Source organism: Ambystoma mexicanum, chromosome 2p (assembly GCF_040938575.1).
Source record: "Ambystoma mexicanum isolate Mex_15411 chromosome 2p, UKY_AmexF1_1, whole genome shotgun sequence".
Lineage (NCBI taxonomy): Eukaryota > Metazoa > Chordata > Amphibia > Caudata > Ambystomatidae > Ambystoma > Ambystoma mexicanum.
In genome coordinates this window covers 913939770-915018414 of record NC_090923.1, presented here as the reverse complement: position 1 = coordinate 915018414, position 1078645 = coordinate 913939770, and the positions used below count along the sequence as shown (strand labels likewise).

Here is a 1078645-nt window from a genome sequence, read left to right as displayed (position 1 = left end):
AATTTGCATTGTTTCCGTTGTTTGATTTCTTCCTCGTAACTTATGAGATTTTTCTCCATATTGATCTTCAATTTCTTTCCCTTCTCGCTCTCAGGCGTCTCCCCTGGTCTCTTCTCCACCTCCCTTATCCTCTCCAATGCTTTCTTTCTGTCGGCTCCCGCATATTTCACAAGGAACTGCAAAAATGTATTAGAGCAGGTGTTAGTAGCTTCGCTCCATTCTTTGAGCATTTCGGGATCTTGTTCCTCAAATGATGGGATAGTCAGTATTCTGAGACCTCGTGGGATTCTTCCTACTTCCATTTAGTTTTTTAAGGAATGCTCCTCCCACCATTTGCTGACTTCTTTTTTCTGAAGTTTTTCCAGCTCTTTTAGGAGTCCAATTTCGCTATTGCTCTCTATTGTTTTCCCGGGCTTTGGGGCTGCTTTGCTCTGTTTGAGCGTTTCATTCAAGAGAGAAGCAGCCTGTGCGATTCTCATTGCTTCTTTATTGGCCTGGGAGCTTGCCATGGTCAAGCAGAGTAGACGGTTGCTGGTTCTTGGTTTTGCCACACCGTATCAGTGTGTCTGTTCTCTGAATATATATTAGTGTTTAGATTAGTTAATATGCGCAGGGATGTTTCAGCGCATTCAATAATGCATTCTGCACGTCGTGGGTGACATAGGATTGCAAGCTTTGTTATTCAAGCAATAATTAGGCGCTGATAGTTAAAAAAATGGGCGGCCGACACACTCACCAGGCTTCGTTTCGTCAGCTGTTGGCACCAGCTGTCTCCCCTTGGCGGTGCCGCGTGTCGCCGCGGCTCCACCTTCTGTTGACCCAGCACCAATTTGCAAAATGTTCATAGCAATCCGAGCTGCTATATATATGTATTTGCAGAGGGAGAAAAAGATTCCATTCCTCCCACGGGGGATAGCACTCACAGCAGTGCAGAGAACGCCAGTATGGAACACTTCCTTAAAAAAAAAAACAAGTTTGATGCAGCATAATGTCCGTTCAATTTCCAGTTTTATTAGGCATCAGCCGAAGATTAAAGGAACACGGTACAACGTGTTTCGCTTCTCACACACAGCTTGTTCACGTACAAATGAGAACAAAAAACATCTGTGCATATATGCAAACATTTGGCTAGTCTCTATGGTCCATTATGTTAATTGTCCTTTTTCGCTCTCTAGTATTTTCCATGTTAGTTGCTTAGGTAGACATTGACATTTGTAAATGGCATAGGTTCACTTATTACAGTATTAATAATAGCCAATAACACTGCAAAGTTCATGCCAACCTACATTAAAAAACAAGCGGTTTGGCAAATAATTTGAATGCTTAAATTGCAACTAATTTCTAGATATATAATGCATATATTCGAGTACATACTGGTATGTATTTGGTAAACCGCCGAATGTATTGAAAATAGGGATGGCACACTCTGCTCGGCTACAGATACATATTGTAGAAATATATCTAAGGTGGCAAATACAAACCCTGAGTCAATCCAACTAAGGAGTACTATTAGATAAATTGTACCAGTTACGTAGAAGGCAGACCTTAGTTACAGACTGCTTGTTACTGCGAATTTGGCGAATAAGCCATATTCCAAAATGCATGTTGATAGCTGGCAGAGTATAAGAAGGGTAATAAAGTGCATAGTGCTCTAAGGTGCTTAATGCTAAAGTGCATCTATAGCTATATGTAGCAATGAGATTAAAGTGCATAGTGCTTTAAAGTGCATGGTTATATTTAAAAACCATCTTCTACTATCAAATCTGCAATTTCACAAAATTCTAAAATATACTTCTTAGTTTAAAAGCAACGTTATGTGTGCACATCCTTATTCTAAAATGGGGCATAATTGGCTAACAATATTTCTCTAAAGAAGAAACAAAGAAAAGCAAAGAAAGGGAAGTAATGGACGACCATAGATCTGTGACTGGCCAATGAGACTCACCCTAGTGAATTAAAATATGACAGATATATAAACAATAACAATTTTAAATTTAAAATTTGGCAACAAGACTTCAAGTGGAAACATTGCATATAGCATTGTACAAAGTATGTGACCGTTCAGCTGACTATATAAGGCCTTACTTAAGTAAGCATTTAGACAAAAGAACTTCTACGAATTGATGAAATTCTATAAAAGGCAATATTCAAAATAGCAGCTGACTAGAGACCACAGGAGAACAATATGTAATCATTTGTCCATAGCTTAAGTTCCTAGATATGTATATAACTCCTGGTCGAGATTATGTCCTTTACGCTTTTTTGATTCAAAATCCAGAATGTATTTGGTCTCTTTTTGGCGCAGATCAAGTTCTCTATTCCCCCCTCCTCCCCCCCACCCCCGTGGGTTGGCTCTAATATGATGTAAGCCTAAAAATCTCAGACAATCCAGTTTGCCCTGATGAACATCCTTAAAGTGAACAGCCATTGGATAGGAAGGGTCAGAGTTTTTTATGGCTCGCATATGTTGTAAAATTCTCAATTTAAGTTTGCCAATGGTACTCCCAGTGTGCCAAAGATTGCAAGAGCATAGGAGTCCATAGACCACGAATTCTGTGTTTCATGTAATATGACTCTGCAATTCAATCAATTGTCCTGTAACTGGATGTGTGTAGTTAGTCCTGTTCAGGGCAAACTTACAAGCTTTGCATTTAGTGCATTTGTAAAAGCGATTTGGGTTAGTGTTAAGCCAAGAACTGTTCGAGATTTTGCACAGGGGGGACAATCCAACTGGGGATTTAAATAAGAGGCAATTGAGGTGAATGGAGGGCACACAATAGAAGGACTTGAACCTACAACTTAACTTCGTATTGAATGGCAGCAGTGCATGTTTTAGACCCATGCAACTCTGCAAATAGTGCTAGACGCTTGGATTATTACAAAAACACATTTTTCAACAGCTCATGGCAGACAAAATGTATTAGAAACGGTGTAGCAAATGTACTGCATGCACACAGCATCTTCTCGTACCTTCTGGGCGAAGAAAGGACTTCTACTCCCTTACTTTCAGATGTGCATGTATGGTTTTCAGTGGCTGCTTGCTGCCAGGCACTCGGGCTCCGTGCATGCAACAGGCACTCTGCTTACAGGTGATTGTGTCTCTCCTTATTTCCCTAGTGGGTCGCGTGTCAGGTCCGTGCAGGTCTTCTCCACTTCCTCTAGTTTCTCCAAGGGAATTGGCCTCCATCTGGAATTGTGAGCTAAAGTATAATAGACATGAATGATAACCACAGTCTTATTTGTAAAGTCCCATTTGATTCTGGAACATTCCACCTGTCAGAAGCCGGATGGATGACTCTAGGCTTTGTTGGCACAGGCTTCTGTGCACCGACAATGATAGTGTCATTGATCTGTAGCCAATTGGAAACAGCTCCTGTCCTGTTCCCTTAGGTTTTATTATTTTGCTGTATGTTTTCCCACTTACACTTCCTGTCAAAGGTCTCGTAAACAATCTACCTCTATTAGCACTCAAGCTGACCTCTACGTTCAGATGCTCCAAATCAGCAAGGCAATTATTGATAATAACGTAAGTGGCAATAAAGAGATATATGTCACATTAGCACTATGTTGGGAATAAAATAAACATCTATAACAGCATGGGCTGTCAGCTTCAAGCACACATGACATGAAAACACCTTTTATTGTGCAGGTGAAATATGCATTTTACAGTAAAGCTACTCACCACTGGCTTGAAAGAGCGCTAGCTACATTAGCTGTCTCCCTACTGTAACTCTTCCAGAAGACAAGGTTTTCCCATGAGGACGACAAAGATGCGGAGAAGGGTGGTTATGTTATGTTACTAGAATTTCTTAAGCGCACAGCCACCCAGAGGTATCTTGGCACTAGAGAGTCGGGCAAAAATCCACAACAGTGAGCCAATGGAAAAGGAACAGAGCTTTCTAGAAGAGAAGTGTCTTAATTGCATTCCTAAAAGCCAAATTACTGGAAAATGTCTTTATCAGAGGAGGTAGCTCGTTCCATAGTCTGGCAGCAGCTATAGAGAAAGCCCTACTTCCAATCCTCGTGCGATTATAAAAAGGCACAGTAAGCAGATCAGCAGAAGCTGAGCGCAATTGGCGATTAGGGCAGTAGCGTGTAAATTTGGCTTGCAGGACCTCCCTGATCATGTATAGCATGATGGACTTCTTCTGAGGAGACTGACCGGCACAAAGTGTCTGTGTTTTCTTTGCACTCCTAATTACACGGGCCACTTCACAGAGACGGCATATGTTTGATGGAGTGATCCACAGACGAGAATGGCATTTCGGGCTAAGCTGTGCTGCTTACCCACTTTCCTACACATGCAGCCCTGGCTTTCCCTAATTCCATTGGGTGCCTTTTAGGTTAGGTCTTGGCCTTGGCTTCTCCTCGCGTGACTGGTCGCTCTACTCTGTCACAGCCACTACAGCAATCTGGCATTCACCAGAATGGTAACATCTACCTCCTGAGGAAGACGTTGTGTATCCTACCACTAAACGTCGAAACCGGTCGAGAGATAAACCCTACAGGGATGTAATCTTTTGCACTTTTCCTTCCGATTCACCCTGTCAATAGATCATATGTTAATTAATTCTATTGATTGTGAACATAAAAATTATGTCTGATTTATGGGGATTAGACATGTATTCCTCATTCCCATAGGTTTTTAACATGATTCCTTTGTTTTTTTTAGCTTTTGGATGTATGTCACAGTATGATGAGTTGGGTTTGAATGAGCGCACTATGAATGGCAAGTATGTGTGATAATGTTTTAGCCAATTTTAAGCATATGGTTGCTGCTGTTGTGTTGTATTAAAATGACTAGGGTTTAATTATTAGTGATTGACTCACCATTCTTTAAATTGTTGGTATCACTTTCAATACATTTTGATAAACTTTTTTTCAAATATATTTTGCTCTGGACAATCTTTTTCCGGTTTTCTATGTAATTATAATACTCTGGTCCCGAGGCTAGAGTTATCCTGCCCTTTTCAGTTTTCTCGTAGCATGATGGACTATGCATAGAGCCTTGAATCTAATGCGCTGGTTAACAGGTAGCCAGTGCAAAAGATCATAAAACCGGGGATATATGGGCTCCGTAAGGGGTGCCAGTTGCCACCCGAGCCGCCAAGTTCTGTAGGTGTTGTAATCACTGAATGAGACCCTTCGGCTGGGCAAGATACAGCGAGTTCCAATAGTCCAACCGAGATAGTATCAAATCTGCTACCACTGGTGGACGAAGGGGAGCTGGCATCAAAAGGAGTACCTTCTTCAAAACTCTCAACTGAAAGTGTATCGCTTGACAGACGGCGGCAACTTGGTTGGCCATAGACAAAGAAGCCGAAAGAATGATACACACATTTTTCACCTTACCCACCGGGGAGAGAAGGACACCAAGGGAAGTAGGCCAAAAGGAAGAAGCCCAGACTGAAGGATCAGGGGGGCGCCCCACCACCAAAACCTCTGTCTTGTGTCTGTTCAATTTGAGCCAATTGAAGTTCATCCATTCCCACACGGCAGCCAGGCATCCTCGCAGGCATGATGACATCTCAGCCTGATCAAGATCTAAACGGATCAGCAGCTGAGTGTCGTCGGCATAAGAGTAACACCTGACACAGTAGGAGCGGATGAGACACACAAGTGCCCAAATGTAGATGTTAAATAGAATCGGAGACAGAGACGAACCCTGCGGAACTCCACAGCTAAAATGGCAGGGAGCAGATAGAAAAGGTGGCAGGGAGAGCGCCTGGTTACAATCCGCCAGGAACGAGGTGAACCAGCCTAGTACCTGGCCACATATACCCATCTGGGCCAGCCGGGACAACAGGATGGGGTGGTCGACTGTGTCGAATGCTGCTGACAGATATAACAGAATCAGAGCACCAACCACACCTGAGTCCACCAGCCTGGCCATATTATCCTGGACAGAGACCAGTACACTCTATGTGCCTCTGCCAGGCCTAAAGCCGGACTGTGCAGGGTCAAGGAGGCGAGAGGATTCAGTAAATGACGAAAGAAGGGGTGATACCAAAGTTTCAAGTAGTTTAGTAAGTAAGGGGAGAAAAGAGATGGGACAAAAGCCAAGACAGTAGGGTCAAGTGATGGCTTCTTTAGAAGGGGGACAACACTTGCAGCTTTTAGTTCAGGTGGGACTAGCCCGGACTGACATGAGTTGTTCACTGCTGCTGTAAGTATCGTCAAAAGATCTGGAGCAATCCTTTTCATGATACCCACCGGAATAGCATCCGATGGGGAGCATGATTTGATCTTTTGAATCGCTGTTAAGACTGTTTTCTCCGAGAACATGGGGAAGGAAGACCACTCTCTAGGACCAACCATAGATCTAGGATGGGAGGGACAGTCTATATTACTCGGGGAGGTGGCCGCAGCATTCGCAATATCTCGATGAATGTCTCCAATTTTAGTTATAAAAAATTGCGACAGAAAACAGGTTTAGGCTGACATAGAGCAGCTTCGATTTTCTGAGAAAGATACAATATTCTTGCTGCTTTAATATCTGCATTATAGTTAGCGAGACTTGCCTTGTATGATTCTCTAAGGGAGGGATCATCGAGTTTTCACCACTTACGTTCAGCCTATCTTACTTTCAGTCTGGCTGCTTTAAGTTGGTCAGAAAACCAAGGTTCTGAGGGCAATCTGCATGGTTGTACAAATCTCAGTGGAGCTATCTTATCAGCACTCTAAAATAATGCATGAGATAGTAATGAGAGAGAGGTAAGTGGGGCAGCGCATTTAGCAGTTACTAACGAAACTAGGCCTTGAACAACTGCATAACGCCAACAGCGGAGCCAGACCTTAGATGCCAAGGTCATAGGAGAAGGTCCTTTATCCTTAAACAGGCAGGTGATTAGAAAATGGTCTGACCATAATACTAGTTCTATTGAACTAGTTCTATTGAACTAGGCTTCTACAACCTACTTCTTCACCTATCCAATGCCGGGAGGCGCAAGCCGGCCTTTTCTGTTAAGGACCTGAGGGCAAGGCCAGTAACTGTCCAGAGACTGTCCCGAGCTGACCAGAGCCCAGGGCCATACTCCCTGTTCATGCTCCTGTGACTTTGAGCTACCTATGATTGACTAAATTCCCTGCCTCTGCACTCTCAACATAACTAGCCACCTGGAACTTACTCTCCCATTCAACACTCAACCTGCACTCCCTTGCCGGCCCACTTACTGCGACAACACTAGCTTCAAAAACCTGCGCTCACTTAGACTCTAAATGCTTATTTGCTGACTATGCACAATATGCCCACTTATTTATCACTCTAAGCCTACATTGTAGAAACTGGACTTAGGTGTTCCATTACTATACGGCTAATACTTTAATACTTCTGAGTGTTATTCGGTGACAGCCCCCACTACATAACCGGAATCCAGATGCACATCCGACTGCGCACTCTGCCTTTTGCTGTACACTTACACCTTGCCTTTCCACATTGCAAATATGAATCAAGGTGATCCATTGACCTGCTGCCTTTCTGGCTCCCATTGCTAAAATTGAATCTAGGTGATCCATTGTTTGTGCTTATTGAACTGCTGCCTTTCTGGCTCTCATTGCTAAAATTGAATATAGGTGATCCATTGTTTGTGCTTACTCAACTGTTGCCTTCTGGCTCTCATTGCTAAAATTGAATCTAGGTGATCCATTGTTTGTGCCTACTGAACTGCTGCCTTTCTGGCTCCTATTGCTAAAATGTAATCTAGGTGATCCATTGTTTGTGCTTACTGAACCGCTGCCTTTCTGGCTCCCATTGCTAAAATTGAATCTAGGTGATCCATTGTTTGTGCTTACTGAACTGCTGCCTTTCTGGTTCCTATTGCTAAAATTTAATCTAGGTGATCCATTGTTTGTGCTTACTGAACTGCTGCCTTTCTGGCTCCCATTGCTAAAATTGAATCTAGGTGATCCATTGTTTGTGCTTATTGAACTGCTGCCCTTCTGGCTCTCATTGCAAACGTATACCTATCATGTGCAGTACTTGCTTAGCCCCCATTGTATTACACGAGGTTTCCATGCATCTTACTGTGTCAGAGCTGCTAGCTCTAAGCTGCTACATATGCTAACTGCCAGCAGTCCCACTGCATAACTCCTAATTAGCTCCACGTACATAATGTATCTCCCACTGCTTTACACTGTTCTACTAAGATCCCTTTTATATATTATCAGATTACAGCATCCCAATATCACACTCAACTTACTTCCACTAGTGCCAGCGCACAACTTCCTTAAACAGATCAACATGATCACTATACCTTGTACTGTACTACAGAGGAACCTCAAACTATGCGGTAGACTCCCAAGGCTCTATGACCCTTTAACCAAATCAGCGCAAAGCAATGCCACTATTAGTCCTCGTAACGCTAGCCATTCCCAGCACCCCCTCCAACTTAACAGTAGACTTTTCCGAGAGCCAATCATCGCCCGAAAGGTATTCATAAAATTCAGCCATCCCTTTTGAAACCAGTACAGCCTGAGACAAAGGGCGCACTTATAAATGCCCGATCTATTTTAGCCCACGCAACAGATATCGCCGACCTACTACACAATGAAGATTTAGACTTCCTAGCTGTGACCGAATCTTGGCTCCACCAAGCAGCTGGTCCAGCAATTATGCTAGCCTTACCAGACGATTATACCTTACTAAGACTTGATCGTACCACCTCTCGAGGCGGAGGTCTTGCCATAATAGCTAAAACTAAACTAACATTGAAAATCTCTCCTCCCCACAACACAGGTTCATGTGAATCCCTGACTGCTAAGTTAACCTTAACTAATACGCAGTCTGTATCTATTCACCTTATATACCGACCTCCCATCCCTTTAGGATCTTTTGAAGAGGACCTTACAAATATCCTATCAAACAATCTCAAGAACTCCTCCCAGAGCATCCTACTGGGAGGCTTTAACCTTGGTTTCAGCGACCCCGCAGATGCTAATGCCACTCTAATTAACAACACCTTAGAGGAATTAGGCTTTATCCAGAAGATCACAGCTCCTACCTACATCAAAGGCAGAACTCTTGATTGGTTAGCTGTGCAAAATTGCGCAATTTTGGTCTCATCTATAATACCACAGCCCTAGTCTGACCATTACTTGATCACATTCTCCCTAGAAGCTATACCATCGCAATCTGACATTATAGCTCCAGCTGTCCCGACCAGAAACAAAAGAAACATTACTCCTGAAAACCTTATCCCCTTGATCCTACCTACTCTCAATGCCATTCCAGACCACACAGATACCTCCATTAAGGTAGACCAGTATAATAAAGTAATGCTATCTTCCCTTGATAACATAGCACCTATGAAGATGAGAAAGAGTAAACCTTGCAAACATATGAATACCTGGTTCTCTCCCCATCTTAAGGCTATCAAACAGGAGAAACAACGCTGCGAAAAAATCTGGAGGTCAGATCCTACAGAAAACAATAAGAAAAACCTGTGCAAACTAGCCTCCCAGTACAAAAAAGAAATGATCTTGGCTAAACAAACTTCCTATAACCTTCAAATTTCTCAAGCCAAATCTAACACTAAAGAGCTTTTTGTAATTCTGAAAGAGGTAGAATCCCCTGTACAGACGCCTGACTTTTGCATTAAGGATAAAAACTGGTGCACAGGTATACAAAATGCTCTAGCTAATAAAATCACCACCTTGCAAACTAAGATTAGTCTAAAAAAAGACTCCCTTCTCTCCACCTCCAAACCTAGCATCACTAGCTCCTCATTGTCACAGTTCAACTTGATGCCTCCTCCTGTGCTGACTCCCCACTTCAACTTCCGTAAAGTATCCACCAAAGAGGTTGCAAATGTTATTCTCACTCTCAAACCTTCGAATTGCCATGGAGACCTATTTCCTGCACAATTGATAAAAGATGCAGCTCGTGAACTTGCACCATTTATCACCAAACTAATAAATGCATCCTTCACATACCTAATAATCTGAAACAATCTTGGGTCCTCCCACTCCTTAAAAAACCTAATCTAGATCCTTCCACCCCCACAAATTACCGTCCCATCATCACAGTGCCGTTCCTACTCGAAATCCTTGATAAAATAGCATACAAACAAATCCAACACTACCTTGAACCCTACCACCTTCTAGAAGTCCAACAGTCAGGCTTCAGACCCCAGCACGGAACTGAGACTCCACTCATAGATCTTAAGGCACAGATAGATGAGCTGAGAGACGAGGGTAAGACAGCATTACTGTTGCTTCTTGATCTTTCAGCTGCATTCGATCTGGTCGACCATGAGATCCTTTGCAATCACTTACAATCGGCAGCCCACTTTTCCCAAGAGGCAACCGACTGGATCCAATCCTTTCTTAACAACCGCAATATGCAAGTCTTTTCCCCACTAGCAGCTGCTGACTCAACGCCTATCACCTGCAGTGTGCCTCAGGGATCTTGTGTCTGCCCCACCCTGTACAACATTTTTACGAAGCCCCTTTTCGATGATCTAGATGGCCTGGGTCTCACCTACACTAATTATGCTGATGATACCCAGATCCTCATCCCGCTGACGGGGGATTATGACAAGGATTTGGCCTTTGTAAATAGAGTGTACCTCATCATCCAGGCATGGATGGCCTCACACGGGCTATGCCTGAATGATGACAACACAGAACTCCTCATCTTAGGCACTACATCCAACCTTAATAAACTAGGCCAAAATTACTCTTCCTTTGTAATTGACAACAACAACATCACTGCAGCCAAGGAGGTCAAAACCATCGGCTTCTATTTAGACTCCACACTTACCTTCAAAAAACAAGTTAATGCTATGGCATCCGCCACATCTTATACATGCAAACTTATTAGAGCAGCCAAACCATTCCTCTCGCCCACTAACTGCATCACCCTAGCCAGAGCTTTGATCCTGTCCAAGCTGGATCATTGTAATGCTCTATATGTAGGCTGCAACAAATACATCACAAACAAAATCCAAATTTTACAAAATAATGCTTTAAGAGCTGCACTAAGCCTCTCGAAGAAGCCCACATCTCAGAGACTAGAAGATCTGTCAACTGGCTCTCAACAAAAGACAAAATATTCCTTAAATCTGTCTCTCTGACTCACAAATGCCTCTACCAAGCTGCCCTCAATACTTGATCATGAGATTCACTAGACCAGCATCCTGCCGCCCTTCTGAAAAGGTCAACTCTAACCTCCTTCTGGTGCCAAGATTCAAACGCACTATGTTGGGAGGGAATAGCTTTCCTGTCAAAGCAGCACAATTCTGGAACTCCCTACCACCATCCATCAGGGAAGACCTTCCCTACCCTCAATTCAGATCTAATACCATCCTCTGGCTCAAGGAACATGACACCTAACGCTCTTCCTTGCCGCGCTATACTTAATTACTGTAAATTGTGTTTAACTATGTACATCTACTGATCCTCTATGTTTAGACATATCATATAGCCTGTAAATATTGTATATTTCCTGTAATTATAATTTGAGGTATCGGCTTGCATTGTTCTTGATGTTTTCCAGCAATGTAACCTCAGTTGGACTCCATCTATTGTGCTCCCTGTAACCTAAGCTTTACAATCCTCTTGTTGCTTTTGCGCCTTGCTACCCTTGGGTTAGGTGTGCACTACAAATAATAAACAAACAAACAAACATTGATTGGAGAGTTAGCAAGGATTCACTGGCAAAAATCAAATCCAGTGTATTACACAATTTATGCAGGGAGCCCTATACCAATTGGTGTAATTCGAGATCCAGTAGACGATCAAAAAAGGAATTTAGGACTGGCGGCCTAGGAGAATAAAATTTTAAATGGAGGTTCCCTAATACCACCAGATGAGTATGGCGCATTTGCAATTCTGCTAGGAAATCTAATAGGAGTTCCCCAAAATTCTCAAGGGGATCAGGAGAGCGGTGTATGAGGAGAAAATGACACAGGCAGACAGAGGACATAGTGCATTTAAAAAGAAGCACTTCCATATTCAGACCATGCGGGCAGCTTAGCTGAGTGGCATTAAGTTCTGGTTGATAAATAACCGCAATACCACCCCCATGCTGGGGGGGGCTGTCTACATGGATGAGACGGTAGTTGGGCGGGATGGCCCGAACAAGGGCGGGAGCCGAGCTGGGCAAAAGCCAGGTTTCAGTCAGGCATAACAGCGCCGGACACCGATCAGTTAAAAGATGATGTATTTCATCTGTGTGCATATTCAGTAAGAGCATGGAGAGAGGAGAGGGAGTAACTTCCTCCAACAACTTTTTTTCAGATACAGCAATTTTAATGTTTGGGAGGATGTAGTTCCATCTGTGCGGAAGTATAGTACACATAGGGGCGAGTGACACCAGCTGTAGTGCTGACGCCCTGCCAACCCGTCCTCAGCACGGACGGGCACAGATGTGCTTGCCTTAAGCGTGCCTTTGGCGCGCTCACAGCTTCCCAGCTGCGCCTCTCCGCTGCACGGGCGTTCAACACGTCACATTAATGCCAGTGATGGAATGAGAAGGAGGCAAAGGACCGCCTTCACTAAAACAAGAAAGAGGAATAAACCTCCGACCTGATCTAATGGTCTAAGTGCCTGAAATGATCACATACACATTACAATTAGCCGCGTTGCAGCATATAAAATACACAAATGAAATTAATAGCAAGTTTCAAAGCAACATGCACATAAAATAATAGTTGGCTGCTGAGTGGCTTTAAAATGGCTATCCACGTATAGAGCAGCCTCACCGGTGGTGAGTAGAAAGCGGACCAGTCTTGAGGAGGCTTGGTCTGCTTTCTCCTAGGTCTGTGTGAGCCTGGTAGGTGGGTGGGGTATCTTATCTACCTCTCTTGGACACTATACACCACTGCACTGGTCCTAGCTCTAGGCACTGCAAGCCAGAAATATGGATGGATGGGACTGCTGGGCTTCACCATGGTGAAAAAGCCAGATAAAAAACTGTAGTTTGTCTGAATCCAGTTGCTTCCATATGAGGTTTTGAACAATACAGTTTAGCTATGGATCATTTCAGTGAAAGCTAGGGGAGGGACTGGCGAGATGACCCACTCCCCCATGGGCCTTTCCTATCACGATGCGCCCCATCTGCCATCTAGTAGTGAAATATTATTTGCACCCGGGAAAGGCAGACCAATCACAATCTGCCTTTCTTGTGCGCAATTGTGCATACACATAGAAAAGGGACTAGGTCCCTTTCCAGTTGACGGGGGCCATTTTGGAACCTGTTTTCCATGGCTGCGGTCATCCAAGAAAGGGACCCTGTCCCTTTTCTATTTTACTGGCGTCGGCCATTTTTTTCTCCGTCGAGAGATGTGCTCGCGCAAGCTCATTTCCTGCCTGAAGAAAATAGAAAATGAAAACTCTACGCACTGCGGGAAATCCTGTGGTGTGAATAGCTTTCACGCCCCAGCCTGTGGGGCAGACATGGTGTTTAACGGCCCACAACCAAAGCTCGGGCTGGCAGGCCGTTAAATGCCATGTCCGTCCCCCAGCCGGAGCGTTACAACATTTTATGGCTAACCTGGCTAAAATATTTCCCAACTAAATCAAATTGGGCCATAAAGGTGGCCACTCTACATTTCTTTCAGGCCCACTAGCCATGGCCTTCGGCCGTGCCAACTGTATTTTTTTAAACACTACCTTTCTTTCCCGGTCAATAGACATGGACTTTTCCTATGACTATTGGCCCCAACCTCCGGCCGTGGCACCTTTACATGTTGCCCAAATAGCTTTCTTCCAGGCCCACTAGCCGTGGCCACTCTACATATTGCTCCAATAGGTTTCCTAAATGGGCCCACTAGCTATGGCCGTAGCTATGGCCGTCGGTTGTCAGCGGCGGCCACACCAGTAGGTTTCATTTGGGTACACCGGCCATGGCCTTCAGTCCCTTGACATGTTGCCCCAATAGGTTATGTTGGGGCGTACTAGCCATGGCCGGTGTACCACGGCCTTTGGACATGTTCACTTTCCATATTTCACCATTTGATCCCTTAAAGTAACCCAGTAGCAATAGCCTTCGGCCACACCCATTACCCCCACCTCACTGCAGCTGTAACAATCCACTTTTTTTTATTAATCTAATTCGATTAACTCTCTCTCTCTTTTAAAAACATTTTCCCATAACCGCAGTTAGTATAACACTGATAATAGTAATGTACCACATATAACAGTTAATTGGAAAATACCCTGGTTATTCGTATGTCGCACTTTCATTCCCAATCCTGTTTCCTAATATAACCCTGGTTATTCCTGCTATAACCCCAGTTATGCGAAAACGTTCAAGCTCTGAACTTGGCCCCAGCCCCCCAGTTCCCAAATCCCCAATTTCACATGGTGTCCTCTTTCACCCTCCCCACCACTGGCTGATACCATTTCATCCTTTATCCTCATCCAAATGGCATTGTTTCGACGATTTATGCCCATGTTGTTTCGTACCTGGTCCAATTCCGTCCAGGGGTTTTTGCTGTGCGCTGCGCAGAATTTTTGACTGTTTCTCTATGAGGAAATGAATGGGAGTAGGTCGAAAACAGTGTTTGTTTGCTTAACTAATAACTTTTTAATTTGTTAACAAACCTTTCCAGAAATTTCCATGCGGGAGTGGGCGGGCGTGACAAACCTTTGTTTGCAAAATATCAGACAAATTCATCATGCAAGTCAAAAGTTGTTAGCAATTCAATTTTCAGGTTTCCTATCGAACTTGATGCTCAACTTAACTACAGTGTGCTGCAATTCAGATGCATAGTATTGGAAATTCTGCATCCACTACCAAGAGACAGAGATTAGCCTAAAAAAAGTAGCACAATGAAAATTATACTGCATTGAAAAGCTCGATTTATCCCTTTGCTATGAAGGAAGAACTTAAGTCACGTACGTAATGACGTTATTCATAAATAATGGCCATTTTGAGCCCATTATCTACTTAGCGTCTTGCAAAAACTTGAACAGATAGCGTGAGCATCCTTTGGATTTACCTTCCATCCATTTTTCGTCTAGGTGAGATAACCAAGGATCTTGGACCTCTGATTTTGTATTCTATTTCCAATGACTTCCTTTACATTCTCCACAACTAAAATGGTTTATTTCCGAGATACCAGCATTGGCATACATGAGTTAACATGAGCGTGTCCACTTTAGGACTATTTGCTACGCTTTCAGGTAATACATTTTCTAAACCATTTTCCATAGTTACCCAGCTAATAAATGGGATTACAATTTAATACAATTCAAGCATTTCTCCCATTTGTTCACAGGCATTTGAATTTAGACTATGATACTATAATATCTCATGCAAAGTGTATCCTTGTAAATATAATTAGATATGTGATGTTACCTTTCTACATATATTATAACATTAGTATTTTTGTATTAACTTTATTATAGTTAAAAGATCATTCCAATCTATGCTCCTGATAAAGGGATTTTGCCCCAAAATGCATTGAGCTAATCCTGGACTTTTTATTTTTTTTTTAAATAAAACTGTCTCACAAAATATTATATTGATATATATATATATGTTTATATATATATACACATGTATATATTCACTGAAAGAACCTTAGTTAAGTTGCATAGGTTTAACGCAACAAAACCCTTTAAATTCAGCGGATGTGGGAAGTCATGACCAGCTTAGCTCAGAGCGTTCAGCCGTTCAAGCTCTGCCCTTGGTCCCCAGCCCCCCCACCCCAACGCTTCAATTTCACAGTGTCCTCCTTACCCCTCCCTATCTCAAGTCTGATGCTATTTCCTTCTTTTCCCTCCTCTTTGTAACAAACTTTTTGATGGCAACATTTCTGCCAAATCCGTCATGCAAGCTAAAGGTTATTAGCAATTCATTTTTCAAGTTGCCTGTGTATCTCGATACTTGCTCAACCTATAGAAAGAGCACTTTTTGGGCTGCTTAAAACTTTGCCTCTCCTGGACAAATCCTCACCAAACTCTGCCAAAAAAGGTATATGGTACCCCTCAGAATGATTTTCCAAAGTTGGGTGCGGTGTCGTGTAGGGAGGGCAAAGGTATAGGGGGTCCCAAAATGTGTGGAAATCCTGATAAACACAATGGAAACAATATTTTGCTCGCGCCTACAGCCCAAACCAATGGACAGATTTTCACAAAGATTGCACCAGGAACGGCAGCTTAGTACCAAAAGCAAGCTTTTGTAAATTTGGTGTAAATCCGTCCAGTAGTTTTTTTTTATCAAATGGCCAAAAAGTAGGTAAAATAAAAGTAGCGATATATGGATCCGGTCCACAGACTCACTTCCCGATTCGGGGTCCGCGGACAACTCTGGACCAATCTGTGTCCGACGTGGTGTCTGCGCCGGCTGATTGGATGGTGAAAAATGTGAGCTGCGTCATATAATTTGAAACGGTCACCTTGTTGGATCCGCAGACATCACACATTTGGGGTTATTTGGTGACTGTAAAGGGTGGGGGAGTGCAATAAAGTTGACATGGAGCTGTTTTCATAGGGGGAAAAAAGGCATGCAGGTGCTGCCGAGTCCGAAGGCATCGCCGCTGACTGCACAACGTTGTGAATAAACAGTTTGGAAAACACATTTGGGGTTATTTGGTGGCTGAAAGAGGGCGTGGAAAGGGTGCAGGAGTGCAATAAAGTTGACATGGAGCTGTTTTTAGGAGGGGCATGCAGGTGCCGCCAAGTCCGCAGATATCGCCGCTGACTGTGGACAATGTTGTGAATAAACAGTTTGGAAAACACATTTGGGGTTATTTGGTGGCTGAAAGACGGTGTGGAAAGGGTGGGGGAGTGGAATAAAGTTGATATGGAGCTATTGTTATAGGTGAAAAAAGGGTTTGACGGTGCCGCTGAGTCCGCGGTCATCATTTGGATGGCAGGGGGTTCTGGGTGAGTCTTGTTATTTGAAGGTGTACTGTACATAATTGTTATATGGTTTAATTATATTATGCTGGTTATGGCCAAATTCTTAAGGCCATGCCCCCAAGGATCTAGCCACTGCCAACACACACTATAGTAATATGTGTATAGTAATTATAGGTACTGTAGGGGGAGTATACCATATTTGTAATATGGTGGAATTATATAATTGAAGTATATGTGGTACAATTGAGGATAGTGCTCCTCCATTTTTGCTTCACCTTTGACACGATCAACCATTCTGTCCTCATTAAACTGCTATGCGATACCTTCAGCATCACGAACGGGCCCTGTACTGGCTGACTTGTTTTCCTCACTAACCGCCCTTCCCATCTGCAACTTGGCTGTTTCTCCACCACCTCCTCACTCGCTTACCTGCAGCGTTCTCCAGGGTTGTATCGTATCACTGTGGCTCTTGAATATGTACCTCGTCACTCTGGCTCACCTGATCTCCTTCTTCTCTCCTCATTTCCAGTGTTATGCTGATGACATGTAGCTTCCCTTGAAACTTCTCTCTACTACTTTCTCCTTTCCATCTTTCATCCTCGACTGTCTAACCACCATCCAGGGATTCTGTGCGGCTAACAATCTCTGTCTCAAAGACAGTCAAATGAAGATCCTTCTTATTGGGGAACATGTGCCCTATTTCCCTCCTACCCTCTACCCGCCCTCCTCTACCGTCATCATCCTCTGATGCCCAAAAACTTGGGGTCATCTTTGACTCTTCTCTATCCTTCACTCCTTAAATTTTAGACCTGATCAAGAAGGCCCATTTTCATCTTCACCTCCTTACATGCATTCTACCTTTCCTCACCATCCCCCAGAAACTCAACATCTCTAGAGCCATGGTCCTGTCTAGGCTGGACTACTGAAACAGTCTTTTTTATCAACCTCTCCCTTTGTTCTCTATGCACCATTCAGCTAATGCAGAATAGGGCTGGAAGACATATCCTTAGCCTCAAGCCCGAGCATCGTATCTCTGCACCCCTAAAATGTCTACATTGGTTCCTGCTGCCTGCAAGGATGAAAAATCAAGATCCTCTGCATCGTCAACAGTGCTTTCTGGGGCCTGGGAACACACTATCTCCAACTTTCACTCCCTAAATACTTCTGATCCTGTAACTGCAATTCTCTGCTTGTCAAACGCTTCTCCAAACAGAGAGCAGGAGGCAGAGGTCTCTATTCGGCTGGTGTCTCTCTTTGGAAAAGCTTCCCTTCCCCTCAAGAGTTGAACTGGAATTCCTTACGTTTTGGAAACTTCTAAAAACTCTATTTTTCTCTTACTCTTTCCCTATATCCCTTCCCTTCTAACTCATAACACTGCCACTGAAACTGATGGCCTGGTCCCTCATAAACCTCACAGGTTCCAGGCACTATATGTAGTCGATTCCAGTACCTCCCCCTTCAGCACTGCCCTTGTGGGTCTATTGTTTGGCGGCTGTGCACTCCACCCTTGGGACTCCTCCGCCCCAGCAGACAGCCAGTGGCCTTCCACCTTGGCATCCCTTGGCATTTCCATCCTGGGCTCCCATCAGCACTTGCCCAGCCTTACTCCCCCTTTCATTCATGAACTTCTGTTACTGCAGAATGCATATGTGCATTTATAGCAGCAATGTGTACAATTTCTTTGTATAAGTAAGGGAAATGCAGATGGAAAAGATTTGTAGAGCATAGTGAAGTGGCAATTGGTGTGTGGAAAATTAATATGTTGATAGGGTTACATGTAGAGTTTTTGGGCGTGATTGGTGGATGGATGTGTGACTGTTCGAAAGCAGGCAAGGAGGGAATATTACAAACATAAAAGTAAACAGAAGGGCTGTACTCTGCGATGGTGTGCCTGTGCCATCCGGGTCTTTTAATGATGCATGTCCTGGAAAGGGTACTGCAGAGACCGCGGATAGTCATGAAGATCCATGGATTATGGACCTTATTGTATGCTAGAGAATAGAATTTGGGGCAAAGAAATGTCTGTCCTTTTATTTATTTGTCTAGTATACAATTGTCCATTATTCCCATTAGCATAGTACAAAATGCTAATAGAAATGTTGGAGAATCTTACTGAGTCCAACTACTTTACTAAAAAATGTAGAGTAGATGGAGTCTATAAGATTATTTTTTTAACTGTGAAAGGTGGTTCCTCAAGGAACATTTTCTTTTGGTGTTTTTTGATTTAGTATTTTTTTCTTCTTTTTTGCAAGAGAGATGGGGGTGGGAAATGAGGGAAGCGCCACCGACCAGAGATATGGAGGGGCGGGTAGATAGGGGAAGATGTTGGGTGTGTGTTAAATCTAAGTTAGTGGGCAGTGTTTCTCGTGCTTCTTGATCACAGCCTCAAAAGCACTTTGAAACTGTTCCCCCCCTTTACAGTGGTGTGTTGCAGTATATACAGAGTATTGATTTGGATCAATAGCCTCTTTTATGGCTTGCAAGGTAGCTGGTGGGATCTTGTGCCCCAGAGTTGTATCCTGCGCGGTGGCAGTATTGGTTGAGGAAGATGAGATTGAGGAAGACAGCCTACTACTTCTTGAGAAAGGAACAGCCTTTCTCAGAGAATCCCAGTGATTGGATTTGGTGTGGCAGCGCATGGAGGTGGTCCCGTAGGAGTACTGTCCAAGTGGTCCGCGACTGAACTCAGTGATTTTACCTTGGTAGCCACAGCCTTCAGTACACCCCCAACGGTGGTAAAGAACTGCCAAACCCATGATTCTTTCTGGGTTCTGGAGGTAGGCATTTCTACTATCTCATCTTTCTGGCCCTTTTGATTGTTTTCTGCATGATTGTGCTTTTTCCGTTGTCCAGGACCTACATCTAGAGGTGGTGGTGTTGGTGGCTTCTGGGGAGATGGGATTGCTATGGCTGATGCAATTTTTGAAGTTAACCAGCAGTTGTGCTAATATTCTTACAGCACGTGTTATATCCTGGATTATAGATGGAAAACCAGTAAGAATAGATCTATGAGATGTGCAAGGGTAGATTTTCTACTTAAAACGTTCTAGTTTGGCTGAAAATGCAGTTTTGAACTGTTCACGAAGCAGGGACCCATTCACCAACACGTCATCATGCCGCGCGCGTGCAGTCATGTGATGCTGTTTCGGGAATTCTGTATTGACGTCAGACGTTCGTAAACATTGGTGAACAAAAATGGTGTAGAAAGCTGCTAGAATTGTTTAGAATGTTACTAGGAGGTGGGGAATGGTACAGTTTTTGCTTGCAACTTTCTAGATTGGATGAAAATGCTGATATATTTGGGGTGAGTATGATATTAGAAAGTTGTAGCAAATTAGGGTGAACTGGTAAAAACAAATGAAATTCAGTGAAAAAACATTGTTAAAGCGACGTTATGGTTACAACTAAAACCAAAAACCCCCAGAAATGTGCCAGTTATGGTAAGCTAAGCAACCATAACTCGCACCATCACTTTGCACCGCTAAGACTAACAACCAGGACAGTTTTGCCAACTTCTGTCACCACTCCTTTGCCACCGGCTCTTTACCTCCATCCCTCGAGCACTCCGTCATGCACCCTCGCCTATAAAAGCTGTCTGCTGGCCCCTCTTGTCCAGCTAACTATTACTGTATCTCCACCACCCTCTTCCTGGGTAAACTCTTGAAGAAATTGGTCCTCCCCCAATTGATCCTTCATACCGAATTTGTTGGTTGCTGCCATGACCATCAATCTGGATTCCGGGCATCCAGAGGCACAGAAGCTGCTCTCCTGAACACGCGTGAAGACATGCTCGCAAATCTCATTTCCAACTCTCCTGCTGTTCTCATTCTCCTCGACCTTTCCTCTGCCTTTGACACAGTTAACCATTCTATCCTCATACAAGGGCTATATGATACCTTCAGCATCACAGAGCAGACACTGGATTGGCTGACCTCTTTTCCCTCTAACTGCCCATCCCAGCTGCAACTGGGCCTTCTATCCTCCCCACCACCTCAATCGCTACTTGCGGCATCTCCTAAGGATCTATCCTCCTGCAATGGCTTCTCAATATCTATCTCGCCCCTCTTGCTCACCTGATCTCCTCCTTCTCTCCTCATTTCCAGTGTTATGCTGATGACACACAGCACCTAACAAATGCTCAATAATTACATATCAATGAAAATGGCCTGCACCTGAAGCCAATAGGGCGGTATAAATGGCCCGCTCAGGTGAAGCTAAAGCGAGAGAGTGAGAGTCGAAGTGGACGTGGGAGTTCGAGATTGGCATGAATGAGGAGATCTGGATCGCCTGTCGAGTGCTTGCAGATGGGAAAGCCGGAGGTGAAGGCATAGAGACGCGTGTCTGAAGCGCCGAGGTGCTGCAGAGTCATTGCAGCATAAGAGGATTGCGGCTGGCGTTGTCGGAAGGTCCCCGGCGGCAGGGTCAGGCTGCCTGGAGTCAAGAGGACTCCCTCTCCGGTAGCCCTAGGTGTTGGAGACCCAGGAAGAGGGGCTTGCTGAGCCTGAAACAGCAGCAGCCATGAAGAACCGAGTGACACAGCGAAGGGCACACGAAGACAACATACCCGGTGAGTCACGTGAGGCTGAATGACTCTAAAGCGCTGTGGTGCGAGCTGCGTGGTGAAGGAAGTTCGGACCACTCGCTTGTGACAGTGGAGACAATGTGATTGCCGGTCCAGAAATGTAAAACACAGATAATTGATGCCTATTAAATGTGAAGGTTAATGAACGGAGCGGTTTGAGAATACTGAATTGTAGTGCAATTGGAAAGGCCACGGAAGGAAAAGAAAAAGCAGTACATTTGAAAGTGTTGAATTTGAAATTAAGTTGTTTTGGATATGAATGAACTGCAATTTTGAATACCAAATCAAAGGAAAGTAATAATGAGTGAATGCCACATGCGTGGAGAGCAGAGAAAAAGTTCCCTAATACAAAGAAACTGTGAATCATGTAAACTAAAGAAAGTAAGCATTGGTACAAAATGAGAAAAAGCAAGTATTGGCAAGAGCCATAAGGAAAAGAGGAACTGTGCAAGTTGAAAGTTGATACTCTGGCAACATAAGAAAGTCTGTTAATTCAACAAATGAATGGTGGGAAAGCAAGCATTGAAAAGAACTGCAAGAATACCATTTTTGGCCTGAAGCAGTGGTGATGTGACTGTGGAAAAGAAGCCAATCAGGTGCGTCGGTTGCATGACCCGTGATGGGTGGACAGTGTGGTCTGACAACTGCGCCTAGACCAAATACACTTCACTAAAGAGAAGCCACCTGTCTCATCTATAAGTTTATGGTTGAATAAAAAGAGAAGCTTGTACATTGTGAATTTAAAGAGTTGCACTTTATATTGATGAAAGAGTCAAAATGTCTGAAAGCTGGGAAGAATCCCAAGGAATTGTGTTGTTGTGAAAACAGTGAGAGCCTTGAAGGCTTGGGAAAGGGAACCCCTTGTGATTAAAAGTGAACTATTTGGAATCCTGTAGATGGGAGAACCCCTTTCTGACCTACAGCTGGAAGAAGCTCTGAACATTTGTTTGAACACTTTTTCAGTTAATGCTGACATCTTTACACAGTTTGAACAAATAGATGTGAGGGCAACTATGGGTTTTGGACACAGACAGACATTTACTTTGGACTTCGAGACATAGACAATCATTAGCTTTAGTTAGGGAAATCCCACCTTAGCATAGGGCAAGATAGGCCATAACCCATCCTATTTGCGATTTAAATAAATGTTTGTAGCCCAAACATTCCCCAGTTGTCTGTGTCTACTTCCTGATGTCTTCACAATGGATGGAAATCATAGCATAGACATAGGTCTTAATTATGTTGAAAAGATGAACCAGGGGCCATCACAATTGGATCTGGTCTTCAAGTGAGGAAAGAGACAGACATCAACCCAGAAAGACTACAGTTGTTGCAAGAGAAGAAGAAAAAACATTCTATGGCATTCGCAAATGGTCAAGTCCATCCAATGATGGTAGTACCAGTGCACCACTATGTTGTTCCCCACCAGGAACTCTGCATGTACCTTTATGCAGGATAGAAGACAAAAATGACAAACCTCTAGTCCAACTGATATTTGCACCTGCCCCCCCAAACTCCCACATCAATACATTTTTTTATGCAACAACTGTATTGGAAGAATGGCAAGGCACTGGGTCCAGGTTTGATACCAGTCAATATTTTTAAAGAAGGACCAAATATTTGGGTTGTTTTTTAACAACTTTTAATAATGAGGTAATACAGAGTAATCACATTCCATGAAGCTGGCAAGGAGCAATACTTGCCCCAATTTACAAAAAGGGGGACTGCAACTTGACACAAAATTACCGACCAATCTTGCTAATTGTTGCAGACAAGGCTGGAAAGCGGGTGCAATGAGCATCAGACACCAGCTCACCTCCAAGCAGGGTTCAGCAAAGGAGCTTCTACAATTGACCAGGTGTTCACACGTCTACTGGTTATGCATAAGTTTGTTCGCCTTAAAAAGCAGCCAATTTAATTCTTTGTAGATCTAGAAGCAGCCTTCAACAGAGTATCTTGGTCTAAACTATGGAGTTTTCTAGCTATTCCTCCCGGCACCTTTAAAAACACCTTTAAAAACATCTTTTCGGTTATTATACTCCGATAACCTTGCGAGTGTACAAAGAAATACAAACCAGGAACGTAGCTCCACATTTAACATTTAAATCAGGGTACACCATGGATGTGTGTTGGCACCCTTGCTATTCCCATTATTTATAAACGATATGGTAGCTGAAACAGTAGAACTGGATGCAGATGCCCCATGATTGGGAGACCAGAAAGTTGCTACGCTCTTTCATGAGAATGACACAATACTTCTATCAAAAACGCCAATGGGCATTCATCACCAATTGACATATTGTAAAATAATGAATGAAATTCAAATCCCTCTGTATCATCCACAAGGCAGTCTGGGGCCAGGGACCACATTATCTGCAACTCTCTCTTACTAAAGATTCCCTCTCTGGACCTCTGCGCTCCTCTGGCACCAACTCTTTGTGTGTAAAGCATTTTGATAAACAGAGGGCAGGAAGTCGATCACTTTCCTCAGCTGGCTCCCTTCTTTGGAACAGCCTCTCCCTCCTTCTTGGTCTTGAGCAGGACTTTTTAAAATTCCGGAAGCTCCTCAAGACTTTCCTCTTTACCGCCTCCTTTCACCCTTCTCTCCTCTGCTAATCTCACAGTTGCTTGATTGGTGTCCAGGGCCCTTATGCATCCTCAGGGCCCTGACCTCCCACACTGAATCACCTCCCAGTTTCTGTCTATCCTCAGCACTTGCTTGGGCACACCCTCCATTCTGGAGGATCGCACTTGCCATACATTGCACTTGATCTGTTGCTCATCCACGAGCACCTGCCCCTATTCCCCCTCCCTCTGCACTTGCACGTTCTGAACACTCACAAGGCATAGTAGGTTTGTCTCTCCCGCCCCACCGTATTTAATATGCTTTATGTATTTTAATGTTTCTCATCCCCATGTCCCCTCCCTGTTGGCCTGTGGGCACTTCGAAACATAATTTACTTGCGATATATGCGTCTAACAAGCAAACAATAAATAAATAAAATGCTGGTAAAGAAAAAGGGTTTCAAATTAAGCCTCTCTAAGACAAAGATACTTCTATGCCAGAGTTGTCCAACTCCAGGCCTCAAGGGGTGGAAACACATCAGATTTTCAGGCTACCCCTCAACAATATTCATGAGATGAATTTGTATACACTGATTCTAAATGTATGCACATTTTATCTCATTAATATTAATGAGGGATATCCTGAAAACCCGTCAGGTTTGCAGCCCTCAAGGCTTGGAGTTGCACACCCCAGTTCTATGCCATCCCTGAAGCTGTAGAAAACAATCTAGGAAACAAAAATGTACAATTGAGGACACCATGTTTAGATATTGTTGAAACATTTGATTATCTTGGAATTCGATTGACTCCTCAATTAACTGAAACCACAGATCGAGAAAGGTAATAATACCCAGAGCCATAAGGGGGAAGCAATGTTCAAGTTCTCAAGGTGTTTTGAGGACCGAGTGATATAGAGTGCCTTCGAGGTTTACAATTCTCAAGCTGGAGCAGCAGCTATTTATGGCTCAGAATTGTGGGATCATAGAGAGGCCACAACAATGCAAACTAGGAAAATAGGATTCTAAAAAAAGCTTCCTGACCTACCACATAGTGTGTCATCATTCCCAACAAAAGATGCAGCTAGGCTTAACGGGTGATCATCATCATCCATTAGTGATCTCAAACCTCTTATTTATTGGCACAAAATCAGAAATTGTGAGTGCCTTAAAGGATATTCGGAGGACGAAAATATTTTTGGGAGTCACCTGGGGTAGGTGATTTACTGTTTAAATATATTAAAACTACACTGCCTCTTCTACATCCCCCTGAATTGTTGACCAATCCCTGCCACTTGGCACTAGACCCTAAACCGCTGTTGGAAGAGGCTTATGCTAACTAGGCCCATAATGAATTATGTCGTATTACTATGGAAGGCAGAATTATTATTGATATCACCATCAAATGTTTTACAGGATTTAAACTACCTTGACAGATGGGAACGTACCCTTTTGTTAACATTTCGCTTGGGAATCCTACCGGCTAGGGCATTCACTTTGAAGTGGGGTGGAAACTGCTCCACAAAATGCATGTATTGTAAAACCTCTGATGAATCAATAATTAATTTGTTTCTACTTTCCCCCATATAACGACCCATGAAGTGTTGCTGGCTAAAACTTCTGCTATTAACAAAGGGTATTAGAAATGTGAGAACGGCACTTCATTTTTGCAAAATGTGCAATGATCTGAATAATGAGAATGCCTCAGTTGCATTTTTCAGACCAGCTTGGCGGAAGAGACTTAATTTTCTATCTGTAAATAAGTAATGTAGAATCTACATGTTATTTTAACTTAGTTCTTGAATTAAATCAAACACACAAAGAATTTAAAAATGTATTAGTACATTTAAACTCACGGCATACAGCACTTAATCAGTTGGCATCATTGCATTATAAGATTCAATATAATCCCTCTTGCAGATAGCACTTTATTTCTAACTATTGAATATTGTTATTTGCACATTTGCCATTTTCACAAATTTGGTATTTATTGCTTTTGTGGGACAACTCCCAGCAATCAGAACAAGAAAATACTACCCACTAGGGAAAAAGGCTAGGTGCGCTCTGTTTTGAGAAAGACAAGTGCTTTATTTTGTATACAAAAGAATAAGGCGACAGGGTAATTACAAATCCACTGTCAAAGTGCTCTCTGGCATCTTCTGTACAAGGTTCATGTTATAAACACACATCTTCACTTCTCACGCACTGGATATACAGTGTTTACCCCCCGCCCTCATTGGCTACCGCCTATATACATGTTATTGATAGCCTATACTCCAATTGGTTCTGCTGTCTTCTCGCTCATCTTCACAACACGTGAGTAACAGCCTCGTCCATCATGGAATGCTACAAAGCAATTGGTTAACATCAAATGCCACCACCCTCTCTTTGGTCCGGAACGTGTGACATGCACCTGGTTATCAATGTGAACTCAGTGGACAACTTCGAGGTCAGCCTGGTCCTGGCGAACAAAGCAGCCTTTTTCTCAACCCAGCCATTTTGGCACCCCCATTATGCCCCCCTCACTCTATGGGCATCATTATTGGCTCTCCTTAGCACTAAACATAGATCATATTCTTCTCTGTTTTCCTCTTTATCATTTCCCCTCTACAAGAGTGAGCCTAGCGTTCCACTAATCAATCCAGTTCACAAAGGATTTAGAGCCCATTTCCCTGCACATCTGGTAGTTCAAATAGAGTGACTGACTGTCATTCTGGGGGGAGCTAGTGTCCTAAATCTTGGTTCATGTTTTGGCATCGCAAGACCTCTGCCTTCATTCTCAGGAGTACAACCTTGCTACTAGGCCGCAGCCCTTCACTTCTTAGGCTGCACACATTCCTACCTAATTTGTTCAAAGGCCTAACTGATGTGGGGGGCATAAATGTGTTCTTTGCTGCGCCTGGGAATCGGAATGCAATGGTGAGACGAGGGATAAGGCCTTGTTGTTCTGTGTTTCTGTGAAATCAAGGCCTGCGAGGATTCAGGCCTACTCATAGATGCAGTGTTAGTTCGTAGTATGACTGTTGTGTATATATGCATACTATATCCTACATAATTCAATTGCAACACTACTTATTAACTTCCCCTTTACGATTTCCAACTCCCGCCAATTATCCCCACCCCTAATACACCCCTACACCGTCCTGTACTCATTTCCATAGTTTAATATATTTTTCGCAATTTAAATCATCTAGGAGGGGCTGTGGTCTGAACATGCATCCCAACATTGCCCCCTTTAGTTAATCCTACATTAACTAACTTATCTCTTTCTCTTTGTTGATCTGCTTCATCTTTAGGAACCCATGCCCTACACACGTGACTCAGACTACCTCCCGTCTTGCGCATAATTTTCCGGGGTACATGTAAGATATATGCAATCCCCATCCCCTGCTAAATCTACCCAGTGTGATGTTAGTGTCCCTGGGTGGGTGAATGGTTTTTTCAATTCTGACCATACATGGCTTATTCAGATCCTCAGTTTGAGCCTGCCCCTCTTTTGTGCCCGGGAGAGCTATCCTTGCCCCAATAGTAGTAAACATAGTGTTTGCACTGCTCTGGATAATCTTTACACAGCATCGGAGCATCATCTGCCATGTGTATACCACCACCAACAGGTACACCACAATCGCAACTGCTCTGGGTAATCTTTACACAGCATCGGAGCATCATCTGCCATGTGTATAACACCACCAACAGGTACACCACAATCGCATCCAGTATCTTCACCAGTGCCCCAAGCCAGGACGGCACCCATGAGAACAACATGTCAAACAAATCTTCAGGTTGCACACCTGCTTCATTTTCGATTGCGGTCTTCAACTTATGCAAGGCCCCTATGATATGCACCAGGGACCCATTCTCCATGTCATTTGGGGGCATGCACATGCAATATGACAACCCGATCTTCTTGCACACGCCCCCTTACATTGCTGTTAGGAGGTCCAAAACATATTGGTTTTGCAGTGTCATCAAACAATCACTCCCAGTTCACTTTTGATTGCATTGAGACCTTGTTCAATTTCATTCGCCAACTGGATGACCTCCCAACAAACAATCTGTAACCACTTGTCATTCGTGGCAGACCAAATTCCTGGAGTCATAAGGGACGCGAAGAATATTTCTGTTTTAGTATAGAATCGATATTTATCTTGGATTGCAACGACTACATGTTCTTCACTGGGAGGGAGTGGGGGGTTGGATGGATGGTGAAACAGATTGCAACACCTCACGTTCGGATGCTATTGCCAAGTGTACATCTGGCATCACCAGGATAGCCGAGTGCCGGGTTGTCAATGCACAAGAGCCTCGCAAAAATGGTGGAAGGTGGAGGCATGGTTGTTGACCGCATACCCAGTACATGCCCATCAATGCAGATGTTCCTTTTGCAAGGCCTGGAATGAACAATGTCTTCCTGCACTTAGTGTTAGTGCCTACTGGAACAGTTCCATGCCCTCAAAACCAAAATTGGCATTCATCCCCTGATTGCCCTTTTACCAGTGTTTCATGTACTTCAATCCATGGTAGTTTAGATGTGTGCAGGCCATATACCAAAACAGTTTATTGATATTCCATATGACTTCTTCTCTGAACCCTGCCAACCTCCCTGCTGCACAGTTCATCACTGCCTTCTCCAATCTGTTTGATAAACAATACTCAACCCAATTTCAAAATATACCGGGGCTTGCATTGAGGGGCACTGTTGTCCTTTGTACACTTCTCTTCATCTTTGTTCATTAGTACAATGTGTACTTTGGGCCCCTAAAATAGACTTTGAACCCACCACAGTGCCGAGTACACCAGACACTTGGCCACCAAGGGTGATATCTCTTAAGGTACTAACATTTTGGATGCTCCCTACGGGTTGGGGAAGAGAGGGCAGACATAACTCCTGTTGTACCAATTTCCCCACTGAGTTCCTATAACTGTACTACATATTGTTAAGCTCTGGGTGGTGCACATTAGACATTGTATCAAACACTACTCCTTTGTACTGGTCATACTCCTTTTCCTCCTCCAAACCCCTTTTCACTCGTATTTGTACATCCCATAATAGAGTATCCTGCATTTTCCTTCACTTAAAAATAATCACTGTGGTTAAATATTCATCGTTTTGTGGTGTAGCTTCACAACAATTGTCAAAAAAATCAAACATGTTGACATTCCTGAGGTACTACTACTACTACTACTACTACATTGGCCCCACCACTTTATATGGTCTACCCATATAACAGCCCTAAATATATATATATATATGAACAACCGAAAGGCAGACTCACACAAGTGGATACAGCATGGCACTACAAGTACACCTAATATACACATTTTTAATGTTGTTCCATAATCTAGTCATTTGAATACACATGGTCAGAAAAAACTCAAATATTTTAAACAAAACCATAAAATTTGAAAGTTGAAAGAAAAACAAAGAATACAATTGACACTGCTATCAAACAGTGACAGTGATTCAGAAACATTCTGTCAAAATGTTTGCAAGTGTGGGCACGGTTTGTGCTGCTTTTCGAACATCAGACAAATGTACCCAATAACGCAGTTCCTTTGATTTAAAAGCAAGGGGAGTAGCGTATACTACAGTGTAAGGATCATTTTAACTAGTTTCACTACACCTGCACACAAAATGTTTTATATACATTTTATCATAAGGAAACAATTACAATGGTAGTGAATTTGCAGATTCCAGTGCCACGCTGTTGTCGATGTCTTCCGATCACCGTGGAGCAATCTGTTGAGAACGGTATTTAATACACTTTGTTAACCATGTTAAGTACCAATTGAACTAATTCCTCGACACTGCCCTCTGAGCATATGAAGCACTCTGCAGAGGAGTTAGTGGCGTGTTCATACGTCTCCCTATCACAATCTCATGAGAGGAGAGGTTATGGTCCTTACAGTGCTGGGTCTTTAAATTGAACAAGGCCAAGGGGAGACAATGCACCCAGTTCCTTCTCCGTGTTGCACATAACTTGGACAGTTTTGATTTGAGCAGACCATTCATCCTTTCTACAACCCCGTTGGCCTTATGTTGATAAATGGAACACAGTTTGAGCTTTATTCCTAAAAGAGCTGCAAGTTCTTAAACAACTCACTTAATAAGTGGGTGCCATTGTCATGCCTAAAGGTATCGCACACTCCCTAGTGGGGAAACGCTTCTCGCACTAAAACCCTGACAGCTGATTTGGCATCAGGATGTGCACACGGACAAAACTCAATTGAATTGGAAAAAGGATGAACAATCAGTATTAAGTAACAAAAGAGTTACACCTCCCTCCCATGTCAGCAAAATCTATGTGTGAGTCACAAAATGGCCCAATAGGGTGTGGAAAAGTGCCTTTTAATCTCTTCAAAGTTTGTCCTCTGCTATAGTTCTGGCACACTACACAGTTGGACATAAACAAGGATATAAATTCCTGAATATTGGACACATACTACTTCCTGGATATCTGCTGCAATATTTTGTTTAGCTATGTGGGCGGGGTAGTGGGGCTGGTTGAACGCCACCAGAGTCAATGCTTGAGGCATCCAGACATTCCCTGTACTCCCCGGTCTCCACACCAAGTCAGTTGGGGATTGTGCACACCCTCTCTTTTGCCACACTAACTTTACACCCTGTGGGGCCTGGCCTTGTATCTCAATTTATGTAACAGGGAGGGCTGTGTAATGCACCAGCAACTGTAGCTGCATGTACACAAACCCTGGATGCTCTGTATGTCTTGTACTGGCAAATAAGCGGCCTGCTTTGCCGCGGTGGCTGCCGCTTCATTCCTGAGGGAGACGAAGTCCACGCCATTTGTGTGGGTGAGCACTTTACAATTGTGGCAAGCGTAGGTTGTGCAAATGAAACAATGAGTCTGTCTAACAAAGCTGCATGCTGTACGGGGATCCATCTGTTCTACGAAACCCTCTCCTCATCAATCTCGACAGTCATCAATGAACAGTTGTCATGACGTATGCTGAGTCTGAATATATTATTACTTGGCACCCGTGTGCTGCCTCAAGTGCTTCAATGAGGGTGATCAGTTCTGCTGCTTGTGCTGAATAATGTCCTGGCAGCCTCCACCGCAAAACAACCTAATATTTTACATCAACCAGACACAACACTGCTGCCCCAGTATGTATCTGACCTGTCCATGGTCAATAGTTGAAGACCCATCAACAAAATATACTTCTTCCTCAAGAGCATAGTCATGTGCCTTAGGAATATCATCCTCTGGACCTTCATATGAAACACAGTCATGCACCTCATCATCGTCAATAATAGGTTCAGTCAAGCAGGTAGCTGTGTTCACTGTCTTACAATGAACAATGTGAATAAATGGGCTTAACAATATTACTTCATATGCAGAAGCCCTTTGTGTGGTGAGGGTGGATTTGGATCTCTCTAGTATGGCAAAAAAAGCATGCTCCATGTACAATGTTAATGAACATCCCATGACAATAGTCGCAGACTTCTCAATAGCGAAGGCAGCAGCAGTCAATGCTTTTTCGCACGGAAACTGGTCTTGCATGACATAATTTAACCTGTCACTGTAATAAGCCAAAGGTTTATGCCCCATTGTGCTATGCTGTGTCAGTACGGCAGTCACCATCTAACCATCAGAATGTGAAAAGAGATCAAATTCTTGCGTATACTCAGTAGGGGCCAATACTGGGGTGGTAGGAATAACGTCTTTATGCTCCTGGAACTTAGTGATCATTTCATCAGTCCAAATAATAGTATTTTTGTTCGCTGAGCTTCTTTGAGGGCCTGGAGCAATGGTTTGGTGTATGATGTGTAATCACAAATCCATGCTCTACAGTAATTACATAATCCAAGAAATATCTGCATATCCATGATTGTCAATGGCTGGGGTGTGGAACGCACTGCTGCCGCTCGTTCTGTAGTTACCCTTTTGCCATTCACTGTAATCAACTGTTCCAAATACAACACCTTGGTTGACAATATTGTAATTTATTTTGGTCAACCTTGTACCCTTTGTCAGCCAACAATTGTAACAAAGCTATAGATTATTCCCTGCATTGATGTTCCATAATGCTACATACCAACAAATAATCCACATATTGAATTATGGTAATGGGGACAGAGATGTTACCCAAATTTTCAGGTAGCACCCTATTAAAAATATTCGGGGACTCACAATACCGTTGAGGAAGCCTAGTATGTTGGAATTATCTCCCGGCAAACGTAAACACAGTGAGATACTGCAAGTCAGGATGCAAGGGTACTGAGAAAAAAAAACATTTTTCAAACTCACTACAGTAAAATGGGTGGCCTCAACAGGTATATTGCACAATATTGTAGCGGGGTTCGGAACCAGTGGGAACTCTGCCTGTACAATGTCATTAAGAGGTTCTAGATCTTATCCTCCAACTAGCACCTTTCGATTTCTTCACCAGATAAATAGCTATGTTACAGGGCGAGTTTGAGGGTATTATGATGTCCTGATGTAGAAGGACCGTATAGTGTTGTAAATCCCCTCCTCTGATGCCTTTGATAAAGGATACGGTTTTACTCACAGCAACACAGAGCCAGGTTTCAGAGTAATGCGTATCAGCGTGACACTTTAAAAGTCCCATGTCATGTGTATTATTCGTCAACAACTTGTCAGGAGCTTGAGCCAAATCTGCAGAGGTAAATGAAGGAGCAGTCCCTACTAGCAGCATGGGACAAACTAAATGCCTGTACTGTATCATTATTTCACAAGGGACACACACTTCTAATATTATTTCTCGCTCATTTTCTCGGTTCGCAAACTCCTCCTCCTCGTTTGAGACATTTTTCATTGGTATCGTGGGGTCAATGTACAGAACCAACCATGCAGCACTTGCATTTGTTAGAATCAGCTGCTATCAAAACAATAATTTCTTCTGCCACTAGAACTCCTATATCCATTTCAATGATAGTACCTGCCACTACCTCTGGATGCTGGGGGGGCCTGAACAGAATCTCAGAGGGTACTCGACAATACTAGTTTGTCACTTGTGGCACTGCACAGACTAATATGATGATGCCATATAAAAACAAATCAGGGGCCACCGGTATTGCTCTTGCCACAACAATGCCTAATGCATGCAAGGCTAACATTACCCTCATGGCACACATACCAGGCGTGAAACACACTACACCTCTTTCAGTGAACGAGATGGTCGTGTTTAGCTTACTCAAAATATCCCCTCCCAACATATTGATTGGAGTTGGGATTGATTGGAGTCATAATGGAATAAAACAAGGGGGCCCACACCTCTCTGGCCCCTATTTTAAGGGATCATTTCTTTGTGACTGGAACTGATTGAACTGCCCCAGAGAAGCCCTGTGTTTCTATAACCTCACCTAATAAAGAGAATCCTCCCTCACTAATACATGATTTAGTCGCACCTGCCTACCATAAAAATGTATGGTTTGTTTGCTATCTCCACACCTACCAAGGGTTCCTCTTCAGGGTTGGCAGTGACCAATAGAACTGGACACACCAAGGCTCTCTGTGGGCTGTCCTAATCCGGGTACATGTTCGTCCCTGGAAAAACAAATGGGTTTCCTCCGACCAGAGTGGCTCCCTGATATTCAGTTACCGTACCATTAGGAACAGTGTTATTGCTCGGGATGTGGGGGTCCTGTTGCTGCCCTTGATATACAGTGTATGTCCGCACATTTCTAGATCGCAGAGAGGGTAACTGCAGAAAAGTTGGTGGGGGAGCAGGCGTGGGCATTGGTATACCATAAGGGGCTGCAGGGGGCATCTGGCCGTATGACTGAGGGTATACAACTGGACCTCCCTGATAATAAGAGTATATCTGTTGTTGGGGATATGTCCATCTACTCCTAAATTTTCTTGAAAAATGACCCATGCGTCCACACGTCCAGCACTGACCTGCTCCTCCTCCTCACAGTCATTCCTCTGAAACCCCCTTGCCATCCATAGGTACCCAGAAATACCTCTATTGAAACAACCCCGGAGACCCTCCTTGATACTGGGGTTGGTACCCACCTATCCCAACAGTTTTATCCTCCCCACCCGGTTGCTGCGTGTTCATCTGCCTGAATCGCCCTAAGGCCTGCCAACCCTTCCGTCTTCACTGCTGCCACAGCCCCCTCCAGTGTAACCTTTGATAACTTCTTCTGAAGCAGTTTTGCTTCCTCTGCTTGCGCTCGCTGTGCCGTCTCCTTCTCCTTTTCTTTCACCCATGCACAGTGATTAATAATAGACTGAATTTCCACCAAACCTTTTCCCTCGATGCCCACTATCTTGTCCAGTGCCTTCTGCACCTCTTTCGGGAGACCTCTTAACCACAAAATAGAAAAATGGAATCGCTCAATCTCATGAATCCCCCATTTCTGCCCGCCACATCTCCTGTATGTGTAATATGTATTGGGCAGGATCCTCATCATCACACATGGTTTGTTGCATAATCAACTGAGGATCGGGTGTGTATGGGTACGCACGCCATTTTTGCCACCCATACTAGGGGCCTAGTGTTAAAATGCGCTCTGTCATGGCTATTATCACCCAATTTCACACCCGGATACCCTGCTTTAATCTATGTCATCGACCGGATCCCCCAGTATCGACACAAACAAATCCCCTACAGCCAAAGTAGTCACGCTGTGTGCTTTTCAAAAGCATATATCCACTTGCTCACCACAGCTATGAGGTACAAGAGTGCTTTATGAGGTCATTTGTGTTCATGTGTGCCCAATGGATATACTGTGCTCTTCCCGTGCCCTTGTGCAATAACAGATACTGTGCCCCTATTGTCTTCTCAACTTTTTTTTCTCCAACACTGATCTCTTCGCTACTGCCATTCTTCCAAACCTGTTCTGTAACCTACGTTCCCACAAATGTCCTACTTGTGGCGATATTACAGGTGGCTGCTCTGCCCCAATTTGTCTACCATATCCCACTCCTCTTCTCCTTTGTGTGTATTATCATATTCCTCCTCTGACCTTGCCATCTATGAGGAACTGGAAACGGTCCACTCGGGTGAAGTAACCGGGTCGCCCAGAGGCAAAAAACAGTGAGTTGTTGGCACATGTTGAGGGTCCTCAGTTATGAATTTGGCCACACAACAGATCTGCTGTTATACAGCAGGCAGGGGAAAGCCAAAGTAAGAAGACCATAAACAGACTCAGGCGGCCATCCGAGACCAAAAGGGGGAGACGGAGTGAGAGAGTGAGCTGGCCTAACCCAGTGGCGACATCGGTCCTGGAGAAGAGATGGACTGGACCCACCCCATGTACCTACACTGTCAGGGGTTGTGAAGCGAACGCCCCAGCCCGTAGAGACAACCTGTGACCATATATCCTGTCAAGGGTCGGGAAGCAAACGTCCCGGCCCACAGAGGAAGCTGAGGGGAGTGTAAATAAAGTTAGTGAATTTACAACCAAGGTACTTGGTTTGTCCTTATTCCCATACCACAACGTGACGTGTCAAGCGGTGGGATAAGGAAGCAGAACACCATGGCAGCCTTACTGAACTCATTGAGTGAAGGACCGTACCAACTACACCAGGCGTTACAGTTACAAAGTTAACAGGCCCACGCAGATAGGCAAACCTTCCAACAAGCGATCCAACTACAACAAGCCCAAATGGTGTAAGCAGCGAAAACTTGAGAAGACACACACAGAGGTGCCAGCCACGGTCTTACAACAGTATATGCCTCGAGAGGACACAGCACATTTTTATTTTTATTTTTAAAGGGTGGCACGCAATGTACCGGACAGATGGGGCCACTTCATTGCCCCATTAATGACGGGGGAAATGCAAAGCGCATACCAGGCGATAAACCCGACGGGGGACACGCACTACGTGGATGTGAAGAGGGTGGTCCTAGAGAGGTTGGGACATGATGCGGAAGCTTATAGGGTGAAATTTCAAAAAAACAGATTGATACCAGATGAAATACCCAGGCAGTTCTATCGTGTAAAGGAACTACCCGATAAATGGCTCCAAACGGCCACTAGTACTACCAGGAAGATGGCTGAGAGGATCGTATTAGAGCAGCTTGTGGAAGCACTACCACTACCAATACAGCGCTGGGTGCGACAACACCACAGACCCAGTCTGATGGAGGCTGTCAATATAGCCTCAGCCTACCAAAAGGCTGGGCAGGGGAGTTTGTTCTTATTCCCATCCTGCAACGTGACACCATCGCATAATCCACACCCCCCTCTCGCCTCCTCCTATCTTCACGCTGCGTTTCTATATGCACATCTTTGATAGCTGTACTATCTATGCGATACAAAATGTCCCCTGCCCTCCATTCATCCACCCCTATAGATGTCCGCTGTCCATCTCGTTCTAATTTTAGTCGTACCAACTCATTCACCTTCCTTAGTGCATCCGCCAGCTCTTTTTGTGGTTTTGCATCATCTCCCTCCGGCCCTTTACCCCTCCCAGCCGCTGACGCTGTGGGGTTGGGAACATTCTGATAGTGTGCCGACGTGGATGGCAGGGGTGTCGTAGTAGGCAATGGGGAATACAAGGGATTTGTGTATCCTGACACAGCCCGTGCAGGGGAGCATCCTAACAGAGGACACCTGTATTTCCATGGGGGCTGCTTAGGATGGTAACCGGTGTAGTTAAAGTACTACACGTGGTGGTCACCTCACATACTGCCTTGGAAGAATCGGTGGAGCGATCATCCAAATCTTCCACTATTTTTCACAATACTTCCTTTCTGTTTTTTAAATTTCCTTCCCTTATATTTAGCTGTTAAAAACCTATACATGTTATTTAGTCTCTCTCTATTTGTGCCCTGGTCCGGCCATGGCTTAAACATCCCTCCTTCTGTTTCTGCACATCATTCCCTATGAGATTTAAGAATCTTATCTCAATAGAACGGAAGGGCTTTGCACATGTAATCCAACAGGGTTGTTGGCTCCATGATAGCTACCCTTTCCCGTCAATAGCTTTACATTATTACCAATACCCTTGTCCTACCCCAACAACCCGTATCCCTGCCCCATAACCCCCTCCTTTTACCCCACACTCACCCCTCTTCGCCACATACACACAAATACCCACACGTCTTTCACCCTTCCTACGTCACACCTCAATCAGCCCTGCTTCGGGCACTACTAACCACACCACAAAAAGCTCACCAACAATAAAATCACACTAAGGGCCTCTACCACAACCACTTCTTTGCTCTCACCCCCTTCTCCCCCCTCTGTATACTGGACAGAGGGATCCCAGACTCACTGAACATACAAAGCCTCTATCCATATCCTCTTTTATTCCATTACACAGCGTTGTCTTCTCACCTATTACCGAAGGAAAGGACCCCGTTACTCCACACTACATCATTCCAAAGTCTCCTCGACACACATATATACCCACTCTCCTTTACACTTCCCAACACTCATACACTCTCCTCATATCCCACTTATTTTTTACCAAAAGGGGGTGCATTATGTATGCGTTTACACCCGAAGTCCTCCGTCACGCGGTCCCGTCAATGGCCTGCACAGCGCCCTACGCCTACGAACAGACAGGAATTCTGATAACACGGTTCCTGTAAGCCTCTCAAAGGTTGTGCACAAGGGGAACAGGTCATTGCAGGTGGGCACGGCCCCTCCAGATGTGCAGCCAGGAATCCTCTATCTTAGCAGGGGTCACTGGGATCACGTCAGGGTCACCAACCAAAAATGAGGGGCATGTCCCAGGAATTAGACCAAGAAAATACAACCTGCTCGAGAAAGACAAGAGCTTTATTTTGTATATTGTTATTTTGAATTACAAATCCCCTGCCAAAGAGCTATCAGACATCTTCTGTACAAGATTTAGGTTATAAACAAACAAATCATCACCCTTGACGCGCTCGATATATGATGTTATCCGCCCACCGTCATGGACTACCGCCTTTATAAATGCTAATGATTACATATAGCCCCATCCTCCACTTGGTTCAGCTTTCTTCTCGGTCATCTTGACCACACGTGAGTAACGTCCTCGTCCACCATGGAAAGCTGCAAAGCAATTGGTTAACATCAACTGGCACTGCCCTACCTTCAATCCCAATCACGTGACATGCACCTGGTTATCAATGTGAACTCAGTGGGCAACTTCAAGCTCAACCTGGTCCTTGCGAACTGAGCAGCCCTTTAGATCATGTATTTTCTGCTTTATCAGTTCCCCTCACCAAGAGTGAGCCTAGCACCCCACTAATCAATGAAATTCACCAAGGATTGAGAGCCCATTTCCCTGCACATATGGTAGTTCATACAGAGTAACCGTCATTTGGGGGGCGCTAGTGTCTTAAATCTTGGTTCATGTTTTGCCACTCCAAGACCTCTGCCTTTGCACTCAAGAATACGACCTTGGTACTAGGGCGCAGCCCTTCATTTCTTTGGCTGCACACATTGCTACCCAATTAGTTCAAAGACCTAACTGATGTGGGGGCATATGTGTGTTCTTTACCACCATGGGAATCGGGATGCAATGGTGAGACAAGGGATAAGGCCTTGTTCTGTGTTTCTGTTAAAACATGGTCTGCGATGATTCAGGTCTACTCGTAGATGCAGTGTTATGACTGTTGTGTATATATGCATACTATAGCCTTCATAATTCAATTGCAACACCACTGATTAACATCCCCCTTTATGATTTCCTACTCCCACCAATTAGCCCACCCATAACACACACCACTACCCCTTACACCATCCCATACTCATTTCCATGGTTTAATATATTTTTTGCAATCTAAATCATCTAGGAGGAGCGGTCGTCGGGACGTGCATCCTAACAGTTGTATGCTATTTTTTATTGGCTATGTACTGTGTCTGTCAGTTTTATGGCTATGCCAAAATAAACAATGAATGATGGTAGCAAATGGCCGATATGTTGTCCATATGCAATTAGGTCACACTGTGTGTGTGTGTGGTGTTTGGTGAAATTGCTAACCTTAAAGGAGATGTCAAGAATCTCTAAATTAATAATATGCCTTAGACAGTTCTCAGGAGATCATAGCCCTACAGTTGAGAGCTGCCTCAACCTAATAAATAGGCTTATGTGTGAGTCTAATAGAAGACGGGGAGAAAAAATGCTTCTGCTGCTCCAGAACTTCATAGGGTGCATTCACCAAACTAAATCTACTGCAGTTTTTATGCTAACAGGCAAAAATAAGAGGCTCAAAAGAGAGGACGCAAAAGACTATCAGACCGTGACAGTGACACGTGCAATCAAAGATGGCGTGCTGATAAATTGGGAGAGTGGAGGAATGGGGTAATAGTGCGGTAGGCAGAGGGTTTGCTGCAGCCACAGGGGCTTTGGAGAAGGACCCCCCCCCCCGAAAATAGCAAGGGGGGCAAGGAGGGAAGGTCAAGGGCAGCTTTTAAAACTGGCAACTCTCTGCAATCTCACTCTTATGCGAGTGACTTTCGGACCTAGATCCAAATCTTCTTGCCTTTTCATAAAGCAGAAGCCGATTGGCATAATATAGTCCTTTGTGAAGAGTGCCAATTTTTTGATGCTACCAGGAAGAGGTACTGGGAAGATGACAGGATAGCGATGATCCTTGACAAACTCCACAGGGAAATTAAGGGAAGAGTCTGTTTCACCTTTTTCATGATTTACTCAACCAATCAGGCAGGTTGAAGAGAAGCTTCTCTGCAGACAACACAAACTGAATTATTTATGCATTCATTTGTGCAGGTTGGAGGTCTGAGTTTTTTTTTTAGAAGATTGATGGCTAAATTGAAGTGTTGGTAGGTATGCCTCTGACACAGATTGGGCTAGGATTTGAATTTCATCTAAATTAATCAGAAGCTATACCCAACTTGCCTTCAGGAAAGCAATTACTGACCAAAGAAGCTTCATAAGCACCAATTAGCAGAGGACAGATAAGAAGGTAGAGAAGCAAACAGATACATTATATTGTCCCAACAAAATTGCAGAAAATTTCTCTGATGTGAAAACTGCCACAGTAACCTAAGCATCTTTGAAAGCAGTCTTACCAGCCAGTCTCTTGGCCTCATCACATCTCTCAGCAATTTAACATCTCCATCTTGAAATGATGATACAGAATAAAACAGTTAAACATGTGAGAAGGATTACCGTGCTTTCCACATCTAAAATTATGCCAATGAGAAATCATTGAGGGTGAAGGGAAGTCTGTTCTCTGGCCTTTTTGAATATAAATTCCGGACCTCTTGGTCTCATCAATCTCTGATTTTTATATTATGTTAATTGTTATGGTAACTGCACATTTATAGTGCTAATGGACCATAGGCATTAAAGCGCTTAAAGGATGAGCTCAAATGAGAGAGAGATTTATGTGAACAGACTGCAACTAGTAACTAGTTAGGTGTAAAGGAAGCTTACAAAAAGAGGAGTTTTTACATGTTTTCTAAACACAGTTAAAACCTCTCAAGTTTAACAGAAGAACATTCCAGTGGCATGCATTTTGGGCTGCCAACGTTCTGCCTCTAGCATAGATCAGACTGAACCCTATTGCTGTTAAGAGAGAAGATCGCAGGTGGTGGTTAGGATAGTAAGAAACCACAAGAGAACTTAAATAATGTGGGACAGAAATGGACAAACATTTGTGGTTCAGAACCACAATTTAATACCGAATTCAACCATGCACCAGTAGCCAATGGAAATCACTTAAGAGGTATAGAATGGGCAAAAGGCGGAGCGATGATTACAGTTCAGCTTTTTGGCTTAGTAATGTCTGGAGGAGATAACAAATCTTTTGAGCTCCAGACAAGGAGGGTGCTGCAGTAGTGAGGGTTGCCCCTATAATAGCTCAAGCAATACAGCGAACATGAACTTCAGAAACAAAGGCGTTAATTTTCCTAAATAAATGAAGATAATAGGTAGAACAGCTAACTAGTGTGCTGACCTGAGCAGGAATGTCTATTGGAGGATCCAAAGTACGTTGGAACAGGGTTGAGGGAAGTCTATGACAAATACATGTACTGCCTGTAAAAACCCATGGATCTTGAGATTTTAAATACCAATTTCATGAAAATTACAACTCCTTCCTCTCCAAGGAAGATCCATTATCCCTGGGGAATGTGTCCTTGCCATAAGAGATTTCAGCTGTGTCTCCAGCAGCACTATGAAGAAGAAAGGTCTGGATCTCTGAGGTGAGGTTGTAAATAGTGTGATCCGAAGTAGCCTGAATTGCCATTGGAATGGGGTTGCTGGTCAGCAAAACAGCCCTTACTAAGGGCAGCCCTGTGGAAAACCAGAGAGGAAAATATTTTGTGCAGAGATGCTTGCACTTTGTCTAAGGAAGTAAATGCATTAATGTGATTTCCTGAATCTTTGTTAGTCATCTACACAAAGGTTGCCTCAGGGCTCAATGGCCCATTAGTGTCTTTTCAGCTTACCTGGTGCTGATCCTTAGAAGAATCCCTTTCCTTTGTTGGTGGGATATATAGGCATTACAACCTCCTAAATAGGCAGGCTTTCCTCCCTTTGAGCACAAACCCTGTCTTCTTTTGGGTCTCATTAAGGAGTTTCACAGGGTTGTTGCCTCCTCTGCTAAGTCTTTGATCAAAAGGGCCAGATATGTTTAGCACTGTCCGACATGTGAACAAGGCTTCATCAATTCCTTTGGTTAGGTACTTTTCATATCTGGAGAGGAAAACTACAATTTTGGATTCTATGGTTGGGATAGCCACACCTCTAATGTGAAGGGAAGATCAAAGGTTCTCTGCCTGCATTTTACTCCTGGCAGAGCCATCCAATGTATTTATAAGATAGTAAAAAAGATGACCTGCAAATCGCGCTATCTCCTGAAACTAGTTATTTATATTCAATAATCTATAAGTCTTAATGATCAATTCTTGAATCTAAATATAGGTAAAGTTTATTGGCACTCTTGATCAGCCCAAGGCTGATAAGATTAACAACATTAACCAAATGAGATTGTGGTTTACACATCATTATTTTGAGTAATAGTGTTACAATTTGTCCAAATTTTTTTTTTTTTTTTTATATATCACAGAACATTTAACAGTGTTAATGTAGGTATGATACAGAAAAAAATGTGGAGTTAACATACCAAATTCGAAGACATCCATGTGATGTATTGCAGGCAAATAGCAAGAGGGAACACAAGGACAGTACATTAATATGGCTAATCATGAATAGTATCGTACAATTTAACAGAACTCCTATGTGGACAGCACCTCAAAGTGACCTAGTGCCAATCACCCTAAAGTGGGATGCAAATATGGTATTTGTGTTTCCAATTAGCAATTGTAGTTAGACCAATACTAGATTGTGATTGTAGTAACTAATAATATTCTATCTCAGTTCATTCTATATTTATATTAATAGCACCCAGTCATGTTAGGTCTGTAGTGAATCATCCATAGTGTATTCTTGTCCATTGTATAAATTATGGTGAATAGAATTCCTTGTGAACAGTATTGCAAATTGTGTGTTACCTTCTTTGTTATTCTAATCCTTAAAATTCTAGAACAAAGAGGTTCACCCATTGGTAGGAAAGCTTGATCTTGGCGTTATGAATAACGAAATGGACAAAGTCCATAGAGTGAATAGTGCTGTTGTTGAAGTACGCGTAGTTCCTATCGTATAAGTTAAAAAGGCTCGATTTAAAGGCAAGCGATTTCTCATTTGGTCTTGTAAATTAAATTTGTTAACTTTAAAAAGACACATACCTCGTCTTGGGGTAAATCCCTGGTCTGTAATTTATACGGACATCAAAGACTGTACCTTATTTCGGCGCGTTCTTATATATCGTTCTTTTCTTAAAATGAGCGGCGCGCGCATATGTATATCGCGCATGCGCATGGGTGAGACGCTACTCTTCTGCGCACTCCCCAATTGGATCCAATAGCGTTATGCCTATGCACATGCACTCGGAGTGTATGTACTACTGTCTAGTGCTGGGCTCATGCGCAGTGCCTCTTTGTTCGTGTGGACTAGAATAAATCGAATTGTTAATATTGATGTGTTTGTTATTTGGATCTCGACAGTATAATTAAAGTATTGATTATGTTGTTGTACACATCAGTTGTCACTTATCTATATATAAATAAAAATGTATAAGACTGGTTCACATCATGTGCTATATAATGTGATGAGAGCCAGTTCTTAACCTTTGTCTGATGTCACTGAGTCTGCTGCCCACAGTAGAGTGGTGCATACTGCATTAACTGCTGTTGAACGGTTAAAATCCTTCCTGTTTGCATATTAACATAACTCCATATTGAGTAAAACCATCGATCATCAACCTACCGAAAATATAAGTCACAATCTCAACTTCCATAAATGTGTTACTGTATATATTGTTGAATATATCCATAAAATTATACCCAGAAGAATTCTGACATAATAAATGTAATTGTTCCACGTTTACCTGTTGAGCATGAGGATAATAAAATTTCACATTCATCTTTAATCTTGTAAATTGTAAATTATCTTCATGATTGCATGATACACATTCAAGGATTGCTCGAAAAATTATATTTATAAAAGGCAATAATATTCACAAAAAGACATGCATTTCATGGTCAGTGTTAAGCCCTATATGTATGCAGCGATAAAGACATATACATTTAGCCTCCATTTGTCTGAATCTAAGAGAGATGTTTCCCCCTCTATTGCCCGGCTTAACTTTCTTAAATCCAATGAAACAAATGTCATCCTTGTTCGCTGTTTGATGTTCAGTCTGCCAATGAATGGCTAAAGGCAGTCTCGGATCCTGACTGGATAAACTGGCCAAATGTTCACGTATTCTGAAATGTAGCTGCCTAATGGTGGATCCTATATAGATCTTGTCACACACACATTTCAATACATTAACAACATGAGTACTCCTACAATTAATGAAATCCTTGATCTGTATGTTATTACCGTTGGTAACTATGTATTGTACGGCACTTCTGTCTGCATATTTACACATAGAACAGGTTCCACATTTATGGAAACCCGTTGGAGATGGAAGCCAAGTCATACTTGGTTTGTTTTTCTGAATCTGCGGAAATGATGGACAAAGTTTGTCCCGAATGGTCGCTGATTTGGTAATGTCTTTGTCTAACAATAATACATTCCAATGTCTGTGAAGTAGCTTATACATGAACTTGGAATCTCTCGAGTATTGGGTGATAACATCCACTGATCTTTGATTTGTAACTACATGTTTGTCAGTCTGAAGTGTGGTAGTTCTAGCCAATGTGCGATATTTATTAAGACTTTTCTTAATATTTTCCTGAGAATAACCTCTTTGTTGGAACCGGTTTGATAGGAGCTCACATTCTCTTTTGAAATCATCATCTCTGTTACAGTTCCTACGAGCCCTGTAGAATTCCCCGTTTGGAATATTATGGATGGTGGTTGAGCGATGGCAACTCAGAGTGAAGAGTGGAATTGGCCTCAGATGGTTTGCGGAAAGTTCTGGTATTGATAATCCCATCCTCTATGAAAATCATAGACCACACTCCACAATTTCACACAGACGTGCAAAGCGCATAGATTGGGCTCTTGCCTACTAATATACTGTATTGGTATTTATAAGATATATCTCTGAATAAAGACCTAATGGAGGTAAAAGGCCCCATTCATTATAGTTAGGATGGGGGACAGTGAAAAGGTCAAACATTGACATCCCAGAAGTATCCTTAACACTATGCGCTTGGGGTCAGTTAGCAGGTCCTAGTGTGAATGAAAATAATTGACTCCACCCACTCTCAAGTCCTCCCTAGGGAATACAATGGAGAACACAATCCAGGCGTCCCAGGGCAAAGGGAACAGAGTCACCTTGGCCAGCCTCTGTCTCTCCTCAGAGTCTGAGGAATTTGTTAGTGGCTGAAGAACATTAGCCAAAAGCAGCCCAAATCCATCTGTTCCCTGGGGTGGCCAGCCTGATCAGGAAAACCATCATACCGTGGTGTGTATGTGGGTGTGTATGTATGTGTGTGTGCATGAGTATGCATGTGCTGTAACTGGTGATTTTGCTGTGAGTGGATGGTACCCTTGCGGTCCATGTAAGTCCCCTAGATCTTGTGATTCATATGTCTTTGGGGAGAAGAGGTTTATTCTACAGCCAATTGAATGGGTAATGCTAGTAGGAACAATGGGAATAAACAAACAGAACCAGACTATTTGACAATGTTGAGGCATCTGCATCAAAGACATTCCATTTGAACCACAGGTGTGTCAGCCTAGTGGAACCCTGTGTCTACGACCGTGGACTAAAACTGTGGCCCTCATGGCACCCAAAGAATGTCCACGAGAGAAGGGCAGGGCAATGTTCTTTCAAAAATAGTTATAGCTTGTCGGGGGTCACGGGATTGGTCAGAAATCATATTTTTACTCAAGGGGAGGTCTCAGAATAAAAATGTTTGAATACCATTCACGTATAGGTATATGGACATAATGCCAGTTTCTGTAGAGAATGACTCCCCTCTGTAACCAATAACACTTATATCAAATCTGTCTTGGACTAGTCTGGTTTCCCTTAGTTTAGGTTTCCCCTGACCTTGTGTTCACAAGTCCAAGGAATAAGGTGGGGTGAGATAAACTCCTGTTTCGCACCCAGGAATGTTTCTCACCCAGGAAAGTAGCTTTCAGATCACTCACAGTCTCAAGGTAGTTTTAAGTGCTCCAGTAGAATTCATTGTCTTTCAGTAAATCCTTATGTAGTCTAGTCGCCTGGGATACTGCAGCCTTGAAACCATTACTGGGTGAGAAGAAGTCCACTGACTGACTTTGGGGTGAATGGTGAAGCAGCCATGGAGGCCAGGTGCTGCTGACCTGCTGGCTCACACCTCCTTATCCCACCTTATCGCACTCATGTGGCAGGGCTTTGCCACATGGAGCTTACTTGTGGTACTTTCCCATTATGGGATCTTGGTGCAGTAGAATCACCCATGTTCAATGCCACCCTCAGGCATGTTTCTAACATTACACATTCCCATAGGCTCCTGTAAGACTAGGGAGCAGCCCTAGAATACAGGAAAACACTGCACAAGCTTCTAAAGTGTTCCACCACTTATCAGCTGGCTTGGCAAGACCAGTTCTGTCTCCTAATAAATACAGGTTTTTCTTCCCAACAGACCTAGTGACATCCTCCACAATACTAGGGCCCTCTTGGGCAATCACAAGTGATATGATATGCTATGATAGTTTATTTATATAGCGCCTATACACAATGTGTTTGAAAGCCCTTCAAGGCAAGGGAGGGAACAAGGGAAAATACAATGACATTCTTACAGGCCATGAACAGTAAGGATGTGAAATTAACTATCGTACTCGGCCTGGGAGAGGGGTGCAGAAAGTGAGGGGAGGAACAAAACAAGCGACTATCGTAATAGGCCTGATAACGTTTCAGATAGTGCTGGAGGGGGTGGGGGGACAGTAAGGAGAAGGGGGAGCGACAGACAAGGTTGCTATCATACTAGGTCCAGGGACAATTCTGATAGAGTAAGTGCGCAGGAGAAAGTAAGGGTAGGAGGGGAGGAGATAGGAAAAGGGAGAGGGGAGGAGAGAACAGAGTGTAAGCAGTCAAAAAGAGTGGAGAAGCAAGAGGGGAGAGCGAATACAACTGCAGAAGTCAGTAGTCACACATAATGTTGCACCAGGATACAAGATGAAGATGGGAACAGCATGATTCAGGGTCACCATGAGTACAAGATGCAAAGGAAGTGCAGCATGAGAGTTGAGAAAGGGTAACGCACCGTGAATCAATGAATTCCATAAAAGTAAAATCCAGCATTGGCCACAAGACGGTGATGGTGAAACCAGAATGTATGAGGACAGACTCCTGTGTGCGGGAAGGTGGGGGCACAAGGGAACAAGGCAGGGAGACCTGAAAGGGTGGGGATGGCCTGTGGGGACAGAGGGTGTAAACAAATGTTAGTGTATGCTTACCTGCTGTTTTAGCGGGGGTTCGGGTCCTGGATCCTCCTGGTCCAAACAGGAATTGCCCTCTTCTTTGACTGCCCTTCGATTCGGACGCCCGGGCGAGAGATGCCCTTGATCTAAGAGTTAAGAGCAGGAAGGAAGAGGCAGGGCTAAGAAAGTGGGTGGTGCTTAGGCCAGGTGACCTAGATCCACTTACACCTACTCCCCAGCTGCAAAGGAAAAGAGGAAAAGAGGCTGGAGGGATCCTTAAGTAGGGAAAAGAGCGGCAACCAGGAAGGCACCAGGTGGGCGGTGCTTAGGCATGTGACCTAGATCCACTTACACCTGCTCCCCAGCTGCAAAGGAAGAGAGGATGGAGGGCTCCTTAAGTAGGGAAAAGAGCGGCAAGCAGGAAGGCACCAGGTGGGCGGGGCTTGCTAAGTGGTGAAAAAGAGCGGCAACCAGGAAGGCACGAGGTGGGCGGGGCTTAGGTCAGGTGACCTAGATCCACTTACACCTGCTCCCCAGCTGCAAAGGAAAAGAGGCTGGAGGGCTCCTTAAGTAGGGAAAAGAGCGGCAAGCGGGAAGGCACCAGGTGGGCGGAGCTTGCTAAGTGGTGAAAAAGAGCAGCAACTATGAAGGCACCAGGTGGGCGGGCCTTAGGCCGGGTGACCTAAATCCACTTCCACCTGCTCCCCAGCTGCCTGCAACCAATCCACAACATCACTTAGTACTTTGCATTGTCTTGTCTAGATTTTGCTATCACAATAAAACTGAGAGCCACATAGTTGACTCCTCTTCTAATTAACTATTATCAGTGATCCCCATTGTCTCTGACCTCATAATTTCTTCATTTTACTGTAGTACCCCCTCTTCACCATCACGTCTCACCCTTTCCTTTCACCACCCCTCCCAACCTTTCCATCCCTTATTTCATCTTATCTGACCCTTATCCACAGACCAAGGTCTGGAAAAACTCTTGCAGGGTCACAATACACTAAATAATTGGATATGGCTAGGTGCCGTAAGACCACTACGCTGGTGACTGGCGTGGTACAACTACTTCATAACATAACACAGCCAGTCACACTCGTAGAAACATACATGCATGGACTGAGAAACCAGAAGGTGTCTCACCCACTAGTTCCCAGGGATCTGTCATCCAGGTGGCACTGACACGGCCATCGCTTTTGGATCCAGTTCCTGGGGGTGGACCAGTGCGGAAGGATCCCTTTCACTGTAACACCTTTAGGATATTTAGGAGTTCTATTCCCCATCTCCTTTACAACACAAACACTTTCACATGGACAGACCGTTATGAGGGAAAACAGACTTACACCCGAGCTGTACACCTGACGTATCCCAATACAATGGTCAGGCGAGGCTAGGCAATTACTGATCATCTCACACACACCTGACTTCCATTAAGCTTCCCCACACGGATAAAAGGTGGAGCACGAGCGCACACTGTGAGCGAGGCAAGGCCCACAAGGAAATAGCAGTTCCGAGATGGTAGTTTAATGCGAGAATAAAGATGGAAAAACAGAAGGAGATTGCAAGGAGGGGAGTTCCCTTGACCTTTTCGACAAGGAACCATTACTTTCCTGAATCCTCGAGAATATAAAGCGTAAGACCAGGATACCAGAATGAAGAATCCTGCATTGTGTGTCGGAGGTACCCTGGGCCCTCCCGCGTCAATAATCAAGGTGGGGAAAAGCGCCAGACACTGTGGTACTGTCCTTGGCTCTAAGAACAAAACAGCGTCAGTGAAATCAACACAGACAGTGATTTGGGGAGAGCGATACAAGACCGTTCTGTATTGAAGCCAAGGTTGCATGCAGCAATATTGTATGACGAGCACTGGAACGGACATTGTTAAAACGCGTGTGAGAAAGGACACACGTAACGTTCAACTGCTGATGAGTAATTGAACTTTTAAAGCAAGATATAATACCCTTGACAGAGTGGTCCGGCACTGCATGGGTGCTCAGTTGAAAGTCTATGAAATATATCCAGCTGAGAATGGACAAAGTGAAAGATCATATCAAGACGAGGGCGAGTAATTGTGAATCGAAGTAGTCCTGCAACGGGTAGAGCAAAAGCCTGTGCACAATCAAAAGTATTCGATCTTTGAAGTAAAGAAAGCTTGGAACAGTAGATAAAGTTGGTCCAAGCCCGGCGGAGGGAGATCATTTGAAAGCATTGTGTTAAAGTGGGTCGGAACCTGGCAGAGGGGAACCCAGGGCGAATCGAAAAATGTATTTATTTATTCTTCACTTGTTAGGTGCTTATACAGGAAGCAAATACTGTTTCAAAGCACCGACGGGGCAACAGGGAGGGGACAGGGGTTGATAGACAATAAAAATGGCAATACAAAAAAATATAAGAAGAGACAAACAATGGGGAGGGGAAGATGAACCTAATATGCCTTTTCAGTGTTCAGAACGTGCAAATGCAGAAGGGAGAAGGTATGGGGTAGGTGCTGTGGAGCGCGTGGGAGAGCAGCAGGTGAAGTGCTATGAAAAGGTAAGTGCAAGCCTCCAAGGGTGGAGGGTGGGTCGAGGCAAGTGCGAAGGATAGACAGCAGCTGGAGTGATACGATGTGGGAGGTCAGGGCCCGAGGATGCATAAGGGCCCTGCACACCAATCAAGCTACTATGCTATTAGCATGGGAGGGAGGGAAGGAGGAGGTAAAGAGGAAGGTCTTGAGGCTCTTCCGGAAATTAAGAAGGTCCTGCTCAAGACGAAGAGGGAGGCTGTTCCAAAGAAGGGAGCCAGCTAAGGAAAGCGATCAACCACCTACCCTCTAAAACCACCTAAAAGGGCCTATGCTAATAAACCTATTGCCAATCCTTCTAAATACAAATAGTGTGGGAAACAATGTTTTGCAAACCGCTTTACACACAATGAATTTGTGCCAGAGGAGCGCAGAGGTCTGCAGGGGGAATATTTAGTCAGAAAGAGTTGCAGAGAATGTGGTCCCCAGCCCCAGCCAGCATTGTGGATGATACAAAGGGATTTTAATTTAATCTGTGCTGCGACCGAGAGCCAGTGAAGTTGTACATGTGAAATCCTACGAAGAAAGAAACTTTGATGGTTGGCATGTTGCATCAGGCCCTCTGAAATAAGAGACTTTGAATGGCAAAGAGACTTTGGCACAGAAGGCCCTGATGTTGAGGCTTCGAACTGCATCCTCGTGCTCGAAAAGCCAAAGAGTGTGCTAAACTAGAGTGTGCCGCTTTGTCCCGTGTTGAAAACGTGGGGAAGGGAAGCCAACGGCTTGAATATCCTGACATATCACTTCTTGAACACTTTTCTTTTGCATAACATTGTTTCCCACACTATTTGTATTTAGAAGGATTGGCAATAGGTTTATTAGCATAGGCCCTTTTATTTTGACAGACACGACTAGGACTGCATTATTATTTGATGGTCATAGCTTGCTCCCATCTTTAGATTTAGGATTAGATAGGCGTTTTTCAAACCCAATTGAAGTTCAATAAACACCCTTGTAATGTGATCTTGCGTCTGTCTTACTGTTTAATTCCATGCCTCCCTTACAGTGCGCGTATGCGCGCGCGCGCACACACACACACACACACTTTTTCAACACCTTAACACGCAGGTGATTACCTGGTTGGGCCGCAACATGGATTCACTGTCAGTGCAGGCCCTGGTGGGAAAAAAACATTTAGGTGGCAGCAAGCAGTGCCGGTGCCACTCGGTCCCTCCAACATGCATTTTTTGTGGAATTGTATTTAAAAATAAATTCTTAATGGAGTCCAAATAGTGGTACAGTGAATTGAAGATGGGCACACCAGAGACACACAAGGGTGTGGTTACTCCCATGCCCTCTGCAACTCTGCCACAAGGAGGTGGGGAGCAGAGATGGGCCCCTGTTCAGGGAAAAGACCATGGCAAATGGAAGGACTTCTGGTGGAAACCTTTGGGCTTAACCAGTGCCTCCCAGCCTTCCTCCTTTTGATGGAGAGGCCCAGCATGCAAGCACAATCCGGTATGGAGAATCAAGCGGAAGGGTCTCCACAGGACCACATAACCAGGATGCGATGAATCTGACAGCAACCAAGAAGACCAAGAAAGAAGTGCAGGGCCACTTAAACCCATAGATTGTGGGTGACTAAAATATCTCTGGGACAGGACCCAGTGTGAAAGACTTTGTTTCATCCAAAAAGTGATTGCATATAGAGACTTTCAACATAGTTGAAACTCTGGAGTATCCATCCGGTATTTTATTGTCCTTGTCTTTCTTTTGGCAACACTTGTATCTAAAATAAATCCATCCGGTTATCCCAGAACCTTCTGTGTATGTCACTCATTGGTTATGATCCGATTCAAGGGCAAGGTACATCTAGTTGGACTATGAATCTGCCAAATTGCTTGCTTATGTGATCTGGTTTTCACAACTTTCCTAGGGTGGGGAAGGGGGACTGGAGAAACTCTGGGGGGTCCACAATTTACCACCTCCAGAGGTCACACCACTTAGCTGGTGGATGCCCTTACCCCAAGGTTCCCCAGTACCTTTCAGGCAGAAGTGCACGTGATTTTGTCACAGACTTTCCAATCTTTATAGATAGTAGTTCAATTGATGTTAACAAAGCCCTACCAGTTCTGGGGCCTGGCGGGCCTCAGCCAGAGTCGGGATCACCCGACATGCGTTACCAGGGCTGCAGTCATGCAGCAACAAAGGAGCGGGGGGCACCCCGCTTGCCCCGGATCAACGGAGCAGGCCACGTGGCTGGGGGTTCCCAGCTCACTGCAGCCCCGGCTCTGGGGGCACCCAGGCCAGGGTTGTACCCTCAGCCATGATCACATGGCTATACCCTTGCAGTAGGCTGGCGTTGCCCAGCAGGGGCACCGACCTCGTGCAGGGCCCCGTCCCTGGGCCTACAGCAGGGTGCACCAAAGAACGGCACCGGAGTCTGGTGGCGATCGACTGACTAGCTGGAAGCGGCTCGTTCTTTTTATTAACTTTGTCACATGGTTCCCCCATGTGACCAGGACAACAACACTGGGAGATACCATGTCTCCCAACAGGGGTGACATGCAACACTACCCACTACCTCCGCTACATAAGTGTCCAAACATCTGTGCCACGTTTCCCCTTCCACATTGCCATAAGCATCCTGGGAGTGGTTCTTGAAGGGGTTGCCCTAAGTGAGCTGAGTTTCCCATATTTCCTTTATCTTAAATCAATATATATTTATTAATATGGCCATATAGCCCAGAAAAGGCTACATCCATAATTTCCTGCAGTGACACAGCCTTGTGTTCTTATTGGTAATCTGAAGTATTGCAATATTTCATGTGTTCATGTACAGAAATATTTTTTGAATCCAATGTCTTTTCATCCAATTTCTTCTGAAATGTGTGATGTAAAATGCACCATTTCGAGCTGTTTACATTTCTCAGAAGGAAAATCCACTGAACCTTCACATCATGCTTATATTTTCATAGGTCCAAAGTCCATCGCAGGAGAGGTGCTATTGAATCCAAAACAGCCTCCTGTCTGATTGGCTTTGAAACACCTGTTCTAATCATTGCCGGCTTGGCAGCCACATTGAGCAAGTAAACACGGCCATTAAAGACGCTTAAGGAACTTTCCTATGATACATTCTCATGACCTTGGGCAGGGTTTAGGGGGCTGAGGTACAGCTGCAGATTGTGCAAGTACATTGACAGCTGTCCAAGCCAGTGCCCATCCAAACCGGGTGGACCTTTTTTATTGCGTTATTCCCCACCAATACATAAGTAAGAAAGCATTCTAAAAACAAAACAGTTGCTGGATAGTTTACAGACACATAACAGTGGGCTTCATTCCGAGTTTGGTGGTCATTCGGCAGTAAATCTGCCAAATTAGTGCCAACTTCGATTAGCGTTACCGCCACATGGTCGCATGGAACTACAAACCGCAGAGGATTTTGGGTGGATTTACCGGTGAGGGCATTGCCACGCAGTAAATATGTCGATTTTGGGAGGTAAAGTGGCGAAGTTCGTGAGCAAACTTCAGTCTGCTGCAGAAGGCGGTGAAGTGAGGAGCTGCAGCAACTGTTTGGTGTTTTTCCTTCTTGGATTGTGAGCACGGACTATTGCTTTAACTCTGCAAGCTCCACCTCGTCAAAAACTCCAGGCACGCACGGAGCGCGCGCAGAGTTCGTGAGCAGAGTTCAGTCTGCTGCAGTCCGCAGCAGTAAGCAGGTAAGCGGCAATGGGCGAAGCTGGGCCGTTAACACGACTAAAGTCAAAACAATGCCGGGTTAGACCCCGAAATCAAACAGTACGACTATACAAGTCATGCAAAGTGAGGAAGGCGAGGACAATGTTTCATGTGATTTAGCGGGGCCCGACTGGACCAGACATCACCGCCAGGAAACGTTGTGTTTAGACTCAGAAACAGCTGAAATAGCGACAATACCTCGCCTAGCGGGGCTGGCAACGAGACGATTGCCTGTCGCAAATCAGAGCACTACAAACTACTTACACAAGGAACCGGTTGCACTCGTGGTAACCACCATGAATGGCGGCCTGTGGGCAGTGGCGGGGTCGCTGAACATGAGGGGGGGCCAACGCGAGGGAGATCACTGCGCAACCTAAACATATGGACACAAACCTCGGCGATCAGGCAGAAATGCATAAGCGTGGACGCAAACATGTTTAAATTTATTTTCCCAGAAGAGGTGAGACGACAAAAGGAATTATCCCAAGTAACTTACTTGGTAGACAATGTGCCTGTAAACACCAGTGAGAGCAACATCAGGGCGACAACCCATGCCTGTGACCTGGAAATGTCACCGATAAAGAGCCCTCAAGCAGACCAGCTAGTCCACACTGTGAGCCATGGTGCTCAAAGACGAGAAAAACGATTGGTGGGACTAAAAGAATCCCACAGACATACAACAAACAAATCAAGAGCAACTTCAAAAATAAACCTGACAATGACAAAGGATTGGAAAATTATTGATGTATCAGGAAATGAAGCAACTACCATGCAAAAAGGACCTGGAGACTCCAACTTTAGACCATTTCGATGGAAGCTCAGAGGAACACAGGAACACGACACCATTATTGACGCAGGATGATAACTTACCCGCACAAGGTCCCTTGCACGTGGATTCGACGCAAAATACCAAAGACAAGGGTCCAATGGTGGGCAATGTAACACCGAGTGAGAAAGTAAACTCAATCACAGCAGACGGCGAAACTGACAAAACAAAAACAGTGATTATAACGGACGACACAACTCGAAGCCTAAACGAAAATAATCCCTGCCCTCCCTCAAAGATGACTTTTGGGATATTTAGCAGAGCAGCTAAAACTTTGCCCAAAACGACGAACACTATACCAAAGCAAAAAGAAAAAAGTACCTCAAACAACAAGGCTGGTAAAAAAACAATGGACCTCAAAAAACAGACAAACAGGTCAAGAAAATGTATAAGGAACTTAACTACGCCAACTAAACCAGGCCTATTCAGTCGTGAGTCATCAGAATTACCCCAAAAATCTGTACAATTGCCAGCTGTAACGACAATAGCTGAAGTACATATAGAGCCTAATGCGAAAAACCCCCAAAAAACGCATGAGACGAGAAACCAATGACATATCGACTGCGGAAACAGCATCGTCGGTGGACTTATGCAATCTATCAACCTATTCCGTCGACTCAGATGAAAGTAACAACTGGGACTGCCCTGAGGAGCTGAATGAATCTCAAGCATGCACAAAGGTGCAGACATCAACAAAAGTCACACGCCAAGCGAGTCCAAAAGTAACCAAGAGTCAAAGGTGGCTAAAAAAGTAAAAACTGTTGATAAGGTAATTACCAACACGACAGTAAGTTCGAAAGGTACAACTAACAAACTGCAAGGAAACTTTAACCCAAGACAAACCACATTGCAGAGACAGAATAATGTTCAACAAGAAGCGCAACAAAATCTGGCCGAGTCAAAGGCTGCATCTGGGAAACTTCAATTAGAAAATGTTTTTGAAGAGAACAACAAAGTCAACCTAAATCGAAGAAAAGTAATGCGTTTATTGCACACGGTGCCAGTCTTGTGGACCGTGACCACGCATGATATACGTATTGAGGAATACGGAACGGAAGAATGATTTGACAGAGTGCTCTTACACATAAATTCTCAGGCAGTCCAAAAAACTCTAATGGCAGCAAAAAAGGAACTGCTTTTTCTGGGCTTTGAAATCTCAGAAGAGATGTACAAAGAAAACGAAAATCAAAACAGTAAAAAGGTTATTTACTCTCCAGCGTTAACAAACGAACAGCAAAGAGACGAGCTAAGGAATACCTTTAAGAGCATGTCAACGGCTCTACCGTACAAACAAGATGGAGTTGACAAAACCAAAACTAACTCACATAATTCAGAAGTCCGGAAACATTAGCTAGAACTTAACGGAAGAGAAGCCCTATCTACCCTGATATCGTGGAACACGAGAGGCTTCCAACATTTATTTAATGAATTCCCAGTAGACTTGCATGACAATTTCGCCATCTGCATACAAGAGACGTGGCTGCGTTCTCCACCAGTGAAAGACGGCTACTTAACACTTTTAAATCCAGCCCAGAAAAACTCACAAGGACGCCCATTCTCGGGCTTATTAACTCTCCTAAAAAATGGAACAAGCTGGGAAGTCCTCAAAATCGAGAATCCAAACAGCTTTGTACAAAGCACTATGAAACAACACTCTATAGGGGAAACGCAGAGATCCAATAACTGTTACTGATCAAGGTCTACTTGAATCCAGTCAAAATTTCAGCAGAAAGATATATAACTTCAGTAATGTCCCAAATTGATAACTGTCAAAAAAGATTTTTTGATTCATCAATCATCATCTGTGGAGACATGAACCTAGCATGGTTCAATGTAAAGAATGAAGACAAACTGGTTAAATATCAACAAAAGCAGAAAATAAATCGAGAAGAACAAGATGGGATACTGAAATTGAAGCCCGAGATTGTGTGATGGTAAACGGGAAGGTAAAAGGTGACATGCCGCCAAAACCGACTTGGCACAACTTGGCACTCAGGAAGACCTTAGATTATATCTGGACTACGAGCAATCTATGGCAAAGAATTGATAAACTGACGATAATTCCGACTGCAAATAGTGATCATGATCCCTTAGTAATGCTCTGGCAGGTCGATTGGAGAATGGAGCTACACTACTCAGGCCAAGATATGGAGACAAATTGTGCAAGGAACAGACTCAGGATATCTGCCAAACAGATTAACAATTTATCTGCAACCTTCCAATTAGTGAAAAGACCACCTGCGGAATCAATAAATTATGTACTACTTCTACTCTATCAAAAAATGGGACTATCAGTGATGAAAAATGTCACACACATACACAACCACAAATGGAGCATGAAGGTCAACAAAGAAAGAAAACAACTCCATGAAGACATCCAGGATTTAAAAAATAAATTGGGAGAATTAGCCTTGTGTGCTATTAAAAAACGGAAACAAAAATATCGGAACTGGCTAAAAAAATATGCATACCTGCGTGAGCAAGAACGTGGGGAGCTGATCCTGTCTTTAATACGAACACATAACTCAAGAGACATCTGGCAAATTTGAAACAAAGGGTATGGAAACCAAAACGAAATAATGGCCAATGGTGTCCCAGAGGGCGCTTGGATCAAACATTGCATAGAGGTATTCTTTGCAACACCCTAGATAATTGCACTCTCAACTTGGGATGACGCAAAGTCATGGGACACACGAGTCAGTGTTGAAGATATAATCATTGCCATATCTAAGCTAAAAAATGTGCGCACTGCCAGCCCGGACGGCATCTCGAATGTGATGCTGAAAGCAAACAAACAGGAATGGGCAAAATTTATAATAATACCCTTCTCAAGAATTGCGGACCTAAAATGTATTCCATCGTCTTGGGTGTCAGCGATAATTGTGCCCATTTTTAAGAAGGGCAACTGGGACGATCCATCCAATTACCGCCCGATTGCCCTTCTAGATACCATTGGTAAAATATTAACATCCTTCTTTAAAAAAAACTAACATGCTGGGCAACAATAGAACCAGAGTAACCGACTGCCGTCAAACAGGTTTCACCAAGGGAGTGGGAACAGAGAACAACTTAATCTTAAATCTGTTAAAACTTGAGGCGATGAAAAAAAGGTCAAATCTCTTTATGGCATTTGTAGATATGCAACAGGCATTCAACACAATAAATAGCGGAATGGTATGGCAGAAACTACAAAAATGGTGCTGTCCTGACAATATATTACATCCGATAATAGCGCTACACCAAAATACTTCGATCAGAGTCCGGATAAATGCAAAATGGGAACTATCTGAGGCTATTGCCACCAACAAAGGAGTAAAACGGGGATGTCCGCTCGCCGCACAGTTGTTTAAACTGTTTATTGCCGACATCTCAAATGCCTTATTAAATGCGACCTGTTTTTCACCCAAAGCAAATGGACACCACATACGTTATGCAATATACGCAGATGATATAGTTCTATTTGACTCCACCCAAATAGGCCTCGAAAGGCTCCTGACAAAACTTCAATGCTATATGCAAGAAAACGATCCAAGAATAAACATCAAAAAAACTAAAATTATGAGGATTAGTGCCTTAAAGGCACCGAAAAATAAGAAGTTCAAGTGGCATATTGCAAACTAACAAATTGAGGTAAAAGGAAGAAATTCGATACCTTGGAGTGATGATTAACACGTCAATACGAGAATGGAGTTGGGTCCAAGATCTAATACAGAGAATGAGAACATTTGCATTACAAGGTGCAAGAATTTATTACCAATATGGCAAACTCACCTTAAAGCCGGCCCTCCAGAGGTCACACCACTTAGCTGGTGGATGCCCTTACCCCAAGGTTCCCCAGTACCTTTCAGGCAGAAGTGCACGTGATTTTGTCACAGACTTTCCAATCTTTATAGATAGTAGTTCAATTGATGTTAACAAAGCCCTACCAGTTCTGGGGCCTGGCGGGCCTCAGCCAGAGTCGGGATCACCCGACATGCGTTACCAGGGCTGCAGTCATGCAGCAACAAAGGAGCGGGGGGCACCCCGCTTGCCCCGGATCAACGGAGCAGGCCACGTGGCTGGGGGTTCCCAGCTCACTGCAGCCCCGGCTCTGGGGGCACCCAGGCCAGGGTTGTACCCTCAGCCATGATCACATGGCTATACCCTTGCAGTAGGCTGGCGTTGCCCAGCAGGGGCACCGACCTCGTGCAGGGCCCCGTCCCTGGGCCTACAGCAGGGTGCACCAAAGAACGGCACCGGAGTCTGGTGGCGATCGACTGACTAGCTGGAAGCGGCTCGTTCTTTTTATTAACTTTGTCACATGGTTCCCCCATGTGACCAGGACAACAACACTGGGAGATACCATGTCTCCCAACAGGGGTGACATGCAACACTACCCACTACCTCCGCTACATAAGTGTCCAAACATCTGTGCCACGTTTCCCCTTCCACATTGCCATAAGCATCCTGGGAGTGGTTCTTGAAGGGGTTGCCCTAAGTGAGCTGAGTTTCCCATATTTCCTTTATCTTAAATCAATATATATTTATTAATATGGCCATATAGCCCAGAAAAGGCTACATCCATAATTTCCTGCAGTGACACAGCCTTGTGTTCTTATTGGTAATCTGAAGTATTGCAATATTTCATGTGTTCATGTACAGAAATATTTTTTGAATCCAATGTCTTTTCATCCAATTTCTTCTGAAATGTGTGATGTAAAATGCACCATTTCGAGCTGTTTACATTTCTCAGAAGGAAAATCCACTGAACCTTCACATCATGCTTATATTTTCATAGGTCCAAAGTCCATCGCAGGAGAGGTGCTATTGAATCCAAAACAGCCTCCTGTCTGATTGGCTTTGAAACACCTGTTCTAATCATTGCCGGCTTGGCAGCCACATTGAGCAAGTAAACACGGCCATTAAAGACGCTTAAGGAACTTTCCTATGATACATTCTCATGACCTTGGGCAGGGTTTAGGGGGCTGAGGTACAGCTGCAGATTGTGCAAGTACATTGACAGCTGTCCAAGCCAGTGCCCATCCAAACCGGGTGGACCTTTTTTATTGCGTTATTCCCCACCAATACATAAGTAAGAAAGCATTCTAAAAACAAAACAGTTGCTGGATAGTTTACAGACACATAACAGTGGGCTTCATTCCGAGTTTGGTGGTCAATCGGCAGTAAATCTGCCAAATTAGTGCCAACTTCGATTAGCGTTACCGCCACATGGTCGCATGGAACTACAAACCGCAGAGGATTTTGGGTGGATTTACCGGTGAGGGCATTGCCACGCAGTAAATATGTCGATTTTGGGAGGTAAAGTGGCGAAGTTCGTGAGCAAACTTCAGTCTGCTGCAGAAGGCGGTGAAGTGAGGAGCTGCAGCAACTGTTTGGTGTTTTTCCTTCTTGGATTGTGAGCACGGACTATTGCTTTAACTCTGCAAGCTCCACCTCGTCAAAAACTCCAGGCACGCACGGAGCGCGCGCAGAGTTCGTGAGCAGAGTTCAGTCTGCTGCAGTCCGCAGCAGTAAGCAGGTAAGCGGCAATGGGCGAAGCTGGGCCGTTAACACGACTAAAGTCAAAACAATGCCGGGTTAGACCCCGAAATCAAACAGTACGACTATACAAGTCATGCAAAGTGAGGAAGGCGAGGACAATGTTTCATGTGATTTAGCGGGGCCCGACTGGACCAGACATCACCGCCAGGAAACGTTGTGTTTAGACTCAGAAACAGCTGAAATAGCGACAATACCTCGCCTAGCGGGGCTGGCAACGAGACGATTGCCTGTCGCAAATCAGAGCACTACAAACTACTTACACAAGGAACCGGTTGCACTCGTGGTAACCACCATGAATGGCGGCCTGTGGGCAGTGGCGGGGTCGCTGAACATGGGGGGGGGGGCCAACGCGAGGGAGATCACTGCGCAACCTAAACATATGGACACAAACCTCGGCGATCAGGCAGAAATGCATAAGCGTGGACGCAAACATGTTTAAATTTATTTTCCCAGAAGAGGTGAGACGACAAAAGGAATTATCCCAAGTAACTTACTTGGTAGACAATGTGCCTGTAAACACCAGTGAGAGCAACATCAGGGCGACAACCCATGCCTGTGACCTGGAAATGTCACCGATAAAGAGCCCTCAAGCAGACCAGCTAGTCCACACTGTGAGCCATGGTGCTCAAAGACGAGAAAAACGATTGGTGGGACTAAAAGAATCCCACAGACATACAACAAACAAATCAAGAGCAACTTCAAAAATAAACCTGACAATGACAAAGGATTGGAAAATTATTGATGTATCAGGAAATGAAGCAACTACCATGCAAAAAGGACCTGGAGACTCCAACTTTAGACCATTTCGATGGAAGCTCAGAGGAACACAGGAACACGACACCATTATTGACGCAGGATGATAACTTACCCGCACAAGGTCCCTTGCACGTGGATTCGACGCAAAATACCAAAGACAAGGGTCCAATGGTGGGCAATGTAACACCGAGTGAGAAAGTAAACTCAATCACAGCAGACGGCGAAACTGACAAAACAAAAACAGTGATTATAACGGACGACACAACTCGAAGCCTAAACGAAAATAATCCCTGCCCTCCCTCAAAGATGACTTTTGGGATATTTAGCAGAGCAGCTAAAACTTTGCCCAAAACGACGAACACTATACCAAAGCAAAAAGAAAAAAGTACCTCAAACAACAAGGCTGGTAAAAAAACAATGGACCTCAAAAAACAGACAAACAGGTCAAGAAAATGTATAAGGAACTTAACTACGCCAACTAAACCAGGCCTATTCAGTCGTGAGTCATCAGAATTACCCCAAAAATCTGTACAATTGCCAGCTGTAACGACAATAGCTGAAGTACATATAGAGCCTAATGCGAAAAACCCCCAAAAAACGCATGAGACGAGAAACCAATGACATATCGACTGCGGAAACAGCATCGTCGGTGGACTTATGCAATCTATCAACCTATTCCGTCGACTCAGATGAAAGTAACAACTGGGACTGCCCTGAGGAGCTGAATGAATCTCAAGCATGCACAAAGGTGCAGACATCAACAAAAGTCACACGCCAAGCGAGTCCAAAAGTAACCAAGAGTCAAAGGTGGCTAAAAAAGTAAAAACTGTTGATAAGGTAATTACCAACACGACAGTAAGTTCGAAAGGTACAACTAACAAACTGCAAGGAAACTTTAACCCAAGACAAACCACATTGCAGAGACAGAATAATGTTCAACAAGTAGCGCAACAAAATCTGGCCGAGTCAAAGGCTGCATCTGGGAAACTTCAATTAGAAAATGTTTTTGAAGAGAACAACAAAGTCAACCTAAATCGAAGAAAAGTAATGCGTTTATTGCACACGGTGCCAGTCTTGTGGACCGTGACCACGCATGATATACGTATTGAGGAATACGGAACGGAAGAATGATTTGACAGAGTGCTCTTACACATAAATTCTCAGGCAGTCCAAAAAACTCTAATGGCAGCAAAAAAGGAACTGCTTTTTCTGGGCTTTGAAATCTCAGAAGAGATGTACAAAGAAAACGAAAATCAAAACAGTAAAAAGGTTATTTACTCTCCAGCGTTAACAAACGAACAGCAAAGAGACGAGCTAAGGAATACCTTTAAGAGCATGTCAACGGCTCTACCGTACAAACAAGATGGAGTTGACAAAACCAAAACTAACTCACATAATTCAGAAGTCCGGAAACATTAGCTAGAACTTAACGGAAGAGAAGCCCTATCTACCCTGATATCGTGGAACACGAGAGGCTTCCAACATTTATTTAATGAATTCCCAGTAGACTTGCATGACAATTTCGCCATCTGCATACAAGAGACGTGGCTGCGTTCTCCACCAGTGAAAGACGGCTACTTAACACTTTTAAATCCAGCCCAGAAAAACTCACAAGGACGCCCATTCTCGGGCTTATTAACTCTCCTAAAAAATGGAACAAGCTGGGAAGTCCTCAAAATCGAGAATCCAAACAGCTTTGTACAAAGCACTATGAAACAACACTCTATAGGGGAAACGCAGAGATCCAATAACTGTTACTGATCAAGGTCTACTTGAATCCAGTCAAAATTTCAGCAGAAAGATATATAACTTCAGTAGTGTCCCAAATTGATAACTGTCAAAAAAGATTTTTTGATTCATCAATCATCATCTGTGGAGACATGAACCTAGCATGGTTCAATGTAAAGAATGAAGACAAACTGGTTAAATATCAACAAAAGCAGAAAATAAATCGAGAAGAACAAGATGGGATACTGAAATTGAAGCCCGAGATTGTGTGATGGTAAACGGGAAGGTAAAAGGTGACATGCCGCCAAAACCGACTTGGCACAACTTGGCACTCAGGAAGACCTTAGATTATATCTGGACTACGAGCAATCTATGGCAAAGAATTGATAAACTGACGATAATTCCGACTGCAAATAGTGATCATGATCCCTTAGTAATGCTCTGGCAGGTCGATTGGAGAATGGAGCTACACTACTCAGGCCAAGATATGGAGACAAATTGTGCAAGGAACAGACTCAGGATATCTGCCAAACAGATTAACAATTTATCTGCAACCTTCCAATTAGTGAAAAGACCACCTGCGGAATCAATAAATTATGTACTACTTCTACTCTATCAAAAAATGGGACTATCAGTGATGAAAAATGTCACACACATACACAACCACAAATGGAGCATGAAGGTCAACAAAGAAAGAAAACAACTCCATGAAGACATCCAGGATTTAAAAAATAAATTGGGAGAATTAGCCTTGTGTGCTATTAAAAAACGGAAACAAAAATATCGGAACTGGCTAAAAAAATATGCATACCTGCGTGAGCAAGAACGTGGGGAGCTGATCCTGTCTTTAATACGAACACATAACTCAAGAGACATCTGGCAAATTTGAAACAAAGGGTATGGAAACCAAAACGAAATAATGGCCAATGGTGTCCCAGAGGGCGCTTGGATCAAACATTGCATAGAGGTATTCTTTGCAACACCCTAGATAATTGCACTCTCAACTTGGGATGACGCAAAGTCATGGGACACACGAGTCAGTGTTGAAGATATAATCATTGCCATATCTAAGCTAAAAAATGTGCGCACTGCCAGCCCGGACGGCATCTCGAATGTGATGCTGAAAGCAAACAAACAGGAATGGGCAAAATTTATAATAATACCCTTCTCAAGAATTGCGGACCTAAAATGTATTCCATCGTCTTGGGTGTCAGCGATAATTGTGCCCATTTTTAAGAAGGGCAACTGGGACGATCCATCCAATTACCGCCCGATTGCCCTTCTAGATACCATTGGTAAAATATTAACATCCTTCTTTAAAAAAAACTAACATGCTGGGCAACAATAGAACCAGAGTAACCGACTGCCGTCAAACAGGTTTCACCAAGGGAGTGGGAACAGAGAACAACTTAATCTTAAATCTGTTAAAACTTGAGGCGATGAAAAAAAGGTCAAATCTCTTTATGGCATTTGTAGATATGCAACAGGCATTCAACACAATAAATAGCGGAATGGTATGGCAGAAACTACAAAAATGGTGCTGTCCTGACAATATATTACATCCGATAATAGCGCTACACCAAAATACTTCGATCAGAGTCCGGATAAATGCAAAATGGGAACTATCTGAGGCTATTGCCACCAACAAAGGAGTAAAACGGGGATGTCCGCTCGCCGCACAGTTGTTTAAACTGTTTATTGCCGACATCTCAAATGCCTTATTAAATGCGACCTGTTTTTCACCCAAAGCAAATGGACACCACATACGTTATGCAATATACGCAGATGATATAGTTCTATTTGACTCCACCCAAATAGGCCTCGAAAGGCTCCTGACAAAACTTCAATGCTATATGCAGGAAAACGATCCAAGAATAAACATCAAAAAAACTAAAATTATGAGGATTAGTGCCTTAAAGGCACCGAAAAATAAGAAGTTCAAGTGGCATATTGCAAACTAACAAATTGAGGTAAAAGGAAGAAATTCGATACCTTGGAGTGATGATTAACACGTCAATACGAGAATGGAGTTGGGTCCAAGATCTAATACAGAGAATGAGAACATTTGCATTACAAGGTGCAAGAATTTATTACCAATATGGCAAACTCACCTTAAAGCCGGCCCTCCAGAGGTCACACCACTTAGCTGGTGGATGCCCTTACCCCAAGGTTCCCCAGTACCTTTCAGGCAGAAGTGCACGTGATTTTGTCACAGACTTTCCAATCTTTATAGATAGTAGTTCAATTGATGTTAACAAAGCCCTACCAGTTCTGGGGCCTGGCGGGCCTCAGCCAGAGTCGGGATCACCCGACATGCGTTACCAGGGCTGCAGTCATGCAGCAACAAAGGAGCGGGGGGCACCCCGCTTGCCCCGGATCAACGGAGCAGGCCACGTGGCTGGGGGTTCCCAGCTCACTGCAGCCCCGGCTCTGGGGGCACCCAGGCCAGGGTTGTACCCTCAGCCATGATCACATGGCTATACCCTTGCAGTAGGCTGGCGTTGCCCAGCAGGGGCACCGACCTCGTGCAGGGCCCCGTCCCTGGGCCTACAGCAGGGTGCACCAAAGAACGGCACCGGAGTCTGGTGGCGATCGACTGACTAGCTGGAAGCGGCTCGTTCTTTTTATTAACTTTGTCACATGGTTCCCCCATGTGACCAGGACAACAACACTGGGAGATACCATGTCTCCCAACAGGGGTGACATGCAACACTACCCACTACCTCCGCTACATAAGTGTCCAAACATCTGTGCCACGTTTCCCCTTCCACATTGCCATAAGCATCCTGGGAGTGGTTCTTGAAGGGGTTGCCCTAAGTGAGCTGAGTTTCCCATATTTCCTTTATCTTAAATCAATATATATTTATTAATATGGCCATATAGCCCAGAAAAGGCTACATCCATAATTTCCTGCAGTGACACAGCCTTGTGTTCTTATTGGTAATCTGAAGTATTGCAATATTTCATGTGTTCATGTACAGAAATATTTTTTGAATCCAATGTCTTTTCATCCAATTTCTTCTGAAATGTGTGATGTAAAATGCACCATTTCGAGCTGTTTACATTTCTCAGAAGGAAAATCCACTGAACCTTCACATCATGCTTATATTTTCATAGGTCCAAAGTCCATCGCAGGAGAGGTGCTATTGAATCCAAAACAGCCTCCTGTCTGATTGGCTTTGAAACACCTGTTCTAATCATTGCCGGCTTGGCAGCCACATTGAGCAAGTAAACACGGCCATTAAAGACGCTTAAGGAACTTTCCTATGATACATTCTCATGACCTTGGGCAGGGTTTAGGGGGCTGAGGTACAGCTGCAGATTGTGCAAGTACATTGACAGCTGTCCAAGCCAGTGCCCATCCAAACCGGGTGGACCTTTTTTATTGCGTTATTCCCCACCAATACATAAGTAAGAAAGCATTCTAAAAACAAAACAGTTGCTGGATAGTTTACAGACACATAACAGTGGGCTTCATTCCGAGTTTGGTGGTCATTCGGCAGTAAATCTGCCAAATTAGTGCCAACTTCGATTAGCGTTACCGCCACATGGTCGCATGGAACTACAAACCGCAGAGGATTTTGGGTGGATTTACCGGTGAGGGCATTGCCACGCAGTAAATATGTCGATTTTGGGAGGTAAAGTGGCGAAGTTCGTGAGCAAACTTCAGTCTGCTGCAGAAGGCGGTGAAGTGAGGAGCTGCAGCAACTGTTTGGTGTTTTTCCTTCTTGGATTGTGAGCACGGACTATTGCTTTAACTCTGCAAGCTCCACCTCGTCAAAAACTCCAGGCACGCACGGAGCGCGCGCAGAGTTCGTGAGCAGAGTTCAGTCTGCTGCAGTCCGCAGCAGTAAGCAGGTAAGCGGCAATGGGCGAAGCTGGGCCGTTAACACGACTAAAGTCAAAACAATGCCGGGTTAGACCCCGAAATCAAACAGTACGACTATACAAGTCATGCAAAGTGAGGAAGGCGAGGACAATGTTTCATGTGATTTAGCGGGGCCCGACTGGACCAGACATCACCGCCAGGAAACGTTGTGTTTAGACTCAGAAACAGCTGAAATAGCGACAATACCTCGCCTAGCGGGGCTGGCAACGAGACGATTGCCTGTCGCAAATCAGAGCACTACAAACTACTTACACAAGGAACCGGTTGCACTCGTGGTAACCACCATGAATGGCGGCCTGTGGGCAGTGGCGGGGTCGCTGAACATGGGGGGGGGCCAACGCGAGGGAGATCACTGCGCAACCTAAACATATGGACACAAACCTCGGCGATCAGGCAGAAATGCATAAGCGTGGACGCAAACATGTTTAAATTTATTTTCCCAGAAGAGGTGAGACGACAAAAGGAATTATCCCAAGTAACTTACTTGGTAGACAATGTGCCTGTAAACACCAGTGAGAGCAACATCAGGGCGACAACCCATGCCTGTGACCTGGAAATGTCACCGATAAAGAGCCCTCAAGCAGACCAGCTAGTCCACACTGTGAGCCATGGTGCTCAAAGACGAGAAAAACGATTGGTGGGACTAAAAGAATCCCACAGACATACAACAAACAAATCAAGAGCAACTTCAAAAATAAACCTGACAATGACAAAGGATTGGAAAATTATTGATGTATCAGGAAATGAAGCAACTACCATGCAAAAAGGACCTGGAGACTCCAACTTTAGACCATTTCGATGGAAGCTCAGAGGAACACAGGAACACGACACCATTATTGACGCAGGATGATAACTTACCCGCACAAGGTCCCTTGCACGTGGATTCGACGCAAAATACCAAAGACAAGGGTCCAATGGTGGGCAATGTAACACCGAGTGAGAAAGTAAACTCAATCACAGCAGACGGCGAAACTGACAAAACAAAAACAGTGATTATAACGGACGACACAACTCGAAGCCTAAACGAAAATAATCCCTGCCCTCCCTCAAAGATGACTTTTGGGATATTTAGCAGAGCAGCTAAAACTTTGCCCAAAACGACGAACACTATACCAAAGCAAAAAGAAAAAAGTACCTCAAACAACAAGGCTGGTAAAAAAACAATGGACCTCAAAAAACAGACAAACAGGTCAAGAAAATGTATAAGGAACTTAACTACGCCAACTAAACCAGGCCTATTCAGTCGTGAGTCATCAGAATTACCCCAAAAATCTGTACAATTGCCAGCTGTAACGACAATAGCTGAAGTACATATAGAGCCTAATGCGAAAAACCCCCAAAAAACGCATGAGACGAGAAACCAATGACATATCGACTGCGGAAACAGCATCGTCGGTGGACTTATGCAATCTATCAACCTATTCCGTCGACTCAGATGAAAGTAACAACTGGGACTGCCCTGAGGAGCTGAATGAATCTCAAGCATGCACAAAGGTGCAGACATCAACAAAAGTCACACGCCAAGCGAGTCCAAAAGTAACCAAGAGTCAAAGGTGGCTAAAAAAGTAAAAACTGTTGATAAGGTAATTACCAACACGACAGTAAGTTCGAAAGGTACAACTAACAAACTGCAAGGAAACTTTAACCCAAGACAAACCACATTGCAGAGACAGAATAATGTTCAACAAGTAGCGCAACAAAATCTGGCCGAGTCAAAGGCTGCATCTGGGAAACTTCAATTAGAAAATGTTTTTGAAGAGAACAACAAAGTCAACCTAAATCGAAGAAAAGTAATGCGTTTATTGCACACGGTGCCAGTCTTGTGGACCGTGACCACGCATGATATACGTATTGAGGAATACGGAACGGAAGAATGATTTGACAGAGTGCTCTTACACATAAATTCTCAGGCAGTCCAAAAAACTCTAATGGCAGCAAAAAAGGAACTGCTTTTTCTGGGCTTTGAAATCTCAGAAGAGATGTACAAAGAAAACGAAAATCAAAACAGTAAAAAGGTTATTTACTCTCCAGCGTTAACAAACGAACAGCAAAGAGACGAGCTAAGGAATACCTTTAAGAGCATGTCAACGGCTCTACCGTACAAACAAGATGGAGTTGACAAAACCAAAACTAACTCACATAATTCAGAAGTCCGGAAACATTAGCTAGAACTTAACGGAAGAGAAGCCCTATCTACCCTGATATCGTGGAACACGAGAGGCTTCCAACATTTATTTAATGAATTCCCAGTAGACTTGCATGACAATTTCGCCATCTGCATACAAGAGACGTGGCTGCGTTCTCCACCAGTGAAAGACGGCTACTTAACACTTTTAAATCCAGCCCAGAAAAACTCACAAGGACGCCCATTCTCGGGCTTATTAACTCTCCTAAAAAATGGAACAAGCTGGGAAGTCCTCAAAATCGAGAATCCAAACAGCTTTGTACAAAGCACTATGAAACAACACTCTATAGGGGAAACGCAGAGATCCAATAACTGTTACTGATCAAGGTCTACTTGAATCCAGTCAAAATTTCAGCAGAAAGATATATAACTTCAGTAATGTCCCAAATTGATAACTGTCAAAAAAGATTTTTTGATTCATCAATCATCATCTGTGGAGACATGAACCTAGCATGGTTCAATGTAAAGAATGAAGACAAACTGGTTAAATATCAACAAAAGCAGAAAATAAATCGAGAAGAACAAGATGGGATACTGAAATTGAAGCCCGAGATTGTGTGATGGTAAACGGGAAGGTAAAAGGTGACATGCCGCCAAAACCGACTTGGCACAACTTGGCACTCAGGAAGACCTTAGATTATATCTGGACTACGAGCAATCTATGGCAAAGAATTGATAAACTGACGATAATTCCGACTGCAAATAGTGATCATGATCCCTTAGTAATGCTCTGGCAGGTCGATTGGAGAATGGAGCTACACTACTCAGGCCAAGATATGGAGACAAATTGTGCAAGGAACAGACTCAGGATATCTGCCAAACAGATTAACAATTTATCTGCAACCTTCCAATTAGTGAAAAGACCACCTGCGGAATCAATAAATTATGTACTACTTCTACTCTATCAAAAAATGGGACTATCAGTGATGAAAAATGTCACACACATACACAACCACAAATGGAGCATGAAGGTCAACAAAGAAAGAAAACAACTCCATGAAGACATCCAGGATTTAAAAAATAAATTGGGAGAATTAGCCTTGTGTGCTATTAAAAAACGGAAACAAAAATATCGGAACTGGCTAAAAAAATATGCATACCTGCGTGAGCAAGAACGTGGGGAGCTGATCCTGTCTTTAATACGAACACATAACTCAAGAGACATCTGGCAAATTTGAAACAAAGGGTATGGAAACCAAAACGAAATAATGGCCAATGGTGTCCCAGAGGGCGCTTGGATCAAACATTGCATAGAGGTATTCTTTGCAACACCCTAGATAATTGCACTCTCAACTTGGGATGACGCAAAGTCATGGGACACACGAGTCAGTGTTGAAGATATAATCATTGCCATATCTAAGCTAAAAAATGTGCGCACTGCCAGCCCGGACGGCATCTCGAATGTGATGCTGAAAGCAAACAAACAGGAATGGGCAACATTTATAATAATACCCTTCTCAAGAATTGCGGACCTAAAATGTATTCCATCGTCTTGGGTGTCAGCGATAATTGTGCCCATTTTTAAGAAGGGCAACTGGGACGATCCATCCAATTACCGCCCGATTGCCCTTCTAGATACCATTGGTAAAATATTAACATCCTTCTTTAAAAAAAACTAACATGCTGGGCAACAATAGAACCAGAGTAACCGACTGCCGTCAAACAGGTTTCACCAAGGGAGTGGGAACAGAGAACAACTTAATCTTAAATCTGTTAAAACTTGAGGCGATGAAAAAAAGGTCAAATCTCTTTATGGCATTTGTAGATATGCAACAGGCATTCAACACAATAAATAGCGGAATGGTATGGCAGAAACTACAAAAATGGTGCTGTCCTGACAATATATTACATCCGATAATAGCGCTACACCAAAATACTTCGATCAGAGTCCGGATAAATGCAAAATGGGAACTATCTGAGGCTATTGCCACCAACAAAGGAGTAAAACGGGGATGTCCGCTCGCCGCACAGTTGTTTAAACTGTTTATTGCCGACATCTCAAATGCCTTATTAAATGCGACCTGTTTTTCACCCAAAGCAAATGGACACCACATACGTTATGCAATATACGCAGATGATATTGTTCTATTTGACTCCACCCAAATAGGCCTCGAAAGGCTCCTGACAAAACTTCAATGCTATATGCAAGAAAACGATCCAAGAATAAACATCAAAAAAACTAAAATTATGAGGATTAGTGCCTTAAAGGCACCGAAAAATAAGAAGTTCAAGTGGCATATTGCAAACTAACAAATTGAGGTAAAAGGAAGAAATTCGATACCTTGGAGTGATGATTAACACGTCAATACGAGAATGGAGTTGGGTCCAAGATCTAATACAGAGAATGAGAACATTTGCATTACAAGGTGCAAGAATTTATTACCAATATGGCAAACTCACCTTAAAGCCGGCCCGAATTTTCTATCTACAAAAAGCAACTCCTGCGATTACATTTGGTGCAGAAGCCGGTTGGAATATAGACCATAAAATATGGTCCTACCTAGAAGGGATGTATTGGAAAAGAGTTCTGAAGCTACCAACAAACATGTCCATGACAATCATTTGCCATGAACTAGCTGTAGATGCTCTATATGGAACGGTGCAGTGGAAATCAGCTGCACGATTAAGGAATATGACCACAATAAAGCCGGAACCGGCCTATGAAATACTAGCATCATCAAAATTCCACGCACATGAAAGAATGATAACACTCTGTACAGAGAAGATTAACGACCTCCTTCGAGCGGCTGACATAAACATGGACACACTTTTGGCCAGCCACAAATTGCCAAAAAGAAACTGAAACAATGGTCCTGGATCCAAAATGTGCAGTATAACACCTTAACAACAGCACTTGATCTAGGACCAACCGTGAATGCACTGGATAAAATGCCAAGATACTTACAACAATTTCCATCGAGACACCATTGCGATGGGTTTCTGCGATTGCGGCTACATGTGTACAATACAATAGAAATCCTGTTCATGAAACAAGATCGCAACACTAAAGACAATAAATGCAGATACTGCCTTGTAAATATAGAATCAACAAAACATCTGGTAAAGGACTGCCCATAATTAAAAGATCAAAGGACATTATACCTTGGGAAATTTGCACCAGCCAATGACAACAGACAATTGGTGGTTTTGAATCTTAAGTGGCACGTCGGTGCAACTCACATGTGCAGTCATAAACTACCTTGACAAAATAATGGGCTGATCCGAAAGATTCTGGTGGCGACACAATGATGAATTGTAGTAGGAAAAGAGACAACTGGCTGTAAAATCCAGACAGGAATGACAGCTTTAATGGAACCAAAGAAACTGAAAGACTGTTAGGACAAGAAGAAAGAAAGTTCTTCTTTTGTTAGACTATTGAGCATAAGTCGTGCAAATAATTGGCGAAGAAATCATAATAAAAGTTTGTAATAAACTAAATGTTACAATAAAATAAAAAAGTAAAAAGTGGAGGATTTACCTTCAGCAACAAGCTGGAGGAGAGTGAATCCCATACTTTCCCTCCAAAAACTGGATGATATATCACACAGTAATTCCGCTTGCAGTAATCTGTCAAAAATAATTTGGGAGGCCACCAGGGTGCACAGGCAACATGGCTGCCTAGGCGTAGAGCTGCGTCCCCTGCCTTGGCGCCTTGCGGAATTAATGTAGAGGAAGAGCACCCAAATCCCTTGAAAGGAGGGTCCCAGAGTGCCAGAGCTGGTGGGGCACCGGTGATCCCGAGGTGGAGTGACAAGATCCCTGTGAACTGGGGTGGTGAGCAGCCCACGACTGAGACCAGCAATGCGGCAGCTGGGCAGGAAAAGGAGCCCAGCCGTTGGCGGTGGCTGCTGGTTACTGGGGACTGGAGTGGTCCGACGTCTGCAGGCGGCCACAGAGCCTCCCGCCCCAGCTGGAGGAGCTGGAGGAGCAACCCAGTCCGGAAGAGCGTGTCGGTTGGAGCACTGCCCGGGCCATCGCTTCCAACTGAAAAGGCACAGCTGCAGTGGAGATACCGTGGCAGGGCTGCCAGCAGGGCTTAGAGAGGCTGTGCCAGGAGGAGCAGCAGCAAGAGTAGCCAGCACCCCGGGAGCTAAGTGCAGGGTGGAGCCTGCCCTATGACAAGGGTCAGAGGCGAGATGCCAAAGAGCCTAAAAAGCTGCACAGCCAGAGCTGGGGGTACGCACTCCTGGCGCGGACAAAAGAGGTGCCTGAGACACCGCCATAGTGGCACTGCACGTGAAGGAGCTGCAGGACCTAGGTGGAGGCGGTACGAGGCGAGGAGTGCAGCAATTCATGCCACGAACAGGACTGCCTGAGAGGTCGTGCGGGTTGCTGCTGGAAGGCAAGCAGCAGGAAGGATAGCGTTCTAATGGTTGGCAGGCCCTGATGCAGTGAGACATTGTGGACTATCTGGATCCTGCAGTGGTGGTTGCCCCCAATGGGCTGAGAGTCGGTGGGTGTAGGCCCATAGGTAGAAGGACAGCACAGCAGACACCAGAGTGACTACAACCGCCCAGTGAGCAACCCTCTGCCCGACCCCCCCATCTAGGGCTGTCGGTCACCATTGTGCACACTGGGTGGTCTTGTCCACGTGCTATAGGCAACAGGGAGGATCGTGTGAGGCCTGCTTGGGGGACAGCCCCGGGCGCCTGTCAGTGGGGAAGAGACCCCCTCTTATGCGGATCGCGGAGGCAGCTCAGTGGTCCATGAAAAGAACCCCCTGGAGAGGAAATAAGGTGGCAGTGGCCAGCAGGGGAGGTTTGACGGTTGGAAAGCAGAGGGTAAAGCCTGGACCAGAGGTGCAGCAGAGCATTCCTGTGCTGGTGGGCAGCAGGGAGCAAGATTGGAAAAGGAGTGTGGGGAGAAAGACAGGTTTTGAAAACCCCCGCGAAGGGGCTGCCTCAATAAAGCAGAGTCAGAGCAGAGGAGAATCTAGTGGCCTGGTGCGCTTCTTGACAGTCTGGAGACATTGAGGGTTGAAGAAGGAAAAGAGGGGGAGCACCAGGGCCCGAGTGAGGCTTGGGGCCTGGAAAGGACTGGGGTGAGCACAACTGGATGAGCTGGGGAGGTGCCCTAAAACACTATTGCTATCAGGATGGTGAAGAGCTGCCGAGGGTGAGGGCGATCTCACTCCTGCTCAGCAGAGATTGGCACAATGACAAGTGATATCCAAGCCATCCTGGAAGAGATGACAGAAATGGGGACGGACACAGCAGGGGTGGAGGCCAACCAAGCATTGAGAGGGATCCTGGCAGTGCAGACATATGCCCGTTTTTTGGAGGTGGAAAGAAGGGAAGAGGAACTGTGTCTAAAGTTGGACGATATTGAGAACCGGGAGAGGAGGAACAATCTCTGGTTCTTCGGGGTGCGAGAGGCAGAAGAGGAATCTCCCCCCGCCCCTGGGGCCTGGAGCAGAAGGTCAAAGAATTGGAATGGTCCTGGGCTCCAAAGAGGGCGAGTGGGTAACCCTGAACAGAGTGCACCGAGCCAAGGGAGGGAGTAGGGGGCCACACTCTGTCCTGGCGTGGCTGCACTATTACAATGACACCGTGATAATCCTCGAGGGGGCATGGCGTCTGGGCGACATTAGAGTACGGAGACTCCAAGGTGGCCATCTTTCAGGACTTGTCAGCTCACTTGTTATTGAGATGCAAGAAGTGCGGGCCCCTAACCAGGTGGCTCCAGGAAAAGGGGGCGAAGTATATATGGGGTTACCTGTTCGCATTGGTGTATGAATGGGAGGGGGAGAGATAACCCCTAGTCACGGGGGAAGAGATCAAGTGTGCCATGGAGGACCTGATTGGGGGTTTTGCAGAGGTGCCCTTCAAGAAGAGGGTGGCAGCAGTGGACCTAGGACTGCTTTGGGAAGGCGCAGAGTACAGGGGGCTCTGAAATACCAGAAACTTAACACCCCGTCACCCCGAGGCGTTGACACGTGAAAGGGGGTGCAGAGGGCTAAGTAGATTCGTAGGGTTTTTTCTGATGGGCTCCGACCTCGCCCTTGGTGTCCTTTCCCTCTATGGTTGAAGGGGAAGGGAGGAGTGTTCGTTTACTGGGAGTTCGCTCTCTGGTGTGAGTGTCTGGGGTGTTGAAGGGGGGGTGTGAAGAGGCCCGAACCGGGGGTTTGAGGTGTTAGTTCTGTTCGGATCTTGCTCAGGGAGAAACAAGGATCGCCCTGTGAGAGTTGGGGTGGGGTAGGTGTCGACTGCGGGGTGGTAGTGGGGCCATGGAGGGGGACGTATCCCTTGTGGTTTGGCAGGTGTGGGGCGGGATGTTCAGGACACACGGTCAAACACCTCAGTTAGGGGGAGAGGGCTGCGAGACGAGGGGGGAAGGGACTTCTTGCAGTGGTTAAGTCAGAAGGGGTGGGGGGTTATCCAGGGGAGAACCAGAAGGGTACTCGGCAAAAAACAAAGGCGGCTATGGCTGAGATGAGGGTGGCCACATTAAATGTAAAGGGGCTGAGCTCCCCAAAGAAGAGATTGCAAACTAGTAGCATGTTCCACAAGCAGCACTTGGCGATCCTCTTTCTCCAGGAAACCCACTATAGACAGGGGGCGGAATCCACAATAAAAGGAAAGGACACAGGTAAGGCATATTGGGCCTCGCACAGGGACCGCAAGAAGGAGGGGGTAGGTATTTTGATAGGGAAGGCCTTTAAAATGACAGAGATTCAGATCAAGAGGGGGTTTGGGGCCGATTCATGGGGATAAAGGGCCTCTTCGAGGGGGTGGGAGTCACACTGGCCATGCTGTACGCACCCAATGTAGGGCAGGTGGGCTTTATGCACTAGATATTTAAGATGATGGCAGGATGGGCAGAGGGGGCCAAGATCCTAGGGGGCGACTTTAACCTATTAGCTGATACAGTACTGGATTGGTGGTCTGCAAAGGTGGGCAGACCGAAGGCAGCGGGTAAGGAAAATGTAGACCTTCAGAAACTCATGCAAGACTATTACTGGGCGGACATATGGCGGGCTCACTTCCCAGTGCCGGGGGCTATACATTCATCGCTCCCCCGCAACAAACGAATACGAGGATAGACCTTCTGACTGGGTGGCATGAGGGGATATAAAGTTGAGGTAATAACGATCTGACCATTAGCTGGTGGTGGTAGAGTGGAGTCTGGTGAAGTTGCCTCGGCAGCAACCGTGCTGGAAGTGCAATGAAATGCTGGTGAGGGACTGAAAATGGGAAGGTGGCCACAGTATGGGAGGCTGATAAGGCCACATTCAGAGGACTACTCATTGCTGATGGGGCACAGAAGATAAGGGAGAGGGGCCGATTGAGGCTAGACTCCAGAAAGAGCTGAAAGCTTTGACAGCTCAGCTGGTTCAAGCGGACAGGGAGAGACTCTTGGGCGAGATGAGGGACAAGAGGCAGGAGCTCCACTTGGTGGTAAAGAGGATGAGGTATGCACAGCAAAGATGTTACGAGAGGGGTGATGCGGTTGGCACGCTCTTGGCGAATAGGGTGAGGGGATGCAGGGTGGGGAGGGGAGAAGACAGGGTACGTGGGCCGATGGTACCACGGTGGAGAAAGGGTAATATATTCCAGCTCGGTTCACTGCATATTATCGGGATCACTAGGCCAGACCGGTCGAGGCTTCGGGAGAGGAAATGTGTCACTATCTTGAAAGAGTGCAGCTCCCCAGACTCTCAGTCGAGTAAAGTGAGGTGCTTGAATGTGAGAAGGCGGGAAGAAGTGGTGAGGGTGATACAAAAGCGAACGGTGGGCAAAGCCCCTGTGGAGGACGGGTTCACCATAGATTTCTACAAACAGTACCAGTCCCTCCTGGCAGCACACCTGGCCAAGTTAAAATCTATTGTTGGGGAGGGCACCATCCCTCAGACATTCCTCCAGGCCTTAATAGCGGCAAACCTAAAGCCGGGGAAGGACCTTACCAACTGCGCCTTGTACAGGCCCATCTCCTTGATAAATGTGGACAACAAGATCTTCACCAGAGTGCTGCCCTCGTGCCTGGAGTCCTACCTCCCTCGGCTGCTACATGCGGACCAGACAGGCTTCATCATGCGCAGGCAAGGTGCTGACAACTTGCAGAAGACGCTTCATAATCTCAACAAACCGGTGGTGGCGAGCAAGGGGGCCTTGCTCCTGGCCTTAGTTTGCGAGAAGGCTTTCTATCGGGTTAGTTGGGCCTTCATGGGGGAGGTCCTCTCAGCCATAGGGATGGGCTCACGATGGAGGGGTGGATTGCGGCTTTATACTCCGAGCCGACAGCAAGGGTGGGGGTGAATGGAGGCAGGTCGCAGGCCTTCCCATTGCAGCGGGGCATGAGGCAGGGGTGTCTGCTCTCCATGTTGTTTTATATGCTGGTTATGGAGCTATGGGCCATGGTGGTGCAGAGGGAATAAAGGAAGGGAGGGTCCCAATAGGGGAGTCAGCATGCAAAGCCAGCCTCTTTGCGTATGCCGCCCTGCTCCACATCACTAAGTTGGTGGAATGGTTACTGGAAAGCATAGAGAGATATGGGGAAGTATCTGGCTTTAACCTGGAAAAGTCAGTGGCCTGTGGGGCTTGTCAGGGGCAGAGAGGGAATACATTAACGGACTGCCATTCCAGGTGCAAGAGGAATCTTTTCGGTACTTGGGAATACAGGTGACGCGTCAGTACAGGGATCTCTTTCCTAAGAAAGACTTACCATTATGGTCTCCGGTGCAGAAAGACATGGATAGGCGGGTGAGGCTGAAGCTTTCAAGGATGGCACACCTAAACCATATTAAAATGGTGGTGTTGCCTAAGTTTTTATTCCTGTTCCAAATGCTCCCGGTGGTGGTCCCACATCCCCTTTTTGATGATGTTAAGGCAGCCTTATAGAATCGCCTACAGGACATTGACTCTACTGAAGGAGGGGGGGGTGGGGTTCCCCGATCTCTTAACCTACTACAGGGCGGCTCAGCTGCGCAAATTGGTGGACCATCTGGACCTGCTCACGGACAAGCAATGGGTGTCGATGGACAAAGCAGTCCTGGCCCTCGTCTCCCTGGGGGAATGGTTGTGGGTGCCTAGGTCTCACATCCCAAGGAGGGTGTTGCACCACCCAGTACTGGAAGTCCTATGGTCTCTTTGGAAGGAGAAGGGGGGGGAATAGGTGGCTGTCTACATGGCCGTCACTCCCGAGTTGAATCTGGGCTCTGCCGTTGCGGGACGGGGTTGTGGAGCCGCTGGCTTTCCAGCTTTGGTATGAAGCAGGGTTGAGCAGCGCTGGTCAACTGTGGGAAGGGGGGCCTTTTATCTCTGAAGGCCGGTTGGAGGTGTTGCCTGCGGTCAGAAAGCGGTATTCCGCTACTTGCAGTTGAAGGGAGTGTTGACGGACGGGCGGTGGGGTGAGAAATCGCAGAGGGGATTGATGTACTTTGAGCCGTTCCTACTCCTGAAGACAGGCTTGAGGGGGAGTTAGATGTTTTGGGACACCGGGGAAGCAGAGCTTGGCTCAAGAGGGAGATAGATGCTCTGAGATACCAGGGAACAGGAGCTTGGCCGTTTACAGTACAGGGATGCATGATATACTCAGCAACACACATGTGCATCTATTGATTAAAGTGCACATTTTCATACCACATCGCTTTCTTGCAGTATTTCATGTTGCCTTTATCTACCGCCTGTAAGTGCCCCTTCACACATCGAGAACCCCTCAGAAAGCATGCGTTTCACACCTTCCACTGACCAGTGTCTCCTCACTTGCAGTTTCTGCCACTTTCCACACTCACACTTTCTGTCTACTCTCCCTGCCATACAAGTGCCCATTCTATTCCATTCCCCTGCCAGATCCGCTCTTCTCATGCCCCCTTGCACATGTGATTTTCTTCTGCCCTTGCATCTCTGGCATTCCCCCTTGTACAGCCAATATGTCCCTGATTGCACAACCAATCCCTTTCAGTGAGCCGTTCCATGTCTCCATATATCACCTACCAGTTTGATTTAAGTCCTCATCTTGCCTCTCATATTCTTGCCCTTACTGTAACTTCTCTCCATGTATACATGGACATTCTGAATATTATTGTCCGGTATCACCCCACATTCAAGGCGGCGGTATCCAGTATGTCTGCTTCCTCTGGGATTCTTCTCCTGATTGTTCTTTGTCAGCTCTCTTTTTTACACCCGAGTCTCGGGAGAGCTTTCTAAGATTCCCCCCAATAGGTTATTCCCCATGTTTATTTGAACTCTCTTTCTTGCTTGGTCTGGTATTGGCCAATTACCCGAGGGTCCTTAGAACAGTCAATGGGGGCCACAAGGTTTGAAAGGTGTCCACAGCATACAACACCAACTTGGATTCACTTCCACTCAAACTGTGTTTTGTGGTTCATTAATCTATCCTTGACACTAGTTGTTTGGATTGTTTAGCTACATTAAGGATATAGGCAAGCCATAGTTTAGCCTTTCCTTTCCCTGGAGGATTGATCAGAGATTCCTTGTAATCTTATGTAGGACCTCCGGCTAGACGTAGTTGATGACAACCTGGGGAGTGAAATCATTGCCCACTTTTTGGTTTGTATTCCAGAGGGATTCTGGGTTTTCTAGTGGCTCTATGGATCGGTTCATCCACAAATCGTTGACTGTAGTTACAAACTAAGAACTTCCTCCTGAAACAGATCATCTGTTGGGCCAGATCTCCTATCTCAGGTCATAACCAGCTATTTCATATACACCAGTTTCAATCCCTGGGATTTCAGATTGATGCGCTTCCTTTATGCTGATGGTGTTTTAGTGTTAGGTTGATTGATTGTTTGAATTAATTAAAGTCCAGAAACTATAATATCTCCCTTCTTAAAGAGCTGTAAAATTGAAATCTGATGCGCCAGGTCTCAACATTGTGGATTTCTAGTGTTCACGTAGATAGGCTGCAGTATCATAGGGTTGTTTATGTGGTTTTATATCGTTTTGCCAAAGTAAAATACTTTGCGTGACTTTACTTCAAGAACACGATTTCATTATTTTTCATTTGTCCTTTTGTGTGTTAAATGAGGGTCTGCCCATGCCTTCCTAACCCCTCCAAACCGGCCACCCATACTACATATCCCCCGACCCGATAATTTATATATGAGAAACAATATTTACCAGTAATCGTTTTTCTGTGGTTTGTATCTGCTCAGATTTCACATGTTTCCAGGTTGAAAATGTCGTCAACAGAGGCTTTCTTGTAATACTATCCTTACTGTTACATGTACAGTACGCAGGCTCATTCACGTGTCAATGTCCTCAGATTGTTATTTTTAAGACCTGCGGTTATGAAGTAGCATGTAGTAAACTGTATGAGCTGTAATGTGCATTTGTATTAAATGTAAAAAAGAGAGAAATGGTTTGTGGAAGTAGCGACCTTTCTTCCTTGAGCATAACTGTTTTTACTTTCTTTGTCTGGTGTAAACTCTGTAGATGCTAAAGGTGTCCCCACATGCTTTCAAGTGGTTACTACAACTAGACAGTATGGTGTAAGGTGACTCCTTATATATAATGGATCCCTTGGTGCCGGCTTAAATCTTTTTTCAGCACAAGGGCTGACTGGTTTAGTAAGAGATGAGCTGGCAAGGGATGCCGTGACCTTTCCTTTAATTGACTTTAATAGAGGAATATATTTACCCATCTGTTTTTTTCCTTTTAAGGATATCTTCTATGAAGTCTGTATGCTCTTCAGGCGGAATCTCAATCGTAGACATGTCTGCTGCCTCTTTAAAAGATCATTGTATAATCTTATGGGTATGATGCAATAGGAGGATCAATGTCACTGGATAGTCCTCTGGCTCTATTTACTGATCTTCTTAAAGGGTGGCTTCTTCTGAGTAGTCATCGACCTCAATAAGTTCCTTTTCTACAGGTATGATGCAGGGCTTGGTCTTTTTTTTTAAACTTCTTTTTATTCAGTTTACAACATGTAAAACATTTCCCCCAGCCACCCACCTTCCTCCCTCCTCTGTGCCCACTGGGGCGTTCCTTCCTTTTTCCTTGTGCCCATTCGGCTTGTGTTGACTTGCGTGTTCATTGTAAGTCTAGGAGTTTGAGGCGTTGGGGGCACCAAACCGCCCTGTAGTCATCTTTAAGGAAGGCCAGAGTTTCTCCCCAGTCCCTTGCAAACTAATGTACATTCACGTTCGTTCATGGCATACGTGGCCCATTCCAAGGCTAATATTTCCCAGACTTTGCGAAACCAGTCCTGGATACTCAGTATATTTGTTCTTTTCCATCTCTGTGCGATTATAACCATTGTTGCCAGCATTAGTACCACTCTTGCCTTTTCCCCGTTGCTGGGTTCCCCTGCCACCTCCCTTCCCTTCAGGCCCAATACGATCTGTTCCGGGGGTCTGCTTCCTCCCTTCCCATATGCTTGTTCTTGTGCTTGGTGTACTTCAGTCCAGAAGGGGATGATTTTCGGGCACCTCCACCATATATGCTCCGCTGTGCCCTCTCTCCCGCACCCTCTCCAGCATTCCCCTGATGCCCCTGGATATATTCTGTGGAGATGGGCTGGTGTATAATGCCACCGAAGAGAATTTTGTACCAGGCGTCTTGCAACTGGTAGGCCTTGGCTAGCCTAGGAATCTTTCTCCATAATCGCTCCCACTCCTCCTTTTCTATATCCCTCCCTAGTATCTGCTCCCATCTTTGCATGTACAACCATTGCTGTCTAGGGGACGCGTCGTCTAATATCCTATATAAGTTGCAGATAAGCCCCATGGACCCATCGCTTCTTAATAGGAACTTCTCGAATGGAGTTATTTCTCTGTTTGTTGCCTCCTTGTTTTCCGGTTGTAACAGCCAATGTTGTAGTTGGAGCATATTGCAGCCTTTCCCCTTCTCCAATTGCAAATTCCCTTTTACAGTCAATGAAGGATACATGAAACATGTCCCGCAATCTCTTGCAGCCTCCCTCCTGCCATTTCCTAAATGCTCCCTTTTCCATTCCGGGAGTGAAGTCCATGTTGTCAAACATGGGAGTAAAGGGGGAGGGGAAGGTTGTGATACCCCTTGTTTTTGCTAATCTATCCCAGATGTCCGCCATCAAGCCCGTTATGGTGCTCTCGTACATGTGTTTTGGCCTATGTTGCTTCCGTAGCCAGAGTACCTCCTCCAGGTTATGCTTAGTGACTGCTCTATTCATTCCGACCCACTGCTTCCCCTCGCCTTCGTGCAGCCATTCCCTGATTATCCTAAGCTGGGTTGCTTCGTAGTACTGCCTGAAGTTGGGGAGGGACAGTCCTCCGCCCTTCTTGGGGGCCGCTAGTTGGCGCTTGCTGATCCTTGCCCTCTTTCCTTCCCATTTGAACTCCTTCGTTAGGGAATCTACTTCCCTGAAGAATCTCATCGGCACCGCCTGTGGGATTGCCTGGAATAGGTATAGTATATGTGACCATCTTAACCGCGGCTAGTCGTCCCAGCCATGAGATCCGTAGGGCCCGCCACTTCCGGAAATCCTTCTCAATTCCCTTGAGCATGGGAAGATAGTTGGCTGCATACTACCTTTTGATACTCAGAGTTATCTGCACCCCCAATTATCTGATTCCCCCGGCCTCCATACAAAGTGGTCCCTATTTGTAATCTATTGCTGTCTTCCTTCCCTAGGGTTATGTTCATTAAGTCAGACTTACTAGAATTTATACGGAGGCCTGATGCCTCTCCAAATGCTTCCAATATGTCCCTGGTTGACTCTAGGGGGTTGGGTAAGGTGAGCAGCATATCATCAGCGAATGCAGCGACTTTATGCTGTTTTCCCCCAAAGGGGATGCCGTCTACCACCCGTATTGCCTGCGCAGTTCCAAGTATATTGCACAGAGCAGCAGAGAGAGGGCAGCCCTGCTTTGTTCCCCTGCCCAGTTTAAATGGGCGTGACATGATCCCGTTCACTGCCACCCGTGTCGTTGGTCCCTGGTAAATGGCTTGCACCATTTTGAACAGGAAGGACTAACTCCAGCGGTCAAACGCTTTTTTGGTGTCTAGTGTGAGTCGAACCGCAGGAATGTTAGTTTTCTGTGCCTTTTCCAGCAGGTGGGCGATTAGGAAAGAACATAAAAACTAGACTGCTGCTCCGAGTGTCGTGCTGGAACAATCTAATGGCTTCTCCAACGGGACCAAACCTTCCATTCCATTCTCCTCATGACAGTATGCCTCCTTCTTGGGGTACCGACCCCGGATTTACCCGGATGCCGGACATGGAACTGTCGTACGCATCTGGGGGCCGTGATGTTGGTAACAGGTTCACAAGAATCCTCTGCCTGAGAGTAACCTTTCCATCGGACCAGGTATTGAAGTCTGTCTCTGTGATAGCGGGAATCCAAGATCCTCTCCACTTCATAGACATCCAAACTTGGATCCTTGCCTCTCATCTTGAAGGTAATCTTCGGATGATGTGGGTCGGGAATATAGGACTTCAATAAGGAGGAATGGAAACCTGGATAAACCTGGTGAAGTTGTGGAGGCAATTTCAACCAAAAACCACAGGATTAATGCGGGCAAGAATGGTAAACTGACCTATATATTTGGGTGCCGGCTTAGAGGGTTGAGTCCATCGAGGCAGGTACTTGGTGGAGAGTCAGACCTTATCCCCCACCTTCCAATCTGGAACCAGACTACGATGTGAGTCTGCCTGGTTTTTATAACGACCACGGCTCTCCTGTAGGTTGGTGAGCGATGTCCTTTGTACTCTGGTGATGTCTTCCAAGGGTGAGTTCACTGTGGGTAGAACAGAACTGGGAAAGTCATTCAAGGCAAATGCACGAGGATGGTGACCATAGACACAGAAGAAGGGTGACATTTTGATAGCAGTGTGTGTGGTATTGTTATAAGAAAACTCAGCCATCGATAGAAGAGAAACCCAATTGTCCTTTTTATTGACATAACAACGCAAATACTGTTTCAGCGTTGCGTTGAGATGCTCAGTTTGTCCATTAGACTGGGGATGGTAACCCTGAAGTGAGAGCTATTTCAATACCTAAGGCTCCACATAAAGTCTTCCAGAATACAGACGTAAACTGGGAACCTCTCTCAGAAAGAATGGTTTCTGGTATGCCATGGAGACGAATAACGTCTCTTAGAAACACCTGCGCAGTTTCAGGAGCCAAAGGCACCCCCTTCAAAGGTGTAAAATGTGCCATCTTGCTAAAACTGTCTATGGTGATCATGATGGCAGTACACCCTTTCGACAAGGGGAGTTCTACCACAAAGTCAGTGGAGACGTGGGACCAGGGTGTTGTAGGTAATCTTGGTTGATGTAACAACAACGCTGGTGTGGAAGTGAGACCCTTGTTCCTTGCACAAACAGGGCAGGATAAGACATACTGCTTGATGTCAGAAAGAACTGTGGGCCACCAGAAAAAACGATTGAGGAAGTTCGTGGTAGCAGTGACCCCCTTGTGCCCAACAATCCGTGTACTCATGTCCCCAGTGAAGAACCAGCGACTGTAGCTTGGTGTCTCGAATGAACAGTTTACCTTGATGAAACCACAGTCCTTCCTTAGAGAACAGGCTGTCTTGGGTAGGAAGTGGTTTCAGAGTGTTGGGAGTGGCCGCTTTAGCATCCTGGAGGAATTTCGAGACCATGTGAACAAACCGTACTTCAGGAAACAGACATTCCCCTGTTAACGGTGGGTTGGTAAACATTAATGGATGTCAGGATAAGCTATCGGCCAAGATGTACTTGCTACCAGGGAGGTATGTTATGAAACAGTCATATTGTGCAAAGAAATAGGCCCTTCAGGCTTGGCAGGTGTTTCTGCACTCCATTTGCTGCAGAACCTTCAGATTACTGTGATCGGGGCGTATTTCAAAAGGATGCATAGACCCTTGGAGAAGAGGTCTCCACTCAGAACACGCTTGCTTAATGGCCAGTAGCTCTTTCTCGATTACCGAGTAGTTGTTTTCACTCGGTGTTATGGTACGAGACAGGTAGGCAATCGGGCAATCGGGCGTTCCAAATAGTTGCCTTTGTTTCAGTACTGCCCCCAACACTCCTGCAGATGCATCAGTTTCCATTCCTTGGTCTGGTTGTTTGAGGATGGGAGCAAAACAGAAGGCCTTTTAAGACCCTGAAAAGTTTGCTCTGCCTTGGAGTCCCAGACAAAGGGTACGTCCTTTAGCAGAGCAGCGATGGGAAGGACTTGTTGGGAGAAGTTTTCTATGAATTTTCTATAGAAATTAGATAGAGCCAGAAAGGCTTGTACCTCTTTGACAGTTGAAGGAGTGGGCCAAGCAATAATTGCTGAGACCTTCTTAGGGTCCATTTCCCCCCATGTGCTGAGAGGATGAAGCCCAGATACAGGACTGAGGGAACCACAATGAGACACTTCTCCGGTTTGGCGAAGAGTTGATGGCATCTCAAGAGTTCCATGACTTCTGGGAGAAGGGCTTGGTGTTGATAGTCATGACAGGAAAAGACCAGAATGTCATCCAAATACACGATGACTGAAACAAATAGAAGATCTGCAAATAAATGGTCCATAAACCTCTGAAAGACTGTGGGGGCGTTCCCCAGGCCAAACGGCATCACCCTGTATTCAAACAGCCCAAAGGGTATGCAGAATGCCGTCTTCCACTCGTCTCCTCATTTGACCCTTAGGAGGTGATATGCACCCCTAAGGTCAAGTTTGCTGAATACCTGTGCTCCCTCTACTGCCTCTAGAATGTCCTTTATCAAAGGCATTGGGTAACAGTCTTGCACTGTAACTTTATTCAGGCCACGGTAGTCTATACAGGGACGCAACTCACTGGAATCCTTCTTGGCAATGAAGAATAAGGATGCTACGGGTGGTGACTTGGAGGGCCTTATCAGCCCGTTTTGCAGGTTTTGATCTAGGTAAGCCCTTAAAGATTGTTTCTCCAGAATCGTGAGGGAAACATGCGCCCAAAGGGAACAGAAGCACCTGGAATGAGATCAATTACACAGTCTTCTGGTCTATGTGGGGGTAAGTCTTTGGGTACCCTATTTTCAAAGACATCAGCAAAGTCTTGAAAGATGGAATGAACATTGTGGATTTTGAGAGAGGCTGAGGAAGAAGAACAGGCTACTGTAGGCACTCAGCTTTTTCAGAGAATAAACACTGTTGTAGACAATACTCAGTCGAATTTCAAGGTGTTGAGGGACCAGTCGATAACCGGATTATGCCGGCGGATCCATGGAGTGCCTAGTATCACCGGAAAGTGTGCTGTTCTTATAACATCAAAGGTAAGAGATTCCAGGTGATGGGAAATGCAGACCTCTACATTGACAGCAGATTGAACAATTGGTCCGGAACTTAAGGGTCGGCCGTCCACCCCTTCCACCTTCTGCTCGTCGACCTTATCAACTAGATGGATACCTTCCTTCTTCGCCCAGTTACCATCAAGGAAGATGCCGGCCGCGCCGCTGTCAATTAGGGCTAAAACATTCTTTCTGGAGCGGCCTTTCCTTTGTAGAGTGACCTGTAGAACCATGAGAAGAGAGTCCTCCCCTGACATCTGAGCACAGGTAGAGGCTTCAACTGAACCCCAGTTAACGGCTCCTTTTAAGACCAGGGTTCATCATTTCCCCGACGCCGTGAGGTAACCTCAGGGCAATCCCTCAACAGGTGTGTACGAGATGCACAGTACATACATAAACTTCTTTCTCAGCGTCGGTTTTCCAAGGAGGTGAGAGGACCTCCGGTAGTTCCTATTTGCATAGGTTCTTCTCCAGATCGGTTCTGAGACTGTACAGGAAGAAAAGTAGATCCTGGTGTGAGCGATGTCGGAATTCAAACCTTCTTTCTCTCGGACCGGCGCCCCATTATTTGATCGTGTATCTGGAGAGCCAGTGAAAAAAGGTCTGCCAGTGTGGAAGGCCGAGGAATGTGTGCCAGCTCATCTTTTAGGTCTTCATGTAGACCTCTTATAAAGGCTGTGAACTGCACAGATTCAGGCCACCCAACTTCTGCAGCCAAGCGTTTGAAGGCCCAAATATGTGACAAAAGATTCATGGAACCTTGCTTAATATCCAACAAAGCTTCTCCGGCGGAAAGCCCTATCTCCTGTCTTTCGAAGGTTTGACATAGCAGTGTGATGAATGCATTGAAATCCTGTAAGACTGGATTGTTGGAAGTGACCAGTGGGGTGGCCCAAGCAAGAGCATTGCCTATCATGTTCGAGATAAGGAAGCCCACTCTGGTGCGGTCTGAAGCGTATGTAGCTGGTCTGAAGGTGAAGTACACCGTGCATGCGTCCAGGAACTCCTTGACTTGTTTTGGTGCTGCTTCAAACTTTCCAACAGCTAAGGATAACGGAGGTAGGTCAGCCTGGTGAGCGTCTCTGGCAGCTGCCATTTGGTGAAGGACAGCGTTTTCTGCCTTCACTCCCTGTAATTCCAGGGAAGGGTTTTGGACTGCATCCAACAACTCCTGGACCGGTTCAGCAGTAGCCATCTTGTGGCGTTGAAATCTGTCATCCAAAGGGGGGGGGGCTCACCTGTGTTTCAGTGTCAGTGTCGCTGGAAGACAAGTCCGATCTGGAATATTCAGCTGTGTATTTGTCAGGAACTTCTTTTTTGGTAGGGTCTGTTCCGGGAACCCACCACTGTTGTTGCGCAGAGAAACAGTATGCAACAAAAATGACAAACCCCCTGCGCAGCCAGAGAGGGGAAAAAGCCGGTGGCATAAAAAAACCTGGTTTGCCCTTTTCAGGAATATGTCCCAAGAAGTAGAAAAGTTATTTTATCCTTTCCGTCACATGAGTTTGAGTTCACACAAGAATCGAAAAGGGGGGCTGGCAGATAATGGCCTCAATGAATTTGTAAGTATTGATAGAGGCAAAGGTGGAATGGAATAGGAGTAGAGAGGACAGTGCTGGTCAATAAGCCAGTAGGTATGTAGTGAATAGCAGAATAGGAGTAGGAGAGCATCAGCCAGTAGAGAATGCTCCCAAGAGAATCGGCACACCTAAAGTAAACAATAAGAAAAACCGGAGCCTTCTGATGGCAGGTGTGCCGGCAGAGAACAATACTGAAATGGATGAAATAGGAAGGAGTCCTTAACGAACTGGTGACTGAACAGAGCGGAAATCCAGTGCAAGAAAAGCTGATGAACGTAAGAGCAAGGAGTACTGGGAGAGAGAGAGAGCGAAAGATAATATAACCACAAGGAGGGCAGGTAAGCAAACAAGAAAGGAAAACAAAAAATGCCGAGGGTGGCAAGAAAAGAGCAGAAACGGAGAGGATATGCCGCAAGGGAAACGAAGGAAAGTTACAAAGCGGAGTGAGCACGGAAGATGTGCACAGAGGCGGCCAAGAGGAATCGGGAAAAACTCGACAGGGGCAAGCGAGAGAGTAACGCTAGAATGCAAGCAAACTAATGCAGCGAAGAAACGGGAACAGTTGCAAGGCACCGGGGGCGCGTTGCTTCCCAGAGTAAAAAGAGGATGGAACGTAACAACTAGAGTCTGCGCTCCGAGTGTCATGATGGAATACTCTAATGGCTTCTCCAACGGGACCAAACCTTCCATTCACCTCTCCTCATGACACGTGGGTCAGGTGTGGTATTAGGAACGATGCAAAGGTTTTGAAAAATTCTATGGTGTAGCCATCCGGCCCCAGAGCCTTGCCAGTAGGTAGGTCCGCTAGGACCCTTCTTACCTCATCCTCCGTGATCTCTTGTACTATGGTCTCCTGGGATACCCTGCTAATTTTGTGTACGTTGACTCTCTCCAAGAATTCCTCCTGCAGGTGGGGCTGTGGGTTCTGTGATGTATACAATTTCTCATAGAATTCTGCTAAATTCTCTTGCCATAGCAGTGGAAAGTGCTCAAAGCATATGAAACAACGCAAATGGTGACACCCATATGCCTTCAACATCTGCTGATCTTAGAGGCCGCACCATAGATCTTGTCAGCCCCGTGCTGCCCCCTCCCACAGACACAAACATTGAAGATGTGTTTTCCATCTTTAAAGCCCCGCAAAAAGAAGTTACCAAAGCTGTACAACCAAAATCACTGCCAAGTAAAAAAACTAAAAATCAAAAAGGGAACTGAGCTCGGATAAGTAACAACTCGAGAAAATTCCTTAGAAATATAAAAGCTGTAAGCTTTACCATCAATTCAAATGCTGTGTGCACACAGGCAACTCCTATAGCTCCTCAAAATGCAAAGCTAAGTCAAGTTGTTCAAGAGGTCACAAAAAATAACGAGGCAGACAACGGTAACATTCCAGCTGACCACCTGAAATAATCCGTCTATGAGGATGTTGATCTGGATCATGTCGAACAAATTCAAGAGTCCAAAGAGGTTGAGGGAGTCGTGTGTGAACTAAGCGAACCTGCCATGATGTCGCATCCCATAAAGGATAAACCGGCTAGAGTTTGCACAATAGTGCCACCCATCTGCATGGATCCGATAACATTGACAGAGCCTATAATACCACAGACCCCGCCTTTTGTGACGCTCTTCCAAAAATGGGACAAACTCACCGTCCCGCAACGTATTATGTCTCAAGAGACTATACAAATAAATACAAATCCCAAAATTGGCACTGAGGAGGAAAAAGGGCGTATTATGAAAAGAACTGTTGAGGAAAGTGAGAAATCCTAATCAGAAAGTCAACTCACAGGCGAAAGGACCTAATATGAGTGAAGGCCCCTATGGCCATAAGACAACAGCTATGAAAAGAAATCATGAGAGGCAAATCGCCAAGAACCATTTAAGTGCGAAGTACTGCCTGTGCCTGGAACGCATAGAGGACATTGATGATGACCTGTCCCTGAACCGGAACAATGTCTTACAATTGTTGCACTATGTACCGAGCCTGCGTATGATTAACTCAAACGACATAAAAATAGTCGAATTTTTTAAAGAAAATCAAAACGATGCAGTAAAACTTCACATTGATTTCCGCATAATTTGTAATATCATATTGGAGGCTGCGCCCATTTTAATATCAATGGGCTTTGATATTACAGAATCGCAAGTAAAGTTCAACCTGGAAGATAAACAATTTACATCTGATGTTGACCCTAAAAGAGGCAGATCGGAAAATCAGGGTCTCAAACAGATTGATATACGACAGAAAGAGTCTGGAATCAACTTACAAAATTATCAAATACCTTCTGTTAAGAATACGTTACAGCGTCAAGAAGTAGTCTTGCTGCGCTTCTCGGGTCCCTTCGTGGGGATACCTACCGCCTTGCGGTTCCCTCTCCCTCCGGTGGCGTTTTCTGTCTTGGACGGTGTCCCGGGGGGATGTGGGGGAGGTTCTAACCTGTGGTGCTCTGGTGCTCCCCTCTTGCTGTAATCGCGTCTCCTTTGGTGGTCTGGCTCCTCTGCTGATCCAATTCTCATATGGCCCGTCCGGAGCCGTTCTTCTCATCGGGCGGGCCCTCCCCTCTCGTCCGTGCTGGTCCCAGTCAGGCCTCTGCTATTTCCCTCTCTGGTCGGGCCTCGGTGCTTCTTTCCTTCTTACCACCTGCTGCGCAGTTCCGTACCGGTCTGCTCGGCACCTTCTGCGCACCCGTGTCTCTTGTTGTCCGGTGTGCTCTTCAAGGCTCCAGACCGCCTTTTGTGCCTGTGTAATGCCCAGTGCAGCTTTCTCCGGCATTCCCTTGTTGGGGGCCACCAGTCCTCCCTCGAGGCCGCCCCTCACCCCCACACAGCTTCAGGGGGGGTTTCTGGCTTCTCTCCTGCTGGCTTGTGCTTGTCAGGGCCGTCGGCTTCCCCTTCAGGTCGTGCCTCTCCCCTTGCCTGCTGCCCAGGGTGGTGTTCTTCTCCACGGATCTTTCTCCCTCGGCTGTGGCTTTTCCCGGCCCTGTGGTGGCGTCGGGAGGCAGATGCCTCTTCCCCTGCTCGGTCACTCCCTTTCTCTCGTTGCCTTCGGCTCCTGGGGTCTCCTTGGCTGGGCCTGCGGTGTGCGTTCCTGCCCCCTGCCGTCCCGTTACTCCCATCACTTTCACCTTTTTTCCCAATGCCTCGTCAGAGCCTTTCCTTTTTGTTTTTCCTTTATTTTGCTGTGTCAGTGGACTAATCAGGGTAGTGGATCCGATTTAACCCGCTGCAGGGCTACGGAGCACCGTCGACACGTCTATCTTGTGTCGGCAGCCATCTTGAAGTACCTTGGTCTTTTTAATGTGGATGCAATCCTCATTTGGAGTATGTTTTAAAGTTAATGTTTTTTGAAAAAATTCCATGAATGAGGACATTTTTTCCATAGTGTTTTGGAACCTTTTCTTGGTCCATATATTAGAGGTGGAGCCAAATCGAACAGTAAGCTCCTCTTCATCTGAATGTTGAGCCATTCCTTTCCTTTTTATAGTGTCTGATAGGGATCCCTCACCTTCAGTTAACCTTAGTCTTTGTGTATTCTTTTGGAATCACTTTTCTGCATTGAAGAGGTACATTTTGAGTGCCATCAAACGTTTTGGAATGCGAGACGAGTGGTCACCACTCCAGGCTGGGTATTCTTGTACAGATTTAGAGGCCCGATGTGGTCTTACATATTTTCTCTTTTTTTGATTTAGCCGACATCGAAAAGTCAACTGTCAACTTTGCACGGCCCACATGTGAACAGTGTTTTCGTTTTATGTGTGCAGCCTTATTCTCGCTATGGGATGTCTCCACAGCTAAGCCAACGCCTACCCTGTGGAGCTGGGGACATGCCGATGGGAACTGGAAGCTTCCCCATCAGCGTGCTTCTCTTTTTCGCTTTCAAAACAGACGCTATCCTTGTTTGCCTCATGATTTCCCGCTGCGGCGGAAGACTTAATGAATGCCATCAGCCTGCATCACATAGGCCGCCCAACGTTTTGTACAGCATTAAGTATCTTAGTTTTAAAGAGCTTACAAGCTTAACACTTCTCTTGATGATCCCACAGAAGACCATTGCATGCCCGGTACTTGTCCTTCTAGGGAAAATTACTACAAGAGGGGCAACATTTTAATGGTGTATTTTCCATCGCCGATGTTGAAGGACAGGGAGCCAGTTTTAAGGGAGAAGAATGTATAAGAAGGCATTCTACAATGGCCTGAAATGTATACATGTTTTCCCTCAGTCTCCCTACTGTTCGCCTTTCGGCCTGCAGATGACGTTTTCTGTCAGTGATCCGCATTTGCCACACTGACCATTGAGATGGTTCTTCCAGATGTGAAGTTTTCTGTGTTAACAGCTCAATTCGGTGTTGAGGCAATCAACAAATTCAATTCAGCGTACATTTTTATAAATATTTGACAAACTCTGGGTATAGCAGCCAACCTGATGCCAGAAAAAAAAACAATCTGAGGACTTCGACACATGAAGGAGCATGGATACTGTACACGTAACAGCAAGGATTGTATTACAGGACCGCTCCATTCAATGCCCTTTTTGACTTTGTAACAAGAGATAATGCAATACTCCACACCAAACACTAGATGTAGGCTTATACAAAGAATGTGATTCTAAGCAGATCCACAATCCTCAGATCTATTTACTTCCCCACAAAGTAGTTTTGTCGAAGTGTAGCACAAAGTCTTTTACTTTGGCACACCATGTATGAACATTGAATGGAACAGAAACATCTCACAGAACTTCTAAAAGTGGATATGAGAGGTTTTGAACTAAATTGTCATTGGAAGCATATCCAATAGAGAGGAACTTTCCATTGAGAAAGCCACCCCACCATTCGTGAGGCCAGACTAAGATAGTATATAATGTATTTGGTTCCACAGAGAGGGGGGGATAAATTTGCCCTCTGGAGTAGTAGGAGTAATTCTTTTATATTTTTTTTAATTTTATTTTATATTTGATTTAATTGTATTACAATTTTTACAAAATGATCCATGTCCCATGGATCATTGCTAACATTTCCACATGTCTCCATTTGACTTTAGCAGAAGGAAGAAGAGAAAAGAGGGAGAAAGAAAAAGAAAATCACAGTGAGAGAGGGTCCAGAGGAAAAACGGAGGAGAGTATGAAGAGGAGTAGTGAGGAAGTTTATTTCCATTACTGTCAGGGTCTAAATTTCCTTATGACCAGTTTCATGCTATTTTGTGTCTGTGTCTCTCTGTTCCCAACCAATATTTTCCATGAATAGGGCCACAGCAATTGTCCAATTAGTTTTTTCGCCGGTCATTAGGAGTGTCCACCATGCTTCCTCATCATTTGTTGTTGACGATTTCAGAATTTTACCCAGGTAGATGGCTCTTGCTGCCTGCGTGCCTCTGCATGTCAAAAGTAGGTGACAAAGTGGCTCCACCTGCTCCTTTGTGCTACAGAATCTGCAATCGCTGGTAGCAGATTCTCCTTTTATCGCCCTTATCTCGTTTGTTCTCATGAGGTTTAGGCAAATTCTCAGGAAGGTGCGTCCAAGGTTTTTGTTTGGAAATGTACTCAGGTAACCTCTTAAGTCATTGACTTTCATTGGATGGGTTGGGAAGTTTTTTGTTAATTTATAGTTTCCCGCTGCTTCCAAGGTTCTGATCCAATCCATTTCGATCAGTTTCCTTGCCACTTTTTCTGGGTTAGTTCGGAAGGTTGCTTCAGTAGAAGCTAATTCTTCTAGAAGGTTGGTGTTGTCCGAGACCCATGCTGTCAACATTTTATTCTTCCCACTGTCGATTTCCTTTTTTATGATTTCGAAGATTCTTGTTCTTGGATGATTTTCCTGTATAGCATCATCGTGTTTCTAGAATCTTTCCCCTAAAGATGAGAAACAAAGTTCACCCCTAATGAGGGGTATCAGGGTTGTATGCGGAAGGCCGAGGACCTGCCACCAAAAGGATCCCTCAAGTTTGTCCCAGATGTGTTTTGGGATTTGGGGCATTGCTTCTTTGCCGTAAGTTAGACTCGGCACCACTTTTGCCTTGAAAAAAGTCATTAATGGAATGAGTGAAAATCACCCATTCTTTCTATCGACTGCCTTTGCTTGGATTGTCAGTGTTTTCATTTTTTCTATCAAGGTTTCCTACATAGGGACCTCTGAGGGATTGCTGCTCAAGATGACCCCTAGGTACTTAAAGCTATTTACTTTTTCCAGCTTCTCCTCTGCTACATACTATTTTCCCCTTTCCACCTTCCTTGACGATTTTTCAAACAACATGATCTTGGTTTTTGCTTTATTCAATTCCAAGTTGTTTGCCTTCAAGTATTCCAATAGGTTGTTCAATGTAATTTCTTATATTGGCAAAATTACACAAGAAATCATACATTCCCTGTAATTATATAAGCACCACCCAGTATCAAGCCATCTATTAAGGGCTGGCATGGTTAGAAAGTAAAGGTAATACAATATTACAACTAAATGACTGCTTTTTAGAACTAAAATGGAACTGTGTTTTTGGAGCAATGCATTGTTTATGCTAGTGCTCAGACATATCTCTAAGGCTTCTTTTGAGAGCTTGAAGCAAATTAAAATTGAACTTTGGATAGAAAGCCAAGATCTGACTGGAAAGCATTACAGCATAAGTGTGTTCTTAACAATCTCATGATGTGTAGCCCACTCAAGGAATAGAAAACTGCCTTTTATAAACCCGCTGCTAAAAGCGTTAATATTGGGATTGATCTTGTTTTTTGGGATGTCAGCTTTGGTATACGTTTCTTAAGCAAAGCCCTTCCTAAGGCACCAGGTGACGCAAACTGTAGAACTACAGAGCATAACCAGAGTTGGAAGTATTAACAGTGAATCTGGTGGTGTCCTGCATACATTCGGGCAATGCAACCACCTTGCAAGATTTACTGATTGTGACAGCGTAACAGGACCACCTCAAACTAGCCTTTACAAGGCATATTGTTGAGGTTGGTATTGGTGTGTGGGCGAAGTCCACAGCTAAGCATCAAGGTTAACAGAGTATATTTAGGTATTTTGTTTTTCCAGATAAAGGCTGCACATTTGTAGTGAGATTCAATGGAGCCATTCCTGCAGTAGCAATGGCGCTGAAAGGCAGGTTAGAGGGTTTATCAAAATAGACATGAGCTATAGCGATGGTCTCCGACATGAAATATAAATGTAATATGCTGTTTTTGTTTTTTCAGATATTGAGAAAGGTGCCTTCAACTCAAGAATCGGAACTGAAGAAATTGTGACAGGCTCCCAAGGCTGCATAACATATCAGTCTATCCAAAAGGCAGTGAAGTGCATGTTCTGTCCCTCCCTGGTACTCATCAACAGTCTACTATACCACTTTATGGATCATGAGTGCCTGCATGAAAGGACATGTCCTCTGTTCTTTTATCTGGATCCTCTCTTTTGCTTGGTAGCTGTCATTTTCCTTCTGGCAGGTGCTTTCCCAAAGGTGAAGCATGCAGGGTTTCTGCTGCTCCAGGGTGTGCCACGTTATGTCAGCCTCCAAAGGTTAGACACAGCCTTGAAAAGTTTACCTGGGGTAGTGGACACCCATGAACTGCATGTATGGCACTTAAGCAGAAGGCACATAGTGGCCTCAGTTCATTTGAAGTGTGCCAACCTTTGCACTTACCTGGACCTGATGTGCCAGATGCAGGCAGTCTTCCAGCACCAGGGCATCCACTCTTTTACAGTCCAGCCTGAGTTTACCCCAGTTTCCAAGATGTTCTGCAGTCTGGTGTGTGGAAGTGCATGTTCTAAGCATATGTGCTGTTCTTCAGGAGAGACTACACTCCCAGTGGAAAGCTGCTCAGCAGAGGAAGCAGTGCAAGAGCTGGTGATTGCCAATGCTTACATTTAAGAGTAGGTGCCATGGTGCTGTTCACAGATGTCTTATTAACCGGAATATACTGTTGGAGGTCATTGGCTGTCCCCATACCTCCTTTGAAAGGGCACTGTCTTAGTAATTAATGATATGGAGGTGTGGGGGTTATGTTGCTGCAACAGTCACCAAATACACTATTCTCTACCAAACAATTCATAAACCAGATTATTTGGGGAAAGATGGAGTCTTAAGTTCTCGCTCTACTAATTACTTCATGTGACTACCCAGGTTAGTTAGTGCTTTGACACTATTAGCTGACAACTGCAACTACATTGAGAGTTCCAGGTAATGCATTGGGCTGTTGTCCTGGAAACGTTAAACATTGCAGGCCTCAGTAGTTAATTATTCTGCTGGTTCACCTCGTACCTTCCAAACTCCTCACCCACCCCCTACTTCTACAGAAGGACCATCTTTGGGGACAGTTTATCCTTGCTCAAATTCAACTACTACCTATTTGCAGACGTCAACAAAATATTTATTTCTTCCATGGTCATTACTAATCCACAGATTCAAGCCAAAGCAAGTGATTGTGGCATTTGCCACTGGACAGATTTTGCTAAGGATTCTGCTTGTCTCATCCAAAACTGGGATCATGCTGACCACCATCCACTGCTCACATCATTACTTCCGGGACACCTATCCTTCCACCATCTTGGTTCGATTCAAAACCCACACGTGCACCTTTCCATCTTCACTTCTTCCATTTACACCTCTGCCTACTGCCACTTCATCATCTGAAAAGCTCCATCTCCACCTCTCAATCAGGACATGATCAGTGCTCTTGTCTTCAGTAAGCCATGCAAATATTATTACAATATGTTAAACAGAAGGGTACCATGTCCCCATTCCTTCTCTGTTTTTTGGTGTTGCTGGTAAAAGTCAGCGGCAGTTTTATCATGGAGTGCGTCGCCTGTGGGTGCATGGCTTCCATGTGTTAAAATGGCATTGACCTCAAACCTTTGGCAAGGATTACATTGATGCCTGCCAGCAGGTATCCAAATATCGAACTTAAATTCTTGATGTGTAGTTGGGGAATGGCGTTTGGTATGCAGCTCCCAGGGTCTGACACCTTCGGATGTAATGACTGCGATCATGACCCTAGTTTCCATTCATGCAGAGTGGCTAAGGGTGAGCAGTTCCTCCTGTTTCAGAAGGGAAGTGTGAGGGGGTCGAGTGCATGAAGTTCTGCCCACCGAGGGACAAGACTCCCAGGTCGGCTGTACTATGAATGGAGGGGCCTTACCACATTGCAGCAGCCAGTCAAGAGGTCACAGTGTAAGGAGTTTGTGGCCAAAGCATTGGGGAAGACTCAGGTCTGTAGGTGTGCAGGTTTTTAAGCACAAATTTAGACCAGGCCTAGTTTTTAAAGTCTGTTTTTTTCTTAACTCACGGTCTCAGTTACCTTTTATACTCCGACTAAGGAACACATAATACTTGACTGACAGTTGTAGTCCAGAGCTTTAATGAGAAATTGAGATGGGTGGCAGGGAGTTGGTTGAGAGAAGGGTTTTTGGGATGCCTCCTTCAGAAAGGATGAACTGTGTGTGTATATACAGTTGCTTGTTGAAGTGCCCAACCCAACCACCACGTCATATAAAGACAAGATTTATAAACAGCCCTACTGTTTCATGGATGTGTGTTTCAGCTATTATGTTTATCCCTGCTTTGGGGGTTTCCTGTGGTTGCTGCTTAGCACCCAGCAGGTGGAGGCATGTCATGGTTAGCAAACAGTTACATATTTTAGAGTCACTGGTGGTATATACCTTTGGATGGTGTGCCCCCACTCTTGTTCCTTACAGGTGCTGAACCCGTATAATGTTCATAGCTACAGACAAGGTACAAAATGGTGCTCCATATCCTATTAGGGATACCAGACACACAAAAAGATGTCTTCCAGAAGCACACAGCTCGCTTTCCATTTCCCCATTGATAATACCGTTTTCAAATTGACCTAGTTCAAATCATTTTCTAAAGCAGGAAAGGAAGCATCTAGAAAAAATTTGAAGTGGTGCTGATGGATTTGAATACATGAATGGATTACCAGGGTAAAACGGTTTTACAATCACTATGCATTCTTCTTGATCAGGAATATGCTTCACAAAACGAGTTCTTTAAGGGGCACATCACTTACGCAGTGAGTGAAAAACCTTTTTCTGTGGGGAAAAACTTTGCATCAAAAGAAAAACCTGGCTAGTTTCTGACATAACATTTCTGGGACTCTGAACAGAGGCAAGGGGGCAAAAGTGGCTCCATATTAATATTTGGGACATTAATTCTGGTACCAATGTCACTGAGTGAGCCAGAGTGGAGTTGCTATGATATTTCAGATGTCTATTTTACAGTTTCCGGACCTTGGCTACCTTTGGAGAGATGTCAAAAGGAGAGCGATCTTTGGCAGGACTGCATCCATTAGAATGCAGATGATCATCCAACTCTGTGTATTTTTTCATGCGATTGCTCACTTTTCAGAGATCTTGGGAGCGTCTCTATTATTGGATAGTAATTTCCCCATAAGCCTTACCTTAGACTCCAATGGTCACCCATATGCCCGATTACGCAAAACAACATTAAGGCTATTGAAACGCAAATTCAGCTGACATCTTTTGCCTTGTGTGTCAGAAGTTCTAGTGTGGCCCATATCTAGGACTTGTTGCCTTCATCTCGGCCTTAGTTATAAGGAATGAAGTTCTAAAGTTCCTTGAGATCTCGCTATTCTAGCTTCCTAGTAGGCCTCTTCATATGAATTTCCGCAATAAGGCAGCATCAGCAGGAAGCAAATATTATTAACCTGGTTAATTAGAAACTCTCTTTGCGAGGCAAAGCCTCTGGGATCATGAATACACAAGAAATAGTCCTGCAATTTCTCACTTTCAAGGAAACACACTCCTCTCCATACTACAGGGGGCACAAGTGTCAGTAGCAGTCTCTATTTTAGAAATCCCAATGTTGGCAGCTTCTTTGGACTAAAAGTACTGTAGTTATTACAATTATCCCATTTTCCTATCAGGACTGCAGGAGGCCAAGCACTGTACCAATTTCCATGCAAGGTAAAATGCTAGAGGTGTACAAATTCATCATGTGTATAATACAATATATAAGCAATCTTCAGCGACCTTTGATGTGTAGAAATGAGAGGACCTATTGAGGCAAATGCTGTATTAGTAGCCTGCCTTTACCAGGCTCTGAAATAGCGTTCATGTAGATTCATCCAGGTATGCCTCTCGTGTTTTCTTTATCAACCACATATTTTAAACATTATTGTAGAGTGTTATTCTACATCAAGCAGTCACAGGTGGAAAGACAGATAGGTTCCCATTGCTCCTATAGTCAGTGGTTTAAGACTGACTCACCAGCTCATAAGTAAAACAAATGACCTGAATACTGAAAGAGTAGACAGGAGGTTTTTAGACGCCAAAGACCACCTCCAAACTAAGGAGTCCACGTTCAGCAAGAGAGCACAAACATTGAGCACACGGAGCTAGGGAGGCATTATGTAGGCCTCCTAAACTATACCCTTGTGAATTACTAGCCCTAGGTTGCGCTGGTTGCTCGGCTTATCTAGGGTTAGGGATAGTCCAGAAGGAAACTTCCCCTATTGCTAACCTTCCAACACACTCGGCAAAAAGGAACAATCTACTTGTTCAAAAATAAATGGTTAATAGGCGCTTGCCAAAACCTCCTGTGCATGCGTCATCTGCCTTTCAAATGAGAAAGTTTCTATGTTTTATTGGTTATCTTTGTTTGGTAGATATATTAAAAAGTTTGACCGATTGATTTGCAAGAAGGTGTCTTTTTTATAAAACGCAGGGTATTATTTCCCTTGGTTTTTAAAATGAAACTGCTCAGTTCGAGCCCTTATTCGTAATGAGGGACATGCGACTGAGCTGGTCCCCTGTCGGGTAATTACTGACAGGATTGTAATTTTTCAATATTAGTACAACCCCATGAGGTCCATAGTCGGTTTGTACTTTCTTGTGGTCAGACTATGGTATAATCTGATGATTTCCTTTGTTTGGTGCAAGCATCTACGTATGTTTTTTTTCCTCAAATCATTGGTACGCTTTTGAAATAGACCGGACAGAGCCTACCGGTTTCAGTGGACTGAGATCATTACACCACTTTCTTCAGGGCTATTGTGCAGCACTGGTTCTTGTTGCTGCTTGTATTCTTTTTAGCTGTGAATATCTGCTGTATTACAGGTACCCCACCTGTGATGGAGAGATAAGAGGGGTATGGGGGCTGGGGGAGATGATAATCGATATATGTCTAAATTAGATCTCTATATATCACTAGGGTGGCCACACAACTCTGGCACATGCAACATGAGAGAAAACATGGGTTAGAGCTGCTTACCCTGCTCTTTTCATGAGATTCTTCCAAGGCACAAGGCGTCCTTGTGACAGGTGTGTTGTGTTTCGTGATATTTCTTCTTGAAGGATGCCCAAGTTAGTGGCATGCCATAGTACCTAGAACTATTATTAATTTGTTACTAAGGTATCATGGGCGTCTGCTTAAATTCTTTTGCATCATTTTTCCAGTGTCAAAAATTTAAAAATAGAGTGCCACGTGTAACGTGGTTCTCTTTACTCAAATAACATATATCTCAAGGGTCGGTGACGTCTGATTTACTGTATATGCTCACACTGTGCTGGAGCACTGTTCATGTGGTACAGTCTGCTGGGACCTGCAGGCTAGATTTGGGGTTTTAAAGTCCTAGATCTATGTGATAAGAGTCATAGTACAGCTGGCAGGTAGCTCACCGTCGTATCAGCCGGCGCCTGTTCTCCTCCGAGGGTGTTGCTGGAAGTCGGAGCATACTGCGAGCGAGTTATCGCCATGACTCCAATTCACTTACTATTTCCTGCATGTGTGCATGCTCAGTGTCGGGTCACTCGCGTTCAGTGCGCATGCGCGGCAGCATTGCACTATCGAGCGCCGCCGGCGCATGCGCCTGCATGGATGTCCTCTGTTGTCATGACAGACAACCCCCTGTGTGGTTTTGTACCTGTTGCTCCTGTTTGTTCGCTGAACTTGGACAATGTTTGGGATTGCGCAATCTATCTGTACCTATCTAGCATATATGGTGAAAAGTGCGTACTTAAAGAGAGCTCCGGGATGTAGACACTCTAAATGTGTTGTTGTGCTATGGAAGAATCATTCACGCGTTCCTGAGTACATTAGCACATCACAGAGCAGAAGGGTGTAAGAGCAATGATTCCTAAGGTATAGGGTCTTGGCTTCTGAGGTTGTTTTGGGGTGAGCGATCCCACTGTTCGCAGGGTTTGACATGTGGTCAATCCGGAAAGCCATGTAGTGTGTGGACCTGGACATAAAAGGCGGGACGAAACAAAATACTAGTCCCAGAACTTTTAGAGAAGGTGTATGATGTATATAAGTCTGAGGTTAGTGAATTTCATTATCATCACAGATACCACCATACGTCCCGGTATGTCTAGAGATTATGCAGATGGTTGAGTTAACGGGAATTCTCACAAGGTGGCCAGAGTCTGCCAGCTGGTTGGTTCATTTAGTCCGATAGTGTCTGTTTTGAGTCTAAAGATCCAGAGTTGTTCTCTTCTGTACAGGAGATTGTGCAGGGTGCCACCTCTTGTTAGTACCGGCACTTTCTCAATGATTGTCCATGTTGTGTTGTCGGGTCCATGGCCCTTTTCTATGTAGTGTTCTACCATTGGGGCGGTTAGTTTCTTAGTTCGTATACAGGACCTGTGTTCTGCCATTCTGGTTCTAATGGGGCGTGTGGTCATACCCACATACCATTTTTGGCAAGAACACGTGATCAAATAGATCACGTTATTGCTGTTACAGTTGGTCAGAGTTCTTTGGTTCCACGGATAATGACATCCAATGTCGATGGTTAATGATCTTTTGGTGGTGCTGCACACTCGGCAGCTCCCACTTGGTGTGTGGCCAGTTGGTGATGTCTGGTTCCAGAGAATATTCAGTCTTTGTACTGGATCTTTGTATGTCTGTATCAGGGAGTCACAGAGGTAGCATCTTCTTTTCATGGCAAACCTGGGTGTCTCCAAGGTCGTGTCCCCCCACGTTCAGCATGGGCCACAGTTTCAAAATTTCCTTTTTGATTTGGTTTGTTAGTGGTGAAAAACTCAGAACTGCTGTTATTTGGCCATCTTGGTTATCGCGCTTGGCGTGGTTCTCTAGGGTGGTATCCCTCGGGATATTCCTTGCTCTCTTCCGTGACCGCTTGATGAGATTTTTCGGGTACCCACGGGTTTGTAGTTTGTCTACTAGTAGTTTCGATTGGTGTTCAAAGTCCGCCACATTGGAGCAGTTTCTTCTGTAACTGAGAAATTGTCTGAACGGTAGGTTGTTTCGCAGGCTTGCTGGATGGTAACTGTCAAAGGTTAAAAGCAAGTTCCTATGCGTGGGTTTACTAAATACTGTTGTTGTAATGGATTCATTCTTTATTTCGAGGTTGAGATCCAAGAAATGGATAGATCCCCAGCTCTGTGTCTCTGTGAACTTGAGGTAGATGTTTCTTTTGTTTAGCCATACCATGAAAGTGATCAGTTCTTCTTCATTCCCCTTGAATATCATTAATATATCATCTATATATGTAGACCATAGTTCGATCTTCTCGCTCCAAAGGTTGTTCTCACAGTAGATTTTTTGTTTTTCAAAGTCAGAGACATATAGATTTGCCAGACTGGGCACGAAGGTGACCACATGTCAAACCCTGCGAACAGTGGGATCTCACACCCCAAAACAACCTCAGAAGCAAAAACCCCTATACCTTAGGAATCATTGCTCTTACACCCTTCTGCTCTGTGATGTGCTAATGTTCTCAGGAACGCGTGCATTTTTCTTCCATAGCCCAACCACACATTTAGAGTGTCTACATTCCGGAGCTCTCTTTAAGTACAACCTATCCGCCATAAATGTTGGATAGGTACAGATAGATTGTGCAATCCCAAACATTGCGCACTGAATGAGAATGACACGACACTGAGCATGCGCGCATGCAGGAAATAGTAAGTGAATTGGAGACGCAGCGATAACTCTCTTGCAGTACACTCTGACTTCCAGCAACACCCGCAGAGGAGCACGGACGCTGGCTGATACGAAGGTGAGCTACCTCCCAGCTGAACAATGACACTCACATAGATTTAGGACTTTAAAACCCCAAATCTAGCCTGCAAGTCCCAGCAGACGGTACCACACGAACAGTGCTGCAGCACAGTTTGAGCATATACAGTAGATCAGTAGATCTGATGTCACCAACCCTTGAGATGTATGTTATTTGAGTAAAGAGAAACACGTTACACATGGCACTCTATTTTTAAATTATTGACACTGGAAAAATGAGGCGAAAGAATTTAAGCGGACGCCCATTATACCTTATCAAACAAATAAAAAATCGTTCTAGGTACTATGGCTTGCCACTAACTGGGGAATCCTTCAAGGAGAATTGTCACGAAACACAACACACCCGTCACAAGGACGCCTTGGGAGAATCGCATGCAAAGAGAAGGGTAAGCAACTCTAACCCATATTTTCTCTCATGTTACATGTGCCAGAGTTGTGTGGCCACCCTAGTGATATATAGAGATCTAATTTAGACATGTATCTATTATCACCACCCCGTACACCTTATCTCTCCATCACAGGTGGGCTACCTTCAATACAGCAGATATTCACAGCTGAAAAGAATATAAGCAGCAACAAAAACCAGTTCTGCATAATAGCCCTGAAGAAAGTGGTGCAATTATCTCAATCCACTGAAACCGGTAGGCTCTGTCCGGTCTATTTCAAAAACGTACCAATGATTTGGGAGAAAAAAAACATACATAGATGTTTCCACCAAACAAAGCAAAGCATCAGATTATACCATAGTCTGACCACAAGAAAGTACAAACAGACTATGGACCTCATGGGGTTGTACTAATATTGAAAAATTACAATCCTGTCAGTAATTACCTGACAGGGGACCAGCTCAGTCGCATATCCCTCATTACGAATAGGGACTCGAACTGAGCAGTTTCATTTTGAAAACCAAGGGAAATAATACCCTGTGTTTTATAAAAAAAAGAACGCTTCTTGCAAATAAATCGGTCCAACTTTTTAATATATCTGCCAAACAAAGATAACCAATAAAACAGAAACTTTCTCATTTAAAAGGCAGATGACGCATGCACAGAACGTTTTGGCATGTGCCTATTAACCATTTATTTTTGAACAAGTACATTGTTCCTTTTTGCTGAGTGTGTTGGAAGGTTAGCAATAGGGAAAGTTTCCTTCTTGACTATCCCTAACCCTAGATAAACGCAGCAACCAGCGCAACCTAGGGCTAGTAATTCAAAAGGGTATAGTTTAGCATGGTTGAAGGGCAAGTTAGATTCGGGACACATTTTGTGCCAACAGAAATCATTAAAAATAATAAAGACTAAAGATCCACATGTGCTACAATATTGTCTAGGGAAGTCTTCAGACCGATACCCCGAACAGTCCTATACGTGTATTTTTGGCCTCCTAAGCTAACCAGATTTACATCCTACGTGAGAAGCAGTAGAAACTCCAATGTACAGAAGGTACCTTGTTCCACCTTTTAGACAATCTGGGAGCTTACCAAGGTCACTTCCAGATTCATAGTTGACATAACGCTTCACTGGGATTGTTATGGTTCTGTCCCAATGGAGGAGTAGTGATCTGCAGTAGGTCAAGTGGGAACATGTTCATGGATGGTGCCGAGTCTTAGCAAGCTAAGGCTGGTGTTTTGGAATTCACATTATCTCTATGGAAATAGCAAAGAAGCGGATCAAATACTCCAAGCACAAGTTTCATGAGATTGCCAGGGATTTGATTATTTATTTAGTTCATTTGTAACTCGCGCACAAACCCTGAGGCATCAGGTCGCTGAGAAACCAGTTATAAAGGATCCGAAGGCAAGGCAGACAACATTCAAGAAGTATCAAACAGGTTACAGTGTGGTTTACATAGGCAGATTAGTTGAACAACCAGGTTTTAAGGGCTTTGCGGAAGGCCCAGAAGGAGCCTTCTGCTCTAAGAGCAGGTAGGAGGTAGTCCCACTGCTTAGCTGCATTGACAGAGAAGCTTGTGCATCCTGCTTTTGCATGTTTGAATTTTGGTTGCACAAGCCTGTGAGTAGGGGATTCGAGTGGGCCTAGAAGGTTGGGACATAGTGACTGTTTGCGCTAAGTATGGTGGGACTGACTTGGAGATGCATTTATGGGTGATAGCGAGTCTCTTAAAGGAGATTCTTTCTCTAATGGGGAGCCAATGGACCGCTCTACAGGCAATTGAGATGTGCTCTGAGTGGGGAATGTTAAGCGCCGAGCGAAGGGCATTATTTTGGATAGTCTGGAGTTTCTTTAGATTGCAAGATGAGGTACCGGTGAAAAGGACATTGCAGTAGTCTAGCCTGGCTCCCACCACTGAGCGGGCGATGGTTAGACCGTTGTCGTTGGTGAGGATGGGTCTGGCAGCATTAACGAGTTTAATGGAGTAGGCTGCCGCTGAAGAGATGCTGTTGACTAGGCGGGAGAGGGTAGAGTCAAAGTAAACTAGAGTTTTCACAGATGAAGAGACTGGCATCACCGATCCGTCAATGCTGACGGCTGAGTACAGAGGGTTCACAGTTTCTTTAGAGCCGAGGTGGAGCCAATGATGAGAAGTTCTGTTATCTTATCATTGAGGCAGAGTCCATGGGTGGCCCATCCAGGCTTGGCTGGTGGCATAGGTGGAACTTAATGTTACAGAATCAGCATGGTAGGATCATGAAAGGGGAAGGAGGATTTGCGTGTCGTCTGCATAGTTTGTGTAGGTGATACTGAGGGAGTCTAGGTGATCGAAGAGGGGCTTTGTGAAAATGTTGTAGAGCGTAGGGGACACGCAGGACCCTTGTGGCACCCCGCAGTTGATAGGGCAGGGTCCTGCACAGGCATTCTCCATGAAGACTTTCATAACTCTGCTTTCAAGGGTGGAGGCAATCCAGAAGGAGGCTGAAGATGTCAGATGTTGGCATAGTATGTTATGATCAACCAAGTCGAAGGCAGCGGACAGATCTAGGAGGAGAAGAACAAGTTACTCCCTTACCTTGTAAAGTTCTTTCGATGGGATGGTCCGACGACGTATTCCATATCAATGACAGGTAATGTCCACAGCTGTGCTGCTTCGGAAAATTTTCGGCGTCTGCGTCCTGCGCCGAGGACGTCGATGCGCCGTCCTCGAGGACCTCCTCCGACGGCCGACGTCACCCGATGTGATAAGTAGGACGCACGACGCCCGTAGCCTCAGTTGTAGTTTTTTCCCAAGAACGTGTGACAACAGTCTTTAGCCAGTCAGACACACAAGGCCTTGTGGTAACGTAAGCTGCAATCGCATAAGAAATTCTGCAGCGGGGAAGGTCGGGAGGGAGCGATATGGAATACGTTATCGGACCATCCCATCGAAAGAACGTTACAAGGTAAGAGAGTAACTTGTTCTTCGAGGGGATTGGGTCCTCCGACGTATTCCATATCAATGACAGACTCCCACAGCAGTACCAAAGCAAGGAGGTGGGAAAGGAATTTAGAAAACCAATTTAGCATGCCCAATTAAATTGCGGAATAAAGGACTGCCTTGCCAAAGGCCAGATCCTGCCCTCTGATGGAATCGAGGGAGTAGTGACGTACAAAAGTATGTACCGAAGCCCAGGTGGCGGCATCACAGATGTTGCGAATAGGAACACCCCTCTGTAGGGCAGTAGATGCAGCCATACCCCTGCTAGAATGGGCTCGCAAGCCAGCCGGAGGGTCCTTACCCGCCAAGCGGTAACACTCGGAGATAGCTAAAATAATCCAACGAGACAAAGTCTGTTTCGTCACAGCTTGTCCCAAACGCTTTCCAGCGTAACCAATGAAAAGTTGATCGTCCACTCTGACCCGGGACATGCGGGAAACATAAAAGCTTAACGCTCTCCTAGGATCAAGCCTATGGAGCCTCTCCTCTTCCTTACCAGGATGCGGAGGAGGATAGAACGCCGGAAGAACAACCTTCTGGCCCAAATGAAATTCCGAAACCACCATCGGAAGAAAGGAAGGACGAACTCTAAGGACAACCCTGTCCTTATGAAATACAGTGAAGGGTGGCTTAACAGAAAGTGCCTGTAACTCACTCACTCTGCGAGCGGAAGTAACCGCAACCAAAAACACAGTTTTCAGAGTTAACTCAAAGGGCAAGAGTGCAACGGCTCAAACGGAGCACCCATCAGGAACTTGAGAACAAGGTTCAAATCCCACCCGGGCACCAGGAAAGGTGACGGAGGGAACACATTAGTGAGCCCTTTGAGGAACTGAGAAATTAAAGGGATTTTAAAGTAAGAACACTCCTCAGACGAGCGCTTAAAGACGGACAGCGCCGCCAGGTAACCTTTAACGGTACCCACTTGCAGGCCCCTGTGGGCCAGAGAAAGCAAAAAAGACAGAACCATGGGAATGCCACATGCAAAAGGATCCACATTCTGAACCCTGCACCAGTCTCAGAACTTACGCCAACGGCAACGGTTACAGGGACTTAGTTGCCGGCCGTCGGGCCGAGAGCAACACCTCCATCACGTCTTCAGGGAGGTCCCAATCCCTATACCTTAACCATTCAGAAGCCAAGCGTGAAGGTTGAGGGATCTGACCTCTGGATGGAGAACCTGACCCCCCCCACCCCGTAAGAGCAGATCGTCTCGGTAGGGAAGACGACGTGGAGGGAAGATGGACAAGTCTAGAAGGTCCGGGTACCACGTCCTCCGGGCCCACGCCAGAGCAATGAGGATCATCCGGGAACCAAACCTCCGTTGCCTCCGCAGCACTTGTGGGATGACGGGGACTGGAGGAAACGCGTACAGCAGTGGGAATGACCACTCCACCACAAACGCGTCTCCTAAGGCTACTTTTGGAGGAAATTCCCACGAGCAGAACCACTCGCACTTCCGGTTGACACTGGAGGCGAAGAGATCCACTTGAGGGGTCTCCCAAAGGGCGAAGATCTCCAGGAGAATCTCCTGAGCCAACTCAACACTCGTGAGAGATCGTGCTCTGCCTGCTCAGAGCGTCCACCGTCACGTTTTCGTCTCCAGCCAGATGAACTACCGAGATCGAAACTTCCTGCTGGATTGCCCAGAACTCGAGCTGCATCGCCTCCCTGCACAGAGGAAGCGACCCTGCCCCCCCCCTTTTTGTTGAGGTAGTGCATGGCCACTGTGTTGTCAGTCAGTATCAGGACATTCTTTCCTTGCACAGTCGGCAGAAAAGCTTTCAGGGCGAACCTGACGGCCCTCAGCTCCAACAGATTGATATGGAGTCTGGACTCCGACGGAGACCAACGACCGCTGACTGTCAGCTCGTTGGCATGAGCTCCCCATCCCGTGAGGGATGCATCCATCACGATCGTCACCTCCGGCCAGGGAAGCCAAAACAGAGCCCCCTTAATCAAGTTGCCTTCGACGGCCCACCACAGAAGGTCCCGGGCGACCGAGGGAGGCACCTGAACCGGGTCTGACATCCTGCCGGAGGACTGCGACCATTGCATCTTGAGTGCCCACTGCAAAGATCTCATCCGCAGGCGAGCCTCTGGCACCTGAAGAATGCAGGATGCCATGAGGCCGAGCAACCTCAAGAACTCGAACGCTGGGAGAGTCTGGGCAATTTGAAACTTGTGCACCATCTGCTGAATGTGAAGAGCGCTCACCTGGGGAGGAAAACACTGCCCCAGGGATGTGTCGAGCACTGCTCCGATGTACTGGAGCCGCTGTGTTGCCGTCAAATGAGACTTCTTTAAATTGAGTGAGAAGCCCAGCCCATTGAGGGAGTGGCAGGTGACTGACAGGTGATCCAGAGCTTGCTCGGGAGAGCGCACCCTGATCAGCCAATCTTCCAGGTAGGGGTAGACGTGAATCCCCCCCTTCCCTGAGATACGCTGCCACCACCACCATGAGCTTGGTGAAAACCCTCGGGCGGAGGTCAATCCGAACGGCAGGACCCGAAACTGAAAGTGCGAGTCGCCAACCGCGAACCTCAGGTACTTCTTGTGCTTGGGATGGATCGGCACATGGAAGTAAGCATCCTTGAGGTCGAGAGACACCAACCAGTCCTGGAGTTGAAGGGCCTGGAGGACTTGAGAGAGAGTTACCATCTTGAACTTGTCCTTCCTGAGGAGTTTGTTCAAACCGCGCAAGTCCATGATGGGTCTCAATCCCCCGTCTTTCTTTGAAATCAAAAAATAAGGGGAGTACCATCCCTTGTTCCTCTCCGCTACAGGCACCAGTTCTATGGCGCCTTTCTCCAGCAGGGATTGAATTTCCTGCGCAAGGAGCGGATCTGGACTCTTCAAAGAGAGGCTTCCTGGTGGATTGTCGTGAGGCCTCTGCCGAAAGGGAAGACAGTAGCCGTGGGTTGTGATCTCCAGAACCCACACATCTGAAGTAATGGTGCGCCACTCTACAAGATGCTGCGCCAGCCTTCCCCCAACCGGCGAACCATGGGACATGGCCTCATGACTGAGTGGTAGCGGCTGCAGCGTTGCCTGAGGGTAAAGAGGCAAATGCCCGAGCGGCCTTGGCACCTCGAGTGCTTTGCTTTCCACCTCTGGCACTCCTACGGTTGCCCCTTTGACTGCTAGCTCCTCTCGTTCTACTGAAGGACGAGTAATAACGAAAGGAACCACCCCTCCAATGCTGTCCCCTAGGACGAAAAGGCGGAGGTTGCCTAACTGCCGCGCCCAACGATTTCGCAGCAGCCTTTTAGGTCTGCAACCTCTCAAGACTCTTGTCAGCCTTGCTGCCAAAAAGGTGTTCTCCGTCAAAGGGCATGTTGAGGAGCCGGGACTGCACATCAGGAGCAAATCCCTACTTCCGCAACCACGCAAACCTGCGTATTACGGTGCTCGCCGCCATGGACCGGCTGATGCAATCTGCCATGTCCAGACCCGACTGAACGGACTCACACATGGCGTCCTTGCCATCCTGGACCATAGCAAGGAAACCATCCCGTTCTTCCCCTTCGGGAATATGTTCAGCCGCTAATGCAACACAGTTCCACAGAGTGTGTGTGAAACGAGACAAGGCACAAACGGAGTTGGCCGCCTGAAGCGCCATACTCCCTGCCGAAAACACTTTCTTTGCCCAGCCATCGAAACGTTTGTCGTCCCTATCCAGAGGGATGGTAGGATACGACGCCTGTTTTGTCGGGGCCGTAGCCGCCTGCACCACCAAACTTTCCGGAGTGGGGTGCCTGGACACGTAGCCAGGGTTGCTACTGGCTGGACGGTATTTCCGCGACACAGACTTGCCCACAGCCGGAAGACTCTCCGGGGCAGTCCAAGTAGCCGCCACCCTTCTCTGTAGGGCCATGTGAAATGGCAGTACCGGGTCAGTGGGAGGACCGATATCCAGGATGTCAGTCATATCATCCTGCACAAATTCCCCTGGGGGAGCAGACCAGCCCATGTACTCGGTGACACGAGACATAAGGCGCCGATATGAAGAGTTAGCATGTGTGCCAGGCTCAGGCCTACAAAACTCCACCTCCGGAGAGGTGTCCAGTCCACTGGCATCATGCAGTGACTGCCTTAAGTCATCAAATTGGCTATGGCCCGAGAGGAGCTCATCCGGCACCGAAATCGGCACCATGGCCACATCCGAACCCTCCTCCACCTCTGAAATATATTCCAGGCGATGAGAGGCAGGAATCCGCGGGACCAAGCCATGCCTGACCTTGGCCAGAGCCTTCCGAGGGACATCCCCCATACCACGGGGTCCCTCCGACGCCACCGCCTCGAAAGGCATCGAGGGCGCCGAACAAGTCGGCGTCGACAAAAATGGCGTCGACGTCGAGCGAATCGGCGTCGACGAACCAAGTGGCGTCGATGAAAGCTGCAGCGCCGACAGTATCGGCGGCGTCGACAGTCCTCGACGCCGGAGCGCCGAGCGTGTCTCTCGATGACCTAGGTGCCGACAGCGTCGACGGCCCCCTCGAAGCCGGAGCCTCGAGAGAGGTCGTCGACCTCGGCGCCATAGGCATCGACGTCTTCCTCGAAGACGGCACAGGATCACGCGGTCTCCAGCGCGTCGAGGACCGGGACCTGGCATGGGCATGGCGAGAACGGCTACCCTTGTCCGAGCGGGACCTTTCCCACGAGCCGTGCCGACCACTCGAGCCCGAGGGCGAGCGAGTGGTGTCTCTCGACCGGTGCCGACCGACCCCACTTAGAGGCGCGGACGGACCGGTGCCCTGCGATTCTAAGATCGCCAGCATTTTCTTCCTGAAGGAAGCCCATTCCTCTGGTGTCGCTTGGAGGGAGGGGTAAGCTACCCGCCGACGGGCGGAGTCCTCGGAAGAGAACGGGGAAGGCGACGGAAGCCGACGCTTCCGGGAATGCCTCGAAGAGGCAGAGGAGTGGCGAGACCGACTCCTGGAAGGAGACCCACGCGACTCCCGACGACGCGGAGAGTCACCTCTCGAGTCACCTCTCGAGTCGTCCATAGAAAGCCCCGCAGACCTCGACTTCCAGGGCTTGGACACCCTACCTACCGACAGCTTCTTCTTGCGTTCCCGCAAGGCCTTGGCCGTGAGCGACTGACAGTCGACACAGTCGTCCGTGTCGTGGGCCTCCCCGAGGCACCAGAGGCAGGCGTCGTGCGAATCGGTGACCGACATCTTTGAACCACAGTCACCGCACTTCTTAAAGCCCGGACGTAGGGTGGAAGACGAGGTAGACATCGTATTCAGAAAGAAACCAATAACAAACAGAACTCCAAAGAGTCGAGGCGTACCGAGATTCATGAAGCGAACACGTTCGCGGAAAAAACGGAACTGAGGCTACGGGCGTCGTGCGTCCTACTTATCACATCGGGTGACGTCGCCCATCGGAAGAGGTCCTCGAGGACGGCGCATCGACGTCATCGGCGCAGGACGCAGACGCCGAAAATTTTCCGAAGCAGCACAGCTGTGGACATTACCTGTCATTGATATGGAATACGTCGGAGGACCCAATCCCCTCGAAGCAGGGTTAGCTTTTCCCTGGTCTCCAATATCATTCATCTGATTGTTCAGGTCTAAGTGCCGATTCCATGCTGTGTCCTGGACGGAAGCAAGATTGTTGCATACCAAGGATTTGGTTAGACTCAAGATGATGTTGAATTTGAAAATAGGCCGGCCTTTAGAGAATTTGGAGGAGGAAAGGAACCGTGGTGATGGGCCGGTAGTTGTTGCGCAAGGTCGGATCGAGGGTGGGGATTTCTTTTAGAACCGGGAGGACCCAGGCTTTCTTTAGGCAGGTTGGAACTAACCCAAAGTTGAATGAGGCGGTAATGAAAGCCGTGATGAACGGTGCTAATGTTTCAGCACAGTCTTTGACCAGAGCGGCTGGGGCGACATCACCTTTACAACGTTGTATTGTTTGGACAGGTTTCTGAATTGGAGTTTGGTGGCTTCCGGAGGGTTGATATTCCAGCAAGTTTCGGCAAGTCTTTTTCCGGTTCTGAGGGTGGCTAAATCGGGGGTATACCAGGAATTAGAGCAGATTATGGGTTTAGCTTTTTTTAGTACCATCGAGCGATGGAATCAATAGCATTGGTCAGAGTTTTGGAGTAAAAGTCTGCTTAAGTATGTGGGGTCGGTAGTATCAAGGATGTCAGGATTTAGGGCGCTGAGTCACGGGTGCGGGGGGCAGAGGCATTCTTCGATGAATTATTTTGAGCAGCGGGCCATGGTGGGTGGGAGAGACATGGTGGAAGGTTAGGCGTGTGGACCAGAGGGGAGCATGAAGGCGATGACATGATAGGCCGACCAAGGACAGGGCGAGTTGGCTTTAATGGATATGTGGCAGTTGTTGTCGGCTATCCAGTCAAGTGAGCGCCCCTTTTATGTGTTTAGGGTTGTGAATATGTAAAATGGAGGGAGGTGAGGGCATTTGCTAAGGAGCTAGCTGGCAGGTCAGATGGGTCGTTGAGGCCAAGGTTAAGATTGCCCAATATGATCACTTGTGAGGAGAGTTTAACGTTGTCACCTAAGATAAGGAGTAAGTCCTCCTCAAATGAGAGGACAGGACCCGGAGGGCGGTAGATGTGTACAAGGATGGTGTTCGTAGGGGATGTGGAGAGATTGATGGAGAGGATGTCGCAATTGTTGTTGAGTAGATTTGTCTGACGATCAGGTGGTCCTTGGCAATGAGCACAACGCCACTCCCTCTGGCATTAGATACATCGCTCCTGAGGATAGTGTAGACTGTGGGGATGGCAAGGGAGAGGGTCGGTCCAGAGGCCGTGTGGAGCCAGGTTTCTGTGTCTGCTAGTTTTTTTTAAAATATATATTTTTTTATTTATGGTTGTCAAAACCTTTGGTTATGTTGTACGACGTGACAAAATTTGTAATCGACTTAAAGAAAAAAAAATAGAAAAACCTTGCGTTCCATTGAAAAACTTCCTACAAGGGGATCTCAGTATTTTCCCACTCTATAAAAACCCATGTCCATTTCATCTGTTAACCACCCCCTATCTTCTTTTTTCCCACTTAACTACTTTGGGGCTTGTACTGTGGTGCATTTGTCATTCATTTCATACTTCCTTTCTGACAAAACCCTCCCTCTCTGACCCTCTAACCGGTTTAGGTTAAGGAATTTCAGGGCCTTCAATATTTCAAAACTTAGACAGCCTTGAAGCCCATGTTCCTTTGCATTCCATTAGCAGGAGATAAAGTGACTGGTTTGAAGGCGTAGCGCAGATGTTACACAGCTTGCTCGCTTGATCCACTTGTTTGCGTATGCTCAGTACCTCCCCAGTGGGGACAAGATTCAATCTTACCCTTAAAAAATTACTCCTGATCCTTTGATCTGGGTATTTTACCAAATACCGAGGCAAATCAACTTGCTTTTTTTCTGCTGCCAAAAATGCGTTTGGTGGAATTGAGCTTGGTACCTTGGCTATTGTCTCTATCCAATACAAGCATTCAAGATCACGCTTTACCCTCAGAGGATTGGTTATCAGGAATTCTATATTTAGAACTGTCTTTGCTAGAATAGATTTTACCTTTTCTTCGCGTGCATCAAGGTTATTTGCCGCCAAGTGATCATGGATGTCCAGGGCATGCGCGGGCAGAGAGCATACATTGATCAGGGCTAGGTTGAGGTACGGGGTGGTAGAGGTAGCTGCAGTGCAAGGCATATTATTACATTTCCTTAATACTTTGGAGGCAAAGGGTTGGGCGTGAGGAGGCAGCACACATGCAGTATTTAAAACATTACATTTCTGATTGGCATTGGTGGAGGTGGGCTGGGCATGAGGAGGGCAACACACATGCATCGTTTGAGTCAGTGGCAGTGGAGGACAGGTAAGTGGAGGACATTTCAGTAAGATATTGGGCGGGGCACAGAGAAAGGTAGTGTCACTGGATGTAGAAGAGTTGGGAGAAGTCTGAGCAAGAAGGCAAGCTTTGCTAAGTTTGCGTCGGCGTGTATTGCTGAGAAGCGTAGCATCGGTCCCACTAGGCAAGTGGGGCATCCTGAAGACGGGGGTAGAGCACTCATGAGACTTATTAGTGTAGATGGGTATTGGAATCACTTTGGACACTTGGTGTAGGGCACGACTTGACAGGCTAGAAGACGTAGTCATGTCAGCTGTGGGGGTGACCGGGCAAAAGCCCAGGGGCGCAATAGCAGGGGCAGGTGCATTGAGCGCGGGCCTGGGTGGTGCTGGACGGCGTCTTCTGAGGAGGCATTGGAAACGCACGGTGGATGAGCACGGTCAAGGACTCAGGGAGAGATGGTGCACCGATCTATACCTTAAGCGTTTGTTGCGACAAGAGGTGGTCATTGGTTTTGCCGCGCGGTGCGTGTAGGATACCGTATGGGCGGATAGGCGTGAGTTTCAGAGAAGGGGGGACAGCATGGAAACGGTGTTGTTAGGCTTGTGGAACCAGAGATGGTGGGTGGAGAAGTAGAGATAAGGCCCATGGAAACGGTACTCGAGGCCGCCGGCAAAAAAAAAGGCTAGGCAAGTTTTCATGGTATGCTGGAAAACTAGAAGACATCACTATGTTACGGCACAGAACTGGAAGTGCATGTACATACCTTGAGAATTATGGAAGCCGCCAAAGGCATCCAGGTCCCGGACAGGGCCAGAAAGGGATGGTCGATGGCCTTATGTGTGGGCCTTCATTAGGTCCGGCGAAGTCTGCCAGCTTAGAGGAAGTTCAGGCAGAAAAGGACCCGCTGACCAGTCAAAGCGCAGTGGAGGCAGGCATCTCAATGGGCCTACAGCTCCAGCAAAGAGGCTGGGGTGTTGGCCAAAGCCAAACACATACAACCTGAATCCTTCTGGGTAATGCAGCCTATGCGGTATGCAATCTAGACATCAAATCCTCTCCAGTCTCTCAAATAACTCCAACCAAAAGGTAGGGCAAGGTTGATTTTGATAACTAGAAGGTGATTGTACTTGGAAATACATTGTAGATGACAAGATAATTTGGCTAGCCAAGTGAACTTGAGGTCCTTCATTAATATGGCAGGCAAACTATACTTGTTAACCCAATACAAAAAAGTTTTAAATTTAAGAGATAACCCTGAAAAAGTTCATTGATCACAAAAGAAGGAAGCAAGAATTCCTACATGGGAAGGTAGGAAGAATATCACAAAAGTTAACAGAATCTGATAAGCCAACAGAAAGAGCCATTCTATTGAGTGCAGACATCAATAAGCAGACATTTTAGCCTAAACAATTAAGGACCATGCCCTAATCTGCATTAAAACCTAATGAGATGTATTTGAGGTTGGTGAAGGACAGGAACCCACTCACTTAAAACCACATATCTTGAACTCAATAATGGATTTGGACGCCATTAAGAAAGTAGCATGGAGTGACAGCTGATATTTGCAGCTGTGACAATAATTGAATAAAAACACCAAAAAATAAAAAGCCCAAATGACGAGTTAGGTCAATCCAAATTCCAAATCTTCTGAAGTATTTTGATTTATGACAAAATGAGTCTGCTTCATTAGAATGGCTGTTATGCACCATATGGTCTTCTGACTCTTAAATGGAAGGCTTTGCTCACAACACAAAATAAATTAACTAGAATAGGGTGTTCAGAGAAGAGGTTTGAAGATGTAGACTTGCAGGTGCACAGGGCAGGGCAAAAATCCCCCCAAAACACAAAAATGGGCGTGATTGTCAGCTGTTTTGTGCAGCATGTCCCTTCTGTCCTCCAGTGGATTGGTGTTCCTTCTTCAATTCCTTTGGTTAGATGAAGTTGTTTTTTTAAGAACTTTGTAGCGTTTTCTTGGGTCAAGCCAAGAATGTATGGCATACAGTCAAATAGTCAACATGGTATGTGGCATGTGAGCAAGGTGGAGAAGTGGCAGCTTGGTAAAATACTTAGGGGCGATGTGTTGTTCTGTGGTTTACAGCACCTAGTTACATACAGTCTGCCTGGATAGAGGGAATGCAGACCGTAGCTGGGACGCAAAAAATCATGACACCTCGTTAAAAAGCAAGTGCAATCAAACGTAAAAATGGGAAAAGACAACACTTTAAAACAGTCAGAAGCTCGACATATACACTTTTCTGGAGACAGACACGTTATCCTTATTTATATATATGTTGAACAATAAGTATTATGTATTACGTTAAAAAAGAACGTGCTACTACAAGTCTACTTTATAAAAACAAGAATAACATGTTTTTGCAAGTCTTCACCTTTTCTATACAAAGGGAAAAAACGTCACAAAGCTACATATATTAAATCAGGACTGTGTGCTAGGAAGCAATATTTTTTCGAAATCAAGCGGCTGAAGGCACACTTGGGTAAGCAGGTTTTTATTAAACCAGGAGCTGCTGATAGTTCGAATTAATTCATTACCTTTCAGTCAGATGTTTTAATAGGTAGAAATGGTTGTTTTAAATCACCTTGATGTGACAATTTAGCTAGCTATGTGCAACTGGCCATAGGTACTCGCCACAAATGCAAAGAAAAAAGCCCAAGCGCTCATATACTTTCTAGACCAATCTTTTCATATAGGGGACGACTGCCACCTATATAACCAAACACTCAAATCTGAAGAAATTAATCTCTGAAAAGAAAAGAATGAATAATTATCCACAAGATAAACCCACATCTTCCCAATACTAGAGAAGTGTGTACACATTAACACTTCACAGATGTAATCCTCATCGTAAAAGAAAAAGGCAACCCGTCCCAACTAACTACACTAAACTTGCAAAGCCTTAAAGGATAGCTCCCAACTTTCTAAGAGCAGACCCGAGGATCGAACCTGTGTTGCTCCGCATCATCTTGTTTCACAAGGCGAGCGCAATAGCCCCTGAGCTATCCTCCCGAGACATTGGAATTAAGTTTTCCTTGGGCCTCTCCTAAATCACGAAAGCTTCTACACCTTAGAACCTACTATGTGTCAAACTATGTAATGCAGAACTCTCTAGCTGTCCCATATGCATCCTCCTAACCTAGGCACACGCTCTTTGGTTGCACAGGGAACCCTACAGAACACAGAGTCAATAATAGGACACACTTCAGAAGCAAAACGCGTCATACAGCCATGCCGAGCCACACAAGAGCTCAGCACTGAGGGACGCAAGAGCATGGAGAAGTGCCAGAGGCTTTACTTTGTATGGCAGCGAAAGGTAGTGGAGCTGGTGAAAAGCAAATTCCCTGTGCACTATGGACGGCACACTGCTAAGAGCAATTTTGCTGTATACGCAGGATTAAATAGCATGCAAGCTGTTTTGTATTGTGTTTACTGCCAGTCTTGTAGTTACACGGTGTGTAAACAGCTTTTTATATAAATGAAACAAACGTCACTCATGAAGAACGAAAGGCACAGAGGATTTTTCTAGGATTCAACTTGCAAATCTACAATTTCACACGGATTGTTATATGCATAGCAACCCACAATAACTGTACTTGTGCTTTTCATGCTATGATTGTACAATTAACACTTCTTTGCCTTCTTTGTTTTTTTAATCAGGGAGAGGCAAACAGGCAGGTCAGTGATCTAATGTTACGTTATCTTATGTAGCGTAAAGTCTGTGCTATTGGAGCCATGGCACCCAACGATGCCTTCTATGCTACTTAACTGATATCTGGAATGTGTCATCCCAGTCCAATGTTAAATACCATACCCAAAGTTGAACTATCACCCCCAATGGGAATTGGCATGGCCACCGTTTTGTGAAATTTGGTAGCCTACTAGTAGATGTGCGTTTCGGGCCTGATGCAAAATGCCTTGACATTAGACAGAGGCATACATGATCTATAGCCTGAAATAAAGGTCAACATATAAAAGGATTTGATATGGCTTAGGCGTTTGCGCTATACAGAAATTTATTTGAGCGGTGTTCTCAACTCACTTTATTCAATGGAATGAGGATGGACAAGAGAATTGAGATGAAAAGATACTGTGGACACATCCAAACAGAAGCTACCAAAAGACATATGGAAAGCCATCACACTGTATCCCTCCTCACCAATTAACCAAGCCCAAATAAGTTAAGCTATATAGGCACATTTCAGCCTGCTTGTTATCTGGAAAGCCTAGTTTACCCACTGATTTATGAAATGATTTGCTGTAAGTCTACAAAAACAAGTCACTTTTTAAACATATAGTGTATGCATTTCTAAGTCCTTATGAAAGTTAACTGCATAGGTGCACGGTCCCATCAGTCACAGAGCACTCCCTGCACTCAATCACAGCTTGTTCATTGTTCTTCGATGTGATCCTCCTTACTGGAGAGCAGTGCGCCTCTGAATGAGTGACCTCAATGGGTTTACTCTTTATGCTCAAACAATCTTAGTCCTTTCTCTAGAATGATGTATCAAAAGGGGTCAAGGAATATTTGATCTCAAGATGCATTCGATTTCAGCACTTTCTCTGGAGAGGATCACTTAAAGGAAGAGCTATGGTAGCTGCCCCTGCCACTATGCTCATTCAGGTATTTTTACAATGAGTTCTAGATATGAAAGTGCTATGCAGTTACTCAAATCTTGAGGACTATGAACCAGGGTAGGAGTAGATTAGTTTAATCCCCATATCATCTTAAAGTGTACACCTCAATGCAAGTCCATGCTTGCTCACTTCTTGATCTAGTTATACCAAATGTAAGAACATTCTTTGTGGGGAGAAAAATGCTAAGTCCCCTCCCACTGAATTAAGTACACTTTACCATAAACAGCTATGACACACATTGAAAAAAGATAAAGGATCACCACTGTTAAATAGCCTGGTCGCTCACATGGGGCTTCAATACAGTTTTCAAGAGCAGACTTAGAATTATGATCTTTACAATTCAATGTCCTTTCTAAGTCCTTTAGTGGCCGACAAAGTGAAAGTCCCTGCCAGACTGCACAAAAGGGCTGTTTCCAAGTTCTTCTGCACTCTAAGGAAGTGTACAGTCTCAGATTAGCGTTTTGGTTGTAGTTACAGTGCAACTAGTTCCGTGATGAGCTGTTCCGTGATGAGCTATCTTGGACCTCACATCACCAGGATACTGGGCTTTGCTACGTTGGCTCTTTCATATCTTGGAGCTCTGGGCATGGTAGAACCTCAAAATCCTCCATCTTGTACTGGTTCGGAAACATGCTGTTTGCAATGAGGCTGCCAGTGCTAGGCTGAATAGCGTCAATGTTCATGGGAACATTCAGCGCTGGGAATTCACCAAAATGTAAAAGTTGCTGGGGCTGTACACAGTCTGTAAAGTAGTTTTCAAAGGATTCTGGTAAATCCACTGTTGAAAGAGTATGATCAGAACTTGTCCAGTCTGGAAAATAGACGCCGCTTCGATCAGAGAAATCGGAGATATCTCCCAAAATACATTCTGAAAGGTCTTGGTTCATATTGCTTTGAGGAAAGTCCGAGTCAACCGCAAGTACACATGAATGCAAAGGCACTGTAAACAAGGAAATAAAATGTAATTAAGTCAGGGACAATAATCCATATAATATTAAAGAAAGGTAGCCATGCATTTACACCTTAAGTCCAGAGAACATAAAACAATGCATGAAGATGAAATAAATGTAACAACCACTGGGATGACAATGGATGCTTCGTTCACAGGAAGTTTCAAATTATTCGAGATTCCCCAAGCTAGGTCAGCAGATCAAGCTTAGATAAAAAAAAGGTTTGACCTATTTCAAACTCAATTAAGTGGAGAAGCAGATAGCTGGAGGAGATACAGTCCAGACAACAGGAGAGTTGGAGGTGAAACCAGCAGACAGGCGGATAATAACCCAAGAGAAAGAAGTGTAACATCAAAGTAGAAGTCAGAACAGGAAGGTTGCAGTGGCACAGACCATTGGAGGAGGCCGAGAGACACTGTTAGGCAGAATTCTCATTTATGTGCTAATTTCCTTCAACCCTAAGAGACCCCCAGCTCTTTTGTTGGACTTTAGTACTTTTTAATCCTGGAGTCGGTGAGTGCTTTTTCTCACTCATGTGTTTTGATCTGATTTGGATTAACGGTTTCCTTTGTTTTTGGAGTTTGACAAACTCCACAGTCATCTACTTTTTGTACTGTGACACAGCACCCTCAGTGCCACAGAGAAATCCTTTAGACTTCATAAGGTTTAAATACCTTTTCTTGGGTGAACTACAGTTCCCAAGAATAGTAAAGTGAAATTGACTTTACTTACCCTTTTTCTTTGTAGGTCCAGCACACCCCATCTTATGTGGAGTGCTGGGGGGTTACTTAGTATCCCCTTTTCCTACCTACTCATGTTACATTTTTAATGTTACCCTCACTACTTTAAATGTCTGGTGGTAGTGGTTTGATGTTCTCACCATTGTGCTTTTCTACGACAGGCTGAATCCTCAGCTGCAGTATAGCACCCATGGGTGACCATTTTGTCAAAATGGCCCTGGTCGTATTTTTTCGCCATTTTCGGTTTGTGAGGACTTTCTTGGGTTTTACTCTGCACGCCAAACCAGGTTTGAGCCCTTTGTTTTTTTGCCTTTGGTGGGCTTCAGTACTGAATCCCGCCTCTGGCTCCATTGTGTCTGGAAGAGCAGGAAGTGAGGGAGGTGGCCGAAACTGCCCTGTCCTTCGTCTCTAGGGAAACCGAATGCACTCAGTCCTGATTGGCTGGCTGGCTGTCCTTGCAGGATAGCCACCCTGCTGTTTGAGTGACAGCTAAGCTGTGTATGAATGGGAGCAACATGCTTAAAAGGCGAGGGTTTTGGGACTAGAGGCAGAGTCGACCACTGGGAAGAACAACCCGACTAAGACACTGTGAACGAAGCTTGCTGCATCCTCCTGAACCGTTGAACTGCCCAGTGAAGCCCTGCTGCTGTGCTGAAACTCCTTTTTCTGATCAACATGAGAAGCTCCGTAAGGGACGACTTTTTCCGTTGGGTTAGGTGGACCAACTAACCCCCAGACGAACTCTGTTGGAAGACCTTCCCTGACTGGCTGTACTTCTTTGCTGCTGCAGGAACCGAGCGCCAGGGGTCAAGACATCCAAAGTCGAGTGCAACGTCTGTAAGCTGGCCAAAAGCTCCAGAAGCTCCTCAGGACCCTCCAGAAGCAGAACGACCAGAGGTCGCGTCACTTCACCAGAGTGTAGGACTCAAGGAGTGAAGGAAGCCCAACCGGTGTCCAAGATCCACGGTGGTGCTGTTTACCGAGCGCTGAAATCGTGAAGTGCTGCTGAACCGAAAAGAGCCTTTAGCTGCTGCCAATAATTGAATTGCTGCCGCAGGAGTCCCCAGACGTCCTCCCTCTTGTCCCCATGACTGAGGCCCAGGAACACAGGATCTGCATCGCTGCAACCAGACAGGAGCCAGCTGGACCCTCTTATAACCAATGGTATTGTTCTGACTTGGGGTACGTACCTCAGTGTCTGTAGCTTGCTCTTCTCAGTTGAGACTTGCAGTTGCTGCTTTTCTAGAGTTGATTTCAGTTCTAACTTTCACAAGTGTAACAGCTTGTTACCCTAAAGTGATTTTTCTTCAACACACTCTCTAACTTTGTCCAAGACTTTTACTATCGTAGAAGTGCCTCAGCTCCATAGACTTTGCTCCAATTGACTTTGGCTGTCCTGTCTCCCTGGAGACTATTCTATTCCATTTCACTTTGATTCCTGCTGTCCCTCATAGGTGATGCATTGGTTTTAAACTTGCTGGGAAAGGTTTTTTTATCTAGACTTCATTGGAAGATTTAAAGTACTCACATGCTCTGGGAACCTATTTAACCTTTTTCCTTTCTCTAACATTTAACCTTTTTCCTTTCTCTAACCTTTCCTTTTTGCAAACCTCAGAATTTGCAAAGCGTACTAGTGATATATAAATGCAATTACTGTCCTAGTTAGTGAAGTCACCTCAGGGTGTAGGAAGTGTGTATGAAACATCTCTATAGAGTATCTATTAGCTTTGTGTTGTTTCTGAACATGTATTTTGAAATGCATTTGATTGCTGCATATATTGCCCCTTTTCAAAGAATGCTTAATTAAAAACTATTGTTAAATAAATAATTATTTTAACTACAAACCTTGAGTGTAAGTGTTACTTGGATATTTGTATTGTTGGATTTCATTGCTACAGCTCTAATTTACCCCTCTTGAGATAAGCCTGGCTGCTCAGTCACACTACCAACTTGTGTAGTACAGACCTATACCAATAGGCGGGTTACCTAATCCCAAGAGGACATGGGTTGTGTAGTCTCCCACAGGGTTACTACATCAATTCTTGCCCAACAGACACACAGGGATAGTACTGCAGGGGTAGAGAGGATGAAGGGCCAGATACAAAGTTACTCATCCAGCATCAGAAAACTAGGGACCCATCTTTTATGGCGTCTCTCCCCGACATGTTGCCATACCCCATCAACTTGAAGGACTATTGAGCTGGGTTAGTCATTGCGGTTCGGGACACCGGAAGTCCACAACAAATAGAAATGCCAAAAAGGGGTTGGAATCCCTTAGACCAGTAATCGCTGAAGATCCATCAGGATGAAGGAGATCCTCTGAACCTTTAAAGTCCTGCAACATCTTGAAGAACTCTGGTAACTGAAAGGCTAGGGAGGCCCAAACAAGATGGACAATTTAGGACTGTTCTCCCTCCTCGTTTGAAAACAGTTTATGTTAAGATTGTTAGATTTAATTTAGTTATGCTTACACATTACATTTTGGTAAAAATGTAAGTTCTACTGTGGTAAGATGAATTGTGCACTTTAGGGTGATTAAACTCTAGTTTTGTCATGCCATATTTTTTGGTCCCATTCACGGTTTTTGACAAGTCACAGAACAATAATGTACTTTGAGGTGTCCTGGTACGGTCCACGCCTGTTGCCCAAGTTAATTATGCTAAAGTAAAGTCAGGAGCTGTTGGCAAAGTAGAAAGTAGTAAGTAGTATGATGCAGCAGTGCCAAAGTCTGTTCGGCCTTTCAGTTACCAGAGTTTGACACAGGAAGAGAGGAACCTTTCCTGCCTTAAGTAAACATTTTAAAGCAGACTCTAGTGATTCCACTTCGTTTGTAAGTCATGTTTATTCCCTTCTTTTTAGTGACCTTTAGATTTGTATTTCCATTGGGAAAGCCTGAACCTCAAGAACGGAAAGAATCCAACAGGGCTGAATTAGCCACTCGCAAATAACAAAGGACAAACGGAGAGCTTGGAGTATCCTGAGCAACTTTATTATGAATAAACAATACAGGGGTAACCCAAGAGCAAAAGCAGGGCTGGAGACTAAGTAGTGGAGAAGGTATTGTAGCACGCACAGGGTGGTCTAGGCAGAGTAGCAGAGAAACAATACTTGTGCGTTTTCCACTGATTTGGGTAGATGGTTTACAGCAGCAAGGGAGAAGGATGCAAGTGTGTCAGGAATGTCACATCACTTAATGGGTTGAACAGAAGTGGACATCTATATGTAACCTACATGGTAGTAAATTAGCTTCCACAGTAAATATTTATTGCAAAATTGATGTAAACGGCAAGACACCGAATCAAAGATCAGTAAGACAGACAGGTCTGTTTTTTATAGTGTGAAATGGGCTGAAAATTACCTGGGGCACTTCTGAAAGTTAGTGGCTGTCCAATTAACTTCGCTTTCCCCAAGCCTTAAGAATAGCACACATGGTGAGAATTGGGGGAAACTAACATGCTTTGGCCACGGAAACATATCGATTCATGCAAAACAATGTTCTTGTTTTCAGACTATGGTAGTGCGTGTGTTTTTTTCCACCGTAGAATTCCTCAACTGCTCTATACCTACAAATATCATTGCACACGGATCAGGCTTAAAGATACTGCAATGAAAAAAAACAGTACTTCAGTTTTATTTTCTTTATTTTGTTGGATATATTGAAATTCCCTTTTCAAAAAAACAAATGTTAGCAGCAGGCGTGAGTGCACCACGCTGCACCAGACCCCTCTCAACTAGCTGGGACTTAAGGAAGGGTTCAAGGAGAGTGACGCCTAAATGGAGAAGGCAATAAGAGCTGTAGAAGTGACAGCTTGACTAGCAACCAGTGCTGAAGAAGTGTAAAAAAAATCAGCAAACCTGTGATACTGCAGAGAACATTTTGATGTAGTATTGCTTAAGGTATGCCTGGACTTGTTGACCAAATCATTTCTAACTGCTCAACATAGGGACTACTGTAATCCTAGACCACAGTCCCCCTTTCCCCCATAATAGGTGATATACAACTGTTTCTTCCCAGAGGAGCCGAATTGGTTAGCGTGCATGTCGAGCACACCAAGCTACGACTAATCATCTGGCTCCCCTTTTCAGTCATGTATAAACTGGGACATGGTGGTACTGCAGCCATATTTATATTGTTGCGGGGATGAGGATATGGTCGCATGTAAAAAAGGGACTATGAACTAGGAGTAAAGTAGTCAAAACCTTGAGCAAAATGTTGTTACCTACCTGTAAATTTACTTCTACAGCACTATCACAGATCCACATGCTTGTTTAAAATCGTCCTCAAAGTCAAAATGGGAACACTGCTCCCCCCGCAATTTTTCCAATACGTTCTCTGCATAGTAACCTTGACATCAAAAGTCTTCCGTTTAACCTCCTAACTGCAGAGGATCAGATATCTCATCCTCCGCGCTCAGTTCCCAGCGCAGAGGACGAGATCTCATCCTCCGCACTGTTTACCTTTGGAGGGGAGTGGGGGGATCGCTGCCCCTGTTGCAATGGCGATCCTCCCGACCCCCAGGCAATGAAGGGGAGGACTTCCCCCTTCCGTGCCTGGGGGACAGCCTTTATGACGTTGGTGCACGCTACGTGCGCCGACGTCACCAGGAAGTGAAATTGGCATGCTGAAGCCTTTTGGGCATTTTTCACCCGATTTTCTTGTGGGAGGGCACGTTGGTAAAGGGGAGACCCACAAGCAATCCTCGACCAGCAATCGCCACCCTTGAGAAGCAGAAGGGAGCACTAGGTCACCAGGGAAAGGATTTTGGGGGTGGCCACCGGGCCAAACCACCCCCACCCCTGAAAATTGCCAAGTTGTTTTGCCTTCTTTGGGGGAAAAGTGGTGTTTTGCACCGATTTGCCCCCAAGGAAGGCAAAACATTCCACTACATTGTTAGTGGCTAATCTGGGGGCATCAGGGGGCTGGCCCAGTGCCTGGTGGCCAGCCCTCTCAGGAATCCCCCACAGAGGGGCAGATCCTTTCCGCTTCCCTAGTGGGGCAGAATTGAGTGTGTGGCCCCATTTTGAAACCTCTGGGAAGCAGAAAGGATCATTTGGCAACCAGGGAAAGGATTTTGGGGTTGGAGGCTGTTTGACCAGTTGTCTATCGTAGCACCCCGGCCATCCTGGATCTCTGGTCAGGCCATGTTAGAGCTTTTCCCTCTGGGGACGGATGGAGACCCTGCCGCGGCTCCCTGGGACCACCTCTGGGTATGGTCGACCAAAATGGGAGACAGGCAGCCAAGGCCGGGGACATCACCCCCGACCCAGAGGATCTCTGACCAGGCCGTATTACAGCTTTGCAGCGAGGCAGACGACTAAAGCCGAGAGCAGCGCACACAGCCGTCCTAGAGCTCTGGCTGGGCTGCGTTACAGCCTGTCCCTCCGGGGAGGGGTGAGGACCCAGTCGGGGCACCCTGGGACCACCACTAAGCTGGCGGACCGTCGACCCACGTGCAAGGCAGACACCCAAGGCCAGGGCTAGCACCCCTGACCGTCCTGAAGCTCTAGGTGCGATGCGTTACAGTTTTCCCTCTGTGGAGGTATGGGTACCCTGACAGGGCTCCCCGGGACCACCGCCGAGCTTGGGGACAGTCGACCCAAATGGGAGACAGGCACCCAAGGCTGGGAACTTCAATCCTGACTGTCCTGGAGCTCTGGCCAGGCCGTGTTACAGCTCTGCCCTCTGGGCTGGGACTGGAACCCTGCCGGCCATCCCCGGAATCACTGCTGAGCTGGAGGACCATCGACCCACGTGCAAGACAGACGCCCAAGGCCAGTGGCAGCACCCCAGCTGTCCTAGTGCTAGAGCTTTTCCCCCAGGGGAGGGATGGGGACCCTTCCGGGGCTCCCTCGGACCGCTGCTGGGCTTGGGGATGGTCGACTCACATGGGAGACAGGTGCCCATGGCTGGGGACATCGCCCCGACCGCCTTGGAGAACTGGGCGAGCCGTTTTACAGTTTTTCCCTCAGTGCTGGGACAGGGACCCCAGCAGGCCTCCCCATGACCGCCGCTGGGCTCGGGCCTGGTCAACCCTTTTCTTTTCTGCCCAGGTAAGCGCACCTAGACACGTGGAGTCTGCTTTTTGTCTGGACATGTGTGTGAACATGGGACAGCAGGGACATGTGGTGTTTTGCAATCATTTCAGTCATTTCCCAGTGGGAAATGTGGGAAAATTGTCTGTTTTGTCACATTTCCAACTTTGCAGTGCATTCTGGGCACGTAATTCTAGCGCGATTCACACAAGTGATGCTTCTTTGGATTCACACAGGTGTCTTCTTTTCAGAAATACATGGGGTTCCCCGTTTTCCTTGGTTGCTGCGACACCGCAGGCCCAAATCTGTGGGTTGTACAGAAGGCAAAAAACACTATAAATTTCGTCTTCCCAGGGCTTTTGGTGTACCAGTGGTTTAGCCTTTTCCCTTTGTGACCAGGTCAGTGCACCCAACCGCGAGGTACTATTTTCATCAGGACACCTGTGGGAATGTGGGAAGGCATGTGTTGTTGCCTCTTTTTTTCCAGTGGTTTCCTGGTTGCAAATGTCTCAAAATTGTGTTTTTCCCTACATTTTTAACTTTGCTGGGCATTCTGGGTAATAAATTGTAGTGCAACACATGCAAGTGAGACCTCTGGATTCCCACGGGCGTCTTCAGAAATGCATGGGGTTCCCAGTTTTCCTTGGTGGCTGCGACATCCTAGACCCAAATGTGTGGGGTTTCCACAAGGCCAAATTCAGTCTTCCCCAGGGCGATTGGTGTACCAGTGGTTTAGCCTTTTCCCTTTGTGTCAAGGTTAGGGCACCCACACATCTGAGATACCATTTCTATCGGGACACCTGTGGGAATGTGGGAAGGTAGGACATGTGTTTTCTCTTCGTTGTGATAATTTTTACATACATTTCCTACACAACCCTTTAATTTCCCAAATATAACTTACATTTAGTCGCTGCTTTAGGCACTGTATGCTTTTGTGACCTGCGCAAATTACGTACCCTTCAAAAAGATCAGCCTGGGCTCTTTCAAAAAAAGGTATGCTTGGCATTCTACACCACATTGGTTTTTGTTATTTTCAAATGCCAAGTACGTCAGTTTAGGCCATCAGCATAAAAATAAACTGTGTACCATGGCTCGGTTTTTGGCTCGTAGTGTTGCTTGTTTTGTGAAACATTAAGAAAAATGTGCGATTTCCTAATTAGAAGAGTCCGAGGAATGTGGTGGTGCATTACTAAATATTCATGGAAGCCATTACCTTACAAGTGCAAATATGTCCAGAACATACTTTTTATTCTGTAACTTTTCAATTTTTTGCCAAACTATTGGAATTATGGGTACATAGTTGCTGCCTCACCTGCGCAAATGACCCCTTGCTGAACTTGGAATTTGATCTACATTTCAGAAATGTATGCTTTTCTGTGCTCCCGTTCTACATTTCAGAAATGTATGCTTTTCTGTGCTCCCGTTGAGCTTCCCTACTCTCCTCTGCCATTCCGTGGAAGCATGTCCTACTTAAAAAAAAAAATTAAATGAAAAGAAACGGGAAAAATCGCCCGCCTACCACAAAACTGAAGGTACACTTACAAGAGATTTTTTTTTTCTTTCCACTCATCCAGTTCTTGAAAGCTTGAACAATACCAAATTCCCAACTGCAAACCTTTTGTTCCTAGCTCTTACAAGACAAAAACCACAGGCTTCTTTGTACATCATTTTGTTGGCATTTTCTGAAAAAAACACATTTGGTCACTCCCCTACAGCAAAACACGAATCCTTGGTGGCGTTATGACTGCCTACATGTGGGAAGAAAAGGGTGCTTATTTGGCCAGGATATCACTTGTAACAAAAAAAGTTACAAGTGATTGAATGCCGACATACCAAAAAATCCAAAAAAGGGCTCAGCACTGGGAGGGAAAACCCTCAGCAGTTATGGGGTTACAATGATAATGAGTTGTTTAATATATATAGCGCCTTAATCCAAAGCGCTTTACAGAGCACATAGTCGCATACAATATCACCCAACCGAAATTGGTACTCATTTATCGACCTCGGAAGGATGAAAGGCTGATTTGGCCTTGCGAGGATTCAAACCTGCGACCTGCAGATCACGCTCAGAACGCAGCAGCGAGCGCTTACCCTTACCGGCATGCCATTATCTTACAAGCCTGTTTCTTTCTACAACCATTAGGGCGTGTACCCTCTGCAATCACCTTGCACAGCCACAGCCCTGAAAGGATAACGTCTCACACCTAAGATTTGAACTGCACATCGTTTGTAATGTATTCTCAAGTGGAGCTTAGCTCTGTGATCATTTGGTCAAGATGAATAGAGAGAAAGGAACAAGTTACTTACCTGTAACTATTGTTCTCCAGCATGAGTCTGGCATGGATTCACATGCTCATGAATATTCCCTGTCGTCCGGCTGGGAATCCTCAGAAAAAGAAAAACAGTTTCACTTTCACCTACAAACTGTATTTCTCTTTTAAACCAACCACTGTCATCTGGGTCATACTGCCCCCATCCAATGACAGCCCTCTCCCTAAAGTGGCAGTATGACCAAGAAGAGACGCAGAGGGGTTGGAGGGAGGGTACGCTTGTGACTCCATGCCAGACCCATGCTGGAGAACAATAGTTACTGGTAAGTAACTTGTGCCTTCTCCAGCATGGGGTCTGCCATGGATTCACATGCTCATGAATAGCGACTACATAGCAGTACAACATTACACAACCACAGGAGGTGGCAGGGCTCAACAGAAGCAATTAACTCTTACCTCTGGAACAGACTCACCTCAAGTGAACAGGTTGCGTAGCACTGCTTGGCCGACTCTTGACTCCTCCCTGGAATCCCTGTTGACACAGTAGAACTTCATGAAGGTGTGCGTGGACCTCCACATAGCAGCCATGCAGATGTCCAGCAGGGGCATACCAAACAGGAACGCCGTAGTCGCAGCGATCGCGCTCGTGGAGTGGGCCCTCGGACGGCCGGGCAACTGTCGGTTCGCAACCGATCACAGTGCATGATGCAGCTGGAGAGCCACCTTTAAATGGAAGCATTGGACAAGGCCTTCCCATGGTTCAGAGGACCAAAGTTCACAAACAGGTCTTCCCGAAAACACTTTGTGCGCGTCAAGTACAATTTCAAAGAGCAAGAATGTCCAGCAAGTGCAAGGGCCTTTCAGCCAGTGACGAAGGCTTCAGGAAAAAAACAGGCAACACCAAAGGCTCGTTGAGGTGGAATTCCGATGGAACTTTCGACATGAAACAGGGGTGCATTCGCAGAACCACCCTCGATTCGTGGAAAGTCAGGTATGGTTGCTTACAGGATAAGGCCTGGATCTCACCCGCCCTCCTATCAGAGGTGATGGCCACAAGGAAAGTCGTTTTCCATGAGTGGAACTTGAGAGGGGCCTGATGCATAGGCTCGAAGCGGGCACCGATGAGCCTTGTTAGAACAACGTTCAGTTCCCACTCCAGGGCAGGAGCCTTCACCAGCAGGAAAGATCGAAGGAGTCCTTTGAGGAACTCCTTGACTAATCCATCAGACCAAAGTGAAGTCATTCCTGGAGACCTGGTGTAGCGGGAGATAGCCACCAGATGTACCTTGATAGAGGTGTGCACCAGTCCTGCCTTGGCCAAGGATAGCAAGTATGGAAGAATCTGTGGGACTGTCACCCTCAGAGGGGTAATCTTCTGAGCATGGTACCACATAGCGAAATGCTTCCACTTGTGACCATAGCACTTCAAAGTCGACGATGCCCTGGCCTTGGCGAGGACCTCTCTTCAGTCAGCAGGCAACTCATATCCTCCAAACTCTAGGGCTGCAGGAGTCAATCCCTCAGGTTCAGCGATCATGGGTTGTGATGAAGGATTGCGCCTCCTTCTCTGGTGAGAAGATCCAAAACTAATGGCAGCTTGAACGGAGGCGACGCTGACAGGCTGAGAAGGTTCGGATACCAAATCTGCCTCGGCCACACCGGGGCGATGAGTATCATCCTGCATTGGCGCTGTATGTTGATGACTCATAGCAGGATAGGCAACGGAGGAAGCGCGTACAGAAACGTCCCTTCCCACAGGAAGGAGAACGTGTCCCCCAGGCTCCTCGGTTGGTGGAATCTGCCAGAGTTCGCCTCTGTCGCAAACATATCGATCTGGGGCTTGCCCCACTTGGTGAAGATGCAGTCCACCTGGTCCTGCCGAAGTTCTCACTCGTGGCAAGAGCGCAATTCCCTGCTGAGGGAGTCTGCAATGGTGTTCTTGACTCCCACTAGGTGAAGAGGGAGAAGGAACATCTCTTGTCCGACGGCCCAGCGCCACAAGTCCTGCACTTCCTTGAAGAGCGCTGGGGATCGAGTGCCCGCCGGTTTCCTGATGTAGAACATGGTGGTGGTGTTGTCCGTGAAGATCCTCACCACCTTGCCCTTCAGAGACGGAAAGAACGATTTGAGGGCCCAGAACACTGGCAGCAGTTCCAGGATGCTGATATGGAGATCCTTCTCCTTTGGCAGCCACATGTGCAGACGTCCGGTGTGGGCTCCGAAGTCTTCCAGGGAAGCATCCGTGCTGACCATCTCCTGGTATGGAGGGTTTTGAAACCCTGTGCGATGTTGGAGCAGACCACTATCACCCAACGGAACTCCTCGTCAAGTGGGATCTTGTCCGCGAAGCTTCCGGACACCAGGAACTTCTAAAAAGGTCACATCTGCAACATGCAGAGCCGGATTAGATAGATGCAGGATGACATCATGCCAAGAAAACGACTTAATGGTCCGCAGCGTGGCTGTCTTCAATGACAACAACCGATGCACCTTCCCTTGAATGGCCGCTACCTTTCCTCCGAGGGTGACGCCAGGCAGGACAAGTTATTCAGTCTGTCTCCTAGGAACAGCGCATTCTGCGATGGTGTTGAGCAGACTTTGGATAGTTGATGGAGAATCCCAGATCATTCAGTAGCTAGACGGTCAGCTCCATGTAACCAACGGCCAACTCCCGCGAGGGGGCTCGGATGAGTCAGTCGTCGAGGTACGGGTAAGCGTGTATGCTCCGTAGACAGATGGGCCATCACCGGTGCCAGGCATTCTGTGAACACTCTGGGGCCGACTTCAATACGAAAGGCAGAGCCTTGAACTAGTAGTGCTGACCTTGCACTACGAAACGCAGAAACTTCCGATGTTTCTTGTGAATGGTTATGTGGAAATAGGCGTCCTCCAGGTCCAGCAACGTCAATAAGTCTTCCTCCAGTTGGCCGGGCGCGTGCTGCAACATGACCATCCTGAACTTTTGGGACTTAAAGTATTTTTTGAGACATTGCAGGTCTAGGATGGGCCTCCAGCACCCCCTGTCTTCTTTCTGACCAGAAAGTATCTGGAATAGACTCCGGAGCCGTTGGGGAACTAGCTCTATCGCCCCTTTTTGCAGCATGGCCCTTACCTCTTCCAGGAGCTGAGGGATGTGCTGTTCCTGACGGGTAATAGGAGGGATCCACGGACACCTGCGTTGGAACTCCAGGGTGTGTCCCTGGGCGAGAGTGTTCAGCACCCATTCGTCAGTGGTGATCTTCCACTTGTTGACCAACTTTGTCAGCCGGCTGCCCACCCGGGTGCACTTGTGGGGGCTCAACGTCCCGCCATTTGAGGCCTGTTTCGGAGCCGGCGTCCTGTCCTGCGGGCGATGGCGATGCTGTCCTCCGCTACCGTAGGCCTGGGAACAGCCTCTATAACTTCCTGAGCTGTGGATCTGAGGGCTGACGGTATCAAGAGGAAAAACCTACGGAAGACCTGCCCCATTTTCCCCTGGAGGAGCAAAAAGAAGAGCGCTGCTGCTGGAGAGTGCCCAGGGAACGGGCCGTCTCTGTATCTGCCTTGATAGCCTGTAGAGACTTGACGACCTTCCCAAACAAGTTCTCTCAGCCAAAGGGCATGTCCAACACCTTTGCCTGGACCTCCTGCTGGAAATTCGTGGCCTTCATCCAGCCTTGTTGACGAAAGCAGGCACCGTTCCCCATCTGCCGGAACCCTGTGTCGGCGACGTCCAACACCACTGTAATGGCGTGGTCAGACACGACTTTGCCCTCCTGGAAAAGAGCGATTGCCTCCATCCTCTTATCACCAGGAGGAACTCCAGAATAGGCTCCAGCTTGTACCACAACTCCCTATCGTACCTGGATAGGATCACCAGTGCGTTAGCTGCCTTGATAGTGAATGCCACAGTGTAAATCACCTTCCTTCCCATGGCGTCTATCTTCTTTCCCTCGCTGTCCATAAGGACTGAAGATTACCAAGACGGGTTAGCCGACAGTTTCCTTGCGGCCGTCGATACCACCAAATCCAGCGATGGTTGGGACCTCAGGCACTTGGGTGCGGCATCCAGCACACAATAGTTCTTCTCTAGCCTATGCCATTTGGCTAAAATGTGCAAGAGTTCTTAATGAGGGCTAGGCCATCTTCCCACACGTCGTCTAGAAGGGGCATCACCATGATTGTCTTCCTCTTGGTCTCGAAACTCCTGTACAAGAAACCCTCCTTTCCTGGTTTCTTCGGGCACAAGCTGGAATAGCTCGGAAGCTCTGGGATGGAGTGGAACGACCCCACCTCGCCTGGCGGTGATGCACTAGGTGGCGAATCCAAATGCAGAGACATGCTGTCCGCTGCAACGCTATCCTCGTCGTCCTCTGTAGTTGTGGCTGTATCTGTCCCCGTATCTGCTGGGGGAAAAGTGGCCCGATGCGGATGCGGAGGCTGAAATGGGGGCATCGGATGACGCTTCCTCTTCTTTGTTGGTGGCTGAACGGGGGAATGGGGGACCACCGGAACTGGGCCTGATGGCATTCTCTTCTGGATGTCCAACACCAAGGTGTGAAAGGCTAACAGAATATACAGAGACAAATTCCTCAGCTGAGCTGGCGGGATCAGAAAACTAGGTCCGCGCCGTTGTCGCGTCATCGTCCACCTCTTCCACGTCCTTGTGGACTGTGTGGAAGGACTCCTGGTCCTCGTTTTCCATGGACGAGACCTCGATGGCTTGGGCCACGGTCAGAGAGGGCTGTTTTGGGGCTTCCTCGCCCCCCCCCCCCCGATGTGTTTGAACCGGGGCCTGAGCCGGTTTACTCCCTTCTGACGTGCCAGCAGACTTTGCCAAAGTCACTGCGGCGGTGGCGCACCTTGGGGGCAGGGATACCTTCTGGGCTGCGGGGGCTACCTTCACTGGGCAGCTCCCTTAGCTGTTGTGATAGCAGCCACCACAAACTCCATCATCGACAAAGTCTTATCCTGTGCCGATTGGGCATGTTTGTGCTGTTCAGCCTTCTTCTCCTTCAGCGGCTTCTCTGATTTCTCACGCCGGGGTAGATTTTCTTTTTCGAGCAGGAGCTTGATTGCCGGCTGGCAATGGAGGCAGAGGGTGATGTCGATCGCGACCTATCCACCTTGGGTCCCGCTTCCGCTGCGAACCCGGTGGACTCGGACTTGCGGTTCTTGGCCTTGTCTTGGGCTCCCACGGATGAGGCGCCCTCAAAGGACTTAGAAGACCGCTTCTTGGAACGGCCGGTCCTGGGTGAGGCATGACCCTGCTTGGAGCACGGGTCAGAGGCCTTGGCATTAAGCCACGCCGCCAGTCTACTGTGACTGTCCCTTGTCTTCTTGGAGAACCTGAGGCATATCTCGCACTCAACCTCCTTGTGGTCTGGATGCAGGCAGTAGAGGCACTGCAGGTGCTTGTCTTCTACAAACACATTTCGTAGCCTGCATTTGGTGCAGGGCTTGAAGAGGGACCTTCCCTCCTTCTCCTCCTCTGTCATGGTCGGAGGGCGCGAAGTAGGCACGATGGCCATCTGGAATCTTTGACGATCTTCGCCCTTGAGGGGCGCTGAAATTCACAGACAATGGAACTCTGCTGTCGGCAGATGGAGAAGAGAGCGGACTGGCTGTTTCGGAACAAAAATAGAACCTTTTTACATCAAAAACACAAGAAAATGTAGAAGTAAATGGCAGAGCAAACTCGAGGACTCCTAACACTGAAGTATGCTGTAAAAATCTGAAAATGGCTGCCAGAGGAGGGGCTGAGGGAGAGAGCTGTAATTGGGTGGTGGCAGTATGACCCAGGGGACAGTGATTGGTTTGAAGGAGGAATCCAGTTAGTGAAAGTGAAACTGTTTTTCTTCTACCAAAGATTCCCAGCCTGACGACGGGGAATATTCATGAGCATGTGAATCCATGCCAGACCCCATGCTGGAGAAGACAGAGTAATAGCAAGGCAATTTGGATATACTACTCACTATAATACTCACAGAAAGAGATGTCCAGAGGGAGAAAGTTGTAAACCACTTTGCCAGCAGCCAAAAGATTGCACAGGTAGAAATCAAGGACCGCAGGAGCAAAGTAAAAGGGATCAAGGTGGAGAGAAATGTAACCTGCACTGCATAAGGCAAAGAGACCAACAAGAGAATCATTATCCCTTTGTGAAATATTGCCTTGGAAGAAGATGTAAGCCAATTTTGTTAGAATTCAAAAGACTGACCAGAGAAGCATTTGTTGATTAAAATCTCCCTACAGACGATTCTAGTGTGCAGAGTTTTGAACAAGCCTTACCACAGAGTACAAATTGTAGTAGTAGGAGTTTTAACCTAGCAGGCGAATGTACCAGGAAGAAGATGATTTAAAGTACTGTGGTTGTGGTAAAAGGTTCTGGTGGGAAAGAATTGTCAATCCATCTTTTTTTGATGAACTGTTGCATAACGGAAAGTGATTGTTGAACCATCCTTTTCAGTTAGCCATCCTGACTAAAGTATTACTTCTAAAGAAGTTTGAGGCGTTAACCAGTGATTGGCCTTTGTAGAAAAGAACACTTGCCTTTGATTTCAGAATTTATGTTTGAAGAAAGAGACGTTTGGTTTACCAAACAGGAGGTTGTGGAAACAAACAATTGTTTTGAAGTGTGAGCAAACATTTGGAAGCGAGATAGTGACTTTGCCAAGGGAAAGGATGTACTGAATGGAAAAAAATGATGTCCTACATTGAGTGGAACCTTTGTTATTGAGCAGAACTTTCTTGAAACTGAACTTAGTTCCAGATAATCCTGAATTAATCCAGGGGAAGGATTAATGTTTGTAACTTTTGAGATTGAATTAATATGTTATTCTGTGGAGTTTAAAATAGCCAAACAATAATTTTGTTGCGTATATTAGTGTGAGGGTCAGATACATATTGGAAATTAAGTCATTTTTCTTTAGCCTTAGTTTTTTAGGCAGGGATCTCCTTGTTAGGCTAGGCAGAGATAGGTGTTTGTCTCACCCCTTTTTATTTAATAAAATGGTAACTTGTGAGAAAACTATACCCATTTGTCCAACTCACATTTCTGACCCTCACATTTACCTGGCAAAGGCAGTTTAGGTATGCGCCAGGATCGGGGGCTGGGACTGTGTGGTCCCAGTCCACATCTATTTGCTTGAATGTCTATTGCTGGGCAGATGTTATGGCGGCCAGTGGCTGTTGTGAGAAACCCAAAGGTATTCTCACTCCTACTCCCCTTGTATCCTCTGTGCAGGTGGCCAGGGAAAGACCATCCCTCTTCGATCCTGACCCTAGGGGTGGAGAATCAAGCTAGGATCACCTGGATGGAGGGTCCTTGAGCATTGGAAGTGGGGTGCCCTCTGGCAAGACATGGTATCCCCCTTTCCCTATTAACAACCAACCTAACACTTCCCAGACCTTCATAAGCTGTTATAAGCTAGGTCCTCTCATTGTGACACTTGACAGTACTGGGACAAAGAAAAGGCAACTAAGAGTAATAAAGACTACACTCTTTCACCACTTTAGTACTGTGACGAGGAAGATGCCTACAAAGAGCTGTGATGGTCGGGCATTTCCCTTTAATCATGGTCAGGCAGAGTTAATCAAGCATCCACACCTGCAGCCTGCCAAGGGGCTGAAGGTGTATAAAGGGAGACTAGCCAGCAGAGGAGGAGGCAACAGAGAGACCCTTGTGAGGAGGCCGCCGTGGTGGGACTGGAGAAAGAACCAGGACGCCAGCAATTATCCCAGAAGACTTGTGGGACCCGATACGAGTGGCCTGTGCATTTCCCACGGGTATGGGAGCCTCCATAAACCAGAGCGAGCAGCAGGAGCTGCTGAGGATCCCAGAGCAGAGAGGACGCTGCCAGCATCCAGGGAGAAGTCTTGAAGCTGCCGTGGAAGTTAACACACGGCAGACTAGCAGAGCTTGCGCTGGTGGATTTCCTGGCTTCGGAAGCCGAGATGAAGTCGCAGGAACCACAAGAGACACAAAAAAACCAGAGTGTCAGGGCGGCGCTCAAGCACCGGGGCACTCCTAAAGGACTGCAGATGAACAACGGTAAGCAAATAAGTAAGCAAATAAATGCATATTGAATACCGAACTAAGTGGAAACTTAACATTGAAGCAAATAAGTACATATTCAATACCGAACTGAATGAAAATTTTAAATTAACCAACATAAATGCATCTTGAACACTGAACTGAAAATAAACAATAGTGAATGCATGTTGCACAACAATTTAACTTAAATTTTGAAGTCAAGTACATTAAACGCTGAAGGGAGCCAAACAGTGAACTTTTAAGACTGAATGCAGTGCAACAACGCCACAGATTGGCAAAAGGTGTGTAACACATGGTGGCAGAGCCAAAAGTCTAGCAAGTAGAAGCCATAAGATGCAAGACTACACCTAAAGCCAAGAGGCAAATAAAAGGAACTAAGTGAAGGTGACTCGGTGTACAGGAGCAAGTGCCAAGGAACCTGTGTGGGCTGAGCAGCTCAGGGATCCTGGTTGTGCGACCTGTGATGAGTGGACCGTGCGGTCTAACAACTGCGCCTAGACCAGAAAACCCTGAATGATGAAAGATAAGGACACTGAAATAGCCCAATGAAAACACTGCACATGAACGGGCGAGGAGAGACTTTTTTTGAAAAGACTGAAGCAAGTGTAAGTGGCGAAGTAGAAGTTTTGGGGAAGGGAACCCTGAGACTTAAGGGACCACACTTGTTGTCTTGAGAACGGAATCTCAAGGCCCTTTCAGTTTTGGATTGTTACTTGGAACTTGGGGAAGGGAACCCCAAGGATAGGTTATGGAACTGTATCACCTTGAACTGGAGAAAGGTAATTTTAAGACTTTTTCATGTAACTTTCTTATGCTTTGGAAAGGGGAGCTTAGAGAAAGCTGCGAGCTGGAAGAAGCTCAGAACGAGTTGAACACCATTTCTTTTAACTTTGACATCCCGACACATTGGCTAGCTTTAGTTGTGAGGGCAAGGATAGGTTTTGGAAGTGCCCCTGGACCAAACTGTGGGCTGATCAGCTCTCTCCTGGACTACCTTGCTGCAGCCATCGTCGTTCTGAGTGCATCCTTGGAATTTAGGAGATCTCCAGCTTGTACTACAAGACGTTTGCTCCAGCATTTTCAGCCTTCTTGGTTCAACAGAAACTGTGCTGGGCCTGCCTCTTTGTCCATCCTTTGAAGATCACCTGTCGCCACCGGACCATGGTGACTACCGTCTTCTTTGTTCCCTGAAGGTTTCCGGAGACCGACTGCTCCGCAGAAATCCTCTTCCTTTGTCCACAAGGCTGTTCAGTTGGCAGGTGCCTGGAATTGAGATTCAAATACTGCGACTCACCGACACAAAATTCCACGTCCGAAATGGACCTCTGCAACCGCGACCACTAAGCAGCCTTCGACTAGACGAAGCACAGAAGAACGTGCCCCCAAAGGATTCCGTAACCTTAGCAGTGGGAGTCAGTGAGGTAAATTAGCATACCTGATTCTTTTCCCTGATGTCGTCCATAAGGTTACATGGGTGTAAAGTCTTATATGGGTGTAAAGTCCTGTCCCGATCTCTCTCTTGACTCATATTAATGGTGACCTATTCCATCCCCATGGATGATTTTGGAAATCCATCTTAACATAGGGATTAATTGGGAAACAAGTTATGCTTCAGAATTCCTTGATAGTACTTTTCTATTAGTCAAGTCTTATTGTGTTTCTTGTGCATTTTCTTGAGCTAATTCTTTAGTGTTAAATCATCAAACATCAAAATGCTCAAACAAAGCGGTCAAATAATGAATTACAACTCACTCACTTTGTTCCCTGTGTGTTCAGTAGCAAGTGGTAGTGGGAAACATGTCTGAGGGTCAATAGTCAATAGGGCAGTGGGTCAGCTTATCTCTTGCAAGAAACAAGCCTTCCACTTGGACCTCTGTACAATGTAGACCAGCATTAAGCTGCCTGCACACATTTACCACCTGGCAATCAGTTTATAAATGCCTGAATGGTCTCACCCCTTTCCATCTTGCCTTTCTCATTTCCTTTCATACCCTCATATTCCCAGCGCTCCCACCATCTCCATATTCTGGCCACCCCCCTTGTTCCTTTTCATTATTTGCTCCCAAGTTCAGGAATTCACTTCCTATCCCGTTTTACTCCTTCCTTTTAAATATTTTGTACTGCCTTGAAAACCCATTTACTTACGTTATTATAATGCACTTTGCCACCTTTCAATAACATATGTAAACTATGCACTGTGAGAATTACATGCAGGCTTAATGCATTATATAATAATGTGCTTGTGTGAAGGACTGGGGCTCATTTGACGCCACTCTCTCTTCTTCTCACATATTGGACATCTCCAAAAAGTCCCACTACCAGCTGCACCTCCTCACAGGTATTCTACCTTTTCTCACCTTCCCCCAAAGGATCACCGTCTCCAGAGCCCTGGTTCTCTATAGGCTGGACTATTGCAACCGCCTCTTTCTCAATTTTCCTACTTCTACTCTTTGTCCGCCTACAACTCACCCAGAACAGAACCGCAAGACTTAACCTTGGCCTCAAGCACAGGGACTGCATCTCTCAGGCACTGAAATCCCTCCACTGGCTCCCCGTGGCTTTTAGTATCAAGTTCAAGACCATCTGGATAGTCCACAAGGCTTTCTGGGGCTGGGACACACACTATCTACAACGCTCTCTTCCTAAATACTCTCTCCTTCTAGAGCCTCCGCTCGTCCTCCTCCAACTCTTTGTGGGTGAGCCATTTCACCAAGCAGAGATTTGGAGGTAGCTCTTTACCTCTGCAGGTGCCTCCCTCTGCAACAGCCTCCCTGCCGGAGCTCCTTGAGTTCCGAAAACTCCTCAAGACCTTCCTCTTCTCTTCCTCTTTCTCTCTCCCTGTCCCTGCTAACCTCCTCTCTGCCTCACTCCTCCATCTCTCCCCTTACTCTGTTCAGCTTTTGCTGACTGGTCGCCTGGCTCACCTCCAGAGCCTCCCAGGTACCTGGCTCCCCGCCAGTCTTTGCACTTGTCTCCAGGCCTCCACATTATGCTCAGCACTACTGCGATTTCAGCATACATTCCATGAGAGGGGAACCTCTCTGCACTTAAACCAGGGCCCTGCTGGACTGGGCGCACTTGTTCCCCCTCACCCCTCCCTTGCACTTCCGCCTGTACACTTGCATGACCTGAATTTACCAGGCCTAGTAAATTCTGTCTTGTCTCATTTTTGTCTCCACTCCCTAATCTGGTTGCGCCTGAAACATTTAATGCACTTGGAGAAATAGTATGCTAGTTACTTTTCTGTTAGATCATTCGGAAACCTTAAGGCCTAAGAATGACTACTTTATTCCCTTGCTCCCGTCCCGCCTTGAAGTGCTTTAAAGCACTTCACTTGTGTATAAGCGCTGTACAAATAAACAATTACAATTGCTATTTATAAATTGTTCACTATTGTTGTTGAGCATAACACTCCAGTCACATAAATACTGCTTTCAACGCAGCTCACAGGTACAACAGTATTTGTCTGTTGTTGCTCAGTGATAGCGCCAAATTATTTTGCACTGTAATGCACTATAGAGACATCTATTCAAATGGTCCATCCTGGTAGAGAGATGATTTGGACGGATATAACTTCCAGTTTGAAGCACCTAAAATATTTGTATGACCACTAGATGCTATATAATTGCCACAGGAACTATAGGTTTTCAGGAGCTGTACAAAAATCTCACTTTAAGTGTACTATTGCTCAGAGTTTGAACAGGATAGGCTGATGTCGCCTGATGAAGACGTATATACAACCCAGCACATAGGGAGAAAATACAGTTGGAGTTATAAGTTTAATGGCAGTTCTAGGCTATTCTAATCAAAGTTAAACTATTCTATTAATATGACTAAATCCCATCATTTACTAAGCAAAAAATAGATGGACATTGGTGCATTATACAATCAACACTATCTATTCAGCTTCAGGAGTACTTTTGGAGGTAAGGCTGCCGTGAACGCAAAACAATGGAAACGTCACAGAGACGAACAAGTTACTTTCTTACCTGGTAACGTTCTTTCGATGGGATGGTCCGACGACGTATTCCATATCTATGACAGGTAATGTCCACAGCTGTGCTGGTTCGGAAAATCTTCGGCGTCTGCGTCCTGGCTCGTTGACGTCGATGCGCCGTCCCAGAGGACCTCCTCCGACGGCCGACGTCACCAGATGTGATAAGTAGGACGCACGACGCCCGTAGCCTCAGTTGTAGTTTTTTCCCCCAGAACGTGTGACACCAGTTTTCTGCCAGTCAGACACACAAGGCCTTGCGGAACGTAAGCTGCAAATCGCAAAAGAAATTGTGCAGCGGGGAAGGTAGGGAGGGAGCGATATGGAATACGTCGTCGGACAATCCCATCGAAAGTACGTTACCAGGTAAGAAAGTAACTTGTTCTTCGAGGGGATTGGGTCCTCCGACGTATTCCATATCTATGACAGACTCCCAAAGCAGTACCAAGCAAGGAGGTGGGAAAAGAATTTAGAACACAAATTTAGCATGCCCAATCAAATTGTGGAATAAAGGACTGCCTTGCCAAAGGCCAGATCCTGCCCTCTGATGGAATCGAGGGAGTAGTGACGTACAAAAGTATGTACTGAAGCCCAGGTGGCTGCATCACAAATGTGCCAAATAGGAACACCCCTCTGCAGGGCAGTAGACGCAGCCACTCCCCTGGTAGAATGGGCCCGCAAGCCAGCTGGAGGGTCCTTACCCGCCAAGCGGTAGCATTCGGAGATAGCTATAATAATCCAACGGGATAGACTGTTTCGTCACAGCTTGTCCCAAACGCTTTCCAGCGTAACCAATGAAAAGTTGATCGTCCACTCTGACCCGGGACATATAAAAGCTCAAAACTCTCCTAGGATCAAGCCTATGGAGCCTCTGCTCTTCCTTACCAGGATGTGGAGGAGGATAGAACGCCGGAAGAACAACCTTCTGGCTCAAATGAAATTCCGAAACCACCTTCGGAAGAAAGGAAGGACAAACTCTAAGGACAACCCTGTCCTTATGAAACACAGTGAAGGGTGTCTTAACTGAAAGTGCCTGTAACTCACTCACTCAGCGAGCGGAAGTAACCGCAACCAAAAACACAGTTTTCAGAGTTAACAGTCTCAAAGGGCAAGAATGCAAAGGCTCAAAAGGAGCACCCATAAGAAACTTAAGAACAAGGTTCAAATCCCAACCGGGCACCAGGAAAGGTGACGGAGGGAACACATTAGTGAGCCCTTTCAAAAACTGAGAAATTAAAGGAATCTTAAAATAGGAACATTCTTCAGACGAGCGCTTAAATATGGACAGCGCCGCCAGGTAACCTTTAAAGGTCCCCACTTGCAAGCCCCTGTGGGCCAAGGAAAGCAAAAAAGACAGAACCATGGGAATGTCAAACTCAAAAGGATCCACATTCTTAACTCTGCACCAGTCGCAGAACTTTCTCCAACGGCAACGGTACAGAGACTTTGTTGCCGGCCGCCTGGCCGAGAGCAACACCTCCATCACGTCTTCAGGGAGGTCCCAATCCTTATACCTCAACCTTTCAGAAGCCAAGCATGAAGGTTGAGGGATCTGACCTCTGGATGGAGAACCTGACCCCCCTCCCGTGAGAGCAGATCGTCTTGGTAGGGAAGACGACGTGGAGGGCAGATGGACAAGTCGAGAAGGTCTGGGTACCACGTGCTCTGGGCCCACGCCGGGGCAATGAGGATCATCCGGAACCGAACCTCCATAACCTCCGCAGTACTTGCGGGATGACAGGGACTGGAGGAAACGCGTACAGCAGTGGGAATGACCACTCCACCACGAACACGTCTCATAAGGCTCCTTTTGGAGGAAATTCCCACGAGCAGAACCTTTCACACTTCCTGTTGACACTGGAGACGAAGAGATCCACTTGAGGGGTCCCCCAAAGGGCGAAGATCTCCAGGAGAATCTCCTGAGCCAGCTCCCACTCGTGAGAAATCGTGCTCTGCCTGCTCAGAGCGTCCGCCGTCTTGTTGTCGTCTCCGGCCAGATGAACAGCCGAGATCGAAACCTCCTGCTGGATGGCCCAGAACTCAAGCTGCATCGCCTCCCTGCACAGAGGAAGTGACCCTGCCCCCCCTTTTTGTTGAGGTAGTGCATGGCCACCGTGTTGTCAGTTAGAATCAGGACACTCTTTCCTCGCACAGTCGGCAGAAAAGCCTTCAGGGCTAGCCTGACGGCCCTCAGCTCCAACAGATTGATATGGACTCTGGACTCCGATGGAGACCAACGACCGCTGACTGTTAACTCGTTGGCATGAGCTCCCCTTCCCGTGAGGGATGCGTCCGTCACGATCGTCACCTCTGGCCAGGGCAGCCAAAATGGGGCCCCCTTCATCAGATTGCCATCAACGGCCCACCACAGAAGGTCCTGGGCGACCGAGGGCGGCACCTGAACAGGGTCCGACATCCTGCCGGAGGACTGAGACCACTGGAGCTTGAGTGCCCATTGCAAAGATCTCATCCGTAACCTGGCCTCTGGCACCAGAAGAATGCAGGATGCCATGAGGCCGAGCAGTCTCAAGAACACGGACGCTGGGAGAGTCTGGGCAAGCTGAAACTTGTGCACCATCTGCTGAATGTGAAGAGCCCTCACCTGGGGAGGGAAACACAGCCCCAGGGATGTGTCGAGCACTGCTCCGATGTACTGGAGCCGCTGTGTTGGCGTCAAATGGGACTTCTTTAAATTGAGGGAGAAGCCCAGCTTGTGAAGGGAGTAGCAGGTGACGGACAGATGATCCAGGACTTGCTCGGGAGAGCTCCCCCTGATCAACCAATCGTCCAGGTAGGGGTAGACGTGAATCCCCCTTTCCTGAGATGCGCTGACACCACCACCATGAGCTTGGTGAAAGCCCTTGGGGCAGAGGTCAATCCGAACAGCAGGACCCGAAACTGAAAGTGCGAGTCGCCAACTGAGAACCTCAGGTACTTCTTGTGCTTGGGATGGATCGGCACATGGAAGTAGGCGTCCATGTGGTAGAGAGACACCAACCAATCCTGAAGTTGAAGGGCCTGGAGGACTTGAGAGAGAGTGACCATCTTGAACTTGTCCTTCCTGATGAGTTTGTTCAAACTGCGCAAGTCCATGATGGGTCTCAATCCCCAGTCTTTCTTCGAAATCAAAAAATAAGGGGAATACCATCCCTTGTTCCTCTCCGCTACAGGCACCAGTTCTATGGCACCTTTCTCCAGCAGGGCTTGAATTTCCTGCGCAAGGAGCGGATCCGGACTCTTCAAAAAGAGGTTCCCAGGTGGATTGTCGTGAGGCCTCTGCCGAAAAGGAAGACAGTAGCCGTGGGTTATGATCTCCAGAACCCACACATCTGAAGTAATGGCACGCCACTCTACAAGATGCTGCACCAGCCTTCCCCCAACCGGCAAACCATGGGACATGGCCTCATGACTGAGCTGAAGCGGCTGCGACAGTGCCTGAGGGCAAGGAGGCAACTGCCCGAGCGGCCTTGGCACCTCGAGTACCTTGTTTTCCACCTCTGGTACTCCTAGGTTGGCCCCTTTGACTGACAGCTACTCTCGATCTACCAAAGGACGTGTAGTATCGAAAGAAACCTCCCTTCCATTGCTGTCCCCTAGGACGAAAAGGCGGAGGTTGTCGAACTGCAGCGCCCAACGACTTTGCTGCAGCTTTGGAGGTCTGCAACCTCTCAAGGCTCTCGTCAGCCTTGCTGCCAAAAAGATGTTCACCGTCAAAGGGCATGTTGAGGAGCCGGAACTGCACATCAGGAGCGAACCCAGAATTCCGCAATCACGCACACCTGCGTATTACGGTGCTCGCCGCCATGGACCGGCTGACACAATCTGCCATGTCCAAACCCGACTGAACGGCCTCACACATGGCACCCTTGCCATCCTGAACCATAGCAAGGAAACCATCCCATTCGTCCCCTTCGGGAATATGTTCAGCCGCTAATGCAACACAGTTCCACAGAGTGTGTGTGAAACGAGACAAGGCGCCTATGGAGTTGGCCGCCTGAAGCGCCATACCCCCTGAAGAAAACACTTTCTTCGCCCAACCGTCAAAACGTTTGTCTTCCCTATCCAGAGGGATGGTAGGATACAACACCTGCTTTGCCGGGCCGTAGCCGCCTGCACCACCAAACTCTCCGGAGTGGGGTGCCTGGACAAGTAGCAGGGGTCGCTACTGGCTGGACGGTATTTTCGTGACAAAGACTTGCCCACTGCCGGGAGACTCTCCGGAGCAGTCCAAGCAGCCGCCACCCTTCTCTGCAGAGCCATATGAAACGGCAGTACCGGGTCAGTTGGGGGACCAAGATCAAGGATGTCCTTGAGATCATCCTGAACGAACACCCCTGGGGAGCCGACCATCCCAAGTACTCGGTGACCCGAGACATAAGGCGCCGGTACGAAGAATCGGCATGAGTGCCAGGCTACGGCCTACAAAATTCCACCTCCGGAGAGGTGTCCAGTTCACTAGCATGCAGTGACTGCCTCAGGTCATCAAACTGGCTATGGCCCGAGAGAAGCTCATCTGGTACCGTAACCGGAACCAAGCCTTCATCAGAGCCTTCATCACCCTCTGAAAGGCCAGAGCCTTTCTAGGGGCTAACCCCGTGCCACAGGGCACCTCCGACACCACCGCCTCGAAAGGCGTCGAGGGCGGCGAACAAGTCGTCGCCGGCGTCGAGAGAATCGGCATCGACGTCGAGCGAATCGGCGTCGACGTCTGCTGCAGCGCCACCAGCATCGACGGCGTCGACACAGGCCTCGAAGCCGGAGTTCCGAGCATGTCTCTCGACGACCTAGACGCCGACAGCATCGACGACCCCCTCGGAGGCGGAGCCTCGAGAGAAATCATCGACGACCTCTGCGCCACAGGCGTCGACGTCTTCCTCGAAGACGGCACAGGATCACGCGGTCTCGAGCGCGTCGAGGACCGGGACTTGGAACGGGCATGGCGAGAATGGCTACCCTTGTTCGAGCGGGACCTTTCCCGCGAGCCGTGCCGACCACCCGAGCCCGAAGGCATACGAGCAGTGTCTCTCGACTGGTGCCGACCGACCCCACTCGGAGGCGCGGACGGACCGGTGCCCTGCGATTCAAGAATCGCTAACATCTGCTTCCCGAAGGAAGCCCATTCCTCCGGTGTCGCTTGCATGGTGGGATAAGCGACCCGCCGATGGGCGGAGCCCTCCGACGGGGAAGGCGGCCCATGCCGGCGCTTCCAGGAATGCCTCGAAGAGGATGAGGAGTGGCGAGACCGACTCCTGGAAGGAGACCCACTGGACGGCGGAGTCTCGCCTCTCGAGTCATCTGTCGAAAGTCCCGTAGACCTCGACTTCCGGGGCTTAGAAACCCAACCTACCGACAACTTCTTCTTGCGCTTCCGCAAGGCCTTGGCCGTGAGCGACTGGCAGTCGACACAGTCGTCCGTATCGTGGGCCTCCCCGAGGCACCAGAGACAGGCGTCGTGCGAGTCCGTGACCGACATCTTGGACCCACAGTCCCCGCATTTCTTGAAGCCCGGACGCGGGGTTGAAGACGAAGTAGACCGTCACGAACAGGTTTTCAAAAAAACCGAACAGGTTCAACGAACCGAGAAGAATACAGCAAACTCCAAAGAGTTGAGACGTACCGAGATTCACGAAGCGAACACGTTCGCGGAAAAAACGGAACTGAGGCTACGGGCATCGTGCGTCCTACTTATCACATCGGGTGACGTCGGCCGTCGGAGGAGGTCCTCGGGGATGGCGCATCGACATCATTGACGCAGGACGCAGACGCCGAAGATTTTCCAAAGCAGCACAGCTGTGGACATTACCGGTCATAGATATGGAATACGTCGGAGGACCCAATCCCCTCAAATTGTTCCTACGAACAGAAAGCAATTGATTTAAAAAAGCACAAGTGATAAAAATCACAGAGAAAACAAAGCAATAATAAAAAGTATAAATATACCCTACAATATATGAAAAATATACCCTACAATATGTACAGGTAATGTGAGACTGGATTATAATATTTCTTCACAAAAGTATGGATGCAAACCTTTTTCTCTTTACAAACTGTGCAAGATCTTGCATTAATAAGTAGACAAGGATGTTGCAATATGCTTATAGTGCAGGAAAGGTCAACGTGAACGCCATACAGACTGTGCATCAGAAGCAAATATGTGAAGGGTAGAGTCATTATCAGTGGTACAAGGAACAAGTTACTTACCTGTAACTGTTGTTCTCCAGCATGGGTCTGGCATGGATTCACATGCTCATGAATATTCCCCGTCGTCAGGCTGGGAATCCTCGGTAAAGAAAAAATAGGTATCAGTTTCGTTTCTGATCTGTCTTTCGTAGTAGTAACCAATCACTGATCTCTGCGTCATACTGACCACAGCCAATGACTGCCCTCTACTTAAGCCCCGCTTCTGGCAGCCATCTTCAGATTTGGTAGCACGTGAAGAGGCAGTATGACCAATTGAAGAGCCGCAGAGGGGTAGGCGGGAGGGTTCGCATGTGAATCCATGCCAGACCCATGCTGGAGAACAACATTTACAGGTAAGTAACTTGTTCCTTCTCCAGCATGGGGTCTGGCATGGATGCACATGCTCATGAATATAAGAATAAATAGCAGTACACACATGCACAACCACGGGAGGTGGCAAAAGGCTCAACATTAAGCATCTCTTACCTCCTCACCAGGCTCACCTTAGGCGAACAGGTTGCGCAGCACTGCTTGGCCGACCCTGGACTCCTCCCTGGAATCCCGATCGACACAGTAGAATCTCGTGAAGGTGTGCGTCGACCTCCACGTAGCAGCCCTGCAGATGTCCAGCAGGGGCACACCAGATAAGAACGCCGTAGTAGCAGCAATCGCTCTGGTCGAATGGGCTCTCGGACGGCCTGGCAGCGGTCGGTTAGCCAACCGGTGGCAGTGCATGATGCAGCCGGAGAGCCATCTGGAAATAGAAGACTTCGAGAGAGCCTTCCCTTGATTCACAGGTCCAAAGTTCACGAACAGCTGTGATGTCCTCCGGAAACTCTTTGTGCGGTCCACGTGGAACTTCAGCGCTCTAGCCACATCCAGCGAGTGCAAAGTCCTCTCGGCCGGAGACGAAGGAGACGGGAAGAAAACAGGTAACACCAAGGGCTCGTTAAGATGGAAGTCCGACGGCACCTTGGGCATAAAGGAGGGGTGCGTCCTAAGCACCACCTTCGAGGCATGGAAAGTCAAGTACGGTGCTTTGCAGGATAGGTCATGGATCTCTCCCACTCGTCGTGCGGAGGTAATGGCCACCAGGAATGCAGTCTTCCACAACACAAACTTCATCGGTGCGGAGTGCATCGGCTCGAATGGGGGCCCCATGAGCCTGGTCAGCACCACGTTAAGTTCCCACGCCGGGGCCTTCACCGGCGGGAACGACCGGAACAGTCCTTTCATAAACTCTTTTACCAGTCGATGGGACCACAGGGACGTCCGTCCTGTGGTTCTGGTATATCTGGAGATCGCCGCCAGATGAATCTTAATGGAGGCATGGGCTAGCCCAGCCTTTGCCAGCGATAGCAGGTACGGCAGCACTTGAGGGGCCGTAATACATAGGGGGTTGATCTTCTGTGCTCGGCACCAGATAGAGAACCTCTTCCACTTATGACCGTAGCATTTGAGAGTCAAGGACGCCCTGGCCTTTGCAAGAACCTCTCTGCAATCGGCCGGTATATCGTAGCCTCCAAACTCTAGCGCTGCAGGAGCCAAGCCTGCAGGTTCAGCGACGCCGGGTCGTGGTGGAAGATGGCGCCTCCTTCTCTGGAGAGAAGGTCCGCGTCCGCCGACAGCTTGATGGGAGGGGACGTTGACAAGTCCAGAAGGTCCGGGAACCAGATCTGCCTCGGCCACGCCGGTGCAACGAGGATAATCCTGCACTGGGACCTCTTGAGCTGGCTGATGAGTCGAAGCAGCAACGGCAACGGAGGGAACGCATACAGGTATAGGCCGTCCCAGGGGAACGAGAACGCATCGCCCATGCTTCTCGGCTGGGGAAACCTGCTGGCGAACCTCTTGCACTTCGAGTTCGTCGCTGTTGCGAACAGGTCGATTTGGGGTTTGCCCCATCGTCGGAAGAGTTGATCCACCTGATCCTGGCGCAGTTCCCACTCGTGACACGCGCGCAGCTCCCTGCTGAGCGAGTCGGCGATGGTGTTGCTTTCTCCTGCCAGGTGGAAGGGAACCAGGAAAATTCCCTGGGCTACCGCCCAGTGCCACAGATCCTGTGCCTCCTTAGATAGGACTGGGGATCTGGTGCCTCCCTGCTTCCGTATGTAAAACATTGTCGTGGTGTTGTCCATGAAGATCTGCACCACCTTGCCCTTGAGCGACGGGAGAAACGATTTGAGAGCCCGGAACACGGCTCGGAGTTCCAGGACGTTGATGTGCAGGAGCCTCTCCTCCGGGAGCCAGAGGCCTCTTGCGTGGAGATCTCCGGTGTGGGCGCCCCAACCTTCCAGGGAGGCGTCCGACGTCACCGTCTCCTGGTACGCCGGCGTCTGAAAGTCCTTGCCCGCCGTGAGGTGCGCTCGAACGCCCCACCACTGAATCGCCCGCCGGAACACCTCGTTGAGGGGGACCCTGTCTTCGAAGGTGCCCGTCGCCTGCATCCAACGGGCGTCGAGACATTCTTGAAGGGGGCGCATCCGTAGTCTGCAGAGGCGCACCAGGTAGATGCAGGAGGCCATCATCCCCAGGAGGGACTTGATGGACTTCACCCTGGTCACGTCCGTGTCTAGCAGGCGCTGCACTTTGCCTAGAATGGTCTTCGTCCGTTCTTCCGACGGGGCCGCCAGGCGCCTCACTGTATCGAGCTTTGCTCCCAGAAACAGGGCCACCTGCGACGGCACCAGGTGGGACTTTGGGTAGTTTATGGCGAATCCCAGGTCTGTGAGTAGCTGGACGGTCCTCGCAGTGTTCGACAGCGAGTTCCCTCGTCCTTGAGCGGATGAGCCAGTCGTCCAGGTAGGGGTAGACGTGAATCCCCTGCCGGCGCAGCCGCGCCGCCACTGGTGCTAGGCACTCGGTAAAGACCCTGGGGGCCGACTTCAATCCGAACGGCAGTGCTCTGAATTGGTAGTGGCGTCCCTGGACGACGAACCTGAGGAACTTTCGGTGACTTTTGAGGATGGGAACGTGGAAGTATGCATCCTCCAGATCCAACGACGATAGAAAGTCGCCTTCCTCCAGCTGTCCCAGTCCGTGCTGGAGGGTGACCATCCAGAACTTTTGTGATCTGATGTATTTGTTCAAACGACGAAGGTCCAGGATGGGGCGCCAGCCGCCCGTCTTCTTCCTGACGAGGAAGTACCTTGAGTACACCCCGGAGCCTCTTCGGGACAAGCTCGATGGCGCCTTTCCTGAGCATCGCCCGTTCTTCCAACAGCAGTTGCGGGACGTGATTTTCCTTCCTGGCCACAGGTGGAACATGAGGGCACTTCTTCAGGAATTCGATCGAGTGTCCTCGTGCCAGGGTATCCAGCACCCAACGGTCGGTGGAGATGGACTTCCACACGCCGACGAAATTCGTCAGCCGGCCTCCCACCGGGGTGCTTCGGTGGGGGCCCGAGACCACGGCCGGTTCAGTCCTGCTTGGAGGTGGTGGCCTTGCCGCCCTGGCCACCTTGCCGACGGCGGCGAGGCGCTCCCTGCTTGCCGCGACCCCTGTAGGCCTCCTGAGACGAGGAGCGTGCCGCCTGGCGGTAGGACGACGAGCCACCGCTGGATCCCTTGGAGGCACCCTGTCTGCCTCCGGATCTCCGAAAGGGCCGTCATTGCTGAAGGGCTCCTAGGGCGCGGGCCATCTCCGTGTCCGTTTTTATGGCTTGGAGGGATTCGTCCACCGCCTTCCCGAACAAGTCGCTGCCGTCGAACGGCATGTCCAACACCCTGGTCTGGACGTCCTGACGGAAGTCGGTCGCCCGGAGCCAACCCCGCCGTCGTAGGCAAACACCGTTGCCCAGCTGGCAGAACCCGGTATCGGCAATATCGGTTGCCACCGTTATGGCGTGGTCCGACGCCACCTTGCCCTCTTGCAGTATTTCCAGGGCCTCGGACCTCTTGTCGTCCGGCAGGAAGTCCAATATGGGGGACAGCTTAAACCAGAGCTCCCAGTCGTAACGGGCCACGATCGCCAGGGCGTTGGACGCTTTGATCGTCGTCGCCGCCGACGAAATGACCCGCCGCCCCATGGCGTCCAACTTCTTTCCCTCGCTGTTTGGCGGGGAATTCGACATCGAAGCTCCTGACCCCGCCGCTTTCTTCTTCGCCGCCGCCGAGGCGACCGAGTCTGGCGTTGGCTGGGCCCTGAGGCACAGGGGAGCGGTTTCGGGGACCCGGTACTTCTTCTCGTACCGGTCCTGTTTGGCTGGTGCCGTGGAGGGGTTTTTGAGAACCAACAGGCCCTCCTCCCAGATGTCATCGATTAGAGGCACCGCGATGACAGTCTTCCTCTTGGCCTCCCGGCGCTGATAGAGGAAACCTTCCTTTTTCTGCTCCTCCGGGCAGTGCTGTAAGTATTCGGACGCCCTGGCGATTATGGCGTGGAACGAGCCAATCTCGTCGGGCGGCGAGGCCCGTGCTACGGGAGACCCGTTCCGTCGTCGTCGCCCTCAGAACCCGTCATCGAGCCCAACGCACCGTCATCTCCCGACTCGTGGGAGGATGAGGAGGGAACTGTAGGCCTTACGGGGGCGAGCGGAGGAGAGGGTTGGGTCCTCCGTCGTTTGTTCTGAGGACTTCCTGACGGGCCAGGCTGCGGGTCCTCCGGCCTGGGCCGTGGGAACCTCGTCCTCATCTCAGAGCATAAGGACTGGATCGCAGACAAAATGGCCACCGAGCCATCCTGAGGCCTAGGTTCCGGCCGCGCCGGAAGGGAAGGCTGCTCTTCCTCGCCATCGTCGTCTTCCTCGGTTATCTCCCGAGGATCTTCCTTACGGGATCGAACCTTCTCGAATTGGACTTTGAGGTTCCTCACGGCCTCGGTCAGTTCCTCCTCCGTGGCTGACTCCGAGCTCGAGGAGGCTACCGTGCCCCCCCTCGCTTCTTCCATCATGGTGGCCACGACGATGGGCTGAAAAGAGGATGCCCTCCTTGGTGGCAGGGAAACTCTAGTCCCGGAGGCAGTCTCCGCTGGCGGGGTCTCTGCCGGCTTGGCCAGAGTCGCCGCGATCGCCTCGATAGAGGCCTTTGCCTGCTGGGTAGGGGCCTTCATCACCTTAGGTGCGTCCCGGGCCTTCTCCTTCGGGGGAGGGGGCGACGCCTCGCTCCCCCTCTTCCGAGATCGGACGGGGCTTCTCCCGAAGCTTACCTGGGGTCTCGGACTTCCTCTTCCCCGAACCGGAGCGCTGGCTCGTGGTTGACGGTGCCGGGGAAGGTGCGCCCTGCCTGGCGACCGAAGAGCCCGACCTTTCGGCGCTCCCGGAGCCAGCGGACTCGCGGCGCTTGGCCTGGTGTTGGGCCCCCGTCGCCGGGGCGCCCGCACAGGACTTAGAAGCCCGCTCGGACCCTTTCTTCTTCTCACCCGTTGAGCCCTTCTCCAACCAGCTGGTGAGACGGGATCGACGGTCCCTCATGCTCCGCTCCGACAAGTTCTTGCAGAACTGGCAGTCCTTCTCTACATGAGTCTTGTCCCCATGAAGACAGTAGAGGCATCGCGAATGTTCGTCTTCCTTAAACACATTCTGCAGCCCGCATCCAGGGCAGCTGCGAAACAGCTTGGGTCCAGGCGACGAACTCGCATCCTGGGCCATCTCGAAGTAGGCCGCGAATCTTCTGGAATCCTCCAAGAAGTTGATTCGACGAAATCTTCACCCTTGAGGGGCGTAGGAAAATCCCGCAACGGGTAGCCGTTAACGGGAGTAGAAACGGTGGAGCTTGAGGCTCGATTAATTTTAAAAAAATTTAAATTCACCTGAAAAAGCGCAAAACACTCAGTAAAAGCTCGAGAGCTAAGCACGAGGACTCCCAACACTTGAACGTGCGGTAAAAATCTGAAGATGGCTGCCAGAGGCGGGGCTTAGGTAGAGGGCAGTCATTGGCTGTGGTCAGTATGACGCAGAGATCAGTGATTGGTTACTACTACGAAAGACAGATCAGAAACGAAACTGATACTGATTTTTTCTTTACAGAGGATTCCCAGCCTGACGACGGGGAATATTCATGAGCATGTGAATTCATGCCAGACCCCATGCTGGAGAAGTGCACCTTTGATCCCATAGCCAAAGAACCATTTACTAGCTGTACAGCAACTGCACATCTAGTGTTTGCTGTAGTAAAGTGGTAGTGGCACACTGGAAACTAAGAAAGGGCATGCCAACATTGAATCCTAAAGTCAAAGCCTTGAAAAAGGAAGGTCTCGAGAATAGGACAGATTTTGAAGCAGACGCTGAACAGGTAAAAGAGTGCTGCTGGTCCAGAAAGAAGAGCAGTGTAATGTATGGACTCATGTGCAGAATGTTCAGTAAGGTGAAATGCCAATCAACCAACAGGTGCTTCAGTGAGGGCAAAGCTTATCTTGAGTGTGGACTTATCATGCTGTTTGTGAGGAAGCCAAACTGCACCTGCAGCACATCAAACCAATGATCTTCCTCTCGCTGAACGCCAATGATACCCGCCATATGTAGATACTGAGTCTGTGCCACTTGTTATGGGGAAACTAGGTTTCCCTTTTTGTCTTTTACTTTTTGGAACTTTTTTACTTTGCACACAGCATCTTACAATAGTGCAATGGGGATACTATTATATCACCCTAGCCTTTTACATTAGGGATTTGTGGTTATTTTTTTGCATGTATCTAAAGACAAGCAGCAATTATATTTTTACAATTTTTGTTTACTTATGGCTACTAAACATGGCTTGTGCCCTAAAATGAGTGAAAACTGACAGCAATCTCAAGAAAATGGGAAGGACGTTGCAATGTGCTTAATGGCAACATTTCTTGTAATCATCAAACTGCAAGTTTGAACAGGTTCATAAAGAGTAGTTGTGACATATGTGACAATCTGTCAAATAGTGTCATTTCTGCCCAGGTGGTGCCCCTTTCCATGAAGCTAGGGAAGTGAGCCCACTAACCAGTAGTACCCCTCGGGGTAGTAAGATGCAGGAGGATCTCATGGGGCGGGATTCCTCCCTTGGGGATGAAGGTATGATTGGAAGACAGCTCCTTTAAACCCCAAACCTGCAGGCTGATGTTAATGCCCGAACCTTTGACATAGAAGCTCGCTTCCAAAATGATGTGTTATTGTAAAATAGCAAACCACCTTGATGTCATAGGCACAGGGACGAAGAAGAGATTTAGAAAGCTACAATCGAGCAGGACTAATGCTCGATCAGCTGCTGTCAATTGGACTGACATTACGCTGGGGCCATCGCTGCTATTTAAACTGAAAAGCAAGGAAGGACAGAGCCCGATATCCGGAGAAGGGGAAAAAGATCTCGATATCTTAAGACCGAGGAAGGTGTGGTGAAGACAACTGTAGTAGAAAGTCTTGTCGGCTGATAGAAAGGCAGCTCAGAGTTGGATAAGTAGCATACTGGAGAAGAGAACCGACCAGTTGCAGAAGACGAAACGGTAAAGCAGAGGTCATGGACCAATTGAGAGAAGAAAAAATCTATCAAATGGCAGTCCTGTCTGGGAATCTGAAACCAAACAGTGTGAGGCCATAAGGAAGCAGTTGGAGAAAAGGAGGAAGAGAAACCGAGAAGTGTGAGGAAAGCGTCTCACATATCGACCGAAGGCCAACGCAGAGAAAGAATGGAAACTGTGTGGTGGTTGCGTGACCTGTAATGAGTGGACCATGCAGTCTGACAACTATGCAGTGACCGCCAATCTGAGGCTGCCGTGGAGACTCGTAGGTAAATGAGCAGAAGATGAATTAGACAGTGGCGTGACCTGTGGCAGGTGGATCGTGAGGTCCGAAGCTTGCGTCCTAACCGCCAGCAACAAGTGGCCACAAGAGCAAGCTGGTCTAAATCGAGAACGACATTGGAGTCGATAAAGAAGTGAACCCATGGCCCTGAAAGGAACAAAGATACAATTTCAGAACCCGGGTAACCCGCTCTGTGTCAAACCTGAGATGTGCCGGGAAGCTTCAAAAGACATTTAAAAAGTAAAGGACTTACCTTCACAGAAGTGCTCAACCGAAAGTGTGAATCGAAGCGATGTAGGCAAGTTGTTCCTCGAGGGACATTTCAGCCCACACCAATAAAGCGGGATACCATTGGTGGGCTTGGACTTGCTTCCAGGCTGGATTTTGGATGAGACGACGACTCCTGAAGCCATTTCTTCAGAACAGCATAGGAGCTAAGAATTCCTAGTAGAAGAACAGTTGACTAAATGTCCGAAGGCAACCCCTGAAAGAACCCGGCCTACCTTCTTGCGTCCTGTTGGACTAACAGATCTGCAAAGGCCCTGTACTGTGCTTAAACTGCTGGACTAGTGGGACCAACCAGTCTACACATTCTCAGAGATCCGGCCATCCTGAGCCTTCGGAAGTGGCCCTAGACCAACCAGTCGACTGTACAGCTCTCCAGCGGGCTAGCTCACTCGCTAGAACCGTTGCATTTCTGCATTTGCAGCCGGAACCTTGGTGGTCACCAGCTTGTGGCCTAAGTTGCCTTCCTGTCAAATTCCAGCCTCAAGGGATCCTGTTCTGGAAGGACTTCTAAAACCGTGATTAGAAGGACGGCTGCCGTTGCCTGTGTGTCGTGACCGTCCTGTGAAGTGTCTTGAAGAGGGCTGCATCAGTGATACTTGGATTTCTCCATACCCATTGGTTGCACTCTGCTCCTGGACCAGACTGGAAGTATCCTTGCCCCCGCAGCTCTGGCACCTCTCATCGGAACCAATGCAGGACATCCAACCTCCAGTGACCGCCAGTTGACCCGCCAAGTCATCTGGAAAAATTGGAGCCAGGGAGATAAGTAAACACAAAGCATTCGCCTCCCCCTGTCCTCCACCGGATAACATGAAGAACAAGTCTCTTTGTGTCCTTCCATTCCCTCTTTTTGTTGGCGGAACCAGAGTAGTACATTCTGAAAGCTAAGAGCACAATTTACATACCTAGTAACTTTGTTGCATCTCTTCTTTTGAACAATCACCAACACAAGTAACTTATCTGCTACAGATACATTCTGGGGAGAAGCATTGTGGCTCCTGTAACTTTTGGGCACAAGACCACATACTACTTAGTGATTGCACTGCTGAAGTAAAGAAATATAACTTGTGATTTGGTTCCATCTTTACTGTTTCACTTTAGTTACCTCCTTTGTTGAATGATTTAAGTCATTAAATGCATTTTAAACACCTATATTGACTGTGTATATGTTTATTATTGAGTGTTGTGAGATTTCATCAGTTTGTTTCATTTTTTTTGTGTGTTAAGGCCTAGTTTAAGTAACTATTTTATACATTCCTGTCTAAACTGAATTGTGTGCTTTAATGTGTGGACTCATTGTGGACCACTGACCCCACTCACACTCTCCCGAGAACAGCCTTGACTGCAGAGTTCCCCTGTTCACTATAACTAGGGTGGGCTCCTAAAATACGTCCACCAGGTCAGTTTCTAGAAATCCAGCTTCAACCAGACAGGCTGCTACAACCTGGATAACAGCCTGGGGGCACACCGTTGTGGCTGAGGTATTCCCTCCCACATACGTCACAATATTTTGTTGAGCATTACTTACCCAGCGATTATCTTTCTGTGGCTTTTATCAGCTTAGAATCAATGCTTCGAATAGGCCCCATCTAGTGGTTGGGCCAGAGTATTAAACATGTTTATCATAATCAAAAAAGGGTGTGGAGAGGAGCGATGATTCTGTCACACTAGCCCTACTCTACGTGCAGCGGTTAACACCCTATAGTTAAGGTGAAACCTTTGAACCATTGACTGATGCGAACATTCCATTGCTAATAACCTTTGACTTGCTGAATGGACCTGGCTGACTTTTATTTTTTAAACTATTGACCTGCAAGGATACCCACCAACTGAAAAATGTAGGCCAAATTTGTCAAACAGTTTCAAAGTTATTAAGTGGAGAAAAAAGTGCATAGAAATCCAAAAAGTGTTTTTTGGACCGAGCCCATTCATTTTCCTAATCAAGAAAAAGGGTCATCCTACAGACCCGTGCAGAGTGAAAAATCACTGTTTGGATTTGCACCACACAAGAAATAAACTAGTCACAAAGCAGTAGGTTTGGTGGTTTGATGTAAATATGTAAATACGTCCAGTATTTCAAAAGAGAAAATCTGAGAGAAGCGAGTGCCCACGGTCCCACCAAACTTCTCTCAGTGCAATGCTTGAAACCAAAACAGCAAAATTCCAGTGCCATCTTTGTGAAAATCTTCTTTTGAAAAGGATGAAGAATTAAAAGTGGTGGGTTGAAGGATAAGTGACAGGCAGCTATGTATGTCACTAAAACTGCAGTCGTAATAATGTATTCTGAAGTGTTCAGTGCTCGTGAGGCCGAGTCGCAATAAACAGGCCCTTTCACACGAAAAGGCAACACAATCGGCAAGTTTCATGTGAACTAGTCAAGCATCGAATTTGAAGTAGAGATTATGCTGCCATTTAAAATCCTGCTCTGGAGGGGCGTGGCCGGGAGCCGACTGTGTGGCATGGCTCCTTAGGTGCTCCTGGACAGCCCTGTCGTCGGAGTAAATTCCCCGCGGTCTGGGGCTCCCACCGAGCCGATCTTAGAATCTACAGCATTATGAAGTCCTGCTGCATCGATCGTGTGGGGTTGGCAGCGATTGTATGCCATCTGAAAGCCTGGTGAGCCGTGTTCGCTCCCGTCGGACATGCGTTGGAAAATCTAAAATGGCGACCGGGCGCCCGTAGCACTTGAGGCCTCAGTGGGGGAGGGGCACCCCTCTGCTTCATCTTCTGCACCCCTGGGGGCCCTGGACCTGGGGGAATCCCCGCTCTCAACCCCCACCAGGCAACACCGACACCCGCTCTTCCGGCGAGGCACCGGGAGAAGTCCCATCGGACAGAGCCTCCTCTCCAACCCAGACACATCATCGTCCCGCGGAGGGCTACGGCGACTGCCAGCGGGACCCGAAGTATAGCTGAACGGCGGGACACAGCCCGCGGCCCCAAGCTCACCGAGGGCACCCCGCCCCCCAGCCACGAGGCAATCCAGCGGACCACAAAGCGGGGACCCCCTCGTAAACTTTTTCTCTGGGTAAGAGCACCTTCCACCTCGGCCGGGTCTGGTTGGAGAACATCTGCTTCAAGTCAGTGACGCCTGGGATTCAGGAGCTCGGATCGGCACCGGTGAAAGCTCTTCCCGATGCTCGAGGTGGCCTCGGCACTCCTCCCTCCCATCCGGACCCCAGCGCACCCGCCTAGAGCCCTCTGCACGTCGCCCGAGTGGACCCTGCATACACCGCTGGAGCCGGGACCCGCATGGAGAGCCTCCGAAAATCTAGATCTACGTCGGGGGGCATTCCTTCATCTAAAGCAGCACCCTCGCCTATAAACTCATAGCCCAACAACAGCAGCCCTCTTCAGGCTATCTTTGCCTCCGCTCCTCTCAAGCCTCCAACATGGCTCTGGGGGGTCTCGGCCCCATTTAATCCGCCCAACGCTTCTCTACCCTGCCTGCAGAGTCTAGCCCACCGGTCCCGCAAAGAACAAATCGCCGGGCAGCTCACAAAATCACTCTCTGCTCATCCCTATCACCTGTGCTGGTCTGAACTGACCATCAGCGGAGGGTGGCTCGCCACTCTCCCCCCCCCGATACTGGACCTGTCTGGCAGGGCTGGACCCGGGACCTATGAGCGGATTCGGCAGTTCTGCAGCAGCTGCTCCTCCCCTACTCCCACCACTCGGCAGGACCGCACCAAAGAGTGGTAAATCAGTGAAACAAGCATACATTGCAGCAATGATGTCCAACTCTGGCCAGAACAAGGCAGGCAAAACCGACCACACCACTACCGCGATACTCTGCGCTCTTCCTTCACCGGAGCAACCGTCGGCCAAGCATTTTGTCACCAAAACAGACTTAAAAGACCTTCTAGCAGCCCTTACCAAGGAGATCCATAAGGGCACGGAGGAAATCCCCAAGAAGATTGCATCTCTTGACAGAAGGGTGGAGGAAGTGGAAAAGCGCACAGAGGAGGTGGAGAATGGCCTTTGTGACAACGCTTTCGAACTAGAGTGTGGCTTAAACAGAATTGCAACCCTGGAAGCCAGATGCGACGCACTCTAACTCAAACAGAACGACAGCGAGAACCGCACCCGGCGCAACAACATCCGCGGAATCCCCACCTCAATCACTAATGCAGATCTTGAGAGCTTCGTTAAAGACCTACTCAGGTTCATTATAACCCTCCCTGACAGTGCCCCGCTAGAGATCGACAGAGTCCATCGTACGGCACCTAGGCAAGCTTCATCCTCCCCTCCTGATGTTCTCGCCCCGGATCCACTTTTTCAGGGTTAAAGAGGAAATAATGAGAGGCGTCAGATCATCAAAACAAATCACTTTTAGAGGAGCAAACATCGCATTATTCCAAGACCTGGCAAGCATAACCCTTCAAAAAAGGAGAGCCCTTTGTAACCTTACTGAATGGCTTCAGGAAAAGAAAATTCAATATCGATGGGGCCACCCCACATCTCTGTGCTTCGAATGGGAGGGTGTGCGCAGGCAAATCTGGAACCTCATGAAAGCAAGCCAACTCCTCGGAACAAAACCCGCAGATGAGGACTCTGATCATGCCACCTGCTCTCAATCCCAGCCCGGCTCGCCTATATCCAACCGCTGGTCCCGTGCTGGTGGGCGGCGTGGTCCCCGGGGCCCCCAGAAGCAGCATAACCCGGACTGACTGGAGGTCTCCGCTCGTCGTTCGGTTGCCGACTCTCCAGACTAAGGCCTTTCTTCTCTTGGTGATCCTTGCGACTTCTGATTTTCATCAGCTATCCAGCCTACCCACATCTTACACAGGAGATACTGTGATAACACCCAATACCCAGGGGGTCAGCAATAGGCACGCATTCTAGCACACAGCCCCAGGCCCATATGCTCTACACAGCCCCTGGATCCGTTATTCCACGACCCAGGTGGCTTCTCTGTTCATTTAGTGGGATGCAACTCCCGACGGCGGGGTCCGCCAGTAACCCCACGAATGAGTTTTATGGTCTCATTCCCACAGTTTTGGGGAGGAGGCAGTTTTGGGTTTAAGGAACTGTTCAAATCCCCGAAAACCCCAGTTAACGGTTATAGTTTTATTAGTAGACATCAGTAATTGCAGCACAATACCACGCTCACTCATGAAGGTTCCACAGCCCTGCAGCCCCTACATAGCTTGCCTGCACAATTCATGCTATGCACCCAGAAGTAATAGACCCAAATAACGCTAGGGAGGTCCGCATCCTGACTTGGAATGTCCAAGGTCTTAATTCCCCCAGGAAGCGCAAAATCGGTGGAGCACAGGCTAGCAGCTCTAAACGGAGATATAGTAATTCTCCAGGAGACTCATCTCCTGCCAGCTGACGAATTAAATACAAGCGCTTCAAACAGGGCTTTTTCGCCTCTGGTGGGGAGAAAAAGCGAGGGGTGGCGGTTCTTTTAAGTGACAAATTCCCTTTATCCAACCCCACGGTTAAAAAAGACCCATCGGGCAGATACCTTCTCATCCGAGGTCATATTGCGGACCAACCAATCACAATCGCTGGGATCTATGCCCCGAATGCAAATCAGGACAAATTCATAGCCGAGCTACTTCCCCGCTCCTAACTCTTAGCTCAGGACATCGCCTAGTCGGAGGGGACTTTAACTTAGTTCCTGACCCCATAAAGGACAAGTCCCTACCCCCATCCAACCCTGACTTCTCCCGAGCCCTTGCATTTGCTAGATTTCTTAGGGAATCGGGCACGGTCGACTTATGGAGGGTAGCCAATCCCGACACCCATGATTACACATTCTTTTCAAACGCACACGGAGGTCATTCTCGAATCGATGTGTTACTGGCCGCCAGTACCTTATTCCCTTGCTTTAGCAACATCGAAATCCATACAAGGACGTGTCTGACCATGCACCAGTCTCGGCAGACCTCTCTATCTCGGGAGGCCCAGACCCCCCCCCCCCCTCCTAGATTCTGGAAACTCAACGATTTCTTGTTGTTGGACCAGGCGATCAGGGGCGAGGCAGAAGACTCATTGGTCAACTACTTTAAAGAAAACCAGAACCCTGAAACCCCAATTGGGCTGTTATGGGAGACCATGAAACCGGTTATAAGAGGGGTATTTATTAGTGCTGCCTCCGAACAATTTCAAGTCTCCAAACTCCTCGCACAATCTCTAGAGTCCAAACTTTCCTCCATAGAAAAAGACCTAAAAACCCAATATTCTAGAAAGGCGGACAGGTAACTAAAAAAGGCGAGAAGGGCTCTGGAGATGCACGGGGCCGACCGCACTTCAAAGGCGCTGGCATACACGAAACAATTTTATTATCACAAAAGCAATAAGGCGAACCGGCTGTTAGCGTACAAATTACGAAAAACTCACACTAGAAACAACATTACAAGCCTTAAGGGGTCTGATGGGATAAGTAAATTTGCCACCTCAGACATAATTGAAATCCTGTTGGACCACCAAAAAGCGAGATTAGAGTCCAACAACAGCGTTATTTGGAATCTTTTCCCACCTCCACTGTCTCTTCCCCCCTAAACTCCCTGGAAAACCCATTCTCCACTGAGGAAATTCTAGATGCCATTAAATCTCTTAAGAACACTGCCCCAGGCCCTGATGGGCTAACGCCCAAGGTTTATAAATCATTCGCTCAAATTCTGACCCCACAACTAGCATTGCTATTCAATTCATTTCTTTCTACTAAAAAGGTAACACATACTATGGCCGAATCAACTACCATCTTACTGCAGAAGCCGGGAAAGGACCCTGAGCAAGCGGCCTCTTACATGCCAATTGCCCTAATGAATACTGACGGTAAAATCTACTCAAAGGTTCTAGCGACCAGACTAGCTAGGATTCTTCCCAAGCTAATTCACAAAGACCAGACGGGCTTTATCCCGGGCAGAGGGACACACGATAATGTCAGGCGTACACTCAATATCATCGAGTCCACGAACAGGATGAAGATTCCGCTCCTGGTAATCTCTCTCGACGCACATAAGGCGTTTGATCTAGTGAACTGGGACTTCATCTGGTACACCCTCTCCCATATGGGCCTAGGTCACAACTTTATAACCTGGTTAATGGCATGTTATGTACACCCATCAACGCAACTCCGAGTCAATGGGAGGAAATCGACGAGCATCCCTATGTCCAGGGGGACTCGCCAGGGGTGCTCACTATCTCCCTTGGTGTTCGCCCTCTCGATGGAGCCATTCGCAGCAACAATCCGCCTCAATCCTAACATCAAGGGGATTATGGTGGGCGGGACTGAACACAAGGTAGCGCTCTACGCCGATGATGTACTTTTCACCATCACTGACCCAGCCAGCTCGCTGCACCCCCTACTGGATGAATTAGAAGCATTTGGAGAATGTTCTGGGTTCAGGGTGAACTATGACAAGTCCTCCGATCAACCGCCCGAGGCGCCAGGAAAACACCCTATGTCCTGAGTTTCCAATCCCATGGGCTAACACCTCGCTGGAATACCTGGGCGTCCAGATCCCCAAATCTAGCCTACTTATCTACAGGGCTGGACTGGGAACAAAAAGAGGCCCAGGAAATGTTTTTCAAAGTGGCCCATTCTACACCATATGACCAAGCCCAACCCCTCTACAGAGGTTTTGGGTGTTTCTCCCATACGAATACATTGAATAAATGAGTCCAAATCGGGAATTTGGTTGCGTATGTTTTACTATATTGGGATTAAAAGTAGTTCAACACAAAAAAGGGATGTGGAGGATGAGGAACGGTGGAAGAAATGGGTTAGGGTGCATGGAAGAGTGAGGGTAAGAGGACCTGAAAACGAAGTTAACCACACAAGAGGTCCATGGTGCAGAGGCCCACGAAGGAATATCCATAGTTCCTTGTAGGACAGTCCACCACTGCACCCATCTCTACTTTCCTGGAGGAAAGTGAGATATACCAGGGAAATGCAAACAAGGGCAATGGTTGTTCATAGAACAAAGGAAGGGGTAAGGCCTTTGGGAGCAAAGGCAGCTTACAGAGAGAGAATTTTGAGTTTTAAATTGAAAAGGCTCTGCCTCCATAAGGACACACTCTTGTTCATGGCAGCAGCACCCACCCACAACAGGACAAACTCATTTAGCATCAAGAAAGAAGAAAAGTGGCTGAATTGGTTTAATGGCAAATCTGTTGTGACATAGCATGCATCTGTCAAAGCAGAGTTAAGGGTGATCCTAGTTGAGGAGGAAAGAATACACGACTGAAGGCAGCCCCAATGCTTACCTTTTGTCCACTAAGGCTGGGAGAGGTACAGCGAGTGCTTGTACCAACAAGGATAGTCAGACACCTCAACAACTGCAGTATTGGGCTACGCTCAGTTCAGGGTAATGAGGGGATTAGGGTAGGCGGCTTGTTTGTACTCCATGCATGTCTAGTTTGAATTATTTGAAATGCATGGCTTCACAAAGTAGCTCAGGTGACGGCTAGTGCTGCTAAATATGATAGGTTGCCTGTCGAAGAAGGTGGGCCTCCTGTATATAAGTGAGGACTTAAACAAGGCACTGTATGAGTTGGAATATAACACAACTGAAAAGTTACCAGGCTATTTATATTCCACCCTCTTCGACTGGCACTGATGCATTGGCAAAAGTGGGATTCAGGTAGCGGGCATTGGGGAGAAACCGGCAACATCAGCAAGAAGGGAACTCACATTTGTATTTAATAGCGCGTATGCATGATGTGGAGTAAATTCACATTTGTCGCTTCATTGTGGGCGCCTATCAGGCTCTGCTCTTACAAGGTGGATGGGGGACCCATAGGGTACGGGGGACAAGTTTCCCCCAGGGACGGTTCGGACACGGAAAGCGGTCAGCAAACTGCTGCTTGGGGCCATCAGAATGCCCCCTGGATCATTTAAAGGTGGATAACACTTCTGTATAGGGAAAACGCAGATTGTTATGCGAGCGGTGCAAAGTGCACATTTTAAGCCCCAGAACAAAAATATGGAAATTAATATGTTGCTGTGTTACAAGATTGCTGACTGGCTACATGGGGGCAGTTTCAAGTGAAAGGGGCTCAACGCCCCTTTCATTTGAAAAAGCTGAAAGGCCCTAATGACGTCCCTGACAGCCACTGCCCGCCCCTCAGGTGAGCTGTGACGTCGACCCACTCGAAAAATTGTCTAAAAAAAACACACATGCCCTGCTTGCAATAGAAGGGTTTATATCTCCTTTCTCAAGGACAGGCCATGGTAGACACTTGAGGGTTGCTTATTCTTGCTGATATAGCGGCTTTGAAAGCTCTCCTTTTAAAAACGGGGGAAGCAAAACTGAGCCGAAACAAATGCTTGGAATTGCAAAGCGAATGAATTACACAGAAAAGAAGAAGGGCCCACAAACTATGTGGGCATTTAGTGGTATTCCAGTGCACTATTTCACGTCATTATTTTGTTTTAATCTGCCCTTGTTTTACTTGTTGCGCACGTTTGCGTACAACCCGCTAATAAACACGAGTTGGCAGGTAAGCGCTGTGCGTGGAATATTTAGTAAGGCAAGGACTCCCAGAGCGGCATTAGAAAACTGCTATTACAGCCAGGGAAAAAGCCACGAATAAACATTGCGAGAAAATAATGCAAAGGATCCCTTTCATCTGTTCATTATTACAGCCATGGCTTGAGCTAGCAACGTGTTTTTGGTAACAGCTCAGTGTGAGGCTACCCAGAATATTCACTTCACTGAGTAATACTCCATCCCCTTCCTCCCAAAAAAGAACAAGGCGCGTGTAACACAATAACTCTGTGCACCCCAGAAAAGGTTACAGTGCAGTACAGTAGATTATTAAAATGACAAAAATTACTGACGAGGTCGCGGGCGGCCCATGGCGACGGTAGTGTTGCTTCCCACGGCGACTGGCGAGAGAATGTGTACATGTGCACAGTGGCACTGGTGGTGGCAGCAGTGAGCTGAAAGCAGGCCCGGAGCGGTGAGGGAGGCACTATAGCGAGCTGCAGGGGACTGTCGGTGGCAGTGGCAGAATCCCGCCACTGCCAGATGTCTTCTTACTTCATCTTCTTGGCTAAGCAAGCGGGGTGTTCAGCTGAGCCTCTGGCCTCAGCCCCAAGACCAGCCACAGTAACCCTCGCAGCGCAGGTCACAGCTCGCCGCCGGAACACAGAGCAAGGGCAGCATTTTTCCTACGATCACCTCCACAATGCGCAGGAGCGAGCCGCCAAATCAATGGGCAGATTGCAATGTGAACTAAACCCACCCAGGGTGGATCTGGGTGTCAGACTAATGAATGTTCCCCATCCCCAGTCAGTGCACCAGGCAATCATAAATATAATGAAACATTATGCAAACATGGCTTGATATTGAAAGAGCAGCTGCTGTGGTCCATACATCTTGTGTATCCTTCCCCCAGGAAAAGAGGCCCTATGTGCCGGAGGCCTAGTGGGGAAACTCCCGGTGTCCCGGTGGGCCAGTCCAGGCCTGCTTATCTACAAATACAGCTTCCTCAGCTATTTAAATCACTACGCGCAGACCAGAAACGGTGGGACAAACAAGAGATCTCATGGCTGGGCCGGGCCGCCGCGGTAAAAATGAACTTACTCCCCAGAGTGCTTTACCATTGCCATGCGCTCCCAACTCACATTCCAGAAGCGGATCTTGCCTGTCTACAACGGGATATCATGAAATTTATCTGGGGGGGGGGGGGGGGGGGGGGGGGGAGACCCCGCATTGCCAGGAAAATCATGATCCGCAGCCGACAACTTGGTGGTCTGGGGGTCCCTGACATCTCTAGATATCGGCGCGCAGCACAACTCGCGCACGCCTACACTTGGACCCGCTCAGTAGATGGCCCAGCCTGGCTGCAATTGGAGGAAGCATGGTGTAAATCCCCCCTTTCTGACTTGCCTCACATCCAATCTCAGAAAACCCCATCCGCAATGTCTCCGCTTCCAGCAACTTGTAACACACTGGACAGTTGGAAAGCTGCAAACAGAAAGTGGGGAATCAAAACCTCACTGGGCCCACTGACCCCTATCTGGAGTAACCCGGGCTTCTCCCCTGGCCTTTGCATCCGTAGCTTTGCCAAGTGGCCGGAGGGCGGCCTCCACAAAATCTCAGACTTTCTAAAGGAAGGCCAGCCGCTTACCTTTGAGGGCTGCAAAGCGAAGTTCAATATCACTGAGGAGGAACGATTCCGGTATACTCAGATCCCGCACTGGATCTCACAACGCTCCGTCAGAGAACGTGGCTCCAGGGACCAAACTCCCCTCGAACTATCACTGACAGCATCCCCTCCAAGAGGTAAGATCTCCACCCTCTACAAACACCTAGAAAAAGCTAACCCTGAAGCGAAGGAAAGGTACATGCTGAACTGGGAGAGGGACTTGGGTCGCTCAATGGAGCCTGATGCTTGGGACAAAATTTGGTCAAGACTCCACAAGAGTACCCAATGTGTTACCAATAGGGAAGGGGGATATAAAGTATGCTTCAGGTACTGTATTACACCAACCCAACTGCATAAAGCGGGCACGAGGCCCTCACCAAACTGTTGGAGGGGGTGCACACAAGAGGGCTCGCTTTTCCACCTCCTATGCGACTGCCCTAAGGCGGCGCACTATTGGAAGGGGGTTCTGACGCATGTCCGAGCAATAACAGGCCTGAACATCCCGTGGGACCCTGGAATAATTTTGCTATGTGACCCGGGGGAGGCGGATGTGCCGATGTCGGGAAACGCTGCTCGCCTTTGCACTCATCTATTATTGGCGGCCAAAATAGCCCTCGCACGTCTCTGGAAGCACCACGAGGGCCCCTCTATTCCGCTATGGTGGGCCAAGTGTTGGGACATTGTTACTGCGGAAAAAATCACTGCAATTCGCCTGGGCAACCTCAATCCCTTCCAAAACACTTGGGCCCCATTCATGGACTACGCAGACCGTTACCCAGCCCCCACACTAAAGCCGCCTAGTGTCCGCTGGCTGAACTGAACTTCGCATGGACGCGGATTGGTCCAGTATAGAGATATCCCCCCTCTCGCCATTTTCCTGCCCAAACATTGCTATGAATGAGTTGCACACTAAATTCCCTCTCCTATTATCTATTCCTTCCACTGTAATGAACTATTCCACCACAATCATGCGCTAACTCCGATGTCTACTGTTTAATTTGTTTCTTTCTTGTTGTTACTGATTAATACCTGAATAAAATGTTTATTTTGAAAAAAAAAATCCTGCTCTGGAAATCCTTTTAGAACATTGTATCTACTTACAAGAGCATTTTTAGATCTACAATGTGGCTCTGCCTTAGAACGCAATCAGTGATGTGTGTTCCACAGGAAGTGTCTTGGGCAGGTCCCTCATTACAATAACCTCTTTCCTCTTCCATTTCCTCGTCCTTTACTTCATCAGGTGGCAAATCGGAGACCTGGGCATGGTCAAAGGTCACTACAAGGAGCATTCCTTGGCCCACGGACCACAAATGGTGGAACCTCATGATGTGTAGTTTAAAGCACACTGATAATTTTGCATACAACATCAATTATGTCAATTATGTATGTACAGCTGGTGGTGTGCAGTACAGCATAACAAAAGCCTTGAAATTCAGTTAAAAAGGTTTTATTGAAGTGACGCTAAGTTGCCAGTTTAACGCAACAAAACTCTTGAAATTCAGTGGGTGTTGAAATCTATGCCACCTTAACTCTGAGCCACCCCACTGCACAGCTCGTGAACACACTGATGGCATCACTTATGACATCAACCCAGCAAGTGGAGAGGATTGATAGTGTTTTGAGCCTTTCGGTTACAATGCTGTGCTCTCCCGTTATGAACCAATCGTCTAGGGAGGGGTACACCAGGATATTGTGTCCGCCCAGACGCACTATCACCAAAACCCTTGTGAACACAAGGTTCAGATTCAATCCCAAAAGAAAGCACCTTGAATTGAAAATGGTGTGTGTCCACTTTGAATCATAAGTACTTGTGGTGACCTGGGAACATTGAAATATTAAAGTATGCATCTTTCATGTCCAGTGTTGCCATGCTTTTTAAGAGGACAATTGCCTCTTGTAATAAGGGAATTCTGAGCGTTTGTGGTTTAACAATCTTATTCGTATGGAGAATATCTAGTACCAGTCTCTTGGATTTTCTTTTGTTACAAGGAAATAGTGAGAATAAATACGTGCATCTTTTGGGAGCCTACCTATTGCTCCCTTTTCTAGAAGTGTTTGAACTTTTCTTTATAGCAGAAGGATCTGTTCTCTTGGCATTTTTCTGTTGCTTGGTTAAATGTTGTGTGATTTTCTTACCTGCTGAATGCAGTATCCCTCTTTATTGTACTTATCAGCCACTTGTCTGTGGCAATTACCTCCCATGCGTGGGAGTCTTCCGCCTACTGGAGTAGCATGGGAGGAGACATGCACCAGGAAGTCACTGATTGGAGCAGGACAGGCTTCTTTTTTGTCCACTCCGCTACTAACATTGCATTATGGAGTACAAGAATGAGTGGCATACAGAGCCTGTATATCAGCCACTGTGTGAAGGTTGCATGTGCCAGGAGGATGATTGCACATAGGAGTGGCAATGAAAAGTGTGTTTTGCTAGTGGATGCATTTCTGTGCTCTACTAGTGTGCTATGTCCCACCATCAGAAGAGCGCCATGCCTGTTTCTTGCCTTTTCAGTGCTTCATCCATAGCCTTACAAAGAGCAAGCATTCTCTGAGGCGCTTATCGCGTGGGTATGCCTGCCTCTCTAGCTTGAAACCTGTGCCACACAGCCAAGTGTGGCACTTGACAACAGTGGCTCCAGTAACCCAGCCTGTCTGCTCCTCTGTACCTCAAGTATTTTTTAAAGTGAATTCGCAGTTTGTTTTCATTCTTTCAGAAAAGCCGTTTGCATGTTGTCAGGAACCTCCTTGATGGTTTGTCCCATTGTGCACTGGTTATTGCGCCATCAGTGCCCTTGTGTTCGAAAAACGAACACTAAGCCACAGAAGTAGCCATCTTCGATCCAAAACAGTACATCTTTACTCTCTCTCTCTCTCTCTCTCTCTCTCTATGGTGGATGTTCTGAGGTCGAGCAAGGTGTGTTACTCCCTTTCCTGCCTGTTGTAACAACTCGAGTGTATGCTCCCAGGTGACCCTCCCTGTAGAGCAGGTGTTAGGGTGATGGCTTGTACTACTTCTCAATGCAGGGAATAACTGCTTTGGAAACTGCTGGTCTTGGCAAAGAAGGTGCCATTAACTTTTTCACAGATTGCATCAGGGAGATGCAATAGTAGGGACACAGGTTCTAACACTACAAGGACACCCTTTAGGAACTTATTTGATACTTGCACATGAATAACAAAGCTAGCCACAGCCAATCTTAGTGGTGCCGTATATTCAAAACTATTCTCTCTAGGGATGGTGGTAATTGGAGGGTCTGTGTAGGGCACGAGGGGTATTCCTCTGGATTCCCAATGCCCACCTCACCCAGTGGGATCTCAGCCTCCTGATCCTTTTAGTCATCACCAATCCTCTTCTTCCTCATCCGGGGACTTTGAAGGGGCTCTACATTTAGCCTTTGCTACTTGTGTGGGACAGACTCCACAATGGTTGTGTCTTGGTTGAGTTTATGTAGCCTGCACCCCCCGTCTTCGAGGAACATTGCAATTTTTGACAGGGCATTAAAGAATCCTCAGCATCTCACACGTTTAGGTTGACGTCTAGAGGGTGTTAACTTGAATATGGGGACACTAGCTGGTTTCTCCCCCTGTAGCCTCGCTTCTCCCAGTTCCTCTTCTGAAGATGAGAATTCCAGTACCTTTCCTATTCTGTAATGTAGATTTTAGGGTTCTAAATATGCGCTTTGAGGAGATAGTTGTGTTTTGGTAAAGGCCTTGGCCTAGGAAGTCTCTTTGTTGTGTAGTGGGTTTACCCCTTTCTGGGTCTGCATGCATGGCGATCCATTTCATTTTTTGTGAAGGTTTGTCAGTGCCGACTAACTCGTCTCCATTGCTTTCAGATTCAATCCAGATTTCTCTGCACTACCACCAGAGTGGGTGCTTTCAGGCCTCGTCTTTTGTTTCACCTCATGAATTTTATCGGTCTTGTGGTCGCCAACTGCTTTCGCCAGACTAGCTCAACGTGGGTTATTTGAAGCAGAGAGTGGACTGTGAGGTTCTACCTTTTGGCACCTCTTAATGGCTGTACGAGTTCAGTGTCTACCTCTGCCCTTGATTCCTTGACCTTCGTAACCTCACATGAGTTGGAGGCCCCACTCTGATCGCGTAGGCCGCCCATCACTGGACTTGACTATATGATCTTTAAGGGTCTTTGACTTAAGGTGTTTACACACTGAGCACTTGGCTTTGGCATGGTATATAAATTTAAATATTGCAGGGTATATGTGTCCCTCCAAGGGAACTCAGTATTGCACTCTGGGCAGAACTTAAATGGAGACTTCTCCATAAGTGGGCTGTAAATCGAGGACGGCCTAAAATATGAATGTTTAGGGAATAAGATCAGATACCCCTGCCCACTCACCCTACTTTATGCCTCTTGTCGGTTGTCTCAGTCGAGTGGCGTATGTGTGGCAATATGGCAATTTGCCGTCCACATATTCGAGGTAGATTGCTAGAGCAAATGCAGGTGTCGGAGAAGCAGTCAGATGGTGTCTAATTGCAAAGTGTTGTCACCGCCGCTCAAATGCGACCAACCGATGACAAAGAAATCGGAGACATCAACATGGGCTTATGGGTGTCTTTAAACATAGTATAGGATGGCGTGTCAAGAATGCCCACATCAATACCTTTTTTACTTTGAAGTAAACAACTTGTAATACTCTGGACCAACCAGGTGGTCTATATGAAGCATTGAATCTAGACAGATTCTCAAGCCTCAGAGGTATATAGATTTCGGACCCTAGGAAGGGCGCTGAGCCAATGAAGTGGCTGGAACAGCAGGCAAGAATACACATTCTCTGCACGCTGTTCCAGCCATCTGGGGGCCTTGCCCTGGTGGAACCATCTTTTATTTCATTTTTTAATGTGGGAAGGCAACAGGGACAGTCTCCCTGTTGCCCCCCCCCCTACTCCCTCAAAATCAACCAAACCCCTTCCTGACCTCCTTACCCGATGGCCAAAGAAATAGACCTGGTCCCTTTTCCTTATGACGGTGGCCATCTTGTTTCCCCCCCCCTCCTCAGGAGATTAAATCCCAGGGTGCAAATCACTTCCACCCCCGCTATGGGGGATGGACATGGCCTTTAACGGCCCCAGCACTCGCTTCGGTCAGGCCTACCTTGGCTCAGGCTGATGGCCCGTTAAAGGCCATGTACGCCCACTACAGTGGGGGGGGTGAAAGCCATAATTTATATGACAAACATAACCATCCGGTAATCAACGTTCTGTTGCTTGTATCTGCTGAAGAGTCACACGCTTTGCATTGGCCTTCATCTAGTGGTTGGTGCAGAGTATTACATTTTTGGTTTTTTGAAGTCAAAAAGAGTGCGTCGACAGGGCTTTCCTGTAATACTCTCCCTACTGTTACATGTACAGTACCCATGAGCCTTCATGTTTTGGCTTCCTAAGATTATTTTTCTGACTTGAGGTTGCATGAAGTGTATAATGGAACTGTCTATATGCTGAAAGTTTAATAAGAATAAGGAGAAAAAATATATCCCTTATATGATATTGGGATTACTCAAAAGAAAAGTACCAAATATCGTTATATAGAGTGAAATAATTACTATGATTGTACATGTTTGTTGTCTTTTCAGTTCCCATAGAAGTGAGGATGGGTGGGTGCAAGTGAAGCAAAGCAGACATGCAACAGAAAGACAATTACTGGAAGGTAATGTTGGTCTTCTGAAGTTTGTGGATCTGCTTTGAATCATATGCATTGCATAGACTAGCAAGCAGGCCTGGACTGGCCCACCGGGAGTTTCTCCGCTAGGCCTCCGGCACATAGGGCCTCTTTTCTTGGGGGAAGGATACACAAGATGTATGGACCACAGCAGCTGCCCTTTCAATATCAAGCCATGTTTGCATAATGCTTCATTATATTTATGATTGCCTGGTGCACTGACTGGGGATGGGGAACATTCATTAGTCTGACACCCAGATCCATCCTAGGTGGTTTTAGTTCACATTGCAATCTGCCCATTGATTTGGTGGCTCGCGCCTGCGCATTGTGGAGGGGATCGAAGGAAAAATGCGGCCCTTGCTCTGTGTTCCGGCGGCGAGCTGTGACCTGCGCTGTGAGGGTTACTGTGGCTGGTCTTGGGGCTGAAGCCAGAGGCTCAGCTGAACACCCCGCTTGCTTAGCCAAGATGAAGTAAGAAGACATCTGGCAGTGGCGGGCTTCTGCCACTGCCACCGACAGTCCCCTGCAGCTCGCTATAGTGCCTCCCTCACCGCTCCGGCCTGCTTTCAGCTGACTGCTGCCACCACCAGTGCCACTGTGCACATGTACACATTCTCTCGCCAGTCGCCGTGGGAAGCAACACTACTGTCGCCATGGGCCGCCCGCGACCTCGTCAGTAATTTTTGTTTGTCATTTTAATAATCTACTGTGCTGCACTGTAACCTTTTCTGGGGTGCACAGAGTTATTGTATTACACGCGCCTTGTACTTTTTTGGGAGGAAGGGGATGGAGTATTACTCAGTGAAGTGAATATTCTGGGTAGCCTCACACTGAGCTGTTACCAAAAACACGTTGCTAGCTCAAGCCATGGCTGTAATAATGAACAGATGAAAGGGATCCTTTGTATTATTGTCTCGCAGTGTTTATTCGTGGCTTTTTCCCTGGCTGTAATAGCAGTTTTCTAATGCCGCTCTGGGAGTCCTCATTGCCTTGCTAAATATTCCGCGCACAGCGCTTACCTGCCAACTCGTGTTTATTAGCGGGTTGTACGCAAACGTGCGCAAAAAGAAAAACAAGGGCAGATTAAAACAAAATAATGACGTGAAATAGTGCACTGGAATACCACTAAATGCCCACATAGTTCGTGGGCCCCACTTCTTTTCTGTGTAATTCATTCGCTTTTCAATTCCAAGCATTTGTTTCCGCTCAGTTTTGCTTCCCCCCCGTTTTCAAAAGGAGAGCTTTCAAGGCCGCTATATCAGCAAGAATAAGCAACCCGCAAGTGTCTACCATGGCCTGACCTTGAGAAAAGAGATATAAACCCTTCTATTGCAAGCAGGGCATGTGTCTTTTTTTAGACAATTTTTCGAGTGGGTCGAGGTCACAGCTCACCTGAGGGGCGGGCAGTGGCTGTCAGGGACGTCATTAGGGCCTTTCAGCTTTTTCAAATGAAAGGGGCGTTGAGCCAGTCAGCAATCTTGTAACACGGCAACATATTAATTTCCATATTTTTGTTCTGGGGCTTAAAATGTGCACTTTGCACCGCTCGCAACAATCTGCGTTTTCTCTATACAGAAGTGTTATCCACCTTTAAATTATCCAGGGGGCATTTTGATGGCCCCAAGCAGCAGTTTGCTGACCGCTTTCCGTGTCAGAACCGTCCCTGGGGGAAACTTGTCCCTCGTACCCTGTGCGTCCCCCATCCACCTTGTGAGAGCCGAGCCTGATAGGCGCCCACAATGAAGCGACAAATGTGAATTTACTCCACATCGTGCATACACGCTATTAAATACAAATGTGAGTTCCCTTCTTGCTGATGTTGCCCGTTTCTCCCCAATGCCCGCTACCTGAATCCCACTTTTGCCAATGCATCAGTGCTAGTCGAAGAGGGTGGAACATAAATAGCCTGGTAACTTTTCAGTTATGTGTTATATTCCAACTCATACAGTGCCTTGTTTAAGTCCTCACTTATATACAGGAGGCCCACCTTCTTCGACAGGCAACCTATCATATTTAGCAGCACTAGCCGTCACCTGAGCTACCTTGTGAAGCCATGCATTTCAAATAATTCAAACTAGACACGCATGGAGTACAAACAAGCCGCATGCCTAATTCCCTCATTTCCCTGAACTGAGCGTAGCCCAACACTGCAGTTGTTGAGGAGTCTGACTATCCTTATTGGTACAAGCACTCGCTGTACCTCCCCCAGCCTTAGTGGACAAAAGGTAAGCATTGGGGCTGCCATCAGACGTGTATTCTTTCCTCCTCAACTAGGATCACCCTTAACTCTGCTTTGACAGATGCATGCTATGTCACAACAGATTTGCCATTAAACCAATTCAGCCACTTTTCTTCTTTCTTGATGCTAAATGAGTTTGTCCTGTTGTGGGTGGGTGCTGCTGCCATGAACAAGAGTGGGTCCTTATGGAGGCAGAGCCTTTTCAATTTAAAACTCAAAATTCTCTCTCTGTATGCTGCCTTTGCTCCCCAAAGGCCTTACCCCTTCCTTTGTTCTATGAACAACCATTGCCCTTGTTTGCATTTCCCTGATATATCTCACTTTCCTCCAGGAAAGTAGAGATGGGTGCAGTGGTGGACTGGCCTACAAGGAACTATGGATATTTCTTAGTGGGCCTCTTTTGTGGGTCTACCTTCGTTTTCAGGTCCTCTTACCCTCACTCTTCCATGCACCCTAACCCATTTCTTCCACCTCTCCTCATCCTCCACATCCTTTTTTTGTGTTGAACTACTTTTAATCCCAATATAGCAACACATACGCAACCGAATTCCTGATTTGGACTTATTTATTCAATGTATTCTTATGGGAGAAACACCCAAAACCTCTGTAGAGGGGTTGGGCTTGGTCATATGGTGTAGAATGGGCCACTTTGAAAAACATTTCCTGGGCCTCTTTTTGTTCCCAGTCCAGCCCTGCTAGCAAGCAGTACCTGATGAAGTTGGTGAGTGAATTGAAGGAACAGTAACAAACATATATTTGCCTGAGTGTCAACAAAATAGCTCCATGTTGCAGTTTTACAAATTGGTTCAAGTGGCACATTAGCAATGAAAGCCAGCATAGCTCCTGCACTACGTGTCGAATGTACTCTCGAAGTAAAAGGTAGTGCTTTGCTGGAGAGGCTAGAACACTGTTGAAGTGCTAAATTGAATTGACCAAATTCTATGACCTCAGGAGCCCAGCTGCTAAATTGGTTGTTTCTGGGTGTGGATCTAGGATATGCCCAAACACTGTGACAACGGGTACCTGGTGGGTGTCAATATTACCAGTGGATACACAGTCATCCTGAGAAGATGGGAGTACCATGGTTGACATGCCCACATTGGTGCAAAGAGTATTTGTGTTAAATGTTACCGGGGCATTTTGTGGACTACTCTGCGTAAGGCGGGCTTCAGGGGCAGGGAAGCATAACAAATATCTTTTACCAATGAATCGAATCCATAGTGCGAAAAGTTCCATTGCTGATTGACACCATTGAGAACAAATGTGTTTTGGTTTGTGTTAAACTCCCACTCATGCTCCAGTGATAGTTTTCGGAGTAAGCTGTCTTCCAGACAGTTGTGTTCCCCTGGAACATGTTGAACTTGTAGCTGTGTTGACCTTTATCTCCAGATTTTTTGTGCAAGTTTAGACAATGATAGGGAGTGTATTTCCCCTTGTTTGTTGATGTAAATCATTGCTATTGTACTGTGTTGAGATTATAACTTTTTCCCCCTTTAGATACATCTTGAATGAGTGCAGAGCCCTGTGCACTTCTAGAAGCTCCAATACGTTTATGTGCTGGTTCTTTGGACTCTTGGATTTGTATCAAGTACCCCCAGGCCTGCCAGTAAAAGAAAGCAGGAGCAGACTAGATTGGCCAGAGAAGCAACTTTAGGTGACTCTAAAGAGGAAGTTACAGAAGAACCTATAACTTCCAGTCCACAGGAAGGACACCCTTCACCTTCTAGGACAAAGAAGGAGATAACGGGGAAACCCAAGGTCTCAGGAAAAAAGAAAGGTGTCCCACATGTCCAAAGGACAAGAACATCCCAGAGATGACAGTCAAAGGTCACACCTGTGACCCCTCCACCAGGTGAGGCTGAGTGTGAGGAACAACCAGAGAATGGTGATACAGCAACTGGTGAAACAGAGCTGGAAGAAGCCCTTCCCTGTGTTGGAGATCTGGATCCTAAAGACCACCCTGAGCTGCAGACTTTACTTGCAGAAGGTGGCCCCTGTAGGGCAGACTTCAGCAGAGGTCAAAGAGTGTCCTACTCTTGAAGGACTTCGCTAACAGGCAGTTTCCCAGCTAGAAGGGCAAGAGCCAGGGAAGCACAGGCTGGACTGGGAGGAGTCTACCCCAGAGGACTACAGAAGACTTGTAGTGCCTCAGGAGGTGAGAGCCCAGTTTGTGCCATTCACCCATGAGATTCCTTTAGCTGGTCACTTAAGTTTTAAGAAGACCAAGGAAAGGATTTCTCTATATCTCTACTGGCCCAACATGGGGTCTAATGCAGATACATTCTGTAGAAGCTGTCACACTTGTGAGATTTCTGGCAAGAGTGAAGCCAAGAATGTGGCACCCATGGTGCCCCTCCCAGTGGTAGGTATTCATTTTGTGAGGGTAGGGATTGACATTGTAGGTCCGCCAGAACCTCCCACATCTTCAGGCAACCAATTTATATTGGTTGCCGTAGACCATGCTACCTGGTAGCCTGAAGCCATACCTATGAGGACTGTTACTGCTCAGGCAGTGGCTAAGGACCTCAGTGGTATTTTTAAGGAGGTTATCTCAGACAGGGGGACCAATTTTATGTCCCACTAGATGCAAGCCATGTGGAAAAACTGTGGAGTAACCTACAAGTTCTCAACAGCCTTCCATCTCCGAACCAATGGGTTGATGGAGAGATTTAATAGAACTATGAAGAGCATGATAGGTGCTTTAGAAGAACCCCTTCGAAGAAAGTGGGACCATCTATTGCCATGCCTTCTCTTTGGTTATAGGGAAGTGCCTCAGGAAGGGGTTGGTTTCAGCCCCTTTGAGGTCTTCTATGGTCATCTGGTTAGAGGTCCATTGGCCCTAATCAAGGAAGGGTTGGAGAGTGCTCCTTCCCTCAAGCCGGTGAGAGTCACTCACTATGTGTTAGGTCTCCAAAGGAGGAGGACACAAATAATGACAGAAGCTTCTGATAACTTGAACGAGAAGCTTCTGATAACTTGAACGCAGGTCAGGCTCTGGTTAAACATTAGCATGACCAGAAGGGAAAAAATGGTTGAGTTTACTCAAGACCAGTTAGGTCTAGTTATGGTACCTACAAGGCAGAGGGCCTTACAGGACAAATGGATTGGACCCTTCAAGGTTGTGGGAAAACTTGGAGAGGTCAATTACTTAGTGGACTTGGGCAACCCCAAGCAGGCCACTAGGGTCTTTCACACTAACCGCCTAAAGACATATGTATCCAGACCAGAACTGGGAGCTTTGATCTTAGCATCTGATCCAGAGGAGGAGGAGGAGAGTGAACCTCTACCTGACCTTCTCAGGGGACAGCCTTTAGATGGAAAAATAGAAGGCGGTAATCTCTCTTCTGATCTGGCTCTGAAACAGCAGAAGGAGTGCAGAGTTCTGTTAAATCAGTTTGCCTCCCCGTTTTCAATAACACCAGGCTTGACCCCTTGGGGCCAGCATGATATTCTCACTGGTGACTGTGTCCCTGTCAAAAGCAGGTGTTACAGGATGTCAGACCATGTAAGAACCCACATAAAGGAAGAGGTCAAGAAGATGCTTGATCTCGGGGTAATAGAGCCATCTACAAGTCCACGAGTTAGTCCAGTTGTGCTAATGCCAAAGGCAGGATCCAAGGAGTTGAGATTCTGTGTGGACTATAGAGCTCTTAATGCAGTCACCACGACTGATGCCCATCCTTTACCTAGGAAAGATGAACTGGTGGCTATACTTGGTTTAGTCAAGTACCTCAGTACACTTGACCTAACATCAGGCTATTGGCAAATAGCTCTGACAGACGATTCCTAGGAGAAAACTGCATTTTCCACCCCATGAGGCGTCTACCAGTTTAAGGTTATGCCTTTTGGACTAAAAATGCACCTGCTACATTCCAAAGGATAGTAAATCATGTTCTGAATGGGCTGGAGGACTTTTGCATGGCATACTTGGATGACACTGCAGTGTTCAGCCCCACTTGGGAAGAGCATATTGAGCTCCTATGATATGTACTGTAGGCTCTTGAGCAGGCCCAACTTTCCATAAAGGAAAGCAAATGTCAAATTGGTCAGAGTAAAGTGGTCTAGCTTGGACATAAGGTAGGAGGAGGTGGAATAAGGCCATTGCCTAGCAAAGTACAAGCTATATAAGACTGGGCCACCTCTACTACTCAAACCCAAGTGAGAGCCTGTTTAGGTCTCACACGGTAATATAGGAACTTCATTGAGAACTATGGGACCATAGCCTCTCCCTTAAATGTGATCTCCTCACCCAAATTCCCCAAGAAGATCAGGTGGAATGATGAGTGCACTAAGGCATTTGAAGGACTTAAGAAAGCCCTTTGTCAAGCTCCAGTCTTGAGAGCTCCTGACTAAAACCAATGCTTTATTGCACAAACGGATGCTTCCAATACAGGAATAGGTGCAGTTCTGAGTCATGAGAAAGGCAGGGAACATCCATCTGCTTCATCAGTAGGATACTGAAGGACCATGAGACAAGGTGGGCAGCCATAGAACGTAAATGTTTTGCTATTGTGTGGTCTTTGAAGAAGTTTAGACTACTTTTATGGATCTACTTTTGTAGTTCAAACAGACCACCAGGCCTTGAAATGGTTAATGCAGATGAAGGGGGAGAATCCTAAATTGATATGATGGTCAATCAGCCTTTAGGGGTTTGATTTTACCATAGAACATAGAAGGTCCTTCTTGAGCTTTACTCTGCATGCCAAACCAGGTTTGGTCCCTTTGTTCGTTTTGTCTTTGGCGGGATTCACTGGTGAAGCCTGCCTCTGGCTCCAGCATGTCTGGCAGGCACAGGAAGTGAGGGAGGTGTCCAAAACTCCCTGAGCCTAATCCCCTTGGTTACAGGAATCCACCCAAGGGCGATTGGCCTTGGAGGACAGCCACCCTGCTGTGTGATTGACAGCTAGGCTGCGAATAAATGGGAGAAACCTGGTTTGGCGCACAGAGTCAATCTCAAGAAGGACCTTTCCAACAAGAAATGGTGAAAAAGAAGACCAGGGCAATTTTGACAAAATGGGCACCCATGGGTGCCTTACTGCAGCTGCGATAGCTGCCCGCGGTAAAAACACACAATGGTAGGAAAAAGTAAACCACTGCCACCAGCCATTAATTGTAGAAAGAGGAACATAAAAATGTTACATGAGAAACTAGACAAAGGGGCTACTAAGTAACCCCCCCGGCACCCCATTGTAAGATGGTGTGTGCTGGGTCTAGAAAGTCACAAACATGTAAGTAAAGTCAATTTCACTTCACTGCTCTTGGAAACAGTAGCTTTACTAAGAGAAAGTATTTAAACCTTTGGGAAATCTAAGAGACTTCCCTGTGCCACTGCACTGAAAGTGCTGTGTGTCACAATGTAAAAAGATGATGCCTATGGAGTTTGTCAGACTCCAAATTCACAAGAACCACAGAGTCAAAATCACAGAAAAATACATGAGAGAGTGGGAAAAAGATCACACTCTCTCCAGGTTAGAAATTAAAAGTCCTAAGGTCCAGCAAAAAGAGCTGGGGGTCTCTAAGGTAGAAGGGAATTAGCACATTTCTGAGGATTCTCTCCAAAACCTGGATGGAGAATGGCAGAATCATGAGTCAAAGAAGTAACCACTTTGTCCTAATACGAGTCTCCTGCCACATGATCCTCCCTCATAATACCCTCTCCAGGATCAGATAGCGGCTGCCTTCCCCCCTCTGGTCACTTGAGAGGAGGCCCATACTGAGGTTTTTAGTGATTTCACTGGATTCATTTCACTTGGTAAACATCCAAAGTGCTGAGGAAATGACTCCAAAAGGGGGTACCTTGAATTGGTAGTGAATCTGACCCAGTCCGTTTTCGATGACCTGGAACATTGTGATATGAAAGTATACATCTTTCATAGCAAGAGTTGCCAGATACTCTCCCTCCTTTAGTAGGGGAATGAAATCCAGCAAGTCATTCTGAAAGTTTGTGTTTTTACATATTAGTTTGCTGTTCTCAGATTCCACACCAGTCTTTTTGTTTTGTCTTTTTTTGGAACAAGGAAGTACAGAGAATAAATGCCCCCATTTTACCTGCGATTGCGAGACTTGGTCTATTGCTCCTTTTTCGAGCAATGCCTGAATCTCTGCTTATAGAAGCTTTTGGTGTTCTGGCGGCATTAGTGTGTTTCTTGGGGGTAGATTGGGTGCTTTTTGATGAATTCAACACAAATCCCCTGTGCTACAGAAGGCAAGACCCACCTGTCGGACGACATCTCCTCCCATGCATGGGTGTATGATGTTATTCGACTTACTACCGGGGTAACCTGGGAGGGAACGTGAACCAGGGCATCATTGCTTTGCGGTAGAGGCCACCTCTCTACGAGTTTGACCTCTTCCATGGCTTTTTATTTGGCTAAACGGTCTCTGAAATCCTCATCTGTTGGCTTCTGCTGGCTTTGTTTTCAAACCCAATTGCCTGAGTATGATGCATAGGTGGACTGAGATGCTGCTTTGTGGAAACCTTAAGTGTGAAAACTGCGTCGAGTGGCAGGAAACCCCCTTTGTTGATTGGGTTTACCTACGATCTGGCCCAGCGGTTTCATCATTGTGCCCTTTTCCAAAGGCTCATAAACAGCGTTCATGAAGAGAACATTTTCCTCCACCTACATGTCTAGGAGAGTAGCCTGTGTGTCAGGTCTGTACAATGACTGTCGCAACCAAGCATGTCTTTCAATGATGGTCCCTTGTGCAATCTATCTGCCCGCAGTCTCAGCTAAATAAGGGCATTTTTATGACCGCATTAGTCGAATGTTTGCCTTCCTGCAGAACCTTTAATGTTTGTTTTCTTAAGGGATATTGGACTTCTTTAACTATCTCCTCTATATGGTCCCACTGAACTCTGTTAGCGAACACATTAGCATTGTGTGTCTCGTATGTGGGGGAGAGAGCCACCTTTTCCCCAGAGCATAGATCTTTTTGCTGTCTATATCTGTCATGGCCACAGGCCCCAGAACACAAAAACCCCACCATCTAGTGATGGGGGAAATGCGTCACTTGACTCAAATGTACACTCCTCCTCATCAGAGTAATCCTCATCTACTAATAACTTGGGCTGTTTAGCTTTTTTGGATAGAACAGGGTCTTCAGAAATAACGAGTTTCCTTTTTATGCAGTGTTTATCTAGAAACTCCATAAAGGAGGAGATCTTGTCCATTGTTTTTTTAACCTTTCCTTAGTCCATGTTGTTGTTGGGGATTGAATTGGAAAAATAATGTCCTCATCTTCAGAGGGGTACTTTTCTTCCTTAGGGCATCTGCCAAGGGACATTCCCCCTCAGAAAGACTAAATTGTTGTGATTTTTCTATTGGTGTTGTAATTGGTGGTGAAGTAGCTTGTTTAGGGGGCCTGGGGTGGTTTCGGAATGTAGGACAAGTGAGAATCACTTAAGGCTGAGCGCTTATGTTCAGATTTTTGTTCCAGCACAGATGCCAGAACATGTGTGTTGCTGTGTTTCAACCTGCTTGTAGACACCTCAACCGCCGCTTCTGTATGGCCTTCTTGTGAGCATCATGTGTGTAGCCTTATTGTTGCCAGTAGCAGTCTCCACAGCTAGACCGGACACCTGCCTACTGAAGCTGGGGACGGGCTTATGGGAATCCCGAGGTTCGCCAAAATCGTCTCCTCTATTTCACTTTCAAAACCAAGGCTATCTTGATCAGCTTCAATGCTTTCCGCGGCTGCAAAAGGTTTTATGGATGCCACAGCCTGCCTACTTCCGATAGGCCACTGTGAAGGCATCATGAAGCAGACAGACAACAGAAATTAAGTTTTTTATACAAACTTTTATAGAACGTAAAAAAGGGTTGAGAACGGTCCATCTTGCCCTATGCTAAGGTGGCATTTGCATACCTAAAGGAAATTAAGGACAGTCTGCGTCAGTAAGTCCAAAGAAAACAACCGTCTGCTGTGTCGAAATCCTATGCTTGCCATCACCTCTTTTTGTATACACTGTGTGGGATTCTCAACATCAAAAGAATAAGTGTTTCAAGTAAACGTTCTGAACATCTTCCAGCTCCAAAGTAAAGTTCTGAGTTTCTGACAGCTCCTAGCTTGCCAAGGGGTTCCCTTCCCCAAGTCTCAAGACCGTTCGCAGTAGCAGGGGATCCCTTCCCTGAGCTTTCTGGTGGTTCTTCACAACATTATTTCCAGGGACACTTCCCAGCTCCTATGGTTTGGTTATTCTTCACAAATTTCACAACTACAGTTCATCAATGCTTCCTTTATGTTCAATCACTGGTTTCTCTGCAAGTATTTTATATGATTTTTCAAAAGGTGGGTGTCCTCTGTCTAGGGCACAGTTGTCGGACCACACGGCCCACACATTACAGGTCACACAACCGATATACCTTAATTGTTTCATATTTACCTATGCTTGCTTGGCCACTTTTCATTTATAGCAACTTCATACACTTGCCAATCTTTGGTTTCTCAAAGCACACAGTCTCAAATAGCTCTTGCCAATACTTGTTTCCTTAAATCACACAGTTCCTTCATAACATTATTTTCAGCTAAACTTCTTTTTCATATTGGTATTCAAAAGTACTTGTTTTCACTCTCAATGCAGATTAACTTTATCATCTTCTTAGCTTTCAATAACACTTTTGTAGTGTAAGCAACATCAGTTAAATAACCATCACTCTTAAAGCATTGGCAATGTCGGTTCATTTCTTCCACGTTTGTAACTTGCACATTACACTCTCCCAACCTCTCCTTATACAACACAAAGTTCTCTTGACTTTTATGGAATAAGCGTACCACTCTTTCCTTCCCAACAATGCCGGTATCAAAGATAGCCTTATTGTAAAGGAAAGGTTCACTCGTAAGCTATCTTTCTACAGCCAAACCATTTAACAATGTTGCTGTTCGCGTGAGAGTTCTTTTTCTCTTGCAAACGTTTTCAACAATTTTTCATTTACTCGCATTTGCGTGCAAAACCACTTTGTGTTTATGACAGTGAAACCCACAGGTGCTAGCGTTTGCCTTTCAGATCTACGCAAACCTTCCTGCACTCTTCTTCTGCCTTTGGGCACCTTCAGACTGCCCCGTGGACACTCTGGCGTTCCTGCAACACCCGGAGGTAACAAGCACTCTTCATGTTGATCAATGGGATGGCTCCCTTTAGCCCTGCTTCCCGCTGCACTTACTCGGCATAACGGAGGTCCCGCTCCAGCGCCAAACACGGGATCCAACCCAACCAGCACAGGGGTCAGCGTCCTGGATTGCCTTTCATCGTAGAACGGTTTCTCACAGCTCCCTCCTCGCCAGCCGCTTACTTGCAAGCTCCTTCCTTCTCTGCTGTAGGTGGCAAAGCCTTTTAGATCTGTTAGGAGTGTTAAGTGAACTCAGGTGTGGGTTATTAATTCCAACTGTCTGACTCCAGCCAAAGCTATTAGGTTCACTTGCCTGGTTGTTCCACCTGCATACCTCTTTGGTCCTCTTCTTTGTCTCAGTACCACAGTGGTAGGTGTATGTATGAATGTCTACAGGAAAATAGGGGTCTGACCTACAATATCCTGAAAAGGTCTGGGGGATTGATGGAACATCTTGAAAGGGAAATGGGAGATACTGCGACACACCCAAGGGTGCCTTATCCCCACATCTCCTCTACCAAGGTGAACCTCCCTCGCCTATCCACCCCCAGGATCAGGATCCAGAATCGATGGCCTTTTCCTGGCCCACTTGGAGGAGGATATATGGGGAAAAGAGGTGAGGATGCCCTCAGATTCCTCACACCGCCCAACGCTTCGATTGACTATCTTGAAGTGTCTGTCTTAAAGAGCTTACACTCTTGATACCTCTCCTCCTGATAATCCTGTGGAAGGCAGTAATTCCACACGCCGTCATTCAAGGGAAATGTCTTATTACAGGAGGGGCAAACAATTATTTGTTTATTTTCACATTTATAGCAGTGCACAAAATCCTGAGGCATGTAGGCACCAGTTACAATACAAGTGCAGTAGTACAGTCCACAGTGTGTAAGACCGACCATGAGGGTTACAACATGAGGGTAGCTCAAGAATGCACAATCTGGCAAAGATTCACCTCATGGTGCGAGGGGCTACATCAGGTGTGCAAGTACAGGTAGGTAAAATGCGACATTGGTATGGGTGCAAAGTCTTGCTAAGTATCTCCTCATGGTGTGTGGGAGGGAGGGGGTGAGAAACCAAAGGGTGTCTCACTTACTAGTCCCCGGGGATGGATCTCTCAGGTGGACAGGGCACGCCATCGCCTTTGGACCCAGATCCTGGGGGTATACCAGTGCGGGAGGATCACCTGGGTGAGGGGTCTTTGGGGAGTGGGGTGAGACAACCGATGGTGAGACGCTGTATTCCCCCTTTCCTGTGCCCATATCCCATCCTATCCTATTTTTTAGGATTCTCCAACGTCCCAAACACCCCCCTCCTTTCCTACACAAAAACTGGGCCGAGGAAGAGGACGACAGAGTAAAGAGGCTAACACTTACATATCTCATTGGACATGTCCCGGTAATAAGGTCAGGCAAAGTCAGGCACTTGACCGTAATCACATACATCCGATACCCATTAGCTCCCCTTACACGAATAAAAGGCGGAACATAGAGACACTCTGAGCAAGGTGAGACATGAGAAGGATTCAACTTCCGGGGCAAAGCTGAACCCAATGGAGCAGGACGACCGATTGAGTGACTAGAGCGAGGGATAATGAGACCCTGAAGATCCCTGCAGGAGGTTGTTGCCTCCAGTAAACCATGAAGGATAAGCAGAGAAAGACAAATCCCAGACGAGAAGAATCCTGTGTTGTCTTTCAGGGACGCCAGGGAACCTCTCGGGTGAATGGAAGAGTTGCCGAAGCGAGGCCAAGCCTGTGGTATCAACCTTGATTTGTGAATCAAAGCCGCAGAGATAAGAAAGAAATGCACACAACCAGTGAGTTGGTGAAACACATGAATGGCCGGTTTGTGTCAAGGAAAGATTGAAGCCGCAACAGTGTATCTTATAATTGAAGGTTGCACACATGCTGATGAGACGCAAAAGAAAGCAGATCAGTAACAAACTTTAAAAAATTGCGAGAACTGTGAAGCCAGTGATACAGAGTATTGGAGTGGTCCGGCAAAAGGACGTAGCCCACTCGCAAGTCTCCGCAAAATGTTTTGATGTCTTGTTAAAAACCAACAAAGTAAACAAACTCTCAAATGCGCAATGGTCAAGATTAACCCTGTTGAGAGGAGAAATTAAAAGGTGAATACTTTGAGAGAAAGATTTCTTTGAACTTTTCTGATTCTGTTATGGCACTACCGAGACAAGGAAACATTGGGGCAAATACCATAAGGGAGAGATGAAGTGAAAGTCGAAGTGGCCCTGCAGAGGTCTATGGAAAAAGCCTTGCGCATTGGAAAGTCCGAACCCGACTGAGGGAGACCTGGAATATGAAATAAGTTAGGGGAAGGGAACCCCTAACGAATGTGAATAAAGCTTGGGGAAGGGAACCCCTACAAGTGCTGTGAATGAGAGCCAAGCCCGACCGAGGGGGACCTATGTGAGCTTGGTTGAATTGTGAAAGAACCTTTGGAAAACTGGAATAAGTGACTTTAACGTGGCAGGCCAAGCAGGCCTCAACCCATGTTTTGAACAGCCTTTTTTTGATAAGCTGAGCCAGAGTTTGTCATCCTGTCTACAGGGCTGCCTTACTCCGTGCTGTCCAAAGTGGGAGGAGAGCTGACACAGCCATCTTGATTTTTTATGTTATAACAGTGACTTTCCATTGCATACGCATTCCCCATTACACACTTTATGTATAAGAGATAGCGCAGGCTTTAGATTTTGTTATTAGAAGCCATTTGACATAGACTGACTAGGACAGTGTTTTCTTTATTATTTGATGGTAGGGACTACTCCCATCGTAGCTATAAGACAAAGTAGGAGCTTTTCCAAACCCTGAGAATTGAACAACGGTTTTGAAACTTGTAACTCTAGTGTCAAGTGTCATACTTGTGATACATTGCCTCCCTTACAGGGGGCTACATAAGGTGTGCAAGTACGGGTAGGTAAAATGCGACATTGGTATGGGTGCACAGTCTGGCTAAGCCTCAACTCATGGTGCAGGGGGCTAAATCAGGTGTGCAAGTACAGGTAGGTAAAATGTGATATTTTATGGATGCACAGTCTAATAGAGCTTCACCTCCTGGATGTGGGACTGCGTTGGCAATGCAGAACTTGTATGCAAAAAAGTTAGTTAGATATTCTCAGGTGTAAAAGGTACTGATAAGGAGTATGCGAATGGAGCCATCAGCCAGATCGACTATACGTAAGCAAGATAGAACAAGAAGTGGTTGGTGTGCAGGTTTGTGTGCCATGTAAGCAGACGCTTGGGAGTACGATGGCCAGTGAAAAAGTTAAAACAGCATCCGCCACAGGCATGCATGGACAGACTTAGGCCTTTAGAGGGGGCCTCATCGAAGCGCCGGTCGAAAGAACTTCTAATAGGACAGAGATTAGGCAAAATGCAGGGTGAGCTGACCGAACGCAATTGCAGACCAGTGCTACCTGTTATGCTCTTTCCGGTAAATGCAAGGATCATCAGCTGGAGACATGGCTCGCTATTGCGGCAGTGGTGATCAGAGATCCGAATAAGTGAAGGGGTCAGATCGAGGACAGGGGGGTGGCTGGCACTCCGGCCACGGCCAGACAGGACAGACAGGAAACTAAAGCTTTGAGTGTGGGCGTTTAGAGGGAGCCAGCTTTACCTGCCGGCTCCCCTGGATTGGGTAATTTCTTCCAACTTCCAGCCAATCCACAAGTGGGGCTGGCCCGGAGAGTGAGCATCTTCAATGCTGCTAGAAGGTATATATGGCAACAGCCATTTTTAAAAGGTTGAAATACTTGGGTTCGGCAAATGTAGCACAGAAGGGCGTACCTCCCGGGCAGCAGTTGATATCATGGGGGTGTAGGCAAACCACAGCAAATATAGTGAGAAAGATGGGGTGCCACAGGATCCTGCGGCATGCGGCTATCCTAGAACTTGTACAGGCCAGACAAGGCCTTCAAATTAGTATTTTCCATCATTCAAGTTCGAAGACAGTAGACTGGTACAATTAAAAGGAAAATAAAGATTATTCTCTAATAGTGTTGAATAATATGCAATGTCTTTCCCCTGCTCTCCCTACTGTAATCCTTTAAGGCCTGGAGTAGTTGTTGACTGTAGATTCTCTTCATGTGGTATGGCAGTCATAAGAGATACTTTGCCGGGCGTGGAGTCTTCATCGAACGGCAATCAGTCAAGGTTAAGTAGTAATAATATTGCTCGATCTCAAGCGCCAACTTTACCAGAACTTTATCAAAGCAGAAAAAGACAATCATACGATGCTGATGCTTAAAAGAGCCCGAGTACTGTACATGTAACAGTAGAGATAGTATTACAGGAACACCCTGTCGACAGCCTCTTTTTGACTTTGAGCAAACAAAGGATGTACTATTCTGCACTGTCCAGTAGTTTTTAAAATAATTGGGCAGAGAGTTGGTTGGTCCAGTACACAGAAATGTAGCCATATCTCCTATGATGCATTGCATGTCCCAAGGCTTTTCATTTCTGATAATTCGCTATTTTGAGAATAGAGATTTGAATATAGATTTATTTTTCTAAACGGACCTAAAAATTATATGAGGGGCGTGATTAAAAATAAAATAGTTCTGAGGCTGGGAAGCACAAGGGCAGGTTAAAAGAAGATTATCTGTGAATGTTCGGGCCTGATGCTAGTATCGATTTAATTTCCTAACGTTTCCCTCAGATCTAGATCTCAGATTTTTTGAGTATCAAAATAAAGAGTACATACTTCACAAATGGAGTATAAGGAGATGTGGAAAGCACAGTAAATGCTATTAGGGGGAAGATAAGTATGTAAAGTGAATTTAACCAGCAATCTTTTTTTATTACAAAAAAGAAATCCAGTGATTGCTTCCTAAATTAACCAAAAATGTATGGGAGGGTGGTATTATGGGGGTAATATTGTTTAAGGATGTTGGATAAGCTTTAATTGGTTTCTTGATATTGAAAAGAATGTGCACAACAGACGTTCAATGGCGCCAATGTAGGTTTTCAATACACTTTGTTTTCATTGGACAAGCAATTCACATGCTTTTAACAGTAAAGATCTCTACCCAACTTCATTGCTCCTTGTCCCAGCACCCTATTAGCCCAGCATCACTCTTCCTCGTTCCAGTACCCAAATAGTAATGATGAAGTACGCAAATAGTAATTTATGTGTTACCCCCACCTCCCTAATCCCAGTCATCCATTAGCAATCCATTACATTATTGTCGACGCCCTCTTCTCATCCCATTACACCAATAGTAATCTGTTGCATTACCCTGCCTTACTATTCCTCGTCCCCATTAGAAATCCATTAGATTACCCCCACCAACACCATCCCAAGTAACTTAAAAGAGTCCTGGGTCCTACCCCTACTCCAGAAGCAAACGCTAGACCCCGCTATTCCCACCAACTACAGGCCAATGACCACGGTACCATTCCTTCTCAAGATAATAGAGTAGCATACAAATCCAGCACTATCTTGAAACCAACCAACTCCTAGGTACCCGACAATCAGGCTTCAAACCACCGCACGGCACAGAGTCAGCCTTAATTGATCTTAAAGCACAAATTGATGAACTCAATGACAAGGGAAACACTGCCATGCTACTCTTCCTTGATTTGTCGGCAGCTTTTGATCTGGTGGATCACAGTCCTGTGCGAACACCTGGCATCGCCTGTCCACTTTTCAAATGAGGCCATAGCCTGGATCCAATAATTCTTGGACAACCGTACAATGAGAGTCTTCTCCACACTGGCATCAGCTGACCCCATCAAAATAGCTTGCGGTGTACCCCAAGGTTCTTGCGCCTCGCCAACTTTGTACAACATCTTTACCAAGCCCCTATTTGACAAATTGGATAGACTGGGTGTCACCTACACAAAGCAGATGACACCCAGATCCTCATTCCCCTTTTGGGCAATTTCGACTCTGATACGGCCTTGGTAAACAAAATATATCTCATCATTCAGGCATGGATGGCCACGCATGGCCTATGCCTGAATGATGATAAAACTGAAATCTTGCTCCTCGGATCCGCTGCCAACCTAAAAAAACTCGGACCCAACTACTCGCCATTTAATATTGACGGAAATATTATCACAGTTGCCAAAGCAGTGAAGACACTAGGCTTTCACCTTGACTCGGCCCTAACACTAAAGAAAAAAGTTAACTCCTTAGCTTCCTCTACAGGCTCATCAGGGCAAGCAGAGCTTTTCTCTCCCAAGCCAGCTGCATCATCATTGCCAAGGCTTTAATACTCTCCAAACTTGACTATTGCAATGCTTTGTATTTGGGAGCCAACAAATATATTATTGACAAGATTCAAACATTGCAACCAATGCCCTTAGAACTGCCCCCAACTTGCCTTCTAAAGACCATATCTCTAACAAAAGAAGAGAACACAAATGGCTCAGAATCTCACTAAAGACAGCCTCACTTACCTTCAAATGTCTTAACAACGCTGCCCTCCCACCTAGTAGCAAGAATAGTGAGAAAAACATTGACCCGCCCCACCAGAACTGCCAACTCCTACAGGTACCTAAATTTAGACTGAAAAACAAAACAGGCAGCAGTAGCTTCCAGTTAAGGCAGCCCAATATTGGAATGCTCTCCCACTTGACATCAGAACGGACCAATCCTACTACAGTTTCAGACAGAATATTCTCACATGGCTACATTCGAATGACCACCAAGATTAACCTCTGGATCAATCAACACCCATTAATCTGATTGTACATATGTATATTCCTTAACTGATTCATTGCTGTATATATATATATTCTTTAACTAATCTATCTTAATGTAATGTAGCTCATGTACAGTATACCTTGTAACTACGTTTTTAAGCAATCATGTTTTCCTGCTCTCTGTAGCGCACAGTTACCTTTGGGTTCGGCGTGCCATACAAATCAATAAACCTCCCTCCTTAACATTATTTCAACTGACTTTTTTTCACTGAATTTCAAGGGTTTGGTTTCACTGAAGATAGTCACAGTTACTGGCCCTTAAACTTCTGTATACACAAATATATATATGGCACTTGTCATCTTGAAGTTATGGACCAGACACCTTTAACCATTATTAGTGGGGTGCACCAGCAGACCATCAGTTGAACGCTCAGACCACACTATGAATTGGAGCTTTTTAAATCAATGCACTAGACACTTGACCATTTAAAGCTTAAACTGTATTCCTCTAGGATGTTGGGCATTCATAGGTACATTTTAGACATGGGAATCAGACTGATTGCTCACCCGCATCATTGTGCAGTCTAATTGGCTGAAGCACTGGGTACTTTAATAATCAAGCAACATACATCTGTGTTAGGTTATCTTAAGGTCAGATCCCAATTACGAAAGGGATGACTGAATGCCTGCAGCAATGTTAAAACAGGCCTCAAACCTTTTTTTATTTAAATTTGTTTTATTAAGTTTTACAAAAGAGTATAAGAGCATTACACATCATATATAATCATTTTTCTTGTATAGGATCAGTCCGTCTTCAGTTCCCTTCCCCCCACCCTCAAACTGTGTCACAAGATTAAAGTTTTTCTTCTTGTAGGTGCAGATTCTCCAATTCAAAATGACGTTACAGGTGATCTTGGGTTTCACTGGACATTATACTTTTTAGGCTTCTCATGATCTGTGTCTTTGTTCGACGGATTGGTTCAGGCGGATTTGTCATCTGGTGACGAGAATAGTCCTTGCACTAGTGCCTTTCATACTGATGTATGTGGAGCTTTCATTTCCGCTTCTTCCTAATGCAACATACAATGTGGCGGTTTCAGCTGTGGGCCATCTTTTTAGATCCCTCCACCACACTTCTACTTTTGGTCCATCTTTGGCTTTCTACTTCATTGCTATCCGTTGCTTTGCCAGTGTCCACGCGAGGTCTATCAACTTCTTAATTGCCCTGTTTTTGTTCGTATATTTATATAAGCTGAGAAGGCTAGCTTCGATCGTCCAAGCCTGGCTTATTATCCCATTTGTTTGCAGTCGCCGTTCTATTTCTTGCCAGAAGGTTTGGATCTGTCGGCAGGACCAGAACATGTGACTCATGCCTGTGTTCTCTTCGCTACATTTTGGGCATTTCTGTAAACCTGCTCCTGGGAAGTGTGATATCCTTTTTGGAGTTAGGTAGGCTTTATGAAGCACATCAAATTGTAATTGTTTCAGCCTGGAATTCCTGGATACTTTCTTGGGGTATAGCTTCACTTTGGGCCATTCTTTATCCGTTATTTCTCTGCCTAGTTCTGCTTCCCATGCCTGTTTCTCCTTGGACGAATCTTTGGGGGCTTCCTCAAGGAGAGATTGGTGAAGCCTGGCTACCATGTGTCCGCCTTCTGTTACATCAAATAGCACTCATAGCAACGGCTTCTCGGTTTGTAATCCCGTTGGGCTGATCTGCAATTGCTTGACAATTCTTGCATAGGTTATGAATGGGCCACGGTGTATTTCATGGGAGTCAGGTCTTGGAACTCTAGTATGGTTCCTGCTGAGGCTAGATCCCCTGTCGTTATGAGTCCTTTGCTCTCCCAGCTGGTTCTGCTTTGTTGAAACTGCTCTCTATTGGTTACATTAATGACGGTAGGGGTATCTGGGGGGAGTAGGGATCTTTCACCCTCAGCATTCTCTTTGTCCTGTTCCAGATCTGTCTTCCAAGCTGCAGGAGCATCGGGGGTTGTGGTATTTCATGTTTCCCCAGCCCCAATACCTCTTTGAGGAGGCAGGGGGATACTGTGGTGCTCAGCAGGGTGTGCTCCACTGTTTCTGTGTCGGCTAGCCAGCCCGCCACATGTTGCAGTATTCCTGCCAAGTGTGGGAGGCGTACCCCTCCTTCGGAATAGTCTCTACACAGTACCTCCATGGCTACCCTCTTCCAGCCTCTACCCCATATAAAGCTGCTCATCAATGAGTTTAGATGTTTGAAGAATGTCTTTGGTATATAATATGGTATGTTTATGAAATGGTAGAGTAGTCTGGGGAGGGCAATCATTTTTACTAACAATATTCTTCCCATCACAGACAAGGGGAGTTTTTTTTCAGAATTTCATGGATGTTTCCAGGTCTTTTTTTGCCGCAGTGTGTTGGCATTGTGGGTGTCCTCCATATTGTGGCATATATTTATGCCAAGGTAGCGGAACGTGTGTGGTTTCCACTGGAGTCCCAAACGAGGGAGCTGTTCTTCCGGTGTGCCTACCCATCCTGCCAGGGGGAATATGCAGGATTTGCTCTTGCTTATGGAGATTCCTGATAGTTTTGCAAAGTTGTCTAGTACTTCCAGGTATGTTTCCAAATTGTCCTCCGGGCTCTTCATATATAACAGAATATCTGCGTAGAGGGATATAACGTGGGTGATCTCATCAATTTGTAGGCCTGAATCCATGAATGATTGTCTCATATGGATGCCAGGGGCTCAATTGCTAAGATGTATAGTAGGGGGGTTGAGGGCATCCCTGTTTGGTGCCCCTGCGGATCGGGAACGGATCTGATATGTGCTTCCCTGTACAGACTCTTGCAGACAGGCTGGTGTAGAGCATGCGTATCCATCTCATGAAACCTTGTCCTATCCCATAGTGTTCCAGGGTGGCGAACAACCATTCCCACCAAACTGAGTTAAATGCCGTCATGGCGTCTAGAGCTGCTACTGCGCAGCATTCTGGTATTGTTCTTGCTCCGTCTATTACTGCTTGAAGTCGCCTCAGGTTTACTGTCGTGGCCCTGCCTGGGACGTATCCAGTTTGATCCGGGTGAACCACAGTAGTCATCACTTTTTTAGCCGTTCAGCTAGTATCGCCGTAAGGATCTTGGTGTCTTGGTTTATCGGTGCGATCGGACGGTAGGATTCACAGTCTCCTGTCTTCGCCTGGTTCCAGAAGGGGTAATATCAGGGCTTGCTCCATTGTGCCCGGGAGGGTTCCTGTTTCGTACGCCTCTTGTAGAACCTGTAGCAATTGCGGGGCCAGTAAGTCTGTATTCTTTATAGAATTCCGACTGAAGTCCATCATTGCCCGGCGTCCTCCCAGTAGGCAGCAAAGTGATAACTCCCTGGATTTCGTCTAAAGTAAGGGTGCTGTCAAGCATTTCTTGCTGCTCCTCTGTTAGCGTGGGCAGCCCTATGTCTTCTAGGGTTTCCGTTATTTCTGTGATCATGGAGTGCTCGTCTACTGTGTAGTCTAGTGAAGGAGTCCATGAAGGCCTGATTGATTTCTGTTTGCGACCTCCATATGTGCCTCAACTCATCTGATATTTCTACTGCTTCTTCTCTGGCGTCTAGGCCCCGAACCAGACAGGCTAGGAGTCTGCTCGGATTATCACCTTGACTGTGGATTCTTTCTGTGGATTTTACGAAGCTGAGGTTGCCCAGTTACTCCCATTGTTGTATACATGTATTTCTTAGTGCTACCAGGGTGTTTTCAGTGCGGTCTCCTAGGGAGTTTGTTTTCTCTAGTCTTTTGATCTCTGCTTCAACTGCGGCCATTTGGTTTTCTAGGTCTTTCTGGACACCTCCGGCAGTGGCAATCGCTGTCCCTCGTATCACCACTTTGTATGTCTCCCAGACTGTTCATGTGCTTTCAACACTCCCCACGTTGTGCTAAAAAAAACAGTTCCGTTTGGAGTCTCAATTCCTCTTTGAAGCTGCTATCTCTTAATGTCTCCGCTCGCAGTTTCCATGTGGGGATAGGTGCCGGGCTGTCCGTTAGGATCTACCGCGCTATCATGGGTGAGTGGTCTGACCGGGTTCTCCCCTCATATGTAGCTTCTATTACATTTCCCAGCTGCTCTTTCCCTGTGAAAATATAATACATTTTCGTGTATATTTTGTGTAGGCTTGAATAATACGAGTATTCTTGGATGCTTGGATGTATCCATTGCCATACTTCTTGAAGGTCTAGGTCTTTTGTTAACGTTTTCAGCACTTTGGACGAGGGAGGGAGAGATCTCTGTAAATATGTCGATCTGTACAGTGCTGGGTCCAGAACACAGTTGAAGTCTCCTCCCCAGACCCAGTGAGCACCTCTGTATGGGGACAGGACAGCGTACAAGGAGCGGTAGAACGTTGCTGCATTTTGGTTGGGTGCATATGTGTTGACTATACAGAACTCTTTTCCGTCTATGTACCCCAGCAATAGTATAATCCTTCCTTCTGTGTCTGAGTAGGTGTGTAGTATTCGATGCGGAACGCCAGGAGATATCCACACCAGTACTCCTCTTGCATAGTTAGAGTAGGCCGAGCCATACCCTTTGCCTCTCCATTTGCCAAATATGTGTGATTGCTTATCGGGTGTTAGATGGGTTTCTTGCAGCAGTGCAATCTGGATAGCTTTCCTGCATAGGTAGGACATCACTCTCATCCTCTTGACGTAACTATGTAGGCCACGCACATTCCACGTGACAATCTTCATTGTGTCCGCTATCTGGAGTGTGTTTCCTCCCCCTTTAGATCATTGTCTTTCATTATTGCGTCTTTTGTATGATTCCTGTTTACGTTAGGGTACGTTCTCATGTTTGCGTTTTTAAGTGTCTTTTGCATCTGCAATCTATGGATTCTTTGTAATACGCCCTTGTTTTGGCCACCGCTTCTGCGGATCAACATTGTCTGGGACTTTAACGGGTAAACCATAACATAACTCTGAACTGGGTGCCCACCGGCGTAGTTCCGAAGAGGGGTCTTCACCATCTTCCTGTTGGAACTCAGGGATCGGTGATTGAGTACTCAGGGTACTCTTTAGTCTATTTGGGTAGGGGTACAATACCCAGGTGGGGTCATGGGGTATTTGGAATAGTAGAGGAGTGGAGGTTTTAGGTTCTGTGTTCGCTAAGCGGAGCGGTTTCTCTCGTCAGGTGTGGTTGTTCGGAGTTGTTGAGTTCCTCCATACTCTTTCTCTTCTTCATCGTGCTTGCAGCCTCTGGGGTTTGAGTGCCTACGCTGGCTGCTTCAATTGTTGCAGCGGTCTTTGTCTGTTAATTCTTCTGAGGTCTCTCCTAGGTGTTGTTCATCCATCGAGTCATTTATTGCTTCCGGGGTCTCGAAGAACAATGATTTTCATTTATATATAATTTTCCGTTTTTCCGGGTAGAGAAGCATATACTTTATCCCTGGACGGTGAAGTCTCTCTTTAGTGGGTCTGAATTGCGCCCGCCTTCTTTGGACTTGTGTTGTGTAGTCTGGATATATTGCCAGAGTTGCCGAGCCTCGTTGAATTGTTCCACCTTGTCTGGAGAAGGCTAACATTTTTTCTTTATCTCGATAGTTCAGGATTTTTCACAATGATTGGCCTTGGGGGAGTAGCCAGAGGGGTCTTTCTCGTGAGGGCTCGGTGGGCTCTCTCAACTGTAAATCCTTGTGACAGGGCTCCTGGTCCTATTTCGTGAATGAGTACGTTTTTGATGTACTCTAAAGGGTCTCTCCCTTCTGCACCTTCTGATAGCCTTATAATTATAATGTTGCTTCTACATGCCCTTCCTTCTGCTTCCTCTGCCATTTCTTGCAACAGTGTCAGTTTGGTTGTCAGTTTTTGGATTGTCTTTTTAAGTTCTGTGGCAGTGCACGATGTTTCTTCCAATGTTTTTTCTGTTTCCCCTACTCTGCCGGCGAGATTGCATACATCCTGGCGTAAGAGGCTCACGTCACTTTTTATTTCTCCAATATGAGTTTCCATGGAAGTGCACATGGCTGTTATTGCTTCCAGTATCTTGCTATCATCCGCGCCGCATCGGGATTCTTTGGCCGTGCCTTCTTGTTGTTCTTGAGAGTGCGTAGGATCTGTCTTGGGAGCACCTTTCTTCATGTAGGTGTCAATTGTCGCTTGTTTGGGTAGTGTCAATGCCCTCCTCCTTCCTCCTGGCATTTGGAATATGTCTGCTCTTTTTTGCTTCAGGGGTTGTCGCGGATTATTGCTGTTGAAGGTCCGTCTCTGATATGGAACGTAGGAGCCAAATTTGCTGCTGTGCTCGACCACCCTTCTAGCTGCAGTGTTTCTAGGTCTGCGTTATTGGCAGTTGCGTTTAATACAGGGACTCGTCCACAATGGTCTAATTTGTCATCACTATATTTGCACACTTTTTCTATATGGGGTCTGGCGTTCTGGTTAGCCAGTGTTGGCCCTTCTTCGTTAACTCTTTCAGGTTACTTTCCGGCTCCTCTGAATATCTACAGCTTCCAAGACCACTGCTACATGGTGTCTTGGTAGGCGGCTGGTGTGCCACCTGATATGATCGCCATTGGGTGCTGTGCTGTGTCTTGGGGCCCTGGCCCCCCTTCCCTTTGTCAGCTGCATCTCCCAGGCTCCTTTCTTTCCGGGGACATTTGTTGTACTGGTATGGTCCACCACTGTGCAATTGCCTTTTGTTTAAGTTGGAAGTATGTATGTGCACTTACTGATTGCTTCTCATGTGGTCTGAGCGCTCAGTGGTGTTTGTGCAGTAGAGACTTAGGGGAGCTATTTGCAGTCCTGCTTCCTTTTGGGATATCTTCCTCTGTGTGTTTGTCTGGGGCCGTGGAGCTCCGCTAGGGGTGTCAATCTGGTGTGGTCTGTGAGCGCAGGGCCTCTCAGGCTCCTTGCATTGTTAGTATTATGTATCCCAGTGTCACATGGGAGTTCTGGGTCTAGTTTAATGATGCCGGCCCCTCTGGTGCTTTCCTGCCATTCGGTTTGTCCCTCTGTAGTACGGTCATTATGGTGCCATGTCACGCGGGAGAGCTGGGGTCGCTTCGGCGATGTCGGCTCCACCGGCGCTTATCTGCCGCGTAGTGTGCCAGCTTATCTGCTGCGTAGCGTGCCAGCGCGTTCTACGCGGCATCAGTTCTTAGTTTATTATTTTGTTTTGTCACGCGGAAGAGCTTGGGGTTGCCGCAATGATGCTGGCTCCTCCTATACCCTGCAGTGGCTCGGTGCGGCACAATGCACCTCGTTATAGTGGTCCGGTGTTTGTTCCCGATGTATGTCGCGCATGAGAGCCGGGGCAGCCGCATAGTTCGGCACAGTGTATTACACAGCTTTAGTGTTCGCTGCAGCGGACACTGTTTAGTCCTTACCGCACTTGTTGGATGGCATCGCTTTGCAGGCTCTCCCTCGGGGTAGCTGTGTTCTGCTTCAATTGTCTGCCTGGGTCTCCGCTGCCAGTCGAGGCCCTCCCGTCCAGCCAATCAGGCGACCAGCGCCATCTTGGCACCTTCATCTTGCGTCTGCACTGAACGTTCCTGCAGGGGTTTCCAGTCGCTTTCTGTGCTTAGATCCGCTGTGCGTGATCTTTATAGTCAGCTGGGTACTTAGGAGTCGATTTTTCTGAGGTTTGAGGTAGTTTGCTTCGCACAGGATCGCATTTGTACTAATCTCGCAGGAAAACTCACAGACTGCACGTCTGCTCTACATGCTGTCACGCCACGCCACCTCCAGGCCTGATACCTAAGTAAGTACTATGTCCTTGCAAACATATGTGACTACACTAGCATGGACATATAGATCACCAAGATTGCAGAAATGCATAGATCATGAAAGGCATATGGTGTTGCAATTAGGTGTGTGAATGCACTATGCACTTAAAACAAGTCTGATGTCCATAAGTACATATAACTTGATTAATATGGATGTGTACGAACTATTAACATCGCAGAAATGTGGAAATTCACAAATGCATATGGGGTCGGAAATCCCCATTTTAAAAGCACTGTGCACTTTAAACAAATGCGATGTTAGGGCATTTAATATCTAAACACTATGTGAACAGGCATTACAATGTGTCCAAAGATATGCCATTTTTACAGCAATATCAGATACTCTAATGACTATGAAATTAAAAAGCCACAGGCGCAGTTGAAAAACACACCGGCTAATTGACATGAAAGTGTGGCAATAAGTGCTTTATACGGCGCATGTAATAATTAGCTGCATTTTGTCAAATGGTTTTATACGATCTTAAAGGTTACGTTTCTGTGTTTTTCACTACGTAACACTATACATTTGTTTACCCTATGTAACATGGCCGAAATGCTTTGGCAGGGTGCACATTCCCTTTTCAATTATTTACTTTCTTAAGGGTGTAGTGCACACAGGAGAAACATTGTGATCAAGCCACGGGTTAGTGGCGAAACGTGTCAATTGCCTTATTTCTGGTAGCATATAACTCAGTGGGATGATTATTTTTTAAATGAAATTAGCATTTTCTCAATAAATTTCAATCTAATTTTTAAACTTGCAGACTTCTGGTGTTAATTTCAAGGATCCGTCACGCGAGTGCTGCTCAAACGGTGTGTTTGCATCGACCGACAAACACACACCCCTCCCCAACCCAGTGATGGTTTTTCTGTGGCTTGTATCTGCTTATAATCAGATCATTTTTCTACATGTGCCACCAGACATGCACTACATGAGTGGAGCTGTATTTTGTACTGAGCCTTAGTTCCTGTGTGGGAAGGTTGGGCAGGGATGTGTGATTCTAAACAGCTGAAAGCCACAAAAAGAATTCTGATCTTCAGAGGCATCTGAATCCTTGTCGATTCACATGTTTTGCACAGATTCCAAAGCAGTAATCGATGAGAGTGAGTTGAAGAAAAGATGAAAACAAATGCTTTGAAACTGCTTGTCCCACTGGAGAATATGCTCTTGCCTGTGTCTCTGCACAATTTTGAGTAAACATATGTACAGTGCTCCATCTTGCTGCCATACAAATTGCATCAGATGGTACATTTGCAATGAAGGGCAGTGTTGCCCGAGTGCTGCATGTAGAATATGCTTTAGGGGTGAAGGGGAGGTTTTTTTTTGTTGCAAAGGCATAGCTGAGCTGCCTACGCTTACCAAGCCATCTTGGGATGGCGGCTTTAGTTACCGGAACCCTTTATCTTCCTTTTGACATTGAAACAAAAGATTGCTCTATTTATATAGCTGTTTTGTTCTGCTAAGGTAGACATTTACTGCCCTCAAAACATCAAATGTGTGGAAAGACTGTCCTCCCCAAAGTTGTGGATTGGTGAAGAAAGCTGCCAGCTCAATTGATTGGTCTATGTGGAATTGGACATGTACTTGGTTGAAAAACATGGGTGTGTTCTTAAAACCACTTTATTTATATATGTTGATAAAGGGCTCAGACCTTGATAAAGCCTGCAGTTCAATTACCCTACTGATCGAGGTGAATGCAAGGAGGAAAGCAACTTTGTAGGTTTGTTCTGTTAAAGGGGCTTTATGCACTGGATCAAGTGGAGGTCCCATTAATTTTTGAAGAACAGGGTTTAGGTCCCAAGTAGGCAGGGGTGCATAACTGGTGGATAAATTAGTTTTACGCCTTCCAGGAATGCCTGGACTACAGGTACTCTCCACCAAGAAACCTTGTGCTGGGAGGTAGCATATGTTGCCACTGCTGCCAAATCCACATCAAATGAATTTTAAAGTAAACTTGAGTTGAGTAAATAAAGTAGGTAACATCTGCCAGTGAACAATTAATGCGACTGATGTGCTTTCTTTGCACACCAAATGACAAATCGCTTCCAGTAGCAGTTCCTAGTGTTGGGTGTTCTTGCCTTCGGCAAGTTGTCCATGCATCACGGGGCAATTGTAAATGACTGAACACTGACTTCAGAAGCCAGGCTGCCAAGGCGGTTGTCTGCAGGTTAGGGTACATTATATATCGCCATTGCCGAGTGAGCAGGTTGCAGACTGGGCAAAGTTTGATTGGTGGATATAGCGTCATGCTCAGGAGGTGGTGTGCCAGGGCTGCCTAACCCACATTGGTGCAATTAGAATCATGGGTATGTGTTCCTGAAGTAGTTTGTGCACTACTTTGCAAAGTAATGGAGTCGTTGGAGGGGGAAGAGGGACAAATGAATATATCCTGGACCAATTCATCCCCTATGCGCTGCTTAGCAATCCTGTTGTGGGTACCTGGATGTGAAGCTTAGGAATTTGGCGTTCTCTACTGTTGCAATGAGATCTTCTGTAGGCTGACGCCATACATCAAAATCTGTTTGAGTGTGTTTGTGCCAAGTTACCATTCGTGATCTTGCACAAGTACTCAGTTTAGATTATCTGTGAGACAGTTGTGTTCACGGGCACATGTTGTGCCTGGAATAATACGTTTGTTTTGAAGCACCGGAGCCATATGTTCTGCACAAGAAAAACAGTGCCTTTCAATGTGTGCCACCTTATTTGTTGATGTAAATTATAGGTGTGGTAGTATCAGTGTTGATGATCATCTTTCTTTTTTAAAGAAATGCTCAAAAAGAGCACAGTATTTTGACTACCAGGAACTATAGCACATTTTGTGTTAAGTGGTCTGTTGCTTCCCCCATTTGCCCAGTGCGGGGAGATAGTCAGTGTGCTTCCCAACAGGTCAGTGAGGCAACTGTTGAAATGATTACCTGCACTGGCAGATTGCTGAAAGGTCTACCCCTTAGCATATCTGTATTTGTCCAACATTGAATACCAACTGTTGCCACCCCACCACTAGATTGTCCCATTCACCTGACCCTTGTAACCATTGTGCACGAGGGATGATGAACATGCAGGAAACCATTCTTCCCGGCAACTTCATAACAGCTTTATAGCAAGGAAGCTGGGCTAGCAATACGTTAACCATTTCTGTAGAGGTGCATGCCATTGCAATGTGGGTATTTAATAGGTCCAATACTGGCCTTTTTGGCAAAAATAGAGTGATTAAATACCTGCGATTACTTGGATCTGGCTCAATTGCTTCTTTAAGTTTAAGAAAAGATGTTCACGTGGAGGTGAGTTGTAAGGTTTGGTGGGTAGTTCCACACAGTAGCCTTTCTTGACAGTACTTAAAAACCACTTGACAGAAGCAATCCGCTCCCATACATGGGTAAAAGATGTTAATTATCCTCCTACTGGAGAACCATGGGAGGGAGTCTGAATCTTGCAGTCACTGTTTTGCAGCAGAGGCTGCCTCTTTTAGGGTTCAACCTCTTCAGTGTGCCTGTTCATGTTGTTTATGCTGCAATGCAGTGCAGCCGAATAGTTGGGCTCCTTTGTTTGTGAGCCATCCGCCTCCTCTTGTATGGCTATCCTATACAGCCTAGAGTCTTCAACTCATCATGCTTTCTTGGCTCTTTCGCGTGACTCTCCAGCTTTCTGAAGCCAAACCGACTCCAATTGGTTTCTCTAAAAGGTTAACTTACACCTCAGGAACAGGGCTGGACTGGGAACAAAAAGAGGCCTAGGAAATGTTTTTCAAAGTGGCCCATTCTACACCATATGACCAAGCCCAACCCCTCTACAGAGGTTTTGGGTGTTTCTCCCATAAGAATACATTGAATAAATGAGTCCAAATCGGGAATTTGGTTGCATATGTTTTACTATATTGGGATTAAAAGTAGTTCAACACAAAAAAGGGATGTGGAGGATGAGGAGCGGTGGAAGAAATGGGTTAAGGTGCATGGAAGAGTGAGGGTAAGAGGGCCTGAAAACGAAGGTAACCACACAAGAGGTCCATGGTGCAGAGGCCCACTAAGAAATATCCATAGTTCCTTGTAGGCCAGTCCACCACTGCACCCATCTCTGCTTTCCTGGAGGAAAGTGAGATATATCAGGGAATGGCAAACAAGGGCAATAGTTGTTCATAGAACAAAGGAAGGGGTAAGGCCTTTGGGGAGCAAAGGCCGCGTAAAGACAGAGAATTTTGAGTTTTAAATTGAAAAGGCTCTGCCTCTATAAGGACCCACTCTTGTTCATGGCAGCAGCACCCACCCACAACAGGACAAACTCATTTAGCATCAAGAAAGAAGAAAAGTGGCTGAATTGGTTTAATGGCAAATCTGTTGTGACATAGCATGCATCTGTCAAAGAAGAGTTAAAGGGTGATCCTAGTTGAGGAGGAAAGAATACACGACTGAAGGTAGCCCCAATGCTTACCTTTTGTCCACTAAGGCTGGGAGAGGTACAACGAGTGCTTGTACCAATAAGGATAGTCAGATACCTCAACAACTGCAGTGTTGGGCTACGCTCAGTTCAGGGTAATGAGGGAATTAGGCAGGTGGCTTGTTTGTACTCCAGGCATGTCTAGTTTGAATTATTTGAAATGCATGGCTTCGCAAGGTAGCTCAGGTGACGGCTAGTGCTGCTAAATATGATAGGTTGCCTGTCGAAGAAGGTGGGCCTCCTGTATATAAGTGAGGACTTAAACAAGGCACTGTATGAGTTGGAATATCACAGATAACTGAAAAGTTACCAGGCTATTTATATTCCACCCTCTTCGACTGGCACTGATGCATTGGCAAAAGTGGGATTCGGGTAGCGGGCATTGGGGAGAAACCGGCAACATCAGCAAGAAGGGAACTCACATTTGTATTTAATAGCGTGTATGCACGATGTGCAGTAAATTCACATTTGTTGCTTCATTGTGGGCGCCTATCAGGCTCGGCTCTCACAAGGTGGATGGGGGACGCATAGGGTACGAGGGACAAGTTTCCCCCAGGGACAGTTCGGACACGGAAAGCGGTCAGCAAACTGCTGCTTGGGGCCATCAAAATGCCCCCTGGATCATTTAAAGGTGGATAACACTTCTGTATAGAGAAAACGCAGATTGTTATGCGAGCGGTGCAAAGTGCACATTTTAAGCCCCAGAACAAAAATATGGAAATTAATATGTTGCCGTGTTACAAGATTGCTGACTGGCTACATGGGGGCAGTTTCAAGTGAAAGGGGCTCAACGCCCCTTTCATTTGAAAAAGCTGAAAGGCCGTAATGACGTCCCTGACAGCCACTGCCCGCCCCTCAGGTGAGCTGTGACATCAACCCACTCGAAAAATTGTCTAAAAAAACACACATGCCCTGCTTGCAATAGAAGGGTTTATATCTCCTTTCTCAAGGTCAGGCCATGGTAGACACTTGAGGGTTCCCTATTCTTGCTGATATAGCGGCTTTGAAAGCTCTCCTTTTGAAAACAGGGGAAGCAAAACTGAGCGGAAACAAATGCTTGGAATTGCAAAGGGAATGAATTACACAGAAAAGAAAAAGGGCCCACAAACTATGTGGTCGTTTAGTGATATTCCAGTGCACTATTTCACGTCATTATTTTGTTTTAATCTGCCCTTTTACTTGTTGCGCACGTTTGCGTACAACCCGCTAATAAACACGAGTTGGCAGGTAAGCGCTGTGCGTGGAATATTTAGCAAGGCAATGAGGACTCCCAGAGCGGCATTAGAAAACTGCTATTACAGCCAGGGAAAAAGCCACGAATAAACACTGCAAGAAAATAATACAAAGGATCCCTTTCATCTGTTCATTATTACAGCCATGGCTTGAGCTAGCAACGTGTTTTTGTTAACAGCTCAGTGTGAGGCTACCCAGAATATTCACTTCACTGAGTAATACTCCATCCCCTTCCTCCCAAAAAAGAACAAGGCGCGTGTAATACAATAACTCTGTGCACCCCAGAAAAGGTTACAGTGCAGTACAGTAGATTATTAAAATGACAAACAAAAATTACTGACGAGGTCGCGGGCGGCCCATGGCGACGATAGTGTTGCTTCCCACGGCGACTGGCGAGAGAATGTGTACATGTGCACAGTGGCACTGGTGGTGGCAGCAGTCAGCTGAAAGCAGGCCTGGAGTAGTGAGGGAGGCACTATAGCGAGCTGCAGGGGACCGTCGGTGGCAGTGGCAGAATCCCGCCACTGCCAGATGTCTTCTTACTTTATCTTCTTGGCTAAGCAAGCGGGGTGTTCAGCTGAGCCTCTGGCCTCAGCCCCAAGACCAGCCACAGTAACCCTCGCAGCGCAGGTCACAGCTCGCCGCCGGAACACAGAGCAAGGGCCGCATTTTTCCTATGATCACCTCCACAATGCGCAGGTGCGAGCCGCCAAATCAATGGGCAGATTGCAATGTGAACTAAACCCACCCAGGGTGGATCTGGGTGTCAGACTAATGAATGTTCCCCATCCCCAGTCAGTGCACCAGGCAATCATAAATATAATGAAACATTATGCAAACATGGCTTGATATTGAAAGGGCAGCTGCTGTGGTCCATACATCTTGTGTATCCTTCCCCCAAGGAAAGAGGCCCTATGTGCCAGAGGCCTAGCGGGGAAACTCCCGGTGAGCCAGTCCAGGCCTGCTCAGGAATAAAGCCTGTACTGTGAAGCCAGGTCTAGATGTCGTCTCCACTGCATCAAGAGTGTTTTTAATAGCAACATACGCTGATTGCTGTTCTTCATGCAGAACCTTGTAGAAAGCTGGCTGTACGGCTTGCCATAGCTTCTAGACCATGTCCTCTAGCTCGTCCCATTATGTGCAACTGTATCGTGCCATTAACACTGTGGCTTTGGCAATACACACTCCATAGACAGCTAAGGTGGCAATTTTCTCCCAAACTAGTGTGTATATATTTTTTTATTAAGTGCTTTTTGGCTTTATAACAAAAGCCTTCAGCAATATGAACAAAAAAATAAATACACACAAAAATGCAAATATACATCTGGCATAAAAAAAAAGAAAAAATATCAACAGCAGTATTCTTCCATTATACATTTAAAAATATGTGTTCAACTATTATTAAATTAAACATAATATTTCTCCTCAAACTTCACTAAATAGAGAAAGAGCTTCCATCCAGATGTAAAAGCAGCTGCATTGATGAGATTCAGCCGAATAAAAAGTGTTCCATAATTGATCTGACTCCAGACTAGTAAAGTGGCCAATGAAATTGCCATAACACTCATCATATTTCTCTTGTAAAACAGGACAAGCAGTGAGGATGTGGTAACACAAACAACAACGCTTTTCTCATGGCAAATACCTCGCCAGGCTCTGATGTACTCAAATGTGGGCAAAATATTAAAATGTAGGTAAGATATAAAAGGGCAAGCTTTTAACAAATAGTGTGAGGACCCTGAGGGCATCTCCCATCTACTCCCCTTGGATCTTCCTCTCAGGTGGCCAGGGAAAGGCCATCACTCTTGTATCGTGACCTCGGAGGTGGATATGCGAGGGAGGATCACCTGGGTGGGTGACCTTAGGGAGTGGGGAGAGGATGTCTTCAGGTGAGACATGGTATCCCCTTTGCATTTTGAGAATGAGTCCTACCGCCCCCTACCTTCATAGGGTATTGTCAGTCTTTAATCCTTCCATACGCACCAACTGTACCACAATCATATGCCTTTAAAACTGGGACGAGGAAGAATCAACTAGGAGTGATGCACACTTCTAGTCAGTTTCACCACTTTGGTACTGAGACGAGGAAGAGGACTAAGGAGGAAAACCATTGCAAAGATCAGGCATGTCCCATTAATAGGTGCAACTGTGGTCAGGCAAAGAACCTGCAACCAATTGGTCGGCCACAGTGCATAAATTGAGACCATCAGAATCCATAACCTGAAGGGCCAGGAGATGGACAGAGCCCCTGCAGTCCCCTGTGCCGCGTGTTCCCAGCTGGAGCTGGTGCACACAGAAGAGACTGTATTGCTGTGGGCAGCTGCAGCGAGGTTCAAAGGTGCCGAACGCTGCTCGCTGGAGCTCCCGACGTATACCCGGGAAACAAGTGTAAACTGGAGAAAACTGCAGACACCCCCCCGGAAGAACAGCCGAGCACCAGTGAGTGTGAGAGCGGGAACACACAAACCGGGGCACTCTATGGGCAGGAAATGGGCATTTGCAGTTACTGATCTAACTGAAACTCCTAAGAATGGGGTTTGGAAACTGAATGGAAGATTATCGAATAGCGAACAAAATGCAAAGTACTTTTTGAAATGCAACAAGATTGATTGAATACTGAACTAAAGAGAAGATATGGAAATAATGTGAAAACACAGCACGAGTGCAAGGCGAATGATATGCAGCTGTAAAACCGTTAAGAAGCCTTTTTTAACAAAGTGAAAACTTGTAATGGGCACTTATGAATTAAGTGGAAAGCAAGTGTGAAAAGCAAGTTGATGAACATTAATAGGCAATGTGAGAGCAAGGTGGTGGAAAAGGATGAGCACCACAGAATAAATTAAATACTGGCTGTGGCAAAGACAAACGACTGCCAAGGAGAAAACTCCAGTGAATGCTGGTTACTGACACAACTTGGGGGAGATAACCTGTGTTGGTCAAGGAAAGCCAAGGGCACCACAAAGTGCCAAGGGTTACTTGTTGCATGACCTGTAATGGGTGGATCGTGTGGTCTGACAACTGCGCCTTGACAGAGTATCCCCTACATGGGAAAAGAACCAGGAAAAGCCAAGATATGAAGGCTGTGTTGTATACTAAGTCCTGAAGTGAAAGAAATCATTTGTTTGAACTATTTAGTGAAAGTCAAGAGACTTGAACTGGTTGCAGTTCTGTTGAAGGAGCTGCCCTCTTGGGGAAAGGAAAGACAAGACTTTGTGGAGTGTGTTGAACTTGGGGAAGGGAACCACAAGACCTTTTGTAACTATTTTGAACTTGGGAAATGTGAAGCTGAAAATAAGCTAGAGCTAGAAGAGGCTCTGAACATTATTTTGAACAATTGTTTATTGTGTTGACATCCCTACACATTGTATGTCTTTATTTGTGAGGGCAAGTATAGGTTTTGGACACAGACAGACTTGAGTTGAACTTCATGACACAGACTGTCCTTAGTTTCTTTAGGTAGGGTGATCCCACTTAGCTTAGGGCAAGTTGGGCCTTACTTCATCCCAACAATCAAGATAAAGTCATTTGTTAAGAAAAGTGAATCTGTTGCCTGGTTCTTGCTTCACGATACCTTCACAATAGGAACAAGAGGCACTAGGGCGACACCACAGGGTAGAATACTCAACCTATCTTCCTCTAAGACTTAGCTTGGCTGTGTTTTGGGATCCAGCCCAGTTCAAGGTTTTGATTTTCAGCGCATTGAACAAAGATTGAGAATACTCATCGCCAGGAAATGTTGGCCAAAAGCTTTAAGCAGAGTAATAACGGATAGCTTTAAATAACAATAAAGCTGACAAGTTATTGTAATTGTTTTTAGCAATAAGGCTGAGTAGCGAGTTATCATTCCTTATGTGCCCCAAACAGTTTAACAAGGAACTTAGTATGTTGGATCAACCAAAGGGCAGAAAGGGATGTCAGGCCAAGTTCACACCTCAGGGCCTCCACAGGTACAGCACAAGGCACGCCCAACAGCGAGCGAAGGAGTTTTCCCTCAAGTAGATCGAACCAAGAAACCAGGCGTGAAGGTAAAGACGCAAGATGATATAGAATGCTAGGAATTATGCTAGCCTTATACATTTCCAAAAAGCCTTCCATATTATAACCCAATAAATCTTCTAATGGCCATCCATTTCCTAATCACCTTCAGAGCGATGTATTTGCCAAGAAATAGGAGTAGGACAAGGTTTGATAGGCATGCCTAAATAAATGTGTGTGTTTACCACCTCCAATGCAGTAACCTCCAACTTCCAGCAGTGGCCCTTATTGCTGTGAGACTGCTTGCCAATGATCATAACTTTTGTCTTTGCAATGCTAATTTCATATTGTTCTGAGAAGCAAAGGAGGGTAAAGCCTCAATAGAACGCTGCAAGCCGATGGGAATAAGATCTAATAACACTGTCATGGGTGTACCCCATCAATGGTACAGTTACTTCACCCATGCAAGGGGGCGGGGGGGTGTTACGGCAAGATCTGAATGCAGCTTCTATGTCTGCCATAAAGGTTGAATAGCAGGGCTGCCAGAATGCACCCCAGCTTCAAACCTTAGTTAGTGGCGATGGATCTTGTTAAATGTCCACTTGAATCAATTCAAATAGCTACAGAGGTGTCCGCATACAGCAATTTAATGAGATAAAGCAAGTTAGGATCAATACCCCAGCGCACAAACTTCCATCACAGAATAGGGTGAGGCACACTATCAAATGCGCTGGAGTAGTCCATGTAGCAGAGATAAAGTCTCCTGCTGGGATGCCAAAAGACATCAGCCATGTTGTTTGATGCTATGCCCACTTCTGAAGCCTGTTTGGAACTTCTTTAAAAGGCCATTTGCTCCACCCACCTACTTAACTTTTGCAGCTCGAGTCCATCATGGCAAGGAGTCTGTATTTTGAGGGATCCGTTCTGTTCCCCTTTTTGAACACGGGGATCAGAATAGATTCCTGCCAACTAGCTGGTATAATTCCTGTACTGAGTATTCTGAAAAAGACTAATGCGAGCAGATGGGCCGAATAGCTAGCGTTGCTCTTGTTGTTCGCAAGGCTATCAGCCCTTAATTTTGCTGATCACTGACAAAACATCTTCTCAAAGCCATCAACACTGGCCAGGAAATAACTGAAGTCTGAACCCGCTTTATTAAAAGTAACGCTATCAAAGTAAAGGTTGAAGATGTACGAAACCCAATTTTCATCAGACATGGGATTGAGTTCTTTAGGGGAATTATTAACCATACATGTCCAATATTGACACACAAATGTTCTGCTATCATGGGTTTTTGTCCTAACAAAATGAAATCTCCAGTTAGCGTTGTTCAGACTGTGTTTATAGTTACTGAACCAATTTTCATACTGTGTACGGAGGGTCTTTATGGATCTAATTTTAGCATCCCTTGTTTGTAAATGGGATCTATGAATTAAGCACATTCCTTTCTGAAGAGATTACTTTTTGTTTGCAATGTTAACGTCAAAGACCTAACAGGCTTTCTGGCATGGCACAACCCAACCAGAGTATATTGAGTACATAGTACTATCAACCATAGATTGAACATCCCAACTATAATGTTGTAATAAAAGTACAGTAGGACGGCTATCTTGGGAAAGAATGGAGTTAAACTTTTCAACATTGCAGGCAGTACATACCAACCTATTGCACTGCAGATTGACAGAAACATTCAAGTGGATTTTATGAGATTTATTCTCACAAACATAGTGAATTGACCCATGAGAGCATAGCATGATCGTTAAGCTCATTAAAGTCAGTGATGAGGGCACTGGACATGTTCTAAATCGATGGACTAACAGAGACATCATCCAATCGTGAGTAAGCCTTTCCATTAGACCTAGTGTAAACTTCTCCCTTGTTTTTGCCATCCCCCATATCTAAAATTCTCAAATCATAACCAGTCAAGAATGCAGCCCAATTACAACAAGGAGGGACATATTTCCCCGACCAAGGTACTAATAAGAGGACATCGTCAAGAGCTTGAGTAGTGTTTTCTACTTCAAAGGGACAGCCAGCTTGGGTGGAAAGACTACGATCATTTAAGTCACCAATTGCGATTATGTTTGAGAAAGGGTGTTCAGCAACCCACTCAGAAATAAGACCCTTGACCTGCACTTGGATAGAGTGAGTTTGATACCCCTCCCGGGGAGTCAACGATTAATGATTAAAAATCTGTTTAATGGGGTGGGGGGGCAAACCTTCCAATACAAGGCCCACTACCTAAGGAGAGGGTCTTTCATAAGAGAATTTACTACACTACACAAAGACCGCCCACAGGCCTTCTCCTCGCCCGAGCCACTGCCGGCTGGTGGAGGATGTTAAAACCATCCATCATGAAACCAGGTCTCCTGTAAGGCAAAAATGTCATTGGTGGGGAGAATGTTCATTTCTGTGTCATTTCCCTTTAACCTTAGAGACCCTCAGCTCTTTTGCTGGACTCAGGGCTTTTTAATTTTAAATGTGGACTCCTGAGTGGGGCCTTTTTCTCACTCATGTGTTTTCATGACTATGATTTCTATGTTCCTTACTGTTTTATTGAGTCTGGTAAACTCCATAGGCATCTGCCTTTGCATTGTGATGCACAGCACTTTTTGTGCAGTGCCACTGAAAAGTCCCTTGGACTTATCTTAATGTTTAACTACATTTTCTTGGGTGAACTACTGTTCCCAAGAATAGTAAGATGACCCCTGTCTTAACTAACTTTACTTCATGGGTTAAGCACACACCAGCCTATGTGGAGTGCTGGGGGTTACATATTAACTTCTTTAACCCATTCCTCATGTAACATTTTGTTACACTAACTCACTTGAATGGCTGGTGGCAGTGGTTTCTTTTTTTACTACCTAGTGACATGTATCTGCAGGCTGCAGCTACAGTGCTGCACACCTAAGATTGACAATTTTCTCAAAATGGCCCCAGTCATATATTTTTTTGCCTTTTCTTGTTTGTTAGTTTCTTCTGGGCTCTGCTGTTTGCATCAGGTTTGAGTCCTTTGTGTTTTTTTTGCCTTTGGCAGGCTTCAGCCCGGATGCCCGCCCAGGCTCCACTGTGTCTGGTAAGGTAGGAAGTGAGGGAGGCTCACAGAATTTCCCTGTACTTTGTCTCTAGGTGTGCCTGAGTGAAACCAGTTCCAATTGGCCAGCTGCCTGTCCTGGAAGACAGCCACCCTGCTGTGTGATTGACAGCCTATGGCTGTGAATGAATGGGAACTTGCATAAAAAATGAGGTTTTTGGGACTAAGAGCAGAGTCGACCACTGAAGGACAGCATCCGAAGCAGAAGACGAGAGAAGAAGCCAGCAGCACCCTCCTAGACCAAGAAATGCCCGGTGAAGCCCTGCTGCTGTGCTGTGCTGACCCAGTTTTCGAATCGACAGGGAAGATCCGTAAAGGACAACTTTCTCCCTTAGGCGGGTGGAACTAACTAGCCTTGAGACCAACTCTATTTTGGCGCAACCCCCGAGTTGCTACAACTTTCCAAGGCTGCAGAATCCCAATGCCTGGGGTACCCCGACCGCCTGTGAGTGCATTGTCTTCCGAAGTGTGAATCCGGCCAAATCTGCGTGGGCATCCAGAGGACCCTACAGAATCAAGAAATCTGCATCCAGAGTCCCCTCGCCAGAGTACAGGACCGAGGGATCAAGGAACTTCTAACCAGATCTTTTCGCTCTTCTTTGGTGCTGAGAAAAAGGTGCCAAAAATCACAAAAAGCCTTTGAATCGACGAAAATCCATTGCTACAGAGTCGCTCTCTCGAGTGCAGACACAGGAGCCTGACAGACATCCTCCCTTTCGTCACCAAGGATCATGAACAATGGTCTGATGTATTGCATCCAGTTGGAACAACTTCATTTCAAATGTACTATGGGACTTGGGGTACATTATCCTTTTACCATTTGGGGCGTTTCCCATCTTTGGGAGTGTGATTTAACCCTACACTAAGTTGATCTCAACTTACCTGCACTGGCCTTACAGCTTGTGCTTCCTAAAGATGACTCCTCTTGAGTTGCTGTGATTTCTCTTTTGAACATTGACTATTTAAGAAAATATTTCTAAGAAGAAGCTCATCAGAACTTTGACTGTGCCCATTGACTTTAGCTGTCCTGGCTACCTAAAGGCCTCTTTCTGAACCTATTGGCTTTGGCAGTGCTTGTTCCCTTAGAGGTTTTAAATGTTGAACACTAATGCTGGGATAATAGGAGAATCTAACTGTTCTCATAACCTATTAGTCAGTTCTGATCTAATCCTAATGTTTCCTTCCTCAAATAACTCAATACTGCAAAGGTGATACAAATATAAATGTTATACTGACCTCAAATGACGTCACCTCAGGGTGCTGGAATATGTGTAACATATGAATGAATTACTCACCTGTTTTATTGTTCACTTTTTGATATGAATCCCAACTTGGGATTCATTTTACAACTAATTGCTGCTTTTAAAAGAATGCGTTAAATAACCTTGTGTATAAATTATGTATTATATAACTAAGTGTGTAAGTGTTTTCTTATATACATGTATTTACTGATTTCATTGTACAGCTATACAGCTCACATGACCCCTCTTATATTTAGCCTGGCTGCTTAGTCACACTACCAACTGTGTAGTACAGGCCTATATTAAAAGGTGTGTTACCTAATACCAAGAGAAGTCTTGTGTAGTCCCCACACCAGCTGGATTTCATTCATTCTTACCTAACAGTTGTTAGCAGACATTGCACTTAAACCAGATGGATTGCACAAAAAGGGGCAGAACCCACAAGAATTCTATGATAGGAGATTGCATGACCACAAAGATACTTCCATCTCTGGAAGGTACTTTGTTGTTGAGAGGGGTGCATTAGTCCTGTTGGGTCCTGCAGTAACCGCTAGAGAATCTGGGGCTAGTTTTCCTCCTATGGAAGCCAAACCTGTCAGATAGGGTTTTTATTTCTTTTCTTTCCAAGGCATGATGGCCTTTGTAATCAAGGGATTGATCGACAAAAGAGCAATGTTCTTCTTGACTGATTTTCACAAAGGGATACATTGAGAAAGTCCCAGATTAAATCAATTTCCTTATCTCAATCTCTTGAGATGATCTTGCACCGCCCTGCTACTCTCTTTAGTAGAGCAGTATATTGGAATTGGCCTCCACTTGGTGAAGGTGTTACAGGGGGTTCGCCCTCATCGGGTGAGGACATAGGGTATATTCCTCTGCGTCACCCTTCATTTGGAGGAATTTCTCCCTTGTTATATTCGCCATCCCCCTGCTTAAGTAGTTCACCACCCTGCATGTCAGACAGCATGTCTGGTGTGGGCTGCAGCTTTCTTTGGCTGATTAACAACAATAGGATGTTGTCTTGTATGCTTTATATCCAGTATCTTGTATCAAAAACACAATTTTGGCCAAAGTGGCACTTAAGTCACACAAAGACTAACCTGGTTTGTGCGACTTCATTCTGTGAGTGGAATGGGAGTGGTGTTTATGTTTTCTCACATTGACGCCTGATGTCCTATATGCCTTGGACCATTCGCAGTCCAATTACTTTTGAGCAGACCTCCAACATACAGCTTTGAGCAGGTCTCATCTCGCTTCAGTTTATGTTTGGATTTAAGAGAAGCAGTCTTGTGGACACCAGGGGTTTTCTTCAACAGGAACAGGGGGCATCAACCAAGGATTTGCTTTCCGACGACTATTTTTGGCTCTTCAAGATCAATTTCAATCCATTTGCTTTGGGTCTCAACTTTGTGGTCCCTGGCGGAAAAGTTGGCATTGGCCAGCATTTTTTCCAGCCTGCATAGAGTATGCAGCTAAGTGCTTTGTTTTTGGGTTAATTGGCTGTACACCAGACAATGATCAGCGTGGTCCCATTGTCTTCAAAAGGTACGACCTTCAAATAATAATAACTCAGTCCTAGTGGTGTCTTGTCAAAAGGAAAGGGCCTATACTAATAAACATATTGGCAATCCTTACTTCTAAATAAAAATAGTGTGGGAAACAATGTTATGCAAAAGAAAGAAGTGTTCACAAAATGATATGTCAGGATGTTCATGCCTTTGGCCTATCTTCCCCATGTTTTCAGCACGGGACAAGGTGGTTCACTCAAGCGTAGAACAGTCGCTGGCTTCTTTAGCACAAGGATACAGTTAAATCATTAGCATCAGGGCCTTATGGGCTCAAGTCTCTTGCCCATCAAAGTCTCTTCATTCAGAGGGCCTGATGCGACAAAATACACTATACAATATTTTCCCGTTTCAGATTTTCACAAGTACTCAAATTAGGTGATTCACTATTCACCACGGATCCCCCTCAGCCGGACTCAGATCCTCTTTCGGAATGTTCGTAGGATATTCTTTCTCGGGTGACTTATGGTTCAAACCCAATCCCCTCAACTGGGCTAATATCCCTTTTAACACAATTAGTCTACCTCAGCCGGGCTCGGACCAATTTAATTTAGCATCAACTATCGAAGACTTTCCAATGTGCACAGGGTTTGACTTGACCCGTTGCAGGACCACTTCGATTTCCTAATTCCTTTCCTTTTTACATTTACCACCTTTCAGTTGGATACCCAAGAGAGACTTTTGAATGAGCACCCATGTTGTGCCGGACCACTCCGTCTACGGTATTGCATCTTGGCTTCAAAGTTCAGTCACTCATCTGCTGTTTAATTATATTCATGTTGCTTGCCACATACGCTTCATACACTGTTCTCTTCAGTTTTCTCTATACAATGTTGCTGCTTGCAACCTTGGCTTCAACACAGACCGGTCTGGTATCAGTCTTCCCAACTCACCGGCTGTGCTGAATTCACTGGCGCCGCTTTGTGGTAGAAGCCAAGGACAGTACCACGGTGGCACACGATTCTCCTCGAATTGACTATCAAGGCGAGAGAGCCCCGGGTACCTCCGACACACAATGCAGGGTTCTTTAGCTTTAATTCCTGGTCTTATGTTTCTTATTCTTGAAGGTTCACAAAAGGAACGGTCTTGCGCTGAAAAGGTCTAGGACACCTCCCTCCTTGCAATCCTCTCCGGTCTTGCTGTCTTTTGCCTTATATTAAACTACCATCTTGGAACTGCTGCTTCCTCGTGTACTTTTGTGCTCCGCCTTTTATCCGTGTGGGGAAGTGTGATGAAGTCAGGTGATTGTAATGATTAGTAATTGCCTGATCCTGCCTTAACCATTGTATTGGGACATGTCAGGTATACAGCTCGGGTGTTAGTCCATTGACAAAGTGTTTGTGTTGGAAAAGGGGGTGGGGGAGTGTTCAGTTACGAAGTATCCTACCTGGTAGGATGGGGCTAAAGGTGTTACAAGGAAGGGGATACCGCTTCTCTAAGTCCTGTGTCCCACTTCCACTCCCCAAACACCCCTCACCCAAGTGATCCTCCCACACTGGTCTACCCCCAGGAACTGGATCCAAAAGCGATGGCTGTGTCCTGGCCACCTGGATGACAAATCTCTGGGGACTAGTGTGTGAGACACCTTCAGGTTTCTTACACCATGTAGGGAGTAGTTGCCGCTACTGTAAGTACTTCCAAGGGAGCTTGGAGTTACACCGGGGGCAACATTTAAATGGGGTGCTCTCCATACGTATAGAGAAAGCCAAGCAAGCCTGTGGGGAAAATGCGAGGGGGAATTAGAGGCAGTCTAGAATTCCAGTGCAAATGGTCAACTCTCCACCTCTCCCTGCTGTATGCTTTTTTGGCGAGAATTCGAGTGAGGTCTTCAATCTTCTTCCATCTCGCCCCTTCATCGATGTCGAATGATAGCGTTTTCGTCGGCAAACATGCAGTGACATCGTCGATAAGTGCTCAATTATTGCTCATTCTGTACTTGCGACAAAATTATGGTGGGGGAAAAAAATGCAATCAGGGGACGTCGATGTTTGAAGGATCATGGGTTCATGTACACTTTAAGTAGGTATACACACACTTCTGAATTATATGTATTCTCCTGGTAAAAGCAATGGTGTTGCCTCCTAATCAGATTTATGATCATCAACATGAATTCAAAAACCTTCAAGAATCCATTACTGGGCAAGTGAATTATGTGAAAGACAATTTTACCCACACCTAGTGTTTATATGAGTAATACAATTACAAATCTACCTGCCACATTTTACTCCTATGTTTACTCTAAAATCAATTTATTTGCCATATTAAGACCAGGCTTTTGTATACAAAAACTATGGCAAATACCTGAATAATGGGGACATAACATATCCACTTTCATCGCTACCACATAGATGTAACCGTTTTGATTTGTCTGTCAGCTAAGCACTGAGCCGTGTAAATACATTGAAAATTAAGAATTTTGTTTCTGCAGTGCAAATGCATTAACTAGAGTACACATACCAGTGTTTCTGTGGTTCAATTACAGTCTAACATGAGTAAGTAATCAACAACAGATACACAATCATATGAACTGGGTAACTTACGTAATTAGACATGAAATGTATGTCATATGGCGTTCTACAACAGTTTAACACTTCCTGACGTAAATGTTCGCCCCTCAGTTGTATTCAGCCAGTGTGGTTTAGAATTGGCAAGGTATCTGTAGTCAAAAACAGTTTAGTGGCTATTGGGCACCATCACCCCAGACCCGAGGTCACCTACACTCGGGGGTCCTCGGACGCTGCCCTCCACGTCTCCCGGGGCAAGCTGGGCCCCCACAGTCTGTACCGGCAACCGCAAAATCATATACACGGATCCATAGCCACTGGTCCCCCTGTACGACTGCCTGCTTCACACCATAACTCGCATATTGTCTTACGGGGTGCATGGTCCGAACTCTCCCCACCTCTCTTCTGGGACTGCTGGAATCCCCCTCACTCCACTCGATCTCCAACATCGTCAAGATGACTAAGTGGGGCACGAAGAAACAGAGCTCCATCAACATGTTTGCGAAGACACCAGTTAGATCGCCTGAGGAGACCACAGAGCAGACCCCTGCCGCATCCTCATCTGTCGCAGCCCCGGAATCCCAAAATATGATGGACTTTATCCGCGAGGGCTTCACCGCACTTCACTCAAAATTAGATGACATGAACGGCACCATATCCTCTATTAAGGCCCATATTGAGAGGACGGATAGCCGAGTGTCGGAGGTCGAGACACGGGTGGGCTCCGCAGAGGATGCACTGGGTGCCTTGCGTACTGAGGTCGTTGCCCTCTCCAACCGAGTCCTCGATGAGGAAAAGAAGAACGAGGACTTGGAATCCCAATCAAGGCGTAACAACCTCCGCATTATCGGTGTTCCTGAGAACGAGGTTCATGAACCAATGGAGGATTTTGTTGAGCATACATTAATGTCGATCCTCGATTCACCAAAGCTTTCCCCGCACTTCGCTATAGAGCGGGCACACCGAGCCTTGACGGCTAAACCCAAGCCTGGTGCTCCACCCCAGCCCATCATAGCCCGTGTGCTGAACTTCCGTGATCGTGATGCCCTCCTTAGGGACGCGAGACTCAAGGGTGAGCTACTACTGGGCGGCGCAAGGATTCATCTTTACCCAGACTTTTCAATGGCCGTCCAACGTGAACGCAAGAATTTCCAAGCGGTGAAGCGCAGGTTGCGAGACCATTCAATCAAATACGCCATTCTCTATGCGAAGTTTGGCGGGATAAAACACGCCAACCAGGTGGTGTTCTTCACGATTCCGGAGGAGGCCTCAAGTTTATGGACGAACATTTCCCAGGCTGATCCCCCTCCTGTGATCACGGTTCTACAGTAATCCTTCTATCCCGTTGGGGAGGGGCCAGGCCAGGCCGCCCTCCTGCATTGGGGCCACACTGACCCTTTATTTTGTAATCTGCTTGATTTGTCTTATTCTACAAATATGTGCCACATCAACATGTGCAAAAACTCCGTCCAAGTTACATGCAAAATTCCTACTGTGGGCACCTTTTGTCTTACTCGGATCTGCCGCGGCCCGGTGTGACGCGGCCAGTCCGGCCTACAGGCCCCCAGACGTTGATGCCGCTGGTTTGGTTATGGTTGAGGGGTTTTGGGATTGTCATCCCTCTGTTTGGGGGGGGGGGGATGTGGCTAGGGGTAGGTCATGTTTGGGGTTATGCTACAAAAAACCTGGCGTTGGCAGCGAAGGCGGATCGCGTGGCAATACTCATGAACTGGTACCGCAGGGCTGCTAAACTAGCCCGTTGGCTATTGACATTTTTCCCTGATACAAACGCCACTGCATCTGTGATCGAGAGTGACCTGACCTTCATGAGCTGGAATGTACGGGGGTTGGGCAATTATAAAAAGATGAGGCAGCTCCAGTTGCAGGCCGAACGTCATGGGTCCAAGATTCTCTTTTTACAAGAGACACATGCCCGCACGGAACAGTGTATGCGGTTTGCCAAAACTTAGGGTCCCCATAGATTTTTCACTGATTTCTCTACCCAAAGCCGCGGGGTCATGACCCTCATCCATAAGAGTCTCAAGTTCACTCTTATTTCTTCACAAATAGACCCTCAAGGCAGATATGTACTGCACCATGCCACGCTTCAAAACAAGGAAGTAGTTGTGCTGAACATTTATGGCCCTAATATGTACGACCGGATTTCTATGTACAGGTCACGTCCCTCCTCGATGGCGTCCCCCTCCTCTGGGGGGGTGACTTCAACACAATTTTTCGATGTAGCTCTCGATAGATCTGGGTCCAGGCCCGTCAACTTTCCAGGGCAGCCTATGCCGCAATATCATCTCTACCGCGTCTCGCCATGGTTGATGCATGGAGGTTCTTCTACCCGGATTCTCGTGTTTACTCTTTCTACTCCTCAGTCCACGATTCCTATTCCCGTATTGATAGATGGGTGATCTCCAACGAATTGGTTAAGAATGTCATACAGCTAACGATCCTTCCCAGAACCCTGTCTGACCACTCTCCTGTAACTGTCACCATAGGTTGGGGCCCGGATCCCGGCCGTACTCGATGTTGGAGGTTGAAACCCCTCTCCCTTCTAGACCCAGAGTTTGGCTCCGAGCTCGAGTTGTCTATTGAGGAGTTCTTCGAGACGAACACGGGCTCGGTAACATCACAGGCCACTCTATGGGAGTCATTTAAGGCTTATATCAGAGGGATAGCGCTGTCAAAGGAGAATGGTGTCCTTAAGTCGATCCGGGGAGATCTCGCCGTGAGTGAATCTAAATTATCGATCCTGGAGGCTAAATGCTCACTTCACTCCACCCCCGGCACCCTGGCTGATATCGGGGTGGAGCTGGATACGTTCTGATCCCTTGCGGAACGCGAACAAAAAGTTTTAAATAACCCTGGCATGGCGAGGAGCTACGGCGAGGGTGAGCGCCCTGGCCGATTCCTGGCGAGATTGATCCGTCACGAGATGGGATCCCGGCATATACTTGGGATTGAAAGACCCGACGGCTCCATGGCTGTCACCTCACAGGACATCAATACGGAATTTTTCACATTTTGTGAAGCCCTATATTCCAACTCAGATGAGGTGTCAGTGGAGGAGATAGATTCCTTTCTTGATACCCTTCCGTTGTCGACTCTTTCCCCAGAGACCGCGGGTTCCCTTGACTCCCCGCTTACGCTCGAGGAGCTCTATGATGCGATAGACTCCTTATCCTCGGGGAGAGCCCCTGGCTCGGATGGTATCCCAGTCGAATTTTATAAGCGTTATAAATCATTATTACTTCCTCATCTGTTGACCCTCTGGGAGGAATCGGTGGAGGCCGGTGTGTTTCCCCCTTCACTCCGCGAGGCCACAATTACAGTATTACTTAAATCTGGCAAATCCCCCTCGCAATGCGGTTCATACCGCCCGCTCTCACTTATAAATTGCGATGTCAAAATATATGCCAAGGCACTGGCGCTGTTGGCTTCCTTTTTACCGTCTATCATCCACCCAGATCAGGCGGGCTTCATCCCAGGTCGCTCTACCTCCCTGAACCTTAGGCGTCTCTTTAACATAATTAATAGAATAAACCCTGAGACACAAGCGGTGGCTGCCACGCTTGACATGCAAAAAGCGTTCGTTTCGGTTTCATGGAGGTATTTGTGGCGGGTCCTCAAGAGCTGTAAATTTGGTCCCTCCTTTCTCTCCTGGGTCAGATTGCTTTACTCTGATCCTGTGGCTAGGGTCCGCACCGGCGACCGTTGCTCCCCTCTCTTTGATATCGCCAGGGGGACAAGACAGGGATGCCCCTTCTCTCCTCTGATCTTTGCTATAGCAATAGAGCCTTTCGCCGGTATGCTCCGCCAATTCCATGCACATAGAGGTCTCCGCACTGCGGGACAGGCGGACATAGTGTCCCTATATCCTGATGACGCACTGTTGTTTATACGCTCTCCCTCCATCAACTTATCCCCAATACTGGAGGACGTTATCTATTTTGGACGAATCTCGGGCCTCAAGGTGAATTGCTCGAAATCCACACTCTTCCCACTTACGGAGTGCACTCTCCCCCCTCCTGACTTCCAGGGGTTCACATGGGCTCAGTCTACGATTACCTACCTAGGGATAGAGGTGACGCGCCATCAAGCGCTGACTTGCAAGGAGAACTACCAGAAGTATCTTACACACCTGTCGTCTAAAGTTCTAGTCTGGGATAAACTCCCGATATCCCTCGCAGGTAGAATAGCTCTACTGAAAATGGTGGTGTTACCCCAGCTACTTTACAGGTTCACCAATATTCCCTTGTGGCCCGGGGGGGGGCTTCTTCCGTGAACTGACCCGCACAGTCAATTCCTTTCTTTGGCACTCGGGGGCGGTCCGCCTTAAACTGGATACCCTGTCTACCGCTATGACTTACGGGGTCTTCGGCGCCCCTGATTTCCTCGAATACTGGATGGTATCCCAAATCTAATACACATCCTACTGGTTTAACACAACGGACCCCCCGCCCCCATGTCAGACTCGAGAAACTTGCGGTCTGTGACCGAGACATTCGCTCCCTGGTGATAGAACCCATCCCCCTAACGCTGGACTCACAGTGCCCGGTCGCCTGCACATTCCTGGCATTGGCGAAAACATGGAGGCTGACCGGCACTGCTTACGCTTTCCACGGCAATCATCCTCTCTGGAACTTTCTTCCGGGGGTCCCACGGGTGCCACCAACCATGGTTCGACGCTGGGCTGAAGCGGGATATGAGTTGCTATGTGATGTGTTTGATCAGGGTATATTTGTTGAGTGGCCTGACCTCCCGTTGTCCTTAAGGAGTGGCCAGTGTGCTTGGCTCCAATATGCATCTCTTCGCAGGACCCTTAAACGTAATTACCAGATGTTCCCAGCATTACCACCGGACGACCCTGCCATCGAGGAACTCGCCTCCCCCTCACCCACTAGAGGTAAAATATCCAGGCTATACACTATGCTGCAGTCCAGATCTATTCCAGAATTTACTAAACTGAAGCGTACGTGGGAGGTGGACCTTTGGGTCGAAATGTCGGATGAGCGATGGGCACACTTGTGTGAACGCATACACCGGGTGTCTCAACTCCCGCTTCAAACTGATTCAGTTTAAAGTACTACATAGGTTCCACTACACCCCAATCAGATTGCACCGCATGTCCAGCGACCACCCCTCTAGCTGCCCTAGATGTGGCCAGGATGCTGCCGATTACATTCACATGATTTGGTCCTGTCCCCGCCTCTCACAGTTCTGGGTGGCAGTCAGCTCGACGGTGTCTGCCATGCTCGACCACCCCATCAGTCCCTCCCCGGTGGTATGCCTCTTCCACGACCTCCAAGGCCTTTCCCGGAATTCCAAAAAACTAGCTGGCCTCTGCATGCTTCTCGCGGTACGTTCCATCCTACTTTGCTGGCTTCGCCCCTCACCTCCCACACATGCCCAATGGCTAAGAGCAGTTAAGTGGGCCTCGGACTCTGAGGAAGCATGGTCTCACCTACAGCCCACCCACTCCAGGCCTAGGAATATCTGGCTCAGATTCCGATCTTATATGATCGACCTGAATACGACACCGGATACATCTACCCCCAGCTGCCTCGCCCCACCAGCTCGGGTCCTCACCCCTATCATAGTTCCCTGACATCCCGTCCATGTTATAAAAATGTCTAATTGGTTATGTTCATATGTGAAGCAACCTCTGTATGCCTATATTGTGTACATTTGTATTCGTACTGTATTTGCCTGGCGCTGTTCGCCTGTGTTTTGCTGCCACGCTAAATGAATAAAAAACAGCTTAAAAAAAAAAAAACAGTTTAGTGTGCTGCAAGTTCAGCACAACTCATCTGATAAATGGACACCATGAATAGGAGGTAGTGAACAGAAAGTAGAGCAGGGAGTGCATACATTGAAAAACATATGAGTAGTTCATGAACAGAGCATGTAACTAGCTGTGCCCCCTACCTGCATCCAGGGCAGAATTGCAGTGGTCTTTATAATTAGCTTTCTTCTTTCTCCTCTTTGCTTCAATTCCATGAGGGTCTGCAGAGGAAGAGAACAAAGTAAGAATTACTATACATGTGCTGGGTAGCTCCACTGGCTGAAGTAGAGCAAGGTAAGGTGTCCACACTATAAAGAATAGTATTCAGTTTCAAAACAGCAGACACAAACATATGTTGAAACGACAAATCAAACACTCATAGAAATACGATTGGATACATTTATGGGAAATTATCCTGGCTATTGGACAGGTCTAGAACTTACAATCAAAAGTTATAAATACCAATCGGGAGACCCTAAAAGTAGCGGGTAACTTAATAACATGTAAAACAAACGAATTGAAAACAGCTGGTTCATTTTATGCACAAACTGGTAATCCATTGAGATTTGGTGAGCCAATGTGTAGCCACATTAGGTCTTTGATTTTGAAGGCCATCCGTTTCAGGTGCTTGGAAAGTACAATACTAATTCACTTTGTGTTTGACAGGCGTGAGTGCCTTTTATGTTACTTTTGCCAAGAAGTAATCCATTATTGTGATTTTTCATAGGATGCCAGTTGCCTCTTGGTCCCTTATTGTCCCTGGATGACCGATAACCTCATCCCTATTGTTCAGTATGTATGTATCTAGGGATGCTACTGGAGCCACGACCAATAAGCAAGAGCCACGATCAATAAGCAAAAAACACTCAAAACGTATCCTCCTTTGTCATTACAAAGCCATCATGACAATATTTTATAGAAATAGAGATGAACTGAGAAGCCCAAGCCAGATAATTGTGACAAGTTGCATTTTGTTCCCACATTAGTGACAGATCATGGCAGGTCCCAAGAGCCCAATTTATTGGAAGTGCACAACTTCTATGCCATGTACAAAAATAGTCTGTGCAACACAGAGTCAGACTAGATTTAGTGTTTAATTCCGGTTAGGGCTGGGCGATATGGATCAAACGCCACATTTCAATATTTTTGGGCTGTTTGCTTATATATGATATATATATTGATATGGTTTATGATATGATGATATGATAGGTTATTTATAACATGCTTAATACCCATAGGTTTCTAAGCGCGGACCCGGGGATCAAACCTGTGCTGCTCCGTGTGGTCTTGCTTCCAAGGCGCGCATGTTGCCCTTGAGTTATGCTCAGTTGTAAGCCACCAACTGCATGTGAGATGTCACAAACAACTATGTTTATAAGACATTGATCAAAATGAAATGCAAATACAGGGTTACTCTTCCTGAATATACACAGCTGTGTAAATATGAAAACGCAAATCCAAAATGTTAGTATATGTAATAATGTATATATGGGATACGTTACTCACCGTAATCGTATTTCTGATGCTTGTATCTGCTTAGGTTCACATGCTATGCATAGGCCGATATCTAGTGGTAGCTGCAGAGTATTACAGTGTTTGTTTTCGAAACTTGAAAAAGGGACGTCGATAGGGCGTGCCAGCAAAACTATCCCTAGTGTGACGTCTACTGTATCCTTGGTCCTTCACACGTCGAGGTCCCTCAGATTGTTTTGTTTCTGACATGAGGTAGCATGAAGTGTAGCGTGAGTACAAGTGCAATAAAGCAGAATTCAGATCAAGCCAGAGAAACATCTATACACCTTCTACTCCACATGGCAGGAAGGGTGGGCGCATGTGAATCTAAGCAGATACAAGCATCAGAAATCCGATTACCGTAAGTAATGTATCCCTTTTGAGGCTTGTGAAATCTGCTTAGATCAGATGCTATGCATAGATTAGCGAACAGTGTCTGGAGAAGATGGTGGTATGTGAGAAGGTACAGCGGCAAATAGATGTTTTAGCACTGATTGTCCCATTTGTGAATCTGCTTTAGAATGTGCGTCAATGCAGTAGTGCCGAGTAAAGGCAGGAATAGAGCTCCATGTAGCAAATGGAGTCTAGAGGGATGTTTGCAATAAAGGCCAACATAGCTCCTGTACCCCTGGTAGAGTAAGCACTTTGTGTGAAAGGCAGAGTTTTATGTGATAGACAGTAACAGCGCTGTATGCATTTCACTATCCATTTGGAGATCTAGTGTAATGTAAGTGCATAGTGTTGCAAACAGTACAATCGTTATCCGTGTACACTATTATTGGTTTGTGATCTGGTTAATAGAAATTATCCCAAACTACAAGATAAGGTAGAAACTAAATGCACTAGTGTATATACAAAGTAGCCACACCTATAAGATTATGGTGAATAGAAACTAAGGGAAGTACTGTAAATAAATAATAGCCATGTCTATACGATGAGTATAAACCATGTGTGGCACAGACAAACAGGGAGCATCAGTATCTATAGGATGATGGGTAGGACGACTACAGGTAGTACTATAGTTCACCATTAAATGTATTATGAAGTGCAATACTAGTTTAAAGTGTTGAAAGCAACTAACCAGTTTGATAGGCAACACGCTGTGTATGTCTCATTTGTAAGAGAACTTCTCTCAATTAATGATTAGATTATAAAAGAGGCCACATTTTTTGCGGTTGTGCCATGAAGATTGCGGTTTAATTACTTGATCAGCAATATTTTGAGAAGGGTGATACACCAAGCTATTGGGTTCACAACCGCAGAGTTCAATTAAATAAGTAGTCACATGTTTGTAGTTTAGGGTTTCTAACTGCCACCATCATTGGCTGAGATGGTGGCAAGAAGAAAACCACCAACTAGGTACTGGGACAATTCATGAGGCCACGTCACTTCTCTCCAGGGGGGAGCCCTTCCCAGTAAGACTAGGGAAGTGAGCCCGCTACACAACGTTCCCTCTAGGAGTGGCAGAAAGTGGGACCTCACAGGAAGAGACTCCCTGCAGGGGGATAAAGACTCCCAATCCGTGACGTAACTCCCTAACCCTCTTGCCCTTGAGACCATAAAACCCATAATGTTTGCTGAGAAACAATCTGAAAGCACTACTGTAGGTTATTGTAATACCCTTCCTTTCTTCCTGTAAGAATTGATACCACCAAGACAGAGAAGTCTAAAATAAACATACAGTCTGATCTCAAGTCATCTTCAAGGAATACTGTGAAGAAGATTGGTGGAGTTATACAAACGACTCCTTTTCCAAGTACAGAAGGTACTGGGAAGAGGGGAAGGGGTGGCCTGAGGAGGCGTGAAGAATATGGCACTCTGCTGAGGAGGACCCAGCTGTCCAACATAAAAATGGAGAAAGGACTCCATGAGAGGCGAAGCAGTTGTGAAGCCTAGCATACCCGGGATGTTCGAACCTGGAACCAAGAAGCTACGTCGGCGAAGAAAACCTTCAGTCAGGAGGACACCAAAAGCAGGTTCCAGAAGTCGTTTGTAGGCTGATGCAGAGCAGGCCTGATTGGAAGCTGGGTACCGACAGACTGTGGCACGACCTTAAGGAAGTGGACGAAGCGGTCCATTAACTGCTAACTGCACAAACACTGCCTGGCCGGAGATCCCGCAAAGCCAAAGCAAGGCATCAGGGAGAGAAACAACAAGCAAGAAGAGCATTCAGCGCAAACACAATGACCCAACACCCCAGGAAGAACCAGTGACATGTCCCCACCAGAGAAGAGGTAACTGGAGTCATGGGAGACACGATAGGGGTTTGGGGAAGGGTGCCGAATGTAATGAAGGCATCAGGAGTAATCTCCCTCGTCTCAGTCTTTGTGCGAGAAGTACTGACCATAAAGAAGGCATTGTGTGTAATCTCCCTCATCTCAGTAGCGGGTCAAGAATTTTGAATGGAAAGACTCGGGAATAATCTCTCTCATCTCCAGAGTTTTGATAGAAGTACCAAGTGAGAAGATTACATTACAAGTGATCTCCCTCGTCCCAGTTGTGTTAAAGAGACTAAAAGAAAAGAGCGTATTGGTTTTCCCCAACAATCTAGCCTGAAGAGGCACACTAAGGCCAGAGAGTACCAAGACAAATGCCTCCTTTGTCATAGTGTTAGAAGGCACCAAGGACACTATGGGAACAGTTCTCTTTGTTCTTACAAACAGGAAGAAGGTAAAGAAAAGCAAGGAATAACTGTATATTAGAAACCAAAGGAGTATATGACCTTTAAGCAAGCCATAAGCATGAGAAGAATTGCAAAGGTTGATAAAAACTGCTGCAGGAAGTTTTCCAAAGATAGCCAGTGGCTGAACCAATTGAAGCAGGAGAAGGGAGTCAATCTCCTGGTTTTCCATATAATTGTTGAATCAGTAACTAAGGCAAAAGATTATCAAACAGCAGCCAATAAACTGACCAAGTTAACCAGAAGGTGGTTGCAGTTACTGAACTGTTGAATCAGGAGAAGGGAGCCAATCTCTTGGTATTCTCTACAAGTACAGAAACTGAGCTGTTACCAAAGACTAACAGAAATACGCCCATATGGCTGATCCCACTCACCCAGGAGAAGGGAGTAATTCTCCTGGAACTCTCTATGTTAATGTCTTATGTTAGTGGCAGGGCTAGGGTAGGTTAGTTTGGACAGAAGATGGGCATTTTGAGTTTGACAACCACTCTGACAACGAGCACCCAAGTTATTCTTTATTGGGGTAGGGAAAACCCTTTAGGGAAAAGGAAAAATAGGCCTTTTTCAATATTCTCACTCCTTGTCCGACTCCTTAGTCCAGCACGCAATAGTACCCAAAATATGCCCCAATCAGGAAACTAAGTTTATGGAAAATGTCAAACATTATCAAATATATTTCAAGATTGTCAACCTTGGATTACAGGGATCAAAATGCAGACAGGCCCTGCACAAGCAAAACCATACATGACATACTAGCATCCATTTCAAAGACAGGGCTGACATTGGGCAGGGACAGGTATAAAAGGGTAATATCTACCCAACACCTTTAATACACAGAGAGGGTGCAATTGCTAATTAACGTGCACCAATGTCAGGATCTGTGTTGGTGGATGCTGATCCCCACAGACCTCTCAGAAGCCTCAAAGTCAGGTCCAGGAAAGCATGCTGACCTTTAAAGGCAGCAGAAAGTTAGGCATAGTAACAGTACTCCATACCATCCACAGAGGGCAAATGGCAATGTGGAAATATGTATGTACACACCAGAAGCCGAAGGAGAGTAGAAAGCATGTCCAGATCGAATTGGAAGCAAGAGAGAACACACCAAATTAAAGGACAACAGAGCAGAAGACACACATTAGGAAGGCACACTTTGAACTGAAGACAACAGTTGTCAGCAGCTAGCAGGAGTCGTAGCACACAAGTTGAGGAGCGCAAGCCTACTTCTGGGTTCTACAATTACGGGACAAGATCGCTACCCTAACACCTCGCAAGGGAGTAGTAGTTATTTCTCCAATTGGAGTGAGAACCTTCTACCACCATTTGGGGTAAGGGCTACAATGGTCCTCATCAGACAGAGGTTTTTTTTCTTCATGGGACAAAGAAAAGATTAGGAGACTGAAGTATAGGGAGATGGTTATTTGCACAATAGGAAAACTAAGATTAGAGTCTGGATATTCTGGTTTCGAAGTCACTCATTTGGCATTTTACCAATCAGCCCCTTTTCCTCTGTGGGCACATTTTTCCATTTCATCAAGCACCTCAGACTGGTTTTCATTGGGATTTTGGATTTGACATTGCACACCCTGGATCCCTAAAAGGAATAGACATTAAATGAACTGCAACACCAATAATGGAATGGTGTATGTGTTTTAACAATATTTATTTGAAAATGTAAAACGGAAACATGTTAATAAACATGAATTGATAACCTGTATAAACACTCTTACCAAAATGACCAAAGATAAAAGCATGCCGACTGATCCGATAAGATCAAACACATGGTTTGCAAAGAAATCTATGGAACAAGTTACTTACCTGTAACTACTGTTCGCCAGCATGGGTCTGACATGGATTCACATACTCATGAATATCCCCCATCGTCAGGCTGGGAATCCTCAGTAACAAAGAAAAGCAGTTTCGCTCTAGCCTGAAAACTGCTGGTCTCCTCTATAACCAATCACTGTCCTTTGGGTCAGACCGCCCCCATTCAATGACAGTCATCTCCCTAAACTCCACCCCTGGTGGCCATCTTCAGATTCGGTAGAGCACTAAAGTGGCAGTATGAACCAAGGAGAGCCACAGAGGGGACAGAGGGAGGGTTCGCATGGGAATCCAGCCCAGAACCATGCAGGAGAACAGGAGTTACAAGTAAGTAACTTGTTCCTTCTCCAGCATGGGGTCGGCATGGATTCACATGCTCATGAATAGGATTACACAGCAGTATATATACACAACCATGGGAGGTAGCAAGGCTCAACAGTAGCAATACACTCACCCCTGGAACAGACTCACCTCAAGTAAACAGGTTGCGCAGCACCACTTGGCCGACCCAGAACTCCTCCCAGGACTCCCTGTTATTGCATTAGAATCTCGTGAAGGTGTGGGTGTAGCTCGATGTCGCCGCCCTGCAGATGTCGAGTAGGGTCACACTTGAGAGAAATGCCATTTTTGCCACAATGGTGGAATGGACTCTCGGCCAGCCTGGCAGCAGTCTGTTGGCCAGACATTGGCGGTTCATGGTACAGCCAGAGAGCCACCTGGATATGGAAGCCTTAGACAGGGCCTTCCCGTGACTCACCAGAGCAAAATTCACAAACATTTGAGAGGTCTTCTAAAAATTCTTTGTGCGTGCCACATAAAACTTCAAGGCATGAGCAACGTCCAGCGAATGCAATGCCCTTTCAGCAGGCTTTGGGATGAAGACTGGCAGAACCAAAGGCTCGTTCAAATGGAATTCTGAAGGAACCTTCGGCATAAAGGTAGGGTGGGTCTGCGGCACCAACCTCGTACTGTGCAAGTACAAGTAAGGTTTCTTGCAAGAGAGGGCCTGGAACTCCCCGACCTGCCTGGCCGAGATGATGGCCACTAGGAAAGCAGTCTTCCACAAGAGAAACATCAGAGAAGCCTGATGCATTGGTTCAAATAGGGCTGCCATGAGCTTAGTCAAAACGACGTTGAGCTCCAAAGCTGGATCAGGAGCTTTCACTGGTGGAAAAGTCCTGAGGAGGCCTTTGGGGACCTCCTTGACGAGCCTGTGCGACCACAGGGGAGCCTACCATGCGCCCTGGTGTACCAGGAAATGGCCGCTAGATGCACCTTGATGGAGGTGTGTGCCAGGTCAGCCTTGGCCAGCTAAAGTAGGTACGGAAGGAGCTGTGGAGTGGAGATTTGCAGCAGCATAATTATCTGAGTCCTGCACCACACTGTAAAGCGTTTCCATTTGGGGCTGTAGCACGACAGCATAAAGGAAGGCCTGGCCTTGGCCAGGACCTTCTTGCAATCCAGCTGCAGGGAATAATGCCCAAACTCTAGGGCTGCAGGAGCCAGGCTGAAAGGCTCAGTGACGCTGGGCCGTGGTGCAGTATTGTTCCGTTTTCTCTGGAGAGAAGATCAGGAAGTGGAGGCAGCCGGATGGACGGAGCCACTGACAGACGAGCAGGTCTAGGTACCAGATCTGCCGTGGCCACGTCGGAGTGTGCTGATCACACGTAGCAGGAGTGGATTTGAAGGAAAGGCGTACAGGGAGAGCCTGTCCCACGGGAACGAACAGGCATCCCCCAGGATCCTTGGCTAAGAAAACCAGCTGGTGAACCTCTGGCCCTCGGAGTTGGCCGTTGTCGCGAAGTGATTGATCTGGGGATGACCTCACTTGCGGAAATGAAGGGATACTATAGCCTGATAAAGTTCCCACTCGTGGCTGGACCGCAGCTCCCTGCTGATTGAGTCCACAATGGTGTTCATTGTGACCGCCAGGTGAAAGAGGACAAGGAACATGTCCTGAAGAATGCCACAGGGCCTGGGCTTCCAGGGAGAGCATGGCGGACCACGTCCCGCCTTGCTTCCGGATATGGAACATGGTGGTGGTGTTGTCGGTGAAGATCCACATTACCTTATTTATTTTAGACAGGGCCTTCCTGCGATTCACCGGACCAAAATTCACAAAGAGTGGAGATGTCTTCTGAAAATCCTTCCTTGTGAGGTTGGAACGATTTGAGAGCCCTGAAGAGTGTGTGGAGCTCTTTTTCATCTTGGAGCGAGAGGCCTCTGGCGTGACTGTCCGGTGTGGGCCATCCACCCCTCCAGGAAGGCATTTGCGGTGACCATAGCCTGGTATAGTGGGGTCTGAGAGGGAGCTGTGGGCGTACTCCCCACCATCGCAGAGCTTGTCGGAACTCTTTGGTGAGGGGGTTCTTGTCCGTCCAAGTGCCCATGACCTGCAGCCACAGTGGGTCTAGAAACTCTTGAAGAGACCTCATCTGGAGCCTGCAAAAGGGAATGAAGTGGATGCAGAAGGACATCATGCCCGAAAACGACTTGATGGTTCACACTGTTGCGGCTTGCGCCGACGATAGGCACTGCATCTTCGCCAGGATGGCCTTCACCCTCTCCTCCGAGGGGGTAGACAGGCATGTGACTGTTTTGAGACAGGAGACCAGAAGAACAAGTTACTTTCTTACCTGGTAACGTTCTTTCGAGGGGATGGTCCGACAACGTATTCCATATCTATGACAGGTAATGTCCACAGCTGTGCTGCTTCGGAAAATCTTTGGCGTCTGCGTCCTACATCGATGACGTTGATGCGCCGTCCCCGAGGACCTCCTCCGACGCCGACGTCACCCGATGTGATAAGTAGGACGCACAACGCCCACAGCCTCAGTTATAGTTTTTTCCCCAGAACGTGTGCCACCACCAATTTTCTGCCAGTCAGACACACAAGGCCTTGCGGAACGCAAGCTGCAATCGCAAAAGAAATTCTGCAGCGGGGAAGGCAGGGAGGGAGCGATATGGAATACGTCGTCGGACCATCCCATCGAAAGAACGTTACCAGGTAAGAAAGTAACTTGTTCTTCGAGGGGATTGGGTCCTCCGACGTATTCCATATCTATGACAGACTCCCAAAGCAGTGCCAAGCAAGGAGGTGGGAAAGAATTTAGAATACAAATTTAGCATGCCCAATCAAATTGCGGAATAGAGAACTGCCTTCCCAAAGGCCAGATCTTGCACTCTGATGGAATCGAGGGAATAGTGACGTACAAAAGTATGTACTGAAGCCCAGGTGGCTGCATCACAGATGTGACGAATAGGAACTCCCCTCTGCAGAGCAGTAGACGCAGCCACTCCTCTAGTAGAATGGGCCCGCAAGCCAGCCGGAGGGTCCTTACCCGCCAAGCGGTAACACTCGGAGATAGCTAAAATAATCCAACCAGACAAAGTCTGTTTCGTCACAGCTTGTCCCAAACGCTTTCCAGCGTAACCAATGAAAAGTTGATCGTCCACTCTGACCCGGGACATACGCAAAATATATAAGCTCAACGATCTCTGAGGATCAAGCCTATGGAGACTCTCCTCTTCCTTACCAGGATGTGGAGGAGGATAGAAAGCCGGAAGAACAACCTTCTGGCTCAAATGAAATTCTGAAACTACCTTCGAAAGAAAAGAAGGAAGAACTCTAAGGACAACCCTGTCCTTATGAAACACAGTGAAGGGTGGCTTAACTGAAAGTGCCTGTAACTCACTCACTCTGCGAGCGGAAGTAACCGCAACCAAAAACACAGTTTTCAGAGTCAACAGCCTCAAAGGGCAAGAATATAAAGGCTCAACGGAGCACCCATAAGAAACTTAAGAACAAGGTTCAAATCCCAACCTTGCACCAAAAAAGGTGACGGAGAGAACACATTAGTGAGCCCTTTCAAAAACTGTGAAATTAAAGGATTCTTAAAATAGGAACACTCTTCAGACGAGCGCTTAAATATGGACAGCGCCGCCAGGTAACCTTTAATGGTCCCCACTTGCAAGCCCCTGTGGGCCAAAGAAAGCAAAAAAGACAAAACCATGGGAATGTCACATTCAAAAGGACCCACATTCTGAACTCTGCACCAGTCGCAGAACTTTCTCCAACGGTACAAAGACTTTGTTGCTGGCCGCCTGGCCGAGAGCAACACCTCCATCACGTCTTCAGGGAGGTCCCAATCCTTACACCTCAACCTTTCAGAAGCCAAGCGTGAAGATTGCGGGATCTGACCTCTGGATGGAGAACCTCACCCCTCCCCCCCCCTCCCGTGAGAGCAGATCGTCTCGGCAGGGAAGACGACGTGGAGGGCAGATGGACAAGTCTAGAAGGTCCGGGTACCACGTCCTCCGGGCCCACGCCGGAGCAATGAGGATCATCCGGGAACCGAACCTCCATAACCTCCGCAGCACTTGCGGGATGACGGGGACTGGAGGAAACACGTGCAGCAGTGGGAACGACCACTCCACCACGAACGCGTCTCCTACGGCTCCTTTTGGAGGAAATTCCCGCAAGCAAAACCTTTCGCACTTCCGGTTGACACTGGAGGCGAAGAGATCCACTTGAGAGGTCCCCCAAAGGGCGAAGATCTCCAGGAGACTCTCCTGAGCCAGCTCCCACTCGTGAGAGATCACGCTCTGCCTGCTCAGAGCGTCCGCCGTCTCGTTGTCGTCTCCGGCCAGATGAACCGCCGAGATCGAAACTTCCTGCTGGATGGCCCAGAACTCGACCTGCATCGCCTCCCTGCACAGCGGAAGTGACCCTGCCCCCCCCTTTTTGTTGAGGTAGTGCATGGCCACCGTGTTGTCCGTTAGAATCAGGACACTCTTTCCGCGCACAGTTGGCAGAAAAGCCTTCAGGGCTAGCCTGACGGCCCTCAGCTCCAACAGATTGATATGGAGTCTGGACTCCGACGGAGACCAACGACCGCTGACTGTCAACTCTTGGGCATGAGCTCCCCATCCCGTGAGGGATGCGTCCGTCACGATCGTCACCTCCGGCCAGGGCAGCCAAAATGGGGCACCCTTCATCAGATTGCCCTCGACGGCCCACCACAGAAGGTCCCGGGCTACCGAGGACGGCACCTGAACAGGATCCGACAGCCTGCCGGAGGACTGAGACCACTGGAGCTTGAGTGCCCACTGCAAAGATCTTATCCGCAGACGAGTCTCTGGCACCAGAAGAATGCAGGATGCCATGAGGCCGAGCAGTCTCAAGAACTCGGATGCTGGGAGATTCTGGGCAAACTGAAACTTGTGCACCATCTGCTGAATGTGAAGAGCCCTCACCTGAGGAGGAAAACACTGCCCCAGGCACGTGTCGAGCACTGATCCGATGTACTGGAGCCGCTGCGTTGGTGTCAAATGGGACTTCTTTAAATTGAGGGAGAAGCCCAGCCTGTGAAGGGAGTGGCAGGTGACGGACAGATGATCCAGGACTTGCTCGGGAGAGCTCCCCCTGATCAACCAATCGTCCAGGTAGGGGTAGACGTGAATCCCCCTCTTTCCTGAGATGCGCTGCCACCACCACCACCACCAATATGAGCTTGGTGAAAACCCTCGGGGCGGAGGTCAATCCGAACGGCAGACCCGAAACTGAAAGTGCGAGTCGCCAACCGCGAACCTCAGGTACTTCTTGTGCTTGGGATGGATCGGCACATGGAAGTAAGCATCCTTGAGGTCGAGAGACACCAACCAGTCCTGAAGTTGAAGGGCCTGGAGGACTTTAGAAAGAGTCACCATCTTGAACTTGTCCTTCCTGAGGAGTTTGTTCAAACCGCGCAAGTCCATGATGGGTCTCAATCCCCCGTCTTTCTTCGATATCAAAAAATAAGGGGAATACCATCCCTTGTTCCTCTCCGCTACAGGCACCAGTTCTATGGCGCCTTTCTCCAGCAGGGCTTGAATTTCCTGCGCAAGGAGCGGATCCGGACTCTTCAAAGAGAGGCTCCCTGGTGGATTGTCGTGAGGCCTCTGCCGAAAAGGAAGACAGTAGCCGTGGGTTATGATCTCCAGAACCCACACATCCGAAGTAATGGCTTGCCACTCTACAAAATGCTGCGCCAGCCTTCCCCCAACCGGCGAACCATGGGACCTGGCCTCATGACTGAGTGGTAGCGGCTGCGAAGTTGCCCGAGGGCAAAGAGGCAACTGCCCGAGCGGCCTTGGCACCTCGAGTACCTTTATTTCCACCTCTGGCACTCTTACAATGGCATCCAACTGCTAGCTCCCCTCGCTTTACTGAAGGACGAGTAATAGCGAAAGGAACCTCCCCTCCATTGCTGTCCTCTAGGACAAAAAAGGCAGAGGTTGGCGAACTGCAGTGCCCAACTTCTTCGCTGCAGCTTTTGAGGACTGCAACCTCTCAAGGCTCTCGTCAGCCTTGCTGCCAAAAAGGTGTTCACCGTCAAACGGCATGTTGAGGAGCCGGGACTGCACATCAGGAGCGAACCCAGACTTCCGCAACCACGCAAACCTGCGCATTATGGTGCTCGCCGCCATGGACCGGCTGACACAATCCGCCAAGTCCAAACCCGACTGAACGGCCTCACACATGGCATCCTTGCCATCCTGAACCATAGCAAGGAAATCATCCCGTTCGTCCCCTTCGGGAATATGTTCAGCCGCTAATGCAACACAGTTCCACAGAGTGTCTGAGAAACGAGACAAGGCACATATGGAGTTGTCTGCCTGAAGCGCCATAACCCCAGAAGAAAACACTTTTTCCTCGCCCAGCCATCAAAACGTTTGTCGTCCCTATCCGGAGGGATGGTAGGATACGACGCCTGTTTTGCAGGGGCCGTAGCCGCCTGCACCACCAAACTCTCCGGAGTGGGGTGCCTAGACAAGTAGCAGGGGTCGCTACTGGCTGGACGGTATTTTCGCGACAAAGACTTGCCCACTACCGGGAGACTCTCTGGAACAGTCCAAGCCGCCGCCACCCTTCTCTGCAGAGCCATATGAAAAGGCAAAACCGGGTCGGTGGGTGGACCGAGATCAATGATGTCCGTGAGATCATCCTGAACGAACTCCCCTGGGGGAGCTGACCAACCCAAGTACTCGGTAACCCGAGACATAAGACGCTGATATGAAGAATCGGCATGAGTGCCAGGCTCCGGCCTACAAGTGTCCAGTCCACTGGCATCATGCAGCGACTGCCGCAGATCACCAAACTGGCTATGGCCCGAGATAAGGTCATCTGGAACCGTAACCGGAACCAAGCCCCCATCAGAGCCTTCATCACCCTCTGAAATGTACTCCAGGCAGGGAGAGGAAGACCTCTGTGGACCAAAGCAGTGCCTGACCTTAGCCATAGCCTTTCTAGGGGCAAACCCCGTGCCACGGGGCCCCTCCGACACCACTGCCTCGAAAGGCGCCGAAGGAGTTGGCGCCGGCGTCGACAGAAAAGACGTCGAGCAAATCGGTGTCGACGTCAGCTGCAGCGCCGCCAGCATCGGCACATCGACACAGGCCTCGAAGCCGGAGCTCCGAGCGTGTCTCTCGACGACCTAGGCGCCGACGGCGTCGACGACCCCCTCGGAGGCGGAGCCTCGAGAGAAATCGTCGACGACCTCAGCGCCACAGGCGTCAACGTCTTCTTTGAAGACGGCACAGGATCACGCGGTCTCGAGCGCGTCGAGAACCAGGACCTGGAATGGGCATGGCGAGAACGGCTACCCTTGTCTGAGCAGGACCTCTCCCGCGAGCCGTGCTGACCACCTGAGCCCGAAGGCGTACGGGCGGTGTCTCTCGACCGGTGCCGACCGACCCCACTCGGAGGCGCAGACGGACCGGTGCTCTGCGATTCAAGAATCGCTAGCATCTGCTTCCCAAAGGAAGCCCATTCCTCCGTTGTTGCTTGCATCGAGGGATAAGCGACCTGCCGACGGGCAGAGTCCTCGGAAGAGGACGGGGAAGGCGACCTATGCCGGCGCTTCCGGGAATGCTTCGAAGAGGCGGAGGATTGGCGAGACCGACTCCTGGAAGGAGACCCACTGGACTTCCGACGATGACACAGAGTCGCCCCTCGAGTCATCCGTCGAAAGCCCTGCAGACCTCGACTTCCGGGGCTTAGACACCCGGCCTACCGACAGCTTCTTCTTGCGTTCCCGCAAGGCCTTTGCTGTGAGCGACTGGCAGTCGACACAGTCGTCCGTATCGTGGGTCTCCCCGAGGCACCAGAGGGAGGCGTCGTGCGAGTCCGTGACCGACATCATGGACCCACAGTCCCCACATTTCTTGAAGCCCGGACGCGGGGTTGAAGACGAAGAAGACATCGCCACAAACAGGTCTTCACAACAAACTGAACACGTGCAACGAACCGAGAATTGAAAACAGCAAACTCCAACGAGTCGAGGCGTACCGAGATTCACGAAGCGAACACGTTCGCGGAAAAAACGGAACTGAGGCTGTGGGCGTCGTGCGTCCTACTTATCACATCAGGTGACGTCGGCCATCGGAGGAGGTCCTCGGGGACGGCGCATCAACGTCATCAACGCAGGACGCAGACGCCAAAGATTTTCCGAAGCAGCAGAGCTGTGGACATTACCCGTCATAGATATGGAATACGTCGGAGGACCCAATCCCCTCGAAACAGAGCGTTCTGCATAGCTCCACGCAGGACTTCAGATATTCCGAGCTCCATCAGAAGACGTATGGCCTCCTCTGTGCGCTGGTTCACCAGTATGTGAGAGCGGAAGCGGATGAGTCAGTCGTCCATACAAGGGTAGACATGGATGCCCTGAAGGTGTAGATGTGCTGCCACCGGTGCTAAGCACTTTGTGAATACCCTCAGTGCCGATTTCAGGCGGAAGGACAGGGACTTGCACTGATCGGGCCATCCGTGGACCACAAACCGCAGTGCATGTGTGCCCCCCCATGAGTGTCTGTGTGCCCCCGTCCACCCCATACCCCCTGTGAGTGCCTTTTTGCTCCTTTCCTACTTTTCTCCCCCCCCCAAAAAAAATCAACCAACCCACGACTTTCGCTGATCCTGTAAATCTCCGGCACTACCGCAATTGCCGTCAGGCATAGTAATTGTAGACGCATGTCTTTTGCAGCCACCTGCCCTAACCTCCTACCCCCCCTTTCTTTTCTTGCATAAGTCTATTAAAACTTACTCTGATCATTTATCCCTTGACCTTTGATAGCAGCTTGTCCGTCCCCCCTTTTCCCTCCTTGCTTCTCCTCCCTCGCCCCCGCACTATTCTTATAATTGTCATTCTGACTTTATAGGATAGTCGCTTGTTTTGTTCCTCTCATTCGCCCTCACTCCACACCCCCCTCCTCCACCTCCCCCACCTCTTGTACACTCATGCACTACATCAATTGTCGTCAGGCATAGAAATGTTACTGCTGGTTTTGTCCCTTTCCCTTCCCATCCTCTCCTTAATTGTTCCTTGCACTATCTGAAATGTCGCCAGGCTGATTATGATAGTTATTTTTCACATTCTGAATTGTTTCAAGGACTTGCAAGAATGTAACTATTCTCCCATGTTCCCTCCCTCCTTGAAGCGCTTTGAAACACATTGTGTATAAGCGCTATACAAATAAACAATCAATTCAATTCACCTCGTATAAAGACCACCTGGACCTGTATCCACCTTCAAAGAAGACATTACTCTTCTCCTGTCAAACAATACCAAACCTGGCTCACAAATAATCCTACTTGGGGACCTCAATCTTGGGTTCCAAGATGCAAAGGACACTAAGGCTTAATCCCTCGCCAGCTCCATCTCAGAACTTGGATTCACACACCGCATTTCAGAACCTACTCACAAAAAAAGGTGGGACCCTAGACTGGCAGCTGACCTCAATTGTAATATTAATATCCTCGCCAACACACCTTGTGCCTGGATTGACTATCACCTAATATCATTCACGATAAAGGACGAATGCAATCAGAACAGTCTCCACAATCTCGCCCCTCCTACTCAAAACTAGGGACACTTGCGACATAACAGTGGAAAACTGCTTCCACTTCTACAACCAATCATCAATGCCAGTAATACTATTCATTGAGACCCCACGGTCCTAGTGGACTTCTTCAACCATATTGTACTCAAGGCCATAAATACAATCGCCCTCCTCAAACTGCGCAAAGCCAAACCCCTTGCGCATCTCAACTCATGGTTCACACCACACCTCAGATCATTGCGCAAATCTAAAAGAAATACAGAAGCACTTTGGAAGAGCCATCCAACTGCCTCTAATAAAGACAACTTTCTAATAGCCTCCATTAATTACAAAGAGGCAATCTTACAAACCAAAAAAGATACCTATAATACCTGTATCATCCAAGCTAAATCTAACAAATCCCCGACACAAACGCCAATCACCTGCATTTAAGATACCACATGGTGCGCCAACATTCAGGCGGCACTATTAAACAATTTAACAATCAAATCTAAAAAACTCATGATCTCGATTCTAAACCTTTAATCTCCTCTCCCCCTTTACACACCCAGAAACTATTCAACTTCTCTCCTCTCACTACCAAGGAGGTAGAGGACATTATTACCAAACTAAAACCATCAAGATGCCGGGGGGACATTTGCCCTGCGCCCATCCTTAAAGAGGGAGCCGAGGAACTGGCTCCCTTTATTACCTCTAATCAATACCTCATTTGAAACAGGCATAGTGCCCAATAACCTTAAAGATGCCTGGGTTCTCCCGTTACTTAAGAAGCCGACACTAGACCCTAATATCCCTTCGAACTATAGACCTATCACTACAGTCCCATTTCTGCTGTAAATTATTGATAGAGCAGTTTATCTGCAAATTCAAGAACATCTGGAAACTAACAACCTCCTTGACCTCTGGCAATCGGGCTTTAGGCCAAGGCACAATACAGAAACTGCCTTAATTGATCTAAAAACTCAAATTGAGGAGTTAAAAGACAAAGGCAAACTGGCCCTCCTCCTACTATTAGATCGGTCGGCTGCATTTGACCTAGTAATCCACAAAGTCCTCTGCACGCATCTCACCTCAGCAGCACTCTTCTCTGACAAAGCCACTACTCTGATCCAGTCCTTCCTCGACAATAGATCAATGAGAGTTTTCTCCCCATCAGCATCCGCCGAACCTGCACCAGTTACCTGCAGTGTCTCCCACGGTTCCTGCGTGTCTCCTACCCTATACAATGTATTTACAAAGCCCTTATTCGACGATGTAGACTATCTGGGTGTCACATACACTAATTATGCTGACGACACCCAGATACTCATACGCGTCACCGGAGACTATGACACAGACGCCAAAGTACTTAATGACACCTACAGCATCATTCAGGTTTGGATGGCTAAACATGGTCTCTGCTTTAACAATTTAACGATGAGAAGACTGAGCTTCTCCTATTAGGCTCTAAGCTTAAACCTAACAGACTAGACAAACAATTCAACTCCTTTAATATTGACGGTAACTCCATCAAAGTCTCCAAGGACGTGAAAACGCTTGGCATTTACATCGACTCATCTCTAAACCTATCAAGACAGGTTAATGCATCAGCCTCCTCTACAGCATACACCTGAAAGTTAATTACGGCATGTAGACCGTTCCTCTCCCCACCTAACTGCACCTCTATAGCGAAAACGTTAGTACTCACCAAGCTCGACTACTGTAACGCACTCTGCCTTGGAACTAGTCAACAGAACTTAAAAAAGATGAAGTTCTGCAAAATAATGCTATTAGGGCAGCTTTGAACATCCCCAAATCACAACATATATCCGAGGTAAGACGCAAACTGAATCGGTCAAGCAAAGGATTGCCTACAAAACCATGTCACTTACCCACAAATGTCTCGCTAATCGAGCTCCAAGATACTTGACTAAGAATTTCACCCGCCAGACCTCAGTCCGCCCGACCAGATTTCCGCAGACTCACTGCCTCAAAATCCCGAGCTTCAAACAACAAAAAGGCAGGAGGAACGCTGGAAAGCCTGGCTCCTCGCTCAAGAGCCTTAGACAACCCTAGACATCCGTAGACATCCTCTGCTGCACAATGTACGACTTGCAAGATATGTAACTAGAAATCCAAGTCTGCAAACCCTGTAAATTATGTCTCAGACAAATGTATAGTTTTGAAAATTAGATGCTAGACAAATGTATATTTTATTAACTGTAAATTGTATTCCTGTTCACTGTATCCTTCTAACTTTGATCCCGGTACAAACCTGGTCATTGTACCCGTGTAACCTTTCTATGTAAGAATTGCGCCCAGATGCTCCCGGGCTTGGAGCGCCCTGCAAATAAACCAATACAAATTAGGCCTACACAAGGCATCCAGTAGAATACATCTCAGATGATAAACTTAATATATGTACACTCTAATATAAGTATTCCATTAATTAATCACAGTTCAAATAAGTATTGAAGGTAAGTTAGAAAACCATAAAAAAGTAAAGGGTCTAATCAAGACCCAGCTAACTTCTATAACCAGTGAAAATACAGTTACAAACATGTACAATACTACACATATTGAAAGGTTCACTAAGAGGGATTAGTAGTGATATTACACTCAAGAAGAACAAAATAAATCACAACAAATATTTAAAATATAGTAAATGCATTACTAGGTCTAGAAAAGTCTTAGTTACTTAGCTGTAACTGTTTTTCTCCAGCACTGGTATCAGTAGAATCTGGTGAATGTGTGCACCGATCTCCAGATGGCTGCGCGGGAGATGTCTGGCAGTAGGATCCGGAGAGAAAGGCAGTGGTCACGGCCACTGCTCTAGTGGAATGAGCCCAGGGTCTGCCCGCCTGCTGGTGGCAGAGTGAGATGCAGGCCACAATCCACCTAGCAATCGAAGATTTGGAGACATCCTTGCCGGGCCCCGTAGGTCCAAATGTGACAAACAGTTGATCCGTTAAAAGGAACGACTTTGTGAGGGCCACACAGTACTTCAGGGAACGCAAAGGGGACAGCTCCCATTGCCACACAGCTGACGCGTGCAGGAGGGCACATCCGCAACAAGGACAGCAACTTATGGCTCACAACAGCTCCAGTCAGATGCCAACAGCACCAGCAGCAAATGGCGGCAACACCAGAGGAAGGAACCCTCCTGCAGACTCGTCAGTACATCAAGCCGCACCAGTCTCCCGACCGCTTCAGACGTACAAGTTGGAATCTGAGGCACCCCGCCAGAGAAACTCTTAACCTGGAGGAGGATCAAGCTTACAGATGTAATATGGTCACAATCAGGGGCTCAGAAAACAATGAACCCCATATCAAGATTTCCATCATGTCCCACTTGCCAGAGCCTAACCTCCACCCCATAGTTGTTGAAAATGCCCAGCTGGGGCTATGGCAGGTTTTGCGAAAGGTAACAGTACTACACCTGATGTAAAGCTCCAGGGAGTTGGAGCTCTGTGCTTACCTCAAGAGGAACCTCTACCCCAGAGCACCCAACAAGTTTACTATTAGACTGCAAATTTGTCTAGGAACAATTAGAATTGCGTACATGATAAACATTGAATATCATCAATAACTTTACTTCGAAGTTTTTTACACTTGCAATATAGTGCCTCTTTATACTAAAATATAAACACAAAAATGCTCTCACTTATTTTGCATGTGTAGATTTATTCTCTTGTAGAGATACTATATGAGTTTCAAAAATAGTACTCAAACTACCACCAATATTAGCAATGATGCACCTCAATACTGTCCAAGCATCCTAAGCATCTCCTCTTCACTTCCACAAATCTAAAAACTACAGCCGCCATCATAAGGGTATACTCATATTAGTGCAGTAAGGATTGGAAATTCGTTAGTAAAACCTCTTTAAATGGGTGAATAACTATTATAGCTCCTAAGGGAAATGACCAAACACAATCTAAAGCCATGGAGAGGAAAAAAAAGAAACAATCACAAGCAAACGAAGAGCATTTTCCTAGTTGGATTTCTCCTGTCCATCCACCAATGCAAGAATAGGCCCATGTGTCCTGGCCTAGCTTTAATTAGGGTTAACATCTTTAAGTCACCTTAGAATGCGTATGCTTGCTAGCTCAGTGGCCCTATGCTTTGCCTAAAAGTATGAAACAATACATAATGCATGGCTAGCAGGATTGTTTTGTTTGGCAGACGCTTTAGCAGCATACGTGTGGCTACTTATTTCCTATCATTGCTTTGTAGATCTGGGCACAGCAGAGGTACCAGGCAAATACATGAGCATATATCCGGATCCTTTGACAAACCAGTGAAAATGAACAGAAAATTACAAAAATAATGTACTGTAAGCCACCGCCTATTTTGCCTCGTTCATATTTTGCCTAGTTAGTGGCCACAGTGAACTATACTATGGTGCAGACAGATTTGAGATTTACGTAAATAAGATATAGCAAAAAACGATGTTCGGTGAGTTTGTGAATGGCAAGTGTACCATGTGTGTGTTATTAAGTAATGATATGTTCAGTATTGTAACCATGTAGAGGGCACAAAAGAATGGTGGCATGTCCGTTAGTTCCTCACACCTCTGGAAAACAAACTTGTTTTGAAGTGTTAAAGAGGACTGGGTGAAGGTCTTCGAAAATTACTCTGCTACTTTGGACTGGTTTCTGGCCCAGTCGCCTGTCTAGGACTGCCCACCATGGATTATATGCTTTCATTTTTTTATTTTTTATTGGAGGAAAGAGGGGTTGGGGAACGGTAATAAAAAGCCTTGCTGTCAGATTTTTGTTAGTTTACATATTTTATTTAAGACATATGCCACAAAATATACTCTACAAGCTTGAATGTAACAGAGGAGATGTTCCAGAATATCAAGTATCTAAATGGGCTTAAATATATATAATAGTCATGTGTAAATTAGAGCAGTTTCAAAGCAACTGACTGGAACAACTTCTGAACATTGAACTATCCTTTACTAAAAGGGGAAGCAAGCGACAGGCATAGTATGGAAAAAGAAGGCATGAAAGAAGAAAGTGTGAGAGTAAGAAACATAGTACAGTAGGAGAGAAGACACAGACTGTGCTAACAATGTTTGTGAAACACCTTTGCATCACATTTTAAATTATACCTTGAATTGTACCTTAGTGCCTTTGATACACCTGTATTTACTGTATATTCCTATTATTTTAATATTGTATAAAGGAACACAATATTTTTGTTATGTTGTCGGCACCAAGTATGGAGGGAACACCGCACACTGGCTTCATAAGAGGGATTCCATTCCTAGGGCAACAGATTCACAATAGGCATCTCAAAAGAGTAAAGTGACCTGTTTACCAGTAGACAACCAGAGCAGTCAGCGTGAGCTACATAAAGTCTTCTAACAGGTACCAGTGATTGGGCCTTGACGACATATAAGGCACCTTCTCATGTATTTAAGATTCCATTCGATGCACATAGGCCACCTTGTTCCAGAATTCTACAGCAGACAGCTAGGAGATTTGTATACAATTTAATGTGGGAATGCCTCTGTAAAGCTACAGGAGAACAACATAGGTTTAAGTGTGTTCTCCTCCAGCCTAAATGACCAGCAGAGGGAGCGGGGTGCGGACCTTACGGGCTGTGTTAAGTTGAGACGGCATAAAGAAGGCTCTGTTACACAGCATATATAAAGTCTGAGTAGTTGAGGCGCCCATCGGCATACACAAGATTTCTTTTGCCATAGAGCAGGCACTAGGAGATCCAAGATAGCAATTTTGCAGTCACCGCTCCACACTAGTTCAATCTTCCTGTTCGGATTTATCTTGCTGGACGTGTATAGGGATCTGTAACTGACAGATGATGACGAGGGGAGCTTTTCGGAGTACCATTGTTGTTGGGCCATCATCCATTAAGATTGCTTTTGCTCCAAGACCGATGCAGATGCCTCAAAAGTTCACCCACTGGTAGGTCATCTTTTGCCTGCAATATGGTAAGACAGCATACTCGAGGCAGACCACACTTGGCTTGTATATAAAATATCATGCTCCCTCAAAATGGGCCAATGTATGCATTTCCCGGCTATGAATGGAGGATAGCACAGGAGCTACACGCTGGTCTTGGAAGCAAGACCACTCTGAGAAACAGAGGTTCGAATCCCGGATCCGCGCTTAGAAACCGAACTTTGGTATGGTATTAGGCGCATTATAAAAAAAATAATGAAATAAATATTCTCACATGGGTATTAAACCAGGAGGGGCAACGAGCAAGCTGTCTTGAATTTGTAACCTTCGCCAATTTCCCAGCTTCATAGGACTTTACATGTAAATGAAATCTGACCTAAACCCTGAAGGATTGGTTAGGCCATCAGATATGGGATGAACCCTGTTCTAAATGGGGAAGCTAAACGCTCTTCCATATCATACTATACTGGAAGCAAGAAGGGTCTGCCCCAGAAAACCACCCCATACCTTGGTTAAACCCAAGTGCATTTAAAATGTGTAAATTCCATACCTCCTTATGATGAATACAATTGTAATAGATTTAAAGAAATTATAGGTTGCTTTGCTTTCATAGAAAAGTGATTAACATGTTATTGATTGCTTCTATAAAGAATGGTTGCCACTTTAGGGGCAAGATTGCAAAGCCACATAATATAACTGGGGAGATGCACATTTTTACTGTCTCTAGTCGACCCCACCAGGAGAGAAGTAGCAGGGCACACTTATGTTGGGAAGGAACCAGGGTCCTCCCGATCCCCCAAGCACTTTGGAGTTAGGCGAGACATCTTCAAGACATAACAGACTAGGGGGGAGGAGGGGCACTAAGAGGGCTCTCTTATGCAAGCATAACCGCATACACATAGGCGAGGACTGAAGAAGTTAGTTATGTCTACAGTAGGATATATAGGCCCAATTAACTATTAGTTGGATAGATTTGTAATGTCAGATATAGATGGGACAAGAGAGGCACAGCGGTAGTGGTAGTTGAGGTAATAGGCTGCAGCTGCTGAGTATGCAGAAAGAATGGACTTGCTCAAAGTCACAGGAGAATGGTGCCCAGGCCTTGCAAAAGGCTTAGTTAGTGAGGATCCAAACTCCCCAGAAGGAATGCGACCAGTGGGATCAAAAATAGACAACAGGCACTTAGCGTGCAGTTTTTCTCACTATGGCTGAAGCACGAACTGACTCACCATGTGTCCACTGTCTGTCAAGTGTCCATGGGGTTAATCACAGGGCAATGGGGAGTGGGTAAAACACATATCTAAATAGGGCTTGCCTGTGTTGCATGGCAAAGTGCAGAATGGGACAATTTATAATCTAAATTGGGGAGGAAACCGCAGCCCAGATAACATGAGCAGGACGAATGGAATGTGGATAGAATGGATGATATATGTTTGTACATGGATAAAGTTTTAGGAGTTTTCCTTGGGCTAGGCCTCAAGGTTGGTAAAAGTCTGTACAGCTGCAATCTGTTTTTGCATAGTTAGCAAAATGAAGAATAGCACGAGCAGCAATGTGTTTTTGCATAGCTAGCAAAAAGTAGAACAGCATGCCCTGACAAAACCGGTGACAACGGAGACAGAAGGCCTTGAAGTATCCCTATTGTGGACGGACGGAATCAGTCGTTCGGGAGTATGTTGTAAAAGTGATATCACTATGACAAGCTGGACCAATTCCTGCTTGAAATAACTTTGGAGGAAGAAACGGGAAAATGGACAGGAGAAGAACGTTCAGGCAGCAGAGGCCTCTGCTACCATCCTCATTTGTAAGATTAAACTTGTTTTGCTTAGAAGATCGCCCTTGCCTTATTTCCACAGCGGAGTATATTTATTCTGGTTGAGCGTTTTTAGGGACACCCTTGCACTTATCCAACAAGGGCTCCATTTTAGTTCTAATCATCTTGGTATTGAGTTTATTGTTTCACTTATTTGGTTAGCAAAATTATTTCCCAGATATTTAATATTTAATGCTCTCCGGTTGCCATACACCGTATTTGTCAATGAGTTATTAAAAACAGTGGATGTTCAAAGGCATATCTTCCATTTTATCTATATTGTGATTGTATCCTGTTATTTTTGGATAGTGTGTGATTTCTTCTAGGAAGCTCTGAAGTGAGGTATCCAAGTGCCCTAGATAAACTAATCTATCATCAGCGTGAGCAAAGGTTTTGGCACAAAGTCTTGGTACCCACCCCTTTAATCGAGTCATTGTTATAAAGGTGTTGTAATAAATGGCTCTAAGGATTGCAGGAACAGGAAAGGGGACAGCCTTCAGTTGTTCCCCTGAACATGGTGAAGGAGTGGAAAACACAGCATTCACGGTAGCTTTTGGGGGCAGATAAAGTGTCAATCAGGAGGACTGAAATGGTGCCACTGCAACACCTCCAGTAAGAAAGGCAAGCTCACCCTGTCAAAGGCCTTTCCTGCGTTGAGAGTAGGGTTTATCTGTTAATTTGCCCAACTCGAGTACATCACAAAAAAAGCAGGTCTTAGTGGTGGACAGTTTGCCTTTGATACACCCAGTGTATTAGTTTGGGTAACCGAGGCTCAATTCTTAAGACCAGCATTTAAGCGTATTTTTTTGCATAAGCGTTTATCAAAGAGATGGGTATGTAATTATCCACTGCCAAGAGACCGTTTCTAGGTTTGGGTATTACATGAATCATGGCTTTTGAGAAAGTTCCATTAGGAGCAGTATCAGAGCTGTAGCTTACACACAGTGCCTGCAGTTTCTGAGCCAATACATTAATTTGGGTATGATAGCAATCAGAGGGAATCCCATCAAGGCCCGGAGGCTTCCACCTTCTTTTAGCTTGTTAATGGCCAGTTTGATTTCATGTAGCAAGACTTCCCATTCAAGAGCGGCAAAAAATTCTTGTGGGATGGAGGTGTTCTACAAGTATTTGTTAATCATACTAGTGAGAGGAATTAAAAAGGCTCTGAATTTCACAAATTCCATTGCAATATCCTCCTATTTGAGTAATTCATTATCCTCCACTTTCAAAGCCGCAATATTGTTACTCTGGTTCCTGGGTTTTAGATAGGATGCCAGCAGGGATCCAGCTTCGTTATCACACCCAAAAAATTTGGAGTGAGTGATATTTCAATAGAACTCTGGATGCTTTGTCCATACTTAGTTTAATATACTAAAATTTAACATTAATAAGATCTCAATCTCTGCTTTGAGGGTGAAGACCAGTATTCCATTTACAGAACTTTAATGGATTTTAGAGTTTTGAGCATGTTCTGTCTCACGATTTTATTCTTCCCAGTTGCACAGCTGATAATATACTCCCTGAGGATAGCATTATAGGCATCCAATACGGCTGTAACTGGTCTATCGCCCCCTTCATACAATAGGAAGAATTCCTGTGTGAATTGATCGAATCTCTAAATTCCTGTGCACACAAAATATCAGTATTGAGCCAAAATGGAACACTCCTGGTAGGTTTACTTCCCTATTCTAAAGATATGAGCACTGGGCATGGTCATAGATCACGAGTGGTGATATTTACATCCTGTATACAAACTTAATCAATGCCTTGCTTATGAACCTATCATCTATTCTAGAAAATGTTAAGTGCACTGGGGATTAATAAAATGTGTATTCAAGATATGTGGGTTAACACAATCTTCATGCATCTACTAAATTATTACCTTGGACAACTGCTCAAATGCTATTTTGTGCATTTTTGATGGAATGAACATGCACTGGTATTTCTGAAGGAGTATGGGATCTATAGGGAAGTCCCAGTCCCCTACCAATTTCTATGGAAAAGTAGTTGGTCCACTGGACTACCCCGACGTAGGTTGCACCAGAATTTGGGGCCTGCTCAATTAGAACAGTAAATATTAAAGATTTGTAATCAGGAGGTTATTTATTTTGCACTCTACCGAGACCCATCTGTCTTCATCATCTGTTTTAAAGCTGACAATGTGCTTATCAAGCTTCTTATGGAAGAGTATAACCACCCCTCCCTTGCTCCCCTTTTCTTCAGAGTAGCACATCTGTCCTACCCATTGCCCCTTAAACCCAGCAGACTATTTTCCTGGGACATGGGTTTCTTTTATAAGGGATATGTTATGAACTGTTGAGGAGAAGGAGAATGGCCGCACTGACTTCTCCATTTTGAACTTTACTCTGCTACTTTGACCTGGTTTTCAATCGAGCTGGTTTACTAGGACTGTCCATGATCGATTTTTATTTCCATCTAGTTTTCGTCTGCTTTTATTCTGCTTGCAGTCTTCTAATCATCAAAATCCTCCCAATGCATTAGGCAAAAATTGCACTTTCTAAAATAAAATAAATACATGCCAAAAACAAATATGCCAGGTTAGATGGAGAGAACTTGCTGTGTAAGCTGTAGTGAGAAAAAGACATGGAAACAGGCATAGGAGGCTAAATTGAGAAACTGTCAATACTGCAAAGTCAAAATTGGGGTCTAAAGTAATTTTTTCTTTTTAAAGGGCCCTGGTCATTACAAGAGGAAGTCTAAATCTTGGGTAAACAAACTTGCTTCTGTGTCTGTTAGGTGTAATTCTGACAACCTCAACTTTTTATAAAGTAAAGGCATGTCACAATTGCATGAACATTTCAAAGGCATATTGAGATTACTGAAAACAGACCCTAGACCAACCACACTCCAGTCAGTTTAAAATCCCTCCCAATTGTCCCTCCTGATAAATCAGAGGTAGTGTCGCTACACATCTTCCTTCTATTTATGTGCAAGCCATATCATGTAAAGTATACATGTACATATTCCACTCAGAAAAATATATAGCACACTGTTATTTGTTTGTAACGTTTTTCCTAGGTAGTTATTTTCAAAGTTTCTTTCTAATCCATTATGTATTGTGGTGGATTGCGAAAACACACTGTAGAACCTAAAGTTAACTATTTAACACCTATTTTTTTATGTGTATCATGAAATCCATTTTAAGTGATGTTGCACACCAGCATTGGAATTTATTAAATCCATGTGGCATATGATTACTAAGCATACATGATTACTAAGTATGATTACATACCTGCTGCCTGCTCCGAAGGCAATACAGTCTCTCCATCCGTGCCCAGAAAAAGGGCCCACATCCAGGCACAGTTATCGGGTGCTTCCAACAAAATGGCTGAACTCTAAAATTTACAGGGAACTAGCCAACGCTTGCACAGTTTCCTCCTCCCCTCTTCCGTCCCAGGCCCTCTGCAATGCACTGGCCACACACTTCACCACTAAAACTCTGAGCATCCTTTCTACCCTCCCGCTAACCGCCACTCCCTCACTCACTTGCCTCCTACGACTTCTCACCTTCCTCTCTCTCCTCCTTCTCCCATCACACCTGAAGAAGTGACCAGAGTCTGCTCTACAAAAGGTCTCTTCCAAACAGGATTTCCCTTCCTTCTCCAGAACCATCAAGGACAACATTGGCTCTCTTGCCCCTGTACTCGCTAATGTCTGCAACCACTCTTGACACTGGATCTTTCCTATCCTCCCTCAAGCACTCCCATGAGCGCCCCCCTCCTGAAAACCCTACAGCAGACCCTTCCTCTACAGCCAACAACTGCCCTATTTCTATCACCCCTTGCTAGGGAAACTGCTGGAGAAGCAGGACTTTCCACAACTTACCTCACACACTGAACTTGTTGGTGGTCTCCACAACCATCAATCGGGATTCCGAGCATCCAGAGGCAGGGAAACTGCTCTTCTGAACACCCATGAAGAACTGCTTGCATCTCTGGACTCTACTCTCCAGCTGACCTCATCCTACTCAAACTCTCCTCTGTGTTCGATACAGTTAACCATTCTTTCCTCATAAAACTGCTCCACGATACCCTTGGCATCTCTGAGCGGGCACTAGACTGGCTAACCTCCTTCCTAACCGAACGTTCGTCCCAAGTCATTTTAGGCACCTTCTCCTCACCTACTTCCTTCTCCACCTGTGGTGAAGACTTAGCTTGCTCAGCTAGCACTTATCATTTCTTCCTTCTCCTCAAACTTCCAGTGCTACGCAGAAGAGACACTCTTTTTCAAACTTCCGACTGACCCTCTTGCATCTTCCATCATCCCCATCTGCCTATCTGCCATCCAGTCCTGGTATAGGTCCAACAATCTCTGCCTCAATGCCAGCAAGATCATTCCCATTGGGACCCCTGCTCCCCCCCCCCTCACTCTGGCCAGAAACTTTGGACTCCTCTCTCTCATTTCTCCCTCACACTCAGGACATTGACAAGAAGTCCCAATTTCAAGTCTTCCTTCTCAAAGGAATTCTCCCTTTTCTCACTTTCCACAAGAAGCTCAATGTTATACGAGCCATGGTTCTCTCTAGGCTTGACTACTGCATCAGCCTTCTCTTGAATCTACCTTCTTTCACTTTACAACCCCTCCAGCTAATCCAGAATAGGGCAGCAAGACGTATCCTTTGCCTTAAGCCCAGGGACTGCATCTCTCCTGCCCTAAAAACTCATCACTGGCTCACGGCTGCGGCACAGATTAAATTCAAATCCCTCTGCATCATCCACAAGGCTGTCAGGGGCCTGGTGCCACGCTATCTTCAACTTTCTCTTACTAGATACTCTCCCTCATGACCTCTGCGGTCCTCTGGCACCAACTTTGTGTGTAAAGCGTTTCGCTAAACAGAAGGCCGTAGGCCGATCACTTTCTTCAGATGGCTCCCTCTTATGGAATAGCATCTCCCGTCCTCTTTGTTTTGAGCAGGACTTCCTCAAATTCCAGAGGTTCCTCAAGACTTTCCTCTTCACCTCCTCCTTCCCTTCTTCCCTCTTCTGCCAATCTCACAGTCGCAGGTATTGGTGGCCAGGGCCCTTTTGTATCCCTCAGGGACCTGGCCTCCAATACCCAATCACCCCAGCCTCTGCCTACCTCGCAGCACTTGCCTCGGCACCCACCAGCCTCAATCCTGTAGGCTTGCACTTTCTACCCAATGGGGCTCCAGGCCGCATAGCACTTACCATACTATGCACTTCATCTGCTGCTCACCCACGAGCAAGGACATTCCAGCACTTACCCTCATCCCCACTTCCCCTCTTCTGGCTGCACTTGCACGCTCTGAATACTCACAAGGCATAGTAAGTTTGTCTTCATCTTCCACTGTATTCACTGTTTTCAATCCCATGTTTCCTCCATGTTGTCCTATGGGTGCTTTGAAACCGTATTGACTTACTGTAAAAGCGCCTAACAAATGCCCAATAAATAATTGCATGAGTGGACCACCGTGCTGCGATATAGTGTGGAGTCAGTTTCCCACCATTATAGTTGAAATTTTTGGACTCTTTTGCAGGCAGAACTATGCCAAATAGTTTTGTGCTGACGATGTGTTAAATTGTCTTTTTAACAATACTAGGAGAGTTGTATTGTGAATGCTACCCATTTGGAATGTAATTGCTCTATAAGAGACAGAAATAGTCTAAAAATGCAATAAAAAGTCTGATAAATACTCTAAAAAGGAGAATACATGTGGGCGAGTTTACTTTAAAATGGAACAGCCTCTTTGTGTGCGATGCTCTTACATGTGTGCTCTATTAACTACAGTGTCTACATTTTTAACCTTGTTGGAACTCTCCACCCATGAGTACCTTTGAAGATGGTAATCCTACAATACAAGTGTCTCTGGCTTAAAATCTGCAGTAATTATTTTCAACTTTTAAAAGATAGCTGTAACCTTTGATATATTGTTCTGACCCTGAAGATGTCTCAGCCTGCTAGGATCTTGTCCGTATGGGTTTCTCTGGTACCTGTATTGAAAGTGACAGTATAAAAATAGGTTGCCCCAGTTTGTACCGTAATGAATGTATGTCACCCACCGGTTAAAGAAAACTTGCAAGCAACTCCTGGCTGCATGTACACGATTCTGTGTAAGGTGCTTGTATTTCCACATACAATATGTTGCATGCATTGTGTTGACAACTAAAGTGTGTGTGATTCTGCCAGTCCACTAATTATGCAGTGACCCGGGTCTTTGGAGAGGGCATGCTTTTTCCACACTGCAGTTGTTTTAGCAATATATTACAGTGACTTTGTACATGTGTGACATTTACATGTTTACATTACACTTATGACTGGCATTTCCATACTTTTGTGTGACATTTTGAGTGACGCTTAAAGAGGCTTGAGCAGAAGCCCCCTGATGCCTACAGCCGAACAGAATGTGTCAGAGAGTAGTTGGTTTGTTGGGTTTACGGCAGCAGATGCAAGTAGGATGATCCCACGTTGCAGAAAAGGAAGTATGAACGTTTACACGTGTGGGGGAGCGCTTCTACTGAAAATTAACATTGTTCAAATAATCTGTTGCACAGAATGTATTCCACTCAGGATGGTCTACAGCCATGTTTTAGTTCACTGCATCTTTCGCAGAGGAGAAATATCTATTTGCATATCAACCTAATTACACTCACAAGGGTAGCGCCAAAATGCTAGGCAATCCTCCTCTGAACAAGCAACCATAAGCAACACCAGACACGTGTTTATGCCTTGTTGGGCCTCATCAGTGTGGTGAAGCTGTTCCTCTCTAAGCACAGCAAGTCAACATCTGGATAACCTTAGCGACTTAGGGTGAAACCAAAAGGTTTACAAAAATGTACGCCAGTATAGGAGCCCCTCTACTGAGAACCAACATGGTTCAAATAACCTATTGTATGGAACGTATGCCACTCAAAAGGGTCTACAACCATGGATTATGAAAGGAGATCTTGGAAAAGTAAAGGTCACTGGTGAATAGCAGATATCTTGTGCAGGAGCATTACATAAGGCATTCTTGTACCCCTCCTCTGGCACATCCCCTATATGCGGAATTTTCCTTGCTTTACTGGAGTGTAGAAGAGTGCACTAAAATACGAGTGTGTCACATACTAGATATCGGGCAACGGTTCTGCATCGTCATCAGTCTCAAGGCACGCAGCTCGACCTTTGTGACATTGAGCCCATGCCCTGTGTCATTTGCCAACTGGACCACTTCCCAGTGTACGATTCACAGCCATTTCGCATTGGCTGCTGCCTGCACGCTGGGTAGCAAAAGCAAGGCGATGAAATTCTCTGCCGAACTTAACAGTCTATATTTGGCATGAATTTCCGCGAGTAGCACTGCTGAGTCTCTGGAGAGATAGTTTGATATTTTCTTCCTCCGCAACCTTTCATATTGACCTCTTCCGGGTAGAATGTGAAATTCTGGCAGAGGTAACGGATTCTGTTCTTCAAACACGGGCGAAACGGTTGGGGCTGTGTCAGGTATTGGCCCCCCATTGCAAGTGTTCTACCGGGATTAATAATAGGGCTGAGTGCAGCGTTGCCAGCGAACAGTAGCCCCTCTATGATGGCGGGAGGTGTAAGTATGCTTGTTGGCCGCAGACCTAATAGTAATCCATCACTGCCCGCGTACCCCTCTTCAGGTCTGGAATCAGGAGGGTCCTGTTGCATCGTCATTAGAGCCGATAAAAATATGTGCAAGCAAAGTTCATATGTTTCTTCTCGGTGCACATTCACTGGCTTTCTATCGCTGCAATCCATGTCAACTTTGTGATGTGCTCTGTACAGATTTGTGCGCAGGTTGCTTCCACCCGAGCCAGGAGTTCCTCTTCATACCCCAGGAGGCCCTCTGCCAAACAGCCGAGTGTGGTCTTTTGCCATCTATTGTTTATATATTTAAGTCCAAGGACCACCAAATATGGTTGCTGCAGGCATTTAATGTCTCACGGATTATCATTACATTGCTGGGGATCTAGATTGATTAGCTCTAGTCGCATTCTGTGTGCCTGGAAGGTACCTTTAACCCTATATAGTGCAAGATGAACGAACCAGGCACTGTGCCTCTATAATTGGTACTTCCTGGGGTACGAATACCTTGGGATGTCCCGGACACGTGCAGGATCAGTAAACACACATAGAAGCTGCCGTTTGTCTCCCTATCACACTCATATCTGTGTACCAAATGTTGGTCACCTCAGGGTGCCTTACATCCTCAATAGCATCAAGGCCAAGTCCATGATGGGAGTCATATTTTGCCCTTTGTGCTTGGCGTTTCATTCTTTTATGCAGCCCAGTGGGCTTGCTCACCACAATCCTATTGCTAATCATAAATGGTTTTGTAACAATATGTTTTTAAACAAATGGAAAAAAGTGTTCTAATATTGTGCTCACAGCCATATTCATACGTACAGTGGTGCTTGTTGATTTGTTATTATTACACTCATTGTTATTGTACATATTTACAGTAATGTTGGTTATGTCTGTGACTGCACACCCCCTCTTTTCTATGAGCTCCCTGTATGAATGAAGCTCCCCAATAAATTCCTAAAATAACGATTAAAATGGTAAATAATCCTGCACTAATATGCATACCACACATATATGAATATGAACATCTAGGAATAATCTCATAAGTAGTAAGACTTCTAACAGACTGAAGTATCTGGTTCCATTCTCTATATCAATTACTAATGTTGAGGTGTATCAACAATATACAGTGCTGTTTAGGGCAATTGTCTAGTGTTTGGGGGCGCCCGGCGAACATCAGAAAGGTGTATACAACAACCAAGCCCTTTCACTTGTACTGCGAAGGGCTTGGAAAACACCACTTCGTAGGGACCATGAAATGTGGGGTTACTCCATTTCCTGACAAAACTCGTAAATGAGGTCTCCAGGCAGCAGCGTTTGGGCCGGTGGGGAACCTGTCCCAGTTGTGTTCGTAGTGTCCGATGTGTCCTCTGGTCGGGGCGATCTGTCGGGAGATGCATTCAATGGCACGTGTTGGGGTTGTCAAATATTCTTTAAACTCTTCACCTAAATCGCTGCTGCCCTATGGGCATCTGATGCCCTCCTGGAAGGGGGTATGGGTGTACTTATGCAACGACCAGTTACCTCCTCAAGGGGGTGATAAATGGTGGTTCTTGCTGGGCTGGGTGCGTAAACTGAAGAGGGCCAGGGCAAGCAATGTACCCAGTTCTTTTTCAATGTGGTGCAAAGCTTAGATAGTTTGCTCTCCACAATGCCGATGGCCTGGGGGTGATAAATTGAACACATCCGATGCTTATACCAAGTAGTGCTGTGATCTCTTTGAAGAGCTCATTGAAGAAATGTGTGCAGTTGTCGGGCCTCTCAACACATCGTATACACCAGATGGGGGAAAAATCTTCCATACCAAGAATGTGGCCGCACACTTGGCATACGGGTATGCACAAGGTCTTGCTTCAACTCACCGTGAAAAAGGGCAAACCACGACAATCAAATAACGGGACCCATTGCATCTTTCTCCCATGTACGCGTAATCTATGTGCAGGTTGGGGAGCTCCTGAAGATTGGGTGTAAACCAATCCTCCTGTATGTCTGCTGCAATGTGTTGCTTTGAACTGTGGGAGGGATGGTGGAGTTGGTCAAAAGCTATCGTCAACAGTTCATATGGTATTACTGCTTTGCCAGTGCACTCTTGTTGCAAAAACAAATCGGTCGGGGATTCCTTGCATCCTCCCCTCATTAATAGTTCCTTTTTCTCACTTTGCATGCTTCCCTGCAGTTCAATGAGCTGCGCAATAGGCATGGCTGTATACAGGGTATTTTGCTGATTATTTGGGGGTGTGGTTACAACGTACCCAGCAAGTGTTGGTACCGGAACATAGGCTGCAATTTTGGCCACCGCATTAGCGGTAGCGTTTCCCAGTGAGATTTCGTCTGTGTTACTGGTTTGGGCGTCGCACGACCGCCACAATAGAGGGTTGGGACAACACGGAAATTATTATGTCTAGCAATGCAGCATTTTGAACTAGGGAACCGTCTGCTCTTCCGAAATCCCTCCTTTTCCACAGTGACAGACCGGCATGCACTGTTGTAGTGATGTATGCTGAGTCAGAATAGATGGTCACGTGCCACCCCTGTGACGCCTGCATCGCTTCAATGAGCGTTGTGAGCTCTGCTGCTTAGGCCGAGTAATGCATTGGCAATCTTTTCATGATCAGCATCTCATATTCACCTGTAACGCTCACCTGATTCCCGTAGAGGCGCCGGTCTTGACTGGGCGTATACCGTATCTGCAAAGGTGATGTGTAACACACGGCTGGCTCTTTGGGCTGGACCTCTGTGCACTGTATGGCTGACTTGAAGGGTAAGATGTCTGCAGATAGAAAATATGGGATTAAGGAACTGGGTTATTGAATGTCTCTCTCTTCTTCCCTTTCTCTTCTCCTGTAGAACCCCAAAGGTTAACGCTCTCACCTTAGGTAAGTGAACGCCGTGCTCTCCATCTGCCTCGGGGCAGGGTGCTGTAACCAGTTTCTTCACTGGATAAGGGGAACAGGCCTCTTGACTTCAGAGGACTGCTGTCCGTCGTTTACTGCACGAACGGTAAGTTTCGAGTAATTCTAATGTCTTTAAAGTCTTTAGTAATGATGTTTCTTGTTTTGCAGGGTTCCGGCGATGGCGGATGACGGGCTGAAGTGAGTTGAAGATGGAGCCCGTGTGATGAATAGAAGCGCCTGGAAGCACGTAAGTAAGCGCTTGTTGCCTGCTTCACGATGCGCTCTAACTGTCTTTTTATTTTGCAGGTACAAGTTCGGAGCGGCTGCAGGGTGCCGGAATACCCACTGGATTAGATGTGGAAAGGAGTAATGGCACGTGAGTATTAACGTTCCCCAATGTCTTTAAACGCACCTTGTTTTGTCTTTCAGATGCGGGATGCAGCGCCGAAGGCCTCCGGAGCGTGCGAAGAGTTGGTAAGCTTTTATCTTTCAGATGCCGGAATGCAGTGTGAAGACCTCCGGAGCGCACGAAGAGTAGGTAAGCCTTTGTCTTTCAGATGCCGGAATGCAGCGCGAGGCGTTGGTGACAGCCGATGGACCAGGTAAGTGAAGAGCTGTCACTGAAGACCGTAATGCTAACCTGTTCTTTCTTGTCTTTATAGGTGTTGCTGAAGACTGGATTCAGGATGGTAAGCCTTTTTCCTTAGGCCCAGGATCAGATGCAGAAGACACGATGAACGTTCTGCTGCAGAGGATGCAGAATAACGCAAAGCAAGATTCATCCATCGGGTGTGGTTTAAATAGCCTCCTGTAGTGCTTAGGTGTCTCCTTCCACAGCCACGCCTAGGTAAGAAAAGAGTTCCTGCTTTCCAGAAGAGTTCCAGTGTTCTGAATCTAGGGAGTGGCTCCTGCCCCACCCAACAGGAAAAGTAGTTCCAAACAGAAGAGGATCAGAGGCTCAACTGGCAGGCAAGTAAGCAGCATGGTCTGCTGCAGGTAAGTCCACCCAAGCATTATGAGCACGGCGCTTCCAGCGCTGGGACTGGGCATATTTATGAGCCTGGTGCCACTGGCGCCAGGACTGGGTCCAAAAGGTCCCAATTGGGACTGGTTGGCACTCGGAACCTGTGTTATGGATCTGCTTCCAAGGGACTTGGGAAAACCCTGACCTTTTGGAAGCAGAGATCATGACAGTACCCCCCCTCAAGGCCCCTCCCAAACCGGGCTTCTCCGGGGGTTTTGGCTTGTCAGGAAATGTTCGGTGAAATCTTTTGATTAGGCGAGGAGCGTGGACATATTAAGCAGGTTCCCAGGATCTCTCTTGGGGGCCGTAGCCCTTCCAGTCAATTAGGTAAAATAGTTTTACAAAGGTAGCGGGCCCCCCTCTCTCGCAAGAACAGACATGATAACCTGTTCAGTGGTTATTAACCACTTGAGAGTTCGCAGCCACTGCTTTTACTCACTGTGCCTTTCACAGATGGGAAATATCCATTTGCATATCAGTCTTTGTCCTGCCCAGGGGCAGTCCAGCACCGAAATACAATGGCAATTCCAATCTGAACGAGAGTACCACCAGCAACCCCATACACGTGTTTCACCCTTGTTGGGGATCATCAGTGAGGTGAAGCTGATGCCTCTCTAAGCACAGTGAGAGGGAGACCACGTGGGGGCAACCAGACGTGGACTCCCTGCTCACTGTGCTTAGAGAGGCTCAGCTTCACCTCACTGATGATGCCCAACAAGGCTGAAACACGTGTATGGGGTTGCTGATGGTACTCTTGTTCAGAGAGGAATTGCCATAGCATTTCGGTGCTGGACTGTCCTTGTGGGCGGGACAAAGACTGATATGCAAATGGATATTTCCCATCTGAGAAGGTACGGTGAGCAAAAAGCAATGGCTGCGAACTCTCAATGTGGTTAATGACCACTGAACAGGTTATCATGCCTTGTTCTTTCGAGAGAGGGGCGCCTGCTACCTTTTTTGTAATTAGGTAAAATAGTTTAGATTTGGAGATCTTGGAGTCCAGAATGCTTTTGACTTCAAACTCGAGTTCTCCATCAACTAGGATAGGTTTTGGAGATTTAGTTAGTCGGGTTTGAGGTTGCACGGGTTTTAATAGAGAGACGTGGAAGACCGGATGTATCTTCATGTGCGGGGGCAAGTCCAACTTGACCGCTACTGGGTTTACTATGGTAGTGATGGAATAGGGACCAAGGTATCTTGGGTTGAATGTGCGTGGCCCTTTTAGAGGTAGATATTTGGTGGATAACCAGACTTGATCCCCTACTTGATATTGAGGGGCTTCCTTCCGATGTTGATCTGCTCCTTTCTTGTATTGTTCTTTAGCCCTTTGAAGGTGAGAAACAGCTTCCTTAAAGGCTTGGGTGATTGTAGAATGCAGGTAGTCTACTGCTGGTGTTTCAAGATCTTGGAGGGGATCCAACTCCGAGGTTCGAGGGTGACTGCCGTACAAAAGAAAGAACAGGGTTTTCCCAGTTCCCGAATGGACAGAGTTATTGTAGGCATATTCGGCTATCCAAAGGATGTCTTTCCAAGTTTTTTCAGTTTGTTGCAGCATGCAGCGTAAATACTGTTCCAGAGTTTGATTGGTCCTCTCGGTTTGTCCGTCGGTCTGAGGGTGGTGACTGGTCGATAGTCTCACATCAATTTGAGCCGACCGACAGCAACTTCGCCAAAAATGAGAAATAAATTGACTACCTCGATCCGAAATTAGAACCGAAGGAAAACCGTGCAGTCGGACGATGTTTTCGAGAAATTCTCGGGCCAGAGTTGCTGCTGTTGGCAAGCCTTTGAGCGGAATGAAATGCGCCATCTTGGAGAATAAGTCCACGATTACTAGAATCGTAGTGTATCCGGAGCATGGAGGTAGATCGGTGATGAAGTCCATAGAAAGCGTATGCCAAGGGCGAGGTGGGATGTCAATAGGGCGTAAGAGGCCTGCTGGTCTTTCCTTTTGACTCTTGTTTTGGGCGCATACTCCACAGGACATTATAAAGTCTCTGATATCTTTTTTCCAAGACGGCCACCAGAAGTAGCGCTTGATCTTTTCTGAGGTCTTGGCCATACCGGGATGTCCTTCCATTAAAGAATCGTGATAACAAGAGATTACTTTTTTCTGTAAATCTGTGCTGGGTAGGTATAATCGTTCTTGGAAATAAAATAAGTTGTCCTTTACTGCAAAGTCCTTTCCCTGCAGATGCCAATTCTGTATGTCTGCTGGAGTTACAAGTTGCCTCGCCTTATCCTTAACTTCCTCTATGGATTCTGTGGCGATTACACCCAGAATTCTTTGTTCGGGAATGATTGGTACAGGTTTAGGGTTGATCAAGTGTTCTTCCACTCCCATCCGAGAAAGGGCATCAGCTTTACCGTTCTTTGTACCAGGTCGATAGGTAATTATGAAGTCAAACTCGGCAAAGAATAATGCCCAACGGAGTTGTCTAGAGGATTGGGCTTTTGCGGTTTTCAAATATTGCAGGTTTCGGTGATCCGTAATCACAGTAACGGTGTGTCGGGCCCCCAGTAGATAATGCCGCCAAGCCTTAAAGGCAGACTTGATAGCCAGAAGTTCCTTGTCAGCAATCGTGTAATTGATTTCAGGAGGCGAGAATTTGCGGGACCAAAATGCCACGGGATGCAACTGATTGGTTACAGGGTCCTTTTGTGATAGAACTGCCCCCATGGCAAGGCTTGAAGCATCAGTTTCCACGATGTAGGGGAGTTCGGGGCGAGGGTGTTTTAAGATTGGTGCAGAGATAAATTTAGTCTTCAAATCCTGGAAAGCTTGTTCCGCCTCGGTAGACCATTCAAAACGTTTGTTTTTCTTTAACAAGGCAGTGATGGGCTGGACTATTCGAGAGAATTCGGGGATAAACCTGCGGTAAAAGTTAGCTAAGCCTAACATGCTTTGCACACCTTTTACGGAGGATGGTGATGGCGATTTGAGAACTGCATCGACCTTCTTTGAATCCATACGCACTCCGCCAGGTGATAAAATGAATCCCAAGAATTCAACTTCAGTCACGTTGAAAACACATTTTTCCAACTTAGCGAAAAGTTTGTGTTGACGCAATCTTTCGAGGACCATTTTCACGTGTTTCCGATGTTCAGATTTCGATGAAGAATAAACGAGGATGTCGTCAATGTAAACAACAACACACACATCTATGAGCTCTCTGAGGACATCGTTCATAAAATATTGAAAGGCAGCCGGGGCATTGCAAAGTCCGAAGGGCATGACCTGATATTCAAATAGTCCATACTTGGTGCGGAAGGCCGTCTTTCATTCATCGCCCTCTTTTACTCGTACCAAGTGGTAAGCTCCTCTAAGATCCAGCTTTGTATATATGCATGCTTTTCTGACTTGGTCCAGGAGTTCAGGGATCAAAGGTAACGGATATCTATTCTTAACGGTGATCTGGTTCAGGGAGCGATAATCTATACAAGTTCTAAGGTCTCCTTCCTTTTTTGGAACGAAGAACAAAGTTGAAGAAGCAGGGGACTTGGAAGGACGAATAAACCCATTTGCCAGGTATTGATCCAGGTATTGTCGAAGGTGAAGGTTCTCAGGCTCGGTGAGGGCATAAATTCTACTACAAGGAGGAGTAGATCCAGGTATCAGGTCTATCTGGCAGTCATAAGACCTATGAGGAGGTAGAGAGTTAGCCTGATCCTTCCGGAAAACATCTTGGTATTCTAGGTATTCGGGAGGTAACTGGGGAGTCTCTGAAGAAATTGCTGCCAGTGCAACACCAGGTGGAGGGTGACAAGTAGAGACACATTCTGGAAACTGGACCGTTCTTGCTCACCAATCGATCAGAGGATTGTGTTTCTCTAACCAAGGTATTCCTAGAATAATCTGAAACTGAGGGGCCTTGATCACATCGAACACGATCTTCTCATGGTGTCCATCTTGACTTACTAGCGTCACCTCTTGAGTGGTATGCGTTACTGGCCCGGAGGCTATCTCCGTACCATCCACCGTAGTAATGACGTCCTTTACAGCCTTGGGACAAAGAGTTAGATTCATCCTCAAAACCATTTCATGATCCACATAATTGCCGATGGCACCGCTGTCGACGTAAGCTTCAATTGCATGTAATCGATCCGGATTATCAGGGCTAATGAGGACCATAGGTATCACGAAATGCGAGGTCACGGAACTGGTTTTCACGCTCGGCAAGAGGACCTCTATTCTTGTCGGGCGAGGTCGTTTCCCTGCTCAGAGTTTGTAACTTTGGTAACTGCAGCTCCTACTGCCTTCTTGGCAGGTTTCACCGGACAGTCTCGAAGAAAGTGCCCTGAGTTTCCGCAATAGAGGCATAATTGCAACTGTTTTCTCCTTTCCCGCTCCTTTTGTGTTAGAGGACCTTTCAGACCCCCTATTTGCATGGGTTCCCCGGGGTCTACTCCTTTGGAAGGAGTTGGCGGTTTGGAAAATACTCGAGCATCAAACTTGGAACGATCGGCCTTCCTGTTCTGCAGTCTGTGATCTATTTGAACGACTAAGTCTATATAGTCCGAACAATCTTGTGGGGGATTCACTACTTGGGCTAACACATCTTTGAGCTCTCCACGTAGACCTCTATAAAACAGCGTAATCCTTTTGTCCTCAGGCCATTGAGCTTCCACTATCAGTCTGTTGAAAGACGCAATATAAGCCAAAAGGTCTTGATTACCTTGTCGCAACGAAAGAAGCTCATTGTCCAAGGCCTGCCCCTGTGAATGTCTTGCGAACAGTTTTTCCATACTGAGCTGAAAAGCTTGAAAATCATGGAGGACCGGATCATCTTGATTTACTAGAGGGATCGACCAGTCTGCCGCATTGCCACTAAGGTACGAGAGCACGAAAGCTACTTTAGCTTGATCAGTTGGAAAGGCTGCTGGCCGGCATAAGAAATGCAACCGGCACTGATTGATAAATACTGCAAACCTCCTTGGGTCACCAGAAAATCGTTCGGGCGGAGCCAGAGGTACATTCCCAGGTAGGTTGATCTGCACTGGATTCATAGAGGATGTAGAAGGAAGATTTCCCCCAGATGCGGGTAACGGGGTCTGTCCGGCTTGTGACTGTAGCAATTGTCTAGCGAGATCATCTGTTCGCTCCTTGGAAATAATCAGTTCCCTTCTTAGAGCGTTCGTTTCCTGACGGGCTGCATGCACTTCTGCCCTTAGTTCCCCAAGTAACTGGGCTAGCTGGTCGGTATCCGAGGTTTCCATAGCGCCTGGACGGGAGTTTTGTGGTAGGCTTTGCGTTCTGTAACGCTCACCTGATTCCCGTAGAGGCGCCTGTCTTGACTGGGCGTATACCGTATCTGCAAAGGTGATGTGTAACACACGGCTGGCTCTTTGGGCTGGACCTCTGTGCACTGTATGGCTGACTTGAAGGGTAAGATGTCTGCAGATAGAAAATATGGGATTAAGGAACTGGGTTATTGAATGTCTCTCTCTTCTTCCCTTTCTCTTCTCCTGTAGAACCCCAAAGGTTAACGCTCTCACCTTAGGTAAGTGAACGCCGTGCTCTCCATCTGCCTCGGGGCAGGGTGCTGTAACCAGTTTCTTCACTGGATAAGGGGAGCAGGCCTCTTGACTTCAGAGGACTGCTGTCCGTCGTTTACTGCACGAACGGTAAGTTTCGAGTAATTCTAATGTCTTTAAAGTCTTTAGTAATGATGTTTCTTGTTTTGCAGGGTTCCGGCGATGGCGGATGACGGGCTGAAGTGAGTTGAAGATGGAGCCCGTGTGATGAATAGAAGCGCCTGGAAGCACGTAAGTAAGCGCTTGTTGCCTGCTTCACGATGCGCTCTAACTGTCTTTTTATTTTGCAGGTACAAGTTCGGAGCGGCTGCAGGGTGCCGGAATACCCACTGGATTAGATGTGGAAAGGAGTAATGGCACGTGAGTATTAACGTTCCCCAATGTCTTTAAACGCACCTTGTTTTGTCTTTCAGATGCGGGATGCAGCGCCGAAGGCCTCCGGAGCGTGCGAAGAGTTGGTAAGCTTTTATCTTTCAGATGCCGGAATGCAGTGTGAAGACCTCCGGAGCGCACGAAGAGTAGGTAAGCCTTTGTCTTTCAGATGCCGGAATGCAGCGCGAGGCGTTGGTGACAGCCGATGGACCAGGTAAGTGAAGAGCTGTCACTGAAGACCGTAATGCTAACCTGTTCTTTCTTGTCTTTATAGGTGTTGCTGAAGACTGGATTCAGGATGGTAAGCCTTTTTCCTTAGGCCCAGGATCAGATGCAGAAGACACGATGAACGTTCTGCTGCAGAGGATGCAGGATAACGCAAAGCAAGATTCATCCATCGGGTGTGGTTTAAATAGCCTCCTGTAGTGCTTAGGTGTCTCCTTCCACAGCCACGCCTAGGTAAGAAAAGAGTTCCTGCTTTCCAGAAGAGTTCCAGTGTTCTGAATCTAGGGAGTGGCTCCTGCCCCACCCAACAGGAAAAGTAGTTCCAAACAGAAGAGGATCAGAGGCTCAACTGGCAGGCAAGTAAGCAGCATGGTCTGCTGCAGGTAAGTCCACCCAAGCATTATGAGCACGGCGCTTCCAGCGCTGGGACTGGGCATATTTATGAGCCTGGTGCCACTGGCGCCAGGACTGGGTCCAAAAGGTCCCAATTGGGACTGGTTGGCACTCGGAACCTGGGTTATGGATCTGCTTCCAAGGGAGTTGGGAAAACCCTGACCTTTTGGAAGCAGAGATCATGACATCACCTGCCCAAAGGTGCACTACAGTGGCACCTGAGTGTTTTTTGCCAGTTTCCTGGTCAATCGTTGCTGACACGCCAGTGGGCTGTCTCTTGCTTTGGGAATTTCATCTTCCTCCCCTTCATACGCGACACAGTCATGCATTGCAAAGTCCTCTTCTGTACACACTTCTGTTAAAAAGGTGGCAGGGTTCACTGTTTTGCATCTCACACTATGGATGTTAGGACTTGAGAGGATAATCTCATATGCTGAAGCTCTGTGTGTGGTCAAGGTAGATTTCGATCTTTCCAGAACACTGAAGGCTCCACCTACAAAGTAACAGAACACCCCATTATGATTGTGGAATTTTTCTCAAATCGCAAAAGCAGCTGTAGCAAGTGCTTGAACGCACACAAACTGTCCTTTAATCACCGAGTCTAGCGTGCCACTGTAACAAGCCAATGGCTTGTGGCCCATTGTACTCTTCTGGGTCAGTACTGCAGTCAAAAGTTGAGCGTTGGAATGTACAAATATATAGAACACTTGTGTATAGTCTGGGGTGGCGAGCAATAGGGCTGTGGATATGACCTGTTTTAAATCATTAAAATGCTCAATCATCTCTACTGTCCATTATAGATTGTGATTGTCTTTTTGTGCTTCCATGAGGGACTGTTAGAGTGGCCTGGTATATGCTGCATAGTCTAAAATCCATGTTCTGCAGTAGTTGCATAGCCCTAGGAATGTTTGCATGCCTTTCACGGGTCGGGGGCTTGAGGGAAGAAAAATAATAAAAATCGCACAGACGCTGCTCTGTCTGGTATTATTCTTTTGCCATTTGCCGATATTACCTGACCTAGATGTAGCACTTCCTGTTGGCAGTACTGTAGTTTGGCTGTGTCAACTTGTACCCCTTCCGGGCTAGGAGTTGTAGGAGTGTTATTGAGTCCCTCAGGTAGTGCTGCTCACAGTCACTACATACAAGTAAATCGTCCACATACTGGATGATTGCGTTGGATACGTGAATGTTTCCTAAGTCAGCATGCAATATCCTGTCAAAAATGCTTGGGCTCTCGCAGTACCCCCCGAGGCAAACCCATGTGTTCATAGCGCTCTGCCATGGGTAAATGTAGTAAGTAAGATACTTTGACCTAGGGTGCAAAGGTAATGAGAAGGTAGCGTTTTTCAGATCCACCACTGTAAAGTGGGTCGCCTCCTTGGGGATACTGCATAGATTGGTGGCAGGGTTAGGAACCACAACAAACTCTTTCTGTACCACATCATTTAGGGGGCGTAAGTCGTGGATCATTCTCCAACTGCCCCCTGTTGCCTTTTTCACAGGGTAGATCGCTGTTACATGGTGATGTGGATGGCATCATTATGCCTTGATTGAGAAGGGCCTGTATTGTGTCACTTATTCACTCATCTGCTTCCCTTGATGGTGGCCACTGCTTCACCCAGGGTAGCACTGCCCCTGCATTTAGTGTTATGTGTACTGGGGTTACCTCCTTTAGAAGGCCAACATCATGTGGGTTGGTGGGCCACAACTGGTTGGGTACATATTCTAAATCTGCTTTAATGAATGGGTACAGGGCCACAAAGGCCATCATGGGGCACTGCACTCTTAGATAATGCACCATGATCTTGCAGGGTATACACATCTCTAGAATGATTTCTCTGTCACCGTCATTATTCTCAAAGAGTTCTGTATCCGTCACTTCCTTAAGAGGTTAACGCAAAGCACTGTACGCCACTCGCATCTGTGCCCGTCTGTCCCTAATATAACCACTCTACGCTGATACCAACATCCCTTGCAGGTCTAGCGACAGGATTGTGCCCACCACCAATTCCAGAGACATCAGAGGGCGAAAGATAAAATCTGTTGGTACTCTCCAACAGACCATGGAAATCTTTGGCACCGCCCCCACAAGCACTGTTATCCATAGATGAACATGTCTGGGTCTATGGGTATTCCCCAGACCACTACCTCCCCTGCCGTTGCATGTATTAGCACTGTTGCTCTTATTACACACATTCCTGGCGTGGCACAAACAATGCCGTGTTCTGTGAACAAAATCGTCATATTCAATTTTCTGAGCAAATCCCTGCCCAGAGAACTTTCAGAATACAGCAAGGGAGCACGCACCACTCCCCCACCCACCTTCACATCCATATCTTATCAAGAGTTTAGCCCGATAATGTAAATTCCCCCTCACAAATGCATGATTTGGCAGCGCCCGAATCAACCATAAAAATGAATTGTTTCCTATCTCTGCCCCCAACAAGGGTTCCTCGTCAGGGTTGAGGGTCGACAGGACCGGACATGCAAGAGCTCTCTGTGGGCCTTCATCCTCTCCCTCCTGACAAAACACCAAAATACCTTTCCTCCACCCCCACTCACACACTCAAAACACACTACTAATTACCCAACACCCCTCCTCGGGCCTCCACCCTACACAATAAAAACATGACCACAATTACAGTAATTAACAGGACATGCCTGACCTTCCATAGTTCTTTTCCTCATCTCAGTACCATAGTGGTGAAACTGATTAGAAGTGTGTATCACTCCTAGGTGCTTCTTCCTCATCCCAGTTGTAAAGGTGTGGGAAAGTGGGTGTGTAGGGAAGGGAAAAAGACTAAATGACAGGTGGTATTACTCCTAGTTGTTTCATCCCTGGTTTGGCATAGGTTTGAGGTCTCTTGGAGTCAACATAAGGGTTTTGAGGTGTGTTTACCGTGTCCATATAGAGAGAGGTCTTTCGCAGTGTTCTCGTTCTAGACCTTTTATAATAAGGGTGCTTCCAAGGGTCATCCTGAAAGGAAGACAAGTGGGTCGGTTGACAATACCCTATAAAAGCTTCTGAAACTGAGGGTTAATCATGAAAAGGGAATGGGGAATACTGTGTCACACCCAAGGACACCCTCCAATGGCAGTGATATAGAGATTTAGTTGCTGGCCTTCTGGTCGAAACCAACACCTCCATGACGTCTTCCGGAAGGTCCCAAACTGTATACCTAGGGTTTTCTGTTTTAGGTGTTTGTTCATTTTTACTTCCGGGGGTGTTTTTTCAGTGTTTTCAAAAAGTTTCAGGATCTGTGTTTCTCAGTGTTATCCCGTTTGCCCACTTCGAAAAATCATGGATAAGTTTTTTCCAGTGTAAACACAAATACATTTGTATTGTTTAATTGTGTGCGTAAGTAGGATAATGTCTCTTAGAGCAAGATATTATGAACACTTTTCGGATAATAAAGATGAATGGTCAAAATTATTGTAGTAAATTATGTAATACTTTTTCAGGGCCTCTTTGCCAATCCTTGCCCTTTCATTTCTTCCCATGAAGACTGATTTGTGAAAACGACCTTTCCACATTGTACAAACTTCTAATTTTAGCAGATTTGAATTTTGAATTATTTATATAGTGCACAAATGAAACTTAAGCGAATCCTGGCGCAGATGGTACCGTAGGCTGAGAAAAACAAAATCATCCTATTACGTGGATTAATGCCACTGAAATTTACCAGGGGAGCATAAAAAGAACCACATCTATTTGAACAGGTAGGTCTTTAGGCCCACTTTGAACATCGTTAGAGAATTTTCCCTTCTTTGATTCAATGGAAGACTATTCCATAGTGTTGGTCACACAGCTGAGAAGCTGCGATCTTCTTTTGAGACACAATTGGTCCTGGGACTGGTGAGTAAACAATGATCTTACGATCTGATCTAAGATCTTGGGTAGGCTGAAAGCGCTTCTATTTATTTATTAAATAGGTTGGTGCCAGCCCGTGCTTCATTTGTACACCAAATACCCTATTTTGAATTTTCTATGTCTTCCACCGCTAACCCACCGCTAACTAAAGCAGCGACCGACGGAGACCAGATATAGGGGTGTTTTTAGCTACACCGAAACAGAGCCTTACCCCTGCATTTTGGCCTTTTTGTAAACAGTGAATCTGTTTGGCCAGAGCTCTAACCAAGAGTCAATTGCAGTAATCTAACTTAGAATTAACTAGAGCTCCCACAACCACAACACGATCGGTATCAGGAACATAGGGCAATTTTAAGACCCTCTCCAGCCACCCCTTCAAATCCAAACTTGATCCCATCCCTGCCCATACTAAGGCACCACTGGGAAAGGGGGAAACAATGTTTTTTCAGTTTAAACCTAGGAGACACTTTGTCTTCCGTGGATGTTTTTTCAGTGTTTATCGGATTTCATGAAACAGAAGCCTATTTATATCTCAACATCTCAAAGACCATGCCTGGAGGTTGAGGGTCCTGATCTCTGGATGAAGAATGTGATCTCCCTCTTGCGAGCGGAGATCCTCCCTTTGTGGAAGAGTAATTGGAGGGCAGATGGACATTTCCAGAAGTTCCAGGTACCATGTCCTCCTGGCCCAATCCGGGGCAATTAGAATCATGGATTTCTGAAACTTCCTCGGCCTCCTTAGAACATGAGGAATGACTGGGAATGGCAGAAATTCAAACGGAAGCGGGAACTCCCAATCCACTACGAACGCGTCCCCTAGAGCTCTTCTCTTGAGGAAACTCCCTTGAGCAGGACCAATCACACTTCCTGTTGACACTGGACACAAACAGATCCACTTGGGGGGTTCCACAAAGGGCAAAGATCTCTTGAAGGACTTGTTGAGCCAACTCCCAACCGTGGGAGACTGTGCTCTGCCTCCTCAGAGCGCCCGTTGCTGTGTTTTCCTCTCCGGCCAGATGAATTTCTGATAGAGAGATTCCTTCTTGCAGTGTCCAAAACCAAAGCTGCATTGCCTCTCTGCACAGCGGCAGCGACCCTACACTACCTCTCTTGTTGAGGTTATGCATGGCCACTGTGTTGTCCATTATCAGGACATTTTGTCCCTGTGCCGAGGGCAGAAATGCCCTCAGCTCCAAAAGGTTTATATGCATTTTTGACTCAGAGACCAGCGTCCGCTGATCGTCAATCCGTTTGTGTGACCTCCCCATCCTGTGAGCGAGGCGTCTGTAACCACTGTAATCTCTGGCCATGGTTGCCAAAAGGGTTCCCCCTTCAAAACATTCTCCTTGACGGCCCACCACAGGCGATCCTGCGTGACCCTGTTTGGGATCTGAACCAGATCTGTCATGCTGTCGGAGAACTGAGACCACTGAGTCCTGAGAGCCCACTGAAGAGACCTCATTATCAGGCGAGCCTCTGGAACCAGAAAAATGCACAATGCCATGAGGCCAAGCAACCTCAGAAAACCGAAGGCCGGAAGACTTGGGGCACTTTGAAATTTGCTTACCATCTGCAAAATGTGAATAGCCCTTGCATTGATTGGGTGGCAAAGCTTTCCCCAAAGAAAAGTTCAGGACTGCTCCAATTAATTGCAGCTTTTGGGAAGGTGTCGTGTGGGACTTCTTGAAGTTGAGGGAAAAGCCCAGTTTGTGGAGAATGATGGGTGCTGTCCAGATGTTCCAGTAAGTGAATTGGCACATGAAAATAAGCATCCTGAAGATCCAATGACCCCATCCAATCCTGGAGCTGAAGGGCCTGGAGGATGTGAGAAAGAGTGACCATCTTGAACTTGTCCTTCCGGAGTAACTTGTTCAAGCATCTCAAGTCCAAGATGGGTCGCACCCCTCCGTCCTTCTTTGGGATCAGAAAATAAGGGGAGTATCAGCCCTGGTTCTTTTCCGCTAAGGGTACTTGTTCGATTGCACCTTTCTCCAACAGTGTGTGAACTTCGTGTAGGAGGAGCGGATCTGATACTTTCAAGGACTGGACTTGCGGGACAGTTTGAAGGATTCTTTAAAAAAGAAAGGCAGTAATCAAAGGCAATAGTTTGGAGAGCCCAAGCATCTGTCATAATACTTTGCCACTCCTTCAGATGCTGGGTTAATCTTCCTCCTACTGTAGTCAAATGCTTTAAGTCTTTAAAGCGGTTTTGGGGTAACTGTTGGAGAGGAAGGCAAGGAAGCAGCATCTGTGGTAGCACCTCTTCGGCCACGTCCTCGACCGCCCCGTGGTTATCGTCACTGTCCCTGCTGTGAAAACTGTCCTCTTGTTCTTCCCACAGTGGAATAGTAGCGAAAAGAACGGTTTTTCCATCCTTGGTTGGAAAACAAAGCTGTCCGACCTTGCTGATGCGGTCAAATGGCTAGACTTCGATTTCGCTGCAGCCTTAGATGTTTGCAACTTCTCAAGGCTTTCATTTGCCTTAGATCCAAACAAATATGATCCTACAAAAGGGATATCTAACAGCCTGGCTTGTACATTCTGAATTCTGCAGCCAACCGAATCTCCGGAGTACAATTCCTGCAGCCATTAATGGGATAATGCAGTCTGTGGCGTCTAAACTTGACTGCAAACTGTCCTGAACTAGTCTCATAAAACCATCCCTTTCCTCACCTTCTGGGATGGGTTCAGATGCCATAGCAATTACCTCCCGTAGCGTGTAAGTAAACTTTGCCAATGCACAGATTGGATTGGCTGCCTTCAGTCCCATACTTCCTGCAGAGAAGTCTTCCTTTCCAATAGCATCTAGCCTTTTGTCTTCATATCAAAAGGAACCGTGGGATAGGCTGCTCCTTTAGAGGCAGCTGTAGCTACTTGTACAACAAGGCTCTGTGGACTCGGACGTTGTGAAAGAAATACAGGGTTCGTTGAAGGTGGTCTATATTTATTAGACACATTCTTGTCGACTGCAGGAGTGCCGTCTGGTTTTACGCAGTTTTCCAAGACTTTCTTCCTGACAGCAGTATGAAAAGGGAGGATTGGGTGCTTAGGTGGACCCTTATCCAAAATATCTGTAAGATCATCCTTTTCATACTCCACAGTCGAAGTACCCCAGCCCAGATAATCTATCAACTTGCCATTACTGATCTATATGAAGACTCGGCATGCCCCGAGCTGTCTGGGGTACCAAATTCAACTTTTTTAGAAGTATCCAAACCACTGGCATCCTTTAAGGGATCCACCAGATATCTCATTCTGGATTCTTGGGAAATCAATTCCTCTGGAACACCAGGCGTACCATACTGCAGTCCAAACCCTTAACTTCAATTTTCCTCCTCAACATCCTCCACATCTCCCTCATAAATAGAGGTCATGGATTTTAAAAAGTCTCTTCTTTCCAGAAGCTTGTAAATCTTCAGCTTTTTCCAAAAGGATATCGATGGTTTCAACTCTGTCGATTTCGGCGTCAAAGAACTCTACTTCGATTCTCTCGACAAAGTCGATTGGATTGGAGGACACGGTTCCCATCAAAGCATCGAGATCATGAGAGGCGCACAATGTGCCTTTGAGGTTTCGGAATCCTTCAAATCGCTCGAAGCTCTCGAGTCTTTCGAGGCCTTCGATGACCTGCTGTTTGGGCTCTTGGGTGTGGTCAACGGTCTTCCTTGACTCCTTGTCTTCCGATACTACAATGGGGTCGCGAGTATTTCGATTTGTTTATTTGTAGAGCGCACCGAGCCCTGAGGAATCTGGGCGCTTAGCTTGCAGAGTAGGAAAGTGTTTCAACGTCATAAAAGCGGCTGATAGCGCTGCCTTCTCAAAGATTTTTAACATTTGCAGATGCAATTTCCTATTGGACGAGAATCCGGCGAGCACGAACCAGAGCAATGGCTTAGTATTTTATATTTGTATTTTATTGTGTTTTATATAGTGCTTTAACCTAAAGCGCTGTACAGTTAAAAACAGAGACCGGTACAACAATAATGGTAAATAGACATCAGAGCATCATTACTGGTAGCAGACAATCAAGGTCTATGTAGTAGATGAGATTTCAACAGAAAGTGGAATAAACAGTGATATAGCGAATAGTCACTGGCAGGGCGTTCCAATGTAGTGGAGCGAGAAGCTGGAAAGACCGGAAGCGGGACTGGGCCCATGGAACATTCAATCTGAAGAGACAGGCAGTACGTAGAGGACGAGATGGACTGCAGAACAATATAAGTGAAGCAAGATAGTCAGGTGCAAGCTGGTAAAGTGATTTGAAAACTAAGCAGAGGGATTCCAAGATGGCCGCCGGGATGAAGAGACGCGAGTGAACGCGCTCTTCGCCCGGGCCGCCAAAATAAAGCACAACATATAAGGAATCTCATGCGGAGGGGAGCGGATACACCCCCCCCCGGTGTGCGAGCCCCCGGCGTGTGCAGCGGTGAGCGGACCTGTGCGCGGAAGTACGGGAGGAAGGCAGCAGACGGAGGAGGGGAGACCACCCATCCCCCATCGCGGCACATACCGGCTTTTTGCCGACCGGCACCTCGGGGAGGGAGAGTGGAGCTCTCGCCCGGGCGCTGCGCGACGGGAGAGGCAGGCACATGGGACCCCTAGGGAAAGACGACATCGGGGCCATCTGTGCGGCGTGGCCCAGTGACAGGTCCTGACGGAGCAGCCCACCTTGGGGAGCGCGGAGTGGAGAGGGGAGTGTGGGGCCTGGAGTGTTGAGCGGAAGGCAACCGAGGTGAGCTCCCGTAGCACTGGAAACAAGATCGGAGCGGCCAGATACGGCGAGGAAAGTGGAGAAAGGGGGGTGAGGCCTCTTCCCCCACCGCCCTCCCTCCCAGCAGGGTGGGGGATGACAACGGGACTCGGTGGGGGAGTGGTGGAGCTGAAGCATGGACAGGAGGGACCCCAGCCCCTCCCTGCATGAATAGAAGAAGGAACTACACACGGCAAGGGAACCCAGCGACCGTAACCCAAGGCAACTAAAACAGAAAGTGGCACTTCCCCGGGGCCCCGCTCCTCCTGCCCCCGTCGAACTCAGGAGGCGGCCAAGGCCAGGCGGATAGAGTCAGAGATAGAGGGGAGCATCAAAGGAAGAGAGCAAGATGGCCCCCCCCCTCCACATTGGTGCAATCAGCTGTGTTCCCGGGGGCACCGGCCTCGTGACACCTCAACAACCAACCCCTCACAACGCACGGCGCGGACCAAGGCTGGGGTGGAGGCCCCCCGGGACGAACCGAGCGAGGGGTCAGTCATTTTAAGCAGAAGCCATCCCTGCTCCCTCCCCGGAGGCATGTCCAAGGCAAAGGGGAAAGTGAGCTCTGCGCTGCAGGCCTCACAGAATCCGAAACAGGATGTGAACATTCTCCAGATGTGGTCTACGGACTCTCCATTGCCAACCAGAGGAAAGGGTCAAGAGGATCCTCCCCATGGCGAAAACAAGACGCAAGGGCCACATGGCCAGATGCCGTTGAGAGAAGATATGCAGAGGTGGTTTGTCGAACTACAGGAGAAATTCCTGTCTACAGTGCAGGAAAAATTCGCAACTATGAAAGATGATTTGAAACAGGTGGTGCAGGAATTGAAGCGGGGTATGGCCAATCTGGAGGAGAGAACGGACTCCCTAGAACAGGCGGTCCAAGGGATGGAGGAGGAAACCCAAAAAGTCAGCGAAACGCAGGAACAGCTGTTGAGGGTTACCCATAATCTGGAGATACAATGCAAAGACCTCGAGAACCGCTCGCGGGGATCCAACGTTCGCATTAAGAATATGGCAGAGTCAGTCCAAGACAAGGATCTTAAGAAGGCGGTAAAAGAGGTCTTCAGGGACATCCTGGAAGCACAAGACGCGGAAGAGATGGGGATTGACAGAGTTCATAGGGTGGGCCCGAAAAGATCTGGAGCGCTGGGGGAGAGACCAAGGGATGTGCTGGTGGCCCTATCGTCCTACCCACAGAAGGAGCACATTTTGAGAAGAGCAAGGGAGATGAATCACATTCATATGAATGGGGAGGACATCCAATTATATCAGTACCTGCACTTGTGACGCTGCAAAAGAGAAGAGCGATGGCCCCTTTGGTTAAGGCCCTGCTGGAGAGACAAATACGATATAAGTGGACTTTCCCTTTTGGATTGCTGTTCACATGGGAGGAGGGACTTAGCATGATGGGGCTTCGGCCTGAAGAGGAGCAAGGTGGAGGCCCTAGTACGAGGAGAGACCCGCAAAGAAGACCAAGAGGATGGGAAACTGTCAGACAAAGTAAAAGAAACGGAGGGAAGGACTGCCGCTAGAAGGCACAGCTGATGAACCGAAGGGGAAGCATATTAAGGTAATGCCTAAAGAGCTTCTGCCCGGGCAGGGCGAGCCCCCACGGGGCCCACACGGTGGGGACTTGGACGATACGAGAACAGTTTGCAGAGGCGGCCCGGGGCGAGATGAGGGCCACGGAATCCGGTAAGGACACGTGAAATGCGAGGTCTAGGATCCCCGCGATGGTTCTCCCGAGTTCATGGAGGGCAGGGGGCGAGGGGCGCAACGACCAAGCATCCATAGGAGCCCTATCTGGTTTACAAGTTTTCGTTGGGGATGGGGAGTTTGAGGGAGGGGAGGGGGGTCAAGTAAAGGGACAGGCATGGAAAGTAGGTGGACTATGGAACAATGGTCATGAACGGGGCCAAATGAGGAAAATCAGGATCCTAACATATAACATCAGGGGCATCAACCACCCGGTGAAAAGGAAGAAATTGGAGCACTTGCTTAAGAGGGAGAAAGCCGAGATTCTCCTGCTCCAAGAAACACATATCAGAACCAGAGATAAGCAGAAAGCACGCATAAGGGGGGTATAGAATTTGGACGCAGGCAAATGCTCCAGAAAGAAAGGCAGGTGTGCTAATAGCGACTAAAAAGGGGTGGAATGCTAATATAGTAGACACGCTTACGGATAAGGAAGGGAGGTACGCCTTTGCCAATGTGATACTGGAGGGCTTTCACTTTACCTTGGCCTCCATCTACGCCCCTAATGTGGGCCAGGACGGCTTTCTAAGGGAATCTCTACGGAAGCTGGAAGCCTACGCAAAGGGAGAGGTCATTTTGGGGGGAGACCTCAATTTGGCATGGCATCCTCAGACGTATAGAAGTTCAGGGGGTTCCCAAGGGATAAGGGCACCTTCGAAAGGTCTTAAGCAGCAGATGGGAGAATTTGGCCCTTTGTGATGTGTGGAAGGAACTCAGGGGGGGATCAGCGGGGGTACACGTATTACTCCCATGTCCACAACTCCATGTCAAGAATAGATTACATTTGGGTCGCAGTGGGCATACTGGGTAGGATTGTGGGGATTGAAAAAGGGACAATATCATTTTCGGATCATGCCCCACTATGGTTGGAAATAGATCTCCCGGGGGGGAAAAATGGGTTGTGGAAATGGACTGCCCCATGACCTGCTGATGGACCCCGTGATGGGTGAGACTGTGAAACAGATGGTGGAGGAATATTTCGAGCAAAACGACACAGGGGAGGTCTCCCTGGGAACGGTGTGGGAGGCTTTTAAATCAGTGATCCGTGGGAAGCTCATAGCCCTGAAGGTATCAAAAGACAAACAGAGGTATGGATGGGAAAGACAGCTGGAAGCTGTTGTGGAGGAAATATAGGGAAAATGTGTGAGCCAACCCACACGTTCAATGCAAAAATCCCTTCAACACGCACAGGGGCAGTTGGACATGCTTCGCACCAAGGGGGCGGAGAGATCTCTATTGTACCTGAAGCAGAGGCTCTATATTAAGGCCAACAAGGCGGATAAGCTCTTAGCTAGGCAACTCCGGGCAAAGCAAAAGGATAGTATGATCAAATGTATCAGGAACGAGAAGGGGGGAGCCTATGAGGGGCACTCAAGACATGGGAGAGGAGTTTAGGAGGTTCTATCAGGAGCTCTACTCTTTGAGTGCCCCGGATGGGAATGCTCAGGACACCTACTTGCAGGCCCTCCAGTTCCCCCAAATCTTGGATGACGAAAAGTTGGCACTCGAGAGCCCGATTAGGGAAGAGGAGGTGAAAAAGGCAATTGCAAATCTCCCGTTAAATAAGGCAACCGGCCCGGATGGGTTCACGGCTCATTTCTATAAAAAAATATGCAGACGCATTAGCCCCCTTTCTTGCAAAGCTCATGAACTCCTTTAAGGAGCTTGGGAACCTTACACCAACAATGAATGAAGCCAAGATGCTTGTTTTCCACAAGGCAGGCAAGGATCCGACATATCCGGCGTCGTATAGGCCTATATCCCTGATAAATTTAGACGCTAAAATATACACCAAAATATTAGCAGCCAGACTGTCTCCACTCCTCCCAAATCTGATACACCTAGACCAATCAGGCTTTATACCAGGAAGACAAACGCATGACAATTTTAGGCGGATTTCCCATTTAGTAGAAAAAATTGGCATTACTAACACACCTGCAGTACTATTAGCGATTGATGCTGAAAAAGCATTTGACCGGGTGGAATGGTCACTACTATTTAAGATTCTAAAATGCATGGGGTTTGGAGAACACTTCATTGCTATGATCAAGGCTAACTACAACTCCCCGTCCTGCAGGATAGTGTTTAATGGGGAGCTCACGGACAGGGTAAAGATTTCAAGGGGAACCAAACAGGGCTGCCCATTGTCACCACTCTTATATGCCATCTTCCTGGAACCCCTCTTAATAAGAATAAGGGAGTCCCAGCAGATAAAGGGGATAGACATGGCAGGACTGCAACAAAAAGTGGTTGCGTACGCGGACGATATGTTATTGGCTCTGTAGGACCCGGGGAGGTCGCTAGTGGCAATTATGGGGGAACTGGAAAGCTACGGGGACATTTCAGGACTCAAAGTGGACAGGGGGAAGTCGGTATAAAGTGATATTGGCAGGAGATGGGAGAGTTGCCACGGAGATGGGCCTTAAAGTAGCAGAGGAAGGGATAAAATATTTGGGAATCACGCTGACACATAGGGTGGGACTGCTGTATGACAGGAATTTCCCCCAGCTCATGACTAAGATAAGGAGGGACCTAGAGAGATGGAGCCCATTATGGATCTCATGGTGGGGTAGAATTCAATCAATCAAGATGACCATTCTACCGAGGATCTTTTACTATTTTCAAGCACTCCCTATTAGGGTACCACGTTCCTTTTTTAAAACACTCAACAAGGCCGTTACATCTAATATATGGAGAGGGAAACCCTCGAGAATAGCAAGAGGTACCATGACAGCTTTGTACCGGGAAGGCGGGATAGCATGGCCACATTTCCAGAAATATTATCAGGCGGCGCAGCTTAGGGTGCTACGGGAGTGGATGGGGGAAGATCCAGCTACTATATGGGCTAAGCAAGACAGAGTGGTTGCTAGAACCCCACTTTTGGAACTCCTATGGAAAGTGAAACAGCATAGACACCCCAATCTCCGCATAAGCGAAATAATGCGGGCCACCCTGGAGGCTTGGAATACACAGACCCAGAAAGGCACTATGTCCTCGGTAGAGGGCTCCTTTACACCAATTTGTCGAAACCCGCAGTTCCCCCAGGGATGGAACGAGGGGCGTTTGAGAAATGGGAAGTGGCGGGCTACATGAAAATAGGGGAGATGTTTGTGAACAAAAAAATGTGATCGTTTGCGGAGTGTACTTCATTGCTGCGACTCACAGTGGGTGACAAACTGAAATATGATCAACTTAAACACTGGCTTAAGACGCCAGAGATCACTAAAGCAGCAACCAGGGATCTCACTCCATTTGAATCGTATGTCACAAATAACACAGGGGCGAAGAAATGGGTATCAATATTGTATTCGTTTATAAACTTCCAAGCTGAAGATATAAAATGGACTTATATGATAAGGTGGGGAAATACCCTGGGGGTGGCCCCAGCGAAACAGCAATGGGTTTAGCTATGGACACAAATTCCCAAACTAACTCGCTCGGCACAATCAAGAGAAATGTGGGTTAAAATTGTTTCCCAATGGGACTTCACCCCTGACAGACTACATAAAATGTTCCCACAGAAGTCATAAGTGCTGGAGAGGGTGCACGGAGGTGGGAACGTGGAGGCACAGCTGGTGGGAGTGCAAGGGGATTAAGGCCTTTTGGGATGAAGTTTAAGTGGAGGTGGGGAAAATATTCCTGGGGGCGTGCCAATGGGGCGAGAGGGTATGGCTTTTGGGAATGAAAGATGGTATAGTCAGGAAGTTTACAAAGCCACAATGGAGAAGCATAGTGGGGATGATCATTGCGGCATGTACCACAATCGCCCAATGCTGGAAAAAGAAAGAGTCCCCTTTGATGTTTACATGGCTCCAGAAGATGTGGGCCCAAATGGCAATGGAAAAGGTGACTCACACAATCCAAGGCACGGGAGACTCATTCGCGAAGGAGTGGGGATTAGTACAGGACTACCTTCAGTCGGACTACATGGAACAGTGGTGTCCACATAATATTAAAGTTACGGACATATTTCGAGGATGAGCGGTTCACCTACAACAGGAAGCTAACGCCCCGGGGGAAGGGGGGATGGCGATAGGGGGGGGGGGATTGGAAGAGTTTGTTTCCTGTATTATGTTTGAATAAAATAAATACATTTAAAAAAAGTGCCCCCTCCACGGCTGCTGGCTCGAAGGGACATGAGCAAAGGAAGATAGAGGAAGTGAGAGAGGCGGCAACAGTTGTATTATTGGGTTGAATCCAGGTTTCAGTAATAAATAGGAAGTGAAAACGTAGTCTTAAAAAGAAATCCAGTACTGCAGATGTTTTATTACAAAGAGACCTGGCGTTCCAGAGGCCCAGGTCTATGGCAGCAGATGTATTGGTAGTTGGTGGATAGATGAGGTTGGGATACTGGCAAGAGTAGGTGAACTTGGTGTCAGATTGAAGGCTATCAGGTAACAGGAAATTAGGTATTGCAATAGTCATGAAGATATGAACCAGTACCTTGATGGAAATCCTTGCGCTGGGTGATGATTTGCCCGGGGGCACTGGGGAAGAGGAAGGGCTTTAGGGCAGCATGGCTACAGGGCCATGGGCAAGTCCCCCGCCACTGACAGCCGCCAACAGCAATACCCTACTTTACCCGACTTTGCTGCGGCTGCGCCAGAAGGCAGGACATTAAGGCAGCGGCAAGCAGATTTAAAGTGAAGCAGGGGGGGTGTGGCCTCTCAATTTGCTGGCAGTTGCCAGGCAACAGCAGCAATGCTATGCAGTAAAACCATTCAACGGAGGCAGGACAAGACTCCATGTTAGGGAGAATTCTCTATTAAGGCTGAATTTCCTAACCTAGTGAGTCCCCCAGCAGCTTTGCTGGATTTCTGGAGTTTGTTTTTTTCCTCCTGCCAAGAGTGAGACTCTTTCTCCCACCCTTGGACATGATTTATGGTATTCCTTTGAATAGTAATGTGTTTTATGGGCTATGGGGTCCTTTACTCCATAGGGTCTCATGTGTTTTTCCTATGTGTGTTACACAGCACCCTCCGTACAGTAACACAGGGGTGTCATAGTGACACCCCACCATAGACTCCATACCCTGGGACTGACTACTGTCTCCCAGGGCATGTAAAGTCACCATTGCTTTACTAGTCCCAAATTATTAACAGAAACCAGTACAAACCATCATATTGTGGACGTACTGGCCGGGGCAATTCGATTGCCCCGGGGTCTGTTAGTCGAGGGGGCACGTCTCCGTCCCCCCTGATCGAGTTTTGGCTGGTGGCAGTGGAAACTACTTTTTATATTCGACCGCGAATATTTTCCTATGGGATTTTACCATTGTTCGAGGCTACCAACTTTAATTATTTAATTCTCATAGCCTCGAACATACCGCCGGTTTATTTAATTAAAATTAATTCTCCGGTTGGTATTTTTTTGCCAAGACTCGATTCTAAAATGGCGTTTGTGTTCTCTTCTGTGACTCCAACCCAAGTCGAGCCCTTTGTTCCACTTTTTGGCGGGCTTCTCCACAGAAGCCTCCAAAAGTGGTGCCACTCTGTCTGGGTACCACAGGGGGTGCGGGAGGGGGTTTAGGCACCCTGGGCCGAGTTACCTTGGTAACTCAGGTCGCACTCTTGTGTGATTGGCCCAAGTGGTGAGCCGGCCGGCTCACCACTTTGCATGTTTGAGTGACAGCTAGGCTGATTGAATGGGGGTTTTCTGCATAAAAGCAGGGCTTTGGGGACTGGAACTTCAAAGGTCGCCACAGGACCTGAGAATCCGACGAGGGAGAAGCTGAGCCGACCTATCACGACGACACCAACGGTGGAGCCCTGCAGAACCGACTCACCACTTCCCGACGACAGAGAAGATCTCCCAGCTGGAGAGGCTTCTTCCCCTGACTGGTGGGCACAACCAGTTTACCTTTCTTTCTTCGCACCCCAGCCCGGTTTGTGGTCGAACTGCCCGTGCTAAGCACCCCGGCAGCCGGATAGCCACTCACCACTGAACCGCGAATCACCGGACCGCTCCTTGTACCTGAGAAACTCTGCGGCTGGTTTCTTCCCTGGCAGTGCAACAGACTCCTGTCTTCCTCCACGACGAGATCCTCTCTTCCCCCGGACGAAGCATTGACTTGCACCCGCTGCCAGGAACAACTGCCCCCGCTGGAGCGTTCTCACCACTTTAAGGTACCGTGTCCGCCAGGCCTCCCTTTCTAAAAATTGCTACAAGATAATAACCCCTTAACCTTCTGGACTGGGCTGGCCGCCTTGACCCTCTAACTGGTCCCTTTCTTTGGTCCAACTCCTTTTTGAACCTTTACAAGACTTTTGTGCACTGCAACCGTGTGACCCTGGAAACATTTCGTTTGGATCCTCTGAAGTGGATCCGGCCTCTTGAACTCTAACTTCACGGTTTTCCTTTGCCTTCCTCTCTGGTTATGTTCTGATAAAAGTGTTGGGATCTGTTTCAATTTGTTCTCTGCTCTTCTCTCCCTTTTTAAAACGAACTATTAGAGTGCCATCTACGTTAAGCGCTCACTGCTGTCTGAAAATAAGTGGGGCTTTACTTAAGACTTGTCTAATTATTCTTTTAAGGGATTGTATATTTTTTAGTGACCGTGTTTTTGAATTGCTTACTATTCGTGCCGGTGTGTTTTTCTAGATGTGGTTTTAAAATAAATAATTATATCTCTTTTACACCAAGCCCTGGTCAGTGTTTACTCGTTCTACTGTGTTCTCTTGACCTATTGTGAATACTCTGTATACTGCCTAACTCTTCTTGAGGGAAGTCTGACTGCTCAGCCACAGCTACCAAGTGAATCAGTGTGGTACAGACTGCTACCAAGTGGGTTTACTGCCAAACACCTGTAGTCCTAAATCTTTTGCAGTGGTCCCAGAGGGAACTGCACAGGTTTCTGCCTAACACTCCACTCTTAGTATAAGGCTGTACCACCAGAGTTCATGGTAGCGTAGACAGAGCAGCCAGGCTCATTTTAGGAGTGAGAGAGGGCTGTAGAATCAGTACAAATGAAATTGTAATACAAATGGTCCAAAGAAACCCTATGTATTGTAAAAGATGAATGGTTTATTTAAATACAAGTTGGCCCAGATACATTTTGGGGGAAATTAGTACTATCACATTATATATAACCACAATTATAAAAACACAACACTATGCTTTAACGTTCACAGACCAAAGCATAGACCTTATTTAGAGAACTAACAGTAGTCTATATAAGTCAAATCTTTTCATGCACATTCAGCATAGGTGACACCTATTCTTGGGGAGTAAAAACCAATGATTACTTTTGGATTACCTTCAGTAATACAAGGGTAGTAGACCCGAACAGTTGTACTGTGACGTTCAGCAAGAAGTCACTTAGTAATATCAACAGGACAATATACTTTTCTGTTCTAGTGAAACACAAGTTCTAGGAACAGTATAAACCTATACGTCTGATTCAGGGTAACACAGTTATTCTAGGGGAGTTGGACCTTGGGTGTAATATTAAATTACTGTTGCTTTTCAGTTGACAGACTGAGGGAAGCAATAACTCAATTTACGATAACACAGTTATACTGAAGGTAAGTAAAACCTATATACTTTTGTAAGGAGCTATCAGCAACCAAAAAGGTAAGTAAGACCTAGGCAGACTTATTCTGGATAGGCTAACAGCAAATCCGAGGAAGCAAGACCCAATTGGGGACACACAATTATCCAAACAGGAATAATAAAGTGAAACCAACAGCATTACTTTGGTGGAAGAGGCACAACCAATTCACGTGTGAGTAACTTAACCTTATATATACTTTTGAGAATAGTGCAACACACATTCAAGGTAAGTAAGAACTTTTGTAACTGTGCACTCTCAGGGTTACAGTTATCAACCAGCTTCTTTCGCAAGTAAGTAACTTTTAAACACGCATTCTCTTTTCTAGGCAAAAGGCCCAATCCTTAGAAGTCTTTCCCTTATTCTTGGTGCATGAGTGTTCTCAGTGGCAGAAGGGGAGAATGGGGGGGTCACTAGGGTCTAGTGTCCAACAGGCAGGTCAGGATAGGTTCTTAAGTAGCAAAAGTCAGAGTTCCTAAGAAAGACTGTTAGAAGAAGTAAGTATTTCACTTTAAAGTTAGTTGAGGATCCAGGGACTTCACAAAAGACACCCTAGGAGGATTCTAGCATGGGCCTGGGTGCACTGGACAAGAGGACTCCCAATCAGAGAAAACACCCTAAAGCTATACCGTCTTGTGATCCCAGGGTATTGGGGTATTGCAGCCACGCAAGGTCGCAGCACAACGTGGCATGGCTCAAAATGCAGGTCTTCTTGAGTCTAGTGGGTCTCACCAGGCTCTGGGTCGGGGTTGTCATTCTCGGAGTCCCCAGGTCAATTGGAAGTAAGGTCAACAGCAGGCTCCGGTTACACAACAGGCTCTCCAGTCGCTGGAAATCGCTTCAGACGCACATTCTTCATCTTCCTCTTCGGTTTTGGTTCCAGTGGTCGACTACCTCATCAGCTTCCAGGTTCAGACTTTTATGCAGGAATCCAGCCAATCAAACAGCCTTGCAACATTCAAACTTGTGGGGTTGGCAATCCTTCCAGGACAGCCAGCCTTCCAGTTTGAACAGTAATCTCGCACTCAGGCTGGAAGACAAAGTTCTGCAGAGTTTTGGACTCCTCCCTTGCGTCCTGCCTTCAGACACTCAGGAGCCTGGGCGGGGAGTCGACAGGACTCCAGCGAAGATAAACATCACACAGAGGAATTGTCCAGCCCTGGATGTCAGGGGAAGGAACAAAGAGGACAAGGGACACTAAAATGGCAAAAAAACAAGACACGGGACATTTTGGTAAAATGAGCACCCATGGGTGCCTTTACCGGGGCTGTGCAAACAGCCAGCGGTAAACGTGCACCAAATTAATGAAAGGTATCACTGCCACCAGCCATTGAAGGTACGTTTGTCCCTGTAACATAATTGTTAAAGTGTTAGTGTGAAAGGGGATACATTCCATCTCCCCAGCACTCCACATAAGGTGGGGTGTGCTGGTTTCATCAAATAAAATGTAAAAGGGATACAAAGATCCTTTCTACCCTTGGGAACTGTAGTTCTCACAAGGAGAGCCAGAGAAAGTTAAAATGAGAGCCCCTAAGGCAACCCAACAACAATAGGCACTTATTGCCAAAAAGTTGTCAAAGAGGATACATTTTAAAAGACACTATGGAGAGTCTTTAAAATGACACCCATAAAAAGAGTAAAAGACTCCCGAGTGTGGATATGGAAAAATAATCTACCGGTCCAGCAAATAGTTTTGGGGTTGACACAGGTCAGAAAGATGCCTCATTGATATGAAAATCTTACCTAACAAGTGCGTTTACCATGCTTCTTGCCCCGGTGCGGAGACCGCTGCCTCAAACTTTTATCTTCGACTGATCTTTTTGTGGGGGTCACCAAAGATAATTTCGTGGAGGGTGTGCCCAAAGCAGGTTTTCCTTTCCTCTCCTTTATCGCTTTTCCAGTCATAGACTTCGACGATGTGGCCCGCCCCCAGGCACCAGACATACCCAATGCGGATTGGTTATCGACATTTTCGCCAAACACTGGGTACATCTCTTGAAGCCCGTTTTCGGGGTATGAGTCAACATTTCAAACTACGCAGTTTCTTTGAACACACCGAGGCGAAGAACCGCTTCGGGATGTGCGTGGAAAAACGGAACCGAGTGCATGCCTTTTATACCAGCGTACAATATCACATTCGAGGGGGACGGATGCCCTCGAAGGTCGATGACTCACAGAGCCCTCTGCTGGGAAAAAAAGTCTCTGAGCTGCAAGCAGGATATTGAAGTATATAAAAGATGAGAGATACGTAGGAGGACACAATCTATTCAGGGTAAGGCCTTCACACTAAGGAGGGGTATAAAAAGGTATAGATCACTCACAAGGGGGACCAAGTAAAAGACTGTGCACACAAGATAGGGAAAATATATAAATATTTAACATATAGGCTATGCCATAAACAGAGGTCAACTAGAAAGTAGAGTACCCCCACACACATACAAACATCATTAGGTATTTGGAATGGGTACCACCAACACTTTATATATCAAACAGCAGATGCACTCTTACAATTGGCAAGTGAGGAGGAAAGGATTTAGCAATATTATTACACGTTTTAGCTGGCCCAAGAAAAAACAATACAAGATCAACAAATTCCTTCAGAAGCACAACCCTACCTCCTCAGCAGGAGTCCAATCAATGTCACAGGTAAGTAGCAAAGATCACTTAGTTATACAATTACTTTAATTGAACAAATAATATCCCACAAGCCATAATGGGTAAAGTCAATAAGCAAGCCTGGTTATAGTGCCTTAAGTTTCTACTTAAGAGTACTTAAGAGACATTACCATACCGAGGTTCCCACCACCAATGGTAGGGGAACAGGGGCTGCTAGAATGTTTTTTATTTTTTTTAATAACAGATTAGTTTCACAAGGGGCAATCAGACAGGTATTCAGTCCTGAAGGACAACGATTCCAGGTAAACCGATGGCTATCATGGAGGACTGTAATCACCAATGGGGGTTGTGGTACAGAGGTAGCTTTGGTTGACAGCTGAGTACGGCAAATCAGCATTCCAATCTCCTTTTGAAACTTTGCATTTCTGGATACCACCAGGAGCTGGACTTCAAGCTTTCCACTGATAAAGATTCCTTCAACATCCACAATGAAGAAGGACCACAACAATTCAGCAGATGGAAGCAAAGTAGGGTCTGCAGGCAACAATGAAAGAGGGAAAAGGGATTTTTTTTTTTTTTTACAGCAAGGCCCCTGTTCCAGGTGGCGAGCAGCAGCCAAGCCACAAAGTTGCCATCTCTCGACAAAGTCACAAATCAACTTGCAAGGAAGGCTGCATGTCTAGGGCACGGAGGAGTCCCTGGCTCTGGAAGATGCAGAGCAGCTAAGGCTAATGGCTTCAACAAGCTTCCTGGAGATGTACAACAAGGTTCAGGTCAGTTGTACCTACTAGTACAAGCGAGGCAGACACCATTAAAGGCTTTCCCAGGTCAAAAGCAGACTGAGCTAACTTTGCAGTACTAGTTACGGCAGCTTCCAGCGTGCCTACTGTGGCCTTTCATGCATTAGACTCCAGGTTTCACTAGATGATTGAAGAAAGGCTCAAAACACCCCCAGATATACTACAATGTTTGGTATGGGGTGACCGAAGCCCATCTAACAAGTGCACCATTCAAACTAAGAGGTTATCCAATGCTGAATAACACCTCAGGGACACTCATGTCAGTCATGGTGTGGATTAGAGTGTACTCTAAACCTATCTACGCCCGTTCTAAGCACACAGCTGCCTTTCCCAGATTCTGGACAGAGCCTCCAAAGAGGCGTGACTATATATGGCAATTTCCTACCCTTAAAGGGGTGGGAAAGTACCAAAACAAAACCAGTGGGTCGCAGGGACAGAGCTTAAACTGCGAGGACATTATTCCAGCCATGCAGAATGGCTTAAGGGCAACCTTGCTGAAGAAATGACTTGAAACTTATCAAAATCAGGTTGTGCTGCCACCAGTATTGTGCCCCTAAGCAGGCTGGTGACAGTGCAACCTGATTTTGATAAATTTCACTGTACATGTATGGAAAGGTTGCCATTTGCCCATTTTGCATGGCTGAAATAACTTCCTCATAGTTTAAGCCCCATCACTGCAAATCACTGGGTTTCTAGTCAAAGAAAATACATGGGGAACCAGGTTCCCTGCACTAACTACCATGCTTAAGGAGGGTAGTGGGCTATAAAGAAAAAGGAAAAATGGAGGATACCAGGACTACAGATAAGATGCATACCAGACCTTTCTACGCATGAAAATCTTGTAAATACGACAGCTTTATTATTTACCGGTGTACATTTACACACACTTTTAGAGCAGAGAGCAGTGCAAAGGTCAAGTTACTTGACAGAAACCAGAACACTTTCTTTGATTTTTATCTACATGGATACAATTGCAAGCCATGGAGAAAAGCCTCTGAAACAGAATGTATTTCTCTGAAGCCTTTCAAAAAACAAAACTAATAAAAGGACTGGTTTCATTCCATTCAGCTTCTGCTGTGTTGATGCGCATGTGCATATTTATTTTTCTAGCATTTTAGGATTGTATAATTAATAAGATGGAAAACTGGTTGCAATTAAGAATTCATCTTTTTGAACAAATTATGCTTTTCTTCAGTGAAAGCAAACCAGTATAGCACAATCATATTTTTCACAGTTTCTGTGCTGTGTGCATAATCATAATCATGCAGAGGCAGATCATTTTTAAACTTATAACTATAAAAATAGTGTTTAAAACGACGAGTAGGCACTGTCTAGTTTACATCCATCAACTTTGCAGTCAATGGGGTACATTACTATAAATGGTCAGTGGAAGCAGTCTCTTAGCTCAAGGGTGAGTGATTATAGCATCTCAAATCTTTAAGACTCCAATTAAAACATCCAATTAAAACATCCAAAACCTGACTCTCCAGGAAGTGCAAGCGCTGTTCAAAAACAAACAAATAAAAGTTACATTTATAATTGAAATAGAAACTCAGCAAAACCTGACCCTGTGATAATCCAGATAGGTATTTAACTTTATGTAGTGCTTCATACATGGTTTGTCCAACATCTAGGCACTGTGATAATTATACCTTAGTGGATACTCAGTTTACTGACCTCTGAAGGATGTTAGCCAATAAGATAGCTCAGCTGGTTGAGCACTTGTTGCTGCGATCTGTGCGTGATCTGTAGGTTGCGGGTTCGAATCCCAGCATGGACAACTCATCCTTTCCAGGTCGATAAAGGAGTACCGACTTGGGTTTGGTGATGATTTGATAAATATGTTCTATGTACAACGCTTTGCCAAAAGCACTAAGTAACCATTTGACCATGAGATTAGATATAGAATTTAGCATGGTGTCCTTGCCTCTTTGCACTGTTGAATCAAACATCAAAAAAGACAATTCTGCTATCGAACCTCAAAACACACAATACTCGCACAATACTGTGTAATCGGCTAGGATGTTGTGTTTTCAACATGTAAATACATACAGGAGAGACCAAATGGCCAGACCTTGGATAAATAGTGAAAGGTGTATTCTGTCACAATGCAGAAAGCTGCCGCATAGTAATGATTTCCATATCGTTTTTGCACATGTCGGCTGGATGTCACATACATTTTACTCTCTTGCCAAGGAGAAAAGTAATTTTTACTCTTGAAATCACATTTACTCTTGAAGTTTCAAAATAGGGAGTAAAATACTCCTACCTCAAAATCCTATCTGGAGCACTGGAGGATCCGATCCCTCCCTCCCCCCCGATGGCAGCCTTAGGGGCTGACCAGTAAAGTCCCAAGAATCTGCGTCGTAAAAGGAAAAAGGGGCAAGTAGGATATTGTAAGGAGTCAAGAGTAAGATTGACACAATGGCATGTTTGATGGTTGCTATAGACTTATTTCCAGAAAATAATACGACGGGTTGAGAAAATCCTAGCCATCTCTAAATCTAAGCGGGGCTTCCCTGCCTCAACAAAACTAAGAACCGTCTGTCAGAATGTTTAAACAAAATATCGTCCTTTGTCCGAAAATCCTAATCTGATCTTTACACTCTAAACGCAATATGTGCATCTAGATACTCTGGTATGCTATGTACTTGTAGTTTGTTTAAAAGTTCTCAACATAAGGGTTTAAGGTGCATAAGAATAAAAAAGTGTCTCAACAGGAAAGTCGTCTCCCTTCTCCTAGAGTCCTTCTGGCAGTTCAAAGTGTCTCTTTATAAAGTTTTAATAGTATCTCACAAGGGCATGAACCTTCCTTTGAGTTTCCTTGAAATGTGCTGTTTCTTTACACTACTCCAGCTGATTCTCTTTCCACCCCTGATGTACTGTCCTGCCAGAATATTTATGGCTCTTCAATCAATCCTTACAAGGGTTATACGTTTTCCCTTTTATTTCCACAACTTCCAATTTTACTTTGCTTTCGCACTCCTGGGTTACTCCCTAGCCAGAATGTCATTTTACTTCTCTTCTCACTCCGGGGTTGTTCCCTTTCCAGAATATTGTTTCCCTCCACACTCCTGGTTTACTCTCCTGCCAGGATATGGTGTCACTTCTTATTCCTGGTATACTCTTCCTGCCAGGGCACTGCTTCACTTCCCACTCCTAGTATACTCTCCTGCCAGGGCACTGCTTCACGTCCTACTCCTGGTATACTCTCCTGCCAGGTATCACTTTGCTTCTTGTCTCCCCCTCCTAGGTATGAGTCCCACATCTTTGTCTACCTGGAGCACTATCCTGCCAGGGCTATCTCTTTCTTGAATTACTCTTTCTTTCAGTCACTTCACAACAGCTTTCCACAGTTGGGTCACTAACACCTTTTCAACATAATTTGTATTTACTTTATCTCCCCTTTCTAAAGGTAGGATCTCTGACCCCTTTTCCACTCTAAGTATCACATTTTATCTTGTATAGTTTTGGGTTTCCATTTCACAATGTTCATATACACATCACTCCCTCCTTTGGAATATTGGGTCTCTGACCCGTTTTCCACAATGTTCTCATTTATGTCAGTTCTGTTGTTGCTTTCAGCGGCATTCTCTCGCCTTCTCTGTGTGACGCGACATCAGCAGTTGGGCACCCCGGTAACCCATGCCGTCTACCTGGGCTTACCGTGCATCTCTGGTGGTCCTCGCGTCTCCTCATGGGCTTCTCGTTCGGTTTGCTGACTAGGCATCTGTCCTGTCAGCCAGTCCGTCTTCGCTCTGCTTTCTCTCGCTCCGGATGGCTCCTCCTGCTCTCAGGCACCAGGCTGCTTTCGGTTTGGTTCTTCCCCTCACCGTCCATTTCAGCTGCAATTCACAATCTTCGGACGTCCTTGTCAGCATTCGCATACGCTGCCGACAACCTTGGGCTCTGCCACACTCTCTCCATTGCTATCACCTGTGGCTGCTGCAAACTTCCCGGCATTAGTTAAAAGCTTCCACAGACTACAATGCAGCGTTGGCTCACCGCTTCTAGGCATCTTCATTGCTCTCTTCCTAGTCTCAGTACTTACATGGGAAAGTGGGGTGGAGACAAACCAGGCATTTGGCTGGAAAAGACTGGCGTTTCTTCCTCTACAGTCTGTAGTTTCCCTGTTGCAGTTAGTAATCCATAGGCATCCTTTACAACAAGCACCTGGTAAGATGTTTCCATCCTGTTTGGGGTCTTTGGGGGAAGTTTTATGTGTGTTTTAAGTGGAAATTACAAATAGTTTTTTCTGTTGGTGTGCCTGTCTGTTGTGAGTGGCTTCCCTGGCTTGCAGCAATCCATAAAAAACCTGCAAATCGTTTTTCTTCTGCTAGTTCAACTTCTAGAGAGATCTGACCTGGGGGGTGGGGAGTTTAGTCCATTGTTTGTTTCTGTTCCCTTTTCCTCTCCCCACTCATGTTGAGAGGAGCAGCTCCAGTACGCGTTTGCCTGTGTTCACCTGGGACGCCTGACGCAGACAACCTACAGCGACGGGTAAGGTAAGTGAGTGTGATGTGGGTGAGGAGTACAGCCATTACTCTACTGCAGAAAACAACACTACTCTTATTAACTTTTATCAAGCCTAATTATGTAAGCTAGCCATTTTGGCACTCACTCTAAGTGTGTAAAATAACTATACTTTAGATGGAGCCTATTACGTAGGTTAGCCATACTTCACACCCAAAATGTTGGTATAGCTTTGTTATATGCCCCTGCTGCGCTCCGAGATATAACTGCGCTGCGCCCCATGGTTAGTCATTATGTTCGGCACCATACCCAATTTGTGTTGTACGTTGCCACGCCCTGTAACTAGCCATCGTAAGGCGATACGTGCAGGAAGCACAGCCATTACTGTGCTCCAGAAACCCAGCCACTATTACTACTCTGTAAACGGTGCTGACATAGTTGGCCTCTGAGTTGAATTGTGCTAGCCTCCATAGTCAGCCATTGTGATACACCTCATTGTTGGCCATTGTACTGAATTGTGGAAGGAAATGTGTTGCACCTACATGTATACTGAGGTGCAGACGTCATGCAGGATTTAGATGCATTTTGCGGGAAATTAAATTTGTTGCGCCCAATTTTTTTGGGCGTCAAGAAATTTGTTACAACAGACATTGAGAATAGCAATGCGTTTCATTTGGATAGCTCTGTGAAGAATAGCCATGCGTCACAACTAGATAGAATTGTGAAGATTAGTCATGCGTCACATTTAGGTCGAATTGTGAAGATTGGCCATCAGTCACGTCTAGATAGAATTGTGAAGATTAGCTATGTGTCACATTTAGGTAGAATTGTGAAGATTAGCGATATGTCACATTTAGGTAGAATTGTGAAGATTAGCCATACGTTACATTTAGGTAGAATTGTGGGGATTAACCATGTGTCACATTTCGGTAGAATTGTGAGCATTAGCTATGCGTCACATCTAGATAGAATTGTGAAGATTAGCCTAGGTGGTCTCTGATCAAGGCATGCTACCCTGGGAATTGATGCCATGAATTTCTTCACCTGGGGTGCAGTATCAAATATGCTTGGGTTGGACTCGCTCTTTTTGCTCTCGCAGATATGCACTATGCTCTCCAATCAGATGAGCTCCCTAGCACTCGGAAGGGACAATGATACAATATAATTCAGCCATTCAAACCATAAACTACAACAGGAATAACCTTTCACCCGCTATAAACAATTACCCGGTACCCGGAAAATGGGCCCACTGGCACTTAGAATCGAGCTTCAGCAATGGACTGACTGTTCCATCTCAAGGGACTACGCTCTGAATCAGACGAGGAATCTGGCAAGGCAAGCTCCTGCAAGTGACATTGAGGTGCTGCTGCTTGCCATCAATACTCTCAATGCACAGCAGATCAGGAACTTACCCCTGCTGCATATAACGCTGCCAGTTCAACCACACCACTTACATCACAGCATGATTTGTTGCTTGACCCTCGGGCACACTGAGTACCGTTCTTCATACCTAGGATGTACTCGTATGTCCAATAGAACAGAACTGAAGTGAAGTAAATGCACACTGAGAAGGTGTCATCCTATAAGAAATCTACATACCCAACAAGACACAGGGATGACCATAGTGGCTATTGCTGGTCCCTGGGTCCACTGAACACCAGTCATCGAATTTAGCTAGGACTCGTAAGTCTAACAGAACAGAACTGGATGTAACTGTACAATGAGAAGGTATCTTCCTAATAAACAATAGCAGACTCAACGAGACAAAGGGACGACCATAGACCTGCAATTCGCTTAACCCAATAAAGATTAGGAATAGGGCCACTTAACACTGATAACACTGCCAAGCAGGGAAAGACAAACTCAAGGCTGGTAATCGGAACAAACTCTGCGCTAGACTGAGAATCTCTCCCGGGTAACCAGTGCCCCAAACCTCTGGAATAGATATGGTCAGCTCATTGGGCACTCGAAGATAATCTGAAATGGGGTTCTCCCACCATTCCGCACAGACCGATATGCTCAATCTCTCCTTTACATCAACAAGCAATAGAATGCAGCTATTCCCCTCAATCAATAATGGCCTACCTGCACACATCTACACACCTTCATGAACACCAGCTTTAACCCACAGAAAGAAAATTGGCCTAGCTGCAAACAATCTCGTACACAAGTTCCACCATGGCCAGAAAGCAAACTTTGAAGTCAACAGCCTTGCTGCACACATTCTACTGACCGCACACAACCACTGCACCATACCTAGCATTAGAATGCAGCTACACACCACGTAAAACACACTGGCTGCACATATACTGAGTGCACACAAGCACTATTTACTACCCTACTCTCTCCACTGACCTGGTCCCTGAGGGCGTTCAACGCACAGCGCTTTGAGATCATACCAATGGTATATAAGGCGCTATACAAATGCACAATAACATAACACAACATACATTATAATAGGCCATGCAAGTGGATTGTAAAGGTGTATGTGATCATGGGGATTTATGATTGCCAGATTATGTTGATCTATGATGTTCCTACCTCTCTGGAGTTTGGCTTCCCCCATGTGATCCTCCAGCAGGCAACCACCACAGGTGTTGGTGTCAGGTAGCTTTTGCCGTTCCCTGGCCACATAAGAGAAACTTCCCTCGAGAGAGTCAGTGGCGACATCGCTAGATTCATCACAATATGGAATACATTACTTACCTGTAACTCCTGTTCTCCAACATTGGTATCTTTCATATATGTGCATGCTTTTGAATATTCCCCGTCAGGCAGTGAATCCTGAGTAACATTAAAGCAGTTTGCCTTTAAATTTCTAAACTGCTTTTCACTTCAGTGCACCATTAGTCATTTTGGGCCATACTGCCCACAGCCAATTAGACGGGTCCCCTTAGCTCCACCCCTGGTGGCCATCTTCAGATTTGTCAGCACACGTAATGTGGCAGTAAGAACCAAGAGGAGTCAGAGTGGTAGGAGGGAGGGTTGCATGCAAATCCATGAAAGATACGAATGATGAAGAACAGGAGTTGCAGGTAAGTAACTTATTCCTTCTCCAGCATTGGATCTTTCATCGATTCACATGCTTTTGAATATGATTATACAGCAGCTCCTATACACAACCAAAACTGATGGAGGCACTGCTCAACAAAAGTAACCAACTGTCCTCCGGAACACTCACCTCACGTGAACAGGGAGCAAAGCACTGCCTTACCGACTCGGGACTACTCCCTGCAATCCCTATCTATGCAGCAGAACCTTGTGAAGCTATGAACAGAAAATTGCATCTAGTGTGTGTCCTGCTCTGTGAGTGGGTCCATTCACTATTTTTTTGAGATGAAGAGTTTCCAGTAGCGCGCCGTGTGAGTTTGCTGTGGTTTAATTTTCTCCTTCGAACCAGATAGTGATGTCTCCCAGGACAATTAGGTTATTGTGATTTGTGGAAAGGTTAGCTATTGCCATCAGTGAGTTTTGCAGCAAAGTTAGGGTTATAGGTGGATGGTCTGCAAAACAGAATTAAGAGGACGCTGAATTGGTCATTGTGCTTGAGGTCGGTTAGGAGTGATTTGCATTCTTCTTGGTCTGTTGAGGGTAGTGCGATGAGGAGCTGATGTGATTTTAGTGCATTCGAGCGATTCCCTCCTCCTCTTCCGGTTTCTCTGTTCGCTTGCCATAGTTTGTAGTTGTCCAGTATGGCTTCATGAGCGATTATTTTTTATTTTTCCGAGAGTCTTGTTTCTATGAAGAATAGAGCATCCGTGCCGGCTTTGCTTAGGAGGTTATTTTCAGTTTGGTGCTTTGACAGAGATTGTATGTTGAGTAGACTGCAGTGTACAATTTGGCTCATGACTTGTTAGATGTTATTTCTGGTGTATTGGTGGGGGCGATGTTCGTCAGTCCTTTGACTCTCTGTTGGGATAGTCTGTTTATTGCATTGTGCAGTTGGGTCATCTGTCATTGATGAGGAGTTCCAATAGGTTGCACAATGGGTTTCTCTGTTCCGGGGTCTTTGTAGTTAGTGGATTGGCTATTTTTCAATTCTCTGGTTATGTACGTAGTGTAGGTGGCGAGGGGCTGCAGTCTAGCTCTGGTTCTTATAGGTGTCTTTCCAAAGTTGTCTTCTCCATTGTCGGGTTGAGTGTTGGGGTTGGTGGTTTGGTAGTATAGTGGGGGGCTCCTCTAGTATTACCTGGTCCCTTTGTTGTGGGTTGTTTGCCTTCTCGTTTGGCTGGTTTGTAGGTGGAGATGTAGCAGGAGATGTATGATGTTGTTCAGATCTTTAGTTCATTTAGAGGGAGCTGGAGGTGATTAGAGGGGTTGTGAATTTTGGTAGGTAGTTCTTGTTCGGTGGAGGTGTGGTTTCTTTTTTCTTGCTTGTTCTCCTTTCCTTCCTTGTTAGTTTGCCCTTCTTGAATCGGGGCATATTTGTAGTTGTGGATGTTTAATGGTTATTGTGGGTAGGTGGTCTGTTGATGTTGTGGCTGTGCGTCAAGCTATTCCGGCGGTTGGGTCCCTTGGTTAGGGGTTCACGGATGTTGATCCCTTGGTTAGGGGTTCTAATCACGCCAGTTATGCTCGGGTGTTGGGCTAATACAAAACCGTGTCAACCGTTTTTGTTGGGTGGACACAGTGGCAAATGCCTCACTGTGGTCATAGAGTTATGGTGGGGGGAGGCACGGATTTGTCTGGTCCTCCAATGCTCTTAGGTTGTTCTTTGGTTATAGGGGTGAAAGTCGTCCTGTGGTGAAATAGTTTTTTGGTCTCAGGAGTTTCCTGAGGTTCGTCTTGGTATGCTCCGGAACAATTAGGCGTTCTAGCCAGTGAGGTTTGGTTAGGGGTGTAAGTCTCCAAGCTTCATGGTAATGAAGTTCAAAAGTGGCTGAAATGTTATGTTGCCGAGTGATAGAGGAAGAGAGCTCCCAAGTGTGGAAGCCTACCTGTGGTGGTTGTCTCGTGGTTGAACACCTTCGTGCTTTGAGTTCAGTTATTGGAAATGTTTGGGATGGCCGAGTTTGAGACAGTGGAAAAGTACAGTGGATTGAGCCGTGGGGCATCACAATTCAATGTGGCTAAGTTTAGGGTTGCTAAATTCTGGGGTGAAAAAAACACAGTCTTGACAGGATACAAGGTGCCCATACTTAAATATCTCACCTTCTAAGGATGCACTTGGAACAGGGACGGCTACAGTGAAAGAGACCAGGAGAGAGCTGGTCAGTCCACCAGTTGGTCCAAGGTCATTTCCGCAGGCTCAGCAGGAATGGCTCCTCAAGCAGCGGTCGAGTCTGGTGGTTCCCAATGGTCCAGGGCAAGAAGCACAGCACTTGAAATCGGGACAGAGAAGCAAGGCTTCAACAGGACTTGGCTGAAGGCAATGCTGGTCAGCTGCAATGGTTGTCATTGGGTCGTCAGCGTGCAGCTCTTCTTCGTAGGGGTTATGACTTCAACTATGATCTGTCAAATGGTTGCAGAAGGAGTCCTTTTATCCAAGATTTGAACTGGAAGCCCACCCAAGTCCACTAATTGTAAGGATCTGCACCACTCAAACTGGCAGTGGCAATCCAATCATGGATATTTACTGGTCCCAGCCCCCATATCTGCGCTTGGACACAGACTGCCACTACGCCCAGGAAAGCTTAAATTCTCCCCGGGAAATGGCTGCCCCGATCCGCTGTGTGGAGTTTTGCCTGGAGGTGAATGTAGTTGTGACTGGGAGCTGGGTTCAGACAGTGAAACTTTGGGACCCAAGAACTCCCTGCTCTGACGGTACCTTCTTGCAGCACGATAAGGTTTGTCAAGCTGTTGGTGCTCACCTTTTTATTATTGTCTGTAGGTGTGTATTCAGTGGGGGAGATTTCGACAACCGAACTCAACATTTATCAGCGAGCTAAGTGGCTCAAGATAACGGATGCCTCTAGTGAATTCCAGCCATTCATGTACAGGTTGAACACCAATGGTGTGACTTGGTAAGATGTTCTGTTAAGGTAGTTTTGGGGTTTACGATTCAAACAAGTTGGAGATTGTCCATACAGAAAGAATCGAACCACACTGTTGCAAACCCCTATCCTATTTCATCAGTAAGGAACAAGTTACTTACCTGTAACTGTTGTTCTCCAGCATGGGTCTGGCATGGATTCACATGCTCATGAATATTCCCCGTCATCAGGCCGGGAATCCTCGGTAAAGAAAAAATCAGTATCAGTTTTGTTTCTGATCTATCTTTCTTAGTAGTAACCAATCACTGATCTCTGGGTCATACTGCCCCCAGCCAATGACTGCCCTCTACCTAAGCCCCTCCCCTGGCAGCCATCCTCAGATTTGGTAGCACGTAAAGTGGCAGTATGACCAAGTGAAGAGCCGCAGAGGGGAAGGAGGGAGGGTTCGCATGTGAATCCATGCCAGACCCATGCTGGAGAACAAGTTACAGGTAAGTAACTTGTTCCTTCTCCAGCATGGGGTCTGGCATGGATTCACATGCTCATGAATATAAGAATACATAGCAGTATACACATGCACAACCACGGGAGGTGGCAACAGGCTCAACATTAAGCAATACAACAACTCAACATTAAGCATCTCTTACCTCCTCACCAGGCTCACCTTAAGCGAACAGGTTGCGCAGCACTGCTTGGCCGACCCTGGACTCCTCCCTGGAGTCCCGATCGACGCAGTAGAATCTCATGAAGGTGTGCATCGACCTCCACGTAGCAGCCCTGCAGATGTCCAGCAGGGGCACACCAGACAGGAACGCCGTGGTAGCAGCGATCGCTCTGGTCGAATGGGCTCTCGGACGGCCGGGCAGCGGTCGGTTTGCGAACCAGTGACAGTGCATGATGCAGCCGGAGAGCCATCTGGAAATGGAAGCCTTCGAGAGAGCCTTCCCTTGATTCACAGGTCCAAAGTTCACAAACAGCTGTGATGTCTTCCGAAAACTCTTTGTGCGGTCCACGTAGAACTTCAGTGCTCTAGCCACATCCAGCGAGTGCAAAGTCCTCTCGGCCGGAGACGAAGGCGACTGGAAGAAAAGTGGCAACACCAAGGGCTCGTTGAGGTGGAAGTCTGACGGCACCTTGGGCATGAAGGAGGGGTGCATCCTCAGCACCACCCTCGTGTTGTGAAAAGTCAAGTATGGAGGCTTGCAAGATAGGGCCTGGATCTCTCCCACTCGTCGTGCGGAGGTGATGGCCACAAGAAATGCTGTCTTCCACGACAGGAACTTCAACGGCGCTGAGTGCATAGGCTCGAATGGGGCCCCCCATGAGCCTGGTCAGCACCACGTTGAGTTCCCACGCCGGGGCAGGGGCATTCACAGGCGGGAACAATCAGAATAGTCCCTTTATAAATTCCTTCACCAGGCGATGATACCATAAGGACGCCCGTCCTGTAGTTGTACGGTAATACTTGAGGGGCCGTAATCCGCAGAGGGTTAATCTTCTGTGCTCGGCACCAGACAGAGAACCTCTTCCATTTGTGTCCGTAGCACATGAGAGTTGAGGATGCCCTGGCCTTTGCAAGAACCTCTCTGCAGTCGGCCGGGATGTCGTATCCTCCAAACTCTAGTGCTGCAGGAGTCAGGCCTGCAAGTTCAGGGACTTTGGTCCGTGATGAAGAATGGCGCCTCCTTCTCTGGAGAGAAGATCCACGTCTGTCGGTAGCTTGACTGGTGTGGACGCTGACAAGTCCAGAAGGTCCGGGAACCAGATCTGCCTCGGCCACGCCGGTGCGACGAGGATCATCCTGCACCGGGACCTCTTGAGCTGGTTGACGAGCCGGAGTAGCAACGGCAACGGCGGGAATGCATAAAGGAACAGGCCGTCCCAGGGGAACGAGAAAGCATCGCCCATGCTCCTCGGTTGGGGAAACCTGCTGGCGAACCTCCGGCACTTGGAGTTCGCCGCCGTCGCGAAGAAATCGATCTGGGGTTCGCCCCATCGTCGGAAGAGTCGGTCTACTTGATCCTGGCGCAGTTCCCACTCGTGGCACGAGCGCAGCTCCCTGCTGAGTGAGTCGGCGATGGTGTTTTTTATCCCTGCCAGATGAACGGGTACCAGAAACATCCCTTGTGCGATGGCCCAATGCCACAGATCCTGGGCTTCCTTGGACAGGGCAGGGGATCTGGTTCCGCCCTGCTTCCGAATGTAAAACATCGTGGTGGTGTTGTCGGTGAAGATCCTCACCACCTTGCCCTTGAGGGACGGAAGGAAGGACCTGAGGGCCCAGAACACTGCGCGGAGCTCCAAGATGTTGATGTGGAGAGTCTTCTCCTCCGAGCCCCCTGGTGTGCGCTCCCCAACCTTCCAGGGAGGCATCCATCGTCACCGTCACCTGGTGGGCCGGGGCTAGGAAGCCTGTTCCCGCTGTCAGATGAGCGTGGACACCCCACCATCGAATGGCCTGACGGAACGTTTCGTCGAGCGAGATCCTGTCCTCGAAGCTGCCCGTCGTCTGGATCCAGTGGGCGTCGAGGAATTCTTGCAAGGGCCGCATCCGAAGTCTGCAATGGGGCACCAGATAAATGCAGGAGGACATCATTCCAAGGAGGGACTTGATAGACCTCACTCTGGCCCCGTCCGTGGCCAGTAGACGTTGCACCTTTCCTAGGATGGTCCTTATCCTTTCCTCCGACGGTGAGGCCCGCTGCGCCACTGTGTCGAGCTGTGTTCCCAGAAACAGGGCAACTTGCGATGGGACCAGGTGGGATTTTGGAAAGTTGGAGAACCCCAGGTCCGTGAGCAGCTGGACAGACTTCGCAGTGTGTTCCACGGCGAGCTCCCTTGTCCTTGCCCGTATGAGCCAGTCGTCCAGGTTTGGGTAGTCGTGGATCCCCTGCAGGCGCAGCCGTGCCGCCACCGGTGGTAGGCACTTGGTGAACACCCTGGGCGCGATTTTAATCCGAACGGGAGGGCCTTGAACTGGTAGTGCCGCCCTTTGACCACAAACCTGAGGAACTTTCGGTGCCTCTTTAGATTAGGGATGTGGAAGTAAGCATCCTCCAAGTCCAACGACGACAGGAAATCGCCCTCCTCCAGCTGTCCCAGCACGTGCTGGAGGGTGACCATCCGGAACTTCTGTGCCTTGATGTATTTGTTTAGTCGTCGCAGGTCCAGGATGGGACGCCATCCTCCTGTCTTCTTCCTCACAAGGAAGTATCTTGAGTAAACTCCAGAGCCCCGAAGCCTCTTCGGGCCGAGCTCGATGGCACCTTTCCTGAGCATCGCCCGTACTTCCAACAGCAGTTGAGGGACGTGATTTTCCTTCCTGGCCACGGGAGGAATGCGGGGGCACCTCTTCTGGAACTCGAGGGCGTGCCCCAGGGCCAGGGCGTCCAGCACCCAATGGTCGGTGGAGATGGACTTCCACACGCCGACGAACTTCGTCAGCCGGCCTCCCACCGGGGTGCTTCGGCGGGGGCCCGACCCGACGGACGGTTCAATCCTGCTTGGAGGCCGCTTTGCCTCCTTGACCACCTTGGCGACGACGGCGGGAGCCACCTGACTTGCCGCGTCCCCTGTAGGCCTCCTGCGACGAAGACCTTGCCGCTTGACGGTAAGTAGAGGAGCTGCTGCCGGCTCCCTTGGAGGCACCCTGTCTGACTCCGGAGCTCCGAAAGGACGGCCGTCGCTGTTGGAGCACCCCCAGTGGACGGGCCGTCTCCGTGTCCGTCTTGATCGCCTGAAGAGATTCATCAACCGCCTTGCCAAAAAGGTTGTTCCCATCGAAGGGCATGTCCAAAACCTTGGTCTGAACGTCCTGGTGGAAATCCGTCGCCCTGAGCCATCCTCGTCATCTCAGGCAAACGCTGTTGCCCAACTGACGGAAACCGGTGTCGGCGATCCAATCTCGTCGGGTGGGGACGACCGGGCAGGGGGCAACGGGGGACACGTCCCGTCGTCGCCTCCGTCGTCAACCGTACCCGTCGTAGTCGTGTCCATGCCTGTATCATCCCCGTGGGTAGTGGACCGTGGGGAAAGGCAGAGAAGGCCGCAGAGGCGGGAGAGGAGGCCTAGGATGCGTCGTCCTCCTCTTAGGTGGTGGGCTCCCCGAAGGTCCTGGCTCCGGATCCTCTGTCGGGTCTGGCTCCGGCTCCTCCGTCGGGGGAAGGGGCAACCTAGTCCTTATCTCCGAGCATAAGGACTGGATGGCTGACAAAATGGCCGCCCAGGTGTCCTGCAGCGCCGGAAACGACGGGCGCCTCTTCTGCGTCACCGTCGCCCTCGTCGGGATCCCTCCCGATGGGCTGTGTCTCCTCCACGACTTGGATGAGCTCCTCTTCAGAGGTCGTGTCTGTATCCACGACGGCCACCTCTCCCCCCCTTTTTCCAACGAGGACTTCGTGGGGGTCTTCTCGATGGGCCTGAAAGACGACTCCCTCCGCGGTGGCAGGGAGACTCTGGTACCTGAGGGCGCCTCCACTGGTGTAGCCTCCACAGGCTGAGCCAGGGCCGCGGCGACATCCTCAATCGAGGTCCTAGCAGGGTGAATCACGGCCAATGTCACCTTCTGTACGCCTGGGGCCTTCACCTTCGGGGGAGAGTCCGAGCCTCGCTCCCCCTCTGCCGGAGTCTTCGAGATCAACCGGGGCCTCTTCAGAAGTTTCGCCGGGTTCTCGGACTTCCTCTTACCCGAGCCAGAGCGTTGGCTCGTGGTCGATGGCCCCGGGGAGGGTGCGCCCTGCCTGGCAGCCAAGGAGCCCGACCGTTCGGCGCTCCCGGTGCCAGCGGACTCGCGGTGCTTAGCCTTTTGTTGGGCACCCGTCGCCAGAGCACCCTCACAGGACATAGAAGACCGCTCGGACTTCTTCTCGCCTGGCGGGCTCTTACCTTCCAGCCAGTTGGCGAGACAGAGGTGGCGATCCTTCATGGTCCGCTCCGACATGTTTCCACAAAACGCACAGTCCTTTTCTTTGTGCGTCTTGTCCTCATGGAGACAGTAGAGCCATAACGAATGCTCGTCCTCCTTGAAAACGTTCTGAAGCTGGCATCCAGGGCAGGTCCTGAATAGCTTCCCGGCCGTCGAGCTCCCTTTCTCCTGGGCCATGTCCGGGGTAGGCCTCGGAACTTCTGGAATCCTCCAAAAGCGTAACTCGACGAAATCTTCACCCTTGAGGGGCGTAGAAAACTCCGAAACGGATCCCCGTTGATCGGAAGTAGAAACAGTGGTTCTTGAGGCTCGATTAACCGAAAAAAAGAGAAAAATCTCCTGAAAAAGCACGAAAATGCAGTAAAAGCTCGAGAGCTAAACACGAGGACTCCCAACACTTGAACATGCAGTAAAAATCTGAGGATGGCTGTCAGGGGAGGGGCTCAGGTAGAGGGCAGTCATTGGCTGGGGGCAGTATGACCCAGAGATCAGTGATTGGTTACTACTAAGAAAGACAGATCAGAAACAAAACTGATACTGATTTTTTCTTTACCGAGGATTCTCGGCCTGACGACGGGGAATATTCATGAGCATGTGAATCCATGCCAGACCCCATGCTGGAGAAGCCTTTAGTCCCTTCATGTAATAGATCCAAATACAATATATTTTAGCTCTGCAATTTGGCTGGTTTCTTACCCCTATTTAGCGTTCCAGACCCTCAGACACAATATTGCAATGGCAGCACTTCTGTAAGTTTGGTCCGTACAGAGGTTTTTAGGATAGTTGTGGAAACCTCTTCTGCTTAGTCGTCATTCTTCGGCGATACCCCCCCTAGAGGCTTACTAATTACCATATTGTGACAGTTGGTTACAAAGCTTCTCTTGGCTACATACTGCCAAAGGAATCCAATTCAAGGCTGTATGCATTCTACATAAAGCAAGTCTGCACTTGGCCCAGACTTCCCTACTTCAAAATTAATTCCCCACATTCCTTGAACTCTTTTCTGCACTGATGCTCCACATCGGGCAATCATGACGATGACCAGGGGAGGAAGAGCCTCCTCCAATCCCAGTGCCAAATTGTGGAACTCCAGTCAATTCATTCTGCCTTGAACCCATTGCCTCCTGTTCAGAAAAAATTTAAAAACCTTTTGTTTTCGGGGTTCAACTTTCTCCATATTCTGCAAATTTTGCACTCATGCTTTGAAGTTTGTGACGGAATGGAAAATGAACCGGTAAAGGGAGGTGTGTTTCCCCCGTAAAATGGATTCCCCTGTGTGGTTTTCTTTAGATCACTATGCAGCGCTACCATTCTACCCTGTCATGCTCTGCTCAGACCTGCTTCTGTCTGGGTTTGGACTGGGGACTTCATGGAAGAGGGGTATAATTCTCCAAAAATCACAGGTAAAATAAAGCAAAGCAAATTGGAACATGCTATCACTAACCGTTTGAAGAGTGCTCTGGAAATTGGAACCAGCAATCAAGAGAGATGGCACACAGTGGTGAGCAGTGCAGTCATCTGTGGCGTCTCTTTGTAAGTTCAAGACCCCACCCATGACTTAGTGTTTTGGGGTTGTTTAGCTTGTTTAGTCTTCTCATCCAAGACAGCCAATGGGTGAATGGCTGCATTTTTATTTGTACAGATCATGATTCTACATTTTTTTTTTTTTAATCAAAAATGTGATTTGATTTTCAAACATGAATAAACATTACAAATAACTTTGCATTGCAGGGAGAGGGAGAAAGCAAAGGGGATAAAAACATCAAAGGAGAAAGAAAGGGGACTGTCAAGCCTTTGGCGAGGGATCTTGTATATCAGTTTGTTCGTGTCGGGCCCACTTGCGTGGCATTGCTCAGTCCACCTGGTGCATATTGCTTGTGCCGCCCCGCCGGGTGCCTAGCTGGCATCCTCCCATCTTTGCCATATTTTGCATGCTTTTTGCGGGCATCCCCTAGCCGCGTACACTCTGCGTTCCATTGTTGCGCAAATGTCCACGTCCGTGACCCACTGGTCATAGCTTGGTGTTCTCTCCGATCCCCATAATTGCGCGATGTTCCTTCTGAGTACCGCTTTGGCGGTCGACCAGAGCAATTTCTCGTATCGTGACCGATCGCATTCATTGGAAATCCCCAATAGAAGTTGTTTTGGTCCCCTGTGTATTTTTTTGCCCATGACTCTGGACAGTTTATTGCAGCATTTCTGCCAGAGCTGTTGTAGGTTGTCGCATTGTGATGTGGAAGAAGGTTCCTTCCTCGCATTTGCAGCGTAGGCATCGCGAGTCTGAAGCCCTGCCCCATCGGAATAGTGCTACTCTCGGATAATAGGTGCTATGCAGGATCTTAAGTTGGACTGAGCCTCGATGAAATGGTTACTTCCCGGGGGTACATCAGAGCTTCTGTCCAGTCTTCTGGTTGTAGCGGCCCCACGTCCCGTTCCCATTTGGCTTTCAGACTGGTGAGTTCTGGTGTGGCAAAGGATGTGATCACGTTGTAAATAGTTGAAGTGATTTTTTGTTTTATTTGGTCCTGAACTATGTTGCGCTCCAGCGGGGTGCATTCTGGCATGTCTCTGATGTTCTGCCGGTGAGCATGTAGCGCATGCTTCATTTGGATATAATGGTATCCTTCTGTGATTGGGAGGGAGAACTCAGATTGTAATGTCTCGAACGGGATCAGTTCATCTTCCCGCACTATGTCTCTGATTCTGGTGATTCCATGCTGGTCCCAGGCGGGCCATTTGGGGAGCATCTGTATTTCAGGGAGGAGACTATTGTTCCACAGCGGTTGGACCAGTGTCAGTTTCGAGTCCCACCCTAAGTGTTGGTGTGTTTCCGGCCAAATCCATGCAATATGTGTCGTCATATCGGAGGGTGATGTGCCTCCCAGACCGCAGTACAAGAGCTCCAGGGGTGGTGTTGTACTGTTGGTGTTGATCCCTCTGATGTGCAGCAAGTTCCTGTCCTTGTGGAGCATGTCATTTACCACCGCCATCTGGCTGGCCCAGAAGTATGTTTGCAGTCTGGCCAGCCCAATCCCACCCTCCCATATGGATCTTTGAAGCGTGTAGAGAGCTATCCATGGGTGGCCTCCGCACCAGAGTAGTTTCCTAAGGATGCAGTCGATTTTGAGGAGTGATTCTACATTTGTTGAAGCTAGCATCCCCAGGTTGCAGCGTGGCTCTACAGCATTCTGACTACATGCTCGCATGAACGCACTGATTCACAGCAGGCAGAGGGTAGTGAAAGGCAGAAGTGAGCTTTTATCCACCAGGTCTGCCTCCTTGGCGGTACCTTTGTTGTGGTCGTGCTTTCCCAAATTGGCACAGGCTTATAAGGAGGTATGCCATTGTTTTAACAAAGTAATTCATTTATTTCTCCAGCATGGGATCTGGCATGGATTTGCATGCTCGTGGGTCTCCCCCGTCGGGCTGGGAATCCTCGGTGGGAGGAAGGGCTGTTTCACTTTGGAGGTGTATTTCTCCTCTGGGCCAATCGCTGTCCTCTGAGTCGTGCTGCCCCCATCCGGTGGTCGTCCTCTCCCTAGGCTCCACCCCTGGTGGCCGGTGGCCTTCCCAAATGTTGTCCAGGAAGGAAACGGACATGATGGTCTACCTCCTCGACTTGCGTTGTTGGTACAGGAAGCCCTCCTTCGTCTCCTTGGGGCACTAACTGAAACAGTTATGAGGCCATTGAGATGACCAAAAGAAAATATCCAACTTTGTCCAGGCGGGAGGCCCATGGTTGAGAAAACCATGGCACACCCCACATCCCTACTCATCTTGGCCCAGACGCAGGCAGTACAAGCATGTATGGTATCTATCTTCTACGAAGACGTTCCTTAAACCACACTTCGAGTCTATGGCCTTCCTTCTCCTCAGCCAGGCTGAAAGGGCATGAAGTAGGCCCCATCCGCTGCGATGAGTCCTTGCCAGTAGCAGTGCCAGTGTGTGGATCCGGGGATCCGGAGCTCTGGTAGGAGTCTTGTCGTGACAAGGTGGTGGTGGCAGGGTCGGATGATGCAGATGCCCTGCGACCCCCCTTGGACTTTATCTTCTGCGGGGGAGAGTTTAACCTTGGAGGTTCTGGAGATGGTGGCATGTTGGATTTCAATGACTAGTGTGTGCAGGGTGGATAGAATGTCCAGTGACACGCCCCTAGGTCTAGGGGTAAACTGAGCTAACAGAAAAGGATCTGAGCTAACGTGTCTCTTCTTCCGCACCGGGGACTTAGGTCCTCCCCTTCTGTGGTCTTAGCAGCACCCCTCGTGAGGATGGTTGTCCTCGTCGGAACTAGAAGAGATCTGCTCTGGTCTAGCCTCAGTAGCCTGCCGGTCCGCATGCTGTATCCGTTTTTCTTGGTTTTGAGAAAACCATGGCACACCCCACAACCCTACTCATCTTGGTCCGGATGCAGGCAGTACAAGCATGTATGGTGTCTATCTTCTACGAAGACGTTCCTTAAACCACACTTTGTGCAGAGTTTGAAGAGGCTATGGCCGTCCTTCTCCACAGCCATGCTGAAAGGGTGTGAAGTGGACCCCAAGGCTGGGCCTTCTCGAAACTTCGATGATCCGACGGTGGATGAAGATCTTCGCCGGTAACAGAGCCCTGCTGCAGGTCTCTATCCTTAGTCGAAGACGAAGCAAAAACCGGTCAAATTCGAACTATTTTGCAAACATTTTACAAAAAACACAAAATTAGCTTGGAGAGCAACTTGAGGACTCCCAACACTGAAGCGTGCGGTAAAAATCTGAAGATGGCCACAATTGAAGGAGCTTCCGGAGGGGATTGTCATTGGATGGGGGCAGTGTGACCCGGGGGGATGGTGGTTGGTTTGGGGGCGAGATGTGAAGGGAAGGTGAAGCTGTTTTTCTTTTGCCAGGGATTCCCAGTCATACGGGGAGTGTTCATGAGTATGTGAATCCATGCCAGACCTCTGCTGGAGAACAATAGTTACAGGTAAGTAACTTAAAACAGACATGCAGCAAAACCTCTGTAAAAAAAAAAACGAACAAAAAAATGTGCATGGTAACACATAAACCATGTTTTTACAGTGCCTGAAGCATAACCTTTGTGAGCTAAGGGGGGCAAAGGGGGTGTTCTTGCATATAAACTACATGAATTCTACCTGAAGACTGCAACAAGATGCTTTGCTTGTGTGGGGGAGCGGTTTCCCGCTCAAACATGTTGTGTTGTGCAGCGCTGGATAGAGTTTTCTATTGCAGGTTTATAATATTGGCAAATGCCTGCTTTGTGAAGGGAACTTGGTCTTGCTACAGCCCTGGATTTGAGTTCTTCACAGTGCTTCCTGGACCTGTGTGAATGCAGATGCAGTGCACACAAACTCAGTCTTGGGGTCATCTGAGAGCAACCTACAACTCCCAACAGTTCATCACTACCGCTGCTGCTCCTAGTAACGTCAACATTCGTCCTTTTAGTCCTCACTCTACAAAACTATAACCTCCACACTTGTACTCATCGAACTGGATTACTGCTGAAGCCTATTCCCGGGCCTACCTGTCTTCGCTCTAGACCAGGCTTGTCCAACTGTGGGCCTCAAGGCCAGAATCCCGACTGGTTTAGGCAAAGTCTACAACTTTGCTACCTGTACTCTACAACCTACCAAGATCCTCTCCCTCTTGTACCTACCGACAACATCCTGGTTGGCTCTCCATGCACAACCTGCTTTTTCTTCAAACTCTTCTCGTAGTCTACAAATCCATCAGTGGTCTTTCTGCTTAGTACCGTTTTGGTTGCACCTCCCCCTCCAGTTTACTCGCCATCTCATTCGCTGTGCCTCCTCTCTTTTCGTGCTTTCTCCCTACTTGCCCCGCTTCACTGGAATCCACTGCCCATAACCATCAAAGCCAGCCCAACTGTGGATCTCTTCAAAGCTTGACTTAAAACTTCACCTACTTGCTAAAGAGGTAGCTTCCCCTGCCCCCTCCCCATCCTATCTGCCTGAACCTACCAGTACCTTCAGTGATGCTTATTAATGTTATTTTGCTTATTTAATGAGTTCTCTTTAGTTTGAAAAGTACTCTCCCACCTTTGGTTAATTCCTTTGTAAGTCACCCATTTTATTTTATTTTTTTTTAAACTATTTTGATTAATTTTCACAACAAACTATAAAGATTCAACAAACCAGCAATACACATTATAAGGATACAACATCTGATAATTAGCATTTAGGCTCTGCTGTTTAATTTTAACCCTCCCCCCAACTCGAGCCTACTCCACCTCGCGTTCTGCTGTTCCTTCATTTCGAGGCATTCCTGCAACCTCCTCCTCAGCAGATTCATTCTCGCTGAGGCCATTCTGGGTGGGCTCATATAATGTGGCTACCAGATGTTTCCAAGCCATCAGGGATCCTGCTTCCTCCCCCCCCCCCCGGTTGCTCGCATCTTGCCATACTGCTGTTTCAGCTTCAGTCCATTTCTGTAGGTCCCTACACCACGCCTCTACTCTGGGTCTGTGGCTTGCCTTCCATCCCATGGCAATTCTCCGTTTGGCAAGTATGTATGCCAGTTCCTTCAGCTTGTTTACATGTTTCAATTGACGCGGCCTAGGGAATCCCCCTACCATACATGCCCATACTGATTCCACATTTATCTTTATCCCTTTCTCCTTTAACCGATAGGCTATCTCTCCCCAGAATTTCCACATTTCTGGACATGAGCAAAACATATGCGTCATTCCAGCATTTACTTCTCCACATCCAGGGCCTTTTTGTCGTTCAGCTTTCTCAAATTTAGCTATCCGTTGGTGAGTCAAGTATTTCCTGTGGGTTATGTATAGCTGTATCTGCTGCAGTCTCGCATTTCTGGACACCTTTTTATGGTCCCCTTGGGCCCTTTCCCATAGACCGTCACTCATAGGTTCCCCAACATCTTCTTCCCAGTCTGATCTTAATTGGGTCACTTCTTTCCCGATCCATTAAGAGCTCAGATTCTGGAAATCTCATGCCCTCCATCTGCCATGTCATACAATATTTCTATGGCTTCATCGGGTTGTTCTTCTCGGATTATTTCTGACCATGTCTTTTTGATCCGCTGTACCATTCTAGTATAAGTGATGTATTGCCCCACTTGTAGACCAGTTTCCTCCACCAGCAGCCAAATTCTTTTATCTTCCCCTCTTGCTATATGTCTCCCACTGTTACGGCCCCTACTGATTCCCATCGCCCACAAATAATTCTCCTCAGTTGTTCGTCCCCTTCAGTAAATGCCACTAACTGCACTTGCGGGGAGCATGGGGTTGGGTTTTCCATAACCTGATATGCCTTTCGCCATATCTTCCATCCCAACTCCAGCATCCCCGGGCACCCTTTCAACTCCGACTTGGGGAGCCACATCAACTCTTTGAGGAAGTACGGGCTGCACTCTAGACTCAATAGACTAGATAATAGATAACCATTTAGCCACATGTTTCAATTGACTTGCTAGGTAATAGGCCTCACAATTCGGCAGTTTTATACCCCCTCTGTCGTACATGTTCTGCAATTTCCACAGAGCAATTCTATTCCTAGTACCGTGCCAGAGGTACCCCCTACATATGCTCTGAAGTTTGGCAAAAAATCGTTTTGGTATCATATATGGTATGTTCCCGAAATAGTTTAATAATCTAGGCAATATGACCATTTTCAATAGTGCTCCTCTTCCCATTATAGCCAGGGGTATTTTAGTCCAAAATGTCATACCATTTTCCATGCTGGCTACCGCTTTCTCAGTGTTATGCCTGCGTTCCTTTTCCACCGTGTGATAAATGTCTATCCCCAAATATCTGAATGTGTTGGTCTCCCATGTTATTTGCAGGACTAGCAATTGTTTCTTTGGGCCCCCTACGTACATCCCCAAAGGGAATATACACAATTTCTTGGGGTTAACAGCGATGCCCGATGGTGACGTGAATCGTTCCATAATTTCCAGCATGTATTGGAGGTTTTCCTCAGGGTATCGCAGGTACAGCAGCATGTCGTCTGCATATAACAAGATTAAGTGCGGTTCCCCATTTGTATGGATCACGATTATTCCGTATAGCTGTCTTAAATATATTGCCAGGGTTCCAACGCTAGTATATACAGCATTGGCGACCATGGGCATCCCTGCCTGGTGGCCCTGCCGAGTTGCCACTTCTCCAAGATACACGCCCATGTCTTATCTCTGGCCAGCGGCGTGCTATACAGCAATTTCACCCATCTGAGGTATCCTGGTCCCACCCCATATTTACTCAGGGATGCCATCAGCCAGGGCCACTTGACAGAGTCAAAGGCTTTGATTTCATCAAGTGATACAATAGCGATCTTGCTGGGATCTCCTCTCGTGTGTTCCATAACCCGATGGAGCCGTCTTAAGTTGTCTGATATGCTCCTGCACGGGACATACCCTGTTTGATCGGGATGTATTAAGTTGCCAATGACTCGCTTCATTCTGTTGGCCAACACTACAGTATTATGCTGTCTTGGGTCAGCATCGACAGTGGTCTATATGATCCACACTCCATGCCTGGTTTAATAGGTTTAGGCAGTGGGATAATAATCGCTTCCCTCAAGGATTGTGGTAGCGTTCCTATTTCGAACGCTTCGTTCAACATTGCTAGCAGCGGGGGGGAGCACCTCATTCTTATACTTTATAGAACTCGGTTTGGAGCCCATCAGCTCCTGGAGTCTTGCCAGTGGGCAGTAGCACCACCACCTCTTCGAATTCCTCTATTGTTATTGGGGCTTCTAGGCCTTCTCTTTTCTCAGCACTTATTTTAGGCAAGCCAATGTCTTCCAGTGTTTCCGCTATCTCTGTGCTATCTCCCCCCACCCGTCCTTGTACAATCTCTTGTAAAATTCCAGAAACTCTCCATTTACTCCTTCCTGGGTATCCACTATGTGCCCACTCTCTCACACTACTGCTCTGATCACTGGTTTGGGGGACTCATTTTTGTACAACCAAGCCAGCATTCTCCGTGGTTTGTCCCCGCCTGCATGCTGCCTCTCCGTATATTTCTTGTAGCTTAAATTATACAATCTATCCCAGTGTCCCACACATTCCTGTTGCAGTTGACTTATGGTTCCAGCTGCCTCCTCAGAGTCCCCCCCTTCGCCCATCACTTTCTCCAGTTTTGTCGCTGCTTTTTGCAATTCCTTCAATATCCCTCCTTGCAGCCCTTTGGATTTAGCTATTGCTGCTCCCTTTTTATCACCACCTTGAATGCTTCCCATAAAGTGCCTGCCGAATCTATACTTTCAGTATTGTTCTCAAAGTCATCTATAATTTCTTCTCTCAGGTCTTCTCTGAATTCCATATCTTGTAATGCCTCTGCTCTAAGCCTCCATGTTGGAATCCTAGAAGTCACCTGTTTTCTTTTGTATGTTCTGTTTCGGGTTGTTGTGTCCCTGGCATATGTCCTAATTTGTCCCTCATAAACTGGCTCACTACTTGTTCTTCTCTTTCTGCTATTGCAGAGGCACCCTTCATAGCAATGCTTCTGCCAACTGTAAATGTGTTATTCAAGTCCTTTCTGATCGAAATTAACATCCCTGTTCTTCAAATAAATACAAAGTACTGCATAGAACCACCTGATGCAGCTCTCCTTGAGGAGAGACCTTCAGCTTTGCACCTAGAACAGCTTGTATTCAAGGGAGGTCCTGCCTGAGTTCTGCTTTAAGTCTATGATGTCAATATATGTCTTGAATAAGCGGTCGGTCGGGTTCCATAATGCTCTAATAGGTCTTTGATCTACAATCTCAAAGGCGGCTGTATTACTAGGCCTTAACGCACTGAACTACCGATCCTTAAGAAAACTGATAATGTGGCATTTTGGAAACTGCCAGTGTGCATTACTGGACATTCTGGAAACTGGTACAAGCTGTTACATAATTTGGCAAGCCATGATTTTTCACCAAACGTTCTTGCGGTAGTAGTTTATCAGTAAACCCACTTGGCGTCCATGCTAGTGTTAATTGTGTCCACTTTATCCACCACATGCCTGGTTTCCATTATTTCCGCCTAATCTGTGGTTGGCCGACCTTTATCTTCTGTTGCTGTAAAGGCGGGAGAACAATGTTACCTATGGTAGTTTAGGGTCTTGAGAGCAGGGCCGTCACCACCCTGCAAGCCCAGGAAGGGGCACGCGACAGCACTCCTGTCTGGGAGCTTGTTAGACGCACATTGTGTTTCCAGGGCAGCAATCACGTTTGCTCTTGTCTTAGTGATGGAGCAGTAACCAGATTTGCACTAGTTGTGCCAGTATAATTTTGTCTTTCGGACCTGTGCAATGTAACGATTTTGTTTTACAGAAACAATCGGTACAATGTAGTTCATTACGGCTAATCGGCGTCTTGCGCTTGCATACTCTCCCGACAACCTCACACCACCCATCCACAGGCTAGCTCGATATGGGTCGCTAGCAGGGGGCTTGGTCACTCCTACCTACCATCGTATTGGCTAAAATGCACCCGCACATTCTAAGCTACTCTGACAAATCTCTTATACCTTAAACTTTGGTCCCATGAGGGCGTTCACCTACAGCACTTTGAGGCCATACCAATGGGGAAAGGTGATATACAAATGACAAATTGGATTGCATTACACCTGCATTGCTAAGTGTGGCTCCAGCAGCGTTTGCCATTGTTTTGCCGAAGTAAATTACTACGTGGTAATTTACTTTGACAAAACGGCTTCGTTTGGGGGAATAGGGGCTGCAAGGGGGGATTGTATATGTGGGGGTGAGGGTGCTGGGGAACGGGAACTGGAACTGGGGAGGAAAGGGGAGGGGTGCTTGTTTAAGGAAAGAATAACCACGTCATCTATTTGTGCAAGATGTAATCCCCCCCCCACCCCCCAAGCTGAATGGTCCATTAATATTTATGCTTCAGCTCCTGTGGCTACATCACACCAGCGTTAGCACTGGAAGTAACACCAAGTGAAATGTGATCACTGCGCCAGACCAAACTCTTCTGCAAATGTCATTGCACCTGTGTTAAAATCAGCATAAATCTGCTGTGCTGGCCTGTACGGCAAGAAATACAGGTCTGCAATACATGGTTTCCACCCATTTTGCACATGCCCTGTGCTGTTGTGTAGAGATCTCAATGAACCAGAACTAGAAGCAGCTCATTGTTAACAAGCATCAGTGAGCAGGAGCTACATTTTTACACAAGATGAGCTGACGTGGGTAGTCAAATGTAGCTCCTGGTAGCAGTTTTTGTCAAGCTCACTAGACCTCTTCTGGGGCTACAACCAATAGCCTAATGGCTTCTCTGCAATTTTGATCTGAGCGCCTCCTATTGGGTCTTCCCATTTCCAGTGAGATTGGTGGTTTGGTGAGGCGGCGTACTTTCTCTTGTTGCCTACAAACGTAGTGGTTAGGTGCTTTGCATTCCAAAAGTGTTTGGTTTCTATTTGGAAAGGGGGGTGGGGACGGAGGGGGTCACACGTATGGATAGGGCTCTATTTGAAGGCACGGTCTGGGTTTTTGAATTTCTACTGTGATCTAAAATGAGGCTGTGAATTATGGAACATGGCCTGCACCTACCAACTATTACAACTGAAAGCATGAACTAAAGGAAGTGTTCTTCGGTCCTCCGAATGCTTTTCACAATCTGGATAAGCACCCATGGCATGGAGACTCAATAGCTTTAACTGACATTGCGTTACTGCTATCCTAGTGTGTTGGTGGCCTTGTGTGATGGGTTGACTGAGCTTTGTCTCCCGCAAGCCCACATTCATGCGTAGCGGCACATTAGGTACTGGGTTTTCCAGCTAGAGAAAGGGTGGGGCTTGCTCATTTTGTTGCACTGTGTGACACAAGGTAGACTGATATTCAAGAGTCAACGCAATGCACTCTGTGGCCACTGCAGCCCAGTTTATTGTTGGGTAGCACAATGACTTTGTAGTGGTGTTTTTGGAGCTTGTGGGGTGGCGTTACCTTCAATGGATCCTGTACTATTTTCTTGGATGTGGTACTGTTTTCTTGAACTAATAATTTTGGCACTGTCCTTCTGTAAGGGAGCCGCAATGCTGGGCACCCTTCTGCAGGCATATTAAAGTGATGCTGTGGGGTGTTTGTGATAACCTAGTGGAGAAAGGGAAGTGTGTAATGGAAAAGTTGAAACTTGATGGAATGTTTGGGTGTGGAGTGGAGGGGTGTTAGAAAGGATGTCCTGCGGTGGTCCTTTGTTCTGCTACCTTCACCGCTGCTGCATCTGCACCCTTTCTGTATCTTACAGTGGCTGCCCAGTCCTGTTGCACGCCTCTCCACCCTGTTTCCATCTTCAAACTGTTGCCCATTCCAGCATGGGGTCTGGCATGGATTCACATTCTCATGAATATTCCCCGTCAGGCTGGGAATCAACGGTAAAAGAAAAAACTGTTTCAGTTTTGTTTCTAAACTGTCTTTCTCCTATAAACCAATCACTGAGCTCTGGGTCATACTGCCCCCAGCCAATGACTGCCCTCTACCTAAGCCCCTCTTCTGGCAGCCATCTTCAGATTTTTACCACACGTTCAAGTGTTGGGAGCCCTCACATTTTTTTTCTTCGCTTTTGTGATAGGAAAATTCTATTTTTCCGTCAATCGAGCCTGTGTGCGCCATCACTTATTCTTCCGATTAACGAGGACCTGTTTTTCGGCATCTTTCCTTACCCCTCAAGGGCAGAAATCGTTGAGGGTTCTTCTTGGAAGCTTCCAGAAGTTCTTCAGGCCTACACCGCGCCGGATCATGTCAGAGGAGAAGGATGGAGCTTCCCTCTTCAAGCTGTGGAGAGCATATCGGCCACCCTAGGCAAAGTGCAACAACTGTTGGCACTCAGAGTCGCCACAGTGAGGAGGATCAAGTCTCCACTCGTCATGATGTCGTCAAGCATATTTGATCCGGCGCTGCAGGTTGCGGATGCGCCCTCTACAGGAGTTCCTAGACACCCGTTGGGTCCAGGTGTCCGGAGGCTTCCAGGACAGGATCAATTTGCTTTTGATAACACCAGCTGCGGTTTGCAGAACGTTTATTCGGATGACAAGCATTCCCAGTACCTGTATTGACTTTTGATTTTGAAATCAGGTGAGTGGTCGTGCCTTGTAGACACTTGCAGGCCTCTGCTTTTGACTAGAATTGTGAGGCCCCTAGGCCTGTTTACGCACCCTCTGTCCTCCCTCGCCAGCCCGCTTCCCCTTTTCCGTATTCCCTTCCACCTCACACCTACCATCCCAGATTGGTCCTTTGTAGATTTCCAGCTAGACCTACTGGCCCGCTTTGCATGCGTACACCTTACTTTTGATTTTGAAAGCAGGTGAGTGGTCGTGCCTTGTAGACCCTTGCAGACCTATGCTTTTGTGCTTTTGACTAGACTTGTGAGGCCCCCCAAGCCCGTTTATGCACCCTCTGTCCTCCCTCCCCAGCCCGCTATCTCTTACGTATTTCTATTCGCTTCCATCGTCCCACCTCTCTGCCCACCCACCGTCCCTGATTGGCCCCCTTCTTGGTCATAACTGAACTTCCCAGGTTAGCCCACTGCCCATGCAGCCCCTGCGGCTAAGGGCCCCAAGGCAAAGGGCGGATCCCACAGAGGCGGCTCCCTCTCGTGTCTGCAGGTGTCAGCAGAGGAAGCCAGTTGCCAGCTGTCAACCAGCTGCTACAACAAAGGTAGGTGTGGCCGGTGTGAGTGGGAGTAGAGCAACCACTCTACCCCAGAAGCCCTGCCACTATACAAACAATCCTAGCACTGTGAATATTTGCCTGCCCCTCTCCTTAGTGAACTTTTGAATCACATCTAAAACTGCCAACTAAGATAGTACTGTGACCAGCTTGTCTGTGCCACTCCCCTAGAATGTGTCCCTGTTGCATTAACCCACACCTAGAAAGTGCCCTACTAGATAGTATTGCAACTAATTCTGCCCGTCACACACACTTAGGAAATTGCATGCAGATATAAGACCGATTTATTGGTACCCGACATTTAGGAAAAACAATCTGTATGAAAATCACAAGTAAGTACAAAAAATGTGACGCCTCGTGCAGATCGAATTAAACCCCTAGGGGATTCAGAAAAAATATCCAGTCGCATGTAAGTACCCCAGAGTCACTTTAAGGAGAGCTCCAATGTTGATTCACAGTTCCATAGAAAGTAATGGGAAAAGTTAAAGGCCAATCCACACTACAGAAGGCAAGTGTGATCTACCGCACAAAGTGCAGATGCTACGAAAATCAACCCCACGGAAGGCCGCAAGAGACCTCCTGGAAGAATACCAGGGGTTGGAAGTTGAACCCCAGAAGAAATGTTGTAGAACAGGAGGTCCCACCAGTGAAAGCCCTAGGGGAACTGCGGTTAGGACTCACCTCACAGAAAGCTGTGGGCAGGAGGGGTATGTCGGGAGGTTCGTGAATAATCACCATTCCCCAAAGAAGGTAGCCACACGTGTGGCTTCGGCGGAAACTGCTCCAGTGACCCAAAACAACCTGTTAAGTGAATGGTTCTTTTCAACAGGAGCCATTCTCAGGATCTGGTACCCAGGGCCTTGCAACCTGAATCAGCAATGATCCCAGTGACACAGGAGCAGAACGAAGGCTTTTCCTAGGACATCTATCTTCCACCCAGGAGTGAAAGATTCAATGAAGAAGACTTCCGGAAGACTGAAGAACCCAAACAGAAGACTCCCAGCTGTTTGTGGCACAAAGGATGAAGACTGCTCCACAGAAAACGATTCTAGGATGGGAGAAAGGCTGGAGGCCCCTTTGGAAGTCCCAAGGCAATGATTTGGTGGGGCGATGAAGTGGTTGTGAGCTCCTGCAGGTCTCCTTCGGACACCTGCAGGCGCCCACAGCCATGTGGCAGATCCTGCTTGTAAACAGCGGGATGCAGCTGATAAAGACAATAAGTTTGCTGTAAAAAGCCTAGAAATGGTCCCAGAGTGGAGGGGCTCTTCACAGAAGATGTGGGGAGTCATGTGGAGTCTTCAAGAAATCCAGACTGGACTTCTAGCAGTACAAGACCCAAACCGGCTTATGCCCATGCCACTGAACTTAGCAAGTATTGTCAAGTGAGGGCTGTAGAAATGGCCAAAACGGTAGGAATTGTGGGAAAACTGCTTTAATGGGTCAGCAGACTCGCCACTTCCAAGTTTCAGGAACCAGAAAGCAAGAGACATTTAGGGGCATGGCAGAACCCTTAATACTCCTGTGAAAGGGTACTGGTGAAAGGCCAACCAGCCTTTTTTCACAAAAAGGGGCTGGCAGCAGAGTATTAGATGACCAACCATATTGGTCAGTCACCGGGACTGCCATTTAGCCAAAACCACTTCCACAGGAAGTGAGAGGGCTAGCTGTTGGACCTACACTGGCCTAAACCAGTTCAGACCAATAGGGGGGTGCCGTGAGGTGTTCACAAAGAGCCCACATGGTATGAACAGCCACTGTGAGCCTACCTCATGCTCACCTTGACAAAGGGAAGCTCTAGAAATAAAAATGGCTGGGAGCAGGATTAAAACAAATAAAAACATTGGGGGGCTTTAAAAATGGTACATTGGGTTACGAACGCTGTAAAATGGCTTGCATTCTTGGTGAAGCAAACACTAAAGTGTAGCTGCCACCAACCTACTCCCTAAAAAGTGTGTAGGGTGATTAAAAAAAATCACTGAAGGGCAAAAATGGAGGTCCATAGAGGCACCCGTGGTACTGGGAACCTTTGGGATGACCCAATACCATAATGCCATAAGATATTGTAAGGGGTATAAATAGCAAGGTGAATCTAAGGAGAAGTCCCTCTGGCCACCAAAAAGATCAGGGAACCAAATGAAAGACAGGGGAAAAGCAAAAGGTTGAGAAGACTCCAAAAGTGTCCATAAAAATCCCCAAAATAGGAATTATGGCTTAACCGTCGGGTTCTTCAGTCTTTATGATGCCTTCAATCACCACTGCTGCTTCTGCCTGGTGAGTTGTCCTCCCGAGTACACGGAGATTCCTTTTTTCACCCACTTGGATTGTTGCTAGTGGAGCATACATGCCCCTGGATACTCGATCCCTTTCCCAGGCCTGTAAAAATAAAATCCTACATTTCCAAGGTTCTCTGGCCATTCCTGAGCCAAATCCAGAGTGACTGGAAAAGAGAGTATTTGTGTCCGATACCTGGGGTCCCGATAAGGTTCATGGAATCGTTGTCAGAAGACCCATCGATCTGGGAGTAGAGGGGTTTTGCAGCCCCTGCTGGAAGTTATTACCATTAGCTTGCATTGGTGTCCTTCCTGCTCTGCATCCATCCCACTCCAAAGGCTGGGTTCTTGAACCTGTGGTTGGAGCACTTCTTGGGGGCTCCCCTTTGGGTGTTCCCTAGCTTTAGTTGCTTCTTTGGCCACACCCATGCAGTAGATCGGATACTTGCCTTACTGTTAGGAAAGAAGATCCTTTAGCTGTTTTCTCTCCATAGACATCTATGGAACCCCCCAACGTTTTGCTGCTGTTTGAAACTGGTCATGAATTTTGGAGGCAAATGAAGCGTTTTACTTCACTTGCCTTGTTAAGCTCATCTGTTTTGCGGGCACTGATCAGTCTCTATGGTCATCAGTGCAGGAGAACTGTGTCTCCATTGCGAAAGTCTTTATTTTACACTGTACTATGGTACCTTGTGGTTACTTGCATGATATGTCTAATGGATCATTTTCTACCTCCAGCTTCAGCCACTGCTTCCGCCTCTGCTTCTGCTGCTTCTTTCACCTGCGGGTGATTTCCAAATGTAAATGTCCCACTTAGGTTGCAAAAGCTAGACCGCACAGGCTTTTTGGCAGTACTACTGATAGTCATTAACTCTTTACTCGTCTTCCTCATCCCAGTACCATAGGCATGTATAGGTCTTTAAGTCCAAAATGATTTTATACTTTCCAAGGCTATTTTGTTTTAACTTTGTTGAACTGAAGGTTATTGGAAACAGAAGCTGTTATGTGAATGTTATGTGCAATGATATTAGGGTTAGAACTTTTACCCAAAACAGAACCATTAAAATCCGGGGACATCACATGTGACCCATTGATTCCTAAGGTGGAAAACCTATTCTGTTTAGATGGTTTCTCATATACTGTTCTTTGGGTTTTAAGGTGGGAGGGTGTTACACAGCGACAGCATGCCATCAGGTATTTGGGGATTATAGGATCTTCATCCTCACAAAAAGAGGAACACTGCATCTCTCGTAAGGGAGTTGTCACTTCTCCCCGATAGCCATCTTCTCCCGTGTGACCCTCCCTCATAATGCCACCCCCAGGGTCAGGATCAGGTAGCGGCTGCCTTCCCCTGGCCACATGGGAGGAGACTCTAGGCTGAGAATCAGTGATGACTCTGTAGGATTCATCACAGCTACCTCGCTTCATTGGGTGCCGTAACAGATTTGGGACTTTACAGCCCCTCAACTTGTTAAAAAAAATAAAAAAATAAAAAGAAAATCGGCTTCCCCCTGCAGTTGCAGTTCTCCAGCACAAAGAGGGGCCTTGCAGGAACAGCGTCTTTGTTTGTACAATTTTCTTCAAGTGGCCATCACTGCTCTCCATATGCATCATGTCCCGCGGTCCTCTGAGAAGTCAACACTGTGGTGGTTCTTTCTGCATCGTGCCTTTGTCATCCAGCTGTCCATCCTCAGGAAACCATCTTACTAGAGACCGGAACCACTAACTAGCTGGACTCAAAAACCAGACGTCGAAAGGGGCTACTGCACCCACGACCCCTGGACTTCCTTCACTAAGATATAGAGCATAAGGGGCCCAGCAATTTCAGGAGCTGTGAAAGTGGTCCCTGAGTGAATCAGAGTACATGGAAACATGCTTCAGTACCTTCCCCACCTGCACCCACAGGCCCCCATAGAGTCTAATGGGTGTAACAGTGTTTCCCTACCTCCCCCTTGCCTGACCGTGATCGGTGGTGTTCTGGTCAAGTCTCCTCCTCCGAGCACCTCCCAAGGATTGGAAGATGGTCTGCTAAGAACTTTCCTACAATTGTTCTAGTATTTCCACACACTTTCTAACTGCCTTTTGGCTTTGGGCTTTGTCAACTCTTGTTCAGACTCCTAAAGGGACTCCTAGCCTCCTGAAAATAAGTGCATTGAGACCTCTTACTAAGTGTACTGCACCCCCTCTTTTCTAGCTAGGGAAGGACTTGGTAAGGCATAGTGCCTTTTTTATAAGGTTGTGAATTGTGTTTTTTTCCTTTCTTTTGTACACATTAGTTCAATAATCTGCTTACTTACTGTGTTCTTTATTCACTAACTTTGCTACTACAGTTGCCGCTATTGTTTTAACTGTGTTTTAAAGTAAAGGGATGGTGCTCTTAGTAGAGCACATGAAAAGTTAATGGTTATATAATAGTAGTGAAGGTGTGTTGTGATACTTGTCTGTAGTATTTTAATTGCTAAGAGTTTGTCTAAGGCCGAATAAATAATTTTCTTTTTATACAATTAGTCAATCTAAAATTATTAAAGGTGTTGTGTGTATGCTTAACTGAGCCCTTCACCACTCGCACTCGTCTAAGCCTTGTTGTCCAGTCACACTACCCAGCTCAAGTTTGGCTAGACATTAGTGTCTTTCCCGGTTTACCAGAATATGGTGGCCTCTCAGAATCAGTCTGCAGGGCTGATTCTGAAAATCCATCTCAACACTTAACCGTATAACCGCAACTTGCCTATGCACTTTGTCCAATTGTTTCCTATCGAGAAAATGTTTGCAGACTTAACTCCTGCAAACTAACTAAAAACTGGTACCTAGCTGTAGACATTTCTGAGAATCCCACTTGCATCCTTGTAGAGCTCCACCACCGACTAGAATTCTGGAGGCCTCCATTGATTTATTAGTGACTTTAATGTGATAAATTGCTGCAGTTCACTCCTTCCCATATATCCTAATGTTGTTACAGTACCTCAACTTGATTACCTTGTTTCTACTTATTTTCTAGGGGTCCACTAGGACCCTTACTCTAGTTTAGTGCATCTAATTGCATCTGACTTTTGGTGGCCCTCTATGCCTGCTTTCTAACTTTTTTAACTCTTTAACTCCCGCTATGTAATGCATTGTGTACGTCTAACATTTTCCCTTTCAGGCGTGCGAGTACAATAATGTAATAGACGTTGTGGGGAACTGTTGCTCAAGCCCCGTACTCACATGGCGATTTCAAGATGTGTATGTATTTACCAGTCAATTTAAGAATTCTTTTCTCTCAACCCTTTAGCACTACAATGTACTGAGTGTAGAACCAGATTCAGGTCATACATTAGCTTAGGCGAGGGAAGGTTCCACACGAAGCACCCTTTACTGTTTTAAAGATTACATTGTTTTTGCTATGCGCTGTGTTCAACTCTATAGTACCTATTTAAACTTGTAGTTACTTTGTGTATAATTGTATAGAACAGAGTAAATGTTCCAGTACACATGCAAGGTATAATCTCTTGGTTTATCAGTTAGGATAACCTACCAGCTTATGCCTTTCCCTTTTTATTTATTTGTTTATATTGCGCAGAAAGTCCTCGGGCATCAGGGCGCACACAGAGACAAAGGACTTACATATACAACGGGACAACCTTGTTTACCTAGCAATAGTACAGGATTACTGAGTCAGAATAAGTGTGTTTTTAAGGTTTTTCTGAATTTTGTGTAGTTCAATTCGTGTCTTAGCTGCCTCGGTAGGCTATTGCATTTTTGGGCAGATTTCACCGGGAAAGCCTGACCCAGGCCATTTGACCGTTTGTAGGCAGGACATGTGATCTGTCCCAGTGCCTCTGATCTTAGGGATCGCCTAGGTACATGCTGTGTGATCAATTCTTTTAGGTCAGCCAGGGCCTGCCCAAATAGGCATCTGTGAACTACAGTCATGGTCTTGAATTGTATCCTGTACTCTACAGTTAGCCAGTGGAGAGCCATTCTGTCAGCTGTAATGTGCTCTCTACTTGTTTTTCTTTTTACAATCCTGACAGTGTTGTTTTGTATAATCTGGCATTTGGATAAGCACCCCTTGCTAGCGCCTAGCAGTAGCGCATTACCATAGTCGATCCGGGAAAGTATAGTGGCCCTTGCTAAAGTAGCACTATTTTCCTCACTCAAATAGGGTCGGATGGATTTAAGAAGGCGTAGGTAGATCCATAACCTGCGCTTCTGCGCCCATAAATTCTTCTAAGAATAGCCCCAGAGTTTTTACTTTCCCAGCCACTGGGATAGGGGAGTTTTTGATAATGAATGACTTATACTCTTGGCTTAGGTTGGCGCGGGTTTGGTGAGAGCCAAAAATCATCCGCTCTGTTTTACTTCCATTTAAACACATCCAATTCCTTTCCAGCCAGGCTTCGATGATATTGCATAAGGATGCCACCTTGGTACTATCACTGGTGCTGCAACCACTCAACTCTACCACAAGCTGGGTGTCATCTGCATAGTTTGTGAAATAAGCTCTGATGCTATCGAGCACTATGCAGAGACACCTCAGGTAGAGATTGAAAACAAGTGGAGATAGACTCGCGCCCTATTGAACGCCGCAATTAATGGGCGTTTCGCTTGAGAATTTCCCCCCCCCAATGAATTTTAGACTTCCTGCCTGATAGAAATGAAACTACCCATCTGGTGGCCTCTGTAGGGCAGTTGGCCACATTTTCCAGAGCCCATTGTAGCTGTTGGTGATGTAATAGGTCAAATGCTGCGCTTAGATATAATAGCACTAGCAGACCCGTTTTACCTTTATCCATTATGCTCAGCATATGGGTTTGTAAGTCCAGCATAGCTGCATCAGTGCTATGAGCTGGTCTGAATGCTGATTGGGGTCTATGCATGATATCCCTTGCCTCAACAAAGGCTGGGAGTTGTGCTGTGGTCACCTTGTCCATAACATTCAGTAAGAAATTACAGTTTGTTATAGGGCAGAGGTTAACTGGGTTTTTCTGGACCAGGCCTGGTTTTTTCACCAGTGGTGTAATGGTGACTGTTTTGATACACTCTGGTATCATTCCGTCTCTAAAAGATGCCTTCAGCATCCAAGTGAGCAAAGGTGCGAAGATCTCCTTGTTGTCTAATATCATTTTCAGGGGAAGTATATTTTCCGCACATGAGGTAGGTTTCATGGATGCCAGTAGCTTTTCCATATCCTCTGGTGATAGGGCAAAGTTCGAAGCTTTACTGGTTGTTCGATGACTTAACCTGAGTTGGTGGGCCTACTTGGACTTATGCTGTGGTTTGTGATATTGTTATTATCTCTCTTGCTTTCTTTACTTTGTTGATGAAGGCCTCCTGCAGCTTTTCACAATCTTCCTGTGATGGTAGGAAGGGTGGGGTCAGGGCTTGGGTTTCTCCATAGATTTTCAATTTTGAACAGCTTACTTGTCAAATTGGATGCCGACATAATTTGATCATTGAAGAAGTTTTTTTTCCCTTCAATAATACATTTTTTGTAAAGTCTCCCTGTGCCCTTCCAGTTATCCTTGTTTCGGTGTGAGTTTTTTTGTAGCCATATGCCCTCTCTTCTTTTCTCTTTTCAGCTGGATTAACTCGGGGTTACACCATTTGTGATGGCTTTTGTTAGCCCTAACAAGTTTCTCCTTGATGGGTGCCCACTGGTCTATTAATTTCTGTATGTGCAAGTTATATTTTTGGATAATTTCATTGCATGTATCCCACTCCATGCTCTCCATCATGCTCTTATTGAGGCACTGTTCTAATTGTACTGTTATTTTCTTGAAATTTCTATTCTGTGGGCCTCATCACAAGTTGAGCGATAGCCCTTAAATGCGTCAGTAACGCTATTACCGCCGCATTTAAGAGTCTGCCCAAACATGAGTCTGGCAGCATTTACCCCCTGCTACAAGCTGGAGGTAAATGCGCAGGAAAATTGACCCAATGGGGAATACCCATTACCGCCCAACCATTGAACCGGCACCAATAGCGCCGGACCAGTTAGCGGTAGCGCTATTAACCCGGGCGGTATCCCAGCAGTAATCCCGCTGGGATACTGCCCAACTCGTGATGAGGCCTGTTAGGAAGAAGTATCAGAAATGTGCCACTTCCTCTCTACCTGTTACGCTCACCTGGTATCCACAGGTACGCCACCCAGTCGGGTTACTCGCTGGTATGCTTCTAAGCTTTGCCCAGATGTGGTCTGCGGGGAAGGTTCTGCCTGAAAATACAGGAGGACTGTGTTCAAGACTGACCGACTGGGGTAAGTATCCTCCCTCCACCCCCATATGATTTCAGTCCCTCTGGCGCCCTCTCCTCACCTTGTGGTGGAATTAGGCATGCTCTCCGTCCTGCCTTCTTTGCAGGGGCGCGTTGTCTTTCATGGGCGAGTGCGGTCCAGTTACTTCACTGACGCCAGCCCGTTTGATATTGTTCAGGTAGGTCTTATTGTTCTTTAGTTTTGTTGCTATCCTGCATGCCTTTCTTTGTTTAAAATGTCTCTTTTTTCTCCCTTAGGTATGTGGAGCTTCAGCGTGGCGAACTGGCTTGGTTGAGCCCCGCTGGTGAATGATGGCGCATTAAGAGCGTTATGATGCGCCTAAGTAAGCGCTACGCGCAGCGCTGCAAAGTCTTGCCTTTGCTAACCTGTGTTTTGCTTCCTTGTAGGTCGCGGGGTTCTTCAGCGCGAGTGGAATGTCCGGAGTGGTGCCAACCGAGAGACGACCAGCCAGGTAAGCCTTTTGAGCAGTTCGTAATTTGTAAATGTCTCTACTGCTTTCTTTAATGTTGCCTCTATCTTCCTCTTTCAGGTCGTTCTGTCCGGGAGGCGTGCAGATTCGAGGAAGCTGTTCTCAGTAGTTGCGAGTGTTTAAAGATGAAGACTGCAAGTAAGATGCAGCTGCTAATGATGTTCCTTTTGTCTCCTTGCATGTTCTGCTTCTCCGAGGTTCGAGGGAATAGCTGGACACGGTGATCGTCACGCTGCAAGCTGCAAAGTAACGCCAAGCTTGTTGTCTTGCTCGGGTGTGGTTTAAATAGCCCCAACAAAATAGTCCAGGTAAAGTCGTCCCTAGGCTACCACACCCAAAACACTAGACCGCATAGCTTGGTTCTTAGGAACCAAGCTATGTGGATGCCTCCATGTTAGCTGACATTGTTTTTTATGGTGTATGAGCCTGGCGCCATAGGTGCCAGGACTGGCCCCATGAGGGCTTTTGAAGATGATGCCAGGCGCTAGAGGCCCGAGTCCTGACTCCACCTGGTCAATGGGTTTGCCAGAGGGGGTTTTGGGCGAGGGTCGTGACACTACCTAAGAGACCCCCATCAACTTTGCTTGATTTTTTGAGGGCTTACATTTTTAACCTGGAGAGAGTGAGACCCTTTTTCCCCACTCTCTCCTGTAATTTAATGTGATTTTGAATTCTGTGTTTCTTTTGGTTGTGGAATCTGGCAAACTCCATAGGCATCATCTTTTACATTGTGTCACACAGCACCTTCAGTGCAGTGGCCCAGGGAAGTCCATCAGATTTCCCAAATGTTTAAATACCTTCTCTTGGATAAACTACTGTTTCCAAGAAAAATGAAGTGAAGTTGACTTTACTAACACTCGTAACTTTCTAGACCCAGCACACACTATCTTACAATAGGGTGCTGGAGGGGTTACTTAGTATCTCGTTTGTCTAGTTTCTCATGTAACATTTTTGTGTTACCCTTTCCTCGATGAATGGCTGGTGGCAGTGGTTTACTTTTAACCACTGTGGTGTACATTTACTCCGGGCTGCCTTCGCAGCTGCAGTAAAGCACCCAAGGGTGCCATTTTTGTCAAAATGGCCCCGATCGTCTTTTTTCGCCATTTCTTTGTGGAAAGGTTCTTCTTGAGATTTCCTCAGCATGCCAAAACAGGTTTGGTCTCTTTGTTAGTTTTGTCTTTGGCGGGATTCACAAGTGAAGCCCGCCGCTGGCTCCAGGGTGTCTGGTGGGGGCAGGAAGCGAGAGAGGTGCCTGAAACTCCCTGTGCTTAAACTCCTACGAGACAGGAATGCACTCTTAAGTGATTGGCCGGCTGGCTGTCTGCCAAGGACAGCCACCCTACTGGGTGACTGACAGCTAGGCTGCAATGAATGGAAGAAACCTGCATAAAAGGCAAGGCTTTTTGGCTTGGAAGGCAGAGTCGACCACTGGACAAAGGAATCCGAAGAAGAACTTGAAGGAGACGCCTGCTGCAACTCCTGGACCGTTGGTTTGCCCGGTGAAGCCCTGCTGCTGTGCTGAAACTCCAATTTTGTTTCGACTAGAGAAGCCCTGCTAGGACGACTTCTCCCCTTGAGTTGGTGGGACCAATCAACTTCAAAGTAAGCCACCTGGACATCCTCTCGGAGCTAGTTGAAATTCCACTGCAGTTGCTGCTGGAACCTAATAGCCAAGGAGAGAAACACCAGATAGTGTGTGTTGCTTTTAAGCTGGCCAAGAGCTCCAGGAGGATCCTTCCGCCTCCCAGGAAGCAGGACTGACCAAGCCTGAGCCACCTCAACAGAGTGCTGGACCCCAGATTCAAGGAAAGCCCATCTCGATAGCCAGGAACCGCAGTGTTATTTGCGGTAGACGCGAGGAGCTGAAACACCAAAGTGCCACTTGTATGAAGATTGCCGGTTGCGGTCGGTGACCGTCCCATTGCAGTGCAGGAGTCCCCAGAAGTACTACCCCTTGTCCCCACACGACTGAGGCCCAGGAACACCAGGATCTGCAGAGGTGCACAGGAACAGAAGCCATCTGCTGCACTTTTCTTTAACTTAAAGGTACTGTACAGTCTAAGAGAACTTACCTCTTGTTGTGTAATCTCACTTGTCCTCGTTGGAGACTTGTCTTGGTTACTCTGTAGAGTTGCTGGCAGCTTCTTTACTTAACAAGCCTAATCAGCTTGTGGCCCTACTTTGATTTCTTCTTTTCTACAAAGACTTCTAAAACATTGTGCCACACTTACTTACCTGCAAGAAGTGCTTCAGTTCACCGTGACCTTTGCTCATTTAACATAGGCTGGCCTGGCTCCCTGAATGGCTCTACTCTCCTCTGCTTAGGTGTTGAGTCTTAATTCCAGTAAGGGGTTAACTGACTTTGCATTGGGGGGTTATTTTGAAAGTACTTGCCTGCTTAAGAATAATTGTGTGAATACTTATCTTATTCTGAAACCTCGTTTCTTTGACACTCCTCTGTAGAGTTTCCTACATGCAACAGTGATATATTAATGTCCCCAGCACCCTAACTATTGAAGTCACCTGAGGGTGTAGGTAGTGTGTGGGCCATCCCAAAAGGGTACTTAATGATATAGAAATATTAAGAGTGTGTATTTTGGAGTGTATTTGTGTGTTACTATTATATTGGCCCCTTCTGAAGAAGACGTCCTCTGACTGTTAAATAAATGAATCATTTTTTAATCAAGAAACCTTGTGTGTAAGAGTTTATTTGAATACTTGCCACTGTGAACCTCTAACTCCCCTACAGCTCACATTGGCCCCTTTTGAGATAAGCCTGGCTGCTCAACACGCTACCAACCTGTGTAGTACAGACTTATACCAAAGGTTGGGTTCCTATTGCCGGGAGGTCAGGGTTGTTGTAGTGCACCCAAAGGGTACTGCATACAATCTAGCCTAATACTGGTGGCAGGCGGTGAGAATATATTGTAGAGTTGTTACACTAAGAATTTACTTTGCTTTTGTTCAACTAAAAACCTTGACAAGGCTAAGCTCTACTAGAAAAGCAATTGTAACATGCCAAATATGGATAACTTCAGTAAGGAAGCACTGATCATTTTGACAGTAGAGCACCTGAAAGAAATGTATAAAGTCAGGAATCGCCCTGTTAAAGGAAAGAAAAATGAATTAATTGCAAGATTGTTGAATCATCGAAGTCTGGGTAGTAGGCCTGTCACACCTACTAACACAGGAAATGTGGAAAATGATATTGGGGATGATAATGCAGAGTCTAACTCTGATGTCTTAGAAGAGTCAGAAGAGGGAGAGGAGTCCCAGGAAGGGAGCCCCTCTTTGCCTCAACAGGCCCTTTTACCTCAACCTTTAGCCACTGGGACCCCACAAGGTACATCACTGAGTTCAGAATGTGTGTCCCTTGAGAAAATGAGACAAGTTAGAATTCAAAAGATAACAAATTCAAGCTGAAACCAAACATCAGGTCATCAAACTCAGGAAAATGGAAATGCAACATGCTCTTGAAATGAAGAAATTGTCTCTTGAAAATGTTTCTATCCCAGAGTCCTGTAGGTCTTCCAGTCCAAAGATACCTTGCATGCCTAAAAAAGCAGTGAGTATGTATGATGTGAAACTTGATATTTTGGATTGGGTGGGTGCTCTTGAATATAACTATCGTATTCAGGGTTTCACAGGGAATCAGTTGATTCCTTAGCTTTTGTCTAGGCTCCCTCAGGTTGCAACTGATTCTGTAATGGAGGTGGTGGAACTTGAAAGATTGGAGTATGAAAATGTGAAGCTAGTTTTGAAAGCTAGATTTGGGAAAACTCCTTCCCGGTACCTTAAGAGGTTTAGGACCCTCAAAAAGACTGATGGTACCCGTTGGGCTACCCGGGTGTGTGACTGTTTGAAAAACGTAGATGGTTGGGTTAAAGGTTACAGAATAAACTCCTTTGAAGGAATGAGAAATCTATTTTTGTTGGAGTCTATTTTTGATGCCTGATCTGAGCTGAGACAGCACTTGGCTGACTCAAAAGAGATTCATCCCAAGAAGCTAGCAACAACTGCTGACTTGTGGGTTGCTAACAGGGCCACTCGCAAGGATTCTGGGGCCACTCACAAAAAGGATGAGGGGCAACAGCCCAAGAAAGATGACAAAGAGAATTCTAAAACCTCCCATCCAAAAGAGGGCCACAAACATAAGAAGAGGAAGCCATTTGGGAAACCAGGTCAATCTACAGAAACCTCTAACTAATGTCGAAAAATAAATGTAGAACAAATAAATGTCGCATTCCCTTTTTTTTTATTATATATTTATTTTGGGGTCCGGGAATAAAAAAAAAATAGGTAAAACAAAAAAAAAAACGTCAAAATAAAACTCGACATTTGTTTTTTCTACATTTATTTTTCGACATTTTGGCTTTCTACATTTTGTTTGCCTACATTATCACTATAAACCATACTCATGTATTATGGAGTGTCCTATTCCTGATTTTGAATGAACTATCCATCGTATGCATTGTCCATGGAATTGTATAAAACAGATCAGATGGCGTAATTGATACTATTGCATTCACATAAACCATTCTATTAATTCCTTTGGAATTTGAGAACTGTTGACGTAGTAGAGAAATTATGAATGTGCTGAGAATCAAGTAACTATTTATACACTTCATTTGCATTCTCTACAGGATTCTGTGTAACGTAGATATAAGAATTTCAGTACTCGGTTATCACTGTCCCGCACCTCATGGTTATTCTATTTACTTGTTGACAGTTCAACATTACATTTTAAGATGTAGATATTAGAGTAACAGTACTTGAATATCAGCGTCTCGCATCACATTGTTATTCTATTGACTTATTGACAGCCTAACACTACACTTCAAGATGTCCGCCCGGTAAGAGTCACATATACTGGTGGTCCTCCCTTTATGTCTATTCAGTCGATCGCGCGCATGTCCCTGTATGTGTAATTGTGGAGCTCTTTAACCACGGTTACTAAGGACGCTTTTGAGCTTGGTTCGCTCGCTACATGCCGGCTGACCTCGCGTCTCCGTTCCTTTTTCTCCAATGGTGAAATTTGTTGGTAAGCATGATTGTTAGGTAACTAAGTGATAGTTTGTGAATATAGGAATATTATCTCTTGGTAGGGCCCTGATTGTGCATTCCTTTTTTGTAGTTTTGACCTTTTTTAATGGAAATACGAACGTTAGAATCCTCTGTTAGTTACACTGTGGAGCTGCAGAAACGGCCGGACTGTGCCTATTCCGAAATCCCTCTTTCTCAACCTTATGAATCAGGGTTGACATCACCATGGATACCGATCCTAATCTGTAGCTTGTAAGTGCACATTTATATTATTTGCATTTTCACTTCCAGCATTCTGATGACGATTTGTCTCTACGTTATATAATTGTTTTCGTCTATATTTTTTTCACTTAAACAGCCGTAGTGCGGCACTTGCGATTTGGGGAATAGTAGAGACTCAGATTCTAACAAATTGGTTGAATTGGCTCCTGCAAGATTGATACTACGCACTCCCTCTACATTTATGTAACCGTCGGAATTTCATTTAAGGTATGACATGTTGCCATAGTGTTACACGTGTCCCATTAAACTGTTAACACTACTCTGCATATAATTAGAGTAGTATTGTGTTACCCAGTTTTTGGCTGTATTAATGCCTCTCTATGTAAACATGAAGTGTGATTTATATAATCTCTGTTATCTCTTATTCACTAGAGTGCTCTCTTAATACAACATCTTTTAATTAACGGGAAACTGTTACATCTCTGTGAGTTTATTGACTCGTGTAACCAAATGCCTTTCTCAAATAGGTCTAGATGCCCGATACCTTCCTATTTGAACTACTGGCGGCCTCCTCTGCTGCCTTTTATTAAATACACGATACTCTCACTCTACTAGGTGAGTCTATTTTCTTTTACATTTGATGTAAGTCGAATTCAGATCAGTTTAGTTACCCGGTAACCCTGCAACAGTAATTATGTGTACTGAAATACTTCAGTCGATTTATCATAATGCCAATTGGTGTATTCTTTTACAAATACCCATGGACATAGACAACCTTGGACCTTTGTAAACTTTGATGCCATAAACTTCAAGGATTGTTCGATGTAGGTTTACCCGACATAAGCAAATATGGATATTGGCCTATATGTTGTATAGATTAGTACAATGGATATAATATTGAGATCATGTTGGAATCTTAGATACGAGAAACTAAAATTTCGTGAATTATAAGAGATTTTATAAAATGGTGCCTTAAAATTGCTTTATCCATTGTTTAACTACGTCTATTAATGTTTGGTTTTTCAATTTATTTTCCCTTTTACTGATAATGTACTCCTTGAACATGAACCACCAATCATCATCAGTCCAAGCAAGGCTTATGAAGAAGAAGGTATGCCCTCGAAACACGTAAAGCCATAATATTGTGTATCTTGGATTCAAGAACAATATGTTTACTTGATGTGATTAAAAACATTTTGTGTATTTTATGAAATCCACATTCTCTGAAATCTTTTTTCTGTTGCGATTTTGAAACAAACTTGAATTGAATCATTTAACCTTTCATTGGTTGATTTCTATTAAGAATCGTCTGACACCATTTTTGGTGGATTGTTGATAGTGTGCGAGGGACGGGAGGATCCCTATTGTTGGATATTTTTTTTGTTCTATGTTTATAACGGGTCTTTATGCCAAGGCCTTATTTCCTCCCTTGCACCTCAAATATCTAAAAATAGTTAGTCTGGTATGTTAATTCTGTTTTAATTCAACTACTTTATTTAGGTGTGCTCCTATACCCCAGCTTGCTTTTCTGGTCAGCAGAAACCCTCATTTGTCAAAACATTTGGTAAATGTTATGCTTGTAGGTCAACTGCCCATGTGAAAGGGGATCCCAGATATAAGGGTAAACCTTCAGGGGTCCACACTGTCTCCTTAGCCTTCATACCTGAGGGAGAAGTTCATATGGAAAGTGGAAACTTTCATCTATTGGCTGAAGACCCCATTGGAGTCTCAGCCAGTGTTTCTTTAGTGTCCCTCGGTCTGTGGGAACAGCAGAATTTAGATGTGTATAACTCTATACCAGATAACACCAAAGAATATTACAAGGAAAGTGTACTTGTGAATGGTCAGGAGACCCCTGCCATTAGACACACTCGGGCCAGCATTACAGTGGTGGATTATACCTTTTTCAAACCTGAGGATGTTGCAAAGGCACCCAAAGGCCCCACTAAGCTTGCTGGAGACCCTGTCCAGATGGTTCCAATACTACCAGCTCTCATCCAGTGCAACAATATGACTGTAAGAATACCTGTCAGTGTACAGAGTGAGGTGCCTGGGAGAGTCCTGCTGGGGAAAGACAGAGACTCTTGGAGTTGTATGAAGCACCCCAAGGCCTCCCAGTAAAAGGAAACAGGACCAGACAAAGAAGGCCAGAGAGCTCACTTCATGTGACTCTCAGTGGGTTGGTACAGAGGAACCTATAACACCCAGTCCAAAGGAAGAGCAAACTTCTACTTCCAGGAAAAAGGAGACAAAGGGGAAACCCAAGATCTCGGGAAACAAGAAAAGTAGCACTCCCGTGGACAAAAACAGGACATCACAGAGAGGACAGTCCCAGGTCACACCAGTGACCCATCCAACAGCAGAGGCTGAGTGTGAGGTTCAACCAAAAGATGGTGAATGAGCTACTGATGACACAGGGCTGGAAGAAGACCTCCTCCCTGTTGGAGATCTGGATACTAAAGACAATCTTGAGCTGCAGACTTTGCTTGCAGAAGGTGGCCCCTGTAGGGCAGACTTCAGCAGAGGTCAAAGAGAGTGTCCCACTCTTGAAGGTCTTCGCCAACAGGCAGCTTCCCAGCTGGAAGGGCAAGAGCCAGGGAAGCACAGGTTGTACTGGGAGGGTGGCCGCCTCTACAGTGAACCTATTCAGTCTAGCCCAGGGGACCACAGAAGACTTGTAGTGCCTCAGGAGGTAAGACTACAGTTTCTACAGTCAGCCCATGAGATTCCATTAGCTGGTCACTTAAGTTTTAAGAAGACCAAGGAAAGAATGTCTCTATTTCTATTGGCATAAGATGGGGTCTGATGTAGATAAGTTCTGTAGAAGCTGTCACACTTGTCAGACTTCTGGCAAGAGTGGAGGCAAGAATGTGGCACCTTTGGTGCCTCTCCCAGTGGTGGGAGTCCCTTTTGAGAGGGTAGGAAATCGACATCGTTGGTCCCTTAGACCTTCCCACACCTTCAGGCAACCGATTTATAATGGTTGTGGTAAACCATGCTACCAGGTATCCTGAAGCCATACCCATGAGGACTATTACTGCTCAGGCAGTGGCTAAGGCCCTCCTTGTTTTTCTTTTTTTTTTACCAGGGAAGGTTTTCCTAAGGAGGTTTGTCTCAGACAGGGGGACCAATTTTATGTCCCACTACATGCAAGCCATGTGGAAAAACTGTGGAGTGACCTACAAGTTCTCAACAGCCTCCCATCCCCAAACCAATGGGTTGGTGGAGAGGTAACTATGAAGAGCATGATAGGTGCTTTAGAAGAACCCCTTAGAAGAAAGTGGGACCTTCTACTGCCAGGCCTTCTCTGTGCTAGAGAAGTCGCTCAAGAAGGGGTTGGCTTCAGCCCCTTTGAGCTCCTCTGTGGTCATCTGGTTAGAGGTCCATTGGTCCTAATCAACGAGGGGTTGGAGAGTGCTCCTTCCCACAAGCCAGTGAGAGTCGCTGGCTATGTGTTAGGTCTTCGAAAGAGAATGACACACATGATGACAGAAGCTTCTGATAACCTGAAAACAGTCAGGCTCTGGTTAAACATTGGCATGACCAGAAGGCCATCATGGTTGAGTTTACTCAAGACCAGCTAGTTATGGTACCTACAAGGTAGAGGGCCTTACAATACAAATGGATAGGACCCTTCAAGATTTCGGAAAACTTGGAGGTCAATTATTTGGCGGACATAGGCAATCCTAAGGAGGCCCCCAGTGTATTTCACTAATACTTTTCAGTTGGGATTCTTGGATGAGTAGTGCAAAATTCACTTTAAAGTGGTCCAACCATATGCACGGAACGGTCTCTTCCATTCGAGTTTCAAGGTTGCATGTTATCACCCAATCTTAGTGATTCCCACTGGGTGTAGTTGGTTCTGTGTGGACTACCCTGAAGTTAATGTTGTTCAAAGCTTTTTCGAGGTTGATTGCCTCTTTATCTTTGGTGTTTCCCCTCCATCTATTGAGGTCTCCCAGCACCAGGGTTGCGGTATTGGGGCCCTTATGGTTATTTAACTGCTGCATGATTTCTTTGTTGAAATCCGTCATAGACCACCACCATCACATTAATGCAGCTGTTATTTGTTGGGGTGTGTTTTAAATGAAGTACTTCACATCCCTGACATGTTGTTGTAGAAGGAAACATAGTAAGGGACTCAATCCATATAACAGCCACACCTCTCCCAGGCGCTGTCTCCCTGATTTTGTGGAAAATTGTGTAGTCCTCCGGTACTGCTTTATCAGTTGTTGGGCCACTGGGGTTTTGGAGTCATGTTTCTGTTAAACATAGCAAGTCTAGGTCATCCTCTAAAATGAGGAGCATATTTTTAGCTCTTTGATGTTATTTTCATTGGTAATTGGGCTTTCCCTGGGTGAACAGTTAATCTGCTTCCTTTTCTTGGGTTTTCTTCAAAATTCTCGTTTATTTTAAAGATATTGACCGGGACCTGGTCTTCAATGCTGGGACGTGCAGATGATCCTGAGCTAATAATCTCTTTTTATCCATGGCGCTCTGTACAAAGTGTTGCACAGCAGCCATACGATGCTGACATTGAATGTCGTGTAACATTTTCCTGCCATTCATGTATCCCCTTCTTACCTCCAAAGGTGCAGTCCTCTGCCCGGGAGGTGAGAAATTTCCCGCAGTTAGCCTCCACGCCGATGGCGCCAAAGACCGGCTTGGCACAGAAGCACCTGACGTTTCTCTAAGAGCCGGGCCAGGTTTCCTGGGAACTGTAGTCTCTAGGAGAGTGCTTACTCTGCTAAAGGCGCCTGGGATCTAATGCGGTCAGTAACGGGGGAATACACTTGCTCTCACAATATCAAAGACAAAATGCAATTAAGAAAGAATATGTTGCACTGCGATGAGTTTGTTACACAATAAATGCTAAACAATTAGTAAAGCCAAGGCTGCTCTGCCATTGTGTTAGAAAATATTTTCTTTTTGCACCTTTCCCTCCATAGATTCCGATACGACCCGCAGTCTTTTTGCTTATTTGTTAACCCAGTCCTGATATTTGGAGGTCAGTAAAGACTTCTGCTTTGCCTGTTTTGCTGTTTCTTATGGGGAAACTGACTAGTCCCTAAAACTGTCAGTACTCTCCCACTTTTGGAATTCTTGCATTTTTACAATTACACACAACACCTTATATTGTAGGGCGTTTAGGATACTTTGAACCCTTCAAACCTTTTACCTAATGGCTTTATGCTCACTTTGACAATGTGTCCAAGACAAGCTGGTGGCAACTGTGTGATTTTTCTTGTGCACTTTTGCGTTTACTGTGAATGGAAGTGGCTAGCACCCTAAAACTGCTGTACCATGAGACTTTACTTGTTCTTTAGCAATCTTGTCCTTTGGCCTTCTTCCTGCCTTCTCAGATCAGGAAATGCCATATATGGTAACCCCTTTCCTGGTAAAAGCTTCTGCTTTTGTGGGCAAGTGGGCTATATGTGTGTGAGCCAGAGGAGTGGGATTTGACTGACTGGTCCCAGTCCAACTCATATGGCACCCGAAAGCATGTTGCTGGATGGATGCAACAACCAGTGGTGGTCCAGGATTGGACAACCATGGGCTGTTTGTCACAGATTCTTACCATTGGTGGGCTTGGGCTTGCTCACAGCCTAAATCTTGGCTAAAAGGAGGGTTCCTGCAGCTATTCGACAGATCATCATTGGAACCAAGATGTCTACGAGAAAAAACAACCCACTGATGACCAGAGGACTCCTGCAGTTGACCAGCATCAACTCCAGTGATTGGCACAGTGAGGCCTCGCTCCTCTTTCAGAAGACCTCCCCCCACCCCTGTTAGTGCTTTGACCCTTGAACTACAGATTCAACAGCTGCTTGAGGATCCACATCTTGGAAGCCTTTAGAAGAGTCCCTGGACCACCCGGTGCACTGACCGGCTCACGTGTAGGATACTTCGCTGCAGCCATCGTCATTCCAAGGAGAGCCATGGGACTTACAATATCCTAAGCTTATGCCAAAATCCACCTGTTTTCGCAATTACAGCCATCTCGCTGAATGGGGAGCTGTGCTAGGGCTGCTTCTGTGTTCAGCGCTGGATAATCCCTAGTCGTCGCCTGGTCGTACAATCTCTGCACTCCTCAGAGGCTTCCTGTCCTCCGCTGGAACAATATCTTTGCACTCCCGTGAGGTTTCCTGAAGGGTCTGCACTGCCGAAATCTTCACATTTTCTTCATTTGGGGGTCTTCTTGAAGCTGACTGGAACAGTCTAGTGAGATTCATGACCAGCTTCTCACCCGAAAGGTAACCTCTGCACCCGCAACCCCTGGGCTTTCCACGCCCAAACCATGGACAGAAGATTGTGTACACTGCAAATTCCAGAAGACCTGCAGTGTCACCTGGAAGAATCAGAGTGACGGGAGAGTAAGTGAACATAGCTGTTTCCGCCCCCCTCTGTCTCTTGCGTGTAGAGCCATTGTACCTAAATTTCCTCTGGCCTGGCCTCTGGTCATTTAATCGGGGCTAAGGATCCTTTCCTAGGGCTTACCTTGGAATGGGAGAGAGTGGGGGTACTTACCTACTTTGGATTAAATACTTAATCTACTTTAAAGAACTTTCTAAGCACCACTACAGCCCACTGCATCATTCTGAAATACCTTCCCTGAAGAGACCATTGTTGGAACTTGTGACTTTTGGGCACAGGGCCCAACACGTTAGGGTTGGACTTCATAAACTGGAGGGAACTGGTTTTGTGCTTAATCTAACTATTTTTCCTGCATCTGGTGACTCGCATGTTGAACACTGGTACATAATTCATATGAAATTCTATGTGTAAGGGTGAATGTATCTACATACGTTATATATGGTTTTTGATTACATTACTTACCTGTGATTTTACAAGCTTAGCGTGTTCATAAAAGGCCTCAAAGAATTGTATTTTTATATGCTGATTAACTTGAATTATTGATGGTCTTTTGGACTTACTGTAGCCCTACACCACACTCACTTTTCCTGAGACCAAGCTTTGACTGCTCATTCACACTACCTCGATTGGGTTTTGGCTAACCTCTATCTTTTACTTTTTACCATAAATAGTGTGGCCTCCTAAAATCCTCCCCCCAGAGGCTGATTTCAGAAATTCATCTTCTCCCCCAACAGAGGCTGATTTTAGAAATCCATTTTAACACATTGCTAATGCAGATTGATTTTAGTCTATTGCATGGTTGGTACCCCCTTTGCCCATAGGATTTATGTTCTCACACCCCTCACCATAAGGCTGATGAAAATTCTTATCATCAGATAATTTGATAGTTTTTTATTAATAGTAGCCTGTGGGTGAGAAAAGATACATTTGCCTACACGAACATGGCTCGAAAAACATTCCTAAAGGAAAACCGTTAGCCAATCTACTTCTTTTACCATGAATCTCAGATTACCTTTAGACAACATCCTGGTCTTCACACTGACCTAGCTACTGGAGTCAATGACATTGTTGTTTAATTTCTGAGGCATACAAGGGAGAAGAAGATCTACTTACCAGAGCTTGAAAGATCTCCAATAGCATCAGGCAAACCTTGCTTCCTCTTCAGAGCCACTCCATAGGCATCTACAGGAGTGGAAAGAAAGTAAGGGATACAAACTGTTCACTAGGCTTTTGATTAAGAAGCTTCATCCGCCTCACACTAAGGAAAAACATTAACAGTTAAGGCTTCAATATTGCATCGTTTTTATATATGTACTGTGTGACTTAGTTAAAATCAAACTTTACACACATTTAATCACTTCATCACATATTGACACACAGCTAAATCAAATAAATATCATACAAAGATAAAAGCAGCTTCAAAAATATTTAAAACCTGAATTAACAATCTGTCATTAGGATCATTCAGCACAATACACCCTTTTTTTAACTTTTCACTCCATTATCACATAATGCTGATGAATAATATGATGGAATGTCTTCACATAGCAACTCGTTATTCCAATAGTTTGCACAAATGCCCTCCTTTCATGAGTTCACAATTGTACATTTGTGACCTGAGGCAACCTTTAGCTGGGTTCTTGCTAAATTCTCACAATGGGTGAACTCCTTGGATTGGCTCATCAACTCCATGTAAAGTTGGATGTCAACATAAATGGATGTGTGAGAGGCGTTGAACCTCGGGCTGTCAAAGGAGGTAACCGAATAACTCTGGATGGATGAATTTATCCACCACTGTGATCCCAACATTGTTCAATTAAGTCCATGTTCTTCCTCTAACAAGAATTGGGTTTTTACTAAGGTCAAGCTTCACATGATCTTCCAGTAAGTAGCTAAGGTACACCTGTTATGAATGAGGATATGTGGCATGTTTTTGTGATTTTTAAGCCAACGAGCAAAGAACCCCCAAGGACATAACAGATGATATAGAGGTATAAATTCTGATACGGGGGTTGCAATATTGCTCTTCAAAAGGCAAGGGAAACCCTGAACTTCACCCCTATTTTCAGAACAGAGTTCCTTACCGTGGTCTTTTGGAAGGTAAGTGAAGCTGAAGGGGTCACTGCGAACTTTGTCAGTTATGCGCTCCAAGTAAACATCCACAATGACTGGCGAACTGATGTCAAGGTCTTGGTAACTTGGTGTCTTGAAAACAATAGCGATCTGTCGGTGCACGTCAGCCTGGGAGAAGTCTGCTTTCGCTTCCCAGGACTCTTTGTGAAAAACAACAGCGATGTCCTCTGAAAAGAAGACAGAAAATGTATGTCATCAGTTATATTGATCTCACCCCACTACACCCACATCAAGTGAGCAGAGTAATCCTTTACTGATCTAGTAATTTATGTTCTCCAAATTCATGAATAAAACAAACTTTAGTAAAGGAACATTAAGTTTACAATAACGGAATTTTGCAATCAAGCAAAAAAAAACAGACGATGTTTACAATACAAAAAAACAAAACCCCATAATTTTGCCAGTTATATATAGTTCCTAAAGCAACCATAATTCTGCCACTGCCAGGATCATGGCCACTCATTCTGACAGGCTAAATTAGGTCTTAAAAATCATCTCTACCAGTGATCTGTTTTGGGTTTGCCCTCAAATCAAATATAGAGTTACCCTAGCGAGTTAGGGGTACTACTGTTTTTCCTTAGCTCCTATTGTTCCTCCTGTATATTCTTACTATGATAAGAGACTGAGACTTGAGGTTGAGAAGTGGGGAAAGGGACCCTGCGGCTAGGAGAGACCATCCGCCATGCGATATCCATCTCAGAGGTTGTATAGTCGGGACTCTTTAAGCCCTCTCATCCATTACCAGGATCTTTGTAAGAGCTCATGGCTCCAGAGAAGGAACAACATCTTCTGGGGAACGCCGGGTGCACAGAAACGCAAACATCAAACCAGACACAGTAACCAGGAGGAATGCCATGCAGACCACGCACTCCTGCTTACCCCATGCACACCGACCTAGTAGAGATGGCTCACGCCTTGAACCCCACATTCAGCACAAGAAGGAAACACGCCAAGGAAGGAGAGAACAATGAAGGAATGCAGTAGCTGCCATGACACGACCATACTATTTCAAGATGGTGTGCAAGCATGAAGATAGTGAGAGTGTAAAGGAGAGCAGGAAGTTGGAAGAAGCCAGGGAGAGGGAGGGAAAGAAGGGCGTCTTCAGAGTGAATGATTTGAATAAGAGAGAAGGAAGGAGCAGTTAGAAGGAAGGAAAGAGCGAAGGAACAGTTGAAAGAAGGAAGGGGCAGTCGGATGGAAAAAGCTAAGACAAGTTTGTCGGGAGAGACCTGGAGAAAGGCAACAAAGAGGAAGGGGAGACGTTAAAGGAGGGCATGAGAGCGTGTGCCATGAGGAGGAGGGAAGAAAGATGGACAATAGGATCCAGATTCATAACCCAACCCTGAACAAGAAACGCGTTTAATAAAGAAAAAAGACAAAAAGAAAAAGTCGAGAGAAGCCAAGGTACCAGGGTGGAAATAGCTAAACGCCTGTTAGAGCTGGGCCAGAGGCCGAAAGGCTCAAAAACTACAGACCTATAAAAAAGCAAACAGAACATACAAGAGACAGTCTATCCGAAAGCCCTATCCAATCTGGTGAGAGCAACAATACCAGGAAACACACTAAATAACACTTGCCCTTAAATGAAAAGGCGTAGACAATGACGCATGGTAGCAGGGAGCCATTAGCTATATCTGGTGGGATTGTCAAGCCCACCAAGAATACTAAAAACTGCTTGCATAGTGTTGGATTTCTCAAATCTGGCCTGGTGGACAGATTTCAGGAGGCCTCCCTAGTTATAGTGGACACAGGAACTCTGGGAGTTTAGCCAAACCCAATCAAGGTAGGCGTGGAGAGTGGTCAAGGCTAAGTCTCAGGAGAGGGCAGTGGGGTCAGGGGTCCACAATGAGTCCACACAGTGAAACACACAAAGATTCTACTTCGACAGTTAAGTACAAAAATACTATATTTATTATAGGCTCAAAACACACTAAGAAAATGAATCAAGCAGGTAATATTACAAAACAGTAAATATAAAACATATATACAGTCACCTTTGATTATAAAAATGCATACAATTCACCTATGCACCTGAAAGGACAGTAAGTAGTTAAGCAATTGGATAACCAGTCCACAGGAAAAGGAATCCTCACTTGATCAGTCCAACCCTAAGTTGAATGGCACCTTGTGCCCATAAGTTCACAAGGTTCCTTTAAGGGAGGGGATACAGTTAGAACATTTTCCTTTGTTCATCCCCAATGTTTCAGAAGACTTACAGTTATGTAAAGTACTTTAACTATCTTTTAGAATAGCTTTTTGAATAAGCGTTTAAAAAGCCATCAAATGGAATGTAAATCAAAGTCCTTCGCAAACTTTATAATGGAGGAGATAGGGGCACCAGCAAGTATTGCAACTACTCACCACCCTTACTCCGATTTTCCCAAAGTACTTGGCAGGTCAAATGGAGATTGCTGGTGGTAGGCTTTCCCATGGTTGGAGCCAGCAGAAGATGCCCAGGAGCTGCGAGTGCAAGGAACTTTCTGGTCGGGTCCAGGAGCCGAGTGCAACCCATTCCAGCAAAGAAATGCAGCAGGCACTGATGCAGGACTCTTCAGAACACACTACTAGATGGGGGATTGCCAGTTCCACCGACAGTCACCACGCACTGGCGACAGCAGGCATCTCTCCAGTTGTGAACAAAGGAAGCCCTCCAGAACAGGATCCCTGGATGCTGGGACGCTGAAACCTGGCAGGAAGGCGACTTGTAGTACTAGCTGGCGACTAGGGATGTTCCGGGCAAAAACACAGAACGGCGACGCTTCTGGCACGGCAGCCCAAAACAGTGCTGGTCACCCGGTGGTCGAGGGATACTTCCGAGGGCTCCAGGCCGCAGGATCGTGAGAAGGCGACGAGACTTGTTGGTACCACCAGTCCAAAGGTTAGAAGCACCAGCAAGAGTCTTCTGAGAGCAGGTAGTCCAGCAGGGCTTCATCTGGACAGCAGGAAGAATGGTCACCAGGCCTCGTCAGGATTCGTCCTCACGTCTTCCATCGTCTGCGCAGCTACAGAGAATACTTGGCTCCTGTTCTGAGCTGCTGGAATGGCTGCAAGACACCTTTATTTCTAAATGCAGGTGAGTGATCAAACTCAGCCCTCCAATAGCAAGGATCTGCCCACTCCTGCACACCAGCAGTGGTCCAATCAGGGACCACTGCAGGGCTGACTCATGCATGCGCACCAGTATGTCAATTGAGACCAGACTGTCCCAGCCTACTTCCAGGGCCCATACACTCATTGCATGCACTAGCCAGCGAAAACATCTGTTTCCCCAGGCAAATGCATGACCATAAAAGGCAATTCCTGACTTGAGCAGGCGGCAAGAAGGCCAAATAACAAAATGGCCAAAGAACAAGCAAAACATTTCGTTGGCACAGGCATCTTAGGACACTAGCCACTGCTAGTAGCCAAATGCATTACACGCAAATGTGCCCACTAAAAAGATAGCAGAAATTGTAAAAATGCAACTGCTGCCACCCGCTTGTCTTTAGACACATTTAAAAGTAACCAAAAATGCCTTTGATAAAAGTCTAGGCTGAAACAAATGCATCCCCATTGTAATGGATTGAAAGATAATGTGTGCTATATGAAAAAGTTATCCAAACAGGTAACATGTCAAAAGACAAAAGGGAAACAGTTTCCCAGTACAGACAATCTAAGAGACTGGTCAGTTTCCCCATAAAAAATGAGCAAAAAGGCCAGTGAAGTGAAGTTGAAGGCTTCACTTCTCTCTCTCTGTAAAAAGTCAGCAAGGTGTAAAACAAAAGCAAAAAGTGCGTGGGTCCATAGAATATAGAGGGAAAGCTGCCTGAAAGAGAACTATTTCCTAACACTTGCCAACACCCCAGCACCCCCAGACTAGGGACACAGGGATCTAATCCACCCCTGCATGTGTTTCCTGTTCCAGTTGGTTATACATTCTGGACAGACTATCAGCATTGCAATGCTGTGCACCTGGCCAATGCTCAATGGTGAAGACAAAGCCTTGAAGACTTATGGACCACATGACCAATTTAGGATTCCCTCCCTTCACTTTAAGGGCCTATGGCCAGTCTGCACAGTGAAGTGAGTCCCACAGAGGTAGGGCCTCACCTTCCTAAGGCTCCAAACTATGGAAAAGTATTCCTTTTCCACAGTAGACAACCTGGGGTCTCTGTCCTTAAGCTGGCGACTGATTAAAAATATAGGATGTTCCATGCCTTTGTCATCTAATTGTAATAGTGCTGCACCTAACCCAGTGTCATAGGCATATGTCTGTACTATGAAATGTCTCGGATAATCTGGTGCCCTGAGAGCAGGGGCCTGACAAAGGAAATCCTACAGGCCTTGGAAGGCTGTCTCGCACTCCTCAGACCAAGACCCCTTCTTTGGTTTCTTTGGAGTAGGGGGCGCAGTCAGAGGGGCAGCTAGCTTACCATAGTCTGCCATAAATGTCCTGTAATACTCAGTGAGACCCAGGAATGTTTGGGTGGTGGGGTTGCCCAGTCTTGTAAAGCCTGTACTTTAATGGAAAGAAGCTGAATATTGACCCAACCAACCACATGCCCAAGGTAGACCACTGAACGCTGACCAATCTGGCACTTGGTAGCCTTTATGATCAGGTGGGCCTTCCAAACAGCCTGTAACACAAACTCCAGGTTTCCAACACCTTCTTCCCAAGTTGGGGCAGAAGACTGCTATATTATCCAGATATGCAATGCAGAATGTATTCAACCCATTCAGAACATGGTTGACCAACCTTTGCAATCTGGCAGGTGAATTCTTCAACCCCAAATGCATTACCCTGAACTTCTAAAATCCTCCAGTGTTGAATGTGGGGGTGTAATTAAAAGCCGCAAACCAACAGAACTGAAGGGCCATGTGAAAAAGTCCTACCTGTCATTACCAAAGGAATAGCAGCATTTGAATTCACAAAGGCAGAAGAAATTCAAAGGTCCCTTTCACATGAAAAACAGGGTTTTTAAATGCGGACACCAAAACGGCGTTGCATGTGTGTTTGCAAGTTAAAGCAAGACATGAGAAGAATGTTACCCAGCCAACATAGAGATGTCAGGGAAAAGACATGGTCTATGTGTTGACAAAAAGTAATGCATATTATGCTTGACATGTGAAATACCGGAAAAACATTTGAAAAGAAAAGCCCACTTTGTTGCCATGAAAAGTTCCTGTAGGGCCGAGGCAGACTATGTAGGTGTCTTTCTGCAGTGGAAATCCAGAGAAAGCTAAAACACTGAAACTGCCAACCATCAAAAGGCGGCGCACTGTGACAATTCAGACCCACTTTTCAGAAGAAAAGCAAACAGCAAATAATTATGAAGTGTATTTTATTAAGACTGAAATAAACAGCCCTGCACTTTCAGAGCCAAAGCAAAGTGAACTCTGATCAGTAAAACACACTGGTCCTCATAACTAGTTTGCCGGTCTGTATAAAACGGTACCGGTAATATTACCGGTACCGTTGTATCCGGACCGGCAAACTCAGAGTTGTGCTCGCGGGTGCCTTTCATTCCGCCAGGTCTGACCTGGCGGAATGAAAGGCACCCGCGAGCACAGGCACCGTTATGGACAGTGCCGGCGCTACAGGCATCCCCATTCCCATTCAGTCCTATGGGGCTCAAATGGGAATGGGGATCACCCGATTCCGGCACTCGTGAAAGGGAAATTACCGGGTGCGGCGGTGCTGGCATACCCCGATAATTGCCCATTCCCAGGTGCCAGACTTTCTTGCAAGTTTGGAGGTAGCCTTGCCGGTTTTACCGGCAAGGCTTCTTCCAACTTTGTAATGAGGCCCACTGTGTCAAAGAATAAAGGCTGATGTTAGAAAATGCATTATGTGTGTTCCTGTCAGCCAAGGACAATGGAATACACTTCCCACCCACCTGAGCAACGAAACCTCCTTCCCAAAGTTCAAGAAACAACTTAAAACCTGGTTGTTTAACAAATACTAACAGTGTAAGCACAATCCTCAAGCTGACTGTCGCCAACTCTGCATGCACTTTGTGTTTCTTTGGGGGAACCTATTTGTCCTATTTACACCTATGTAACAGACTCATTACTGCTTGATGTACCTGCTCAAGATGCCCAAGACGGTTTTGTACGATCGTACCAAAAAAAAAGGTCCGACCGTACAAAACGCTGCCAGAAAAATGCTACCACCAAAGGTTCGAACACCAAAAGTTCGAACCTTTGGTGGTAGCATTGCAGGCAAGTAAGGAAAAAAAAAGTAAGTGTCCCCCGCAACACCCAGCTCACTATTCTGTGTGGCATAGTGAGCGGGGTGTTGCGGGGGAAACCCCTGCAGCCCCCATAGTATGCAAGTGTGTTCGCATGAGAAAGGTGCAAACTTTTGGTAGTTCACACCTTTCTCATGCGAACATTCCGGCCGCGGCAAAATCAGCCGCGTTCGGATCACTTAGAATCGCCTAAGATGCCCAAGATGTCTTGTAACCGCTTAAGATGCCTATTATGTATGTAACCCACGATGTGATACCCAAAGGTTTGGGCGTGTAACCAAATGCAATTAATAAAATAAATAAACTAAATAGGCAACATCCACAAATGGCTTCCCCCACTGCCAGCCTTGTTTGTGCATCGTAACGGTTTTAAAACTGTAGTACAATGTGGCCCAAAGGGTGTCGAAAATCAGGTTTCCCTAGACGAGCTGTCTCTGAAAGCAGTTCTGAGAAGGCAAATGTTTCAGCCAGTGTTGGGGGAGTTTTACCAAAGTCCACTACAAACAATATAGATTGGTTGCCTGAATAAGTTGGAGGGTCTAGGGGACTCACAATGTCAATACCCACCCTCTCAAAAGGGACTCCCAAAAAGATCCTCTCCTTGGTCCTCTAAAAACATGGGAGGATAGCTCCGGGGCAACATGCTCGCCTTGCAAGCAAGACTACACCAAGCAACACAGGTTCATTCACCGGGTCATCGCTTAGAAACCTCTGGGTATTAAGCACGTTATAAATAACCTATCATATCTTATCACAATGCAACCAGGAGTTTGATGTAATCCAACCTACACAAATCCCACCAGCTGTAACACCAGAGCTACTGGAGATTTCCTAAATTCCAACTTGGAGGTAAGACTTTAGTAAGCTATCCCAGTGGTTTGTAGATCCCAAACTCTTAGTATCAGTGTGTACTACTCAGAGATCTTGGTAGAGTGGCAAAGCATTCTGGCTTATCTTAAGAGGAAGATGCACGCTTTAGGTAAGTACACTTAACCCAGCCAGTAATGCACATCAAATAAACACTTACACATACATTTATATTAACCCTTTAAGTGCCAAGGGCGAGGTATCTCGTCCTTGGAAGTGCATACGCATTGCCAAGGACGAGATAGCTCGTCCTTTTCGGCACCTTGTTTTGAGCGATCCCTGCTAAGCAGGGATCGCTCAAAACTGTAAGCCAACCCCCGGGCTTTGTGAGGGGGAGGTCCCCCCTCACTGCCAGGGGGCTGGATTACCTTCAGTTTCACGTCGGCGTGCGTAAAGCACGTCGGCGTGAAACAAAGTAAATTCCCTGCAGCAGCCTTTTTCGGCTGCTACGGGGAAGAGCGAAGGTAAGAGCCCTTCTTGCTCCGCCTCGATCTCCGGCTGTATTTCAAGCTCCCCAGATAGGGGGTGGGGGGGCCCACCTTATGCATCCCTCCCTGTGGTCAGATGCCCCTTCCTAGGAGCAGATATCTGCCCCCAGAGAGGGTTGCATGAGGTGGGGCCCTCCATTTGGGGTGGGGAGAGGGGGGTGAGGGCCACCCCCCGTTGCAGTACATCAGTCGCTGCCAATTTAGGGTGCCCCTCAGCCCCCCCTAAAAAGCAGCCTACGATTTTGTATTTTTTTTGTTTGCCCAACTTCGCTTGGCGCAGATGGCCACATTAGTGTCCCAATCTGCCCCCAGGGTGCCCAAACCCTTCTGCCCCATCTATTGGGGTCCTGCCCCACCTTTTCTGGGGGCCCTCCCCGCCCACCCCAAATGGCTGGGGGGGGGGGGAGAGACACCTCATGCAGCCCTCCCATGATGTGCCCCCCCCCTCCGTTCGGTGTGGGTGAGAGGGCCACCACAAATGGTGGGACAGGCCCCCCAATAGATGGGGCAGTAGGGTTTGGGCACCCTGGGGGCAGATTGGCACACTAATGTGGCCATCTGCGCCAAGCGAACTTGGGGTAACAAAAAAAAATACTAAATCGTAGGCTGCATTTTAGGGGGGCTGAGGGGCACGCTAAATTGGCAGCGAATGATGTACTGCAACGGGGGGTGGCCCTCACCCCCCCAACCCCAAATGGAGGGCCCCACCTCATGCATCCCTCCCTGGCGTCAGAGGGGGGGCGGCACCTCATGCATCCCTCCCTGGGGAGATATCTGCCCCCAGGGAGGGTTGCATAAGGTGGGGCCCTCCATTTGGAGTGGGGGGGGTGAGTGCCACCCCCCCCCGTTGCAGTACAACATTCGCTGCCAATTTAGGGTGGCCCTCAGCCCCCCCCCTAAAAAGCAGCCTACGATTTTGTATTTTCTTTGTTTACCCAACTTCGCTTGGCGCAGATGGGCACATTAGTGTGCCAATCTGCCCCCAGGGTGCCAAAACCCTACTGCCCCATGCATCGGGGGGCCTGTCCCACCATTTTTGGGGACCCTCTCCCCCCTCACCGCTCCTACAAACGGCTGCGTGAGGTAGACCACCCTCCATTTGGGGTGGGGGGGAGAGGGCCCCCAAAAATGGTGGGACAGGCCCCCCTCAGTGGGTGGGGCAGTAAGGTTTGGGCACCCCGGGACCCCTCTGCACCAAGGCAAGTTTCATAAACAAAAGAAAAAAATGGAAAATGGTGGAACACTTTTTAGGGGGGCTGTGGGGCACCCCAAAGGGTCTGGGAAGTTTATAATGGGATGGGGCATTGACCCCCTTAACCCCCCAGCCGCAATGGAGTGGGTGCCATGTCACGCAGCCCTCCCTGGGACCAGATATCTGCTCCTAGGAACGGACGCCTGAGCCCAGGGAGGAGTGCAGGACAGCCCCCCCCCATTTTCTGCCCATGGGGAGGGCTACATGAGATGGGCCGCCCCTCCAATTTGGCCATGTGTGGGTTCCCACGGGTGTGCTCTTTTGGAAAATGCGTGGGGTTCCCCGTTTTCCTTGCTGGCTTCGACACCCTAGGCCCAAATCTGTAGGTTGCCCACATGAACAAAATGCGCAGTGGCGAAAGGCTTGGGGTTACCAGTGGGTTACCCTTTTCCTTTTGCGCCCTCGGTAGGTGCACCCACACATGTGAGGTACAGTTTTCATCGGGACACGTGTGGGGACGCGGGAAAGTAGGCCACATGTTGTTGGCGGTGTGTTTCGGTGGGTGGCCAGAGCGAAATGTCTGAGAATTGTCTGCATTTCCAGCCAATTTCAGAGACCTTTCCTTGTGTCGACTCACCGAAACACGTTGCCAACAGATATCATACCTTCTCACGTTCCCACAGGTGTCCCGATGAAAAAGGTACCTCACATGTGTGGGTGCACCTACCGGGGGCGCAAAAGAAAAAGGGTAACCCGCTGGTAACCCCAAGCCTTTCGCCACAGCACAATTTGTTCATGTGGGCAAACTACAGATTTGGGCCTAGGGTGTCGAAGCCAGCAAGGAAAACAGGGAACCCCATGCATTTCCCAAAAGAGGACACCCGTGCAAATTCACAGAGGTCTGACTTGCGCGAAGCGGCCCAGAATGTATTACCCAGAACCCCAGACAAAGTGAACTTTTTTCCCCACCAAATATCACACTTTGTCGGGGATTGTGGCTAATAAAAACTGGGGCAATTTGCACAAGGCAGACCTCTGTGGATTCCCACGGGTGTCCTCTTTTCGGAAATGCATGGGGTTCCCCGTTTTCCTTGGTGGCTTGGACACCCGAGGCCCATATCTGTATGTTGTGCTGGTCGGCAGAGCGTCTGAAATTCCGGTCTGAAAACAGACTTGGGGTTACTTGTGTTTTAGGCTTTACCCCTCGGCGGCCAGATAGGTGCACCCACACATGTGAGGTACCGTTTTCATCGGGACACCTGTGGGAACGCGGGACAGTAGGCCATGTGTTGGGGGCGTGTTTCGATGGCTGAGCCGAGCGAAATGTGCGGAAAATGTGTTTTTTTCCCCACATTTCGGATTTTGCGGTGGTGTCTGGGTAATAAATTCTGGGGCGATTTGGGCAAATCATACCTCTGCGGATTCCCACGGGTGTCCTCTTTTTGGAAATGCATGGGGTTCCCCGTTTTCCTTGGTGGCTTGGACACCCGAGGCCCATATCTGTATGTTGTGCCGGTCGGCAGAGCGTCTGACATTCTGGTCTGAAAACAGACTTGGGGTTACTTGTGTTTTAGGCTTTCCCCTTGGCGGCCAGGTAGGTGCACCCACACATGTGAGGTACCGTTTTCATCGGGACTCCTGTGGGAACGCAGGACGGTAGGCCATGTGTTGTATTTGTGTGGTTTTCATAACATTTCGACCCATTTGCTGGTGCCCTTTGTCACACAACCCTTTCATTTCCCAAATGTGCCCTACATTTAGTCGCTGCTTTAGGCACCATACACTTTTGTAACCTGCACAAGTCACCTACCCTTGAAAAGGTCTGCCTGTGCTCTTTCAAAAAATGTATGCTTGCCATTCCTCACCACATTGGTTTTCCCGATTTACACATGCTAAGTGCGTCTGTTGAGGCCGTGAGCGTAAAACTCCTGTGTACCATGGCTCAGGGTTTGGCTTGTGGTATTGCTCGTTTTGTAAAACACTACAAAAAATGTGTGCTTTCCTAACTGCAAGAGTCGGGGGAATGTAGCGGAGTATTGCTTTTCTCAAAATTCATAGAAGCCATTGCCGTACCAAGACAACCATGTCCAACACATACCTTTTTTTCGGTCATTTTCCCGCTTTTCCCCCAATCTACGGCATTTTCCCTTAACTAGTGTTTGCCTGACCTACGCAAATCACCCCTTCCTAAACTTGGAATTTTGTCTACTTTTCAGAAATATATGCCTTTCGGTCCTCCAATTTGGCTTTTCTACCCTTTTCCCCCATTCCGTCCATGCATGTCAAATTGGCAAAAATGGCCAAAATCGCCTACCTCTCACAAAACGGTTGATCACCACATCAAAATAATTTTTTTCCGTTCCCACTCAACCTGTTCTTAAAAGCCAGGAAATTGGGGAACTCAGCACAGCAAACCATTTGTTCCTAGCTCTTACAAGGAAAAAACGACAGGCTTCTTTGTACATCTTTTTATTGGCATTTTTTGAAAAAACCCAACATTTTCACCCTTTTTGCTTATTTTCTCTCACCCCCCCTACAGCAACCTAGGATTCCTGGGTGGCGTTACAACCGACCACCTACATGTGGGAAAAAAGGACCCAAATTTGGCCGACATATCTCATGTAACAAAACAGTTACAAGCCATTGAATGGCCACATACCGAAATCACCAAAAAAGGCCCTGGCACTGGGGAGAAATACCCATGGCACTTAAAGGGTTAAAATATAGATTATATTTGCACAAGAGTCTGTCAAATACTTAGCACAATAAACCAACACAGATAGGTATACGTTACAATACTTTCAAAAGGCCAATTCTTAGTTGGTAGTTGCTGAGCGCGCACAATTGTTACAGGAGTGACAGGTCAACCGTACTATTGGTAATAACGCACACTCACAAAGTTTATTTATATAGCGCTCCAAATCTGGAGGTACCTGGGCGCGTTACAGGTTCCTAAGAATGCATGTTACAGGTAATTTAAAGACAGATACATAAAGGAATAATTGCAAGACATTATTTACACAGTGAGTTTCGCATTATTATAAAACAAATATACAAAGCAAATTTACAGAATATGAAGGCATGATCGTCTTTTGCAATGTAACAGCCTGAAGACAGTTATAAATCCCGAGCAAGGAGGCAACTTTTTGTTTTTCTTCTAAAACTGAAGAAGGAAGGGTCAGCTCTTAAGGTTATAGGCAAGGAGTTCCATAACTGAGCTGTCATGGCAGGCAAGCTACTTCCCCCAACTGTCTTGAGCTTGTATCTGGGGACTTTTAGACAACACAAGTGCATGGTCCTGGTGGGGCAAGTTGAAGTATTTTTAGTAAAATTATCAATGCAGTATTTAGGGGCTGCATTATTTAGGCATTTGGAGGCAAGGTTTACGGCTTTGAGCTGTATCCTATCTTTGACAGAGCCACTTACTGTTCCGTATGGCTTCCGAAATGTGTTGCCTTCTTAGAATGCTTAGAGCAGTTCTTAGAGCATTGTTCTGTAAAATTTGAAGTTTATTAACATTCTGTCTACTTGAGCCCAAAAAGAGTGCCTTACAGTAGTCTAGTTTCGAGAGGATTAACGCTCTAGCTAGGGTGATGCAGCTGGCTGTCGATGGGAATGGTTTACAGGCATGGATTAACTTACAAGTGTATGCTGTCGCCGAGGCTGTGGCACTGACTTGCTTGTGCAAATTCAAGGCTGAGTCTATGTAGAAGCCCAACATTGTTACCTTCTTAGCCACTGTAATATCTATACCATCAATGATAAATGATTTAAACTGTTTACTTAATTTGTTAAGTCTGGCTGGTTCTCCCATGAGCAGGAGCTCCATCTTTTCATCATTCAGACAGAGGCTGTGAGAGGCCATCCACGTCTGAATGATGAAGTACATTTTATTCACCAAGGCTAAGTCAGTGTCATAATCGCCAGATATAGGAATGAGGATATGGGTGTCATTTGCATAGTTAGTATAGGTGACACCCCATCAAGGTCATCGAATAGAGGCTCAATGAAAATATTGTACATGGTGGGTCATACGCAGGAGCCTTGCGGTACTCCACACTTTATGGGTACTGGTTCCGCTGAAGCAGATGGAGAGAAGTCTCAGAGCGATTATCTAGAAAGGATTGAATCCAGGCCATCACTTCCGGTGAAAAATGGACGGCTGTAGATAAATGCTTACAGAGCACTTTATGATCCACCAAGTCAAAGGCAGCAGAGAGGTCTAGTAGCAGGAGGAGGGCTAGTTTCCCTTTGTCCTTTAGCTCGTCTATTTGGTTATTCAGATCGATCAAGGCAGTTTCCGTGCCATGTTTCAGTCTAAAGCCAGACTGCCGGAGTCACAGGAGATTGTTAATCTCTCGGTAGGTCTGAATCTGGAGGTAGGCTGGCTTGTCAATGATTTTTAAGAGCAAGCTGGCCGTAGTTATGGATCTGTAATTAGTCTGGATGTTCAGGTCAAGTGTGGGTTTCTTTAAAAGCAGGAGGACCCAGGCGTCCTTAAGGTTGGTGGGGACAGTACAAGTTTTGAATGACGAATTGATAAGTGCAGTGATGAACGGGGCTCGGTCCTTGGCTGCTTCTTTGATTATTGACGCCGGGCAGGAGTCTCCCTGGCATTTAGAAGGTTTAAGGGAGGCTATAATGTCCTCCACATCCTGGGTGGAAACGTGGGCAAATTTGAATCGTTGGGTGGTTTGGAGGCATCAGACTGGGATCTCTGTGGGTTATAGGGGTTCAGAAGGTTCTGTTTCTTCGCTTCCGTTTCATCTTGTAGAATAGATATTGTGTTGGATAATGCCTGAATGTTTGTGCACCACGTCTTATCCTTGATGCACATGTCAGTTGGTGGAATAGGGGATTCCAGTTCTCTTAGGATCACAAAGAGTTCTCTTGTGCTTGAGCTAGCTTTGTTAATCCTATCATGGTATGTATCTCGTTTAGTTTGAAGGATCTCCAATTTATATTTAGCCGCCATCTTTATTAAGTTATCTTTGTTTAAAACTTTTGGATCCTTTTTCCAAAGGGATTCAGCTTTCCTTTTTTCGGCCTGTCAGGCTTTGAGGTTAGGGGTAAACCACGAATTGAGGGGCGCTCTGGGTTTGCCTTTGTGCATTTTTAGGGGTGCAATACTTTCTATGGCTTGAGTGATTGTGGAATTGTATAAGTATACTAGTGCTGCTGGGTCAGCGCTGACAGGTACAAAATTTGTGATGGGATGGAGAAGTGGAAGTAGGTTATCACAGTTATGTTACGTTTATTTCTGGTAAGAAGGGAATGTGCCAACAGGTTAGTCCTGGTGGGTAGCAGGCAGTCTTGGAAAGTGAAGGTTAGTAAGTGATGATCTATCTATGTATAAGGTACAATGGACATTATTGAAGTATCGCAATTGTGGTCAGCCACCCAATCTAAAGTTCTACCTTTAGAGTGTGTAGGCATATTGACCCTTTGAGTAAAGCCCAGTTCCGCTATTGCATTGGCGAGGGCCAGATCATGCTGATCATTCGGGTCGTTGAGACTCAGATAAAGGTTTCTGAGTAGTATCATTTGAGAAGTGGGTTTGGCGTTGGTCGAGAGAAGTGCTGTAATGTTTTCCTCGAATGAACCAATGGGGCCCAGTGGTCTATATAACAAGTGCATAGTTATGGTCCTTGAGTGTGAGAGTGGCAATTTTACTGACAGGAGTTCGCCTGACATGAAGGGTGGATGTGTAGAGACGCTTAGTCCCTGTTTGGATTTGGCGATGAAGGCAATGCCACCACCTCTGGAGGTATCTCCATCTAGCCTCAAAATAGTGTAGTTGTCTGGAATAGCAAGTGAGAGGGAAGGTCCTGCAGCTGCGTGGAGCCACGTCTCTGTTATTGCTAGAAAGTCTAATTGTTTAGAGGTTATCAAGTCAACGATATCTGAAGCGTTGACTACCATGGATCTCACTTTGATAAGAGCACCTTTGATATGTTCATATTTGTTGTCTGGAAGGTTGGGGGCAAGGGTTGAGATTTTCTGTGCAGTCAAATTAAAGTTAGGTCGGTTGGTGTTTAGTTTAAGCCACTTCTTACTCAGGTTTTTTCGATTAGGTTTGTCATTACGGTTAGTAGAAGATGTGTAAAATGTGTTCAGTCTGGATCCAAGCCTATGATTTCTGACATTAGTGGAGCAGGGTTGGTTAGGCGTAAGCTTTGTAGAAAATCGTTGAATCCATTGATTAGGAGTTAAGGTGCAAGAGGGCCCCCCCCCCTGGTGGAGATCTTAACAGGATTTGGAGTGTTAGCTCCAGAATTTAGTTGTGGCAGGAATTTAGACAGGCTTATCGATTTAGACTGAGGGAGCGTTACCAGATTGTCAGTAGGTGGAAGGAATTTAGTTGGTTTGACCCAATTTGAGTGGTGCGTACCTATTGTCATGTAGGAGGGGGCATAGTAATAGCCTTGATAAGGTCTTTCGTCATGTAGGTTTGGAGATTAAACTAAAGGTTAGGAATAGTAAGTAGCTGCATCAAGGGCAGGTGTGCCGCTGTCAAAACAGAATACCAATATCCCTACAAAAATAGAAGTGACAGCATACATGGTTGGGATTGCCAAGAAGGTGCATAGGTACAATCAGACAGTAGGTAGAGGTATTAGTTCATTTGTGGATTGTTGTGTCACGAAATGTACGTTTTAGAGCCAAATACTGACAAGCACCAAGATTTGCTCTATGTAATAACATGTACATATGATTCTACAACATCCCATGTTGATTCAATATCTAACAAGTTTGCATATTTAAACAGCAAAACCCGAAAAAATGTCCATAGAAAATGTTTACAAAAGTATATCAAAATGTATTTTTAATTGATACAAAATTAGAAAAAGTGAATCAATCACAAATTATTACACACTACACAGTTTACAAAACACAGCAGAGCAGCAGCATTATTTTGCCTAAAACAAGCTAATAAAAAAAATTACACACAGACTTTCCATTCATAGTGCGACATTCAAACACACCTCAACAATCAGCGACATTCATACAAATTGTTAAAAAACGAGAAAAAAGGATTATAAACATATGGGGCGCGGAGCTCATTATTTCTCCCCAAAGGGCATTCATTATTTTAGAGTTTATACAGAGAACAATATAAATCATTGAAACAGAATCTATTGTAAAGGTGGATCACAGCAAGGAAATGCACGGATCACATCCCTTTAGGCTTTTTCTCAACCGGTTTCGATGTGGAAGGAACAAGTTACTTACCTGTAACTGTTGTTCTCCAGCATGGGTCTGGCATGGATTCACATGCTCATGAATATTCCCCGTCGTCAGGCTGGGAATCCTCGTTAAAGAAAAAATCAGTATCAGTTTCGTTTCTGATCTGTCTTTCTTAGTAGTAACCAATCACTGATCTCTGGGTCATACTGCACCCAGCCAATGACTGCCCTCTCCCTAAGCCCCTCCCCTGGCAGCCATCTTCAGATTTGGTAGCACGTAAAGTGGCAGTATGACCAAGTGAAGAGCCGCAGAGGGGTAGGAGGGAGGGTTCGCATGTGAATCCATGCCAGACCCATGCTGGAGAAGAACAAGTTACTTCTTACCTTGTAACGTTCTTTCGATGGGATGTTCCTCCGACGTATTCCTTATCTTAGATATCTCCTTCCAGCTCTGCTGGCCTCGGAAAATTTTTCTCTAGAGGGCGCTGCGCGTCGACGTCCGCCGAGTCGATGTCCCTCGACAGCAGCCGTATCGACGTCATCCTGCCTATAAAAGCCGCGCGCAGCGTCCGTTGCTCAGTTCCGTTTTGTAGCCCACAGTATTTCTGTCTGGACTAGACTAATCACCCTGAAGGAGCGTAAGCTACAAAAACAAGGGAAGTAGAACTGCGGGGATGGATGGGAGGGTCGATAAGGAATACGTCGGAGGAACATCCCATCGAAAGAACGTTACAAGGTAAGAAGTAACTTGTTCTTCGAAGGGATTGTGTCCTCCGACGTATTCCTTATCTTAGATAGGCTTCCATAGCAGTATTCTATTATTGGAAGTGGGAGTACTGACTTCAGGCTGCCTTCTATTGATGAATAGAGTGCAATACAGCCCTTCCAAACCTAGTCTCTTGACTGGAGGAGGAATCCAAGTTGTAAAATCGTGTAAAGGTATGGACGGACGACCATGTGGCGGCCGCACAAATGTCTTTAACCGGCACTCCTCTTTTGAGGGCCGGTGAAGCTGCAATACCTCTGGTCGAATGAGCCCTAAGGTTTTGAGGGGGCTCTTTTCCTGCCAGTTTATAACATTCCAAAATGGCTAGAATGATCCATCTGGAAATGGTCTGCTTAGTTATTGGTAACCCCAGCTTGTGACCTGTGTAGCCTACAAACAGCTGGTCTGCTTGTCTTATCCTGGCCAGTCTACTGATGTAAAAACTTAAAGCCCTTCTAGGGCCCAGTCTGTGTAACCTCTCTTCCTCTTTCCCCGGATGAGGAGGATAGAAAGATGGCAGGGTAATCTTCTGAGTGATATGGAATTCAGAAACCACCTTTGGGAGGAAATTAGGCTTCACTTGCAGGACAACTTTATCTTTGTGTAAGATTGTATGAGGGGGTTTACAAGAAAGCTTGTAACTCGCTCACCCTTCTAGCAGATGTAAGTGCTATTAATAAAACAGTTTTAAGGGTAAGAAATCTTAACGAACAAGAATGGAGTGGTTCGAAAGGTGTGCCCATCAGGAAAGTTAGGACTAAGTTTAAATCCCATAGGGGAACCTGGAATGGTCTTGGGGGATAAACGTTGGTTAACCCCTTTAGAAACTGTATTACCAAGGGTAACTTGAAATAGGATGGTTCTTCCGCAGTGCGCTTAAAGATGGATAGCGCTGCGAGATAGCCCTTAATGGTGCCAACTTGAAGGCCTGAATTCGCCAAATAGAGTAAGAAGGACAAAACCATTGGTGTACCACATGAAAAGGGGTCGATATTCTTTTCTCTGCACCAGCTGCAAAATCTGTTCCAACGGCAGCGGTATAAAGACTTTGTTGCTTGCCTCCTTGCCGAAAGCAACACCTCCATATCATCATCAGGGAGTTCCCAATCCTTGTACCTCAGCCTTTCAGAAGCCAAGCGTGAAGGTTGAGGGTTTTGATGTCTGGATGGAGAACCTGACCTCCCTTATGTGAGAGTAGGTTCTCTCTGAGTGGAAGTCGAATTGGAGGGCAGATGGACAAGTCTAGAAGGTCCGGGTATCACGTTCTCCTGGCCCAATCCGGGGCAATTAGGATCATGGTTTTCCGGAATCTTCTCAACCTCCTGATCATTTGAGGAATGACAGGGACCGGTGGGAACACGTACAGAAGCGGAAACTCCCAGTCCACTATGAACGGGTCTCCCAGAACTCCTCTCGGGGGAAATTCCCTTGAGCAGAACAGATCGCACTTCCTGTTGACACTGGTGGCGAACAGATCCACCTGAGGGATTCCCCAAAGGGCGAAGATCTCTTGAAGGACTTACTGAGCTAGTTCCCACTCGTGGGAGACTGTGCTCTGCCTGCTCAGAGCGTCCGCTGTCAAGTTCTTCTCTCCGGCTAGGTGAACTGCCGATAGAGAGATTCCTTCTTGGATTGCCCAAAACCAGAGCTGCATCGCCTCTCTGCACAGGGGTAGTGATCCTACGCCTCCTCTTTTGTTGAGTTAATGCATGGCCACTGTGTTGTCTGTCATTATCAGGACATGTTTCCCTTGTACAGCAAGTCTGATGGCCCTCAGCTCTAACAGGTTGATATGTAGTCTGGACTCCGATGGAGACCAACGACCGCTGATGGTCAAGTCGTTGGCGTGGGCTCCCCACCCAGTGAGTGAGGCATCCGTGACTACTGTTATCTCCGGCCAGGGTTGCCAAAACTGTTCTCCTTTCAGAATGTTCTCCTGACAGGCCCCACCACTGAAGGTCTCGAGCCACCCTGTCGGGAACCTGAAGATGATCTGTCATTCTTCCTGAGAATTGTGACCACTGAGTCCTCAGTGCCCACTGGAGGGATCTCATTCTCAGGCGAGCCTCTGGCACTAGTAAAATGCAGGATGCCATGAGGCCTAGCAACCTCAAAAAGTCGAAGGCTGGGAGACGTTGGGCATCTTGGAACTTGGTAACCATCTGTAGAATATCTTGAGCCCTCACCTCTGGTGGCGAGGCTTTTCCCAGCGAAGTGTCCAGGATCGCTCTGATGAACTGGAGTCTCTGCGATGGTATAATTTGTGACTTCTTTAAATTGAGGGAGAAGCCCAGTCTGTGAAGGGAGTGGCAAACGTGATTTAGCTGGATCTGAGCTTGTTCCGAAGATACAGCCCTGATCAACCAATCGTCCAGGTAGGGGTAGACGTGAATCCCTTCCCTCCTTAGACTTGCAGCCACTACCGACATTAACTTGGTGAAGACCCTCGGGGCGGAGGTCAGCCCAAATGGCAGCACTCGAAATTGATAATGAGAGTTGCCAATTGCGAACCTCAGGTATTTCCTGTGTTTGAGATGGATAGGCACATGGAAATAAGCGTCCTGAAGGTCCAGAGATACCAACCAGTCCTGGAACTGAAGGGCCTGAAGGATCTGAGAAAGAGTTACCATCTTGAATTTGTCTTTCCTGAGGAATTTGTTCAATTCTCGCAAATCCAAGATGGGTCTCAGTCCTCTGTCTTTCTTTGGAATGAGAAAGTAAGGGGAGTACCAGCCCTTGTTCCTCTCCGCTACAGGTACCGGTTCTATGGCACCTTTCTCTAGCAGGTCCAAAATTTCCTGCAAGAGGAGCGCATCTGGAGCTTTCTGACAGCTGATCCCCGGTGGATGACTCTGAGGTATGCGTAGGAGAGGCAGGCAGTAACCTTGGGCAACTGTTTCCAATGCCCAAGCATCTGACGTGATAGCCTGCCATTCCGCCAGATGTTGAGTTAACCTGCCTCCTACAGGTGTCCTGTGAGGGAAGTCCTCAGAGTGGTTTTGGGGCGGCTGATGCAGATGCCGATGGTAAAGAGGCACCTGTCTGCTGTTGCTGGGGCTTTTGAATATCTACCCCGTCCACCTCGGGTAGTTCTTCTTTGTCCCCTTTGAGCCGGTCATCCTCTACCTCTTCCGAATGCGGAGTAGAAGCGAAAGGACTTGCCCCTCGCAGAGGTTCCTGTGGGACGAAAAGGTGTCTGACGGATTGCAGCGCCTAGGGATTTTGCTGCTGCTTTTGATGTTTGCAGTTTCTCTAAACTGTCATCCGCCTTTTTCCCGAACAAAGAAGAGCCATCGAATGGCATGTTCAAGAGCCTGGCTTGCACATCTGGGGCAAAACCAGACTTTCTCAACCAAGCAAATCTCCTGGTTGTTGTACTTGCCGCCATTGCTCTGCTGATACTGTCAGCCGAATCAATGCCCGTCTGGAGGGATTCGCACATAGCGTCTTTACCGTCCTGTATGATATTTAGGAACGCCTCCCTTTCTTCTCCCTCTGGGATGCAGTCAGCCGCTGTAGAAGCACACTCCCAAAGTGTATGGCTGAATCTAGCAAGGGTGCAAGTAGCATTAACAGATTTTAACGCCATGCTACATGCCGAAAAAACTTTCTTTGCCATAGCATCATATTTCTTATCGTCCCTGTCCTGTGGGACGGTAGGGTAAGCAGTCTTGACATCAGTAGAAGATGGTGCCTGTACCGCCAGACTTTCTGGGGATGGGTGTTTTGACAAAAACTCCGGGTCTGCAGAAGATACCCTGTATTTTGTAGACAGTTTTTTATTTACTGCCGGGACGACATCTGGGGTTTCCCAGTTCGTCATAATCTTCCTCTGAAGAGCTTTATGAAAGGGCACTACAGGATCCTCCTGTGGACCTTTGTCAAGAATATCTGTGAGGTCATCTTGTTGGAAAGCCTGTGAAGGTGTAGACCACCCCATAAATTCTGTGATCCTGGCCATTAAGGCTCTATAGGGGGTTTCAGCATGCTCCCCCGGGTCTGGCCTAGCAAACTCCACCTCAGGGGAAGTGTCTAACTCAATTGCCTCATGTAAGGAATCATGAAGATCCTTTAACCTGCGTTCTTCTGAGGATAACTCCTCTCTAACTGGGGTTGCAGGTCCCTGCAACTCAAATGTGTCTTCCTGTTCAGATATTTCACCCTCTTCCATAATTGAGGACATAGTTCTCAATTGTTCTGAACTCTAATAGGGTGTAAACCCCATCTCCAAGGCAGAGGGTGCCAAACTTATCATAATCGGCCTCGAAAACGTCGATGTCGTCGAAGGCTTCGGGCGTGGCGTCGAAAACAAAGGCGGAGGCCTCGAGGACTTCGACAGAATTGGGATTCTGCTCGAGGAAGTCGACAATCTCGACGCCATCGTCATCGAGGACCTGGGGATAGCCACTGGGTGCGTCGTAACCGTGACTTTCCTTGGCGTCGACGCCGATGTCGAAGATGGCGTCGAGTCGACAGACCCGTGTGTCGAAGGTCCCTTCGACAACAGCGTCGAAGACACCGACCTCGGCGTCGACGGAACCTTCTACGATGGCGTCGGCGGAACCTTCGAAGAAGGTTTTGAGGTCATAGCTTTACTCGAGGGTTCGAGACGCGCTCGAGAAGCTTCCTTCGCCGGGTACTGCGACTCGCAGCGTTTTTGAACTTCAGGTCTTTCGACCAGAGCATCGCTCTCGGCAGTCTTCGAGGGGGTCGAGGCCGCTTTCTTGAAGACAATCATATTTTTGCAGAATTCCTCCGATTCAGCCCGGGAACTATGTTTCGTGGGGCAAGGGATTCTCTTTGGAGAAACAGAGGAAGAGGAGGACGGAGAAGGGGATCTTCGACGTCTCCTCTTCGAGTGCTTCGATCTCGAGGAGTGATGGGACCCACTCCGAGACCTGGAGCGCGAATGGTGACGAGGAGACGAATGTCTCGACTTCGTCGAAGAAGAGGAAGCTTTTAAAGTCTTACCTTTCTCCAGCTTCGCCCTACGCTCCTTCAGGGCCTTAGCTGTCATGGACATACAGTCCTCGCACTCCGAACAATGGTGTTCAGCTCCCAAACACCACAGACAAACTCTGTGAGGGTCAGTCAGCGACATCTTTTTCCCACAATCTCGGCATTTTTTGAAGCCGGACCGAGGAGTTGTCGGTTCTGACGAGGAAGCCATCGAGTACGGATCGAATATCTCGAGGTAAATAGGATTAAATTGACAAAACTGAGCAACGGTATTCCGAGGCACTGAGTAAGCGCGGAAAAACGGAACTGAGCAACGGACGCTGCGCGCGGCCTTTATAGGCAGGATGACGTCGACGTCGATACGGCGGCTGTCGAGGGACATCGAATCGGCGGACGTCGACGCGCAGCGCCCTCTAGAGAAAAAATTTCTGAGGCCAGCAGAGCTGGAAGGAGATATCTAAGATAAGGAATACGTCGGAGGACACAATCCCTTCGAACAACAGTTACAGGTAAGTAACTTGTTCCTTCTGCAGCATGGGGTCTGGCATGGATTCACATGCTCATGAATATAAGAATACATAGCAGTACACACATGCACAACCACGGGAGGTGGCAAAGGCTCAACATTAAGCATTACATAAACTCAACATTAAGCACTCTTACCTCCTCACGAGGCCCACCTTCAGGCGACAGGTTGCGCAGCACTGCTTGGTCGACTCTGGACTCCTCCCTGGAATCCCGGTCGACACAGTAGAATCTCGTGAAGGTGTGCGTCGACCTCCACGTAGCAGCCCTGCAGATGTCCAGCAGGGGCACACCAGACAAGAACACTGGTAGCAGCGATCGCTCCGGTCGAATGGGCTCTCGGACAGCCGGGCAACGGTCGGTTTGCCAAGCGGTGACAGTGCATGATGCAGCCGGAGAGCCATCTGGAAATGGAAGCCTTCGAGAGAGCCTTCCCTTGGTTCACAGGTCCAAAGTTCAGAAATCGCTGTGACGTCTTCCGAAAACTCTTTGTGTGGTCCACGTAGAACTTCAGCGCTCTAGCCACATCCAGCGAGTGCAAAGTCCTCTCGGCCGGCGACGAAGACGACGGGAAGAAAACTGGTAACACCAAGGGCTCGTTGAGGTGGAAGTCCGACGGCACCTTGGGCATAAGGGAGGGGTGCGTCCTTAGCACCACCCTCGTGTCGTGAAAAGTCAAGTATGGAGGCTTGCAGGATAGGGCCTGGATCTCTCCCACTCGTCATGCGGAGGTGATGGCCACAAGAAATGCGGTCTTCCACGACAGGAACTTCAACGGCGCCCAATCCAGAGGCTCGAATGGCACCCCCATGAACCTGGACAGCACCACGTTGAGTTCCCACACCGGGGCAGGAGCCTTCACCGGCGGGAACGATCGGAACAGTCCCTTCATAAATTTCTTCACCAGGCGATGAGACCACAAGGACGCCCGTCCCGTAGTTCTGGTGTATCGGGAGATCGCAGCCAGATGTATCTTGATGGAAGCATGAGCTAGTCCAGCCTTGGCCAGCGACCGTAGCTACGGCAGTACTTGAGGGGCCGTAATCCGCAGAGGGCTAATCTTCTGTGCATGGCACCAGACAGAGAACCTCTTCCACTTATGTCTGTAGCACTTGAGAGTTGAGGATGCTCTGGCCTTTGCAAGAACCTCTCTGCAGTCAGCCGGGATATCGACCCTCCAAACTCTAGTGCTGCAGGAGCCAGGCCTGCAAGTTCAGCGACTCCGGGTCGTGATGAAGGATGGCGCCTCCTTCTCTGGAAAGAAGATCTGTGTCCGTCGGCAGCTTGACCGGTAGGGACGCCGACAAGTCCAGAAGGTCAGCGAACCAGATCTGCCTCGGCCACGCCAGTGCGACGAGGATCATCCTGCACCGGGACCTCTTGAGCTGGTTGATGAGTCGGAGCAGCAACGGCAACGGAGGGAACGCATATAGGAACAGGCCGTCCCAGGGGAACGAGAAAGCATCGCCCATGCTCCTCGGTTGTGGAAACCTGCTGGCGAACCTCTGGCACTGGAGTTCGCCGCCGTCGCGAACAGGTCGATCTGGGGTTTGCCCCATTGCTGAAAGAGTCGGTCCACTTGATCCTGCCGTAGTTCTCACTCGTGGCACGAGCACAGCTCTCTGCTGAGTGAGTCGGCGATGGTGTTTTTTATCCCTGCCAGATGAAACGGCACCAGAAACATCCCTTGAGCAACGGCCCAATGCCACAGATCCTGGGCTTCCTTTGATAGGGCCGGGGATCTGGTTCCGCCCTGCTTCCGGATGTAGAACATTGTGGTGGTGTTGTCGGTGAAGATCCTCACCACCTTGCCCTTGAGGGACGGGAGAAAGGACCTGAGGGCCCAGAACACTGCCCGGAGCTCCAGGATGTTGATGTGGAGCGGCTTCTCCTCCGGGAGCCAACGGCCTCTCGCGTGAAGATCTCCGGTGTGCGCTCCCCACCCCTCCAGGGAGGCATCCGTCGTCAACGTCGCCTGGTGGGCCGGAGTTTGAAAGTCTGTCCCTGCCGCTAGATGAGCGCGGGTGCCCCACCACCGGATCGCTCGTCGGAAGGTCTCGTTGAGAGGGATCCTGTCCTCGAAGCTGCCTGTCGCTTGAATCCAGCGGGCGTCTAGGAACTCCTGTGGAGGGCGCATCCGAAGCCTGCACAGGCGCACGAGATAAATGCAAGAGGACATCATCCTGAGGAGGGACTTGATGGACCTCACCCTGGCCACGTCCGTGGCCAGCAGACCCTGCACCTTGCCTAGGATGGCCTTTGTCCTTTCCTCCGACGGCGAGTCCAGGCGCGCCACTGTGTCGAGCTTGGCTCCCAGAAACAGTGCGACGAGAGGGAACCAGGTGGGTCTTGGGGAAGTTGATGGTGAACCCCAGGTCCGTGAGCAGCTGGACGGTCTTCGCTGTGTGTTTTACCGCAAGCTCCCTTGTCCTTGTGCGAATGAGCCAATCGTCCAGGTAGGGGTAGACGTGGATCCCCTGCAGGCGCAGCCGCGCAGCCACTGGAGAGGCGCACTTGGTGAAATCCCTGGGTGCCGACTTCAATCCGAACGGGAGGACCTTGAACTGGTAGTGCCGCCCTTGAACCACGAACCTGAGGAACTTCTGGTGTCCTTTTAGAACGACAGGAAATCGCCCTCCTCCAGCTGTCCCAGCACGTGCTGGAGGGTGACCATCCGGAACTTCTGTGCCTTGATGTACTTGTTCAGTCGTTGCAGGTCTAGGATGGGCAGCCACCCTCCCGTCTTCTTTTTCACGAGGAAGTACCTTGTGTATACTCCGGTGCCCCGGAGCCTCTTTGGGACGAGCTCGATGGCACCAATCTTGAGCATCGCCCTTACCTCGAGCAGTAGTTGAGGGACGTGGTTTTCTTTCCTGGCCACGGGAGGAATGCGGGGACACTTTTTTTAGAAATTTGAGGGTGTGCCCCTGGGCCAGGGCGTCCAGCACCGAACGATCGGTGGAGATGGACTCCCACACGCTGACGAACTTCGCCAGCCGGCCTCCCACCGGGGTGCTTCGGTTGGGGCCCGACGCCACGGTCGGTTCAATCTTGCTTGGAGGACGCCTTGCTGCCTTGGCCTCCCTGGCGACGACGGCGGGATCCACCCGACTTGTCTCGTCCTCTATAGGCTTCCTGCCACGAGGAGCGGGCCGCTTGGCGGTACATAGAGGAGCCACCGCCAAATCCCTTGGAGGCACCCTGCTTGCCTCCAGAGCTCCGAAAGGATGGCCTTTGTTGCTGGAGAACTCCTAGGGCCTTAGCTGTCTCCGTGTCCGCTTTGATGGCTTGGAGGGACTCATCCACTGTTTTCTCAAACAGGTTGTTCCCGTCGAACGGCATGTCCGAAACCTTGGGTTGTACGTCCTGGCTGAAATCCGTCACCTTGAGCCACCGTCGTTGTCTGAGGCAAACGCTGTTGCCAAGCTTGCGGAAACCGGTGTCGGCAATGTCCGTTGCCACCGTTACGGCGTGGTTGGACGCCACCTCACCTTCCTGCAAGATCTCCAGGGCCTCAGCCCTCTTGTCGTCCAGTAGGAAGTCCAACAGGGGAGCGATCTTGTACCATAACTCCCTGTCGTAGCGGGCCACGATCGCAAGTGCGTTGGCCGCCTTAATCGTTGTTGCCGACGACGAGATAACTCGTCCCATTGCATCCAGCTTCTTTCCTTTGTCGTCTGGTGGGGAAGTTGACGTTGAGGCCCCGATGCCCCCCGCTTTCTTTTTGGCCGCCGCTGAGACGACCGAGTCAGGGGTCGGTTGTGCCCTAAGGCACAAAGGTGCCACGTCGGGGACCCAGTACTACTTCTCGTACCGATCCCTCTTGGCAGGCGTCGTAGACAGGTTCTTGAGAAGGGCGAGACCCTCGTCCCAGATGTCATCCAGCAGAAGCACGGCGAGGACTGTATTCCTCTTGGCCTCGCGCCGTTGGTAAAGGAAACCTTCCTTCTTCTCTTCGGGGCAGAGCTGAATAAGCTCAGATGCCCTGCCGATCATTAGGTGGAAAGACCCAATCTCGTCAGGGGCGCTGTCGTCATCCGCACCCATTGTGGCCGTGTCCGTTCCTGTGTCATCCCCACGTACGGGGGACGTGGGCAAAGGCTGAGCAGACCGCGAGGGCTGAAAAGCCGGGGCTGGATGGGTCCGTCTTCTCTTGTTTGGGGGACTTCCCGACGGCTCTGGCTCCTCCGTCGGTGGTAGGGGCAATCTCGTCCTTATTTCCGAACATAAGGATTGTATTGCCAACAAAATGGCCGCCGAGTTGTCCTGCGGCTCCGGAAGCGACGGGCGACTAGGAACATCGCCGGCGCCACTGGCGCGCTCATCGTCCTCTTCATTGGGATACCTCCCGTGGGACCGGGCCTCTTCGACGCCCTCGCCGAGGCCCTCGAAGACTTCAACCAGTTCCTCCTCAGAGGCTGTGTCCATGTCCACAATGGCCACTGGCTCCCCCCCTCTTTTTCCACCAGGGTCTTCACGGGAGTCTTCTTGATTGGCCTGAAAGAGGCTTCCCTCTGCGGTGGCAGGGAACCTCTGGGCCCCGATGTCGCCTCCACTGGTGTAGCCTCCTCAGGCTGCGCCAGGGCTGCCGCAACTTCCTCGATAGAGGCCTTAGCCGGGTGAATCAAGGCCTTCACCACCTTGTGCAGGCCTGTGGCCTTCACCTTGGGGGGAGGGTCACCGCCTCAGTCCCCCTCGGCTGGATCCTTCGAGGCCGACCGGGGCCTCTCCAGAAGCTTCGCCGACTTCTCGGCTTTCCTCTTCCATGAGCCAGAGCGTTGGCTCGTGGCTGATGGTGCTGGAGAGGATGCGCCCTGCCTGGCAGCCGAGGATCCAGACTGTTCGGCACTCCCAGTGCCCGCGGACTCGCGCTGCTTTGCCTTCTGTTGGGCCCCTGTCGCTGGGGCGCCCTCACAGGACTTAGAAGACCGCTCAGACTTCTTCTCACCTGACGGTCTCTTTCCTTCCAGCCAGTTGGAGAGACGAAGATGTCGATCCTTGATGGTTCATTCCGACATGTTCCCGCAGAACGCACAGTCCTTCTCCACCTGCGTTTTGTCCTCATGAAGGGAGTAGAGGCACTTCGAATGTTCATCCTCTTTGAACACATTCTGCAGCTGGCATCCAGGGCAAACCCTGAACAGCTTTCCGGGCGTCGAGCTTCCTTTCTCCTGGGCCATGTCCGGGGTAGGCCACAGAAACTTCTAGACTCCTCTGAGAAGCGTAACTCGACGAAAACTTCCCCCTTGAGGGGCGTAGAAAAATCCGAAACGGGTCCCCGTTGATCGGATGTTGACACGGTGGAGCTTGAAGCTCCATTTGACCGAGAAATGAGAAAATCTCTTTGACAAGCGTGAAAACGCAGCAAAAAGCTCGAGAGCTAAACACGAGGACTCCCAACACTTGAGCGTGCTGGAAAAATTGTGAAGATGGCTGCCAGGGGAGGGAGTTAGGGAGAGGGCAGTCATTGGCTGGGGGCAGTAGGACCCAGAGATCAGTGATTGGTTACTACTAAGAATGACAGATCAGAAACAAAACATACTGATTTTCTCTTTACCAAGGATTCCCGGCCTGACGACGGGGAATACTCATGAGCATGTGAATCCATGCCAGACCCCATGCTGGAGAATGTTAATTTAAACAACGTCTTCATCAGGAGGAAGATTTAACCACACTGCAAAAAAACAAAAACCTAACTATATAATATTGCAATATTTTTTTTAATGAACAATGAACTGCCTGCGAACTAGAATTAGACTAAAAATTCTTTAAAAAAAGAAAAGGATAAATAAATGGATGCCTAATACACCAGAGACAAATTAATATAATGACATCCCTAAACACCACAGTTGAATCCCAGGGCGTAGGGTTAGTGAAACCCAAGTTAGACCTGTGCCGAGTGCTAGTGGGCCGACTTCACCCAGGTGAGTCTCCAAGAATGAAAAAATGCAAGAGCAAATACACAGCTTGAAACTATGCTGGCCAAACTAACCTGGTATGCAGGGACTGCTGTGTTAGACAGATCGGCGGAGTTGGATGTCCGCCCAGTGGTACTTCAACTTGTACCCCAATTGGTCCAAAAATCTATATGAACCAAGGCATAAGATTAGCGAGCAAACTCTGTGGCCCATCATAGGATAGAAGAAAAAATTATAATAACCAGGCACTCACCTTAAAGGGTCTCGATTTGCTTTTAAAATGTCAAAAACAGCTGCTGTTTAGTTTGAGCAGGACCGGCGTAGCCTGCACGAATAATCCGGTGTATAGGCTGTGAATTAACAAAGGTCCCAAAGCACCAATTAGCAATGAGTACCTATGAATTGAAGCATTACACAAAAAGCCGCACTAGGAGTCATAACCATTGTAAGTTTAAATTATATGCACAAATTTATAAACATCCCAGTATCTAGAGAGGCCCGACAACCATGAAGTCTGATGCATATTACCACTGTTACCACGTAACAAGAATCGAAGCAGAAAGGCCCAGGATTAACAGCAAAACTAGAGCCAAAGGCACTGCCTAGGCTCTTATAGCAAATTGTTAAGTGTCTCTAGTGGCGCTGTACTGGCCTGCCTTGACTAAATAGTTAAAGACAACATTCAAGTTGCCAAATGACCCTGAGGCGGGCACATACTTGAATCAATTTCTGGTCACTGCGGTTTTGGCTCCTTTTCTGCAGCAGCAACAAATTATGCAATGTGCCCGGTCAATCTTCTTCGGTTCCTGCAGTCCCACACTCTGCTGAAGGGGTCTGGACGAGTTGGATTGCGTCTATGGAGTATCTTTGTGGGCTCAGAAAAGACTTGAATGAATTCAGCCTTTCCACAATGATGCACTTGAAATGGGCAGCAGGTCTCCTGGTATTGGGGTTTGCCAGCTCTGAAAACTAACAGGACCTCGGGAGATGGCTCAAGTTCGTTGTGGAACTGACTGTTCCCACCAGTGAAAGTGAAGGAGGAGTCCTCTTCGGAGTTCCTCCGTCACACAGAAAACAGGGTCAGGACAGCAATGGTCTCTTCACCGTGTGGCAAAGGGTATGCAGGTGTGTCGGGTAGTCTTCTTCAGTTACTTCAGCTTACAGTGGTCGACTTGCTTTTCACTCCAGAAGCCTCGCCTTTTATCCACTTACAGCACTCACTCCTCTGCAATCTTCCTCAGCAGTTCACAGAAAGGGGTGTTTGGCTGTCCAATCAGGACAGCCAGACCCCCAGTGGGAGCTGGTCCCATTCCCGCACTCTGGGAGACAATGGACAGGGGGGTGGAAAACTCCTCCCCAACTTCCTGCCTGCCCAGACACTCTGGAGCCTAGGGGGGACACCCAAGGGTTTCCGCCAAAGGCAACACACGCGCCTCCACCTCCCAGAATGGTAGAAGGGCTGACAAAGGACAACCACGCTGGCAAAAAAAAGAAGGGAGGCCCCAAGTACGTACTTGGGTGCCCCTGTAGTGCACTACTGAGGCTATGGACATAGCCTGCGGTAGAAAAATGACAATAGTTGGTAGAACACATCCACTGCCACCAGCCATAACTAGGAGACTTTATGTGACTTAACAGTCACAGGAGCAGGGAGAAGGGGGATACTAGGTATCCCTTCGGCACTCCACATACGGTGATGTGTGCCAATCCCTCAGACCTATAAAGTTTTAGAAGAGATACTTAGTATCTCTCTATCCTTAAGAACTGGTTACTCTAGGATAAAGAAAATGATCTCAAAAGAGGACCGTAAGGGTCCCCAGCAACACTGCCCATAAGGAGCTCTGTGCTGCAATAGTAAAATACAGATGCCTTTAAGAGATCTGGCAGAAATTAGACTCCATAGGAAAGGTAAAATACAAAGAATAGAGTTCCAAAAGACAGAGCCCATAAGAATAAATGAGTGGAAAAAGGCTCCACTCTTTCAGGATTTCAGAAAAAGGTCCAGAGGTCCAGCAAGAAGTGTTGGAGATTTCACTAGGAGAGAGGATGAAGCATAACAATGATACATCTCCCTAACAGCCAGTGGATGGCAGGAATGTCAGGAGGGGGGGTGGGATATCTCTGTGTTGCCAAGGACCCAGGTTTTAAGACCCGAAGCCACCAACTTCAGACAACCAACTTCAGAAAACAAAGAGATTCATAACTATGGTTAAAGGCTAGCCGACAGAGAAAAATTGCCTGAATGAAGCAGAACTCCCAATTTGCTGAACATACAGATTTACAATTAATTTAAAAGGACTATTATAAAACGTGGTCTCTTTTCCCCAGCAACCACAAGTCTTATTGCATTGATTTATGTGTCATTTTTTTTATTTCCAAGCGATTTTGTTGAAATAAAAATTGTCCATCTGCGATTTAGGGAACTGTAATGGTCAGCTAAAATGGGTTTCTGGTTGATCGAAAAATGTCCCGAATTTAAGAGTTGGCGAACTGGTGGAGGGTAAAATTTGTAATGTGGGGAGTACATTGTGTGTTTATAATTGTTATACGTTTTGTGTAAACGGTGGAAAATTGCCACACAACTGTGCAAGATGATGCGGAAATGGCTGCCATTTTATTAAATTCCCCATGAGTAGCTGAAGCGGAATATATGTATATCACGGCAGTTACTAGTCAAATTATGAAGTTCTGCTACAAAACTAAATTTTGTTTAAAGGCGGACATAAAAACAAAAGGGGATTTCAAAGGGAAGTTACCATATGTATGTTGCAGACTCTTAAACCAATCCTGAGAGAGGGGCTGGAGTTGGGAGGAGAGAGAAGGATAACTGTCAGATCCTGGGTGTGATAGCTCTTGCAGGGAGCTGCCCAAGATTGTAAACTTGATGGTGTCATCACCGCTATATGAAGTGGATGCACTATGAGGAAAGGGACAGCTCCTAAAATTACCATCGTGAACAGAGCTGCTAAAGCTGACCATCTGACAGCCACAAGGAAACAGCCAAAGGAGATTTTGCAGAGATTGTCTCTGGGTGGAGCGGTCTATTGCTGCCGTCTCTTGGTGGGGAGGCCTAAAAGCTGAGTGGATTCTATTGTGAAAAGCTGGGGACCTTCCTTGAGAGCAGAGTGACCAGATCCCTGCCCTATCCTCCAAGGGGGACCTGGATAACAGCTGGCTTTCCTGAACTTTGAACAGAGGCTTTCTGTTTAAGTAGAACTGAGCCCTGGGAAACAAAAGGTGGGGGAGCCTGCTTGCATTTAATACTTTCCCTTTACAGTGGGTGGGGGGCAGAACGGAAGATCCTTAGCCTATTTAACTAAAAATATAAATTTAATTAATTCCCCTTGGCGGAATGCTGCAGTGTGATTTTTGTTAAAATTCAAAATTAACGAAGCTCATTCCCAGAGTGCGCTGAAAACTATAGACTAATGTAATTGGGTAATCCTATTTTGCCTGTTAACACAGACTTCTTTTAGGAAGCAGGGTGCCTTTGTTCCTAAACCAAAACTAAAAATAAAAAATAAATACTCCCCATTTTACCACCCAGCTTCCGTAACACAGGCTTTTAAGTGGAGGCATATCTGAATCCCAAAATTCTTAAATCATCGTAATTCTTCTGTACGACTTTCCCAACACAGACCAAAACCCACTGCTAAATCACCCTGTGTTTATTTACTGTTAGCCCTTTTAAGCGTGCAGGAAAATTGAAATTGCACAGCACTACATTTGTAATTGATTTTGTTCACTGACCAGCGCTAATTATTTCTTGAATTGAAAGTGAGATAGTACTGGGATTTGTTTTTTTCACAATTAATTTGTGTGATTTAGGTGTGTTACAAGAAGTTCATTGTAAGCCAGAGAGAAGGTGGCGTGTGCAGTTTAGTGTGATTTCTATTACTTCTAATTTAAATAAATTAGAAATATAATTCATGTATACCGGCCTGGTTCTTGGCTCATTGGTAGCTCATGGAGAGGGATTCAAGGAACAGGATATGAAGCTGAAATGGGGCCAAATAAAAGAACTGACATTAACTGTTTGTGTGACACTTAGCTTGGGGAGGGTAGGAACTCCCTGTGTTGAGAATGGCCTCAACACACCGTTACAAATTGGGGGCACGTGGCTGGGATTTGGCTGGCTATTTCTGACTCATGACAAGTGCTTTGCGACAGACCATTCATATTGATATAAGTGCATTAAGGCGGAGGGAAAGTCATCTTTGTTTTGTTAAAGTGCCGTGAGGACATTCACCCTGAGGTTCTAGTGAGGTGTATAGGTGATACATTAAGATTGAGTAAGAATTGATTTGGTTTTGGCCTTCTGAGTGGAAATTAAGTGGGAACAGGGTAATGTTTGCCCCTGTGCAAAGGAAATTCTACAAAAATTGCAAAAAGGCCATTTAAAAAAAACGACAATTGAATTAGATGATGCCAGGGGACATTTCCTTACTAAGCTGTTCATTCATGGTGACTGGACAGAGGCGGATGAAGGGAGCTGGCAAGCTAAAATGATGCAAGATGTCACATCGGGCGGAATTGACATTTGGTGTCAAGGTGGGATATGGCAGAAAGCATTAGAGGCATTTTATATGACCTGAAATGCTCAAGAATAACCAAGCCAAATGGCACAACTCACAGCTCATCTATAGTTCCACTTGCAGTTAGGGGAAGAGGGAGTGCAGAAGAGTGAGGCTTGTGCGCTACGTAAGAGATATTCGAAATGATGCGCAGAAAGAACTTAAACAGTTAGAAGATCAAGCACAACAGAACCTCTTTTTCAAGTTAAACCAAGAAAGTCTCATGGAACAAATACAACATTTGTTAAAAACCCAGCAGTAAGAGAGTGCAGAGCGTGAAAAACTGTTTTCTGCATTGCAAAATGCACATACAGAGTGTGTAGAAAATGTTAAGACTGCACATAAGTTAAATGATCAGACTATTCATAATAGAAGGCTGTTAGAGGACATTATGGTCTTTCAATAACACGTAAAGGAGTTGAAAAATGGAATCAGTTAATTATAAAAGGGGTTGATTTCCAAAATGATTTTGATCAGATATATCAGCGGGTACATACTCAAACAGAAAAATTCAACTTGTGAAGGAAAAAGACCTCTTGAACCAGGGGAATAGCGTCCTTGCACAAGAGGTGCACAAGTTGAAAATGGATTTACAAAAGTCAGTCAGGTTCTCAAGAACGGACTGGAGATAGGCAAGAAAATGTAAAACTCATGGAGCGAGTGATACAAGCGGAAGCTGACCCGTTACAGGCAGCGCAGTATAGAAAAACGCAAGAGAAAGATTTGTATTTTGAATGCAAACCACTTCAAATATGCGCGCACAATGTAGGCCGCACAAAACAAAAATGATTCAAGTCAACATGAAATCAGGGAATTAAAAGATAGATTAATGGCCCAGAGTAAAGTGCTTGAGGCCAATAGTTAAAATGCCAGCTCTCTGAACACCATAAGGAAATAAGGACAGAGAGAAGCAGATGCGAGTGTTTGGCAAATTACATTGAAAATGACAAACAGGCATTGAGGCACCCTGACCAATCAGAGTATGGGAAAGGGCTCTCTGATCCAGGGGTGATGACCTACCAGTCAGGAACTTCATGCCAGTTAACCACAGCTTCCTATGGGGCGACTGTGACTGACTCATGATTTCCACCTACAAAGCCCAAGGAAACATGAGGCACCTAGACTTACCCAGGCCTAGCCAAACTGATCCAGAATATTCCAGTCCTGGTCAGAGATCGAGGAGTACTCGCCTCTACCACACGGAAGGGAAAGTGGCCGGACCAGTGTGTCCTGGGAAGTAAGGAATAATCTAGTGAGTACTTCAGACCATGAAAATTCCCTTGATGAGAAAATGAGGGAGATGGAATCTCATTTTCTTTTCTTTTTTTTTTTTTTTAAGTCCAACGAGACCGCCTAGCCTGCTTCGCTGGAGAAGAACATTTATTTTAAAGCTTCAGCCCAGGAGGGGCATTTTAAAAGCCTCCGTACATTCAGGGCAATGGGGTGGTGGGGGGAATCCCCAGACTCCTTGGAAGGAGGGAGTGACCCTGAGAGTTTTTGCCCAGGCGAGAGGAGCCCAGACCACGTGGTTCTTGGAGATATTCCCAGTCTAAGAGATAGGCAAGGGTGTACCAGTACAGTTCTGAGTCAGAAGGTGAATGGACTCCAGTGCAGATTTAGAAAAAGACAGGGAAACCGAGCAAGGGTTTTGTGAAAGACCTAATAAGGCAAATCAAGGCCATGAAGAGCTTCGGGATCCCATACCACAAGTATGCCAAGTACTTGGTATAGGAGCACATGCAACTTTATGAGCAGATGATTACATCATTCCAGATCAGAAATGACGTGAATTGTATACCATTTGCTAAGGAACAAGTTACTTACCTGTAACTGTTGTTCTCCAGCATGGGTCTGGCATGGATTCACATGCTCATGAATATTCCCCGTCGTCAGGCTGGGAATCCTCGGTAAAGAAAAAACCAGTATCAGTTTCGTTTCTGATCTGTCTTTCGTAGTAATAACCAATCACTGGTCTCTGCGTCATACTGACCACAGCCAATGACTGCCCTCTACCTAAGCACCGCCTCTGGCAGCCATCTTCAGATTTGGAAGCACGTGAAGTGGCAGTATGACCAAGTGAAGAGCCGCAGAGGGGTAGGCGGAAGGGTTCGCATGTGAATCCATGCCAGACCCATGCTGGAGAACAACAGTTACAGGTAAGTAACTTGTTCCTTCTCCAGCATGGGGTCTGGCATGGATTCACATGCTCATGAATAAAGAATACATAGCAGTACACACATGCACAACCACGGGAGGTGGCAAAGGCTCAACATTAAGCATTACATCAAACTCAACATTAAGCATCTTACCTCCTCACCAGGCTCACCTCAGGCAAACAGGTTGCGCAGCACTGCTTGGCCGACCCTGGACTCCTCCCTGGAATCCCGATCGACGCAGTAGAATTTCGTGAAGGTGTGCGTCGACCTCCACGTAGCAGCCCTGCATATGTCCAGCAGGGGCACACCAGAAAGGAACGCCGTGGTAGCTGCGATCGCTCTGGTGGAATGGGCTCTCAGACGGCCAGGCAGCGGTCGGTTTGCCAACCGATGACAGTACATGATACAGCCGGAGAGCCATCTGGAAATGGAAGCCTTCGAGAGAGCCTTCCCCTGATTGACAGGTCCAAAGTTCACAAAGAGTTGTGACGTCTTCCGAAAACACTTTGTGCGGTCCACGTAGAACTTCAGCGCTCTAGCCACATCCAGCGAGTGCAAAGTCCTCTCAGCCGGCGACGAAGGCGACGGGAAGAACACAGGCAACACCAAGGGTTCGTTGAGATGGAAGTCCGACGGTACCTTGGGCATGAAGGAGGGGTGCGTCCTGAGCACTACCCTCGTGTCGTGAAAAGTCAAGTACGGGGCCTTGCAGGAAAGGGCCTGGATCTCTCCCACCCGTCGTGCGGAGGTGATGGCCACAAGAAACGCTGTTTTCCACGACAGAAACTTCAACGGGGCCGAGTGCAGAGACTCGAACGGAGGTCCCATGAGCTTGGTCAGCACCACGTTGAGCTCCCACGCCGGGGCCGGAGCCTTCACCGGCGGGAACGATCTGAACAGTCCCTTCATGAATTCTTTCACCAGACGATGAGACCACAAAGACGTCTGTCCCGTGGTTTTGGTGTATCGGGAGATCGCAGCAAGATGAATCTTGATGGACGCGTGTGCCAGTCCAGCTTTGGCCAGCGTCAGCAGGTACGGCAGTACCTGGGGAGCCGTAATCCGTAGAGGGTTAATCTTCTGTGCGTGGCACCAGACAGAGAACCTCTTCCATTTGTGTCCGTAGCATTTAAGAGTCGAGGACGCCCTGGCCTTTGCAAGAACCTCTCTGCAGTCGGCCGGTATGTCGTATCCTCCAAACTCTAGCGCTGCAGGAGCCAGGCCTGCAAGTTCAGCGATTTCGGGTCGTGGTGGAGGATGGCGCCTCCTTCCCTGGAGAGTAGATCCGCGTCCCCCGGCAGCTTGATTGGCGGGGACGCTGACAAGTCCAGAAGGTCCGGGAACCATATCTGCCTCGGCCACGCAGGTGCGACGAGGATCATCCTGCACCGTGACCTCTTGAGCTGGTTGACGAGCCGGATTAGCAGTGGCAAAGGAGGGAACGCGTAGAGGTACAGGCCCTCCCAGGGGAACGAGAAAGCATCGCCCATGCTCCTCGCCTGGGGAAACCTGCTGGCGAACCTCCGGCACTTGGAGTTCGTCGCCGTCGCGAACAGGTCGATCTGGGGTGTGCCCCACCGTCGGAAGAGGCGATCCACTAGATCCTGCCGTAGTTCCCACTCGTGGCACGAGCGCAGCTCCCTGCTGAGTGAGTCGGCGATGGTGTTTTTTATCCCTGCCAGATGAAACGGCACCAGAAACATCCTTTGGGCGACGGCCCAATGCCACAGGTCCTGCGCCTCCTTGGACAGCGCTGGGGACCTGGTTCCGCCCTGTTTCCTGATGTAAAACATGGTGTTGTCGGTGAAGATCCTCACCACCTTGCCCTTGAGGGACGGGAGAAAGGACCTGAGGGCCCAGAACACTGCACGGAGCTCCAGGACGTTGATATGGAGGGACTTCTCCGTCGGGAGCCAAAGGCCTCTTGCGTGCAGATTTTCGGTGTGCGCTCCCCACCCTTCCAGGGAGGCATCCGTGGTCACTGTCTCCTGGTGGTCTGGGGTCTGGAAGTCCATGCCCGCCGTCAGATGCGCGCGGATGCCCCACCACCGGACCGCTCGGCGGAAACTCTCGTCGAGTGTGATCCTCTCCTCGAAGCCGCCCGTAGTTTGGATCCAGCGCGCGTCCAGGAACTCCTGCAACAGGCGCATCCGGACCCTGCACATGGGAATGAGGTAGATGCAAGAAGACATCATTCCGAGGAGGGACTTGATGGACCTCACCTTGGCCGCGTCGGAAACCAACATCCGCTGTACCTTGCACAGGATGAACCTGGTCCTTTCCTCCGACGGGGAGGCCAGAAGGGACACTGTGTCGAGCTTCGCTCCCAGAAACAGTGCGTTTTGCGCGGGTACCAGGTGAGACTTGGCGTAGTTCACGGAGAATCCCAGGTCCGTGAGAAGTTGGACGGTCCTTGCCGTGTGATCCACGGCGAGCTCCCTCGTCTTGGCTCGGATGAGCCAGTCGTCCAGGTAGGGGTAGACGTGGATCCCCTCGCGGCGCAGCTGCGCCGCCACCGGTGCAAGGCACTTGGTGAATACCCTGGGTGCCGACCGTAGTCCGAAGGGGAGGGCTTTGAACTGGTAGTGACGCCCTTGGACCACAAACCTGAGGAATTTTCGGTGCCCCTTTAGGATGGGAATATGGAAGTAGGCATCCTCCAAATCCAACGACGACAGGAAGTCTCCTTCCTCCAGCTGACCCAGGACGTGCTGGAGGGTGACCATCCGGAACTTTTGCGTCTTGATGAACTTGTTCAGACGTCGCAGGTCCAGGATGGGGCGCCATCCCCCCCGTCTTCTTCTTCACGAGGAAGTATCTCGAGTAAACTCCGGAGCCCCGAAGCCTCTTTGGGACGAGTTCGATGGCGCCCTTCCTGAGCATCGCCTTTACCTCCAGGAGAAGTTGAGGGACGTGAAGTTCTTTCCTGGCCACGGGGGGGACGCGCGGACACCTTCTTTGAAACTCGAGCGCGTGGCCCCGGGCCAAGGCGTCCAGCACCCAACGGTCGGTGGAGATGGACTCCCACACGCTGACGAAGCTCGCCAGCCGGCCTCCCACCGGGGTGCTTCGGTGGGGGCCCGACCCCACGGTCGGTTCAATCCTGCTTCGACGAGGCTTTGCCGCCTTGACCTCCTTGGCGACGACGGCGGGGTCTGCCAGACTTGCCTCGTCCTCTGTAGGCCTCCTGAGCCGACGAGCGGGCCGCTTGACGGTAGGTGGAGAAACCGCCGCCGGAACTTTTGGAGGCGCCCTTGCCTCCGCTGCTCCGAAAGGGCGTCCGTCGTTGTTGCAGAACTCCAAGGGCCCGGGCCGTCTCGGTGTCCGCTTTAATGGCCTGAAGGGAATCGTCCACTGTTTTCCCAAACAGGTTGTTCCCATCGAAGGGCATGTCCAGGACTCTGGTCTGAACGTCTTGACGGAAGTCCGTAGCCTTGAGCCATCCACGCCGCCTAAGGCAAACGCTGTTGCCCAACTGGCGGAACCCAGTGTCGGCGATGTCCGTCGCAACGGTAATGGCGTGGTCCGAAGCCACCTCACCTTCCTGCAGAATCTCCAGGGCCTCTGCCCTCTTGTCGTCCGGCAAGAAGTCCAGCAGGGGAGCCAGTTTGTACCAGAGCTCCCTGTCGTAGCGGGCCACGATAGCCAAGGCGTTGGCCGCTTTAATCGTCGTCGCCGCAGACGAGATGACTCTGCGTCCCATAGCGTCCAATTTCTTTCCCTGCCGTCCGGTGGGGAAGTCGATGTGGAGGCCGCACCCCCCCCCCCGCTTTTTTCCTGGCCGCCGCGGAGACGACGGAGTCCGGGGTAGGCTGCGCCCGGAGGCACAGGGGGGCCGTGTCCGGGACCCGGTACTTCTTCTAGCTGGCGTCGTGGAAGGGTTCTTGAGGAGGGTGAGGCCCTCATCCCAAATGTCGTCCAATAGAGGCACTGAGAGGACTGTCTTCCTCTTGGCCTCGCGCCGCTGATAAAGGAAACCTTCCTTCTTCTTCTCCTCAGGGCAGAGTTGGAAAAGCTCGGATGCCCTGGTGATCATGGAGTGGAACGATCCAATCTCGTCGGGCGGAGAAGCCCTGGTGGGAGGCGACGACGGTACATCCTCATCGTATACCTCGTCGTCCGTACCCGTCGCTGCCGTGTCAGTCCCCGTATCATCCCCTCGGGTGGACGGGGAGGAGGGCTGGAAGGGGCGCGACGGCTGAAAAGGAGGCGGAGGGTGGATCCTTCTTTTCTTGGTAGGCGGAACACCAGAAGGTCCCGGTTCTGGGTCCCCCGACGGGAGAGGTTCCGTCGGCAACGGTAGTCTCGTCCTCATCTCTGAGCATAAGGACTGTATAGCCAACAAAATGGCCGCCGAGTTGTCTCGCGGCGCTGGCAAAGGGGAATCCGACGGGCGATCAGGGGCCCCGTCGGTACCCTCGACGATGTCATCGTCACCTGCGTCGGGATCCATCCCGACGGGCCGGTCTTCTTCCACGCCGAGGCCGTGGCTTAAGACTTCGACCAGCTCCTCCTCCGAGGTTGAGGCCGAATCTACGACGACGCCCTGCCCCCCCTTTTTCTTCCCCACGGGGGATTTCACGGGGGTCCTATCGATGGGCACAAAAGAGGACTCCCTCCGAGGTGGCAGGGAGACTCTGAGCCCCGAGGTCGCCACCACTGGTGTAGCCTCCACAGGCTGAGCCAGGGCCGCCGCGACAGTTTCGATAGAGGGCTTGGCCGGATGGATTAAGGCCTTCACCACCCTAGGTGCGCTCACTGCCTTATCCTTGAGGGGGGGGACACTGCCTCGCTCCCCCTCCGCCTTCGAGCTCGACCGGGGCCCTCTCCAGGAGCTTCGCCGGGTGCTCGGCCTTCCTCTTACCCGACCCAGAGCGTTGGCTCGTGGTTGATGGTGCCGGGGAGGGTGCGCCCTGCCTGGCGCCCGTAGAGCCCAACCGTTCGGCGCTCCCGGTGCCAGCGGACTCGCGGTGCTTGGCCTTATGTTGGACCCCCGTCGCCGGGGCGTCCTCAAAGGTCTTAGAAGACCGCTCGGCTTTCTTCCTCTTCTTCTCGCCGGACGGGCTCTTCCCTTCCAGCCAGTTGGCGAGACGTTGATGGCGGTCCTTCATGGTCCGCTCCGACATGTTGCCGCAACACGCACAGTCCTTCTCCACGTGCGTCTTGTCCTCATGTAGGCAGTAAAGACAAAAAGAGTGTTCGTCCTCCTTGAAGACGTTCTGCAGCTGGCATCCAGGGCAGACCCTGAACAGCTTTCCGGGCGTCGAGCTCCCCTTCTCCTGGGCCATGACCGGGCCTGAGAAACTTCTGGAGTCCTCCAAAAGCGTAGCTCGACGAAATCTTCACCCTTGAGGGGCGCAGACGAATCCGACACGGGTCCCCGTTGATCGGATGGAGAATCGGTGGAGCTTGAGGCTCTTTTGACCGAAAAAACGAAGTTTTTGAGAAAAAACGTGAAAAAATAGCACTAACGCTCGAGAGCAATAGCACGAGGATCCCAACACATGAACGTGCGGTAAAAATCTGAAGATGGCTGCCAGAGGCGGTGCTTAGGTAGAGGGCAGTCATTGGCTGTGGTCAGTATGACGCAGAGACCAGTGATTGGTTATTACTACGAAAGACAGATCAGAAACGAAACTGATACTGGTTTTTTCTTTACCGAGGATTCCCAGCCTGACGACGGGGAATATTCATGAGCATGTGAATCCATGCCAGACCCCATGCTGGAGAAATAGACTCTTACCAGAGTACTCCAGTTTCTTTGCAGGACTGGAGGACCACGATCATTATAAATGGTCTACCTATAAAACGGCCATTTTAAAACTTCTCCTCACACAGAAACCCACAGGAGGCCAGTAAGGCTGCATATAATTTGCAATGTGGGGAGGATCAGCCGCCTAGGGAGTTTGTGCAGGAGCTAAAGCGTGCATCAGACTTCCTGGCGGTGAACACAAATAGTAGGGAGTTCATAACTACATATTTCCAGACGATCCCCAAATACACCCCGACTCAGTTGGCACGTGATTTTCACAAGCATAGGGCCCTGAATTGGGTGACTGAACAGGTCACCGGGTTCTATGAGGTCCAAAAGCCTGCCGAGTGTAACCCCCCCCCTCTCGCCAAACCATCTAATGCCCTGCTGCTGCGAAGGTAAAAACTACCCATCCATTGGATCTGAACACAGGGGGACCTAAAAGTAACGCTCCTTCCAACAAGCAAAATGGAAGACAGAAGGGACACCCCTCCCCCACCCCCCAACCGGGCCCAATCGAATGGTTGTCAGCCAGGGCCCAGAACAATAATCCCTCAGACCATGACACCCATGTAAGCCCTAGGTACAAGGGTACCAAACCAATCCTGGGGTATGTTTACACTCCCACGGCCCAAGGGGGTGGGAGGAGGCAATAAGGTAAGTACTGCCCTGGGAAACTTCCCTCAAGAGAGAAGTATCACTCCACCTCACAATCTGAACTGTTTCCCCCCAAACCAAATCTCTCTCTCCCTCCCTCCCGCCCACACCTCTCCTGTCCCCCCCCCACCACCACCCCGGTTTCAGGACAATATACCCCTAAACCCGGGGGAAGGGAGGTTCAGGATGGAAAATTATGGGGGGGAATTTCCAGTACCTGAGCTACCCAGTTGAAGGGACAGTTACCCTTTTCAGAGCAGCAGCGGTATGACTCGAGACCTCCATACAAGCCAAAAAAGGTCTCACAGCTGGAGCGACAGGTCCAGCAACTGACCGACGACCTGGGGCGAAAGCTGAAGGCTCGGGCCAACCCTAAAAATAACCCTACTTCCCAGAATTCCCCAACACCCAGGGCTGATGCCTCAGGGTGGAGGGGGGGAGTTCAATGACTGGAGGAAACATCTGACAAACCACAGGTTCCTGAGGATGGGGCCCAGTTGGAGGGGGGATGCCAGGCCCTAGAGGAAGCTTCCCTTCTCACCCAGACAGAACCCCTAAAAACCTCTCAGCCTGAAAGTTACTCTTCTACCCACGGAAAGCTAGAGCGCAAGGAGCAAAGGGTAAGTAGGAGAGGACCAAGAAAAACCCACTTTGTGGAGGAACTCCGGGTCACCCCCTTTGAAAGAGAAGAATCCCTGGAGGATTCAGGTAAGCAGACCTCTTACAAAAACGCCCTCTCCAAGAAAAATGGGTCCCAAGAAACCCTGGGTGGGACAGGCTAAGTACGGAAACTGACCCAGAGCATGAAACTCTTCAAGCCCAAAAAGACGAGCCATACAGAATTGAAACTGAGGGGGTGTCCTTTCTCCAAACAGGTTCCGAGTATTGTCACCAGGTATAGGTGGACAGCCAAGGAGCAGTGGAAAAGGAGGCTTACCCCAACAACCCATTGTTAGTTGCAACATTTTATTTACAGATTCCCGATCTCAGACACAGACAATCGCCCAAGATCACACAGTATTGGAGTTCAATATTAAGAAAAGGACCACCCTGCTTTCAAATAACTCATACTTACTTTGAACCTTGGAGGAGAAAGAAGGACGATTTTATGCACCAGTCAAGGTCAAGCTCTGGTGGATACTAGATCCCAAGCCACCCTCCTGTCCAAAAAGGCCTCCTTTGACCAACTAAACTCAGGGCGGGGGGGGGGGGCACCAAATTCCCCTCACACCACTTCCCAGACAACATTTTGCCGGGGAATATTTCTGTCAAAGGGACAGCAGTTATCGAAATAAAAATTGGACGACATTGGCTAAAGCATCCAGTGATAGTCGTGACTCTAGAGGGCACACCTTGTTTACTGGGGAACAATCTCTTGAGGAGGTTATCGCCTCTGATCGACTGCGTAAACAAGGTCCTCTGGACTCGGACTAATCGGCCTGTAAAATTAATTAAAAACAAGTACCAATTATGTAAGCATGAATGTAGAATTCCATTTCAAGAATAACCAAGTCCCAGACACCACTGTCATCTCTGTAGGAGAACAAACTGGTGATGGGAACCCTTCTCCGTTCTTGAAAATAAACCTTCCTCACAGTTTTAAGTGGCAATCCACACTAAGGGGACACCCTAACATTTTTCACCAGTCCAAAATCGGAGGAAACATCGAGTCCCATGAAACCAGACAAGGAGGAACCCCCTCAAAGTCTGACAGACATTCAGAAAAAGGGTGAACAGTTGTTTTCCCCATTCAGTTAATGGAGTGGAAGGAGCGGGTGCTTGCCAGAGTAAACCTGAATAACAGAAGGAGCTTCATCAGCGAAGGATTATTCAGGAAACTGCCAAAAGATCAGACCATTCCCACATTTAAATTGAATGGCAAATGGGAAGTAGGTCTGGAAACCCAAAATTCCAAACATCTCCTGCCTAGCAGGTGTATGCTAAAAAAATGTAATTGGCAACAAAAAGCATACAACATAATTGTTAGTCCATGAAAGATGTCCCTTCTGCCTTTTATTTAGGCAGTTACATTCTCAATCGATACGCAATCAATTTGCACCTGATTAATAATAAAGCCTGGTCCCGACTGGGGGGTAACCCCATGGGCTTTGACAACATTGAAAAAGCATTCCGGTCTGCTCAATTGCTGCCTTATGCAGTTGAAGTTCTAGCACGAGAAGAGGTTACTATCCCAGGAAATGTGCGACAATTCACTATTCCCCTCAAAATTAAGCAAGGACAGAAGCTCAAACATCAGAACACGTATAGAAAACTAAATTCCCATCTCCAACAACCAGGTTTGTATTTAAATCAGCTCCTCTAGTAGACCTAGAACATGACACCATTTGAATATTGGTGGATAACAGTGACCCTCAAAGTATCACTTTGGAGTCAGACACCTTTATTGGAATGGCGGTTGATGCCCAACATTATTCTATTGATTTAGGTAATGAAATCGTGGGTCTAATCCCAAACGACAGTTTTGACATCAGCAACGGTATTACTCCAGAAAAGATGTCTATTAGGCATGTGGGGAATTTCATGGTGTACTCTTCCTACCCCTACAGGGTGGAAGAGGTAACATGTGACATCAGGAGGGTGTAGGTAGTGTTCATAGTTGAGGACTACTACCCCGACTCCCTGAAACCTGCTGGCCAGGTCAACACCATCAAAAGAGATCACTCCACCCAACTGGAGGATACCACTGAAATTACCAAGCCTGAAGTCTTTCCAGGTTTTAAGCAGATGGAATTCCAGGAAGACCTGCTTCAGCTTCTGTCTTTGCTCCTCAGTCTCACAGGCATCAACAAGATTGATCCTTCCTCGACCAAGATATCTTTTCCATGGATTTATACGACTATGGACACACATCCATTCATTCAACCACCATTCCAAGGGACCCCAAGATGGCTCCAGTATTTGTGAATGGTGACTATGTGCGGACCTAAGGGAGTTGAACAAACAGGTCCACATGTCAAGATGGCCACTTCCCTGCATTGATCAAGAGCTGGCACAGATGCAAGGGTCAAAGGTGTATACTGCCATTGACCTGACTGACGGCTACTGGACAGTACCCGTGAGTATGGAAGACCAATACAAGCTTGCCTTTACCTTCGGGGGGCAGCAGTACACGTGGATCCAAACTGCCTTTGGGTACATCAACCCCGCAATGAGTCCTTCTACACCAGACCATGGCCGACTTGGGCGGAAAGGGGAAACCTGGCCTATGTAGATGATGTTCTGATCAAGAGCTCAACTGTGGAGAAACATAGCAGAAGTCTCCAATGTTCTTACCCAGTTGCAGAAAGCCGGAGCAAAACTGTCCTTTCAGAAGGCACAGTTGTGTAAGACCCGATTTAACTTCTCAGGGCACGAGATCACCCATGAGGGTCTTAATCCCCATGCGAAGAAGGTGGACGTCGAATTGAAATTAAGAAACACTACTATTCTGCAAGAATTAAGAAGCATTCTTGGACACACTAATAATAGTCGGAAGTTCATTGAAGACTACGCAGAGGTCACTCGACCCTTGGTACATTTATTTCCTGTACACTGGCTTGGTTCTTGGCTCATTGCTAGCTCAGGGAGAGGAATCCAAGGGGCAGGTTATGAGGCTGAGATAGGGCTGAATAAAAGAACTGACATTAACAGTTTATTGTGTGACACTTAGCTTGAGGAGGGAAGGAACTCCTTGTGTTGAGGGTGGCCTCTCTCAAAGCGTTACATGAAAATGCGGTCTTCTCCTTGACATTTCCCGTCAGGGCTATTTGCCAATACCCTGCAGTGTGATCAAAAGGAGCTAAAATACTTGGAAGCTCCCAACTTGGCAACCAACTCATCCGTTCTTGGTAAGGGGTGAGCATCTGTCTGGGTGATGGCATTCAGAGCTCCATAGCCCATGCAGAATCTCAAATCAGATGTACCCGAGTTTGGTACCAGGACCACAGGACTGGACCAGGGACTGCTAGAGGGCTCAATCACCCCAAGATACAACATTTTGTTGACCTCAGACTTAATGTGGAATCTAACTGTGTGACATTCTGTAGCTCAAATTTGGTAGGCACACTGTCCCCAGTATCAATATCATATTTGCACCAAGGTGTCGAACCAGTAATGAGTGAAAACAAGGGGAACATTGCCTAAGCAAGGTTTTCACCTCACCTTGTTGCTGAGAAGTCAGTTGAGGGACAATTTGACACCCTCAATTGAGCCATCTGAACGACTGCTCTGGAACAGGTCATGCAGAGGGAGTCTATTTACATGAAACACTAAATAGTTTACCTCACCAAGTGTCTCCACAACTTTGTAAGGACCTGACCCTTTGTCCTGAAAAGCTCTATGCCTTACAGGATTCATGATTAGGATTTGTTGGCCTGGGATAAAATGCACAAATGAAGCCTTCTGGTCATACTAATGTTGGACCAAAACCTGGCCAGCCTTCAATTTATCAGTAAGACCATCCTCTTCCTCAAACCAAGCATACAGTCCACTACATTGGTAGTTAAAGGAGGAGTGGGCTGCTCCCATCCTTCCTTGACTATAGCAAGGGATCTCCCTTTACAGGGAGACCAAATGGAAGTTCAAAGGGGCCAAAGTCAACCCCTTCTTGAGGTACTTCTCTGTAGGCAAAAAGCAAGCATGGCATCAGGAGCTACAACCTTCTCCTCTGGGGCTCTTCAACAGCTCCAATCATACGTTTGAGAGATCTTTTGAATCTCCCAACTAGGCCATTTGTTTGTGGATAAGCTGATGAAAACGTATAGGGCACCCCACATTCCTTCCACATGGCTTACATGTACTTGAACATAAACCACTTTAGGGAAGCCAACCCTAGTAAAGATTCCCAGCAATGCTTGAGCAACTGACTTGGCAGTTACTGTCTTCAGTGGGATTGCTTCAGGATCTCTGGTGGCATGCTCAATTACTACCAGGATAAAACTGTCAGAGGATGTTGGGAGGGTCAAGGGGACCAACAACGTCAATCCCTGGCCTCTGAGAAATGGTATACCCACTACAGGCAGTGTTCCCAATGGAGCCTGGATTTTTGCACCACTTTTATCAGAAATCTGGCAAGTAGCACAACTCCAACAATGGCTTTCTACTTGGGATCCCATTTTAGGTCAGTAGAAGTGCATGGATAACCTCTCCTTAGTCTTCTCGATACCAAGATGACCTGCAAGGGGGACTTCAGGTTAGACCCTTAAAACTGGATCATGAAGGGCAACCACCAACCTCCTATGGCCTCCTTCAGAGAACTCTGTGGGCTCCCTGTACAGGGGCCCACGTTCCTGCAAAATCCTGTGAGTTTCCCAGGGAGGTTTACCCTCTAACTGAGAAAAGGCCCGTCTCCTGAGGAATTCAAGAGAGGGGCACTCACGTTGCCCCTTACTTTTTTTGTAATTTATTTTTTATTAGTTTAAAGTGCAATTTGGTTAATTCAAACCGTATACACTACGAACAAATCACCAAAAAACAATTTGATTTCAATCCTTAAACCGTTATCATAAAAATAGGGAAATACAAACCTAATGCAATCGGTTTCCTCCAATTAAAATCAAGTCATAAAACGAAGACGACGCATTAAAAAATCTGTTTCAAATAATTCACTAACAGATAGCTCTTTTCCAAATATAAAAGGCTGCCCCAATAAAAATCTTCATCTCCCCCTCATAAATAGGTGACATGATTCAATCATTTGGAAATCAACTATATTTACATACCCTTTGTAATACCATTCCTTTAATTTAGTGCACATGGTAAGAATATTTCTTACAGTCTCCACCTCTATTTTACAGTGCCTACATAGTCTTTCTGCTTGGAGGATATTAGACCAAGCACCAGTTCATTCATTACAAGGTAGGGTATTCAAGTGTAATTGCAAGATAAATCTTCTCAATGCCCTATTTCCTGTATTTAGTAAATATTCTCTCGGGATGGCAGGTTTAAGACCTTGGAGAGCATAGGCAGCGTATTGTATCTTAGTGTAGAGGTATGTTTAATTTTCACACAGATATTTGCTTTCTCCTTTAGACTTTTCAAAATACGGGTAGCATCATCTTTCACCATAGGAACCTTCAAACCTAAATCTTCAAGGAAGGACAGTACTGTATTTTGTAAACTTAAAATATAAGTATTCTTAAACCTGCCTTCAATTCTATGTTTACCTATTAGTTTAAGCAGATTTCCTTCCATTATTATTCTAAAATCCAGTTTACAGCATCCTATTTTCCACAAAGTCAAGAGGGAAATAAGCCCCAGCTCACATCTTATTGCTTCAATTGGCACAGCGTTAGGTAATCCTAAACAGGTCTCCAAAGCTTCCCTTCAAGTTGACCTAATTTACTCAGAAACGTACCCTCCACTGTTTCCAGGGCGTACAAAATACCGGGTATAATGCACCTCTTGTATACCTCAAGAAAGCCTTCAATAGAATGGCCTCCTTTACTAGACATATTTCCATATGACATTCCACTTCTTTAGTATTTTTGTATCTACCGCCTCTTGGAAGAAATGTATACTGGGATTACTCAATATGGGCATCCCCATTTATGGAAAAGCATCAACAACCTCCAAGGTAACCAAATTGATATGCCATCTAGAGACACATTTTTCTTCTCTTGCTTTGCTACTCCAAATACCATAATCTTGGTCTTATTGATATGTATATTTAGATTGTTTGCCTCTGAATAAGAATACAGACCATTCAGCAATCTTTGCAATCCTCCCAGAGTTTTATCCATAAGAATGGTATCGTCTGCATACATAAGGCCACATATTGCTTTAACCCCCACTATGTGGGGGATGGTGGCAAAGCTATTTATAGCAGTAAAACTATGCCACATATCTGATACGTACAAATTGTATAGTATAGGCGATGTAACACATCCCTGCTTAAGGCCGGTATTTGTGCTAATATCGGGTGATAACATCCCTCCTTTACCCAGACAAATGGACACCGTGTTATTCCTATACATGTCTTTCAAAAAATGAAGGATTTTTGGGCAGATTTTTTTTCCCCTCAGTTTTTACCACAAAAATTGTCATGCTGCCTACCCCCGGGCATCCGGACCAAGCCCATCAGCCCCGGGAGCAGGCATCCAGGTGCTTACCAAAAGCCCAGCAGCCCCGGCTAGGGGCTGTCTGGGTACAGTCCTGGCGCCATTGGCACCAGGCTCATAGAGGAAATCAGTCATGGCGCCATGTGCGCCAGGCTGATGTACATTACTTACCTCATGCAGACCATGCTGCAATGAAGTCAAGCCAACGTGAGGCCTGAATGGGACTACTTTACTTCAGGGACTATTTTTTTACTCGGGTGTGGTTCTGGGGCAACGTCTTACCTGGGACTACTGTGAAGTCTATTTAAACCACGCCCGAACAGCAGCGCATGCTTCGCGTTATTCTGCATCCAGCAGCGTAACGCTCACCGTGCCTGCAGTCAGCATCCAGTCTTCTGCCACGCCCGCCTCGAATCCAGAGCTTCTAGAAAAAGAGGAAAGAAGAAGGAAAGGTTAGAACACTGACATTATTTTAATTCCTTACCTGATTCCGGATCCATCACGTCTTCGAACTTCGAAAGGACATTATTTCTGCACGTGTCGCATCGCCAGCTGCAGCGCCGTGCCATACTCACCAGTCCTCACAGCATTTTTCGATTCGGCGCTGCCTCCATCATTTTCCTCGCCGAACTCCAGCATCTAGGGAACAAAAGAAATATAAGGTGAGCCGAGAGAGCCAACAAATACAATCTCTTTTTACCACCATAGACTTACCCGATTTACCACCGGAGGCATTATTCTTTAACATCCCGCAACTTCTTACGCCATACCTGTAAGGAGAGAGAAAACAACAAGTTAAATAAACGCATCTTTTACCGGACAGTGTTGGGTAATACAGACTCTTACCTGAATGCCATCAGCTGCCACAAGACAATCTTCTCTTGGACCCAGCTGCAACACAAGAAGGGAATGGGACAAGAGTGAACATAGGACATATTGAACTCTTTGGACTTTATACTTACGGGTTCTCGCCAGGAACCTCAGAGTCATTATTCATCCGGAACTCTTCTAACGCCTTCGATCAGTGAAGTAACTGGTATCTACGCGCCCCTGCATTCCATGCAGGATGGAGAGCTCATCATTCGAAAACATAAGGTGAGATTACTGAAAGGGAATATCGGAGGTGATTAGTGGGGAGAACAGTGGGGTGCCATTCCTAGAATCCACGGGTGGCTAAATACCTTTCTCCACTTGCAGGAGAATACTTCTACGGGTCAAGCAGACGAGATTAGGCGGGCCAGTCCAGTCTGTCATCTCTGCACTACGCTTCACGTTGAAGGAGACCGCAGCTGTCCGGGTCCGATCGACGCCCCTGTGGGAGCCAGGTGAGCGTAACAAAACTTCTCGGTTGACACAATCGAAAGCTTTCGAGTAGTCTATGAAGCACACATATAATTTTTCCCCCTTTGTCCTTTGTGCCAGCTATAACATGTTTCAGCATAGTCAGATTGTCCAGGGTGCTGTAACCTTTTCTAAAATCTGTTTGTTGGGCAGAAAGGAGACCCTTCTCCTTTATCCAGTTGTTCAGAGTACCCACTAACAGGGAGCCGAAAATCTTGCAACTGCTGTCAGCCATTGCTAGCAATCTATAATTCTCAGGCAATTTTCTGTCCCCTTTTTTAAAAATAGGAATAACTATGGCTTTCCTCCAACTATCTGGAATAATACCTGTTTCCCATATACCAGTAAATAGTTGAAGAAAAAGCACTGGCCATTTTTTAGGGTTTTGTTTGATTGATTGATATTTTATTTCTATCGCGCTCGTACACAAGTGTTTCAGAGCGCGAATAACAATATGATATAACAATATTAGCTAGCCCATCCAGGCCCGGGGCTCGCAAAGATTTCATTTTTGAAATAACTTTGAGGATATCCATAATACCAAAGGGGAAATTATGTGTTCCATATAAATTACTACAGGTAGGGATAACGCAGATGTGACGTATCTTGAAGAAGAGATTAGAAATATAGTGCATCCAAACCTCCTGTCAAACGTCATTATTTTCCCTGTTATCATCCATCAAAAATTGGCGATATAAGTACCAGAATTTTTTGGAGTCGTGGCTTTTACATATCTTATATATGCACCTCCAATTAGCATTATTGGTATTATACTTATAATCCTTAAACCAATTTTTGTAGTGTGTCTTAATATTGCTAGATCTCTTACTTCTCTCTTCATCATCTAAGTCACATAACTCCTTAAGTTCCCGAATATCACGCTATATTGCCCCTTACTAAACTCCTCCCTACATCGACCCCCTTCTGCAAGTAAACTTTGTAATTCAGGATGGTCATGGGGATGGAGTACTTAAGGCTTCCCCTCTTCCTCATCAGGTTCAGCAGCTTGGCCATCTGCCTTCACCTCAGTAGTAGGCGAGTTAGGGGGAATGTTTTATTTCTCTCTTTTCTGTTTCTTTACTCATTTAGCCTTAGGTTTCCCCTTGGCTTTGGCTGGGAATTAGGCTTAGCTAATGCAGCCTTGATCTAGGACCTAGTGTGTGGATGTTCTGCAGTATCCTGACACAAGACCCAAGTCGCTGGGGTCATTCCCTAGCCAAACCTTTCTTGGACTTGCCTCTGCACACTAACAGGTATCTTGACAACACCACCATTCACAGCTAGAGTAGCAGGCATAACTAATGACAGGTACACCATCTACCAACAAACTATCCTTAAAATAATACTTGGTGTTAACCGGTAGGAGGCATACGCCTCAGCAACATTAGGTTCCCAGGTTACCAGGGAAACTAAAATGACTTCAGATCCTATCCCACAGGGTAAGGAATCTGAAGAGAAGGATGCCCCTTGTTAGGGAGAATTCTCTGTAAGGCTAATTTCCCAAACCTAGTGAGTCCCCCAGCAGCTTTGCTGGATTTTTGGGGTTTATTTTTTCTCTCCTGCTAAGAGTGAGATTCTTTTACTCCCACTCTTCGACATGATTTGAGGTGTTCCTTTATCTTTTCAGGTGTTTTATGGGCTATGGGGTCCTTTACTCCATAGGGTCTCATGTGTTTTTAATGTGGGTTACACAGCACCCTCCGTGCAGTGACCCAGGGGTGTCGTAGCGACCCCCCAACATAGACTGCATACCCTGGGACTGACTACTGTCTCCCAGGGCATGTAAAGTCACAATTGGCTTTACTAGTCCCAAATTATGAACAGAAACCAGTACAAAACATCATATTGTGGACATACTGGTCGGGGCAATTCGATTGCCCCGGGGTCTGCTGTTCGAGGGGGCACGTCTCCGTCCCCCCTGATCGAGTTTTGGCTGGTGGCAGTGGATACTACTTTTTATATTCGACCGCGAATATATCTCTATGGGATTTTCACATTGTTCGAGGCTACCAACTTTAATTATTTAATTCTTATAGCCTCGAACTTACCGCCGGTTTATTTAATTAATATTAATTCACCGGTTGGTATTTTTTGCCAGAACTCGATTCTAAAATGGCGTTTGTGTTCTCTTCTGTGACTCCAACCCAAGTCGAGCCCTTTGTTCCACATTTTGGCAGGCTTCTCCACAGAAGCCTCCAAAAGTGGTGCCACTCTGTCTGGGTACCACAGGGGGTGTGGGAGGGGGTTTAGGCACCCTGGACTGAGTTACCTTGGCAACTCAAGTCGCACTCTTGTGTGATTGGCCCAAGTGGTCAGCCGGCCGGCTCGCCACTTAGCATGTTTGATTGACAGCTAGGCTGAGTGAATGGGGGTGCGCTGCATAAAAGCAGGGCGTTGGGGACTGGAACTTCAGAAGTCGCCAAAGGACCTAAGAATCCGAGGAGGGAGAATCTGAGCCGACCTGCAACGACGACACCACCTGTGGAGCCCTGCTGAACCGTCTCACCACTTTTCCCGACGACAGAGGAGATCTCCAGTCCGGAGAGTCTTCTTCCTTTGACAGGTGGGGATAACCAGTTTTACCTTCTTTTCACCTTCCTGGAGCATCTCGTGGCCGCCAAGCACCCCGGCAACCAGAATACCACGGTTTAGCACTACCGCAAAGAGAAGGGTAGTACCTTTTAACCGAAGAACTCCGTGGCTGGTTTCTTCCCTGGCAGTCTGGCAGTGCAACAACCTTCATCTTTCCTCCACGGCGAGACCTCTTCTTCCTCTGGACGAAACGCCGACTTGCACCTGCACCTGCTGACCGGAACAACTGCCCCCGCTGGAGCTTCCTTCACACTTAAGGTACTGTGTCCCGCCTGGCTTCCCTTGCGACAGATCGTTCGGGTTGACAGTAAAGCCTCGACTTTCTAACCTGGGCTAGCCTGGGACAACCTAGCTAACTTTTCCTGACTTTAATTTCATCCTTTTTGTGCGAACTATCTACAAGACTCTTTGGGCATAACCCCACTGTGTAAACCTGGACCACTTCTGCTTGCTCTCTCCAAGAGTGGGCCTTGCAATTGACTTGCTGGCTCTCCAGTAGAACTCTGCCTATGCTGTCTTTCTGTGGTTCTTTTAAAAAGTATTGAAACTTGTGCGCTTCCTTAACTCTGCCTTTTTCCCTCCCTTTCCTTATAACTTATTAGAGTGTCATCTTATGTTAAGCGCTCACCTGTCTGAAAATAAGTGGTGTTTCTCACTAAGACTTGTCTAATAAGTGAATAGGGTTGTATATATATGATGGTGACTGTGTGCTGAATTTACTTACCACGTTTTTGCTAGTGTAAATCCCAAGTGTGTCTAAATAAATCATTATATACTTTTACACCAAAGCTCTGGTCAGTGTTTGTTTGTGCTACTGTGACTCTGTACCTATTGTGTATACTCTGCATACTGCCCAACTCTTCTTGAGGGAAGTCTGACTGCTCAGCCACAGCTACCAAGTGAATCTGTGTGGTACAGACTGCCACCAAGTGGGTTTACTGCCAAACACCTGTAGTCTTAAATCTTTTGCAGTGGTCCCTAAGGGAACGGCCCAGGTTTCTGCGTAACACCCCTGTGAGTATTTCTTCCTCATCATGGGAAAAGGGCAGATTCACAGAGTGGATCCTTACATCTGGGGTCCCACTTCACATGGTCACTTTCTCCACAGGCTCCACAAGATCCCCTGCACCTTGGTATTTAGGGAGGCTTGCAGTAACCAATGTCTTGCTTGGGCTAGTTAGTCCCACTACCCTTTCCAGCATCTTGTCACCCACTACCTATTTTAGACCTTTAGTGGGCCTTCTGGGAGGACGTTTTATCAGTTTGCCCACCCTCTCTTCTTCACCTCATGCTTACTAGAAGCATGTGCGTCCTAACGGGACACACTATGGGATACTCAAGGTCAGCAGCAATGGCCAGTTTCCTAGGACCTACTCCTTAGAATCTGCTAAATGCTGGTTCAGCTCAGGGGAACATGAGTCAAAAAAGTGTTCCATCATGACCAGATTGATCATGCCTTCAAAAGGTGGTTAATTTATAGCCCTCTACCCAGCCACTCAGATATTTCAGGGAATCAATAACAAAATACACCCAAGTATTATTTTCTTTCTTTTTGTAATCTCTAAACCTCTAAGTATTGAGCAGGAGTTTTCCCAAACTTTTAGAGGAGCAACTGCTTCAATTTAGCAAAGTCTTTTCTATTAGCCTTTGACATTTCCAAACAAGTTACTTACCCTGTGGTAACGTTCTTTCGACTGGATGTTCCTCCCACGTATTCCTCATCTTTGCCACTTGTTGTCCAGCTTCAGGTGAGTCATAAATTATTTTCAGCAGAGGACGCTGTGCGTCGATGGTGTCAAGTCGATGTCCCTCGAGGGCCTCCGTCGAGGGTGATGTCATCGAAGGCATATATAGCATGTGCAGCGCCCGTTGGCCTCAGTTCTGTTTTTGCCCCTTTTTGCAGCAGATACACCCATAAAACACAGAACTGACCATGCTTAGCCTTGATGGAACAGAAGCTGTAATAGCACAGGAAATTCTACTGAGGGGTAGGATGGGAGGGCGATGAGGAATACGTGGGAGGAACATCCAGTCGGAAGAATGTTACCAGGGGTAAGTAACTTGTTCTTCGAATGGATTGTGTCCTCTCACTTATTCCTCATCTTTGACAGACTCCCAAAGCAGTATTTGGTTTGGAGGACGGAGTAGAATTATAGTTTATACATTTTCATGGACAGAGTGAAGGACTGCCTTGCAAAAGGTACCATCCTGACCAAGGGAAGAATCCAGGCAATGTTTAGTGAACGTGTGAATGGAAGACCACGTTGCCGCTTCACAAATGTTCCTGATTGGTACACCCCTTTGAAGGGCTGTAGATGTAACCATGCCCTTGGTGGAATGAGCTCTTAAACCTCCAGGAGGGTCTTTTCCTGCCAGCCTGTCACATTCTGATATTGTCAGAATTATCCACCTAGATAAGGTCTGCTTGGTAACAAGCCTGACCTAGCTTGTGTCCTGTATATCCGATGAAGAGTTGGTCATCAATTTGTAATTCTAGAAATGTAAAAGCTTAACACTCTTCTAGGGACTAACCTATGTAGTCTTTCCTCCTCCTTACCAGGATGAGGTGGGGGATAGAAAGAAAGTAGAAACATTTTCTGGCCTAAATGAAAATCAGAAATGATTTTGGGCAAAAAAGAAGGTTTGACCTTCAAAACAACACCATCTTTGTGGAAGATGGTAAAGGGTGGCTTGGATGAAAGTGCCTGCAACTCGCTCACTCTACAGGCTGATGTCAGAGCTACCAACAGGATGGTTTTAAAGGTTAATAACCTTAGAGGACATGTGTGCAGAGGTTCAAAGGGTGCACACATTAGGAATTTAAAAACCAGTTTAAGGGCCCAAACCGGAAACTGGAAAGGAGATGGAGGGAACACATTAGTGAACCCTTTCACAAATGGAGTCACCAGTGGAATTTTGAAATAGGAACATTCCTCCGACGAGCGCTTCAAAATGGATAGCGCCGCCAAGTAGCCTTTAATGGTATCAATCTGGATCCCCAGATTAGCCAAGGATAGAAGAAAGGATAAAACATTCAGTACATTACATAGAAAAGGATCTACATTCTTTTCCTTGCATCAGTTGCAGAACTTATTCCAATGGCAACGGTACAAAGACTTTGTTGCTGGTTGAAAGCAACATCCAGTACGTCATCTGGGAGGTCCCAATCCTTATCTATCAGCCTTTCAGAAACCAAGCGTGAAGGTTGAGAGTCTTGACCTCAGGATGGAGAAACCAACCCTCCTCTCGCGAGAGATGGTCCTCTCTTTGTAGAAGCCGTATCAGAGGACAGATGGACATGTCCAGAAGGTCCGGGTACCACGTCCTCCTGGCCCAATCCGGGGCAATTAGGATCATGTGTTTCCCGAACCTTCTCAACCTCCTGATTACATGAGGAATGACGGGGACTGGAGGAAACCCGTACAGGAGTGGAAACTCCCAGTCCACTACGAACGCGTCTCCTAGAGCTCCTCTTGGGGTAAATTCCGGTTGACCTCGGTCGCGAACATGTCTACTTGAGGGGTTCCCCGAAGGGTGAAGATCTCTTGAAGGACTTCCTGAGCTAATACCTGCTCAGAGTGTACGCTGTTGAGTTCTCCTCTCCGGCTAGGTGAACTGCCGATAGGGAGATTCCTTCGTGAATAGCACAGTACCAAAGCTGCATTGCCTCTCTGCACAGTGGTAGTGATCCTACACCACCTCTTTTGTTAAGGTAGTGCATGGCCACTGTGTTGTCAGTCATTATCAGGACATTCCTTCCCCGTACAGAGGGCAGAAAAACCTTCAAAGATGGTCTGATTACTCTCAGCTCAAAAAGATTGACGACCGCCAATTGTCAGATTGTTGGCATATGCTCCCCACCCCGTGAGTGAGGTGTCCGTCACTACTGTAATCTCTGGCCATGGTTGCCATAAGGGTTCACCTTTCAGAATATTTTCCTTGCAGGCCCACCACAGAAAATACGGTGAGACTCTGGTTAGAATCTGAAGTCGGTCCGACATCTTTCCTAAGAAATGGGACCATTGTGTTGTTACAGCCCATTGAAGGGATCTGTAACGCTCACCTGACTCCCACGGAGGCGCTGGTCTAGTCTGGGTTGTTGTGGCCTCTTCGAGCGTGATGCGCAGAACTCGGAACACCGACTGAACAGGACCCTCAAATCTTGCTTGTCTGGCCCGTAGGAATATCCTTCTGCAGATGAGAAAGGGGATTAACAGTCTGGAGAATAGTGTGCTTGCTCTCCCCTTCCCCCCCTTCGTTCTTCTCTAACTTCCTCCGAAATCCCCGGTTGAAGCTCACCTTATGATTTGAAAGGATGAACTCTCCATCCTGCTTCTGGTGCAGGGGCGCGTGTTTGTCCAGTTACTTCACTGGTTTTCAGAATGGCGCTGGCAAAATCCACTTGACTTTTCCGAGTTTTGAGCCTCCTTTTCTGTTGCCTTCCTAACCTGTGATCTGTCCTTTATTTCAGGTGCAGAATGAAGGCGATGCGTTGAGGGATTGAATTGCCGATGGTAAACTCAGGTGAGTTAGCGATGGGGCCGACCCCTCTTAATGTCTTTATATTCCTCCAGTAATGTCTTTTGTCCTTTCCCCATAGGGGCCGGGGTGCGGTACCTGCCAACGAAGCGGCGCCGACCCGAAATGAGGAATGGTCCACCAACAGAAGACCGGTAAGTGTTATGGCGGAAAATTAGACTTTCCTCATATGTTCCTTCTGCTCACCTTTTGTCTCTTCTTCTCTCCCCTAGGCGCAGAGATGTGGCGACCGGAGCAGACAGTCGCGGTGGAGCCAGAAGAACTCCCGAGGACAGGTGAGTGAAGCGCGGCGCTGCAGCGAGCAACGCAGTGCTTTTAAATGAAAGTCTTTTCTCAGGAACGCTGGCGTGAAGGTTCCGGATGCAGGTAAGAAGTTTGATTAAATTCTTGGTTTTCACCTTTCTCTTCTCTTCTTTCCTTACAGGTGTTCCAGGATCGAGGCGGGCGAGGCTGGAGACCAGATGCAGGAGCAGACACGGTGAGCATTCAGCTGCTTGGATGCAGAACAACGCGAAGCGTGAGCTACTGTCTGGGCGTGGCTTAAATAGCCCCCAAAGTAGTTCCAGGTAAGTATCCTTCCCTGGCCACGCCCGGGTGGCAAAACAGTCCCAATGAAAAAATAGTCCCTTTCAGGTCTCAGGGAGGCCTGAATCTTGCATCATGGTCTGCATCAGGTAAGTGCACCAAACACCTTCCTTTATGAGCCTGGCGCCGATGGCGCCAGGACTGATGTCCAACATGAGCCTGGCGCCAACAGCGCCAGGACAGAGTCCAAAGAGCCCCTATAAGGGGCCGCTGGGCTTTTACCCGGGGGCATGATGCCTGCTCCCGGGGGTGCTGGGCCTGGCCTGGTGCTCCGGGGGTAGGCATCATGACAGGATCTCATTCTCAGGCGGGCCTCTGGCACCAAAAAAAAAAGCCTCTGGCACAAAAGAAAAAGGCAGGATGCCATGAGGCTGAGCAACCACAAAAAAGAAAAAAAAAGAAAATCGAAGGTCGGAAGACTGGGCACTCTGAAATTTGGTAACCATCTGAAGAATGTCTTGAGCCCTCACCTCGGGTGGCAAGCTCTTTCCCAAGGATGTATCTAGTACTGCTCCGATGTGCTGGAGCCATTGAGACTTCTTGGACTTCTTGGAAGTCAAATTGGACTTCTTGTAAGTGAGGGAGAAGCTCAGTCTGTGAAGAGAGTGGCAGGTGACGTTGAGAAGATGCACGACTGATCAGCCAATCGCCCAGGTAGGGGTAGGCGTGAATCCCCCCTCTCCCGAGATTCGCTTCCACTTGCGCCATCAGCTTGGTGAAAACCCCTTGGGGCGGTGGTCAGACCGAATGGCAGAACTCGAAATTGATAATGAGAACTGCCAACTGCGAACCTCAGGAATTTTCTGTGCTTGAGATGAATTGGCACATGAAAATAAGCATCCTGAAGGTCCAATGACACCAACCAATCTGGGAGTTGGAGGGCCTGAAGGATATGAGAAAGTGTGACCATCTTGAACTTTTCCTTCCTGAGGAATTAGTTCAAGCATCTTAAGTCCAAGATGGGTCTCAGTCCTCAGTGCTCCTCGGGAATCAAAAAATAAGGGGAGTACCATCTTTGTTCCTCTCCGCTAAACGCCCTACAATAGCTTTCTCTAGCAGGATAATTATTTCCTGCAGAAGGAGCGGATCCAGAATCCTCAAAGAGCGGTTCCCCGGTGGATTGTTCTGAGATCTCCTTATGAAAAGAAGTCGGGAACCGTGGGCTACTGTTTCCAAAGCCCAAGCATCTGAAGTAATGTCTCACCATTCTTCTAGATGCTGAAACAGTCTGCAACTGGAGAATTTGCCAAAAAGATGAGACCCGTCAAAAGGCATGTTGAGAAGACTAGATTGCACATCAGGTGCAAAACCAGACTTCAACCACACAAATCTGCGCATAACGGTGCTTGTAGCCATGGTTCTGCCGATACTATCCACAGAATCCAAACCTGATTGAAGAGACTCACACATGGCCTCTTTGCCGTCCTTAATAATAACTAAGAAGCCGTGTCTTTCATCCCCTTCGGGAATGTGCTCTGTCGTCATGGAAATACAATCCCATAGAAAACTTTGCGAGGTCACAAGTGGAGCTGGCACACTTTAGTGCCATGCTCCCTGCAGAAAATACTTTCCTCGCCCATCCATCTACATGTTTGATGTCCCTATCAGGAGGGATGGTAGTGTACACCGTTTGTTTGGAAGTAGCAGTAGCTGCCAGCACCACCAGACTCTCCGGAGTGGGGTGTTTTAACAGATAGTCAGGGTCACTACTGGAGGGGCGGTATTTTTTTGTCAAGTTCTTATCAATTGCCGGATTGGACTCCGGAGTCTTCCAGTTCCTAGCCACCCTTTGCTGCAATGCCCTATGGAAAGGCAAAATAGGATCAGATTGTGGACCCTTGTCCAGAATGTCAGTGAGGTTGTCGTGCTCATAAGGCAGTGGAGACCTACTCCAAACCATGTATTCGACCACTTTTGACATGAGCTGCCTATAGGAAGCATCTGCACGCTGGCCACCCTTAGGTTTTCTAAATTCAAGTTTGGGGGAGGTATCTACCCTGCTTGCTGTTTGCAGGTTGTCTTAAAGGTCCTACATTCTGGACTCTTCAGAGATAAAAACTCTCTGGTACATTGGGTGTAGCGTAATGCAAGCCAAATGGGGCTTCATCATCCTCAGACGGCACCTCTTCTTCAAAAATTGAAGTAAGAGATTTAAAGAATTCCTTCTTAGCGGGTGGAGCATATATTTTGTCTGGTTTTTGAACCATGGGTTTCGACGTCAAAGTCATCGATTTATCAGCGCAATTTAGGAGGGGCGCTCGGCGTATATGGTGCAGCTGGCAATTTTGCCGACGTCGAGGGCCTGGCGGGCGTTGAAGGCACTGCTGGCGTCGAAGGTGTCGATGGGATTGACGACCTCGACTTTTCTTTGCGTCTCGTATGATCCTTTGATTTAACATCAGATCGTGGCCTTGAGGGCTCAGGATGAGGATCAGGCCTTTTCCCCGGGCTCGAGGGCACACAGGATTTCGGACGAGACCTTTCCTTTCTGGCTTCTTTTGAAGGCTCTGTAGGAGCATGGCTTTTTTTGTTTCTCAAAAATCTTTAACATTTCTGCCATGAAGGCTGCCTACTCGGCAAGAGTGGACTTTTTAGTAGGGAAAGCAACCCTATCGGGGGAAACGTCTGACGATGAAGGTGACCTGTGGTGCCTCCTCTTCGATTTCTTCGAAGACAAAGAGGAGTGGTGTGAGCCACTCCTCGACCTGGATCACTAGGCCTTCTTCCTTCGAGGAGAGTCGCATCTCAACTTGTCAGTCGAAGGTTTTACGGATCGTGTCAGTGACTTTTTAGGGGGTTTCCCTACCTGTAATGTTCCCTTCCATTCCCTTAAGGCTTTTCTAGTCATGGACTGGCACTTCGAACAGTCGTAGGTGTCGTGGTCCGTTCCGAGGCATCACAAACTGATACGGTGCGGGTCCGTGAGTGACATTTCTGACCCGCAGTCCAGGCACTTCTTGAAACCAGACTTCAGAGTCGACTGTGTCCATGAAGAGGACACGACTGTCGATGAAGAGGACATATTTACGATAGATGTATGTAGCAAAGAACGTCACAAGAGGAGGCGTGCCGAATTTCGCTCAAAGCTATCGCAGAAAACGGAACGGAGGCCAATGGGCGCTGCATGTGCTATGCCTTCGATGACATCACCCTCGATGGAGGCCTTAGAGGGACATCGACTCAACGCCGTCGACACACAGCGCCCTCGGCCGAAAATGTTTTCCGAAGCAGCTAGCGCTGGACAACAAGTGTCAAAGATAAGAAATACGTTGAAGAACACAATCCATTCGAATGGGGTAGTCTGCTGATTAACCAGCAATTTAATCAGACTCGCCCACATCCTTCACTTTACAAGAATTCCCGAAGGTTATTTTTATTGTATTATTGTTTTCATCATAAATACTGAGCATATCTGAAATCTAGGAAGAGAAGAGGATCCAAAACCACTTCCAGAACCTCTGGAGGAGCCTCAAGATCCTTACAGCAATGAGTTTGAGCTTTTCCTTCTTAAGCTTCCACATGATCCCAGGCTCAGAATTTGTCAAGGAAACATTAGTGGAATCCTCCACCTCCCTCTCAAGGGTCATCCATTATTGCTGCTGGGGGCATCCCCAACACCATTGACTGGTCGGGGAACTATCCTACTTTCCTCATCATCAAAAATTCTCTGTATTAGAACAGACTTGTTTCCAGAGGATCAAGTTCCCATGGCCTTGCACCCTAAACCAACAATGTTCCCATCGACACAGAAATAGAACAAAGGCTCTTTGTAAGAAATCTACTCAATCCAGGAGGGAAAGATACTGTAATTAAGAATACAGGAAGATGGGAGGACGCAGACAGACAGCTCCTGGCAGTTTGTGGCACAAAGGATGAAGGTAGCTCCCCAGCAAAAGGTCCCAGGACGGTGACAAAAGCTGGAGGAACCTTCAGACATCCCAAGGAAATTATCTGGTGGAGTGATGAACTCTCAGCACCCCTGCAGATGCCGGCAGCTATCTGTAGCCATATGGAAGATCCTAGCAATATACAGTGGGATGCAGCAGTAAAATGCCTAGAAATGGTCCGAGAGAGGAGGGCTCGCCCCAGCAGATGTGGGTAGTCACTTGGAGTCTTCAGGACATTTGGACTGGACTTCTAGGAGCAAATAACTCAAATTGGGATATGACCAAGCCACTGCCACCTGCACTTTTGTATTTTATTGGAATTTAAAAAGCGTTTTTGTTAAAGGGCTGACATCATTTACAATAAATCGGTAAAAAATACTGATGACCAAAAAATTAGCAACCTCGTAGTTTACAGAAGGGAAAGGGAGGCAAGAAAGCAGGATTTTAAGCAAGAGATAAATATATGAAGAAAGAAGGGAGTGAATATCAGGGGGAAGAGAGTTTCCAAGGTTAGAGTGAGAAGGATCAGAAACTAGAAGAAGCACAGGAAGGTTTAGGTGACGATAAAAGCTTAAAATGTGGACGGAGAGGCGGGAAGTGGAATATAGAGAGAGCAGAGCAGCAAGGTACTGAGGGGAAAGTTCATAATAGCATTTAAAGACAATACAGAGAAAATGGAATAGGAGATGGGAAACATAGGAGAGAAGATAGATAGGGAGATGAGGAAAGGGAATAACAAGGAGGAAGTGAGAAAAGAAGGCGTATAGAGTTCAAGGCAGAGCGAAATGGAGTAAGGTAAGAGAAGAGCAGGCCGATGGGAAAGGCAAAACAATGTAAAGGATTAATACAACTGAGCAGTTAATCTGATGTTTTTCAGGCTGGAAAGATAGGAAAGGGTGGATACGGTGGATGTTGAAAAGGTGAAGTGACATATACGAGCAGTAGAAGAGATACGAGAAGGAAAGAGGAGTCTAGCATGATGCCAAGGTTATGTGCAGAAGAGAAAAAAAAGATAGAGAAGGGAAAAAGTGAACAGGGGAGGGAGAGGATGGTGGGCTAAAGAGAATTTCTGCTTTGTAGGGATTGCGGTGTAAGAAGTGAGACAACATCCAGGATTGGACTGCAGAAAGGCATGTTAAAACAGAGGAGTGGAGGGAGTCAGAAAAGAAAGTGAAGAAGAAAATCTAGTTGTCAGCATAGAAGAGGCACAAGAGTATAAAGGATTCAATGAGGGAGGAAAGGGGTATAGTGTAGATGGAGACTCGAAAGGCACCAAGGACTGAGTCTTGTGCGACACATTAAGAGAGAGGAAGTGTGACTAGCTCAAGAAACCAAGTAAGTGCTGTTCGAGAGATAGGAGTGGAGTCTTGAGAATCAGAGAGCAGCAAGTGCAGAGAGCAAAGTGGGGAGATCAACAGTGTCAAAAGTGGTGGAGAGGCTTAGAAGAATGAGGATAGAAGAACACTTCTGGTGAAGAGGAGAGAGTTAGAGATCTGAAGAAGAGCTGTTTCCGTAGAGTGTGTGGGGTGGAATCCAGATTGTGTCAAAGAAAGTAGGGCATGAAGATTCAGACAGGAACACATTTGCGAGTAGACTACTCTTTCTAGAAGTTTGGAGAGAAATGGAAGACTGGAGATGGGTCAAACATTTTAGAGACGAAGGGGCTAGAGAGGATTTTATAATAATATGGATAGTAGTAGCGTGTTTGAAAGGGGTATGAAAGCAAGAAGTAGATCGGGAGAGGTTAAAAAGGAAAGTCAGGTTGGGAATGAAAAAGGAATCGATCGATGCGATAAGGGGGGTGCGGATAGGTCAATGGGGAGGCAGTGGAGTGGGCACGAAAAAGAAAAGAGTAAGTATTCGAATCAGTAAGGAGGAAAAATACAGACCATGTGCAGTAAGTAAGATGTGGCGGAAATGAAGCAGGGAGATAGCTTAGTCGAGAGGTGGAATGGGGAATGATGAGCGTAGAAAGGAACTTTGGAGGTAAAAAAAGACAGAAAAGTCGGTGGAGGAAAGCTTAGAAGAGATCGAAAGATCAGGAGGGGAGGGAGAACACATTTTACTAAGCAATTGGAAAAGGCAACAGGGGTGTTTGGTTAGAGAAGTGAGATGAAAAATAATGTTTTTCAGCAGAAAGAAATGAGTCGTCAAGGGAAGAGTGGAGCGTAGATTGATAGATGAGATCAGTATGATCATGTGTTTACTTCCAATGATGATCAGTTTCCTGTAGGGATGATCAAAGAGATTGCAGTAACGGGACAACCAAGGTTGTGGGGGCGGGGGGTTTATGAGAGTGGAGGATATTAAGAATAAAGAGTAGAGTGAGTTATAAAAGGTAGATGCAGCTTGATCAAGAGAAAGAGTAAAGAAATGTTCAATGGTAGGAAGAGTAGATGAGATGGAAGAGAAGAAGGAAGATGAAGAGAAAGAACGCAAGTCAAGTCAGAGAATAGGGAAGTAGTGATTTTAGGAGTAGGTACAATGGAAGGAAACAGGCAGAATTAAGTGGGATTAGGGGACTATTAAATCAGCCAAGGGAGAAGCCAGAGATGTGGCAAGGGGGAGTAGGGAGATTGAAAAGAGCAAATGAGTTAGGAAGAGGTATGAAAGGAAGACAAGTGGGTAGAATAAAGGTAAATATTAAAGTCACCCAGAAGAAAAGCAAGAGAACAAGGAAGAAGAAAGGAAAGAAGAGTTCAGATCATCATAGAAAGTAGAAGTAGCGCCCAGAGGGTGCTAGATAGTTAGAAAAGCAAGGGCGAAGGGTTTATAAAAGAAAGAAGTGGGGTATTAAAAGGATGGAAACAGTGGTAGGTTAGGAAGGTGAGAGGCAAGAGACCAGGAGGAATGGTAAAGAATGCCAGTGCCACCACACCTGCCATCAATAACATTTGTGATGTCATCTTTGATGTCATGGGTGTTAGTCTTAGCAGTACACGGTGGTGGCGCGAGATAGGATTGCTTAGCTTACCATAAGTCTCGAATTTCTGGGGGTTTTTGATTTTACTTGTAACCAAAACATCCCTTAAACAAAGCTTTTTCAGTGAATTTTATAGGTTTTTACCAGTGCACCTTAATTTGCTACAACTTCCTAATATCATACTCAACCCCAATATAGCAGCATTTTTACCCAATCTAGTATAAACTGTGCCATTCCTCACCTTCTAGCAACATTTTCAACAGTTCTATCAACTTTCTACTCAGTTTTCTGTTCACTGACGTCCGCGAAAATCTGACATCGCAGATTTGCTGGACAGTGTCACATGACTCTGCACGCACCGTGATGACATGCTCGCCAAGGTGTCCACGCTTCACAAACTAGTCCGTGCTTCAAGGATTGTTTTCGAAACTGCATTTTCAGCCGATCTAGGAATTTTCAAGTTGACACTTTACGCTTGCACAGCTCCTAGACCTATTCTCACCGATTTTCCATCTGCAATTCAGGAGAGAGCACATGCTTGGAAGAGTATTAGCACAATTGCTATTTGACGTCAAAAATGCCATCAGCCATAACCATCCCTTCTCCCCAGGAGCCACCAACACCACCACCACCACCACCAGCTGTAGGGCCTGGACAACAGAGAAACCACAATGATGCAGAGTAGAATGAGTACCAGGAAGATGAGGAAATGCCTAGCTCCAGGACCCAGATCGAATCATGGGTGTGGCGTTTCTTTACCACCATTGGGGGGCGTACCAAAGACTAAGACTGCCAATGTGAAATGCACTGATTGACTTAGTCGTGGACAACCTGGCCAGTGCTCCTACAGGACCATCTCCATGCGCCGCCACACCAAATCCAACCATTGGGATGCTCTGAGAAAGGCTGTTCCTTTCTCAGGAAGTAATAGGCTGTCTTCCTCTACCGCTATGGTCACCATACAGGCTACTCCTGTGAAGCAAAAGATCCAACAAGCTACCTTGCAAGCCATAAAAGAGGCTGTTTTATTTCCAAGGCAACAATACTCTGCATATATTGCAACACACCACTCTGCAAGGAGGAGCGCTTTCGAAGCTGCAATCAAGGATCATGGGAAACGCTGCCCCTTACTTTAGACTTAAGGCACACCCAACATCTTCCCCTGTCCACCTGCCCCTCCTTATCTGTGGTTGGTGCCCCTTCCCTCATTTCCCTCCCACGCCTCTCCTGCAAAAAAACAAACTAATTCCAAATAAACACCAAAAACAAGGTTCCTTGTTAAAGGTTAAAAAATAGAACAAAAAAAAATAATCTTCCTTCTAGATTCCGTCTAATTTGCATTTTTGAATAAAGTAGTTAGACTCACTAAGATTCTCCAACATTTCCATGAGCATTTTTTACTAAGCCAATGGACATAATGGACAATTGTATACTAGAGAAAAAGAAAAAAGGACAACATTTTATGTCAAATACTTTTCTCTAGCATACAATAAGTACCATAAACCATGGACCTTCATGACCATTCGCAGTCTCCGCAGTCCCCTTTCCAGGCGTGGCATCAATAAAAGACCTGGATGGCACATGCACACCATCACACAGGACAGCCCTTCTCGCCCTTTAGTTTTAACAATCACTCATTGCCTGCTTTCAAACAGTCGCACATCCATCCACCAATAACTTGCAAAAACTCTCCACGTAAACCCTATCAAAATATTAAACTTCCACACCCCAATTGCCTCTTAATGTTCCAGAAATCTTTTTGTATCTGCATTTCCCCTTCTTATACAATAAAAGTATACACAGTGCTGCTATAAATGCACACATGATTTGTGAAGGGAGAGAAGTGCCTGAATGGAAGGGGGAGTAGGGATGGGCAAGTGCTGATGGGAGCCCGGGATGGAAGTGCCAAGGGATGCCAAGGTGGGAAGCCAGTGGCTAAGTGCTGGGGTGGAGGAGTCCCAAGAGTGGCGTGCACAGGCGGTAGGCCCGCAAGTCCAGTGTTGAAGTGGGCAGGGTTACTGGTGTCGACTAGGTATAGGGCGTGGAAGCTGTGAGGTTCATATGGGACCTGGTCACCAGTCACAGTGGCAGTAGTATAAGGTAGCAGGGAAAGGATAGAGGGAAAGAGGAAGACAAAGCAGAGTTTTGACACATTTCCAGAGCTTATGGAAGTCTGGCTCAAGTCTCAAAAGAGCAGGGAGGCTGTACCAAATAAAGGCACCAGCTGAAGAAAGAGACCTGACTGCCGTTCTCTGTTTGGAGAACCGTTTGACAAACAGAGAATTGGAGTTAGAGAAGCGCAGGGCTCTAGCAGGGGTGTATGTTGGAGAAAGTGTGGTCCAAGCTCCAAGCTCCAGGGTCTTCAATTTCATAATTGCGGCCACCAGGAGCCAGTGTAGAGATTTTAGGGCTGAAGATGCAATCCCTAGGCTTCAGGCAAGGATAAGTCTTGCCGCCCTAGTCTGGATTAGCAAAAGGGGCGATAGGGAAAAATGTCCAGCCTATACAGGGCCCGGGCTCTACAGACATTGAGCTTCTAGGGCAAGGTGAGGAAAGGTATAATGCCTGTAAGGAGGTGAAGCTGAAAGCGGGCCTTCTTGACAAGGTCCAAGATGTAAGGAGTGAAGGAAAAAGAGGAGTTAAAGATGACCCAAAGGTTTTGTGCCTTACATGATGGTGAGGGTAGAGGGCCCAAGGAGGGCAGCCAGAGGGTAAGAGGGAAACAGGGCACAGTTATCCCAATAAGAAGGATCTCCATCTTACTGGCATTGAGAGAGATCGTTAGCCGCACACAATGCCTGGATGGCAGGTCAGACAATCAGGGATGAAAGACAGGGAGCAGAGAGTAGTACAGGGAAGTTTCAAGGAAAGCTGTGTGTCATTGGCATAACAATGGAAATGAGGAGAGAAGGAGGAGATTAGATGAGCCAGAGGGACGAGACAGATATTGAAGACTAACAGCAATGTTTATTTTATTTTTGTTTATTTGTAGTGCGCAGAATGTCCGCAGGGATTGGGGCGCAGGACATACAAAACACTAACACAATACGACGAAAACAAAGGCAGGACGAGTGCAAGAGGGAAATACACCAATAGGAAGTAAGGAACCCTTAATCAAATAGAAAGGTTTTCAGTTGTCGACGGAAGTTAACCTGGTTGGTTTCAAGTCTTACAGAGGCAGAGAATTCCAGAGTCTGGCTGAAGTTACTGGGAAAGCCATTCCTTAGCCATTTAGACATTTGTAGGTGGGTTGAGTCACAGTGCCTGGTTGGAGGAGCGAAGAGCTCTTCCTGGATGGTAATGGGTAACCAAGTTCTTGAAGTATACAGGGGAAAGTCCATAGAGACATCTGTGGACAAGCACTGCTGATTTAAACTCTATACGTGCACAAACAGGTAGCCAGTCGAGAGATTTCCAACTGCTCGAGCTATGATCTCTTATAGATTTGCCTTTAACAATTCGAACAGCGCCATTCTGGGACATTTGTAATTCGGACATTATTTTTTCGCTGGTGCCTAGTAACAGTGCGTTGCAGTAATCCAAACGCGAGAGAATGGTGGCATGAGCAAAGGAGGCACAATTGCTCTGCGAAAGAAAAGGACGAATGTTCCAAGTAGGCAAAGGTGATATGAGCAGGATCTGGAGATTTGATTAACCCATGTGTCTGCATTAAGAGCGGAGTTCAGGTGAAGTTCGGAGTACTCTCCGCCCTTTGCAAATCAATCAGAACAGGACTGCGAGACTTGCCCTTGGCCTCAAGCCCAGGGACCGTAGCTCTCCAGAACTGAAATCACTACACTGGCTCCCAGTGACTGCGAGGATCAAGTTCAAAACCCTTTGCATTGTCCACAAGGCCGTCTGGGGCCTTGGGCCAAAATACCTTAAACTCTCTTCCTAAATATCTTCCTTCTCGTGCTCTTCGCTCATCCGCCTCCAACTCCCTCAGGGTCAGCCGCTTCTCCAAACAACGAGTTGGGGGCAGATCTCTCTCCGCTGCAGGGGCCTCCCTCTGGAACAGCCTTCCTGCCTCCCTGAAACTTGAGGAGAACCATCTCCGGTTCCGGAAGCACCTCAAAACCTTCCTCTTTGCCTCCGCCTTCTCTCCCCCTCTCCCCTGCTAAAATTACTGAAACTGCACTGAATCTGCAACTGGGCCACTCATCATTCACGGTCCTTGGCCCAGCCACTCTCCCCTGCACTGCCTCCCTGGCAACCCCTGCACTGCGGGACTGTCTGTATCCCTACAGCCCCCCTTCCCAGCACTTGTCTGCACTTACCTCGCACTTGCCACCAGCTGGCCCTTGTAATTTATCCTGTATGCTATAACCCTGTACTGCACTTTTCCCTCTAGCTTTTCCCCTCCCCTCTACCCTTGCACTTGCGCGATCTGAATGACACCTGGCCTAGTAGGATCGTTGTCTGTCTCCCCTTGTCCCCCCCCGCTTGTGTATAGGCGCATTACAAATGCCATATCATATCATAACACCTAAAGTTTTTACTTTATCAACGACTAAGATGGTGCAGCCGTGAATCACGAATGATTGGTAATCAGGTTGCAACTTATCTCTAGTGTGTGGAAGACCAAAGATCAATGACTAAGTCTGTCCGAGATAAGCAGTGTACATCTCATAAATTCCATATAATTCCAGAACAAGCCGAGTGTCGTCAGCATAGTCTGTGAAAAAAATATTCTCTTCCAGGGCTTCATAAAGGGGTCTAACAACGATTAAAAAGGAGTGGAGAAAGACACACTCCCTGTTGAACACCACAGGTAATAAGATAAAGAGCTGACAAGGCATCACCTCAGCATATTCTTGAGACTCGCTGGGATAGGAAAGATTGAAACCAGGTGACGGAGTCTTCGCAGCAACGGCCGACATTGCTGAGGCTAGAGATTAGCCGATCATGATCCAGAAGGTCAAAAGCAGCCGATAGGTCCAAAAGGACCAATAGGCCTGCTTTGCCCCTGTCAGTAAAGTCAAGCATGTGACACTAAGTCAATGAGCGCTGTTTCAGTGCTGTGAAGCGGTCTGAAACCAGATCGTCCATGATGTAGAATTCCCATATTTTCAATAAAAGCTTGATACTGGGTTTGCGATTTTGTCCAAGATTTTTAATTCAAAAATGGCAGTTCGTAATTGGTCTTAAGTTGTTAGGGTCTGTGACATCAAGGCCAGGTTTTTTTTTTTTTTTTTTTTTTTTAGAAGGGGGTGATCGTAACCGCCTTTATGGAAGTAGGCACCAATTTCCAAAAAAGAGGAGGAACAAAATGGACAAAGAATGGAGCAAAAGTCCCTTTATTTACAAGCACTAATTTGGGTGGGACGAGGTTCTCTGGGTACGGGAAGGGAGGGCCATATGTTGGCTAATGTTGGCTAACGTTGACCATCTGGGGGATGGTAACAGCAGAAAAAGAAACAAGGGTACTCTTCCACTACTAGCTGAAGACCAGCAGGTACAACAGGGGGGGCTCTTTAGACCGATTGTGTTTTTGATCCGTACCGGTGCTATTTCAATCTTGGTTTCAAAAGCCAACTGGACCTTTGCACAATCTTGGTTGGTAGGATCAAATCTGTATGTAATGCTTCAGGATTTTCCAGAGACTTAATAATTTCAAATAGCCTTTTTGAATTGTTCTTGGCTTAGGAGATCTGCCGATTAAGGAAGTCTTTTTTAGCATCAAAAATTGAGGATTTGTACATTTTATCGAAGTCTTTCCATTTGTTCTTGTTTATTTCAGACTGTTGCCTGAGCCAGATAGACTCAGCTTTCCTTTTCTTTCAGAAGGTTAAGGTTTGTTGAGAACCATTTCTGGTGGCTCACGTTGGCCCCAACGGTTTTTGTCCTTGTAGGTGCAAGTCTATTTATCAAGCAGCTAAGGGTGGCATTAAATACATTAGCAATAACTTCAGGGGAGTCAGAGATCTGTGTAGAGGCCATAACATTATCCATACATTCCTGAAGATCAAGGAGCATGTATTTTACTCTAGTTGCGACTGGAGATCTTTGTAGATGGATTCTTGTCTTTCGGTAGGGGACCCGGACACTGAAAAAGAAAGTAAATTATGTAATGGTCTGACTAGGTACACAGATATGTTCTAGTTAACTTCACTGTACGGTTTCTAGTCACAACCCAGTCAAGTATATTGCCTTTTATTGAAGTCGGGTCGTTATTGACAACAGTGTAGTCAAGGTTATTCAGATCGGTTGCTAGAGCAGCAGCTTCTTTGTCCTGGTTATTATGAAGCCAGTGGTTGAAATCGCCGACAAGAAGAGTAGAGCGGTTATGGCCGCTTAGCCCTCTGAGGAGATGTAGCAATTCCTCATTACAATCCGGCATGTCAATAGGGGGCAGATAGACAACAATCAGGTTGACAAATCTGTGTTTTGCGGTTCGTCTTAAGATGTAAGATTTCGCAGTTTTGGCAGTCACTCAAAGACTTGAAGTATTTCAGGTTTTTTTGCCGTAAACCACAACCCCACCCCCCATGGCCCTGTGAGCGGTTTCAACAGGTAACAGAATATCCCTCTGGTACAGTAATCGAGATCATAGGGCCGCTTGTCTCAGTTATCCATGTCTCAGTGAGTCAAAAGATATAATCGTGAATGTCCATGGCATGTTTGTTTAAGGCCCTGGTGTTCAGTAGCACACATTTTAAGAGGGGGGCCGCAATCTCCAAAAAGGTGTCAGGTAACGAGGCAGAACAAATAAGAGTAAGGCGTGCACTGTGGGATGTGCCTAAGCAGGTCAAGATAGAAGAACCCTGGGGGACGCTGTATGTAGAGAGTGAGGTGGTGGAGAAACAGCCCAGTTGCAGCTGGAAAGGGCAGTTGGTGAGCTAACAGGTCACCCAGTCCAGTGCCCGGTCCGTGATGGTGAAGTTATCATGTAGCCACTTAATGGGGATAGAATGGTTGACCGTGTCAAAGACTGAGGAGAGATCGATTGCACCACAATCATAAATACCATATACACTTCAATTATATCAATCCACCATATTACAGATATTATATACTCCCCGCCCCCCTATAGTACCTATAATAACTATACACATATTACTATAGTTTGTGTGGCCAGAACCACCACAATAGAATTAAACCATATAAAAAGTATATACACTACACCGTCAAATAACGTTCACGGACATAAAAATTCTTGGCAGACAGCAGCACCTACAGAGCTTTTTTTCACCTATAAAAATAGCTCTAAATCAACTTTTTTCCACTCCCCCACCCTTTCCAAGCCCTCTTTCATTCACAAAATATCCCCAAATATATTTTCCAGACTTATTTTCCTCACTGCGCTGTCTGCGGACAAAGGCTGATCCTCCATACCAATATGGTTACAGTTTCTAAAATTATGACGCACCTCACGTTTTGAAACATCCAATCAGCATGCCCTCTCTGCAAACTTTGGTGACCATTCGTCGAACAACGCCAAAGTTGAAGCTGCCCAAAAAGTACTCTTTCTATAAATTAAGCAACTTAACCAATGATATTAGCATTCAATATACCTTGACATAGGCAAATATCACCATTTCTTATATTGCCAGAAATGACACACACACTTGAGTGGCTAGAAGAAAACTTTCCAGAAGAAGAAATTAGTGAAGATGAAATATCGAATGGTAAATACATCTTTCAATATAAACAATTAATGTAATCTATGGAGAGCTCATTAAAATGTTTTATTTTCTTATAGTACTGTGAGAAACCAGATGGTGTCTCACCTGCTAATCCCTGGGGATCTGTCATCCAGGTGGCCAGGACACAGCCATCGCTTTTGGATCCAGTTCCTGGGGGTGAACCAGTGCAGGAGGATCACCTGGATGGGGGGTCTTCGGGTAGTGGGACACCAGATAGTGAGCCGCGGTATCCCCTTCCCTGTAACACCTTTTCCCTATCCTACCAGGTAGGATACTTGGGAACTCCTCCTCCCCCCCTTTCCCGACACAGACACTTTCTCCCAGACAGCTCACTGTGAGAGAAAACGGAGCCGTATACTGATCATTACACACACCTGGCTTCCATCACAATTCCCCACACGGATAAAAGGCGGAACAGGAAAGCACACTCTGAGCAAGGCAAAGCACACGAGGAAGCAGCAGTTCCAAGATGGCAGTTTAATACTAGGAGAAAGACGGCAAGACCAGAGAGGGTTGCAAGGAGGGAAGTGCCCTTGACCGCTTTCACAAGCCTCCGAGAATAATAAACATAAGACCTGGAATTAAAGCTGAAGAAAAAGATGTATTGTGTGTCGAAGCTACCCGGGGCTCTCCCACGTCCATTGCCAAGGTGGGGTGGAGCGGTTGCCGCTGTGGTACTGTTCCTGGCTCCTACAACAGAGCAGCGCCAGTTAAGTCAGCACAGCCGGTGAGTCGGGGAGACTGACAGCAGACTCGTATGTGTTAGAACCAAGGTTGCAAGCAGCAACATTGTATAGAGGAATCTGAAGAGAACAGTGTGTGAAGCGTATGTGATGAGTGACACGAATATAATTGATCAAAGGAATGACTGAACTTTTGAAGCCAAGATAGATACCATATACAGAGTAGTCTGGCACCACGTGGGTGCTCAAGCAAAGGTCTCCGTTAGGTATACAACTGAGGAGGCAAATGTAAATTGTGAAATCGAAGTGGCCCTGGAACAACGGGTCAAGCTAAACCATGTGCACATTCGAAAGTCTTCGATAGCTAATACTAACTGTAATTGGTCAGAGGGAGACTAATTGTGTAAGAGGAAAAATCTGAGCCCGGCTGAGGGGGGATCCGCGGTGAACCACGAGTCACCCGAGAAAGAATATTCTCTGAACATTGGAGAAGGGGATCCAAAGTAACGATTGTGGTATAAAAAGGGATCTGAGCCCGGCTTAGAGGGATCCAGGGTGAAGAGTGAATCACCTGACTGGAGTACTCGTAAGAACAGAACTTTGTTTGGTTCGGTACATCAGGCCCTCTGAATCAAGAGACTTTGATAATGTAAGAGACTTGGGCACAGAAGGTCCTGATGATGGTAATGGAACTGTATCCTTGTTCTGAAGAAGCCCGAGAGTGTGCTATGCTCGAGTGAACCGCCTTGTTCCGTGCTGAAAACATGGAGAATGGAGGCCAACGGACTGACATCCCGACATATTTTTGTGAGCACTTTTCTTTTTTCATGAACACTATCCCACACTATTCGGTATTTAGAGATAAGGATTGGCATTTGTTTTTATTTTAGTATAGGTCCTTTTATTTTGACGAGACTCCACTAGCACTGCATTATTATTGTTTGATGGCCGTAGCTTGCTCCCATCTGTAGAGTTAGGATTACATGGGTGTTTATCACACCCTTGTTGAAGTTCAATAAACACCCTTAAACTGTGGTCACTTGTGTCTGTCTTACTATTAATACCATGCCTTCCTTACAGTACATAATTTACATAAAGAAACTACACCACAGATTAATTATGCATACTCCCAACAATCAGAACAATCCCAAAACCCAACTGTACAGAATGAAATAATGATCTTGTCTTCAAAATTGGGTGCACTTAGTAATGACGTTAAAGAACTTTAAAATCATTTTTAAAATCATATTAGAAATGTTGATTATCACTGTCCTACTTGTACCCATCTCCCTTTCCCAAGCAATAACCCCAATCAAATTCACAAAACATAAATCAAAGACGCTTTGATGAAACTTCTGTCCCTCCCCCCCTCACCAGATGACTATTGAAATTCCAAACTCTCCCATTTATGTTTCCTATTCTAATACCCCAACCTTTTATAAATACATTTATTTTTTCTACTATAAATATCTTGTATTTTATTGTGTAATAAATTCTGATTTTTTTTCTTTAAAACCCCAATTAATTGTCTGCTGACAGCACGACTGTTTGGAGGGTCCATTTACGCAATGGGGCATCCGCGGAGATCGCACCCTGTCCGGTCTCGCAAGACGCACTTTTAATTACTCAGCAGACAACGCACTTGTTTGCGGATATCCATTCGCATGCGCCCTGTGTCTCCTGCTCGACCCGGTCTGTGGACTCCCGCCATTGCCACAAATGCCCCCAGACGTCAACATGTGACTGCTGCCGCGCAGCATGACAGCGTGTCCGCAGACAGTCTCTGGCACCGCGGACAGTTTGAAACTGCATTTTCGCCCAATCTAGGGTATTTCAACTTGAAAGTTTACCCTTGAAGAGCTCCTAGACACATTCCTTGCTGATCTGTCAACTCTTTACAAGGCCTTTTTTCAGCACGGTAGTCCACGAACCATTACGCAGTCCGCGGACAGTTCCTCTGAAGGGACCCATCCATTACCTTTAGTCATTCTCAATCGGGTACACCAGGAGAGGACATATTTTAACAGCTACTTCAAGGAGTTCAAAATTGGCACCTGTCATGGCCATCCCACCTTCCCAGGGGCTACCACCACGTGGAGGGCCTGGACAGGGGAACAGGCATGATGATGAAGACGAGGATGACGAGAAACAGGAATATGAGGTAGAGGAAGTTCCTACCTCTAGCACCCAGAAACAGTCATGGGTGTGGCGGTTCTTTAAGACCATTAGGGGTGTACCAAAAGCTCAGGCTGTCACGGTTGAATGCATTGAGTGCGGGGTCGTACTCGGTCACAGACAACCTAGGCAGTACTCTTTTGGGACCACCTTCATGCAACGCCACACTTGCTCGAACTACCCGGGTGTTCTGAGAAAGACTTTCTTTCTCAGGGAGAAGTAGATTATCTTCCTCTACCCTATCTTCCTCAACCGCTCCTGCTACCTATGAGAAACGGAAGGGTGTCTCACCCGCTAGTCCTCGGGGACTTGTCATCTAGGTGGCCAGGAAGCGGCCATCGCTTTTCGCACCAGTTCCTGGAGGATGATCAGTGTGGGTGGATCACCTGGGTGAGGGGTCTTGGGGTTTGGGGCAGCCGATGGCGAGACGCCGTATTCCCTCTTTTTTTGGTCACCCCCATCCTATTGTGGAGGATTCTCCGAGGTCCGAACCCCGCCCCTCTCTCCTTTTTTACACAAACACTGGGCCAAGGAAGAGGATGAGGGAGTAACAAGACTAACTCTCATACATTGTACTGGACATATTCCGTTAATCGGGTCAGGCACTTGACTTAAAGTGTCTACACCTGATACCCATTAGCTTTCCTCACATAGACAAAAGGCAACACCTAAAGACACGCTCTGAGCAAAGTGGAACATGAGAACGAGCAGGATTTATGGGGAAAAGGCAAACCTACTGGAGCAGATCGACGGACCAAGGGACAAGAGCAGCGGGTCGAAAACCCCAAGAATTCAGCACTGGAGGTCGTTGCCTCCTACAGGCCGCGAAAGACACATGGAGAAGGCCAGGTCCTGCAAGTGAAGACTGCATTGTGTTTCAAGGACGCCAGAGACCCTAACGGGAGAACGGCAGAGATGGGAGGCGAAGCCAAGCCTGTGGTAGTAACCTTGACTCGTGAATTGGAAATCATAAAACCAAGAAACACACACAGCTGGTGAGTTGGCAAGTGACCCAAGAGACTGGTGTGTGTTAAAGAAAGTTTGAAGTGGCAAGATAACATTGCAAGTGAAGGCTGCATGCGTGTGGATGAGACGGAAAGGAAGGCAGACCTGTGAATGAACTTTCAAGTAAAAAGACAGCTGTGGAATCAGCAAAACTGAGTAATGGCGTGGTCCGGCGAAAGAAAGTAGCCCACTCGAAAGTCTCGGTGAAAGGTGCATGGTTTGTAACGATAAAGCAAATGAAGTACAAAAGCAAAGTAAGTAGACCTACCTCCTAGAGAAGGGGAGAGTGGAAGTTGAATCTTGACGTATAAGTCAACGTGGTCCTGTGGAGGTCTATAAAGAAAGCCATGCACATTTGAAAGTCTTCCGACACTCGAAAGAGGTCTGAGCCCAGCGGAGGGAGACCCAAAGTGAAATAAGCTTGGGGAAAGGAGCCCCTTTGCAGGTTTTGTTGAACCTTGTGCTGAAGAGGTCTGAGCCTGACAGAGGGGGATCTACGTGAACATCGTTTTGAAACAGTATTTGGAGGTCTGAACAAGAGACTAACGTGGAAGGCCAGGCGGGCCTCGATCAATGTTTTGGAATTATTTACTATACTGAAAACCCGAGCCGGAGTGTGTCATCCTGCCTACAATGACCGCCTTACTCTGTAGGTCTAACGTGGGGAGAAGAGCTGATTTAGCTACGTTTATTAATTTGAACACTGATTTTTCCTTTGCATACGTTTCGCCATTATACACTGTTTGTACAAGAGATAGGATAAGCATTAGGTTTTGTTCGCATAGGCCATTTTGATTTGATAAACTACTAGGACTGTTTTGTTTATCGTTTGATGGTCAAGACTATTCCCATCTTTGTCATAAGGCAGAGTAGAAGTTTTCTTCCCCCAGAAACTATAATAAAAGGTTTTTCAAATTGTATCCATTGTGTCAGTGTCATACTTGTGATACCATGCCTTCCCCTACACACCACACAGGCTACTCCAGTGGGGCAGAGGATCCCATTGGTTGCCTTGCAGATCATACACAATGTTCTTGACCCTTACCTTTCGAGGGTCACAATACTTTGTACTGCGACACACCGCTTTGCGGGGGGGGGGCAGTTTCAGACTGCTTTCGAGGTTGCGGTCAAGGAGCAAGAGAAACACTGCCACCAACCTTAGATTCAATGCACGACCAACATCTTCCCCCTGTCCACCTGCCCCTCTGTATCTGTGCTTGATGTCCGCTCCCTCCCCCACCTTACCTCATCGCCTCTCCTACAAAACAAACAAAACACCCAAAAATTATAAAATCCAGAAAGACAAAAAAAGTTCCTTTCGGACCCACCTTTCACAGTTAAAAAAAAAACAGTACTAAAAATAAAAATCGTAGGTTCCTTTCCAGTCTGCACAATACAAAGGTCTGTGGACACCTGGAAAGTTCCAGGTGTGGGGTGGGGGAATTAAAATAAATTAACTTGTTTTTCTTTCAAAAATGGTGGCCCCTTAAAGAAACTTAAAAAAAATTATTTGGGGGGGGTGGGGGGGCGGGAGTCTATATTTTGAACTAACACAAATGTTCTACAGAATAATTTTTTCTAACTTTCACAAAACGGTTTCTAATGTTTTGTTTTATTATTTACTACAACTAGTAAAAAAAAGTTTGGCCTTCTCCATATTTGTCTAATTCAGTTCAGAGAAAATAATCTTCACAGCTGGAAAAAGTTCCATTAGGCTTTTGAATATATCCTTCATGGCACACTCCAAAGATCCTGCAGTCACATAGCCCAAACTATGGACTCCACAATGCACAATAATATCTGGACGTATAAAGTGAGCAATGGTCTCACAGAATGGTAATAAAGTTAGCCAGTTTAAGCCACAATCTGAGATACAACGAAACTTTCACTTCACCCAATCCATAGCAATGTACTACTTGAACAATCAAGGGGGCACACACTCTCCAGGGCTATCCAAGCTGCCCCAGAACATTTGGATATGGGCTCTCAAACACAGGATGTTCCTGTTGTCTCAACACGTTCCAGGGGAACTCAATCTTCTAGCGGATGTGCTCAGCAGAGACTTCCCACTGCCCGTAGAGTATGAATGGTGACTACACGAAGACACTGTCTCCAACGTTTTCGCACAATGGCGTTTCCCAGAGATCGACCTGTTTGCAACTCTGGAGAACTCTCACTGCCAAGATTACGCCTCCAGGTACCCCCAGAACCGATCCAAGGGGAACGGTCTCTGGATAACATGGTCAGGGAAATTTGTTTACAGATCTAATCCCGCGCCCCCCACCCCTCGACTCCACTACTCAACAAGACAGTGGACAAAATGCACCAGGAATCAGTCACCATGATACTGGTGGACCCCGTGTGGGCCTGCTAACCCTGGTTCTCCCATCTGATAGAGATGTCCCTATCTCCGCCAATCAAACTGCCTTGCCCTTACAACATGTTATCTCAAGACGAGGGGGAGACTCTTCACCAATGCCTGCAAACCCTGAACTTGGCGGCTTGGCTCCTGAGGTCATAGAGTTTGGGCACCTACAGCTCCATCAGAGATGCATGGACATACTTAAGGAGGCGAGAAAACCGAACACCAGATACTGCTACTCCAGTCAATGGAAACGGTTTGTTATCTGGTGCAATTCCCAGAGCGTCAATCCTATTGACTGCTCTCCTACTCACATTGTATTGTACCTGACTCACCTACTAGACTCAGGCCTGGCTTTTAATTCCCTAAAGGTTCACTTAGCTGCTTCTCTCAGCCTACACTACTTCACAACAGGAAGTGTTGTGGTGGAAAATACCAGTTATTAAGGCTTTCATGGAAGGGGTTAAAATGATTCACCCCCCCCCCCATTTCTAACCGGACTCCAGGATGGGACCTAAATGGTTTTGATTAGAGTTATGGGGTCTCCTTTTGAGCCTATGCATAAGGCAAGTCTCAAAGATCTTACCTATAAAACAGCCTTTTTAGTGGCTATCACTTCTAAAAGGAAGAGTTTGTAAACTAAAGACCCTTTCAGTTCTAGACCCTTTCGTTACAATTCACAGAGATAAGGTGGTTCTGCGCACTCACCCTCGATTTGCACCTACATTTATTCCAAAGTTCCATGTGAACCAATCAACAGAACTTGCTACTTTCTTCCAGATTCCCACTAACGTGGCCAAAAGAAGCCGACACACATTAGATGTGCGCAGGGCGGTCATGTTTTACCTGCCAAGAACTAGACCACTGAGAAAAACAAATCAATTTTTTTTTTCTTTCAGTGGCAGCTGGTAGAGAAGGGGATCCTGTCTCTAAATCGGCCATCTCAAGGTGAATTGTCAAATGCATCACACTATGTTACACTCTTGCTAAAAATGGAACTGCCCTTCAAGCCTAAAGCACATTCTACTCGAGGCACTGGGGGCTTCCATAGCTTTCGTTGCAAATGTTCCCCTAGAGTCCATTTCCAAAGCAGAAACTTGGAGTTCTGTACACACCTTTACAAAACACTATTGCCTAGACACTCATTCTAGATCTGATTCTCAGGTGGGACAAGCACTATTAAGACATCTTTTCGCCGCTGTTCCTTCTCACAACCAACCTCCAACTCTGGGTACTGCTCGCTAGTCTATGCACAGCATGTGATTCTACGCAGATTAACAAGCATCAGAAGACATGCATTACTCACTGTAATAGAATTTCTGATGATTGTATCTGCTTAGAGTCACATGCGCCCACCCTTCCTCCCCGGTAGGGTGGAAGGAACATAGACGTCTTACTACTTTCTCTCTTTTATGTACTCACTCACGATAGTCTTTGGGCTCCCTCATAGCATAAAAAATACAAATCGGAGGGACCTCTATGCGTGCAGGATTTTTAGTACACTACACGTCACGTTAGGGATAGTGTTACAGGCACGCCCATGTCGACGTCCCCGTTCGATTCTCGAAAGACAAGATGCAATACTCTGCGGTTACCACTGGATGTCAGACTATATGCACAGCATGTGATTCTAAGCAGATTAAAAAGCATCAAAGTGTTTGTAAAAAACAGTGAAATAACTTGGCCCCTACTTGACAAAACCCATTCAAACTTTGCACAAACATACAAGGTTGGGTCTATAATCTTATTACAAACCTGTTTAGACTGGCCAAACGGCACCAAAGTTATAAGCCATCTAAAAATGTTGAGACCTCCCCCACTAATTTTGCCCCCACTTGACAAAATCCCACCAAACATTCAAAGCAGGGTCTAAAATATTTTTGCAAACTAGTACGCAGTTACGTTAAATGGCACCAAATGTATAGGTCGTTCATACATTTTGGGACCCCCCTATCTAATTTTGCCCCCTCTTGTCGAAACAGCACTAAACTTCGCTGAAGCATTCGGAGATGGGTCTAAAATTATATATCAAAATTGCGGCAGTTTCATTGAATGGCGCCAAAGTTATAAGCCATTCAAAAACTGCTCTTCACCGACCCTATAATGCAGAAATAAGTATGGATATCCACACACTTCCCAGCAATGTTCCCGAGTATCTGAGATGTTTGCGTACTTCGGTGAGGAAAGAACACAAGAGCTTTGGCTTTTTATGGCCACATCCCATCCCATCCTCATCACCCCTTACCTCCCCAGAAATTGTTTCATTAGTTTGACAAGTGTAATGTTGCGTTTTTTATTATGTTTTTTACCACAATGATCGCGGACTACCAGCACAGTTTGCAAATCGAACATTGGGTTTGTTTCAAATGTTTTGATGCACCTGACATTTTTAATTGACAAGTCAGCAGGCGCGTATGATGTCTGCAACAGTCACACTGCTCTCTGACTGGTCCAGAAGTGTCCATGGACACCGAATCATAAAGTGAGCCCACGGACCAGACGCAGTTATCGCTTTTTTTTTTTACATACTTTTTGGCAATTTCTGGAAAAAAATACTGGACAGATTTACACCAAATTTGCAAGGGCACGCTTCCAGGACAAAGCCACCGCTCCTTGCACAAGTTTGGTGGAAATCCATCCATCGGTTTGGGTTGCAAGCACAAGCAAACATTTTTTTTCCCTTAGGTCTATGAGGATTTCAAAAGTTTTGGGTTCCTCCCTATAACATTACCCCCCCTTGACAAAACCTACACTAGCGGCCCTGTAGTTCTGGTTAAGATGCTCAATCATTTGTGATGTCATCTTTGATGTCCGGGTGTTACTGTTAACAGTGCATGGTGGTGGTGCGGGTTATGGTTACTCAGCTTACCATAACTGGCAAGCTTCTTGGGTTTTTTGATTTTACTTGTAACCATAACATCCCTTTATAGTGTGTTTTCACTAAATGTCATAGGTTTTTGTTACTGCAACTTAACCACAAGGTTCCTTTAACAAAGGTTATGAACTGATGTATATACATGCTTGAAGAATGGGGTCAAGTGACAAATGAATGATCAGCCAGACTCCTTACTTCCCTGGTCAAATTTGCAAAATCAGACGAGGACAAGACTTTAAAACAAATTGAGGAAATTGAATTGAAACTCATTAATGTACAAACTACGGAAACACAGAAAAAATTGCAGCCATTATTTAAACCACACTTACAGCTCATGAAGAGGCGCTCCAACAGAGAAAAAAAACGCACATTTTCGAGGGACAAAATTTATTATGATACAGGGCGTGTCTACACTTTTGTGAAAAGATTTGATTGGAGTGGCTTGATTTTGTTAAGATCTTAAACCAAAATGATTTCAATTTACATTTCACTGAAAGTCATAGCCTCACCGAACTGGTCTTCCTCAATGTAATGGTCACCAAGTCCATGAGAGTGTTGATCACTACAGTGTTTTGTAAACCCACCAGTTCCAATCTCCCTTTGTTGGCCACCAGCAATCATCCAAGGTCATGTGTCAACAGTATACCTTATGTCGAGTTTGTGAGATTTCGACGGAATTGTTCTAGGAAAGGGGATTTTGATTCACAGTAGGCCAATGTTGGCAAATGCTTTGCAGCTAGGGGACATTCAAGGAAACTGATTGAGAATGCTTTTAGGAAAGCACGCAATTTGGATCGTGATTCTCTCCCGATGTCCTCAATACGGTCTCTCCTAGCCAAGATAATCCAACTCGCCTCATTTTGACCAAAGGGCCAAGTGTCCAGCAAGATTCGCAACATTATCAATAAGCATTGGCATGTTGTACGGGCCAATAAGGATTTAGGTACAGTTCTTCCACCCCACCCATGCCTTACCTTTCACAGAGCCCATTCACTCCAGGACAAATTGAATTCCAGTTTTCTTGCTCCTAATAAATGTCCCAATTGGTTGTTGAAAAATTCGGTGTGATTTACTAAATATACCAAATTCATGCGATTATGCGATGGCCCAATCCTCATTTCCTCATCCTATCACAGGGCATGACTTCTCCACCAATGGGCACATTAATTGCAATACAGACTTTGTCGTTTATGTTTTGAGTTGTCCCTGCCATAAATGGAATGTGGGCTGCACTGCTAATAAACTCAAACTTAGAATCTTCCAACATGTGCAGGCCATAAAGAATAAGGATTTGGCATATCCCATTGCAAAACATTTCTATGAATTTCACAATGGTCAGATACAAGGTTTTTAATTCTTTGGAGTGGCTCATATTGCCAAACATCCTTGTGGAGGGAAAAGAATACTGAAGTTAAGATAATTTGAAACTAGACTTATAATTGATTTTTAAACAGAGGTTCCCCTGGGCCATAACACTGACAAGGAACTTTACACATTTATAGGAGTGTGACTTCATTACCTATGAGACTTGGCTGTCTGTTTTGATGGTTCTGAATTTTTGACGTTTTGATCTTTTGACGTTTGGACATCTTGTGTTATTTGCTTTTTTCTCCATATCTGTTGAAATATTTTGAATTTCCTTACTATTTTGTTTCTGTTTATGTGGCTAATATTGTGCATCTAACTAATTAGTGATTTCCAGAGTTTCCAAGAGTAATTAATCTGTAAAATATTTTCTGTTCAGCCTGTTTTTCTCCTTTCTCTTTTCATGGGTTTACACTTGGTTTGGGGGGTGGGTGTTTTGACTTGCTTAAGGCATTGCCTGATATTTCTTCTTTTTCCCCAACCCGAAAGAACTTCCCTTGTATGCTTTCTCTCTTTTATTCTGTTAACATTTTCTTCACTTGGTTTTGTTATTGTGAATTGGTTCATTAACTATTTTTCATACCTCATTGTGTATTTAGTCTGGTTAGACTTTGTATTTTGGACATTTTGGCTGTGGAGCTATACAGATCAGTGAGGTCCTCCGGTTTCTATTAGTATTCATTATGTATGGTCTATTTGTACTCTGGGAGGACTATATGGGGTAAACGGCCGGGTAAGTCATTATTGTCATGCATTTTTCATATCCAGGAATCAAGCCCTATGGATAGATGTGGTATGCACTTGCCACTTTATCATAATGTACATTATGCATTGCACAGTTTGCCACCGATTTCATCATCAAGTGTATATGTTAACTTCTCTATGAGGCTTACAGAATTTACTTTTTTCTGTTGCTCTGATGTAATATTTTAACCAGGGCACACCAAGGGCTTATTGTATTCGGACAGCAAGGGCTTATTGTATTGTGTTGGTTTCCAACCATTAGAGTTAATAGTAATATTTTAACCAACATATATACTAATGCATTTGGCACTTTATCTCTGTGCACTGGTATTTATTGAATAATTATATGATCTGCACCTGCCGCTTTATTATGATGTTCATTATGCATTACGCACTTTGCCATTGATTTTATCATCCAGTTTATATGTTACCTCGTTAACAAGGTCTTCGGAATTTACTCTTTTTCTATTGTTATGATCGAGCATTTTAACCAACATATATACTTATGCACTTGGCAGTTGATCTTTGCGCACTATCATGCATTTTGTACTTTGCCATTGATTGTACTATTTTGGGTTTTCTTGCATTGTCAATATAGTTGTCTGAGCTTCTTATCCGTTGGTGCCATTTTACCATTTGGGTTTTAATATACTTTATAGTTTTATGCATATGCTGCTAAACCTACGAGGACCTTTTATCTTCTTTATTTGCCAGCCCCCCCCTTCTTATTGTTTCCCCGTCATGTCATCTATTATGACATTCACTTTTGGCCAGTACTTGACCATAGGCACTGTGCACTTCAGTTTTTTTTAATGTTTTTATTATAGTGCGTATAACGCAAGGCACGTTAATTTTCAAATTCATCTCCATATGGGGTTCTCTGTGCCTACTTTCTGTACCCACATGGGTTCCATTGCGCAATTATCTAATCATGCGTGTGCAGTTTACTTTTAGTGCATTCCATCAGGCATAATCACTTTGATTACAAACTGAGAATACATGCCATGCTCCACAATTTTTTTATTGACTGCATTTGCCTATTTTTACATTTAAATAACAATTTTTAGTCTGTTCCAAAATGGCTGACACTGAAACCATGATTGTATGTACCGTGTTGTGAACCATAGAGTGTTACCAATCTTGTACTTATTTACAATTCACTGGGGCTACTTTCGGCATGATCAAGTGCCTGGTAGGGCATGAAATGCGTAGCTGTGATTTGTTTGTTTTATGTATTTATAATTATTTCCTGCAGTACAGTCCCCTGTTGACTCTCAAAGCCATGGTGCATTTTAGGAATCAAATATATAACTATTACTCACCTTTCTGCACCTTGTCACACAGAAGGTACACTTCTTCCCCGCCTGAACATTGCCCCATGTCCTTATTAATCCGGCAAATTTTCAGTTCTGAAGTGTTTGTGGATTCTTTGAAGTTTGAAAGGGGGAAAATGAGACAATCAGAAAAAGTTAAGCATAGAAAGGATTTTCCGCATTTAAAAGTCATTGAAAAAAAGATGGGAGGCACAGCACTCATTAAGGCATGTGGCTACCTACTCTATGCAAAGGTCCAACTAATATAACCTGGCCCATACATTTACAAGCAAATGTGCACTACAAAGCCTTCTCCACTTACTTTTGTCATAGATTGGTTCAGACAGCACTGGCTGCAACTGCTGTATATGTCCATGGTGATCTTTGTATGATGCCTGGAAACACAGCCTTACAACATTCATATCCACCTCCTCCTGGTTCTTCCAGTGTCCGGCTGAAGGAGAAAATGACAGATTTAAATCACCTGAGGTAAAAGAGTATGTACGAGAGTCACCCAGAAGAAAGATGCACCACATTAAATAAAAAAGAAGCCTAATTTTATACCATTCTGTAAGCACAAAAAATTCCTTATCTGTCACTCACAGCAAGTCCCCAGACAGTTTTGTTTTTGCCTACCTGTTCAATGACAACTTTGCTCAGCGAGACCCCATCTAGGCTCTACTTAGCGATTTACAAAATCAACCCTTGGGGTGGATTTTGGGGAGGCCAACCTATTAAGGTGAACAGGAAGACATTGAAGTATAGCCAACTCGGTCAAGTACAGTAGCAAAGATACAATGCTTAGACTCAGGAGGGGTGCGTGCGTGGCCTAGGGCTACAATGAGTTCACAGAGAACCACACCAATAATTTCAGTTAGACAGGTAATACAAAAATATTAGGCGTTTAAAATACACTAAGCAAGTTGTGACAATGAGACAGCCAGGCGGCTTGATGGAAATTAAAAATGGTCTTTATTCAGACTTATTTCAAAAAGGATAAAAAGAAAATAAGCTTCAACCAAATGTTTTCTGCAATGTCCTTTCTCTGGGCTTATGCTAGGTTTCTTCTCTGATCCTTGCAGGGAATGTGGTAAGGACTTCTGGCAAGACTTCTCCTCCTAGTCCTCATACGCCCACCAGCCTTCAGCAGCTCCTGATGTCCTGTCTGGTTCGATCTACAACAAAACCAAGAATGAACACCCTCTCGCCTTCCAGCGTTGTCTTTATATAGGCAGAGTTTAACAGGCCAATCAGTGTTCACTTCCTCCTCCAGTCTATATAAACTCTCCCAAGCCCCGCCCCCTTTTCCCTTGAGGCATTGCAAGCTGTCTTCAACCTCGACCTCCACCCGCTCCCTGTCCCAGTCATCTCTGACCAGGTAAGTTCTTAGTTCCTCCCTGGAAGGGTTTTTGTGGGTCTCTGGGAATCTCGTGTTTTTGGCCTGCCCTATTATGTTGTCACAACGCTGTCTTTCATAATCCGTGGCTCCGCGGTTCTCATGTTGGTTACAACTGCCGAGTACCCGCAGGTTCCCCCATGCCGCGGCAGCCCCGCCTCTCCCTGCTCGCGGTTCCTTGACTTCTCTGTCGGCTGTCAGAGTCGAACGTCGGCGTCTCTGCTACTTCGCAGAAAGGCTGCGTTCCGACTCTTTTGTGCCCGTCCTGGAGTTCCACATTACATTTCCCAGTCTGTGCTTCGCCTGGATTAGATATCTCCTGACCCCACCATTCCCCAACCAAGTGGGTCTCTGGTCCCTCCGTGGTATAACTGACCCTCTTGACTGTTACATACACCCCCCGAAGCATCCAGCCGATCGGGCTGGTGAGGATTTCTGGACAGGTAATCCGGAACTAATTGGGAAGCCGCAGGTCGGTGCACTGTTTCAAAACAAAATTCCTGTAGGGTCAAGAACCATCTCAATCTCGTTGGTTTGAGTCCTTGTGCGTGGCCAACCATTGGAGGGGAGAATGATCTGTAAAAACTGTAAACTTTCTTCCAGCGAGTTAATATCGGAGTGTCTCAATGGCCCATTTGATAGCTAAACACTCTTTTTCAATGGTAGAATACACCACCTCATGTGGTAAGAGCTTACGAATTATAAAGGCCACTGGTCGTAAATCAGTTTCACTACCTTGTGATAGTACGGCCCCCATTCCTATTCCTGATGCGTCGGATTACACAAAAAACCTTTCTTGGAAATTGGGACACCAATTGTGTCCCAATTGTTGTGTTGAAATTAACTGTTTTAGCTCCGTAAAGGCTTTACAGGCTTCTTCATCTTTAAGCAGGTCGCCTTTGTAGGATGATTTGAGAGCATCCGTCAACGGGCTGGCAATGGAAGAAAACAAAGGGATGAAGCGCCGATAATATCCAATGAAGCCTAAAAAGGCTCTGACCTGTTTCTTATTGCTGGGCATAGGCAGTTTCCCTATTGCTTCAATTTTGTCCGACTGGGGTCGTATAACCCTGTCCCCGACCAGATATCCCAGGTATCGAGTCTGATTGGCGGCCAGTAGGGTTTTCTTTGTGTTTATGTTAAGCCCTGCTGATTGCAATGATTTTATTACGGATGATAGTTGACTCAGATGATCGTTCCAGTTTTTACTGTATACAACTATGTCATCCAGGCAGGCTGCACTGTATCCATTATGAGGAGCGAGAACCTGATTGAAAAGTTGCTGGGGCTCCATGTAAACCAAATGGTAGTACTGTAAATTGATATAGACCGCAAGGAATAGAAAAAGCAGTTTTGATTTTTTCTTCAGTCCTTAACGGAATCTGCCAATAACCCTTTGTCAGATCAATGGTACTAATGTATTTAGCGGTGCCTAACTGTTCAATACGTTCATCAATACGGGGCATGGGGTGGGCTTGGTATGTAAATATGGAATTCAATTGTCTGCAGTCCATACAAAAGCGTATACTCCCATCTGGTTTTGGGACCAGAACAATAGGGGATGACCAGTGGCTAGATGATGGTTCAATTACCCCCAGCCTCAGCATCTCCTCCACTTCTGCTTGCACTGCATTTCTTTTTGACTCAGGCAATCGGTAAGGACGGATCCTTATGGTCTGTCCTGGTTCTGTTTTAATTTTGTGTTCTGCCAAGTGTGTTCTTCCTGGGTAGAAGGAAAACACATTACTTAAAGGCTCGAGGTGTTCCTTCAATTCTCTTTTCTCTTCTGTTTTCCCCACTAAACTGAATTGAATGCAGGTTCCTGGGTCATTCTTGTGACTACCTGTATGGCTTTGTCTGTGGTCTTCCACTCCTTCAGCAAGTTTACGTGGTAATTCTGTGTTTTTTCTTTCCGATCGGGTTGATCCACCAAGTAATTTACTGGTCCTAATATTGCCTTTATTTTATATGGCCCCCTCCATTGGGCCAACATTTTGTTCTGGCTTGTGGGAAATAATACTAACACCTGGTCACCTATTTTAAACTGTCGAACTCTGGTTTTCCGATTGTAATATTTTTCTTGGGTCAACTGGGATCTTTTCCCAGGTTGGTTTGTGCCAGCTCCCTCATCCTAGTTAAATTATCCTGGAGTTCGATCACATAGTCTGTTAGGGTGGCAGGATCCTCTTGACCTTCCCACTCGTCTTTGGCAATACCCAGTATTGTTTTCGGTTGGTGTCCAAACAATAATTCAAAGGGTGAGAAACCTGTCGAAGATTGTGGAGTATCCCTTAATACCATTAGGACCCAAGGTACTGCTCTGTCCCAATTCTTTCCGGTAGGTGCCGTTACCTTCTTAAGCATTAGCTTAATGGTCTTGTTATAGCGCTCTACTAAACCATCGGTTTGTGGATGGTAGATAGACGTACGGATTTGCTTTATTTGAAGCTGTTGACATACTCTTCTCATCACTCCTGATACAAAATTTCGACCTTGATCCGTTACTATTTCTGATGGTATTCCTACCCTCGCAAAGAATGGAATCAATTGGTTGCATACTTGGGTGGTACTTGTTCCTCTCATAGGAAAAGCTCCTGGATATCTTGTAGCCTAGTCCACCACTACTAATAGATATTGGTATCCATGACCTACTATTCCATGCCAATCCTAAAAAATGGTTCTTTGATTAATGGCATAGGTACTAATGGGGCACGTCTCGGTTTGTTTGGGTTTGATTTTTGGCATGTGGAGCATTCATCACAGTACTTTGCCACTTCCCTATAGACCCCTGGTCAGTAAAACCGCTTCAAGATTTTCTCTAGGGTTTTCTCTCTGGCCATGTGACCGCCCATCTGGTCATCATGAGCCATCCCCAGTATAGACTTTCTGAAACTCAGAGGTACCAGAAGTTGCTCCATCTCCTGTTCATCAGCCTTTTTGGTAACCCGGTGTGATGATCACCAATACGAATTTCACATTTCGGCCTACTTCCAACATGGCCATCGCTTCTGCACTTAGAAACAACCTACGGTGCAGCCTAGTTGTTCCTGATTCCAAGATGGCTGCCGCCTCGGCACCTAACCCAATCATACTACACAGGATAGTGGTTTATTCCCAGGAAGCTTCGCAAACCTCTGTGATCACTTCTTGTTTACTCTCTTATTGCCCGGCAACTCCAGGAGGAAGACGCGTTGCTACTCTCGTAGGAGCCAGCAGACGCTTCGTAAATTCCTTTTGTTAGGACTGTGAAATATCCCTCTATTCATTTCTTGCGCCTTACTCACAAGTTCCTTTCTTACTTCATAGGAATCAGCTGGGTACCTTTCATGTTCATTCCCGAAGCCAAATCTGGGCAAACTACGTCAGTGCATGAGTAAGCCCGTGCTTTGAAAGCACAGTTTGCGCTCCTCTCCAGGGAACTTCTAGATAATTAACTATCAACTATCTATTCTTCACGGCAATCTCGCAGTTGTCGGAGGCCCGCTATTTACAGAGAATTTTTCATTACAGCTAGATCTCTTCTCTGGAACTTCTCAAGCAAACCATCTCATCCTTCCAGGCTGGCTCAAAAAGGCTTGAAAGTAAAAGGGTAGGCTTTCCCCTTGGCCAATGCTAATACCCCCATCTTAGAGTTGAGTCTAACTTTCTACTACTTATCCTCTCTTTCTGTTTCTTCAGTACAATTTTACCTTCTGCTAAACCCAAGGGAGATTCCCTATCATTCAGCATTCTTCATGCTCACGCATGGTAAGACCCAAGAGTCTTAGCTTAGGATTCTTTCTACTCCGGCAGGCTTACCAGGATTAACTTTATTTACTTTCTTATCTACTTGCTACAGTTCAGTTCTGAGGCCAAACCTTTAAACCAGCCCGAAGAATAAGTAGACCAGCCTCCTACGCCTGGTCAACTCAGGAAGACAACGTACACTAGCAGCTCATCCAAGGGTTTTATTCCCCACAAGGGTTTCCCTCAGAGCTTCTCGACGGGCAAGCATAGAGCCGGCCCATCGAGGGGAACTCAGGGGAATTCCTACTCTCTTCAAGGGACTACACAGAGCTCTCAGGAACACCAGGCTACTTCTGACTCCAGTCTCTTTCATATCTCAAGCCCAGGTAAGTGGTCTTATGTTTCTTCCCTGTGAATACTTGGGACAAATCATAGTTTAAGCATAACACCCGGTATAGAAGTCCCTGCTGTACTTTAAACCTCGGATAACTGCTTGTACTTTCTGGGTATTTCATTGCTTGTTCGAGGACATGCCTTAAAGATGGGTCAGTTAGTGTTTCGCTTCTAAAAGAGATTCTTATCTTCAGGAATCCAATCTACGAGTCCACTGAAACTCTCCACCCATCTTCGTTTCTCTTCCCTCACCTCTCTTCTGGTTTTCCTTGGTATTCTCCTCAATATCAGTTTCTGAGAAAGGAGTCCTTCTTAACCATTCCTTTTCTCTAACACAGTCATCAAAGTTGGGCAGGTCAGTCCCTATTAACACAGGAGCAGGTATACGAGGCATGATGGCTACCTCCATTGGTGTGTGAACCCTGTTAACCTCTAGGTTTACTTCTTTGGAAGGGTAGGATTTTATATCCACATGCACACATTTCACCGAAATATTTTGCTTCCCTTTTTTTCCCCCCAAGACACTTACTTCTGGTCTGATGGCGGTTTGCTCGCTTCCACTGTCGACCAGGCCTTGTCGGGGTACACTGGCCACTCGAACTTCCACTGTATAGGGCTCTTTTCTCCTTCTAAACTCCCGGTTTTGTATACAACCAATCTCCATAGGTTCTGGTTTGTTCTTCCTTGGGCAAAATCGGGCGATATGTCCCCACTCCCCACAATCATAACACTGGGGTTGCCTGCTGGTGATAGGCCACGTCGAACCTCTGGGATCTACCTTGGTTGGCTTTACATCTCCCAAATTCGTGGTTCGAGGAAGTAATAGTTTGTTTCCTCCTTCCACAGGATTTATCCTGACTCCACCTGCTTTTTGGAATGCTGTGGCAATGTCTATGGCTTCAGTGAGAGTGGGTCGATGGTGTTGTTGGACTCATCGTTGCATATTGCTTGGAAGTGCATCCAGAAACTGCTCTAACTTCACTTTGTCCATGATTTCAGGTGTGGTGCAATTGGCTGGTTTTAACCATTTTTCGGTTAAATCTTGTACCCGATAGTACAGTTCCCTCGGAGATTCCCCACTGCAGAGTTTGGTTTCCCGTAGTTTCTGACGATATGCCTCCTCAACCACCCCCATCCTTTCTAGGATGGTTCTTTTTATGTCCGCGCAACTTGTGTCTCCGTTGGGGTTTGCCGCCTGGTAAGCCCCTTGCATTGAGCCTGTTAGCAAAGGAGCTATGAAGTGCCCCCATTTCTCCACCGGCCACTGGGAGTTTCTAGCCACCCTTTCGAAGTTCGTAAAGAAATAACCTGGATCCTCCCAGCCTGGAATTTCTGTAGAATGTTGGAAGGGGCCGGCGTCATGCCTCTATGAACGACCACAGCTTCTGTCACTTTCTTCAGGGCATCCTGGGAGGGAGCTTGCAACTGTAGGGCTTGTTGTATGGCTTGTCGATCTGCCTGGGCTTGATGTCCCTGCACCTGCACCAGTTGCTGAAGCTGTTGCTGACCTTCTGCTAAGGCCTTGATGATACTCTCCATACCGTGTTTCAGGATCCCACTTCTAACACCAAATTTTGTGACAATGTGACAGCCAGGCAGCTTGATGGAAATTAAAAATGGTCTTTATTCAGACTTATTTCAAAAAGGATAAAAAGAAAATAAGCTTCAACCAAATTTTTTCTGCAATGTCCTTTCTCTGTGCTTATGCTGGGTTTCTTCTCTGATCCTTGCAGGGAATGTGGTAAGGACTTCTGGCAAGACTTCTCCTAGTCCTCATACGCCCACCAGCCTTCAGCAGCTCCTGATGTCCTGTCTTGTTCGATCTACAACAAAACCAAGAATTAACACCCGGCGAGAGCGAGAGCCTTCCAGCGTTGTCTTTATATAGGCAGAGTTTAACAGGCCAATGAGTGTTCACTTCCTCCTCCAGTCTATATAAACTCTCCCAAGCCCCGCCTCCATTTCCCTTGAGGCATTGCAAGCTGTCTTCGACCTCGACCTCCACCCGCTCCCTGTCCCAGTCATCTCTGACCAGGTAAGTTCTCAGTTCCTCCCTGGAAGGATTTTTGTGTGTCTCTGGGAATTTTGTGTTTTTTGGCCTGCCCTATTATGTTGTCACAACGCTGTCTTTCATAATCCGCGGCTCCGCGGCTCACATGTTGGTTACAACTGCCGAGTACCCGCAGGTTCCCCATGCCGCGGCAGCCCCGCCTCTCCCTGCTCGCGGTTCCTTGACTTCTCTGTCGGCTGTCAGAGTCGAACGTCGGCGTCTCTTCTAATTCGCATGAGTGCGGCGTTCTGACTCTCGTGTGTCTGCCCGGAGGTTCCATGTCTTTCAGACGGCCGCCAGAGTCGAACATCGGCGTCTCTGCTACTTCGCAGAAAGGCTGCGTTCCGACTCTTTTGTGCCCGTCCTGGAGTTCCACATTACATTTCCCAGCCTGTGCTTCGCCTGGATTAGATATCTCCTGACCCCACCATTCCCCAACCAAATGGGTCTCTGGGTCTCGGGTCCCTTTGTGGTATAACTGACCCTCTTGACTGTTAAACAAGTAAAAACTGCTAGTCAAATGTTGTGACACCATCAATATGAAACAGATATATACATTCAGCCTTAGAAGATATACGAAAGCATATTATTCAATAACCAATGAAATATAGGTAAGTACTGAGATGCAATAACAGTAGTAAAGACAAAACAGAGTAAACATAGAACAGCTTCTCTACCTCTTAAAAGGTTCAACCACAAAATGGTGTGTCCCCAGTTCCAAAGTTGTACTTCAAAGATAGGTTTATTAAGCGATTGCTGATGCCAGTGGTTACGGTTACAAGAGTAAAAAGGTTCAAGTGCAGGCAAGCAAATTCATTGAATCCCAGTCACTAGGATTTGCCTAGAAAGGGATCCTTGACCAGGCCTTCATTGACCAGTCGGTAAAAAGGAGTGATTTAGGGGCCGGACTTTATACTAATGTAACCCTAAGGAGAACAGAAGGGGCCAGAAATAGGTATGGTAACTTACCCCCTTACTCGGATTTCTCCAGCGAGACTACTGTAGACATTCCAGGCTCCATTAGGGCACACAGTCTTCTGTGCTTACCACAGTCCAGGGAGGCCTGAGGTGGAGGGCGCAATGGTCACTTTCGGATGTGGGATTTTGTTTCAGTCGGTCGCAGTTGAGGAAACGGTACCATGCAGCTTCCAGCAGAAAACACAAACATAGAAAAGATGAACACTTCTACTGGGTAGGAAGCGATGAAGATGAGTTGCAATAGGAGTCAACATGATCAAGCTGCGGCAGGCGAACTTCAATGGACTAACAAAGAAGTAGGCCCCGCACAGATGCAAGAAGGTTGAAAATGCAGGAGCAGGCATCATGTTACAAAAGTTGCAGATCCTCAAAGTTCCAATGGTTCATCTGGAATGGCCACGGCTGCAGCGAGGTAGCCCAAGGGACAGCTGGACAGTCAACTGTTTGTTATGGCGCCACATCCGAAGGAAGCTGGTCAGTCAACTGTTTGGTACGGGGGCACAATCGAAGGCTTAGAAGGGATGGACTCTCGAACAGGGGTCGTGACTGGGTGTTCCCACCAGTCCAGGGGTTGAAGCACCGACTAGGATCTTCTTGAGATCAGTACAGTGGAGCAGGGCTTCACTGGAGTTGGTGCTGGTCAGCTGCAGGAGTGGTCTCAAGTCGTCAGGGGCTTTCAAATGGCTGCAGGAGTCCTCACTCAAGCCCGCCACATTTCCTCAAACAATACATCCATTAGTCTACAACAGACAATCGTCAAAAGCAACACACGATAAGGGAGACAACAAAACCTACCCACTCCCTCCCCAACCCAAACCCCCCCCCACCGCCCCACCAAAAACTACCTGGTTTACACAGAGCGAGAAGTACACAGGGAATAGAGTTGAGACGCAAAATACATAGAGACTTTTCCACACAACCACGATGTCTTGGGGCCCCAATGGGACGTGCACGGGCTGGTGAACTGCCAGCAAACCAACCACATTCCCCAGCTGCAAACCTCCCCCCACCTCTGAGCTGTTCACAATTTCAAGGCATTACATTCCGCACTTAACAAAACAATAGTCCATTCCTGTAAGAAAGAAGACATGTCATTAACTATGGCAGACAGTTTCTCATATGTGAAAATTGCCAATAACTTAGTGAGCCACTTCGCCCTGGTGGGAGCATGGGGACTTTTCCAATTTTGAGCCACTGCCATTCTCCCTGCTCGCAGCATAGCACTGACTACCTTAGCGAAGGGAACAGACTCACTGTAGGGCAAAGGGGTGCCTAGGAGAATCTCCAAGGGGTGAAGAGAAGGGCACGACCCCAGAATGCTCTTGATCCGACTAAGCAATTCCGCCCAGAAGACCTGAATGACCAGACAATCCCACCACATGTGGAACCAAGTACCGCGGAGAGAGCAATCTATGCGACACATAGGGGGTACCCCTGGAAACATCTTAGATAAGGTGACGTGAGGACGGTGCCATGAGTGGAGAATCTTAAAATTATGCTCCATAGCAGCTGTATACAAGCCCCCCCTAAAAATGGCTCTGAAGACTCCCTGCCACGTGGAATCATCGATGGGTATGCCCAGCCTCTCCTCCCAGGCACGCTTGAACGGTTGTCTACCCTCTAAGTTCGCTGTAACCAATACATTATATATCTTGGAGAGCGATCCCTTCCTGGACTTGGCCCCCACAAACATTTTTTCGAAGGGGGTTAAAGGACGGGTAAAAGAAGCCCGCCATCCAGCCTGAGAAAAGATACCCTTAAGCCGAAGGTAATCAAAGATGGAAAGCGGTTTCTCACGCGACACCTCCGAAAACTGGCCAAACTCGATAAACTCGCCAAGATGAAAGAGTTGCGCCGCCCTTTCTACCCCCTGGTCAGACCAGGATTGGGTTTCTCGGAACCCTCTGGAACCTATGTTGAGTGGGAGGTCCCATAAAGAAGAAAGAAGAGAAGGCCAAGAAGAGAGGAGCTTATTGTCTCTATTGGGCTTCCAAACTGCCCACAGAACAGACAGGATTGGGTGCGATTTAGCCACTGCGGGAAGGGATCGAGGAGGAGATCAAAGTAAATCCCTGACTTTGAAAGGATGGACCTGAACATCCTCCACATACGTCCAGTACGTCCTAAGGTCGTCCCTCAGATGTTCCAGCATCACCCGCAATTGGGCCGCCGTATAGTACAGCTTAAAATCAGGGAGACCGAACCCACCGTGAGACTTTGGGAGGGTCAGGGTGGAATATTTCACTCGTGCCCTCCTACCGCTCCAGACAAAGCGCAGCAGACGGGAACGAAGAGATTCGAAAAAAAGAGTCCGGGACACTGCAAGGCAGAGACGAAAAAAGATAGAGGAGACAGGGAAGCACATTCATTTTAATCGAGACCATGCGCCCAAACCAAGAGTGTGAGAGGAGCCCACCTAGTCAGATCCTTAAAGATCCCAGCCAGGAGGGGAGGATAATTCAGCTCATACAATTTGTTTAGGTCTCTAGGGATGTTAGTGCCAAGGTACCTAGTTGCCTCTCGCTCCACTCTCATCCCATACACCTCTGATTTTCCACTGATCTCACGATCCAAACTGCCCATTGGCATAATACATGACTTGGAAACGTTAATTTTAAGTCCCGAAAACACCCCAAAAAGGCGGATCAAGCCAAGTAAGCGCGGGAGGGATTCATGAAGCCTGGTCAGGTATGCTAAGATATCATCCGCGAAAAGGGAGAGTTTGAACTCGCAGTCCCCACATAGCACCCCAGAGACACCACTATCGTTTCTGACCACAATGGCAAAGGGCTCCATTGCAAGAGCGTACAAAAGAGGGGAGAGAGGGCACCCCTGACGGGTACCTCTGGAGAGCGAGGAATCGGCCGAGATACAGCCGTTCACGAGTACCCGCGCTAGAGGGTCATTATACAAGGCCGCGACCCACCCACAGAAGTTGTCACCCAAGCCCATCTTGCGAAGGACCTTCACCATGTAAGGCCATTCGACACGGTCGAAGGCCTTTTCGGAATCCAACGAAAGGAGGTAAGCCTCCGAGTTTCGCACAGGCACTTCATGCAGGAGACCCAGGGTTTTCCTTACTTTATCAGAACCTTGGCGCCCAGGGATAAAGCCTACTTGATCACCATGGACCAGCGAGGGGAGAAGTTTAGATAACCTATTTGCCAACAGTTTAGCCAATATTTTAACATCAACGTTAAGGAGAGAGATGGGTCTATAAGACTGACAAAGCGAGGGATCCTTCCCCTCCTTTGGAAGCACCACAATAAGGGCAGACATCATGGTATCGGAAAGGGAGCCAGAATCTAGGGCCGCATTATACACCTTGGACAGGAAGGGGGCCAACGTGGAACGGAAAGTCTTATAGAACCGGACCGTGAAACCATCATCTCCCGGAGCCGTGCCACTCTTCAAGAACGCGATAGTATCAATTATTTCCTGAGATGAGATAGGGAGCTCTAAAGACTCCGAGGACTCCCGAGCGAGACAGGGAGGGAGTCCAGGAACTGCCATCCCCACAATATTCGGAAGCATAGAGAGCCTCATAATACTGCCTGAACTGCTCTGCTATATGGCCATCCTGCAAAATGTTCTCTCCCGCCCGATCCGAGACCCAATTAACCCTCCTACTATTACGCAACTCTCGCAGCCTGCAGGTTAAAATCTTATCTGCTTTTTCCCCTTTCTCCATGTACCGTTGTTTTAAGGACGCAAGCTTTCTCTCCGTCTGACCTACAAGAAGGGCAGATAGTTCTGCTCTGAGGCTCTGAAGCACTTGACGCTGACCTGGGGAAATATGCGTTTTCAACTTACCCCCCGGCTGAATGGCCGCGATTTGCTCCCTCAACTTGGACTCCTCCCTCGCCCTCTCCCTCTTTCTCCTAGCTCCCATTTCAATCAATGTACCCCTAATCGTGGCCTTAAATGCATCCCACACAATTCTGGGGTCCACCTCACCTCTGTCGTTAAGATTAAAAAATTCCTCGATAGAAGATAGAAGGGATTGCCTCAGTTCCTTATCTGCTAGAAGCAAGTCATTACATATCCACCTCGACTTACTCGGGTAGGGGGAGGGATTCCTAGATTGACTCGGACTAAGTCGTGACCGGACCATGGGACAGCCACAACAGCAAAATCGGACACGCAATCTCTGATCGCAGAGTCCACCAACAAATAATCAATCCTAGAGAAAGCTTGATGCACCGTAGAGTAAAACTTAGAGGGATTTGCGGTCACGCCAAGCAGGGTGTGCATCCACGAGACCCAGCTCAACATTAACCCGGTTGAATGAATCAGCCATTCTCAGCTGGGATCTGAGGTGGGGGCAAGGATTGGGGGATCTCCTGTCGTTCTCGGGACACAAAACGATATTAAAGCCCCCCCAACAATTAGCGCACTTTCAGCAAATCCTCTGATCCTCTCCTGTATCCCCTCTCAAAAAACATCTTGCCCTTCATTCAGGGCGTAAATACCCACAAAAGTGAAAAGTCGGGCCTTCAGCTCTCCCTTAACCATTATATATCGCCCTTCAGGGTCAGCTATGTGGGCTTTGGGGGAGAAGTGGGCCTCCTGAGATCAAAAGGACAACCCTGCGCTTTTTCGCCACATAGGAGGCATGAAACATCTGCTGTATAGCCCTCAACCTGAGCGCGGGCTCCCTCCCCCTGACCCAATGGGATTCCTGTAGGAAAAGGAAATGAAGTTTCAGTCTAGCAAATTTCCTCAACAACAAAGACCTTTTATTCAGAGAGTTCAGCCCCCGCACATTTAAGGACCCCACCGCAGCGCACACATGAAGCCCAAATAAGAGCAAATGTGATCCCTTGAACCAGGTAGACCCAAGTGCAAAAAACAACCCAACTCCCCAAAAAAATACCCATTTTGAACCACAACCCACAGCACCCTTTCCCAACAAAACGAACCCCATCTACCCCCCACCTACCCTTGAGCACCTGGACCGGACACAACTTCCACATGCCGCACCGTCAGGCCGCCAAGGATCGCCACCACTTGGGCGGAATGCAACAAAAGAAACCTGAAATTCTGGGCCCCCCCCACTACAATGGCATAACCCAACAGGTCAAACACCATAACCCCCTCCCCCACCAACGGATAATAGTCCAGCAGACCCAACCTAGGAAGGTCTCAACAATCTTACAAAAGGTCAAATAGCCAGCCATAGGGTCCCCGGGCGCTCAAGATTGCCCTAGAAGCAGGAACCTCCACCTCAAGGACCCAACGCCGGCTGCTCCGGGGAGGGCGACGCCACCTTTCTGTACTTCCGGTGCCCCCCGATGCGTCCGAAGGACCCCTCTGATTCCCCTCCTTCCTGGCACCCAGCCCCGGACCCGAGGACGTGGCCCCCAGCAATTCACTAGTCACTTTCTGAATCTCCGACTCCATAGATAGGGAGTACTTATAGCCATCCAACTCAAACGTTAGTGAGAACGGGTGTCCCCACCTATAGCGCACTCCCTTAGTCTGGAGCCACCTTGTCAGAGGGCCAAATAATCTCCGGCGGTCAAGGGTGAGCGCCGAAAGGTCCTGATAGATCGATATTTTAGCACCCTCCCATTCGAGAGGGCCCTTTCGACGTGCCAGCTTCAGAATTTTGGACTTCTCTGCATAGTGAAATTCAACCAGAACGGATCTCGGGCTTCCCGCACGACCTCCCGCTCTGTGGCCTCTATCAAATGTGGGATCGCTGGTATTCTCCCCATCGAAGAGCTTATTTATGATAGACTTGACTCTCCTCGCAATGTCCATCTGGGTCTCCCCCTCCCGCTCCGGGATACCAAGAAACCAGAGGTTGGACCGCCTTTCCCTATCTTCCAAGTCACCAAGCATAAGAGCGACCTTCTCCTCTCGCCTCTCTAATTCTGCCAGGCGCATGTCGAATTGCGTTTCGAATAGGTCTGCCGAAGTCTGATTGGCCTCTAGGGCTTGGACCCGGTCCTCAACAGCGTCCACCTTCTTATCTAGGGAGTCAAGCCGCCTGCCAATATCGGCCCTGAAGCCGCGGATCTCCTACAACAGGGCCGCCATGTTCTGGCTCATGGACTGAGCCTCCGATGTCTCCGATAGGTCTGCCACCTGCATACTGGTCCCGCCTGGCACCTAGACAGGGGCACGCCGGAACTTTTGCAAAGATTGCACCCAGTCCATCCAGGAACCAAAAAGGTGCAAACGACCAGAGACGCTCCAGAGGCAGGCACCAGGAGATCCCCACACCGACCACCAAGACCTCTGAGCACTCAAGACAATGTTCAGCTCCCTGCACTCCAGAGCAATACCAAGCGGGCCTCAGCTGCGAGATAGATCAAGGAGATCCGGCAGTTGATGCCTGAACAGAAGAGCCACCAACAAAGTCCACCGTCCCGGCACACTCCAGAGCCAGAGCCGGCCACATCCACTCCCTGGACTGCCTCCGAGAGCCCCCTGCGCAGTGGAACGCAGCCACAGAATCCCAGGAGCCCCACCTCCAGCGTGCAAGACTTCCAGACAGTGACACCCAAATGCCTGGCGATCACCCGTAGATGCGGGACAAGAGATTGGCCAGTAGTGTCCCCCGCGGGCCTTCTCTGCAGTACTGGTGCCACAGATCACAATGGGGCTGCAAAAGACATAAACCTCCTGCCTCACCTCGAACCTTGAGGGACACCAGCCCCAGCCCCAACAGTCTAATGATGCAGCAAGCAGTCCGACCCTCCAAGAGAGTCCACGGAAGGTCTGCTCGAGGCAGCAGAGGTACAACAGGTGCAGGCGGGCTGCCGGCTCCCGCCAAGATCCGTCACGGCCCAGGACCAGTCCAATGTGGGGGGGACTACCAGCCTCCACAGGAACAGGGGGGCACCAACCCCACGGGCAACATGTACCCGAAGAGCCACGCCAGCAGGACAGCTCTGTGGGGTGAGCCAGCAGGCCCCTCCAAACAAACATGATTCGCCTCCTAAAGTCCTGCAATCAGGGCTGACCTGCCCTCCAGGGCCACCCCAGGTGCCTCGCTCGCAGCCCCCACGGGGACCACGGCCGACGTGTCAAAGCTCTTTATGGCGGGGGAGGAGGCCACGGCCCAGTGTTCTGCTCCCCCAACCCCCTCCAACAGGCAGCCAGCGACCGCGCGGATCTCGCCGCAGGGCTAGCTGCAGCTCCACTCCCGCTCGCTAAAATCCGGCGATCGAACACCGGCCCGGAGGAGCCCTGCAGTGCCGCAGGCACGGTCCCCAGACGCCCACTGACTTTAGCTCACTCAGTGGGGGTGGGGGGGTCAGACCTCAACTCCCATGGGGGTGGGGTCCAAACAGAGAAATGTCGCGCCCACGGGAGGAGATCAGCCGAGACCCGTCAGGATATCTCGGCGCCCCCTGGCGGCTTCCCGGCACAAATACATTTAAAGTTAATTTCAGAGATAGTCAAGAGTTGGTCTATATGAAGCTTTGTGGAGAAGTACTAGTGCCTTGGATTTTACTCTGGTGCTTATCAGGAGCTAGGGTCGGTTTCTAATAATGTGGGTAGATGTTGCAGCATCTCTGGGAATTCATAAATGTTCCAGCTTCAACAGAAATGACCATTTGTAACCTCTGAGAGTAATAGAACATTGCATTAGTACTTTTATTGTGCCAATAAAAGACACAAGCAAAAGGTTACCCCGGGGAGAGCAAAGGCAGAACATGATAAGAGTAACAGAAGGTAGTACTTGGAATAGCACTACAGCACCAGCTGGCTAGTTCACTGAAAGTATAGCGTCAATGGATACCCAAGTGTTTGGAGTAACACGATTTGGGGATGTATGAATCATAGAAGGATATTTGATTATAGAACTATACCTTTTTTGCATGATGGAGTGTTCTGCGTCATGGCATTTTGGAGTCTACTAGTTTAGTGAGTTTGCGTTATTGTGTTTCTGTCGCAGGAGCTTTTGCCTGCCTGCAACAATTTCCTGAGTTTTGTTTCGGTTGTAGCATTCCTTCCGTTTCTTTATGGTTTTTGGTGGCCTGTGGTTACGGACGAGGGGGTGTGGCTGAGGGGTGGGGGGGTCTTACTGTCCAATAGCTAGTAGATGGGTAGGGAGGGGATGATGGTTCCTGGCTGTGCTACTTAGGTGCCCCTTCTATCCCTAGCTATCCCCAGATTGTGAGTGCTGTGGAGGTGGTGGAGCACCTAGAGTTGGGGTCCCTTATTCTGTGGGGAAATTAGTTCTGCTGTTTCGCTCAGATTCCTGAATGGAGGAAAAAAGCCTACATTTCAAAAGACACCAGCAAATGCAAAGCTCCCAGATTGGAATTTCCTGGATAGAGGCAAAAAAGCCTATTCCAAAACACCACTGCAAATGCAAAACTCGCAGCTTCCAGTTGCCTGGATAGCAGTTTAAATGTCAGATAACTTACACAATTGGCCTAGATGCCAGATATGGCTAACACAATTGGTCTAGATGGCAAATATGGCCCACTTACACAATTGACATAGATGGCAGATATGGCTAGATGTCAGATATGGCCTAGTTACACAATTGGCCAAGATGCCAGATATGGCCAACTTACACAATTGGCCAAGATGCCAGATATGGCCAACTAGCACAATTGGCCTAGATGCCAGATACAGCTAACTAACAATTGGCGTTTAATATGGTTAACATGCAAATTTGCAACAAACTACAGGTTTTTAGATAATATGATAATAGGATAATAAGATGGGCTGGACAGTCTATAGGGGAGCAGTAATTGCTGGTACCCCTGTCCAGACCTCACCTACCTTGTCAGTCACTGCTGGTTGACGGCTGCAGGCTTCCCAGGCTAACACGAGCCAACACAATCTGGAGCTGCTTCTGCAGGAGCTGCCCTTTGCCTCAGGGCCTTTAGCCGGATGGGCTGCACAGGCAGGGACTGTCCTGAGAGAGCATATGAAGAGGTGACTCTGGCCTATCAGGGGAATAGAGGGAGGGCTGGTAGGCGGGCGCTGCTCGAGTCAGGAAGTGGTTTAGACTTGGGTAGGGGTGAGCACTGGATTGAGAGAAAATGCCTTTTTAAATCTAAAAAAATTCTCCGCAAGGGTCAGGGACCAGGGGCACACACTCACGTGACGAGATGGTGGCAGAAGAAGTGTGTCCAGTGTGGTGACACAAGTGACATGGATATGGGTATTTTGAAAACACTATTTGTTATGGTTTTGTAATGATGGGTCAGTTCACCACCTATGGGGTCTAGGAGTAATGCTACAACCAAAAAGGGATTCCCCTAAACAAAACAGTGCACAGGCTATCACAACACAAATATGTATTTCATCCCAGTTGTCAAGCACTTTAGAAGTGCAGTCTCCAAACGTTAATTTAGACACCCAATCTCTTCAGTCCTCATCTCCGCTCGAAACAATCTAACCTAAAACAGAAAGTTCCAGAATATATGGCCGAATGAAAGTTCCAAGTCCTAAACTTGACAAGCCCTGTAGCTCCTGCCTACCCTGCTCTAGCAACATAAATGTCCCAAGGATTGGCACAAAAATTGTTCAAAACCATTTTCGAAAAGTGCATCCCTATTCCATGGCTACAAATAGAAGTAAACATCAATGGAGCTTCTTACAGTGGTTACTAAATCTGGCTCAGGCCTCTGGGGTTTCACATGCTTCAAGCCATCCCTCCAGGTTTCACAATTCTTTTTCTTGTCAGGACTTTGTTGGCTTTATCATAACTCCTTCTGGCTTTCTTAAGCCCCTTGTGTTCTAAACGGCTGACGATCGGTCTCTTCCTAACCAAGAGCAACTTGGTTAATGAGACAGGTCCTTCCTTGATCATAAAACTCTCAGATGATTGGCATCGGGTCAGTCCTGGACCTTGACTTTCTCTCTGGATTTAAATGGGTGCCTCCTGGACCATGGATTTCTATCAGGACTCCACAGATTCCCTCCTGGACAGTGGCTTGCTGTCAGGATTCCAACAGGTCCCTCCTGGTCTATAGCTTTCTTCTCTACAGGTTTCGCAACAATGATTATCCCCCCCACCCCTCCTCATTAGGGCCCTTGTTCGGCAGCCAATATGGTTTCCACCTCCCGCCACCGGTTCTCCCGGTTTTCCTTAGAGTCGCGGGTGGATAGATTTGCTTTGGCCTTACAATTCTCTTAGGTTTGGGAGAAGCTCAGCACTCACGTTAGTGATCCTCTCTTTCAAGGATCTGCAAGCATGGACTGTCTTCAGCCTACTTGCTTCCAGTCTGCTCAAGAGCATCCTTCCCTATTCTATAGGTTCTAGAGATTCACTGGTTATTCATTACAGGAATCTCTCCTTGTATCATGGGAACAGGCAGAGATTCCTGTAATGAAGAACCCTTCTGAGTTTTCTCAGTATCCACTATACACCCAGTTCTGGGGCTTAGTTTTGCAATCTCACCAAGACGGGTTATACCTCATTGCCATTTGAATTCCTGCTACCAATTGATTATACTTGGGATTGGTTTTCCTATACCGTATTAATAGAGGTTTTGTATTGACTAGTTGGTTTATGAGCTTTTGGGACGGTGACACCTGTCTTCAAGGGATTAAAGGTGGTTGCAGCGTGCCAAACCATCTTGCAAATCTCAGATAGAAAGCAGTTGTACCTTGCTCTGCAGCTGCTCCACACTGGTCGGACACAGACCGTTTGAGGCACCTCTGTGCTACGCTCTGCAGGGCGACATTGACAAGCACTCCTGATGGCAAGATCTCTTCTATTGTTGTTTGACTCGCAAACTACCCATTGCCGACTGTTTCTCAGATCTCTGGTTTACACAGTATGTCATGTAATAACCCTTGAGAAATTAGTCTTGCAGGCCAAGACTCTGCAGTGGGATACCAATTTGGGTAATACAGCGTCTCAGCAGGGAAAGGGGCGGGGATCCTTTTGACCTTCGCTCTCTGGGAGGCACATTGGTTGGTGGGCAGTACAACCAATTCCTGATGGCTTGCCAATGATCCCTGTCATAATGGGCCAGAAAGCCTATTGAATTTGTAATGTTCAGGATGTTTGCAACCAAAATTGAGATTTTACAACCCATTTGATATGCTTTAATAGGAAGTGCATCCCCAGTTGACAACAGTGCACCACACCTTTTCCCGGCTATGATAACCATCACAGAATATTGGATAGGTTGTCTCTTCACATAATTTGAGTCATCTGGTGAGTTAAGAGTTGAATTAACCTATTTAACAGATATTAAAATTGGGACAAAATTAATAATGGGGTGGGATTGCAACGAGTCCTCCATGAACTCTGTTTCTTTTTCTTGTAACTGAGCTGTAATGCCAAATCTGGCAGAATCCCTCTTAGACAGGGCAGCACGTTTATCCAGATTATCAGTCAGTGTTTGAAAATGGGACTTCAATATCTCCTGGGGAATGGATGGGGAAATTAAGGCTTCCTCCGCTTAATCTCTCAGAGGCTCTTCTATGTCATGGTGAATGAATTCCACCCTACTCCATTTTGATGCAGGCTCCTCTTCTTTCTTTTTAATGTTTGCTTTTGCCTTCATTAAGGCAAATATTAATCCTCTCCAATGCATCGTGGACATAATGCCTTGAAATAGGGGTGGTTGGAAGAGGTTATATCAACTTTTCTTCAGCATGCTCCACTCCCTCCTCTGTTTCTTACTCTTCAATTATTAAATACTTTTCTAAGGAATCCGAGTAATGTGTGTCAATGAAAGAGTCGACTGACATCAAGAAACAGCACGTTTCCACAGGTTTGTGTATAGAGGAAGTGTTAGCAAAGCTTTGCTTACCTATTGGTGTCAAAATTGGTGGTGTTGACCCAGTTACCATATAAATTGTTTTGACACCATGTTTGAATGTTTTCTTTGAGGTGCGAGATTTTTCAGGCCGTCTGTGCCAATTTCTTGCCTTCTGCTTTGACCTCTAAGCGTGCGTAGACTCAATGGATTTTTTGTTTGATTTATTGGAGGGATACCTTTGGAGCCATGCAGTGACACCGCGATAAGTTTGAAAGATGCCTTTGTTGTTTCGCGCCATTTTAGGGTGTTGAATGCAAGGATCCAGCGCCATATTTATGGGCAGACTTTTCCGTGCCATGAACTACAGTAATTGCTGATGGCTTGAGTGTTTAGTGTGCTGTGCATATCGGGTTTGGTGCTTTTTGGGGAGCCATGTGAGGTCTCCTGGGCACATTTCATTGGCCCTACGAAGTGTCGCTCCCCTCTCTGGGGCAGTTTAGATTAACCACATAGTACCAAGGGCCTGTGGTTGGTCAAAAACTACTGCTCCATCACATATGCTGCCCAATGTTTATCTCTTCAAGCCTTCAGAGTTGTCAACGTAGCTTTTAAGCACGCCAGGCACTTGTCCTCAGTGTGATCTTTGGGCAAACATTTGCTACACACTTGCTGGGTGTCTGGTGCCACGGAGTTGGTCTTACAAGACAGGCAAAATGTAAAAAAAATATTCTCAATAGTGCAGCAGTGCCTGGAAAACCAGGTTAAGAGACAGTAAAGAGAAAGCAAGCCATTCTCAGTAAATTGACAATTCAACTGTGTCCCTACTGTGCACCGATGCCGCTGTGGCAATACCAATCTTTTACTCTGCTTTGAAGTTGCCAATCATTTCTGCCAATACCGGTGGGATCGGATCAAATAAGGCATTGAGATTGGAGACAAAGTGGTTTGAGACACTAAACAAGTATGAAGGTCGGCCATGGGCACCACAAATGTTTTAATAAATCCTGAAGCGCCTCTGAGACAGTGATTCTTGAGCCATCTGTGGCACATGGCACTGACCCAATGGCCTTGGATGAAAAAACTCAGCTCCAGATGGCACAGAGTCTTCAGGGTCCCATCAGTAAAGGGGCACGGTTATGGTGACTGGGTCTTCGAGCAGAAGAGATGATCCAGTTGTCCCCATTAGTCCACGGGGGAAGAAGCAGTGCAGTCAGATCCTACTGGTCTTCTGGAGAGGCAGAGCTTCACCAGTGGAGCGTTAAAGGATGCTGGTGCAGAGATCCAATCCTTCAAGCAGCAGGTTTTCTGAGAGTGCAGGTTCAGACTTCCAGCAGTAGTCAAGTTAAGTACCTAAGGGGGTCTTGCTTTCATCCCCCTTCGGAGGCAGTGAAAGAACATATCACCCAATCACACACAATGCATTAATCAAAGAGAGGGGTAGTCGGCCAATGGCTAGCCACTCCTACCAGCACTCAGAGAAGGATGGCGTACACAAAGGAAGGGAATCTACACTATCCCAGACAAGATTCTTAACATGTTAGTCAGAACCGGTTTTAGGCTGACTGCATGCCCCGACCTGAGATAAAGGCATCAAGTGGTTAATGATAGCCACTTTCTACGACATGCCTAAAAAGAAGAACAAGGCATAGTCATGTGACCACTCCGGTCTTCGAGGCAAAGAAAGACACCCTCTATTCTGTGAGATGGAGGACAGAAAAAATTAAAAATAATACCCAGGCAGGTAAAAATGATTTCACCAGCTGCAGCCATTTTACACAAAGGAAAAATCTACCACCAGCCTCGCCACATGACTAACGGAGGGTGTACCCTCTGTGGGACGGACTAGGACATCTTTGGAGTACCTTTACCTTAGAAGTCATAAGGGCTGTTAGTGCAGAACTAAAAAAGAGAGAGCCACTATATTAGTCAAGTTTTGGAATAAGCCTGCTGGGAAATAAAATAAGGTCCAAAATCAGAAAGGACAGCACAAAGTACAGGGGGTACTTAATCAAGTAAACAATGGGCTTTCTGGTTAATAAGAGTGCGGCAGGAACACATCCTTGTCCAACACTGGTCTCCATAAGTAACTTCCTTGAATCCTCTCCTCCACAGCTATACTTTACCAGCCCTTTAGTACTTTCATTCAAACCCTGGATGACAGACACCAGAGCCCAATGTGGCTCTTCTTTGAAAAAGGTTTCTAATAAGACCCTCACCACTGAATCAAAGGCAGCCCCTCAATTCAACTAACTCAAGATAAAGTGAGCGTTTGCAGAAATCTACATACTTGGCCCTCAGAAGCAAAAGTCGTAGACCCTTCTCTAGCCTGTACCCCGATTCAACGTATCTTCTATCCATCTCAATGTCCTTGAAAGAATCACCCTGCCAAAGAACGTGCTTCGGACATTGAGGAGTAAGACACGTCTGCTAGTTCCCGGTTGGTGCCCATTTTTAATTACCACTTTAGCCAATCTCCAGGAAACCAGAATTCGCCCCTCCTCCCCCCAACCCCAGAGGACACAATGGCTTTAAACCCATTGTCTGCTTGCTGGCTTGTAGAGATAAACCAGTACCTTTTTAAAGTGCTCTCAAAGCTTCGGTTTCCTCAGGCTCTTAAAAATTATTTTGCTCCATCACAAGTTTTCTGTAATAATTTGACCCAATACTTTGCTGATAAAGTAACTAATATCCAAAAGGATTTGTTGGTGGCCTTTCCTGATATGGCTTCCTTGAATAGCTGGTAAAGTTTGCCTCAAATCTTTTTAATGTTTCGCCAAATTACTACGGACCCCCTATTGGATAGCATGGAGGCTGGTCGCCCCACTGGCTCGCCATATGAACAATTTCCAGACAGAATCATTAAAAGGGACCCGTAGTGGTCTCTGATCTTTGTGAACTTCTCAATAGCTCCTTGATCTCTGGCATGGTTATATACCCATTAAATATTGCTGCAGTGCTCAAGAAATCTCTCTAGACTGCTACATCCCAATTTCAAGCCTTTGTAGCAGGTCAGTACCTGTTGAAAGAGGACCAGGCTGGATTCTGTCTGGGATCTATCATTGAGCTGGTACTAGTGGACGCTTTGGCTGACTTGTGGTGTATAGTAGGTGCGGTTTGGGGACCCTAATCCTTTTTGATCTGCCAGCTGCATTTGATACCTTTGTGTAAAAGATAAGGTCTCTTTATTCCTAACAGGCAGATCTCAATCAGTTATGCTGCCATATTTTGAATTTGCTAAATTTGCAGCGACGTGTGGCATCCCAAAGGGTTATCCGTGGAGGCCACTGCTCTTTAATCTTTATATGAGACCTTTAGCAGATAATATTCGATTTTCTGAGGCCACTTTTTACATTAAGATGGCAACCGATTTTCTGGTTGGGTCCAGATGGACAACAAATCAAATGCTTCAAAGAGCCTGGAGAAGGTCAGTACCTGGATAAATGAAAATCATTTAATAAGTAATATAAAAAATTAAAAAACAGATGATCCACTTCTGCACCTGTTCATGCTAATCATCAGGTGAACAATGTTTTGCCAAATACTCTTGGCTGTTGCACAAGTCTGTCCCATAAAGTGAGGGCTCTCAATTGATCAAATTAGAGTGTCCAGTGTATGCTTATATCATTTGTGCACAATTACTGGACTATTAATTTACACACAAAACCCAGCTGGTGAACGCTTTTATAGCAGTGGAGAAACAGATTCAATATAAATTTGTGCATAAATCTTTCTACAATTTTAGGGAACAGTTTACACATTATAAACCAATATATACTCTACACTCTTCCACTGGCATTCTAGAGGTATCTAGACCTAAATTGGCCAGATTGGGGGAGGGGGGCATCGGCCAGAGACCATCTTTTTTGGCTGTCTAATTTGGAACTCACTGCCTGCTAATCTTCGAATAATCATCTTTATTTCAGAAAGAAATTACACACTTTTCTGTTTCCACTTTAAATTTGCTTGATAATGTGACATGGTTGTTTTATCTAGAGCCTAGATGCCTTTTTAAGGTAATTAAATTAATTACACTAAATAGTCTGAAGAACCCTTCTTTTACCTCTGTTCTTTTGTTGACCAAGTCACGTATGTAGTATGTCCTATGTCATGGCATATGTGGCATCATGAGCCTTGCATGGCAGTGGGTGAATTTGCTTTAAAAAAAAAATAATGGTGCAGTTATGGATGCTTTTAAAATATTGGCAAATGTTTTGAGTGTTTTGTGTTTGTGCTGCAACCATAATATACCATTAAGAAAGTTTTGTCACTATATGTATGATATGGACCACTTTCAGACGGGTTTTGTTAGGGGACTGGGGACCAGCCCTAATATTGCGTCTTGTCAATACTAAAAGGGCTTGCCCTGAAGGCAAGGGAAAGTTCTACATTGCCTCTGTAGATCTAGTGGCAGCCTTTGATAGTGTTGATGGATCCAAACTATGGGGGAAATTGGCCCAATGGAACTGCCCATTGCATTTAATCGACCAACTTCAGTGTCTTCACACAGGAACATCAATGAGGATAAAGTTGAACAGGGAGGGATCGTTATCAGAGAAAATTCTAACGTATAAAGGTTTGAAGCAGGGCTGTCCTCTCGCCCAAGCCCTGTTTAACCTCTTTGTGGCTGATACTGGAATTAGTCTAGTTGGAGCAAAGAGCTTTCCACTATCCATTAGAAATGTGAAAATGGGATATCATGTGTATGCAGATGAATTTATCGACCAGGCAGCCATTGGCTTACAACGATCGATCAATCAGTTAGAGGCTTACATAACAGATAATAATCTGGCGATCAATAACGTGAAAACAAAAGTCTTGGTATTGGAGAAACCACGGCGTAGGGCAAGCCTAAGGCACTTGTGATGGTTGGGTTTGTCTAGGATTGAACAAGTGTCAATGTTTGAATACGTGGGTGTTTGGATCAACACGAGTGCTGTAGAAGCAACTGTGGCTAAACTCTTAATGCTGGAATTCTACAAAATGAAAGTGACTGCAGCCGTGATTTATGGCGCAGACACCTTCTCCATGCGCTCCATCTTTCTTCTCTCCCTATCCTCCTCGCGCTCTAATCCTCCTCATCCATTATCTCTGCCCAGTCTGTGACTTTGCTACTTCTCTTCAGCCCCTCCATTGCCTTGGTCGCCCCTTCTGCCTTCCCATCGGTCTTCCCTTGTAGTTTCAGTAGTATCCGTCCTCCTATTCATTCATTCATTCGTTCGTTCGTTCGTTCGTTCGTTCGTTCGTTCGTTCGTTCATTCATTCATTCGTGGTTGTGCCCCTGAGCCGCTCCTTCGCCCTGCTGGCTGCCTCTTGCTCAATAGCCTGTTGTCCTGCGCCTACTAGCTTTTCTTCCTTAGTCTATGTTGGTGGCTTATAAGTCGGGTTTGAGTACCCATCTGCTGCCCTTAACTCCTGCATTGGATACATCCCTTGTTCATCATCTGTGTCATCGGATGCTGCATTTCGAGGCAGAGGTACGGAGGGGTGAGTCCCTGGGTCCTTCACCTCTTGCTGGCTTAGCATCCACTGACGCTTCACAGTATCCCCCTCACCCACAACTCGAATATGGCCATGCGCTTCGTTAACTTCTTCCCCTTGTACCTTTACCTGACCTCAAGTCGAGTGTTACGATATTCTGCTGTTAAGGGAGAAAGGTACAATGTAATACAATAGTTTTCAGTTTCTACGAGCTTCTCCTGCTCCACAACTTTATCAGGCGTGCTCCGCGCACCGCCCGTCCTTCACACTCGTTGCCTCCTCAGGCACACCCACAATCTTGCGCATGCACCTTCCGCGCACCATCGCTGGTTCACCTCGTCTGCCAATTCCAAGTTCCCAATGCTAGCTCCTCACTGTCTCGTGCTCTCCATGTCCTATGCGCAAACCTATGGGTGACATTACCAGTTCTAGACAAGGTAATACAAAATCAAATTCTGTGCGCACACTGTAGTAGCCGGTTACTCCTAAACCATACAAAAACCCCACAGCTGTCTTCCCGCCTCCTAGCAGAGTATATCAATATTCTCTTGTGATCGAACTGCACTCGCTGCGTCACCTAGCGTGAGAAAACGTCTCACTGCAGGAGACTTAACCAGTCGACTCACCTTCCGCAATCTAGGCCAGCTCCCTTGCTAACCCCTACAGGGATACCGTCATCTATGACCCAAGCTAAAACGCCCAACCCATAGGAATACCTTTATTTACATATCTTCTGTCATACAAGCCCTCGAGTCAATAGTCTAGGCTATTCACCAAAACCTTTTACCTCGAAGACTGAATGTGCCCTAAACAAAAAAGGACTTCTACTTCCGCTCCTCTCCCTACTAACTTTGACAATGCTAGACAATACTTTCACAATACTCTACGATACTCAACAATACTCAATACCCTCCCTCACACCCACAGTTGCCATTAGACTGGGTCAATAGTTATACTCTGCTGTCGCCGATTGGAGGGTTCAAATCTAGTAACTCAAGGGGGAGGGACTAAGGAGCGAAGTTCATGGCTATCCACAGCGAGGCGTTCCAGTTTAACATGGAGGGGAGGGTCAGCAGGCATAAACCAGAACGATGCAAAATGAGCTTGGGCAGCTATTCAGTACCCCTCGAAGTTGGGAGCACCGAGTCCCCCTTTCGACAATGGGGCTTTTAATGTTGCTAGTTTTAGACTGACCACGCCAGAGTGCCAGAGGAAGTCATTGATGGTTCGAACAAGTGTTGTTAAGAATTCTCGGCCATATTGCAACATTTAGGAATCTGTACAATAATTGAGGCAGCATCACCATTTTAAGGATGGCAATCCTACCAGCTAGGGTAATTGGGAGTTTCGTCCAACCCGCACACTTCCGAACAAGGTTGGCTAAATAATTACCAAAGTTTGCATCGTATAGTATAGCAGGGACTCAAGTGATTACTATGCCCAAATAGGTGATCTCTGTCTGCGCCCATGTAAAGCTCTGAAGGTCCGAGGGGGATGTGGTGGCCTCAGTCAGTGGAAAAAGCATGGATATGGTGCAGTTTACTTGGAGGCCCAACAGTTCGCTAAAACGAATAACGTCCTTCAGTATTGGTGAGCGGTTTACCTCAGGTTGGCGGATGTAAACGAGGGCATCGACCGCATACAATGAGATGATCTCAGGTGGACCTGACAATCGTAGGCCACTGTGTGCGTGTTGTTGCCGTATATTGTCGGCCAGTGGCTCGATGGCCAGAGCAAAGATTAATGGCGAGAAGGGACAACCCTATCTCTTTCCTCTTGCTATCGAGAATAGGGTTGAGCACAGGTCATCAGTGCGGACTCGAGCAACTGGGGAGGAGTACAGCAATTTGACCCATGCTCTAAAGTGGGGGCCGAAGTTGCTTTTCTCGAGTTCCTGCCATAGAAACCCCCATGATACGGAGTTGAAGGCTTTTTGCATGTCCAGGGTCTTGCTGTCCTGATTTAGCAGCGAGAACGGTCTACAGGACCCGCACTCTGTGTCCGGCGTGTTTGGTTTGAGGAGTGGGATAATGATCGCCTCCCGTAAGGATCCGGGCAATCTGCCTGTGCTAAACGCCTCATCGAGCAATGCCAACATCGGGGGGGAGGGGGAGTATTTCTGTCCTATAAGCTTTATAAAATTCGCTCGGAGGTCCCCATCTGTCCAAGGGTCCTTATTGGTGGGCAGTAGTTTGATTAATTGTTCTAGCTCCTCTCATGTTATCAGGGCCTCTAGTTGCTCCCTTTCTGCCTCCTCAAGTTTAGGTAGTGCGATCTCGGTTAGTGTTTCCTGTGTGTCCATCTCTTCTCCTTCATTGGTGTCTGCATATAATCTCTTATAATATTCAACAAAACATTAATTTATGTATTCCCTCTTGGGTTTCTCGCATCTGCCCCTCCATTCCTTGCATTTCTCTAATTGTTTGTCTTGGGGCCTCACCGTTATATAACCAGGCTAGTAACCTGCCTGGCTTGTCCCCTTCTGCATGCTGTCTTTCTACATATTTCTTGTAATTTAGTTTGCTTAGCCTATCCCAGTGGTCCCTGCACCTTTATTGTAATCAGTTTATAGTTGTACCTTTCTCTGGGGATCCCGTTCCCTCCCTCATCTTCGTTTCTAACTCTCGTTCTGCTTTATGAGGTTCCCTTGTTATCTTACCTTGCAGCCCTTTAGATTTAGCCAATGCCACTCCTCTCACCACTACTTTAAATGCCTCCCATATTGGCCCTGCCAATTCTACACTACCTGTGTTGTGTTCGAAATACTCCATTATCTCCTTTCTCAAATCATCTCTGAACACTATCTTTTAGGAATTTGGCCCCGAGTCTCAATGTCGGGATTCCGGCTTTGGGTGGTAGAATCTGCCACATTACAATCAGAGGGGCATGGTCTGAGAGGACCATGGCTTTGTATTCCGCCAGTGTCACTTCTTTTGTTAATTCTGTCCCTATAAATACGTAATCTAGCCGAGTATACAGATTATGTGGGGCAGAATAGTGTGAGTATCCTCTTTCCCGTGAGTGTCACAGCCTCCATACATCTACTAGCCTAAAAGCTTTTAATAAGGCCCTCAGGGCCTTCGCTGGCAGGGTCAGATGTGTGAGCTTTGCGCCCGACCTATCCACCATCGGATCCAAGGTACAGTTAAAATCTCCTCCCCACACCACTGCTCCGTCTATATACATACTTATTTTCGTATATAGGGTTCTGAAGTACGCTGTAGTATCTTGGTTAGGGGCATACGCATTTATGATACACACTTCCTTATTTTCTACCAGCCCCTTTATCAATACCATCCTACCCTCTTCATCTATGTTGGACTGTATTAACTTGAACGGAACATTTGGGGCTATCCCGGTCAAGACCCCTCTAGCGTACGCTGAATATGTAGCTCCTAGGGTTGTCCCTTTCCATTTTTTGTCATCACATCCTGCCTTTCCTTGGTCAGATGAGTTTCTTGCAGCATTGCTACATCTACTTTCTGTATCCTCAAATACGTCATTACCCTATTACGTTTATGTAGTTATTAAGCCCCCTCACGTTCCAGGTTACAATTTTCAATTCCCCCATCTGATCTGTTCTCCTCTCCTCCCATTTACGCTCCCGCCTTTTTCATCACGCTCTTTGACTTGTGTCTGTAGGCTTGTCCCTTTTTAACTTCCCCCAACTCCCTCTTCCCCCCCTCCTCTAGTTACTGCAACTCCCCCACCCCCTCCCTCCACCCACCCACCTGTCCCCAACTTTTGCCCAGCTCCATCCCTGGATCTCATGCTACCCCACATCTAGTTCTTTTGTTGGTCCGTTACCAATACTCGGGGCTCCGCAGGAGGATTCCGCCATACCGGTATCCTAAATACTCCGGAGCAGCACCTGTGAGCCCCACTTTCGATCTAACGGTATATTGCACAATTTATGTATGATTAACCCACATGTGCATATTTCACACTATTCTCAGCATAGTTATGTTAAATTCCAAATATGTCATATGGCTACAAATCTTTATCTCCGGAGTTACCCATCAATCTTCGTTCCGTCCGTAGCAACACTGTCCGCAAGTCACAGCTCGGCAGGGACACCCACTTACTCCTCTTGTCTCCTATTCGCCTGGCCATCAGCACCCGCTGGGCAGTTCATGTCCAACCATGTAGTCACCTCCTCCAGGGTGTCAAAAAAACATGCTTTATCCTTATGTAGTACTTTCAGCTTCGCGGGATACAGCAACATGTACTTAAATCCAGACTCCTGCAGCCTTCTTTTCACCGACACGTAGCTCACACTTTGTCTCTGCACCAGGAAGGTACACCGTGATTTTCGCTGATGCTCTGCTTCTAGTCCCTCCTTTGCAGAAGTGCTCCAGGACCTTCTTTTTGTCCTTATAATCAGTATCTTGGCGATGATTGGCCGCAGAGGGGCTCCCGGTGGCAGCTTTCTGGTCTGGGCCCTGTGCACGCTCTCCACAGCAAACCCCTGGGTGAGCACTTCAGCGTCTATTTCTTGCAGCTGCATGTTTTCTATATAGTTTGTGGGGTCCGGATTTTCAACTCCCTCCGGCAGTCCCACAATGCAAACGTTGTTTCTGCGTGTGCGTCCCTCTGCCTTGCCTCCTCCACTCTGTTCTCCAGGTTACGCACTTGTTGATGCAATGTGTAGACTTCTTTGGCATTAGCAGGGCAAGTGGTCGTGTTTGCTTTCACCTCTTATTCCAGCCCTCTTGTACGTTCGGATAGCGCCTTAACATCCTGTCTGAGGAGGTTCACGTCCATGCTCACGGCATCTATCTTGGATTCCAGCGCCATCTTCAATTCTGCGATAGCAGTGCCGATCTTGGATTCCCACGATTACTTCATCTCTGCAATAGACGCCAGGATTTGTTGATCATCACATACTGGCGTTCCCTCTCCTTGTGTGCCTCGCTCTGGAGTCTTTCCGTCAACTGTTGCTTGGGTCGATTTGAAAAATATCTACTGGTGGCTGTTTTGCCTTTGGTTTACTTATTTTAGACGCCATTTCTCCACTTTGCGTGTCGTTTGTTTTAGCCTGCGGTCGCTCGTACAGTCTTCTATGTCTCGCTGTAGAGCCTGGTGGTCTTCACTTCAGTATGTCTTGGAGGCCTGAAGTCGCTCTTTGGGGCCTGGGGGGTTCCGTTTCAGATGTGCCACAGCTATGGTTGTGCACCTGCATTTATACCTTACTCAATTCACTGTTGGGGCTCCATAGTAGCACCCTCCACAGTGCTGTGGTCCATGTTGCTGTGTTTCAGTACAGCTTAGTTCCAGTAAACCAAGCATTGTGGTGCCCTTCCTCTTGTCCAGACCTAGATGATTGGTCTGGTAATCCAGTGTCTGTTGCTTCTTCATGCTTCCGGCTCCATACCATGTGATAGCTGTGTTTGCGCAATGTCTCTACTTGCATCATGGGTCCACCATCTGAGACTGTTTACAGGCGCCTGCGCTGAGCTTGTATTGCACACTTTGCTTCCACCTGGCTATTGGATTAGTCTGCCCGCAACCGTTCCTGGGCGCAAGTGCCATCACGCACTAAAGTTCTGTCATGGCCACTGGACAAGGACCACTAGTGCCATCATCTAAAGGGTCCAAGTGGAGCTCTGCAAACTTTATTTCTGGGGCACATGTTAATTCCTTCCCTGCAGGTTCCCCACGTGCATCCAGGTCGGGCGTGGCCATAGGGAAACATTGGGCTGCACGTGCAGCATCCTCTGGGAGTGGCAAGGGGGGGCCACAAGGCAGAGCCAATGGGCGTGGCTGGGACCAAGCTATTTAAGCCTGCCCCGCCTGCATGCAAGCGCTTCGCGTTAGTCTGCTTAAGCAGCATAACGCTCACCACCGCCTGAATCGCTCTTACCTGATTCCAGCAATACCATTGCTTGAAGCGCATCTACCCTGACTCCAGCAACATCAGCTCCATCGCGCATCTACCCTGAGTCCAGCAATACCATCGCCGGAAGCGCATCTTACCTGACTCCTGCAATCCATTGCCTGCAGCGCATCTTACCTGATTCCAGCAGTCATCACAGTCGAGGCGCATCCTCACCTGTTCCAGGCGTCTAAGCTACGCGGGAGCCATCTCGCCCAGCCTCGCGGATCCATGCATCCAGCAACCACTGGCAGGTCTTTGGATAGCTGCCTCTCATCAGACGTCGCCAAGCCATCCCTGCAGGATAAAAGGACAAACAATTTTAGAAACACAAAGACTTAACGCTAAGGTCACGCGCAACTCATTCTTCGCGCTTGACCTTAGAACCCAACTTACCTTCTACTGGGGACCTCGTAAACTCCTCTGGCCTCCATTTGGACTCGCTCCCAACACCGCGGCTCTGCTGGGCCCTTATAACCTACTGGGGAGAAGGAAAGACATTACAAGGGATACGGACAATAATCATTGTTAAGAAATACTTACCTTCCAAGTGGGCTGCCACGCACATGGACCAGTGAAGAAACTAGGTCCATTAAAGGCGCCCCTGCAGTTGAGAAGCAGGACGGAGAGCTCATCCTCATAAATAAGCAGGTGAGACCATATGGGTAGACGCATGCTCACCTCATTCTGGGAAGGGTTCGAGGGAAATCATAGTCCAACCACAGCATTCTCAATGCCTCTCGTATTCTCGCAGGGGCAGTATCTGCAACCAGCGCAGTACACACTACAGGAGCTGGGGAAGAAGCCTGATCCAGGGTGCCAAGTCTATGGAGGGATGCAACCGTGCCCCAACGCCCCCGCAGAGACCAGGTGAGCGTAACAAGTTTGTCTTCCTGTATCTCTCCGGGGGTGTCCAGCTCACTCAACCGTCCGTTCCATCAGCGTCCGTAGTTTGGGTATTGATCTTGTGCTTCCGCTGTTGTATATATCCTGAGTGCCCATGCACTACAGATACCCACCAGTGTTCGACTCTGTCAGTTTCGTACGGCACAGGGCGCCCGCTTTGCGCTTTCGCTCATAACTATGTTGCCACTTATTAGAGTGTTTTTTATTGGGGACAGGCGGCGCCCACAAGCAGTGGCCAGCTTATTAGTGTAGGAAGGGCCGATACTCCCACATTCATAGTAGGATGGGTACATTCCAGCCCTGCTTTCGCCAACCTTTGAGTCCGTGGGCTTGGTCGTACCTCCGGTCTCAGCCGAACAATGATCCAAGTTTCAATTGCAGTTGCAACACAGCTGACTGCAATGTCGTGCTGCTTCGCGTATCTTCTTGGCAGAACTTGGGCCGAAGCAAGTCTGTTTTGGCTGCCGGGCTCACCCCACCCATGGCAGCAAGCCATCGACAGCCGCCGCAGTTCCGGCGAAGCAAAGTCTAGTTTCCGTACTGTGTGCGGTCTGTTGCAGGGACCCAGACCGCCCCACGCACAAGTGTCACCCGGCGATTCCAATGTTAATAGCAGCATCCTGTGTTGCAGGCCCTCACAGTCAGCCGCAATTAGGACCTCAGAGCGAGCGTCGTATTTCCTTTTATTCGTTTTCTCTGGTTCCACTGCATATTCCTTTGTCCGTGGGCCGCCGCCATTTTGTTGTAGCCTTCGTAATTTCTCGCTATATATTTCTTCCTCGTATAGCGTTCGTTTACAACCTCGGTTTTGTTCCAGAAGTCAAACTCTGCATGCAGTTCACCTTCATGCAGCCGTAGGATTATCAGTTTGTCGTATGCACTGTCATCTTCATGTGTGCACACCAGGATCGGCAGGAGCCACCCAGAAACACAGCTTATCACATGGCTACGTTAGCCACGCCCCGTTGATTGAGAACCCTAACCAGAATAGTAGGTTGATGTATCGTGGGTGTTTTTGAGACATGCTTGAGGTGTGTCTCATGGTATTAGCCAGTTGTCTAGATAAGGAGGATCAGGGTTGAAAGCCTGAGGTAGAAATGTTCGAGGGAGAAAAGACTGACAATTATTTTTCCTAATAACCTTCGGTCTTTGCTCCCCTGAAAATTTCCAACTTGGCCCATGCCCCCACCCACACCCATATCCACACCCCCACTTAGCAGGGTCCTTTCCTTTTTTCTTTTTTTTTGGACCGGCTGAAGGGGAGCACCCCCGCTACCCTCGCTGACAAGATAGGGAGCAAGGATGCGGGGGACACCCCGCAATCCCCAGTAGAAAATGCGTGATTTGGTAGAGTGACAGAGCAACAGACCTCAAAATGTGGCATAGTAAGAAGCAGAGCATCAAAGTGAGAGACTGGGGAAACCAAGTAGCAAAGGGAAGGAGAGATGGGGCAAAAACATTGAGTGGCTGTCAAGCAGGTAGTGCCAGGCAGCAACAGTAGACCCGAGAGGCAGCAAAGTGATTAGAGTGAGGGACTTGATTTATGATGTTACTAGCTGGCATATGTAGTAGTTCTCAACAGTGTTATGGGACCCAAGTATATTTAATATGAAGCTCAGTAATACCCAACTACAAGTTCTTTGTCACTAATGTTTTTGTACAGTTTTAATTGTATGCACAAACTGGATAGTTGTTAGAGTAACTTTTTACTCTATTGCAAAGGAGGAAACTAAGATTTACTGTTGAAATTTGATTTAATCTCCATTTCTAAAAATGTTTAGGTAAAATACTCCTTCCTTATGATGCGGCTGCTGGAGCGGCTGCAGCTTCTCTCTCCTACGACCTTCTTTTGTCTGCCTGCATGAAGACACGGACTCCCTGCAAGGTAAGCCCCACACCACTGGGCTGCTATGAGAGGCGCACAACGGCGCACTGAAACGGATGACAATTGTTGTAATTTTGGCTGCTTAGGCACGTGTTCTATCGTGATGTTACTGACAATTGGGAGCCTTGAAAATGCTCTGTTCTGTGCCTCGTCGTTTTCCACAACTGCCTTTTGTCCATGGAGCCGCCATTCCAAGATGGCCGGTTCCATTGCCTGCACTGGAGTGCTGGGCACGGTGCTACTGGGGGGTCTGGGATTGGCTGATGCCTTTTTTATCTGGCCCAATGGGAAGGCCGGCAGGCTTGGACGGCCCTCCTCACAAGGCCCACTCCTAAGGCCCTGTCTACCACGGTACGCTGCATCGCTGCCCCCCGCCATGGTGTGCGTGTCTCCTCTGCCGCCCGCTATGGTGTGTGTGTCCACTCTGCCCCCCTGCTATGGTGTGTGTATCCCCCTCTGCTCCCCGCTATGGGGTGTGTGTGGCCCTTCTGCCCCACCCTCATTCCCCCGTGACTTGTCTTGTGCCCTCACCTACCTATTTGCCCCCTCATTTGTCTTGCTCCTTTTTCTTCCCTCTACCCTTGCCTCATCAAAAGCCTTGCTGTTGTGAAGTTTGGTTGGTGGATTGTGTACACTTGTGTGCGTACCAGGAAGAGGACCCTAATGAAAACATTAAATGAGTGTGTCTGGAGAAGGCTTGGTTGCAAACGGAATGACAGGTGTTGAAAACTCTGAGTTGGACAAACTCCTATTTAGAAATCGGACTATGGGTCTTAAGTGTGTCGTGTTCCTTTGCAGCTGTCTCCATAGCCTGATCCACAGCCTTGCCAAACAAGACAGATTCTTCAATGGGCTTGTTAATTAAGGTAGCCTGAGTCCCTGGTTTGTCTCCAGAGTTGCACAGCCAAGAGTGCCTCTTTATTAAAGTTCCCTGTGCAAGGACTCTGCCTGCTGTATATTACTAAAAACCTTGAGGACCCCTGTTGGTGTATTTTTGTAAGAGGATCCCAGGTGATCCGCTTGCAAGGAACTTGGCTTTTGGAATCAGTGGCTTTCCAGGGATACCAAGTCTTTCAGATCCCTGCAATCAAGTGCCCCAAGGGGAGGTTTACTCATTTTACTGGAATCAACATTAAATTGGAAAGTTGTTAACATCGTGACAGGCATAGATCTCCAGAATCTTTGTGCCCCTATTGGGAATGAAGATTGGATCCGGTTATTTAACTTCTATAAAAAGCCACTAGGTCGTGCAGGATTAGTGGTAGTGGAAAGATCCAAATGATGAATTTGGGGCTAGAATCTAAATCTTCGAAGCCTTGTGTCATAATGGCTGGAGCCCTAAATCTGCAACTGGGACCCATAAGGTAATTGGATGGATTATCGGATGACCAAGATGCTGTTTGGGATATCCCTACTCTGAAAGCAGAGTACCCAAAGAGGACTCATCAGCACACTAGGGATAAACCCTGTATAGTCCATAATCTGGAAATGAGGGCCTTTAATGGTCGCCTTCCTGATGATCAACCCGCAAAAACAATTTTTAAGGGTCATAATGGCACTAGCTTAGTCGACTAAATAAAGATTACTGCAAAGGATTGGCAGAGTGAAGAAATGTATGATCCTTGAAAGGGCTGAAAGTGATCAAAACCCTGTGTGCTGCTGTTCAGATTAACAAGCCTATGGTTCCCACAATACAGGCTGCAAATGGGGTTGCAGGTATTACTCTGGTAGGTTACTCACAAAAGTCGGTAAGGTGGTCCAGGGTTATTGACAGAATTTATACTAAACTATTAACCAAACGTATTAGACTGAGGACCTGATCCCCTTTGTAACCTCCACCTCATCAGAAGTCAAGAAGCATGCCATTGTTAAGTCTAATAGGTATGATAAAGACTGCAGGGCTGCAAAACGCCAGATAGTGGAGTGTTTAAACATGTGTCGGGCAGTAGATAAATCCCAACTTCGGCTGTTTAGATTTGATTGTAAGGTCCTGCTGGCAAATAATATATATTTTAAATTGCATCCTTGAAATGGGAGTCCCTAATGCAGGCATATAAAAGTTGCGATAAATTCATTGCTGGGGACGAGGTCCTTGGGGATATAAAGCGTCACTGCTGTAATATGGGAGATTGACAAGGGGGGTCCTGGGAGTCTCTCTGCCAGACATTAGTCCTGGTTACGAGAGACTTACCCAGAGTCTTTAGCTCACTATCTTTCACAGAAAAGAAATATCCCAAACATATCAGTCTTTGTCCTGCCCTGGGGCAGTCCAGCACCGAAATACTAGGCAATTCTCCTCTGAACAAGAGTACCAACAGCATCCCCAGACACGTGTTTCGGTCTGGTTGGACCTCATCAGTAGGGAGGAGCTGTGCCTCTCTAAGAATGGCTAAGAATTTACTCCAGCACGCTTTCTAGTGGTAGTGACTACAGTTTCCGGAGTTTGTATCTGAAAATGCTCTGCTGCCCTTTTCAGTAAATTATTAAAGAGGAGCTGATGGGAGATGATTCTCTGGGCTGCTCTAGAGGGTTGCTGCCATCGTAAATAACATCTGTGTCATCCAGAGTATTATGAGTGGGAGTTGCTGGCCAAGTCCCCTGATCAGAGCCCACTTGCCAAATATTTTGAGCATCATCATCTTTATCTGGGAAAAAGTATAGATCATCAAGATCGTCTTAGACGTCTGGAAAAACATTTGAGGTGTCTTCAGAGACATGTTGGGGAGAGAAGTCTTGGACTCTTGGTAGGTGGCTCATCCTCATCTATGAAAAGTGATTTCTGTTTAATTGGATACTTTTCCATAAAAGGACACAAATTCAGATACCCTATCCATAGTCTTCTCAAACTTTTCCTTTGTCCAAGTACCTGTTCTAGGGACTTCAGGAAGAGGAAATACAGCTTCTTCTGGATCTACAGATCGTTTACCATGGAGGGACTTGGATAAAGTATCAGTAGCAACAGTATATGTAGAGGAGGTTACTGATGTAGTGACAGGGGACCTAGATGGCTGTGTAGGTGCCTGTGGTGTTGGTTTGACGTGTTTTCCCCCATGTTTGTGTTTGGACATATGTTTTCGACTGCTGTTTCGACACATTTCAATCAGCAGTCGATGGGAGTTTATGGGCGGCAACTGATTTCTCTTTTGGTTGAGAGCCATGTAGCAAGCGCAGATGCAAATGCTCAGCAGGCTTTGAATGTGAGGGTTCAGTCGCTTTCAACAACACTTGCGACGAAGGTTCAGTTGCCATTGAAGCTTTTTTTGCAACGATCCAGTCAAAGGTTGGCTTGGGGTTGTGTTTGTGAGTGAATGTGTGTGTGTTAGGGAGAATTCTCTCTTTAGGCTGAATTTCCTAACCTAGTGAGTCCCCCAGCAGCTTTGCTGGATTTCTGGAGTTTGTTTTTTTCTCCTGCCAAGAGTGAGAATCTTTCTCCCACTCTTGGACATGATTTATGGTGTTCCTTTGACTGTTAAGGTGTTTTATGGGCTATGGGGTCCTTTACTCCATAGGGTCTCATGTGTTTTTACTATGTGTGTTACACAGCACCTCAGTGCAGTGACAAAGGGGTGTCATAGTGACACCCCACCATAGACTCCATACCCTGGGACTGACTACTGTCTCCCAGGGCATGTAAAGTCACCATTGGCTTTACTAGTCCCAAATTATTAACAGAAACCGGTACAAACCATCATATTGTGGACGTACTGGTCAGGGCAATTAGATTGCCCTGGGGTCTGTTAGTCGAGGGGGCACGTCTCCGTCCCCCCTGATCGAGTTTTGGCTTGTGGCAGTGGATACAACTTTTTATATTCGACCGCGAATATATCCCTATGGGATTTTCCCATTGTTCGAGGCTACCATCTTTAATTATTTAATTCTCATAGCCTCGAACATACCGCCGGTTTATTTATTTAATATTAACTCGCCGGTTGGTATTTTTTGCCAGGACTCGATTCTAAAATGGCATTTGTGTTCTCTTCTGTGACTCCAGCCCAAGTCGAGCCCTTTGTTCCACTTTTTGGCGGGCTTCTCCACAGAAGCCTCCAAAAGTGGTGCTACTCTGTCTGGGTACCACAGGGGGTATGGGAGGGGGTTTAGGCACCCTGGACTGAGTTACCTTGGTAACTCAAGTCGCACTCTTGTGTGATTGGCCCAAGTGGCGAGCCGGCCGGCTCACCACTTAGCATGTTTGATTGACAGCTAGGCTGAGTGAATGGGGGTGTGTTGCATAAAAGCAGGGCTTTGGGGACTGGAACTTCAGAAGTCGCCACAGGACCTGAGAATCCGACGAGGGAGAAGCTGAGCCGACCTACCACGACGACACCACCGGTGGAGCCCTGCGGAACCGACTCACCACTTCCCCGACGACAGAGAAGATCTCCCGGCTGGAGAGGCTTTTCCCCTGACTGGTGGGCACAACCAGTTTACCTTCTTTTCCTCGCATCCCAGGACGTCTTGTGGTCGAATTGACCGTGCCAAGCACCCCGGCAACCGGATAGCCACTTACCACTGGACCGCGAATAAAAGGACCGCTCCTTTTACCTGAGAACTCCGTGGCTGGTTTCTTCCCTGGCAGTGCAACAGACTCCTGTCTTCCTCCCCGACGAGATCCTCTCTTCCCCCGGACGAAGTACCGACTTGCATCCGCTGCCAGGAAGAACTGCCCACGCTGGAGTATTCTCACCACTTTAAGGTACCGTGTCCGCCAGGCCTCCCTTTCTAAAGACTACTACAAGGTAATAATAATCCCTTAACCTTCAGGACTGGGCTGGCCGCCTTGACCATCTAACTGGTCCCTTTCTTTGGTCCAACTCTTTCTGAACCTTTTCAAGACTTTTTGTGCACTTCAACCGTGTGACCTTGGACACATTTCGTTCTGATCCTCTTAAAGTGGATCCGGCCTTCTGAACTCTAACTTCACTGTTCTACCTTGCCTTCCTCTTTTGTTGTGTTCTTGTGAAAGTGTTGGGATCTGTTTCAATTTATACCCTGCTTTTCTCTCCCTTTTTAAAATGAAGTATTAGAGTGCCATCTGCGTTAAGTGCTCACCGCTGTCTGAAAATAAGTGGGGCTTTACTTAAGAATTGTCTAATATTCTTTTAAGAGAGTGTATATCTTTTAGTGACTGTGTTTTTGAACTGCTTAACATTAGTGCCTGTGTGTTTTAATAGATGTGGTTTTAAATAAATAATTATATCTCTTTTACACCAAGCTATGGTCAGTGTTTACTTGTTCTACTGTGTTCTTTTGACCTATTGTGAATACTCTGTATACTGCCTAACTCTTCTTGAGGGACGTCTGACTGCTCAGCCACAGCTACCAAGTGAATCTGCGTGGTACAGACTGCTACCAAGTGGCTTTACTGCCAAACACCTGTAGTCTTAAATCTTTTGCAGTGGTCCCAGAGGGAACTGCACAGGTCTCTGCCTAACAGTGTGCCGTTTTTGACAGCAGACTTCCCCGTAGCAAAGCTTTCGGGGGCGCCTAATCGAGCTGGGGACAGGCACGCATGAGTCTACCAATTTCTCCATGCCATCGAGAAGGAGGCGTTCGTCAAAGCTTCAGATGGTAGTTGCCGGACGTAGGAAGATCGATCGTTGAGACGACTGTCAAAAGATAACAATATTAATATGAATTATTCTTAAATTGCTATCTCAGTAGCAAGGCTATGAGCTGTGCATATGCGAGCGACCATGATGGCGGAAAAAAACAATCTGAGGGACTTCAACGAGTGAAGGCACATGGGTACAATACACATCACACAGGTATAGTATGACCAGCATGCCGAGTCGACGTCCCTTTTCGAAACTCGAAACAAGAATGCAATACTATGCACCTACCACTAGATTTTGGCCTACGGACAGAATGTGCATGTGATTCTCATCAGAACCAGAAGCCTCAGAATACATATTATATGATTGTGAACATGTCTTAAATATATTTTGCACAAACAGGAACAGACTAAGCAGTGTACCTTTTTACTTTATTTCTACTATTAAAGTACTACAAAGAAAAGCTTCACAAGTAGTGATATGATGCCTGTGTAGCGGTTTACTATTTTAAACAATGTACTCATTGTTATGAAATACTCTAAAATGCCAATATCACATATGTAGAAACGTATGCTGTCACCAGTGATGCCATCAGTGAGATCACCAATTTCCTTAGTGATGTCACAAATGATCTCATTGTGTTCATAGGCTGTGCTGTATTTCAGGGGTTTTGTTGCGTTAAGTTCTCACCTTAACGTCTCTGCAACTAAAGTTTTTTTCCCTGATATAGAGGTATACACATACCTGCAGACATTGTGGCTTCATAAATCACTATCACAACTCACGTTTTCCACCCACAGAGATAGAGGTGGTCACGACATCGACCTGAATCTCTTATTTTTCCGAGGTCCCTCACTTGCATTGGACTTGATATGACCGACGTCACACTAACCCCACCAACCTCTCTGAGGAACTTGAACCCAGCCCTATCCGTTCCCTAAAAGCCCCAGCCCCACAGGCTTCTCAGAGGCCTGTGAATGGCGTTGTCCCATGTCAGACTCTGCTTTTCCCTCATGGGGTATAGAGGAACATAATCCCAATATGGTATTTGTCCCCAGCTTTATCAACAGCCTAACACACAACTGGTTGTGCCACCTCAATACTTTCCTTCAAGAGGATGACCATGTCATCACTGATCTTGCAAAGAGACCAGTCTGACATATATTAGCACTCAATCGAAGTTTTTTCCCCCCTCGCCCAGCATAGTCCAGTGTGCCACTGAAATCATGAAGAACGAAATGCATGGGGTTCACCATCTGAAGTGCATACCTCTGAAAAACTGCAAATCAGGTACGCCAACAAGCAGATAAGAAATTCCAGAATGGGCTAGTTAAGATGTAATGTTTTGCAAATGCTTCATTCCATCTCTGTCTGAAAAGGTGATCCTGTAAGCTCACAAACGGCTGGTTAGTCTATTTAAAGTATCAAAGTGTTTTCTTTCGGTTCTGCACTTTTTATATTATAATAACCAAGCTACAACCATAGTCACTGGTTATTTGAATGTTCACTTCGAGCATATATGAATGCACAGAAATGACTAACGATGAAGATGTAGGGTGAAATATACCAGATATTCAGATTGGTCCACCTTATCGTCATCGCCCTGAAAACCTTAACTGATCAATGTTCTTTATTGAATTAGGTTTGAAAGCTGCAAACGGGAGGCTATGTGGAGATCACCATGCTATGCCAACTTTTAGGAGGTCAGACAAGATCCCACTTGGATTAAATACTGAGTGTTGGTACAGGCTGAAATGTTTTGAAGTCATCATAATACCAGAAAGCGATCACAATCCTGTACATTTATGTATATATCAAATGATGATCAGAGCCTAATGAGCCACCATAGTTACAAACAGTCTAAAAGTAAACCCTCCAAGAACAGAATAAAATAGCAAGATCTAAATCAGAATATTGGTACTCCTAAAACGTACTCCTAGTCAATTCCGGTTTTTCAATTCAATTCCACAAATTTACTTTATTTTCTTAGTTGACCATAGCTGTAGAATTTTTTTGATTTTGTGCTGGAACCATGTTCCTTCACTTAATTTCGAAGGTTTCTGTAACCAAGTAAAAAGTGACTCAATTATATATTAGAAACCAGGTCAATTCTGTGAAAACATGTTATTTGCATAGGGCCTGGTGTCAGACAACCCAGTACCTGGTACATTCTATATGCACCCCAAGATGCGCAAAGAAAACCACCCTGGATGCTTAATCATCTCTGGATCAGACATGCTAACTGAGAAAATGTCTGGATGGGTTATGGACGCTGTCTGTAAGAGAGAACCCTCCCACCTCCAAGCTATATCAGGACACCACTGACCTACTAAACGAACTGAATGCCATTGGCCCCCTCCCAAGGGTTACATTACTATCTACCATGGAAGTAGAGTCACTCTACACTAACACGCCCTACATGGATGGCACAGAGGTGTACAAGAATCCTCACGGAAAGCACAACCAGCTTGTAAACCCTATAACCAAATGCCAATATTATTCCTCTTAACCCACAACTATTTCACATTTGGTGCTGATTTTCATCTCCAAAGGAGGAGGATGCCCACAAAAACTTGGATGGCGCCACAGTATGCCAGTCTATTCATGGCACAACTAAAACATGATTTCCTTGCCACCTGTGGCTGCAGACCACTGAGGTATCTGCGACACATTGATTCTATCCACCTTATTTGGACTGATGAGGAACAGGATCTTACAAGCCTCCACAGAAGATTCAATGAATTCCATGCAACCATCAACCTCAAACACTCCTGCTCTCCTGAAAAAGTAAATTTTCTTGACACCATCATAACAATAAATGATGGATTGCTACAGACCACAGTATATCGCAAACCAACAGACCAGCGCAACTATCGCAAGAATGAATGCTTCCACCCAGTGCACACAAAACATGCCACAATATTCAGCCAGGCAATAAGGTACAACCGAATATTCTCAGACACATGGGAAAAAAACATACAAGCTCAAAGATCTGACTTCCTAAACCATAAATACAACTGCAGAATTGTCGACAGCAAGATCCAATGGGTAACAAGGAAGACACAGCAAAAGAGACACAAAATCGAGTACCACTTGTTGTCACATACAATCCAGAGGTGGAATCCTTCCGCAAGATTTCTCAAAAACTGCAACCCATTCTGAAAAAAAGATGCACTGAGGTTTTCCCTGAAATTGCTTTCAGACAGCCAGCCAATCTCAAAGAAACGATAAGAAGCAAGTTACATCCATATTGCACAAAGAAATGGAACAAAGCCATGCAATAACAAAAGATAACCGACCTGTCCGCATATGTACAGTTCAAATACAATCAAGATACCAGACACAGGGTAGAATTACAAAATTAGTTATTTATCCGATTATGTGTATTAAATGCCCCCGGGGGAGGGAGTACTATGTTGGGGGGAAACTGGCCAGCAACTACATAAGCGGATGAATCTATACACACAAAACATTACACAATGAAGTAAGGACACGTCCCCACAAGTTGCACTTTTTGGAACCAAATCCCACCTTTGGTAACTTTAAAACTGCAGTGCTGAAAGGTAACTTTAGGACAGAAAATACACGAAAAACATTAATACAAATGCATTCAGATTTTCAATACACTTGAAAACGGTTTGAACAGATATCACTGCTTCGTGGGTCACTATCCAAAATAAAACATTCCCATTCTTTGCACCCACAAAGAACAGTAGCTGAAAACACACAGGCCTGTTTTTTCCTAGAACATTTCCTATTTCTCCTTACGTACACTTGACTGACATCTCCCAGACCCATCTGCTTCCCTCCAATGTTGTTGCTAGACTCACTCTTGCCCAAGCCCTCCCTTTGAAAGTCCTGCTCCCACAAGCTGCTCAGAGGCTGGCGAGTGATCCTATCCCATGCCAGACAGATTTTCTTCCCCACCCAGATGTAGAGAAGCACACTCAATAAGGCATTATCCTTTTCACATGAGCCTCCACAAACCAGAGGGACAAACATGATGAATGGTTCCGCTTTCTTATTGGCCTTCTAGAAGCGAAGCCTGAATAATTTTCTGAAGACAATTGGACAACAAGTGACTGCCTGCATTTTCTATCCGAAGGCTAAACATAGGTGGGCAACCAGCTTAGTGGAGATGGACACGCAACACACTATGCCTAAAAGATACCTGCTTTCAGTATGTTTGCACATGCCATGACAGACACTACCAAATTCCTTAATGCCTCCAAGTGCAGCCAAGCAGTGGTTCCTTCTCTTGCCCGCTTGCTTGTCATTTTCAGTGTCCGGCTTAAATCTATGTGGCTGGAATGCGTGATGGGAACATCTGAAGTGTAAGACTCTGTCTGCTTCGGATTCGTTTCCTTCACAAACAGGTGCGATATTTCAGAGGTAAATCCTCAAGCTCAGCTGTCCTGCTATTCAAAAAGCCTAATTCTTCCTTTGCCTGATGAAGTAATCTGAATATTATGAAAGCATGCAAATAAATTAATTTGTTAGCCTAACAAAAATATAATCTTTTGTTCTTTTTAGCAACACTGATATTATGTATCCAGTAGCCTCTCCCTGGAAGTTCACCTCCAGGTCAGGAGCACAAGAAATGTATTCTGGATACGCAAATTATCTAAAAAGCATACTTTGAGCACCAGAACATTATCGTTGTCTAATAGGGCACTGATATTTTGTACATAGCTTTAGCAATCCAAGAGAGACCATTCGCAAGGAAGCAAGCATTGTATAGGTTTCACCCTCATTGTGGATCATTAGTGCTGTAAAGTCAGACATCCTGGTGGTTGGAGCATAGGGGTATGCTTACTTAAACACAATCAATGTTGTGGGATTATAAAAGCCGGAAGAAACATAAGTAAAATGTGGAAGAAAACGCCATTACAATAGCGATCCCTGGAAATTCTCCTCCAATTTTAGAGCCAGAGCAATGCATGGAGAGTATGCATTCTGGAGCAAAACAAGCCTTTGATCTAATTTGCATTCCCACAATGCATGCTAGAGCCAGAGAGGATACATAACGTGTAAATGTCCATGGTGCAATGCCATTAAGCGGTTCTGATGAAACGCTGCAAAGCTGAGTGATCTATTACTTAATTGCCAATCACAAGAGCTAGGTATTTACTTTTTATGGTGCATAACTTAATTTTAGTTTAGTCTGGGATGTTTTCCAAACTGTGCATTAATTATTGAAAGCGAAATATTAAATATTGTATCAGATTTGGTTGGTTTTACTAAAAGAAAACACACAGATACTGGTCTTACGTTATTTAGGAAGTGGAGTTTTTCTGGTGTGCATTTTAGTTTTAAAAATGCAGATTCTAAAATCTACATCAGTGCCAGGTTTCCACAGCTGCTGTCTGCAGTGTACAACTGACAACGGAAAGGCCAGAACATTGATACTTAAGTTGTTTAAATTTGCTGTGAAGGCAGATTTTGGATTTTTTTTAAAAAAAAGAGTAGAGGTGATTACATTTGTCCAGCCCACAATGTGCACGATAACTAATCACAATCTATGCTTCCGATTATTTCAAATTAGCTACTCTGAAGTGAATTCAAATAAGATAGCCGGTCGGCTATAGCCACGACAGGCTGTAACCGAATGCATGTGTGAATTCTTATCATGGAACACTGGAGGTTTCACACACTTGTTCAATAATTTTGCTGAGCACTTGGAAAAAGTCTTTATTATTTGTCTCCAAGAGACATGGTTATGTGAGCTACCGTCAAGAGATGGTTTTGTCACCCTACTAAAGCCAGCTATTAAAAACTCTAAGGGGCGACCGTCTTCTGGTCTCTTGATGTTAATCAAAATCAATTCCTGGTGGCAGCTTGCGGAGTCATTCAGCCCCAATCCTTTTGTCCAAGGAGCACTGCTTCAAACTGTTGATGATGACATCTCAACAAGGAAACACTTGCTTATTTTAAATGGTTATTGGAACCCTGAGAAAATCAGCATCAGGATGTTTGTAATCACAAGAACATCATATATCGACAGGGCTACCTCAGCATACAGGAATCTATCAATAATATGCTGCGGAGACCTAAATTGTACGTGGTTTAAAATGGACCTTGCCTCACAGCTCTTTATACCTTTGCCAGGCGATGAGGTAACTGTAAGGGGGCAGCAGTGGAGTCTTGCACTCCATAACCACAACTGCAAAATGGTGAATGGAAACAACCTCCACATGCAACTTGGTCAAACTTAAAAGCACGGTCAATAATTGACTATTTATGGGTCTCCCGAAATGTATTTGAAAAAGACTTGTCGCTTGTAGTAAGTGAAATGTCAAACGGCGACCATGATCTTCGTCGTTTATCTTGTATGGTAGAATGGAAAGTAGGTAGCCCAAAATACGAAATTCCACTATCAGTCAATGCAGGTGGTAATCGTTTGAGGATCAGCGGTCCCCAGATTCAATCTTTGAGCCAGCGTTTCTTCCTTCAGGATGCAGTCCTGTCGGTCGACTATGCTCCACTACTCTCTGACTTTATTACTATTAAAGCCTCTGATCGAGTGATAGAAATAAGGCATAAACATCTCTCTTCTATGAAATTATTACAAGTAAAGCAAGAGATGGGACATGACATCAGAGCCCCGAAAAAATCTAAAAACGCCAATATTGGCGCAACAGATATCAAAATGGCAATTCGATCACGGCGGCAGGCTTATAGAAACTGGTTAAGATCTCAAAGAATAATAATTGAACAGGACAAAGCTGAGACCATAATGAAGGAACCGATTTCAAAGAATTCCCGTGAAATCTGGGCAATCTTGAATACGGGAAATTCAGGTCATTCTTCTATACTGTCCATTGAAATTGAAGCTGCTAAATGGGAAGCCCACTTTGTGAACATCTTTAGCAATTCTTCAATGGAAACCCCGACAGATACCAAACATGAATTGACAACATGGGACTTGCAAATTTCTTTGGAAGACATCGAGCTGGAAATATGAGGCCTGAAAAGATTTCATGCTGCTGGGCCCGACTTGATAACAAACATGATGCTGAAGAAGGACGACGGGCAATGGGCAGTTCTCATCGCATCATTGTTCTCACAACTGTCTTCTGCAATGACGATTCCTGAGTCTTGGCGTGAAGCTATCATCATGCCAATCTATAAGAAGGGCAATCGGGCTGATCCTAACAACTATCGCCCGATTGCCCTACTAGATACGATAGGTAAAATCTTTGCCTCCTTCCTACGACAAAAATTGGTTGCATGGTCTAGGTGTGAACAGATCCTTGATACTCGACAAACGGGTGTTACCAAAGGCGTTGGTGTGGAAGTTAATCTTCTGATTCTAAACATACTAAAACTTGAAACTTTAAAGGCAAAAAAGAAAATGTATCTGGCATTCATATATTTAAGAGGAGCGTTCGACAGTGTCAACCGCGGAAAATTATGGTAGAAACTGGCAAATTGGAACTGCCCTCGTAATTTGATCGAACCGATAATAGCCCTACACTCGGAAACTGTTGTCCGTATAAGACTAAATACTCAGGGCAACCTATCGAAGAAGATACCAACATGTAAGGGCGTGAAACAGGGCTGTTCTTTGGCAGCTGAACTTTTCAAACTGTTTATCTCTGATTTACCAGAACATCGCAAATACGTCCGTTGTTTTACACCAAATTTAAACACAGAAATCGGATGCATAATTTATGCAGACGATCTTGTCCTATTGGACCTAACTCAGATTGGCTTACAACGTCAGTTAAGAAATCTACAGGAATATCTTAACGTTAATGACTTAGAATTAAACATAGAAAAGACCACGATAATGACCATTGGTGCCGGTGAATCCAAAAAACAGAAAGCTTTCAAGTGGAGAATCGAGGGGAAATCTTTAAGTGCAGTTAACTCAATTAGATATCTTGGCATAATGTTTAACAGGTCACTACATGAACATCAATGGAAATCGGATCTTGTGAATCGGATGATTCAATTCAGTATCCAAGGTCAATTGATAAACAGACTACGGGAAGTTTACTCTTGTTCCCATTCTTACCTTCTATGTGCAAAAAATTGTTCCTGCAATTACCTTTGGGTCAGAATCGGGTTGGAACATCGATACCCAGTTCTGGCAGAAGCTTGACGGTATCTTCTAGCGTCGAATGTTGAGGCTTCCTTCTTAAATCTTGATGATCTCAGTACGATACGAACTATCATTGAACTCTCTGCATGCCTGTGTTATGTGGAAATCTATTTCGGCAATGCAGAAGATGTTCCTGAATCTTTTGGCACCAGCGTTTCAGATCTTTGTTGCAAGATCAGGTCCTGGAAAGTCAATCTTGTTAGAAGAATGGCGGCAGATGCTTGATACAATCCTATCATGTGCTGATTCGAACCTGAGTGACCTGATATCGCAACCTCAATATGTAAAAAGGAAGTTTGAATCCTGGTGCTGGTCCTGGTGACATCTTGTTAAAAGATGTCATCTACCTTGGATTCAGGCATTGGTGTGCACAAATTAAACATGTTATGTAAATACTTAAATTGTCCTTCTCGTCATCATTGTGACCAGTTTCTGAGACTCCGTTTAAACGCCTTGAAAACAAAGGAGATGTTGTGGCTTCGTCGGATTGCTGAAGTGAAAGACAATTCATGCCGCTTTTGCCATAAAGAAATTGAATCAATTGAGCATCTACTTACCAAATGTACTATGATTGCTGCAAGACGGATGCGCCGCTTAGGGGATTTTATCCCGCTGCATTGACCAGTAAGGATTGGTGGTCATATGCATCTGCTGGTCACTGTATTAAATTGGGTTGTGCCGTAGTGAACTTTGTGGATTCACTACCGTTGGATGCGAACTTTTGAACCCTTGCCCGTTTTATGAAATTTGTTCTGTCGGACAAAGCAGTCGTGTGGTTCACTGTTGTATTAGAAGTTTTAGGAATCTGTGGGCTGTCAGTTGTAACAAAAGTTTGGTGTCTCATTTTTGCAATTGAGGCATACTAAGATGAAGTTTTCAATAAAAATGCAAAAAAATTAAAAATTACTGCAATGCTTAGTGAACAAGGAATCAAATTGGCATGGTTGATAAGCTATGCTTCCTGTTGGTTGAAATCCATAATCCAAAGGCATGCATGCAATTCACATACATTATGGAAAACAATTTGGGGGTATATCATCAAACCAAAGAGTTAAGGATTTACTAATATATATACACACATATATTAATTGCACCTTCATCCCACAATGAAATAGCCCTCTTACCTTTAAAGGGATCAAATCCCAGATTGATCTTTTTCTCTACAGACTCTTCAATCAACTTCTTCGTTACACACTGAACCCCCAGGTTGTTGTAGCTGCCAAAAGAATTCAAATGGTGGAAACCTTAGTCTTGAAACCGTTTCCAGGTGTGTCAACCAAGGATTTAAAACAGAATGCTCCCTATACTAGTAAACACAGATGAGGGGCACACAATCCTGCTACAAATGAGAATGCAAAAACAGACAGTCATAGGGGTGGAGCATTGCATAAATAATTCACCAATTATATTCAATTTTTATTTTTATAAAAAGTAGAATAGAACAAGAGTGAACTAAAGTAATCAGACAATATGACCTGCGCACCGGTACTTGGCTGAAATATACCAATGTATCTTGTAGTACATTCATAACGTTTATCTTGTTTTATAGTCATCTTGTATTATGTTATTTTATTTTGACCCTAGCCCTAACATTTAGCCGTGGCACAAGTAAGGAAAATCTCAAGACCAATGGTCAGCAAGGCACCATAGAGACTGTAAACATGAGAATGCAGGCTTAATGGAAGGTCCATCATATCACTGCTAACAAACAGCTCTTAAAACAGGTAAAAACATGGCTCTTTTCCCCAATCTAACTAACGCCACACGTCGCCTTCTCGATGACTGCTTAAAACCATGCGACCAGAATGATCACAGCCCAGACATGTATCTTCAAGTGACCACCCTGAAGCTCCCTCTTCAGAGCTCTAGCATGAAACATGAATTCTGTATATTTCTGCTCTGTAACCCCTTGTCTTTTATATACTTACGACCCGCTTCGCATTAGCCTGGCACCGCACTCTACTGCCACTTTCTCTCCACACTTGCCCTGATAACCTACCTACTTAGCCAATACCTTACCCGCACTGGACTAGAACACCACATAGCTCTTAGCTACATTCTCTCTTGCCTCTTGTAATTTTGTGACTTGACATGTAACACAAGTCTACTATCTTAACACTGCACTTTTGTTCTGCCACTTTTTGTCCTCACTTGTCCTGGTAATTTCAATGATCAGATTCTTGTAACAATTGCTGTACACTCCCGTAAAAGCGCCCAGATACCTCTGAGTTCGGCGCGCTATACAAGCAAATAAAATAAACTAAACTCTTCACCACCGTGAAGCCGTCACACTTCCCTGTCCCCTTTTTTCAGGCCAAGGTGCTGAACTTTGTTTTGAGAGATCCACTCTGCACCTTCCATCCTTTCTACCCCTCGTTTCATTGTGAAGAATCGCCTGGAGCATTGCAGCATCACCGATTCCAAAAGCCTGGCTTTATGTCAAAATCCGGTCAGTTGTGGCTGTTGGAAGCAGGGGGAAGGTGTTCATTTTGAACTGTGTGAGAAGAGTTTGGGCCTTGTGGCAGACAGATTGAACTTGAGGCAAAACGAGATGGGATACTGGACCCTGCACCAACCTATGCCTGACTTAACTCCCTGTCCTGCCTCAATGGGCCCTGCCTCGATGGGCCAAAGTCCAGGCAGGCCACTGAGTAGATCACTTGAGCATGTTAGAGTGAGGCTTGAGGCATCTCTCAGCCTGCTAATCAACATACTAAGTAAGGTGAAATGGTGAATGTGGTCCTTGCATTTTAAGCTGCCCTTCCACTGAAACGTAAGTTATTTTTCTCCCATAAACCTTAGTCTGAGTTTCTACAATGCCCCCTTTCCGTAATCTGCCAACTCGCATCTGCTGGTTTTGTTTCTCATGGGGTACAATGCATGTATTGGAGGGAGAAGGGGAGAAAGAGAGTGAGGGAGAAGTGGAGAGAGGGAGCGAGAGTGATAGGGAGTAAGAGGGGGGGGGCTACTGGTGTGTGTAGTGCGGCTTGACGTGACGACACTAGGTCCTTTCCTCTTGCTTCCCTCCATTTCGAAGCGGAGCAGCTAAACTTGAGACGAGAGGTGTGCTGTAGTAATGCAAAGAGCTGCCTGGAGTCAGCTGACCCAGTGCAGTAGTTTTCGTATTTTTTCATCTTCTAGCTCTTTGCTCTAAGCCTGCCGGGTACATCTGTTCCCTCGAGCCTCCCCACCCTCCCCAATCCCCAGCCCGGCAACATAGCCACGCAGTTTGCTGACAATAAAGGGCCTAAAAAAAGTATAATCCAAAATCAGGAGCTAAATGCTGCCTCTAGCCAGTTGCCATTCAAACAAAGCTCACAACATATTTTTGATAACGGCCAGGAATACACGTATCCGCAAGCTCAATGAAAAGGAAAATCACGGATTTCTTCCCAAAGGGGTGAAGGCGCAGCTTGGGGGTTGCAGACAACTATGAGCCAACTATCTCAGTGCAAATGTCAGTGGCAAACCTAGTTTAGAAGTGAGCAGGTCTCACTTAACGAGGTAGTGACTCCAAACAGCCCAATCAATCTGCTAAATAATCAGCCAGTTATGCAAAAACCATAAGGAACAAGTTACTTACCTGTAACTGTTGTTCTCCAGCATGGGTCTGGCATGGATTCACATGCTCATGAATATTCCCCGTCGTCAGGCTGGGAATCCTCGGTAAAGAAAAAACCAGTATCAGTTTCGTTTCTGATCTGTCTTTCGTAGCAATAACCAATCACTGGTCTCTGCGTCATACTGACCACAGCCAATGACTGCCCTCTACCTAAGCACCGCCTCTGGCAGCCATCTTCAGATTTGGAAGCACGTGAAGTGGCAGTATGACCAAGTGAAGAGCCGCAGAGGGGTAGCCGGGAGGGTTCGCATGTGAATCCATGCCAGACCCATGCTGGAGAACAACAGTTACAGGTAAGTAACTTGTTCCTTCTCCACCATGGGGTCTGGCATGGATTCACATGCTCATGAATAAAGAATACATAGCAGTACCCACATGCACAACCACGGGAGGTGGCAAAGGCTCAACATTAAGCATTACATCAAACTCAACATTAAGCATCTTACCTCCTCACCAGGCTCACCTCAGGCGAACAGGTTGCGCAGCACTGCTTGGCCGACCCTGGACTCCTCCCTGGAATCCCGATCGACGCAGTAGAACTTTGTGAAGGTGTGCGTCGACCTCCATGTAGCAGCCCTGCATATGTCCAGCAGGGGCACACCAGAAAGGAACGCTGTGGTAGCTGCGATCGCTCTGGTGGAATGGGCTCTCGGACGGCCAGGCAGCGGTCGGTTTGCCAACCGATGACAGTACATGATACAGCCGGAGAGCCATCTGGAAATGGAAGCCTTCGAGAGAGCCTTCCCCTGATTGACAGGTCCAAAGTTCACAAAGAGTTGTGACGTCTTCCGAAAACCCTTCGTGCGGTCCACGTAGAACTTCAGCGCTCTAGCTACATCCAGCGAGTGCAAAGTCCTCTCAGCCGGCGACGAAGGCGACGGGAAGAACACAGGTAACACCAAGGGTTCGTTGAGATGGAAGTCCGACGGTACCTTGGGCATGAAGGAGGGGTGCGTCCTGAGCACTACCCTCGTGTCGTGGAAAGTCAAGTACGGGGCCTTGCAGGAAAGGGCCTGGATCTCTCCCACTCGTCGTGCGGAGGTGATGGCCACAAGAAAAGCTGTTTTCCACGATAGAAACTTCAACGGGGCCGAGTGCAGAGGCTCGAACGGAGGTCCCATGAGCTTGGTCAGCACCACGTTGAGCTCCCACGCCGGGGCCGGAGCCTTCACCGGCGGGAACGATCTGAACAGTCCCTTCATGAACTCTTTCACCAGACGATGAGACCACAAGGACGTCCGCCCCGTGGTTCTGGTGTATCGGGAGATCGCAGCAAGATGAATCTTGATGGACGCGTGTGCCAGACCGGCTTTGGCCAGCGTCAGCAGGTACGGCAGTACTTGGGGGGCCGTAATCCGTAGAGGGTTAATCTTCTGTGCGTGGCACCAGACAGAGAACCTCTTCCATTTGTGTCCGTAGCATTTAAGAGTCGAGGACGCCCTGGCCTTTGCAAGAACCTCTCTGCAAACGGCCGGTATGTCGTATCCTCCAAAACTCTAGCGCTGCAGGAGCCAGGCCTGCAAGTTCAGCGACTTCGGGTCGTGGTGGAGGATGGCGCCTCCTTCCCTGGAGAGTAGATCCGCGTCCGCCGGCAGCTTGATCGGCGGGGACGCTGACAAGTCCAGAAGGTCCGGGAACCATATCTGCCTCGGCCACGCAGGTGCGACGAGGATCATCCTGCACCGTGACCTCTTGAGCTGGTTGACGAGCCGGATTAGCAGAGGCAAGGGAGGGAACGCGTAGAGGAACAGGCCCTCCCAGGGGAACGAGAAAGCATCGCCCATGCTCCTCGTCTGGGGAAACCTGCTGGCGAACCTCCGGCACTTGGTGTTCGTCGCCGTCGCGACCAGGTCGATCTGGGGTGTGCCCCACCGTCGGAAGAGGCGATCCACCAGATCCTGCCGTAGTTCCCACTCGTGGCACGAGCGCAGCTCCCTGCTGAGTGAGTCGGCGATGGTGTTTTTTATCCCTGCCAGATGAAACGGCACCAGAAAAATCCCTTGGGCAACGGCCCAATGCCACAGGTCCTGCGCCTCCTTGGACAGCGCTGGGGACCTGGTTCCGCCCTGTTTCCTGATGTAAAACATGGTGGTGGTGTTGTCGGTGAAGATCCTCACCACCTTGCCCTTGAGGGACGGAAGGAAGGACCTGAGGGCCCAAAACACTGCACGGAGCTCCAGGACGTTGATATGCAGGGACTTCTCCGTCGGGAGCCAGAGTCCCCTTGCGTGCAGATTTTCGGTGTGCGCTCCCCACCCTTCCAGGGAGGCATCCGTGGTCACGGTCTCCTGGTGGGCTGGGGTCTGGAAGTCCATGCCCGCCGTCAAATGCGCGCGGGTACCCCACCACCGTATCGCTCGTCGGAAACTCTCGTCGAGCTTGATCCTTTCCTCGAAGCTGCCCGTCGTCTGGATCCAGCGCGCATCCAGGAATTCTTGCAACGGGCACATCCGGAGCCTGCACATGGGAATGAGGCAGATGCAGGAAGACATCATCCCGAGGAGGGACTTGATGGACCTCACTTTGGCCGCGTCGGCCACCAACATCCGTTGCACCTTGCCCAAGATGGTCCTGGTCCTCTCCTCCGACGGGGAGGCCAGAAGGGACACTGTGTCGAGCCTGGCTCCCAGAAACAGTGCGACTTGCGCGGGCACCAGGTGGGATTTGGCGTAGTTCACGGAGAATCCCAGGTCCGAGAGGAGTTGGACGGTCCTTGCCGTGTGGACCACGGCGAGCTCCCTCGTCTTGGCGCGGATGAGCCAGTCGTCCAGGTAGGGGTAGACGTGAATCCCCTCGCGGCGCAGCTGCGCCGCCACCGGTGCGAGGCACTTGGTGAATACCCTGGGTGCCGACCGTAGTCCGAAGGGAAGGGCTTTGAACTGGTAATGACGCCCTTGGACCACGAATCTGAGGAATTTGCGGTGCCCCTTTAGGATGGGAATGTGGAAGTAGGCATCCTCCAAATCCAACGACGATAGGAAGTCTCCTTCCTCCAGCTGACCCAGGACGTGCTGGAGGGTGACCATCCGGAACTTCTGCGCCTTGATGAACTTGTTCAGACGTCGCAGGTCCAGGATGGGGCGCCATCCTCCCGTCTTCTTCTTCACGAGGAAGTATCTCGAGTAGACTCCGGAGCCCCGAAGCCTCTTTGGGACGAGTTCGATGGCGCCCTTTCTGAGCATCGCCTTTACCTCCAGGAGAAGTTGAGGGACGTGAAGTTCTTTCCTGGCCACGGGGGGGACGCGCGGGCACCTTCTTTGAAACTCGAGCGCGTGGCCCCGGGCCAGGGCGTCCAGCACCCAACGGTCGGTGGAGATGGACTCCCACACGCTGACGAAGCCCGCCAGCCGGCCTCCCACCGGGGTGCTTCGGTGGGGGCCCGACCCCACGACCGGTTCAATCCTGCTTGGGCGCGGCCTTGCCGCCTTGACCTCCTTGGCGACGACGGCGGGGTCCGCTAGACTTGCCTCGTCCTCTGTAGGCCTCTTGTGACGACGAGCGGGCCGCTTGACGGTAGGAAGCGAAACCGCCGCCGGAACCTTTGGAGGCGCCCTTGCCTCCGCCGCTCCGAAAGGGCGTCCGTCGTTGCAGGACTCCAAGGGCCCGGGCCGTCTCAGTATCCGCCTTGATGGCCTCAAGGGAATCGTCCACTGTCTTCCCAAACAGGTTGTTCCCGTCGAAGGGCATGTCCAGGACTCTGGTCTGGACGTCCTGCCGGAAATCCGTAGCTTTGAGCCATCCACGACGTCGAAGGCAAACGCCGTTGCCCAGCTGGCGGAACCCGGTGTCGGCGATGTCCGTCGCCACGGTGATGGCGTGGTCCGAGGCCACCTCACCTTCCTGCAGGATCTCAAGGGCCTCCGCCCTCTTGTCGTCCGGCAGAAAATCCAGCAGGGGAGCTATCTTGTACCAGAGCTCCCTGTCATAGCGGGCCACGATAGCCAAGGCGTTGGCCGCTTTAATCGTCGTCGCTGCCGACGAGATGACTCTACGTCCCATAGCATCCAATTTCTTTCCCTCGCCGTCCGGCGGGGAAGTCGATGTGGAGGCCGCACCCCCCCCGCTTTCTTCCTGGCTGCCGCGGAGACGACGGAGTCCGGGGTAGGCTGCGCCCGGAGGCACAGGGGGGCCGTGTCCGGGACCCGGTACTTTTTCTCGTACCGGTCTCTTCTAGCTGGCGTCGTGGAAGGGTTCTTGAGGAGGGAAAGGCCCTCATCCCAAATGTCGTCCAACAGAGGCACTGAGAGGACCGTCTTCCTCTTGGCCTCGCGCCGCTGATAAAGGAAGCCTTCCTTTTTCTTCTCCTCAGGGCAGAGTTGGAAAAGCTCGGAAGCCCTGGAGATCATGGAGTGGAAAGATCCGATCTCGTCGGGCGGAGAAGCCCTGGTGGGAGGCGACGACGGAAAATCCTCGTCGTAAGCCTCGTCGTCCGTACCCGTCGCTGCCGTGTCAGTCCCCGTATCATCCCCTCGGGTGGACGGGGAGGAGGGCTGGAAGGGGCGCGACGGTTGAAAAGGAGGTGGTGGATGGATCCTTCTTTTCTTGGTAGGGGGAACACCAGAAGGTCCCGGTTCTGGATCCCCCGACGGGAGAGGTTCCTCCGTCGGTAACGGTAGCCTCGTCCTTATCTCGGAGCATAAGGACTGTATGGCCAACAAAATGGCCGCCGAGTTGTCTTGCGGCGCTGGCAGAGGGGAATCCGACGGGCAAGCAGGGGCCCCGTCGGTATCCTCGACGATGTCGTCGTCGTCACCTGCGTCGGGGTCCATTCCGACGGGCTGGCCTTCTTCCACGCCTAGGCCGTGGCTTAAGACCTCGATCAGCTCCTCTTCTGAGGTTGAGGCCGAATCTCCGACGACGCCCTGCCCCCCCTTCTTCTTCCCCACGGAGGGTTTCACGGGGGTCCTATCGATGGGCACAAAGGAAGACTCCCTCCGAGGAGGCAGGGAGATTCTGGGCCCTGAGGTCGCCACCACTGGTGCAGCCACCACAGGCTGAGCCAGGGCCGCCGCGACCGTTTCGATAGAGGGCTTGGTCGGATGGATCAAGGCCTTCACCACCTTAGGTGCGCTCACCGCCTTATCCTTGAGGGAGGGGGCACTGCCACGCTCCTCCTCTGCCTTAGAGCTCGACCGGGGCCTCTCCAGGAGCTTCGCCGGGTGCTCGGCCTTCCTCTTACCCGACCCAGAGCGTTGGCTCGTGGTTGATGGTGCCGGGGAGGGTGCGCCCTGCCTGGCGCCCGTAGAGCCCGACCGTACGGCGCTCCCGGTGCCAGCGGACTCGCGGTGCTTGGCCTTATGTTGGGCCCCCGTCGCCGGGGCGCCCTCAAAGGTCTTAGAAGACCGCTCGGATTTCTTCTTCTTCTCGCCAGACGGGCTCTTACCCTCCAGCCAGTTGGCGAGACGTTGATGGCGGTCCTTCATGGTCCGTTCCGACATGTTGCCGCAAAACGCACAGTCCTTCTCCACGTGCGTCTTGTCCTCATGAAGGCAGTAAAGGCAGAAAGAGTGTTCGTCCTCCTTGAAGACGTTCTGCAGCTGGCATCCAGGGCAGACCCTGAACAGCTTTCCGGGCGTCGAGCTTCCCTTCTCCTGGGCCATCTCCGAGACCGGGCCTGAGAAGCTTCTGGATTCCTCCGAAGTGTAGCTCGACGAAATCTTTACCCTTGAGGGGCACAGATGAATCCGACACGGGTCCCCGTTGATCGGATGTAGGATCGGTGGAGCTTGAGGCTCTTTGACCGAAAGAATCGAAGTTTTTTTTGTGAAAAAGCGCGAAAAAAAAGCACTAACGCTCGAGAGCAATAGCACGAGGATCCCAACACATGAACGTGCGGTAAAAATCTGAAGATGGCTGCCAGAGGCGGTGCTTAGGTAGAGGGCAGTCATTGGCTGTGGTCAGTATGACGCAGAGACCAGTGATTGGTTATTGCTACGAAAGACAGATCAGAAACGAAACTGATACTGGTTTTTTCTTTACCGAGGATTCCCAGCCTGACGACGGGGAATATTCATGAGCATGTGAATCCATGCCAGACCCGATGCTGGAGAAATACAGCATATTGATTCAAATGCAGTGATCAAGTCTCGTGAGCTTAATAAAGATCAACCATTGTCATTAAATCAACCACCTGTAAAGGATCCAAAAGAAGCAACCCTTGCAGCACTGAATTTGGTTTTGAACTCACTGGTGAATGTATTCGAACTGCTGAAGAAGGAAGTTCACTTACATTCTGGAACTCATTAAAGAGGTTGAGTGCTGTGACTCGTCACTCATGGGCCTCAAATCTGTGATGAATACTATAGTCACAGATAGTTTAGGAGATTTAAAGGCAGAGTTAAAACAGGCGATCCTTTTACGTGACCTACAGGGAAAATAAATGGATGTAAATAGGCACCTGGGCAATGCTGATGTAAATATGGCACTTTTGATAAAAGATTTGCAATTGAATAAGACATGTGTGGACATGTGCCTAGACCCGTTCGAGAACGAGAACGACAAATGCCCTGCATGACAGCGCCACTCTCAATCCGCAATGGAGGAGTGCATAAGAATGGCCCAGATTCCTTGTGATTTGGGAACAAAGGAGGTCAATGGTGGGGCGGGGGGAGAGGAGAAAGAGCGAGAGAGACGACACCATAAACAGCTGCCCTATGTATGCCTGAAACGGGTAAAAACAAAAAGGAAAAAGATTTTAATATTTCATAATCTCAATAAGGTAATGAGAAGGATCCAATCCTCAAACAACAAGAAACTAAAACAAACAAATCAGAAGATGCGCAAAGTAAAAAAAGGAACCAGACTGACAGTTCTCCATGCCCTGAAGGCAGCCCTGGTGATTAAATATCCCAGAAAGGATAAAAAAGGACGTGGAACAACTAAACAGAGGTTCGAGAGTTGCAGAGTCAACCTCTAGGCTAAGAAAGGATTCTGAAATGCCATTGACAAGTAACATCTTAACTTCACAAGTTAAAGAGACTCTGCCAAAAAGATAATGTGTGGGAATACAAACTGAGAAAGTCTCACCGCCTGTGCAATGGGAACCTATATTCTATCGTGGAAAAAGGGATTCAATAGTTTATGCTATGAACAAAGCAACAGTAGCTGTACAAATACAGACGGATGAGTTATACTCTGATGGTTCCCCAACAGTAAGAATTACTACTGACGACAGAACAGACGGCCTGAAGATCTCCAACCAGCAGTTTGAAAAGTAACATCTGGCCACTTCGAGTAGTTTGAAAAAGAGCACATTAGCCAGCTACATGCTTACCCTAACGTTTGGCTAAGACAAATCGAAGAAGGGGCGGGGCTGAGGGAAGCGGGGCGGGGGGGTATGGGGCTCGGTCCGTAAGGTTTTTAATAGGAGCTCTACATTAGGAATAGCAAAAGAAATTACTGAAGTGTTACTTTTTGACTAAATCCATTTTCCATACGATGATTGCACAAATATTGTGGAAATTGGAATGAAAACACGTATGGGGGAAAAATGCATTGCTGGTAGTGAAGGATGAATTTAGAAAAATGGGGTATGTGATTACAAATCAGATTCCTGGGAGAAAAAAAGTGTCCCGCTATGTAGAACCTGGTAATATTTAGGGACACGAGAAATCTCACAACTTTCTTGCGATGCTGGGAAAAAGGGGGGACTCGGATGTGGATCAGGTCCGCTCTCTGTTCGATGGAAAGTGCAAATTATGGTCTCTGTTGCCCTACATATTAACCCAAGTTTTTCAGAAACTGGGGGAGACTAATGCAATGCTTTAGTAAAATGCAGAGTAGACTTGATTAGCTGGAACACTCAGGGTTTTAGGAGTTTCACAAATAAGGTTACGAAAGATACTATTTTTAATACTTACGATCTAATATTACTACAGGAAACCTGGTTGACAAAAACCCTTAAAATGTACGTTTCTTCCATAGTCGAACAATTAGCAACTCACTATAATGGAGGCCGTCCGGCAGGTGGGTTATTAATAGCCATTCAAAATGCAATTGTAACAGATTTGGAAAGAATACCAACAGATCGCCCAAGCACCCTGGTAGTTGGAGCAAACCTGAAAATGGATCAAGCTGCAAATAATGTAATTTTTGTTAACCTTTAGTTAGAGTCCTTGTCAGCATTATTGCTGGATGTTACCTCGGTGTATGGCCCAGTCGGACTTGTGATTGCAGGTGACTTAAATTCTTATTGTATCCAACTTCACAATTCAGAAGGTAAAAACATAGTAGCCTGTATGAACGGTAAAAAATTGTTGAATTTCTTTGAAGCTTGGGATATGCACATGGTGAATGGTAGGGCCAGGGGGGATTAAGATCATAGACCTACTTGGAAGAATGATTCCTCTAGTTCCATTATTGACTACCTGGTTCTATCAGGAGATGCGTTTTGTCTCTGTGATGTTATGGGATAAAGGAAACCAAGTATAGCGACCATAACGTGCTTATGGCAGGACTGCCTTTGTCGGTTATCATGATGGCCTCACTGTTAACACCGGTGGGAATAGAATCGCGAAATTCAAATGTAGCCGTGTGAAGTTGAATAGAAAATTGCATAAAACTTTGGAGGCTGTATCAGAGGTGGGATTCGGCAGATTATGTGCCCAAAGAATGTTTATTAGAGTTTGTATGGGCACAGGATCGGCCAGAACACATGGGAGTGAAAGCTGGTGAATCACACAAGCACACTTTCAATCAAGAAACTTGGTTAGTTATCAAGAAACTTGGGAGCGTGAAAGGTATCTAAGAAAGAGTATTTGGGCCCTCAAGTATAAATGCGAACTAAAGATAAGACTATCAGAGGGAGAGAAAGAAAATATACAACAATCATAAGAACTGGTCTAGAGCCCATTGTTACTTGTGCACCCAAAGAGATGGTGAGTCTATGTTGAGAATCCTAGTAAAGAAGAACACTCTCATCCAATGTCAACTCCAAAGCAATCCAATAACTAAGAGCGCCTGGAGAAGCTACTTTTTGAATCTATATAAGAACCCTTCGAGTGAGTGTAATAAGGGATTTGATATAGTCCCCTGGGAATTACATCCAACAATGGAGGCCGTAGCCGGATTGATGATGAAATCCTCCTCAAGAGCGGCTGGCCCCAATGGATTAACCAATGCGATCTTAAAATCAGATATTGCTACCTGGTCCAGAATACTGTTGCCTTTATTTACCAGTATAACAGGAAATATACAGTGCCCACAGACCTGGAAGACCGCAGTCATAATCCAATCTGTAAGAAGGGCAATACGGCTAATCCATTGCACTATCGCCCGCTAGCACTTCTAGATGCTGACAGCAAGGTCTTTGCAGGCGCTGTCCTGATCGAACTGGAAGCATGGGCCAATGCAAGGGTTATTCTTTGTAAACAGAAAATTGGTTTTAGGAAGAGTCTGTCAACCTCCCTAAATGGTCTTATTTTCAATATTGCAAGTGGAAAAACATGGTGAAAGTGCTGTCAGGTACTCTATGGGGCTTGGGTAGATCTCTCCCAAGCCTTTAATACTATCAATAGGGTCCGCCATTGGTTAAAATTAAAGCAATGGGTATTACCTGCTAGTCTCCTAGGAATAATAGTGTATCTTCAGGAAAACACACAGGTACAAGTGAGGCTCGACAGTCAAGGACGTTTAAGCAGTCCTGTCCCAACTGAAAGAGATGTGAGGCAGGGGTGAATCTTATCCCCATGCCTCTTCAACATCTATCTTGCTGACTTAAATGAGGCCTTAGGACCACATGCTTTGGGTAGTCCAAGGATAGGGAATCAAACAGTGAGCTTGATTGTCTACGCTCACAATATTGTCTTAAAGGACTACACTCTGCTAGGCCTCCAGCGTTTACGGAATGTGTTGGGGGAATATTCAGCTTTGAACGAATTGCGGATTAATCCCACAAAATCAAATGTCTGCTTCAGCAATCTGCTAAAGCGATTGACAGGATTCAAATGGACTTAAAACAGTCAACGTAAATAGTCAACGAGTCCCTGTGATTAAAACGGTTATATACTTGGGCGTTAGAATAAGATCATAACCAAGTGTTGCCTTTGTAGAGTCAGGTATAGAGGGAATAATGGATCACCTCTGTTGTCGAATGAAGAAACCTCTTGGAAGATATTGTAGATTCTCCATCATCCCACTAATACGTTTCTAGAAAGGCAAGATTATTCAAACAGTGCTATATGGGATGGATGTTCAGCCTCAAGCCTGGGTTATTAACTAGAACAGAATAGAGGGACAGGCTGTGGAAAAAAGTATTAAATCTATCACAATCTCTCCCAATGGCAAGCCTGTGATTCCAACTAGGGCCAAATTCGCTAGGGGCCAGTCTAGACTGGAAGCTTGCATCATCAGACTTATATTAGTACCCCAAAAGCATTCCCTATTTGAGGATATTGCCCTACATTTAGAAATGGGGACCAGTCTTACTTTGTGTAAGTTGAAGGGAACTGTGGCCAAAAATCTGGCGAATTGTTAGAGCTCAGAGGAAGAGGTTATACAAAAAACATAGGGTAAAATCTGCAATTATGAGAACAGACTTGGCCAATTCAATAGATCAAATGTGTAGCTATGTAATAGCTAAATCATTCTCAACCCTTGATAAACCCAAGAGTTGTCTACCAGCTTACTTAAAGCGTTTTCCAAATTCTAGCTGGTGGGTGGAATTTTTGACATTTCGCCTAAATTTGGTGCCAACAGGTGACATTTTAGCAGTGCGTAATAAGGAGTTATACAAAGAAGATAGTTGTGATCTGTGTGTGGAAATATTAAGACAGAATTTAAAACATGATTGAATGTTGCGCAGTTCAACCCCAGAGAGTCAAGCATTTTGTGTGCTTTGTTGAAAAAGAAGGGTGGCTAAATATGGAGGAGTTTTGGGAGGGATTAGCGTCGGGACATGAAACCTACCTCTCGGTTGAAGTGCTGAGAACACTCATGACTTAGGCTTTATCAATCTGTGAATGGACTAAATCATGGAAAGGTAGTTAAGTAAATGCTCAAGACTGTGCCCCGAGACACGAATGGTTCTTTCTTAAATGTTGATTTGGCTCTGCCTTTAAGGTTGAATTGATGTTTGTTAGGAAAGATTTCGTAATTGTAGGTAATTTTCCTTCCATGTGGCAACCCCTAAACTTTTTGCTGTTGTTTTTCACCTTGTTCTTGACTTTGCCAGAGAAGTGCAGCCTTCTGCCGCACTCCTCTGGGCTTTCGCTCCTTTTCTTATGGGGAAACTGACATGCCCTTAAGACAGTCAGTACCGGGGAACGCTGTTTCCCGTAGTTTCTTTTATCATGTTGCGGCTTTCGTGCAACATGACACAAGAGGGCACTGTAAGCTAAGTTACAGCTCTCTTGGGTCTCTAGCCTTCTACAGGCCCTAGATACTCGTTTAGGATTGTATTTGATCGGTGCAAGTAATTCAGGGACGGGAATGGTGGCAGCGATCGTTTCTTTATATTTTGAGCTCCTTTTGGCGTTCTAAGCACGTTTTTTGCAATTAACCCAAAATGGTGGCCTGGCTCCCAAAATGACCAGACCACGAGGCTCCTTTGTCCTGTCCGCTGACCGTCTTGCTCCCTTCACCTTCCCCAGGTCGAGCCGACCCGGGGCCTTCCTTATTTGGGCATGTACTTTCCCGCGAAACACGGATGCTTTCGCGGGCTTCTACATGTCTTTTGTGCGCCTCCAGGGTGTGGGCTGGGATGTCTGGTCCCAATACACATCCGGGGTGCCAGAGAGTCTAGGGTGGTGTGAATGCCTGGGACCACCGTGGTCCGTGATTGGTCCACGAATGGTGTGAGTGTTGATGAGCTGATCTCCCATTGGGTCCCCTCCGTTTTGGCGCGAAGGGAACCGTGGATAAGAGGGGGCTGGAAACACCACTACCATGTCGATCTCCTGAGTTCTCACGAACGAAGGAATACAGGAGCCAAGTATCCTGCAAACAAGAGGCTGGACCGAGGAATCGCTGGTGACCCGCTGAAGGACTTCTGCTCTGCACTGCTGTCGCCTTGTGAAACCCTTTTCACCTTTGATCGAACCAGAAGGCCTGTACTGGTACTTCGACCTTTGGAATAGCGGGAACAGCTATTCTCGGCATCTTCATCATTTCCTGCCAGTAAGCCTTCGGAAGCGTCTCTGGGCCATCCAGTTGACTGACCAGCTTACACGGGAGTCTTGCTCTGTAACCGCCGCCAGGTTGTGTTGTATTTCGAGTCCTTGTCACTCTCACACGCTTAGTACACTTGGCGTTCCCAAGTCTGAAGTGAGTAGTGTACATTTGGCTCAGATACACACGGCCGCTCCGTTGCCCTGCTGTGGTGACTTCGATTGGGACATCTTTTTTCTCTACACGACGACAAGGCATTCCCGGCTCTTCTGAACCTGCCAGCTGCTGAAACTAACGTGGAGAAGCCTGGGTCTGCTTGCATCGGGGACCGGTGAGTAGTATAGCTAGGATCTGGTCGCCCTCCTGCAGTAGCCCATTGCTTTTCCCCGCTGTGTAAAAACAGCACCCTTTTGTCCGTACTCGCGCTCTGCTTCTGCTCACTGTGGAGGCTGCGCTTGAGTCGCGGAACCTGTTCTTCTTCTGTTGTGCACTAACCCGAACTGCCCGACTTCCTCCGAAGAGCTTCTCCTTTTGCCCGTTGGCACCAGCGTGTGCAGGTACTTTGAGCACAAGGCTCCACTCTTCACAGGGCTCGGACTTCCATCTAGTTAGGTGCCTCTGAAGGCGAACTGAGTCTAAAGCATTATCGCACTGCCCGTTTTCCTTCCCTTTCAGGTGGACTACACATTTCGTGCATATAACGCTTGCGACTGTCGTATTTGTATATATATTGTGTTGATATGGTATGTGTTGGCTTAATATTGTGATATTGTGATTTTCTCGCTACAGTCATTATTTTAAAGGCCTTAAAATAAATGTGTATATATTTTTGATATAACAACTGTTTGGAGTAGTTTGTAAGCGCTCTTGCTTTGTGTGCTCATTGCGGGCTTTCAGTCACCCTCACCCCTCTTGAGACCTAGTCTTGACCGCCGCAATCGCTACCTCGATTGGTCTGGCTCGTCCAGAGGTTACCCTGTTCCAAGTAATTAGGTTGGCCTTCTGAACTTCTGCGCCACCAGGACAGAGTTCAGAAATCCGTCTTAACAAATTGGTGTACAGCGGTGGGATACGACTGAAGGTATCCAGTGTTGCGCACAAACTAAGGCATTTCAGGTTATTCCAACCAGGACACGTAGTGAATTGTTGTAGTATAACTTTAAAAAGGCCATAGTCCTATCTAACAGTATGGAAACAAATACCTTGTTAACTTTAAATGCTTCCAAATCAGAAACATTGAAGAAGATGTGTGCGGAGAGAGGTGTTTCCTCTCAAGGCACGAAATTGGAAATGATCCAAAGAATCGTGGCGTGGCAAGAAGCGCAGCTTGACGCTATAACTTCTGAGGACAGTGCGGAAGGTGGTGGGGCTGCTCTCACTGGTAGAACCGACGGTTCTGCCGCCGCACTGATCCATCGCGACCACGAGGACAGGGAGGACGAGATGTCTAATGTTTCCTCTGCCAGTGCTGATGGGGAGGCTATGCTTGAATTCAAGAAGCAAGAGCTGCGGTTTAGGCAGCAGGAGCTTGAATTCAGCATAGCCAAACTGAAAATCGAACAGGCAGAAAAACAAAAAGACAGGGATCACCAGTTGGAACTGGCCAAGCTTCAGGTTGCAAATGGGTCCAAGGGTCCTGGACATGGGTCTGGGGCCTCCTCTCATCCACGGTTTCCGAAAGATCTGCTCAGTGTGTATGAAGAAAGGAATGACATTATGGACTGGCTGAATGCGTTTGAGTATGCATGCGAAGTTCAACAAGTTGACAATGCTGATAAGATTGCATGGTTACTCAGCAGACTGCCCCATTCTGGCTGTAGTGCCATTATGGAAATGTCGAAGGCTGAGCGAGCTGATTTCGCAATGTTAAAGCAAACTCTCATTTTAAAGTTTGGGAAGACTCCGGCCCAATATTTGAAACGTTTCAGAGAGTATAAGAAAAAGGAAGGTGGTACTTGGGTATCTTATGTCACTGAATCCTTGAAAAACTTAACTGGCTGGGTCGAAGGTTATAAGGTTTCTACCTTCGAAGGCATGATAAATCTTGTCATGCTGGAACACATTTTTGCTTCTTCTTCCCCAGAGCTTAAGCAGCATTTGGCCGATTCGAAGGAGATAGATCCTAAGAGGCTGGCCATTGCAGCAGACTTATGGGTGTCACATCGAGTGTCCCATAAGGACAAAACTCATCCTGGTAAGCAGGAGGAAGGGAAAAAGTCCAAAGATATGGAGGGTGGAGAATCTGCTAAATCTTCTTCTCATAACGGCCACAAAAAGAAAAATAAGGGTAAGACACAAGAGAACTCACAGGGTAGTGGAGGACAGCCTCCGAAACAGAACTCTGGTTACAATAAGCCTCCCTATGTAAACAGACCCAATGGATCTTGCTTGTGGAACAACTGACCACGTGAAGGGGGATCCCCGTTGTAAGGTTAGACCTTTGGGGGTCCACTCCGCTAATCTGGCCTTCTCCTCCTACGAGGAAGAAGAGATTACAGGAGCATCCTTCTCCTCAGACTCATTTCCCAGCGGAATAGAGGCTGAGGTAGTTTTAGTGTCCCTGGGTTCCTGGGAGCCTAAAGTCGCAGAGGCTTATGCTAGGATTCCGGATAATACCAAGCACTACTTTAAAGACAGTGTGCTGATCAATGGAGTGGATACTCCAGCTCTTAGGGATAGTGGGTGCAGTCGCACTGTAGTGGATTCTACCTTGGTAGACTCAGAGGAAGTTGCCAGAGCTACTCTGATGCACACTAAGTTGGCTGACGGCCCCCTCCGTATGTTTCCCGTAATACCTGTAAATCTTACTTTAAATGGTACAGCAGTCAGGATTCCAGTGAGCATTCAGAGAAACGTCCCGGGAAAGGTCTTGTTAGGTAATGATCTCAGAGCTTTAGGGCTCGTAGGAGACACTGCCGAAAGACCCTAAACACGGTCTCAAGCACGGGCAGCATTGGCCAAGACCAATACGCCGCCCCAGCCGAAGGGGAAACCCAAGGCGAAAGGAGTCGACAAGTCACGACGAGGGAAAGAGAATATTCCCCCGAGCTCGCCTACCACTGCGGTGGAGGAAGTTGGTCAATCGCCCGGGCCCGACGAGGAGGTGGCGATGCCTGAAGTATTCGACCCCAACGATCATCCTGAACTAAAAGACTTGTTAGTTGAAGGAGGTCCTGATAGGTACGAATTCAGTAAAGGCCAACGTGAGTGCCCATCTCTGGAAGGCCTAAGGAGACAGGCCTGCTCCCAGCTTGAGGGTGAACCTCCTGGGACGCATAGGATTTATTGGGAAGGTGGACTCCTGTATAGTGAGCCCACAGAGTCTACAGAAGGAGACCATAGGAGGTTGGTGGTTCCCCTTGCTGTTAGGCCCTTCCTCCTGCAGTTGGCGCATGAAGTTCCCCTTGCTGGTCACCTTGGTATGAAGAGGACCAAGCAAAGGTTATCCATGCACTTCTACTGGGCCAAGATGGGGGTGCAAGTAGAAAGTCACTGCAGGAGTTGTACCTCCTGCCAGTTGTCTGGTAAGGTTGGCGCGACAATTCAAGCTCCGTTGGTACCGCTCCCAGTTGTGGGGGTACCATTTGAAAGGGTAGGGATCGACATCGTTGGTCCCCTTGACCCGCAAACATCCTCGGGCAATAGGTTTATCCTGGTGCTGGTCGACCATGCAACCAGGTATCCTGAGGCCATCCCATTGAAAACTGTAACTGCCAAGTCAGTTGCAAAAGCTTTACTTGGCATATTTACTAGGGTTGGCTTCCCTAAAGAAGTTGTGTCAGATCGTGGCAGCAACTTTATGTCGAAGTATATGCAGGCTATGTGGAAAGAATGTGGGGTCACCTACAAGTTCTCTTCTGCATACCACCCCCAGACCAATGGTCTGGTGGAACGTTTCAACATAACGTTAAAGAGCATGATTGGGGCTCTGGAGGAACCTCAGAGAAGAAAATGGGATCTTCTTTTACCATGCTTACTGTTTGCCTACCGAGAGGTACCACAGGAGGGTGTTGGCTTCAGCCCCTTCGAACTTCTGTTCGGTCATCCCGTACGGGGACCCTTAGCCATCGTCAAAGAGGGATGGGAGATGCCCACTCCCCCTGTTACTACCAACGTAGTTGATTATGTGCTAGGGCTCAGAAAACGGATGGTACTTCTGATGGGCTTGGCTAGTGATAAATTGAAGGCAGGACAAGCGCTGGTCAAACATTGGTACGACCAGAAAGCTTCCCTCATCAACTTTACACCTGATCAGCAAGTCCTGATCATGAATCCCATAAGGCCTCGAGCTTTACAGGACAAATGGTCAGGCCCTTACACAGTGGTGGAGCCCCTGGGTGAGGTTAACTATTTAGTGGACCTTGGAAGGCCTGGACAGGCTCCAAAAGTGTTTCACGTGAATAGGCTGAAGGCTTTCGTCCCAAGAGTCGAAATCGCAGCACTGCTACTGGCTTCAGATGTTGAGGAAGAGGAGTCGGAACCTCTCCCCGACCTGTTCCAAAGCGGTCCTTCAGATAGCTCCTTTGAGGGTGTCCGAGTGGCCCCTCACCTGACTTCTGATCAGCAGGCTGAGGTGAAACGTTTGCTTAGGCAGTTTTCCCCCCTGTTTTCACAGTCGCCTGGTTTGACACCTTGGTGCAAACATAACATTGACACAGGAGACAGTGTACCTACCAAAAGTAGGGGATACAGGATGCCAGACAAAGTACGGTCTTATATTAAGACCGAGGTCAACAAGATGTTAGACCTTGGGGTGATTGAACCCTCTAGTAGTCCTTGGTCCAGCCCTGTGGTTTTGGTTCCAAAGGCAGGCACTTCTGAATTGAGGTTCTGCGTGGATTACAGGGCTCTGAATGCTGTCACCAAGACAGATGCACACCCCTTGCCTCGAACAGATGAGCTGGTGGATACTTTGGGTGCCTCCAAGTACCTCAGCACGTTTGACCTCACTACTGGCTATTGGCAAATAGCTTTAGCAGAGCATGCCAAGGAGAAGACAGCATTTTCTACTCCAGACGGCCTTTACCAATTCCGGGTAATGCCGTTCGGGTTGAAGAATGCACCTGCCACTTTCCAGAGGCTTGTGAATCATGTGTTGAATGGGTTGGACGAATTCTGTCTTGCATATCTGGACGATATAGCAGTTTTCAGTGCCACCTGGGAAGACCATGTGAAACACCTCGGGATTGTGCTCCAGGCTCTTCAGAAAGCACACCTGACCATAAAGGCTAGTAAATGCCAGATTGGACAAGGCTCAGTGGTTTACCTTGGACATGAAGTAGGTGGAGGGAGGATACAGCCTCTTCCCAGTAAAGTACAAGCAGTACAAGACTGGCCTACCCCCACTACGCAAACCCAAGTGAGAGCCTTCTTAGGACTCACGGGGTATTACCGCAATTTTGTGGCAGACTATGGCACCATAGCTGCCCCTCTGACTGCCCTCACAACTCCGAAGAAACCCAAGAAGGTAACTTGGACCGATGAGTGTGAGAAGGCCTTCAATGGCTTAAAAGACTCCTTGTGCCAGGCCCCTGTCCTCAGGGCCCCTGATTATCAAAGACCTTTTATCGTGCAGACGGACGCCTCTGACACTGGGATAGGAGCTGTACTATCACAAGTAGATGAGAAGGGTAAGGAACACCCTATTGGTTTTATTAGCCGCCAGCTTAAGGACAGAGAGCTCAGATGGTCCACGGTAGAGAAAGAATGTTTCTCTGTTGTGTGGGCCCTAAGGAAGCTGAGGCCCCACCTCTATGGGACCCACTTTACTGTGCAAACTGACCATAAGCCGTTAAAGTGGCTAATGAACATGAAGGGGGAGAGAATCCAAAGTTGCTTAGGTGGTCCATAAGTCTACAAGGCTTCGACTTCACTATTGAGCATAGGCCAGGTGTCCAACATAGCAATGCTGATAGGTTGTCCAGAATGTTTAACCGACCTGAACAAGAGACTCATCCAGGGGTGGATTAGTTCCCCCTGTCCATAGTCTGGGAGGGGCGAGTGTTAGGAAAGATTTCGTAATTGTAGGTAATTTTCCTTCCATGTGGCAACCCCTAAACTTTTTGCTGTTGTTTTTCACCTTGTTCTCGACTTTGCCAGAGAAGTGCAGCCTTCTGCCGCACTCCTCTGGGCTTTCGCTCCTTTTCTTATGGGGAAACTGACATGCCCTTAAGACAGTCAGTCCCGGGGAACCCTGTTTCCCGTAGTTTCTTTTATCATGTTGCGGCTTTCGTGCAACATGACACAAGAGGGCACTGTAAGCTAAGTTACAGCTCTCTTGGGTCTCTAGCCTTCTACAGGCCCTAGATACTCGTTTAGGATTGTATTTGATCGGTGCAAGTAATTCAGGGACGGGAATGGTGGCAGCGATCGTTTCTTTATATTTTGAGCTCCTTTTGGCGTTCTAAGCATGTTTTTTGCGCTTAACCCAAAATGGTGGCCTGGCTCCCAAAATGGCCAGACCACGAGGCTCCTTTGTCCTGCCCGCTGACCGTCTTGCTCCCTTCACCTTCCCCAGGTCGAGCCGACCCGGGGCCTTCCTTATTTGGGCATGTACTTTCCCGCGAAACACGGATGCTTTTGCGGGCTTCTACATGTCTTTTGTGCGCCTCCAGGGTGTGGGCTGGGATGTCTGGTCCCAATACACATCCTGGGTGCCAGAGAGTCTAGGGTGGTGTGAATGCCTGGGACCACCGTGGTCCGTGATTGGTCCACGAATGGTGTGAGTGTTGATGAGCTGATCTCCCATTGGGTCCCCTCCGTTTTGGCGCAAAGGGAACCGTGGATAAGAGGGGGCTGGAAACACCACTACCATGTCGATCTCCTGAGTTCTCACGAACGAAGGAATACAGGAGCCAAGTATCCTGCAAACAAGAGGCTGGACCGAGGAATCGCTGGTGACCCGCTGAAGGACTTCTGCTCTGCACTGCTGTCGCCTTGTGAAACCCTTTTCACCTTTGATCGAACCAGAAGGCCTGTATTGGTACTTCGACCTTTGGAATAGCGGGAACAGCTATTCTCGGCATCTTCATCATCTCCTGCCAGTAAGCCTTCGGAAGCGTCTCTGGGCCATCCAGTTGACTGACCAGCTTACACGGGAGTCTTGCTCTGTAACCGCCGCCAGGTTGTGTTGTATTTCGAGTCCTTGTCACTCTCACACACTTAGTACACTTGGCGTTCCCAAGTCTGAAGTGAGTAGTGTACATTTGGCTCAGATACACACGGCCGCTCCGTTGCCCTGCTGTGGTGACAAAACTGTGCAGGTTTCTTCGATTGGGACGTCTTTTTTCTCTACACGACGACGAGGCATTCCCGGCTCTTCTGAACCTGCCAGCTGCTGAAACTAACGTGGAGAAGCCTGGGTCTGCTTGCATCGGGGACCGGTGAGTAGTATAGCTAGGATCTGGTCGCCCTCCTGCAGTAGCCCATTGCTTTTCCCCGCTGTGTAAAAACAGCACCCTTTTGTCCGTACTCGCGCTCTGCTTCTGCTCACTGTGGAGGCTGCGCTTGAGTCGCGGAACCTGTTCTTCTTCTGTTGTGCACTAACCCGAACTGCCCGACTTCCTCCGAAGAGCTTCTCCTTTTGCCCGTTGGCACCAGCGTGTGCAGGTACTTTGAGCACAAGGCTCCACTCTTCGCAGGGCTCGGACTTCCATCTAGTTAGGTGCCTCTGAAGGCGAACTGAGTCTAAAGCATTATCGCACTGCCTGTTTTCCTTTCCTTTCAGGTGGACTACACATTTCGTGCATATAACGCTTGCGACTGTCGTATTTGTATATATATTGTGTTGATATGGTATGTGTTGGCTTAATATTGTGATATTGTGATTTTCTCGCTACGGTCATTATTTTAAAGGCCTTAAAATAAATGTGTATATATTTTTGATATAACAACTGTTTGGAGTAGTTTGTAAGCGCTCTTGCTTTGTGTGCTCATTGCGGGCTTTCAGTCACCCTCACCCCTCTTGAGACCTAGTCTTGACCGCCGCGATCGCTACCTTGATTGGTCTGGCTCGTCCAGAGGTTACCCTGTTCCAAGTAATTAGGTTGGCCTTCTGAACTTCTGCGCCACCAGGACAGAGTTCAGAAATCCGTCTTAACAATGTTCTTGTAAATGCTGAATGTATTCGTTTTTGTAATAATGTTTTGTGTGAAAAGTCGAATAATTTGACTAAACCACATTAATAAAATGTTTTTAAAAAGATAGAGAGGGGGAAAGGAGGGAGAGCGAGGGGGCGAATAGGGAGAGCGAGGGGGCCGATAGGGAGAGAGAGGGGGATAGGGAGAGAAAGCGAGGGGGGGAGAGCGCGAGGGGGGGAGGGAGAGCGAGGGGGAAGGGAGAGCGAGGGGGGAAGGGGAGCGCAGGGGGGAAGGGGAGAAAGGGGAGCGCAGGGGGGAAAGGGGAGCGCAGGGGGGAAAGGGGAGCGCAGGGGGGAAAGGGGAGCGCAGGGGGGAAAGGGGAGCGCAGGGGTGAAGGGGAGCGCGAGGGGGGAAAGGGAAGTGCGAGGGGGGAAAGGGAAGCGCGAGGGGGGAAAGGGAAGCGCGAGGGGGGAAAGGGGAGGGCGAGGGGGGAAAGGGGAGGGCGAGGGGGGAAAGGGGAGGGCGAGGGGGGAAAGGGGAGGGCGAGGGGGGAAAGGGGAGCACACAGGGAAAAGGGGAGTGTGAGCGGGAAAGGGGAGTGTGAGCGGGAAAGGCGATCTAGGGGGAAAGGGGTGAACTAGGGGTAACACCAAACCCATAAAAAGAAGATTGGCACTCAGGAACCAGGTACTACCAAGGTACACCCATCAACACCACAGGTTTTACATCTGCCCCACTAATGAATCCATCCCCCATTTTCTTACAGTGAAGAGCAGCACAGCCACCAATAATGCAGATAGGCGCTCTTATAATACATCACATAAATGCCATTAGTAGTTTTAAAAAGCGAGAGAACAATGGTCAGAAGGGATGCAAGGAGATGGTGTTTCCATTTCAACCGACCTAACAATACGCGCTAACCCAACACTTTCCTCTGGCCCTTCTGTACATCTACATAGTGTCACCTAAGCCCCTACAAAAGACGACTGGCCATTGGATGAGGGGGGGCAGAGATGAACAGAGATGCAATATTGTTATGTGCTCTTCCTTTCGAATATGATGTTTATCTATGTTTTCTAACAGGTCAGTGCATGCACTGCAACAGTTATGTAATCGGGTTTTTGATGTGTATATAGTTGATATAGGACTTCCATAGCAGAAACGAATGGGAGTCAATGCTTAAAAATATGGGAGGCTGGAATGTTGGAGAGGGCAGTTGCTGGCTGGGGGAGAAGATGTCACAGGTGGGGTTCTTATAAACTGTGGTCATAATAAAACTTTGGTCAAGGCATACCTGTCTCCTTGATTACTTAACAAAATGGCGACGAGAATGTTTGCATGAGTGTCAAGTGAATTTGATTAAGTAAGAAGAGTCATAGCCAGTACACTAACTGTGGAACCTATATCATGGCGGAAGCCAATAGTACAGGTTTGGGTGTCATACTGTTACAGAAACAAAATGGTTTGGTGAGGGCAGTGGCTTTTGCATCTAGTCTACTGAAGGGAGCAGAAAGACGATTGAGAAAGAAGCATTGTGTGTGGTTTGGCCCGTAAAAAGATTCAAGGCGTTTCTATGGGGGAGATAGTTCAACGTCTTCAGTGATCATAAACCATTAGTGGAGAATTCTAAGTCAAAAGGACTGGATGGAGTGCCTCGCAGAAAATGTGAGGTGGGACACATCCCTGCAGGGACATCAGTTTATTGTAGAATATATTATGTGAGGCAGGCATGGTATCAAGAGAGACACAGACTCAAGGATAACAGTTTAATAACCTGTATTTAGAAATGAGTAGGGTTGGTGAAAGACCTAACTGGCCCTAACTCTAATGGGGTGGTTCCCTCAACTGATGTTTCTAAGGGGAGTCGAGGTCCATAAATCCAAAAACAAAGTCGGTCTGTGTCAAACATATGCTTGCCCTCACTCTTGAAACAAATTTGGTGTTAGGTCTTCTGAAAAGAAAAATGGTGTTTCATAAGGAAGTGTAAAACTGGGCAAGATTGAGGTGGTCTTCTCATCAGGGTCAGCTTTGCCAGTTCAAAAATAGTTCAACTCAAAAAGGGTGCCCTTCGATCTTCCTGGGAGGGTTCTTGTAACAAAACAAAACAGTTCACTAAAAGTTCCTAAGGCTGCTTGTATTCCTTTTCCCAAGCTTTTTAAAGTTCATAGTTTTCATGGGCCTCTTCGGGATCCCTTCCCCAAGTTTAGGCCCCACTGGTTCCAATAATTCAATTAAAGTTCTTTTGAGGACTCTCATGGTTCCTTCCGCAAGCCTATGCCTTTCTCGTTGCAACAATTTCACTCACAGTTTCCTTTGGGCCTCTCAGGATTCCCTTCCCCAAGCCTAGGCCCCCCAGGTCTCAAAATATTCACTTCAAGATTCACAAACCCAAAAGTTAATCTGGTCAAGAGCACCTCTCAAATCACAGTTCCTTCTTTGGGTTTTCAACAGCCTTTCTTTTACTTTGGGGATTTCGCTCCCACTTCACTCTCAGTGTAGCTTCCCTTTGCCACCTTCTCTCAAGTGGCGCTGTACACCTCCTCTTTTTAACACTGGGGCAATATCAGACTTTCCATAACGTAGGGCCTTTACTCCTCCCCATGCACGACCACTCTGATATATGGCCCTCTCGCCTTAGACTCTTTATCTTGCTTTCATGGGAATTGCCTTTCCCCCAGGTCTCTGGCACCTTCTGCCTTTGCTTTTCTTGTCCCTTGCTTTCCTTTGGTACCCTCTGCCTTTCCGTGCCACTTGCGCACTTTCCTTCGGCATCTTCTGCCTTTGTGTCACTTGCACACTTTCCTTTGGCACCTTCGGCCTTTCCGTGCCACTTGCACACTGCTTACTGTCTTTCTCTCCTGCGGTTTGCACGATTTTCTTCCTTTTCCCTTTTTATTTCATGCCGCTCGCACCTTTAAAACATTTTGACTTTCTTTCTGGGTCGCATACACCCCTCTTGTTCTTTCCCTTTCTTTACAATTCACACGGTTTCGTTTTTCTATTCTTTCGTGCCGCTTGCGCCTCTTCATTACTTTTCCTGTCGCTCTGTCAATAGCGAGCTGCTTGCACTTTTCTCTTCTAACGCTCCCACTCCAGCCTCCCACACGCTACTGAGCTTCTCCCTTTCATTGAAACTCACCAGGTAGAGCAGCACAGGAGGGCAGGCTAGTTAGGCTTTAGCGTTGAAGTCAGGGTCTCACCACCTGCCCCTCAGACACCTGGGACCTGGACATTTCCCAGGGGAACAAGCACTGACCTGAACACGGCCTACAGCATTGCCTGATCTGGCTCCCTGGTGACTCCCTGGTCAGCGTCTCAGAGTGACTCCCATTCTCCTCCAGATCCTTCGGGCTCCTCGAGCTGCAGCTTCCTGCTCTTCAGCCCCCACCATCACTCCAGCACCCACAGCTCGCTCTGCTTTTCCTGGGAAAACTGGCTTAGGACTGAGAAGGGATCCCCTGCTGGACTGAGCCACGCAGCCTCCCTTCTGCTCTCCCAACTGCTTCTCCTTGCATCGCTGAATGTCCCACCTTGTAGCCCTGTTAAGGAGTTTCAGGTGAGAGCCCTTGGCCTCCCTTGCCCGACTCTCCTTGGGCCAAATAGTGGGGCATGACTGACCCTTAACACCCCTTTTCTCAGTCAGTCCTGAAGTGGTGTTCAATAGATGCAGGTGTGTAGAATTGTTGTCTAGTGCCTGACTCTGCCCAACCTTAATAAATGGACAGCCTAGTGGTGTATAGCAGGCCACTCCAGTCATCGTCTTCACATTACTTTACACAGAGGTAATGTTTTCTAACTCTCGGTTGCCTCTTCCTCCTCCCAGTACATGTTGGAAATGGGGAATGGGAAACGGGATGAGACTGAAAATGTCCCATAAAGGCTGAGGGAGACTGATGAAGTACAACTGGGAAAGGGGGGAATACCATGTCTCGACCTTTGGCATTCTCCTCCCAATCCCCCCCCCACGTCCCCTGAGACCCACCACTCAGGTGATCCTCCCTCGCTTGTCCACCCCCAGGGTCAGGATCCAAAAGCGACATAGCTTCCCTGGCCACCTGAACAGAGGATCCCCAGGGAATAAGGGTGAGAATGCCATAAGGTTGCTCACAGTTCCCAGAAAGGACAATGTAATGCCAGACTTTTTGCCCAAGGCAGAGAATAAGAACAGTGGGGAGGATAATGGTGACAAAGAGGATGAGGAAGATAGTGATATTCATGCATTCAGGTGTGTGTGGTTTCTCCACTGGAGTGCAAGTGTGGAGAGATACTGAAAGAGGATGTAGAACTTTCTAGGGTGAGAAGCCTAGCGCAAAGTAACAAGTCAGGTTGGTCTAGTGATGATGGTTTGAGAGCGTTTCATAGGGTCAAAGATGAATTAAGTGTAACGGGCAGCTTTGTATGTAATTATGGGAGGCTTATACGTCCACAGGGAATCAGGAGAAGGTTATTAGAGATTGGTCACGAGGGGCATCTTAGTATGAGTAAAACCTAAGGACGTATTAGGAAAGGCTATTGGTGGCCTGGGTTAGAAAATGAAATTGAGGAGCTCAAAGAATTGCAGAGCTTATAGTGATTCCGATAAAGAATTGAGAAATTATGTTCAACATCTCAGGCTGCTTTTGATGCAGACATGCTATGGGAATTTGAGGCACTTGACATTTTGGAACCCATCACGAGGGATAGAGGTAGGAAAAAGTATGTGATGGTGCTCATCGATTTGTATTCTAAATGGGTGTGAAGGTAGTAGCTGAAGCGGATTCCAAGGCGCTTGTGAGTTTTCTAGATGAGATCTTTCAGTGGGAGGGGTTTCCCAAAAAACCTGGACAGTGGGGGTCAGCTCACTTATTTAAAAAACAAATGTATTTATTGGACCTTTGTATTGCACCTATACAGCAGACAGTGTTTCCAGGCGCCATAAGACAAAAGGGGAGGGAGGAGGACGACGTGAGGAAAAAACAAGAAACGGTTTTACTAGGCCTTATGGCATTCGGATCGTCGGCTCGTGCAATAGCAGTAAAGTGCAAGGGGGGGCAGGTTTGAGACATGCTAAGTGCTAATTGCCATTGAGGGCTGGTGCGCATGGAGGAAGGGGTAAGGGTAAAGTGCAAGGAACAGGGGTGGACCAGACGCGGTAGGAAGGCAAGTGCTGGTGGTGGGGTACTGCAGAAGACTGGTAGGAGGATGACCTGGCCCCAGTAGGTCTCTGAAGGCACAAGGCATCCAGTCACTGCAGCGGGGGGACATTAGCGGGGGACAGCGAAGGAGGAGGAGAAAAGGAAAGTCTTGAGGAGTTTCTGAAACTTAAGGAGATCAGGCTGAAGTCTGAGAGGGACAGAGAGACTATTACAGAGGGATGCTCGAAAGACTGATAGGGATGAAGAGCTTCTTGACAGGTATAGGTGTTGCTCATCACTAAGCAGCCTTAGATCACCCAGAAACCAATGGTGCTACTACAGAATGTTTAAACTGTACTCTTATGCAAGAAATTAGGATGGCTATAAAGGAAGGGAAGAGTTGGGAGGCGTGTGTGGAGAGAAGAGTGTATGCTTAAAGGTTAGCTCCACATGCTACAGCGGGGCTGATCCCTTTTGAGGTTCAGAGGCAAAGGAAACTGTGCATTTCGTTATGTCCTCCCTGGATGGGTCAGGCATGTTTTGTGGATTGGGATGAACAGAGTTTGAAGCAGGTGGTGGGAGATAAGGCTATGGAAATGAAGATGAGATTTGACAGTCCCAGGAGAGTAAGGTCTTCCAAGGTTGCAGATGGAGAGGAGGTGTGGATACGCAGAATGGGATGGGTTCCAGAAGGAACACAGCAAATTTCTGTGGAATGTTGCGGGTGAGGAATGTTCTAGAAGACAAAGTGGTTCTAGAGGATGGGACAGTGTGGAACAAGGGAAGGGTGGTTATCGGGATGAGTGTTGGCAATTGAATAGTTGGTGTTTTTTTTGTGAAAAGAGGGAGGTGTGTTATGTGTGATTTCTTTTTAATGTTTAACTAGGTTTTGTAACAGGTCAGTGCATGCACTGCAACAGTTGTGTTATGTTTCTTGATGCGTATATAGTTGATGCAAGACTTGATGCAAGACTTCCATTCCAGAATGGAATGAGGGGCAATTTCTGTAAATATGGGAGGCTGGAATGTTGGAGAGGGCAGTTGTTGGCCAGATTGTGAGTGAGCGGATGTCCCAGGTGGGGGCCTCGTAATGAGGGACCAATGCTAACCTAATAAAAGCTTTGGGCAAGGCATAAACGTCTCCTTGATTACTTAACAAATATATATAGGAGAACATGTGTTAATACAAACACCAATGCCTTTACCACCAACGCTCCATGCTTTGAGGGCCTTCTATCTCCCCAACAGTGGGGAAGCCCCAAATCTTTACCTCCTTTTGGGCGGCTTATAACTTTGCTCCCCCTGGACGAATCCTCACCAAACTTTGCAAAAAAAGTATATGGCCCACTCTGAATTTAGCAAAGTTTGGTGAGGTTTGGTCCAGCGGGGGCAAAGTTATAGGGGGGGTCCCAAAATTTCTTTTTTCCCATAGATATAATGGGGAAACAAAACTTTGCTCACGCCTACAGCCCAAACCGCTGGATGGATTTTCACCAAATTTGCGGCAGGAGCAGCGGGTTGGTCCCGAAAGCGTGCTTTTGTTAATTTGGTGTAAATCCGTCCAGTCGTTTATTTTTAAATGACCAAAACTTAAGGCAAACAAATTAGTGATATCTATGTCCGCTCCGCGGATGCATTTCCCCGTTCGCTCCGCCGACAGGACACGGATTAGCCATGCGGCTTGCGTCATGTCCGCGGACATGTGACATGCTCTCTGATTGGCTGGGGTGAAGCGTAAAGTGCGTCAGATTTTTGGAGACGCTCGCCATCTTGGATTCGCGTCCTGTGTCCGCGGACATCGGACATCGCGGTTAAATATATAAAAAAAACACAACATTGCACTTGTCAGACTTATGAAATAATCTTTGGGTAATGAGGATGGGATGGAATATGGCTGCAAGAAGCAAAAAAACATGTTAACTAAAAAACATCCGAACATGAAGAAAGCACATGGCGGTGTAGACCACGCTCATGCATAGAAGAGTTCATGAGGCAAAGCGCACGCGCACAACTACTTCACCCGCTCTTGACATATATCGCGCCAGTCAAAACGCGCAGTTTCTTTCTCAAACTCGCACGCGCGCCTCATTCTAACACGAACATGCATTGAAGAAAATACGCAGAAATGATGACCGCGCACAGGAGTTAACGGAAAACACGTAGCAGTGAAGACCGTGCACACGCGCTGTGGAAAACACATAGCTGCGAAGACTACACACACGCGCTGTACATAACACATAGCTGCGAAGACCAGGCACACGCGCTGTAGACAACAAGTAGCTGAAGACCGCGCACACGCGTTTAAGGAAGCACGTAGCAGTGTATCTTTTTCAAACTCGCACGCGTGCTCTTAACAGATGAATCCAAGCTCACACGCGCCTTATCTGAACACGCACACGCGTTGTAGATAACACACATAGCTGCGAAGACCGAGCACAAGTGCTGTAGATAACAAGTAGCTGCGAAGACCCTGCACACGTGTTGAAGGAAGCACGTAGCAGTGTAGACCACGCTCACGCGTAGAAGAGTTCACGTTGCAAAGCGCACGCACATAGGAGATTTCACGCAGCAGAGAAGTCTGTGCACACGCATTGGAAGAAACACGTATCAGTGAAGACCTCAGCAGAGTAAGTGACACGAGCAAACGAAAACCACGCACGCGCGCAACTACTTCACCCGCTCTTGGCAAAGTTTGGTGGGATTCTGTCAAGAGGGGCAAAACTAGAGGGGGGGTCCCACAATTATGTAAAAGCTTATAAATTATGTGCCATTTGACAAATCTACTATTAATTTTGGAAACTGCTAATACCTATAGATATAAATGATTTTTTAAGTTTGGTGGGATTTTGTCAAGAGGGGGCAAAATTAGAGGTGGGGGTCCCAAAATATTGTAAAGGCTTATTAATGTGGTGCCATTTGACAAATCTACACAAAGGTTTGCAAAAAGATTATAGCTCTAGATATAAATGTTTTTGTAAAGTCTGAATGGATGTTGTCAAGTGGGGGCTAGGTTATATGACGATTGTGCATATATTTGACATTTTTGAAAAAATAAAACATGGTTGGATTTCCAGCAAACTTGTGTAAGGAGCTTTGAGAAGGACCTGAAACCATGGTTTTGCAAATGTGCCCGTGTTTTAGTTTTTGACCAGTGTCATAATGTAGGTACAAAAAATAGTGATATACTGAGGTGACTGAGGTGTAACCTGTGGCCATGGGCAGTGGCCACATTGTCCGGGTCATATAATAAGGTAATGATCTGGACAATTTGGCTACTGGCCATGACCAAAGGGACAAAACATGGGGTAAAAGTGGCCATGTCCTCCTGGGACTGGCTTTGTGGTAAAGTTATTCGAAAATTGGTATAGATTTCAAAAAGAAGAAAAATGTGCTTGTGGTAATATGGTCATAGAGTTCTCTTTTTGCGTCCTGTAGGCTGCCATGGAAAGCGAAGAGGGACCCTGTATGGAACCTCGCCTTCCCTTTCCATGGTGGCCATCTCGGTAAAGGATTTTCCTTCCTACACCAGGTTTTTCGGTTTTACTTGGAACCATAACATCCCTTTAACAAAGTTTTTTTTACAGAATATATATATATCACCACATAATTTTAATTTTTAGTATTTGTTTATACGTTTACAGTGCAGTTGGAACGCTAACTGTTCGCTGTTCGCTCTTATTTGGTCAAAAACTAAAAATAGAAGGGCATTTACCTAGTCTTTAGTGGACCAAACGGCTCGAATATTATTTATAAACTTGAATAGGACACACTACAATATGAATTGTAACTAAGCTGATGTGACGTTAAAAGAAGGGAAACAGGAGCGAGAACACCAAAGGGAGCGAAAGACAAACCGATAAGCATTCTCTGTGGTGACGTACCATGCTTGGCTTTGTGGGTCATAGGGTGAGTGGCTCAGGGGGCTGGATGACTCCTTGAGCCAGTGGATTATGGGCCCAGAGGCAGAAAAGGAAAGATCCCTGGGCCACACTCCTGCAGATCTGGCCGCTTGGCAGCAGGCATTTCCAATTCCTCAGCCCAGACTAGCCCTAGGGATTGGAACCAATATACCCATTCACTAGAGACCACCACATTTTCTAGCTAACCCACAGCAGTAATCCTCATGGGGGAGCCATTACAAACCACTCGCCAGATCAAAACAGTATGAATTGTTGTATTCTCCCTAAAGGAAAACATTTCATCCTTTTGTGGTTGGAGGTGAGTAGTTTGATCAATTTCCCCGCTCTTTACAGCTATTGGATAAATCTGTCTCTGAAGACAAACCCAGAGGCATGGACTGAGGGAGTCCTGCGGATACAAACTTAACACTGTGGAAACTGATTCAGGAGGTTAAATTTAGCAGTACTGACGAATGAAAATGCGAAACCAAACAACTGGTGTTCTCCAGCCTCCGTTCTAATCACTGCAAATGCAATACCACCATTTCCTAATGCAAGAAATCTTTATTCACATCAGACAGGTCCACTTATTGAATGAGGGTTTCCCGGCCTGAGTCATATGGATGGGAGTCAGAGCTACCCAGTTTTGAGCAGGCAGCAACAGGGTAGGGTGTTTGTAAAGGGATGGCTGGAGGGAGATGGGGGGGGGGGCAAGAGGGAGTTCAGGAGTTGGGGGACAGTCCACCACATGTGTAGACCAGATCCAAGTCTCCCAGATGGCTGGCTTTGATATTGCCTTGAGCCAGACCCCCCTCCCCACACCCTCATCAGCCCAAATGTCTACATTTGCATGGCTTTATTACAGCTCAATCCAGGTCCCATTACACAGGTACAAAAGCTGAGGGGAAGACATTACTGGAAGGAGCATGAGACTGAAGGACTAGAGGCAGCTGGAGAAATGCTGGCAGCGAAGAGCAAAAAGGAACCCTGGGAAGAGATGGCGAGGAGTTCAAGGAGGAGCCATCCAAAGGTGGTGGTGGCGACGTGTTGAACGAGAGTAGTACCATCAGAAGGATATGTTGGAAGGTTGAATGAGGTGGTAAGATTAGGAGGAGGTAGTAACATCAGAAGAAGGTGGTGAAGTGTTGAAGGAGGTGGTGACACCAGGAGGAGGTCCAAAGTATAAGGAAGTGGATACATCAGATGGTGGAAATTTGAACATGCTTATAACATCAGGAGGTGATGGTTAAAAGCGGAGGGTGGCAGTAATATTACGAGTGAGTGAAGCAGGAGGCAACAATGGAGGAAGAGAACATCAGAACGAGAGGGTGTAGGAAGTGGCAAAGGAGGTGAAAAAATCAGGAGGCGAGTGTGAATGCCAAGGAGGTAATGAAGCAAATGGTTGAGAGTGAAGTCAAAAGTGGGTAGAAGGAAGCATAGGGAAAGAAAAAGTTGAGGAATGCGGTCGGAATGACAGAAAGATATAAGACCAGAGAGATTGGTGAGATCAGAAAGTCAGCTCCAGAAGGAGAAGGGGGTAGAATAATGGGTTGAGAAAGAATCATCGTCCTCAGGGCCCGGGCGTGACACAGAAACAATCACAGTAGGTGAAGGATGAGACGGAGGTGGGAAGAGAGCAGTGAAGATCGAGCAGTGAAGAAGAGATAGAAGAGGAAGAGAAATAGGGACTGGTCTGCCAGAATGGGTAGGTTCTAACAGATCTGGTCAGTCATAGGCTACACCAGAAGATGGGAAGAGGAACGAGACTGGGTCAAGGTGTTTAAGAGCAGCTTATAGAGGGGAATAAGTTGTTCAAGGTACACCTAGGGACCCCTCGGACTCTCCTTGCAGACTATAACAAATGGCCAGTATGACCACAGGACCTGGTGCCAGAGTTAGTCAACGGGTGCAGGTCTCCGGGAAGAGCACATGTAGAGCAGTCAAAGTTTGGAAACCCCATGAGCCAGCAATGCCAGAGGCTGGAGTGACACTTCCCGAGGATTCTAAAGACTTGCAGTTTAGCTCAAGAGGCTGGCACCTGGCAGAAGAGAATTGCTCAAAAATAACATCCGGAATTACAGTGTTATTTTCTTTTTGAGAGTTCCCCACTTCACTTTAGTTGGCCTTTACTTGTATTTGTATTTATTAATTTTTATATAGCGCTTTACACCAAAGTGCTTTACATAAGAATAAAAGAGAATACAAAACAAGCATCAACAACATATGAATCAAGTCTCAGAAAACAGTATATGGAACAATTTAGATGAACAAAATGGCATAACATGAGTGGTGTTGGACCGTGGTGAGAGGCAGCAAGGATATAGGATGTGGTGTAGGACCGTGGTGAGAGAGACAGCAAAGGCGTTAGGATGGTAATTGGAGGAGGAAAGATTTTAGAGAAGTGCGGAAGGAGGAATAGGAGGAGATGGAGCGGATAGGGAGAGGGAGACGGTTCCAGTGGAAAGGGGCAAGAAGTTGAAAAGAACGGAAGAGGGATGGGGACAAGGTGGGGGAAGAGGAGTGAGTAGGAAGAGATTGGCAGAGCGGAGTGGGTGAGAGGGAGTGTAAGGAGAGAGGAAAGGTATGGTGGGGCAAGACCATAGAGGGATTTAAAGACGAGGCAGAGCAAGTTGATTTTGAGATGGGAGTGAAAGGGGAGACAGCTAAGAGAGGAGAGAGAAGAGGAGATGGAATCATGAGGAGAGAGAAGGCAGAGTGAACTGATGGCAGAATGGTAGCTGGATTTAAGAGGGGCCAGATGGTTGGAGGGGAGACCGAAGGAGAGTGGAGCAGTAGAAGAGTCTAGAGAAGATGGAGGAAATTAGGAGTTTAGTAGCATGGAAGGTTAGGAAGGGTCAGACTTTATGGATGTTATAGAGGTGGAAGCGGCAGGAGCGGGAGGTGAGAGATATGGTGGGAGAGGTTAGAGTCGATGGGAAGGCCAAAATTGCAGGTGTGGGGAGAAATGGGGAGTTGGGAAGGGGAAAAGAGAATGTGAGGAGGAGGGGATGGGGGAGGTGGGGGGGCAGTGTTCGCTAAGAAGAAAAGGACTTCTGTTTTGTCAGCGTTTAGGGTAAGAAAGTGGGAGGACATCCAGGATTTAATAGCAGAAAGGCAGGAAGAGAGTTTGAGATGGATGTCAGAGGTGAAGGAAGAGAAGGAAAGGATGAGCTGGGTATCATCTGCATAGAAATGGTGAGATATACCAAAGGAGGAGATGATAGGGGCTACGAAAGAAGTGTAGAGAGAGAAGAGAAAGGGGCCAAGGACAGATCCTTGAGGGACGCCGTGGTTGAGAGGATAGATAGGGGAGGTGCTACCATCCCAAGAAACTGCAAAGGTGCGGTTGGAAAGATAGGAGGAGAAGTTGAGGACAGAGTCTTTGAGACCAAAGGATGAGAGAGGAAATATATGGCATGCAGTGAATTAAAGGTTTTGTACATGAACTCAAAAGATGGGAGGACTGAGAGAGGAAAGACAGTTGGGGCGATTAAGAAGGCCAATGCCACCACCTCGGCCTGAGGATCAAGGGACATGGGCAAAGGAAGAGGAGGAAGAAGTGAGGGATGCAGGAACAGAAGTATTGCAAGGCGGATCCAGGTTTCAGTGATACAGAGGAAGTGAAGGTTGAGGCGCAAGAATAGGTCAAGGACAGCAGTGGTTTTGTTGAAGATTGATCTGGTGTTCCAGAGGGCGACGTCGATGGAGTTGGGAGTGCAAGCTAGTTGCGGGGAAATGAGGTTGTGACGTCTGATGTGTTGGGGTACTGCGTAGGGTGGGATTGAGGGGGTGAAGGAAAGTTAAAGGAGGAGATGGCCATGATGACGATACAGAGTGTTGAGGGAGGGGGGTAGAGGAACAGGGGCGAGAAGGGAAAAGGGGTGGAATTGATGCGAGGTGTGATGCATAACAGGGAGTGCAGGCCTACGAAAGTGAAGTGACAGCGAGGGGTGACTAGAGAGATGAGGTGTATAGTGAGTGGGGTAATGTCAAGGTAAGGCTGAGAACATAGAGGGATGTCTCAGAGTAGGGGTAGTTCGTAGGAGGCAAAGAAGGACAGAGGCGAAGAAGGCATAGGCTGAGGAGGTCTAAATAAAGGTGAAATAGTGTTATACTGTATAGTGTAACAGTGGCAGAACAATGAGGGATCCTAAGATGATAGTAGAGATGTCGGGTGGACGGAGGTGGTTGCGCCGTGGGAGAGGAGCTGAGTGGGGGCACAAGGTGTAAAGGGTGAGTAGTTGCAACAGTTCTGGTGGTGGCTGCTGTAGAAGAGAAGGTTGGGGCAGGAGGAGGCCGAGGGAGGGAAGGCGCTGAGTTACTATAGAACGCAGAATATCAGCTGAGGTGAGGGCCTGCTGTGGGAGAGGTGTTGAGGAGGGGGCACCAGGGGGTTGAGGGTGAGACAGCAGCTGTTTGTTGAAAAGGGGTGTCAAAGGCTGTGCAGATACGAAGAGGTGGCGGCAGGTGGCTAAAGTCAAATGAAGCCCAGAATGAGAAGGCCGTGGAATTGGCAGGTGCAGCGTCTACTGTGCAGGCCACTTAGTGGGTGAGGATAAAAGGGGGAGGTCAGTAGTGTTGTTGTGGGCGAACAGAGGCAGGGATGGTAGAGCAAGTTAGGGGTCAATAGGAAGAGCCATCAGCAGAGTTGTCACGCTGTGCATCAAAGAAGACTGGTGATAGCATAGACCCGAAGGGCAGAGCGGAGGAGGAAGGCTGCCGTACATAAGACCTTGATGGTTATACCTCATACTCTGGTGGAGGACACAAGAAAATAATAAACTGCAAAAAGCCTATTTAAGTCACATTTCAGATCCTGGCAAGAGCCAGAAACCAGAAGGACGGGCAAGCCAGAGCATCTTAAGGGTTCAAAGTCCAAGTTGGTCGGTAGTAAATTCACGCCGACAACGACTCTGGCAAGGGTTTGGGGGAAACACTAGCTTGCAGTAATATCCTGCGTGAAGGCATCATGAAACAAGACACAGACAACAGATTCAAAAAAGTTGTATTTAAATTAGGATTGAGGAAGGCCTAACGTGCCCTATGTTAAGGTGGGACTTTGCTACTTAAAGAAAACAAAGCATAGTCTGTGTCAGGATGTCCAACCTAAGTCTGTATGTGTCCAAAACCTATACTTGCCCTCCCAACTAACTGTATACAATGTGTAGGGATGTTGGTCTCAAAAGAATAGTGTTCAAAAGAAAGTTCAGAGCTTCTTCCAGATCTTGACTCCGGATCGGTTTCCCCTTCCCCACTTTCGAACTAGTTCTCAAAATACTGGGGTTCCTTTCCCCAAGAGTTCAAACCTTCTTGTTTCCAAAATTGCACAGTTCTTTGAGACACCTCCCAAGTCAGGGGCCCCAAGCCCCCAAAAGTTCAAACTTCCAGCTTTCAAAATCAACACAGTTCTGTTTCTTAACTTCAATCTTCCAGACAAAGATGTAGCAACACAAACTTGACTTTGCATCTGCTTACATTGGTTTTTCGAAATAGGGCACTCAGTCTAGGCGCAGTTGTCGGACCACACAGTCCACCCATTACAGGTCATGCAACGGATACCCTTTCTTACTGCTTCCATCAACACTTAGCCACTGGTTCAATCCGACAGTGATGCTTAGTTGATTCCTCAGTGTCACATTCTCCAGACACTGTCTCGTGGCTGCTTTAGCACCATGTACTTTATTATTCTCTCTTGCCAACACAAGTCTCGCTCAATCTGCCATGTCTGGGCCCCTCTGGACTTTGGGCCACTATTTAGTGTTCCATCTTCGTACCTCATCAGTACTCTCTTGACTTTGTCCTCACTTGTTTCCCATACTAGATTCCTTGTCTTCATGCACTATGCTGCTTTTGTTCCCTTCATGAGCATTCATCTGACTTTGTGCGGCTTTCCCAAGTGCTTTCAATACGCTACTCTGTGCTGGATTCACAATTGCTCTCAATCCCTTTTTACTCTGTACGGGATTCACAAATGCCTTCAATCGGTCATAGTTCATTCAATCTCTTATTAAATACTTGTTCCGGCATTCAACAATACTTTCATTCAACCTCTTTGCCTTTCACTCAGCAGCAGCAAAGGACTTTGCTAGATACTACCGGAGCACCCCAGTCAGAGTGTGTATTGGCTCTACACTCACCGGTCGCACACAGCAGCTTTCTTCCTCCTGGCGTCCTTCGCAACGGGCTTCTCCAGGCTTCCACTGCTTCTCGGCTTCACCCGAGACTCCACCTTCCTCTCGTGGTCTGCACCGCGCGCATCTCCCGCTCTCCTGGCTTCCTTTGCATCAGTTACGGTCTTAGGGAGCTCCACTGCTTCTCCCCACCAGACCGCTTTGGCGGATCTCCAGACCGTCGCACAGCCAACCACATCAGTGATATTTGCGATGTCATCTTTGATGTCCTGGGTGTTATCTTAGCAGTGCACAGTGGTGGCGCGAGTTATGGTTGCTTAGCTTACCATAACTGGTGAATTTCAGGGTTTTTTCAATTTTACTTGTAACCATAACATCCTTTTAACAACGTTTTTTCATTGAATTTCATATGTTTTTATTAGTGCAACTTAACCATAACTTCCCTTTAACAACGTTTTTTGAGTGAATTTCATGGGTTTTTACCAGTGCATGCTATTTTCCTACAACTTACTAATATCATACTTACCAAATATGACAATGCATTACTTACCGTAAAAGCATTTCTGATGGTTGTATCTGCTTAGATTCACATACTGTGCATAGTCCGACGTCCAGTGGTCACTGCGGAGTATTGCGTTTTGTTTTTCGTAGTCGAAAAGGGGACGTCGACAAGGCGGGTCTGTAACACTATCCCTATAGTGACGTGCGGTGTACCCACAATCCCTCACGCGTCGAGGTCCCTCTGTTTGTATTTTTTCTGCCCTGAGGGAGCCTTCTAGACTTGGGTGAGTACAGAAAAGAGAGATATAAAAAGATGTCTATGTTCCTTCCATCCGAGCAGGGAGGAAGGGTGGGCGCATGTGAATCTAAGCAGATACAACCATCAGAAATGCTTTTACGGTAAGTAATGCATTGTCTTCTGATGTTTGTTAATCTGCTTAGAATCACATGCTGTGCATAGACTAGCGAGCAGTACCCGAGTTGAAGGTGGGTTGTGAGAAGGAACAGTAGAGAAAAGATGTCTTAATACTGCTTGTCCCACCTGGGAATCAGATCTAGAGTGGGCATCTAGACAGTAGTGTTTTGTAAAGGTGTGTACCGAACTCCAGGTTGCCGCTTTGCAAATGGACTCAAGGGGAACATTTGCAATGAATGCTATGGATGCCCCAGTGCCTCGAGTAGAGTGTGCTCTTGGCTTGAAGGGTAGTTCTCTCTTAGCAAGAGTGTAACAGAGAGTGATGCATTGAACAATCCATCTAGATATAGTGGACTTTGAGACTGCATCTCCATCTCTTCCTGCTGCCACCGAGACAAAGAACTGATTAGTTTTTCTCAGTGGTCTAGTTATTTCCATATAAAACATGACAGCTCTGCGCACATCAAGTGTATGCAGGCTTTTTTCTCCCAAATTTGAAGGGTTTTGAAAGAACGTTGGTAGTTCTATAGACTGGTTGACATTGAATTTCGAGATGAATTTCGGTGCAAACCTTGGGTGTGTGCGTAGAACCACCTTATCTTTGTGAGCCGTTACAAAGGGGTCTAGAACAGAAAGAGCCTGTAGTTCACTTACTCTCCTAATGGAGGTGATAGCTATTAGTAAGGCGGTCTTAAGAGTGAGGTCTTTAAGAGTTGCCTTGTGCATGGGTTGCCCATGAGCCTGGTAAGTACCACATTTAGGTCCCAGCCGGGAGCTGGTGTATTCTCTTTACCCCCTCCATAAAGGCTTTAATAACTGGGACTTTCCACCATGACACTAAGCTGGGAAGTAGTGTATGCAGAAAGTGCCGCTAGGTGGACTTTAATAGAATTGAATACTAGACCTGAGTCCAGTAAATGGGACAGGTACAGAACAATTTGTGTGGGAGAGCAGTCAACAGGGTTGATGTTTCTTCCTCTACACCAGATGACAAATCTCTTCCATTTGCTAGAATTACAGTGACGAGTGTTAGGCTTTATAGCCCCCCCGAGGATGTCCATGCATCTCTGCAGGAGTTGTAAATGTCCAAATTCTATGATCTCAGGAGCCAGGCTGCTAAGTTGATGGTCTGAGGGCATGGATGCAGTGTCCTGCCCTTGTCCTGTGACAGCATGTTGTACGGGCAAGGAAGTTTCACTGGAGGAGATAGAGACATCTCCATCAGGTGAGCGAACCATGGCTGCCGGGCCCACATAAGGCCACTAGTATCATGGTAACTTGTTCCTGGTGCATCTTGTGCACAATCTTGTTGAGAAGGAGAGTCGGGGGGAGAAGTGTAAACAAATTTCCCGGACCATGGAATCGGTAGACCGTTCCCCTTGGATTGGTTCTGGGGGTACCTGGAGGCGTAATCTAGGCATTGTGAGTTCTCCAGGGTTGCGAACAGGTCTATTTCCGGGAATCCCCATTGTGTGAAAACATCGAAGACGATGTCTTCGTGTAAACGCCATTCGTACTCTGAGGGCAGAGAGAAGTCTCTGCTTAGTTCGTCTGCTAGCAGATTGAGTTCCCCTGGTACATGTTGTGACAGTAGGAACATGTGTTTGAGAGCCTACTTCCAGATGTTCTGGGACAGCTTGGACAGTCCCGGAGAGTGAGTGCCCCCTTGTTTGTTGAGGTCGTACACGGCTGTGGTGCTGTCCGTGAGGACCATCACGGTCTTCCCTTGTAGGTGTGTCTGGAAGGCTTTTAGTGCCTTGAACACAGCAAGTAGCTCGAGTAAGTTTATGTGCTTGGAAGCTACGCTCGGAGTCGAAACTCCGTGAGCAGTCTGATGGGATAGGTGAGCCCCCCATCCTGTGAGGGATGCGTCTGTGGTTAGAGTGGCTTCCACTGCGGGGGTGGCAAATGGTTTCCCTATTAGCAGGTTTTCCTTCGACCACCACCGTAGCGAGAGAACCAAGGCCTGCGAGACCACCACTAGATCGTCCCATTGTCCGCTGGCCTGACACCACTGGCTGTTGAGCCACTCTTGCATTGGCGCATGTGCAGGCGCGCGTGGGGTACCAAATAAATACATGACGGCATCATTCCTAGCAATCGCATTGCTTTGCGTACCGTCACCTCTTGACCTGCTACATATTGAGGGATCTGAAACAGCATGTTTTGGATCTTCTCGTTGGAGGGGAAGACGAGGCCGTCCTTTGTTCGAATTAGAGCCCCTAGGAATTGTTTGACTTGGCTGGGGTCTAGGCTGGACTTCTTCTCGTTGATGGAGAAGCCCAGTTGGAACAAAAGGTCTACAGTCTTTTGGGTATTTGAGAAGCATGTTTCGTAAGAATCCCCTGTGTTGAGCCAATCATCAAGGTAAGGGTATACTGGGATGGACAACCTGCGCAGGTGGGCTGCTGCCACTGCCAGTACTTTCGTGAATACCCTTGGTGCTGATGCTATCCCGAAGGGTAGCACTCTGAACTGGTAGTGTTTGCCCTCTATCATGAACCTGAGGTATTTTTTGTGCGCTGGCAACATTAAAATATGAAAGTATGCATGTTTCATGTCCAGTGTTGTCATGTAATCTCCTGTGATAGCAGGGGGATCACTTCCTGTAAGGTCACCATACGAAACTTTTGAGGTTTGATAAATTTATTCGCTGGGCGCAGATCTAATACAGGGCGCATGGTTAAGTTCTTTTTGGGTACAAGGAAGTACACTGAATAAATACCTTCTGTTACCTGCGATAGAGGCACGACCTCTATAGCTCCTTTTTCCAGTAGCTGGTCCACTTCTTGTAGAAGGATGGCGAGGTGTTCTGGTGTCATGCGTCGTCCCCTTGGGGGTCTGTACGTTGGGGAACTGTTGAATTCTATACAGTAGCCGCGGGCTATGGTTGATAGTACCCAGCGGTCTGAAGTTATTCCCTCCCGTGCTGGAAGAAAGGATGTTAACCGGCCCCCCGACCGGCGATGCATGGGAGGGGACCCGGATCTTCGAGTCATTTGGTATTGGTGGCTTGGGAACCTCTAGGGGTAGAACCCCGACCTCTCCCTTTGCCACGGCGTTGTCCTCTCTGGTTGTATTGGCCGCTGGTGCCTTGGTTAGAGGACCAGTTGTTGTTTGCAGAGTATTGCTGCTGCTGATTTTGCTGCTGGCGTTGGCCTCGAAAAAAGCGCCTATTGCCATAGCCACGTTTGCTAGGAGGCCTAGAAATCTGGTCTAGGGTTTTGATGGTGTCAAACTTTTTCTTTGCCGTTTCTAGTGTCTCATCAACCACCTTTCCAAAGAGGTTGGCATCTTCTATAGGCTTGTTGATTAGAGATGCTTGTGTTTCAGGTTTAAACCCCGAATTACGCAGCCAGACATGGCGTTTGAGGAGTATTCCTTGGACTAGGGAACGGCCAGCCGCTTCTGCAGCATCCAGAGTGTTTTTTACGATGTTTTGGTTGACTAGGGTCCCTTCAGTAATCGTGTCCAGAAGGCGTGTACGTAGGGGTTCTGGTACCTCCTCGGCGTCCTTACATAGCTTGCGCCATTGTGCCTCTGCGTAACTTGCTAGCAAGGAATTGTTGTTTGCAATCCTTGCGGAAAAAGCAGCGGAGGCTGTGATACTCTTCCCCAGGGCATACAATTTTTTGCCCTCCTTATCTGGTGGTGCTTCGCTGGTAGACAGCGGGACCCCTGCTCTTTTCCTTGTATTTGTCACCACTAGGGAGTCTGGTACAGAGTGGCCCCTGACGTACAACGGGTCTGAAGGGGAGGGACTGAATAGTTTTTCTATCCTCGGGTTGACCCCTCTGACCAACGTGGGTGTAGATAGTGAAGGGATAATTCGTCTCCTTACTGAGGCGAGGAGGGAATGGTTTGGCTGACAGGGGGTTTCTTATTGATTAACTTCTCCACAAATTCAATGTCAGGAGAAATCTCCCCAGTGTCTATTTCGAAATGCGCTGCTGCCATGTGTAGTAGTGCATTAAATGTAGGTTGATCGTCAATAGGTGACGTGTTCCTATTAGGTGAGTCCTCGGGAGGGGACAGGTTTAGTACATCAGGGTCCGAAAACGCTGATGGGGACTGCCAGGGCTGTGAAGCAACTTCCTCTGGATCTTCTCTGAAGCCCCCCCACCTATATCTGGATTTTCTTCAAAACCTTCTTCCTCTAGGTTTTGTTCCTCTTCGTTGCCTAAAAATTTGTTGTCCTCCTGAAAGTGCGGGTCCTCTTCAGTGAGGTCATATACATTTATATCCTTTTGGGAGGGATGAAACAGCCTAGGGAATTTAGCCCTGGGGTCCATCCGAGGTCCCGCTCTCCCTCTCTTGCCCTCTTGGGTGGTGGTAGGTTTTGGGTCTCCATAAACCTCTCCATCTTCTCCATACAGAACTGGAGTCTCTCCAGGGTCTCATGAGGTACCCCTGAGCGGTCTGGGGGGTTGGGGGGGGCAAGTGTCTTTGGCCTGAAAACACTTTGACCTCTCCCATAACGTCGAAGAAAGGTCTCCGTCGCGTCTGAAAAGCCTTCTGGTAGGCTAGGAGTCCCTTTAGATGAAGGGGGCAGTTCCTGCCTTCCTTCAGGCCTTTTCAGCGTTTCTCTAGCCTTCTGAGCGGTATTCGGCGTATCTTTCACTGTCTGCTTCTGGCTATCGGCAGAAACTATCCTCGCCAGGCTCTCGACGATTAATCTGTCTGTGGAGGGCTCTGGTATTGACGTTACGGGCGTCGCGCGTTCTACGGCGACGGACGCTCACTGACAGAGCGCTTCGTCTGGCGATTTGGGGGTAGCGCCCTTATCTGGGGGAAGCCCAGTCGCTGGTCACGTCTGCGTTTGGGAGGGGGGGGCTTAAGACTCTTACGGTCTGAGGAGGACGCCGGTGGAACCTGCGTCTCCGTTGGCGCTGCTGGTTTCTTCGTCTTCGAGGAAGAAGAGCCGTGGGTTATGTGTTTATGGGAGTGTTTTTTGTGTGCGTCAGTGTCTCCGGGGTGTTAATTCCCATAAGCAGGGCGTTAATCCCCATAAGCAGGGCGTGAGCCGAACTTGTCGGGGCCGGGGACAGACGACGAGGAGCGCGAGCGCTCCTTAGAGAGGTCTACGACTTCCGTAACGGATGTCGGGTTATCACATTCCTCGTCACTTTCGGCGGCGGGTGAGGAATCGGACCTCGATATGGCGTAGGCCGCCCACCTTTTGACCTTGCGGTCCTTTAAAGTCTTAGGCTTAAGAAGCTGACAAGCCGCGCAGCTGTCTTCCTTGTGGACGAGGGGCAAGCAACGGTTACACCGTTTATGCTCGTCTTTCCAGGTAAACTTGCCCTTGCAACGCGGGCAAAACCTAAAGGGTGTCCTCTCCATAGCTGAGGAAATCTTTCACTGTGATAACAACCCCGAGGGAAAGGGAGGGGAAAAGGAAAGGCATTCTTGGAGAGAAACAAGAAATGTCCCACGACCCCACTCTCCCTACTGTCTTATGGCCGGCGAGGCCAGGCCACGTGTTTGGCAGCACCAAAGGATCTCCTCCGTCTCGTCCCCGCCGTCGAAGTTCTTACTCGGCGGAGAAAAGGCTTTGCAGCTACGTCGAGGGAGGGATCTTATGTAAATCTATATTAATAATTAATGACCAAAGGTCGAGTAAATGAATTTGTTATGTCTCTCAAAATTTCCCTTGCACACCACCTACACCTTTTCGTACTCATTATCCATTACCAATCTAGTACACAGTGCTACTTGGAAGAATTTTATCAAAACTGCTATTTATCTTAAGAATGGCATCAGTTATTGCCATCCCTCCTCCCCAAGCGCTACCACCACCACCAGCTGGAGGACCCTCAACAAAAAAAGCGGGAACACAGGGTGCTAAAACATAGATTTTTCTTCCTATAGCGGGACGCCATAGGCGCCAGGCGTCCCGCTATAAGAAGGAAGGAAAATCCTTTTCCAAGACAGCCAACATGGAAAGAGAAGGCAAGGCTCCGTACACAGCTCCTCTTCCCCTTGCCATGGCAGCCTGCAAAACCCTATGAACATATTACCACAAGCACTTTTTTTCTCTTTCAAACATATTCTACCTTCTAATAACTTTACCACATAACCGTTCCCAGCTAAACATAGCCACTTTAACACCATTTTTCAACCCTAGCAGTCATGGCCAGTAGCCAGATTGTCTGCGTCATGAGCTTATGCCATGATCCAGACAATCTGGCTACTGCCCACGGCCACAGGCTATACCTCAGTCACCAAAGGTATATGAACATTTTTTGTACCTACATTATTACACTTGTTAAAAAATAAAACACGGGCACATTTGCAAAATCATGCTTTAATGTCCTTGCCAATGCTCCTCACGAGTTTGCTCGAAATCCGCCCATGTTTTATTTTTTTTAAAGTGTCAAAATGTATGTACATACAATAGTCCTAACTTAGCCCCCACTTGAGAAAATCTATTCAGTCTTTACACAAACATTGAAGGTTGGGCCTATAATCATTCTCAAAACTTTTGTTGACATTCGTCAAATAGGAACATAGGAAAGTTATAAGCCATCTAAAAATGTTGAGATCCCCCTTTAATTTCCTCTTGAGAAAATCCCACCAAACTTTAGAAAACCATTTAGATCTAGATCCAAAATCATTTTGCCAAATGTTGTGCAGATTCGTCAAATGACACTACTTTTATATGCCTTTACAATATTTTGGGACCCCCCCACTCTAATTTTGCCCCCTCTTGACAGAATCCCACAAAACTGTGCAAAACCATTCAGAATTAGTCCTAGAGTCACTGACTGGCGCAAAAGTTATAAGCCATCCAAAAACTGCTTTTCCCCAACCCTGTAATGCAGAAATAGGTACAGATGTCCTAGGACATCTGAAGTGTCTGCGAACACCCCAGGACTGCCCCAGGACATCTGGAGTGTTCGCAAACATTCGGGGGGTGCAACAACCCATTTTTTGGCTTCTTATGGCCATATCCAATCCAATCCTCATCCCCAGAGATTGATTGTTGAGTTTGACAAGTGAAATGCTGTTTTTGTTAATGTTTTCAAAGTCAGTGAATCCAAGATGGCGGATGTTTCAGGAAAACCGACGCATTTCACATTTTGCCACCAGCCAATCAGCGAGTGCGTCCCAATGTCCGAGGACCACACAAAAGTCAGCAAATTTTGTGGCCAATCAGAGGCCAATCCGCAGACCAAACAGGGAAATGAGTCCGCAGAGCGGACACAGATATTACACATTTTTTTGCCTTACGTTTTGGTTGTTTACAAAAAAAACTACTGGACGGATTTACATCAAATTAACAAAAGCATGCTTTTGGGACCAAGCCGCCGCTCCTGCCGTATGTTTGGTGGAAATCCGTCCAGCGGTTTGGGCTGTAGGCGTGAACAAAGTTTTTCCCCATTATCTCTATGGGAAAAAAAAGCAAAGTTATAAGCAGCCCAAAAAGTGCTCTTCCTATGGGTTTAGCAACTTAACCATAACTACATGGCCGCTACCGCAGCCCATGTAATATATATGATACATTACTCACTGTAATCTTATTTCTGATGCTTGTATCTGCTTAGATTCACATGCTATGCATAGGTCTGCATCTAGTGGTAGCCGCGGAGTATTGCATCTAGTGGTAGCCGCGGAGTATTACATTTTTTGTTTACAAAACCCGAAAAGGGACGTCGACGGGGCGTGCCAGTAATACTATTCCTAGTGTGACGTTCACTGTACCCATGGTCCTTCACGCGTCGAGGTCCCTCAGATTGTTTTGTTTCTGACATGAGGTATCAAACTATAGGCGAGTACAGATGTAATAAAGCAGATAAGAGTAGATAAGTCAGAGAACATCTATGCCCCTTCTACTCCACAGGCGAGGAAGGGTGGGCGCATATGAATTTAAGCAGATACAAGCATCAGAAATACAATTACGGTGAGTAATATATCACTTCTGAGGCTTGTGGATCTGCTAAGATCAAATGCTATGCATAGATTAGCGAGCAATGTCTGGAGAAGGTGGTGGTTTGTGAGAAGGTACAGAGGCAAATAGATGTTTTAGCAACACTTGTCCCACATGTGAATCTGTGTCAATGCAGTGTTGCTGAGTAAAAGTATGTATGTATAGAGCTCCATGTAGCTGCTTTGTAAATGGCGTCCAGCGGGACGTTTGCAATAAAGGCCAAAGTAGCTCCTGTACCCCTTGTAAAGTGAGCCCTTGGTGTGAAAGGCAGGAGTTTTGTTCCATGTAGAGTAACAGAGCTGTATGCATTTCACTATCCATCTGGAGATGGCGTTTTCTGAAACATGATCAGCTTCCCTGCCAGGTGCTATGGAGGCAAACAGTTGTCCTGTTCGTAGCGGTTTTGTTTACATAGTACAGAACCACCCTCCTGACATCTAGTGTCTGGAGGTTTTTCTCAGCTGAGCTTGAAGGGTTTTGAAAGAAAGCGGGCAGTTCAATGGACTGGTTGACATGGAACTCAACTCTGAGCTTTGCGAGTACCACATTTAGATCCCACCCTGGAGGCGGGTTTAAAATGGGGGGGTAAAGCCTTTTAACTCCTTCCATGAATGCCTTAATGACAGGGGGCCTCATTACGACCCAGGCGGTAAGGGGTTTACGGCAGCGTAAACAGCGCCGACCCTTACCGCCCGAGTACGAGGTCCCTTAGCGCCATGGCGGATTTAACACCTGCTTTTAGCAGGTGTTAAAATCCATGGCGCTAAGGGACCATGGAGTTAATTACGCCACCGTAATTTACGGTGGCGTAATTAACGCCTTCCCCACTCCCATTATGCCCTATGGGGCAAAAATGGGAATGGGGAAGGGTAAATGGGGATTGGGGACTTACCGCCCCGCCAAGGTCGGAATGGGGCGGTAAGTCCGCCAACCACCATGGCGTAAACGTAGTTTACGCCATGGTGGTAAAGTCACGGCCCAGGCGGTAACTTACCGCCTGGGTCGTAATGAGGCCCAGGGACTTTCCACCAGGACACCTTGCTTTGAGAAGTGGTGCACGCGGATAGAGCCGCTAGGTGAACCTTGGTCGAGTTGAATTCTAGGCCACAGTCTACTAAGTGGAGCATGTAATGAAGAATGTATGATGGGGTAAATTCCATCGGGTTGACCTTTATTGACTGCCACCATATTACAAATCTTTTCCATTTGCAAAAAAAAAAAACTGTGCGTTTGGTTTGTGTGCCTCCTTGAGGATTTCCATTCACCTTTGAGATCGTTTTAAATGGTCAAACTCTGACTACAGGATTGAGGATGTGGGTGTAACGTTGTCCTCCCATGTTGGGTGAGCATGTTGGAGGGGCACAGGAGTTTGATTGGATCACACATCGCCAGTTTGCGCAGATGCAGCAACCAAGGTTGTCTCTCTCACATAGGAGCAACCAGGATTAGCGTTACTTGTTCCTGCTGCATTTTGTTCACTATCCTGCTCAGTAGCGGTGTTGGGTGGGTAAAGGTAGGCAAATTACCCAGACCAGCTCATCCAGAGGGCGCTCACCTTGGATCCAGGTTGGCGAAACCTGGATTCAAAGTCTGGGCATTGTGTGTTTTGGCTTGTGGCAAACAAGTCTAAGGGAGGATAGCTCCAGAGGGAGAAAATATTGTCCGAAATGTTTCTGCTGAGCTGCCACTCGTGCTCTTCGGGTAGAGGATCTCTGCTTAATGAGTCTGCCAGAGAATTGAGTTCCCCTGGAACATGATGCGACACTAGGAACATGTTCCGCCTAAGTGTCCACTTCCAATGTTTTTGTACTAGCCTGGACAGACATGGAGAGTGTGTGTGCCTCCCTGCTTGTTTGTGTGAAACATGGCAGTGGTGCTGTCTGTGAGGATTTGCACTGTTTGGTCTGACAGATGCACTTGGAAGGCTTGTAGGGCTTTGAGCACTGCTAGTATCTCTAAAAGGTTTATGTGATTTTAGGCTCTGATGTGGGTCCACAGGCCATGCGCTGTATGGTGAAGGTAATGGGCTCCCCACCCAGTGATGTGTCTGTTGTGACAATCGCTTGCACTGTAGGGTTGTGAAAAGTTTTTCCCTTGAATAGATTTTCCTTTGTCCACCAGTATAGCACTTGAGCTAGGGTTAGCGAAACAACCACTAGATCACCCCACTAACCGCTTGCCTGAGACCACTGTTTCGCTAACCGTTCTCGTATTGGGCGCATGCACAAGCGTGTGTGCTGGGCCAGGTCAATGCATGAAGCCATCATCCCGAGCAAGCGCATTGCTTTGCGTACAGTTATTTGGCGACAGGCTAGATACTGAGGTATTTGCAACAGTATGTTTGCACTTTTTCATTTGACGGAAAGACTAGACCCACTTCTGTCTTTAGGACAGCTCCTAAGAACTGCTTTGTCTTGCTTGGAACAAGACTTTTTCTCGTTGTTTGAGAATCTCATTTGGAACAGAAGATTGATTATTCTTTGGGTATTTTGTTTGTAAATTTGGGGGGAATGCAGCCAGTCAGTCATCCAGATAAGGGTACACTGGGATTGATTCTCTGCGTAGGTGCGCAGCCACTACCACTATACCTTGGTGAATACCCTTGAAGTGGAGGCTGGGCCGAAGGGTAGCACCTTCAATTGGTAGTGTTGGTTCACTATTTTGAAGCGCAGGAATCTGCTGTGCGCAAGGAACATTGAAATATGAAAGTATGCATCTTTTATGTTCAAGGTTGCCATGTAGTCCGCAAGTTTTAGCAGTGGGATTACTTCCTGAAGCGTTGTCATGCAGAATTTTTGTAGCTTGACATAGGCGTTCACAAGGCGGAGGTACAGGACACGTTGCATTATAAGTCTTTTTTGGCACAAGGAAGTACAATGAAGAAATACCCTTGATTACCTGGTTTGCCGGGATAATTTCTAAGGCATCCTTTAGTAGCAGTGCTTTGACTTCCTCTAACAGGATGCGTTGTTTTTCCGGTGTAGTTTGTCTTGGCAGGTGGTTGGCTGGTGTTTGTATTAGCTCTATTCAATAGCCCCCGCCACGGTGGAAAGTACCCACTTATCTGACGTGATCCCCTCCCATCCGTGGGTAAAGTGATAAATACGACCTCCTACTGGAGAGGCATGGGAGGGAACCTGTAGCTCATAGCTTAGGAGGGGTGGAGCCCCTCTTGAGGAGGAGGATCTGCCCCTACTTCTGGACCTTCTTTCGCCCCTTTGAAAATTCTGTTGGGCGGACTGCCCCTGTGAAGAACCCCTGGGGGTTTCGTGCCTTGAAACACTTGTGTATAGGCGCATTATAAATGCCATATCATATCATCAGGACGAACTCTGCCCAGCCTAGTTGTAATTGGAGGACCGCTGGGAGTTCTATCCTCTAAACCGGCATATTATCTGAACCTCCTCTCTGCACAAAGGGCTTGTTAAGTGAGTTGTCCGAGGGATTTGAGGACAATCCTCCTGCAACCGCTTTGCCGAATAATGCGGTGGGCTCGATGGGCATGTTTAAAAAGGTAGCCTGGGATTTGAAACCCGATTGACGAAGCCACGCATGGCGTTTGATGAGGCTACCGCCTGCCACAATTCGCCCCGCATTGTCTGCTGCGTCCAAGTTATTTTTAAGAATGCAGCTTGCTACATGTCTCCCTTCAACAATAGTGTGTAAGAGCTGTGTCTTTAGGGGCTCTGTAACCAAGTCTATTTGTTGGGCGACCTTATCCCACTTGTCGCAATTATAGCTAGATAATAGCATAGTGTTGTTACCTATTCTCACTTGATAGGCAGCTGAGGAAACTACTTTCCTGCCAGGGTGTAGGTTTTCTTTCTCTCGTCAGGGGGGGGACTTCGGCAGAGGCTAAGGGTATTCCTGCTCCCTTTCTTACGGTGGGGACTACTAGAGAGTCAGGCTTTAGCTGCCCCCTGATGTGCAATGGGTCCGATGGGGCTGTTCCGAAAATTTTTCAATGCGTGGGTTGACTGCCCTGGTCAGATTGGGGGTAAGTAGAGTGCGCTGAATACGCCTCTGGACAGATTGAAGCAATGGCAGGCATGAACTGCGCTACAGATCTCTTATCCCCAAGGATGTACTCTACTAAGTCCTTATCGACTTGAGCTTCCTGGGCATCTATCTTAAAGGGTTCGGCAGCCTTTAAGAGCAGGTCACTGTACTGCAGCTGGTTGTCCACCAGGAAATCAGCCACTGGTTGGTCGGTATGGTCTGGGGATTGGATGACGTATACCTCATTTTCGTCATAGTATTGGTCGAAGTCCCCTGTGTGTCCCTTGGTCCTCTGGGTCTGTAAATGAGCCAGGGTCTTGTGAGCCTCGAGTGTCGTAATAATGTGTGTCCTGAGCCACATCTTGATATGATGAGGTGTTAGTGTGTGTAGCATCCAGGCGGGCTCTTTTGGCGTTGGGCTGTTTGCTAGCTGCTTCGCCTTGAGGTAGCCCTGAAGGTTGGGGAGTTGATCTGGGTGTTGATCAAAGAAATTTACAAAACTATACATTCTCCTCATGACCCTATCAAACTGTGTTTGGGCCTACTGGGAGCTGTTTGTGATGCATTGCTCCTGAAAAAGTGTCCTTAGGGGTAGAATAATTCCTACTCTTTGGACCTTACAATTTCTAGGCTTGGGGCGTCGAGGATTTTGAGTTTTCCGACGTGCTGGTCTTCATTAGGGTGTCGGGATGTGTTTAAGTCGCTAATTTGCAAGCTTTTGACAGGGACTTTCCAGATTTGGATCCAGTGTCAGAAACTGACTTGGGCTTCTCTTTCGCGGGCCTGTCATGTGGTGATCGCAACCGCGATGGCCCAGAGGACAAGGAATGTTCGGACCTTCCCTTCACCACCGCGTGTGGCTTATCGGCTGACGATGTGGTCGACGGTCAGTCATGGTCAATGTGCTTTGTGTGGCGTGTAATGGAGGTGCTTGAACTGCCGGGTGTCGCCTCTGTAGCAGAACCGCCGGCCTACCTGTTGGAGTCAGGGGCTTGCACGCGGGTATCCATTGGATCCCGATCGCCCTCTGCAACACTTAGGACGCCGACATCGCTGGAGGCTCCCTTGACTCGGCCTGCATGTCGTGGTGGGACCAGCGTTTAGTTTTTCTGTCCTTTAACGTTTTTGGCCTAAACTGTTGCACTGTTTTTCGGCATGGTCCCTAGGGAGGCAAAGGTTACACACTGTGTGAATCCTGCCAGGGAAACTTCCTGTTACAGGAAGGACATCATGTAAAAGGAGTATTTTCCGTAGTGTATAAAGATGACTGTCTGGCGGAATACAAGGAAGTATAGGGGAATATGCATTCTCTAAGTGAGATGGAATATGAAACTCCCCCCACTCTCCCTACTGTACAGGGCTGCTGGAAATAGTGCGGTGTACGGTCATCGAAAGGACAGAAATAAAGTCTAGCTTTAAACTTTTTCTAAGTAATGGCGTCGGCCAAGAAGGAACTCTGCTATATGCGCCCGACTATGATGGTGGAAAAAAACAATCTGAGGGACCTCGACCCGTGAAGGACCATGGGTACAGTGGACGTCACACTAGGGCTAGTATTACTGGCACGCCCTGTCGACGGCCCTTTTTGAGTTTCAAAAACAAAAAATGTAATACTGTGCGGCTACCACTAGATGTCAGTGTATGCATAGTATGTGATCTAAGCAGATCCACAAGCCTCAGAAGTATATTTATATATAAAATGTCCGTCTTGGGATGATTAAGTTATGTATAAAGTAGCACTGCCATGTAAGAAAGACAATTTCCTTGCGAAAAAGGCTTGCATTTGGGCTTATCTGCATACACACAAGGTCTTGCTGATGTGGCTCAGAACTGGAGGGGAACTTCCAGCAATGGCAACTAAGTGGTATTGTGGAATGTGTGACGTGGCTCAAACGGACTATCCTACTTATTTCACGTGAACTTTTTTTTCTCCAAGCCTTTTGGAAACCCACCATAATTTTCTTTGTGTATTGTATACATACCACAATGCTCCAACCACAAGGCCGTCGGGACTATTCTGCCCTCTAAGACAAAGAATTTCTGGGAGAAAAAGGCTTGCTTTTGGGCTAATTTGCATAACCAAAATGCACTTTTTGGGCGGCTTATAACTTTGCTCCCCCTGGACGAATCCTCACCAAACTTTGCAAAAAAAGTATATGGCCCACTCTGAATTATTTTGCAAAGTGGTGGTTTGGTCCAGGGGGGGCAAAGTTATAGGGGGTGTCCCAAAATTTATTTTTTTCCCATAGAATGAATGGGGGGAAAAATTTGCGCACGGCTACAGATCAAACCGCTGGACGGGTTTTCACCAAATTTGCGGCAGGAGCAGCGGGTTGGTCCCAAAAGCGTGCTTTTGTAAATTTGGTGAAAATCCGTCAAGTAGTTTTTTTTTTAAACGACCAAAAAGTAGGTCTAAAAAATTAGTGATATCTATGTCCGCTCCGCGGACACACTTCCCTGTTCGCTCCGCGGTCAAGATAACGATTGGCTAAACGGGCGTGTCATGTCTGACGCGTTCACTCATTGGATGGTGAAGAGCGTGAAGTGCGTCAGATTGTTCCGATGCGCCCGCCATCTTTCATCCGTGTTTTGGTGCCGCAGACATCGCCGCAAAAACATAAAAAAAACACAACATTGCACTTGTTAAACTTATCACACACTGTCTCGGAAGGTGAGGGTTGATGAGGCTTGATGAGGCTGTGATGGGATATGGCAGAAAGAAGCAAAAAAGTGGTGTTTTTTTGTCATGAAAGTCATACGGTACATTTGGAGGTGTTCCTCAATATAATGGGCGTAAAGTACAGGCGAAGGACTAATGTGTCTGTGTTACAATGCATTTAAAATAATATTGGAGTCAGACTGGCATCCCTTAGAGTTTGGCATCTGAGGCAGCCACCTGCAGTGTTTGATGGAAACAGCGGCTCTGCACGTGTATGCGAGTACGAGTTCTCATGATTGCGTTGAGCCATGTTGTTGCAAAGTGAGAATGTATTTAGATTCTGAGTGAAGGTCACCAGCTTTGATTTTTTGGTTGCGGGCTAAGGAAGCCCACGGATGGGACAGAAACTATAAGGGTAATTGTTTTTTGACCTTGAGGGAAAGAGAATATTCAGTAAGAATGCAGTGAGAGGAGGTTTGGAATAAGGAACATTTGATAAGGTTATGCATTCCAAATGTTTGTAAGGAACATGTAAAATCAGTTCATGAAGATTCTTTGGTGCGAGCGCATTGAGCATTGCGGTCTGAGTTACGCGAAGGGAATGGAGACGGTGGATATCATGTAAGTTTGCTTTTGACTGTACCCGGAACGAGCTTTAACTTATTATTATCTGAACATTAATTTTGGCAATGTAACTGAAGTACTATCTTTCTGTGTGGTTGTCTTTTTTATGTGGCTATGGGGAGTGCAGAATCTAGGTGTATGTAGACTATCACTAGATTCACCCAGGTTCCACGCTAATATTTCTTTAAAATGTCATGTATGACCATATCGAATTGTGTATCAGTTTCCATGTTCTTTTAGTCTTTTTTGAAATTGTTTGATGTGTGTGCTAATCGTTAGTTTAAACTGTATGCCGAATTAAGAAATCAATAGATGTATTGTAATAAAGGTTGGGTATCGATACATATTTTCTGTTATGTTTTCCAAATAGCTACATGCTGCCTTACTGTGATTGCCATGGATTCCAGATGCCAACTGACGGCTTCTTCATTCGCCAGTTGCACGTAGTCGTCAACAGCTGGATCACCGTGACCGTTTTGTGGGACGATCGTCCAGGGCCAATTTGCCCGTACGCTGCACTAGCGATTAGGAGTAATATAACATCTTTTATGGTGGTCTATGCCCAAGTTGATGCAGACGCCCTGGAATTCACTGTACGACTCAAGCGGTTCCTTTATCGAAAACGAACACTGTGTGCATGGAAAAAGAACAATGTGTGCCTCACAATTAACATTTTCGATCATGAGCGAAGAAACAAATTTGCAATTTGATTGAATATGGGAATAGTCGGATGTTCTCAGAGAGTTTATTGCGAAATAAAAGTACTTTACAAATTGTACAGTGTTATTGTTTTCTTTTAAAAACCGGTTTAATATTTCGAATTGTGACGTGCTATGTTGTTGGTCGATGTGTGTTGATTTTCAGGTTCTGCGCCGCAGCACGATTATGGGCGCATTTGGCTATGCTGAAGAGGAACGTCACAGAGAAAGGTGTTGAATATCACTAGGGTTGGTTATGTGAGGGTCAGGGGTGGGGCATATGATTTAGTGACGTCAGGGCAGTTTACCTTAGGCTGATGCAGCAATGGATAAGAATAGCACAAGATGGACACGCCCTGCTGCCGTATTTCGTATGTTTCTAAAAGAGGAAAAATGAGGCAAGGTGAATTGGAAATGTTTACGATAGATCAACGTATGTACAAAAATACATGATCGAACCCTCGGGACAATAATATTTTCTGAGCGTTGCACTTGTGAAACTTATGAAATAATGTTTGGGGAGGTGAGGGGTGATGATGATGGGTGCAATATTTCTGACGTAATTTCGAATGAGTTTACAAAGTTTGTTGGGATTTTGTGCACAGTTTATATGACAAATCATTTGTGCATTCTTTTGACAGTTTTGAAAAAATAAAACATTGGCAACTATCGAAAAGCATGGTTTTCCAAATGTGGCTGTGTTTTCCTAAAATGTCGGGGTCATGGTATAAGGTCATTATCCAGACAATGTGGCTACTGGCCATGACCAGAAGGGACAAAACATAGGATTAAAGTGGTCATGTCCACCTGGGACTGGCTTTGTGGTAAAGTTATTCACAATTAGGATAGATTTGAAAGGGAAGAAAAATATGCTCATGTTTATATGGTCATAGGGTGTTCTTTTTGCCTTCTGCAGGCTGCCATGGAAAGCGAAGAGGGGCTCTGTATGGAACCCTCGCCTTCCCATGGTGGCCATCTTGGAAAAGGATTTTCCTTCCTAAACCGGGACGCCAAAGGCGTCCCGGTGTAGGACGAAAAATCCTATTTCTTAGTACCAGGGGTTCCCGCTTTGGGAACTTAGGCTGCTAATGGCCTTCATGCCCCATTTCAGGGGCTGGAACGGGGGGATAATGGTCCCAAGACCTCGTTATCCACCCTCGCTTCACTTGGGCTGATAACTTGGGACTGCTTGGCCGGTATCAACCGTTCCAGCCCCTGTAACGGAGGATGAACGCCCCAATATTGCCATTAGCATAACACAAAATGCAAATGGAAATGTTGGAAAATCTTATTGAGTCTATGTAGTTTACAGAGAAATATAAAGGATAAGTTTTTTTTTAGTTCTATTTTTTTTAAATGTGAAAGCTGGTTCCTAAAGGAACATTTCTTTTGTTGTTTTTGGATGTTTTTTTTTTTTTGGCAGGAGAGCTAAGAACGAAAGGTGGGGAGGGAAATGAGGGAAGAGGCACCAAACACTAATATGAAAGGGCAGGTGGACAGGGGATAATGTTTCGCGTGCGTTATCTCTAAGGTAAGGGGCAGTGTTTGTTATGCTCCTTGATTACAGCAGTGGTGGTATCTCTTGGGGAGGAGGGATGGCCTTAGCTGATGCTATTTTAAGATAAATAGCAGTTTTGCTAAAAGTATGTACTGTGTAGTAGATTGTTAATGGATGAGTAGGAATAGGTGTTGGAGCTGTGCAAGGGAAATGTTGAAGTTGAAAGTTCCTTGATCAGTAGAAAATGCAGTTCCAAACTGTCCACGAAGCACAGATCTTATTGTGAAGTGGGTACGGGCTCTCAGACACGTCATCATGCTGCGCGCCAGCATATGGTCATGTGGCACTGTTTGGAAGGTCTGCAATGAAGTCAGATGTTTGTAGACATTGGGCCTCATTACGACCCTGGCGCTAATGGGTTAACGGCGCCGTAAAAGGCTGTGGCGCTGTTAACCCCTTAGCGCCTAATTACGAGGTCCCTTTGCGGCTCCCGCCCTTAACGGCTGGTCTGGACCAGCCGTTAAAGTAGGGACCCGCAAGGGGACTTTGGAGGTAATTATGGTACCGCAATTTTAGGTACCGTAATTACCGCCTTCCCCATTCCCATTGAGCCCTATGGGGCAAAAATGGGAATGGGGAAGGGCCAATGGTGCATGGGGAATTACTGCCCCGCCAACCTTGGAATGGGGTGGTAATTCCCCATTGCATCATGGCGGACTCGTTACAATACCGGCAGCAACCATGGTGCTAATAGCGCCATTGGTTACCGCCGGTGTTGTAATGAGTGCCATTATGGTTTATTTTTACATTTGTATAGCGCACTGCAGCCCACAGGCATTGAGGCGCTTTTACAGGAAGTGTGCATAATTAACATTGCGGTTACAGACCTTAGTTGCTTAGTTACAGAGAGGAATTATACATGGTGAAGATCACAGTTACAATGTGGTTACTTGGTTACAAAGTGGAGTATAAGAGGTGCACAGATGCAAAAAAATACAAGAAAGTTAGGTGAGGTTCAGTGAGACTGATGTGAACCGATCAAACAAATAGCTTAGTTTTGATGGCTTTGCGGAAGGCTAGGTGAGAGTCAATGCTCCTGAGGTGCGTCGGTAGGGCGTTCCAGTGTGTGGCAGCCATGGCAGGGAAGCTGGAGCCACCTGCACGCACTCTACAGGTTAGGGGCATGGTAATCAGGTTGGTGTAGGCCAGTCTGGATGGCCTAGAGAGGGTGGGCATGGATATGCGTTGAGCCAAGTAGGGGGGAGCAAGATCATGGAGGCATTTGTGCGTGAGGGAGAGGATTTTGAAGATGATTCTCTCCTTCACGGGTAGCCAATGGACCTGTCTTCTAAGGTCGGAGATGTGGTCTTTTTTTGGGAATCCTGTGGCAGCCCTGAGGGCGTTGTTCTGAACTAGTTGGAGTTTGGCAATGTTTTTGCCAGAGGTTCCACCAAGGAGAGCGTTACAGTAATCCAATCTTGAACCAATCGTAGCCATAGGTTAAGAAAGGTCTTGCTGCATTGAGCAGTTTGGAATAGTATGCCGCAGAGGAGGCAATGGCATTGACCTGCTTGTTCATATTGAGATTAGGTTTGGTTTGGTTTATTAGAGTTGAGGTAGACTCCCAGGGTCTTAACTGATTGGGATACTGCGATAGAGATATTATCAATAGTGAAGGAGCAGTAGTTTTTGTGCAGGTTACTCAGAATGGTCGGTGAACCAATGAGTAAAAGCTCAGTTTTCTCGCTGTTAAGGCACAACCAATTTTCTGCCATCGCGGCTTGGATGGTGCAGTAAATGGAGTTAAGGGTAGTCCTGTCTACCTCATAGTCACCTGTGAGCGGGATGAGCACCTGGGTGTCATCAGCATAGTTGGTCTATGAAATGCGCAGAGAATCGAGGAGGTTGAAGAGGGGCCTCGTGAAGAGGTTATAGAGTGTGGGCACGATGCAAGAGCCCTGAGGCACACCACATTTGATGTGACTCGGAGTGGCACAAGCTGAGTCGCAAAAGACTTTCATAGCCCTTTCCTGAAGAAATGAGATGATCCATGCACAGGCTTTGGGGGAGAAGTTAGCTGCAATGGAAAGGTGGTGGCAGAGAGTGTTGTGGTCCACGAGATCAAATGCGGACGATAAATCGAGGAGCATAAGGAGCGCAGGTTTTCCGGCATCTTTGATGTCATCCATTTGATTTTTTTAGGTCAAGGAGGGCCGTTTCGGTCCCATGTCGTGGTCTAAACCCAGACTATCGAAAGCCAAGACGACAGTGGTCCTCAAGGAATTTTTGGACTTGCAGGTAGGCTGCTTTGTTCACTCTTTTCAGCAGGAAGGGGACAGTGGTATTGGGTCTGTAGTTTCCCGGAACCGAAGTGTCAAAGGAGGGTTTCTTGAGGAGTGGACGTACCCACGCTAAGTAAAGTAAGTAAAACCTAAGAACATAAGTCCAAAACAACAAAAGGTCACTATATTAAGGCAAAATGATGATGTGTTATAATATAGCACTTACGCTTAAGCGCTCCATATAGAACAAATGTACATACAATATCACTCAACCTGTGTTGGTACTCCTGTATAAACCTCAGAAGTATGAAAGGCTGTATTGGCGTTGCTGGGATTCAAACCTGTAGATCAGACACACATCGCAGCAGTGAGCGCTCAACCAACTGAGCTATCTTAGCAACTATAGCTAAATTAGCAATTACATGCCTGAATGTTCTCAAAGTCAGAAAGCAAATAGCACTCTGTAGTGGATACCATTAAACTGGCACCTGAACAGCAGGCCAGTTCATCTGCTGGTCCGGTGCAAATTTGGGCACACATCAAGCTTGCGTGGATCTACTTTTCAGGCTTCAGAGGTTGGCAAAATACATACTACTGGTGGGGTTCATAACTGTGTATTAAAGAATTTAGAGTAGCGCAGGGAAAGCAGCGCACTCGCCTGCATCCCGTATTCTGGGCACTCGTTACCTCCTACATGCAAACAAACATCCTGAACAGCATGCCAGGGAGATAGGAAAGTTAGACACATTACAACAACGCATTAATTGTGGCACAATGAAATCAAGGGCCATTTTATGTGCTATGGTCAAACATTCCTACACTGTACAGAAGCTTTTAGGCACAAGGATTTTGTCAAGTGACCGAGGACACCTAGCTAGAATGACTTGTGATGATTGTAACAGAGACAGCAGCAGAAAAAAACATGCTATAACTGCAACCTGCGAAAAGCAAGATACATAGTGCGAAATGGATGCTTATTATACTCTAAATGCTTTTTGGACGTTTCGTCTGCATTGTGAATTTGAGGTGTTTAACAGAGTAAATCAGTGACTCAACCCCTGAAATGCGCCTGAAATAAACCTTTAATGAGTCTAGCAATTATTGTTAAGAATTCCAGAAAGACAAATTATTTACTATTTCTAAGAAATTTAGGATCACTGTTACATTTGTGTAACCCCTTGTATTTTTTTTAAAAAAGAGGCTTGATCAGGAAAACCAGCCACTACAGAAAGAAAGCCACAGAACCAGGAGCTTCAGTTTAAACAAATAATAAATAAAAAAACATACCAAATCTTTATTTTATTCTTTTTTTTTCTTTTTAGGGTTTGCAAAGGAGACTCCAGGGGTAGCAATGGAGACCACAGCGGTCGCAGTTGCGACCCCCAAATGACGTCCTTAGTGACAGTCTCCTGGTATGGAGCGTTTTTTAAACCCTGTGCGATGTTGGAGCAGACGCCCACCACATTATCACCCAACAGAACTCATCGAGCAGGATCTTGTCCGCAAAGCTTCCAGACACCTGTATCCAACAATTGTCCAAGAGGTCGCATCGGTAACCTGCAGAGCCAGATAAGGTAGATGCAGGACATCATGTCGAGCAACGAATTGATGGTTTGCAACGTGGCGGTCTTCATCGACAACAGCCGCTGCACTTACCCTTGAATGGCCGCCGTCCTCTCCTCCGAAGGTGACGCCAGGCAGGACACTGTATTGAGTCTAGTTCCTCGGAACAGCGCGTTCTGTGATGGTGTTAAGCAGGACTTTGGATAGTCGTTGGAGAATCCCAGATCTGTCAGCAGCTGGACGGTCACCTCCGTGCGTCCGACGGCCAACTCTCGCGTGCGGGCCTGGATGAGACAGCCATCGAGGCACGGGTATACGTGTATACCCCATAGACGCAGATGTGGTGGTGCCAGGCACTTCGTGAACACTCTGTGGGCCGACTTCAAGCCGAAAGGTAGGGAATTGAACTGCTAGTGCCGTCCCTGCACTACAAAGCATAGAAACTTTCAATGTTTCCTGTGAATGGGGACTTGGAAGTAGGCGTCCTCCAGGTCCAGCGACATCAAGAAGTCTCCTTTTTCCAGTTGGCCGAGCACATGTTGCAATGTGAACATCCTGCATTTTTGGGACTTGAGGTATTTGTTCAGACGTCACAGGTCTAGAATGAGCCTCCAGCCCCCGGTCTCCTTTCTGACCAATAAGTATCTGGAATAGATTCTAGAGCCCCAGAATCGCTGGGGAGCTAGCTCTAGCGCCCCTTTTCGCAGAATGGCCAGTACCCCCTCCAAGCACTGAGGGATGTGCTGCTCCTGACGGGCCACCGGAGGGAGCGCGGACACCTGTGCTGAAACTCCAGGGTATGTCCTTGGGAAAGAGAGACCAGCACCCATTTGTCGGTCAACATCTTTTTCCACTCGCTGATGAACCTCGCCAGCCGGCCTCCCGCCAGGGTGCACAGGTGGGGGCCCGAAGTCCTGATTGGTTCAAGCTTGCTTCTGCGCCAGCATCCTGCCCTGCGGGTGACGGCGACGCTGTACTCCGCCACCATAGGCCTGGAAATGGCCTCTGTAGGCTTCCTGAGTCATGGATCTGGAAGGCTGACGGTACGATGAGGAGAAACCTTTTGAAGACCTGCTCGACCTTGCTCTGGAGGAGCGAAGAGAAGAGCGGTGCTGTTGGAGGGTTCCCAGGGAACGGGCCGTCTCCGCGTCCACCTTGATGGCCTGTAGGGACTCGTCAACTACCTTCCCGAAAAGGTAATCTCCATCGAAAGGCATGTCCAGTACCTTCGCTTGGAACTCCTGGCGGAAATTTGTGGCCTTCATCCAGCCTTGGCGACGAAGGAAGACACCATTCCCCATCTGCCAGAACCCTGTGTCAGCAATGTCCAGCTTTCAGGTCTCAGCACCACAATCCTGCAGAAGCAGACGAAAGCTCTCCCAATCCTCCAAACCAGTCCTCTCAGCAGTTAAACAACTGCTTGATTGACCAGATTGGGGGGAAGTGGAGAAAATAAACGGTCAGAATTCTTCTGGTCTCCTTAAAACCTGGAAATCTTGAGAGAACCTGCAAATAACACATCTATGGTTAGCATACACAGATTACACCTGCACAGTAAATATACTCCCTCTCCTAAATCCCATTTTTACCCGACTGCCTCTGCTTTAAGCTAAGAGGCTCAACTACTGCTTCCTTTAAACGTAAATCTTAATTGCTGAATCACTGTACTCCAACTACTACCTCTTTGGAAGTTAACTCTTTGGTCTCTAAGGTAATAATATTCTCTTGCGCTTGGTAAACTTAAATATTTGGGAATATTTCTTCAGCTTTCTGCCCAGTCTCAAAATGCTGCTAAATTACCTTCTTCTGCTTTACAGAATCCTTACAAATGTATTACATTAATCTTTTGCTTGACTTTTAGTTTTTAAACTTTGTTAGCAGATAAGATTCAACTGAAACTTATTTACAATGTTGCTTTAATCTCTCATGCAGACTAGGAAAGGAAATGTACCCGACCGACGCTGCCTTCTCATAAACACGCGATCACGCAACAGGATGCCTTCCTCGAACATGAGGACTCGTACGATTCAATATGAAACATTACGTTCACATTACAAGCTTAACGAGCAGCGGCTGCAGTTAAACATTTGCTTCTCGGGCGCTTCTTAAGTACTACTGATTAAGAACTTTCCAACAACTTTTAAATTTACAACAGTTCATTTCTTTTCAATCAAGGATGTCCTTCAACTACCTTTTAGCAGATACGAAATCAACACAGTACATGCAGCTAGCAATGAGTTTCTTTTTCTTTTCAATACTTTTCAATATTTAACAGTTTTGAGGTTTTCTTTCTATCACTTATCTGAGGCTTGTTTCTGACTCTTCCTGAAGATAGTTTGTGAAGAGATGAATCTTCTTTTCTCTGGTTCCTTGGGGAAATTCTGGAGCTCCTAAACACTGTGACCATTTCTCAGCTGATCTAGAATGAAAGGCAGTTTAGAACCTCTCCAGAGGTTCCAAACTGCATCACAATCGCCTGGAGTAGTCTGTAGGCAATTGTTACTGAGCAGGAAGTCCAGCATCTTGGATTGGGAGGAAATCAGCTGTCTAGCATGAAGTCGAGGAAGTACTGTATTGCACTTGACCCAATCACCACCAGAACAGTACCCTGGAACCGGACACCCGCGCCACTGTGATGGCGTGATCCGACGCTACCTCCCCTTCCTGCAAGAGAGTGTTTTCCTCCATCTTTTTGTAGTCGGGGAGGAACTCCAAAATGGGGCCCAGCTTGTAACACAGCTCCCTGTCATACCTGGCTAGGATTGCCAGTGCGTTGGCCGCCTTGATGGTGGACGCTGCGGTGTAAATCACCTTCCTTCCCATTGTGTCCATCTTCTTCCCCTCGCTGTCTGGAGGGACTGAAGACGTCGAGGATGGGTTAACCAACCGTTTCCTTGCGGCTGCTGAAACCACAGAATCCGGTGATGGTTGCAACCTAAGGCACTTGGGTGCGGTTTCCGGCACTCAGTACTTCTCCAGCCTGTACCATTTGGCCAGAGCCGTGCAAGAGTTCTTCAAGAGGGCCTCCGACGTGTCATCCAGAAGGGGCAAAGCCATGATGGTCTTCCTCTTGGCCTCGCGCCTCTGGCACAAGAGACCTTCCTTTCCTGGTTTCTTGGGGCACAAGCTGAAATTGCTCGGAGGCTCTGGTGAACATGGAATGGAACAACCCCACCTCGTCCGGTGGGGATGCCCTAGGCTGCGGAGACCCGGCACCCGCTGCAACGATATCGTAGTGGTCTGTCGTCAAGGCCTGTATCCGCCCCCCGTACATGTGTCTGGGTCTGCTGGGGAGAGGTAGCCCGACTCCGATGTGGAGGCTGAAATGGAGGCGTCGGATGACTCAGGCTAGGGAGGACAAAAGCCTGCAGAGTTTTGGACTCCTCCTTCTTCCTGTCTTCACAGACACTCTGAAGCTTGGGCGGGGAGTCCACAGGACTCCCGATGTTCCACCCTGGATGTCAGGGGAAGAAACAAGAAAGGACAAGGAACACGAAAATGGCGAAAAAAGAAGACTGGCCATTTTCGTAAAATGGGCACCCATGGGTGCCTTTACTGGGGCTGTGCAGACACCCCGAATTAATAAAAAGGTTCAATGCCACCAGCCATTAAAGATAAGTTTGTCCTTCTAACATAAATGTTCCATTTAAAATGAGAAAGGAGATATTCGGTATCTCCCCAGCAATCCACATAAGGTGGGGGTGCTGGTCTCACCTAATCAAATGTAAAAGGGATCCAAAGGTCCTTTCTACCCTTAGGAACTGTACTTCTCACACGGTTAGCCAGAGAAAGTTAAAGGGGAGGCCGTAGGGCAACCCAGCAACAATGGGCACTTAATGCCCAAAATGCGTCAAAGAGTATAACTTTTAAAAGAAACTATAGAGAGTCTTACAAATGACACCCATAAAATGAGTAAAGGATTCCCACTCACTGAGGTATAAGGAATAATAATCCACCAGTAAAAGCAAAAGGTTCTGGGGTTGACACAGGACAGGAAGATTTATCATTGCTATGAAAATCTTACCTAACAACCAGCAATAGCCATTCTGAAGAAATGGAAGACGACTACCCTCATGGATAGAACAAAGAAAATGGCCCTGCAAGCCTCATCTTCATGGTGGAGAGCTGGGAATGCTTCTTGTTTCGTAAGTCGAGGGTCTGTGGAGACCCAAGTCTCAACTTGGGACTTTGACCGATGCAGCATTGTAGCCCAGGAGGAAGGTGGTCAATACCCAGGACTGTTAAGGGACACTTCCAAAAGGTAGGGTCCTCAACCAAGGGTCGAGACTGGTTTTTCTCACTGGTCTAGGGGTTGAAGCACTGATTAATGCCTTTTGGAGATCACCAAAGAAGCAGGGCTTTGACGGCACATTTGCAGAAAGTGCTGCTGATGGGCGTCCAACAACAGGTTCTGTGACTTCAGCAGGATACTCCACTTCATAGGGTCTTGGCTGCAACAACGATTTGCTAATGGCTGCAGGGGTCCCCCTTTTATCCATGTATAAAAAGAACCAAACCCATCCTTGATGAAGATCTGCACCATTCAAACTGACAGAGTCTGTCCAATCCTGGAAAGACTCTGGCCAATGCATTTGCCCATCAACCAACATACTTTGGCATGGATGTGGACCGGGTCTGGGTAGAACCCATCCCCCACTTCCGGCCACACACACACACACATACATACATACATACATATCGCTTTGCCTAGAAAAGTGCTTTCCATGTATGGATATTCTGGCTCTAAGAGCAGGAATGACACCAAACAACAAGATGACCAAAGGGCAGGCACAGATCTCATGTCATTTTAGACTATATGATACTCTATCTGGTATTAAGTGGTCAAATGAAAAAGTGCAAGAGATCATTAAAACTAAAATGGTAAAATAAAATCTGCTGGAGAACCACTATCGGTACAATTTGTGGAGCAATTCATGAAAAACAAACAGATTATCAGGAACACTGGAGTAACACCCTAGGCACTTCGGGTAATCAATGCAAAGTCAATATCCTAAAAACCTAACTCCAGAAAACCTCTTAACACCCAATGAGCTTTAGACATTAAAGTTCTGTAAATGATCTTGCAAGATGTAAAAAGAATGTTTCAATAAAGATTCACAAACCTGATTCGTGAATCATATAAGTGGTCAGATTTTTAATGAACGCTTTCAAGGAGCATCATTAAAAATCTAACCACATCATTTACAGAACTTTAATATCTTAAGCTCATTGAGCGTTTTGTGTGAGCACATGGTTTTCTGGAATTAGGTTTCTAGGATATTGACATTGCATATAAGTATCTGCTGCCACCAGCCAATCTTGGATATATCAAGTTAGTAACCACAAAATTACAAAAAACAAAGCTACAAGGACAGAAAACGAAATTGTACCTAACGCACATCACTGTAAGGTTATTTGTGCAGGAAAAATTAACAGAGAATTTTACTATGGACAACACCTTTCTCCTACACAGATAGCTAGAAGGGCTGATCAGTGCCCCAAAAACAGAAGCCAAAAGGACTTTACTGGCTTGCAAACGTCAGAACAGGTTCAAAACAGTGGCAACAAGTTGTGTGTCCCATTGATGACTATGGAGGGAAAGACGCAAACAGAAAATCGTTCCAAATAATATTTCTTGAGGCCAAAAAGAACTTCCCACATGTTAGCACAGGGTTAATTTCCTACGTCAACTTCATGCCTACAATATTTTGGAAAAGTACTGGTTTATAGTGCAAGGGAGAAATAAATATTATTTAAAGAAAACTGGATTTATTCCATTAATCTCAAAGGATAACGCCCAGATCGCCTGAACTGCCCATGCACCATATATTTGAGGATCATTCAGTCCATCTGTATTTGTTGCAGGTTGGCAATTGTAGTCCTTTATTACTTAATGGGTTTTGCAAAACTCTGCAAGATCACTCAAATGGCATGGAGCATATTGATATGTACAAAGGTCCACAAAGGATACTCCATTTCGTGATAAGCTACCACACATCTCTGCTTCCATTTGAATCCATGTAATCGTGGAGTGCACGTCGAGTGCGGTTTGCTGTGAGGAATTACTCTGTTTGAGCTCCTACTGAGACACTGGATTAATCTCCGTTTTTCTATTGTGATACTGTTTCCAGTGAACTACGAATCCCAATTGTCCTTGGTATGTCTGGCTCTTGGAGAAACTGAAGTTCGATAGGGTTTATCCTTGATAATATAACATGCTAAACTTAAGACTGTCTATCCTTTACAGCTCCTGGAAAGCTCTGCCCCCTCAACTCTGATCTTCCATAAAGTGTGGGGCCACATCGAGTACTATTTGCCTGCTCAGCTGCAGCTGATGGCGCTCCCCGATCAGTAGTTAATATTCCCTCTCCTACCCTTGATAGTACAACCTGGGATGGCCATGTACATGCTGAAATCAGCTATGCCCGAGAATATGGGAAGCATAAGGATAGGCTTACAGGATCAGACTTCACCATCAACAAGCCGCGACAATAGAAAAGTACCAGCAATCACCCCTCACAAGGATAAAACAACAATCTAAATCCATCTCGATGGACACAAGAGCTTTGCGGGCGTACAAATACCAAGGTGATGCAATGGTCGCACTGCCCATGAGCTCAAATATGACAGAAGTTGGCATGCCCGAACCGAGCCAAAATTCTATGGAGATCCCAGACAACATATTAGATCTCTCTGCATTATACACGGTTGTCGTAACACAAGGTATCCTCCTCAAGCCAGTTGGCTCGAAGATGGCCGATGAGATCACTGCAATGCCAATCACAAAAGTGATGATACGGCGAACAATGATCTGCCAATACTGTATTCTGAAGTGGCAACGACCATGGCAGAAAAACTCCCCTCAAAAGGTTCAAAAGAGCAACTAACACCAACTGCGCTAACCCCAACAAATTTTATACCGGGAACAAATATGAAAGAATCAGCAACTGCTGATAATATAACTGAGATAAAAGAACATGAGGTAGAGGAATTTCTCGCCTGTAAAACAAAGTCCGCCATTAAAACGCATCTCACTTGCCAATACTTTACCCCGAATAAGCAGAATCCTCACCTAATTTATCAGCCTCTTCTCAAATATCTTTTGTTAAACCCACTGCGAGACCCTCTTTTGGTTTCCAACCGCACCCTCCGCTAGCCACGGAAATAGCCTTGAGCGCCATGAATACAAGAATCCATAACTTAATTAAAATGAAATGATTTGAATTCATGGATAAAAAGACAGATGCGCAAATGCACATGCTTGACTTCGTTTCCTCTAAAGTTGATTGGATAGCAGGAAATCTGCAACACTCAAAACTTAAATTACATCCCAAAGCAGATGCATTATGGCATCCGCCAACCTCCCCCTATCCTGTCACCAACATCTGTGCGGAGATACCAGAGGTAGAAACCGCGGTGGGTACTGTAACCCAGATCGAATTAGCTGAAGTAGAGGCACGGGATGACAAAATGAGTGGTCAAGCAGTTACGAATGAAAGTGAACTAATATCAAATGAGAATGAAGAGGGCGGTTTTGACTCGGTATATGAAGCTTCTCAAACAAATAAAAGAAAAAAAAAAAGGGCAATAGAGGCGTGAGCTGTATACCATCAAAAAGCATATTAACTACAAACAAAAAATTCCAAAATCAGAAGGGGTCAAAGAAAGTGCTAACAAGTAAGTCAAAAAGATGTATTGAAAATGTAACTACGCCCAATCAACCAAAACATGCTGCTCCAAAAGTAAAATCTCGATTTAACTAGGACACAAAATGATCAGCCAGGATTAGGATTAGAAAAGAGTATCTACCTAACTATTGACCAAACTCGTATCATCGAGAAAGTTATAAGCCCCTCATTAGAACCAGTCTGCTTATCAGACTCATAGGAAGTGGTGAATCTTTCCACATATTCTACCACAACATTACCCGATGATATGGTGCTTTCTGACAAACCTTTAACTGGTGATTTATCTACCTTACAGAGATCATTAACAGTAAGCATAACGATAATTATGACTGGGATGTTAGAATTCTAGAACAAAAAAGATAATGTCCGATTACTCAAAATAGGAACAACGAAAAGGAACATAAAAATAATCTTAGAGAAACTAGGTTACATAAAAGCTCACAAGAGAAGAGTGACACTCATGAAACGCAATTTAGAGAATCATCTCGTATCATGACAATAAAAGCAATCTACATGTAAGCAAAGCGGAGAGCCTCATGATAAGGATGGTAGGCAGACAAAGACACGATCCATACCCAAATAGATCAACTGTGCTTGCCCTCTTTAAATTAATACCATGCCTGGAGTTAATACAATCCCGGGATATACAATCCATTAAAAACACAAACAGCAAATATATGGAGACTGTGGAAATAACAATCCCATCCCTAATCAAAGAAATCTTCTGGAACTCCAAAGATAAATTGAAGTAATATGGACTTAAAGTTGACAAAAGGGACACTTACTTCTCAGTAAGCGAAAGAAATAGGAGACCGTAAGAAATTGACCCAAAGCTGAGTTCGAACGGTACTAATTTTCAACCTTTAACAATTAATTGCCTAGGGAGATCAGGCCATTTAAACCGAGAAGTTTTCAGAAAGCCAGCGCACCAAACATTAAATAAGTCCAAATGGGATTGGCTGGCTAAGCCTGTAAGTGTATCAAGGCATCGAGAACAATACTAATGCCAGATTGAAACAGAGTCCGTAAACATGAGGATGGCTGTATGGAACTCCAGGAGATTCAAATATCCGATGCAAAAAAAACTATAAGATAAACAATTATGATCTCCTGGTCTTTCAAGAAACCTTGATTACAAACCAACCGACATGGCCAGGATATGAGATCTGTTAGATTACGGCAGTCAAACATCTAGACCACCTAGAGGTATGTTAACCGCTATTAAATTAAGTGCTCAGGGAAAACAATCTCCTTGGGCTTTGCCCCATCCAGGAATTTAATTCATAAAGTTAAGCTTTCCAGATGCAGGAGGTTACCTAGGACTCACTATAGCCATCCTCAATCTTTACTGGAATCCTAATGTCATAACGGATAACTTGTAAATAGGATTGATCATATACATGTTCGATCTTATAACAGATGATGTCAAAGTTATGACAACATTAATTGCTGGGCGATTTGAACTGGAACTGTGCAACTACAAATTAAGGAATTTTACGATTTTGAATGGCACATTTAAAGGTTGTGTACCGCCAGCCACTACGTGGCACAGAGATAAATCGGTTCTACGTTATTTAATCGCGGGACTTTTCATCGCGGGGTTTTTTACTGCGAATTTGTTTTTGAAAAAAAAAAACAATCACTTTTTTTTTGGGGGGGGGGGTTACCCGCCCCTGTTCACTTTATTTTTTTATTCCCTTCCACAATTTTTTCACCCCCCACCCCAAAAAAAACCCTGAGTTTTTTTTCAAAAATAAATTTGCGGTAAAAAACCCTGCGATGAAAAGTCCTGCGATCAAAGGACGGTATACCGATAAATCAGCATCTACGTTGGACTATGTATTTATCTCACATGATAACTTGGATGAAATTGAAAATTTCACAATTATACCAACAATATATAGTGACCATAGCATTCTGGAGGTGATTTGGAAGCCAGCTAGGCAGTTGGTTGGTGATTATTACAAAGAGTGCAATCTAATAAAATCATCATCACGGTACCTACACAATCTAACCAAGTACTTTCAAAATGCTGATCAGATTTAAAAAAGCGATCTAGAATATGAGATATTAAGTTTTTTTATGGGTCACAAAGTCACGCTATGAGAATAACTACTGAATATCCATTTGATCTAAAGATTAAAAACATGAGAATAGCAATGCGAAAAGAGATAAAAAAAACTTGAGTGAGTAACACTGAGGCGTGAGTCAGTTTGATTAGAAATATACGAACACAATATAAAAATCAACTAAAACAATACAAAATCCAGAAAAAACAAAATAGATGCCGAGTGCAATACGAAAAGCAATTATTTCCAAATCGAATGGAGAAACTTGGAAATTACTAAAAAAACACTAATAATAATTTGGCAGCATCTCGCCTTGTTAATGTAATACGTGAAACAACTTGGATAACCCACTTCTCTATGCTCTTTGCAAAATCTGGAATGGCCACAAGCGGTCAGTTGGTGTTTGATCATTTAGCTATAGTGATATTAATCAAAAAACAAAGCTCCTCGCAGGGACCGGATGGGCTATCTAACACCACCGTGAAGGCTCACCCAAACACCTGGGCCAGTATTCTTAAAGTAATATTTCAAAAGATTGTCGAAACAGAAGTAACTGCATCTACTTGGAAAAAAATCAATACTCATACCTATATTCAAGAAGCCAAAGAGAAAAGATCCATTGAATTATAGACCTATAGCCCTATTGGACATACCGGAAATGATTTATGCACGACTCATCCTCCGAGATCTTCAGAGATTGGCTCAGAAAATCAATACAGATTTACAAATATCAATCGGGGTTTGTTGCAGGACTCGGTACCATAGTTAACCTACTGATCTTGACAGCTATAAAAGTTATTGCTACCAATCAACCAGCATATTTTGAGTTAATCGATTTTAAGCAAGCTTTTGATTCAACAGAGAGGTATTATGGTACAAATTTTTAGAAGCAGGTTGCCCTCCATATATTCTTAAACTAATTCAAAATTTTACACAGATACGGTAATTTACATAAAAATTAAACAGGGTGAGGGGCGTGGCCAGCACGCATGGAGTGAGGACGTGAATCCATGCAGCTCTCATCTGAGATCCTGTAAATGATCCTGTAACGGCGGATACAGACTTATCCAACGGCAAGCAAACACAAGTTAAGTTGGCGGAACCATTTTCCTACCCTCCGGTGCCCTCCTGGAGAGAAAAACGGACCAGGGAAACTGTGGTAGCGGCTGTTTTGCAGGACCCCCCTGCGTCCTCCAAGATGGCGCGAGGGCTCCCCGAGGCGCGTAAGACCGGGCGGCCCATCTCCGTCACCCCAGAAGCCGACCGAGCGCCTGAGACAACAGAGGCGGCGGGAGGCGAGCCCTGCAGACTTCGGGCCCGGGTGCGACCGCGCGCCAGCACCTTGCGACTGTCGCCGACCTGCAGGCTGACGGGCCTAGGCGGGCTGGTGGAGAAGTGGTGACCGAGGAACACACGAACGACACGGCGAGGAACAGTGCCCCCGGGGCGAGCGGGCTCGGAAGGGCCATCCCTATCACCCCTGACGTCGGGGGAACCGACTGAGCGCTTGAAGCAACAGAGGCGGCGAGGAGTGAGCCCCGCAGACCCCCGAGCCTGGGCACGGCCTCCTGCGCCTCGCGGCCGCCGCAGACTTGCCGGCTGGCGGGCCCGGGGGGAGAGGCGGCAGCCGGGGAGCGCACCAAAGACAATGCAAGGAGCCCTGGGCTGCGGTCTCGCCTCCGATGGAAGGAAGCGGAGGGAAGACACCCGACCGAGGAGAACAGATCAGGATTGCAGGTACTCCGAGATCCGGATCGCCCGGAGCGCCTGTCTTGGGGTGGCGTGCCCGTGTGCCGCGGCCCCCTGCTAGTTACAAACAGGGCCGTGTGTGCCGCGGCCTTGGGGGACACTAAACCACCTAGTGGCAGCGGGCGGGAGGCAGCTTTTCCCCACCCATGACAGAGCTGGAGGTCCCCAGGAGATTGCATACGAGACTATACAACCCCCCGGGAAGAACAGGCAAAATCTGTTCCCACAACCTCAACCCTAATGGCGCAAGTGACGAGCAGGACCGCCTCACCCACCAATCCGGCTGCCACAGCTGATAGAAACCCGGCGGAAGAGCTCGCCCCTCGGGGGAAGCTAAACCCCAGATAAAATAACAGCGGTTTCGAATCGAGAGCAGATCACGGGTGAAAGGGACGGGAGCAGAGCCATACCTAAATGCCCATATACAAACAATGCCTATCAACAAGAAAACAGAAATGAAAACTAAACAAGCTACCATGGACACTTGCGCTACAGCACCTGGGAATAAGCAACCAAACGTACAGGACGTGGTGGCGGCGGAGGTGAGCGCCCCACACCAACTAGTCAATGGGGCAAACGGAGAGGTCCTGGAGGCGATTGCTTCCCTAAAGACGTGTTTCGAAAACAAAATGGACATGGCTATAGGTGCCCTGAAAGCATCCCTGGAACAGAAACTGGACACAGTCATGGTGGATGTGGGCCTCGTTCGGCAGGATGCTAGGAACTTGACGGACAGGGTGACAACAACAGAGCAGCAGTTACAACAAAACACTGCAGATCTCACGGTTACAAGGACAGAAATGTCAGAAGTGCTGCAGAAAGTCAGGCTCCTAGAGCGGAGGGCAGAGGATGCGGTAGGCAGGGCCAGGAGGAACAACGTCCGCATAATTGGAGTTCCGGAGGGCGAAGAGGGGAACGACCCCACAGAATATGCAGAAAATATGCTCCTTTAAGAAATCGGAGCGGGGTCGTCATCCCAGGGCTTTGTGGTGGAACGAGCACACAGGGCACTATCTAGGAGGCCTCGGCCCGGGGCCCCACCGAGAGCAATGATCGCCAGGATAATGAACTTTAAAGACAGAGAAAGGATACTGGCATTCTCGAGGGGAGGGGGAGAGATCATTAGAAATTCCTCCAGGATCACAATATATCCGGACTATACTGCCACCGTCCAGAAACAAAGAGCCCAGTTTGGCCCTACAAAAGAACGCCACAGAAGGGCAGAGATAAGATACATGCTCCTTTTTCCGGCCAAACTAAAGGTGATATACAAAGGGAAATCTTATTTTTTTTAATCTACGGAAGCTCAAGCTTGGATGGATGCGCAGGGGATCCCCCAGCTGACACAGAGGGATGCCAATAACGGAAGGGGCCGACCCCGGTGAAGGGATCCGCAGCCAACTAGGAATAATGACGCCAAAAAACATTGAATATACAATGGGAGTTCGGTGGTGAAGACAAATAGAAAGGAGCGACTAGCTCCACTCAGAAGCGCTGGCGGAGGGGAAAAGGCCAAGCCCCTAAGAAGAGCGCAACGCGACTTTGGATGCCAGTTCCAAGGTATCACGCTGCGGCAAGTCTGCTTTGTCCAAAGGAGCATGACAAGAGAAGCGGCGAAGCCCGAGCGGGGGAGGGTGGCTGGGCATTAGTTTAAAGGTTGAAGTTTGGGTTAAGAAAGTTACGGTTTACGTGTTGGTTGATATTAGACATGGCCGACTGGCACACGGCACCATCGACGGGTGGGACGACTCACGCAACTACAGCATGTCCCGAGTGGGTGGAGATCGAGAAATCACACAACAAAGCATGCGGACCCAGCCCAGAGAGGAAGGCGGAGATAACTTGGTAGGAAGCAGGGCAACAAACGAATTGAAGGCTATGGTACAACAAAGCCGATGGAATCAATGCATATATGAACCCTGGCGAGATAAAAATAGCAACTTGGAATGTGCGGGGGCTCAATGCTTATGTTAAGAAACTCAGAGTATACGCCTGGCTAAACAGGATGAATGTCAAAATAGCAATTCTCCAAGAGACTCACTTAACATCGGAAAAGCAGGCGAAGATGGCAAAGAAATTGGGAGGACAAATATATAGCAGTACATACTCGAATTATGCAAGAGGGACACTAACATGGATTGCACCGTGAGTGCAGTTCCAGCTCATGAAGCAAGAAACGTACTTGGAGGGGAGGCTAGTGCTGGTACACGGAATGCTAGAAAACAAAGAAATATGTCTGATCAATACTTACGCTCCGAACCACGAAGCAACCAAGTTCTTCAAGAAAGCGGCACTCAGAGTGGCTCAATACAGAGACGCCACACTCATTTGGGCAGGGGACTTCAATTGTACCTTAGACCCACTCCTCGATAGATCAGATGACAAGTACAGGAGTCCGGCGCCTCCAGCCAAGGAACTTCATAGAACACTCACAAGACTGCAGCTGGTGGACTTCTGGAGGCAGGTACATTGAGGAGGGAGGGGGTACACTCACTATAGCATGCCCCACGGGCTATTCATACGGATTGATTACCTGCTCACAGGCGCTGAATCCTTAATAGAATTCACAGGAATTGACATTAAAGCACGAACACTATCGGATCATGCCCCGGTAATAGCAACATGGGCATATACCCATAGGAAAACCCCAATACCAACATGGCGCCTCCGAGCGGAGGCGCTGGAGGAGAGCGAATTGGAAGCAAACTTACAAGAGGTAATAGAATAATACTTTGAACACAACGAGGGAAGTGTAGGAAGCAACGCCACACTCTGGGACGCATTTATGGTAGAGATAAGGGGGGCGGCGATTGGGAAAACAGGAGGGCTAAAAGGGGCAGCCATGGAGGAACTGGATAAAATGGAAAAAGAAATAAGAAAGGAGGAAAAAAGGGCAGAAAAGGCGGGCGTGGAACCCAGGGAATTGCTGACGTTGAGAATAAAATGTATGGAACTCTGGGAGAAATTGGGGAAGCTAAATTATGGGAAATACCTACAGAGACTGCACGCAGAAGGGGATAAACCCAGCAGACTCCTAGCATGGCTCACGAAACAAGAAAACAAAAAGGGACCCCCATAGTGGTACTGGAAGATGAAACAGGGACAGAGGTTAGAAGTCAAGAAAATATAAACAACCTTTTCGCCGGCTTCTATGAAAAGCTGTATGCTCCTAATCCGGAAGTGGAACCGGAAGACATCCCGGACGCCCTGGACGAGATAAGGTTACCAAAGTTAACGGAAGAACAGGCCCAATCATTAGATGCCCCCATCACATTAGATGAAATTGAAACAGTGATTTCCGACCTCCCCTCGGGTAAAGCCCCGGTCCTGACGGACTCCCGGGAGAATTTCACAAGGCATACAAGAACACCATTGCCTCGAAACTATTAGAGACATACCTGGAGGCCTATGAGAACATACAACTACCAAACAGCATGTCGGAAACGACAATTGTACCGATCCTTAAACCCGGGAAATCCCCAAGGAAATGTGCCTCGTATAGACCGATCTCCCTCATCAACCAAGACACCAAAATACTCACGGCGGTCTTAGCGAACCGCTTGAAAATAGTGATACCCACATTGATCCAGTCAGATCAAACGGGCTATGTCCCAGGGCGCAATACGTCATGGAACCTTTGCAGATTACATCATGTTATAGAGCAGACAAACCAGAGACAGGGCGAGTGTGTGGTGGTGTCATTAGACGCTGTCAAAGCATTCGATTCAGTTAGCTGGAAGTGGCCCAGTGGCAAGTGTTTTGGCCCATTTCGGCATAGGGGAAGGGTTCCTTAGATGGATCAGGCTACTATACAAGGATCCCAGAGCCAGAGTAAAGACAGGAAGGCACATCTCAAAAGCTTGGATAATATACAGGAGCACCAAACAGGGCTGCCCATTGTCTCCAATGTTATATATATTGGCCTTGGAGCCATGGGCAGTTTTTCTCAGGGCAGAATACGGAGACACAGGAATAGATATAGACGGAGTTGTACATCAGATCTCGTTATATGCAGATGATACCCTGCTCTTCGTAGAAAACCCACATACTAACCTACCCTGCCTCCTGGAAGCAGCAAACGCATACACCAGACTCTCAGGGATAGCCATTAATAAAGAGAAGTCGATCCTTTTCCCCCTGGCCGACCTCAGACGAGTCCCCCGAGAAACTCCCGGACATGGGTCTGACATGGGCACCGAACTCCTTTAGATATTTAGGAATAGAGATACACCATAACACTGTAGAATCACATGAACGTAATACACTAGTAGCATTAGACAAAATACAAAAGGCCATGAGCTGGGGATGATGGGAACGGCAGCCATCTTGAAGATGGTAGTACTCCCAAGGTTGCTATATTATTTCACAAATATTCTGCACGCCATACCCAGAGCCTTTTTCAGAAAATTAGACACAATGGCGCGGAGGTTCCTGTGGGGCGGGGGGGAGGTGCAAGATCGCTATGACAACTTTACAAAGACAGTACGAAGCAGGGGGTATCAGCTTACCTGATTTCGAAAGATACTACCTAGCAGGGCAACTCCAATTTGTGGTCAAATGGCTGGGGAGGATGAAGCAATAGATAAAATACTCTTCCAACCGGCACTGAAATCATACTATCTACGAGAAATCCCATGGCTAGACGAATCCCTACGCAAGACCTTACCAAGCATGCTTAGGCTTGCGACAAAACTGTGGGCGAGGGCGTGGACACTCTAGAAGGCGATGGACCCTTGCTCGTCACAGATCTCATTAGGCGGGTTATTGGGTACAGATCGGAACATGCTTGCAACATACAGATCCCAATGGGAAGCCAAAGGGGTGGCACAAATAGGAGATCTGAGGATAGAAGCACAGTGGGCAGAGTTCCAAGACATGGTGGAGAGTTTTGATATACATGAAGGCCAATTTATCCTATATAATAGGATGATACTGACAATTAAAAAAGGTGGCCTGAGTGGCCAGAACAAGAGGATGAAGAAAGGGAGTTAGATGTATGGTACGATATAGCAGAAGGTGGACACAACTTCAAGGCTACATGAACAGCTGTTAAAATCTAATAACTCACAGGCGCCACACACGAGAGGAAGCTGGGAGGAAGAACTCGGACGATCCCTTACTGATCAAGAGTGGACCAGAGCATTGAAATATCCCAAGAAAGTATCAAGGAACGCAAGGTTCAGGCAAGCACAATTATATGTCTCACACAGAGCGTACTTAACATCCAAAAGGATGAATTTAATGAAGCTGGGAGAACCCCGCACATGCCCCCGCTGTCCGGAGGAGCAAGTGGGCATGGTGCACATGTTTTGGACCTGCCCAGTGATACAGGTCTTCTGGGACGGAGTCAGAAGCAAGGTGGCCGGAAGCGGACTCCAAATACAAGTAGGGAACCCTGAACTATACCTACTGGGCCTCTTCCCTAGAGGAGGCAGACATAGGTCGCACCTCGCAAAAGTGAAATACTTAATATGTATATTAGCTAAACGACGGATAGCGATGGCGTGGAACTCGAAAGAGGGCCCAAGAATAGACTCTTGGTGGGCGGATCTCAAGAAATGGGCGATGACAGAAACGGTGGTGTGGATGAGGGCAGCGCAGAAAGGAGAAGAGGGAATGGGACAAAAAATGATGGCGTGGAACTCTCTGATGCAGGACCTATTCGAACAAAGAGGACAGTGAAGAGGGGGACCCGGGAAGGGAGGAAGAACAGTAGAGGACGGTGCTCGCAGCACCCCCCAGAACAAGAAGGTGGAAAAAGGAAACCGCTGCACTGCTACACTGCCACCTAGACAGAAGAAACTCAAATGAGGGGTCGCCTGCCCACTCGGGAGCAAAGAGAAGTAGGACATTTATACAGAGTGCCAAGCAGCCAGTCATGTAATGTGTTATAAGTTGTAGGTTATATGTTTGTTTTTTTAACGTTGTCAAAAAACCAATAAAGTGTTTTAAAAAAAAATAATTAAACAGGGCCTACTATCCAAACCCATACAAACATACAGAGGCCTAAAACAAGGGTGCATCCTTGCAACCACCCTCTTTAACTTCTACATAAAAGATATCAATACAGCATTCAAAACTATTAGATCCTTTCCGCCCAAAGTAGGTCGTCAACATTTATCTTGGTTACTGTGCGCAGATGAACTAGTATTAATTGATCTAACACTGATAGGGCTACAAAGAAAACTAAGTGCTCTACAAGCATGTGCAGAAAATAATCTATTAACGATCAATATACAAAAATCAAACATCCTCATAATGACAAACACTAAAAATTAAGAGACTTTCATTTACTAGGAGCATAGGTAATGAGAAGTTGGAGAAAGTGCAAGACTTTAAATATCTCGGCCAAAACATTAATTATCTAAAAGACTTATAAAATGAAATTAGACATAAAATGCAGACTCTAACTTCCCAAGCAAAAATAATACACAGGAAGTACGGTAAATGTTCGTACAAGCCGATTATAATGTTTAACAAAGTTATGCCAATTTTGACATATGGTGCCCATACGAAATCTTAAGAAAACCACCGAAATAGGAATTTGATAGAGCGCATATACTGGAAATCATTATTAGCACTGCAAAAAAGTTTCCCTATACAAATAATCAGATTTGAACTAGGTCTTCCGTCCATTCAAGCAATAGTCGCACGGCAGACTTTGGCACGCTACAGAAAATGTCTATTAGCTGACACGGCTCTTGACAAAGTATTAATCGATAAGCAAGACAAATCCCTACAAGCCTGGAGAGAACAGTGCATAAATATAATAAAAGATGCTGAAATAGAGGCTGCCTTATTATTGTAAAGACCTGAGTTTGCTAAAAACAAAACTGAGAGACCATGATTGGATAGTACTATGGGACACTTGTGCCAAATACAAAGCTTTCAAGATGGGCAACTTTAGAATGAAATGAATGCAGACACCGTCATATATCTATCAGTTTCCCGACCAGAAATACAGCGCATACATTATGCGACTGTGCTTTAATCTTTGGCCTACTAGATTGGTAATGGACTAAGACGTAACCAACTCAATGGCATTACATTCTGCAGGTTCTGTAACCTAACTCCTGAAAAGGAAACGCTCGAATATCTGCTAACTAAATGCACAAGTCTCATAGCTTGGCGAAAATAATATTTTCATAAATATCTAGGCAAATTTAGATTATTAAATTCGAACCAAATTTGGGATATGGTATTCAATGCCAATCAAATCTCTCTAAATATTGCGACAGTTAAATTCCTATTGAAGTAAAATTTGGAACATGACCATCAAGGGGGAGAGATAACAGAATCAACTGGATGATACATGTGAATAAGGAACAGACCGATATCGACCAGGATTTGATTTGCTGCATTTTAAACTGTGAAAACAGAAAGATAATGAGTTGTGAGGGTTTTTTTTTTTTTTTTTTTAATAGGGAATGTAAATCAGTAACCCCACGAGACCGGATATTCGATTGAGAAGGACACGATTAAGGAATGAGGCACGATCACAAGCGGAAAAAAAAATGTTAAACATAAAGGGCCTAATTCAGAGATGCGTTTTATAATGGCAAACCACGCATTGGAAAACGCTCTGTGAATTAGGCCCATAGTCATTTTTAAATTGTCAAATAGTTTGAATAAATACAAGTATCGCACTGATCTTTTTAGAAACATCAATACAAATGCAAATTTAAATGTTATGTATACATATATATATGTGCAATTGTTTTGTTTTCTTTTCCATCTGTAACTTGTCGCAGAATGCATTGCAACTAAAATCACAAATACCATTTTTTAAAAAAATATATCCCTGCAAAAAGGTCTCCTGACAAAAAAGTTGCTGTTTCCCTGCAACATTATGTATGGGGACATTATCACCATACAAGGAACAAGTTACTTACCTGTAACTGTTGTTCTCCAGCATGGGTCTGGCGTGGATTCACATGCTCATGAATATTCCCCATCAGGCTGGGAATCCTCGTTAAAGAAAAAATCATTATCACTTTCGTTTCTGATCTGTCTTTCTTAGTAGTAACCAATCACTGGTCTCTGGGTCATACTGCCCCCAGCCAATGACTGCCCTCTCCCTAAGCCCCGCCCTCGGCAGCCATCCTCAGATTTGGTAGCACGTAAAGTGCCAGTATGACCAAGTGAAGAGCCGCAGAGGGGACGGAGGGAGGGATCGCATGTGAATACATGCCAGACCCAAGCTGGAGAACAACAGTTACAGGTAAGTAACTTGTTACTTCTCCAGCATGGGGTCTGCCATGGATTCACATGCTCATGAATGGAACAAGTTACTTACCTGTAACTGTTGTTCTCCAGCATGGGTCTGGCATGGATTCACATGCTCATGAATATTCCCCGTCAGGCTGGGAATCCTCGGTAAAGAAAAAATCAGTATCAGTTTCGTTTCTGATCTGTCTTTCGTAGTAGTAACCAATCACTGATCTCTGCGTCATACTGACCACAGCCAATGACTGCCCTCTACCTGAGCCCCGCCTCTGGCAGCCATCTTCAGATTTGGTAGCACGTGAAGAGGCAGTATGACCAAGTGAAGAGCCGCAGAGGGGTAGGCGGGAGGGTTCGCATGTGAATCCATGCCAGACCCATGCTGGAGAACAACAGGTAAGTAACTTGTTCCTTCTCCAGCATGGGGTCTGGCATGGATTCACATGCTCATGAATATAAGAATAAATAGCAGTACATACATGCACAACCACGGGGGTGGCAAAAGGCTCAACATTAAGCATCCCTTACCTCCTCACCAGGCTCACCTTAAGCGAACAGGTTGCGCAGCACTGCTTGGCCGACCCTGGACTCCTCCCTGGAATCCTGATCGACGCAGTAGAATCTTGTGAAGGTGTGCGTCAACCTCCACGTAGCAGCCCTGCAGATGTCCAGCAGGGGCACACCAGATAAGAACGTCGTAGTAGCAGCGATCGCTCTGGTCGAATGGGCTCTCGGACGGCCTGGCAGCGGTCGGTTAGCCAACCGGTGGCAGTGCATGATGCAGCCGGAGAGCCATCTGGAAATGGAAGACTTCGAGAGAGCCTTCCCTTGATTCACAGGTCCAAAGTTCACGAACAGCTGTGACGTCGTCCGGAAACTCTTCGTGCGGTCCACGTAGAACTTCAGCGCTCTAGCCACATCCAGCGAGTGCAAAGTCCTCTCGGCCGGCGACGAAGGAGACGGGAAGAAAACAGGTAACACCAAGGGCTCGTTAAGATGGAAGTCCGACGGCACCTTGGGCATAAAGGAGGGGTGCGTCCTAAGCACCACCCTCGAGGCATGGAAAGTGAAGTACGGTGCTTTGCAGGATAGGGCCTGGATCTCTCCCACTCGTCGTGCGGAGGTAATGGCCACCAGGAATGCAGTCTTCCACGACACAAACTTCATCGGTGCGGAGTGCATCGGCTCGAATGGGGGCCCCATGAGCCTGGTCAGCACCACGTTAAGATCCCACGCCGGGGCCTTCACCGGCGGGAACAACCAGAACAGTCCTTTCATAAACTCTTACCAGTCGATGGGACCACAGGGACGTCCGTCCTGTGGTTCTGGTATATCTGGAGATCGCCGCCAGATGAATCTTAATGGAGGCATGGGCTAGCCCAGCCTTTGCCAGCGATAGCAGGTACGGCAGCACTTGAGGGGCCGTAATCCGTAGGGGGTTGATCTTCTGTGCTCGGCACCAGATAGAGAACCTCTTCCACTTATGACCGTAGCATTTAAGAGTCGAGGACGCCCTGGCCTTTGCAAGAACCTCTCTGCAATCGGCCGGTATATCGTAGCCTCCAAACTCTAGCGCTGCAGGAGCCAAGCCTGCAGGTTCAGCGACGCCGGGTCGTGGTGGAAGATGGCGCTTCCTTCTCTGGAGAGAAGGTCCGCGTCCGCCGACAGCTTGATGGGAGGGGACGTTGACAAGTCCAGAAGGTCCGGGAACCAGATCTGCCTCGGCCACGCCGGTGCGACGAGGATCATCCTGCACCGGGACCTCTTGAGCTGGCTGATGAGTCAAAGCAGCAACGGAAACGGAGGGAACGCATACAGATATAGGCCGTCCCAGGGGAACGAGAACGCATCGCCCATGCTTCTCGGCTGGGGAAACCTGCTGGCGAACCTCTTGCACTTCGAGTTCGTCGCTGTTGCGAACAGGTCGATTTGGGGTTTGCCCCATCGTCGGAAGAGTTGATCAACCTGATCCTGGCGCAGTTCCCACTCGTGACACGCGCGCAGCTCCCTGCTGAGCGAGTCGGCGATGGTGTTGCTTTCTCCTGCCAGGTGGAAGGGAACCAGGAACATCCCCTGGGCGACCGCCCAGTGCCACAGATCCTGTGCCTCCTTGGATAGGGCTGGGGATCTGGTGCCTCCCTGCTTCCGTATGTAAAACATTGTCGTGGTGTTGTCCGTGAAGATCCGCACCACCTTGCCCTTGAGCGACGGGAGGAACGATTTGAGAGCCCAGAACACGGCTCGAAGTTCCAGGACGTTGATGTGCAGGAGCCTCTCCTCCGGGAGCCAGAGGCCTCTTGCGTGGAGATCTCCGGTGTGGGTGCCCCAACCTTCCAGGGAGGCGTCCGTCGTCACTGTCTCCTGGTACGCCGGCGTCTGAAAGTCCTTGCCCGCCGTGAGGTGCGCTCGAAAGCCCCACCACTGAATCGCCCGCTGGAACACCTCATTGAGGGGGACCCTGTCTTCGAAGGTGCCCGTCGCCTGCATCCAACGGGCGTCGAGACATTCTTGAAGAGGGCGCATCCGTAGTCTGCAGAGGTGCACCAGGTAGATGCAGGAGGACATCATCCCCAGGAGGGACTTGATGGACCTCACCCTGGCCACGTCCGTGGCTAGCAGGCGCTGCACTTTGCCTAGAATGGTCTTCGTCCGTTTTTCCGACGGGGCCGCCAGGCGCCTCACTGTATCGAGCTTCGCTCCCAGAAACAGGGCCACCTGCGACGGCACCAGGCGGGACTTTGGGTAGTTTGTGGCAAATCCCAGGTCTGTGAGTAGCTGGATGGTCCTTGCAGTGTGTTCGACGGCGAGTTCCCTCGTCCTTGAGCGGATGAGCGAGTCGTCCAGGTAGGGGTAGACGTGAATCCCCTGCAGGCGCAGCTGCGCCGCCACTGGTGCTAGGCACTTGGTAAAGACCCTGGGGGCCGACTTCAATCCGAACGGCAGTGCTCTGAATTGGTAGTGGCGTCCCTGGACGACGAACCTGAGGAACTTTCGGTGACTTTTGAGGATGGAAACGTGGAAGTATGCATCCTCCAGGTCCAACGACGATAGAAAGTCGCCTTCCTCCAGCTGTCCCAGTACGTGCTGGAGGGTGACCATCCAGAACTTTTGTGATCTGATGTATTTGTTCAAACGACGAAGGTCCAGGATGGGGCGCCAGCCGCCAGTCTTCTTCCTGACGAGGAAGTACCTTGAGTACACCCCGGAGCCCCGGAGCCTCTTCGGTACAAGCTCGATGGCACCTTTCCTGAGCATCGCCCGTGCTTCCAACAGCAGTTGCGGGACGTGATTTTCCTTCCTGGCCACGGGTGGAACGTGAGGGCACTTCTTCAGGAATTCGATAGAGTGTCCTCTTGCCAGGGTATCCAGCACCCAACGGTCGGTGGAGATGGACTTCCACACGCCAACGAAATTCGTCAGCCGGCCTCCCACCGGGGTGCTTCGGTGGGGGCCCGAGACCATGGCCGGTTCAGTCCTGCTTGGAGGTGGTGGCCTTGCCGCCCTGGCCACCTTGCCGACGGCGGCGAGGCGCTCCCTTTTTGCTGCGACCCCTGTAGGCCTCCTGAGACGAGGAGCGTGCCGCCTGGCGGTAGGACGACGAGCCACCGCTGGATCCCTTGGAGGCACCCTGTCTGCCTCTGGAGCTCTGAAAGGGCTGTCGTTGCTGAAGGGCTCCTAGGGCGCGGGCCGTCTCCGTTTTTATGGCTTGGAGGGATTCGTCCACCGCCTTCCCGAACAAGTTGCTGCCGTCGAACGGCATGTCCAACACCCTGGTCTGGACATCCTGACGGAAGTCGGTCGCCCATCGTCGTAGGCAAACACTGTTGCCCAGCTGGCGGAACCCGGTATCGGCAATATCAGTTGCCACCGTTATGGCGTGGTCCGACACCACCTCGCCCTCTTGCAGTATTTCCAGGGCCTCGGACCTCTTGTCGTCCGGCAGGAAGTCCAATATGGGGGCCAGCTTAAACCAGAGCTCCCTGTCGTAACGGGCCACGATCGCCAGGGCGTTGGCCGCTTTGATCGTCGTCGCCGCCAACGAAATGACCCGCCGCCCCATGGCGTCCAAATTCTTTCCCTCGCCGTCCGGCGGGGAATTCGATGTCGAGGCTCCTGACCCCGCCGCTTTCTTCTTCGCCGCCGCCGAGACGACCGAGTCTGGCGTTGGCTGGGCCCTGAGGCATAGGGGAGCGGTTTTGGGGACCCGGTACTTCTTCTCGTACCGGTCCCGTTTGGCTGGTGCCGTGGAGGGGTTTTTGAGAACCGACAGGCCCTCCTCCCAGATGTCATCTATTAGAGGCACCGCGATGACAGTCTTCCTCTTGGCCACCCGGCGCTGATAGAGGAAACCTTCCCTTTTCTGTTCCTCCGGGCAGAGCTGGAACAATTCGGACGCCCTGGCGATCATGGCGTGGAATGAGCCAATCTCGTCGGGCGGCGAGGCCCGTGCGACAGGAGACGGGAGACCCGTTCCGTCGTCGCCGTCGCCCTCAGAACCCGTCGTCGAGCCCAACGCACCGTCATCTCCCGACTCGTGGGAGGATGAGGAGGGAACTGTAGGCCTTGCGGGGGCGAGCGGAGGAGAGGGTTGGATACTCCGTCGTTTGTTCTGAGGACTTCCCGACGGGCCAGGCTGCGGGTCCTCCGGCCTGGGCCGTGGGAATCTCGTCCTTATCTCAGAGCATAAGGACTGGATCGCAGACAAAATGGCCGCCGAGCCATCCTGAGGCCTAGGTTCCGGCCGCGCCGGAAGGGAAGGCTGCTCTTCCTCGCCATCGTCGTCTTCCTCGGTTATCTCCAGAGGATCTTCCTTACGGGATTGAACCTTCTCGAATTGGACTTCGAGGTTCCTCACGGCCTCGGTCAGTTCCTCCTCCGAGGCGGACTCCGAGCTCGAGGAGGCTACCGTGCCCCCCCTCGCTTCTTCCATCATGGCGGCCATGACGATGGGCTGAAAAGAGGATTCCCTCCTTGGCGGCAGGGAAACTCTAGTCCCGGAGGCAGTCTCCGCTGGCGGGGTCTCTGCCGGCTTGACCAGAGTCGCCGCGATCGCCTCGATAGAGGCCTTTGCCTGCTGGGTAGGGGCCTTCACCACCTTAGGTGCGTCCCGGGCCTTCTCCTTCGGGGGAGGGCCGACGCCTCGCTCCCCCTCTTCCGAGATCGGACGGAGCTTCTCCCGAAGGTTACCCGGGGTCTCGGACTTCCTCTTCCCCGAACCGGAGCGCTGGCTCGTGGTTGACGGAGCGCTGGCTCGTGGAAGGTGCACCCTGCCTGGCGACCGAAGAGCCCGACCTTTCGGCGCTCCCGGAGCCAGCAGACTCGTGGCGCTTGGCCTGGTGTTGGGCCCCCGTCGCCGGGGCGCACGGACAGGACTTAGAAGCCCGCTCGGACCCTTTCTTCTTCTTCTCACCCGTTGAGCCCTTCTCCAACCAGCTGGTGAGACGGGATCGACGGTCCCTCATGGTCCGCTCCGACAAGTTCTTGCAGAACTGGCAGTCCTTCTCTACATTAGTCTTGTCCCCATGAAGACAGTAGAGGCATTGCAAATGTTCGTCTTCCTTAAACACATTCTGCAGCCCGCATCCAGGGCAGCTGCGAAACAGCTTGGGTCCGGGTGACGAACTCGCATCCTGGGCCATCTCGAAGTAGGCCACGAATCTTCTGGAATCCTCCAAGAAGTTGATTCGACGAAATCTTCACCCTTGAAGGGCGTAGGAAAATCCTGCAACGGGTAGCCGTTAACGGGAGTAGAAACGGTGGAGCTTGAGGCTCGATTAACCGAAAAAAAAGTGAAAATTCACCTGAAAAAACGCGAAACACGCAGTAAAAGCTGGAGTGCTAAGCACGAGGACTCCCAACACTTGAACGTGCGGTAAAAATCTGAAGATGGCTGCCAGAGGCGGGGCTCAGGTAGAGGGCAGTCATTGGCTGTGGTCAGTATGACGCAGAGATCAGTGATTGGTTACTACTACGAAAGACAGATCAGAAACGAAACTGATACCGATTTTTTCTTTACTGAGGATTCCCAGCCTGACGACGGGGAATATTCATGAGCATGTGAATCCATGCCAGACCCCATGCTGGAGAAATAAGAATTTATAGCAGTACACAGATGCACAACCACGAGAGGTGGCAAGGCTCAACATTTAGCATTACATAAAACTCAACATTAAGCATCTCTTACCTCCTCACCAGGCTCACCTTAAGCGAACAGGTTGTGCAGCACTGCCTGGCCGACTCTGGAATCCTCCCTGGAATCCCGGTCGACGCAGTAGAATCTTGTGAAGGTGTGCGTCGACCTCCACGTAGCAGCCCCGCAGATGTCTAGCAGGGGCACAACAGACAAGAACGCTGTGGAAGCAGCGATCGCTCTGGTCGAATGGGCTCTCGGACGGCAGGGCAACGGTCGGTTTGCCAACCGATGACAGTGCATGATGCAGCCGGAGAGCCATCTGGAAATGGAAGCTTTCGAGAGAGCCTTCCCTTGGTTCACAGGTCCAAAGTTCACAAACAGCTGTGATGTCTTCCGAAAACTCTTCGTTCGGTCCACGTAGAACTTCAGCGCTCTAGCTACATCGAGTGAGTGCAAAGTCCTCTCGGGCGGCAACGAAGGCGACGGGAAAAAGACTGGTAACACCAAGGGCTCGTTGAGATGGAAGTGTGACGGCACCTTGGGTATGAAGGAATGAAGGAATGAAGGAGGGGTGCGTCCTCAGCACCACCCTCGTCTCGTGGAAAGTCAAGTATGGAGGCTTGCAGGAAAGGGCCTGAATCTCTCCCACGCGTCGTGCAGAGGTGATGGCCACAAGGAACGCTGTCTTCCACGACAGAAACTTCAACGGAGCCGAATGCAATGGCTCGAATGGCGGGCCCATGAGCCTTGTCAGCACCACGTTGAGTTTCCACGCCGGGACTGGAGCCTTCACCGGCAGGAACGATCGGAACAGTCCTTTCATAAACTCCTTCACCAGGCGATGAGACCACAGGGACAACCGTCCTGCAGTCCTGGTGTATCGGGAAATCGCTGCCAGATGTATCTTGATGGAAGCGTGAGCTAGTCCAGCTTTGGCCAGCGACAGTAAGTACGGTAGCACTTGAGGGGCTGTAATCCGTAGAGGGTTAATCTCCTATGCACGGCACCAGACAGAGAACCTCTTCCACTTGTGTCCGTAGCACTTGAGAGTTGAGGACGTCCTGGCCTTCGCAAGAACCTCTCTGCAGTCAACCGGGATAACGTACCCTCCGAACTCTAGTGCTGCAGGAGCCAGGCCTGCAAGTTCAGCGACTCCGGGTCGTGATGAAGAATGGCGCCTCCTTCTCTGGAGAGAAGATCTGTGTCTGTCGACAGTTTGACTGGTGGGGACGCTGACAAGTCCAGAAGGTCCGGGAACCATATCTGTCTCGGCCACCTCGGTGTGACGAAGATCATCCTGCACCGGGACCTCTTGAGTTGGTTGATGAGCTCCTCGGCTGGGGGAACCTGCTGGCAAACCTTCGGCACTTAGAGTTCATCGCTGTCGCGAACAGGTCGATTTGGGGTTTGCCACATCGCCGGAAGAGTTGATCCACTTGATCCTGGCGTAGTTCGCACTCGTGGCAAGAGTGCCGCTCCCTGCTGAGCGAGTCGGTGATGGTGTTTTTTATCCCAGCTAGATGAAAAGGCACCAGAAACATCCCCTGGGCAACGGCCCAGTGCCACAGATCCTGGGCCTCCTTGGATAGGGCTGGGGATCTGGTTCCTCCCTGCTTCCGGATGTAGAACATCGTGGTGGTGTTGTCGGTGAAGATCCTCACCACCTTGCCCTTGAGGGACGGGAGGAATGACTTGAGGGCCCAGAACACTGCTCGGAGCTCCAGTATGTTGATGTGGAGCAGCCTCTCCTCCAGGAGCCACAGGCCTCTTGCGTAAAGATCTCCGGTGTGTGCTCCCCACCTCTCCAGGAAGGCATCCGTCGTCACCGTCTCCTGGTATGCTGGGGTCTGAAAGTCTGAGATGCGCGCGGGTGCCCCATCATCAAATTGCCTGGCGGAATACTTCGTTGAGCGAGATCTTGTCCTCGAAGCTGTCCGTCACTTGTGTCCAACGGGCGTCGAGGAACTCCTGTAGAGGACGCATCCGAAGCCTGGAGAGGCGCACCAGATAGATGCAAGAGGACATCATCCCGAGAAGGGACTTGATGGACCTCACTCTGGCCACCTCCGTGGCCAGCAGACGCTGTACCTTGCCCAGGATGGCCTGCCTTCTTTCCTCCGATGGCGAGGCCAACTGCGCTTATGTATCGAGCTTGGCTCCCAGAAACAGCGCGACCTGCAACAGAACCAGGTGGGATTTGGGGAAGTTGATGGAGAATCCCAGGTCCGTGAGCAGCCGGACGGTCTTTGCCGTGTGTTCAACGGCGAGTTCCCTTGTCCCTGCTCGGATGAGCCAGTCGTTCAGGTAGGGGTAGACGTGGATCCCCTGCAGGCGCAGCCGCGCCACCATTGGTGCTAGGCACTTGGTGAACACCCTGGGTGCCGACTTCAATCCGAATGGGAGGGCCTTGAACTGGTAGTGCCTCCCTTGGACTACGAACCTGAGAAACTTTTGTTGTCCTTTTAGGATAGGGATGTGAAATTACGCATCCTCCAGATCCAACGACACTAGGAAGTCGCCTTCCTCCAGCTGTCCCCGCACGTGCTGAAGGGTAACCATCCGGAACTTCTGTGCCTTGATGTTTTTGTTTAGCCGACGCAAGTCCAGGATGGGACGCCAACCTCCTGTCTTCTTTCTGACGAGGAAGTATCTTGGAGAATATTCCGGAGCTCCGGAGCCTCTTTGGGACGAGCTTGATGGCTCCTTTTTTGAGCATCGCCCTTACCTCTAAAAGCAGTTGAGGGATGTGGTTTTCCTTCCTGGCCACGGGCGGAATTCGGGGGCACTTCTTTAGAAATTCCAGTGTGTGCCCGTGGGCCAGGGCATCCAGCACCCAACGGTCAGTGGAGATTCCCAGACGCTGACGAACTTTGTAAACCGGCCTCCCACCGGGGATTCTTCGGTGGGGGCACAACGCGGCGGCCGGTTCAGTCTTGCTTGGAAGCAGCCTTGCCGCCTTGGCCTCCCTAGCGACGACGGCGAGATCCACCTGACTTGCCTCGTACCCTGTAGGCTTCTTGCGATGAGGAGCGGGACGCCTGACGGTAGGTCGAGGAGCCGCCACCAAATCCTTTGGAGGCACCTTGCTTGCCTCCGGAGTTCCGAAAGGGCGGCTGCCGCTGATGCAGAACTCCCAAGGCCGAGCCGTCTCCGTGTCGGTCTTGATGGCCTGTAGCGACTCATCCACAGTCTTTCCAAACTGATTGTTCCCGTCAAAGGGCATGTCCAAAACCTTGGCTTGCACGTCCTGGTGGAAATCCGTCGCCTTGAGCCACCCCCGCCGTCGAAGGCAAACATTGTTGCCCAACTGGCGGAAACCGGTGTCGGCAATGTCCGTAACCACAGTTATGGCATGGTCCGATGCCACCGCACCCTCCTGTAGGATCGCCAGGGCCTCTGCCCTCTTGTCGTCCGGGAGGAAGTCCAACAGGGGGGCGATCTTGTACCACAATTCCCTGTCGTAGCGGGCCACAATCGCTAGGGCGTTGGCCTACTTAATCGTCGTCGCCGCCGAGATGACTCGTCGTCCCACGGCGTCCAGCTTCTTTCCCTCGCCGTCCGGTGGGGAAGTTGAGGATGAAGCCGATGACCCCCCCCCGCTTTCTTCTTGGCCGCCGCTGAGACGACCGAACCCGGGGTCGGCTGCGCCCTAAGGCACAACTGGGCGGCGTCAGGGACCCGGTACTACTTCTCGTACCGGTCCCTCTTGGCAGGTGTTGTGGACGGGTTCTTGAGGAGGGCAAGTCCCTCATTCCAGATGTCATCCAGCAATGGCACCGCGAGGACCGTCTTCCTTTTGGCCTTGCGCCGTTGGTAGAGGAAGCCTTCCTCCTTCTCCTCAGGGCAGAGTTGAAAAAGCTTGGATGCCCTGGCAATCATGGCGTGGAAGGAGCCAATCTCGTCGGGCGGGGACACCCGAGGAATTGGAGACGGGAGGCCAGTCCCGTCGTCACAGCCGTCGTCATCCGTCCCCGTCGTGGCCGTGTCTGTTCCCGTGTCGTCCCTCGGGATCAGGGAAGGTGACAAGGGCTGAGAAGGCCGTGAGGGCTGAAGGGGCACTGGATGAATTCTCTTGTTCGGAGGGCTTCCCGATGGACCGGGTACAGCTTGGTCATCCATCGGGGGTAGGGGCAATCTCGTCCTTATCTCCGTGCATAAGGCTTGGATTGCCGTCAAAATGGCCGCCGAGTTGTCCTGATGCTCGGGTTGCGACGGGCGTGCCGGGAGCGACGGTTGTTTCTCCACGGGAAGCTCGTTGTCGTTGGCACCCTGGCTCTCGTCGTCCACCTCCTCGGGATTCCTCCCGTGGGGCTGGACTTCTTCCAAATTCTTGTTCAGTTCCTCCTCTGAGGTTGTGTCCGTATCCGTAACGGCCACTGGACGCCCCCTCTTTTTCCACCGGGGTCTTCACGGGGGTCTTCTCGATGGGCTTAAAAGAGGATTCCCTCCGCGGAGGCAGAGAAACTCTGGGCCTTGAGGTCGCCTCCACTGGGATAGCCTCCACAGGCTTCGCTAGGGCCGCAGCGACTCCCTCGATAGAGGCCTTAGCCGGGTGAATCAAGGCCTTCACCACCTTGGGCGCGCTTGAGGCCTTCACCTTAGGGGGAGGGTCACCGCCTCGCTCCCCCTCGGCCGGTTCCTCCGAGATCGACCGGGGTCTCTCCAGAAGCTTAGCCGGGTTCTCGGATTTTCTCTTCCCCGAGCCAGAGCGTTGGCTCGCAGTTGATGGCGTCGGTGAAGGTGCACCCTGCCTGGCAGCCAAGGAGCCCGACCGTTCGGCACTCCCGGTGCCCGCGGACTCGCAGTGCTTTGCCTTCTGTTGGGCCCCCGTCGCCGGGGCGCCCTCACGGGACTTAGAAGACCGCTCTGACTTCTTTTTCGTCTCACCTGCTGGGCTCTTGCCTTCCAGCCAGTTGGAGAGACGGGTCTGGCGATCCCTCATCATCCGATCCGTCATGTTAAAGCAAAACGCACAGTCCTTCTCCACGTGCGTTTTGTCCTCGTGGAGGCAGTAAAGGCATTTCGAATGCTCGTCCTCCTTGAACACATTTTGTAGGTTGCATCCAGGGCAGATCCTGAACAGTTTGCCGGCAGTCGAGGTTCCCTTCTCCTGGGCCATGTTCTTCTCGTCCACGAGGTAGGCCTCAGAAACTTCTGGAAAACTTCACCCTTGAGGGGCGTAGATAAATCCGAAACGGGTCCCCGTTGATCGGAAGTAGAAACGGTGGAGCTTGAGGCTCGATTAAACCGAAAAATGAGATAAATCTCTTTGAAAAAGAGCAAAACGCAGTAAAAGCTTGAGAGCTATAGCACGAGGACTCCCAACACTTGAGCGTGCGGTAAAAATCTGAGGATGGCTGCCGAGGGCAGGGCTTAGGGAGAGGGCAGTCATTGGCTGGGGCAGTATGACTCAGAGACCAGTGATTGGTTACTACTAAGAAAGACAGATCAGAAAGGAAACTGATATTGATTTTTTCTTTACCGAGGATTCCCAGCCTGACAGAGAATATTCATTAGCATGTGAATCCATGCCAGACCCCATGCTGGAGAACTTCCATTTTTCAACAGCATCCACCACCTTGTGCAAGCAGAACTAGGGAGGATTTTAATTCATGCTTTCACTTTTCTGGCTGTTTAATGTTTAGATAATGCTGCTCGCATGGCAGGAAAGGCTTTTCAGCATCTAGGTATGCCCCTCAGATGTGAATGCACATTTCCAAGAGCATTTATGGCGTTTTCAGCATTGCATCTCGGGGAACAACCCCAAAGTGTGACTCACTTTATGGGCTTTTTACCCACCGCTCCTCCATGAAACATTTTTTCATTGCTCTTTGTTGTGTAATCCAAGTCTCATGCTTGAGGTTTCTACATTACCTCTTCTTCCCTCGTCCCTACTTCATGAGGTGAATCACACCTCCCCTACAGAATTCTCAAAAAACTACAACCAATCCCGCTTCCACAAGCTCCCCCCCACACATCATTCTTGCATTCAGATCCCTTAAGAGTAGGCTCTTCGATCTTCACATTGCTCAGTTTCCTTTAAGCGCCTTGTCCCGATTGAGCAGGGCTCCAGGGATTACATGTCTGTACCAGGCCGAACCTCACTGTCTTTCTGAGAATCTGTACTTTCTTTTACGACAAAGACAGGACAAGTCGGAATGTGGCCATGGCTGTGACCACAGAAGACTGGGTCCAAAGCTCCTACAAAAGAAATATCTTTCAGAGTCTGTTCAAATGGTAGAAGCTGGTGCTAGAGATTGCCTGTACCTGGGGAGGAAAGGAAAGGAAGCAGTACAATTTAAGTACCAAGTTCTTCAAACAAGGAACAGGCACCCATAGCAGAGTGGGAGAACCTGGACTTCCAAAGTTCTGACAACTATTGTTTCTGGATGAAGGAGAAGTAGACATACTAGCAGTTAAATAAACAATGCCTCTCTGGCTTTCGCTGAGCTATAGCAATGCAATGAAAACTATTTGTTTTACCTTTGAATTACGAATACGCTTTTTTCCTTCTTTGAAGTGCTTTGCATAAATTCAGGAATGACTAAAGTAAAACATGGTATGGTGAGGTCAATAGATTTTACCTTATCAGTCACTTAACAGTGGTTATTTGAATTCGAGCATTGGGCTAATGTAGGTACTGCAGAAATTAACAGAATGCCCATGGAAGGTTGAGGAGGCAGGAGCAGACAGAGTAAAGACGAAGTACTCACCTGTGCTTTTTGTTGGTTTTTGGTTTGATTGTAATTTCACAAATACCATCATGGCAGTCTTTACCCACAAGACTATGAGGGTGGATTCTGTAAGGAAAGTCCTTCCAAACGAGGCAGGTGATCACCTTCACCTCTGCAATGCCATCGCAGTCACTAAGCTGAAAAAACACATGGGATCATTTAAAATTAAGGCTATGTTTTCAGATTCAAGCCTACCATATGAAGGCCAAATCAACAAAAAAAAGCTCATCTTGACGCTACCCAATCTCCAATATTCAAGGTCCATAACATCCTTCCAGATCATAAATATCCAAACCAAACCTCTATGGAGCACAGTATTAAACCATCAAAGTTACTAAGTACCATCAGCATCGGATGATCCTTAACGGATGATACTGTCAGTATCATCAGAAATCAAAGTCAATTGGAGGTGGCCTGTGGGCACAGAAGACAAAGACTCTCTAGAAATTCTAGTTATTAATGAATTATCCCTAGGATAGTGAGTGAATGTTATTTATTAATAAAGACCTAACTAGAAATGTGCCTACAGTGTTAAAAAAAAAAAATGCAATAGATTATACCTATCGACACTTGGATCTAAAATTCCATTTAACCATAGTAAGCTACAAATCTGGCTGAAGCAAGGAATTAAACGCTATAGGATTCACAAAAGGCTGATCAGTTTCTGCAGGTGTATAATTAAGGTGATATCCACAGAAAACTAAACAAGATGGACCTAGGAATACGGAAATGTTTCAAAAATAGTCTGATGTGCCGAATTATATTACTCTCAGACCATCCAGACCTACGTGGCTCAACATGACATCCTTGGGAACACAGCAAAGACTTTGGTAAACGTAGTACATATTGCTTTAACCACACAACAATCGCACCACAGTGGTGTGATTTGGGTGAAGATTCCAGTTCCCTCCCTTTTACTCTTTTGTCCTCACTAACTTTGCTCTTGCTTTGTACACTGAAACTAATGTATATCCACATGTGGTGCCTGTATAAATCAAATTTCAGTATACACTTTAGCGTGATTGAGAAAAATAAGTCTGTATGAAAATTAGACAGAACACAATTTGCCCATACTTACTCTGAAAAATGCTCTTTCAACAGGATGTTGCATTGTCATGTAATTTGGGAAAACTAGAAAGGAGTTTTCCCCAGCCCTACAGATAAAGGTTGTATTAGCCACTTTTACTCCTTAAAAATAGGCAGATACTCCCAACAAAAAAAATAGAGTAAAAATACTCCAAACAAAAATAGTAAATAGACACATAGAACCGTGTGCCCCTGCTTTCACCCACAAAACTCCATGAATATGTTTTGACCAGTCGTGAAGGTAGTACCACAGGAAGAAACTACTATTACAACTGCCTGATCAGAAGAAGTAAGCATGTATCGTTTAAAGTACGAATAACTAGGTACAAAGAAATACTTAATCATTAAACATTTACATTTTCTAGTTTAAACATTTTGAGTCGCTCATAAAATACTCTGGAATTCGACTTAAATTTGTACTCCCTAAAAAATCCTTTTGCTCCCAACTTTAAAAAATAGGGAGTAAAACGCTTCCACTTCTAAAATGTATCTGGAGCACTGTTTTGTTTCCTGTTAATCAGTTTCAAAGGGCTTTCTGTTACTAGTCGCTGCTCCGCTGCCCCACTGTTCCCCTATAGCCAGGCTGTGGTTTGCGCGATAGTTGTTGGCTCTCCCATTCAGCTCCTGAATGGGCTAGCCTGTAGTAGTCCCATTTGGATATCTAGACCATTCCTCCGATTCTGGGACATTGAGCACAGGTGCATTGTGGTACTTGTAGTTTTCTCCAAATGGTGCTGCTCCCTAGGAATTATTATCCACCCCATTTGTCTGAGGAGACTGGTGCATTCCGATTGCTGGAGTCTCATGAGAACCACCTGGACGATGGGAGAAAGACCTGGCCAGGACAGAGGCAGAAAGTCATTGGGCTAGAGATAGGGGCACCAATGTGCATACATGGTACCAGGCATACCAATGACACAGGGAAAGGGTTCCCACTCAACTCCCCCCTCAATCTAGACAGTTTCATTCTCATGACCATGTCACAAGTGAATATAGCTGTTCTTTTACAGATGTGGTTTGCAGAATCCAGTCATTGAGGGACTTGAACCCCAGAACAACAAGAACAACCTATATGGCCAATAAGAACAGTAATCAGTCTTCATAGGAATGGATTTCACCTGCCAGAAGGAAAAGTGACTGCGAAGATGGCTCCTGCAAGATGCTGCAACAGGGCTATGCATAGTTCAATGACACATCAGACAAAGAAGGACAGAACAAGGTCTCATTTTTTTCTTTTTTTTCTTTTTTTTTTTTTAAACAGAGGTGACCCAGGAAGACCCAAACTAACAGCAGAGGCAGGTTATTGGAGTCGAAACATCAATCTGAGCGACAGCAGTTTCCTACACAAAGGCGGTAAAAAAGGAGGATGGCAGTTAAATAGCCCAGGCATGGTTTTAGCACAGATGTCCTAGCACAGCCAAAAAAAGGTAACAGGTGATGGCATCCCAGGATCGATGTGCAGGAACGGAAAATCCAAACTGAAGCCAAGATACAGACACAAGCCCATCCAGTATGGTTAAACTTAGTATCAAAATTGCAGCAGCAGCTTTTCAGCACTAAAATCTCCCAGCAGGTAAAAAACGTGCATAAATCCAGAAAAGCCAAGGGGAAGGTGTGACGAAATTACTACTGCCCCGTAGCAGTACGTGTTTGAGCAGGGCTTCTAAGCTTTTACTCAGTCCCACACAACTAGATGGTATACCTCCTTTGTCTCTTCGGAAGCATGGGCCGAGGAAAGTATATACTCCTCAGGAGGGTATGAGACAGCATATACAGCCAAACAATTAAATACCTAAATAAATTAAATGTCCAATCAAGGTTCTACAAAACATAAGACTTTAGGACACAAACCATTAAGAAAATACAAACAATTCAGCTTTGTAACAAGATACACAGAGAAGAACAAGTTACTTGCCAACTGTAACTTTCTTTCGACTGGATGTTCCTCCCACGTGTTCCTCATCTTATGATATTCATTATCGTCAGCTTCGCTGCTTAGTAAAAAAACAATTTCGGCAGAGGGCACTGTGCTCGAGGTCGTGGCGTCAATTGTCCCTCGACGGGCTCCGTACCTTGTCGACGTCACTGTTGGTATAAATAGCTCGAGTCGCGCCCGTTGGCTTCAGCTCTATTTTTTCGATGAAATATTGGAGGAACACCCAAGCGTGCCTCATGACTGATGGACTCTTCATGAGGGAAGTGTAAGAAACACAAATTGTTCTGTGGGGTAGGCTGGGAGGGTTGATGAGGAATACGTGGGAGGAACATCCAGTCGAAAGAACGTTACAGTTGGTAAGCAACTTGTTCTTCGAATGGATTGTGTCCTCCCACGTATTCCTCATCTTATGATAGACTTCCATAGATGTTGCACTTTTGGAGGTGGGAGTACTAGTTACTGTTTTCAGGGACGGAATGAAGTACTGTCTTGGCAAATAAACCCTCATTGGAGGAGGAAGCATCTAAGCAATAATGCTTCATGAAAGTATGCATCGATTTCCATGTTACAGCTGAACAAATAACTGCTGCAGGAACTCCCCTCTTCAGAGCTGCAAAAGTAGCCATCCCCCTAGTAGAATGGGCTCGAAGCCCATCTGGGGGGGTCCTTTCCCGCCAATCTGTAGCATTCAATTATAGCCAGAATGATCCAGCGGGATATGGTTGGTTTTGTCACCGATAATTCCAATTTATGACCTGTATGACGTTGGTCATCTTGACGTACTTTTGACATTCTTGAAATGTAAAAACAGAGCCCTTTTGGGGTCCAGTCTATGCAGTCTCTCCTCTTCTTTGCCCAAATGAGGAGGAGGATAGCATGTTGGTAATATGATTTTTTGTGACAAATGGAAGTCAGAAACTACTTTTGGTAAAAAGGAAGGTTTAACTTTAGGAACTACCTTGTCCTTGTAAAAAAATAGTATATGGAGGCTTACATGAGAGAGCCTGTAGTTCACTAACCCTGCGGACTGATGTTAAGGCCACAAGGAGGACAGTTTTTAATGTTAGAAGCCTCAAGGGACAAGAGTGCAGAGGCTCAAAAGGTATACAAGTTCAAAACTTAAGTACTAGATTTAAATCCCAAGCTGGGACATGAAAAGGTACTGGACGGTATACGTTAGTAAGCCCTTCCAGGAATTGAATTATCAATGGAATTTTGAATTAAGAAACTTCTTCCGAGGAGCGCTTAAAAATGGATAGCACAGCCAGATATCCTTTAATTGTTCCGATCTGGAGCCCCAGATTGGCTAGATGTAATAGGAAAGAAAGCACCATTGGAGTGCCACATTGAAAAGGGTCCACATCCTTCCCTCTGCACCAGTTACTGAACTTGTTCCAGCGACACCGGTACAAGGATTTTGTTGCTGGCCTTCTGGCCGAAAGCAACATTTCCATTATGTCATCCGGAAGATCCCAATCCTTGTATTTCAACCTCTCAGAAACTGTGCGTGAAGGTTGAGTGTCTTGACCTCTGGATGGAGAACCCGACCTTCCTCTTGCGAGAGAAGATCCTCTCTTTGCGGAAGACGTATTGGAGGGTAGATGGACATGTTCAGAAGGTCCGTGTACCACGTCCTCCTGGCCCAATCCGGGGCCATCAGGGTCATGGTTTTCTTGAACTTTCTCAACCTCCTGATTACTTGAGGAATAATGGGGACTGGAGGAAACGCGTGAAGAAGTGGGAACTTCCACTCCACCACAAACGCGTCTCCTAGAGCTCCTCTCGGAGGAAATTCCCTTGAGCAGTACTGTTCGCATTTCCAGTTTACCATGGTTGCGAACAGATCCACTTGAGGGGTTTCCCAAAGGGCAAAGATCTCCAGAAGGACTTTCTGAGCTAGCTCCCACTCTTGAGAGACCGTGCTCTGCCTGCTCAGAGCGTCTGCCGTCGTGTTCTGCTCTCCGGCTAGGTGAACTGCCGATAGAGAGATTCCTTCTCGTATTACCCAGAACCAGAGCTGCATTGCCTCTCTGCACAGTGGTAGTGACCCTACGCCTCCTGTCTTGTTGAGGTAGTACATGGCCACTGTGTTGTCCGTCATTATCAGGACATTCTTTCCCTGTACAGAGGGCAGGAAGGCCTTCAGCGCTAGTCTGAATGCCCTCAGCTCCAATAGGCTGATGTGTAGTTTGGACTCCGATGGAGACCAACGACCGCTAACTGTCAGATCGTTGGTGTGGGCTCCCCACCCCGTGAGTGAGGCGTCCGTTACTACGGTTATCTTCGGCCATGGTTGCCAAAAAAGATTCTCCTTTGAGGATGTTGTCGTTACAAGCCCACCATAGTAGATCCCGAGCAACTGCGCTCGGGACTTGCAGAAGATCCGACATATTCCCTGAGAACTGGGACCACTGAGTTCTGAGTGCCCATTGAAGGGATCTCATTCTCAATCTGGCCTCTGGCACTAGGAAAACGCAGGACGCCATGAGGCCAAGCAACCTCAGAAAATCGAAGGCCGGCAGATGCTGGGCATTTTGGAACTTTGTTACCATCTGCAGAATGTGGAGAGCTCTCACCTCGGGAGGCGAGGCTTTGCCCGAGGAAGTATCCAAGACTGCTCCGATAAACTGGAGCTTTTGGGATGGTCTCATGTGGGACTTCTAGAAATTGAGGGAGAAGCCAAATTTGTGAAGGAAGTGACAGGTGATCAAAAGAGGTTCCTGAGCTTGTTCGGGAGAACATGCTCTGATCAACCAATCGTCCAGGTAGGGATAGACGTGAATGCCCCCTCTGCTGAGACTCGCTGCCACCACCGCCATTAATTTGGTGAAAACCCTCGGGGCGCAGGTCAACCCGAATGGCAGAACTCGAAACTGATAGTGAGAATTGCCAATCGCAAACCTCAGGTACTTTCTGTGCTTGAGATGGATTGGCACATGAAAGTAAGCATCCTGAAGGTCCAATGATACCAACCAGTCTTGGAGTTGGAGAGCCTGAAGGATCGCAGAAAGGGTTACCATCTTGAACTTGTCCTTCCTGAGGAACTTGTTCAAGTTTCTTAAGTCCAAGATGGGTCTCAATCCTCCGTCCTTCTTTGGGATAAGAAAGTATGGGGAGTACCAACCCTTGTTCCTCTCCGCTACAGGTACTTGTTCTATAGCACCTTTCTCTAGCAGGGTTAAAATTTCCTTCAACAGGAGCGGATCTGGAATTTTGACAGAGATGGTTCCCGGTGGATGGTACTGAAGCCTTTTTAGGATGGGGAGACAGTAACCTTGAGCTACTGTTTCCAGTGCCCAAGCATCTGAGGTAATGCCCCGCCATTCCCTCAGATGCTGAGAGATCCTGCCTCTCACTGGGGTTTTGTGTAACAAGGTCTCAGAGTGATTTGGAGGCGGCTGCAGGAGCGGCTGAGGGCAAAGATGCCGTTACTGAGGTTGGCTTTGCAATCTTTCCTTGTCCACCACGAGTGACATTTCTCTTGCTTCTTTGAAAAGCCTATCCCCTTCCTCTACCAAAAGAGGAGTGGCACCGAAAAGAACGACCCCTCCAGGAAGATGAGCCCGAATTGGGTTTTCTGAGGCTGTCGCATGGAGGCGCTAATAGATTTAGCTGCCGCTTTTGAGGTCTGTAGTTTTTCTAGGCTTTTATCAGCCTTACTACCAAACAGTCTCAAGCCATCAAAAGGCATGTTGTGAAGTCTGGCCTGCACATCTGGTGCAAACCCAGACTTCCTCAACCACGCAAATCTGCGTAGCACAGTGTTTGCAGCCATGGATCTGCTGATATCAGCAGTATCAAGTCCAGACTGGAGACATTCCCCCATTGCCTCCTTTCCGTCTTTGACAATATTCAGAAAGCTTTCCCTTTCCTCCCCTTCCGGAATATGATCAGACATCGCCGAAATGCAGTCATACAGGGTATGGGTAAACCTGGCCAGGGTACAGGTGATATTGGTTGACTTAAGAGCCATACTACACTAAGTAAAAACTTTACGGGCCCAAGAATCCACTTTCTTATCCTCTCTATCTGGGGGGATAGTAGGATATGCAGTCTGTCTTGAAGTAGTTGCAGCTTGAATAACCAGACTTTCTGGAGTGGGATATCTGTTTAAATATTCTGGATCAGAACTAGACGGTCTATATTTTTGTGGAAAATTACTGTTTACAGCAGCAATATTGTCAGGAATTTCCCAGTTCTTTTCCACTGTTCTCTGAAGTGCCCTATGGAAGGGGAGAACTGGATCCTTCTGGGGGCTCCGAACAATTATGTCCGTCATATCGTCCTGTTAAAAAAATGGGTGAGTCTCTACCCCAACCCATGTATTCCACCACTCTATTAATTAAACTCCTGTACCCCGAATCTGCATGTTCTGCAGGGTTAGGTTTTGCAAACTCTAGCTCAGGTGACGTATCAATGCCACTAGCAGAGTGAAGGGTGTCACACAGGTCTCTCATTTTCGATTCAGGATCGATAAGTTCTTCTGGGACCTCTCTAGTACCATATTGTACTCCAAAAGGAGAAACATCCTCTCCTTCAGAGCCACTTTCTTCAGAAATTGAAGACAGACTTTAAAAAGTCGTATTTTGGAAAAGGAGTAAATCTCCTGTCTTGTTTATGAGGTTTCATCGAAGGAATCGACATAACCTTCGATAGCATCAAAGGAGCCTTCAAGGACACTGATGAAGTCTTCGACACAGGCGTCGGACGCTTTTGGCTTCGATGTCGAAGCTGCCGAAGCCGATGGCGTCGACGAAGTCGTGGATGTTTTCAACGACTTCGGTTTCTTATGTGGTGTCAGAGAAATGCTAGACTCTCGATGAGTCTTCGATGACTTGGTGTCGACTCGAGTTCTTCGAGTTTCGTCCATACTACCGGGTTTTACCACAGTAGTTCCCGACTTCCCTATGTTGTCCGATGGAGCAACAGGGGTCCGGCTCTTCTGAGGTTTCTTTGAGGGGGTTGAGGCCGCATTCTCAAAGACCTCCATCATCCTCCTTTGAAATTCTTCCCATTTTCTAGGGGAATCCGACTTAGTCGAGCATCGTACCACTTCAGTCGATGAATCGGAAGATGACGAAGGAGATCTGTCTCCTTTTCACTATCTTAGAAGAGGAAGATGAAGAGCGCCTCGATCTCTTAGAGTGTCTATGAGAATCCGATTCTTTCGAATCGCTCGATTTTTTATGTTTTTTAGACGAAGCCTTCGAGGCATTAGAAGCTTCCCGCCCCGCTGCCAGTTTACCTTTCCTCTCACAAAGGGCTTTCTCCTTCATTGACTGACAGGAGCCACAGTCGACGGTTCGATGACTTGAACCGAGGCATCAATGACAAACGCGGTGAGGTTCAGTGATTGACATCTGTTAGGGAGAATTCTCCGTTTAGCTAAATTTCCTAACCTAGTGAGTCCCCCAGCAGCTTTGCTGGATTTTTGGGGTTTATTTTTTTCTCCTGCCAAGAGTGAGACTCTTTCACCCTCACTCTTGGGCATGATTTGAGTGTGTTTCTCTGAATCTAGCTGTGTTTAATGGGCTATGGGGTCTTTTACTCCATAGGGCTTCATGTGTTTTTGTGATGTGTGTTACACAGCACCCTTCGTGCAGTAACACAGGGGTGTCATAGTGACCCCCCAGTATAGACTCCATACCCTGGGACTGACTACTGTCTCCCAGGGCATGTTAAGTCACCATTGACTTTACTAGTCTTAAATTCTGAACAGAACCAGTACAAACCATCATATCGTGGACGTACTGGCTGGGGCAATTCAATTGCCCCGGGGTCTGTTAGTCGAGGGGGCACGTCTCCGTCCCCCCCTGATCGAGTTTTGGCTGGTGGCAGTGGATACTACTTTTTATATTCAACCGTGAATATTTTCCTATGGGATTTCCCATTGTTTTAGGCTACTATCTTTATTTAATTATTTACGGTAGCCTCGAACATATCACCGGTTTATTTAATTAATATTAATTCTCCGGTTGGTGTTTTTTGCTAAAACTAGATTCTAAAATGGCTTTTGTGTTCTCTTCTGTGACTCCAACCCCAGTCGAGCCCTTTGTTCCACTTTTTGGCGGACTTCTCCACAGAAGCCCTCCAAAGTGGTGCCACTCTGTCTGGGGTACTTAGGAGGGGTGGAGGGAAATTTAGGCACCCTGGACTGAGTTGCCTAGGCAACTCAAGTCGCACTCCATCCTGATTGGCCCAAGTGGTGACCTGGCCGGCTCACCACTTAGCATGTTTGAGTGACAGCTAGGCTGAGTGAATGGGGGTTTGCTGCATAAAAGCAGGGCTTTGGGACTGGAACTTCAGAAGTCACCACAGGACCTAAGAATCCGACGAGGGAGAAGCTGAGCCGAACTGCCACGACACCACTACCGGTGGAGCCCTGCTGGACTGCCTCACCACTTTTCCCAACGACAGAGGAGATCTCCCGCCGGAGAGTCTTCTTCCTTTGACTGGTGGGGATAACCAGTTTCACCGGCTTTTCACTTTGCCGACATACCTCGTGGCCGCCTTGCCCGTGCCAAACACCCCGGCAACCAGGATACCACGTTTTACCACGACCGCGAAACAAAGGTACCACCTTTAACCGGAAAACTCTGTGGCTGGTTTCTGCCCTGGTAGTGCAACGACCTTCATCTTTCCTCCAAGTCGAGATCTTCTCTTCCCCTGGACGACGACGCAACTTGCACCCACTATCAGGAACTGCCACCGCTGGAGGATCCTTCCCACTTAAGGTACCGTGTCCCGCCTGGCTTCCCTTGCTACCGACTGTATGGGGTAGATTTAGCCCCCGGCTTTCGAACCTGGGTTATCCCGGGACACCCTGGCTAAACTTTCCTAAGCCTCTCTAAACTCTTTTTGAACCCTCTGCAAGACTTTCTAAGCCTAGTGTAACTGTGGGATCTTGGGCACATTTGTGCTCTGCTCTCTCTAAGAGTGGGCCCAGCCTTTGGACTTTCGCTCACCAGTGACTTTTGCTCTTCTGCCTTGCTTATAGTGTTCCTGAATCTTAGAGTGGTGTACCTTTCCATATTCTGTCTTTTTCCCTCCCTTTCTCACAAACTTATTGGAGTGCAATCTAGTTAAGCGCTCACCTCTGTATGAAAATAAGTGGTGTTTAACTGTGACTTATCTGATAAGGAAAAAAGGGGTGTATATATTACAATAGTAACTGTGTTTAGAATATTTTACAATAAGAGTGCTGGAGTGTTCCAAACTGTGTGTTTTTAAATAAATAATTATATACTTTGATACCAAAGCTCGGGTCAGTGTTTGCTTGTATTATTGTATCTGAGTGCCTATTGTGTTTACTTTGCATACTGCCTAACTCTTCTTGAGGGAAGTCTGACTGCTCAGCCACAGCTACCAGGTAAATCTAGGTGGTGCAGACTGCTACCAAGTGGGTTTACTGCCAACACCTGTAGTCTTAAATCTTTTGCAGTGGTCCCTAAGGGAACTGCACAGGTTTCTGCCTAACAACATCTTCGATCTGCAGTCGATACACTTTTTAAACACAGTGTTGGGAGTTGAAGGTGTTGAAGACAACAACATTTTCAGAAGAAAATTTTGAAGCACGCCGTTCTCGAGAGCGAAGCAATCGGAAAAACGGAACTGAAGCCAACGGGGGCGGCTTGAGCTATTTATACCAACAGTGACGTCGACAAGGTACGGAGCCCGTCGAGGGACAATCGACGCCACGACCTAGAGGACAGCGCCCTCAGCTGAATTTTTTTTTTCCAAAGCAGCAAAACTGCTGATAACGAATATCATAAAATGAGGGATACGTGGGAGGACACAAACCATTCGAATGAAGACATTGGGAGAAAAGGGGCCTGTGGCCATAGAAGAGCAGAGGTGTGCAGTAAACAGCTTTGTAGAAAAGGCAAACAAATTCTAGAATTGGTACTTAAGGTCTGGAACGGGGTCTTAAATCTCACTAGGGCCCAAAGAACAAGACAATGGGGACAAACAATGTATAGCTCCATCTTCTTTCGGGATCTCAAAAGTGTAGAGACAGGTTTCCGTGCATTCTCCAGTGCATCAAATCAGGCTTGAGATGGCGAGGAGTCAACAAAGTAATGCAGCTTGACAGGCAGCAATGGCATGTGGCTCGAAAGAACTTGGGACAGACAGGCGATGTTTGGGTCAAAGTAGCTCGAAGGAGTTCGAAATGGCTCAAAAATAGAGAGAATGTCAAACAAACTCAGTCTTTGCAGCGTCTTGAAGGTGTTTGGAGTGCTAACAGCGCCTCAAAATTGCACAGAGCCAAAGGCTGCTTCTTTTGGTTCTTGGTGTGGTGTGGGGCCCTTCACCGTCATGGACTTGCCACCTCAGCAGACCTAGTGTTTGCTACCAGTGTGTTCCCCTGAAGCGGTTAGGGAAGGTTTGAAATCTTCTTGGAGGCCCTGGTCTTCACCCAATGGATGGATTTTGGACTGCTTTATCCCAACCAGGTTCCAGTGAAATCCATAACAAGTTGGTGCAAGAAGGTTCCAAGATTATTCTTAAAGATGCTTCCCGAAAGGGATCCCATAGAAGATTCAATTATAGTCACTGACCCAATGGTTGGACTTGCATCAACTCAATATAACATACATTAAAATGTGTAAAATATGAAAAAAACTGCACTTGTGAATCCAACCAACAACATATTCAATACAATAACCAACGAAAACAAATTTCGATACTTCCAGATTTCATTATTGTTTTTGATACGTAATTTGTTTTCAGACACTAAATGCAGTTTATTTTTTCACGTTTTATATTTTTATGTTTTGGTTACATTGAGTTGATGGGAGTTCATAGATTGTGATGTCCAACTTTACAAGATAACACTTTGTGAGAATGTATCTACTTCCTGCTGAGAATTATTTTGTGTTCCACATTCATTATGAAGTCTCTTTAAATTTTTGTATTCTACAATAGTTACAAGCCCTTCATCACTTTTTGTAGTTGGTATTGTGTTTTCCTTTAAGGCATCTTGTTTAAGCACCAACCCTTATTGATACCTATATAATAAATATGGCGCATAGTGTTAATGTCATAAAACAGCTAGTCTTGTGATGCTGCTTTTATTGCACAAATGACGGTCGATTGGAGATTTGGATTGAGATAATATTTTCCAACATTCAAGCATGTTATTTTTCGCCAAGAGCACTAGAAGGCACAAGTCCCCTCTCCAATAATCTGAACGGTGCCATCGACCACCTGGATGGTGGCGGTTTCAGTGCTGCATTTAGGGTTTACCAGATAGTTTATTACCAACTAACTATGCCATGACACTGACAATAAACAGGCAGGTCATGATGGGCTAGTAGTTTACTAGGTCTTACGATTAGAGGGTGTGGTTTTTCATTAGTGGGCGTAGAAGCCTTTTCTTTTTTAGGACATCTGGGAATGTACCTTCGCTGAAGGAAGCATTGGCTATCCTAAGAAGAGCCATTCAGGTATATTTTAGAGCATGGTGGCTGAGAGGATGTCGATGTAAGAGGTCGGCTGTGAGGAGGATGTGAGAGAATCAGTTCAGGGTTGAATGGCCCATGCAGATCTATAGAGAAGGTGGTCAGGTTTTCGAGCCCTCGATGTGGAGTCGGACTATCGATCTTGTTGAAGAACTTATAAATAGCTTCACACTTCTCCTCTGATTCCGCTACCTCTGGGTTTGGAATGGGTTTCAAGCAGTGTTGGACTGCTGCCATAAGGGCTTTGCGCCCATTATAGACTGTCATAAGGGTGGTGTTGTAATACATAGCCTTGACTTCGGATATCAGGGTCTGCCACCCTGCCACAGGGCGTGGGTGCGGAAGAGGTCCAGTGACCTAGATCCACTTACAACAGCTGACCAACTGCAAAGGTGAGGCTGGATGGCAGATTAAATAAGGAAAGAAAGGGGCATGGCTACGAAAAAGTGCACCTAAAGAAGTACCAAAGGATTAGCAGGGGTTGGGGCAGAGGTCACATGAAATCATTTCTTTTTTCCACATGGTAAATTCAACACATCCCTGTCAGCACTACAGATTGGACGACGTAAGGTGGGACAGGCAAAGCACATCTCTTCCGCTCTCCTGCATGTGTTACACTGTGTTCCTTGCACCAACTTCATTTATCACAGTAATTTCACAGCGTAAAAGGAAAAACATGGGTGCATGGAAGTGTTTCCATTCCGTTCAACCAGTTACAGCTGTTGTTGCTTGGTGCTTTGTTCTGCTGCTTATGATGCCCCCTTCAGACCAAATGCATACTGCAGTATATTGCTTCTTCATGTGGCAGTAGGAAAGGACTAGGAAAGTGTGACACAAACATGCAGAGGGGAAAGGGACATCAGGGTGCCAAACACTACTTTGTTCTCCCAGCTCTTTCGAGCCATTGCATGGGGAGACCCCATTAATAACATCATCTGCATGAGACCACAAACATCCCCAGACATGTTTCGGCCTCGTTGGTCTTTCCCTTCTGTGATGGCTTGGGAGGCGAAGAACGAGGCACTGGAGGGGTTTCCAGAGCAATGCCAGAGGTTAAGATGAATTATAAACCTTCCAGCCATCACCTCATTTGATTTTGGCATTTTTAAAGAGACACAGTATTCCCTTTTGTGTAATTCAATAAATCGTATTAATTTGGTGGATCGAGGAGAAACTGGGCATTGTACCCATTTGATGGAGACTAGTAAAAACAAAGAGGCTGGTTAACTTTATGCTACACAAAATAAACATCACTTGCATCTAGTTGTTAGACAACAAAAGGCTCACACATTTGCAAGTATGTTACTTGTTAACTCACCTCAATTGTGGGAACCGTTTTGTTTTCCTCAGTACTGCTGTCCCCAATGATGCTACCTGCTGATCGTCCTTCACACTTATAGCGAAAGCGCATTCCTCGCTGCTTTGGCTGCTCTGTGATGTGCAACCTGGGCTGCAGCTTCTGCACAAAATGTTCCAGTTCACTAATGTTCTCAGCATCCTGCAGTGTTGCGGCATTGGGAGTCGTAGAAAGGTACCACTGCTTATGGCCATGAGGTTGCCTGCTCCTTGGAACCAGGCTTGCAGACCCGGGATTTAAAGTTGGGTTCCTCACTTTCACACTGTCCAACATCTGAGAGGCATGAGTATATAGTGGTGCCACCTCTACAGTGGAAGTTTTGAAAACAGATAAATCATCAGTGTTGTGGCTGAGATGGGGCACAGGGAAGATCTTTGGTCGGACAGATGGTCCAGGATTTGATCCCCTAGAGACCAATTCTGGCGTCCCCTCTGCTGAGCTGCACCCTCTTCCACGGTTGCCAGCTGCCATTTGGTGCGTTACCATCTGTTTACTGGTTGATGAAAGGTGAGCCACTTCTGCTTCTTTTTTAATGCAACCCACAGTATTGGGAACTCCACTGTTGCATGATAGGTGGTTTATTTGCTTGGTATCTTCTTTAATGTACTCATTAATAAGCTCTAAAAAAGAAAAACAATAGTTGAACAAAAGTGATATATTCTATTCAATTGATGTTTAATCGGGTATTTTTTCAATCCCTAAAACCACCACAGCAATACAAAGTATTATTAAATGTCACCATGTATCTTACTCATAAGAGAATACTGTGAGGGGTCACAAATGAGAGGCGGACAAATTTGCAATGTTTTCAACATTAGTAATTTTATTAAAATAAAAAGGATAAAGGTCCATCTGTCCCTATCCTAAAAAGAGTTTCCCTGCCTAGAAAACTAAAACTAAAGCAAGCTGACCTTCTGTACAAAAATGTATCTGACCCTCACACTAAAACACACAATCAAAAAGGTGCAAGGTAAATGTGTCTGCTTTAAATTCAGCAGAAAGTGTGCAAAAAACAAATATGTAAATCCAGAATACAAAATATGTAAATTCCCTTCCCCTGAACTGTCTCAGGTATAATGTGGAAAGTGTTCGGTTCAAACAATGATCCTCCAAGATTAGTGGAAATGTCTCTTTCACATAACATTTTATCAAGGATGATGAAAAGTGTCTTTTCCAAGCAATGGTATTCGAAAGGATGGCAAATGTGTCTTTTCTACACAGCAATTTAAGTGATGGTGTTTTAACACTTTAAAGATGGTGAGAGAAATGTATTTTCGAAGCACTGGTTCCTTAAGAGTAGTAGAAATGTCTCTTTTACACAACACTCTTAAGAATAATGAGACTCTTTTCCCACAATGGTGTTTGATAAGATGGCAAAAGTGTCTTTCTTTGCAATAACTACTTTAAAGAGGACCTCCTCGTATACTCTCCTGCCAGGGGTATGACGTACTTTCATTGCCAGGCATTTCTACACCTGCATTTTAAACGTGTATGTAATAACGTAAAAGTTCATCGAATTTCTTTGGAAGGGGGGTGGCAGAGAAGGGGTGGGGTATAGTTAAAAATAGGTGGGGGAGGGGTGGTTTGGGGGGCGGGGCACATTTAAAATGCAGGCGTAGAAATGCCCGATGATGAAAGGACATAGAACCCTGCCAGGAACCTTTTTACGTCTCTTCTTCCCACATACTCTAAATGGATTACTGGTATACTCCGCTGCCAGGAATCCACCTCTGGACTTCGCATATCCCCTGGTGTACTCTCCTGACAGGCATCTTTCCCCCAAAAGCTCACTGCCTGATGTACCTCTTTCACCAGGTCTTCTTACAATGTTCTTTCAGTCTCTTTCTCTTTAAATATAACAGTTGTACTTCTTCACTGTTTATACTCTATTGGCTGCAGATATTACTTGCTCACACATCCCCGTATAGGCATCCCATATACAGAGACTTCTCAAGCTTTGCTTAACTTCCTTATTAGTGTACATTGTCTTCTGGCAATACTTGTTACAACCTTCCCCATATTGACTTATCATATATGAAGATTGATTTGTACAGCTCTTGCCTTTCAATTGTATCATTAAAGTAAATTTGCTCATGCAAACATGTACTGCACCTTTCTGCATATCGACTGTCCCCATATTGACAGCTACGCATGCTCCTTTGCTACAGCATCATACCAGAAGTGTGCTGTGACTCACATCATTATCCGATACCTGCAATCCCTTCACAGAGGCAGCTGTGAGCGTATCTATTTCCATCTCCACACGGAGCCGACAAGCTGCGGCCCGCACCATAAAATGGCTACCGCCCAACGTTCCTGTTTTTTGTTCACATTAGTTGCCTAGCAACCTGTCTGGAAAAAGCCATTAATCCAATAGCGAGTGACTGGAAGCGGAAGCCAGCCTCACTCAACTAGGGCCCACCGAACAAGGTCTCTTCCTGCCCGTGCCCGTCAGTGCCGGGCAGGGGCAAGCCATGATCTCATCCCTATGGTAAGAAGACCCTTTGACGCAATTGTCTATGTCCGGATCACCAAACCATTGCCTAGACGCGAACACTAAAAACAGCATTTTACAACTTGCATCATTGCAGCGGATCCACATTATGTATTAGCACCTCGATACGTGCCTACTAAGGCCCAATCTATCCTAATGGAGTCTGCCAGCATTACGTACCTATAGTGCGCGCATGCATGAACCGTAACGCAACTTATACCCTACCGGAACGTACAATACTGTTTTGAGCAATATAATACTGCCTTCTGGGCACCACTCGTTATCGAATTGTCAGACTACCTGCCGTGTGAGGACCTTTGTATAAATGTATAACTGAAACCTGTTTTTGAAGTTGTTGATTTGTATTTCAATCCTTGAATTGCCCCACAACCACGCCTTGCCCCCTACAGCCTATATGTCCGCCCTGATCACGCCACCTGAGCGCAGCTTGCACTGACTGCACGCTCCTTTTTTTCTCTGAATCTACTCTACTGCGCCTTTTTGTCCGTCCCGTGCTGTATCTGTTCTATGCCCGAGTTAACGGCCATACCACTTGGCTCAAGCAGCATCTTGTTCTAGCTCACTTTCTTCTAAACCTGCGACCACTACCATCTGTGACCTTTGCCTAGCATCTATCCGCATAACCTAAATCTGAACGCCACTACCTCATTACCACGCCTCATTCAGTATGTACAGGCCTCATACATTACACCTTCTACTACTGCTACTTGTGATACTCTGCAACCTGACTGAGACGTTCTTAACCCCGCCCAGCCACATCAGAACTACATTACTACAGCCTACTATGTCACTCACCATAATGCCCAATAGGTCCTGCACAACACCCCTCGCTAACTTCATCCACCAGCAATAGTCAACACTCACTCCCATACTTGTATGGGAGCCCACACTAAGCTCATCACCAACACCCTCCCCACCACTACTACTGCCATACCACCCAACCCTTACCTGAACTGTCCTAAATTATGGCTGAAGCATTTTGCTGCTAAACCCACACCTAATCAACCATGCGCTACATATATCAGGAACGCTAGACTCAGTTCTAGATTCTCATTTCCAGAACCATGCCCGTACAACCCCAATACCAATGCCAAAATACACAACACCTCCATCAATCATACCCACATTAAGCTCACATCTCCCATAAAACACCCCACCTATTGTTCACCGCACAACCACCAACTCCAATCATTCCAGTGATAAAGCATCCATTATCCATGGTGCTTTAATAAATGCTAGGTCACTCCCTGTACATGCCCTGGACATCGCCGACTACATCACAACCCACGACTTAAGACTTTCTAGCCATTACTGAGACGTGGCTCTAAGCAGCTGCAGGTCCATCTCTTTCACTTGCCATCCCCAACGGCTACTCCATCACGAGACGCGACAGAAAGCCCAACCAATCCAAAGGCGGAGGCGTCGCCTTTATCTCCAGAAGCTCTCTAGGCCTTAGACCTGGTCCCGACCAACACACCCCATCAGCCGAGCTACTATCCGTCAAATTGCCTATCTCACCCAACCAAATTATTATCATGCACCTCATCTATAGGCCCCTAGGCCCAGTCTCCACCATCATAGAAGACATCACTACCCTTTTAACAGCCAACACCGAGCCTAACTCACAAATCATCCTTCTAGGCGATCTAAATCTTGGCTTTCAAGATGCCAAAGATCTCAAAGCCACTGAGATTGCTAGCACTATCACTGAATTGGGTTTTTCCCATCGCATCCAGGAACCCACACATATCAAAGGGAGAACCATTGAGTGGCTGATAGACCTTAACTGCAACACTAATATAGTGTTGAACACACCATGCATCTGGCCAGATCACCACATGATTAAGTTCGACATTAATTCTGACAACCAGCGCGCTAATCAGAATATTGCACCACCCATCAACACGAGAAACAAAAGGGACATAACGAGCGAGAAACTGCTCCCTCTTATATTACCCATACTCAATATCGCCACTAAGTTGTGCAACGACCCTACGGCCCTAGTCGACATCTAAAGCCAAGCCATACTTAGAGCCATCAACACTATTGCACCTATCAAATTACGGAAATCTAAACCACGCACCCACCTCATCTCTTGGTTTACGCCTCACCTCAGAACACTTTGCAAGGAAAAAAAACGCTGAAGCCCGCTGGAAAGGCCCAAGAGAATAAGGCCAAGCTCCTATTAGCATCCCTCAACTACAAAGAGGCAATTTTCCAAGAAAAAAAAAGAGACGCCTATTATACTCAGATCGCACAAGCAAAATCCAGCACAAAGGAGCTCTTTAAAGATACTTAAATAACTTGAATCTCCATCAGCTCCCCGATACATGTATCAAAGACAGCACATGGTGCGACAGTATTCAAAAAGCTCTCCTCAACAAAATCACGATGCTACAGACTAAAATCAACCTAAAAAAAACAGCTTGGTTTCTGACACACAGCAGAGCAGCCCCACTACAGTCCCGAATCATCCACAACACACGCACTTACCCTTCAGCTTCTCTCCACTTTCTATCAAAGAGGTAGAAAACATCATCCTTAAACTTAAACCTTCAAACTGCCAGGGTGACACATGTCCAGCCCCTGTCGTCAACGAAGCCGCCCATGAACTAGCTCCTTTCATTACTGCCTTAATAAATGCCTCCTTCAATTCAGGCATCGTACCTAACAACCTCAAAGATGCCTGGGGACTGGCCACCAGGGGGCACACGGATGAATTCATACACAGTGTGAGCTCTACCCACAAAGGTCACTGAAGAGGCTTGAGCCCCCACTTCTGGGACCCCCCACGGACAGAAACTGGTACCAAGCTGTATGAACGTGCCCTCCACCAGCTGTAGAAAACCTGATGGAAATCGGTAAAGAATTCATCGAGAAATGACCGAGTGAATAGAACGGTCGTCCACACTACGCCAACCAGAAAGTGAAAGCAAAACTTTCTGCACGCCACTCCATGGGAGTTTCATGCGGGCCCTGCTCTGAAATCGAAGACGCCTTTTGATGTGGAAAGGCGCCCTGGCCCTGCAACCATCCCTCGCCACCCCTGCATGCATCCTGCTGAGAAACTCCGGAGCAGTGATGGAAAACCCCCACGACACCAGTGGACTGGCCTCCAGCAGATCCTGGAGGACTTCCGGACCAGAGAGTAGAAAGCAAGCAGGAGCTTTCTTCTTCGCGCAACACCACTGCACGAGACTGGAAGATGGCTCGGACAACCGGTGTACCCCCTCCCCCCCCCGACTCACTGAACTGCTCCGAAGATCGTGCCAGTACACCTTCCGGGGATCCGGGATGCGAGTTCGGAGTGCCCACTGATCTGGCGCTACCGTTCCGTTCAATTCTTCCATGAGGGGAACAAGTGAACAGCGAAAACAGTGAGTAAATGCTGTAAGCCCCCCCCCCCCGAAGGAAATAGGAGCATGGTGGCGGGGTCGCTCAACCGGACTCATAGAGCATGTTCATGGAACTGCCACAACCCTCAAATAACAGCCATAAACCCCAACACGTACGAGGTCGGGCCCAGTACAGACCGAAAAAGAACAACGCACTGCATCTGAGCTCCGTGGGTTGGGATCAAAACAAAAAGGTGCGTCCGGCATGTCGTCCAGAAACACCATAGGGGCGCAAATACGGTGCTGAACTGTTTTTCCCCGGACAGCGCCAACTACCACCGGGAAGTGCAGTGTGATCACAAAGCACTCCACAGAAGGCCTTGAAAAGAACGTGGTGCCCCGTGTCCCTCGTATGAGAACAATAGATAACGGAAGACTCTCCCCTCCACACTTAAACTCGCACAACAAAGCGCAGTGCTGGAGGCCCACTGGCCCGGAACGGATTCCAGACCCACACAGCACAATGTATCTCAGCACCACCCCAAAGGTGCGGAGAACACAAAGGCGCGCAACGAATTTCTGATTCTGGTAATCCAAAGGCGAAGAAACACAAGCCTTAAACTATAACAAGCAACACAAAGAAGGTTGTAGCCCTCACCCGGGCAATTCTGGAATCACTCTGAGGCCACCGGTCCGCGAACCTACAATACATCTGAGACAGTGAAACCACACTGCATCAGCTGTGCACCATTCGACCTCCTCCAACTGAAAAGCTCTGGCTAGTATACAGCACAAAAGGAACCAGAACAACAATGTTGGTGACCCCAACCTAATTTGGCAAGGGTTCCAATAGACACCCGGCTACACATGGACACTGGTGGAAGCCCAGTTGGAGAATAAAGGGGCGCAACCAGAGGGTTGGGCCCCCAATTTCGGGGCATGTGCCCTCATCAGAAGCCTATGACAGCCCTACCTCTGAACAAGTGTCGGCTAACGGCACTGGACCAAACAAAGTAAAGCCCACGCCAAAATCACTGGGACCTGCCCCACCCCCCTAGCACGCTTCCAAAACTCTGATATCACTGTACGGTCCACAAGGCATACCCCCAGACAGTGGCGAGTGCCTGTCTATGAAGGGCTGGAACCCTATAACCTGAAATAAACGAACTCAGTCCTCTACAACGCACCTGACCGCGTAGAAAGTGCCATATATAACAAACCAGGTAAAACGAGCTACCTAGTAACAACTGTGACACAAATAGCACATGGACATACGCCACAAGCTCGCCAAGTACTCCTATAGCCCGCTCAGCCCAGATATAGTCCCCCGCCCAACAGCGAAAATGGCTGCATCTGGAACCAAAGCGACCGCGACAAAGGCTGACGTTGCAGCCCTCCTAAATGAGAAGCATGAGAGCGGACATTGGGGGCAAAATTGATAAAATAATGAATAGAATTGACGAGCTTGAGGAGCGGCTTGACGGGGGTCGAACACAACCAGACCTCCCACGACAAGCTGGAGTCCCAGATGGACCCAACACTTGCTGACCTGGAAGCAAGAGAGGAGGAATTTCGATAAAGATGGACGATTTGGAAAATCGTGAGAGGCGTAACAACCTGAGAATCTTTGGCATACCGAGCCATGAAGGAGAATCTGATCAAGACCTAAAAAAGAATCTCCACACGATCCTGAAAACATTGTTTGCGGATGACATGGTGGACAAACCTAAAATCGACCGAATACATAGAGCAGGGGGAGCGGCAGGTGGGCCGCACACAGTCCTGGTGCGGTTCCACGATTATGCTGATAGAGCAAGAATTCTGGACAAAGCAAGAACACACCACAACTCCTCCTCGAAGTGATGATCTACCAAGACTTATCCTCGCTCACCTTGGCAATGCGGAGAATGTGCATGCCCCGGACCAAATGGCTTAAGGAGAAAGGGGTCCGATATCGGTGGGGATACCCGTTCTCCCCAACGTTCGAGTGGGAAGCAAACACCATAAGATTGCGGACCGAGAGACATAACCACCTGCATTACAGACATGGTGAATAACCAGACCAATAAACAAAACCCAGAGGAAGGAAGACGACAGGAGCGACAATGGCATACCCAGGGACCAAGGTGAAAGAAAATCCCGGGATCCAGAAAATATAGGAGAGTAAATGGATCCCCGGGCGCCAAATTTTGAAATGGACAGTCTCCGAAAGAAAATGACCAACAATACTTAAACTTCAATAGGGGACCTGTGCCAAGATGGCACACGAAAGGAAGCGATGAATGGAACAGTCCCCGGAGGTAGCTGGGGAAGTGCTCCAACAAGGACTAGTCGAGAGGCCGTGGTTGAGGAGTGGAGGCACGGGAAAGTTATTTACTACACAATGTAGAAAGTTTTGTTATCGTAAGGGGGGGGAGCGAAAGGGGCTCAAAGTTGATTGAGATGTTTAATGAGGGGACCGCGGGTTGCACGTTCCGCACTGGTGGTCCGGAATTGACTGGGTGACAATGACCTGCTCGAATCGGATGCCACGGGGGGTGGGGTTTGGGGAAGGGTTATGGCAAAGTTCACAAAGCTTCAGAACAGTTCCAGGATACTACAGAAAATGATATGTGCAGGTTGTATGTTGCCCTCATATATATCGATTAGACCGAAGCGGGGCTATGGCAGTATCGTCTGAGAACATACCCAGGTCATTCAGGTTGGGCACACTTAATGTGAAAGGATAGGACTGACCTAACAAAAGATCCCTAGTGAGCAGAGAATTTAAGAGGGCACAGCTGGACGTCCTCGTCCTCCAGGAAACAAAGTACATACGAGGAGCGGAACGCAAAGTTCTCCACTTTAGGATAGGCTCTGAACATTGGAGCTCCGGCCCCCTGCAAAAGGCTGGAGTAGGTATACTAGCGAGGAGGGGACTCAATTTCGTAATCACTAAGAAATGGGCAGATGTGGAAAGAATGACTGGTAGTGGTGGGTAGAATACACAATACTGTCTTTACATTAGTGACGCTCTACACCCCCAATGCTGGCCAATCACACTTCCTCAAGCGCACAATCCCGAAGATAATGCTAGAAGCAGCAGGACATATCGTCATCAGGGGAGATTCAACCTATGGGTAGATCCAGATTTGGACAGACGGGCGGGCAACCCAGAAGCAGGCCCCCCCGCTGGATGGAGGACAAACAGACGTAGTGGAGATGATGCGATTGTATGGGCTACGGGACGCCTGGCACGCCTCCCACCCCAACAAAACATTCTACTCAGCCCTGCACTCGACTAACTAGAATAGACTACCTCTACCTCTCGAATGAGATAAATGAAGTAGTAAATGCCTCTTATATTGTCCCAATCACAGGGTCAGACCACGACATGGTCACAGTAGACATCGAATTGCATGCTCTACCATAACAAAAACTCAAAGTGGAGCTGTAATGAGTCACTCTAGAAAGATGTTGTTTTCAGAGCAGAGATGTCTCGTGAAATCGACGAGTACTTTAAGGTGGAGAGGTGTCGAGAAGAATGGTATGGGAGGCAGGAAAGGCGACTTAGAGGGGGATCCTAATCAAAGAAGGGGCAGGGAAAAAGAGGGAAATGACCTTGATAGAAAACAAATTGAGGCAGGAGATCACCCAGCTGGACGAAGCGGCGTGGAACGCGGATGAAGATAGGCCCCAGAAATGAGCAGAAGCAGTGCAGAAAAGAGAGGCACTTAAGATACTAAAAGAGGGACAGGTGATAAGCAAACTACAGTTTCTTGAACAGAAACATTATGAGATGGGCGACAAAGCAGATCCATTACTTGCAGCTAGGTTGAGGGGTCAGCGGGCGGGAGAGATCGGTTGCTGCTATAGAAGAAGTGAATGACCCCCATATGACAGACTCGCGGGACATCCCAGAGGCTTTTGCCAAATTTTATGAACATCTGCATACATCGGGGGGGGGAAACTGGGGGAACCGAAATAGAGCAATACATACAGAAGGTAGACATGCCAAAACTCTCCCGACAAACGGTAGAAGAGATGGATTCCCCCATCACATCGAATGAGGTGGAAAAAGCAATCAAAAGGCTCCCGCTGGGAAAAGCGCCGGGAAATGATGGCTATGCGGCCCGATTTTATAAGACCTTTGCCTCCTCCCTCCTTCCCTTCATGGTTGATCTATTTAATGAAATTATACAAACTGGGGTGGCACCTGAATCATTATCGCAGACACTGATTTCGGCGATACCCAAGGAAGGTAAGGACCCCAGGCTGTGTGGATCCTATCGCCCCATCTCCCTCCTCAATATAGATGTGAAGATCTACACCAAAGTGCTAGCAGCAAGATTGGAATGCCATATGGTTCAACTGGTCCACCCCGACCAGGTCGGATTCATACTGGGAAGGCACGGAGCAGACAATGCGTAAGACGCTCCATCTGATTCATGAAGCGAGGACAATGACGACCAACCCAGTGCTTCTATCTACAGACGCTGAGAAAGCGTTTGATAGGGTTGAATGGTCCTTCCTCGAAGAAGTACTGGCAAAGGTCGGGCTTGGCTCAATCTTCTGTAAGGGAGTTGAGGAACAAGTTACTTACCTGTAACTGTTGTTCTCCAGCATGGGTCTGGCATGGATTCACATTCTCATGAATATTCCCAGTCGTCAGGCTGGGAATCCTCTGTAAAAGAAAAATCAGTTTCGTTTCTGAACTGTCTTTCTCCTAATAACCAATCACTGGTCTCTGGGTCATGCTGCCCCCAGCCAATTACTGCCCTCTACCTAAGCCCCTCCTCAGGCATCCTTCAGATTTGGTAGCACGTAAAGTGGCAGTAGGACCAAGAGAAAAGCCGCAGAGGGGTAGGCGGGAGGGTTCGCATGTGAATCCATGCCAGACCCATGCTGGAGAACAACAGTTACAGATAAGTAACTTGTTCCTTCTCCAGCATGGGGTCTGCCATGGATTCACATGCTCATGAATAAAAGAATACATAGCAGTACACACATGCACAACCACGGGAGGTGGCAAGGCTCAACATTAAGCATTTCAACAACTCAACATTAAGCATCTCTTACCTGCTCACCAGGCTCACCTTCAAGTGAACAGGTTGCGCAGCACTGCTTGGCCGATTCTGGATTCCTCCCTGGAATCCCGGTCGACGCAGTAGAATTTCGTGAAAGTGTGTGTCGACCTCCACATAGCAGCCCTGCAGATTTCCAGCAGGGACACACCAGACAGGAACGCCGTAGTTGCAGCGATCCCTCTGGTGGAATGGGCTCTCAGACAGACAGGCAACGGTCAGTTTGCCAAGCGGTAACAGTGCGTGATGCAGCCGGAGAGCCACCTGGAAATGGAGGCCTTGGAGAGGGCCTTCCCTTGGTTCACGGGGCCAAAGTAAACAAACAGCTGTGACGTCTTCTGAAAACTCTTCATGCGGTCCACGTAGAACTTCAGCGCTCTAGCCACATCCAGCGAGTGCAAAGTCTTCTCAGCCGGCGACGGGAAGAAAACAGGTAACACCAAGGGCTCGTAGAGATGGAAGTCCGACGGCACCTTGGGCATGAAGGAGGGGTGCGTCCTCAGCACGACCCTCGTTGTGTGGAAAGTCAAGTACGGAGGCTTACAGGAGAGGGCCTGGATCTCTCCCACTCGTCGTGCAGAGGTGATGGCCACCAGGAACGCCATATTCCACTATAGGAATTTCAGAGGTGCCGAATGCAGAGGCTCAAACGGGGGACCCGTGAGCCTAGTCGGCACCACATTGAGCTCCCACGCCAGGCCGGAGCCTTCACTGGCGGGAACGAGCGGAAAAGTCCTTTCATGAACTCCTTAATCAGGCAATGTGACCACAGCAATGATCGCCCCCAGAGTTCTGGTGTAGCGGGAGATAGCCGCCAGATGGATCTTGATAGGGGCGTGCGCCAGCCCCGCCTTGGCCAGCGAAAGCAAGTACAGCAGCACCTGAGGGACAGTAATCTGTAGAGGGTTTATCTTCTGTGCACGGCACCAGACGGTGAACCTCTTCCATTTATGTCCTTAGCACTTAAGAGACGAAGAAGCCCTCCTTGCAGTATGCCGGGATCTCATATCCTCCAAACTCTAGCGCTGCAGGAGCCAGGCCTGCAGGTTAGGAACCAGGCCTGCAGGTTCAGCGACGACGGGTCGTGGTGCAGAATCGCTCCACCTTCCCTGGCGAGAAGATCTGAGTCTGCCGGAAGCTTGACTGGAGGGGACGCTGACATGTCCTGAAGGTCCGGGGACCATATCTGCCTCGGCCACAACGGTGCGACGAGGATCATCCTGCACCGGGACCGTCTGAGTTGACTGATGATTCGTAGGAGCAACAGCAACGGTGGGAACGCATAGAGAAACAGGCCGTCCCAGGGGAATGAGAACGCATCCCCCATGCTCCCCGGCTGGGGAAACCTGCTGGCGAACCTCCGGCACTTGGTGTTCGTCGCCGTCGCAAACAGATCGATCTGGGGATTGCCCCATCGTCGAAACAGTAGATCCACATGATTCTGGCGAAGTTCCCACTAGTGGCAAGAGAGAAGCTCCCTGCAGAGTGAGTCGGCGACGTTGTTCTTCACTCCTGCCAGATGAAAGGGTACCAGAAACATCCTTTGGCCGACGGCCCAGTGCCTTAGGTCCTGCGCTTCCTTGGAGAGAGCTGGCGATCTGGTGCCCCCCTGCTTCCGAATGTAAAACATCATTGTGTTGTTGGTGAAGACCCGCACCACGTTGCCCTTTAGGGATGGAAGGAATGACGTGAGGGCCCAAAACACAGCCCAGAGCTCCAGGACATTGATGTGCAACAACCTCTCCTCCGGGAGCCAAAGGCCTCTTGCGTGGAGATTTCCGGTGTGTGCGCCCCAATCCCTCCAGAGAGGCGTCCGCTGTCCCCGTCTACTGATGCGTCGGGGTCTGGAAGTCTGTGCCCACCGCTAGATGCGCGCGGACCCCACACCATTGAATCGCCTGACTGAATGTTTCGTTGAGGGCGATCTTGTCCTCGAAGCTTCCTGTCGCCTGCATCCAACGGGCATCGAGGAACGCCTGCAGCAGCCGCATCCGCAGTCTGCACAGCCGAACGAGGCAGATGCATGACAGCATCATGCCGAGAAGGGACTTGATGGACCTCAGCCTGGCAACCTTCATGGTGAACAGCCGTTGTACCTTGCCCAGGATGGCCTTTATCCTGTCCTCCGACGGTGCGGCTAGACACGCCACCGTGTTGAGTCTGGCTCCCAGATACTGGGCATCCTGAGATGGCCCTCAAGCAGGACTTCGCATAGTTTATCGAGAATCCCAGTTCCGTGAGCAGGCGGAGAGTCCTCGCTATGTGCCCGATGGCGAGTTCCTTTGACTTCGCTCGGATGAGCCAATCTTCCAGACAGGGGTAGACGTGGATCCTCTGTAGGCGCAGCCGGGCCGCCACCGGTGCCAGGCACTTGGTGAAGACCCTTGGGGCCGACTTCAGACCGAAGGGGTGGGCCTTGAACTGGTAGTGCCGCCCTTGGACCACGAAGCGCAGAAACTTCCGATGTCCTTTGTGAATGGGGATGTGGAAATAGGCATCCTCCAAGTCCAGCGACGACAGGAAGTCCCCTTCCTCCAGCTGTCCCAGCACGTGCTGGAGGGTGACCATCCAGAACTTCTGGGTTTTTATGTACCTTTTGAGGCGGCGAAGATCTAGAATGGGCTGCCAACCGCCGGTCTTCTTTCGGATGAGGAAGTACCGCGAGTAAACTCCGGAGCCCCGGAGCCGCTTTGGGGCGAGTTCTATTGCGCCTTTTAGCATTGCTCGCACCTCCAGTAGAAGCTGCAGAATGTGGTTTTCTTTCCTGGCCACAGGTGGAAAACGGGGACACTTCCCCTGGAACTCCAGAGTGTGCCCGTGGGCCAGGGCAACCAGCACCCAATGGTCGGTGGAGATGGACTTCCACACGCCGACGTAGTTTGCCAGCCGGCCTCCCACCGGGGTGCTCGGGTGGGGGCCCGATGTCACGGCTGATTCAGTCCTGCTTGGCCGAGGCCTTACTGCCTTGGGCGCCTTGGCAACGACGACAATGTCCTCCCCTACGGCCGCATGATGGTAAGAAGAAGAGCTGCCGCCGAATCCTTTGGAAGCACCTTGTGACTTGAATCCGGAGGGCCGAAAGGACGGCCGTCGTTGATGGAGCGTGCCCAAGGCACGGGCCGTCTCAGTGTCTGCCTTGATGGCCTGCAGTGACTCGTCCACTGCCTTGCCGAACAAGTTGTTCCCGTCAAAGGGCATGTCCAGTACCCTCGACTGTACGTCCCGATGGAAATCGGTGGCCCTGAGCCAGCCATGCCGTGGCCACCTCGATGGCGTAATCCGACACCACCTCGCCTTCGTGCAAGATCTCAAGGGCTTCCGCCCTCTTGATGTCCGGGAGGAAGTCCAGGAGGGGGGCGATTTTAAACCATAGCTCCCCATCATAGCGAGCTACGATGGCTAGAGCGTTGACCGCCTTAATGGTAGTCGAGATGACCCGACGTCCCATGTTGTCCAGCTTCTTCCCCTCGCCATCCGGCGTGGAAGTGGAGGTCGATGCCGTCGCCCCGGCAGATTTCTTCTTGGCCAACGCAGAGACCACCGAGTCCAGGAACGGCTGCGCCCTGAAGCACATAGGTGCAGAGTGTGGAACCCGGTACTTCTTCTCGTACCGCTGGGTTCTTCAGAAGGGCCTGCCCTTTGTCTCAAATGTCATCCAACAGCGGGACCGAGAGCACAGTCTTCCTTTTGGCCTCTCGTTGCTGATAAAGGAATCCCTCCCTCTTCTGCTCCTTCTGCTCTTCGGGGCATAGCTGAAAAAGCTCTGAGGCCTTAGCGATCATGGCATGAAAGCAGCCAATTTCGCCGGGGGCGGGGGAGAAGCCCGGGGTGGGGGCGATGTGAGATCAGTTCCGTTGTCGCCGCCGTCATCCGTCCCCGCTGTCTCGTCCCTCGGTGGAGGGGATTGAGGTGAAGGATGGAAGGGCGGGATGGATGGACCAGCCTTCGCTTGGATGGAGGGCTCCCCGACAGTCCAGGCGCCGCTGGATCGTCCGCCGGAGGCAAAGGCATCCTTGTCCTTATTTCTGTGCACAGCGTGTGCAAGGTTCGCAATAAATCCTCTGAACTGTCCGTCGGTGGAGGCAGCGGTTGCTACGGGAGCGTCGGCAGCAGCATAGTGTCCTCGGCTCCGCGTAGATCTGCCGTTCCTCGCCGTCTCCCTCGTCGCTCTCCACGTCCGCCTTATTGGGGTCTTACCTCGAGGCCACGCCATCGCTGGAATTCCTGCTACCTTCTTCCAACTCTTGGGTCCCGCGCGCATTTTACCCAAGTCAGCCTCGCCATCGCTTGAAGAAGCACTGCTACCGTTTCTGACTCTGCAGCAGCCGCGCCCTCATCTTACCAGTCTTCGAGTCCTTCGTGGGTGCCGTCTAGCATCCTTACCTGTCCCGAACTTCCATCAACACAGCGCCATCTTCCGGCACAGCATCCACGCAGATCTTCATCTCCGGCAGCCTGCAGGAGTTCGGAAACCGCTCACAGCTAACACCGACCAGCTGCACCTGTAAAGGGAATAGAAAACACAAGGTGAGCAACTAGGTCCATCCACTGCGCCCCTGCTGAAGGAAAGCAGGACGGAGAGTCCATCATTACATCAACACAGGTGAGCTTGCATGGGCAAATTCTTGCGCACTACATTTTGGCACAAAAGGGTCGAGGGCAATCACGGCACCACCAGGCTATTCTCACTGCCTCATCTTCTCTCAGGACCAGTACCAGCAGCCTGGGTCCTCGATACCACTGCAGTTGGGGGAGAGAAGAGATCCAAGGGAGTCAATTCCTGGGAGAGACCAGGTGAGCGTAACAGAACGCGAAGCCTCTCCGAATCTCTGCCTGGGCCTTATGAATACCTCAGACCGACCAATTGGCATAATTGCTGGGGGAACTAAGGGCTGAAAGTGCATGCCTCCAGACAAGAGACAAATTCCTTAAGAAGGGATCTCATTGTTGCCCGAGAACGAACTGACAAACTGGCAAGACAGGTGCTTCAAACTCATGCAGGGCAGGTTCAGCTACCTGGATCGCGCCACCCTTTCTGCCACCATCACCACCAGTTCAAGTGGTACTCCCAGGGGCTGTACCATTGGCTCCACCTGAACGGTTTACCGGCGATCCCAACGAATATGCCATATTTATGAATCAGTGCCACCTGCACTTTTTGTGCCGTTCAGGTGCATTCCCGAATGATAGTTCCAGGGTGGCTTTTGTACTTTTGTATTTAGGAGGCAGCGCAGTGGACTGGTCGGTACCTTTGGTCAATCAGGATGACCCTGTACTTCACAATTTTGGGGAGTTCCAACGGGAATTGGAAAAGTGGTTTGCGAGACACACCCAAGGACAGGCTCTGGATAACGAACTGTTGATACTAAGACAGGGAAATCATGATTTACTGACGTATATAGCCACATTTTATCGCCTCATTGCACAAACCAATTGGCCTGAAGAAAAAAGAACCACATTATTTTACCGAGGACTACGTGGGGAACTAAAGGACGTGCTAGCCCAGGTGGTCAACCCTCTGGAAGGCTGTGCAGAGTATATTAACCTAACGCTGCAACTGCATCATAGATTACAAGACCGAAAACCGGATCGCACAAGAACTGAAGGAAGGTCAAGCTATATGCGACGCAGGGACAATCTAGTCAAGACCCATGAAACAACTGAACCCATGCAGATCGGGGGGTTACGGACCCCTACATCTAGGGTAGAGAGAGAGAAAAGGAGGCAGCAACAACTTTGTTTATATTGTGGCAAGGCAGGACATTTGCTTCGAGATTGCCCAACGAAACCACCCAAGAAAACTGTAGGTGCAACGGATAATACCGATAACGAGCAAGACAAGGCTCCGGAAAACTCCAGCGCCCGACAAGGGTAGAGTAAAAAGAAGGTACTTCAGACCTCACATCTAGTCATTCCGGTACTCATAGTCCACCACCAGCAACCATCAAGGTTGGCCAAATGGAAAGGACGAACAAGAAGCTCGAACAATATTTGAGATGTATGTTACAACAAACCAGAGACTCCTGGAAAAACATCCTCTGGCTAAGTGAATTCGCATATAACTCTATTCATACCAGCACTGGACAGACCCCATTTTACACGATGAACGGTCGACACCCAAGAACATCCTCCTTTGACCCCCTTGACGAGTTGGAGGTGCCAGCTGTTACATCATTGCATAAATAATCACCCAATCTCTTAAAGAAGCTAGCGAAAACCTAAATCGATAAAGTGTGGTTGGTGTCCAAAAACATTCCATTAAAAGGACCTCGTGCCTTTCGGCCACAATACCTGGGGCCATACCCAATTAAAGCCATCGTAAACCCTGTGACCATGAAGATTTACCTTCCAACATGCGAATCCACCCAGTTTTTCATTTCTCTCTTCTAAAACCAGTGAAACTGGACAGTTGAATTTCAACACCACCAGAACCGGAGATCATCGCAGGTGAACTTGAGTATGAGGTAAAGAACATCCTGGACTCCAAGAAAGTACGCTCAAAACTTTATTATCTCATTGATTGGGAGGGCTATGGGCCCCAACACCGTACTTGGGAGCCAGCCGAATTTGTCCATGCTCCACAACTAAACAATTTCACCGGAACAACCCCACCAAACCGGGACCGGAGGGAAGAACAACCGTGAGGGGAGCCTTGGGGGGGGGGGGGGGGGGGGTGCTGTCATGGCTACTGGTCAAGGGCCAAGTACTTCACCACATGCAGGGTCCCAATGGCCCCAGTCTTGGCACCAATGGCACCAAGCTCATTACATGTGCTCTGCACAAAGAATACAGAAAGCATGTGCCTTTAGGCCGGGCGGGGCCCTACCAATACAGCGAAGGCACATGCAGAAGACAGGGGGAGTGGCAAGGTGGGGCCACAAGGCAGGGCCTAAGGGGAGTAGCTGGGGCCAGGCTATATAAGCCGGCCACACCCGCATGCTGGCGCTTTGCGTAAGTCTGCTAGTAGAGCGTAACGCTTACCGCCATTCTGAAGATTCTTATCTGGTTCAGCACGTGCGTCTTCAGTCTCCGGAACCCTCCAGCATCTTACCTGGAATCAGCCACGCCATCGCCAGAAGCACTGCCATCTGGTTCCATCTGCAGCTGCCGCGCACATCTTACTTCGAGGCCACGCCATCGCTGAAATTCCTGCTACCTTCTTCCAACTCTTGGGTCCCGCGCGCATCTTACCTGAGTCAGCCTCGCCATTGCTTGAAGAAGCACTGCTATCGCTTCCGACTCTGCGGCAGCCGCGCTCATCTTACCAGTCTTCTCGAGTCCTCCGTGGGTGCCGCCTAGCATCCTTACCTGTCCCGAACTTCCATCAACACAAGGCCATCTTCCGGCGCAGCATCCACGCGGATCTTCATCTCTGACAGCCTGCAGGAGTTCGGAAACCGATCACAGCTAACACCAACCAGCTGCACCTGCAAAGGGAATAGAAACACAAGGTGAGAAAGTCGCATAGACTATAACACATTAAGCAGCGCAAATCACGAACTTGGCGGAATTTCTGGAACAGTCTACTTACCATCAGTAGGTCCTCCGGGATAGACTTTTTTTCATAATCACGCGCTTGTGGGCCTTCTTCATACCTAGGGAAAGAAAGGACAATATATGGTTACGGACAATAATCATTGGGGAAATTAACACAAAGGATACGGACAATAATCATAGTAATAAACCTACCTTCAAGACGGAATGGTCACAGCCGGTCTGGACCTACACCCCTAGGACCAGTGACGCAACTAGGTCCATCCACAGCGCACCTGCTGAAGGAAAGCAGGACGGAGAGTCCATCATTACATCAAAACAGGTAAGCTTGCATGGGCAAACTCTAGCGCACTACATTTGGCACGAAGGGGTCGAGGGGAATCACGCCACCACTACGTTATTCTCACTGCCTCTCATCTTCTCTCAGGACAAGTACCAGCATCCTGGGTCCTCGATACCACTGCAGTTGTGGGAGAGAAGCGATCCAAGGGAGTCAACTCCTGGGAAGGCTCCAACCATGCCCCAACGTCCCTGCAAAGACCAGGCGAGCGTAACAATTCCCAGCCTGACGATGGGGAATATTCATGACCATGTGAATCCATGCCAAACCCCATGTTGGAGAAGGCTGTATATATATCCCCAAAGGCTTCCGTGATGGTTAATGCGGAATACTCCAGGTGGTTTGACCTATCCAGAGGCACAAGACAGGGCTGCCCTCTATCAGCTATTCTGTTTGCGCTTTCTGTAGAACCCCTTGCCCAGGTACTCAGGGCAGAGCCCCAGGTAAAAGGGATTCAAGTGGTAGATACAGAATATAAAGTTGCCCTCTATGCAGATGACTTATTGCTCCATATTACGAACCCTATGACATCAATACCAAGGGCACTACAGTTGATTGAAGAGTATGGCTCACTATCAGTTTTTAAAATTAATAGATCCAAATCCATCCTGTTCCCAATACAAGAACCAACTCCCGATTACACCACAGCACTGACGTCCCTAGGACTAGTGATAGAAGATAACACCCTCAGCTACCTAGGAATAAACTTGACCAGAAAGCTGGACGATATATATGGTGCTAATTTCCCCCCAACTTTTAGTCAGATTCCAGGAAGATTTGACTGAAATGCCAGAAGCTATCAATATCATGGATGGGGAGATTAAATGCAATCAAAATGGTCTGGCTACCAAGGTTCCTATAGCCGTTCCAAATGCTTCCCATAAAAATCCCTGTTGTATTCTTTAAAAAAGCAAATAGAGTTACAATAAATTTCCTGTGGCAGGGGAAAAGACCAAGAATGCCATATGACACTCTCACTCTACCTAAAGAAAAAGGCGGGGTGGGCCTCCCAGATCTGAGGTTGTATTATAATGCTGTCCAATTGAGGGTGTTGATCCCCCATCTGAGAGGGAGAAAGGACTTACTGGTAGTCCAGCTGGATAACCATAACTTAACTCCAGTCACAGTAGCAGAGTGTTTAAGGGTCCCTAGAAAGAAACTTCTGCGTAGGCTCCGAACTCACCCCATGCTGGGCACAATATGGGAGATCTGGAGGGATGGAGCGGGTATGAAAGGTGTCACCACATGGCCCTCCCCCCCTGAGTCACATATGGTCACCAGGAAAACGTGAGGAAATACCAGACCATGCGAAATTTCAAACCTGGTACAATGCGGGCCCCGAGAGAGTGGGACAACTGTGGAGTGGTGGTGTTTTTCTTACAATCACATAACTCAAGCAGGCACTGGTGATCCACCCATTGCCGATCTTCCCCTTCCTACAGCTAAAAAGGTACGCTCATGAGGAGAGAATGGCGTGATAAAATTCAGAGAGAACTGACCCCCTTCGAAAAATTATTAGACACAATGACTATGACTAAAGGGATGATCTCAAAGATATACAAAACGCTACTGGATGCAGGAAAGGGTTCAACAGAGAACTTAAGAAAAAGATGGGAAAGGGATTTTGAAAAGGAATTAGATCCTGAAACATGGGCCAAGATATGTAAGGGGGCCTCACAGACATCGATCACAGCACAATATAAACTTCATGCTGTCAAATTACTTCATAGATGGCAATATGATCCTTACAGACGGTCTAAAATCTTCCAAACAAAAGATACAGCGTGCTGGCAATGTGGGGTAAAGGCAGACTATTGGCACATGTGGTGGGGATGCCCCAGAGTCCAGATATATTGGAACAAGGTCCTTGGATGAATCAAACAGCTAGACGGAATCCAAAGGGAAGCCTCGCCCCTTCTAACATTGTTCAACCTTGAAGAATGTGATGATGAAGTGAACAGGGTGAATGGAATTGTGGCTCCTCTGCTCCTTGCTGCAAGAGCTTATTTAGCGATAAAATGGAAACTTCATCAGATTCAGAAAGAATGATGAAGTGTGGCAGCTAATATATACACAATGGAGCGGATCACTGCTGCACTTCACGGAAGGGCGACCCAAAACAAGCTAATGTGGAGCGACTTTGCGAATAAATATTTGTCCAATCCCCGCTAGAATGCTGCACAATGGAAATTAGATCAGTCAATGGGACAAGCCCCTCACTGAACTGCAATGGATACTGTGTGCCGGGGTAACCCGGGGATAGAACACGGACTGCCTTAAAGCCGTTTGAACAAGGTCATGGACAATCCTGAAACGAAAGGAGTAACATATACAACCTCCGAAAATACTGGAACCATGGACAGAACCTAGAAGTGGAGCTTTGCCACAGGGAGTGGGAGGTGGCGGAAGGGAGAAAACAGAGTTAGAAATGTAAATGTTCATACCGGATGTTTCAAGCTGATTGAAATGTGTGAACGAAATACATGGTACCATTATGCTAAGACACTTCAATTGTAGATGTAAACTACATTTTTCTTTGCTTGACAAAACTCAATAAAATCAGAATACCCTTACTAAAAAAACATCCTTAGACCCAAGTACCCCAACCAACTACAGGCCTATCACCACTGTCCCTTTTCTACTTAAAATTCGGGACAGAGCAGCCTATCTGCAGATCCAGGACTACCTGGAATCAAATAATCTCCTGGGCCTTAGACAATCAGGCTTCCGACCGAAGCACGGAACCGAAACAACCCTAATTGATTTAAAAACACAAATCGAAAACCTTAAGGATAAGGGCAAACGGGGGCGTGACTAACTAGCCATGTGAGCGGCTGGGTGGCTTTGAAGCTCCTGATAATTCTGAAGAATCCTTCGTAAATCCGCCCGACAAACTCAATGCAAACGGCCCCCATAAGGAGTGGAGACTGGGGGAATGCGTGCAGAACATAGCGTGCTGAACCACATCCAAAATCGGGAAGAAACAGAAGAGATATTTGCAAGAGAATGCCCGCGGGATCTCTATCAGTGAAAAACTAAAATGGCTACCCGCTAAACAAAGGATCTGAACGAAGAAAAGCAAGCGCATGGCAAAGCGCGGCAATATGCACATGAAAAAGGACTTGGAGTGGAAAAGTCAAACGCCCACCTCAAGGGGTAGCCGGACAACAACGGAGTCTGCCCAGGAGAGGAAAGCACGAGTTAACCCCCGCGATGCGCTGCACGAAGTCGTGACCTGAACGTAGGACCCACGGAACACTGCGAGCCCTGGACCCAACAAAACTGTGGCAGTAGAGCGGAACACGGGGGAACAGTCATCCGACAGAGCTTGAGATCCCAGTCTCTGAAAAGCAGAGCGGTCAAGCGGAGAAAAGCAGAGCACGTCGAGCCCGAGGGAGACCGGCCTGAGGCCATATGAGGGTCCTACAAACAGAAGGAGGCACGATAGCCGACAAGTGATGCAGAGGATTCAGAGGACTTACAGCCCCAGGGCACATGGAAGCTACGCAGCGTGCCCATCTTAAGGTGAGAAGGGGCCGCTAACGAACCGAGTCACACAGCGCTGGAGGAAGCCCACCACGTGGGAGTGCAGGTTTGCTCCCACGGAGCTGGGAACAGACGCGCACGTTTACAAGAACCACAGCACCCCAAGTATGGCATCACAGCTCCCGCGGATCTAGGGATGCTGCTACAAAACAGCAGAAAGTAGAACCCCACAGGAGGTGAGGGCCCGGACTGGCAGGGCAGCCAAGCAGGGGAGGCATAGAGACGGTCACGCAAGAAAGGAGGGCCTGCGCCTGGGACACATCTAAGGCCCCCATCACCAATACACAGATCGGGCCTGGCATTAGAGGGGAAAAGTGCCACAATATACACTATAGGAGACCCCAAATCTGGAACAATAGCTAGAGCGGCAGGGAACCACATCTCCCTAGGCAAGGAGGGCAACTACCGACGCCTGTGAGGAGGGGCCCCCCTGAGAAGAGCAGAGAACGCTTGAACAGAACCCGAGCCCAGGGAAGCAACCACAAAATAACAAGCTGGCCATGGTGGGATAATTGCAGAGCTTCGAGGCAGATGTGTTCATTATCTGGGTGCCCCACCACCGAAACTCTGCTAACAGTAGATGCATCCTAGGCCCAGCTAGGACAACTAAGTGCCTCTAAATACAGAACTAGGAGCTGAACCAGCTGGTACATATTAGCACAAAGGGCCCTCAGACCCTAATCATCTCAGGCAGAAACACCCAGAGATGCAGCAAGGGCATCCAAACTGCATAAATGAAAAGGAAAGCAACCCACCATGGAAGACTACACGAAAACACTGCAAACAGCGGAAGGAGCCAAAAGTAAAGAGAGGAACATGCAAACTGATGCAACACCTGTGCGCAGTGACCAGCAGATCTTGGAGACCATAGCGGACCTGAAGGCATCATTTGAAACTAAACTGGAGGCAGCCATGGCAAACCTCAAAAACTTTGCTTGAATTTAAAATTGATGCAGTACAAGTGGACGTGAATCTACTGAGACAGGACGTGAAATCGATAGCTGAACGCACGGGCGTGCTGGAGAAGGAAGTCCAATCAAATACAACTGCCTGCGCACCACGCATCGGACATTCATATGTTGGGCCAACAAGTGAACAACCTGGAAAACAGGGCTGAAGAGGCCGAAGGGCGGGCCCGAAGAAATAACAATCGTATCGTTGGGCTTCCTGAAGGTGAGGAAGGGGCAAACCCCACAGACTATGTGGAAACCATGCTGCTGCAAAAAAATCGATGGAGATGCACTGACCCAAGGATTCGCGGTGGAAAGAGCACACCGAGCACTAACTAGGAAGCCCGCGCCTTGAGCCCCCCCCCCTCCCGAGGCCGATTATTGCCAAGATATTGAACTATCGAGAGAAAATCCTGGAACACTTCCGAAAAGGAGGTACGATACGGAGAGCATCTGCATCCATCTATAACAGCGTACCCGGACTACACACTACAGGTGCAGAGACGGCGGCTAAACTACGGAACAGTGAAAAGACGACTAAGAGAGGCGGGCTACAAATACATGCTTATGTACCCGGCGAAACTGAAAGTATTCCACAGAAAAAGAGCACTTTTTTTTCGATACTCCAGAGGAAGCAACAACATGGTTGGATGCGCAGAATGGCCCGTCAGGGACAGACGACTAGAGGGATGGCGAGAGAGACAAATGGAACGACTACGTACAGAGACCGAGGTGCTTTATAAACACTGTCAGTGGGACTGGAACATAGACCCATAAATAATAACCGGGAAATGTATCTAGAATATGGGCGGGCAAAGCATAAAGAAGTATAAATACAAGAGATACTGAGAACCCACAATAGATAGATTAGTGCTGTTGCCAATAGTGTGGCAACACCCCGCTGTGCTCCTAATACCGACATAGCCAGGATAGGACTAAATGTAGGATAGCCTGAGATCCAGGGATGGAGCTGGGCAACAGTTGGGGACCGGGAGGGAGGTGGGGGGAGGGGAGAGTTGGGGAGTTTGCAGTGAAAATAGTTAGAGAGCGAGATTATATCCACGTAAAAGCATACATGGGGTGCAGGACATGGAGGGACGGAGATGGCACGGGATATGGATGAAGATGGGAGACTTAGAATAGTAACCTGGAACGTCAGGGGACTCAACAGCTATTTGAAGAGGAACAAGGTCATGATGTACCTGAGAAGGCACATTTTTTATTACAAGAAACCCACCTCAGCAAAGAGAAACAGGAAGTGATAAAGAAAAAATGGGGGGGGGGGCCATATGCCAGGGGAGTAATCACCTGGGTAGCGGCACACGTACCCTTTCAGCTGTTGCAGGCCACAGTGGAGCCAGACGGGAGGATGGTGGTGATGTGGGTTTTGCTGGAGAACAGAGCTGTGCATCATCAACACGTACGCCCCAAATCAGGACACAGTGGCCTATTTTAAGACACTATATTGCAAAATCAGCCCCCACCTAAGAGGCGCGGTCATATGGGGAGGGGACTTTAACTGCACGCTAAATCCCAAAATAGACATATCAGATACGAAATTAGACAGGCCTACTCCCGCAGTTAAAACCCTACAGACCCTACTGGGAGACTTTCGGTTGGAAGACATATGGAGGCAGCAACACCCAAACGATGGGCACTATTCACACTATGCTGCTCCACAAAGGCTATACACAAGACATGACTACATGTTCATCACTCCGGAACTCACAGGGGAGATTGTGGGGTCAGAATATAAAGCAAGGATACTATCGGACCACTCCCCTTTGGCTCTGGCATGGTGACACCAGCCCCCCAGAGCCAAGATCCTAACGTGGAGGCTCAGAGCCGAAGCACTGAAAGATGCAGCATTCCGGGTGGACCTATGGGAGGAAATAATAAAATATTTTGAAAATAATACTGGCAGCGTAGAGTCAGAGGGTATTCTGTGGGAGGCCTTTAAGGTGGTGGTAAGGGGGGCGGCTGTATTTAAGTCCAAAGGGAGACAGAAAGGAGGACGCTGAAACTATGAGCCGGGCTGTGGGAGAGATTATGCAACCTAAACTATAAAAAATACATTGAAAGACAACATGCAGGGGGAGACAAACTGGGGAGGCTGCTAGCATGGCTATATAAGAACGAGACACCCAGATCAGTGATTAGAGAGATAAAGGGAGAAACAGGTCAACTATGGGACACCCAGGAGAGTGTAAACGGGGGATACCTTAAATTCAATCAACACCTATATGAGGATGCTGGGAAGATGGCAGAGCAGGAGATTCAGGAGACAGAAGACATAGGATTACCCAAACGGAATGCAGAAGATAGGGAGGCCCTAGATCCCCCAATCACAATGGAGGTACTAGAAACAGTGGTCAAACACTTGTCCACCAGCAAAACTCCTGGGGCAGACAGGCTCCCTAGTGAATTCTACAAAAATGTACAGACAGGGGGTGCTCCCCCCGTTATTAGCAATGCTGAATGAGGCCTTTGAGAAAGGGAAACTGCCGGAATCCCTGAGGGAGGCGATAATCATACCGCTCCTTAAATCCAATAAGCCAAGCACAGACTGTGGGTCTTACAGACCGCTATCCATGCTAAACCAGGACAGTAAAATTCTCACGGCGGTGCTGGCAAATAGACTTAAACAGGTAATAAATAAACTCATACACCCTGACCAGATAGGATACGTCCCAGGTAGAAGTATATCTGCTAACCACAGAAGGCTCCACCACATCATAGAACAGGTGGAAGGCGACCCAAGTGAAATAGCAATAGTCTTGCTAGATGTGGTGAAAGCCTTCAACTCTATAAAAAGGCCTTGGCTGATGGCGGCCCTGAAGGAAAATGGGATGGGATCTGGGTATCTGAGGTGGGTAAAACTGGTGTATAGGTCTCCACTAGCCAGAGTTAAAACGGGAGCGATTATCTCAGACAAATGGCAAATCAGCAGAGGTACGAGACAGGATTGCCCATGGTCCCCGATGCTGTACATCCTAGCACTAGAACCTCTAGCGATATATCTAAGACAACAATACGAAGAGATAGGGGTCTACACTAAGGGGGAACCGCACTTAATATAATTGTACCCAGACGATGTGCTGCTGTACCTGCGGTACCCGGAGGAAAAAACCTGCAATATATCTTGGAGGTGATGGAGCGTTGCGCGACACTCTCTGGCGTAGCGGTTAATCCCAAAAAATCGTGAATCTTTCCCTTAGGAAGATACAAAGTAATCCCACAGGAAAACTTACCAGTCTTACAGATAGCCTGGGAGACCAGAACGTTTAGCTACCTGGAATCAACATATATCACACAATAGGAGACTAACACAAATATATACAGAAAAAGCAGTAGAAAACGTTGAAAACAGCATGAGGTTCTGGACGAAGCTCCCCCTAGCCATGCTGGGGAGGGCGGTTTTGTTGAAGATGGTGGTCTTGCCCAGACTACTACACTTTTTCGTAAACATCCCACACATGTTGCCCAGACGCATTTTTATTAAACTTCAGAGTTTATGCAGAGGTTTTATTTGGCACAACACCAGAAACGGAATTGCCCTATGGAAATTACAGAACACGAATGATAGAGGGGGCATAAACTTGCCGAACTTTGACATATACCATTTGGCCGGGCAGCTACATTATGTTGCTAGGTGGCTCTCGGAAGACACGACAGCAGAATCCAGACTGCTGAGGGACGAATGTGATCCATTTTTTCTGAAAGAACTGATATGGCTACCCAAATCAGAGTTAAAAGGGCGATCGAGATTGCTGGAACTAGGTTGGAAGACATGGCACAAGGTATACCAGGCCATGGGTAACCCGACCCCATGCTCCCTGCAGGCACCACTCTTGACGCTGTGCGGGGTGGATGAGCAACTAAGGAAGGCAATCCGTAAACATTGGGAGCCTGTAGGCTTAGCAACTTTGCGAGATATATGGCAAGAGGAGAAGGTATTGGATTTCCAAACGATAGTTGATGAAACCAGGGTACACCCGGGGCAATACATCACTTACACCAGAGTGGTTAAATGGGTGAGGGAGACGTGGTCCGAAATAGTGCTAGCAGAACAACCTGACAGCGCCATAGAAACGATATACAATATTTCGGAAGGAGGGGTGAGGTATCCCGGATCTACGAACTTGTGATGTCTAGGGTGGGTAAAGAGGTGTCCCAGCTGAGACAGGATTGGGAGGAGGATGCAGGCATACCCATGCAGGACAGGCAATCGGAAAGAGCACAAAGATACCATAAAAAGGTGTCTAGGAATGCGAGGCTGCAACAGACCCAGCTGTATGTAACCCATAGGGCGTACATGACCCCCCCCGGAAGATCGACAGATTTAGGAGCACAGAGGTACAAACATGCCCCAAATGTGGGGAGGTGGACGCAGGGATGATACATATGTTTTGGGCATGCCCGGAGATTGGAAAATTCTGGGGGGGAAGTTAACCAATGTCTAACTGAGAAAGGAATTAAACTAGAGGTGGAATCTGTGTGGGCATGCATGGTGGGGGATTCACCAGACCACGCAACTTGAAATACGTGTGCAAACTCAAGGACCTGGCCTACATTCTGGCTAAACGTATAATTGCTATGAGTTGGAAAACATGCCACAGACCCAGAATAGAGGTATGGTGGCATGATCTCTTGAAATGGGCCGATGCTGAAACAGTAGTATGGTATGAGGCAGCCAGCAGAGGGGAGGAAAACGAAGTGGGACCACCGATAGCATGGAGACAACTGGTGGCCACATTGTCAGGTTCCACCCAAACCAGCCCAAGCGAACATGATACGTCCGAGAGTAGTGAAGGTGAAGAGCCCCCAGAGACATGACATTTGGAGGAGCAGTGGAGAAAGCTCGAGTTAAGGGCGGAGGAGGGGGATGACAGTAATAAAGATATGCAAATATATGCTGAGAAGCTTGAAACTGAAACTGTCGTGTGTGTTTGATACTTGTTTGTTGTAAAAACCAATACAAATTGTTGTTTTTAAAAAAAGGATAAGGGCAAACTGGCCCTACTCCTACTGCTCGACCTGTCTGCAGCGTTTGACTTGGTCAATCACCAAATACTCTGCAGCACACTTCTCGGACAAAGCCACCACTTGGATCAGCTAATTCCTGGAAAATAGATCTATGAGAGCCCCTTTTCGATTTCCTTGACTATTTGGGTGTCATCTACACTAATTATGCAGATGACACCCAAATACTCATCCCTATCACGGGAGACCATATACTTGATTCCAAAGCTCTAAATGATGTATACCTGGTAATCCAGGCCTGGATGGCTCAACGATGATGAGACAGAGCTTCTCCTCCTTGGATCCCAACCTAGACTCAATAAATTAGACCCAGCCTTTAACTCTCATCATGGATGGCAATACCATCAAGGTATCTTATGACACCAAAACCTTGGGCGTATTTCTAGACTCCACACTATCCTTAACAAGACAAACCAATGCCATAACTTCCTCAACAGCCTGTACGTGTAAACTTATCACAACTTGTCGACCATTCCTATCCTTCTCCAATTGCATTACCATAACTCTCATTATGTCGAAACTCGATTACTGCAATGTCCTATACCTAGGCACCAGCCAACGGAACCTAAATAAACTTCAAGTAACACAAAATAGCGCCATCCGAGCAGCACTAAACATCCCTAGAAACCATCATATCTCCGACACCAGACATAGCTTGCACTAGCTATCTGTCACTCAAAGAATTACCCTCAAATCTCTGTCATTGACTCGTGAAAGCCTAGCCAATCAAGCACCGAAATACCTATCCAACCAGTTCACACGCAACAGCTCTGATTGCTCCCATAGATCAGCCCAAGCACACTGCCTCCTATTACCTATGTTCAGACTCCAGAAAGCAGGAGGACGCAGTTACCCGGTGCTCGCCGCAAGGCTGTGGAGTTCACTACCCAACCCACTCAGATCAAAAGCCTCATTCCAATCCTTCAGAAACAAAGCCAAAACCTGACTTGCAACACAGGACCGCTAGAGGAAACACTAGTCTCCTCACCACATTTGTCCACATGCCTATCCCCCAATCTGTCAAATTCCCTCTGTACACCAATGTAATAGCTGGAACGTACTTGTTAATCTACTCTATATGTAATTTATCATGAAAAAATACACTCCTATGTTATGTTTTGGCTCCACTGTAAACATCTGTAACAGTGACCTATAAGAATTTGGATCTTAATTGTAAATATTCTATGCAAATTGTTTTTGAAGAAGTATATTTCTATGATATGTGTTGTGTCTAAGTATGCTTCATTGTAAATACTTGTAACTGTAACCCATAAGAAATGCACCTAGATGCCTTTGGGCCAGGCGCGCTATATAAATAAATAAAATACAAATCCTGGGCAAACACACTGGTGTTTGCTGGCGTTTCCGACCTGTGGCTTCTAGCTCCAGTGAAGTCCATACTGCAAGAAAGCGATCCCCGCTCTGCAGACCGTCTAGCATTACTCCCGTAGGCTTCCTCTTCACTCGCCGGTCGAATTGCTGCTCCTCAACTTGACTGTGTCCCCGACAGCCTCTTCATTGAGCCGGCTCTTCAGCGGTCTCCATTCAACATCGGTTATGCTGTTCCCAGTCTCTCTCCTTTCTGGTAGGAAACGCCCGCCTCCTTCAGCATAGCCTGCTCGTGTGAGTCTGCCTTCAGTTCTGCTTTCTGCAGCACCCACTCTGCATCTCTTCTACTTCTCTCCTCTCCATTCGAAAAGGCAAACCATGTTTAAATGTCCTGCATAGCAGATTGGTATTATAACTAGTCTTCACATTTAACTTGGTATGTTTTCTGCTCCATATGTATGTATTTGTTATTTAGTGAGCATTTGTATGGCACCTATACAGCAGAAAGTGTTTCCAGGCGCCACAAGACAAGGGGTGGGAGTAGGGACAAGGAGGATACACAACAATAAACAGTCCTACTAGGCCTTGTGACATTCGGATTATGCAAGTGCAGAAACAGGAAGTGAAGGGGAGAGGGGCAGGTCAGGGAGAGGGGGGTATGCAGGAGGGAGGGGGGCCCCATGGGCTGGATGAGTGCTGGGGGTACGTGCAGGGGGAACCCAGGGGGCAAGTGCGCGGGGGGACGGCATAAGGGTGGGCGAGTGCGAGGAGGGGGTGAACCAGACTCAGCAGTCCAGTCGGGGAAGGGTGCCCAAAGGCAAGTGCTGGAAAGGGGTGCGGAGGCTGACAACAAGAGTGATAGCCCCCCTTATAGAGTATCAAGGAGGAGAGGAGCATAACCTGCTTTGCCAGTGGCAAACAACAGTGGAACGAACAGCACCAATGTGTATCATATCTTCCCAAAAGCAGTCGTACATTTTGATGTTACTGAATGTCAAAGACTTTCCTGAAAGGTTTGAAGTAAACTCACCACCGTGTACTTGTAGTAGTGTTAGGAGCTTTTTGTCCTGGCAGGCAAGTATACCAGGACAGGGACCTTTTAGTGGTAGTCCTGGCAGGTTAGTGGACAAGGAAGAAATCATTGAAGTACTGCATTGTGGTTAAAGGTTGTGGAGAAGAAGTGGCAACAGAAAGGTGTTCACTAAATTGTGATGGAATCATCCTGACAAAACATAGTTGTTGATACAGAAGAATTGTGAAAGTATATTTGTTTTCTTAAGGAGAAGAAGTTGTATAGAGAAAAGAAAAAAAGGTTTAGAGAAGTTACTGACATGCGCCAACCTTTCATAAATTATTTTAGGTGAGTTAGTCATTTCTTTTTATTTTTCACAATTTTTTTTTAATTAAAAAATATACAGACAAAAAGTCCTCCAAATTAGGTGTTTTCTTCACACCTTATAATGGTCATGTAACTTGCTCACAGATCCTTAATACAAACAAATGTTCAATTGCCACGTGATTTGCTTAATCATTTATACAGCTTAATATGGGGTGTTTCCTCCACACCCAATCCTTAAATTTTGCAGATACTTGACTGCATCTCTCTCTTAGTAACTCTTCAAAAAATGTGATTTTTATTAAACCTTAGTTTTTCAGTTATTTTGCTGCATTTCTTAATTGTGCAGATGTTTTGCTGCAACTCTCTCAAAACGTGTTTCCTCATTGTTGCTAACAAGGGTTCATCAGGAGAAGAAATGTTTTCTAAGGGAAGAAAGAACCAAAAAACTGCATTTAAAATAATGCTAAATAGTACACATTGAAATTTACTGTTTTTTCATACCTAAAGTTTAATTTTAAATGTCAACCATGACTCACCCACTCTGAATTTTTTTATATTCATCCAACTAGTTTTAACAGGTTCAGATGGTTCACCAATTTAGCTTGATAATTCTAGTTTTATAGAGATTGCCTTTTTTGCAGCTTATTCCAATGTTGTGGCTAAAGGGAAAAGGTGAACAAAAAATATAGAGAGAAAAGGATATTTCCTTTAAAAATGCTTGGAGAAAGGATAGCAGTTTAAAATACTTTCCTATCACTACTTAGTTATATTAATATTTATTGTACATGTTAATATTCTTACCTTAGTTCTGGGTACAACAATCCTCTGCCATGATAAGCATCTGGTTGAATGGATGACATTATGTGGCTTTTTCCGCTATTTATGCTGAAAAATCGCCATTGTGACGTCATCGCGCCACGTCCACGTGATCCAACGTGGCGCGATGACGTCATCACGTACATTCTCAATGTTCCGTCGGCCATTTTGGAATGGTAAATTTGCCATTCTACTCGTACCTTATTGATAAATGGCCGTGTTTGATCAATAGATCAAAGCCTGCTAGTTATTATTTGCAAATGGTTCATTTTACCTAAAAGTTAAACTATTCTCAATTGAATTAATGTTAAATGAACAACTAAAACAACAGATAGTTGTTTCAAAAAGCTAATGTTTTCGAGTACGTACTTAGCGTGCCAGCGGCCATTTTAAAACGGTAAATATACCATTTTACTCGTGTTTTGTTGTGGAATAACCATTTTTGTTCATTAAATTAGAATAGTGTTTGTTGTTATCTCAAATGGATCATTTTGCCTGAAAGTTTTACTCTCCTAGTGTTCTATTATATCACTGATCCACTGATACTTCTCTATTTACATTGTACATAGACATATTCTGTGTAGACTAATTATATAGCAAATTTTAAGCTATAGTAATTTATTCTTGCAAACAAGGCTATATATACTGGCTAAGGTTTCCCGTTGGTCATTCAGTTGCGTGACTCCCAAATCATTTATGGTAAACGGATCAAATCAAAACTTTATATGCATGCACAATTTAGACCTATTATACATATACATAAATAATTTTTCACAGCCAATTATACATTTTCGTGTCACAATTTAACCCTGTGACACAGGTATCCATGATACAAATCCATTTGCATTTGTTCTTTCGCAGCAAATCTTCTTTGTTACCTCCTCTCGGGGGGTAAAGACACTTTCTCCAGGCCAAAATTTTTCAAATTTGAAATCTCAAAATCTGGATGTTTTGTAATAATATGTACTGAGATGGGGGATCTTAGAACTTTGTTTCTGATTGCTCTTATATGTTCAAATATTCTTATCTTTCATTTTCCTATGGTGCTCCCTATGTATAGCTTTCCGCATGTGCATTAAATCCCATAGATAACATAAGTAGAATTACAGTTAATCATCTGATTAATGTGTTTAGTTTTTCCATTCGGTAGAACAATTTCCTTTTTTCCTTGTTTCATGAACGGACATAGTTTACAATGGCCACATTTAAAAGTTCCTTTGTTTGCCATTTGGAAAAAGATTTTTCTCTCACTCTGTATTGGCCTCAGAAAGGAGAAGAAGTTGTGTTGAACTTTTGTCTTTACATGTGGAGAGATAAAGACTTAATTTTGTTGAACCTTTGTTAAAGTCCAAGTGAAAGACTTTTGGAGCAAGAAGGACTTTATGACCAAAACATGTCTACAGCAAGGAACTTTCTTATTTTAACCTTTGATTGGAAACCATGCTTTAACTCTGGGGAACAGGGTCCGACTAAGGTTACAAGGATAAGCAGTTATTAGACGTATGTTGAATACAGCTGTTATTTCTGTTACATTTAAATGGTCATATATTACCTTTATGAATTTGATGCACGTATAAGTGTGAGGGACAGATTACTTTTTATGAGAGTATTTCCTTTAGTGTATTTTGATAGGCAGGGAAATCCTCTTTAGGTTAGGGATAGTGAGGCGTTTGCCAAACCCTTTTGAGTTAATAAAATAGCTACCTGTGGAAAAACCTTTACCAAGTTCTCCTTCTCACATTTTGGGCCTCTCACAGCTGCCAGGAGATAATGCACCCAGCTCCAGCAAACCACCGGTAATTAACTAACAAAATCTGAATATACCAGTGTGACAATGAGACAAACAGCCGGTGTTAACGTGAAAATTAAGGCTTGTTTTTCATTCAGACTCAATAAGTTTGGCAGCCAAGTCAATAACTCAAAGTCCTTTCTAAATAATTTCCTTCTTGAAGTTCAAGTTTTCTCTGTTTCTCCTGTAGGGCACAACGTAAGGACCTTTTTCCAACCTTTTCTTCTTAGTCCTCATACGCCCAGGTGCTTCCTGTAGCTCCCGACTCCACGTCTGGTCCGATCTGTGAAGAGAACAAGAATGAGCACCCCTTGTCATACTTTCAGGCTCCTTATATAGGCAGAACTTAACTGTCCAATCAGCGTCTACTTCCTGCCACAGGCCATAAGAACCCTCCCAAGCCCCGCCCCCCTTTTCCTGGGAGTATGGCGTCTGATGTGTTCCGGCGGCCAGGTCTAGTGACCCCCTCCTGTTACCCCGGTAAGTATAGAGTGAGGGGAGGTATGGTTTGTATTTCCGTGTTTTTTTAAGATCTTTATGTTTTATGCTCCTTTGTGGCCGGCCATTGGAACTGTGCGTCCTCACTGCATTGCGGTCTCCCCTCGACCGCTCTGCGGCCGGAAGCCCCGCCGCCACACTGTGTTCGCGGCTCAGCCGCCAGCTTGAGCCTCACCCTCCCTCCGTGGTCTGTGTCCAACACGCGGCCTCCCTCCAACTGTGACCGGCAGACCGCTTCCTCATGCCGGGAGCCCTGGAACGCACCTCGGCATGCTTGCTCGCACAGCCTTGGAGCCGCCACTCGGCACTGCATCGGCTGCTTGCGGATGCAATGTTTGCCCTGCGGTGTTCCCCGACCAAACTCCCCCTCCCTCACGGGCACAGGGGGAAACTGGTCCCTCCATGGGCTGCCCCTGCCTTTCCTCCAAGGAAGGTTCTGTCATGCTCCGCTGGCCACGGCAAACTGGGTCTTGGCTTGGTGGGCTCCCCATCCCTTCTCCGCGCTGGCCGCGGTACGTTCCTTTTCTCTGTTTTCTTTGGGTGATGTAGCCTCGTCTCCACCGTCCTTGCGTTTTTCATAGGGGAATAAGCGGTCTTCTCCACTATCCCTGGAAGTTTCACAAGGCTATGGGTTGTTCAGGTCTTCAAAACCAGCCTGTATGGATTAAACATTTCTTACGAGGTGCACTGTACCAAGGGCATAAAAATAAAGTGCATTTTAGTTTCTATGGACACGTGATCACAACCATGTTTGTTAGATGTAGTCAATGACTACTTGTCCCTGTTTAGATTAAGGTGCAGCTGATGGAATCAATTCTGTTACCAGGCTCATAGCTGCTTATAAAAGGAGGAAACCCGGAATATTACTGACTAATACCAAATTAGCAGTGTATACCTTGTCTATATCCGGGAGGATAATAGTCACTGTATCGGGAGACAAAGTTTAAATTTAGGTACTACAGGTGCCTTGCATTAACACTTGAAGCAAAACAATATAGGGGACCAGTTGGAAAAATAACATCAAATTTTAATAATAACGAAAAAAATCAGTAAGTCTAAAACATCCAATTACACAGATTGGTCCATGACAGTGCATATAAAAAATCTTACAATGTACAAACAACAAAATAGGAAATACGTTGCCGGCTTAAGTGGCTACTTTACAAAAATATTACCAAAGGAATATGACCACTGTGGGTACTCGTCTAGCAACAAAGTGTATAGTACCCGTCCGCATATGGATCAATATGTCATATAGTATTTTCCCTGTTTAAAGTCCAGAGATGTGTCTCGACATGTTTCTGTTCCTTAGGGCAAAGTGTGGAACATTCATCAGGAGGTAACAATTCAACAGTATAGCCTATTTTACAAGAAATGATGGTACACAGATTCATTCGAGCCTAATAGTACCTGTAAGAGATAAAAACAACAATAGACATCCAAGATTAAGTTCATGACTCACTGTGTACTTGGGGAGGTTCAAACAATGAACTAGGCAACAACAAAAGGGTAAAATTACCTATGGTGGTGCCAGTGGGGGCTCTCTACTTAGATTAGTAGGTGTAGGTAGGCGGCCATCGCGACCCTACAAAAAAATGGATGAAAATTGCGGTAAATTAATACACAATCCAGCCTCCTAGCACATATAACATAGCAGCAAATACCTAGAGTATGGCACCAGGGAGAGTATCAGTAAATGTAAGCACCTCTAAGTCAGACGAGTGGCCGATAGCAGTTTGTTACAACTCGGTGTCTCGAGGGCGTATAGAAGCATGGGATGACCGTGGTGGAGGGGATCTACAAAGCGTAGTAACCCTTGCAAGCAACTAGCCCGAAATAAGAAGGTACCAGAGGGGTCAGTATGTGTATGGTAAGAGATAGACTAGAAAAAGTGTCAACGTGCTTTTCCGCAGTGGCCTGCGTCGGGAACAAACAATACAAAACACTTTACCTATGTCATCCATTGGTTTGCGAGCAGGAATGTATCTCCGCGGTCATTACTGAAAAGAGGGTCAAAAATAAAATGGACAACATTACTTAGTACCTGTTGCCACTAAGAAGCCTCGTGAAACGGGGGGAATTGTAGTAAGAAGCGTCTGGCGAGTGTCTTACCCAGTGTGAAGAGGTGCACGGGATGCAGGTCTTGCGTGTGCAACTAGCCGAATGTGAGACGCTGCCACTGTTGACAGGTCGTCAAGGAGACCCATATAGTCCTACTTCTATGTCGATAATTCCGAAACACGGTGCCGAATACGGCAACGGAACGGCGGCCATTTTGGAGTGAAGTGAACTATACACAACTAAAGGGTAACGTAAGTGTCTGTCAAGAGGGGAATCTTCGGGCGCAAACGAGCAATAGCCCTTATTGCACGGAGAACTCTGGTGAAATGTAGGGGGGAACACCAGACCTTATCTGTAGAGAGTTAACAAACAGAAAATGAATGTTAAAGGATTGTCTCATTAAGCCTCATCAAATCAGACCAAATCCGTAAAGATATAACAAATGCAAACTACATATGATGCCAGTCGATTGACTCATTGAGCCCCGTCACATCACTGTGAAGGGTGAAGATCATCTTCTGTTCCATTTTCAACAGTTGCTTTTCGCGTGTTATGTTGTTCGTTCCTTTCAAGGCCAGGAGGACTGTCCAAGTGAAGTCCTCGTATTTGTGTTTCAGGAGGTTGAAATGCTTCACAAGGGGAGCATTCTCCGTTCTGTTCTTCAGACAGCTACGATGTTCCATAATGCGTGTTTTTACTTTTCTGACAGTTTTTCCAACATAATGCAGTCCACATATGCATGTAATCATGTATACCACGTACTCAGTATTACAATTGGTTAAATTCTTTTGGGACCAGAGTTTTGAGAGACCAACATCAACTTCTTTGGTTCTAGTGGTTAGTTTGCAAACGCCACAATTTCCACAGGGGTAGTGACCGGTGGCTTCAGGGAAACCCCAGAGGGTGGTGAGTTTGGGCTCCGGAGTGTTGATCGGTTTGAGTCTGCTATTACTCACTAAATTGCCAATGGTGGTACTTCTTTTATAAGCAAAAATAGGCAGAGCTGGGGGTTGAGTCAGAGTTCTAAAGATTTTCCAATTTTTCTTGATGATGTTGGTAATTTCAAAACTCTGGTCCGTAAAGGTAGTCACACAGACAATACGATCATTTTTAGCTTTAGTTGGCTTAGGTTCAAGTAGAGCTTGCCGGTTATTATTAAATGCTCTTTTGGCTGATTTTTTTATTAGCTTTTTAGGGTAACCTCTTTGTCTGAGTTTTTTACTGAGTGTGGAGGCTTCAACTTCGTACGTTTCTTTATCAGAACTATTCCTTTTAAGACGGAGGAACTGACCAAACGGGAGGTTATCACGTAAATGTTTAATGTGATGGCTGGAATAGTCCAAAAGGGAATTCCTGTCTGTAAGTTTGTGGTAAGGTTTTATTTTCAGAACGCCATTAAGGTGGTAAATGGTAAGATCCAGAAAGTTAGTAAATTCATTGCTGGAAGTCATCGTAAATTTCAGATGGGGGTTAAGACCATTAAGCCAGGTAAAAAAGTTGTTGGCTTCATCCTTAGTACCTTTTCATAGTACCAGAATATCGTCAATATAGCGACTCCATTTACTGATGTTACTGCTGAATGGGTTGCCATTATCATAAATGTGTCTTTTTTCGAACGTTTCGACATAAAGATTGGCTACACTCGGTGCCATAGTGGCACCCATGGCGGTGCCCTCGATTTGTTGGTAAAATTTCCCATTGAACTCGAAGTAGTTCCGTTTTAGTGCGAGTTCTACACACCATAGGATAAATGAAGTAGGAACAGGATCATTATCTGTTCGGGTATGGAGTGTTTCTTCTATGGTGTCGATTGAGGCTTGTTGGGGGATGTTGGTATATAAGGAAAAAACATCTAAACCCATGAGTAAATCGGTCGTAGGGTCAAAAGGCAGATTCTCATAGCTATTAATAACGTCTCTGGAATCTTTGAGGTAGGATTGCATTTTTTGTACATGTACTTTCAAATAATGGTCAGCAAAAATTGAAAGTGGTTCGAGGACAGAGTCGATACCCGCTACAATGGGTCGTCCTGGTGGGTTTTGAAGGGTTTTGTGTACCTTGGGAAGGGTGTAGAACGTTGGGATGCTTGGTTTTTTGTTGATAAGAAAGTCTGCTTCTTGTTTCGAAATCCATTCACGATCTTTTGCCTTGCCCACTTGATCAGTTATCAGTCGTAAGAGTTCTGGAGTTGGATCTTGTGTGAGCAGGTAGTAGTATGAGGTATTGCTCAGTTGTCTCTCGCATTCATCAATGTAATCGGTCCGATTCAGGATAACAATTCCTCCCCCTTTATCTGCCTTTTTTATGATGATCGTGGGATTGTTGGACAATGAGTCGAGGGCTTTTCGTTCCAAATTCGATAGGTTGTGAAATGCTCTCTGGTGGTTCTTTTCCATGGCGGTAATATCCGAAATGACTTTCCTTTCAAACACGAGTGATTCCGGGGAGAAGCTATGAGAAGGGGGATAAAATGTAGATGGATTGCGTAGACCTGTAAAGGGATCATGTTCCTTCGTCATCACAAAACCCAACCCTTTATTTAGGACTTGTTGTTCACTTTCAGTAGGTATGTAATTCGATAGGTTGATCAGAAGCGATTCCCGCTCCGTGTTTGTTTCGAACCGTCGTCCCAATTGCTTCTGTTCTGGGCCTGGTATAAAAAACGACCTTGGTTCTGTCTTCTGCCTCCATTGGTTTGTTGTCTTGTTGGTTGGCCCCAGCCCCTTCTGTTAAGAGTTTTGTTGCCTGAAGATGTACCTTCTCCTGCATCATCCAGCGTTCTGAAAATAAAACCTTACCACAAACCTACAGACAGGAATTCCCTTTTGGACTATTCCAGCCATCACATTAAACATTTACGTGATAACCTCCCGTTTGGTCAGTTCCTCCGTCTTAAAAGGAATAGTTCTGATAAAGAAACGTACGAAGTTGAAGCCTCCAAACTCAGTAAAAAACTCAGACAAAGAGGTTACCCTAAAAAGCTAATAAAAAAATCAGCCAAAAGAGCATTTAATAATAACCGGCAAGCTCTACTTGAACCTAAGCCAACTAAAGCTAAAAATGATCGTATTGTCTGTGTGACTACCTTTACGGACCAGAGTTTTGAAATTACCAACATCAATAAATATTGGAAAATCTTTAGAACTCTGACTCAACCCCCAGCTCTGCCTATTTTTGCTTATAAAAGAAGTACCACCATTGGCAATTTAGTGATTAATAGCAGACTCAAACCGATCAACACTCCGGAGCCCAAACTCACCACCCTCTGGGGTTTCCCTGAAGCCACCGGTCACTACCCCTGTGGAAATTGTGGCGTTTGCAAACTAACCACTAGAACCAAAGAAGTTGATGTTGGTCTCTCAAAACTCTGGTCCCAAAAGAATTTAACCAATTGTAATACTGAGTACGTGGTATACATGATTACATGCATATGTGGACTGCATTATGTTGGAAAAACTGTCAGAAAAGTAAAAACACGCATTATGGAACATCGTAGCTGTCTGAAGAACAGAACGGAGAATGCTCCCCTTGTGAAGCATTTCAACCTCCTGAAACACAAATACGAGGACTTCACTTGGAGAGTCCTCCTGGCCTTGAAAGGAACGAACAACATAACACGCGAAAAGCAACTGTTGAAAATGGAACAGAAGATGATCTTCACCCTTCACAGTGATGTGACGGGGCTCAATGAGTCAATCGACTGGCATCATATGTAGTTTGCATTTGTTATATCTTTACGGATTTGGTCTGATTTGATGAGGCTCAATGAGACAATCCTTTAACATTCATTTTCTGTTTGTTAACTCTCTACAGATAAGGTCTGGTGTTCCCCCCTACATTTCACCAGAGTTCTCCGTGCAATAAGGGCTATTGCTCGTTTGCGCCCGAAGATTCCCCTTTTGACAGACACTTACGTTACCATTTAGTTGTGTATAGTTCACTTCACTCCAAAATGGTCGCCGTTCCGTTGCCGTATTCGGCACCGTGTTTTGGAATCATCGACATAGAAGTAGGACTATATGGGTCTCCTTGACGACCTGTCAACAGTGGCAGCGTCTCACATTCGGCTAGTTGCACACGCAAGACCTGCATCCCGTGCACCTCTTCACACTGGGTAAGACACTCGCCAGACGCTTCTTACTACAATTCCCCCCGTTTCACAAGGCTTTTTAGTGGCAACAGGCACTAAGTAATGTTGTCCATTTTATTTTTGACCCTCTTTTCAGTAATGACCGCGGAGATACATTCCTGCTCGCAAACCAATGGATGACATAGGTAAAGTGTTTTGTATTGTTTGTTCCCGACGCAGGCCACTGCGGAAAAGCACGTTGACACTTTTTCTAGTCTATCCCTTACCATACACATACTGACCCCTCTGGTACCTTCTTATTTCGGGCTAGTTGCTTGCAAGGGTTACTACGCTTTGTAGATCCCCCTCCACCACGGTCATCCCATGCTTCTATACGCCCTCGAGACACCGAGTTGTAACAAACTGCTATCGGCCACTCGTCTGACTTAGAGGTGCTTACATTTACTGATACTCTCCCTGGTGCCATACTCTAGGTATTTGCTGCTATGTTATATGTGCTAGGAGGCTGGATTGTGTATTAATTTACCGCAATTTTCATCCATTTTTTTGTAGGGTCGCGATGGCCACCTACCTGCACCTACTAATCTAAGTAGAGAGCCCCCACTGGCACCACCATAGGTAATTTTACCCTTTTGTTGTTGCCTAGTTCATTGTTTGAACCTCCCCAAGTACACAGTGAGTCATGAACTTAATCTTGGATGTCTATTGTTGTTTTTATCTCTTACAGGTACTATTAGGCTCGAATGAATCTGTGTACCATCATTTCTTGTAAAATAGGCTATACTGTTGAATTGTTACCTCCTGATGAATGTTCCACACTTTGCCCTAAGGAACAGAAACATGTCGAGACACATCTCTGGACTTTAAACAGGGATAATACTATATGACATATTGATCCATATGCGGACGGGTACTATACACTTTGTTGCTAGACGAGTACCCACAGTGGTCATATTCCTTTGGTAATATTTTTTTAAAGTAGCCACTTAAGCCGGCAACGTATTTCCTATTTTGTTGTTTGTACATTGTAAGATTTTTTATATGCACTGTCATGGACCAATCTGTGTAATTGGATGTTTTAGACTTACTGATTTTTCCGTTATTATTAAAATTTGATGTTATTTTTCCAACTGGTCCCCTATATTGTTTTGCTTCAAGTGTTAATGCAAGGCACCTGTAGTACCTAAATTTAAACTTTGTCTCCCATACAGTGACCAGGCTCATAGCTACATATTTAAAGGCCCAAGATGGATAACAATCATTAGCATTTTAAAAAAAAGAGCCAATAAACCAACATAAAACCCCTAACAGTTGATTTTGTAGTAGCAGCTTTTAACAGCTTCTCAGTTTCCACAGACAGATTTGCACTTTCAACAAAATTCTTTATGCTGGGACTCACCAAGGAAGCACTTTAAAATAAATGGCCATAACCAACACTTGTTTGTGTGATATTTCAACTAGCTACTTTTATGGTGTTGATCCAACGCCACTCCACTCAACAGAATGTTACCCTTTTCATTTCAAAGGATTGATAGGAGAGCTGGTGCTATTGCTCAGTTGACAGAAGGTTAAGCCCTAAATAAACATAACTCAATGGCTGTGGATTATAAAGCGCCTAAAGCACTCCAAACGCACATAAAACCAGCAGCGCAGGGATCAATTTTCCTTCACTTCATAAACTTCAATAGCCAATATTACTGCATTGCCACCAAAATTAGCAGAGTAATTTAAGATAACAGCTTTATTTACCAAAAAAGTAGGTTTGATTACGTTTTTTCAAAAGATGGTTTTCTGCAAATCTTACATCCAAATAATAAACAACAAAAAACTCTTGTAAGAACAGAATTTTTAAGCTGCTCCTTTACGGAATGTAGAAGGACATGCGATTCATAAATATTAATCGGAGAAAGCACACAACCCTAAAATCAGCTAGCCACTAATGCGGATCTCCAAAGCTTTAGCCATTCGACCAATAAGCACAGCGTCATCGGTACATGTTAAAAGCACTGTTAACCTACCCACAAAATTTGAAGAATCAACTTTCAATCCAAAGAGGTGGCTTTAAAATCCATCAACATATAAATTACGAAGCAACAAACCAATAATGCATCCCTGTTTGACTCCCTTAGTAATGGGCAATGCAGGTGTCGATTTACCTCAAGGGCTATACAAAACAAGCACGTTGGTGTTTGAACAAAGATGCATTATAAAGCTCAACACAAATTCCTATTGAAATTGACCACCGCCACTGCAGTGCACCTTGTCAAATGCCTTTGAGAGATACATAACTGCCCAATAAAGTGACACTCCTTTCACTTTATGGAACCCCTCAATCATCTCTGCTCTACTGTACCGATACCAGATATATTGTTCAAAGTGTACAACAAGTGTATTCAGAACTATTTTACCCATAATCGTCAGGAAGACATTAAGGTAGGTATAGAACTCCTAAGACCTTCTCTATTCCCCTCTTTGAATATAGGGACTATTATATTAGTGTCCCAATCCAGGTGGACGAGAACATTCAAGAAAACCACTGCTCTAATAACATTCAGTAAGTTTGTGGACCATAGAGACTTCACCATTGAATACAGATCTCCAAGTACCCTGTCAAATCCGGGAATTTTAAGTTTACTAGAACACACAGGATTGATCAATGAATAATAAATCGAATATTAAATGGTCACTCTCTGACCTTGCTAAAATCGCCCTTTCAATAACCCTCCAGTTACACATCGTGGTCATAAAATAATCTATAGGATTCTTGGGAGACTTACAGAATGATCCTTGAGCTCATCTATAGGAGTTCATACAACAATTTATAAACACAAACGTTATCAACCTTTTATATGGCACTAAATTTGTGACCCGGTTTATTACTAAAGAAAGACAACACTGAAGATCAACTACAGTCTACATCACTCTCTGGGAATTCCATCCTATTATTGCATTAAAAGCACCATCAGTTACTAAAAAGTGATCAGAAACTGTTTCTACTACTTAGAAGCTCAATAAGAACGTATCAAGTTAGCCAAACAAAAAGAACCACCATCCAATATTTCAGTTATTTTTAAAATTACAGTGTACCATATTCTTTATAGACATAATTATCCTAAGGTCCTGCATGCTATTGGTTGAGAGATTACACATTTGTACAATCAACTGGGTTGATTTGCTTATTCTGGCACCAAATAACAAATTGTTTCCATTTGTCATAGTAACAGTGTCTTGTGTTAGGTTTTCTTGACTCTTTCAAGATATCCATACATCTCTGGGGTAAATTGAGATGCCCGAACTCTATGACTTCAGGAGCCATGCTGGCAAGTTCATTGAGTTGGGCTGAGGATGCACTGTTAGGCCCTCGGGCTGGGAGAGTAGGTTGTACCAGCACGGGAGTTTGATGGGGTCACACACCGTTAATTTGCGTAGGTGTAGGTGTGGGTATCAGGGTTGCCTCGCCCACATAGGAGCGTCATCGGTTGTTGACCACCTTCCTCATCAGAGGGGTTGGTGGAAAAGCATAGGCAAACATCCCTGAGCAATTCATCCATAGGGCGTTCCCCTTGGAGCCTGGCTGGGGGCACCTGGATGCAAAATCTGGGCATTGCCTGTTTTCGCTTGTGGCGAATAAGTCTATAGCGGGGAAACCCCACTGAGAGGTCTCCTACGACTTCTTTGTGTAGTGTCCACTCGTGTTCTTCTGGAAGGGTATCCCTGCTCAGAGCATCTGCTAGCGATTTGAGATCCCCTGGAACATGTTGGGATGACAGGTAAATCTTCCGTTTAAGTGCCCATCGCCACATTTTCTGGGCAAGCTTGGACAGATTTGGCGAACGAGTGCTCCCTTGTTTGTTTAAGTAAAACATCGCCGTCCTGCTGTCTGTTAGGCTCTGCACTGACAGTGTAAGTGACTTCAATCCAGCAATCCAACTAAGTCAATGCTTAGGATGGGATGCCCAATGGAAGCCCTTTTTTTATATATATTTATGTCAAAGTTCTTTAAATCTGGATGATGAACCCTTGTATAACGCCCCTCTCTTTGAATCCCGCTGACCTCACTGAGCCAAGAAGTAGGTTTGTTTTGCAAATTAAAAGATTTATTTGAGGAATTAAACAATATATAGATCACACTTTTATGAATAAAATAATATTTGAATCGCACACTTCTGAATATGGACGGTAATCAACAATGGGTATTATTACAAAATTGGAAATGCAATGATGGGAAAGAATGCAACACAGAAATAACTTGATATGATTTCAATCAAAAGATAACGTGATCACTTTTTCCCCTGTGACTACTCACAACCCCCCTATGCAATATGAAGAGATGGAAATGAGGGCACACAGGTTTCAGGAATACAATCAAGAATGCAGTTCAATTCCAGTTCCCCCCAGCAAGCTTAGAGAAAACAGGTACGATTTTAAAACAGGCAAAACGCTTGAGAAAGGGATTGCAATGGATGGGAAAATCTGCTAAATTGATTTTAATTTACTAAAAGAGATTCAGGATGAGTGATAAGTTACTTGAGATTGGTTCAGGTCTACACTAGCAATGATTCATGAATGATTATCAAATTGAAAACGAAATTCAGCAGTTGCAAACAAGAAGCAGCTATTTTTACAAGTGGTGAAATGGAGCTAAGTTGCAATTTGCTGCAATTCTTTCTGTGTGCATAAATCGCCATTACGGCAAAACTATAGTGAATTGGAATGTCGTTTTGGGTTTGATGGAAAGCTTAGGATCTTAGCTTTAAAATGAAATGTCGCTCCCAGGACGTGCGGTTCAAAAGATATGGATGTTTTTGTGAAGGTAGATTTTCAGAAATAAAGTCAAGATATCAGAATGACAGATGGCGCTTTACAGATTTGGAATCAACAGGATGAACACAGGATTCTATAATGCAGTTCTGGATAGGTTGAAATGAATGGAAAAGGATTACTTTAAACTAAGATTGGTTCTGTACAGTTCTAGACTAGATACTCACTCCTAGTTTTGGAATGGAATGCGCCTCGTCAAAGATCTGGTCAATGGTTTGGCTTCACTCTCGCCACCGGACAGGTCTCAGGCCCTCTGGGTTCTGCTCTCAGCACTGCAGAGCGGTCTAGGTCTCTTGAACTGGATCTGATGGGTCTGGATACAGCACTGCTCTCTCTGGATCTGGGTTCTAGCACAGGATTCTTAGCTAGAAGCAACACAGCTCAGCAAGGCTGTTGAATGGTTTGGTTAGGCCCAGTGGAAGTTTAAGGGTTAGAATCAAGTTGCAAAAGATTCTGAAGGCCTGCTGAGAAGGATTCAGCTTGTGAATTAGGCCTTTGCTTCAGGGTTCTAGAGCTTGGTTCTAGAGTCTGGATTCTAAGTTCTGGTCTCTGGATCTAGATCTGGAGTCTATCTGGATATTGTCTGGATCTGGTCCGGCAGAGTGCTTCGCAGGAATCAGTGAGCAGTGGAAAAAATGAGTCTCCTATCTGTCCTAGGCAGTCTCTTTTTATGTGTTTTCAAAGTGGGTGTGGAGGCTGATTCTACATGCCCAACCCCCTAAGGATTTGATAGGTCAGAGAACATCCTGATTGGAAAAAAGAGTAGTGCGTCATCCTGTGTCATCAGGTGTCATGTTTATGGCTTAAGGAAAGAACACTCCCCTTTGCTTTTACTTAGAAAATCATTTTTTCATACCAAATATATGTCCAAGGTGCACAACTTGTTCATAATACAAAAACAAATCACAGATTACTTAAGGTAGATTCTTGTCCAACTCTGATCTTCCTAGGAGCTTTAGTTCAGAAATGACAACTTATTCGCGATTTTGGTGGGTTTCTCAATATTGGTTCTGCACCAAATTTTACACATGCATGCAGATCCTCTCTGGGCATATTACTGTAAGTTCTTATGTTCATAACAAACACTGTACCTAAAATATTAATAAATTCCGGGGTTTGGTCTCAGAACGTTACCCGTCTCAAAGTTTAATATTTTTGTCAGCTTGTTACAATATTTTAGAACCATTTTCCTTAAACATATTTGGTGCAATGTTAAATCCACATCCCAGTCTGGTTCGCTCCCAGAGCTGGGCGAGTCAGATGGTCGCATGGCCTGCCTTCCTGCTAGAGCAGTTGTTGACCAGGCACACCCAAATCAGCATATTCTATTGAGTAGAAAGACTACATTGTCTCTTTCCTCCTGCCAGCGGGGGGAAATCTCCTCCTCTCACAACAGTTCTAATTAACATGTCCATGCGATATCCTCTCCTGTTGGTAGGAAGGACAAGCTGTGAAGGGTTCCAATGGACAGAAGGCCTCTTGAAGTTTTAACTAAATCAGATTGCCTTCTAGTCAATTACAACTTAGTTCCTTGTAAAAAAAAAAATACATTTATAAACTCACAATAAGCAACATATATTTAAATCAAGTCTTTTTCAACAATTTAATCACTGTGTGGCACTCTATATGGCATCTTGATAGAATTCTCTTCTTTGGCATAGTTTGGGTTCAGTTCAGTTTTTCAAAGAATATGGTTTTAAAACGCTGGCTTCTGGTAGTGGCGAGTACCGGTATTGCAACCATTTTTGACAGCTGTCTTTACATCAGTATCTTTAAAATGGGATTTAGCTTGATAGCATATGATACTTGCTGACATTGTGTTGATGTGGATCCTTGCAGTAGAATAATGTGGAACACCCAACAAGAAGGTTGGATCTTTTTGGTGATTTGTGAGCCATGGTTTTAGCACATTTTGACAATCAAGAAAATGAATTCCCAAACAGCTCTGTGTTGCTTTTGGCAATCAGCATTGCTATTTCCAAGTGGTTTCAGGCTACTTGGTGGATAGCTCAATGGTGGTTTTGGCCAGTGATCTCCTGTGCTCACTAAGATAGGCAAATGTGGATGGCAGCCTATCTTTCAGATTTTTACTGCGCATTTCTGGATGATTTTGAGCCAGCAGCATGCTTTCCAATGGCCATGCTGATGTTTCTGCTGCCAGCAATGCCTAGTGATGTTGCAGGGCTTGGATGAGTGGGTTAAGACATCCCACAACAGGTTGGATAGGAGGGGTTCGAATGCCGAAGCGCTCTGAAGACTGCCAGAAGTTCTATCAGATTGATGTGGTTCTGAGCCACTGTGCGAGATCAGAGACCCTGAGCTGTGTGGTGAAGGTAGTGAGCTCCCCACCCTGCCAGGGAGCAGTCTGTTGTGACGACGGCCTGTATCTCTGGATCGTAGAAGGGTTTCCCCTTCGTAAGATTCTCTCTTGTCCACCAGCAAAGACTCTGTACTAGTGTTGACGAAACAACCACTAGATCGTCCTACTGACCACTTGCTTGAGACCACTGTTTCGACAACCATTTCTGCATGGGTCGCATGCACAGGCGCGCGTGGTGAACCAGGTAAATGCAAGATGCCATCATGCCTAGCAAACACATTGCTTTGCGCACCCTTATCTGGCGACCGGCCTGATATTGAGGAATTTGTAGCAACAGATTCCAACTTCTTTCCTCCGATGGAAAGGCCAACCCCTCTTAGGTGTTTAGGACAGCTCCTAGGAACTGTTTTGAGGTGCTTGACACCAGGCTTGATTTGTTCTCGTTGATTGAGTAGCCCAATTGGAAGAGGAGGTCGATTGTTCTTTGAATGTTTAATCTGCAAATTACGGGGGTTTCTCCTGTAATGAGCCAGTTGTCCAGGTAAGGGTACACTGGGATTGCCTCCCTGCATAGGTGCGCTGCCACCACCGCCAGTACCTTGGTGAATACCCTTGGAGCCGAGGCTATACCGAAGGGCAGCACCTTGAACTGGTAGGGCGGATTGTCTATTTTGAAATGTAAGAATCTTCTGTGCGCTGGGAACATTGAAATATGAAAATAGGCATCTTTCATATCCAATGTTGCCATGTAATCCCCCTTTTTTAGTAGGGGGATTACCTCTTGGAGTGTAGTCATGCAGAATTTTTGTGGCTTGACATACTTGTTTGCAGGGCGCAAATCTAATACTGGGCGCATTGTTAGATCTTTTTTTGGCACAAGGAAGTAGGTTGAATAAATACCCGTTTACCTGGTTGCCCGGGACGAGTTCTATGGCGTCTTTTGCAAGTAGAGTGGTGATCTCCTCAAGAAGGATTTTCTGGTGCTCCGAGTGTACCTTCAGTCTTGGAGTAAGGTCGTGGGGGCGCACTAATAGTTCTATACAGTATCCTGCAGACACTGTGGACAGCACCCATCTGTCCGAAGTGATCCTCTCCCATGCGTGGGTGAAGATGGAAATGCGCCCCCATACTGGGGATGCATGGGAGGGGACCTGAACCGGAACGTCACTGTTTACTAGGGGGCGTACCACCTCTGGCGGGGCTGCCTCTACCCCTAGTGCGGTCCCTGCGCTGGCCTCTGGTGAATCCCTGTGATGTTTGTAACTGACTGTTGTCCCATGAGGTTCCTTGATTTTGGTATTAGTTGGAACCCCTCTGGGCACTTTGGCTGCAAAAGCGACGAAAACTTTATTTCCCCTCTGACCTGGGGGTTTATTTGTGAGTTGGCCGACAGATTTTAGGGTCTCTTACTCATCTTTAGCTGTCTTTAGCGCCTCTTCCACTGCCCTGCCGAATAGAATGTTCGGCTTTACCGGCATGTCTATAAGCGTGGCTTGGGTCTCGGGTTTGAACCCCGACTGACTTAGCCAAGCGTGGCGCTTTATTACTGTGCCTTCGGCTATCAATCTTCCAGCATTATCTGCTGCATCAAAATTTGTTTTAAGGATGCATCCAGATACGGACATCCAGATACGGACCTTCCGTCTGCTGCAATTTGGGCCAACTGCCCTTTTAGTGGTTCAGGTGCAGAGGCTACTAGAGCAGCTACTTGTTCCCACACATGGCAGTTATAGCTTGCTAAACGAGTGGTACTGTTAGCAATATGTGCCCGATCAGCTGACGTGGAGGCAACTTTCATACCCAGAGCAGATATCCTCTTGCTCTCCTAATCGGGAGCTGCTTCTGAAGAAGCTAATGGTGTACCTGCCCTCTTTCTGGTGGTTGTTACTACCAGGGAGTCCGGTTTTAATTGACCCCTTATATACATGGGATCCGAGGGAGCGGGCCGGAATAATTTTTCCACTCGTGGATTCACTGCACAAGTAAGATTTGGGGTTACCAGCAAAGGATCAATTCTACGCTGGATAGATTTTAATATTGGGATAGCCTGGGTAATGGGTCTCTTGTCCCCCAGGATTTCTTCCGCGAAATCCCTATCTTCTTGGACACCTTGTGTGTCTATCTGAAAATGAGCTGCTGCTTTAGCCAGTACCTCATTGAGGAGTGGCTGATTATCAATCGGTGAGTCATGCACCGGGCAGTCCTTAGGAAATGGGGAGTCAAGACTGTAGGCTTCTGCCTCATCCTCCTCTTCCTCTTCTTGGTCCTCATCATCCCCATAATAAGAAACCCCTGTCTGGTCTTCCAGCATATGTGTTTCTGTCTCCGCTCCATATGACACTGGATGGTAAGGTTCAATTAGCAAAGGGTCTGAAATCAATCCCTGCGCCAGAGCTTCAGAGTGGAGCCTTTTAGTAGGGGGTTGAGAGTCCTTGGACCCCGAAGGGGCAGAGGTAGCTGGTGTGTTGACATAGCTATGGAAATAATTAGGGTCTTTTTCACAGAAGTCTGCAAAAAAAGACATCCTTCTCATCACCCTATCAATATCCGCTGAGTTCCATTCCCTGGAAATGGGAATAAACCTCTCCTGTTCTGGTTCCTCATCCATTCCCATATCATGAGCAGTGGGAGGGACAATTTTACTCTTAGGAGTAGTGTCAGGGACCTTGGACTTATCTATCACTTTAGGAGCCTTCTGTTTTTCTTTATAGTGTTCTAAAGGTTTCTGCGTCGAGATTCGGAGGTAGTAGAAGGAGGGCGCCGGATCTCGGGAGTAGACGCTACACGCTTTGACTTGGGAGCATAGAGGTCGGAATCATCTTCTGACGATCGAGCCTCTGGAACTATTGGGAGTGCGGCACCTTTTTGAACCGCGGACGGTTGGTCTTTGTCATGTGGCGATCGCAAACAGGAATGCCCAGAAGACACAGAATCGTTGGACCGCTATCTCGATGCCTTCTGTTGCCGATCGCTCGACACACTTGTCGAGTCACCGCTGGGGCTGATGTGTTTAGAGGAAGTGGCGTGGGTTGCGCTGCTGCCGCCGGGTGTTCTCCCCATAACTGGGCCGCTGGCCAGTCCTCCGAGGTCGGGGGCTTGCACGTGGGTGTCTGATGTCACCCCTCTGCCCTCGCCGTCCGATACGACGGCGTTGCTGCCATCGCTGAACGACCCTTTGACATCCATGGCCTCTAGCTGCCTGGCGTAGTGGGCCCAGCGCTTCGTCGAGCGGTCCTTAAGTGTTTTTGGCTTGAAGAGCTTACAAGCTCGACACGTAGCCTCGGGATGGTCTCGTGGGAGACACACATTGCACATATTGTGCTTATCTACCATGGGAAACTTGCTGTTACACTTAGGGCAGAATTTGAAAGGAGTACTCTCCATATGTGTAAATCTGGCAACGCGCTGTGTATATGTAGGAAATAAATGTGGGAAAGTTATAAACGCCCCCCCACTCTCCCTACTTGTACAGGGCCGAGGCCAGAGGCCTTCCAAGGCCCGAGGTCCGTCATGTAGTTTTCGACGGCTGGTTCCCTCGATCTTCGGTGACGTCGATCTTCGGTGACGTCGATCTTCGGCGTAGGATGGAAGATAACGGGGAAAATGTTTAACACTATTTAGGCATAATTGGCAAATGCCAAGGAAACTCTGCAACATGTGTCCGACTAGTATGGTGGAAAAAACGATATGAGGGCCCTACACGCGTGAGGGGTCATGGGTACAGTGGACGTCACACTAGGGATAGTATAACTCGCACGCCCTAGTTCGACGCCCTAGTTCGACGCCCCTTTTCGAGTTTCGAAAAAACAAACTAATACTCTGCAGCTTCCACTAGATGTCGGCCTATGCACAGCATGTGATCTAAGCAGATTCCACAAGCCTCAGAAATATATATATATATATCTCCAACAATGCCAACACTCCTTTCCCGGAAGTAACCTTCCCTCATGTGGCCAGGGTGGGGCTGACACTTTCTGATCCAAACCCTGTGGCCGGCTATATGTGGGAGGATCACATGGGGAGGGTGATCCTCGGGGGCGGGATGGGGGGGACATGACATTGTTGGAGGAAGACACATGACCCACCCCCCCCCTTACTTTTAGGGATGTTCCTTCTATTTCCCGGGCCCTGATGGCTTATTGCAATAGTCTCCCTCAACCCTTTGCCAACTCCACCACCAATAATCCCCCACATGATATAGGGAACGTTGTGTACACAACTAAAACGAGGAAGAGACAGGGAGCAGTAAGGATTATTCTCAATAAGATAGAACATCAGCTTCCCCAATATCACATGTTAAAAGGACCGGGTAACAGCAACATGAATCCTTGCGACTGTCTAACATACATTTTGTGACTTTTTGTGACTTTAAAGCTACTCAAATTATAGAACCAAACTTCCTCAGTAATACCAGCTTTACTGTCCTTAGGTACGGAAAAGGAGGACAGGACTTTGCATGCAAGTTAACAAGGACTGACTATCATTGCCATACATTTAAAAGTGCTGTGACAAAGAAGCTGAACAGAGCAGTGAAGTTCAGTGAAGGCTAAAAGTCCAAGGTATGCTCTAGAGTTTATAGAAACGCACCTGTGGCCGGGACATTTAAATCACCAAAGCAAGAAATGCAGGCACACTGCTGGCAGGAGCAAGTTGCTCCTTTCCGTGCGAAGGAACGTCTGGGAGAAAGTCGGTGGAGCCAACCGGCTTGGGAACCCTGAAGGGAGAAGGCTGCTGGAAGAGGATGACACGCAGCGAGAATGCCCGATGCCAGTCGAAGGCTCCTAGGTGTTCACCGGCATCGGAGAAAAGCACTTTGCTCGCCGGAGTCTCATGTAAAGGAAAGAAGAGAGAAGAGGAATGGTTTTTACAAACGGAGAGAGAAAGGCTGAAAGAGGAGAGACCGTCAGGTTTGTCAATGCATGTTGCAAGCAAATAAGAGACACTAAAGAGGCAATAAGAAACCAAGTATATTAGCCAGTGAAGCTAAAAAGCGGAACCACCATCAAAGGTGAGAGAGTGAGCAGGAGCTCACATATGAAAGAAGCCTTCGCAGGAGAGTATACCCGACAGGTGCAAATGTGTAAAAGAAATCCTGTTAGGGCAATACAACAGGTAAGTACAACACAAAGAACTAGCCAGCAGGCTCTGTTGTTTTAAGATACTTGGGAACACAATCCCTGGCAGGAGTATACACCAAGTATCCAGACCACAAATAAAAAGGAAGAAAATCAGTTTGAAGATAACTTCTGTTGTTGACCCAGGAGAATATCAGGAACGGTTATTTGTAACCCAAGAAAGCGATGAAGAATCCAGAGGAAGGAAAGGTCCCTCTGAAGCAAGGATACCCATCCTTGATGGATTTCTTTTTGTGGGAGTTTTTGAACATTCCAAAGCACTCAAGGCCAAATACATTATCCTTTTCACCTTAGAATGTATTTGTTTAAAGTGTGAGGGTCAGAATAGTACTTTGGATACAGAACGATTTTGTTTTGGACATTCCAACGCTGACAAATCCTTAGTTTTGAGTTAAGTTAGGGAAACTCCACTAGTGCAGGGACAGCAAGGCCTTTTCTCAACCCCTTTTACGTTCTAATAAAAGTCTTTAGCCACATACACACACACCTATTGCACAAATATAGGAACAAATATGCACATAATAAATACACATTTACATTATATATACACACAGGGGTGTGGCTGCTGCAGTAAGCAATGCCCAAGTGGCTCTTTACTTCTTTTGTAGGGCAGGGTACAGTAACGGTCATTGCCGTTGTTCCTTGGGGGTGGAGCCTGCCCTCTACAGGTGCTGCCTCAGTCTCAGCAGTTCCCCATGCCATCTTGAGCACCACTGTGCGCAGGGCCCAAGTCAGTTCTTTCCTTAATGTGGCACCCCATGGGGCGCCGCCATTACAGCTGCAAGCCTGATTGGATCTCATCTCTGCAGCGCCCTGATGTACGTGGCTGATGTCACATTCAAAGCTTTTCGCCAAGCGCATTAATTTTCTTCCTGCAGCGCCACATTATCTAAAGAAGTGAAAACGCTAGGTTTCTACCTTGACTCCACCCTAACCTTAAGGAAACAGGTTAGATCGTTAGCATCATCCAACGCCTACACCTACACCTACAAACCTTGCAGACCCTTTCCAACACAAGCCAGCTGCATTATCCTCGCCAATGCCTTAATAATGTTAAAATTGGATTATTAACACCCTTTACTTGGGAGCCAAAAAATATATGATTGACAAAATTCAAATCTTGCAAAATAACGCCCTTAGAACTGCCCTTAACCTACCCAATAGAGAACATGTATCCAATAAGAGAAGAGAGCACCACTGGCTGAAAATAAGCGACAGAATCCTATTCAAAACATTTTCCCTCACATTCAAGTGCCTCAACACTGCAGCCCCCCCCCTTATCTTACTGAGAGAATAGTCAGAAGAACTTCTACTCACCCCTCTAGAGTTGCCAACTCCCACTGCCTACAAATACCTAGATTCAGACTTAAAAAACAGGTGGGAACAGCTTCCCTGTAAAAGCTGCCCAATCCTGGAATGCTCTACTACTTGATCTTAGAAAGGACCAGTCCTACTACAGCTTTAGACGCAACACCCTCAACTGGCTACGTTCCAACGACCCTCATGACTAACCAATATGTATCTTGCACTAGCTACTGAAACTTTTTCCTGCATTCTGTACCTGGCCCTGGGCCACACTGCTACCCTCCATGCATGCTTGTATTCACAAACCTCACTATATCCTCTTCAAGATGCTTGTATATATGTACCTTTACTGTATTTACTAATAATGTGTAACTAAGCTTTAAGTATCCTTTGTAACTTGTTGCGCCCAGTTACCTAAGGGTTCGGTGCGCCCTACAAATCAATAAACAAACAAACATTGCCCTGTTGGGCACCACAGTCACTGTCATGGTCAAATCACATACATCACGAACCAGCTTCCAACACCTCGCACCTAAAAACTGGAACTCATTACCTACCTCACTAAGGAACGAAAAATCATACCATACCTTCCGTAAAAACCTCAAAACCCTCCTATTCCGCTAAAGTCTTCCACATGCACTCTCATGCTTGCATTGTAACCACAGCATAGCATAACCTCTAAGCTCAATGTTTATTACCAATGTGAAATGTACTCGGTAACTCGGTTTACATCTGTAAACACATTCCTATGCTTGTGTTCATGACTAAGTCTGCTGTAACAGCGCCACGATGCCCCAGGGCAGTTCTGTGCGCTTTATAAATGCAAATAAATAAATAAATAAATTCCTGTCCATTGAGGACAGGGCTGGGCCAACCCCTCCCATCCCCCATACCCGTGTGGCATAGCAAGGTGGCCTTCCCCATTCCACGAATGAAGGACCTCGCCCTGGGGGTTGAGGGTCTCTCACCAGCTCACCCTCCTGGTGTCTGGTGCACCAACATCTTTATCGAGAATATGGCCCCAGGACTTCACCAGCTCAATCGCCTGACTTTACAAGGCCAGGTACCACTCCACTTCTCTGGACCTGCCCAGACTAGCCCAGGGAAGGCTGACAGGCAGCCCAGCTGTGCCACTTGGTTCCAGGCCACACTACATATGCGGTTCATGGCTGGGGGGCCCTGATCTTCGCCAAGCAGGGCAGCATGGCTGCAGGCCCCAAGGGGGCCCTGGATCTGCCGAGTATGCAGCCGGGGGTTATGGATAATGCCAGGCTGCTCCTAGCAAACATGGCCCAGCTGAAAAAGTCCTTACTGCCCAGTGGCGTGAAGGGCTACCCAAGGCAACGATCCCCAAGGGAGACCACCACACAGCCTCTTGCTCCCTCCTTCTTCCCCAACCGTTACTTGTAATGTTTTTTTTTTTAGTTCAAAATTGTCACCCCTGCCCAGTCCATGCCATCATTGCTCGGGGTAGAGGGGGACCGGTCCATTGTCTTCCCCAAGACTTTTCTTAACCCAAAGTGGGGCTGGATGGTCTATTCCACAAAAAAAGAGGTACATTACAATAGTAAAACACAAACATATATACACACACATTTAGTATTCCCACACATTGTTTTGTTTACTTACCTTTCCTTGGGGGGGGGGGGGGCAATGCAACCCTTCTAGCCAGGCCACATTCGGTCCAGAGGCTACACATTTCTATCCTCAGTCAGGCTTCACAGCAGGCATATCAATTAAAAAGTGGCTTTTGATTTCAGAATTTCATGTCCTTGCTGGTGAGAAATCTTGGGACATTTCATCTACAGGATGTTTACTCAAAGCAAATACTCAGGAATCATAGATACGACAGTTATAGAGGCTTAGGTTGCAACTACGACCTGACTTTCAGGCTACAATTCGAGGAGCTTCTGCTTATTTTGGCCTCGTCATTGAGCTTCCCGATCTTGGAATTACAACTTGGTTTGCCTCTTTACTAGGTGCAGCCACTGCTGATCTATGTAAATGGGTCTTTAGTCAGCTCTTTGCACCGCTCTTCCAAGCTCTGCAAAAATCTGTGCACCGCGAAGAGCCTAAGCATCAGAGATGCACAGAAAATGCAATCAGCCTGTGTGAAAATCACTAGGGGTACCATGGTTGGTTGAAGGCAGGGTGGTGTGAAGAATCCTGCGGATCCCTCACCAAAGCCCTGCCTAAAGTCTCCTCCCAGGTGGCCAGGAGAGGGCAGGCGCTTCCCAATCCTCCCCTGAAAGGGATTCCCTTACCATCATGCCAGAGGAGGTTATGGCGTATTGCCATTTTAAAATCTCTCACCCTCCTGTTGAAGCTGAGATGGTAAATTCTAAGTTTGTAACATCAAAAGAACAATTCTTTTTATCCCTAAAATCAAATGCCCTCCTAAATACCAACAGTGCAGTACTAGAAATAATGGAAATGTTGCTTTATCTACATCTTCTTCCCCTAATAAGGTTAAAACTGACAATTCCTGTTTTGAAATAAAATGAAGGGAATTAATCTACCCTTAATTCTATTAAGAAGTGTCAAAACATAAATTCACTGAAGTGAACTATATGTCCCATAATGCCACAGGGACTGACATGAAGAAAAGGGCTGAATGCAGAGGTGAAGGACAGGCAAGTAGGCCTACCAGCATTTGACAGGGTCAGACAATTAACAAAAAGGGCCTACACCTGAAATGAATTGACCCACCTAAGGAGCATAAAAAGCTGCAGCAGGGGGGTGGGAGGGTAGAATGGAGCTGGAACCGGAACCGTAAGGCTGGAAGTAGCAGCAGAAGGAGAACCATAAAGCTGGCAGTTCACGAGGAAGCGTGTTCACTTAGGGAACACTGGGGCAAGAGAAAAGCAGATTTCACCTGCAAGTCACGAGAGAGTCCTGTGTTCACAAACCCTGCAGTGTTGTGGCTGCACTAAGAGAGGCGTGTCTTCCCAGGTGCGCCTCATGACTGTGAATGCAAAGCCAAGACTGTGTACTGAAGCAAAATGAGGGACAGAGCAGTAAAAGGAAACTCCCTGTGGTTGAGGCCGACCGAAGACACTTGTGCTGCTGAGGGGTGTGGGTCTCAAGAGTGCCTAACGTAGTAACAGAGCCTGAAGAAGTCGATAAGTGGAAGCAGCCTGCAAGCGTAGTGTTCCGGGAGCCGGTGATTGAAGCTACGTATGCAGGTTCACTTTGAAAAGCTTGCGGGTAACTATTACCAGCTTAATAATATCTCGCTTAAGCGTGGAAGCAAGGAAACATTTTTCATTACTCTGAAGAGGTCGGCTAACAAGGACAATGTATCGCGTGCAACTCTAATGCGAGTCGAGTTTTCGTGTACAAAAGAAGTCTTTTCATTTCCACTGTAGAAACGTTGCTGGAGTCGTCGCGTATCTCCACTTAAGAATGGGATGCTTTTCCGCATCACTCCTTTCAGAATTGGTTACAAGATTTATTCAATGAAATCCTAAGTGGAGTCAGAAGGTAATTCCGTGATAATAAAAGGGGAATACAATTTTGCACGAGTCTTAAATTGAAAATCTTTCTTCAAAGTGATTGTATGTAATTAAATCTGATTCTGTATTGAAGAAAGAACCTGGTAACATTCAGAACAAATATTCTAAGAAGACAGAAGTTGCTAAATTGACGAAAAGAGCAAGCATGGCCTAAGCCAGTAGGCGAATCACTCCCATGGTGAAACCAGCCTTGTTAAGAACTATTCACCCGCATCCTGAGAGTATTGAAGTTGTTAAAGGTCCAGTGTCCCTGATACAAGTGTGACTTTGTTATCGCAAGCTGGGCGTGTAGCAATAAAACTTAGGGGTAACTACTGGAACCATAAAGGTGTGAATGAAGCTGGGTGCTTGTAAGAACAATCTGTCAGGCTGAGACTGTTTAAGTTAAACTTGAAGCAGTCTGGAAGCAAAGGCAGATTACATTGGTGGTAATAAAACAGGAAGAAGAGGCAAAGAGGCTGCCCATTTCCCATAGCTCAGGAAAAGAAGGGTGCCAGGCCTAACTGTGGAGATCGAGAGTCTTGTCTCTAAACACTGTATGACTTCAAAAGTATCAAACTGGATTAGACCTATTTAAACTGTGGTTGCATACGGCGGTCAGAGCATCTTACCAAGAAGCTGAATGAAGTTAGTAGAAGACTGTGGAGCAAAGAGTCCTGCTCTCACAGTAACAGTAGTAGAAGGGGGTTAAGTGGAAAGCAACACCCTAAGAAGCAGCCACCTGATGAGTATACTAAAGACACTGCAGAGGTCAAGAATACCAAGGAAGTTGTCGAAACAGAAAGTTTCTTTGTTTAATAAATTGCAGCAAACCTATCCTGGAAGAAGAATATTCAGCATTCCCATTGGTGCTGTTTTTCTTAGATGAAATTGGAAGGGGAATTTTTCAACAGAATTTTGGAGAACTGCTGCCAGTGGAATTTTGTTTGGTGAACTTTTCTTTTTGGAACTTATAAGAACTGGTTCAAGACTTAAGTATCCTTTTGAATATTTATGATAAAGTGACTTGGAGTAATCCTGGGAAAAGGATTTACCCAGTACAGGTGAAGGTCATTCAAATCATGTCATTGGTTATTCTTTTATGTATGTTATTCATGTTTTATCTTGAATGTTTTGTTGTTTAGTTGTGAGGGCCAGTTTTGTTGATGCTAGGAGCTAATCCCTTAGACCGAGAATAGGCAGGGAACTCCCGGATAGAGTAGGTTTAGCGAGGTTTAATTTGCACTTAATACTTTTAATAAAATGTTTAGTTTGTATACAAACACAAGCAGTTGTCCGCCTTGCATTACTGACCCCTCACAGTAGGCTGGTGTGTAGTTAGGTGGAGGAGTGGAGCTGAAAATGGGCCCTGTTTAACTAATTTTCTCTTTCAGGGTGGCTCTCTTAATACTGGATATGTGCTACAATGAAGGATTTTTTTTAGATTTTGCTTTCTGTACAGGTAGCAGTGCCTGGCCAATCTCCTCCCTTAGATCTGCCATTGTAAAGATGGGAGAGGTAACTTTGCCACTTGCAAAACACATGGCAAAATGCACCTTTGCAACTATTCCTCCCAGTTTGTTCCACCTTCCATTTGATTCCAGGAAAGTGTACTAGTTCCACCCAGTTGATTTGGCGTAGCTTCCTGGTACCCCTTTCCGAACCTTACCAACCAGCGTTCCTCCATACGTTTTGGATTAATCATTCTCCTTCCCACCAAACTTAGCAACTACCATGTGTTAACATACCTTACAATGTTTATTTATTTTTACATTTGTAGCAGCACGCTCAACACTTGGGCATCAAGGCGCTAATTTCAGGACACAAGTTGGAGAGGTTTGAATGAGAGACGGAAGACAGTCAGAGGTCAGTAAGTAAAGAGCCAAGTTTTCAATTGTTTTCCGGAGGCCCAGTGTGATTGTTCAGCACGCAGCGTGATTTGCAAGGAGTTCCATAATTTAGCAGCAGTGAACGGGAAGCTAGCACCACCTTCCCTGGCACACCAGAATCTCGGGATAAGGTGGTGGGTGTACGTGGGTCGCGTTGGTCTTGGAGAGTGGGCTCTTTCAAATTTTTGAGAGCGGAAGGGCGGGCAGCATTGGTGAGCCATCAGTGAGGGATAGCTAGAAATGTTAAGGTGATGCATTCCCAGATGGGGAGCCAATGAACATTTCTTCTGGCTGCTGAGATGTGCTCAAGCCTGGCAAGGTTTAGGCCACCTCATAAGGCATTGTTTTGTATGAATTATTTATTGATAAAATACAATCTGGTTTTGTCGATACTGTGAGAAACACAAGGGCATCGTCACTCCTATTACCCCAGGATCCTCTTCTCATGTGTGCAGGGAAAGGCAATCGGTCTTGGATCCTGACATTGGGGATGGAGAAGCAAGGGAGGATCACCTGGGTGGAGGGTCTTCATAGCTTGGGAGTAAGGTGCCGCAGACGAGACATGGTATCCCCCTTTCTCTATTGAGGACCAATCTAACCCTCCCCCAACCGTTATGGGTTATTGCAAAACCTCTTGCTTCAATTCCCCACATTTGACAGTTGAAAGTACTGGGACGAGGAAGAGGAGACTAAGAGTAATGAACACCACACCTACATTTTACCACTCTGGTATTGGGACGAGGAAGATGCCTGCAGAGTATTGTGAGAGTCAGGCATGTCCCCTTAATCAAAGTCAGGCAAACCTTATGAAGGGCCTACACCTGCGACCCGTTAGGGGTTTGCAGGTGTATGAAATGAGAGCCAGAGAATGGTATTCAGGAGAGGAGCAGTGAGACCTGTGGAGGAGCCCAGACGCTGACTAGCAGCCCAGAGAGGGAGCCTTCATGTTGCTCAACTGTGCAGGAGGAAGGAGGACACTGTTCGCCTCTCCATCGAGCCAGCAGAGTAACCAGCATGCAAGATGTGGGCTCTGGTATGCGAGTGGGGCTCGTAGGAGCTGGTCCGCTGACCGGCAAGGAAGAAAGTAGCAGCGGGAGCTGTTCAGGAAGGACATCAAGTATTGGTGAGTGTCAGGGAGAAGTACTCGATAACTGGGACGTTCCTAAGTGGGCTGCGAGTGGGGAATGAAGGCATTCCAATTACTGAACTGCATTGACAGCTGAAATTAAACAGAATCAACAGTTATTGACTACCGAACTAAATAACTTGAAAATAAACCGTACCAAGTGCATATTGAATACCAAATTGAAGGAAAACTTGAAACAATGCAAATCTATTGAATACTGAACTGGAAAACATACTGAGTGCACATTTAAACACCAAAGTGAAGAAAAACTTGAAATCAAGCATAACGAATGCACATTGAATATCAAACTGAATTAAAGCTTGAAAATAAGAAAAGTGAATATTTGTTGGGTGTCGAACTGAATGCAGCCTTACCTATCTATCTATCTATCTATTATGGTTTTTGTATAGCGCAAAATCGCCCATAGGCCTCAGAGCGCTCACAGAGACAAACAGAGAACATATAGAATGGTACTGCAGTGGTGTGTGGAACACAGAGAAAGTTTGCATGTTTCTAGTTTTCTCCCTCATCAAACAGGTGTGTCTTAAGTTGTTTCTTGAAAACAGTAAGGGACACACTATTATTAACCATGGGGGTGTGGAGTTCCAGACCATTGGTGCCCAAAGGGCAAGGTTTGTGCCACCTACTCTTAAGATTTTGTCGTGGTTTCATGATCGTCGTTTGAACGGAGATCTCTTCTGAAAGGTGCCTTTATTATTTTTTTGACGAGCTAGTTAGGCGCGCTACCAGCTAAGTATTTGTAGACTAGAACGGTACACTTGAATTTGATCCTTTGTTGGACTGGAAGCCAATGAAGCTTTCTCCTGGCTGCTGAAAATGTTTCACGTCGGCTCAGTCCAAAACTGCCCTGACCGCTCCATTTTGTATAGTTTGCATTTTTATGATATTGCTCTTAGACGTGCCCAACAAAAAACTATTGCAATGAACAAGTTACTTCTTACCTTGTAACGTTCTTTCGACGGGATGTTCCTCCGACGTATTCCTCATCTTAGATATCTCCTTCCATCTCTGCTGGCCTCGGAAATTTTTTTTCTCTAGAGGGCGCTGCGCGTCGACGTCCTCCGAGTCGATGTCCCTCGACAGCCGCCATATCAACGTCATCCTGCCTATAAGGGCCGCGCGCAGCGTCCGTTGCTCAGTTCCGTTTTGTAGCCCACAATAATACTTTCTGGACTAGACTAATCACCCTGAAGGAGCGTAAGCTGCAACAACACGGGAAGTAGAACTGTGGGGATGGATGGGAGGGCCGATGAGGAATACGTCGGAGGAACATCCCGTTGAAAGAACGTTACAAGGTAAGGGATTGTGTCCTCCGACGTATTCCACATCTTAGATAGGCTCCCATAGCAGTATTCTATTATTGGAGGAGGGAGTACTGACTTCAGGCTGTCTTCTATTGATGAATAGAATGCAGTACAGCCCTTCCAAACCTAGTCTCTTGACTGGAGGAGGAATCCAAATTGTAAAAACGTGTAAAGGTATGGACAGACGACCATGTAGCGGCCGCACAGATGACTTTAACCGGCACGCCTCTTTTGAGGGCCGATGAAGCTGCAATACCTCTGGTCGAATGAGCCCTAAGATTTTGAGGGGGCTCTTTCCCTGCCAGTTTATAACATTCCAGAATGGCTAGAATGATCCATCTGGAAACGGTCTGCTTAGTTATTGGTAACCCCAGCTTGTGACCTGCGTAACCTACAAACAGCTGGTCTGCCTGTCTTATCCTGGCTAGTCTACTGATGTAAAAACGTAAAGCCCTTCTAGGGTCTAGCCTGTGTAACCTCTCTTCCTCTTTCCCCGGGTGAGGAGGAGGATAGAAAGATGGTAGGGTAATCTTCTGAGTGATATGGAATTCAGAAACCACCTTTGGGAGGAAATTAGGCTTCACTTGCAGGACAACTTTGTCTTTGTGAAATATTGTGTGAGGGGGTTTACAAGAAAGAGCTTGTAATTCGCTCACCCTTCTAGCAGATGTAAGTGCTATTAATAAAACAGTTTTAAGGGTAAGGAATCTTAACGAACAAGACTGGAGTGGTTCGAAAGGTGTGCCCATCAGGAAAGTTAGTACTAAGTTTAAATCCCATAGGGGAACTTGGAATGGTCTTGGGGGATAAACATTGGTTAACCCCTTTAGAAACTGTATTACCAAGAGTAATTTGAAATAGGATGGTTCTTCCGCAGTGCGCTTAAAGATGGATAGCGCTGCGAGATAGCCCTTAATGGTGCCAACTTGAAGGCCTGAATTCGCCAAATATAGAAGGAAGGACAAAACCATTGGTGTACCACATGAAAAAGGGTCGATATTCTGTTCTCTACACCAGCTGCAAAATCTGTTCCAACGGCAGCGGTATAAAGACTTTGTTGCTGGCCTCCTTGCCGAAAGCAACACCTCCATAACATCATCAGGGAGGTCCCAATCCTTGTACCTCAACCTTTCAGAAGCCAAGCGTGAAGGTTGAGGGTTTTGATGTCTGGATGGAGAACCTGACCTCCCTTCTGTGAGAGTAGGTTCTCTCTGAGTGGAAGTCGAATTGGAGGGCAGATGGACAAGTCTAGAAGGTCCGGGTACCACATTCTCCTGGCCCAATCCGGGGCAATTAGGATCATGGTTCTCCGGAATCTTCTCAACCTCCTGATCATTTGAGGAATGACAGGGACCGGTGGGAACGCGTACAGAAGCGGAAACTCCCAGTCCACTATGAAAGCGTCTCCCAGAGCTCCTCTCGGGGGAAATTCCCTTGAGCAGAACAGATCGCATTTCCTGTTGACGCTGGTGGCGAACAGATCCACCTGAGGGGTTCCCCAAAGGGCGAAGATCTCTTGAAGGACTTCCTGAGCTAGTTCCCACTCATGGGAGACTGTGCTCTGCCTGCTCAGAGCGTCCGCTGTCAAGTTCTTCTCTCCGGCTAGGTGAACTGCCGATAGAGAGATTCCTTCTTGGATTGCCCAAAACCAGAGCTGCATCGCCTCTCTGCACAGGGGTAGTGATCCTACGCCTCCTCTTTTGTTGAGGTAATGCATGGCCACCGTGTTGTCCGTCATTATCAGGACGTTTTTCCCTTGTACAGCTGTCAGGAATGTCTTCAGCGCAGACTGATGGCTCCCAGCTCTAACAGGTTGATATGTAGTCTGGACTCCGATGGAGACCAACGACCGCTGATGGTCAAGTCGTTGGCGTGGGCTCCCCACCCCGCGAGTGAGGCATCCCTGACTACTGTTATCTCCGGCCAGGGTTGCCAAAACTGTTCTCCTTTCAGAATGTTCTCCTGACAGGCCCACCACTGAAGGTCTTGAGCCACCCTGTCGGGAACCTGAAGAAGATCTGTCATTCTCCCTGAGAATTGTGACCACTGAGTCCTCAGTGCCCACTGGAGGGATCTCATTCTCAGGCGAGCCTCTGGCACTAGGAAAATGCAGGATGCCATGAGGCCTAGCAACCTCAAAAAGTCGAAGGCTGGGAGACGTTGGGCATCTTGGAACTTGGTAACCATCTGTAGAATATCTTGAGCCCTCACCTCTGGTGGCAAGGCTTTTCCCAGGGAAGTGTCCAGGATCGCTCCTATGAACTGGAGTCTCTGCGATGGCATCATTTGTGACTTCTTTAAATTGAGGGAGAAGCCCAGTCTGTGAAGGGAGTGGCACACGTGATTTAGCTGGATCTGAGCTTGTTCCGAAGAGACAGCCCTGATCAACCAATCGTCCAGGTAGGGGTATACATGAATCCCTTCCCTCCTTAGACTTGCCGCCACTACCGACATTAACTTGGTGAAGACCCTCGGGCGGAGGTCAGCCCAAATGGCAGCACTCGAAATTGATAGTGAGAGTTGCCAATTGCGAACCTCAGGTATTTCCTGTGTTTGAGATGGATAGGCACATGGAAATAAGCGTCCTGAAGGTCCAGAGATACCAACCAGTCCTGGAACTGAAGGGCCTGGAAGATCTGAGAAAGAGTGACCATCTTGAATTTGTCTTTTCTGAGGAATTTGTTCAATTCTCGCAAGTCCAAGATGGGTCTCAGTCCTCCGTCTTTCTTTGGAATGAGAAAGTAAGGGGAGTACCAGCCCTTGTTCCTCTCCGCTACAGGTACCGGTTCTATGGCACCTTTCTCTAGCAGGTCCAAAATTTCCTGCAAGAGGAGCGGATCTGGAGCTTTCTGAGAGCTGATCCCCGGTGGATGACTGAGGTATGCGTAGGAGAGGCAGGCAGTAACCTTGGGCAACTGTTTCCAATGCCCAAGCATCTGACGTGATAGCCTGCCATTCCGCCAGATGTTGAGTCAACCTGCCTCCTACAGGTGTCCTGTGAGGGAAGTCCTCAGAGTGGTTTTGGGGCGGCTGATGCAGATGCCGATGGTAAAGAGGCACCTGTCTGCTGTTGCTGCGGCCTTTGAATATCTACCCCGTCCACCTCGGGTAGTTCTTCTTTGTCCCCTTTGAGCCGGTCGTCCTCTACCTCTTCCGAATGTGGAGTAGAAGCGAAAGGACTTGCCTCTCGCAGAGGTTCCTGTGGGACGAAAAGGTGTCTGACGGATTGCAGCGCCTAGGGATTTTGCTGCTGCTTTTGAAGTTTGCAGTTTTTCTAAACTGTCATCCGCCTTTTTCCCAAACAAAGAAGAGCCATCGAATGGCATGTTCAAGAGCCTGGCTTGCACATCTGGGGCAAAACCAGACTTTCTCAACCAAGCAAATCTCCTGGTTGTTGTACTTGCCGCCATTGCTCTGCTGATACTGTCAGCCGAATCAATGCCCGTCTGGAGGGATTCGCACATAGCGTCTTTACCGTCCTGTATGATATTCAGGAACGCCTCCCTTTCTTCTCCCTCCGGGATGCAGTCAGCCGCTGTAGAAGCACACTCCCAAAGTGTATGGCTGAATCGAGCAAAGGTGCAAGTAGCATTCACAGATTTTAACGCCATGCTACATGCCGAAAAAACTTACTTTGCCATAGCATCATATTTTTTATCGTCCCTGTCCTGTGGGACGGTAGGATAAGCCGTCTTGACATCGGTAGAAGACGCTGCCTGTACCACCAGACTTTCTGGGGATGGGTGTTTTGACAAAAACTCCTGGTCTGTAGAGGATACCCTGTATTTTGTAGACAGTTTTTTATTTACTGCCGGGACGACATCTGGGGTTTCCCAGTTCGTCATAATCTTCCTCTGAAGAGCTTTATGGAAAGGCACCACAGGATCCTCCTGTGGGCCTTTATCAAGAATATCCGTGAGGTCATCTTGTTGGAAAGATTGTGAAGGTGCACCCCATAAACTCTGTGATCCTGGCCATTAAGGCTCTATAGGGGGTTTCAGCATGCTCCCCCGGGTCTGGCCTAGCAAACTCCACCTCAGGGGAAGTGTCTAACCCACTTGCCTCATGTAAGGAATCATGAAGATCCTTTAACCTGCGTTCTTCAGAGGAAAATTCCTCTCTAATTGGGGTTACAGGTCCCTGCAACTCAAATGTGTCTTCCTTTTCAGACAATTCACCCTCTTCCAAAATTGAGGACATAGTTCTCAATTGTTCTGAACTCATAAAGGGTGTAAATCCCATTTCCAAGGCAGAGGGTGCCGAACTTGTCATTATCGGCCTCGAAAACGTCGATGTCGTCGACGTCGAAGGCTTCGAGCGTGGCGTCGAAAACAAAGGCGGAGGCCTCGATGACCTCGACAGAATTGGGATTCTACTCGACAATCTCGAAGCCATCGTCATCGAGGACCTGGGGATAGTCACTGGGTGTGTCGTGACCGTGACTTTTCTTGGCGTCGACGCCGGTGTCGAAGCTGGCGTCGAGTCGACAGACCCGGGTGTCGAAGGTCCCTTCGACAACGGCGTCGAAGACACCGACCTCAGCGTCGACGGAACCCTCGTCGACGGAACCTTCGAGGAAGGTTTGGAGGTCATGGTCCTACTCGAGGGTTCGAGACGCGCTCGAGAGGTTTCCTTCGCCGGGTACTGCGACTCGCAGCGTTTTTGACCTTTGGGTCTTTCGACCAGAGCATCGCTCTCGGCAGTCTTCGAGGGGGTCGAGGCCGCTTTCTCGAAGACGATCATATTTTTGCGGAATTCCTCCCATTCACCCCGGGAACTATGTTTCGTGGGGCAAGGGATTCTTTTTGGCGAAACAGAGGAAGAGGAAGACGGAGAAGGGGATCTTCGACGTCTCCTCTTCGAGTGCTTCGATCTCGAGGAGTGATGGGGACCCACTCCGAGACCTGGAGCGCGAATGGTGACGAGGAGACGAATGTCTCGACTTCGTCGACGAAGAAGAAGCTTTAAAATTCTTACCTTTCTCCAGCTTCCCCCTATGCTCCTTCAGGGCCTTAGCTGTCATGGACATACAGTCCTCGCACTCCGAACAATGGTGTTCAGCTCCCAAACACCACAGACAAACTCTGTGAGGGTCAGTCAGTGACATCTTTTTTCCACAATCTCAGCATTTTTTGAAGCCGGATCGAGGAGTTGTCGGTTCCGACGAGGAAGCCATCGAGTACGGATCAAATAACTCGAGGTAAATAGGTTTAATCTGACAAAAACTGAGCAACGGTATTCGGAGGCACTGAGTAAGCGCGGAAAAACGGAACTGAGCAACGGACGCTGCGCACGGGCCTTATAGGCAGGATGACGTCGACGTCGATACGGCGGCTGTCGAGGGACATCGACTCGAAAGTCTAGTTTTGAATTAATTATGGCCCCCACAGTCAAAGCGAGGTTTTGCTCAGTTAGGTAGGGTTGAATTTACCATATCAGATTTGAATAGAACGCACAGGTTGATTTCAAGTATGACACATGTCTCTTGAAGGAGAGGTGCGATTCCATAAAGATTCCCAGCGTTTTAACATGAGCCAAGACTTCAATATAGCCGTTATTAATTTTAAATGTTCTGTATTGGACGTTAAGTTTTTTCATTTTCTGGGGAGTGCTGAGTATCAGAAGTTGGGTCTAAGCTTCATTGAGTGCGAGATAGTTTGTCGCCATCCATTATGGATGTCGCTAAACACCTTTTTAACTCTTTGCGCATTCTTTTCATAAATACCTGACAGTTCAAATACCAACTGGGTGTCGTCAGGGTAGTTAGTAAACCGGACACCCAGGGTTTGTAGCATGTCGCACAAAAGTTTTGAGAAAATATTAAAAAGTAGTGGGGACAAACATGAACCCTGCGGGACGCCACAAATTAATAAGGTTTTGAGGGAAGAGAAGTTTCCCTTTGCCACTGCAGCCATCCTTGGACCCAAAAGGAATTTAAACCACTTTGCTGTGAGTGGGGAGCAAGGGGCTAATCAGGAGAAACCCAAAGAGTGTGAATACTGCACACAAGCCAAGAGGCCAACCAAGAGAGACTACACAACAACTCTGTACATCAGGGCAAGTCTGGAAAAACCTGTGAGGGCAGAGGAGTCTAGGGATCCTAGTTGCACAACCTGTGATGGGTGGACTGAGCGGTCTGACAACTGCGTCTAGACCAGTGAGCCTTGAACTGTGCGAATCCTAAGACATTGCGTAAACTAGTCTTGGGGAAGGGCACACAGACTCGAGGAACTGTGAATCTTTGTCTTGAGAACGAAACATCAAGACCCTTTTGCTTTTGAACTTTGTGCTTGGAACTTGGGCAAGGGTGAGCTGAAGAAGCTAAGAGCTGGACGGCGCTCTGAACTTTATGTTGGTCACCATTACTTTCATTATTGACACATTGTTTAGCTTTAGTTGTGATGGCAAGGATAGGTTTTGGACACAGACAGACTTAAATTGAACACTTTGACTCAGACTTTTAGTTTTGTTCAGGTAGGGAAATCCAACCTTAGCATAGGGCAAGTTCTTTGTTTGAACTTCAAGTCTGTTGTCTGTGTCTTACTTCATGATGTCTTTACAATACACAAACATTAACACTTGCAGTCAAACAGCATTTTTGCAGAGAATGGTCCAGCTGCAGTGCACAAATGCAGTGTCTCCCACATACAATCACTCTACAAAGATATCCAACTAACTATAGGGAAACAATGTCTCCAATGTTTCGCCTAAGGTGGTCGAAGTGAAGTCGAGTGGTGTGGGATGAATTGAGAGCACCATATTGCAAGCAATACAGTAAAAAAGAAAGAAACCAAGGTACAATAAGGTCTTAACAAAATGATAAACTGGTTCCTTTAATAATATCTGGAAAGAACACGCAAACGAAAATTAGGAGATCGCAATCTGGAGTTGCACAGTCAGAGTGGGAGTTTGGGACCTTTAAAATCAATGTACAACAGGCCCGCTAAGTAACAAGAGGGTTTTACAATAATCATCCCTGCGTTCCCAATCGAAGAAGTCTTGCACTTATTTTCTGGATCTAAAAAAATGTTAAGCTGTGTTCACCGCCCTTCTGGTCAGGAATCTTGAAGCATGCAAACAGTTTCTTCATCTCACGCAAGAAAACTTGGGGATGCCTGGCAACAGTGGAAACACACACACAAAAGAAATAAGGAGTTGAGCATGCAGCAGTAGTGTTTCTTGATTCTATGTCTATTAGTTTGTCTGTTGGAGGTCGCTGATTTTCTTTGGCCACCTCAGAGCAGCCTCAAAGAGACCATGAATAGACACACAGCACCTTCATGAGGGGATTCCCCCACCAATCCCCATACCAAGGACCCTCATGCCCCACCCCAGCTGCCCTTTTCTTCATCACCAGATCAACACGCCTGCAAGCCTGAACCCTCTAGGAAATGTGCAAGCGCTTGCTACGCTCCCTCTGCCCCATTCACCCCTCGTGCACGCACCTCTTCCGTGGCTACTCTGCATCCTCCTCTTTCGTTGGCAGGCTTTTGTGGGCACCACTGTCCATGCTGGCTGGCAGAATACTGTATTTATTGTGGGCAAAGGCATCTTGAAAATGCTTCTTTACACGGTTTGTGAATTGGCATCTATTGGACCTTTTTCATGTCTTACCCTACAAAAAGGATTGCGAACTGTGTGGCTTTTTACCAAGTTATTCACAGGAAGTGTGCTGTAAAATGTACCATTATTATTTTAGTTTTGTAATGCTCCCATGGGGACTCTCCCCCACCCACCCAAACCTCCTTTGGTTGGTTCGGGCTCCTTCTCTATGCTCGGTCGCTCCCGCATATTCATGGAAAATGATGCCCATCCAATAAAAATTGTCACCAGCCGCCATTGGTCCCTTCTCTCATGCATGTTCACGCATTATTCAAGATTACTAAAAGTAGACAAGTAAGGGTCAAATGCATTCTAGAATTCAACCTGTTCAAGGCAACACTATGTATCACATTTCCAAATGATGTTTGGTTTTTGTGCTCATTCTTGCATAAGTGAGAGAGGGGAGGTTGTATTGGATGCGTTGTAAATAGTTGGGAATGAGGGCTGCTGCAAGGCCCACTAGGAACGCATGTCTATATCTAGAAGCATATGAGAGCCAGGTGGGAGTGGTTATGGTGTGAATGGATGAATGAAGGAAAGCATTTGTATTTAATACTATACCCCACCAAGTATCTAGTGCACGAGTGCTGAAACGCTAAGTCGGCAGCACCATCAAGAGTGTATATTTAAGTGGAGGCCCCCAGCAGAGTCCGCCATCTAAGCCACAGGAATGTGATCTAGCAAAGGCTACACTAGCTCACTTCATGAAACTAAGACAGCAGACTATCCGGTGCAGTGGGCTACCTTGTGCATCGGCAAATAAGGACAATTCTAAAGGTTTGTGCTTTTCAGCAAGTGTTGCATCTTAAGAGTGAGCGCAAAAAAAACAGTATCCTCGGAGATGCCTCACAACATGCGATGAGGAACGGGAGAAGCCATATTTCAAATAAGCGTCTAGCAGAAACACAGTTTCATGGAATCTCAGAAAGTCGTCATCTGTACAGACCCTACCTTACAGTTGGAAATAAACAGCTAGAACAGTTTAAAAAGATACAACTTTCCCCAAGATATGATTTAATCGTAAAGCATGTCGAGCCTAGGACTTTCCTACCTTCTGCTCTTAACCACCTCTACACTAGAACTCATCAGAGAACAGGTGACTGCCAGCTAACCACACGAATCAGCACCACGGATGTCTAACATGAGGCCGTGGCCTCCACACAGAAATAGATTAGTAATCTACTCACCTAAGTAATCTGTGAGAGAGGAGTAAGAGAAAGAAAAAAGAAAATAAAGCAAGACATTAGTTTTGCATCATGTATAGAAACATTTATCAAACAAGAGTAGCACAATCAAGTATAGTTTTTCACTGCTTGACACAGACATCAATGGAGTCCCTAGTTGACGCCAGATTAGCTTCAATCATCACAGAATTTCTCTCCTCATGAAAAAAACTTGGCAGTTCCATTTCTAAACACACTAAACTGTGCATAACATCAAGCAACGTCTACAGTTGTCTCCATTCTATATTGCTAAAGAGTGAAGGTGTTTAGTGACCCCCATGTCTCATGGTGTGTCATTGCTGTGATATTCAACGCTCCTGCTCGCCTAGCCAGGGGTCTGCAACATTTGGATCTCCAGATGTTTACCCCTCATTCTTAACCAGCATTACCAATGTTGAGGGATCATGTGAGTGCTAGTCCAAAACACCTGGAAAGCCAAAAGTTGCAGACGGACTATTCAAATCTCGGCTCCAAAAAGCTAAATATGCAGAGTCAGGGCTATCAGTGAGGAGGCAGTGCACGGCTTCTGTGCAGCAAAATGCTCACGGTAAATTAGAGAATTCAGTCGAGACATTGTCAAACATTGCACCCTCTTTACAAATAACTGAGCATGAAAAATGGAGAGAAACCATTTACAAAAATAAAACTAAATGACATTACTAGATTGCAGTTCGCGATCATCATCGGCTCCCTTACGTATATTTTACTCTGGGTTTGGGTTAACATTTTTTGGATAGGATAGGGCACCTTTATTCAGGAGAAGATCTCTACAAGTTATTATCTTGAAGACATACAAATTATCCATAGCTAGCTTCTATCAATTCCTCCTAATCAGACATTGCTAATCAGATGACACTGCAAGATATTATGATTGTTTGCTGCAAAACTGTGTTCTTCCAGATGGTAAGGTTATCAAAGCTTGGAGCACTTGCTTGAAGAGGATTCTAAAGAGGTCCCTATGATTAACTTTAAGCATTGGCAGAAAATATCACAGATGGCACACAAATCTCTATTTGAATCAGTTCACGGATTATTTTAAAGATACTGCACAAGATACACAGAGGATTCTTCAAATGCACTTGCCAAATAAGGTGTTTGGGCACTGGCGCTATAGCCGTTCCTCTCCATCTCCCTTGGAATTTCCTACCTAAGCCAGGCATGCGTAACACTCGGTTAGTTCTACCGAACGTTAGCTCTACTGTCTTATAGCTACCTTGAGCTAGTGGCGTCTCCCTAAATGCAGGCCTTAAAATACTTCCTTCCTCGCCCTACACTATCTAGTAGTGTTCTACTAGGGAACAGGGAGAATGCATTGCACTCTTTCCTCTTCCTCAGCCCTTCAGTCCTCTGTCCCTCTGGTGTTTTCCCTCCACCTACTGCTCTCCATCAATTCCCAGAGTGACGCTTCCCAAACACTCCTTAGACTAAATAAAGTAACCCCACTCGCTAAACATTCAAGCTCCCCACACTACAGTAACCTTCCACTCACTAAACCAATAACTCCCCTTTTGATACAATACCCTCCGCACCACCTTCTGCCTACTGGGATATTGGTCCTCCTGTAAACCCAATTTAATTTCCTGCCTTATACTGTCCCTCCTCCCTAGGGATTGTTCCTGTGCCCTGTCCAATGCGCCAGTGTGTTCCAAAGGAGTTTTGTGTGTGCGAGAGAAAAACAAAGCTGGGGCTAAGCCCTTGCCACTTCTGCGCACCACAGAACTGCCATGGCCGGACTAGAGTCCAGGTTCGTGTCTCTGATGGTTTACTGATGGTTGCTGTAGCCAACCACCGTTTGTCGAGCGTTCACGTATGTCTTGCTGCTCTCTTCTGCAGCTGCCATATGAAGCTGGCTTTGTGGAATCGTGGGGTTGGTTTTCCTTTATGGGCCTCTCAGTCTCGGACCAGTTGGGTGCTGTGGTGGAGCGCTAACTGGTCTCGCGCATTCATCAGATTGCCTGCTGCAGATGCTCTGTAAGGAACAGAAAATAAACTGGCGAGCCTCAAAGAGGCATGGCGTGAGACAACGCTGTACTGGTGTACAGCTTGCAGGCACAGTCCAGGCTACTGGCCTTGTCACACTTTCCAAAAATAATATACCTCATCACTTTAAGACCATCCGTTTAAAAGTCAAAAAAGTTCAACTGGCACACATCTAGAATATAGGTTGTGCATACAGAGGTCAACAGAGTTAGTGTGATCCTCTTTTTTTTCCATTCCCGTGCGGGCTGTCTGCATGTGTAGTCGGTGATGTGTGCTCTCTATGCCGCACGTGCTAATTGCATCTAGGGTGATATCTAAATGATGTGCACGTTAGCCAGTGGGTGTTAACGTACTGTGGAGATAAACATAAGCGCCTGATTAGGAATGCCCGTATGACTAGGTATGAGTTATAGCCTAACTCGGCGATTGTTGGCTCTACACGAGCCTACACTAGCGCAAGATCTTTGCCCAAATGTCAACATTACTTTACCGGCATATTAGCGTAACATCGCTGGACTCCTAGGTCAGTGACTGCAGCATATGACAATTGCGGGCTGCAATTTCATGACGTTTATACTCTTTAGTACGAATCCACACGTAGCTGGTGTATGATTTCCTGCCTCCCCATGGCAGCATTAGGGAAACAGTCGGTGTTGCCAGGTTAGAAGGAAAAAATAAGCTGAACGCCCCTTCAAAACACTCCCAAAACAAACTGACTCCCAAACAAATAAGCTGAAAATACAAACACCTGTAAAACACCCCCCCCCCCCCCCCCCCCCCAAAATCAAGTCGGGGCTGAGTGCCCCCCCCCTCCCCCAGTAGAGAAGTGATGCAGCATCGATGGCCCTTTCCATTGATATTGCATCACTTCTCTCCGGCCGGGTATAATCGCGAAAATGTGCGATTAAGCCCTCCCCTCTAGGACTCATATTGGTGCATGGTCCTGGAGGGGAGGGTTTAGGCGCAGCGGTATTCAAACTGTGGGGCGCGCCCCTCTGGTGGGCCGCAGCCTCATGCCCAGGGGGGCGCGCATCCAGTTTGAGAAAGAAAAAAAAAAGAGACTAAATGACCAAAGGGTCGGGCTGTTGCTTCATTAATAAGCAGCAGCCCCATCCACGGCCCCTGCCACACATGCTTAGTGTGACAGGGGCCGGGCCTTTGTGAGGTCTCAGGCTCCATTAGGAGCCTATAAATGAAGACAAAAGAAAAAGCGCACACCTTCTTTTGCCTTGATGATGGTCATCACGGCAAAAGAATGTGTATGCTTTTTTTTGTCTTCATGAGGCTCCTAATGGAACCTGAGGCCCCACAAAGGCCCGGCCTCTGTCGCACTATGGGTGGTGGCAACAGGGTCGGGTTGGCCCCTGGCCGGGCCGAAATCGTCCCTGGGGAGTAAGGGCCGGTTTCAGGCCATGCTTGGACGGTTTGAAAAAAAAAAAAGAAAAAAAAAAAATTTCGGAAAAATGAATTGTTTTCCAATTCTTTTTTCTTTTTTTATTCTTCAAAAACCTTTCATCCTTCTTGGGTCGATATAAGTACCAACACAGGTTGGGTGATATTGTATGCATATTTGTTCTATAAAAAGAGCTTAAGGGTAAGTGCTATATAATACCATATTATCATCATGTGGCCTTGGACGTCTGCTTGGAGTCACAGTATTTTGACAATATGGATCTATACACACAGATATTAATGATACGTATGGTGATCCATTCTTGTATGAAATGTATATCACCTTAGTGAAATCATAACCATATTTTTCGTAGTGTAGTTTACTTAGGAACAATGCTGTTGTACCGGTAGGATATCTTAACAGCAACGTGCGCGCCTTGGAAGCAAGACGACATGAAGCAACACACAGGTTCGAACCCCGGGTCCGCGCTTAGAAACCTCTGGGTGTTTAAGCGTGTTATAAATGCGCAACTAAGACAAAAAAAAACAAAAAAAAAACAATTATGTAACTGAAAAACAAACAATTCCTGTAACAGCGCCTCGAAGCTGTATGAGCGCTTTAAAAATGCAAAATAAAAAATAAAATGCTATTTGATGCCACTTCCTATTTTGTCAAGGGGTGAAAGGTTGTGTTTCATCGATCACAGAGAAACGGGGACCCCAAAGCCAGTTCAACTACCCACTCCCAGGTGTGCTACTGATCAGGTAGATGTAAGTCGAGAGCCAACCAACCTCTTTCTCCTATCTGTGCTACTGTACCATACAAATAAGGGGGAATCGCTCTCCTGCAGCCTCTCTCCCAGTCATCAATTCTTGATGATTTACTGGTGCAGTCACAAAAAAAAGATTTTTTGGGGGTTCATTTTGTTTACAAAAGTGCTAAAACCCCCTGGCTGCCAGTTCATTGTCCTTTGAGTCCCAGGCTCCATACCCCCTGAGAGCCACCAACCTTAGGTGCTGTTTTATAACAAATGAAAGACGCAGACAGAATAACTGTGTGAGTCAACTGAGAGATGAATGAGGCTTTGAAAATGTAGCTCTTACAAATCAGAGAATCAGGGGGGCAAAGAAGCACTGCACATCTCAGCTCCCTCTTCATGGGTTTACAATTGCCACCTGAAAGGTTGCCAGCAGCTAACCTGCCATCCTGTCCCAACTCCATGCCTCGTGTGCTATTCCCTGGTCAACCAAACCCTGTGAACTCATAGGCCGCATAAGACTCACAGAAGTCTTTTTACCGCCCGTCCTGAACGTTTCTTCCACTAGTGCTATTAACGCGTGCAGCTCCAAGGTTTAATATTAACAACCAGTGTTTGTGGGTAAAGGGCCGGCATAAAGTCTCTATTTCAGAGCCAGAGTCAAATGATAAGGTGCTTGTGGCAGTATGGAGTTCCAGGCCTCTGCTTGGACGCCGGGTTCTGCAACCTTTAGCTCTGCAGATGTGTTGGACTACAATGCTCATCAGCCCCAGCCAGCATAGTCAATGGTGATGGATCATAGGAGTCGTAGTCCAAAACATCTGGAGAGCCACATGTTTAAGACCCCTGGCTTTAAGGAACAGGAAGTAAAATAATCCATGAAACTAACAGGAGTATGACGTTCCTGGATCTACATGGGTAGAATAAAAGTAGACTAGTAGAACAGCCTGGGGGCATCAAGTTTATGTAGGATGGAATGGTGGGGGTCTGAGTCACCTGAGGAGACAGGGATATCTTACAGGTCTGAAACCTGGTAATCCACTTTACAATAAAAGACAACATGGAGAGAGGTGATGTCTCTGTGTGGCCTGTAAATCTGCCGAGATACCACCAAACTGTACTACCATTACTGCCACTTGGTCTGGCGGTATTACTGCGGATTACAAGTGGTGGTAGGCAGTGTTAGTCCCCATTAATTGGAGTCCATAGGACTCCATGGTGGATTTCAGCGGTATTACTGCTGGTAGTAATTTTGCTGGTGGTAATATCCCAAATTGTTCTATTTTGGGCGGTATGGTGGAGGAAATACCTCCAGCTTCTTGCTGGAGGATTTTCCTCCACCTTTGCCCTCAAACCCATAGTTGGGCGGTGCGATAATGTGGCTCTATAGGGTATTACCAGTGTTGCCAGTCAGAACTAATTTACCTCAGCAATGTATTCAGTTCTCTGTCCTGACGCTTAAAATGTGAGATTTGCATTACAAGCTGTGTGCCGCAGACCGCTTCCACTCTAAGCGGGGGAGAAGTTAGGACTGTGGGGACTGAGACGGCAGGACTTTTCAACCTTTTGACACGAGGGGCCTTCTTGGGGGGCATCACCTCCCACAGGATATGGTACAGTATAATTACCTCATTGCTTTCTATCACTGGTTCCTCTACATCAGCCTCTTGCTGACATAGAAGGGGTTATAGCTGTTCAGTGGGCATTCAGTGGTTAAGAACTATGCTGGCCTGCCATATTGTGATAAACGGCAGCTATTAACCTTAAATTTGTCGCCATTGCAAGTCTCACTTCTCCCACAGCAACAGCAGAGCCCGCTTGCCAGTGCCTGATAATCCCAAAATTCTCTGTAATTTTATGCAAAACTGCATTTTCTTTTTATAAGGTTATTTTACTCACTGAATGCTGAAGTGTTTTAAGTCTGGACTTTATTAACTGGGTGCTTGTAATTGCAGCACAAGCACTCTTTACAATCTAAACTAGAGGTGTGTTTACAATGTTGATTGTTCCAAAATACATCTCCTAGTGTGCTGCTTTGGGTCAGGTGCCCCCCTTTAAGCTGTACACAATGATACATTGTCTGGTTGACATACTATGTGATTTGTGTATTTTATAAAGGAAACTAAGACCACTAGAACTCACCACCCCAGAAACTTCCAATCCCACCTTTGGGGGCATTCCTGTGGACATGAGAACACAGAGGAAAGAATGAATAAAAAAGTATTTGCCTTCAAGAGGAAGCTAGACCTTTGCAAAAGAAAAGTTGGAGCTGGGCAAGCCACCTAGCAACATTAAGGTCCAGCTTTGATGAATACTACCCTGAAGTAAATGCTGGCATTAATGACTGGGTGATGCAGACTTTTCTGGCAGAGGAGGTGGTGCATCATCCATTTGATGCCCAGGAAGAGCTGATTGAGGTTCAGTCGGACACTACTCTGCAATCTGAATTTAGAAACATTGCAGTGGGTGAATTTTGACTGAAGGTAATCCTGGAGTATATTACATTGGCATGGTCTGCTATACAGTCGCTCTTACCCTTTGGGTTTTACTACTTGTGCGAAATAGGCTTTTCAGCATTGGCTTTTTTACTGACTCCTTCATTTTTTGAATAAGGGGTGTTTCAAATGAATGTTGAAAACCCGGAAAGTGGGAGTTTTTAAAACATGGAGACAACCATGGCTACAACATTTAGACGCGAGTGCTTCCATCAATCCCAAACATCACCTGGGTGCAGGGTGAGCCTGGGTAACTGCTTTCTAACATTCTACACTACTTTACCAGAATTTCTGGTAAACTACAATGTTAAAAGCAGTTAACACTCTCCCCCACCCCCCCCCAGTCTGAAACCACACTTGATTGCATTATACTTCAGCCAAGACTGCATTATACTTCAGCCTGGATTGCATTATACTTCAGCAGCACATATGATGTGTCCACTGAAATGTTTAAGATTAAGCTACATCCCCTATCTGGTTACCCAGAGGTAACATCTTAGCAAATTTCACTTGTGGCTGGCCAATCTACAGCAGCACTGTTGTAAGTTTGAACTGTTGATGTTTTACTGAAGTATGGCACCACACACGTCTTTTTAATCGGGAAACGTCTTTACTTCTCGTTTCCCTTGAATTGGGAACTTTTTTTTTGGTGGTGGTACTCCACCTTGCAGCTGTACCTTCTGTTTAGCAAGCATTTCATTCTCCCATCCTAGTTGTGTTGCTGGACGATTATAGAGCGGTGGAGTAGGGGCAGTGATGTCTTACTGGAATGCAACTCGAAGGCTTAAATCTCCTTCTTTCTTGACTTTAGTATATACAGTGCATGCTAGCCAATGTTTCCACTGTTCTGCGCTGCGCGCGCCAACAACCACCCCCCCCGTGCGCCGTTGCACCAAGTTCGCGACTACATGCAAATTTGCGGTCATATAACTGCCAGTGATGTCACTTCCTGTATTTGGGCCCGCCCCCGGGAAAAACATAAGTCGGCTCCCCTGCTGTGGATAGGTTTCAAGAGTAAGAAAAATAACAATAACGCAAATATACATAGACAAAACACAAACATAATATCTTAGAACAAAAGCATTTATTAAAATAGCATTTTATTTTTCTAGCAATTAGTGTCAATTTTTATTTCTTGTGTGTGACTTATAAAAGCACATCATTGGCTTTTTGGATCCTTGGCTTTTCTGGTCCATCGTCCAACTGGTCCTTGAATCGTCGCTCTCCTCAGGTCTTTGGCTCCTTTGCATATTTGCCAGGACCTTCTTGACACTGAGCCAGCCCAGGCATTTCCTGTTAAATGCTAGGACTAGTATTTTTGTTCTTTCCCTCAGAAGTCCATAATTAAACAAACACTTGATTGTCATATATCAAGAACAAAGTATGTGGATACTTTATATTCTCCGAATATAACCTATGGGATTAGCACATAGGAGTGAATAGTAACAGAGTTCATAATAACTACCTGTTTGTTATATGCGTGCATAGAAATTGTGCTTGATACACATACTTTGTTCTTGATATATGACAACTAAGTGTTTGTTTAATTCCTATTGATTCTAGCCAAATGAGTGCAATATACCTTTGTATGAATTTAAATGTGTGATAAATGTAATTGTTTCATTGTTTTTTACATAACAGATGAATCATTAGGCCACTCCAAGTAGCGAAACCGGTCACAACTTGGTATCCATCTCATTGTTTAATTACTGTACTCATTTCCGGGAATAGATAGATACTGCATTTAAAGACTAGCTTTTATTAATGCAAACCGGAATTCATCCCAGATTATAAAGTCACCCTAGAGTTGGCCTGTCAATGTACTGAGAAAGAACGAAAATTAAAACTACAGGAAAACTCACAACAAATGAACAAAAGCACACAAGAAGACAGAATCATACCCAACCAGTAGAATAAGAATTGTAAAATACAATAGTCCTGTTTTTATAATATGCCATATGTACACTTGTATGCCTGGACAACCTAGTATGACAGATATTGCCTTTTTGTGCCATGGACTGGCATCTTACACCAGCACAATGTCAAATATCCAGCCATAGCCATTACACAAAGAGGTACAGCTATTATATGGCTCTTGTATGGTCAAATGTTTCCATCAAATGTCAAAGTGCAGCCCATGGTTACATAAGTAAGCAAAGGTTCTACTGCCATATGCCCTGTTACAGCATCACCAGCTCAGGCTTTGCCATCATGTGTCTGGTACCGGTTCACATGCTAGTGAAAAATGTATATCCCTAGGTGCTGTCATAATGTAGCTACATCCCTTATATGCCTATGTAAAGCTGTCCTCTCCTGCCCCCTTAACCTCCTCCGCTTAAAAGGGAACTGTCCTTTTTAGTTTTGGTTATTATAAGCCAAAACTATTTCATTATAGTACAGATAGGAAGAAATGGCATATGAGGGACACACAGCGTGTAGGTGTTGTTTGGTTAATAACCCACCCATTGACCTCATTTTGCCATGCCAATCCCTATGGCCATTCCCAGCCAGTTCCTGCCCAAAACCCCTTCTCATGGGAACTCTGAGTTCCATTTAAGCAAGCCTTAATATCAAACTTTGCACTCTAAGTGCGCGCCAGTGTTTTTTTTCAAAGCAGTCTTCTGCGAGTTAATAACTCAATTTGAACTGTAAACGCTACTGGTGTAGTATAAATGTCTTAACCAGGTCTGCCTTAAGCCAATCAATATAAGCACTGTGCATGTCCTTCAGTGAAGTCCTGTGAAAAAAAGCATTGGCAAAGCCAGCAGTTTTGGCTTGTGTATGTGTATTAAGCATTTGCCAGGCTAATAGATGCCCAGAATCAGGAAAGTATAAGCGTGTCCAGTAGTACTTGTTCTGCAATTTCCTCAGTTCCCTTTCCTTTTCCCTTTCTTCCTTTAAAGAAAGACTGATTTGTAGCCTGGCATTGTCAAGACATGATCAAATAGAAACTATATACATCATTTTCAAAACAATCACTGCAAAAGGTGTTGTAGCCATCTCACAAAAAAACCTACACTCTGTCCAGAAAATGCAGCAGTTGACCCAGTGTGCTGTGTTAAATAGAATATGCATGCAGTATTTTTTAAATGTATATTATATTTATATGCCACTTATTTAGCACTTATATATACTTAGCAGCAGGGGTCAGCGCTGCAGCGGTGAAGTGAAGAAGCACATCAGTAACCCACAGGGAAGTTAACTCCTAGAACATGATTGAAATAGAAGTTAACTTCCCCGTGGCTAAATTGTTGCGCTTCTTCACTTCACCTGCACTGCTGCTAAATTTTATTAGAAATGATATACTTGGGTGGCCACCAGGGGGCGCGCGGGTGAGCTCCTCTCTTGCGTGAGCTCCCGTCCCGAGGTCCCAAAAAGTGGAATGAGCCCCCACTTTTGGACCCCTCCCGGGGTTAAAACTCGAGAAAGGTTTATGAAGGTATCGACCATACACGGGAGAAATACCGGGTGAAAACGGCCCAGGCTTCCAGTGAATATTGCCAAAAACCCGTGGCGGTGAAATTGAAACTTGACGCGGCCTTGAGGCGACTCGGGACCTCGTGCCTGCCGGGAGCGATTACTGCGCTGGCACCAAGAGGAGCGCCCACCGAAGGTTGGGCCCCCACATCTACGCGACACCACTCTTGGAAGCGAGGACCCCACGGAACAGTCGATTGGATGCAGTAACGGGGAAAGGGCCTGAAACAAGCTAGACGGTGCGAAGCCGGTCGCCCCGCAGAGACGACAGAGGCACGGGCCCTGTGCTCCCTCTTCTGCTGAGTCATACTCCCGCGGAGGGATTACTTTGACTCCCTCTGCAAGGAGCGTGACCCAAGAGAAGTAAGTGATTCCCGCTGGACCCCCCCATCGATTGGCGGTAGCGCACAAAGCTTTCAGCCCAAAACTGCGACAACTGATTGCGGCCTTGCCGGCACCCCACGCCCGGAGGAAACCCTGCGCTACCTTCCAGCCGCATGGCGCCTTGAGGTTCCTTTCTTAAGCGATAACGGAGAAGCGGGCACACGATGGGTACACTTTGTGACTCACTCGCGGGTCCCCATGTGGAGGTGTCCGCGAGACGTTGAGAGACTACGAACAACCCTGCTCCCTCAAGACGATAAGGCCCTTGCTTGGTCTGTAACAACAAACGCATCTCCCCCACAGAGGGTAAGGCCCCCGGCGACACCCTTAAAACAGTCCGTCTGGGCCAGAAAACAAAATAATAGAAGGGGGAAATTGGTCTAGGGGCGTGTGCCTCCTCTGTGGTACCAAGTACTTGAGCTTTTGCACTTACGACCCATTGGTCGAAACTTGCCATATACGCATACGGATTAGCACCCCGAATTGACGTCGGACCCACAATGGCCACATCATCAATTGTCGGCGCAGAAACCGCCGCGACAAAAGGAGATATTGCGGATTTACTGGCAGAAATAAGAAATATGGGTGCCAGCATAGGAGGAAAATCAATAAGCTCACACAGCACCTTGATAACATAGAGGACAGGGTTGAGGGCGTTCAGAACAATCAGGCCTCAATTGACGTCCTAGAAACACAGCACTCACACAGAATTACCAAATTAGAACGGAGGGAGCAGGAATTTAAACTCAAGATGGACGATTTGGAGAATCGCGAAAAGCGAAACAATCACGCTTTTTCGGGATTCCTGAGAAGGAAGGAGAGACAGAAGAGGACCTAAAAACGACCCTTCACAACATCATTAAGCTACTCGTTGCGGACGACAACATTGATGAACTCAAAACGGAACACATTCACAGAGCGGGAGGCCCACCTGGAGGCCCAAGGACGGTGCTGGCAAGATTCCACCGTTATCAAGATAGGTCGAGAGTGCTGGAAAAGGCACGGAGTGGGGGCACCATTACCCTAAGTGGGGCCCAAATAACAATATACCAGGACCTCTCCGCCCTGACACTAGCCCTGAGGAAAATGTGCAAACCACTCACGACGTGGCTTAAGTCTCGGGACACACGCTACAGGTGGGGATATCCCTTTTCTCTCTCCTTCGAACATGAAGGCACGAAGATCAGGCTGAGCTCTGAACGGCAGATCAAAGATTGCATCGCTGACTTACTAGGCCCGCAGGATTACGAGGGATCCAGCGACCGTCCTCCCAGGGATGGGTCGGAATGGCAGACACAGGGCCCGAAGAGGAGGAAGGTGAAAGGTTTGAGGAAATACTGAAGAGAGAACGGTTCTCCGGAGGGGGGCAGATAAGCCTCGATAAGTATAGTACTCTTTGCTTGAACTGACATTTGATATAAGAACAACATGGTTGCTTTTTTTTTTTTGTTGGGTGAAATGTGATAGAGACTTCCACTCATGTTGCGGTATTGAGCTCACTCTGGGGGGAGGTTCTTGGGGGCTCATTAGTTATTTTGATGTTTACTCTACGAGGGAACCGTGAGGTAACGGTCTCCACTGGTGGTTCGGTCCAGGGCGAGTGAAGGTAACTCAGCCCGATCGGACGCCACCGAACTCAGGTAGTGGGAGGGAAGAGGGGGAGGGGTCGGGGGACTGGGACGCGTGTTGAATCAAATGTAAACTTAAGAACTATGAGCAGTGCCACGGTCATGTGGTTGCTTCAATACCAAGGAAGCGAGTTACAACGGTCAAAAAATATGGATGGTCCTAGATCCCGTCGTTATGATGACCGCTGAATCATATTGCAGGGGTGCCATAAGGGTGGGGATGTTAAATGTCAAAGGTCTTAATTCACCAACAAAAAGATCACTTGTCTACAGAGAATTTCGCAGATCAAAAATTGACATCGTTCTATTGCAGGAGACTAAATATATGAAAGGAGAGGAGAGGAGAGGGTGGTCCTGGGCAGGCGTTCCGGGATGGAATTTTGGGGCTCGGGACCGTTGAGGAGTGGGGGGAGTGGGAATCCTCGTTAGGAAGGGGTTGGACTTCAAGATCACAAAGGTCTGGTCAGATGTTGAGGGCCGTGCCCTACTGGTTTCGGGGACCATTGGGAATGTGTCCACTACGATTGCCACGATTTATTCCCCCAATGTAGGGCAAGTTAGATTTCTCTCCAAGACAATTCCCAAGATTATGTTAGAGTTAACAGGTCATCTCATCCTTGGGGGAGATTTTAACATACGGGCAGATCCCACGCTTGATTGGAAACGTGGTAATCCAGAAACGCGCGAAAAACTTGGAGGAGATCACGCTCAATTCAGGTCAATGATGGAACTCTATGGACTGACTGATGTGTGGAGACAAATGCACCCTACAGAGAAAGCTTACAACTTTTTTTCAGCCCCACACAACACCCTCACACGCATCGACCACCTCTATTTCTCAAGGGACTTATTGGGTACAACCCCACACACAGAAATCACACCAATCACATGGTCTGATCATGACATGGTGATCGCTGACATGGTATGGGAGTCCTTGCCAGTTAGAGGTGGGAATTGGAGATGCAATGAAACCCTATGGAAAGACCCTGTCTTTAAACTGGAAATGCAAACTGAGATCACCGAATACTTTTGATTGAATGATACTGGGGAGGTTTCTAGACAAGGGGTCTGGGATGCGGGCAAGGCAACCTGGAGGGGAATCCTTATAAGGGAGGGAGCCAAAAAGAAAAGAGAGGACTTTGATCGAAAACAGACTCCGCAAGGAAATCACCCAACTAGAAAATGGGGCAAGGGACGGGGATGTGCTAAACCATGAAAAAGCCTGCCAAGCGCGGACGAAAAGAGAGGAACTCCGTCACCTGGAACATGATAAAATAACTCGCAAACTCCTCTTCCTTAAACAAAAGTTTTATGAGAAAGGGGACAAGGCGGATGCGTTGCTGGCGGCCAGGCTGCGAGCACAACAGGCAGAACGCAGAGTGCAGGAAATAGCCGATGGAGGCCCCAACACCCCGATAACTAGCACCACCATTCCCGAAGCCTTTGCAAACTTTTATGAAGCTCTGTACACCCCAGAGACGGTACCGGATTCGTCCGGTATTCGCTCCTACTTGTCTGACATCGATATGCCCAAACTGTCGCCCACTGAATCAGAGGTCCTGGACGCCCCCGTAACTGAGGAGGAGATCCAGGAGGCCATAAAACGGTTAACATTGGGTAAATCCCCAGGCGAAGATGGGTACACTGCAGGTTTTTATAAGACATTTGCCACCCAGCTTACGCCCTTCCTAGCAGAATTATTCAATGAAATCCTAGAGACCGGGAAACCTCCAGACTCATTCGTTAAAGCACTCATAACTGTCATCCCGAAAGAGGGGAGAGACCCCAAAAATGTGGATCATATCGCCCCATTTCCCTGATCAATCTAGATGCGAAGATATACACAAGGGTCCTGGCTGCTAGAATGGAGTCATTCATACCCGCCTCATCCACCCCGACAAAGTTGGCTTTATATTGGGCCGCCAGGGTGCAGACACCATGCGTAAAACCCTGCACCTGATACATGCCTCCCACAACCTGGATACTGATCCTTCATTATTTTCCATGGATGCAGAAAAAGCGTTCGATAGGGTTGACTGGGACTTCCTGATGGGAGTCTTTCGCAAGATTGGTATGGGCCCTAAACTTAGAAAGGGAATCCAGGCAGTTTACTCGAGGCCCACAGCTTCGGTATTTGTAAATGGGACATGTTGTAGGTGGTTCCGATTGAAGCGAGGAACCCGACAGGGATGTCCATTATCGGCCATCTTGTTTGCCCTATCGCTTGAACCCCTGGCGCATAAAATACGATCGGACCCCAGCATAGAAGGGATACACCTGGGTCACACTGAACACAAACTAGCATTATATGCTGACGATATACTCCTTCATGTGGTCAATCCCTCCAGATCCATCCCACGAGTTATATCTCTCCTTGAGGAATATGGCCAGTTATCAGGGTTTAAGGTCAATCGAACTAAATCCATACTGTTCCCCCTCCAGGGCACACCAGAGGAGAATGAAACGAAATATTCCACCCTTGGATTGACGTTAGAACATGACGCTATGCAATATTTGGGGATTCAAATTACGAAACGAATAGACACCCTATACGAGGCAAATTTCCCAAAACTCCTTGTGAGATTCCATGCAGACCTAGCCAGGTGGGACAAATTAACCATCTCGTGGCTTGGCAGACTTAATGCTATAAAAATGACATGCCTCCCGAGGTTCCTCTATCCCTTTCAGATGCTCCCCATTAAAATTCCAGAACGATAATTCGCCGAGGTCCGAAAAGCAACCCTAAAGTTTTTGCGGCAGGGGAAGAAAGCCAGAATCGCCTACCGCATATTGACACTGCCCAAAGACAAAGGAGGAGTAGGCCTACCCGATCTTAAGAAGTACTACATTGCGGCTCAACTTTGAGTGCTCATCCCTCATTTACGTAACCATAAAGAGCCTCAGTGGATAGCTATGGACAACCACTATCTAGACCCAGCGACACTCTCGGAGTGGCTATGATCCCCAAGAAAAAGAGTCTTGAGGAAGACAAGGGAGCATCCGCTTTTTGCCACCTTATGGGAAATATGGAGAGAGGGTCCAGAGATGAGAGAAATTACGACGTGGCCGTCCCACTTGAGTCACCTGTGGTCCCCGGGCATCAATAACTACATCGCCAATGTTGAAAGATTCCAGGCGTGGTATGAGGCGGGACTACAGAGGGTAGGACAGCTCCTCCGATGTGATTCCTTCATCACTCTCCCGGAACTGACAGAGGCCCTCAATATAGGCGTACTATCCACCTTCCATTATCTACAGATCAAAGGGGTCCTAACGAAGGCGGCATGGAAGGCAAAACTTAGTAGAGAACTCACCCTCTTCGAAAAGCTCTTGGACTCCAAAACTGACAGGAAAGGCCTGATTTCTGCCATGTATAAATTACGCGTAGAAGCGGGTGGAGGGAACACACTTAATCTCAGGACGCGTTGGGAAAAAGACATGGGCCTAGAAATAGATGATGACATGTGGGATAATATGTGCCGCATGGCAACGCGCACATCCATATCGTGCCAATACAAGCTCCATTCCATCAAACATTTGCATCGCTGGCAGTATGACCCCCTATAGATTATCCAAAATGTACCAGTCACCCCCCCCCCTTTGTTGGCGTGAATGTGGACAAGTTGCGGAATATTGGCACATGTGGTGGGGATGCCCTAAGATTAAGATCTATTGGGATGAGGTCTTGGGGTGGATTAGACACCTGGACAAGATTCAGAGAACAGCGGACCCTCATCTAGTCCTTTTCGGTCTAGAGAAAATAGACGATGAGTGGAAGAGAGTACAAGGCTTGGCCCCCCATCTCTTGCTTGCAGCCCAAGCCTTAATAGCCACCAAGTGGAAATCAGCTATGACCCCAACCGAGACTGAATGGATAAACATTGTAATGAACATATGCACCATGGAAAAAAATCACAGCCTTACTCCACGGCAGAGCAACACAGTGTGAGATCCTGTGGTCCGAATTTTTATCCAAACACACATCAAACAGACATTCACCCTAGTGGGGACAAGGTCCAATGTCCGTTTGGCTCGAATGGGTCCCTCCCCTCTTGATGCTGTCCCCCCTCTGCCCTTCGCTTTGATCCTGTTCCCATACTACCGACCAGGTGACACCCAAATCAAGATAGGATAGGAGGCCCTCCCTATGGAGAGCCCCTGCACACATGACATCGAAAAAGTTTCAAGCTGTGACAATGACCACATGACCATACAAGCATTGCTCTTTGGTAACACGACTTCCTAGTCCATGGGGGATGGGGGGTGGGGGGAAAGTGTAAGAGAATGAAGAAAACGAGGGATCCAAGTAAAACGTTCTCACTTATTCAGTTTGGTTCATGGTTACGAAATTGTGCAATGTATTAAGGTTTTATTTCCACCTGTTTAATGCCTATGAATCCATATGTAACTTTTTCTTTGGTTTCTTTTCCATTGAGAAATTGCTATGTGTTAAAACCTAATAAAAACCAAATTTAAAAAAAAAAAGAAATGATATACTTAGCAGCAGGGGCCGGCGCTGCACATGGCTTATTGCTGGCTTCTTTACTCGACTTCACCGGCGCTGCAGCGGCTACCCCTGCAGCTAAGTTAGGTAACTCCTATTTCAATCATGTTCTAGATTAGAACATGATTGAAATATGAGTTAACTTCCCCTGTGGCTTAGTGTTGTTTCTTCGCTTCACTGCTGCAGCACCGTCAGTGACACCTGTTGCTAATGAAACCTAGCAGCAGTGGTTGCGGCGCCGCAGGAAAGGGGAAAATGAATAAAAGGGGTGATTTAACATTGGAAAGGAAAAGGGAATGGTAAAGTAAGGTGTAAGGAAGGCATGGTATCAAACCGTAAAACAGACATAAGTGATCACAGTTCAAGGTTGTTTATTCAACTTCAATTGGGTTTGAAAAACACCTATCTAACCCTAAATCTAAAGATGGGAGCAAGCTAATACCATCAAATAATAACACAGTTCTAGTGGTGTCTTGTCAAAAGGGCCTATATTAATAAACCTATTGCCACCTTACTACTAAATACAAATAGTGTGGGAAACAATGTTGTGCAAAAGAAAAGTTTTCAAGAAATGATATGTCAGGATACTCAAGCCGTTGGCTTCACTTCCCCACGTTTTCAGCATGGGACAAGGCAACACTCTCGAGCTTAGCACAGTCTCTGGGTTCTCTAACACGAGGATGCAGTTCAAAACTTCAACATCATGGCCGTCTGTGCCAAAGTTTCTTTACCATTCAAAGTCTCTTTTCCAGAGGGCTTGATTCAATATGACAAACTACTAAGTTCCTTCCTCCTTAGGGTTTCACACATACAAATTCTCGGGTGATTTCTGCTTCACCCCGGATCCCCCGCTGTTGGGCTTAGACCCACTTCAACACAAAGCTTTCAATTGATCTCCCTCTGCCGGGCTTGTACCAACTTTATCAACTTTGCCACAAATGTTCTTTACTGTATCAAAATTGAAGACTTTCGATTGTGTGCAGGGTTTTGCTTGACCCGTCGCAGGACCACTTCGATTCACAATTCTCTACAACTCTCACTTTTCAGCTGGATACCTTACAGAGACCTTCGATTAAGCACCCACGTGGTGCCGCACCACTCTGTCAAAGGTATAATATCTTCATTTCAAAGTTCAACCACTCATCAGCAATTCAACTTTACTTGCGTCTTATCACACATTTCAAACAATTTTCTTTACAGTGCTCGCCATCCAATGTTCCCGTTTGCAACCTTGGCTTCAACACAGAACGGTCTTGTATCGGCCTCTCCAACTCACCGGCTGTGTTGACTTCACAGACGCTGCTTTGTTCTTGGAGCTAATGACAGTACTACAGCGGGTAATTCTCGCCGCCTTGATTCTTGACACAGGAGGGCCCGGGTATCTCCGACACACAATGCAGGATTCTTCAGCCTATTTTCCTTGTCTTACGCTTTCCAATCTCTAGGGCTCATGAAAGCAACGTTTACTTGTCGAAAAGGTCAAGGGAACATCCCTCCTTGCAATACCCTTCTGTTTTGCCGTCTTTCTCCTCTTGTTAAACTGCCATCTTGGAACTGCGGTTTCCTCATGTGCTTTGCCTCGCTCAGAGTGTGCTCTCGTGCTATGCCTTTTATCCATGTGGGGAAGCTTAATGGAAGTAAGGTGTGTGTGTGTGTGATGGTCAGTAATTGCCTGACCATTGTATTGGGACACGTCAGGTATTCGGCTAGTGTGTTAGTCCGTTTTCTCTCATAGCGGGCTGTCCGTGAGAAAGTGTTTGTGTTGTAAAGGGGTGTGGGTGGTTGGAGTTCCTAAATATCCTACTTGGTAGGATGGGGTAAATGTGTTATAAAGAAGGGGATACCGAGTCTCACCATCCAGTGTCCCAATCCCACTCTACGAAGAGCCCTCACCCAGATGATCCTCCCGCACTGGTTCACCCCCAGGAACTGGATCCAAAAGCGATGGCCTTGTACTGGCCACCTGGATGACAGATTCCCGAGGACTACTGGGTGAGACACCTTCTTGCTTCTCATAATGGGAAGTCGATAAGGGGAGTGGAACCCCACATTTACAAATAAAATGGTTAGCAAATGGGCTAATTTTTTCATTTTAGGGCGTTTGTGAAGACCTACAAATCACCAAAGTCTCAATCAACGCTGTGGACAGCCATCATCTCTGGGTGATGTCACCACAGCCATTCAAATTAGACGATTGTAGTTCAGACTTTACCATAGGAACATTTTAGAATAAAGATCAGCACCTGTGATGACAGCAATAAAAACGTTTAGAACGTTTGCACATCTGAACCTCGGTGACATACTGCAGTGGACTGCAAAGGACCTAGAAAAGTTGGTAAAACTAGAGGACTGTCTCCGAGGTGGGGTCTGAGAGCCCTAATGCAGCCCAACACACTGCCATGCATTGGATTGCTGATGGCCCTGGGCAGGAAGAGATGGGGGTGCATGTAGTCTCCAAAGGTATTCCCCCAAGGCTAAGCAGGGACCTGTCCGTGGACTGTGGAAAGGTGCAAAACACTGAGTCGTGCTCCTGTATAATCTGCTTGTTGCAGTTTGTGTCCGCTTGAATAAGCGGACAAAAACCGCAACAAGCAACCTGCATAAATTAGAAGCGATTTTGGGCAAAAAGAAGTCCAAAGTCGCTTATAATAAGCAGACTTGTAGTGAAAGAAGATAATCGGCCATTCCCAGTGACAGATGTTGGAGGTTGGGGTCTATCCGCGTGGCCACGCTGTATTTTCATTGCCATGCTGTGTTAGGCAGAATCCTGTGCAGTGCCCTTAGGGACCACTACACACAATTAAGACTACAGGTGGTAATACAAGTTTTACCTTTGGTACAAGCCTGTACTACTATGTCATAGTGGTAGCAGTGGCGGAGCAGCCAGGCTTATCTCAAGAGTATATGAGCAGTAGCAGAGATTACACAAAGGGACCACAATTACTGTGACTCAAGCAAACACTGACTCAAGGTTTCAGGTAGAAAAATATAAGTACATTTATTTTTAAACCATTCGTTATAAACACAACACTTCTATTAAACTTCAATAAAAACCACACGTTAAATATACAACTAACCAATTCACTTTGTACAGTAAGTCTCAAGGTAAGTACCCTGTGTTGGCATGACCCGGTGTTAGGCACAAAAACACGTTACCGCAGATGCGATTGCGATCACTTTTTGACAGTTCGGTCTACTAAACAAACGCGTATCAGTGACATGAAATGCTACCGGGGCAAAAACACACTTAGCACCTGAGATACCCAGAGGGAGTTGGTGGCAAAAATCGCAGGCAATATTTTGGTTACGCAGGCAGAATCAAGAAACACTCAGAGACAGGAGTTCAAAAGTCAAAGGACCAGAGCCAGGGTCGAAAGACACCGGGGGCAGTTGCCGAAGATCACATAACAGTTCACGATTCAACAGAGCCAAAAGTACTTCGATATTGTCAATGTTCGGAAGCAAAAGTTATAAGAAGGAGGGAAGACAAGGTCAAGCCTTGGAAATGAAGAAAAAGGGATTCGCCCAGTTTCCTCAACAGAACACAGTACCTTGTTCCAATGGTGCAGCTGGTGCCCTGGCAGTTGTTCCTGTTGGTTTCCCGCAGACCCACGATTCCTGGAGCTTCGTCAAGAAGGGAGGACGCCTGAAGGGGGTCTGCACCACACAGGGATGAGGCCGGCAGCAGCGACACGGAATAAAAGGTGCGCTCCTTAAAACCAGGAGAGGCTCTTCAGGTGGCTATCCGGACCACTACAGCAGTGTGCAGCGATTTCGACCACGGAAGAGGATCCTCTGGCTGTAGAATATGAGCTAGTTATCCCCACCAAGCTCAAGGGAAGAAGACTCCGGACTGGATCTTCTCTGAGTCGTTGAAGGGCAGATAGCTCAGGACTGCAGCAGGGCTTCACCGGGATGAGGTAGTTGCAGCAGCCGTCGTTCTCTCTGCTTCTCTTCTTGTAGTTCCAGTGGCGACTCTGTGACTTCTAGCCCAAGAGACCTGCTTTTTATGCGAAAAACCCCCATTCATGCAGCCTGGCTGTCAATCACCCAGCAGGGGGGTTGTCCAGCCCAGACAACTACCCTGGACAACCATGACAAAGTGTGACTTGGGTTTCCTAGGATACCCTGTGCAGGGGGTGACTACACCCCTCCCTCACATTCAGCCCACCTAGACACCCAGGCGCCTTGAGGAGGGCTTCTGGGCAGATGCCCGCCAAAAGACAGTGAACAAAGAAGGCAAACCTAGTTTGCCGCGCAAAGTAAAACACAAGAAGGACTTTAACAAAAAGAAATGGCGAATAAACCCAACCGGAGCCAAAAGAAAGACGATTTGGTCAAGCAGGTTTATGTTCGAGGCTAATATAATAGCCAAGAACAGTACCACGTTTATCTAATATAATCGCGGTAGAAAAGTTAGGGTAGATACCACTGCCACCAGCCAAGTCTAAATGTTTAAAGAGCGAAACAATGCTCTAGGAGGTACAGATAAAAAGGGATACGAGTTAACCCTTCCCAGTACTCCATGGAAGATGGGGTGTACTGGATCTGTGGTAGATTGACTAAGTAAAGTTAATGGGAACTTTAACCTTTTCTGGGGGACATTTGTCCCCCAGAAATTGAGTCGAGGAAAGTCTCAAAGACAGCCCTGTGCCACAGCACTGAAGGTGCTGTGTGACAAACATTAAGAAGGGGGCTACTGAAGTGGTGTACTTCAGAGTCCACAATCACAAAAACAGATGGAAACACATAGCAAAACACAGGTAAGAGTGGGGGAAAAGCTCTCACTCTTACCAGGTGGGAAAAAATAAACTCCAGAAGTCCAGCAAAGCTGCTGGGGGACTCACTAGGTGAGGGGAAATTAGCCATAAATGAGAATTCTCCTTAACATGCTGTATTTATTGCTCTAAGCTGTGGGTGAGCGGGGCTACCCTGTTGCCCTCTAGGCCAGTCCGAGCCTGGCCCCTGCCTGCAGCAGAAAGTGGTTTACTATTTACCATTGTACGGAAGGTGAATTGTAGAACCGCTGGATTACTGTCATGGTGAAATGTGCTCCTCGGCCAGCTGTAGTTTGGGAGGGAAGGTGGGGTAGAGCAGGCGAGCCCCGGGCTTTGGATGCCATGCGCTGCAAGGTACACTTGTTCGCATAGCAGGATTTCTTTTTCCCATGTGAACTTCCGTCTGGCTGCTTGCAAGCTACTTTCATTGTCACACTATTCATCTAGGGCTGCGCATTAAAAGGAGTTTCTTTGGATCCCAACCACTTTTTGGGAAAGAAGTTCGCTGAGGGCAAGGTTTAACCCATAGGCGAGAAGCCTGTAAATGAAATCCTGTTAAAAAGGCACACAGGACTGACATGATATGATATATGTAGCAGTGTGCTTAAACCTGCTGCATGTGGCTAGTAAAGAGCACAGGATATGAGTGTGCCCTGTTACACGGTTAGAATGCAAAATTATGGAAACACGAATCCTGTGGGAGTGAGGATCACAAGTAAGCTATGCAGTCCCCATATTTAGGGCCTTTGAATGGCAGTGTTGTACAGGGGCGAAACGAAACTTACATTTTGGGGGTTGAGGGCGGGCTAAGTGGTAATGTGAGGGGTTACTTCAGAAAATAGGCGGGGCAAACTTGGAGGCTCTGGCCCCACTGTTCTACCCCTCCACCCCCCATGTTCTGGTGTGGGGACAAACTTTCAAATAATATATTTTCAAGCGCAATATGCACTGAGGCAATGTAAGTTTTTCTTGAAAGTATCAGCTTTAAAGTTTTACTGCGTTTGTTCAAGTACATTTTTCTGAACAAACACAGTAAAACCTACAGCGCCAGTTTCGGGGAAAGGCTTCCCTCACCTCTCTGCCTAACAAAATGCAAGTGCGCACATCCAGGGGTGCACCTAGGATAAAATGAAGGCGGAGGCTAACCCTTCCAATGTTGGGAGAGGCGCCAACCTCAGAGACGGTGGAGCAGTAACAGATATACTTGTGTAGGGGCATCTAACTTCATTACTCATTGTAATGAGACTATTCTAGTGAAGCTTCAATGTTACAATCATTTAACTCTCTCCTTTAAGTCTGAAAACACCCACTTCTTGCCGATTCTGAAGGTCCTAGAAAGTGTGAAAATGGCAGATGGTTTGCAATGAAAGACTCAATTTCATAGCATAACAGGCCACAGCATAGTGTGGGGCAGTACTCTGGGCGGCCCAAGCAACTTCAGTGCTGGGAACAACAGGGGAGAAAATGTAATGTTGGTTCTACCACAGTTAGTCCGCTATACTAGAATCTCTGGTGCACTGACTGGATGGTGAACTAGGTCTGCCTGTCAAATCAAGTTATACGACACTGGCGCAGGGCCAGTGCAGCAATAATGCAATTCTATGTGAGAGCATTGGAGCCACTAGTAGAGGAGCACCAGGTTACACTAATTTGTCCCTACTTTATTAAAACTGTTCTATTGTAACAGTATAAACGTAATCACTTCTAAACTATTTTTGCCCGGGATCACACGCTTACGCTAAACAGCAAAGCAGGGAATTTAATACACTCTGCAATTTGGGCACAGCCACCTTCTTCCACGCTTTACTTGGAACAAATCTTTAAGTTTTGGGTGTCAAGACCTACAATAATACTGTCCTATAGAGTTTACTTAGAAAATCCACAAATTGCATAGTAAAGCAGCATGACAACAGCATGACAACAATTTATAGCAGCATGTTAGACCAAAATAATATCAGTGTACCTTTATTTTCGACATCCTGAATGGAAAACTATAAGCAGCAAAAGGCAAAATATCCATGTACCCACTTGATTTTCAGCGCTTTAAGACACACAATAAAAGAGGTGTAAAAAAACTCACTTAGACGTAGATTTGTCACAATCCTCCAGCGTGGTATTATGTATGGTTTTAAGAACATTCAACTAAGAACATCAAAGCAAACTTTACTTTTTAGCATATCAAGCTATTAGACACTATGGGTATGAAAACATGCTTTATTGTGTTGCACACTTTAACTGTCACAGATGTGTACAGTGACTGGTGGTCTTTCAGTTGGAAATTCACCATCATGCATAAGAAATGCTATGCTGCTGATGACAAACAAGACGTGTTGTCGAGTTCATCAGGGACACAGCCTGTGTGTCTCAGGGGGGGGGGGGCGTGACTCTGGGAGCGTGACTCTGGGAAACGGGCAGTGCTTGATCACGCCCCCCCCCCCCCTTGATCTTTTCGTGCAGCCATATTGGAGCGGAGTGGAATGCCCAACTTAATGCCTCTCCCAATCCCAGATTAAACGAGACACGGGAAGTTTGCACGCCAAAAACCCTTACTGCTCCCTAACGTTTATATATTGTTCCAGGCCGTAACAAACATGAGCAAGTTTATGCTAACTGATGTGTAGCACGGTAGCACGGCATCACTAGGACTCTGCAGCCTATGGCTCCGGCTGCTTTCAAATGAGGGTTGCATTTGCAGAACCCTTATACTTGTGGATGTGAGTTTTCATGGCAACAGTGTAGGTCTTGTGAATACAAGCATCCAACATCACCATGGTGTGGTATAGAAGAAAAGTCAGAGAAGCGTCCGGACGCTCTGACGCAAAAACGGGTAAACAAGCCAACCTGTGTGTGTGTCGTATGTTGTGTGGCAGCCAGGCCCCTTGGGTCCCTATCTAACAGGGTGGTCTCTGCTCCCAGTAACCTCACACTGGCGACGAGTGCAGCAATTAGAACTCCACGTCGCAGCTGATCCATCCGGAGTCGAAGAAGTGAAGTAAACCTGCAGAGAAAGCATGGTGGCAGATGACCCGCATAATAAATCACAATAGCCATAGTAGCAGCTGAAGAAACACATACTGAACAGAAGCACAGATCGCACCACCCAGCCTAACTAACAAAAGCAGTTAGAAGCCACTCCAACCTCCACAAGGGGCAAGAAAACACAAGGCCACCCGAAACACTACAAAGGGAGACAGCTGTAATCCTGTCAGGAGAACAACAAGCGACGAGCCCCCGGAGCCTCGGGAGGAACCGCCAGCGATGCAAGGGGAGAGAAGTACATGGCATGACTCCATCCAAGGAGCGTTCATGAAACCATTCAACCCATATGCGGAAGGGACAGCCATTCGCTGGGAACTTTGGCTCCAGCAATTTGAACTACACAAAGTCCAAACGGATTGTGGCCGAGGAGGAGAAGCGCACACCCCTCATGCTCAACTTAGGCACGCTAGCACTGCAACTCTTTAACACACTATCAGCAAGAGGCCAGGAAGACAACTAACAAGCAGCAAGAAGCGCATTGAATGGGAAATTTCAGCCCCAACTGAATCCAGATTACGAGCGGTTTCAGCTGAGCATAGCAAGGCAGCGGCCGACAGAAACAATTGATTTTTATTCAAGAATTCGAGAAATGGCCATAGGGTGCAAGTTCCCCAATGAAGAGTTTTCCGAATGACAGCAAATCACCACTGAGTAAGTTCAGAGAAGCTTTGGAGAGACATTCTATCTGAGAGGAACATCCCACTAGACTGCATTTTAGAGATGGGTCGCCAGAGAGAGAGAGAGAGAACAGAAACACAACTGGCCGTTATGGAAGCAGCCATCAGTCATTTGGCAATAGACGCAGAGCCGAAAACAGCGGCCATCGCAGCGGTCGACACCAGGAAGTGCCCACCAAGAGGAAAGCCCACTCTTCCAACATTGACTGTACGCAACCAAAGAACATGTAAATGGTGTGGAGGAGCATGGTACCGATATGAACCATGCCCGGCAATTGGAGCCACGTGCCGGAAGTGTGGCAAACTCAACCATTTCGCCTCAGTCTGTCTCAGTGCCAGGTCTCGAAGAGGAGGAGCAGCAGAAGCCCCCTCACAAGAGCAACACTGACCAAGAACCAGTCAGAAAGCAAATCGCAAGAGCAAAGCGAGAACAATAGAGTACAGAACAAACACAAGCAGCAGAGAAAGTGAAGCGAGCGAGAGTCACCACAAAAAGAGGACACGCATGGCACCGCAAACACCCAGAGAAGGTATGCCTCATTTCGACTGTGGTAGCACACGGGAAGTCGAAAAAGACAACAGAAATCACAGCCAACCTGCACAGTGCTCATGAACGGCATGCCAACCAGAGTGATCATTGAAACTGGGGCGACAGTCCACATCCTACCACTCACCAGACTCTCGACCATGCATGTGAAACCCACGTTGCAACGTAAGACTGTCAGCCTGTACACCTTTGGCAGCAAAACACCTCTCCCGGTAAAAGGATAATTTAAAAGCGGATGTACTAGACAGAGAAGCCTGTAAAACCAGATTCTATGTAGTGGACGCCGGCATCGAGGCCCTACTGAGCTGCAGAACAGCAGAGAAATTGTGCATCATCCATTTTGCCCTCCAAATTAGACAACCAGAGCTAGACAACATCATTGCAGAGTACCCGAAACTCTTTAAAGGCATTGGATGTCTCAAGAACAGGACAATAAAGCTTCACATGACCCGCCCAACGAGCAGAGAGCAGTTCGGCATCGGAGAGTGCCGTTTAATCTACGAGCAGCTGTTGAGCAGGAACTGAAAAAACTCGAAGATCTCCACATTATAGATAAGACGCCCGGACCTACCCCCTGGGTCTCCCTGATGGTAGTCACCAAAAAAACCCAAGCAGACAAACACAGTCCGGATCTACATTGAAATGAGACTCCCAAACCTTGCCATTGGGCGAGAATGTCACATTACACCAACGATTGATGAGTTGATTGTTGACCTCACTGGCGCACCGATGTTCAGCAAGCTAGATCTTCGATTTGGCTTCCACCAGATCCGGCTAGCGAAGGAGTCTCGATATATAACAATTTTTGTTCATCTCACCTGGGACTAAGACGATACCGCCGATTGAATTTCGGCATTTCATCAGCGGCAGAAGTTTTTCAACATGAAATCCGAAAAGTCCTGCAAGACCTTCCGGGAACAACAAATGTGAGTGACGATAATCTGGTCTATGGCACATCCGAGAAAGAATACAACGTGCAGCTAGCCGCTGTTCTGGCGCACCTAGGAGGAGTCTGGTCTAACTCTGAATGCTGAAAAATGCGAATTCGGCAAAACAGACCTTTCCTTTTTCGGCTACATATTCAACGCAAGAGGAGTGTCCCTCGATCCAGCCAAAGTGGCTCATATACAGAATGCTTCTCCACCAACCACTGTGTCAGCGGTGCGAAGCTTTAGGGCAATGGTGTCATACAGCCGCCATTTCATCCCTGACCTGGAAACCACGGCAGCCCCACTCCGACACCTGACACGAAAAGACGTTCCCTGAACCTGGGGCCCCAAACAGGAAGAAACGTTCCAGAAAATGGCGTTTAACACAGCACACAAAACAGAAATGCTAGTTCGCGCCAGCCCAGTGGGGCTAGGGGCTGTACTCACCCAAACAGACCAAAGAGGGAACACGCACCCCATAGCTTTTGCCAGCCACGCTGACCAGCACGGAACAAATATATGCCCACAGAGCGGGAAGCCCGAGCTATCCTGAGAGGGTGTCGCCATTTTCAAGTGTACCTGCTGGGGAACCGCGCAAGCGTGTACACAGATCACAAACCACTTGTTCCCAGATTTAGAGGCCTTGCCCCGCATCCACCAGCTAGGCTCTAGCGCTGGATGCTACAACTCCAGCCATTGGACATTGATGTTGTATACCGGTTAGGAAGTGACAATCCAGCAGACTACAAACTCTGCACCCCCAGCCAGCAACGCAGGAGGAATAAAACCCATGAAACAGACTAACATGTATGCCACGTAATCGCATGCGCCAGAACAAAACAAATGAAATTGGAGGGGATCCATCAAGGAAACCGAGCAAGACTCATGCCTCCAGCGAGTCAAGGAGACCATCCTTTCAGGGAACTGGAAAAACCTATTAGCGGACACAGCCAACAAGACGGCAGCAGCTCAGAATCTCCTGAAGCACCTACTGGGTGTGCAACATGAACTATCAATCTCTGCTGAAGGGGTCATATTGAAAGGACACTGAATAGTATTACCTTTGACACTAGAGGAAAGAGCCCTGCTGTGAGATCACGAGGGACATCAGGGCATCACAAAAACTCAAGCATTCCTCAAATCGAGAGTGTGGCTACCAAACATTCAGGCGAAGGTAATGTAGTAGGCACTGGTGCCGTCTGCCAATCAACACAATGTTCAAGCCTGCCGGAACCCATCACCTGCCCCCCTTGGAGTCAACATGAGGTGGGACGCAATTAGCCTGGACTTCTGCTCATTTGCAAAGGAAGCTTACCTGCTGGTTGCCACTGATGAATTCAGCAAGTATCCCGAAGTTGAACAAGTCCGGTCAACCGATTCTGCTTCAGTCATCGCAGCTTTGAAGATGTTTGCGGTAGATGGCATACCCAACAAAATCAAAAGTGACAATGGGGCCCTGTTTAAAGGACGCGAGCTGAGGAACTTACTTGACAATCTAAACGTCCAGACCACCACATCACCTCATATTGGCCTGAGGCCAATGGAGCCGCAGAATGCTTTATGGCATCTTTGTACAAGATGATCCGCATCGCGAGGAAACAACGGAGCTCATCGCTGCCTGCAGTATATCGATTCCTGCTAATGTATCGGCAGACACCTCACTCATCCACCCAAGTTAGTCCAGCTGCCTTAATGTTTGTGTTCCCAGCACAAGTTGAACTCCCGATACACAACATTTGGATTCCCCCGGAGCTGGACTGGGAGCGCATAGAAGAAAGCAGGAGAGTCAGACATGAACAAAAAGACGATCCTGAGGAGCCATCACCAGGGACATCGCCCCAGGAGACCAAGTGCTGGTGAAGAACAGAGATCCGCAAACCAAACTAGCACTCCCCTATAAGTCTGTTCTGTGGACAGTGACAGAGTACAACCATGGAATGATAACCACCCAACGAGAACAAGAGTTAGTGACGAGAAATGCATCTCACTTTCGGCAAGTGCAGACTACCATGTGGGAAGAAAGTCACTCTGCTGCAGCACCACACGCCGACATCCCGGCTGAACCCCTGACGATGCCTCAGCCTACCAACCGCACGGAAAGAGATTAAGAGATGAGCAGCCCAGCAAAAAAGTCTCCCAGCACGATTATCCCTGAACAAGAGCAGGCAGCATCAACCCCCTCCCTCCAGACCTCAGAGTAAATCATCAAGGTACGTGCTGAGAGAACGCCCGCAGGCATCCATAAGACAGAGGTTTTGTCCTGCACGGTGTCTACCACACAGAGAGCCGAAGGGTATTGCCACATGATGTGACAGTAGTCCCCATTACCTGTTGTATTCTTTTTGTCATGCATGTTGGGGAGGGGTGTGGTATAGAAAGGTCCTAGAAGCGTCCTGACGCTCCGACATCAGGACGCATGGACTGATAATAAAAGAACTGACAGCCCGCGAAAACGGGTCTGTCAGTAACCAACAAACCAACCTGCGTGTGTACCATATGTTGTGTGGCAGCCAGGCCCCTTGGGTCCCTATCTAACAGGGTTGTCTCTGCTCCCAGTAACCTCACACATTATAGATCCCAGTGGGTGACTCACGTTTCACTCAGTGGCTCTATTCTTGCCACCATATTGAAATGGGTAAAGAAACTCCTTGATACTGGTGATAGCGAGTGAAAAGATGACAACACTGGCACCAACGTTTCTCTAAAAATGTACCTTGTTCCAGGGCATCTAATGACCAGAGAAACGCTCTAAATCAAATGTTCCATTTTATTTAGCCCCGTCAGTCAGAAATATGAGCCTCTGTTCCTACAGTTTTAATATCTTTGCATTGAAGTAAAACGGTCCAATATATATCTTCAGATGTGTGCTGTGCTTCCAAAAAATTGGAAATTAGAGAGGCATCGATTTTTTCTCAACGTATACAACTTCTATGATCTGAAATGCGATGTTTTACTTTTCTTGTCGTCATGCCTTGATGTTGCAATTGGTTAGATCCCGTTGCTCCCAAAGATGATTCAACCCAGTCTATAGTATGTGTGTGCTTGGTAAATTCACAGGAGGGGCAATTGGCGCATGCGACATAACCAGACGGTCGCTGCAGACCCCACATTTCTGGAAGTGTCATTTCTCTGTTGGTTGGTTGTTTCTTAATGTCGGAGCGACTACAATGTCTTTGAGATTACAGCTCCTTTTAAAACGCAAACAGCGGGGAGAGTGGGTAATCGAAGAGAAAACTGCACTTTATTGAGTATATATGGGATACATTACTCACCGTAATCGTATTTCTGATGCTTGTATCTGCTTAGATTCACATGCTGTGCATAGGCCGACATCTAGTGGAAGCTGCAGAGTATTACAGTTTGTTTTTCGAAACTCGAAAATGGGCGTCGACACAGGGCGTGCCAGTAATACTATCCCTAGTGTGACGTCCACTGTACCCAAGATCCCTCACGCGTCTAGGATCCTCAGATTGTATTTTTTCTGACATGAGGTAGCATGAGGAGTAGCGCGAGTACAGATAATCCAAGCAGATAGACAGAAAGGTAAGACTACAAGCAATCATGCGCCTTCTCTCGGAGGGGAGGAAGGGTGGGTCGCATGTGAATCTAAGCAGATACAAGCATCAGAAATACGATTACGGTGAGTAATGTATCCCTTCTGAGGCTTGTGGAATCTGCTTAGATCACATGCTGTGCATAGATTAGCGAGCAGCACCAGAAGAAGGAGGTGGGATGTGAGAAGGGTCATGAGCAAATAAGTGTCTTAGAACCGCTTGTCCCACTTGTGTATCTGCCTTGGAATGAGTGTCAATGCAGTAATGCTGAGTAAAAGTGTGAATAGAGCTCCAAGTAGCTGCTTTGCAAATGGTGTCAAGGGGAACATTTGCAATGAAAGCCAGAGTGGCCCCAATGCCTCTAGTAGAGTGGGCTCTTGGCGTAAAAGGCAGAGTTTTTTCAGAAAGAGTAACACAGCTGTATACAGTTGATAATCCACTTCGAGATAGCGCCTTTAGAGACGCGATCTCCCTCTCTGCCTGTAGCTACGGAGACAAACAGTTGATCTGTTTTCCTTAGCGGTCTGGTTTTATTTACATAGTAGAGGACCGCCCTACGCACATCTAGGGTGTGTAGTTTCACCTCAGCCGAGCTTTGCGGGTTCTGGAAGAAAGCCGGAAGCTCGATGGACTGGTTTACATGGAATTTAGATATAAATTTAGGTGAGAACCTAGGGTGTGTGCGTAAAACCAGTTTGTCTTTGTGGATAGTAAAGAAAGGATCCTGCACTGACAGAGCCTGAATTTCACTGACCCTTCTTATAGAGGTAATGGCTACTAAGAAGGCAGTTTTATAAGTCAGGTGTTTGAGACTACTTGTATGCATGGGTTCGAAAGGGGGGCCCATGAGCTTAGCTAGCACCACATTAAGGTCCCATCCTGGCGGTGGGTTAGAAATAGGAGGGTGAAGTCTCTTTACTCCTTCCATGAAGGCTTTAACTACTGGTACTTTCCACCACGACACCTTGTTATGGGATGTGGTGTAAGCCGAGAGGGCAGCCAGGTGTACTTTCAGAGAGTTAAAAACCAATCCTGCATCCAGCAGGTGGAGCATGTATGTCACAATGTTGGAAGGAGTGCAATCAACCGGGTTGATTTGTTTATTCTGGCACCAAATAACGAATCTCTTCCACTTGTTAAAGTAACAGTGCCTTGTGTTTGGTTTCCTGGATTCTTTTAGGATGTCCATACTCCTCTGTGGTAAATTGAGATGTCCAAACTCTATGACCTCAGGAGCCATGCTGCCAGGTTCATTGAGTTGGGTTGCTGGTGCACTGTTTGACCTTGTTGCTGGGACAGTAGGTTGTACCAGGCTGGAAGTTTGATGGGCTCGCACACCGCCATCCTGCGTAGGTGTGGAAACCATGGTTGTCTCGCCCACATGGGAGCAACTAGGACGAGCGTCATCGATTCCTTGTTCATCTTGTACACTACCTTCCTGATGAGGAGTTGGTGGAAAAGCGTACGCAAACATCCCTGACCAGTTCATCCACAGGGCGTTCCCTTGGGAGTCTGGCTGGGGGAACCTGGATGCAAATCCTGGGCATTGTTTGCGCTTGTGGCGAATAAGTCTATAGTGGGGAAACCCCACTGAGAGAAGAGATCTTCTACGATCTCTCTGTGAAGGACCCATTCGTGTTCTTCTGGGAGGGAGTCTCTGCTTAAAGCATCCGCTAGGGAATTGAGCTCCCCTGGAACATGTTGCGATGACAGGAAGATGTTCCGTCTGAGTGCCCATATCCAGATTTTCTGGGCAAGCTTGGACAGATTTGGCGAACGAGTCCCTCCTTGCTTGTTCAGATAGAACATGGCTGTCGTGCTGTCCGTCCGGATCTGCACCGACAAGTTTATTAGATGGGGCTCGAACGCCCGAAGCGCTCTGAATACTGCCAGAAGCTCTAGCAGGTTGATGTGGTTCTTGGCTACTGAGTGAGACCAGAGACCCTGAGCTGTGTGGTGGAGATGGTGAGCTCCCCACCCAGTCAGGCATGCATCTGTAGTCACCACTGCCTGTACTTCGGGATCGTAAAAGGGTTTTCCCCTTGCGAGATTCTCTCTTGTCCACCAGTGTAGGCTCTGTACAAGTGTTGGAGAAACGACCACTAGATCGTCCCACTGACCACTTGCCTGAGACCACTCTTTCGCCAACCATTCCTGCATAGGACGCATGCGCAGTCGCGCGTGGGGGACCAGGTAAATGCATGACGCCATCATGCCCAGTAACCGCATTGCTTTGCGTACCGTTATTTGTTGACCGGACTGATAATGTGGAATTTGCAGTAGTATATTCCGAATTCTCTTTTCCGAAGGGAAGGTCAACCCTTTCTGAGTATCTAGGATTGCTCCTAGGAACTGTTTTGAGGTGCTTGGCACTAGGCTTGACTTCTTCTCGTTGATTGAGAAGCCTAATTCGTGGAGGAGGTCGATAGTCCTTTGAATGTTTGTCCTGCAAATTCCTGGGGTTTCCCCCGTTATGAGCCAGTCGTCCAGATATGGGTACACTGGGATTGCCTCCCTGCGTAGGTGTGCAGCTGCCACCGCCAGTACCTTGGTGCTGAAGCTATCCCGAAGGGCAGTACCTTGAATTGGTAGTGGCGACTGTCCACGTTGAAGCGCAAGTACTTTCTGTGCGTCGGGAGCATGGAAATATGAAAATAAGCATCTTCCATATCCAAGGTTGCCATGTAATCCCCCTTTTTTAGGAGGGGGATTACCTCTTGTAGCGTGGTCATACGGAATTTTTGGGGCTTGACATACTTGTTGGCAGGCCGTAAGTCCAGTACTGGGCGCATTGTCAAATCTTTCTTTGGCACAAGGAAGTAAGTTGAATAGATACCCTTGTTTACCTGGTGTCCTGGGACGAGTTCTATCGCGTCCTTTTCTAGCAGAATGGCAATCTCCTCGAGAAGGATCTTCTGATGTTCTAAGGAGTCTACTCTTTGTCGTGGAGGATGGTCCCGGGGACTCTGCAGTAATTCTATACAATATCCTGTGGACACTGTTGACAGCACCCATCTGTCTGAGGTGATCCCTTCCCAAGCCTGGGTGAAGTTGGAAATGCGTCCCCCTACTGGGGTTGCGTGAGAAGGGACCCTGAACTGAGCGTCACTGCTTTGGTGGAGGCGTGCCACCTCCCTTGTTGGGGCTGCCTCTGCCTCTTCCACGCCCTCTTTTGTTACCCCTGCCGTAACTTTGGGTAGACTGCTGGCTGTTGTTCCACTGTGTACCCTGTCCCTGGGCATAGTTGCCTCTTTGTGAATTTTGGCCGCGTGGGCGACGAAAATTACTATTCCCCCTCTGGTTAGGGGGTTTGTTGGTTAGTTGGCCAAGGGATTTCAGTGTCTCGTATTCGTCCTTGGCGTTTTTCAGTGCGTCTTCGACCGCTTTCCCAAACAATAGATCGGGTTCCACCGGCTTGTCTATTAATGAAGCCTGAGTTTCTGTTTTGAACCCCGACTGCCGTAACCACGCATGTCTTTTGATAACAGTACCTTCTGCTATCAATCTTCCTGCGTTGTCCGCGGCGTCGAAAGTTGCTTTTAATATGCAACCAGACACGGCTCTCCCTTCTGCCGAGATCCGAGCCAATTGGCCCTTTAACGGTTCAGGAGCAGAGGCTATGAGCACCGCGACCTCTTCCCATTGATGGCAGTTGTAGCTGGCCAACAGGGTGGTGGAGTTAGCAATCCTTGCTTGGTAGGCGGACGTTGAGGCTACCTTCCTGCCAAACCCGTAAAGTTTCTTGCTCTCCTTGTCGGGAGGAGCTTCTGATGAAGATAAGGGTGTTCCAGCCCTCTTCCGAGTGTTGGTAACAACTAGGGAGTCTGGTTTAAGATGTCCTCTTATATAGAGAGGGTCAGACTGGGCTTCCCGGAAAAGCTTTTCGACCCTGGGGTTGACTGCTCTGGTGAGGTTTGGGTTCACCAGGGACGGATCTATTCTTCGTTGGATGGATTTAAGGATAGGGATGGTCTGAGCGACCGGCCTCCTCTCTCCCACCAACTCTTCTGCGAAGTCCCTTTCCTCCTGTACACCGTGGGTGTCGATGTGAAAATGTTCTGCCGCGCGAGCGAGAACCTCATTAAGGAGGGGCTGGTTATCGACTGGCGAGTCGGTAACTGGGGCTTCGTTCTCTACCGGGGAATCTACTCTGTAAATTTCCTGCTCATCTTCTCCCTCCTCCTGATCCTCATCATCCGCATAGTATTCCGTCCCGGTTTGTTCCTCCATAATTTCAAACTCCTGGTCTCCCTCAGGGAATGGAGTAGAGTAAGGCTGCACCTCGAAGGGTTCAGGTCTTTCGAACCGGGCCTTTTTACTTAGGGGGATAGGATCAGTGGAACCTGAGGGTGTGGCCCCCTGAGGGTCATACGAGAGGAAATGCTCTGGATTCTTGTCGTAGAAATCAGCCAAGGAAGACATCCTTGACATGACCCTGTCTATGTCTTCACTGGACCATTCTTTGGAACAGGGGATGACTTTAGTAGGCAATTTAGGGGACTTATCAAGGGTACCCTTGCTGGATGTTGATCTCTCAGTAGACTTGTATTTGTCTGTCTGCTTAGGGGGGGAAGGATGGTCGTACAGGGGTGGAAGAATGTGCTTTCCGCTGTTTCCCCCCCTCCCCGTGCGTGGAAAAATGTTTTCCCTGTCCCTTGGAGGCCCCGGAGACTTTCGACGCCTGGCGTCGAGGATCGGGAGAGGTATCTGTGTTTTTCGAGCGTGGGGCCTCGCTGGTGTTAACTGCGGGCTCTGTCTCTTGGAGCGCGGCCTGGGGGTGGAAGTCGTCTTCGTCCTCCGACGATCGAACTTCCGTTAGTCTAGGGAGCGAGGCACTCTTGGCAAGAGTGGATGATTGCCTTGCGTCATGAGGCGATCTCGATCGAGAGCGCCCAGAGGACACCGAGTCGGACCGTTCTATCTGTGCCTCTTTCCGAGAAGTCGACGTCGTCGAGGTTCGGTTGGACTTAGTGTGCTTAGTGTGTGTAGGGTGTGTAGCGCTTGCGTCGCCGGGGGTCTTCCCCATAGCCGCCCTGCCGGACGACCTTCCGAGGTCGGGGACCTGCGCTCGGCTGTCTTTCGACGCCGTAATGCCCTCGCCGTCCGAAAGTACGGCGTCGCTGCCATCGCTGAAGGCGCCCTCCGCTGCCATGGCCGCCTGCCTGGCATGGTGGGCCCAACGCTTAGTCGAACGGTCCTTAAGTGTCTTAGGTTTAAACCTACTACACGCTCTGCAGTTCGCTTCGGGGTGGTCCCTCAGCAAGCAGAGATTGCACGAGGCGTGCCTGTCGACCCAAGGGTATTTGCGGTTGCACTTGGGGCAGAATTGGAAAGGGGTACCCTCCATACGCACCTAAAGGCAGCGGGCTGGTAAGTGTAGGAAATATATAAGATAAGGTGTACCTATATACCAAGAGTGAAGAGTATGTACCACCCCCCACTCTCCCTACTTGCAGGGCCGAGGCCAGCGGCCTACCAGGCCCGGGCCGAGGCCAGCGGCCTTCCGAGGCCCAGATCCGTCGTGCGGCAGCCGACGGTCGATGTCTTCTCCAGCCGTCGTCGAGGGTCGACGTTGGGGTGGGGAAGGATGTCAATAAAGAATTATAAATTTCAATTATTAGCAAAAGTATGGCTAAGGCCAGGGGACTCCGCAAGATGCTTCCGACCAGTATGGCGGAAAAAAACAATCTGAGGATCCTAGACGCGTGAGGGATCTTGGGTACAGTGGACGTCACACTAGGGATAGTATTACTGGCACGCCCTGTGTCGACGCCCATTTTCGAGTTTCGAAAAACAAACTAATACTCCGCAGCTTCCACTAGATGTCGGCCTATGCACAGCATGTGATCTAAGCAGATTCCACAAGCCTCAGAAATATATATATATATATATGACAATGCATTACTTACCGTAAAAGCATTTCTGATGGTTGTATCTGCTTAGATTCACATGCTGTGCATAGGTCCGACATCCAGTGGTCACTGCGGAGTATTGCATTTTGTTTTTCGTAGTCGAAAAGGGGACGTCGACAAGGCGTGTCTGTACACTATCCCTATAGTGACGTGCGTTGTACCCACAATCCCTCACGCGTCGAGGTCCCTCTGTTTGTATTTTTCTGCCCTGAGGGAGCCTTATAGACGTGAGTGAGTACAGAAAAGAGAGATATAAAGGAAGTCTATGTTCCTTCCATCCGAGTGGGGAGGAAGGGTGGGCGCATGTGAATCTAAGCAGATACAACCATCAGAAATGCTTTTACGGTAAGTAATGCATTGTCTTCTGATGTTTGTTAATCTGCTTAGAATCACATGCTGTGCATAGACTAGCGAGCAGTACCCGGAGTTGGCGGTGGGTTATGAGAAGGAACAGTAGAGAAAAGATGTCTTAATACTGCCTGTCCCACCTGGGAGTCAGATCTAGAGTGTGCATCTAGACAGTAGTGTTTTGTAAAGGTGTGCACAGAACTCCAGGTAGCCGCTTTGCAGATGGACTCAAGGGGAACATTTGCAATGAATGCTATGGAAGCCCCAGTGCCTCGAGTGGAATGTGCTCTTGGCTTGAAGGGTAGTTCTCTCTTAGCAAGAGTGTAACAGAGAGTGATGCATTGAACAATCCATCTAGATATAGTGGATTTTGAGACCGCATCTCCTTCTCTTCCTGCTGCCACCGAAACAAAGAACTGATTAGTTTTTCTCAGTGGTCTGGTTCTTTCCATGTAGAACATGACAGCTCTGCGTACATCTAGTGTATGCAGACTTTTTTCTCCCGAGCTGGAAGGGTTTTGAAAGAACGTTGGTAGTTCTATAGTTTGGTTTACATGAAATTTCGAGATGAATTTAGGTGCAAACCTTGGGTGTGTGCGTAGAACCACTTTATCTTTGTGAACTGTTACGAAGGGGTCTAGTACAGAAAGAGCCTGTAGTTCACTTACTCTCCTAATGGAGGTGATAGCTATTAGGAAAGCAGTCTTAAGGGTGATATCTTTAAGAGTTGCCTTGTGCATGGGTTCGAAGGGAGGGCCCATGAGTCTGGAAAGTACCACATTTAAGTCCCATCCGGGAGCTGGGTTAGCTATCGGAGGGTGTATCCTCTTTACCCCCTCCATGAAGGCTTTGATAACTGGTATCTTCCACCACGACACTTTAAGTTGGGAAGTGGTGTATGCAGAAAGTGCCGCTAGGTGGACTTTAATGGAATTGAACACTAAACCTGAATCCAGTAAATGGGTCAAGTATAGAATAATGTCAGTAGGAGAGCAGTCAACTGGGTTGATGCTAGTACCTCTACACCAGATAACGAATCTTTTCCATTTGCTAGAATAGCAGTGTCGAGTATTAGGTTTTCTGGCTTCCCTGAGGATGTCCATACATCTCTGTGGGAGTTGTAAATGTCCAAATTCTATGATCTCAGGAGCCAGGCTGCTAAGTTCATGGTCTGAGGGCATGGATGCAGTGTCCTGCCCTTGTCTTGTGACAGCATGTTGTACGGGCAGGGAAGTTTCACTGGGGGAGATAGGGACATCTCCATCAAGTGAGCGAACCAAGGTTGCCGTGCCCACATTGGGGCCACTAGTATCATGGTAACCTGCTCCTGGTGCATCTTGTGCACCACTTTGTTGAGAAGGGGAGTCGGGGGAAAGGCGTAAACAAATTTCCCTGACCATTGAATCGACAGACCGTTCCCCTTGGACTGGTTCTGGGGGTACCTGGAGGCGTAACCTTGGCATTGTGAGTTCTCCAGGGTTGCAAACAGGTCTATTTCCGGGAATCCCCATTGCGTGAAGATGTCTAAGACGATGTCTTCGTGCAATTGCCATTCGTACTCTTCGGGCAGGGGGAAGTCTCTGCTGAGTTTGTCTGCTAGCAGATTGAGTTCCCCTGGTACATGTTGTGATAGTAGGAACATGTTGTGTTTGAGAGCCCACTTCCATATATTCTGGGACAGCTTGGACAGTCCTGGAGAGTGAGTGCCCCCTTGCTTGTTGAGGTAGTACATGGCTGTGGTGCTGTCTGTGAGGACCATCACTGTCTTTCCTTGTAAGTGTTCCTGAAAGGCTTTCAGTGCTTTGAACACCGCTAGTAGTTCCAGCAGGTTTATATGCTTGGATGCTAAACTCGGAGTCCACACTCCGTGTGCCGTCTGATGGGATAGGTGAGCCCCCCATCCTGTAAGGGATGCGTCTGTGGTTAGAGTGGCTTCCACTGCGGGTGTGGCAAAAGTTTTCCCTAATAACAGGTTTTCTTTTGTCCACCACCGTAGCGAGAGAACCAAGGCCTGCGAGACCACCACTAGATCGTCCCATTGTCCGCTGGCCTGACACCACTGGCTGTAGAGCCACTCTTGCATTGGGCGCATGCGCAGGCGCGCGTGAGGTACCAAATAAATACATGACGCCATCATCCCTAGCAAGCGCATTGCTTTGCGTACCGTCACCTCTCGGCCTGCTACATAATGGGGAATTTGAAACAGCATGTTTTGGACCCTCTCGTTGGAGGGGAATACGAGGCCGTCCTTTGTTCGAATTAGAGCCCCTAGGAATTGTTTGGTTTGGCTGGGGTCTAAGCTGGACTTCTTTTCGTTGATGGAGAAGCCCAGTTGGGACAAAAGGTCTACAGTCTTTTGGGTATTGGAGAAGCATGTTTCGTAAGAATCCCCTGTTATGAGCCAGTCGTCGAGGTAAGGGTATACCGGGATGGATAATCTGCGCAGGTGGGCCGCTGCCACTGCCAGTACTTTCGTGAATACCCTTGGTGCAGATGCTATCCCGAAGGGTAGTACTCTGAACTGGTAGTGTTTGTCCTCTATTTTGAACCTGAGGTATTTTCTGTGCGATGTCAACATTAAAATATGAAAGTATGCATCTTTCATGTCCAGTGTTGTCATGTAATCCCCTTGTGATAACAGTGGGATTACCTCCTGTAAGGTCACCATACGAAACTTTTGGGGTTTGACAAATATGTTCGCTGGGCGCAGATCTAATACAGGGCGCATGGTTAAGTCCTTTTTGGGTACAAGTAAGTACACTGAATAAATACCTTCTGTTACCTGTGATAGGGGGACGGGCTCTATAGCTTCTTTCTTCAGTAGTTCTTCCACCTCTTGAAGAAGAATGGAGAGGTGTTGCGGTGTCATGCGCCGGTTCCGTGGGGGTTTGTACTTCGGGGAACCGTTGAACTCGATGCAGTATCCGTGGGCTATGGTGGATAATACCCAACGGTCTGACGTGATTCCCTCCCATGCTGAAAGGAACGATGTCAGCCGGCCCCCGACCGGTGATGCATGGGAGGGGACCCGAATTTTCGGGTCATTTGCTGGTATTGGGCGTGGAACCTCTGGGGCTGGAGCCACGACCTCTTCCTTTGCCACGGCGTTGGCCTCTTTGACTGAACTGGGTGTTACCCTGGTTGGTGGGCCAGTTGGAGCCAGAGTAATATTGTTGTTGTTGATTCTGCTGCTGTCTTTGGCCACGAAAGGAGCGTTTATTACCATAGCCTCGCCTGTTAGGGGGCCTAGAAATTTGATCAAGAGTCTTGATGGTATCAAACTCTTTTTTAGCATGTTCTAGGGCCTCATCTACTGCTTTCCCAAACAGATGCGTCTGTTCAATGGGTTTATTTATGAGGGAGGCTTGGGTTTCGGGCTTAAAACCTGAATTGCGTAGCCAAACGTGGCGCTTGAGAAGTATTCCCTGCACTAGGGAGCGGCCAGCCGTCTCAGCGGCATCTAGGGAGTTCTTAACGATGCCCTGGTTTACCAGTGTGCCCTCTGATATTATAGCTAGCAGGCGAGAACGCAGAGGTTCAGGTGCTTCCTCTGCTTCGCTGCGCAGCTTGTTCCACTGTGCATCTGCGTAGCTAGCTAAAAGTGAGTTGTTATTAGCAATTCTAGTAGAGAAGGCGGCGGAGGTCGTGATTCTCTTCCCCAGTGCGTAGAGTTTTTTGCCTTCTTTGTCTGGAGGTGCTTCACTAGTGGATAGTGGCACCCCTGCTCTTTTTCTTGTGTTGGTAACCACAAGGGAGTCCGGAATAGAGTGTCCTCTGATGTATAAAGGGTCAGAGGATGAAGGGCTGAAGAGCTTTTCTATTCTAGGGTTGACCCCTCTTACTAAAGCTGGGTTAGTAAGGGAAGGAGAAATTCTTCTTTTAATAGAAGCCAGGAGTGGAATAGATTGGCTAACAGGGGCTTTTTTCTTTGATGACTTTTTCTACAAAGTCAATGTCTGGAAGAGTTTCCCCTGTATCAATCTCAAAATGCGCTGCTGCCTTGCGCAATAGTGCATTGAGGGAAAGTTGGTCATCTATGGGAGAGGAGTTCCCATGTGAATCCTTGAGAGGAGAAGGGAGAAAGGCATCAGGGTCTGAATGTACTGATGGGGATTGCCAAGGCTGCACTGACGGTGAATGCCAGGGCTGCGAGGTAGCTGTATCCTCTTCAAACCCTGTAGCAGTGGTGTAAGGATCTTCTTCGAACCCCTCTTCCTCAAGTTCTACCTCTTCTTCTCCACCCAAACACTCATCTTCTTGGAGGTATTGCTCCTCCTCAGTGAGGTCAACCAGCCTAGGAATCTTGACTCTAGGGTCATCCTGTGGCCATTCTCTTTGTCTTTTGTGAGTGGGTGGGTCTTGGTTTCCTAGAAACCTTTCCATTTTCTCCATGCAAGAATGGAGTCTTTCAAGGGTCTCATGGGGTACCCCTGAATAGTCTAGAGGGGGGAAATTAGTGTTTTCGCCTTCGAATCGTTTCGAACGCTCCCACAACGTCGACGAGAGGTTCCCGTCTCCTTCTGAAAAGCCTTCAGGTAGTTCGGAAGCGTCCTTTGGAGAAAGGGGCAGTTCCTGGCTACTTTTGTGTTTTTTCGACGCGGTATTCGACGTTTGTTTCGTCGTCCGCGTACGTTTGTCTTCGGCGACAATTCTCGCTAGGCTCTCGGCCACGATTTTGTCCGTCGAGGGCTCTGGTGTCGACGTTGTGTGCGTTGCGCGTTGTACCTCGACGGTCGCTCTATGGAGCGTTGCGTCGGATGTTTTTGGGGTAGCGCCCGTGTTAGATGGAAGCCCAATCGCTGGTCGCGGCTGCGTTTGCGGGTGGGGCTTGTGACCTTTACGGTCTGCGGTAGACGCCGGAGTGCCCTGCGTCCCCTTCGGCGCTGATGGATCCTTCGTTCTCGACGAAGAAGAGCCGTGGGTAGTGTGTTTAGCCTTATGGGGTTTGTGTGCGTCCTTGTCGCCGGGGTGTTCATCCCCATAAGCAGGGCGTGAGCCGAGCCCGTCGGGGCCGGGGACGGACGACGAGGAGCGGGAGCGCTCCTTCTGGGGGTTCATGACTTCCGTAACGGACGTCGAGTTATCGCACTCCTCGTCACTTTCAGTAACAGCAGCAGCGGGTGAGGAAACTGACTTCGACATCGCGTAGTCCGCCCACCTCTTAACCCTATGTTCTTTAAGAGTCCTGGGTTTTAAGAGCTTGCAGGCTGCGCAGCTGTTCTCTATGTGATCGAGGGGTAAGCAACGATTACAGAGCTTGTGCTTATCTTTCCAAGTATATTTGCCCCTGCAGCGTGGGCAAAACTTAAATGGTGTCCTCTCCATAGCTGAGGCAATAATAGCTGGCGATAACAACCCCAAGGGAAAGAAAAGGGAGAAAGAAAGACATTCTCAAAGAGAAGAGACAAAGTTCTAACCCCCACTCTCCCTACTGTAAGTTGGCCGTCGAGGCCAGGCCACGTGTTCGGCAGCGCCGAAGGATCTCCTCCGCTCTTCCTCTCCGTCGAAAATCAGTTCGGCGGAGAAACAGCTTCACAGCTAACGTCGAGGGGGAGGGATCGTTATCAGTATATTAAGTTATGACAAAAGGACCGAGGTCCGTGGTAAGTATAGCAATGTCTCTCTAGGAGCTCCGCGAAAGGCGACCAGAAACTGGGCGGAAAAAAAACAATCTGAGGGACCTCGACGCGTGAGGGATTGTGGGTACAATGCACGTCACTATAGGGATAGTGTACAGACACGCCTTGTCGACGTCCCCTTTTCGACTACGAAAAACAAAATGCAATACTCCGCAGTGACCACTGGATGTCGGACCTATGCACAGCATGTGATTCTAAGCAGATTAACAAACATCAGAAATATATATATATATGCCAATGCTTGTTAATACATTGATGGATGTTATAGGATAGGTTGGAATATGTAGTGATGCAGACTAACCTCTCTTCTTTGCCTCCCTTGGGTTTTTGTTGGAGTAACACTTCTCTGGGTATATTCGTTGACATTTTCCTCGCTGCTCTAATACCTTTCTTAGAATACTTTTTAGCCTGTTTTCTGGTGAGTTTCTTTGACGCTTGCACGAAATCGGTGATCTTAGAACTGTTATAGCTGTATAAATTGGATAAAAGACATTCATAGCTTTAAGAATTGAATAAAAGGCACATTTTCATGTCAGGTTTTGGTGTGAACATTTTGAAAATGTAATAGAGCATTGTTGTCAGTGGGCTTACTATATGTTCTTACTTTAAGCACGTTTTTTTTCACAGAGAATGCGGACATACAAAAATGCCAGCTTAGATGCGTTTGCCACACGCTTAAAGAAAAGATGCTGGTCAAAGTTATTCAACCACCTCATTAACTCCGTTATCTCTCTTGGGCCTTTCCAGAGGACTATGATGTCCCATGAACCACTGCCACAGTTTTATGTATTGGCCAAATACACTGTAGATGGGATAAATGTATGATTCTTCAAAAGCATTTACAAGCAGATTGGCCAAATTGGGTGCCACCATGGAGCCTATGGCTGTACCTTCGACTTGACGATATAATGTGTCCTCAAATCGGAAGACATTTTCAGTCAAAGTTATTTTGGTGGTGCAACGGAGGAAATGTGTGTGTGCTTGGTCTAGTTCTTTAAATGCATCCCTCAGATGTTCTGCCACAATTTGAATCCTTTCCTGTTGGGGCACATTGGTGTAAAGTGCCTCTACATCTAACCCAATTAGTACATGTACTGTGAGGTCAAAAATGCGACCTTCTCTCAAGGAAATGGGATGTGTGGTATCCTTGATGTATGAGAGCATAGATGGTATTTCCTGCTTGAGAAAATAATCCGTGCACTCGAAAAGAGGCTCCAAAATCGAGCCATTTCCCGATACGATGGGTCTTCCTGGAGGGGAAATTTTGCCTTCATGGATTTTCGGTACTGTATAGAAAATTGATGCCCGGATCTTATTGGGTACCACAAATTGGGATTCTTGGGTGGAAATGATACCCTCTTCCTATGCTCAGTGACTCAGTGTTGATTAACTCTCTCAATCCTGCTGTGGGATCTATAGGCATAATAGAGTAGTTGGCACGTATATTGAGATGTCGTAGAAATTCTGTGATGTAATCACTCCTGTTCTATAGCACTATAGCTCCCACCCTTGACTCAAAGGCGTGTTCTACAAAAAACTCCTTTAGTCTGATCTTACAAATGAACGAAATTATTTTCAAAAGTTAAAGGCGTCATGTCATGGATGTTAGTTATGCCATATCATAACATTTTTTGTGATACAGCTAGTTCATTTCCAGACAGGAGCTATTCCGAGAGATTCACCATGGAAGTGTTCTACTTCTGGTCATTTGCATATCTTGTCCCCTGCCATTGCTGGCCTCACGCCTGTGTCCACGGATTTTGCCTCTGCCCCTGTATTACTATCCCCAGACTGCCCTGAGGGACCTGCTGGTTCGTCACCTGCGGATTCAGTGCGGTCTTTGCTACTAGAGCTACATGAAGCACCTCTGAAGCGCACTCCCAGGTTGCTTCAGCAAGCATCTTACAATGGGGTGAATTCGAGTGGTATTCTGACCAGTTTGTGTTGGGGAGTAAATGGAATAGTCACTGGGGAGAATACATGGGTGGACGGAAATAAATTAAGGGCAATCAACATTAGACAATTTTATGTGCAGGTAAGCAGTACTGCCAGCTATGTTATGCCAGGTTAGATGCAAGGAGAAAATATTAGCTTGAAGGCAGGTAGGTTAAGAGAGTAACTGAGACGTGGAATGGAAAATAGAATAGTAGAATAGATTGCAAGTATTTGTGGGAATTTGAATTGTATGTTTATCAAAAATAAATAAAAAAAACTACGAAATAAATGTGTGTGGTGGACAAGAAAGGGTTAATGGCTAAATTGGCAACTTTATAGTTGCACATTACATCCGGCAGGTTCCAGTATCAGTCTTCCATGGGGAACTCCAAGGCAGTTACAGTGGCCAACACTTCCTCAGAGAAAGAAGAGTAGCAACTTTGTGCTACAAAAAAGTTTTTTAAAATTCATTTATGAAATGTACATAGCACATCCTGACCTAAAGGCAGTGCAGTGCTGTGAAATAAATTAGAAGTACAAACTGTTAAAGCAGAACACGTTTAACAGTTAAATACAAGAATAGTAGGGGGGGGGGGAATAAACAAGGGAAAACAAATGAGTCAAGGGCTCTATAAAAAAGCCAATTAGTTGGAAGCAAACTGATGGAAGGGAACATCATTCAATGCATCGAGTGCAGCAATAGAAAAGGCCCGAGCAGAGTAGTAGACATGTTTTAAATAAATGAAGTCTTTCTTAACATCTGACCTCCGGAGATGTTGCATTTAGCAGTAAAAAGAACAGACTGACCCATCAGCACTTCCTTGTAGGTGAACAGGCATGTCTTGAAAATTGCTCAGACGTGAAGGGAAGCCAGTGAAGAGAAATTAAATTAAAACAGTGGTTATATGATTACATTATCGAGTTCCAGAAATCAAATGCTACCAAATGTAAGACTCTTAAGATGGGCTAAAAACTAGGAAGGCATAACCTTGAAATGGCATTACAGCTGTCAAAGCCAGATAAAACAAGAACCTGGATGACAGTACAAAAGGCAAAAAAATGTAACCATTTAAACTGGAAAAACAGGAATGGGGCAAACAAGAAATGTGAGTCTTAAAGTTTAAGATTTGAATCAAAAGTAAAAGCAAGAGGTTTCACCAAGGACAGCAGGTACGAGTGATACCAAGTAAAGTGAGCAGCGAAAGCCTCTCCTCGAAATGTCCTGTCAAAGAGGAAGCAGAAGAAGCCAACTTAAACTTAGGAGGGGCGTTCGTTCTTACATCAAAGAAGACATTCATTCCTAGATGGCACCAAGACAGTCCCGCGGAATAGGGCATCCGCTGGGGGGGACACCAGCGCACTAGTGCACCTAGAGTCCCAACTCGCAGACCAAATTCTTACAGACACTCCATGGCCAGGGTTCGAAATTGAGGGAAGCTGGGAGCTATTTAGCTCCTGCTTGTTGCCTAGAAGAGCTGCCTGGTTAGCCTGACACAAGGAGCTACTTTACATGACTCACTCACCTTCCCAGTACTAATCTTACTTCACCCACACTACTACTTTTCCTCTCACTACTTCCACTGCCACCCACTTTCTACAACACCACTCTCCTTCCATTCAGAGACACTTCTCAAACACTCCTTATACTAAATAAAGTAACCACACTCACTTCACATTCACGCTCACCCACACGATAGTACTCTTCCACTCACTAAACAAATACCTCAACCTTTTGATAAAATACCTTCCGCACCACCTTCCTCCTGCTGGTGTTTTGGCCCTCCTGCTCGGATCTAACCCACAAACCCACTTTGATTTCCTGCCTCCTCCATAGGGATTGGTCCTCTGCCCTGTCCAATGATCCCCTGTGTTTTCCACAAGGGCTGTGTATGTGTGAGAAAAACAAAGTTAGAGCTAAGCCCTTCCCACTTCTGCGCATCACAGAACTGCCATGGTAGACTAGAGTGCAAGTTCGTGGGAGGGGACTGTCTTCCATCGCCCTGACAGGCACGTTTCAGGACAAGTAATGTCCCACCCCCCTGTTCTTGTTCCTGGTGGTCTGGATCCGACCCAAAGTCTGATGGGGTTGCTGTAGCGAACCACCGTTCGTCGAGCGGTCACATATGTATTGCTATGTGTAGTGTGCAGATACGAGGCAGACAAGGATTGATTTATAAAGGAGGGGTTTATTTAGAAATGGATATAAATAATTATCCTGCAGTAAAACGGAACATCTGCGAGCCCCACCAGACTAACTCTGCTCTCTTCCAACTGCCTCATACTCCGCACGTCACTGGCTTCTATTGTGTGCCATCCTTCACGCGATGAGAGCTCCGGTGAGTGTTCCAGCAATCAGCTGGATACTACACATCTTCCCTCCTTCGCAGAAGTACAATCATAACAAAAAAACAACCTCTTCCTTTACTCACAGTCCTCCAGATAACGGGGTCTGCAGCAAGTCCTTCCCCACCTTGACTGGCGCAGACTTTCTGCGACAATGGTAGGCAAGGAAAACGCTTGCACATTCTTTGACACATTCTTCTCTCTCTCCATTAAAACCTTCTTCATTCTTCCATCAGTATCATCTGTACGCACTCCATTATCCACACCACTATCACTTCTATCATTCCTCTCATTCGTTGCCTTCACCACAAACACTCGCACCATATTCCATAGCCGTCCATCTTCTACACTCTTATTGATTGCCTAAAAACCTCAACTACTCCTATGGGTTTGGAGCACTTGCACGGCCCACCTCGAAGGGCAGGAGGCAGTTTGATTCTAACAAACTCTCCCACCACAGGAATTGCATTCCTGCCACTGCGATATCTTGATTTGTCTTGAGCAGTCTTGTTTCTTAACGGACTGTTCTTTATTTTCTTATAGACATGTTCAGGTTTACTCTCCACATTTGTGTCCTTTTCGAACTACGATGGTACCAGTTTAGTGCTGGCCTTACGTCCTCTGCTAAACTCAAATTGGGACATTCCAGTTGTACAGTGTGGAGTGAACCGGTGTGCAACAATTGTCTCTCTAACAGCTCTCTCCCAATCTAACCCATTTGACCACGCCCAATGAATAGCTTCCTTGAGCACTTTATTAAAACGCTCCACCACACCATTCGTTTGGGGATGATAAATTTCACTCCGTTTATGTTCAATGGAATTTTATTTACAATATTCTTCCATGTCCTTGGAGCAAAACTGAGTACCATTATCATTGATGATGGTTTTTGGAAAACCCTCTCTCTCACATATTTCATCCAGAAATTCTACGACCGTCTTAGCAGTAATAAAGGGTTTAATCACTATCTCCACCCATCTAGTTAGCAAAACAATTACAACCAAACAGAATTGTTTTTTCCCATTGTTCCATATCGAGCCTAGTACATCCATACCCAATTTATCCCATGGTTTCTCAGGAATCTCCTTCACAACCACAGGATGCTTAGTTTAGTTTAGTTTATTATTTGTATAGCGCCGCCTGGCCCTAGGGCATCCAGGCACTTGCGATGAATACAACAAGAATAATGAATACAACAAGAATAATGCAGCAGAAATGTACAAATCGATTACATATTTACAAATTTACAGTCTTGGTGCATGCTAGTGCGGTAGGGCTAGGCAGTTTCTTTGGATAGAAGCCAGGTTTTGGTGTTGTGTCATGCACACTTGTCGCTTCTATTGCAAAGGATACAATCACGAGTTTCTCTCTCAATTTAAAGGTCGCATCCTGGCCACCAATAATCGTACATATTCTTTGTTTTGTCTTCACTATCCCTTGATGACCCTCATGATCCAGGTCAATCAATCTTTGGCGCACATCCATTGAGGAATGATCCTGTCGCCTCGCATCACCATTTCTCTTTGCACATTCAGTGCATCTATTATTCTCCAAAAATCCATTAAATCTGACTCTTCACATTCTGACTTCTTCATAGGACAGACTTTCGATTATTTGTCGCAATTTCTTCATTGAAGCATCTTGTGCCACTGCTTTCTCCCATTCGTCACGTGGTATTGGCACTGTGTCTATGCTGAGGAGTGCTTCAGAGTCATTCTCATTGTCATGGTCTACTTCAGAAATATTTGTGAGGCGGGACAAACAATCTGCAGCAACATTCTTTATTCCTGGCACATACTTTATGGTACAGTTGAACTCCTGTAACAGTCACCTATCTTCTTATTCGACTCAAAAGTTTATCAAGTCCTTTAGTCATTATCTGGATTAATGGCTTATGATCAGTACGGGACTCTACATCCATTCCACAGGTGAAACTTCTATATTTGTCTGCTAAATAAAGTCTCTTTTTAAATAGCAGCATAAGATTTTTCAGCTCCTTTCAGCAATTTTGAAGCGAACGCTTTGAGAACTTCTTTCCCATTAACTTCCTGAATGACCACGGCTCTGAGGCCTACATTACTGGCATCAGTAGTAATATTAGTCTACCTATCACTCAAAGTTCTTTAATGCTGGAGCTCTGGCCAATGCAGCTTTTATGAATTCAAACTCCTCTTCACATTACCTGCTCCATTCGAAGGTCCCTTTCCCTTTGATTAGTTCAGGCAAAGGAACAGTATTAGAAGCAAAATCACGGATGAACTTAGAATAATATTCTGCCATCCCAATAAAGGTTTGAACCTCCTCTCTTGAAATTTGTATGGGCATACTCTCTATGGCATCCGCTAATGGTTTCCTGGGTCGTATGCCTTCTGCTGAAATTATGTGACCCAAATATTCAATTTCCGACTTATTGATTTTGCACTTTTCTTTGCTCAAGGTCATTCCTGCTTCATATAGCTTCCTGCACACATATTTTAATCTTTCATTGTGTAGCTTTAAATTATCTGCATATATCAAAATATCATCTTGGAAACATATGACCTTGAAATAATTTGTGCATGATTTTCTGAAACACAGAGGCAGCAGAAACCAGTCCAAAAGGCATCCTTTTATATTGATATAAGCCATCAGGTGTGATAAATGCAGTTAATTTCCTAGAGTCTTTGTGCAATTTGACTTGATGGTAAGCCGTTGCTAGATCTAAAGTAGAGAAATATCTTGCTGGACCGATTGTGGATACTATTTCTTGTATGTTCGGAAGTGGATGTCTATCCGGAACGACACTTATTCAGTTCTGTCATATCTACACATTCTGAGTTTACCAGTTTTCTTCCCAAGTACAACTAATGGTGAAACCCACGCACTGGCATCAATACTCTCTATGATCCCTTGGTCCTCTAGTGCCCTTATTTTTATTTTTTTTACTTCTTCCCTCATTGACAAAGGAATTCCACGTAACTTCTGTGCTACGGGACGATGACTTGTTTTCATCTTAATTTCATGAACAAATCCACAGAGGCACCCAATCTCTTCTCGGAATACTCCTTTCATTACTACTGAAAATACTCACGCATCACCGTTGGGGTCTAACTTTACTTTAAGTTTACTTTGATGTGTCCAACTTAACAATGGTGTCCTCCCTACTTTAGTGACATATCTTTCCATTAGCTGTCTTTAAAAGCAATTGTGCCCCAAAACCATCCAATAATATCAACTTTCACTCCCCCATATGCTTTGGGGTTAATATCAGCTTCATGTAGGTATTCCGGTTTGTCTTTGTCCCAGTGATTCTGCGGTGTAAGAGTATATTTGTCCCCGGAATCTATCATCATACGCATGTTCAAACTATCTTCGCGTACCGTGGCTTTGGGGCCCTCTATTTCTTCTTTGTTATCATCATCCATAACCATGAAGACACATTCTTCCCCTTCTTCATCACTGGGACCTCTTCCACCTATTCAGTTTGTGGAAGCATTCCTGATCTTACAACATCCTTTTCCTTTACACTTGCTGCAAATTATCTTCAAAGTAGGGCAGTCGGGGTCATCCGCCCAATGACAGGCACTGTTGCAGCCGAAACACCTTCCCAGACTTCTTCTCGGGCTGTTTCTCGATTTGCCTTGGCTTCTCCTTCTCTGGCTGTTTCTTATCTGTCCTCTGAAGGATGTTCTATTTCTCCTGTCATCTCTCCAAGATGGTCTGCGTGTTCTTCCCGACGTCCTTCGTCTCGTGGTTGTACCACTTATTTGAGCAATAAAGTCATTCGCATTGGGCACATTCAAAGGTATATTATTAGTTTTAGCAAGATCTGTCTTGACATCAAGCGCTTTGACTCTGCTTTCCAATAGCTTTACGCAATTTTCCGTATGTTATACCTCTTTTGCTACATGTAGAACAGTATCTAATGGTGGGTCATCCTCGGACCATAATCTTTCTCTTACTTTAGCATTATTACATTCCAACATGAACTGATCTCTTACGTTCTTCAAGTTGTTCATTAAAATTGCAGGTTCTTGCTAGTCTCCTCATACTTGTAATATATTGCTCCACAGACTCTCCTTCTTGTAACTTCTTTCCGAATTTATAACGTTCTAGGATGGTACTGAGCTTCTTTTCATAGTGTTTGCCGATTTTCTTGTTTGTCCGTTCATATTCAGTTAGGTCACAGGTGCACAACTTACGGCCCGCCAGCAACAAAGAATTTCCTAATGGAGTGCGGGCCGCAAGCAGCATCGGTGGCCCTCCATTAGGAAAAGACGGTTATTCTTCTGGACCGGACAAAACACTGACCCTCATTGGTTCAGTGCACACACACACCACGTCCCTCCCGAGAGCCAAGTAGTGCGTGTGTGCTGCACCAATGGAGGGCGAGCACTACGGCTGGCGTGGTCAGTAAGGCTTGATGCCGGAAGGCATTTCAGCCTTGCCACGCCAGCCATAGTACCAGAAACATTGACAGCGTTCCAGCACATCTGGTAAGTACATATGGGGGGGGGTGCGCGTGTCTCAGGTCTGTCCTGACTGTGGGGGGTGGTTGGGAGGTGTCGGGTCTGTATGGTTGCTTGTTTTTGTATGTATGTGCAATGTATGTTGAGATGGGGGGGGGGGTCTGTCCTGACTGTGCATTTGTATGCGTCGGGTCTGTATAGGTATTTGTATGTATATGCAGTGTATGTTGAGATGGGGGTTAGGGGGAATATGTTGGGTCTGCCTGTAGGTTTGTTTTTGTGTGAATGTTGAGATGCGGGGGTGGGAGGGTGTCGGGTCTGTATGGGTATTTGTATGTATGTACAGTGTATGTTGAGTGGGGGCTTGGGGGCTTTGGGGGGGGTGTCAGGTCTGTCCTGACTGTGTGTTTATGTGTATGTTGAGATGCCAGTGTGGGGGAGATGTGTCAGGTCTGTCCTGTCCGTTTGTTTGTGTGTGTGTATATGTTGAGATGCGACAGGTGGGGGGGGGGCGGTGTGTCAGGTCTGTCTGTATGTTTATTTTTGTATGTATGTTGAGATGCAGGGTGGCAGGGTGTCGGGTCCGTCTGTATGTTTGTATTTGTGTGGATGGGTAGTGTATGTTGAGATGTGGGGGGTGTCGGTCTGTCAGTGTGTTCTTGTGTGTATGGGCAGTGTATGCTGAGATGGGGGTGGGAGGGGTTCAGGTCTGTATGGATGTTCTTGTATGTATGTGCAGTGTATGTTGAGATGTGGGGGTGGGGGGTCGTCAGGTCTGTGTCTGTTATTGTATGGATGGGTAGTGTATGATGAGATGCGGGGATGGGGGTGTCGGGTCTTTATGGGTATGTTTGCATGGTGTATGCTTGTTCGTTTGTATGCTGAGATGGGGTGCGGGGTTGGGGTTTGCATGGGTGTATGTATGCATGGTGGTTGCATGCTGAGATGGGGTGGGGTTTGGGGTCTGTATGGGTGTATGTATGCATGGTGTATGCTTGGTAGTTTGTATGCTGGGGTGGGGGTTTGGGTCTGTATGGGTGCATGGTGTATACTTGTTAGTTTGTAGGCTGGGATTGGGGGTGGGGCTCATGGGGCATTGTGTTTGGTTGAGGGGTGGGGGCCATGGGGGAATAGTGTTGCACTCCGCAAGAGTGAACCCAATAATAAAGCTAAAACAGGCAGTTAGGAGATGTACATCCTTTGCTTTTTGTGGAAACCTGACTCAACGAAGACCATACTCCTCTTGGCCAACCTAAACAGCAAAGTATAACAATCCAAAATAACGGAATATCCAGTCAAGGGTCAATAAAATATATATATACTTTAATTAAACAGACCATATGGAATTACTGAATGGCAAAAAATAATAATAATGGAAAATGTGTAGTGCAAAATGTAAGTTTGACAAATAAAGACCGTTACACCTCAAAAACATATTCTCTTTCCTTGTGTTTAATAAAAATAGGGGGTTAAAAACTCCTCCTGCCACGCCTACCTCTCTGCCCATATTTACTTTTCGGCCCACTACAGGCAGTATGTATGGTACTTTCGGCCCTCAGTCAAAATCAGTTGTGCACCTTGATTTAGGTCAATATCTTCATTTGCAGGGAGGTCCGGTAAATCTTCAAATTTCTCTAGTCCAGCTGTACCTAGACAATGTAACAGTAAAGACTTCCGCTTCTCAATACTGCAGTTCTGGCCACAGACAACACCAGCATAATGCTCAAAGGATTTGATCCACCTTTTTCCACGGTATAACGGGGTCTCTGACCTGAGGCAGGAAAAACGTAGGTGGGGGTACACTGTTGAAAGACATGACTGTGTAAAATTCTGAGAGTGTGTGTTTTATTGCTGATTGTTTGCTGCTAGTCGTTCTTGTAATAGGTTATGCTTTACTTGCCTACAACCACATTTTATGCATTAAATCCGTAATAGTGGAGATCAGTCAAAATGTTACATATTAAATTGTTTATCCGTTGTTGAATCGAACGTTTTATTGAGAACGTTTTATTTGTCCAGTCCTTCTTGTGTTGTTCAGTACTTCATATACCTTAGTATTACATGAGCACAGTCCGGGAGGCAGGTGGTGTACCTTTGACGTGCGCTCCGATTGCTAGTGCACATGCGCAATGACTCTGCTGCGCATGCATGGGTTGCAGTTGTAGCCTATGTACGTGATCGAGACAGCATCCTCGAGTGAGCCTCCTCTTCGTTTTATTGTTTATATATTATGTCGGAGTCTGTAATCCTATTTTTCATAAGGTTCGATACAATACAGGATGCAGACTGTATGACAGGGCATATATTTCTCGTAAGGGTACTTGCCTGCCGGTGGCCGCTGCAATGCATATATCAGAGCGGCTTTGACTTCCTGCAATTGTGGTGGTGAGGCATCTTGATGAAGCACATGGACTGGTAACAGCAGAGCGTTGTCGTATCTCGATAGACACTTCTCTATCAGCTGCAAGGCATTGGGGCTCGCTGGAGCGAATCATCATCGCCACTTGTAGTGTGTGGATACGAGGCAGACAAGGATTGATTTATATAGGAGGGGTTTATTTAGAAATGGATATAAATAATTATCCTCGAGTAAAAGGGAACATCTGCAAGCCCCATCCGACTAACTCCGTTCTCTTCCAACTGCCTCTTCGGTCTTGTACTCGGCACGTCACTGGCTTCTATTGTGTGCCATCCTTCATGCGATGAGAGTTCCGGTGAGTGTTCCAGCAATCGGCTGGATACCACACTGTACTGCTCTCTCCTTCCCGGGCTCCTCTTGCAGTTGCCATACGAAGCTGGCTTTGTGGAATCATGAGGGTAGTTTTCCTTTATGGGCCTCTCAGTCTCGGAACAGTTGGGTGCTGTGGTGGAGCGCTAACTGGTCTCGCGCATTCATCAGATTGCCTGCTGCAGATGCTCTGTAAGGAACAGAAAATAAACTGGCGAGCCTCATTGGAAAGAGGCATGGCTTGAGACAAAGGTGTACTGCTGTACAGCATGCAGGCACAAGAAGGGGAAAAAAGTAGAAGCTGGCCAACTGCCACCTACTCCGTCAAAGTCAGGAATGTCTCAAAATTACTTTGTGGCAGGCCTCCTCATCCCACTTGCCCTCCCACCCCTGACAAGTCCAGGCTACTGGCCTTGTCACACTTGTCAGAAAAAATATACATCATCATTTAGTGACTTTCCGTTTAAAAAGTCCAAAAAGTAAAAAATGGCACACATCTATATAGGTTGTGCATAGGCTGTACAGAAGGTGAGGAATGATTGCAAACTTCGAAGAGATGTTTAACAGCTTCCCACAGATTACGGAAACAATAGTTTATTTATATACAAAAGAAAGGACAACTGTCTTTTGATTACAAAAGAATATACAATACATTTTATATCAACAACAGGAGGGATCCGATCCGGTTAGAGAGGGGATATCCCGGGTACTATAAAACAGATCCTCTTACTTTATTGCACCAAATTTGAAACCCACAGGAATAGATGCTGCATGAATCTCAAAGTGTAAGAAACAATAATATATATATTATTTCATGAATGATCCATCTCCATTTAAAAAACAACTTTGCAAATTCTCCTATATTGAAACATTAAAACAAGAGTGACACATCCACTGTGGCAAGACTAATCCACTTGTCACATTCACATATATACATTCCAACAATGTAACCTAGTTTTCACAAAACTGAAGACACATCAAAATGTGTGACTCAAAGTATAACAACTTGAACACTTGCATCTCAGAACCCAAAACATAAGTAACCTACCCGTCACCTCATCAAGTGACTTTAGTGAAAATAATATATAAACTCTGACACAACATATAACCAATTGCCAATTCTCAAATAGTAGCGCAGTGTTGTGGAACCAATCGTACGGCTTCTAATACAGGGTTCGCAAAATATACTAGCCCACTAGCATTGGCATATAGTTTTTATGAGGGCGAGTACCAAATGCATGATACTCTCTTGCTGGCGAGTGGGGGGATGTTGGAAAGTTATTTTGCATTTACTGCAAAAACACTTAGTTCTCCGGCGGGATAAGGCGGGCGGCGGTGCGGACGAGCGCATCCATGAATCGAAAGTCCTTAGGCAATGGGAGCATTGCGGCAGTGGTCGGCGACGGCGGTCATCAACAGTGGCGGACAACAGTCCAGGCGCTTCTCTTTGGGATTACGCGGCAGTCCCCGTCTCCGGTCGGCAGCCTTTCGTAGGTCTGTCTACCAGGGAGCTTTGGCAAATATCAGCCTGTGCACGATGGTCCCTCGTAGCTTGGGAAGAGGGCGCCTTACCAGGTCTTCTTTGGGTCAGTCCTTGGAGACACAGCAGCTTTCAGATTGATGAAGAAGGGCAACAACAATTCTTCTCTTCCAGCAGGGCTTCAAGGTCAAGCGTCAGTTTCACTCCAGTTACTCTTCGTAGTTTGGACTTGAGCTCTGAACACTTCTGAACATGATTCCTAGCAGTGAGAGGTCCCCAGATATACTGTTGATCTCCCATTCATTCTGCCGGGACACACTCGAGCATCCAATCACTACGAAGGGCATTCAGCAGTCTGTCAGCCAATCAGGGGCACAGTGCATTCAGGCCATTCTTCTCCCTCCAGACACTCACAACACAGAATGTGGATTCGGACAAGTACCACGCCATTCAACACTACACACTGCATTCATACCAGTTTCGGGCAGGACTGTCTCAGTCATTGTGTCAAACACCAGAAACCAGACGTCCACAACAAGAAGTGCATATTTGTCACACACTCCATTCACCCAGGTCCCACCCACAGGTGTACGCACAACATACGGTCATTGGGAAGGCTCCAGCCAGTCTGGCCGGCACTTCCCTACACTACCATATATGGAACTTCCAACAGCCAGTCAGGGGGAAGGGACAGAGTCAGGGCTTCCCGGGACTTCAGGAAGATCAAGGTAAAAGGCGATGGAAGGCAGGAGGCCACAGGGGCCTTCTTGTCTCCATCAGGAATCTACCGATATGGAGGACGCTCAGGACACCAGTCAATTTAGCACAGAGCTGCCACCAGCCCGTACCCTGCTCTGGGGTTCACACACAGGTGCCCAAAAACATACACTAGGGGCACAGGGTTGTACCCCCACCCATGGGTGCCATACGGGTATCCCGCGTGTCTGTTCACCAAAACCAAAAGGAGAGAGCTGCACCGCCAGGAGTCCCACATGAACTCCTGCGCGGAAAACACGACAGAACACACGATAAAAAGCAGTAAAGGACAAGGATACGGCGGCCCTGTCCCTCAGATGCATTTCCAGCATCACAGTCGCTCCCCCCAGACTGAGGTTAGGGTGCCTAATCTCCCACGAGATAGACACCCTCATCCAGACGGTCAACATACCTTCTGGAAAGGCCATCTGCATTATCGTGACTCTTCCCTGGTCTATGCTCTATGGTGAAGTCGAGCAGTTTCGGGTTCTCATCCTTCATCTGTATAAGCCACTTCAGGGGCTTATGATCTGTTTGGACCTTAAAGGTAGGGCCTAAAACACCTAAGGCTCCAAACTATGCTAAAACATTCCTTTTCAACAGTAGCCCACCTAAGTTCTCTACCCTTGAGTTGTCTACTGATGAATACGATAGGATGTTCCCTTCCTTTGTCATCTAACTGGGACAAGATAGCTCCAATTCCAGCGTCGGAGGCATCCGTCTGGATGATAAAGGGTTGGCTGCAGTCAGGCGCACACAACACAGGTGCCCTACACAGACTTTGTTTCAAGCCATCAAAGGCCCTCTGACAGTCTTCAGTCCAATTAACCTTCCAAGGCTGTTTGGGTGAAGTCAGAGCTGTCAGTGGGGCAACTATGGTACCATAGTCTGCCATGAAATTGTGATAATACGCAGTGAGGCCCAAAAAGGCTCTTACCTGGGTTTGAGTAGTGGGAGTCTTCCAGTCATGTACATCCTGTACCTTACTGGGGAGAGGTTGGATTTGACCCCCTCCTACCTCATAACGATACGTGACTTTCCCCTGAGCTATCTGGCACGATTCCATGTAATAATGTCGCCACAAAAATCTCGCCATGCAAAAATATCGCCAAAAAATGGCAGTTTTTTGTGGCGACATTATTGCATGGAACATGCGGGGGACAACCCCGCAACCCCCAAACTTTTTTTTTTTTTGCCCCTGTCCCCATATATATGGTCACCCATATAATATCGCCGCGACCTTTTCCCGGCGATATTATTTACGGCGACCATATATATGGGGATAATATTACCTGATATCTCTGGCACTTGGTGGCCTCGATAGTGAGGTTGACCCATTTCAAGACCTGCAACACCTTACCCAGATGTGTCAAATGCTCTTCCCAGGTGGAACTGTAGACGGCAATGTCATCTAAGTAGGCCACACAAAAGGCCTCCAGCCCACTGAGTGCATGATTGTGTCATGATCACTGCTTCCAAGGAGCTAGGACCAGCCCAACGTCCTTGGAAGCAGGCCCCTAACCTTCATCCTAGGCACCAGCCGGTCCCCACTGGGACCTTTTGGACCTTGTCCTGGCGCCGGTGGCACCAGGCTCATCAGAGTCACTGGTCCCGGCACTGGAAGCGCCAGGCTCATAATTTGTATAAAGATGCTTGGGTGGACTTACCTGCAGCAGACCATGCTGCTTACTCACCAGCCACATAGAAATCCTCTGTGAGCCGGGACTACTTTCTTACCTGGGTGGTGCAAGCTCCACTCCCTGGATACAACACTGGAACTCTTCTGGAACAGGAACTCTTTTCTTACTAGGGCGAGGCCGTGGAGGAAGACGCCTCATCACTCCAAGGCTATTTAAACCACACCCGATTGATGAAACGTGCTTCGCGTTATTCTGCATCAGAACGCTCACCGTGTCTGTTCCAGTTTTCTTCTTTCCGATCCTGAACCTGCAAGAACAAACACTTACCATTCCTGTATCCAGCCTCCAGTAGCACCTGCAAAGACAAGAAGCAACAGGTTAGCACGGCAACCTTCTCGCGCAGCGTTTTCCTTACCTGGATCCATCGGCAGCTACCATCTCTTCACGCTGCTCCTCCGCCTGCACTCTGGGAATTCCGGTTTTCTTCAACGCTGCAATCCTGCACCTGAAAGACAAAAGAAGAGACATTAGACAGGTATTTTACTTACGCGCCATCGCGCCCGCCACCATAGGGCGCCTGCAAATACTCCGGCCTTTACTTACGCATTTCCAAGCGCGTCAATTCAAGACTCTGGCTCGAACTTCGGCTTTCTTCACACCATCTTCGCCCTGCAAGACAAATAGAAAAAGCATTATACAGAGCCCTGTTCCACATTAACGTGCCCACCTAAAGACTGTAAGGACTTAAAAGGTGTCCGGAAACTCACCGCTCGTGCAGTTAACGACGGTAGCAATCCTCTGATGTCAAGAGGCCTACGTTTCATCCAGTGAAGGAACTGGCAACGGCACCCTGCACCAGACGCAGATGGAGAGTCCAGCATTCACCTATCTAAGGTGAGCACGTTGACCTTGGGGCTCCACGGAAAAGCGAGGAAGGGAAAGGGAGAGAGATACCCGACAACCCCAGATCATTAACCCCATATTCTTTCACCTGCAGATATCTCTCTCTTCGAGTTAAGACACACAGTAAGAAGAGGATCAGCCCCGGAAGCCAATCGAGTCCTGCACTTCACTTTTCGAGTCACAGACACCATCCTGCCAAGACCGGCGCCTCCGTGGGAATCAGGTGAGCGTTACAGAACGCGAAGCCAACCGCAAAACTCCTACCCAGGCGCAATGGAAACCTCGGATACTGATCAATTGGCCCAGTTGCTTGGGGAACTAAGAGCAGAAGTACATGCAGCTCGTCAGGAAACAAACGCTTTAAAAAGAGAGCTGATAATATCCAAGGAGCGAACAGAGGACCTCGCTAGACAATTGCTACGAGCACAAGCAGGACAAACACCTTTGCCCGCTCCAGGAGGAAATTATCCTTCAGCATCTTCCTCAAATCCAGTGCAAATCAATCTACCCGGTAATGTGCCCTTGGCTCCGCCCGAACGCTTTTCTGGTGACCCAAAGAGATTTGCAGTGTTCATTAACCAGTGCCGCCTACACTTCTTATGTAGACCAGCTGCCTTCCCAACAGATCAGGCCAAGGTGGCTTTTGTGCTTTCTTATCTCAGTGGCAGTGCCGCAGATTGGTCGATCCCTTTAGTCACTCAGGATGATCTGGTTCTTCATGATTTCCAGGCCTTCCAGTCCAGCATGGAGAAACTGTTCGCAAGACATGCACAAGGGCTGGCCTTGGACAATGAACTCCTTTCGTTACGACAGGGTAATCAAGACCTCTTGACTTACATTGCCTCATTCAACAGACTTATAGTGGAAACTCAATGGCCTGAGGATAAAAGGATAACGCTTTTCTACAGAGGCCTGCGTGGAGAGCTCAAGGATGTGTTAGCTTAAGTTGTGAATCCTCCACAAGAATGCTCAGACTATATTGACTTAGTTGTTCAATTGGACCACAGATTACAGAACAAAAAGGCTGATCGTTCCAAATTTGATACCCGAGTGTTTTCTAAACCGCAGACCTCTACTAGGGGAGCTGACACCGTGGAACCCATGCAAATAGGGGGCATGAAAGGACCTTTAACCCAAAAAGAGCGAGAAAGGAGAAGACCGCTGCAATTATGCCTCTATTGCGGAAACTCGGGGCACTTTCTTCAAGACTGTCCAGTGAAACCAGCTAAGAAGGCTGTAGGAGCTGCAGATACCTGTACCACAAATTCTGAGCAGGGAAACGACCTAGCCCGACAAGTGTAGAGGTCCTCTTGCCGAGCGTTAAAATCTGTTCCATGACCTCGCATTTCGTGGTGCCTATGGTCCTCATTAGCCCTGAACGTCCGGATCGTTTGCATGCAATTGAAGCTTACATCGACAGCGGAGCAATCGGTAATTATGTGGACCGTGAAATGGTATCAAGGATGAATCTACCTCTTGTCCCTAAGGCAGTAAAAGACGTCATTACTACAGTGGATGGCACGGAGATAGCCTCCGGACCAGTAACTCACGCCACCCAAGAAGTGACGTTAGTGAGCCAAGAGGGACACCGGGAGAAAATCGTGTTCGATGTGATCAAGGCTCCTCAGTTCCAGATCATTCTGGGAATTCCTTGGTTAGAGAAGCACAATCCTCAGATCGATTGGCGAGCAAAGACGGTTCAGTTTCCAGAATGTATCTCCACTTGTTATCCTCGGCCTGATGTTTCACTGGCGGCAATCTCTTCTGAGGTTCCCAAACTACCTCCCGAATACCAGAAATTCCAAGACGTCTTTCGGAAGGACCAAGCTAACACCCTGCCTCCTCATAGGTCGTACGACTGTCAAATAGATCTGATACCCGGAACAACAACTCCTTGCAGTAGGATTTATGCCCTCACCGAGCCAGAAAATCTTCACCTCAGACAATATCTGGATCAATACCTAGCTAACGGATTTATCCGTCCTTCAAAATCTCCAGCTTCCTCGGCTTTGTTCTTCGTTCCGAAAAAGGAAGGAGACCTTAGGACTTGTATAGATTACCGCTCCCTGAATCAAATCACTGTTAAAAACAGATACCCGTTACCTTTGATCCCTGAACTCCTGGACCAAGTCAAAGACGCATGTATATATACAAAGTTGGATCTCAGAGGAGCCTACCACTTGGTACGAATAAAAGAGGGCGATGAATGGAAGACGGCCTTCCGCACCAAGTATGGGCTGTTTGAATATCAAGTTATGCCCTTTGGACTATGCAACGCTCCTGCCGCCTTCCAGTATTTTATGAATGATGTCCTTAGAGAACTCATAGATGTGTGTGTTGTTGTCTACATTGATGACATCCTCGTCTATTCATCATCTGAAGAGGAACATCAGAAGCACGTTAAAGAGGTCCTCGAGAGATTACGTCAACATAACCTCTTTGCTAAGTTTGAAAAATGCGTTTTCAACGTAACTGAGGTTGAGTTCCTGGGATTCATATTGTCACCAAACGGAGTCCATATGGATTCAAAGAAAGTCGATGCAATTATCAAGTGGCCTTCACCAACCTCTATAAAAGGAGTTCAAAGCATGTTAGGCTTCGCTAACTTTTACCGCAGGTTCATTCCTGAATTCTCTCGAATAGTCCAGCCCATCACCGCTCTATTAAAGAAAAACAAACATTTTGAGTGGTCTACTGAGGCGGAACAAGCTTTTCAGGACTTAAAAGCTAAATTCATCTCTGCACATGTTCTAAAACACCCTCGCCCAGAACTCCCCTACATCGTAGAAACAGATGCTTCTAGCCTTGCTATGGGGGCAGTTTTATCACAAAGAGAACTGGTCACACACCAATTACATCCTGTAGCCTTTTGGTCCCGCAAATTCTCGGCTCCCGAGATCAACTATTCAATTACAGACAAGGAACTTTTAGCTATCAGATCAGCCTTTAAAGCATGGCGGCATTATCTTTTGGGAGCCAGACACACAGTCACCGTAATGACAGATCACCGCAACTTACAATATCTGAAGACGGCCAAAGCTCAGTCTTCCAGGCAGCTCCGCTGGGCTCTGTTTTTGGCTGAGTTTGACTTTATAATTACTTATCGACCAGGCAGTAAAAACGGAAAAGCAGATGCCCTCTCCCGGATGGGAATAGATGAACACTTGACCAATCCTGAACCAATACCCATAATCCCGGACCAAAGGATTTTGGGCTTGGTCAGCACTCAATCCTTTGAAGACATCGAGACTACAGTCAAATCACTCCTAACTCCGGCAGAATTACAGGACTGGCAATTCAAGGGGAAGGATTTCTCAGTGGACCAAGAACTACCTTATTTCCTAGGACGATTGTACTTGCCCTGTGAGAAAATACAAAAACAGGTAATCTCCTGTTATCACGACTCATTAATGGAGGGTCACCCTGGCATTACCAAAACCATGGAAAAGGTCAAAAGACATTTCTGGTGGCCATCATGGAAGAAGGATATTAGAGACTTTGTAATCTCCTGCGGTGTGTGTGCTCAGAATAAAAGTCAGAAGGAGAAACCAGCCGGCCTCTTACACCCACTGGACATCCCTCCCTGTCCATGGCATACCCCGTCCATGGATTTCATCACGGACTTACCTCCATGCTCAGGGTATAATACCATTTTAGTAGTCGTGGATCTATTCTCCAAGATGGCTCACTTCATTCCCCTGAAGGGCCTACCTTCAGCTTCAGTATTAGCCCGAGAATTCTTAGAAAACATCGTTCGGTTACACGGTTTTCCCTCGGTTTTGGTTTCCGATAGGGGAAGTCAATTCATCTCCCACTTTTGGCGAAGTTGCTGTCGCTTAGCCCAAATTGATGTGAGACTTTCAACCAGTCACCATCCCCAAACTGACGGACAAACCGAGAGGACAAATCAAACTCTAGAGCAATATTTACGTTGCATGCTCCAACAGACTGAAGACCCTTGGAAGGATATCCTTTGGATCGCTGAATACGCTTATAACAATTCGACCCATTTTGGAACCGGGAAGACTCCCTTCTTCCTATTATACGGAAACCATCCTAGGACCTCTAACCTGGATCCTCCCCAAGAATTCGAAACACCTGCGGTGGATCACTTGCACTCGGTGATCACTCGTACTTTTAAAGAAGCCACTGCCCATCTGCAAAGAGCTAAAGCTCTATACAAGAAAGGAGCGGATCAACACCGTAAAGAGGCCCCTCACTACGCAGTGGGAGATCAGGTCTGGTTATCCACTAAGCACCTGCCTCTAAAAGGACCCCGCACCTTCATCCCGAGATACTTAGGACCCTTTCTCATCTCTGCCATAATTAATCCGGTGGCTGTCAAATTGGAATTGCCTTCGCATATGAAAATACATCCAGTATTCCATGTCTCCTTACTAAAACCAGTACAACCAGAAACCCGATTGACCGATCTCCCAGAACCTGTTTTAGTGGATGGAGAACTTGAGTTCGAAGTAAAGAACATCCTAGACTCCAAAATCTCCAAATCTAAATTATATTACCTGGTTGATTGGAAAGGATACGGCCCCCAGGAAAGGTCTTGGGAACCCTCAGAACATGTCCACGCACCTCGTCTGGTCAAGAAATTCCATCTGAATCACCCCGACAAGCCAAAACCCCCGGAGAAGACACGCTTAGGAGGGGCCTTGAGGGGGGTGCTGTCATGATCACTGCTTCCAAGGAGCTAGGACCAGCCCAACGTCCTTGGAAGCAGGCCCCTAAACTTCATCCTAGGCACCAGCCGGTCCCCACTGGGACCTTTTGGACCTTGTCCTGGCGCCGGTGGCACCAGGCTCATCAGAGTCACTGGTCCCGGCACTGGAAGCGCCGGGCTCATAATTTGTATAAAGATGCTTGGGTGGACTTCAGCAGACCATGCTGCTTACTCACCAGCCACATAGAAATCCTCTGTGAGCCGGGACTACTTTCTTACCTGGGTGGGGAAAGCTCCACTCCCTGGATACAACACTGGAACTCTTCTGGAACAGGAACTCTTTTCTTACTAGGGCGAGGCCGTGGAGGAAGATGCCTCATCACTCCAAGGCTATTTAAACCACACCCGATTGATGAAACGTGCTTCGCGTTATTCTGCATCTGCAGCAGAACGCTCACCGTGTCTGTTCCAGTTTTCTTCTTTCCGATCCTGAACCTGCAAGAACAAACACTTACCATTCCTGTATCCAGCCTCCAGTAGCACCTGCAAAGACAAGAAGCAACAGGTTAGCACGGCAACCTTCTCGCGCAGCGTTTTCCTTACCTGGATCCATCGGCAGCTACCATCTCTTCACGCTGCTCCTTCGCCTGCACTCCGGGAATTCCGGTTTTCTTCAACGCTGCAATCCTGCACCTGAAAGACAAAAGAAGAGACATTAGACAGGTATGTTACTTACGCGCCATCGCGCCCGCCACCATAGGGCGCCTGCAAATACTCCGGCCTTTACTTCCGCATTTCCAAGCGCGTCAATTCAAGACTCTGGCTCGAACTTCGGCTTTCTTCACACCATCTTCGCCCTGCAAGACAAATAGAAAAAGCATTATACAGAGCCCTGTTCCACATTAACGTGCCCACGCACCTAAAGACTGTAAGGACTTAAAAGGTGTCCGGAAACTCACCACTCGTGCAGTTAACGATGGTAGCAATCCTCTGATGTCAAGAGGCCTACGTTTCATCCAGTGAAGGAACTGGCAACGGCACCCTGCACCAGACGCAGATGGAGAGTCCAGCATTCACCTATCTAAGGTGAGCACGTTGACCTTGGGGCTCCACGGAAAAGCGAGGAAGGGAAAGGGAGAGAGATACCCGACAACCCCAGATCATTAACCCCATATTCTTTCACCTGCAGATATCTCTCTCTTTGAGTTAGACACACAGTAAGAAGAGGATCAGCCCCGGAAGCCAATCGAGTCCTGCACTTCACTTTTCGAGTCACAGACACCATCCTGCCAAGACCGGTGCCTCCGTGGGAATCAGGTGAGCGTTACAGATTGACCAATCTCTGGAAGGTGGCAGGGGCATTCTTCAACCCAAAAGGTATGACCCTAAACTGGTAGAGTCCCTCAGGTGTTGAGAATGCCGTCTTTTTCTTCGCATGGTCCGTCAGCGCTATTTGCCAATAGCCTGAGGTAAAGTCAAAGGTGCTCACAATTGTGGCAGCACCTATGGTGTCCACGAGCTCATCAGCCCTGGGCAATGGGTGCGCATCAGTTTTGGTGACGGCATTGACTCCTCGGTAGTCCACATAGTACCTCCAATCCTTGGTACCTGCCTGGGAACTTGCCTTGGGGACAAGGACCACTGGACTGGACCAGGGACTGGTTGAGGGTTCAATAACACCCAGATCCAACATCTTGGCAACCTCAGCCTGGATGTGGTGCTTAACGGTATCTGACATACGGTAGCACCTGCTTTTTTGACAGGTACACTGTCACCAGTGTCAATTTCATGCCTACACCACGGTATAAGCCTGGTGTCAGTGAAAACAGAGCGGCATACTGCCAGATCGGGAGAGAGATGTACTCCCTCCACTGAGCCATCCTGAGGGTTGCTATGCAGCAAATCAGGAAGGGGCTCACTCTCATCCTCTTCTTGCTCTGAAGCTAGCAAGAGACATGAGACTTCAGCTCGCCCGTGGAAAGGCTTGAGCCTGTTAACATGGAATACCTGAGGGGCTACCCCAGGGACTCCCATGTCAACGAGATAATTGACTTCACCCATCTTGGAGATTATCCTGAAGGGTCCAGTCCACTTGTCTGCCAAAGTTCTAGGCTTGGTAGGCTCCATCACAAGGATTTCCTGTCCCAGAGTCCAATCCACTTGCGAGGCTTTAAGGTCATGCCAGTACTTGTTCAATTCCTAGCTGGTCTTGAGATTTGCTGTTGCCTGACCCATCATCTGTGTCATCCTCCGTCTGAGGCCTAACACAGCCCCCCCCACTTGCTTGGCAGGACCTGGAGGGGTGGCCTCCCAAGCTTCTCTGATCAAGGCAAGGGGCCCCATCACGGGATGTCCAGTAACTCAAAGGGGCTGAAACCAACACCCTCTTGAGGTACCTCTCTGTAAGCAAACAGCAGGCATGACAGGAGGGGACCCCATCTCCTCCTTAGCGGCTTTTCAAAAGCGTCTAGCATGCCCTTGAGAGTTTTATTAAACCTCTCAACCAGACCATTGGTCTGGGGATGGTAAGAGGTGGAGAACTTCTAGGTTACCCTGCACTCTTTCCACATGGTTTTCATGTAACTAGACATGAAGTTGGATCGTCTGTCAGAGACAACCTCCGTAGGTAATCCAACACGGGTAAAAATGCCCAGGAGAGCCCTGGCAACTACCTTGGCAGTAACAGCCCGAAGGGGTATAGCCTCAGGGTACCAGGTGGCCTGATCAACCAAGACCAGGATGAACCGATGTCCACCTGAAGTGGGAGGGTCAAGGGGACTGACAATGTTGATGCCCACCGTGTCAAATGGTGTGCCAACCACTGGCAATGGCTGTAGTGGGGAAATGACACTGCCTCCAGTCTTGCCAGATAACTGACAAGTTGGGCAGGTCCTGCAGTGGGACTTCACTTCTACTCCCATCCGGGGCCAGTAGAAATGGGCAGAGAGCCTCTGCTTAGTCTTCTTGGTACCAAGATGACCAGCTAAGGGCACCTCATGCGCCAACTGCAGCAGGAAGGGCCTGTAAACCTGGGGTACCACCAACCCCTTGAGGGCACCAGGTTCAGGCTTAGTGGGCTCCCTAACAAGGAGCTCACCCTCCCAATAGATTTGGAATGTCCTAGGCACTTCTCCTTGTGCCTGGGACAGGGCCCGTTTCCTCAGACCCTCGAGAGAGTGGCACTCTCTCTGTCCCTTACAGAAGTCCGCCCGGGAGGGTCCCCCTTCAGCTAACAAGCATTGAAGGTCGGGGTGGTCCTCCGGGTTGAGAACCTCTCCCACAGGAAAGTCTTCTGGCTCTTCTCCCACAGGAGTTGAGACGGGGTTCACCACTGGACCCAGCCCGTCCGGAGCATGGATCCCAATGGGTGCCGTCGGAACAGCAGGAAGAACAGGAGGCTCCTCCACAGAGGTGGCCTTCTTACTCTTCCGTTTCCTTTGCACCTTGGATTTCCCAGTCAGCGAGGGTACCGGGTTCGCAGCCGGACCCTGTGTGAACTGCGATCGGGTGACCACCACAGCAGCCATGGGTAGACCATCCGTGATCATCCCCAACTCGACCAAATCGTTGCCTAACAAAATTTTCGCAGGCACGTTGTCCTGAACCAGGACCCGAAGCTTCGTTGTCTTGTCTCCAATTGTAATGTTGACTAAGGGTACAGGCGATAATTTGGGAGGCCCACCTGCTAACCTGGTAGTTCTCAGAGGAGCACCTACATAGTCCTCTGGCTTGAGCAGGGTCCTGTCCACCACTGTCGTGCTTGCCCCAGTGTCGCTCAAACCAGTAGAAGGCTAGCCATTCAAGATGACACTTCTCAAAAACCTACGGTTGTTCTGTGGGATAGTTGCCAATACTTCTGCGTACTGGTCCCACGCCCCTAGGGACACTTAGGAAATCTCTACGGGAGCACCGAAGGTGATCCCAGTAGAGGAGGGGAGGACAGTGGCCTTCACCGCAGGTACGGAGTAGGGGTAGGTCAGGCTGACAGCCTGGACTCCAAGTGCCTTACACTTGGGGTCACCCCTTTGGTGATCCAGAGCCCCAAAATTCCAACAAGTGCCTGGAGAGCGGGGTATGGTACTGGAACCACTGGGACCCTGCTTTGCAGCAGGCAGACCACTACTCTTACTCCCACCCACAACAGACTTATCTCCACTAGGTTTTTGGGTTTTAGGAGAGGAAGGTTTTGGTTTACCCGATTGTGATTGCTTCTGGGACTCCCCAGCTTTCTGAGAGGTCCCCTTTTCTTTGTCCTTGTCCTTCCCACTGGAGTCCTTAGGGGACACCCGATGGGATATCCACTTGTCAGGCAACCTAGCCAGCTTAAAGGGGTCCCAAATGTTCTGGTCAGCAACATACTGACGCAGCTCTGGTGAATAGGCTTCCAAAAAAATGCTCAAAAAACAAAAGGTGGGACAATTCAACAAACGCTTTCACTTTGTAACCATCAATCCACCCCATCATGTTCATGTGTGCAGCACTCACCCAGACAACCCAAGACGCGTTCTCTCGTTTCTTAAAATCCCTGAACCTCTTAAGGTATTGGGTAGGTGTCTTGCCAAACTTGGCAATCAAAGCAGACTTCATGCACTCATACTGACCCCTTTCTTCCACACTCAGTTTCAGAATACAGTCATATCCAGACTGAGGTACTCTGCTTAACAAACACTTAGCCCAATCTCTCTTATCAACACCATGAATTGCACGAGCCATTTCAAACGCTTCAATCCATTGGAGGATATCAGAACCCTCTGCATACACACCAACCAATCTTTCATAAACTTGGTTGCTGGGGACCTGACACTCAACTGGTTTAGCTGAAGTCTCCACTCGAGCTTTCTCTAACTGGATTCGCTGACATTCAGTGCCCTTGTCTTTGAGTTCAAGATCTCTATTCTTGAGTTCCACTTGCTGTGCCAACTCCTCTTTCTTAAACTCAGCATCTATTTCCAACTTGCGGTATGCAAAGGCCAATTTCATCCTCAATAACTCCAGTTCCAAGGAATTTTTGGGGTTCGGAACAGAGGCAGCAGGAATGGCGGCATTCCCAGAATCAGATTCAGTGACAACCCTCGGGGCAGAGTCCTCATGGTTGCACCCCCCCCCCTTCAAGAGTTTCAGTATCAGTCTGGTAGTCCACCAGGGCAAATATCAGCTCAGCCCTAGACTTATCCACAAAGTCTAACTCCCTGGCTTCACAAGCATCTTGGAGAGCCTCTAAGCTCATCCTACTCAATTTACCATTTGCAATAGACTCCATTGCTTGTAATGCAGTTATCTTGTACACAAATAAACCTCAATTTAACAAAGTGCAGATATCCTTGTAAGTGGCACGGTTATACACATATTCTTTAAACCATAAGCATCCCACCGCTGCCACCCGTGTAAAGACCGGAGGGGGGTGGCTGTACTTCTGCTCTCTATATGGTAGAGGAGAGGACCCCAGCCAAGATTCTCTATTATTGGTACGTGGTCTAGCAATCAAGGCCTAGCTTCTCAGGAGGTGATGCAGGCTGGTTCTTAAGTACAGTGTAGTCCCCAAGCACCCACAAAGGAATGTCCGCACACTGTATTAGTTAAAACTCAGTCTTTATATGAATTAATATTCAAGGTTATGTACAATATCACGATAACTCACTTTGTACTCAGTTATCTATAATGGCAAATATACAGTTCTACGTGATACCACAAAGTGCATCAACTGTACAGTTAAATGACACACAAATCAGTTCGTAAAGGAAACCAACCATAGATATAAGCAGAAAGCAGTTGGTTAGAACAATTGGCAGAATACTGTCCCTACTACAGAGACACAGTTCTGTGTGGATATCCTCCCCCCCCTCCACCTGGGTAACCTGTAGAATAAAGATATATCACAAGCCCAGTCCATATATTGTTCACAAGAGACTTTCCAATAGTTCTGTAACCTCAAAGTACCTGGCGTTGTAGCGTTCCTCCTCAGGGAATTGACGGCCCTTCTTGAGTGCCCTCCCTTTAAGGCATGAGTCACGGGTCGAACGTCCAACAGAGAACAGGGTGAACTACGAAGGTGAAGTGGCAGCTTCTTTCCTAGCGGTGCTCGTCGACGGGGAAGCGTAAACGTCCTGCAAGGAAGAGGCATGCGGTGCACCTCGATGTCGATGGTTTTGGACCATAAAGAGTTTGAATAACTGTGGCCCAGCAAGGGCGTTGAGTCGTCAGCGTCTGCGGTCTTTGGGTGGCGGGAAACCCACCGGCGGATGTTCTTTGGCGCGTCGACGGCCTGGCCTTATCCGGCGGGATAAGGCGGGCGGCGGTGCGGACGAGCGCATCCGTGAATCGAAAGTTCTTAGGCAACGGGAGCACTGTGGCTCCGGTCGGCGACGGCGGCCGTCGACAGTGGCAGACAACAGTCTGGCTGCTTCTCTTTGGGATTCCACGGCAGTCCCCGTCTCCGGTCGGCAGCCTGTCGTAGGTCTGTCTACCAGGGAACTTTGGCAAAGATCAGTCGGTGCACGATGGTCCCTCGTAGCTCGGGTAGAGGGCGCCTTACCAGGTCTTCTCTGGGTCAGCAGCAGCTTTCAGATTGATGAAGAAGGGCAACAACAATTCTTCTCTTCCAGCACGGCTTCAAGGTCAAGCATCAGTTGCACTCCAGTTACTCTTTGTAGTTTGGACTTCAGCTCTGAACTCTTCGGAACACGATTCCTAGCAGTGAGAGGTCCCCAGATATACTGTTGATCTCCCATTCATTCCGCTGGGTCACACTCGAGCATCCAATCACTACAAATGGCATTCAGCAGTCTGTCAGCCAATCAGGCGCAGGGTGCATTCAGGCCATTCTTCTCCATCCAGACGCTCACAACACAGAATGTGGATTCGGACAAGTACCACGCCATTCAACACTACACACTGCATTCATACCAGTTTCGGGCAGGGCTGTCTCAGTCATTGTGTCAAACACCAGAAACCAGACTTCCACAACAGGAAGTGCATATTCGTCACACACTGCATTCACCCAGGTCCCACCAACAGGTGTACCCACAACATACGTTCGTTGGGAAGAGTCCAGCCAGTCTGGTCGGCACTTCCGCACACTACCATATATGGAACTTCCACCCAACAGCCAGTCAGGGGGAAGGGACAGAGTCAGGGCTTCCCGGACTTTGGGAAGATCAAGGTAACAGGCGATGGAAGGCAAGAGGCCACAGGGGCCATCTTGTCTCCATCAGGAATCTACCGATTCCAATGACAGGGTCTGGGCATCCCAAAATGGAGGACGCTCAGTGCACCAGTCAATTTAGCACGGAGCTGCCACCAGCCCGTACCCTGCTCTGGGCACCACACACAGGTGCCCAAAAACATACACTAGGCACACAGGGTTGTACCCTCACCCATGGGTGCCATAAGTATATGCCAGGGGTCTGTTCACCAAAACCAAAGGAGAGAGCTGCACCGCCAGGAGTCCCACATGAACTCCTGCGCGGAAAACACAACAGAACAAACGATAAGAAGCAGTAAAGGACAAGGATACGGAGGCCCTGTCCCTCCGATGCATTTCCAGCATCACAGCCCTACCAGTTTCCAGTAAACTCAGAGCATCATCCACCTACAGGACAGCAGCCTGTGTACCACACCATGGTCAGAACCCAGACTGATAGAACCACAACAGGCCGCAATGTGAGAGGTGAACTGCTGCATGCAGAGAATTGAGTTGGAAGCAATATAAATCACAGACCGTATCCACTGTGGGATTGGACACAGGAGGAGCATAGACTCAATGAAAATGTAAGTAAAAAACAGAGACTATTGAAAGCAATGGCCTAGACTAACAATGGCCTAGACTAACATAGAAGAGGAATCTAAAGCCATGCAGTGATGCACTTCAAAATTACAACTAAACCTTTGAATGAGCAATCAGGATAGTCAAAACAATGAATGGCCAGGAACTTTGTTCCCCAAGTGGGAAGCTTTGTATGTGTGAAGTGTTAAGATTTTCACATTGGTAAGAAAGAAAGAGTAAAGGATGTAGACTGCAGAGGGGCTAAGGAATAAACATGATTAAAGAGGAGGCAATTTGAGCCCTACCTGAGGCCTGCCCTTGGAGAATCTCTGGCCCGGGAATGGCAACAGGAACCTCTGTAAAAGAGATCACCACAATGATAAATATACAAAGCTTTAGATGCACACTAAAATTCCCAATATAGCCAAAGTATGGTTAACTTAACAATGAAATGTAAGCAATTATTCCCAACAGTACACATCCAGCGTTTGCAGTACTGCGTTTTATCACCAACACTAAACACCCTGCATTTGCAGTATTGCGTGTGTAGTTTCTATGATATTAAGATTTGATTTAACCCTCATCTTGAACTTACAAAACCCATTTACTGAAACACTTGTGCTTTCATTGCATCTTCTGTAAATCCTATTGACCAATACACTAACACCCCTCAAATAAATCTGCACTTGTGAAATTGAATTTTGCTGTCTTGCCATGCAACACCATCTCTCAGTCCTACCAAGCCTAAGCCCAGCATGGCCCCACAAAGGAGAAAGTCTTGGTTTCTGTTTGCATGGTCTTACCTTTGTGCTCCCGTTGCTCAGTTTCCAGGTATCTTCCCAGAATGTCACTCGTAATTGTCCCCCTGGCCCCCGATCCACCCTGCCCCCCGCCCGAGTACACACTTCATCTAGACACTCTGCATTGACCTGGTATGGGGAGCATACTGGGACACTGCACATAAGGTAGATCAATAACATGACCTTGCTGTGCCAAGACAACCAAAGATATACTCATGAACTGGCAGCTCTATGAAATTAGGCGCAGCTTGCTCCATTTCCTTCGACATGTGTTGAAGTCCAGACAGCCTGTTCCTACTCCCACGTAATTCTTTGCCCAGGCAGGATTTAGGGCACTTTTTAGGCCATTGCAAAAAAAAAAGTGATGAAGGGCTCATGACTGGACTTTAAAGAGTGTGGCACCCTCTACTTGCTACCTTTAGCCCCATCCCTATGCCGTCAAACAAAGCCTTTTTTATCAGTAGCTACAACTGTTCAACAGAGACACAATATGCTAATGCTCCTAGATTATTACCCACTTACTCCTAAGCAGAAAACTTTTTATCCACTCATTCCTTCTACAAAACATTATTTTGAGGATAAAAACCACCTTAAAAAGCAAGACAGGGGCATCCAAGATTGCAGCCGGTGGAGGAGGACGTGTGTGTGCGTCTCTCCCCGTCTGGACGCAACAGAAGAAAGGCAGAAGCTACATGGTTTGCTTATACACTAATTTCCCTCACACAATCAGACAAGAATTAATGAGCGAACCTGCTGAGGAACGAAAGATCCAGCGTTTGGACAGCCGAAAGGAGAACCCAATTGGAAGGGAATACGGAGCCCCGCCCATGGGAGACGAGATATGTGGCACTCCGGGCCATCAGCGAGGAAACAGCAAAGTTGTGAGTGACTAAGGTGCTGGGGTACAGGCCAGAAGACTACTGCCGGGGAAGCGGAGGCAGCATAAAGCGAGGGTGCACACCGCACAAAGACAGAGAAGCAGTGAGCGGCAACCACGAATGAGGGAGGAAAAGCCCAGCTGATCAGAGGTATGGCCGCAAATAAAAGCCACTTCACCGGCCTGCCCCGGGAAAGGAAATCATTAGAAGCAGAACAGAGAGATTGTCTCCCCCACACCCCCCCCCTTTCCACAACCCTCTCCCATCTGGGAGGGAAGAAAAACAGGCAAAAGGAGAGATCTCCCCTCACCCCCTCTCTGCAAACAGCAAGAGGGGTTCAATAAGGATCGCCTGGGGGTTGTGGGGGGGGTTGGAGTGGAGACAAGCAATAAGGGGAAGTAAACTCTAGGCATGAGGTAGGGAGACCCTGGCGGTGGGGGTCAAGAAGAGGAGGAGGAGCTCAGAAATTAAAAGAAGGCCTCAAATATCAAAGCAAAAGAAAGGGGGGAAGATAAGACGTTACCCCAGGAAAGCACTAATCCCACAGGAGAACGTGGTCAAGGCGTGGTGGGGAAAGGGAAGAAGGCAGTAAGGGGAAAAGAACCTCCTGGAAAGAATATTTAAGCAAAAACTAAGTGTAGAGGGCGCCATCTACCCCCACCACATTATTTCAACAAGAAATGTTTATTTATTCGGAGCCTGATAACTCTGAGAAGAGAAACACAAGCAGGTGAAACCTCGGAAAACTCCCTTCCCACTCCCACAAAAACAATAAATACGATAGAATTTAGAGAGTCCCTGTGGAAGAGGCCAGCACAGCACTCGCATTTCCAAAACAAGGGCAAAAGCAGTATCAACTTCCTAACAAATCCCCCACCCAAGACAAGCGACAACCATCATAACAACTGTGGGGCCAAGGGAACACTACAAACCCCAGAAGAGGAGAACTTGCCCAAATTCATCCAATATCATCAACAAGAGAAGAAGGCTCAATGGGTAGTAAAGAAGATATGCAGGGGTGGTTCAAAGAATTTCAAACTCAGTTTATGTCATCCTTTCCAACACAATTCTAATCGCTAAAAGACTAAATGAGACGGTCATTACAAGAACTCAAAGTAGATGTGGCTAAGCTAGAAGAAAGGACAGACATTTTGAAAAAAGCAGTACAAAGCATAGAGGAAGACACGAAAAAAAAAATGATGAAACTTTGGAGCGCTTAGCCCGCCTAACATGATTTGGAAATCCAAAATGAGGACTTGGAAAACCGATCAAGGCAATCGAAACTGTAGAAGATAAAGACTTAAAAAGCACAGCCCAACAACTATTCGCAGCAATATTAGAAACAGATAAAGAGGAACTGGTTCAAGTGAATAGAATACACAGAGTAGGTCCAAGAAGAATGGGCGAACCAGGCACTCGCCCAAGAGATGTACTAGCAGCAATTACATTCTATGGTCAGAAGGAACAGATCCTAAGGAAAGCAAAGGAGATCGGGCAAGTGCAAATAAATGGAAACAAAGTTCACTTCTATCAAGATCTAGCAACGTCCACTCTCCAAAAAAGAAGAGCGGTGTGGCCTGTGGTGAGATTTTTAAAGTCAAAACAAACGAGATACAAATTGACATTTCCCTTTGGCTTAGTATTCACATGGGAGGGGCGAACCCACAGGATAAAGATGTGTGAGGAAGGCGAGCAGATCCTAAATATCCAAAGGGAAGGAGGCACTATGGAAGACCAACGTAGGGGTGAAGTATCCCGCAGGAAACCATGGGAAAGGAAAACAGTAACAAGGAAAGAAAAACGTGGAACAGAGTACAGTGTCAGTGATCAAGGACACTTGGAACACGACAGCCTATGACAAAAAGATGTTCGAACAGGAAGAGGAAGGCACCTAGAAATACCCAGGAAAAATGGGTAAGACAAAAACACTTAACATATAAATGTGGCCCAGGGGGAAGGGGAAAAAGGGGCGCATCTCGGACCCAGTAGTGGGGTTTAGTAATCCCCACAATGTCGTCTCTGGAGAGGGCCAGGCACGACGAACATTCCGTCTGAGCACTCGTAGGAAGCTGGTCCCTCCCCAGGGAAAGGGAAAGGGTGGGGAGTGTGGGGGAAGAGTTGATGTTCACAAGTTGTGAAAGGGCGAGGGGAGGGAGGAGCCCAGAAGTGGGAAAAATAAACGTCTCAGACTGGTAGACATTAGGAGAGGAGAAGAAGGAATCCCGATGAAGGAGCTTAAAGTGCTGACATACAATGTGCGAGGGCTAAATACCCCAGTCAAAAGGAAAAAAGTTGAACACCTTTTAGGGGGTGTAAATGCAAACATATTGATGTTCCCAGAGACACACATAAGAAAAGTAAATAAATGGAAATACAAACTTAGGGGATACACTCAAAGATATCAATCGAATGTGGGGGAAAAGAAAGCAGGGTCCTGATAGCCCTAGATCGTAGGCTAGGAATACAGGTTAAGGAGACGGCTGTGGACTAAGAGGGAAGATGCATACTTCTGAACGCATTCCTGGGGGGCCAAACCGTAACACTAGAATCAATATAAGCCCCAAATATGGGGCAAGATGGGTTCATAAGGGAAGTCATGTCAAAACTGGAGACCTTTGCGAAAGGAGAGACAATTCTAAAGGGCAATTTTAACATAGCGTGGATCCCTGAACAAGACAGGAGCAGGAAATTAGCACAAAGAACACAAACCGCATCCAAAGAGCTAAAACAAAAGATGGCAACACTGGCTCTACATGATACATACAGGGTAGTCAGGGGACAAGAACATGGATATACACATTATTCCCACTCCTCTAACTCAAGGATTGATTACTTGTGGGCTTCGACAGGGCTATTGCGGTACATAAGGGAAATCAATGTGGGAACAATTTCTCTGTCAGACCATGCCCCACTGTGGATGAGCATGGAGTGGGTGAATATGAAGGGGGAATCCTGGAACTGGGAATTCCCAATAGACCTTTTACATGACCCAGAGATGTGTGAAATAATAGAAGAAAACTGGAGCAATTTATTTTGCGAAAACTCATCTGAAGAAGTTCCCCAGGAGATGATATGGGATGCATTTAAGGCGGTAACGAGGGGACACCTAATGGCGCTTAAAGCAGGTAAAGAGAAAAAGATCTGGAATAGAAGTTAAAGGACATACAAGAGGAAATGGCAAAAGCACCAAATAATAAATTAAAGGCCATGAGACATGTCCAGGGACAATTGGAGACATTAAGAACAAAAAAGGCCTTACTATATCTAAAACAGTGGTACCATGTAAAAGCTAATAAAGGAACAAGTTACTTACCTGTAACTGTTGTTCTCCAGCATGGGTCTGGCATGGATTCACATGCTCATGAATATTCCCTGTCATCAAGCCGGGAAACCTCCGTAAAAGAAAAAACTGTTTAACTTTCGTTTATAAACGGTCTTTCTCCTATAAACCAATGACTGCCCTCTCTGTAAGCCCCTCCTCTGGCAGTTAGCTTCAGATTTAGTGGCAGTAGGACCAAGAGAAGAGCCGAAGAGGGGCAAGCGGGAGGGTTTGCATGTGAATCCATGACAGACCCATGCTGGGGTACAACAGTTAAAGGTAAGTAACTTGTTCCTTCTCCAGCATGGGGTCTGGCATGGATTCACATGCTCATGAATAAAGAATACACTGCAGTACATATTAACAGCACCACAGGAGGTGGCAAGGCTCAACAGAAACAATTACTCTTAACTCACCACGATCACCTTCAAGTGATCAGGCTGTGCAGCACTGCTTGGCCGACTCTGGACTCCTCTCTGGCATCCCTGTCGACGCAGTATAATTTCGTGAATGTGTGTGTCGACTTCCACATAGCAGCCCTTTTCAAATGTCCAGCAGGGGCACACCAGAAAGGAACACTGTCATTGCAGCGATCGCTCTGGTAGAATGGGCTCTCGGATGGTCACGCAGCGGTCGGTTTGCCAAGCAGTGACAATGAGTGATGCAGCCGGAGAGCCACCTGGAGATGGACAATGCCTTCCCATGGTTCACAGGGCCAACATTCATAAACAGCTGAGAAGTCTTCCGGAAACTCTTCGTGCGGGCCACATAAAACCTCAGCACTCGAGCCACATCCAGCGAGTGCAAAGTCCTTTCAGCCGGCGACGAAGGCGTCAGGAAAAAAAACAGGCAACACCAAGGGTTCGTTGAGATGAAATTCTGACTCAACTTTGGACATGAAGGAGGGGTGCGTCCACAGCACCACCCTTGTCTCGTGGAAGGTCAAATAAGGCAGCTTGCAAGACAGGGCCTGGATCTCACCTACTCTTCTGGCAGAGGTGATGGCCACGAGGAAAGCCATCTTCCAAGACAGAAACTTGAGCAGAGCTTGATGCATAGGCTCAAATGGGGGCACCATAAGCCTAGTCAGTACCACTTTCAATTCCCACCCTGGGGTGGGAGCCTTCACCGGCAGGAACGAATAAAAATGTTCCTTGATGAACTCCTTGACCAGACGGTACAACCAGGAGGGAAGACCATCCTGGACAACGGGTGTAGGGGAAGATAGCCGCCAGATGCACCTTGATGGAGGTGTGTGCCAGCCCCAATTTAGCCAATGACAACAGTAACAGAAGGACTTGAGGGAGGGGGGGGGGGCCGTGACCCTCAGAGGGTTAATCTTCTGCGACCGGCACCAAGTCTCAAAACGCCTCCATTTGTGTCTGTAGCACTTAAAAGTCGACGCCACTCTGGCCCTGGCGCGGACCTCCCTGCAGTCCGCCGGCAGCTCATAACCACTGAACTCTAATGCTGTAGGAGCCAGGCCTTCAGGTTCAGCGATCTTGGGTCATGGTGCAGAATTGCGCCTCCCTCCCTGGCGAGAAGATATGGGACAACTGGAAGCTTGACTGGAGGGGGCACTGACATGCTGAGAAGGTCTGGGTACCAGATCTGCCTCGGCCACGCTGGTGTGACGAGGATCATCCTGCACCAGTACCGTCGGAGGTGACTGATGACTCGTAGTAGTAGTGACAAAGGGGGTAGGGGGAAGGGAGGGGGAGAACGCGTACAGAAACACGCCTACCTAAGAGAAGGAAAATGCATCCCCCATGCTCTCTGTTGGGGTAACCTGCTGTCACAAACAGATTGATCTGGGAATCTTCAGGAAAACATTGTCCACTTGGACCCTGCCGAAGCTCCCACTCATGGCAAGATCGCAGCTCCTTGCTGAGAGAGTCGGCGATGGTGTTCTTTACTCCTGCCAGGTGAAACGGAATGAGGAACATCACCTGGGCGACGGCCCAGTGTCACAAGTTCTGCGCCTCTCTGGAGAGCGTTGAGGATCTGGTGCCGCCCTGCTTCTGGATGTAAAACAATGTGGTGGTATTGTCCGTGAATACCCTCACGACTTTGCCCTTGAGGGACAGAAGAAATTACTAGAGGGCCCATAACACTGCCCATAATTCCAGTACGTTGATGTGTAGCGTCTTCTCCGGCAGCCACAGGCTTCTGATGTGTAGATGTCCGGTGTGGGTTCCCCATCCTTCCAGGGAATCATCGGTTGTGTCTGTCTCCTGGTATGGGGAGCTCTGGAAGTCCTTGCCTCCGGCTATGTTGGAGCGCACGCCCCACCCCCTTATCGCCTGACAGAACAACTCATCGAGCGCAATTCTGTCCTAGAAGCTTCCGGACACCTGAATCCTACGGGCATCCAGGAATTCCTGGAGCGGACGCATCCACAACCTGCAGAGCCGGATCAAGTATATACATGACGACATCATGCCAAGTAGCGACTTGATGGTCCTCACCGTGGCAACCTACAGTGCAAACAGCCGTTGCACCTTGCCCAAGATGGCAGCTATCCTCTCCTCCGATGCCAACACCAGGAAGGACATCGCGTCGAGCCTGGATCCCAGGAACAGTGCGTCCTACGATGGAGTCGAGCAGGACTTTGCATAATTCATGAGAACCCCAGGTCCGTCAGCAGTCAGACGGTCCTCGCCGTGTGATCAACGGCGATGTCCATTGACTTGGCCAGTCGTCAAGGTAAGGATACACATGAATCCCTTGTAGTCGCAGAGAGGCCGCCACCGGAGCCAGGCACTTTGTGAAGACTCAGGGCGCTGACGTCAGTCCGAACGGGAGAGCCTTGAACTGGTAATGCTTCCCCCTGTACGACGAACACAGGAACTTGCGATGCTTTTTTCGTGGATGGGGACGTGGAAGTATGCGTCCTCTAGATCCAATGACAGAAAGTCTCCCTCCTCCAATTGGCTGAGCATGTGCTGCAGCGTGACCATCCTGAACGTCTGGGACTTTATGTACTTGTTGAGTCGTAGATCAAGAATGGGCCTGCAGCCCCCAGTCTTGTAACATGAGTAAACTCTGGAGCCCCCAGAGTCGCTTCGGAACCGGCTCTATCGCCCCCTTTTTTTTTTTTAACATGGACCAAACCTCCAGCAGCAGCTGAGGAATGTGTTGTTCCTATCAGGTCACAAGTGGTATTCGCAGACACTTCTGTTGAAACTCCAAAGTGTGTCCGTGGGCAAAAGCGTCCAGCACCCATCGATCGGTAGAGATGGTCTCCCACATGCTGATGAAGTTCGCCAGCCGGCCTCCCACCGGGGTGCAAGGGTGGAAGCCCGACATCTTGGCCGGTTCAGTCCTGCTTGGAGGCCGGCATGCCGCCCTGGGAGCTTGATGACGATGACAGTCACGACCCGTTGACTTCCTGGGTCATGGAACGGGAGGATTGGCGGTAAGGAGACGATCGCCCGTCGAAACTCCTCAAAGACCTGCTCGACTTCCCTCCTGAGGAACGAAAGGACGGACAGGGCTGTTGCAGTGTGCCCAGGGCACTGGACCTCTCTGTGTCGGTCTTGATGGCCTGGAGAGAGTAATCGGCTGCCTTCCCGAAAAGATTGTCTCTGTCGAACAGCATGTCCAGGACCCTCGTCTGGACCTCTTGCCTAAAGTTGATAGTCTTGAGCCAGCCACGATGACAAAGGCAAACCCTGTTTCCCATCTGGCAGAACCCTGTGTCTGCAATGTCGTGGTCCAACGCCACCTCGCCTTCCTGAAGGATCTCAATTGCCTCGACCCGTTTATCATTGGGGAGGAAATCCAGGAGTGGAGCCATCTTGTAGCAAAGCTCCCGCTCATATCTGGCCACGATTGCTAAAGCGCTGGCCGCCTTGACCCTTTCTACCCATGGAATCCAATTTTTCCCCCTCGTTGTCCAGGGGTGCAGATGAAGAAGACGAGTTTGATGACTTCTTCTGAGCGGCCACTGAGTCCGGCGACGGCTCAGACCGCAGCCACTTGGGTGCAGACTCTGGCACCCAGCATTTCTTTTTAAGTCGGTCCCTCTTTGCTGAGGCGGGGTTCCTCAACAGCGCCAGCCCCTCATCCCAGACGTCGTCCAGGAGTGGTACCAACAGAATGGTCTTCCTTTTCACCGCACGGCGCTGGTACAGGAAGCCCTTCTTCTCGTCGGGTGTTAGCTGGAAGAGTTCCGACGCACGGGCGATCATGGGGTGAGGGATCCCACTTCGTCCGTCGGAAACTAGCTCCTCCTCGTCGGATGACGAGATGTCCGTGCCCTGGAGTTCTTCTCCACCTCCCAACCCCCCTTCTTTGGGTCCTAAGGGGTCGGTCTCGGGCTAAGGTCCGGCATCCTCTACTCCAGAGTCTTTTCCAGCAAGAGCCACCCTGGCTGTCGTAGGTGTAACCTGGGCCGGGTCAGCCCCTTTTGTCTTCGAAAGGGAGGCCACCACCCACTCGATAGAGGACGATTTGGCCTGGATCACCTGGGCCTTCACGGGCAAGTCAGACAACTTGTCCTGCTTGGCCTTCTCCGGTACCTCCCCCAGCTTCCACGGGGTAGCTGACTTTCTCTTTGACGAAGAGCTGGAGCGGTGGCTGGAGATTGATGCTGATGGAGACGAACGCGCCCTGACTGTCGCAGGACCTGCTTGCTCGGCGACCCCAACGGAAGCGGACTCGCAGTGCTTGGCCTCATCTTGGGCCCCCACGGTGGAACACCCTCAAAGGACTTAGAAGCCTGCTGTGACTGCTTTGAGCCAGGTCGCCAGCCAGACATGTCGATTCTTCACAATCTTCCTCCTTGTGCTTCAGGTGTAGACAATACAGGTAGTCGGAATGCTTGTCGTCCGTAAAAACATTCCGCAAACTGCAGCTGGTGCAGAGCTCAAAGACAGAAGGCCCGTCCTCCTACTCTGACATGGTCCAGTACGATGTAGACCTGATGGTCTTCTGGAAAATTCCAAGAATAAAACACTTGACAATTTCATGAAAGATGCCGAAAAACGGATCCCCGTTAATTGTACGAATAGACGATGGAGCACATGAGCTCAATTCAACAAAATAGGGTTTTCCTACCAAAAAAGTGTGAAAAACGCAGAAAGCTCTAAGAGCGAAACACAAGGACTCCCAACACTTGAACATGCAATAAAAATCTGAAGATGGCTGCCAGAGAAGGGGCTTAGGGAGAGGGCAGTCATTGGCTGGGGGCAGTATGACCTAGAGCTCAGTGATTGGTTTATAGGAGAAAAACAGTTTACAAAAGAAAGTGAAACTGTATTTTCTCTTACAGAGGATTCCCAGCCTGATGACAGGGAATATTCATGAGCATGTGAATCCATGCCAGACCCCATGCTGGAAAAGCAGATATACAGCTCACCCTTTTTTTCCTTTAGTTGTCTGGTTAACAGACAATCTTCAGAATAACCTAGGACAGGATAAAACGGCAAACAAAGAAATGGCATACATTTTCAGGGAATACTATGAGAAATGGTATGCCTCTGATAACCCCTCTGAAACAATGGCAAAAGGAATATTTAAAGGGTCTCCCTATCCAGCATAAAAGGGAAGAACAGGCAGAACTAGACAAGGACATACAGGAAGAAGGTCAAAAAAGCAATAAAAGATCTTCTAAAAAATAAAGCCCCGGTCCTGGATGGATACCCGGCTAGCTTCTACAAAAAATGTGCGACATATTGACCCCAATTCTCATGAGATTATTTAATACATTCAAGACTAAAGGAAACATAACCCCATCGATGAATGAGGCTAAGTTGGTAGTATTCCACAAACATGGGAAATACCAACCACCACCAGGGTCATACCGACCAATAGCTCTAATAAATTGAGATGCTAAATTATACACGAAAATACTCGCTAATAGAATGAGTTCTCTTTTACTGAAATTAATTGGCCAGGAACAATCAAGCTTTATACCGAACAGACAAACATTTGACAATATTCGTAGAATCTGCCATCTAATAGAAAAAACAGGAAAAACCCAAAACCAAGCAATCTTAGTGTCACAGGATGCAGAAAAAACATTTGACAGAGTCGAATGGTCGATGTTATTAAACACACTAGAAACATATGGGATTTGGGTCAAAGTACCTTAACATGGTGCAGGCTAATTACGTGACACCATCGATTCACATAGATATAAATGGCATCATGTCGGGCAAGGTAGATCTAAAACGAGGAACCAAACAAGGGTGCCCTCTAGCCCTGCTGCTCTATGCCATATATTTAGAATCCCTATTAATTAAGATACGCGAACTAGACCAGCTGACAGGAATAACAATTGTGGGAGAAAGTCACAAAACAAGCGCCTTCGCAAATGACATGTTAGGACCCCTTTCGAATCCGGAAAGCTTGCTACCAATATTAATGAGAGAACTCGAAGAATTTGGGGTGATAGCAGGATTAAACATCAATAGGCAAAAATCAGAAAATGCTTAACCTATCAGAGGACCCAGAAGTAATGCATAAATTATTATCAAACATGCAGCTGAAACAAGTGGAAAAGGTTATAGCATACCTGGGCATAACACAAGAATAGAACATATGTATGATGCAAACTACCCACAGTTAATGGAAAAAGTCAAAACAGACCTGATGAAATGGAACCTGCTTACGATAACATGGTGGGGGAGAATGACAACAATAAAGATGGCGATACTTCCCAGACTATTGTATTATTTCCAGGCATTGCCCATTAGAATCCCGAAAATCTTCTTCTGATCCTTGAATAGGGCCATTATTTTATATATGGAAGAGAACACCTCCAAGGGAAGCAATGACCACACTCACGGCACCAAGGGAAAAGGGGGGGGGTTTGCATTCCAGCACTTAATATATTATGAGGCAGCACAACTGAGGTCATGAGGGTATGGCAGGCCTCCAGATAAGGTGCGTACCAGGCCTTTTACGCATGAAAACCTTGTCAATACGACAGCTTTATTATTTTTCTGTGTACATTTACACATAGGTTTAGAGCAAAGGGCAGTGCAAAGGTCAGGTTACTTGACAGAAACCAGAAGGCTTTGTTTGATTTTTATCTACATGGATCTAATTGCAAGCCACCTCTGAAACAGAATGGATTTCTCTGAAGCCTTTTAAAAAAAAAGAAACTGCACACTGTGATAAAAGGAATGGTTTCTTTCCATTCAGATTCTGCTGTTTTGATGCTCATGGAGCAAACAGAAGCACTGTGCATATTTATTTTCCTAGAATGTTATGATTGTATAATTAATAAGATGGAAAATTAAGTTGCAATTGAGAATTGATATTTTATAACAAATTATGCTTTTTTCCAGTGAAAGCAAACCTGTATTGCACAATTGTATTTTTCAGAGTTCCGGTGCTGTGTGAATAATCATGCGGAGGCACATAATTTTTACACCTATAATTTCATTTACACTTTAATTATAAAAACAGTGTCTAAAATGATGACTATGCACAGTCTAGTTACATCCATTCAACCTTGCAGTCAATGGGGTACATTACTATAAATGGTCAGTGGCAGCAGAGTCTTTGCTCAAGGGTGAGTGACTCATTACACCAATCACAGGTGTTCTAGCCTCTCAAATCTTAAAGACTGCAATTACAACATCCAAAACTTGACTCTCCAGGAAGTGCAAGTGCTCATCAAAAACAAACAAATGAAAGTTACATTGGTAATTGAAATAGAAACCCAGAAAAACCTGTCCCTGTGATAATCCAGATAGGTATTTAACTTTATGTAGCGCTTCATAAATGGTTTGTCGAGCATCTAGGTACTGTGAATATTGTACCTGTTGACAATCAGTTATCCAACCTCTGGAGGATGTTAGCCAATAAGATAGCTCAGTCAGTTGAGCACTCGTTGCTACAATCTGTGTGTGATCTGTAGGTTGCAGGTTCGAATCCCGGCAAGGACAACTCATCCTTTCGAGGTCAATAAAGGAATACCGACTTTGGCTTGGTGATAATTGTGATAAATATGTTCTATATGCAGCGCTTTGCCAAAACCGCTATATACAGAACCACTTGAACATATTAGATTTAGATTTTAGCATGGAGTCCTTGCCTCTGTGCACTGTTGTATCATAACATTGGCATACCATTAGGTAGTAATAACTTCATGAAATGTGGACTTTCATTAAACATCAAAAGACAATTCTGCTATCGAACCTCAAAACACACCATACAATTCATGTTTGCTTTACTATGATATGATAGGTTATTTATAACACCAAGAGGTATAATACCCAGAGGTTTCTAAGCGTGGACCTGGGGCTCGAACCTGTGTTGCTCCATGTTGTCTTGCTTCAAAGGTGAGCACGTTGCCGCTGAGCTATCCTCCCGAGATGTAATTGGCTAGGTTTTTGTGATTTCGAACATTTAAATATATACAGGAGAGATCACATGGCCAGACCATAGAGAGATATTGAAAGGTGTATTATGTCACAAAAGAGAAAGATGCCACATAGTAATGATTTCCATACAGTTTTTGCACACGTCGGATGGAAGTCACATACATTTTGCTCTCCTGCAAAGGAGAAAAGTCATTTTTACTCTCTTAAAATCACATTTACTCTCAAATTTAAAAATAGGGAGTTACCATCTCTGGTAACTACAACACTGACGCCACTAGGATTAACGAAATCTTCGCCATCATTCAGGCATGGATGGCCACACATGGCCTCTGTCTGAGTGATGAGAAGACTGAGCTCCTCCTAGTCGGGTCCCCCAATAATCTACAGAACCTCAGCCCTGATTATTCGAACTTCACCATAGAAGGTAACATCATCCCAGTTGTGAAGAACGTGAAAACGTTAGGCTTCTACCTGGACGCCAATACCAACCTCGCCAAACAAGTCAATATGACTGCCTCAGCCACCGCTTACACGGGAAAATTAAACCGGGCCTGTAGACCGTTCCCATCTACAAACAGTTGCCTCATTCTGGCGAGAGCCCTTATACAATCAAAGCTGGACTACTGTAACATCCTCTACCTTGGTGCCAACCAAGCTATAATCAAGAAACTTCATATCCTCCAAAATAATGCGCTGAGAGCAGCTCTAAATATTCCCAAGAGGGAGCACATTTCCCACACAAGAATATCTTGCAAATGGTTATCCATTCAGCAGAAAATTGACCTAAAAATCCTTTGCCTCACCTACAAAGCCTTAAACCACCTAGCCCCCCAATACTTGACTAACAAACTCACTCTTAAACCCAACACAAGAGTCACCAGATCATCTAATACCCTCAGCCTCATCGTGCTCAGATTCACTGCCAAAAGAGCAGGAGGCTCGAGCTTCACTGTCCTCACCCCTCAACTTTGGAACACCTTGCCACTGAATATTGAACTGGTCAAATCCTTCCAATTGTTCCGAAATCTAGTCATTAGCTGGCTACTGGAGAAGGAAACCCTTAGATAGAATAAGCTCAATTCTTGTTGTATATATTGTACTTAATCTGAAATGCTCCTTACTACCTGCCTGTACATACCATATATGGCATATTTCCGCCACAATTGTATAACTGCTTGTATACTGTAACTTTGCAACTTGTCCTCAAGCGCCCATTTACCCCAGGGTCTGGAGCGCTATACTAAATAAAATAAACAAACAAAATACTCCCACCTCAAAATCGTATCTGGAGCACTGGGGAATGGTTAGGGGGTGATCGAAACAAAATCTGGGCAAGACAGAATCAGGGACTCTTGTGGATCGACAAAAAGAAAAGGCATCCAAATACCAGGATAAGCGAGATAATGAGGGTAGGAGTGGCGATTTGGGACCAAGCAACGGAAAGGGGGGCAGGGTCCCATCTGTAAAACCATCCCCATTTTGTCGTTTGTTTGGAAACCCGGAATTCCAACCAGGAATGTAAAGAGGCATTTAAAGAAATGGGAAAGAGTAGGATGTCAGAAATTAAGGGACATGTACCAGGGACAGTCAATCAAAACATTTGAGGAATGAATTCAAGAAATAGGCTTGGCAAGGGGGGGGATAGATTTAAGTATACTCAACTGAAACACTGTCTTAGCTCCCCAATAATTAAAGAGGTATCCACAAGACAATTAACACCATTCCAACAGTTTATAACCACAAATGCAGGAACAAAATGCTTGGTTTTCAAATGCATAAAAACATCTGAATGATCAAGAGGAGTGGGTACAATGGAACTATATGAGGAAATGGGGGAAAACACTGGGTGAAACCATATCAAGAAACCAGTGGGAATATGTGTGAGGAATAAACCCCAAACTAACGCGTTCTTTTCAACTAAGGGAAATGTGGACAAAGGTACTTCTGCAATGGCATTACACACCAGAGAGGATCCACACGATGTTCCCTCTAACATTAGATCAGTGCTGGAGGGTGTGTCAGGAAGTGGGAGACTGGCTACACATATGGAAAACATGCCCTATAATACAACCATTCTGGGACGAGGTTAATAAACAGGTGCAAGAAATACATCAGGGAATGGAACATATGGGGGTAAGATCTGGTTGTGTGCAATGTGGGAATCGGGATCGAAAACTCCCACCAAAACTCAGAAAAGAGGACTAATGATAATGCTCATCGTGGCATGGTTGTCGATTGCACAAAAATGTAAACAGACAGCCCCCACGATACAGGACTGGCTACAATAAGTATGGAACTTCGTTGCCCTGGAATGGGTAACATACAAACTCCAAAGGGACCAGGAGAAATTTAAATCAAGAATGGGGCCCTATCCTGATATAATTACAAAGTGACTATATGATCCAGTGGTGCCCGCATAAGATTCGAATTTTGGGCTTATGATCTACCATGACAAGGCAAAGGGAGAAAGAGACTAAACACACTTCAGAGGGATGGAGGGGTTGTTGGGAAGTTCAAATGAAATGTTGTTGAAGTGAAGCGATGTATACTTAAAAATAATACAAATATAAAAAAATAAATTAAAAAAGCAAAATAAAATACAAAATTTGAAAACAGCATTACTATAAACATGAACAATTGGCATACAAATTCCCTTTTAAATGCAATGCTTTTTCAATGGAAAACAATATACTGCATGCGTGATATTCCTCTCAGAAAGGGAAAGCAGGGTTTGAAATCAAGGGAGTTATTTAGCTCCTGCTTCTATCCTAGGAGACCAACAGCTACCAGGAGCTACTTTTGGCTCCCCAGGCAATTGGTGCCTTGCAAACATGCATTTGTTACATTAAATTTAAGTATTTGAAAATGCTAATAAAGAATTAGTAAAAACATTTAAACATAATAAATCACACATAATGGACAAAAAGGTACAGTGTGCATCTCACGTGGAAGTTTCGCAGTGCGCCTGGTACTTGCTCCTGGTTCCCCAGCGGTAGCTCCTACCTACTGGGTAGGAGCTGGTTTTAGCTCACGATCATTGCATCTTAATTTCGAACCGTGGGAAAGCAACTACTTCTTAGCACTAATTGTTTTAAACTTGCATGCCCTTAACATTGGTACAAGTTATGTTCTTCTATGGTCTAAGAATTGGACAAAAGAAAAGAAAAAAAAAATTGTCAAATCATCCACTGTCAAAGCATCAAAAAAGAAAGTCAGAGGAAGACTAAAATGTTGATTAAAATTCCAGTGAGTAACTGCAAACGCCAGTGGGAGACTATTTGCCTTGAAACTAAACAACGCAGCCCTCTAACGATGCTCATGGATCCATCTGCCATACTTTTCCATATGATGGTACAACTCATTATCAAAATAATGTTAGACTGTCTGCTTAACACACTTGATTAAATAGTTTATTTCCATCCACTCAGTCAGCTGTACTTTTTCAACCACCATTACAGACCTCAAAATCTAGAATGATTGTTCACTCTCTCACATAACTAAGAGAATGATTTATCAAAATAAAACCATAAAAAACCTGAAATGAAACACCTCACCATAAAAAAATGGAAACTCTTATCCAATGCATCTTCTATTCATTCTCCATCCTTTCAGTCAGCAGTTCTATTGCAGATACTTTCTCCCACCCACTACCATTATTAGCTTACATTCAGATTTTTCATGTCTTCAACAATTCCTCAACTTCTCAAATCCATTGAAATCTCATCCATTAAACCGAAACTAGCATTAATGGGAATATGGGAAGAGACAGTTTTCACAAAACATGAGAAAACTTTCCTGGCTGTAGCAATGGGACTTGTTAAAAGACTGATGGCAGCATCCTGGGAGAGCGCCCAAGGTTAAATCAGTAGTCTGCGGAACTGGACCGCTGTATGGCCCTAGAAAGAAGAGTATACAGAGCTAGGGGTTGCCCCGGTGAAATTCACGAAGATATGGGGGAAGTGGGAAGGTGTCGGCTAAATGGCCCGACAGGATGGACTGCCCAGACATTGAAACCTCCTCCTGCCAACTCACCTCACCGGCGCCCTAGCAGGTGGCGCTTGCATATCAATATGAATAATATGTATGGTTTCCGATATAATGTGCATAAATCATACTATTGTTGTGTATTGTTTGTTCTGTTATGAAAACCAACAGATTGATAAAAGAAATCTCAAGTGTCTTCAAGTACTTTGAATTAATGCGTCACTGCTTACCATCCCCTTTGCTCCACCAATCAGAAGCAATCCATTTTCACTTGCTGATCAGTGGTGGATTGGGTCCAGAGACACCTAGCTGCCCACACATACCTACTTTCCCCCTTGACCTCACATTCAACATAGCCTTGTTGTTCCGAGCTCCAAAATGTGTTTTTCAACTGTGATCAAATTTGGCAACTTGATCTCTTATTACAATTTTCAGGTTTTACCATGCCCTCTGCACCAAACATTTGTTTGCCTGCTATTGAATATATTCCAGCCGCTTCAATGAGCTCGCTTGTGCTTCCCAACTGATCTTAAACAACTACATGCCCCCACAGATTCCTAGTCTTTGATTTTCCCCAGAGGTCAAGCTCTCGGGTGGATTCAGTTTGGCACTTACCTTGCAATGATACTTTAGGTGAGGATCACCCCTACCGATGAGCATTGCATCAGCCACTTTTACTCTCAAGAAACAGAACTCGCAATTGGGAGACTGCCCTCTGCTTCCTTCCCACACAGCTCCATAAACTAGTTTGGATCAGTGGCCCCAGCATGGCCGTGCCAGAGGACAGAGCTCTAACATTACTGCCCGGTCTGAAGGCGAACCTTAAATCAAATTTTAAAAATTGCATGAATTACTAGGTGCAAAGTAGTACAGATTACCAAAAGATAGGTTTTAGAGTTGAGACATTTTCACTAACCTAAAAAAAAAAAAAAAAGATTTAAAAAAAACCACACCTTAAAGGGAATGACTTATTTACCATTAAAAATAATTCTGCACCCACATTAAAAATACGGACTAAAAAAGTCGGTCTTCAAAATTGTATCTGGAGCACTAAGGATGATGTAGAGGTAGGACACTGCAACACAAATTTTAATTTCTATTGGGCTCATCATCAGACTCCTTCCTCCCTCTGCCCCCAAAATTGATTGTAGGACACCTTCACATCACAACTCCTACCAACAGTATTTCTTGACCAGTATTTGTATTCCATTACAACTAGGATTTGGTCAAAGGAGTGAGAAAATGACATGGCAGGGAACATTGTTGCTTTGCCTAGCTAATAAATCTTCGACTGGCCCCGTGCCCATCTCAACCCTCATCACCTTTCTTTTGTACATCACTCAGATTCTTCAGAAAGCAATTAGCAAAAATGTTCCACTCAAGTCAACACTGTAATCACTCATCATTGATGTTATGCCTGCAACGTATGGAGTATTTGTTACACTTCAATTGCCCGTAACTGTAAGGGGATTTCCAGGCAAACTGGAGTTCCCCATCGCACTTTACTGCCAATGGAGTCATGGCAATACACAGGTGTATCGCAATTAGTAATTATAATTGTTCTTTTATAATGCGCTTAATACCAGATACCAGTTTCTAAGCGCAAGACCGGGATTCAAACCTGTGTTGCTATGCATTTTCTTCCTTCCAAGAGTGATGCGTTGCCCCTGAGCTATCCTCCCGGCCCCCCGCCATTTTAAACCATGAAGCTGCACTCTTGGCAGTCATCACTGCCCCAAACATCAGTCATTACCCATGAGAAGGGAACCAGTTTCTCATTCTTATGCAAAAATGTAGACCATGAACAAAATATATATAAATGTACCCACCTACATAAATGTACAATAATACAAGTGTATGCATTCTAAGGGTGCAGAAGTACAAGTTTGGCATAGGGGTGGCATGTTTGCTGGCAAAGACTTCTTTATATAAAAGTAAAAGAAAATGAAAAACCTTTCTTGCCCTATTTCTAAGAGGGGTTGCTCTCTCTCAACAAAAATATTAAGGACTCTCTCAGTATGTCCAGTAAAGTAAAATGTCCACCGTCCTGTGTCCATACCTATTTCTGTTCCTTACACTCTAGCCTAATTAAGGAAAAACTGGGTGTCTTCTTGATCTAGAAGGAGGCTTCTCTCGTTCTGGACAGAGATTTGAAATGTTCAGTTCTTGATGAAAAAACACAATGAATGGCTCTTTAACTTAAATGTTCTTAGACTTCAATGCTCTTCCAAACGTATACAAAAAACACAGTTCCAGGGGGGCGCCGTTGAGCAGCCTAAGGAAACGACTGTCTAGGCGATGGGGTCCGTGCTACGGCGTGTTCATTTATAATGAAGACGGCAATATCCGATACTTATCTGACGAATAATTGGACAAACAAGCATTGGAACTTATGGGGCATATTTGTGCCGAATGTCGAGTCCCTAACGGCGCTAGAAGCAGAGATAGGGCCGTCTGCAGGAGGCTGCCACTATCCAGGCTGAGTGGCAGTCATACGCTGCACAATCCGACTGCCTGCGGTGCCCATGCTGCCCTGCGCCAGCTACAAACTTCACTGCAGCCCTGTGGCGTCCTGCCTCCGGAAACCCGGCAAGCCATCCCCCTCTCTGACCACGGGTTCACAGCACACCAGCCCGCCCACGCTGCACCTCTCGACATGGAGTGAGGGACAGACGGCCTAACGCCCATCCTGCAGCGAGCGACCCGTCAAAATAGAACGGACATCCACTTGCTTGGGGGAGGCCGGCCATCCGCATCAGAGACTCAAGGTGAGGAATACAACCCTCCTCCCAGGCCATTCAGTGAGCCCTCTGAGATGAATCAACGGCCCAGAGAGTGCATTTGAGGGAGGGGCAATCGACCTGACACCAACTGTAGCTGCCCCCCTGGTGGGCTGATTAAACATCTTGCTGCATTGGACCCAGATATAGAATTGGGTACTCCCCTGTTTTTGTTGACAGGGGGTCAAATCTGTATAATGGGGAGAGCTATAATGTAGTCAAAGACAAAGACAGATTGACTACCCCTCTCTAAAAAGTCCCTTCTGCGGAACAGGCTAAATGATCGGGATCTACTTTATCGTTGGGTAGATAGACCACCTATATCGACGTTGGCATTTCTATGTATCACACAGCTTTTATTGCAAAACTATTGTCTTTATCATAAAAACATTATAAAAAATATATAATCAAATGATCTATCATCATTATTCACCACTTTCATACAACATCGATTCTACATAAATGGGGTAACTGAATTTGCTTTTCTTCAAACATAACAGTTGGTTAGTTATGCACAAGAGATATTGAACTATTTGTTCAGCATGGCATTTCTTTTTTTACTGAAAAATGTTTTATGTATCTTTTTTAGATCACTAAATCTACCACTGGGGAATGAAATTCAACTTCTTGAATAAATTGCTTGTGTCCTGAAGATGGGCCAATAATTAGATCAAGTGACAACCCACGAGAGGGTGTAGTACACTTTGTAAGGGTCGAAACATATGTCGACCGCAAAGGGAATTTAATATGTCTTACCCTATCTCTTGTGCATAACTAACCAACTCACGTCCAAGTGCCTGAACAACCTAGCACCTCCCTACCTTTCGGAAAAAATCACTAGGAGAACAGCCACCCGCCCCACGAGATCGGCCAATGCATCCATGCTCGAGATCCCTAGATTTAAACGATCTACGGCTGGAGGAACCAGTTTCCAAGTCAAAGCTGCACAATCTTGGAATATGCTCCCTCCTGACCTTGGATTGGAACAACCTTACCCTAAATTTAGACAATCTACTCAAATGGCTTCGCACTAATGACTCCTTTGTATTTTTTTTTGTATCTTGTTTATTTTTAGTGCGGACCTTGCCCCAGGGCATCTGGGCGCATGTTTAAAAGGCAGTTACAGGTTCCAGCAAATAGATACAATGTACATTTAACACATATTTACATAAAGTTCAGAGCATCGAATAGAGAGGCGCATTGGGCGCATGTTTAAGAGGAGGTTACAGGTTACAGCAAATAGAAGCAATAGACATTTAACATATATTTACATAAAGCTCAGAGCAACGAATCGGAATATACAGCCGAAACAGTCCAAGTACAATGAGCAGACAGTAATGGGATTGGCAGGTGTAGAGATTATGGTGAGGAAGCTAGGGCATCCAGTTCATGTAACCACAATTTGGTTTAGCTTTGAAGGAATGGATGTGTGGAACATTTCTGAGAGCATTAGGTAGGGTGTTCCAAAGCTTAGCCGTGAGGACTGGGAAACTCGAGCCTCAGGCTGTCTGAAGCTTGAAGCTAGGAATAGACAGCGTTTGGGTCTGAGAAGATCTTAGAGGTCTAGTTGCTGTGTGTTGTGTGAAGCGCGTGGAAAGGTAAGCCGGAGCTGCGTTGTTCTGGGCCTTGTGTGTTAGTACAAGAGCTTTGAGGGATATGCGGTGGGTGATGGGTAGCCAGTGCAAATTGCGTCTCGTGTTGGATATGTGTGAGCGCCTGGGAACATTGAGAGCTGCCCTTATGGCGTTGTTCTGCGTGACCTGGAGTTGATCGATTTTTTTTTACTGGTCCCAAGGTAAAGGGCGTTGCAGTAATCGATTTTGGACATGATGAGGGTTCTGGCGAGAATTAGACAGTTCTCTGTTGTCAGAAAGGGTCGACTTGCTGTAATCAATTTGCAAGTATTGAATGACGCTGAGACAACTGCGTTGGTTTGACGATTGAGGGACAGAGTGGAGTCTAGATAAATTCCAAGTGTTTTTGTGACGTTGGAGACTTTGATATCGTTCCCATCAATGATAAAAGACTTATATTTGGGGTTAAGTTTGGTGAGTATGTAGGGGGCGTGGCTTAGCGGCCGATGTAGTGAGACGCGCTGACGAGGAGCTCCGGAGCGATCCTGACAAAATCCGAGAAAACTAGCATAAATTGATTCCAGAAGACAGCAGAGACAGGAACACCTGCTGCCCACCCGGCGAAGCCCCTGCAGGAAACCAGGCGGTGGAAAAGGAGTTAGACCGCCAGAGGGGAATCGCCCAGCGAAATCAAAATGGTGGGCGCGCGAGCTGTGGGAGGACCCTGGCCGCGTAATACAGAATGAACTGGTGAATCCACAGGAGAGGAACACATCACGCGCATAACAACAAGTGCGGGGTAGACCCGAGCCTGAATCAACCCCGCGACTGAGATCGGCGCGGCCGGTGGGAGTGAAATGTGAAGGCGGGAAGGCCCCCGACACGGTGAGGTGACATATGCAGCAGGCACGAGAAGGCCCGAACCCGAAGCGACACCCGCGAGAGCCTAACGAATACACCCGCCGGAAGATCCGTAAAACACCGGGAGCAGGGCGGCGGAAAAGCAGGGGCTACGCCACGTGGAGCGCAGCCAAGACCGGTACCAGCGATGCAGGCAGAGGGCGGCTCCCCCGCGATGCCGAACAAGAAAGCGGAGGGGAAAACCAAGCAAGTAAGCATGGAGACTTTTACGACGGCGTCCGGACAAAATGTTGCCACCGGCGGCTGACACGTTGCGCCCTGTGGAATCCGCCAACGAAGGCACGATACTGGAAGCAATCGCCTCCATGAAAGAATCGCTTGAAAACAAAATGGACACAGCAATCAGGGCCCTGAAAGCATCTCTAGAAAATAAACTGGATACAGTAATGGTAGATGTGGGCCTTCTCCGCCAGGATGCGAGGAACCTAACAGAGAGAGTGACGGCGACAGAACAGCAGGTGCAGCAAAATACGGCGGGGGTTGCGGTAACGCAGACACAGAGGTCGGAGGTACTACAGAGAATTAAGGTTCTAGAAAGGAGAGCAGAAGACGCAGAGGGGAGAGCGCGGAGGAACATCATCCGCATAATTGGTATTCCGGAAGGTGAGGAGGGCAAAGACCCCACTGAATACGTCGAGAACATGCTCCTCCAGGAGGTCGGAGTAGGTGCACTATCCCAGGGCTTTGTGGTAGAAAGGGCACACAGAGCCCTGACTGGAAGACCCCAACAGGGTGCCCTCCCGAGAGCGATGATTGCTAGGATCATGAATTACAAAGACAGGGAGAAAATACTAGCGTTCTCAAGGAAGGGGGGGGGGAATCGTCAGGAACTCTTCCAAGATCACAATGTACCCAGACTATACGGCCATGGTACAGAGGCAACGAGCACAGTTCGACCCAACAAAAGAACGCCTCAGGACCGCGGGGGTGAGATACATGCTCCTGTTCCCCGCTAAACTCAAGGTGATACACCAAGGCAAAACATGTTTTTTCGACTCCACTGAAGAAGCCCACAGCTGGATGGACTCACAAGGCTTCCCCCAGTTGAGGCAGAGAAACGCTAATAATCCTGGAAATAGACCCCGATGAGAAGTAACAAAGGCAATCTGGAACAAGAAAATAAGCATTATGTAAGTTAAATGGAGCTAGCAGTAAGCATGGAGGAGCAATCAGCCCCACTTTAGCTGCATTGGCTGAGAGAGGCGGCGCCCCCTAGAAGAGTGAACTATCAGTTTGGATGTCAGTTTTAAGGCATCACGCTGCAGCGAGTCTGCGCCCATTACAGGAGCACGGCGAGAGAAGCGGCGGAGCCCGAGCAGGGGGAGGGTGGCTGGGCGTTCGTTTTTCAGTTTTTGTTAAAGTTATGGACGTTGAATGGAGTGAATGGGCAGTACAAGGCACAAACTACGGAAGAACCATTGTAGAGAACACTGAAATAATATAGACAATTAGCGACCGGAGCAACATGGGACAGGACCCATGCGGCAGCAGCAGCCGCTGCATCGAGAGGCATAGATCCGCGACCAGGACACCGAGGGAGATGGGCACGAGAGGAAGCGTGCAAGGACATGGCAGTGGGACACGGAAGCCAAGCAAACAAAGGAGATCATGGAACCGGATGAACTGACGATAGCCACCTGGAATGTGAGAGGACTCAATGTGTGTGTCAAGAGTCTTGGGGTTTATGCCTGGCTAAACCGGATGAAAATCAAGATAGCGATGTTGCAGGAGACACACCTCACAAGGGACAGGCAGGCCAAGGTGGACAAGAAATGGGGAGGACAGTCTTACAGCGCCACATATTCAAGTTACGCACGAGGTGTACTAATATGGATTGCCCCGGGGGTCCCATTCCAGCTACTCAAGCAAGAGACCGACACAGAGGGACGCTGGTATTGGTGCATGGCATGCTAGAAAACAAAGAGGTATGCCTGGTCAACACCTACGCACCGAATACTGATGCAAGGGACTTCTTCAGGAATCTAGCGCCCAAGTTAGCGCAATATAGGGAGGCGACTTACTGCACCTTGGGCCGGCGATTTACTGCACCTTGAATCCCCTCCTCGACAGATCTGATAATAAACACAAGAAGCCGGCACCTCCAGCCAAAGAACTGTGTGGGATCCTGGACCAGCTACAGCTAGAAGACGTATGGAGGCAGGTACACAGGGAAGGGAGGGGTTATACACACTACAGCGCACCACATGGAACATTTACACGTATAGACTACATATTCGCGGGCAGGGAATCACTACAAGATATCACGGGAATCACCATTAAAGCACGCACACTCTCTGATCATGCCCCAGTAGTGGCGAAACGGGCGAAACGGGCACACACCAATAGGAAAGCCCCTATCCCAACGTGGCAACTTCGAGCAGAGGCCCTGAGGGAGGGCGAGTTTGAGGAACACCTCGGCGAGGTGATCAATGATTATTTTGAGCAAAACGAGGGCAGTGTTGAGAGTGGTGCCATATTATGGGACGCATTCAAGGTGGTAATTAGGGGAGCGGCAATAGGCAAGACAGGAGGATTGACGGGGGCGACCATGAGGGAATTGAATGAACTCGAGAGGGTGATTGAATTGAGAGAACACCGAGCGGGACTAGAGGGGGAGGAACCTGGAGAGCTGATAGAGCTGTGGAATAAATGTATGTTACTCTGGGAAAAACTAGGGAGGCTAAACTATGGGAGGTACCTACAGCGGTTACACGCAGAAGGGGATAAACCTAGCAGGCTCCTGGCCTGGCTTACCAGACAAGAGAATAAAAAAGATCCCATAACGGTGTTAGAAGATCACACTGGGGCAGAGGTCAGGGACCAAGGGCACATTAATGCAATGTTTGCGCGGTTTTATGAGCAACTGTATGCCCCGAATCCGGAAATAGACCCAGAGGACATAACAGATGCACTGGTAGAAATAGGGTTGCCGAAGCTGGAGGAGGAACAGGCCCAGCTGCTAGATGCACCCCTCACGGTGGAAGAAATAGAGACGGTGATCGCCGAGCTTCCCACCGGCAAAACCCCGGGTCCGGATGGGCTTCCGGGGGAATTCAACAAGACGTACAAGAGCGCCATTGCCCCGAAATTGCTTGAGACATTCCAAGACGCATAGGAGACCATGCGTCTCTCGACGAGCCTGTCGGAATCGATAATTGTCTAGATTCTCAAACCAGGGAAGCCCCTAAGGAAATGCGCCTCTTACAGGCCAATATCCCTTATTAATCAGGATGCCAAAATATTAACGGCGGTCCTAGCCAACCGCTTAAAACAGGTAATATTCACGCTGATCCACCCGGACCAAACGGGCTACGTTCCGGGAAGGAACACGTCCTGGAACCTCCGAAGACTTCCCCATGTGATAGATGAGACAAATCGACTGCCAGACGAGAGTGTAATAGTGTCTTTGGACGCTGTCAAAGCTTTCGATTCTGTGCGCTGGGAATGGCTGATGGGTGTACTCGCCTACTTTGGTATCGGGGAGGGGTATCTCCGGTGGATCAAGTTACTATACATGGAACCCAGAGCAAGGGTGAAAACGGGGCGATTCATCTCAGAGGAGTGGAAGATACATAGGGGAACCAAGCAGGGGTGTCCGCTATCGCCAATGTTATATATCCTGGCTTTAGAGCCATTTGCAGTATTCCTTAGAGCAGAATATAGAGATACCGGACTGGACACAGATGGGGTGCTCCACCAAATCTCGCTATACGCGGACGATATGCTCCTATTCGTACGCGAGCCAACCACTAACCTACCCTGCCTCCTAGAGGCGATCGGGGCGTACACTAGACTCTCGGGCATAGCGATTAATAAAGAGAAGTCCCTCCTCTTCCCCTTGGCAGGACTGAAACACGTCCCCTCCCATTGTTTGCCGGACCTGGATCTGACGTGGGCGCCCCGCACCTTTAAATATTTGGGTATAGGGATACATCATGATACCGTTGATACCCATGCATCCAACACGCTCGCCGCTCTAGATAGAACGCAGCGGTCAATGACTTTCTGGGGGACACTACCACTGGGAATGATGCGAAGAGCAGCCCTCCTGAAAATGGTGGTGCTGCCCCGCCTACTATACTTCCTCACGAACATCCCATACAACATACCCAGGGCCTTTTTCACCAAACTAAATACAATAGCGCGTTCCTTCCTATGGGGAGGAGGGAGAAATAGGATCACAATAAGGACCCTGCAGAAGGACTATGACGAAGGGGGTATCAGACTACCGGATTTTGAGAGGTACTATTTAGCGGGGCAGCTACAATTTGCAGTAAAATGGCTGGGGGAAGACGAAACAATAGACACTCGCATTTTCCAATCTGCATTGAAACAGTATTACCTAAGGGAAATACTATGGCTCGATAGACCCCGGTTCAGAACCCTGCCGAATATGCTTAACATCGCAGCGGACTTATGGAAAAGAGTGTGGAAACTCCAAGGGGTAAAGGATCCGCAGTCAACACAAATCCCACTAGCGGGTCTCCTGGGGGGGGACACAAATACATTAGCAACATACCGAGCACACTGGGAAGCTAAAGGGGTAGCACAAATTGGAGACCTGAGAAGGGAGGGAATGTGGGCCGACTTCCACGAAGTGGTAGATTAATATGAAGTACATATGGGTCAATTCATCCTATATACCGGCATGCTGAGAAACATCACGGGAAGATGGCCAGATTGGGAAGACCAGGATGAGGAAACACCATTAGATGTATGGTATGACATTGCAGAGGGAACACATACGACCTCTAGGTTGTACGAACAACTACTGAAGGCCAAGATCCCACAGGAACAACACACGAGGCAGCGTTGGGAGGAGGAGTTGGGGAGGCCCCTCAGCGATCAAGAATGGACTAGGGCCTTACGATACCCAAAAAAGGTATCCAGAAATGCGAGGTTTAGGCAGGCGCAGCTATACGTCATGCATAGAGCGTATCTCACACCCAGGAAGATGAACAAAGTCCATACAGGGGCTCAGAGCGGGTGCCCCCGCTGCTCGGCGGAAGAAGCGGACATGGTACACATGTTCTGGTTCTGCCCAGTGATACAGGAGTTCTGGGACGGGATCAGACTCAAGATAGCAGGAAGTGGACTTCGAATCCAGGCGGAACATCCTGAAAAGTACCTGCTGGGCCTCTTCTAGAGATGGCGTAAGCATGATTCACATTTGGCAAAGATGAAAGATTTCATAAGTATACTGGCCAAGAGACGGATAGCAATGACATGGAAGTCAAAGGAGGGCCCGCGTGTGGAGGCATGGTGGTCAGACCTTCAGAAGTGGGCGCAGGCAGAGACAGTGGTGTGGGCAAGAGCAGTGATAAGAGGGGAAGGGGAAACTGCGCAAAAGCTGTCTGCATGGAACACACTAATGCAAGACCTTTTTGGCCACCCAGAGGAGGGAAGCTCTGAAGACCCCTTGGAAACAGAGGACCCGTAGGTGAAATAGTAAGGCCAGAACGAAGCCCAAGAATAGAACATTGTGCGTACCAGACCTGGTGCTCGACTCCACAGGAGGTCCAGACGGAACTGATATGGTCGCTGGGGAAACTATGAAACCACAATGGAAAGACAAGTTCCGCATGAAGTGCCAATAAGCCATCTACGTTAAAGTTGTTTGTATGTTATGAGTTTGTTGTTGTTAAAAAAAAAAAAAACAAAGAAATTTAAAAAAATTAAAAAAAAGTTTGGTGAGTATGTATTGAGAGCCAAGAATGATTAATTCAGTCTTTTCATCATTAAGGCAGAGCCCATGATGAGCCATCCAGGCCTGGATGACAGTGTATACTCCAATGAGCGCTTTAGCATCTGTTACATAATCGCCAGTGATAGAGATGAGTATCTGGGTGTCATCCGCATAATTAGTGTAGGAGACACCCAGATAGTCAAGTATATCAAAGAGCGGTTTAGTGAACACGTTATAAAGTGTGGGAGGAACACAAGATCCTTGTGGAACTCCGCACGGGACGTGGGCTGGGTCAGCTGAGGCTAGGGGAGAGAAGACCCTAATGGTTCTGTTTGCCAGAAAGGAGCTGATCCAGGATGTGGCTGCGTCAGAGAAATGGGCCGCAATTTTGAGGTGGTGGCAGAGGATTTGGTGATCGACCAAATCAAAGGCTGCTGAAAGGTCAAGGAGGAGCAGGAGCGCCAGTTTGCCCTTGTCTTTCAACTACTCCATTTGGGTTTTCAAATCAATTAGGACTGTCTCTGTACCGTGTCTGGGACGGAAGCCAGATTGTCTAAGCCCTAAGAGATTATTGGTTTCAAGATAGTCCTGGATTTGGATATAGGCTGCCCGATCCAGAATTTTGAGAAGGTAGGGCACCGTGGTGATGGGCCTGTAGTTAGAGGGGTTACTGGGATCCTCCTTACCCTCATTGCTAATCTCCCTACACGACCACCGCACCTCTTGCATCTGCCTAAGCTTCACCGGACATAACTACCGCACCTGTTGCATCTACCGAGGCGTCAACCGATATGCAAGTACTTGCCTCCACCATGTTTGTAACCACTGGCACTAGTACTATATCTTGCATGGATGCTTGTATGCACTTGAAAGTATGTATGTAGATGTATGTATATGTATGCAATATGCACTGTAACTAAGCTGTAAGTCTACTTGTACTGCTGCACCCAGCTACCCAAGGGTTTGGTGCGCATTACCAAATAAACAAACAAACTGTTATGTTTGAAGAAATGCAAATTCAGTTACCCCATTTATGTAGAATCAATGTTGTATGAAAGTGGTGAATGATGATCATTTGATTATATGTTTTTTATAATGTTTTTATGATAAAGAAAATTGTTTTGCAATAAAAGCTCTGTGATACATAGAAATACCAAAGTCGATATAGGTGGTCTATCTACCCAATGATAAAGTAGATCCCGATCATTTAGCCTGTTGTGCAGAAGGGACTTTTTAGAGAGGGTTAGTCAATCTGTCTTTGTCTTTGACTGCATTGGACCCAGGCCACAGCTACAAACGTTCCGACAACTCACAAGATGAGGCCGGCCCTTGCACCAAAAGGATCTAAGTGGGGGGCACCACCCCCATTCCTGATTATACAGTGGGACCCCTGGGCCAAGTCAACAGTCTGACACAGAGCCCTGGTGCTTCTGCCACTTACCACCTGGTGAGAACAATACGTGGACACCCCTCGGGCCTGCGGGGCACTGCCTGACCTCCCCCAGAATACAGTGGGGTACCACCACCCGGCACATAACACCAGAAGCTAGTGGGTCCCCCCTACCGGACATGATAAAGAGAGCTCTTGGAGCTGGTGGGTACGCCCGGGACCGGCTTTGCCTACTTTGGTGGGGTCAGCACCACAGTCCACCACACTGACACCATACCAGGGGGATAGATGGCCAACCTTGAGGATACGGGTTGTGGCGGCTGGAGGCCATACAACACCAATTGCCCTATATGCACCGCTAACCCCAATTTAAGCAAACTTGGGCTGAGGGGGAGGGGGGGGGACCAGAACCAGTAACTAAATGGACCAGTACGCCATAGATTCTGCTGCCACTGCACCCCAGAGACGCCCTGTTAAACATTGAACCTGAGTGCGGAATACACACCTAGGGGGAGTGGAGATCTGGTGCTCCTCTAACAACAGACTGGACCTATTCCCCCCAACTGTACGGGTTGCCGAATCCACGGAACAAGACCCCTCTTGCCCACCATGACTAAATGATCTGGAGGTCTCTCTCCCACGCCCGATCTGACAAACATGATGGAGGCAATGGTGAAGGGCTTTGCTGCGGTACACGAGAAACTAGATGACATTACGGCGAACGTGGCGTCAATGAGCTCCCAGCTGGCACAGGAGGGGGCCCGGATCAATGAGGCGGAGACCAGAATAGGGGCCAGTGAGGACAACTTGCACACCCTTCAGGATACGGTAGCTGCTCTCGCTAAAGACATGAAATACATCAAGAACAAATGGGAGGACCTTGAATCACGCTCCCGAAGAAATAATATTCGCATCGTGGGGGCGTCCCTGAAGAAGCCTTAACCGGAAACACGGAACTGGCAGTGGAAAACCTGCTCAAAGACCTATTGAGGCACCCAGACCTTTCACCCTTCTTCGCTATCGAGCTGGTCCACCGAGCCCTGTCCTCCCAGGCCCAAACCAGGTGACTTCCCCAGACCCATCATCGCAAAAGTACTAAGCTATCGAGACCATCATCTTCGTCTGGCCCGAGAAAAGAAAGAACTAAGAAAGAACTAAGACTGGGCTCACAAACTATCTGAATATTCCCCGATTTTTCTATCTCGGTTATTGGGAAATCGCTACACTGCTGGGTTGGGGAGGCGGTGGGGGTAGGGGGAGGGGTAGAGGGACGGGATCTGGGTCCTAGTACGGGGCCCGTAAGATGTTTGAGCGCCAGTTGCGCAGTACAGGGGAACTGGGAGGAGAAAACTTAAGAGATTGGCAATTGAATACCCAGAGGTTTTTGTTCTGCTTTACATAGCAAAGAATACTAATTGTGAACACAGTGTATGTTATGTGATACTACAAGCGGTATGGCACAACAGCTGAAAATACTATGTTGGAATATCCGGGGCCTATGAAACTTTACCCAAATACGTAAAATAGTATCCCATGCACAAAGACATAGAGCTAATGTATTGCTCCTTCAGGAAACCCATGCTAAAGAAGGTAAATGCTGTATTATAAATACTATGTTGGACTATCCGGGGCCTATGGAACCTTACCCAAATACGTAAAATAGTATCCTATGCACAAAGACATAAAGCTAATGTACTGTTCCTTCAGGAAACCCATGCTAAAGAAGGTAAATGCCGTAACATAGCCCATTTGTGGGGTAAGAATAGGTATGTCACCTACTCCTCTCAATCTAGAGGAGTCATGATGCCAATACACAAGTCCCTGAAATTTGTGGAGAAAAAAAAAAAAGGTACACATAGACCCTGAGGGAAGGTACGTGGTGGTTCTTTGCACTCGGGAGGGAACTGAACTGGTATTTGTAAATCCATATTGCCCCAATATCGACTCTCCAGAGTTCTTTGACCATATAGGGGATATCATGTCTGGGTACAATGGAATACCCCAACTATGGGGCAGAGACATGAACTTGATCCTAGACTGCTCACGTGACAGAACAAATACAGCACCTGATCCCCAATCCAGGGCCTCTCGCTGACTGTAGTCCCTCATTCAATCACTTGACCTATGTGACACATGGTGTATAGCTCACCCTCAGTCAAGGGAATACACCTTTTACTCCTCGGTTCACGACATGTCCTCCCGGATTGATTTGTTTCTCATAACCGGCTCACTAATGGGAAAAGTACTAGACATGGACATTAGGCTTCATACATTGTCGGACCATTCCCTGGTGACAATATCACTGAGTATAGGTAGAAGACATACTAGTTGCACCTGGAGATCAAGGCAGCCGCTCTGGAGGATATAGTGTTCCGAGCGGCTATCAAGGCAGATATCTAGACCTTCTTTGCCTGCAACATGGCCGGCTCCATGTCTCAAGGCACCAGTGGCAAGCCTTAAGGTATATATCAGGGGTATGTCAATATCAAGAGAGGCCAGGGTTGTTAAGCAGAGACTTGGAGAAATCCGAAACGGCTCTTAAAAACCTTGAAATAGAGTATTCCCGATCCTCTGATCCCCAGGTGCTACCACAAATACGTATGGAACTGGACAAGTTTGAAACTCGCGCTACTAGGGAAGTCTGTTACTTCTCCCGCTCTCAGGTGGCCAGGAGATACGGAGAAGGGGGAAAGACTGGGGAAGACACTCGCGAGGGTGGTCCAATCGGATAGGGGGCGGTTCCAGGTAGATTGCATACGGGACGAGCAGGGGAATACTAAATGGTCATTCCGAGACTTTTACCGTGCATTATATACCGCTGAGAATTCGCGCGGAGAACAGGCCATACACTCACTGTTCCAGAATACCCCAGTATCAAGCCTTTGCGCCCAGGCCAGGGAGAGACTCGAGGGCCCCATTACACTGGAAGAAATTATGCCGGCCATAGCTAATTTCCCTAAAAGCGAAAGCTCTGGCCCTGGATGGCCTCACCCCAAAGTTCTACCAGGAATACGTGACTGGAGTGGCCCCCAATCTTTTTTTGGTGTGGGAGGAGTCCCCACGGTACTCCTCAAACCAGACAAGCCTAGCAATGACTGCAGACCCCGATCCCTCATGAACTGCGACACCAAAATCTATGCCAAGGTCCTAGCCAACCGCCTCCTCCCTCTGATGCCACACCTGGTCCACCCTCACCAAACTGGTTTCATCCCGGAAGATCCATATCGCAAAATATTAGGCGGCTGTTTAATGTTAGGGCCAGAATAGACCCGGGACTAAAGGGTTGGCATTAATTATAGATGCCCAAAAGGCCTTTATTGTGGGAATTACTTCTGGCTACACTGGAAAGGATGGGGCTATTGTATATAAAACTATTGTATAAACAACCACTAGCCAAAGTCCTAGTTAACTCATGTACATCTGAACAATTCCACCTGGGAAGAGGCTCCCGACAGGGCTGTCCTCTCTCCCCTTATTCTCTTTGCTTTAGCCATTGCACCCATGGCAGATTACATCAGGGAGCACCACGGTAGTTGGGGTATCTGCCTTGCTGGCCCACCTGAGATATCTCTATATGCTGACGATGTGATGTTATATGTCAGAGGCCCTCATACTAACCTGGACCCCATTCTTGAGGACATTAAACGAATTGGCGAACTCTCTGGCTTTACAATTAACTTTTCCAAGTCTAAAAATTCCCACTTACAAATAATTCCCAGGATGGCCATGGTGCCTTACCTCTCCGCTGGTACCCTGACCACATTAAATATTTGGGGGGGGGGGGGGTGAGGGGGTGGTGTCTAGAACCCACGCTTCCTTACTTCATGACAACTATGAAGCAATCAGGGCCCTCGTGGAAAATAAATGAAACAGATGGAAATCTCTTCCCCTCTCCCTGGCTGCTAAACTTTCCCTGATTAAAATGACGATATTAGCCAAGATACTCAATTTGCTAATGTCCCGGTATGGCCAGGGAAATCCTACTTCGCTAGGATGAATGGGCTCTTTGCACAATTCTTGTGGCATTCTGGAGCAGTCCGAATGAAATGGGTGGGTATGGCCTTTCCATACGAGAAGGGAGGATTCACTGCACCATTCTTAGAAATATACTGGATAGCTGCCCAAGCACAATTCGCCACATTTGTTTATCTTATGGAACAGCCCCCACCCCATGTCAAGTTGGAAGCGCTAGCTGCAGGAATCTCAGACCTAAAGACATTACTACTGGACCGACTATATAAAGACGAATGCCCATATGACCCGGTCGCCAGCACACAGAGCATGGCGGTTAATGTTAGACCTCACCGGGACTGATAGCCCATATTATCGATAGCTCTCTCTGTGGAAGTTCCCTGAGCTACGGCCAACGTGAGATAGAGCAGTCCAGTTGAGGTGGGAAGGACTTGGGTATAGAGCACTGGCAGACCTATGTCCTGAAGGGAAATTCATTACACCTTCTACATGGAAACCTGGGAATGGGGCATCAAGAGGGGAATGACTAATACTACAGGATTCGCGCTGCAGAGACAGCTAGGTGGCCTGAATACCCATGCAAACCCCCGGAGACGCCTATTCTGGCCTACATCGCCAACTCTGGGAATTGCAGGCACATCCTTTCTACTCTTTATAAAATGGTACTGGACAATATGGCTCCCCCCACGCCATGATCACGGGACGGCTGGTCCAAGAAATGGGTACTGATGTCCAATGGAGCTGCATGTGCACACACCCCAGGAAAGTATCACTAAACTTTAGATTCAAGTTCATGCTATTCAAATTATTAAATAGACTATACTATACACCCACTAGATTATCCAAGATGTCCAAACCGATAGAACATTGCTCTCCCAGGTGCCAACACACTCCAGCCAATCACCTACACATGTTTTGGGCCTGTGCCCAGCTAAATAATTTCTGGGACAACATTTTGGATACCTTGTCCAGTGTGGTGAGCTCCTCGCTAGATCATAACCCACTTAGAGCATTATTTGGTATATGGCCGGATATTCAGAGTAAAAGTCACTGTGCATTTGTAGATATGGGGTGCATGATCGCCAACATTGCCATCCTGTTGAAATGGAAGGATAAGAATCCCCCTAGGGAGAACGAATGGCTACTAGCGTTGATTTGGGGCCCAGGAAAATGAAAGTCAATAAACCCTACCTCCCTCATCCAGACCACGCGATATCTAGACGAAATTCTGGTGATCTTACTTGGCTATAATGGCAACCACAGGCTAGGACAAAAACGTACTATACTGTATGCCTGAACATATAACAATGATGCGTGTCAGCACAAGATTATGCACAATTCACTGTGGGATACTGCTGTATATATCTATGTATGAACATTAACAGCCTGAGCTTATAAAACTTTTGCTGTCCTCTAAATTCCTTAGAAAATAAAATTTTAAAGAAATGTTTCTAAAAAAATAAATAAAAAATTTAAAAAAAGAAGAACACAGTTCCCAAGAATATGGGAGGACTCGCCCCCTATTCTCTCCAGTTCACAAATGTATCAAGTCTGGTGCACTATCCTGTCAGACTTGGCTGTATACCTTCTTAGCACTAAAAGACAGTTCCCAAGTATCGGGGGGGTAATTTCTTCCCCTGTTCTGTCTCCAGCTCGCAAATGCAGTGTCAGTCTAGTTCACTATCCTAAAACAGAGAAAAGGGCACAGGCTACCCCTCCCTTTTCCACGCTTTTAATGACCTTGAGCTACGCTCTGTGCTACAATTGAACAAATCCTCGGCACACTAACCAGAAATCTGTTAAAACAGTTTAATAATTCATTCTTTTTGTAAAAAACAGTTTGCATCCCAACCATCAATATGGGTACCGTCCCTTTGACCATTTTTATTGTGATCACCTTCCCTGCCAGGTGCTATGGAGACAAACAGTTGGTCTCTTTTTCTTAGCAGTTGTGTCCTGTTAACATTTATTTGTATATTTGTATTGCGCCGACCGCCCGCGTGATTCGGGGCGCATACAGAGAGACAAGGACAGAGAGTGGACAGTGAAAACGGGACCGGTACATCAATCGGGGTGATTAAGAAGTTTCAAGGCCAGAGCGGAGATCTTTCACTGAGATTTACTGACAGTTTTAAGCTTGTTCCGAAGAGAGGGGCGATTAGACTCTAACCTGAGGCTGGTCGGAAGTTTGTTCCAGCTGACTGCTGCTCGGTTGGGGAATGCTTTACCCATACCAAGTTCTTTGTTGTGCTTCATAACTGTTATTAATCCCTTGGCTTCTGATCTTAATGCCCTGGGGGGGTTGGGAAAAGTGATTTTAGATTTCAGGTAGGCTGGTGCTTTGCCATACAGACACTTATGTGTGAGGCACAAGGACTTAAATTGTACGCGGTCCTCCATTTTCTACCAGTGGTGGTCCTGTCTGTTCACTGATGTGTTTGGTTCTTGCGTTTTGTTCTGATCGTATTATTTTGGATCAATTGGAATTTGTGCATGCTTTGTTTACTAGTGCCTACAAGGAGCGCGTTTCCATAGCCCAGACGTGATAAAATGGTGACTCTGGCTATTGTAGAGCAGTTTTTTTTCATCAGATTGCTTTGAGCAATCTGATGTAGTAGGTACAATTTTTACTAATGTACATGGCTCGAGCATCCACGTTCAGGGAAGCTTCCGGAGTCATGCCAAGTGTTTTAACCTTGCCCGCGACTTCAATACGGGATTCTTTGATTTTAAATGTCTGATAGTCTGATGAGAATTTGGCTCATGCCTGGGTGGATCCAACGACCATTAGCTCGGTCTTATTGCTGTTTAGGCACATCCAATTATTGTCCATCCAATCTTCTATATTTTTATAGAGTTCATTCAATGTAGTACTATCCTTGGCGTAGTCCCCACTCAGTTCTAAACTAGCTGAGTGTCATCAGCGTAGTTCGTAAAGAACACCTGAAGATGATCTAGTAGCTTGTACAAGAATCGGATGTACAGATTGAAGAGCCGTGGTGACAGACTGGCTCCCTGCAGTACGCCTCATAAAATGTTGAATTCAGACGAGAATTTATCTCCCCAATGTACTCAAGAGATTCTGTTCTCGAGGAAGGAGGACAGCCAATTTATTGCTTCCTTGCAACAGTTTGCAACTTTATCAAGTGCTTGTTGTAATAGCTGGTGGTCTAACAGATCGAACACGGCACTGAGATCCAGTAGGACTAGTAGGCCAGCTTTTCCCTTGTCCATAATTCCTGGCATTTTGGTCTGTAAATCCAACATTGCTGTCTCAGTGCTATGTACGCCATGAAAGCTCAATTGTTGTGGGTGTAGGATCTCGTGCCTTTCAACGTATTCCTGAAGCTGTGCTGTTGCTATCTCGTCCATGACTTTAAGTGTGAAGGTACAGTTCGTGATAGGTCTTAAATTGTTAGGATCACGTTGGTCTAGATTAGTTTTTTTTTTTTTTTTACTAGGGATGTAATGGTGACCCTTTTTATATTTTTCGGTACTATTTGGTCACGAAAGGAAGGGTTTACTATTTTAGTGAATATTGGAGCAAATATGTCTGAATGTTCAAGAATGATCTTGGGAGGGAGTTTGTTTTCGGTGCAGGATGATGGTTTCATAGACGCCAGAGTTTTCACAGCATGACTGTAGAAAATTGCTGAAACTGGAATTTCTCCTTGCCTTCGGTGGTCATCATTGCTACAGGTTGACTGGGTTGAGGTTTATTGGCTTGAGGGGATGCTATGCATTCTCTAGCTTTAATGATTTTGTTGGCAAAGGTTACCTGTGTATTCTAATATTCCGATTGGGATGGAGTAAAGGCAGGGGCCAATGCCTGGGGCTTATCTATAGATTTGAGAATTTCAAAGAGTTTGCTAGCTGAATTAGAGGAAGCTTCAATTTGACTATTGAAGTAATTCTTCTTAGCCTCATTGATGTTATTCTTATAGGATTTTTCTAGGTTTTTCCAGCTAGTCTTCTTGCAGTCGGTTGGGTTCTTTAGCCAACATGCTTCACTGCGTTTCTTTTCCTTCTTTAGGATTGTTAGTTCAGAAGTGAACCATTTTTGGTGGTTAGGATTAGGCCTGACTGTTCTTTCCCGGTTAGGAGCTTTTTGATTTATTAGTATGAGCATCTGCTGATCATATTTTTTGATGATGGTGTCACAGGAATCATTTTCATTAATGTCGGCAAGGATGCCGTTTACGCAGAGTTGTAAGTCGGATCTCTCAATATTTTTAAAGTTTCTAGAGAAGACTTGCTTTGCTTCATTTACGGGTTTCTTAGCTGGTAGGGGTAAGTGTAGGTTGAATAATACTTTATAGTGGTCAGTCCATAAGCAGGGGGTAGTCACATAGTTGTTTGTCTCTATGTTGTTAGCGATGACCCAGTTGAGGACCGTTCCACATGGTAGGATCTGAGTTCATTACAATAAACTGTATTTTTTGCAGGGTTTTATCAAGGAAGGTAGCTTCTTTATCTTTTGGGTCTCCACGCCATCGATTTAAGTCTCTAAGGATGATCGTGGATTTATTTAGACCTTTTAGTGAGTTAACAAGATGAATAAGTTCATCATTGAACTCATATTCTAGTGAGGGTGGTCTGTATATGAGTAAGAAATTGAAAGTTGTCGTCTGTGGGACAGTATTTTAGATGCAGTGTCTCGCAGCCTGTGCATGGTGATGCAGTTGGAAAAACGGGCAGCGAGTCTCGTGTTATTATGCCTACCCCACCCCCTTTCCCTCCATTTGTGTAGTGGATGGTAAAGCCCGCTGGTACTGCTAGAGCGCATGTTGGACCTACAGGGTCCTGTAACCATGTCTCTGTGATACACATAATATCAATATTCTCTGTCAGAATCAGATCACGTACACATAAGGCATGTTGGTTGAGGGAGCGTGTATTCAATAGACATGGGTCTTCAGTAATCAGGTGAGTGGATGTTTTGTCATTTTGTTTACATTTGGTTTCTGGCCTGATGGTCTTGTCAGTGGGGGCTTGTGATTGCGCCTTGTGTACTGCTGTCAGCGTACATGAGGTCTCTGGATTGGCATCAGAGTCAAGGGCCGGACACGCTACGTTGCTGCGGACTTGGTCAAGAGTCTCCAGCGCCCGTGCATGTATCGCTCCTGTCCTTTGGAGATCGTATAGGTTGGACAAGAGTTCATTCAGTTTTTCAAGTCCCATTTTTACCTAGCTTTGGTATCTTAGAGATGAAGAGCCGTGAGGGAGCAGAGTTTATGGCCGAGGGTGACGGGAACGGCGAGGACCGGCGCAGACCGGCTTGACGCTGAAGCGCCTGACGTTTCAGAAAAAGCCTGCAAGTGCTCTTGGAAGCTGTAGTTCCCGTTAACAGAGCGCATAAAAAACAGGTCAAAGTACGAGTGCTTACTCATTGCCAATACAAATTACAATACAAATGAAACTAAGTTACCACAGTAAATGCCAGCTGGTGTGGTCTTTAAGTAATGCCTCACTCAGATAGCAAATGCAGCAGTCACGTAACACGAGGTATACGCAAGTTGTTAAATTTATGTTTTCCCCTGAATAGAGAAAAATCTGTCAATCTTGCACTAAGAAAAACAGTTCTAGTAAAGAAGTATAGTAAAGAACCGACCACCTTACATCGAGTGTATGGAGGTTCTTCTCAGCTGAGTTCGAAGGATTTTGAAAGAAAGCGGGTAGTTCAATGGATTGGTTAACATGGAAGTTGGATATGAACTTAGGTGAAAACTTTTGGTGTGTTCTTAGTACCAACTCGTCTTTGTGGATAACAACGAAAAGGTGTTGCACTGAAAGCTTGTAGCTCACTTACTCTTCTTATGGAGGTGATGGCCACCAGAAAAGCTGTTTCGTATGTTAGGTGTTTAAGGCTGGAATTGTGAATAAGCTCAAAGAGAGGACCTATGAGCTTTGAGAGTACCACATTGAGATCCCATCCTGGAGGTGGGTTGGAAATGGGGGGTAAAGTCTCTTTATTCCCTTCATGAAAGCCTTAACTGGGACTTTCCACCAGGACATCTTGTTTTGTTAAGTAGTATATTCGGCTAAAGCCGAGAGGTGAACTTTGATTGAGTTAAATACTAGGGCACAGTCAGAGCATTTAGTGAAGAATGTTAGATGGAGTACATTCAATAGGGTTTACATCTTTTGACTGGCACCATATTACAAATCGTTTTGTTAAAGTAACAGTGTCTGGTGTTAGGTTTCCGTGCCTCCTTGAGGATTTCCATACACGTTCGAGGTAATTTTAAATGACCAAACTCTTATGACTTCTGGAGCCAAGAATCCAAGTTCATAGATTTGAGGATGTGGATGTAACATTGTCCCCCTCCTACGTGTTGGGTGAACATGTTCAAGGGGCACAGGAGCTTGATTGGATTGCACGTCGACAGTTTGAGCAAATGCAGAATCCAAGGTTGTCTCGGCAACATTGGAGCAACCAAGATTAGAGTTTCTTGTTCCTGGTGCATTTTGTCCACTATTCTGCTGAGGGACGGTGTCGGTGAAAAAGCATAAGCAAATTTCCCTGACCAGCTCATCCATAGGGCGATCCCCTTGGATCTGGGTTATAGAAACCTGGATGCGAAGTCTGGGCATTGTGCGTTTTTGGTTTTCTGGCGAACAAGTTTAAAGGAGGATAGCCCCGGAGATATCGGCTAAAATTCCTCAGTTGAGTTGCCACTCGTGTTCTTCGGGTAGGGGATCTCTGCATAGAGAGTCTGCTAGAGAATTGAGTTCCCCTGGAACGTGTTGAGATTCTAGGATACTAGGAACATGTTCTGCTCGAGTTCCCACTTCCACATTTTTCTGGGCTAGCCTGGACAGACTTAGAGAGTTTGTGCCTGCCTGTTTGTTTATGTAAAACATGGAAGTGGTGCTGTCTGTGAGGACTTGCACTGTTTGACTCGTTTGATGCACCTGAAAGGCTTGTATGGCCTCAAGCACTGCTAGTAGCACCCAAAAGGTTGATGTGATTTTGGGCTGTGATCTGCGTCCATAGGCCATGCACTGTGTGGTGAAGTTAATGGGCACCCCATCTGGAGAGTGAGGCGTCTGTTCCAACTATCGCTTGCACTGGAGAATTGTGAAAGGGTTTTACCTTGAACAGATTTTCCTTTGTCAACCAGCGTAGCGCTTGAACTAGGGTTAGCACGACAACCACTACATGATCCCACTGACCGCTTGCTTGAGACCACAGTTTCACTAACCACTCTTGAATTGGGCGCATGCGCAACAGTGTGTGCGGAACCAGGTAAATGCAAGAAGCCATCATCCCTAGCAAGCCCATTGCTTTGCATACAGTTATTTGGTGATCGGCCAGATACTGAGGTATTTGCAGCAGTATGTTTTGTACTCTTCCGTTTGACGGGAAGACTAGCCCGCTTCCATTTTTATGATAGCTCCTAGTAACTGTTCGGTCTTTCTTGGAACAAGACTCGATTTTTTCTCGGTATTTGAGAATCCCAATTGGAACAGAAGATGGATTGTACTTGGGGTATTTTGCTTGCAAATTTGGGGGGATTCCCCAGGTATCAGCCAGATAAGGGTACATTAGGATTGATTCTCTGCGTAAGTGCCCTTCCACTACCGCTAATACCTTGGTGAATACCCTTGGAGCGGAGGCTATGCCGAAGGGTAGCACCTTGAATTTTTGATTTGGTATTTTGAACCGCAGGAATTTTCTGTGCGCTGGGAACCTTGAAATATGAAAGGAACAAGTTACTTACCTGTAACTGTTGTTCTCCAGCATGGGTCTGGCATGGATTCACATGCTCATGAATATTCCCAGTCGTCAGGCCGGGAATCCTCGGTAAAGAAAAAAAATCAGTATCAGTTTCGTTTCTGATCTGTCTTTCTTAGTAGTAACCAATCACTGGTCTATGGGTCATACTGCCCCCAGCCAATGACTGCCCTCTCCCTAAGCCCCGCCTCTGGCAGCCATCCTCAGATTTGGTAGCACGTAAAGTGGCAGTATGACCAAGTGAAGAGCTGCAGAGGGGTAGGAGGGAGGGTTCGCATGTGAATCCATGTCAGACCCATGCTGGAGAACAACAGTTACAGGTAAGTAACTTGTTCCTTCTCCAGCATGGGATCTTGCATGGATTCACATGCTCATGAATATAAGAATACATAGCAGTACACACATGCACAACCACAGGAGGTGGCAAAGGCTCAATATTAAGCATTACATCAAAACTCAACATTAAGCATTTCTTACCTCCTCACCAGGCTCACCTTAAGTGAACAGGTTGCGCAGCACTGCTTGGCCGACCCTGGACTCCTCCCTGGAATCCCAGTCGACGAAGTAGAATCTCGTGAAGGTGTGCGTCGACCTCCACCTAGCAGCCCTGCAGATGTCCAGCAGAGGCACACCAGACAAGAACGCCGTGGTGGCAGCGACCGCTCTGGTCGAATGGGCTCTCGGACGGCCGGGCAACAGTCGGTTCGCCAACCGGTGACAGCCGGAGAGCCATCTGGAAATGGAAGCCTTCGAGAGAGCCTTCCCTTGGTTCACAGGTCCAAAAGTTTACAAACAGCTGTGACGTCTTCCGAAAACTCTTCGTTCGGTCCACGTAGAACTTCAGCACTCTAGCTACATCCAGCGAGTGCAAAGTCCTCTCGGCCGGCGACGAAGGTGACGGGAAAAAGACTGGTAACACCAAGGGCTTGTTGAGATGGAAGTCCGACGGCACCTTGGGCATGAAGGAGGGGTGCGTCCTCAGCACTACCCTCGTATCGTGAAAGGTCAGGTATGGAGGCTTGCAGGATAGTGCCTGGATCTCTCCCACGCGTCGTGCGGAGGCGATGGCCACCAGGAACGCTGTTTTCCACGACAGAAACTTCAACGGGGCCGAATGCAATGGCTCGAATGGCGGACCCATGAGCCTGGTCAGCACCACGTTGAGCTCCCACGCCGGGGCTGGCGCCTTCACCAGTGGGAATGATCGAAACAGTCCCTTCATAAATTCCTTAACCAGGCGATGAGACCACAGGGATGACCGCCCTGTAGTCCTGGTGTATCGGGAAATCGCTGCCAGGTGTATCTTGATTTAAGCATGAGATAGTCCAGTTTTGGCTAGCGACAGAAGGTACAGCAATACTTGAGGGGCCGTAATCCGCAGAGGGTTAATCTTCTGTGCACTGCACCAGATAGAGAACCTCTTCCACTTATGTCCGTAGCACTTGAGAGTTGAGGACGCCCTGGCCTTTGTAAGCAACCCTCTGCAGTCGGCCGGTATATCGTATCCTCCAAACTCTAGTGCTGCAAGAGCCAGGCCTGCAAGTTCAGCGACTCCGGGTCGTGATGAAGAATTGTGCCTCCTTCTCTGGAGAGAAGATCTGCGTCCGTCGACCGCTTGACTGGTGGGGACGCTGACAAGTCCAGAAGGCAGAAGGTCCGGGAACCTGATCTGTCTCGGCCACGCCGGTGCGACAAGGATCATTCTGCACCGGGACCTCTTGAGCTGGTTGATGAGTCGGAACGGCAACAGAGGAAACGCATATAGGAACAGGCCGTCCCAGGGGAACGAGAAAGCATCGCCCATGCTCCTCGGTTGGGGAAACCTGCTGGCGAACCTCTGGCACTTGGAGTTCGTCGCCGTCGCGAACAGGTCGATCTGGGGTTTGCCCCATCGCTGAAAGAGTGGGTCCATTTGATCCTGGCGTAGTTCCCACTTGTGGCACGAGCGCAGCTCTCTGCTGAGTGAGTCGGCAATGGTGTTTTTTATCCCTGCCAGATGAAACGGCACCGGAAACATCCCTTGAGCAACGGCCCAATGCCACAAGTCCTGGGCTTCCTTGGATAGGGCCGGGGATCTGGTTCCGCCCCGCTTCCAGATGTAGAACATCGTGGTGGTGTTGTCGGTGAAGATCCTCACCACCTTGCCCTTGAGTGATGGCAGAAAGGACCTGAGGGCCCGAACATTGCCCGGAGCTCCAGGATGTTGATGTGGAGCGGCTTCTCCTCCGGGAGCCAAAGGCCTCTCGCGTAAAGATTTCCTGGAGGGATGGGGAGCCCACACCGGGAGGCATCCGTCGTCACCGTCGCCTGGTGGGCCGGGGTCTGAAAGTCCGTCCCCGCCGCTAGATGAGCGCGGGTGCCCCAACACCGGATCGCTCGTCGGAAGGTCTCGTTGAGAGGGATCCGGTCCTCGAAGCTGCCAGTCGCTTGAATCCAGCGGGCGTCGAGGAACTCCTGTAGAGGCCGCATCCGATGCCTGCACAGGTGCACGAGATAAATGCAAGAGGACATCATCCCGAGGCGGGACTTGATGGACCTCACTGTGGCCACGTCCGTGGCCAGCAGACGCTGTGCCTTGCCTAGGATGGCCTTTGTCCTTTCCTCGAACGGCGAGGCCAGGCGCGCCACTGTGTCAAGCTTGGCCCCCGGAAACAGTGCGACTTGAGAGGGGACCAGGTGGGACTTGGGGAAGTTGATGGAGAACCCCAGGTCCTTGAGCAGCTGGATGGTCTTCGCTGTGTGTTCTACGGCGAGCTCCCTTGTCCTTGCGCGGATGAGCCAATCGTCCAGGTAGGGGTAGACGTGGATCCCCTGCAGGTGCAGCCGCGCCGCCACTGGAGCGAGGCACTTGGTGAAAACCCTGGGAGCCGACTTCAATCCGAACGGGAGGGCCTTGAACTGGTAGTGCCACCCTTGGACTACGAACCTGAGGAACTTCCGGTGTCCTTTTAGAATGGGAATGTGAAAGTATGCATCCTCCAAATCCAACGATGACAGGAAATCGCCCTCCTCCAGCTGTCCCAGCACGTGCTGGAGGGTGACCATCCGGAACTTCTGTGCCTTGATGTACTTGTTCTTGCACCTTTCTTGAGCATCGCCCTTAGCTCCAACAGCAGTTGAGGCACGTGGTTTCCTTTCTTGGCCATGGGAGGAATGCAGGGGCACTTTTTTAGAAATTTGAGGGCGTGCCTCGGCCAGGGCGTCCAGCACCCAACGGTCGGTGGAGATGGACTCCCACACACTGACGCCAGCCGGCCTCCCACTGGGGTGCTTCGATGGGGGCCCGACGCCACGGTCGGTTCAATCTTGCTTGGAGGACGCCTTGCCGCCTTGGTCTCCATGGCGACGACGGCGGGATCCACCCGACTTGCCTCGTCCTCTTTAGGCTTCCTGCGACGAGGAGCGGGCCGCTTGGCCGTACGTAGAGGAGCCACCGCCGATCCCTTGGAGGCACCCTGCTTGCCTCCGGAGCTCCGAAAGGACGGCCTTCGTTGCTGGAGAACTCCCAGGGCCTTAGCGGTCTCTTTGTCCGCCTTGATGGCTTGGAGGGACTCATCCACTGCTTTCCCCAAACAGGTTGCTCCCGTCGAACGGCATGTCCAAAACCTTGGCTTGTACGCCCTGGCGAAAATCCATCGCCTTGAGCCACCCTCATCGTCTGAGGCAAACGCCGTTGCCTAGCTGACGGAAACTGGTGTCGGCAATGTCCGTTGCCACCGTTATGGCGTGGTCCGACGCCACCTCACCTTCTTGCAAGATCTCCAGGGCCTCAGCCCTCTTGTCGTCCAGTAGGAAGTCCAACAGGGGGGGCAATCTTGTACCATAACTCCCTGTCGTAGCGGGCCACGATCGTGAGGGTATTGGCCGTCTTAATCGATGTTGCCGCCGACGAGATAACTCGTCGTCCCATTGCATCCAGCTTCTTTCGTTCACCGTCCAGCGGGGAAGTTGACGTTGAGGCCAATGCCCCCCCCCCCGCTTTCTTCTTGGCCGCCGCTGAGACGACAGTCAGGGGTCGGTTGCGCCCCAAGGCACAAAAGGTGCCGCGTCGGGGACCCGGTACTTCTTCTCGTACCGATCCCTCTTGGCAGGCGTCGTAGACAGGGTCTTGAGAAGGGTGAGACCCTCGTCCCAGATGTCATCCAGCAATGGCACCGCGAGGACCATCTTCCTTTTGGCCTTGCGCCGTTGGTAAAGGAAACCTTCCTTCTTCTCTTCGGGGCAGAGCTGAAACAGCTCAGATGCCCTGGCGATCATAGCGTGGAAAGACCCGATCTCATCGGGGGGGAGGCCCGTGCTGGAGGCGATGGGAGCTCCGTCCTGTCATCGCCGCTGTCGTCATCTGTACCCGTCATGGCAGTGTCCGTTCCCGTGTCATCCCCAGGTACGGGGGACATGGGCAAAGGCTGAGCAGGCCACGAGAGCTGAAAAGGTGGGGCTGGATGGGTCTGTCTTCTCTTGTTTGGGGGACTTCCCGACGGGTCTGGCTCTGGCTCCTCCATCGGGCCTGGTTCCGGCTCCTCCGTCGGTGGTAGGGGCGATCTCGTCCTTATCTCCGAACATAAGGATTGTATTGCCAACAAAATGGCCACCGAGTTGTCCTGCGGCTCCGGAAGCAACGGGCGCAACGGTTGACTAGGAACCTCGCCTGCGCCGCTGGCGCTCTCATAGTCCCTTTCGTCGGGATTCCTCCCGCGGGAGCGGGCCTCTTCGCCGACCTCGTCGAGGCCCTCCAAGACTTCAACCAGTTCCTCCTCGGAGGCTGTGTCCGTGTCCACAATGGCCACTGGCTCCTCCCCCCCTCTTTTTCCACCGGGGTCTTCAAGGGGGTCTTCTCGATGGGCCTGAAAGAGGCTTCTCTCCGCGGTGGCAGGGAAACTCTGGGCCCCGAGGTCGCCTCCACTGGTGTAGGCTCCTCAGGCTGCGCCAGGGCCGCCGCGACTTCCTCGATAGAGGCCTTGGCCGGGTGAATCAAGGCCTTCACCACCTTCTGCGGGCCTGTGGCCTTCACCTTGGGGCGAGGGTCACCGCCTCGGTCCCCCTCGACTGGATCCTTCGAGATCGACCGGGGCCTCTCCAGAAGCTTCGCGGGGTTCTCGGCCTTCCTCTTCCCTGAGCCAGAGCGTTGGCTCGTGGTTGATGGCGCTGGAGAGGACGGGCCCTTTCTGGCAGCAGAGGAGCCCGACCGTTCGGCGCTCCCGGTGCCCAAGGACTTGCGGTGCTTTGCCTTCTGTTGGGCCCCTGTCGCCGGGGCGCCCTCACAGGATTTAGAAGACTGCTCGGACTTCTTCTTCTTCTTCTCACCTGACGGGCTCTTTCCTTCCAGCCAGTTGTAGAGATGAAGATGCCGGTCCCTGATGGTCCGTTCCGACATGTTCCCACAAAACGCACAGTCCTTCTCCACGTGCATTTTGTCCTCATGAAAGCAGTAGAGACATTTCCAGTGCTCGTCCTCCTTGAACACATTCTGCAGCTGGCATCCAGGGCAAACTCTGAACAGCTTTCCGGGCATCGAGCTTCCTTTCTCCTGGGCCATGTCCGGGTAGGCCGCAGAAACTTCTGGACTCCTCCAAGAAGCGTAACTCGACGAAAACTTCACCCTTGAGGGGTGTAGAAAATCCGAAACGGGTCCCCGTTGATCGGATGTAGACACGGTGGAGCTTGAGGCTCTATTTGACAGAAAAATTAGAAAATCTCTCTGAAATAGCGCGAAAATGCAGCAAAAAGCTTGAGAGCTAAACACGAGGACTCCCAACACTTGAGCAAGCAGTAAAAATCTGAGGATGGCTGCCAGAGGCGGGGCTTAGGGAGAGGGCAGTCATTGGCTGGGGGCAGTATGACCCATAGACCAGTGATTGGTTACAACTAAGAAAGACAGATCAGAAACTAAACTGATACTGATTTTTTTCTTTAACGAGGATTCCCGGCCTGACGGGGAATATTCATGAGCATGTGAATCCATGCAAGACCCCATGCTGGCGAAGTATACATCTTTCATGTCTAAAGTTGCCATGTAGTCCCCCCTGTTTTAGCAGTGGGATTACTTCCTGTAGCGTATGCGTGCAAAATTTGTGAGGCTTGACATATGTGTTCGCAGGGCGCAGGTCTAGGACAGGGCGCATTGTAAGGTCTTTCTTTGGCACAAGGAAACACAAGGAAGTACATTGAATAGATACCCTTGTTTACCTGGTTTGCCAGGACGATTTCTATGGCATCCTTTAGTAGCAGTACATTCACCTCTTCCAGCAGAATGCGCTGTTCCTCCCGCATCATTTGTCTCTTGGCGGGTGGTTGGGTGGTGTTTGTATGAGTTCTATGCAATAGCCTCTCGCCACGGTATAAAGTACCCACTTTTCTGACGTGATCCCCTCCCATGCCCTGGTAAAATGAGAAATGTGACCTCATACTGGAGAGGCGTGGGAGGGGACCTGGAGCGGGTGGTCATTGCTTGGGTGGGGGGCAGGGAGTGTAGCCTCTGGAGGAGGATATGCCTCTACTTCTCGACCTTCTGTGGCCCCTTTGAAAATGTTGTTGGGAGGATTGCCCCTGCCAGGAACCCTAAGATGAAGTCTGGCCACCCTGCTGGTAATTAGAGGACCGCTTTGAGTTTTTTCCTCTAAAACTGTGTGTATTAAATGTGCCTCTCTGAACAAATGGTGTGAGCTGTCCCAGGGGTTTGAGGGTGTCATACTCCTCCTGAGCACTTTTCAATGCGCCCTCAACCATTTTTCCAAATAAGGCGTTATGCTCAATTGGCATATGGCTTGGGTTTCCAGCTTGAAACCTGATTGACGTAGCCATGCATGGCATTAAATGAGGATACCCTCAGCTACTATGCGACCTGCGTTATCTGCTGCGTCCAGATTATTTTTCCAGAATGAAGCTTGCCACCCGTTTACCTTGAGCTACTCGTTATAAAAGCTGTGTTTTCCGGGGCTCTGTGGCAGAGTCTATTTGTTGTGAGATCTCGTCCCACTTGTGGCAATTATAACTCGCCAGGAGCGTAGTGTTGTTGGATATCCTTACTGAGGAAGCTTCTTTCATGCCCAGTGTGTACATTTGGTTGGTCTCCTTGTCAGGAGGGGATTTGTCAAAGGCTAAAGGTGTGCCTGCTCTTTTCCTTGTGGTGGTTACCACAAGAGTCCCCCCTGCTGCACAATGGGTCTGACAGGGCTGGTCGAAACATCTTCTCAATGCGAGTTTTGACTGCCCTTCTCAGGTTAGAGGTAAGTAAAGATGGGTAAATGTGCCAGATCGACTTGAGCAGTGCAATGAACTTTGCTGCAGATCTCTTATCTCAGCGGCCGACTTGGGCCTCCTCGGTATCGATTTAAAAATGTTCTGAAGCTTTTAAAAGAAAATCATTATAGATATTATCCACAGGGGAATCAGCCACAGGTTGGTTAATATGGTCTGGAGATTGAATTATGTATAAATCATTATCAAAATATTGGTCTTTATCCTCTATGTCCCCTTAGTCTCTCTGGTATGCTACAGAGCCAGGGTCCTGCGAATCTGACATGTCAAAATGGTATAGGTCATCAGATCTGTTTTGAGAGGCAACGTTACTAGGCTGTGCGGTGCCTAGGCTGGGTCTTTTGGCGTTGGGCTGCTTATTAGCTGCTTCACCTTGAGGGGGCCCCTGGAGGTTGGTAAATTGATCAGGGTTCATTGAGTGGAGCTTAGTAAAACTGTGGGAACAGGGGTAGGGAAAGGCTCTTGTGTAGAGGGTTGTTTGTTGTACATTGCCCCTTTACACTTTGTAACCAGTGTTTCTGAGGATAGGGACGTCGAGAATTTGGAGTTTTTCGACGTTTTGGATTTGAAGAGAGTGTTTTTTAGTACATTCTCTCATTTTTTAATTGCTAACAAAGCCCGTCAGCGCGTCTTTCGACACACGGTCGGTGGCACCCGAGGACTTCTCTGATTTACTCCGATTTACTTAAGGTGTCGGAAACAGACTTCAGCGTCTGTTTTGGGGTCCTGTCCTGTGGCGAACGCGATGGCCCAGAGGACAGGGACTTTTCAGACCTTCCCTTCGACAACTAGTGTGGTTTATCTCTCAACGAAGCGGTCGACTGTCGGCCATGGGGGGTGCATTTAGTGTGGCGTGCGGTGCTTGAGCCACTGGGTGTTGTATCCATAGTAGAACCGCCGGCCTGCCTGTTGGCAGTCGGGGGCTCGCATGCGGGAAACGGTAGAGTCCCAATCGCCCTCAGCGACACTTAGGACGCCAATGCTGGAGGCTCCCTCAACATCCAACACAGCCTCAGCCTCCATGGCATGATGGGCCCAGCGTTTAGTCTTCTGGTTCTTTAGTGTCTTGGGTCAAAACAGTTTACAGGACTTGCACTGTTTTAGCAGAATGGTCTCTAGGAAGGTAGAGATTAGACACCCTGTTTTGAGTCCTTGCAGAGAAACTTCCTGTTACAGGAAGGATAACATTTAAACAGTGTGTTTTCTATAGCATGGAATGATTGCAGCTCAGTGATGTAACAGGAAGAAAAGAGAAATAGGCATTCTCTCAATGAGATGAATTATGACCTCCCCCCCCCACTCTCCCTACTGTGCAGGACCGAGGCCCGTTGGGGCCTAGGTAGGCCGCAGACAAAGTGCGTTGAGATGGGTGAGTAGTTGCCGTCGACAAATGTTCTTGTCCTCGAAATCAGTCGCCAGAGATCTTGCGGTGTACGGCCGTCGAAAGGATAGAAATAAAGTCCAAACATAAAGGCGTTAGCCAGAAGAAGGAACTGCGCAACTTGTGTCAGACTATGATGGCGGAAAAAACAATCTGAGGGACCTAGACGCATGAAGGACCATGGGTACAGGAGACGTCACACTAGGGATAGTATTACTCGCACACCCTATTGACGTCCCTTTTCGAGTTTCGAAAACAAAAAATGTAATACTCTGCGGCTACCACTCGATGTCGACCTATGGATAGCATGTGATCCAAGCAGATCCACAAGCCTCAGAAATAAATATATATAAAATTATAGTGCAGGGAAATCAAAAAAAGAGATCTAAGCCAGAAAACACTGGACTATATCTGGATGTCATCTTCTTGGTCAGAAATTGATAGCCTGAAAATTCACAAGACGTCCAATAGTGATCATCATCTACTAGAACTAACCTGGTCATTGCAACGAGTAGTTAACTCGAAGGAGTACATCTGGCCAGTGGAAATAAGTCAAGGAGGCAATAGACTGAGAATTAATGGGTGCCTTATAAGCTCCTTGAGACAAAGGCTAAAAGGGAGCTTGAGTTCAATTATCCTCAAGAATAAACTACGCACCCTTTCTCATTCAATTCTGCACTAAAACGCCCAAAGTTCCAGTCTCAACGAAAGAAACATGTCTTTAGCGCTCAAGCAAGCCTGGAGAAAAAATAAAATGAACAACAAGATCAGACACTTAAAAAAGACAAGCTGTGAACACGATATCTCCTTAGGCATAAAGAAGCGCAAAATGAAATATCATAATTGGCTCAAATCTTTTAGGATAATAAGAGACCAAGAACATGCAGAATCTATTCTGAATTTGATTGCCCAACACAAATCCATAGAAATTTGGAAAATTCTGAATAGAAATTCAAGTTAAAATGCAAGACTGGTAAATGGGATCTCTATGTCAGCTTGGGAAAATCATTCAAAAGTGTATTTAACGATGGCCACTATCGTTCTGACTTCGTGATTCCAGTCAGTATGGAGCCCTGGGATGTCTGTGAAACCAATGTGAACATTGTAAGCATGATTCCACAATTAAAGAATTATCGGGCTGCGGGTCCCGATGGACTGACCAACATAATGCTAAAGGCAAAAAAAGAAGTATGGGCTGACTTCATTGTGGAGCTTTTTTTTCTCATATCCATCTCAAAGGAAATTCCGACTTCTTGGAAATCAGCAGTAATTATTCCTATATTCAAAAAAGACAATAGGCAGGATCCTGTTAACCAACGCCCTATTGCCCTATTGGATATAATAGGTAAGATCTTTGCCACATGCTTACAACACAAAATTACTGTTTGGGCCACCAACATCGGCCTCATGGATTGCCGTCAAACTGGCTTTACCAAAGGAGTTGGAACTGAAGTAAACTTACTAATTGTTATTCTTTTGAGACTTGAAGCCATGAAGTCTCATAAAAAACTGTTTATGGTTTTCATAGACCTGAGACAAACTTTTGATACCATCAATCGCACAAAACTTTGGAAAAAGTTATCAGCATGGTTTTGTCCGCTACCTCTACTTCATCCGTTGATGGCTCTACATAATGAAACATCAATCAGAGTGCGCATCGACGGGAGGGGTCAATTGACGAACGAAGTACAAACAACAAATGGTGTAAAAAAAGACTGCCTTTTGGCAGCGCTACTGTTTAAACTTTACATTTCTGACATCTCCGATGTTCTCAACAGTGTTCATTGTTTTCCACCGAAGCTAAATGGCCCACAGATCAGCTGGGCCCTCTATGCCGATGACATTGTGCTATTTGATCAAACCGAGATCTGGTTACGACTACTACTGACCAAATGAGCCTCTTACCTACAAGTTAATGATCTCGCAATCAATGCTTGTAAATCCAAATGTATAGACTTTGGGGCAAAACAGCAATCCATTGGCAAAACCTTTAAATGGACTGCAGCGGGTGAAACAATTGAGTCTGTTTCAGTTGTCATTTTTGCAGTGATTGACTATCTTGACAAGATTTTGGACCATGAACCACTATCAGGAAAATGAACTAAGTAGCTTAATATTGTCAAAAGGAATCGGGATGTTCATTGTCTGGAAGAAGTGTAAGAGATGGATGTAAATTCTGTGTAATTAAAGTTTTGTAATAAAAGTAATTGTTACTAAAATAAATAAATAAAATGTATTGCTAATAACTTTGCACTTCACAATGAATTGGGCTGACATTTTGCAGACAATTTTGTATGTACAGACGCAAGGGTCATGACATGATGACTTGTGTGCTGATGAGTGAGGATATGAGCAGTGCATTGGCTATTGGAAGACCTGGAACCACAATTTGCAATTTTTCCACTTTCAGCTTTGTATCCACCTCAATGCACTGCACTAGTGTACTGGAAGGCCTGGAATGAGAGTGCATATTTCAACACAACATTTTTCTCTGTGCCAGTCTAGTCTACCTGAAAATATGGAAAGAGGCATATTTCAGAACTACAATTTCCTGCAATCCATGAGGCCAGTCTCCCGAAGACCTAAAACCTAAACATGCAGCTATGAACTTTTGGGATTCTGTGATGTTGGAGATCACGCAGCCATTAACTACATCTCACACATTGCATTCTATTGATAAGGCCTTGGAAACTACATCTTAATGACCTACTGTAAATTATGGGGATTGAAACTGCACTCTCCAGACTAGTTTGAAGAGTATCCACTTAGATTATTAAATCTAGAAGCTGGAACCACTGCACAGGTGCCCTCAGTACATTAAGCACCTGCTTAAGCAGTGCTGATCCAATGCAGCATGCCAATGTATCCCTCTTTTCCAGCAGTTCACTGTGCCCACCGATTCCTGACATAATAAATTCTAGGATTGTGTGCTGCTCTCGTTACTGTGAGGCAGTGCACCATCTCCTGCTTTCGTAAAATAGTTTTAAAAGCTGCTCTGCCATTTGCATTTTGGTTTACATCACACAGTTGTCTTTTTGTGGTTGTCAGCCAGTCCAGATTTGTTTGCAGTCTGCTACTTTCAGACTTGTATTTACAAGAGGAAAATCAAAACAAAACGCCAGAATGCAAAATAAAACCCTGCCTGGTGAGTGAACTCACCCCCGGCAAGGGACAACTTGGGAGAACCATTAAAGCAAATTGCAAATTTACTTCTAAAGCTAGGGCTAGTTTCAATGCACAACTATTTGTGACAAATTGATTATTCAACAGCTGGAGGCCGACAGCCCCACAGTTTCTTTCATTTCTACTTTTTCCTTTACTGATTTTCTAGTCCTGGATAGATTGCTCAATAAACACAAACCTGGCAGGGTAGCATTTAGGCCAGCATGCAAGTGCTCGGCTCCAGGTTGAAATACATAACATCACTTTAATTATAAAGTAGCTGCAGAACAATCTATTTTTTAAACTTTTTTTATTAAAGTGTTCTTGGTAACAAAAAGAAAGATGAGCAATAATCATAAATATTTCCAATACAATATATACAAATCACATTATAAATTGCAATATGTATCATACAAATACTAAAACATAATTTGGGAAATATCGCAATTACCAGTCAAACTATCACCAAATCCCAATCCAAAACCATTCATCTTCAGTGCAATTTATCCTAGTTCATTTACAAGTAATTTCCTGCCAAATAAAATACAAATTAGAATTCAAGACATGGTTCCCGCCAGAATTAATAGACCACGTATGGTCACTCTCTAAAAAAATCTATACGCATAGTTCGGTCATTTGGCAGTTTAGGACAGCTTGACATCAAGTTTCAATTTTACACAATCGACATAGCCGGTTTTCAAAAGGGATACTCTTCCAGGTACCTATCCTACTAAAATTCGGAAGCAGTCCTAACTTTAGGAGTAAAATAAATCTTTTAATCCTATTATCATTTTCCTTAAAAATATATTTCAAAGTCGAATTAACAGGAAATGCTTGTTTCACATAATCTCCATATCTCCTTTTCTGGTGAAGTATTCTCAAGTTATTGTCTCTCTCCCAGATTTATGACTTTTGTTTAATCTTTTCGATTGCAACTCCAAAATTAATGGGATAACCAACTGTGTAGTCTATGCCATCATAAAAGAGAGAGCAGGATTTCAGAGCAACCAGAACTACACAATGTTTCAATATATTAAAAGAGGAGTATGTCCTTCAATTAATATCTTCATTAAAAGAATACCCAGGGCTATTTTTTTCAAGGTCTGCATAGCCATGCATCCTAGCTCACAACATATTGCTTCAATACGAGTGGAATTGGGTAATCCAAGCGTAGCACGCCATCATTTCCCTTCTAACTTATTTATATACTTTTACCAGGCCATCCGTAGAGTAGCTCCCTGTATGAGGATTTTTAACTCGCCCCATGCTTTTGCAGGATTTTAGCCGTTGACACGGTCAGCCATGCCATCCTGCTCAACCGTCTTTGCGATAACCTGGGCATCACCGTTCAGGCCCTGGCGTAGCCGACTTCTTCTCTCTCTGATCGACCCTCCCTGTTCCAACTCTGGTCCTTCCTCTCCTCTATCTTTATCTCTACCTCTGCCTGCCTGTCTGCTATCCAGGAGTGGTGTGCCGCTAATGATCTCTGCCTTAATGCCAGTAAGAATGAGATTCTCATCAGCACACCCGCTCCCTCCTTTCCGGTCACTCTCTGGCCGGCCTCTCTTGGTCCTCTTCTTGCTCCCACCTGCGAGGCTAAAAACCTCAGGGTCATCTTCGACTCCACACTCTCCTTCTCTCCTCACATCTCTGACGTCTCCAAGAAATCACACTACCAGCTGCACCTCCTCAGAGGTATTCTTCCTTTCCTCTCCTTCCCCCAGAAGCTCACCATCTCCAGAGCTCTGGTTCTCTCTATGTTGGACTATTGCAACAGCCTCTTTATAAATCTGCCTGCTTCTTCTCTACGCCCTCTGCAACTGACCCAAGAAGAGGACTGCTAGACTTTTCCTGGGCCTCAAGCCCAGGGCTCGTATCTCTCCAGGACTGAAATCTCTTCACTGGCTCCTAGTGGCTTCAAGGATTAAGTTAAAAACCCTCTGCATTGTCCACAAGGCCTTCTAGGGCATGGGGTCTCAATACCTTCAACTCTCTCTTCCTAAATATCTTCCTTCTCAAGCTCTTCGCTCATCCGCCTCCAAATCCCTCAGAGTCAGTCGCTTCTCCAACGGGTTGGTGGTAGCTCTCTTTCTTTGGCTGGGGACTCCCTCTGGAAAAGCCTCCCTGACTCCCTGAAAACTTGAGAACCACCATCTCCAGTTCTAGAAACACCTAAAAACCTTCATCTTTGCTTCTGCTTTCTCTCCTCCTCTCCCCTGCTGAATTCCTGGTTGAAACTGTACTGGCTTCATGGCCACCCTCTGATCTCGGGCACAGGCCCCCTCCCCTGCCTGTTACACACCTGCACTGCCTCCTTGGCAACCACCGCATTTGGGGACTGTTTTCTGTATCCCTACAGTCCCTCACCAGCATTGACACCTGATGTCTGCACTTACCCTTGCACTTGCCACCAGCTGTCCCTACTTCCCTTATTGCTTATTTATTCTATTACCCCATGTACTGCACTGACCCCACCCCCTTCCCACTCCGCACTTTTCCTCTTCCTCATCCCCCTACACTTGCGTGTTCTGAATGACACTTGGCCTAGTAGGATCGCTGTCTTCCCTCTGTTCCCCCTCGCTTGCCGCGTCGCGCCTTGACACGCTTGGGTATAGGCGGATTATAAATGCCATATCATATATCATATCAATGCTAGTAGCAAGAATATTAATCACTAAAGTAATAGTGATACACATACCTAAATATGTGTAGTTGATTACTTCTGATAAATTTCATTTCAAAGTTTCCATACATATTTATTAGGCGTACACCTTCTTAATCATCATTTTAGTTTTTTTGTAATTTACGCACAAATGATTCTTTTCAGCATGTTTCTGAAGGGTCAGCTCCCTTTTACTCCCATTTGGGTATGATCAATTAGAATAGTGTCATCTGCATACATCAGGCAATTGACATGGTGATAACCAACGCGCATGGGAAAACTCCGACATTTGTCAATTTACCCCTTAAGATCAGCAACATAGCCAGGCTCCGTGTCCCTCCTGATTCAACCTAAACTGTACCATAGTATCGAAATAGAGGGACTTCACAAAATGCAAGTTAACTGTATACAAACCCCAAACATGTAATTTTTCCCATAACAGCCTGACTACCATATGAATACGCCTTTTCATAGTCAACTAAAGCAATGTGCATGACCATCCGTTTAGTACTCCGAGTCTCTCGCATCAGATCATTCGAAATACAGAGATTGACAGTAGTACCAACCCCTTTCTTGAACCCATTCTGGTGAATACCTCATATTTTCCCTCTTAATCTATTCATTGCTTCTCTGAAGGATAAACACTGAGACTATTTTGGCAGTAGAATCTATCATTGCCAATAAACGATAATTCTCTGGTTTATCTTGAAGACGATTTTTATATATCGGTATAAGAATTGATTTGGTCCAATTAACAGGGACTTTATCCATATTCACCACAATTTAAAATATACTGTATAATTTCAGTCCATAAAAGAGGGTCCTTTTTAATTACTACAATAGCCAAACCATCAGGGCCAGTATCCCTAGATGGTTTCATTTGTTTTATTACACTATCAATATCTTCATTTGCGACAAACGATAATGTTTTACTAATTTGTGGTCATCTGGATCTACATTCAATTTCTTTTCATCTTTGTAGAAATTCTTACAAATATAATTATCCCATGACCATTCTGAAATAGGATTGACCTCATTTGCGTCCTTAGTCAATAGCTGATTCAGTTTTATCAATGCCCACATTTTTTGTGTATCATTTGATCTAAGGCAAAGCATAAGCCACTGACTAGTTGCAACAGAACCCTTTTGCCAGTTTTTATAGCCAGTATTCAATTTAGTGATCGCCCTTATTTTTTCATGAGCAGTATTATCACCCTTTTTACTTGCTTCATGCTGACCTTCAATAATGTCTTCTTCTCAACCATAGCCATGTCATTAAAATGATTATACCCTTTAAGGTTTTCTTCTTACTTGCATTGTTTAAAATATTCTCAATTAAAATGTTATAATAATGAAAACCGCTAAAACTGGAGAAACCATCAGATAAATGATCCAAAATACATTCATTAAATACACAAATATTTCTTTCAGACCAAGTTACTGTATTGTCCATCCCACTGACCTGATAATTCCCTATTAGCTGATTATAGGACCTGCTAGTATTATATGAAATGTAACATTAATGGCTGCATGGTCGCTAAAGCATGTGTATGTGTGCCTATATTCACTTAATATAGTCAGTATCTCTTTTGGTACCAGTACAAAATCCAACCAAGCACGTTCATTAAAGCTATACCAAGTGTGAGTTGCAATATTCTGGCTCATCGGTTGACCCAAATCATGGGCAAAAATAAAATAAAAGCCAATTACCTGGATTACGTTCCAATTCCTCAACTCTAGGTATTGACACCATGCTGATGCTTAGTATCCAATATAGGAAGGTTACTATAAAAATAATTATTTCTAAAAAACTAATAAGCAAACACGCGCTTGAAATCCGGAATAGCGAGCTCATTAGATCATAACTACACCAAACACTCACCATCCCATATCACTATGCTTACTCTCTACTCTAAACCAACACACAATTAGAGTGCAGCTACACCCCTCGATCAATTTCGGCTTAGCTGCTCACATACGAACATTACTCCATGAACACATTCTAATAAAACGCAGCTACACCCCACGAAAACCGGCCTAGCTGCACACATATGCGTCCTACACAGGCCTAACGCAGCCAGAACCCACTTTTGTTGTCCATCCTCTAGACTGCACACATTCAACTGATATCAAATACCATCACACCTAATGCTAGGCTGCAGCTACCATCAGGCAATTGCATCGGCTGCGCACGTAATTGGTGCACCCAAGTACCCTATGACACCTTAATCTCTCAACTGACCTGGACTACGGTCCCCGAGGGCGTTCAACCTACCAGCGCTTTGAGGTCATACCAATGATATATAGAGCGCTATATAAATTCCAAATAACAAAAAAAACCTTGGATAGTTGAGGTCACCGACCAATATATATCCACCTTCAGTGTTTTCTGATGTCCATTGTTATAGTATTAGATCAATTCTATTACTATCATCTGACATTTTACTACTTGGAGGATTATATATATTTATAACCAAAATCTCATATCTCCTTCCATTAGATGTATTTATCATGACAGCAGTCACAATATTAGTATTTGAGGCTCCAGTATCAAATTGCACCATAGGTATAGTATTTTTTATATCAATTAACCCGCCAGAGGGTCTCCCTATCCCACCAAGTGGGGCCACTATCTCAGAGGAGCTTCCTGCTTTCTTTCTATGTATCCCATGTTATTTAACTCACTAATATGTTTCCTGATCATTTCAGCAACAATAGGGGAGACTAAGTGTACTTTAGTCCAGTTTCATCAGAAATAAGTTCTGGAAACTTCACCAATTTTATCTCTCTAGTGGTGATCACCCTTAAAATCAACAATCGTATGCAAGATGGTCAATACATTACCGAGATTCAAATACGGGTTCAAACTAGTAGCCCTCAGTTCCCAGAGCTTTATTTTGTTTGACAAACATTTAGTACTCCATTGCTCCTCTAGTGTTACATGCAGCCTATTGGAAAAATAAAATCCACCGATTTTGGCTGACTCGCCACATTTTCCCTCTCAACTATAGGAGCATCATCCCCATTGTTTGTATCTTCCATTTACTGTTGCGCATATGATCTCATATTGAAAGTTGTTTGAGTAGTGATAGAATTATTATTCGTTTTTATCCATGCATTAGGATTAGTGGATTGTGGTCTCTTTCTTGTTTCTGTAGGAACAGGAGGTTTTATAGTAACACTCCAAGCAGTAAAAGGGAGTTATCGACTTGTAGAATTTCTGATTGAGCATTAACCTCTAAAAAAGTCAGATCACTAACAATATTATTAGCACGAGTCTGTGTATTTCGTGTTATAGTTCCATGGTTAATAGCACAAGGGGCCTTAGTGGTTAACATGGGGTGCTTTGCCTTACCTCTTCTATGTCTCTAATAATTCTTAAGAGCTCCCAAGTTAAACAAAATCATAACAGTGAGAATCCATCAGTTCAATGACATCCTCCTAATATACATTTTCATTATTTATATCCTCTTCCATAATAACTTTACTGTTTATTGATAGGGGACAGTCATCACAACCCTCTTGGGTCACGCTAGTTTCAGATGAATGTTCCTTGCGAGTTTCCCCTTTCTGAGCAGCTTCCAGCACTGTGTATACTAAGCATACCAGTCCATCCTTTATTATTTGTTGTTTCATGTATAAATTATTACAAATTGCTAGTATACCTTTTAGCATTACCAGCATTTCAGACTCCATAGGGGGTTCCTCTTCCAATGACTCCGAAGAGAAGTAGGAGCTAGAGGCTGGGGAGGAAGCAAACTCTTTCCGCTATTTAGACCAAATCGGTAGATTTGGACAGATTGATGATAGCGTCTGGTATATTATTCACATCTTCCAATCCCAAAGGAGACATGAACATTATTACAGGCAAAGTACTCAGTGTATTTTTGTAATCTGAAAAGCCTATTCAATAAGGAATTGTTGTCAAAAGGTCATTTATTTAGCGATTCTGTATTTCTATTTAGTACTTCCACACCAAATACCACAATTTCACAATTTCATCATCTTGAATTTCACTCACTGGGTTATGTATCTGTACTTTAAAGTACTCTGTGATTTTATTTTGTGTCATATTCGAGATACTTCTTTCCTCATTAACAGCATTAATAACTGCAGCTGTAGCTTCCTAACCCACCAATTTAAAACTTTTTTCTGTTTTAATAGTTTTTTCCACTCTAAGAGCTCTGCTACAAGCCGACTGAACAGTACTACATTATGGGTACTCATTCCCAGAGGCTGGCATAATGGATCAATCTTGCAACATTAATTGCACCAAATACTGAAGTACTGCACAGATGCAATTATTTCAAGTCCGGATCACCAGTCGCTCCATCAGTATTGTGGGAAAGTTCAATTACTGTGCTCAGAGGGAACGCCAGACTTGCTCGACGGGCAGGCTGAGTCCTACCCTTCCCTGTCCCCCGACATAACAGAATTGTTCCAGAGTTACTCAATGTCAAGATCACATCAAAATCTCTACTGGTTTCACCATCTACATAGGTCCACATGGGGCACCCGTAGTAAACTCAATTGGTGCCAGCAATATTCAGGTTTAATTTTCTGGTGGTATTTAAAATATCCGACCCCTTTGTATTAATCTGTCATCCTCTGTGGATCTGCCAATAGACGGACCAAACAGTAAGCCTTCAAAAGCAGTCGGTATAACTTACAATGAGTTTGAAATCCAAAATAGATGTAAAAGAAACTCACCCTACCACTTGCTCCACTGGCCCTGCGGACAGTGAGACATTACTCGCAATGGAACTTTCAATGTGGCTTCTTTCTTCTTCTTGCTGAAATATTTTATCCATCAGCAGTGATTTTCGATACCGAGGCTTGAGCCTCATTACTCCATCTTCTCGGTGTCAGTGTGTAGTCGTGGGTTGGATTTCTTCATGGTCTGCATGGACTGGTCACTTTCACAGGGTCTTTGCCATGATGGGCCATGGGTAGTGGTCAAAAGGGTTTGTGGCGGTGGCAGGGAGTCGTCTGATCAGACGATTTGGGTTCTGATCCAGCCCTTGGCAGAAGTTCTTGCTTAGCTTCACTAGAAGTTTGTCCAACATCTCTGTGTCCAGTTCTCTGTGAAGGTCAACTATCCTTGTTAAGAGTGGAGCTACAGCCGATATCCTCAGGGCCTTGTTCTCGACTATCTGAAGACTTCCGGTGTCGCTCAACGTAGGCCATCCATGTTGGGGAGGCATACACCAGGGTATGTCTGATGATCGCCTTGTAGACATTGATCTTTGTACACAGGGGCATGGACTTTGTCTTCAGGAGTGGGTACAGCGCTGCCATCTTTCCTGATGCCTTCTGCAGAGTATTCTCGATATGGCTTCCCCCAGTTTAGTTTGCTGTCCAGGGTCACGGCAAGGTAGCGGCTGCTGCTCACGCACTTGATGGTCTCCCTGTTGAGGGTGATGTGCGGGTGGCCCTTAATATCTTCTTTCTGGTGAACAGCATGGTTGTTGCATTGCTGGTGTGGAGTTCTATCTGCCAATCACTGTACCATGTCGGGATGGCATCCAATGAAGGTTGCAGGTTCTTCACCACTTCCTTTTCACTGAACGACTGGGAGAGGACTGCAACATGGTCCGCATACAGTACCAGGTCGGTCTTCTGGAGATCTGACGGGATATCGTTGGGGAAGAAAATGAACAAGAAGCACACTGGCTTGAATTGGATGTGATGAGGACATCTCAGACCGCATGACGACATGCAAGGTACAGTCTCACAGGTAGCTCGCAATCGTCTTCACCAGGTAGTTCAGAAATCCTAGGCTGATCATCTTGTGCAGCAGTCCCTTGTGCCAGACTCGGTCAAATGCTTTGGCAGCATCCCAGAAGACGATTCCTGTGGACTTGATGTTGAATCCGTGGCTGATGGTGTACACCACTCAGCAGCTGATGGGTCTTTGCATGCTTTTTTCGAAAATCCAAACTGCTCCTTTGCTAGTAGATTTCCTTCAGATGCAAAGTCGCTAAGGCGGGCGAGGAGGACCGTCTCCAGGAGATTTGATAACCCAGAAAACATGCTGATGGGGTGGTAGTTTGCAGGATCCCTCAGTGGTTTGCTAGCCTTTGGGTATAGGATGACCCTTGCTTTCTTCCAGGATCTCGGGAAGTGATGGAGTGTCATCCATGGATCTCTGTGAGGTGTTCCATTGATGCCAGCGGGAGGTTCTCGATTGCCAGGTTGGTTATTGCGTCGCTCCCTGGTACCTTGCCATTCGCCAGCTTCTCTGCAAGTCCTGCTACCTCAGAGCTTGTGCACTCCTTGATCTCTTCTGCTCCCATCCCGGTTTGGTTTTCTGCGAGATGCTTCTTAACATCTTTCTCCACTCTGTCGCAAAGCCTGCTTCCCTTGTTTGGGGGGAGCGCAGCCTCTACCTTGTCCTTGTTGCTGCATGCACAGTGGATAAGTCCCTGGATTGGTGGGCTTTGCTCCTTCCCAGTCAGGCGACAAGTCGTTCTCCACACCAAGTTGTCTGCCTCCTTCAGCTTGGCTGTTGTGGCCTCCCACTTCTCTACACGGTACTGTCTGATTTGCTCCCGCAGGAGCCTTGCGAGTGTGTTGTACTTCTATCGGGCCCGGTTCTTGTCAGAGATTGACTGCTGGATGCCTCTCAGTAGGTCATAGATGGACCGTCGGTTTGTCTTCCGCTTTGGAACGCTGCTCTCGACTGCCTGCTGGACTTCTATTGTTAAGTCTTCCAGAGTTGTCAATGTTTTCCTTGGTGCTCAAGGGGGTTAGGTGTGACCTTGCTGTTCAGCTCTTCCTTGTAGCGGCCCCAGTCAGCTCTTCTGAAGTTGTACCGCTCGGCCTGCTGGTAAGGTTGCATCTCATCTCCCACTGTGATTGCTACTGGGTTGTGGTCCAAGGTCAGCTCTGCCAGTGTTTTCAGCTCCACAGAGTGCTGCAGGTTCTTCAGTAGCACAATGTCCAGCACATGTAGGTTGTGACTTTCCGCACCTGGTTAGTGTGTGGGATCAGTCGGACCTGCTACCACAAAGGCGTTCTTCCTAGAATACGCCAGCATTGCTAGTCACCTCTGGTTGGCAATTCTGGGGTTCCAGCATCAATGTTTGGCATTGAGGTCTCCTCAGATGATTGTGCGAACTTTGGAATCCAGCAAAGCATTCAGGTCTCAAAGGTCCCACATTGCTTTCACAGGGTTTTAGGCTGAATTATATGCAGCACGCTTTGGGAACACCACCCACAATTAAGACTACAACTGACAGTACAAATTCACCTTTGGTACAAGCCTGTACTACACAGTTAAAGTGGTAGCGATGGTAGAGCAGCCAGACTTATCTCAAGAGTAAGTGAGCAGTATCAGATAGTTACACAAAGGACAGCCATTACTATGACTCAGGCAAACACTGACTCAAGGTTTTCAAGTAAAAGAATATACATTTATTTCACTCTTGAGTTGTATAACATTACACTATTGTAAGCAAGTTAAAAATCACACTCTTAATACACCACACCACTTCCTTAAATTTCAGACAACTTAAACTCACAAAATGAAGTGGGAGAAAAATGGCCCTCCAGCAATTTAAAAGGGAGGGAAAAACAAAATTAATAGAAATTGAACCACACCAACAGGTAAGTACTCAGGGCAAGTCAGCAATACGAACTTCAATGATAAAATCAAATAGAAAAGGCTTAGGGCCAAAGTCAATTGGTCAAAGGTCTTTTGCTCAAGATAATACAGTTCAGGGTAGTTTGCGGTAAAGTTTGTGCCAGGGATTCCGGACGAGGTTGGTTGGCATAAAAGTTAGTTCAAAGAGAAGAGAAGGACAAGCCCTCGGTTTGGAGAAAGATTTCAAACACTTTCACCGCGGCTGAACGAACAACCGGATTTGCACAGTACCTTAAAACCAAGAGGGAGCTGTAGCTGTGGCAGACGTTCCTGGTAGTTCCTGCAGGCTCACAGTTCCTGAAGAGACCGTCTGACTGACAAGAAGTAGGAAGACTGGAGGGTCCTGCACTACCCAGGGAAGAAACCAGCAGCAAAGCAAAACAAATAAAAGGTGCGCTCCTTAAAACCCAAGCAGGGTCCGACCTTCCTGGCTATCCGGCCCAGTGTAGCTCTGTACAGCCAATTCAACCAGAGGAGGGGTTCTGGCTTGTAGTTTGGGCGAACTGGTTGGTCCCACCAGCTCAAGGGAAGAAGTTTCCTGGAGGATCTTCTCTGTCGTCGGATTCTGAAGAGTCGGACCTGCAGCAAGGCTTCACCAGGCGGTTCAATCGTAGTAGGGGTCCTCTTCCATTAGCTCCTCGTTGGTTCTTTCGTTCCAGTGGCGACTCTACCTTTCCAGTCCCAGAGACCTGCTTTTTATGCAGTTTTCCCCCCCATTCATACAGCCTGCCTGTCAATCACACAGCAGGGTGGCTGTCCTGGCAAGGACAGTCCCCTCAGCCAATCAAACAGGAGTGCGACTTGGGTTACCAAGGGAACCCATGGCAGGGTCCGAATATCCCTCCCTCACATCCTGCCTACCTAGACTTTCAGGCGCCTTAAGGAGGGCTTCTGTGCAGAAGCCCGCAAAAAGACGGCGAACAAAGGAATCATCCCCGGTTTGGCGTGCAGAGAAAAACACGAGAAAGACTTAACAAAAAGAAATGGTGAATAAACCCAGCTGGAGTCAAAATAAAATGTATTTGGTCAAGCGGGTTTATGTTCGAGGCTAATATAGTAGCCTAAAACAATACCACGTTTATAGAAGAGAACTGCGGCACGTAAAATAGGGTAGTAACCACTGCCACCAGCCAAGTCTTAGTGTAAAGGTATCGAAACAATGCTCCAAGAGACACAGACAAAAAGGGATAATAATTAACCCTTTCCAATACTCCATGTAAGATGGTTTAAAGTAACTAATAGTAAAGTTAATGACAACTTTACCTTTTCTGGGGGACAGTAGTCAGCCCCAGAAAATTGAGTCAGTGGGAAGTCTCAAAGACAACCCTGTGTCACTGCACTGAAGGTGCTGTGTAACACACATGAAAAATATGAGGTCATGGAGTAGGTGAGGCTCCAGTGCTCAAGATCACACAAAAAGTGAAAACACACACAGCAAAACACATGTAAGAGTGGGACAAAGGCTCACACTCTTACCAGGTGAAAAAAATAAATCCTAGAAATCCAGCAAAGCTGCTGAGGGACTCATTAGGTAAGGGAAATCAGCCATTTATGAGAATTATCCCTAACACAGGGCAGTAAGTTGCAATCAGCCGGAGTGGTCCTGTCGCAGTCTTGACTTGCACTCCAGTGGCTTCGATGCTTCTGAAAGGTGTGAGTGCAATCTCATGGTGGTCGATCGCCATCTTCATTATCACTGCTGCCCCCCTTCGCCCTTCCTTTGACTCCTGCTGGTCGGTAAGTCTGGTACACTCTGTGGTTCGGCAGGATCAGCTTCTGTCTTCTTCTGGATACCATTGGTGTGCCACATCACGATGGCGTAGCTGAGTTTAGATGCCATGTTGGTTTGTTTCTTCGCCCGGGAATAGGCTCAGGACGCGCCTTGCCACCATTTTCATTGTGGGGTCGATGTTCAGCTCCGCAACAAAAGCTGCGATCTTAACAATGATGGTCTTCCAGTTGATGGAGCTCGCTGTTCGCTCTTCAACCACTAGGGCGGCAGCTCGTGGCGGGTTGAGTGGCGTCTTTATAGCTCAGTCTGGATGTGGTGGATGTCCTCTGGGTCTTTGTTGGGCCTTGGCCTGGTGGCAGGCGAGGTGGGTAGTTCCTCTGCATGGCAGTTTTTTCCGAGTCCTGGTGATGTGCAGTGCCTTGGTGTGGTTGTTGGGTTATGCTGCTCCTCTGCTTTACAGTCTCCTTCTGCGAGTCATGTGCAGTGGCTGCTGGGTTCTGTGGTGTTTGCAGTGGTTGTGTTGCCCTCCTCTGCGGCTCGTCCTGTTTGGCTCTGGTCAGGGCCAGACATCCACGGTAGCTGGCAGGGTGAGGTCCCTTGCAGTTGGCGCAGGTTGCCGACTCGTTTCGGTCTCGGCCATATTGTTGCGATGTGTGCTTCTCCCCACATCGCACGCAGTGTGGCTCCTTGCAGCAGAAGGCGGATGTGTGGCTGATGCGCTGGCAGTGGAAGCACATGATCGTCTGCCCAACTTCGGTGCTTCTGAGGCGACTGTGCAGCTGCATAGCCGTGTGATCTTTGTAAGGTCAGTGAGTCTTCCATCGCCGATTGATGCCAGGGTCGCAACAAACAAAGGGAATTTCCTGCTCTTGTCTGCCAGTGAGGTCAGCTGTACAATGCTTTTCACTGAGAGGCTGTGTTCCGCGAGCTCCTCCGAGAGGTCTCTAATGCTGGTGTTTGCCGGGAGGTAACGGAACACAAACATCTGGTACCTCACTCGCTCCAGTGGGAAGGTGTAATACTGCAGGCCCTGCTTGGTGAAGGCGTCCGTCACGCTCCTGTAGTCCTGCAATGTGGTGAGTGGTATCTTTGCATGCTTACCATGAGACTTGGTTGTGAAGGTTGGTGCGCCTCACAGATCCCGGAGCAAGTCGTCCAGGTCCTTGTGAGTCTTCAGGTTCTTCACAAAGACTGGTGGGATCCGTATCTTCTTTGGTGCTGGAGATGCTCATCATGTTAATGTTAAAGGTAATTTGTACAGCGCATTATCACCACCGGAATGGTCCCCTGGCGCATCTGAAAAGGACAGTGTGAAGCAGGGAGGGGGTGGTATCCTCTGTAGAAATCGAGCTGTATGTGGGACATGGGGGGTGGTAGTGTGTCTCCCCCCCGACCCCCAACCATTGTGGGTCCCTCCCTGGGTTTCCTCTTTCTACCAGAATGTATGATTCCTACTCATTCTCTTCTGATTCTGGGGTGAAGAGCCAGGTTTTTAGTCTTGCTGAATTCCAGATGATCCCTTGTATTGAGTAAGCTTTTTGGTACACCATTCCATGTTTTGGTGCCAGGTGTGAGAAAGATGATCCTCCAAATCTTTTATTGTATGGTTTTGGTTCTAGGCGAATGTCTTAGCTGGATCCGAGTGGTCTTGCTGGATGGTAGATGGTTATTTTCTTTTTTAGGAACTCTACTCCTCGGCCGTGTATTGCTCTGTGCGTTATGCACATCGTTTTGACCCTTATTTGTTGTTTTATCGGTAGCCAGTGTAGTAGTTTCAGTGCTGGGCTAATGAGTCCTCTTCGTGTTAGTTTAAGCAGGAGTCTGGTGTCATGATGCCTACCTCTAAGGAGCCAGGCCGGGCCCAGCAACCCCAGAGGCAGACATCATTTTCCCCAGGGAAGTCTCAGCGGGCCCAAGTCGGGGTCCTTTGGACTCAGTCCTGGCGTCTTAGGCGCCAGGCTCATAGCAGACCCCAGTCCTGGCGCCTTAGGCGCCAGGCTCATAGAAGAGGATATGTGTTTAAGTGCTTGGGTGCACACTTACCTGATGCAGACCTTGCTGCTTCATCCAGGCCCTCTTGAGGCCTGAATGGGACTACTTAACCTGTAGGACTACTTCACCAGCCGGGTGTGGTCGGGGAAGGATACATACCTGATTGGTGGAAGGATACATACCAGGAACTTCTTCCAAGGCTATTTAAACCCCACCCGAACAGTCACACATGCTTCGCGTTGTTCTGCACCTAGCAGCTGGACGCTCACCGTGTCAGCTCCTGCATCCTGACTTCAGCCACGCCTGCCAGCACCCAGGAACACCTGCAAGGGGAGAAAGGAAGAGAATAGGAGAAGAAAAGCCCTTACCTGCTAAATCTGCATCCCGGAGTCATTTCTCCAACGGCCCTGAAAAGGAAGACATCATTTTAAAGGCATTTCGTTTCGATCGCTGCAGCGCTGCATTTTACTCACCTTTGCAAGGCGCTTCCATCTTCAGCAGCGATCTTCCGGATTCAGCTACGCCCCGGCGCCTAGAGGAAAAAAGACAAGAACAAAGGTGAGAGGGAGAAAAGGAATAAGGAAAGCTCAGTTTCCTTTTAAGTCTTACCTGTTGGATTATTCCCACTGCATTTCGGGTCCTGCCGCTTCCTGGCATCCCCGGACCCCGGCCCCTATGTGGAAAAAAGACAAAGACATTGAATGAGCGAATGCAAAGACATTACCTGAGCGCTCATCCAGAACTGTTTCACTTCGGGTCTGCGCCATATCTCCGGCACTCCGAACCCCGGCCCCTAAGGGGAAAAAGACATAAGCATTAGCGCTTGCTGCAATTAGACAACGAACATTATTATTAATCTTGAACTTTTGAACAGAACTTTTACAGCGCCTTACCTGAACAGTCAAGCTTACCTGAACTCCCATCAATCCTCAATCCAGTGAAGTAACTGGGTTTCAACGCGCCCCTGGATCAGAAGCAGGATGGAGAGCTCATCCTTCCAAACCCTAAGGTGAGGCTTCACGGGGAATCGTGGAGGAGGTATCGTGGAGGGTTGGAAGGGAGTGGGAGGCTTGAGCATTGTTCCACAGTTGGTAATACTCCCTTTTCACGCACAGGAGGGTATCCAACGAGCCAGGGAAGCCAGAATAGAGGGGCCCTTCCTGTCCATCTTCAGAGTTCTGCGCCTTCGACGCCGCGCCTCCGCGCCTCCGTGGGAACCAGGTGAGCGTTACAGAACGCGAAGCCTTACCACAATTTCCCACCTGGGCGCTATGGAGACTTCCAAGACAGATCAGCTGGCCCATCTTTTAGGGGAATTACGGGCAGAAGTGCACTCAGCCCGCCAGGAGACTAATGCTCTCAGAAGGGAACTAATCCTATCCAAGGAAAGAACTGATGATCTGGCCAAAAGGTTATTGCAGGGCCAGGCAGAGCACACTCCTTTACCTGTTTCCGGAGATATTTCTACAACAATGGGTTCGAATAACCCGGTACAAATCAATCTACCTGGACACATGCCTTTGGCCCCGCCGGAACGTTTTGCGGGGGATCCCAAGAAATATGCCGTTTTTATGAACCAATGCCGTTTACACTTTTTATGCAGGCCCGGGGCCTTCCCCAACGACCAGACCAAAGTAGCCTTTGTACTATCTTACCTCAGTGGCTGTGCTGCCGATTGGTCTATTCCATTGGTAAATCAGGATGATCCCATTCTCCGGGATTTCCAGGGCTTCCAGGCCAGCATGGAAAGATTGTTCGCTCGACACTCGCAGGGACAGGCCCTTGACAACGAACTGCTATCCTTACGACAAGGTAATCAGGATCTTTTGTCCTATATCGCCACCTTTAATAGACTAGTTGTGGAAACCGGATGGCCTGAAAATAAAAGGATCACATTGTTTCATCGAGGCCTGCGCGGAGAGCTTAAAGATGTTATAGCTCAGATAGTAGATCCACCCCAGGCCTGCGCAGACTGCATAGACTTAGTGGTTCAACTTGATCACAGACTTCAAAATAGAAAAGCAGATCGGCTCAAGTATGAAACCAGAGTACCTATCAAGACCCACGTTAACTCCAAGAGTACTGACGTTTCCGAACCTATGCAAATTGGCAGTGTTAAAGGACCATTAACGCAGAAGGAACGAGAGAGAAGGCGACAAATGCAACTTTGTCTGTATTGCGGAACTTCCGGTCACTTTCTTCAAAGTTGTCCAGTTAAACCACCCAAGAAGGTGGTTGGAGCCACTGATAACGAGTTATTGACACCTGGTTCGGGAAACGACCTAGCCCGACAAGCGTAGGGGTCCGCTTGCCGAGCTTGAAAACAAACTCTTTGACCTCGCATTTTGTCATGCCAATGGTGCTTGTGAACCCAAAACAGCCTCAGCAGTTGCATGCTATAAAAGCATACATAGACAGTGGAGCTATTGGAAATTACATAGACCGTGAACTGGCTTCCAGGATTAAGCTTCCTCTTCGCCCGAAAGTAACCCAAGATGTAATTACTACAGTTGATGGAACCGAAATAGCCTCAGGGCCTGTAACGCATTCCACAGTTGAAATCACTCTGGTGGGTCAGGACGGACATCGGGAAGCAATCGTGTTTGATGTGATCAAGGCCCCACAATTTCAAGTACTTCTTGGAATCCCTTGGTTAGAAACACATAATCCGAGAATAGACTGGCGAGCAAAGAAGATAACTTTTCCTGATTGTGAACCAACCTGTTACCCAAGGAATCCAGCTATGGGTCTAGCCTCTGTAACTTCCACCCCTGTACAGCTACCATCTGAATACCAAGAATTCCAAGACGTTTTTCAGAAAGAGCAGGCTAACACCTTACCTCCCCATCGATCTTACGATTGCCAAATCGACTTGGTACCCAATGCACAACTACCTTGTAGTAGGATTTATGCTCTTACTGAACCTGAGAACCTGCATTTGCGCCAGTATTTGGATCAATACCTGGCCAATGGTTTCATTCGCCCATCAAAGTCACCAGTCTCTTCCGCTTTGTTCTTCGTACCTAAAAAGGAAGGAGACCTTAGGGCCTGTATTGACTACCGCGGCCTAAATCAGATAACGATTAAGAATCGTTAACCTTTGCCCCTGATACCTGAGCTTATCGACCAATTAAAAGATGCTCGTGTGTACACCAAGCTAGATCTCCGAGGAGCTTACCACCTGGTACGTATAAAAGAGGGCGACGAGTGGAAGACTGCATTCCGCACCAAATTTGGGCTCTTCGAATATCAAGTAATGCCCTTCGGTTTGTGCAACGCACCTGCCGCCTTTCAGTACTTCATGAATGATGTTCTTCGGGAACTTATCGATGTTTGTGTCATCGTTTATATTGACGACATCCTGGTGTATTCCTCCTCAGAATCTGATCACAGAAACCATGTTAGGGCAGTTCTTGAGAAATTGCGCCAGCACAAATTATTTGCCAAGCTCGAAAAATGCGTTTTTCATACCACAGAAGTGGAGTTTCTCGGATTCATCCTGACACCTCAAGGAATCCGAATGGACTCGCGGAAAGTGGACGCCATTCTCAAATGGCCATCTCCTAGCTCTGTGAAGGGAGTGCAAAGCATGCTTGGCTTTGCCAATTTCTATCGAAGGTTCATCCCAGAATTTTCTCGAACTGTTCAACCCATCACAGCTCTCCTAAAGAAAAATAAACGCTTTGAATGGACTCTTGAGGCTGAACAAGCCTTTCAGGACCTGAAAACCAAATTCACCTCTGCACCTGTATTGAAGCACCCGCGCCCAGATCTCCCTTACATCGTGGAAACCGATGCATCCAGTTCGGCCATGGGAGCTGTCCTGTCGCAAAGAGACCCAGAAACTAACCAACTACACCCTGTAGCCTTTTGGTCCAGAAAATTCTCTCCACCTGAACTCAATTACGCAATTACCGACAAAGAACTACTGGCTATTAAATCAGCTTTGAAGGCTTGGCGTCACTATCTTCTCGGTGCAAGATACACCATCACCGTAATTACGGACCACAGAAATTTGCAGTATTTAAAGACGGCCAAAGCTCAATCTTCGCGACAACTCCGATGGGCTTTATTCTTTGCGGAATTTGATTTTGTAATTACCTATCGCCCTGGCTGCAAGAATGGTAAGGCAGATGCCTTATCCCGGATAGGCATGGAAGAACCCAATTCGAGTTTAGAACCTGTGCCAATCATACCGGAACAAAGAATTCTGGGCTTGACTTCATTGCAAACCATTGAGGACATCCAAGCTCAAGTAAAACAGCTTTTTGACTCTTCTGCCTTACTGGAATGGAGTCAAAAGGGTCCTCACTACACCGTTAAGGATGATTTACCCTACTTCTAAGAGCGGTTATTTCTGCCAAGTAAAGAATTGCAGGAACTTGTCATTACCCGTCATCATGAATCATTAATGGAAGGACACCCCGGTATCGCGAAAACAGAAGAAAAGATCAAACGCCACTTCTGGTGGCCTTCTTGGAGAAAAGACAAAGTCATTTGTGTTGTCTTGCGGAATCTGTTCCCAAAATAAGAGTCAAAAGAAAAGGCCAGCCGGCGTACTTCAACCTTTGCACATTCCACCAGCACCTTGGCACACCTTGTCAATGGACTTTATAACTGACCTGCCTCCTTGTGGTGGTTACAACACGATGCTCGTAATAGTGGATCTATTCTCCAAAATGGCCCATTTTATCCCTTTAAAAGGATTGCCGTCAGCTTCCACCTTGGCCAAGGAATTTATGGAAAATATAGTGCGGTTACATGGTTTCCCTTCCATATTAGTCTCAGACCGTGGAAGTCAATTTATCTCCCACTTTTGGAAGAAATGTTGCCAACTAGCACAGATAGACGTGCGGTTATCCACCAGCCACCACCCCCAGACCGACGGACAAACCGAGAGAACGAATCAGACTCTCGAGCAATATCTGCGGTGCATGTTACACCAATCCGAGTTGAATTGGAAGGACATCCTTTGGATTGCAGAATATGCATACAACAATTCAGTGCGTTCTGGAACCGGACAGACTCCTTTTTATACCCTGTATGGTCACCATCCTCGGACCTCTGACCTAGATCCACCTCTGACCCTGGAGATGCCTGCAGTAAATCACCTACATTCCACAATAACCCAAGCCTTCAAAGAAGCTACAACCCACTTACAGCAAGCCAAGAAAAAGTATAAAGAAAACGCTGATTTGCACCGAAGTAAAACTCCTCCTTACCAAGTAGGAGATCAGGTATGGCTAGCAACTAAACATCTACCCCTCAAGGGTCAGCGAACTTTTAATCCCAGATTCATTGGGCCTTACCCCATCAAAGCTATTATCAACCCAGTGGCCTTTAAACTCGATTTACCATCCAACATGCGGATTCATCCCGTTTTTCACGCATCTCTTCTAAAACCAGTACAACCTGGAACCAGACTGTCTGAGCCCCCAGGCCCTGTCCAAATTGATGGAGAATTAGAATTCGAAGTGAAAGACATTTTAGATTCCAAGATAGTTAAGTCGAAACTCTTCTATCTTGTTGATTGGAAAGGATATGGACCTCAGGAAAGATCTTGGGAACCCAGTAACTATGTTCACGCACCACGATTAATTCAAAGATTCCATCGAAGATTCCCGCACAAACCAAAACCCCCGGAGGAAAAGACCTTGGGAGGGGTCTTGAGGGGGGGTACTGTCATGATGCCTACCTCTAAGGAGCCAGGCCGGGCCCAGCAACCCCAGAGGCAGACATCATTTTCCCCAGGGAAGTCTCAGCGGGCCCAAGTCGGGGTCCTTTGGACTCAGTCCTGGCGCCTTAGGCGCCAGGCTCATAGCAGACCCCAGTCCTGGCGCCTTAGGCGCCAGGCTCATAGAAGAGGATATGTGTTTAAGTGCTTGGGTGCACACTTACCTGATGCAGACCTTGCTGCTTCATCCAGGCCCTCTTGAGGCCTGAATGGGACTACTTAACCTGTAGGACTACTTCACCACCCGGGTGTGGTCGGGGAAGGATACATACCTGATTGGTGGAAGGATACATACCAGGAACTTCTTCCAAGGCTATTTAAACCCCACCCGAACAGTCACACATGCTTCGCGTTGTTCTGCACCTAGCAGCTGGACGCTCACCGTGTCAGCTCCTGCATCCTGACTTCAGCCACGCCTGCCAGCACCCAGGAACACCTGCAAGGGGAGAAAGGAAGAGAATAGGAGAAGAAAAGCCCTTACCTGCTAAATCTGCATCCCGGAGTCATTTCTCCAACGGCCCTGAAAAGGAAGACATCATTTTAAAGGCATTTCGTTTCGATCGCTGCAGCGCTGCATTTTACTCACCTTTGCAAGGCGCTTCCATCTTCAGCAGCGATCTTCCGGATTCAGCTACGCCCCGGCGCCTAGAGGAAAAAAGACAAGAACAAAGGTGAGAGGGAGAAAAGGAATAAGGAAAGCTCAGTTTCCTTTTAAGTCTTACCTGTTGGATTATTCCCACTGCATTTCGGGTCCTGCCGCTTCCTGGCATCTCCGGACCCCGGCCCCTATGGGGAAAAAAGACAAAGACTTTGAATGAGCGAATGCAAAGACATTACCTGAGCGCTCATCCAGAACTGTTTCACTTCGGGTCGGCGCCATATCTCCGGCACTCCGAACCCCGGCCCCTAAGGGGAAAAAGACATAAGCATTAGCGCTTGCTGCAATTAGACAACGAACATTATTATTAAGCTTGAACTTTTGAACAGAACTTTTACAGCGCCTTACCTGAACAGTCAAGCTTACCTGAACTTCCATCAATCCTCAATCCAGTGAAGTAACTGGGTTTCAACGCGCCCCTGGATCAGAAGCAGGATGGAGAGCTCATCCTTCCAAACCCTAAGGTGAGGCTTCACGGGGAATCGTGGAGGAGGTATCGTGGAGGGTTGGAAGGGAGTGGGAGGCTTGAGCATTGTTCCACAGTTGGTAATACTCCCTTTTCACGCACAGGAGGGTATCCAACGAGCCAGGGAAGCCAGAATAGAGAGGCCCTTCCTGTCCATCTTCAGAGTTCTGCGCCTTCGACGCCGCGCCTCCGTGGGAACCAGGTGAGCGTTACATCTGGCCACTGTGTTTTTGATAAGCTGAAGTTTCTTTAATAGACGTTCTGGTAATCCTTTTTACTGTGTGTGGCTCAAATGTTAGTTCGTTGTCCATCAGGACTCCAAGGTTTTTTACTGTTGTCGATGGTGTTGGTGCATCTCCTAGTTCTGTCGGCCATGGGAGGTAGAGGCGGTTATCCCGGTTTTTGGATATAACCATTATTTCTGTTTTGCCAGGGTTGAGTTTGAGGTGGTTTGTGTTCATCCAGCCGTAGAGTGACTGTAGGCATTCTTCCAGGTTTGCGTTCCTCCTTGTGTGTTTTGTATTTTGTCGATCTGTGTGATATCAACGTAGTTGTAGCATAGGAGGTCATATCTTTTCATTAACTTGATTAGTGGAGTCAGATATATGTTGAAGAGCAGCAGAGATAGGGAGGATCCTTGTGGTACTTCACAGGTGGCTTCCCTTGGGGTGGATTTGAACAGTTTGATCCAGATGTTTCTGTTCTATCTGTTAGGAAAGATTTAATACAGCGCAAGGCTAGGTCGGTGATTCCCATTTCTTCCAATCTCCTGATGAGGGTGTCATGGTTGACTGTGTCAAATGCTGTCAAGAGATCTCGAAGTATTAGAGCTGTGCTTGTGTCCGAGTCTGCATTAGCCTTCAGATCATCCCAGATTGCGAGCAGTGCCGTTTCTGTTCCTCTCATCAGTCAGAAGCCTACTTGTGCCTGGTCCAGCAGTAGGTTTTCTTCTATGTAATCTTGTATTATTCTATACATGTAGGTTTTGAGTAGTTTTGCTGGATAGCGGATGTTTGAGATGGGTCTGTAGTTGAGGTCATCCACATTGCCTGCTGTGTCCGTGAGGAGCAGCTTGATGTACGCTGATTTGAATGATGGTGGTACTTTCCCTGTTAATAGTGATTGGTTGAAAAGATTTCTGTAGTGTTCCACCAGTGCTCCTTGTGTGAGGATTGATTTGTGTACGTCTGGAGGGCAGGGATCCATGGGGGAGCCAGCTTTGTTGCTGTTTCTTACCAGCTTGATGAATGTCTCTGCTGATATTTGTGGAAAGTTTTGTCGATTGTTCTGGCGATCCTCGGCTGGCATGGTGGGTTGCGTGTTTGGTCTGCGTTGTATTATTCGGTGGATGGTGCCGATTTTGTTTTTTAAGTGGTCTGCAAGGTTGTTGCATAGTTTCAGTGAGGGCATTGGTGTGTTGTTGCAGTCAAGGGGGTTTCTCTTTTCGTTAATGATAAACAGCTCTTTTTGAGTGTTGGACGCTTTGGAGAATCGGTTGTCGTAGAATTTCTTTTTGTCCTTCTGGATTTCCTTTTTGTACGAGCGGATTTGTCTTTGGAATTGTCATTTCTTTGCCTGGTCGTATTTTTTCCTCCATTCTAGTTCAAGCGTCTTGTTTTCAAACCATTTTGCTGTTGCTCGTTTGCGTGATGGTGTGCAAGGTTTTTCCTTAGAGACATCGTTGATTGTTTTGGCGATCCACTTGTGCAGTAGTTCTCTTTTTATGTCGAGGACAGCTTCAGCCAGGGTCGTTGTCAGTGGTTTGTTGATTTCCAGTTCTAATCGATTGCTAGCTTTGATGGTCCTCCAGTTTCTTTTCATGATTGTGGTCGGTTTGTCTGGTTGTTTGGCTGTTGACCTCGGTAGAGTGATCACGAACGGGACGATGAGGTGGTTGCTCCACAGAGTTTGTATTGGTGGCGCTGTGATGAGGTTTTTGTTGGAGAAGATTGCATCTAGTGTATGCCCCGCCGTGTGAGTTACTCCTTTGACTAGCTGATGTAGTTTCATGTACTCTAATTGTGTGGCTAGTGATTTTTGTGAGTTAGCCGTTTCTTCTTCAAACCAGATATTAAAGTCTCCCAGGAGTATCAGGTGTTCCTGCTCGATGGATAGGTTGGTAATGGCTTCTGTGAAGGCGTCCACGAAGGCTCCATCATATGGTGGTGGTCTGTAAAGTAGAACAAATAAAGTTTGTTTTGGGTTTTGCCATTAGGTGAATTGGGGATTAGCAGTTTGATGCCTAGTGGTTCATCCGTTTTAATTTTCAAGTGTTCCTTGTAAGCTACTGCCAGTCCTCCTCCTTTTGTTTTTACGGTTTGCCTGTGAGCATTTGAAGTTGTCAGGGAGGCAGTTGTGGAGTGTGATTTTGTAGTTTTCGTCTAGCCAAGTTTCTGTTATGAATGGGATACCAATACCCCCATCGCACAGGAGGTCAAAAATCTCTGTGGCATGTTTGGACATTGATCTTGCATTGATTAGTTTGCAATGGATCTTTTCGACACTGTTTGATTCATTTTGTATCTGTTTTGTCTTGCAGCAGTTCTGTTGGGTTGCTTCTGTTTTGCTTTCACAAATTGATTGGAGCACTGTGAATTATGCTTAGACGTTGAAGCGGTCTGTTAGATTGATGGCTGTGTTGGGGAAATCTTCTACTTCATTTTCCATGTTTTGATGTAGTTGCTGACAGGGTCCTTGAGTTTTTGTGATATAGGGAGTGAGTGCGTCGATTTTGTTCCTTTCTCTTCTCGGATCTACTCCTTTTCCTGCGAGGTTCCAATAGGTTTTTAGTCTGCCTAGAACTGACGGTGGCATTGGGCTGTTGAGGTGTGGATGCAGTTGCGAGGTAGGGTATTAAATATAGGGATTTTTCTCTTCTAATTACGTTTGTTCTGTTGGTCGTGGTGTTTGTAGGGGTGTGTTCTGCATTTGTAATAGTTGCTACTGGAAGAGGGCGCGGCTGCATTCGTATTGTTCCGTCTTCCGTGTTTCTTTGGTGGCATTCTGTTCTGTGTCGGGGCATCTTGTGGCCGTAGGTGGTCGGATGGCTTGGAGATTTTGCTTTGGGTTACAGGGGCTGTAGCCCACCTGTAGGATCTCGAGTGGTTTGGATGGTGTTAAGTCTTGTCCTTTTGCGTCGCCATTGCTCGGCTCACTATAAGGCCTCGAGTCTTTTTAAATTGTTATAGTCCTGGGGTAGTTGTGATACAGTGGGCTGCTGTTGTAGATTGGTTTGGGTGTCTGCATATGACTGAGTTTGGAGATATTGGGGAATTCTGGGCTTGTGTTGTTCTAGGGTGCTGGGGGTTTCTGGGGTGGCTGCCTAAATAGTGGATTTGGATTTTGTGTTTCATTCTTGTGGGGGAGGGTCTATGCGCGGCAGTGGCAGGATATTAGGCATTGGAGAGAGGGCGGCAGTTGGGTTATCTGTCAGTTGTGGGAGGTCGGCGACCTGACCATGGTTCCTAGTTATTTGGGTATAGATCAAGCTATGTTTAGTTGCTTTCAGTGGGTAGCCGGGTGTTTCTGGGAGGCCTGGGTTTCACAGAATGGCAGATATAAAACAGACCTAGATTCGAGATTTCAAGACAGTGGGGGAAAGGCATTGGTTTCACAAAATGGCAGGTATAAACACACCTAAAATTGAGACGTTTCCGTGTCCAGAGTTGGAACAATGATAAGGAGCAAATGGATTGAATGAGTATTGTTGCAATAGCCAATGAAAAGTGAAGCAGCAGTCCGGTAAGCAGCATATAGTTGATCATTCAGGCTTTCACAATAATAAAAGGTATTTTAGCAGGAGCACACAAGCGCGAAAGCGATACCAGATGCAAAGTCACCTCCAGCTAGACAGTGTAATAATTGGGTTCCTGCTGCTTATAGTGCTGCATGGGGTTATGCTTATAATTCACTTTGTATACGGCAAAGCGCCACCAACAAACCCAGCGCCACGTGTAAATTGAGCCGGATTAAGAAGCCCATAAAGCAGATACTTGGCTAAAAAGCCAATCAGCTTTACAAATGCGATCCACTGTGGAGGCTATTTAACAATAATCTTCCTGAATCCCAACAGGCGGAGGTAAAGAACACTACTTGAAAACCAGAAATCGCATCGGTTGTAATTCGGTGCCTTTAAAAATTCAGTCGCGCCCAGCCGGGAAACAAACACACTGCCTTGCTTCCAGCAATCTAGCACTTCAAACGTGCTTTTCACTCAGAGCGCAAGCCACACAGACTTAGTTCTGCACCAGTCTTTGAAGCAGTATGTGCATGGATAGGCTTAAGGATTAGCTCTTTTTCATGCCGGTCCTTAAAAATAATACTTTGCAACAATTCAACAGTCTTTTTTTTAATCTTTAATGTTTTGGTTTCTAAAACATTACAAATATCTCTTTGATAATTTTACAAACAATTTCTTTTGAATTCACTATTAAACTACCTATATACCATCAATTTAATTGCACATGGGCATTCAAACTTTTTTTTTTTTTTAAATTAAGAGTTCCTAGCTTCAGGGAAACAGGTTTACAATGCATAATATCCAACCACAGCAAATATAAAAACACCCTTTCTGGGTTTGAAATATAGCCAATAAAGTTTCATTCTTTGTGTCAATATGGCTGACCAATGGAGCAATAGGGGAGGTAAAGTTTCTGTTACCGTCAAGTTCAGAAATTGTCTGCATAACATTTTTCCATTTCTCAATTTTAAACGTAAGTATAGGCAAGATAGTGAGCATGAAACGCATAAAATTGTTTCTTAATTTTTTGCATGGGAATCGGTTAGATTACAACTCCCCACACGCTTTTTAGGGCCATACCACCAATACATAGAGAGTCCAAGATTTCATTTACTCTACACCACACCTCAAGATGTTCGCCAACTACAGTGGCAAAAATGTTTGAATCCACACCCATGATCACTATGGGTCTATAATTAGATGGAGATGATCGTAAGCCTTTCTTGAAGATGGGTATTACATGTGAGATTTCCCAACTTTGGGGAGTTGTGCTACTGATTAATATGTCCCTGAACAATATGTGCAGGATTTTAGCCCATAGGACAGAGTTCTGTTTCAATATTAAATTAATCGGTTGGTTCGGACCTCCCGCTCCGGATGGACTAGATTTCTTAATCTTTCAATGCGGTCCACCGAGATATCCATTTCCCATTTAAATCCTGGAATCGGTACCATTTGTCTATATTTGGGTCGTTCTTATACACAATCAAAATAATGTACCCAGATTTGTTCAGGTATGGGGTTAGTCTGAATTAGGACCGGTTTTATTTCTGTTTGGTCAATTAGAGCCCAAAACCCACTTGAGTCTGCAACCTTGAGAGAGCTAAGTATGTTTTCACCATCTCTTGGATACAAGGTAGATCGGTGGAATTTCATCTTATTTCTTAGATTTTGTTTCACTTTACGCATCCTTTCTTCCACCACCCTTCTTTCCACTACCGTTTTATTTATTTTGCTGATCTTTTTATGATTCTGTCTTTTCATTTCTTGAACTAATGCATCATTTGTGCTTATGTGTTTGGTGTAGGATCTTCTTTCGCATCTTTTTTTTAGTACTCATGCAAGTCATCATTATGGTCTCGATATATGCATAGTGAAATAGACATCTTTACATCCAGTTCCGAGCTCTCAATCTCTCAGCATAATGGTGTTATAGCCCTCTGATGATTTATTGTTCCATTTAATTCTGATACCTCTTACATTCACCAACGGTGAGTTTTTTATAACATTAGAGGGTCATTTGTCTCTTTTCGACTTCAAAGTCAAAGTCAACCGCGCATGATTGCTGTCATTGTTTACCACAACATCATGTCCTTGGATGTCGAAGTAGGAATATCATTGCTAATTTTGTGCAATCCCCAATTTTCAAGTGATTGGAGCCACTTGGCCCCTTGTATCCTCTTCCTTTTTGTGTGGCCAACTATTCGATAATCATGGGTTAGATGATAGTCCTTTGTGTAATCAGCAGAACAATCCACTTTAAAATCCACAGCTATTATTATTTCCCCTCCCGGATAACCAGTAAACCAATCTTTCAGCCGAGTACTAAGTATGCTCAGTACCCCTTCAGGGTCATCCAGTGGATCCCAATATACATGATTCAACAAGACATTCAATTTGTCTCCATGGTATCGGACACTATTACAATAGCCATTATACCCTTAGAAATTGGCCAGTCTTTGATTTTTTTGCAAACCGACCCCATTACGGAGTGCAATGGCTATTCCCCCTTCGGTCTACCCACATTACCTTTCACTGCGTTTTTACTTCATATGTTATAGCCATCAAAGATAGGCACCCCTACAAGCCAAGTCTCATGAAAAAAGATACCAGAGGCCCTCAATATTCTATCTAGATAGCAGTCACCAGAGTGACCGGAGAGACCCCTGGCGTTCCAGGCCATGACAGCGAGACAAAACCCTCCACTAAAGTGGTTGCTGATTCATGTTCTTTAGCTGGGAGATAGAGTTCCTTAAGGTCATAGCTAGCCAGCGCCAATTTGTATTTTCATTATCTGAGGTTTTGTTCTCCATCACTCTGATTTTCCTCCTATTTGTATCAGAAGAAAACTTCCTAGCCTGCATGTTCGGGCTCCAATATTTCTGTTTCTCAAGGCCCATTTCCCTTACAAACAGTACTTGGTCATAACTTAGTCTCAGGAAGTTAGCTGCCACTTTTAATAACATATCTCGTACTAGTACCGATGGTATTACTAGTCTGACATAGTCATAGCGGTAAGGATGAATTAAGTTATTGATTTTATGTCCATTGATGTAATTAAACGAAGGGATGGGATTTTACCTGAGAGACATCATTCAGATCCTGCACAGCAACTCTGGCCCACCCTCCTTAAACATAGTTAAGCGCTAGACTTGGATCTTCCGGGAAGACCAGTTCTCTTAGCCGAGTATAATGTTGATTATCCTCTTCAAAGAAAATCTCTCATGAAACATGATCTGGCACCCCCTTGGGTGAATTACACTCTCACCCCCCACTTCTGACGGATTTAACGGGTGGGCAATTGGACTAGTCCTTCCTATATGGTCTGCATTAATGGATGTAGCCAAACCAGAGATATATTTGATTGTCTCCCCCTCTTGGGCGACCTTGGCTATAGTTCTACCGCCTCCACTATTCAACAGTATGTATTCCGAGGGGTTATCTTTTTCTGTTAAGATTCTCTTGTTACTCCGTGATTGATCTAGAGTAATTCTATCCTGTATTTCATCTTGCACCCCATCTGGCCTCGACCCTACCAGACATAACAGAGCATCCTTGAGAAATTATAGTCTTAACCAGGTGTCTTACTTCAGATTCAATCATATATTTGGTACTATCGTCTTGTATGAGGTTAGTTTCCACTAACCCTTTTGTGTTTTTTACATTTCTTTTGTTAAGTAGACTCTTCCCGTCAACACTTACCCCTACCCCTCTCTCCTTACTGAGCTTGGATTCGGGTCTATCTCGGATGATTAGTCCTTACCATTTCCCTTCTATAAGCTACCCAGGTCTTCTGACACTCCGACCTCCTTACGGGTACCTTTAAATAAGTCATAGATCGGTTTTCCCAGGTTTGGGTGTTTTAACTGTTTTTATCCGATGTTCTTTTATTTTGGTTAAGAGAGTCCACCAGTCTATCTTCCGCTTCTACACAGATGGGGTCAGGGTTTCTTAGATCAATCACTTCGGATTGCCCCCTCCCACTCTTCTATAATCAGAACCGAGTCAGGGTCTCTCAATGGAGCCCCACCATTTTGATAGTCCTGTAGTTCATGTAAGGCTATATTTCACAGATATTTTCTAGAAGTTGTTTTGGACAATGGTAGGTCCATCAGCTGCTTCCTTTTATTTTGTTCCCCCTTTTTATTTCTCTCTTTCAGTGTTGAGTCCCCATTCTCAGATAGAGCTCTCAGGGAACCCAGTCGCTCTATCTTGTGTCCCTTGCGGGATTTCAGTCACATCTATCTTTTGATTTACAGTGTTAGTACTCGTGTGTGATGTAGTTCTAGGGAGAACGCCTGGAACTCCAGCTATCTTCTTCGGGACCTCTGCTTCCGTCTGTGTCTTTACCCCCTGTTTAGGGTTTATTGATTTCAATCTTCCAGAAATTTCCAACAGGAGGATAGTGTGGGTCTCAAGTTCATTAAGCATCAAATAATATGTGTTTTGAATGGCATGAAGTAAAAGGTGCGTATTAACTTCCATAAGCGGGGACTGGTCTTTCTGATGAATTACTGTGACTTGACACGGCCCCTGCTCTATCCCCTCCTGATTGTGTTCTGTCATGGCCAACATAGTAATTTCCCCCCATTTGGAATACTTGAGGAGTCTCTATCGGGGAACAGTTATGGAGGCAGAGTTCTCCCCGAGAGTTCTGCCCTCTATTTGATCAAAGCTGGTTTGAGGCAGAGAGCCCACATCCTCCATATATAGGGATTGGGTGGGATTGTGGGCAATGGGAATTGAAATACACCCCCCTCCCTTGTTCCCTCGACCCCTACTCTTTTACGCCTTCTCCCGCTACCTGCGGTGACCGCGGGAAAGGCAGTGCTGTGCTCTAGAAAGGCTATCCCTTCTGTTGGTGAATACCAGTGGTGCTGAGAGTATATTGTGTCTACTGGAGGAAGTTTCATCCTTTTTTCTCAAATGTTCTGACATTATGGTTGGAAATTGCTTTCTGATGAGGTCAATATTAGTCAAGCTATGGCCGGATAGCCCATTCTTATGTTTGTCAAGGCAGTACCTCGTGTGCGTCTTACATTTTGAGAATGCCGATTTCTGCAATGATTGTTTCGGCTTTCTCACGGAGCCATCCAGTCGTCCAATACGGCGGGAGAGGAACCAGCGTGTCACTGAAGAATAAGTAAACAATTGCCGGTGTAATCATGCCAGTTTAATACAATCCCGGATTTTGCCGGCAGTTCATGTAAAGTGTAGCATGCACATTTAAAGAGGGCGGGCGGTATAACCCACCTGCATAAACTTTGCACAAACTCACCCTTGCTCTTAGTTTGCCAAGCAGAGGCTGTGGAGAGAACCCTTTCTCCGACCTCGCTAACAAGACAACAGATAACAGCAGAGGCGTTGCTAGGGAGGGCTTAGGGGGCTATAGCCCTGGGTCTTTTAGTTGTAGCCCCGGATAGAATCTCAGGGGATACAACCAAAAGGGTAGCTAGCCCCACGTCCCGACAGTCCCGACATTAGCATAGCCCCAAATCTTTTCCAGACCTAGCAACACCCCTGGCTAACAGCACTAAAAAAAGCACTCCGAAAATGCTGTTAAATAGTCTTTCCTGTCAAAGAGGTGGGACTCAATCCACTCAATCTTTAAAGCACGGCTTGTCCTCCAGACTTCGCAGCAGGGTCCCCACCGACCTCAGCACCTAACAGCACTCAAAAAGCACTCCGAAAATGTGTTGTATCGCGGCCGGCTGCTGGGGCTACAAAATAACATGGCAGCTTTCACTTTGAAAAGCAAGTCCAGGTCTGTGTTCAAGCAATGTAACAATCATTTATATATTGGGTCAATGCTGCTTTTGTTCTTATCGCCTGGTGTTGACAGGTAGTTTAAACTAACGCCTTAGTTAGCAAAAATTATTTTATACACGGTAATGCCCTTTACAATTAACATCTTTATCTTAATAAACAACGAGCGAATACATTTATTTCCATTTAAATCATAACAATCCACTTTTTCTATGTTGCAAAAATGAGGTTAAATGTGGAAGCAGGGATGCAAATGTATTCGCTTTCTCCATGAAGCGTCCAGATTTTTTACAATGATCTCAAGATATCAAAGAGCAGGTGTGACTTGTTTAGCCTGCGCCCGTTTATGTACCAGGTGTTTGTAGAATTGTGTAAAATATCAGTGCAAAACTTCACACACCAGAACGTAATGCAGCTAAAAGAAAATAAATAACAATAGTGTGGCTAGCTCATTTCCAACTCAGAACAATTAAGCACTCTGGCATAGCACCGATGCCATCTGCTCAGAGACCTCGAGTCGCCCCATATCCAGTGCGAGTAGCTTCTTTTTGAGGAAGAACCTGAACCGAGCTCTCAACCATAACCATTTACGCTGGGTTTAGCCCATCCTGTACCATTTGTATCCTTTGAATTCATACAGTTTTTCCATCATAAACGCGACAAAATAAGAACCAGAATGCAAAGGAAATAAAACAGGACTGGATGAACTATAACGTCAAAGGGTGGGTCATGAATGTACCAAGCACAAGAAACGAATAGTTAATAATCTTCTGCCCATTTCACAAAGCAAATTTCTATGCATTGGCTTCCAGAGACTGCTAAATAAGAAATGTTCTTTTACGATAGTGCTCGATTTCGGATTTAGTTTGGTGTTAGCAAAGATTCTGGTAGATACAGGAGAGGTACGTGGGGATTACATTATTTTCCTGTTATTATAGTATTAGACTAGTGTTGAACATTAGGGACAGGGGGGCTTGGGTATCCAGGACGCACAGTGAGTAACAGTCACTATAGCACATTTTGTCCCGACGACAGAAGGTATTCAACGATAGAGGCTAAATGTTTCCCTATACATTATAGTATTTGAAGACCTGAAGCTAAAGGGGCAGAAATAAAAGCTAGGAGTGCCTCCAGAGCCCTTTTCTTCCGGTTTGCATGTGGTGGTACAACCAGGAACAAGCTGTGGTGGCCCCGAATGGACGCCCAGACCAGATCATTGGAGGGACCCCCAAAATCCCAAGCAACGAACATGTCGTACCGTAGCTACAGAGAAAGCTGGCGAGGTTACAGGAGCCTGGGGCACCAGACGGAGAGTCTACCATTACAATGTACGAAAATTGTAATTAATGTCTCTGAAAGCGATCAAGGTTACAGAAGCCTGAGAAACCAGAGCGTGCAAATACCCTATGAAGGGAAATTTAAAAAAATGCGAACATTGGAAATAACAGCTGGGAAAGCTATCAAGGTTACAGGAGCCTGAGAAACCAGTGTGTACAACTGACCCACGACAGGGGGATTGAGAAACACATAAGAACACTTTGAATTAATGTTACGAAAGCAACAGAAGGTCCAGAACTCTGATAAGAGAGGGTGGTCACCCTATCTGAAACAACTTGGATAAGAGCAAAGAACCTGAATAAGCATCACAGGTCTTAGGGGAATACCCAATATTTCGAAGGAGGAAGTCGTTTTATTTTTTGTTACAAGAACTCATGGAGGAATGGAAAAGTTCACAACAAGACAGTTTTTCTTTGTTAACCGGAAAAAGTGAAAACCTAACTTGATATAAATACTGGGAAGAATACCCCGAGGTGTAAAAAGAAATTTTTGAGAACACAGAACAGACCTAATATTAATTGGGACAGGCAGACGCCCTGTAGGCTATTGTACAAAGAGTCCTATTTCCCTTTCAGTTGGACGTTTTTTTCTGAAGTGGTAGGGCCAGTGAGTTGGATAGGAGTTGGACTGTAGAACATTTTGGACTTAAAAGCACAGCTTTAGCTTTTGTTTTGTTGGGTAGGAGACTTCCCTGATAATGATAGTGCTAGTTAGGCGTTTTGACTCTTATTTTCATAAAACCTCTTGAGAATGAATTCTAATTTTCGAAATCCTTCTTCTGGTTCAGTTAACATCTCAATCTATGTAGTATCTAGCATACTGAGGGAGAAACCAGCATAATATATTAAGCTGGGATTAACGATGCCAGGGATAGGGAGAAAGGGAGACAATGCTTCTAGATGAGAGAGGGGGCAGCACTCAGTGAGCCCCGTTCTCCATTGAACTGCCTGTTTTACTGCTGAACGATCACAAATTGATGAACATAATTGTCAGTACATCTTAAGCCGTTATGCATTAAAAAAAAATTACTCTCGTTAAACCTGCCTGAAGACACTTCAAGTTATTAAGGCCATCTGTGGCAATAGAGGTTTTAACAAAATAGTCAATTGTACCTGTTCTGATAAAAAAATAAGGAAGACTTTTATGAGGGAGTTGTGTTTGTGTTACGCCAAAGATAATGCATTGGGAAGCAAGCACTAGCAACGTTGTTGGCTTTTGTATAGGCATGTGAGAGGCATTTGCAAGCCACTGCCATAATGGTTTTACCTGTCCATAACATAGCTAAAACTAGCAAATGGTGAAAGTTCCTGGCCATATGATGGCAGTGCCTGCGCATACGATAGCAGTGCCCGCGCATACGATAGCAGTGCCCATCTAATGCCTATAAAAGTCAAACCTGTTGGCACAATCAACAGGTGCAAGGGCAAACATATTGCTTTAAAACAAGTGGCTGAAGGCACACTTGGTTAAAATATGTTATTTTATCTTACAACTGCAGTTAATCAATTATCGGAAGACTGCTTATAAATGACATTGGCATCGTAAAGCACTGAACTACCACAAAGACATTTCTAAGGGGGGGGAGGAGCTGTTTGGTAGGTAGAGGGAATGTCTATAGGTATTAGCATGGCTATGGGTCATCAATGGATAGGTAAAGAGCCAAACTCCCACAGGATGTGTGTCATGCCCCCTCACATCGATCTCTCTCCCATCTTCACTTCCAATGCCAATAGCAACAACTTGCAGCGCCACCCAAAAGCAGAAACTAAAAAGGTTTAAGCCAAATAAAAAAATTAATTAAAAAAAGACCAGTGAAATGTTAAGATGTTCTATCTAGTAAATATGTTACAAAATAAATTCTTATGAGTAAAACAAATTGTGACCTCATCCTACATCAGCAGTCCAGACAAGTTTCAAGTGGTTAGGGAATAAAAAACAAGCACTATATATATTTGGCATATATTTAGATCCAGAGCCTTTCATTTTCAATTGGTTTACTATTCACAAGGTTTCCTGGGTACACAATTCATGCTTGAAAACTTCATCTCAGCCTTTGTAATTATTCATCCCAGCTTTACCCATAGATTAATCACCCATGTGTATTAACACCTGCAGTGAGCCTTTTCCCCATCTTGCAGTCCGCAGTAAACTCTAGTGGCCTGCAAGCAGTCCTCTGCAAAGGTAAAGAATTACCATTTTTGGTACAAACCTCCGTTATTGGATTGGACCACTATTGGCATTCCTTAGTTACGATTGATCCAATAGTAGTTTAGGATTATGGTCTGCAGTGCTAGATCTCTTAGCTTAACATAAAGGCAGATCACACAATAGCTTTCCCAACCCTTTTTTAGGAGCACAGGTCTGCTTCTGTTGGGGGCATTTTCACGCTCAAAATGTGAAAACAGTTTGAGACTTTTGCAGCTGGTAGTAGATGGGAATACTTTGTTGACTATTTCTAATATCATCAACATCTAAATCTATTTTGGAAATGCAAAAATATTTCCATTCAATTTTTTTTTTTTTTTTACAAAAATCGGTGTCCAGTCAAAGTTTCGAAACAATAGTTACGAATGGCAAAAGTTCTGACACAAAAGTGCAGAAAAAAAAGTTTTGAATGTATTTATTTTTATATTAAAGGGTTTATTTTTATTTCATTTTGTTAAATAAGTGTTTAAAAACAAAAAAACAGGGATTTGGGGGGACCCCCCATAAAAAATTCTAAACTTTTTTGGACACTTGTGTCTGAACTTTTGCCATTCGAAACTTTGACTGTCAAAACTATCACTAGGAACCAAAAAAATCACAAACGGTTACAAACACATATACACAAAATACGAACAAGATAAAAACCGTTAAAATACAATTGATAATAAAAATCAGATCCCTATAGATCTCAAAGAATCTGATGTTTTGCGCGTTTTTCAGAAAAGACAGCAGTGCCCAACCCACACAAAGTGAGTCAGCCCGTAGCAGATCTAACAGGGCAGGACTGTAGGGGAGAAACGCCTGTTCCCATAAAAGTGGTTTTATCATGTGCAATCTTAGTCTGGAGTAAGCAGGACAAAACAGTACAACAAAAATTGGTCCAGATCCTCCCTAGCTGTATTACACAAAGGGCACGAATGGTTGTCAAGGTCATCAGACCAAGCTGCAACCACTGCTTTTTTTTTTAAAGAGTTAAAATGCGCCTTAGGTTAAGAGAACACGTTGAGAGGGATTCTCAGCCCATAACATATCACTTTTCAGACCAGGGGCCGCTAAAATTACATGCCTCCTATTTGAAGGCTTCCTAATCTCCTGGGATTTCTTATTTACTGAACTGTGCAAATGAACCCTTGTTAAACTAATTAACCACATTCATTTCAGCAAGCGTAGTGTTGCCTTAACATACCTCAGCCAGGGAAGGCTCCCATTTTAGTCTTTAGAGACCAGATATCTAATTTAACTCTTGGGTCAAAGCAGCTTTGGAATTACCCCAGAGGCTGAGCTAGTGAGAAACGGGCTGCGCTGAGATAATATCACTGACAAATTTACATTCCAGTTCTAGGTGTTCTCCAGAATTGTGAGCCGAGTGCGGAAGACCCAACACCCTATTGAAAAAATCATTAGACGGCCTGAATGGAATTGGCTTTGCTATAAACACACAACTCCATGCCAAACCTTGCAACCGAGACAGCTTTTCCATGATATATTTTTAACACCAGATCAACATATTTGGTCTTCAACATGCCCATGGCTCTAGTAACCCCACGTATGGCCTCCTTAAATCTCAGAGTCTGTTTGGCTACATGTGGATTGGGACTGAAGTTAGAAGAAAACCTAACTCCCAGGTAGTCCAAAACTATAGACTCTAGGGATCAGTACACCCTTACTGAACATGGCTTGGAATTTCAGAAGGTGCTTCTCTCTGCAGCAGGCCATAGCAGCCAACTTTTAGGCATTAACCCCAAGATCCACAGAATCCATAAAAACAGTAGTCATGGACACATTTCTGCAATGCTCAAGGGGTATGCGCCAATAAGACAGTAACATCCGCATACTCCAGGACCGGCAGAAGCATATGACCCAACCTGGGGTCATCCGAGGTAGAGTTTAACAAATGATCACATAGACTATTAATATACAAACAAACTAGCAGAGGCGCCGGGGCACAGCCCAGGCACACCCCCAACTCCACTTGAAAATGGATAGTACATCACCCCTTTGATCCACTCCTCACACAAGCTTGGGTAGAATGGTGCAGTCTGATCAAAAGATTAATTAAAGCAAGATCGCTATTCATGGATTTCAGCACGTTCCAATGTTTGGCACGATTTACTTTGTCAAACGCTGTGCTCAGATCCATGAAGGCAAGATAAATATCGGCTCATCTTTAGCAAACAATGAATGGACCACGACTAGATCGCGATTTAACGACTGTTTGGGCTGAACAAGGTCAGGCCTAAACCATAGCTGTATCGGAGAAAAGATGTTATTTTCCTCAACCCAGGCTTCAAGCTTTGCTAAACGAGCACACCTAAAGATTTTAAATAGAGAGTGCAGAAGAGAAATAGGCCTGTAGGAAGCTGGTGCGGCTTGCAACCACTTTGTGGAGAGTTATATTGTTTGTAGCCTTGTGCTGTCATGCAAGTCTGGTTTTCCATGTTATGACTATAAGGAGTGACGTCGCGTGAGAGCAGTGGCGGTTGAAGGATTGAAAGAAGCCGTTTTTTCCTTCCTGCGGGCTCGCCGAAATAATCTTACTATAAATACTCACTGTGTCCGCCAAGTCCTTACTATGGCGAAGTGAACTGCGAGCCCGCAACGGAGGGGAGCTGCGCAGCAGGTGGGGACCGCTATCGTGAAGCGCGATCGGCTCTCAAATAAGGAAGCTGCCAGAGTGCCGCAGGGGCTTTCCGTCCTCCCAGCTGGGGTCGGCCAGAGAGTGGCACGGTGAGACGCGCCGAGTGGCGTTGCAGCGGGACGGTCTTCCCAGCGCAGCGCAAAGCGCCCGGAGGTTGTGGATCATTCAAGCAGTTGTGCCGTGGACCCACCCACTCTGTACTCCATTGGCTGCCGGTCTTCAAGGTGAGGAGGAGAATGGGGAGAGTGCAGAGGGCACATCCAATGGGGGCGGTCCACTCATTTTGAAGTCACTAGGAGTGCTAGCGAAGTTTAAAGTGAAACCCCGAACCTCAGTGGGCACATGTCTCAGCAACTAATGGAGGAAAAACAAGCCCGATCGCCACTCAGTTTTGGTTACTGAACAAGGAAAGATAACAGTATTATAGAAACAAAGGGTCCCTGTAAAAGCTCAACAAGTACAGTGAGACTATTGAGGCATAAGCACACACAGGCTGTGCATGAGTCAACCATAAAACAATTCTTCAAGTCTGTATGAACTGTTCCATCTGACAGAACACCGGTATTATTAATTTTGGCCAGAGAGCAGAAGTGTAATCCTTAGCATGAATGGCTGCAACAAGCATGTCCCCACCTCCACCCTTCCTGTCTGAGCCAGACACTCCACCCATTTGCTATGGTGTCCACTCCCCTGAGAATGATACTAAAGAAAGGATCAAAGTTTGTATGGACTCCAGAATGTGGTGTGGCTTTTGATAGTATCAAGGAAGCTGTCAGCAAGGCACCTTCAATTGGAAGGTTTGACCCCAAGGACAGAAGCGTGTTGGTGGTGGATGCTAGTATGTTGGGATTGGGGGCAACCCTAGTGCAGTACGACAAGGAAAACAAAGAGAGTGATCACGTTTGCATCAAGGGCACTGAGAGGCGCGGAATCTAAGTACTCGGTTATTGAGAGAGAAACGTAAGCCATGTTTTGGGCCATTCTCCACTTTAAATACTTTTTATGGGGTAGGAGCTTCATTGTTAGGTCGGATCATAAACCCATGGTCCAATTGTTTGAGAGAGGGAGATGGGCCTTGGGGTCACCTAGGATAAGTCGATGGGGTTTAGGTCTCCAAGGTTATAACTTTGATGTGAGCTTTCTGCCAGGGAAAAGGAATGTGGTGGCGGACTGCCTTTCCAGGCTACCAGTTGGTGGAGATGAAGAATTTAAAGATATGGAAGCGGGCGAGTCGGTTGTAGCAGAAGTGGAAGATGCTGTGAGTCAGGAGAGGTGGATGCAGGAGGAGGATTCTGATGATGAACTTAGAATGATCAAAGAGTGGACGGCGAAGGGGTGGCCCCAAAGGAAGGGTTTGGATAGGAAATTTGATGTGTGGTGGGAGAGCAAGGAAGATTTGAACATTTATAGGGGCAGGTTAAGGAGGGGGCGGTGTGTGGTTCCTCCAGAGTCGATCAGACCATGTCTAGTGGAACTTGCGCATCAGGGACACCCAGGGGAAGAGGCCATGAAAAGGAAACTTCGACAGAGCTATTGGTGGCCAGGCATTGACAAGATGGCGCTGAGAGATGGGTGAAGGACTGTATGGCTTGTCAAACAAGTGACAAAACCAGAATTGTAAGGGAGACCTTTGGTTCCAAATGTCATACCAGACCAGCCATAGTCCAAGTTAGCAGTGGACATCATGGGTCCCATTGCGGGTTTGGGAGGAGGTTTGAGATTTCCGTTTGTGCTAGTAGATTTTCATTTGAAATGGATTGAATGGGACGCAGTTAAGGAGGTCACGGCTAGGGATTTGATTGTATTTCTAGAGAAGGTATTTCTTAACGATGGGGTGCCCACAGAATTAGTCTCAGATAATGGGGTTCAATTTGTTTCGGAAGCAATGAGGAGGTTTCTGAGTAGTTATGGTATAAAACATACTAGAACTGCGCTGTACCACCCTAGGGCCAATGGCCTTGTAGAAAGAGTCAACCAATATTTAAAAATGGGATTGCAATTGGCTATGAGAGTGAGACAGCCGTAGAGAGAGGTGTTAAACTCATTAACTTGGAACTATGTAACTACGCCACATTCAGTGACTGGAGTCTCTCCATTTGTGTCCCTGAAGGGCAGGGAACATGGGACAAGATTATGTCCAGGGTGGGTAGGGATGGCCAAAGTTGTTCAAGTAGATAGGGATCAGATTATGAAACTCATCAATGTGGGTCAGGAGAAAAATAAGGACTGGTTTGATGCCAGAGAAAAGTGAAGGATCGTGACTGGAAGGTTGGGGAGATGGTCTATGTAAAAAATCCCAGGTTGGTGAATAAGTGTCTTGAGAGCAAGTTTTTAAAAAGATATGTGCGGTGAGGAAGAGTGTGGTGGTTTTGGAAGGAGGAGAAGTGTGGTTAAAAGGGAGGATTGCAAAGGTGTATGGTCTGGATGAAGATGAGGAGAAGGGAGGCCTGCTGCCTGAAAGTGGGAGTATAAAAACGACTGAAGGAGCGGAGAACAGGTTTTGCAGTTCCCAAAGGACAAGGTCACAGCCTGTTTGGATGACTGACTATATGTTTTAAAATTTTAGTGTTGGGGTGAGGAGTAAATCAATTTTATCTTCTTTATGTTTATATCATCAATTCAATTGTTTTTGTGGTTGTTTCTCTTCTTGATTGTTAGGTTACTTATGTTATAAGCTTGTTCTGGTATTTAGGTTTAAGTTACATTTCTTATTGTTTAAGATTTGTTGTCTCTCCCGAGGGGGGAGATATGTGGCGAGTTTTATAGCTTGTAGCCTCGTGCTGTCACGCAAGTCTGGTTGTCCTCGATATGATTCTAAGGAGTGACGTTGCGCGACAGCAGTGGCGGTTGAAGGACTGAAAGAAACCGTCTTTTCCTTCCTGCGGGCTCGCCGAAATAAACTTACTATAAATACTCACTGTGTCCGCCAAGTCCTTACACACTTCTTATCGATTGGGTGAATAATAGCACAAAACCAGGAGGCTGGAAATGTACACCCTTCACATTTCCCATTGAAGCCCAAGTGCAAAATTGGGGCCCATAAATCGGGTTAAGAAAGAAAAAGGTAACCGACAAGTTATCTGGACCAGGTCAACAAGGACTTTTTAAATTGATTGGAAATTCAATACAAAAATGTATTAGAAATTCCTAAACCAAAACAGCAATAAAATACTTGTGCTTTTAAAAACAACCATTGTAAAGTAAAATAAAATGTACAATTCACCAGTATAGTCCTTTGCCTCTCGAGAATACATACAAGTCCTGCTCACTTGCTTTTAAGAAGTGTTGATGTTGCTTGAACATCTCACAAATTCGCCATAGCAAAGACTAGATGCCCTTCCTACGTTTACCAGTGCTTTCAATAACAGGGACCCAATTGAGCAAGAATAGGGAATTTGCCAAACGTGGTCTTTCTACAATGCTGCTGTGCATCCATGGCATCATCTTCCCGAGAAGTAATACAGGCCATATTGAACCTTCTCCTCCAATTACAGCCAAGCACTTTTCAATGAGGTCTCTGAAATTCTCACAAACCGATTTTACCAATTAACTTTGGTAATTGCTCCAGGTGCCAGCCATGCCTCATTTGGCCCAGCCGAGCAAGGTACCAGTTACAATGACAAACCAAGGGTTATCTGTCTTTAGGGTGATGATCTGTGCTTACATGCCAACAGACTTGTAAACATATTTAGTAAAGGTTTTACGCCATCTCCTCAGCCCCCAGATGTTGACCTGGGCCTCTCCCCTTCCACCAAACCCTCCCACACGACCACTGTTCCCCAGATAAAAACATTCTTTATAGCTCCAATGAATTCCCCTTCTGTTTTCCATTAAGAACAGTTATCCACCACAGTCAACCAGTACAAGTCGCAAGCAAGCACAGGTCTGATCCATGGTAACTAGTTAAAACAACGTCCCTTCTCAGACACTCCACCTTGAAGTCGTTTGTGGTGGCTACTCCCCACAGGACTTGAAGCAGAAGAAAAACACCCCGCTTTAGAAAGAAACAGAAGACTTGCATCTGAAAAACATAAAAATAAGCACGCTCCCTATCGCTCTCTCCTTACCATGGGACTATCTTCCAGACCCAGGAATACTTCCACCCATTTGCATCATGCACTTACTCGTCACTCCATGCCCTGCCATCTTCCATTCTTTTTTGTTCCAACATAATAGACTGTCATGTTGGACATCGGTTAAGCACTATTGGAGTGATTGCCCCCAATTCATGCACTTCATTCATTGACTTCTACTGCATTTACCTGATCTGAACATTCTCTTGACCCTGTGAATGGTTAGCTGTCACTGTAACCTTCCCACTTTTGCTTAGGAGGTGCCATAAAATGATTTAGTCTTACAAATAACCAATAAATGAATACAATTAATAAGCAGAGAAGGGGGTAACTAATATCCTTTTCAATAATAGAAAGTCATTATCAAATACACAAGTAAAGGCATAACACGCAGAGAAGCACTAAGGGCATAATGATATACGTGCATAACATATGCTGGCAATCAACATACGATGGCATGAAACAGTCTCATATTACTTTAGCCAAATCATTGTTCATTTTGGTGGATGTTATTCATATCACCCAGAGGAGATGGGTGAGCTAATCTGTCAGATCAACTAACTTCTCCAGATAGGTCAGGATAAAAAAATTAAAAAAATAAAAATAAAAAAGCATAGCCAGTTTGACTGGCAGCGACCCCTGCGATCGGGAGCTGGTTTAAAAATCAAATACATAGAATTGATGCTGGCCTCTGGGCCCATCCCACCTAAAAGCCTTATTTCCAATCAAATTTGTAGCAGGCCTACAATGTAAGAGCACCGGAGGGAACAGAAGCCCTCGGGGCGAGGCCAGGGTATTGCAACCATATGAACAGAAACAGAGCCCCAAAGCTTAGAGATGGGAGGAGCTATAACTTAAGTGCTTTTTGTATTTGATATTTTTATTTCGCAATCCTTAAATTATATACAGAGCGCTTTACACAGTTAAAAAGTAGTACAGTTTGAAAAAAGGAAACAAGATTTAACAATAAGAAATGTACCGACAGATAATACAAATCACTACTAATCAAAGTAAAAGTACAGTTCCAATAAAAGCATAAAAGAATTCAAATCGCATAGGCGAAACCAAATATACAAAGCACTGTACAATATAAATTGTCATTTACGATTTCAGCTGTCAACTGCCTCTGTCTGCTGCATGGTCGACATTCCAATGATAATCACAGACAAGCTTCACGCTACCTTCAGCTTCTTGGTGTGGGGCAGGGAATATATTTAAAAATTAATGAAGTTCAAGATGTGGCTCATGTTGTGCAACTTGCATAAGGAAACATTCCCCATTATAATCAATGAAGCACACAGCTACAACAGCTGCAACATTATTTTCCTAAAATGTTTCATTGGATTTAAAACACGCTCCGACAGATCTCAAACTTTCCTTGTCAGGTAACTCTTCCAGTCTTCATTTTGTCTTTGCATTCTGGTATTTAGAATATAAAATTAACTGCAAAAAAAGAAAATTTGGAATCAAGACTTCTGAGAATCGCAGCACTAGATTAAATACTATCTGACATGACATGATACCGGCCTGCTCTTATGATTATGAGCTTATCCATAATGACGTCATCAACTCAAAGCAATGGATTAAGACAGATGTAACTATAGAATGTGCACAAGGGAATGTTGCCTGGTATATAAAATTGCCATAAACACAACACTTTGCAATATAGCATGGTGCATGATAGAATTAGCAAACCTGTAGTTACCACGTTCAGCTAGGGGTTTTCTGGAGAACGAAAATGCTACTTGCTTAACTGCAACTGAAACTGAGTTCAAGAGGTTAAGACATCAGTTTCCAATCTTAGACAATTCAAGGTCTGCCTGCTAAGAAAAACAGGGGTGGACACTTAACAGAGGCAGCAGCAGCCAGCTTCCGGCTTTGGCCTTCTCAGACTGCACAAGTAAAGGTATTTAGGGAGAGAGAGTTGTAGGCCCAAGAAGGCCTTTTGGACTCTGCAGAGGGTCTTAAACCTGATCCTTGCAGTCACGGGGATACAGTGGAGGGATTTCAGTGCCAGAGAGATGCAGTCCCTGGCCTTGAGGCCAAGGATAAGTCTTGCGGTTCTGTTCTGGATTAGTTGTTTAGGTCAGAGGGTAGAAGTAGGCAACTTGAGAAAGAGACTGTTGCAGTAGGCTAGTCTAGAGACCACCAGGGCTCTGGAGACGGTAAGACTCTGGGAGGAAGTGAGAAAGGGAAGTATACCTGAGGAGGTGCAGCTGGTAGTGGAACTTTTTAGAGATGTCCAAGATGTGAGAGGAGAAGGAGAGAGTGGAATCGAAGATGACACCCAGATTTCTTTGCCTCACTAGTGGGTAAGTGTGCAGGGCCAAGAGAGGTCGGCCAGAGTGAGTGGGAAGGCAGGAACAGGAGTGCCAATGAGGACGATCTCCATCTTGATGGAATTAAGACAGATTCTTTGCAGCACACCAAGACTGAATTGCGAACGAACAGTCAGGAATGAGCAAGGAGGAGGAGGCAGAGGGTAGCTGGAAAGAGAGCTGTGCGTCACCCGCATAACACAGAAAGTTAGAGGTGAAGGCAGAGATCCTGCGGGCAAGAGGTACCATGTAAAAATTGAAGAACCAGGGGGATAAGTTGCAAACCTGGGGGACACCACAAGAAGAGAGCGAAAGAGAGAAAAGACCCAAGTTCCACCTGCGAAGGATGGTTGGAGAGAAGGAGACAAGCCGCGCCGGGGCCTGATCTGTGATATCCATGGACCTTCACACACAGCCCTCAATTACAGGGCTGTGCCATCACAATCCACACAACACAAAATTATGTAAATGAAATATTTGAGACTACCAGCGAACTTTATTATTCTATCCTGGTTGCCTTTTCCCGACTCTCATGGGAACGGCTACCCACCATGACACCATCAGAGCCTTGAACCACAGATATACTGCTGCGCAACTGTTGCATATTGGGAACAATCTAACCTTCCCAGGGAAAATGGTCTGCAGGCGATTTGAAACTGTCGTGGTTCTTGCCGGCTTCACTAGAAAATCACATTTCATAAAGGATTTTGAATTATAAAATGGTCATATATTCCTCTTTCACTGGCAGACCTGCACCCTGTAAGCTCTAATCAGTTGACCTTGAAACATAACCTCTATGTGCTTCCCTCAACCCTGGCCTGGGATCGCATGCTTTGTACTAATGACCCTGCTGCAGCAGCCTTTGCCATGAACAAAAATGCTTGCACACGTTTAAAGCAGAAGGAGGCTTTTTGGCCCATTTACCGCGCTTCATTCTACCGCCAAGTTTGATTACACTTACCTGTGCCCCAGGATTTATGGATTAGTTTTAATTTCACAGAGCCCCCCCTGCCCTTTTATAGTGCTACTCTTGCAGCTGATAAGTGTGTTCCTTCATACCGTGCTGAACTTGCATTTTTATTACATTATTCCCCCCTTTTATTAATGTATTAATAACAAAATCTTTTTGGACCTCTCAATCTTTTTTTTAGCAACTTCATCTTTATGGATCCATATTTTTTCTAACCGTGTCATGTCTCCCCCAGTCTCCTCCCAGCCGTTCAGATCTTACCCGACACAACCTGTCCCATCTTTTAGACATTGGATCCAGTATCGATTACAATTTTCAACATTGGCAGGTTGTCTAAACACCCATCCATCAGGATCCTCCCCTTTATTTCCCCCATTATTTTCTTCCTGTTTTTCATTTCAATACTATTTTTATCAACACTCAAGGGCAACATCAAATGGCCTTTTTGCTCATTAAAGAATACTGTAAAAAAGTTTAACGCAGAAGGTGATAAGAAGCAGCACTAGCACAGGGACAGTCACTCGAAATAATCCAAGAAGCCAGGCGGACACCCATGCAAATACGATTTCCAAACAGTCTTTAGCTTGCACTCCATTGACCTTGCTCGTCCTCTTGCCCTGGAGTGTGCTCATCACTTGTATAGCTGCACTTAAATTCCATTAGAGGCCTCATCATCAGGGTGTGCAGTAAAGCAGCTTAGCCCAAATCTGGCGCAAACCCCTCCTTCAATGGCTGTAAGGAGGTCCAGAACAAACCGATTTAGGATGGCCACCAAGCGCAAAGCCCTCAACTCCTCCTTGATTGCATCTAATCCTTTGGCAGTTGAATTAGCTAGTTGCAATACCTCATAGCATGTTAGCTGCAGTCATTTTGAATTGGCTACAGACTGCACTCCTGGAAGTAGCAACGAAGTAAAAAATGTTGCAGCGGAAGAGAACAGATGGTACTCATCCGGAATAGCGGCCAGGTTGTTTGAACTTTTCCTGAGAAGCAGTTGCTTTCTCTTTTCCTTCTCATTGTTTTTCCTTGCTCATTTTAATGCGCCACAGTCCCCTGCAGTGCGATCTTCATGGCAGTGCTATTTCGAGGCCCCACAAGTGCAGGGCTATGCAAAGTGCTGAGAGCGCACACTCTGCTCCAATCAGGCGGAAGCTGGGCATATGCTCTGGACCTGCAGGCCCACCAGAGATCCATCAGTGCTGCAATTTCCCGCGCCAGCCAGTGAATCACTACTGTCCCCCAAGCTGGATACATCCCAGGTGTGGTGCACACCATCCCCTTCTCTGAGAATTAAATTGTGGCGTTCCATTTGCTGAGTAGATGCCTCCCCAGAATATTGATAGGAGTGTCTTTTGAATACAGCAAAGGTGCTACAATATGCTGTGTCACTATTATTAAAGGTAAATCCTTTGTCAGAGGAACTTTCAAAATTGTCCCCCAAAAGCCTTGCGTTTCCAAACATTTGTTAGATAATGGAAATCCTACTTTCTTTATGCATGATCTGGTTGCCCCAGAATCTAAAAGAAAGAAAAATTCCCTCTGTCCTCCGGTTCCTCCTCAGGGTCTTCAGTTACTGCTAGAACAGGACACACTTGGCACTCCCTGTGATGCAAATGGGTTACCGCCCATCATTATCACTTTAGTGTATTGGGGTATGGTGTTCTGCACCAATAGTTACCCCTTCGGGTATCTGCGACTGTGCTAGTACCTGATGTATGCTCACTATACCTTGAGTTCCCGTCATTTCCCCATTCTGTGCATGCATGTATCCCTGGGTAGTAATACTCTGAGCCTGCGCAGGCTGTATCTTTAATTGCTGTTGCTGCAGCATTACCTGCATCTGCTGTGAGGTCGGCTGCATGTGCATCTGTTGTTGCTGTGGCATGGCCTGCACCTGAGGAGTCTGCTGCATGTATGTCTGTTGCGGCTGCCCTGTCTGTGCAATGAGTGTGCATGTTTGTGCAAAATGTCCAAAATTCCCACATGCGAAGCACTGTACCCCGAAACGTGGAGTCATTCCCCTGTATCACATTTCATCCACCTGCCTGCATAACCCCTGGCTGCTGTTGCTGCACATTTACGAATGCGGGTTGCTGCTGCATCTGCAACATTCCCCATTGCTGGTTGGGTGGCACCTGTAACGCTCACCTGACTCCCACGGAGACGCTGACCAGGTCTGGACTGCTGCGGCCTCTTCTAGGGTGATGCGCAGAACTCGGTAGACCGACTGGACAGGACCCCCAAATCTCGCTTGTCTGAGTCGCAAGAGAATCCTTCTGCAGATGGAGAAAGGGGATTAACTACTTGCGGAGTAGCGCGTCGGCCTCCTACTTTCCTCTTTCACTCTCCTCAGACCACCTCTGAAATTCCCTGTTAACTCTCACCTTAAGGTTTGAAAGGACGAGCTCTCCATCCTGCTTCTGGTGCAGGGGTGCGATTATATCACTGGTGTTCGGATTGGTGAGGATCCAAGCTTACTTGACTTTCCTGGCAAGGTGCCATAAGTATACTGTTGTAAAAGTTCAAGAGTTGGCCTCCTTTTCTATTTGCCTTTATATTCAGTAGTCCGTCTCTTATCCCTTTTATCACAGGTGCTGAGTGAAGATTTCACATAGAGGAAACAATTCGCCGAAGGTAAACTCAGGTGAGTTTATGATGGGTGGTTCCTTTAATGTCCTTATATTCACCCACTAATGCGTGTGTCTTTTTTCCCCATAGGGGCCGGGGTACGGTACTGCCGAAGAAGCGGCGCCGACCCGAGATGAGGAAAGATTCTCCCAACAATAATCAGGTAAGTCTTATGGCGAAAATCTGGCTCTCCTCAATATGTTCCTTTTGCTCACCTTTTGTTCTTCTCTTCCCCCTTAGGCGCAGGTATGCGGCGGATCGTGGAGACGGTCGGTAAGGAGCACGGAGATGCCTCGTGAACAGGTGAGTGAAACGCAGCGCTGCAGCGAGCAACGCGATGCGTCTTTAAAATAAATGTCTTCCCTTAGGATCGCTGGCGTGATGACTCCGGACTCCGGGTAGAAGCAGGTAATGTTCTTCTGTTCACCTTTTCCCTTCTCTTCTTTCCTTTCAGGTGTTCCAGGATGGAGGTGGGCGTGGCTGGAGTCAGGATGCAGGAGCAGACACGGTGAGCGTCCAGCTGCTAGGTGCAGAACAACGCGAAGCGTGAGCTGCTGTCTGGGCGTGGCTTAAATAGCCCCCAAAGTAGTTCCAGGTACGTATTCTTCCCCGGCCACGCCCGAGTGGCAAAATAGTCCCACAGGTAAAATAGTCCCTTTCAGGCCTCAAAGAGGTCTGGATCTGGCAGCACGGTCTGCATCAGGTAAGTTCACATAAACACTCTCTGAGGTCCAAAATGAGCCTGGCGCCAAAGGCGCCAGGACAGTGTCCAAAGGGCCCCTACTAGGGGTTGCTGGCCTTTTCCCCGGGAACATGATGTCTGCTTCCGGGGACGCTGGTCCTGGACTGGTTCTCCAGGAGTAGGCATCATGACAGGACCTGAGAGTAACCTCCAGTCTGCATTATCGTGGTCATTGGAAGCCCCCCTTGCTGAGCTTGTGGAACCACTACTGGCCCTGTGAGTACTGCTCCCTCCATGTGCATTTTTGCTTGTTTCTTCTGAACCAATTTGTTGTCGCTTTGGTTGCGTTATCGACAAACTCCTTATCCTTCTCCTGCTTTCTTTTGTACAATTGTCGCTTGTATCTCAGGCCACCCCTTTGCCTCAATTCCCACTACGTGGTACAACAAAAAGGTATCATTTCGTCCCATGACTGTTCATTTTCCTGCGCCCACATTTCTTGTACGGATCGCATGTATTCCGTGGGATCCTCGTTAGGCTTAATTTTGCGAGCCTGGATAGACCTCATGTTTGACGTGTCTGGGTACAGCTTCCTTAGACCCTTCCAAACATGTGCTCAAAAATTGTAACGGGGTGCTCCATTCTGTATATTACAGCTTAACTATAGCCCTGAATACCCGGCCTGTTGCCATATTTTGTCACTTCTCTACCCGCTAACAAACCTTTAATGTCTCCTATGGCCAATGGGATTCCCGAAGTCTTTCTCAAAAACAAAAATCCACTTGCTCGCACCGCCATAGGTAGACTATAAACTAGATTGTCCCTGTTCATCGTCTGCCATGGTATGTAGTGGACCTCGCCCCTTGCTTTCTGTAAAAGGGGCATTTGCATGCATACTGTGCGTTTATTGCCACGTTGTGGCCTTATTGCTACTGCTATTCTAATTTTCCTGCTTCAGAGCCTATTTCCCCAGACACCCAGTGATTTTTCTTTTTCCTCCTCCTCTATTTCATCTCTTCTCCTTTCCCCTCTCTGGTCTTTCAGACTGTGTTTCTATGTTGTCATTCCCATGATAGCTATTCCCACTATCTTCCCAGTCCGATATGGTGTGCCCTTCGTCTGCCACGTCAGTTCCACTGTGGTCACAGTCCCGTCCCCACTTGTCCATTTTAAACTTTATGCACCCTGCTGTCCACTCCTGCTCAGACTCCCTTCTTGTTTTCCTTTCCTTTCTCTTCTTTTTCCCTTTCCATAACTTGTTCTGCCTCCTTCAACACACTGTCGAGTTGTTGCTGCGCGCTCTTTATGTCATTTAAATATTTCCTCTTCTCTTTCTCGTCCTTGCCGGTAATGCCTGTGTCGGCCTCATGTTTCTTTTTATGTAGTCCTGACTTGTCTTGAGACACTCATTTAGGATTTGTATACCATCCAGCTGGTTTTAATAACAGGGATATTGTATATGTTGGTGGCGGTGCACTTCCCTGCTGCTGCTCCTCCTCCTCCTTCCCTTTCTGTTTCTTTCTCGCTCTCTCTTTGTATAATTTCCAAAGCCCCAGAATGTTCTGTTTCTGAGTTTTGCTCCTTTGTATGAGGCAGCTAGGTAAGAGTACATACTTTCTATAATATCTTTATGAAACGTTCCCTTGATGCGCTTTCGATCCAAGAATGCATCACGGTACGATTGCCTTGATGCGCTTTCGATCGAAGAATGCATCACGGTACAATTGCCTTGATGCGCTTTCGTTCCAAGAATGGATCGAAAACGCATCAAGGCAATCTTACTGTGATGCAGGAAATGGACTCATAATTATTGAAAGATTTAACTACCCAGAAACACCGCAAAAGAGCTTAATAAGTGAATGATAAGCAAAACTGTACCAACAACCAAAATCAAGAAAATAGTAAATAAGGAATCTCTCCTGAAGAACCACAGCTAAAGTTGTGGGGAAATACGTGTTGGGGGATTATTAATTTGATGACAATTTGCGATTTGGAACTGTATTATATGTGTATGAAACTAAAACATGGAAATTCACAATGAAAATATGCAATAAGGAGGGAGATTATTAATTTGATGACAATTTGCGATTTGGAACTGTATTATATGTGTATGAAACTAAAACATGGAAATTCACAATGAAAATATGCAATATGGAAAATGCAAAGGTTTAAATGTATGGAATCAATATATGAAGAATCAGATACATAACAAACTATCAAATCATATTGAAAAACTGATTGTTCAAAAAATAGTTTTTTCTGGGGATCGCACGCTGTAGGAGTACCAACTACAAAATTCACAAATGATGTCTATGTACTTCTGAAGTATAATATCAGTGCAATATCTGTAAAATGTAAAGCTTCACAGCATGAATGTGGCCAAACAAATAAAGCTCTAAAAAAAAATTCAGTTCAAGGATGTGTGGCTGGGTCATGCAGACAGAGTTGCAGCACAGTGCTGAGTCCTTCATATTGTTAACAAGACATCAATTAAAGACTTAGTGTGTGCATGCAATTTTTATTTTATTATTATCAAGTTAACATATAGCAAGTGTTTGGCATAAACGGTCACAAGCAACTTTACTTGGTTTAAAATTGGGAAAAACATTTTAAATGAATGTGTAGGGCTAAGAATCTGTGTCTTGAGACATGCTTGGTGTGCATGATCTTTTCTTTTTGGGAGAGGTAGGCCTTAAGTAATCATCAGCAACACCAGGTGGTCTTGGTTTCATGCAAAAAAATAAATCTACAGCCTTTTTGGATTTGAAGTCTGCAGGAGAAGGGCCCTGCTTCTTAATACGAATGAGTGTTTCAACAGTCTCTTCTGATAGGGATGCCCTCCAGTCAGTTTTAACTTTGTTCATGAAGGAAAAGCAGCGTTCCACAACTGCATTGGACACAGGGAAAACCCTCAAGATATTTATGAGCTTTCACAAGCTGGGGATATTAGGTGCCATAGAGGGTTGCCAGTTTCACCCAGATCTCTTTTGGTGGCAGTTTGCAAAGGTTGTTCTGTGCAAATACTTAAAACTCTTGCCACTCAAACAGAATTGTTCCAGGACTTGCTACTGAAAAACTGCAGTCAACAATTAAATCAGAAAAGTGTTCTGCCATTCTAACAATTTCATTATTTCCATATTTTTCCAACTCTTAACTTTGATGGCCATAATCGTCGTGTCTTAACACTTTTGCACAGTTGTAAATACTGTCCTCAGTAAAAGACAATATCTTCACACGATTTGTCAATATTTGTGACATCTTTTTAACACTGTTGCTTGCAACTGTTCAGAACTTGAGCCCTCACATGTGTTAGTTGGACCTCACGATAGGAAACGGACTTGCAGGTTCCAGACAATTTGATGGCCTCACTTTTAAGAGTATCAAGCTCACTTCCTACCAGGGCAGTCTCTCCCCTTAAGGTTTGCAGAGTCATTTTTAAAGTAGAAATAGAGCTAATGAGTTCTGGCATTTCAATCACTTGCTTCTGAAGTGCAAGGGAAGATCTAGTTAGGGGTTGCAGCATCTGCTCAAAGAAAAGCAGATGGCATACCATCTGAAAACGTGTTAAAAGCTGCAATACTCCCTTGGCTTTTGCCTGGTCATGACTTGGATCAGCTGCCATACTTTCTAAATGTGCCAAACAGGGAAAGATGTATTCAGGGCCCGAGTAGCAAGTAATATATGTTGCACCCAACGGGTCCCCATGAGCTTTCCTTGGTTTCTGAACAGACTGTTCCATGGCTAATCCCAGAGCATGCAATTCACGCAACCTTTTGGGGCTTTTTTAATACAAATAAAACAATTGTATTAACATATTGGGCACATCACTGAAGTAAGTCTTATCCAATGCATCCTTCACAGCCAATTCAAAACCGTGAGAAAAACATTGGACAGACACCAGCCATTTAATGTCTTGTCTGAGCAGTGCAGCAAGACCTTGTTTCATACCCAAGTTAACAGCTGCCCCGTCAGCCCCAAAACCCACCATTTTCTTTAAGGAGAGTCCTGTTTCATTTAGGACTTCCAATAGAAGTTTTTCAATCCCTCACTTTGACCATCACCAACTGATTTTATTTTGAGAAAAGAAACCTCCATTTCACCACTTTGTGGGTTTACGTACATAACATACACCAACTCCTTCTCTGTTACACCGCTATCTGTGCTACCATCCATTAAAACAGAAAAAGCATCAGCAGTCTTGAGAACATTAAATAGTTCTTCCTCAAGGTAGCGTCCAATACAAATTGCAAGCTCTCGTCTTGTTACAGCATTATTGTACTTGGAGCCCAGGTCCACACCATGACGCTTCTCCTGCTCAGCCAATGCACAAAACTTTTTAATAGGAATGTCCTACTTTGCCATTGTATTAAGGATATCCATTAGCTTGCACACAGTGAGTCTATGCTGATTAAAAAATCATAAAATCAATGACTGTCAAAAGCAGCTTGCAACTGCTCGAACTAAGCACAGCCCTAGGAAAAATCTTCACTAACTCACCAACTGGAGTGTGGCGATAAAGGTCCACAGCACTGGTTTGCTTTCCAAATTTCCTGCATTTTTCGGCTTTTCAGTTTTGCTCTGTTTCCAGGTGCTTGCGGAGTGTGTCTACTTTCAGCTGGGGGCCACTGATCCCAGAAATCAATGAGGCTCTGAAATTCCTCATAGAACAGAAATCTGTTTGAAACTCTGCACTAAGTGTACATCTTGCACACACAGCGTCTTCCTCATCATAAATGTCTAGCCAGGTTTTGCCTGGGTCGTATTTTCTTTGCCACCCCAAAGCTGTGGCCAATTTCACAGTATGTGGTTTTGAGGTGGCCATGACTAAACTGAAAACAATTAAACCTTTCCATCAGTTTACTGCATCACTCAACTGCTCAAGATGAAGACAGCAGCTACAAGGAGTTTGTGACAAACTGGAACTTAAAAAAAAAACTCAGATGATCTAAAAGATCAAAATAAATTATCCAAATAGGGCATGCAGCCGTCCCAGATACCTCTTAATATCAATTTTATAATAAATTAACCGGGTTCCCAAGAGATCAGAAATCTGTTCTCTGAACCGGGTCACATGTGCATTTTGTGACTCCACAGCAGTGAGAAGTACTGAGTGTCACGTTAGCAGCAAATTGTGCAATGCAATGCCCATCTAGGCCACCCAGTGCTCCAGATATTTGAAAGTGGGAGTATTTTACTCCCTATTTTTTAAAGTCTGGAGTAAAATGACTTTTTAGGGGTAAAAATGTACTTCGAATTGCAGTATTTTATAAGTCAGAAAACATTTTATTTTTACTGGAAAATGAAATTGTCTTAGTAATAATAGTTCTTTGTACCTAGTTCAATCAAAGCTATGGCTTTACTTCTGATCAGGCAGATATAACCCTAGTTTCTATATGTGCTACTATTGGTCCAAACATAATATACATGGAGCTATGTGGGTGAAAGCAGTGGCACATTTTTTGTTGGGTGCATTTGCCTTTTTTGAAGGGAGTAAAATGGGCTGATACACCCCTTATCTGTAGGGCTGAAGCCACTGACACCTATGGATAAAATGCACATTTCTGTTATTGCCAGCACTTGTATAGTTGGGTGGGTCAAATGATTTACCCAGGATCACATGCTTTGGTTTAGCAGTGAAGCCAGAATTGCTAGCAATTTAACTTAACTGCCACAAACTTCCAAGCTCTAATTAGTACACATTTGTTTTGGGTTAAAAAAAGAGCCACAATGGTCTTGTTTATTTGCAAAGTACACACAAAGCAACCTCCTTGGAATATTTGCACCACCCTGAACCGAAGAATACACATCTCAGAATGCAAAACCATGTTTAATCTCATGGATGAACTCTGCTTTAAAAAGAAATCACTTCGAGTCACTTTCTGTGCAAATGTGGTGTTTAAGGCATCTCACTTACGTACACATTCATGGCACTCTTGACAGTTAGCATTGCTAAATGGTCTCCCATTTCCTCTTGCTTCCAAGCACTGTCCTGATTCAAGATCACAAATCTATTCATTGCAAGTAGTAGTCGCTGCTGACAGGAAAGAACAAATGATTTAGCCTTCTGCAGGCTTCATCAGTGCAGAGCTGCGTGCTAGCAAAGGGCTCTGGGACGAATATTTTGCCCACCAGATGCACCCAGCACTGCAATTTTAACACAGCCTGCTCAGAAAAGCTACTATTCTTTAAATTGTGATTGAAAGAAGGCTTTCTGCGCCAGCACCAGCAGTGCTTTTACTGCAGGGCTGAGCGCAAGCAAGTGGCTGGTATTGATATTACTCCCACCCAAAGGGGCAGGAGAAAATTAATTTCCAGCGCGGCCACCTGCACGAATAACACATCCTGCTTGCAGAAGGCCTTTACATTAAAAAGATATTTTTAGAATAAAAAGTTGAGCTAGGTTTTGCTTACGTCTCAGGCCCGTTATCAAGTGGGAAAGTCCTCTCTGCCTAATCTTCCTCTATACTGCAGACCAATTCCTACAAAATGGACAAAAAGCAACTCATTTACCGGCTACCCACAACAATGCACACTCACTCTGGGGGCAGTGGGGGCTCGAGAATCGACAGCTGAACAAATGCCAGCGCAGCCACTTGCCAACACCTAGCCCAGCAATCGGGGACAGTGTTGGGGCCTTTCGCCTTTACAAACAAAAGAGGCCTCAAGCCTCTGAGGGTGTGGGGGGTGGAGGCCCAGCAACTGCCCCCATGGTTCCAGTCTGCAAAGCACAGCAAAGAAAGTCAAAGTCACAGTTTTCGTTCTGGGACTTTTAATATGCGCTTTTGCAGTGCTCACATTACAGTTATGGCCAGTATAAAGCTTCCTACTGGCTCTGGCTGCCTGCCTCGTGATAAATGTGGCAGCTAACCCCCATGCACCACTGCAGGCTCCTCGGACTGGTCTATATAGGGCAATAGGCCCATGGCTTAACCAAACACACAAAATGCTTGTGTGGGCCCATTTATTGGGTCAAAGTGAGCCACCTTTTTAGCCAATGTGGGCCAGTTTGATGAGTTACTGTAGTCCAGTAACTCATCAAACTGGCCCTAATGGTTAATAGTTTTGACCAGCGTTGCTGAATTAAAATGTACAATTTGACTCACCTCCCCCTTGGGTTATTTAAACAATGTCACAAAAGGAATTAATTCACTGTGGAACACTTTTTCGGTTGGTGCCCGAGACAACTGTATGCCCCAGTCCGACCCTGCCCCACTGTTTCCACCATCAGTAGTGGGAGGCCAGGCGGCACACATTCACCTGGAACTGATGCTGCTTACTGTGGGTGCTGGGTATTCGAGAGTAGCTGAACGGGCAGGAGAAATATTATTGCCAGCCACTCTCTAACACCCAGCACCGGCCATATTAACGCAGCCTGCTGATCGCAAAAGACCTTTTGCAAGGCCTTCTACGAGCAGCAGGCTGCATTATTATGGTGGGTGCTGGGAGTTAGCAAGTGGCGGGTCAGTACACAACAATGGATAGAGAGACGGCCAGTTACTAGCCAGTTATTAAGTTACTGCCACCTCAATTCTAAACATACACCCAGCACACTCGTTCTTACTCGCCAAAGGTCATCCTGTGCCCCCTCCGATCCCCCCCCACCTAAGGCGAACAGTGACCATGTTCTCCGTTCATGGTGTTATTTGTGGCACTCACTGAGGCCAATGTCTGCCTCTCACACGACAATACTCCCTTTGTCTCAAAGCTAGTAGTGATCGAGCAGCTTGCAGCTCCTCCCAACAGAATGTGGCTACGAAACTGCTAATAATGTGCCATATTAGTCACTGAAAGTTTGTGTGCCTGCATTCTGATGGGAGCGGAGGTCCAGTGGGGTGTGGGTAGTTCTGGCGTGCACAAAAGCATATCTGCAGGAGTGGTTGTGACGTGACACATTCATAGGCGCCCCCCCCCTACTTTTGTCTGTGGCTCCCCTACTTTTTTCTTTGGCCCCCTCTATGCCCCTCCTAAATGTGATTCCTAGCGACACCACTGAGTGTTTGAGTCTAAAGAAAATAATAGAGGCCTTCTATGAGCAGCAGGCTGCGTTATTACGGCGGGTGCTGGGTGTTAGAGAGCAGCTGCTCTCTAACACCCAGCACCCGCCGTAATAACGCAGCCTGCTGCTCATAGAAGAGGCCTTCTACGAGCAGCAGGCTGCATTATTACAGCGGGTGCTGGGTGTAAGTGGCTGATGATAATATTTCTCCCGCCCATTCAGGCAGGAGAAATATTATTCTCAGCCACTTGCTAACACCAGTACCCGCTGTAATAACGCAGCTTGCTGATCGCAGAAGACGTTTTGAACGGGTGGGAGAAATATTATCATCAGCCACTTACACCCAGCACCCAACAGATTCCAAATCAAAAGGGCCCAGCTCCCTCACCCAAACTTCCCTAGCACTCAGTGACTCCCTCAGCCTCCTTACCTCTTCAAAGTTGAAGCCAGAGTGTGAGAGGGGGGCCGAGATCCACCTCTCACGCCAGGATGACGCTGCATCCGGGCTGGGCTCATAACATTGATACAATGTTTTGAGCCCAGCCCGGGTGCTTCTGCCTCGCCTGCAGTGCACGCTGTGCACAGAGGCAGGCGGTAAAGGCACAATATTTTTTCGTTGTTGTTGTGGAGTGGAAATCATATCGCAGTAACTGCGACATGATTCTTAAAATACACAGCAAACCGGCAATATTATATTGCAAATGGCGATGCAATACCGCTTATTTTATGCCTTGCAACTGTTGCATATTGGGAACACTCCAACCCTATTGCCGGGGAAAATGGTCTGCAGGTGATTTGAAACTGCTGTGGTTTTTGCCGGCTTTACTAGAAAAATCACATTTCATAAATTAATTTGAATTATAAAATGGTAATATATTCCTTTTTCACTGGCAGAACCTATAAGCTCCAATCGGTTGACCTAAAAAAACAACAACCTCTGTGTGCTTCTCTCAATGCTGGTCTGGAATTGCATGCTCTCTACTAATGAACAATGCTTGCACACGTTTAAAGCAGAAGCAGGCTTTTGGGGCCTATTTACTGCACTTCATTCTACTGCTAAGTTTGATTACACTTACATGTGGCCCAGGATTTATGAATTAGTTTTATTAAGCTTTTAATTTCACAGGTATCAGAAAGAACCCACTCTCCTTTTATAGTGCGACTCTCGCAGCTGATAAGTGTGTTCCTTCATACCGCACTGAACTTGCATTTTTATTACAACAGCCTCAAAACGAGGTGGAGATGGACTCTTGATCGTTCCTAATTAAGGAAATTAAGACAGGTGGTGCCCAAGATGTGGTCCCTTTGCAATGACAGTAGCGTTGCTAATAACCCCATGCCCCAGTCACGGTAAACAGACAAAAATAGGTTTTCTAAAAAGTTTTTTTTAAAGGAAGGTTAGGTGGTGGGCACAGAAGATGGCTGCTCATCAGGGGGTACATATCCCTAGCCCTGCAGGACCGCTGTGTTAGATTGGCTACGATTATCAAATTGTGATGCTCCAAATATAAACGTTACCTTAGCAATTGCACAACTGGGAGATTTACCTATAGAAACTTTATTTACTTATTTAAAAATGCCAGCCAATAATGTCTATGCCACTCCCCTGATAAGAGGAGACTAAAACACTATTGAATAACCCCCATAACAGTTTCCTGAATTGGCTTTAACTCAAGAATCATGTAAACTGGTTTGGAGGTAATCTAGTGTATCCACAAACCAATGCTAGGGATGAACCGTTAGCCACACCCAACCTGTCACTAGAATTCTTGTGCCATTTTCATTCAAATCGTAGAAGGCTCTTTTTGCAAGCAGACTATAAACTCACAGTTTAGTAGTCTCAGATTCAGATTACATTGTCAGGGCTTCTAACACTGACTTGCATTGGTAGATTTAGAATGATTTCAGAGACAATGGGCAAGAAACTCTCTCTTCCAGAGAGCTCTTGAAACAAGTTTGGAACCATAAACAGACTCACCCGTTATTAAGGGTGATGAACACATACACAAGGGCACGTTCACAACATTGGCAGGCAAATATGCCAAAGAGTACAGAGTGAGAAAAATAGCAGCAGCCATAACACGCTCCACGACTGCAATTAATAAGTCAATTAAAACTGCATTTTTGTGTATCCTACCCAGGCCAAAAGGGTTTCCACGTTATTATATTTATGACAGAGAATAACAAAGCAGTAGTGAAAATTCCTATGAAAAAGTGAGATCATATTCAATGATTAATACCCAATGAAGCAGACAGAGGAAAGCTACTCGCTACCAATCATGCTGGACTTGCATCTACCCATTTTGGGGTTTTTGCAACCACACAGCTGCTTCTTGATAGATAGTGGTGGCCAGGTTTAGGGCAACAGGTCAACAGGTTAAAGTATACATAGCAAACTGACATGTTTGAAGAAGACTGTGGACCATAATAAAAAAATAAAACAAAGGAGGCTCCTTTATGAAAGGCAAACTCATAGATTCAATACTTGGATCACATAGACCCACCACCAGCAGTTAATACATACAAATATATTCTAGTAATAGTTGATTCATGCACAAGGGTGACCTCGATGATGCCTCCGAAGAGGAGAGCAGACTGCAAATGAGTCATACAGGCACACCAGGGTGTAGTAACCATGACAACAACTCAGGCATTCCATGGTGATAATGGTTCAGCTTTCGCAGGGCGGGCCCCGAGAAAGGCATTAGAGGCTTGGGGATCACAGCTGTATTTTTCTAATCTGTTCGGTCCAGAGACCAATAATGTAATAAAGTGCAAATCACTTCTTATTTATCACTGCTGTCTTTATGCAGCGGTAAGACTCCAAATGAGCTCTTGTTTGGGAGAAAAATGTCTGATCTGCACACTCTCCCCAGTCCTCTCTCCAGACAAGAACAACTGCTGGCAACACCGCTGCTGTGGGAATCCCTCCAGGTGGAAGCTGCCATTGTCACTCCTGACGCCACCCTCAAGGCGTGAGATTGATTTCTGGAGAAGTTCCATGACAAGTCTCCATTTGGCACTTCCTAAAGACCGGCAGTGCAAGTAACCAGACTGAAGGGTTCCAGAACCGATGTCCTGCCCGCAATACCACCCAAGAGAGGATTCAGACAAGTTTCTGTAGATTACCTGAAACCTGCTTCAAATGGTTATCGCAATGTTTCCATGCACTCATCCTCTTCCAGTTGAGGAGCCAGAAGAAGAGGTGCTAGAGATTCGGAAGATGATGATTGGCGTCCCAAGATGATGCAGAACATGGCAAACTTGACCACAACACCACAATTCAGGAAAGTGCTGAGGCTCTGCCCATTTGGAAGCAGAAATCCTCCTCGGTTGCTAAAGCTATGAATACGTTTTTCTGGTCAGACATGCTGAAAAGGCTTGACATGTTGTCATTGTACTTTATTCTGTTGTGGTTGAGCCTCCCCATATTTTTCATCTCACTGAGTTCTAAGCATTTTTTGAGCATGGTTTCCGCTCCATCTGTAAGTTGTTCTAAAGCCTTTAAGTTCTTCACACACATTCGAAAAGAGTTTCAGGAGGCAGGAACTCCAGCTTCGATACAGAGGTTTCCAATAACCATGGGCATATGTGGATGCCATCTTTTAAAACATTTTATGGCCCAGCTAAGCAAGTTCACACTTTTCCTGTGATTGATGAAATCCAGACTGTTTACACCGAGTAATCCTGTGTCCAGAACGCATAGTTAACTGTTAAGAACTAGGCTCAACACATGTGTGCAAAATGCTTTGTTTGATTCTTTTGAGGATGTTGAAGACCTATATGGAATTGAAAGGGAGTGTGGGAGCCGCTCTACTGGGAACGAACATGGGTCAAATACCCTGTTCTATGGAATTTCTACCACTCAGGAGGGTCTACAACCATGTTTTAGATCACTGCACCCTTCACAGAGGAGAAATATCCATTTGCATATCAGTTTAATATGGTGTCCCATGGGTGTTATGTCAGATATTACAATGCCTTTTTGTGCGAGGCCATTCTATGGCCCAAATACTCTTTCTGGGAACACTGTGCAGTGCCATTCCAAGCACAGTTCCCATATATTTCATGACATGTTTGAAAATCAGTATAGGTTCCCTACAGTGTCAGATAGTGCACAGCACATGTATGTTGCAGATTCAGTTGTTTTTGACAGAGAATAATTTTCAAACCTGACTGAACAAACATGGCAGGAAAATGTCCCTCTTTGGTCTACATGGGGTCAGTAAATAAAAGGTGTTCACACGTTGGAAGTGACATGGAGATTCCCACATTTGATGCATTTCTTAAATTATACGCAGTTTCAGACCACTTGCAGTAATAATAATTTGAGCTTCTACCCCGAGTGGAAGAGGGAGAGTTCTGGAGTACGTCATCTAGAGAAGAAAACGGAACGCAATGGCACCAAGCATATTACCTATGCATCAGGGCGACATGTGCTGTGGGCCTGTCAAGCAAACAAATGCAATAAAAAAGGAAAGCAAGAACCAGTTTGGGCCCATATTGTGCTTCAAACTCCCACAACACTTATCCATAGGCAAACTCTGTCCGAGAATGCTTTCAAAATCTCACTTGAATGAGGTGATACAACCGAGAACATTTTAGATAGCTTTCCAGTGTCAGCTGCTGGCAACGTTTTTCAACTGGGGGCACAGTGCTGCTCAATATCGCCGTCAACTCCCCCACGCCACTCTCATTATCTGGCTGTGCCATTCCTCAATCGGACAGAGTGGTATAAAAGGATGTACTGCGCCCGTACCTCCGTTTGCCAATCCCACCGCCCCCGGCTCAGCCTGCGAGAGGAAACATACAGTAAAGGGGAAAGGCATTGAAACAATAGAAAACCAAAATTGTTTGCTTACCTGGGGATGCTGATTAGCAGCCGTTGGAAATGGCCGCCTGAGTGCAAGGCTCCGGCCCCATCGACAATCCTTGTTAAAATAGATCCTCTTGCAGTCCATCGAATGAAATTCTAAGCAGATATTCAGCAAGGAGATTGATCTGATCACCAGCATCCCAGAAATTAGTCCACCAGCCTGAACGGTTCCAGAGATATCAGCACTGAAGAAACAAGTGCTGTGCAAGCCGGCTGCAGAACGCAGGACGACCGGAGGAGGAGGAGCCGCCACCCGCTGTATTGAATAGGCGCCGCCCGGAAGAAGGCACAGCCACTGCGGCATCGCCTGAGATTCGGGCACGGAGCTGCCGAGAGACATGGCAAGGTGGAGGCACAGAGTGGTGCCCACCGAGTGCAGGCGTATACCCACAGAGAAACAAGCGCATTGCAGCTCGAAGCGGACGAAGCGGCTTAGAGAGAGTGCTGCCGCAGCCGGGCTAGCGGCTGCACATATCGTCTGCCAGAACGTCACACACGTGGGACCCTCGAGACTTGGAGTCGGGTAAGTGAAACCACCCCACCCGACCCTTCGTAGAGACTCAGGGAGGGATAAGAGGGATAAGCATGACATATCAAATACCACTCTCCCTCCGCCCCATAGTGCTGCAGCATTCCTGGAAGGAACTAATACACAGAAAGGCCACTGGCTTACCCTTGGGAGAAGCTACCCAGAGAAGGGCCCCGATTAAGCTGAGCGCTAAACATCCAACCAGGACACCCCGGGCCCCGCACAGGGACTTCGCATCTAGCCTCGGCCTAGTACCCCTGTGCCAATTGAATCCATAAACACGAAGGGGCACACATGTGCTGGTGGCCGCTGGGCCCTAGAAAATATGTGGTGAAGAAGGGAAGGTGTTTTGGCCAAGGACACGGCCGACAACTGGGCAAGGAAGCTAACCATAGCAACCCATATCGAGATCAAGCAAAGTAGAAGAGGGAGAGAAGAAGCAAGCACTGCACCTTATCAAGAAATTGCAGGCATGGAATCCTAAAGAAAAATAAGGGAGAGACATCCACTTGCAAAGAAAGGACAGGCAACCTGGCATAACACCACTGCAAATATAATCATACTAGAAGAATGACCAAACAACCTAATTAACTCTTAAGAAAGCAACAGCCGGAAAAACAGCGCTGAAACTGCATCGGCAAAAGGGAGAGGCATTCATGAACAAACGGCAATCCTAACAGGGCATTAATTAGGGAGGTGGCCGGAGAAAAATCACGCTATGTGAGCACATCTGACAAAGGGTTCTATATCGCCCGAACAAGACCGACCCCTTAATAACTTCATAACGAACAACTGGGCACAAACACCACCACCCCCCGTAACACGTGGATGCCATATTGCAAGCAATTCAGTATACGTGCAATTGCTTTCTGTGAAAGGGAAGCTGAACATACTGGAAGGGTGACCGGAGCAAAATAAAACAGTGAAAGATTTCTGCAGCGGACAACAATCAAAGCACATTGACCTGAATATAACTCGGATACAGATTGAACGGGGAGATACTGCAGAAGGACAGAAACTATAGGCAAATGTGTGCCACAAACCAAGCCCACAGTGCACCGAAAAGATGACGAAAGGAGCCAATAAGAAAAAAGCTCCCATGGATTTCTTCACTGGACCCAGGACCTCGCCTCCTGAAAGACCCATCCAGCCAAGCTCAAGTCAAACAGGAATGACTGAAGAAAACATACGGGAGGACCACCTGTGAAGCACTATTTTAATTTAATATTTAATGTATTTTAGTTTTTTTGAAAAATAATAACTTTACACATATTATGCAAATAGAAAACAAGATAGTATAATATCCATCACATCCTAACAATCAAATCACAAAAATAAACATAAAAGCCATTGAACCATCATTTACATAACATCACAATGCATTGCATTCAAATTGAAATTAGACCTTTTCAGTCCTATACTCCCCATTAAGTCTTTAACATAAAGCCAATAATCTCCTTATAATGAATTAGTTGAAATGGAGATCCAATTTTGCTATCACTCTTTTCTCGAGAGGCCTCAGAGGATAATTGAAAATAAAGGCCATATCAAAGTCATTCTCTCCACCCCAACCTGTCCTCCATTTAATGTGAGTAATATTGTCACCACCTTTCATGTTTTTCATATTATAGGGCCCAGTTTGGTTTCAATGATTAGCCATATGTTGTAGAGGGCAATTAGCAGGCACATGTTATTCGAATTAGTACAGCAATACCAGAAGGACAATTTCCCAATGTATTCCTGATTATGTGCATATCTACCAATATAGAGCTGGATTCTGCTGACCATAGGTTGACATTCGGTCAGTAAATGTGTGGCTGTCTCCAGTGTATCTGTAGCTTTGCATAGGCGACAAACTCGCTCTTCAATAGGAATTTTTTCTCTCCTCCCCATGACCATCCTTGTTGGTAGTTCCATTCTAAGTAGGACGATAAAGCGCCCAAGTCTTTTGGATGGGCATAGATTCAGATACCCCTGTGGTTTCTTATAGGTGTATAATCTGTACTGCACAAACTGAAAGCTCTTTAACTTACTGAGGTGGGCAAAGTTCTCCAGCCAATCCCATAGCTCAACACGTTTCCCAAGCACATTTTGCACTTCCTCTGAGTAACTAACTCCTCTGCACGTCCAGCCTATTTCCGCTAGGAATTTTGTCATGTGCTCATATAGTGGGCAGGTGGCATGATTTTTAACTAGTTCTTGGTGGCCTGCCCTTAGGAGTGGGTTTGTAGTTGATCATCTTCAAAAAGAACCCTGCCCTCTTTTTTAAGACTATTGCTTTTAGAGAAGGTAATCCTAATTCCAGTTTTAGGAGGGCCATAGGAACACCAGGAGGAAGACCAAGGATCCAATGCCAGAGTTTCCCTTCAATGACCTGAAGCCATGTCAAATCAAAAGACAGGAGGGCCTCTAGGCCATATGCATCATCGGGAGATGTGTGTGTGTGTGTGTGTGTGTGTGTGTGTGTGTGTATATATAATATATATATATATAATATATATACACACACACACACACACACAAACACATCCCCCCCCAATAGTGTAAAGCCACCCTGCTTACTAGTGAAGCTGGAAATTAGTGCAGTAACTTGCGCTGCTCTGGTAATGCAAGCTTTTTTGCATTCAACATAATCGCCATAGAGCTCGAACTCAACCCCCAGATATCGATAGGAGGGGGCATATAAAATATTTGTTCTATCCACCATGAGGCTGACACGAGAAACTCTTTTGCTAGTATATCTCTGCACTTTGGTCTTCTCTAAATTGTTAGGCCATTGCTATTAGCATAATTCCCATAGTGCTGTCGCAGATCGTCGGAGCCCACTTATGGTATTATCCAAAATAACCAGATCGTCTGCATATGCTAACACTGCAAAGGGGGCCTCGCCAATTTTGGGGGGACAGTTTTTAGCTACTGCTATTGCCGTTGGTATGTCGTAGACCTACAGACTGTAAACAAGTGGTGCAGTAAGACATCCCTGCTTCACCCCCTGTTCTGTTGCACCATTTCAGTCATATGTCATTCCTGATCTAATTTGAGTCTGACTGAAGTATTTTGATGGAGGAGTCTGAGATAATACAAGAGTCCATCTGGGTAGCCCATGGCTTCCATTTTTAGCCACAGTCAGCCTCTGGGGATTGAGTTGAACGCAGCCTTAAAATCTATATATAGTGCATAGAGCGGTGGCTGCCCCCTACTGAACGCCCTAATGTGTAGAATGTTCATCACCATAAGGTTATGGGTGGTGGAGTAGCCCTGTCGGAACCCACTTTGGAATTTACATAAGATGTTTGCTTCGTCCACCCATTTCTGCAGTTCTTTGAGCAGTAGTAAGGCAAACAATTTACAAATTGGGTTCACTAAGTGACCCTTCACAGTCCCCCTTGCCTCACTTAAGAGTGACCAGATGCTGGGAGAATTTTTCCAGCAGATAGTGTGCACTATTCTTTGATATGCACGGTTTCTCTCAGCCTTTCTTATCCTCTTGAGGGTAGCTCTATATCTATTCTTGATTTTCCTCACCTTATCACCAAATAGTGCAAGTGAAACAGCCTTTGCCTTCATGTTATGAAGCTCCGTTTTAAGATCCCTCTTTGCGCCTCTTATCTCCCTATTAAAGTGCAGTATGTTACCTTCCGTTCTTACCATAAGCCCCATAGGGGCTGCTTGTCATGATGCCTACCCCTGGGGAACCAGACCAGGTCCAGCGACCCCGGAAGCAGGCATCAAGTTGTTTTGAGCAAGCCCAAAAGCCCCTGTTAGGGGCTGTTTGGGTGCGGTCCTGGCGCCAGGCTCATATGGAGAGTCAGTCCTGGTGCCATAGGCGCCAGGCTCAGAGAAGAACTTACCTGATGCAGACAATGCTGAAAGCTTACCTGGTGCAGACCATGCTGCAGAGCTCCAAGCCAAATGAGGCTTGGAAGGGACTATTTTACCTAGGGACAATTTTTTTACTCTGGTGGGGCTGGGGAAGAATACTTACCTAGGACTACTTTGGAGAGTATTTAAACCACGCCCGAAGAGCAGCACACGCTTTGCGTTATTCTGCATCCAGCAGCGCAACGCTCACCGTGTCTGCAAGCCTGCATCCAGTCTTCTGCCACGCCCGCCTCGAGTCTGCAGCTCCTAGAAAAAAGGGAGGAACAGAAGGAGAAAGGTTAGAATAAGAGCAATTCTTACCTGGATTCCGGATCCACAGCACCTTCGAGCTGGAAGAAAGAAGCATTTACGCGCGCTGCCTCGCCTGCTGCAGTGCCGCGCTGAACTCACCGGCCTTCGCAGCATCCTCACGATCCACCGCATCCATCTGCACGTTCCCGCCGCATTCTGGCACCTAAGGGGAACACAAGAACAGCAAAGGTGAGCCAAGGAAATAAACAGAGGCAATAGTAACTACCCGCATAGACCCGATTACCGCCGGGGGTACTATTCCTCTTCACAGGTCGGCGCAGTCTCCATTGCATCCTCACCGCACCCCGGCCACTAAGGGGAACAAAAGGACGACAAGCGGAGACAACGGGACATATAAGGAGAACTCTTCTCACCGCAATAGACTTACCTAATTTTACCGCCAGAGGCATAATTCCTCGAACTTCATATTTTCTCGCCCCATCTGAATAAGGGAACAAGCAGCTTACATTCTGGCCTTATTTTATTGAACTGTGTAGGATAAGCCAAATCCTTACCTGAACTTCGTCAGCTACCACGAGGAACTCTTCGCTGGGGTCAAGCTGCAAACTGCAAGGAATCTGACAAGAGTGAAAGTCAGACATGTGAACTCTTACGAACTACATATTTTTCTGAGTCATTATTGTTCTGGAACTCACCGATTCCTTCGAGCCAGTGAAGCAACTGGTTACCAACGCGCCCCTGCGCTCAATGCAGGATAGAGAGCTCATCTTTTCAAACCATCAGGTGAGACTATAAGAGGGGACATCAAAGGTGATTTGTGGGGAGAACAGCGGGGGTGGGGGGAATTTACACTCAACTCCACGGGTGGTTAATTCCCTTTCTCCATTTGCAGAAGGATATTCCTACGGGCCAAGCAAACAAAGCTAGGTGGGCCTGTCCAGTCCGTCATCTCAGCCCTACGCGTCACATTGGTGGAGACCGCAGCTGTCCAGTTCAGATCGACGCCTCTGTGGGAGCCAGGTGAGCGTAACACTGCTGCACGTTTACCAGAAAATGCCAGTATCCAGTCTTCTACTGAATTGATAGACATGGCATTAAAGTCAGGAAGATAAGGAAATCCCTTGCTGACTAGCGACTCGATTGCCTGGTTAATGTTTTTATCAGACCATCCGATTCTTGGCCCTGCATTGTTAACCTTTATTATGCCCATACTCTTTTGCACAGGGCCTCCACTGGGAACATTAAGGGCACACCGAAGAATGGCATGATCGCTCCATTTATTGTGGATCACTTCCATGTCTTCAACATGTTGCTGCATTTTGGGACACACAACTATGTAGTCTAACGTGCTCCTAGCTGCTCCATAAGACCATGTGCGTTTTCAGGATGATCACTAAATGTGCGGCCATTATCATTTCTAGATCCCAGGATTCAAACAATTAGACCCAGCCCCGCCCCTCTACATCATTCTGATCATGGACCATAACGCATTTCTCATTTAGCTTGGGGTTCATGGTAGTCCCCCCCCCCCCCTCACCTGTCATATGGCAATTAAAATCCCCAACCACTATTGCGGCAGCGTTTCCAGGCTTTATCAACCAGGATATCATTAGGTCATGCAAAGCCTCTTGTAATAGTTCCCTTAACACTGCTCCAGGGGGATTGTACAAGCTTACAAGGAGAAATCTTCCATGGCTGGTCTCCCGGCCATATTCCACCTCACCTGAAATCAGATTGGACTCACAGTTGCAATTAATCCATCTAGAGATCAGCTGTTAGCCACCCCCAGTAGCAAGCCCCCAAAGGGACGGCTTCTTTCTCCCCTTTTTTGCATAAGACTGATATACAACAAAACAATCCAATATAAGAGGGTCCATTGCCCAAGTCTCTTGAAGGCAAATGCAACTATGTTTAGCTAACAGATCAACTGGGCCATCTGATCTCAATAAGTGGGCAAAGCCTCTGCAGTTCCAAGAGAGAATGGTTAGATCTCAATGGTTTGCCAACACCCCGGGCAATGACTCTGCCAAACATTTTAAGACTTGCTGTTCCTCGGCGAGTTCCATTTTCCCTCTGGTTATGCTAGGACATGTTGATTCCTTTAATGGTGTTGCTAAGTCTTCTTGTGCTAAGCAGAGATCTACTTCGTACAGATCAACATCAATGTCGACATCTACTGCCATCAGTTCATCTGTGTATTTTCTGATCATGTGCTGTTGATAGGAATTTACAATGCAAAGCAGAGACATTGGAATTAGGTCCCTTCAACGGCTCCACAAATTGAAAGTCATCTGATTTCAAAACTCGAAGTTGTGGTACAGAGTTTAATCCGACTAGTAATTCAGAACTTGATAGCCATCTATGATCGCCGCTTTGATATAGATTCTTGATCAGGCATACACGATTACCTGACAGATTTTTCCGCCCTATGTCCTGGCTAGATGGAGTGGTCGCAGGCTTGTTCCCTTCACTCAGAGGTCTTGGTGATTTTTCTGGGCTCAATATTAGCCTTTCATCTTCACCCTGGTCCTCTATCTCCAGTAATTCCACATCTTCGACCGGCTCTTTAGTCTTTTCTTGCTCAGGTAGTAACCAGCTGGTCAGGCGTCCCTCGCCTGTGGGATTCTTTTTCTTTGCTCTAGCTGCTCTTTTCTTCGCTTTCTTGCAGCGTAAGCCAGGTATTGCCGATTCTCCCACTGGGGAGGGCAGACAGCTTGGTTTCTTACTCTTTTGTGCCTTCCTTGCCATTCTTCGCTGTTTCCGTGAGAAGAATACTTCAAGACTTTGTTCTAAGTCCAGATTAGTCTCCTTGTCTTGTAGTTCTTCAATTTCCTCCGCAATGTGAATGGCTTTAGAGAGGTTATCTTCTACCTCCTCACACTCTTTTTTCCCCGTCTGCTCCTGTGCCAGGGCAAGTGTGTCGGTATTCCCCAGGATATGCCCAGACATTTGCAGAAGGATCTTAAGTACAAATTGTAGGGATGCCACAGAAGATTGTATCTCTGCAATTTCATTTGCCCCAGGATAGGGACAATCAAGCTCCTCAGCCTATCAGGAACATCCTCCATTGAGGCCATGGCTAGATTAGGGGAGGCAGACAGTCGGCCATAGCTCCCCATAGGATTGCGTAGTCCAGAGGGGATGGTCATGGGGCTTTCGCTCTGAGGAAGACTACTACTTCCCATCATCAACAGTATTTGTGGAGTCATCCCTTTTTGAATGTTCAAACACAGCTCCAGTAGTGCGTTATTATCAATGTTGTCGAAATTAGTTGAGCTCATTAAATCGCTGCCACTAGGGCCTGCGACCACAGTTTCCTCAATGGTAGTTGAATTAATTTCCGGGAGAGGATTCAAAAGGAAAAAACCCAGTGATCACACCTTGATGAGCAGGGATGGAGTTCTTTACTGTCTTTTCAGATTTCGATTTCGTCCCTAGAGGCTCAATCACAGGTTTCTCCATACTGGGTTGCTTCTTAGTTTTCCGAAGATAATATTTAGTGTGCGTGGATCTTTTCCCCAGAGGCATTACAGTCCCAGCAGTAGGTGAAGGATCAAGCTAGTACTACTTTCAATCCCAAAATGTCAGCTTCTCACTGGCACTTGAAGTAGCTAAATCAACGACTGCTGTTACGGTAGACTAATTTTCGTCTTTGGTGCAGGATCAAAGGCAATTGGGCCCGCAGTCTCCTGCTAGACAAGCTTGTTGCACAGCTATTAGAAGACTGGTATAGTGGCTGCTGTTAGGCTAGCATAGGTTTCACCTTGCAATGCAGGATCAAAGGCAATTGTGCCCGCAGTCTCCTGCTAACCTTGCTTGTGTCCCCATTTGTAACTGCTACTATTGCGCTTATAATTAAGCAGCCCCTGCTAGCTGACTCACTCTGGGCTCACTCCCCAGCCCCAGGCAGAAGAAACAAAGAGAACTACAGGTGAATGTATAATCCACAACCACACCCGCAGCTCAGCAGTCACCAGAGCGAGAATATGTCAGAACGTGATTATACCACAATGCTCAGTGCTTACCCTCAGCAATATTCTGTGCTTGCTTTCTGGCTTACTAACAAACTTACTGATATAGCCGCCAGAGCCGCCTATAAGCGTGTAGACGTTTTCTCCAACTATCCGTTGTCGCAGGTAGCGGCTCTCAAACGTCTCCAGCCAGTGTCAGTTCTCACGGCCAGCGCCCTGCCTGCCGGCTCTCTGCTCGCATATATCTCAGCTTCGGTCCGTTCAGCACTGCGCACCACAGTCACCCAACATGACAAAATTGGGCGGGAAGTCAAGACAAGTTAAGGCGAGCAGAGCCAAGACAGTATCGAGTAGCGCGAGCAAGTGGTCAAAAAAGCCGAACAAGCCGGCAATGGTTAGAGGAAAGGGCGTAACAGCGTCAAGCCGCACCATAGCTAGAACACAAGGAAACGCAGTAACTAACAACGGCCACTTCCAACGCTCGCCACAGTCTTCACAAAGCACTATGCAAAGTGGCTTTATGCAAATAAATGATAAACTAGACACCATTGTCTCGACAATGAGATCGTTGAAGGCAAAGCTCGAGAAAGAGAGCAGCAGAATCAATGAGGTGGAAGGCAGAGTTAGCAATACTGAAGACACTCTCGAGCGACATAACCAAGACATTGCAAATATCAAAACAGAGCTCAACAAGATGAGGAATAAATGTGGTGACTTAGAGTCTAGATCTAGACGTAACAACATCTGAGTGGTTGGGGTACCAGAGGCGGCATGTAAAGGCCCCATGGAGCCGTTCCTTGAGAACCTACTAAAAACTCGGTTTGATCCCACCAAATTCTCCCCTCAATTCCTGGTGGAGAAGGTACACCGGACCCACGCTCTCTGACACCCCCCCCCCCCCGCCACAGCCTGGCACGCCCCCACGAACTATAATCGCCAAGTTACTGAACTATAGTTATCGAGACACCATTCTAAAGCTCTCCAGGGAGGCAGGGACAATACGCTATGAATCCAGCAATATACATATATTCCCTTGACTTCGTGTTACACTTACCTGACTCCCACGGAGGCGCTGGCCTGGTTCGCGCTGCTGTGACCTCTTCTAAGGTGATGCGCAGTGTTCGGAAGACGGACTGGACCGGGCCCCCAAATCTGGCTTGTCTGGCTCGCAGAAGTATCCTTCTCTAGGTGAAAATAGGGGATTAACTGTCTGCGGGGTAATGCAATCGGCCTCCCACTTTCCCCTCTGACCCTCCTCGAAACCCTTCTGTGATTTCTCGTAGCGTCTCGCCTGTGGGTCTGGAAGGACGAGCTCTCCATCCTGCTTCTGATGCAGGGGCGCGTTGGTATCCAGTTACTTCACTGGATTTTCGGATTGGTGAGAACCAAACTTGCTTGGCTTCCAGGTAAGTTTTTTGATAAGAGGTTCCCCTTGTGTTCATGCATTAATGTACTAATGCTAGTGTCTTTTTCCCCATAGGGGCCGGGGTACGGAATGCCGGGGAACAGGCACCGACCCGAGATGAGAGGTGAAATCCTTGTAGAAATCAGGTAAGTCTTTAATGAGCGTTTTTTGGTAATGTCTTTTCATTCGCTCATTAACGCTGATGTCTCTTTTTCCCCTTAGGGGCCGGGGTCCGGAAATGCCAGGATGCGGCACGGACCCGAAATGAAGAGGGAATGAATCAACAGGTAAGTCTTAACATGGAGATTTAGCTTTCCTTATTCCCTTCTCTCTCTCACCTTTTGTTCTGGTCTTTTTCTCCCTAGGCGCTGGGGCGTGACTGCGAATCCGGATGATCGCTGCTGAACATGAAGGCGCCCTGTAAAGGTGAGTGGAATGCGGCGCTGCAGCGATCGACGCGATGAGCTTTTAAATTAAAGTCTTCCTTTTCAGGACTGTCGGCGAGATGTCTCTGGGATGCGGATTTTAGCAGGTAAGGACTTTTCCTTCTTCTGTTCTCTTCTTCTCTTCCTTTGCAGGTGATCCAGGATGCTGGCAGGCGTGGCAGAAGTCAGGATGCAGGAGCAGACACGGTGAGCGTCCAGCTGCTAGATGCAGAACAACGCGAAGCACGTGTGGCTGTTCGGGTGGGGTTTAAATAGCCTTGGGAGAAGTTCCAGGTATGTATCCTTCCTCCAATCAGGTATGTATCCTACCCCGACCACGCCCGGATGGTAAATTAGTCCCACAGGTAAAGTAGTTCCTTTCAGGCCTTAAGGAGGCCGGGATCCTGCAGCATGGTCTGCATCAGGTAAGTGCACCCAAGCACTCCCATAATGAGCCTGGCGCCTATGGCGCCAGGACTAATGTCTTTTAAGAGCCTGGCGCCATAGGCGCCAGGACACTGTCCAAAGGGCCCCTATATGGGGTTGCTGGGTCCTTCCTTGGGGACTGGATGTCCGCTTTCGGGGACGCAGGGCTTGAACCGGCTCCCCGGGAGCGGGCATCATGACACTTCGCCACTGTAGTGCCAGCACAAGGATTCAGTAAAACGCCCCTTAAGGGCACACGAGGTTCCATATTCCTTGATCTTCCACGCAAAACTTAGGATCCAACATGGAGGAAGGGCCCACTTTTTTTAAAAGCTGGCAGAGGCGCTAAGCTATGTGGCAAACCTCAATCGCCTGAACCTTGCTTTGCCAAAATGAGGAAGAGTGAGCCCTACTGGCTGGTGGCGGAGACCATGCTGAAAATAATGGTTGAGCTGGAAAAGGTACTTTAATGAATACCCTGTAGAGGGACAAGGAAACTGGAGACGCAAGACCAGGATATTTGAAACAAGATGGGGCACGTTCCAACAGAGCCGGACGGACATGGCAGTCAAAGCAGCGCCCCGAGGAATGTCCATGTTTATCGGGCAATGTCATCATCAGGTTGGGGCAGATGTGGGAGTTCGACAAGTTGTGTTGTTGCAACCGAGAAGAAGGGAAAGTGGAGCCCACCCAAGCTCAAGAGCAATGGGTAAGCGAAATGGAGAGAAAAGTTGCATATGGGTGAAGGGGAAGATCAAACAAAGCAAAAATTATAGGATACACATGGTCCTAGGTTCCTACAAGTTGTACATAGCTTGGGTGGTAAGAAATAACCACACAACATGCCTGTATGGCTGACAACTTGAAACTATTATCATGGAATGTGCGTGTATTGAATAATCCGATAAAAGTTAGGAAAATATGGGCGTATCTGGAAAGACATGCCCACAACATAGTCATGCTACAAGAGACTCATGCACTGGAAGCGACACAAACATATTGCATCAAAGTGGGGGGAAAATAAGATATTACACCATGTATTCATCACAAGCTACAGGAGTAATCACACTAATTCACAAATCAGTTGGATTTAGTGTTGTGTCCACACACATAGATTCAGACAGCAGGTAGGTCATTGTAACAGGTACAATAAATAATGAGGGAATAAAGCTGGTTAATACATATGGCCTGAATATGGACGATGCAACCTTCTATGTACAAATAGCCAAACTGATCGGGCAAACCCTGCAGGCTCCAGTATTATGGGGAGGGGATTTCAACACAATCCTTGATACTGTACAAGACAGAGCAACTGCTAGAAGCCGAGGGAATACGAAAGCAGCACAGATGATCCACCAGATCATGAAACAATATACATTGATGGATGCCTGGAGGGAGGAACACCCAGATAAAACAAAATTCACTTACTACTCTACAGCACACTCTGCAATATCTAGGATAGACTTCTGGCTGATAATTAACACGTGGGTGGATAAGACTTATAGTTCCACGATACTCGCATGCACTTGGTCTGACCACTCTCCAGTGGTTCTCCAGGTGAAGCTACTACCAAAGTCTAGATCTCACGTACTGTGGAGAATGTCTCTAGCAGCACTAACAGATGTCAAACTGGCGGAAACACTGAGGATAGACAAGAAATCCTTTTTTGAAAACAAGGGATCTGTCACAAAATATGCCACAGTATGGGAGTCATTTAAAGTTTGGTTCCGCGGGACAATGATAGCTTCCACATCAGGCATACTAAAAGCACACGTAAGGAAGACACCCTAAAGAAACTGGAGAATGAATACGCTGAAACAGGCAATAGGGCCCTCTTGGGTTTTATCAAGCGGAACTTCCAAAATGTTTGCGATTTAGCAGAGCGTGAAACGCGGTTGATAGTCAAGTATATACAGGCACGAAAGTATAGGGAAGGTGATAGACCAGGCCGCCTATTGGCTGGGATAATAAAAGGGGAGCGGGAAACGCACCATATCATCCGTATCACTAAACATGTTCATGACATTTTACCAAGACCTATACTCCAAAACAGACATGGTTACTAGTTAAGAGCTGGACAGATACCTAGCGGAAACTGAACTGCCCGGGCTCTAGACTGGGAGGCAAGAGGGTGGCTGGAGGTACTAGCTTGAATCTGATACAAGGTAGCCATGCATGACCCTTCATCGCTGCAACATGGCTATCTCCTCATTCTGACAGATTGGATGCTATTTGGCCTGATAGAGCAATTGGTTTGACTTGCGGTTTAATGGCTGCAGCATGTCCTCAACTGGCTCCAATGAGCCGGTCCTGTCACGACAGCCGGTTTCTTGAGTTTGCTGCAAGTAGGGTGTAGGCCCTGGTAATAACCCATCTTCTGTCCGAGACGACAAATCCAATCCTTTGTGCTCTTATTTATTTATTTGCATTTTTTAGCGCTCACACAGCCCGCGAGCATCGAGGCGCTGTTACAGAAATCGTTTTTTTGTTGTTGTTGCGTAATTGTGTTTTTTTTTCTTGAGTTGCATATTTATAACGCGCTTAAATACCCAGAGGTTTCTAAGCGTGGGCCTGGGAATCGGACCTGTGTTGCTTCGTGTTGTCTTGCTTCCAAGGCGAGCATGTTGCTGCTGAGCTCTCCTCCCGGGGATTTGCAGGGACCTTACAGTTGGCGCTAGGACATACTTTAGTTCATGGTCACTAAGGCATCAAGATTACTCTTGAGCACATTTGCATGGCCCTCTCGAACTGGTTTGCAGTGCTGGTTGACAAATGGTCATGCAATGTGGGAGCTCGTCCCATATTGATGATGTAGTGCAGGTAGGTATGTACTACTACACTGGGACGATTTCAGTGTCCGGTTCATACTGATGCCAGAGACTGTTTTTGATGGAGCGCAACGTCCCAAACACTAACGGCAGTTAAACCCAAAAAGAGGGGTGGGAGAAGACTGATACACGTAGGAAACAGTGTGACACCATGTTACTTTGGACAACTGGTAACATGCACCAACCACTCCAGTTAAAGCAAGTTCATAAAAAAGAAAAAAAAAGAAAAGAAAAAGCACTAGTGCTACATACATCTCTCAAAGTCGGTTTGTTACAAAATAAAAAAAGTGTCCAAGGGAGAGGCAGAGATATCCCAGAGGCTACCCCCAATAAAACCTGCACCTCCCTCTAGCTCAAAACTTTACTGAGATCGAGCAGCCTTAAAGCACAAAACAGGTCAATGTGCAGCATACAAAAAAAGCTTACCCTTCATTTAACATTGGTCTGTGCGTGTCTGCAAAAGTAACTTCACCGGCTTGCCTCATGAAATCCTTCAGATCCTGCCAGCAGTTGTAGGTGTCAATGAGGATGGTGGGGTCGGAGCATGTCTTGGAGGCCTTGTTCAGGATGGGCAGGATCCGGGATAATAATGTGTCCCTAGTAATGTCTTTTTTGTTCCTGGTGGGGATAGCCGGTGTTATGTCCCGTTTGATGTATGGGTTATTAGCTGGAATGTTAAAGGTGATGATGTGGTGATCCAACCATACACATGGGAGGTTGGAAGTTATTTGTATGTTGCAATTTAAGTCAGCTAACCAGTCTAGTGTTCGTCCCTTGTTGCGAGTAGGTTCGCATATACGATGTGTGAAGCCAAGGTTATTGATAATGCTCGCGATATCGGACGCATTATGGTCTTTGGGGTCCTAAATTGAGGTCACCTAGTAAGATGATTTTGGAGTTTGGTTTAGTTTTGTCAACTAATATGGAGGAGAAGTCAGCGGGGAAGGTAGTAATAGGTCCAGGTGGCCGGTATATAAGATGTAGTGTGGAGGTGCTGGTGTGGGAGATGGTAATTTTAACCGATAGCAATTCGGCTGAGGGTATCTGTGAGTTGGGGATGATTCTTAGGTTAATAGAATCTTTGTGAATGAAGGCTATAATGAAATACTGTTGTCTGAACAACCAAGACTGGTTGGAGGTGTCAGATATGCCATTAGGCCATTCAACAATGCTCAAACCTTCATCGGAATGTGGTCCCCTCAATTTAGATCAATTTGACTGTCCAATGTAGTAAAGTGTGAGACTCCACATGCGCTGGTCTCCAGACTCATACAACTCTGTGGATCTACAATTATATGGGGAAGACTAATGTTCACTGAAGTGGTTGATTACAAAATTGGAATGAGCTAAAACAAAACAAGACTAGCAGAAAACCTCATATTGGTCATTGGAAAATACAGGAGATCTTGTTCTGAAGGGGTTTCAGAATGTAGTGCAAATGAAGGATTGAAGTTATGGGACAAGAGTGTCCAGTATTAAGCTGACGTCAATGGCCTGCAAACAGTTATTACTAAGAAGTTGCATTATATTATTATATAAGTAACCCAATCTATACCGCTTGCGCACAGTGCTAGTATGGAATTTTTAACTTAATCAAACCTCTAACATTTATGCTTTAGGTATGTCAAGTGGCACAGCGAGTAGAGCTCTCGCTTTGACATCCATGCAGAGCCTGCTAACGCAGGTTCGAATCCCAGCGGGGCCAAACTCAGCCTGTCATCCTTCCGAGGTAGATAAATGAGCACCACACACCATGGGTAATAATAAGCAGCGCTCAGATACCCGATGGTTCGTAGCGTTATATAAATGCCAAATTTTATTATTTATGTCTCTGGCAGTTTATAACCCACTAGACATTTGCCCTTTGATATCTTCCCATGAGCATAGGGGATGTATATTGTAGATGGAAGTTTGTGGCAAGTAGGCCTGCTGTAGGAATATAGTGGCAGAATGTGTGCACATTATAAGCAGGACCCACATTGTTCATATCTTATCCATGCATGTCATTCATAGGCTTTATGATTACTTGACGTAAAATAGTTTTCTTGACCTCAGAAGGATGAAAACACCATGTCCTTCAAACCAACATTTTAATCTGCGGCTTAAATGATCTCTTACACAGACAGGCCTCTGAAAATCGACTAAAAGAAAACTGCACACTATGGCCACCCCGAGGTACAAAATCTGGTTGAAAACCCATTAATTCTCTGAGATCTGCAAATTGTATTTCCTTTTTAAGAATTATGGGAAAATGTTCTGGTCCTTGTCACAGCTTTTTTTAAAGACTAATGTAGGCCTAGAATTGAACCCTACTGATGAAAGTATTTGGCACGGGACTATTAGGAGTCTTTTCTACAACTTAGATCACCACTATTCGCCTAACCATGAATATGCGCTGGGATTTGTTGAAGGTATATTGCAGGACGATATAATACCCATTATTAATTCCTTAAACAACTCCTATGCGCCCAGTCCGGATTCTTTTTCCAATGCTGTGCTTAAAACGAGCCCGGAGTTCTGGGCGTACGTTCTTGAGCAATTATTCAACAAAATATTAGTAAAAAAGGTACTATTCCAAGTAGCTGGAGACGGTTGATTCTGATACCCGTACATAAAAAGGGCAAGAGAACCGATCCCCTTGATAACAATCTCTTGGCAATGCTCGACGCCTGGCAAAAGATTTTTCTAGAGTGTTGCTGAAAAATAAATTTGGAAAATGAGCATCTGAAGCGGGACTGCTATTGCCGTCACAAACAGGTTTTCTTAAGGGGTGGAATACCCAGCATAATATCTGTTTCCTTCAATACTCAATTGCTGCATGTAAGCAGACCTATAATGATGAACTATACCTCTGTTTTATTGATTTTAGCAGGGCTTGTGACACCGTTTCACGCCCTTTGCTCTGGTCAAAACTTTGACACTTTATCATTTGCTTACATTCGGACAACACTGTGGTGGTCCGACTAAATCAGAATGGATTGATATTGTCTGAAATACCTGTTAATATTGGGGTAACACAGGGGTGCGTCCTTGCACCTGTTCTATACAATCTATATGTCAGTGACATGGGCACAGCTATACAATCTATTCGGAACTGCCCTCCTCACATGGAACGTTTGCGCTGTCTTGTTTGGGCAATGCCGACGATAATATCTTGCTTGATTGTACCCCAATCGGGTTCCAACGGTCAATAAATGCCCTGGTAATCTATGCGGGGAAAAAATGTAATGAACACACGCAAAACAAAAATGTTTGTCATTGGGGTACAATCCAGTAAGGTCTCGTTTAGATGGTCCATGAATGGGAAGCACCTGGAAGTTTTTGATATATTGGGTTCCCTATATGTGGTTCTCCTACCTCAGAATTTTTCAACCATTTCATATGTACAATGATCTTGAGGAAATGGTTCCTTTTTAAGAAATGAATCTGTTTAAAGGGAGAAAACAGTGTAGACAGTCAAATAGCCTTGTATTAGAAGAGTATTGTCCCAGGAATCCTATTTGGTCTGGCTGCTATTCCTTAACATATGATGGGGTTGGGTAGACGGGCTTAAAAGGAAGATATTTAGATCTATTACGGGGTTCCCACAGTCTGTGCCAGTGAAGGCCCTTTCATGTGAACCTGGCTTACAATTTTATCAGATCTCGTTGGCTTATGCAACGTAACAATCTTTATATTATGATTTTACTCTCCGCTAAAACACATAATACTCTTCTTTATTATTTAGCGGCTGCGAACACTCAAGTTTGCAAATATTATTTTCTATTACAACTACGAAAGTCCTCATTGACCCAGTTGGAGGACCTAAATATTCCTTTGGATGACCTCCCTAATTGGACCTCTATCCTAAAGAGGAAGTCTAAAAACATTGATCTCTGCAAAAACGTTGATCGCCTGTCTACAATGAGGTTGTATGCTGAATATAGTTCTCAGGGTTTCTCTAGGCAGATGCCCCATTCATATGTAAGTAAACTCTGCTTCACTCCCATGTGCATGGGTATTCTGCCAACTCTTGAGCAGATAGGCAGATGGAAGAAATTACCCAAAGATAGTATCCATATTACAAAGACAACATTTTCTTCTAAGTCAGCCCGTCATATTTTGACACAATGCCCAGAAATGCACACTTAATAAGGGGGCATTCGCATTTTGTTACCAGCCAGTTTAGTAGAGAATGCGATCAGTTTTGGAGCACATTAATAGGAGCTGAATCCGTTGTAATTACAGCCGCGGCTTTCCATATATGGAAGATTGCTTCCAACCTAATTAAGGGTATTTAAAACGTGATTCTCTTAATCCTCCTTTTAACATTATTATTTTAATATTATTTATATTTGTATCAATTATGTGCCTAATTAAACACTAAAAAGATATGTGAAAGTATATGTTTTTCATCAAGTGTCTCAACTGGTTGCTCATGATAAATCAAGATATTTTTTATTTTTCATTCATGTACTTTGCTGGGTTGCCTTCTATTCATTTTGCAGATACACATTTTCCCTTGTGCCCTTTCAGAATGAAATCATACTGATACACATATTGTCAGACTGATTTATGTGGTTTGGTGCCTTCCAAGACATGATTATGTAGTGAGAGTATCACTTTTGAAAGACAACTATGCACAACGCATTGAACATTAATGTAAAACAAAGATGGGAGGAGATATAGTCTACTGCCTGAATTCAAAACTGTAGTACCCGGAAACCATTGCCAAAATCGCTGTTTTTCCAATTGACTGAAGCATGAGATACTGGCCAAATCACTATGCCTTAGTTTCCTTAACTGACACAATTGCTAGCCCATACAAGTGATTATTTTTAGGTGCACAGTACGCAAAGGGAGTCACTCGTGCATATTTGACAAAAATACAACATTCAAATTTATATTTATTAGCATTTTTAAAGAGCTCACACAGCCCGGGGGCATCGAGGCGCTGTTACAGGAATATGTTGCGTATTACTAACACGCTTAATACCCAGGAGTTTCTAAGCGTGGATCCGGGGATCGAACCTGTGTTGCTCTGTGTCCTCTTGTTTCCAAGCTGACCACGTTGTCGCTGAGCTATCCTCCTGGGACATATATAATACATATGGGGTATTTTGTACAGTGCATCCTACAGGCTGGAGTGTCTCTTATCTCACTCATGATACATCAAATAGGAGCAGGAGTCCCATCCAATGGATTGGGTGAAATATATTATACGAAAATGTTTGTTAGGTGGATATAGGATGGTCGGCAAGCCGTTTGGAGAGGCACAGCAGTCATAGTAACATATAGCTATCGTGTTGCTTTAAAGTCCATAGAACAGTACTGGTTCCCAAGTTGATGTGCACTTGTAGTACACCTAATAGCTTGTTGGGTACAATACAGAACTACACACAGCCACTCACCAAGCTACCCCCTTGAGCAGTACAGTGATGTCAGAACTGACCACCAATAAATCACACAACAACATTTCCTTACTGCAAGTTCATAATACTTAACAAATAGGTTGGGTAATTACACGATTCCCAAGATAAAAATCAACAGAAAAAAAACGTAAACTCTTTTTCTAATCCCCATTTCACAGTCAGCCTTCCAGGAAGAACTACTTTGAGCCAATTCAGTTCAACTAACAGTGCTATACACACATATGTACTGATTTTGAAAATATGAAATAAATCACCAATGTATAATATCAACCAGAGGTGAAACAGGCAGAACTGCAGTTAGGATCCGGACTCTTTCCGTAAGGCAAGCCACACTTATTTTCCTTACACCGGTTTGTTTGCTGCCTTGGATTATCCTTTGTACATCAGTAGAGTGAGCATGTTTTTCATCATGACGTGCGTGACGGTCACATTTTTAAAAATACGTTGATGTGATTTATATTTCAACTTTTTGGGGCAGATGAGTGGCCTACCTTTGCCAGTCAGGTCACATCCCGTTAACAGCAACTATAAGGGAAGATCTTAGGCAAAAAGTTCAAAGTTACTGTTGCCCATCATTCCTTTGGAGGGCAAGGGCTGCTGCACGAATGGCCCGATTTCTGGTGGTCACTACAGATGACCATCATTCTAGGATTAGCACCCTCATCTCTCTGCATTTCCTTCACAATTGGAGCTGTCTCCCCAAGTTATTGTGCTACCTCTCCAAATTCCCTTGTGTGACTGAATTCCAACTACACCCCTGGAAAAGCTGGTCCCATTGATGCTTTCTCTTAAGGAATGGTATTGTAATGAACGCATATTAAGTAGTAAGGTGCATTGCAGAGTCTAGTGGGAGTATTAAATAAATCATTTTAAAACATTTAAGAAGATAAAATACACACAAATTATTCCCAGAGGAGCCCAACAAACGCCTAAGTGGGGCCCAGTCTTCTTATTTGTTTGTTTATTTATATGGCGCACCGGACCAGAAGGTATGAGGGCGCAAGCATTACAGGTATATTCTCAACTTAGTTACATACCGTACAATATTTACATCATTATACAAGGGTGCAGTCAGTAGGGCGTAGGCATTACAGGTATATTCTCAAACTTAGTTACAAAACTGTACAATATTTACATTATTATACAAGGGTGCAGTCAGTAGAAGCAGTTACAACGATGCAGAGTGGAATTACAAGAGGGTTACAGGTTAAACAATTTTGTAGTAGTTGCAGGGTGTCATTGTAGATCTTTGTACTTAAGCCACTGGATGTAGTTACGCCTGAATTGGTGGTAAGTTTGAGGTGCTCTGACGGAGGGGGGTAGTGAATTCCAGTGTTGGGCTGCTTTCACCTGGAAGCTGTTGCCACCCATTTTTGAACGCTTGAATCTGGGAACAGCGAGCAAGTTAGCATTGCTATTTCTGGTATGTCTGTTGGGCGTGTATCTGGTTATTCTGTCTTGAGAGATAACGGGAAGCTGCGTTGTTAAGGCATTTGTGGGTGAGGGATGCTACCTTAAGCTGGATTTTGTCCAAGGTAGAGAGCCAGTTGTGAGTTCTCCTAGTATTCGAGATGTGTTCTCTTTTAGGGAAGCTAAGCGCAGCTCTGAGAGCATTGTTCTGTAGGATCTGGATTTTATTTGTAATCTGTTTGTTGGCGCCTACGTAGAGTGTGTGACAATAGTCCAGTTTAGATAGCATGAGAGCCCTGGCTAGAGTAATGCAACTTTGGGTGGAGAGGAAGGGTTTGGCCGAGCGTATAAGCTTGCATGTGTAGGCTGTAGTGGATTCCAAGGAGCTGACCTGTTTATGGAAGGAGAGGGTGGAATCGAGATAGATGCCAAGGGTTTTCACTTCCTTAGCTACCTTTATAGGGTTGCCGTCTATGGTGAGGCTGGCATAGTTGGGGTCCAGTTTGTTTAGGTTTGTGGCTGAACCCAGGATGATGAGTTCGGTCTTGTCATCATTCAGGCATAGACTGTGGGAGGCCATCCATGTCTGAATGATGAGGTACACCTTGTTCACCAAGGCCAAATCCGTGTTGTAGTCTCCCGTCAGCGGGATGAGGATTTGGGTATCATCAGCATAGTTAGTGTAGGTGATACCCAAATCGTCGAGATCATCAAACAGGGGCTTGGTGAACACGTTGTACAGTGTGGGGGAGACACATGACCCCTGACCTATAACCGCAGGAATTCTCAAAGATGTGCTAGCAGGGCCCAATTGCTGATTGGCAAACCACCCGACCTAAAATGGTCTATAGGATCATCCACTCATCCCCACTATAGAACTGGCCGAACAGGCACTGAGGAGCCCTTCAGTGACGATCTTTGGGTGCCCTGGTGTTTACATTGTTGACTTGTAGCCGGAGATTCCCTCCCACTCCTCCGTCCTGCAAGGAGGCCCCACTGTGGCATTAACCACTATACAAGAATTGAGCGTGTCATAGCCTTATGTAAACCGCCACGGAACATATGCAGCCACCTGCACAGGAATCCTCGAACGTGTCCCACAGATCCAGAGCAGTCCCATCCTACCATTTTGTTCTCCAACCACATTCACCGGAGACTGACACAGCTTGTGTCCGAGCTCAGCAGTCCCAAGTTACTATTGAGGGGTTTCCCCAAGAAAATATGTAAAAAGCTAAATAACATAATTGAACTGGGCAGCTGGAGCATCTCTCAAGCCCATCACTCAGCCAAATACGACTTGTTATTTATTACCTACTGCCCCTCTAACAGGCTTCACACAGACACTTATTTTGATGCCAGGCATGCTTTGCACATACTGTGGTGATGAAAGATCAATGTCCACCACTATAAGTGAGTTCTACAAGTGTATTCAGGAGAAAGAGACGAGACCCGAACATAAGTCCGTGCACTGGAGTGCACGACCATCAACGGAATCCCAACTGACAAATATGACTGCACGCGATAGCATTCTGAAATAGAACGCAGAATGGCATTGTGCGCATGTTACAAAATATGCGTAAACCATGCTTGGATATAACACAAACCTTCCTTCTGAAATTCCGAACTATGGTCCGCCTTAATGGATACACACATATCAAAACTAACACAAACAATTAATTTGTCATTCTACATAGCCGACCCCTAAATTGCTGCATTTCACCAGGTCTGAACGCACCATACACCAACCTCCAAACAAGCCTGTCTCTCGGATATCACTACGGTGGTGAGTTGGTGCCGTATAATAGATTTGTATTGTATCCGTTTTTCCTGGGAATGTTGACAAAACACAGACATGTACGTAGGTCCTGCAGGGTGAAAGCATGAATCACCTTTATAAGCAGACCATAAGACAATTCATGACGCAAAGATATGGTGTGCATAAGAAATCAAAACAGCCTTTATGCTCCAAGTTCTGTGGAGGGAACTAGTGGACCTCCAAAAGCTGCTGTGGCGAGATTGGGAAATACACAACCGCGGAGGAGCCGTGGCAGAAGCAACGACCGAATGGGCTGGAAGATGGAGTTATTAGAACTCGACACCTACCGTGCGAGCAGTGTTGAACATCTAAATAAACAGACCGAAGTAAGAAGGTCATGGGGTCCGACTGACTAGGATTTCGAATTGCGGACGCATGGTGGAGCATATGCGCCAATAGACACTAGCAGCAAGATGATAAAGAAATTGAGTGGTCTGACATAGATGTTGTGACTCCCCCCTAACCGTCGTCAAGATACTATGTTGACTTGTAACACACGGTCTGATTTTGTGCTGGGTTGAGTTACATTTTACTGACTTAACAGTACATCGACTTGTGTTCTGAGTGGTGCTTATCCGCCCTATCAATATGATAGATGTAGGAAGGGTACAGATGGTCCCTCTGATGAAGTTCAGAAGATGTGTTTATTACAATATATTGGTGAACTAAACATGTTGAGTTTTTGAGATATGGTATTGTAATAAGTTAACAATACAGTAGAGTAACATATTCAGTTAGTGTATGCCCCACTGTAGCCGAAATGGGGAAGAATTCTACTCAAACCACTGACCGAGGTTTATGAGGTATTCTAGAAAGAAAGGAACCTCAGAAGCTACCGATCACGGTGTTACTTTATGCATTATGGATTTGGTGTTCATAAAGGTGTCCTATATCATATAGTTTTGTATAGGCAAGGTGTTAAAGGGTGTTGCACTTAAAACGTTTTTTTACCCATTTTGATTTTTTAAAATTAATATCTTTATACTGTTTTTTACTTTTTTGTATTCAGTTTTAGAATTTTGTATGAGGCGTGTTTTATAAGTGCACTAGGTTTTATATATTTTCATACCCAAGTATGTTTTTGATGAATGAGTGATGTATTTGTGATTTATATTAATTGACAATAAAATTGTAAACATATGTTTTTGTTTTGATTATTTTGTGTCGACATGGTACTTATTTGGTCCATGGGCCAAGTCGTCATGACCCAGGGGACAATAAGGGAAAGACAGGTGGACGTTTTTGATTCTTTTGTTGGCGATTGTCCTTAGCTGCATTGAAGGAGCTTGATCTAAAACGTCGGTAAATAGCTCCCTGGGTCTCTTTCTGGTTGTAGCGGGATTGGGAAAACCAGGCATCCAGGTGCCATTTCCACTCCATCTTATCTACAGACACCCTGCAAGCCTCTCTGCAGTGTAAGTGATTTTGCAGTCCCTCCATCAAATCTGGGGCTCCCTGCCTTAAGGTTTGCTCTTCTATCCTCGTTTAAGACAGTGATTATGTTTATCTCCCCCTGCCCGGGATGTGGTTCCCTCGCCTGCTCTAGAAGTACAAAGCCGTGTCACTGCTACTGCCCATTCCTCAGGGGGCAGAGGAAATCATTATGTTTTGCTCTACACCAGAAAGGTCAACTTTCTCTTAAAGATAGAATACTTCACCGTACTCTCCCCAGACCTAAACATTCAAGTTCCAACAGACGTTCTCTCAGACCCAAACAAAGATGTATACAGATTACAGCACTAAGACATACGAGGCATGTGTGTGTCTTCTTAACCATCATCCATGCGGAAAACATTACGCACGGGGTGAATGAGGCTTGGCGCGCTTTACAAATGTTAAATAAATACAATTAGTTTTCCTCTACCCCAATTAGTATTCTTACATAAGACAATAAAAGCGCCCATGCATCCTCCTTAGGGGCACGGTCTGTACCACCCACTATCACAGTCCGTGTCAAATCTACTGCGCCCTTCACGTCCAGATTAAGTTCAGGGCTTCCCATTACAGTCTGTTCTCTTTACTCATCCTATGTCCGTGGCGTTCCCCTTCTTTAATGGGCAGTGCTAACCTATAATCTTCCAGTGTCTGTGCTATTTATCTTCTTTTACCGAATTGTCACTCCCACCTCCTTTCCCCCGATCAGACCTCCAAGCACAACCTCACTCACCTGACTCTGGGCCCCCGGTCCCCATCGCCTCCCGTTGCTCCCTCATGACAGCAATATTGCTCACTCCGCTGCCCGCCACTCTCTTATCGACACCTGTATCGCCTATCGACTTGGAAATCCCCTGCTCCCTGTTCTCCCGGTCGTGAGCCCTCATTGGCCTCCTCACTCCGTAACGTCACACACAACAGAACGGGGAAGCCCCTGTGAACACGTGAGTACCAGGAAGTGAAAGCAGAACCCAAAACATTTAATCTCAAGAACCGTGCTCATATTAGGATCAGGCAGGCGGACACTCGGAGGGAGCAGAAAACGTTGAGAAGGAAGCCCCGTTTTGTCTCGAAACATGTCCATCGATTATTTTTAGACTGGACGTAGTTAGGAGAGGCTGGTTCTTACAATGACACCCACCCCGCCACAGAAGGGAAGTGGAAAGTGAAAGGCAATAAACAAAGAAAAGAGACAGCTCCGAAAAGGTGTAGAAAGAGACAAAAGACTGGTTTACACGATGGTTCTCTCTTGTTGCAAAAATAGTTAATCAGCATTTTAACGATACAATAACAGTAACTTTCAGTTCGACAGACTTCGATGTTCCATTTTATCTTTTATATTCAAAATATGTTATTATTTGTATAGCATTAAACAATTAAATGGTAATTACAGAACAGAATGCAGCGTTTCATCAAAACTACAGAGTAGAAGAGGAAAACATTAACATGAAGGGCATAAAGCTTTGAATTGTAAGGAACCACTAATAAACCACTATCCGTGAAATAGTTTCTTCCAGGCAGACCATTTGATGATTTTAAAAGACGCCAATTATCATAAACTAATTTGAACCTGATGTAGCATGAAATAGAGAACAGATCTGTTTCATACATGGCAACATTCTGTGACCAAAAATATATGCGAATCTTAAAGTTTCAAAAATACAACTAGCATGATGATGATATCTCATGAAATTATGTCACATGAACTTTGGCCTTCACTAGTCACCACAGAAAATGACCTGAAGTGACATATGGCCTTGAAGAGATCACAGGAAAAGACTGCCTGGTGTGGCCTATCCAAAAATCCTCTGACCCATCATTAGAAAGAAATGTACCAAATAAGTGAGCTGTGAGCAGTGTGACCAGCTTCTTCCTCATTAACACATATTTTCCTCTTCAAACATACCCGCTGAAAATCACACGATTGCCAGCCAGCAGGGAGCTGAAACACAAAATACCCACTGAAAAGCTATACATCCTTCTATTTGAACAAGTGCCTGCTGTGGAGGATCCAGTGTGAAAAGACATCAAGGTGATAACGATTCTGTATACCCCAAGGGAAGTGACGGCCGCAAGGACTCCCGCAAATGCAGCTTGTAAGGCAAGCCCCAGAACAAAAGTGATATAGAGAAAAATATATTGCTGTGTTATACAACTGCTGTCTGGCAACATGCAGCAGTTGCTGGGGGCCTCGCTCAGGCTCATGGCCACTTCCAAATAAAAGGTTGAAAGGCCCTGATGCCTTTCATGCCCTTGACGCATCAAATATTTCATATATCAGGATGCTGATCATGCTGTGCCGGCCTCAGACAGCCAGGCCAAAAAAAAAAGATGACTTTTTTTTTTTAAATCAGTATTTATTGTCACTAAATTGGTAGGCGGTAGGACTGCTTAAAAAGCGGTATCCTACCGCATACCTGCACCGGAAGAGGTGCGCAGCTCCAGTCACGCCAATAGAGGAGCTGAGGCCCCACCTGCGCAATTTGCGCGTACATCACAAGTAAGGAACAGCGTTATCTTCAATAGCGGAAAAGGCGCTCGCACGCCCAGCACACGAGAAAAGGCCCCAACTGTGGCGCAAGGCCACACAAACAGGACTCAAATAAATAAAGGAGAAAATGCCCCAACTGTGGCACACGGCCACACAAAGAGGACTCAAACAAATAAAAATGATAGCCGTACCCAAAGAAACAGAGATAGGAGCCAACCATCCGCACCACGCCCAACTAGGTGATAACGGCATGTCTAACAAATGCCTTGGCATCCACCTACACAAGCGAGGAGCACGGCCCACAGACCTGCTCTAGAACATTAAGAGGCTTAGTACAACCACAAGGGATCGCCCACTGGCGACAAGAGCAGCGCCCACCACAAGACCCACTGAAGATAGGTGACCAGCACACCAGTAATCATGGTGGACAAAGCAGGGAGGCAAGGTGCAATACAACAGACCACTGCCAGCATCGCATTCTTATGGAAGCCAAGCTCATTCAGCCTCCAACCGCAGTCGGACAGAGGACCCAGTTGGACTGCAAGTGTAGAGGATTTCGTCGGTTTTATCAAGGCAGCAGGAGAGGAGAAGCCGGTGCTGAAGGACATCTTCACAAATCTGGCGGGGACAGAGGTCAATGGCATCATCAAGACCATCCCAGTGGAAGAGAGGGACACGTACGACATCATTGTGGCAGCCCTAGACAAGAAACTAGTAATACAGCCAAAAAGAGACTATGAACAGTATGTGTTCGATCAATGCCAACAGGCATCCCCTGAGACGGTGGAGGAGTTCATAACACGACTCTGCCAAAAATAAGTTCACTGCCAATGCTCAGCCTTTTCGAATGATGAAGCGATCCAGCTCTGTGTTATTGAAGGATGCACGTCATCCGTGCTCTGCAAACAGCTCCTGAAGAAGCCCTTGACTATCGATGAAGTGATTGAGATGGTGAACGTACACGAGAGGGTGGAGATCCAGGCATCTGACATAGAGACTCAGAAATAGAAAACAGTGAGAGGGACGACTCAGTAGCAGCCCTCACCAGTGTCAGAGACACAGGCAGGGGCGCACCAGACCACCAAACCCCACTGAGAGGACTGCAAAAAGAAGGCTACCCGCAGATGAGATCAGGGCCATGCCCACAGAGACTGCTATTGAGGCAGACATCATTTACCTCATGCAGGACCATGCCCAGCGATGGCACAACAGTGCTCCTGCTGCTGCAGGGACGGCTTATTCCAAGCAGTCTGCCGAGAGGGGAGACCATTCCCGTCAGCCCCAAGCAGCGCCAAACAACTGGAGTGTTACACTTCGGGGTCTTCAGGACTCCCGCGCCCCCCCGTGTGCATATTCTGTTTCCACGTCATCGCCTGGCTGCTCCATTCCTGTAGCAGTGGCGTTTGCCATGGCAACTAACCACAGTTTCCATCCGTGCGAGGAAAGCTTCCATGGTATCTACACAGACAGCGCTTCATGTGACCACGGCCACTACTCAGTCTCACAAGCTCCGCCCCAGGAAGTGTGCTTAAATGCAGCGTCCTTCTACCACTCGCTGCTTCTGTTTGTAGCGTTACCTCACCATTTGCCTTGTATCCTTACTTCCCGGTACGAATCGTGATTTGTTATTGGACTTCCCACTTGCCTAACGCTTAGTACCCTTCTGACTTGCTGTACTCTTTGCCTTGTTACGCATTCAGATACAGCACTCAGCTCCATACCGCCTACCGTCAGCTTACGCTGACCATCTTCCACTGCAAAATCAACACTCCTCTGTTCTATACCCACCGTTACCTCCACTTACCGTTACAAAAAGAGATATTTCCATCTGTATACTAATGGACTATATTGCAGGAGTAAGTGCATTAAGGATGCCCTGCAGGATCAGTGTACCAACCTGGATCTAGTGCGACCCTCATTCCGCTCTGGTGTCTACCCTACTAACCTTCCCGTTTATTATTTTCTCCTGTTGTTGTTACCTGACTCCCAAACATCATCCAGTGACTCTTTTTTCTTCTTCTACACTGGTGAGCTTGCCTTCCCTCTCTTTGTCACAACATACTCCTCTTCCTAGTATAAGGATTTCATTCTGGTTGTTAAATTCCCATAGGAAACCGAACTCCTCCAAGCCCTGCACTTGCTAATTAAGGTAATTACCAAGGGAAGATTAGGAAGTAGAAAGTACAACTCCACTGTCCCTCTTAATTGACCTGTTGTTTTTATTTCCTTGCAGCTTGTATTTCTAGCGGTGCGCGTGTTCCCCGCTCTTTTATTTGATTTACCCCTCTGTCTATTTTGACTATCCCAGCAGAGGGGCGTATCATAGAAAAGAGCTCCCTCAAGTTGAGGAGGCCCAGGTTTAAGAAAACCTTGGCTCGAAGTTTGAGTACCAAGGGACTACGGTTCTTCCATCACTCATTCCTGCAAGCTTCTGAAGTACAGACCCCAACACTCCCTCCTGTGAGCTGGTGAGTAACATGGATAACATGGAAACAGCCATACAGACCAAACATGAGCCATGCAGTGCAGACAACCACAATATTATCCACAGCAGCCAAGGAGAATGGTGAGGGCAATGGAACAAGAAATGGACTACAGGGACATGCCTCCAAATGAGATGCCACCACGGTCGGATTACTATGCAGACTACTACAGCTACCCGGATGACCCATACGCAAACTGGGACGAATTCACATACACACAGGATCCAGAATTCCCTGACGAGTTCGTCAATCTCATACACAGGGAACAAGATAGCAGCGAGGCACCCAAAATACTGGTGATGATGGACGCAGTCACACGCAAATTCCTCATAGACACTGGGGCCACTGTCAACATTATGGGGGATCAAGAATTTCTCCTCTCAGGAAACACTCAAGACCTGACACTGTCGAAAGCAAGACACTTTCAATTGGGTGCCAGTGTACCACTACCATCATTAGGACAATTTAGAAAAAACGTTTTCATTCAAGGGAAAGAAGAACAATATCATTATCCATGTGTTGAGGAGCACAGTTTGGGGGAAATGCCTGCTTAGCTATCGCACAGCACAGATACTCGGCCTGATAGACATTAAGTTTCAAGGCGACATAGTGGTTTGCAGCGGGGACCAGTACAGCAACAAATCCACATGCCACCTGAAGGGATCACAAGTCAACAAGGAGATGATCAGAGACACATTTCCCAAACTCTTCAGAGGCCTGGGGAAACTGAAAGACAAAGTGATCCGCCTACATATCAATGACCAAGTTAAGCCTGTCCTGCAGCACCCGAGAAGAGTAGGTTTTCACCTGCGGAAGCCATGTCACGAGAGTTGCAGCAACTGTTGGACAAAGACATTATAGAACACACAACAGGGTCCTCGCCATGGTTCTGACCCCTCGTAGTGTTGCCCAAAGATGGAAACAGACTTTGGCTCTGTGTTTACATGAGGGTGGCAAATACCATCATTGAGAGAGAGAGATACCATATCCAGGACAAGAAACTGCAAACTCAAATCATCACAAACTACCATGATTCATTAGTGGAAGGACATCCTGGAATAGCCAAGACGCAGGCTAAGGTAAAACAAAACTATTGGTGGCCCACTTTGAGGAAAGACATTGCCCGATTTGTTGCAACCTGTGGTGTCTGTGCACAGCACAAATCTCAGAAGCAAAACCCTGCTGGGTTACTACGTCCGTTAATGGTTCCACCAGCACCTTGGCATACACTATTGATGGACTTTATCACGGATCTTCCTCCCTGCAATGGTTACACCACCATCTTAGTCATTGTGGATTTATTCTCCAAAATGGCCCATTTCATCCCTCTGAAAGGACTTCCAACTGCATCAACTCTTGCCACTGTGTTCTTGGAACAAATTGTCGGTTACATGGATTTCCATCAATATTGATATCGGATCGTGGGACTCAATTTGTTTCCGCCTTTTGGAGAAGGTGTTGTGCAATTGCCAAAATTAACCTCTGGTTGTCCACTAGCCACCACCCTCAAACCGATGGACAAACTGAACGAACCAATCAGATGCTAGAACAATATTTAAAATGTATGCTTCAGCACTCCGAAGACTCCTGGAAAAAAATACTTTGGGTAGCCGAGTATGCCTACAACAATTCGGTTCATACAAGCACTGGACAAACTCCATTCTATACTCTACACGGAAGACACCCACGGACATCAGTGTTTGATCCACCCGATACGTTGGAAATGCCACCAATAAAAACCTTGCACAAATCCATCATTCAGGTTCTTGAGGAAGCAACAGAACACTTGAGCAAGGCCAAAGAAAGACAAAAACTGTTTGCTGACCGGCACCGAAAAGAAGCTCCCAATTACCAGATTGGAGATAAAGTCTGGTTAGCGTCTAGACACATACCTTTGAAAGGACCACGGGCCTTCCATCCCAGATATCTTGGCCCCTATACTATAAAGGCGATAATCAACCCTGCCGCCATGAAGTTGGAATTACCATTGCACATGAAAATTCACCCGGTATTTCATGTCTGGCTTCTCAAACCCTGAAACCAAATACACAGATTGATTCTCCGCCAGAGCCCGAATTACTAAATGGGGAACCCGAATATGAAGTTAAGGCTATCTTGGATTCCAAGGTAATTCGATCCAAACTGTATTACCTAATCGACTGGAAAGGATATGGACCTCAAGACCGAACCTGGGAACCCAGCGAATATGTTCATGCCCCTCGATTGGTTACACAATTCCATCATAATAACCCCACCAAACCAGGGTCGGGAGGAGGATCACCCTTGAGAGGGGCCTTGAGGGGGAGTGCTGTCATGGCCACTTTCCCAGGAACACAGGAGCGGCACCATCAAGTGGAGGGACCAGGGGGCATCATGGTTCACGCACGTCCCTTTGGGAAGTTTATACATGGGGGGCCTGGTTGGACGCAGTCCTGGCGCCTTTGGTGCCATGCTCATGGAAGAACTTAAACAAGACATTTTCATTATGGGCAAAAGTGCTTGGAATGGAACAGGAACTGTTTTATTATGGGCAGGAATACTCTCAAGAACTCTCATTTGTGTGTAACTAGTCCGGGTGTGGTCTCCATCTGCATCTGCACATGCAACTTCTAGGAGTGGCAGGGTGTGGCATGCAGGACTGTGCTAGGAGGCATGGCCCTAAGAGCTGAGCTATAAAAGCCAGCCCAACCCCAAGCCACACGCTTCGCGTTATTCTCCACCTACGTGCAGCGTAACGGTCACCGTCGCCTGGGATTCATCTTACCTGAAGAGATCCTGCCATCTTCATCCGTACTTACCATCTGGAGGATCTTGCTCTCACCTGTACGCTTCTTCCTGACACCGTGGCTCACCTGCAAACATCTCGGAGCGCAGACATCTTCATCCTGGTACCGCGGCTTACCTGCAAACATCTCGAAGCGCAGACATCTTCTTCCTGGCAACGCGGCTCACCGGCAAACATCTCGGAACGCAGACAGCATCATCCAGGCACCGCGGCATGACACACTCCATCCGGACTTGCAGCACCTGCAAAAGAAAGGCAAAAGACAAGGTTAGACACTTAACAGACATTACGTTAAGGGCGGGCTGCCATTAAAATCTTGCGCCTTCCCTAAAGCCATCACTCACCTGCCGCTGGACATCGCGGTTGCATCCATCTTCCGCTCAGCCACGTGCCGTGCCTCCACAGCTGTTGTTAGACCACATTTCCACCTATTTGGAAGAAAACAGAGAGGAACGTTATTCAGTGAAAAACAACAACATTGAGAGTAATAACATCAAGACATTGAGAGGAAGAAGAAAGAGGGGAAAAGACAAAAGACATTGAGAGAAAGCAGAAAGAGGAACTTAGTTGCAGCTGGACTGGACTATTACTCAGGAATCAGTGAAGGAACTCGATTGCATCAACAAGCACCCCTGCCAGAAGTAGCAGGACACAGAGCTCATCATTCACACTTACCAGGAGCAGTGCCACTGATTGTCGCCACCCATATCTGATCCACAAGGGACGAAACCAGAAGGGGGTGATCTAACTCCAGGGATGGCTGCAACTGTGCCCAAGCACCTCCTCAGAGACCAGGTAAGTGTAACAACTAATAACAATGTGCAATATTGTGGGAACTCTCATTTATCAACCTGCATTCTATCACGGATGCTAGTACTATCAGTGTATCCTTGTGGCATTCTAGCATAGGTTAATGAATCCTTCACAGCTAAGTATATTCCCTGTGCAGAATTCATGGTCACTTTGTCTTCTAAATAAATTTAAAAACTGTCGGGCAAAACAGTGTCACCATCTCTATGAGCTGGCTAAATTGTGCTATTACAATTAATGTCATATATTTTCATTGTTTCACCTCTCCCCATCGTATCAGAATGCATGCTAAGTACTGCTTTGTAGAAGCATTTCTCTGCTGGAACATTGTCAAGTATACATCATCAAAACAGCATGGAATCATTGTGTAAATTTCTCCCAACAAGTTCTCTCCATAATGGCATTTCAGCAAGTCACATTTCTCTATACAGGCACGAACAGTAATGGGTACTAATTCTAACATAGGACATATTTCTGGCATACATGTAACTCCTACAGAAGCTTGCTGTTACTCTGACAAGGCACTATCTAGAACCACTGAACTTTCAATGGAACATGTCTGTGACATCGCATCTATCACACTTGGGTCTACCCTAGGTAACTTTTTCTCCTGGGCCACCCCTATATCCTCATTCTCTTGCACTCTCTGGTGTACTGATTCCGGGACTACTTCCCAATTCTCTAACATATTCCTTAATCTATCCCTTATTGCTCTAAGTCCACTAAGATACAGAGTTACTATTTCATCATTTTCTACTAACCCTCTGGGTTTATTCTCAAACAAAGCCTCACAACCTGTGCAAGTTTCCAAACAAACTTCAGGCATCATTAAAGAAGACGTTCTAGCCTGGAAAATATGCGCGCACATTTCAAAACAATTCCAAACATAGTTGGATTTCAACAAATCCGGATTTCAAACAAAGTCGGACAACTAGGTCCTGTGGAGCATACTCACCAAATTCCAAAGATTCCAAAAGAGAGTGCGATCTCCCATCAAAGACGAACTCCCCGATTTCTGTGTCTGGCAATCTCTCCTTCTCCAAACAAAGATGCAAACAGCATCAGTATCACAGCAGCAACCCAAACGTGGTTCAAACCCTCACCGTAGACATCTCTGTCCTGTGGATCGGAAGAGACACAGCTGCTTGCAAGTACTACTTGGCATTCAGAGAACCTCTATCCCATCCACGTCCTCGATCGTCTTTGTGAAGGCCCCACTTGGGCGCCAATTGTGAAACTCAAAATGTTGCACTGTGATTTCTATGTAAACAAAATCAGAGCACAATCACAAAGACACAGGAACCGGTTCATTTCAAAGCATAATGCATTTTATTGTATGCAATGAAACATTTCACTAATTACTAACAAGCAAGCAATCAGCACTCTCTAGCCTATGAGTGCTTTTAGCTACCCCAACCCTCCCAGCTTCTATCTAGCAATGTTCTCTCCCCACCAGCTCCAGCTATTGTCTGCAGCTACTACTGCCCCTCATGAGTCTAACGAGTCTCACAAATCTAACTTCCTCTCAACCTACTGTACAGAACACCACAGTTATGCTATGTTATGTTACTTGCCATTTATATAGTGCCTTATGTATCATTGTTATGACCTCAAAGAGCTGGTAGGTTCAACAGCCTCGGGAACCGCAGTTCAAGTCAGTAGAGCGAGAAAGAGTGTTGTATGGTGCGTGGGCGCACCGGATATGTGTGCAGCTGGTGTGGTGGTTGCATGATAGCTGCTTCTTAGCGGTAGGTGTGGTGCTGAGGAAATCAGTTGGATGTGTTCAGTCTGGAGGGTGGACACTCAGACTGAGTTCTTGCTGCGTTAGACCTGAGGAGACGCCTAAGTTAGCCGGAATATGCTCAGCTAGCTGTGTTTTATTAGGATGATGAGGTGTTTGTGGGGTCATGTTAGTATGAGAACAGCTAGGCCGAATGTGTCATAGCATAGCTGTGTTCTAGTTGAATGATGGTGTATAGGAGAGAGTAAGCGTAGTAGTGTGATATGGTGGTTTATCAATGAAGCGCTTGTGGCCATGCATGAGAACAGGACACGGGGCGTACATAGCGGCATACGTATATAAAGCGACAGGTTGGATAGGGTAACATGGGGATAAATGTACATAGCAGTCGTTCCATCCGCTTCATCCATTCCATGCGCTTCATCAGTTCCATCTGCTTCATCTATTCCATCCACTTACATTCGTTCCATCCACGTATGCCCGTTCCATCCACTTTTTCCGTTCGATCCACTGCGTCTGTTCCATCCCCTTTGTGCGTTCCATCCCCTTCGTGCGTTCCATCCCCTTCGTGTGTTCCACCCCCTTCTACAGAAGCATTGTAGTGCTGTGATGCACTTTAATTTCTATGGCTACGTGTGCGTATTCTACATTTTCAGCATAAAAGTACTGTCATGGTGACATGTCTCAAAATTATTCTAAGAACAGAACAAGCTATCCCTAACAGTCTCTCTCACCTCGACACTGTCTCATTTGCAAAACTAAAAAAGCCTTCTCCTGCAGAACGAAAAAACATTCTACATGCTATCTCTGCAGTCCCGTAGTCAAGGCTATATGCTCTGTGCTAAACATTCTGTTAGTCTGCCAAAACTCATAAATGTTATGATAACATTTTACACTGTGTTCAGCTGCGAAAACAATTCCCTCTCCGCGCTCAGAATTAAGCATAATCGTATGGACAGAAACACAAAGCAGATCATATCTAGCGCCTAAAAGCACAGTATATTTCTATAAATGACAAGTGTACACAATTACATGGCTCTTAACAAATATTGAACCATTATAGCTTAGAGCAAAACTATAGTGCTCAAAAATAGCCTATTCTAGATGAATTCAAAATGAATGCATGCATGAATGAATGATTAATGAATGGATTAGGCCACGCTAAATAAACCATAGAAAAATCCGATTGACAACGAGAAAGCAGCAGTTCCAAGATGGCAGTTGTAGGGGAGGAGTGGTCCAAAAGACCCCCCTTGCCTACATCTCCACCCCAGGTGAGGGCCATGGCTCATCGGGCGTCCCCTCTTTACCACCAGGGCCCAGGTGGTGGATGGCTCACCTGCTGAAGACATTGCCCGCACGTATTGAATTTAGCTAGGCCTCAGAAACCATTTTGTCTACCAAAAATGGTGTGAGCTCAGCGCACTGTAGCGCGGCCCCCACCTTCGGAAAGTTTCAGTTATCCCTGTCGCCGCAGCACCATGGCAGATCCGCTGCGAGCCCGTTCCCACGAACAAGACGGACATGAGCTAGCGTAATACACTAACATTGTAACCGTTCACCTTCCGCAGTGTATCATCGCTCCCAGCATGACCCGGCCAGCATGCCTGGGCAATGAAAAGAACAATAAAATGATCATCAGATGGCAGAAAGCCTCTACATATTAATGCCAAGACCACTTGCAAAGTATGCTTGTCTCCACAAAATCTCTTATATTACAAAAACCTGTAAAATGTATAAGCATAAGAAAGCATGCTTCCATGATATAAGCAATGGCGAGCCCACACCATTGCAGTTGGGTACTAATAATAAAGGAGCGTTCCAGGGATCTATTTGTTACGTGTATCACTGGGAAACTTACACTCAATGGTATTGCGTTATAACCAAACTAATGCTGCTAGAGTACACGAGAAGACAAATGTAACCATATGGAGGGCTCATGTGCAGGATGCGCGAGAATGCACTAGTCATGTGTGTATGTCTAAAGCCCCTTATGTACCACCACCGTCACGTACAGTGGCGGGTTACTTTCTATGTACTCCACCAACCTCGCTACTGCCTCATTTACTGCAAATGTATATGCATATAACTAAATACTGTAATTGTTAAAACATAGTGTACGAATAAGGTGCTCAGACTGGATATAATCGAGACACATCCAGCAAAGTTGAAATGCATGTTTTAAAGTGATTTGAATAAGTATTATAGAGTGTTCAAATGTTTGTGATGTTTTTACCTAAAGTCGGCAACACACAAGGAAGATACCTTTGTGAATATGTGCAAGGCCATTCCCCCTCCCACCCTGCGAAGACTGCCAAACATGAGAGCAGAGGCCCGCGCCGCGCTGCTCCACCTCCCCCAACCAGACTGGAGCCGCTTCAAAGATTTGTAGCCCCCTCTGCAGCACCCAAGGCCGCGGCCCGCCACCTGCATTATTTACAGCGCAGCAGTAAACCTCTGCCTGAACACTCACTTCCAAAGGCGCCCCCTCGTAAACCCCCTAGCCCACCGGATCATCTTAGACTTATGGCCCTGTGCAATCAGGACACCCAATACTTCGACAACACACAGCGGCACATCCATAACAACTTCTAACAAGACAGAAAGACCTGTACCACCCGTCCCAGGCCCTGAAGCTTAGCACCTCGACCTATGGCCCCGGTCAACAGGACACTGGTAACCATGTCCTGACGTATTACCATCAGACCCCTCACAAGGTGCATTCCTCCTGTGTTGCATTAACCTGTAGAATAACCTATTGGAAGATTTACTAAAGAAGATAATATTGAAATGACTGAATGACTGCGGTATGCATGGCATAGGGCAAATTAGTCAGGAAAAGACATTCATCTCTGACACTGGCTGCGATGGCACAACAATACCGCCCGGATGAACTCAGCCAACCCGCCAGGCCCAGCCCAACCCACGAGGCTGACCAGTGACGTCTTCCAGCCAAGGCCAACCACCTCGCAGCAGCACCTATAGCTAGTCATCGCCACCCAATCCCATTGAACTTGTGCCCCCTATAGTATGTAGGTTCTTATGACGTTTTTTGTAAATATATACGCCTGTCTTTGCTATTGTCAGACAGACCGCTCTCGGAGTTTGCAGAGTTCTTTGCATGCCCTATTCTGATTGATAAACTCCCATTTAAGCTCACCCGCACTCTGTCCTGGCTTTATTCCCGATTTGGGAGAGTCCTTCATTGTCTCTCATTGCGGGGAGGATCGTGCTGGTTGGGGACGCTTGCCATCACAGTTTAATACAAGGAGAAAGACAGCAAGACCGAAGAGGGTTGTAAGGAGTGAAGTGCCCTTGACCTTTTCAGAGAAAGACTGTTACTTTTATGAGCCTTGAGAATAAGAATCATAAGACCTGGAATCAAAGCTGAAGAAACCTGCATAGTGTGTCGGACGTACCCATGGCTCTCCAGCATCGATAGCCAAGGCGGGGAGGATCGATTGCCACTGTGGTACTGTCCTTGGCTCCTACAACAAAGCAGCACCAGCAACGTCAGAACAGCCGGTGAGTTGAGGAGACGGATAACAGACCGGTCTGTGTTAAAGCCAAGGTTGCAAGTGGCAACATTGTATAGAGAAAACTGAAGAGAACAGTGTGTGAAGCATATGAGACAAGAGACACAAATATAATTAAACAGCAGATGAGTGACTGAACTTTTGAAGCCAAGACAGATACCGTAAACAGGGTGGTCCGGTGCAACGTGGGTGCTCATTTGAAAGTCTCTGTTTGATTTGATTTGATTTGATTTGCATTTGTAATGCGCCGAAGCCCACAGGCATCAGGGCGCAGAAGAGGTCAATGGTAAGAAGCGTTGAAGTGCAAAGAACACAGCAAATTAAAGAATTATCTGAAAATAATAGTTTTTACACCCTTCCTAAACTTCAGAATGTCTGTTTCCTTTCCACACGTAAGGGTTTCAGAAGTTTGTTCCATTGAGAGGCAGCCTGGGTCGAAAGGGATCTGCCCATACCTCGTCCCCGCATGCGTCTTGGAACTAGTAGACAGAGCCTGTCACTAGGCTTAGTGGGCCTGGTTGGGTTATGGGTTTTAACTTATCTTTTGAGATAGCTACGGGCTTTCCCGTGGATGCATTTATGCACTATAGTCAGTGCCTTGAATTGGATGTGCGCTTCCACTCGGAGGCAGTGAAGGTCCCTCCTGTGGGAGGAGATAGGGTCATGTCTAGGTATGCTCTTAATGATATGTACCGCATCATTTTGTGCGACCTGAAGTCGCCTAAGGCTATTTTTGCTGGCCCCTAACATGAGGGCATTACAATAGTTTAGCCGAGTGTAATGCTTGTGCGAAATGCGAACCAAAACAACATGGCATCGGTGCACAGCCATTTTGGACACTCATCTCCCATCACTGTAATAAAAGCCTGCGTCTCTGCTGGCTTCATGAAGTAAACAAGTAATTCAGTAGTGAAAACAGAGCAAGATCACATAACTACTTAAATATTGTTGCTGAGTGAACTTGCTGTGGAGAATAGTTTTTGTATTGTCTGCTGAAGGAAGAATTTGAGAGGGAGTTGGAGCGCTCTGCAGGTGCAATAATAAGGGGTTCTGAGAATGAAGGCGAGCAGAGGGACGCTGGGTTTTTCCACTCCTAGCTGGTTTATTCCACTCACTGCCCCTTCTACTTGTGATCTGCTCTTCGGCTGAGGGCCCTCATAACTGAGAAGGGCAGGGACCTGCCCCTATAAAGAGAAGAGGGTATTCCTCTGAGGAAAGCAGTTAGAACTTGGACCCCGGGGGATGCAGTCTCGCTGAGAGGGAGGACGATCCGCCTCAGACCCCGTTAGTACGAGTTACCTTTTCGCCTACCTGCTCTGGGACTAAGCAGTGTTGTAGTGGCCAAGATGAAGGTTTCTTCTGTTACATTACTAACAGTGAAGATCTTTTGTTTTTCTATATATATATTTCTGTATAACTGACCATATGTTTGTTTATGTATGCTGAGTTTAATAATAAATAATAAAGGGCCTATAACGAGCCATTTTAATTCTTACTATAACTATTAGTCTAAGCATAATTTTTTGCTTGTCTGAGTCCAATAACTTGTTTTGCTAGGGTCAGGGGAAACATAAGTCTAAGCTTGCCCTCACGTGGCCAAGCAAAAGCTAAACATGTTGGCGCTGCGAGCAGGGTCTTTGTGCTGATATTGATGCCAAAGTATCCTGCTAAAAAATCGAATTTAAAGTTTTGGACGGTGAGAAATAAAAAAATAAAAAAGGAGAATTTCTTTTTTCCCCCTTTTTCTTTCTTCCTTTTGTGTTGAAAGAACAGAAAAAAACGAAATATATAGGTGTGTATGTGTTGAGGTATTAATGATAGGGAGGTGAAACATCCATTTGATAAAATGAGTTCCCTATTTAGGAAAATGGGAAGCTCTGCGGGCGGAGTCTGTCCTGAAGTAACTATCCCAGGGTGGACTATGGGCCCATCTGATAACATTGCACAAATTTGGGCATGTGGTGCAGGATTAAGTGAAACCTGGGACACAAGTATAGGAGGAGCGAGTCCGGACGAAGTAGCGTAATGCTTGCAACAAGTGCCTGTAGAGAAGGGGAAAGAGTGTTCGGCTCTAGGAAGAAGGGGTTGGATTCTGTTACATGCTTTTGGTAAAATGCATCAACAGAACGTGGAATTACAGGCGAATGTTGAAAAATTGGACATTGAAAAATTGGACAAGGAACTGGCTCCTGAAAAACAAATTGCGTTAATGCAGCAGCTTCAAATGAAATTGTATCATGATAAGGCAGACAAATACCAAGCGGTAGCTGAACGAGCTGTGGTAAGGGTTCCTCGCTATGAATATCGAAAGAGAAGAGGAAAGGTTCATTCTCGTAAAGTGGCAACTGTAATTTCTTCCGGTGGTATGGAGTGGCACCCCAATCAATGGGATGGGGATGTGTTCGATAGTACTACTACAGACAGTGGTTCCGAACCAGAGGTTGTATCCAAGCCGGAACCTGCCCGTGAAGAGGTGATGGCTAAACCCGTATTACGCAGAAGGATGGGTCATCGTCCAATGAATCCGGGAGGAAGTGTGGTGTTTATTACTGCACTAGAGGATTACTCACAGCAGGAGGTCTGGGAGATAATTAACCATTTGAAACAGGGGGCTGGTGAATCTTTGCTAGCCTGGATTGTTAGGCTATTAGATGGAGGGGCGGCGGGTCTCTTGATAGATGCAACAGATTCCGCTAGGTTCCTACCTTTGCCACAAGAAGTCCAGATACAAGAGACCCTGCATGCAGGCCCTCCCCGGGATGCTAATGGTGACGAGGGACAAATGTCTCTTTTACAGTTAGCGGCCCAGCGATGTAATCACAAGTACCCAATTGCATCGGATTGGCCAACAGATGAAAATAAATGGTACACGCTGAAAGAAGCTATTCAAAGAGTTAGGGAACATGCTATGAAGGAGGCCATTCATGTGGAAACTCCGGAGCATGGGTTGGTAAACCTATCCGTTTCTGTTAGAAATGCCCTTATTGGAAACTGCCCCTCCGGCATATAAAAACATCATGAAGACCCTATTAGTGAGAATGACAGGTAAAATTACTGATGAAGGGGTGGATGCCATTAGACAATTGGCAGATCTTGGAGAATGGGAAAGACCAGACGAATGACCCAGAGAAAGGGAGGGGCGAAGTGAAAGACGCACTCCTGGGAAGAGGTTTGACAGCCGAGATTCTCGCATATCCAGAAAAGATATGTTCCTGGCTTTATTGCAGGATGGTGTGCCGCGAGAAGATATTGATGGAATTGAAATTCAGGAAATGTACTTATTGTATAAAAAACATGGCCTGGATGGGAAGGAGCATTATAAACAAGTAAAACGGCAAGAAGTACATAAACCGAGAAAGGAGGAGGATCCTTTTGGGCCATCTCCAGAGGAGGGTGACGATAAGTCTTCTGACAGATCTGTGCCTTCCCAGCCAACCTATGCAGACTTAAGGAAGATGGTGAGTGCATTGGTGGAAAGAGAATCTAAACACACACACTCTAAATACGAATAGGATGAGGGTCAAACTCTTGTAACAACGACCCATGTTAAGGTAGACAGATGGCCAATATATATATAGCGTTCTAAGCACATGAAAATGTAGATACAGATATTGGTAAATATTCTCAAGAAGTAATTATAACTGTCTGGTTAAAAAAGGATTGAGTATGTCCAAAAATTAGATCTCACAATTCGTTTTGTACAACCCACTTATGCTCAATAGTTTTTATAAAACAAGAATTTCATTAAACATTCCAGAATATATATATATTTATTCACCTATGCTACTGTAATCATAGCTTTTGGGTATCATTTTCTGCCATAAATTAGTGGTTGTCCTTATTTTCAACATATTAGTTTCATAAGCTATACACAACGTGTTGCAATCTCTGTTATAAATCACAGATAATGATACATAAACTTCTAAAACTCAATGCGTTTCGGGAAAAACAATCCCTTCATCAGGAGTAGATGCTTAAGGATTTCGTGGTCTAATGTTGTCGATAAAGTTTCTTCAATTCACAAAATTTAATGATGCTTTTCTGGATATCTATAAAAGAAACCATAATCCTTAGGTTGTATTTTAAGGATATCATATTGGGATAAATAATACTGTTCTGTTTGCCACAAATCGTAGTCTTTCCTACCTCACATCAGTGCCCCGAGGTTGTCACTAAGGTTGTCGTTTCAGTATTAGTATTGGACAACCACTAATTTATGGCAAAAAATTATACCCAAAAGCTATGATTACAATAGCATAGGTGAATAAATATATATATTTTCTGGAATGTTTAATGAAATTCTTGTTTTATAGAAACTATTGAGCATAAGTGGGTTGCACAAAACGAATTGTGAGATTTAATTTTTGGAAATACTCAATCCTTAGACACATTGGAAGAATGATTTCTTTTTGAACCAGACAGTTATAATTGCTTCTTGAGAATATTTACCTATATCTGTATCTACATTTTCATGTACTTAGAATGCTATATATATTGACTGTTATTTGACAGTAAACCTGAGCGTGCATGTGACGCGAAGGTTCCACAGCTTGTGGATACCCTTTCTCTTCCGGTTCTTTAACTCACAACCTAGTGTCAGGGTTGTATATCTCTCCTCTGCACCTCACTACCTATCTTTAAACCACAAATTGATCTATTACAGAAAAACAGAGGTTTGCATATGTGTTCATTTTTTTGTTCTAAGGTAGACAGACGGCCTCATGTAAAAGTGAAATTATTTTGGCAATCAGGAAATGCACAGGAGGTCCGAGCCTTAATTGATACCGGGGCAGAGCCCTCATTGATACATGGAAATCCTTCCAGATTTAAGGAAAGACATTTTATGATTACTGGATTGGGAGGCAAAGAGACCTCAGCAGTCGAAACGAAAATCGACATGAAAATTGGTCATTTAAAAAGAGACATATATCAAGTATTAATTGTACTCCTTCCTGAATGTATTATTGGATTTGATATTTTAGAAGGGTTGACCCTCGGATTAGGAGGTAAAATTTACCAGTTTGGGGGGGAGTGCTTTCACTTGTACACCCGTGATTTTCAGATAATTGAAGATGCCCCCGGTGTAGGTTCCGATAGCCACTAAAAGAGTGTCCATGAAACAATATCGATTCCCGGGGGGGGCAGAAGGATATTTCAGAAACCATCAAAGGTTATGTTGAAGCCAGTGTGTTGCGTTCAGTAACCACGGCTTAGAACAATCCGATCTGGCCCATCAAAAAAACAGACGGTAGCTACAGAATGACGGTGAGTCATGATGTATTGATCTGGCCTGAATTACCAATTATGCAATGGGTACTGAGCTCCCCTAAGACACACCGAATTGGACATGCACAAGAGCTTAGTATCGTCAAATGGAAATGGTACATTCAAGATTATTCCAAGCCCGGGAAAGGCGGTGTGGCGAAATTACATGAACAAGTGGCGGGGGTCCCGCTAGTAGACCTTGAGCAAGAAGGAGAGATGCTTATTGATGAGTCTCCAGTTAAATGGGGGATCCCATATGGAGTTTTATCAAATGAACAAGTCGAGCATGCATGGTTTACTGATGGCGCAGCCAAATATGTGGGAATTGAGCGACATTGGAAAATGGTAGCATACAATACCAAACTGAAAAAGGTGCTAACCACCTCAGGGAAAGGGAAGAGTATCCAGTTTGCGAAGTTATATGCTGTGTATCAGGCGTTGTAGCAAGAAGCGCTTGGAAATAGTCATATTTATACTGATTCATGGTCCGTTGCAAACGGGTTGGTGGTATGGCTGCCGACTTTGGAAAATAATGGATGGAAGATTCATGCTAAAGAAGTCTGGGGAAAAGAATTGTGGCAAGACATTGCCGAGATCCTAATGCATGCTACAACAACTGTATATCATGTGGATGCATATTGCGCAACAGACTCATTAGAGCGGTGGTCCAATTCTGTTGCAGATGAACATGCAAAAATTGCAATCATGGACACGAGGGCTGAGGAGGATGATTTGGAGGGAATTGCAAAATGGGCCCACCAGAAGAGTGGACATCTTGGAGAGAAAGCTACTATCAGGTGGGCACAAGTGAGAGGAATCAGCATTCCATTAGAAATTGTAAAAATAATAATCTTACAGTGTCCTGTGTGTTAACACCAGAAACATCGATCTATTCCACACACAATTCATGGTACATTGAAGCGAATTAAATTGCCTGGACAGATTTGGCAGATCGATAATATCGGTCCTATGCCCACTAGTAGAGGATGTCAAAATGCGTGCACTATTGTGAACACATATTCTGGTTATCTGATGGTGTTGCCATGCAAAAGAGCTACCCAATTGAATACGATTAAATTGTTAGACCAAGTGACTCTATACTATGGTATCCCTTTGCAAATTCAAAGTAATAACGGGTCCCACTTTAAAGGGAAAGTGGTCCTGGATTACTGTCAAGAAAAAGGAATTGAATCGATTTTTCATGTCCCTTATCACCCGGAAGCTTCAGGATTAATTGAGAGAATTAATGGATTGTTGAAAGAACAATTGCGCAAAACAGGTGATGGTACTTTGAAAGGATGGCGAGAACGTATATTAGAAGCTGTTCAAATTTTGAATAACCATCCTATTGCGAACGGTGATCTCCATTGATGCGCCTGTTAACGCCAACCTTACAAATTAAGCCAAATAGAGCGATGGAAACTCTGTTGTATTGAAGATTTCTCCTGGTGCGTTAGCTCCTTATCGTCCCACTCCTGAATCTGCTGGGGTGGATTTGCATGCAAGGGAAGAAATAAGGCTTGAACCAAGAGGTATTTCTGTGATTGATACGGGAATTGGGGTACAAATTCCGGTCTGCACATATGGGATTAATTACCCCTAGATCTGGATTGGCCCTAAAAGGCATTCAAGTATTAGGAGGGATTGTGGATGCAGACTATCAGGGGGTGATCAAGGTCATCCTCATCAACAGTGGTGAGAATATGCTGCCGATACATAAAGGGGATTGGGTGGCCCAATTAATATTGCTACCTGTAAAACTATCCAGAGTTAAGAAAGGAGAGCCATCCACGGTATTAACAATTCTTGGGGATAAAAGTTTTGGCTCATCAGATGCAAGGGTCCCGGGTGCAAAAGTATGGGTCGAAAAACATACTAGTCCGTGTGATGCTGGAAATGCATTGGATGGATAGAGCCTCCCTGCCCTTGTCCCGTATTCCTTTTACATGTGTGTTCTGTATTGTTTTCTGCCCAGGAGTCCATGTGGGACTCCTGGCAGTGTAGCTCTTCCTCTTTTTGGTTGTGGTGAACAGACCCTTGGAATACCCTTATGGCACCCATGGGTGGGGGTACAGCCCTGTACCTCTAGTGTATGTTTTTGGGCACCTGTGTGTGGCCCACAGACCAGGGTATGGGCTGGTGGCAGCTCCATGCTGAATTTGACAGGTGCTCTGTGTATCGTCCATTTTGGGATACCTAGGCCCTGCCATTGGAATCAGTTGATTCCTGATAAAAGACAAGATGGCCCCTGTGGCCTCTTGCTTTCTATTGCCTGTTACCTTGTTTTCCCAAAGTCATGGGAAGCCCTGACTCTGTCTCTTCCCACTGACTGGCTGTTGGGTGGAAGTTCCATACATGGAATTGTGGGGATGTCCAGCCCAGACTGGCTGGAGCCTTCCCAGTGACTGTATGTTGTGGGTACACCTTTGGGGTGGGACATGGGTGAATGAAGTATGTGACCAATATGCACTTCATGTTATGGGTGCCTGGTTTCTGGTATGTAACACAATGAATGAGACAGCCCTGCCCGAAACTGGTATAATTGCAGTGTGGAGTGCTGAATGGCTGGGTACTTGTCCCAATGCACGTTCCTTGTTTTGAATGTCTGGAGGGAAGTGAATGGCCTGAATTCACTGTGAGCCTGATTGGCTGCCTGCCTGCTGAATGCCCTTCTGAATGATTGGTTGCGTCAGTCTGACCCAGCAGAGTGAATGAGAGACCAAGCAGTATATCCAGGGACCTCTCACTGATGGAAATCGTTCAGAAGCTGAAGTCGATACTTGATGCTTACTCTCGAAGCCAATCCCGGAAGAAGAAGGTGAACCGCTGTTCCCTTGGACACAATCTGAAAGCTGGTGTGCCCTCAAGAAACTGATCCAAGAGAGGACCAGGCTATGAGACCTCTTCCTGAGCTACAAGGGACCATCGTGTCATGCACCAGCCCTGGAGAATAGCTAGTCGATGGAAATACTACTAAGATGGCGGTCGGTTCCGTTCTATCTATGGCGGCCTGCTCCATTCTATCGGTCTAGTCATTTTCCAACATGGCCGACATAGTCTATAACCAGCGGCCCATAGCAACGCTCTGCGCGTTGTATCGTTCCCGTTACGTGCCTAGCAGGTCGTTCTCAGCGCCTTGCTTATCAGTAGTGCCTTGCGTTCTAATCCTTTACTTATCCACCTATTCTTTCCTTACACGGGAGGTGATTTCAGGTTTTCAGGTAAGGTGATTAGGGTCTTATCTTCTGTCCTTTCTTGCACAACGCACTCTACCCAGCGTTTTCCATGTAAGTATGTTTTCTGTATTTTTCACTCAGCCGGCGCTTCAGCGTTAGTATTCCGCTGTGGGCATTTTCGACTGATCTTACTATTCTGTCCTTTTCTTACCTCTTTATTTCCTCTTGTCTTCTGTGGTTCCGTTCGTAACGCTTTCTTAGTGTTCCGGCGAACCGAGACCTCCTTCCAATCGACAACTCAGCCGATATAATCATCGAGCAAGGAGTGGACATTCATGCTACATGTCCGGAGCTCGGCGGCTATAAGAATCAAGATCTCCATGTAATAGCCAGACATCAGTGTTCCACGGACACCTGAATACTGATCAGGGTTTTTTGCCAGGAGGCTTTTTCCCCATTCTTAAGGGCGTGCTCCTCAGGTATCCCCTTGGTCTGTTATCAGCCGGATCACGGAGGCTGCCGAGGGAGCGCGTCCATACCTTCGACAAAAGAAAAAGGAGAAGAACCCCGCCGAAGGAGAAAAGGTTAAGAAGAAGAAGGCTGGAATAAAGACGGAAGAGGTCCAGGAGAAGACAGGTGAGGAGGAGTTGGGGAAGACAGAGTCGAATCGTGACAGTATACAACGCCAAGAAGACACAATGGCATCACCAGAACAGATTCAAGATATGTGTAACGCCATACAGAACCTCCGAGTCGATTTGCAATCACTGCACGCGGAGAACCTTCTTCTACGACAACAAGCAGCCACTAGGGAAGTCAGTAGAGATGATTTACCTCCAATGCCATTCACATTTGGAAAGTACGATGGAAACCCTAGGTATATCAAAGAATTCCTCGATGCTTGTACAGTATATTTTTCCTTCCGACTTCGAGCTTTCGAGTCTGGAAGGGCCAGAGTTGGGTTCCTCATAGCCAACCTGACAGGAAGCGCCCTAGCATGGGCGACCCCTTTGGTAACCAATCAAGACCCTTTGGTTAACGATTATGCCCAGTTTATACAAGGTTTCAAGAACCGGTTTGAGCGTTCTGAAGTGCAGTATTCTAAATATGATGCCTATCTTGATGTCAGACAAGGAAATCAAGATTTACAGGGTTACGTTGCACAATTCCAAACACTGGCGGTATCAGCGGGATGGCCGGATACTGCACAACAAACAATATTCCGGAGAGGGCTAAATGAGGAACTGAAGGACGAACTGGCTAGAGCAGTACGTCCCAACACCTTTCAAGAGCTGGTTACGCTAGTCCTACAGATTGACTATCGTCTGCAAGAAAGACGAGCAGAGAAGAGAAGAGGAAGAGGATCAGCGCCACGCTACAGCCCGCCTTCAGGGAAGAGGGAAAGACCTAGTTCGGAAGAAGCTATGCAAATAGGGGCAACCAGGGGACCGCTAACCAAGACTGAAAGAAGAAGACAGGAGCTCAATCTTTGTATGTATTGTGGTTCATCTAATCACATGCTTAAGGATTGTACAGAGATCCCCTCTAAGAGACAGGGAAACGCCAGACCCCATGGCTTTGCAAGGGAAGCCATGGGGACCACCATACAAACCCTTGCAACCTCACAAGACCCATTAAAGAAGGAATAGAGGACAACCGTCTGATGGTATTCCAGCTGTCCGTTTCCTACAGTCTGAGGCAGAACCTACCGGTTTTGACAATGCTTGACTGCGGAGCAGCAGGAAACTTCATAGACGCAACTTGGGCTCAGGAAAATCAAATTCCACTAAGGAAGAAGGACAGACCAATACCGGTCGAGGGAGTGGATGGTCGTCCACTCTCATCTGGACTCATTACCATGGAAACAGAACCTATAACAGTAAGAATGGATCATCATGTCGAAACCCTCACATTCGATGCTATCAGAGCCGCTCATTTTCCGTTGATATTAGGTATTTCATGGTTAAGAAGACACAATCCCAAGATTGACTGGACTAACAACAAGTTAAGCTTCGACTCAGAATATTGCCGGGAACACTGCATGAATACTATGGAATTCCAGAAGGAGATACATTCCGGTCTCCCTACTACTCAATGCAATCTCTCGATATCCTCAATACCTAGGCAGTACATGACTTTCGCTAGAGTGTTTGAAGATATCAATCCCAGACTCCTCCCACCTCACCGCCACGAGGACTGTAGTATAGATCTAAAGGAAGATACCTCCTTACCCTTCGGCCGAATGTATCCACTATCCTTATCTGAAAAGGAAGCATTGAAGGAGTACCTCAACTCCAACTTAACGAATGGGCTTATTCGATCATCAAAGACCTCAGGAGGGGCATCTTTATTCTTCATATCAAAGAAGGACTCCAAAGAATTACGCCCCTGTATTGATTACAGGGGCTTGAACAGCGTTACCATCCGAGACAGATACCCAATGCCGCTTATCAGAGACATACTGGAAGCCGTCAGGGATTCAAAGATATTCACCAAGCTCGATCTCCGTGGTGCATATCATCTGTTAAGAATAAAGAAAGGAGACGAGTGGAAGACCGCTTTCAGGACACCGCTGGGGTTGTTTGAGTACTGTGTTATGCCATTCGGACTGGTAAACGCCCCAGCGGTATTTCAGAGATTCGTAGACAAGATCTTTGCCGACATGTTATACATATCGGTAGTCATATACCTTGATGACATTCTGATCTTCTCTCCATCCTTGGAGGATCATCGGCTACATGTGTGCGAAGTACTTCGTAGGTTAATGGAAAATCAACTTTTCGCCAAGCCCGAGAAGTGTCTCTTTGAGACCACAGAAGTACCCTTCCTGGGATTTATTTTATCAGAGAAGGGTATCCGCATGGACCCCAAGAAGGTGTTGGCCATAGACAGATGGCCAGAGCCCTCGTCTGTCAAGGAGATTCAACGTTTCCTAGGTCTGGCAAACTTTTACCGCCGGTTTATACCCAACTTCTCTGATCTGGTATTACCCATCACAACACTTCTCAAAAAGGGTATAGTATTCCAGTGGGGTTCGGCGGCTCAAGCAGCTTTCAAAACACTAAAGGGACTATTCGTCACTGCCCCGGTTTTGGTTCAGCCCGAGCAGGATAAACCATTTATCTTGGAGACCGATGCCTCGGGAGGTGCGTTAGGGGCAGTCTTGTTACAGGAAAGAAGCAAGGGAGAAGAACACCCTATCGCCTATTACTCTCGCACCCTAACCGGAAGCGAAAGAAACTACTCAGTTCTGGAAAGAGAGTTATTAGCAATGCGGGCCGCCTGTCAGGAATGGAGACATCTGTTACAGGGAGCCTCTCACCAATTTGTGATTCGTACTGACCATAGGAACCTCAAGGTTCTCCAACAGATGGAATGCCGGAATTCCAGACATGCCCGTTGGGCCTATTATTTTTCAAGCTTTGATTTCCGGATCACCTACATACCAGGATCCCAGAATAGTGTGGCAGACGCGTTATCACGAAGCTGGTTGGAGGAAGATCTATCGGAGGTTAAGAAGGAGAAGATTCTGTGTGAGAACCACTTTCGTACAATTGCTAACCTATTCCTTGAGAAGGTTCAAGGTGAACTCAAGGATTATGCTCAGGAAGAGAAACAGTCATACCAATTGCAGGAACGCGAAGGGTTGTGGTTTCATCATTCCGCCTTGTTCTTACCCACCTCCGATCTTCGCAGACAGGCCATCAGCTTTTGTCACGATCTGCCCTTGGCTGGACATAAGGGGGAGAAGGCAACATTAGAGTTGGCGTCCAGGAGTTTCTGGTGGCCGTCGATGCGAAGAGACATCATCTCTTATGTATCGACGTGTCCCGTCTGTGCCATCAATAAGACCCCTCGCCACAGACCACTCGGACTCCTACATCAAGCTAAAACACCCACACACCCCTGGGAGGACCTCTCATTGGACTTCATAGTAGAACTCCCGGTTTCCCAGGAGAAGAGGGTGATCCTAGTCACGATTGATTCTTTCACCAAGCTAGCTCATTTCGTAGCTCTCGTAGGAGTTCCTTCAGCCTCAGAGACTGCTACAGTCTTCCTTCGCGAGATAGTAAGGTTACACGGTCTACCACGGTCCATCATTTCGGACAGAGGAACGCAATTTACTTCTAAATTTTGGAACGCGCTATGTAACCAGTTGGCTATACAGAAGGCGTTATCCTCGGGATATCATCCCCAGTCCAATGGACAGACCGAAAGACTGAACGCTAGTTTAGAACAATACCTTCGCTGTTTCTGTAACAGGGAACAGGACGACTGGGCTGCTCTGTTACCAATGGCAGAGTTCGCTTATAACAACACTTTTCATACGGCGATTAAGATGAGTCCTTTCAGGTGTACCTATGGTTATGACCCACATCATCTAGGAACCTTATCTTTCAGCAGCCAGACCACAACTCCCGCCTTGGAGAGGATGCTGAAGGATCTCAAACGTACTCACAAGGAAGCCCTACAAACCTTGAAGGAAAGCCGCAAGAGATATAAGACCTATGCGGACACCAAACGTAATCCGGATCCTCTTTGGAAGACAGGAGATCTGGTTTGGTTATCTACGCGATATCTACCTCGCTGGGCTCATAAGGGGAAATTCACGGCACGATACATAGGTCCCTACCCAATCCTGGCCCAGATCAATCCGGTAGCTTTCAAACTGAAGTTACCTCACTCTCTGCAGAGAGTACATCCGGTCTTTCACTCCTCTCTACTCAAGACTCATCAAAAAGACCTGTACAAGAGACCTCTGAGAAGGACAGTGTTCACTCCGCCTGAAGAACCTGAGGAATATGAGGTGGCCAGAATTGTAGATTCCCGCTACAGGGGAGGAACCCTTCAATATTTGGTCCATTGGAAGGGATTTCCTGTGGCCGAAAGATCTTGGGAACCAAGATCCCATATGCACGCTCCCAAACTTGTACAGCGATTCCATAGGTTGTACCCAGGAAGACCTGGAGGAGGCGGGTATCGAAGGGGGCATACTGTCATGCACCAGCCCTGGAGAATAGCTAGTCGATGGAAATACTACTAAGATGGCGGTCGGTTCCGTTCTATCTATGGCGGCCTGCTCCATTCTATCGGTCTAGTCATTTTCCAACATGGCCGACATAGTCTATAACCAGCGGCCCATAGCAACGCTCTGCGCGTTGTATCGTTCCCGTTACGTGCCTAGCAGGTCGTTCTCAGCGCCTTGCTTATCAGTAGTGCCTTGCGTTCTAATCCTTTACTTATCCACCTATTCTTTCCTTACACGGGAGGTGATTTCAGGTTTTCAGGTAAGGTGATTAGGGTCTTATCTTCTGTCCTTTCTTGCACAACGCACTCTACCCAGCGTTTTCCATGTAAGTATGTTTTCTGTATTTTTCACTCAGCCGGCGCTTCAGCGTTAGTATTCCGCTGTGGGCATTTTCGACTGATCTTACTATTCTGTCCTTTTCTTACCTCTTTATTTCCTCTTGTCTTCTGTGGTTCCGTTCGTAACGCTTTCTTAGTGTTCCGGCGAACCGAGACCTCCTTCCAATCGACAACTCAGCCGATATAATCATCGAGCAAGGAGTGGACATTCATGCTACATGTCCGGAGCTCGGCGGCTATAAGAATCAAGATCTCCATGTAATAGCCAGACATCAGTGTTCCACGGACACCTGAATACTGATCGGGGTTTTTTGCCAGGAGGCTTTTTCCCCATTCTTAAGGGCGTGCTCCTCAGGTATCCCCTTGGTCTGTTATCAGCCGGATCACGGAGGCTGCCGAGGGAGCGCGTCCATACCTTCGACAAAAGAAAAAGGAGAAGAACCCCGCCGAAGGAGAAAAGGTTAAGAAGAAGAAGGCTGGAATAAAGACGGAAGAGGTCCAGGAGAAGACAGGTGAGGAGGAGTTGGGGAAGACAGAGTCGAATCGTGACACATCGTGCACCAGCTTTCCTTCATCGAAACACTGTGGAAGTCAGCCCTCCAAAGGCTGCCGACCGGAGACGGGGACCGCCACGGAATCACAAAGTGAAGCGCCCGGACGTTGAAGTCCATCACCATCGACAACGATCATCGCCGACCGGAGCCGCAACGCTTCATTGCCTAAGAACACGTTGAATCAAGGACTCCCTTGCTCATCACCGTCGACCGCTTTGTCCTGCCGGAGAAAGTCAAGATTGTCGACGACCGAGAAGAATCCGCCGGAGGGTTTCCCGCTACCTTAAGACCTCAGAGACGCTGACGAAGCTCTGAAAGCCAGCTGTGGTCGAGTCATGTTCGCCGATGTCAGACGCCGACAACCTGACGCCCTTGCTGGGCCAAAGTTCTTCATTGACTCTTTGCAGCAACAAACTATCATTGTCGAGGTGCACCGCACGCCTCATCTTCGGAGGACATCCACGACCAATCATCGACGAGCACTGCCAGGACCAAAGCTGCTGCCTCGCCGCCTTTGTTCGCCCTTTTCTTCGTGGGATCTCGACAATCCGTGGCTCCTGCCTTAAAGGGAGTCCACTCAAGAAGGATCCGTCGACGTCCCGACATCAAACTCTCATAGACCAGGTACATTGGGGTGGTAGAACTTTATAGAAGGAAATAAAACTCTTATAAGCAATATATGGGCTGGGCTTCTTTTATATCTTTATTTATAGGTTGCCCAGGTGGGTGGATCCTCACAAAGAACTGTGTCTCGTTGATAGGGACCCAGTATTCTGCCAATTGTTTGAACACTTGTTTTCCTCCTATGTCTATTGTTGATGCCCTTTATTAATTGATTTGTATGCCATTTGAACTGTCTACAGTTGATGCATTTTAATGGAATCAGAGTAATAGTGGTACCATATAGAGACTGTATATATTTATCATTTTAGAATTGCATGAGCACAAAGGGTGTTATTGCATGTGTACATAATCAACACCTTATTTATATTAAGAACTATGTTATCGCTATTAAAGTGTGTGGACATTCCTTTGTTGGGGTCCTGGGGACTACACTGTACTTAAGAACCAGCCTGCATCACCTCCGGAGAGCATAAGCCTTGATTGCTTGTCCTACATTACCAAATAGAGAATCCTGGTTGGGGTGCTCTGTGCTTCTACTCTACCATATAGAGAGTAGGAGTACAGATACACCCCCCTCCAGTCCTTACAATGGTGGCAGCAGTGCGATGCTTATGGTTTTTAGAATAAGTGTGTAACCTTGTCACTTACAACAGATCTACACTTTGTTAATGTAAGGTTTAGTTGTGTACTAGATAACTACATTACAAGCAATGGAATCTACTGCAAATGGTAAATTGACTCGGATGAGCTTAGAGGCTCTCCAGAGTGCTTGTGAAGCCCGGGAGTTAGACTAGGGCTGAGCTGATAGCTGCCCTGGTGGACTACCAGACGTATTGTGAAACTCTTGTTGAAGGGGGGATGCAACCAATGAGGACTCTGCCCCTGGGGTTGTTACTGAATCTGCTTCTGGGGATGCCACAATTGCTGCTGCCTCTATTCCGAAACCCAGCAGTGTTTCTTCAGGGAATGCCTTGGAACCTGAATTATTGAGGATGAAATTGGCCTTTGAACATAAAAAGTTGGAAACTGAAGCTGAATTTAAGAAAGAGGAGTTGGCACAACAAGTGATACTCAATAATAGGGATCTTGAACTCAAAGACAAGGACCTTGAATTTAAAAACAAGGACACTGAATGTTAGATAATCCAGCTAGAGAAAGCTAGAGTGGAGACTTCAGCAAAACCAGTTGAGAGTGTCAGGTCCCCAGCCACGAAGTTTATGAAAGATTTGGTTGGTGTGTATGTGGAGGGTTCTGATATCCTCCAGTGAATTGAAGCGTTTGAAATGGCTTGTGAAATCCATGATGTCGATAAAAGAGATTGGGCTAAGTGTTTGTTAAGCAGAGTGCCTCAGACTGGTTATGACTGTATTCAAAAATTGAGAGTGGAAGAAAGGGGTCAGTATGAGTGCATGAAGTCTGCTTTGATTGCCAAGTTTGGCAAGACACCTACCCAATACCTTAAAAGGTTCAGGGAATATAGGAAAAGATAGAATGTGTCTTGGATTGACTGGGTGAACACTGCACATATAAACATGTTGGGGTAGATTGATGGTTACTAAGTGAAAAGGTTTGTTGAATTGTCCCACCTTTAGTTTTTTGAGCATTTTTCTGAAGGCTGTTCCGTTCACCAGAGCTGCGTCAGTATGTTGCTGACCAGAAAATTTTAGATCCCTTTAAACTGGCCAGGCTGGCTGACAAGTGGGTCTCCCACCGGTGTCCCCTAAGGAACCCAGTGGGAAGGACAAAGAAAAGGGGGCCTCTCAGAAGTCTGAGGAGTCCCAAAAGCAGTCACAGTCGGGTAAACCAAAACCTTCCTCTCCTAAGACCCAAACATCTAGTGAGGATGCGTCCTATGTGGAAGGGAGTAAAAGAAGTGGTCCTCCTGCTGCAAAGCAGGCTCCCAGTGACTCCAGTACCGTACCCCAAATTCCTGGCACTTGTTGGGACTGTGTGGCTCTGGATCACAAGAAGGATGACCCCAAATGTAAAGGTAAGGCACTTGGAGTCCAGGCTGTCTGCCTGACCTACCTTTACCCCATGCCTCAGGTGGAGGCCACTGTCCTTCCCTCCTCTACAGGGATCACATTCGGTGCTCCTGTAGAGATGTCCCTAGGGTCCCTTGGGGCCTGGGACCAGTACGCAGAAGTACTGGCTACAATCCCACAGAACATCTGTAGATTCTTGAGAAGTGTCCTCTTGAATGGCCAGCCTTCTACTGGTTTGAGAGACACTGGGGCAAGCATGGCAGTGGTGGACAGGACCCTGCTCATGCCAAAGGACTATGTAGGTGCTCCTCTGAGAACTACCAGGTTAGCTGGTAGGCCTCCCAAATTATCTCCTTTTGCCCTAGTCACAATCATGATTGGAGACAAGACAGCAAAGCTTCCTGTCCTGGTTCAGGACAATGTACGTTCACTAAGGCCCAAGGAACGAAGGCTGTTGCCTGTTTTATGCCTGTTCGATGCCGATCGACTGCCGTATGCCGGACCCCCCCCTCTATGAGGTAACTTTTCATTCCCCTTTAGTTTGCTTGTACGTAGTCAAGTTATGCATACTTTACACTGCACGTCCTACATCGTGTAACTCGTACTGCAGTGTTCTGATCCGCCCTCCTGTGTAACCTACTGACACAGTCTGGCCTAACAACTGGACTTGATTGCCATCTGTTCACCTTCTTCGTGCCCATTTATGAGGCACCCATGCCCAGTGCACTCACTGTTTGAACTGCCGACGCGCCTTCCAGTGTAACTAAAAATGCCCATTTTGAGTTCACCAGCTGCCTACTGAACTCACCTACTATATATTGCTTAGCCTTGCCTATCTAGCTTATGCTACACTGACAGTAAAGTGAATCTGCACATTACTGCATACTCTGTAAACAATCGAATCTGCCCATAATTGCATACTGTTTGGAAAATCAAATCTGCCCATAAGTGCATACTGTTTGAGAAATTGAATCTGCCCATAATTGCATACTGTTTGGGAAATCGAATCTCCCCATAATTGCATAGTGTTTGGAAAATCTAATCTGCCTAGCGCTGCATACTGCTTAGAAAACTGAGTTTGCCCGATATTGCATTTTGTCTAGCCATGCCTCTTGCCACCTACCTATGGCTACATTATTCATCGTGTGCCATAGCTTCTACTCGTACGCCTTATTGGACTTTGTTAGCTGTGTTGACATATTACTGACATTATTATGCCTATGCCCTTTCATGCCACGGACACTAATGAGCGCCTTGCCATGCCTTGCCTATCATTGCTGACCAAACTACGTTAAGTCACTCCATAGTTTTACTTATCTATCTGCTTTACTTAGCTGCTACCAAAGCCCTATCTCTGTTACGCCACTATCGCTGATTCCGATATTGGAAGAATGCTAAACATAGCAATATTGCTCTGCACTATGGCTGCTGCCTTGCATGTGGACTCCAGAAGCCAAGAATTTATTTCTCAATCACTAGTCCCTATCCTAGACTTTAGCCGGCCAACCCTTTTAAATATTGTACAATCCAATATATCCATACACCACAGGTCCCTAGAGACAGTATCCTTCGCCTCCCTACCATGTGCCACGTCGATTAGAAACGACAGACTCCGCGCCAGACTAGCCAAATTATATGAACCTTTGAGAAGAGCCCTACCGGCCATTAACCTCAAAACCAACCATAAACTCAACTCGAGACTTAGCCCCGCAATGTTGTCTCCATCACTGCCTACTCTGAACTCGAACACCCCTCAGTCTAATAACGATAAGCCTAAAGTGGGCAACATCACTGCTAGACCCATCCAGTCAACAAAGTATCTGAGGCCCCCTCCCTCAAAGGAGTGCTTCTTAATGCAAGGTCACTTGTTGCACATGCTACCGATATTGCCGACTTAATCACTGAAGGGAACCTGGACTTCCTCGCAATCACGGAAACATGGCTCCACAATGCAGCAGGACCTGCTCTTATGCTAGCTATCCTGATGGCTACACTATAGTCAGACAAGACCAAGATAACGCCCGAGGTGGCGGCATTGCCATTATCTCTAAAACGACTCTTGGCCTTAGACTAGCCCCCACCCATCTATCACAATCATGCAAAGTTCTCACTGCCAAACTTCAGATCCCAATCCATTACTATGCACCTAATTTATAGACCACCTGGCCCTCTTGGCACCTTTGAGGAAGACCTGCATAACATAATCATGAATAACCTTAAACCTACCTCACAGCTACTCCTACTTGGAGACTTCAACCTAGGTTTTAATGACCAAATGGATAAAAATGCAACAGATATAGCCAATACTATCAACGCACTAGGCCTTACCCAAAAAGTCAATGAACCTACCCACCTAAAAGGGAGAACATTGGACTGGATAGTGGACCTTAACTGCTCAGCCACCATCTCATCCATCTTGCCATTATCGTGGACAGACCATTTTCTGATGTCCTTCCACCTATCTACTATAAGACCTACCCCACTGGCCCAACCAACAGCACCACCATGTTTAACTAGAAGAAAAAAAAAGCATCACTGCAGAGAAAGTTATCCCTGCCATTATTCCCATCCTCAACGCACTACCAGACAATCTTGACCCTAGCCTCCTAGTTCAGGAATTCAACAACATCATGCTCACCACACTGGATAAAATTGCCCCCGTCAAACTCAGACCTAGCAAACCAATAGCACATCTAAATAAATGGTTCATGCCACAACTTAAAGACCTTTGCACCTTAAAGAATAAAAGCAAAACCAATTGGAGACTTTGCCCTTCTAATGAGAATAAAGCTAAATTAACCTCACTTTCCTCACATTACAACAAGGAAATTTGCAGAGCAAAACGCAATTCCTATGACGAGCGTATTGCTAACTCCAACTCGAGTATGAAAGAACTCTTCGCTATACTCAAAGAACTCGAGTCCCCAATTGCTATACCCGATGTCTGTACTAAGGATAAATCTTGGTGTACAGACATCCAACATGCCTTAACAAACAAAATTAATACACTCCAGAATAAGATTCAACAAAAAAAAGAAGCATTGAACCTACAGCACGTGCCCAACGCTTCACCACCGGCACACAACACTACCTTCCAGTTTTCTAAAATGTCCATCCCGGAGGTAGAAAAAATTATCCTTTCACTGAAACCTTCAAATTGCAAAGGTGATATTTGCCCAGCTCAACTAATAAAAGATGCTGCTAGAGACCTCTCCCCATTTATTACTAAACTGATAAATGCCTCATTTGCCACAGGCACCATACCTGCTAACCTCAAACAATCTTGGGTGTTACCCCTCCTTAAGAAACAGACACTAGATCCTCTTATTCCCACCAACTACCGGCCTATCACCACGGTCCCTTTTCTACTGAAAATATTGGATAAAGTTGCATACATCCAAATTCAAAATTTCCTTGAACTACACAATCTCTGCAGCAGACAATCGGGTTTCCGTCCACTACACGGAACAGAAACTGCCTTAATAGACCTCAAGTCCCAAATTGACGAGCAGAGAGACAAAGGTAAGACAGTACTCTTGCTCCTACTTGATCTTTCTGCAGCATTTGATCTGGTCAATCATAAGGTCTCATGCCGGCACCTTGACTCTGCAGCCCACTTCTCCACAGGTGCCATCAAATGGATCGAGTCCTTCCTGAGTGAGAAAACCATGAGAGTCTTCTCCCCCTTAGCAGCCGCCGACCCAATACCGATCCTGTGCGGTGTCCCCCAAGGGTCCTGCGTCTCGCCTACCCTCTACAACATCTTCACTAAGCCATTGTTTGACGAGTTGGACCAGCTGGGTATCACCTACACTAATTATGCAGATGATACCCAGATTCTCCTCCCACTTTCTGGGGATTACAGTATGGACAAGGGCTTAGTGAACAAAGTTTACCTTATCATACAAGCTTGGATGGCCACACATGGCCTGTGCTTGAACGATGATAAGACTGAACTAATAATCCTGGGGTCGCAGGCTAATATTAAAAAACTAGGCCAAGAATTCTCCTCTTTTAATATTGACGGGAATACTATTAAAGTCTCCAAGGAAGTAAAAACCCTTGGATTCTACTTGGACTCCACACTGTTCTTTGATAAACAGATTAAATCCCTCACCTCTACCACGGCCTACACTTTTAAGTTACTTAGAGCTTGGAAGCCATTCCTCTCCAACAATAGTTGCTTAATCCTGGCGAGAGCTCTAATACTTTCCAGAATCGACTATTGTAATGCCCTATATAGTGGTGCCAATAAATCTACCATCCATAAGCTCCAACTACTTCAGAATAATGCCCTAAGAGCGGCCCTAGGCATAAACAAGAAAACCCACATCTCCCTCTTGAGACGCCAACATAAATGGTTATCCACATCTAATAAAATACAACTAAAAACACTCTCCTTAATTTACAAAGTCCTCAATAATGTAGCCGCCAGCTACCTTATAGATAAACTCCAGAGAAGACCCCATCTCAGACCTACCAGAACTGGGAATGTTAACTGTCTGACGATACCTAAATATAAGCTCACCACCATCGGGGGCAATCGTTTTTCTGTCACGGCAGCTAAACTTTGCAACTCACTGCCTCAGGATATTAGATTAGACCAACCCTACCTACACTTCAGGAAAAAGGCAATAAAACACATCATCACTACTGGCCCTTAGTCTACCATTACCCTTGAGGGACCTGCCTATACAAAGTCCGGTCCATCCCGCATCCACAATGTTCACTTTTGGCATAGTTTTCTTTTGCACAATGTCTATTGCTCTTTTGTAACTACATTGTAACTACATGGGTTATTCCCTGTCCTCGCCTTACTCTGTACTTTGTGTTTATCCAGCAATTATGTAAATATTGTCTATTGTAACTACACAGGTTATTCCCTGTCCTCGCCTTACTCTGTACATTGTGTTTATCCTGCAATTATTTAAATATTGTCTATTATATGTATACTTGTAACCTTGTAAGATTTGCATTACCATATTGCTGCGCCCTTTTACTCACGAGTCTGGTGCGCCTAACAAATTAATAAACAAACAAACAAACATTTTGTTAGGCAATGATCTAGTGGAGTTGGGGTTGATCTCCAATGGTCTCCCCCTGACTACCACGGGTCTGACTGCCAGTCAGGTACCGGAGCCAAAGGGGAGACCCAAGGCAAGAAGACAGAAGAGTAATCAGGCCACCTCTGTGAAGGGGACCCCTTCTCTTCCTGCTGCTTCAGCAGGACCCACTGGGATTCATGCTCCAGACGGGCTGGGTCCAGTGGTAAACCCGAACTCAACTCCTGAGGCAGAAGAGCCAGAAGACCCTCCTGCGGGAGAGGTGCTCAACCTGGAGGACCACCCCGACCTTCAGTGCCTGCTGGCTGAAGGGGGGCCCTCTAGGGGCGACTTCTGTAAGGGACAGAGAGAGCACCACTCTCTCTCGAGGGTCCGAGTAAACAGGCCCTGGCCCAGGCACAAGGTGAAGTGCCTAGGACATTTTAGATTTGTTAGGTGGGTGAGCTCCTTTGTAGTGAGCCCACTAATACTGAGCTTGGTGCCCTCAAGAGGTTGGTGGTAACCTAGGTTTACAAGCCCTTCCTACTGCAGTTGGCGCATGAGATGCCCTTGGCTGTCATCTTGGAACCAAGAAGACACAGCAAAGGCTCTCTGCACATTTCTACTGGCCCCGGGTGGGAGTAGATGTGGAGTCCCACTGCAGGACCTGCCTCATTTGTCCGTTGTCTGGCAAGACTGGAGGCGTTGTCATTGCCCCACTAGACGGCACACCATTTGAGAGGGTGGGCATCGACATTGTCGTCCCCTTGACCCTCCCACTTCAGGTGGACATCGGTTAATACTGGTCTTGGTAGATCATGCCACCAGGTACCCTGAGGCTATACCCCTTCGGACTGTTACTGCCAAGGTTGTTGCCAGGGCTCTCCGGGGCATTTTCTCCAGAGTTGGATTACCTAAGGAGGTTGTCTCTGACAGAGGATCCAACTTCACGTCGCGTTACATGAAAACAATGTGGAAGGAATGTGGAGTAACGTACAAGTTCTCCACGTCTTACCATCCCCAGACCAATGGTCTGGTCGAGAGATTTAACAAAACTCTCAAGGGCACGCTGGGTGCTTTGGAAGAGCCCCTAAGGAGGAAATGGGATCTCCTCCTGCCATGCCTGCTGTTCGCTTACAGAGAGGTACCTCAAGAGGGTGTTGGTTTTAGCCCCTTTGAGTTACTCTTTTGACATCCCATGAGGGGGCCCCTTGCCCTGATCAGAGAAGGTTTCTAAAGCCACCCCTCCAGGTCTTGCCAAGCAAGTGGGGGACTATGTGTAAGTCCTCAGACACAGGATGACACAGATGATGGGCCAGGCAACGACGACTCTTACAAATATTGGCATGACCTTAAAACATCACAAGTGGATTGGACTCCAGGTCAGGAGATCATTGTGATGGAGCCTACCAGTCCTCTGGCTTTGGCAGATAAGAGAACTGGACCCTTCAGGGTCATCTCCAAGATGGGCAAAGTCAATTTTCTGCTTGACATGGGAGCCCCTCAGGTAGTCCACGTCAACAGGCTGAAGCCTTTCTATAAGCGAGCAGAAGTCTCATGTCTTTTGTTAGCTTCAGGGCAAGAAGAGGATGAGAGTGACCCCCTTCCTGATTTGCTGCATAGCAACCCTCAGGTTGGCTCAGTGGAGGGAGTGCATCTCTCTCCAGATCTGCCACTAGAGCAGCAGAGGGCCTACAGGGCTTTGCTCCGGCAGTATTCCCCTCTGTTCTCACTGACGCCAGGCCTCACCCCATGGTGCATGGACGAAATTGACACTGGTGACAGTGTACCTATCAAAAGCAGATGCTACAGGATGTCAGACACTGTTAAGAACCACATCCAGGCTGAGGTCGCCAAGATGTTGGGTCTGGGTGTTATTGAACCCTCAACCAGTCCGTGGTCCTGTCCAGTGGTCCTTGTCCTCAAGGCAAGTTCCCAGGCAGGTACCAAGGATTGGCGGTTCTGTGTAGACTACAGAGGGGTCAATGCCATCACCAAAACTGACGTGCACCCATTGCCCAGGGCTGATGTGCTCGTGGACACCATAGGTGCTGCCAAATTTGTGAGCACCTTTGACCTCACCTCAGACTATTGGCAAATAGCTCTGATAGACCATGCAAAGGAAAAGACTGCATTTCCAACACCTGAGGAGCTCTACTAGTTTAGAGTCATGCCTTTTGGGTTAAAGAATGCACCTGCCACCTTCCAGAGATTAGTCAATCATGCGCTAAGTGGGCTGGAGGCCTTTTGTGTGGCCTACCTAGACGACATTGCTGTCTACAGTTCCACCTGGGAAGTGCATTTGACTCACTTGGATAAGGTGTTGCAGGCCTTGAAAAGGGCTAATCTCACTATCAAGGAAACAGTGCCAGATAGCTCAGGGGAAAGTCACTTATCTAGGTCATGAGGTAGGATGGGGTCGAATCCAACTTCTCCCCAGTAAAGTACAGGATGTACATGACTGGGAGACTCCCACTACTCAAACCCAGGGGAGAGCCTTTTTGGGCCTCACTGGGTATTACTGCAACTCCATGGCGGACTATGGAACCATAGCTGCCCCTCTAACAGCTCTGACTTTGCCCAAACAACCAAGGAGGGTTAATTGGACTGAAGACTGTCAGAGGGCCTTTATTGGCTTGAAGGAAAGTCTGTGTAGGGTACCTGTGTTGTGTGCACCTGACTTCAGCAAACCCTTTATCGTTCAAACTGATGCCTGCGACACCGGAATTGGAGCTGTCTTGTCCCAGTTAGATGACAAAGGGAGAGAACATCCTATCATATTCATCAGTAGACAACTGAAGGGTAGAGAACCTAGGTGGGCTACTGTTGAAAAGGAATGTTTTAGTATAGTAGTTTGGAGCATTAGGCATTTTAGATCCTACCTTACGGGGTGTACCTTCCAGGTTCAAACAGACCATAAGCCCTTAAAATGGCTTATGTAGATGAGGGGTGAAAACCCGAAACTGCTCAGGTGGTCCATTAGCCTTACCTGTCACTGTCCGGCGAAGGATGCATTAATACATTTGCATCTCTAATCTGCGTTGTTTAAAACCAATTCCTTTTTATTTTTTCTATCCCTACTAACCCTTTTAACATTGTTTTGATTGTTCCCTGAAACTGAAAATGATCCAAGCAAACGAACCAAGGCTTAAAGATGCAAACAGGTCTCTCTGAAGACATGACACCATTCTGTAATTGGTCTGTCCTCGGCTGGTTACTTGTCATCTGCCTGTCACTGACCTGTCACTGCAATTGCTGCCATTAAACAGTGTGCACTGTCCCCTCCATGTTCCCAGTTTCCCCTTTCCATCACCTTGTTTACTTCTCATCCTCATACCCAGACTCTATGGTTGTAAAGCATTCTGATACGGAAATGCTCTGCCTAATGTTATTTTTCATGCATAGACCAGTAGACCAGGGAAGAGTCATGATAATGCAGATGTCCTTTCCAGAAGGCATGTTGACCGTCTGGATGAGGGTGTCAATCTTGTGGGAGATTAGACCACCCTAACCTCAGTCTGGAGTGGGGGGCGACTGTGATGCTGGAAATGCATTGGAGGGACAGGGCCTCCCTGTCCTTGTCCTGTACTCCTTTTTAATGTCTGTTCTGTGTTGTTTTCTGCCCAGGAGTCCATGTGGGCTCTTGGCAGTGCAGCTCTTCCTCTTTTTGGTTGTGGTGAACAGACCCTTGGGAAACCCTTCTGGCACCAATGTGTGGGGGTACAACCCTGTACCCCTAGTGTATATTTTTGGGCACCTTTGTGTGGCCGACAGAGAAGGGTATGGGCTGGTAGCAGCTCCATGCTGAATTTGACAGGTGCTCTAAGTATACTCCATTTTGGGATACCCAGGCCCTGCCATTGGAATCATTTGATTCATGATAGAAGACAAGATGGCCCATGTGGCCTCTTGCTTTCTATTGCCTGTTACCTTGTTTCCCCAAAGTCCTGGGAAGCCCTGACTCTGTCCCTTCCTCCCAGCTGGCTGTTGGGTGGAGGTTGCATATATGGTATTGTGGGGAAGTCCTGGCTAGACTGGCTGGAGCCTTCCCAGTGACTGTATGTTGTGGGTACACCCTTCGGGTGGGACCTGGGTGAATGAAGTGTGTGACCAATATGCACTTCATGTTATGGGTGTCTGGTTTCTGGTATGTAACACAATGAATGAGACAACCCTGCCCAAAACTTGTATGAATGCAGTGTGGAGTGCTGAATGGCTGGGTACTTGTCCCAATGCACATTCCTTGTTGTGAGTGTCTGGAGGGAAGTGAATGGCCTGAATGCACTGCCTGCCTACTGAATGCCCTTCTGAATGATTTGATTGGTTGCCTGAGTGTGACCCAACAGAGTGAATGAGAGACCAAACAGTATGTCTGGGGACCTCTCACTGATGGAAATCGTTCAGAAGCTGAAGTCGATACTTGATGATTACTCACGAAGCCGAGCCGTAAGAAGAAGGTGAACCGCTGTTCCCTTCGACGCAATCTGAAAGCTGCTGTGCCTTCAAGAAACTGATCCAAGAGAGGACCTGGCTAGAAGACCTCTTCCTGAGCTAGGAGCAATCATCGTGCACCAGCTAACCTTTGCCAAAGCACCCTGGAAGTCAGTCCTTGAAAGCTTTCCCAGGACTGCCGCGGAATCACGAAGCAAAGAGCACGGACATTGAAGTCCATCACCGTCGACGACGATCATCGCCGACCGGAGCCGCAACGCTCCATTGCCTAAGAACACGTTGAATCAGGAATGTCTTGCTCATCACCGTCAACCGCTTTGTCCTGCCGGAGAAAGTCAAGGTCGTTGACGAATGGGGAGAATCTGCCGGTGGGTTTCCCGCCACCCGAAGACCTCAGAGACGCTGACAAAGCTCCAAAAGTCAGCCGTGGTTGAGTCCCATTTGCAGATGCCCGACGCTGACGACCCAAAGCTCTTGCTGGGCCAAAGTACATCATTGACTCTTTGCGGCAACAAGCTATCATCGTCGAGCTGCACCGCACGCCTCATCTTCGCAGGACGTCCACGACTGATCGTCAATGAGCACCGCCAGGAGCGAAGCTGCTGCCTCGCCGCCATTGTTCACTCTTTTCTTCGTGGGATCTCGATGATCCGTGGCTCCTGCCTTAAAGGGAGCCCACTCAAGAAGGATCCGTTGACGACCCGACGTTGAACTCTGCTAAACCAGGTACATTGAGGTGGTAGAACTTTATTGAAGGAAATAAGACTCTTAAAAGCAATATATGGACTGGGCTTGTGTTATATCTTTATTTACAGATTGCCCAGATGGGGGGATCCTCACACAGAACTGTGTCTGGTTGATAGGGACCCAGTATTCTGCTAATTGTTTAACCACTTGTTTTCCTCCTATGTCTATTGTTGATACCGTTTATTAATTGATTTGTATGCCATTTGAACTGTCTACAGTTGATGCATTTTAATGGAATCAGAGTAATAGTGGTACCACATAGAGACTGTCTATATTTATCATTTTAGAATTGCCTGAGCACAAAGTGTGTTATTGCATGTGTACATAATCAACTCCTTATTTATATAAAGAACTGTGTTATCAATAACATAGTGTGTGGACATTCCTTTGTTGGGGGCTTGGGGACTACACTGTACTTAAGAACCAGCCTGCATCACCTCCTGAGAGCTTAAGCCTTGATTGCTCGTTCAACGTTACCAAATAGAGAATCTTGGCTGGGGTGCTCTGTGCTTCTACTCTGCCATATAGAGAGCAGAAGTACAGATCTCCCCCTCCAGTCTTTACAGTCCGCCCGTTCTGAAGGATGAAATTGCAGCTGGGGAGGATCAAGTGGTTCTTGTGATGGAGCCAGGGAAAAGAAAATTGACTCATATACCCACTGACAAATGTTATTTGTTTTTGAATTCTGACATTTTTTAGACCCTGAGTTTGCTGAGTGCCTATGTGCGGCACAGGGGAGTGCATTTGGGAGGGTCCGGGAACATGTCGGGAGATGTTGCAGATGTCTCTATTCTCCAAGTGGAGTGGGGGATCTGCATGAAGACTGATACTCCTCCTACCAGTGTTACGCCAGAGGATGCATCTATTGCAGCTTATCGTGGGGCATTGAGAAAACAGTGGGGGCAGCAAAATAATGCCTTGTTTTTGCCCCCTTCTGGAATTTTAACATCCTTTTCACATCATGGTTATTCAGCCCTTGTCAGACAGCCCCCGAAGGTATGGGTCTATTTAGCCCAGCGAGTTTTGAACATTTTGAATTTCTGTTTGACTGATTTTCATAGCTCCGCAGATCTGATCTCAAAATGCCTTGTGACTTTTCCAACGCCTACCCCGATTTTAAAAAAGTTATTCAGAGTCTTGCATAATGATTCCTTGGTTGAGCATTCAGATATCCAGAATTCTTTTTCTGTATATGAGTACTGTAAGTTCTGTGCTGACACTATCCACAAATGGAGAAATATGACCCGTATCATGACCCATGACATTGCTCCTGCGGATGTCTGTTATCAAATGACTTGTGATCCGTCCTAGATTGGAAAGTGTCGACAACTGAAGATTAACGCAAATGAAAAAGGGATTGATTTTGAGCGACGCTTGTGTACAAGATCTATAAATGTTTGTGTTGATGTTTCAAATGTTATATTATGCAATTTTTCTATTTTCACTGCTAGCTACCTGAACCATGTAAAACTTCCCCTTGGTTGGTTATTTTCCTGTGGGAACTTCACTTATTCATACATTCCTGCTAATATTTCAGGTGGCTTATGTGCTTTGACACGTCTTGGTTTAATGATGTACCCTTTGAAACTGCAATTGGACGTTCTATACGTGCTGCTTTATATACTACCCTATCACCTGACTGCAATTCTGAGATGCATTTGCTCTCTGAAACTGAAGTGTTAGCATTAGCCATTTTCATTATCGGAATTTGGGGCTTAGCGGCTGGGGGATATAAAACCATGATTAAATTAGCCTCTCTGGTGGTTAAAGGGCTTAATGAGACCTCACAAGCTTCAACTGAACTGTTGCTAGACAATAGAAATTTTAGAAAAGCTATTTAACAAAATATAGCAGCTATAGATTATTTGTTTTTAAAAGCATAATTTAGGTTGTGAAACTATGGAAGGAATGTGTTGTTTTGACCTGGGAGACCATTCCTGATCTGTTGAAACACATTTTAAGGGTATAAAGGATCTAGTTTCCCGAGTAACACAAGATCAGGACGGGGATTGGTGGGAAAACTTACTTGCATGGATTCCTGAAGCACTGCATTTTGCATTGATTTGGATTTTTGGTATTACTGTTGTAGTGATTAGTTTTTGTTGCTGTGCTTCATGTAGTCCTAATTTATGGAGAATGATTTGACGATTTTGGGTGTCCCCTTCACGCCTGTCGGGTTATGATAGTTGATTGTCCAAGTGGTGGAGTGTAATGCTTGTGCGAAAGCGAGTTAAAACAACATGGCGTCGGTGCGCAGCCATTTTGGACACTCATCTCCCATCACTGTAATAAAAGTCTGCGTCTCCACGGGCTTCGTGAAGTAAACAAGCATTTCAGTGGCGAAAACAGAGCAAGGTCACATAAATACATAAATATTTTTGCCGAGTGGACTTGCTGTGGAGAATAGTTATTGTATTGTCCCCTGAAGGACGAATTTGAGAAGGAGTCGGAGCGCTTTGCAGATGCAATTATAAGGGGTTCTGAGAATGAAGACAAGGAGAGGGACGCTGGGTTTTCCACTCCTAGCTGTTTTTTTCTACTCACTGCCCCTTCTACTTGTGAACTGCTCTTCTGCCGAGGGCAGTCATAACTGAGAAGGGCGGGGACCTTCCCCCATAAAGAGAAGAGGTATTCCTCTGTGGAAAGCAGTTTGAACTTAGACCCTGGGTGATTCAGTCTCGCTGAGAGGGAGGACGCTCTGCCTCAGGCCCTGTTATTACGAGTGATCTCTTCGCCTACCTGCTCTGGGACTAAGCAATGTCGTGGTGTCCAAGATGAAGGTGTCTTGTGTTACATTACTAAAAGTGAGGATCTTTTGTTTTCCTATATATATATATATATATATATATATATATATATATATATATATATATATATATATATATATATATATATATATATATTCTGTATAACTGACCATATGTTTGTTTATGTATGCTGAGTTTATGTATTCTGAGTGAATAAAGAGCCTATAATGAGCCATTTTCATTTTTACTATCACTATTAATCTAAGTGTGATTTTTTGCTTGTCTGAGTCCAATAACTTGTTTTGCTAGGGTCAGGGGAAATGTAAGTCTAAGGTTCCCCTCACGTGGCTAAGCAAAAGCAAAACACTGATGCATCATCACAAGCGCACGTACCAAGGTGGCGCAGTTAGCCTCTGACACGTATGGTTTGACTAGCTTAAGAAGTCGTAGGATGTACTGTGCCTTATTTGCTATGCTTTCTATACTTGCATTAATATTTAATGATGACTCAAAAATCACTCCCAAGGTCCTGACTTTATCCACTGTTTTGATGACGTGACCTTCAAGGCAAAAAGTAGTATATAATGGGCCCAGCTTGTCTCTTGCCTGAGGTGACCCAAAAAGCATCATCTCTGTTTTTTTTTACAATCTTTAGTTTTCTTTCAAGAGCTCAAGTTACAGACATACATAAGAGGAACAAGATATAGCATTTATACCATTCTTCATACATTCGGTTCTCATTTCCATCTACTATAGGTTCTTGAGTATAACAGTTGAAAAATTGAACTGCCCCTCCCCACTCCCCCATTCTTGCCATTAATCTTGTCAGTGTTCGGTTGAAATCGAGCATCTTACCATAAACAGTTGGGTATATTGCACGGTAGGTCTTTCTTTTCGAGGCTTGCTTGGTCACAGAATAGAGACCTTACGAAGGATATTGGGTTTAAAGTACACCTGCTCTCAATCTTTAGTAAACTCATGGAGGGGCATCCATATGTTCAAGTATTTTTAGTATGAGCCACATGCCAATTCTGTCACCTTCTCCATGGCCATAACGCCCCATAACCTCACCCTCCACATAGCCATCACTGGCCCCTGTTTATTTTTCAACATCTGTGCTAGATTGATTCTGGCCGCGCTCAGCATATGGGTGATGAGGGTAGCGCTGTGCCGGTGTTTTCATAGCTTCCTTCTACTGCTTCTCCCAGCACAACCATCGCTGGATCAAAGGGTAGCTGTACCCCCACCACATCTCTAATGTGACTCAGGATCTCCTTCCAGTATGTCTTTGCCACCGGACAGGCCCACCACATATGAATCAAGTCCCCAGAATGCCCACAGCCCAGCCAGCATAATAAGGTGTAGCTTGTGTTGATGAAGTGCATTCGTTGTGGCGTCATGTACCATCTCATTGAAGAAACCATATCCGCACATGAGACAGTATGATGGCTGCCTGAGTGATAATCCTGAAGAAAAATAAGACGAATCGAATACGAAAAGAGAAATGAGGATGTCATACGAATATGAAACTGACAACTAGAGGTGGAGATGCAGAGACTAAAGAACGAAAGCAAGTCTATAAGGCATCAAGGAAGTATCGAGATAAAGGACATCTTGGGATCAAGATGCAGAAATTCATGCTAAAGAAAATAATGAAGATATCAAATTATTTCAAATTATTTCACACGTGTAAATATGCGAAGAAACACGAGCAGATGAAATATTCTTAAAAGGCTAGCTTCATAGCCAACAGATTGCGGCATGCACCAACATGTACATATATATATATTGAAGTTGTTAAAGATGCTCCCACTACGTATAATAGCAGTGCTGAGCAAAAAGATGGTAGACCAAGTTGTCATTACAGGAGAACACTTGAAAAGGCAAGGTTGGATGAGCCAAGAAGCCAAAGCCTTATAAGACTGGGGTGAGCTGACATTAGATATGAATCGTGTGAAAGAACGAAGGTCCTGTTCAGAAAGAATGGACAAAAAACAAAACGACGTCAGAGGTCTGTTGAAAAATAACGTTTTAATATACTGAAAGCTCGATTTCATGGTCTCTGGTCACGAGGGGAGCAGAAATCGCACAAGCATGATGGTCACATCTACGCACGAGGCAGAGTGAGCCTGCACTCCCCTGCATTCTTCAGTAGCAAGAGACATTTCCAAGGCCGAGTTCAAAGCTCTAAATTGACGACAGACCACTGAGGTGATGATGGATGGTCATGTTAATTGGTGGGAAGCTAAGGTCAAGACAAGCTTATCTGCACCTGGACGCTCAGCCTGTGTGCTGCTAACGTAGGTTGGGATAGCATTGACGGAGGTTGAAAAGCAACCAATATTAGAGGACTGTGTAATTAGGGGTCCTATAGTTCTATAACCAATTAAAGGTTGTATATTTAGTGACATTCGTAGTGACACATAATAGGGAAGGGCTTAGTTGCCCCACCAGACGAGTATGGATCGTATACCTAGATGATCTGTGCAGACCCTATCATAGTTACTCATAAGTTTAAGTCCTTGCCACGTAGGATGAAGCATTAGTAATACTGTTGCTCACCTGGCTCCCACAGGGGCGTCAGTCGGACCCGGACAGCTGCGGTCTCCACCCACGTGATGCCTAGTGCAGCGATGACTGACTGGATCTGCCCTCCTAATCTTGTCTGCTTAACCCGTAGAAATATCCTCCTGCAAGTAGAGGGATGGATTTAGCCACTTGTGGATTCAAGTGATGACACCCCCACAGTGCTCCCCAACTAATCACCTCCGAAATGCCCTCACAGCAATCTCACCTTATATTCTTGAAAGATGAGCTCTCCATCCTGCGTGGATTTGCAGGGGCGCGTCGATTCCAGTTACTTCACTGGTTTGAAGGCTCGGGAGAGTTCCGGAGAGTATTGACTCTGAGGTTCCTGGTGAGGACCAGTAAGTATTAAGTTCATAGAGTTCAATATGTCCGATGTTCACTCTTGTTCCTCCTTCCTTTCTTGTCTTGCAGCTGGCTCGTGAAAAGATGCTCTTGTGGCAGCTGGTGGCGCTCAGGTAAGAGTCTGTATTACCCGGCGCTGTCCGGTAAATGTTGCACGAGGAAAACGTGTTGTTTTGTCTCTCTTTACAGATGCGGCACGTGAAAATATGGAGAGTCACAAAAGGATGTCTCCGGTGGTAAATCAGGTAAGTCTATGGTGGTAAGAATTATATTTGTTGGTTCCCTCGGCTCACCTTGTGGTTTTCTTTTGTCTCCTAGGTGCCGAAGTTCGGCGAAGAAATGATGGAGGCAGTGCCGACCCGAAGGATGTTGTGAAGACTGGTGAGAATGGCACGGCGCTGCAGCTGGAGGAGCGGCGCATGCAGAAATGATGTTCTTTACACGTCCGGAGACAAGATGGATCCAGAATCAGGTGTGGAATAGAAATAAGTTTGTTTCCTAACCTTGTCCCTTTCTTTCCTCTTTGTTTTAGGAGCTCCGGATTCAAGGTGGGCATGGCAGAAGACTGGATGCAGGCTGCAGGCACGGTGAGTGTTACGCTGCTGGATGCAGAATAACGCGAAGCGTCTGTTGCTGGTCGGGCGTGGTCTAAATAGTCTCAAAAGTAGTCCCAGGTAAGAAGTCCCTAGAACCACACCCGAGTAAAAAATAGTCCCTGTAGAAAAATAGTCCCTTTCAGGCTTCATGTTGGATTGGAGTCATTTGCAGCATGGTCTGCCTGAGGTAAGTAATGACTATGAGCGGCGTCAGGACTGATTCCAACTATGAGCCTGGCGTCGAAGGCGCCATGACTGAACCCAGATAGCCCCTATCCGGGGCTGCTGAGGTTTTACTAAATGTCTAGATGCCTGCTCCCGGGGCTAATGGGCTTGGTCCGGATGCCTGGGGGTAGGCATCATGACAGCACTCCCCCCCAAGGCCCCTCCTAAAGTTGATCTTCCCCTGGGCCCTGGTTTGTCTGGGAAGTTCCGATGGAATCTTTTCACCAACCGAGGTGCATGGACGTGGTCACTAGGTTCCCATGACCTTTCTTGTGGTTCGTAGCCCTTCCAATCGATTAAATAAAAAAAATTTGATTTAACCATCTTGGAGTCCAGGATATTTTTCACCTCGAATTCAGGTTCTCCATCTATCAAGATGGGGTCGGGTGGTTTGGTTAATCTTGTTCCTGGTTGAGCTGGTTTTAAAAGTGAAACATGAAAGACAGGATGAATGCGCATATTAGAGGGTAATTCCAATTTGACGGCTACCGGGTTGATAATGGCCTTAATAGTGTAAGGTCCCAAATAGCTAGGGTTAAAAGTCTGAGTTCCCTTCAGAGGTATGTGTTTTGTAGCCAGCCAAACTTGATCCCCAATCTGGTATTGTGGAGTTTCACTTCTATGTTGATCAACTTTTTTCTTATATTTCTCTTTTGCTTGTTTCAAATGTTCTGTTGCCTCTTTAAAGGCTTGTGTAATAGTAGAATGCAAATGACTAACTGCAGGCATTTCTAAATGCTGAGGCGAGCCTAGTTCTGAGGTTCGAGGGTGATGTCAATATATGGTATAAAAGGGGCTTTGTCCGGTTCCTGAATGTACAGAGTTATTGTATGCATACTCGGAAATCCATAAAATATCTTTCCAATTACTTTCGGTCTGGTGTAGCATGCAACGTAGGTACTGTTCAAGGGTCTGGTTGGTCCTCTCTGTCTGACCATCGGTCTGAGGATGGTGACTGGTTGATAACCTCATGTCGATTTGCGCCAGTTGACAACATTTCTTCCAAAAATGTGAAATGAATTGACTACCTCGGTCATAGACCAATACGGAAGGAAATCCGTGTATTCGAACAATGTTTTCGAGGAACTCCTTGGCCAGAATTGAAGCAGAAGGTAATCCTTTTAGAGGAATAAAGTGGGCCATCTTGGAAAAAAGATCCACAATAACTAGAATGGTGTTAAATCCATTACATGGGGGTAGATCTGTAATAAAGTCTAACGATAAGGTGTGCCATGGTGTAGGTGGAATATCCAAAGGTTGTAAGAGGCCAGCTGGTTTTTTCTTCTGACTTTTGTTTTGGGCGCAAATGCCACAAGACATTACAAATGACTTTACATCTTTTCGACAGGTGGGCCACCAGAATTGTCTCTTAATTTTAGCTTCAGTTTTTGCGATACCTGGGTGTCCTTCCATCAGGGTGTCATGATAATTGGAGATGACTAGTTCTTGTAGTTCCTTGTGTTGTAGAAATAGTCACCCTTGATAATAAGGTAGGTCATTGATGACTGAGTAGTCCGGGCCTTTCTTTACCCAGTCCTGCAGGGCTATTGGATCGAAGAGTTGTTGGATCTTTACTCAACTATCCTCTAGTGTCTGTAGAGTGGTTATGGCGAGAATTCTTTGTTCTGAAATTATAGGCACCGGTTCCGGGTTCGCATATGCTTCTCCTATCCCTATTCGGGATAAGGCATCTGCCCTGCCATTTTTACAACCTGGTCGATAAGAGATCATGAAATCGAACTCGGCAAAGAACAATGCCCATCGAAGTTGACGCGACGATTGGGCCTTGGCTGTTTTTAAATACTGCAAGTTCCGGTGATCGGTGATTACCGTAATGGTATGCCTGGCACCGCGAAGATAATGCCGCCAAGCCTTGAAGGCGGATTTGATGGCTAATAATTCTTTATCGGTAACCACATAGTTTAACTCGGGTGCCGAGAACTTTCTGGACCAAAATGCTACTGGGTGAAGTTGACCGGTTTCAGGATCCTTCTGGGACAGGACAGCTCCCATGGCTAAACTGGATGCATCAGTTTCAACTATGTATGGAAGTTCGGGGCGTGGATGCTTTAAGACAGGTGCAGACGTGAATTTCGCTTTCAGCTCTTGGAAGGCCTTTTCAGCTTCTTCGGTCCACAAGAAGCGTTTGTTTTTTTGCAAAAGTGCTGTGATAAGGTGTACAACATGTGAGAAATCCGGAATGAATCTGCGGTAGAAATGAGCAAAACCGAGCATGCTTTGTACCCCTTTAACTGAACTGGGTGATGGCCACTTGAGGATTGCGTCCACCTTTCGAGAGTCCATTCGGACTCCTTTTGGAGTCAGGATAAATCCAAGGAATTCCGTAGCATGAAAAACGCATTTTTCCAATTTTGCATATAACTTGTGCTGGCGTAGTTTCTCAAGGACTGCACGAACGTGCTTCACATGGTCTGATTCTGAAGAGGAGTACACTAGAATATCGTCTATGTATACAACAACACAGACGTCAATGAGTTCACGAAGGACATCGTTCATAAAATACTGGAAAGCTGCTGGTGCATTGCACAACCCGAAGGGCATCACCTGGTATTCGAATAACCCGTACTTAGTGCGAAAAGCAGTCTTCCATTCATCGCCTTTCTTTACACGTACCAGATGATATGCCCCTCGGAGATCTATTTTAGTGTAGATGCAAGCGTCCTTTACTTGGTCTAGTAATTCGGGGATCAGAGGCAATGGGTATATGTTCTTAACCGTGATCTGATTTAATGCGTGGTAGTCTATGCACGTTCTGAGGTCACCTTCCTTTTTAGGCACGAAGAACAAAGCTGAAAATGCAGGGGACTTGGATGGATGAATGAAGCCATTAGCAAGGTACTGGTCCAAGTATTGTCGTAGGTGAAGGTTTTCGGGGTCCGTAAGGGCGTAGATCCTACTACATGGAGGTTGTGCACCGGGTATGAGATCGATTTGACAATCGTATGATCTGTGAGGTGGTAGGGTGTTTGCCTGTTCCTTTTGGGAAACATCCTGGAATTCTTGATATTCCTGAGGTAACTGCACGACTGGAGTAGCGACTGTGGCCAGGCCTTGGTTCAAGGGTTTTTTTGGGTAACAAGTATGTACACAATCCGGGAAGGTTATTCTCTTCTCTCGCCAATCAATACAAGGATTATGTGTTTCCAACCAAGGTATCCCCAGTATTATTTGGAACTGCGGGGCTTTGATTAAATCAAACACAATAGTCTCTCGATGCCCATCCTGACCCAATAGTGTCATCTCTGCGGTGGAATGAGTTACAGGCCCAGAGGCAATTTCAGTTCCATCGAATGTAGTGATGACATCCGAAGTGGTCTTTTTGCAGAGAGATAGATTCATCCTAGAAGCCAACTCGTGGTCCACATAGTTTCCTATGGCCCCACTATCAATGTATGCCCTCACTGCGTGCATACGTGATGGCTGCCTTGGATCTATAAGGACCATTGGTATGATGAAGTGCGAGGTCTGAGTATCCTTCTTCAAGCTCGGCAAGCGGACCTCTACGCTTGTCGGGCGTGGTCGTTTCCCAAATCAGGCTCCGTTTGATTTTTATCAGCAACTCCGACTACTTTTTTAGATGTTTTTATAGGGCAATCCCGTAGAAAATGTCCTGAGGCCCCACAGTACAGACACAATTGCATCTGCCGTCTTCTTTCTCTTTCCTTTTGAGTTAAGGGTCCCTTGGCCCCTTCCCCCGATCTGCATCGGTTCTGATACATCTGTTCCTTTGAGGGTAACATTGGGTTTAACTAATACCCGATTCTCAAACTTAGCTCGATCAGCCTTTCTATTCTGAAGTCGGTGGTCTAACTGGACCACTAAGTCTATATATTCTGCACAATCCTGAGGTGGGTTCACAACTTGGGCCAAAACGTCTTTGAGTTCACCCTGAAGTCCACGATGAAATAATGTAATTCGTTTTACCTCTGGCCATCCGGTTTCCACCACTAACCTATTGAAAGCGGCGATATAGGTTAGTAGATCCTGGTTACCTTGTCGTAATGATAAAAGTTCGTTATCCAGGGCCTGTCCCTGTGAATGTCTGGCAAATAGTCTTTCCATGCTCAATTGAAAACCTTGAAAATCCCGAAGAAGAGGGTCATCCCGGTTAACTAATGGAATTGACCAATCCGCTGCGCTGCCACTAAGATATGATAGTACAAAGGCTACTTTGGTTTGGTCGTTCGGAAAAGCTCCAGGTCTGCATAAAAAGTGCAAGCGGCATTGGTTCATAAACACAGCAAACTTTTTTGGGTCCCCAGCAAAACGTTCAGGTGGAGCTAAAGGAATGCTCCCTGGTAGAACAACTTGCACAGGATTGCTCAATGAAACAAGAGTTGGATTCCTCCCGAGTCCAGGTAATGGTGTTTGCCCAGCTTGGTTTCGCGGTAATTGTCTAGCAAGATCATCAGTGCGCTCCTTTGACACAATCAGTTCTCTCCTGATGGCATTAGTCTCTTGGCGCGCGGAGTGCACTTTTTCCCTAAGTTCCGCTAACAATAGGGCTAGTTGGTCGGTTTCTGAGGTTTCCATAACACCCGGGTGGGGATTTGTAGATAGGCTTCGCATTCTGTTATGCTCACCTGGCTCCCACAGGGGCGTCGGTCGGACCCGGACAGCTGAGGTCAGCATAGTGCAGCGATGACTGACTGGATCTGCCCTCCTAATCTTGTCTGCTTAACCCGTAGAAATATTCTCCTGCAAGTGGAGAGATGGATTTAACCACTTGTGGATTCTAGTGATGGCACCCCCACAGTCCTCCCCAACTAATCACCTCTGAAATGCCCTCACAGCAATCTCACCTTATATTCTTGAAAGATGAGCTCTCCATCCTGCCTGGATTTGCAGGGGCGCGTAGATTCCAGTTACTTCACTGGTTTGAAGGCTCGGGAGAGTTCCGGAGAGTATTGACTCTGAGGACCAGTAAGTATTAAGTTGATAGAGTTCAATATGTCCGATGTTCACTCTTGTTCCCCCCTTCCTTTCTTGTCTTGCAGCTGGCTCGTAAAAAGATGCTCTTGTGGCAGCTGGTGGCGCTCATGTAAGAGTCTGTATTACCCGGCGCTATCCGGTAAATGTTGCATGAGGAAAACGTGTTGTTTTATCTCTCTTTACAGATGCAGCACGTGAAAATATGGAGAGTCACAAAAGGATGCCTCCGGTGGTAAATCAGGTAAGTCTATGGTGGTAAGAATTATATTTGTTGGTTCCCTCGGCTCACCTTGTGGTTTTCTTTTGTCTCCCAGGTGCTGAAGTTCGGCGAAGAAATGATGGAGGCAGCGCCACCCGAAGGATGCTGTGAAGACTGGTGAGTATGGCGCGGCGCTGCAGCTGGAGGTGCGGCGCGTGCAGAAATTCTGTTATTTACAGTTCCGGAGACAAGATGGATCCAGAATCAGGTGTGGAATAGAAATACGTTTGTTTTCTAACCTTGTCCCTTCCTTCCTCTTTGTTTTAGGAGCCTCGGATTCAAGGCGGGCGTGGCAGAAGACTGGATGCAGGCTGCAGGCACGGTTAGTGTTACGCTGTTGGATGCAGAATAACGCGAAGCGTGTGTTGCTGGTCGGGCGTGGTTTAAATAGCCTCAAAAGTAGTCCCAGGTAAGAAGTCCCTAGAACCACACCCGAGTAAAAAATAGTCCCTGTAGAAAAATAGTCCCTTTCAGGCTTCATGTTGGATTGGAGTCATTTGCAGCATGGTCTGCCTGAGGTAAGTAATGACTATGAGCCTGGCGCCTTAGGCGCCAGGACTGATTCCTACTATGAGCAGGACTGAACCCAGATAGCCCCTAGCCAGGGGCTGCTGAGGTTTTACTAAATGTCTAGATGCCTGCTCCCGGGGCTGATGGGCTTGGTCCTAATGCCTGGGGGTAGGCATCATGACAAATACTCAGGGTTACGTCAGTAGTGATGAATATGCACTATAAAATCTAAGTTTTTTCTAAAATGCTTTGAGAAGTCTCGAGAGAGATCATGATAAGGGACATCCGCTGATGTCTCTTGTAGTCCCTGTTTTAGATAATTGATATTAAAACAGTTATCCTTTTTGCCAACTACCTGAGTTGTTTCGATTATTGATGTTTGAATGACATTCTGCATCCCCATCTATCTCAAAGGGTATTTTGCTATCTCATCTTAAAGTCCTGAGGAGGTACCTCAGTTCATGTGGTAGCAGAGGATGGTTAGATATATAACCATCAACCTAAGTAAGCTTTTGAGGTCCCGGAAATATCACACAACCTTTGCCAATGGGCTGAAAGGACGTGAAGCTCCCTGCAGACAGTAGTTTAGTGTAACGCAAAGTCTTGCAAGCCAGGTTAGACAGATCCCTTGGTTTCATACAGGATCCCCTCCCGGCGTGTACAGGAAGCTGAACGGATGGAAAGTTGAAGAGGCTACTAAGGAGGCGTGCGATCCCGAGATTCGGAAGTCAAAAAATTCAAATGGTGAGTAGAAAACTAAGCGAGGTGGTAAAAGGAGTGAATGGGCAGTGAGTGGAGAAAGTAATAAAAGGGAAAACGAGTAACGGTGGGAGGTGGTGTTACATATTAAGTAATTGTCTTGAAGAGGAGCCAAACAATTTAGAGGTATCGTGAGGGGGAGCCACGGTGGAAAACACACCTTGTGCCTGAGCTTTAAATAGCTTAACAGAACCTAAAATCCCATAGTGGAAGCATTAGGAGATGAGTTTATTTATAAGAGAAGACAGGAGTTTTATGTGGTCTACTGAGTGTGTTTGACCGCCTGTTCGTTCTAAGTGATTTAGAAAAAAATGGAGGAAATGATGAAATAAAGTTGATGAAAAACACGAAAGTTGTTAAGAACTAAGCGTACGTTTAAAGAATTTGAATTGATGATATTTTTAGCAGATTAAAGTAAGAAACGAAAAGTTAAAAGAGGTTTTTTGAGCTTGCGATGATTGGTGCTCGCTCAAATTCATTTGATTGATTTGAAAGATATTAGCATAAATTGCAGAGAGTACACAGTGAGTATTGACGGTCAAAGAGTTACGTGTCAAAATGGAGGATATTACTCCACTTATACATCTTTGCAAACAATTGCCTAAACATGCACCCAAGCTTAGACAGTATAGTGCAGAATGGGTTAAGGGAACCGTGGATAAAATGTTTATGCCGTTGCCACACGGAGGATCGCTATCGAAAGCAGTCCTACAGCACATGACGACATATTTGCAAGCTGCATATACTGGGAAAAAGTTAATCAAACGACAAGCGAGCTTAGAGCTCTGGAAAATTTACCAGGAGGGGAAAGAAGACCCACCTCCTGTAGATTGGATACTTAATCTATGCACAGAGGGGGGTGAAGAGCCTTCTGCTCCACCCGCCGCGCCTGAAGCATACAGCGATAACAAGAAAAATGAAGGGCTGTACCCATTGAGGGAGCTCAAGGCAGCAACAGGGTATTGCAACCCGGCATATGAGTCGCCTGTGCCAAGCAGTGATGAGGGCACCGGAGAAAAATACTGAGAGAGACGTAATCTCTAAGGTCCTGAGGGACAAGGAGAGACGGTATAAGGAGAAAGGTGATCGACTAAGTACCTCTCTAGATATAGGATGAGAGATAAATAGATGGAAAGGAGAAAAGGAAAAAACTGATGAGTTAGCGCTTCTACAGCATGAATGGATGGGTGGTCAGATTTTGCTCAAACTCGATGGTAAGAGCATTGAGGACGTAAGGCAAAGGGAAGATCAAGATGATCAGGACAAAAAGGATAAGGAAAGAGAGGAAAGATTGAAAGATGATAAAACAAATAGAAAGGACAGACAACGGCGGGAAGAGTTGTACCAAGAGGAGCAACTGAGAAAACAGGAGAGAGCAGAAGAGCAGAGAAGGTACGATAATAGAGAGAGGGAGATCGAAGAACAAGAAAGGAAAGAAAGAAAAAGAAGGGATGAAAAAGAACAGAAGTTAAGGGATAAAAGAATGCAAAGGCACAGAGATGAAGAGATACAAAGGGCTAATGAGAGAAGGGACGTGAGAAGAAAAGAAGAAGACAGGGTAAGGGAAGAAGCAAGGAAACAAAAGGAATTTGACGAAGAATTGGAAAGCAAGAGATAGCAAAGAGCACGCAATCTCAATCACATGGAGAAGGAAGTAATGAATCCTGATCCAGTAGTGTCATGGGAGGATTTAGAAGAGTTCTTCCCAGAGCATGAGCCAATAGCAGGTTCGTCCAGAGTAAATCAGGACGACGAGTTTGACTCTAGAAGTATTGAAGAAGCAGTTGATAAAGTATATCATGACATGCAGTCCCAGAAGGTATCGCAGGGGAAGGGTAAAAATTATCAACTTGAAAGTACACAATTACATGAAAGAGAAGGAGCCTCATGTAGGTTCGAATCGAAGGAGCTGTCTTTAGATAGACTAACTCTAAACAAGGATGACGAAGAGAGAGGTCCCACAAGTTGGGGACAAGAGATGTCAGATGACGATAGAGAACCCGCTTGTGGGGAAGAAGTTAATATATGTGGGCCTGAAGGGTGTTTGTCCTAAGACAAGGACATAAGATGGTCGGATTTAGACCTCCCCATATCTCGGACGTCACACTATGTGACGTGGCTAAATCAACCTAAAGAGAGATCCCAGGTTCAGAGGGCGGGCTCACCACCTTATGTGAATAGGCTAAAATCACTACCTGGTAGAAGGCGGTGCAGAACTATTGTTCCGGTCACGGACAGACAAACGATGAGCAATGAATGTGAGTTTGGGATTTTGCAGTTTCCTTGGTTGGAAAAAGGAGGAGTGAGACCACAATATATACCTTGGCCGAAAATGAACAAGGATAATTTAAAGTGCAAACTTCCTATTTTAATGACAGGAGGCAATAATACATTAGCTATAGGGGACATGAAAGGTCTCCTGATTGCCATTCTTGGGGAAAGCGCTGATAATGTTTGGTCGAGAGCATGATGGAGCACCGTTCAATAATTGTAGAGCGGCTGTGTGGAAAGCGCTTAGAGTGCTATATTTGGATATGTCATATATGGGAGCTATAATGACAAAGAAGATGCAAGAAGGGCATGATCCTCTTATTTATATTCAGAATTTCCAAGAGCAATGGACTTTGGAGACAGGCGAGGCTTGGGGGAAATCTATACCTGTGTTCTATCATATATTGTGCCAAGGGCTGCCAGACCCAGTACAAAAGCATTTCAAGAGGTTAGTGGGCATGGAAGCAAAGCCATGGTCGGAAATTCAGCTGATCATTGCGCACTATTTAAAAGATGACACTAGAAAAGGCGAATAGGCAAACCTAGTGCAGAAAAAATTGTCCAAGTATGCCATTGAAGGGGCAGTTTGACCAGTGGAGATGGATACGGTACACAGCAATCAGCAAACATGCCTCAAGGGAATCATCAAAGACAGTTTGACCAAGGTAGTAATGGGTTCCCACCACAGGGGAGGGGAAGTTTTCAAGGACGTGGTTTTCAGAATAATCAGGGAAACTTCCAAAATAATCAAAATGGGTTTCAGAACATACAGAATGACAATCAAGGCATGCAGGGAGGACAGAATAGAAGACCTCCTGTATGTTGGACATGTGGAATGACAGGGCATGTTGCACGTATGTGTGGAAGTCAAGGATTTGTACAGAATAATCAACTTTGGAGAGGGAGATGGTGACTCCACTTGCTTATACGCAGCAGAATGGGGATGGGTTTGCTCAAAATCAGATAGCACAGCAGACACATATGCCAAGAGTGCAGCAGAATTTTCAGGCACAGCAGTCATAAGGGAATCCACCACAGGGACAATCACAACGATCATCTTTACAGATACAGCAAAGCACAAGTACAGGGGAGTTAATGACCCCTAGAATAGGAGGTGTTACCGTCGATGGGGGGAATCCTTTACAGGCACAGTAATGAAACTGTACCGACAATAGGACAGCTCACTGGGAGACCTGATGTGTTCAATACTATCAGTGACGCCTAATCCTCAAGAGGAACCAAGGTTTGTTGTTAATATAGGAGGCAAATCTTTTTCGTTTTTAGTAGACACAGGTGCGACACGCTCATATGTACGAGTGGGGAAATTGTCGATGTCCAGAAATGCCATGAATACTCAGGGGCGTAAGAGACACATAACTTCTAGGGGGGACAGGGGACACCTTGGGGACTTTGCTTTTTTAATTTATTCATTGCGTTTTAGTCAAAGAACTTGACTTTTCACAAAATTAAAATAGCAGTACGTATTTAATTACATATAAGTACTCTTTGTCGATTAGATGTACCTGATGCAGCCCCTAGCACCAGAGAGCTTCACAGTGCAGAGTTTGGGGGCAGAGGGAACAGGCACAGGTAGCGCTTGCATAGCCAAAAACAAACAGAACGGGCCTAATTGCTTACCAGTCATCTATATCATGCCAAGTCATGTCTTTCTCGTCGCAGTCCTTACTTTCATGTGGAATACCGGTGTTTCACAATCCCCATCCCTAAAAGGTTTTCTCATTTGCATATCCCCAATGCTCATCTGGTTATAAAGCACCTCTCACTTACCATGACTTCCTGTTTGAATACCAAGTGGTTTACGGCCAAAATGGGCCACAGCAGAGGAATCTCAATAACTGGGACAAGGAAGACCTAGACTCAGAGTAACGCTTTCCTCTTTACAGTATTTACTCTGAGAATTGACCATGCCAATGTCTGAATCCTTCCAAAGGTATACCCAAAGCAGACAGATAAAAACCTTACTACGGCATTCGTGTTTTGAGAACTGCATAACCTATCACCTGGAGGAACTGGGATAAAAACCTCTAAAAATGCTAATTGTGTCTCGAGTAGAGATGGAAGCGAACAAGAGCTGCAGAGCCACTTCAAGACACTGCTTGGAACTCCCAGGAAGCCACCCGCCACTGACAGCCTCATCTGTAACTGAAAGGCACATGCAAGAAAAGGTTCCAGCTATGTTAGGGGTCCATAAACACAGCACACACAGTTAAGCCTATGATTAACAGAGTGCGAACAACATAATTAGGCTCTTGATTTGTGAGTTTGATTTTGTCTTTGCATTTCATTTTGTATTTAAAAACCTTGTTTAACTGCCTTTTAGTGATTTTAGGGATTTCTGATGGTATTGGTGTTGTGTTTTAAATGAATCATAACGGTTTGGCTTACATTTCACGATGGAAAATGTGTCATTCATCTATAGTCAGGTGTTGGAAAAGTACGTAATGCAGATACAACCGTTGTTTCCTGACATTCCTGTTTGAGAAGCATGTGACACACATGCTTCTCAAACAGGAAAGTTAAGAAACAACTTTTGTATCTGCCCAGCAGGGCCCAACACAAATGGGACCCCACACATCTTCACCTGGGCCTGGTTAACATGGCGAACAAAGATTCGAAAGCAGGCAGGGCCGAGTGAGCCCATCTTCTTTCTGAGGTCTTAAGTACCATCGAAGTTGGGTAAAAATAACATTTACTACTAAACCGGTTTGAAGGGGCAGGAAAATATTATAAAGCACTATTGTAGAGATGTCGCGAGAGCCCCGCTCTCGCGAGATCTCGCCCGCGACCACAGCTCCGCCACGGGACTCACTCGGCACTAAAGCTGCAGTATTACATCGGCTGCAGCCCGGCCCCAGTTGGCTAAGTTTGGCCTATACTTATCCTGGCATCTGTCTGTACTACAAATGTTCCAGAGCAACCAGGAGAAATAAAGCACTGGTAAAACCCCTGCCTGTCTCCTGTCTTCCTTCGGGGAAAATTATACAACATAAATTGGCGACGAGGATCATCACCAGAAACCGCGCAGAAGCATGCAGGGAGCCACACCGCAGCCACCCTTTTTACAAACGCCAGGTAGGCCTGCCATTCCTTGGCCACAATGGCAACCCCTGTTCACGACGTACGTGGAGGCCATGGGCGGAGCAGGATTTTCAGCGGCAAGATGCAGGGCCATGTTACTCAATGCCTTAGGGGTGCAAGGGCAAAGAATATTCGAGGGCCTTACCCCGATTCCAGTAGACGATGATAATGATGATGTGTTCAAGGAAGCGGTTAGAAGAATCATTAAGAGGTTCGCCAGTAAAGAGAACACAGTACTCAATAGGATACGGTTTTACACTCGAAAACAACAACAATCCGAACCCGTCGATGACTACGTCACGAAATTGAGAGAACTAGCAGCCTTGTGTAACTTCGGCACCAATGCTGAGAACCGTATATGCGACATGCTAGTTGTCCACACCAACAGTTGGAAGGTTCAAGATAAGTTCCACCTTGAAAAAGAGTTACAGTTAGAAAAAGCCGTTGAGATCGCCAGAGCAGTGGAAGAAACGGCGGGAAGAAGGAAAGAGTTTGCAGGGGCCCAAGGTCCCACTGAAATACAAGCTGTGGGGTTCCATTCAAGAAAAGAAAGGTTGGCACCAGACATGAGAGAAGTGAGAAGTAACAAGAAAGAACCCCTCAAGTGTCATAGGTGCACCAGTACCAAACACTTGGCCTTCGACAGAGAGTGCCCAGCCAGAGACAAAGAGTGCTCCGTCTGCAAACGCATAGGACATTTCTCGTTAGTGTGTCGATGGAGAAACAAGAAAGTCACCAGCCTCAACAGGGATCGCACAAAGGAAAGAGAATCCTCCTCAGATGAGGATGGAAGACCCACAGTTATCATGGTGAACAGCACACGAGCCAGGAGAGAGAAGCCCCACTGCGTGATCAAAATCGATGGAAGAGAGACAAGGGACAAGGGTCATGGCAGACTCCGGTTCAGACCTCACCATCTTACCCCTTCAGACATATAAAGAAATGGTAGGCAAAGAGAAAGTGAAAGTGCTCACCACGCGACACAAGCCCACGGTGTTTGGGGGGGCTTCAGTCGAACTGCTAGGTTATATCAACGGAAAAGTCGAATTCAAAGGAAGAGAAACCATCACCAGGGTCTACTTCAGCCACGAAGGGCCGGCAGTGTTGGGCTGGGACGATCAAGACAAATTAAAAATCAGACTAGATCCCAGCACAGAAGATCAAGTCCTATCAGTCAATGCGAGGAGCGGATCCGTTGTCAAGAGTGATTACCCAACACTTTTCTCGGAGGAGCCGGGGCACATTAAAAGTTTTCTTCACAAAATTGTGCTCAAAAGAAATGCTGTCCCCGTCAAGCACCGGGTGAGACCAGTACCGGCCACAGCAAGGGACGCCCTTAGACAACAGCTAGACAAAATGAAGAAGGAAGGAGTGATAGAAGAAATTGAAGCGTCCGAATGGCTGAGCCCAGTCGTCCTCATAAAGAAACCCCAATCACAAGAATTAAGGGTGTGCATAGATCTGCGCAGCCTAAACTTAGAAGTCATCACGGACAATTACCCGCTCCCAAGCATAAACGAACTCATTTTACTAATGAGAGAGGCCAAAATATTCTCTAAACTAGATATGAGAAATGCGTATCACCAAATACAGCTGCACGAAGAATCGAAACCCCTTACGGCATTTATCACTCCATTTGGCACGTTTCAATTCACCAAAATGCCTTTCGGTTTGTCATCTGCCGCATCAGCCTTTCAACGTATGATGAACGTCCTTCTACGGAAAGTTAAAAATGTGGTATACTTTCAGGATGACATATTGGTCTACGCAGGGGATAAACCGACGCACGATGCCACGCTCGAATTGGTTCTCAGCAAGCTACAAGAAGCAGGAGTGCGATTACGCCATGAGAAATGTTCTTTTGGGGTAAAAGAAGTCGAATATCTGGGGTACAAGATTTCGGAAAAGGGCATCAGTCCAAAACAGTATCTCATGCAAGCCATCATCAGAGCTCCGGAACCCACCACCAAAGAAGAGGTGAGGTCATTTCTAGGATTGGCTGAGTACTATGCGAAATTCATACCCAAGTTTTCAGAAACCACTTCCCCCCTACGAGATCTACTCAAAAAAGGGACAGAATTCTCGTGGAAAGAACCCCAGAGGTTGGCGATAGACACCATAAAGCGACATATCATGAAAGCTCCATGTCTTCAACCATTTAACCCAGAGTGGGATACAGTCATCACCACTGACGCCAGTGCGTACGGACTAGGAGCTGTGCTGACGCAGAGGAGTGGTGACAACGAACATGTGGTGGCCTTTGCGTCAAAGGCACTATCAGAGGCGGAACAGAACTATTCCACCATTGAAAAAGAAATGCTAGCATGCGCATGGGCAGTCGAACATTTCAGAACATACGTGTGGGGCACAAAGTTCAAGCTGGTGACAGATCACAAGCCGCTCATCCACATGCTCAGTCCGGGAGGCACCAAAGCATCAACGCCCAGACTAGCTCGCATTGCAGCGAAACTACAGGAATACACATTTGAAATCCATCACATCTCAGGCTGGAAAAACTCGCAAGCCGACTGCATGTCGAGGCTGCCAGAGAACAAGGAGAGGCCTACCACATTCCTACACGGAGAATGTATCGTTGCATCCATCTCAGACATAAGGGCACCAGACTACCTGGAACTCAGTGAGAGACACTGGGAAGAAGAAGATGGGAACGACCCAACCATGGCTAAGATTCGCAAATGGATCAGAGAAGGGTGGCCAAATGAGAAAATGCTGCCTGAAGGCATGAGACCATATTGGAAGGTGCAAGATGAGTTGTCGGAAACAGAGGGGATAATTATGAGAATGGATCAAATCATCCCCCCCACAGGAATGAGACGCACAATTCTCTGCAGGGCCCACGCGGGACACCTCGGGAACACGATGACCCGCCGCAGGGTGAGAGAAGCATACTGGTGGCCGTCTATGGATCAAGAAATACGCTCCATGATAGAGCGCTGCCACGAATGCCTAAATAGCGACAAAAGACTGAAAGTTCGCCAAGCACCCCTCATACCCACGGAGATACCAGAAGCAGTATGGTCCAAAGTGGGCATAGACTTCATAGGGCCCCTGGAGGCGATGGCGACGGAACACAGATACGGCATAGTGCTGGTCGACTATCTATCCAAGTGGGTGGAAGCAGAGTTTGTCTCAAACATAACCACTGAGACAGTCATAGAAGTACTCACTGAAATCGTTCAAAGGGAAGGCCTCCCCAAAGAAGTCGTCACAGACAATGGAGTACAACTAGTTTCCAAAGACATGGAAGAATTTTTAAAAATGAACCACATCAAACAAAAGAAGGCGGCCCTATATCACCCCCAAGCAAATGGACTAGTGGAGAGGGCGAACAGGTCCATAAAGGGGGCAATCCAACTAGCAACAGCGTCGGGCATGGACCCCCCTCAAAACCACCAAAGAAGCAATAGCGGCCCACAGGCTCACGCCAAACGGAATTACTCAAATATCCCTGTTCAAAATGTTGAGAGGGAGGAGTGCGGCATCTACGCTCATCCCACCATGGCTGTCGAAAGTAAGGGAAGATGAAGCAGTAGACATGACAGAAGTGGTATGGCGCTTTGAAAGAAACAAGACACGCATGAAATCGTGGAGTGATGAAAGAAGGAGGACGAAACAAGCGCCCAACATAGAAAAAGGGGACTGGATCAAAATCAAACTACCAAGAAAAGATCAATCCACAGGATTCCGGTACAGTCAGCCCATAAAAGTAACTCACAAAGGAACCAATCACGTCCGCACAGAAGACGGGCGCACGTGGAACATTGAAAGAGTAGCATTATACCAGTGAAGGCAAGAAAAAGCGAGGACCCCAGAGACACCACGCATAGAAACCGAAAAGGACGACGGGAGTTACGAAGAACGTGAACCCGAAGGAAACGACGGAGAAAGAGAAGAAACCGATATAGAACAGGAAGAACCGAATGCAAGCCCAGAACCGGTTCAGCAGGGACCGTGCCCTGGAACCAGTGAGAGGCCCAGAAGGGAGCACAGAAGACCGGTGAGATACAATGACTATGTATTACAGTGAACCCGTTCTGCATTGAAAAAGGGAGGTGTGTAGAGATCTTGCCCGCGACCACAGCTCCGCCGGCGATATTTTTGCATGGCAAGATTTTTGTGGCGACATTATTACATGGAACCAATAAATGTATCTTTCAGTCTGCAGAAGAACTTTTACTTTTTTGCCCGCACGCAGAGTGACGGCTGCAACAGCCTTGCAGCCTGCAGACATTTGCAACTGCAGACAGTACAGTGCACTGCACTGGGTTTGCGCACGACCCAAAAAAACACTTTTTCTTCTGGGGGGGATAAATGCCATTCTATCCCCCCCACAATTTTGCCCCCCCTGTCCACCGCATGTCCTACGCCCATGTGAATACTCAAGAGTTCACAGGAGCTACACGTAGAGTTCCTTTTACTGATGTACTACCAGTCTCTATAGGAGAATGTGACATGCCTGTACCATTATTATATTCAAGACAGACACCTGTCAATATATTCAGTCGAGACTTAATGACTAAGTTGAATATGACAATTCTGTTTACTGATGAAGGCATAGTGTGCTCGACACCAGGAATGTATTATTTAAGCTTGAATCTATTATGGCATTTGCAGGACAGATAGCTATACAAGGAGTGCCATTAGAACCAGAGGTTTTTAATTATGGGGTATGCATTCTGCTGACATGGCTACCAGGTTTAGTGGGTAGAACTATGAGAATACCTGATGAATTTCTATTTAGACCAAAGATACCTATGGATGAAGAGGAAGGACAAATATATAATTTAGAATTACAAGCAGCCATAGTACGAGGAGACATGGCTTTGCTTGACGGGAATGACCATGAAGGCAGACGATGGAGCACAGTGATTGCCATTGGAGAGGGTTGTAGATTGACTGAGTTCACTGATGAGGAATTGTTTGGAGATTATCTATCTGATGATCTAGTGATATTTGAGATAGGTATTACTTATTGGGTAAGCGCCATTAAACGAGTGGTTCTTCAAAGGATGATGTTAGCACTAAAACGCACAGAATATTATGAAGAGGATATGGTGAAAATATCAGATTCCTTACGGACAAAGAGTCCCTATGACGTGGGCCTATTAAAAGGAGCGGGAAGAAGTAAAAATCAAATTGAAGCCAGAAGCAATTTTACCTCAAGCACAACAGCATCCCATGGGCCTCATTACGAGGTCGGCAGTAAGGGGTTAACGGCAACAGTAAGGGTGCTGTTGCCGTTAACCCCTTACCGCCACATTACGAGGTCCCTTAGGGCGACCCGCTAAGGGACCAGGGAGCTAATAACGGGCCTGCTATTAGCGGGCCTGTTATTAGCTCCTTCCCCATTCCCATTGAGCCCTAAGGGGGCTCGAATGGGAATGGGGACTGGTTCTCAGAATGGGGACTTACCGGGTCCTCCAAAGTTGGAATGACCCGGTAAGTACCCATTCCGAGAACCCGGACCCGGTATGCGGTAAGGGGGTAGCCATGGTGCTATTAGCACCATGGCTACCTCCTACCTCGTAATGAGGCCCCATGTCTCGAGAGGCAGACAAAGGTATTTTTAAAACGATATCTGCCATGATGGATCAGGGTATTTTAGTGATGTCAGAGTCACCATGTAATACTGCTATCTATCCGATCAAAAAGGGGAAAGGGTGTTTGTGGTGTTTAATCCAAGATTTAAGACTGATTAATCAAATTGTAGAGGCTGAGTATCCTCTAGTTCCTAATCCGGTGAAAATTCTATGTAATATACCTGTTGAAGCACAATATTTTACTGTGATTGGTTTGAAAAATGCGTTTTTCTCAATCCCATTACACAAAGACTCACAAGATCTGACGTCATTTACATTCAGAAAAACCTGCCTGAAAAGCACTCAATTACCGCAGGGATACTGTCCCCATCTATATTTAACAGTCCTACAGATGGACTTGAGCAATATTGATTCAGAAAGTGTTATATTGCCTCTTGTGTACTACAGTGGAATCCTAGACCCAGTTATGAAGGGTCACTTTCTGTGCAAACAATCTTTGGCGGCCACCGCCTTCACCATTGAGAAGGCTGCCAGCATAGTGATGGGATGTGCTATGATGTTATTTGTTGAGCATGCATTATTTGCCATTTTGGAAAAACCGAAGGGTACGTTGACATCCCAAAGGGCTTCCGCCTATGAGGTGGTTATATCAAACCCAGCTATCAAAATAGTTAGATCCAGAATAGTGAATCTTGCCATGTTTGTTGTGGAACCACTGGCAGAAGATGAGCATGTGCCTGATTGTTCAAATTATGAAGAGTTCTATGATGAACTCCCTAGGGTAAAGGAAAATGCATTAGCAGTGGGGGAGATTCTTTTTATTGACGGTTCGTCCAGAATTGATCAAAATGATGGTCAACGATATACAGGTGCCGCTGTTGTTAAGCACATGGCTAATGGAGAATTTCAAGTAATGGCATGTGCACAATTACTGTCTCATTTTTCAGCACAAGCTGCAGAATAAGTAGCGTTGATTGTCGCACTTGAGCATCATGCAGATCTGGAAGTAACGGTGTACAGTGACTCTGCCTATGTGACGTCAACCGTGCACGCAGGATTGGCACGTTGGAAAAGGAGGGGCTACCTCTGAGCGGATGGTACACCAGCACAGCACGCAGCCTTATTGGACAGACTCATTAGAGCACTACAACTCCCAGTAGCCATTGCAGTCGTAAAATGCACAGCACACACCAAAAGGACAGATTTTATTTCACTGGGGAATCAAAAAGCAGACGAGGAAGCCAAACGCGTTGCCTATACAGAAATAATCATGTCTTTTGATACGCCTGATGTGAATGAATGTATGGTGGTAATGATGAGTATACCAACTTGTTACAACAGTCTGTCAAGAACTCAATTGTCAAGATGAAAAAGACTTGTGGATGCAGAGAGGGTGTTCTTTAAACCTCTCTGAGGCACTGTGGTGACAAGACAGCACTGGTAAACCAGTAATGCCTGTATCCTTATTAAGGGTGGCGCTGGAGCAGCTACACTACACTGCGCACGTAACTAGAGAGATCCTCGCCGCAACAATAGCAGAGGATTGGTTTGTTCCAAATATAGTATAACATGTTGCATTTTATATAGTAAATTGTATCATATGTCAAAAGTTTACTGCTGCACACACATTGCGCACGATCAGATGAGTCATTCCGAGACCTAATGGTCCCTTTCAGTATTTACATGTTGACTATGTCGACATGCTGAAAGTCTGTAATGGATACAGATATATAAAAGTGGTAGTATGTCCCTTTTCAAGGTGGATCGAATCTGGACCATATACTCACCCAGACGCCACCTGTACAGCCAAATTTCTAGTACGAGAAGTCTTTCCTAGATGGGGAATATGTGAAGTATTGAAATCAGATAATGGCCCGCATTTTGTTAATGAAGTGTTTGAACAAATAAGCTTGTTGCTTAGTATGAAACACAAGTTTTCATTGGCATATCACCCGCAAGCGAATGGTGTCTGTGAGGGACTCAACGGCTTGCTTAAAGAGAGAATAGCCAAAATGAAATTGACCTTGAAATAAGGATGGTTGCATTGTCTACCACTGGCATTATATGCGTTGAGAAACCAGCCAGAGTCAGACCACCATCTTACGCCACACGAGATAGTGACAGGGAGGCGAATGAGGACACCCCTCACACCTCCGTCTCGAATTAAAAGTTATGCTCAGCCAACTGCAGAATTGTTAGGAAAGGAGCTATGTGAATATCTTACCTGTATGACTTCAAGTATCTCTGTCATTTCAGACCAGCTCAAGCGAAAAGGGGTGTAGAGCAACGTAGAACACAGCAGAAGATGCTACAGCAATAGGAAATAACCAATTGAATCTCCATAAACTGTTTCCTGGGGACCCTATCCTCATTCGAAATCTCACTAGAAAGTGGAATGAACCTCTTGTCAACAGCCCTTTCATTGTGGAAGATGTCAGGTACATGGCAGACGTGCTTGGAATTTCCTTGGCGATGTAAAGATCTACACTGATCTACACTGGAGAGCTCGTATCACCCTCACCCCCAACCGAAGAAAGCATCGGGGAAGAACTGCAACACGTGCAGACTAGGTCTATGACAAAGAAGAAGGACGCAGAAGCGGCTGCCAAGTAAAAAGGAAATATGTTCTGAACTGTGGCTTGTTTCAAAATACTCCTTTAAGTTACTGAAAAGGAGTTGGGGAAAAGTAATTGTTCTTGAGCCACAGTAAGTTGTTGACTTTGGACTGAGGCACATCGAAGCCTTGATTGAGAAAAGAAATGCTACAACTCTGAGTTCGTATTCACTATTTTGAAAAGGAAAAGGTCCCCTGTTTCTGTGTGGACGAAGGATCCTTTTCTAAGGGTGCCTATAGGGGCACTGAGCGACAACGCTTTCCGGATCATTCTTGCAATCTTTGTGTTTATCTTACGTGCTTACCCTGCACTGGTGGGGAGAACCACTGATGTTCAATTATTCTTGCAAGATCCAAAAAACGGTCCCATTGTGAGAAGGTTGCTCAAAGCTATAATGGAGCAGATCCTTCAACTACCCAAGCACAAAGTGATGGAAACTGATGTCCCTGTCACCGGATAATGCCCATATATGGGCCTCAACAGTGTTTCCTTTTCTAATAGAGAAATGCCCATATCTCGTTGGTAGACAAACAGATGTACGAACATTTCTAAATGATCCAGGAAACGATGCATTGCTTAATGAAATATTGAAAGATATTATAAATTAAGTGAATGGTTATTCTGAAAGAACATTACGGACAGAGTGAAGATTCCCAAATAAGAAAGTCGAGAAAGAGCTTCCAAGCAAACAACTTTTATATCATGCTGAAAGATGATCTTTATGTTACCCGAGCGAGAGCCAAATTGGGACACTTATTGAACTGTTGAGTACGTTATTATTAAGTTTATGTGAACATAATCAAGACTTTTTGAGCAGACTCCGCAGATTCCAGAAAAGAGCATGATGTTGCCCCATGAAAAGTATTTATTCCTTCCTTAAAAAATAAGCATGGGCATCATCAGTAGCAATTTTAACATGGAAGATCATAACAGATGTCCATGATGTATTAAAGGCTATTGTTTTAAGTGGTCTTGTTTGTGCACTATCTACAGCTGTATCCTGTTCATAGCGATATTGCTTTCACTTACAGTGAAAACGTCTTTATATGTGGACATAAATAAAGTGAAAATTCCTGTGTATCCTCCGGTACAAGAGAAAGAGGATGCAAACGTGGCAATGACTCAGCAGCCAAGACCCTATGTGATTATTCCTGCTGTTAAAATACACTGTAGTAAGTTACCCAAGGGTCGAGTCTAGAAAGAAGTCACACATGGAGATCTTGCAAGAGATTTTTATGCCCAAGGAATATGTTGAGAGGATGAAACCTCTTGAACTTTCTCCTACTCAAATAGCACATATAGATGCACCCAGTTGACTGATGAAGGGCTCTATGGTAGATCCAGTAAGAAGGAGACATAAGAGACACATTAGGGAGAATAATCATGAATTGAATGATTATCTGGACAGTACTGCACACTTGGGGAATAACATTTGGTACCAACATATGAAGGAAGTAGGACGGAGGACTACAACGGAGGATTGCTTTGTATGTGCACTTCTGCCTTATAGTATGGGAAGTCCAAAATCTGCATAGCGATTGAAGTAGACGTCAACTCAGCACATTGTCTTTCCCACACAGCATCACTTTGCCGTATGAGAGGCCAGTTCATGGGTTGAGATGCCTATCTCAAATGGGCAACTGAATGGACAGATCCAGATGAAGATGATTATGTGCAGGACTCCAAGACAAGAGACAGAAAGCACAACAAGAATCATGTGATCATATATGGAAAGCCTGGAGAAAAAGGAGCTGAAATCAGATGGGAAGTCAACAAAAAACTTGAGACGCAAGGAAAATCTGAAGAAGACATTCGGCATTGGTAATACAGAGGACAGATGCAAATTTGGGGATCAGTGTTAGCACCAGATGGATGAGAAGAAGGAGTAGTCATCTGTAGAGCCTGGATGATATATGATTGCCCTGCATCAACTGTCTGAAGCACACAAGTAGAATGTAAGCCCTTATGGAAGAAACTTGCTAAACTATTGACCTGGGTCGAAGACAAAGGAGGACCCCTGCAGATAGTACCTTTAGAGAGTTCAAAGTTGTGCTTCAGAAATAATGGCACAGTGAAAATCGGAGAGAATGACAACTGCAGTCCAATTTCTGATGCACCAAAAATGAGTCTTGAAACAGCAGTGAACATGGATCACTATTGGGCCTTTGGAGCAAGAGCATATATGAGACTACCTAAAGATTGGGGAGGAATATGCACTCTGGTGAATGTTCATGTTCCAGCGTTGGTGATACCTAAAAGTGATTCGAACATTGACAGTTTCCCGAAAGCAGATGCTCAAATGAGGAACAGGAGATCTGTGGAGCTGATAAATAGGGTAAAGAGGGAGAACTATTTCTCTGCCAAATCGATAGAAGCCTTTGACGCCATCCCATATGAAGATAGACTGTTCAGTCAGACTTCGTCAGTATTTACAATAAGTTTCATCCCGAGAATCCAGATTGGAGCAAATACGAAATGGTTACAAATAACCAGATGGGAATTGCTGCAGACGATTAACACAACCATAAAAGGATTCAATGCTATTAAAGAAGAGATGAGGGCCATACGACTAATGACTCTTCAGAATAGATATGTCTTGGATATGATCGCAGCTATGGATGGAGGTGTTTGTGCAAAAAGAGGAGAATCCTGTTGCACATTCATACCTTCTCATGATGATGAGAATGGCACTTGACAGAGCCCATACAGATGCTGACATAGCTACACGTCCATAAAACAGACGAAGTAGGAGACATTGCTGATGACAGCTGGTTTGGATCATTATTTTCGTGGGTTCCACAATGGATGGCAGACATGTTCAAGTTCCTTGGAGCCCTGATTGTGTTGGTATTGCTAGGATTCTGTGTGATCAATATAATAATCACACAATGCAGAAGGACAGCAAAGAAAGCCACAGGAATTAAAATTATGATTGATGTGGAGCCAGGATGGAAAGCCAAAGATCTGACAGATGAAGAAATCAGAGATGTTGTGAAGAACAGTATCCATGCACCTGAGGGAAGGAAATTCCTCTACCTAAGGAACCATAATGAGTATGAGGGAAGATGGATCTATTGCAGTCCTAGTGGACAGTGCAATGTGTATGACCTGGCATAAAGATGAGCATGTGAAATCAGTGGGATGCCTGAAAGGAGTCATAAAAATATGGGTCCCAAAGAAACAGTTCTTCAGGAAAGGATGCCTGGAGATTAAAACTGAAGGAAGAGTGGCCGATAAATCACCCAGAGGGGGAGTGTAGAGGAGGAGCTAAGTACCCCAACCTTAACCGCTTTGGTCAAAATGCCTATATGTTGGAAAGCAGAGTATGTGACCTATGTGGAACAATTGAAACGACAATGGACAAAGGGAATACTGGAGGCAAGGTTCCCATTGAAAAAACCATATCCGCACATGAGACAGTATGATGGCTGTCTGAGTGATAATCCTGAAGAAAAATAATAATAATTGAATACGAAAAGAGAAATGATGATGTCATACGAATATGAAACTGACGACTAGAGGAGGAGATGCAGAGACTAAAGAACGAAAGCAAGTCTATAAGGCATCACAAAAGTATCGAGATAAAGGACATCTTGGGATCAAGATGAAGAAATTCATGCTAAAGAAAATAATGAAGATATCAAATTATTTCACACGTGGAAATACGCAAAGAAACACAAGCAGATGAAATATTCTTAAAAGGCTAGCTTTATAGCAAATATATTGCGGCATGCTCCAAAATGTACATATATATATATATATATATATTGAAGTTGTTAAAGGATGGATGCTCCCACTACGTATAATAGAAGTGCTGAGCAAAAAGAAGGAAGAACAGGTTTTCATTTATCAGAGTCAGAAAACAAGTCAATTACAGGAGAAAACTCAAAAAGGCAAGGTTGGATGAGCCAAGAAGCCAAGGCCTTATCAGACTGGGGTGTTCCGGCATTAGATATGAATCGTGTGAAAGAACGAAGGTCCTGTTCAGAAAGAATGGACAAAAAACAAAAAGACGTCAGAGGTCAATTGAAAAATAATGTTTTAATATACTGAAAGCTCGATTTCATGGCCTCTGGTCACGAGAGGAGCAGAAATCGGACGAGCATGATGGTCACACCTATGCACGAGGCAGAGTGTGCCTGCACTCCCCTGCATTCTTCATTAGCAAGAGACATTTCCAAGGCTGAGTTCAAAGCTCTAAATTGATGACAGACCACTGAGGTGATGATGGATGGTCATGTTAATTGGCAGGAAGCTAAAGTCAAGACAAGCTTATCTGCACCTGGACACTCAGCCTGCGTGCTGCTAACATGGGTTGGGATAGCATTGACGGAGGTTGAGAAGAAACCAATAATAGAGGACTGGGTAATTAGGGGTCCTATAGTTGTATAACCAATTAGACGTCGTATATTTAGTGACATTTGTATTGACAAATAAGAGGGAATGGCTTAGTTGCCCCACCTGATGTTAAGAAACCTATTACTTTACTTCACTTCCTGGACGAGTAAGGATCGTATACCTAAATGATCCGTGCAGACCCTATCATAGTTACTCATAAATTTAGGTTCTTGCCACGTTGGATGACACATTAGTAATACGCAGGGTAACGTCAGTAGTGACGAATATGCACTATAAAATGTATGTTTTTCTAAAATGCTTTGAGAAGTCTTGAGAGAGATCATGATAAGAGACGTCCGCTAATGTCCGTTGTACTCCCTGTTTTAGATAATTGATATTGAAACAGTTATCCTATTGTTTAGATTATTGATGTTTGAATGAAATTCTGCATCCCCATCCATCTCAAAGGGTATTGGTATCTCATCTTAAAGTCCTGAGGAGGTACCTCAGTTCACCACATCTAGCTCTCATTTTTGCATATATGGCAAGGTTTCTTCCGTGTCTGCCCCATGCAGTAGTTGGTATAGTCTTGACACCCCCTTCTCCAGTGCCGCCTCCTTTACAGTGAGTTCCAGTCCCACTGGGTTCCGGGATGCCACCTCTTTTACTTTTGTGCTCGTAATCCAGTGCCTAATTTGGGTATAACGCAATTGTTCACTCTCAGGTATCTGGAACTTCTCTTTGCACTCTTCAAATGTCAGAGGTGCCCTTCTGAGTAGAATTCCCCTAGTGTCAGGGCTCGCCCTCCCCCAGCGGGTCCAGAAGTTGGGTTGCATGCCTGGTATAAAGTCTGGATTGTGGGCCATTGGTGTAAATGGCCCCCTCCTATTTTTATCGTCTTTCCCCGTAGTGCTTTGTCCCAGTACCATAGGTGGCTTTTGTCATTCCCATCAATGTTCCCTCTTTACCCTGTGTCTCACGCTCAGGAATCCCAGACTCTCTAGGGGAGCCTTGGTCGCTTCCCTTTCCAGAGTTGCCCATCGATTCTGGTTCTCCGGGGGGGGGGGGCCATTGTAGCATTGGTGCCACCTGTGCAGCCCATAAATATCTACAGAGTTCTGGTACCCCCAGCCCCCAATGGCCGAAACAGGACCTTTCTAGGGACCCTGGGCTTTTTCCCCTTCCAGATGAAGGACATGACTCCCTTTTGTAGATTCTTAATCGCTGGGTCTGGGATCCATATTGGGAGCGCTCCCACCACATATAAAAACCTGGGTAGAAGGGACATCTTAACAGCCGCTATGCGTGCGAACCAGGACAACTCCTGCATGTCCCATCTTTTGAGGTCTTCTGTCAGGGTTTTCAGCAGTTCCAGGATATTTGCCCCGTAGAGCCTCCCATAGGTAGGTGTTACATTTATTCCCAGGTATGCAATGGATCTCATTTTGCATTTTAGTGGGTAGCATCTCCCCCATTCTGTCACCCGTTCTGGGTCTTCAGTGATGTTGAGTGCCTTGGATCTGGGATAATTAATGTGGAACGCAGAGACTCTTGCGAATCTGTCTAGCAGCTTAATATCTTGGGGGAGTGAGTGTGCTTTGTATTTCAAAAACAGTAGGATGTCGTCGCGTAGAGGGCTATTTTCTGGGTACCACTGGATCCTGCTGCCACCCCTGTATTCCTTGTTCTGCGTGAGCCATTTGTGCTAGGGGTTCCATGGCCAGGGCAAAGACTAGCAGGGACAATGGGCACCCCTGCCTAGTTCCTTTGCGGATTGGGATACTGTCAGTGAGCTGCCCGTTAATCATTAGTCTCTTGGTCGGGTTCCCATAGTTGCCAAAATCATACAAGAAAAAATTGGCCTGCATCCAAATTTATTGAGGGTCGGTTGTAAGAATCCCCAGTCTATGCTATCAAAGACTCTAGTGGCGTCTAATGCTAACACTGACATACACTGTCCTGTCCTTTGTCCCCATTCAATGGTGTTTATGGCTCTGCGGATATTATCGTATGTGTGTCGCCCCTTCACGGAACCTGCCTGTTCCAGATGAATTATCTTCGGGACAATGTTGGCTAGTCTTTGTGCCAGGATCGTGGAGTAAATCTTTGTGTCCCTGTTTAATAATGAGATAGGGCGGTAACTTGCGCCCTGATGGGTCTCTGTCCGGTTTTAGCAAGAGCACTGTCCATGTGCCCAGTAATTTGCCCCATATATCTTATATGATTGAAAGGTTTTGTTAAGGGACCCACCAGAATAGTCTGGAAAGCTTTGTAATAAGCATTACAGAGACCATCAGGACCTGGGATTTGTTCCCGTTCAAGGCATTAATGACCCCCCTTACCTCCTCCTCCGATATCCGTGCCTCCAATGTTTGCCTATCCATCTCTGTGATTTGTGGCAATTCCACTTGCGCCAGGAACATTACCTGTGTTTCACACTGCAGGTTATCCCCTTTCAGGTTACTTATTTAGTATGAGAGCAAGATTTCGGTTATCTCTTTTTCCCACCTTTTCGTTTCCACCCAGGGTGCTTGAGTTGGTTGATGTGGTTACGGACCCTTTGCTTCCTCAGTTTGGCCGCTAGAAATCGGTTAGCCGTATCCCCTTTTATATAGTACATTTGTTTAGTCTGTAGAAGGAGTTGTTCGGATTTGTCAGCAAGATGAACTTCTAGGGCAGCTCTGTTTTTTTTAGCTCCCGCCATTCCTTCTGTGACCCTTTGTCTTTGTAGTGAGTTTCTGCGGTTTTTGCCTCAGTTTCCAATTCCTTCCTCATCTTTTCTTTTCTCTTCAAGAAGTTTGCAGCGTGTGCAATAAACTCGCCCCGCACCACTGCCTTACTGGCGTCCCATATTGTTCCCCAGTTGACTCTGGGTGTAGTGTTTTCTTTGAAGTAGTTCCTGAGGGCTAATTCTATGTCTGATCTAAGAGCCTGGTCTTTTAGGATCAGTTTATTTAGGCGCCACGGCTTGCACATCCGTGAGAGCAGGGTCATCAGCTCCACCTTCAGGGAGACCGTGCGTGGTCCGATGGGCATCATACCCCTATTTCCAACCCTGTAACCTGTGGGATTACTGTATCCGAAACCAATATCATATCAATCCGAGAGAAGCCCTTGTGTGCGGCTGAGTAAAAGGTATAAGCTTTTTGCTTAGGGTGGAAAAACTGCCAGGTTTCTATTAAATGTAGGTCCCTGGGGAAAAGGGCCAGAGCTTGTCTGTTCACATTGTCATTAGGGGTAGCTGGGAGAGTTTTGTCTAGTGGGGCATCCATCACGCAGTTGAAATCACCCCCTATTAGGATCTGCCCCACTCCCCATTCCGCAATTTTAGGTAATAACCCCAGCAAGAACCGGTCCTGTTTTTCATTAGGAGCGTAAACTGCCACCATCGTAACTTGTTGGTCCATCAGTATCCCTCCCAACACCAGGTAACGGCCCTCTGGGTCCCTTTTAATGAACTGTTTCTCAAAACAAACCCCTTTAGCTATTAGAATGCCCACTCCCCTCTTCTTGGTTCCACTTGAGGCTAGGTATTGTGTTGGGAAGGCTCTGTGTTTTAGCCTGTATTCGTCCTCCGGGAGCAGATGAGTTTCTTGCACCCACACCACAGAGGCCTGAAGTTCGGAGAGTCTTCTCATGATTGACGTCCTTTTAATTGGGGAGTTTAGCCCCTGAACATTTAACGTTACAGCCATAATTGGAATTTTGTTGCATGCCCTCCATCCAGCCCCTAAGCATGTCATGACCCCTGATTACATCACCTGCCTTGTGCATATCATCAAACGTAACACCTTTCCCTTTTAGTCCCTCCCCCCCAACACCCTAACTTACAACATTCCCATAAACTTCAACAACAACTTCCACCATGATCTATCACAGTGATTCACCGGGTTTGTACTAGCCCGGGAGTTTAGGGATCCATAAGGTCATACATATCTTCTTCCTTTAAGATTGTATATCATTGCCCCTTCCACTCGAACCAGAGCCCATTTGGGAATACCCATCAGTAGCGAACTTTTCTGGAACCCAGCCAGTCCGTGACCACCTTTAGACGTTTCCTCCTCATTAGGGTGGCTTGTGCTAAGTCCTGGTAGAGTTGAATGGATGCCAATTGGAAACGAATGGGTTCCATTTTGCGGGCTGCCTGCATGATGTCTTCCTTTACTTGGAATAGGTGTATCCGAGTCAGCACATCCGGGGGCAGGTTCTTATTGAGCTGATAGGTGGAGTAAACCCTATGCGTCCGGTCCAGGATGATGTCCTTTTTATCTTCCGGGCCCAGGATCTGCCAGAATTGTTCCACCATGAGTTGTTGCAGGTCAGAGTCCGGCACGGTTTTTGGGATCCCCCTGGCAAGCTTGTCATGTTCCTGTCCTTGTTCCGCCACTGTAGTCTCCACCTCATCAATTCTTTTCTCTATACAGCCATGACACCTTTGTTGAGGTCTGCGATTGACTTAGCTAGGTCAGAGGCGCTGTCTTTGATGTCCTTTTTTAATTCTTGCAGCATTGCTAACAGATCCTCCTGCTCCTGTGTAGTTTCTGGGTGGGGGGGAGAATGAACCTGGGCGGCTGTTTGTTGCTGGCTGCGTTTGTGGGTTTCTGCAGCTTGCATCAGGGTTTGATATCTCCAGATGTTGACCCTTTCTGTTTCGTCCCTTGCTGTTATGCTGGACACACAGAAAGGAACTTCAACGAGGAAGTAATAACGCTTACCGGGCTGGTAGCATCCTGGAGGAAGTTGCCGTTCCCCGGGGTAACAACCACCTTGGATGTAGTAAGACCTTCACAACGATCAACCCCACTAGCGGAGAAGAAACTAAAGCTAGTGCAGTGAATCACTGAGAAGGGTGTGATTTTCCCTGGTGGGGAAAACCGTGTTGTAGTGCTGCTTGTCCTGATGAATTGCTGGTTCTGCTGGATGGAATCTTCTCACCTACAAGAAGATGGCTGAATTGAGTACTAACCTAATTATAAATCAATAACCCCTCAACTCCTCTGTGGGTAATATTCTTAGGGTTCTCCTACCTTAGAATAAATGGGCTGGATAGAAGAAAAACTGGATGGTTTCCAGACAACGAGAAAGGAAGGAAGGTTAGTTAGGTACTAAACCCGGTCAGCACGAGGGATGCACTAGTGTTGGGCTGGTGCACCAAAAAGCAGCAGAGCATTCAATGCACAGTTGAAATTAGGAAGCCAAAAGCAGATTCCAGTGATGGAGAGTCCCAAAAGTCCAAGTGATCCGATGGAGGGAGTATCCAGAAAGAGGAAGCAGCTTGTGGGTAGAGGTAAAGAATGTCCTTAATGGTAATGCTGCAGTGAGAAACAGCAATCAGCTGCGGTGACCAGGTGAATGTCCGCTGAAACCGCGTTTATTGCAGGCAGCCGGTGGCAGAACGCAGGAGGGAGCCGCGGACTCCGTGCGGTTATCAATGGAGCAGCTGCGAATCAGGCACGAAGCAGGAAGATGGCAGTAGGTGGCAGGTGGCCAATTAGCAGGATGCTGAGGAGAGCTGCGGGCTCAGTGCAGCGGCTGCACGAAGGTGATGAGGCGGCCGATTAGCAGCAACGCTGAGGAGAGCCGCAGGCTCTGTGCGGCAGCTGCCTGCAGGTGGGAGGCAGCCCATTAGCGGAATGCTAAAGAAAGCTGCGCTACGTGCAGTGGCTGCTTTACCAGCTGCGCCAGGGATTATGGCATGGAGATGCAGACAAGAACTTAGTGATAAAGTTGAAAAGCCAGGTGAAACGGCTTCAGAACAGGAACAGACTGAAGCTTAGCCGGAGCAAACAGTCAAGCCTCAAAAAGGTGAAAAACACTAATCAGAAGCACCGGGCTAATTCCCCATGGTGCTTAAATGGATACAGTCACGCCACCCAAACCATGTCACACAAACCAATGTAACATGCATGACCTGAGAACAACTAGCGCCGTCTCCATAGGCACCTCCCAGAGATTCTGTAATGAGAAAAGAAAGGTCTGGCAGCCGTTCTGGTTGCAAAATGCTGTTTAGACCATACAGTCCTCATCCTCCTAAGTGGAGAATGTACAAAAGCAGAAGGAGCCAGTCTGGACCATCTGGCAGGCATGACAGTACCATCCCCCAAAGTCCCCGCCACACCCCTAGAAGCGTGAAAGCAGCTAAGCAAAGCCAGAGCATGGATACTCGACAAGCGTTCCCAAGTAGGATCCTCCGGAACATAACCCTTCCAATCGATCAAATAGAAATGTCTACCAGACCGAAAACGCATGTCCAAGATGGCATTGACCTCATATTCATCCGACCCCGGACAGAGCCTGAGAGAGGACGGACAGGCAAGCGTGTTGAAGAAGAACATCGCTTGACCAACAAAACGTGAAACACTGGATGAATCCGCCATCGGTTAGGAAGCGATAACTGAACAGCCACTGGGTTTATGATCTTAGAGATTGTGTATGTGCCCACATATCTAGGCAGAAGAGTCCTTTGCCAGGAATCCTGAGGTTCTTTGTGGACAACCATACCTTCATGCCAACCCGATAAACTGGAGCTGGGATCCTGTGGGAATCAGCATATCGCTTGGCGTGTGACTGAGCCCGCAACAATTGTGTCTTAATTTTGTTGTGTAAAAAAACATATCTCTGGCACAGGAACCTACAGCCGGATTAACAGAAGGCAATTGTGGATCCAGCGGAATGGATCGGGGATGCTGGCCATACAATGCATAAAATGGAGAAGTACCAATGGCTGAATGCAAACCATTATTATACGCAAACTCAGCCGATGGCAGAACGGATAGCCATGTTGACTGATGTTGCAAACAGAGACAACTAAGACATTGTTCCATTGTTCTGTTGGTGCGTTCTGTTTGACCGTCATTCCGTGGATGGTATGCACTAGAGCATTTGTCGTCAATGAGAAAAGCCGTACTCAATGCCTTCCAGAAATGGGACGTGAACTGAGACCCCCTATCGGTAATGATGACTGAGGGTAGACCAAAGAATCGAATGACCTGTCTCATAAACAAATCTGCCAGCACGGGAGCTATGGGTATCCCAGTACAAGGAACAAACAAAGCCATCTCAGTAAAGTAATCAACGATCACCCAGATGGTGTCATAACCATGGTCAGTAGGAAATTCTACAACAAAATCCATAGATATCATGTGCCACGGTTTATGAGGCAAAGGCAGCGGATGCAGTAATACCATAGGCTTTCCGGGAGTGAAATTGTGCACAGACATAACAAGGTGCCACGTAGTCTACAACATCACGAGACATGGAAGGCCACCAACACCATCTATGGAGCAGTTCCAGTGTTTTCTTGAAATCATGCCCCCACTTCAATGCCCGCTGAAGACTTTGTTCAGTAGGCAAAAACAAAACACCTTGACTGAAGGGCAAACCGTTGAGTATGTCCAACTTGTACTCCTGTATTTCTTTTGGACCTTGAGCCACCCAGTCTTGTAACTCTTTCTTCAACGTGGGTTTTACTGTACAGCGGCAAACTACAGACAAAACATTGATTTGAGAGGGTGATTCCAAAGGAGTACCCACATCCAAAGGCGACAGAGCATCAGCTTTGGCCACATGACAAGCAGGCCTGTAGGTGATTTGCAAGCTAAACTGTGCAAACAACGCATGCCATCTCGCTATGCGTGCCGTAAAACACTTCATGGTTTTGAAGGACTGTAGATTGCGATGATCCGAATATACTACCAGTGGATGTAGAGCTCCCAGGAGAGGATGCCGCCATTCCTTGAAAGCATCTTTGACAGCAATTAATTCCCTTTCAGTGACTGTATAATTCCTCTCGTAAGGTGTCAGCTTTCATGAAAAATACACCACATGATGCACCAATTTGGTGTGTGGACATTCTTGTGATAAAATAGCACCTACTATGATACTTGAGGCATCAACCTTGACCAGAAATGGCAAATCAGGATTGGGGTGTTGTAGTATTGGCGCAGTAGTAAAGGCTTTATTTAGAAAATCAAAAGCCAACTGTGCAGCACCATTCCAACTAAAGGGTGTCTTAGTACTGGTCAATGCTGTAAGAGGAGCTACCACAGCCGAGAAGGAACGGATGAAACACTGGTAAAAGTTTGCAAAGCCTAAAAAGGATTGCAATGGTTTAACTGTAGTCGGTGTAGCCCATTACAGGATAGCCTTTGCTTTAGAGCGGTTCATTCGCACCCCACGGCTGGTGATATTGTAGCCCAAAAACTCTACCTCCTGTGAACTGAAAACACATTTCTCTGCCTTGACAAACAGGTGGTGGTCCCACAGGCATTGGAGTACTGTTGTGACATGAATGACATTTTGCTGATATGAAGGAGAATAGATCAGAATGTCATCCAAATAAAGATGACAAATTGATCCAGGATGTCACTGAAGATATCTTTCATAAAGTATTGAAATTTAGCCGGGGCATTACACAGGCCGAACAGGCCGAACGGCATCACTAGATATTCAAAGAGCCCGTACCGTGTCTTAAACACCATCTTCCATTTGTCTCCTTGACGAATCCGAACCAAATTATAGGCACCATGGAGGTCCAGCTTGGTGAACACAGCTGAAGAACCCGATGGATCCAAAAGGACTGATATCAATGGTAGAGGGTATTGGTTCTTCAATGTGATGGAATTCAGGGCTCTATAATCAATACAAGGACATAGGTTCCGTTCATTCTTAGGGTCGAAGAACAAAGGGGAGGCTGCAGGTGACTTAGATGGGCGGATGAAACCCATTTGTAGTGCCTTGTCGATGCGCTGTTTGAGAACCAGGTCTTCTTTGTGTGTTAGAGAGTAAATCCGACCTGCAGGAATTTTTGTCATGATCACTGCTTCCAAGGAGCCAGAACCAGCCCAACATCCTTGGAAGCAGGCCCCTAACCCTAATCCTAGGCACCAGCCGGTCCCCACGGGAACCTTTTGGACCTTGTCCTGGCGCCGGTGGCACCAGGCTCATCAGAATCATCGGTCCCGGCACTGGAAGCGCCGGGCTCATAATATGTGTGCAGATGCTTGGGTGGACTTACCTGCAGCAGACCATGCTGCATACTTACCAGCCTATTAGAAGTCCTCTGTGAACAGGAACTACTTTCTTACCTGGGTGGGGCAAGCTTCACTCCCTGGATTCAGCACTGGAAAGCTTCTGGAACTGGAACTCTTTTCTTACCTAGGCGGGGCCGTGGAGGAAGACGCCTCATCACTCCAAGGCTATTTAAACCACACCCGATAGACGAAACGTGCTTCGCGTTATTCTGCATCTGCAGCAGAACGCTCACCGAGTCTGTTCCAGCCTTTCTTCTTACGATCCTGAATCTGCAAGAAGCATACTCACCATTCCCGCATCCAGTCGAGAGCAGCACCTGCAGAGACAAGAAACAGCAGGTTAGCAAGGCAGCCTTAACTCGCAGTGCTACTCACCTGATCCATCGGCTGCGGTCATTTTCGGCACGCTGCACCTCCGCCTGCAAAGATAAAAACATTGTCACTACTCACCGGCACTCCGTGAATTCTGGATTTCTTCACACTGCATCGCCGCCTGCGGAGATAAAAGCATTGTATCTACTTACGGACATTCCGCGGACTCCGGCGCTGCAAACCAACTTCTGAAAGACAAAAGAAGAGACATTAGACAGGTATTTACTTACGCCCATCGCGCTCTTCACAATAGAACGCCTGCAATACTCCGGCGTCTCTTCGGCACGAACTACGCTGCAAGGGAAAAGACAGTTAGAGCGCTTGCATTTACTCACGCATTTCCAGGCGCTTCACTCCATCTTCCTCAAGAGTCCTGCAAGACAAAAGGGAGAAAAGCATTATACGAAGTCCTGTTCAATGTTAACGTGCCTTGCACCTAAAGACTATAAAGACTAAAAAGGAGTCTGGAAACTCACCGCTCGTGCAGTTAACGACGGTAACGGTCTTCTGAGTCCAAGAGGCCTATGTTTCACCAGTGAAGGAACTGGCAACAGCGCCCTGCGCCCGACGCAGATGGAGAGCCCAGCATTCACCTATCTAAGGTGAGCACGTTGACCTGGGGGTTCTACGGAGAGGGAGAGAGAGGAATAGGGACATTGAACAACCCAGACCATTAACCCCCCATATTCTTTCACCTGCAGAAACCTCACCCTACGAGTTCGACACAAAGTGCGAAGAGGTTCGACCCCAGAAGCCCATCGGGTTCTGCACATCACCTTTCGAGTCACAGACACCTTCCTGCCAAGATCAGCGCCTCCGTGGGAATCAGGTGAGCGTTACAGAACGCGAAGCCCACCGCAAAACTCCTACCCAGGCGCAATGGAAACCTCAGACACTGATCACTTAGCCCAGTTGCTCGGGGAATTAAGAGCAGAAGTACATGCAGCTCGTCAGGAAACAAGCTCTCTAAGAAGAGAACTGATAGTTTCCAAGGAACGAACAGAGGACCTCGCTAGGCAATTGCTACAAACGCAGGCAGGACAGACACCCCTGCCCACTCCAGGAGGAAGCTATCCTTCTGCATCATCTGTAAATCCATTGCAAATCAATCTACCTGGTAATGTGCCCTTGGCTCCGCCCGAACGTTTTTCTGGTGACCCAAAGAAATTTGCAGTGTTCCTCAACCAGTGCCGCTTACATTTCTTATGTCGACCAGCTGCATTCCCAACAGACCAGACCAAAGTGGCTTTCGTGCTTTCTTATCTCAGTGGCAGCGCCGCAGATTGGTCGATCCCTTTAGTCACCCAGGATGATCCGGTTTTACATGATTTCCAGGCCTTCCAGTCCAGCATGGAGAAACTGTTTGCAAGACATGCACAAGGGCAGGCCTTGGACAATGAACTTCTTTCATTACGACAGGGTAATCAAGACCTCTTGACCTATATAGCCTCATTCAACAGACTCATAGTGGAAACTCAATGGCCCGAGGATAAGAGAATTACGCTTTTCTACAGAGGCCTGCGTGGAGAGCTCAAGGATGTGTTAGCTCAAGTTGTGAACCCTCCACAAGAATGTTCAGACTATATTGACTTAGTCGTCCAATTGGACCACAGATTACAGAACAGGAAGGCTGATTGTTCTAAATTTGATACCCGAGTGTTTTCTAAACCACAGACTTCTACTAAGGGAGCTGACACTGTGGAACCCATGCAAATAGGGGGGATGAAAGGTCCTTTAACCCAAAAGGAGCGGGAAAGAAGAAGACAGCTGCAATTATGCCTCTCTTGCGGGAACTCGGGGCACTTTCTTCGAGACTGTCCAGTGAAACCAGCTAAGAAGGCTGTAGGAGCTGCAGATTCCAGTACCTCAAGTTCTGAGCAGGGAAACGACCTAGCCCGGCAAGTGTAGAGGTCCTCTTGCCGAGCGTTAAGATCTGTCCCGTGACCTCGCACTTCGTGGTGCCCATGGTCCTCATTAGTCCTGCACGTCCGGATCGTTTGCATGCAATTGAAGCTTACATCGACAGCAGAGCAATCGGCAATTATGTGGACCGTGAAATGGCATCAAGGATGAATCTACCCCTTGTCCCTAAGGCAGTAAAAGACGTCATTACTACAGTGGATGGCACGGAGATAGCCTCCGGACCAGTAACGCACGCCACCCAAGAAGTGACGCTAGTGAGCCAAGATGGACACCGGGAGAAAATCGTGTTCGATGTGATCAAGGCCCCTCAGTTCCAGATCATTCTGGGAATCCCTTGGTTAGAGAAGCACAATCCTCAGATCAACTGGCGAGCAAAGACGGTTCAGTTTCCAGGATGTTTTACCACTTGTTATCCTCGGCCTGAAGTTTCAGTGGCGGCAATCTCTTCTGAGGTTCCCACATTACCTCCCGACTACCAAGAATTCCAAGATGTCTTTCGGAAGGATCAAGCTAACACCCAGCCTCCTCATAGGTCTTACGACTGTCAAATAGACCTGATACCCGGAACAACTCCTCCTTGCAGTAGGATTTATGCCCTCACCGAGCCAGAGAATCTTCACCTCAGGCAATATCTGGACCAATACCTAGCTAACGGGTTTATCCGTCCTTCTAAATCTCCAGCTTCATCGGCTTTGTTCTTCGTTCCGAAAAAGGAAGGAGACCTTAGAACTTGTATAGATTACCGCGCCCTGAATCAAATCACCGTAAAAAACAGATACCCGTTACCTTTGATCCCTGAACTCCTGGACCAAGTCAAAGAAGCATGTATATATACAAAGTTGGATCTCAGAGGAGCCTACCACTTGGTACGAATAAAAGAAGGCGATGAGTGGAAGACGGCCTTTCGCACGAAGTATGGGCTATTCGAATATCAAGTGATGCCCTTTGGACTTTGTAACGCTCCTGCCGCTTTCCAGTATTTTATGAACGATGTCCTTAGAGAACTCATAGATGTGTGTGTTGTTGTCTACATTGATGACATCCTTGTCTATTCATCCTCTGAAGAGGAACATCAGAGACACGTTAAAAAGGTTCTCGAGAGACAGCATCAACATAACCTTTTTGCCAAGCTTGAAAAATGCGTTTTCAACGTAACTGAAGTTGAGTTCCTGGGATTCATATTGTCACCTAATGGGGTTCATATGGATTCAAAGAAGGTCGACGCAATCATCAAGTGGCCATCTCCAACCTCGGTAAAAGGAGTTCAAAGCATGTTAGGCTTCGCTAACTTTTACCGCAGATTCATTCCTGAATTCTCTCGGATAGTCCAGCCCATCACCGCTCTGTTAAAGAAGAACAAACATTTTGAATGGTCTACTGAAGCAGAACAAGCTTTTCAGGACTTAAAAGCTAAATTCATTTCTGCACCTGTTCTAAAACATCCTCGCCCAGAACTCCCCTACATCGTGGAAACGGATGCTTCTAGTCTTGCTATGGGGGCAGTGTTATCACAAAGAGATCCGGTCACACACCAATTACATCCAGTAGCCTTTTGGTCCCGCAAATTCTCGGCTTCCGAGATCAACTATTCAATTACAGACAAGGAACTTTTAGCTATCAGATCGGCCTTTAAAGCCTGGCGGAATTATCTTTTGGGAGCCAGACACACAGTCACCGTAATGACTGACCACCGCAATCTACAATATCTGAAGACGGCCAAAGCTCAGTCTTCCAGACAGCTTCGCTGGGCTCTGTTTCTGGCTGAGTTTGACTTTCTAATTACTTATCGACCCGGCAGTAAAAACGGAAAAGCAGATGCCCTCTCTCGGATGGGAGTAGATGAACATTTGACCAATCCGGAACCAATACCCATAATCCCAGAACAAAGGATTTTGGGGTTGGTCAGCGCTCAATCCTTTGAAGACATCAAGACTACAGTCAAGTCACTCCTAACTCCGGCCGATTTGCAGGACTGGCAATTAAAGGGAAAAGAATTCTCAGTGGATCAAGACCTACCATATTTCCAAAGGCGATTGTACTTGCCCTGTGAGAAAATACAAAAACAAGTAATCTCCGGTTATCACGACTCTCTAATGGAGGGTCACCCTGGCATTACCAAAACCATGGAAAAGATCAAGAGACATTTCTGTTGGCCATCATGGAAGAAGGATATTAGAGACTTTGTAATCTCCTGCGGTGTGTGTGCCCAGAATAAAAGTCAGAGGGAGAAACCAGCCGGCCTTTTACACCCTCTGGATATTCCTCCCTGTCCATGGCATACCCTGTCCATGGATTTCATCACGGACTTACCTCCATGCTCAGGGTATAATACCATTTTAGTAGTCGTGGATCTATTCTCCAAGATGGCTCACTTCATTCCCCTGAAGGGCCTACCTTCGGCTTCGGTATTGGCCTGAGAATTCTTAGAAAACATTGTTCGGTTACACGGTTTTCCCTCGGTTTTAATCTCCGATAGGGGAAGTCAATTCATCTCCCACTTTTGGCGAAGTTGCTGTCGTCTAGCCCAAATTGATGTAAGACTTTCAACCAGTCACCATCCCCAAACTGACGGACAAACCGAGAGGACAAATCAGACTCTAGAGCAATATCTGCGTTGCATGCTCCAACAAACTGAAAACCCTTGGAAGGATATTCTTTGGATCGTTGAATACGCTTACAACAATTCGACTCATTCTGGAATCGGGAAGACTCCCTTCTTCCTATTATACGGACATCATCCTAGAACCTCTAATCTGGATCCTCCCCAAGAATTCGAAACACCTGCTGTGGATTATTTGCACTCTGAGATTACCCGTGCTTTTAAAGAAGCCACTGCCCATCTGCAAAGAGCTAAAGCTCAAGTCAAAAAGGGAGCAGATCGACACCGTAAAGAGGCCCCTCACTACGCAGTAGGAGATCAGGTCTGGTTATCCACTAAGCACCTGCCTCTAAAAGGACCCCGCACCTTCATCCCGAGATACCTTGGACCTTACCCCATCTCTACCATAGTTAATCCAGTGGCGGTCAAATTGGAATTACCTGCGCATATGAAAATACATCCAGTATTCCATGTCTCCTTATTAAAACCAGTACAACCAGAAACCCGATTGACTGAACTCCCAGAACCTGTTTTGGTAGACGGAGAACTCGAATTTGAAGTAAAGAACATTCTAGACTCCAAGATCTCCAAATCTAAGTTATATTATCTGGTTGATTGGAAAGGATACGGCCCCCAGGAAAGGTCTTGGGAACCCTCAGAATATGTCCACGCACCTCGTCTGGTTAAGAGATTCCATCTGAATCATCCCGACAAGCCAAAACCCCCGGAGAAGACACGCTTAGGAGGGGCCTTGAGGGGGGGTACTGTCATGATCACTGCTTCCAAGGAGCCAGAACCAGCCCAACGTCCTTGGAAGCAGGCCCCTAACCCTAATCCTAGGCACCAGCCGGTCCCCACGGGAACCTTTTGGACCTTGTCCTGGCGCCGGTGGCACCAGGCTCATCAGAATCATCGGTCCCGGCACTGGAAGCGCCGGGCTCATAATATGTGTGCAGATGCTTGGGTGGACTTACCTGCAGCAGACCATGCTGCATACTTACCAGCCTATTAGAAGTCCTCTGTGACCAGGAACTACTTTCTTACCTGGGTGGGGCAAGCTTCACTCCCTGGATTCAGCACTGGAAAGCTTCTGGAACTGGAACTCTTTTCTTACCTAGGCGGGGCCGTGGAGGAAGACGCCTCATCACTCCAAGGCTATTTAAACCACACCCGATAGACGAAACGTGCTTTGCGTTATTCTGCATCTGCAGAAGAACGCTCACTGAGTCTGTTCCAGCCTTTCTTCTTACGATCCTGAACCTGCAAGAATCATACTCACCATTCCTGCATCCTGAATCTGCAAGAAGCATACTCACCATTCCCGCATCCAGTCGAGAGCAGCACCTGCAGAGACAAGAAACAGCAGGTTAGCAAGGCAGCCTTAACTCGCAGTGCTACTCACCTGATCCATCGGCTGCGGTCATTTTCGGCACGCTGCACCTCCGCCTGCAAAGATAAAAACATTGTCACTACTCACCGGCACTCCGTGAATTCTGGATTTCTTCACACTGCATCGCCGCCTGCGGAGATAAAAGCATTGTATCTACTTACGGACATTCCGCGGACTCCGGCGCTGCAAACCAACTTCTGAAAGACAAAAGAAGAGACATTAGACAGGTATTTACTTACGCCCATCGCGCTCTTCGCAATAGAACGCCTGCAATACTCCGGCGTCTCTTCGGCACGAACTACGCTGCAAGGGAAAAGACAGTTAGAGCGCTTGCATTTACTCACGCATTTCCAGGCGAAAAGGGAGAAAAGCATTATACGAAGTCCTGTTCAATGTTAACGTGCCTTGCACCTAAAGACTATAAAGACTAAAAAGGTGTCTGGAAACTCACCGCTCGTGCAGTTAACGACGGTAACGGTCTTCTGAGTCCAAGAGGCCTATGTTTCACCAGTGAAGGAACTGGCAACAGCGCCCTGCGCCCGACGCAGATGGAGAGCCCAGCATTCACCTATCTAAGGTGAGCACGTTGACCTGGGGGTTCTACGGAGAGGGAGAGAGAGGAATAGGGACATTGAACAACCCAGACCATTAACCCCCCATATTCTTTCACCTGCAGAAACCTCACCCTACGAGTTCGACACACAGTGTGAAGAGGTTCGACCCCAGAAGCCCATCGGGTTCTGCAGATCACCTTTCGAGTCACAGACACCTTCCTGCCAAGATCAGCGCCTCCGTGGGAATCAGGTGAGCGTTACAATTTTGGCCCCCGGAACCAGTTCAATCGGACAGTCGTATGGTCTATGTGGTAGTAGCAGTTCTGCCATGCCCTTGTCAAAAACATCTGAAAACAAGGCATATCCGGTGGTACTATGGCCTCTTTTCTTGATACTGAACCAACCACAGGAGCCAGACAGTCAAAGTTAGACAATACGACTTCCAGAGAATACACAGAAGCAGAGGGAGCCAGTCTGGACCGTCTGGCAGGCATGACACTTGCTTGGCCATACTTTCCCTCTCCGAGAGGCGTGGGGGTTCCCAGCCTCTGCTTCAGTACCGAGTTGGGCGCTGACTCGTAACCCCTGATTCCCGTTGTTACTTTACCCCAGGCTTAATGCACCCAGGATTTCGTGCAGGTCTTTTGCTTACTCTCAGGTGAGAAGGGTGTCCTCTCCCCAGTCTGGTGCTCTATAGCTCATATGATGTATAGGCGCCTGTGAGGGATCCTGCGGGTTTGCGTTCATAGGGGCATTCTGTTAGGCAGAATTATATGCAGTACCCTTTGGGAAGACCAAACACAATTAAGAGTACAAGTGACAGTACAAATTCACCTTTGGCACAAGCCCGTACTACACAGATAAAGTGGTAGCGATGGCTGAGCAGCCAGACTTATCTCAAGAGTAAGTGAGCAGTATCAAATAGCTACACAAAGGACATCAATTACTATGATTCAGGCAAACACTGACTCAAGGTTTTCAAGTAAAAGAATATACATTTATTTCACTCTTCAGTTGTATAACATTGCACTATTATAAGCAGTCTAAAAATCACACTCTTAATACACCACACAACTTCCCTTAAATTCCGGACAAGTTAAGCTCACCAAATGAAGTGGGAGAAAAATGGCACTCCAGCAATTTAAAAAGGGAGGGAAAGACAAAGTTAATAGAAATTAAATCACACCAACAGGTAAGTACTCAGGGCAATTGACCAAGAGTAACTACAGTGATAGAATCAGGTAGAAAAGGCTTAGGGCCAAAGTCAATAGGTCAAAAGTCTTTTGCACAAGATCACACAGTTCAGGGAGTTTGCGGTAAAGTTCATGTCATGGATTCCGGACGAGGTTGGTTGACAGAAAAGTTAGTTCAAAGAGAAGAGAAGGATAAGCCCTCGGTTTGGAGAAAGATTTCAAACACTTTCACTGCGGTTGAACGAAACGAACAATCAGATTTTCACAGTACCTTAAAACGGAGAGGAAGCTGTAGCTGAGGCGGACGTTCCTGGTAGTTCCTGCAGGCTCACGGTTCCCAAAGTGACTGTCGGACTGACAAGAAGTAGGAAGACTGGAGGGTCCTGCACTACCCATTGAAGAAACCAGCAGCAGAGCAAAGCAACAAATAAAAGGTGCGCTCCTTAAAACCCAAGCAGAGTCCGACCTTCCTGGCTATCTGGCCCACTGTAGCTCTGTACAGCGAATTTGACCAGAGGAGGGGTCCTGGCTTGCAGTTTGGGCGAACTGGTTGGTCCCACCAGCTCAAGGGAAGAAGTTTCCTGGACGATCTTCTCTGTCGTCGGAGTCTGAATATTCGGACCTGCAGCAGGGCTTCACCGGGCAGTTCATTCGTTGTTGGGGTCCTCTTCCATCAGCTCCTCATTGCTTCTTTCGTTCCAGTGGCGACTCTGCCTTTTCAGTCCCAGAGACCTGCTTTTTATGCAGTGTTCCCCCATTCATACAGCCTGGCAAGGACAGTCCCCTCAGCAAATCATACAGGAGTGCAACTTGGGTTACCAAGGGAACCCATGGCAGGGGTCCGAAGATCCCTCCCTCACATACTGCCTACCCAGACTTTCAGGCGCCTTAAGGAGCCCGCGAAAAGACGGTGAACAAAGGAATCATCCCCAGTTTGGCGCGCAGAGTAAAACACGAGAAAGACTTTAACAAAAAGAAATGGCAAATAAACCCAGCCGGATCCAAAATAAAATGTATTTGGTCAAGCGGGTTTATGTTCGAGACTAATATAATAGCCTAAAACAATACAATGGTTATATAAGATAATCGCGGTAGAAAAGTTAGGGTAGTTACCACTGCCACCAGCCAAGTCTTGATGTAAAAGGAGTGAAACAATGCTCCAAGAGACACAGACAAAAAGGGATAAGAATTAACCCTTTCCAATAATCCATGTAAGATGGGGTGTACTGGGTCTGTGGTTTAAAGTGACTAAAATAAAGTTAATGGCAACTTTACCTTTTCTGGGAGACAGTAGTCAGTCCCAGAAAATGGAGTCAGTGGGAACTCTCAAAGACAACCCTGTGTCACTGCACTGAAGGTGCTGTGTAACACACATGAACAATATGAGGCCAACGAGTAGGTGAGGCTCCAGTGCTCAAGATCACACAAAAAGTGAAAACACACACAGCAAAACACATGTAAGAGTGGGAAAAAGGCTCATACTCTTACCAGGTGAAAAAAATAAACCCTAGAAATCCAGCTGCTGAGGGACTCATTAGGTAAGGGAAATCAGCCATTTATGAGAATTCTCCCTAACACATTTTATTCAGTTTGTGCTTGCTGCCCAACCCAGTCTTTCCCAACACTAAATGCATGTTGGAGGTTCCTTGGTGTGTACACAAGGGCTCCCTATCAATCCTGTTGTAATGAGGGGCTAGATCTGTGGGGTTGCTTATAGGAGGTCACTAGGGCGGTTACTGTTCATATGTACCCCTATTTAGGGGTTCCAGCTGCCTAGACCATATGCCTGGTGCATGCCCCAGTGCTTCTTCACTTCCTTGGGCCCCTGCAGCAGTGCTGAGTTATGTGGTCGGAGGTTAGTGCTGCTGTGTAGGATTGCCTCCATGTGTTTTCATTATCTTTATTTCTTTTCCCCCCAGTCCGGCGGCCATTGCAGCATTTCAGCAGGGAGCTCAGACGTCTCCCGTGGGCAGCCCTTGCTTTCGTTGCTGCTCTCACTTTCCCTGGCGGCTACTCCCGTGACTCCTTACTTGTGACAGTGCACCGCCGTCTGTGTCGGCTGTCACTGATCCGCTTCCTCCTCATCATGATCAGTCCTCCCGCTTTTGATGTGGAGGGGGGGAAGGGCTCCAGAGCATGGGGGGTTTTCTCCCGGCTGGGTGTCTCGGATCTCGACTGACCCAAGGCGGTTCACATCGCAGCTATAGTTGGGCTGCTCACTGCAGGGGGTAACTCTCTTGCTGCTGACGCAGTCAGTTTGTCAGCCTCTCAGCTCCTCGGGTCTGCGGCTTCGGTCCTGCATCGCGTCTTGGCTGCCATCTTGGCAAGGGGTCCGATCAGCACCACGGAATTGTCCATAACCCCGTTGGGTGGACACCTTACCGCTACAATCTCGCCCTGCTGATGCCCCAGGCATTCATGCACACATGGGGCTTATTCCTTGTGCCATTAGTCGCTTTTGGAAGGGGATTCGTGCCTCAGGGTATGGAAGGAATGCAGAGCTTACCGAGGAGGCATCCGTTGGCGTCCTCGGCTGGCTACGCCCTTGAAATGCCATCTCTGTTTTATTTACATTGAGACACATTTGGTTGTTTGACATCCAGTGTTGGATGGCAACATATACTTTGTTAATTTGGTTTAAGTCATCTATAAATGTACCACTTAATTCAAGGACGAGCTGGGTGTCGTCAGCATACTTAGTAAAGTGAACACCCAGCTCGTCCAGAAGGTCGAAAAGCAAGCAGCAGTATACATTAAAAAGAGAGGGAGACATACAGGAACCCTGAGGGACGCCCCATTTCAGACATTCCTCTGGCGATCATGCATTCACCCATGTGACTTTAGACATGCAGTCTGTCAAAATTGACCTGACCCAGGCCAAAGCATTGTCTGATACACCCCTTATATTCTTCAACCTGTCTATTAATTTGACAGGTACGGCAAGGTCAAAGGCTGCTGATTAATCCAACAATATCAGCAGCCCATCTTGCCCTGGTCCATAATTTGGAGAATCTCTGATTTCATATTCAAAAGGGTGCTCTCAGTGCCAAAATTGCCCAGAAAGCCTGACTGCCCGCAGTGGAGAGCTCCAGAGGTTTCCAGAAATTCTTGGAGTTGTAATGTGGCCACTTATGAAATCGAAGTGGTCCTGCAACAGGTCAAGCCATATGCACATTCGAAAGTCTTCGATAGTTGATGCTAACTGAAATTGGTCCAAACCTGGCTGAGGGAGACTAATTGTATTAAGAAGGGGATCTAAGCCCTGCTGAGGGGGATCCAGGGTGAATCATTAGTCACCCGAGAAGGAATATCCTATGAACATTGTGAAAGAGGATCTGAGACCGGAAGATGGGGATCCAAAGAGACAATCGTTTTATTAAAGGGATCTGGGCCCCGGCTGAAGGGGATCTGGGGTGAATAGTGAATCACCTCAATTGAGTACTTGTAAGAGGAAAATAACTTATCGTTTGTTTTGTCCTATCAGGCCCTTTGAGTGAAGAGACTTTGATAGGCAAAGAGACTTGGGCACAGAAGGCCCTGATGCTAATGATTGAACTGTATCCTCATGCTAAAGAAGTCAGAGATTGTGCTATGCTCGAGTGAACCTCCTTGTCGCATGCTGAAAACATGGGGAAGGTAGCCCAACAGCCGGAACATAATGACATATTTTTGTGAACACTTCTTTCTTTTTCATAAACATTACCCCCACACTATTTGTATTTAGAGGAAAGGATTGGCAATAGTTTTTTTTAGTATAGGCACATTTATTTTGACAAGATACCACTAGGACTGCGTTATTATCATTTGATGGTCGTAGCTTGCTTCCATCTGTAGCTTTAGGTTTAGATAGGTTGATACCATGCCTTCCTTATATTTCAAGACACCCGATGACAGAGGATTGGTCCCCAAGGGAAGGTGACCCGGAATACTTGTGCTATGTCAAAGAACAGTCCCTACCGCCCGCTCTCACCACCGAGGACCTGGGCAGAGCAACACAAGGCGACCCGTCCACCAGGTGGGCCCAAGAACTCACTGTCTCAAATAAATGAGAGACTGCAAGGGACTGTCACGTCATTGAAAAGAAGTAAAAAGGCAGAGCTGGAATGCATGACAAAGATCAGCATAGAACTGGCAGTGTCCGAACAGGGTATTATATTGAGAGGCTGCCGCATTGTCATCCCATCATCCCCCTGGAGAGGGCTGGTGCAGTTGGCTTACGAAGGGCATCGTGGGGTTGAGGCAACAAAGGAATTACTCTGCCAGTCAGCGTGGTTCCCACGCTGAAATGGTGGAGGGCGTAGTAAGAAGTTTCCTACCATGTCAGTGTACAACGAGAAGTGACCCGCCCCTTCCCATGCAACCTACTGTAACGAAGGCATGGTATCAAAGTTAGACAGACAAACGTGATCACAGTTCAGGGGAGTTCATTAAGCTGTAAAATGGGTGAGATAAACGCCTAATCTAAAGCTAAATCTAAGATGGGCGCAAGCTATGACCATCAAATAATAATAATACAGTCCTAGTGGAGTCTAGTCAAATAAATAGGGCATATACTAAGAAAACCTATTGCCAATCCTTACCGATATGATACAAAAGAGTGTGAGATAATGTTCACAAGAAAAGAAAGAAGTGTTCACAAAATGATAAGTCAGAATGTTATGGCCGGGGTCGCCCTTCCACACGTTTTTAGCACGGGACCTGACGGCACTGTTGAGCAGAGCACACTCCTGGGCTTCTCCGCCACAAGATTACAGTTCCTTTTCTCAATATCAGGACCTTCTGTATCCAAGTCTCTTTCATGCAAAGTCTCTTGCTTCTTCAGAGGGCTTGATTTGCCATTAACAACAAAATGAACAGTTCCTTCTGTAATCTTCACGTCGGGTGATTACTTTTTACCCTAGGATCCCCCTCAGCTGGGCTCCGATCCTTCCTTCAGCGTTAGCCTCTCAAAGCACTTGCCAATTTAAACAGAGGCTTCTGAAGGGCGATCACATCTCACTGGGTTACTCTGTTATTCCATGACAAGTGCGTGCTTCACACTATCACAGTTCGCACGGCATTACCCTCAGCCGGGCGCAAACGCCACTTTCCCAATTCCCTCAGTTGGGTTCACACTTTCCACAGTTCACAATTTCAAAATCTCATCAGAAAGCGGGGTTTCCCTTCCCCTAGCTTTCTCTTGGCATCCCTCCGTCAGGTTCACATTTGCCACAGTTCACAGTTCAACAAAAAGTCATTCTAGACCCCTTAGGTTCTTTCTTTTACCTAAGTCCGGGTTTCAGCCCCAAGTCAGGCTTTCCCTTAAACCCCCAGTCAGGCTCTCGCTAAAGCCCCAGTCAGGTTTTCTCTAAAGCCCCCAGTCAGGCTTCACACAGTTCATTTATCACAATGTTCTAGGGTGTGTTAGGTTTCACCCCAATTCGCAGGCATCCCTCAGTCGGGTTGACGTTTGCCTCCAAAACATGTCAAAGACTTTTGACTGTACAAGGGGTTTGGTTTGACCCTCATATGACCACCTTGACACCTCATGCCGGCCTCCCCTAAGGCCTCTTGGTACTTATTGTTTCTCCTGGTTCGGGAGAGGGGGGCACCAGCCAGAGACCTTCGAATGAGCGCCCAGGTGGCGCTGGACCACTCTATCTCTGGTGCCAGTTTCTCTCACAAATGTTCACAAGAGCTCCCTCTACTGGGCTCAGGCTCCTCCCACAAAGTTCACAGGGGTCTCCATCTGCCGGGCTCAGACCCTCCTCACAAGGTTCACAAGGGACTCCCTCTGCCGGGATCAGACCCCTCTCACAATCTTCAAAAGTGTGTTTTTGGACTCCAAGACCCAGAAGGCAGTTGTGATAATTTTGCTCCCATTTAACTTGCTCCCAAAAAAGCATTCCATGTTTTGGGAGCTGTAGAAGCCACAGGGGGGATGTTTCAATGAGGTCAGGGTCTTACCTCCTGTCCCTCATGTACCTAGGTTCACCTGTCTGGCCCCAGGGGAGGAGGTCTGCTATAGGTACCGCCAGGCAACCTGTTACGCTCACCTGATTCCCACGGGGCGTCGATCTGGACTGGCCCGCTGTTGCTTCCACCAAAGTAACACATAGAGCCGAGATGACAGACTGGACAGACCCACTGAGCTTCGTTTGTTGGACTCGTACGAATATCTTTCTGCAATGGAGAAAGGGAATTAACCTCCCGTAATCTGAGCGTTAACCCGCCTTCCCACTCCCCTTGTCTGCCCACTGAACACTCCTGAAGTTCCCTCTTAATCTCACCTGAAGATTTGGAAAGATGAGTTCTCCATCCTGCGTCGAGCGCAGGGGCGCGTAGACGACCAGTTACTTCACTGGCGTGGAGGAATTGGTGAGTTCCAGTATTGACTCTAAGTCCAATTGTTCGTAAGAGTTCAAAAGTCTGATCGTCACTCTGCCAGATTCCTTGCAGGTTGCGGATTTAAACCACCAGAAGAGTTCCAAGTGGCAATTGGTAAGATCCTGGTAAGTCTATTGTGGTTCTCCCCTTTGGGGCCGGGGTACAGCGATGATGCAGAATTAACTGCGCCGACCCAAAATGAGGTGAGTTCCCCCCTGTGGTAAATCAGGTAAATCTTTGGGGTTAAGTTGTATTGTCCTTGTTTTTTCTCCTTAGGGGCCGGGGTGCGGCGGTGATGCGGAATTGACTGTGCCGACCCGAGATGAGGTGAGTACCCCCATCTGGTAATCAGGTAAGTCTTTGGGGGTGGTTTGTATTGCCCTTGCTCACCTATCTGTTCTTGTCTTCCCCAGGTGTTGAAGAATGGCCTGGAGATGCTGGATTCGCGAAGGAGTAAAGGAATGCAGCCTCGGTTGGTGAGTTCAGCGCGGCTCTGCGAGGTGCGTGGCAATGCACCTGAGAAGGCTTCGCTCTTCCAGATCGACGATGTGCTGGATCAAGGATTCAGGTAAGGGTTTTGTTCTGACCTCTTCTCCTTCTCCTTTTCTTGTTCCAGGTGTTCCAGGACTGAAGCGGGTGTGGCTGAAGACTGGAGCTGCTGAAGACACAGTGAGCGTTACGCTGCAGCAAGCAGAATAACGCAAAGCACGTGTGGCTGTCCGGGTGTGGCTTAAATAGCCTTGGAAGAAGTCCCAGGTAAGTATTCTTCCACAGCCCCACCCAAGAGGAAAGGAGTCCATGAGGTAAAGTAGTCCCTTTAAGCCTCATTTGGCTTGTGGCTTCGTGCAGCATGGTCTGCATCAGGTAGGTATGCAGCATGGTCTGCAACAGGTAAGATTTCTGTAATGAGCCTGGCGCCCATGGCGCCAGGACTGACTTTATTCTTATGAGCCTGGCGCCATAGGCGCCAGGACTGTAGCCAAAGAGCCCCTAACTGGGGTTTTTGGGCATGCTTCAAGTGGCATGATGCCTGCTTCCGGGGTTGCTGGGCCTGGTCTGGCTTTCCGGGGGCAGGCATCGTGACAGCACCCCAGCTGCCCTTGGACTTGCCTGCTGAAAGTACAGCTCCATCCTCCACACTGCAATCTCCTCTCAAATAGCAGGGCTAGTATTTGGGTGGTTTACCAGGTCTTCCATGGCTTCTGCAGCTCACTATGGCTTTCTCCTTCTCTCCGGCACCTTCCAGCATCCCCAGATCACTCCAAGTGTGCTTTCCTGCTCCGCCTTTTATGCTGCCTAGGAGAGACAAGTGGAGTCAGGTGCAAGTAATTAAAGAGGGAGGCCCGACTTAGCCTGGCCTCATTAATGGGACAGTCTGCTGTAGAAAGGGGAGAGTCTGTTTTCGGTGTCTGTGGTTCCCTGTTGGTAATCTTCATCCTCCCAATCTCTCTCCTCCTCTTCTCAGTGACTTTATAAAAGAACAGAGGGGAGGAGTTATGGGGATTGTAGTTTTCACCAGTACATTTAGGAAAATACGGAAAAAACAGTTGAGAAAGGGGGGTAGTCTTGTTGCCGCTCACAGTGTGTTGTCCGTGAGAAAGTGTCCGTGTCGGGAAGGGGGGGGGCAGGGCGGGAGGTTGAGTTCCTAAATATCCTACCTGGTAGGTTGGGGAAAAGGTGTTAAAGGGAAGGGGGTAACCATGTCTCATCCTTCGGTGTCCCACTTCCACTACCCTAGGACCCCCCTCATCCAGGTGATCCTCCCGCACTGGTCCACCCCCAGGGACTGGATCCAATAGTGATGGCCGTGTCCTGGCCACCTGGACAACAGATCCCCGGGGACTAACGTGTGAGAACCTTCATGTTTCTCACACTACATACATCACCAAGAAGGTTTGGCAAGGAGTTGCAATGGATTTCTATGGGCCATTTGAGACAGGGGCTACCTCTTGGTAATAGTAGATGAGTTCTCCAGATTACCCATCGTCAAACACAAATTGTCCACATCATTCGTCCAGGTTGTCGGAGTCATAGACAAGGTGTTCAGCAAGTGGGGCATCCCTGTCACAATCAAAACAGACAATGGGCCGCCATTTAGTAGCCAAGACTTCTACCCGGTTCATGAAACACATGGAGTTCACCCACCAGAGGATAACATTGCTATGGCCACAAGCCAATGGAATGGCATAGCGAATATGTCATCAATAAAGAGAACCTTTCAAGAAGGCAACCATTGAGTGTATGCCAGTCCAGCAGGCCCTATGCCGCATGCCATGCCCCTATAGGAATACACTGCATTCGGTGACCAGAGTACCAGACAGAGACCTAATGAGAGCGTACCAGGCAAATAAATGCCTACCCCAAGGGTCCCATGGACCCCAGAAGCAACCAGAAGACCGAGGACTCCTAGAAGACAAGGTGAGAGACAGAGACGCAATGGCAAAGGAAAGAACAGACCGGACCTGGAAAGCGAGGGTCAAGGAGTTTGAAGAAGGAGAAGAGGTGCGTGTGATGCAATGGATCCAGAGGTGAACAGATGTGAGATACGACAGCACACCCCTCAGAGTGACCGACGTGAAAGGGACCATGGTGATGACCGCTAACACCAAGAGGGCCGTTACGAGGAATGCATCTTTTTTCAAACACTTCAGGCCAGATGAAGATCCTGGACAAGAGTCTACGACACCAGAGGAGGAAGGAGCAGAGACTGAGAAAGATGTCTCAGCACCAGCAGAAAGGGGAGAAGAGACTGACCCAGAAGGGCGACCCAAATGAACTATTAAAAGGCCTTGCTGACTCACTGAGCAGGCGTGACACAAACATAAGGAGATATATGAGGCAGAAGTGTTGCAAGGAGAAATGACAGGAACATGCTGTCACGACCCTCACCCTAGACCCCCACTGGCAACCCCCCTTGCCAGGTGGGATCAGGGCTCGGGTCTCCATTAAGGCCTTGAAGGCCTGGCCTCCACTCCCAACGCTCTTTTGGAGCCAGTCCTGGCACCTATGGCACCAGGCTCATACACCTTGTAGAACATGTGTGCAGGGGACTACTTTTTTCATTTGGGGCCTTCAGCCAACATGGAGGCACCCACATAGCTTGGCTCCTGGGAACCAAGCTATGCGGTATAGTGTTTTGGGTGTGGTGGCATAGGGACTACTTTACCTGGATTACTTTGTTGAGACTATTTAAACCACACCCGAACCAGAAAGCATGCTTCGTGTTACTTTGCAGTCTGCACAGTGATGCTCACCATGTCCTGTGATACCCACGAGCCTCGGAGAAGCAAACCTGCAAGGAGACAAAAGGAGGAAGGATATTTACCTCAGTCGGCCAGTCTTGAACGCAGCCCTCCTGTATTTTCAGGCGGACCATTCCCCGCAGACCACATCTGGGAAAAACTGGGAAGAAGATAACAGCAACCAACCCGGCTGGGTGGCATCCCGTGGATACCATGTCAGCGTAACACATAAAGGGTTAAGAGAATGGAGACGTGGCAAAAGGAAAGGGAGGAGCCTCAGAGAGGAAGAGGAGTTAGTTATAATAAAGTGGAAGTTGAGATAAGATGTGTCCTATCGTCCATATCTTTACAGCGTAAGAGTTGAAGCATAGCATAGTCATGTGTAGACAAATACAGTTTCTTTAAAGATTTTTTTTTTAAATGTCTGCTATTTGAAAGACCACTTCGTTCAACAATATCAGAAAATCAACGTAATTAGACACAGTGTGTTCTAGCATAGCTCTCAACCGTTTCTGGCTCCTGGGTGGGTGAAAACACCCGATCTTGTTTTAGGACGGTGAAAGCACATTGACTTACATGGGCATGTAAGGGGCTTGGCAGGTGAGAGAGCTGCTTACATGGCAGATGACACTCGCCAAAATTGTGTGTGTTGAAAGGTATGGTTCTAGGGTCTGGGGAGGCCACACCCTAAATGATGACACACACTCAGCTATTGCTGTGTGCGTGGAATGGCGCCTCTTTATTAACTTAGTGATGTGGCACGCACATGCGTGCCCGTGCTGACATCGTCACATACCTCCTTAACCATAAACAAACCAACATCACGTAACATAACATTAAACAATAACCATCTTTGCATGGCCATCTAACTGTCCCGAGACCCACGTCTCACTCCACCATATAGTCCTCCATTCTCACTGGTAGCCGTCTTGTCGCTCTCCTTCGATTCCGCACCTCCTCAGTCTGACCCCCTTGCCTATCTTCTGCCGTCTGGCTATCTGCTTCCAGGTCACCCTCATCTGTGGGTAGTACCTCACCAGCCTGGCTGGTGCAGCAGGTGATTTCTGGTATTGCACCGGCTCTCGGATGAATGTTACCTGCCGATCCCTTGATGCGTCGAAACCAACTGCAGTTCTCGTGACACTCTCCCTTGCCAGTTGTGCGGTCACCATTGATCCATTATGGATAAATGGTACCTGCTGATCCCTTGATGGGTCGAAACCAACTGCAGTTTCTCGTGACATCCCCCACCCCCTTGCCCATTGTGCAGTCACCATCGATCACTTATGGCGCATGATTGTCCAGGAAGATATCTCATAAGGAAAACACAGTTTGTGGGTCGGGTGTCGATTCGTGATGAGCGCCATCTCACCCACCTTTTTTGCCGGCAAGGTCAGCCATCTTTTCTTGGACTCCCTTGCGTTCTGTGCCTGTTGAGTCTCCCAGGCTTGGACGTGGTCCACCGGTTTGGCTGCTCTGGTCCCATGCTCTGGGATCATCGTTTGTACCTTGCGCTTTAGGAATGCTTCTGCTGAGGACACTCCTGCCCTGTGGAGGCATGTGGCATCACCCTGGAGGCCATCAGAAAGGTAACCAACACATGGTTGAGATCAGTGCAACCATCCAGCGCTATGCGGAAGACTTTGGGCCTCATTACACGGTATGCAGTAACCATGGTGCTATTAGCGCCATGGTTGCCGCCGGTATTTTACCGTGTCCGCCTTGGTGGATGGCAGAATTACCAGCCTACTCCAAGGTGAGCGGGGCCGGTAATTCCCCATTCACCAAGGCACTTCCCCATGCCCCCATAGGGCTCAATGGGAATGGGGAAGGAGGTAATTACTGCACCGCAAATTGCGGTACCGTAATTAGCACCAAGGTCCAGCCGTTGAGGTCGGGTCCGGCAAAGGGACCTCGTAGTAAGGCGGTAAGGGTTTACCGGTACCGGTGCCCTTACCGGTACCGGTAAACCCTTACAGCATACCGTGTAATGAGGCCCTTTGTTGCGTCTCTACATGAAACCCTCAAGGTTACCGTTGGCCCTCGGCCCACATGGCATAATCCTGATGTGTTTGACTCTATTTCTTAAATTTATGTGCACATTTATGTATTCATTTATTTATTTGTACATTTATAACAGCGCACAAAGCCTGCGGGCATCTAAGTGCTAGAACCGGTGTGATGGAAGAGAAGGGGAAGGGAGAGGGAGGGAGAAGGGAGGTAGTGTCAGTTGAACAGGTAGGTCTTGAGCTGTTTTATGAATGCGTTGTAGGACGGTTTGTCTTGTAGGTAACTTGCTCCAGAGTGATAGTGCGTGGACCGGGAAGCTGGCACCACCTACTCTAGACCGCTTGAACCTGGGTGTGATAAGGCAATGATTGTAGTAAGATCTAGTAGGTCTTGCTGATGAGGTGTTGTTTATTTTTCCTGCAAGGTAGCGTGGTGCATCGTTCGACCGATAGCAGTGAGTGAGGTACAAGTTGATTCTGTCCTTGACTGGTAGCCAATAGGCAATATTTCTGGCCTCATAAATATGGTTCAGTTTGCCATTGTCAAACACTTGTGTATAGGCGCGTTATAAATGCCATATCATATCATTGTCAAGTGCAGCCCTGAGCGCATTGTTTTGTATTGTTTGAAGTTTGTGTAGGTTCTTTCCAGAAGTGCCACAGAGTAGGGAGTTGCAGTAGACCAGTTTTGACCCTATAAGGGCCCTAGCAACTTCAAGTCGGTTTGTGGTGGTGAGAAAGGGTTTGCTGGTGTTGATGAGCTTGGTGGCATAAGCGGATGATAATGAAATGTGGTTGACCTGGCGGGACATGGTCAAGGAGGAGGTGAGGTAGACACCAAGGGCTTTAACGAAGGAAGCAACAGCAATGTTGTGGCCGTCAATGATGAAAGATTGGTTGTTTTGCCAGGTGGTGTCATGGTCATGAAGTCAGGGGCACAGGCATGCAGGAGTTGCATGCACAGGAGACCTGAGTGGACACTGTCCTGGCGCCTTTGGCGCCAGGCTCAAGAACAAAAGTAAACAAGAACATCCATTTAACACCAAAAAGCTTTTATTATGGACATAGCACTTTAGATGCATTAACCTTGAACATTCCATCCATTAAGCAGGATGCATTAACCTTGAACATTCCATCCATTAAGCAACCCAAGTGTATTCTTGGGTGTGGCTGCTAATGGATTGCCTTCGCACGTGCCCACTCTCTAGGAGTGGCAGGGTGTGGCTGATAAGCCGGCCCTAATGGGCGTTCCCACGATCTCAGCTATATAACCTGCCCAGATCCTCAAGAGAGACGCTTTGCGTTATTGTGCACTTGCAAGCAGCGTAATGCTCATCGTCGCCTGAGATCAGACTTAGCTTTGAAGATCCTGCTTCCTGGACATCCTGCTTCCTGCCAGCATACTTACCAACTGGGGGAAGCTGTTCTTACCTGTACATCTCTTCGGCGAATCAAGTATTCATCTTTACACTTTCCGGAATGCCAAAATCTTCATCTTGGCACCGAAGCACGACACGCTCCTTCGTCGACAGCAGCGCCTGCAAGGAAAAGCAGAAGACAAGGTTAGACATTGAAAAAACAGCCAGTTTAAGGTTGCGCTTCGCAATACCTCGCGTTTGTCCTTAAACCATCACTTACCTGCTGTCGAACATTGCGGTAGCATCCATCTTCCATCCGGCCGCGTCTCGCGTCTCACAGCTGCATTGAGGCCGCATTTCCATCTAAGGGAAGAAAACAGAAGAGAGACATTATTGCGGGCATAAATAGAAGCAACATATAAGGACATTAAACAGAACGAACAGCATCACAAGAGCTCAAGAAAGACTTACCAATCATAAGAAGAAGGATAGTCGCAGCTGGACTGGACTAATCCTTATCAGGGATCAGTGAAGGAACTAGATCTCATTCGACGCGCCCCAGCCAGAAGGAGCAGGACAGAGAGCTTATCTTCCACAATTCACAGGTGAGCTTTATGGGCTGGCGTATGCTCACAGAAACCGTACTTTGGGGTGAAGGGTTCAAGGTGTACACAATCACAGATTGGCTCACTCACACACTCTTATCTCCACGAAGGAGCAGTTTCACCACGTACCACTGCTCACAGCTTTTCTACTGAGGGAGAGGCCTGAAGGGGGTGATACAAGTTCAGGGAGGGCTGCAACTGTGCCCCACCGCTCAAAGAAGCAGCAAGTCCCATGGTCATGTGTGTTTTTTTAACACCTGTTTGCATGACTGAATTTATGAGCAGCTGACTCTTACAATTTTATTGTAAATACATTTGGTTCCATGTCATTATTACGACTGCCTTTTTACATGAACACTATTATGAAAAAAGTCATTGAAATATTTGTTTTGGGGGAGTTGTTCCCCCCACAATCCTCCTCTCCCACCTATTTTTAACTATTCCCAACCCCTTATCTGCCCTTTCCCACCACCCCCAAAAATGTAGATGACTTTTTCGTAATTATGTCCACGTTAAAAAGGTAGTCGTAAGGGGCGTGGCCTGGAGCGCGGACCATGCAGTCGCCTCCTTGATGGCCTCCGTGGGAAGCCCGCTGCATATCAGCTTTCCAAGGCGCCCCGGCAGCGTTTTTGGACCCAACTCGGTGAGGGGCTATGGGAAGGTCCGGTGCCCCACCGATGCGCTGCTGGGCCTCGAATTCGCCGAAATAAAGATAATCGGGCCGTTGATAACTCGCGGCTCCTCCACCAAGCAATCCAAGATGGCGGACGGGACCCAGCGACGACAGCCGAGCCGCGGCCTCACCATCGGAGCTCCGCCTACACACTCCCTTGAGCGACTCTGAACCCAGATACCTTCGGCCCCACATAATTGGAGGGACCCGGACCCAGCGGAGACCCCGAGCGGCGGGGAACGAAGTAGATGCCTTAGGCCTCCCGGCCCCCTCACCATCGGAGCCCCTCCTACACACCCTTGAGCTGCCTTGAGTCCTGAAACACTCGGCTCCACATAATTGGAGGGACCCGGACCACTCTCCAGCGACCCCGCTGAGACCCCGAGCGGCGGGGAACGGAGTAGGTGCCTCGGGCCCCGGCCCCTTCTGCCTACGCGCCACAACACGCAGCTGCGGTCCCCCTGATCGGCACCGGCGGGGCGACCACAACACCCCATCGCCTCCGGACTTTGCACCCCGGCGGGAGCCATTTACCGCCCCCTGCTCGCTTCCTGGGGCGCCCCGGCCCACGTTCATCATCTCCCCTGGTACCAGAAAAACCGGGACAATCCTGTGACTCCTCTCCCCTACGCACTCAAACCCACCGTATGCAACCAAGATATCGGGACATTCATCCCAGTCTGTGAGGCCATACGATGTCCAGGCAACCGAAATCCGCCAAATCCTCGGACATAGCAACAATGCTAATGGCGTCCGACAAAGCTAAGAAACCGGACACTCTTCCCCCCGCCTCACGAGAATCCCTGGACGACAAGGGACCGCTAGCAACTAAGGAGGACCTCCGTAACTTTATGGCGGACATCAAAACCGAATTTCGATCCTGTATGTCGGAGCTTACTGCCAAGTTGGAGAATACCGACAAGAGGGTCTCGGAGGTGGAACAGAGAGTGGGAGAGATTGAGGATCGAGCTCAGGACCACACCGCTTCCCTGATTGCGATCCAGCGCTCCATGGGACTTTTGCAGGACAAATGCGAAATCCTGGAATATAAGCAAGAAAATTTGGAGAACAGAACCCGACGCAACAACCTCCGCATCCGGGGGGTTCCTATGTCAGTCCCAGACCAGGGGCTTGCCGAATATGTGGGCCTCCTCTTTCGGTCTCTCCTCCCAGATACGGAGGACTCACTTTTGCTATTGGACCGCACCCATAGACTAATCCCACGCCGTAGTGTGGAGACAGACGGCCCTCCCGATGTGATCACTAGGGTGCATTTCTTTACAACAAAGGAAGCCATCTCAGCAATAAGCCGCTCCGAGGACGAAATCACCTTCCAAGGGTCTCCTCTCCAGATTTATCAAGATCTATCTCCGCTGACCCTCCAGAAAAGGCGAGCCCTGCGCCCGCTGACCACCTTCCTGCAAGCCCAAAAAATCCGCTACAAATGGCTCTTTCCTACAGCTTTACAATTCTCCTATAAGGGTACTACACGCCGGATCAACCATCTGGATGACGCTGGAAGTATTTTGCACCCGGACCCCGCTACCCACTCGCCTCCACAGGCCTCCGAAGCGGCAACGGACTCGGATCTCATAGCCTCCCCCAGGTCCAACCATAACACATGGTCGAAGGTCCCAAGATTTAGGAGGAGAAGATAACTGGAAACGACCCCACAAGGGACTATTGCGACCCCCATATCCCAGCGCCATTTCTTTGAAGACATGGATGATCTCCATCCCTGATGCGGCGGGCTCCCCCCCCACGGCCCGTGCCCGGCTCCAAGGTACGTTCCATCTATGAGTCCTTGGAGCATTTCACTCACATTTTCAGCCATGTTGGCTATCCCCCGTTCCACGGCCCTGTTGGCCAGGGGAGGGCCCAACCCCACAATGGGTCCCCCATCCCCAGTTAAATCTCGGACTTCCCGTTGGCGGCCCGAGCAAAAACCCCAGAAGCAGGATAACAGATGGGCTCATCTTCCACGGCATGATGGCTGATTCCTTAATGGCCTCCCCCCTCCCACAAGTCTCATCAGCAACCCCAAGTCCCGCTCCGGATCAGCAGACCTGGAACTTTGTTTCCCTAAACGTCAGGGGATTGAACTCGCCGGCTAAACGCAAATCAATCCTGCAAAAGCTCCGGAATGAGACCGCTGCAGTGGCCATGCTACAGGAGACTCATCTGCTACCGGCAGACTTCAGCCGCCTACACTCCCGTGACTTTCCAAAGCAACTCTTCGCATCCGGTGATTCCAAGCGAGGTGGCACGGCGATTTTGTTTCGGAGGGGGCTGAATCCCCAGATTCTGGACACCATAAGCTGCTCGGAAGGACGCTATATAGCGGTGAAATGCCTGCTGGCGGGACAGCTGTTCTCCCTGGTCTCCGTATACGCACCGAACGCGAGCCAGGCGTCCTTCTATGACTCGCTAACTACAATTCTTTCTCCCTTTCTGGAAGGCCAGATTGTGATCGGTGGGGACTTTAATGGGGTCCCGGACCCCGTGAAGGACAAATCGCATCCGCCCTCTCCCGGAGACTACACCACGGCCTTGGCTCTCCTACGGCTATTCAGGACCTTGGGGGTGGTGGATGCATGGAGGGTGCTCCACCCATCCGAAAAGGACTTTTCTTTTTATTCTTATGTTCACCGGACATTCTCCAGAATAGATCTCCTCCTAATATCCCCGCAAATCTTTGCCTTCGCTGAGGAGGTGACCATAGGCTCCAGAATCTTGTCCGACCACGCCCCGGTAACCCTGGAAATCCGAGTCCAGGGGCCTCCTGACCCCCACCGGCGCAGATGGACATTATATGACCCCATCCTTAATGAGATGCCACTCAGAGACGCAGTCGCAACCACGATCAACAACTTTTTCAAGGAAAACCCGAGCGGAGATACCTCCCTAGCCAACACCTGGGACGCAATGAAGGCAGTGGTGCGAGGAGATCTGATCGCCAAAGGGGCAGCCTATCACAGGCACAAACAACAAATCCGCCAGGGCCTTGAAGAAGAACTGGAGAGGGCTGAAAGGATCCACAAGGAGAAGGGCTGGACCCCTAAAACGCAGCGAGCCCTCCGCATAGCAAAAAAGAAAATCGAAGCCCACTATGCTGAACACACCGCCCATCAAATGACGAAAGCCAAACAATTCTATTATGCCAAAAATAATAAAGCGAACAAATTGCTGGTGGCCAAACTTGCCAAGATGAGAAGAAATAACACAATCGTGGGCTTACGGGATCAGCAGGGCAAGACTCAATATTCGGATCTCGACAAGCTTCAAATTGCATCGACCCACCTGACCCAGGTAATGACCGCCCCGCCCCGCAACGACAAGGAACAGAGGGAATACCTGCAAGGGGCAGCGCTCCCCCGACTGAAAAACGCAGCCCGGGATTCGTTGGAAGCCCCAATTACCGGCGAGGAAGTCGACGAGGCGATAAAATCCCTGAAGTCTCGGGCCCCTGGTCCGGACGGCTACACAGCAAAATTTTACAAAGTTTTCAAACCCCAACTCCTCCCACCCCTGGTACAGCTGTTTAATTCATTCAAAACCACAGGCTCTATAACTCCGTCAATGCAAGAATCAATCACAGTCTTGCTGCCCAAACCTGGCGGTGACCCGAAGGACCCGGCGTCCTACAGACCAATCGCGCTGCTCAATATAGACGCCAACATATACTCCAAAATTCTAGCAACCCGCTTGTCCCGGATCCTGCCAGAGATAATCAATGCCGACCAGAGTGGCTTCATCACACACCGTTCAACCACTGATAACATTCGTAGAGCCTTGAATCTGGTGGAACTAGCCTCCCGAGACTCCAGAGAACTGGTCCTTCTGGCCCTGGATGCAGTTAAGGCCTTCGACAAAGTAGACTGGAACTTTATGAAGCTTGCCCTCGAGGCCTTTGGCTTTGGCCCAGAGTTCCGTGCCATGATCTGGGCTAACTACACCGCGCCCAAGACCTTGCTCAGAGTCAATGGCATCCTCTCTCCCCCTATTGACCTGACCTGTGGAACCAGACAGGGCTGCCCGCTATCCCCATTGCTCTTTGCGTTAATCATGGAACCATTCGCCCAACGGATCAGGCGAAACCCGCGGATCAAGGGCTTCCAGGCGGGTACGACACACCATAAACTGGCCTTGTATGCCGACGATGTCTTATTAACCATCACAGAACCTTGCGCCTCCCTCCCTCAGGCCTTAGCTGAGATAGAGAACTATGGAAAGGTCACCGGTTTCGCCATCAACTACCAGAAGTCAGCTGCCATGGGGGTAGCCCTTCCCCAAGAGGTCAAGGAGGCTCTGGCCCCAATGTGCCCGATACACTGGACAACTAAGAGCTTCAGCTATCTGGGGGTCCGGATCCCAGCTGACCCGGGAGACGTCTACCGGGCTAACTTTCCCCAACTGTTCACGGACCTCGAGGCTGACCTGAAACGGTGGGAGACACAGGAAATTTCACTGATGGGCCGTATCACGGCTTGTAAAATGAACTTGCTACCAAGGTTCCTATATACTTGCTCCTCGCTTCCGGTATCGATCCCGGCCCCGGCCCTTCAAAATCTACAAAAGAAAATGTCACGGTTCATCTGGAAGGGGAGGAAGCCCAGAATCTCCAAGACCACGATGCTGGGCAATGCCAGACTGGGTGGCCTCGGAGTTCCGGACCTACGAAAGTATCAGATAGCGGCCCAGCTCTCCTGCATCCGATCATGGCAGGTGCTTACCAACCGTCCGAAATGGGTGGACCTCGAACAAGCACAACTGCCGCTCCCTCTACGCTTTCTCCCGCATATCAATCCCTCCGATCGCCGCCAATGGCAGGACCTCCTGAGATCCACCAAACACACTATCACTACCTGGGATAAAGCGCTGAAACAGAAGAAAACCCCAGTGGGACTCAGCTCCTCCTCACCCGTGTTCCTGAACCCAGCCTTTTCACCTGGCTGGTCCACCCGGAACTTCAGATCCTGGATAGCGGGGGGCCTGGAGACCCTGGGGCAGCTTTTCGAAGGGGGACAGCCCTGCACCTTCGGGCGATGTAAAGAACTCTTCCAACTGCAGGAACAGGACAGATTTACATACATTCAGCTGCGCCACTGGTGCTCTCATCCACAGACCCGTCAAGCCGCCACCCGGCCCCCCACGGCCATTGAATTGACCCTAAATGATCTCCCACCCAGGGGAAGCATCTCCACCCTATACAAGCGCCTTCAAAATGACTTCCTTACCTCCAAAACCCGATACATGGCTCAATGGGAGGCGGACCTAGGCCACCCAGTCGAAGACCAGCTGTGGGTTGATATTTGGTCGCGGGCTCACTCCTCTTCGTCTTGCATCACGAACAGAGAAGGCGCCTACAAAATCCTCCTCTGATGGTATTATCCTCCACTGAGATTACACCACATGAACCCTACACTCAGCCCGAACTGTTGGAGGCAATGCGGCCAGGTAGGAACTTTCTTCCATATGTGGTGGTCTTGCCCGAGGGCCCAGACCTTTTGGGAACAATGCCTAGCGATGATTACGGACATCACTAAGGTACGACTTCCCCTTGAGCCCGAACCCATCCTCCTGGGTGCCCCAGTCCCCGGGATCTATCCCAGGTCCGGTCCCAGGGCCAAACTACTGTCCCAATGCCTTCTGGCGGGCAGAAACGTAATAGCTCGCACTTGGAAAACGGTGGAGGGCCCACTAATGCCTTTCTGGTGGACGAAAATCTGGGACATCCTAATCGCGGAGAGGGTTACAGCAGCCGGGGCAGGCCACCTGCATCGTTTCGAGAACATCTGGGGCCCAATTCTAGACTTTGATCGGAACTATCCAGCCTTAACGTACAAGCCCCAATTAGCCAGGAGAACCTTACGGGACGATGACTTCCAGCAGGGACAGGAAGAAGAACGATAGAGCCCGGGGGAGGGGAGGGAAGTGCAACCAGCTGTATCCTTTTTATGCCATTTGTCGTGTTTGATCAGACGTTGCATCGCTTTATCCTGCCTGTTTAAAATAAATATTTTAAAAAAAAAAAGGTAGTCGTAAAAATGCCTGTCGATGAAACTACTGTATACCATACTTTCCATTACCTAGGATACGTGCTATATAATTTTCTTAGCAGTATCGGATAGTAACAAATAGCGGATTATCAGTGGTAAAGTGTTAGTCTCTTGGAAACTTCAGCCTTTTGTGTATCAGCAGTACTCGAATGTAATATCGATCTGCAACGAGGCAACTTCGGGAGAACCTCGCTGTGGAGTCTAAGTTATAGGCCTTACACTCACTGGTTGTTCACGGGTGGGCTGCTTATTATTACTTCTTTTTGCACGGCGCTCAGTTGGTGTGCAGAGTTGTTGTTGTTAACTTACCTCTTTGCACCCTGCTGAAACAGGTTTTGGGCCCCGGCTTCCACTTGTATTGGAGCGTGAAATAATCATGTACGACAACAGATATCCACCAATTTGTGGAACTCTCCTGTCCCTCGCACACTCAGTTTGTGTTAAACAACTACAAAAAAGTTTATAAAATAATCAAATTTTACTGTCTTTGCTAAGAAAAAATCAAATTTCAAAATTATAGAGCATTCCAAAATTCTGGTTTCGTTATTCACTAGAACATACATACATAATGTTTCATACACTGGTGTTCATAATTGATTCCTTGGTCAACAAAACAATTTTTTAGACAAAGTAATCCTACAACAATCATTTGTCAAATGGTGGCTTCAACATGCAATAATAATGATAGGTTCCTTGTGCTGTTTAATCCTAAGGATTAGCTCTACGCGTTTCGGGACTTTATTCCCTTCGTCAGGAGCTCTTTATTCTAATAGTTCAGTATTTGTCTTCATACTGGTTTGTATTTGGATAATATTCTTATGTCCGTTTCAGTTGTTGAACCGGATAGTGTAGACTTCTAACTTTCTTTACTCTTGTAATGTGATCCAATATCCACTGAAACCTTCAGTTGAAGGAGCTATGTTAGCTTTGAATCAGTGTAATAGGTACACCGCTCTTGGCTAGATCTTCGTGTGATCTATTCATTCTGGGAACCAGGGATATCTCTGTTAATTATTCTCATATCTTCTCAGTAACCTATGAGTACCCTTCGGAGGGGGAAATCTAATATTTTCTGTCCTTAATGCCAAGTTTTTCTTTTTAGGCGGATAATATCTCCATATCCTTTATGATCTTACAGCGTGGTGGGCCCCCATGCGTTAGTCTCTGCGAGCCCCCTACAAGAAAGATTCAGCCTCTACTGCTACACGTACAAAGGATCATAAGACCAATCCTCAGATGACTAGTTCCCCATTTAGGACTGCAGCGACTATTAAAGAAAAGGGTGCTGGTACCATTTAATCCTTTTTTCAAGTGGGAACAGCGACTGCCCAAATAGCAGCTCCTTTGGCTGAACGTGAGAATCTCTCTCAGCAACAGTACTCCCTGAATAAAAATACTGGCAATACTACTGATTTATCTTTTGTAGCAATTGACATTTATAATTCGCTACTTGCTTTGTGTTACACATTGCGTGACACTATTGGAACAGACAAGCAACCAGAAGCAGACAAATCTGAGGGAGGGAAGCTTAACACACAGGTTATAGCGACCACCAAAACTACAGGCGTGATGATTGTTCCCTCACCCCCACTGCTGGAGAAGCACAAAGGTTGTCGCTTACACCCAATTTGTGCCCTATAGAGGAGGACTCACGTATCCCCAATATGGCACGCAACACCATGTCGTTTCCAATGAAATGCAGGCACAATTGGCTGCGATTCTGTTCACTGTAAAGATCTTATTACGCCTTAGTGGCAACATTTTGGAAGAAGTCATGCATGCTACATCCATCAAAATAACAACAGAGGATGAGGACAAAGAACTGGATGCTCTGGTAGCTGCAGCAGAATTGCAAGCTCACAGCCCACACCAGTCTTTTTCCTGAATCTACAAGCCTGAAAGGATGTCCCTTTATCAAATTCGGGGCAGAGCCTGCTGCTTTTCCATCATGCTGTAGATGCTGCTGGCGCTGGAGAAGATGGCTGCCGCGTTTTCACCATTTCTTTTACCATTTACCTTCACTGCCTGGCGGCACCCATGAAGATTCCACAGCCTGATTGGCTATTGCTCTGTGCAAATGGCGAGGCATGGCCGAGCCGCGAGGCGAAGCATTGCCCCGCACTTTAAGGCCGCAGTTGAAGGCTCTTTCCTGTCTTTTCCCTGTCCTTTCCATGGACTTGATCTATTCAGCAAGAGGTGTCTTTGACTCCAACCCAGGTCACAGATGTAACCCGGAGCACCTTTTTTGCTGCCTAAGGTAAGAGATGCGCTCTCTATTAGGGGTGTATTAGGGGTGTAAGTATTCGACCGAATTCTGCCTGAAAAAAAGCTATTCGGCTTAACCGAATAGTTTCTTGCTATTCGGCTCTTGCCGAATACTTTGACATTCTCATTTGAATACAATGCAACATGAACTCAGAAAGGCAAATATAGACTTCAGTTTGCAAAACTGAATCGAATTAGGCCCGACAAATTGCTATTACACAGCTGAAAAATATCTTATATTGTAATCTGCCCTTTAGGCCATTTTTTGTTACAGATTCTTAGACAAAAAAGGTGCTCATCTTTTATACTTAGCCTACAACAATACAGGAACATCTTTTCTTTTAGCATATGTTAATATGCAATGTGCACTTTTTTCAATTGGAAAAAACAAACTGAAAGAAATGTGCATAGATACCTTCAGTTCCTGTCATGTCACTTCCCATTGCGTGCTCATTGTCCTCCCTTTTCTTTTTTTTAGGACTTGAGTCCTGAGTTTAACATTATCTGATATTTTGGGGCAAGAAAGAGTGGCTAGGATAAGTGAAAAGTGAGCAGCATTTGTTTGGGTGGGGTGAATACTTGTGAGATGGAGTTCACGCATTTCAGATTTCCTCTTGGCTTGTGTCCTGCATGAGCCGACATGAACCATTTTATACATTTCTATGTGAGCTGCAAGGAAGTTTTGAAACTCGACCGCTTCGACTTTGCAACTGGATAGAGAATGCAATGCATCTGATTGCATTGTGAAGCCTCCTACTTTAACTGGCACAGAATATGCAACAATCCTCTGTAAATTTGGTCCCTTCATTTTGGTTACATCTGCTTTATTTCTGGCTTTTATACTTTAAATAAAGATGCTACATTAATTACATTGAAGAGAAATAAAAGTATAGAATGCATTTAAAATGGTGCTTTATTTGTTTTTTTAATAAGTGTGTTTTTTGACGTTTGGAACATGGTTTATTAAATAAAGCAACTATTCGGCTTCATATTCGGCTTCGGCCAAATAGTTGACAAACTATTCAGAATTCGGCTGAATACTAAATATGCTATTTGGTACAGCCCTACTCTCTATTACCCTCCCTTGTCTTCGAACTACACCCCTCCGACCGCCGCTTTTGCAACACAAGCCAGAGGAAAGTGCTTCCTACCTTGCCCCCTACACCAGCGCTCCCCTGAATCCATTAAGTCATTATGCCACTAGCACTGGCCTCACGTCTATCTGATATTCCATGTATATGTACCATGTATATGTACTATTCTTCTGGCTCATGACTTGGATCCAGCACGTTAGGTTTCTCCACCACTTGGCGGCCTTTACCTCGCCGAACCCGTGCTTTCTCATAACCGAAAACATCTGACTCTTCACCTTCCCGTGTTACCAATGGAGCCAGCACAAATATAACACTCTTTCCACCCATTGCTCCATCGACTATATCTCTTGCTAGTGCCTCCTCACTTATCTCGTAACCTAAACTTTACTTTACCTACTATTACTCTGCAATCCAGTATACCTTCTCTGTCTCCTATAGTTTACTGCCATCCATTTATATGTACATGTTGTAGCCTGCCGAGAAGAGGCAAATTCTCTATATCGCTACCCCTTACTTTTTCTCATATGTTCAATGTACCTTATCTAGGTCCTTGTCTTCTGGTACTTGCTATGTATGTATTGCTCATGTATGTATTCTTCTGCACCCACATTTCTCTTCTATGCCTTTGTATGTAACTTGCACTTATTGTAACCATGTTTTAAGCTAAGCGCCAAGATGCCCGAGGGCGGTGCGCGCTATACAAATAATAAACCAAACCAAACCAACAACAAGGAAATGTGTCCCCTCTTCCCGCTCTGCCTGAAGATGCTAGTTTAGAATATATTGGAAATGATGATGATCTCAGCGACGTCTCTACAATATATCTAACTAGGAAGCAGCGTAGACAAATGAAACAACATCACCAAAAATTGCCTGGGGGCCTTGAAACTCAGCCTTCCAAAGGTGTAAATAATAGAACTGACATTACTGAGAATTCGACAAAGAAGACGAAGAATAGTAGGAAAAACAAAAGAAGAAAGAAAAATGTGAGATCTAATGGACTGTTAACAAGCTGGCTAATTTCTGATCAAAAGGAAAATTCGAATGAAGAACTATTTTCCAATCATAGTGAGGATCTTGAACTAGAGCTCATGGATAACCCAATACAGGCGCCACCTAGAGCATACATTAAACAAGTAAAAATCATATAAGCGCCATTGACAAGATTAAGTGTTAACATGAACCAAGAGACTGCAGAATCGATGGATGCTCCTACATGCAAAGATGATCCTATATTTACAATAAAGAGGATCTCGCAGGGGAAAACGAAACTCAGATCTCATATAAATAGATACGATTTTTTTACATTAACGCATAAGATATTACCGCTCAGGAATCTAGATACAAAGGACTTTGACTTCTTCTAACCCATCAAAATTACAGTGCATCAATGTAGCAGAGTACACTGTTCTACTATTGAAAGAGCTAATTTAATTAGAACTTACAAAAACAGGTTCCATGAATTGGGGTATGAGATAGATGCAGTAGTGGACAGGTTATCTAATAAGGGCTGTGTGACCCCATGTAGGGGAAACCTGTAGGAGAAGTTGTTGTCTGTTGGAAAGGAAAGCAGGAATAAACATTGTCCTAGCTCCCTACAAGAGAACATATTGGGGTTCTTAAGCTGGCTGGTCCAGAACAATGACAATAAGTCTGCGTCTAACAATTGAAATGGGTCCATTTGTACATGGAACACGCAGGGGTTCACTCATCTAGTGGGCACTGAGGGGGTCTCTTGAATTATTGTTACAGACAGATGTATTTTTATTACAAGAGTATTGGATGCTTTCTGAACTTCATATTGATGGCTATCATATGTTTCAGGTACTGGCAAACAAAGGCCCGAGGGGCCGCCCCTATAGAGGCCTTATAAATGGGGTTAGAAATTACATTAAGGCCACCAGAATTGTACTTAGCAATGTTAACCTGTACATTCTTGCTGGGAGAATTAGTTTCCCGAATAGTGCAGGGAATTGCACAATTATAAACATTTACGATCCTCCGGGCTTACTACTAACAGATTTGTATTTGTTTTTTGTATTTATTTAGCATTTATTTCAGCGCACAAAGCTCTGATGCATCTAGGCGCTAGTTACAGAAAATGCATGGTACATTAGTGCAAGAATACATATATTGTTAAAGGCATGTAAAAAGGTGTGTGTACACAGGCTGGTAGGACTCCTCTCGTGTTACAGGAGGCTACATAAGGCAGTGTACACGCAGGGGTGTTGCTAGGGGGGGCTAAGGGGACTATTGCTCCTGATCTTTTGGTTGTAGCCCCGGATAGAATCTCAGGAGCTACAGCCTAAAGACTAGCTAGCCCCCAGTCCCAACAGTTCCGACATCAGCTTAGTCCCGTGTCTTTTCCAGACCTAGCAACTACCCTGTGTATGCGTCTAGTAGGTATTATTACACACACTGGCAAAGCCTCACCTCATGTTACAGGAGGCTACATCTGGCAGCATAAGGGTCAAATAGGTAAGATTACACTGACTGGCAAAGCCTCACCTCCTGTTGCGGGGGGCTACATTAGGCAGCATAAGGATCAAATAGGCATGATTACACCAACTGGCAAAGCCTGACCTCATGTTACGGTGGACTACTTCAGGCAGCATATGGGTTAAAGGGTGTGATTGTGCAGAGTGGCCAGTAAGTAGAGGGCATAGACGGGAGGTCTCACCAGGTGAAGGTCATTTATAAAGCAGTAAAAGAACATGGCAGCATGGAAGTGAAAACATCTAGATTCTTTTTTTAAATAAGGTATTCTTAAAGCAAGGAATGAGCATAGCTGCATGGAGATGCATCTTGGGTAAACGTTGCAGGTGGTGAAGTTATTAGTGGAGGACAGGGAGCTGTCGATAAGCATGTAGCAGGAGTACAAAACAGTAAGAGGAGGGTTAATGACATGGGGTGGTGGAGGAACACCCTGCCTCATGGAAGCTTACCAAGCATGTGGAAATTCTCGTGAAGCTGTCGGTGTTGCGATGTCTGTGAGAAAAGTTTATGCAGTTCGGTGCTCAGCCATGCTCAGACAGGCTGAGACTGGGGCCTTTCGTGTGGGCCTTTGTGGGGGGCCGGCTTTCCTCACCTGCCGGCTTGGCATTAGACTGAAAAAAACAAGGACAGCCAATCAATCGCTTCGTATGGACCGATACACCATAGCAACCTGTGCAGCCCTCGGAGGCACTCCGGTGCCGAGGATGAGGGCGGCCATTGTGAAGTAAAAAGAAAGTAATGCACGGAATGGTGCCGAGCGCACGCACACACATTTTTTCCTAGGGCAAGAGGCGTCCAGGCCCTTGACCTGAAACAACTATTTTACCTGGGGCATGCGCGCATTTGGCACATGCGCATGTGAAAGTGCGCTGTGAAGGTGTGCTGTTTGGCTGATGGTGATGTTACCTGACCTTCTGCTGAACTGGACTAATTACTTAGAAGGTCTGTTAGCTTGTGATTGGACGCTTAAAATTGCTCCTTATTACCCTCTCATTACTGATTGAGCAATTGTTGTATATGTATATTGTTATATTTCCCCTTTTGCAAAATATGGAGACCCGCCCCATGACCTGGAACAACTCTTTTACCTGGGGCACGCACATGTCGAAGTGCACTGTGAAAGTGTGCTGTTTACCTGCCGGTGATATTACCCGTGGACCTTCTGCTGAACTGGACTCATTACTTAGAAGGTCCGTTAGCTCGGGATTGTACTCCTAAAACTACTCCTTATTACCCTCTTATTACTGGTTGAACAATTGTTGTATATGTATATTATATTTCCCCCTTTTGCAGACAAAATACAGAGCCCCGCCCCCTGGCCTGCAACAACTATTTACCTGGGGCATGTGCGCATTTGTGCGCTGTGAAAGTGTGCTGTTTGGCTGTGTAGCTACCTGCCTGTGCTGGTACACTGCACGTTGCGCCAGATACATATTATTGTTGGCGGTTTCACTTCGTATTTCTGAAGTTGATGTGAATACTTGCTTCATGCATACTTTCCTCTGTTCATATGTGATAAGATAAGGTGTGCTAATGAGAGCTGTTGGGTGCTGATGCATGGTCTGTATGTGATACTATTGAGATATTTTGCATTGTGACCTTGTGACCTCGCAGAGGATGCTGTGAATGTAGGACTGTCCTGTTTATGAGTAGGGTGATTAGTGTGTTTTGCGAGGCGAAAAGTGGAGAGTCTTGCCACGACTCTATGACTTGACCTGCAACATTCGCTGCGCGGGCGTACCACAAAAGACGGAATCTGGAGAAAGGTTCAACATGTCTTTATTCTCTAACCTCGACATCTCTACTGACTTCCCGCATCCCGCCTCCCACCCCTCCCCTTCCTGTGCCCTCCTCTCCCCGTCACGTGAGGTGTGCCGGTGACGACATCACACCACCCGGTACTAAACATGAGGTCCGAGCTAGTTCATTTCCTCAATGAGTCTTTGAGGTTTCTTTCGAGTTCTCTGGGGTCTTACGTCCGAACGCTCTTCACTGACCTCTGGGGGCCAAGGTGCTGTCTCTGTACTGGAGTCTTCTCCATCTCCTTTATATGAGTCCCACGTGGCAGTTGGGATGGCGGAGTAGTCGTCAGCGACTGGGATAGTTCCTGGCATCCGCCTAAAGTGGGAGGAGTTTCTGGATGTGGTTTTCCTGTCACCTTCCTCTGTGTTGAGGGACCCCTTTACTTGGACTACCGTCAGAGGTTCCTCTCCAAAAGCGGCCATACTTTTACGTGTTTCTGCTTGTCGAGCTATGACTGCGTCACCAGGTTCTAGATTGTTCTCCTTAGCTCTTCTCTTTTCGTCGGCTCATCTTTTCATTTCTTCTTTGCCTGTTGAATCTCTATCATTTCCTAGTCTCTGCTGTATCTCTCATCCTCTCGGGTTATGTGCGGTATCCTCGTCCGTATGCTTTTCCCAAACATCGCTTCCTAGGGTACCTTTTCCGTGGTGCTGTGGGGGGGGGGTGTTCCTGCAGTGACTGAGCAACTGGCAGAGCATCTTGTCCACTGACTCTCCAGTTAAACAAGAAATTTGTACTGTTCTTTTTATGTTGCTCATGAAGCGCTCTACTGTTCCATTAGTCTGTGGCCACAGGGGCGTTATTTTCCAGTGGTGGAATCCCATATATTCGGAGAATGTTTTAAAGTCCTGCCCTGTGAAAGGGGGCCCATTATCTGACTTTAGGACTTTTAGGATACTGTATGTGGCAAACATTCTGTCAAGAGCTGGTATAGTGTGAAACGCTGAGGTGGAAGGTACTATATGAATGTCTGGAAAACAAGACGGCTACTAGTATGTGATCACCCCCTTCAAACAGTACGAAAAGTCCACAGCGATTTCTTCCCAAGTCCCTTCAGGGAGCGTCGTCATGCATAGGGGTTCAGGTCTTGTGTGTGGGTTTATGACCGCACAGGTGGGCAGTGTTTTAATAGATCCTCTACTTGCAATTCAAGGTGCGGAAACCAGAGTTTTTGTCTAAGCATCCTTTTGGTGGACACTATGCCTCAGTGTCCTTCATTTGTTAGTTCTAATATCCTCCTTCTCAGTGTCCTTTGGATTACTAGTTTGGTGCCCTTCAATAGCAGTCCTTCTTCCGTTTTTTGCTAGTTCATGCTTGACAGCGAGAAGACATGTAATGTCTTGTTTCCTGTCCTCACTTGTGTTGTCTTTTATCTGTCGCGCCTGTTTCCGGTCTCCAGGCATCTTAGGATGATTTGTAGCCCTTGGCCATTGTTTGTTTCCTGGGCTATTAGATGGAGTCGAGACATTTTGGGGTGCTTCCGTGTATTACATAGCGAATGTATTGATCAGCAATGAATGGTGGTGTCTGAGACTCCTTGCACGGGTGTCGTGATAGAAAATCAGCCGAGTTGTGGTCCTTCCCAGGTGTGTGGGTTATGTTGAAGCAGTAGTCCTGTAGCCGTAGGGCCCACCTCGATATGCGTGGTGGCATTTTGGCTTGGGGATTGCCATAAATGAATAACAAAGCCTGGTGGTCTATGATAATTGTAAATGGTTTTCCGTACAGGAACAGGTGAAAGTGCTTGCAGGCCCAAACTACAGCTAACTCCTCTTTTTCGGCCTGTGAGTATGCTTGTTCAGTTTTGGGTAGGCTCCTGCTGGCATAGGTTATAATGTGGCTTGACTGGTTGTCCCTATCGTCAATTTGGGTTAAGATGGCCCCGAGACCCACTGGGCTTGCATCTACCACCAATTCATTTTCTCGCCTTGGGTTGAAATATGCCATATTTATAGCATCAGATATGCACAGTTTTATTAGTTGGAATACCTGTTGACATTTATCTGTCTATTTGAACTCTGCATTTTGCTTGGTTAGTGCCCTGAGGGGCTCACTGACTGACGCAAAATCTTTTATTTAACAAATGCAGTAAATGGCCATACCGAGGAATGATCGTAGGTCTGTCATGGAGTGTTGTGGTTCAGCGTCAGTGAGAGCACTAACCTTTTCTGGATCGGGTGTCATCTCTTTGGAAGAGAATATGTGAGCAAAAAAACGGAGTGTATGTTTTATGAATTTACACTTTTCTTTGTTTAGGGTTAGTTGGGCCTCTTCAAGGGCCATACTTACTCTCATGAGAGTGTTATCATGTGGCTCTTGGTCTTGTCCGAACACTAAGGTGTTGTCAGGAACCAGGATTGGAAATGCTGGAGTCGTTGGAAGTTCCGACTTCGATGAACTTTGTAGTCCTCACCCAACATGGCGCTGGTGCCTATAAATCTAGGCCCCGCCCACTACTCGGCGCGTTGTATCTGTGATTGTTTTCATTCAACGCTCCGAGACCTGTGTACTCGTTCTTCCTTCCCGTGCTGTTGATTCCTCTACAGCCCTCCTGTAGTAGCCTGTACTACGTTATTATCCCTCTCTTTCTACCTATCCTCCTTATTTCCGTATTTCTATTATTCCGCCTTCCTTAATTTTTCCGGCTGTTGGTTTTCCTCCTCTCCTTCTGGCTACACGAGCTCGCCTACCGCTCTGTGTAGTCGGCGTCGGCTCCTCTTTCACGGAACCCTTCCGTACTCCTTGCTCACCTCCCTGTCCGCTTGGCTTCCTGCCTCCTTCTTGCTGGCGGCCTCAGTGTTGCTTCTCTGCGCCGCGTTCAGCGGAGCTTTATAAGGTGTTGCCTTTCTTTTGCTTCTCCTCTTGTGTGTATTACCGTTAACTGACATCCTCCTTGTATTCTGCTCTCTGCTACTTTCTTTATTCTTTGTATTCCACATCTTTCTTTGTTATTCCTTCTTCCTTACTTTTGTTGTTGTTCTTCCCTGCCTTCTCTTCTTTCTCAGTACCCACTATTATTAGTATCCTCTCTTCAGTTCTACTTCGGATTGTGTATTCCACGATTACTAGTATCCCGGACATTGTACCTGAAGATCTGTGCCATATCTTGAACTCATCATCTGAACCCATCTATGGACTAGGGTTTTTTCTGCCTTCGAGCTTTTTCCCTAGAGGCTGGCCCCCTGGAGTTCCCCTAGGGCAGGTCTTAACCTCTGCCAAGGTGGCCTCCGGAGGGGCCAGACCTTACCTACACGAAAAGAAGGTTCGAGCACCTAGAGTCAAGGGTTCAAGGACGAAGAGGAGACTCCAGAACACCGAGACTGACCTTCAAGGATCTACCTCAGGGGAGTCAGGTGAGGAGAAAGGGGAGGTAGATTCGGATCTTGACAGATGTCATCAATGTAGTTCCAACAATTTGGTATATGTTTAATGACATTATGAATCTCAGCTTGAAATATTTCCGCTGCAGATGATACACCAAAACTGAGACACTTATATCTATATAGTCCTAGATGAGTGGCGAATGTTGTGATGTATCGGGATGCTTTGTGGAGTTCAAGTTGATAGTACCCTTTGTTAAGGTCCAACTTGGAAAATGTTGTTGCTCCATTGAGGAGGTGTACTATGTCAGTGATGCGTGGAGCTTGATGGCGCTCTCGGAGGATGGCCTGATTGGGCCGCCGCAAGTCCACACATATGCGGATGTCTGCTGAGTCTTGCTTAGGTACGGGAACTATGGGGGATACCCACAGGGTGGGTCCTTCGGCTGGTTGGGTGATGTCTGCCTTCCTCCACTTGTCTTTGTATATTAATGGGGATTCCCCTGTAATGGTGCGCGGCTGGTGGAACTTTGGTGTCAATGTGCAGTTCGATTTATCGATCCTTCAGCTTTCACAGCCCTTTGAAGAGTGTGGAGAATACTTGCTAAATTTTTTGCGGTCGGATCCAGGTATTTGTGTACCATGAGTCTGTATAGGACATGGATGAGACCCATGTTGATTGCAGCCTTGTAGCTTAGAATACACCCGCTCTCAGTGGCTGCTTCTAGTACATGCATGGGTACTTCCTTGGATTGTCCTTTATAGCTGCATTATGCTATGAAATATCCTTTACACGGTAGGGGTGTTTTTTCGATCCGTATGGGTAAATCATCACTTTTGCAGGTCGCAGACGTGGAGCGTGGGGTATGCTGTTATATACCTCTTCGCTTACGACGTTCACGGTCGCCCCAGTGTCTACCAGGAATTCAGCAGCTATCTTGTTGATTTGTAGGATCAGTGTCGGGCTGTGTTCCTTTGCGGTCGGTTTGCCCAAAGCATAGAGATATCCTTTCGCTCGCGGTTCTTCCCATTGCTTTCCATTCCTTTTGGGGGTTTCCTCACAGGATGCACTGGATCCACTGTCAGATTGCGAGTGTTCAACCAGATATATGACGTATCTTCTGGGCCTTCTTCTTGGTCTTGGGGTCGGCATTTTGTTGTCTTTCCAGTCTCCTGACATTCTTTCTCGTCTTCTCTCGGGTCTTTCCTCCTTGTGTCTGCGTTGGGAGGTTTCATACACATGGCTGACTGGTCTGGGTGGACTCTAGGTCGGTCTTTCTTTGTCTTGCAGTGGTTTGCCTCTTGTTCCTTCCCCTAGCAAACGGCTGCGGTATATGTGGCATACTGCTTTGTAGTGGTTTAAACCCCCACAGGCGGTGCACTGTTGACCCATGGCTGGGCATTGTCCTTCATGTGGGCATTCATAGCCACACCGGTAGCAGAAAGGCTAACCATATCCTTTAGAGGCACCCTCGAGCTTGTTGACGCTCTCGTTTCTGACATGAGTGATCGTTATTTCACCTTGCATCCTTCAACTTGCGATGCCAGTGCAGCATCTGAACGTGCCAAGCATAGGATTTCTTTCAAGTTGCATGGTTTTTGCAATAGTCTTTTTCTGAAACCTGCGCATTCACAGCCGACAAAGATTTGAGAGTGCAGAGCTTCCTCATTGGAGTAATTATTGAAATCGCAGTGTTTCATCTTGAGACTCAAGCGTCCATGGTTTCACCTTTTGTTTGCTTTGTCGTGTGTCTTTCGTAGTCCACATTCGTGTTGGGGGTGAAATAGTCTGTGATTGTTGATTTCAGGTTTATGTAGGTGTTGGTGGTGTTTGAAGGAAGCTTGTCCACGATGTCTCTGACATTTGAGCCAATCGAGAGTGTTAGTAGGCGTTTCTTCTCCTCGTCCAGAGGGCCAATGGTTTTTATGCATACCTCAAAGTCCCTTATCCATCGTTTCCAGTGAGGGCCTAATGTGCCAGAATCAGTGAGGTCAAAATTGCCCCCTTTTATACTGATCATGCATCTTCACTGTCACAGACAATGACAGTAACAGTGAACATTTTTGTTCCTTATTGCAGCCCATACATTGTATGCAACCAGAGGCGATTGTTTCCCTCCATTTTTGGAGCACTGCAAGACGCCATTGTACAACCACCTTGCCCTGAGACACCATAATTCTTGAAACAGGTATGTTATGGCACAACAACATGCTTTTAGTTACTGCCCTTATGCAGACATGTTTTTAAAACACACATATTTTATGTTCCCACAGCTTCTCCGATCCCACGAGCAACATGTGGAAGATTAGACTATACTCTGCTTAATTTAGTCCTGAGGAAAGCTTCAGAACATAACATCATCAACACACTGTTATGTTCCTAGCTGGAAACACAATTTAGTGTCGACTCAATAGGTGCATGTTTAGTAACATTGCATTCTCAGTCACCATGTACTAATCCTCACCTTGCTTATGTCTATAAAACAGCTACATTATATGATGTTATAATATAATGAAAACCTGGACTTTTAGTGAGTTTTCTATGTTTGTATGTTAAGAAAAGAAAACAATTCCTTGTGTGTAAATAAATAATGCTTTTTGTACCTTCAAAAGGCTGTGTTCTGCTACAACAAAAACGCAGATCTTATGTATTAGGATCTCTTGCATGATTCTTGTGGCACACCTGTAAGTGTTTCAGAGGAAGAGGTAGCCTGGACCCACCCCCCTTCCTTCTTAAGCATATATATCCTCCTGATTCAGGCCCCTCTATAAAATAAAAGAGGACACCCCCCCCTTACAACCCTAGTTTGGACAACCGTACGGTTGGTGGAATAAACAATACAAATTGATCAATGGAGAATGTAAATATAGTGTCATTCCCAGATGATTTATATCCTAAACTTTTAGAAAAACCCTCACTGTTGGGACAAACACCACAAACAGCTCCAGCAGCCAAAGAAGCCTCTAATATAGACACAGAGACCCTACTACACAAAAAGAAAAAACTGGTACGCACAGAATCGCATGGACTTCTCATGCTAGAGTATCTAAAAAACGGAGTCATACCAGAGGGATTTCAAATAAAGAATATACCAAGAGTCTTCCTAGATAATCCTAAATTTCAGGCGAAATTTAGCGGTGTAGGGAATAAATGTTCAAGAGATTGGATAATATTGATAATAGAAACAGCAGAAGAGGAAGCAAAAAAATAGTCTGAGGATCAAAAACATTAGAAGACAAGATCATCGAAGAGTCAGTCATACTTGATATCAAAGTCCAACTGGAAAAGATAGAAGAAGAAATAAAGAAATTTAAAGAATTTACGTTGGACAAAAAGATTTGGAAACTGAAAAAGGACATTCAGAATTACCAAGAAGAAAAAACATATCCGTATCTTGTCCCTGGGTTTTACCAACAGCAAAACCTTGGTAACACCAACAAAGGAAGTAACCAACAAAGGTTCCCCAAGAAATACGTGTAATTATCGAATTCTTCGAATAGCAGTGGATCAGACTCTTCCGTCAGTGGACCCTCAACATCAGACACAGGCCAAAAAAGAGGAGTTTTTTCAAGGACGTGGGAAACAAGGAAGAACACGCCAGCCGGGATACCACTGTATGAAGACCCGTCAATGGACCCCACAACCACCACAGCAACCTTGGCAATGCCAATCTTCAATTTAAGTGATTACACCCTCACCCCTGACGATATCAATATACTCAGCAAAGGGCTGAGTTTCATACCTACAAATAAAGCGCACCATTTTTCTAAAGAGGTTGAAGTAAGAAAGTTCTTCAGAACTATACGTCTGAAATATTTCTTCCGTAACTCTAATCAAGAAAAACCCAAAGACCCAACCACCACAGGATTAAAACTCAAATCCACCTTTACACCAGTTACATCCATGGTGTGCCCTGAGATACTCGCTTTCGAGAACAAAGTCCTAAGAGAAATGGAGACCATTTTCAAATCAAAAAACCATTACAGAGACAATCTAACCAAAGAAGAGAGAAACGCACTGAAACATCTAGAAAATCAGGAAGCCTTCTGTATAAAACCAGCGGATAAAGGAGGCGGTATCGTGCTATGGGGCAACAAACTATATAATGAAGAAATACAAAAACATCTCCAAGACAGACGGTTCTACAAGAAACTAGACATTAACCCAACAGCACGTCTAGCAGACGAAATAAAAAGTCTTATGATTTTTGCATAAAGTCAGGGATGGATCGATGAAGATGAGAAATCTTTTCTCACCAAAGAACATCCGATCACCCCGGCATTTTACTGTATCCCTAAAATACATAAAAACACCACCAAACCACCAGGAAGACCTATAGTATCCGGAATAGGCTCACTCCTAGAGCCCTTGTCCATATACACAGATTTTTTTTACGTTACAACCCTTTGTCAAGAGAATGCAATCCTACACGCAAGACACCACAGAGATGATACACCATCTCGCCAACATCAAAACGGAACAGGATGACATCCTAGTTACGTTCGACGTGGAAGCACTCTACACCAGTATTCCGCAGAGAGAATGCGTAGAAGTGCTCAAAGTTTACTTAGACACAAGAACAGACCAAACAACACCAACATCATTTATACTGGAATGTATACGGATAGCACTCACAGAAAATTTCTTCATGTGCCAAGGCCAATTTTTCCAGCAAATACGAGGAACTAGCATGGGGTCTACCTTTGCACCGGATATAGCTAATCTATACATGGATCATTTGGAAATCACCAACATCTATAATGAAGACAACAGGTACAAAGACAAACTAATAGGATGGGTCAAATACATTGATGACGTCTTCACCATCTGGAGAGGCACCCAATTACAGTTAGAACAATTTCACACATGGCTCAATACGATAGATCCATGAATAAAATTCACTATACATTCGGACAAAACCTGTATTCCTTTTCTGGACCTAGACATCCAGATAATAGATATAGGAACTTTGATGACCACCCTCTACAGGAAACCAACAGACAAAAACACATTACCCAACTTCAAAAGTTTTCACCCCCAAGCACTCAGAGAGAACCTCCCGTTCGGCCAGTTTCTCAGGATACGTAGAAACTGTACAACACTACCCGACTACGACCGAAACGGAAAAGAACTAGAATCCCGTTTAAAAGCAAGAGGATACCCGCCAAAAATCATGAGAAGAGCACGGAGAACAGCTAGAAATACCAGCAGGGAAACATGCCTCACAAAACATAGCTTGAAGCAGATGGATTGTGGTCTGCGATTGACCTATTTGTGGTTATAGCTCTCCAAGAAACACGGTTTACTGAGAACATTCATCTAGATGGACGTAATACGATTGAGAAACCTGCCACTAAATGGGTGCTTGACCAACCTAAGGGTGGCCTACTGATATCGGTATGGCACCCTTGGCAGATAATTGAGCTACCTTGCTCGACAGATCTGGGCCTTGGGGTTAACATCTCATATGCTGAGATGTCTTTTATCTTGAGTAAGGTATATGACCCCCCCCCAAATTGAATTGCCACTGAAATGAATGTTTCCAGTGTTAAACATATTCTGGAAGTTAATGTTGAACATTTGCCAATTTTGCCTGTACAGAGGATTTTACAAGACACCTGTATGACCACTTTGACCCCCTTTTTGCCTTCTTCCAAGACCTTCTGGTTATCGTAGTTTCAAAAATCGGGTAATTGCCAGAATTTCTGGAGTGAGCATCTACTTGGTAACAGGCTTCTTCTCTGTTGCTGGTTTTCCCCCTCTAGCTTCAATAGTTACTTCATGCTTTCACAGTTCAATTAGCTGCTTGCTACTTTTCACGCAACTCAGTTCGGTTTCTTATCGACTCTCCCCTCGACTCACTGGCTGTATTGCCCCGCTTGGCTTTCTTTGTCTTTGGAGTCAAAGTCGATACTCCGGAGACCAACGTCTCTCCACGGCTTGGTTATCAGCGGAGGAGGGTCTTGTGTACCGTTGACATCTGCTGCAACACACGCTGGCTATTGTTCGCGGTTTTAGGATTCCTTTTGCAGAGGTTTCACGGGCCTTGGTCGGAAAGGGCAAGGTCACTTCTCTCCTTGTCATCCTCTCGGTATGCGCTGTCTTTCGCCTCCTCTTGAACTGCCGTGCTGAGTTAGCTTTCACGTCGTGCGGTCTGCCTTACTCGTCCTGTGCTCTCGTACTCTACCTTTTATCCCAGTGGGGAACGGCAAAGGGCCGTCAGGTGTGTGTAATTCTGGTCAGTTGCCTGACTCTGCCTGACCTTGGTGTCGGGACATGTCAGGTGAAGAGTTTTAACATTAGCCCATTGCGGTTATTGTACAAGCAATTGTTTGTGTTGGAAAAAGAGGGTGGTAGGCAGTCCTCCAGATAAGGTGTGTACCAGCCTTTTTACGCATGAAAATCTTGTAAATACGACAGCTTTATTATTTTCCTGTGTACATTTACACACACGTTTAGAGCAGAGGGCAGTGCAAAGGCCAGGTTACTTGACAGAAACCAGAAGCCTTCTTTAGATTTTTATCTACATGGATGTAATTGCAAGCCATCGATAAAGGCCACTGAAACTGAATGTATTTCTCTGAAGCCTTTAAAAAAAAGAAACTGCACACTGTGATAAAAGGAATGCTTGATTTCAATTCCGTTTCTGCTGTGTTGCTGCTCATGGAGCAAACAGAAGCACTGTGCATATTTATTTTGCTAGCATTTTAGAATTGTAAAATTAATAAGATGGAAAACGAAGCTGCAATTGAAAATGTATATTTGGTAACAAATCATGCATTATTTTCTCCAGTGAAAGCAAACGAGTGTTGCACACTTGTATTTTTCAGAGTTCCTGTGCTGTGTGCATAATCATGCTAAGGCAGATCATTTTTACACATATAATTTAATTTACACTGTAATTAGAAACACATTGTGTAAAATGATGACTATGCACGATCTAGTTTACATCCATTCAACCTTGCAGTCAATGCAGTACATTACTATAAATGTTCAGGGGCAGCAGAGTCTTTGCTCAAGGGTGAGTGATTGTCATTACACCATTTACAGGTGTTCTAGCCTCTCAAATCTTCAAGACTACAATTAAAACATCAAAAACCCGACTCTCCAGGAAGTGCAAGTGCTGTTCAAAAACAAACAAATAAAAGTTACATTTGTAATTGAAATAGAAACTCACCAAAACCTGTCCCTATGATAATCCAGATAAGTATTTATCTTTATGTAGCCCTTCATACATGGTTCGTCCAACATCTAGGCACTGGGATTATTATACCTCAGTTGATACTCAGTTAACCGACCTCTGAAGGAAGGTAGTCAACAATATAGCTCAGCTGGTTGAGCACTCTTTGTTGCAATATGTGCGTGATCTGTAGGTTGCAGGTTCAAATCCTGGCAAGGCCAACTCAGCCTTTCATCCTTTCAAGATTGATAAAGGAGTACCGACTTCAGTTTGGTGATTATTGTGATAAAAATGTTCTATGTACAGCGCTTTGCCAAAAACGCTATATAAATGGCCATTTGACCATGAGATTAGATATAGAATTTAGTATGGAGTCCTTGCCTCTCTGCACTGTTGTATCATAACATTGACATACCATTAGGTAGTAATAGCTTCAGGAAATGAGTACTTTATCAAAAGACAATTCTGCTATCGAACCTAAAAACACACAATACAATTCATGCTTGCTTTAATATATAATTGGCTAGGTTTTTGTGTTTTCAACATTTAAATACATACAGCAGAGATCAAATAGCCAGACCTTAGAGAAATAATGAAAGGTGTAATCTGTCACAATGCAGAAAGCTGCTGCATAGTAATGATTTCCATACAGTTTTTGAACACGTCGGCTGGGTGTCACATACATTTTACTCTCTTACAAAGGAGAAAAGTCATTATTACTCTCTTAAAATCACATTTACCCTCAGTTTAAAAATAGGGAGTAAAATACTCCCACCTCAAAATCTTATCTGGAGCACTGGTGATAGGGTTTTTGAGTCTCCTACGGGGTAGGATGAAGAAAAGGTGTTGTATGTGAGTATGGTCCACATGCTAGGGGCTTGGGTAAGTTCTGAAGAGTGAGATTGGTAGGGGTTTTAAATGAACAAAAATGACCATTATTGTGACCTTAACATGGGGGGGGGGTTGTGGGAACGGTAGTGTGTTGTCAATGTGGTAAACTGGGGTTTCGGGAGAGAACAACCAGAGGGACGTGAAAAACAATGACCGGGAGTATTCAGGGAGGTAACAGAAAAACAAGGATTCTGGGAGTTGTGGTTTTTGAGATTAACGGGATGGTTGCGTTTTATTAAGGTAGCTTCTTTGGTTGGAAGGGAGGTGGACGTGGAATAACCAACAAATACTCAGGGACTTTGTCCCTGGTAGAATACTGTGTTTCTCCCGGAGTATTCCTCCAAGCATAATCCCAGGCTCCCCTACCCAGGAGATCTGCCCTCGCTTGTCCGCCCCCAGGGGTGGGATCTGAGAGCACCAGCCCTTCCGTGGCTACCTGAATAAGGGATTTTTGAGGTCTACCTGGTAGTATACCCTCAGATGTCTTACAGGCCCTAGAAGTCGCTGCTGGACTCTTCTCCATCTCCTCACATGGATCTTGAGAGGCGGGAGGGGGGAATCAGACCAGGAAGACTAGGAGGAACCCCTTTTTAACTTTCCCCATAACTCCACCCTTTCAATAGCTTTTTCTCATTCTAAAGAATTAGCCAAGGATTACATGTCCCGGAATCCCTCAAGTATTGTGAAGAAGAAGCGTACTAAAGAGGCATACAGGAGCTCAGGTCAGGCTGGCATGCCTAACAGCTCTTGGCAGGGTCAGACAATTATTTCTAAGGACCTGTACCTGAAACCAATTAACCCACCTGAGGGGCATAAAAAGCTGCTGCAGGGAGAAGCAGTAGAAAGAAGCTGGTGTGGGAACCAGAAAGTCGGCAGTAGCAGACGCAGAAGGAGCAGAGCACAAGGCTGGCAGTTCCCAAGGAAGTGTGACCAAAGAAGAGACGCCGGAGTAGAGGAAGGGTAGATTTCACCTGCAGACCCTGTTTGACTGAGGTTGGAGGAAACCGGCAGTCTTTTCAGGTGCGCCTAATTGCTGTGAATGCAGAGCTGAAGTTGTGCATCCACCCAAGGCCCATCTGTAGAAGCAAGCCATCGGGAAACTGGCGAGTAGAAGTCTCTCCTTTGATGAGGCCAGATCGGAGACACCCGTGCAGCAGAGAGGTGTGGGTCCCAAGAGTGCCTGTAGCAGTAGTAGTTGAAGAAACCAAGCCGGGAAGCAGAAGCAGCCTGCAGTTACAGTGATTGTGGAGTCAGGAAAGTGAAGATCCGTACTCCAAATCAACTACAATACCTTGCCGGTAACAGTAGCCAGCTTCCTTAACACTTGCGTGCATAATTGAACAATAACATCGGATGATATCCAGCCTGTTGATCAAATTGAGCTAAATAACCATTATTCATCGAACGTGTGCTTTAAAAAAGATGCAACCCTAAATTATGTGCTTGGTTTTGAAGAGAACTTGCGAAAATTGGGTTATATTGCTCAGTCTGTTGAGATACCGACTATCAAACATCTTGCAGTCATGACAGGCAGCTCCGTAACTCAAGCCACCAGGAAACGGGATTTAACCCCTGTTAATCCAGAATCAATCCCAAATTGGAGTAATATAAGAGCAATTGATAAGATAGTACCAGCACAGTCATCAACAAAGGACTCGTCATCCATTGATGTCACGCCGCCCGCATTGGGGTCCACTTACTTGAAGCGGCGCGCCCCGTCCTGGAGGCTGTACCCGCGCTTTCGCTTAGGGGTTCCTGGGTTGTTCTGGTCATCGCGCGCTTCCGGGTTTCCTGGGCAGGTTGGTCAGCGCATGCGCGGGCGGCCATTCCGCGCTCTTCGCGCATGCGCGCTGCACGGAGTACTCGCTTTGGAGGACCTTGCGGTCCACGCTTCTCTCCGAGCCAACCAACGCTTGGGAGTCGGCTCGGCTTGCGTTCCAAGCCTCCTAGGGGTTGGCAGTCCTATTTAAGGAGCCCGGTCGTTCATTCAAACTGCGTCTCAACGCGGTTTGATTAGGATCGTGTTTCCTCGCCGGTTCCTTGTGCCTTCCTTACCTGTTACCTGACTCCTGTCCTCTTTGTTCCTGGTACCCTCGGGTAAGTCTGCAGTTGCCTTGCCTTGTCCTTCCTTCCCTTGTCCTGTGGTAGGGTGGTTCCCTTCCCCTCTTCTGAGTTGGGTGGTTCCCCTGTGGTTATCAGTTGGTCCTTGCCCTTGTACCTTGTCTGCCTGCACTTTCAGCCAGCCTCCCTCTACCTTGTGAGCCATTCTTCTACCTTCCTTCCCGGATACTGCCTCCTACCAATCTCCACTGTGTCTCTCCCTTGGGACATCTTTCGGATCCAGTCTCCCTTGGGACTTCCATCTTCCGGATCCAGTCTCCCTTGGGACTTCCATCTTCCGGATCCAGTCTTCCTTGGGGACTCAGTATCGTCATCTGGAAAGGCTCCCCCTGTCAGTGCTTGCACTGTCCTGACGCCACGTTAATCAGGGGTGAGCAGACTCGTGGCGTTGGGAGCTGGTTCATCTCCAACCCGGTTCCATTCGGGCGGGAGCTGGGCTGGCTTCTCGCGTCATCAACCACATCCACGCAGGACTCCTGACAGCCTGGCATCATCATCAAGATCTTCAACCAGACGAACAGGTACGCAACGTCCTCGTGACGCACTCTATAACAGATTGAGACGCCTGCCTTCGGATACTTCGGACTCTGAGATGGAAGAGGACCCAGGTCTTCGTATTGAAGTACAAGCTCTTCGTGCTGAGATGACAGCACTCCGTCAGGAGAACGTGGCTTTACGTCAAATGGTGACACAGAACATAGGGGCATCTCCACAGTCTGAAAACACCATGGCCCACACCGCACCCATCAAGTTCGATGGAGACCCCAGACGTGTGGGTGAATTCTGCAATCATTGTCGGATACATTTCCTCTACCGTTCGACTCATTTCAACAATGATAAAGCCAAGATCGGCTACATTTTGGGCAATTTATCTGGGAATGCTCTTGCTTGGGCTACACCCCTGGTTGTTACTAATAGCCCCATTCTTAGCGATTTCTTGGCCTTTGAGAAAGCGTTCTTGGATGTTTTTCAGTCTCCTAATCTGGCTTCCACAGCACAGAATCTATTGATGGACATTCAACAGGCAAATTCCGATATAATAACTTATATCAGCCGTTTTCGTCAACTAGCGACTGATTCCCTATGGCCAGAGATAACACAGAAGACCTTGTTTCGCCGGGGATTAAGAGAGGAATACAAGGACGAGTTGTTGCACATTCCTGAACCCGAAGATCTACAGAAACTTATTGAACAGGTTTTGAGGATAGACCAGAGATTGGCCGAGAGAAAGGGTGAGAGACGTCGGTTTGAGAAGGTGTTCCCCAGGCCGCCAACCCTACCGACTGGTCTGCCAGTACCTTCGGATTCCTCTACCGAACCAATGCAATTAGGCGCAGTAAGGGGTCCCTTATCAGAAGAAGAGAAGAAGCGCAGAAGAAGACTGCGATTGTGTCTATACTGTGGAGCTGCCGGTCACTATCTGAGTACCTGTCCTTTGCGCCCTATCAAGAAAGGGGGAAACTAGGAGGCCTGTCGTCTATTGGAAAGGCCACGACAGGTCCTTCTTTGCTACAAGTCCTTTCTTGTGCCAGTACGGCGTTTCCGCCTATGCAGCCAGCCGTCTTGATGATTTTGCAAATCAGTCTGAAGTGGCAGGAGAAGACAATTGATGTTCATGGATTATTGGACTGTGGGGCTTCCGGTAATTATATTGACAAGGAATTCGCCATCAACAACGGCATACCATTGCTCACCAGAAGAAATGCGATACCTGTGGAGGTCATTGATGGTACACCTTTGTCTTCCGGACCTATTCGATTGCATACTGTTGGCATGCTATTGCGAATCGAGGCTCATGAGGAGGAGATCGCTCTCGATGTCATCAAATCACCTTCATATCAAGTGGTGTTGGGATTACCTTGGCTTCAGCGTCACAATCCCTCGATCAATTGGGAGTCTCGTATTCTAGTGTTTACCTCTGCTTTTTGTATTCAAGAATGTTGTGGTTCCGGCAAGTCATTGAAGCCACCCACCTCAACCTCGCTTACCACCGGTAAGAACCCGCTTGGTTTGTGCTCCTTGTCCCAGATTCCACATGCGTATGCTGACCTGAGGACAGTATTTTCTGAACCTGGAGACATACCCCTTCCACCTCACAGAACTTTTGATTGCTCCATTGACCTGATCCCGGGTGCGGTGATCCCACATGGGAAGGTTTATTCCTTGACCCAGACCGAAAGACTGGTACTTCGGAACTACTTGGATGAATGTGTCAAGAAAGGATACATCGTACCTTCTAAATCCCCCGCGGGATTCCCGCTGTTTTTCGTGAAGAAGAAGGAGGGCACTCTACGGCCATGTATTGATTATCGTCAACTGAATGACATCACCCTTAAAGACAGGTACCCGTTACCTTTGATTCGAAACATCATGGAGTCATTACGGTCAGCCAGAGAGTTCACCAAACTAGACCTTCGCGGAGCCTACCATTTGGTCAGAATCAAGGAGGGCGACGAGTGGAAGACGGCCTTTAAGACTCCATTTGGGCATTACGAATACAGGGTAATGCCCTTCGGGTTGTGTAATGCCCCGGCCGTCTTCCAGCGGTTCATGGATCACATCTTCAGCGACTTGATTGGCATCTCGGTTTGGGTTTATCTGGATGATATCCTGATCTTCTCAGAAAATCCGGAGGAACACGTTTCACATGTACGAGAGGTCCTTCTACGTTTATCACAGTATCAATTGTTCGCCAAAGCTGGAAAATGTTCATTTCATCGGAACAAGATGGAGTTTCTGGGGTATGTAATCAGCGAGGCCGGAATCCACATGGATTCTGATAAAGTACAAGCAATCCGAGACTGGAAACAACCACATGACTTGAAGTCCCTCCAAAGGTTCCTGGGATTCGCCAATTTTTATCGGCGCTTCATTCCTCAGTTTTCCCGTATCACGGCCTCGTTGACACGTTTGACCAGCGTTAAGACTCCGTTCCTTTGGGATTCAGAGGTTTTAGCAGCCTTCAACCGTTTGAAGACGGCGTTCAGTACAGCTCCTGTTTTACGACATCCCAACGACGAGATGCCTTACATCGTTGAGGCTGATGCTTCCAACTTCGCTGTTGGTGCTGTTCTCCTACAGAAGCATCCTATATCTAACGAAGAACACCCGGTGGCCTATTTCTCACGAAAGCTCGCTCCGAGCGAACAGAACTACGCTGTCATAGAGAAGGAACTCTTGGCCATAAAGACTGCGTTTGAGGAGTGGAGGCACCACTTGCTGGGAGGTCGTTTTTCTGTAGAAGTCCGCACTGATCATCGTAACCTGCAATATTTGCGATCCTTGCAGTGTCGTACCGCTCGCCAGGCCAGGTGGGCTTTTTTCTTTTCTCACTACGACTTCAACATTACTTACATCCCCAGCTCTCAGAACCTGAAGGCTGACGCCTTATCGCGCTCTCTGGAGAAGGAAGAGAAGGATTGCAGTCAGAACACTCCATTGATTTCTCCTAAGCATTTTCTTTTGACGATTTCTCCTCATCTGCAGAGAATTGTACAAGAAACATCGGTGGACCCTGATCGAGCCGACGTTCTGAAGCGACCACAGATCACTGAACACAACGGTCTTTTGTTCTTTTTGAAACGTCTGTACTTACCGACGTGTTCACTCCGGTTAGACATCCTTCAAGGTTTACACGATTCACATGTTGGTGGTCATCGTGGCGTCAAGGCCACTCAAGAGCTGATTTCCAGACAATTCTGGTGGCCGGGTTGGGCTAAGGAGATCAAGCGGTATGTGGAGAGTTGTCCAGTTTGCGCTCAAACTAAAACGCCAAGAAGAAAACCTTTGGGATTGCTTCAGCCTACTGAAACACCGCCTTACCCATGGCACACCATCGCCACTGACTTTATTGTCGAGCTTCCGCCTTCTGAGGGCAATACTTGCATTATGGTAGTAGTGGACTGTTTCACGAAGTATGCTCACTTTATACCTTTTTCTAAGATACCTACCTCCTCTCAGATGGCTCTGGCATTTCTACACAACATTTACCGGCTACATGGATTACCGGAGAAGATCATCTCTGATCGTGGCTCGCAGTTTCTCTCTTCGTTTTGGCATCAATTGTGCAATCATCTTGGTATCCGCAGAGCCTTGAGTTCTGGTTATCATCCGCACACAAACGGACAGACGGAGAGAACTAACCAAACCCTAGAGCAGTACCTATGCTGTTATGCCAATGCTACTCAATCCAACTGGGTGAAGAATCTTGATTTGGCTGAGGTATCCTATAACAACGCAACGCATACTGCCACGGGTATCAGCCCTTTCTTTTGCTCTACTGGACTACATCCCAAGTTGGTTCCTTTTACTCCAGTACTACCTAGTGCTGTTCCTTCGGCGGACCAATTGGTTTCTGACATCCAAAAGCAGCACGACCTGGCCCGGGGTACCCTGGTTGAGACACGGAAGCGCATGAAGAAGCAGGCAGACAAGTGTCGGACTACGGAGCCGGATCTCCAGGTGGGCGATCTGGTTTGGTTGTCCTCTAAGAACCTGCCAGTACGCAATCTGCCCACCAAATTGGCACCCCGATTCTATGGGCCTTTCAGGATTTCCAAACGTTTGTCCTCAGTTGCTTTTCGACTGGTGTTACCCCAATCCTGGCGAGTGCATCCAGTGTTTCATGTCTCCCTTTTGAAACCCTTTGTGAAGGATGTCTTTGGGCGTTCCAGTCCTCGGCCTTCCTCCATTCAAGTACGGGGGGTCCCTGAATTTGAGGTACAGGAAATATGTGACTCACGGATTCGTCGGGGCGTGCTCCAATTCCTTGTTGATTGGAAAGGTTACCCTGCTTGTGATCGCACTTGGGAGCCCCGCTGTCATGTGCATGCGCCCCGTCTGGTTCGTGACTTTTTCCTTCGTTGTCCCTGGAAGCCGGGGGCTCCGGGTCTTTCTGGGAGGGGGCATGGTGTCACGCCGCCCGCATTGGGGTCCACTTACTTGAAGCGGCGCGCCCCGTCCTGGAGGCTGTACCCGCGCTTTCGCTTAGGGGTTCCTGGGTTGTTCTGGTCATCGCGCGCTTCCGGGTTTCCTGGGCAGGTTGGTCAGCGCATGCGCGGGCGGCCATTCCGCGCTCTTCGCGCATGCGCGCTGCACGGAGTACTCGCTTTGGAGGACCTTGCGGTCCACGCCTCTCTCCGAGCCAACCAACGCTTGGGAGTCGGCTCGGCTTGCGTTCCAAGCCTCCTAGGGGTTGGCAGTCCTATTTAAGGAGCCCGGTCGTTCATTCAAACTGCGTCTCAACGCGGTTTGATTAGGATCGTGTTTCCTCGCCGGTTCCTTGTGCCTTCCTTACCTGTTACCTGACTCCTGTCCTCTTTGTTCCTGGTACCCTCGGGTACGTCTGCAGTTGCCTTGCCTTGTCCTTCCTTCCCTTGTCCTGTGGTAGGGTGGTTCCCTTCCCCTCTTCTGAGTTGGGTGGTTCCCCTGTGGTTATCAGTTGGTCCTTGCCCTTGTACCTTGTCTGCCTGCACTTTCAGCCAGCCTCCCTCTACCTTGTGAGCCATTCTTCTACCTTCCTTCCCGGATACTGCCTCCTACCAATCTCCACTGTGTCTCTCCCTTGGGACATCTTTCGGATCCAGTCTCCCTTGGGACTTCCATCTTCCGGATCCAGTCTCCCTTGGGACTTCCATCTTCCGGATCCAGTCTTCCTTGGGGACTCAGTATCGTCATCTGGAAAGGCTCCCCCTGTCAGTGCTTGCACTGTCCTGACGCCACGTTAATCAGGGGTGAGCAGACTCGTGGCGTTGGGAGCTGGTTCATCTCCAACCCGGTTCCATTCGGGCGGGAGCTGGGCTGGCTTCTCGCGTCATCAACCACATCCACGCAGGACTCCTGACAGCCTGGCATCATCATCAAGATCTTCAACCAGACGAACAGGTACGCAACGTCCTCGTGACGCACTCTATAACAATTGAGTCCATCCCGGAAGGGTATTGGCAATGGTTGCCTCTATCCTTCAAGAATAATTTTTCCGGGACACAACAATGACAAAAGTCGTTGGAATTTCTTTACTCCCGGAATACAAGAGGGTTCACACACATGTTCGATGTTTATGGTCTCTTGGCCAATATTGACATATTCCATATTGTTGCCCTCCAAGAAACATGGATAACAGCTGAGATACAAATTGACAATCGTCAGACCGTACATGAAGTCGCCACTAAAGGACTGTTGGGTCGACCAAAAGGGGGTCTTCTCATATCGGTAAAGAGCCCGTGGACAATTGAAAAGCTTTCACAATCTTCACCAAATATATTAACTGCTAAAATCACGAAAGGGGAAACAACCATCATCATTGTTAACATTTATGATCCACCAAAAATGTTACTAATTTCACAAAACATCAGTACCATTGATGCCATTCTAAAAAAATATTCCCACAAATATCCGATCTTAGTTTTGGGAGATTTTAATGCCAAAATCGATGTGCTTACACATGTTGAGAAATTGGTAGTTGATATTATTAAATCGAATCCCATTAAAAAAGTATCCAACCGCCAAGGGAAAAAGTGCCATAGCATGCTACAAGCCCATAACATGACACGTCTCAATGGCATTACTATGAGCGATCAAAATATGGCTCCGACGCGGGTTGAAGGCTTGACAGCAGTAACTATCGACTACATATTTTCCAACGCCCTGGGAATGCCATTTGTTAATGATATGGGAGTCGTATGTCGTGAAGAAAGCAACCATCTGCCATTATGTCTTGGCATTAATACACAGATTATGAACCACATACTCCCTCGATATGCAAACAATGGTCAGGTATTGTTAAATGAAGGTCAAAATCGAGTTTTAATGAAACCCCACAATATTGAACAAATCAAATTAAAGGCCCGAGAATTGCTACCGGCGTTTATTCAATTGCACATCTTGAGCCCACATTCCAATGCCCAGCTAATTGATAATTTTTCTACTGTCATGGGGAACATACAAAGTTCAACTGTAGAAAAAAGAGCTTATAAATCTGTTACGGAGAGAGTCAATATACCGAGACCTGTGCGTAACAATAATGATAAACTAATTCAAATTGAGAAAAAGAAACTTCGTAAAAATATATAAAAATTGGTTCAATCGGAAAAGGGGGTGATACCGCTTTCTTCGATATCATCCCAGATCCGTGACTTGAAGAAAACTTATCAGCATTGGTTAAAATCTCACAAACTAAATCTAGAGTTAAATCTCTGGAAAAAGTTAGCGAGGTTGTCATTGCTGGGTGCTGGAAATGCGATATGGCATCTCATAGCCAAAAACAAATAAAGAGACGACCATAAACTGCATTAGTGAAGAAACATGGGCAGAACATATTGCCTTGACTATAGGTAGGAGCGATACTGTTGCCGAAGCTATACAGATCCCAGAGTTTTCTTGGGTGTGCACGGCTTCGGTTTTAGATATTATAACAATAATCAAAAACCTAAAATCTTCACGGGCGGCGGGCCCCGATGTTATATCCAACTTAGTGCTCAAAAGTGATCCTCCATTATGGGGTGCTGCCCTGCACATCTTATTTACCCACATTGGGATACATGGAGAACTACCACCATTCCGGAAAGCAAGTAATATCTTAACAGTGCATAAGAAGGGTGCTTGGGATAATCCTACTAACTTTAGAATGCTTGCAATGCTTGACTCAGCATCTAAAGTTTTTTCCAAGGTGCTCCTATATGAGCTAAACTCATGGATCAGCTCGAACAGGATTCTTCCTCTTAATCAGGTTGGTTTTCGTCCCAAATCAAGCACCCTACACAATCTGATAATACTAAGTTCTGCCATTGAACATTCTTGGGAGCAGCGGAACCTTGATGTTTAGTGTGCTTTTATTGATTTTTCCGCTGCTTTCGATACGATATGCAGGAATCAGCTATGGCGCAAATTGTCCGAATGGGGGATTCCGAGTGGCTTGCTGCGCATGCTGATGTTACTCCATGCAGATACATCGGTGAGCGTTCGTCTTAATGCCTTGGGTAAATTATCCAAATCTATGCCCTCTAAATGTGGTGTAAAACAGGGATGCATGGTCGCTGCAACACTTTTCAACCTGTATCTAGCTGACATGATTGTCTCTTTTAACATCCATGCGGCAAATCCCATCAAAATAAAGAATGTGACTATTGGCTGGTTAGCATATGCAGATGAACTTTTACTTCTTGACTATACTCCAGCGGGGTTACAAATCATGCTAAATGCGCTAGCCAAATATGTGTCCAATAACGGCCTCATTATTAATAATCAAAAAAGCAAAATCATGGTTTTCACCAAGAAGTTGAGGCCGAAGCGCTTTAATTGGTCCTTATCTGATGCCCCATTAGAACAAGCTTCGTCCTATAAATATTTAGGGATTGTCATTGATGAGAAGTTGAAGTGAGATCTGCAATTAGCAGAGATAAAACTGAAATGCGAGACCTCTACAAACGCATTAAGTGCATTTATTTTCAGGAACAATGGCTGCAGTGCAGCAGCAGTTTTATCTATATATAAATCTAAAATAATTGCCATATTGTCCTACGCAATAGTGCTCTGGGGTCACAAATTCCAAATTGAACTTATCCGGTTTGAAGCCAAATTATTGAGGCGTCTGCTTCGACTACCCAAAAATATAAGCATTCAATATTTGTACCTTGAATTTGATTTAAAGGGCACATGGAATGTCTACTTATCACAATGTGTGTTGTTCTTTCAGCGCTTAACCAGTGTCCCAACCGATACAATAATTGTGCCTTACATACAGGCATTTTATATCCTTGGATGCCTCTAAACCAGTTGGCACAATTGGTACATTGAAACGCACTCATAGCCAGTGGCTTAATGCAGAAGGATATTCATATGTTACAGGTGACATTAAACTGTGGCTCAAAAAGAAATTGGCTATATCGGCTTTCCATCATAATATGAACCACCTTGAATCTTTAACATCTGCCAAAGATTATTGTCAATATAGACGAGCACGTGAAGTCACTCCGAGATGTATATTGGCATATCCAAGCCCTAGTATATTTCGGGTATATCTTCTGTTGAAATTTAATACATCTGTGGCATTATCACCTAAAAATTGGTTGAATAAAACTGAATATAACCACAAATACTGTAGATTATGTGGTAATTTGCTGGAAGAATCACTGTTTCATCTATTAATTGTATGTGAAAGCTTAAATTGTCTCAGTTTGCAATATTTTAAATCGTATACCAATGCTGTCAACATATCTGATTTTCCTCGATTATGATATGAATTTCTACAAGGCGATGATATTAATTTGATCTATTCTATTATTAGATTTTATATGCACATTGTTGAGATTTTTAAATGTCTATACTGAGATTAGTTGTAAAATGATGGGATGTATTTTAAGCTGTTAGTAATGATTTGTACTATTTACTTGTTAATTGTAATGAGCGTGTGTTCTACTTTTTAAACCAAATGATATACAAAGCTATGTGCCATATGTATATTCAATAAAAACTTCTCATAATTGAACAAGATAAACTGGAGTCTTCCCATCCCCCCTGAAGCACTCCATTGTGCACCCTATTCTTAAGAAACCTTCTGCCGACCCCTCGTGGCCGACTAACTATCGCCCAATCTCTATCACTCCCTTCATGGGCAAGCTCCTGGAGAAACTGCCCATCTCCCAGCTTAATCTCCACACTGAATCTGTTGGTTGTCTTCATGACCATCAGTCGGGCTTCAGAGCTGCCAGAAGCACAGAAACTGCTCTCCTGAACATCCGTGAAGACCTGCTCTCCAACCTTGACTCTAGCACCCCTTGTGTCCTCATCCTGTTTGATCTCTTTTCTGCCTTTGATACTGTCAACCATGTCATCCTGCTCAACCGTCTCCGTGATAACCTGGGTATCACTGGTCAGGCTCTGGCATGGCTGACTTCTTTCCTCTCCGACTGACCCTCCCAGGTCCAACTTGGGTCTTTCCTCTCCACTATCTTTTTCTCTATCTGTGGTATCCCCCAGGGGTCTAACCCCGCTCCCTGGCTGTTCAACCAATACCTGGCACTCCTGGCCCACCGCATAGCTGCTCTCTGCCCCAACTTTCAGTGCTACGCGGATGACACCTAGCTCAATTTCAGGCTACACTCGGCCTCCTCCTCTACTTCCCTCATCTCTGACTATCTGTCTGCTATCCAGGAGTGGTGTGCCGCCAATGACCTCTGCCTTAATGCCAGTAAGACTGAGATTCTCCTCATAGGCACACCCACTACCTCCTTTCCTGTAGCTCTCTGGCCGGCCTCTCTTGGCCTCCTTCCTGTTCCCACCTGCAAGGCTAAAAACCTCAGGGTCATCTTCGACTCCACTCTCTCCTTCTCTCCTCACATCTCTGACGTCTCTAAGAAGTCACACTACCAGCTGCACCTTCTCAGAGGTATTCTTCCTTTCCTCTCCTTCCCTCAGAAGCTCATTGTCTCCAGAGCTCTGGTTCACTCCAGCTGGACTATTGCAGCAGCCTCTTTCTAAATCTGCCTGCTTCTACTCTCCGCCCTCTACAACTTATACAGAACAGGACTGCGAGACTCTTCCTTGGCCTCAAGCCCAGGGATCGCATCTCTGCACTGGCTCCCAGTGGCTGCGAGGATTAAGTTCAAAACCCTCTGCATCGTCCACAAGGCCTTCTGGCGCCTGGGGCCTCAATACCTTCAACTCTCTCTTCCTAAATACCTTCCTTCTCGAGCTCTTCGCTCATCTGCCTCCAACTCCCTTAGGATCAGTCGCTTCTCCAAGCAACAAGTTGGTGGCAGATCTCTTTCTTCGGCCGGGGCCTCCCCCTGGAACTGCCTCCCTGCCTCCCTGAAACTTGAGGAGAATCATCTTCGGTTCCGGAAGCACCTCAAAACCTTTCTCTTTGCGTCTGCTTTTTCTCCTCCTCTGCCTTGCTGATTTCCTGGCCGACACTGAAACTGCACTGGTTTCCTGGCCACCCTCTGATCTCAGGCCCAGGTCCCCTTCCCCGCCAGTCGCACTCCTGCATTGCCTTCCTGGCAACCCCCGCACTTGGTGACTGTTATCTGTACCCCTATGGTCCCACTACCAGCACTTGAAACCTGTTGTCTGCACTTACCCTTTCACTTGCCACCTGCTGGCAGTACTTTTACTTATTGTTTTATCCCATGTACTGCACTGTCCTCTCCCCTTTCCCCCTGCACTTCTCATCCTTCCCCTTCCCATGCACTTACGCGATCTGAATGACACCTGGCCTAGTAGGATCGTTGTCTGTCTTCCCTCTGTTCCCCCTCCCTTGCCTCGTCGAGCCTTAAAACACTTGTGTATAATGTGTATAGGCGCGTTATAAATGCCATATCATATTGTATCATAGAAGTAGGAAGTCCTATTAACAAGGAAAATGTAACACGTGATGAAGATATCAAAGTTATAACACCTGTGTGTTATAAAAGCCTTTTTCCTTTCCCATTGTTAAACACAACTCGATGCCGAGCGGTTGCGTGCCTCTTGTTAATACTGAGAATGCTTCCGGTAAACCAAGAACTCTTAATTTACTATCCTGAAGCATTACAACCTAGTTTTCACATATTAAGAAGTTGCACGTGCAACATTGTGTACCGAATACCTTGGAGGCTAAGCTGACCGAAAGGTGGGAACACGCAACTTTGAAGGGGCAATTCAAAGGTAAAACGAAATTGCGTGTGCCTATTTTCGTTTTTATTGGAAACCTGATCTTTTGTAACAACACGAACAATAAAGCAGAAGTTGAAAAAGCAGTAGAAGCTGAGCAGAGACTAAACTCAGCTGAGCTGAGCTAAACCCTATCACAACATATCCAGCTAATTTAAGAACTAAACAATATTATTTAAGAGTTGTTGTAGATGCATTACCTGAAAAAACATCCAACACTATGGGTAACAAAGTGTATCCAAGGCTGGAGAAAGTGGCCTTATAGCCTTGGGATAGTCACTGAAGTCACAGTGTTCTTGAAGCTGGGGAAGGGAGCTGGGTACTTGTTCAACATCACTGAAGTTGCCTAAATATTTTAAAGCTGTAGCAGCAGCAGAATAATTGTGGTTGGTAGCTACAAGGTGGAAGGAACGGCAAAGAGACTGCCCGTTCTTGTGACAAGAGAGAAGAGTGCCTTGCCAGCCAGTAGAGGCCGAAGAAGTCTTGTGGAAGTTGCCTAACCTTATAAATTGCAGCAGCAGCAAAATTGTGGTCGCAAATACAATTGTCAGTATTGTAGTAGTTGAATATACAGAAGCCAAAAGTCAACGGTGGGGCAAGGGAGCCTGCTACCATAGTTGCATCAAAGGAGTTGCTGGAGAGAGTGAGTAATTTCCAAGCAGAACATCCTGGCAAAACTGTATCTAGCAGACGCAGCAGAAGCTGCAAACAAAAGAGTTGTCAAGCAGAAGTGATATTTTGTCATCAACTTTCTTAATCTTTTCTGGATAGAGGTTGTCTAGGAAGGATGTATGTGATTTATTTGAATATATTTCTCCTAATGGAGATTTCGCTGAATTCATTTCACTGAAAAAACAAGATCTTCCTTAAACTTTTTTGACTTTTTTTTTTAATACAGGGGGTGTCCCCCTCTAAACCCCTCACCACTCTCTACCCAAACTTATACCCTTAACCCACCTATTATGTATTACACATATACCATTTCCCCTACCTTTTTCGATGAAATAGATTAGGTGAAAACTCATTAGGGGAAATGGTATTCGAAGAAATCTATGGTAATGGTCTAGGAATACCATTGGCACTGTTGTTTTCTTTTTGGAACTTGGAAAGGGGAATCTTTTCATCCATTGATACTTTCTTCCCTGCACTTGCGTGATTTGAATTACACAAGTCCTAGTAAGATCGTTGTTTTGTCCTCCTTCGGTTTCCCCCTACTTGTCTTGTCACGCCTAGAAACACTTGTGTACAGGTGCGTTATAAATGCCATATCATATATCCAGTGAAGAGGAACTACCACCAGTGGATTTTTATTTGTGTGAACTTGTGTTTCTTTGGAACTTTGAAAGAATTATTTTCCTTGGAAGAAGTGACTTTGGGACATTTCTGGGGGAGCAAGATCTGCCCAGAACAAGGAGACGTCATGCAAGATAGTGGTTGTTTGGTATCCTTTCATTTATACTGTTTTCTTGTTTATTGAAATGTTTATGGTGCTTATTGTGAGGGTTAGTATTTCAAATGCCTTGAGTCTTGCATTGCTGACCCCTCACACAATGCTTCATACAGATATGCAGCCGCATCATAAACGCATCCATGGACTCACTCCTGTTCTGTTTTGTCATATGAAACACGTGGCACTCAGTCCACGTTGGTGTGTGGGGTAAAGTATTCTGTGAATGCAACCCTTAGACCAACACACAAGTCTGTGGCATCCACCGGCAGCTCATAGACAATGTCTCTCACATTGGGCCCTATGGCCAGTAAGAGCAGACTGTGCTTCTGGTCATCATCCAAAGGGCCTATGACCCTAATATAGACACCAAAGTCTCCAGCCCACTTGGTCCATCTGGACCTTAGATTGCTGGTCTCCATGACATCAAAATGGCTGGGTAGCTGCATGGCCAAATTGTCCTGTAACCGCGATGGCAGGCCTCCCTGCGGTGTAGTAGGTACCATAATGTTGTTGTGGTCTGACATGATGTATTGGTTGATCTCTGCTGTCTGCGCAGACCTAAGGTCCTTGACCTTCTGTCTAAAAACTGCTTCGATGACAGTCTGTGCCTGGCCACATGACTGCTGCAATGCCCAACTGTGTTGGTGGCATTCCTAGTCTTTTATCCACTTCTAATGGAGCCTCAGACTCTTCTTTACACTTAATATATAGATAGAGTTGGTGGTATAGGGGCATCAACACTTCTGATGGTTCCCCCAGCCACACTGGTGTCTCTGGGCCGCCCCTTGCTGCTATGCACCTCTGCCGCTATGGAAATGCATGCCGCGCTTCACCAAGCACACGTGTGCACACCTTCGTGTTCACACGGCCTGCCGCTTTGATGCAAACTGCTTTAACATTTGGTTTCCGCCACCCGCCGGCAGATGACAAGCGGGTCCTCCGATCTCATCCTCGTCACCAATGTCAGGTCGGGTATTTGGACACCTGCTGCCGGTGCCAGTCTCCTCGCCTCCCACACAGCACCCCATGCAAATAAGGCTAGGACAAGCAAGTTGGATCACATGTCACTAAAGACACCAGAGTGGTAACAACTGAGGCACTCAGAAGAACGTGGATAACAGAAGGAAATAATAGTTACAAGGCAGAAAGGAATGCAAGGGGAAAGAAAGGCATTAGGAGACAGTGCAAAACATAGAAACAAGAGTGGTTTGAGAAGAAATAAACAATTTACCCTGCATTTTGGTCGTCTACGTACCTTTTTTAAACTGCATCACAGCACTTTGGTTTGCATGAGGCACTCTGACAGACGGTCATCCAGTTTGGTTACATGCAGGTCCCTCCATTTTCCACAAGCAGCATAGCCATTAACCTGCTCCAACCTCTGTATTCCACCTGTAATATGGTTTTTACTGTCCTACTTCAGTAGAAAAATAGATAACTCCCTGTACTTCTGCTCAACCTCCCTCGTCTCCCAGCCCCTCTGCTACATTCCTACTACCCCGGCTCCATCATGCTCCCATAGATCTTACTTCTTTGTAGGCTGCATCCCTCTCTTATGGGGTCTCTTTCGACTGTGACGACTCACTAGACATCGTCACTTCTCTCCGAGACAGAGCCCTTTGCCAAGAGGCCAGGGAGGTGAGGCCTCTACCCGATAGTCCCCCTGCGGGTGGTATAATGTGGGAGGATCTCATGGGGAGGGACTCTCCCTCTAGGGATAAGGATGACCATCTAGGGTACAGCCCTTATGAGAACATCACACACCCACAAACTTTAGCCTCCCCTTCCTCTACTAACATCTTTGTAGACAGTAGGCCTATGTATTGTTCTAAGGCAGAGTACCTTAGAATTCTGGAACATACTAAGACAAAGAAGAAAAACAGGAATCTAGAATCCGAGTATTGGGACGAGATGGCCCCGCAGAACAATGAAGATGAAACATGTGAAAGAGACGATGGACTTACAATGGGCCCAGACACTGCTGGCAACATTGTTTAAAAATCGACAATGGACTAAACACTGTGGGCCTCATCACGAGTTTGGCGGTAAGCCTTAAATGCGGTAGTAGCGCTATTACCACCGCATTTAAGGGTCCGCCAGATCATGGATTTGGCGGATTGAAATCTGCGGCAAAATTGCCGATTTTCAGTGCGATTACCGCTGGCGGGAAATCCGCCGGCGGTAATAGCGCAAATTTTCCCCATTGGGCCCAATGGGGAATGAGGAATTCCCGAATGGGCCCAATGGGGAATGGGCAATAACCCTTCCGCCAAACCCGTGATCCAGCGCTACGGCTATTAGGGCCGGCGCTAATTGCACCAGCACTACCGCCCAACTTGTGATGAGGCCCTGTGTCTCAACATCCAAGAAGACTGCAGGTGTGCTACGAACCGAACAGAGGAGATACAACCCTGCGTCGCTGATCCAGAGACGGAGAGCTCTGTGGACGCTGGCAGTCCGCCGCGTCTGAAGCTCGGAGGGTCTGCAGCAGCAAACCGGTGTCCAGCACTATAGCGAGTGGGCTGGACAGCGGACGGCAGCCAGGAACGACATTGCATAGCCACAGGGAAAGCAAGAAACCAGAGAAGCTGAACCGAATGCCCGCTGTCCCAGGAAGCCCCAGTGATGTACCGAACACCCCAACAAGGTAAAGGGTGGTATGGGATACCCATATGGGACGCAGGGCAACTGACCAAGAGTGGACATGGAGTTGTCCCTAGGCCCATTTGCAACCATAATGCTTTAGTGGCACAGCAGGGGCAGGAAGCCTACACACCTTCTCCTCATTGCAGTGGTGGAACGAAGCCCATTGACCACCAGGGAAGGGTCAAAGACCATAAGTACCATAAAGAGAACTTGAGAGGGCAGAGTCCCTCACAACAGCGGCAGTGATAAACTCGCTGACAGAGAAACTAGGGTCTGGGATACTAAGCGAGAAAGTAATAAAAGTCATCTTCCTCGTGGCAGTACTTGGCAGGAGAGTGAAACAAGTGGGCCTGTTCAAAGAAGGAGAGAATCCCGGGCCTGGGACCCCAAGCAAGAAAGTAGTACCAGTAATCATCCTCATGGCAGTACTTAGCAGGTAAGTGAACCGAGGGGGCCAGTTCAAAGAATAAGAGAAGCCAGGTTTGCAGACCCTCCCAACACTCAGGATTGTGTTTTATAGGTGTGAAGCCTAATGAAAAGAAGACCAGGAGAAGAGTGTAATTCCCCCTGCTTGTAAGGAACTGATAACAAGATACCAGGAGAAGGGAGTCATTCTCCTGGTAATCCGGACCGGCAGAAAGGTCGAAAAAGGCCTGTAGAAGGGCTATCTGAGACGGAACATCAGGAGAAGGAAGACATTCTCCTGGCCCACCAAGAAAATATTGTTTGGAACTTTTCTATCAGGGGAAGAAGCCATTCCCCCTGACAACATGTGAGACACAAGACTGTTCTAAAATTTGTGAACGGTTTCAACAAACCATGAATCATAACCCATGAGAATGAAGCCATTCTCCTGGGACTGGAACATCACTGCCTTATTCTTTAGTTTATAGTATAGGGGACAGAAGTAAGGATTTCTTGACCCAGGACGGTGGACACTTTGAGTTGACAGACATCCTGACAGAGACCTTGGGCCTCATTAGATGTTGTGCGGTAAAAATCGACATTTACCGGCATGGCGCTATTAACGTGTCCGCCTTGGCAAGAGGCCGCTAATAGCGTACCATTACGAGTACTTCCGACCTCCCGCAACATGCAAACAGCGGTCACCGGTAATAGCGGCCATCGCAATTAGTGGTCACCGTTAAATAGCGGAACCGGAAATAGCGTCATCTCACAGGAACGGGAAAGAGCACGGCTGCCATCTTTAAAAACACAATCCATTGCCATGCTCTGCCCCCTGGACCTGTTTCGAGAACTGTGCCATTCCAAAGCCACAAGGATTCCCTCGCCATGCCTAAGGCCATAAAAAAAACAACCGACCGCCAGCGCAAGGAGAAGTTCACCAACAAGGAGCTAACAATGCTCACTGAGACCCTTGCAGCGAATGCCGACGTGGTATTTTCCAACGACATGAGGCGGGAGACCCTGTTCCGGAAGAAGGCTATCTGGGCAGAGGTTGCCCTGAAAGTGAGTGCGGTGGGCACCACCACCCGCACTGTTCGGGAGTGCAGAAAGCGGTGGGACGATCTCCACCTCCGGGTCCGCAGCATACTGTCTGCGAACCGCAACATGGCCATGGCCACAGGAGGGGGAGCCGAATCGCCAATAAAATTGAAGGAGTGGGAGGAGACCTGCGCCAACACGATTGGTGTTGAATCAATCGAGGGAGTTGGGAGCATGGAGCATGGTGTGGCCACTACATTAGATGGAGGTGAGTGTACACATGAAACTATGCACTTTGAATGTTGAGGTCCCCCCCAAATGTGAGCCCAGATTCACCTCATGGATGCGCCAACATCCATACATGCATACAACCCTGGCCATGTCAGTGTCAAACCCAAACACACACACATGCACACAACACCACAGACAAGTGCCACACAGAACCATGCATGGATGACCCACTCAACAGACCCATCACCTGCATCCCTACCAATGAAGTCCCAATGCACACAACGGCATGATTAACGTATTCTGCATTAAGTACATTGAACCATCACCAATGCCATCCCCCTCTTTGTCCCCCACAGGCTCACATACAGACAGTGAAGAACCTGGCACTGCGACTCAGGCACCCCCTGCCAAGAAAAATCTCAGGCCACAGGACACAGGGGACACCCCCACTACATCAAGGGGCAAAGGGAGAAGTATTCCCATGCAGAGTGCCAAACATCGTCGGAGCGCCACTGCTACCATACTGCAGTCCACACCAGCAACAACTGCCACACCTTCAGATGTGAACCCCCCACCACAGATTCCAGCCACGGAGGGCCCACCTTCCGCTGCCACAAGTTCCACAGGTAAGGCGGCAGCCACAGTGCCCCTCTCAGATGTGGAGGACCCAATAGAGTTCTCCATGGAAATGCACACCCCAACCCCCCCAGGAACCCCAGAGGCAACTCCACAGCAAACACCAGGTCCAGTTTCCATGGCCAGTCTGGCGAGGACAACACTGGAGGGTGCAGGAGCCCACCGCTGGCTTCACCAGATGTCCTGGATGCAGAGGAAGGCGCAGCAGCCACACCACGAGCACGCCACAGTTCCCTTGACCTGGCCAGCATCAGGCATCGCCAGGAGGACATTACTGTGCTGGTTGGGCAGCATGTGGAAGAGGCTGCCTGTCTCAGGGGGGAGATAACAGAGACTGCCAGGCACTCGAGGGAGGCGATTGAAGCCTGCACCAACAGGCTGTGCGTGGCGATTGGCCAACTCAGGCAGGTCCTCACGCGTATAGCGGACGCGATGGACCGCCAGTTCCCACCACCACCACAGGGACAGACAGCACCCTCATCATCTGCTAGTTCGAGGCAGACAAGCCCCCTCCGCCGCTCCACGCGCACCACGAGGTGCACGTCAACCCAGCCTCCTAATGCTGGTGGTGGCAATGGGGAATAGGGACTGCAGGGTCAACCTTCCACGTGTGCAGCACGACAACAACATTGTGCAAGACACATAAGGGGTTGTTGTCGGGGGGAGGGGGTAAAGGGTGTTTCGGAACTGTTGTGGGGGGAGGGGGGAAGGGTGTTTCGGGACTGTTGTGGGGGGAGGGGAAAGGGTGTTTCGGGACTGTTGTGGGGGGAGGGGGAAGGGTGTTTCGGGACTGTTGTGGGGGGGCGAAGGGTGGTGCGATAGTTGGGGACATGCACTTTTACATCTTAATATTCCTTGATACACTGGTGATTACTCAAAACACAGGCTTGAACTTCTTCATTGAGTATGTGTACTTTATTGGTGACAGGGTCCATTGTGCGTTTCAACACAGACACCAGTGCATTACTACCCATATCCATCCTACAGAGTGAAACCATGTTACTCAGAATATTTGGTTGATCAGATGCTGTCTCACATCACGTCCCTCCTGGCCATCGCCTCTTACATGAACTGCATCCCCGTCACCTCCGTCCTCATCACCATCATAATCCTCATCAGGTGTTTGTATTTCAATGTCAGGGGGCAGTGGCACATTCCGTCTGATACCCATATTGTGCAGCATGACACATGCCATGGTGATCTTGGCCACCTTCTCATGGCCGTACAGGAGAGCGCCACCAGACCTGCTAATGCACCTAAACCGTGTCTTCAAAAGGCCAAATGTCTGCTCTATCACGACGCAGGTACGGTTATGTGCACGATTGTAGTCCTCTTCGTGCCGGTTCTGTGGGTTCCGTACAGGAGTAAGCAGCCATCTCTTCAGGGGATAGCCGGCATCGCCTGTATGGGGGGAAGAATGGGGACCTGTTACTGGTCACCTCTGGAGTGGCCTGTACATATCAGACGAATCGACTTTGCATTGTGATTAATATCCACGACTAGCAGCATGCATGCAATCTGTGTGACTGCAATGTGCAAAGGTGAGCTTGACCCTGCAAGTGGACATGCCCAAATCATGGCTCTGACACCAATTGACATGTCCTGGGTGAGGCCAGGTTTTAGGTGTCCCTGGGCCCAGGCAAATTTGATACCACACTGCTAGTGTGGTGGCATTCCGACATCGATGTTGCAATGCTGTGTAGAATCACTTCACCGGTGCTATAGGTGTGTGGTTGAATGCTATGGCTAGGGGTAATCCCTTTGCATGCATTCAAGGGCACATTTCTTTATTGATGTTGTGCTGCGCTAATTCTGTATTACCATCTTGCCGCCATGTTGCTGATTTGTGTATTATGTGGTGTGGCATGGTGTGCAATGTGGATGTGGATGGATGTATAGCATTCGTTGACCTGGATTGTTCTCTATGTTGTGCAGCTTATCATTGCATGTGGGTTATTGTCAGGTACATTGCGGCCTTCACTGATGGACATTGGGGTACATCTGTATGTCCATTTCTCCTACGGACAACAGTCAACACCCATTTGGAGTACGTATCCCTCCCCCCCTAAACAAACCCAGTTGGAGTATGTATCTCTCACCCCCCCAATCACACTGCCATGTGCTTGGCCGGCTACTCACCGAGAAGCCACAAACGTTGTCCAGCTTGTCGCTCTATGTAGCATGGTATGGTTGAGTTCTGCAGGACCATGGAATCATGGGTTGATCCGGGAAATCGGGCACAACAATGTGTGATTATCTTGTTAGCGTCACATACCATTTGGACATTGATGGAGTGGAATTGCTTCCTATTTCGGTAGACTACTTCATTGTGATGTGGGACCACCAATTCCACATGGGTGCAGTCGATGGCCCCGATGCAACTTGGGATGCCTGCCAGTGAATAGAAGCCAACTTTGGTGTTTGCAATCTCCTGGGCAGTCCGGGGCAGGAATATGTGTTCACGTGCATGCTTCAGGAGGGCATCCAGTACCTGGTTCAGTGTGCGTGAGAATACTGGTTGTGAGATGCCATGCATCTGCCCCACTGTATGCTGGTAGGTGCCTGTGGCCAGGAATCGGAGCACAGTCACCACCTTCAGTAGACGGTGATGGCAGTTCTGATGTCTATGAGGCTCACTATGTTGTCATGTATCATGTCCACGATGCTGGTGATGGTATCCTGGTCCAGACGGTACAGGGTGTGTATCTGCTCAGGGGTTAGGTTAAATGAACTGGCTCTGATCCTGGGGATTGGTGGCTGCCTCTGTGGTATGACTAGGTGCCCTGGTAGTGCTTGCTGCACCTGTCTTGCCCTCCTCCTCCTCCTACTGCGTCTCCTCTGTGCTACCTGTTGTTGTTGCTGCTACACTGCAATCATGTCCTCCAGCCCATGTAATGCTGCTAGTATTGGAACCATCTTGGTGTGGGAAGGGGTGTGGTGTGCTCCTTTTGTGCTGCCACAGTCTCCATTGCCTCCACCGGTGCTGATTGTGTCCACCTGTGGCAGGTGGGAACACTGCTCTGTTCTTTTAATGGGTGGTTTGCGATGCCGGTATTAGTGCCATGCCAGTAAGGGGTTTTTGGGGCTTTACCATGACTCTATTAGCATGTCCGCATGGCTTGTGATGGTGGGCTATTAGCGGCATGGTGCTATTTACGGGATGAAGGGTCGCGCGCACGCTAACTGACCGCTGTTAGCGGTGCCGCTAATAGCGGTAATCCGGGTCGTAATTGGCATGGGTATTTAACGTTACCGGTATTCCCTTGCCGGTAACGTTAATCCCTTACCGCACAACGTGTAATGAGGCCTTATCTTTAGTTGAGGCAGGGAATACCCTCTGATTAATAAGGACATACAGGTTTTATCTTGCTTTTTTGATTAATAAAAGTCTTTAGCCCCACACATGCCACCTTTGTGCCAGCCTCCTTTTCTGCACCCTTACACTACCCTCCCCATCTACTGCTACCGTTTCCTTGTACGTCATCTTTCACTTCCATCCCTACTGTCCTCCAAGCAGCACCCTAACAGAATCCCTCCATGATAGGTTGTCAATAGCTATCTCAGACCAAAACAACAGTTTTATGATTTTATTATTGTTACTTGTAAACATGGGTGGAGACCCAGGTATAAAGGTGGCTACCTAAGTCTATCCCTCGGCACTTTAGGGTCTCCCAAATCCAGATCCACCTACCACCAGATGGGTGTTTGCTAGTTAACCCACTACAGACACGGTTCCCGTATTTTCTAAGCTTTCCTTGCCCATATGAAGGGATAAAGGCCATTACCTTATCTCTCTCACTGTCTCTGGGAATTCTTAAGAGACGTAACAGGCATAGTACCTCTTTGGGTGATTCACAGACTTCCCTTTCCCTCTCAGCCCAGTCTTGCTTCCCTCCACTTCTCCGGTCTTCATACACTCTTGCTCCTACTTCTCATTGCTCTCTTTTCATCTTACTCTGCCCCTCACCCTTCCTCACTGTTCTCTGCTCTTCCACCTCTCTAGTCTCTCTTCTTCCCTTTAATACTCTGACTCCTACTCTCCTTCCAAAATTACCCTAAAGGAAATCATGCACACCAAATTGGAACCACTTTTGCAAACCCAACACATTACCTTCTCTCTCTCTTCAAACATACCACTACTCCTCCTCCACTTGCTTCACACTCCTCTCTGACCCTCTTGATCCTCCTGCATCTCCTACAACCTTACTTGAAAAACTCTTTCTGAACATTGACTAGCCTTCCCTTTCCTGCTGGCAAACTTCCCTAGGCTCCCGTTGGGCACTCAGTTGAGCTGCCCCCTTTGGCCAATCCCTGCCTTGTCTTGGGGTGGAACTTTCCCTGTGAATTTTCATTCTAGCCCCACCCCCTTTAAAACTCAATTTGTGTACATTCAACAATGCTGCTCCTGGCATCATTTGCTCTTTGTTCTCCCTGTCCTCATCCTGTTTCAGGCAAGCTACTGTTCAGGGAGTTGTTGAGAATGTTCCCTGCTCTCCCTTTCTGCTGGTTCTATCTCTGCCGCTGCTGTTGCATTGTCAGTTTGCAGCAAGCTTGGGGCCCCTGAGGCAAGTGTTGGGTCTCCTTGTGGTACTTTTGGTCCTTTCACATTTGGGGTTTCTTCCCTCCTGCTTCTTACGCACTATAATTGGTTTAACCTCTGTTGGGGCCCAAAGTCTTTGGTCCTTGTTGTTGGTCTCTGGCGCTACTTCCCATGGTTCACTGGCCATTGCGGTGGTAAAAGGAGTGTGGTGCATGCTGACAGCTGTAGTAGCAGGGTCTAGCGTTGCATGATACTGCACCGCTCCATTCCCCATGGCTCTGTGGGGCCATCTGAAACATTAGAGAGACAGACATGGCAAGAACAGAGGGCAGTATGAAACGAGACAGGAAGTGGTACCAATCAGCAAACACAACCTCAAACCTGCTGGGGGTGTTAGCCTAACGAACAGCAAGAACCCACCATCCACTTCCCTCTACCTCTCCCCCTTTACTTCCTCCTCATTCAACTACATATCTGCCCATCTTTCTCCCCCACCCCTCTTATCATCCTCCTCATCAACCACCCACCTTGAACACTCAACCTTTTCTTCTCTGATCTCAATCTACTACTTAAAACAAAACACTTCTGAATGATGTGGCTTTTGTCATATTGAGAGACTTCAACTTCACCAACATGCTGATCTCTGATCATTCCCTTATTAACATGCATAATCACACAACCTAGAGAACTCTCTCGGTCTCATCTTTCTATCCTCCATTCTTCACTCCTCTGCTCTTGTTGCCATCCGTTCTCTCTCGCTGACCATTCCCATATCCACTTCACCATTTCCGTTCTCCCTTCCTGCTCACCTGTCCCTCTCCCTGAAACTATCAAAAGGAAATTGATTGCATGATGCTATGCCCCTCTTTCTCAACCAGGTCAAGTCCTTGCTCCTTGCCACCAACCTCCCCTCACCCACTCTATTAAACTCACCTTCATCAATGATGCTCTGGCTACCTCCCTTGAAGGCCACTATCCTGCTTGCTTCTTTACCCCTATTTACCCTTGCCTCCGAACATTAAGCTCCTCAGTTATCCAACAGTTAATGACAGACTCTCTTCTTTGCCTTCACTACTTCTCTTAACTCCACAAAAACCACCTACGACCCCTTACATCCTCTCTCTGCTCTGACTTCAGTAAATAATACATGATACTCCAGGTCATGCTATCCCCCTCAAACAATCACTTCGCACCTCCACACTTTCTGCTGAAGACATGCATATCACTTCTTCACCATGATTACAATAATATTAGACACCCTGCAACCTGCCTTTGTCTTCCACTCCACCTCCTTCTTTCCACATCCTACCACTGCATTATTTCCTCATTATTCTGCTTATCTCCCACATTCCCCACTGAACTCCTACGCATCCTCCTCTAAGCCAACCCATCCAGTGCTCCCGCTGACTCCTTCATGCCACAAATTATTAAAGAATTATCACCCTTCCACTCCTCTTACCTCGCTCTTCAACCCATCACTCTCCCCAGGTATCTTCCATGTGTGCTATAAAAGGGCCATAGTCATTCCTATGTTGAAGACACAGTACTGATTCCAACAACCCCTCTTTCTATACCTGTCTCCCTCCTGCTCCACCACTCCAAAATCCTTGAGTGTCAACTTCAATCGCATTGTGTAAACACTCTAGCGAAACTGTTCTCGTCTATGTCTACAACCTTCTGTCCACCATTCAACACTCTCACTTCTCCTCTGTCCTTAACCTACTCAGTTTCTCTGCTGCTTTCAACACAATATCACCCCTCTCATTTCAAATCTTCTCCTCCCTCTGCTTCAAGGACACTGCCCAGGACTATGTTGTCTCCTATCTGTCTAACGGCTCCTACTCATCTCGTGGAACTCCAACTCATCACTCTCCTCCCAGTGGGCGCTCCCGAGGGATCAGTCTTAAAAACATTTCTCTTCACCCCATATACCTATTTCCGGGTTAAACTCATCCAATCATTTGACTTAGCATACCACCTCTTTGTTGATGACACAAATCATTTTCTCTTTTCCCTCCATCACCCAGGCCATCTCAGAAAGCATAACCAGTTGTTTCACGGCTGTTTGACATTTTATGGCTCAATGCTGCCTATTTCTAAACTCCTCCAAATCTGAAGTTCTCTTTCTCTAGGCTCCCAGTGCCAACCTCTCTCTCCCATCTGCACCCCACTCCCTGATCTCTTTCTATCACCGAGGCTCACAACCTCAGGCTTTTCTTTGACAGCGACCTAAGACTATCATTTTATCACTACCATTGCCACCATGTCCCGGGTCAACCTCCTGAATAAAAAAATAATTTGTCCCCGGCTCACCATTCAAACAGGCAAAACTCTGATTTCCACCCTAGTACTTACCAAACTGGTCTACTGCTCTAGTCTACTCTGCTTCCCCTGTAATCTTTCGCCCCTCTGAACTAAGTATCCAACTTCTTCCCACACCCAATATAACCTACTCATAACACCCCCCCTCCATCAGCCATTCTGAATGACTCTCTATGCACAATCAATTCCTGTTCACGTTTCTACTCCTTGTCTTCAAATGTATCCATGGTCTGGCCCAAATACCTCACTTACTGCATCTCTCTTTGCTCTCCCTCTCATTCTCCCATAAGCCACTAACCACGTACCACATATTGTACAGGCACCCTCTCCCGGGGGACGGCCTCTGTCATCTTTATCCTATTTAAGTTATTTCTGTTCGAAGTGACATCCAGGCGGTCCAAACAAACAAATAAATACACAACTAAATAAATAAAAAAGAGAAGGAAGGAACGAATGGTTGGAAAGGGAAGGCATGATGATTCTATTCGGAAAATGGTATCAGTGGCAAGTAGACGAAATATAGGCAGACAAAACCAGAAAATACGGTAGGAAATGAGGCGGCATGGATAGAACGCTGGACTAGCAGAGAAGGAAGTGGTGTTAAAGGCGAGAGAGCCGAGCTCAATAAAATTACAAGATATAAAAGGGGGAAGGAGTAACAGGAAAGGTATGATAAAACAAAAAGGTTTTGAATGAAAGAGAAGGTATGAGAGGAAGGAAAACTAGAAGGTAAAGGGCGTTTCAGCATAAGGAGTAGAATTATCTTAAGGAAAGGACATGCGAGGTGGAAGCATTGCTCCAACAGGAACTCGTTTTCTGCAAAGTAACAGCAGATAGGGCACATTTACTTTACAGGGCTGGCAATTGTTTTTGCTGTGATTTCACTTCCTGTGACATGCAGCGTTGCTGCACGTTGCTTATCAGAGGAGCAAACCCTGTTGAAATGTTCGGGGATCAAAATTGCCAGATGTACAGTTAGGATTGCTGTGTTAGAATGGTTTAGCAGCCTTGGCAAAAGTACTGCATAGTCACTGTTGCACAGTAAGTTAGCTTTGTGTGGTGACGACATGGTTGCAGCCAGCTGTAAGGAAGGCATGGTATCAAAGTAATACAGACACAAGTGATCACAGTTCAAGGGTGATTATTAAACTTTATCAGTGGTGTGAAAAATGCCTATCTAAACATAAACGCTTTACTCTTCACCCTGGATCCCCCTCAGCCGGGTTCCGATCCTTCTTTCACCCTTAGTCTTCCAAGGTCGGGTTCACATTTGCCACAACAATCTTCTTGGGTGTCTTTTCACCATTAGCCTCCATCAGTGAGGTTTAGACCAACTTCATTTTGTAGGCATTCCTCAGTCAGGTTCACATTTTCCTCAACAATCATCTCGGGTGTGTTACTGTTAACCTGTATTCGCAGGCATCCCTCACTCGGGTTGACACTTGCCTCAAAAATCTTCTCGGGTGCATTACTATTCACCCAGGATACCCCTCTTCTGGGCTTAGACCCCTTTTCTAAAATGAGACCACTCAGCTAGGCTCAGACCAATTTCAGTTTACAGACAATCGAAGACTTTCGATTGTGCATGGGATTTAACATAACCCGCTGCAGGACCACTTCGATTTCACAATTCAATAATTCTTTCCCTTTCATGGGGGCGGAGGCACCAAACAGAGACCTTCGAGTGAGCACCCACGTGGGCCAGACCACTCTGTATCTGGTACCTATCTCAGTTTCACTAAGTTCAGTTATATACAAGTTCTCTTTCTTCATACAATGTTGTCGCTTGTAACCTTGAGCATAACACAGTCTGGTCTGCTATCAGTTTCGCCAAATCACAGGCTATGGTGAACTCGTTGGCGTTACTTTGCTTGTTAGAGTCAATGACAGTACCATGGTGGCAATCGCTTCTCCCTGCCTTGGCTATCAATGCTGGAGGCCCCTTTGTACCTTTGACACACATTACACCATTCGTCAGCTGCAATTCCCAGTCTTATGTTTCTTTTCCTTGAGGCTTCTTGAAAGTCGCGGTTTGCTGAAAAGGGCAAGGGCAATTCCCTCCTTATCGTCCTCTCTGATCTCACCACCTTACTCCTCGGTTTAAATGGCCATCTCAGAATTGCTGCTTCCTCATGCGTTTTGCCTTGCTCAGAGTGTGCTTTCGTGCACCCGCCTTTTATCCGTGTGGGGAAGTGTGATGGAAGTCAGGTGTGTGTAATTATCAGTAATTGCCTGACCAATGTGTTGGGACATGTCAGGTATACAGCTCTAGTGTTAGTCTGTTGTCGCTCATGATGAACTGTCTGTGGGAAAGTGTTTGTGTCGGAAAAGGGGGGGGGGTTGAGTTTCTAGGTATCCTACCTGGTGGGATGGGGAAAAAGTGTTATAAAGAAGGGGATACAGCGGCTCACCCTTCAGTGTCTCACCTCCACTCCATGAGGGGCCCCCCCATCCAGGTAATTCTCCCACACTGCTCCACCCCCAGGAACTCGATCCAATAGCGATGGCCATGTCCTGGCCACCTGAGTGACAGATCCCTGGGGACTAGCGGGTGAGACACCCTTAGGTTTTTCACACAGCAGAAAGGAACAAAGGACCTTTCACCTATCCAAGGTTGGATTCAGTGACTACTGCCTTTTAGCTTAGAAGGAGGAGTTTTTGAGAGAAGCTTTTACCAGTGGAAAGACTGAGCTGAGGAGATTCATCAAGATCATGCTCCATTGATTGCCACCCAAAGAATTGATGGGCTCTAGCAGTTTAGTATGGATGGAGAATTAACACTAATATAGGATGGGGTCTATAGATTTTGTCATGGACAAACTGCCTTTCATCCATCAGGGTGTATGGATTCTGTCCATTGTCACTGGAACACAATACTACATTTCACCTCTACGAAGTATAGAGTCTTCCATTGTCCCTGGGACAAAATACTATACGTGATCTGTTAGATTCTAGGTATTCTCTCAATCAAAGCAATGATGGGTAACCCAATTATCCACTGATATAATGGGTTCAGGGGACTTGCCCATTGCCAGAAAAAAAGCATGACCTATTTATTACCTAATTGGTGGACAGCTCTACTAATGCCTAGAGGGATAGAGACTCTGTCCCCTGTAGGAAGGGTGGATACTGGAAAATTACTCAGGGACAAAAATAACCTCCACCTTGTAGGACGTATGCATTCTGGGGATTCACCCGGGACAAAGGGCCTGCTACCTGTAGAAAGAATGGGCTCTGGGGATCAGCACGAAGACAGATAACCTCTCATTAAAATGTGGAATAGTGCCAGTAAGGCTATACAAACACAAAATGTTATGTTGGAAGAATAGGTTCTGCTGATTAGAAAAGAAGAGGCAAGCCAGTCACAACTGGAAAGATTCATTCATGGTAGTGGCCAGAAGTTAATCAGCTACTTTTGGATGGGGTGGGTTTTGGTGATTCACCAGAGAGAGAGAAATAGGTCACCTGCATGAAGCAAGGGTTCTGGAGATTTAGAAAGCGATTGAGAACCTGTGAGGAACAGGGAGGCTGTAAGCTTAATGACTCAAGCTGCGCTCCCACAACACTCTATTCAACCAACCATAGTGAGACAGGCCAAATGCCTCCACAAACTACATCTAGCTTAGACATGGGCAGCATAGGCAGCATAGGCCAAACTCAAGACTATCTCTTCCAGATGTGCTGGGGGTTAATATCCCACAATTACAATGCAATTAAGAAATAAAAAAAACATACGGATCAATGAATGGATTCATGAGATTATACAGGGAATATATTTTGAAACCATGTATATGGCAGCGGTGCCTTGTATAACTCGTACCACCCAGCCATGTTTTTTTAAAACTTTCTTTAAAACCTTTTTTTTTTTTTTACTTTAGTAAAATTCATGTTTTGTATGACTGGAATGCCTTGTTTTAGAATTACTGAGATGTGAATCTGCACACTGCTGATCGATCAGCAGCATGATCAAGAACACAATTAAAGTCTCCACCAATTCTTATTGTGTCACCCTGAATATCACAAATTATGGGATAAGTGTGGAGAGTTTGCTTTGTTACTTAAAAGTTTCAATCTGGCAGATGCATGGAGGTTTATACATTCATCCAGTAGAGATTACTCCTTCTATTCGCCAATGCATGATTCCTTTTCCCGGATTGACTATATAATGATATCGGAGAGATTGATTGATAAGTTGCTGAGTGCAAACATCAGGGAACGTGAAATTTCTGATCACGCTTTGGTGGATTTAAGGTTGGCAGTAGGTGGAGAAAAATCAAACTTCTAAAGATGGTGCATGAAAGCAAGTATAATAAGAAATGACAATGACGTAAATCACCTCAAAGCATATATTGAGAGGTTTTTCAAGGAAAACATAGGTCTTACGGATATTCAAACTTTGTGGGATAGGTTTAAGGCTGCCATAATGGGTGAATTAATTAACAGGACCTCATACTCTAGGAAAACGGGTTACAGGAGATACGTAAGTTAGAGGGGGAGTTAGCTGCTCTTCAAAGGAAATATGCACGAACAAAAAATACGGCAGATCGCCTAAAGAGGTCTTGTACACAGGAAGAACTGAAGCACAAAACAAATATGATTGCTGAAAAGGGTATCTTTTTTATGAAGCAAACGTACTGGGAGAGTGAGGATAAGAGTGGTAGATTACTGCCTAATAGACTGAAAGGGATGATGGCACCATCATTTATAGAAAATATAGACAGGGTAATTCATAGATTTCAGCGCAGAGGCAGCGCACGCGAGCAGTACAGAGAGGGAGCGTGCGCCAGCCGTGTGCGCTAAACAGCATTCTGGCGCACCGAGTATTCATGGAATTCCCAAGCCATAATGAGCGCTGGTACAGAGAACATCCTGCAGCGCCAGTTACGCCCCCGAAGAACGCCCCTTGCGCAAAGAAAAGCCATTGAAATCCCCAAATGCAGCTCAAAGGGCCACGCTAACCCTGGACCAGCTTACAGGGCCGCTACACTGCAATCGCGTGAGCGGGGAACGTGTATTTCTGGGGTGCGCTGGAATTATCACACGCTGTAGGGCTTGGGCGAGCAGGGTACGTGTATTCCTGGGGGTGTGCGGGAAGTGTCCCACGCGATAGGCCTTGTGCGAGCGGGGTATGTGTATTTTGGGGTGTGTGTGGGAAGTGTCACACGCAAAAGGCCTTGTGCGAGCGGGGTACGTGGATTTTGAGGGGTGTGCGGGAAGTGTCACATGCGATAGGCCTTGTGCGAGCGGGGTACATGTATTTTGGGGGTGCACAGGAATTTTCCCACGCGATAGGGCTTGTGCGAGCGGGGTACGTGTATTTTGGGGGTGCGTGGGACGTTTCACACGCAATAGGGCTTGTGCGAGCGGGGTACTTGTATTTTGGGGTGCGCTGGAATTATCACACGCTGTAGGGCTTGGGCGAGCAAGGTACGTGTATTCCTGGGGGTGTGCGGGAAGTGTCCCACGCGATAGGCCTTGTGCGAGCGGGGTATGTGTATTTTGGGGTGTGTGCGGGAAGTGTCCCACGCGATAGGCCTTGTGCGAGCGGGGTATGTGTATTTTGGGGTGTGTGTGGGAAGTGTCACACGCAAAAGGCCTTGTGCGAGCGGGGTACGTGGATTTTGAGGGGTGTGCGGGAAGTGTCACATGCGATAGGCCTTGTGCGAGCGGGGTACATGTATTTTGGGGGTGCACAGGAATTTTCCCACGCGATAGGGCTTGTGCGAGCGGGGTACGTGTATTTTGGGGGTGCGTGGGACGTTTCACACGCAATAGGGCTTGTGCGAGCGGGGTACTTGTATTTTGGGGTGTGCGGGAAGTTACACACGCGATTTCGCTGTCTGAGCGGGGTACGTGTATTCTGTGGGGTGCGCGGGGAGTTTCACACGCGATTTCGCTGTCTGAGCGGGATACGTGTATTCTGTGGGGTGCGCGGGGAGTTTCACATGCGATAAGCCTTGGGCGAGTGGGGTACGTGTATTTCTGGGGTGTGCGGGAAGTGTCACACACGATAGGCCTTGGGCGAGCGGGGTACATGTATTTTGGTGGTGTGCGTGAGGTGTCACACACGATAGGCCTTGTGCGAGCGGGGTACGTGTATTTTGGGGGGTGTGCGGGAAGTGTCACATGCGATAGGCCTTGTGCGAGCGGGGTACCTGTATTTCTGGGGGTGCGCAGGAATTTTCACACGCGATAGGCCTTGTGTGAGCGGGGTACGTGTATTTTGGGGGATGTGCGGGAAGTGTCACAAGCGATAGGCCTTGTGCGAGCGGGGTACGTGTATTTTGGGGGGGTGCGGGGAGTTTCACATGCGATTTCGCTGTCTGAGCGGGGTACGTGTATTCTGTGGGTTGCGCGGGGAGTTTCACACGCAATTTTGCTGTCTGAGCGAGGTACGTGTATCCTGAGGGGTGCGCGGGGAGTTTCACACGGGAATTGGCAGTGTGGGTCCTCCAAGGTGTGCCCTCTACCCCCTCACCAGCCCCTGCAGGCAGCCCACACCACAGGGAACTACCCTGCACCCCATGTCATGTCCTGTAGGCAGCCCATCCACCATGCGCATGCCCCGCAGGAAGCCCATCCACCCTGGGCATGCCCCCCAGCCAGCCCACATGTCACCATGCACTAGTGAGCACCGACTCATGTCCCCCTGCACCCCCACCCACCCAGCATTGACGGGCACCTGCCAGCAGCCCCCGACTCATGTCCCCCTGCACCCCCACCCATCCAGCATTGACGGGCACCTGCCAGCAGGCCCCGACTCATGTCCCCCTGTACCCCCACCCACCCAGCATTGACGGGCACCTGCCCGCAGGCCCCGACTCATGTCCCCCCGCACTCCCACCCATCCAAAATTGACGGACACCTGCCAGCAGGCCCCGACTCATGTCCCCCCCCAACATGTCATAAAGAAGCACATTCATGGGCCTCATGTCCACCAAAATCCCACTGCACAGCACCTTAGTCTTGAGACCCAATCAAGTTTTCCATCCACCTTACACTGAAAGGCCTATTTCATGACACAAACCAAAAGTCAACTATGTACATCAACACATGTCCGTCACACACACACACTGGGTGCCAGTGATTGTGACATGCAGTAAACCAATGAGCGAATACCACACATGGAAGTAATAAATCAAAATGTATTTTGCTCAAAATGAAGGTAATGGAATGAAAACATGAAAAATATTTTAAACAAGAAAAGAAATGCATGTCCAAAAATGATAAAGTCTCAATCCAAAGTAATCCAAAAGAAAGTTCGTCCAAACTACCCGTCCACCAGAGCAAATCCAAAGGAAACGTAAATTGTAACACCCATTGATCCTTGGTGATTAAAAAAAAATTGTTTTCATAAATCCACAGTTCAACTATGTACAACGATTCAATCCAGGGTCCATGAGCCCAACGAATGAAATGAAACCTATAAAAAAACTACCTAAGAAATAACTATATAGAAAAGGGTGGGGCATTGTCCAAGCACCCCAAAATAAAGCAAAACGAAAATGAAACCTAACACTACAAACTATATAAAATGGCGGCGGGCTAGTCCGACGGCTCACTTTTTGATATCCTGGGCCAGGGCATCATCGAACTCCTCGTCTATGTCCTGGGTGCGGGCCTCTTCCATGGCCCCGAGGTTTCGCAGGGACAATGCCATGTTCAACTCCAACTCCCTGCGAATTGCCTCGAGGCACTCGGCCCGCCTCAGCGCCCTGCGCATGGAGTTCTCCGCCCTGACCATTGTGAGCCATGCCTCTTCCGCCCGCCGCCACTCTGCATCTATCCGCTGGCCCAACCGCTGCCACACGGAAGACACTCCCAATCCAGGGTCCTCCTGCCCTCCGGCCGATGCCTGCCCCTCTGATGTTGTTGGCCCCGAGCCATCATCGCTCCCACCTTCAGCCTGCTGCTGCCGTGCATGTGCCCTGCCTGTTGTTGCCTGCACGTCATCCTACTGCTGGTCCAGTGGTTGGGGTGGCTACCCCTGCTGGACCTCAGACTCCCGACTGTGGCAGGGATGTGTCCTCCACCAGCCTGGCCGCTGGGTCAGGGCCAGCTCCACAGGGTGCCCGGGTGACACTTGGGCAGGAAGATGGCACGGAGGACGACTGGTGCATAGGGGGTTCAGTTGAGGAGGGGGTTGGTAGAAGCTCCAGCACACAGAGGAACCCAGCATCGGTGATCCCTCCTAGCCGGTCGACGCGGTCTTCGAGGCATTCGAAATGACGTGCATTGGCCTCACGAGAACCCTGCACGTCACCCCGAATGTCACAAACACACAACGCCACCCCAGCCAGGACAGGCTGAACACGGTCCCGGATTACCACATCCGCAGGGAGAGGAAGGCCAGTTGTTGTGCGGCTATCCCTTCCCTGAAAATGGGTCTGGACGAAGGCATCCTGTAACGCTCACCTGACTCCCACGGGGGCGCTGGCCTGGTTCGCGCTGCTGTGACCTCGTCTAAGGTGATGCGCAGGGTTCGGAAGACGGACTGGACTGGGCCCCAGATCTGGCTTGTCTGACTTGCAGAAGTATCCTTCTGTAGGTGAGAATAGGGGGTTAACTGTCTGTGGGGTAATGCAATCGGCCTCCCACTTACCCCTCTCACCCTCCTCAAAACCCTTCTGTGCTTCCCCGTAGCGTCTCACCTTAGGGTCTGGAAGGACGAGCTCTCCATCCTGCTTCTGATGCAGGGGCGCGTTGGTATCCAGTTACGTCACTGGATTTTCGGATGGGTGAGAACCAAACTTGCTTGGCTTCCAGGTAAGTTTTTCTATAAGTGGTTCCCCTTGTGTCCATGCATTAATGTTCTAATGCTAATGTCTTTTTCCCCTTAGGGGCCGGGGTACGGAATGCCGGGGAACAGGCACCGACCCGAGGTGAACGGTGAAATCCTTGTGGAAATCAGGTAAGTCTTTAATGAGTGTTTTGGTAATGTCTTTTCATTCACTCATTAACGCTGATGTCTTTTTCCCCTTAGGGGACGGGGTCCGAAAATGCCTGGATGCGGCGCAGACCCAAAATGAAAAGGGAATGACCCAACTGGTAAGTCTTGACATGGAGTTTTAGCTTCCCTTTTCCCTTCTTTCTCTCACCTTTGTTCTTGTCTTTTTCTCCCTAGGCGCGGGGGCGCGACTGAGAATCCGGATGGTCGCTGCTGAACATGGAGGCGCCCTGTAAAGGTGAGTAGAATGCGGCGCTGCAGCGATCGATGCGATGTGCTTTTAAAAATAAATGTCTTCCTTTTCAGGATTGGCGGCGAAATGTCTCTGGGATGCAGATTTAGCAGGTGAGGCCTTTTCCTTCTTCTGATCTCTTGTTCCCTTCCTTTGCAGGTGATTCAGGATGCTGGCAGGTGTGGCAGAAGTCAAGATGCAGGAGCAGACACGGTGAGCGTCCAGCTGCTAGATGCAGAACAACGCGAAGCACGTGTGGCTGATCGGGTGTGGTTTAAATAGCCTTGGAAGAAGTTCCTAGAATGTGTCCTTCCTCCAATCAGGTATGTATCCTTCCCCGACCACGCCCGGGTGGTAAATGAGTCCCACAGGTAAAGTAGTTCCTTTCAGGCCTCAAGGAGGCCGGGGTTCTGCAGCATGGTCTGCATCAGGTAAGTGCACCCAAACACTTTCATAATGAGCCTGGCGCCTATGGCGCCAGGACTGACGTTTTCTATGAGCCTGGCGCCATAGGCGCCAGGACGCTGTCCAAAGGGCCCCTATAAGGGGTTGCTGGGACCTTCCCCGGGGACTTGATGTCTGCTTTCGGGGACGCAGGGCCTGAGCCGGCTCCCCGGGAGCGGGCATCGTGACAGCACTCCCCCCCAAGGCCCCTCCCAAGGTTGTTCCCTCCGAGGGTTTTGGTTTGTTTGGGAAGAGTCGGTGGAATTTCCTGACTAATCGAGGTGCATGCACATGGTCACTGGGTTCCCACGACCTCTCCTGAGGTCCGTACCCCTTCCAATCAATTAGGTAGAAAAGCTTTGACCTAAACATTTTTGAATCTAAAATGTTCTTCACTTCGAATTCGGGTTCCCCATCTATTTGAATAGGTTCTGGAGGTTTGAGTAGTCGGGTTCCGGGTACCACTGGTTTCAGAAGTGACACATGAAAAACATGGTGAATTCGCATATTAGCTGGTAAATCAAGTTTAACCGCTACTGGGTTAATTATTGCCGTAATAGAATAAGGTCCCAGATATTTTGGGTTAAAAGTTCGAGGCCCTTTGAGCGGTAAATGTCTGGTAGCTAACCACACTTGATCCCCAATCTGATACGGAGGTGCTTCACTCCGATGTAGGTCAGCATTCTCCTTGTATTTTCTCTTGGCTTGTTGTAAATGCGTTGTTGCCTCTTTGAAGGCTCGGGTAATGGTAGAATGCAGATGTTCTACTGCGGGCACTCCGAGGTTCTGAGGTGAGTCGAGGTTTGAGGTTCGAGGGTGATGTCCAAACAAGGTATAAAAAGGACTATGGCCAGTTCCAGAGTGTACCGAATTATTATATGCGTATTCGGCTATCCAAAGAATGTCTTTCCAGTTGCTTTCAGATTGCTGTAACATACACCGTAAGTACTGCTCAAGGGTCTGATTTGTCCTCTCGGTCTGACCATCGGTCTGAGGGTGGTGACTGGTCGATAATCTTACGTCGATTTGTGCCATTTGACAACATTTGCGCCAGAAGTGGGAATTGAATTGGCTTCCCCGGTCAGAGATTAGTATAGATGGGAATCCATGTAGCCGAACAATATTTTCGCGGAATTCTTTGGCTAGGACAGAAGCTGAAGGTAAACCTTTCAAAGGAATGAAGTGGGCCATTTTGGAAAACAAATCCACAATTACCAGAATGGTATTGTATCCCGAACAAGGAGGCAAGTCCGTAATAAAATCCATTGATAGGGTGTTCCAGGGCGCTGGCGGTATGTCTAGAGGTTGAAGGAGACCGGCTGGTCTTTTCTTTTGACCTTTATTTTGGGCGCAAACACCACAGGACATCACAAAAGATTTAACATCTTTTCGCCAAGAGGGCCACCAGAATTGTCGTTTCACCTTTTCCATTGTCTTGGCAATACCGGGGTGTCCCTCTATTAATGTATCATGATAACCTGAAATAACTAGTTCGTGTAAATCCTTGTGCGGCAGGAATAAGCGTCCTTGGTAATAAGGTAAACCATTATCTATGGTAAAGTCTGATCCCTTTTGTATCCAATCCTGTAGGACTGTAGGGTCCAGGAGTTGTTTCACTCTGACTTGAATGTCTTCAAGCGTCTGTAACGAAGTCATGCCTAGAATTCTCTGTTCGGGAATTATTGGTACTGGTTCTGAGTTTGTATCAGATTCTCCCATTCCAATTCGGGATAAGGCATCTGCTTTGCCATTCTTGCAGCCAGGTCGATAGGTAATCACGAAATCAAATTCAGCGAAAAACAAAGCCCATCGGAGCTGCCGTGATGACTGAGCCTTGGCGGTTTTCAAATACTGTAAGTTCCGGTGATCAGTGATCACCGTGATGGTATGTCGAGCGCCAAGCAGGTAATGCCGCCAGGCTTTAAAAGCGGACTTTATGGCTAACAGTTCTTTGTCAGTGATTGCGTAATTAATCTCTGGTGCCGAGAATTTTCTGGACCAAAATGCTACGGGATGCAGTTGGTTGGTTTCAGGATCTCTTTGAGACAGAACTGCTCCCATGGCTAGGCTGGATGCGTCAGTTTCGACGACATACGGGAGATCTGGACGTGGGTGTTTCAATATAGGTGCGGAGGTAAACTTAGCTTTTAAATCCTGGAAGGCCTGCTCGGCTTCTTCAGACCATTCAAAACGTTTATTTTTCCTCAAGAGTGCAGTAATGGGTTGTACTATGCTTGAAAATTCCGGGATAAACCTGCGATAGATATTGGCAAAGCCGAGCATGCTTTGAACCCCTTTTACAGAGCTAGGTGATGGCCATTTGAGGATGGCATCCACTTTTCTTGAGTCCATTCGGACTCCTTTGGGTGTCAGGATGAAACCGAGAAACTCAACTTCTGTGGTATGGAAAACACATTTCTCCAGTTTAGCAAATAGTTTGTGTTGGCGCAGTTTTTCCAGAACTGCCCTAACGTGTTTTCTGTGATCAGATTCCGAAGAGGAGTACACTAGAATGTCATCGATATAGAGGACAACACAAACATCGATGAGTTCCCGAAGGACATCATTCATGAAGAATTGGAAGGCAGCAGGCGCATTGCACAACCCGAAAGGCATTACCTGGTATTCGAATAATCCATATTTTGTACGGAAGGCTGTTTTCCATTCGTCGCCTTCTTTTACTCGCACCAGATGATATGCCCCCCGGAGATCTAACTTGGTGTATATGCAAGCGTCCTTCACCTGGTCAAGGAGTTCAGGAATCAGAGGCAGAGGATAACGGTTTTTAACCGTTATCTGGTTCAATGCGCGGTAATCGATACAAGTTCTAAGGTCGCCTTCTTTTTTAGGCACGAAGAACAAAGCCGAGGATGCCGGGGACTTTGACGGGCGAATAAAACCATTGGCGAGGTATCGATCCAAATATTGTCTCAAATGCAGGTTCTCAGGTTCGGTAAGGGCATAAATCCTGCTACAAGGGGGTTGTGCACCGGGCACCAGATCGATTTGGCAATCGTACGATCGGTGAGGAGGTAACGTGTTGGCCTGTTCCTTTTGGAAGACGTCCTGAAAGTCCTGGTATTCCGGAGGTAATTGCATGGAGGCAGAGGTTACAGATGCTAGATTAATCTTCAGGTTTTCTGGGTAGCAGGTTTGTGTACAATCCGGGAAGGTTATTCTCTTAGCTCGCCAATCAATTCGAGGATTATGTGTCTCTAACCAAGGAATTCCAAGAATAACCTGAAACTGTGGAGCCTTGATTACATCAAACACAACTGCCTCCCGATGGCCGTCAGGACCAATAAGAGTCACCCCAGTAGTGGAATGTGTTACCGGTCCAGAGGCAATTTCAGTTCCATCGACTGTGGTGATGACATCTTTGCTGGTTTTAGGACGGAGAGGGAGGTTAATCCTAGAGGCCAATTCACGATCCACATAGTTTCCAATAGCCCCACTATCGATGTATGCCTTTATTGCATGCAACCGCTTAGGCTTTTCTGGATCTACGAGAACCATTGGCACAATGAAATGCGAGGTCTGAGAGTTAGTTTTCAAGCTCGGCAAGCGGACCTCTACGCTTGTCGGGCTGAGTCGTTTCCCGAAACAGAGTCTTCATGGTTTTTATCAGCGGCTCCTACCGCTTTTCGGGGCGGTTTTGCCGGGCAATCTCGTAGAAAGTGTCCAGAGTTCCCACAATAAAGACATAATTTTAACTGCCGCCTCCTTTCACGTTCCTTTTGAGTTAAGGGTTCTTTAACCCCTCCAATTTGCATAGGCTCAGAGACATCAACTCCCTTGGGGTTAGCGTGGGTCTTGACCAACACCCGGGTCTCAAACCTGGACCAATCTTTTTTTCTGTTTTGAAGTCTGTGATCCAATTGGACCACTAAGTCTATATATTCTGTGCATTCTTGGGGCGGATTTACAACTTGGGCCAAGACATCTTTAAGTTCTCCGCGTAGACCTCGATAAAATAATGTGACTCTTTTTTCCTCTGGCCATCCCGTTCCCACAATTAGTCTATTAAAGGTTGCAATATAGGATAGGAGGTCCTGATTGCCCTGTTGCAGGGATAGAAGTTCGTCATCCAGAGCCTGCCCCTGAGAGTGTCGAGCAAATAACCTTTCCATGCTTGCTTGAAATCCTTGAAAATCACGGAGAATCGGGTCATCTTGAGTAACCAGTGGAACTGACCAATCGGCAGCGCAGCCGCTGAGATATGACAATACAAAGGCTACTTTGGTCTGATCATTAGGGAAGGCCCCAGGTCTGCATAGGAAGTGCAAACGACACTGATTCATGAATACGGCGAATCGTTTGGGGTCCCCAGCAAAGCGTTCAGGTGGGGCCAGCGGCATGTTTCCAGGTAGATTAATCTGCACAGGGTTACTGGGAACCACAGGAGCGGGATTCCCTCCGGAACAGGGTAGAGTAGTTTGTCCAGCTTGACCTTGCAAAAGCTGTCTGGCCAGGTCATCAGTTCTTTCCTTTGACATTATTAACTCCCTCTTGAGGGCATTAGTCTCTTGACGAGCGGCATGTACTTCGGCCCGTAATTCCCCCAGTAATTGGGCCAACTGATCAGTCTCAGAAGTTTCCATAGCGCCTGGGTGGGAATTTGTAGGAAGGCTTCGCGTTCTGTAACGCTCACCTGACTCCCACGGGGGCGCTGGCCTGGTTCGCGCTGCTGTGACCTCGTCTAAGGTGATGCGCAGGGTTCGGAAGACGGACTGGACCGGGCCCCAGATCTGGCTTGTCTGACTTGCAGAAGTATCCTTCTGTAGGTGAGAATAGGGGGTTAACTGTCTGTGGGGTAATGCAATCGGCCTCCCACTTACCCCTCTCACCCTCCTCAAAACCCTTCTGTGCTTCCCCGTAGCGTCTCACCTTAGGGTCTGGAAGGACGAGCTCTCCATCCTGCTTCTGATGCAGGGGCGCGTTGGTATCCAGTTACGTCACTGGATTTTCGGATGGGTGAGAACCAAACTTGCTTGGCTTCCAGGTACGTTTTTCTATAAGTGGTTCCCCTTGTGTCCATGCATTAATGTTCTAATGCTAATGTCTTTTTCCCCTTAGGGGCCGGGGTACGGAATGCCGGGGAACAGGCACCGACCCGAGGTGAGCGGTGAAATCCTTGTGGAAATCAGGTAAGTCTTTAATGAGTGTTTTGGTAATGTCTTTTCATTCACTCATTAACGCTGATGTCTTTTTCCCCTTAGGGGACGGGGTCCGAAAATGCCTGGATGCGGCGCAGACCCGAAATGAAAAGGGAATGACCCAACTGGTAAGTCTTGACATGGAGTTTTAGCTTCCCTTTTCCCTTCTTTCTCTCACCTTTGTTCTTGTCTTTTTCTCCCTAGGCGCGGGGGCGCGACTGCGAATCCGGATGGTCGCTGCTGAACATGGAGGCGCCCTGTAAAGGTGAGTAGAATGCGGCGCTGCAGCGATCGATGCGATGTGCTTTTAAAAATAAATGTCTTCCTTTTCAGGATTGTCGGCGAAATGTCTCTGGGATGCAGATTTAGCAGGTGAGGCCTTTTCCTTCTTCTGTTCTCTTGTTCCCTTCCTTTGCAGGTGATTCAGGATGCTGGCAGGTGTGGCAGAAGTCAAGATGCAGGAGCAGACACGGCGAGCGTCCAGCTGCTAGATGCAGAACAACGCGAAGCACGTGTGGCTGATCGGGTGTGGTTTAAATAGCCTTGGAAGAAGTTCCTAGAATGTGTCCTTCCTCCAATCAGGTATGTATCCTTCCCCGACCACGCCCGGGTGGTAAATGAGTCCCACAGGTAAAGTAGTTCCTTTCAGGCCTCAAGGAGGCCGGGGTTCTGCAGCATGGTCTGCATCAGGTAAGTGCACCCAAACACTTTCATAATGAGCCTGGCGCCTATGGCGCCAGGACTGATGTTTTCTATGAGCCTGGCGCCATAGGCGCCAGGACGCTGTCCAAAGGGCCCCTCTAAGGGGTTGCTGGGACCTTCCCCGGGGACTTGATGTCTGCTTTCGGGGATGCAGGGCCTGAGCCGGCTCCCCGGGAGCGGGCATCGTGACACATCCCTGCTGGCGCCGGATGATGCAGTCACAGGATCGGGGACAGGATTACACACAGGCACCTCCAAGGTGGCCTGTGCTGCCTCCTGTCCCTGCCCCTGGACTGCACCACTGGCACCAGTGGAATCCCCCCCTCCAGGCCCCGTGCGTGTGACTTCCACGGCCTCCTCCTCAACCAAACCCCCCACCAACCTGGATGACTCCGTGCCATCTTTCTCCGTAGGCCCCTGTGGGGTCTCAGCTGACCCTTCTGCTGCCGAGGAGTCCACCTCTGACCTCCGCCTCTTGGACCTACCCTCGGCAGCTGCGGCCACAGACACGGCACCAGACTCCTCACTCCCCAAAGAGATGTCAACCTGGGAGGGGAGCTGGGCCTTGCGTCTCTGGCTGGTGGTGGGATCCCTGCCACTGTGCTCCACAGCACCGTCTCTGCCCTCTTCATCAGTTGACGCTGCAGACAGGGAGAGACAGAACACAGGCATCAGGGCAATGTACAATTGTCTGATACACACATGACAGTTGCAGATGAGTGGCAGTCGCAGACTTCAGACATGACATCACACAGCCTCACACACATGTCATTTCAACTCACACACATGAGCAAAACAACAGGAATGTTGCACCAGGCAGCACCATCCACACACAAACAATAGCATGAGTAGCCGAAGCTGAGCCTGACGTCACATGCAACACGGGGAGTGCAGAACACATGCACAGACGCCACCAGACATACATGCATCTGTACATCTCCACCACCTGTCGCAGTGATAACATCGCCATCCATGTCACATCTGGCAATCAGCCTCCTACATGTCAGTGTCACATGCATCCATGGTGTATCACAGTTGCACGCTTGTCATATACACACACATGTACATGTACATAGTGCAGATACATGCAGGTGGAACCAGCATCCATGTGTGACACACAACCATGTCACAGTACATACACATCAATTCACAAATGTGTGCACCCACACCTGCATTTGGCCAGCATGCTTACCAACACATACACCATCGATGTGTCTCACACATGAGAGGACTCACATGTGGTAGGTTCACATCCCTGTACATACACATCCATACATGGCCCTACAAAGACATATGTGCAACCTGCACACTCCTGCCACACCTCAACACGCACAGCGTCCAATCAGTATGCATGTACACTTACCGCTCAACTTCAGACGGGTGTGCCTCTCAAGGACCTGGACGTGGAGCGCTGGGTGTATACGTTCCAGGACCCTCATTTGGTTGTTGGTTAGGCGGACCCGGCACCCCTCAGCATCTGTTGCCTTCAAGAGGCGCCGGGCATTGTTGAGGGTCCTGGACCTGAAGTCCTCCCAGCGCTTCCGGACATGTTTGATGTCGCGGGCTGCCACCTCCTCCACGTTGATGGCAGCCACGATGTCCATCCAGATCCTCTTCCGTCCTTCATAGTCGGCGCACAAACTTCCAAAGAGGGCATCATACTGCCCCAGGACTTGCTCCACCAGGATACCAAATTCATTGACACTGAAGCTGGTAGCCCTCTCCCTCCCTGCTGGGGGGTTGCCATTGGGGCCAGATGGTGTTGTGTCCGACATGGCAACCCCCGAGGCAGGTGTGGGTGGGCAACTGGGTCCTGGGGCTGGGCTGTGAAGTGATGGTATCCCAGTAGGGAGTCTTCTGTCTCAACAGGGGTGGTCACAGCAAATGGACCCCTGCAGATGGCTGACGTGCAGGCACCAAAGAGCAGGGCAGGTGTTTTGCAGGCAGGCAGGCAGCAGTAGATGGCAGGTGGGAGCGTGCTCGGGGCTCTGGGGGGCAGGAAAATGGCCTTTTGGGCAGGAGCGTGGTCTTCTGTGTCTTGTCGCGTGGCCAGCTTGATAGGGAGTGATTTGGCACATGAAAAAACTGCACGTCAGTGTGTAATTCGAGGAAAGGGCCTTAGCACGTAAGCGCGTCTGTGATGTAACGCGCACGGGCGTTTCCCTCAACATGGGTGCATAGTGGATCAGCACGTGAAAAAACCACACGTCCGTGTGTGAATGTGTGCAATCCGAGGAAAGGGCCTAAGTGCGTAAGTGACGTGATGCGCGCAGGCGTCACCCTCAGCACGGGTAAAAGGTGAGCGTAGCCAGCAGTTCGCTGTATGTGCCTTTCGTGGAGACCGACATGTGTGTTGCTACTTCGTGTTGTTTCGCGTGCCATCACAACTTCACAGCGGATCAAGGACGTATCTCTTCTTTTGGCGGGGGTATTGGCTATGCATGTTTTTCATCATCACGCTAGTCTGACGGTGAGTTGCGCACACTATTTTTCCCACTGCGGGTGCCCCTTTGTATCGCGTACCCGTTTTCAAGGTCATAGTAGCCTGCGTGTCCCACGCGTATGTGTTTTTCGTGTTCCTGGGTGCCACCGCGTACTGCGGGAGGTTAATTCCACGCACGTACGCTGCAGGGGTTGCGTGCATGGTTTTACTGCAGTTTTGGGGTGCCTGAGCGTTGCGTGACCCGTCACTTAATCACCAGGGTCACATACAGCCTTGCAGGTGCTGGGGTGCTGTTAACATCTTGCATCCCACCCCCTTCATCGCAATTGCCCAGGACAATTGTCGTGTACACCTCCCATTGGCACTTCTCCATCTGTGCCATGGTTGGGAGGCCACCAAAGGTGAAGGGCGCCTCAGCTGGGTGTACTCCTCGTGGCGGGCGTCGGCAGGGACGTGGCCGGGGTGACCAGGGAGTAGGGGGACTCCAGGGTGGCCGCAGAGGGGGAAGAGGCAGGGGTGCGCCACTTCGGCATGATGTTGTGCCATGTGTTGGTGTAGTCATGCCACCACCCCCTGTGGTTCTGGGAGATGCAGCTTCTGCATCTGGCACTGGCGCCCATGTGACCCGGCAGTCCGTTTCATCGGGTGCAGCTGTGGACACCACCACCCAGGCTCAGGGTCTACCAGCGCAGGCTGCGTTGGCACTTGAAGAGACCATGGAAGATTTCCAACAGGTCAGGAGGAACACCGTAGGTGCACGCAGGGCTTCTCTGACCGAGACACGTGTCCCTGGGGCAGTAATGTCATCTGCTGCCCCGACCAGCCGGGTGTTGGCAAGTGCAGGGGCAGATGCAGCCAACAACACCCCAGTTGTGAGTCTACCAACCAGGACAGTCACGGTCAATGACCCTGCCACAGCGGATGTTGCTGCGCAGGGTCCATTCCGGGGCACCCAGCAGCCACTGACGCAAGTCAGGCCTTCGGTCGTCCTTCCACCTGCCACTCCCTTGGCTCAATCCACCGGTGCCACTGGCCATACTGATCAGGGCGGCATTTGCCAGCCAGGGTCCGCGCCACTATCCAAGAGGAGGAAGGTTGCACCTGCAGCACAGGCTGGGACCCCACACACAGCCATGACCTCCTGCACGTCGAGGAAGAAGCCTTTCTGTGCGCAGGAACTGGACTTCCTCATGGACTACGCGCGGGACCACAACCATGACATGCTAGTGGGGCCTAATTGCCAAACTACAGCTGCCCATCGTGATACCCACTGGAAGCAAGTTGCGGAACATGTGAGTGCATTCGGCCATGAGGTGTGCACGGCGCAAGAGTGCAAAAAGCGTTGGAATGACCTCAAACGCAGCGCTAAGGCAAAGCGTGCCTCAAATTACAACATGACTCTGGTGACTGGCAGTGGGCCGGCACCTGAGGAGGAAGACCTCACTCCGCACGAGTCACTTGTTGCTGAGTTCATACCACCTGAATTGGTCGAAGGAGTGGGAGAGATAGAGGACTTTGATGCCCAGTCCAGTGAGTGTTGCTGCGTGTTTGTCGAGGCCATATGTGTTTTACTTCTGTGATGTGCTGTGCATGACTGCCACTACATGTCATGTGTACATGGTTCAGATGTGCAAGTCATGCAATGGTTCACTGATGCATGGCTGCTCTGCACGATGGTGGACATGTGGAGCAGACGGGAACTGTCCATCACCACACTTGCACCCTACTCACATGCTGGTCACCTCGATGCCCCTCCGGTCCATGTACCAACTCACTGGCCCTTCTGCATGTAGCCTGGGGTGTCCTTCCTCTCTGCACTGGGACTATATCATGGCATGACTGAGGTGCATGTGTCCTCTGCCTGCATGCAGGTACTCCACGTAGGCATGGTCCCTTGCCCCTCCACCCCCCTGCACCTCAATTTGACCTTTGCACTGGTGTGCATAATTTTGCCGTAATGCAATGGCCTGTTCTTGCCTCCTGTGTACATGCTAACTTCCACCAGCCAACCTGCAAGACACATGCAGTGGGGTACATCCTTTGTCCTTGATGCAGGGTGTCTCACTTGGACTGTGCAGATGGCAGATGCTCCGCAGGGACATGTGTGCCCATTCATGCTCCATGTGCATTCCATGCATGCCCCTATGTGTCCTTGAGTGCATGATCAGTGTAGTACGTGTCCAGGGTGACCTACATTTCATGGCATTTCATCAGTCTTTCCATGCCCACTGTGGCTCAGACCTGCGTCCCACACATGTTTAGGGTGTGGCAGTCTGTGTGGCTCACAGGCCTCACGCTGTTTATGGCCCACTGACTCTGCCCAACTGGTGTAGTGTCTACTGCACACATGGGTGTACTACTGAGGGTTCATCATGTGTCCTTCTTACTGTCCCATCATCATCTGCTGTGTTGCCAGTTGACTCAGATGATGCAATTGATGCTAATCAACACTGTCTGCCAATACACATGTCTCTGGTCATCCTTTTGATACCATGCAAGGCATCCCTGCATTTCCACTTAGGGAAAGGGGTGGTTTGCTTGTAGCCATGCAACCCATTTGCATGCACATTGCACGTGATGCCTGAACTTCACCTTGCACTGCCTTCACGTTTCCTGATACACATCATGAAGTACTTGTATATGTAGATAGTGAGTAACGTACAAATGTTCTGCACTGCGTCGACCCACTTCTGAGCCGTATAACACCGTTCTAAATGCCTAATCACTGAAGCAATGTCAAGTTTACCTGGCATGCATGGCAGGTTCTCTTTTGTGTGTGATATCTGCTTCATGTGTTGGCTGTCTGTGTGATGTCTATGTGTGTGTTGTGTGCTTCTAATATGTATAGTGATCTTTTTTTCTCTCTACTTTTCAGATGATGACTCAATGGAGCCAGAGGATGGTGTTGTCATGCCAGGCACAGGGTTGTTATCACTACAGCAACCCAAGCACAAGTGGGGGTCGTGGGGTGGTAGACCACGAGAACACACATGTGCTACAGACCATCCTGTCTTTGGCTGGCAATGAGTCCAGCCCAGATGACCACTCTGACGTCCATGTCGAGTTGGATATGCATCAGGTCCATACGTCAGGGGTAAGTGATTCTGATGTGGACACTCCTCTGTCCGCGACACCTGCTCATTAGGGGTCAGACAGTGGTGGGACCTCCTCCTGTGGTGGATCGGGATGCAGGGTTACCCTCCACACCAGTCGCTGATGGGCCTGGGCCATCACGTCGACGGGGGCATGTAGTCGTGCAGCCGCGGATGGTGCCAACCCAACGAGGACGGCCGGTCCTTGGGTCCCGCAGGTGTCAAGCCCAGCAACGTGGTGGCCGTGCGCCACCGAGGTATACTGAGTGGGAGCAAGACGTGACTGCCAATTCAGAACGCCAGGGGGCAGCAATGGAAAACATGGCTGTGAGCATGAAGCGCGTGGCCCAATCCATGCTCCCCCCTGCTAGGCAGGTGCTTCTCCAGCAGCGGGCGGCACAGTCCACGGCCCGCTCACTCAGGCTGGGCATGTCGGCCTCAGACAGGGCACGCCAGGCTGAAATGTTGTCTTTGCGTCAAGCAATTGCTGCTCACACAGAGGCACACATGGAGGCCCTGAGGGCTGAGTATAAGTCCCTCAGATCCACTCTGGGTGTCCTCTTGATGTCTCAGAGGGCGCGGTCAGAGGAGATATATGAGCAGCTTGAGCGTACCATCTCGGCTGAGCTACGTGCTTGCCGGGAGGTGCATCAGTTGTCCAGCCAGGCAGGAAGAACTCAGTGTTACACGTGCTACTTTGCAAGAGGAAGCACGCGTATCACGGTAGGTTCTGCATGCAGACCTACGTGTCATCGCTGCACAGAACCAGGCTCCCTGTACGGCAGACTTGCTGCCGACGAGGGGCAAGCTGCGGCTAGGCGTGGTCAGGCTACTGTGCCACGTCCTCCTTTTCAGGATGAGCCAGACTCGGACGACTAGGTATTAGGGATGTAACGGTATTACGGTATACCGTTAAAGATACCGTGAACCACTTAATTGAACAATAATAACCATCACATTGTTTATACCGGTATACCGTTCATACCGTTAAGTGGGCTTTTCAATCTGATTTGGAAAGGCTGCAGTAAGCAAGTGCTGCACAGTCTTGGTCTTGCACTGTTGGATGTGCCGTCTGCTAAGTAGTTTCAGTTTGAGCAGTTTTTAATGCCATTCCATAAACCACATGTGCCTGACACAAAAGCAATATGTTAGCAATAGGAAGAATAAATACAGTGCCAAGAAGGAAGAGGGTTTTTTTTATGTACATTTTTTTTAAAGCGCTCATACAGCCTGCGGGCATCGAGGCGCTGTTAAAGAAATTGGTTTTGTTTATTTAGTTGCGTAATTGTTTTTGTCTTCGTTGCGTATTTATAACACACTTAAGCACCCAGAGGTTTCTAAGCGCGGACCCAGGGATCGAACCTGTGTTGCTTCGTGTCGTCTTGCTTCCAAGGCACGCACGTTGCCGCTGAGCTATCCTCCCGGGACTTTGGGTTGGTGGCTTTGGGGTTTATATATTTATAATGGATAATGTTTTCTAAACATATGACAATGGGGGATTTGCCTGGTTCTTTCATTGAATTTACATAATAAGTCACACTGCGAAATGTAATCATCTCTGTGGGTATTCCCTGCTGCCATACCAAAGGGTAACATGTCCGTGATTACTGAACACCTTTTGGCCCGGAAGTAAACCAAAGGCTGTAACATAAAGAGAGAGTGTGTGTGCGTGTGTGTGTGTGTGTGTGTGTGTGTGTGTGTGTGTGTGTGTATGCGCACAAGCGTATACTACCATCAGACTCCATTGATCTGTGGCATGCAGATTATCAAGATGGCAACATGTTCATCTTCACCAGTAGCCAGTGGGGGGGAGCTAAAAGCCTAAAGGACCATTTAAGAAAAGCTATTCAGTTTGCTTTGCCAGTTGCAGCAGCCCCCCCCCCCTTTCCACACGTGTTTGTGTTTGGTGGAAGCAAGGGGTGGCATTTCAGTGGAAAGTATGTTGAAAAGCCCAATTCTGGCCCTGGGTGCCTGGTTTTGTTTGTGATGATAAACCTGACAATTTATGACCTTTTAGAAAATATTTGTTAAGATTAGTTACCTCCCCCGCCAGGTCGTATGTGGCCATTTTTGATTTTTTTTTTAGTTTAGTTAGTTAACATTCGATTTGATAGTTAGTTTAATTAGGTAATGTAGGTTTTTTATAGTTAGTGTAATTAGTTAATACAGTTTACAATTGCTTGTCTATTGTGCTTTCATGCTTTTGAAAGCATCCACTGTCTGTTCCAGCTGGGCCCTTCAAGCTTGTCTCGTGTATGTGTTTGTAGCTTGGGGTCCTGACTCACATAGGCCACTCCTGCTTCCCTTATTCATGCGCTCGCAATTATGGTTCGGTGTTACAGTCTGTTTCACAAGGGCTTTGGACTGTCATATCTGTGGCCTGTCTGCTGCTGTACTACTTGTGTTAACACCCCTAGCGGGATTGTAGGGGTCTTATCGACAGCATTTCAACATTAGAAATGGGTGATTTCAGGAATCAGGTGTCCATTAATTGCTATACATTGTGTTGTATGTTTAGTTTCTTTACTGTACATGTGCTTGATGCACTTCATGCTGTAGAGAGTGTCCGCCACGCTTTGCCTGTCAAAGTCACACTGATGGTGGGATGGAATCTGATGTACGTCTCTGACATGGTCCAGTCACAACCAGCATGAAGAGACACACACAGGGGACTTTCCTGCATTAATTTTGTGTTTTGTGCCCGTTTGCAGGAGAATGAGCCTCCAGACCACCTTTGCCGGCAGACATGGGCCAGTGTACGTCTGGCGGTGCAGACAAGCGCATGTGTGCACTAGCAGTTCCTCAGGGCTTGTGCTCATACATCCAACAGAAGCAGACGTGTTTCCAGGAACTCCATGCAAGGTGAGCAGCACAAGGGGCACACACCACAGCCAACCTTCCACCAGGCCTGTTGCACATGCATGCTAAGTAGCGCCACTGACGGTGAGCTTGGACAGTTATTGGTGTTGAAGCGCACAGTACAGCTAAGATGAGTTGGTGGACACATGGCAAGTTGCTTTCCAAGTTGTCAGGGGCACATGCAGGGGCTGTCGCACATATCCTCCAGTCCACCATGCTCCATTGAACCAGATGTATTAGCCCATTAGCGTTCAAAGCCTGAAAAAATAGAGCTGCGCACAGGGACACCCAGCGAGGGACAGACTGGTGTGCAGTGTATATCATTTGCATGTTCAAATTGACACATGCACTACCTCTTTTATTTGGGGGGATGCCAGAACACTACTTGTACTGAAGTCGTACCTCGCTATATGCGTGTAGCTGCTTACCCAGGGACCATTGCATGATGTGTGAATCTTGACACATTGGTCTTCTATTTGCCACGCGCCCGCGTGCGCCTGACTTACTGAATTTACAGTGTATGCACCATCACGGGGGTGAGTCTTACGTATGGGTACGAAGCAGCAGACAAGAGTGTTTGTTTGTGGAGGAGTTACTTGTTTTGGGGCATGTATGATGGTGTGTGTGTGTTATGGACACACACAGATTAGTAACTCTTACTATCTTTGCAGCATTGAACTGCTCCTGTTACCAGACCTGAGAGTACGCAGGCAGGAGGCCAGCACTCACCCCAGAGATAAGTCTCTCTTTGACTTCCATTTGAGTCATTTGGTACAATATGCATGATGTACATGGCTTATCTGATTGAGTATGTGTTATTGTGAATAGTAGATTTTTGTCTTTTCCCTACTTCATAGCTCTCAACTCACACGCTTTTGGCGGGTGTCACACGCCTTGTAAACAGCTGACTCACCCGCCAAGCTTCCTGCACGCCCATTAATTTCAATGGGCCTCTCACCCGCCAAAAATAAAATCGGGAATTTTCACCCAGCTTTGTGTCATGAATGGTTGAGAGCTATGCTACTTTCCCTTGACAATCCAACTCCCCTCTCCTGCCCCTCTTTCCGGTTATCCAGAATACCAATACCTGTCCAGTCAACATATCCCTGACCCTCCTTCCCCACCGTGATGTCAGAGGCCTGTCTAAGTTTGACCTTGCAGGCACCCAGACCACGGAGGGGGTGGGTGGTTCGTGCCACTCCTGCGCCTGGACACCGGAGCAGTGACACTACCCATCAGTTGGTGCTGCATCATTGTATATTATATACCAAACCTGGTACACATCATGTTGTAGCATTGTTTAAGTGTGCTAACTTGGTTGTTCCATCATTGTGCTTGCACATGTGCTTTGAAATGTACTGCTACTTCAAGTCATCTACTGGAGACTCTTCAAGTGTTTTTTGCTGCCTACAGGCTTTTTGCCTGGCTTGTGTGTTTGGCTCCTTTGAGTTCTCTTTGATTTAGTATTTTTGCCAGTCAAGGTGGCCTCTGGGGTGCAGGACACTATTTACACGCAAGGTGGAAGATGGAGACAAAGGGGTAGGGTAGGGTGATCCTGTGGCCAGGTAGACATCAAGGAAGAAGTCTATATACCCCAGACACAGTTGTTCAGTAAGTCATGGTGATATGTGAATGAGGGAGGGTGTTTGGTTGTTGGACAGTTGTCTTAGCCTGCAGTGTGATGGGCACCCTGACATTGTTATTGTGGCGTCCTACGTACATGATGTTTTCTGCTGGTCAATGCCCGTTCCTGTGTTGTGTTTACCTTTCAGGTGTGAGGTGATTGGTGTGGTTTGACATGCTGGGGTGTGCACATGGGCAATGTTCACATGTGATGTGTAGAGGACACTGATGGTCACTTGATTGGACATGCATGTATTGAGTGCATGTCCCTACTGACACACACAGTCGCACTATGATCCACCACATATACATCCACCGTTCCATGTCCAAATGTGCACACAGTTTTCCTTCTGGGGACCACTGTGTCCCTGCAGTACATGATCTATGACCATTTGTGGATCCTGTACATGCGTCAATTGTTTATTTATTTATTTATTTTGTCCTTTTCATGTGATGCTCAAGGTGTGTCTCTGACACAATGGCTGGTCACTATGCTGTGTGCTGAGCAGTGTGTTGGAGGAGATGCACACAGCACACGTATTCAGGAGTAGGGATTTTGCCTTGCCCAATGCGCATGTGAACAGGCATTGATTGTTATGTTCATGCTACAACTGTTGGAATACATTTGGGTATGACTTGTTTTGTGTGGGAGGTTGTTGGTTAGTCATTTCATCAGATTCCATGACAGGTGTCATTGTGTGAAGCCAATTTACATTTATCACATTTCACTTCGTATATTATTGGTAATGTGTTGGCCTTTTGCTATTGCTTGCCATGTCATTGTGTGTCAAACAAGGGTGATGTGGTTTAGGAGGGTTTGGATGGCATACCAGGTATTGTGATGCCCTGTTTTGCAGGGCTGTGTGATGCACACCTTGCATGTGTTTCTTTTGGTCACACACGATTGTTCATGTTTTAGTAGCTCGGGATGCACACAATGCAGCACTTCCATGGCAACATTATCAGGGTGGTAAGGTTGTGACAATTTACTATCTCTTTGTCATCATCGATTGTCACCTGGTATGTGCCAGGCCTGTGTGCACTCCGCAGGGGTGGGAGTTTAGGTGAAAAGTGTAGCCACAAGCTGGGTCCGGGCTGCCTCGCCACGCGCCCTTTCCCCTCCCATGGGCAGCGCCTGTGTCTGTGGTTGGGGATGTGGGGGCACCACCATGTCCACCAGTACACTCTGATGTGTAGTAACATTGTGGAGGACACATGCTGCCACAATTATCCTGCACACTACTGGGGGTGCATAGAGTAGCTGCCCACCAGAGCGGTCAAGGGAGCGGAAGCGTGACTTTAGCACTCCGAATGTGCGCTCCACTATGCCCCTGGTTGCAATATGGGCAGCATTGTATCTTACCTGGGGTGGTGTGGTGGGGTTCCGGATTGGCGTCATCATGTGGTTGCTCAGAGGGTAGGCACTGTCCCCTGGAGAGGTGATAATGGTTGTGATTATTGGAGTTTGTGTATTTGTTAGTGTGTGACATGCATGCATGTGCACAGGCATTTGTACTCACCTAAGAGCCATGTGTCGCCATGCTGCCCAGCTTCCAGGGCCCGGCTCAGGGCAGACATTCTGTATATGAAACTGTCATGGGTGGAGCCTGGGTAGTTTGCATAGACACAGGTGATGATTCCGTTTGCATCGCATATCACCTGCACGTTGATGGAATGCCAGTGCTTGCGGTTTCGATAGATGTGCTCAGTGGCCCTAGGTGGACGTAGGGCCACATGGGTGCAATCTATTGCACTGAGCACTTTGGGGAAGTGTGCCACCCTGTAAAGGTCCTGGACTACGGCCTGTCTTTCTGCGGGTGTTCTGGGCATGTATATGTGCCTGCGGACTGAGGGGCGCGCAGTCATGATTGCCAACACCTGGTGTAGGCAGCGTGACTGCGTGGCCTGTGAGACCCCCCCACTATGGCAGTAGTCTGCTGAAATGACCCAGTGGCCAAAAAATGCAGGACATTGAGCACCTTCTCCAAAGGGCTCAATGCTTGGGAGCAGAGGGTGGGGGATGTAAGGTCATCTTCCCACTCCCTGACCAGGTCTAGGATGATACAAGATGGAAACCTATACCTGCCGTAGACCTGGTCATCAGGCATCCCAAAAAGGCTAGTCCGGGGGGAAAAAATGCGGGCCCTGGCTATTCTCCTCCTCCTGCGGTGTCCCACGATCAGTGCTGCGACAAATGGGGCATTCATCGTAGCTGTATATACGTGTTTGTTGTTTGCGCGCACTTTTATACTGTGTGCGGGGACGCTTACACCTGCCTTCCTGTGGCGGACGTGTTGACGCCTGTGCGCGTCTTTTAGCGTGCGCTTGTTTCCCGTATTCGAATCCATGAATACGAGTTGTTCACGTGCGTGTGGGTGTTCCGTGTATTTCCCTGCAGTACTTCCCCAGTTACGCCTTTTTTTCACGCGTTGTTCCCCATTCTGCGTGTTATGCCCCGTGTCCCGCCCCCTTTTTGGTGTGTGTGCCGATGTTGTGCGCTTTCCCTGTGCGCGTCGCGCACGGCGTTCGGTTGTTGCAATGACGTGTGCGCCCGTGTGCGCCACGCACGGATTTGGCGCACAACCAGTGGAAAACACACACAGGCCCTTCCTTGAATCGCACGCGTGCGCGTGCGCTTGCTTTTTCACGCTTGCGCTGAGATTTTCGGCGCACATTTGTTCCATGAATCGGCCCCTTAGAATGCACAGAGTGAAATTGTTATTAAGAATGCAGACATTTGCCATGTTTCCATTCTTATTACAAAGCTATTTACACGGAAGATATCTTTCCATTAGAGACAGAACTACAGACCTTTTTTAGAGAATTGGACCTTCCCAAATTAAAAAAACTGAACATGCAGAGGCATTAGATGCAACATTTGAAATAGGAGAGATCTTAAAAGCCATCGAACAACTTAATGTTGGCAAGTTGTAACGCTTACCTGGACTCCTGTGGAGCGTAATGCCTTCTCAGCCTGTGGACCTGGTGCCTGATACTTTTTGGATTCTCTTTCTGTTTAAACAACAGTAACAATAATAGAACACTATAACTTCTACTAACTAAGATACTACTGCATGAGATGTGTACTTTTTGAATCCCTCCCTTCTCACCTGTGTTTATTTTTTGTGGAGCTCTCCATCATGCTTTTCTACAGGGGCGCGTTGAGATGAAGAAACACTGGTAACTTGGGTAGCTGAAGTATTCTATAGTCTATTGTCACAGAAAGTCTTAACTGTCTTAAGAATGAGACTTGGGGTAAGTAGCTGGTGAAAATACTGTAATCTTTAGGGCTTGGATTAATCCCTACGTTGGAGAGATCTCTCTTTCTAATAACTTGCTCTTTTTTCTTTCTTTTGCAGGTTCTCTGCATTTAGGCAAAGGAATTATGGCTGCGGAGGACTGCAGTGTTACTCAACATTTTAAAACGTCAGTTGGCTTATACCGAGCAACTGCAGCCTTCAGGGAAGCGCGCGGAAACAACTGTGGTGAAAACTTGAGGAACTTTCAGGTATGCAAAAATGCTTAGTAAACATCTTCTTTCTTTAACTATTAAATTTGTTTATTGTTATTTTAAATACCTCTTTTCTTGTCTTCAGGTTTTCGGAAAGCTGAGGAAAAATACCTCCGGAAGTGCGGTGGCTGTGGAAGAAACTTCTGACTGAAGTTGCTGCGACTACAAATGGAAACTGTTGACTGAAGATGGTGCGGCGGTGAGTGAACCTTCTGCCGGAAGATACTGCAATTACGAGTGAAGACTGCTAACTGCAGATGCTGCAGCTGTGAGTGAAACATCTGACGGAAACGAGTTGCTTCAGAGATAACCTTAGACAGGTAACCCTTTTCTATTAACGTATTGATCTCTGTAGTTTTGCTGTAAAACAAATGTCTCTATTATCTCCTTTTACAGGTTCTGTGAGGAGAAATGCTGGTAGCGTTACCCGCTGTCAGCGGAGCAGACTCGAAGCATGGATTCCAGCAGAGGCGGGGCTTAAATAGCTTCCTCTACAATATGAATAGAACATGCTGCAACTTATAAAAGGACCTTGCGGCGGCCATGTTAAGTGTATGGAATTACTGTAAAACTTCTCAAAAGTCTATGGAAGTGTATGCTGAGAATGATGTAAATGCCATGTGTGCCAGGCTAACACCCACCTTTGACCTGCTGTTGTATCTAAGGTTCTCTGCCTAACCTGAAAGCCTGAATGAGGGCTATTCCCACTAACTGGGCTCATGACACAAGTCACCAGCATTGGATGGGTTGCCTTCAGAGTTTTATAAATCATTTGGGGATACGCTAGCTCCCATTATGTGTGATCTTTCAATTATTTCATCTGCAAAGGGACCATTTGCTGATCAATGCGGGAAGCCCTTATAACACTGATTCCGAAACCATGAAAGGATCATAAGACGTGTGGTAATTATAGAACCATCTCTTTACTTAATGTTGATATTAAAAATGTTTCAAAGGTATTAGCTAATAGGTTGGATAAATATATTGGGGGACTAATACACAAATCTCAAGTAGGGTTTATGAGGTATAGGTCCGGGTATGACAATATGAGGATCATTATTGATATATTGGGATTACCAAGGGATGTGCTTCAGGAAACATGACTTTTATTTATTGATGCAGAGAAAGCCTTCGCCAGAGTGAATTGGGCATTTTTGGAGTTCACGATGCAAAAGTTAGGATTTGGGTTTCATTTCTTGCAAGCTATCAAATGTCTTCATGGTGATGCGACAGCTAGAATTCGGGTGAACAATGAGGCTTCCACTTTGTTTAAATTGGAGAGGGGTACAAGGCAAGGATGCCTGCTTTCACTGTTCTTGTTTAACTTAGCTTTAGAATCCTTTCTTGCATATATACATAGCGATAATGGTATCAAGGGACTAACGTTTGGGGACACAGAAATCAAAGTCTTGTCATATGCTGATGACATGGTATTTATATTATCAAGTTCGAGGGAGGAGAGTAGGGCCCTGAAGAAAGCTTTTGAAAGAGTGAGTAAACTTTCTGGTCACAAAGTAAACTGGGAAAAGTCTGAAGTTTTTCCACTTTCAGAGAGATGTATGAGGGGTGATTCTGAGGATTTGAACTGTAAATTGTCTGATTTGAAAGTTAAGTATTTAGTGGTATACCTCGCCAGGGACTTGAAAGGAATTGTTGGGTTAAATGTAGAAATGTTGAATAGTGACCTAATTAGATATATCAGAAAATGGGAGTGCTTGAATATGGGGATTTGGGCTAAGGTTAATGCCATTAAAATGACTTTATTGCCAAGAGTGTTATATTTAATCCAATCACTTCCCTTGCCTTCTACTAAGAAATTATTTAAAAGGATTGATAATACATTTCAGATATTTCTATGGGAAAGCCGAAATTCCTAAATATATTATGTTGCATAAAGTACAGGAGGGTGGATTCGGTTACCCGGATCTGGTTAAGTACCATAGGGGCTTTATTTATTTTTTAAAAGGCTGCTCATTATATAGTATCCACGGATAGTTATGAGCCAATTTGGCTTACAATTGAGAGGGAGGTATTTCACCCGTTCGAATTGGACAATATTTACTCGATGGAAAGAATTTCATCAAGACGAGTTAGATTGCAAACTATAAATGCAACACGCATGACTCTAGTTTCTTGGTTGATAGATAATGATCAGAATAATTTTGCATTCCAAGGGCCTCATTACGAGTTTGGAGGCAGCCATCTGGTCTGACCAGACGTCGAGAGTGGGTCCCGCAAGGGAACCTCGTAATAGGGCGGAATGGGTTTAACGGCGCCGGCACCTTTACCGGCGCAGTTAAACCCATTCCGCCTTGGTCGTAATGAGGCCCCAAGGCTTCAATTTGGGGTAATCCTACTCTTCAGCTGGCAAACAAAACTCTATATGGGAGTAGTTGGATTGTTAAAAGTATTTTAAGGATAGAGGACATTATAAAGGACGGACGGATGGTTCCCTTTTTAGAGTTGCAGAGGAAGTTTGGTTTGGGAATGAGGGAGTTGGCTAGGTATAACGAAGTTAAGATACTTCTCTGTCAAAGGCTAGGAATGTTGTCAGGTTCACTGGGAACTGAACTTGTCTTATGTAAAGTACTGAAATAATTTCCGTATCTACTTACGTCAACCTAATGCCTCCAGAAGATACTAATGTTAAGTCTTGGGATAGACTGAAAGAAAAATGGGCAAATGAGTTGCAGTACCCACTTCGGAAGACGAATGGGGGAAGATCCTACAGGCGGGTTTTAGGAGTAAATTGGATTTGAACTTACACCTAGTTCATCAGAAAATTCTGGGTGATCTGTATTGGACACCTGTGCGTATGCATGGATTTGGTCTCCTAGATAATGAGGTATGCTGGGGATGTGGGAAAGAGAGAGTGACTATGGTTCACATGATGTGAAATTGTTCGAGATCAATGAGTTTCTGGGGGGATGTGTTAGATTGCTTGGATACAGTATTGTCTATAAGCTTTCTGAGGACACCCTTGTCAGCAATTCTTTTATCAGATAGAGGAAGATGAATGACTGCTAAAAGGTATAGGTGTTGGATTAATAAGGCTTTAATAGTGGCAGTGAAACTAATTTTGTGTTTGTGGAAAACTAGGAAAAAGCCGCAGGTGGAAGATTGGGTCAATGATATGCAGTTGTTATCAGATTTTGAAAAGTATATGTATTATAGGAGAAATCAGGAAGATATTTATTTGGTTATCTGGTTTCCCTATGATGATTTGTATGGTGCATAGAAGTGTGTTTAGTGAAGGACATCTGATAGCTGCCTGTTCCTGTGGGTTATGACAAATATGAGGCATACTGGGCATGGGGTGTGTCTATCTTTTAAGTGGGATGCTCAGTTATTATTTTTTCTTCTCTCTTTTCTTCTTTCTCTTTCTTTCTTCATGTTTTCTCACTCATTTTTCTTGGTTTTAAATCTTATACAAATGTACTAATTGTGTATAGAGGGTTGACTACAATAGGGTATTGGTATGTTTGTTAATATGCTCATTGGTTATTATAATCTTTTAGGAATTACTCATTTAACTCATTGATAGTTTGTACTTTCTGTAAATACAAATTTTAGAACTTTTGAGAATTGTTACCTATTGTTGATCCTGTTATATCTTTTAATGAAAAATATAAATAAAGTTTTCAACAGAATTACTGAGATGTGATTGGTGTGTGAGTGAGGTAAAGCTGATCTATCCATGCAGATAAGATTGCTGTGAATGCAATTTTCCATCAATGCAAACATCGTTCGCATGTTAGTGGATGTGTATTTAGTGTGTGTAGGATTGCAGATATTGGTTGGTGCGACATGACTGTTGAATGCAGGCACAGTTGATATGCAAGTACATGAAGTTGGTGTGAAAGACATTGCCTGTAGATGAGCTTGCCACTCAAGCAGATATCCACTTGCTATGATTGTGCAGCTATGGGTGGTGCGACAGGACTGTTGAGTGCAGGCATAGTTGATATATAAGGAGCCCTCCAGCCTCTTTTCCTTTGCAGATTGGGAGCAGGTGCAAGTGGATCTAGGTCACCTGGCCTAAGCCCCGCCCACCTGGCGCCATCCAGGTTGCTACTCTTTTTCCCCACTTAGCAAGCCCCGCCCACCTGGTGCCTTCCTGGTTGCCGCTCTTTTTCCGTACTTAAGGAGCCCTCCAGCCTCTTTTCCTTTGCAGATGGGGAGCAGGTAGTGGAGTAACTTTGCTGAAAATGTTGGGGGGGACTAGACATCTGAAGAAAAGGTGCCCAAGCCAAATGAATGGGGACAAAATAGTGTGCCATGAAAGTTAGGGGACACAAACACTCCGGTCCACCCCTAAAATAACGCCCATGGAAGCAGGTGCAAGTGGATCTAGGTCACCTGGCCTAAGCACCAACCACCTTCTTAGCCCTGTCTCTTCCTTCCTGCTCTTAACTCTTAGATCAAGGGCGTCTCTCGCCCGGGCGTCGGCAGCGAAGGGCAGGCAAAGAAAAGGGCAATTCCTGTTTGGACCTGTTTGGGCCAGGAGGATCCTGGACCCAACCCCTGCTCAGACAGCAGATAAGCATGCACCAACATGTGTTTACTCCCTCTGTCCCCACAGGCCATCCCCACCCCTCTGGTCCTCCTGTGATGTTCCCTTGTGCGCTCCCCCTTCTCGCACACAGGTGTTGCCTGTTTTGCTTGATTCTTCTACCCTGCACCCCCTGACCACCCCCAGCCTACTTCTGCAGGAGTCTGCCCTGATACATTCTGGTTTCACCAACACCGTCTTGTGGCCAATGATGGATTTGACTTTTAAGGACTTCATTGATTCATGGAGCGTCATCATTTCTCATGGTGGCCCTGAATCATGCTGTTCCCATCTTCATCTTGTATCCAGGCTTGCAACATTATGTGTTACTACTGACTTCTGCAATTGTATTCGCTCTCCCCTCTTGCTTCCCCATTCTTTTTGACTGCTTACTCTCTGTTATTTCCTCCTCTCCCTTTTCCTATCTCCTTCCGTCCTCCCCTTACTTTCTTCTGTGCACTTACTCTGTCAGAATTGTCCCTAGACCTAGTATGATAGCAACCTAATCTGTCTCATCCCCTCTCCACTTAAATGTTTCCCCCGCCCCTGCAGCACTCTCTGAAATGTCGTCAGGCCTAATATGATAGTCGCTTGTTTTGTTCCTCCCCTCCCTTTCTGCACCCCTCTCCCTCACTTTTTGTTTTCCCTGGATCTACCCGAAATGTCATCAGGCCTTTTACGGTAGTCGCCTGTCTGTTTCCATTTCCTTCCCACTCTACCCCTCCCTTCCTTATCTATGTCTTAGCTCTTCCGCTTTCAGAAATGTCATCAGGCTGAGTACGATAGTTAATTTCCCATCCTTACTGTTTATGGCCTGTAAGAATGCAATTGTATTTTCCCTTGTTCCCTCCCTTGCCTTGAAGCGCTTTGAAACACATTGTGTATAGGTGCTGTATAAATAAACTATGATATCATTAATGACGCTAAACGTCAGGGGTCTAAACTCCCCTTTAAAAAGGAAATAATTAGAGAGGTTTCTACAGAGAGAGAAACCGGATATCTTGACACTCCTTGAGATGCACATACAAACAAGGGACGCACACAGGATTAGAATCCAAGGGTATAATAAGGTGTTCTAGGCCAACGACGGAAGGAAAAAAAGGGGGTGTTCTCCTGGCTATAAGATCCTCTCTCAAAGTGACAGTAACACACTGGGAAAGGGACAGTAGCGGGAGGTACCTAAACATAAAATTGCAAGGAGGGGGAGAGATCTACACGATAGCCACCATTTACGCACCCAACTCCGGCCAGTATAAGTTCATACAACAGAAACTGATCAAGCTAAAATGGCTTTGCCAGAGGTCCTATTATCCTAATGGGGGACCTCAACATGGCCTGGGAGCCGCAAATAGATAGGAGTGGGGGACGAGCAGGACTCCAGGGGGGACCCTCGAGGGAGCTAAAAGACAAGATCGACAGGCTGGAATTAGTAGATTCCCGGATAGAGAAGAGGGGGGGGTGCAAAGGAATTCACTTTTTTCTCCCACGTTCATAGGTCCTCCTCGAGGATCGCGTACGTTTGGATTTCAGTGGGTTTACTTGGAGCGGTAGCAGAAATGGACGTAGGGGAAATATCTCTATCGGACCATGCCCCCGTAACAATTACTCTGAGGAGAGGGGCCAGGTCCTGGGTGATCTGGAAGTGGAAATTCCCATCATACATAGCCAAAGATGGGCTAATTAGGGAGGATGTAAAAAAAGCCACACAAGAATTCTTTCTTCTCAATAAGCAGGGGGACACAATCTAAAACTCGAGGTGGGAAGCTTTTAAAGCCACAATCAGAGGTCAACTCATCGCAGTGAAAGCTTGGAGGGATAAGGAAACGAGGCAGTGACCTAGAAAGTAAACTGAAACAGGTCATGGCACGGATGGGGGTGGGGCTAATGGACGAACTAGAAGAGAATACAGGTCAATAAGAGGCCAATTGGAGGTTCTGCAAACAAGGGACGCTGACCGGGCCTTGCTACATCTCAGACAAAAATATTACGTAAAAGCTAACAAGGCTGACAGGATGAAAGCCAGGCTTCTAAGGAAGGAAGAAAGAGATTACCAAAATCAAATTACGTAACGGGGGGAAGAGTACTGAGCAATCAGAGATACAAAAGGAATTCGTTAAATTCTATGAGGAGCTCCACAAATCAGAAAATCCTGAAGAATCTGCACAACTAAAATATCTGGAAATCCTACATCTTCCAACCCTAACAACCCAAGTGGCCCAGACCCTAGACCAAGATATAACAGCGAAGGACGTGCACATACCAATGACCTTGATGCCCACTAATAAGGCTCCAGGGCCCGATGGCTTCACGGCTGACTTTTATAAAACTTTCAGAGAAGAACTGATCCCCCACATAGTCCAATTATTTAATGAATTCGGGAAAGAAGGGAAAATAACACCAACCATGGACGAATCTAAAGTGGTCCTCCTTCCTAAACCAAGCAAGGGCCCCGAATACTGCAAATCCTATAGGCCGCTAGTAAATAAAGATGTGAAGATCTACACAAAAATCCTGGGCACTAGGATAGACCCACTCCTACCAAAACTAATCGGAATAGACAAATCAGGCTTTATTCGAGGCAGACAGACCGGGGACAAAACCAGAAGGGTATAACACCTATTAGAAAAGGTGAACTTAAAAAAGGCCCCAGGGCTTCTCCTTGCATTAGACGCAGAGAAAAACGTTCGACAGAGTGGAATGGCAGTTTGTGTTCTACACTATGAAGAAGATGGGATTTGGGGAGAAAATATTGAGTAAAGTGAGGGCTAACTACTCTAACTCATCCCTCTGGCTCCTGATAAACGGGCAACTAACAGGGTCGATCTAGGTAACAAGAGGCACGAAACAAGGCTGTCCTCTTCCCCCCCCTGTTGTATGCAATCTTTCTAGAACCCCTATTGGCCACGATTAGGACCACTGAAGACATAGCAGGCATCCCGTTTGGATGGCAGTCCCATGAAATAACGGCCTTTGCAGATGACATGCTGCTAACACTTACAGAACCAGAGAACTCCATCAAGGCACTGGAAAGGGACTAGGTAAGTTTAGAGAGGATGCAGGGTTAAAATCAATACGAACAAGTCAGAGGCCCTGAATATTACGTCATCGAATGGGACGTAACGAAAGATAACAAAAGCATCCAAATGCGATAAAATACCTAGGGATCCCCAAAAAGATAGACTCAGTGTACCAGGAAAACGACCCGACCTTACTGGCTAAAACCAAACCAATCTTACAGGAATGGAGGCCACTCGGGATTTCATGGCTGGTTAGGATCAACGTAATAAAGATGGGCATACTCCATAAAATCCTGTATTATTTTATGACAATCCTGATGAAAGTCCCCAAATCGTTTTTAGATCACTCCAGGTGTCCATATGAAAATGTTTTTGGAACAATAAAAAACCCAGAGTGGCAAGGACCCTTATGCAGACACCAATAAACAGGGGTGGTATGGGGGGTACCGGAAATGTGAGCATACTATCTTGCCACCCAAATCAGAGTAATCAGAGACTGGTAAAAAAACAACATAAATAAGGGGTGGAGACACATGGAACAAGCACTAGTGGAAGGGCCCCTCTAAAGTCAGTGCTATCGATGCCCAAGGCAACAGACCTCAAAACCTGTACAATAGTATGATAGGGGCATTGGTGGGTGAGGTATGGGATGAACTAATAGCTAGACTAGACTATCCCTAACGACCTACTCATCGCCTTTCACCCCAATCTTCTACAACCCACAATTTATGCCTGGGGCAGGAGGAAAAGGGTTTAACAATTGGATGAGGGCAGGTTGTCTAAAGACAAGAGACATGTTTGACGGAGGGGAAGTCAAGTCATTTAACCCGTGTAAAGTGGACTTCTCCTTGGTGGAAGAGGAGAGATTTAGATATATGCAAGTGTGCCACTGGCTACTCCAGTCGGAGATAAAGAAGGCAGCATTGAGGCCCCCAAAGCCTTTTTGAAAAACTGCTCAAAGAAAGCGCGGGAGACAAAAACCTAATAGGCACACTCTATAAATCTATAAAACAAAACAAGGCATTAGGGCCCAGCAGATACAGGAAGCTGTGGGAGGAAGAGGTGGGCCGCCTGATAGAAGAGGAGGAGTGGGCAAGGTTGTGGGGCAACATACCAAAGCTTACAAAATCGATTCAAATACAAGAATTTGGACCAAACTCACCCTGAGAGCCGTGAACAAACTATACCCGCAGGTGGAGAAAGATTGCTGGAGGGGGTGTGGGGAAGTAGGGTCCTGGGGCCATGTGTGGTGGGAGTGCTCCCATATCCAAGGGTACTGGGATACGATAGAAGTCATAGTCGAGGAAATGACTGGAGTCAAAGACTTTGGTAGCCGTGGTGAAGCTATTTTGGGCCCTGGAGTAACGCTTGAAGATCTACACTCTAAAGCGCAGAGGAAAATGTACTTGACACTAATGCTCTCAGGGGCCCTGGTAATCACCGAGAAATGGACGTCGCGAGACCCTCCGAAGGAACACGAATGGATAAGCAAAATATGGCAATTTGCATCCATGGAATGGGTAACCTACTCCATACAGGGGAACCATCAGTGCTTTGTGGCGGACTGGGACTTAGTGATGAAGTTCCTACAAAAAGACTCAAGAGGTGTATGGTGCCCAAGGAAAATGAAACTGTTGGGCCTGGTGTGGGAGGGACTAAGGGTATGGAGACAGGTACACACAGATGGGAGTAGACGACGGTCCCGACCCTAGGAAAAGTAAGGCCCCTGGTGGGGGAGGAACCCCAGGAACACGCACAATCAAGTATCTAGGAACGTTCATTCGGGGAGTTTAGATGGGTATGTAGGGGGGAGGGTGGGAGAGGTGGGTAGATGGGGTCAGTTCTGTATTGTGTTTGTTTATAGAAATGTCAATAAAAATGTAAGTGAAAAAAAAAGATATGAATGGACTAGTCAAGTGCTTCTTGGTCTTTTTCTCTGCCTCGTATTGAGGTCCTTGAGTTTCCCTGATCATCAATTCTTTGGCCTCTCTCTAAAGTTGTGAACGCTGTGTGATTTTCTAGGCCAATGCAGTGCTGCCTGGCCTATTATGGCAAAGACTCTTCTAGATATGAGGTTTTATGTGTTTATGACCATTCAGTCCTTGGACTCACTTTGGAGAGATCTTATCCAAAGGTGAGGTGCACACTCTATTTCTTCATATATCGTACGGTACCAATCCACGGGCTGTGAGTGGGCCGCCGCCTTCCACCCACTTTGCCCGCTCTGATGTATATCCTGCTCTACCTCTGCCAACCCCTTCCAACTACCCCCATTTCAATGATGCTTCAGCATCACTCTCCAGGCACTTCCCCGTCCAATTTAGATGAACGGTTAGAGTCTAATTACTGCAGCACTTTAATATCCTGACAGTCTCACTTTATGAGCTCAGTTAAGGGAGGCCTTGCGTGAAGAACCCTACGGATCCCTCATTGAAACCCTGCCTAAAGTCTCCTCCCAGGTGGCCAGTGAAAGGCAGACGCTTCCTGATCCTGGCCTTTGGGGTGGTGTACTACGGGAGGAAGCAGAGCTCAGGGTGGTGAGGAGATCCTGTGGGATGAGACGTAGTATTTGTCCTCCGAGAGGAAGTGCCCTTCTGGGTTGCCAAAACAAGTAATGGCATTTTGTAAATGATTCAAATGCAGGGATTGCATGTGAAGATTTTTAGTAGCGGGTGTTAACATTTTCCACGAATTAGTACGAGCGACCAAGCGTGATGTGGGAGCCCTACGTATTCTAGGGTGGTCAGTTGGGGATTTAAACCAAGAAAAACATTTAAAATCATGTTTTTTTAATAGTGCATTTTCTATCAAAGGTTTTGAGAAAAATGAGGGGAAATTCCATACTATTTACAACTTGTTTGCTAGGATAGCACATGAGAAAATGCAGCAGATGTGAAACTGAAGTAGGGCTCTAACAAGGGGGCACGGCCTAAAGAATAATGGGCGTTGCTATAAGGGAGGGCTACATACCCCAAACATGTAATTTTGGTCACTCAGCATGGTCGTAGGTGGTCTGGTTTGCATCCTTGTACATATTGTAAACACATCTATCTGGCTTAGTTTGTTAATAAATTGTGGTCTGTAAATAAAACACTCCTTTGCCTACTATGTAACAAATTAAACCATTCAGGCTTATTGTGTTTAAAGTGGTAATTGCGTGTAGGGGAATGCCAACCTCCGCACGTTCATGCTGGTGGATACCATGCATTCCTTTTCCCACTTTTTCGAAACATTTAACAAAAGGAAAGACAAATTCACCTTGGCTCTTTCATTTTACTCTCTATTTCATAAAGAAAGGGGAAGCCGCATGCAAATTATGTTTTGGAGACAGAATTCTGAATGGATTGCAATGGAATCTGCCTGCATTTAGCAGATGCAAACGCCATAGGAAGTCATTCGTTGTATGCCTACATGAAAATCTGATGCAGGTTTGAAAGTGGGCGATTTTACAGGCAGAGTGGCAACGAGGAAGTAACATATTTCCCCTGCTGTCTCCCACTCCATCTGCAAAAGTTTTTTTTTAATGCCCTGGATTGAAAAACGCATATACACACTGTTGAAATCCTTTTACCCCCCGTTTTTACACTTATTTTACACCACCATGGCTTTTCCAATGAAACAAAGGGAGTAAATTACCCTGTCTGTAAATAAATCACCTAGGAGATAGGGGAGGGAAGCAAATATCACCAAAGTGGGCTCCTGGCTGCTCGTCATAAAATCAGAGAGCATTAAGGGAACATAACCATGACCACATATTGTTATATTTGTGAATTCAGCTGAAACCCTTCTGTGTATGTGGGCTTGGTGCTCATTTAATTGGTCACAGCACTCATCCTAGACAGTAAAATGCCTGCAAACCATGAACCATATCTAATGTGCACTGCCTTTGCTCTTGGGGGTGAGGCGTGGCCTGTCCTGCATGAGCAAAGGATGTGCATAAATGCATTATTTTAACAACGTGCAAAATGGATGGCTTGTGCAAGCACAGGAACATTAGTGGGGGACAGAGGGAGCCCTAGAAGCAGTCTTCACGTGTGATGATTAGTAGCGGTTTGGTCCCTCATCAACCGGTGATGTGTGGGACTACAGCACTGGAGAGGGAGAAGGATAGGACCAAAGGCCATATTCCATATTCTGAGGGTGTAAGGACACCTTCAACACTCCTGATAGTTGGACCCAGGGGGCTTATGCTATTTAGCCCCCTGCCCTGCCGCCATTTGTATTGAGACTTCTAAGCTGACTAGCAGCCTGCCTCTTAGATAACTAGAATAGCCAGAGAGGGACTGCATCATGTGTAAGGCATTTCCCCGAAGAACGCCCTCCTTAGGCACTGCTGGTAGCTTGATTATGTTCAAATTATATGGTGAAAAGTATTTTCTGTTTTAAAAAAAACAATGAATGGGTATATGTCAGACACAGGGAGGTCGAAAGGGTCCTCATGGGACGCATTAACCTTTAGGACCACTTGCATAGTGCACTGCATACGACAAATGGCATAGTCGTTTGACTCTATAACAACCTCAATTCCATAGCTGCCAGGTTTCCCAGATCCATGTGTGATACCTCGAGCCAGTGCTGGGTTTCTTTCCCTCTGCATGCTGGCGCGTTGTGCCCACTCCTTACAATGGCAAAAATGAAACTACAAGTTCCAGCATGCAACTGGACAGGGGGAGAATCAGGACTGGCTCGAGGTGTCACGAATGGAAATGGCAAAATTGGCAGCTATGCAGTTCTGAGGCCTGGTTCTAGGCCTATAATAAAGTGAAATTCATATACACAAAGATGTTCCCAGCTGTTAGCACTTCTTTTAAAACAATCTTTTTCCTATTTCGAGACCACTGAATGGCTATTGCATAGGCATAATCTCTGCACCAATCGTTTTGCACAAAGCGGAGAATCAATCATACATTCAAATGTATTTCTATTTCTCTAGACATTGTATAGCAAACCAGGGAATTCACATTGATTAATCACAAGCATGTGGGGGAAATTCTGCCCTGTCACCTTTAACCAATCAAATACCATATCAATCGTAAATCAAATAGCTGCTAACATCATTTCTATTCAAATGCCAAATGAAGGGTTCTGCAGAAGACGTGAATGAGGAAATACATTTTGAAATGAGACACCCTAAATTAGTTCTGGGTTTATTTCCGAAGTTGTAGTTGTGTGTAGCAGGGTTAGGTGAGATGCAGGATACAAATTTGCACCGTCCAGTAGCATATGTTTCTTTTCAAAATATGCAAATACTTACACACAGGCACATATTGACTACACTTCACCTGCAGCCCCTAACGGTCGGCGGGCCCCAAGAACACGTTTGTGCCCCAAACAACAGTCATTTCTAGAGGCACCGGCCACTTTGACACTTGGACTCAGTGCCAAGTCTCCCTGCTCCATGTGGGCCCTCCGTTAGACACCAGCTGCCCTTTCATGGAACCTGCGTTGCGCCGTTGGGCGGGTTCACACCGACACCGAATCCGAGTCTGGAAAGAGTCTCTAGGAAACCGGCCGGGCAATAATAATCTCCTTTGTCCTAAATAAAGGGTGCTTTTTAGGGCTGTCCTTTCCGCGTTGCTATGTTCCAGAGAAGTACCCTTTGCTCAGGTAAATAGGTTATCAAGCAGCTCCTCCACCCCGCCCTGCCTTGCCTGCCAGTAAGTGATAAACTTATTGGCCTCCTTTAAATATGTCTCTCAACGTCAAAGTGTTTCTTTGAAGTGAATACGAGCGGAACAGAAATGGAAGGATTCCCATTTCAAGCACTGGGAGTTGAACAAATGAGCCAAGACGGATATCATTATCACCTCTGCGCAGGGTGAGGCGTGGAAACCCCCTAATTGCAACGATCCGCTGTCATGGCATTAAGGCAACATTTACTAGATGACCTGATCAGAGTTGTCTCGTAGCAACCAGAGAGAAGCACAATTTACACTATGCCAACTTTGTCGATGAACCTTTTCGAACAAAGCCCACATGCAGGAAAAAAACACAGAACTTTGTAATTGCATGGCAGGGCAGTAGGCTTCATTGCCCCATAGTCGCAGGACCCAAAGTGCAAGGCAGGACGACTGAATTTGGACCACACCAACAGATTGCTAGAAGTACTATGTATTACTCCTAAATGCTAAGGGCCAGGGTTCCATGTGTTAATATCTCTGCAAAAATATCGCCATACAAAAATATTGCCATATTTTTGTGGTGATATTAAGCCATGGAACCTGCGGGGGACACCCCTGCAGCCCCCGGCCCCAATAACCCCATAAATGATCCCCAATAATATCTCCTATGGGCTTACCCCACGACTATATATATACATATATATATGTATATAAATATTCAATGAAAAAACTTTGTTAAAGGGACGTTATGGTTATGTTGCACTGATAAAAACCTATGAAATTCACTGGAAAACCTTTGTCCGAACCGTTCGCATACTTTTGCTGCGAAGTACTGGACGGATTTTCACAGAATTTACAAAAGCACGCTTTTGGGACCAAGCCGGCACACCTGCCACAAATTTTGTGAAAATCCATCCAGCGGTTTGGTCTGTAGGCGTGACGGAAATTTTTTCTCCATTCAGTCTATGGGGAAAAAGGGAAATTTTGGGACCGCCCCTATAACTTTTTCCCCGCTGGACCAAACCTTTGCAAAATAATTCAGAGTGGGCCATATACTGCAAAGTTTGGTGAGGATTCTTCCAGGGAGAGCGAAGTTATAAGACGCCCAAAAAGTGCTCTTCCTATGGGTTTAGCAAATTAACCATAACTACATGGCCGCTACCGCAGGCTATTTAATATGGCAATATTATTGGTGGGGATAATATTACCTGATACCAATCATTGTAGGCTCCACCCACTCAGGCATTTGTAATCATTAGTCCAGTCCTAACCATAGCCTTCCTCTTCACATTAAGTACCTATGAGGGATGACAGAACCTATTTCCAATTCAATATAGACCGTTCCTTCCTCTTGTTGGTATGTATGCATGTATGTATGTATGGCATTTATAAAGTGAGAACCAGCCGAGAAGCAGCAAAGTGCTTTACAAAGTGGACACACACCCATGGGTGCAGGGTAGCACAGGAGCTGGGATTTGTAGGCAGAGCAGACGGGGAAACTAGAGAGGGGGAAATAGGGCTCAGGGGAGCGATTGTCAAGAGGCCTTTTGAAGAGTAGAGTCTTCAGGTCTTTCAATGCTGAACAAATTATGCATCTACTCAGACATATGAATTGTTGGCAAGTTATACAACCCTTTCAATTTTTTGAACGGCAGTGTTGAGAGTGCGGGCCAGTATAAGCTATGTTCTCTTTTGCCATATTCTGCTATAAAATTGGAAGAAACATTTTTCTTAAACACCCAAAAGATCCCAAAGGTGGCAACTCATTAAGACGTCCCTCCCACAGGTTTCCTGCTCTTTTCTAGGCATACTCTTCGGGGTATTCGGCCCATGACCTAGACCGTAACATCCCGCTTTTGGGTCCCAGGGGTCTGTGGCATGGGTCTTATGCCCTCATGTTCTAACTCGACGGGTCCGACTTGATGGTCGTGCAGTTATGTAATGCCTCCGTCCCGAAGTACCGCTCGAGCAGAATGTAAACACTGCCCTAGCAATCTTTGAGGCCACAGGTGGGGAGTGTCGTCGTCAGCCTGGTACCGGGAACGCCGGAAGGACCCCTGAGTGCTGTAAGGCAAAGGGTTATAATCAAGGAAACACCCAAAAGGCAATTGGCAGAGGGAGCAAACAAGATACAGTGACACCAGTTTACCTAAAAGGGGTGGAGCATAGGTAAGAGACCTATACAGACAGCAGGGGAACCCACAGCAGGCTGAGATGATGTACTTGGCACTCCTGAAAGCACCTGGTGGAGCAAGAACTTGATCCGTGGCAAAACTTGAAGCAATCCGAGGTTTGCAGAAACAGAAGGGTAATCCAAAGGCAAGTCCAGAGTACAAACAGGTGTCAGGTGTCCGGGAGATCAGAGAGCACGCCAGAGTCCAAGGGTAATCCGAGAGCAGGTCCAAGTGAAACGTTCCAAGGTCGAGGTAAGGAGGGTAACAAGAAGCAAAAGGTAATGCCTGGCAGTCCTCCGGAGAAGTAGCTGTGAAGTAAAGTGTTGTGTTTGCCGGCTTCTTTTGAAGAGGCGAGCGGTGTCACGTGACGCATCACGTGACCGCTCGCACACGTTACGTGGCGCGCAACGTGGCCAGCGATTGGGGCTGCCGGTACTTCCTGGTATACTGGCATCGCCGGCTGTGCAGGAGGCGCCATGGCAACCGCCAACGCGGAAAAGGGCGAAAAGAGGCAGGTCCGCCCAACATGGTATCCCGCCTGCCGTGCTTCCCCTGCTGATGTGAATGGAGAACACGACAGCGAGAAGCGCCTGGTGGGAGAGACAGGTGTGAGGGGGGAAGTGGTAGATGGGGTGTGTGTGGGGGCGTGACACCCCAACAGTGGGAATGGCTTCAATTTTGGAAAAAAAACAGTCCGCTAACATCTGTGCTCTCCCTGGAGAGCACAGATGTTAGGGGTCTGGCTTTTCTTTTTAAAGTCGAGACCTTTGCCTCACCACCAACACCCGATCCCACCATTGGAGGCATTCAGCCCCCTTTCCAGGCCCCTAATATCCCACACATGGATGTTAGAGGTCTGGGGCAAGGCTCTTATGCCCCAAATAGTGGGACTGGGCTTGGCCTTGTAAAATAAAAAAGCCAGGCCCCTAATACCAGTGCTCTCTTTGGAGAGGGAATGGACGGGGGTTAGGGGTCTGGCTATTTTTTTCCAGCCTCACCACCAACACCCGATTCCAATATTGGGGCCAGGTGACCTATACAGATGCCCCCCCGACCACCCAAGTGTATTTTAATAATGCAGTCTTGAGGGCAGATAGCTCATTCTGATGGCTTGTGCCCCCAACGCTGTTTAAATAAGGCACTTTTGAGGGCAGTTGGCCCATGGCTCCTGCCCCAAATGTCATATTAATAATACCCTGTTGGTGGCAAGAGGTTTGCACTGGGATGGTGGATGTCTGAAGAACATAGGTCAGCATTCTGCAAATGGAGTCCATGTTCGGACAACCTTAGAGAGGCAGTCTCAAAAACAAAGCCACAAATTGACTTGCTTTCTGCATAGAGACCGGACCCCTCCGTTCGAACTGTTGGCTCTGTAAAATCAAATTGCCTTTTGCTGAATATACAAATATGAATGTATTTTGAGAAAATAAAAGACCTACTGGAGATTTTACAGTTTACTTGCATTGTCTGCCTTTTGATTGGAAGTGATTTGTCCTACTGTCTTTGAATGTATCCCCAACAAAATATCCCTTCAATATTATGGCACCACGCACTCAGCAGGCAAAGTCTATGGCCCTCATTGCAAGTTTCCCGGTATGCCACCGGACATTCCGGCGGCATACCGGGAAACTGTCCTACCGTTTCCGCCTCCTGACATCCCAGTATTACCGGGATATTCCAGGTGGTGGCAAGGGCGGTAAATCACCATTCCATGGAGTCCCATAGAACTCCATGGAGGGAATTGCTGGATTACCCGACACTGGTAATGCCAGTGCCGGTAATTGCAGCATTTGTTTACCAGTGGGGGCCTGATTTACCTCCAACTCTTGGCTGGAGGTAAATCCGGTCCCCGACCGGCAAACTTGCATTTTGCTGGTGCAGTAAAAGTGCCGGTGCTGGATTTAACGTCACTTTTACCTGCACTTTTCTCGGCAAAACTGTAATGAGGCCCTATGTATATACAAAAATACGCTGACACAGGGGGCCCCACATCCATTATTTGTTTTTCATAGGGCATAAGCCTATTGGCCTGCATCACTTGCTATGAAAGAGGATTAAACAGTGTTCACTTTTAAGCCCCTAAAATACCTCAAAGGCCACTAAATCATTACTAATCTCCTGCTTTTTTCACACCCATTTATCTCTCTTGTGGAGTACCTACCCCACAATCCTTCAGTTACTTTTCCACGCAGGATGAAGGGTCACTCCACGCCAGAAGGGGAGGCGAGAAGTGAGTAGTACGGCCAGAACAGTGAAACGAGGATTAATGAAGATTAAGGAAAAGTAATCTGTTCATTGACTTCATGTCCCTCTTCCTCGTCCCAGTTCATACCTATGAAGCATGCTATGCTATGTAGCTTTTATACTGCACCAAATGCCCCTGTAGAGGTCTTATAGAGTCTGTGCTTTGTTCGAGAAAATGTCACATTCTGCCCTCGCATACCACAACTAGAGAGGGAAGGGCTCTCAACTTTCCTCATTCCGTGCATGAGAACGCCATTCCCGTCCTGGGTTTGTTTCCATTTATTTCTGGGATTTGGACTCTTAGCTTTAAAATGGAAAAGACAAAACCATATGTGCCAAAATTCGGACAAAAAAAAGGGACTGGATGGCTTTTCCATGCATCGAATTGGGAAACTTGAGAGCTCTGCGCACCCCATTACCATTTTATAGCCAATTATTTCTGCACATGTATCCTTATGGCATGCCAGGGCGCAGAACACTTGTGCCAAATGAGCTGGATGTTTGACTGTCCATGATAAGTCTATAATGTTTTTATGAGCATGTTTGGATCAGCTCAGGCCGCTGCCCGCATGTTCCCTGCAGGGACACTCCCTGTGCAATAGTCCAGGAGCTCAGCCAACCTTTGGTAGATAGACTCTGGATCATTCCTTGTAGAGACCTTCCTGCTACTCTGCTTGACATCATAATCACAGACCTAATCCAGTGGCAAATTGACACCACAGATGCCTTCTTTCCAGCACCAGATGCCTCAAACAATGACCCGCAAATGGTTTCTCCATTTGTTGTTTTGTATCTACTCCAGCACTGCCATCTTAACATCTAGGCTTTGCCATCTCTCCTCTGGAAAAGAGGGATTCACAAAAAAGGCCAACTGCACTGTAGCTTCTGAGTTGTAAAACCTAGAGACTACCTTAGGTAGAAAGGCTAGATCCCAACTCATAACTAAGGCATCGGAATGAGCATTAGGAAAGGCAGGTCAACCCTACAACACCCCTGTCTCTCCCAATCTATGAGGCTGTGTGATTGCCACCAAGAATGTACTGTTTAACGCCAGGCACTTGATTTTCAATGAATTCAAACAATTTTAATGAAGACCCTTGCAAGGAACTGAGTACCATCGAAAAATCCCAGGGGCATGGCCATTATGTTTCAGAGACCTTGATAGGGACAAACTCTTAAAAAATTCCCCACTAGCTTTTCTTCCGCTTCATACTCCAATGTACTCTAAAGGGCCTATTTGCTTATCACTGAGCTCCCAGGGATGGTACCACTAGACCTTAATGAAACAAATCTTGTAGGGATTGTATCAAAATCAATTTAGCAATCCCACATTTTAGAGCTAGTATATCATTCCTCCCTCACCATGCTACAAAGTTGCGTCAATGCCTCTCATACACTTTAAAGAGAAGTTGGGCAAGCCGAGCTTGGGCATTGACGTGTGATGTCTGCTCGCTGGCCAATGCTCTAATTCAGGGAACCTCTGTGCGCTGTGGAGCGACAGCACCTCATTCTACAGCTGTTGGAAAAGAGCTGCATCGATATCCGCAGAGAGGTAGAACCCGACGCAGGTGTAGATACAGGGATCCCTGCGGATATGGAGATGGGGGGTGAGTGGATTGTGGGGCTCAACCAGTAGAGACTCCTTTTGAAAGTACAATTGTGGAGGCCTCCAGAGCACTTTAACCCTGACCCCCACCCACTTAACAGGTTGTCATCACCAAAGATACAAATTAGACGTTTCATGCTTCAGGGTTCCATATGCAGCGTGTTAGGGCACAATTACATTTTTGTGGGTTCGGCTGTCCCATTTTATGAAACTACTGAATGACTCCAAAACTTTTAGCTTTTTATAGTTTGATTTCTAGGATCTCCGACTTCTTTTTGTGGTCAGATGGTCTTCTACTGAAGCCCCCTTAGCAGTGCATCCTTTTATTATTAAATGGTCCTATGCTAGTTTGTATGGCCCAAGGATAGGGATGCATTTTTTGGCATAGGGTGATCTTATCAACCCACATTGGTTTTAGGGGGTAGGCTGGTGGCAGGTGTAATTCAGTTTTGGCGTCAACAAGGGTGCAGCCGATTTTACTGCATTCATTTATTTTGGGCCTTGGGGTAACGCTTGAAGATCTACACTCTAAAGCGCAGAGGAAAATGTACCTGATACTAATGCTCTCAGGGGCCCTGGTAATCGCCCAGAAATGGACGTCGAGAGACCCTCAGAAGGAACACGAATGGATAAGCAAAATATGGCAATTTGCATCCATGGAATGAGTAACCTACTCCATACAGGGGAGCCATCAGTGCTTTGTGGCGGACTGGGACTTAGTGATGAAGTTCCTACAAAAAGACTCAAGAGGTCTATGGTGCCCAAGGAAAATGAAACTGTTGGGCCTGTTGTGGGAGGGACTAAGGGTATGGAGACAGGTACACACAGATGGGAGTGGACGACGGTCCCGACCCTAGGAAAAGCAAGGCCCCTGGTGGGGGAGGAACCCTAGGAACAAACACAATAAAGTATCTAGGAACGTTCATTCTGGGAGTTTGGATGGGTATGTAGGGGGAGGGGTGGGTGGAAGGGGTCAGTTCTGTATTCTGTTTGTTTATAGAAATGCCAATAAAAATGCAAGTGAAAAAAAAAAGATATGAATGGACCAGTCAAGTGCTTCTTGGTCTTTTTCTCTGCCTCGTATTGAGCTCCTTGAGTTTCCCTGATCATCAATTCTTTGGCCTCTCTCTAAAGTTGTGAACGCTGTGTTAATTTCTAGGCCAATGCAGTGCTGCCTGGCCTATTATGGCAAAGACTCTTCTAAATATGAGGTTTTATGTGTTTATGACCATTGAGTCCTTGGACTCACTTTGGAGAGATCTTATCCAAAGGTGAGGTGCACACTCTATTTCTTCATATATCCTATGGTACCAATCCACGGGCTGCGAGTGGGCCGCCACCCTCCACCCGCTCTGATGTATATCCTGCTCTACCTCTGCCAACCCCTTCCAACTGCCCCAATTTCAATGATGCTTCAGCATCACTCTCCAGGCATTTCCCCGTCCAATTTAGCTGAACAGTTAGAGTCTAATTAGTGCAGCACTTTAATATCCTGACAGTCTCACTTTATGAGCTCAGTTAAGGGAGGCCTTGCGTGAAGAACCCTACGGATCCCTCATTGAAACCCTGCCTAAAGTCTCCTCCCAGGTGGCCAGTGAAAGGCAGATGCTTCCTGATCCCGGCCTTTGGGGTGGTGTTCTACGGGAGGAGGCAGAGCTCAGGGTGGTGAGGAGATCCTGTGGGATGAGACCCAGTATTTGTCCTCCGAGAGGAAGTGCCCTTCTGGGTTGCCAAAACAAGGAATGGCATATTGTAAATGATTCAAATGCAGGGATTGCATGTGTAGATTTTTAGTAGCGGGTGTTAACATTTTCCACGAATTAGTACGAGCGACCAAGCGTGATGTGGGAGCCTTACGTATTGTAGGGTGGTCAGTTGGGGATTTAAACCAAGAAAAACATTTTAAATCATGTTTTTTAATAGTGCATTTTCCATCACAGGTTTTGAGAAAAATGCGGGGAAATTCCATACTATTTAGAACTTGTTCTCTAGGATAGCACATGAGAAAATGCAGCAGATGTGTAACTGAAGTAGGGCTCTAACAAGGGGGCAAGGCCTAAAGAATAATGGGCGTTGCTATAAGGGAGGGCTGCATACCCCAAACATGTAATTTTGGTCACTCAGCATGGTCGTAGGTGGTCTGGTTTGCATCCTTGTACATATTGTAAACACATCTATCTGGCTTAGTTTGTTAATAAACTGTGGTCTGTAAATAAAACACTCCTTTACTTACTATGGCCCTCATTACGACCCTGGCGGAAATCGAAAAACGATGGCGGAAATGCAATACCGCCATCGAATAGCGCTCGGTGCGATTATGACCCGTTACCGTAAAGTACGATGCCATTAGCGACACCGTAGTGAACGCCAACGCTAACTGCATCAAGTACGCGCATGCGCGCCATGCGAAACCGTAATTACCACCATGGCGCAACGGTACGCGAATTCTGACCCTAGCGGACATATACCTAACGCCATCAAGCATGGCGGAAAGTACCATTCCGCCATGGCGAGAAGTACGGCATCGCGAACCAACCGTAAAAGGCCCTACTGAGTGCCTGTACACCACTCCCTACCCACATTGCACAACTCCTCGTAGGTGCAATGAAGTCACACAATGCAACCAGTGAAATGTACAAGTCACCCATGCATGCCAACGAACAAATGAATCTAGGGGCTCCAAGTGCCTTGTGAGTGGCCATCCATATTTGCCATGGCACCATTGCCGTACTGATGCAGCACAGGCATGTGAAGGTTCAAGTCCAGCAACATGAACTGAAATATGAGACAAACAAAAACGGGCCCCCAATCGCCTGACACCAGTGTAAGGCAACATTCAAAGCCGTATCCTGAGTGAGACTGCACCAGCCCTGAACTCCTGCCAGTAAACAAACCAACCATCAGCATAAGCATGTACCACACAAGTTGGCAGAGTGGCTGAGCAGCCAGGCTCATCTCAAGAGGGGCCAATGGGAGCTGCAGGGCACAGATGGCACGAATACAGAAGCTATTCCAATGGACATGACCTCAGTCTCCCTCCAGGAAACGCACGCAAACACAGGCACCTGTGACCAGCCATATTCTGATAATCACATCATTCCACCAATCCACCTGGCTGACCGGCATCTGTTACACAAAAGCTAATCCCCCGCCCCTGAGCATGACATCATTAAAACAGTCATAATGGCAGCCCCTATCCCTGACCTCACTGGGCTTCGTAGGCAAACGCGGCCAGTACAGTACCACGCAACTATACTCAGAAGACGGAACCCAATGCAGATCTCCTCACAATACATCGCTCCACAAATAGGAATATGCTACATTACTTGCAAAGAATAACGCTACACGCTCAATATCATTATCAAAATTTAATGCACAACAAAATCACCAAGCCCATACAGCAATTAGGACATGAACTCCAAAATATATTTCATTATTGTGGGCTGCATCCGCAATAAATGACCAGCTTCTTCTTGTGTGACGCCCTGTTCCTTCATGGTACACAGGGGCTACATTCACGTTCAAAAAGGCAACATGGAAGCGCCTAGAACCGCAGGGCCGTCCCATTAGGTAGGCACTAGTCCAGCTGAAAGGTCGATATGTTGCTCCTAGCCACTAGTACTGCGTAAGGGCATGTGGCCCATTGGCGATCGTCCCATAAGATCGTAATGGTGCTCCACTGATTAACACGAAGCAGCAGGTGTCGGGAGTAAAAGCCATCTGCAGGAGTGGCATACAGATGGCAGCGGCAAAAGGGGAGGAGATACCTGTCACCCAAATGAAATGAAAAAGAATAGTATGGGCATCAGAACTTCATTTGAATTACTCACTTCAATGATCACACTAAATCCACAGCCATATGCATGCTAGCCCACTCAAAAGGATTATTCCCACCCAGAAATCACTTGCGAATCATAACTATATGAATCGAGGTGAAAACACTATTACAAACGAGTCTCTGTGTGCATGCGTCTGTCAAAACAGAATCCATTAGATGGGATTAGTAACGTGCATAGACACAAGTGTTTGAAGGCGCGTCGAGACAGGGAGGGTTCAACAAGGGCAGATAGACGATGGTCCCACTATGGCAGCCCTGCATCACATAGCGCAGGGGAAGGGGATGGATTCCAAAAAGCCCTGTACATGGCAAACTCTCTATTAAATCATCTGTCCATGCATCCATACATCATTCCCTCATCCCGGTATGAAAACGCCTGATTATTTACTCACATAACATGTGAAATTGCCATTGAGTCTGTGCGTAATGCAGTCTGCAAAATCCACTGTGCACCAGCCCGGAATTCCAGTGTTGTGAAGTAACATGTATTTGGGAACGTCCTGCCTTATCGTCCACTACGCTATTGCGCATCCCATACTATTCATATCAATCATTGCATTCTCGCCATGGCCCCTGTCCCAAGGACATCAAACAATAGAACGTTATATTTGCAGTCAGACCTGTGGGCGTCTCCTCGCCGCTAGCCGAAATCCGAAAGCGCTGTCCTTCGAATTCCTCATTTGCAACATCACGTCGAAAAGGCATCTGTGACCGCTTGAAATCACAAATCCATCCATGTAGTGCGGCAGTGTGTGAAAACTGCAACTGGCTTCACTCACAAATGGGACGCCCCACCCGTCGGTGAACCTCGGTACAGTGCTGCATGAGGGTCCACTGTCAATCGAGTACTACATTCCACTGACCCTTCACAAGTTTGTTCGCGACTGCAAAGATAGTATGTGAAACAATGGGACCATAGCAGAATGAACATATGAACCAATATTTCACTGCCATCGGGATTAAATACATGATTGTAATAGCAAGATGCCATGCGTCGAATTGCAGCGTTGTGTGCGGGACGTGCACGCCCAAAGGGGATTGCAGCTTGCACAGGTGGAATGAATCACCACAGGTGGAGGCTATACAGCCTGAAAACACATAAATTGCACACCCAACCCCCTCCCACAACCACACCCACTCCAAAATGCTACCGGCAGGACTAGCGATGTTGGCCCTGGGGGACCTGATAGCACTGCAAGTACTCCAACTTCAAGAAGAAGACGAACACCAACTACTACAACAACCAGCCGCACAGAGGAGACGCAGGAGGAGGAGGAGGGCAAGGCAGGGCCAGCAAGGCCCACCAGCACAGCCACTACCACCACGCAGGCAGCCCGCAATCCCACGCCTCCGAGCACATCCGTTCAACCTCACTGATGAGCAGATCCACACCCTCTACCGTTTGGACCGGGACACCATAACCGCCATTGTGGACATGACACACGCTGACCTTGTCAGCATGATAGATAGCCCAACCGCCATCCCACCCCTACTGAAGGTGGTGTCTGTACTACACTTCCTGGCCACAGGCACCTACCAGCACGCAGTCGGACAGTTGCATGGCATTTCACAGCCACTGTTCTCACGGACACTATTGCAAGTGCTCGATGCCCTCCTGAAGCACGCAGACGACTACATCTCTCTACCACGCTCGGAGCAGGAAATTACGAACACAAAAGTGGGATTCCATGCACTTGCCGGCATACCGGGTTGCATTGGTGCCATCGACTGCACCCATGTGGAATTGGTTGTCCCACATGCCATGGAGGCCCAGTACCGCAACCGAAAACAATATCATTCTCTTAATGTACAAATGGTGTGTGACTCCAACAGGATCATTACACATTGTTGTGCCCGATTTCCTGGATCAACCCATGATTCTATGGACTTGAGGAACTCTACAATACCACGCTACATGGAGCGACACGCGGGGAACAGATCCTGGCTACTCGGTGAGTCTCATTTCATGCATGATAATGTGGGGTATGTGATGCGGCAATGACCTGGCAGGAAGGGGGGGGGATGCGTACGTAGCTATGTCATTCCACAAACATCCTTTATTGTCCACATACAGGTGATGCCGGGTATCCACTGAAGAGATGGCTCCTTACACCACTCCGGAACCCAACGAACCAGCATGAGGAGGACTACAACCATGGCCACTCACGTACCCGTGTAGTCATAGAACAGGCATTCGGCCTACTGAAGACTCGTTTCCGCTGCCTCAGCAGGTCTGGCGGGGCACTCCTGTACCGCCCTGAGAAGGTTGCAAAGATGGTCATGGCATGTGTCATGCTACACAACATGTGCGTACGTAGAAATGTGCCCATGCCCCCTGACGCAGGACTGCAAGCACCGGATGATGGTCATGATGAGGGTGGGGATGTGGCAGCACCTCAAGGAGTCCGCGAGGCACAGGAGGGCCGTGAAATTCGTCAGATTATCATTGATTCATGCTTCTAGCACTCACGCCTGGTGGCTGATACATGGACACGGGACTTGTGGCACTGTGTGTGTCTGGAACATGCACAATATGGACTGTACGCCTATGAAGGCCTCGTACACAAAGATCAATGTCCACACATCTCATTGGATGATTGTGCAATGTTTATAGCATATGTGAAATTATGTTACACACCCCATCGACCCGCCACCCAAGTAAGCCCAACACCCCCCCTCCACCCTCCTACCTCCCCCCGAACACCAGTGTCCAAAGATGCTCATTGTCAGTGGGCAGACGCTATTGCAAGCCCCCTCTCCGGGTATCAGGGGCACCCCTGCCTGTGGAGCGCAGGTTCCTCCCAGATCTACGTTGGGGGCTGCCCTGGACGGAACTTGCAACGGATGATGTCTCTGCCTGCTCACGTCCATGCATGTCCCTAAGGGTTTGTGAGAGCTCAGTGAGCACACGGCGCACAGCGGCAAGTTCAGCACATACGTCTTTGGACGTCGCATGCAGTTCCCCCCTCAGGCTCTCGGTGCTTCTCTCCATTTGTACCCTCAGGCTCTCGGTGCTTCTCTCCATTTGTACCCTCAGGCTCTCGGTGCTTCTCTCCATTTGTGCCCTTAGTGTCTCTGTACTTCTCTCCATTTCTGCCCTAAGTGTCTCAGTAGATGTTTCTATGGCTGCCTTAGTACCCCCACATTCATCAGCATGCTCCTTGAGGAGCGTGGCCAGTTGCTGCTGTTGCACGATCACCTGGTCGAGGGACTGTTGCCTCTGCTGTGCCATGGCCATTTGCGGTGGTGTCACAGAGGGGCTGATCACCTCATGTTGCCTTGCCACAGGGCTTGTGGGGGATGGCCAGTCGTCGTCTTGTGGGTGCCCCTGCGTGGTATCCTCATGGTGTACGGGATGAAACAAACAGGGGGATTGAGACAGGTCATGGATGGATCCTACATCGACATCACTGTTTTCTGTGTCGGAGCATGCTGCCATTAATGCAGTGTCACCTATGGTGCTGCTGCCACCAGAAGCAGTGCCTTCTGTGGCATCCATTGGGGGGACCTGTGGTGCTGCTGTTGTGGGCATGCTGGCTGCTGGGGTGCCTGTTGGAGTCCCCTCCTGTGTGCTGCCACTTGATTTGTGCTGCTGCCGTGTCTTGATCCGTGCAGCTGAGGTGGAGGGTCTTTGGCCGTTGGTCTTGGCCCTCTTTGCAGGTGTGCTGGTAGGGGTGTCCTGGAGCTCGTCGTTTGAATCGGACCCTGTGGTGGAGTAAAGGAGGGCGAGCGTTATTAGTGGGTCTGTGGAAATTGGAATGGCAATGTATCACATGCATTGGGGTGGTACCTGAGGGTGATTTGGGTCAGGGCCTTGGAGGTGGTTTCATTTTTGTGTGGATTGAGGATGCAGTTGTTTTGCAGCCTGCAGTTAGGGTGTGCCTGCTGCACGTGTAGAGGGTGTTTTTAGGATTTTTAATTATTAATGTATTTAATGTGAGTTTTAAGGTGCGCTATCAGGCCAATGTATGTGGACGTTCTCCTGGACATGTGTTTCTGTTGCACTATGTGGACACATGGTACTTCACATGATTGGACATTGTGGATTTAGCATTGTTTTATTTGGCCCACCTACCTGATTCTTCGGATGTCTGCACTCCTTTCTCCATCCCTCCGACTCCCTCTATACTCTCCATTCCAATGGTGGAGGCACAGATTTCTTCCCAGGGGGTCAACTTGATGGGTGATTACGATCCTCCCCCGGTAGCTGTGGCAATGTTACGGTTGGCGGATAGTATGCTCCGTACGCGTATCCGCAAGTCGTCCCATCGCTTTCTGCATTGCTGTGGGTTGCGGGGTGCGGTCCCCACCGCACTTACCCGCTGTGCCACCAGGGCCCATATGGCCTTCTTGTTCGCAAGTGCCGTCCTGGTCATTTGCGTCGAGAAGACGACAGCAGCATTCTCCTGGAGGGTCTCTGTGAGCACGGTGAGTTCCTCACGGGAGAAGTGGACCTGCCGCTTGCGGTCGCACGCTTTTTTCGCTACTTTTCCCATTTTTGTTGTTTTCACTAGGGTGGATGACGGGTTGGGATGTGTCTCAGGGTAGTATTTTTAATGGTTGTGTGGGAATTCTGATTTTATAGGTGTACGGCGTGCTGTTTCCCGTTCCGGGACCATGTTTTTACTTCCGTTTTCGTATATTTACGGTCACCGTATTTTCCGATTGCCGCTCATTACGGTGACCGCTATGATGGGTGGCGGAATTGCACCTAGGGCGCCGTACGACGGCGGTGAGGGGCGTTTTGGGGGCATTTCCGCCATCGCGGACTTTGCACTTCCGCCATGGCGTAGTGCTCGTGCCCGATGGGTCGGAATTAGCCGCACTTTACTCCGTCGTGCAATGGCGGAGACGCTATTTACGCTATGCCGGTCAGGTCAGTTACTTTCCGCCAGGGTCGTAATGAGGGCCTATGTAACAAATTAAACCATTCAGGCTTATTTTGTTTAAAGTGGTAATTGCGTGTAGGGGAATGCCAACCTCCGCACTTTCATGCTGGTGGGTACCATGCATTCCCTTTCCCACTTTTTCGAAACATTTAACAAAAGGAAAGACGAATTCACCTTGGCTCTTTCATTTTACTCTCTATTTCATAAAGAAAGGGGAAGCCGCATGCAAAGTATGTTTTGGAGACAGAATTCTCAATGGATTGCAATGGAATCTGCCTGCATTTAGCAGATGCAAACGCCATAGGAAGTCATTCGTTGTATGCCTACATGAAAATCTGATGCAGGTTTGAAAGTGGGCGATTTTACAGGCAGAGTGGCAGCGAGGAGGTAACATATTTCCCCTGCTGTCTCCCACTCCATCTGCAAAAGTTTGTTTAAATGCCCTGGATTGGAAAAACGCATATACACGCTGTTGAAATCCTTTTACCCCCGTTTTTACACTTATTTACCAACACCATGGCCTTTCCAATGAAACCAGGTGAGTAAATTACCCTGTCTGTAAATAAATCACCTAGGAGATAGGGTAGGGAAACAAATACCACCAAAGAGGGCTCCTGGCTGCTCGTCATAAAATCAGAGAGCATTAAGGGAACATAACCATGACTACATATTGTTATATTTGTGAATTCAGCTGAAACCCTTCTGTGTATATGGGTTTGGTGCTGATTTAATTGGTCACAGCACTCATCCTAGACAGTAAAATGCCTGCAAACCATGAACCATATCTAATAATGTGCACTGCCTTTGCTCTTGGGGGTGAGGCGTGGCCTGTCCTGCATGAGCAAAGGATGTGCATACATGCATTATTTTAACAACGTGTAAAATGGATGGCTTGTGCAAGCACAGGAACATTAGTGGGGGACAGAGGGAGCCCTAGAAGCACTCTTCACGTGTGATGATTAGTAGCGGTTTGGTCCCTCATCAACCGGTGATGTGTGGGACTACAGCACTGGAGAGGGAGAAGGATAGGACCAAAGGCCATATTCCATATTCTAAGGGAGTAAGGACACCTTCAACACTCCTGATAGTTGGACCCAGGGGGCTTATGCTATTTAGCCCCCTGCCCTGCCGCCATTTGTATTGAGACTTTTAAGCTGACTAACAGCCTGCTTCTTAGATAACTAGAATAGCCAGAGAGGGAATGCATCATGTGTAAGGCATTTCCCCAAAGAACGCCCTCCTTAGGCACTGCTGGTAGCTTGATTATGTTCAAATTATATGGTGAAAAGTATTTTCTGTTTAAAAAAAAACAATGCATGGGCGTATGTCAGACACAGGGAGGTCGAAAGGGTCCTCATGGGACGCATTAACCTTTAGAACCACTTGCATAGTGCACTGCATACGACAAATGGAATAGTCGTTTGACTCTATAACAACCCCAATTCCATAGCTGCCAGGTTTCCCAGATCCATGTGTGATACCTCGAGCCAGTGCTGGGTTTCTTTCCCTCTGCATGCTGGCGCGTTGTGCCCACTCCTTACAATGGCAAAAATGAAACTACAAGTTCCAGCATGCAACTGGACAGGGGGAGAATCAGGACTGGCTCGAGGTGTCACGAATGGAAATGGCAAAATTGCCAGCTATGCAGTTCTGAGGCCTGGTTCTAGGCCTATTATAAAGTGAAATTCATATACACAAAGATGTTCCCAGCTGTTAGCACTTCTTTTAAAACAATCTTTTTCCTATTTCGAGACCACTGAATGGCTATTGCAGAGGCACAATCTCTGCACCAATCGTTTTGCACAAAGTGGAGAATAAATCATACATTCAAATGTTTGTTTGTTTGTTTGTCTATTTTATTTATATAGCGCTCCGGACCCAGGAGTAAAGGAGTAAGGAGAGGTTACACATATACAATATATATAGCGAATGCAGTTATACATTTAGAGTTAATATACAATATATACAGTCAAAGGTAGTTTGTGCGTACAATTAAACATTAGAATGGTAGATAGGGTCTTAGACCCGCTTGGGATTAGTTTTATATAATAGCCAACCAATGGCTAGTTTCCTGAACTGTTGGAATGATTCGGTAGATTTGATATTCAATGGTAAATGTATTTCTATTTCTCCAGACATTGTATAGCAAACCAGAGAATTCACATTGATTAATCACAAGCATGTGGGGGAAATTCTGCCCTGTCACCTTTAACCAATCAAATACCATATCAATCGTAAATCAAACAGCTGGCTAACATCATTTCTATTCAAATGCCAAATGAAGGGTCCTGCAGAAGACGTGAATGAGGAAATACATTTTGTTAAATGTTAAATGTTAAAGGTATTTGTACCGCGCACCGTCACCAACGGAATTGGTCCCCAGGCCCTCAGGCGGATCTGTAAATGATAAAGGTAGGATGGGTTAGTAAGGTGAAGAGGGAGTAGGATAGTGAGAGGAGTGGTGTTCTGTTGGCAGCTTCAACTCAGTATAGACCGGCTGCTGGGCTTTGGTGCGGGTATCGGATCAAAGTCAGTCCGCGTGTGCTGTTGTTCCCGGCTTATGTGTTGTTGCAGTGTTGTGAAGTGCGTGCGGCTTGTTATGCGAGAGATGGTTGTGTGAGTATTTTGAGTGAGATTAGTATGCAGAGTTTGAGTTTATATTGGTTAGTGGGTTACCTGACCTTTACTATGCTAACATTCACAGTTCTGTCTGAGCGTGGCACTTGTTGGCCCTCACATTCCCATCTAGACGCGGCGCAGGCCAATGTTTAGGACTCCATCCAGGTGTGGTCATGCCAACATTCACACTTTTATCTGGATGCGGCGCAGGCTAGAGTTTTGAGATCCGTCCAGGTGTGGGCATGCTAACATTCACAACTCCATCCGAACGCCATACAGGCTGCTGTTCACAACTCTAAGTGTGGCACATGCTAGCATTCACGTTTTTTCTAGGCGCGGGCATGTTATCCTTCAATCGATCCTATCCAGATGCGACGCAGGCCAACGTCTATCTAGATGCGTCTGCCGGTCTGGATATGTTCGTCCGGTACGTACGAGTGGGAGAGTCACTTGAGGGCTCTTTCGAAATGAGACACCCTAAATTAGTTCTGGGTTTATTTCCGAAGTTGTAGTTGTGTGTAGCAGGGTTAAGTGAGATGCAGGATACAAATTTGCACCGTCCAGTAGCATATGTTTCTTTTCAAAATATGCAAATACTTACACAGAGGCACATATTGACTACACTTCACCTGCAGCCCCTAACGGTCGGCGGGCCCCAAGAACACGTTTGTGCCCCAAACAACAGTCATTTCTAGAGGCACCGGCCACTTTGACACTTGGACTCAGTGCCAAGTCTCCCTGCTCCATGTGGGCCCTCCGTTAGACACCAGCTGCCCTTTCATGGAACCTGCGTTGCGCCGTTGGGCGGGTTCACACCGACACCGAATCAGAGTCTGGAAAGAGTCTCTAGGAAACCGGTCCGGGCAATAATAATCTCCTTTGTCCTAAATAAAGGGTGCTTTTTAGGGCTGTCCTTTCCGCGTTGCTATGTTCCAGAGAAGCACCCTTTGCTCAGGTAAATAGGTTATCAAGCAGCTCCGCCACCCCGCCCTGCCTGGCCTGCCAGTAAGTGATAAACTTATTGGCCTCATTTAAATATGTCTCTCAACGTCAAAGTGTTTCTTTGAGGTGAATACGAGCGGAACAGAAATGGAAGGATTCCCATTTCAAGCACTGGGAGTTGAACAAATGAGCCAAGACGGATATCGTTATCACCTCTGCGCAGGGTGAGGCGTGGAAACCCCCTAATTGCAACGATCCGCTGTCATGGCATTAAGGCAACATTTACTAGATGACCTGATCAGAGTTGTCTCGTAGCAACCAGAGAGAAGCACAATTCACACCATGCCAACTTTGTCGATTAACCCTTTCGAACAAAGCCCACATGCAGGAAAAAAACACAGAACCCTAAACTGCGAAATGGCCTGGAACACTCTCAGCCAGTCCTTGTTTTTCAATCAACGGAACTTTGTAATTGCATGGCAGGGCAGTAGGCTTCTTTGCCCCATAGTCGCAGGACCCAAAGTGCAAGGCAGGACGACTGAATTTGGACCACACCAACAGATTGCTAGAAGTACTATGTATTACTCCTAAATGCTAAGGGCCAGGGTTCCATGTGTTAATATCGCTGCAAAAATATCGCCATACAAAAATATTGCCATATTGTTGTGGTGAGATTAAGCCATGGAACCTGTGGGGGACACCCCTGCAATAACCCCATAAATGATCCCCAATAATATCTCCTATGGCCTTACCCCACGACTATATATATATATATATATATATATATATATTCAATGAAAAAACATTGTTGAAGGGACGTTATGGTTAAGTTGCACTGATAAAATCCTATGAAATTCACTAGAAAACCTTTGTCTGAACCGTTTGCAGACTTTTGCTGCGAAGTACTGGACGGATTTTTACAGAATTTACAAAAGCACGCTTTTGGGACCAAGCAGGCGCTCCTGCCGCAAATTTTGTGAAAATCCGTCCAGCGGTTTGGTCTGTAGGCGTGACGGAAATTTTTTCTCCATTCAGTCTATGGGGAAAAAGGGAAATTTTGGGACCCCCCCCCTAAAACTTTGCCCCCCCGGACCAAACCTTTGCAAAATAATTCAGGGTGGGCCATATACTGCAAAGTTTGGTGAGGATTCGTCCAGGGAGAGCGAAGTTATAAGATGCCCAAAAAGTGCTCTTCCTATGGGTTTAGCAAATTAACCATAACTACATGGCCGCTACCGCAGGCTATGTAATATGGCAATATTATTGGTGGGGATAATATTACCTGATACCAATCATTGTAGGCTCCACCCACTCAGGCATTTGTAATCATTAGTCCAGTCCTAATCATGGCCTTCCTCTTCACAATAAATACCTATGAGGGATGACGGAACCTATTTCCAATTCAATATAGACCGTTCCTTCCTCTTGTTGGTATGTATGCATGTATGTATGTATGTATGGCATTTATAAAGTGAGAACCAGCCGAGAAGCAGCAAAGTGCTGTACAAAGTGGATACACACCCATGGGCGCAGGGTAGCACAGGAGTTGGGATTTGTAGGCGGAGCAGACGGGGAAACTCGAGAGGGGGAAATAGGGTTCAGGGGAGCGATTGTCAAGAGGCCTTTTGAAGAGTAGAGTCTTCAGGTCTTTCAATGCTGAACAAATTATGCATCTACTCAGACATATGAATTGTTGGCAAGTTATACAACCCTTTCAATTTTTTGAACGGCAGTGTTGAGAGTGCGGGCCAGTATAAGCTATGTCCTCTTTTGCCATATTCTGCTATAAAAGTGGAAGAAACATTTTTCTTAAACACCCAAAAGATCCCAAAGGTGGCAACTCATTAAGACGTCCCTCCCACAGGTTTCCTGCTCTTTTCTAGGCATACTCTTCGGGTATTCGGCCCATGATCTAGACCGTAACATCCCGCTTTTGGGTCCTAGGGGTCTGTGGCATAGGTCTTATGCCCCCAACAGTGGGAATGGCTTCAATGTTGAAAAAAAAAACAGTCCGCTAACATCTGTGCTCTCCCTGGAGAGCACAGATGTTAGGGGTCTGGCTTTTCTTTTTAAAGTCGAGACCTTTGCCTCACCACCAACACCCGATCCCACCATTGGAGGCATTCAGCCCCCCTTTCCAAACCCCTAATATCCCACACATGGATGTTAGGGGTCTGGGGCAAGGCTCTTATGCCCCCAATAGTGGGACTGGGCTTGACCTTGTAAAAAAAAAGCCAAGCCCCTAATACAAGTGCTCTCTTTGGAGAGGGAGTGCACAGGGGTTAGGGGTCTGGCTATTTTTTTTTTAAGTCGAGGCCTTTCCCAGCCTTACCACCAACACCCGATTCCACCATTGGGGCCAGGTGACCTATACTGATGCCCCCCGACCACCCAAGGGTATTTTAATAATGCATTTTTGGGGGCAGGTAGCCCATGCTGACGCCCCCTGCCCCCAAGAGTATTTTAATAATGCAGTTTTGAGGGCAGATAGCTCATGCTGATGGCTTGTGCCCCCAACGCTATTCAAATAGTGCACTTTTGAGGGCAGGTGGCCCAGGGCTCCTGCCCCAAATGTCATATTAATAATATCCTGTTGGTGGCAAGAGGTTTGCACTGGGATGTTGGATGTCTGAAGAACATAGGTCAGCATTCTGCAAATGGAGTCCATGTTCGGACAACCTTAGAGAGGCAGTCTCAAACACAAAGCCACAAATTGACTTGCTTTCTGCATAGAGACCGGACCCCCTCCGTTGCCCATTCGAACTGTTGGCTCTGTAAAATCAAATTGCCTCTCGCAGAATTTACAAATAAGAATGTATTTTGAGAAAATAAAAGCCCTACTGGAGATTTTTCAGTTTACTTGCATTTTCTGCCTTTTGATTGGAAGTGATTTGTCCTACTGTCTTTGAATGTATCCCCAACAAAATATCCCTTCAATATTATGGCACCACGCACTCAGCAGGCAAAGTCTATGGCCCTCATTGCAAGTTTCCCAGTATGCCACCGGAAATTCCGGCGGCATACCGGGAAACTGTCCTACCGTTTACACCTCCTGACATCCCAGTATTACCGGGATATTCCAGGTGGTGGCAAGGGTGGTAAATCACCATTCTATGGAGTCCCATAGAACTCCATGGAGGGAATTGCTGGATTACCCGACACTGGTAATGCCAGTGCCGGTAATTGCAGCATTTCTTTACCAGTGGGGGCCTGATTTACCTCCAACTCTTGGCTGGAGGTCAATCAGGGCCCCCACCGGCAAATTTGCATTTAACTGGTGCAGTAAAAGTGCCGGTGCTGGAATTACCGTCACTTTTACCTGCACTTTTCCCGGCAAAACTGTAATGAGGCCCTATGTATATACAAAAATACGCTGACACAGGGGGCCCCACATACATAATTTGTTTTTCAGGGGGCTTAGCATAAAGGTTTGAAGACCACTGTCCTAGAGTGAATCCGAAACCTGCACTTGTGGAATTGAAGTTTGTTTCACAGAATTTGAACCTCAACAGTGAAGCACTAACAAATCTGGAACATGCAGGTGCTACCATGGAAATTGTCTTTCTGTGAGGTTTCAAGAGGTCTCTGCTTGAAAATGCAGTGATAAGCCTATTGGCCTGCATCACTTGCTATGAAAGAGGATTAAACAGTGTTCACTTTTAAGCCCCTAAAATACCTCAAAGGCCACTAAATCATTACTAATCTCCTGCTTTTTTCACACCCATTTATCTCTCTTGTGGAGTACCTACCCCACAATCCTTCAGTTACTTTTCCACGCAGGATGAAGGGTCATTCCACGCCAGAAGGGGAGGCGAGAAGTGAGTAGTACGGCCAGAACAGTGAAACGAGGATTAATGAAGATTAAGGAAAAGTAATCTGTTCATTGACTTCATGTCCCTCTTCCTCGTCCCAGTTCATACCTATGAAGCATGCTATGCTATGTAGCTTTTATACTGCACCAAATGCCCCTGTAGAGGTCTTATAGAGTCTGTGCTTTGTTCGAGAAAATGTCACATTCTGCCCTCGCATACCACAACTAGAGAGGGAAGGGCTCTCAACTTTCCTCATTCCGTGCATGAGAACGCCATTCCCGTCCTGGGTTTGTTTCCATTTATTTCCGGGATTTGGACTCTTAGCTTTAAAATGGAAAAGACAAAACCATATGTGCCAAAATTCGGACAAAAAAAGGGACTGGATGGCTTTTCCATGCATCGAATTGGGAAACTTGAGAGCTCTGCGCACCCCATTACCATTTTATAGCCAATTATTTCTGCACATGTATCCTTATGGCATGCCAGGGCGCAGAACACTTGTGCCAAATGAGCTGGATGTTTGACTGTCCATGATAAGTCTATAATGTTTTTATGAGCATGTTTGGATCAGCTCAGGCCGCATGTTCCCTGCAGGGACACTCCCTGTGCAATAGTCCAGGAGCTCAGCCAACCTTTGGTAGATAGACTCTGGATCATTCCCTGTAGAGACCTTCCTGCTACTGTGCTTGACATCATAATCACAGACCTAATCCAGTGGCAAATTGACACCACAGATGCCTTCTTTCCAGCACCAGATGCCTCAAACAATGACCAGCAAATGGTTTCTCCATTTGTTGTTTTGTATCTACTCCAGCACTGCCATTTTAACATCTCGGCTTTGCCATCTCTCCTCTGGAAAAGAGGGATTCATAAAAAAGGCCAATTGCACTGTAGCTGTTGTAAAACCTAGAGACTACCTTAGGTAGAAAGGCTAGATCCCAACTCATAACTAAGGCATCTGAATGAGCATTAGGAAAGGCAGGTCAACCCTACAACACCCCTGTCTCTCCCAATCTATGAGGCTGTGTGATTGCCACCAAGAATGTACTGTTTAACGCCAGGCACTTGATTTCAATGAATTCAAACAATTTTAATGAAGCCCCTTGCAAGGAACTGAGTACAATCGAAAAATCCCAGGGGCATGGGCCATTATGTTTCATAGACCTTGATAGGGACAAACTCTTAAAAATGTCCCCTCTATCTTTTCTTCCGCTTCATACTCCAATGTACTCTAAAGGGCCTATTTGCTTATCACTGAGCTCCCAGGGATGGTACCACTAGACCTTAATGAAACAAATCTTGTAGGGATTGTATCAAAATCAATTTAGCAATCCCATATTTTAGAGCTAGTATATCATTCCTCCCTCACCATGCTACAAAGTTGCGTCAATGCCTCTCATAGACTTTAAAGAGAAGTTGGACAAGCCGAGCTTGGGCATTGACGTGTGGTGTCTGCTCGCTGGCCAATGCTCTAATTCAGGGAACCTCTGTGCGCTGTGGAGCGACAGCACCTCATTCTACAGCTGTTGGAAAAGAGCTGCATCGATATCCGCAGAGAGGTAGAACCTGATGCAGGTGTAGTAACAGGGATTCCTGCTGATATGGAGATGGGGGGTGAGTGGATTGTGGGGCTCAACCAGTAGAGGCTCCTTTTGAAAGTACAATTGTGGAGGCCTCCAGAGCACTTTAACCCTGACCCCCACCCCCTTAACAGGTTGTCATCACCAAAGATACAAATTAGACTTTTCATGCTTCAGGGTTCAATATGCAACGTGTTAGGGCATAATTACATTTTTGTGGGTTCGGCTGTCCCATTTTATGAGACTGCTAAATGACTCCAAAACTTTTAGCTTTTTATAGTTTGATTTCTAGGTTCTCCGACTTCTGTTTGTGGTCAGATGGTCTTCTACTGAAGCCCCCTTAGCAGTGCATCCTTTTATTATTAAATGGTCCTATGCTAGTTCGTATGGCCCCAGGATAGGGATGCATTTTTTGGCATAGGGTGATCTTATCAACCCACATTGGTTTTAGGGGGTAGGCTGGTGGCAGGTGTAATTCAGTTTTGGCGTCACCAAGGGTGCAGCCGATTTTACTGCATTAATAGTCCAATGCACCTTTTTGGTAGCTGATGTACTTTCACATTTCATGATATTTTCATAAACATACAGCATCTCCTTAAAGATTAACAGATAAGAGAAAATACAGTTTAAGCAAACATCTCATCTATTCTAAATTAGAGATAACTGTCTTGCTTCCATGAATTGATACTACAATGTTTCAGCAGAATAGGCAGATTAAGCATGTACAAAGACAAACGGACTACCCTAGCCTCCCAGGTAGAAGTGTATTTTGTCAGTAAATGCTTGATGGTCTCGATCTGCTTAGGCTCTTTGCATAATCTCAGCTTCTATTCTCTTGGGGCATCTTTATCCTGGGACAAGTACTTCTCTAGTAGGTACTTGGTTTGATCAGTTCCTTTGCATCAAGCAAGGAAACTTTAAAAAATAAGTTGGTGAAATCTATCTTTGTCTCGTATTCAGGGAATAGTCTTTGTACAATATGTACTTGTTACATAGCATTTCCGTAACGCCCCAATCATACAATTTAATTTTTACTGCCATTTTTACCACTCCACCAAATTAATGGTTAGTGAAAATGGGTGTTATTTTCAGTGGCGGAATTAGCCCTGGTTGAATTAGCTCCAGCAGAATAACAGTTGAAAACTGGCAGAAATAACGCTGGCGCTAATTCCTCTGGCAGAATTAGCACCATGAATAAAAATGCTAATTCAGCCAAATTACAAGTGGAAATACAGCCAAATAGAACAGTAATTACACCAAAATTACAGTGCAGTTACCTCCACCTGTGTGGAGGTAAAAGCAATCAGGTTATGGACATTAAGCCATAGGTGCACTCAATTGGCCATACAAGAGGCCCACACCGTCCCCAAACACATTTTCCAACACCATTCTGCCACTAGCAGTTGCAATCCTCGAAATCCAGGATCTCCTGCTCTACAGTGAGCTGCCGTGGCATGCACAGCAGTACCACAGAGCGCAAGCAGCAGAAAGGCAGAGGAGATGCCTTGCAAGGAGAGCGCCCATTCGCCGGGTCAGGCCCTCACCATCCGCGCTTACTGATGGGCAGCTGATAACATTCTACTGCCTTAACAGGGAGACCATAGCAGAGCTACACATCCTGATAAGGGATGATCTACAAAGCAGGATCAACATAAGAACCGCAATACCAACACTACTGAAGCTTGCGTCAGTGCTGCACTTTCACACTATAAGCACTTTCCATCACACAGTGGGCATGCATGGCATGTTGCAGCTGTGAGGGGTCAGAAATGCCAGGCGGACAACTTTGTGAAGCTTTTTCAAAAGATGCCAGTTTATCAACTCAAGAGGTTGGATAAATGCCTCACTATTGCTCCCCTGACAAGGATTTCCCTGCCTAAAATAAACTAAAGGAAACACTCTGACCAAGGATATTTGTCCCTCACACTTATGCATATAGTAACTCAATAAGGTAATGCATCACAGTTCAAAGGCAACAACAGTATAAGTTAAATTCACAATATGATAACAATCTCTCTTTGTAACCTGGGTGAATTCCACTTGCCCAGATTTAAGCAGGATTCTGCTCTACAGTTCCAAAACAAAACAAGGAAATATTGGTTTGCAACAAGGTTCCAACAAAGTTCTTTGTGACTTCAGTTTCACAACAGAAAGTTCCAACACTCCAGTGGTTCAACAAAAAGGTTCTTTCGATTCCTCAACTTCTACCTGGTTTACTTCCATGCCAGGCCTGCTACTTCAATCACACCTGGTTTACTCCTATGCCAAGCCTACTACTTCAAATGTTTGCCACTCGGGTATACTCCCCTGCCCAAACAGTAATTCACAAACAACAAGTGCCTTTGTAGTTAAGATCAGCTTACAACAGCTTCACAGTGTTCATTACTTTACAACAGACTTTTAGCAATCTTCAGGGAAAGCAAGATTCACGTTGGTGCTCTTTAGTACTCCGTTACACTTTCCAAAACCTCTGAAAGTTATGCTCCTCTCCTTATGAATAACCTTTTCCAGAAGGGCAGCCTACTTGCCATTCTTGTTTCCCCAGTGCACTGTTGACCAACTACTGACAAGGATAAGGCTTTATTCTGCTTCTTCCTTGGTGTTGACAATGTGGGTTTATACCAGTTTTTGTGATATGCTTCTTCAAATAGGGACAATAGGCTTTTCAACCTTTGGAACTTTTCTTAGTTTCCTCCTGCCCTTGACAATATCTGTTGGTTTCAAATTGCTTTGTTTTTTATTTCTTTTGGCTTGGGCAATGATTGTCTGCATTAGGTTCTAATAATATTGGCCCATCTTGTTGCTGGGTTCTCAACAAACTCACACATTTAAAGATAGTCATTTAGTTTTGAAAAATACTGTTTTCGCTGGTTTCTGATAGTTCGGTATGCCAAATTGCTTTCAATATTACTTCCACTCATACACAAGTGTTTACTAATCTAGCATACGCCTGTATCGAGCACGCGAGCGGTCTCGCAGTGCTGCGGGGTCACCATCAGCTGCTGAATTTATAGGGTAAGGTGTGCGCATCAGATTCCCTGACTGCTCACAGGTACTTTGCTTCAGTGGCTCCTCGCAACTCGGCGGACTGCTGCTCATGGTCGGCCGTCACCCGCGGCACCTGTAAAAGGAGCTTCCTTTGCTCCGGAAGGCTCTCTGGTGCTCGCCGGCCACCAGAGACATACTGGTGGGAGGAAAGCTTTTCACGCTTTCACTTCCCGCTGCACAGCCTTTGCAAAACAGGTCTACAGAGGGCAAGCTTCCCTCTTTCAAGCTTCCCGCTGCGCGACCTCTCCACTTTAGGCTTCTGGAGGCTAAGACCCTCTTAGGACCGGCTACTGTTCTCCGATTGACATTGGTCCCAGTATCTTCTCCCTCCTCCAGTTTCTGCTTCTGCTGCTTACGCGGCTCACCCTGCTCTTGTAAGGCTAGCCCTCATTATGCGCACACCAGAATAAATACACCCCTCTATGGAAATAAGGCCAAGAGTCTATCCTGTAAGGATAACAAGTTTAATCTTACAAAAATGAGGATGGTAGCAAAGGACTCTGCTGCCTGAACAGTCTTCTCCTGTCCCTCTTCCGTTCCTTCCTGCCAAAGTGATGGCAGGCAGGGATTTATATAGTCCAGTCTTGCTGTAGGGGCGTCACTGCATACAGTCATAGCTTCATCCCAAACCGTCCTCCTTCCATAATAGGGATCCTTCAAAACCTTCTTGTCAGCAGTTTTTATCATGGCATGCTGCTCTACATTTTACTAGCTTCTGCAAGAAAACACTGTAGCTCATGCTTTCCTTCATTTTGCTACCTAAGAACATGGTATGCATAAAAACATTTTCCAGTCATTCTCTCCATATTCCACTCATTCTACTCATGTTTTTATCTGGTTCTGTAATCTCCTTTAAACCATATTGTCATAATTCTGCATTTTATCACATAGAACATGTAAATCCCTATTATTAGCCTGCATGGGCCCTTGACACACAGTAGACAGCTGGTGAGTCAGTTTGTGTGCTCTGTCAGTGCTTCCCTTAATGGCGAACCACACAGAAGTGCCTGTAGTCATTTTTTAGGATCTCACACCCATTCCTTCTGGGAAGAAGCTCGCCTCCTCTATAGTACTTACATTTTGCAATGCCTAAGATCTGATATTACAAATCTATCCAGCTAATAGTGCTTTATATTTAAACAATAACTGCCCTTTTCAGTGCCTGCCCATGTCTGCGTATGTGATATTTGTATGAGAGAGATTTCCCAATGCCCCTCCTCCCCCCTAGTCCCCTATAACGCCTAAAAGAGGTCTTG

The 1078645-nt window shown here is 46.8% G+C and overlaps 2 protein-coding genes across 4 annotated transcripts in view; one reads left to right on the top strand and one right to left on the bottom strand.

Annotated features, from left to right (window-relative positions):
• LOC138566901 (proton-coupled zinc antiporter SLC30A1-like) overlaps positions 1-98144 on the top strand; it is a 196751-nt gene extending 98607 nt beyond the window's left edge. For both annotated transcript variants that reach the window (XM_069644630.1, XM_069644629.1), the window contains exon 4: positions 93889-98144. In XM_069644630.1, coding sequence (XP_069500731.1) covers positions 93889-94559 — 671 coding nt within the window. In that variant the 3' untranslated portion in view covers positions 94560-98144. The remainder of the gene's footprint in view (positions 1-93888) is intronic.
• A 17256-nt stretch (positions 98145-115400) lies between these two features.
• RELB (RELB proto-oncogene, NF-kB subunit) lies at positions 115401-854204 on the bottom strand. Of its 2 annotated transcripts, XM_069644627.1 has the most exons (11): positions 853784-854204; positions 716268-716318; positions 574765-575423; positions 560943-561100; positions 468374-468465; positions 419533-419664; positions 419220-419324; positions 334798-335013; positions 333827-333895; positions 220281-220358; positions 115401-118500 (listed from the first exon to the last, which is right to left on the bottom strand). In XM_069644627.1, exons 1-11 carry the CDS (start codon positions 853935-853937, stop codon positions 118112-118114), a joined length of 2103 nt encoding a protein of 700 aa, XP_069500728.1. In that variant the 5' UTR covers positions 853938-854204; the 3' UTR covers positions 115401-118111. The 2 variants fall into 2 exon arrangements, with proteins under 2 accessions (XP_069500728.1, XP_069500729.1); XM_069644628.1 differs by lacking the exons at positions 716268-716318; positions 853784-854204 and adding an exon at positions 626740-626961.
• Between the last annotated feature and the right edge of the window lie 224441 nt (positions 854205-1078645).

What these genes read in the sequence shown, in the direction of transcription:
- RELB (XM_069644627.1), bottom strand. Translation starts at nt 853,937, where the DNA reads ATGAGGGCTCACGACCGGGAGAACAGGGAGCAGGGGATTTCCAAGTCG. An exon ending in GTGTGACAAGGTGCAGAAAG is followed by an intron (nt 335,014 to 419,219) that starts GTGAGTAATAGT and finishes TCTTCTTTTCAG; the next exon opens with AGGACATCGCTGTTGTTTTT. An exon ending in TTACCTTCCAAAAGACCACG is followed by an intron (nt 333,896 to 334,797) that starts GTAAGGAACTCT and finishes CCACTCCTGTAG; the next exon opens with ATGCCTATGGAGTGGCTCTG.